Source organism: Erythrolamprus reginae, unplaced genomic scaffold (assembly GCF_031021105.1).
Source record: "Erythrolamprus reginae isolate rEryReg1 unplaced genomic scaffold, rEryReg1.hap1 H_6, whole genome shotgun sequence".
Taxonomy (NCBI): Eukaryota; Metazoa; Chordata; class Lepidosauria; order Squamata; family Dipsadidae; genus Erythrolamprus; species Erythrolamprus reginae.
The window spans coordinates 20905-1174337 of NW_027248517.1; the positions used below are offsets into that span (position 1 = coordinate 20905).

Here is a 1153433-nt window from a genome sequence, read left to right on the forward strand (position 1 = left end):
TCCTTCCTTCCTTCCTTCCTTGTTCCCTCCATTTCTCCTTCCTTCCTGCCTTCCTCCCTCCATTTCTCCTTCCTTCCTTCTTTCCTTCCTTCCTTTCTTCTTCCCTCCATTTCTCCTTCCTTCCTTCTTTCCTTTTTTCCTTTCTTCCTTGTTACCTCCATTTCTCCTTCCTTCCTTCCTCTCCACTTTTATTTCCCTCCCCCTCTTTCCCTTTTCTTTCTTTCTCTCTTTCTTTTCCCTCTTTTCCCTCTCTCTCATTCTCTTCCTCCAGGACTACTCTCATTTCTGTGCAGCTACTGAAATGTATCTTACATGCGTTGCACTTGGAAAGCAATCAACTCAGCACAAGAATCTCCCCACAATCAAAACAGGTTGGCAGCAGTGGCCATTCATTCAGTTCCCCTGAACTCGACATAAGGGTCCCCCCACAATCAGAACAGGTTGTCCCCAAGCTCAGCCAACCTTTATATCTGCTTGTGTGTTTGACTCCACTTGCCGTTATGATGACCTCATCTCCCTTGGCCTCTCCTACCTCTTCCTCTACAAGGACCCTCACCAAGCTCAGCTGCTTTCTACCCAGATACTGGCGAGGCTGAAAGCCATGCTTCCAAACCCGAGCCATCCCCTGCCACCTGTAAGATGTGTGGCGCTCATTTCAAAGACAAGGCCTCCTCTTCCAAAAAGCAAGAGGCCCACTCCTCCTCTGAGTGGAAGAGAGGCCAGAGGAAGCTGCACCTGGAATTCGACAAGGCCAACAAAGATCTCTTGCTGAGAAGGATCCTGCCAGCTTCTCTCCCAGGAAGGGACCAATAACCGGCGGGACTCCACCTTGGCTTGCCTGTCCCTCCGAGGTGGAGCAGGGAGCTTGCGCACAAGTCAGGCACAATCCCCACCTCCTCCCTCAGTGCTGCCTCAGGGCAAAATTCTGCACCCCATCATGCGCCTCTGGGTGGGGGAGAGTGAGCACTCCACCACGAGCTTTAAAGAGAAAGGCAGAGAGAGGGCGGGGTGAGAGCTCCAGTTTGGGCAGCGCCATCAATGGAGCAAGAGGAACGACCATCGCTTTTTCCCCACAGGGCACACACACACACATTCCTGCGGTGCTGCCCAAACTAGAGCTCTTGCCTCACCCTCTCTCTGCCTTTCTCTTTAAAGCTCATGGCGGAGTGCTCAGCCTCACCCCCAGAGGCGCATGGTGAGCTGGTAGCAGAATGGGGAGCTCGCGCACGCGTGACATTCGAAGGAGAAAAACCTTCACTGGTGGAAGACTTCCCTACACTTTCCTTGCTGCCCCCCCCAACTCAAGTGCGCGGCTCCGCTGTGCAGCCTTGAAAAAGGCTGTGCGGTGGTTTGTGTTTGGGTGCGTGGCCGCACAGCTCCGCACCTCAGAGGGAATACTGATCACTGGTCTAGAACAATAATAAAGCAGTCTTTAAAAAATAAGTCTAGTAATTTGAACATTCTATAAATATTTATAGTTATTGACTTACCTCCTTGCATCCAGATTCGGCAACTGACTAGCACAAGAAAATAAAATTCTGCCTCTGCTCCCAATTTGCCTCCTTGCAGCTAAAGCTGCACTTTAGTTTCACTTTCATTTTAGCCATGGCTTGCCTTTCAGCCTCAGTCAGCTGAGAGTCGGGAAGCTGATAATGAGTTGCTTGGCTTAACAGCCTCTGTTCTATTTGTTGCAAGGAGGTAAATTACTAGGAATCAGAGGCCAAAGGGTGGGGGTGGATGGGGCTACATTTGGTATATAAGACGTACCTTCTTTTGGGGGGGGGGTGTAAAAAGGTACATCTTATACTCCAAAAATATAGTGTGCATTATTTTATAAAAACTTTATTTATTTTAGATTCTATTCCTCTCATCTATGACAACTATGGGCAATTTATAACTTATAGACAATATTACAGATTAATTGCTAGCAATTAACTTTTTTAAAAATAATATTTTTTTATTAAACACATGACAAAACCAACAGTAAACATTCAAAAGACAAAAGATATAACAACCTGGGGCATTTATAGCCCTCTATCTACCAAAAGTTATTATCAGATATAATCATAATATAACCATTTACTAAATATTTATGTCACTCTCTAGCTAAAAAAAAATCATATTTCAAATACTTCTATTTTTAATTATACAATATAAATTATGAAGTCTTTACATAGTTCCTTCAGAATACACCATTATACCTTTCTGTAATTTATTGCTTCTCTCTTTCAACCAATCATAGAATTTATTCCAGACTGATTACTATAGTCTCCTCTTTTTCTTTTAGTTATCTAGTTAACATATCCATTTCAGTGCACTCTATTATCTATTATACTTATGTCTTCCTCTTTGGTCATCTCCATATTTTTCCAAAACTGTCTGTATATAATTCTTGTTATATTTTATTATTTTATTGAATGCCCAAAGTTTTTTACCCAACTAATCATAGGTTCTTTCACTATCTCCTCTTCTGTTTTATATCTAATTAAAATTTGTAAATTTTGCCAGTTATTTTTTCCTCTGTACCTAGAAGTATCCTGTCAAAGTTGTTATGTTTGATCTGAAAGCCATACACTTTGTTATCCCTTTGAAATTTAATTTGGATCTGCGAATAGGTCAACCAATCCAATTCTATTTGGTTTTTGGCCAGTTCTTCCCTGCTTCTCAATTTTTGTTGTTGGTTTATGTTATTGGCACGTGGATTCTTCCTTTGTTCTGATCTGCATAGGTCAGAGTAGAACAGATTGGAACATCACCCACTCAATCCACTGTATAGGCTTCTTGATGTCATGGATCAACTACGAGTCAATAGCCACGCCCTATGCCAGGATGTCCAAAACCTAATGAATCAATTAGCAGTTTTACAAAATCAGATTCAGCAACCCGTTCCTCCCCCAGTTCTCCCCTCTCCCAGACCCAGATGTAATTTGGCCTTACCAGATAAATTTACCAGAGAACATATAAATTTCCAGCTTTCATAGACCAATGTAGAATGTATATTGGCAGACATTCCTCAAGATACCATGAAAATTGCTTTTATCCTGAGTTTGTTATCTGACTGTGCTTCCATTTTAGTCAGGCAAGACCCACTCTTGAAAAATTATGCTGCTTTTTATAATCAGATGCAGCAAGAATTTGCTTACTCCCTATGCATTCAAAAAGCCACTAGACATTTAAGACAATTAAGACAAGATCCAAGATGCATGGCTAATTAAATCAATGATTTCTGTCAACTAAGTCAACAATTAAATTGGAATGAGGACACCCTAATGGAAATCTTTCAGGTTGGGCTGTCTGTTAAGCTACTGAATGAAATGACTCACAGTGCCATTCCTCCTACCCTGAATGAACTGTATCATAATTGTTTAGATATTGAAATAAGAATGCAGCCTAGGGATGATCGCCTTGCTAGGCAGTTTGGTCCAGTTTCTGATGGCCATATGCCAGTCCCTGCCCCTCATCATGGGGCCCCCGATGACATCTGTTAAACCACCTATCCCTGCTCCCAAACATTTCTTTCAGATACCACATGCATACCCTGGGGTTTGTGCAGCGGCCGTCCAGAGAAGAACCTATGGATCTAAGGGCAGTCCCAGAACTTTGTTTCATTTACAGTGTGTGGACCACATAGGCCAAGTCTGTGCAGCACAGGTACCAGGGCCAACAAACTTCACATTGCTGGCCGACCTCTCAGACTTTGCAGATGTTTTTAGCAAGAAAGAGGTGTGCCATTTGCCCTCGCGTTGACCATATGATTGTACCATTGAACTGCTGCCAAACACCAACCTCCTGGGGGGATGCATTTGCTCAATGTCACAAGTTGATCGTGTTACAGGACTTTTTGTACAAAAAACCTGGCCAGGGGTTTCATCCAACCCTCATCATCGCCTTTGTCAGCCCCAGTCTTGTTTGTGAAAGGAAAACCAGATATTTACACCTATGCTGCGACAATCGGAAACTGAATGCCATTACTGTGCGCAACCGGTATCCTTTGCCTTTTATTCCTGAACTCATGGAAAGTCTTCGATCGGCAACCATCTTCACCAAGATCAAATGCGGGGTGCCTACAATCTGGTATGCATCTGAGAGGGGGATGAGTGGAAGAACATACTAGGACCTAGTATGGCCATTTCAAGGCCAGTTAGCTTGGCATCAGTTATAGTTAAAATGATGGAGACTCTACTCAAAAAGAGGATAAATCAGCACCTAAAAAACAATAACTTATTGAACCCAAATCAGCATGGCTTTACTGAAGGCAAATCATGTCACACTAATCTCATTGATTTCTTTGACTATGTCACAAAGGTGTTGGATGAAGGTGGTGCCGTGGATATTGCCTATCTGGACTTCAGCAAAGCCTTTGATAGGGTTCCACATAAAGAGCTGATAGATAAATTAGTGAAGATTGGACTTAATCCCTGGATAGTTCAGTGGATTTGCAGCTGGCTGAAGCATAGACATCAGAGAGTTATTGTTAATGGCGAGTATTCTGAGCAGAGACAGGTTACAAGCGGTGTGCCACAAGGGTCTGTTCTGGGTCCTATTCTTTTTAATATGTTTGTGAGTGACATAGGGGAAGGTTTGGTAGGGAAGGTTTGCCTATTTGCCGATGACTCTAAAGTGTACAATAGGGTTGATATTCCTGGAGGCGTCTGCAATATGGTAAATGATTTAGCTTTACTAGATAAATGGTCAAAGCAATTGAAACTGCAGTTTAATGTTTCCAAATGTAAAATAATGCACTTGGGGAAAAGGAATTCTCAATCTGAGTATTGTATTGGCAGTTCTGTGTTAGCAAAAACTTCTGAAGAGAAGGATTTAGGGGTAGTGATTTCTGACAGTCTCAAAATGGGTGAGCAGTGTGGTTGGGCGGTAGGAAAAGCAAGTAGGATGCCTGGCTGCATAGCTAGAGGTATAACAAGCAGGAAGAGGGAGATTGTGATCCCGCTATATAGAGCACTGGTGAGACCACATTTGGAATACTGTGTTCAGTTCTGGAGACCTCACCTACAAAAAGATATTGACAAAATTGAACAGGTCCAAAGACGGGCTACAAGAATGGTGGAAGGTCTTAAGCATAAAACATATCAGGAAAGACTTAATGAATTCAATCTGTATAGTCTGGAGGACAGAAGGAAAAGGAGGGACATGATCGAAACATTTAAATATGTCAAAAGGTTAAATAAGGTTCAGGAGGGACGTGTTTTTAATTGGAAAGTGAACACAAGAACAAGGGGACACAATCTGAAGTTAGTTGGGGGAAAGATCAAAAGCAACATAAGAAAATATTATTTTACTGAAAGAGTAGTAGATCCCTGGAACAAACTTCCAGCAGACGTGGTTGGTAAATCCACAGTAACTGAATTTAAACATGCTTGGGATAAACATATATCCATCCTAAGATAAAAATACAGGAAATAGTATAAGGGCAGACTAGATGGATCATGAGGTCTTTTTCTGCTGTCAGTCTTCTATGTTTCTATGTTTCTAAGTATACGGTCATGCCCTTTGGACTAACAATGCTCTGGCTGTTTTCCAACACTTCATGAACGACATTTTCCAGGATTTATTATACCAATCTGTTGTGATTTACCTCGATGACATCCTGATCTACTCCCTGGCACATGTGAGTCACCTCCAGCATCTCCGGCAAGTCCTGCAACATCTGAGATAACATCACTTATATGACAAGTTAGAGAAATGTCAGTTTTACTAGACCACCATTGAATTTCTGGGACATCTTATTTCTCCAGAAGGCATCACTATGGATCCTGGCAACGTAGAGGCCTTGCAAACATAGCAACCCCCATGTCTGGTGAAAGATGTGCAGAGATTCCTGGGGTTCGCAAACTATTACTGGGCATTCATCCCGTAGTTTGCCAACCTGATCTCACCCCTCACTTGGCTTCTACAAGAGAAAGTGGCATTCCAGTGAGGTGATGCTGAGCAGTGGGCTTTCATGAAGGAATCCATCCTCAAACATCCAGACTCTCATCATCCCTTTGTGGTGGAGGCTGACGCATCAGACATTGCTGTAGGAGCCATTCGTTTTCAGACATGCCAGGATGGCAGGCCCTTGTTCCTGTAGACACAGTAGATTTACGAAGACAGATTTGGGAAGCACAGCAACAGGATGACTTTGTGAAGCAACAGAAGCAAGAGATTGGCTCCGACTTGCCTTGGACAGTTTCCGAGGGCCTGCTATGCTTCCGAGACCAGTTGCATGTTTCCGCTGGGCCTCTCTGGGACATAATCATGAAACAGTGCCATGACAACCCTGCAGCTGGACATTTTGGTCTCTTCAAGACTCTACACCTAGTATCTTGGACTTTTTGGTGGCCTAGACTCTGGCATGATGTCCATTCCTACGTGAACTCTTGTGTTCATAACCGCCAAGCCAAGACAGCTATGGGAGCACCTCCTGGACTGTTAAAACCTCTGCCAATGCCAGAGAGACCTTGGAGAGCTATTTCCAGGGACTTCCTGACAAATCTACCTGTTTCTGCAAGTTTCATGACTGTACTCGTGATGGTGGACATGCTGACCAAGATGGCACATTTCATTCCCTGTTGAGGAGTGCCGATGGCTCAGGTCACAGCTTGTCTGTTTATTCAGCATATCATTCAGCTACACGGTCTGCCGGACAAAGTGGTGTTCAACAGAGGAGTCCAGTTCACTGCTAAGTTCTGGAAATAACTTAAATCCAATTATGCCTAGCATCCACACAGCACCCAGAGACTGATGGAAGCACAGAGAAAGTGATTGGCATCCTAGAGCAATACCTGCATTGTTTTGTCAACAACCAGCAGAAAGATTGGTCAATGTATCTCCCCGTGGCTGAGTTTCCTTTTAACAACTTCCAGCACACTTCCACTCAAACCGTTCTTTGCCAACTATCTTTGCCAACTATTGTGGATCTAACTTTCGATGAGGCAACTCCGAGGCAATGTACTTCGTGGACAGCCACACCTGATCTCCAATGGCCAATGGGGGGACGTCTCACCGGGTCCGATCAGCAAATAGCTTGTAATCCTCCTTGGCCTTGAGCAGATAATGTTTCACCATCTCATGCACTGCATGAAGTTCCGAGAGGAAGTCCTCCGCCGCCGGGACTGGGGAATCTAACAAGGTTAGTGAAAAAACCCGAGGATGGAACCATAACTGGCATAGAAGGGCATGATTCTTATGGATGTGTGATGGGAGTTATTGAAAGCAAACTCGGCCACCGGGAGACAGTATGACAAGTTGGACTGCCGGTCCGACACAAAACACCGCAAATATTGCTCGAGAATGCCAATGACTTTCTTGGTGCCACCATCAGTCTGAGGGTGCTGTGTCGATACGAGACAAACCTGCACCTGTAAAGCGGACATGAGTTCTCTCTAGAACCGTGCCATGAATTGAGTCCCCTGGTCCGACACCACCTGATCTGGAAGCCCAGGGAGCTGGAAAATGTTCTTTAGGAATAGTTGGGCAGTGACCTGACTGTGGGCACTCGGCGGCATGGAATGAAATGTGCCATTTTAGTCAGCATGTCCACCACCACCATCACTGTGATGAATCCTGAAGACACTGGCAAGTGAGTTACAAAGTCCATGGACACAGCTCCCTATGGCCTCTTGGGCATTGGCAATGGTTGTAACAATCCTGGTGGGGCTCCTGTAGCGTACCTGACCACATGACAACGTTCACAAGTGTTGACATAGGATTGTACATCATCATGGAGCCATGGCCACCAGAACGTTCGTGATACTAAGTCCAAAGTCTTGAACAATCCAAAATGACCAGCGGCGGGATTGTCATGACATTGGGACATGATTAAATCGCGAAGCAGCCCTGCTGGCACGTACAACTGCCCCCATTACCAGAGCAGTCCATCCACAAATGTCCAGGGAGAATTGGGCACCATCTCCCACACCCGCTGTGCCACAAAATGCCCCCCTGCTGAATCTCTCGAATACGCCTCTGCAAATCGATGGGGTCATGGTTGGCAGCCAAAGCTTCCACGGGCAGGATAGTTTGTAATGGGGCCGGGTGTTTGGGATGCATGAACTCAGGTTTTCAAGATAAAGTGTCTGCTTGAGGGTTTTTAAAACTTGGCATGTACTGGATCTGAAAGTTGAACCGCACAAAGAAGAACAATCAACGTATCTGTTGTTGGTTCAACTTTCGGGCTGTTTACAGGAACTCCAGATTCCGATGGTCCGTCCCGACCTCCACCTGATGCCGAGCTCCCTCAAGATGATGCCTCCACGACTCAAATGCAGACTTGACAGCCAACAATTATTTCTCCCAGATCATATAATTGCGTTCTGAGGGTGTGACCTTGTGGGAGTGGTAGGCGCACGGGAACAGTGTTCCTCCCTCGGGATGGGCCTGAAGAAGCACAACGCCCATGGCGACATTGGAAGCATCGTCTCCACGGCAAATGGCCGATGCGGGTCTAGATGCTGTAGCAGGGGTTCCTTCATAAACGCGTCCTTGAGAGCCATAAAGGCCTCCTGCTCAACCTCACTCCATTGAAATGGCATGTGTTTGTGCAACAGGCGGGTGAGGGGCGCGGGCAGGGTGGCAAAACCTGGGATGAACGTGCGATAATAATTCGCAAACCCCAACAATCTCTGCACGTCCTTCACCCTCCGTGGGGGTTGCCAGGTTTTGAGAGCCACCACCTTGCCCTGGTCCATGGCTATGTCCCCTGGAGAAATGATGTGCCCTAGAAATTCAATGGTGGTCTGAAACCTGACATTTCTCCAACTTGGCATACAAACTCTTCTCTCGCAAATGGTGCAGAACCCTGCGCAAATGCCCCAAATGACTGAACTGTGCTGGGGAGTACACTAGAATGTCATCAAGGTAAATGACCACAAAATGATCCAGCATATCCCTGAACACATCGTTCATCAGGTGCTGGAAAGGCATAACAGTGTATTCAAAATGCCCGTACCGGGTGCCGACGCCGTTTTCCACTCATCCCCCGGTCGTATCCTCACTGTGTAGATTGATCTTGGAAAACACTTTGGCAGCCCGCAGGCATTCCATCAATTCGGGAATCAATGGCAATGGGTACTGGTTGTGCACCATGATAGCATTCGGTAGCCGGTAATCACAGCACAAACGTAAATCCCCAGTCTTTTTCTTAACAAACAGAACAGGGGTGGACAGAGGTGAGGTCGAGTGCCTGATGAACCCTTTAGCAAGATTCTTGTCAATGAAGTCCTTGAGGGCCACTAGTTCAGGTTCAGACATGGAATATAACCAACCGGCAGGAAACTTGGCATCAGGAAATAGTTCAATGGCACAATCATACAGTCGATGGGGTGGCAGCCAATCTGCCTCCTTCTCATTGAAAACATCAGCGAATTCTGTGAGGCAGTCAGGTAAAACAGCCATGGGGATCCCAGGCCCTTGAGTAGTGCAAACATGACGATGATGGTCCACACACTGAGAAGGTGACTATGTTCTGGGACCACACCACATGAGGATTGTGCACACATAACCAAGACAATCCCAAAACTACAGGAAAATGGAGGCCTCGGGTAACGTAGAACTGGAGAGCCTCCTCGTGGGTCCCAATGACCATATGCACTGGCAAGGTCTGGAACTGGATGGGCCCGGACAACAAAACTCGCCCATCGATAGTTTCCACAATTAACAGAGGTTCCACAGGACACAATGGCAAAGAATGTCTCTACGCCAAAACCTCATCCAAGAAGTTCGTGATGGCCCCCGAATCCACGAGGACCAAAGCCGCGAGATGCCAAGTACAATGATCTACCTGGATTGTAGTGCAATCATTAAGTATTGGTACAATCCGGAGTCATCAGCCAAAGAGTTCTGAGAGGGTTGAATACCGGCCCGACCTAGAGTTGCCACCAAGCCAGGGCCCACTCGTTTCCCGACTGAGCCTCTGGCTGGGAAACCAGGGGAATGGAAACTGACACCGAGGAATCAGGGACATGGGGTGCAAACTCTGGCTCTGTCCTGGAGGAGTCGGGATGGCGGCAGTCAGCACGGGAGTGATCGGGACAGCGGCAGCAGCTGTGCTCCACTGTTTGCGAGGACAGGCATTCACAAAATGACCTCCCCCCCGTAATAATAGCACAGACCTGTCACACGTCAATGAGCCCTCTCCTCAGGGGTCACATGGGATCGAACGAAGCTCACATCCATTGGTTCCCCCGGAGATGCACAATCTGCCATACGAGGAGGCAGGGCTGGCATGAAACAATGAGGCGCAGGAACCGGATACTGGACTGGCACAGATGGCATCCCCCGACGCGGAGCAGGCACAGGTGTGGTGCCAGAAACTTGGGGGGAGGACCACCCAGCCCAACGCACATCTCGGCCAGCAGCCAGGCTTCAATGGTCAGACAGTGCTGCTCCAGCCCATCCAGGGTGCACGGCAGGGCCTTGTGAACCAGCTCGTCCACCATAGCCTCGGACAAGCCGTCCTGGAACACCTCCATCAATGTGGCCTCATTACATTGCACCTGCACCATGAGGCCGCAGAAGTCACTCATATATTCCACCAATGGCCGCAAGCCTTGTTTCAATTGCTTCAACACCCTCATGGCCGTCTGCTCCCGCACAGGATCCGCAATCTGCCATCGCAACTGGTTGCAAAAAGCGGTGTAGTCCTGCAGCAGCGGATCATCTCAGTTCAACAATGGAGACACCCATGCTGCAGTGGCGCCGCCCAACAAACTGTAGAGGAACGCCACCTTCTCTGCATCCCTGGGAAAATGTATCATTTGTGCATTGATAAACAGCTGCACCTGTGTGAGGAAGGCAGAAAACATGCTACATTTGCCCCAAAACTTTTCAGGCATGGCCACAAAACACTTCCTCCGTGGTGGGGGCTGTGGAGCAGGAACCACCAGCTGCACCAGGGGAGGGGCTGGCTGCTGTGATAACACGTCCACCTGGTTCTGCAGAAGAACCACCGTCTGTGTCAGGGCTTGGATTTCCAAACGAAGGGCCTCAAACTCAGCCTGCATCTCAGCCATACTAGCAGCCATTGCAAAACAATTGCAGGAAAAAACAAAAGCAAACAGGAACAGGCCACAAAACCTGAACGATGTTTGTCTGAAAGGTGGGAGTTTATTATGCCGGGCTTCACACTACAAGCCCCCAATTAAGTCCAAAGGAGAAATTCAAACACACACATTTGTAAAGTAAACAAAGTTGGTTTATGAAAAGGAAAATACTGTCCAAAACCAAAGTGTTCTCCCGCACACAACAAGCCTTGAATGCTATGAAAAATAAAACAAAAGCAAAGCAGATAACACGCAGCTGTGAAAACGTCACAGCCATCACTCTACAAGAGTCCTCACGCTTAAACTTAACTGTGAATTAATCCAAGAGTCCTGTAAAATCCTGAAACAGTTCAAAGAGTCCTTGTACAATCCAGACATAAAACACAGTTCTCTCTCTCTCTCTCTCTCTCTCCAAACGGATAAACTTCTACACCAAGAGGCAACAATGCTGGCAATTTATCAGCAGCCCCATTAGCCTAATTGCCCCAGCCACAGGTGTTCTCCCTTATTTCCTGTAATACTTGCGCAGTTGTTCCTTCCTTGACATCAACCTATGTCTGCGAACATCTATGAATGCCTCCTCTTCTGAATCTACCGATGATAATGATGATGATTCACTAATGGGGTAATTAGAGACTGGGCTGCTTGTAATTACCTCGTCTGTTGGTCCTACTTCACTAGAATCTTCCCCTGACACAGATGCTTCGCTGTCGGGAGCCGTTGGCAGTAAAACTGGCCTCTGATAATGTGAGGATTCTCTCACATCAACCCCCACAGTCCTTGGAGCAGGAGCTGGCCCAGAGCCAACATCAACACAGACCTATCAGCCTGACCTCAATACCAGGGAAGATTTTGGAAAAGATAATCAAGCAATAATTCAACCAACACCTAGAAACAAACAAAGTAATACCAAAAGCCAACATGGGTTTGCCAAAAACAGACCATGCCAGATTAATCTTATAGCATTCCTTGACAAAGTGACAAAATTAGTGGACCAGGGGAATGCTGTCAATGTGGTTTACTTGGACTTCAGTAAGACTTTTGACAAGGTAGTCTGTAACCTACTACTAAATAAAGTAGAAAAATGTGGGATGGACAACAACACCACCCAATGGCTTCAAAACTTGCTAATCATCTGCACTCAACGCATAGTGCTAAATGGAACTACAGTACAGTGTTCCCTTGATTTTCGCGGGTTCGAACTTCGCGGAAAGTCTATACCACGGTTTTTCAAAAATATTAATTAAAAAATACTTTGCGGGTTTTTTCCCTATACTGTACTACGGTTTTCCCACCCGATGACGTCATATGTCATCGCCAAACTTTCGTCTGCCTTTAAGAAATATTTCTTTAAAATAAACTTTAATAAATAAACATGGTGAGTAATCATCTGAATGGTTGCTAAAGGAATGGAAAATTGTAATTTAGGGGTTTAAAGTGTTAAGGGAAGGCTTGTGATACTGTTCATAGCCAAAAATAGTGTATTTACTTCCGCATCTCTACTTCGCGGAAATTCGACTTTCGCAGGTGGTCTCGGAACGCATCCCCCGCGAAAAGCGAGGGAACACTGTACATCTACATGGAAGGATGGATGCAGTGGAGTACCCCAAGTCTCCATCTTCTTACTCTGGCCCAGTATTCTTCAACATTTTCATCAATGACTTGGATGAGGGGATAGATAGGGAACTTATAAAATTTGCAGATAACACCAAACTGGCAGGAATAGCCAACACCCCAGAAGACAGGTCCAAAATACAGAAAGATCTTGACAAACTTGAACAATGGGTGCTATCTAACAAAATGAAATTCAATAGTGAAAAAAGTAATGTTCTACACTTAGGCAAGAAAAACAAAACACACAGGTACAGTATATGTGGCACATTGCTCAACAGTAGCAACTGTGAGAGGGATCTTGGAGTTCTAGTGGACAACCATTTAAATATGAGCCACCAGTGTGCAGCAGCTCCCAAGAAAGATAACACAGTTCTAGGCTGCATTAACAGAGGGTTAGAATTAAGATCATGTGAAGTGTTAATACCACTTTATAATGGCCCTAATGCCATTTCATCCTGTGGGAACCTCTTATACCTCAGGTGAAGAATACCCTCAAGAATAATTTCTCTGGCCCAACAACCATCTGGGCCTGACAGGTTCTTCATCTAGGTCTAGATCCTCCAGTCATTCTGACTTATCTTGAGTGTGGTGCAGTCTAGGAAGGAACCAGATTGTAATCCTGTATATTGGAAACTTTCTCCTCTCATTCACTCTTGTTGCTGGACATTTAGATGCTCATTTCCCACAGTAGACTTCAGTCGCTGGGTTGACTGTTAAAGCAGAATTTGCCTAATGTCAGGATTGCATCTGTACAATCCCAAGGCAAGAAAACTCCTTCTCCATAGATTTAGAGAAAAAGTACTTTTTCTAGGACTGAATGTAGTCAGGCAAGATCTGAAGGAAAATACACAATGCACCTTCATTCAAAGTCCAGGAAAGAAAAACTCCAACTCCATGTTGATAGAGATGAGTACTTTTACTAGACAAAAACTGATAGTGACAAGAGGAAAGCAAGTTCTGAGACAAACAGTGTGTAAATTCATATACAAAAAAAATCCCCAAATCTTCCTTCATAGCCCACCTGGGCAATTCATCCAGTGCCCATGTCCCAAGATATCAGGTGGGTGGATCGGTTGTTTGGGCTTCTAAATCTGGTCCGTTGAAACCATTGACCTTGAAGCAGGCTATAAGCATGTCCATATAGCCTGGCAGTATATGATGAGAACTGTCCTCCCTGACCTCCTAATCAAACACAAGTAGAGACATCTCTAGCATACTTCCCCATCCACCACCCAAATACCTAACCTCCCCTCCCCCCATTTCTATGGCAGCTGAAGCAAACAGGCAATGTGGAGGCTGATGCACAGGAAGAAATGAACTGAAACAAACCCAGAGCCCCCCACCCCACCCGGTAGCCAGGCAACCAGAGTGCAATTCTTGGCCAGGCAAATGTTTGGGAAAATGTTTGCATTCTGAAGCCAGGACTGTTGGCCTTGAAAATAACCCATTTGCTTGATTTTTTGCTAACACTTTTATATTCTGGAAAATGTAAAATACATAACTAACAAACTTTAAGGCATTTGTAATTGTAAAAATTACATTGTGGGAATTTTTAATAGAAGAGTTACTGGGGAGTAGATATTAAATAGAGTATATATAGAAATAGAGATTAAGTAGAGTATATATAGAACATCCCTAAAATAATAACATTTTTAACCCAAAACACTATTTTAAAGTAATTTTTCATGGACTTTCATAAAAGACAACACCTTATAATATGTCTTACTGGCTACTTTGTTTATTTGTGTCATATTGGAGTCTCATATTGTACCAAATAAATATTAATCAGCTGGTTTGAATTACAATTACTCCTAAACAGGAATCAAGACCTGGACAAATCAAGTATTTTGCAGGTTGCAGCCAATAAAAGGTGCAATAAAGGCTGTTTTCTCTACTTTATATGCATACATCTTTAGACCCTTATTAGAATAGCTGGGACCACTTAGCTATTAAACGGCATAATTTGTTGGAAGGTTAAGCATTTTGTTTAGCTCCAAAATAAATTAGAATTTAAAATAGCAAAATTAAATTATCATTAATGTTGAAAACAAGTATTTATAGATACATTTAAAGATTAATGTGCTGCTTCTTTCTTCAGTAGAATTTGGTACTTCCAAATAGAAAATGATTGCAGTATACATTACTGTGACAGCCAACAATATCCTTAGATTGAGAATGTAAGAATACACAGACATGCAAATTTATTGAAAGTACAGCAAAAAGGTTACAATTTTTAATGTACACGAAACACATTGAACATTATTTATTTAGATCATCCAAATAATTCAGACAATATTTTTTTTATTTGCATTCAACTATTTATTATTACTTTTTTAAAATTATAGAATAGTAAATAATTTATAAGTTTATCTTTATATAGAGCCACCCAGCATTTATGCCTAAAATAGTGTTTAAAGCAAAAAATTAGAAGAGAGAAATATACCTCCTGTTGTAGCTCTTCCCATCGAACGTTGAATTTTTCAAGTTTCTTGTTGATAAATTCATCCAAAACTCCACCATCTATTAAAGTCTGTGCCAGTTCACAAATCCGATTGCGATTATCTTCTGGATGTTGCCTTAGTATTTCCAGAGACTAAAAAATATTCATAAAAGGTATTATTGAGAAATTTCATTTATATTAAAAAAACACAAATATTTCATTTCTGTTTTTCAAGCTTCTGAGGTAGACCAAATTAAGAAATCAAAATTGCAGGAATATCAGACCTATTTTATTGAGACAGATTACCATAACAGACTCCTGCATGCCTGATTATGCTTTACTTCCTATGCCCCAGTGACTAAGGGAAGAACCTGCTTGAATTTCTTCTGAATTTTACCAGAACTTAAAATGTTGCACTTCCCATTACTTACATAATAGTTCTTATTTATTTATGAAAAAATCACTATAACTCTCTATATCATTAAAGATGAAGATTATCATAAGAAAGGTAACCAATTGATGATTTTTAAAATAAAAACATTACCTTTGGGCAAAGGGTCTTGAGGATAGCCTCATTAGATCTTTACGTTTGGTTGGGTATATAATGGAAAAAGGTGCTCTTATCAGCTAAACTGGTCCTAAGCTGTTGGGATTTTATATTTGAAAACCTGAGCTATGAATTGGATTGATAGCCAGTGGAGATGGCAAAGTATAGACATAATGTTTTATTTCTTTATTTTGTCAAGTAAGTACAGTGGTACCTCTACTTAAGAACTTAATTCGTTCCATGACCAGGTTCTTAAGTAGAAAAGTTTGTAAGTAGAAGCAATTTTTCCTATAGGAATCAATGTAAAAGCAAATAATGCATGCAAACCCATTAGGAAATAATTAAAAGCTCGGAATACAGGTGGGAGGAGGAGGAGGAAGAAGAGGAGGAGGATAGTCGCTGCTGAAGGAAGAAGGTGAGGTGAGGGGAATTTTAAAAAATCCAAAACTTTAAGGCTTAAAAAAAAAGAGGGACTATGAGGTGGCGAGAAGGCGTGAGGTTGCCTCCCATACATTGCGCCAGAGAGAGAAACCCAGGCGGATGAGAGGGGGGAACTTCCCACTTCTTTGAACAAAAGGCGGCGGCTGCTGCTGCTACCTGCTTCCTCTTCCTTCCCATGCTGAAGGGCTCCCCTCTTCTCTTGCTTGTTTGCTTTGTAGCCGGTGCCTTTCCATCACTGTGGTGACTCCTCGGTTTGGCTAAAGCTGAGTTGATTCAGCCAGGGTGAAGCGTCCCCTTTTGCCTTTCCATAGCCAGACGCTCCAGAAGGCAACCTCGCGCCTGGTGTGTGGGAGGCAGCACGAGGGAGTCAGCACAGCGAAGTAGTTTATTCTCCAATTGCCCAGAGAAAGGAAAATGCTCCAGGGCGAAGGGAGCCTTTCTTTTCTCTGGGTGCTGGCACAGGTTTATTCTCTCTCCAAGTGCCCAGAGAAAGGAAAATGCTTTGTTCGCTCTGGACTGCCAAAGCCTCCTTAAGCGTTACCGAAAGGCTCCTCTGGCAGCCCAGAAAAGCCTGAGATGGTCGAGATTAAAGGGGGAATGGCAGGAAACTGGCCGGGCCTTCGTGCTGCTCTCAAATTTCCTGGGAAATTTTTCCAGGCTCTGGTTCTTAAGTAGAAAATGGTTCTTAAGAAGAGGCAAAAAAATCTTGAACACCCAGTTCTTATCTAGAAAAGTTCTTAAGCAGAGGCATTCTTAAGAAGTACCACTGTATATGATTACAGACAAAGTATAAACATGATTGTGAACATATAATATAATTATGATTATGTAGCTGTGTGCTCTCTCTACTTCTCTCTGTATACTAACGACTGCCTCTCTAACAATCCATGTGTTAAACTACTGAAGTTCACAGATGACACAATAGTGATCAGTCTCATTTGAGACAATGATGAATACGGATGGGAGGTTGAACAATTAACCTCGTGTTGTGGAACAATCTGGAACTGAACACACTCAAACCATAGAAATGGTGGTAAATGTTAGGAAAAACCTTCCCATAGTTCCACCTCTCACAATACTAGACAACACAGTATCAACAGTAGACTTCGGGACTTCCGGTTTGACATCATGCCAGAGCAGAGTAGCTTTCGGAGTCTCCAAGGTTAAATCTGTGTTTTTCTGCAAATTTGGTAGCCTAATGGTAATTGCTAGCTTGGAGGGAGGATGATTCAAAGGGGTGAATTTGGAGCATCTGTGGCAGACAAGCAAAACTCCTGGGCAGTGTTCCCTCTAATTTTTTGGGGGGGTGGGCGGAAAAGTATAGTGTCTGAGCGGCACTCCCTTCGGGACTGGGCGGCACAGAAATAATAAATAAATAAATAAATAAATAAATAAATAAATAAACAAACAAACAAACAAACAAACAAACAAACAAACAAACAAACAAACAAACAAATAAAAAACCCACCCTGTTTTGCCTCAGAGAATTTCAAAATAAAATACTGTACTGTGTGTCTATAACAGTGAGCTCATAAAAGGGCAACTCTATCAATATCAAAATGCCACTTAAATAGTTGAGCCAGTTTCAAACTAGATTTTGATTTTCTTTCTCTCTTCCTTAATCCCATTCTTTTTCTTTCTCTTTTCCTTCCTCTCTTTTTCTATCTGTTTCTCTCTCTTCCTCTCTCTCTCCTTCCCTCTCACTCTTTCCCTCTCGGCTTCTGGGCAGGTTTGGAAAACTCTGAGTTGATGATGATTTTTAAGTGAGCAATTGCTCACTGCTCAGCTTAGAGGGAACTATGCTCCCGGGGAGCGAGAATAATTCCCAGAGCCGATCACAAAGAAACTGGCCTCCAGGACTGGTCCGGAGGTATGACAGCCTGACTCAGAATAAGGAAGCAAGAGAAGAACAGCCAAGAAGAATAGTGGAGACTGTGTGAGAGAGAAACTATCGAGAGGATTTTTCAACAACTGGTGGAAAGATAAAAGATGGTGTGCCCTTGTTGCTGATTGCTGACCTGTGGAGTTAAGACAGAAAGTAGTGACTGTGAGTGGGAGCAAAAAGATGACAGAGAGCTTGCTGAACTAAGAAGTGTTAAGGATGTTTTTGTCTCAATTTGATTTAAAGTGATTGGTGAAAAGAATTTAAACTGCGTTTGGAGATTTACAGCAAAATGACAAAAAAGACTTTCTGAAAGTGTGGAAGGTAGGAGAAAGTTGGAGACAAAAGAGTGACTGGATGAGAACGCACTGAGACAGACTGAGATGGTGACACAGCAAAATATGGAGGACATTTTAAATTAGCAAAGAAAAAGATAGGATTATTAATAGCATGACCTAAACATTGGAACAATACCCACAAAAAATTGTTGACTCTAGATTATACTTACTGATACATTTTTATACCTAGGGTGGCATACAAGTCTAATAAATAATAATAATAATAAACCAGAGTATAGAACATAATACATAGACTAGAAAATATTTATCTTTGGTATCCGATAACTATTAATTGATCTTTTGTGAATTTGACAGCATTTATGTGGAGGTAGATCATAATTTATACTGAATGAATTAATAGGGTGGTAAAATCAATTGAAGAAATTGATTTCAGATTTTAAGAAATAGATAAGACAGGTGATTAGAAGAAGACGGTATAAATAATAATCTGTGGGAACTAAAGAAAGATTTGGTGTTAAAACAAAAAGAACACGAATAGGTTGTATATGGTTCAGGGGGACAGTATTTGGAGTGTATTAAAAATGTCCACCAGTACTACATATACGCTAAACAAAACAGGGAAAGAGATAGCACTACCCTCAACCGCATCAAACCAACATAATAATGAAAGTGCGAGAGGAGAGAGAGCGGGTGGAACTTCTAGCACACAAATATCCTCGATAATAATAATAATAACAATAAACCAGAGTATAGAACATAATACATAGACTCTTGCATTATTCGATGATCAAAATACAAGAATTGATTGACAGAAATTATGAGGTAATGACAGAGAACATGGGAGATGTGAAAGAGGACATTGGAAAGGTGGATGATATGGTGGGAAGGCTCAAGGAGAGAATGGAGTCAATTCAAGGAGTATTGATAAATAATGTGAGCAAAGAATAAAAAAATTGAGGAATACAATGAGAGGTTTGAACTTAGAATCCAAGAAGCAGAGAACAAAACAGATCTATTAAATATGAACTTGAAGAGGCCATTTTAAATTTTGATCTTGCAAAATCAGCCTTCTTTCCCAGGTTTCAAAATGTAATCAAAAGCAAAGATTAGAATTTACCTGAGGTCATGACAGAAATAATTGTCAGTCTCACAAATAGAACAATACAGGAAACAATAACTGAGATGGACAAAATTTACAGATTGCACATGACCTATGCATAAAGGAATAGATCACCAAAGGAAGTACACATTTGATTCACCAAAAAAACAGTCAGAGATTAAATCTATAACCTATATTGAGGGAAAATGCATTTACCCACAAGGAAAAGGAGATATTTACATATATCTGTTTCATTTGTTTCTTCCTTCTGGTATAATGTTTGATAGAATTCCGTAGCTATCTTCTTTTTTCCTTCTAGTGTAAAATGTATCACTCCCCTGCTATCTTCTAATTGGTGGATATATTTGTTTTCTTTTTCTTTTTTTAATTTATATGCCAGCCATTTACCCATTTTATTAGCTTGCTCGAAGTAATTTTGTTTTGTTCTTTTAATGAGTGCCTATGAGTGCTTTAGTGTATTTATGGAGTAAATGGGCTGCATACAAATCCAATTAATAAAATAAATAAAATAAAATAAAGTATATATTATTTTATCTTCACTTGATGACAGTTACAACAAGTATGTTTCATCATTACGTGTATTAAACAGAGATGAATTGACTTTGACCAGAGTGACTGGCCGCTTGCTAGAGAAATCAAGGAGACACCAGGACCGTTTGGTGTTGCAAGAGAAGTCAAAGCCTCAAGATAAGCCTCAAGAAAGAAAGGACATTAATTACAAAAGTGTTTTTTTCTGTTGGAAAATGTTATCTTTGTGGGAGGCCAGGACATGTAGCAAAGTTTTGTTGAAGGAAAGAGAAACCAGTAACTGGTGATACGTTAATTGCTCACAATAATGTTAAACAAATTAGGAATGTGAATCGCAGTTTGTGGGTTATTATTATTATTATTATTATTATTATTATTATTATTATTAATTAGATTTGTATGCTGCCCCTCTCCGAAGCCTTGGAGCGGCTCACAACAGGAATACAAAATACAAATCCAATGATTAAAAAAGCAAAACAGTTAAAAACCCTTAATTTAAAAACACTCATACAACCCAAACAAACCATACATAAAACGGAGCAGCCGAGAGGAATCAATTTTCCCATGCCTGGTGGCAAAGGTGGGTTTTTAGGAGTTTGTGAAAGGCAAGGAGGGTGGGGGCAGTCCTAATCTCTGGGGGGGAGTTGATTCAAGAGGGTCAGGGCCACCACAGAGAAGACTCTTCCCCTGGGTCCCACCAAATAAATAAATAAATAAACTCTGTGGGACGTAATCGGTCACTGGGATTCGTGTGGCAGAAGGCAATCCCGAAGGTATTCTGGTCCGATGCCATGAAGGGCTTTATAGATCATAACCAACACTTTGAATTGTGACCGGAAACTGATCGGCGACCAATGCAGACTGCGGAGTACTGATGTGACATGGGCATATCTGGGAAATCCCATGATTGCTCTCTCAGCTGCTGCCAAGCTGCCAGTCAGAAGGTAAGATAAATAAAACTCAGAGTACTTGTTTTAAAGTTCAAAAGTGAATTTATCAAAATCAGAACTAGATGCATTGAAAGAGAAGCAAAGTCTGAGAAAATGGCGCGACACAAGCATATATCAAAAACCCTTTACCACCCCCTCTTGGAATTATACCCAAGCCACATTGACCATATTCATCAGGTGGGACATGTTAGCTCTCACGTCACTCTTCAGGAATTTTCCTTCTAACGGTCTCCTCCTGGTACCTAGGAAAACGAAACGTAGCTCTCTTCCTGTGCTATTCCCAACCCCCCCTCCTTATCTAACCCACCCCATAACTCCATGACAACCAAGCGAAAGATTGCAGCAGCACAGCGAAGGTTGACATTCGGACCCCCTGGAACAGGGACTTCAGTCCTAGAAAGCAATAAAGAACAAACAACACCAATATATACATTTATACATCAGGGCTAATCAGGGTACTTCACTCTAAACCGAACAATTTCCCTCTGAGCATTCATGTGCTTCTTGCCAACCCATTCTGCATGAGATGTAGGGAAATGTTTCCATGCCACTAAATATTGAATCTTCCCCCTATGCTTTCTTGAATCCAGCACTTCTTTAACCTCAAAGTGTTGCTCTCCCTCAATGAGTAAAGGAGCAGGGGGATCTGCTTGTGGCAGGTGTAATTCACTAGTCCGTTCCAGTTTAAACTTACGTGGAATACCGGGTGAATGTTCCTCAAGGTTTTTGGCAATTCTAATTTCATTGCCACTGAATTCACCTTTTGCACAATTGGGAAAGGACCCACATACTTAGCCCCTAATTTCCTTGATTTTTGTGTGGTCCTCAGGAACTTCATGGAGAGGTATACCCTATCCCCCACTTTATAATCCACTGCAGCTCTTCTTTTCTTGTCAAACCATAGATTTGTGGGCTTGTGGAAGGACTCTGGTATAGATCATAGGCTGTCTGTGCCATATAGGCCACAGCACAATGCCTTTATATAAAGAAGAGGGCAACTTTGCAAGCAATGATTAGGACTATGATTAGGGATTCAGGCTTGTCAAATCAGATGTGTGCTGAGGCATTGATGCATACCAATATTGTGTTGAACAACATGGTACATTTGGCAACTGGAGAAATACTGTTTACAAAATAGTATAGTAGAAAACCTGACTTAAATTATCTTCATGTATTCGGAGCACCAGCATGGGTGCACATCCCATCTCAAATTAGGAAGAAAGAACATTGTAGGGCACAATTATTGTATTTTATTGGGTATAGCATTAATCATAGATCCTATAAATTTTGGGATACGAACAGTGGTATGTCTTACCTCAGTGGAAGTGCAAACTTTTTAGAGAATACTGAATGGAATAGAGTTGAACATCATGAAGTGAACATCATGAAGTAAAGATGTCATTATTCCAATGTTTATCAATAATGATAACAAGGTTAGATATCAAAGACAGCGTAGCAGTGTTAGAGGTGTGGAGGAGGAATCATCGGATGATGAGTCATCAGGTAATGAAATACAGTAAATGATTAGATTGATCCAGTAGTGGAGATAAAATCTGAAGTGATTATCCATTGTATATTTAACATTCTCTTTATGTCCTCTTGCACTTTTTGCCAAAATTCCTGTACTATAGGGCATTCTCAAATCATATGCATAAACACTCCTTTATCTTAACAGCCATGCCAACAATTACCCCTAACCTTCTGCTGAAAGTGTGCAAATTGAACGGGAGCATAATGCCACTTATGTAATATTTTCCTTCTCATTTCCCTAATTCTTGTATTTTTAGTTTTCCTTATATTTTCTACTATATTTTCCATATCTTATACCTCTACTTGTGTCTCATTTTGCCACCATTTAGTCAATCCTTGAATCGTATCCCGGTCTGATTGCATTAACAGCTTATATATATCAGTTGTTTGTGCCTTTATATCCACACTTTTTTCTCTTATTATTTTCTCTAACCCTGTCTCCTCCCTCAATATTGCTTCTTTATTCTCCCTTTCATTAAGATATTTACATATTGCATTTATTTGTAGCCATCTTTCCTTACCTAACCACCATTCTATATGATTTCTACTTGGCCTGCCATCCTTCTCATATAACTGTTCTATCTTGGTTATCCCTCTTCCCTTCAACTCTGTTATAACCCTATTCAAATTTGTTTCATTATCTCTATTTATTACATAAAGCGATGACAGTTTAGATTTATATAATCCTATTTTCCCCTGCCATTTTTTCCAAATTTCCATAGTCCCTTTCATGGGACCTATTAATTTACCTAAGTCGCTCCTATTCCACTTTATAAAAATTAATTCTCTATTCTTCATCCCATTTATCTGTTTTTCCAATTTCACCCCATTTGTTTTCACCTAGTTGCAACTCCATTAACCTTTCCATTTGAAAAGTTTTCCATTCTTGGAGAGAAAAACATAATAAAGACAAACAATACACACACTACTCGAACCCGCATCAAAGTTGGTCTTGCATAGATATGGTATGGGCATCAGCACAGATAAATAATGAGATAGAAAAAATAGAAATAGAACCTAATAGTTGGGCAGACCACAGCCCTATAATATTAACCCTAAGAGAGGAAAATAGTAGGAAACAAATAAAATGGATCATGGACAGAAAAATATTAATCCAGCATTGGATTAAAGAGTGGATTATGCTAGAAAACAAATGAATATTAACCGTAGAAGGCCATGATTTACTACTGGGTTGGCATGCCTATCTCTGGTATGGAAGAGATAAAATACATAAATATTTCAAAAAACATATACTAAGAAACTCACTAATGCAAATATGGAAAGAAATAAAAAAAACAATAGTATATAAAGATACCGGAGTGGGTCATGCCAATTGAATTAAAATACCATCCAAGTTTAATTAGGCCTCAAAATAAAATCAGATTCAAAGAACTATTAGACCAACAAACAAATTTAAAATCAAAAGAAGAATTAGAGCAAAGCGGCAGAATATTAGACTGGTGGACATATTTACAAATAAAAGATGCATACCAAAAAGACAAGAGGGAATATGATTTTCAGGTAGGGAGGGGAGACCTGGACAAGATACTCTTAGGGAGCGACGAAAAATTAATTGGCAAAATATATAAATATTTGATAAGTTATGAAACAGAAGTGGAAATTATAAAATAAATTATGATAATTTGGGGAAGGAATTTCGGATACACAATAGATATAGAAAAGTGGGAAACGCTCTGAATTCATAATTGGCAGATGACAAAGTCTATGACGTTCAAGGAAAACCAGTATAAAATGTTCTATAGGTGGCATTTATCTCCAGAAATAATTTCTAAAATGTTCCTGAAAGTCTCACCACTGTGTTGGAAATGTAAAAAAGAAAAAGGAACATTTTACCATCAATGGTGGACTTGCCCAGAGACTAAGAAGTATTGGAACAATATAGCAGATTGGTTAAAAGAAATAACATCGCAAGAATTTGAAAAAAAACCAGAACTATATTTATTGGGCACCTTCAATTCAAAAATTAAAAAAGACATTAGGTTTTTGGTCATCCATATATTGACAGCTGCTAGGATAGCTTATGCCCAGCAATGGAAAGCAGATAAAATACCAGAAGAAGGCATAATTATTAGAAAGCTATTAGAATGTGCAGAGATGGACAGAATGTCCAAAAAATTAGATGGAAAAGAAGATACAGAATACTATAGGATATGGGGAAATCTTTACAATTGGCTAGAGAAAAGGACAATGATAAAATAAATAAACTACAAATTAGAAATTTATATGAAAAGCAAAGCAATACGTTAAACAAAAGAATATTAACTTAGGAGGAAAAATTTCTCTGATCAAAATGTCTGAAAGAGTGGGGAAATTACAGTGGAACCCCGACTTACGAGTTTAATTGGTTCCGGAAGGAGGCTCGCACGTCGAACAGCTCGTATGTCGAAACATTGTTTCCCATAGGAAACAATGTAAAAGCGATTAATGCGTGCAAGCCCGAGGGCTGAGGGGAAAAGACGTCGGCTGAAGCGGGGAAGTTCGCCAGGAGGCAGCAGAAAAGCCGCGCGTGTCTTTTAAAACATCGGAGCCGGCATGGGGAGGCTCTCAATCAACCCCCGAGTCCGGGTTCGGGGCTCGGAGGCTGATTAAAAGCCTCCCCGTGCCGGCTCCGATGTTTTAAAACACACGCGCGGCTTTTCCGCTGCCTCCTAAAGCGGGGGCGTGTGTTTTAAAACATCGGAGCCGGCATGGGGAGGCTCTCAATCAACCCCCGAGTCCGGGTTCGGGGCTCGGAGGCTGATTAAAAGCCTCCCCGTGCCGGCTCCGATGTTTTAAAACACACGCGCGGCTTTTCCGCTGCCTCCTAAAGCGGGGGCGTGTGTTTTAAAACATCGGAGCCGGCATGGGGAGGCTCTCAATCAACCCCCGAGTCCGGGTTCGGGGCTCGGAGGCTGATTAAAAGCCTCCCCGTGCCGGCTCCGATGTTTTAAAACACACGCGCGGCTTTTCCGCTGCCTCCTAAAGCGGGGGCGTGTGTTTTAAAACATCGGAGCCGGCATGGGGAGGCTCTCAATCAACCCCCGAGTCCGGGTTTGGGGCTCGGAGGCTGATTAAAAGCCTCCCCGTGCCGGCTCTGATGTTTTAAAACACACGCCCCCGCTTTAGGAGGCAGCGGAAAAGCCGCGCGTGTGTTTTAAAACATCAGAGCCGGCACGGGGAGGCTTTTAATCAGCCTCCGAGCCCCAAACCCGGACTCGGGGGTTGATTGAGAGCCTCCCCATGCCGGCTCCGATGTTTTAAAACACACGCCCCCGCTGTAGGAGGCAGCGGAAACGCCGCGCGTGTGTTTTAAAACATCAGAGCCGGCACGGGGAGGCTTTTAATCAGCCTCCGAGCCCCAAACCCGGACTCGGGGGTTGATTGAGAGCCTCCCCATGCCGGCTCCGATGTTTTAAAACACACGCCCCCGCTGTAGGAGGCAGCGAAAACGCCGCGCGTGTGTTTTAAAACATCAGAGCCGGCACGGGGAGGCTTTTAATCAGCCTCCGAGCCCCAAACCCGGACTCGGGGGTTGATTGAGAGCCTCCCCATGCCGGCTCCGATGTTTTAAAACACACGCCCCCGCTGTAGGAGGCAGCGGAAACGCCGCGCGTGTGTTTTAAAACATCAGAGCCGGCACGGGGAGGCTTTTAATCAGCCTCCGAGCCCCAAACCCGGACTCGGGGGTTGATTGAGAGCCTCCCCATGCCGGCTCCGATGTTTTAAAACACACGCCCCCGCTGTAGGAGGCAGCGGAAACGCCGCGCGTGTGTTTTAAAACATCAGAGCCGGCACGGGGAGGCTTTTAATCAGCCTCCGAGCCCCAAACCCGGACTCGGGGGTTGATTGAGAGCCTCCCCATGCCGGCTCCGATGTTTTAAAACACACGCCCCCCGCTGTAGGAGGCAGCGAAAACGCCGCGCGTGTGTTTTAAAACATCAGAGCCGGCACGGGGAGGCTTTTAATCAGCCTCCGAGCCCCAAACCCGGACTCGGGGGTTGATTGAGAGCCTCCCCATGCCGGCTCCGATGTTTTAAAACACACGCCCCCCGCTTTAGGAGGCAGCGGAAAAGCCGCGCGTGTGTTTTAAAACATCGGAGCCGGCATGGGGAGGCTTTTAATCAGCCTCCGAGCCCCGAACCCGGACTCGGGGGTTGATTGAGAGCCTCCCCATGCCGGCTCCGATGTTTTAAAAGACACGCGCGGCTTTTCTGCTGCCTCCTGGCGAACTTCCCCGCTTTAGGAGGCAGCGGAAAAGCCGCTTATTTTTTCTTGCTTATTTTTTCCCGCCACTCGCAGCGAAAGTGCCCCGGTTTTTTTGCCGCCCCCCCCCCCGCCCGCCTCTCGCAGCAAGTTCTTGTCCGGGCGTTTTTTTTGCCCCCCCCCCCCCGCCCGCCTCGCAGCAAGTGCTTGTCCGGGCGTTTTTTTTGCCGCCCCCCCCCCGCCTCTCGCAGCAAGTGCTTGTCCGGGTGTTTTTTTTGCCCCCCCCCGCCCGCCTCGCAGCAAGTGCTTGTCCGGGCGGTTTTTTTGCCGCCCCCCCCCCCCGCCCGCTTCTGCACCCCCAGCAGAAGCCAAGGACTCACCAAGAGCTGGATATTGTACTGAGAAGAGCCGGCCTGGCTTGCTTTGCTTCGGAGAAATAAAGCGTCACGCCCCCCTGACGCTTTTGGCGGCAAAAGAGCCCAGCATCGCTTCGGAAGCCGCCGAAAGCGTCAGAGGGGCGTGACGCTTTATTCGGCTCTGCATCAGCTCGGAAGCAAAGCAAGCCAGGCCGGCTCTTCTCGGCTCGTATCCCGAATGGAAGCTCGTGAGTCGAACAAAAATTTCTCTACTCTCCCAGCTCGTATCTCGAGTAGCTCGTAAGTAGAGCTGCTCGTATGTCGGGGTTCCACTGTACAGTCATACCTCGTCTTACGAACCTAATTGGTTCCAGGGGGAGGTTCGTAAGACGAAAGGTTCGTAAGACGAAACATTGTTTCCCATAGGAAACAATGTAAAGTCAATTAATCCGTGCAACCAAAAAAAAATCCCGCAAAAAAAAACGCTGCCGCCCGGCTGTCACCTTTTAAAACAGCCTGGGGGCTTCTCAGCGACCTCCCGAACGCCGAAGCCAAACCCGAACTTCCGGGTTCGGCGTTCAGGAGGCCGCCAAGAAGCCCCCAGGCTATTTTAAAAGGTGACAGCCGGGCGGCGGGGCTTCCCAGTAGTCTCCGGACGCCGAACACGGAAGTTCGGGTTTGGCGTTCGGCTTCGGGAAGCTGCTGGGAAGCCGCCCGGCTGTTTTAAAAGGTCACAGCCGGGCTGGGGGGGCTTCCCAGCAACCTCCCGAACCCCAAACTTTTGCCGAACTTCCGGGTTCGGGGTTCGGGAGGTTGCTTGGAAGCCCCCAGGCTATTTTAAAAGGTCACAGCCGGGCTGGGGGGGCTTCCCAGCAACCTCCCGAACCCCGAACTTTTGCCGAACTTCCGGGTTCGGGGTTCGGAAGGTTGCTGGGAAGCCCCCCAGCCCAGCTGTCACCTTTTAAAACAGCCGCGCGGCTTCCCAGCAGTCTCCGAACGCCGAACGCGGAAGTTCGGGTTTGGCGTTCGGCTTCGGGAAGCTGCTGAGAAGCCGCCCGGCTGTTTTGAAAGGTCGCAGCCAGGCTGGGGGGCTTCCCAGCAACCTCCCGAACCCCGAACTTTTGCCGAACTTCCAGGTTCGGGGTTCGGGAGGTTGCTGGGAAGCCCCCCAGCCCGGCTGTCACCTTTTAAAACAGCCGCGCGGCTTCCCAGCAGTCTCCGAACGCCGAACGCGGAAGTTCAGGTTTGGCGTTCGGCTTCGGGAAGCTGCTGGGAAGCCGCCCGGCTGTTTTAAAAGGTCGCAGATGGGCTGAGGGGCTTCCCAGCAACCTCCCGAACCCCGAACTTTTGCCGAACTTCCGGGTTCGGAGTTCGGGAGGTTGCTGGGAAGCCCCCCAGCCCGGCTGTCACCTTTTAAAACAGCCGCACGGCTTCCCAGCAGTGTCCGAACGCCGAACACGGAAGTTCGGGTTTGGCGTTCGGCTTCGGGAAGCTGCTGGGAAGCCGCCCGGCTGTTTTAAAAGGTCGCAGCCGGGCTGGGGGCTTCCCAGCAACCTCCTGAATCCCGAACTTTGGCCGAACATCCGGGTTCGGGGTTCGGGAGGTTGCTGGGAACCCTCCCAGCCCGGCTGTCACCTTTTAAAACAGCCGCGTGGCTTCCCAGCAGTCTCCGAACGCCGAAGTTCGGGTTTGGCGTTCGGCTTCGGGAAGCTGCTGGGAAGCCGCGCGGCTGTTGTAAAAGGTCGCAGCTGGGCTGGGGGGCTTCCCAGCAACCTCCCGAACCCCGAACTTTTGCCGAACTTCCGTGTTCGGGGTTCGGGAGGTTGCTGGGAAGCCCCCCAGCCCGGCTGTCACCTTTTAAAACAGCCGCGCGGCTTCCCAGCAGTCTCCGAATGCCAAATGTGGAAGTTCAGGTTTGGCGTTCGGCTTCGGGAAGCTGCTGCGAAAACGCGCGGCTGTTTTAAAAGGTGACAGCTGGGCTGGGGGGCTTCCCAGCAACCTCCCGAACCCCGAACCCGGAAGTTCGGCAAAAGTTCGGGGTTCGGGAGGTTGCTGGGAAGCCCCCCAGCCCGGCTGCGACCTTTTAAAACAGCCGGGCGACTTCCCAGCAGCTTCCCAAAGCCGAACGCCAAACCCGAACTTCCGCGTTCGGCAAAAGTTCGGGGTTCAGGAGGCTGCTGGGAAGTCCCCCAACCACTGATGAATAAGAATCGCCGTGCCTCTACTATTTTGCATTCCTCTAGATTCATACACCCATTTCCAATTTCTATCATTAATCAATTTATCCCTTCCTTCCCGTCCTTTATGTGTTTCTTTCAAAATCATATTATCCACCTTATGTTGCTTAGCCATCTTTAATATCCTAAAACGTTTCAAATCTGATCCCAAACCATTCACATTTAAAACCATTATCTTACACTCAATCATAATATACCAAAATAACCTTTTCCCCCTCTTGTTTTGCCCTTGGTTTAATTTTTTCCCCTTTCCTTACCCCTGTCACCCCCCCAACATGCCTCCCCCGTCTCCCCCCACCAAGGGGGGGGGGAGAGGACAAGAAAAACCCTTGTCCAATTATGAGGCACATTCTATTGATTGCGTTCCCACGCTACTGAGCTCCTCTTTCAACCACTTTTAATTGTAATAAAAGAGAAATATTCCCCTCCCACCATCCTTTCTCCTTTAGATAATTCCTTCTTTAACTTCTTTAACCCTTTCCCCCCCTTAAACTTCCCCTATCAAATAACAGGTACACAAGAATCCAAAAACATCTCCAAGGGAAAAAAAATTCAAAAAGACAAGGAGAGCCAACAAGGTCACTTTTTAGATTTCTTCTCACGCTGAGCTCGTGTTTTTCTCTGCTCTCTTCTAATGGCTTCCACCTGTGCAGTTAACTCCTTCAGCTGCTCTTCCCTTTGTCTTTCCTCCTCGTCTGGGGTACTCCGACCATCAAATAAATCTTCTCCTTCTTCTGCTTTTGTGTCACCCATAGTTCCTTGTGCTCCAGCTTCTTCAAACCTGATCTCCAGGTGATCCAATAATGTCTTTCCCTCCTCCAATGTACGTATCCTGTACATTTTATTTTCTTGGAACACCAAAATAACAGCTGGAAACCCCCAAGTAAACCTTTTTCCACTTTGATATAAACGGCTTGAAATTGGGGGTAAGGCAGCTCTCGCTCTCAAGGTTTCCCAAGAGGGATCCCTCAGAACTCTTATCTCATTTCCATCTTGTTTAAGGCAGGCAGAACTTTTCAAAGACTTGTAAACAATCTCCGCTTTTTTTTCACTGACCAAAGCCATAACAATGTCTCTTTGCCTCTCCCTATTTCTGTGTGGAGCAGCCCAATGGACACGTAATATATCATCACAGCCAACTTGAACACCAGCTTGCTTATTTATTCAAGCAGATACTGCTTCAATTAAGTTTGAACCCGAAGCAAAATCTGATCTGAACCCATACAGATGTAAATTTCTTCTCCGTTGACGGTCCTCCAGATTAACGATTCTATAATTCATTTGTTTAATTAATTCATCATGATCCTTCGCTTGTTTTTCCACTTTCTGTATCTTTCCAGCAGAAAACTCCGCCTCCTTTTTAATCAATTTAACTTCCAAAGCCAGATTTCCAATTGTTGACTCCACTGTAATAAATATCTGAACAAATCCTGAACAAATGTCCAACAATTTATCCAGCTTTTTTTCGATGTTCACTAAGCTTGATTCTGCCCCTCCCTCCGCCATTTTAAGATTTATTGTACTAACTTATCACTCCCTCATTATAGCGAGGGAAAGGTAGATGTTGGAAACTGAAAAAAGTCTGTATGGCTTAAAGCAGTCTGGATATGAATGGAATACATGTATAGTGATTGAATTGGGTAATATTGAATTCAAAGCGAGTGTTGCTGACCCATGGATGTTTATTTATTTTATTTATTTATTTTGTCCAATACATAATACACATTGAAGAGAATAGTTATGTAATAATATAAATAAAGAAAAGAATAGGAGAAAAGATATAAAAGTATAGGTGAACATATTTGAAAGGAAGAAAAGATAAATGAGATAAGGAGAGACAATTGGACAGGGGACGGAGGCACACTGGTGCACTTATGCACGCCCCTTACGAGACATAGAGATGTTTCTATTGAAATATTGCTATTTTTTATGGATGATATAGCTATTATTGCTAAATCGGTAGAGTCAGTGACAAGAATTGTTGAAGAATTGGAAAAGAAATTTAGGATTAGAAAATTGGGTGAAATAAGTTATTTAGGTGCAGATATTAAGAGAAATGACAAAGGGTATATGCTTTCACAGACTAAGAAAATCAACAGTTTATTGAAGAAGTTCAGTATGGAAAATTGTAATGTTTCAAGAACTCCTATGGAGATTGATTTTGTGCATAATAATGAGAAATACAAAGCTGTTGATAAAGAATTGTATCAATCACTCATAGGAAGCTTATCATATCTAGGTAACTGGTCACGACCTGATATACTCTATAGTGTCAACCAGTTGGCAAGATATATTGTAGAACAACTGAGTATCAATGGAAAGTGGCAAAAAGAATATTAAGATATTTTAAAAATACTATCCATTATGGTCTGTATTTGGAACCAGATAAAAAGTTAGAATTAACAGCATATGCAGATGCCAGTTTCGCTACAGACAACATGACTAGAAAATCCACATCAGGAATAGCTATATTGTTAGGTGGATCACTGATAAGCTGAAAGCCACTGAGACAACAGCACATAAGTTTATCAACAATGGAAGCTGAATTTTTGAGTCTATTATTATTATTATTATTATTATTATTATTATTATTATTATTAATTAGATTTGTATGCCGCCCCTCTCCGCAGACTCGGGGCAGCTCACAGCAACAATAGAACAATGTACAACAAATCTAATAATTTAAAAAAACCATTATTGCTGTTGTGCACAGACCTGGTATTTTATAAACAGTTATTAAAGGACTTAAATATTGAGTGCAAAAATCCAATCACTTTATGGGGATAATCAGTCTGCAATTAGCATAGCAAATAATAGGGCCGTTAAAACCAGATCCAAACATACTGATCTGAGATACTTAAATGTATGGCAATGTGTGAAAGCCAGGTTGATTAGATTGGAATATTGTGCCAGCACAGAAAATATAGCTGACCATTTTACTAAGGCACAAAGTGTCAGAAAACACTCAGAATGTTGTGAGAGATACAATATGAGGAGATAAATTGAACTGCATTGACAAAACCCAAGGGGGAGATTGTTAGTATACTGTATGTGTTCTGCCGGTGTGTGCCACACACCCTTAATTACCAGTTAATTAATCCAAGCAGACACACACACAGAATATAATGCAAATAAATGTTCTTTATCAACAGAAGAGAAGAAAAAACTCCCTTTTAAACTTCAAAGGGATTTCTTGTACAAACAAGGCACACTTGGAATACAATCCAAGAACGACGTCCCGTAATAAATCCAATAGTTAACCCAGTAACTGGGAATTGGCTCACAGCTACTGTTGTCCAAACGCTGATAAACACTCACAATGAATTTTAGTCCAGAGTCCGGGAATCTTAACAAAGTCTTGAATACAGCAAGGCACAGTCTTGATGAACTACGATCAGATAATCTTCCACAACGGCTAAGCCAGCACGCTGCTTTTTTCTCAGCAGCTCTAATTACTGGAGCCCCACCCAACCACAGGTGGCCTCTCTTATCTCCTGTAATATGTCTTAAGTTGTTCTCTCCTATGCATAGCTCTATGCATGCGTGGGTCTGTCATAAGTTCCTCATCAGAATCCAATGAAGATAAGGAAGATTGATCTCCTCCTGGGCTGTCAGCCAATCCCCCCTCTTCCATCTCACCCACACTTCCTTTGTCACCGGATAATTCACTAGCTGACTCTGTCAGGAGCAAAACAGGCCTGTGACTTGTGGATGTTTCCCCCACATCCACTTCCACATTACTTGGGGCAAGAGCTGGGCTAACCACAACAGTATGTAAATATGTTGGGTGTTGCAATACATAGGCTAACAATGTAAGTTTAAGACTGTACCTTTAAGAGACAAGTGCTGGTTGGCCATAAGAGGCAGCCAACATTGTTCCTCTTGGGGGAGTTTGTCCTAGAGAGATTTATATTTGCTGTGTATATACTGGCTGTGTGCGATAATCTGGTTTGTAAACCATTATTATTATTATTATTATTATTATTATTATTATTATTATTATTATTATTTGTCAATACAACACAGCAAACGAGATCACTGCTGGATTTCGTATTTCATCAGCAGTCGGGCTCTTCCCAAGCACCTAGGACTGCATGATGTAGCGGCGAATTATGTTTGCTGATCCTAGTAAAGCGGCCTTTTGCAATTGACAGATGAAGATTTTGTCAATTCCAATGGTTTTCAAATGTCCGCTGAGATCCTTTGGCACTGCGTCCAGCGTGCCAAGTACCACTGGGACCACTTTCACTGGCTTATGCCAGAGTCGTTGCAGCTCGATTTTTAGATCTTTGTATTTCACTAATTTCTCTAGCTGCTTCTCCTCAATTCTGCTGTCCCCTGGGATTGCGATGTCGATGATCCATACTTTCTTTTTCTCCACAATCAGGATGTGTGGTGTGTTATGCTTCAGAATTTGGTCAGTCTGAAGTTGGAAGTCCCACAGTAGTTTTGCTTGCTCATTTTCGATCACTTTTTCGGGCTTATGATCCCACCAGTTCTTTGCCACTGGTAAATGGTAGTTCTGGCACAAGTTCCAGTGGATGATCTGTGCCACAGCATCATATCTATGCTTGTAGTCAGTCTGTGCAATCTTTTTGCAGCAGCTGAGTTATCGATTGTTTCATCTGTTTCTTTACAGAGTCTGCACTTTGGATCGTCTGTTGATTTTTCAATTCTGGCTTTAACAGCATTTGTTCTAATGGCCTGTACTTGTACCTGGCTGCCAGTATTATTTATTTATTTTATTTATTTATTACTTAGATTTGTATGCCGCCCCTCTCCGAAGACTCGGGGCGGCTCACAACATGTAGTAACAAATCATAAGCAATCAGACAATTTAAAATATTTAAATATTTAAAAAACCCCATATGCTAACAGACACACACACAGACATACCATGCATAAATTAAACGTGCCCAGGGGGAGATGTTTCAGTTCCCCCATGCCTGACGGCAAAGGTGGGTTTTAAGGAGTTTATGGAAGGCAGGAAGAGTAGGGGCAGTCCTAATCTCCGGGGGGAGTTGGTTCCAGAGGGCCGGTGCCGCCACAGAGAAGGCTCTTCCCCTGGGGCCCGCCAACCGACATTGTTTAGTTGATGGGACCCGGAGAAGGCCCACTCTGTGGGACCTAATCGGTCGCTGGGATTCGTGCGGCAGGAGGCGGTCTCGGAGATATTCTGGTCCGATGCCATGAAGGGCTTTAAAGGTCATAACCAACACTTTGAATTGTGACCGGAAATTGATCGGCAGCCAATGCAGACTGCGGAGTGATGGTGAAACATGGGCATACCTAGGTAGGCCCATGACTGCTCTCGCAGCTGCATTTTGCACGATCTGAAGTTTCCGAACACTTTTCAAAGGTAGCCCCATGTAGAGAGCGTTGCAGTAGTCGAACCTCGAGGTGATGAGGGCATGAGTGACTGTGAGCAAAGAGTCCCGGTCCAGATAGGGCCGCAACTGGTGCACCAGGCGAACCTGGGCAAACGCCCCCCTCGCCACAGCTGAAAGATGTTGTTCTAATGTGAGCTGTGGATTGAGGAGGACGCCCAAGTTGCGGACCCTCTCTGAGGGGGTCAATGATTCCCCCCCCAGGGTAATGGACGGACAGATGGAGTTGTCCTTGGGAGGCAAAACCCACAGCCACTCCGTCTTATCCGGGTTGAGTCTTTCTGTCTCCTTTTTGAGTGCTCTACTTGTAAGCTATGACCAGGTCTTTTCTTTATCCACTTTGCCTTCAATCTTCTCCAAGAACTGGCCATGCAATGCTTTGTTCCGCCAACTGTCCATATGACATTGAGTTACAGTTTTTCTGCACTGGTCCTGTGTATAACTGCAACCCAACGCTCCATGGTAGGTGGAGCCAACATCCAAGTACAGGACATGCCAAAGCCGACAGTCTCAAGGGCGAGTCTACTCCTGGTTGGTTGGAACCCTCTGCTGATCTGCCCTCTGAAGCACTCAGCGCCAGAATACGGCCTCGTCTGAAGCGTACTCATCAATTCTGCAATGCCTGATAAAGGACAAAGGCAATGACCAAGTGGCTGCCCTGTGGGTGGGTAAGACAAGAAGTCAAGTAACAAGTCAAATTTTATTGTGTCCCTGATCAAGGCATCTGAGGAGGTTTTTTCCCCATGTGGCAGTGAACAAGGCCAGCCTGCCTACAATACGAGCTTTAGGGCATCTCCAAAGAGGAACATTCCCTTGTAGGAGGCCACGGTCAGGCACTATTTATGCTGGGCATCAGCATGCCAACTGCAAAGCCACTGCAATTTCTGGGCCACCAAGGAAGAGCCTAATGCTCGTGGAGCAAACTATGATATCTGCAGTATGGCATCTGCAGAGAATTGAGCTGCAGCCAGGAGTTTGTTAAGGTCTTGGTGACGACAAAGATCAGCAGCTGGGAGCTCATCCTGAATGTGGCAGAGACATTATAGGGAGGTACGGGAAATGAAGGACACTGCTCTGGCAGATCTGATGGCCCATGCTGCCGCTTGGTATGCCTTCTTGAAAACCTACTCAGTGTTCATCTGGCTTAAGCAGCTCTGTGGGGTCACCTGGCTCTGTGGGGGCTGAAGAGTAGAGCACAAACACAGGAGCATCAACCTCAGGCACAAGTAGGTTGTGGTCCAGCTCCTGGGCGATGTTGAAAAAATGTTTGTTGGAGGCTGATGGGGCAGGCCCATTGCAGGAGCATGTTAAGGATTAGCTCAATCCTAGGTGATATTCCATTATGTTTCCATATAATGAAAGAAGGATGTAAGCATGTTAAACAGTAATGAATGCTGAGTCATAGGATGTAAACTGCAACCTGATCAGGCCAGAGAATTATAAAATGTAAAGCAACTTTACAATGATTGTTAGCTATTGGCTATTTATGTTGGCTGTTGGTGGTGGTAATGTTGTTAGTTGGCTGGATCAGTTTTGAGTGTGAGTTACAGTAATTATTGAGTTAGAGCTGTAGTGATGATATGGAGACACCTGGATTGGTTTAGTATCTACATGTAAGTAAGCTTTACTGCATATAGTTAAAGCAAAGAGAAGACTAAGACAGAAGATATTTTGATTGCACTGAAGAGTAAAAACTGTTTACTACTGTTTTCTACAAAAGTGTCTTCATTATTTCTCTGCACTGGTTCCTAGAATTGCCACACTATAAATTATGATATCTTGTCAAGTCCTGCTGCATAGCTCTGTATATCCGGACAGGGCAGCCCACTGGCAGATAACTGCCTTGACAAACAGAGGCAGAGGAGGAAATAATTCCCCATATGAAATGGCCGCCTGAAAGAGCGGATCTATGGTGGGTGTGTCAGTGTTGCTGGGGGCTGGGGGGGGCACGGATTGTCTGTGGCCCTAGCATTAAACAGAAAGGAGCAAAAGAGGCTGGGGTCAAATTAGAGTGAAGTTGCAGGTGGTTGTGGGGCAAGCCCTTCATCATCAGAGAGGTCAAGTACCAGGCCCAGTTAAAATAACTCCTTGTTCCTTAAAAGTCTGTGCTGACCAATTGGCCCCCATCTTCACCCAAATCTTCACCAAATCACTAGAGATGTGCCATGTTTCCTTCTGTTTCAAACACTCTACTATGGGGATGGTTTTGCCTCCGCCAGTTGGATGAAGCTCTTTCTTCTGCAGCAGCTGATAGGCCGCTGCATTATCTCCCTCGCCAAAAGGCCCCCAGCTATTCGCCCAGCTCTTTCGTCACAAAAATCCACATTCAGCCACAGCCTTTTGGCCACATGGGACACTTCGCCACCATCCAGTCACAACAGTCCTAACAAAATGCTACTTTGGGAAGGAAAGAATGGGACAGTCCACTCTTTCATACACACACACACACAAGTTCTAGTCTGACCCCCTTCTCATGCAGGAGACTGTTACAGAATCATAGAGATGGAAGGGATCTCAGAGGCCACATAGTCTGACCCCCAGCTCAAGCAGGAGATTGAAACAGAATGATAGAGATGGAAGGGATCTCGGAGGCCAACCAGTCTGACCTACAGCTCAAGCAGGAGACTGATACAGAATGATAGAAATGGAAGGGATCTCAGAAGCCAACTAGTCTGATGCACAGCTCAAGCAGGAGATTGAAACAGAATGATAGAGATGAAAGGGACCTAAGAGACCATCTAATCCTACCTTTTCACAAGCAGAATTTCTGGGCTGCTAAATTGGCTGCTGGAACTCCCTGCCTCACAACATGGTAATCCTTAAAAAGCTAATTTGGGAAGCCAATCAGATTGGTCCTCACAAAAGAGGGGTGGGAGAGAGAGCTAGGTAGCATCCTCTTAGCAAAGGACAGAAGTGAAGTTACTGGTTACTGTCTGGGGCCCCTTTATGACCTGGTCGTCATGTAATCTGTGGAATTTTTACGATGCGTGGAACACTTATGAGAAAAGAAAGAGGCAAAAACTCTGAGGCCTCAGAAGTGGGGGTAGTGGGCCACCCCCGCCCTACACCCATACACATTTAACAAGAGTTGGAAGGTACCTTGGAGGTCATCCAGTCCCACCCCGCCGTTCCAGCCATACACATTTGACAAATTCTGAGCTGCTAATATGGCCGGGGGAACTCACTGCTACATGGTCCTTTCTCAAACTTCCTTTGCTTTTCTCTCTCTCTCTCCAGGGTCCCTTCCAACTCTTGTTAATTTGTACTGGTGGAGGGTGGGAGGGTGGGAACAGATGACTTCCGAGGTCCTTTCCAACACTTGTTAATTTGTATGGGAATCTGTAGAGGTCACTGACTTAAGCAGGAGTTTGGACTACATGACCTCTGTGGTCCCTTCCATCTCTCAGACTGTGTAGAAATCTGCTTGAGAAGGGGGTTGGACTAGATGATCTCTATGATTACAGATGATCTCCTTAAGGTCCCATCCAATTCTGTAAGGGTCTCCTGCCTGAGAAGGGGGTTGGACTAGATGCCCTCTAATTTGTTTTGTCATAACCGCTTGTTCCTTTTGCATCAGCCTCCACGCATCGTAAAAATTCTACAGATCACCATGACAACCAGATCATAAAGGGGCCCCAGACAGTAACCAGTAACTTCACTTCTGTCCTTTGCTAAGAGGATGCTACCTAGCTCTTTCTCCCACCCCTCTTTTGTGAGGACTGCTCTGATTGGCTTCCCAAATTAGCTTTTTTAAGGATTAGCTTGTTGTGAGGTAGGGAATTCCACCAGCCAATTTAGCAGCCCAGATATTTGACTGGGAGGCCAATTCTCCTGCTTGTGAAGAGGGTTAGACTAGATGGCCTCTGAGGTCCCCTCCATCTCTATCATTCTGTTTCAATATCCTGCTTGAGCAGGGGGGTCAGCCTATGTGGCCTCTGAGGTCCCCTCCATCTCTATCATTCGGTTTCAATCTCCTGCTTGAGCAGGGGGTTCAGACTATGTGGCCTCTGAGGTCCTCTCCATCTCTATCATTCTGTTTCAATCTCCTGCTTGAGCAGGGGGGTCAGACTATGTGGCCTCTGAGGTCCCCTCCATCTCTATCATTCTGTTTCAATCTCCTGCTTGAGCAGGGGGGTCAGACTATGTGGCCTCTGAGGTCCTCTCCATCTCTATCATTCTGTTTCAATCTCCTGCTTGAGCAGGGGGGTCAGACTATGTGGCCTCTGAGGTCCCCTCCATCTCTATCATTCTGTTTCAATCTCCTGCTTGAGCAGGGGAGTCAGACTGTGTGGCCTCTGAGGTCCCCTCCATCTCTATTGTTCTGTTTCAATCTCCTGCTTGAGCAGGGGAGTCAGACTATGTGGCCTCTGAGATCCATTCCATCTCTATGATTCTGTAACAGTCTCCTGAATGAGAAGGGAGTCAGACTAGAACTGGTGTGTGTGTGTGTATGAAAGAGCTCCCAAAGCCCCCTCCCCCCATTTTTGGGGACCCTCAAGATTAACTAGTGTGTGTGTGTGTATGAAAGAGCGAACTGTCCCATTCTTTCCTTCCCAAAGTAGCATTTTGTTAGGACTGTTATGATTGGATGGTGACGAAATGTCCCATGTGGCCAAAAGGCTGTGGCTGAATGTGGATTTTTGTGATGAAAGGGCTGGGGCGAATAGCTAGGAGCCTTTTGGCGAGGGAGATAATGCAGCGGCCTATCAGCTGCTGTGGAAGAAAGAGCTTCATCCAACTGGCAGAGGCAAAATATTCTAAACCCCTCTACTACCATCCCAGTGCCGAAGAAGCCCTCCATCAAGGAATTGAATTACTACAGACCAGTTGCTCTAACATCTGTAGTTATGAAAACTTTTGAAGGGCTAGTGATGTCCTAGTTGTAAGCCATCATGGATCCACTATTAGACCCCCCCTGCAATTTGCATACCAAGCAAATAAACTGGCAGGTGATGCTGTTAATATGGCTGTGCACCACGTCCTACAACAGTGATGGTGAACCTTTTTTCCTTGGGTGCCAAAAGAGTGTGCATGTGTGCTATTGCACATGCGTGAATGCCCACACCCATAATTCAATGCCTGGGTAAGGCAAAAACCACTTCCCCCATCTCCCCAGAGGCCCTCTGGAGGCCGGAAACATCCTGTTTCCCAACTTCTGGTGGGCCGAGTGGGCCCACGTTTCACCCTCCCCAGGGCTTCAAAAGCTTCCCTGGAACTGGGGGAGGGTAAAAATGCCCTCCCCCATCCTACCAGAGCCACTGAGTGAGCCAAAAATCAGCTGGCCCATACACAGATGCACGTTGGAGCTGAGCTAGGGCAATGGCTTGCGTTCCAGCAGATATGGCTCCATATGCCACTTGTGATACCTGTGCTGTAGGTTCGCCATCACTACCCTATAACATCTTGAATCTCCAAAGACCTATGTAGGGTCCTCTTTGTAGTCTTTAGTTCAGTATTCAACACTATCATACCAGACATTCTTTTAACTAAACTAAATCAGCTAGTGGTACCTGAACACACTTGTAAGTAGATCACAAGCTTCCTAACAGACAGGAAGCAGCAGATGAAGCTAGGCAAAATCACATCAGATATCTGTACAATTAGCATAAGAGCCCCCCAATTCTGTGTACTCTCACCACTTCTCTTCTCTCTGTATACCAATGACTGCATCTCAAACGATCCATCTGTTAAATTACTGAAGTTTGTAAACCATACAACAGTGATTGGTCTCATTCGAGGTAATGATGAAACCACATACAGACGGGAGGTTGAACAACTAGCCTCGTGTTGCGACTGGAACAATCTGGAACTGAACACACTTAAAACCGTAGAAATGAAGGTAGACTTTAGGAGAAACCCTCCCATCCTTCCACCTCTCACAATACTAGACAACACAGTATCAACAGTAGAGATCTTTGAATTTCTAGGTTCTACCATATCTCAAAACCTAAAATGGTCATCTAAGATCATAAATGTCACCAAAAAAGCACAACAAAGAATGTATTTTCTGTGCCAACTTAGAAAGCTCAAACTCACAACCCCCAACATTTTATTTTATTTATTTATTTATTAATCAGATTTGTATGCCGCCCCTCTCCGCAGACTCGGGGCGGCTCACAGCAATCGCCATACAATGTAAACAAATCCAATATTTAAATTAATTTTAAAACACCACAAGTTAAAACCAATCATACACACTAGCATACCATACATAAATTTTATAAGCCTAGGGGGGAAGGAACATGTCAATTCCCCCATGCCTGACGACAGAGGTGGGTTTTAAGGAGCTTACGAAAGTCTAGGAGGGTGGGGGCAACTCTGATATCTGGGGGGAGTTGATTCCAAAGGGTCGGGGCCGCCACAGAGAAGGCTCTTCCCCTGGGTCCCGCCAAACGACATTGTTTAGTTGACGGGACCCGGAGAAGGACAACTCTGTGGGACCTAACTGGTCGCTGGGATTCGTGCGGCAGAAGGCGGTCCCGGAGATATTCTGGTCCGGTGCCATGAAGGGCTTTATAGGTCATAACCAACACTTTGAATTGTGACCGGAAACTGATCGGCAACCAATGCAGACTGCGGAGTGTTGGTGTGACATGGGCATATTTAGGAAAGCCCATGATTGCTCTCGCAGCTGCATTCTGCACGATCTGAAGTTTCCGAACACTTTTCAAAGGTAGCCCCATGTAGAGAGCATTACAGTAGTCGAGCCTCGAGGTGATGAGGGCATGAGTGACTGTGAGCAGTGACTCCCGGTCCAAATATGGCCGCAACTGGTGCACGAGGCGAACCTGGGCAAACGCCCCCCTCGCCACAGCTGAAAGATGTTTCTCTAATGTGAGCTGTGGATCGAGGAGGACGCCCAAGTTGCGAACCCTCTCTGAGGGGGTTAGTGACTCCCCCCCCAGGGTGATGAACGGACAGATGGAATTGTCCTTGGGAGGCAAAACCCACAGCCACTCCGTCTTATCCGGGTTGAGTTTGAGTCTGTTGACACCCATCCAGACCCCAACAGCCTCCAGGCACCGGCACATCACTTCCACTGCTTCGCCGACTGGACACGGGGCGGAGATGTAAAGCTGGGTATCATCTGCATACTGATGATACCTCACCCCATGCCCTTGGATGATCTCACCCAGCGGTTTCATGTAGATATTAAATAGTAGGGGGGAGAGGACCGACCCCTGAGGCACCCCACAAGGGAGTAACCTAGAGGTCGACCTCTGACCCCCCACTAACACCGACTGCGACCGACCAGAGAGGTAGGAAGAGAACCACTGAAGGACAGTGCCTCCCACTCCCAACCCCTCCAGCCGGTGCAGAAGGATACCATGGTCGATGGTATCGAAAGCCGCTGAGAGGTCAAGAAGCACCAGGACAGAGGATAAACCCCTGTCCCGGGCCCGCCAGAGATCATCCATCAGCGCGACCAAAGCAGTTTCCATGCTGTAGCCGGGCCTGAATCCTGACTGCTGAGGACCTAGATAATCGGCTTCTTCCAAGGACCGCTGGAGTTGGAGCGCCACCACCTTCTCAACAACCTTCCCCATAAAGGGAAGGTTGGAGACTGGTCGATAGTTGTTGAGAATGGCTGGGTCCAGGGAAGGCTTCTTGAGGAGGGGGCGCACAAGTGCCTCCTTGTAGGGATCCGGGAAGGACCCCCTCCCCAAAGAAGCATTGACAATCTCCTGGACCCAGCTCCGTGTCACCTCCCTGCTGGCCGAAACCAGCCAGGAGGGACACGGATCCAGTAAACAGGTGGCGGAACTCACAGCTCCAATGGCCTTGTCCGCTTCATCAGGTGTCACCAGATCAAACTCTTCCCAGACAGGTGGACAAGTACGTGCCCCAGTCACCTCAACTGACTCGTTGTCAGTCGACTCTGTATTCCAATTGGAGTCGAGGTCCGCTCGGATCCGAGCTATTTTATCAGCGAAAAACGTGTTAAAATCCTCGGCACTACTCTGCAAGGGCTCCCCAACTCCCCCTGATTAAGAAGGGAGCGGGTCACCCTAAACAGAGCGGCCGGGCGGGATTCCGCTGATGCAATCAAGGCGGAATGATACGCGCATTTTGCCACCTTGAGCGCCACTTTGTAAGTCTTAACATGTGCTCTTACAAGTGTTCGATCGGATTCGGACTTACTCTTCCTCCATCGCTTTTCTATACGTCTCTTCTGGCGTTTCAACTCCCGGAGCTCCTCGTTGAACCATGGAGCTCTACGGGGTCTAGTGCCGCGGAGAGGTCGCAACGGCGCAATTCGGTCAAGAGCCTCCGCTGCAGCCTTGTTCCAAGCCTCAGCCAGAGACTCTGCCGAACTGTGTACGAGTGTATCTGGAATAACCCCAAGCGCCTTCTGAAAGTTCTCTGGATCCATCAGGCGTCTGGGGCGGAACAGCTTAATCGGTTCCGCCTCCCTGCGGGGAAGGATTGGAGCCAGGAAGTCAAGCCGCAGTAGAAAATGGTCTGACCATGACACAGGCAACACTTCTAAGCCCCTTAGTCTCAGACCATTACTCAGTTGCTCAGAGAGGAATACCATGTCGGGTGCATGCCCCCCTCATGAGTCGGACCCTGTACTACTTGGGTCAGGTCCATGGCTGTCATGGTGGCCATGAACTCCTGTGCCAGTCCAGAGGTTTCACCGAGTGACGGCAGGTTAAAGTCCCCCAAGACAATAAGTCTGGGGAACCCCACCGCCAACCCGGCTACCTCCTCGAGTAGCACAGGCAGGGCTTGTGACACGCAGCTGGGAGGCAGGTACGTGAGAAACAAGCCCATCTGGACCCCTAAGTCCAACTTCACCAGGAGGGACTCGCAGCCCGCAATCTCTGGAGCAACGAGTCTACGCAAGCCAAGGCTCTCCCTGGCTATAATAGCCACTCCTCCCCCCCTTCCCTGGGGTCGAGGCTGATGCCATATCTGAAACCCGGCTGGGCAAATTTCAGAGAGAGGGACTCCTCCCTCTGGGCCCAGCCAGGTTTCAGTGACACATGCCAGGTCGGCCTCCTCATCCAGGATCAGATCCCGGATGAGGAGAGCTTTATTTACCACCGACCTGGCATTGAGTAGCAGCAGCTTGAGCCCAGGGCCAGAATTACACTCATCACCAGCACCCAGGATTGGGTTCACAGAGCCGGAACAAGGGATCGTTATTACGCAACGATCTCTCATTCCCCTGGAACGGCTAGCTCTGTGGCCCCCGCCATATCTGCCTCTCCCCAGCAGGACCGGAATATTCCGACCCTCTACCACCTCAGACATCGGTGCCCCCTCCCCTCCTGCCTCTCCTGTGTCAGGTAGGCTAATCAAGTCATTCATACCATTTCCATTTATTTCATCCATGCCAAAGTTCCACCCAGCCCACCCATAACAATCATTCATTTCATACATATCATCATACCCACCCCAATAATTCATTAGTTTTAAAACCCCTTCTAAGAAATTAGCTAAAATATTAATTATTAAAAATTCAATATAGATTCAATTAAAAAGAAAAACAGTATAAAAAACCAATTACACTAAATAGGATATTAATTAACACTAGGTTATTGTCAAGATCTTAATAGAATAACATATAATTATTAAAAAATCGTTAAAGTTATAAAGTGCTAAAGTTGTAGAGTGCAAAAAATATAGGAAATAATTAAACATGATATTCCATCAGGTCAGCAACACAGCACCAGTTCTAAAGAGTGAGTTCTGGAGAGAAAAGTTCAATGACCAAGGAGAAGTCCAAGTATATTGTTTTTCAGGATCTTGGGATCTTTGGTGCCAGCCACTGCCACTGGCTGGCACTCTCAGTTCTTTCTGTGGATCCACAATCACCTTTTTTCCTCCTCTGCTCCCAGTCTCCAGTCCCTCTACAGTCTTACATGGTTTTAGTACAGACTCCATGTGGGCTCAGTAAAATAAGTTTCAACCTCTGGCTCCGACTCGGTCTCCTCCTTCCTTGTAAGTCCACCTATTCCGATGGCCCCTCCGATACCGGGCGCCCCCACCATCTGGCGCCACGGCTTCTCAGGACCATCCAGTTCAATGGGGAGGATCCGGCTGGCTTGCTCAGTTCCGATGATATTACAACCACTTAAGGTAGCAGCAGCAGCAAGCAGATGACTCAGCAAAAGGAAAAGACTATCCCCTTAGACTATCCACAGTTGACCTCTCCAGATTCCTTAGAGGTCAGTAAGGGGCGAGCATGTGCACTAGTGTGCCTTCCGTCCCCTGTCCAATTATATCTCCTATATTTTATATATCTTTTCTCCCATTCATATATCCTTTCCTCTACTCTTCATTGACGTATTCTATTCTCATATCTTTTCTTCTATCCTTTCCCTGATATTTACTACTACATGTTTTTATTCTCTTTAACTCTCAATTTGTATTGGACTAACTAACTAACTAACTAACTAACTAACTAACTAAATACATAAATACATAAATACATAAATACATAAATACATAAATAAATAAATAAATAAGGAGCTGCTGATACAGTTCTACAGAGGAATGATAGAGTCTGTCATCTACACCTCTACAACTGTCTGGTTTGATTCAGCAACCCAACAAGACCGACACAGACTTCAAATGATAATCAGAATGCAGAAAAAACAATTGCTGCCAACTTGCCACACATTGAGAATGTGTTTACTGCACGAGTCAAAAAGAGGGCTGTGAAAATATTTACCGACCCCTTGCATCCTGGACCTAAACTGTTTCAACTTCTACCTTCAAAACATTGTTACAGAGCACTGTACACCAAGACAACTAGACACAAGAACAGTTTTTTCCCGAACGCCATCACTCTGCTAAACAAATAATTCCCTCAATACTGTCAAACTATTTATTAAGTCCGCACTACTATTACTTGTTGTGGTTGGCTCTCACTCAGTTCCTACCCCAGGGAATGTGGAGGTGGAGGCAGGGGAAATGTCAACATGTCCTAGGGCTGTTTTGTTGTCGGCAGAGTCAGGGAGTGCAGTTTCCTCAGACGAAGAAGAAAGTGGGGGTGACTTGGAACAGGGGAGCTTGGCACACAGCCCAGGAAGCCAATCACCATTATCTTCAGTCGATTCGGATGATGAAGTGTTAGACTCATGCAGGTGCAGACATATGCATCGAAGAGACCAATTGAGGAAATATTACAGGAGATAAGAGAGGCCACCTGTGTTTGGGTGGGGCTCCAGTAATTAGAGCTGCTGCTATAAATAGCAGCGTGCTAGTTTGGCCGTTGTGGAAGATTATCTGATCGCAGTTCCTCAGGATCATGCCTCGCTGTGTCTGAAATTTGTTTGTGGATTTTTCACGACTTTGACACCAAAGCAGAGCAAAGTGTGTGTGTGTTTCACTTCGTGGGAAGAAGGAGGGCTGTGATGTTTCTTCACAGCTACTAGCTAAGTACTGAAGGACTGATTAAGGGACTTGTACAGCCGACAAGGTTGTTTTGGGGAAGAGTGCTCTTTGCAATACAAAAAGGATGCTTTGTTTCTTTTTAATTTTGTGATAAAGGACATTGTTTTGAAATTTCAAATGTGTCTGTGTCTGAAATTTGTACCCATGAATTTTCGGGAGGCTTCTACCAGAGAGCCCGGCAGAACAGTATAATCTTCCACCACCCCAGACACACACCGTTCTAGAGTGAAGTGTTTTGGATTGTTTGCTTCTCTTCTTTCTGGCATTTATCTGCTCATGGCTGCGGATATGGCAGAAATCCAAGCTGTCCTCCATGCTTTGAGGTTGGAAATCAAGGGGTTAACGCAGATAGTGCTGCAATTACAGAACCACGTGGAAATTTTATCTCAGCAGCCTGTCATTCCACCGGTGCAGCCAGCAGCTCCTGCCCCACAGCCCCTGCCAAGGAGGAAATGCTTTGTGGCTCTGCCTAAAAAATTCTGGGGTGACAGACGGCTGTTTGTAGCTTTCCTCAGTCAAGTACAGTTGTTTATTAATGCACAACTGCCCCATTTCCCAAGAGATTTAGAGAAGGTGGCGTTCCTCTGCAGTTTGTTGTCCAGCCCTGGTGCTTCCTGGGTGTCTCCATTTCTGGATAGAGATGATCCGATACTGCAGGATCATACCAACTTTTGTGCCCAGTTGCGATGGCAGTTTTCGTATCCGGTGCGGGAGCAGATGGCCATGAGGGCGTTGAAACAGCTGAAACAAGGTTCGCGCCCATTGGTGAAATATTTAAGTGACTTTTGTAACCTCAGTGGATAGGTGCAGTGGAATGAGGCCGCCTTGATGGACGGGTTTCAGGATGGCGTGTCAGAGGCTATGCTTGATGAGCTGGTGCACGAAGCTTCTTGCCTGCCCTGCCTTCTTGTCTAGCGGATCATGCCCCTGCCAGGGAGCCCATGGAGGTGAACTTTGTGCGACCCCGTTTGTCCCTGGAGGAGAGAGCGCAGCGACGTGCGACAGGCCGGTGCTTCTATTGCAGGGGTGCAGGTCATTTCGTGAATGCCTGTGCCTGCAAACGAAGGAGCACGGTTGCTGCCGCAGTTTTGGATCTTCCTGGTCCTCCTGTTGCCACGCTGACTCTTGCAGGACAGCCCCCAGAGTCATCAACTCCTGTTCCCACCATAGGTCAGGATTCCTCGATGGCTGTCCCGATGCCCCTGGTTTCCCTGCCAGATGTGCAGTCGGGAAATGAGGGCAGCTTGGCTTGGTGGCAATGCTAGGTCGGGCTGGCATTTCATCGGTTAAGGATTCATTGGATAACGACCCCGGAACGTACCGTCACCTCACGATTAATGTCAAGCTCCTGATGGATCGGCGTACTCAATTGATTTCTGCTCTTGCCCTCATGGATTTGGGGGCCACCACAAATTTCCTGGATGAGGAGTTTGCACAAAGACATTTGTTGCCCTTTTGTCCTGTGAACCCTTCGTTGACTGTAGAAACCATTGATGGGCGGGTGTTGTTGTCTGGGCCCATCCGATTTCAGACCTTGCCGGTGCGGATCAGCATCGGGACTCATTTACAATTTTATATCATGCAGGGCCTCCATTTCCCTCTGGTCTTGGGGTTGTCATGGTTAAGGGCGCATGATCCTCAGGTGGTGAGGTCGCAGAATGTTGTCACGTTTCCTAGTTTACAATGTGTAGACCAGTGTTTTTCAACCAGTGTGCCGCGGCACACTAGTGTGCCGTGAGACATGGTCAGGTGTGCCGCAAAGCTCAGAGAGAGAGAGAAAGCAAGAGAGAGAAAGAGAGAGAAAGAGAACAAGAGAGAGAGAGAAAGCAAGAGAGAGAGAAAGAGAACAAGAGAAAGAAAGCAAGAGAGAGAGAGAAAGAAAGAGAAAGAAAGCGAGAGAGAGAGAGAAAGAGAGGGAGGGAAGGAGAGAGAGAGAAAGACATAGAGGGAGGTAGGGAGGGAGAGAAAGAGAGCAAAAAAAGAGAGGAAGGAAGGAAGAGAAAGAAAGAAAGAGGGATGGAGAGAGAAAGAAGGAAGGGAGAGAAAGAGGGAGGGAGAGAGAAATAGAGCGAAAGGGAGGAAGAGAGAAAAATTTTTGTCCAAACTTTTTTTTAGCCCCCACCCTCCCCCTGCTCAATGTGCCCCAGGGTTTCGTAAATGTAAAAAATGTGCCGCGGCTGAAAAAAGGTTGAAAATCACTGGTGTAGACCACCATCATCATGTTTGTGCCTTGCAAGGGCCCGTTATCCCCGCAGCAGTGTTACCAGAGGGCCTCGCTGAGTTTGCGGATGTCTTTAATGAAAAAGAGGCGGACCGCATGCCGCCGCATTGCCCTTATGATTGTGCCATTGAACTGTTACCCGATGCCAAGTTGCCGGCTGGTCGTTTGTACTCTATGTCGGAACCTGAATTAGTGGCCCTCAAGGACTTCATAGATAAAAATCTGTCCAAAGGGTTCATCAGGCCATCGACCTCCACGTTGTCAGCGCCCGTCTTGTTTGTTAAAAAAAAGACTGGGGACTTACATCTGTGTTGTGATTAGCAGCGCCTGAATGCCATCACGGTGCGCAATCCCTATCCCTTGCCCCTGATTCCGGAATTAATGGAACATTTACGAGCTGCCACTGTTTTTTCCAAGATAGACCTACGCAGCGCTTACAATTTGGTTTGTATACGACCAGGGGATGAGTGGAAAACAGCGTTTGGAACCCGATACTGGCATTTTGAGTATACAGTGATTCCTTTTGGACTCACCAATGCCCCGGCTGTTTTCCAGCATTTGATGAACGATATATTCTGGGACATGTTAGACCATTTTGTGGTCATATATCTGGATGACCTTTTAGTGTACTCCCCCTCCAAGTCTAGTCATTTGGGACATTTGCGCCGGGTTCTGCTCTGGTTGAGAGAGCACCGTTTATATGCTAAGCTGTAGAAATGTCAGATTTTGCAGACCACCAAAGAATTTTTAGGTCATGTCATTTCTCCAGAGGGCATAGCCATGGACCCGGGCAAGGTGTCAGCACTAAAAACCTGGCAACCTCCAAGGAGAGTCAAGGATGTGCAGAGGTTGTTGGGGTTTGCAAACTACTATTGCACATTCATACCAGGGTTTGCCCAGTTGACCACGCCTCTCGCCCGGTTGTTGCAAAAACGGGTCTCGTTTCAGTGGGGTGAGGAGGAGCAGCAGGCTTTTATAGCTCTTAAGGACGCTTTCATGAAAGAGCCCTATTTGCAGCATCCAGATCCATGTTGGCCGTTTGTCATTGGTGTTGCCGTCGGTGCTGTACCTCTACAGGCCCGTCCCAAAGGTGGCACCTTGTTTCCGTGTGCCTACCACTCCAGAAAACTCATGCCCTCGGAAAGAAACTACACAATCTGGGAAAAGGAACTTTTGGCAGTCAAGTCGGCGTTCGAGACGTGGAGACATCATCTCGAGGGCACCCGGCATCAGGTTGAGGTCAGGACCGACCATAAAAATTTGGAGTATCTGCAAATGGCCCGAAAGTTGAACCAACGACAGATACATTGGTCGTTCTTTTTCGCAAGGTTCAACTTTCAGATCCAGTATACACCCAGCTTCCAGAATCCAAGACCAGATGCTTTGTCTAGGAAACCGGAGTTTCTGCATCCGAAAGAGCCGGCCCCGTTACAGACAATCTTGCCAGCGGAAGCGCTGGCTGCTTCCTGTTCTGCCAGGCTCTTTGGTAGGAGCCGCCCGAAAATTCAAGGGTACAAATTTCAGACACACACACATTTGAAAATTCAAAAAAATGTTCTTTATCACAAAATTCAAAATAAACTAAGCACTCTTTTTGTATTGCAAAGAGCACTCATCCCAAAATAACCGGGTAGTCTGTACAATTTCCCTTAAGTAGTCATTAAATACTTAGCTAGCAGCTGTGAAGAAACTTCACACCCCTTCTTCCAACGAAGTGAAACACACACATATGTTGCTCTGCTTTGGTTTCAAAGGCGTGAAAAATCAACAAAGTCCAGAAAACAGCAACACATGATTCCTGAAGAACTGCGATCAGATATTCTTCCACAATGGCTAAACCCACATGCTGCTATTTATAGCAGCAGCCCTAATTACTGGAGCCCCACACAAACAGAGGTGGCCTCTCTTATCTCCTGTAATATATCCTTACTTGGTCTCTTCTACGCATAATTCTGCGCTTGCGTGGGTCCAAGATGTCTTCATCTGAATCAATGGAAGATAATGGAGATTGACTGCCTGGGTTGTGTGCCAAGCCCCGTCTTCCAAGACACTCCCACCTTCTTCGTCCGAGGAAACTAAACTCTGAACTGACTCTGTCGGCAATAACACAAGCCTATGACATGTTAAAGTTTCCCCTGTATCCCCCTCCACATTCTCTGGGGCAGGAGCTGGGCCAGAGCCAACCACAACACTACCCAGGACCCCGTCGACTTGGGAAGGCGTATCCGGGAGATGCAGTGGAGGGACGGGTTTGTGGCACAGTGGGTGAGGGAGATGGTGCCCAATTCTCCCTGGACATTTGCTGATGGACTGCTCCAGTACCGGGGCCATTTGTATGTCCAAGCAGGGCTGCTTCGCGGATTGATTCTGTCCCAATGCCATGACAATCCTGTGGCGGGTCATTTTGGCTTGTTTAAAACCTTGGACTTAGTGATTCGAACATTTTGGTGGCCGCGAATCCAAGATGACGTTCACTCGTATGTTGCCACATGTGAACTGTGTCATGCGGTAAAGTCAGCCACAGGGCCCCACCAGGATTATTACAGCCATTGCCAACGCCCACGAGGCAGTGGTGAGCTGTGTCCATGGATTTTGTCACACACTTGCCCCCCTCATCGTGGTTCACCACAGTCATGGTGGTGATGGACGTTGACAAAAATGGTCCATTTCATCCCCTGTCACCGGATACCCACATCCCATGACACCGCTAAATTGTTTTTGCAACGTGTCTTCCGGATCCATGGACTTCCAGATCGACTTGTGTCAGACCGAGGAAATCAGTTCACGGCATGGTTCTGGAAAGAGCTTATGTCTGCTTTACAGGTCCAAGTGTGTCTTGCTTCGACCCAGCACCCTCAGACTGATGGGGGAACAGAAAAAACGATTGGAATTTTGGAACAATACCTGCGGTGCTTTGTGTCAGACCGGCAGGCTGATTGGTCACGTTTATCTTCGGTCGATTCGGATGAGGAAGTGTTAGACCCATGCATGCACAGAATTATGCATCGAAGAGACCAATTGAAGAAATATTACAGGAGATAGATAAGAGAGGCCACCTGTGTTTGGGTGGGGCTCCAGTAATTAGAGCTGCTGATATAAATAGCAGCGTGCTAGTTTGGCCGTTGTGGAAGATTATCTGATCGCAGTTCTTCAGGATCGTGCCTCGCTGTATCTGAACTTTGTTTGTGGATTTTTCACGCCTTTGACACCAAAGCAGAGTAAAGTGTGTGTGTTTCACTTCATGGGAAGAAGGAGGGCTGTGACATTTCTTCAAAGCTACTAGATAAGTACTTAAGGACTGATTAAGGGACTTGTACAGCCGACAAGGTTGTTTTGGGGAAGAGTGCTTTGTTTCTTTTGAATTTTGTGATAAAGGACATTGTTTTGAATTTTCAAACGTGTGTGTGTCTGAAATTTTTACCCATGAATTTTCGGTTGGCTTCTACCAGAGAGCCCAGCAGAACATTACTAATAGATTTTCCTCATCATTCCTGTTCTGCTGGGCTCTATGGTATGAGTCTCCTGAAAATTCAAGGGTACAGATTTCAGACACACACACACTTGAAAGTTAAAAAAAAAAGTACTTTATCACCAAAATTCAAAAGAAACAAAGCACCCTTTTTGTATTGCAAAGAGCACTTGTCCCAAAACAACCTGGTAGTCTGTACAATCCCCTTAATCAGTCCTTAAGTACTTAGCTAGCAGCTGTGAAGGAATGTCACAGCCCTCCTTCTTCCACAAAGTGATACCCCCACACTTTGCTCTGCTTTGGTTTCAAAGTCGTGAAAAATCCACAAACAAATTTCAGACAGAGCGAGGCATGATCCTGAAGAACTGCGATCAGATAATCTTCCACAATGGCCAAACTAGCACGCTGCTATTTATAGCAACAGCTCTAATTACTGGAGCCTCACCCAAACACAGGTGGCCTCTCTTATTTCCTGTAATATTTCTTCAATTGGTCTCTTCGATGCATAACTTTGCACTTGTGTGGGTCTAACACTTCCTCATCCGAATCGACCGAAGATAATGGAGATTGGCTTCCTGGGCTGTGTGCCAAGCCCCCCTCTTCCAAGTCACTCCCACCTTCTTCTTCGTCTGAGGAAACTGCACTACCTGACTCTGTCGACAATAAAACAGTCCTATGACATGTTGATGTTCCCCCTGCATCCACCTCCACATTCCTTGGGGCAGGAGCTGGGCCAGAGCCAACCACAACAATTCCTATCATCCATTTCCTCCCATTTATGACTGTATGGCTGTAACTTGTTGCTTGTATCCTTACGATTTTTATTGTTGATTGTTTCCTCATTGCTTTTTTGACCCCTACGACAATCATTAACCATTGACAAATGTATTTTATGTACACTGAGAGCTTATGCACCAAAGACAAATTCCTTGTGTGTCCAATCACACTTGGGCAATAAAGAATTCTATTCTATTCTATTCTATTCCATTCCATTCCAATCCAATCCAATCCAATCCATCCCATCCCACCCCACCCCACCCCACCCTATTATTGTTAATAAGAATTATTACTATTACTATGTTAGGATTTCTGGTGTTGAAACTGGATTTGGCATTTTTGTCTACCTATCAATTCTTTCAAAGGAACTGGAACAGAGACAGATGTGGATATATGAAGGTGTTACGGGATTGCAGGATGTAAGCTGTTTCAAGTAAAACTCTCTTTTGTAACTGATTAATAGTGAATTTGTTAATCCTAATGTTGTTCAAGTGGTACTCCAGTAGTTTTGTGATTGCACCTAAAGTGCATATTACTATCAGTAATATCTTTGCTTTCTTTTGCCACAGTCATTCTATTTCTATCGCAGGTCTTTGTATTATCTTCTCCAAAACTTTCTCTTTTCTTTCATTATAATTATTATTTTGTTTTTGTTGTGCATTCATTTTGATATTTTGTCCCTCACCCAATGCTGTGAGATAGGCAGATATATAAATAAATATATGAAAAATAAATAAAAATATGCATGGATAATTTACATACATTTAATTCTTCTGATATATCTTCTGTTCCTTCTTGGACACTTTTTGTTGCCTTGATTTTTGATTCCAGCTCATTCAACCATTTGTTTTCAATATCCAAATACAACAGAAGCTCATGCCAACATGCCCATACTTCCTAGTTTATAATAAATAAATAAATAAACAATTAAGAACAGTTTTTTTAAAATGACCTAACAAATATTTTAGTTTTCCAAACAATGAAAAGTCATGAATGTAACATTTGCACTAGTTTACCTGGACAAATAATGTTACAAAATCTCTTCTATGATAAAAAAAGAAATAAACATTGAAGGCCAATTAACAAATTCTCATAATTATATACTTGCTAGAGTTTTTAAAAGAGATAATACATTTCTTTTACATTGAACCCATTATTTTCTATAGAGGTTGTTGCAGGTTTGCTTATGTTCTGCCGGCGTGTCCCAACCATTCGTAATTACAGGGTAATTAGTCCAGAAAGACACACACCACACGATAGAAAGAAAACCAAAAGTCTATCAACCGAAAAGCAGAAAAAACTCCCTTTTTAAATGTCAAAGGGATTTTCTGGTACACACAATACACAGGTTAAATGCAATCCAATTTCTCATCCAGTAACTGAGAAACTTGAGTCCAATTCGACCAACTAGTAACTAACAATACCAGACTTCATAAACTGTCTGGATCTCATCTTCTGCAAAAGCAAAAGTGCAATATATGACTTACAAATAACATAATCATTTTCCAACAGCGACCACAGCATGATAAACTTCAGTCTCAATCTAAGCCACACTATGATCCACCAAAATAATACAACACCAAAATTCAATTTCAAAAAAGCGAACTATGAACTCATTGAAGCCCATCTCTCAATATTAAACTGGAACACTCTATTCTCTGAATGCTACACTGCTGATGACCTCTACAACACATTCCTACTTGAAATGAAAATTATCATCAGACTTCAAGTACCTCTAACATGTACCATAAACAAAAAAAAATAACCTCACCACCTCAATAAGAAAATTACAAAGAAGAAAAAAATCTCTCTGGAGGAAAAACAAAAAAGGACACGTTTCCAACTTCAAAAGCCGATACAAAAGCATTTGCAGTCAAATAAAAGCAGAATGCCTGAACTACTACAGCAAACAAGAGGAAAACCTCCTACACACCAAATCTAATAGAGCTTTCTACAACTTTGTCAACAATAAACTCAAAGACTCTAGACCCATCCCACCTCTCAAAGGACCCAACAACAAAGAAAACCACGATGATTCATCCAAAGCCAACCTCCTCAACTCTTTCTTTGGCTCTGTCTTTGTTAACAGCAATGGCTCATCCCCCAATTTCATCAATCGCACCTCAAACTCCCTCAATGACCTAACCCAGGTAGACTTCACTGAAGACTGAGCTGAAAAAGCATTATGTGACCTTAAACCTTCTCTATCAGTCAGACCAGATGGTCTTTTTGCTTACTTCCTAAAAAAGCTCTCTTCTGCCATAGCTGAACCACTAAGCATAATTTTCAAAAAATCCTTCAGAACCAGCACACTTCCTAAGCTATGGTCGAAAGCAATGGTCATCCCCATGTTCAAAAAAGGAGACCCCTCTCTTGTCGATAACTACAGACCAATTTCACAATGCTGCGTCCCATGCAAAGTTATGGAATCAATTATAAACAAATCAATTACTCTCCATCTAGAAACTAATAATTTGCTCTCTAACAAACAATTTGGTTTCAGAAAAAAACTATCCTGCAACCTGCAACTCCTCCACTGCAAAAATATATGGACAACTCATCTAGATCAAGGGAAATCTATAGATGCAATTTATATCGACTTCTGCAAAGCCTTTGTGGTCCATGACAAACTACTCCTAAAACTCAAATCCTATGGCATCTCAGGATCCCTCCATAGCTAGATTACAGCATTCCTGTCAAACAGATAACAAGTGGTCAAATTAGGAAGCACCATATCCACCCTGCCCCAGTTAAAAGCGGTGTTCTCCAAGGTAGTGTACTGGGACCAACGCTCTTCATTCCCTACATCAATGACCTTTGCGATTACATCACAAGCAACTATGTCCTTTTCGCCGACGATGTAAAACTCTTCAATACCACCGATAACACAACTACTCTCCAAAAAGACCTGAACTCTGTTTCTGAGTGGTCTAACACATGGCAACTCCAAATCTCAACTAGCAAATGCTCTGTCCTACACATTGGGAAGAAGAATCTGAACTTCAAATACGAACTGAATAATCAAATTATCACAGATAATCCCCACTCGGTTAAAGAACTCGGTATACTAATAACAAAAGATTTACTGCAATAACATAGCCAAGAAGGCTTCAAGAGTTGTAAACCTAATCCTACGCAGCTTCTGCTCTGGCAATCTCACACTGCTTACCAGAGCTTATAAAACTTTTGCCAGACCCATCCTCGAATACAGCTCATCTGTTTGGAACCCATATCGCATCTCAGATATTAACACCTTAAAAATGTCCAAAGATACTTCACCAGAAGAGCCCTTCATTCCTCCACTCAAAATAGAATACCCTACGAAACTAGACTTTCAATCCTGGGTCTAGAAAGCCCAGAACTAAGACACCTTAAACAAGATCTAAGTATTACCCACAAGATCATATGCTGCAACATCCTGCCTGTCGGCGACTACTTCAGCTTCAACCACAACAACACAAAAGCACACAACAGATTTAAACTTAATCTTAAGTGTTCCAAACTTGACTGTGAGAAATATGACTTCAGTAACCGAGTTGTCGAAGCGTGGAACTCATTACCGGACTCCATAGTGTCATCCCCAAACCCCCAACACTTTACCCTTAGATTACCTATGGTTGACCTATCCAGATTCCTAAGAGGTCAGTAAGGGGCGAGTACAAGTGCACTAGAGTGCTTTCCGTCCCCTGTCCTATTGCTATCCTATATCTCCTATACTTATTTATTTATTTATTGTTAGAGTTGAAAGGCACCATGAAGGCCATCAAGTCCAACCCCCGCCCAAGCAGGAACCCTATAGAACACCAGTCAAGTGGCAGTTCAATCTTCTCTTAAAAATGTCCAGAGTGTTGGAGTTCACAACGTCTGCTGGTAGGTTGTTCCATTGGTTGATCGCTCTGACCGTCAGGAAGTTCCTCCTTATCTCCATGTTGAATCTCTCCTTGGTCAGCTTCCAACCGTTGTTCCTCATCCGTCCCTCTGGAGCCCTGGAGAATAAAGTGATCCCCTCCTCTCTGTGACATCCCCTCGTATACTTGTAGACTGCTATCATGTCCGCTCTGGCCCTCCTTTTCTCTAGGCTATCCATGCCCAGTTCCTTCAGTCTCTCTTCGTAAGTCTTGGTTTGCAGTCCCTTAATCATCTTGGTTGCTCTTTTTTGCACCTTCTCCAGAGTTTCAATGTCTCTTTTGAAGTGTGGTGACCAGAACTGAATACAGTACTCCAGGTGTGGTCGGACCAGGGCGTAGTAGAGTGGTATTAAGACTTCCCTGGTCTTGGAGTGTATTCCCCTGTTTATGCAGTTTAGGATTGTGTTGGCTTTTTTAGCTGCTGCTGCACATTGTTGGCCCATGTTTATTTGATTATCCACCAAGACTCAGAGGTCTCTTTCACAGTCACTACTGCTAAAAGGGTTTTCTCCCAGGTTGTATGTGTGTCCAGTGTGTTCTGCCTAAGTGAAGGACTTTGCTCTTGTCAATGTTAAACATCATTTTGTTGGTATGGGCCCACTGTGTTAGTCTGTCTAGGTCTTTCTGTAATTTTAGCCTGTCTTCTAGGGTATTGGCTACCCCCGCCAGCTTGGTGTCGTCTGCAAATTTGATCAGTTGCCCTTCTATTCCCTCGTCCAAGTCATTGATGAAAATGTTGAAGAGCACAGGGCCCAGGACAGAACCCTATGGTACCCCACTGCCTACGTTCTTCCATGTGGAGTTGGAACCGTTGAGGACTGACAGAAATAGAGATAAATTACAGCCCGCGTGGACCATAATAAATCATTTCTGAGAGTCGATGTATTAAAAGAAAGAATCTGCTTTAAAATAAGGTTTATTTTTATTACAAAAGTAAAACAATAATGAATGCCTTAGGAGGCATATAAGATGCGTCTTACATCGTGGCAGTTAACAAAGAATGTAACAATACAAATATGGAGGATCTGGAGGGGACGGAAGTGATGCATGAATGATGTGGCAGGATTTTACATCATAATAGGAGGAGCTAATAAAACACACACACTGTTAACTATTTAATTACTGAATAACTCTGAAAGTCTCTGAATATCTCTGGGGCTGTTAATACTCAGCGTGACACCCCTTCTTTGGCAGTCACCAGGGACATTGGTTCACATAAGGCACATTTTCTTGGATAGGTATTCGTGTTGGTCAGCTGGCAATGGTTTATTCAGCAAGTCAGCAATTTGTTCAGTTGTGGGCACATAGTGTAATTTCACGAATCCTTGTTTTATGTATTCTCTTGCATTCTTATGTTGATGTGCCGTGAACATACTCAGTTTCAGATATAAACGTGACTGAAACATTGTCCTCCATAATACCAATTGGTTTCATGGGATCGCCTCAAATACTATCAACGAGAGCAGAAACACAGGTTAATGCATTACAACAATCAGAAACACAAGCATATTCAGCTTCAGTGGAAGAACAAGAAATAAAATTCTGCTTTCTAACTTTCCAAAAAATTGGACAACCATTCAAAAACATTATATAACCAGAAGTACTTTTACACGTTTCTTTATCACCTGCCCAGTCAGCATCTGCATAACAAATCAATTCAGGATACTTGTCGTGTTTCAGCTCTAGGAACAACTTCATGTCCTTTGTATACTTCATGTATCTCAGCAGCCTCTTTATGCATGTCTGATGGAACGTAGTTGCTTTGCCAACATACCTTGACAAAAGATTCACACTCAGTGAAATGTTGGGTCTTGTCCAACTGCTAATGTATAACAGTGACCCAATTACTGACCGATAAAGTGTTTGGTCTTCAAATTGAGGATAATCTTGTTGTGACAATCTGTAAAAATCAGTTTGCATAGGAGAACGATATGGATGTGCGTTAGACATGTTACAATTGTGCAAAAGTTGGTCAACTTTGCTCTCTTGTGAAAGGCAAAACCCCTTCTCAGTTTTTTCAATCTTAACTCCTAAATAATCATGAATATGCCCTAAACTTTTCAAAGTAAAATGTCTTTCTAAACCATTTGCAAAAATTTCACTCATACATTTGTTAGGACCAATATAAACAATGTCATCAACATAAACAAGTATAATTTCATAAACATTACCTTGCCTTTTTGTAAACACGCATTCATCAGAGTAGGACTTAATAAAGCCCATTGAATTTAGCTTCTCAATGGGACAGCGGTGCCACATGAGGGCAGACTGTTTTAGACCATAAAGGCTTTTCTGCAGGTACCAGACATCCCCTTCTCGATCCTGGAACCCGGGTGCGCTCTTCACGTAGATTTCTTCTAAATTCAAGGCAATAGCTGTGATTAGGGCAATTTTGACACTTTCATTTTTAACTGTAGGTGAAAATGTGTCTGTGTAGTCTTCAGGATACACCTGTGAGTACCCCTGTGCTACTAGTCTTGCTTTGTATATTTTCTCATCATTTGGTTTTTGTTTAATTTTGTAGACCCATCGTGTGCCAATAATCTTCTTGTTCGTTGGAGGCTCAACATATTGAAACACTTTAAGTTTCTTTAAACTGTCCAGTTCATTTTCCATAGCCTCATACCATTTTTCTTGTTCAGACTCAGGCAAATGTTTTATTTGAGAAAAATTCTTAGGAGGAAGTGTACCATTGTTACATAGAAAAGGAAAAGGTTTGTGTAATACTTGCTGTTCGTATCTCTTTGGAGGAATTCCTTTCGTGGTTCTCTGTGAACGTCTTGGAAATGTGGTCCATCCTTCATCTTGGTCATCTCCGTCTCCAATTGCATCGCTAGGGACATCATCTGCGACTGTTGAAGACTGTGTATCATCCCTTGTAGAAACATCATCTGGAACAGCTGCCTGTGGATCAGGTTGTGCTGTACCTTGAACATCATCTTTAGGAAAATAAACTGAAGTATCATTACTGTGTATTCTGGACCAATTTGTATCTTCCTCAAATTTAGCTGAGTTAGAAACAACAGCTCTGTGATTAGTGTCAGCAAATTTGTAGTACTTAGAACTTTCATCAAAACCTATAAATCTCAGTCTTTTTGACACTGGACCTCCTTTCTTTCTTTGAACCAGTGGAACGTTAACCATGGCATATGAGCCAAAAATGTGGAGGTTTTGAATATTAGGCTTCTTTGCATGAAGAAGGTAGTAAGGAGTCTGTTGTATAACACTGCTCCAAGTGCGGTTAACAATATAATTGGCATACCTGAGTGCTTCACCCCAATATAGATTGTCCATGTCAGCATCTTCTAAAAGGCAACGGAACATAGTCTGTAGGACCCCCTGCCAACGTTCAACTATACCATCATGAGAGGGCGTGTAAGGTGCTCACGCTTGATGATGGATTCCATTTCTCCTCATCCATCCTTGGAATTGCTGCAACATGAATTCTCCACCACGATCGCTTTGTATTCTTCTGATGCGGACACCATATTGAGTGAGTACTTCTGCAGCAAAGTCTTTAAAGATCTGAAAGGTCTCAGATTTTTGTTTCATTAGGTACACATACCCAAATCTAGAATAACTATCAACAATAGTCAAGAAATACTTACAGTTACTTTTAGTAGGCCGAAATGGACCGACAATGTCGGTATGAACCAAATCAAAAATGCATGTAGACAAACATGTGGCATGCTGAGCAATTGGTGCAGCCTTGAACTTTGAGGAGTTACAAACCATACAGTCTAAATGAACTTTGTAATTACTATCAACCTTAAAACCATTTACAAATTCAGGCATCTTGGATAAGACTGGGTAAGATGCGTGGCCCAAATGACAGTGCCATCTATGAACACACCTGAAATGAAAAGATTTGTTTCTTAATACAGGTTTAACATTTGAAACATCATTGGGAACCTCTTGAACCTCATTGACTTTAGGAGCCTTTGTATCTATAGTGGCAACAGGTTTTCTCTCTGGATCTGTGCTTTCGCTCTTTGGAACATCAACCTTTGTAGGAGGATTTGGCTTTAAGTAGTAAACACCTCTAATTGGAAAACCAGTAACAATGATTTTTTTCATTCTTAATGATGTAAGCTTCCTTTAGTTTAAGGGTCACTTCAGAACCTAAGTCTTCATTCAGGTGATATGTGCTAAGTAAGTTGCTTGTAGCGCTTGGAATGTATAAAACACATGGGATGAATTGATCCAATTCTTTTATGTAGACTGTTCCTTCTCCTTCAACTTTGCATAAGTGATCTGATACAGCATGCAATTCTTTGGTGTCAGTCTTATGAAATTCTGTGAAAAGTTCTTTCTGGTAGGTGATGTGAAAAGCTGCTCCGCTGTCTAATGTCCATAAATGTCGAATGTTGTACTGTGGACTCTTTTGTGGAACATTGTTCAGGATGAAAGAATTGACATAAGGACATGGCTCACCTTTGGAACCTCGTTGAGATGATCTGTAGTTGCTGGAGCCTCTGTTTCTGGAACCTCTTGAATTTGTTCCTCTGGGCGGAGTAGGATATTGAGAACGTTGAGAATCACCAGATTGAGAGCGTTGAGGATCATTGGATTGAGAGCATTGAAAATCATCTCTTTTAGGCTGATTGTGCCGTGAATATCTTGAAGTGTAGCCCCTTTGTTGATAGCCTCTACTCATTGTAGGTTTGTATCCGGATAATGTAGCTTTGAGTCTACCTTGCATAAGCCCTTCTTCTTCTGTTAACAGTTTGCATACTCTAGAAGTCGTACATTGGGCTAACGGTATGTTATTATATTTTATAATAGCATCTTTCCATTCATGATTGAGGGAATTGACGATCGCTGTATTTATTTGCATTTGATCTATTTGATAGCCTCACTCTATTAGATCCTTTTGCATTGCTAGCATCTTAGATAAATGTGGAGCAATTTTCTCTCCAGGCTTTAATTTTGTAGTGAAAAGTTCAGAGAATAACAAACATGTTGCTTCTTTTGAAACTGGTCTATAAAGTTAATCTAAAGATGTGATTAACTCATTTGCAGTAATATCATGTGGGAATCGGTATCCAGAGACATAAGAATCAACAGTGTCGCACGTTTATTAGACTCCCTTTCTTCCTTAGTCCACTGCCTATTTGGAGGATCAAAAGCCATATGATCCACTTTCTCAGCAATTAAAATCAGTCTTATTTCGTGCAACCAGGTTTTATAATTTTGTCCATTATTCTTTAATCTTGACTCACCTTTTAATGTTGCTAAGGTGACAGGTTGCCTTGGAATTGCAGCTGGTATGGCTGCTTGTTGCAGTACCTGGGGTGCTTGGACTGGTGGTGGTGCCTGGACTAGTAGCGGTGCTTGGACTGGTGGCTATGCTTGGAGAATTGGAGCTTGTGGTCGTTGGTCCTGTTGCATCTGCGCACCTTGGCTTGCTTGAGGTGCTTGTGGTTTAATTGAAGGTTGATTATAAACAATGCCTCGTTTATGTCTCCATTCATCTGTAAAAGCCTGTGGGATTTTTGTTAACACAGCCTTTGACTTAAATTTAAAATCATGTACTCCACTAGATGTCGCTGCAGGATAACCTTTGAGAGTTTCTTGTGGAATGTCTTTGTTCTCAGATATTCCCTGGTAAATTTCCATTCCCTGCCTTGCAGACATGACATTATAAGTTTTGTTTTCCTGCTCTTTTTGCTGAATAGAAAAATTACTCAGCTCTCTCTCTAGAAGATTCATTTGAATTTCTCTCAGTCTACTTAATTGTTTCCTGGATTTAAGAACATCATCTAAGCAAACATCATTTAACATTTTCTGTTTTTCTGTTAAGGAAGTCCCCAGATCATCATAATGAGCACAATATGCTTGGGTGTCTTGAATTGTTTTCTCCAACTGGGCTATCATCCCATTTATTCTATCTAGATCATTAATTGAATCCAAAGTCCCGGCTGAGCTTCTGAGAGACTGTTTCTCATCGCAATGCTTTACTTTCTGTTTAGCTTTTAAAGAGAGGCCATATTTAGTAAAATCACTGCTTTCGGAGATTGCCTGACTGGCTGACTCAGAAGGTATTACTGTAGCTTCTTCTAAATTACTTTGGTCATAAATCTGGTGGCACGGAGCTTCTAAAGGTTTTATTACTTGTGCATCATAAATCACTTGCTTGCTTTGAACATAAGGAAAGGATCAGCACTTACGTTTTTTTGCTGTTTGTCACGGCTCAGCTCTTGTCTGGTAAGGAAAAATTCTTCTTTGGCTTGGTTCTTTGTCTCATGAGAGCTTTGCTCCTGCATGGCAGTATTTCTTTTCTCTTTGGAATTATTGATAAGGGCCACCAGGTCATCGATGTGATCACTAGACATCTGATCGATGAAGGACTGAGAGAATAACTTCTTATTCTTACATTTTGCAGGCATTACAAGATGCAATAGCTTTTATATTTATAGTTAGGAACCATCCTCTGCTACCATGACAGAAATAGAGATAAATTACAGCCCGCGTGGACCATAATAAATCATTTCTGAGAGTCGATGGATTAAAAGAAAGAATCTGCTTTAAAATAAGGTTTCTTTTTATTACAAAAGTAAAAAAATAATGAATGCCTTAGGAGGCATATAAGATGCGTCTTACATCATGGCAATTAACAAAGAATGTAACAATACAAATATGGAGGATCTGGAGGGGACGGAAGTGATGCATGAATGATGTAGCAGGATTTTGCATCATAATAGGAGGAGCTAATAAAACACACACACTGTTAACTATTTAATTACTGAATAACTCTGAAAGTCTCTGAATGTCTCTGGGGCTGTCAATACTCAGCGTGACAAGGACAATTCATTGGGTGCGGTTGGTCAGCCAACTATTAATCCATCTGCAAGTGTTGTAGTCTACTCCGCTTTTTAAAAATTTGTTGATTAGGAGATAGTGGTCGACTTTATCAAAAGCTTTCCTGAAGTTTAAGTAAATGAGGTCCACCATGTTGCGCTGGTCTACTGATTTGGTTATGGTGTTGAAAAAGGATATGAGATTGGTTTGGCATGATTTGTTTCTGACAAACCCGTGTTGGCTGTGAGATATTATCTTGTTTGTTTCCAGGTAGTGGCAAAGCTGTTTTTTTTATTATTTTCTCCAGTATTTTTCCAGGTATTGAAGTCAGGCTGATAGGTCTGTAGTTGCTTGGATCCGTCTTTTTACCTTTTTTGTGGATGGGAACTACGTCTGCTCATTTCCAGTCGTCTGGTAGGTCTCCAGTGTCCTAGGATTTTTGGTAGATGAGGAGAAGAGGTTCCGCTATGGTGTCTGCCAGTTCTTTTAGGACTTTGGGGTGGAGTCCATCAGGTCCCGGTGATTTGAACTCGTTGAGCTCCCGCAGGTAGCTTTGTCTACGTTGAGTTCGGTTCCCGGGCTGTTAGTTGCAGTTAGGTTGTAGGTTGGTTGGTTGGTGGTTCCTTTATGTGTGAAGACTGATGTAAAGTAGACATTGAGCATACCTTTCTTCTATTCCTATATCTCTTCTTCTATTCTTGCATTGATATGTTGTATTACTATATCTTCATTTCTATTCTTTGATAGATATATTTTACTATGAATATCTCCTCTATAACCTTCATCATGTATTTCACTATGTGTGTATATAGTATACCCACTAAAACTTTTATTGTGTATTGGACAAAATAAATAAATAAATAAAATAAAATAAAATTCCAAAGTCCAGAAAGTCCACACACAGCCTTGAACAGGGAAACAGCAAAAACCACAATCTTGACGAAACTATGAATTAGATAAACTTCCACAAGGCTAAATCTGTAGCACTAATTACAGCAGCCCCACCCAACCACAGGTGGCCTCACTTATAATCCTTTAGTTGTTCTCTCCTATGCATCACTCTACGCATGCATGGATCTGTCATAAGTTCTTGTTCAGAATCCAGGGATGATAAGGATGATTGATCTCCTCCTAGGCTGTCTGCCAAACTCTCCCCTTCCCTGCTACTCATGCTTCCTTTGTCAGGGGAGCCTTCGTCGGGAGATTCTAGCGGGAGTAAAACAGGCCTGTGGCATGTGGATGTTTCCCCCACATCCACATCCACATTCCTTGGGGCAGGAGCTGGGCCAGAGCCAACCACAACAGCTTATAGGCAGTCATTGCTTAATTACTCTAATTGGAACCAGAATGCTAAGTGAAGTGGTAGTGATGGGCTTTTTCTTTTTTCCCCTTCAGGGCTCTGGGTATTTTTCCCTAGCATAGTAAATTAGGTTGAATGTGTATAATTTTAGAAGAGCTATGCGTGTATGTGTATGTGTGTACATTCATGTACAGTTTATATACTAGATCAGTGTTTCCCAACCTTTTTGGAGCCGCGGCACATTTTTCATATTTTCAAAATCCTGGGGAACATGGGGGGGGGGGGCGCTAAAAAAAGTTTGGACAAAAAATATCTCTTCCTCCCTTTCGCTCTATTTCTCTCTCCCTCCCTCTTTCTCTCTATTCCTTCCTTTCTCTCTCCATCCCTCTTTCTTTCTCTCTTCCTTCCTTCCTCTCTTTCTGTCTCCTCCTTCCTCTCTCATCTCTCTTTCCTTCCTCTCCCTCCCTTTCTCTCTTTCCTTTCTCTCCCTTTCTGTCTATCCTTTCTATCTCTCACCCCTTCTCCCTCTTTCATTCCCTTTCTCTCCCTCCCTTTCTCTCTCATTCCTTTCTCTCCCTCTTTCCTTCCTATCTCTTTCTTTTTCTCCCTCCTTCATATCTTCTTTCTCTCCCCCCTTCCTCCCTCTTTCCTTTCTCCCCCTCCCTTTCTCTTCCTTTTTCTCTATCCTTTCTACTTCTTACTCTTTCTTTCTCTCCCTCCTTCATTCAATTTTCTCTCCCTCCTTTTCTCTCTCTTTCCTTTCTCTCCCTTTCTCTTCCTTTTTCTCTATCCTTTCTACTTCTTACTCTTTCTTTCTCTCCCTCCTTCATTCAATTTTCTCTCCCCCCTTCCTCCCTCTTTCCTTTCTCCCCCTCCCTTTCTCTTCCTTTTTCTCTATCCTTTCTACTTCTTACTCTTTCCTTCTCTCCCTCCTTCATTCAATTTTCTCTCCCTCCCTTTCTCTCTCTTTCCTTTCTCTCCCTCCCTTGTTCTCCCCTGGGGCTGCCTGTGCCTGCCCTGCACCACCCAACAGGGACGGACAGCCCCTGGTCGTCGGTTCGTCGCCCCCCACCCCCACACGGAGGGAGATCAGGCTGGCAAGGGTGGTAGATCTGCGTCACCAGCCACTGGAGGGAGATCGGGCTGGCGGGGGCGGTGAATCCACCTCCCCAGCCGCGCGGAGGGAAATCCGGCAGGCGGGCGGGTGGCCGCGGCTCCCTGCGTGCCCCTGGAAAAGCCTACAGGGAACGGTGCCCGGGGCCGCTGCAGCCGCCCCCCGCCCCCCGCTCCCACTGCCATCTCCCCGCGACTGCCTGCGTCGCTGCAGCGCCCCCCCGCTCCCACCGCCAGTGCCCTCCCGCCGGGCCCCAAAGGACACTTGCCGCCGACGACACGGCCAGGTGTGCCGACAACGACAGGGAAGCTCCAGATGGGCGGGGCGCTGCCGTGCCGGTGCCTCCGACCTCCCGGTTCCTGCTCGATGCCGCGGTTTCTGGCGCTCTCCTGCTGGGCCCCAAAGAAGGAAGGCGGGAAAAAGGCGCGAAGAATGAAGCTCTCCTTCTTCCTGCCTTCCTTCTTTGGGGTCCAGCAGGAGAGCGCCAGAAACCGCGGCATTGGGCAGGAGCCGAGAGGTCGGAGGCACCGCAGCGCCCCGCCCAGCTGGAGCTTCCCTAGCTTCACGGCACACCTGTTGGTGTCTCACGGCACACTAGTGTGCTGCGGTACACCGGTTGGGAAACGCTGTACTAGATAATGTATATTTTGGTGTGCCTGTGTGTAATATGTAGGTACACACATAGAATTAAATAGTATATTTTGGATGTTCAGAAATAGTAAATAGATAGGGAAATTATATCTCTTTGAGCTGAGGAGAAGTCAGGCACCCTAACCCTAACCCAACCCTTGATGTGGGTAACGTCAAGTTGGCATCCTTTAAGCTAGTCACATGACCTTTAAGACACCCCTTGGTCACATGTTTGTCAAGTCCTTCCCACCTGGTCACGTGGCTGGAAAGCCACACCCAAAAAAGCCACGCCCACAGAGTGGTAGTAAAAATTTTTGCAGCCCTTCACTGTGAAGTAGTCATTAAGTAGAAATCATATTATTACAATTGTACTTTTTGGGAGACAAGAGACATCACTTGGTTTCACACCTTCAGTTTTTGTTTGCCTCCTACCCAATCTTCTTCCCATTGGAATCTTCAAGTGGATGATTATTGTTTCGTACACAATGAAAAAAGTGCAATTGCCATAAATCTGATGCTATGAGCCATGAGCACAATATGCAAACAACTTTCTCTTGAATGCTTCCTCTCCAAACTCTTCCTTCCGCAGGGCAGGAGGAGAAAAACAAGCAAATTCTATTGTCAATCTCTCCTTTTGCATGACCCTTTGCTACTGCTGGCTTTTTGCTAAGCAGTATCAATACTTTTGTTGGAAAGAAATACCCAATGATAAATGTATTGGTGGTTAAAATAGATTTACAGGTATTCCTCAAGTTATGACCATTAATTTAGCAACATTTTGAAGTTACGATGACACTGAAAAAAGTGACAAACAACCAGTCTACACACTTACAACAGTCATAGCAAATCTATGACCATAATTTGGGCACTTGGTTACTATTGGGCATCTATGACAAAAGCAGGGGGTATATATGAATTGGACCTAATCACTCATCATATTACTTCATATATACACATATACCTCTTTGGAGTTTAATTTTTTTTAAAAAAAAGTTAGATCAAACTCTGAAAATTTTATTAGTTCCATATTAATTTTCTCAAACTAATGAGTAGGATATTTTCAGAGAAAGAAAAAGCATAGAAACATTTTTATTTTAGTTTTAGAAAGAACCAACCTCCAGTGTTTTGCATTTTCCATTTAGCCTGCTGCACAGTTGTTGATAATTCTTAGTTAAAATGTCAAGTTCTTTTTTCAAAGCCCTCTGAGCTGCAGGAGTCCTTGCTATAAAATTGTTCACAGAATCAGTAAGAAGTTTTACTTTCACATCTTTCTGTTGGGCCTCTTCTTTTGCTCTCTGAAACACAGAAATTATACCAAAAAAGTATTATACAAATAAAAAGGTAACAGCCAATCTGATTTTAATTCCACATGGTTCTGTTCTATTGCATTCTGCAATTTCACCAATTTCAACACTGTGAACACCACAGATGTTCACCGACATCTCCCCTGTTGAACGCTACTGTAGGGTTAGATTATGTTTTTTCCCTGCTTTCAATGAAGTTGTGATAATAGTAGTCATTTCCTTTACTATTCTATTTTGTTCTCCCAAGATTTTATAAACTCTAGATCACCATGCAATACTGTACTTTTAAATTATTCTCTCTGTACTTATAAAGTTAAGTATGATTGTGTGTAGCTATCACTAGTAAGTATAGTTTTATTATAGTTTAAATCATAAAGATCTTGTAAATAATACTAAATATATATTTTCCTATTTATTATTCACTATTTCCTATTCCTCTTCAATATTATGATGTTACCTATCAACACTCCAATTATTATATCTACAGTTGTTAATTTATAATTTATAAATCCTCTACTATCAATATAATAAATACAGGTAAAGCTCAAAAAACTAGAATATCATTTTATTATTATTATTATTATTATTATCATCATCATCATCATCATCATCATTATTACTATTATTACTATTATGTCAATATAACACAGCAAACAAGATCACTATGCTGGATTTCGTATTTCATCACCAGTCAGGCGCTTCCCAAGCACCTAAGACTGAGTGATGTAGCGGCGAATTATGTTTGCCGATCCCTGTAAAGCAGCCTTTTGCAATTGACAAATGGAGATTTTGTCAATTCTGATGGTTTTCAAATGCCCGCTGAGATCCTTTGGCACTGCGTCCAGCGTGCCAAGTACCACTGGGACCACTTTCACTGGCTTATGCCAGAGTCATTGCAACTCGATTTTTAGATCTTCAGAGAGGTATTCCTCTTGGGGCAATTGAGTAATGGTCTGAGACAAAGGGGCTTAGAAACATTGCCTTTGTCATGGTCAGACCATTTTCTACTGCGGCTTGATTTCCTGGCTCCAATCCTCCCCTGCAGGGAGGCGGAACCAATTAGGTTGTTCCGCCCTAGACGTCTGATGGATCCAGAGGGTTTTCAGAGGGTGCTTGGGTTTCTACCAGATTCACTTGTCCACAGCTCGACAGAGTCTCTGGATGAGGCCTGGAACAAGGCTGCAGCTCTTGACCGAATTGCGCCACTGCAACCTCTCTGTGGCACTAGACCCTGTAGAGCTCCATGGTTCAATGAGGAGCTCCGGGAGTTGAAACGTCAGAAGAGACGTCTAGAGAAGTGATGGAGGAAGAGTAAGTCCAAATCCAATCGAACACTTGTAAGAGCTTTTATTAAGACCTACAAAGTGGCGCTCAAGGCGGCAATATGCGCGTACCATGCCACCTTGATTGCATCAGCGGAATCCCGCCCGGCCGCTCTGTTTAGGGTGACCTGCTCCCTTCTAAATCAGAGGGGAGTTGGGAAGTCCATGCAGGGCAGTGCCCAGGAATTTAACTCATTTTTCACTGATAAAGTCGCTCGGATCCGGGCGGATCTCGACTCCAATTGTATAGCAGTATCGACTGACAATGAGTCAGTTGAGGGGCTAAACGTCTTTGTCCATCCATCTGGAGGGAATTTGACTTGGTGACACCTGATGAAGTGGACAAGGCTATTGGAGCTGTGAGTTACTCCACCTGTTTACTGGATCTGTGTCCCTCTTGGTTGGTTTTGGCCGGCCAAGAGGTGACACAGAACTGGGTCCAGGAGATTGTCAATGCCTCCTTGGGGAGGGGGTCCTTTCTGGCTCCTTATAAGGAGGCACTTGTGCACCCCCTCCTCAAGAAGCCTTCCCTGGACCTAGCCGTGCTTAATAACTATCATCCAGTCTCCAACCTTCCCTTTATGCGGAAGGTTGTTGAGAAGGTGGTGGTGCTCCAACTCCAGAGGTCCTTGGAAGAAGCCGATTATCTAGGCCCTCAGCAGTCTGGTTTCAGGTCCGGCTACAGCACGGAAATTGCTTTGGTCGCATTGATGGATGATCTCTGGCAGGCCTGGGACAGGGGCTTGTCCTCTGTCCTGGTGCTTCCTGACCTCTCAGCGGCTTTCGATACCATCGACCATGGTATCCTTCTGTGCCAGCTGGAGGGGTTGGGAGTGGGAGGCACTGTTCTTCAGTGGTTCTCCTCCTACCTCTCTGGTTGGTCACAGTCGGTGTTAGTGGGGGGGTCAGAGGTCAACCTATAGGTTTCTCCCTTTTGGGGTGCCTCAGGGGTCGGTCCTCTCCCCCCTGCTATTTAATATCTACATCAAACTGCTGGGTGAGATCATCCAAGGGCATGGGGTGAGGTATCATCAATATGCGGATGATACCCAGTTGTACATCTCCACCCCATGTCCAGTCAACGAAGCAGTGGAAGTGATGTGCCGGTGCTTGGGGGCTGTTGGGGTCTGGATGGTGTCAACAAGCTCAAACTCAATCCAGACAAGACGGAGTGGCTGTGGGTTTTGCCTCCCAAGGAAAATTCCATCTGTCCATCCATTACCCTGGGGGGGGGGAATTATTGACCCCCTCAGGGAGGGTTTGCAACTTGGGCGTCCTCCTCGATCCACAGCTAACATTGGAACACCATCTTTCGGCTGTGGCGAGTAGACCGTTTGCCCAGGTTCGCCTGGTGCACCAGTTGCGGCCTTATTTGGACAGGGAGTCATTGCTCACAGTCGCTCATGCCCTTATCACCTCGAGGTTTGACTACTGCAACGCTCTCTACATGGGGCTACCTTTGAAAAATGTTCGGAAACTTCAGATCGTGCAGAATGTGGCCACGAGAGCCATCGTGGGGCTTCCCAGATTCACCCACATTTCTACAACACTCCGTGGCCTGCACTGGCTGCCGATCGGTTTCCGGTCACAATTCAAAGTGTTGGTAATGATCTTTAAAGCCCTTCATGGCATTGGACCAGAATACCTCCGGAACCGCCTTCTACCGTACGAATCCCAGCGGCCAATAAGGTCCCACAGAGTTGGCCTTCTCCAGGTCCCGTCGACCAAACAATGTCGTTTGGCGGGCCCCAGGGGAAGAGCCTTCTCTATGGCAGCCCCAGCCCTCTGGAATCAACTCCCCTCGGAGATTAGAACGGCCCCCACCCTCGTCTTTCGCAAGTTACTCAAGACCCACCTATATCGCCAGGTATGGGGGAATTAAGAGATCTCCCCCAGGCTTTCTTATATTTTATGTTTGGTATGTATGTGTTGTATGGTTTTTAAATTGTTGGAGTTTTTTAATGTAATTTTATTATTAGATTTGTTCCATTGTTATACTGTTTTTATTGTTGTTGTGAGCCGCCCCGAGTCTTCGGAGAGGGGCGGCATAAGAATCTAATAAATTGAATTGAATTGAATTGAATTGAATTCAGTTTGCTCTTCAAATTTTTTCTGGTCCTCTGGATGCACTCTTTGCTGATCACAGTTTTTACATTACCATGCTTGATATTATCCAGTTGCAAGATGCCCAAGTATCTGTAGGCTTCTGGCTGGTGGCACTTGATGGTTTGACCATTTGGCATTTCAATGCCCTCACTTTCAATGATTTTTCCCTTTTTCTGTGCCACTGTAGCACATTTATCCAGACCAAACTCCATGCTCATGTCATTGCTGAAGATTCGCCCAGTGTTGGTTAGTGACTGTATCTGAGTTTCTGATTTTCCGTATAACTTCAGGTCATCCATATACAGCAGGTGTGAAATTTTTGATGAATTCCTAGCAGTTTGGTAGCCTAGGTTTGTTTTCTGTAGGATGAGTGACAGCTGGATTATGGCGATGATGAATAGCAATGGGGATAAGGAGTCCCCTGGAAGATGCCCCTTCTGATGTTGACCAGTCCATAGCTTTCATTCCCAACAAAAAGCTCAGTCTTCCAATATTTCATCCCCTTTCCTATGAATTTCCTGATGTTTTCATTGACTCCAATGACTTCCAGGCATTTTATGATCCACCTGTGTGGCAATGAGTCAAAAGCTTTCTTGTAGTCAATCCAGGTCATGTATAGGTTTGTTTTCCTGTTCTTACAGTTCTCCGAAATCATTTTATCAATTAGGAGCTGGTCTTTCATACCTCTCCTTCGTCTTTTATTGCCCTTTCGCTCCACTGTCATGATGACATTTTCTTCTAGGTAGTCCTGAATTCTGTCAGCTATGATACCTGTCAGCAGTTTGAGCATGGTCGGCAAACATGTTGTTGGCCTGTAGTTTCCTGGTATGGCTCCTTTTGCTGTGTCTTTCTGTATTAAATATGTTCTGCCAGTTGTAAGCCATTCACTGAAATTTCCTGTCTGCAGCATTTTGTTGAACAATTCGGCCATTTTTGCATGCAGGCTGGTCAGGTATTTCAGCCAAAAACTATGCACCTGATCAGTGCCAGGGGATGTCCAGTTTTTTACTTTCTTCACTCTTTTTGCAATCATTTCAGGTGTTATTGGAATGCAGAGCCAGCTGACAATGAGTCAGTTGAGGTGACAGGGGCCTGTCTTGGTCCACCTGTTTGGAGCGAGTTTGACCTGGTGACACCTGATAAAGTGACAAGGCTTTGGAGCTGTGAGTTCCGCCACCTGTTTGTTGGACCTGTGTCCCTCCTGGCTGGTTTCGACCAGCAGGGAGGTGACACGGAGCTAGGTCCAGGAAATTACCAATGCTTCTCTGAGGGAGGGGTCCTTCCCGGCTCCCTATAAGGAGGCACTTGTGTACCCCCTCCTCAAGAAGCCTTCCCTGGACCTGGCCATATTTAACAACTATAGTCCTGTCTCCAACCTTCCCTTTATGGGGAAGGTTCTTGAGAAGGTAATCTTGCTCCAGCTCCAACGGTCCTTGCAAGAAGCCGATTGTCTAGGCCAGGGGTCCCCAAACTTTTTACACAGGGGGCCGGTTCACTGTCCCTCAGACTGTTGGAGGGCCGGACTATAAAAAAAACGTATGAACAAATCCCTATGCACACTGCACATACCTTATTTAAAGTAAAAAACAAAATGGGAGCAAATACAATATTTAATATTTATTCTCCCTTTCTCTCTATCCAGGGAGGGCGAAGGGGTGGACGTGGCTGCTGCCTCTCAGCTGCAGAGCCAAACGGGGGTGGAGGCAATGGTGGAGTCCGGCGCTGGGGCCATGCGGGGCCGCTCATCCAGGGGGGCGTGGACCGGCAAGCCGCCCTCCGCTCTCTCTCTTTCTCTCTCATACACCACGCCGGCAACAGAGAGAGATGGTTATTCCCAATAAAAATAATTTGGGTTTCATCTCTAGGATTGTTTCCAGTCATTGTCTAATTTTCTCCCAATAATTCCTAGCTTTGTAACATTCCCACCACATGTGATAATATGTTCCGATGCTCTTTTGGCACTTCCAAAATGTTCCGGATATATTTTGATTAATGATAAGTGCAGTCTTATTGGAGGGAGATACCATCTATAAAACATTTTATAAAGGTTTTCTTTATAGGAGGTAGCCAGTTTTAGTTTTCTATTTCTCTGCCATAAATCTTGCCAATTATCTAAATTAATATTGAATATCTCCCTCTTAGCATCTTGCAGTAGATTATATCTAATTCTTGTTCTTTTCCTCTCACAATATGAATTTAGAAATATCCTTCTGCCATTGTTTAAATGGATTGTCCAGTAGTATGTACAATAGTACCTCTACCTAAGAACGCCTCTACTTAAAAACTTTTCTAGATAAGAACCGGGTGGTCAAGATTTTTTTGCCTCTTCTTAAGAGCCATTTTCTACCTAAGAACCCAAGCCCAGAAAAATTTCCCAGGAAATTTGAGAGCGGCACAAAGGCCTGGACAGTTTCCTGCCATTCCCCCTTGAATCCCGGCCATCTCAGACTTTTCTGGACTGCCAGAGGAACTTTTCGGTGGCACTTAAGGAGGCTTTGGCAGTCCAGAACATGAACAAAGCATTTTCCTTTTGCTAGGCACTGGGAGAAGGAATAAACCACTTCGCTGTGGTGACTCCCTCGCGCTACCTCCCATACATCCAGTGCGAGGTTGCCTCCCGGAGCGCCTGGTTGCGGAAAGGCAAAAAGGGGCACTTCGCCTTAGTCAGATCAACTTGGCTTCAGCCAAACTGAAGAGTCACCACAGTGAAGGAAAGGCGCCGGCTACAAAGTGAGCGAGTGAGAGGAGAGGGGAGCCCTTCAGCATAGGAAAGAAGAGGAAGCAGGTAGCATTAGCAGCTGCCTTTCGGTCAAAAGAGTGGGAGGTTCCCCCCTCTCGCCCAGGTGTATGGGAGGTGTGTGCTCCTCCTCACCACCACAGAGTCCCTCTTTTTTTTAAGCCTTAAAATTTTGGATTTTTTTTATTCACCTTACCTCACCTTCTTCCTTTGGCAGTGACTGTCCTCCTCATCTTCTTCCTCCTCCTCCTCCCACCCAAATTCCGAGCTTTTATTTCTTTCCTAATGGGTTTGCACGCATTATTTGCTTTTACATTGATTCCTATGGGAAAAATTGCTTCTACTTTACAAAATTTTCTACTTAAGAATCTGGTCACGGAAGGAATTAAGTTCTTAAGTAGAGGTACCACTGTACTGGTAATGTCTAAAATTAAAAAAAACATATTTGGTAAAATATTCATCTTGATTACAGAGACTCTACCCAATAATAAGTGCAGTTTATTTCATCTTTGTAAGTCCTGTTTAATATCCCTCCAAAGACAGGCATAATTGTTTTGAAACAGTTTTGTATTTGTATTTGTCAAGATAACCCTTAGATTTTTCATCTTTTTCTTAACCCTAAACTGTGATTTTTTTTGTTCAATATATCACTATCCCGAAAATACATATTCTTGATCAACATTGTTGTTTTTTTGTTTATTTATCTTGAAATCTGCAAAAGCTCCAAACCTATTCAATTTCCTCATCAAGTAACCTATATTGTGTTTGGGTCCTAAAAATATAACCAAGTCATTAGCAAATAACCGCAATACATGCACTTCTTCCTTAATCTTTATTTCCCTTATTATATTATCTTGTCTGATATCTCTATTCAAAACTTCCAACCCTACAATAAACAACAGAGGGGACAAGGGGCATCCTCGTCTTGTACCCTTTTGAATTTTCCATGAGTTAGTACAGTGATGTACAGTGTAGCTTTTTTTCCTCAGGTGCCAAAAAACCATGGGCATGCGATATCGCACATACATGAGTGCCCATACCCATAATTCAATGCCTGGGGAGGGTGAAAATAGTTTCCGCCACTCCCTGAAAGTCCTCTGGAGGCCAGAAACAGCCTGTTTCCCAACCTCTAGTGGGTCCAAATGGCTCATATGTCACACTCGCCAGGCTCCAAAGTCTTCCCTGGAGCCAGGAGAGGATATAACGCCCTTGCCCATCCCCCCGGAGGCTCTCTGAAGGCCAAAAATGCCTTCCCAGAGCCTCTGTGTGAGCAAAAAATCAGCTGGCCAGCACACACATGCATGTTGGAGCTGAGCTAGGGCAACGGCTAGTCAGCAGATATGACTCCATGTGCCACCTACGGCATCCGTGCCATAGGTTCGCCATCACTGGTCTAGCCGGATGGATGAATCCCCAATTCATATTCTTATCAATGAAGCTACACAGTTCATCTACTTCACGATTGGTCATTTTTGGCTTGGGGAGAGTCAACCCTGGCAGAATTTCTAAACTGCAGTCCATGGGCCAGTGGAGTGGCAATTCATCTGATGCCTTCTCACTAAATGCCCCTTTTAGGTCCCAGTATTTCTTTGGTATATTTTCTTCCTCTTCTATGTGTTCAGTCACCACTGCTGCCTTCTCTCCAGATACCTCTGGATTTTGGCATGCCCCCCCCCAGGTTGTAGCGGATGTGTAACATTCCTGTTCTCCAGTTTACATCCAGGGTCCATTTCCTAAGCCAGGATAACCCTAGTAAGAGGGGCCATTCCATCCCTGGGACTACGATAAAACTTAGAATCTCTTAGAGGTCTCCCATTCTCATATCTATGGGCTCAGTTCTATATTGAGCTGGTCTTCCCCCAGCCACTGTCACATTTAACTGGCAGAAGGCAATGCATACTTTAGTGGATCTCAGTTTCAGTCTCATTTTTTCCACCACCTCTGGGCTAATTACACATCTAGTACATCCAAAATCCAAAAGACCCAGCATCTTCCCCTGGGCAACAGACTAAGGAGCTTGTAATTCACCAGGAAGTTTGATTTGCTGTAGCTGTCTCTTGGGAAGTCGAAGGTCCCAGCTCTCCCCTCCTGGGGTGGGGGAACCCCTACAACTTCTGCTCCCTTCAAGGCAATTTTGCAGGCTTTTGCAGTTGGCTTGTCAGATGTTTTTCCACCAGCAGGGGTCATGTTGGGAACAGGCTTGGCGAAACACTTGGCTGTCTGGTGCCTTTACTTTTCATATCTGAAGCAAGTGAACAATTTGGGTTTGGCTCCTGGCTCTCCCTTCATCAACCTGGGACCACCAGTGGTGGTCAAGGTGAGAGGCTTGTCCTGGCTATGACCCACTCTATATTGATTTCTTGCCTGGTCAATCTCCACTTCTGCCATCAACACATACTAATGCCATAAATCTTTTAGGGCTTCCCAGGCACAGCAACGTTGGTTAAATGTTCTCATTGAGGCCATCTTTGTAGCAATCCATCAGGGCTTCAGCCAAATACCTCCACACATAAATCACCAGCTTGCAAAAACTTGGGTGTGCTCAGCCATTGATCTCCCTCATGGATCAAGGCTTTCATCCTGGTTCTAGCCTTGTGTCAGCCAGGGGGTTATCAAAGCACACCCGTAGGGCAGTCATAAAAGCATCATAATCCCTCATCACTGGGTCATCCTCATTATGGAGGCCCACCAGCCAGTGGGTAGCAGTCCCTTCCAGGGCCATGGTAACACATTTCACTGTGGATACTTCATTAAGGAAATCTTCTCCATGCTATTGTATGTGATTCCACACTTGGGTCAGGAAGAATCCCAAAGCTTTGGGATCGCCATTTTATTTTATTCCCAACGGAGGAATCTTTGGAATTTGACATCTCCATGATCCCCCCTGCCCCGGCAGGGACTCCTTGTACTGTCTATGCTGCTGCAGTCCCTGTGGCTTCTCCTGGGTCAGCCTGGGCCTTTGAAACCTTCTCCAGGTCAGCTTCCTCCCCAACCTCATTGGCTTCTTCCCCAGCCAGTGATGAACCCTAACCCTAACCCTTCACAGCTTCTTTCATTCTCTAAAACTTCCTTCAGCAGATGTAAAGCTTGGGTCAGCAGAAGGTCTTCTCTTTCTTCCTCTTCCCAGGTGGCTTTTTCTCTTTGGCACCTTTTTTTCTTCAGCACTCACCAGTGTGCTTCCTACCTCCCAATGATGCCATTCCCCCTCTCTATATTACTATGGCAGCTGGGGCAAGCAGATCAAGAAGAAAAGCAGAGGCTGACATTATTGCCTTCACAGATTTTTCCAATCATTGTCTTTTCCGTTTCTTGTCTTAATTTATATGCTAACCATCTACCTAGTTTATTTGCAAACTCAAAATGTTTTTGTATTGTGTATGTTGTGATTGGCTCTGGCCCAGCTCCTGCCCCAAGGAATGTGGAGGTGGATGCAGAGGAAACATCAACATGTCATAGCCCTATTTTATTGCTGACAGTCAGGTAGTGCAGTTTCCTCGAACGAAGAAGAAGCTGGAGGTGACTTGGAAGAGGGGGGCTTGACACACAGCCCAGGAAGCCAATCACCATTATCTTCGGTCGATTTGGATGAGGAAGTGTTAGACCAAGGCATGCGCAGAATTATACATCAAAGAGACCAATTGAAGAAATATTACAGGAGATAAGAGAGGCCACCTGTGTTTGGGTGGGGCTCCAGTAATTAGAGCTGCTGCTACAAATAGCAGCGTGCTAGTTTGGCCGTTGTGGAAGATTATCTGATCGCAGTTCTTCAGGATCATGGCTCGCTCTGTCTGAAATTTGTTTGTGGATTTTTCACGACTTTGAAACCAAAGCAGAGAAAAGTGTGTGTGTTTCACTTTGTGGAAGAAGGAGGGCTGTGATGATGTTCCTTCACAGCTGCTAGCTAAGTACTTAAGGACTGATTAAGGGGATTGTACAGACTACCAGGTTGTTATGGGACGAGTGCTCTTTGCAAAACAAAAAGGCTGCTTTGTTTCTTTTGAATTTTGGTGATAAAGAACATTGCTTTTGAACTTTCAAGTGTGTGTGTGTCTGAAATTTGTACCCCTGAATTTTCGGGAGACTCATACCATAGAGCACGGCAGAACAGTGTAGTTCAATTTTGTTTGTATTTCTTGTACTGTTAACATAGATAATTGTTGCTATAACAATTTGATATGGTGTAAAATTTTAGGATCCATAGTTGTCTTTTGCAGCTGAATTTCTTTCTAATTTCATCCCATATCCTTTGCATCTTTTCCTGGGATTTTTTCTTCTCTAAGCAATTGTACTGTATAAAATAGCCCCTCATAACCACTTCACTAGCATCCCATACTGCCATTAAGATTGTCCCTTTGTCCAAATTATTCTCAAAGTACTCTTGCAGTTTTTTACAGTCTTTTACAATCATTTCCTATTGTAAAATAGCTTCATTTAATTTCTATCTGCAACTTGAACACTTTCCTCTTAAAACCAAAAGCACAGGATTATGGTCAGAGAAAGATTTAGGCAGAATATCCACTTTCAAAATATTATTTGCGAGATTTTTAGATATCCATATCATATCAATCCTTGAAAAAGATTTATGTCTTTCAGAAAAGAAGGTATATTCTCTGATATCTCTATTTTTGTACCTCCATAAATTATTAATATTAGATAGTTGGAAGAAGGTGTGGTGAAACGCTCCGCAGGGGAACCCCAATACCCACATTGCCTGGGGAACCAGTTCATTCAGAACCTGGTCAGAACTGCCCTGGAGGGATGGTGAAAAGGAGAAGTGCCTGTAGGCAAAGTAGGGTGATTGTGATGGCAACCCCCCCGGGAGCCTCCAAAGTCCTCTTAATCCAAGGCATTGGCAGCAACTTGCAGAAGTTGCCCTAGCCAAGGCGGCCACAAACAGACCACTTGATTGAAGACTGGACATCATCTGTGAAAGAAGATCAAAGATTTGTGCTGGAAAAAAACTGGTGATTCACATTGCTGATGGAAAGACATGGGGAAATTTTTCTTAAATGACGAAGGGGACATAAAAGGACTGAAAATAGATTAAGCACCCATCTAGCAACAAGATCATAGACTAAGCAAGTTTTTAAAATCAGTAATTAAAGCCCAATGATGAGCATTTTTGAACTGTGCAATAATAGGTTTGATGGAGACTTTTTACAATTAAAAATAGGATTAGAAGAAAAATGCTGGCAAAATTCGAACTGACTGTGTTATAGAAAAATACTGATAAAAAGGAATATAGACTTAGGGGGTTAAGGAAGACTGCTATCTGTTAGTTGGAGGAATTATCATCCTTGTGAAATATCTCTATGAATGTTTTTACAGCTGTTGACCTTGAATAGCAAAATTATCCAGGACAGTTTCAAAAAGCTAAATAGTGAATGATTTGTTATTACATCAAGAGACACTGTCTTTACTTGTTTGGACTGAGTTGAACCTGTAATAAACTTTAATTCAAGATTAGAGGACTTGAGATTTCAATCAGAACGCGAACAGCTAAATATTAAATATTGATTTCTTTACTCAAAAGAAGATACCTAAAAAAATAAAAAAGGCTGTGGAACAACATTTGTTAACAGCTGAACCTGATTGTTAAGACTTGGGAATTGCGACTTTGAGAATATTGAAGACAGGGTTGTAAAACACTTTGAGGAGTTTGAGACATTCTTTAAAGACTGGTGTAAAGATTTAGAAACATTTTTGTGGATTTGGAGTTGAAGCTGGAAAAGAAAGAGAAAAAGAATGGGATGATAATAAAAACTTTGAAAATAAGATGATAAGAAATGACTGGAAAAAATGAAGAAGAAGATAATACAAATTGTTGTGAGTGCTCCTCATCCACCTGTGGTAATGATAGATTCTGAGGAGGATGAACCAGGCCCATCCAGTGGTGAGCCAGTGGTGTTTGCCAGCTGATGCAAAGAGTGAGAGTGAAGGAGAAATAGACCTGAATGAACCCAAAGGACCCCCAGAGGTGGCAGATATGCCAATGACAGTAGACTTAGAGGAGGAGGAGGAGGAAGATCTGTAACATTTGCTAGATGTCTGTTTTAGAGAATTAAGAAAGAGACAAGAATACTTGTATGGAAAAAAAAGTAGTCTGTGGTTTGTTAACTCTAGGGAATTGTCACCACTTCCTATAGGTATTTAACAGGTGAGTGTGGGTAATCCGAGGTGGAGTTACAACATTTTGCAATGGAGTTGGATGATGATTTGATATCTCAGCCAGGTTACACTAGCCATCTGTTATTTTCCTGTGAAAAATCCTTGGAGAAAAAGTGCCTTGTCTGCTGAAATACTGGCAAGTTGTAATTAGTAAGTCTGTAAAAACGGAGAATTCTTCTTTCATGAAAGGAATGCGAGCAGCTATGATCTTTGCCAGCAGCCTAGCCATGCATTATCACATGCATTACTTTAGATTGTAACTATGAGACTTTATGTATAAAAAGACTGATTTAAAATATCAATGTGTGGATTCCTACTTTGTTTTCAAGCTGCCTAGGCCGAGATAGAACACAAAGGAGAAAAAAAATAGAAGAAAAACAGATAAATGAAGATGCTGAGATCCATAGTGATAAAAGAAAAGAGGACATTGAAAATGGATGGTCTAATGACTATATTGAAATCTATGGTTATACTGGGGTATACAGTATACAGTATAAAAAGAGAATAGATTGTGAATTGTTGTGGTTATCTCTGGCCCAGCTCCTGCCCCAAGGAAACATCCACATGCCACAGGCCTGTTTTGCTCCTGAATCTGCCAACAAAGTCTCCTCTGACCAAGGAAGCGTGAGTGACAGGGAAGAGGGGAGTTTGGCAGACAGACCAGGAGGAGATCAATCTTCCTTATCATCCTTGGATTCTGAACAAGAACTTATGACAGATCCACGCATGCGTAGAGTGATGCATAAGAGAGAACAACTGAAGGATTATTACAGGAGATAAGTGAGGCCACCTGTGGTTGGGTAGGGCTGCTGTAATTAGTGCTACAAATAAAAAGAGCAGCGTGCTGATTTAGCCTTGTGAAAGTTTATCTGATTCATAGTTTCATCAAGATCATGGTTTTGCTGTTTCCCTGTTCAAGAATGTGTGTGGACTTTCTGGATTTTGGAATTTGGACTCAATTTTCCAGTTACTGGGTGAGAAATTGGATTGCATTTAACCTGTGCCTTGTGTGTACCAAAAAATCCCTTTGACATTTAAAAAGGGAGTTTTTTCTGCTTTTCTGTTGATAAAGACTTTTGGTTTTCCTTCCATCGTGTGGTGTGAGTCTTTCTGGACTAATTACCCTGTAATTACGGGCAGTTGGGACACGCCGGCAGAACAGTGAATGTTGGTATTGGAGGAGACAAATTTAAAAAGAAGGAGGAAATGGGAGGGGGAAGAGACTGGGAAGAGTGGAAGGAAGACCTATACAATTAATTTGTAAAAAGAGGAGAAAAGGAAAGAGAGATAGAAGTGGGGGGTACAAAGGCAAAAGAAAAAAGAAGAAGAAAAGAGAGAAGTTAAGAAAGGGGAATGGAAACTTAAAGAAAATGAATGATTGATGTTAGATATCTGCTTCCATACATATACATTGTCCCCTCATATAGGCCTTACATGCATCCCACACAATTGATTGTTTAATATCACCCATATCATTAATTCTAAAATATTCACATAACTCTGTCTGCAATTTATCTTTATCTTGTTCACTAGCAGTTACAACTGCATTATATCTCCAAATTCTTTGATTGCGTTCCTGACATATTTCCAATTTTGCCAATAGAGGGGCATGATCTGATAACCAAATACTTTTAATATCTACTTTTTAAACTTGTATATTGCCCACCCTGTTCATTAATATATAGTCAATGCAACTAAATGTATGATATCTTGCTGAATAGTAAGTCCCTCTATTTGGTATATCTGCATGGAGATCCACCATATTAAGTCTATTTAGATGTAACATCCTACTATTTCCGATCCCATTTGTTAATTGCATATTGAAATCTCCTGCCAAAAACGTTGTGCCCTCCATAAAGCTATCCAACTTTCTCTTTGTATTTATTATAAATTGTTTTGTTTTCACATTCGGGGCATAAATTGCTGCCAGTGTCAACTTCCTTTGATTAATTTCCCTTTAACAAACAACCACCTTCCTTCTCTATCTTTCTGAACTCCAACCTCTTCCCTCTGATGAATAAGAATCGCTGTACCTCTACTATTTTGCGTTCCTCGAGATTCATTCATTTCCAGTTTCTATCATTAATCAATTTATCCCTTCCTTCCCTTCTTTTATGCGTTTCTGTCAAAATCATAATATCCACCTTATTTTGCTTAGCCATCCTCAATATCCTGTAACATTTCAAATCTGATCCCAAATCATTCACATTTAAAACCATTATAGTTATACAGTGATCCCCCAGTTATTGCGTCCCCGACCATTGCGAACAGGGTAATTTGCGATTTTTGAGCAATTGCTACCATCTCGATCATTGCGAAACGCTTTACAGGCTAATTTGCAATTTTTGAGCAATTGCTACCATCTTGATCGTTGCAAAACGCTTTACAGGCTACATCGTGATTTTTCAAAAAAAAAAAAAGTTAAAAATACAGTACTTGCCCGGTTTTTCCCGCCCAAACTGACCAAACTGACGTGTAGCATTGCTGGTTGGCCGAAATCTCGGCCAATCAGCTTTGCCATTGCAATGGCAATGGTGATACAGCAAAATTTCAGCCAATCACCGTTGTCATTGCTGATGGGCAGAAATCTCGGCCAATCAGTGTTGTTTGCTTTGCAACTTGCAACTTTTGCAGCCGTTTCTGTCTTGGAGTTCTGTCTTGGAGTTTGGAGTTGTGTCTTGCGTCTGTGTCTTGCATCTGTGTCTTGGAGCTCTTTGTGAAGACTTCGTGGAAGATGGCACCTAAACGTTGCACCCGTAGTGGAGCCGGCGATGCTAAAAAGACCCGGAAGATGCTGACAATCAAGGAGAAGATTGAACTTTTGGACATGCTGAAAGCGGGACATTCTAATGTAGAGGTTGGTCGGCATTATGGGATCAACGAATCGACTGTGCGATACATTAGGAAAGAGGAGAAGAAGATAAGGCAAACTTTTCTGATATCATTCAACAAGGGTGCAAAAAGAATAGTGACGCCTAGAAACAAACGCCTTATGAAGATGGAAGCTGCTTTGTCTGTGTGGGTACAAGACTGCCGCAAAAAGAGCATTGCTTTGGATACCAACACCATAAGGACCAAGGCACAGCAATTGTACAACCGTCTTGAAGACACAGAAGGAGGCGATGCAGATGAGGGAAACGCAGGTAAGGGCTGGGGTTTTTTATTCTGTCATTACATATTGTATTTAAGTGTTAAGGGTGGAAGGAGGGATGGATGGAAGGAGGGAGGGAGGGAGAGAAGGATGGAAGGAGGGAGGGATGGATGGAAGGAGGGAGGGATGTTAGGAGGGAGGGAGAAAAGGGAAGGAGGGAGGGAGAGAAGGATGGAAGCAGGGAGGGATGGATGGAAGGAGGGAGGGAGGGAGAGAAGGATGGAAGGAGGGAGTGATGGAAGCAGGGAGGGATGGATGGAAGGAGGGAGGGAGGGAGAGAAGGATGGAAGGAGGGAGTGATGGAAGCAGGGAGGGATGGATGGAAGGAGGGAGGGAGGGAGAGAAGGATGGAAGGAGGGAGTGATGGAAGGAGGGAGGGAGGGATGTTAGGAGGGAGGGAGAGAAGGGAAGGAGGGAGGGAGGGAGAGAAGGATGGAAGGAGGGAGTGATGGAAGGAGGGAGGGAGGGATGTTAGGAGGGAGGGAGAGAAGGGAAGGAGGGAGGGAGGGAGAGAAGGATGGAAGGAGGGAGGGATGGATGGAAGGAGGGAGGGAGAGAAGGATGGAAGGAGGGAGTGATGGAAGGAGGGAGGGATGTTGGGAGGGAGGGATGGAAGGACTGTATGCTTTCATTCAAGTCACTTCTCTCTCCCTTTCCTGTCATTCTCTGTAGATGACTCTGAAGACCCCCAGCCATCAACATCTTCTGCTTCTTCAGCCCCAGCCACATTCATAGCAAGCAAAGGGTGGTTTGACAGATTTCAACGGCGCTATGGCCTGAAGAGTGTGTCATTGCATGGAGAAGCTGCCTCAGCAGATACAGGTGCAGCTGAAAACTTTGTCCGGCGCACCTTTAAAGATCTAATTGCAGAAGGGGACTACCATCCAGAACAGGTGTTCAACATGGATGAAACAGGCCTGTTCTGGAAGAGGATGCCTTCACGGACTTTCTTGATGCAAGATGAAGCCAAAGCCCCTGGCTTTAAGGCCATGAAAGATAGAGTGACTTTGGTCATGTGTGGGAATGCAGCAGGCTTTTTGCTGAAGCCAGGGCTAATTTATAAGTCACAAAATCCAAGAGCCCTCAAGAACAGAAATAAGAATGCATTGCCAGTGTACTGGATGCATAATCCTAAAGCATGGATTACAAAACCCCTCACGCGGGACTGGTTTCATCAGTGCTTCATCCCACAGGTGCAGGTTTATTTGGCTGCCAAAGGACTAGATTTCAAAGTGCTTCTCCTAATGGACAATGCTGGAGGCCATGATGACCTGGCAGATGAACATGATGGGGTGCAAGTCGAATTCTTGCCACCAAACACCACATCGCTTATCCAGCCGATGGATCAAGGTATTATCCGCGCATTTAAGGCACTGTACACGCGCAATTCTCTTGGAAGCATCGTGGAAGCAATGGATGCTGATCAAAACTTCACATTGAAGGCCTACTGGCGTCAGTACACAATTGCATCTTGTCTGAAGAACATTCAGAGTGCCTTAGTGGATATGAAGTCACAGACAATGAATGCCTGCTGGAGGAAATTGTGGCCAGAAGTGGTGCATGATCACAGGGGATTTGCTCCCGAAGAAATTCAAGATGCTGCAGTCCAGAAGTCTGTGAAGCTGGCACAGGCACTGGGTGGAGAAGGCTTCGTTGACATGACACCAGAGGAAGTCAATGGTTTGCTTGATGAACATGGCCTACCGCTGACAGACAAAGATCTGGAGGAGCTGACCAGGTCAGCGAGTGAAGAAGAGGAGGGAGCTGTAGAATCTGAGGAAGAAGAAGATGTTGGCCTAACGCTAGAGCGGCTTGAAGAAATGAACAGAACTGCTGCACATCTGCAACGCATGGCGGAACTTTGGGATCCCAACATGACTCGCTCTATACACTTTAAGGCCTCCCTTGACAACACCATTGCACCATACAGAGCCTTGTTAGCCAAGCAAAAGAAAACGCGCCAACAACTGCCCATAACTATGTTTGTCACGAAAACCAAGAGGTCTGCCACAACATCACCTGCAGCATCCATTGTAGACATGGTGATAGAAGAAGATCCCGATTTATCCTAGTTATGCTAACCCCCCCCAAAAAATGTAAAAATGTAAATAAATATTTTTATTGTTTCTATCAGGATGACTAAGTGTTATTCAATGTGTACAGTACAGGTTACAGGTACAGGTAGAGGTACAGTACTGTACTGTACAGTGCATTAAGGGGATGGGAAATGGTAATTTGTGGGTTGAAAGTGTTGGGACTGAGTGGCATAGAGAAGAATGAATGAATGACTGAGTGAATGAAATTCAAACACAGGTGAGGGCTGGGGTTTTTTATTCTGTCATTGTTTAAGTGCTTTTTACGAAAGGAAGGAGGGATGGAAGGAGGGAGGGATGGAAGGAGGACATGAGAGCCAAAAAACCAGGTTCAAAATGGACTTGGGAATCATAAGTGGCAAGTGTACTCACTGAGAGCTAGCAACTTGACAGCAGAAAAAAACCAGGTTCAAAATGGACTTGGAAATCATAAGTGGCAAGTGTATACTCACTGAGAGCTAGCAACTTGACAGCAGAAAAAAACCAGGTTCAAAATGGACTTGGAAATCATAAGTGGCAAGTGTACTCATTGAGAGCTAGCAACTTGACAGCAGAAAAAAACCAGGTTCAAAATGGACTTGGAAATCATAAGTGGCAAGTGTACTCATTGAGAGCTAGCAACTTGACAGCAGAAAAAAACCAGGTTCAAAATGGACTTGGAAATCATAAGTGGCAAGTGTACTCATTGAGAGCTAGCAACTTGACAGCAGAAAAAAACCAGGTTCAAAATGGACTGGGAAATCATAAGTGGCAAGTGTACTCACTGAGAGCTAGCAACTTGACAGCAGAAAAAAACCAGGTTCAAAATGGACTGGGAAATCATAAGTGGCAAGTGTACTCACTGAGAGCTAGCAACTTGACAGCAGAAAAAAACCAGGTTCAAAATGGACTTGGAAATCATAAGTGGCAAGTGTACTCACTGAGAGCTAGCAACTTGACAGCAGAAAAAAACCAGGTTCAAAATGGACTTGGAAATCATAAGTGGCAAGTGTACTCATTGAGAGCTAGCAACTTGACAGCAGAAAAAAACCAGGTTCAAAATGGACTTGGAAATCATAAGTGGCAAGTGTACTCACTGAGAGCTAGCAACTTGACAGCAGAAAAAAACCAGGTTCAAAATGGACTGGGAAATCATAAGTGGCAAGTGTACTCACTGAGAGCTAGCAACTTGACAGCAGAAAAAAACCAGGTTCAAAATGGACTTGGAAATCATAAGTGGCAAGTGTACTCATTGAGAGCTAGCAACTTGACAGCAGAAAAAAACCAGGTTCAAAATGGACTTGGAAATCATAAGTGGCAAGTGTACTCATTGAGAGCTAGCAACTTGACAGCAGAAAAAAACCAGGTTCAAAATGGACTTGGAAATCATAAGTGGCAAGTGTATTCATTGAGAGCTAGCAACTTGACAGCAGAAAAAAACCAGGTTCAAAATGGACTTGGAAATCATAAGTGGCAAGTGTACTCACTGAGAGCTAGCAACTTGACAGCAGAAAAAAACCAGGTTCAAAATGGACTTGGAAATCATAAGTGGCAAGTGTACTCATTGAGAGCTAGCAACTTGACAGCAGAAAAAAACCAGGTTCAAAATGGACTTGGAAATCATAAGTGGCAAGTGTACTCATTGAGAGCTAGCAACTTGACAGCAGAAAAAAACCAGGTTCAAAATGGACTTGGAAATCATAAGTGGCAAGTGTACTCATTGAGAGCTAGCAACTTGACAGCAGAAAAAAACCAGGTTCAAAATGGACTTGGAAATCATAAGTGGCAAGTGTACTCATTGAAAGCTAGCAACTTGACAGCAGAAAAAAACCAGGTTCAAAATGGACTTGGAAATCATAAGTGGCAAGTGTACTCATTGAGAGCTAGCAACTTGACAGCAGAAAAAAACCAGGTTCAAAATGGACTTGGAAATCATAAGTGGCAAGTGTACTCATTGAGAGCTAGCAACTTGACAGCAGAAAAAAACCAGGTTCAAAATTGGACTGGGGGGGGGGCGGCATGAAAAATAACCATTGCCAGCCTCCGAACTGCCATCGCCCCACCGTCTGCGCATGCGCGGCCTTAAAATAATAATAAAAAAGATCGCGCATGCGCAGATGGTGTTTTTACTTCCGCAGCGCTACTTCGCGAAAACCCGCTCATTGCGGAGGGTCCTGGAACGGAACCCTCGCAATAACCGGGGGATCACTGTATATTGTTTTGCTCTTGGTTTACTTATTTTCCCCTTCCTTACCCCAATCACCCCCCCAAAGTTCTTCCCCCCCGTGCTCCCCCCACCAGGAAGGGGGAGGACAAGAAAAACCCTTGTCCAGTCATGGGGCACTTCTCCTGATTGCATTCCCACACTACTGAGCTCCACTTTCAACCACTTTTAAATATAGAGAGAAAAATTCCCCTCCCTCCCTCTCTTATCCATTTGAATAACACCTTCTTTTACTTTTTAAACTTATTTTACCTTTTTCCCTTCTCCCCCAACAAGAATAAAAATTAACACTAAATTCCAGAAACATCTCTGGGGGCCCCCCCGACAAAATCAGTTTCAACTCTTCACTTCTTTGCTTTCTTCTCATGCTGGGCTCTTGTTTTTCTCTGATCCCTTGTGATGACCTCCACCTGCCCCATTAACTCCTTCAGCTGCTCCTCCCTTTGCCTTTCCTCCTCATCTGGGGTAATGCAACCGCTGAAATAATCTTCTCCTCCTTCTCCTCCTTTTGGCTCTCCAACTGCTCCACTCTCCCCTCCTTCTGCTCCTTGTGCCTCGCTTTCTTCAAACTCAAACCCAGTTGATTCAATAGTGCCTTTCCCTCCTCCAGTGATCGTGCTCTAAACATCTTATTTTCTTGGAACACCAAGATGGCAGCTGGAAAACCCCCGGTGAACGTTTTTCCAGTTTGATACAGATGGTTTTAAATTGGGCATAAGGCAGCTCTTGCTCTCAAAGTTTGCCAAGAGAGATCTCTAAGAACTCTTATCTCGTTTCCATCTTGCTTAAGGCCGGCACAGCTTTTCAAATACTTGTAGATAATATCAGCTTTTTTCTCACTGGCCAAGGCCATAACAATGTCTCTTTGCCTCTCCCGGTTTCTACATGGAACGTCCCAAGGTAAAATGTCATCAAAAACAACCTGCCATCCAACCAAGGATTGCTTCAGTTAATTCCAGCCTGAAGCAAAATCTGGTCTAAAATAACGCAGACGTAAATTTCTTCTCCTTTGGCGGTCTTCTAAATTAGCAATTCTGTAATTCAATTGTTTAGAAATCTCATCCTGACTTTTATTTAATATATCACATTGGAGCTCAAGATGGGAGCGTCTAGAAAAAACTGTGACGCATGCGCAATCCAAGGGGTGAGGTAGAGAAAGGGAAACTAAGATAAGGGAAATAGATTTGATACAAGGGCAGCTGAGATTAACTAAGAGTAGGGATTGGAATAGTTTATTGAAAAGGAAAAAATTGATGGTGTACGGTGAGATCCAATGGAACAAGATGAGAATGATGATGCGATAAAAATATTGAACTGGGGGACAAAATCAATGCAACAAATGGCAAGATATTTGAAGAAGAGGAAAGAAAAATAATGTATATTAGCACTGAGAGACCCTGGTGGAGAGGTTAGATATGGTAAAGAGCAGCTAGAGAAGATAATGAGAAAATATTATGAGGATTTATATAAAGAGGAGCAGGCAAATATAGGAGTCCTCAATGTTGGGAAAATAGTAAGTGAAGAAGATAAACAAATATTGAATGCAGAAATTACACAAGATGAAATTGCTAGAGTAATTAAAGAGTTAAAACAAGCCAAAGCACCGGGCCCAGATGGGTTTACAGGAGAATTTTATAAAACGTATATGAATGAATTGTTGCCACATTTGGGGAAATTGTTTAATAATATATTGTTAACTCATGATATCCCTCAGACATGGAAGCTTTCAGAGATTGTTACCATCCCAAAGATTGATTGAGATTTAAGAGAGCTTGGGTCCTACTGTCCTATCAGCTTGGCAAATCAAGATTATAAAATATTTATGAAGATATTGGCAAACAGACTCAAAAATATTTTACCAAAAATAATTGAAGAGGATCAATATGGATTTGTGAAGGGAAGGAAGATAAGTGAACCAATTAGAAATGTAATAAATGTGACGCACCATGCTACCATTACTAAAAGGAAATTGGGAATTTTGAAATTAGATGTTTATAAAGCTTTTGATAAAGTTAACCATAGCTATTTATATAAACTATGTAAGGAATTAAATATGGGACAAATTTTGTGAAATTATAAAAGAGATTTATAAAGGGAATGAAGCGTATATAAGGGTGAATGGACAAAGAACGTAGAGAATTAAAATACAAAATGGCACCAAGCAGGGATGTCCTTTATCTCCAATGTTATTTGTAATATCAATAGAGAACATTAGCTAATAAGATAAGACAATACTTGGGTAGGATATAAAATAGGGGAATTAGAAATGAAACTAAACCTATTTGCAGACAATGCAATTATATTGACCCTGACCCCGATGGAGATGATCAAAGGTATAAGAAATATTTTACAAGAGTTTAAACAGGAATCGGGATTGTCGGTCAATATGGAAAAATCAGAGATTATGTGTTTAAATACAGTCGAAGAGAGCAGATAGAAATTAGGAAAGAATCAGGGTTGAAGTTAGGATTAAAGAAAATTAAATATCTGGGAATTTGGTTATCGAGAAACCCAGCGAAAATCGAGGAGGTGAATTATAGATTAATATGGAGGAAAATGCTGAAACAGATGAGGAGCTGGAAAGAGAAAAAGCTAAGGAGAATCTCTAAAATAAGAGCCTTCAAAATGATGATAGTACCCAAAATGGTGTACCTGTTTCAGGTATTGTCAGGGGGGGCTATCAGCATCCAAGTTAAGAGAGTGGGATAAAAAACTAAAAAAAACCCTTAATCATTGGGTTGAAGAAGATAAGAGACCAAGAATAAGGAAAAAGTGGTCAATAGGAAATGAAAAAGAGGGCGGATGAGGAATTCCTTGTTTGGAGTTGCATTTCAAATTGGAAGATTAATGGAGCTGCAATTATTCGAAAATAAATGTGTGAAACTGGAAAAACAGAGAAATGGGATGAAGAATAAAGAATTAATTTTTATAAAGTGGAATAGGAGCGACTTAGATAAATTAATAGGTCCACAACACCTTCTACCAGCAATGGTGGACTTGTCTAGAGGCTAAAAATTACTGGAACAAGGTGGCTGACTGGTTGAAAGAAATAACAAAGGAAGAACTGGAAAAAAAACCAGAATTATATTTATTGGGTATTTTTAACAAAAAAAAATTAAAAGAAGTGAGATATTTGGTCATTCATATTTTGACAACTGCAAGGATAGTTTACACTCAACAATGGAAATCTGATAAAATACGGGAAGAAGGTATGATAATTAAAAAGGGTTTTGTGCAGAGCTGGACAGGATGTCGAAAAAATTAGAAGGGAAAGAAGATTCAGAATATTATAAGATATGGGGAAATTTTGATGACTGGCTAGAGGAAAGGACAACGATAAAATAAAAAAATTATAAATTTTCATAAGACAGATTTTTTTTAAAAAAAGAAGAAGGCAAAAGTAACACAAAGCAACACGTTAACAAAAGAATAACAAGTTATGAGGGAAAATTCCACGATTGAACATCCTAAATGAGTGGGGAAATTACTCTTCCCAAATGTTTTGTTTATATGTTTTGTTTTGTTTACTGTTATGTTTATTTGTCTGTCTGTTTGTTTGTTTTTATTTGCTTGTACTTATTTTGGTTGCAATGTCTTTGTATGTATAAAAATACATACAAAGTCTCTGGAGAGGGGCGGCATACAAATCTCATTAATAATAATAATAATAATAATAATAATAATAATAATAATAATAATTTTGTTTTTAAAAGGGACAAGAAGAATCTGATTATTATAAAATTTGGTATAAGTTCTATGAGTGGCTGGATAAAAGAATGCTATTGTAAATATTGTAACGTATATCAGATGGTACAAAATTACATGAACTTATGTAAATAGTAATTAGTGATAGTTTATATTTTTTTCTTCCTTTCATTATTTCTTTTTATTACCTTTTCTTAATATGATCTACAAGACTCGTATTTAAATTTCTTAGACCTCTGAAAAGTATGGAGCAGCTTGGGCTCCTTTTTTGTTCTGTCAAGCTCTCTGGTAGAATCCTCCCAAAAATGCACAGATACAATTTCAGACACACACACGTTTGAAAATTCAAAACAATGTTCTTTATACCGAAAAATGCAAATAAACGAAGCACTCTTTTTGTATAGCAAAGAGCACTTGTCTTCAAACAAATTGGTAATTTGTACAAGTCCCTTATCAGTTCTGTGATACTTAGCTTGCAGCTGTGAGGAAATTCACAGTCCTTCTTCTTTCACAAAGTGAAAAACATTTGCACTGGTTTAGTTGCAAAGCGCGGAAAAATCAGCACACAAAGATCAAAGTCAGCAAAGCAGGCATGAAACACAACGATCAGATAATCCTCCACAATGACCAAACCCACAGGCTGCTATTTATAGCAGCCTCACTAATTACCACAGCCCCACCCATCCACAATTGGCCTCATTTTCTTTGATAATAATCTCTCATTTGTTGTTGCCTATGCATCGCTCTCCGCATGCGTGGCTGCATCATTAACTCTTGTTCTGAATCCAAGGAGGAGCTAGATAATTGATCTCCTTCTGAGCTGTCTGTCACACTCTCCTCCTCCCTGTCACTCATGTCTTCTTGGTTAGAGGAGCCTTCATCAGCAGATTCCACTGGGGGCAAAATAGGCCTGCAGCATGTGGATGTCTCCCACAGTCCTTGGGGCAGGAGCTGTGCCAGAGCTAACCACAACATTTTTTATGTTGTGTGTTTTTGTATATGTCTTTGTCCTGTCTTGGAATTAAAAATCAATTAAAAAAGAAAAAAGAAAAAGAAAAAAAGAAAAAGCACTATGCAACCTTAAACCTTCTCTATCAATTGTGTCTGATGGTCTATGTCAGTGAGGCAAACCTTTAGTCCCTTGGGTGCCAAAAGAGCATACATGCGCGCTATTGCACATGCATGAGTGCCCACACCTATAATTCAATGCCTGGGAAGGGTGAAAACAGCCTTTTCCACCCTCTGGAGTCCCTCTGGAGTCTGGAAACAGCTTGTTTCTCAATTTCTGGTGGGCCCAGTAGGCTCGTGTTTTGCCCTCCCCAGGCCCTCCCCCAACCCCTGGAGGTTCTCTGGAAGTAAAAAATGCCCTCCCAGAGCCTCTGTGCGAACCAAAAGTCAGCTGGCCAGCACACACATGCATGTTGGAGCTGAGCTAAGGCAACAGCTCATGTGCCAGCAGATATGGCTCCATGCACCACCTGTGGCACCTGTGCCATAGGTTTGCCATCACTGATCTAAGCTCTCCACAGCCATAGCTGAACCCTAAGCATTATCTTTGAAAAACCATTAAGGACCAGCTCACTACCAAAACTATGGTCGCAAGCAACAGTCATCCCATTTTCAAAAGAGGAGATCCCAGTCTAGTTGAAAACTACAGACCAATCTCATTATACTGCATCACATGCAAAGTCTTGGTATCAATCATAAGCCAATCAATTACACTCCACTGGAAACTAACAACCTAATCTCTAACAAACAATTTGGTTTCAGAAAAAAATTATCTTGCAACCTGGAACTCCTTCACTGCAAAAACATATGAACTACACATCTCAATCAGGGAAAACCAATAGATGCCATCTACATTGACTTCTGAAAAGCCTTTGACTCAGTGGTTCATGACAAATGACTTCTAAAACTCAAATCCTCTGGCATCTTAGGATCTCTCCATAGTTGGATAACTGTGTTCCTATCAAACAGACAACAAGTTGTCAAAATAGGGAGTATCATATTTAATCCTATTCTGGTTAACAGTGGTGTACCCCAAAGTAGCGCACTTGGACCAACACTATTCATAACCTATATAAATGACCTTTGCAATCACATTACAAGCAACTGCATTCTCTTCACCAATGATTTAAAACTTTTCAACACCACCAATAAAACAGCTACTCTCCAAAAAGACCTTGACTTTGTGTCTGAATGATCAAACATCTGGCAACTCCAAATCTCAACCAAAAAATGCTCTGTCCTACACATTGGCAAAAAGAATCAGAACACCAAATACTAGCTGAATGAACAAGAACTTACACACAGCCCTCACTCTGTAAAAGACCTTGGAATACTCATATCAAATGACCTAAGTGCCAAAGCCCACTGCAACATCGCCAAAAAGGCTTCAAGAGTTGTTAATTTAATCCTATGTAATTTCTGCTCCGGTAATCTCACACCACTTAACCAGAGTATACAAAACCTTCACCAGACCAATCCTTGAATGCAGCTCGTCTGTCTAGAACCCACACCACATTTTGGATATAAACTCTCCAGAAAACTTCCAGAGATACTTTACTAGAAAAGCCCTCCACTCCTCCACTCACAACAGAATACCCTACGCAACTAGATTTACAATCCTAGGTTTAGAAAGCTTAGAACTACAGGGGGTGGACAAAGAAATGGAAACACCTTGAAAAATCATCAAAATATCTTTTAATATGGTATTGGTCCACTTTTGCAGCAAATACAGCCTCAATTCTCCGAGGTATTGATTCATACAAATTGTGAATTGTTTCCAAAGGAATGTTAGCCCATTCTTCAGTTAAAGCACCCTCCAGTTCAGAGATGATGGTGGTGGAAATCGACTTCTTACTTGAATCTCTAAAATCGACCATAAATGCTCAATAATGTTGAGGTCTGGTGATTGTGGTGGCCAGATGAGATGCTGAACTTCATTAGAATGTTCCTCGTGCCATTCTTTAACAATTCTTACTCTATGGATTGGTGCATTATCATCTTGAAAGATGGCATCCCCCTCTGGAAACAGTTCTTGAACCATAGGATGAATTTGGTCAGCCAAAATTCCTAAATAGTGATGGCTGTTAATTTTTCCATGAAGGGAAATCATTGGCCTGGAGGATTTTCAAGAAACAGCACCCCAGATCATCACTGAACCCCCGCCATGTTTGATAGTTGGGAGAAGGCAGTCTGGATGAAATGATTCTTTTGGTTGTCTCCAAATGTAAACACGGCCAGAGGTTGGAAAAATGGTAAACAATGATTCGTCAGAGAAAATCACATTTTGCCACTGCTCGAGGGACCATTTCTGGTGGTTTGTACACCACTCTAAACACTTTGAAACATTTGTCTTTGAGAACAGAGGTTTTCTAATTGCAGCTCTTCTGTGGAATCCAGATTTGTGAAGCTCCCTTTGAACAGTTTTTGTGGAAACTGGGTTCTGTACTTGTCTATTGAGCTCTGCAGTGATTTTAGGAGCTGTGGTCTTGTGATCTGCTCTAACAATTCGCTTTAGAGTCCGACGATCTCTCTCACACAACTTCGACTTTCGACCAGACCTGTGCTTGGCTGAGGATGTTTTCCCTTCTCTTTCAAAAGCAGTCATGACTTTTAAGACTCTACCTCTTGAAACACCAAACATTCAGGCACTTTCTGTTACACTAGCACCTGCCATTCGAGCACCAGCAATTTGGCCTCTTTGAAAGTCTGAGAGGTCTGCCATTTCTAGAAGGTTATAATCAATTTCCTTAAATTTCTGTTTTAAAAAAAGGTAGTTTAAAAAACATATCAAATAACAGAAATTTAAAAAGCATTAAAATATGCCAAGTTTTGATTGATTTGAACATGTTCAAACATTATGATGCCAAAAAGTCAAGTGTTTCCATTTCTTTGTCCACCCCCCCTGTACATCGCCTTAACCATAACCTAAGCATAGCCATAAAATCATCTGCTACAACATTCTTCCTGTCAATGACTACTTCAGCTTCAACCACAAGAACACAAGAGCACACAACAGATACAAACTTAAACTGCTTTAAACTTGACTGCAGGAAATACAACTTTAGTAACCGAGTAGCTAATGCATGGAACTCACTACCAGACTTTGTAGTACAGTATAATCAATTAACTCCCAAAACTTTACCCCTAGACTATCCACTGTTGACCTTTCCTGATTTCTAAGAGGTCAGTAAGGGGCATGCATAAGTGTACCAGAGTGCCTTCCATTCCCTGTCCTAATATATATATTTCATGTATATAAATCATGTATATAAATTATATCATGTATATAAATATTATTATATCTGTATACCACCAATACATATTTGACAAAACAAACAAATAAATAAAAATAAAAATGGCTGATTCTTCCAAAGTGAACTTGCTTGGTTGCCCTGTGTCAGCCAGGGACTCCCCTGATTACTTCTTTTTCTTCAAGAAGCAGTCTGAGAATGCCCAGCTTCTTCTGACTTAGAAAGCACTTATGGTATCATAAAAATAATGTTAATGATGAAATTAATAATTATTTTGTTAGACATGCCATACTAAGAGTTTGGAATAAATATAAAACAATGCTCTGTACAAAGTTGCCTCTTTGGGTGTCACAACAGGAAGCTTTCTTTAGAAAAGAAATGTGGGAAAGCCAAACTGGTTGATATATGGTAAAGTTTTATCTTTTAACTCAGGTAACCCAATATTAAAGCCGAGCGAAGAACTTTAATCAGAAGGCTATGCTTGCCATTGATTTACTCATCAACAACTGAAAGAAAGATTTAAATTGGACAAAAAGTGCTATGGATTTGACTTTGGACCTGTAAAAGTAAAGAAGGGGCTTTTAAAAATGAATTTTATTATGTGGAAAACAATCAACATATTTCTAACATCTATAAAATGTTATTGAAACTGAATTTGGAAAATTAATATGTAAAACATTGTATGATCCAGTGTGAAGATTTTTTGGATATACAGTGGTACCTTGAGATACGAGTTTAATTCGTTCCGGACCTGGGCTCTTAAGTCGAGCAGCTCTTATCTCGAACGACTTTTCCCCATAGGAATTAATGTAAATAATTTTAATTGGTTCCAGCCCTCAAAAAACTCACAAAGTTAGTCTAAATTATGCAGAAAGACATGTTTTTAATGAAGAAATGTACATGTACATATAAATGAATAATGAAGTTTCTTTCACTTAACTTGTAAACTTTCTTAAACTTTTAAATTTACATATGTTCAACTTCTCTGCCACCCAATCCTGTAGGACAGAGGTCCCCAACCCTTTTTGCACCAGGGACCGGCTTTAAGCGATCAAGAGAGGAATGGGTGAATGAATGGATGGAGGGTGGGAAGGAAGGAAAGAGGGAAGGGACAGGAACAGAGGAAGGAAGCAAGGAAACTTATGAAAGGGGAGAGTAAGAGAGGAATGAGTGAAGGGAGGGAGGGAGGGAAGAAGGTGGGAAGGAGAAAGAAAAGAAGAAATAGAGGAAGGGAAGGTAAAAGAGAGAAAGAAAAAGAGCAAGAAAGAAAGAAAGAAAGAAAGAAAGAAAGAAAGAAAGGGGGAAGGGACAGGAACAGAGGAAGGAAGCAAGGAAACTTATGAAAGGGGAGAGTAAGAGAGGAATGAGTGAAGGGAGGGAGGGAGGGAAGAAGGTGGGAAGGAGAAAGAAAAGAAGAAATAGAGGAAGGGAATGTAAAAGAGAGAAAGAAAAAGAGCAAGAAAGAAAGCTGCAAGCCCCCCCCCCCGAGCCCCCCAGGCCAGCTGCAACCTTTTAAAACACGCGCGCCGCTTCGCAGCTGTCTCCTGAAGCCGAACGCGGAAGTTAGCATTTGGCTTCAGGAGACAGCTCCTTGGCGCTTGTATCTCGAATTTGGGCTTGTAAGTAGAACAAAAATATCTCTCCCCTCCCAGCTCTTATCTCGAGTTGCTCTTAAGTAGAGCAGCTCTTATGTCGGGGTTCCACTGTAATGTAATGCTTAAACAATGGGAAAATATGTGGGTGAACAGTTTAAAATTTACATTAAATTATAATCTAAAAGAAAATTTCTATAAATGATGTATCATTGGTATTTAATACTGGAGAAGTCAGGGGTGTAAAACTCATGGCCTGCAGGCCAGATGCCACACCCACCTCTAGTTTAGTGAAGGGGGAAATGTCACAATACAACATGTGATGACAATATGACACCACGGGTTTGATACCTTTGAGATAAGTTATCTAAGATGTATAAAGGTATGCCAAATGAATGTTGGAACTGTAAAAGTAAAGAAGGGATTTTTTTATCATCTATGGTGGACATATGATAAAGCAAAAAAAAAAGGGAATATGATTCATATTTTAATACAGAAAATTTTGAAAAAGGAGTTAAAGATGAAACCATAATTTTTCCTTTTGGATCTAATGGAAAAAGACCTGGAGAAAAAAATTGGAACTTTGTTACTATATAGGGTGACAGCAGCAAGACAATATATACAAAAATGGAAGGTCGCTTCAATTTCTAACATGGACAAATGGTTGCAGAAGTTGATGCTTGAAATGCAAAATTGACTGTTTCGATTAAACAAATCCTGGGAGGAATCTCCTGGGAGGAAACAGGGCCTCTACTGTCCATGTGGTTTCCTCAACCACACACATTATTTGATTCTTCCTACAAACTTTTCTACTTAAGAACCTGGTCACGGAATGAATTAAGTTCATAAGTAGAGGTACCACTGTAGTATATTTTGGATGTTCAGTAAATCGATAGGGAAATTGTATCTCTTTGAGGTGAGGAGAGGAGAGCCAGGCACCCTAACCCTAACCCAAACCCTTGAGGTGAGTGACGTCAAGTTGGCCACCTTTAAGCCAGTCACATGACCTTTAAGCCACCCCGGTCACATGATCATCAAACCACTCCCACCTGGTCACATGGCCACCAAGCCATACCCACAAAATAAGCCACGCCCACAGTGTGGTAGTAAAAAAATGCAGCCTTTTGCTAACTTCAGCCCACGTCACTATAAAAATTCTGAAAATGTAATTTGAACAAAATAAACTAAATGTTTTCATTTATAAGTAGTAATCATAAGTAGTGTTGGGCGAACTGAATGTGCCGAACTTGGTCGGGTTCGGTATACCAAACCCGATCCCGGACTTTTCCAGAAGTCTGTGTTCAGGTTTGGCATTTGATTGAACACCGCAATACTATTGCAGCAGTGGGGGGGGGAGGTGAGGCACTCTGCTGGCAGCTTCAAGCGGGCAGTGGGCAGGAGGGAGAGACAGGGAGGGCTCTGCCCCTGAAGGGCTTTAAAAAGGCGGAGGGAATCCGGACCTTTGGAGCACAAACAGGGAGGGGAGGCGTGGATTTCCCACACATCGGGGGGGGGGGGGTACAAGCAAATGGAGATGGGGAATCCCATTTCCCATTTGCTTGCCCACCCTGGAGCCCGCTTAGGAGCCTCACACCGCAGCTCTCCTGCCGGCTGCAAAGACAGGGAGGCACGATGTCAGGACTTTCTCCCTGCTGAGCTCCTGGGGATTGGAGCCTGACCTCCCTCCCCAGTGTTTCACCTCACGTCGGACAGAGGGGTGGGGAGTCAGGTTCTGCCGGCCAGCTATTCAGGATTCTGGCCCACAGCTTCAAGCAGGCAGTGGATGGGAGGGGGAGGTGGGGAGGGCTCTTAGGCTCAAGCCGCCGACTTGGTTTGAGGGGGGCAGGAGGGGCGATTCTAGACACAGAGCCTGACCTCCCCCCCCAGCGCTTCACCTCCCGCAGGGCCAGAGGTGTTGGGGTTGGGATTGGGGTTTGGGTTTGGGGGCGTGAACCCGAACTCCGACATCAAGTTCAGCCAAACCCGCCAAACCCGAACTTCAACAGATTCGCCCAACACTAATCATAAGGTATTTTAGGACTGATGAATTGCCCTATGTCTACAGTGCAACAAATAGCTATAAATTTCAGTAGAGCATTGAAGAATCTTTTAGATTCCATGAGGATCTATTCTAACAGACGTTTAAAAACTTACAGAATTAGTAGTCAGGTGATACAAACTTGCTCCAAATATTTATGACAAACTACAATTCTGGCTACAATTTGGGAAGAATGGAAGAAAATAACAGTCTGGCAATTAATTCTTATGTGATAAGAAGAAAGAATGGAAGGTAAGAGAATTGTGTTTGAAATAAAATTAAACTCTAAAAATTACTTGGTCAGCTTTTACAAATAAGGTACAAATAATGTATAATTGTAACTTTAAAATAGAATTGGAGACAAATCAAACAATTCAGTTTGATCTACTACCTTTAATTCTTCAACAGCTTTCTCCAGTTCATTTGGTGTTTTGTATTCAAAATCCCTCTGCAGATATTCATCTTCTGCTTGTGTAATCCACTCATGCATTTCTGACAAATCCTTTCGTAGATTTGCAATCTTATCCAAACTATTCTTCAATGCTTCTTTCTTAGCATAGACCTTGCATTAATAATAATAAAAAAGAAGAAGAAGTTATTTTTCCTCTCAAAAATAGATAAAACTCTACTTTGGAACCCAATGAATAACCAGAATATGAGACTCACAGTTAAATTAAATTAAAAATCCTGAAATGTTTAGAACATATTTATATTTCAAATATTGCCTTATGTATACAAAAACCGACAAGTTTCTGGAAGAAAAATGCATTTAAGAGTAACAAGTTACTTTGTTACACAAAAGAAAATATAAACTCTTCTAGGCTATTTTCATGTCTACTTAGTAAAAAAAAAGGAATGGAAAATTCAAGGATCCATGTTCTGCATTAATTTCCTATTTTGTTTGAGAATATAATTTCCATATAGTTAGAAATGATGCCATAAAGATGATCGGTAAATGCAATCACAATGTGGGAAAACTATGAATTGTGTATTTTCATATAGTACAATATATAGTAGACATTATTTCTCCAGTCTGGAATGTCTAATTAAATAATATTAAAATATCCAAAGGTTTACTATCAAATTTTATGCTTTAGCATTGCATATTCCAGATTATGTTTTTTTCCCCATTTACTATTGCTCTTTTGAGAAAATAAAGCTTTTCTAAGATAGATGCTTTTACCATACATAAAAAATTAATATGCTATCATTTGGAGTTCCACGTTATTGAAATTTTGGTTTTGGATATATAACAGAATTGTAATGCCACATAAGTTAGTTTTCTATACTTATAATATTAAAATATTTTGAGCTAAGTGAAAGCCAATGAAGATATAAAAAATAATTATATCTTGCTATATATTTTTATTTAAAATGTTTTGTATATATCAGTATTATCCAACCTCTGGTGTTCTACTCTGGAAGGGATTATTTAATTTATCACATTTATCTATTCAGCAGGCATTTATATGCAGTTGAATTATTAAAGATTTATTATTCAGAATGATACTTTCTTACTCTACTTTTCACATTTTATACCAAGTAGAGAAAATTCTATTAAATAACACTCTGGAATTTAAATAAATTAATGCTACATATTCTAATAGAATACCTGTTGGCAAATATTATCCCATTCAGCATTCAGTGCTTTAAGATCATTCTGTAATTTTAAAGAAAATTCTGACTCTGCTTCCTTCTTCATTTTTTGTCCAATCTCATTAACACTATTTAAATTGGGCTGGATTGTCTGGATGTCATTCACCAAAGCCTGGTAAGGAAAATACAGTAATGTGTAACATATACCCAAGATGTCATAATATGTGACATGATTCAATAAATAAAACATAAAAGTTTATGGCATAATTATATAAACAGAAATGCAGTATATAAATTTAAGGAGGGAAAACTGAAAATGGATATATGGATACATACATGTTCTAAATTGTGCACACAAACTGTCAATTTCAAATATAATTTACTATAATTCTACTATTAGGCCAAAGCCATTTTATTGGGCAGTTTAGGCCTGCCACACTTTATACTATTTTACTATGCATTTTCTCCTGTGGGAAAATGGGAGTATGTAGTCATAACAAATTCTTTCTAGAAAGCCAAGGTCATCCTTTGTCTCTGCACCTCTGCACCTGCACAGAAGGAGATGGGTGGACTCTGCCAGCATGGCAATAGAAGGTTGGACAATGTGATGGATTTGTAGGCATGGGGTCAGGGACCTGAACTTTCAACTGGGTGGTGAAGCCTGGAAGACTTCAGATTCGGGTTTCACCCAGATGTGCCAAAATTGGAATTTTGGGGAATACATTGCATTGGACTCTGATTTAATTTTGGATGCTATTTGATACCCTGACATTAACCAATTCTCCCTTTAAAAAGAACCCATCTACCCCGAATTCTCAGGATGATGTTTGGGTCCTGAGCCCCAGCACTGATCCAGCAATGAAAGGTGTAAAGACTCAAGGTAAATAGATGAAGAGAAACAAGCCATAGAGAAGTTGATAGATGATGGATCACCCATTCATATCGAGACCATCTACTTGCCTTCCCAAGTCATGATGGAAGCTGAAGAGGCCACAAAGAGGGAATGCCAGTTGAATACAAACGAACCTCTTTCAGCTGGTTTGAGCCACTCTAAGTGAAGCTAGAGGGATAACTTTCACCACAAAAATGTTGGGGGAGCCATACTTGGATGTGGGATTATCCTCAGACACCCCCCCCCAAATCCCTAAGGACAACCTGAAGCTTTCTTCAGGTAGCTTCAAATCCCTCAGCCCCTGCAGTTGATTCCAACCTCCCAGGCACCCAGCAGTTGCCATTAGAATACTGGGACCTAGAAGGGGTCTTCAGTGAGGAAGGTTGCAACTGTCTTCCCCCTCACAGACCTACTGACTGTGCAATAGAATTTGTGCAGGGGGCAACACTCCCCAAACCAATGATGTACTCCATGAACCCTAAACAGATGGAGGAGATAAGGAGATACTGTACATTGATGCCAATCTGGAATGGGGATTCATCCAGCCAGCCAAATCACAAGTGGAGCCCCCATGCTCTTCAAAGAGAAGAAAGATGGAGGGGGGATGTCAGGCTGTACATAGACTTCTGGGGAATCAATTCCATGTGCATTCAAAACACATACCCCCTCCCTCTTATGAAAGACTTGTTAATCCCTTAGCCAAAGGCAAGGTATTTACTAAGCTGGATTTGAGAGAAGCATATTACTATGCATCAGGGAGGAAGATAAATGGAAGATCACCTTTAACTTCACTCTGGGGAGCTTCTAATTCAGGGTCATGGCATTTGGACTACAAGGGCCCCCCATGATCTTTATGCAATTCATAAATGAAGTACTCCATCCGCACCTGTACAAGGAAGCACTCATTATTTTGGATGACATTCTCATCTTCAGCGAGACCCTAGAGCAGTAATGGCAAACCTCTTTTGGTTGGCATGCCAAAATGGAGGGGGGGGGGCTAGCACGTGTAACATGTCCATACCCCTTCCCTCCCCCATGCATGTGCACCATCCACCAGCCTACTGGTCCCCATGCATGCGCACAGGCCTTTCTGAAGCCTGGTAGTTGAAAAAAAATGCCCCACGGACAAACCGGATGTTTGGAAAAACACACTTCCAGTTTGTTCATTGTGCTGTTTTAGACCTAAACAGATGCACCAAATTCCACAAAGAAAAAAAGAGCTTCCTCAGAATGCAATCTCTCTGCCCAATCTACTGCTCCCCCACCCCAACAACAGTGCTTCGCTGAGGCTTCGCAACTCCCCATGACTCTTTTGCTCCCCATCATGGAGCAAAAATTTAAAAGTGCACCCCGCCATTCCCTACAGGAACCCAAACTCCCCAAGTTCAGCTGCAAAGCCTTGTCCCCCGCGCCGCCTGCCCCAAGGCTGTAGCCATAGTTTCATCCACCTTCCCCATTGAAGGCTTTTTCCTAGCTCACTACCCACTCAGCCTACAAGCTGGCTAGCCAGCCAGCCAGCATCCCTCCCTCCTTCTTGAGCTCAACGTGGTCTCTGGGATCCAGAACCATAACCTCTCTGGACCCCAGAGAGAGGGGTGGCTGCTTTGGCAGCAAAGATCCTTTTCTGCATTCACATGAAAGACGTAAATGAAGTCTAACACAGAAATCCCCATCGGTATATTGCACTGATCCAAAGGGCTTCTCCAAATCAACTTTCTCCTGAATGAAACATGCAGCCGTGGAAGAGGTTCCCAGGTGTGTGTGTGGGGGGGGGGGGGCATGAAGGAAGCGAAGACCCTCTCCCCCTCTCTCTGATTTTCTCTTTTCCCTTCTCTCCCTTCCTCCCTATTTTTTCCTCCCTCCTTCCCCTTCTCTCTCCCTCTCTTCCCCATTAAGCTCACCTCCGCCCAGCCTACAAGCTAGCCTCCCTCTCAAGCTTGGCACACTCCAAGTAATCAGCGCTGGGCTGCCCAGCCAGGGAGAAAAGCAACCACTCAGTCTACAGAGGGGGAGATGGGGCGGAGAAGAGAGGCAGGGAGTACATGGGGGGGGGCATGAAGGAAGAGAATACCCTCTTCCCCCTTTTTGATTTTCTCTTCCTCCTTCCCCTGCTCTCTCCCTCTCTTCCCCATTAAGCTTGCCTCTGCCCAGCCTCCCTCTCGAGCTCAGCTCGGCACGTTATGAGCAATCAACGTCAGGCTGCCCAGCCACAGAGAAAAGCAAACTTCACACAAGAGAGGCTGGCAAAGGGAAGGGAAGCAGCCAATTCTTCAGTAGGATAACTGTCTCATGGCCTGCCCACCCGCCCACCTGCCTAGACCCGTTCAGGAGAAAGTTGATTTGGGGAAGCCCCTTTGTAGCAATGGGGATTTCTGTGTTAGGCTTTGTTTATGTGTCTTATATGAATGCAGAAAAGAGTCTTTGCTGCCAAAGCAGCAACCCCTCTCTCTGGGCTCCAATGAGGTTATGGTTCTGGATCCCAGAAACTGCATTGAGCTCGAGAAGGAGGGAGGGATGCTGGCAAGCCGGCTGACTGGCTGGCTTGTAGGCTGGGTGGGCAGCGAGCTAGGAAAAAGCTGTAATATTTTTATATGAGGATGCAGAACAGGTTTTTTGCACTCCGGCACTTCAGAGAAGCTTCCCTGACCCCTCTGGAGTGCAAAAACCCCAGCACAACAGCAAACCAGAAGTACATTTTTCCAAACTTCTGATTTGTCCGTTAGGGGATTTTTTTTGCCTCTGGGGCTTCAGGGCAGCTTCCCTGAAGTGTCCGAAAGGTGAAATGGCCTTTCTGAAGGCCGAAAATTAGCTGGCCAATGTGCATGCGTGCTAGAGCTGATACAGGGCAAAGTCTTGTGTGCCCTCCGATATGGCTCCGTGTGCCAGCTGTGGCACGTGTGCCATAGGTTCACCATCACGGCCCTAGAGGAACACATGAAGCTAGTGCGGCAAGTTCTAGAAAAACCTCTGGCCACCAAACCATACACAAAATTGTCTAAGTGCAAATTCCACAAAATCTCACTAGACTACCTTGGATATCACATTTCCAGTGAAAAGATAGAAACAGATCCTGGAAAAGTGAAAGCAGTGCTAGATTGGCAACCCCCATGCACCAGCAAGGAATTACAAAGTTTCTTGTGTTTTGTGAACTTCTATTGGCAATTCATCCAAGCTTTTGCAAAAGTGGCACTGCCACTAACCGAACTGCTAAAGACTGGGCTATCGCCTAACAGCCAAAGACAAAGCAAACTATTGGGTGGATGATGGAAGGTCAAAAAGCGTTCAAAAAGCTGAAGTGGCTCTTTGCCCAGGAGGCTATTCTGCAACACCCTGACCCAGAACAGCAATTTTAATCCTGTCCAATGCCAGTGATGTAGCTGTAGTGGCGATGCTATTACAGAAAAATCAAGAAGGCCAACTCCTGTTGTGTACTTATGTCTCAAAAAAACTCACTACTGCTGAAAGGAGGTGGGCCACTTGGGAGAAAGAAGCCTATACTGTTCATTAAAGCTCTCCTCATCCGGGATTTGATCCTGGATGAGGAGGCTGACCTGGCTTGTGTGACCGAAACCTGGCTGGGCCTGGAGGGAGGAGTTCCTCTCTCTGAAATTTCCCCAGCCAGGTTTCGGATATGGCATCAGCCCCAACCCCAGGGAAGGGGGGGGGAGGAGTGGCTATTATAGTCAGGGAGAGCCTTTGCCTGCGTAGACTCGTTGCTCCAGAGATTGCGGGTTGTGAGTCCCTCCTGGTAAAGTTGGACTTAGGGGTTCAGGTGGGCTTGTTACTCATGTACCTGCCTCCCAGCTGTGTGTCAACAGCCCTGCCTGTGTTGCTCGAGGAGGTTGCCGGGCTGGCGGTGATGTTCCACAGACTGATTGTCTTGGGGGACCTCAACCTACAGTCGCTCGGTGAAACCTCTGGGCTAGCACAGGAGTTCATGGCCACCATGACAGCCATGGACCTGACTCAAGTAGTACAGGGTCCGACTCATGAGGGGGGGGCACCCACCCGACACGGTATTCCTCTCTGGGCAATTGAGCAATGATCTGAGACAAAGGGGCTTAGAAGTGTTGCCTTTGTCATGGTCAGATCATTTTCTACTGCGGCTTAACTTCCTGGCTCCAATCCTTCCCCGCAGGGAGGCGGAACCAATTAGGAGGTTCCGCCCCAGATGACTGATGGGCCCAGAGGGCTTTCAGAGGGTGCTTGGGGTTATTCCAGATACACTCATCCACAGTTTGGCAGAGTCTCTTGCTGAGGCCTGGAACAAGGCTGCAGGAGAGGCTCTTGATCGGATTGCGCCATTGCGACCTCTCCGCAGCACTAGACCCCGTAGAGCTCCATGGTTCAACGAGGAACTCCGGGAGTTGAAACGCCAGAAGAGACGTCTAGTGAAGCGATGGAGGAAGAGTAAGTCTGAATTCAATCAAACACTTGTAAGAGCTCATATTAAGACTTACAAAGTGGCGCTCAAGGCGGCAAGATGCGCATACCATGCTGCCTTGATTGCATCAGCGGAATCTCGCCCGGCCGCTCTGTTTAGGGTAACCCGCTCCCTTCTTAACCAGGGGGGAGTTGGGTAGCCCTTGCAGAGTAGTGCCGAGGACTTTAACACATTTTTCGCTGATAAAATTGCTCGGATTCGGGCGGACCTCAACTCCGATTGGATTGCAGAGTCGACTGACAACGAGTCAGTCGAGGTGACTGGGGCCGATACTTGTCCATCTGTCTGGGAAGAGTTTGATCTGGTGACACCTGATGAAGTGGACAAGGCCATTGGAGCTGTGAGTTCCGCCACCTGCTTACTGGATCCGTGTCCCTCCTGGCTGGTTTCGGCCAGCAGGGAGGTGACACGGAGCTGGATCCAGGAGATTGTCAACGCTTCCTTGGGGAGGGGGTCCTTTCCGGCTCCTTATAAGGAGGCATTTGTGCGATCCCCTTCTCAAGAAGCCTTCTCTGGACCCAGCCGTACTTAATAACTATCGTCCAGTTTCCAACCTTCCCTTTATGGGGAAGGTTGTCGAGAAGGTGGTGGCGCTCCAGCTCCAGAAGTCCTTGGAAGAAGCCGATTATCTAGGTCCTCAACAGTCAGGTTTCAGGCCCGTTTACAGCACGTAAACTGCTTTGGTCGCATTGATGGATGATCTCTGGTGGGCCTGGGACAGAGGTTTATCCTCTGTCCTGGTGCTCCTTGATCTCTCAGCAGCTTTTAATACCATCGACCATGATATCCTTCTGCACTGGCTGGAGAGGTTGGGAGTGGGAGGCACTGTTCTTCAGTGGTTCTCCTCCTACCTCTCTGGTCGGTCACAGTCGGTGTTAGTGGGGGGTCAGAAGTCGACCCCGAGGTCTCTCCCTTGTGGGGTGCCTCAGGGGTTGGTCCTCTCCCCCCTGCTATTTAATATCTACATGAAACCGCTGTGTGAGATCATCCAAGGGCATGGGGTGAGGTATCATCAGTACGCTGATGATACCAGTTTTACATCTCCACCCCATATCCAGTCAACGAAGCAGTGGAAGTGATGTGCCAGTGTCTGGAGGTTGTTGGGGCCTGGATGGGTGTCAACAGACTCAAACTCAACCCGGATAAGACAGAGTGGCTGTGGGTTTTGCCTCCCAAGGACAATTCCATCTCTCTGTCCATAGCCCCAGGGGGGGGGAATTATTGACCCCTCCGAGAGGGTCCGCAACTTGGGCATCCTCCTCAATCCACAGCTCACATTAGAGAAACATCTTGCTGCTGTGGCGAGGGGGGCGTTTGCCCAGGTTCACCTGGTGCACCAGTTGAGGCCCTATTTGGACCGGGAGTCACTGCTCACAGTCACTCATGCCCTCATCACCTTGAGGTTCGACTACTGTAATGCTCTCTACATGGGGCTACCTTTGAAGAGTGTTCGGAAACTTCAGATCGTGCAGAATGCAGCTGCAAGAGCAATCATGGGCTTTCCCAAATGTGCTCATGTTACTCCAACACTCCGCAGTCTGCATTGGTTGCCGATCAATTTCCGGTCACAATTCAAAGTGTTGGTTATTACCTATAAAGCCCTTCATGGCACCAGACCAGGATAACTGCGAGACCACCTTCTGCCGCACGAATCCCAGTGGCCGGTTAGGTCCCACAGAGTTGGTCTTCTCTGGGTCCCGTCAACTAAACAATGTCATCTGGCGGGACTCAGGGGAAGAGCCTTCTCTGTGGTGGCTCTGACCCTCTGGAATCAGCTCCCTCCAGAGATTAGAACTGCCCCCACCCTCCTTTCCTTTGGTAAACTCCTTAAAACCCACCTCTGTCGTCAAGCATGATATTTTAGATTCTAATTATTAGATTTGTCATTATGTATTGTTTTTATCACTGTTGTGAGCCGGCCCGAGTCTGTGCTCACCTGGAGACAATTCCTAGAAGAAGGCAAAGTGCCATTCAAAGTGCAGACTGATCACAAAACCCTCAAAACCTTGAAGTGCCCCAGGAAACTGATACCAAAAAAAGTCCATTGGGCACAATGAGATTTAAATTCGAGCTTAAACACATCCTGGGGAAGAACCTACTGGCAGACACTTTATTCAGAAAGCCACAGAATGACAGGAAGTGTACCCCACCATTTCCTCCCAACTGGAAGAGATGGCAGCACATGTTAACACCCAAGTTATCACCCCTCTCTTGTCAATAACTACAGACCAATTTCACTATGCTGCGTCCCATGCAAGGTCATGGAATCAATTATAAATAAATCAATTACTCTCCATCTAGAAACTAATAATTTGCTCTGTAACAAACAATTTGGTTTCAGAAAAAAACTATCCTGCAACCTGAAGCTCCTCCACTGCAAAAATATATGGATAACTCATCTAGATCAAGGGAAATCTATAGATGCAATTTATATCGACTTCTGCAAAGCCTTTGTGGTCCACAACAAACTACTCCTAAAACTCAAAACCAATGGCATCTCAGGATCCCTCCATAGCTGGATTACAGCATTCCTGTCAAACAGACAACAAGTGATCAAAATAGGTAGCACCATATCCACCCCTGTCCCAGTTAAAAGCAATGTTCCCCAAGGTAGTGTACTGGGACCAACGCTCTTCATTCTCTACATCAATGACCTTTGCGATTACATCACAAGCAACTGTGTCCTCTTTGCTGACAATGTAAAACTCTTCAACACCACCAATAACACAACTACTCTCCAAAAAGACCTGAACTCTGTTTCTGAGTGGTCTAACACATGGCAACTCCAAATCTCAACTATCAAATGCTCTGTCCTACACATCGGCAAAAAGAATCTGAACTCCAAATACGAACTGAATAATCAAATTATCACAGATAATCCCCACTCGGTTAAAAACCTTGGTATACTAATAACAAAAGATTTAAGTGCCAAAGCCCACTTCAACAACATAGACAAGAAAGCTTCAAGAGTTGTAAACCTAATCCTACGTAGTTTCTGCTCTGGCAATCTCACACTACTTACCAGAGCTTACAAAACTTTTGCCAGACCCATCCTCGAATACAGCTCATCTGTTTGGAACCCATATCGCATCTCAGACATTAACACCCTTGAAAATGTCCAAAGATACTTCACCAGAAGAGCCCTTCACTCCTCCACTCGAAATAGAATACCCTACGAGACTAGACTTTCAATCCTGGGCCTAGAAAGCCTAGAACTAAGATGCCTTAAACAAGATCTAAGTATTGCCCACAAGATCATATGCTGCAATGTCCTGCCTGTCGGTGACTACTTCAACCACAACAACACAAGAGCACACAACAGATTTAAACTTAATATTAAGCGCTCCAAACTTGACTGTAAACAGTATGACTTCAGTAACTGAGCTTTCGAAGCGTGGAACTCATTACCGGACTCCATAGTGTCCTCCCCAAACCCCCAACACTTTACCCTTAGATTATCTATGGTTGACCTATCCAGATTCCTAAGAGGTCAGTAAGGGGCAAGTACAAGTGCACTAGAGTGCCTTCCGTCCCCTGTCCTATTGCTCTCCTATATCTCCTATACCTTTCTTCTATTCCTATATCTCTTCTTCTATTCTTTCATTGATATGTTCTATTACTATATCTTCTTTTCTATTCTTTCTTAGATATATTTTACTATGAGTATCTCCTCTATAACCTTCATCATGTATTTTACTATGTGTATGTATATATACCCACTAAAACCCTCATTGTGTATTGGACAAAATAAATAAATAAATAAATAGATTGTTATATGGATTACCAGCTGGACAATTGGTCAGACTTGCTACCCTTTGCTGAAGTAGCATACAACAATGCTGTCCATAGCAGCAGTTGGACTAACTCCTTTTCAGGGTACCAGTTGCATGGAATTTGTCCCCATACCTGAACTACCCCAAGAAATCTCTAATGTCTCTAATCAGTGAAGGGCTACCAAAACTTTTATTACCACACTATGGGCGTGGCTTATCCAGGACACACTGCATTTTCTTTCAACATCTTTCAGTGCAAATTGGTAGCTCTGGGGTGGAGCTCCATTTTCACTACCCCACTGTGTCTACTCCCCCCCCCCCATCCAGGCAGTAGCCCACCCCTATCTCTAACTGAAGCGGCAGGAGCCTAAAAGAAGCAAGCTGACAAGCACCGATTGCTCCAGTCCCCCTTCTGAGTGGGGGACCAAGCTTTCTTGCCTACCAAATATATCCGGCTGAGAATGTCTAGCAAGACACTAGGGTCAAAGTTTTGGATCCTTTCACAATAGTTAAGTCACAGTTCAGCTTGAATTGCCTAGAATATTGGGAAAGATTCACCCTGTTTTCCATTGCAGTTTATTATAACCTGTGATTACGTCAAGCTTAAGGCCACAAACCCAACCACCCTCTCCTCCAGTAGTCATACAAGGGGAGAACTCATTACAAAGTGAAGAAGATTTTAGGCTCCAGAAAATATAGGGCTCATTTACAATATTTAGTACATTGGAAGGGGTATCCTTTGTCTGAAGCTACATGGGTAAAAAGTTGTAATATGAAAGCTGACAGATTAGTAAAACAATTCCTTGATAAATATCTGGATAAGCCAAAGTGTCCGCGGGGGGTGGGGGTGGTTAGTGATGCTGTATTAACCCCGTATGTTAATTTCTCTCTCCTTTAGGACATAATTTTCTTCTGAGAGGAGGCCACCTGTCGGGATGAAGCCATTTTATTGGGAAGTTTAGGCCTGCCACACTTTATACTATTTCACTATGCATTTTCTCCTGTGAGAAAGTGGGAGGGGGGATTTTATGAGATTGTTAGTATGTAGCTGTAGCAAATTCTTTCTAGAAAGCCAAGGTAATCCTTTGTCTCTGCACCTCTGTACCTGCATGGAAAGAGACAGGTGGACTTTGCCAGCATGGCAATAGAAGATTGGATAATGTGATGGATTTTTAATGTGGGGATAAGGACTTGAACTTTCAACTGGGTGGTGAAGTTCGGAAGACTTCAAATTTGGGTTTCATCCAGATGTGCCAACATGGCTCTATTAATAAATTGGAATTTTGAGGAATAATTTGCTTTGGATTCTGATTTAATTTTGGATAGTATTTGTAACCCCGACATCTACTACATAGAAACCCATAATTTAAAGAAAAATACTCAATTTTATTGTTTGTATATGCAGTTTTAACCATATTTCTTGAAAAAGAAACAAAGAAAACATACTGAAATTAAGACCATTTAAAATAATGATAAAATGAAAAAAAAAGTCTACAATAATCCGATAGAAGCTATAGCTGCACAGATATCTCACACACTTTTCCTAAACAGAGATATAAACCCACATATACAAAATGAAATTAATTGTATTTGTACAACTGTTATGACATGATATTTACATGCATGAAATAGAGCATAAGATGGAAACTTACTGTACACTGTTCTAATTGTTTCTCTAGTGCTTCTGAAACTGCAAGTGCTGGCCAGTCTTCATTTAGAAAAATATCCATTTCAGCCATCCATTTTTTAAGGGTTTTTATGTCATTCTGGTTTTGAAAAGAGAGCATTGCACTGCATGAAAGTATTCCATTGTGACTAAATCTGGTGATAATCTCAACAAAATATAAAATTATCTTTAAAAATAATAAAAATTAAAAATATATTAATCACATATACAAGTGTTGTATCAAAAAATAATTTACTTCTAGTTTTTAAAATAAGCCTCAGTGTGTGTGTGTGTGTGTGTGTGTGTATTTTATGCAAATAAAAACACACCGACATATATGTAATACAGTGATACCTTGTCTTACAAACCCCTCATCATACGAACTTTTCGAGACATGAACCCGGGGTTTAAGATTTTTTTTGCCTCTTCTTCCAAACTATTTTCACCTTACAAACCCACCGCCACTGCTGGGATGCCCCGCCTCTGGACTTCCGTTGCCAACTGAAGCGCCTGTTTTCGTGCTGGTGGGATTCCCCTGAGGCTCCCCTCCATGGAAAACCTCGCCTCCAGATTTTGCGATGCTGCAGGGGAATCCTAGCAGGGGAATCCCAGCAGCGCGAAAGTGGGTGCTTTGGCTGGCATGTCCGGAGGTGGGGTTTCCCATGGAGGGAAGCCTCAGGGGAATCCCACCAGCGCAAAAATGCGTGCTTCGACTGGCAAAAGGGGTGAATTTTGGGCTTGCATGCATTAATCGCTTTTCCATTGATTTATATGGGAAACATTGTTTCGTCTTACAAACTTTTCACCTTACGAACCTCGTCCTGAAACCAATTAATTTCGTAAGACAAGGTATCACTGTATATTATAGTTTATCCATAGCATAACAACCTTCAATAGTATTTTAGTAAACTTGATTTTTTGCCATTCTACAATTTAAGCACATAAAAACAAGAAAGCAATCATTTTGCCTCAGATAGAAGTCTCTTGGCAATATTATCTAGTAAAATTTAATCCACAAAAAACCAACTTCAACCAACCTGGAACTGCTTCAACTTTGTTATCTGTTCCTCAAGTTTGTGACAATTTCCCACCAGCTGAGTTGACAACTTCTTCCAACGATTAACGATTACCTCAGTTTCTGACTGGTACTTCTGACAGACCCCTGCAGGAGCTCTCTTATACATCTCTTCCACAGTTGTGCTTAAATAATTGATTTCGTTTTGTTGTTCTTGCAGAGAACTTTGTAAGGCCTGTGATATGTGAAATTATCAATTTTTAACTTCTGTCAAGTCAGGCTTTTGCATTAAATCTTAGGGTTGATATGCAAGACAGTATTTTTCTGTTTACCTTTAGCTCCCTGAGCCTTTTCTCCATTGTTTCTAAATCTGTGACAGTAACTTGTGGGACGGAGAGCTTTGTTTCTGATTGTTGTATCCACAACAGAATTTTGTTCATAATTTCTTTATACTGTGCAGATGGCAAAATATCAAAAGCTGCACAAGAGGTGAGAAAAGTAAAGAAATCCTGTTTTATTTAATTCAACAGTTATATTTTATTGTGAATAAAAACAAATTAATACCTCCTTTTTAATATACGTACAATGAACAATAGCTCTCCAATAATCTCCAAAAAGAGAGGAAAAATAGTTTATCTTTAGCCAATTCCACTCAGCAAAGTAAATTAAGTGTAGTGTATTTCAGGTCCTGTCTGTCTCCTTTTTTTTCTATGTACTTTTCCAAGTATACATTTGAAGTTTATTTAATGTGCTGGTTTTTACTTATAAAGACTGAAGGTTTGTAACCTAAGGGTCATTATCCTACTTCTGATAATGTTAAACCTATTATCAAATGACAGTCTTTCTGACATCTAATTTCAAGAGGAAAGAAATAATCTCCAGCCCAGTTTATGCTAGCTTCAGGAATACATCCAGAAAGGGCCCGCTTTACCTAAGCACTAGATAATTATAAATATCAGAAAAACTTTAGCACTGGACTACACTGGTTTCATGCAAGATATTCCTTATATTTTCTATCTGTTTCATTATATTTTTCCAATTTAAGTTGTTTCTGTTCTGTTTCATTTCCCCCCCTCTATACTTTAACTTTCATGTTAATTCTTGGTTTTATTTGTGAAAATAAAATGTGGTTGAAGTTCTTAACATTTCTTTCTTTCATTCACTGATGAAACTTCAAAGTTTAGTTTCTTAAAAAGGGAGATTTCAGTCCCTTTAAAAATCACTGTGGCCGAGAACCGGGGTGGAGCCACAACGAGCGGGTGGAAGAGAACAGGGCTCTGTTCTCTAAGCCAGTGTTTTTCAACCAGTGTGCCGTGGCACACTAGTGTGCCGCGAGACATGGTCAGGTGTGCCGCGAAGAAGGAAGCTCAGGTTCTGGTCTCACAACTTTTTGCTGAGAGAGAAAGAGTGAGAGAGAGAAAGCAAGTGAGAGAGAGAGAGAAAGAGAGAGAGAAAGAGAGAGAAAGAGAGAAAGAGAGAGAGAGAAAGAGATAGAAAGCAAGAGAGAGAGAAAAGGAGAGGAAGGGAGAGAGAAATGAGCAAAAAGGGGAGGAAAAAAGAGAAATGAGAAAACGATTGAGACAGAGAATGAGAGGAAAGAGAGAGAAACAAAAGAGAGAGAGAGAAGTGACTCTTGATTTAAAGCATATGATAAAAAGCACCCAAAAAATAAGAGAGAAACCCCCCCAGCCCTCACCTGTTTTTGGAAATGGTTCAAGAGTACACACACAAGAGGGGGAGGAGACAGGGATGGAAAAAGAGAGGAGAGTGTCTTAGAGTGTCGTTTTGTGTCATTTTGGTTGGTGGTGTGCCCCAGGATTTTGTAAATGTAAAAAATGTGCCGCGGTTCAAAAAAGGTTGAAAATCACTGCTCTAAGCCCAAATCCCCTGCAATCGGAGACCCATACCAGGGCTCATCAACCACGGAGAGGTAGATGAGAAAGTAAAGCTTCCAGCGAGCGTTTTGGTGAAAGGCAATCACCAAACGCAAAGCAAGGACTTAGCTTGCAACTCCGAAAAGGGGAGCGCAGTCAGTCATGCTGATTGCTTCAGTACTGTGACAGCCCCAGTAACAGCGGAAGAAGCGAGATTTTTGCATTCCTGAATGAATCGGCAAGTAAACAACACGATCGATAGACGTGATTGAAGGTAACTCTGACTGAAAACTCTGAATCTCTTAAGAGGTGCGTGAACTGTGCTCAAAACAGAGGGGGAAACCCCACATTGCTAATAGCCGATAAGCAGTGAGAGAAACAGAGATAAGATGTCACCGTGTCAGGAAGCGTGAGAATTGTGGCTGGAGGGAGAGAGATTACCTATTAAAAACTACTTTACACGAAAGTGATTTGAGTGATTTGAGCCCAGAAATGACTGGGGCTCTCAATTTTCCTGCTGGAGAGATTGATTGGAGACAGTAAAGTGAGAGACGACAATATGGAAAGTGTGTATTGCGAGTGAAACAGAAAAGTGTGTATTGCAAGTGGAGAATAAAGGAATCCCTGGAGGACGAGTGGAGTGGAGCAGAGCGAAGTAGGAATAGTTTTGGCAGACCAGCAGACGGCTGTGGAGACGGCAGAGACACAGAAGGTAGAGATGGCTACGATCGGAGCGAAGTGACGTGGAAGGAGGTGCATATTGTTAAATCTGACAGCTACAATAACTGAAAGTGAGTGGAGCAGGGTGGAGTAAAAGGAAGGAGTAAAGGAGTAAAGGAGTAAAGGAGTAAAAGGAAGACCTTTATCAGGCAAGACAGAATAAACCAGATTAAAAGCAGGGAAGGTGGAGAGAGACTGGACTGTTTTGGCTGGTAAAAGGGATCTTAAACTGTGAAAGTTAAGACTGAGAGAAAGTGGAGAAGAAGAAAGTACTCCCCCTCCCTAAAAGAACGTCAGATCCGGCTGATGCAACAGACTCAGTTTATTTTTATTTTTTTTATTTTTTATTTATTCTTTGTCCAATATACAATACATATGGAAGAGAATAGACATTAAGTAATATATATAACGATAGAAAGTAAAAAGAAGAGAAGTAGATGGGAGGGAGAGAATATATATGATATAAGAGATAAGGAGAGAATATATATGATATATATATAATAGATAGATAGATAGATAGATAGATAGATAGATAGATAGATAGATAGATAGATAGATATAGATAAGGAGAGAATATATATGATAAATGAGATAAGGAAAGACAATTGGACAGGGGACGATAGGCACATCAGTGCACTTATATACGCCCCTTACTGGCCTCTTAGGAACCTGGAGAGGTCAATCGTGGAGAGTCTAAGGGAGAAGTGTTGGAGGTTGGGAGTTGACACTATTGAGTCCGGTAATGAGTTCCACGCTTTGACAACTCGATTGTTAAAGTCATATTTTTTACAGTCAAGTTTGGAGCGGTTAATATTAAGTTTGAATCTGTTGCGTGCTCTTGTGTTGTTGCGGTTGAAGCTGAAGTAGTCATTGACTGGGAGGACGTTGCAGCATATGATCTTGTGGGCAATACTTAAATCGTGTTTTAGACGCCGCATTTCTAAGCTTTCAAGACCCAGGATAGATAGTCTATTTTCGTAGGGTATTCTGTTTCGAGTGGAGGAGTGAAGGGCTCTTCTGGTGAAATATCTTTGGACATTTTCAATGGTGTTGATGTCTGAGATGTGGTGAGGGTTCCAGACAGATGAACTGTATTCGAGAATGGGTCTGGCATAGGTTTTGTAGGCTCTAGTCAGTAGTGTGAGATTGCCAGAGCAGAAGCTACGTAGGATCAGGTTAACAACTCTGGAAGCCTTTTTGGCGATATTGTTGCAGTGGGCTTTAGCACTTAGGTCGTTTGATATTAGTATTCTAAGGTCTTTTACTGAGTGTGGGTTGGCTGCGAGAATTTGTTTATTCAGTTCATATGCGAGGTTTGGATTCTTTTTGCCGATGTGGAGGGTAGAGCATTTGTTGGTTGATATTTGAAGTTGCCAGGTGTTAGACCAATCTGAAACAAAGTCAAGGTCTTTTTGGAGAGTGAGTGTGTTGTCAGTGGTGTTGAAAAGTTTCACATCGTCGGCAAAAAGCACACAGTTGCTTGTGATATTATCACAGAGGTCATTGATGTATAGGATGAAAAGAGTAGGACCTAGTACGCTGCCTTGGGGAATGCCGCTTTTGACAGGGACAGGAGTGGAAATGGCGCTTCCGATTTTGACAACTTGTTGCCTGTTTGACAGGAATGCAGTAATCCAGTTGTGGAGGAGTCCTGAGATGCCATAGGATTTGAGTTTTAGGAGAAGTTTGTCATGAACCACTGAGTCAAAGGCTTTGCAGAAGTCGATATAAATTGCATCGATGGATTTTCCTTGATCAAGGTGGGTAGTCCAGATGTTTTTGCAGTGAAGTAGTTGTAGGTTGCAGGATAGTTTCTTTATGAATCCAAATTGTTTTTTTGATAGTAGGTTATTAGATTCTAAGTAAAGGGTGATTGATCGATTTATGATTGATTCCATGATTTTACAAGGGACGCAGCATAGTGATATTGGTCTGTAGTTGTCAACTAGTGATGGGTCTCCTTTTTTGAAAATGGGGATGACTACTGCTTTTGACCACAGCTTGGGGAGAGTGCTGGTCCTGAAGGATTTTTGGAAGATAATGCTTAGGGGTTCAGCTATGGCAGAAGAAAGTTTTCTTAGGAAGTATGCACAAAGACCATCTGGACCAACAGATAGGGAAGGTTTGAGGTCACGGATTGCTTTTTCAACGTAGTCTATAGTGAAGATGATTTGGGTTAGGTTTTTTAATGAGTTTGGAATGCGATTTGCGAAGGGGGGGATGAGCCATTACTGTTAACAAAAACGGAGCCAAAAAAGGAGTTGAAGAGGTTAGCTTTGGATGGGTCATCGTGGTATTCTTTGTTGTTGGGTCCTACGAGAGGTAGAATAGGTCTGGAGTCGTTAAGTTTGTTGTTGACGAAGTTGTAGAAGGCACGGTTAGATTTGGTACGTAGGAGGTTTTCCTCTTGTTCACTGTGATAGTTGAGACATTCTACTTTTATTTGTTGGCATATACTTCTGTAGCGGCTTTTAAAGTTGGTTACTGGGCCTTTTTTATTTCTACGTCAGAGGGATCTTTTTTTGGTTTGTAGTTTCTTTATCGAGACTGGTACATTATTTTTTCGTTTTCTTCTAGGAGAGGTGAGTGGAACATGCAGATCTATAAGTCTATTAATTTGGTGTAAGAACGTGTTGTAGAGGTCATCAATGGTGATGCAGTTAGAGAACAAGGATTGCCAGTTAATAAATGAGAGATTGGCGTCTATGAGTTCATAGTTGGCTTTCCTGAAATTGTACTTAGGCGCCGCATACTTCATGTGAGTGTTTAGATGATGTAGGTTGAGGTTGAAGTTGATCATGCTGTGGTCGCTGTTGGAAAAAGGTTCTTTTGTGTGCAGTCCATAGATAGCACTTTTGCTGTTGCATAATATGAGATCGAGGCAGTTGTTGAGTCTGGTGTTGTTTGATACTAATTGTTCTAGTCCTAGGCTGGTGACGGCATTATAGATAGCGGTATGTATAGGTTCAGTGGAGCATTCGTTTAGTGACCAGTTGATGTGTGGTAGGTTGAGGTCACCAAGGAAGATAATAGGATGGGGGCAGGAGGTTGCCCAAGTTAGGAGGGAGGTTAGTTTAGTTGCATGGGTAATGTCATAGTTTGGAGCTCTGTAGCACAGAAGGAAACGGAGTGTAGTGTTGAGGGAAATGTCGCAAACTAGGCTTTCAGGGAGGATGAGATCTTGTGTAACTTGAATGTTTTTTAGGTTGAGTGAGCTTTTGTAGAATATGGCTACACCACCCCCTCTGCGGGAGTCGCGGTCAGACCGGAAGACCAGGTAGTTACTTTGTGTGATGATGGAGTCAGGATATGAAGAGTTCAGCCATGTTTCACAAACAAATATTTTCATGGGTACAGGTATGACGGTCTTGGTATACTCGGGTTTCTTCCCGTGTAGGATTTAGAGCTTTCTGGCGACGTTTCGACGAGGTCCCACTCGTCATCTTCAGGCTGGTTCTTCTGTTCTTGTTCTAGGGCAAACACAGCGAGACCTGAGCTGCCTTCCCTCTATAAATATTGGTGGGTGGGTGTGGTTTGATGGCTCAGCAGCTGGAAGCTGTGTTGAAACTTCCTGGTGAGTCAGTGGGGTAACACCTAGGGTCGTTGATGTAACTGAAGTATGCTGATTAGTTAATGTTTGTGGATTGGGGGTGATATATAGAGGGAAGGCAGCTCAGGTCTCGCTGTGTTCGCCCTGGTAAAAGGACCAAAGCACCAGCCTGAAGATGATGAGTGGGACCTCATTGAAATGTTGCCAGAAAGCTCTAAATCCTACAGGGGAAGAAAACCGAATATACCAAGACCATCATATATATATATCACATGTTTTTGCTGAATTTTTAAAATTAAGGGAGACTAGGATAGCGCTATTTTGGCCTTGTTCTGTCCTCATCAGGTAGCCATACCCTTACTGGGATTTGATTCGGGGGCCTCTGCCTTGTAAGGCAGAGAATATATATATATACCGTATTTTCCGGCATATAAGACGACTGGGTGTATAAGACGACCCCCTAACTTTTCCAGTTAAAATATAGAATTTGAGATATACTCGCCGTATAAGACTACCCCCGGCGGGGAGAGCAAAGGTGGCAGCGGGAGTAGCGGAGGCGAGGCGGAGAAGAAAGAAGCGGCGGAAAAGTATAGTGTCTGAGCAGCAGTCCCCTTGGGACTGGGCGGCATAGGAGTATAAATAAATAAATAAATAAATAAATACATAAATAAATAAATAAATAAATAAATAAAATCTCTACTTTTTTATTAAAATAAATTAATAATAAAACAAAACCAAACTCTATTACTATTAAAACTAAAACAACCAGCAAATCCAAAAACATAACTATTAATAAAAACAGGTGAGGGCTGGGGGGTTTTTCTCTGTTATTATTTAAGTGCTTTTACCATATGCTTTAAATCAAGAGTCACTTCTCTCTCTATTTCTCTCTCTTTCCTGTCATTCTCTGCCTCAATCATTTTCTCATTTCTCTTCCCCCCTTTTTTCTATCATTTCTCTCTCCCTCTCTCTTCCTTCCACTCCTTTCTCTCTCTTGCTTTCTTCCTCTCTCTCACTCTCTCTCTCTTCCTCTCTCCTCTCTCACTCTTTCTTTCTTTCCCTCTCTCACTCTCTCTTCCTTCCTGTCTTCTCTCTTTCTCTCTCCCTTTCTTTCCTTCTCTCTTCCTTCCACTTTTTTCTCTTTCTCTTTTCCTTCCTTCCCCTCCCTCTCTCCCTTTATATTTATCTCTTCATTCCTTCCTCTCTTCCTCCCTTTCTCTTTCCCTCTCATTCATTTTTCTCTCCTTTCCCTCCCTCCCTCCCTCCTTCTTTCCTCTCCTCTATCCCTCCCTCTCTTTCCTTTCTCTCCACGTCTCCGGCTTTGCTGACATGCACAAGGCTCAAGCCAGCTGCCCGGAAAAGCCATGAAGGTCCTCCTGCCCCCCACCCCCAGCAGAAAACACAACGGAGGTCTTCCGGTACCAGCTTGAGCCTCGCGTTGCTCCACCCCGCTTCGCCTGTCATCCTGGACCTCCGTTGTGTTTTCGGGGGGAAGCGGCGGGAAAGCCCTGTGCTGGCCAGGAAAGCCGGGTTTGCTTTCCGTGAAAGCAGCGCGCCTTTTAAACACGCTGCTTTCTTGCAACATTTTCCTGGGTGGGTGGGGGAGGAGGCCACTCCCCTCCCCCCCCAGGAAAGAGGTCCAGGAAAGCAGCGTGTTTAAAAGGCATGCTGCTTTCACGGAAAGCAAACCTGGCTTTCCTGGCCAGCACAGGGTTTTCCCACCGCTCCCCCCCCCCCGAAAACACAACGGAGGATTACAGGCAGGACAAAGCAAGGTGGAGCAATGCGAGGCTTAAGCAGGCAGCTTCGGCGCGTTTCTTTCGGCGGAAAAGGAGGCGAGGGAGCGGATCGGGCGGGGGCAGCGCCTTCTACTGTCGGCGCCTACCCGCCCCCCACCCCCCCATGGGCTGGCAGGGGGATGGGGACTGCGCGCCCATGGAAAAGGGTGCGCGGGGCGGTATTTTGGTCTGCGTGGGCGCAGCCTACGGGGAACGGTGCTGTGGAATCAGTATCCGGCGTATAAGACGACCCCCCACTTTGGGAAAGATTTTCAGGGGTTAAAAAGTCGTCTTATACGCCGGAAAATACGGTGTGTGTATATATATATATATATATATATATATATATATATATACAGTGATCCCTCTATTATCGCGAGGGTTCCGTTCCAAGACCCCTTGCGATAATCGATTTTTCACGATGTAGGGTTGCGGAAGTAAAAACACCATCTGCGCATGTGCGCCCTTTTTTTTCTATGGCCGTGCATGCGTAGATGGTGGAGTTTGCGTTCCCCGCCGCCCACGCAAAGGGGAAACCCCAATTCGGCTCCTCGCTGCTGCTGCGCTACCGAGCAGATCAGTTGCTGGGCGGCCGAAGGAACCTTCCCTGGGTCTTCCCCCTCTTGCTGGCGGACGGGCGAGCGGCGGGCATCAGCGAGGAGCCGGGGTTTCCCCTTTGCGTGGGCGGCCGGGAAGACCCAGGTTGGGGGTTCGGGGGGGTGCTGGGAAGCCCCCCAGGCCGGCTGCGACCTTTTAAAACAGCCGCGCCGCTTCCCAGCTGACTCCTGAAGCCAAACGCGGAAGTGGTTTTTTTTTTAATTAATTTTTTTTAAAAATCGCGATATAGCGTTTCGCGAAGATCGAGATCGCGAAACTCGAGGGATCACTGTGTATATATATATATATATATATATATGAAAGTCAAGGCATATTTGGGTTTCTTTCCATGTAGGATTCAGAGATTTCTGTGACGTTTCGATGATGTCCCACTCGTCATCTTCAGGATCGTGCTTTTGTCCTTGTTCTAGGGCGAACACAGTGAACATCCCCGCAATATGAACAAACGTGATGATACCTCCCGCCTACCAGACATCTGGAAACCAGCCCTCATTAACAAACGTATCCCAGCCATACAAACTGAAACCAGACTCAGAACAACACAGGACACTACCACCAATCACCTCCACCAGACCCAAACTCACATCCACCTTGCAGACCAAATACAACCACCACCCAGAAGCCAAACTACAGCAGTGCTCCCAATTGTTGCAGCCCCCTCTGACTTGCACACAAAGCAAACCAACAAACACCATAAACACATGACCAGACCACAAACTCACAGCCAAACAAAAATTGTTACACCCCAGACACACATTACAAAACAGCTAAGTAGTCGGCAAGCTCCAACTACTCAGGATATCACCCCCAATCCACAAACATCAAGTAATCAGCATACATCAATTACATCAACGACCACAGGTGTTACCACACTGACTCACCAGGAAGTCTCAACACAGCTTCCAGCTGCTGAGCCATCAAACCACACCCACCTACCAGTATTTATAGAGGGAAGGCAGCTCAGGTCTCGCTGTGTTCGCCCTAGAACAAGGACCAAAGCACCAGCCTGAAGATGACGAGTGGGACCTCGTCGAAACATTGCCAGAAATCTCTGAATCCTATACGGGAAGAAACCTGAATATGCCAAGACTTTCATACCCATATCCGTGAAAATCTACAAAAACATATGCCGTGTTTCCCCGATAGTAAGACACCCCTGATTGTAAGACATATCGGGGGTTTCAGGGGGGTCGGCTAATATAAGCCATACCCCGAAAGTAAGACATATGTCTTACTTTCGGGGAAACACGGGGGGTATTGCCGCCGGATCCTCTCTAGCGAAGGCAACACCCCTCTGCGCCCACCCCGTGCGGCGAAGGGGGAGGGACGGGATGGAAAGCGAAGCTAAGCGAGTTATCACGGCGGCTTTGCTCTCGCTGGCTCCCTTTTGCGCTTCTGTTACGCTTGCTTTTGCTGCCGCCGGCAGTCTACGAGCGTCCGCTGGCCGCTGCTGCAGTCACTTTCTGCCTCCGCTGGAGCCGGCTGTGGTTTCATCCTCTGCTTGGAGAGGTAGCATCCTCTGCTTGGAGAGGACTTTGGAAGTGACGCCGGCTGCTGTACCAGTTTCTTTCCTTCTCCCCCACCCCCATTTTTGTAAGGAAGCGCTGAAAGACACCGCGGAACTTACCGCTGAGTAAATTTATTATTTTAAAGCAGCCGACATCACTTCCAAAGTCCTTTCCATGGCAACTCCTGTCTTGTTTGCCTTCGGACCCCAAAATACCCCCCGCGCGCCCTTTTCCATGGGCGCGCAGTCCCCATCCCCCTGCCAGCCCGTGGGGGGGCGGGGGCGGGGAAGCACCGGCAGTAGAAGGCGCTGCCCCCGCCCGCCCGATCCGCTCCCTCTCCTCTTCTGCCGAAAGGCAAACGGCGCGCCCCGCCGCTTAGGCTTTTGCTGCTTCTGGAGGGGTAGGCGCTGATGCCGAAAGCCTCAGCGCCGTTTGGCTGCCGGGGGGGGCGGGGAGGAGAAAATCCTCCCCCCCTCCAGGAGCAGCAAAAGCCTAAGCGGCGGGGCGCGCCGTTTGCCTTTCGGCATCGGCGCCTTCCCCTCCACGAGCAGCAAAAGCCTCAACGACGGAGCCGAAAGGCAAACAGCGTGCCCAGTCGCTTAGGCTTTTGCTGCTTCTGGAGGGGTGGGCGCCGATGCCGAAAGCCTCAGCGCCATTTGGCTGCCGGGGGGGCGAGGAGGAGAAAATCCTCCCCCCCTCCAGGAGCAGCAAAAGCCTAAGCGGCGGGGTGCGCTGTTTGCCTTTCGGCTCCGACGCTTAGGCTTTTGCTGCTCCTGGAGGGGGGGGTTGGTGGTGCCGATGCCAAATGCTTTCCCTCCGCGGTGGGGGGTGCAGTCAGCCCCAGGAGACAAAGAGAGAATGAGAGAAAGGAAAGAGACAGAAAGGGAGGGAGAGAAGGAAAGAGTGAGAGATAGAAAGGATAGAGAGAAAGAGGGAATGAGAGAAAGGAAAGAGACAGAAAGGGAGGGAGAGAAGGAAAGAGTGAGAGATAGAAAGGATAGAGAGAAAGAGGGAATGAGAGAAAGGAAAGAGACAGAAAGGGAAGGAGAGAAGGAAAGAGTGAGAGATAGAAAGGATAGAGAGAAAGAGGGAATGAGAGAAAGGAAAGAGAGAGAAAGGGAGGGAGAGAAGGAAAGAGTGAGAGATAGAAAGGATAGAGAGAAACAGGGAATGAGAGAAAGGAAAGAGACAGAAAGGGAGGGAGAGAAGGAAAGAGTGAGAGATAGAAAGGATAGAGAGAAAGAGGGAATGAGAAAAAGGAAAGAGAGAGAGAGAGAGAAAATAAGAGAGAGAACGAGAGAGACATATAAGACATACCCTGAAAGTAAGACGTAGGGGGGCTTTTGGGGGTAAAAAGAAAGTAAGACGCTGTCTTACTATCGGGGAAACACGGTATATACATACATACATACATACATACATACATATATACATGTCACATGTTTTTGCTGCATATATATAATACATAGTACATATAACTATATTATACATACACACACACACACACACACACACATTCTTTTTTCTTTTTGTTGAATCACCCTGGTATACCCAAGTATGGAAGAGAACATCCGGTTTGCCTCTCAGCCCCGCCAGGTTTTTGGTTTTGAGCTATTTGTTGACAATAATTAGGATTAGTACTTACTTGCTTGTAGCTGCTTTTCTCTAGCTTTCAAATCATAGTACACTTGAGCAAAATGATTACTAAAAGCAACAATATCTGCTTCCAAAAACACTGGACACTGCTGATTCTCTTTTAGTGCTTTGCCTTGTACCTTCAGTTTTTCTATCTGAAGTTGAATACTTGAAAAGCGGACCATTTCATCCTGCCAAAAAGTAAATTTTAAAGCAATGTCAGTATTGTAATATTGAAATAAATTGTCTTTATGAACTGCTATTTAAATTGCCATTTCAATCATAATTTTGTATTATTTTTATTTAATAGTCAATTTGTTTTATATAGGTATATTACTTACATTAACTTCTAATACTGATCAGTTGCAAAAAATGAATATATGCTTGTATCATGTATGTATGTATGTATGTATGTATGAATGTATGTATGCATGTATAAATAAATGAATGAATGAATAAATGAATAAAGGTTATAAATAAATAAATAAATAGTTTTTAATGGTTTTTAATTTTGTATGCTGACTAGAGTTGGATGACTAATTAATGTATATGCTGTATAGAAGTAAATAAGTGCAGTTTATTCATTTTCTCTTCACAATGGGTAGCAGAAATATTTGTGGAATAACGAAGAAAAAATACACAGATACAGTGATCCCTCGATTATCGCGAGGGTTCCGTTCCAAGACCCCTCGCGATAATCTATTTTTCGCGATATAGTGGTGCGGAAGTAAAAACACCATCTGCGCATGCACACCCTTTTTTTCCATGGCCGCGCATGCGCAGATGGTGTTTTTACTTCCGCACCTGGGAAGACCCAGGGAAGGTTCCTTCTGCCGCCCAGCAGCTGATCTGCTCGGCAACGCCGCAGCAGCGAGGAGCCGAAGATCGGGGTTTCCCCTTTGCGTGGGCAGCGGGGAAGATCCAGGGAAGGTTCCTTCGGCCGCCCAGCAGCTGATCTGCTCGGCAGCGGCGCAGCAGCGAGGAGCCGAAGATCCGGGTTTCCCCGCCACCCACGCAAAGGGGAAACCCAGATCTTCGGCTCCTCGCTGCTGCGGCGCTGCCGAGCAGATCAGCTGCTGGGCGGCAGAAGGAACCTTCCCTGGGTCTTCCCCGCCGCCCATGCGCTGCTCGAGAGCAAGAGGGGGAGAGATAGAGAAAGAGAGAGAAGGAAAGAAAGAGATGAGAGAGGGAGGAAGAGAGTGTGAGAGAGGAAGAAGCAAGATAGAGAAAGAGAGAGAGAATGAAAGATGAGAAAGGAAGAGAGTGACATCATCGGGTGGGAAAATATTTTTAATTAATATTTTTTGAAAAATTGCGATATAGCGTTTCGCGAAGATCGAGATCGCGAAAATCGAGGGATCACTGTATTTCAAAAATCACTATATTAGATGTATATTAATACAAAATTGGCTAGAAATTAAGAAAAACTTTTATTCTAATATTCCAAGATGGCTTTCACCCTTAGAGGCAATAATGTATCCAAACTTAATTGAGGTAAACAATACTATCACATACCAAAAATTGCTATTAGACCAAGGACAGAGTTAGCAGAAGAAGGGATTATAGATTGGTGGCCTTATCTCCAGTTACAGAACAAACATAAATTTGATCTCGAAAAATGTGGTTTTCAAACCAGAGAGCAGGAAATTGATAATTTTTTTAAAGCCCAGAGGGAAAAGCAATTTCAAAGTTTTATAAATGTCTGCTAAACAAGGAAATGGAAGAAGAGAGAGTTAAAGAGATGATGATAAAATGGGTGCAGAATATAGGCCACATGATAGATTTGGAGAAATGGGAATCCCTTTGGAGCTGTAAATTGAAACTAACTATTTCAGTTGCTTATAAAGAAAATCTTTATAAATTTTTTACCATTGGCATCTTACACCACTTAAATTAGCAAAAATATATCAAGAAATATCTCCAAACTGTTGGAAATGCAAAGATGAAGTAGGAACATGCTATCATATGGGGTGGACTTGTGGGGAGGCCAGATGTTTTTGAAGAAAAATATGTAAATGGGTAAAGGAAATTACCTTAGTTGAGATTAAATTTGAATGGGAAATATTTATATTGGGAATGATTGATAGCACAAATATTTTATTATACACGTTATTACTGCCGCTAAAATATGTTATGCCCAAAACTGGAAAAAGGATTACATACCGACTAATGCACATATTATAAATAAAATAATGGAATTGGCTAAAATGAATAAGATAACTACCGTGTTTCCCCGAAAGTAAGGCAGTGTCTTACTTTCTTTTTATCCCCAAAAGCCCCCATATGTCTTACTTTCGGGGTATGTGTTATATTGTCCTGGGCACCGGGGCCGGCTCGTCTTCGGGCTGCTCCTGATCGGCAACCCGGATCCGTCGCCTTCTTCCAAGCTCTCCAGCGTCGCGTCCAGCGTCGCCGACAAAGAGACGTCCAAAGGCGGACCCTTGAAGCTCAGCGACATCGGCGCCGAGGACAAGTCCAGCTTCAAGCCTTACTCCAAACCCGGCGGAGGAAACGCGGCGGCGGCGGCGGCAGGCTCCGGAGGGAGCTCGGGCGGTGGCGACAAGACGGGATTCCGGGTGCCGAGCGCCACCCGCCCGCCGTTCACGCCAAGGACAGGCAGCCCCAGTTCCAGCGCCTCGGCCTGCTCGCCCGGCCTCTTGCCCGGCGGGGAGAGCAAAGGCGGCGGCGGGAGTAGCGGAGGCGAGGCGGAGGAGAAAGAAGCGGCGGATAGCTGGCGAGGCGCCGGCTAGAGGGCTGGACCCCGCCGCTTTGCCGCTGCTCCCGCCGCCGGCTTTGCTGGGGTCGAGCGCCACGCCCGGCGGCAGAAACTGCGGGGGGTAGCTGGCGTACGCTCCGGCTAACGAGCCCGGGTAGCTCATGCTGGCCGGCGGCGGCAGCGGGGAAAACGGTCTGGCCCGGCTTGTAAGGGGAGACGGGCGCCACCAAGCCGGCAGAGCCCCGCCTTGGAGCCCTCATGGCTTTGGCTCAGCTCGGCGGAGAGGCCGCTGGAAGAAGCCAAGCAGGACGCGCCGTCGGATGTGCCCTTGCCGCTTGGTTCTCCTCCTATGTCTCCGGTTGGTCGCAGTCGGTGTTAATGGGGAGTCAGAGGTCAACCTCTAGATCTCTCCTTGTGGGGTGCCTCAGCGGTCGGTCCTCTCCCTCCTGCTATTTAATATCTACATGAAACTGCTGAGTGAGATCATCCAAGGGCATGGGGTGAGGTATCATCAGTACGCTGATGATACCCAGTTGTACATCTCAACCCCATGCCCAGTCAGTGAAGCAGTGGAAGTGATGTGCCTGGAGGTTGTTAGGGTCTGGATGGTGTCAACAGGCTCAAACTAAACCCTGACAAGACAGAGTGGCTGTGGGTTTTGCCTCCCAAGGACAATTCCATCTGTCCGTCCATCACCCTGGGTGTTGTACATACTCCTGGTCAGTTGGAGGATGATGAAGAAATTAAGGACTCTGATACAGATAGTGTTTATGAATTAATGGTGGGCCCGGGGTTATAGGTAGTAGAACAGGTGGGAGGCCAGCCACAGGATGTGGCTATGAGTCCAGAATCTAGCGAGGAAGAATCAGATGTTCGATGGGTCAATCCTAAATTCAGAAGGGTCCAGAAACATAAAGAACAGGTGTTTGGAAGAAGATATTAAGGGGAGGAATGGGTTAAATACTGTAGTGATGTATTTGGTATGTCAGGGGGTCAGTGGGGAAGAAGGGTGGAGTTTCAATGTTGTAGGGCTAAAATGAAAGGTTTTTTCCATTCGGCTTCCAAGCAAGCAAATGCATTCTGTGCTATTTTACAGTCATTTCTGCTGTTCGTGAATCATGTTGTGAGTAAATAAATCTTGTTAAATGGAAAAGACTGGGAGGAATGTATGAGGAATGCAATTAAGAAAGATAAGGGGGAGGAAGAGGAATGTGGCAGAATGAACTGGAGTGAATACGGAAGGGAAGAGAAATAAAAATGGAGTTTCTTGGTTTATGAAATACTGTATATGATGTTTTACTTGTGAGCCACTCCGAGTCCTCGGAGAGGGGCGGCATACAAATCTAATATATTATTATTATTATTATTATTATTATTATTATTATTATTATTATTATGTCAATACAACTCAGCAAACGAGATCACTATGCTGGATTTCATATTTCATCACCAGTGGGGTGCTTCCCAAGCACCTAGGACTGCGTGATGTAGTGGCGAATTATGTTTGCCGATCCCAGTAAAGCGGCCTTTTGCAATTGACAGATGGAGATTTTGTCAATTCCGATGGTTTTCAAATGTCCACTGAGATCCTTTGGAACTGCGCCCAGCGTGCCAAGTACCACTGGGACTACTTTCACTGGCTTATGCCAGAGTCGTTGCATTTCGATTTTTAGATATTCATATTTCACTAATTTCTCTAGCTGCTTCTCCTCAATTCTGCTGTCTCCTGGGATTGCGATGTCGATGATCCATACTTTCTTTTTCTCCACAATCAGGATGTCTGGTGTGTTATGCTTCAGAATTCGGTCAGTCTGAAGTTGGAAGTCCCACAGTAGTTTTGCTTGTTCATTTTCGACCACTTTTTCGGGCTTATGATCCCACCAGTTCTTTGCCACTGGGAAATGGTATTTCCAGCACAAGTTCCAGTGGATCATCTGTGCCACAGCATCATGTCTATGCTTGTAGTCAGTCGGTGTGATCTTTTTGCAGCAGCTGAGTATGTGATCGATTGTTTCATCTGTTTCTTTACAGAGTCTGCACTTTGGATCGTCTGTTGATTTTTCAATTCTGGCTTTGACAGCATTTGTTCTAATGGCCTGTTCTTGTGCCGCCAGTATTAGTCCTTCTGTCTCCTTTTTGAGTGTTCCACTTGTAAGCCACGGCCAGGTCTTTGCTTTATCCACTTTGCCTTCAATCTTCTCCAAGAACTGTCCATGCAATGCTTTGTTTCGCCAACTGTCCAAACGACATTGAGGTACATTTTTTCTGTACTGGTCCTTAGTTTGCTTCACCTTGAGAAGCTTCCTATTGTTGACCTCCATCAACGCTGACTCTTTGCTCCCCTTCACATAGTCAGCTAATGCATGCTTCTTGTTGTATCCTGTAATGACTACCTTGTATCTCTGTAAATAGTTTGTTCCTTGCTAAAGCGCTGTCTGAGCTGGAAATCAGGAAGTCGCTCCTGATTGGCTCAGACGCGCCCGGCTCTTGCTTTGGCGGGAACCGCAAATGTATAAAAGAAATGGTTTCTCCCAGGCAGAGCAGACGGTACTCGCTGAAAGTCACTTTCCTATGCTGAGCTGAATAAAAGTACCGTTCTAACAAACCCTGCCTCTGGGTTTACTTCACTGGCGACGAGGAACGAAAGAAACTACGCGTGCAACATGAACAATCTCCAAATCGGCCGGGCTCCTGAGTTCTTCGACCAAGAAAAGACTTCCTGGGACGACTACCTAGCCAGCCTCGAGATCTTCCTCGAGGCAGCAGGAATACGGGACGCCGCCGCCGATCGAAGACGGGCCATTTTCCTAAATTACTGCGGTCCAGAAATCCGCGCCCTCGCCCAGACTCTCACCAACCCGCTGCCGGCAAGATCCGTCGCTTGGGACGTCCTACAAGACAAGCTCGCGAGCCATTTCAGGCCAACAAAACCAGCCATGGTTTTCCGGCACCAGTTCTCGAGAATGGCTCAGCGCGAAGCGGAATCAATCAACCAATTTGCAACGCGACTTCGAACGGTGCTTGCGAAATGCAAGTTTGACAACCCGGAAGCTCGCCTCACCGATGCCTTAGTCTTTGGCATGAGAAACGCCGCGGTCAGGAATAAACTCCTCACCGAAGACGAACCAACCCTACAAACAGTGATTAAGCTAGCGCAAACCGCAGAGGTCGCCGACGCCGCTGCTAAAGAGCTGATAGATCACGAAAAGAAAGAAGTCATCGCCAAGATAGACTCCACGTTCTCCCGTGCCGAGGAGCCAGATGACCGCAGCCCACCAGCTCGCAACGAGGACAGCTGTTTCCTGCTGCAAGACCAGCCGAGACAACACAGACTTCCTCACCCCGCCACCCCCTGCGCTGGCTGCCAAGGAAACCATCAACGCCAACGTTGCCCCTTCCGGGACGCCATATGCCGCCGCTGCAACCGACAGGGCCACATCGCCGAAGCCTGCAGAGCATCAGCACCGGAGGAAACCTTCTCCACACCGCGCCACCAACGACCCCAGAATCAAACACCGCAACCGCGAGAAAACCGACCTTTTCGTTTTTTGAGCCGTAAGAACTACTCAGCCGCTAACCGCGACTACTCAAGAGGTAACACTCAATTTTCCGTGAATACCACGGCAACAGAAAATGGGGGCAAGATTGTTATTTCTTTACTTTTAAATAACAAGCCATGTTCTATGGAACTTGACACGGGGTCTAAATACACCATTATGCCGTGGGAAAAGCTTAAATTGTACATGCCTAGCCTGTCTAAATCTGAGCTATTGCAAACCTCGTTGGTGATTAGAGATTTTCAAGGGGGGATAATCTCTGTTCTGGGCAAAGTGAATGTACCTATCGTATTTAAGAATGTTAAATGTACCCTACCCATGATTGTTGTTACAGGGGCTAAACACTCTCTCCTGGGGTTGGCTTGGATGGAACCTTTGGGAATTGAAATTTCTGGTATTTGCAATGTTAACTGTGATAGCATGCCTAACTTTTTACAAGAGTTCCCTGAAGTGTTTAGCCCCACCTTGGGGTCGTATAAAGGGCCCCCTATCTCATTTTCCATCGATCCCAAGGTCCCACCTGTCCGGCTCAAACCTCGAAGGGTACCCCTTCCGCTGCTCCCCAAACTTGACTTGCAGCTGGATAAGCTCATAAGCCAGGGCATTCTAGTTCCTGTGGAGCAGGGACCATGGGAAACACCCATAGTCACCCCTCTAAAACCGGATGGCTCCTTAAGAGTTTGCGCTGACTATAAATCTACGCTAAATAAGGCCCTCCAACACCACCCTTACCCCATTCCAGTGGTACAACAACTCCTGCACTCCCTGGGGGAAGGGAAAAGGTTTGCAAAGATCGACCTCGCCCAGGCTTATCAGCAACTGCCGGTCGATGAAGCGACAGCAAATGTGCAAACGATTGTGACCCACAGGGGTGCCTTTAAATGCACCAGATTACAGTTTGGAGTAAGCATAGCCCCAGGGATATTCCAAAGCATAATGGAAAGATTGTTATCAGGGATTAAAGGGGCCATTCCCTATTTTGATGACATCTTAATTGCAGGGGAAAACCAAGAACAGCTCAACAAAAGGATTAGGGAAGTACTCCAGAGACTTCAAGACAAAGGGTTGAGAATTAAACCTGATAAATGCGTTTGGGGAACCAACAGTGTAGAATTCCTAGGGTACAAAATCGACAAGGAAGGTATCCACCCCACCACTGAGAAACTGAGAGCTATTAGAGAAGCCCCAGAGCCACAAAATAAGACTGAATTGCAAGCCTTTTTAGGCCTTCTTAACTTTTACTCCGTTTTTTTAAAACAGAAGGCAACAGCAGCAGAGCCTCTACACCGTTTGCTACAGAAAGAAACCCCTTGGACATGGGGGAGAACTGAACACGAAGCCTTTGTACAAATAAAACAATTATTGACCTCTAAAAGTGTGGTAGTCCAGTATAGTACTTCGCTACCTATCAGGCTTACGTGCGACGCCTCCCCGTACGGCGTGGGAGGAGTCTTAGCTCACGTTTTGCCTAACAAAACAGAGGCCCCAATTGCTTTCTTCTCCAGAACGATGACCAATACTGAAAGGAACTATAGCCAGCTAGATAAGGAGGCTCTAGCTCTAGTGGCAGGAGTAAAAAAGTTTCACAATTACCTTTTTGGGAGGAGTTTCGAATTGGTTACCAACCACAAGCTCTTATTAGGCCTTCTAGCCCCCAACAAGCCTACTCCCCCATTTATGTCCCCAAGATTAATCAGATGGGCCCTTTTCCTCTCAGGATACCAGTACGAGCTCATCCATAAAGGGGGTAAAACCATCAACCACGCAGATGGCCTCAGTAGGTGCCCCATGGCAGAGTTAGTGGAGGACCCTGCCCCTTCTGCAGATGTCTTAATGATAGAGCTCGAAGACAACCCACTAACTACTGCAAGGGAGGTGGCTGCACATACGCAGCAAGATCCAATCCTAAAACAGGTGGTTAACTGTGTACTAAAAGGATGGCAATATGACTCTGTGAAACCTGAATTGTGTGACTTCAAAACCAAAAGACTTGAATTGTCATATGTAAAAGGTTGTCTATTGTGGGGGGATAGAGTAATCGTTCCTAAAAGCCTAAGGGAAAAGGTACTTGAAATGTTACATATGGGCCATCCTGGGATTGTCAGGATGAAAGGCCTAGCTAGAGGGCATTTATGGTGGCAAGGTTTGGATGCTGATATTGAAAATTGGGTAGCCAAATGTGACCCATGCCAGGAATCACGGCCTAACCCCCCCAAAACAACTCCAGCAGAGTGGGAGCAACCTGCAGGGCCGTGGTCATGGGTCCATATTTCCTAATAGTGGTTGATGCATTTTCCAAATGGGTGGAAATCATAGCAATGAACAACATAACCACAAGTGCCACCATCAAGGTTTTGCGCAGACTGTTCGCTACCCATGGTTACCCCGATATCCTAGTGTCTGACAATGGGCCTCAATTAACGGCCAGGCAGTTTGAGTTATTTTTAGATAACTTAGGGGTCAGACATGCACTCATCTCACCTTACTCGCCCTGGGCTAATGGGTTGGCGGAACGTTATGTTCGCGTGGCTAAGGAAGCATTACGCAGGTCAGGCCCAGGAGATGTACAACAGAATTTGGACCAGTTCTTGTTAACCCAGCACATTACCCCAAACTCTCACATGCACGTGAGTCCTGCTGAGTTACTAATGGGAAGGAAATTAAGGTCCCCACTGGATAGGTTACACCCAAGGTTTTGTACTAATGACCCAATATATGTGAACCCGGAAAGACAAATGTACTTGGGGCAAAATGTATTTGTAAAAATTTTTGATGGAGGTGTAAACTGGATGAAAGGAATTGTTGTTAAACAGACTGCTCCAAAAACATATTTGGTGAAACTGGAGGATGGTCGAATGTGGAAATGGCACATTGATCACATTCGGAAACGCATGGGAAACCCCATAGAGCAAACCGCTGACAAAAACTCTCCCATTCCAGCAGACTGTAACTCGCAACCCGATTTACTAGACATTCAAATGGACTTATCGGGTCAGGGGGAATCCTCCAGCGACGCCGAGCCATTGTCCTCCTCCGAAGCCATCTTCGTGCCAGCCAGGCCGAGTCAACCGGCCGGAGCCCCGACTGGGCCCCAGCCGCGTCGGGGGAGCAACAGCGAGCCAACCTCCACCGCCGATAGCGAGGACGCAACTGAGCTGCGCAGGTCGGAGCGAGCCTCGCGGCGACCCAACAGATTGGACGACTTCGTCACATGGCTTTCGTGATGGTTGCATCCATCTAAGGAGGGAGGGGTGTTGTATCCTGTAATGGCTACCTTGTATCTCTGTAAATAGTTTGTTCCTTGCTAAAGCGCTGTCTGAGCTGGAAATCAGGAAGTCGCTCCTGATTGGCTCAGACGCGCCCGGCTCTTGCTTTGGCGGGAACCGCAAATGTATAAAAGAAGCGGTTTCTCCCAAGCAGAGCAGACGGTACTCGCTGAAAGTCACTTTCCTATGCTGAGCTGAATAAAAGTACCGTTCTAACAAACCCTGCCTCTGGGTTTACTTTACTTCTCTTCTTCTACTGTCTGCTTCACTTGCAAAAGTCCTCTGCTGCCTATTTTCCTTGGTAAATACAGCCTGTCAACGTCACTGTGGGGATGTAGTGCTTGATGGATCATCATTAATTTTCTGCTTTTCCTGTCCAGGTTATCCAGCTCTGCTTGAGTCCAATTCACTATGCCAGCTGTGTATCTAATGAGAGGTATGGCCCACGTATTTATAGCCTTGATAGTGTTGCCACCATTCAGTTTGCTCTTCAAAATTTTTCTGGTCCTCTGGATGTACTCTTTGCTGATCACAGTTTTCACATGGCCATGCTTGATATTATCCAGTTGCAAGATGCCCAAGTATCTGTGGGCTTCTGGCTGGTGGCACTTGATGGTTTGACCATTTGGCATGTCAATGCCCTCACTTTCAGTGATTTCCCCCTTTTTCAGTGTCACTGTGGCACATTTATCTAGGCCAAACTCCATGCTGATGTCATTAAATATGTCCTGCCAGTTTTAAGCCATTCACTAATATTTCCTGTCTGCAGCATTTTTGTTGAACAATTCGGCCATTTTTGCATGCAGGCTGGTCAGGTATTTCAGCCAAAAACCATGCACCTGATCAGTGCCAGGGGATGTCCAGTTCTTTACCCTCTTCACTCTTTCTGTAATCATTTCAGGTGTTATCTCCAGCTGCTGCATATTGTTCCCTGAGAATTCCTTTTCAAACTCCTTTATCCACCCAGCAGTCCTGTTATATTATTATTATTATTATTATAATTCTTGATTTTTTTGGTTCTTTTTTCCACATTTTCTGCTGTTATTATAAATTCTTTAAGTTCAGCCATTTTTATTGTTAACTACCTCACCTATTGAAGCTGCATTTGGTTGCATTATTTGTGTTGTTCCATATTTGTGCCCAGGACTGCATTGTTTTTTCTTTGTCAAATCTTGTCCTGTGCACTGCATTCTCATCACTGATGGATTGGTACAAATACTTTTGTTTTGACTGAGATTGGAGATTCTCCCAATAGTGTGCAATTTGGGCTTTGTATCTGCTAATCTTCTTGGCTATAGCTGTTGTTTATTGCTTTATTGTTTTCAGTACTTAATTATTCTTGTATCTGTCAGTGTGTAAAAAAATATTATCTGGGATAGCCATAGCTACAAGTCAGCCAATGGGAACTGATCTGTTTTGAGCCATGGGAGATTGCTCGGAGCCTGGGTGTAGTTTAGTTTCATTGATCTGTGTATATATAAGCTTTGGTTTGTCCTTGCACTATTGATTCTGTGCTTCTGTGAGTTCTGGTTCTGCATGGGTATTGTGTACATGTATCATGCTTTATATTACTGCATATAAAGATATTTCTTTCACACACAAATCCTGCTGAACTATTTACTTGTATGCTGATTGGGTTGCTGCAAACTCTAACAGGTTATGAGCCAAGAGCACACTGAATTGTAATTAAGGTGAAAGACATTCTGTGTTATAAGTAAAAGAGAACAAAGCTGAGAAGGCTTGCAGAATGGCTATTGAGTTCATGGAGAACTCTCTGCCTCAACTGGAATTCAAAAACTATAGTATTTGGGCTGCAAAAATGGAATGCTTACTGATATATTGTTGTTAATCTACACCAGGAGCCATTAGCAGAAGCAGATCAAAGGCAGCATTGGCCTATATTATCTTGGGATTGGGCAGCATAGAAGTCGAATAGATAGATAGATAGATAGATAGATAGATAGATAGATAGATAGATAGATAGATAGATAGATAGATAGATAGATAGATAGGCAATGGGTCCAGATGGCATCCACCCCAGAGTTCTTAAAGAACTCAGATCTGTCATTGCTACCCCCCTGACTGATTTGTTTAACCAATCCTTGTTAACAGGAGATGTTCCTGAGGATTGGAGAATGGCCAGTGTTGTGCCTATCCACAAGAAGGGCAGTAGAGAAGAAGCTGGTAACTACAGGCCAGTTAGCTTGACATCAGTTGTAGTTAAAATGATGGAGACTCTACTCAAAAAGAGGATAAATCAGCCCCTAAAAAACAATAACTTATTGGACCCAAATCAGCATGGCTTTACTGAAGGCAAATCATGTCAGACTAATCTCATTGATTTCTTTGACTATGTCACAAAGGTGTTGGATGAAGGTGGTGCCGTGGATATTGCCTACCTAGACTTCAGCAAAGCCTTTGATACGGTTCCACATAAAGAGCTGATAGATAAATTAGTGAAGATTGGACTTAATCCCTGGATAGTTCAATGGATTTGCAGCTGGCTGAAGCGTAGACATCAGAGAGTTATTGTTAATGGCGAGTATTCTGAGCAGAGTCAGGTTACAAGCGGTGTGCCACAAGGGTCTGTTCTGGGTCCTATTCTTTTTAATATGTTTGTGAGTGACATAGGGGAAGGTTTGGTAGGGAAGGTTTGCCTATTTGCCGATGACTCTAAAGTGTGCAATAGGGTTGATATTCCTGGAGGTGTCTGTAATATGGTAAATGATTTAGCTTTACTAGATAAATGGTCAAAGCAATGGAAACTGCAGTTTAATGTTTCCAAATGTAAAATAATGCACTTGGGGAAAAGGAATCCTCAATCTGAGTATTGTATTGGCAATTCTGTGTTAGCAAATACTTCAAAAGAAAAGGATTTAGAGGTAGTGATTTCTGACAGTCTCAAAATGGGTGAACAGTGCAGTCAGGCAGTAGGGAAAGCAAGTAGGATGCTTGGCTGCATAGCTAGAGGTATAACAAGCAGGAAGAGGGAGATTATGATCCCGCTGTATAGAATGCTGGTGAGACCACATTTGGAATACTGTGTTCTGTTCTGGAGACCTCACCTACAAAAAGATATTGACAAAATTGAACGGGTCCAAAGACGGGCTACAAGAATGGTGGAAGGTCTTAAGCATAAAACGTATCAGGAAAGACTTAATGAACTCAATCTGTATAGTCTGGAGGACAGAAGGAAAAGGGGGGACATGATTGAAACATTTAAATATATTAAAGGGTTAAATAAGGTCCAGGAGGGAAGTGTTTTTAATAGGAAAGTGAACACAAGAACAAGGGGACACAATCTGAAGTTAGTTGGGGGTAAGATCAAAAGCAACATGAGAAAATATTATTTTACTGAAAGAGTAGTAGATCCTTGGAACAAACTTCCAGCAGACGTGGTAGATAAATCCACAGTAACTGAATTTAAACATGCCTGGGATAAACATATATCCATCCTAAGATAAAATACAGAAAATAGTATAAGGGCAGACTAGATGGACCAGGAGGTCTTTTTCTGCTGTCAGACTTCTATGTTTCTATGATAGATAGATAGATAGATAGATAGATAGATAGATAGATAGATAGATAGATAGATAGATAGATAAAAGTTAAATAAATAATTCTTCCAAAATTAGAAAGAGGATCATAAATCTTAGTCTGGAATGCTTCAGCTGAAGATTCAGAAAAAAGTAATTCGTAAAACCAGAAGTTATGTTCAGAGGGAAAATTACATTAATTAAAACCTGAACATGTAGGTAACTCTGACTGATTTTATACTCCCATTGTAAGGAAAACAATCCTGAAGATCCTGTGGGTTCATCTCTCAAGAGAATTCTCCAGAGAAAAATGTTCTTCTGACAGATTCTTGAGAATCAATAACCTAAAATGCCTCTTTCTTCAGACAGAAAAGGGAAACAATTCACACAGATTTGCTTGGCATCTGCAAATATATTAATAATATTTTCCTAAGAGATTATCTACCTCCACAAACTTTTGGGCAGCAAGGACATAAATATTTAATATTAATGTTTAAAATATCTCTGTGTCAAGGTAACTTTATAAATTTAGATTCTTAAATAGTATTTTATCTTTGTTTTAATTTATTGATGGTTATTGCTTTCTAAGAAAGATTGATATTAATTAAGTGAATAGATGATATGGAATTAAAAGGTATAGATTCTTTTCTCTTGTCATGGTCAGATAATTTCCTGCTGAGCTTAGACTTTAGGATGCTACCCCCCCACCACCACAGGGAGGTGGGGCCAATTAAGTGGTTCCGCCCCAGATGCCCAATGGACTTTGAAAGGTTCCAGAAGGAGCTTGGAGTGATACTAGATTCCCTACTCCACAATCCGACTAAGTCCCTGGTAGCTGCCTGGAATAGGGCGGAATCGTGGGCACTGGAGTGGATTGCACCTTTGTGACCTCTCCATGGCAATGGATCCAGGAAAGCTCCCTGGTTTACAGAGGAGTTCCAAGAGATGAAGCGCCAGAAGAGATATCCAAAGCAATGCTGGAGAATCAGTAACTCCGAGTCTGACTGAACACTTTTAAGAGCCTTTATTAGAACTTATTTAGTGGCAATATGGGAGGCAAAAAGTCCACATTTTTCCACACTTATTGCACTTGCTGATTCGCACCCTATTTAGGGTGACTCATTCCCTCCTTAATGTAGGGCAGGGGTCAGGAACCTTTTTGGCTAAGAGAGCCGTAAACGCCACATATTTTGAAATATAATTCCGCGAGAGCCGTACAATATGTTTAAAGGGCCATTGACAGATCAATCGCTCCAATGTTCACTTAGTACAGCAAGGAATGCTCCTCCCTGCTGTATAAAGCCACAACTGGACTGAAACAATGGTAATTAGCAGTAAAAAAATTAAATAAATAACTTACATTGTGAGCTTGCGATGCATGACATCAGTCCAGCAGTCTGGCTTCTTCTTTTTCCTGCGCATGACTGGAAGCTGGCATTCTTCCCACCTGATGTTGAGAGAATGCCAGCTTTGAGGCATTCGCAGAAGAAAGAAGATGGAACGTTGGACATGTCACACAACGCATTGTAAGTTATGTCAATTATCTATTTTATTATTTTACAAATCTCTATGCACACTGCACATACCTTATTTAAAGTAAAAAACAAAATGGGAACAAATACAATATTTAATATTTATTCTTCCTCTTTCTCTCTCTCCCTTTCTCTCTGTCTTTGTCTTTCTAATTCTCTCTCTCTCTTTCTCTGTCCTCTCTTTCTCTTTCTTTCTCTCTTTCTTTATCTCTCTTCTCTCTTTCACTCACTCTTTGTATCTCTCCCTTTCTCTCTCCCTCTCTCTGTCTCCTGCTTTCTCTCTCTCTCTCCCTTTCTATCTCTCTTCTTCCTTTCTCTCTCCCTCTTTCCCTTTCTCTCCCCCCTCTCTCTTTCTTTCTCTCTCTTCTCTTTCTTTCTCTCTGTCCCTCTCTTTCTTTCTCTCTGTCCCTCTTTCTTTCACTCTGTCCCTCTCTTTCTTTCTCTCTGTCCCTCTCTTTCTTTCTCTCTGTCCCTCTTTCTTTCACTCTGTCCCTCTCTTTCTTTCTCTCTGTCCCTCTTTCTTTCTCTGTCCCTCTTTCTCTCAGTCCCTCTCTTTCTTTCTCTGTCCCTCTTTCTTTCTCTCTGTCCCTCTCTTGCTCCTGAGTGGGCCGGGCCGGAAGACCCCGCGTGGAGCCCTCGCGACGCCTCACCTGGATTTTTATACCGGAGGAAGGGAGGGAGGCATTCCTTCATGCACCCCCCCCTCGCCTTCCCCTCCCTGGCCCGGAGCTCCTCCCCTTTTTAATTGCTCCAGCTATCAAAAGGGCGATTACCATCGGCTCCCCTGTCACCCGGGCGGCATTTCCTCCACGCCCCTAAACGAAGCGGGGGGTGGGGGGGCTGTCAAAAGCACAGACTCCCGGCTGCTTCCGAAGCGAAACTTTTTTTTCTCTTTTGTCTTGCTGGAAATTCCGGCGGCGATTCTCACCTGCTGCAAGTCCCCGGGACGCCTCGGCTGCAGGTTGCAAAGCTCCCCCCCCTACACTCTGGGAGCGGTGACTCACCAGGAGAAGACCCACGCGGCTCCTCTGGGGGCCTTGCGGAAGGCGGCGGCGGAAGCTCCCATGGCTGGCGCTGGGTGTGAGGGAGGATGCTTTCTGCGCGGGCGGAGGCCCACCCTCGCCGGAAGAGCTGCCCATCTAGCAGTCCCGCTGCCCCATTGGCCGGCAGGGGATGATGGGCAAGGGACGCCTCGGGGAAGGAGGGCAGGGTGGGAAGGGAAGGAGGGGGCTGGCGGGGGTTTAGGGAAGGGGAGCCGAGGCCAGCCTTGCAGCTCCTCGGCGGGAGGAGTCGAAAGCCACCAGGAGAAGACTGGGCTCAGCAGCAGAAGCGCCGCCCCCGCCCCCCCCCCATTATTCAGGCTCTCTTCGGGGTTGGGGAGTTTTTGGCGGGCGCCGGGGCCCGGGCCATAGACAGGTAGGAGCCCTGTCTGCAAGCCAGATACGGCCATCAAAAGAGCCATATCTGGCTCGCGAGCCATAGGTTCCCGACCCCTGATGTAGGGGGAACAGAGTCCCTGCAGGTTAGAGCTGAGGCGTATGTGCAGTTTATATTGGATAAAGTTGCTCAGATTCAGACAGACCTGGACTCTGATTGGGCAATTCTGACAGAGATGATAGGGGCAGGTCTTAGTCCCATTATATGGGATGAATTTGAGCCTGTGACTCCTGAGGAAGTAGACAAGGCTGTGGGAGTGATGAGTTCCTCCACTTGTTGTTGGACCCATGCCCCTTCTAGCTGGTTTTGGCCAGCGGGGAGGTGACATGATGGGTCTTTCCAACAACCATTAAAGGAAGCAGTGGTGAGACTCCTCCTCAAGAAGCCCTCCCTGGATCCAGCTTAATTAAAGAACTCTCATCCAGTCTCCAACCTTCCCTTTGTGGGAAAGGTTGTAGAGAAAGTGGTGGCATTTCAACTCCTATGGTCATTGATGAAACGGATTATCTGGACCCTTGTCAATCTGGCTTCAGACCTGGCTATAGCATGGAAACTGCTTTGGTTACACTGATGGATGATCTCTGGCGAAACCGAGATAGAGGTCATTCCTCTATCTTGGTGCAACTTGACCTCTTAGCTTTCAATACCATGGTATCCTTCTAGGACGATTAAGGGAACTGGGGTGGGAGGCACTGTGCTGCGATGGTTTTCTTCCTATCTCTCTGGTCATTCACAGTCAGTGTTGGCAGAAGGACAGAGGTTGAGCCCTAGACCCCTTGTTTGTAGGGTGCCTTAAGGCTCGATCCTCTTGCCCCTCCTATTTAATATCTATGTTAAACCATTGGGTGAGGTCATCTGACGTTTTGGGATGAGGTATCAGCAATATGCTGATGATATCCAGTTGTATATCTCCACTCCACATCAGTTCAATGAAGCAGTGGGCGTGATGTGTAGCTGGAAACTGTGAGTGTCTGGATGAGTGTCAACAAGTTCAGACTTAACCCAGACAAGACCAAGTGGCTGTGGGTACTGCTTCCTAAAGATTATATCAACTGTCCATCCTTGGCTCTGGTGGTGGTGGGGAATTGTCCCTCTCAGAATGAATCCACAATTTGGGTATCCTCCTAGACCCACAGCTAAGATTAGACCAACATTTTACAGCTGTGGCTAGGGGAGGACATTGCACTGGTTCATCTGGTGCACTGATTGTGACCCTACTTGGATCAGGAGGCTCTCCTCACAGTCACTCATGCCTTTATTACCTCATGGTTGGATTATGGCAATGCACTCTACATGGGCCTACAATTGGTCCAGAATGCAGCAGCGTAAGTGGTTACATCAATCCTCCATAAGCTGCATTAGCTCTCTATTTGTCTCTGGGCTCAATTCAAAGTGTTGCTTATTACCTTTAAAGCCCTACATGACTCAGGGCCAGTTTATCTTCGAAACCACCTTCTACCTCATAGTTCCCAACGACCAGTAAGATCCCACAGAGTTGGGTGGCTGCCCCGGCTCTCTGGAACCAACTATCTCCTGGGATCCAGACTGCCCCCAATCTATTGACCTTCTGGAAAGCATTGAAGACCTGCCTTTTTGGCAGGCTTGGGGTCGTTGATCTCACAATTTGTGAGGTCCGGCCTGAATGATATATATGAATGTGAATTTTTTAACTGTTTTAAAATCTTTTATGATGTTTTAAAATATATTTTCTATATCCTGTTGTAAGCAGCCCAAAGTCCTTTGGGAGTTGGGTGGCATAGAAATAAATTGAATTGAATTGAATTGAATCAAATCAAATCAAATCAAATCAAATTCTGTTGATACTAGTTTTGATATGAAAGCCATCATGCTAAAAGTCAAAGTGTATGATCATAAAAAAATGGGACAAAAATTATATCTATGATCAAGGAAACCAAAGTTCTTTTGGTGACACCAACCCTTTAGCCAATGATTTATTTGTGGGATTTTGTGTTTTCTTGCTGGATGTCATCCTTTTGTGGGTAGGATGGATGAAAAAACAACCTGTGCACCTATGTTTTTGCCCAATTGGTCGTGGTCTCTCGTTATTGTATTCAAGTCCTTCCCTGTGTCGTTTGTTCCTGCATGGATCACCAGTAGGGGGTTTTATTACTTTGGTTAGGTTTTGAGTTATGTTAGAGATTTTAGCTCCAGGGAGGCAGCATACCTCTCTGGTTTGATTATCCGCTCTGCAGGTTGTAGGTTCAGTTCCCCTGAGAACTGAGTCACCAATACCCAGCACTCTCCTTTTCCTTTTGATTGGGTTGGTGTGAGGGCTCTTTTTACTCATGTGTAACATGTATAGTCCCTGGCAATGATCAACACACTCTTCAAACATTTGTATCTTGGAACTTTCACATGTGAACAAGCTTGTATACCCTTTTCTCCCTTTTATAAGATTATCAACACAACTGAATATCATAGATGTTTTTAGGAAGAATAGGTACCCGAATAAATGAAATATGTGTGCAACAAAGATTAGATAGAATTTCTAACCTTGCACCTATCTAACTGTGTTTTCACTGCATCAGGATCTGCTGCTGGTAACAGCTGTATTTTCATCCAATTTTCAACAGTAATTACTGTCTGCTCCAATTGCTGCAGCTGAGAGTAGAAAGCAATGATGTTATTTTGGTACTCCAACCATGCCAGTCTTTCACTCAGTAACTGACAGAACTCAATCCACCGGCTATTCAACTGCTCTGCAGCCTGTTTGATGTTGTCAGCATTAAGCCCATCTAAAAAAAAGAAAAGAAAGGAAATTGTTGAGAATATTTATTTTTAGTTTTTTTGTGGAAACAGACAGTGAAGGGCTACCAAAATTTTTACTACCACACTGTGGGCATGGTTTATGCAGGATGCCCTGCATTTTCTTCCAACATCTTTCAGTGCAAATTGAGTGCTCCCCACTGCGTTCCCCCCTGTCCAGGCAGCAGCCCATCCCTGGATACAGAATACATACACACACACACACACACACACACACACACACGGTGTGTGAGAGTGCGCACACAAACATGCACGCATGCACGCGCACACACATAGCATGTATACATGTTAGTACATAAAACAGCTATTTAGGAAAATGAAAAATAAGGCCATAGCATTACTACCTATGGAAAGGTAGTCTAGCCTATTTTAAAGTTTAATGTATCATCTACATTAAAATCTCATTAACACATTTATACTTACAAACTGCTTATCAAATGACTCAGAGACAGAACAAGAAATAGGAAGTAGACTCAAAAATCCCTCATGCATTCAAATACAAACCATTCCAGATCCCGGAATCCCAACAGAGAACAATAAATGGTTTGTAACAGAATGAATGCTCCCATATCAGAAGCCCTCTGATAATATCTATAAGAATTGGTTAGATATTAAGTGTCTGAAGGACAACTTCAAAATCTTTTGGTTTAAAAAGATGTGTTATATTTCATATGAATTTATACGTTCTACACCTGTAAGTATATATCTTAATGAATATTCATAAAAGAATATTCCAAAATATTAGTGTCTTATTAATGATGGGAAGTCAGGCCAATTTTTCATAAGCAAAAGGCATTTGATCCACCAATAGTACAACACTATAATTACATTATTACCATAAGTTTTATCGTATAATGAGCTTTAATTTTTTCATTTTAACAATGAGTCCTTTTGAATTCCAGGTTTGGGAAAGGAGCTGTCTCCACTGTTAGTCATGTAGATAACTGCCGAATCAGTAGTAGGAGTGATGACTAATAAAACTTTAATTCTGAGGCAATATATTATAATTTTGAGGTTAATCAATCATAAATTGTTTTCCACTTTATATTCAGAATAATGCCTTATATTGGCAGTGAATAAATACATTTTATTTCACAGGACTGAGAGATCAGTATCCAAAGTGCCTTATTCATTTTATTGCTACATCCTGTGCATAATAAATAGCAGAAAACTACTTTAATTGTTCACTAGCTTATTTGTGAATCATATTATTACTATACATTCTGTTGTGGCTCTGGCCCACCTCCTGCCCCAAGGAATGTGGAGGTGGATGTGGGGGAAACATCCACATGCCACAGGCCTGTTTTGCTCCCGATAGAATCTCCCGACGAAGGCTCCTCTGACGAAGGAAGCATAAGTAGCAGGGAAGGGAGGAGTTTGGCAGACAGCCCAGGAGGAGATCAATCATCCTTATCATCCCTGGATTCTGAACTAGAACTTATGACAGATCCACGCATGCGTAGAGTGATACATAGGAGAGAACAACTGAAGGATTATTACAGGAGATAAGTGAGGCCACCTGTGGTTGGGTGGGGCTGCTGTAATTAGTGCTACAGATAAAAAGAACAGTGTGCTGGTTTAGCCTTGTGGAAGTTTATCTGATTCATAGTTTGTCAAGATTGTGGTTTTGCTGTTTCTCTGTTCAAGACTGTGTGTGGACTTTCTGGACTTTGGAATTTGGACTCAATTTCCCAGTTATTGGGTGAGAAATTGGATTGCATTTAACCTGTGCCTTGTGTGTACCAAAAAATCCCTTTGACATTTAAAAAGGGAGTTTTCTCTGCTTTTCTGTTGATAAAGACTTTTGGTTTTCCTTCTATTGTGTGGTATGTGTCTTTCTGGACTAAGTACTCTGTAATTACGGGCAGTTGGGACATGCCGGCAGAACAACATTCAGTATAGAACAGTATGATTAAAATTGACTTATGTTGTTTTTACTGAAAACATAGTACATGTAGTACCTCATGTCTATCATGGCAAATTAATTTAGTTTTCATTTAGTGCTTCTCAATATAATCAATTCAAAGAATCTTTATTTGAAGAACAGCAACTTGCTCTAAACCAGATAATTTGGTAACATGCCCTCCACAATATTGCAAATGTGACCACTTTGGAAAAGACTCCCAGAATTTCTAGTGAGCAGACTTGCACATCAGACCAATCTCTCAGAAACTGTCATTGAATTATTCACTGAAAGAAATTTCATCATTTATAATACTTGTATTTGTTTGGATTTGTTGTTTACAGATTATCAGAATTGGAAGGGTTCTTGTAGGTCATCTAGTCCAACCCCCTGTTCAAGCAGGATACCCTATGCTATTTCTGACAAATGACAGTCCATGAAATTCTCAAGTGATGAAATTCCAACATCTTCCAATGGCAAGCTGTTCCATTGGTTGATTGTTCTCACAGTCAGAAAGTTCCTCCTTATTTTTAGATTGAATCTCTCCTTGATCAATTTCCATCCATTATTCCTTGTCTGTCCTTTGGCTGCTTTGGAGAATAGCTTGACCCTGCCTCCTCTCTATGGTAGCCCTTCAAACATTGGAACACTGCATTGAATTAAGTATGTCTAGCCTATCAAAGAGAAGAATTAAGGGGCACATGATAACTATCTTCCAGTACTTGAGAGATTGTTATGGAGAAAAGGGTTTGACTTATTCTCCAAAGCATGATAGGACAGGACAAGAAGTTTTATTTATAATTTTTATTTACAAAATTGGCTGTCCATCTTACTACAGGGTAACTCTGGGTGGCTTACCATTACATCTTAGTTAAAACAAAAATGTTAAAATCAAATTTAAAAATAGTAAAGCATAGCATAGCATTTAGGCTTATATAATTAATGCATTTACAACCCTCTCTAAGCAGTTTACAGAATCAGCATATTCTGGGTCATCATTTTACCCACCTCGGAAGAGCAGAAGGCTGAGTCAACCTTGAGCCGGTGGTGAGATTTGAATTGCTGAACTACAGCTAGCAGTTAGCTGAAATAGCCTGCAGTGCTGCACTCTAACCACTGTACCCCCCCCCCAGTGGATAGTTATGTGAAAAGTTGCACCATCTGTGCCACAGTGATACAACTGGTAACAGAACCAACAAGTCCATGAGAGGAGATTGCAATGGACTTTATAGTGGAGTTGCCAAAAAGTGGTGGAAACTGTGATCTGGACTGTAATAGACTTATTTTCCAGACAGGTGCACTTCATACTCTGCAGCGGATTCATACCCTCAGCCTACTAGTTGGACATGTTCCTGAAACACGTTTACTTCCTGCAATGGAGTACCAAGAATAATTGTCTCAGACAGAAGGGTCCAGTTCACAGCTAAGTTCTGGACAAAGTTTCTACAGTCCATTGGGTCATCCCAGGACTTAGCTCGACCTTTCATCTGAGCACCAATGGTGGGACAGAATGACTGAATGCCATAATAGAGCAATACCTGAGGTGCTATGTGAAATATCAGCGGTCCAATTGGGCAGACCTCCTGTCTTTTGGTGAAGTTGCGTACAATAATGCTGTTCACAGTAGCATAGGACTAACCCCATTCAAGGCAGTGAGCAGCATGGATTTCGTCCCAATGCCTGAGTACCCAAAGTAGCCCCACTCCTCAATCAGCTTGAACGATTGAATGTCGATGTTAAAAGCAAGCTAGAAGAATGTCAAGAAAGTGCTACCCTATAAGAAACCTATAAGAAACAGGCAGACAAACACTATAAGAAAAATTATAAGGCCCTATAGTTTAATTGGTATTAGAAAACCCTGTTCCTGTAAAAGCAGACTTGTTCCTGGAAGGGGAAAGACGTATTCCCCCACAGATTCTTTATACAAATATGTGTATGTGTACCTATTCCCCCACAGATTCTTTATACAAATATGTGTATGTGTACGTGACCTTTAGAAAGAATATGATATCTGGAAATAATGTAGCACCAATAAAGCATGATGGTCAATAATTAAAGAGGTGGGAAAGGTCCAAGAAAAGTTTAGAAAAATATCCAAAAAAGGGAAAGTATGTGCAGTGAAAGTGCTGTATAATCACCCCAAAGATAGAAATGGGGAGGACATTGTTAGGGGTATGAATAAGAAAATAGGAAACTTATAAATCAGATGCACCCTGTATTAGCAAATTACCCCAAGAGATATATGGACTGCTTTCTCTTCAGGTCTCAGTATGCAGGCTGGTCTTTTCTTTTGATTTTGTTTGAAAATTAAGTTTTTTCTGATTCTATTATCCCTGATCCTGGATTTTTTCTTACAAACACTAAGCTCCCCAACAGCCATTCCAATTGGAGAAGATTTATCTGTCCACAAAATACTTGAGGTTAAAACTCCTTAGCAAGAAACTGGGGCTAAAGTTTATAGGACCATTCCCCATAGTAAAGATTGAATTGAAATTGCCCTGACTGCTAGGGAAGATTCACCCAGTATTACATGGTAGCCTCCTAAAACCAATGGTTGGACTGACCCTGAAGTCACTACCCTGTGAGCCTCTGTACCCTGTGGTCATAGGAGGCCATACCCATTAGGAGGTGCCGTAAATCCTCAATTTGAGGTGGCACAGGAGACAACTCCAAACCTCAATTAAGTGGAAGAGTTACCCTTTATCAGAGGCATCTTGGATAAAGAGTCAAAACATTCAGGCTCATTTCCTTATAGTCAAATTCCATGCAGAAAATCCAAACAAGCATGGTGGTGGGGAGGTTTCACGTCCCTAAATTTTATATGTACTCAAATTGTTTTTGCCTTGTGCAGGTTACCTTCTGGAAGTGAGGGGAGCCTAATGTCAATTTGCAAAGCTTTTAAGTTGCCAGTTCTGGTTGCCAGTTCTGGTATAAAAAATATGTTGAGACACTAGAAGGAGTGTAGAGAAGAGCATCTAGTTCTGGTCACCACACTATAAAAAATATGTTGAGACACTAGAAGGAGTGCAGAGAAGAGCAACCAAGGCTAAAGTATATGATGAATGGTTGCAAATGCTCTGTCAGTCTAGCATTCAGTTCTGGTCACCACACTATAAAAAATATGTTGAGACACTAGAAGGAGTGTAGAGAAGAGCAACCAAGGCTAAAATATATGATGAATGGTTTCAAACGCTCTGTCAGTCTGTCAGCCTTGCTATGTTTCATATCTCTACACGCTTTGGCTGTCATAAGTAAGGGGGGGAGGGGTATGGGATATTTGGGAGTGGGAAGTTTCTGGAGGGCCCTGATAAGTTTCGCTTCTCTGGCAAAGGCCAGGATAACTTTCGATTTCCTAGAGAAGAGGTGAGAGGAAAATCCGTTAGAAGATGCATTCCATAAGTATGACGTGGGAGTGAAGATGCATCCACCTGACAAAGATGGACAATGGGGATTGGCTATTTCCCAAGGGGGGAGGCAAGTGGAATTTTTTGATATGAGCAACTGTCCCACCTTTTTCTTCAGTCTTTGCTTTGCTCTTGATGCTTTCAGTACTGATTTGAGTAAAATTCACTTTTGAAGTTCAAAATGGACTCTGAGTTTTATTTTTCTTAAATTCTGATTGAAGCTAACCTGACACAGTGTATGAGAAATTATGAGCTGGGATAGCCATAACAAATCAGTCAATGGGAAATTTTGTTGACTAAGAAACAGGATTTGTTGTGAGCCCAGCTGCAACCACTAAAGAGTGTGGAGAAACATTTGCTTCACACGTAGATTCTATTTATTCAGTTGGAAAAGTGTGGAATGCAGATTCCTGAGTCTTAGAAGGTACTGTTGGTGTTAAATAGTCTTGATTAAATGTGGGACATTGTTTCAAACATTTTTGAATGAAAACCAGAACAGGAATTTCAGGAAGCCCTTAAAGTCTGTTTCATTTCTGAAGAAAGCAAACACCATTTTAGAAAAAGCCATGAAGAGAAATTCCTGAGGTGAGGGCCCAAGGAGCAGATAGAGAAAAACAACAGACAGGATGCCTGCAGACAGGGCCACCATCAGGAATTTTGGGGCCCCATACAGCCTAAGTGTCTGCCCCCCCCGGGCCATTTTAAAACTACTGCCCCCCAAATCCGGTGCCATGCCCACCATGGCCACACACCCTGGGCAAGCCCTCCCCCGGCCCTCTGAGGTCAAACACAGCCCTGATGTGGCCCTCAATGAAATTGAGTTTGACACCCCTGGCCTAGAGGCTAAATCCTATGAACAAGGGCTAAAAGAAAGAGTATGTTTAACTCAATAAATAGAAAACTGAGGGGGAATATAATAGTAGTTTCCCAATCCTTAAAGGGCTGCCACAGAGCAGATGGCATCTATTTATTCTCCATGCCACCTGAAGGTAGTACAAGAAGCAATGGGCGGAACCTCACCAAGAAGAAATGCAATCTGGAAATAAGGAAAAACTTGGGACTGGGCGGCATAGAAATAAATAAATAAATAAATAAATAAATAAATAAACAAAATAAAATAAATAAATAAATAAATAAATCCCTTCTTTTTTATTAAAAGAAATTAATAGAAACATAGAAACATAGAAGACTGATGGCAGAAAAAGACCTCATGGTCCATCTAGTCTGCCCTTATACTATTTCCTGTATTTTATCTTAGGATGGATATATCCCCCAACTAACTTCAGATTGTGTCCCCTTGTCCTTGTGTTCACTTTCCTATTAAAAACACTTCTCTCCTGGACCTTATTTAACCCTTTAACATATTTAAATGTTTCGATCATGTCCCCCCTTTTTCTTCTGTCCTCCAGACTATACAGATTGAGTTCATGAAGTCTTTCCTGATACGTTTTATGCTTAAGACCTTCCACCATTCTTGTAGCCCGTCTTTGGAACCGTTCAATTTTGTCAAAATTAATTTAAAAAACCCAAACTCCATTACTATTAAAACTAAAACAACCAGCAAAACTATTAATAAAAACAGGTGAGGGCTGGGGTTTTTTTCTCTGTTATTATTTAAGTGCTTTTACCACATGCTTTAAATCAAGAATCACTTCTCTCTCTGTTTCTCTCTCTTTTCTGTCATTCTCTGCCTCAATCATTTTCTCATTTCTCTTTTTTTCTCCCCTTTTTTCTATCATTTCTCTCTCTCTTCCTTCCACTCTTCTCTCTCTCTCTTTCTTCCTCTCTTTCACTCTCTTCCTTCCTCTCTCATCTCTTTCTTTCTTTCTTTCTCTTTCTCTCTCTTGCTTTCTTTCTGTTTCTCTCACCCCCTTCCTCTCTCATCTCTTTCTTTCTTTCTTTCTCTATCTTTCTTTCTTCCTCTCTCTCACTCTCTTCCTTCCTCTCTCATTTCTCTCTCTCTCTTTCTATCTCTCTCTCTTTCTCTATCTTGCTTTCTTCCCCCCTCTCTCTTTCTTTCTTTCTCTCTCTCTTTCTCTATCTTGCTTTCTTCCTCTCTCACTCTCTTCCTTCCTCTCTCATCTCTCTCTCTTTCTTTCTTCTTCTCTCTCACTCTTCCTTCCTCTCTGATCTCTCTCTCTTTCTCTATCTCTCCCCCTCTTTCTCTCTCTCTTTTTCTCACTTTCCCTCTCTTGTTTTCTTTCTCTCTCTCTCTTGCTTTCTCTCTCACTCTCTCTCTCTCTCTCGTTCTCTTTCTCTTGCTATCTCTTTCTCTCCCCCTCTTTCTCTCTCTCTCTCTCTCTCTCTCTCTCTCTCTCACTTTCTCTCTATCTTGTTCTGTCGTCGCTCTCACTCTCTCTCATTCTCCAGAGGCTGGGGAAAGTAATTTTCAATTACTTTCAATTGTAATTTTCAATTACAATCAACCTATCTCTCCTTCCTTCCTTTCCCCCCTCCCTCTTTTCCTTTCCTTCCTTCCCTTCCCCTTTCTCCTTCTTTCCCTTCTTCCTTCATTCCAACCAACCTATCTCTTCTTCCTGTTTCCTTCTCCTCCCTCTTCCCCTTCCTTCCCCTCCGTCTTTCCCTTCCTTCCCTCCCTATTTTTCCTTCCTTCCCTTCTGTGTCCTCCTGGCCCTCTCTTCCCCTCCCCTCCCTTTCCCCAACGAGGGCAGCCCGTAGAGTCACACCCATCCCGGGCTGAGTTACAAGAGCCGCAGCCGGGCGGGGAGCGCCCCACTCGCTTCGTTCCCACCGCAGGGCTCTGTCGGGAGCCCGCTGGTCTGGGCTCGGTCGCCGCCAGTGGTGTGACCTTCATGCCCCCCCCAGCGCCCACGGGTCAGACCCCCGCCCAGCCCCTACTTTCCGCTCCCTCTTGCCTGCTCAGGTTGCTGCACCGAGGCGCCCCCGCCCCAGCCCCCTCCTCAGTTAGCCTGCCTTCTCCGTGGTCTTCCGCGGCGGCTTTTCGGGCGGAGGGGGCCTGGCTCCGTGGCAGGTCCGAGCCCCCCCGGCCTCCCCCGCCCGGGGCATTTCCTCTCGGCATCAAGGAGGCGCAGCGGCGGGTGGAGAGAGGGAAGGGGGGGCAGTGGCGTCCCTCCTGGCCTTGGCGGGCCGCCCGACCCTCCCCACCTCCTGCAAATGCGGCGGGCGGCGGGGGGAGAGCGAGGAGCTGGCTCCGGCGGGCGCGGGTCTTGGCTGGCTGGCTGGTGGGGGGAGCGCCGCTGGTGGTGCGGAGGGAGACCCTCCTCCGGGAGGGAGGGGGCCAGGCAGAAGCTAGCCAGCCAGCTGGTGGGATGGCGCTTCCGAGTTCGCAGCCAAACTTTGCACAGGTGGCGGCCGGCCGAAAGGAACGCTAGAGCGGGCCCGCCTCCAGCCGCAGCAGCTGGGCTCAGCAGGAGAAGCCCCGCCCCGCCCCCCCATTATTCAATTTCCCCGGGCCCGGTACGCCCCTCCCAGTAATACCCGTCTATCGGCGGCCCTGCCTGCAGAGATCTGATTTCAGCCCAGCAAAGTTTTTCTAAAAAGCAAGAAACAGAATAGCAATACCAGGGGTGTTTCATACCGTATGTGGTGATAAGACTCATTTAAAGAAAGACTGTTTGTAAGGAAGAAAAACAAGAGATAGACAAGCTGCCACTGCAAAAAAATAAGCTACTGTAATAGCAGAAACAAATGGTTAATAAGCAGTGGAGCAAGTTGAGGAATAAAAATCCCATAGTAGGATAGTTTAAGATTTGTTTTTCTGAGGAACAATAAACCATTAACTGAAACCCATTGTTCAGAGTCAGGTAGAAACTTACCAGACATGGATTCTTGACCTTTAGGAAACAGGAAAGGGGGAATATACCCATATTAGGATAGCAACTGATTTGGCAAATTGCCATAGTTTGTAACCACATTGGTATGCTGACGAAGGATTGGGAGGTAACTATTAGAGTATATTAATCAGCATACTGCTTCTGTCTGGCATGGCCTTCTTGCAGGGATCCGTCACACTTTGCAAACTGTTTTTCTTTTCTTCTGAAAGCCCAGAGAGAACAAAACTCTGTCTCTCTTTTCCAAACATCTTGTGTGACTTTATTTCCAAAAATTCTGCTCACAACTTGGGGTCTCTTTCGGGATTCCATTTTGTTAGGCATCCGTGGGGACCCTTCTTGGGTGCACTTCGTCCCATTTGGACACAAAATGGGTCACCTTGGATTGACTGAGAGCTTTGGTAAGCCCATAAAATTGGCAGTATCGAGACTAGTAGGAACAGGAAGAGGAGAGTGCACTTAAGAAGCCCCTTGAGATGTGAGTAAATTTTGTGCACAGATCCTAGTGAGCATTCAGTGACTGCTTTTGTAGTCACAAAAAGGGTGCATCAGGATTATTGGGCAGGTAGGCTAGTGTGACTGGAGACTCTGAGAATGTGTGATAAGACGCATTTTTGAGGAATCTTTTTTGAAAGATATGCAGGGCGAGGCAAGAGGGACTCTTGATCTGCGTTTCCATCCTCCCGTGAGGGAATTGGCCAGAGATAGAGGGCTGAAAGATGGTGCAGTGTGTATTGATGGTCTCAGCAGTTATAAACCTGGTCAGAGAAAGACACTAGTGGGGAAATTACTGAGCAAATAAGAAAACCCATGGGAGGAAATAATGGATCCATCCCAAGAGATAAGAAAAAGCCTAAATTAAAACAGACCCGAAAAGGGCCATTGGGCAGATTTCTAGCCACATGGGGCTCTCCACCATATAATAGAATAATTTTAAAGAAAGGTTTGGGAAAAGAAACTATGGTAAGAAACTATGTCAGAATCTGTATAGATATGTGAAGGAAAGTTTGAGTGATTTGATGGAAGGAATAAAGAAATTACAAAACATGGAATTTAAGTCTCCTCGGACTCCAAAAGGAACCAACCATGTGGTGAATGAATGTAAGGGTTACCCTTTAAGGGAACTCTCGAATGGGGTCGATGTCCAAGGATAGCTTTTGTACAAGATCCTTTAAAATTGTCAGAAATAAGAAATTTTAAGAAAAAAATTAAAAATTACATAGAGGATCCTTTGGGTGCAGCTGATCAATTTGAAATAATAATAATAATAATAATAATAATAATAATAATAATTATTATTATTATTATTTATTAGATTTGTATGCCGCCCCTCTCCGAAGACTCGGGGCGGCTCACAACAGTAATAAAAACAATATAGTAGTAGAACAAATCTAATATTAAAAAACATCCCGTTAGGACCAGGAGTCTATATATGGGAAGAGATGAGTAATATTATGGCTATCTTCTTTAACTAAGAGGAAAGAAATATGATTCAGGCTGCTGTTATAAGAGAATTTGATATTGCCCATCCTCAAGATCAAGTGGGATTGTGGGGCACAGACATTGTGCCATTAGAGAGACCCGCTGTCAGTGAACCAGCTAGCATCTGAGAAATAAATTCCAATCCACTGCTGTGTAAACACAGAAAGTTCCATTTATTATCAGAACCATGTCTGGATTCTAGCCGTGATAATACCAGCACTGAATTTCACTTCCATAATTTATTTAGGTTAAAGTTTATTTCCACAACCCCACACCCACAAGTGCATCACATGTACCAATCCGGGGAAGGGAATGCTAGCTTCTCCTTGTACAGTCGATCAGAATGTGCTGTAGTGTCAACGTCTCTCTCTCTCTCTCTCACACTCCTCCCATTTCCCTATCACTGTTATTGTGTCAGGAGACCTGACATCCACATTGAATAATAATGACCCAGATCATCAGAACCGGATGCGGCAGATTAGAGATGCTATTATAATTGGTATGAAAAAGGCGGTGTCCCCAGTTCAGAACGCCTCTAAATCCCTTAATCTTCAATAAGAAAAAGATGAACCTCCTTCTGCTTTTCTTCAAAGGCTGAAAGATAGATATCGCAAATATGGGTGTTTAGATCCCAATGTAGCTGTTAATCAGCACAGTCTCAAAATGCAATTTATTATCAAGTCCTGGCCAGATATTGCCAAGAAATTGCAGAAAGGAGACTGGGCATATAAAACTTTAGATGAGTTGTTAAAAGTGGCCCAGAAAATATATGTGAACAGGGATGAAAGAGTTCTAATATGATGGCTACAACTTCGAAAGAAACTGGACAAATGATGATTCAAGCTGTCGAAAAAGCAATAGAAAAGATACCAGAGTCAGTAGGAAAATGAATGAGAGATAGAGGGTGGGGTTGTCCCCTGAGGAAGAGGTGGAAGAATGTGGGGGAGAGGTATTTCATCTTACTTTCCTGGTAGGGAAGGTTTAGGATTGAGACGCAATTGGTTTTATTTCGAGAAGGATGGACATTTCATGAGAGAATGTCCTCAGATTGGAAAGACGGAACAAGTAAATAAAATGATGGAAGAAGATGATATCAGGTTATACTATTTGAACAAACTTGAACAATGGGTGCCATCTAACAAAATGAAATTCAATGGTAAAAAAAGGGGTCATATTGAAATGGGAACTAGGAATCTAGTTGCTCTGATTCTACCCCAAATATCCTATTGGACATTCATTTAAATATGACCCATCAGTGTGTAGCAGCTGCCAAAAAAGAGAGCATCCAATAGAGTCCTAGGCTGCATTAACAGAGGGATAGAATCAAGATCAAACGAAGTGTTAATACCACTTTATAAGGCCTTGGTAAGGCCATACTTGGAATACCACATTCAGTTTTGTTCGCCATGATGCAAAAAGGATATTGAGACTCTAGAAAAAGTGCAGAGAAGAGTGACAAAGATGATTAGGGGACTGGAGGCTAAAACATATGAAGAACAGTTGCAGGAACTGGGCATGGCTAGTTTAATGAAAAGAAGGACTAAGGTGGATATGATAGCAGTGTTCCAATATCTCAGAGGTTGCCACAACGAAGAAGGAGTCAACCTATTCTCCAAAACACCTGAGGGTAGAACAAGAAGCAATGGATGTAAACTAAACAAGGAGAGAAGTAATTTAGAATTAAGGAGAAATTTCCTGACAGTCAGAATGGTTAATCAGTGGAAAAGCTTGCCTCCAGAAGTTGTGAATGCCCCAACACTGGAAGTTTTTAAGCAGATGTTGGATAACCATCTGTCTGAAGTAGTGTAGGGTTTCCTGCCTAAGCCAGAGGATTGGTCTAGAAGACCTCTAAGGTCCCTTCCAAATCTGTTGTTGTTGTTACTACTACTACTACTACTACTACTACTACTACTACTACTACTACTGAAGTCAGGGGTTTTTGATTAATATTTTCCACCGTGAATCCTTGATAAATTTGAAGGTGGGAACTCATGAAGTAGTATTTCTTGAGGATACCAGGGCATCTCTTCAGTTTGTCAATTAAATCATGAATTAAAATTTTCAAAAGAAGGAGAGCCCTGAGTAAGTGGTGTCAAAGGGGAAGCCTTTGAAGTAAAACAATTAGAACCAGTTACAAATAAATACCAGAGAGTAAGAGTTAAATCATTAGCAATGTTGTACATTCCCGAAGCCAGAATCAACATAATAGGAAGAGACCTGTTATCGGTGCTAAGGTTAATCATAAGTTTTAAAACAATCAAAACTATGTTTAAATTAACAGAGGAAGTGGAAAGAAAGATTACCCCAATTGTTTGGGTGCAACCTGGTAATAGAGGAGCATTAGAGTCTTCGGAGAGGGGTGGCATACAAATCTAATAAATAATAATAATAATAATAATAATAATAATTATTATTATTATTATTATTATTATTATTATTATTATTATTATTATTATTATTGATATCTCCTATTAAAATTACTTTGAAAGAAGGGGCTGGGGCAGTGAGATAAAAGCAATATCCTATCTCTAAGGAAGGCCATGAGGGTCTCCAGCCAGTAATAGTTCAAACGGACCAGGAGGTTTCGCCCCAGGCCCTTGATGGACCCAGAAGGCTTTCAAAAGGCACTTGGGGATTTACCAGATTCACTTCTACACAGTTCGGCAGAGTCCATTGCTGCTGCCTGGAATTATGGTGGCAGCGGGGGCTCTAGACCGAATTGCGTCATTGCAATCTCTCTTTTGACCCCCTTAGAGAGACTCCGCAACTTGGGCATCCTCCTCAATCCACCGCTGACCCTGGTGGGCCGTTTGCCCAGGTTTGCCTAGTGCACCAGTTGCGGGCTTATCTAGACAGGGAGTCTCTACTCACAGTCACTCATGCCCTTATCAACTCGAGGTTTGACTACTGCAATACTCTCTACATGGGGCTACCTTTGAAAAGTGTTTGAAAACTACAAATTGTGCAGAATGCAGCTGCACGAGCAGTCATGGGACTACCCAGCCATGTCCATATCTCTCCAAAACTCCATGGTCTGCATTGGCTGCCAATTGGTTTCCAGAAGCAATTCAAAGTATTGGTTATGACCTACAAAGCTCTACATGGCATGGGACCAGATTACCTATTGAACCGCCTCCTGCTGCATGAATCCCAGCAGTTAGGTCTCACAGAGTTGGCCTTCTACAGGTTCCATCAACCAGACAATGTCATTTGGTGGGACCTAGGGGAAGGGCCTTCTCTGTGGGGGCTCTGGCCCTCTGGAATCAGCTCCCACGGAGATTTGTATTGCCCCCACCCTCCTCGCCTTCTGAAAGAGTCTAGACTCACCTATGCCGCCAAGCTTGGGGTTATTAGAATCTGCCCCCTGACCAATGAATGTACAATGAGTTTGTTTGAATGGGTATGTGCGTATTTCAATAGGGTTTTTTTTAGCTTAACTAAAATGTAATGTAACTTTTAAATTCAAATTAACTGTATCTTGATGAAGCTTTTTACATGTTGTAAGCCACCCTGTGTCAGCGTTCCAAACAGCATCTGAGAAATAAACCAAGTCCCAGTCCAATTCTCTCAATCAGAGCTCGATTTATTAACAGAACCATATTTGTTTGTTTGTTTGTTTATTTATTTAATTAGATTTGTATGCCACCCCTCTCCGTAGACTTGGGACGCCTCACAACATACAATAAAACTATTCATAACAAATCTAATAAATTTAAAAAACATTTAAAAAACCCCATTATTAAACCAGACATACACACAGACATACCATACACAAATTGTATAGGCCTGAGGGGGGGGAATGCCTCAATTCCCCCATGCCTGATGGCAGAGGTGAGTTTTAAGGAGTTTACGGAAGGTAAGGAGGGTGGGGGCAGTTCTAATCTCCGGGTGGAGCTGGTTCCAGAGAGTCGGGGCTGCCACAGAGAAGGCTCTTCTCCTGGAACCCGCCAAACGACATTGTTTAGTTGACGGGACCTGGAGAAGGCCAACTCTGTGGGACCTAACCAGTCGCTGGGATTCGTGCGGCAGAAGGCGGTCCCGGAGATATTCTGGTCCGATGCCATGAAGGGCTTTATAGGTCAAAACCAACACTTTGAATTGTGACCAGAAATTGATCAGCAACCAATGCAGATTGCGGAGTGCTGGTGTAACATGGGCATATCTTGGGAAGCCCATGATTGCTCTTGCAGCCGCATTCTGCATGATCTGAAGTTTCCGAACACTTTTCAAAGGTAGCCCCATGTAGAGAGCATTACAGTAGTCGAATCTCGAGGTGATGAGGGCATGAGTGACTGTGAGTAGTGAGTCCCGATACAGATAGGGCCGCAACTGGTGCACCAGGCGAACCTGGGCAAACATCCCCCTTGCCACAGCTGTAAGATGGTTCTCTAATGTGAGCTGTGGATCGAGGAGGATGCCCAAGTTGCGCACCCTCTCTGACGGGGTCAATAATCCCCCCCCCAGGGTTATGGGTGGACAGATGGAATTTGTTGGTATGTCTCGGTATAGCTAGGCTATGAGACCTTTGACATACTCTGAGCAGAGAATTTTAACAGAGTGTGGATGTGTGGTAAAGCCAAAGAAAGAAAAGACAGAGACTTAGTTATGCTTAATAAGTACTATTTACATATATACAAAACAGAAACAATCCATAACAAGCACTAAGCCATACAATATAATAAACACTAAGCAAACACACTCCCCCCTCAAGGCAAAGCAACAGTGAATGAGCGTTAAAGCATCATTGAGGGAAGGAGTACTGGCGCCCTCTTATGGCGAACCAGCCAAAAATATTTAAAGTGATAGTACAAGAGACTACAATAGGTAGTTTACAATGGCAAAACCTAACAACCATGTACCTTGTACTAACAGAATTGTCATTGGGAGGCAGAACCCACAGCCACTCCGTCTTATCCGGGTTGAGTTTGAGTCTGTTGACACCCATCCAGGCCCCAACAGCATCCAGGCACTGGCACATCACTTCCACTGCTTCGTTGACTGGACATGGGGTGGAGATGTAAAGCTGGGTATCATCAGCGTACTGATGATACCTCACCCCATGCCCTGGGATGATCTCACCCAGTGGTTTCATGTAGATATTAAATAGCAGGGGGGAGAGGACCGACCCCTGAGGCACCCCACGAGGGAGAGACCTCAGGGTTGACCTCTGACCCCCCACTAACACCGACTGCGACTGACCGGAAAGGTAGGAGGAGAATCACTGAAGAACAGTGCCTCCCACTCCCAACCCCTCCAATCGGCGCAGAAGGATACCATGGTCGATGATATCGAAAGCCGCTGAGAGGTCAAGAAGCACCAGGACAGAGGATTCATCCCTGTCTCGGGCCTGCCAGAGATCATCCATCAATGCGACCAAAGCAGTTTCCGTGCTGTAGCCGGGTCTGAATCCTGACTGTTGGGGGCCTAGATAATTGGCTTCTTCCAAGGACCGCTGGAGTTGGAGTGCCACCACCTTCTCAACAACTTTCCCCATAAAGGGAAGGTTGGAGACTGGCCGGTAGTTAAGAATGGCTGGGTCCAGGGAAGGCTTCTTGAGGAGGGGGCGCACAAGTGCCTCCTTGTAGGAATCCAGAAAGGACCCCCTCCCCAAAGAAGCATTGACAATCTCCTGGACCCAGTTCTGTGCCACCTCACTGCTGGCGAAGACCAGCCAGGAGGGACACGGATCCAGTAAGCAGGTGGTGGAACTCACAGCTCCAATGGCCTTGTCCACTTCATCAGGTGTCACCAGATCAAACTCTTCCCAAACAGGTGGACAAGTATGGGCCCCAGTCACCTCGACTGACTCGTTGTCAGTCGACTGTTATCTAATTGGAGTCGAGGTCCGCCCAGATCTGAGCGATTTTATCAGCGAAAAACATGTTAAAATCCTCGGCACTACTCTGTAAGGGCTCCCCAACTTCTCCCTGGTTAAGGGAGCGGATCACCCTAAACAGAGTGGCCGGCCGGGATTCCGCTGATGCAATCAAGGCGGCATGATACGCGCATCTTGCCGCCTTGAGGATCACTTTGTAAGTCTTAATAAAAGCTCTTACAAGTGTTCGATCGGATTCAAACTTACTCTTCCTCCATCGATTCTCTAGACGTCTCTTCTGGTGTTCTTCTGCCCAGAATCCCACCTAGGTTAAGGTTCATCTTACATCCCCCACACCCACAAGTTCATCACGAGAGCCAGTCTGTGTGCAGGGGCTTATCAACTTCCTCTTCTCTTCAGTTGAGGCAGAACAAATGGTGGCCTTGGTTTGGAGAAAGGAATCTTTGGTTGTGTCTAGTAACTTTCCCCTCTGACTACTCACTACCCCCACATCCCCCCCTTGTGTTCTGTCAGGCTGAACTCTCTAACTCCACATGAAGCCTTCGGCCTGACACCCTGAGTCCTTGGAGAGGGGCGGCATATAAATCTAAATCTAGATAATAACAACAATAATAATAATAATAATAATAATAATAATAATAATAATAATAATAGCTGATGAAGTGTTAGAGGCTACAATGTAATACTCCTATTTTACTGAGTCTCCTTTTTTGTTTGGCCATGTATTGGAGCAAACACTTGAGAAGTTAATAGAAATACTAAAATGATCGAATGCGTAGATGATTTACTTGTGTCAGGAGAAAAGAAGATTGAGGTGGAAAATAGAACAATTGAATTGTTGAACTTTTTGGCTAGGGAAGGTTTAAGGGTTAGTGAGTAGTGATGGGCGAATCTAACGGTGTTCGAGTTTGGCAAGTTTGGACGAACTTCACACAAAGTTCGGCCGAACCCAAACCTGAACAATCCGTGCCACCAAAGCTCTGCCCCCGGAATCCCATCGTTTTTTATTTTAACAGATTTTTTATTTTTTTTTATTTTTATTTTTACAAAAAAAGACGCCGCAGCTGTGCCGCAAGCAAAAGGAGGTCCTTTCACGTAAAAATATTTATTTTTATTTTTATGTGAAAAGACCTCCCTTTGCTTGCAGCGCCGCTGTGGCTGCGGCATCCTTTTTCGTAAATATATATATACATATATATTACATGAAAAGACCTCCCTTTGAAGGAGCTGGGAAATCCCTCCCACGAAGAGAATCCGGGGGCGGAGCTTTGAAGTCACATATACCGGCAGGTTGCTAAGGACGCCAAGGTGATCACTTCTTGGATTCCATGGAATCCAGGAAGTGATCACCTTGGCGTCCTTATCAACCTGCCGGTATACGTGATGTCAAAGCTCCGCCCCCGGAATCTCTTTGTGGGATTCCACAGCTCCTTTTGTTCCTCCCTCTCTGCCTCCTGACCGGCCGACAGCTCCCCGGTGTTCACCTTCCTCTGCTGCCACCGGCGCCCGGCTCCTCCTCCACTTGTCAGCAGAGGACCGCCGGGTGGTGGCTTTCGTGGTGTTTGGCACGAATGCCAAACCAAAGCACAAATTTTTTACAAAATTCAGGTTTGGGTCCGGCATGCCGAACACCATAAAATTCGGTACGGACCCAAATTGTGCGGGTTCGGTTCGCTCAACACTATTAGTGAGGTAAAAATGCAAAAGTGAAAGAAGGAGATTGTCTTTATTAGAAAGTGGCAGTTTGTCTAATCATTGGTCTGCACAAGCAGCTGAATTATACTCCTTAAAAAAAAGCTTTAGAATTAGGAAAAGAAAAATCAATACATGTTTATATGGATTCAAAATATGCTTTTGGAGTGGAGCATTCCTTTGGGAAAATTTAGAAAGAAAGAGACTATATTACAAGCCAAAGGAGGGATTTAGTGCATTTAGAATTAGTGGAAGGAGTGATGAGTGCCCTCTTGTTATCAAACAAAATTGCAGTAATACATGTATGGACACATCAAAAGGGGGAAGGGAAGGGGAAAATAAGTAAACTGATTGGCAGACCAAGAAGACAGAGAGCAGGGATAGAAGGAGAGGTGGTTAAAATAATGGTCTTGATAACCCAGGTGGAAGAACTAGAGGAAATACCAGTCTTTTCTGAAAAAAAATAAAAAGAGAAATTACGGGCTTGGTGGGCACAAGATGATCCAAAGGGAAAATGGTAGTTACCAGATGGCCACCAGGTTTTGAACCAAGCCTTATTGAGAAGAGTGATGGAAAGATTACATGAAGGAAGTAATTGGGGAACTCGGGCTTTAGTAGATGAAGTGTTAAAAATATATGCTGGGATTAAGGTTTATACTACATCTCAACAGGTAACTCAGAAATGTATTATCTGTCAGAAAACCAATCAAACTAATATTAGGCAACAACAAAGAGGAGGGGGAATTTTGATGTTGCATTCTTTCCAGAATATTGAAGTTGACTTTAAGGTTTAATTAAATATTTGAAATTACTGTCCCAGTCATTTGAATTTCTTAGCATGAGTGGTCTCTTGATCAAGACACCAGTACTAAGTTATAAAGTACATCAATTGGAAGCTGGAGATTGGGTCCTAATTAAGACTTGGAAAACTGAGAAGTTACAACCCTTGTGGAAAGTCCATTTCAGGTATTTCTGACAATAGATACCACCATTCAAACTTCTGAACAAGGCTGGACCCATTATATTCAAATAAAGAAGATTGAAAACTCTAAAGTGTGGACTAGCACCCCTACTGGACCTCAGAAAATAATTATTAAAAGGAAATAAAACCATTCTTTAACTCAGGGGTCCCCAAACTTTTTACACGGGGCAGTTCACTGTCCCTCGGACTGTTGGAGGGCCGGACTATTAAAAAATACTATGAACAAATCCCTATCCATACTGCACATACCTTATTTTAAAGTAAAAAACAAAATGGGAACGTACTATTTAGAGGGGGGAAGAAGTCTGAAATTCATATATGTTTATGTTTGTTTTTAATGTTCTTTTGTTAACATCTGATTGGCTATACAAGGTTTTCTTGGTTGATAGAAAAATGTATAAAGAAAGAAAGAAGCACTCTGACATAATGGTTAATAAGTTAGAAATATAATTGGTGTTGTACTTTTTGAAGGAACATTAAGGAGGGAATTTAATTAAAAGAAAAGTATGTACCTAGATGACAACATTACAAAAAAAAATTGCAACTTTTTTGATTATTGATATTAGTTACTAACAAAATACCGCATTTTATTCATGGAAAATTAGATGGTGCACTGTATTGTTTGAATGTATGTTGAGAGAAAAATTTAAAAAAATTTACACACACCCCCAAAAAAGTCCTTCCTTCCTCTGTTCCTTCATTCATTTTATTCTTCCTTCCATCCTTGTTCCCTCAATTTATTCTTCCTTCCTTTCTTCCTTTTCCCTCAATTTATTCTTCCTCTCTCTCTACTTCCTATCTCTCTACTTTCCTCCCTCCCTTCTTCCTTCCTGTCCTTTTCTCTCTCTCTCTCACTCTTTCTCTCTCTCACTCTTTCTTTCTTCCTCTCTTGATCTCTTTCTTTCTCTCTTGCTTTCTTTTTCTCTCTCTCTTTCTCTCTCTCTTGCTTCCTTTCTTTCTCTTGCTCTCTCTTTCTCCCTCTCTCACTTGCTATCTCTTCCTCCCTCCCTCCCTTTCTCTCTCCCTCTCTTCCCCCCATTCCTTCCCTCCCTCTGTTGTAGTTAGCTCTGGCCCAGCTCCTGTCCCAAGGAATGTGTAGGTGGATGTGGGGGAAACATCCACATGCCACAGGCCTGTTTTGCTCCTGATAGAATCTGCCAATGAAGTCTCCTCTGACGAAGGAAGCGTGAGTGACAGGGAAGAGGGGAGTTTGGCAGACAGACCAGGAGGAGATCAAAGAATCCTTATCATCACTGGATTCTGAACAAGAACTTATGATGGACCCACACATGCGTAGAGTGATGCATAGGAGACAACAACTGAAGGATTATTACAAGAGAAAATGAGGCCACCTGTGGTTGGGTGGGGCTGCTGTAATTAGTGCTACAGATAAAAAGAGCAGCGTGCTGGTTTAGCCTCATGGATGTTTATCTGATTCATAGTTTCGTCAAGATCGTGGTTTGCTGTTTCCCTGTTCAAGACTGTGTGTGGACTTTCTGGACTTTGGAATTTGGACTCAATTTCCCAGTTACAGGGTGAGAAATTGGATTGCATTTAACCTGTGCCTTGTGTGTACCAGAAAACCCCTTTGACATTTAAAAAGGACCGTTGAACTTACCTGAACGGTCTTCTCGATGCACTGCAAGGAGAGTCCAAGATGGGTAATTCTACAGTCTGATTGGTCGGGACTGAGTTTAATTTAAATATTAGGCAGGCACCGCCCCCTTAGCCCTCCAGTCTAAAAGAAACGAAGGAGCAGTAAAGCCAACAAACATTTATTGAAACATTCAAGGTAACTAGAAATATAATAAAAACAAGCACAACCTTCCAACAGTAACCCCGGTCCCGAATTCGGGCGGGTTTGGACTCTCCTTGCAGTGCATCGAGAAGACCGTTCAGGTAAGTTCAACGGTCCTTCTCCAATGCACTTGCAAGGAGAGTCCAAGATGGGATATACCCAAGTTATTAACCAAGGGAGGGAGAAGGTCGGACCGGGGGCTCTGAAAAGGAACACACCCGCTGTAATACCCTCCTCCCAAAAGCTGCTTCTGCGGAAGCAAAGGAGTCAATTCGATAATGTCAAGTGGCCGCCCTACAAATGTCCTCTAGTGAAGCCTGGGTCCTCCAGGCCGCTGTAGTGGCCGTACTGCGTGTAGAATGTCCAGTAAGTCCCTGTGGTACAGGGGATCCCTTAGTCCGGTAAGCCTCCCTGATGCATTCACACAACCAGTGGCTTATTGTCCTAGAGGAGACTTTGGTGCCCAAAGTCCTAGTTGCAAAGGACACGAATAAAGCCTCCGATACCCTGAATTCCTGAGTCCTGCGGATATAAATTTTCAAAGCTCGTCTCACATCGAGCTTATGCCACCGCAGCTCCGAAGGGTGAGTCCCATGGGCACAGAAGTCCGGTAGCACTATCTCCTGTGCCCTGTGAAAGGTAGAGTTGATTTTTGGAAGAAAGGCTGGGTCCAGTCTCAAGACCACTCTATCGGGGTGAAACCTGCAGAGGTCCTCTCTGGTGGAGAAAGCTGCAATCTCAGAGACCCGCCTGGCAGATGTGATCGCCACCAAGAATGCAGTCTTGAGAGTCAATATTCTGAGTGGTACATGGCGAAACGGCTCGAATGGAGGACCAGTTAAGGCGTGTAACACCAAAGACAAATCCCAGGAAGGGAACCGATGTACTGGTGGAGGCCTGATGTTGGCTGCCCCTTTCAGGAAGTCCCTGATCCAAGGATGTCTGGTGAGGGGGCGGTAACTGTCTCCTCCTATTATTGTGGATAAAGCGGCCACATGACGGCGCAACGTGTTTGGTGCGAGTCCTTTTTCCAAGCCTGCCTGAAGAAAGCTTAAGACCATGAGAGGGGAGGCCTTTTGTGGATCCACCTCCCGCTCCTCACAGAACTTGCAAAAGGAAGCCCAGGTCGCTTGGTAAATTCTTCTTGTCAAAGGTCTGCGAGCAGCCTGAATTGTGTCGATGACTGTATCTGGCAAATTTTGGCGTCTTAGATGTTGCCGCTCAATCGCCACACGGTCAGCTGCCACCACTGAGGCTCTGGATGTGATATCGAGCCCTGGGAGAGGGAGATCCGGCGATCCGGGATCCTCCAGTGGGGTGACATTGACAGTTGCATCAAATCCGCAAACCAAATGCGGTGAGGCCAGTAAGGGGCCAGCAACAGTACCTCTGCTCGTTGCTCCAGAATCTTCCGCATTACCCTGGGAATGATGGAGATCGGTGGAAATGCGTACAGAAGTCCTGGTGGCCACTGTAGTTGAAGAGCGTCTACCCCCTCCGCACCCGGGGTCAGGAAGCGGGAGAAGAAACGTGGGAGTTGAGAATTGCTTCGAGTAGCAAACAGGTCCAAGACTGGCCTCCCAAACCTCTGCACAATGTCCAGAAAAACTGCGGGATCCAGCTGCCACTCCCCTGGGTCCAAGGTCTCTCGGCTCAGCCAGTCCGCGCACACATTCTCCACCCCCGAGATGTGCTCCGCCGACAGGGAAGCTAGATTGGTCTCCGCCCACCTGAGCAGGGACTCCGACTCCCTCATCAGTCGTCGAGACCGTGTCCCCCCTTGTCTGTTGATGTGAGACCGGGTGGAGACGTTGTCGGTCCGAACTAGGACATGCTGACCCCTTACCAGGTCTGCGAAACTGAGAAGAGCCAAGGAAACCGCCTTCAACTCCAGAAAATTGATGTTGTCCGATGGTTCCCAAAGGCCCTGGGCCAAATTTGAGGAAAGATGAGCTCCCCACCCAGTCAAGCTGGCGTCTGTTGTCACCGTAAGAAGGTATCGTTCCAGAAATAGGGAACCCCTTGTTAGAGCTGGGGAAACCCACCACTGTAAGGACCTTCGAACCCTCGAGTCGAGATGCACCTGTAGGTGAGAGTGGCTGGTCTTCTTCCTCTGGAATGGCAAGAGGAACCACTGGAGAGGACGTAGGTGATACCTGGCCCATGGAATGATATCGATACATGAAACCAGCGTACCGAGTAGCTTGGACAGGAAGGAGAGCTTGGGGTATTGTTGCGATGCCAAGACACGAACGAGCTCCCTGATGGTGGACTGTCTCTCCTGGGACAGGAAGACAAGGCCCCTCCTGGAATCTATGATGGTTCCCAGGTGAGCAAGCCGACTCGTGGGAGTCAAGTGGCTCCCACTCGAAGTTGACCGAAAAGCCATGATCCTGAAGCGTCTGGATCGTTAGATGTAAGTCCTGATATGCAAGGTCTCTTGTCCTGGACAGAATCACGATGTCGTCCAGGTAGGCCATCAGGCGCACCGATTGATGCCTGAGACCGGCCGTGAGGACATCCAGCAGCTTCGTGAATGATCTTGGGGCCGATGAAAGCCCGAAAGGCATGGCCCTGTACTGAAAATGGGCCCCATCCAGGCTGAAGCGCAGATATTGTCGGTGAGGCGGAAAAATGGGGACATGGAGGTAGGCCTCCTTTAGGTCTATGGATGTCATGTAGTCCCCCTGCCTGATGGCTGCCAGAATGGACCTTAGAGAATGCATTTTGAACCTTCTGTACTTGACATAAAGGTTCAATCTCCGAAGGTTCAGTATGAGACATACCCCTCCTGATGACTTCGGGACCAGGAAGATTGCTGAGTAGAACCCCATACCCTGTTGGTGAGACACCTCTTGGTACAGAAGCCTCTTCTTGGGAATGTCCAAGGGGGCACGACAAGGCAGATAGCGTGGCCGGGCGCTGGGGATGCCCAGGAGGGTGAGGGGGTGATGGCTGCTGCCTCTTAGTTGCAGAGCCGGGCGGCGGCGAAGACACGGCGCCCGGCCATGCACTGTCTCTGCCTCCCGGTAGCCTGGTCGACTTTTACCTGCTGCCGGAGCTGTTTTGTCTTCATGGTGCAAAGCCACAGAGTCCCGGACTCCCAAATCACTTCCTTCTCTGGTCAGCAAAGCCATCTGCCCAGGAAAGTGCCGTGCATTGAAAAAGCGCAATGCTTTCCTGGGCAGCCGGCTTGCTGGCCAGAGAAGCGATCCGGGAGTCTGGGACTGTGTGGTTTTGCGCCATGAAGAGAAAACGGCTCCGGCAGCAGGTAAAAGTCAGCTGGGCTACTGGGAGGTGGAGGCGGCGCGTGGCCAGGCGTCGGGCACCGGGGACACCTGGGAGGGCGAGGAGGTTGATGGCTGCTGCCTGTTATCTGCAGAGCCGGGCGGAGGCGAAGACAACAGCGCCCTCCACTCTCTTTCCGGCTCTCTATTTCTCTCTCTTTTTCTCTCTGTTGCTGGCGTGGTGAAAGAGAGAGAGAGAGAGAAAGGAGGGGAGAATGAGAGAGAAAGAAAGCAAGAGAGAGAGAAAGAGGGGGGAAGGAGGGAGAGGGAAAGACATAGAGGGAGGGAAGGAGGGAGAGAGAAAGAGCAAAAAAGAGGGGAAGGAAGGAAGAGAGAAAGGAAGAGGGATGGAGAGAGAGAAGGAAAGAAAGATGAAGGAAGGGAGAGAGAGAGAAAGGGGGAGAGAGAGATAGAAAGGAGGGAGAGGGGGGTAGTAGGATAGGGAGAGGGAAAAGGAAGGGCTTGGAGAAAGGCAGGGGAGAGAAAGATAGAAAGGAAAGAGGGAGGGAGAGATAGAAAGGAAAGAGGGAGGGAGGAAAGGGAGGGAGAGATAGGAAGGAAAGAGGCAGGGAGAGATACAAAGGAAAGAGGGAGGGAGGAAAGAGGGAGGGAGAGATAGAAAGGAAAGAGGGAGGGAGGGAGAGATAGAAAGGAGGGAGAGGGGGGTAGTAGGATAGGGAGAGGGAAAAGGAAGGGCTTGGAGAAAGGCAGGGGGAGAGAAAGATAGAAAGGAAAGAAGGAGGGAGAGATAGAAAGGAAAGAGGGAGGGAGAGATAGAAAGGAAAGAGGGAGGGAGAGATAGAAAGGAAAGAGGGAGGGAGGAAAGGAAGGGAAAGATAGAAAGGAAAGAGGGAGGGAGGAAAGGGAGGAAGAGATAGAAAGGAAAGAGGGAGAGAGGAAAGAGGGAGGGAGATATAGAAAGGAAAGAGGGAGGGAGAGATAGAAAGGATAGAATTATGGATGCAAGAACTCGCTCATTTGTGATAGCGCATGCCCACACTTACTTACTTACTTACTTACTTTATTTATTTATTTATACTTATATGCCACCCAGTCCCAAAGGGACTGCCGCTCAGACACTATACTTTTTCTCCCACCCCGAGGGAACATTGGCCATGGTGGCCTTCAAGCGCGGCCCTTCTCGGTGCTCCACCACCCATTGCTGCAGACAGAGGTCAGGCGCGTTACCGGGAGGTGGAGGCGGCATGGGGCCAGACGCTGGGTGCCATGGACGCTGGGGAGGGCGAAGGGGTGGACGTGGCTGCTGCCTCTCAGCTGCAGAGCCAGAGGGGGTGGAGGCAACGGTGGAGTCTGGTGCTGGGGCCATGCTGGGCCACTCATCCAGTGGACTGGCAAGCCGCCCTCTGCTCTCTCTCTTTCTCTGTTGCCAGCGTGGTGTATGAGAGAGAAAGAGAGAGAGAGAAAAAGGAGAGGAGAGAGAAAGAAAGCAAGAGAGAGAGAAAGGAAGAGGAGAGATAGAAAGGGAGAGAGAGAAAGAGGGAGAGATAGAGAGAGGGAGAGAGAGAAAGAGATACAAAGAGAGAGAAAGAAAGAGAGGGTCAGAGAGAAAGAAAGAGAGGGAAAGAGAGAAAGAGATACAAAGAGAGAGAAAGAAAGAGAGGGTCAGAGAGAAAGAAAGAGAGGGAAAGAGAGAAAGGGAGAGATAGAAAGGGATAGAAAGGGAGAGAGAGAAAGAGAAAGAAAGGTAGAGAGAAAGAGGGAGAGATACAAAGAGGGGGAGATAGAAAGAGAGTGAGAGAGAGAAGGAGAAGAGAGAGAGAAAGAAAAGAAGGAGAGGGAGAGAAAGAGGGAGAGGGAGAGAGAAAGGAAGAGAGATAGAAAGGGAGAGAGAGAAAGAAAGGGAGAGAGAAAGAGGGAGAGATACAAAGAGAGTGAGTGAAAGAGAGAAGAGAGAGAGAAAGAAAGCAAGAGAGAGAGAGAAGGACAGAGAGAAAGAAAGAGAGAGAGAGAGAGGAAGAATAAATATTAAATATTGTATTTGTTCCCATTTTGTTTTTTACTTTAAATAAGGTATGTGTAGTGTGCATAGGGATTTGTTCATAGGTTTTTTTTAATAGTCCGGCACTCCAACGGTCTGAGGGACAGTGAACTGGCCTCCTGTGTAAAAAGTTTGGGGACCCCTGGTCTGGAGGATAGAAGGAAAAGGGGGAACATGATCGAAACATTTAAATATGTTAAAGGGTTAAATAAGATAAAGGAGGGAAGTGTTTTTAATAGGAAAGTGAACACAAGAACAAGGGGGCACAATCTGAGGTTAGTTGGGGGAAAGATCAGAAGCAATATGAGAAAATATTATTTTACTGAAAGAGTAGTAGATCCTTGGAAAAAACTTCCAGCAGACATGGTTGGTAAATTCACAGTAACTGAATTTAAACATGCCTGGGATAAACATACAGTGGTACCTCAAGATACAAACCCCTCGTCTTACGAACAACTCATGATACGAACCCGGGATTCAGAAAAATTTTGCCTCTTCTTACGAACTTTTTTCGAGTTACGAACCGGCATTCGTAGACTGCTGGGAAGCCGCGTGGCTGTTTTAAAAGGTGACAGCCGGGCAGCGGGGCTTCCCAGAAGCCTCCCGAACGTCGGTTCGTAACTCGAAAAAAGTTCGTAAGAAGAGGCAAAATTTTTCTGAACCCCGGGTTCGGTTCGGGAGGTTGCTGGGAAGCCCCCCAGCCCGTCTGTGACCTTTTAAAACAGCCGCGCGGCTTCCCAGCTGTCTCCGAACGCCGAACGTGGAAGTTTGGGTTTGGCGTTCGGCTTCGGGAGACAGCTGGGAAGCCGCGCGGCTGTTTTAAAAGGTCACAGACGGGCTGGGGGGCTTCCCAGCACCCCCGAACCCCGAACTTTTGCCGAACTTCCGGGTTCGGGGGGGGTGCTGGGAAGCCCCCCAGCCCGGCTGTGACCTTTTAAAACAGCCGCGCGGCTTCCCAGCTGTCTCCGAACGCCGAACGCAGAAGTTCGGGTTTGGCGTTCGGCTTCGGGAGACAGCTGGGAAGCCGCGCGACTGTTTTAAAAGGTGACAGCCGGGCTGGGGGGCTTCCCAGCAACCTCCCGAACCCCGAACTTTTGCCGAACTTCCAGGTTCGGGGTTCGGGAGGTTGCTGGGAAGCCCCCCAGCCCGGCTGTCACCTTTTAAAATAGCAGTGCGGCTTCCCAGCAGTCGCCGAACGCCGTTTTTTTTGCGGGGTTTTTTTTGGGTTGCACAGATTAATTGACTTTACATTGTTTCCTATGGGAAACAATGTTTCGTCTTACGAACCTTTCATCTTATGAACCTCCCCCTGGAACCAATTAGGTTCGTAAGACGAGGTATGACTGTATATCCATCTTAAGATAAAATACAGGAAATAGTATAAGGGCAGACTAGATGGACCAGGAGGTCTTTTTCTGCCATCCATCTTCTATGTTTCTATGTATAGAAAATGAAGGTGGGTGGGGGGTGTATGGAAAAAAATGTATATTGTAACAAAGTAGGGAAAGAGCCAGAATAAAAATGTGATTATATTCTGACTGAGAACAGTTCAAATTGAAGATCAATAGCCAGAAGTGAGGAAGGACACCCATGTTATCCAGGAGGAATGTGGAAGTTCTTTAAAGAACAAAGTTGTTATTGGTTGACTACCTCACCAGATCCCCTGTGTAAAGAAACAGTAAATGCTCTCCACAATGGGATGTGTAGAATAAAGTATGAATATTTGAGTGATCTTACAGCTGTTAAAAGGATTTAAACTAAATGAAGGATTTAAAATAAATGAAGCTGTAACGGTGTTTGATGATAATGCTGTTTGCATAAAAATTGCAACAGGTGACAGAGTAAAGAATAGAAGCAAACATGTGGATATTAAATATTGTAAGGTAAGAGAAGCCATCAAATGCAAATTCATTAGCTTGCTTCACTGCTCTTCAGAAGACAATCTGGCAGAAATCATGACCAAGCCATTGGATAAGAGGTGGGTTCCTCCAGTTTGGACTGGTTCATGCAACTCAGTAGAGACCTGCTTATGATGTTACTATGACATCATGGAAGTGGTTCAGTCGGTGGCTGTCTGTGGGTGCCGCCATCCTTTTAATTTATTTTTATCAATTTTATTTTCTTTTGTTTTCTTCTTTTTTTTAAAAAAAAAATTCTCCATATTAGAATCATACACAACATCACATATACCTTCAATACAAATCAATAAACATATATTGTCTCTTGAATACAATAACCTAAATTACCGTACATGCCAATTTTCCTTTTTATCATTGTCTATCTCAATCTTTCCTCTCCCCACTCCTCTTTTTCTATCTCAGGTGGCTATTCCATATTTACTACCTACTTTCTTGCACCTTTTCTCCCCCTTTCTATTACCACCTCCTCCTTCCTTCTTTCTTCTCGACCTCCCCTTCTACTCTCTCTTCTTTTCTACTTCCTCTTACACCCTCTAAATCCTTCCCTGTGGATAATTCTATTTCTATCACATGATAGACAAAAAGAAAAGCTTCTCTAATTTTTTACCCCTTATAATCATAGTTATTAATTCTTAATTTCATATCCATTCTGTTATCTCTTTACATTAGGTAAATCTTTCTCATGCTACCTCCATTAAAAGCCTAGTTCTGTCTTCTGGAAATTCCACTAATTAATCTAAAATTACTGCTCTCCTAGTTATTAAATCTTTTGCTTCTTAAATCCAAGCCATAATGCTTCCTTCTCTTCCTTATTTTCTTTTCTCATCATTCATTTTTCTTAATCCCTATTTTTCTCATAACTAAATGCCCAATATAAATTCAAAATTTACTTTTATAGGTTACAATAAGATATTAGTTCATATTAAATTATTTATATATTATTTCAAATTATTATCCTGCACAGTACAAAAGGAAATAATTATTATTCAAATTCCATAAATTCCACACATTAATTCCTTTCATCATTTCTTTTGCTTATGATTGTCTTTCTCTCTGGTGGTACAAATTGCATATTTACCAATTTTAGATTTAATCCAATAAACCAAGCTTATACCGATCCATAATATAATTGTGATTTCCCAAAATTACCATCTGTTCACATAAGTATTTGTATTAAATGTTTAAGTATTTAAATAGCTTTTGTTCACTATCAATGATAATTATCATAATCAAATATATTCACAAGTATGCTGGATAATATCGATTAAAATTCTATTTCTGTCCATCAGCTTTCCCCCCTTTTAGTACTCATTATCATAAACAAATATTATATAATAATGGAAGACAAAGAAGAAAATAATTCTCTCTTCTCCCAAAAACAATCATCCACTTTCTTTAAATTTCCATTTTTCTTTTACTTTGTACCCGTGGCTTCGTTCCCCCCCTCTTTTTATGTATTAGTTGTATAGTTTTTCATTCAGGTCTTATTAATCCTTCCCTCTACAGTGGTACCTCTATTTATGAATGTAATTCGTTCTGTGACCAGGTTCATAAGTAGAAAAGTTCATAAGTAGGAGCAATTTTTCCAATAGGAAACAATGTAAAAGCGAATAATGCGTGCAAACCTATTAGGAAAATCAAAAACTTTAAGGCTTTAAAAAAAAAAGCAGCAAGCCGAGAAAGTGGTGAGCAAAAGGGGATTTCCCCCATCTTGCTGCCAAAATGTGTCTGTGGGAGCCCTGGCCACCCTTTCCTGCCAGAACCCCTTGGGGGCCAAAGTCAGGTGTGGGGAAGAGCGGAACTTTCGGCTCCTGGATAGGCAGGAGAGCATGGAGCCTCTGCCTTCTCACCCATGTGCCTTTCCCATCTCCCCACTCACCCTTGGCCAATAGTGCCCACCCAGCCTGCTCCAAAAGCCATGCCAAGGCCGCCTGGGAGCCCCCGCTGCCAGGACGGGTTGGCAGGGTAGGGTCTCGAGCCGCTGCCAGGATGGGTTAGCAGGGTGGGGGCTTGAGCTGCTGCCAGGATGGGTTGGCAGGGTGGAAGGGGCAGCCTCCAGCCACCTCCCCCGTGCAGCCCGGATCCGCCGGCGAGAACTTCACCTTGGCCATTTTTTCCGACGGTGGCCTGCTGTCTTCTTTTCTGGGTGCAGAGATGATGCCCCCCGGCCTCCTCCTCTCTGCCAGGCTCTCCCCGCTTACCTCCCATCCGCCCCACCCACCCCCACCCTCCTCCAAAGAAGGCAAGGGGAGATTTGATAGAACGCCTGGCAGCTTTATTTCAATTCTTCCAACCAGAAGATCCCACGTGTTTCTTTCAGGAGACTGAAATGAAAGGAATCCTCAGTTTCCGGGCTTTAAGATAAACTCCCCTGTCAAACAGGAAGTGGCCGGGTGGAGGAAAAAAAAACCCTTTGGCATTGCAGACTACAAAGGGTTTTTTTGAACAGAGATAGGCAATCAAAAGAATTGGAAATTTTGGGAAGGCAGCGGGTGGAAGGATGGAGTTTATTGCTGCATTTGACTGATCATGAAAAGTCATATTAAACCACCATCCAGAGAATTGGTGCCTCCTTCCCTGTTCAGAAAGGGCTTGAGCAGAGGGGGTCACCAGTGGGGGATTCACCTTCCTCCACAGAAGGGAGGGGGTTCATGGCACCGAAGCCTCAGGATCCACAGCGGAGAAGAGCCCACTGAAGTTTTGGCTGCTCCTAGGAAGGAAGGAAGGAAGGAAGGAAGGAAGGAAGGAAGGAAGGAAGGAAGGAAGGAAGGAAGGAAGGAAGGAGGAGAGGGAGAGAAGGAAGGAAGGGAAAGATGGAAAGATGGAAAGAAGGAAGGGAAAGATGGAAGAAAGGAAGGGAGGGAGGAAGGAAAGAGGGAGGGAGGGAGAGGGAGGGATGCCAGACTGGCCTTGGTGACTCCTGGGGGGCTGTAGAGGGAGCCCTCCCCCGCCCCCCCGGCAGCCTTTGGAATTGGTTTGTGAGCTCTACTGAAAGCTGCCCTGGAAGTCTCCCTGGCTCCTCCCCCACTGGTTCTCCCTCCCTCCCTCTTTTACTTGCCTGTGCTGGCTTTCCTCTCCCACCATCACAGAAATGCTTGGGAAGTGAATTGTAAGACTTAAAATGGGGGGGGGGAAGAGGGGAGTCCTCCCCTTTTTAATTTTTGCTTTATAAAGTTTGAAGAAACGGACCCTTGTGGGACCCTCCGTTCTTTTGCTGCAACGTAACCCACCTGAGGTGTGAGGGTTTTTTGGGGGGGCAATTTGTTTGGAAAGTTTGGGCAAATGGGAGGGTCCTTGTGTGTTCCAGAGCCGATGGCCCTGAAGGAGGAGGAAAGATCTCAGGAAGTTTGGGGGAGGAGAGAAGGGACAGGAACCTTAAGGGGGACGCATATCCTGGCCCTTAATTTGATTTGCAGCCTCCCCCCGGATTTGCTCAGATATTTATTTTGCCTTCCTGCCTTCCTTTCTTCCTGCCTGCCTTCCTTCCTTTCTTCTCTCCCTCTCCCCCTTCCTTCGAGCAGCAGAAATTTCAATGGGCTCTTCCCAAAAAACCCTCTCACACCTCAGGTGGGTGGCGTTGCAGCAAAAGGAAATTCCGGTTCCGGTGGGGGAACAAGAAGGAGGGGTGGAAACTGTAGCTCCACCGGACTATGGTTTAACATCAAAATATAGGAAATTTTTGTTTGAGTCAGCAAATCTGTTCTGGAGGTTCTGGGAGGTGAAGTATCCCTGCTCCTGGACATCCTTGATTCGATGTTGTTCATGGTGGTAAAGAGCTGTTTAGCCACAAACAAGCCTGGAGTCGGATCAGCTGAGATGCGGTAGAATGGCGGCCGCCATTTGCAACTGAGCCACGCTGCCGGGGGTGAGTTGGAGAACAGAAGACCGTGACAGCCAGGGAGAGGGAGCCAACCAAGCCAGCCAAAAAACACCCGGTCTGGATGATCTGCATTTGGGGGAGGTTTTTGGAGGAGGTGTCCTGGAGTTGAGGGTCCCCCTGAAGAATAGTCTCGAGCATGCGATCGAGGGACGGATGATGGGAGGAGAGAGTGTGTACCGGAAAGAGAAGGGCAAGAGAAGAACAACGCCCGAGATTGCTCTGTCCTCATTACACGGACCCGAGACGCCGAGGAGCTGTATGGTGGGAGCACCCGGCGCCAGAAGAAGGAGAAGAAAGAGGAAGGAGGAAACCGAGATGGAGATTGAAGCTCGCCCTACTGAGACCACATGGAGTTTGTACTAAAATCATATAGTACTGCAGAGGGACTGGATACTTGGAAATACTGTAAGAGCAGAGGAGCAAAAGCGATTGTGGACCCAGAGACCTGAGAGCTGGCACCAAAGACCCTGGAGAACAATATGCCAGGACCTCTCCCTGAACACTGAATCTTTTTTTCCAGAACTCACCTTTTAGAACTGGTGCTGGACAACTGATCTTAATTGTTTCCTATATTTTTAGCTCTTTATAATTTTAACAATTTTTAATAATTAATATGTTATTCTATTAAGACCTTAAGAGTAATCTAGAGAAATTTGGTATTCTAGTATTAGAGTAATTTGATGTTTAATATTAATTAATAGGATTTTATATGGAGTTTTTAGTAATTAACCTTTTAGCTAATTTATTGGGGGGGATTTAAATTTGATGGATTGTTGGGGTGGTTGTGATAATATGTATGAAATGAGTGATTGCTATGGGTGGGCTGGGTGGGATTTTGGTATGGATGAAACAAATGAAAATGGTATGAATGATCTAATTAGCTTACCTGACACTGGAGAGGCAGGAGGGGAGGGGGCACCGATCTCTGGGGTGGCGGAGGGTCGGAATATCCCGGTGTTGCTGGGGAGAGGCAGATACGGCGGGGGCCACGGAGCTAGCTGTTTCAGAGGTACGAAGGATCGCTGCTTAAAACGATCCCTTGTTCCGGCTCCGCAAGCTCAACTCTGGGCACTGGTGATTAGTGTAATTCTGGCCCTGGGCTCAGGCTGCTGCTACGCAATGCAAGGTCAGTGGTAAATAAAGCTCTCCTCATCCGGGATCTGATCCTGGATGAGGAGGCCAACCTGGCATGTGTAACTGAAACCTGGCTGGGCCTGGAGGGAGGTGTTCCTCTCTCTGAAATTTGCCCAGCCGGGTTTCAGATATGGCATCAGCCTCAACCCCAGGGAAGGGGGGGGAGGAGTGGCTATTATAGCCAGGGAGAGCCTTTGCCTGCGTAGACTCGTTGCTCCAGAGATTGCGGGTTGCGAGTCCCTCCTGGTGAAGTTGGACTTAGGGATTCAGGTGGGCTTGTTTCTCATGTACCTGCCTCCCAGTTGCGTGTCACAAGCCCTGCCTGTGCTACTTGAGGAGGTAGCTGGGTTGGCAGTGGGGTTCCCCAGAGTTATTGTCTTGGGGGACTTTAACATGCCGTCACTCGGCGAAACCTCTGGACTGGCACAGGAGTTCATGGTCACCATGACAGCCATGGACCTGACCCAAGTAGTACAGGGTCCGACTCACAAGGGGGGGCACACACCCGACATGGTATTCCTCTCTGAGCAACTGAGTAATGGTCTGAGACTAAGGGGTTTAGAAGTGTTGCCTTTGTCATGGTCGGACCATTTTCTATTGCAGCTTGACTTCCTGGCTGCAATCCTTCCCCACAGGGAGGCAGAACCGATTAGGTTGTTCCGCCCCAGACGCCTGATGGATCCAGAGGGCTTTCAGAAGGCGCTTGGGGTTATTCCAGATACACTCACTCATGAGTCAGTCGAGGTGACTGGAGCACGTACTTGTCCATCTGTCTGGGAAGAGTTTGATCTGGTGATAGAAAAAAATCCAAGATACAAAAAGAGCTCTGTTATAAAAATAAAAAATGTATTGATACAAAAAGGAAAAATAGACAAAAAGTATGTCTATTGACCAGATATGTACATATATGGGATCACAGTTTGCCTGGCTAAAACTGCGATACCCTATGAATGGATACAATGATATATTTATAGTATTGAATATTACATCGACCGCCCCTTCTCTTTATTCCATATTTGGGCTTGTTTTTCTAGCCCAACTTCCTATTACTTCATTTTCCTCAGAACTATTTATCTTATTTGTTTTCCCCTTCTATGAAGGTTCTCTGGCTTGAAGCATACGATGTCAGCAGTCTTTCTTCTTAATAAACATGTTTTTCACTGTCTTGTGCAATTTCCTAACTTGTAAAGCTTGCCAAAGTTTGAAAGTTTACTTTGCTATGTAGCATATATGGTAAATAATGTATCTAGGTCTTTCTTCTATTGGTTTTTCTTCCATCTGGTGACACCTTATGAAGTGGACAAGGCCATTGGAGCTGTGAGTTCCGCCACCTGTTTGCTGGATCCGTGTCCCTCCTGGCTGGTCTCGGCCAGCAGGGAGGTGACACGGAGCTGGGTCCAGGAGATTGTCAACACTTCTCTGGGGAGGGGGTCCTTTTCGGATCCCTACAAGGAGGCACTTGTGCGCTCCCTCCTCAAGAAGCCTTCCCTGGACCCAGCCATTCTCAATAACTATCGCCCAGTCTCCAACCTTCCCTTTATGGGGAAGGTTGTTGAGGAGGTGGTGGTGCTCCAGCTCCAGCGGTCCTTGAAAGAAACCAATTATCTAGGCCTTCAGCAGTCAGGATTCCGGTCTCTAGCTACAGCAAGGAAACTGCTTTGGTCGCACTGATGGATGATCTCTGGCGGGCCCGGAACAGGGGTTTATCTTCTATCCTGGTGCTTCGTGACCTTTCAGCGGCTTTCGATACCATCAACCATGGTATCCTTCTGCGCCAGCTGGAGGGGTTGGGATTGGGAGGCACTGTTCTTCAGTGGTTCTCCTCCTACCTCTCCGGTCGGTCGCAGTTGGTGTTAGTGGGGGGCCAGAGGTCGACCTCTAGGTTGCTCCCTTGGGGGTACCTCAGGGGTCAGTCCTCTCCCCCCTACTATTTAATATCTACATGAAACCACTGGGTGAGATCATCCAAGGGCATGGGGTGAGGTATCATCAGTACGCAGATGATACCCAGCTTTACATCTCCTTCGCATGTCCAGTCAGTGAAGCAGTGGAAGTGATGTGCCCCCTGGAGGCTGTTGGGGTCAGTATAGGTGTCAACAGACTCAAACTCAACCCTGATAAGACGGAGTGGCTGTGGGTTTTGCCTCCCAAGGACAATCCCATCTGTCGATCCATTACCCTGGGGGGACAATCACTAACCCCCTCAGAGAGGGTCTGCAACTTGGGCATCCTCCTCGATCCACAGCTCACATTAGAGAAACATCTTTCAGCTGTGGCAAGGGGACGTTTGCCCAGGTTCGGCTGGTGCACCAGTAGCAACCCTATTTGGATCGGGAGTCACTGCTCACAGTCACTCATGCCCTCATCACCTCAAGGCTCAACTACTATAACGCTCTCTACATGGGGCTACCTCTGAAAAGTGTTCTGAAACTTCAGATCGTGCAGAGTGCAGCTGCGAGAGCAATCATGGCCTTCCCTAAGTATACCCATGTTACACCAACTCTCCGCAGTCTGCATTTGTTGCCGATTGGTTTCCGGTCACAATTCAAAGTGTTGGTTATGACCTATAAAGCCCTTCATGGCATCAGACCAGAATATCTCCGGGACCGCCTCCTGCTGCACGAATCCCAGTGACCGGTTATGTTATGTTTTGCATGCTGTTACGAAGAGAGATCCCTGATTGGATCAGACACAGATCCCTGATTGGATCAGACACAGATCCCTGATTGGATCAGACACAGCCAATAGGAGCCTGCAGGCTGACCAATAGGAAGCCTGCATAGACGACCAATCAGGAGCTTCAGCACGAGGACTTGAAACAATGTCACCAATCCCAGCGCTGGCAACAAAGTATATAAGTGTGGGTTTTTGCCAGGGTTTCTCAATCTCTCGCTAGATTCTTTCCAGCCTGCGAGCTGGGCTCTCTGGATGCTCCTGCTGATCAAATAAAGAGCTGTTGTCACTTTCCTTTTGCCTCTGCCTCTGATTTAACAGTGGCGACGAGGGGCTTCGAACCTCCGCGGAAGAACCAGAGATGGCTACACCGATACCCCACGCTCTACCTTTCTTCAACCCTGAAGAGGACACATGGACAGCATACATGTCCAAATTTCGACTCTTCCTTCAAGCAAACAACCTCGACGATGCCACAGACAACAGAAAACGAGCGATCTTCCTCCTCTACTGCGGCCCCATGGTCTACAACCTGGCCACCACGCTTGCAGACCAAGAATCCATAGAGGACATATCCTGGGCAGTGCTACAAGAGAAACTCGCAACCCATTTCCAGCCAACAACTCCTGTCCGCCTCAGCCGCCACCAATTCTCTCTGCTAAAACAGGCTGAAGGCGAATCCATAAATGACTTTGTCACCCGACTGCGTGCCCTGCTAACGAAATGCAAGTACAAAGAGCCACAGGAACACCTGGTGGACAGTTTAATCTTCGGGATGAGCAACCTAGCCTTACAAAAAAAGTACCTCATCGAAGATGAAACGTCTTTACAAGACATCATGAAAGCTGTCAAAGCCGCTGAGATCTCTGATGCATCCGCCGCCGAACTCAAACGCACAGCTGCACCCGTGCACAAGGTGACAGAAATCACCCCATCACACACGGGAGACTCCGCCGAACAACCATACGAAGACTACTGCCTTCAGATCCGCCGCTCCTCACAATACGGCAACCCTCGGCGACCTTTCCCACCATGTTTTGGCTGCAATGGCTCCCATTCCCGATCCCGATGCCCTTTCAAAGATGCCCTCTGCCGCCGATGCCATAGAAAAGGGCACATCGCTGAAGTTTGCCGAGCGCCCGCCCCAGGGGACTTCAACCAACCCTGGCAGCGCCAGCCAGCCACAGGCGGGAATTCCAACGCTCCCTATAACCGCGGGAACTTCAAGCAGTCCACAGGCTTTCACTCAGGAGCCCGCAAAGGTAATTCCCCCTTTTCAATTAACCACAACTCTACACCAGCCCAGGGGAAACTTTTCACCTCCCTTCTAATTAACAATCGCCCCTGTAAGATGGAAATTGATACGGGCTCCCGCTACTCCATAATGCCGTGGCACAAATTCCACCTATATTTGCCACATATACTAAAAGACCAACTAACCCCCTGGACTTTTGGGCTGGCAGATTTTCAAGGGAATACAATTCCAGTATTGGGGTCTATCGATGTGCCTGTATGCTCTGATCATTTCAAAGGACTGTTGCCACTAATTGTCGTAGACGGCCCTAAACACACCCTGTTGGGGCTAGATTGATTCCAGCCGCTAGGCATGAGCATCACAGGCATTCACTCTGTTACTGACCAAAGAATGCCCCCAAAAGACATAATGAAGGACTTTGCTGACGTATTCAAACGAGGGCTGGGCACATATAAGGGCACTCCAATATCATTCAACCTCGACCCATTGATACCCCCAATTCGCCTAAAACCCCGGAGGGTACCTTTGCCATCACTCCCAAAGGTCGACCAGCAACTAGATAAATTAATCGCCCAGGGAGTCCTCATACCAATTGACCACGCCAAATGGGAGACCCCAATCGTCCTCCCCCTAAAACCCGATGGCTCAGTTCGCATATGCACTGACTACAAAGCAACGATTAACAGGGCTTTGCAACACAATGCCTACCCGATTCCAGTAGTTCAGCAGCTATTACATACTCTGGGAAATGGCTCTGTCTTTGCAAAGATCGATTTGGCCCAGGCTTATCAGCAACTACCAGTTTCAGAGGAAACTGCAGAAGTCCAGACAATCGTGACTCACTGGGGGGCATTCAAATGTTCAAGGTTACAGTTTGGGGTAGCTACCGCCCCAGGCATTTTTCAAAGCCTCATGGAACGCTTGCTAAACAAAATCCCAGGGGTGGTGCCCTATTTCGATGACGTGTTAATATCCGCAACATCAGCCCCCCAGCTATGGGAGAGAATTCGACAAGTACTCACTAAATTTCAGGAAGTGGGCCTCCGCATAAAATCGGAAAAGTGTTCTTGGGCAGTCCCCAGCGTCGAATTCCTGGGTTTCTCCATAAACAAAAGGGGGATCCATCCAACAGAAGAAAAGGTCTCAGCAATAAAAAACGCCCCTATCCCAACGAACAAAACGGAACTACAATCATTTCTGGGCTTACTAAACTTCTATTCCATCTTTCTCAAGCAGAAAGCCACAACAGCGGAGCCGCTTCATCACCTACTTAAGCAAGGAACAGCCTGGACATGGGGACCGGCTGAGCAGGACGCTTTCCAAGCCATCAAAGAAATGCTATCATCAGACAGTGTCCTCGTGCAATACAACATGACTATGCCCGTGACCTTAATCTGCGACGCCTCACCGTTCGGCATAGGAGCCGTCCTCAGCAACACGTTCCCAGACGGCACGGATGCCCCCATCGCTTTCTACTCAAAGACCTTGTCCCCGGCAGAAAGGAAGTACTCTCAACTGGACAAGGAAGCGCTAGCTTTAGTCGCAGGCGTCAAAAAATTCCACGGGTATTTATTTGGCCGCCCATTCACCTTGATTACAGACCACAAACCCCTATTAGGAATCTTAGCGGGAAACAAACAGACGCCCGCATTCCTTTCCCCGAGAATGACCCGCTGGACAATCTTCCTAGCAGCCTACAACTACACTCTCATACACCGAGGGGGGAAGGAAATCGGCCATGCAGATGCCCTTAGCAGATGCCCCCAGACAGACCTGGTAATAGACCCAGCCCCAGCCATGGACATATTGCTAATTGAAATGCAGGAGAACCCGATAATAAGCGCAGAGGAAATTGCCCGGGAGACAAATAAAGATTCGGTATTGTCTCAAGTCAAGCAGTGGGTCCTGAGGGGGTGGCCAGAGAAAATCCAGGGAGAGGCATTTCAAACTTTTAAAAACAGACAAACGGAACTGAGCGTGTTAAGGGACTGCATATTGTGGGGAGACCGGGTAATAGTTCCAAAACAGCTACAGAAAAAAGCGTTAAAATTACTGCATCAAGGGCACCCAGGCATGGTATGAATGAAGAGTCTGGCTCGGAGTCATTTATGGTGGCCCGGGCTGGATCAGGACATTGAGACCTGGGTAGCAACATGTAACCCGTGCCAGCAAACTCGCCCAGATCCACCCAAAACCAAGCCAACGGAGTGGGAAACACCAAAAGGGCCCTGGTCTCGCATTCACATAGACTTCGCAGGACCAGTGGCAGGACAATCCTTTCTAATCGTAGTAGACGCCTACTCAAAATGGCTCGAGGTAATTCTAATGACCTCAACTACAACGGCAGCTACAATAAAGGCACTGCGGAAAATTTTCTCCACACATGGGTTACCAGATGTCCTAGTCTCCGACAATGGCCCCCAGCTGACATCTAGATAAATGGAAATCTTCCTAGCCGAGCGAGGGATCCGGCATGCACTAACTGCGCCCCTCTTCGCAGCTTCTAACGGCCGGGCTGAACGAATGGTGAGGTTCACGAAAGAGGCTCTTCACCGAGCACCAACCGGAGACTGGCAACAACAAATAGATGAGTTCCTACTGGCCCAACACATCACCCCTTCGGCCAGCACCAAGAAAAGCCCGGCGGAACTCCTCATGGGAAGAAAGCTCCGCTCCCCTCTAGACAGAATGCACCCAGAATACACAAAGGAAAAAGACAAACCGACAACAGATCCGGAAAGAACCTTCGAATCGGGCGACCCAGTGTATGCCAAAGACTTTGACTCCAACCTCTGCTGGAGGGAGGGCACCATAGATCAAAGAACCGGCCACAAGTCGTACACGGTTCTGCTACAAAATGGGAAAATCTGGCGAAGACACATCGACCAAATCAGGAAGCGACACCCGGGTGAGTCCCCACAAAATAACGATCACATTTTCCCCACAGAAAATCGCATAGAACAACCATCCTACTCACCGCACCATCTTCTGGCATCCAACGATGGCTGTCCGGGAGCCCCGGCGGCCAGCGAAGGTGAGACCGCACCATCATCCACGGGCCAAGGCAACCCTTGCCAGGACGGAGCAGCACAAGAGCCAGCCGCCCAGGAAGACAGCTCACAGCAGACTGAACTGCGCAGGTCCGGCCGGGCGACCAGACCACCAATCAGGTTACAGGACTACGTAGCCTATCTAAATGACTGACAGTTGTAAAAGGACTATGGGGGGAGGGATGTTATGTTTTGCATGCTGTTACGAAGAGAGATCCCTGATTGGATCAGACACAGATCCCTGATTGGATCAGACACAGATCCCTGATTGGATCAGACACAGATCCCTGATTGGATCAGACACAGATCCCTGATTGGATCAGACACAGCCAATAGGAGCCTGCAGGCTGACCAATAGGAAGCCTGCATAGACGACCAATCAGGAGCTTCAGCACGAGGACTTGAAACAATGTCACCAATCCCAGCGCTGGCAACAAAGTATATAAGTGTGGGTTTTTGCCAGGGTTTCTCAATCTCTCGCTAGATTCTTTCCAGCCTGCGAGCTGGGCTCTCTGGATGCTCCTTCTGATCAAATAAAGAGCTGTTGTCACTTTCCTTTTGCCTCTGCCTCTGATTTAACAGGTTAGGTCCCACAGATTTGGCCTTTTCCGGGTCCCGTCGACTAAACAATGTCGTTTGGCGGGACCCAGGGGAACAGCCTTCTCTGTGGCAGCCCCAACCCTCTGGAACCAACTCCCCCCAGAGATCAGAGTTGCCCCCACCCTCCTTGCCTTTCGTAAGCTCCTTAAAACCCACCTCTGTCGTCAGGCATGGGGGAATTGAGATATTCCCTTTCCCCTAGGCCTATAAAATTTATGCATGGTATGTCTGTGTGTATGTTTAGTTTCTTAAATAAGGGTCTTTTAAATTAATTTAAATATTAGATTTGTTACATATTGTTTCATTATTGTTGTTAGCTACTCCGAGTCTACGAAGAGGGGCGGCATACAAATCTAATAAATAAATAAAATAAATAAACAAAAGAGCAGAGGTTCCCACGAGGGTCCATTTCTTCAAACCTCAAATTTTATAAATCAAAAATTAAAAGGGGGGGAGTACTCCACTCTTTCCTCCCCCCAATTTAAGTCTTACAATTCACTTCCCAAGTGAATTGTAAGAGAAGGAGGGCCACTGGGGGAAGAGCTGGGGAGGCTTCTAGGGGAGCTTACAGTGGAGCTCGTGAACCAATTCTGAAGGCTTCTGGGCAGTCGAGGGAGAGGGTGGCCTCTAAAGCCCCCCAGGAGTCACCAAGATCAGTCTGGCATCCCTCCCTCCTTCCCTCCTTCCCTCCTTCCTTCCCTCCCTCCCTCCCTCCCTTCCTTCCTTCCTTGGAGCAGCCGAAACTCTTCCCCCTGTGGATCCTGAGGTTTTAGTGCCACGAATACCCCTCTCTTCCTTGGAGGAAGGCAAATCTCCCACCGGTGTCCCCCTCTGCTCAAGCCCCTTCCGCACAGGGAAGGAGGTACCAATTTGCTGGATTCTGGTTTAATATGACTCTTCATGATCAGTCAAATGCAGCAATAAACTCCATCCTTCCATCCGCTGCCTTCCCTTCTCTTCCCAAAAGTTCCAATTCTTTTGATTGCCTATCTCTGTTCAAAAAACCCCTTTGGAGTCTGCAATGGCAAAGGGGTTTTTTTTCTCTCCACCCAGCCTCTTCCTGTTAGGCAGAGGACTTTATCTCAAAGCCCGGAAGGCGAGGATGCTTTTCTTTTTAGTCTAATGAAAGAATCACCTGGAATCTTCTGGATGGAGTAATTGAAATAAAGCTACCAGGCATTCCGTCAAATCTCCCCTCGCCTCCTTTGAAGGAGGGTGGAGGTGGGGGGATGAAGATAAGCAGGGTGAGCCCAGCAGAGAGGAGGCAGCTGGGGGCCCCTCATCTCTGCACCCAGGAAAGAAGACAGCAGGCCTCCCTTGGAAGAAATGGCCAAAGCGAAGCTCTCGCTGGCAGACCTGAGCTGCATGGGGGAGGTGGCTGGAGGCCGGGCCCCCCACTCCACCAACCCATCCTGGCAGCAGTTCGAGCCCCCACCCCCTCCCAACCTGTCCTGGCAGCAGTGACTCCTGCATGGCCTTGGCACGGCTTTTGGAGTGGGTGGGGAAGGTGCTGTTGGCCGAGGGTGTGTGGGGGAGATGGGCAAGGCAGTCAGGTGGGAAGGGAGCAGCTCGGGGCTTTCCTGCCTGTCCAAGAGCCAAAAGTTCTGCCCTTCCCCACACCTGGCTTTGGCCCCCACAGGCTTCTGGCAGAAGGGAGCAGTGGGCGATGGATGGCAGGGGCTCCCACAAACACATTTTGGCCGCAAGATGGGGGAAATCCCCTCCGAGCAGAGGAATCAGCGGGCGAGTCTACGGAGAGGGGCGGCATAAAAATCTAATAAATAAATAAATAAATAAAAATAAACTGGCAGCGAGATGGGGCGGCTGCGGAGAGCTCCTTGTATGCACCATTCTCTCTCTCCTCTGACACCTTCCTGCTTTGCCATAATAGTAGCAGAAGGGATGGGGGGTTAGAGACCCCGCATGGCAAAACCTGGCTCCAGTTCCCTTGCAATCTTCAGCGCCTGCAAAATTAAAAGTGCTTGTTTTGGCCACTGCTCGCAGCAGCAGCAGCTGAGAGAAGCGAGAGTTCGTAAGTAGAAAATGGTTCGGAAGTAGGGGCAAAAAAATCTTAAACGCCAGGTTCATATCTCGAAAAGTTCATCAGTAGAGGCATTTGTAAGTAGAGGTACCATTGTATTTCCTCTTTCTTTTCGGAAATATTTTGAACCACACTTTAATTTGTGGTGGTAAATTCCTATTATTTTTGCTTATTAAAATTTAGTATATAGAATAAATTTATAAAAGGGAAGTCTAACCCATTTCATGATTCATTAATAAAATTCCTATAATAAAATCCTATGTTTTTATAAAACCACTAGGAGTGTTATATAAATCCACTGCCATGTAATTACCATTCACCATCTGTTCCATGAGGGCCTCACATGATCTATTGGCATCTTGGAGCTTCCTGTACTTGTCAGGTTTTTCTCTTTCTATGATCTGTAACATGATGAAAAAGTTGAACATTTAAAATGAAACACTTTTCAAAGTTTGGCCAACAGAAACCTTGATTAGATAAATATGGTTTTAAAAGCAATTTGTTGTCTTTTATCCTTGCTAAATCTGAAAAATATTGCTATATTTAATATTCAAGATATTTTCAGTCCATACAAACTTAAATTATTCCTCATGTCTACCTTTTTGCCTGGTTAATCAGATTCTGCAAATTAATCAAATATGAAATATTTAATTTCCTTTAAATGTCCCTTTTATTAATCTGTTTTGAAGCAGTAATTATACTTAAACTAAGCAGCAATAATAAGCTATTACTGAAACCACTGCTTCCTCCATATAGTAATAGCTTATAATTTTTATTGCATATTAAATGCAACATGTTGCTGCTTTGCATTTGTTGCACCTAATCCATACTACATCTACCTGCACTTTAACCCATGAGTACTACATGAATGTTTTATGCAGAACTGATGAGAGGGTAAATATTGCATAGCTACAGAATTCCTCCAAAACATGGCTCTCAGAATATGTGAATGAATATCAGTATCTCTCTCCAAATTATTAAAAACTCAGAAAAAAATCAGAAATTGCTCCCTTCTGCTTCCAATTACATGTGCATGGGTTGCCATTTTATGTGCAGAGAGAGCTGAAAGCCACTGAAATTGCACAAAATTGCACAAATTCCCATTTTCAAAAAAGAAAGAAATGCATAGCCCTGGTGTATAGTTTACAATAGATGGATGGATGAGAAATAAATTATACAGAAAATGTATTTTTTAAATGGTTGGACTTTTCTAACATACAAGATTGTTCAAAAGTACATAGAAATTTGCACTTTTCATAATTTCATACTATAATCAATAGTAAACACATTACTGCGTAGAATTTTAAATAAGTAAACTGGATAAATATAGTATAGTATAAAATATTTAGGTAAAATGTACTTTATTGAATAATATGCACACAATTATAGCTTATTATAAAGTGTCTTGAAAATTGTGTACTGAGAAAATACAGGTGTTAGGATATATAAAAGTAGGGGGACCTCCGTGGTGTAGTCTGAGCATTGTGTACTGTGAGAGCAGGTTCCAAACTCATAGCACAGATTTCTGAGGTTGGGAGCCCAATTGGGACATTGCAGATCTCAGAGAGATCTGAAAAACTATGGTGGGCACTCTGGTATGAACCAGAAATCTATGCACTCAGGATAACTTCCCTGAAACTGGGCAGAGAAAAAAACCTGCCTCCTTTGACAGGTTCGGAGCAAAGACAAGCCACACATCAGGAAGTAAAAGAGTGGATTCTATAGAGAAGATCATGAGAAATGTAATCCTTAAAACTACTTGAAGAGCTTGATAGAAATGTAAAAGAGTGAGCGGGAAGATCATAGCTGTGAATGGGATAATAAGCCGCATTTGATTATAGAAGAGTCGAAAATGAATGCAGAGTGACAATGCACAAATATTTTTGAAAATATGATATCGAAATTTACTTGGGTAAGGAAAAAGCCAGGATCAAACAAAAATATTTACAAGATAACAGAAAACAAGGAGGTTTTGGATTACCAGATTTAGAGTTATATTATCAGGCAGCAGCCTTACAATGGATAACTGATTGGATAAACTTAAACAATAACAGAATACTAATACCTAAGGCAGAGGGAGGGAAGGAGGGAGAGAGAAAGAGAGCAAAAAAGAGAGGAAGAAAGAAAGAGGGATGGAGAGAAAGAAGGGAAGGAAGGGAGAGAAAGAGGGAGGGAGAAATAGAGTGAAATGGAGGAAGAGATATTTTTTTTGTCCAAACTTTTCTTTAGCCCCCCCGCCCCCCCTTCAGTGTTCCCCAGAATTTTGAAAACATGAATAATGTGCCGCGGCTCAAAAAAGGTTGGGAAACACTGACCTAAGGGACATGAATTACAGGCAGGGTGGCATGGTTTTCTGTGCTACAAAAAACACAAAACACACTCCTACTTTTATAATCACAAAATTAGAGAATCATTACATAAGATATGGCTTAAAATAAAACAACAACATTATGGAGAAATACCTCCTTAGCTTTCAAGCTTGGGAGCTGTTACATATAACAATGCACTGGACAGATGGAAAATAATCAGATATGAGGAAACATTCGACCCTCAAGGAAAGCTAAAAGAAATAGAAACTTTAAAGCAAATAGGAATTAATCTTGATTGGTGGCCATACTACCAGATTAACTCTAAATTACAGGAAGATAAAGGGAAATATGGAATAACAAAAGAAAGAACAGGACTGGATAAAATTTTACTGGGACCAGGGGGGAAAACAATAACAAAAATGTATAAATATCTACTGAACTATAAAATGGAGGAAGAAATAGTGAAGAAATAGGAAGAAAGGAATAGGAAGAAAAGTAGTATGATAAGTTGGGCAAAATTTTTTGGTCACAATATCAATTTGGATCAATGGGGGGAAAATTGGTCAGATCCTGGGGGGGTGGGGTTTGTCTGTGATTCCTCCCAGGCCACCGATTCATACCCTCTCCTCTTCACCTCTTCTACAGAGAGGCTCTGGCTCGATTTCTTTTGATTTCAAGCACCTTGCACCTGAAGGTTTTGGGGTTTCCCTCAGAGTGGGAAATACCCATGGTGCTGCAACACTTGGTCATGCCCCCCCTCTTAAATTGTGGCAAGTTCTTAAAGAGATGGGAGTACCACATCATCTTATTTTTCTCTTGATAAACCTATATGCAGGTCTAGAAGCAACAGTTAGAACCAGACATGGAACCACTGATTGGTTCAAAATTGGGAAAGGAGTTTGGCAAGGCTGTATACTGTCTCCCTATCTATTTAACTTATATGCAGAGCACATTATGAGAAAGGCAGGGCTAGATGAATCACACGTTGGAATTAAAATTGCTGGGGAAATATCAACCACGTTAGATATGTAGATGATACCACTCTAATTGCAGAAAGCAAACAGAATAGAATTCTTCATTGGACAAGTGTGGATACACAATGAATTTGTCTTTGGTGCATATAATCTCAGAGTACATAAAAGAAAATATACATTTGTCAAGAATCATGAGGTACAAGACTTAATAATTATCATAGGGTTCAAATAAGTAATCAGGAAATAATCAATATTACCGTAATATAAATTGTAAGGATACAAGCAACAAGTTACAGTTATACAGTCATAGGTGGGAGGAGATGGGTGAAAAGGAATTTAAAGAGTCTCTTGATGTATGTGAAAGAGGAGAGTGCAAAAATTGGCTTGAAACTCAACATTAATAAAACTAAGATCATGGCAACTGGCCCTCTCAATTCCTGGAAAATAGATGGAGAAGAAATGGAGGTAGTGACATATTTTATTTTTCTGGCCTCCAAGATCATCGCAGATGGGAACTACAGCCAAGAAATTAAAAGATGCTTGCTCTTGGGGAGGAAAGCTATGGCAAATCTAGACAGCATACTAAAAAGCAGAGACATCACCCTGCCAATAAAAGTGTATATAGTCAAGGCTATGGTTTACCCAGTTGTAAGGTATGGCTGTGAAAATTGGATCATAAGAAAGGCTGACCATCAAAAAATTGAGGCCTTTGAACTATGGTGCTGGAAAAGACTCCTGTGAATCCCTTGGAATGCAAGGCAATTAAACAGGTCAGTCCTAGAGGAGATCAACCCTCCTCTTTAGAAGGCCAGATTTTGAAGATGAAACTCAAATATTTTGACCAAAGGACTCACTAAAGAAAAAGGTAATGCTGGGAAAGACTGAGGGCAAAAGAAGAAGGGGACACTAGAGAATGAGGTTGCTGTATGGAGTCAATGAAGTAGTCGGTGTTGGCTTAAATGAACTCTGGAGGATGATAGAGGACCGGAAGACCTGGAGGAATGTTGTCCATGGGGTCGCGATGAGTAAGACATGACTTCACAACTAACGATAACAACCACCTATTCAAATATACATGCATACATACACATTGTTTATATATTGTTATAAACTTCTAATTTACAGTATATTTTACTAATTATTCTCCAAGAATCTGAATTAGAAAATAGTTGTAGGCACATAAACAAAAATTGTATAGCACTGAAATCATAGATTAATGCAACATGACCAGATAGTACAAGAAATCACCACTTGAACTTTTTAGGACTGTTCAAAACAAAAGATAACTGCATTATCAAAGACAATTACATAGCATTGTCAGCGAATAATCTTCAAGTTCCAAGTTAGAAGTGAAATCCCAGAAAAACAAAAAAAGGTTTTCTGAGAATCTTCCAAGAAATATTATTAATATGTAGGATTATTTCTGAAATAAGCTAAGGTTGATTTCTCCATTCATAACTAAACATAGTTTTCAAAACAAAACCCCTACAATTTTGCAGTGTATGCCAAAGGAAAAAAATGGGACAATTAAAAAGGAATTCAGACAGCTGAGCATTTAAAAAAATGAATATTAATATAACTCAATCATATCTCAGCATTTTATATTTTATAAAGATCTTCTGCCAGCAAACATTCTTTTATTCAAATGTCACACTGACAAATTATAATATTTTTTCAAAGCAAGGCACCTAACTATATAACATTATTGACTTTTGGGGAGCCAGGCTTTATAGTTTATAGCAGTCACTGAATACACCTAATTGCATTATTTATATTTTAGGACAGGATGATAGCAAACTAAAGCATAAGAGCATTTATGCATACTTTATCAATATATTTCAAACTTCAAATTAATCTACAGCCATTTATCAAATGGAAATACATAGTAAAATTTGAAGCTGATAACATACTAGTTCTACAAACATTATATAAATTAAGTAAATATATTCCCCCCCCTTACATTAACTTTTTCTCTGAGATCAGATAGGTTTCCTTCTTTTCTATATATTGCAAACTCAGGACTCTGTAGTACAGCTTCTGAACGAGTCATCCAACTGTGAAGTTCTGTCGAATCAACATCAAATCTACAGTAAGAAGGAAAAAAAAGCTGTATTTTGTTATTCTTGTTTTATAAAAAGTAATGAAGAACAAGATGTTAAAATAATAAGAAAAGATTTAAAACTATTTCATTCAAAATCTAAATTACATATAAAGCAAATTCAACTCTAAATAATCCTGTTTTCCATATACATTTAAAATGTTATTTGAGTTGACATAAGAAATCAAAGGTAATATATATGAAACAGAAGAGGGATATGATAAAAGCAAATGTATTTATAGAGACAGAAATATATGTATAAATAATTTGAACATTTAGATACAAGTTAACTTTTTTCTTTTTTATTTCATATTTTTAATTTTTTTGTAGATTATTCTTCATCTGTGTCTTATATAATGTACTTTTAAAAAATAGTGTGATGGCCATGAATAATATGTTTGTTAATGTAATAATAATAATAATAATAATAATAATAATAATAATAATAATAATAGTTGTGATTCAGCCTGAGGCTCCTCAGGGACCGGCTGGATCTCTGCCAGATCCATGCCCAAAGAAGGAGGACAGTGAACAGGAGGGGGAGGATCAGGCAGACGGGGGAGAGGAACGTCAGGAAGAGGAGGAGGGAGAGCAGCCTGAGACCCCCGGGGGGGGCACTCCCCAGCTAGTAGCCTGGATTCATTGGATGAAGACGCACAGGCTATAATAGACATGAGGCAGCACCGTGCAGCTCAAAGAAGGGACCAATTAGAAAGGTATTTACATCCCTGAATTGGCAACAGCTGGGTTTGGGTGTGGTTCTCCTCAGCAGGGTTGAAAAGGCAGGCCCGCCCTTACAGTCTTGTGGAGAGTTATCAACTGGGAGTCCTGTGACCTTGCTTCGATTCTTGGCGTCTCTGATCTTGGCTTGTGGCCTAGAAGTCTGGAAGACTTGGGGGAGACGTGGGTTTTATTATCTCCAGTGTTGTTTTTGCCAGCAAGAATCCTGTTTTATTGCCTGGCCTTTGTGAAACCTTGTGAAGCTTCAGAGTGTTCCTGTCTGTAAGAACAGTTTTTGTTACCTGTGTTTGCTTGGAATTATATAAACTGCCTTTGCTTTTTACCAGTGTATCTGGATACTCTTTTTGGTTGGTGTTGGCTTCTGGGGGGACCCAGACAGAACAATAATAATGTATGGCCTTATAAAGATGTCATGGTATTTGTTTATTAAAATGAAATAATTTTATTTGGAAGTATATCTGCCTAATAATAACAGTTGATAGATTTTAGTATGTCAGTCCTTGTGGGCTTGATCTCAGCCTAACTTATATAGATTTCTGGATAATTTGTCCAATTATGATTATGTAAATTAACATTCCTTTTTTTCAGGTGGAGTATTTTACCCACTTAAAGGAGGAGGTGATAATGCTCTTGCTATTTTTTGTCCAAGCTTTTTTTAAAAAAATTAGCTGTTTCTATTTCATATTTATCTAAGCTGATAAAGAAAGTAATAGCTTTGAGCTACAGGATACGTAGATAATGAGTTTTGGTGTAGATGTGGAATTGGAATGAATACAAATTTTATTACCCTGGTATTTGATCTATTGAGGAGGCAAGAAAGAGGTAATGAGACATCTCTGTGTCTTTTGGTAGTGTTGCAAATGTATCTGCCTGGGCATTTGTACAATTTTTTCCCCCTGTTCCTATTTCTCTTAATCCTGTCAAAAGATGTATCTAAGAAACTTCTCATTCTCAGAGTTGTTCCTAATGTTAGGGACACAATTTAGGATTAAAGCCTGTGCTCATTGGGGATGGACAGTGGTACCTCTACTTACGAACTTAATTAGTTTTGTGACCAGGTTCTTAAGTAGAAAGTTTTGTAAGTAGAAGCAATTTTCCCATAGGAATCAATGTAAAAGCGAATAATGCGTGCAAACCCATTAAGAAAATCCAAAACTTTAAGGATTAAAAAAAAAGCAGTGAGCGGAGGAAGTGGCAGCAAGCGGGGATTTTGGTAGCGAGATGGGGTGGCTGCCGAGAACGGAGGAAGAGGCGGCAAGAGGGGATTTTGGCAGCGAGATGGGGCGGCTGCTGATAATGCAGGAAACGGTGGCAAGAGGGGATTTTGGCAGGAAGATGGGGTGGCTGCAGAGAGCGGAGGAAGCGGTGGTAAGAGGGGATTTGTAGGCATTTGTAGGTAGAGGTACCACTGTACTTCTTAAGGATCAGATGCTGTCAAGAGGTCCCTGGGATCCCCCATTAACTATGAATAGCCAGAAATTATCAGTACATGGAGAGTAGGGTAGGTTTTTTGAGTGATAGATGATAAACCTATAGTGGAATACACAATTATTAATGTTATTAATACAAGGGTTCATGAATTGAGATAGACAGACAGCTCGGAGTCTGGGCATGGCTTAGGTTCACTGATCTCTCTCTCTCTCTCCCCCCCCCCTCTCTCTGTGTATGAGTGGTTCTGTATTATATTGCTTCTGTGAATATTACTTCTGTGCTTCTGAATTCCACTGTATGATATTGTATATAAAGAAGTTTCTTATGTATAATTGAATCCTGCTGAAGTTCACTTACTTGTGTGTTGGTCGGATGTGTTTGATAGTTATACAGTAAATGTATTATTGAAACAGATAATTCACTGGGGAACAGCAATTTTGTTGTCTTAAATCTGTGACTTGTTTTCAATTAACTTTTGGCCTCTGTATCCAAAAACAACCACAGTTTTTGTCTATCACATCATGTCAACTTTTAAAGCTACAGGATACCCTCAAAAGTCATACAAATTGTGCATATAAAGGAAAGTGAAGTAAAAACTTACCAAATATATTGTTTACAAAGAATAATTTTATTCATACAAAGGCTATAATAGTTGCTGCAAGTTAAATTGTGTTCATTCCAATACCGTATTTTTCGGTGCATAAGACACATCTTTTTACCTCAAATTGTTTCCCAGTGTAATTTGCAGAATCTTAAAAATAGTGTAGTAAGAGCAGGATGGTCTAAATGTAGAAGTATGAAGAACTTGTAGTGTTGCCAATATCCTAGACCATCTATACATTATAATAAGATTGACTTCAAAGCCAATTCCAGGTGTTTATAGTAATATTTATTCTTAAGCAACTTAGTATCAAGATTTTAGGACTGCCTGTTTCCACATAGTAAATCCTATATTCTTAGTACATTAATAAAGCAGCTATTCTAGGACCTGCTGCACATAAATATTATCAAGCTATTTAATTGTATTTCTGAAACTCATTCTGAACTGTTTAATTGTAATTCATTCTTTAAATTTATTGTTACATTTACAGAGGGTGGACAAAGAAATGGAAATACTTGACTTTTTGGCATCATAATTTTTGAACATGTTCAAATCAATCAAAACTTGGCATATTTTAATGGTTTTTTAAAATTCTGTTATTTAATATGTTTTTTTAAACTACCTTTTTTAAAACAGAAATCTAAGGAAATTGTTTATAACTTTCTAGAAATGGCAGACCTCTCAGACTTTCAAAGAGGCCAATTTGTTGGTGCTCGAATGACAGGTGCTAGTGTAACAGAAAGTGCCCGAATGTTTGGCGTTTCAAGAGGTAATGTCTCAAAAGTAATGACTGCTTTTGAAAGAGAAGGGAAAACGTCCTCAGCCAAGCACAGGTCTGGTTGAAAGTCGAAGTTGTCTGAGAAAGACTGTTAGACTCTGAAGCAAATTGTTAGAGTGGATTGCAAGACCACAGCTCCTAAAATCACTGCAGAGCTCAATAGACACATACAGAACCCAGTTTCCACAAAAACTGTTTGAAGGGAGCTTCACAAATCTGGATACCACGGAATAGCTGCAATTAGAAAACCTCTGCTCTCAAAGACAAATGTTTCAAACCATTTAGAATGGTGTAGAAACCACCAGAAATGGTCCCTCGAGCAGTGACAAAATGTGATTTTCTGACGAATCATCGTTTACCCTTTTTCCGACATTCGGCCATGTTTATGTTTGGAGACAGCCAAAAGAATCATTTCATCCAGACTGCCTTCTCCAACCGTCAAACATGGTGGGGGTTCAGTGATGATCTGGGGTGCTATTTCTTGAAAATCTGCCGGGCCAATGATTTCCCTTCATGGAAGAATTAACAGTCATCACTATTTAGGACTTTTGGCCGACCAAATTCATCCTATGGTTCAAGAACTGTTTCCAGAGGGGGATGCCATCTTTCAAGATGATAATGCACCAATCCATAGAGCAAGAAATGTTAAAAGAATGGCACGAGGAACATTCTAATGAAGTTCAGCATCTCATCTGGCCACCACAATCACCAGACCTCAACATTATTGAGCATTTATGGTCAATTTTAGAGATTCAAGTAAGAAGTCGATTTCCACCACCATCGTCTCTAAAAGACCTGGAGGTTGCTTTAACTGAAGAATGGGCTAAAATTCCTTTGGAAACAATTCACAATTTGTATGAATCAATACCTTGGATGCTGTATTTGCCACAAAAGGTGGACCAACACCATGTTAAGAGATATTTTGATGATTTTTCAAGGTGTTTCCATTTCTCTGTCCACCCCCGTATTTGCTGCCCATCTCACTGCAAGGCAGATAGCTTAGAGAGAACAATGTTTTTTTTTCAAATTAATAAATGATTGATTCACTAATTTGAGTGAAGAATTGTGCATAACAATTTTTATCTGTAGTACTACAGTGTTTGAGAATGTTTGAGAAAAATAATTCTTTGGGGGTTTTTTTAAGTCAAAGAAAGTTCCTGCAGAGTATTCTCTATTAAAAGAAAAAGACCAGGAGAAATAGACAGTATAGGACGTGGATTTATAGTTAACAACCTGATGAATACATATAAATATTAGCCCAGTTAATTTATTCAGGGACAAAATGGTGTATCATTAGCAAGAAAGCTTAGAATTGATTTGCTGGAGATATATATATATATATATATATATATATATATATATATATATATATATATATATATATATGATGTATATATATATATATGATATATATGATATATATATATATATATATATATATATATATATATATATATGATGATGGTAAATGTGATTTTACCGAAACGTCGCATAGACATGCAAAACATTACACAGGGCAAAACCCGAACTCAGAACAATCTACATACATATACCCGTGAAAATTTACGAAAACAAATACATGTATATATGTATATATGTATATATGTATATATGTATATATGTGTGAATGATGAGGCAGCAGCCATCTCGATCACCGGAACATAGAAACTTTAATAAAATCACTTAGCTTTCGTTAGCGTGCTGCTAACTTCGTCAGAGTTTTAAAATGCCGTGGGAGACAAACATCTTTATAAAGCATTACTCAGTCTGCTCATTGCCCGCGTCACGGGGCCACACCCTTCCCTCCCCCCTGCGGTAAGCCTAATTGTGGGCTTAATCATGCTGGCTGAAGGGAGATCTACCTCTTTTGCTCGTGTTTGTTGCCTTTTTCCCTCCCCAAGGGAGGGGGTGGAATTGTGAGGCTTAATACTGCTGGCTGTAGGGAGACCTGCCGCTTTTACTCGTGTCTGTTGCCTTTTTCCCTCCCCAAGGGAGGGGGTGGAGTTGTGAGGCAATGCTTCGGAGGTGTTTGGTATTCCTTTCTTCCCCCCATTGTCGTTGTTACTTTTTATAATGGTACATGTCTGCTCTTGCAATTTTTTTACCCATGTCCTCGTCCTAGGTCTACACTGTTCTAATCCCCCCTTGTCCTCTATGTTAGACTTAAATTGTGCCCCTCCACCTCTACCTCCGTATTGCTCCAGTATGTTCCCTTGTTTCTCGTGGGGGGTTATCCCACCCTCATTTGGCTGGTTTCTATGTCTGGCCTGGGGAATTCTGCTGGGGGCTGTGTCCAATCTTAATGACCCATCTCCTTTAAGTCGTTGTTGGTGCCTTAAAGCCTGGTATGCCGATGGCATATCGATGTGTCTATTTAAAGAATTTTCATTCGAGAACCAGGCTTCTTTTAGGAGGCGACCTCCCTTGGTTTCATCCCGTGCCAGAATCTCAGTTCCCTGAACGGCTTAAAGGGGTGGTAGTGGAGCAAGATGAGGTAATGATATCATTCGACGTTATTTCACTATTTACATCTATCCCCCAGGATCTAGCAATTCAAACCATTAACAATTTGTTGGTAACAACTGAACCAAGACACTGTAAGGCCCCCAGCACGGATGACCTCATCCAACTATTGAAATTCTGCCTAAAAACATACTTCACATTCAACGGACAGATATACGAACAAGTAAAGGGCACGCCGATGGGATCCCCAATTTCGGGCGTGATTGCAGAAGCAGTTCTCCAGCAATTGGAAAGAGAAGCCATGGAAATATACAAACCTAAGTTCTGGACACGCTATGTCGATGACACGTTTACCATCATCAAACAACGGGATAAAATCAAGTTCATGGGAATTCTTAATTCCATATATCCGGATATTCAGTTTACGGCGGAGGAGGAGGCCAATGGCAAACTGGCCTTTCTAGATGTACAGATTAACCGGAACCCAGATGGAAGCATCGACACGGAGGTGTACCGCAAGACCACCAGCACGGATCGCATGTTACACAACGAAAGCAACCACCCCAACGCACATAAAGTCAGCTGCATACGGACATTATTCAACAGGATAAATACCCATTGTAGTACACGGGCAGCCAAACAAAAAGAACGAGCGTATCTTTACCAAACTTGTATACGTCATGGTTACTCGAGGGATTTTATCCAACGGTGCGTTACACCTAGACTCCGGCAGCCTACTGAAAGCACAAACGAAACATCAGCGTGGAGGGTACTCCCGTACATACAAGGGGTATCCGAAACAGCTGCACGCATACTGGCACCCCACGGGGTCAAAGTAGCGCATAGGCCAGATCAAACTTTGAGAAAATCAGTAATGCGCCCGAAGGAAACCCTAGTGAAGGAGGAGTCTTCCTCGGTAATTTACCGTATAAACTGCAGTAATTGTACACACCACTATGTGGGTGAAACAGCTAAAAGGTTGAGAACCCGTGTACACGAACACAAACTAGCGGTCCGGCGTCAGGAACAGCGCTCCCAGATTTGGATACACATGGAGGAGCAAGGTCACGGCTTCGATTTCCAGGGAACTGAGATTCTGGCACGGGATGAAACCAAGGGAGGTCGCCTCCTAAAAGAAGCCTGGTTCTCGAATGAAAATTCTTTAAATAGACACATCGATATGCCATCGGCATACCAGGCTTTAAGGCACCAACAACGACTTAAAGGAGATGGGTCATTAAGATTGGACACAGCCCCCAGCAGAATTCCCCAGGCCAGACATAGAAACCAGCCAAATGAGGGTGGGATAACCCCCCACGAGAAACAAGGGAACATACTGGAGCAATACGGAGGTAGAGGTGGAGGGGCACAATTTAAGTCTAACATAGAGGACAAGGGGGGATTAGAACAGTGTAGACCTAGGACGAGGACATGGGTAAAAAAATTGCAAGAGCAGACATGTACCATTATAAAAAGTAACAACGACAATGGGGGGAAGAAAGGAATACCAAACACCTCCGAAGCATTGCCTCACAACTCCATCCCCTCCCTTGGGGAGGGAAAAAGGCAACAGACACGAGTAAAAGCGGCAGGTCTCCCTACAGCCAGCAGGATTAAGCCTCACAATTCCACCCCCTCCCTTGGGGAGGGAAAAAGGCAACAAACACGAGCAAAAGAGGTAGATCTCCCTTCAGCCAGCATGATTAAGCCCACAATTAGGCTTACCGCAGGGGGGAGGGAAGGGTGTGGCCCCGTGACGCGGGCAATGAGCAGACTGAGTAATGCTTTATAAAGATGTTTGTCTCCCACGGCATTTTAAAACTCTGACGAAGTTAGCAGCACGCTAACGAAAGCTAAGTGATTTTATTAAAGTTTCTATGTTCCGGTGATCGAGATGGCTGCTGCCTCATCATTCACGTATGTACCTGGAACTCGCATTTTTAGGACTATTCTTGATGTATATATGTATATATGTATATATATATGTATATATGTATATATATATATTTTGTACCATGCAATGATACAATGATTTTATTGCTTATCCTAGATTGTTTCATCATTCAAATACTAATGTACCAAGATATCCAATATCAGCAATGTTCACATTGTTTTTTGACCTAGATGTTAATGGGAGATGCATAAAATAATGGATTGCAGCAGAACAACTCCTATGTTCCTGCAATAATATACACATCAGATGAAATTGTCACAACTTACACTCTTCCATCTGTTGGTCTGTTTCAAACTTAAATGAATACAACTTGGTTGTCACCTGCTATTTATTGTTCTGTTTTGAGCAAATGATAATGAATTCTTGTTATGAGTTTATACAGCAAATTCACCATAGTCAATAAAATATATAATTTTTGTGAATATTTAATAGTATATTTAATTTTGGCTGTTACATTAGCATTTATTTTAAGGAAGGAACAATTTAAATAAAGTTCACTAATTATGATGACACTAGATGGAACACCAGTCCTATTTAAATGCACGCTCTTGGACTCTTATAGAAAGACAGGAAAAAATTCTTGTGAGGGCTATATATAATGTCATTCTAATAAGTATGCTTTGAAAAATGCTTACGTTATTGTATATGTATTCAGATTATTTTATTTATGGTATGAAATGATTAAAAGTATTTTATGCATGCGTATGTGTGTGTACCAGGAATGTAGTGGCTCAGTGGCTAAGATACTGAGCTTGTTGATCGAAAGTGGCAGTTCAGCGGTTCAAATCCCTAGTGCCGCATAACGGGGTGAGCTCTCATTACTTGTTCTGCCGGCGTGTCTCAACCAACCATAATTACAGGGTAATTAGTCCAGGAAGACACACACCACACAATAAAAGAAAAACCCAAATATTTTCATAAACAGAAACAGCTCCCTTTTTAAATGTCAAAGGGATTTTCTGGTAACCATAAGGCACAGGTTAAATGCAGTCCAATTGCTCACCCAATAACTGGGAAATTGAGTCCAATTCTAAAGTCCAGAGAGTCCACACACACAATCCTGAACAGCAAAAACCACGATCTTGATGAAACAATGAATCAGATAAACTGCCATGAAGCTAAAACACCAGGCTGCACTTTTATCTGTAGCACTAATTACCGCAGCCCCACCCAACCACAGTTGGCCTCATTTTCTCTTGTAATAATCCTTCAGTTGTTGTCTCCTATGCATCACTCTACGCATACGTGGATGTGTCATTAATTCTTGTTCAGAATCCAGGGATGATACAGATGACTGATCTCCTTGGCTGTCTGCCAAACTCCCCACATCCACCTCCACTTTCCTTGGGGCAGGAGCTGGGCCAGAGCTAACCACAACATTACTTATCTCAACTTCTGCCAACCTAGCAGTTCAAAAGCATGTAAAAAATGCGAGAAGAAAAATAGGGACCACCTTTGGTAGAAAGGTAATAACATGCTGTGTACCTTTGGCATTTAGTCATGTTGGCCACATGACCACAGAGGCATCTTTGGACAGTGCTGGCTCTTCAGCTTTGAAATGGAGATGAGTACCATGCCCTAGAGTCAGGAACGACTAGCACAAATGTGCAAAGGGAACTTTTATGTGTGTGTCTGTATGGGTATGTTTGTGTGTGTGTGTTGCATGTATATGTATGTATATTATGTATTATGTTATGTTACGTTATGCAGAAAACTATCAGAAAAACATGAGTCTTGATGCGGGGATAATCCTCTGCTCCAGGAAGTTTAACCAAATGAAAACTGTTTCCAAAGTTCCCTTAGCTGTCTGATAGGGCATTCTTGGAAACAGCTTCTAAGAAAGTTACCAGGAATCCATGCTAACAGAAATAGGGGTATAGTTTTACTGTGGTTTATTACTGATCCTTCCATTTCTTAGATTGCTATTGATTTTTAGAATCAAATCAAACTTTAATATACTAATTATATACTACTCCATTCTGAAATTCAAGGTTGCAAATGTGAGGACTTTTCTGGACTGCCATTTGTTGCCAATATCTAATCTGCTACAGCTAAATTGCTTCCTGACTCCCTAATATTATTTGTTTGTTTGTTTGATTGTTTGATTGATTGATTGATTGATTGATTGATTGATTTTTATGCCACCCTTCTCCTTAGACTCAGGGCAGCTTACAACATGTTAACAATAGCACTTCTTAACAGAGCCAGCATATTCCCCCTACAATCCGGGTCCTCATTTTACCCACCTCAGAAGGATGGAAGGCTGAGTCAACCTTGAGCCGGTGATGAGATTTGAACCGCTGACCTACAGATCTACAATCAGCTTCAGTGGCCTGCAGTACAGCATTCTACATGCTGTGCCAACTGGCTCTATATATGATTGTAACTTTAGAGCAGTACATACAATACAGTGAACCCTCGAGTTTCGCGTCCTCAAGCATCGCGAAAGGGCTATTTCGCGAGTTTTAAACCCGGAAGTAAACTCCACCATCTGCGCATGTGTGCGTAGATGGTGGAGTTCCCCAGCTGGGAAGCTGGGCGGCTTCCCTGGGTCTTTCCCCTCTTGCCCCGTAAGACCCCAGCGGCGGCGCGAGCAACGGCGTGGGCGGGCGGGCGGCACGCGCGGGGACACCCCAGCTCCGCTGCCCAGCTGGGGAGCGGAGCTGGGGTTTCCCCAAGCGCGCGCGCGTTGCTGGGGCCGCTCCCCAGCTGGGGAGCGGAGCCGGGGTTTCTCCAAGCGCGCGCGCGTTGCTGGGGCTGGGGAGCGGAGCCGGGGTTTCTCCAAGCGCGCGCGCGTTGCTGGGGCCGCTCCCCAGCTGGGGAGCGGATCTGGGGTTTCCCCAAGCGCGCGCACGTTGCTGGGGCCGCTTCCCAGCTGGGGAGCGGAGCCGGGGTTTCTCCAAGCGCGCGCGCGTTGCTGGGGCCGCTCCCCAGCTGGGGAGCGGATCTGGGGTTTCCCCAAGCGCGCGAGCGTTGCTGGGGCCGCTTCCCAGCTGGGGAGCGGAGCCGGGGTTTCTCCAAGCGCGCGCGCGTTGCTGGGGCCGCTCCCCAGCTGGGAAGCAGCCCCAGCAACGCGCGCGCGCTTGGGGAAACCCCAGATCCGCTCCCCAGCTGGGGAGCAGCCCCAGCAACGCGCGCGCGCTTGGGGAAACCCCGGCTCTGCTCCCCAGCTGGGAAGCGGCCCCAGCAACGCGCGCGCGCTTGGGGAAACCCCAGATCCGCTCCCCAGCTGGGAAGCGGCCCCAGCAACTCGCGCGCGCTTGGGGAAACCCCAGATCCGCTCCCCAGCTGGGGAGCGGCCCCAGCAACGCGCGCGCGCTCCCCAGCAACGCGCTGCGGGCGGCGGTGGAAGTAAAAACACCATCTGCACATGCGCAGATGGTGTTTTTACTTCCGCACCGCTACTTCGCGAAAAATCGATCATCGCTTGGGGTCCTGGAACGGAACCCTCGCGATGATCGAGGGTTCACTGTATATTCAGTGTAAGGGACTTCACTGAGCATATATTTACAATTTTTGAGATTCTTTTCTTATGCGTGGCAAAAGTCCTCAGAGTCCTCGGAGAGGGGTGGCATATAAATCCAATTAATAAAAAGTGTGGTTTGTTCATTGTTCCATTGCTCAACCTCTTTACAACCTACTAGACACAAAGAAAATGATGTGGTTTGAAGCAGAGGAAGAATCTTAGAAACACTTATCACTGGCAATTTTGAACAAATATTGGATAGACATTTTTTTGTTTTGTCCTCTGTGTTACTGAGCCCTTCATTTGGGGGTCTAGAGGGTGAATGCTGCCAGTCCTGTGGGTGCCAGGACAACAAGCGCCGAGAGACCAGCCGGGAAGATCAGCTGGGGCGTGGAAAATGGCGCCGTTCCTAGACGCTGAGGGGAGAAGGAGGAAGACGCGAGCCAAGCCTTCTAGCACGGCACCATGGAATAGGAGTGATGGGTGCCGAAGCGGAGGAAGGAGTGGAGACCGGAGCGGTGGCTGGACAGACTTGCCATTCAAACGGAGCTGTGCGGGGCGGAGGACGCCGGGGATGCCGAGGAAGCAGGTCGGTGGGAGCGGCTTGCTGCCGGCATCGGAGGGCGACTGAGGAGAGGAGGAGAACTGTGGAGCCAGAGATACCAGCCGATAAAGACAACCAATGCTGCTGGGCGAGGGACAACAGCCCAACCCCCTGGATGGTGATGGTGGGTGAGAGCCACCGGTGCCGAAGGTGGGGGGGGGGGAAACGAAGAAAATGGGCGGCCGGGGGAGGAAGGAGATCGAAGCTGGCTGGAGGCCACTGAGGACGTTGAATTGGTGAGAGAATGGAGTGAACAGAACGACCAATGTTGGGGGGGCAAAATGAACAAAGTGCTGAACTGCCTATTATTATCGAGGCCAATTGACTGGGGATATCAGCTAACATCAGAACTTGCCTGTCATCTTTCCCACCCCCCACTTCTATCTGCTCAGTATTTTTTTGAAGATGACTATTGAAGAACTGTGCCCCTAGTGGACGATTTTATACATAGCAGAATTCAAAGAGTTAAAAGAAAGACCTACAGAGGACATTATCTATGTATTGATCTGGAGTGGCAAATTGTTTGATGACCCTTCCCATAGAACTGATTTTAGACTAACTGACTATTACATCATTGTCTCAGATTAACTTTAACAGCTAACCAGTTAACCATTTTAATTTTAATTTTATACTTTTATATTTTTATATCTTATATTTTTAATTAATTTATTGGGGGGTAATTTTAGGGATGGATGTTTGGGATTGGATGGAAGGAATGTATGAATTGAATGAGAATGATATGCATGAATTTTTTGGTCCACCTGAAGCTGGAGAGACAGGAGGGGAGGGAGCACCTATCTCTGGGGTGGCAGAGGGTCAGAACATCCCGGTCCTGCTGGGGAGAGGCAGATATGGCGGGAGCCACGGAACTAGCCGTTCCAGGGGAAGGAGGAATCGCTGCTTAACAGCGATCCCTTGTTCCGGTTCCGTGAGCTCAACCCAGGGTACTGGTGATGAGTGTAATTCTGGCCCTGGACTCAGGTTGCTGCTACTCAATGCCAGGTCGGTGGTAAATAAAGCTCTCCTCATCCGGGATTTGATCCTGGATGAGGAGGCCGACCTGGCATGTGTGACTGAGACTTGGCTGGGCCCAGAGGGAGGAGTTCCTCTCTCTGAAATTTGCCCAGCTGGGTTTCGGATATGGCATCAACCGCGACCCCAGGGAAGGGGGGGAGGAGTGGCTATTATAGCCAGGGAGAGCCTGCGCCTACGTAGACTCGTTGCTCCAGAGATTGCGGGCTGTGAGTCCCTCCTTGTGAAGTTGGACTTAGGGGTACCTGCCTCCCAGCTGCGTGTCAACAGCCCTGCCTGTGCTGCTTGAGGAGGTAGCTGGGCTGGCGGTGGGATTCCCCAGACTTATAGTCTTGGGGGATCTTAACCTGCCGTCGCTCGGCGAAACCTCTGGGTTAGCACAGGAGTTCATGGCCACCATGACAGCCATGGACTTGACTCAAGTAGTACAGGGTCCGACTCATGAGGGAGGACACGCAACCGACATGGTATTCCTCTCTGAGCAATTGAGTAATGGTCTGAGACTAAGGGGCTTAGATGTGTTGCCTTTGTCATGGTCAGATCATTTTCTATTATGGCTGGACTTCCTGGCTCCAATCCTTCCCTGCAGGGAGGCGGAACCGATTAAGATGTTCCGGCCCAGGCGCCTGATGGATCCAGAAGGTTTTCAGCAGGCGCTTGGGGTTATTCCAGATGCACTCATCCACAGTTCGGCGGAGTCTCTTGCTGAGGCCTGGAACAAGACTGCAGTGGAGGCTCTCGACCGGATTGCGCCGTTGCGACCTCTCCGCGGCACTAGACCCCGTAGAGCTCCATGGTACAACGAGGAGGCCCGGGAGTTGAAACGCCAGAAGAGACGTCTAGAGAAGCGATGGAGGAAGAGTAAGTCCGAATCCGATCAAACACTTGTAAGAGCTTTTATTAAGACTTAAAAAGTGGGCGCTCAAGGCGGCAAGATGCGCGTATCATGCCGCCTTGATTGCATCCGCGGAATCCCGCCCGGCCGCTCTGTTAAGGGTGACCCACTCCCTTCTTAACTGGGGGGGGGGGAGTTGGGGAGCCCTTGCAGAGTAGTGCCGAGGAATTTAACATGTTTTTCGCTGATAAAATTGCTCGGATCCGAGCGGACCTCGACTCCCAGCAACTGGTTAGGTCCCACAGAGTTGGCCTTCTCCGGGTCCCGTCGACTAAACAATGTTGTTTGGCGGGACCCAGGAGAAGAGCCTTCTCTGTGGCGGCCCCGACCCTCTGGAATCAGCTCCCCCTCGGAGATTAGAACTGCCCCCACCCTCCTTGCCTTTCGTAAAGTTCTTAAGACCCATCTCTGCCGTCAGGCATGGGGGAACTGACACATCTCCCCCGGGCCTATACAGTTTATACATGGAATGTTTGTGTGTGTGTTTGCTTTTAATAATGGGGTTTTTAGTGTTTTTTAAATTATTAGATTTGTTCTTACATTGTTCTTGTTATTGTTGTGAGCCGCCCCGAGTCTGCGGAGAGGGGCGGCATACAAATGTAACTAACAAACAAACAAACAAACAAACAAACAAACAAATAAATATATGTTTTCCTGCTCTGGATTACAAAACCTAAAAGAGCTCTTTCAACTCTGTCAATCTATGTAATATTCCAAAAACACTTTAGATACTTTCCAAATTACATTTGAACTATGGGTAGTCCTTGAGTTAGGATTGTAATGGAGCCTACACATGAAGTTTGTAATGTAAAATGAATGAACCTTCACCCTGCTTTCCCCAATGTATTCATTAATCAAATGTGCAGATCATTAAGTGCGCATGGGTAAAGTGACCAGATTTTAACATTGTTAAAGAGGGACACCAAAGGTGGGAGGTGGGGGGTGGGGAGGTTCTTGATTAAACATTTGGTCTATATGTAGACAAAAAAATATCATCCTTTTTCTCTCTCTCTTCCTCCCTCCCTTTCTCTCTCTCTCTCCCTCCCTCTTTCTTTCTCTCTTCCTTCCTTCCCCTCTCTTTCTCTCTCTCTCTCTTCATTCCTCCTTGTCTCTTTCTTTCTTTTCCCCTCCTTCCCTCCCTCTTTCTCTCTCTCTCTATTACTCCCTCCCTTTCTCTCTCTCTCCCTCTTTCTTTCTTTCTCTCTTCCTTCCTCTTTTTCTCTCTCTCTCTCTTTCTCTTCCTCCCTCCCTTTCTCTCTCTCTCTCTCTTTCTCTTCCTCCCTCCCTTTCTCTCTCCCTCTTTCCTTCTTTCTCTCTTCCTTCCTCTCTTTTTCTCTCTCTCTTTCTCTCTCTTCCTCCCTCCCTCCCTCCCTTTCTTTCTATTTCTCTCTTTCTCTCTCCCCCACTCTTTCTTTTTCTTTCTTTCTTTCTTTCTCTCCCTCTCTCTTTCTTCTCTTTATCCCTCCCTCTCTATTTCTCTTTCTTTCTCCCTCCCCCTCCTTCCCTACATCTTGCATTATTTCCCTCCCTTCCTTCCTCTCCTTTTTCTCTATCTCCTTTTCTCTTTCCTTCCTCCCTTTCTCTCTTCCTCCCTTTCTCTCTATTTCTCTCTCTCTCCCTCCTTCTTTTTCTTCCATCCTCTTTCTCTCTCTCTTTCTCTCTTCTTTTCTACCCTGTCTCTTTCTGTTCCTTTCTCTCTCCCTCCCACCTTCCCTCCCTCTTGCTCTATTTTTCTCTCACATACTCTCTCTCTCCCTCCCTCCTATTCTCTCTATTTCTCTCTCTTCCTTTCTTCTCTCCCCCTCTCTCCATCAATGGCATGCACCTGCACTGTCTCTCTCACCTTCTTCCGAGGCGACACCAACACAGAGTACACTCAGTCGCTCCGTTGGTGGTGCCGGGATGAAGGCCCTTTGAGGAGGAAAAATGCCAGGCCAAGATGTGCCCATCTTTATTCACCAGGCCAGCTACTGCTTGGAAGGAGTGGACGGGTTTTCCCACCCAGCACAAAGGCCGCTCTGTCTGCCTGCCCCCAAGCACAGCAGATGGGCTGCCGGAGGAGGGAGGGCAAATGCCTCGGACACACTTCCCTTTCCTTTTTGCTGTCATTGCCAGCGAGTCCTCCTGCCTGGGCGGCTCAGCCACCCTGAGGGAGTCGGCCAACAGCTGTGGCCCCGGGAAGGTGTCGAGCTCGGGGTGAGGAGCAAGCACGAGTGAAAGAGGAAGAGGAGGGGAAGTGAGCAAATTAAAAAAATGAAGAAAAAAATAAGAGAGGGGGAGAAAGGTGGGAAGGGGCACCTGAGGGGTTAATTTTTTAAAAAGTATATTTTTATTGATTTTTAACAAGTTTAATATACACACAGCATAAAACAGTGCATAGTGAAAAGTGCCCACCACCCTGACACACACACATACCCCACCACCAAATCGGGGGTGTTTCTTATATAACCAACTTTGATCCAAGAGCAATATATCTATTTACAAATTATAGAGTGATTCCAATTTATTTCTTGTAGCTTGGTCTCAGATTCTACTCGTCATATATTGTCTTACCTTGTCCCACCGTCCCATCAGTTGTCTCAATTCAGTTTCATTATCCAAATTTATCCTTTTATCCATAATTTCAAATTGAATATGGTCCACTATGTACCTATACCAATTTAGCATTGTCCATTTTGTCGCATCCTTCCAACCCAAAACTATTACCGCCTGAGATCTTTTTATTGCTGCTTGTTTTATTTCTCTAAATTCTTCCATCACGTTGCTTTTAACTATTACTGCCATTTCCTTAGTGATTCTCCATTGTATATTTAACATTCCATTAATGTCCTCTTGCACTTTTTGTCAAAATTCCTGCACTATTGGGCATTCCCAAAACATATGCATAAATACTCCTTTATCTTGACACCCGTGCCAACAAATACCCCTGACATTCTGCTGAAAGTGTGTGAGTTGAATGGGAGTATAATACCACTTATGTAATATTTTCCTTCTCATTTCCCTAATTCTTGTATTCTTAATTTTCCTTATATTTTCTACTGTATTTTCCATCTCTTGTACCTCTACTTGTATCTCATTTTGCCACCTTATAGTCAGTCCTTGAATCGTGTCCCCGTCTGACTGCACTAGCAACTTATATATATTGGTTGCTTGCGCCTTTATACCCTCACTTTTTTCTCTTATTATTTTCTCTAACCTTGTCTCCTCCCTCAATACTACTACTTTATTCTCCCTTTCATTGAGATATTTACATATTGCATTTATTTGTAGCCATCTTCCCTTACCTAACCACCATTCTATATGGTTTCTACTTGGCCTCCCATCCTTCTCATATAACTGTTCTATCTTAGTTATCCCTCTTTCCTTCAACTCTCCTATAACCCTATTTAAATTCGTTTCATTATCTCTATTTATTACATAAAGCGATGACAGTTTAGATTTATATATTCTTACTTTCCCCTGCCATTTTTTCCAAATTTCCATAGTCCATTTCATGGGACCTATTAATTTACCTAAGTCACTCCTATTCCACTTTGTAAAAATTAATTCTCTATTCTTCATCCCGTTTATCTGTTTTTCCGATTTCACCCATTTGTTTTCACATAATTGCAACTCCATTAACCTTTCCTTGTGAAAAGCTTCCCTATACAGCTCCAAACAAGGAACTCCACATCCCCCCTCTTTTTCGTTCACAATTAACCACTTTTTCCTTATTCTTGGTCTCTTATCTTCTTCAATCCAATAATTAAGTTTTTTGTCCCACTCTTTAAACTTAAATGCTGATAGCCCCCCTGACAGCACTTGAAATAGGTACATCATTTTTGGAACTATCATCATTTTTAAAGCTCTTATTTCAGAGATTCTCCTTAGCTTTTTCTCTTTCCAGCTCCTCATCTGTTTCAACATTTTCCTCCATATTAATCTATAATTCACCTTGGCTTGTTTTAACCCTTTAATTACTCTAGCATTTCATCTTGTGTAATTTCTGCATTCAATATTTGTTTATCTTCTTCACTTACTATTTTCCCAACATTGAGGATTCCTATCTTAACCCGCTGCTCTTTATACAAATCTTCATAATATTTCCTCATTATCTTCTCTAGCTGTTCTTTAACATATCTAACCTCTCCACTAGAGCCTCTCAGTGGTAATATACATGATTTTTCTTTCCTCTTCTTCAAATATCTGGCCATTTGCTGCATTGATTTCGTCCCCCAATCCAATGTTTTTGTTGCATCGTCATTCTCATCTTGTTCCATTGGATCTCCTCATACACCATCAATTGTTTCTTTTTCAATTTCAATAAACTATTCCAATCTCTACTTTTAGTTAATCTTAACTGTTTTTGTTTCCCTTATCTTCATTTCCCTTTCTCTACCCCACCTCTTCCTAATATCTGCTTCCATACTTGTCCCCTCATAAAGGCCTTACATGCATCCCACACAATTGATTGTTTAATACCACCCACATCATTAATTCTAAAATATTCACATAACTACGTTTGCAATTTATCTTTATCTTGTTCACTAGCAGTTACTGTCGCGCTGGAAATTGCCAGCCCCCAACGACATTGAGAAACATCCAGTAGTTAGAGAGTTAATTCTGTCTAGTAAGATAGCTCCTCCTGTGTGATGTAACCTGTTTGCTCACATCCTGTCTCTTCTTGAAGAAGAAGGGCGGTCCTTAATTAGGAGACATCTTTCCTCCGTACATCCTTAGCCAGAGGATGTGCTTTTTATGTCTCTTCAGACTTTTATTGTTTTTATACTTTTCTAATAAAAACTACTTGTACATTTGAACATGCTTAGTCTGTACTTCAATATTCATCACCTCTGGAAGCTCCCGGCTCACTCCTCACGGGCTGAGCGCCTTGTCTAAGGTAAGGGGGTCTCTCCATCCCGACATGGTAGCAGCTACGGTTGTTATTGAAGTAATAGACCCCGCTTACACCCCGTAAGCTTCCTAGGAATCTTCCTCAATGCCAGCGAAAAAGAAACGTAATCCTCTCACGCAATCCTACGTGGATTACCTCACGAGTGACCAGTTGGCCCAACTCAAGGAGACAATTCGTGTAACCAATTGTAAAAGGAATCCTACAATGTCTTTGCACGGTGAGAAGGAAGCTCTTCCAGCTGACGCCTGCATTCAACAAACTGTAAGTTTATCTTACTTGATTGATGATGTAGAAACCAGGGAACAGGATTGTAAATCTACCCAGGGTGAGCCCTCCGGCAGTCTTTCCATTAATCCTAGCGAAGATGAGGAAGAAGAAACGTTAACTCTCTTCCCCTCACAATCATCTGGCACGCAAGTTAAGGCACAAGCCAAGACAAGGCACCTAGATGATTTCAGCTCTCTCGCTTCTGCTAACATAAAGGGAACTTCCCTAAACTTGCAGACAATTGAGCAGCTCATTGAGAAGGATGAGAAGGAGATTCACGCTTTGGAATCAGTCTGTCTCCACTTTGATAACCTTCCTACAATGAAAAATATAGAGCAGCAAGAAATCTATTTCAGTTATTTAAAAAAGGCTGATAATGCCAGGACTGAATTACAATCTCTGAAGAAACTTCAGCTTAAACTTCTTACAGAAAAGATGGAGGTTATGTCCCTGAGAGGTAATTCGCATGCTCATTCTCCAAAGGGAAAGACAGAAGGAATCCATTCCTCCCACTCACCCCAAGATACGCATGTGCACATCGTAAATCCTCCCGTGGTCACACACTTCTTCCCGCCAGGCTCTAACATAGAACACATTCCTTTCCAAGAAGGGAGGGCTACCAAGCCCGAAGATAAAAAAATGGTCCCTTTGCAATTTGAAACTGTTGATTACAGAGGAGGGGGGAGGCTTTCCCCCACTGCTACAAGTTACGCAACAGCGGCCACTAGTGGATGGAACGTCCGAAAGGAAAAACCATTGCCAGAAGCCAGACAGGGACTTTCCCAGGCAGATATGGCTGCTGAAATGCAAAGAAAAGTTCCATTTGTTTCAGGTACTTCTGTTTCATCGCAGAGACCTCCAGTTTTTATTCCGCAGATGCCTGCACAACTTCCCCAGGTGGTACAGCCACAAGGTTTGTCAGGAGGGGTTGGGGCTCAACCCCAGCAACTCCAAGCGGTCCAGCTGACTGCATCAACAAGGCAGACCATCACCTCTTCTGTTCTGAAAGGTGAGTTTGTGCTGTTACCTAATGGACACAATTATCGGAAGTGGCTTCACAGAATAAATTTACACCTACTGGCTCATGACATAGATGGGATCGCTCATAATCCCCCAGTAAGGCGCTGGACTGCAGAAGAAAGGGAAGCTGACATAAAAGCCAAGCTACTCATTCTTATGAGCATGGACTCACAGTTGTCACAGAGATATGACACACATGACATTACTTCTGCTCAGATATTGCAGTCAATAGATGGCATGTTTAGGCCAATATCAGATGAAGGCAATTACATACTGATAGCCAAGTTTAACAACACTAAACTTCCAACAGGGGGCGAACTTGCACCTCACCTTTCTAAAATCCTTACAATGCACAAAGATTTAGAAGAAAGAGGATATCGCTATGATGATAATCAAGTAAATGCGGCTATTATAACTTCCCTTGGTCCTGAATGGAAGGAAGTTATTTACAAGTTCAGTATACTCCCACTGGCCCAGAAATCTACTCAGAGACTCTGTAACATGCTAACTGAAGAAGCAGAGTTGCTGAACACTGGCCTTAGACCTATGTCAGCAGCATTTAAATCTAACTTGGCCAAGGGCGGTCAGCAGAAAACAAGTACTCCAAAGTACTCACGCCAGAAACCTTTTAAGAAGGATGACACTCGCAAATCTCCTGATGTGCAAAGTGTGAAGTCTGGCGAGACTGATCATCCACCTTATCCAACCCAGCCTAAAGGCGCACACAAGAAAGGATCCAGAGGAAAGAGTTCTGGAGCTGCAAAGTCAACTCCCAAAGACTCAAAAGATGACAAACCTACTTATGTTGGTACCATCCACCTCAGCATTGTTCCTGACAAGAGTCCACTCTACGACATTCGTGAGTTATGGACCCTAGACAGTGGAGCAGCGGCACACATCGCGTACCGGAAGGAATCCTTCAGTGAGCTACACCTGACAGATGTCAAGGAAGTGTTTGGAGTTGGTGATCTACGTTCCAAGGTGGAAGGAAAAGGAAAAGTCTTCGTCAAAGAACTGGACTCCCTTATCTCAAATGTTTTCTACGTTCCAACTGCCAAGAACAACATCCTTAGTGGATATTGCCTGAGAGAAGAATTGAAGGTTGTAATAAACTATGAACTTGTTGACACCAACATTATCAAGGATGGCAAACTTCTTGCTACTGCCATCCCCATCAAAGGTGTCTTTTATTTGCAACCCAAACCTGCCAGCAAAGGTAGTGTAAGTATAAGCGTTCCAAAGGGCGTATGCACAGGTCCAGAGAGAAACCCTGGTGCCACCGCTAGTTCAAAGGTTCCTAAAACCAATGAAACCCCTGAGGTTCCTAATGCTGTTAAAAATGTTAAACATATGTTAACAAATAAATCTTTTCATTCCAGGTGCATTCACAGATGGCATCGTCGCTTGGGGCATGCTTCTTACCCCGTCTTAGCAAAGATGTCTGAATATGTTGATGGTTTCACAATTGATGGGGCTTGCAAGGTTTACCTAGATTGTAAAATTTGTAATTCCGCGAAGTCCCGGCACTCCCCAGTTCCAAAAATTGCTGTCCGGCTGTGTACACGCATCTTTGAATTGGTCCATACCGACGTTGTCGGTCCATTTCGGCCTACTGTTGGTAAACGTAAGTATTTCTTAACTGTAGTTGACAGTTACTCACGATTTGGCTATGTTTTTCTTTTAAAACAAAAATCAGAGGCGTTTGAGGCTTTTAAAGGCTTTGCTGCAGAGATACTTACCCAACACGACGTCTGGATCAAGCGGATTCAAAGTGATCGTGGAGGCGAATTTATGTCGCAACAGTTCCAAGGATGGATGGCCAGGAATGGAATCCGCCAGCAGACCTCATCACCCGGGACGCCACAGCAGAATGGTGTGTGCGAACGCAGGAACGGGATTCTGCAGACAATGTTTCGTTGTCTCATTGAGGATGCAAACGTGGACTTTTCATACTGGGGCGAAGCATTAAGGTATGCTAATTACATTGTTAACAGAACATGGAGTAGCGTCATTCAAGACACTCCTTATTACTTGCTCCATGGCAAGAAACCTGACATTCAAAACATTTACATTTTTGGTTGTTATGCCACTGTTAAAATTCCAGTTGAACAGAGAAGAAAAGGAGGTCCTGTGTCAGAAAGAATGAGATTCATCGGCTTTGATGAAGTCTCCATGTACCACAAATTTGCTGACTCTCATCACAGAGTTTACATTTCTAATTCAGCCAAATTTGAGGAAGACACAAATTGGTCCAGTATACATAGTAATGATACTTCAGTTTATTTTCCTAAGGAAAGTGTCCAGAGTCCTGATGCCCATGGATCTGTGCCAGATATTCCTGATGTTCCAGATGATGAACAGCCTTCGACAGTTGCCGAGGAAACCTCTGGTGATGAACTTGAAGGCGGAGATGATGATGAAGGATGGACCAGCGTTCCCAGACGTTCCAAGAGAACTACCAAAGGAACTCCTCCAAAGAGATTTGCACAGCAAGTATCTGACTCTCCTTATCTTTTCATGTGTAACAATCTTACACTTCCACCTGATCATTTTCATCAGATCAAACTTTTGCCTGACTCTGAACAAGAAAAATGGCATGAGGCTATGGAACACGAACTGGACTGTTTAAAGAAACTTAATGTGTTCCAGAAGGTGGAGCCTCCTAACAAGAAGAAAGTCATTGGCACACGCTGGGTGTATAAAGTCAAACAAAAGCCTAATGAGGAAAAGCTGTATAAAGCTAGACTCGTAGCTCAAGGATTTTCTCAAGTTTATCCGGAAGACTACACAGACACATACTCACCCACAGTCAGAAATGAAAGTGTCAAGATTGCCCTAATCACTGCTGTTGCTTTGGGTTTAGAGGTTTTTCAGTTCGATGTAGAGACTGCCTATTTGAACGCTGATCTGAATGAAGAGATCTACGTCAAGGGTGCTCCTGGATTCCAGAACCGAGAAGGAGAGGTTTGGTCTCTGAGCAAGTCTTTATACGGCCTCAAGCAGAGCGCCCTCTGCTGGTACAAATTATTATCCCAAAAGCTAAATTCAATGGGCTTTATTAAGTCCGAATCTGATGGATGCGTGTTCACAAAAGGGCAAGGTAAGACTTATGAAATTGTTCTTGTTTATGTTGATGATATTGTTTATGTAGGTCTCAATGAAAGCACTAGTCAAACTTTTGCTAAGGGCCTTGAGAAACATTTCACCTTGAAAAGCCTAGGGCATATCAATGATTATCTAGGTGTTTAGTTTGAGAAAACTGAGAAGGGGTTCTCTCTTTCACAAGAAAGTAAGGTTGACCAGCTTTTGCAAAATTGTAACATGTCTGATGCGCATACTTGTCGTTCTCCTATGCAAACTGACTTTTACAGGTTAACCCGAGAAGAGTATCCTGATTTTGAGAACAAAACATTGTACCGGTCAGTGATTGGATCGCTATTGTACATCAGCAGCTGGACGAGACCTGACATTTCACTGAGTGTGAATCTACTGTCCAGATACGTTGGAAAGGCTACCACGTTTCATTGGTCTTGCATAAAGAAGCTGCTCAAATACATGAAGCTCACGAAAGGCAAGAAGCTGTACCTTGAGCCAGATCATGTTGGGTACCCTGAAGTGATTTGTTATGCTGATGCTGACTGGGCAAGTGACACAGAAACACGAAAAAGTACTTCTGGTTATATCATGTTTTTAAATGGTTGTCCTTTCTTTTGGAAAGTTAGGCAGCAGAAGTTTATTTCTTGCTCTTCAACTGAATCTGAATATGCATGTGTTTCTGATTGCTGTAATGCATTAATGTCTCTTTTTCCTCTCATTGATAGTATTTGGAAAGGTCCTATGACACCAATTGTTATTATGGAGGATAATATTTCAGTTGCATTCATTGCTGAAGCTGAATTTGTTGGAGCTCGTTCACGGCACATTCACATCCGGTATCAAAATATCCGAGAGAAGGTGAAAGATGGTTTCGTGAAATTTCAGTATGTGGATACTACTGAGCAGATCGCTGACTTGCTGAATAAGCCATTGCCAGCTGATCAACATGAATACCTCACCAACAAATTGTGCCTTAAGTGAATTGATGTCTTGATGTCCTGATGTCCCTCTTGTCTCTGATGACTGACAAAGAAGGGGTGTCACGCTGGAAATTGCCAGCCCCCAACGACATTGAGAAACATCCAGTAGTTAGAGAGTTAATTCTGTCTAGTAAGATAGCTCCTCCTGTGTGATGTAACCTGTTTGCTCACATCCTGTCTCTTCTTGAAGAAGAAGGGCGGTCCTTAATTAGGAGACATCTTTCCTCCGTACATCCTTAGCCAGAGGATGTGCTTTTTATGTCTCTTCAGACTTTTATTGTTTTTATACTTTTCTAATAAAAACTAATTGTTCATTTGAACATGCTTAGTCTGTACTTCAATATTCATCACCTCTGGAAGCTCCCGGCTCACTCCTCACGGGCTGAGCGCCTTGTCTAAGGTAAGGGGGTCTCTCCATCCCGACAGTTACAACTGCATTATATCTCCAAATTCTTTGATTGTGTTCCTGACCTATTTCCAATTCTGCCAATAGTGGGGCATGATCTGATAACCAAATACTTTTAATATCTACTTTTTTAACTTGTATATTGCCCCCCCATTCATTAATATATAATCAATGCAGCTAAAAGTATGATATCTTGCTGAATAATATGTACTTCTATTTGGAATATCTGCATGAAGATCCACCATATTAAGTCTGTTTAAATGTAATGTCCTACTGTTTCCAATCCCATTTGTTAATTGCATATTAAAATCTCCTGCCAAAAAAGTTGAGCCCTCCATAAAGTTATTTAACTTCCTCTTAGTATTTATTATAAATTGTTTTGTTTTTGTATTTGGGGCATAAATTGCTGCTAATGTCAACTTCTTTTGATTAATTTTCCCTTTAACAAGTAACCACCTTCCTTCTTTATCTTTCTGAACTTCAACCTCTTCGAAAGGAACCCTCTGATGAATAAGAATCACCGTACCTCTAGTATTTTGCATTTTGAGATTCATATACCCATTTCCAATTTCTATCATTAATCAATTTATCCCCTCCTCCCCGTCTTTTATGTGTTTCTGTCAAAATCATAATATTCACCTTATGTTGCTTAGCCATCCTTAATATCCTAAAACATTTCAAATCTGATCCCAAACCATTCACATTTAAAACCATTATATTACACTCAATCATAATATACCAAAATAACCATTTCACCCTCTTGTTTTGCGCTTGGTTTAATTTTCCCCCCTTCCTTACCCCTGTCACCTCCCCCCCAACGTGCCTCCCCCGTGCTCCCCCCACCAAAAGGGGGGAGGACAAGAAAAACCCTTGTCCAATTATGAGGCACTTTCTCTTGATTGTGTTCCCACACTACTGAGCTCCACTTTCAACCACTTTTAAATGTAATAAAAGAGAAATATTCCCCTCCCACCCTCCCTTCTCATTTAGATAATTCCTTCTTTAACTTCTTTAACTTTTTCCCCTTAAACTTCCTTTACCATTTTCCCTTCTCCTTCTCCCCCCCACAGAATAACAGATACACTACATTCCAAAGACATCTCCAAAAAAAGGGGGGGGGGCAAGGTCACTTTTTCACTTTCTTCTCACCCTGAGTTCTTGTTTTCCTCTGCTCCCTTCTAATGGCCTCCACCTGTCCGGTTAACTCCTTCAGCTGCTCCTCTCTTTGTCTTTCCTCCTCATTTGGAGTACTATGACCACTGAAAAGATCTTCTCCTTCTTCTGCTTCTTTTGTCTCACCCATAGTTCTTTGTGCTCCAGATTCTTCAGACTCGATCCCCAGTTGATCCATTAATGCCTTTCCCTCCTCCAATGTACATGCTCTGTACATCTTATTTTCTTGGAACACCAAAATAGCAGCTGGAAACCCCCAAGTAAACCTTTTTCCACTTTGATATAAATGGCTTGAAATTGGGCATAAGGCAGCTCTCGCTCTCAAATTTTCCCAAGAGAGATCTTTCAGAACTCTTATCTCATTCCCATCTTGTTTAAGGCTGGCACAACTTTTCAAAGACTTATAAATGATCTCCGCTTTTTTTTTACTGGCCAAAGCCATAACAATGTCTCTTTGCCTCTCCCTGTTACTGCGTGGGGCAGCCCAATGGACGCATATTATATCATCAGAACCAACTTGGACACCAGCTTGCTTATTAATCCAACCAGTTACTGCTTCGTTTAAATTTGAGCCTGAACCCACGCAGACGTAAATTTCTTCTCCTTTGATCGTCCTCCAGATTAGCAATTCTATAATTAATTTGTTTAATTATTTCTTCCTGATCCTTTGCTTGATTTTCAACTTTCTGAATTTTTCCAGTAGTTATGTCAGCCTCTTTTTAAACCAATTTTACATCTAAAGCCAGATTTCCCAGTACTGTAATAAATGTCTGCTCAAATCCTGAAACAATTTCTAACAATCTATCCAACTTTTTTTAAATTTTCCCCAGGCTTGACTCGCCACCTTCCACCATTTTAAAATTTATTGTACTCACTTCCTTATAGCAAAATAATCTCCGTCTTTGCTTAAAATTTCCCTTTACATAATAAATCACCATGGAGCTCGAGGCAGGGTGCCTAGAAAAAAAACTGACACATGCGCAATCGGTCGCCTGAGGGGTTAATTGACAGCTGCGGGAGGCTGAGTGGGTGGAAGAGCAAAAAGTTGCGAGGCCAGGGGAAGGTGGCTACAGGTGACAGGGTGGGACTTGCTGGTGAGCGGAGCTGAACTAAAATGTCAATCTTCACTATGTTTCTGCATTTCTACGCTTGGTTGCCAATAATAACTGGGAGGGGTCAATTGTAACAGTGAGGGGGGGAAGAGAGCAGGAGGCCCTATGAAGAGAGATAAGTTTCGTTTTCCTTGAAACCAGGTGACCTGAAGGAGACTGTTAGAAGTACATTCCATAAATGTGACATGGGATGAAGATACATCCACCTGTCATGGACACTAGGGATTGGCCATTTTCCCAAGGGGGGTTAAAAGGAGGGTTTGATATACGCATGTATCATGCCTTTTTCTCCAGTCTTTGCTTTGACTAAGATGCTTCCAGTTCTGACTTTGATAAATTCACTTTTGAACCTTAAAAAAGGACTCTGAGTTTTATTTATTCTAAGTTCTGACTGTGGCAGCTAACATTAAGCAAAGACTGCCTTTTACAGTCACTCCTGGAGAATTATTTCTACCAGGGACTGGCAACTATGTCCCGACATGAAAGCAGAGAAGAACAATCTGAGGAGAATACCAGTCTAAGGAAACCTCCCCCCCCCCACATACTGCAAAGAGAGGAAGATTCGGGGCCAAGCGGAGACGACCAGCTTCAAGCCGAGCCGCCACAGAGAGCCCCCAGATGGTCCATGGGGGTTGGAGTAAGTCGCATATCTGAGGATGAGCTCTCTTTTCTGATGCAAATGTGACCCACTGTAAGAAACAAAAGAAGGAAGGGGGGGGTCAGCCAGGAGGGCTGTCTGTTAACTGACCTCCTAACAGGAATCAAGGAAGCCCTATTAGGGCTATATGGAGAAGAGAGGTCAGAGAGACCTAAAAGTCCTCATGAGTGAGGAGGAGGGGGAGGACTGGGCTCTCAGCTGGGCCCTCAGGGCAGGGAATGCAGCAGAGAGCAGCAGCCCCAAACCCCCTGCGGTGCAAGGCCAAAATCCCCCCACCAGGGCGAACACAGCAGAGGGGGGGAGGCCCAGAGACAAAGAGCACCTAATGCCCCTCCCATTGCTCAGCATTACGATGGGGCACCGGGAGGCCTAAGATACTTCTTGGTCCAAGAAAATCAGTACATGGAGGATTATGAGGATGAGTTCCCAAATGATCCAGCCCCTGTGAGAGTGGTCACCCGAACACTCGATGGAAAAGCAGCGAATTGGATGGTTTCCCTCCATGAACAGAGGGAACCCGCCCTCAGAAATTTTAATGAGTTTATGACGGCTCTCAGAGCACGTTTCAAGGATCTTTAGCAGAGAGAAAAGCCAGAAGCAAGCTGAAAACCCTAAAACAGGGAGGGAGATCAATAGTGGAATACAGCCAGGAGTTTTGTGAGCTGATGGCCTATGGGGATCCTCATGGAATATTACATGGATGGCTTAAATGATGAGGTTTACCAGCATTGCAGAGGTAGAGCAACCCCTAGAAACCTCAGTAGATGGTGGCTTCTGGTTTGAGCTCGACCACATCGGGGGTGCGAAGGCTTAGCTCCGTCTTTGCATCCCCCTTCTCCACGATCGTAGGGCGTGATTTGCGCTGTGTTGACACCCAGAGGGGTCAACCCAGGACAGGGGGTCTCCCGGATCCCCCAGGATGGATCGCCGCAGCCCCGGAGGGTAGGGAAAGCCCCGCAGCTATGTCCGTGGAGAACTGCGCCCAGGCGGCTGCCCGAGCGTGGCCATAGCGGCTGCCACAAGAAGGAAGTTAAAAATAGAACCAAGAAGTCTACGGAGAACCAGATCGGCAGAAAAAGAAGACTGATAGCACTTCAAAATAATCCTTTGGTATTTCAACGATTATAACTCGAAAGAGAAGATCCCAGATTGAAAGGCGAACAGAAACAAAGCAAAATAATTGTAAGTGATATCCATACGTTAAGAAGAAAATCGGCCGGAACTACTTGTCTTTGTTAAATTTCACAGTGTAACAATCTCGTATTTTTTTTCATCTTTTTTTTCTTTTGTACTAAAACTACATTGTGTTTCTTGCTAGTTATATTTTTATAATTATTTTATTTTTAAAATTGTAATAAACGATTGGATTGGTAATTAGACAAATTGGATGAACGTTGAGATTGGATTACCTAAATGAACTGAACACATAAACAAATGAACTGAATTAAATGGATTGATTTACAAATCATCTTATTTGAATGAACTTTTAATGAACTTTTAATTACTTGGAATAAATTTTGGATTTTTCATTTTATCTTTTATTTTCACTCGGAATTCGTGTTTAAGAAAATGTATAAGGGACTATTTTTATAATTAGATATCAGAGGAGCAAGGATTTCTTTTTTCTTTTTCTTTTAAGACAATAAGAAGAAATAGACTTACTTTTACTTCAATTTGGATATTATAGACATTAGATTTGATATTGGCTTTGGAGTTTTCTTTTTTGGATATTCATATTAAGGCATAACAGTTTCAAGTTTCGTTTTTTATATTTGGATTATTTGGACTTACTTGGATTTTTGGATTTTTCATATTTTGATTTTTTCTTTTTTCTTTTTCTTTTTTCATTCCCCTCCTTTTTAAAATTTTTTGGATTAAATAATCTTTAATATTTTTTATTATTTTTTATTATTTTTTCTCTTCTTTTTTCATTATTATTCTTGTCTTCCTTTTTTTCTTTCTTTCTTTTCTTTTTTATTAATTAATTAAATTAGGATGTGCTAGAAGTTTTATTTTCTCCCCTTTTCCACCTGCCCCCCCCTGCATAACCCTTGGATTTTAAAAGATTGGTCTTCCCCCTATTTTTCTTTCATTATCTTTGTTTCTTTTTAATTAATTATATTTACCTTCGCTCTTGTCCCCTCCTTTTAAAGTATTAATAAAATTGAATTCACATTTTATATACAGTAATACCTCGTCTTATGAACTTAATTGGTTCTGGGAGGAGGTTCGTAAGGTGAAACGTTCGTAAGATGAAACAATGTTTCCCATAGGAATCAATGGAAAAGGCAATAATGCATGCAAGCCCATTAGAAAAATCCAAAACATCAAGGCTTTTTTAAAAAAAGCGGGGTTGGGGGGGCAGACTAAGCTAAGGTGAACGGAGTGGGGGGAGGGACAGTGAGAGGTGGCAAGAGGTGGCAGTCCCAACAAAGCAAGGCAAAAAGAGCCTCTCTTGAGCTCCATGGGTCTTTCCCTCCCGTTTTTGCCCACCCTGTCCTGCTCATTTTCCCCACACCTTTCTCCTCTTGAGCTCAGGGCCACTGATAGGGCAGTATTACCGGTACTGGCATCAGGGGCCTGGCCAAATTGAAAGATGGTGGGGGGGCGATTGAAGAAGACGGGTAACATCTGCTGTGTGGTGGTGAGTTGGAGTGCTAAGGAAGCTAATTGGATTCAGTTGCAAAATTGTTACAATCGGGACCAGGCAAGAGCACAGATCAGCAAAAATGCCTAATTTTCTCTATTCTGCCTGAAGAGCTTCATAGCTGTTAAAAATGAAGTTTGGATCAGAGCTAATTTGGTATACATTTTGATTATGGTGTTAGGGTTTTTTTTTAAAATTGTTCCCTTCTAAGTGTGAGGAAAAGATGTGTTGCTTTGGAGTTGACATGTTTTTTGGAGCCGTCTCGCCATTTTAGATTCAAGAAGCAAACACCATCCTGGATTCGAGAAGCAAGCATTGTGGGAAGTGGGAAGATTTGAATATGCAAAGGAGAAGCTGTGTAGAGCTCTAAGGACTTTTCAAAAAACAAACAACTACATCATATTTTGAGACTTGTGCAGAGAAGATCTGAAACAGGAGTTTGTTATTTTACATTTTACATTCTACATTATGTTAAATGCATACACAGTAATATCTCACCATATGTTTAATAGATATGATAACATCCTAGGAAAAGAAGAAGAAAGAAGAAAAGAGAAAGAAAAGGTGTTGTTCTTAGAATCGCAGACATGCTATTTGTTAAGAGACATTATACATTACACATTTAAAAGCCTAAATATATTAAGTTATAGAACTTAACAGTAGATACATCTAGGTGGAGAGGTTAATGAGAAGAAGAGGGAAGGGTTTTTTGCTCTTCCCTCCTCTTTCTAATCTTTTTTCTTGCACTGTGCTTTTTCTTTTTCTTGTTTTTTCTTTTCATCCTGTTGTGTCTTTACATTCATAGTTACCTTATCTACTTAGTGTAATTTTCTATTTTCTGTTTATATCTCTTTGTGTTCTTATTTTTTTATAGATTTAATTCAATTTTTTTAACTTTCTTCTTTTTAATTTTTTATATAAAGAAATTCGTAATTAGGTTTGTAATTGGATTAATTGGGCAATATTTGGTGATCCTATTTGTTTTGTTTTTTTCCCCTTTGATTATGCTACCGCAAGATGTTTTCAATTGTTTTAGGGGTATTTTTTAATAGGCGCTAATTATCTGTAAAGGGTTGACTTTTTTTACACCTATGGTGGAGTTTACGTATAGTTTTAAACATTATTGCATATAATTTATCTTCTGGTTACCTGTTATTTATTGGTATTATTGTGAAAACAAATATTTTTCTAGTGTGGTGCAAGAGTATTTGTCTTTATCCTTTGTGCCATCTTATTGCTGCTTTTAATATTGTTGATGGCAAAAATAATAATATTTTGTTAATTTGGTGTATTTGCACTGTTCTGGTTATTTATTTATATGTATGTAATATGTTGATGTGACTTGAATATATTTTCTGCATTATTAACACATTGGTCAAAAACTGAGAGGCCACCGAAGAGACATGTGGAATCAGCGCGGCTTTACTAAAGCTGAATATATGACAGAACTCGTGGCCCTAGCAGCTGCACTTTATAATATTATATTTGTTATATGTTGTGTATATGTTTACAGTTCACTGTGCTTTCCTTTATGATGTCATATTTGCAGTATAGTAATAAACATACTTGACCAAAAGATTTAACAAAATGACTCATATTATTAATCTGTCAAACAAGTGTACCTTGTTGTAGTGGCAGGGTTTAAAATTTTTTTGTGAAAGGTAAATTTAACACATAATTGGTATGTTGCAAAATAAAGTAGTTTTAAAATGGCGGGGGGCAGACACTTAGGCTGTATGGGGCCCCAAAAATCCCTCCCGTTTTTGCCCACCCCGTTCTGCTCATTTTCCCCATACCTTTCTCCTCTTGAGCTCCATGGGTCCCTCCCATTTTTGCCCACCATGTCCTGCTCATTTTCCCCACACCTTTCTCCTCTTGAGCTCCATGGGTCCCTCCCGTTTTTGCCCACACTGTCCTGCTCATTTTTCCCACACCTTTCTCCTCTTGAGCTCCATGAGTCCCTCCCGTTTTTGCCCACCCCGTTCTGCTCATTTTCCCCATACCTTTCTCCTCTTGAGCTCCATGGGTCCCTCCCATTTTTGCCCACCATGTCCTGCTCATTTTCCCCACACCTTTCTCCTCTTGAGCTCCATGGGTCCCTCCCGTTTTTGCCCACACTGTCCTGCTCATTTTCCCACCTTTCTCCTCTCTTGAGCTCCATGGGTCCCTCCCGTTTTTGCCCACCCCGTCCTGCTCATTTTCCCCACAGCTTTCTCTTATTGAGCTCCATGAGTCCCTCCCATTTTTGCCCACCCTGTCCTGCTCATTTTCCCCACACCTTTCTCCTCTTGAGCTCCATGAGTCCCTCCCATTTTTGCCCACCCTGTCCTGCTCATTTTCCCACCTTTCTACTCTCTTGAGCTCCATGGGTGCCTCCCGTTTTTGCCCACCCTATCCTGCTCATTTTCCCCACACCTTTCTCCTCTTGAGCTCCATGAGTCCCTCTTGTTTTTGCCCACCCTGTTCTGCTCATTTTCCCCACACCTTTCTCCTCTCTTGAGCTATATGGGTCCCTCCCATTTTTGCCCACCCTGTCCTGCTCATTTTCCCACCTTTCTCCTCTCTTGAGCTCCATGGGTCCCTCCCGTTTTTGCCCACCCTGTCCTGCTCATTTTCCCCACACCTTTCTCCTCTTGAGCTCCATGAGTCCCTCCCATTTTTGCCCACCCTGTCCTGCTCATTTTCCCCACACCTTTGTCCTCTTGAGCTCCATGAGTCCCTCCTGTTTTTGCCCACCCTATCCTGCTCATTTTTCCCACACCTTTCTCCTCTTGAGCTCCATGAGTCCCTCCCATTTTTGCCCACCCTGTCCTGCTCATTTTCCCACCTTTCTCCTCTTGAGCTCCATGGATCCCTCCCGTTTTTGCCCACACCATTCTGCTCATTTTCCCCACACCTTTCTCCTCTTGAGCTCCATGAGTCCCTCCCATTTTTGCCCACCCTGTCCTGCTCATTTTCCCCACACCTTTCTCCTCTTGAGCTCCATGAGTCCCTCTTGTTTTTGCCCACCCTGTTCTGCTCATTTTCCCCACACCTTTCTCCTCTCTTGAGCTATATGGGTCCCTCCCATTTTTGCCCACCCTGTCCTGCTCATTTTCCCACCTTTCTCCTCTCTTGAGCTCCATGGGTCCCTCCCGTTTTTGCCCACCCTGTCCTGCTCATTTTCCCCACACCTTTCTCCTCTTGAGCTCCATGAGTCCCTCCCATTTTTGCCCACCCTGTCCTGCTCATTTTCCCCACACCTTTGTCCTCTTGAGCTCCATGAGTCCCTCCCATTTTTGCCCACCCTGTCCTGCTCATTTTCCCACCTTTCTCCTCTTGAGCTCCATGGATCCCTCCCGTTTTTGCCCACACCATTCTGCTCATTTTCCCCACACCTTTCTCCTCTTGAGCTCCATGAGTCTCTCCCATTTTTGCCCACCCTGTCCTGCTCATCTACCCACACCTTTCTCCTCTCTTGAGCTCCATGAGTCTTTCCTTCCCATTTTTGCCCACCCCATTCTGCTCATTTCTCCCACACCTTTCTCCTCTCTTGAGCTCCATGAGTCTTTTCCCCATGCAGTTTGGAAGGGGGGAGTTTGTCGCTGGGATTCAAAGCAGTGCTGGCAAAAATGAAGGGAATCGAGGAGCCTCAGGCAAATCCCGGCAGCTGCTCAGGTTCGTAAGGTGAAAATAGTTTGGAATAAGAGTAAAAAAAATCTTAAACACTGGGTTCGTATAATGAAAAATTCATATGAAGAGGGGTTCATAAGACGAGGTATCACTTTCCCTTCTTAATTTTATTTCCTATTGTCAGTATTACAGATTTAATTTTTTTTTCTTAATTATGAATAATAAGAGATTGTTTTTATGTAATTGCAAAACAAGGTAGAAATCTTGAGATATGAAAGGTTCTTACAGGGCACAAAGTGTGACTTCGGTGACAACAACAACAACCCAAAAACAAACAGCTACTTCAACTCCAACTCCTACACTTAAAGTTTCTCCAACATCATCTCCATTACAACAAAGGACAATAACTACAATGTTGGCTAAGGAGAAAGAAAAAGAGAAAGAAAAGTTACCTGCAGACTCAAATTTCCAGTCCATCCAAGAAGCACTAGCAGGTATCCAAGATTTGATGCAGAAGACACAAACTCAGACAAAAAGTCAACTTGAAACCAACAAAGAAGAAATGAAGAAGTACTTGGAAGAAATGAGACAAGAGATGAAAGAGATGAAAAAGGAGATTAAAAAAGAAATCGGTGAACTCAAAACTGAAATAACAGAAGTAAAAGGAAGCGTGACTGAAATGGACGGGAACATGAAAGTCATACAACAAAATCTACAAGAGAGTGAAAAAAGAATAAAAGTAACAGAAGAAAAAATTCAAGCTATGGGACAGAAAGTGGAAGAATATGAAGATCACAACTACGAAGCCCACAGAGGCTTTGACATAGCAATAACTAACCTCGAACTCCAATCCGCATCACATGGCCTGAGATTTCAAAACATTGAAGAAGAAAGAGACAAAGATTTATCTGCAAAAATGGCAGAAGTAACAGGAGGAATCATGCAAGAAGACCCAGCAGAACTGATAAGAGAAATAGACAAAGTTTACAGAGTCCAAACTGGATATGTAAGACGCCATAATCTTCCAAGAGAAGTACACATTAAGTTTGCAAGAAGAATAATTAAAGATGAGATATTGAAACTGACAAGAAATCAGACTTTCCAACGTAATGGAAAGAAATCACGATCTTGAAACAAGTTCTGAAAAGGGTGAGAGAAAGCAGAAGAGAATATTACTTTCTTACAAGTATCTTAATCAAAAAGAATATTGTTTTTAGATGTTTGGTACCAGAAGGCCTCACCCTAACTTGGCAAGCAATGGAAGTGAAAATAGAAAGTGTGGAACAAGCAAGATCCTTTTTAGCATGCAGCGGATTGGACAGGATTGATCAACTCCAGATAGAACCAAAGAGTAGTGATGACATGATGGGGGCCACAGGTGGAGGAGGGGAAGAAATACAGGAAGTGAAGAAAAAACAACCACAGGTTTCACAAGAACTAGTTTTAGAAACGAGACTACGAGAACCAAAAGAAACTAAAAAATACTACAAATAAAGATGACACATGACTTGAAAATCTTTTCGGTTAACGTAAACGGATTAAACAATCCAAAGAAAAGAAATCAAATATTAACTAAACTTAAGAAACAAAAAGCGCAGATAAATATCTTACAAGAAGTTCATATTAAAAAATCAAAATGAAGTCTTCTCAACAACTCAAAATTGGGGAAATTATAAGAAAATCAAAAGAAAAGGGGAGTGGCAATGTGATGAATTAATTGAATCTAAACAAATATATAATGATAGTGATGGAAGGATTTTGATGGTACAACTAGACTTAGAAACAAAACCTCTTGTAATTGTCTCAATTTATGCATCAAACGACAACCAAAAACAATTTTACAAAGATTTACATGGAAAAATAAATGAACTATCAATTGAAAATATGATAATAATAGGAGATTTTAATGCAATCCCAGATGATCAAATGGACTATACTGGAAAAAGAAAAGAAAGGAAAAGAAAGGTAATTTTACCTGTAACATTTTGGAAAATGAGTACAGAACTATCATTAGAAGATTTATGGCGAGAATACCATTTAAAAGATAAACAATATACTTTTTATACTAACCCACACTAGACTTGGTCCAGGATCGATATGGCCTGGGCACCAGCTCATATAATGGAACAAATCCATTAATAGAGACAAATACCTGGGCAGACCATAACCCTTTATCTATACATTGGAAAAATAAAAGGAAAATAAATAATTGGTAAATGAATAGAAATGTAACAAAAGATCCAGAGTATAAAAAATGGATAGAGAAAGAATTAGAGATTTTTTAAAAAATAAACAAAAATAGTGATACTACCCCTCAAAACCTATGGGACACAACATAGGCATATATATGTGGGTTAACAATCTCTTTCATAGCAAAAAAAAACAAAGAAAAGAAAATACGTTATGAAAAATTAGTAGAAGAACTTAAAAAATTAGAACTGTTAATGTAAAAAGAGGATAATGACAACAAAGCTAAAAATCAGAGAGAGTTAATAAAGCATAAATTGAGATTGATAGAACAAGAACCAATAGTAGAAAAGATAAAGAGAGCAAAACAAGAATATTTCGAACAAGCGAACAAACGAGGAAGATGGTTGTCATATAAACTAAGAAAAGAGAGGGAAAATAAAATTATAAAAGATTTGATAGACTCTAAAGGTAAAATAAAACATAGAACAGAAGAAAAAAAGGGAAATAGTATTAGAATTTTATAGACAATTATACAAGAGAGAAGAAACAAATGAGGATTTAATTTTTGAATATTTGAGAAACATAGATTTACCAGTATTAACTGAAACACAACAACAAAGATTAAACAAACCTATCACAGAAATGGAATTAAAGCAATCTATAAAGAACCAGAAAAACAATAAAGCGACGGGCCCAGATGCGATACCAGCAGAATTTTATAAGTTAGATATAGAAATACTTTTTTCAAATATGTTTGAGATATACAACCAAATAATGGCAGAAGGTAAATTACCCATAACATGGTCAGAAACTTTAATAACTTTAATACATAAAGCAGACACGGAAAAAGAAAAAATTGAGAATTACAGACCAATTTCATTGTTAAATGTAGATTATAATATTTTTATATCAATTTTCGCCAATAGGTTTAAAAGTATTATAAATGATATGATACATAGTGACCAAAATGGATTTTTACCAGGAAGACAAATTAAAAATAGACTTCCGGGGTGGAGCCGGGCTGAAGCGACGTGCAAGTCAGTAGCTCCTGGTTTGTACTCGAGATTTCCCGTTAAAAGACCACTTATTGGTGTTAACTCTTCTTGGTGAGAAGAGTTATAGTTAGGGGAAACACCCGGCTATCGGGGGGTCACAACCCCCCCCTCAGCGGGTGGGAAAACCCCATATTTTGACTGGGAAAAAAGCCGGGGTTTGTCCTCAGCCCGAAGGCCTGGCTTACTATATCGTCATCAAGGAAGTTAAAAAAATAGAGCGGCGGCAGCAGCGGTTTGGGGGGGGGAAATAATAATAATAATAATAATAATAATAATAATAATAATAATAATAATAATACTTACCCAGAAAGATCTAGAGGTGGAAAACAACAGTTTTGTACAATTTATACAGTCTCCTGTAACTAATGAGCGGCGATTGAAGAGAGCGGAGCATTTCTTTGTTTTGAGGGAAAAGTAAGTTGCTGATGGTGGGCGGAAGTGGTTGCAGCTGGCTAGAGAGTACAGTGGTACCTCAAGATACGAACCCCTCGTCTTACGAACAACTCATGATACGAACCCGGGGTTCAGAAAAAATTTGCCTCTTAGTACGAACTTTTTTCGTGTTACGAACGCCAAACCCGAACTTCCGGTTTCAGCGTTCGGAGGCTGCTGGAAAGCCGCCCGGCTGTTTTAAAAGGTGACAGCCGGCGGCGGGGCTTCTTTCCGGGTTCGGGAGGCCACTTTGGGGTTTTGTCTGGGAGAGAGGGCAGGAGGTCCGGCGCTGGGGGAGGGAGTCAGGAAGGTCCTCCTGCTCTCCCCCCCCAGCGAAAAACACAAAGACGGTCTGACAGGCAGGGCAGAGCAGCCTGGAGCAAAGGGAGTCTGAAACCGCCGGCGGCTTCAGCTTCCCATTGCTCCGCGGGCGGCGGCTGACCGCCTTTGTATTTTTGGCTGGGGGGGGAGCAGGAGGCGCAGGATCGGCGGGCATGGGGCGAGGCAGCAGGTCTGCATCCTGGGTGGGCGGCGGGCGAGGAGGCGCGGCCGAGCGGGCCAGCGAGGGTGCATCCAACTTGAGGGGCTGGCGGGAGGAAAGCAAATGTCTCTCTTCGTTGCGCTGCCGCCAGCATGGCCTGGTTGGCAGCGGAAGATGTAACCGAGCCCACGGGGCCGGGCTCCGTGGCGGAGACCGCCGGCCGCTCAATCGGGCCGGCAGGGAACAGAATGGAGCCTTCCACGGCGGGGCTGGTAAGAGGGGGAGCCGAGGGGGGAGCCGAGCCGAGCCCCATGACATTCGCTTTCCTCCCGCCCACAGCTGACTGATCGTGGACTCCTTCGCAACCTCGGAGAGCTTCCTGGGCATGAAAGCTCGCGAATCCAACACGGACGAAAACCAGGAAGCTCTCCGAGGTCGGGAAGGAGCCCACGATCAGTCGGCTGCGGGCGGGAGGAAAGCGAATGCCACGGGGCTGGGCTCGGCTCCCCCCCTTACCAGCCCAGCAGGCAGCCGCCGCAGAAGTCTCCATTCTGTTCCCTGCCAGCCCGATTGAGGGGCCGGTGGGAGGAAAGCAAATGTCTCTCTTTGTTGCGCTGCCGCCAGCATGGCCTGGTTGGCAGCGGAAGATGTAACCGAGCCCACGGGGCCGGGCTCCGTGGCAGAGACCACCGGCTGCTCAATCGGGCCGGCAGGGAACAGAATGGAGCCTTCCGCGGCGGGGCTGGTAAGGGGGGGAGCCGAGCCCAGCCCCGTGACATTCGCTTTCCTCCCGCCCGCAGCCGACTGATCGTAGGCTCCTTCGCAACCTCAGAGAGCTTCCTGGGCATGAAAGCTCACGAATCCAACACGGACGAAAACCAGGAAGCTCTCCGAGGTCGGGAAGGAGCCCACGATCAGTCGGCTGCGGGTGGGAGGAAGGCGAATCCCCTGTGGGCTCCGTTACATCTTCCGCTGCCAGCCAGGCCATGCTGGCGGCAGCGGAACAATCGCCTTCCTCCCACCCGCAGCCGACTGACCGTGGGCTCCTTCCCGAGCTCCCTTCCTGAGCCTCCCGTTCTCTCTCCCCCCCCCTCGCCCCTTCGCCTCCCTGTGTTCCTAGGAGAAGTGCTGGGGATTGAGGCAAGACAGACCTGCTCCTCACCAGCACTTCTCCTAGGAACACGGGGGCGAAGGGGCGAGGGGGCGGAGAGAGAACGGGAAGCTCAGCATTCCGTCAGCCGCAGCGCTGGCTGTCAACTTTTCTTTTTAGCACTGGGCAGGAGCTGACTTGCCTCCCCAGTGCTAAAAAGAAAAGTTGACAGCCAGCGCTGCGACTGACGGAATGCTGAGCCTCCCGTTCTCTCTCCCCCCCCTCGCCCCTTCGCCTCCCTGTGTTCCTAGAAGAAGTGCTGGGGATTGAGGCAAGACAGACCTGCTCCTCACCAGCACTTCTGCTAGGAACACGGGGGCAAAGGGGCGAGGGGGCGGAGAGAGAACGGGAAGCTCAGCATTCCGTCAGCCGCAGCGCTGGCTGTCAACTTTTCTTTTTAGCACTGGGCAGGAGCTGATTTGCCTCCCCAGTGCTAAAAAGAAAAGTTGACAGCCAGCGCTGCGACTGACGGAATGCTGAGCCTTGCGTTCTCTCTCCCCCCCTCACCCCTTCGCCTCCCTGTGTTCCTAGAAGAAGTGCTGGGGATTGAGGCAAGACAGACCTGCTCCTCACCAGCACTTCTCCTAGGAACACGGGGGCGAAGGGGCGAGGGGGCGGAGAGAGAACGGGAAGCTCAGCATTCCGTCAGCCACAGCGCTGGCTGTCAACTTTTCTTTTTAGCACTGGGCAGGAGCTGACTTGCCTCCCCAGTGCTAAAAAGAAAAGTTGACAGCCAGCGCTGCAACTGACGGAATGCTGAGCCTCGCGTTCTCTCTCTCCCCCCTCGCCCCTTCGCCTCCCTGTGTTCCTAGAAGAAGTGCTGGGGATTGAGGCAAGACAGACCTGCTCCTCACCAGCACTTCTCCTAGGAACACGGGGGCGAAGGGGCGAGGGGGCGGAGAGAGAACGGGAAGCTCAGCATTCCGTCAGCCGCAGCGCTGGCTGTCAACTTTTCTTTTTAGCACTGGGCAGGAGCTGACTTGCCTCCCCAGTGCTAAAAAGAAAAGTTGACAGCCAGCGCTGCGACTGACGGAATGCTGAGCCTCCCGTTCTCCCCCCCCCACCTTGCCCCTTCCGGTTTCGGCGTTCGGGAGACCACTGGGTTCCCAGCTGTCTCCGAACGCCAAACACCAAAGCCGGCTTCAGGAGACAGCTGCGAAGCGGCGCGGGTGTTTTAAAATGTCTCAGCCGGCCTGGGGGGCTTGCCAGCACCCCCCAGGCCGGCTGTCACCTTTTAAAACAGCCAGAAAGCCGTTTTTTTTGCGGGGGGTTTTTTGGTTGCACGGATTAATTGACTTTACATTGTTTCCTATGGGAAACAATGTTTCGTCTTACGAACCTTTCGTCTTACGAACCTTTCGTCTTACGAACCTCCCCCCGGCACCAATTAAGTTCGTATCTTAAGGTACCACTGTATAAGGAAGATAGCTTGACGGAGTTTGAAGGAGGTCTTGGAGCTGTATGGTCGGCGTGGTTGGTGAAAGAAAGAGGAGAAGGAACAGAGGCAAGAGCAGCCATAGAAACCAGCAGACCGCGAATGTGTACAAGGGTTGCAACGTGTGGAGAGCGGAAGAGAGCGGAGACCGAGGAACGGTTAACGTGATGGGAGGCCTGGATCGATTGGAACGCAGCGAAGTTGAGTTGTGAAGAATCCTCTACAGCCGTACACCAACCCGAAGGAGACAAGTAGGATCGGCGACAGGAGATTTGAGAGCTGAGAGTTGAGACAACCGCCGTTTGTTTTTTGCGTATTTTGTCCCTCCTCCCCTCCATCGACCCCAGATATCCAGCCACTATCAAGACGGAGAGGAAAGAAACCCGGCTGGGAGACGACAGAGAGGAGCGAAGGAGGGGGAAGGAGTGTTAAAAAAGCTTGTTGCTTCGGAATGGTCTGTGGGGGTTGTACAACTGAAAGTGATTGAAGGAAAGAGAAGGACAGAGAAGGAGAGAAGGACAGAGAAGGAGAGAAGACGTCCTTTTCTTTTGTGTGCCTAGTGGGAGATCTGGAAAACCATTGCCGACATTTAAGATACCTCGAGGACTTCCGGTGGCACCGCTGTCGCTGCTGGCAGCCTCTTCTGGGACTGCCAACCCTCGAGATAGTGTAGTCGCTAGAACAGCGAAAATCGGCTGTCTAGCGGCTTGAAAACTTCGCCCCCTGTGAGAAGAGGGTGAAGAGAGTAGCTGGGCAAGGGTAGAGCCTCTTTCAACCCCCCAGGAAATTTTCTGGGGAGGTAAGAGGGAAGCTTCCTGCTGTGCCCGGCGAAAACTCCGCTCCCGAGGTGTTTCTGCTGAATCAAAGCAGACCGAAGCGACACGACCACCCCTGCAAGATTGTAACAACTAATGCTTTTGGAAGAATCTATCGCTGCAGGCAGAGTGAATTGCGAGGAAAAAGGAAAGAAAATAGCAAGTATCGTCTTTTTCTTAACTCTATTAAAATTCTCTTCTGTGCTCAGCGGAAGAGAAGCGGCTCTGAAAATGGCGCTGTGCTAGGCAGAAATGAAAGTGAAAAGTGAAAGTTTGAGCGAGAGTGATCGTTAGTGATTGTAAATTTGAGCCGGCTCAAACACTTTTCCTGCTTACTTTAAATGGACTTCCCTTGTAAACTCAACAATTAGTCTTCTGGAAAGGGGGGAAAAGAGAAGGAAAGAAAGAGTGGGGACAAAGTATTTAAGATAGAATATTAAGAAGAAAGGATATACAAATTGATTTGGAAAATGGCTTCTAAACAACAGCCCAAAGCACCATTCCTAGATCCACCAGCCACAACTATACAGGAGCTGCACCAGGCATTACAAATGGGATTTAAAAAACAATCAGAAGAGTTAGATGAAAAAATTCAGAAAATGGAAGAGAAATGGGAGGAAAAAGTTGATGGTGTGACGGAAACAATTCAACATCAACATGAGGCGATGAGGGAGGATATTGTTTTAGCATTTCAAGGGATACTTTTACAAATACAAGAAATTGAACAAGTTAATTCACAGCTGGAAAGTAAAATGGAGGAGGTACAAGAGAAGATAGAAAAATCAGATGCTGAATGTGTGATGATGCAATATAGATCTATGGAAGGGGCTATCAGAATAAGAGGTCTGAGGGAAAATGAAGGAGAAGATTTAAGACAAATTTTTGCAGACGCCCTGGAGAAATTTCTAGATGATAAAGATGTTGATTGGGCTTGGAATATCAATAAAATTTACCGTGTGAATTCATGGATTGCTAGACAAAGGAAATTACCAAGAGATGTTGTCATATATTTTGTTACAAGAGGTACTAGAAACAGAGTTATACAACACTCATTTCAAAATAAACTTCAAGTTCTAGGGCAAGAAGTTGCTGTACTAAAAGAAATCCCTCCCAAGATGTTAAAAGCAAGGAAGGACTATTCTTTTCTGGTCACTGAGCTAAAAATGCGACAAGTACAATATAGATGGGATGTCCCATATGGATTAATAGTCACATACAAGGGAGAAAGATATCATCTTAATACAGTGGCGAAAGCAAGAGATTTTTATGGAAAAATTTTAAAGGCTCGTCAGGAACAAGCAATAGCACCAACGAGGGAGCAGGCACAAGAAGGAGCGATGGCTATACAAGAAGGTTCAATACAACCATCAGAAGAGAGGATAGTTCTGGGTAAAACCCAGAAACAACTAAAACTACAAGACCAGAGGCAAACACGTGCAGCAGCAAGGCGTAGAGAGCAAGAGACCAAGCTACCCTTGATGACATATGCTCAAGTGGTGGATGGGTCGAAAGCAGTGGGAGGAGCCAGATCTAAAACGACTCCAGTGGACCTGGAGGCGGTGCTCCAGAGGCTTTCGGGTGCCAAAGATGGCAATTAAATTTCTGACATGGAATGTTAATGGTTTAAATTCACCGCAAAAAAGAAGAAAAGTATTTCATCATCTGAAACAATTTAAAAATGATATAATATGCTTGCAAGAGACTCATATAAGACTTGAAGACCAAAAGTTTTTACAGAACGCAAAACTAGGGACACCATATATTGCATCGGCTCCGGAAAAAAAGAATGGAATTGTTGTATATGTAAGACCTGATCTTAAAGCTAAAGTGATTGAAGCTGATAATCTGGGCAGATATATAATAATTGACTTAACAATAGAGACAAAGAATTTTATGGTAGTAGGAATATATGCACCTAACCAACAGCAAGGGAAATTTTATGAGTTATTACACAAAAAATTAATAAACTTGGATCGTAAATCATATATAGTGATGGGAGATTGGAATGGAGTAATTGATGTTAAAATAGACAAGAAGGGCCCTTCTAAGAATATTCAAAATAAGGCTAAGCTCCCTAAATCGTTTTTTGATATGATGGACGATATAGAATTAAGAGATCTATGGAGAGAAAGGAATGATAAAGAACTAGATTTTACTTTTTTTTCAGATAGGCATCACTCATTCTCAAGAATTGACTTTATACTAATAACAAATGATTTTTGTTCTAGGGTTAAGAAGATAAAGATTTGTCCAAGAACGCTGTCAGACCATAGTCCAGTATGGATGGAGTTGGAAACGGGAGAGAAATTTAGGAGAACGTGGCGATTAAATGAAAATTTATTTAGATATGATGGGAATGTTTCGGAATGTAAAAAGCTGATGAAGGAATTTTTTATCTTAAATATGCACAAGGAAACAACGATAGATATGGTCTGGGATGCAAGTAAAGCCTTCATGAGGTGGGTATTAATTAACCAGAATAATGTTTATAGACGGAAACAGAAACAAAAAAAAGAGGAATTGGAAAAAGAAATTAAAAAGAAAGAACAAGAATTGATACATAACCCAGAGGATAAGAAAATTAGAGAAACAATTACATTATTAAGATCACAATTTAATATGTTGGTTTCAGACCAAGTAGCTACTAATTTGCAATACGCAAAACATAATAATTTTTGTAATGCAAATAAACCTGGGAGGTGGTTGGCATATATGTTAAGGAAAAAGCAAAAAATGCGAACAATAGATAAGGTATTATATAAAGGCAAAGAGGTATTTCAACAGGATTTGATTAAAAAGGCTTTTATAGATTTTTATAAAGATCTGTACACAAAAGATAAAATACAAGGTACTGACATAGATAGATATTTAGATAAGGAGTGTACTCTTAAAATCTCCGAAGCACAAAAAGAGAAATTGAATTCATATATAACTAAAGAAGAGATTTTACTGGCAATTAAACAGTTAAAAATAGGTAAAGCTCCAGGCACGGATGGTTTGACAGCAGTGTATTATAAGAGCCTTCAGGATGAGATAGTAGAACCACTTAAAGAATTATTTAATAAAATACAAGAAGGAAATAAGATCCCTCCATCATGGAAAACAACCTTTATTTCACTAATTCCAAAAGAAGATCAAGATCACACTCAGCCTAAGAATTATAGACCTATATCACTGCTTAATATAGATTATAAAATTTTTACAAAAATTTTAGCTAACAGACTGATGCCAATCATGCAACAGATAATACATAAAGATCAAACAGGTTTTATACAAGGTAGACAGATGAGAGAGAATGTTAGACAAATTGTGAATATATTGGAGTATCTTAGGAGAGATACTCAGACTCCGGCGGTGCTAATGTTTTTAGACGCTGAGAAAGCGTTCGATAGATTGAATTGGCAATTTTTGGAAAAGATACTTCAAAAGATGCAAATGGGAGAATATTTTACTCAGTCTATTAAAGCAATATATAAAGAACAAACTGCACGGATAATAATTAATGGGAATTTAACAGAATCTTTTCAAATTGGTAAAGGTACAAGGCAGGGTTGCCCATTATCACCATTATTGTTTATATTAACTTTGGAAATGTTGTTAAATAAAATAAGTAAAGTAGAGGAAATAAGGGGGATTAAAGTTAAACATCATGATTATAGAGTGCGTGCATTTGCAGATGATGTGGCGGTAACATTAACTCAGCCTCTACAATCTACTAAGGTATTAATGGAAATTATCAAGGAGTATGGAAAGGTATCTGGTTTTAAAATTAATGTGGGGAAAACCAAGATGATAGCAATAAATATGACAGGGAATCAAAAAGAAGGTTTGGTAAAGGCAACTGGGTGTGAGATTGTGAAAAAAGTAAAATATCTGGGGGTTTATATTTCAGCAGAGAATGGAAAATTATATAAGTATAATTATGAAACTTTATGGTCCAAGATACAGATAGAGATGGATAAATGGAAAAAATTGCAATTATCATTGTTGGGGAGGATAGCGGTAATCAAAATGAATGTTTTACCTAAATTTTTGTTTGTGTTTCAAATGATCCCAATACTTAAAAATGAGTCAAAATTGTTGGAATGGCAGAGAGGAATTAATAAATATGTATGGCAAGGGAAAAAGCCAAGAATAAAAATGAAAATAATGCAGGATATGAGAGAAAGAGGTGGCCTAAAATTGCCTAATTTGAAATTATACTATGATGCAACAGTTCTGGTAGCTATAAGTGACTGGGTAAACTTAACTAATGAAATGATACTGAATATAGAAGGGTATGAATTGTTATATGGCTGGCATGCATATTTGGTTTATAATCAAAAGGAGGATAGGACTTTCAAGAGCCATGTATTAAGGAATGCTCTGTTGCGTGTCTGGAGAAAATATCAAGGGATAATGGATTATAAAGTACCTATATGGGTGGTGCCCAGACACGCAATAGAGAATACTAGTATAGAACAAAGGCAAGATGTTGTAACATATAAGGAATTATTGAAATTAACTGATGGAGTATTACAATTAAAATCTTTGAATGATTTAAAAGAAGAAGGATTAGTGCAAACATGGTTTCAATATGCTCAGTTGAAGGATAGATGGCAAAAGGATCAAAGACTGGGTATGGAACAACAGGAAGGACAATTAATAAAACAAATTAAGGACCAAGGTCCAATGCACATAAAAAGAATATATAATATACTTATAGAAAAAGACTCTGAAATAGAATTAATTAAGGATTGTATGATAAAATGGTCACAGAATTTTGAGGAAACGATTTCATTAGATGCATGGGAAGTAATTTGGGTAAGAAATGTTAAATTCACACAAGCTCAAAATTTGAGAGAAAACTTTTATAAAATGTTTTATAGATGGCACTTGGATCCTAAGAAGTTGGCTAGTATGTATCCCGATATACAGCCTAAATGCTGGCGGTGTGATTGTATGGACGCTACTTATTTTCATGTGTGGTGGACATGTGTAAAAGTAAAAGCATTTTGGATAAAAATATGGTGGATTATGCAAAATATTCTTAAGAAAAAATTGAAGTTTATACCACAGTTGTTTTTATTAGGTATTACCACAGACTGTACAAGTATAGAGACTAAACTGATACTGAATCTAATAACAGCAGCGAGACTCTTGATTGCCCAATATTGGAAGAAGGAAGAGTTACCCACAATTCAAGAATGGACAATAAAGGTCATGAATCTAGCAGAGATGGCGAAGATATCGGCCTACATGAAGGATCACTCGAATGAAAAATACATATTGGACTGGAAAAAATGGATTGATTATATTCAAATGAAATATCATTCTAAAAAATTTCAAATAGCATATGAATAGTTTAGGATTTTTATTAGTATAAAGAGCCCAAATGGATTTGGGTGTGAAGGTAGTAGAGATAAGGAGGATAATAGATAATATAGAATTTAAGTACGTATGATTTTGATTTTAAGGGAATTGATAATTTGATTTCACTCTGGGAAGTTCGAGGAGGGGGGGTTGGGGGGGTTGGGCGAGGGGGAGGGAAAGAAATTAGTGTAATTGTTATGGTTTGTAAAATGAGAAATAATGTTTGCAAAGTTTCTTATTAGTTTAGGTTTAGGTTTAGGTTTATTGGATTTATATGCCGCCCCTCTCCGCAAACTCGGGGCGGCTCACAACAATAATAAAAAACAGTACAGTACACAATACCAAATCCAATGCCCACCCATCCAGATTCCAATTGAAATTAATAATCTCATAAAAAACAGTATATATAAAAAACAGGCACACAGTCAATCAATCAACAAAACAACATGGGCAAGGGGGAGGTGTTTTAGTTCCCCCATGCCTGACGGCAAAGGTGGGTCTTAAGGAGTTTACGAAAGGCAGGGAGGGTGGGGGCAATCCTAATCTCAGGGGGGAGCTGGTTCCAGAGGGTCGGGGCCCCCACAGAGAAGGCTCTTCCCCTGGGTCCCGCCAGACGACATTGTTTAGTCGACGGGACCCGGAGAAGGCCAACTCTGTGGGACCTAACCGGTCGCTGGGATTCGTGCGGCAGGAGGCGGTCCCGAAGATATTCTGGTCCGGTGCCATGAAGGGCTTTATAGGTCATAACCAACACTTTGGATTGTGACCGGAAACTGATCGGCAGCCAATGCAGACTGCGGAGTGTTGGAGTGATATGGGCATACTTGGAGAAGCCCATAATTGCTCTCGCAGCTGCATTCTGCACGATCTGAAGTTTCCGAACACTTTTCAAAGGTAGCCCCATGTAGAGAGCGTTACAGTAGTCGAGCCTCGAGGTGATGAGGGCATGAGTGACTGTGAGCAATGACTCCCGGTCCAAATAGGGCCGCAACTGGCGCACCAGGCGAACCTGGGCAAACGCCCCCCTCGCCACAGCTGAAAGGTGTTTTTCTAATGTGAGCTGTGGATCGAGGAGGACGCCCAAGTTGCGGACCCTCTCTGAGGGGGTCAACAATTCCCCCCCCAGGGTAATGGACGGACAGATAGAATTGTCCTTGGGAGGCAAGACCCACAGCCACTCCGTCTTGTCTGGGTTGAGTTTGAGTTTGTTGACACCCATCCAGGCCCCAACAGCCTCCAGGCACCGGCACATCACTTCCACTGCTTCGTTGACTGGACATGGGGTGGAGATGTACAACTGGGTATCATCGGCATATTGATGATACCTCACCCCATGCCCTTGGATGATCTCACCCAGCGGTTTCATGTAGATATTAAATAGCAGGGGGGAGAGGACCGACCCCTGAGGCACCCCACAAGGGAGAAACCTCGGGGTCGACCTCTGACCCCCCACTAACACCGACTGCGACCGACCGGAGAGGTAGGAGGAGAACCACTGAAGAACAGTGCCTCCCACTCCCAACCCCTCCAGCCGGCGCAGAAGGATACCATGGTCGATGGTATCGAAAGCCGCTGAGAGGTCAAGGAGCACCAGGACAGAGGACAAGCCCCTGTCCCGGGCCCGCCAGAGATCATCCATCAACGCGACCAAAGCAGTTTCCGTGCTGTAGCCGGGCCTGAATCCAGACTGCTGAGGACCTAGATAATCGGCTTCATCCAAGGACCGCTGGAGTTGAAGTGCCACCACCTTCTCGACAACCTTCCCCATGAAGGGAAGGTTGGAGACTGGACGGTAGTTATTAAGCACGGCTGGGTCCAGGGAAGGCTTCTTGAGGAGGGGGCGCACAACCGCCTCCTTATAAAGTGGCGGAAAGGACCCCCTCCCCAAGGAGGCGTTGACAATCTCCTGGACCCAGCTCCGTGTCACCCCTCGACTGGCCGAAACCAGCCAAGAGGGACACGGATCCAGTAAACAGGTGGCGGAACTCACAGCTCCAATGGCCTTGTCCACTTCATCAGGTGTCACCAAGTCAAACTCCTCCCAGACAGATGGACAAAGACGTTTAGCCCCAGTCACCTCGACTGACTCATTGTCAGTCGACTCTGTTTCACAATTGGAGTCGAGGTCTGCTCGGATCCGGGCGATTTTATCAGCGAAAAACGTGTTAAAATCCTCGGCACTACTCTGCAAGGGCTCCCCAACTCCCCTCTGATTAAGAAGGGAGCGGGTTACCCTAAACAGAGCGGCCGGGCGGGATTCCGCTGATGCAATCAAGGCGGCATGATACGCGCATCTTGCCGCCTTGAGCGCCACTTTGTAAGTCTTAATATGAGCTCTTACAAGTGTTCGATCGGATTCGGACTTACTCTTCCTCCATCGCTTCTCCAGACGTCTCTTCTGGCGCTTCAACACCCGGAGCTCCTCGTTGAACCATGGAGCTCTACGGGGTCTAGTGCCGCGGAGAGGTCGCAACGGCGCAATCCGGTCAAGAGCCTCCCCTGCAGCCTTGTTCCAGGCCTCAGCAAGAGACTCTGCCGAACTGTGGACAAGTGTATCTGGAATAACCCCAAGCGCCATCTGGAAGCCTTCTGGATCCATCAGGCGTCTGGGGCGGAACCTCCTAATTGGTTCCGCCTCCCTGCGGGGAAGGATTGGAGCCAGGAAGTTAAGCCGCAGTAGGAAATGATCTGACCACGACAAAGGCAGCACTTCTAAGCCCCTTAATCTCAGATCATTACTCAGTTGCTCAGAGAGGAATATCATATCGGGTGCGTGCCCACCCTCGTGAGTCGGACCCTGAACTACTTGAGTCAGGTCCATGGCTGTCATGGTGGCCATGAACTCCTGTGCCAGTCCAGAGGAACCGCCGAGCGACAGCAGATTGAAGTCCCCCAGGACGATAAGTCCGGGGAACTCCACCGCCAGCCCGGCCACCTCCTCGAGCAGCACAGGCAGGGCTGTTGACACGCAGCTGGGAGGCAGGTACGTGAGTAACAAGCCCACCTGAACCCCTAAGTCCAACTTCACCAGGAGGGACTCGCAACCCGCAACCTCTGGAGCAATGAGCCTACGCAGGCCAAGACTCTCCCTGGCTATAATAGCCACTCCTCCCCCCCTTCCCTGGGGTCGAGGTTGGTGCCATACCCGAAACCCAGCTGGGCAAATTTCAGAGAGAGGAACTCCTCCCTCCGGGCCCAGCCAGGTTTCGGTCACACAAGCCAGGTCGGCCTCCTCATCCAGGATCAGATCCCGGATGAGGAGAGCTTTATTTATCACCGACCTGGCATTGAGTAGCAACAACTTGAGCCCAGGGCCAGAATTACACTCATCACCAGTGCTTTGAGTTAAGCTCATGGAGCCTGAAGAAGGGATCGCTACTAAGCAGCGATTCCTCCTTCCCCTGGAACGGCTAGCTCCATGGCTTCCGCCATACCTGCCTCTCCCCAGCAAGACTGGGATATTTTGACCCTCTGCCACCCCAGAGATAAGTGTCCCCTCCCCTCCTGCCCCTCCAGCGTCAGGTGTGCCAAAAATTCCATTCATGTCATATTCATTCATTCCATACATATTATAATCCCTCCCACCCACTCCATTCCATCTATCACTCCCCTCCCCATTCATTTTCATTCACAGTATTCCATTCATTCCAATAATTACTAAAATAGTCCCATTCATTCATGCCATCACTACCAATCCTCCCATCCACTTAAAAATCCCCACAATAATTTAATTCAGTTCAGTTGGTATAATTGTGATAAAAACTAATAAAACTTTTTTTCCAAAAAAAAAAAAAAAGATACCTCGAGTGTTGGTGAAAATTATTGACTGAACTGCTGTCGCTTATTTGAAGTCTGCGAATTTTGACCCGACTGAAACGTGTTGTATTTACTCACTCAATTATCTATAATTTCTCACGTTAATTGCTTATTTCTTAGTGTACTCTATTATTACTCCATTACTATTATTATTTTCGCTTCTTTCTCTTCCCTTTCTTTTCTTTTTTCTTTTCTTCTTCTTCTTTTTTTACTTGTTCTCCCTATTATATTAATCTCCTTTTTCCTCTCTCTTCTTTCTCACCTCCCTCTTCTAATTAAGATCAAGAATTCCAGTTCTTTCCCCATTTGTCTCTGCTTTAAGAATTAAAAGTGATTAATTGATTATTTGCTTAGGGGTTACACCAAGAACTTTAAATTAATTAACAATTGACAATTTATATTAATTAATATTATTAAGGATTAACTATTAATTATTAAGTATAGTGCTTATAACAGTGATTATAGAATGTTGTAAGGATTTTTAAGACCAGCTTAGAAGTTATTTAAGTCAGATTTATACTATTTATACTATTTATACTATTTATTATCATCTACTAATTGTTAGCTAAGAATTAATTAATTAACTTACACAACTCTGACTATTATTAATATTAGAGTATATTTTAAGAACGATTAATTATTTATCTCAATTGTCTATTTAAATTCTACTCTTATCTATATCTTATTTATATTTCCATTGAACACTGTTATATACTACTTATTTAATTGATTAACTGGTAATTGGTAACAAGTGAATAGTCAAGTGACAGATATAGACATAGAAAGTAGAAATCAGAAATTTTATATTTGACTCTTCTTTTACTAATTATCAGAGAATTCATCTACGTTAGAACGAATTTAACTACTCCAACTTGTCAAACGAGACTAACCTTGAAGTGTGATTCAAATAACATCTCCTCCTTTACTAATCATTGAATACGTGGAAAGGACATTACTTTGGACAATTTGTTAACTACTTTTGTCTGGATAGGGAGTATGACAACTAACTTCTCTAAATACCAAAAAAAATCTACACCAGGAACTCCGACGATGCAAACTACAAAATCAAATATAGAAATGGCAACTACTGACAAAACTTCTCTGCAATCGATCCAGGCCTCGTTAAACCTGATACAAGAATTCATGGTCCGCAGCCAAGAGGCAGCCACAGTTACCCAAGAAACCATAAGACAAAACCATAAGGAAACAAAACAAAAATTTGAAAAGATGTCTGGAAAGATTGAAGGTGTGGAAAACCAACTGGAAGGTATACAAGAAATTATAATTAACCATGAGCAGAGGATACAAAATATTGAAACAGACACAAAAAGAATCGATGAGAGAAGAAATTGAAGCAGAAAGAAGATTAATTGCGGCCAATAATGAGCTCGAAAACTCAATCGCAATCCTGGAGATGGAGAAAGCAGCTTATTTTCTCCGCTTTCAAAACATTCCAGAAAATACAGACGAAGATTTATTTAATAAATTACCCCCAGCTGATCACTGACCAATACACAAATCGAATAAGACGAGGTCAAAGATCATATCGATGAAATTTACAGAATACAAACAAACTACGCCAAGAACACAGATTACCCAGAGAGGTCCACGTAAAATTTACTAAAAAATCCATTAGGGACGAAATATATAAATCAACAAGAAGTGGGAAGATTATGTACCATGAAAAGGAAATTATAATTCTCAAACAGATCCCGAAAAGAATAAGGAGAAAAGGAGAGAATTTCACTTCTTTACAGCAAAGCTACTGAGAAGGGGAATACCATTCCGATGGCTAATTCCGGACGGTCTTTTGGTAACATGAATGGGAAAAAAATCAAAATAGATTCGTTTGAGAAAGCAGATTATTTTATTCAAAAAAATCTAGAACAAGACACAGAGATTCGTCAAACTATTGAAGATTTATCACAGGAGGAGAGACGGACGGAGGATAGAGGAGAGGAAGAACAGGGCAAGGAAGAACAACAGAAAGAACAAAGGGTTACAACAAGAGTGGCGGCCAAACGTCAGTAAAGGAAGAGAAAGTAACCGGAGAGGACAGGGAGGAGAATGACGCGAAAAACCACTTGAGTTGATCTCTGTAAACATCAATGGATTGAATTCTCCGATAAAAAGAAAACAGACAATGATAAAACTATTAAAACAAAATTCAGATATATTATGCCTTCAAGAAGTACACATTAGAAAGCAGGATTGTAAACTTTTAGAAAATAAAAAAACTAGGTAAACTATTTACAGCTTTATCAGACTCAAAAAAGAGAGGGATTGCTTTTATACATTAGGGACACATACCAACCGGAAAAAATCTACTCGGATGAAGATGGAAGAATACTAATTGTAAAAATTAAAATAGGATATAGAGAAATAGTGATAGTGGCGATTTACGCCACAAACACAAAACAGAAACAATTCTATCAAAAATTAGCTGAACAGCTAGCACAGATACAAAAAGGGGACATCTGTATCATTGGAGATTATAATGCAGTGAGTGACATCAAAAAAGATTTTAAATCTACGAAGAAAAAACTGAAAGATAGGAAAACACTAATCAGAATTCCAGGAAATAGCAAGGGAATATAGACTGATAGATATTTGGAGAGAAAGACACCCATCTGCCCGGGAATATACCTTTTATTCACCACCCCAAAAGTCGTGGTCCCGAATAGATATGATTTGGACAGACCAAAATTTTGGGAAGTTAATCCATGAAATTGAAATAGGCCCAAATATTTGGGCAGACCATCAACCAATATTGATGAAAATTAAAATACCGACCCCAGGACAACACCGGTGGTCCATAAATCAACTGTTATTTCAAGATCAGGATTATATTAAACATATCAAACAAGAACTCAATCTATTCTTAAGAGATAATTGGAACACTGACACCACCATTCAGAATATTTGGGACACAACAAAAGCATTTATGAGAGGCATAACTATAGCTTACCTAGCAAAAAAAAAGAAATATAAAGATAGGAAACTAAACGAACTTAAGAGTAACTAAAACACTCAGAAATAGAAGCTCAAAAAGACCTCCAAAATGAAAAAATAAGAGAAGAGATAGACACAATAAAACACAACATTAATCTAATAATACAAGATGAAATTGTCATAAAATTAAGGAAGACCAATCAATACCAATTTGAAAACGCGAATAAAATAGGCAGATGGCTTGCTTACAAACTGAAAAAGCAGGAAGAAGAGCGATACATACAAACCTTAGAAGATAAAAATGGGGAACTACAACATATACTGGGGGGAAAAAAGAACATAGCAGTTGAATATTATGCCCATCTATATCAAAAGGAAGAAACAAATCAAACAACAAATCAAACCCAACTAAATAAATATTTAGAGGAAGCGAAAATACAGAAGATACCAGAATTAGATGAAATCATACTAAATAAAGAAATAACCAAATCAGAAATGGAATACGCAATAGCTAAACAAAAGAATAGTAAAACCCCAGGTACAGATGGGATACCGACCGAATTCTATAAAGAACTAAAGGAGTCCTTACTAGAAATCCTAGTAATAATATTTAATGAAGTATTAGAAAAAGGTTTGTTACCGACATCTTGGACACAAGCCTTAATAAGTCTAATCCCGAAAGATCCCGGGGAAAAAAAGCACATACAAAACTATCGGCCAATATCCCTCCTCAATGTTGATTATAAAATCTTCATGACAATAATAGCTGAAAGACTTAAACCAATTCTAAACAAAACAATAAAGGAAGATCAAAATGGTTTCCTCCCAGGTAGATACATAAGAAACAACACAAGAATAATTCTCAATACTTTAGAATACTATGAGACACACTCAGAAAAACAATTAGCACTAATATTTTTGGACGCCCAAAAGGCCTTCGATAACCTAAGATGGGAGTTTATTCTTGAATTAATTAAAAAAATGCAATTCGGCCCAAAAATGATAAAAATGATTCAAACTATATATAATACTCAATCGGCTCAAATTATATTTAATGGGGAATTAACAAGGTCTTTTCAAATTTCAAAAGGAGTCCGACAAGGGGTGTCCTTTATCTCCGCTTCTATACATCTTAGCAGTAGAAACACTTTTAAACCAAATAAGAACCAATGCGAGAATTACAGGTCTCACGACAAAAAAACAGGAATTTAAAGTCCAGGCTTATGCAGATGACCTAGCATTTGTCTTGGAGGACCCAATAGAAGCAGGGGAACACCTTCTGAGAGAAGTACAACGATATGGAGAGGTAGCTGGTCTAAAAATCAATAAACAAAAAACTAAAACCATAACCAAAAATTTGGACATTAAACAAGAACAGGAATTAGAAAAAATATTAGGAATCCAAACCGTCAAAAAAGTAAAATATCTGGGCATAATACTAACTAATAGATGTGGTACAATACAAAAGGATAATTATGATCCCCTTATTAAAAAAACAGAACAACAGTTAATCAGGTGGAATAAAATTCACATCTCATTATCAGGGAGGATAGCCACAATCAAATTGTCTATATTACCTAAATTTTTATATTTATTCCAGACGATCCCAATAAAATTAAACAATTTTTTTTTCACCAAAATAAACACAACTATTTCAAAATTTATCTGGGCGGGGAAAAAACCAAGGGTGAGATTTAAAGCCTTACAAGACAGGCTAACACAAGGCGGATTTGGACTACCAAACTTTCAAGCTTACTAAGAAGCATCAGTCCTTTTATGGGTAAAAGAATGGATAACCCTCCAAGACCAGAGACTCCTGGCCTTGGAAGGACATAATATTCTCCAAGGATGGCATAGCTTCCTATGGAGCGAAAAAGAGAAAACTCCAGTATACTTTAGAAGCCACATGATCAGGGACTCTTTAATAAACGTTTGGTTAAGAATTAAAAAAGAACACTACTGCAAAATCCCAAGATGGTACTCCAGCCTTGAAGCACTTAGACACCCTAACCTATTTCAAACACAAAAAGTACTGAATTATAATCACACACTAGATGAGAAAGGGGGTATAAAATCTAGACAACAACTACGAAACCAAAATATCGATATTGACTGGTGGTCCTACGCCCAAATTTTGACGAAATGGAATAAAGACAAAAAGAAAGAAGGAATCCAAGAAAAAGATAGTATAATTGATAAAATATTATTAGGGTATGGGAAAAAATTTATAACCAAAATGTATAATTATATAATGGGGTACACTATGGAAACTGAATTAGTAAAAGAAAATATGATCACCTGGGCCAAAAACATAGGTCATAGCATTTATATTGAACAATGGGAACAAATGTGGAGAACCCTGAAAATTACTAAATCAGTTCCGTATAAAGAAAATCTACAAAAAATGTTTTATAGATGGCACTTATCACCAACGAGACTGGCCAAGATCTACCCCAACATAAAACCAAACTGTTGGAGATGCAATAGCAAAGCCGGAACCTTCTTTCATCTATGGTGGACATGCCCTCCCATAAAAAAACTATGGAAAAAAATTCAAATATGGATACAACAAATCACAGCAATCTCATTAAAACTTACACCAGAAATATTCCTCCTGAGCATAATGGATTCGAAAAATAAAAAAGAAGACACATACCTAATACAACATATAATTACAGCTACAAGAATCACAATAGCACAAAATTGGAAAAGAGACAATACACCAAATGAAAGAGAAATTATTAAAAAAAAATTATGATTGTGCAGAAATGGATAGGCTCACCCAAAAACTTAAAAATAAAGAAGATTCGAGATTCTATAAGAATTGGGAAAAATTTTACGACTGGGTAAAAAATAAAAAACAAATGGAAAAAGGAAAGAAAAACAAGGAAATAATATAAAATGTAGATTAAAATATATTAATGGATAGCGTAGAAATGGCTATACAAAACGTAAAACTCTGAATGGTTATAACGGATTATTATGAATATTTTGATCAATCCAATACGATCTCCTCTCAAGTGTAATTTAGAAATGTATTGATAAAAATAAAATAACAAAAAAACCGTGGCAACCATATGCCGCCCAATTAACAATCTAAACTTTTTTAGAACTATCACAGTTCAGTGGGGGGAAGGGGATGGGAGGAAGACCCAGAAGACTTAAAGGATAACGAACTATAAAGATATCGTATTTCAGCCATAATAGGTTATGATTCTGATATGTATATTGATTAGACAAAGTGTAACTGAATAGAATAATCATATTATGCCCGCGGGTATATGTTATCATAATGTTATCAATTAAGATGCATCTTCCTCCCTTTGTATATAACTCTTTGTAAATTAATAGAAATTATTTTTAAAAAAATAAAAAAATAAAAAATAAAAATAATTTAAGAATAATAGTAAATACATTAGAATACTATGAACAGCACCCAGAAAAACAAATGTCACTTATATTTTTAGATGCGAAAAAAGCATTTGATAACATAGATTGGAATTTTATGAAAATACAATTAAATAAGATGGAGGTTGGAACAAAGTTTTTTAACATAATAGATGCCATATATACTGAACAAACAGCTAGAATTATAATAAATAGTGAGCAGACAGAAAAGGTAGCAATACAACGAGGGAATAAGACAAGGCTGTCCAATATCACCATTATTATTTATTTTAACATTAGAAGCACTGTTGATAAAAATAAGAGCTGATAGGGAAATAAAAGTATTGAAGATTTAAAAAGAGACCTATAAAGTACAAGCATTTGCTGATGATGTGGTCTTTATTTTAGAAGACCCTACAGTATCTATCTCAAGGTTAATAAATCTAATTGAAGAATATGGGAATGTTGCAGGATTGAAAATAAAGAAAGAAAAGACACAGATACTAACAAAAAATATGTTTATTTAGATTTGTTTATGTTTATTTAGATTTGTATGCTGCCCCTCTCTGCAGACTCGGGGCGGCTCACAACAAAGTGAAAAAACAATTTACAACAAATCTAAATTTCTACAGATACAGAGAATACAGAGAAAACATTTAGAAGATTTATCAAACATGAAAATTACAAAAAAGGTGAAATACTTAGGTTTATGGATGACTTCCAAAGCCATATCCTTAAAAAATGATAACTATTTAAAATTATTAGGTCAGATTAAAAAAGATTTAGAAGTCTGGAGCAATCTGCAATTATCACTAGTGGGAAGAATTTCTACAATTAAAATGAATATTCTCCCCAAAATTTTGTTTCTTTTTCAAGTTATCCCAATAAATCCCGGATCAAATTTTTTTGCAGAACTAAATAAGATAATTAAAAAATTTATATGGCCAGGTAAGAAACCAAGAATAAAACAAAACTCATTAGAAGATCGCAAAGAAAGAGGAGGCCTTGGCCTCCCAAATTGGAAATTATATTATTATGCCACCGCCCTAACATGGATAAAAGAGTGGTTGACCTTAGAAAATCAAAGGTTACTTAATTTGACTTAATGTTAGGTTGGCATGCTTTTATATGGTATGAAAAGTTAAAAACACACTCATATTTTAAAAATAACATTAGGAAAGCATTGATTGATGTATGGATTGAAATAAAGAAAAACCATTTTTTAGTAATGCCAGAATGGATTTCACCTATTGAAGCCATTACCCACCCGAATTTCACAAAAGAAGGTAAGATTTGGAAATATAGAGATTTATTGGATAATCAATTAAAATTAAGAACAAAACAAGAGTTACAAGAATTAGGTATTGACTTAGATTGGTGGCAATATACACAGATTAGTTCCAGATATCAAATGGATATAAAAACTTATATTTTTAGAAAAGAAAATAATGTATTAAGTAAATTATTACTTCAAAATCAAGTGAAGTTAATTGTAAATGTATATAAATATTTAATAAATCATAGAACGATAGGTTGGATTTTGAAAGACAACATGATCAGTTGGTGCAAAAATTTTGGCAAAGAGATAAATTTAGAAACATGGGAAAAGATATGGGTGTATAATTGGAAAATAACAAAATCAATTTCCTTTAAAGAAAATCAAATTAAGATGTTTTATAGATGGAACCTTCCACCATATAGAATTTCCAAAATGTTTCCGACTGCTTCATCTGTCTGTTGGAAATGTAAAAAAGAAACTGGTACATATTACCATGCATGGTGGACATGTTCTGAAGCTAAGAAATATTGGAATAAAGTAGAGAAATGGATAAACGAAATAACAAAGGAGAAGATTAAAAAAATCTCCTGAATTCTTCCTATTGGGTATTTCAAATACGAAGTATTAAAAAAATAATAATAATTTAATAATATATATATTGGTCGCGGCAAGAATTACATTTGCACAGAAATGGAAAGAAAAGGAAATACCAAAGGATGTAGAGGTATTTAAAAAAATTATGGAATGTGCAGAATTAGACATGATGACAAAACGTTCGAATAATCAAGTTGAAACAGAATTTTATAAAATATGGGATAAAGTATATGAATGGTGGAATTTTAAAAATAGCATTTAAAATCAAATAAGTAAGAACTTATAATTGTTTGAACTTATCGTTTTGAAGGTTTATAGAGTGTAATAGCTTAAAAACAAGATAAACATAGAGTCTTTGTTATATTATCTTTATAGTATGATAAAGTTAGAAGTGATATTTTCTATATTTTATTTTTTTAATAAGTATTTGACATTTTATAGATAAGAAACTTAATTAACATAAAGAATATAGAGTTAAACTTAACAAGAATATAATGTGCACGTGTGATATTTCTGTATTGATCTGATTACGGTTAGGTTTCTCTTTTTGTATTAGTTAGACTTCTATGACAAGCGGAGCAATGGTAGCTCCTTAAATGTTTAATGTTGTCTGTTCTTGTCTGTCTTTTGAAAAAAAATTTAAAAAAATTTTTTTTAAAGGAAACCTCAGTAGATGGTTCCAGTTGGCAGCAGAGGTGGAGATTGACACCCTGAGAGGCCAGTGTGAGAGAAGTTCCCCCTCGTGGGAGGGGGGGGGACGGGGAAAAGTGCCAGATCAAGCTCCGAGAAAACCAGGCCTACAGCTTGCTTCTGTTGCGAGAAGGAGGGGCATCGTGCAGCAGAGTGTCTAGCCAAACCTGTGCCGAGAGTGACCCCTACTGGTGGAAAGAAGCAGGAGCAACACACCAAGAAAACCCCAGATGCTGGGTGAATAGGGAAGGATGCCGTAGAGGTTGCTCCCCTGAAAGGGGAGGAGCTGGGACCTCTGGCACGTCCGATCGTCATGGACAGCGAGCCTGAAGAAGCTGTGTCAGTAAATTCCCCCCCCCCCCGGATACATATACATTCCCATCACACTACGGGACCCAACAGGGGGGGACAAGGGGAACAATATTAGCCCTTTTGGATTCGGGCTGTAGCAGGAATCTTTTGTCTCCAGAGGTGGCGGAGAATTTGGGCCTTAAGTTACGAGGCCTGAGAACCCCATCTCATTTACCCAACTGGATGGGTCGATGGCAGGGGGGAAGCCGGCCACACATGAGATTGAAACTTTAATCATGACAATCGGGTCCCATCAAGAGACTACACAATTTATTTTGGAGCCCCTACCGAACAGTGCAGTCATTTTGGGATTACCGAGGTTGCAGAAGTGGAACCCCAAAATTAATTGGTGTACCGGAGCCATGACTGTTACTTACCAGCGGAAGAATTAACTGGGGTTTGTTCTAGCAGAATTGGGCCAGAGAAACTCTCCCGGCATGGAGAAAATCGAAGGGGAGGAAAAAATCCCTAGTGAGTACTGGGACCTCAAGGGAGTTTTCAGTGAACAGGAGGCAGATACACTGCCACCCCATCGGGCCACCAACTGTAGCATTGAGATGCTACCTGGGGTTAAGCTGCCAAAACTAAAGATGTATTCTTTAACCCCTGGCGAACTGGGGGAATACCGCAGGTTCATTGACAAGAACTTAGCAAGGGGCTTTATTCAGCCAGCTAGGCCGCAGATGGCAGCCCCCATCCTGTTCCAGGAGAAGAAGGATGGGTCTCTGTGACTCGTAGTGTATTATCGAAATTTAAATACAATTTGAATGCATAATGTGTACCCCCTACCACATCACATCAGATACATGTACAATTAGCACAGGTGCCCCCCAAGGCTGTGTACTCTCACCACTTCTCTTCTCTCTATACACTAATGACTGCATCTCAAATGATCCATCTGTTAAACTACTAAAGTTTGCAGATGATACAACAGTGATCGGACTCATTCGAGACAATGATGAATCCGCATACAGACGGAAAGTTGAACAACTCTCCTTGTGGTGTGACCAGAACAATCTAGAACTGAACACACTCAAAACCGTAGAAATGGTAGTAGACTTTCAGAGAAACCCTTCCACCCTTCCACCTCTTACAATACTAGACAACACAGTATCAACAGTAGAGACCTTCAAATTTCTAGGTTCTATCATATCTCAAGACCTTAAATGGTCACCTAACATCAAAAACATCATCAAAAAAGCACAACAAAGAATGTTCTTTCTGCGCCAGCTCAGGAAGCTCAAACTGCCCAAGGAGCTGCTGATACAGTTCTACAGAGGAATCATTGAGTCTGTCATCTGCATCTCTATAACCGTCTGGTTTGATGCTGCAACCCAACAAGACCGACACAGACTTCAGAGGATAATCAGAACTGCAGAAAAAACAATTGCTGCCAACCTGCCTTCCATTGAGGACCTGTATACTGCACGAGTCAAAAAGAGGGCGGGGAAAATATTTACTGACCCCTCACATCCTGTACACAAATTGTTTCAACTCCTACCCTCAAAACGTCGCTACAGACAACTGCACACCAAGACAACTAGACACAAGAACAGTTTTTTTCAGAACGCCAACACTCTACTAAACAAATAATTTCCTGAACACTGTCAGACTTTCTACTAAATCTGCACTTCTATTCTACTAGTTTTTCTCATCATTCCTATCACCCATTTCCTCCCATGTTGAATGTATGACTGTAACTTGTTCCTTATATCCTAAGATTTTTATTAATATTGCTTCTTCATTGCTTATTTGACCCCTATGACAATTAAGTGTTGTACCACATGATTATTGACAAATGTATATTTTATTTTATGTACGCTGAGAGCATATGCACCAAGACAAATTCCTTGTGTGTCCAATCACACTTGGCCAATAAAAATCTATCTATCTATCTTATGAAGGATACGCTGACCTATTTGCCTAAGGGGAAGTTTTTCACGAAGTTGGATTTGCATGAGGCTTACTATAGAGTTCACATCAAGGAAAGAGATGAATGGAAAACAGCTTTCAATACTCCCTTAGGGTGTTTCCAATTTAGAATGCTCCCATTTGGTCTACAGGGGGCACCAGGAGTTTTCATGCAATTAATTAATGAGGTGTTGCACGAACATTTATATAAGGGAGTCTTGATCTACCTTGATGACATATTAATATTTTCAGAAACACTAGAGGAACATGTGACCCTTGTGAGGGAGGTTCTAAAGAAACTTAAGGCCACAGAGTTATATGTGAAATTGTCAAAATTTCACCAGAGTAAAATTGACTATTTGGGCTACCGCATCTCACACCAGGGGTTGGAGATGGATCCTGAGAAAGTGAGGGCAGTCCTGGAGTGGGAGGCCCCATGCACTAGAAAACAATTGCAGAGTTTTCTAGGCTTTGCCAACTTTTATGAACAGTTTATTCCAGCGTTCTCCCAAATAGCACTGCTAATCATGAATCCGTTGAAAACTAAGGGAGAAGGTAAGCTTAAACCGAATGGCCCATTACAGTGGACCATGGAATGTTAAGCGGCTTTTGAAAAGTTAAAGAGACTGTTTGCGGGTGAGCCCATCTTCAAACACCCTGATTTAGAACGTCCCTTGGTAGTTCAAGTAGATGCAAGCGATGTGGTCATGGGAGCGGTGCTGCTGCAGGAGGACGAAGAGCAGGGCCTTCGCCCCTGTGCATACACCTCTAGGAAACTCACTGAGACTGAACATAGGTGGGCAGTATGGGAGAAAGAAGCATTTGCAGTGTGCTGGGCCCTACTCTTCTGGAGGCACTTCCTAGAGGGAGCTAAACAACCTTTTGAGGTGTGGACTGATCACAAAATTTTAGAGGCTTTAAAAACCTCCAGGAAACTGTCCCCCAAGCAAGCTAGATGGGCGCAGCATTTTAGTTGGTTCAGCTTCGCGTTGCGCTATATACCTGGAGGAAGTAATTTTGTGGCAGACACCCTCTCTAGGTTGTGGTAGATTGGAGACAGTGGTAGATTGGAGATAGTCCAACCAATGATCGCGGCACAACAAAGGGCGTGCCCGGCAATCACCAGGAAGCAGAGTTCAAAGGCCGATCTTCCAGACAACTTGGTAGAGGAATTCCAAAATGCTCTAGAACCTAAACATCCTTCTTTAAAGGAATAGATAACCCAGTGGAAAGCAAATGGGCCAGTAGCTCATAAAGCACTTGATGAGGCTCATAATGCCCATAAGGTGCAGGCCGACAAGAAAAGGAGTGGTGCGGTGAATTACAAAGTGGGGGATAGAGTTTACCTCTCTACAAAGTTCTTAAGGTCCACCCAAAAGTCAAAGAAGTTGGGGGCAGGTGGTGAATTTGGTAGCTATGAAGTTGGACCTACCAAAAATATTAAGGAAGATTCACCCAGTGTTTCATGTTAGCTTACTTAAACCGGAACGCACATCCAACTTGCGTCCTGCTCAAGCAGAGCCCCCTCCACCCTTGCTCATTGAAGGAGAGCGACATTTTGAGGTTAAAGAAGTTCTTGATTCTAGGAAGCATAGAGGCAAACTTTAGTACTTAGTGGCATGGAAACACTTCCACGCATCTCATGCTGAGTGGGTCGATGAGAAACACATGAATGCCCAGAGGGAGATTGATCAGTTTAGAGTGAAATACCCTGAGAAATCCTAATGTATGATTGTATATATTGTTTGTTGTCTTTTTGTGTCTTTTAGGACTAAAGTCCTGTTCCAGTGGGTCTGAATGTCAACCTTCACTATGTTTGTGCATTTCTACGCTTGGTTGCAAATAGTAATGGGGAGGGGTCAATAGTAATGGTGAAGGGGGGAAGAGAGCAGGAGGCCCTATGAAGAGGCATAAGTTTCATTTTCCTTGAAACCAGGTGACCTGAAGGAGACCTTTAGAAGTACATTCCATAAATGTGATGTGGGATGAAGATACATCCACCTGACGGTCCTGGACACTAGGGATTGGCCATTTTCCCAAGGGGGGTTAAAAAGGGGGTTTGATATACGCATGTATTGCGCCTTTTTCTCCAGTGTTTGCTTTGACTAAGATGCTTCCAGTTCTGACTTTGATCCTTTGAACCTTAAAAAAGGACTCTGAGTTTTATTTATTCTAAGTTCTGACTGTGGCAGCTGACATAGGGACAGAAGGGACTCTACTCTATCCTTCCTATGTATATATGTATATATCCTGGTATGGATATTTCCAATTCATTGGAGTCCTTAAAGCATGTCTCAGTTATGGCAACCAGATCCAAATTATCTCTAGATGTTATGGCCATTAACTCACAGAGCTTGTTGCTCAAGCTTCAAGCATTCGTGCACATTACATGAAGAACATTATTATCATTATTTGTTTGTCCCTTTATCATCAACAACTACATCTATTTCATTTACAGCTGTCTTTTCATAAACTTCAACAAATTGATTTATCCTCGTTGGTCAGGGACATAAATCATCCACATCAGTTACATCTCTGTCCCCTTTACCTAGTTTAAATTCCACTTTACCTAGTTTAATATTTGTTTGTTCCTTCCTTCCTTCCTTCCTTCCTTCCTTCCTTCCTTCCTTCCTTCATTCATTCATTCGTTTGACTTCTATGCTGCCTAATCCTGAAGGACTCAGAGAGCCTTACAACAATATAAAACTACAATTTACAATAAAAAGAAGTCAAATACTGTATAAATTAAAACATTAATTAAAATAACCCCAGTTAAAACCCATGTCTCAACAATCCAGTCAACACATACATAACATTCAGTATTATTTGGCCATGAAAGACAAAAAGTTCATGGCCCCCAGGCCTGCTGGTAAAGCCAGGTCTTTGTAGCCTTTCGGAAGGCCAGTATAGTGGTAGCAGTATGGACTTGGGGGGGGGGGGGGAGTTAGTTAGTTGACAGGCGCCGGAGAAGGCCAACCCTGTGCAGGAGGCCATACGGCAGGAGATGGTCCCACAAATAGTCTGGCCCTAAGCCATGTAGGGCTTTATAGGTAATAACACCTTTAATTGTGACTGGAGACTAATCAGTAGCTAGTGCAGCTCATGGAGCATATGTGTTATATGGGTATACTGAGTCATACACATGACAGCTCACATGGCTGCATTCTGGACTATCTGCAGTCTCTAAACACTCTTCAAGGGTAGCCCAAGTAGAGTGCATTGCAATATTCACGATGGGAGGTGAAGATGGCCTGAATGACTGTGCATAAAGTCTCCTGGTCCAAAAAGGGCTGCAACTGCTAGGGTCCCCCTGGCCACTGCCTAGAGATGGTGATAAAGGCTCAGCTGTGCATCCAGGAGGACACCCAAGTTGCGGACCTTGTCTGAGGGGATCAAAGTCCCCCCCCCCCAGAACAACGTATGGACAGATAGAATAGTCCTTAGGAGGAAATGGCCATAGCCACTCAGTCTTGTCTGGGTTGAGCTTGACCTTGTTGGCTTCCATTCAGACCTTACAGCTTCCAGGCACTGGCACATCACATCCACTGCTTCACTGAATTGGCATGGGATGGAGATGTATAGCTAGGTCTCATCAGCGTACTGATGACACCTCACCCCATGCTGTCAAATGATCTCATCCAGCAACTTCACATAAATGTTAAATAGTAGGTGGGAGAGGACAAACCCCTGTGGCACCCCACAAAGTAGGGGCCAAGGGATGGACCCCTGCCCCCCACTAACACCGACTGTGAACGACCAGAGAGATAGGAGGAGAACCACTGTAAAATGGTGTAATCATCCCCCCTTGCTTATTAATGCCATTCACACCAGCACTCGCTCCCCACCCACCCTCTTATCTAGTTAAAATGATTAAAACCCTTTCCCTCCCCTCCCCACAATTCACTCCCCAATAATCCCTCCCATGCACAAACAGCTATAAAAATACAAAACAGTATAGCAAAATATCCCTATCCACTTCTATCCTTCTGCTGTGGGGGTCTTCCTTTTTTCCTTCCGAGGAAGGGGAACAATGATCTTCAAGGTCCCAATTCTAATCATCCAATTCCAGTGGGGACATTGCCCTTGCAGTATGAAGCTGATGTTACAGAATTCACATGTTTCATAAGGTCTTTATTATTATTTTCCCTCACAGGATTCAAATCAGCCGTAGTAATAAAAGTCAGAAATTTGATTAAAAGGAGCATTGGCATAAGACCTAATTTCCCAGTGTCTCAATTTTTGAAGAAAAAATAATGGTATTAGATAGATGATATCCCTCTGTTGTAGTCTCTTAGTCACTCTCGGTACCTCTGTCCATGGCTCTCACCCAATTCCTGGTAGGTTTGGTCACCATCCACCAACCGCTCTCATCTGTCGGCTCCAGCTAGGGTCCCATCAGCTGGAATCTGTGTCATCTATCATCTGCTGTTCTTTTCTGTCATCATTCTCACCATTGTTTATCTCCTCAGGTGCCCTTTGTTCCATTCTTTGCTCTCTTCACTCTTCTCGCTGAAACCTCCATTGCCTCCAGCTGCCACTCTCACTAGCCACAGTGTGGGCACACTCAGGCTCTGCATTTTTGGTCTTACACCTCGCTTCTTGCCTCCGTTCTCATTCATCTCACTCATCCACTCGCCTACAATCATATTTATTTATTGATTGATTGATTGATTGTTAGAGTTGAAAGGGACCATGAAGGCCATCGAGTTCAACCCCCTGCCCTAGCAGGAACCCTATAGTATACGTGTTAATGTTTATTTCCTGATTTCATGCTTTAAAATTATTATTTTTATTTATTTACTTATTTATTTGTTTGTTTGTTTATTAGACTTTTATGCTGCCCTTCTCAAAGCAACTCAGGGTGGCATACAACATAATGAAAACAATATGTTTATTATTTATTATTACTTGTTTACAACATACTGTAAAATCATACGTAAAAATTATTATCACTGGATTATATGTTAGTAATAACATATATTTTGTTAGAAGGATATATTTTTTCTGAAATAACCCACCACAGCAAAATATTAAAGCTTGGAAATAAAAAGTAATGAGCACCTTCCCCTCTGAATTCTTCCCCCCCCCCACACACAAAATTTCCAGATTAGTCTAGCTTACAAGATTTCATGATGGTTTCTCATGTCAGCAGATCCAACTTTACTTAATTTTCTGAACTGAGGTTGACTTAATGCTTGTGCAGCAATTAATTTTTTGGGGGGGAAGGAGTTATATTTCAGGCTTGTTAGTATTCAGACATTTTCAAAGTGCTCACTGGGGCTCTCTCTAAACTCAGTCTTCACTACAGGATTGTTGGAACAAAATGAAATGCAGTTACAACTCTGAACAAAGGGATAAATATATAATATATAAATAATGTATTTTGTGCTTTTTGAAAATGTACTCTGTCTCTGCAATCATTTTTGTTTCTGTTTTGTTAAGGGGGAATTCTGTGGCAATTTATTGACTGCAATTTTTGATGCCTACAATAGTTACCTAAATAATAAAAAGTAAAAGTATAAATATAGTAGTAAATAACAACCTGGTGCAAAATTTATATTTGCTTCAAAATCTTTCAGATAAAGTTCTATATGTAGAAAACAAACTTTAATTTATTAATTACAAAAGCTGCCCATCTCCACTATAAAATTCTCCAAAGAATAAAACAAACCTACCTAATAATAATAATAATTTAAAAAATAAACATAAGGTATTAAGTATTGATGGTTTCAAATTTTTTTGACAAAAGTGTCTTCATTTATTCAGTTCTTACCTTTTCCTAATTTCTGAATCTACAACAATTTGCCTTTTCTTGGGAGGTGGCACTTGTGGGAGCTCCTCTTTACCATGTTTAACCAGGATCTGCTCTCTGGTGGTCACCATAGTCACAGTTTCCATTACTGTAGTCTGTGTTAGTGATGTTTGAGTGGCAGCAACAGCTTGTGAAATCTGTGAGAAGATTTGAAGCCGAAATCAAAATTAGCTGAAAGGCTTTAATTAAGATGTTTAGAGCGATAATAGAACATAAAGAGAAATTTTTATTTTTTATTCATGACCTTCAGAACGAAAAACCACTGTATTGTACTGCAACCAAATTGTTTTATCTGACTCATGCTAGGTGAATAAGTCAAGAAAAAGGTCAGTATTAAAATGAGAAGCAAACTCAAGCAGAATGTATTTGTAGCACATTTTATACCAAGTAAAGCAAAAGCGGAGGGTGTGTGTGTGTTGAATTATATAAGGCAAATTATACAATATACACATTTGGATACTCCTGCCCTCTTTTTAATATAGCTACTTCATCAGGGAAAAGGCAAATGTTTTTTTAAAAATCTAAGATTTTTTTAAAAAAATCTATTAAATCTTCACAAGCATTTCATTTATTTTCTGTTTGCATGTCTATTACTGAAGTTATTTGTTGTGGTTCGCTCATATCCTGCACAAATAATCATGGGCTCCGAGGATGCAGAGACTGTGGAGGGGCGAGGCAAGTGTGCTGTATTTCTGGTACCTCAGAGTGATAGTGAAAGTGATGAGGGGTCAGGGTTGGAACAACAGCCAGGGCCTTCTGCTCTGCCTGATATGAGTGAGTTAGTACTTCCTGTCAGGAATAAATCAGTAGAAAACAGGAGGGATTTGGACTTCCTGACTTCAAACTATACTACCAAGCAGTAATAATAACCTGGCTGAGAGACTCAAAATAAAAGACTCCTTCTGCTAGAGGGACATTACTTATCTGTGGGTTGGCATGCACTTCTCTGGGACAGAAAAGATAAAACCCATACATATTTTAAAAGACAAAAAGTTAAAAATGCAATTTATGAAATATGGTCAAAAATTAAAAAAACATCATTATCCTCAAGACCCAGGATGGTTTTCCAGTATGGAAGCTATCATGCATCCTAATACAGTGGATCTCAAAAAAATGGTTACATACTACGAAATATTAGATGAAAGAGGGAAACTCAAAACAATTACACTATTAGATAAGGAAGGAATAATGTTCGATTGGTGGCCATACATGCAAATAAAGACAAGATTCGAGGAAGATAAAAGAAAAATTGAAATACAAAAAGGAAAATCAGAATTTGACCAGATAATAAGACAAAAAAATAATATCCACAATATATAACTTTTTGTTAAAATATAAAGTGGAAGATCACATTGTAAAAGGGAACATGATTAGTTGGAATAAAAATTTGGAATACAATATAAACATGGATAAATAGTATGGCACAAAAATTATAAACTGACCAAATCAGCAGCATACAAGGAAAATTTGTATAAAATGTATTTTAGGTGGCACCTCCCTCCCGCATGATTGGTACAAATGTATCCCAAACTCAAACCAAATTGCTGGAGATGTAAAGAAAAAGCAGGAACTTATTTTCATATATGGTAGACATGCCCGCATATTAAGAAATTCTGGTGACCGCTTGAGGGACTTCCGGTGGCCACTTGAGGGACTTCAATTGGCTGCTTGAGGGATTTCCAGTGGCCGCTTGAGGTACTTCAGCTCTCCCTCCTGAGGTTGCTTTTTCCTCTGTTTCCTGAAATCCTTCGAGACACAGTTCGTCTGGAGGGTGACATGGGCAAAGAGGGGACAACCAGGCATTGGTGGGTTAAAGGCATTTGCCTGCCGATGAGAAGGGTACTCTCCCTATTGGGAATCAAAGGAACTTGCTGCTGCTGATCGGCATGGCGGGCCTGAAGCCTTGACAGACACAAAAAGAGGAAGCAAATCAGATTGACAGATCAACCCGTTCGCTGTAAAATGAAGCTTTGTATTTTTGGGATTCTTACAATGACAGAATATTTTTATATAATCTAATAATCTAATAATTTAACAACTGAAAGAATCAATGACTCATTGTGAAAAGAAAACTGGATTAGGTGATAAGCAAAAGGGGCACATGTATTACCAAGGCGGTTATAGCGAGTAGAGCGAGAAGGACAGCACACTCCGGATCGTACAGAGAGGAGTTGTGTAGAAACCTAATCTGGGCAATCATTTCACTTTATTCCCTTAAAATCCAGAAGTATTTTTGTCGGCACTGGCTTGACTGATTGGATTGATTGGATTGATTGGATTAATTGGGATTGAATCACTACTTGCTTCTGGCTTTTCCTACTTCACTGGCCTGCCAGCCGGCTACTAATCGTCAAATGAAACAAGGAGTGGTGCATGGTGAAGCAAGAGGAAAGACTGACTAGGAACATTTTTTTAAAAAATAGGACTTTATGACCGGTGGAGCTACTGTGGTTCCTGGAACTGAGCTGGCTTGAGGAGGAACACTAAGGGATTGAGCAAAGATGCTGAGCCCCCCTCTACAGACTGAGGGAATTGCCAAGCCTACTCGCAGATCAAAGGAAACCACAACGAAAAACAATGGGACTGAGGGAGTGGAGTGCAGAAAGACTTTGTTTGGTTTCTCATGGTTGGTGTGAGGGGCTGAGAATTGAAGTGTGTGGAGGTGGAACTGGTGAGGGTTTAGAAATATTGACAGCGTTCCTAGCTTCCGGCATTTTCTTCCTCTATTTCTCTATTAAGTGATCCAAAAATAGTCTGGAAGTGACGTATGTGCCAAGGAATCATAGAGACTAAGGACCATAGAGACTACAGACCATAGAGTTTATTGGCCGAAATGGTAAACCAGAGAAAGATTAAAACAACAGATACCAGGAAGAATTTTTTGAACCCTCCCACTCTCTACCGGACAGACAAGCAAAACTAAGTGGACTGAACCTTAAAGGAACAGCAAAAGAATTAGGAACATTTATTTAAATTATATTATAAATCATATAAGGTATATGAATTTTGGATACATTATATTTCCCTTTTTCTCCTCCTCTCCACTCCTGCCCTTTTTTCTCTCCTTTTCTTCTCCTTTTTTTTCTTTTATTCCTATTATAAAATATTTTTATAAAATATTAAAAGAAATTTAATACTCTATATAGTTCATTCTATTTATATTTAGTATATACTAATTAGTATTTAGTACTTAATTTAGTACTTAAAGTTGCATTCAAAACTATATTTAATTATATATTTAATATTCATCATAACGATTACTGATTATTATTGTATTTACAGAAAGTGATATTTTTATCTGTTTCCTTTTTTCTTTTTCTTCCTCTTTTCTCTCTTTTTACCTCTTCTTTAATAAGATTGTAATTCTATAACAAATTATTTATTAACAGAAAAACTATATATTTATATATTTAAATTTAACCCCTTTTATGATTAAGACAGTATCTATTACCTGATAGTTAATATGTCCATATAAGTATACAATTTAATTCTCCTAGCTAATATAACAGAAACTTTTATATGGTCATCTGGAATAGAATATTCAAAATACTTGAAAAGCAAGACCAGATATTAAAAGAGATGGCAAGCTACCAATCGAAGGGCGGTAAGAAGCAAACTGTAACAACCTATATAAATATCTCCTCTTCTGCAGCCCAGAGTCAAATTGATGAGATGCTGGCGGTAGAAAAAGAAAAAAGTGGTGCGACCCTTATGCAGAATATGAATAATACTCTGAATATGATGCAGGAGATGATGGTGAAATTACAAGATTTAATAACTAACAATCATACAGAATTGAAAGCAGACATTGCAAGGCTGGAAAATAGATTAGAAACGACTCAGATAGTCACACAAACAAAATGAACAACATATAATAAAAGTAGAGAAAAGAACTGAGCAGAATGAAAAAAAATAGATTTATGTAGATCAAAAATTCAACAACACCAACAAGGATCTCAAGAAGTCTTTAATCCATCTTGAGATGGAGAGGTCCACCGACTTCTTAAGGTTTCAAAATACAGTGATACCTCGTCTTACAAACCCCTCGTCAAACAAACCTGGAGATACAAACCTGGAGTTTAAGATTTTTTTGCCTCTTCTTTCAAACTATTTTCACAATATTTTACAAACCCAAGCCACCGTCACTGGGATGCCCCGCCTCCGGACTTCTGTTGCCAACGAAGCGCCCGTTTTTGCGCTGCTGGGATTCCCCTGAGACTCCCTTCCATGGGAAACACCACCTCTGGACTTCTGTGTTTTTGCGATGCTGCAGGGGAATCGCATCAGCACAAAAACAGGCGCTTCGCTGGCAACGGAAGTCCAGAGGTGGGGTTTCCCAGTGAGGGGAGCCTCAGCGAAATTGCAGCATCACAAAAACACGGAAGTCTGGAGGTGGGGTTTTGAGGACTTCTGTGTTTTTGTGATGCTGCAATTTCACTGAGGCTCCCCTCGCTGGGAAACCCCATCTCCGGACTTCCGTTGCCAGCGAAGAACCCATTTTTGCGCTGCTGGGATTCACCTGCTGGGATTCCCCTGCAGCATCACAAAAACACGGAAGTCTGAATGTGGGGTTTCCCAGGGAGGGGAGCCTCAGGGGAATCCCAGCAGCACAGAAACGGGTGCTTCGGCTGGCAAAAGGGGTGAGTTTCGGGCTTGCACACATTAATCACTTTTCCATTGATTACTATGGGAAACATTGTTTCGTCTTACAAACCTTTCACCTTACAAACCTTGTCCCGGAGCCAATTAAGTTTGTAACATGAGGTATCACTTTATAGTAGAATCTGAAGGAGAAAATATAGGACAAATCATGTTAACAATTGTTGCAGGTATTTTACAACGAAACTGTGAAGAGGTCATTAACGAGATTGATGAGGTATACAGAATCCAGACTAATTATGCCCGAAAGCACCACCTCCCTAGGGAGGTACATCTAAGATTCTCCAGAAAAAATATAAGAGATAAAGTTTATGCAGCATCTAGAGAAGGCAAACTAACTTATAAAGGTACAGAACTTAATATCCTAAAGCAAATTCCTAGGAGAGTCCGGGAACAAAGAAAGGATTACAAAGCACTGGCCAAACTATTAAATAAAAAAGGAATTACTTTCAGATGGATCATACCCGAGGAAATGATAATTACCTTAGAAGGTAGAAGGATTAAAGTAGAGACAACAGAACAAGCAGAAGAAGTATATGAGCAAGTGGCTGGGTTAGAGCTGGAGTCAGAAAGTGGAGACAGAATAGAGTCAAGTAAAGATGAGGACTTTGAATTAAGGCAAGGAAACGAGGAGAGGGAAGAAAAGAGGAGGGAATCGGAGGAGACGGACAAGGAAAGAGAAGAGGGAATAAGAACTAGATCTCATATTTTAAGTAAAGATTGTCTAATTAGATGTCTATTAAAGTATTTTGGTGTTTTATCTCCTATGTCCCATAAATAACCATGCCAACCTTTCTCTAAATCATGGCCTTCCAATTGTAAAATTTGTTTGTTATCAAGATTGATCCATTCCTTTATCCACATCAATGAAGCTGCTTTATAGTACATTTTCCAGTCTGGCATTCCAAATCCCCCTCTGCTTTTTATATCTTGTAAATCTACTATCTTTATTCTTGATTTTTTACCTTGCCATATAAATTTAGATATTATTTTATTTAATTCAGTAAAAAATTTGGAGTTCAGTTTTATTGGGATGGTTTGAAATAGGTATAGAAATTTTGGAAGTATGCTCACTTTAATAGATGCTATTCTTCCCATCAATGACAGTTGTAGATTGCCCCATTTTCCTAATTCTGCTTTAGTTTGATTTACTAATTTTATGTAATTATCTTCTTTTATTGTTGAGCATCTATTTGTTAAATTTATTCCTAGATATTTAATTTTTTTCGTGTTAGTGAATCCTAGTTTAGTTTCTAATTCCTTAGTTTGCTTATTCGTCATATTTTTGGTCATAAATTTTGTTTTTTGTTTGTTGGTTTTTAGGCCTGCTATCTCTCCATATTCTTCTGTTTTCCTGTTCTGTTCAGGTCTCTCAGACCCGAAATCAAAGTTTGAGACCCTGTAAAAAAATTTCCCGGCATATCTGAAACTTGAAATTTCATGGCTTTGCATCATTTCAGGGGTTCTCTCTATGAGTATTTTTTTGGGGGGGGGGCTTCTTTCTTGCTGAAGAAAAGGTCCCTAAAGTTCTGTTCCTGGGTCACCCTGACCCGGAATGAAAATTCTTCATTTGAAGTGCTTATGTTTGGTCAATTTGAAAACTTTTTTCACTTGGAAAGTAGTCTGAACATTTCTGAATGTAATGATATGAAAATTGAACTGAAAAAATTGATGCTTATATTTTTATTTTGATTAAAAAAAACCACCCCCATTTTTTCAGCATTTCACGTCTGTTTTTTAGGCTACAAATCTCTAAGGAATTTCCCCCCAAAAGTTTTGATATACTAAGTTGAACATTCCTGATCATAAGAAAAATAGAAATGAACTGAAAAAAATGATACTTATTTGTTTATTTTGGTCACAAAAGGGCCACCCACCTCGCCTTGCTGTGTGCCATTATTTTCACTTTTTATATATATTTGGCTAGAAATATTTGGAATATCCTTTTGAAAAACAAGCACATGATAGCCAGACAACTAATTTTATGAAAGAAATCCATTTTACTAAAAGCAAGTATGTAATTTTGAAATTAACAGCACAATTTTTATATAAATTTAAATAATTGAAAACAGTGGGGGGGACTTTTATGTGCAAAATAAACAAATAAGCATCAATTTTTTCAATTCAATTTTCATATCATTTATGTTCAGAAATGTACAAGCTACCAATCCCATACCAACTTTAGTAAAATAGAATGCATTTTGAAAGCAAAACTATCTATAAATTGAAAAAAAGCTCACAAAAATGGGGGTTGCACATTTTATCAGCAAAATAAACCAATAATCATTATTTTTTTTCATTTCAATTTTCATTTCATTGTGTGCAGAAATGTTCAAACTTGTTTCCAAGTGAAAAAAGCTTTCAAAAAGACCAAATATAAGTACCTAAAATGAACAATTTGCGGTCTGGGTAAAATAGACTCAGGAACAGAAGATTAGGGTGTGTTTTTGAGCAGAACAGCAGGGTTAAATATTGCCCTGACTCTAATGGTTCTTCTAAGAAGAAAACTAAGTCATCCGCAAAGGCCTGTAATTTGTATTCCTCTTTTTTATTTTTGTCCCTTTGATGTTATTATCTTTACGGATCTCATTTAACAGAATTTCAAAAGTAGGGGAGATAGCGGGCATCCTTGTCTAACTCCTTTATTTATTTGGAATGTTTTAGTTGTTCCTTTGTTGACAATTATTTTGGCTTTCTGAGTGGTGTATATATTGTCTATTAGTTGTTCAAATTTGGAGCCAAATTTCATTTGTTGTATTAGTTTTTTCATATATTGCCAATTCACGTTGTCGAAAGCTTTCTGTGCATCCAGAAAGATCAATGCAGTTTCTTTATCAGAGTGTGCTTCGTAGTATTCAATTCTTGTATTATTCCTAATTTGTCTCATTGGTAGAAAACCATTCTGACCAATGTGTATAGTTTTGTTTAGTATTTTCTAGCTCCAAACTAATATATTATGTAAAGGGAATTCTCTCCCTTAAAAATATTATAAATCCTTCTTGAAGAAGAACAGGAGGAACAGTGGTCTATGGACATCAAAGAGAATTTAAAGATTTATGGTTTTAAGCAAAGACAGAGATTATTTCGCTATAACGAGGGAGTGATAAGTGAGTACAATAAATCTTAAAATGGCGGAGGGAGGGAAAGAAGTTTCCAGCTTAGCGAACATTTAAAAAACCTGGATAAATTGCTGGACATCTGTTCTGGATTTGAGCAGAGATTTATTAAAGTGGAATCAACAATTGGAGATCTGGCTTCAGAAGTTAAATTGATTAAAAAGGAGGAGGAATTTTTGGCTGGAAAGATACAGAAAGTTCAAAAACAAGCGAAGGATCATGATGAATTAGTTAAACAAATGAATTATAGAATTGCTAATTTGGAGGACTGTCAGAGGAGAATAAATTTGCGTCTGTGTGGGTTCAGAATGGACTTTGCCTCTGGTTCAAACTTAATGGAAGCAGTATCTGCTTGGATAAATAAGCAAGCTGGCGTTCAAATCGGCTTGGAAGATATATTACGAGTGCATTGGGCTGTACCACAAAGAAATAAGGAAAGGCAAAGAGACATTGTTATGGCTTTTGTCAGTGAAAAAAAAGCGGAGATAGTTTGCAAGTCTTTGAAGATTTCTGCTTGCCTTAAACAAGATGGAAATGAGATAAGAATTCTGAGGGATCTCTCTTGGGAAACTTTGAGAGCGAGAGCTGCCTTATGCCCAATTTCAAGCCATTTAAATCAAAGTAGAAATAAGTTTACTTGGGGGTTTCCAGCTGCTATTTTGGTGTTCCAAGAAAATAAAATGTACAGGGCACTTACATTGGAAGAGGGAAAGGCTTTATTGGATCAACTGGGGATTAAGTTTGAAGAAGCTGGAGCACAAGAAGGAGAGGATTTTTTTGATGGTCGTAGTACCCCACACAGTGAGGAAAGACAAAGGGAAGAGCAGCTGAAGGAGTTAACCTGGCAGGTGGAGGCCATTAGAAGAAAGCAGAGAAAAACACACACTCAGTGTGAGAAGAAAACTAGAAAGTGATATTGTTTGGCTCTCCTTGTCTTTTTGTATTTTTTTTCTTGGAGATGTTTTTGGATTCTTGTATATTTGTTATTCGGGGGGAAGGGGTTAAAGAAGTTAAAGTTAAAGTAGGAATTATCTAAAGGAGATAGGAGGGTGGGAGGGGAATATTTCTCTTTTATTACAATTAAAAGTGGTTGAAAGAGGAGCTAGTTGTGTGAGAACGCAATTAAGAGAATGTGCCTCATGAATGGACAAGGGTTTTTCTTGTCCTCCCCCCCTTGGTGGGGGGAGCACGGGGGGAGGCACATTGGGGGGTAACAGGGGTAAGGAAAGGGGAAAAAATTAAACTAAGGGCAAAACAAGAAGGGAAAAGGATTATTTTGGTATATTACGATGGAGTGTAAGATAATGGTTTTAAATGTAAACGGTTTGGGAACAGATTTGAAACATGTCAGGATATTAAGGATGGCTAAGCAATATAAAGTGGATATTATGATTTTGACAGAAACACATAAAAGACGGGGAGGAAGGGATAAATTGATTAATGATAGAAATTGGAAATGGGTGTTTGAATCTAGAGGAATGCAAAATACTAGAGGTACAACAATTCTTATTCATCAGAGGGTTAATTTTGAAGAGGTTGGAATTCAGAAAGACAGAGAGGGAAGGTGGATATTTGTTAAAGGGAAAATAAATCAAAAGAAGCTGACATTAGCAGCAGTTTATGCCCTAAATATGAAAACAAAACAATTTATAATAAATACTAAGAGGAAGTTAGACAACTTTATGGAGGGCTCAACCTTTTTGGCAGGAGATTTTTATATGCAATTAACAAATGGGATTGGAAACAGTAGGATGTTACATTTAAACAGACTTAATATGGCGGATCTTCATGCAGATATTTCAAACAGAAGTACATATTATTCAGCAAGATAGCATACATTTAGCTGCATAAATTATAAATTAATGAATGGGGGGGCAATGTACACGTTAAAAAAGTAGATATTAAAAGTATTTGGTTATCAGATCATGCCCCACTATTGGCAGAATTGGAAATAGGTCAGGAACACAATCAAAGAATTTGGAGATATAATGCAGTTGTAACTGCTAGTGAACAAGATAAAGATAAATTGCAGAGTTATGTGAATATTTTAGAATTAATGATGTGGGTGGTATTAAACAATCAATTGTGTGGGATGCATGTAAGGCCTTTATGAGGGGACAATGTATATGTAAGGAAGCAGATATTAGGAAGAGGTGGGGTAGAGAAAGGGAAATGAAGATAAGGGAAATAGATTTGATACAAGAGCAGTTTAAGATTAACTAAAAGTAGAGATTGGAATAGTTTATTGAAATTGAAAAAGAAACAATTGATGGTGTATGAGGAGATCCAATGGAACAAGATGAGAATGACAATGCAACAAAAAACATTGAGCTGGGGGACAAAATCAATGCAGCAAATGGCCAGATATTTGAAGAAGAGGAAAGAGAAATCATGTATTTTAGCATTGAGAAACTCTAGTGGAGTGGTTAGATATGGTAATAAGCAGTTAGAGAAGATAATGGGGAAATATATATGAAGATTTGTATAAAGAGGACCAAGTGAAGATAGGAGTCCTCAAGGTTGGAAAAAAAGTAAGTGAAGAAGATAAACGAATTTTGAATGCAGAAATTACACACGATGAAATTGCTAGAGTAATTAAAGGGTTAAAACAAGCCAAAGCACCGGGCCCGGATGGGTTTACAGGGGAATTTTATAAAACTTATGTGAATGTATTGTTGCCGCATTTGGGGAAACTGTTCAATAATATATTGTTAAATCATGATATCCCACAGACATGGAAGCTTTCAGAAATTGTTACTATTCCGAAGATGGGTCGAGATTTAAGAGAGCCTGGGTCCTATCGTCCGATCAGTTTGGCAAATCAAGATTATAAAATATTTATGAAAATATTGGCAAATAGATTAGAAAATATTTTACCAAAAATAATTGAAGAGGATCAATACGGATTCGTGAAGGGAAGGAAGATAAGCGAACTGATTAGAAATGTAATAAATGTGATGTACCATGCTACCGTTACTAAAAGGAAATTGGAAATTTTGAAATTAGATGTGTATAAAGCCCTTGATAAAGTTAACCATAGCTATTTATATAAATTATGTAAGGAACTAAATATGGGGGGGGGGAAATTTTGTGAAATTATAAAAGAGATTTATAAAGGGAATGAAGCGTATATAAGAGTGAATGGACAAAGAACGCAGAGTATTAAAATATTAAACGGCACCAAGCAGGGATGTCCCCACACACCACTTCAGAGAAATGGCAGTCCAATCTTGAAAGTCCCAAGTGTTAGAGTGGTCACAACCTCCGTGGACAAGCTGTTCCACGGGTTGATCTCTCTCACCATCAGAAAGTTCCTCCTTATTTCCAGGTTAAATCTGTCTTTGGTCAGCTTCCAACCATTATTCATTGTCTGGCCCTTTGGAAAACAGCCTGACCCCCTCGTCTCTGTGGCATCCCTCAGGTATTGGAACTCTGCTATTATGTTTCCCCTGGTTTTTCTCTTTGCTAGATTAGCCATGCTCCTGCAACCTCTCTTTGTATGTTTTAGTTTCCAGTCCGCTTATCATCCTGGTTGCTCTCTTCTGCACTTTCTCTAGAGTTTCAATCTCTTTTGTGTAGTATGGTGACCAAAACTGAATGCAGTACTCTAAGTGTGGTCTAACTAAGTCTTTACAGCAGTGATGGTGAACCTATGGCGCGGGTGCCACAGGTGGCACACGGAGCCATATCTGCTGGCACATGAGGGGTTGCCCTAGCTCAGTTCCAATGTGCACCTGCGTGCCGGCCAGCTGATTTTTAGCTTGCACAGAGGCTCTGGGAGGGCGTTTTTGGCTTCCAGAGAGCCTCCAGGGGGATGGGGGAGGGCATTTTTACCTTCCCTCGGTGCCACGGAACCGTTTGGAGCCTGAGGAGGGTGAAACACAAGCCTACTGGGCCCACCAGAAGTTGGGAAACAGGCCATTTCTGGCCTCCAGAGGCCCTCCAGTGGGGCAGGGCAGCAGAAGCAGTTTTCACCCTCCCCAGGCATTGAATTATGGGTGTGGGCACTCATGCATGTGCGATAGCATGCACAAACGCTTTTCCAGCAGCTGAAGAAAAAAAGATTTGCCATCACTGCTTTATACAGTGGCATTAGTACCTCCCAAGTCCTAGATTGTATCCTTCTGTTAATGCAATTTAGGATTGCATTGAAAGTTGTTTTGAATAAATAGTGTTAAAAATGAAAATAAAGCATTTATTCATGTAAGAACAAGAATCATGGCTAAGAAATGATGTGGCACTTCCCTGAATGAGGTGGCATTAACTATCATTAACAGTTATGACAAACCTGCTTAGAACTGCCCTCCAGTTTCTGTGCCAAACTATCCCACCGGTGACTAATGTTTTGTAGCCATCCTTCCAGCTTTTGTGATAGTCCTTTACTTTTTATTGCTGAGAGAAGATCCTGGCTGGCGGAATTCATTTTATCCATTGATTGTCTCTTGATTTCCAATTCTCCTTTCAAGATCTGTAAAAGTAACATGGCAAAGAAAACACATTAACTTATTTGAAGTAATGGTACAGGTTAACTTGGTATTCTTTTCCAAACAACAAATTTCTATATGCTTTTCATAGTTTAGTTCAGGGCTGTCAAACTCAGAAGCATCATGTACTGGCCATGCCCAGGCCTGGTTTAGCAAAGGGGGAGAGACTCCCAATATGTCACATAATGACACCGTGATGATGCGAGTTTATTTATTTTATTTTTTTATTTATTATTAGAGTTGAAAGGGACCTTACAGGTCATCAAGGTCAACCCCCTGCTTGAGCAGGAAATCCTACAGCACTCCAGCCAAATGGCAGTCCAATCTCCTCTTCAAAATGTCTAAAGTTGGGGAGTTCACAACCTCCGCTGGCAGGTCATTCCACTGGTTGATCGCTCTCACCATCAGGAAATTCTTCTGGGGGGGCGGAGCCAACTGTGGAACTGAACGGTCAGTGGGGAGCAGAGCTCCGTTAAACACCACCGTTTTACAGGTTTTCAACGGTCCTACGGGACCACAGACTCTGCGAAAAAGGGTCTGTCGGAAAGGGGGTGCCGTTAGTTTGATTTTGAGGCGGCAGCCGGATCAACGGAGCGGATTATTCCCTGTACAGATTGAATGCCTGTAAGCTAGGAGCGACATGGCGGCCTAGAACGTTCCCAGCTGGAGGAAACTAAATCGATACTAGTGAGGCGACCGAGACGACGGAGCTGACTATAAACATATCGGTATTTTCGTCTATAAGTGAGTCCTTCCATGGGGTAACGTCACTTAAACTAAAACTAAAACTATAAACAGCTAAGACCTGAGAAGAAAGAGGGAGGAGTCGCCATCTTCCTCCCTCCGGCTGGCGGCGATCTTTCGTTTGAGTCAAAATAAATATTCAAAAGGAAGTAACATTGTGTAAAGCTTCTATCTCTTACCAAGAAGATCTGACGTCCCCCGTGGAATCTTAAACTATAAAAAAGTGCTCTTTTTTTCTTTCCTGTTTCTTGAAGCTTCCATAGAAGACCCGAGTAAATAACGTGCATTCTTTCTTTCTTTCTTTTTTGCCTTCGTTGCTGCGTCATACTTGGCTGGGCTCAGGAAGACACCCTGAAACTTTCTGAATTTCTCCCGTTCTGCCTAACTTACGGGGGAAGCAGAAGCCTGGAGGTGGCGGCTTGAGAGTTTTTGGGGATTCGGGGGGATTACTGGCTGCTGTCGAAGGGAGAGCGGAGGAGACCCCGACGGGATTTGACTGGCCGGCTTTTGCGAAGAGAGGCGCGTCGCCGGAGGAGCGGCCTGTGGAGCGGAGGAAATACAGCTCGGAGACTCCTCGCTTTGACCGAAGGGCAGACGACCCTGATTTAACTAAGATCGGGTTTCTACATTGCTGGAGGCTACAAAATGGAGAGGGAACGGTCTGCATGATTCCACTATAACTTTGACAGGCTTTGCGAAGACTCTGCGAAATTGCAGGAGCTCGACTGGGTGTTTCTGCTTTCGGCGAAAGGAAGAAACACGGAGCGGCTCTGGACGATTCTAAATGTTAAGAGACTCACTACTCTACTTGTCCTCCATTATTACCCTGCCATGTTAAGGAAACCCAATCTAACTTTCCAGATCTTGACACGAATAAAACGAGAAGGGGTCTGACCCACTAAATTATATACACGGAGTCATTGGCCGTAAAACTTCCCTTATTATTGTTTACTACCGTTAGAATATATATATATTTATGCTATCTGATATTTATATACTATCTATAACCTATTAATTAATTTAAAGTATTACTAGATTACCCTATTATAATAAGACATTAACTGATTAATTGATATATATTCAATACTTATATATAAGTACTAATTTAGCAGTAGATTAATATTTTACTCTCTATTAACTATTAAATACTTTGATTAATTTTCTCATTACTTTCAACCTCTAGAAATATTAGCCATTAGAATTATTATAGAATTTTAGAAATGAATTTTACTAATCTTGCTTAACCTTTACCTATAACTCTGTTTTTACAAACTATCTAAGTGTTCATTGAATTATTACTATTTACAACATATACATATACAACATGCTTTAAAGGTACTAAATTTGTAAGGAATTCTGAATGAATTAAGTATCCTTCTTTCTGACGGGTCACCATTTTTAGAAAACTTATGATATTTTTCTATCTACATATATACATTATTATTGTAAAACTTGATTAACTCTTTCTGTTGGGAAGAACTATTTATAAAACCGATAACCATTGATTAGAATTGTAGCCGAGATACTGTATATCCCCTTAATAACTTTTGACATTAGTTTATATATATCTGTCTATAGTATAACCTACTGGAATTATATATCTAACTAATCTCCCAGATATAAGTCCTACTTCCACTCTGCCTTCTTAAATTACTCTTCTTACTTCTATATAATAGTAACACAGAAGATCTTTATTACTAACTATCAGAACTGCTATTTCTTAACCTGAGTATTTAATTTATTACTTAAACATACTACCCCCACCTAATTCTGGAAGGGACCATTAGAGATCTATATAAGTGGGCTAATTGGTGGAATATTGTCAAAATGGCAAGCCTTTCTAACTTGTCTAAACTAGGATCGGGGAAGAGGTCAATTAATCAATCCACCTCAGCCATACCTAGCCCCTCCACCCAGAGATCACTGGAGGATATGCTCCCCCAGAGAAAGGTCCAATTCTTATAAAGATTTACAATCTATGTTGCTGCAAATGCAGGAATTAATGCTCAAGAATCATGAAGACATTAAAAAAGAAATAGGGGAAGTGAGAAATGACACATCCGAGTTAAAAGAGAGGATGCAAAATATGGATAAAAGGCATGAGGCTTTCCAGCAACAGATGCTAAAACAAGAACAAAAAATTCAGGATCTGGAAGATAGGATAGATCAGGATCATAGACAAATGGAGGACCTGACTGAAAAATTAGTTCAAGCTAATAAGGAACTAGAAAATAACATAATCCAACTTGAGAGCGAAAAGGCCAATCACTTCCTTAGATTCCAAAACCTTAGGGAGGAGAAAAGTGAGGATTTACCAGACATTATGGCAGACATTTTGTCAAAAGCGTTGGGCGTTGAAAAAGATGCAATGTTAAATGAAATTGACGAAATTTACAGAATTAATACTAACTACGCCAGACGCCACAACCTCCCCAAGGAAGTCCATATTAAATTAGTCAAAAAATCAGTCAGGGACGAAATACTCCATAGAGCTCGAGAAGATCCTATAGAATACAAAGGGAGGCAGCTGGTTATCCTTAAGCAAGTTCCGAAACATGTAAGAGACCTACGTAAGCCATATACCTTTCTATCTGCCAAATTGACTAGGCATAACATTAATTTTAGATGGCTAGTCCCAGAGGGAATGCTAGTGACCTGGCAAGATAAAAAAATAAAAATAGACTCGATTGATAGAGCCGAAGAATTCTTTGAAAAAAACTTTACTAACGACCCGACGGCTGATACAAAAAATTATAAAGAAACAAGGAACCCTCTGCCAATTACTGATCAAACATCGGACCAAACTCAAAATAGTACAGAAGGAATATTGGCTATTGATAATATAACCACAGGGAATAATGGCTACGCAGGCATACCAAAAGAGACCAGAAGTACTAGGGCAACTAGACCCAAATACAGATAACTTGAACTTGGTACAAAAAACAGCTAAAGGGGGAATACTCAATTAATATAAATGGCTTGAACGCACCAAAAAAAAGGAATCAAATTTTAAATAAACTTATTAAATTGAACTTAGATATTATCGCAATGTAAGAAGTACATATTAAAAATAAATTTGAGCATCTTCTAAAAAGAAATAAGCTAGGGAACTTATTCTCGTCATTAGCATCCGAAAAAAAGAGAGGTGTCATTTGCTATATTAACCCTGCTATACAGTGATCCCCCGATTATCGCGAGGGTTCCGTTCCAAGACCCCTCGCAATAATCGATTTCTCGCGATGTAGCGGCACGGAAGTAAAAACACCATCTGCGCATGCGCGCCCCTTTTTCCATGGCCGCACATGCGCAGATGGTGGAGTTTGCGTGTGGGCGGCGGGGAAGACCCCTTCGGCCGCCCAACAGCTGATCTGCTCCGCAGCGCGGCAGCAGCGAGGAGCCGAAGATGGGGTTTCCCCGTTGCCCAGGCAAAGGGGAAAACCCAAGATCGCTTGCCGCTTGCCCGTTCGCCCGCCCGCCCGACTGCTCGCTTGCAGCGCGGCAGCAGCAAGGAGCCGAAGATGGGGTTTCCCCGTTGCCCAGGCAAAGGGGAAACCCCAAGATCGCTTGCCGCTTGCCCGTTCGCCCGCCCGCCCGGCTGCTCGCTTGCAGCGCGGCAGCAGCGAGGAGCCGAAGATGGGGTTTCCCCGTTGCCCAGGCAAAGGGGAAACCCCAAGATCGCTTGCCTGTTCGCCCGCCCGCCCGGCTGCTCGCTTGCAGCGCGGCAGCAGCGAGGAGCCGAAGATGGGGTTTCCCCGTTGCCCAGGCAAAGGGGAAACCCCAAGATCGCTTGCCGCTTGCCCATTCGCCCGCCCGCCCGGCTGCTCGCTTGCAGCGCGGCAGCAGCGAGGAGCCGAAGATGGGGTTTCCCCGTTGCCCAGGCAAAGGGGAAACCCCAAGATCGCTTGCCTGTTCGCCCGCCCGCCCGGCTGCTCGCTTGCAGCGCGGCAGCAGCGAGGAGCCGAAGATGGGGTTTCCCCGTTGCCCAGGCAAAGGGGAAACCCCAAGATCGCTTGCCCCTTGCCCATTCGCCCGCCCGCCCGGCTGCTCGCTTGCAGCGCGGCAGCAGCGAGGAGCCGAAGATCGGGTTTCCCCGTTGCCCAGGCAACGGGGAAACCCCATCTTCGGCTCCTCACTGCTGCTGCGCTGCCGAGCAGATCAGCTGGTGGGCGGCCGAAGGAACCTTCCCTGGGTGCCGCCCGCCACTCGAGAGCAAGAGGGGGAGAGATAGAGAAAGAGAGAGAAGGAAAGAAAGAGATGAGAGAGGGAGGAAGAGAGTGTGAGAGAGGAAGAAGCAAGATAGAGAAAGAGAGAGAGAAAGAAAGATGAGAAAGGAAGGGAGTGACGTCATCGGGTGGAAAAATCGCGATATAGCGATTCGCAATGATCGGGATCGCGAAACTCGGGGGATCACTGTACAAGCTAAACTGAAATATAAAGACAAAGAGGGTAGAGTCTGATAATAGAATTACAAAAAGAATCCGAAATAATAACCTTAATTAATATATACGCCCCGAATGAAGGCCAAGAAAAATTTTAAAAAAAATTAACTACTATTAATGAACATGCTACGGATAATATTTGTTTATTAGGGGATTTTAATGGAATAATTGATAAGGAACTGAACTACAATAATGATGGCAGGAATAAACAAAAGAAAAGAATCTTACCCAAAGCCTTTTTTGATTTAGTTAAAGAATTAAAACTTAAAGATAGTTGGAGATAGAAATCCTAATCATAAAAAAATCACTTTCTATTCAGACAGACATCAATCCTGGTCAAGACTAGATATGGTCTGGACCTCAATAGAACTCAATACAAAAATTCAATCGGTGGAGATAGAACCTAATTTGATCTCAGACCATAATGCACTTAAAGTAATATGGAAAGGAACTAAACAATGTTCCAGATGGACGCTTCAAAAATCTATTCTTAATCAGGAAAATTTCAAACAGAAACTGCAAAATGAAATGAATTTCTTTTTTCAAGAAAATACCAAAGAACAAACAAGTGTTCAAAATGTATGGGACACAGCCAAAGCTGTAACTAGGGGAATTGCTATTTCATACATGGCTAAAGAATTTAAACTAAAAAAGCGGAAATTGGATAAATTAGAAGAAGAATACAAACTGCTAGAAGAAAACTTTCAAAAATGTCCCCAAAAGAAAGAAATAAAACAAAAAATGTCCCAGATAAAACATGAATTAAACTTAATAGATCAACAAAATCTAGCACAACAAATTAAAAGTAGCAATCAATATAATTTTGAAAATGCTAATAAACCTAGCAAATGGTTAGCTAATAAACTCAAAAAACAAAGAGAAAAGAAACTCATAAACTGTCTCAAATCGAAAAACGGGGAACTATGCCATGACTTGGAAAAAACCCCCCAGATAGCTAGGGATTTCTATAGCAATCTTTATGATAACCACGAAAACACACTTAACAATTTACAAGACCAAAAAATACAAGAAATTTTTGAGCAGGCCAATCTCCCCAAAATTCCAAAAGAAACGAAGACATACTAAATAAGGCAATCACCACTACAGAATTAAAAGAAGCAATCAAACGCCAGAAAAATAACAAAGCGCCTGGCCCCGACGGCCTTCCACCTGAATTCTATAAAGATCTTCCCACGGAAATGGAAAAGGCTCTGTTAGAAACGTTAAACGAGGCCCTAGACAAAGGCAAAATTCCAACATCCTGGACAGAAGCTAACCTAGCACTAATAGTTAAAAAAGATACGGACCCTACAGATATAGCCAATTACCAACCTATCTCTCTTTTAAACGCAGATTATAAAATTTTCAGTTCTATCTTAGCTAGCAGAATTAAAAATTTTCTAAACCAATTCATACATTCAGATCAAAATGGCTTCCTTCCAGGGAAACAGATAAAGAATAACATTAGAATAATATTGGATACCCTGGAATACTATGAAACCCACAGCGAAAAACAAGTGGCATTTATATTCCTTGATGCCCAGAAGGCTTTCGATAACGTGTCCTGGAAATTTATTCTTAAACAACTTGAATATATGGAATTCGTCCCTAAATTCATAAACGCAATAAAAGCTATATATACTTATCAATCAGCTTATATTATCCTCAATGGAGACATTTCAACAAAAAAAATTTTTACATAAAGGAACTAGACAAGGTTGCCCATTGTCGCCACTACTTTTCATCTTAACATTAGAAGTTCTAACAAGAATCATTAGAAAAAAGGAAGACATAAAAGGCCTAAAGTGCAAAAATGAAATCTATAAACTTCAGGCATTTGTGGACGATCTTGTATTTATTTTAGAGGACCCACTAGAATCAGGACCTAAATTACTTGCCATTCTAGAAGAATATGGCACGGTAGCAGGACTCAAAATAAACAAAACCAAAACTCAAATTTTAACCAAAAACATGAGAGAACCACAGAAAGTTATTTTAAAGGCCAAACTAGACATCCAGATAGTAAAAAAAATTAAATACCTTGGCATTAATTTGACGAATAAAGTGCCTAGCCTAAAAGAAAATAACTATAATAAACTAATAGACAAAATACAATCCGATCTGACAAAATGGAAGAAACTACAACTCTCTTTGCTAGGTAGAATTGCGGCCATAAAACTTAACATCCTGCCCAAAATACTATTCCTATTCCAAACAATTCCAATTCAATTGAAACAAGAATTTTTTATAAAATTGAACAAAATTACCAGTAATTTCATTTGGCAGAACAAACGTCCAAGAATTCGCTTAAAATATCTACAGGATAGGAAAGAAGAAGGAGGCCTGGCACTTCCAATCTGGAAAGACTATTATATTGCCGCATCCCTATCATGGATGAGAGAATGGATGAGCCTATCTAATACCAGACTACTCAATCTAGAAGGTCACGATCTCCATCTAGGATGGCACTATTATTTATGGGATGAAAAGCCCAAGACCCACAAATATTTTACTAACCATCTGATTAGGAAATCGTTAATATGTACTTGGAAAAAAATTAAGATAAAACTTTACAAAGGAATCCCACTATGGTACGCTCCATTAGAAGCATATGTACATCCCAATTTTCATTAAAAAAATAATATAATAAGGTACAAAGACATAATAAATCCCAATGGTGAAATCAGATCTAGGACAGAATTAGAAAATCTCGGTCAAAAAACGGAATGGTGGGAATACTTACAGATACAAACTAAATTTAATAAGGATAAAAGTAAATCTGGAATAGTTAAAAATGCTCCACTAGACAAACTATGCACAGGACCCCAGGAACAATTAATCAAGAAATTTTACTCCTACTTAAATTTCAACGAATTGGATAATATCAATACAAAAATTAACGTAAAACAGTGGAATCTGGACCTTAAAAAAGAGATCAAAGAAGATGAATGGCAATTACTCTGGAGCAGAAATTTCAAACTAACCATAGCCACGTCTTACAAAGAGAACCTAGTTAAAATGTTCTACAGGTGGCACATTACTCCGATAAAACTAACAAAATTAAACAATAAACTTTCACCATACTGTTGGAAGTGTCACCAAGAGATAGGCACCTATTTCCACCTATGGTGGCAATGCATAAAAGCACAGAAGTACTGGAACATAATTGGACTCTGGATTGATGAAATATTAAATTTGAAAATTGAAAAAACCCCTGAATGTTTCCTTCTAGGCATTCTTAGACAAAATCTGACTGAAACCCAAATACATTTAATTGTCCACTTAGTTACAGCAGCCAGACTAACCTTTGCACAGTGGTGGAAAAACGAGGATATACCTCCGAAAGACGCAATAATTAAAAAAATTAAATACTGTGCAGAGATGAAAAAATTAACTATACTAGTTAGGAATGAAACAACATCCTCATTTAACAATTGTTGGGATCCTTTCTACAGTTGGCTAGAGAAAAAAAGAGAACACCACGTTACATAATTGAAATGATGGTTATAAACTCAACCAGATACAAATCCGATATATAGCTTTCTCATATTTTTGGCTATAGTGATAAGAGACTTTAGATATATATTGACAGAATACTTATTATTAAATCTTATAATCTCTATGTTTAGATTAACTCAACGCTTGCACTTAAATATCCAGATGACTAACCCGATACTAGGGAATGAGCTAGTAAAATAGGAACTGGTTCCCGTTTTCAATACAACTCCCTCGGATATTCGCCAACCCCTTTACTTTCCTTACCTTTTCTATTTTCTCTATCTCCTTTGTTCTTTCTACCCTTTCCCCTCTTTTTTCTATTCCCTCCTTTTTCACTCTATGCATAAATTTCTATGTTCATAAATTGTTATAACATACTAAGACTTAAATGTCTTCTGTTTTGAATTTTATGTTTTGTATATTTGTTAATAAAAATTTAATTTAAAAAAAAAAGGAAATTCTTCCTTATCTCCAGGTTGAATCTTTCCTTGGTCAGCTTCCAACTGTTGTTCCTTGTCCGGCCCTCTGGTGCCCGGGAAAATAGTGTGTCCCCCTCCTCTCCGTGGCAACCTCTTAAGTACCTGTATACAGCTATCATGTCCCCCCAGCCCTTCTTTTTACTATCCATGCCCAGTTCCAGCAACTTTTCCTTGTATGGCCTGGTCTCTAGTCCCCTTATCATTTTAGTTGCTCTTTTCTGCACCCTTTCCAGAGTCTCTATATCTCTTTTGAAGTGTGGTGACCAGAACTGGATGCAATACTCCAGATGCGGTCTGACCAGGGCCTTATAGAATGGTATAATTACCTCTCTGGCCTTGGAGTGTATCCCCCTGTTCATGCAGCTTAGGATTCTGTTGGCTTTTTTAGCCGCTGTTGCACATTGCTGGCCCATGTTTAGCTGGTTATCCACCCTCCAAGATCCCTTTCACAGTCACTAATGGTGAGTGTGGTTTCGTCTAATTTGTATGCATGTTTTGGGGGGGGGGGTTTGCCTAGGTGCAGGGTTTTACTTTTCTGTACATTGAACTTCATTTTGTTCATTTCGGCCCACTGTACAAGTCTGTCTACATCTTTCTGTATCCTGTGCCTATCCTCTGGGGTGTTGGCCACTCCTGCCAGCTTGGTGTCATCTACGAATTTAATTAATTACCCCTCTATTCCCTCATCTAGGTCGTTGATAAATATGTTAAAGAGTACTGGGCCTAGGACTGATCCCTGTGGTACCTCGCTGCCTACCTCTTTCCATGTGGACTTAGTCCCATTGAGGGCTACTCGCTGGGTGAGATTGGTCAGCCAGTTTTCAATCCATCTTGTTGTGTTATTGTCAATCCCACTCTTCTTTACTTTGGAGAGTAGAAGGTTGTGGCCCACCTTGTCGAATGCTTTGCTAAAGTCTAAGTATATTATGTCCACTGCGTTTCTCTGGTCAATTGATTTGGTCACAGTGTCGAAGAATGAAATGAGTTGGTTTGGAATGATTTGTTTCTGACGAATCCGTGTTGGCTGGTGGTTATTACGTTGTTCGATTCAAGGTGGTGGCAGATCTGTTTCTTGATTATTTTTTCTAATATTTTCCCGGGAATAGACGTTAGGCTGCTAGGTCTGTAGTTTCCTGGGTCTGTTTTTTTGCCTTTTTTGTAAATAGGGACCATGTCGACTCGTTTCCAATCATCTGGTAGGTCTCTTGTGGTCCAGGATTTTTAAAAGATGTGGTACAGAGGTTCAGTGATGACATTAGCAAGCTCCTTTAGGATTTTGGGGTGCAGTCCATCTGGTCCTGGTGATTTGTACTCATTCAGTTCTAATAGGTGGTCCCTTACTGTATTTCTATTAAAGTAGTGTTTTGTTCCAATTTTGATTTCTGCAGCAGTGATACAAACTCGTTGTTTTGTTGTTTCTTTGTGCGTGAAAACTGATGCAAAAAAGGTTTTGAGCAATTCTGCTTTCTCTTTATTGTCCGTTACTTCTGTGCCGTCTCCTCTTTCTAGTTGACCACCTGATTCCTTGATTTTTTGGGGGGGTGTTTATGTGTTGGAAGAAGCTTTTTTTATTGTCTTGGACCTTTGTTGCTAGGCTTAGTTCATACTGGGCTTTTGCTGCACTGATTTTTTCTTTGCAGATTCTGGCTGTTTGTTGGTAATCTGCCTTGGTTATGTGCCCTTCTTTCCATTTTTTGTATCTGTCTTTTTTTTCATTCAGTTTGTTTGTTAGCTCCTTGTGTTTGACACCGCTGATTTAATTGTTCCTTATAAAACTATCTTTTGCATCTTTTTTCTAGCAGAATAAGTAAAAATCTTTTCAGAGTTAAAGAAAATTATGTTTTAATTATACTGTTATTTTCATGAATGAATATTATCACTAATATTAAGAATTAGATCACGCAAGCACATTATTAATCTACATACAAACTGTAATACTGCTACTCTTATATGACCTTTAGACTAATTCGTTCCCAAAATATATTTAATATAATAAATCATTTAATAATAAATGAAAATAATAATTTAAAATATTAAATGAAACACCCAGAAATAAATATGCTGATTATATTAATATAATCGGCTTTCTTTTTAACTCATTTATATTTATATTTTTAATTTATTTTAAATTTTTAACTCTATTTTACATTTAAACATTTTAACATTTTAACAAAATATTTTATACTTTTAACTTATTTTTAACCTTTTCAACTTTTAAAAATCTATACCGGGTGGAGTGTTTTTGCAGCAGTTCCTCCTACATTTTTTATTTTATTTTAACAATCTTTTAAACAATTTTTCCACCCAGTATGTAAGTTTTGACGTGCATGCGGGAGTTGTGGGGGCACGCACGCCACCCACTCTTGTACCCATGCTAAGGGCACTAAGAACGGTAAGGACACCTCCGCTCAGATGAAGTGACAGCCTTCATCTCAGGGAAAACTGGATATACTGGAGGCATTGTCAACAGGACTACCGCCCGCTTAAGAGTGCGGCCGTGCTTTTACAAGGCTTTAGGGAGGGGTTTTGAATACCCTACCTAGGGCCCAGGAGGGCCTTTACCTCCAACAACCTTAAATCGGTTGTTGGACGTGAAGATATAGTAAAGCAGAAGATCGATAAGAAGGTTTTAGAGGACAGGGTGCTGGGCCCATTTGCAGCCCCACCCTTTCCCACCCTCCAGGTCTCCCCCTTGGGAGTGGTCCCCAAGAAGGCCAGTAGTGAATTTCATCTGATTCACCACTTGTCCTTCCCCAAGGGCGACTCGGTGAACAATTTCATCCCCGAGGAATTCTGCTCGGTCCGTTATGCATCTTTCGATGCTGCTGAAGCTATGGTAAGAGCATGTGGCACAGGAGCCCTAATGGGCAAATGCGACATTAAGTCTGCAGTTAGACTGTTGCCCTTTCACCCGGATGACTTTGAGCTCCTGGGTTTCCAATTCGAGGAAAGTTTTCATGTCGACTGGATGCTACTTATGGGCTGCTCTGTGTCCTGTGCTCTCTTCCAGAGTTTCAGCACTTTCCTCGAATGGGCCCTCAGGAGGTGAACCGGGTCAAAATCAGTTATTCACTACTTCGATGACTTCCTGATGGCGGGTCCTGCACATTCAGGCCAGTGTTCTGCCCTGATGTTGGCCTTTGGAGCCCTTTTGTGATCATTTGGGGGTTCCCTTAGCCCCTGAGAGGACCAAATGCTGCCACCAGGATTGCTTTTCTGGTTATTGAACTGGATACCATGGAGCAATCCTGTCAATTGCCCATGGACAAATTAGATAAATGTAAGGACAGGATTCGGGTGGGTCCTGGACCACCCCAAGGTTACACTCCGACAATTTCAAGAGTTGGCAGTTTTGTTGAATTTTGCCTTTAGGGTGGTTTCGCCTGGCCGGGCTTTCCTGCACCATTTATACACTGGGTACCCTGGGCCCCCTTCACCTTGGACCGTGAAGATGAATCACTAGTGGGGGAAGGCAGTGGGGGTGGGGAAGAGTCAGACAGGGGAATGGGTGCAGCCAGCCCACCAGCTAGTTCCCCATCTAGCGAGTCCTCGGACTCAGAAGGGGAAGATATCATGGATGACCCTATCTTGAATCCCCACATGCGCAGGATCCTGGGCCGAAGGAAACAGTTGCGCAGGCGCCAAAACAGATAATGGAGTGCACTGCTCAGGGGAAGAAGAAAGAAAGAAATAAAGAAAGAAAGGAAGAAAGAAAGAAAGAAAGAAAGAAAGAAAGAAAGAAAGAAAGAAAGAAAGAAGATTGAGCAGCATGGGGCTACTTTCTGTTTCGGAACTTCTGTGAACTCTGACAGACTTAAGATGGAAAGGGCTGTGAGGATTGGTGTGTGCAACTCTGGCTTTAGTGCTCCATAAATTACTCCTCTGCTTTGGCAAACGTCTCAACGACAAATGAACTGTTTGTGTGAGTAACTGTCACCTCTGGGAACTAATGAAACAGTAATTGGTTTTGTGTGTTTTTCAAGCCTCTGAATTACAGGTCCCAGTTAATTGTTTTTGAATTTAATTTAATTTTTATTCAACTTTATAAAGTGCGGAGAGGGGCAGCATACAAATCCAATAAATAAATAAATATATAAATAAGTAAGTAAGTAAGTAAATAAGTAAATAAGTAAATAAATAAATAAATAAATAAATAAATAAATAAATAAATCCAGGTATGGTCTCTGTGTTCTTACTCTGCATCCGGCGCAATTGCCTGCTGACCGACTTACCAGCTGGCCGGGATTTGGCACCAGAGTGGGGTGAATGTGTCCGCCGGCATAGCCGCCATCTTGGGGCCGGAATCTTGTGAGAATTCACAAGATCCTGGGCCAGGCCTTGCGCATCACGCACAGGCCTATGACGCAGCTGGGGAGGGCCGGGAGAGCCCTATAAATAGGGCTGCACCACAGAAGGGCCTCCTTTTTGCCCCAGCTGCCTAAGAGTGAACACCTGCCCACCCTCCCTATCTTTCAGGGTGTTTTATGGGTCACCCTATGGGGCCGAATAGGAATTTTTGGTGATCATGGTATCTTAACTTGTGACTGTTGTTTCACCTATTCCACACTGCGGAGCAGGATGGATCGGTTAGGGGGTGCTGCCCATGTAGTTTTTGATTTGTTTAATTGGCTTCCGTTTGGTCACTGAGGTAGGCAGGTTAGGGGCAGAAATTGGATGGTGGTAGCAACTGGGTGTTCTCCTTTGGGCATCTTTGAAGATGATGGGCAGACTCTCACCAGGAGCTCATGGTGTCTGACCAGCCTGAGCTATTGGAGAGAGGGTGCCCTTTGGACTCACCCTTTTCAATAACCAGACAGGAATTGGATGGTGAGCCTCCCTACATGCGTACCCTGGCTAGGATCCAGGTGAGGGTGTAGTCCCTTTCACCTGGATCAGCAAGGAGCTACGCCCATAGTTGCCAAGGAATGTTTTCTTGAATCATTTCCACCCCAAAGTTTTAATGGCCTCTGCAGGTCCCGGTTAATTGTTGTTGAATTTAATTAAATTTTTATTCAACTTAATAAAGTGACCCATTTTAAATCCAGGTATGGTCTCCGTGTTCTTACTCCGCATCCGGTGCAATTGTCCTGCCCTAAACTGATCAAGCTTTTAGATTTTCATAAATGATGACATTGATTTGCATTAAATCAAACTAATTAGAAAAGGCCTGGGGTACAGGTTTGTATATGTGCCTTTGTGTTGGTTCATAGTAATTCAGAATAAGAGAAACTCTTGAAAATAGATTGTTAATCAACAACAATTTCATTTTATAATCATTCTAATGAGTTAGGCAGTATCAAAAGGCAAGACATTTTATATCAATGTTTTTCCCTCAATGCCTCATACTTTTTCATCTATAGAAACAAAAGGAATATAATACTATCTCATGGAATTTGTGAAAACCCTTTCAGAAACAGAAGCAAAGTTCTGTTTCAGAAACAGAAGCAAAGTTTGTTGAGAATGAGTTATGGCCTATGACTGACTATAAAATAATGTATATATGCTGCTTTTGCTGTATTCGACATTATAGGTGAATACCTGAATAGCAATAGCAATAGCACTTAGACTTATATACTGCTTCACAGTGCTTCATAGCCCTCTCTAATTAGTTAACAGAGTCAGCATATTGCCTCTATCAATCTGGGTCCCTATTTTACCGTTCTCAGAAGGATGGAAGGCTGAGTCAACATTGAGCTGGTGTGACTCAACTGCCAAGCTGCTGGTAGTTGGCCATCAGCAGAATAAGCATGCAATACTGCATTCTAAACACTGTACAACCATAGCTCTTCTGAATAGATTGTTCATCAAATTCTACCTAGAATTTTTGAGAGTCATTAGTCACATAAATCATCATCATCATCATGTCTTTGCTACTTTTATTTCTCATTCCTTCACTCCATTTCACAAACATACTGTTTATGTAATTAGTAAGAAGAATAACTACCTTATAGCTAAGTATAAGCCAAGCCAAGCAAACTATTGGACATAGTTATCTCCTTCAGGTTTCTGCAGTATAATAAGCATTCCTATGCCTCATTTTTGTGGTAGGTTTAATGCTGTTTCTTTTACAATTTTTGTGATAAAACATTGCTACCAGGAAATTATTTGTGCTACAAATGTGTTAGCACACATAACCTTAACATATAAACTTCAGGAAATATATTTTTAAGTTCAAGTAGACCATCTGGCCTCTCTTTCTTTGCTAAAAACTCATTTGAATAGCCCATAGACAAGGTTTATAAACTGCTGGCTGATATTTTGCTTTATGGGGCTTGTGCTGCTGTAAAACTTTGAGGATTTATATAGATTAATGCACATTTTATGTTATCAAAATTTTCTTATGTCTCCGAGTCTTCGGAGAGGGGCGGCATACAAATCTAAGTAATAAATAAATAAATAAATAAATAAATAAATAAATAAAATTAATGAAAGCAACGTAAGCTTAAGGTTATGCTGACAGATGGTCACCCTTTTTGGTCTCCAATTGTGACATATTTTAATGAACATTAAATTTGTACTCAGTGTGTGAGTCAGTAGGGACCCTTAGTAGCAATTTTAAAGCAGCTGTCTCATACCTGTCAATTAATCTGAACAATCAGATGGCAAAAATTTCTGCTTTATCACAAGAAAAAGCCTCAGACATGTTGAGGTCCAATTATTCTAAAGAGTGTCATATTAAAATCATATTAATTTCAAAGTTTTTATTTATATTCATCACTGCAATGGTTGTTTTTATTTATCTCCATCACTTATACAATAGTGACTACTTCCCAGTACATCTGTATGATAGATTTTTTTTCCAGCTGCTTTAATGCCACTATAAAGGCATACAGACATTCAGTGTGACATTCATGTGACATTCAAACATTAAAATAAAAAAGAATTCTTAGTTTTTGGTTTTTAAGGCTTGAGCTAATTTTATTTCAGAGTATAGCCACTGTTATTTTCAGGGAATTGGCAACATTCAATCTAGGGAAATAATCCAAATCTAAATTTGCTTTTTAAAAACACAAAATTATATCTATTCATGGCTTTGGTTGTTATTTCTCTGCAAGTATAAATCAGATCTGTAACTAATCAGAAATGGTGAAAGGAACAGACGTTTTAGTCTCTTAACTCTAGACAAAATTTCATAGAAAGTAATCAATATTAATAACCTGATAAGAGAATCTATTGCAATTTTAGCACTATTTCAGTAATAGGGCATGTAATATATTAATTTTAGCATAAATTTATATAAGGCCAGGAACCTTATTCTATTTTTTTTTTCATTATTTGGCTTCCAATTGCTGTTTGTCATTGTCAGATATCAGAATGGCTCATGAATCAATACTATTTGTTCAATAAAGTCAAACAGAAAATTTGATAATATCAGTATCAAATGAAGTCCTTCAAGATTCTCTGACATAAGTATCTGTTTAATTTACCTCACATTCAGAACTGAGAAAGAAAGAGACACAGAGAGAGAGTTTGTTACAGAGGTCAGTGTGGAAAATGTTAAAATAATAGTGGTAAGTTATTATTGTAGTTATTTTGTGTTGTGGTTGGCTCTAGGCCAGTTCCTGTAGCTGAGGGTTTTGATGTGGATCTGTGGGAGTCCTCTGTTATAGAAGACCTGTCTATTTGCCAACTGCCTCGGACAGTGAAGATTAATCACTCGCAGGAGAAGGCAGTGGGGGAGGGGGGGGAAAGAGTCAGACAGGGGAATTGGTGCAGCCAGCCCACCAGCTAGTTCCCCAGCTAGAGAGGCCTTGGACTCAGAAGGGGAAGATATCATGGATGACCCTATCTTGAATCCCTGCGTGCGCAGGATCCTGGGACGAAGGGAAGAGTTATACAGGTGCCAAACAGATAATGGAATGCTCAGGGGTTAATTACACTGCTGAGACTCCGATAAATAAGAGAGGTTTTGGAGTGCTGGGCATGGACGTTTATCGTTAGTGTGTTTAGAAGAAGAAAGAAGATTGAGCAGCATGGGGCTGCTTTCTGTTTTGGAACTTCTGTGAACTCTAACACACTTAGGCCAGAAAGGGCTGTGAGGATTGGCATGTGCAACTCTGGCTTTAGTGCTCCATAAATTACTCCTCTGCTTTGGCACACGCCTTGACGACAAATGAACTGTTGGTATGAGTAACTGTCACCTCTGGGGACTAATGAAACAGTAATTAGTTTTGTGTGTTTTTCAAGCCTCTGAATATAAAAGAGACTGTTTGAATTCCCTTGCCGTGTGTTTGAAATCATTCTGAACTCGTGGGTGGCTAATTGCCAATATCCAGGCAGAACATTTTGATATCAGATTTCAAAGGTAAATATCAGCAAAAAATAATATAACTCTTTCCCTAAATTATACCAATATTTAAAAATTGAAGCACAGAAATCACAATTATTGGTTTACCATATTTTTTTGGAGTATAAGACACACTGGAGCATAAGATGCACCTAGATTTTAGAGGTGGAAAACAAGGAAAAAAGTATTCTGAACCAAATGGTGTAGTAATATATTATTGAATAAAATACCAGTGTAGCAGAATACCTTTTACAAACATGTATACTTTTTAGAAACATGTACACTTTTTAAAAACTTCAAACTTAACAGCTTTAAGACTTGTGGACTTCAACTTCCAGAATTCCACCTCCATTCATGCTAGATGGGGTAATTAGAAGGCAAAAATAGACCAATTTTTGTGAAAAACAGGCCACACTTCACCCATTATTTTCCCACAAAAATTGGGTTGGCAAAGGGTCTGGGGAGCCTGCAGACAGCTCTTGGGTGCTGGGGGGATGGCAAAAATGCCACCATTTGAGGCATTTTTGCCATTACCCAGCATCCAAGAGATCACTGCAGGTGGGGGGAGGGCAGGGCTTCAGGACAGCAAAAATGGCTGCATTTGGTGTATAAGACACACCATCATTTCCACCCTCTTTAGGGGGGAGGTGCATCTTGTACTCTGAAAAATACGGTCATTTAAAAATGGCTGGAGATGATAAAGTAATATGTGCTATCTGTCCTAAAGATGCATAGAGTATAGGCAAATTATAGAACTACAAAATCCTTAACATCACTTCATGTCTACTATGAATTTGATAAAACATACAAGTACTAATTACAGAGATTATTTCATAAATGGAATGTAAATCACAGCTACTTATATGATGATGACAATGATGATAAAAAGAATCAAAATTTATCTCCTATTTAGCAATGTCTTGTAGACCACAATGATGCAGAAATAAGAGATGTCTTTTGACATTTTTGTTCTAATATCTAACACAAGTAATGTGATATCATAGCACATATTTCATTACTTTTCACTGTGTGAATACCCACATTTATTTCAGAAAATAACATTTATAAACTGATAGCATTCAAAACAAAAATGGTCTAACTATTACATTATTCTGTGTGAACTTGCTTATCAATAATCCTAAAAACAGAGATTTGATGTTATCCATTGTTGGTTGAATGTTGTCAGAGCTTAAACATTTGCCTGCTGGAACCTCGGTTTGCTGGGTTCAATTCAAAACACCAGTTTAAGCCCATAAACTCATAGTTGAGTTCATGCAAAATATTTTGCCGCCAGAATTTCAATTAAAGCTACTTGATTTGGCCATGATTAGGTCCTCTGCTGAAATATGTGATACAAATGTTGAAAACGCGAAGGAAAAATGAGAACAATACAAAAAAACTTACAACCAATTTTTGTAGATTTTCCAACATTTCCTTTTGGTCTTTGAAATTAATAGTATGCAGAGTGGTCACAAATGCTTCCTTCTCAGTAAACCATGTATCCAAAAGACCCTAAAGGTTTTAAAAAAAGTTTTAGAAAGACTGCATATTAAACATTATAAAAAAAGAGTAAATGTATATACTTAACCTGTTCTTCAATAAATTGCATCCATTTTCGAAGAACATCTTGCAGAATAAACCAACGTTCCTCTGTCCATCTACAGATTGTTGCCCAACGGTTTCCTAAATGCTAAAATGACATTAACATGCAGATTATTTTACACTTCATTTATGCAAGACTTGATATTTTTATGTAGCCTTTAATACAGTTACAAACTTTCCATTAATATTTTATGGCTACATTATTGTCATTGGCTGTACAATCAGCCAGATATTTTGGCTGGATGTGCCATTTTTATCTACCTATCGAATCCTTTCCGAAGACCTAGGATGGGCAGATGTTTGTTTGTTTGTTTATTTATTTAACTTTTATGCCACCCCTCTCTGAGGACTCATGGTGGCTAACAATAAATAAATCCTAAATCCAATTAATTTGAATTAATAATCTAAGAAACACCCCCCCCCAAAAAAAACCCGACATGCATTCCTATTCAATCAACTTACTCACAACATTTGTCAGCCCAGGGGGTAGAGTCTAGTGGCCCCAAGCCAGGTGGCATTAATGAGTCTTGAGACTCTTATGGAAGGTGAGGAGGGTGGGGGCGGTGTGAATCTCTGGGGGGGGAGCTAATTCAATAAGGCCAGGGCACCCACAGAGAAGGCTCTTCCTCTAGATCCCACCAAACAACATTGTCTAGTTGATGGGACCTGGGGAGTATTCTGGCCCAATGCCATGTAGGGTTTATAGGTCATTACCAACACTTTGAATTGCATCCAGAAACCAACTGGCAGCAAATGTAGTCCACGGAGTGCTGGAGAGATATGAGTATGTCTGGGCAGGCACACGACTGCTCATGTGGCTGCATTCTGCACAATTTGCAGTTTCTGAACGCTCTTCAAAGGTAGCCCCATGTTGAGAGCATTGCAGTAGTCGAACCTCAAGGTGATAAGGACATGAATGACTGTGAGTAGAGACTCCCTGTCCAAATCGAGCAACAACTGGTGCACCAGGCAAACCTGGGCAAACACCCCCATCGCAAGAGCCAAAAGATGGTGTTCTAAGATCAGCTGTGGATTGAGAAGGATGCCCAAATTGTGGGCCCTCTCTGAGACCAAGGAGATCTTGATTTATTGAGCAACCTTCAGGGCATGAAACACCAGAAGAGACATCTAGAGGAGCACTGGAGAAAAAGTAAACCTGAATCTGACCGAACACTGCTAAGGGCTTATGTTAAGTCTTACCAAGTGACGCTCTGGGCAACAAGATGTGCATATTATGTCACCCTGATTGCATCCACAGAATCTCGCCCAGCCGCCCTGTTTAGGGTGACACGTTCCCTACTAAATTGGGGGGGGGGGGTGACGAACCCTTGCAGGGTAGTGCTGAGGATTTTAATAAGTTTTTTGTCGATAAAATCGCTCAGATCCAGACAGACCTTGACTCCAATTGGAATACAGTGTCAGCTGACAATGAGTCAGTTGAGATGACAGGGGCTCGTCTTAGTCCTGTTGTGTGGGAGGAGTTTGACCTGGTAACATCTGATGAAGTGGACAAGGCCATGGGAGTTGTGAGCTCCACCACCTGTTTGTTGGACTTATGTCCTTCCTGGCTGGTTTCGGCCAGCAGGGAGGTGACACGGAGCTGGGCCCAGGAGATTGTCAATGCTTCCTTGAGGGAGCAGTCCTTTCCAGCTCCCTACAAGGAGGCACTTGTGCAGCCCCTCCTCAAGAAGCCTTCCCTGGACCCAGCTGTATTTAATAACTATCGTCCAGTCTCCAACCTTCCCTTTCTGGGGAAAGTTGTTGAGAAGGTGGTGTCGCTCCAGCTCCAACGGTCCTTGGATGAAGTTGATTATCTAGGCCCTCAACAGTCAGGATTCAGGCTTGGCTACAGCACAGAAACTGCTTTGGTCGCACTGATGGATGATCTCTGGCGGCCCCGGGACAGGGGTTTATCCTCTATCCTGGTGCTCCTTGACTTCTCAGCGGCTTTTGATACCATCGACCATGGTATCCTTCTTTCCCGGCTACAGGGGTTGGGAGTGGAGCCACAATTTTATGGTGGTTCTCCTCCTACCTCTCTGGTCAATCACAGTTGGTGTTAGCAGGGGGTCAGAGGTCAACTGCAAGGTCCCTCTCTTGTGCAGTTCCTCAGGGGTCAGTCCACTTCCCCCTGCTATTTAATATCTACATGAAACCTCTGAGGGAGGGCATCCGACACAGGATGAGTTACCATCAGTATGCTGATGATACTCAGATATCAACCTCTCCATACTGTGACAATTCAGTGAAGCAGTAGATGTAATGTGCCGGTGTCTGGAAGTTCTTAGGGTCTGGATGGGTGCTAACAGACTCAAACTCAACACCAACAAGACGGAGTAGCTGTGCGTTCTGCCTCCCAAGGACACTTCCATTTATCCATCCATTCCCCAAGGGGTGGGGAGGAACTTCCGACCCCCTCAGAGAGGGTCTGCAACTTGGGCGTCCTCCTCAATTCACAGTTGACTTTGTGGTGAGGGGGGCGTTTGTCCAGGTTCACCTGGTGCACCAATTGCACCCCTGTCTGGACAGGGAGTCTCTACTCACAGTCACTCCTGTCCTTATCACCCCGAGGTTCACTACTGCAATGCTCTCTACATGTGACTACCTTTGAAGAGTGTTTGGAAACTACTAATTGTGCAGAATGCAGCCGTGCAAGCAGTCATGGGACATCTCTCCAACATTCCGTGGTCTGCACTGGCTGCCAATTGGTTTCCGGACTCAATTCAAAGTGTTAGTTATGACCTATAAAGCCCTACATAGCATGGGACCAGATTACTTATTGGACCACCTCCTGACGCATGAATCTCAGTGACCAGTTAGGTCCCACAGAGTTGGCCTTCTACAGGTCCCGTCAACTAGACAATGTCACTTGGAGGGACCTAGGGGAAGAGCCTACTCTGTGGGGCCCCGGCCCTCTGTAATCAGCTCCCCCCAGAGATTCATATTGTCCCCACCCTCCTAATTTCCTCACTTTTCGTATGACTCACCTATGCCACCGAGCATGGGGTAATTAGATTCTGCCCCCTGGCCGATGAATGTCTGTTGATTGAATGGATATGTGTGTATTTTAATTGGTTCTTTAGTTTTTAGATGTAACTTTTAATTTTAATTTTAATTAATTGAATCTTGATGTATATCGTATATGTTGTAAGCCACCCCGAGTCCTCTGAAAGGGGTGGCATATAAATCCACTAAAACTAAACTAAACTAATTTCTTGTTAAAAGAACTTCTACCATACAAAAGCAAAATAAAAAAGAGTATCTGAAATATGGAAATGCATGACTTCATCATCATTGGCATCCTTCAGTCTCGAAGGACTATGGTATCATGCTCTGGAAAGAGTTCCTAAAATGCTGTATGCAAAGCTGGAGTAACCTCTCCAGAGCACGACGCCTGGATAGGTTAGTATGGAGGTTACCCAAGCAGCAGATCCCCCTTCTCCACAACTCTGAAATTATCAAATGGAATGACAAAGCCAATACGACTGGTTCCAGCTATGTCACAGGACTTATCAGAACATGGCTGTACACAGTCATGAACTGCTTCTAGGGCTCTGGCTCCAGATTTTGCCTCAAGGTTTACTCCTGAAGCTTTTTCTAATTATGGATATGGCCACAAGGCAGTGGAGATTTGCAGTCAGTTTCTCTTCGCCTAGAACAGTGGTTCTCAACCTTTCTGCCACAACCCCTTAATATAGTTCCACATGTTGTGGCGACCTCCAACCATAAGTCTAGTGCCAATTCTCCCACCAGAGCTTTAAGCTGATTAGCAGGAAAGTCACAGGAACATCCCCACTGTAAACATCTGATTGGTCGGATTGTAAAAATGTGTTCCAAAGAACCAGAATAGAAGTTTTGATTCCTAATACCATGGGGAATTTGTCTTTTCCCATGGTCTTAGGTGACCCTGGTGGAACGGTCATTCAACCCCCAAAAGGGTCTTGACCCCCAGGCTGAGAACAACTGTCACAGAAGATGATTTGCCACTATCTACCATTGGGACATAGAGCCCTCTTCCGTCTTCAAAATCGTTAATCATCTTCTCCTGTAACCCTGGAGTGGGGCCCATGTAATGCATGACTTAGGACGGTGGTTCAAAATGTGGGGCCCATGCCCCACAGAGGGGTAATTTAATTTTTAATGGGGGGCAATTTGAAAATGAGCTATTAGAAACATAGAAACATAGAAACATAGAAGACTGACGGCAGAAAAAGACCCCATGGTCCATCTAGTCTGCCCTTTTACTATTTCCTGTATTTTATCTTACAATGGATATATGTTTATCCCAGGCATGTTTAAATTCGGTTACTGTGGATTTACCAACCACGTCTGCTGGAAGTTTGTTCCAAGGATCTACTACTCTTTCAGTAAAATAATACTTTCTCATGTTGCCTTTGATCTTTCCCCCAACTAACTTCAGATTGTGTCCCCTTGTTCTTGTGTTCACTTTCCTGTTAAAAACACTTCCCTCCTGAACCCTATTTAACCCTTTAACATATTTAAATGTTTCGATCATGTCCCCCCTTTTCCTTCTGTCTTCCAGACTATACAGATTGAGTTCATTAAGTCTTTCCTGATACGTTTTATACTTCAGACCTTCCACCATTCTTGTAGCCCGTCTTTGGACCCGTTCAATTTTGTCAATATCTTTTTGTAGGTGAGGTCTCCAGAACTGAACACAGTACTCCAAATGTGGTCTCACCAGCGCTCTATATAAGGGGATCACAATCTCCCTCTTCTTGCTTGTTATACCTCTAGCTATGCAGCCAAGCATCCTACTTGCCTTTCCTACTGCCCGACCACACTGCTCACCCATTTTGAGACTGTCAGAAATCACTACCCCTAAATCCTTCTCTTCTGAAGTTTTTGCTAACACAGAACTGCCAATGCAATACTCAGATTTAGGATTCCTTTTCCCCAAGTGCATTATTTTACATTTGGAAACATTAAACTGCAGTTTCCATTGCTTTGACCATTTATCTAGTAACGCTAAATCATTTACCATATTACAGACCCCTCCAGGAATATCAACCCTATTGCACACTTTAGAGTCATCGGCAAATAGGCAAACCTTCCCTACCAAACCTTCCCCTATGTCACTCACAAACATATTAAAAAGAATAGGACCCAGAACAGACCCTTGTGGCACACCGCTTGTAACCTGTCTCTGCTCAGAATACTCGCCATTAACAATAACTCTCTGATGTCTATGCTTCAGCCAGCTTGAAATCCACTGAACTATCCAGGGATTAAGTCCAATCTTCACTAATTTATCTATCAGCTCTTTATGTGGAACCGTATCAAAGGCTTTGCTGAAGTCCAGATAGGCAATATCCACGGCACCACCTTGATCCAACACCTTTGTGACATAGTCAAAGAACTCAATGAGATTAGTCTGACACGATTTGCCTTCAGTAAAGCCATGCTGATTTGGGTCCAATAAGTTATTGTTTTTTAGATGCTGATTTATCCTCTTTTTGAGTAGAGTCTCCATCATTTTAACTACAACTGATGTCAAGCTAACTGGCCTGTAGTTTCCAGCTTCTTCTCTACTGCCCTTCTTGTGGATAGGCACAACACTGGCCATTCTCCAATCCTCAGGAACATCTCCTGTTAACAGGGATTGGTTAAACAAATCAGTCAGGGGGGTAGCAATGACAGATCTGAGTTCTTTAAGAACTCTGGGATGGATGCCATCTGGACCCATTGCCTTATTTATCTTTAATCTTTCAAGTTCTTCTAAGACATCGGCTTCTAAGATCACTGGAGCTGAATCCGTACAGCTGGAAGCAATGCTATATCCCTCTATAGTATTATTTTGTAAGGTGTCCTTTGAGAAAACTGAACAGAAGTAGCTATTGAAATGGTCAGCGATCTCCTTATTCCCATTAATGCATGTATTATTCCCGGTACTAAGCTTTGTGATGCTGCAGTTTTTCTTCTTCCTATCACTAATATATCTGAAGAAGGTTTTATCCCCCTTCTTTACAGATTTTGCTATTTCTTCCTCTTTTGAGGCTTTAGCAGCATATATTATCTGTTTCGCCTCCTTCTGTCTCATTTTATACACCTCTCTATCAGCTATACTTCCAGACTCTTTATACCTCCTATAGGCAGCCTTTTTTTCATTGACTATAGCCCTTACATCATTGCTAAACCATAGCGGTTTCTTCTTCCTTTTACCTTTAGTTACTTGCTTTACATAAAGTCTTGTGGCTTTTAAGATGGCCTTTTTTAATACAGTCCACTGGGTGCTCGCTCCTGCCATTTTATCCCTCCCCTTTAATTCATTATTTAAATATTCCCCCATTGCATTAAAATTTGTTTTTCTGAAATCCAATACTTTGGTTGCAGTATTTATTGAGTCCTCGGAGAGGGGCAGCATACAAATCTAATAAATTATTAAATTATTATTATTTTATATATTTGTGATGAAATAGCTGTGTTTCATTTACCTATTATTGTTTTTGTTAAAGTGCATTTCCTAGGCCTGGTCTGAAAAGGATATCCCAGCTGGAGGGAAGAGGGAACAATTGTGCACCAATCAGATGTGTTCTCACTAAGGATGATGAGACTTTCTTTCTTTCTCTCCCTCTATCTTTCCTGTGGGCTTTGCTGCTGGGTGGTTGCAGGGGGAGATGCTCTATGGGGAGACAGAGTGGATGGCTGCTGGGGAAGCCCAGCAGTGTAGATACAGAATCAGGACTCAATATTAAGTAATTAATTGTTTTTAGTCTCTGTTTTCTCAGGCCATGTTTTATAAGTCTTTTCTATTCAGAGCAATATGGGGCTGGGCCATGTATGCATAGGCCTTGCCAGACCTGTGTGATTCACCTCCATCTTCTGAACTAAGAATGTTTTTTAAAATTTCCCTCTTTCTGTGCCGTCTTCTTTTAATTGTTATTTCCTTTAATAATTTGCATCATTTTATAAATTTTTGTCACATTTATTTCTTTTAGTCACAAACCTTATGCATAAAATGGGTAGTGCAAGCAAGAAAAAAGTTCTTATTCTGTCCCTTATGCCAGCAATTCTTGACTAATGAATCAATGAAACGAGGTTGTCTTGAGGGTCATTTGAAGGTGAAACAGTGTGTATGTAAATTCAGATTTAAATTATTTCAAGGAGAAGTTTGAAAAAAAAATCAAGAATAAAGCCTCTGTTCACTGCACAAACTGTTACTGTCAGTCGTACTCTTGAGGCTAGTTATAAAATTCTTTACTCATTGCTAAATCTGGAAAAGATGATACTATAGAAGAGGATTTAATTAAACCATCAATATCAGCATTTCTTAAAACCATTCTGCAAAAAGATGACAAAGATGTGAAAGACATGCCACTCATTAAAAATACTGTTAGCAGAAAAAATGATGAAATGAGTGAGGATATTGAAACATTATTTGTTGAAAAACTGAAATCAAGAAAATTCCCAGTACAATTGGATGAATCAATTCTGGGAGATAATATTGCCTACGCAAGATATATCGATAAACATGAATTTGCTGAAGAAATTCCATACTGTAAATCATTACAGACCACCACAACTGCTACTGATACATATAATAAACTAAAAAAGATATTTAGATGTCAATAATGTATCAATGGAATACATAACATCTTGTGCTGCACATGGTGCTCTTGTTATGATGGGCAATAAAAATGGCTGCTTAAAATTGTTGAAAGATGATAATCCAGAAATGCTTCTTGTGCACTGTGTTATTCATGGACAGTGTCAAAAATATTTATCCTGTTCTTAATGAGGTACCCAGTTATAAAATGTATAAATGCTATCAAAGCTAATGGCAAATGTGAGCATCTCTTCAAGCAATTTTTTGAAGATAAATATGCAGACCATGTAAGACTTCAAACTGAGGTAAGGTGGCTCTCAAGGGGAAATTGCTTGAAAGGATTCATGGAACTATTTGATGTTCTTAGTGACTTTTTAAGTAATGAGTCTGAAATGAAACAACTACTAATCACTGATGGTAAAGCATTTGGGAGTTATTTAGCAAATATCTTTAAAAAACTGAATATGTTGAATAAACAATTTCAAGGAATAAATAAAATTCTTGTTAATGCAAAGGCGAATATATTTGGCTTCATTACACTTATAGTTATGTAAAAAACATATTTCTGATTAAAAAATTGACATGTTTTATTGACTAAAAATGTGAGGTGACTGATGCTGCTGTACTTGTCATTGCAGATCATGTGAAAATATTGGCCTCTGATTTGAAAGAAAGATTTTCTGATTTAAAACAAATTGGTTTTCCAACATGGGTAGTGCAGCCAGTGCTGGTGGATCTAGCTGATGTTTCAATGCAGCATCAAGAATTCTCAGAAATGCAAAATGATGAATCACTTGAAAAAGTATTCAATATAAAAGGAGCGATAGCATGGCTTTGTGATGAGACAGAAACTAAATACCCAAATTCAACCTTCTTTACAAGAAAACTGTTGTTACTGTTCCAATCTTCATATTTAGCTGAATGTGGTTTTAGTGCTGTAAATGATTTGCTACTGGAGAAAATAAATTGACTGGATATCACTGAATGAGGAGACTTGAGAATGAAGCTGACTAAATTGGAGCCTAATATAAAATATCTGCACAAGGATGATAATAATAATAATAATACTAACTGAAGTAGACTAAAGCTGCAATCCTATAACATTTTCCCGGTAGTAGCCTCATTGAAGACAATGGTACTTATTTCTGAGTTAATATGCATAGGATTGTGTTGTAAATATGATTCTGAGATGAGCTCAAATTGTATTTTAAATTTTTTTAGGTTCCTTTATTTTAATATGTATGATCAAAGTATTACAGAAAAAGCTTTCATTAAAAATATTTTATATTTATGCATTTCAGTTCACTATTATGTTTTGAAACTTTATTTGCTGTTTTTTTATATCTCTTCATACTATTATTTTTAAGTTCCTCAGTAGTTCTACTGTATTTTGTTCTTTTATTTTTCTTTTTAATGGATGTCATGTTCTTTGGAACCTTATTTAAGCCAAGTTAATGGCCTTTTAGGTTTCCTCCGCATGAGAAGGAGTTCACTTTTTGAATAGTAAGAATTATGTGGCAAGGGGTATGTGTGTCAGGTTTTAGAGATGCTTAGGTGAGGAATGGCCAAAAAAAGGTTGGGGAAACACTGACATAGAAGTAAGTACAGTACTGTGAAAAACCAGGTCTTCACAGTTTAATAAGATGCAAATACTGAAAGTACTACAATAATCAAGAGACTATACCAATATACAGTATAAATTACCATTGTGAGTAGCAAATGTTAATTATAGGTTAAAAAGCACTGTTTCCTATAACAGCTTCAAAATTAGCTATCAGAACAAAAGCAGTGCTTCACTAATTATATTCATTATTCTTACAATGTGGCCTTACATTAATGATAGCAGATACTCATATTCATAGACAAATCTGACATTATAATAAATCATAACCAATTATTGTATCTCTATAATTCCAGGTTCACTGAAATTATCATAGCATTACTGTACATTCATGTAATTTTTTTCTATTGTGCATATTTTTAAATTTGATAATGTCAATTACATTTTTTGGAGGCAAATGAAAAATAAAAGTGTACAGGAATATTTAAAAGGTAATATTTACCAATTCAGATTTAGTAAGTAAAATACCTGTTCCTCTTGGTCATAAATTATTAATTCATTTGAGTATCTCTGAATTGTGTGGAAATAAAGGTGGCACATGCCTGACACTTTTCTCCTAAATACTAGCTAGGATAATTGTTCTTTATGGAACATAAACCAACATTAGCGTGATCAATTTAGTTTTAAACAATATTAATGTTACGTTCTGAAGAAGCTGGGAACTTTTCACTCTGACAGGGAAGGAAGGTAGGAAAATTCTGCTTGGTTCACTGCTGCATTGGCTCCCTATTTAAACCCCCTGCCTTTTATATACTACTGCTGGAAGTTACTCCCTGTAACTAATGAAGACCTGAAGTCACTCCACCAGTCTCCTGTCTCTTCAGTATCGGAATTGAACAATTAACATTTTTACTTTTCATTTTCTGTAAAATTTATATTTTCAGTTTAACTTAGATGTAGGAGGAATATACTTGGAATCTTATAGGAATCTTAATTTAGTAATTACCTGAAGTTTTTGTTCTAATGCAATTGTAGCCCTATCTCCACTTGCTTCATCTACTACAACTACCACATGAGTGAGTGAATTAACCTTGACCTGTTCCTGTTCTAAGTCTTCTTGAAGAATCTATAATAAAAAAAGAAAAAAACTGTTAACAAATAAACATAAGGACAGCTTCTCAATAACCAAGTTATTTAGAGCTATAAGAAAATACATTAATTATTAGCTACTATAACAAAGACCTCACTGAAAACTTTGCACCAAAACACAGATAAATTTCTATCTAAACTTAAAAAGTCACAAATGGAATATTTTAAAAAAAACCTATTGAGTCATGAATCCATTCCTTATTGTTTTTAATTTTTAAGAATTATCTTTAATTTCCCCCAATTTTTAAAAGATGAAAACATAATGATAATGATGATGATGATGATGATGATGATGATGATAATAATAATAATAATAATAATAATAATAATAACAATAACCCCACTGATGGGTACACCTTGTCGTGGTAGTGGGGCTTGTGTGCTTCAATGAAGCTGAGAGCTGTGCCGGTGGTAGTGTAAACTACTGGTAGGTCTAACCTTGCTGGAGTGGTCAAAGCAGAGGAGCCAGACTAAACGTACCTAACCCATTAAAACTAATGGAGTGACAAAACAAAAATAAGTCCATACTGGCTCGGTCATTGCCCAGGATAAAAACGACCATGGTGGCTGCTGTGGAACCTGGGCAGCCATCGACAAATGAGCTACAGGAACAAAACAAACAAAGCTTACAAATCAAAAAGCGGCAGAAATTCTCAATGTCAGAGAATCGCACAATCATGAAGTGTTATTACAACTCGGAGCCTGAGAAACGGGGATATCAAAGACAGATGTACCAATTATGGAAACAAGAACATGCAGATTCAAAAATAACAGAACTTCGACTGGCCGATCAGCGATGACTCATAATCAGGAACAAAATGTTCAGTGAAGTTGAATTAAAATACAGAAAATTTGTAAAATAGAAACACCAAAATCTGATCTGGCACCAGTAGAAACTCCAATAAGATCTGGAGTCACTGCACAACTGGAACCTGATGAAATCTTGGAAAGACAGCAAGGAGCTGCAGATGAGACACTTGGCACTATAACTCAAAGGCAGCAAGAACTGAAGGACCAAATACTTGCTCATGCACGGTCCAAGGCAGAGCAAAAGAAACTGCCACATAAGCAAGAAACGACTTGTCTCAATGATGGAAGATATTAACTCTGCACTTGCAACTGTCAATGTAACTTCAATTGAACAATTGAATCAGCTTGCCTACAGTACAGCTGTGATAGTAACTGAAGAACTAGGGTTACTGCAACAGAAACCAATCGGAAAACCAACTGGAAAACCAAAATGAAAAACATGACTAGAACTGAAAATCAAAAGCTTGAGATCAGATGCAAGTAACTTGAAGAACATTAAGGAACAGAAACTGAACAATCAGAAGATCAAAGACTATTTGACAAAAAAGTACTGGCTTAGTACAAGAAAGATCAGTGAAGCTCTGGAAATTGTAAAGCAGCAGATAACAGCAACAGCCAGGAAAATTGAGCGATATGAAGCTAGGATCACCCAGTACAGGCAGAATCAAACATTTCAATCAAACCAGAGGCAGTTCTACCAGAACCTGCATCAGCAAACAGATAAGAAAATTGAAAAGCCAGAGGTGAAAATAACAACAAAGTTTTGGAAAGATCTCTGGGAGGTCAAAAAGGACTATAACAAAACTGCTGGGTAGATAAAGGAGTTTGAGAAAAATTTCACAAAGAGCAATATGCAGCAGCTGGAAATAACACCAGAAATTATTGCAAAAAGAGTGAAGAAAGGAAAGAACTGGACATCCCCTGGCACTGATCAGGTGCATGGTTTTTGGTGAAATACCTAACCATCCTGCATGCCAAAATGGCCGAATTGTTCAACAAAATGCTGCAGACAGGAAATATCAGTGAATGGCTTACAACTGGCAGAATATATTTAATACAGAAAGACACAGCGAAAGAAGCCATTCCAGGAAACTACAGGCCAATAACATGTTTGCCGACCATGCACAAATGTCTGACAGGTATTATAGCTGACAGAATTCAGGACTACCTAGAAGAAATTGACATCATGCCAGTGGAGCAAAAGGGCAATAAAAGACGAAGCAGAGGTATGAAAGACCAGCTCCTAATTAATAAAATGATTTCGGAGAACTGTAAGAACAGGAAAACAAACCTATACATGACCTGGATTGACTACAAGAAAGCCTTTGACTCATTGCCACACAGCTGGATCATAAAATGCCTGGAAGTCATTGGAGTCAATGAAAACATCAGGAAATTCATAGAAAAGGCGATGAAATATTGGAAGACTGAGCTTTTTGTTTGGAATGAAAGCTATGGACTGATCAACATCAGAAGGGGCATCTTCCAGGGGGACTCTTTGTCCCCATTGCTAGTCATCATTTGCAAGTGAAGCAGAAAGTGGAAGAAGAGAAGCATGCATTAGCTGACTATGTGAAGGAGAGCAAAGAGTCAGTGTTGATGGAGGTCAACAATAGGAAGCTTCTCAAGGTGAAGCAAACTAAGGACTAGTACAGAAAAACTGTAACTCAATGTCATATGGACAGTTGGCGGAACAAAGCATTGCAGGGCCAGTTCTTGGAGAAGATTGAAGGCAAAGTGGATAAAGAAAAGACCTGGTCATGGCTTACAAGTGGAACACTCAAAAAGAAGACAGAAGGACTAATACTGGCAGCACAAAAACAGGCCATTAGAACAAATGCTGTCAAAGCCGGAATTGAAAAATCAACAGACAATCCAAAGTGCAGACTCTGTAAAGAAACAGATGAAATAATTGATCACATACTCAGCTGCTGCAAAAAGATCGCGCAGACTGACTACAAATATAGACACGATGCTGTGGCACAGATGATCCACTGGAACTTGTGCCGGAACTACCATTTACCAGTGGCAAAGAACTGGTGGGATCATAAGCCTGAAAAAGTGGTCGAAAATGAGCAAGCAAAACTACTGTGGGACTTCCAACTTCAGACTGACTGAATTTTGAAGCATAACACACCACACATCCTGATTGTGGAGAAAAAGAAAGCATGGATCATCGACATCACAATCCCAGGGGAGAGCAGAATTGAGGAGAAGCAGCTAGAGAAATTAGTGAAATATGAAGATCTAAAAATTGAGCTGCAACGACTCTGGCATAAGCCAGTGAAAGTGGTCCCAGTGGTACTTGGCACGCTGGGCGCAATGCTAAAGGATCTCAGCGGACATTTGAAAACCATCAGAATTGACAAAATCTCCATCTGTCAATTGCAAAAGGCCGCTTTACTGGGATCGGCAAACATAATTCGCCGCTATATCACGCAGTCCTAGGTGCTTGGGAAGCGCCTGATTGGTGATGAAATAAGAAATCCAGCATAGTGATCTCATTTGCTGTGTTGTATTGACATAATAATAATAATAATAATAATAATTATTATTATTATTATTATTATTTAATGATTATAGGGGACAAATAAGCAATAAGGAAACAATAAATATAAATAAAAACCTCAAGGATACAAGCAACAAGTTACAGTCATACAATCATTAGTAGGAGGAAATGGGTGATAAGAATTATGAGAAAAAAGTAGTAGTAATAGTAGTGCAGACTTGGTAAACAGTCTGACAGTATTGAGGGAATTATTTGTTTAGCAGAGTGATGGCGTTCGGGGAAAAACACTGTTCTTGTGTCTAGTTGTCTTGGTGTGCAGTGCTCTGTAGTGACCTTTTGAGGGTAGGAGTTGAAACAGTTTATGTCCAGGATATGAGGGGTCAATAAATATTTTCGCAGCCCTCTTTTTGACTTGTGCAGTATACAGGTCCTCAATGGAAGGCAGCAATTGTTTTTTCTGCAGTTCTGATTATCCTCTGAAGTCTGTGTCGATCTTGTTAGGTTGCAGAACCAAACCAGAAAGTTATAGAGGTGCAGATGACAGACTCAATGATCCCTCTGTAGAACTGTATCAGCAGCTCCTTGGGCAGTTTGAGCTTCCTGAGTTGGTGCAGAAAGAACATTCTTCATTATGCTTTTTTGATGACATTATTGATGTTAGGTGACCATTTTAGGTCTTGGGATATGATAGAACCTAGAAATTTGAAGGTCTCTGCTGTTGATACTGAGTTGTCTAGTATTGTGAGAGGTGGTAGGTAGTGATGGGAAAACCCAACGAAGTTTGGGTATGGCGGATTCGGGCGAACTTTGCAAAACATTTGGGTGACGTCACCAAACCCAAACCGAACTCCGAACTTTTTAAAAATAGAGCCGTGGAAGGCAGCCCTGTGGTTGCCCACAAATTAAATTTGCAAGAGGGTGAACAGGGGGACACAGAATAGCAGGAGTAGGCAACAGCAGCCACCCGCCAGCATTTACCCAGCAATCCGATATGCGGCAGGCATCACCTTTTTCACAGTAATCCCGTGTGATGGAAGGCCATGCACTCTGTGGCACTATCGGTCTCTGGCCGCTGTGAGCAGTAGTAATAGCTTGAGGCTTCCGATTACACAGAAAAAGGAAAGGCAGAAAAAGAAGGTGTCCCTGTGGTTGACCCCAAATTATATTTGGAGAGAGCACTAATGGCTTTATCTTGCACAGAAAAGGAAAGGCAGAGAAAGAAGGTGGTCCTGTGGTTGACCCAAAATTACATTTGCAAGAAGGTGAACAGGGGGATGCAGAGTAGCAGGAGGACGCAACAGCAGCCAACAGCTTTTGTACAGAAATCCTGTGTGCAGCAGGCATCAGCTTTTTCACCGAAATCCCGTATGATGGAAGGCCATGCACTCTGTGGCACTATTGGTCTCTGGCCACTGGGACCGGTAGCAACAGCTTTAGGCTTTAGATTACACAGGAAAAGGAAAGGCAGAGAAAGAAGGTGTCCCTGTGGTAGACCCCAAATTACATTTAGAGAGAGCACTAGTGGCTTTGTCTTGCACAGAAAAGGAAAGGCAGAGAAAGAAGGTGGCCCTGCGGTTGCCCACAAATTAAATTGAGAGACACCGCGAGTGGCTTTGTCTTACATAGAAAAAGAAAAGGCAGAGAAATAAGCTGGTCCTGTGGTTGACCAAAAATTACATTTGCAAGAGGGTGAACAGGGGGTCACAGAGTAGCAGGGAGATGCAACAGCACCCAACCACCATATTTTGCACAGCAATCCTGTATGATTGGAGGGCATGCGCTATGTGGCGCGATGGGTCACTGGCCACTGTGGGCAGTAGTAACAGCAGACTGAACACTGAGGGTTTTCGGTCCACGTGTGATCTAGCAACTCATCATCACCCCTGGTATCTTCTTCCACCGACTCCTCCCCGCTAGCCTTACTCTCAGACTCTACATTGCAGTAAGCTGCAGGATCGGTGATCTGGGTCTCATCATCCTTCCCGGATGATGCCCTGGACATCTCCTCTTTCTCTTGTTCTGTTGCCATGGCTGGATGGCTTTGCACAATGGACAAGAGTGGCACACTGGCAAATTGCAACTGGTGGAGAGAGAACACAAACCGTGTTTGTCAAACCCAAACCAGACCATTACATCCCATTACTATAAGTCTGCATATGTCAGATTTACAAACGGTGACAGTTCTGGGAGGGGACATAGTTTACACTTTATTAGAGTTGCATGCCGCCCCTCTCTGAAGACTCCGAAGGCTTTAGATTACACAGGAAAAGGAAAGGCAGAGAAAGAAGGTGTCCCTGTGGTTGACCCCAAATTACATTTAAAGAGAGCACTAGTGGCTTTGTCTTGCGTAGAAAAGGAAAGGCAGAGAAAGAATGTGTCCCTGTGGTTGACCCCAAATTACATTTAGAGAGAGCACTAGTGGCTTTGTCTTGCGTAGAAAAGGAAAGGCAGAAAAAGAAGGTGGTCCTGTGGTTGACCCAAAATTACATTTGCAAGAGGTGAACAGGGGGACGCAGAGTAGCAGAAGGACGCAACAGCAGCCACCCACCAAATTTTGCACAGCAATCCTATATGATTGGAGGGCATGCACTATGTGTGCACTGGGTCACTGGCCACTCTGGGCAGTAGTAACAGCAGATGAACACTGAGGGTTTTCGGTCCACGTGTGATCTTTTAAACATATGCAGCGTGGAATTCCACCTGGTTGGCAAATCGCAGATGAGGTGGTGGGTGGGAGGGCCAAAGTTCCTCTGCAGGGAAGATAGGTGAGCAGCAGCAGGGTAAGAACATCGAAAGTGAGCGCACACTGCACACTTTACCCAGCAGCGCCGACAGGCCCGGATAATTGGCCAGGAACCTCTGTACCACCAGGTTGACCACATGCGCCATGCAAGGGATGTGCATCAACCCCGCTCGGCCCAAGGCTGCTACAAGGTTCCGCCCGTTGTCGCACATCACCTTCCCCAGCTTCAGGTTCAGCAGCAACAACCACTCATCTGTCTGCCCCTGGATTCCGGTCCATAGCTCCTGGGCAGTGTGCGGTCTCTCGCCCAAGCAGTTTGTTGCCGTTTACCCATGGCCATTCTGAAATAGGAGGTTACCGGGCTGCGCTTACTGGATGTGGAGGAAGAAGACGGGGAAGCAGAGTAGGAGCAGGAGGCAACAGCAGGCACCAACTGATGTCCAGTAATCCTGGGTGGTGGAAGGATATGCACTGAACTGCTTCCCGCCTCATTCCCGGCCATCACTACATTCACCCAGTGGGCAGTGTGAGAGAGGTACCGGCTCTGGCCATGTTTGCTGGTCAATGTGTCAGTGGTGAGGTGGATGTGGGAACTGACAGCATTTTGCAGTGCACACTGAATTTTCTCCACTACATGTTGGTGCAGGGCAGGGATGGCCTTGCATGAAAAGTAATAGCGGCTGGGAACGGAGTATTGTGGGACAGCCAATTTAATAAATTTCCTGAAACTTGGTGTCTCAACCAGGCGGTAGGGTAGCATTTCAAATGCCAGCAGCTGTGAAATGCTGGCATTTAGGGCCAGGGTTCGTGGGTGGGATGGGCCAAACCTCCGCTTTCTCTCAAAAGTTTGAGGGATGGACAGCTGATGAATGCTTCCCTGGGACGGTGTAGACATGCTTGGCGATGGTGCTGGTGGTGCTGCTGCTGCCGGTGCTGCTGGTGGTGGTGGTGCCAGTGCTGCCGTTGGTGGTGGCGTTGGTGGCGATCCATCATTGTCCCTTTGGGGACAGACAGGTGACCTTGTTTTGGGGGTGCGTTGGCAGTAGCCGAGGCAGTCACAGCAGAAGAGAAAGACCCAGGCATTTGAATACTTTTTTTAAAAAAAATATTTTTATTAAATTGCATAGACAGACATGACATACATAATATGTAACACTTAATGAAGCTACAGTCGCTCCGCTCAGAGTAGAAGTCATCTTTGTATTAAAAAAGAAAAGTAAAAAGAAAAGATCTTATCGTTGTTTAACACCGTCTATAAAATACTTGAAAATATCAATTATAAGGTAATAGGTAAAAGCACATCTAAAGTATTTAAGAACATATATACAAAATTTTAAATTATGACTTTAATTAAACTAAAATAAGAAAAATAAGAAAAAAAGGAGAAGAAGAAAAAAGGAATTTACATTTATATTGTAAATAATCACCATCTAATACAATATAACAACTAGGTACAAGTATATTTAAGGTAGTATAACAATAAAGTTATCTCTTTTTCTTTGTATCCCACCAGATGTATACCTTTTGCCAAACATCATAGAATTCTGATTCTTCTTGGTTATTTAACCTTCTCGTCATCATGTCGAGCTCAGCACATTCTAAAACTTTCTTAAGTATGTCTGTTTCTTTTGGAGTATCAATTTCTTTCCATTTTTGAGCAAAAGCTATCCTAGCTGCTACTAATATATGGATTACTAAATAATATATATCTTTTTTATATTTCTTATTTGAAATACCTAATAAAAAGAGTTCTGGTGTTTTCTTGATTTCTTGCTGCATTATTTCTTTTAACCATTTTTCTATTAGGTTCCAATATTCTTTTGCTTTTAGGCATGTCCACCAAGAATGATAATAAGTACCTATTTCTACTTTGCATTTCCAACAGTTGGGTGACTTAGTTTGGAACATTTTTGAGATTCTATTTGGCGGCAGATGCCATCTATAAAACATTTTAATTTGATTTTCTTTAAAGGAGGTTGACTTTGTTATTTTCCAATTATATGTCCATACCTTTTCCCAAGTATTTAAGTCTATCTCTTTGTTTAGGTTTCTACACCAACTAATCATATTGTCCTTTAATGTCCATTCTGGTTTTTTTACAATTAATTAAAAATTTATATGTTTTTCCAATCAATTTTCTTTTATTTATTGTTAATAGTTTACCTAAGATGTTATTGTTCTTTCTAAGTATATATGTTATTTTATCTTTATGGAACTTAGTCTTTACCTGCGCATATTGCCACCAGTCTATAACAATACCTGTCTCCAACAAGTCCTGATTTGTTTTTAAATTCCACTGATTATCTACTAGGTCCTTATATTTCCAGATCTTACCCTCTTGTATTAAATTTGAGTGGCTTATGGCCTCTATAGGAGATATCCATTCTGGCAGAACTAAAAAAAATAATCTTTCTTTATATCAATCCAAACATCTATAAGTACCTTCCTGATTATAAGTCTCTTAAAATAGGAATGTGTTCTATACTTTTCATACCATACGAAAGCATGCCATCCCAACATTAAATCATGGCCTTCTAGATTTAATAATCTTCTGTTTTGTAAAGTAAGCCATTCTTTAATCCAAGTTAAGGAGGCGACTTGATAGTATAACTTCCAATTCGGAAAGGCGAGGCCCCCTCTTTCTTTTATATCTTCTATTGCACACTGTTTTATTCTAGGTTTTTTATTTTGCCATATAATTTTTTTTTGTTAATTCTTTAAAAAATTCTTTTCCAGGATTTATCAGAATTACTTGAAATAAAAACAGAACTTTGGGTAAAATATTCATCTTAATTGTAGAAATTCTACCTAAGAATGATAGTTGCAAGTTCTTCCAAGTTGCTAAGTCATTTTTAATTTGCTTTAGGAGCTTATTGTAGTTGTCTTCTTTTAATGACATGGATTTTGCTGATATCTTTTCTTACCTTTATCAGTAATGTTTCTAGTGTTAAAATAAATAATAATGGAGAAATAGGACAGCCTTGTCTAACTCCTCTTTGTATCTCAAACTTTTCTGCTTGGTCATTATTGATAATAATTTTGGCTATTTGGGTAGAGTAAATAGCATCGATTATGTTAAAAAATTTGGTTCCAAAGTTCATTTTGTTAAGTTGTATTTTCATAAAAGATCAGTCTACATTGTCAAATGCTTTTTTTGCATCTAAAAATATTAAAGCCGTTTGCTTTTCTGGATGTTGTTCATAATATTCTAATGTGTTTATAATTGTCCTCAAATTATTTTTAATCTGTCTATCTGGCAAAAAGCCATTTTGGTGATGGTGAAGGGGACCCTTGTGGAATAGCAGTTGGAGTTGTAGTCTGTTTCTTTGAGGTTTTTATAATGGTGGATATAGTGAACATCTTAGATGTTTTTCTGCGTCTTCTAAGACCTGTAAAGTTTAACTGTTTCCAAAATGGCATCAATTTAACAAACTTACAATGTCTAAAGACAAAAAAAAAGACTAAAAAGAAAGGGAAAGGGCAAAGGGAGAGAGGGAAAGTTCAGAAATACTCATATGGTTTATATATGTAAAAAGGAAAAATTTCCAAAGCTATACAATTTAAATCTTCAATGTAAAAATATAAAGATATTATATCAGCTCATTAAGTCAGTTAATGTAATTATATATTAATGAGATATTCAAAAATGTCAGTTGATTGAACAATGTAAAATACAAGTTGTTGAAGGGGTTCAATACTTAAGCATTTACTTAATTCACTTAAAATTCATTTTCAAAGAAGGGAGGAAAAAGATTGTTAAATTCATTCAGTTATTTATAAGTCTGTTTTGGCTACAAATCTATTTATACTATAAAAGTAAAAAAAACTTGAAAAGAAAGATCATAGAGAAAAAAAATATTTTAAAGGACCTTTGCAATTTCTATATAGCTTTAAACAAATCCAAACAATCCTGGGAGTAAAAAGAAGACTTAAGTTCAGGTTAAATATAGAAAGAGACCGGGTGGTGGTGGTGGTGGTGGTGGTAGGGGACTACCAAACAAAGGGGAGGAAGAAATAAGATTTAGCAATTCATTTCTATTAAGTACAATTTAAAAAAATTAAAAAATAGAAATAAAAATAGAAGAATACTTAAAATACTTAAGTCCATTTTTCAATAATACCCAAGATGCTCTTGAGTTCTTCTTCTTCTCATGATTAGGATAGAGCAATTCGATCTTGTTGTTATTTAAAATAAGTCAAAGTCCAAATTAAGAATGAGTCAATGTCCAAATTCTAATTAGTATTTCAAATTCAATATCAAGTGTAACTAAAAATTCTTTATTGTCCAATTAAAAAGAAAAATGAAGTAAATCAAAGTCCAAATTAAAGGTATATCAGTATCCAAAATCCATATAATATTTCAAATCCAATATCAAGATAGTTAGAGAGTCCTTATTGTCCAATTAAAAGAATTTAATCCAATTAATTAAAGTCAAAATATTCTACATTATAGTCTCAATATAAAAGCCAAATAAAATCCAAGAAAGTTCTAAGCAGAGTTCAATTTTATCAGAAAAAAGGAAGAAAAAAAAGTGTAGACTGCAATCCAAACTAAAAATGGCTTATAATATTTTAAAATGCTTTAATCCAGATATTTTTGTATATCCAAAAAACAATGGAAAGAAAAGAAAAAAATGATTCAGCAAATCCAGAATCAAGGCTTTATTCTTCATAAAATATTAATCCTCCATCTTGAATGTTATTTCCCTGCTACTGCTGCTGCGAACGAGGACACCAAGCAAACTCAACGCAAGAGGTGAAAAACCCAATCGTTTTAAATTTAATTGCTAGAATGAAGTTCAATTAATCAGAATTCTTATCCCCTCGGTTTCGATATATTGAGTAAACCTTCCAGGAATAAAGTTATAAACAAATTTAAGGTAAGTTCGAGCTGAAGCTCTATTTTATCGTCTCTATGGTTGTGTGAGCTATAACAGTTCTTGCTTATTTAAATCCACTCACACCAGCAAATTTCTTGCTTTCTTCTTCGCCTTAATTAAATTCAGTATATATCAGTTTTATTTGTAGGGATAAAAGTCACCTTCTTTCTTCTCTGTTGGTTCAGACACTCAGTTAGACTTCTCAAGTTTTTTCTTTGTTCTTCCTCTCGTGTGGAGATGTCATTATGGCCGGGCGCTGGCTATTACCAGCCCCCGGATCTTTGCTCCTGGTGCTGTGGGGCAATCCTACACCCCGGGGGCATCGGCGAGTACCCCCTTGATGTCCAGAGGCCCCCTGTTCTAGATCGGACCCTTCGGGTCTGATCGGATTGCTACGGTGTGACCGCCAGGGCAAAAACAAAGATCTGTTGACAGAGCCCCATCTCCAGCCTCCCAATGCGGCTCGGCTGCCACCGGAAGTCTCTGTTTGAATACTTTTAAAGTATTGTCCCCACCGAAGGTTATGTTTTGAAGATCTCTCCCTTGCTTCAGGGACTGGTGGCAGAGATTGCAAACGACCTTTTTCTTGTCTTCTGTTAACTGCTTGAAAAAATGCCACGCTGGTGAGATTCTTTGTGACACATGAGGTGTGCTCCGCCCCTGGACACGGTGGGCAGTAGTACCAGCAGACTCAGCGCTGAGAGTTTCTCCCTCTGCTTCTGCAGATGGCCTGGGGCTGTGGGACTACCACAGCCTCTTCCTCCTCTGAACTCTGTCGGCCTTCGGTCCACGTGGGATCTAGCATCTCGTCATCTTCTTCCACCGACTCCTCCCCGCTAGTCTCCTTCTCTGACTCTACATTGCAGTAATCTGGGTCTCATCATCATTGATCGTGGTCTTCCCCGATGATGCCTTGGACACCTCCCCTTTCTCTGGCAGAAGCTCCTGGCTATCTGGAAGTCCAAGGTCTGCAACTGCAGATTGGGCAGGTGGACGCCGCATGGCATCCCAGTTGCAAATTTCAGAGAACTGCATTAAAGACTCCGCTGCTTCTGGGTAAGACGGCCTTGCTGCTTTGGAGGGGGGTGATGATTCAGGCAGTGAACACGCAGATGTGGTGCAGTGTGTAGAAGGCAATAACAAGGAAAAGGCAGCGCTGCATGCCATGTCATCTCCAACTTCTTCTTCCATCAAACCCAAGGGCCTGCTTGCACCAGAGGAAGGGGTAGGAGACACAGATGCTACACGCCCTCTACCTGCCCCTGCAGCACCAGCTCCATCACCACCAGTAGCAGCAGCAGCAGCAGCACGGCCATGTCCCTTTTTCACAGCTTTCTTCATGTTTGAAGGCCTACGGTGACACTGGTCCAAGGAACAGATGAAGGTGCGACGTTCAGGTGGAACTAGAATTAGAGAAAAAATGCCTTGTAAAACTTAAATGCCCATGCAGCTGGAGAGCCTTTGTATTAGACAAAAAAAACATCAAAATCACAGATACATGAAGTCGCCCCATGTTTGATCCAAAATTAAATTTCAGAGAGCACTAGAGGCTTCAGATTAGGTAGAAGAAAGAGATTCAGAGATAGGAATTGGCCCTTTTTTTACCCAAAAATAAATTGACAGAGCTCTAGTGGCTTTTTTATATATAGAAAAAAAAAGAAATGCACAGAAAGAAATTGAAAGAAAGTGGCCCAGAGGTGGACACAAAAGTACGAGTGCCAGAGTTCAGTAGTGAGACAAAAGTGTCCGTCCAGCCCTTTTTATGTATTTATTTATTTTTTCATTTTTTATGCCACGATTCTTAGAGTCAGGGCGGCTTTCAACATGTTAGCCATTGCACTTTTAATTACTAGAATGGCTTGATTTATCACTTATACATGAACTTTTTCAACCCAACCAATCTGCACGTTGGACAAGTCTTTCGCTGAGAAATCTACCAATGTCCCAGAGCTCAAAACAAGGTGGAAATGCACAGAAAGAAATTGAAAGAAAGTGGCCCAGAGGTGGACACAAAAGTACGAGTGCCAGAGGTCAGTAGTGAGACAAAATGTCCATCCAGCCCTTTTTATGTATTTATTTATTTTTTCGTTTTTTATGCCACGATTCACATTAGAGTTGTCACGCTGAATATTGACAGCCCCAGAGACATTAAGAGACATTCAGTAATTAAATAGTTAACTGTGTGTGTGTTTTATTAGATCCTCCTACTATGATGTAAAATCCTGCCACGTCATTATACCTCACATCTTTATCCCTGTCTCCATATTTGCTAGTTCTTTCCTGTCTTAGCAGCCATAATGTGAAGATGTATTTTTCATTTGTCCCTTGTGACATATTTAATTTTGTACTTTTATAATAAAAAGAAATCTTGCTTTAAGAACAAATGTCTGCGCTCTCAATCCATCACCTCCAGGGCGGCTTTCAACATATTAGCCATTGCACTTTTTAATTACTAGAATGGCTTGATTTATCACTTATACATGAACTTTTTCAACCCAAACAATCTGCACGTTGGACAAGTCCCCTTCCCTCTGGATACTGGAAATAGCTTTGGCCCCGGAAGCAGGCGTTGCTTTCCAAGACAAGAAGTTCCCCAGACCGCACAGGAGACCTTTTCTTCAGACAGGAACAGCAGGCTTGTTCAGACTCAGCAACCTTTTTTTTTTGCCTTACTGAGTGGCAGTCTTCCACCCACAAAATAAAAATGAATGAAAGGAAAAAAATGTTTTAAAAAATTGTAAGTGGAGGTATAGGATAGAGAAAATAAGTGAAAAATACCCACAAAGTAATATTGTTGTTCCCAAAAATGCATTTGTAGACAAAATGAATGAAAAGAAAAAAAGTTTTAAAAATGTAAAAGTGGAAGGAACAGGAGTCCTCCTCCTTCTGGATATAGGACATGGCTTTGGCCCCGGAAGCGGTGTTGCTTTCCGGGACAAGAAGTTCCCCAGACTGCACTTGAGACCTTTTCTTCAGACAGGTACAGGAGCCCCCCTCCCTCTGGATACAGGACATGGCTTTGGCCTCGGAAGCGGTGTTGCTTTCCGGGACAAGAAGTTCCCCAGACTGCATTTGAGACCTTTTCTTCAGACAGGTACAGGAGCCCCCCTCCCTCTGGATACAGGACATGGCTTTGGCCCCGGAAGCAGGCGTTGCTTTCCAGGACAAGAAGTTCCCCAGACCGCACAGGAGACCTTTTCTTCAGACAGGAACAGCAGGCTTGTTCAGACTCAGCAACCTTTTTTTTTTTTTTGGCTTACTGAGTGGCAGTCTTCCGCCCACAAAATAAAAATGAATGAAAGGAAAAAAATGTTTTAAAAAATTGTAAGTGGAGGTATAGGATAGAGAAAATAAGTGAAAAATACCCACAAAGTAATATTGTTGTTCCCAAAAATGCATTTGTAGACAAAATGAATGAAAGGAAAAAAAGTTTTAAAAATGTAAAAGTGGAAGTGTAGCAGAGAGCAACTGGCTCCCTGCCTCCCCCTGTTTTTTTCTTCTTCAGCCCTGCCCTGCCCTGGCTGGATGCCTTGCTCACCAAAGTTTTGTTGTCTCTTCAACTTGTATGAAGTCTTTGAGGTCTCTCTTTCTTTGCAGCAGAAACAAAGTGAAAGCTAATCTATCTCTCCCTCTCAATATAAGTAACACAGGCTTTCCCTCCCTAGCTTGTATCTCTTACAATGGGGCTGGACAGCAAGGTGCTGCCTATTATAGAGGCAGGTCAGGTGTCCTTGGGGACCAATCCAAGCCATGCATACTGCTGGCCAATGAGTGGTCAGCAGGGCACATGGCCAATCCCAGCCTTTCATTTACTTTGATGTCTGGAGACTGCATGTCCATTGGTCCTCTGCTTCGCCACGTTGCCCGAACCGAACCTGAACTTCGGCACGGATTTTCAAAAAAATTCCAAACACCCGAATTGTGCGAGTTCGGTTTGCCTATCACTAGTGGTAGGATGGGAGGGTTTCTCCTAAAGTCTACCACCATTTCTACAGCTTTGAGTGCATTCAGTTCTAGATTGTTCCGGTCGCACCACAAGGTTAGTTGCTCAACCCCCCCCCCCCATCTGTATGTGGTTTCATTGTTGTCTTGAATTAGACCAATCATTGTTGTATTGTCTGCAAACTTCAGTAGTTTAATAGATGGATCATTTGAGATGCAGTCATTGGTATATAGAGAGAAGAGAAGTGGTGAGAGTACACAGCCTTTGGGGCCCCTGTGCTTATTGTGATTTTGATGTGATTTTGCCTAGTTTTACCTGCTGCTTCCTGTCTGTTAAGAAGCCTGTGATCCACTTACAAGTGTGTTTAGGGATCGCTAGTTGATTTAGTTTAGTTAAAAGAATGTCCAGTATGATGATGTTGAATGCTGAACTAAAGTCTACAAAGAGGATCCTAGTGTAGGTTTTTGGAGATTTAAAATGCTGTAGGATGTAGTGCAGAGCCATATTAATAGAATCATCTGTCGATCTATTTGCTCGCTATGCAAATTGCAGGAGTTCTAACAGTGGATCCATGATGATTTTCAAGTGGGACATCACTAGACTTTCAAAGGTTTTCATAACTACAGATGTTAGAGCAACTGGTCTGTAATCATTCAAATGCTCAACTATCATCCCAGTGCCGAAGAAGCCCTCCATCAAGGAACTGAATGACTACAGACCAGTTGCTCAAACATCTGTAGGTGGTTCCGCCCCAGATGCCTGATGGACCCAGAGGGTTTTCAGATGAAAAGGCATTGTGTGGCAGTAACAGTTCACATGAACGATGATGATCATTCAAACCAATCTCACCTGGTCACATTGCTGGCAAGCTATTCCTACCCAGTCACATGACCATCAAGCCACACCCACAAAATAAGCCACACCCACAGTGTGGCAGTAAAAAATTTGGCTGTCCATTACTGGATGGAGGTTGTGGAGATAGGTGGCTGTAGTTTCTTTTCAAACCTGCAGTAGAACACATTCAGGTCCTCAGCCAGTTGCTGATTTCCTTCAGCTTGGGAAGGTGGTTTGCTGTAACAGGTGATGTTTTTGAAAGTTTTCCACGTGTTTGCTGGTTCATTAGTAGAGAACCGATTCTTTAACTTTTCAGAGTATTTTTTTCCCGCTGCTCTGATCTCCCTTGTTAATACATTTCTGGCCTGATTGTGCAGCATTCTATCACCTTTTCTGTAGGATTCCTCTTTGGAATGATGTAACTGTTTAAGTTTAGTTGAGATCCAAGGTTTATTGTTCTTGTATATTCTTGTATATAAATAATATTAGATTTGCCAGAAAAAAAGCCTCACCCAAGACAGGGTAAGTTCTAAGAAAACAAGTATAGGATCGTAGTTTTTAAAATTTACAATATTAAATATCATTTAGCTATGAGACATAATTTTATTTGCATTCGTTTTTGGAATAACTTATGTAGTATCCTTATTTATTATTCATTTTCTATGCAGGATTTAGACTTCAAAAGCTTCTTTGCATGTGTTTTACATTCATAGTTACATTAAAAGTCAAATTATTGCAAGCATAAATGACTCAATAAAATATATATTTCTAGAGGATTTTAAAAATTGTACTATGCTCTATACATTTTAAGAAGCGGTATTTCAAAAGTATAGCACTGGAAAAGTGTCTGTCTGTCTGTCAATTTAATCTAATCTAATCTGATCTAATCTATACTTTTCTAGAAGATTTTTTACACTCATGGCTAATCTGCATCTATTAGAACAGATCCAAATTTGTGGGGGTGGGGTTAGTTTTAGTTTTTTGAATATAGGGAATGTAGACCAACTTCTCCACTCTGATCATACAAAGGGAGTGAGGATGCATCATATTAAAAAAATTTTTTGCTAAAACCAGCAATTAATCCTCATTAATTACATAACATAAATACCTGCCTTGGTAAAATTGCAATCTATCTTAGAAATATTGTGGAAAAGTAAAAAGAAGGAAGGCAAAGGTCTAACCAGAAAAGCTGTATATAAAATATAGCCAGACCTGGTAACTCCCTAAATAGGAAACTACAAGAAAATCAAAAGGTGTCACTAGAATATAGCTATCCTAAGTATATATACATTCTGTGAAAAGATGATGGCTAAGTATTTTCGCAGGATTGCTAAGAAATTGGCATGTATTTATTAGGATTTAAATCTTTAGTTTAATTGCATGAATATTAAACAAAGCCAAAGTAATTTTGTTGGGGAGCTTTTGCATGCTTGGACATGTTTAACTCAAAGTTTTAAGTCAAAGTACATAAAATACTAGAATAAAAATAATAAAACAAAAGTACAGTATATCTCATTCATGGAAGGTCAGTTATACCTGATGCTAAAATCAGTAAAGAAAAAAATAGAAATACCGATATCATTATATACAACATTAGTATCTATTAAAGCATATCTGAGATTTTATTAGCTGCCCTGAGTTCTGTGGGATTGGGTGGCATATAAATCAAATCAAATCTAATTAATTAATTAATTAGTTAGTTAATCAGTTAATGGTGTGTGTGTGTCTAAGAAAACGTCTTAGACTACAACATAAATGCACAACACAAGCACATTTTACCCAGTTATTTTGTTCATTATGTGCTGTTGTGTGGCTTTTATAATTAAATTCATTTTTCAAAAATACTTCATATTTTGTATATAAAGCAGGTATTCAGCTTGAATACTTTACTGTGCTTGGGACTGCAATACAAAGTCACAGCACTGCTAATGAGATTAGAAATCCCAGTTATATAACTAATACAGAGTGACCAGATTTTAAAATTGGTAAAGAGGGACACCATTGAGTGGGGCGGGGGGGGGGGGGTTGTTAACAAAAAAAATGCTCTTTTTCTCTCTCTCTCTTTTCCTCCCTCCCTTTCTCTCTATTTCTCTTTCTTTCTCCTTCTCTATTACTTTTTCTTTCTCTCTCTCCCTCTCCTTCCCTTCCCCTTGCTTTCTTTCTCTCCCTTCCTTCCTCTTCTTTTCTCTCTCTCTTTCTCTCTCTTCCTCCCTCCCTCCCTTTCTCTCTATTTCTCTCTATTCCTTTTTTCTCTCTCTCCCTCTCTCCGTCAGTGGCACGCACCTGCGCTGCTCTCTCACCTGCTTCTGAGGTGATGCCGACACAGAGGCAGGGGCAGAGCGTGCTCAGTCGCATCATTGGCAGCACCGGGGGGAAGGCCCTTTAGGGATAAAAAACACTGTGCCGAGACGGCCCATCTTCATTCGCCGGGCCAGTTGCTGCTCAGATGGAGCAGACAGGTTTTCCCACCCAATGCAAACACCGCTCCATCCGCCATCCCCCAAGCACAGCAGACAGGCTGTCAGAGGAGGAGGGGGCTTCCTTTTCCTTTTCCTCCCCTTTGCTGTTACTGCCAGCAAGCCCTCCTGCATGGGCAGCATGGAAGGTATCGAGCCAGGGGTGAGGAGCGAGCACAAGTGAAAGAGAAAAAAGGAGGGGAAGCGAGGAAATAAAAAGAAAGAAAGAAAGAAAAACAAAAGAGAGGGTGAGAAAGGCAAGAAGGGGCACCTGAGGGGTTAATTGACGGCTGCGGGAGGCTGAGAGGGCGAACCGCAAAAAAGTTGCGAGGGTGGGGGAAGGCAGCCACAGGTGACAGGATAGGGCTTGCTGGCGAGTGGAGCTGAGCTAGAGGCAGAAAGGGTTGAGTGAGTCCAACGCTCTGGCCATGCCGCCTGTGGAGAAGCAAACTTCGCTCTGTGCTTGCAAGCCACGAAGAAGGAACCTTCCACGCTGCCAAAAATCGGCTGATGTGGAGATCCAGTAATCTCCAGCTGGCGGCTTGTTTTAAAAAATCAGGACTTTTTAAAAGTGCCACAGGATGCGGGACAAATTGTTAAAAAGTGTGACTGTCCCGCTGAAAGAGAGATGTCTGGTCACCTTAAACTAATAGTGTTGATTAGCTAGTAAAGTCCTTTTAAAAGAAAGCATAACATAGCAAAAGAAGGAAACTAGGGAATAATAAACTCTGAAACATTATTATATTTTGCAATAAATGGCATATTTCATTCCTTCTTATCATTCCAGAATACCTTTTACTATGTGAATAATGAAAGTAAAATAAATAAATACAATTATAATATCCTTAATACAAAATTCTTAATACGAAATCTATTTCTATGCAATGTTCCAATATGGTGGTATTTTTTATATTGAATTAGAATTGCAAAAAAGGTGTTTAATTTTATATAAATATTATTTTTACATAATACTGTGCTGACATTTACATTAAGAAATGCTAAAAAATAATGTAGCTACAACATACCTTATGTTCTTCCACCTGCTTCTTTAGGTTTTCTAGATCAGGCCCCAAAGGTTCTGATTCCATCTTTGTTGTTCTTTTTTCTGTTTTAGATAGCCAGTCAGATAACTCATTGAGCTGCTGGTTTTGTAAATCCATTAGTACTTGGTGTAAACTAGAAAGAAATATTTTTTAAAAAATGGATAAAATAAACCAAGGAATGCAATATATCTGCTACATCTTGAATTTTCATTTGAATAACTTAAACCTGTTGATTAAAAATTCTATTACAAATCATTGTTTTAACACTCAGTCTGTAGCTGCATTTCTATTATCAATGCAAATGAAACTAAAATGAACAAATCATATTAAATTCAGAAGAAACTATCAATAGACAAACTTTTATAGAGTTTGAAATAAGTCCCATTCGGCAAAGAGCAAAATAAGTCCCAATCGGCAAAGAGCAAAAAGGAAACTGACAATCATTTTGAAGTCAGCTGAGTTCTCTCTCTCTCTCTCTCTCTCTCTCTCTCTCTCTCTCTCTCTCTCTCTCTGTGTGTAATTTGATGAAATGACAAAATAAGCATGAACTCTTTTTTGTATAAGTTTTATTAAAAGTTTTAAAAAGAAGGTAAAATTAAAAATTAAAATTAATACAAAGTAAAGAAAGAAAAGAAAAAAGAAGATAAACAGATGAAAGGAAAAAGTTCAAAAAGAAAATAGGAAGTAGCTTCAAATTTCTTTGTCAGCAAATACAAGTACTAAATTACTTCTTACTCTATTGCTACAAAAAGTTATCTTTCTTTGGACAGACTTCACAGAGCTGCCACAGTATTAAGATGGGCGAACTATGGGAACAGGAGAGTAGTGAAGAGAGTCTAGTCATAATAACATTATTTCACATGGGATCAAGGATGGGTTGTTGGCACCTGGAGGGGAAGGGCAGAAGCTGAGACAGAAGATTGATGTGAATGTCACTGGACAGAGTAAAATGTGAGTTTTAGTGTGGATGGAAAAAAATTCAGGATTTCAGATTTGGATTTTTCCCATATGTGCCAATATGACATCTCTAATAAAATCTTACTTTGATAGCTTTGTCTCGGAGTTCTGAATTACACCGAGGAGTTAGTTGGAATGCTGACATTAACCTGAATCTGACATTTAAAAGAAGAAAATTCCAACAACTTCCTGCAAAGTGGTGCCATTGCCTAGGGTCTTGAACCCCAGCCGCACCCTGATCTCTCTGGGAGTCCAAAGACTCAGGAAAGATGGAACAAAGAACAATTACCCGAGGGAGCCACCAGGTCCATTTCAGAGGATGTTGATGGGGCCACCTGCTATCCTTCGATGGCACTCTGGGAGCTGCAGTCACCAAAGCTGAAGCAGCAGAGGCCGAGCTCTAGACAGGCACCCAGCCCAAGAAGCCAGCATAGTGACAGTCCCAATAAATTGGCCTGGTCCTGATGGGTGAGGAAACTGGATCAGTAGTCCCACTAGGATTGGAAGCTGCAGTGATGACCCAAGTGCCTCCAGAAATGTTAGGCCAGCCTGAGCACACTACAGCCTTCAAATGGAGGGCAATGAAGCCCCTGTAGCTCAGCAAGTCCAGAGAATGGGGACTTCAACCATCTTCATGAAGCCAGTCACTTGCTGAGCTACCCGAGAGATTTGGCCAGGTGAATGTGGAGGCCAATCCCAAATTCTGTCTCCCTCAATCCAGCCCGGTTGGAGCCTAACCCAGCCTATGTTCCATTTCCCAGAATAAGGGAGCATGGCAATTCAAAGTGGGACCTCAGCTTCATTCCACTTAGCATTGAGCAGACCAAGATTTAGTACTTCACAATGCTTTACAGCCCTCTCTGAGCTGTTTACAGAGATTAAGCATATTTTTGCGAACACTCTAGGTCCTCATTTTACCAACCTTGGAAGGATGGAAGGCTGAGTCAACCTTGAGCCTAATGATGTTCGATCTGCCAAACTGCTGGCAGCCAGTGATCAGCAGAAGTAGCTTACAGTACTGCACTCTAACTACTGTACCACCAAGGCTCTTTAGCCTTCCCCCTCAAATCTGATCCATCAGTGTGGCAGCCCAGCAGAGTGCAGTGGCTGGTAAACACCCTCGCTTCCTGGAACACTCAAGACCAGGCATCTAGGAAGGAATGTGTTTACTGATGCCAACCCATCCTCTTTTGCCACCCCCTGGACTTCCACCAGTCAAACAAATCTCTCCAGTATGGGCTTTCTATCCAGGCCAGGGGTGGATTCAATGCCAGCTCTGGTCCCACCACCAGTTCCACCAACTGCAACAGCACTGCCTACAGCTGCACTACCACGGTTCATAGCAACCTTGATCCCACCCAAGGGAAGAGAGCTTACTTTCTAAACTGCATCTGGGCCTACATCGACTGCTATGGCACTCAATACTGGTCAGACCAGGAGATGATCTCAGCCAGTGTGGACAATATGCAAAAGGGGGAAGCGGCAGTTTGGATTGCCCAACTCCATGACGAAGAAGCACCTGAAGTAGAGGATGCAAATAGGGCCCTGTTTGAAGACACAGCCAACTGAAAGGAAGCTGGAGTGGAAATCAAGGAGTTGAAACAGCACAGTGCCCCCCCCCCCGGGAGTTTGTGTGGGAGTTAATAAGGTAGCCAGCAAATTATGAAACTGGCCTGAACAACTCCATTTCAAAGAGGCCTTAGGCAAGGGCCTTCAGGACAGCACCAAACTGGATCCAAGATTAATATTAGATGGCAGTGATTTAGAGATTCACTCCCATGAAATATCCATGCTGAAAAAGGCCTTCAAATGACCATTGGGACATTGAGTTGCCACTAGGCCGGCAGTGGAGTCAAGACTGGTAGCCATGCCCATTATAAAGTGCTTCAGATGGGTCCAACAGGTCACCAAGTCTCGGATCTAATTCCTCAGGTGCGAATGCCAGCAGTGGCAAAATTTAAGAGAACTCAAGGGAAAGGGAAATTTGTTTGGCAAGCTCTGTTGTGACAGGATGGGGGGAATTTTGGGTGTGGAGGCCATCGAGTTCTCCTCTGCTCCCTCCCTCTCTGTCTCTTGCTGTTTTCCTAAGCCTCTCAGGCTCACAAATGGGGGCTCACAAATGGAGATCTTAATCTGGTCTAGCCAGGCTAATTCAAATTTGTTAGACACACCAGCAGGGTTTCCAGGCAACAGGAACAAAGGCCCCCCTGGTGAAGGTGAAAAGATCAGGGGAAAATTGCCTTGGTAGAACTTAACTTTGATGTTAAACGGCCATTGTTCACAGTAACACTCATTCATCATTCCCTCTTCCACAGCCAGCTGAACTGGAATATCTGAATTAGACAGGAGTTTCTACAATCCATTGGATCCTCTCAAGGACTGAGCTCGGATTTTCATCTAAGCATGAATAGAATGAGCGAATGCCATGATGGAGCTATACCTAAGATGCTATGTGGACTATCAACAAGACAACTGGGTGGACTTACTATTTATTTATTTGTTTGTTTGTTTGTTTGTTTGTTTATTTATTCATTCATTCATTCATCCAATACACAAATACATAGGAAGAAAAATAGACATGTGATAATATAAAAGAGGGTGAAAGTGAACTTAGAGGAGAGGATATATGAAAGGAAGAGAATATATAAGATAGGTGAAAGAAAGGAAAGACAATTGGACAGGGGACGAAAGGCACACCAGTGCACTTATGTACGCCCCTTACTGGCCTCTTAGGAACCTGGAGAAGTCAATCGTTGAGAGTCTAAGGGAGAAGTGTTGGGGGTTAGGGGTTGACACAATTGAGTCCGGTAATGAGTTCCACGCTTCGATAACTCGATTGTTGAAATCATATTTTTTACAGTCAAGTTTGGAGCGGTTCGTATTAAGTTTGAATCTGTTGCATGCTCTTGTGTTATTGCGGTTGAAGCTGAAGTAGTCATTGGCCGGTAGGACATTGCAGCATATGATCTTGTGGGCAATACTCAAATCGTGTTTCATGTAAATAGGGTACAATAACACGGTCCACACCAGCACAGGATTAACCCCTTTTCAAATCACTAGTGGAATGGACTTTGTGCTTATGCCTGAGTTACCCAGAGAGCCTCCATTCTCAATGACCCTAACCAAATTGATGGATTCATTAAAATAGGGGTGGGAAAATATAGGTTTCCCCCAGATGTGCCAATATGACCTCTACTAAAAACTTACTGTGATGAATTTTGTCTCAGAGTTCTGAATTACAGAGAGGAGTTAGTTGGAACCAACGGGTAAAAACGGCTGCTGTCTTGGGCTTCCTGAAAGTGCATGGGGAGGGGCCTGCTAGTGTCTATTTAAAGAATGCTGAAGACGCTGAGAGCAAAAGGCACCCAGGGGAGCAGCGGGTGAGAGCCGCTGTGACTTGGGCGGTGCCAGAGGAGGCTTGCAGGGGAGCGCGTCGGATGGGGCTGCCGGCGTCTCTTTAAAACACCAGAGACGCCGAGAAGAACAGCCCCGATCCACCAGATGGACCCGAGACGCAGGTCCGCTATTTGGTGGGAGAGCTCAGTGTCAGAGGATCTGCCAAGTGAAGGACCTGGACAGAGAGGCTGGACCAGCTGTGGCTGTCAAGGAGAAGGTCCGCGAGAGGAGAGAAGATCAGGGAGGATGTTGAGGTGACGCCGAGGCCGGGTTGAGAGTATTTGGAGGCCCTGCAGTGCCGTTTGGCAGACGGAGAGCCAGAGATGATGCCTGGAAATCAGCGACACCACCGGAAGCATATTGAGGGGCAACAGCGAGAGCCTGGGAAAAAAGTTGAATTGCAACCCTGGTTGGAGCACTGATATATTTGTATTAAAAACACACTATTATTTTGACATATGATACCAGGCATCCTCAAACTACAGCCCATGAGATGGATACGTCCCACTGAAGGCTTTAATCTGCCCCACATGGGACCATGAGGGTCCGCCACCCACATTACCCTGCCTACCTGCCATCCCCCACCACTCAGCCGAATGCAGGACTTATGTTTAAAAGCCGCATGGGCTAGAAATGGAAGGTAAGGCCTACATTTCTGTTCTGGTCTCCAACTAAGGCCACTGATAATTGGAATAAAGGACTGCTAAATGCATATATTTGTAACATCATCTTTATTTTTCTTTCCTTTGTTGCACACTGAATCATCTCGGCATGCAGCGCTAATCTCTTATCTTAAACTTCGGTATGCAAGGCAACATCAAAATCATTAAAACATTCCACAAGTCATTCTAAGATTTATGGCTAGTCAGAGTTAGACCAGAGTAATAAAAACTGCAATTAAAAGCACACAAGGCATAGCTTACATTCGGAGCTGCTTGAAAAAACCTCCATATTTCTTAACGGCAGATTGACAACTCAACTCTTCTCTTCTGCTGACACCCAGATGTGACGAATTAATTACTTAATTAATTAACCCATTCCTCTCCTTAATATTTCTTCCCTGACTCTTCGCCTCTGCAAGCATCTGAAATAAAGATTTACTCATCTAGCATTTGCTTCTCCTTCACTTGAGTCTGAACCCATAGAAACATCCTGTGGTTGGTCTCCTACTTCTTCTGTCTCTAAATCAGGCCCTACCACTAATTCATAACCACTTTCTGAATCAGAATCTGAAAAATCCCCAAACTGAACAGGAGTATACACAACAATTTTTAGCCAACAGAATGCTTCTGGGGGGAGCCAGAGGCAAAAAAGGGGCAGTCGGAGGCCTTGGGAAGTGTCCACACACTCCATTTTTGGCCAGCAGAGTACTTCTGAAGGGTGGGGGAGGCAAAAAACAGGCTGTGCCTTTTACCAGCCAAGGAAAGAATACAAAGATTTGCCAGGGACTTCAGTTTATTTATTTATTCGACTTCTATGCTGCCCAATCCCGAAGGACTCAATTGCTCCACTGGTGTGGGAGGGGGGACCAAATGTCCCAATAGGAGAGGCTGTGCCTGCCACATAATTAAGCATAGCTTCCAAGAGTCATGCTTAGTGCCAGGTACCTGCATGCTTTCCATTCATCCTGGCTAAAGCAGAATAGAAGCAAATAGGAGTGAGGGGGCCCAAGAGCATGCCGTGCCCCAGCACGGCATTATCCCATGCTGGCCAGATTAGCCCAGAAGCAGCAGATCCCCTGATCATGGCCTGGATGCAGGGTCTGAGGTGGGGGAAGGGGAAGCAGGTGGCCACTAGTGGAGAGTGCCATCCTGGCACTAAGCGCAACTCTTGGAACCAATGTTTAATTACACAGCAGGCATAGTCTTCGTCTTCCCCCTGGCAGAGCGACAGTGGCAACTCTTTAAGCTCTTTTCTTGGCTGGCAAAGAACACAGTCCTTCCCTCACAAGGAGAGCTTGGCAGCCCATGGAGAAGCAAGGGTGGTGGGAAGCAAGCGAGCAAGGGAATGGGTGCTGCAACAGCCGTCCTGCCACTTTCTCCCTCCCCCACGGCCACCAATGCTTGCCTGCCTATCCTTCTGCTGCTTGGCATTCAGCAGCTCCTGGGGAGTGGCTAGTGAGGCTGCCTGCCTCTGAAGGAGGACGGCTATCTCTGCCCCGGAGAGGGAAGCAGGAAGGCTGGCAATAGCAGCTTGTGTCTCAGTGGCCACTGATTCCTCCCTTGTGACTTCTTTACCAAATCTGTTCTGATTGGTGCCTGCCTGATATGATCCTGCCTGCCAGATATGAGGAGCCCTTGCTCGAGCCTGTTGCACACATTCAGCATGTGCTGAGGAATTTGTGGTACAGCCAGCAAAATTCCAAAAACGGATTGAGACCACCCTGATGCAAATAGAATGGAATGGGAATGGGAATAGGGATGGGATGCAATAGCATGGAGTGGGAATGGGAATGGGAATAGAATCAAATGGAATGAGAATGGAAATGGAAAGGAATTAAATGAAGTATCCCAGGGCACTGCCAGGATTGAAGGGGATCCTGCAGAAGATGCCCCAGGAGAGGGAGAGAGATATGGAAAGAGATTTGGATAGATAGATAGATAGATAGATAGATAGATAGATAGATAGATAGATAGATAGATAGATAGATAGATAGATAGATAGACAGATAGATAGATAGACTTGTTTATTTTAAGCTCCTCAGGGTTGAGAAGAATGGCTGCAAAACTGAATATCCAGAAGTGGACCATTAAACATCTTAAAACACAATCCAGTAAAAAGGAAAGCCAACCATAGGTGCAAGATGCAAACAAAAACAACCAAAACACCCCCAGGAGAGAAAAAAATGAAATTTTAATTTGTGTTTATTATTCAATGGACTGCTAAATCGGCAAAATGGACTGGTAAATTGGCCACGCCTACCCAGTCACATGACCACTTAGCCACACCCACCCAGATGGTCTGGCCCCCCAACAGTTTGAGGGACTGTTTAAAAAGTTTGAGGACCCCTGTACTATACTATAACAATAATTTCACCCAGTACAAAATTGTAAATCCAAATATATATTCACTTACTTGTTCTGTCTTTCCATACTTGTGACTCTGAGGTTTTCCCAGCGTGAATTTAGAAGATTCATTTGTTCTTGTACTTCATTTTCTTCATCTTCTGAAAGCTTTCCAAATGTTCCCAAAAGTTGGCTGCCTACTTGCAAAATATCACCAACACGTCCTTGGTGAGCAGTTAATTCCATCATAAAACCCTTGGAAAATCATAACAATGATTACCAACAAAAAACAAAATACTCATATGGATATTTTACAGATTACATTAAATTTCCAATTTTTATCCAATAAACCAATTTTTAGAAATTAACAATGCGATTCAAATATTTTGTAAAAAGGAAACCAATGAAATAAATATTTCATTTAAATGTTACAATTTTAGTATCATACTGTAACCATAGAAAAACAATTAGCATATGGTGATGGTTTATTTTACTTATTTATTTATTTATTTGATTTGTATGTCATCCATTTCCGAGGACTCAGGGTGGCTAACAGCATATAATATAACAATGGGTCTAGGACTTTTAGCCTCCTTCACTTCACCGAGCCTGTTCCATCCCCAACTTTGTGCCCCCCAGCCATTGGTTGCTGCCATTTCCTCCTGGCCCTTTCGCTGAATAGATCTCAAAAGCACTTTCGCCCTGGCCTTATGGACGCAGGGGACACTTGGCTACCAGCCAATCACAGGATTCATTACTTTTCATTGCCTTTTTAGGAGGAGTGGGAATTTTATATTTTAATTTGTGCGTGCATGTGTTTATTATTTCCTTATCAAGAGACATTATTTTAGAAGCTCTTTTTTCTCAGCTTTGAATTTTTGACAGTCTTAAATTACCTTTATTGTATTTTTTTCCCCTGGCAGCGGCAGGCAGGTTCTGTGAGGAGGTGGCAAGGAGAAGGAGGAGGAGGAAAGGAAGGAAGGAAGGAAGAAGAGGGCCAGCCACGGGGCTGGGTGCAGTGTCTGTCTGTCAGGAGTCTATCTGTCTGGCATGCCAACTCTGATCATTCTGTTGGTTTTTGGGGTGGTGTATAGGCAAGTTATGGGAGGGATGGTATGGGAGCCTTGGGAGGATCCTCAGGATTGTCCCCTTTTCGGGTATGTGATCGCTTCCATCCCGAGATTTGGGCTCCCCTTATGGGGGAAAGTTTTCAAAGGGACAGCTGCTTCACAATAACTACATGGCAGGGGTGGACTACTGCCCGGACCGGGGGGGGGGGAGGAAATGGAGCTCTACCCCAGAACACCCAATTTGCACTGAAAGATGTTGAAAGAAAATGCAAGGCCTCCTGCATAAGCCACGCCCACAATGTGGTAGTAAAAAGTTTGGTAGTCCTTCACTTCTATCTTACCATTTAGATGCCAGACAGGTGTTTCAGCTGGGCTGAAACTGGAGGAGAAACAGCAGGGTGGGGAAACTCAAGAGGAGGAGGAGAAGGAGGGGAGGGAAAGAGAGGGAGCAAGAGGGAGATGGGGTGGGCGAGTTGGGAATGGCGATTGAAAGAAACCAAACAAAAACTATGCACGCACGCTCCCCACTCACACACACACTCCACGCACTCGCACACCAACACATTCACTCTCTCACACACATGCAACCCCTCTTCCTCCCTTCCTCCCCCAAAATCGGCATCTTCTCTCTGTGCTTGGCTTCACTCTCTTCTTTTGCTGTTAGCTGCAAAAGAGGGAGAAGGTTATTCGCTTTTTAATGTGCCCGGTGTTGAGTACTCTGTATATTTCTGTGTAAACTGTTACCGGGGAAACTATGTAAATAGGTTGTGCCTGATTGTTTAAGGCGCTGACAGCTCATTTTGAGCGGGAAAAAAATTGTATAAATAGAGCCGGTTTTTCCCTTGCCAGCTGAGACGCGTTCCAGCTGACAGTCACTTCCTAAAGAGCTGATAATAAAGAGAACCGTCTCGTTTACTTGCTGTCTCGAGTCACTTCACCTGGCGACGACGGAAGAACGAGCCTTCGCTTGCCGCTATGGATTCCTTGCCTGTCGGGAGAGCTCCGGAATTCTTCAACCCGGAGAAAACTACATGGGACGCCTATCTCGCGAAGTTCGACGTCTTCCTCGAGGCTGCGGGCATGAGAGACGCCGACAGCGATCGGAAGAGAGCGATCTTTTTGAATTACTGCGGCTCGGAGATGTTCGATCTCGCCCAGACATTAACCGACCCGACTCCGGCAAATTCAATCTCCTGGGACTCCCTGAAGACGAAGCTCTCTGACCACTTCAAACCTACGAAGCCGGCGATCGTCTATAGACACCAGTTTTCAAGAATGGGACAGCTTGAGGCAGAGACGATCAACCAATACGCTACGCGCCTGAGAACCGTGCTGTCAAAATGCCGGTTTGAAAACCCGGAAGCACGCCTAATTGACGCCCTCATCTTTGGGATGAGAAATTCAACTGTCAGGAACAAGCTCCTGACCGAAGAGGAGCCTTCACTCCAAAATGTAATCAAGCTAGCCCAGACCGCGGAAGTTGCTGAGGCGGCTGCGAAAGAACTAAAACACAACGATAAGCAGGAAGTCGTGGCTCACATCACTTCGCCTACTCGCAGAGCCAACTCTCCAACCGAAGTCAGCCCACCTACAACCCCCGAAGACGACTGCTTCCTGATCCGGCAAGACCACCTCCAACCCATGAGGCAGCCTCGTCAATTTCTTCCGTGCTCTGGTTGCCGCAGCAACCATCCCCGCCACCAATGCCCCTTCCGGGATGCCGATTGCCGCCGTTGCGGCCGCCGTGGGCACATTGCCGAAGCATGCAGAGCCCCCGCACCGGAGGACACATTCTCCACTCAAAGGGCAACCAGATTCAACAATCAACCGCGAGGAAACAGAGGATTCCGATCTTTCGGCCGCAACAAGCACTCCAACTATAACCGCGACTACATAAGAGGTAACCGGGACATTTCAATTAATAATACGGTAACAACCAACAAAACAAAAATTAACATTTCTTTACTTCTCAATTCTAAACCATGCCAGATGGAACTGGACACTGGTTCTAGATATAGCATTATGCCTTGGACAAAGGTCAAACTTTATTTGCCTCATATTGGGAAAAATGATTTAATGCATTCTAATTTAAGTATTAAGGATTTTCAAGGGGTGTTAATTCCTGTTCTAGGTATGCTAAATGTACCAATTGTATACAAATGTTTTAAAGGTGAACTTCCACTGCTAGTGGTGTCAGGACCAACACACTCCCTTTTAGGCTTACAGTGAATGGCTCCCCTGGGTATAGGAATTTCAGGCATCCACAAAATAACACATTCTGATATTCCTGATTTTGTCAAAGAATTTCCAGACGTCTTTAGTCCAACTCTGGGTACATATACAGGGCCATCTATATCTTTCTCTCTTGACCCTAAAGTGCCTCCAATCCGCCTCAAAGCACGGAAAGTTCCCTTATCATTGCTGCCTAATTAGATATCGAATTAGACAAACTCATCCATCAAGGCATTTTAGTTCCAGTAGATCAAGCTCCATGGGAAACCCCAATTGTCACTCCCCTCAAACAAGATGGCTCTTTGCGAGTCTGCGCAGACTACAAATCAACCCTAAATAGAGCCTTACAACATCATCCATACCCCATACCGGTAGTGCAACATTTACTCCACTCCCTAGGGGAAGGGAAGGTATTCGCAAAGATTGACCTTGCCCAGGCATACCAGCAGCTCCCCGTAGACGAACCTACATCATTATCCCAAACTATTGTCACCCATAGGGGGGCTTTCCGATGCACCCGATTGCAATTTGGAGTCAGTGTAGCCCCGGGAATTTTTCAGAGTTTGATGGAGCGGTTGCTAACAGGAATAGGGGGAACCATACCTTACTTTGATGACATTCTAATTTCAGGAAGGGATCAGACCCAGTTAAACTCACGAATAAGACAAGTTCTAACCAGACTGCAGAACAAGGGCCTCAGAGTTAAACCTGGCAAATGCGTATGGGGAACCAGAAGTGTTAATTTTTTGGGTTACAGTGAACCCTCGAGTTTCGCGTCCTCAAGGATCGCGAAAGGGCTATTTCGCTAGTTTTCAACCCGGAGGTAAACTCCACCATCTGCGCATGCGTGCCCTTCCACGCATGCGTAGATGGTGGAGTTTCCCCGCCGGGCAGAGGCTTCCCTGGGTCTTCCCCCTCTTGCCCCGGTAAGACCCCAGCGGCGGTGGGCTGGAGCGCGAGCTTGGGGCAGCCTAGCTCCGCTTCCCAGCTGAGAAGCGGAGCCGGCAACAGCGTGGGCGGGCGGGCGGCGCGCGCGAGCTTGGGGCAGCCTAGCTCCGCTTCCCAGCTGGGAAGCAGAGCCGGCAACGCGCGCGCGCTTGGGGAAACCCCAGATCCACTCCCCAGCTGGGGAGCAGCCCCAGCAACGCGCGCGCGCTTGGGGCAGCCTAGCTTCGCTTCCCAGCTGGGAAGCGGAGCCGGCAACGCGCGCGCGCTTGGGGAAACCCCAGATCCGCTCCCCAGCTGGGGAGCAGCCCCAGCAACGCGCGCGAGCTTGGGGCAGCCTAGCTTCGCTTCCCAGCTGGGAAGCGGAGCCGGCAACGCGCGCGCGCTTGGGGAAACCCCAGATCCGCTCCTCAGCTGGGGAGCAGCCCCAGCAACGCGCGCGAGCTTGGGGCAGCCTAGCTTCGCTTCCCAGCTGGGAAGCAGAGCCGGCAACGCGCGCGCGCTTGGGGAAACCCCAGATCCGCTCCCCAGCTGGGGAGCAGCCCCAGCAACGCGCGCGAGCTTGGGGCAGCCTAGCTTCGCTTCCCAGCTGGGAAGCGGAGCCGGCAACGCGCGCGCGCTTGGGGAAACCCCAGATCCGCTCCCCAGCTGGGAAGCGGCCCCAGCAACTCGCGCGCGCTTGGGGAAACCCCAGATCTGCTCCCCAGCTGGGGAGCGGCCCCAGCAACGCGCGCACGCTCCCCAGCAACGCGCTGCGGCGGTGGAAGTAAAAACACCATCTGCACATGCGCAGATGGTGTTTTTACTTCCGCACCGCTACTTCGCGAAAAATCGATCATCGCTTGGGGTCCTGGAACGGAACCCTCGCGATGATCGAGGGTTCACTGTACACAATTGATGGCGAAGGGATCCATCCCACCAGTGATAAGGTCAAGGCAATACAAGAGGCCCCAGAGCCCAAGAGTAAGTCAGAATTGCAGGCCTTTCTAGGGTTACTTAATTTCTACTCTGTTTTTTTGAGGCAGAAGGCCACAGCAGCAGAACCTCTACACCGGCTGCTTCAGAAGGAAGTTCCTTGGCAATGGGGGAAAATTGAAAGTGAAGCCTTTTCCCGAATAAAGAATCTGTTAACGTCCAAAAGCGTAGTGGTACAGTACAGTACGTTACTCCCCCTACGTCTTACGTGCGATGCTTCTCCCTATGGGGTGGGTAGTGTACTGGCTCATGTGCTGCCTAACAGTACGGAGGCCCCTATCGCATTCTTCTCCAGAACGCTGTCCAGCACAGAAAGAAACTACAGTCAGCTGGACAAGGAGGCTTTAGCATTAGTATCAGGGGTGAAAAAATTCCACAACTACATTTTTGGTTGGAAATTTCAATTAGTAACCGATCACAAACCATTGTTAGGCCTTCTAGCCCCAGACAGACCAACTCCACCATTCATGTCCCCTCGCTTGCTAAGATGGGGTATTTTTTTGTCAGGATACCAATATGAACTAATACATAAAGGAGGGACAACCATTAACCATGCGGATGGCCTTAGCAGATGCCCCATTCCTGATTTAGTAGAAGACCCTGCCCCTTCTGCTGATGTCTTACTGATAGATTTAGCTGATAACCCCCTGACAACTGCCAAAGAAGTGGCAGAGCATACAACTAAAGACCCCACTCTCATGAAGGTTATTAATTGTGTTCTTAAGGGATGGAACAATGAAATTCTGGGAACAGACCTGTCTGAGTTCAAAAGTAAGAGATTAGAACTATCCTATGTTAAAGGATGTCTATTGTGGGGTGACTGGGTCGTAATTCCAGAAAGTTTAAAGTCTAAAGTTCTGAATATGCTGCATATGGGTCATCCAGGCATCGTAAGGATGAAGGGGCTAGCAAGGGGGCATTTCTGGTGGCCAGGACTTGAGGCCGACATTGAGAGGTGGGTGTCCAAGTGTGACCCTTGTCAGGAGTCAAGGCCAAGACCTCCAAAAACAACGCCCATGGATTGGGAGCAACCCCAGGGGCCTTGGTCAAGATTGCACATAGATTTCGCTGGCCCCATTGATTCAAAATACTTCTTAATTGTAGTAGATGCATATTCTAAGTGGGTCGAGATAATATTAATGCATAACATCACCACATGCGCAACTATAAAAGCTTTACGCCATCTTTTTGCCACGCATGGCTGTCCAGATGTGTTAGTTTCTGATAATGGGCCCCAACTGACAGCCAGACAGTTTGAACTCTTCCTAGACCAGTTAGGGATAAGGCACGCCCTCATATCTCCTTTTTCGCCATGGGCGAACAGATTGGCAGAGAGATATGTTCGGGTTGCCAAAGAGGCATTAAAAAGGGCTGGCCCTGGGGAGGTGCAAGAGCATCTAGATGAATTCCTATTGGCACAACATATAACTCCAAATGCAAAAACCCACAGGAGCCCTGCAGAAATTCTTATGGGCAGGAAACTCAGGTCAACCTTGGATAGATTACACCCTATGTTTTGTACAAAGAATTACATGACTGAAAATGCTGAGAGACATATGTTTATGGGGCAATGTGTATTTGCAAGGGGTTTTGATGGAGGCCTTAAGTGGCTTAAGGGCACAGTGTTACAACAAAAAGCACCAAAAACATATTTAATATTGTTAAGCGATGGCCGAGTATGGACTAGGCACATCGATCATCTAAGGAGGTGCCCAGAAACTGAGCCTAGTGTTAAAACACCGATTGTGCACACAGACAACCCGATGGTGAACGACGCAATTCCAACATTAATGGATTTAAATTTGGACTCACCGCTTCGAAGCTGCTCGGCCAGAACAACGAAGCCATCTTCGTCAGCAGAGGTCGGTGATGTGCCAGCCAGCTCGACTCTGGGGGCCGGAGCTCAGCCTGGGCCTTTGGAAGCCAGAGGAGGTACCGACGAACCGACCTCCTCTTCTGCCGATGACGAAGGACTAACTGAATTGCGCAGGTCCACAAGGAACATCCAAAGACCGCACCGATTGGCTGAATATATCACATGGCTCTCTGAGTAATCTGTATGGGTTTTTTTTCTAGAAAGGGAGGGGTGTTGAGTACTCTGTATATTTCTGTGTAAACTGTTACCGGGGAAACTATGTAAATAGGTTGCGCCTGATTGGTTAAGGCGCTGACAGCTCGTTTTGAGCGGGAAAAAAATTGTATAAATAGAGCCGGTTTTTCCCTTGCCAGCTGAGATGCGTTCCAGCTGACAGTCACTTCCTAAAGAGCTGATAATAAAGAGAACCGTCTCGTTTACTTGCTGTCTCGAGTCACTTCACCCACTACCTTCCTTTTTGTGCTCTCCATCCTCCTTCCCCTTTCCCAACTCGGCCACTTTCCCCATCCTGCGATTCCTACTGCAGAAGATAAGGGAGGATTGGGGGAGGGAGGGCGTGAACTCTCTCTCTCTCCAGACTTTAGAAGCCCCCAGCTGGAGAGAGCAAGAAAATAAGATGGCAGGAGGAAGAGGCGACTGGGCTGGACTTGAGTGGGGAGGGAGGTGAGAAGCGGCCCAGAAAGGAGGAGGAAGGGGAGAAAGAGAGAAAGAAAAGAAGAAGAAGCAATGGTGTTTAATAATAAATAGCTAGGGCAATGTGTATGTGTATCTTGAGCTCTCTATTGCACCAGGCTTTGGCGTGCATATGAAAGTAGGAATCACGGGGTGGGGAAAGTGGCCAGGTTGGGAAAGAGGGAGGGGAGGATGGAGAGCACAAAAAGGAAGGATGTGGACACATTAAAAAGTGACTAAACTGTCACGCTGTGTATTGACAGCCCCAGAGACATTCAGAGACATTCAGTAATTAAATATTTAACTCCATGTATGTTAATTTAGCTCCGCCCATTATGATGTAAATCCTGTCTAGTTACTTCCTCTCCTCCTGATGAAGAAGGAGGAAAATCTCTATCTTGCTTTAACTCTCTAGCCATGTAGACGTGCATAAAAGCCTGTGATCAGGCAAAACTCATTTATTGTTTTTCTATTAATAAAAGTAACTTTGTTTTGAAGCTTTTCTGTTATTTTATACATCGACCTCCGGATTAGATCTATTGCAGTTCACGTGGGCTGTGAGTGATCACTTATAATCTTGACATAAACTTCTCCCTCTTTTGCAGCTGACAGCAAAAGAGGAGAGCGAAGTCTTCTCTCCTCCGCTCGGCTTCACTCTCCACTTTTGCTGGAGAGGAAAGGGTTGGAGGGCGGGAGGCAGTGGAGGAGGGAGGATCAGGGAAGGAAGGAAAGAAGGAAGGAAGGAAAAGGGAAGGAAAAAAAGAAGGAAAAGGAAGGAAAGAAGGAAAAGGAAGGAAAAGAAAAGAAGGGAAAAAAGTAAAGAAGTAAGTAAATAAGTAAGCATGGAAAGGAAGGAAGAAAGGAAGGCAGGTGACAAATTAGTAGCGCTGGGGAGGAAGGGAGGGAGGCCACTGGTGATTGCTTTCTCGGGGGAGAAAGAGGCTTCCAGAATGGAGAGGTGAGGTTTCTCTGGAGAGAGCAATCGTCCGTGGTCTCCCTCCCTCCCTCCCCAGTGCCGTTCATTCGTCGCTCGCCTTCCTTTTCTTTCTTTCCTTCCTTCCATCCTTCCGCCCTTCTTTCCTTCCTTCCTTCCATCCTTCTTCCCACACCTGCTCCTGTTCCAGCTTAACTCTTAACAAACCGTGCCAATGCATCCCTGGTTGGGGAATTGTCAAGAGCCATTTTGCAACCTTTTCCAGAGAGCATCCGAGACAGAAGCAGGCGGCTCCAGGTGATCCTTTTGTCTTTTGTGGCTGCCAGGCTGAAATTGATCACAGAGGAGAGCCAAACTTCCTCCTTCCAGTGTCACTATGCCGGATTTTTTTTATTTGGAGGGGCCCTTTCTGTAGGCATAACACACACACACATACACACATACACCGCCTCAGGTCTCAGAGCACAAGTGAGCAACAGAGAGGGGAAATTGAAGAAATCCAGATTGGGGACCGCCATAGGACCACACCCAGCCCTGTGGCTGCCCCTCTTCATTATCCCTTTCCTCCTCCTCTTCCTCCTCGCTGCCTCCTCCTCATGGAACCTGTCTGCTGCTGTCAGGACTGGGAGGTGGACGGCTGAGGGATGGGCAGAGAGGCAAAAGCTCACCCAACCCACCTCCACGGGCTTGCTCACCTTACCTCCTCCTCTCTCCCAGGTTCAAAATGCAATAAAGCTAATTTAAGACTGTCAAAACTTCAAAACTGAGAAAAAAGAGCTTCTAAAATAATGTCTCTTGATAAGGAAATAATAAACACACGCACGCACAAATTAAAATATAAAACTCCCACTCCTTCTCCTAAAATGGTTGCTTCCAGACAGGGAAGTGAATGAAAAGTAATGAATCCTGTGATTGGCTGGTGGCTAAGTGTCCCCTGAATCCAAAAGGCCAGGGCGAAAGTGCTTTTGAGACCCATTCAGTGAAAGGGCCAGGGAGAAATGGCAGCCACCAATGGCTGGGGAGCGGAAGGCTGCAGATGGAACAGGCTCAGCCAAGTGGAGGAGGCTAAAAGTCCCATTCCTTATAACAATACAGTACAACGGCAAATGTAATTAAATTTAAAATTACAATATAAAAATCCAATCTTTATAAACAATCATACTAGTTCAAACATACAACATATATCTCATTTCGTTGGCCAGGGGGCTGAGACTTAATTGCCCCACGGCTGGCGACATAGGTGAGTCCTCAGACTCTCTTGTGTTAATTATCAAAATAGACATTGTTCATTCATACCTCATGAGTGTGGAACTGTTCTTTAACTTCCTCTATATCAGTGGAGATCTCTCCTTGCCCGTGCAATGAATCTTCAGCTGACAGAAGCCATGAGAGAACTTCTTCTAATTCAGTTTGGTAGCTTTCTAGGTCTGTTTCTGAACTTATGGATGAAGTTGCAAATAACTTCTGTTCTTGACTTTCAAAATGCTGTTAAATAAATAATGTAGTTAAAGAAAAATTCACTAGTATACGATCTTCTGGATTAATAAATGAAATGTAGTCATTTTAATTTAATAATTAATAAATCATATGGCATCAGTTTCACTAAAAATTAGATTGATATACAGATTTTTATTAATTTGTACAAAGGCATTGGAATTGGCATTGGGTACAAAGCCATCTCATAAATATTAACAGAAAAGAGTAATCAGACATTCTTTGTGAACAGCTTTAGTTATGTTTGGTTAAAACATTAATTGTGGAAAGCTCAGTATGTATATTCGGTCACACTCTAACCGAATGCAAAGCTACATTAATGCATATAAACATTGTAAATACAGTGATACCTCGTCTTACGAACCCCTCGTAATACGAACTTATCGAAATACGAACCTGGGGTTTAAGATTTTTTTACCTCTTCTTCCAAACTATTTTCAGCTTACGAACCTGCCGCCGCCGCTGGGATGCTCCGCCTCCAGACTTCCGTTGTCACCCGAAGCATCCGTTTTCACACTGGTGGGATACCCCTGCTGGGATTCCCCTACAGCATCGCAAAATCCAGAAATGGGGTTTCCCATGGAGGGGAGCCTCAGTGAAATCCCACCAGTGCAAAAACGGGCGCTTTGGCTGGCAAAAGGGGTGATTCCTATGAGAAACATTGTTTCGTCTTACAAACTTTTCAGCTTACGAACCTCGTCCTGGAACCAATTAAGTTCATAAGACAAGGTATCACTGTAATTATAAAAGTACAGTTGTAAGTTAAAATAATTGTTCAATTTTTTACATTTCAGTATAACCTATAACATTATCTTTGCCATGTATTAAATTAGAGATTAAATAAACTAGGAATTTTAAACAATGGTATTTCTACATTATTATTGTTATGCCATAATCATGCTTGTCTTTTAAAGGCAATAGCAGTATTTTTCTCATCGTACTGAATATATCTGTCTCTGCTTCAATGTATCCCTAATGAATGGCAGACATAAAACTAACAATTCATGGCAGGGACACTTCTTTGCTTTATATTAGGAATGTGGACCTTCATCACCATTTTTGTTTTTCTTTTATTTACATCACATTTTTTTACAGAAGGCAAAACATACTATATTGAATATTTGTATGAAAGAGAGAAATTTAGTAAGGAAGGTTGAATTTATTTTATGCATATTTTATTTTTAAATAATTTGGGGAATTCTACATTCAGAATGGGACTTTTTGCCTCCTCCATTTCTCCGAGCCTGTTTCTTCCCCAGCCTTCCATCCCCCAGCCATTCAGTGCTGGCTTTTCTCCCAGGCCCTTTCACTGAACGGATCTCAAAAGCACTTTCGCCCTGGCCTTTTGGATTCAGGGGACACTTAGCCACCAGCCAATCACAGGATTCATTCCTTTTCATTCACTTCCATGCTGCTTGTGTGTTTCTGGAAGCAGCCTTTTTTAGGAGAAGGAGCGAGGGGGGACACGCGCCTGACATGATATTTCTCTCAGAGCAGTTGAGCAATGATCTGAGACTAAGGGGCTTAGAAGCTGTGCCTTTGTCATGGTCAGACCATTTTCTGCTACGGCTTGACATAAAGGCTCCAATCGTTCCCCGCAGGGAGGCGGAACCGACTAGGTGGTTCTGTCCCAGATGCCTGATGGATCCAGAAGGTTTTCAGAGAGCGACTGGGGTTTTACCAGATTCACTCATACACAGCTCAGCGGAGTCTCTTGCTTTGGCCTGGAACAGGGCTGCGACGGAAGCTCTTGCCCGAATTGTGCTGTTGCAACCTCTTTGTGGTGCTAGACCCCGGAGACCTCCTTGGTTTACCGAGGAACTCCGGGTATTAAAACGGCAGAAGTGGTGAAGGAAGAGTAAATCTGAATCTGATTGAACACTTGAAAGAGCTCATATTAAGACTTACAAAGTGGCGCTCAAGGTGGCAAGACACGCCTATCATGCCGCCTTGATTGCATCAGCAGAATCCCACCCGACCACTCTGTTTAGGGTGACCTGCCAAGGATTTTAACTCATTTTTCGCTGATAAAGTCGCTCAGATCCGGACAGACCGCGACTCCAATTGGATAGCAGTGTCGACTGCTTGTCCACCTGTCTGGGGGGAGTTTGACCTGGTGATACCTGATGAAGTAGACAAGGACATTGGAGCTGTGAGTTCCACCACCTGTTTACTGGATCCGCGTCCCTCTTGGTTGGTTTCAGCCAGCAGAGAAGTGACACGGAGCTGAGTCCAGGAGATTGACAACACTTCTTTGAGGGGGGGAGTCCTTTCTGGCTCCCTACAAGGAGGCACTCATGCACCCCCTCCTCAAGAAGCCTTACCTGGACCCAGCCGTACTTAATAACTATCATCCAGTCTCCAACCTTCCCTTTATGGGGAAGGTTGTCCAAAAGGTGGTGTCGCTCCAGCTCCAGCGGTCCTTGGAAGAAGCCAATTATCTAGGCCCTCGACAATCAGGATTCTGGCCCAGCTACAGCATGGCAACCGCTTTGGTTATGCTGCTGGATAATCTCTGGCGGGCCTGGGACAGGGGTTTATCCTCTGTCCTGGTGCTTCTTGATCTCTCAGCAGATTTCAATACCATCGACTATGGTATCCTTCTGCGCCGGCTGGAGGGATTGGGAGTGGGAGGCACTGTCTGGCAGTGGTTCGCCTCCTACTTCTCTGGTGAGTCGCAGTCGGTATTAGTGGGGGGTCAGAGGTCAACCTCTAGGTCTCTCCCTTGTGGGGTGCCTCAGGGGTCGGTCCTCCTCTCCCTGCTATTTAATATCTACATGAAACCGCTGGGTGAGATCATCCAAGGGCATGGGGTGAGGTATCATCAGTATGCTGATGATACCCAGTTGTACATCTCCACATCATGTTCAGTCAGTGACGGTGGAAGTGATGTGTCAGTGTCTGGAGGCTGTTGGGGTCTGGATGGGTGTCAACAGGCTCAAACTCAACCCTGACAAGACAGAGTGGCTGTGGGTTTTGCCTCCCCACGACAATTCTATCTGTCCGTCCATTACCCTGGCGGGGGAATTATTGACCTCCTTGGAGAGGGTCCACAACTTGGGTGTCCTCCTTGATCTACAGCTAACCTTAGAACATCATCTTTTGGCTGTGGCAAGGAGGGTGTTTGCCCAGGTTCGCCTGGTGCACCAGTTGCGGCCCTATTTGTACAGGGAGTCACTGCTCACAGTCACTCATGCCCTCATCACCTCGTTGTTCGAATACTGCAATACTCTTCACATGGGGCTACCTTTGAAGAGTGCTCGGAAACTCCAGATCATACAGAATGCGGCCGCGAGAGCAATCATGGGCTTCCCTAGGTATGACCATATTTCATCAACACTCCGTGGCCTGCACTGGCTGCCGATCAGTTTCTGGTCACAATTCAAAGTGTTGGTAATGACCTAAAAAGCCCTACATGGCACAATACCTACCAGGCCGTCTTCTGCCACATGAATCCCAGCGGCCAATTAGGTCCCACAGAGTTGGCCTTCTCCAAGTCCTGTCGACTAAACAATGTTGGTTGGCAGGGCCCAGGGGAAAAGCCTTCTCTGTGGCGGCCCGGACCCTCTGGAATCAACTCCCTCCAGAGATTCAAACAGCCCCCATCCTCCTCGCCTTCCATAAAATGCTGAAGACTCACCTCTGTTGCCAGGCGCGGGGATGATTACCTCCCCACTTCGTTGTGCTTTCTGACCTCTGTTGTATGATTAACTGGGTTGAATGTGTATGATTGTGTAGTTGGTGATTTTATCACACTATTTATGTTAAATTAATGTTTTTTTAATTGACTTTTAAATTTTTTATTAGATTTGTAATGTATTGTATTATTGGTATGTTGTGAGCCACCCCGAGTCTCCGGAGAGGGGCGGCATACAAATCTTATAAATAAATAAATAATAAATATTTTAATTTGATTAAAAGTAAGGCAGAAATCAAAATAACAAATGAGTGCAGTTTCCCTATTTTATATAAAAAAATATGTACTTAATAGAATCTTTTCTGGTTCAGTGATTCTAAAACAAAATTACATCCTCTTCTTAAGAATCCCACCCCATTCTTCATTCCTTGTGCTTTATAAGCACAAGGAACGGGATGGGGAAGACTCCAATGTTCCCTTTAATTTTTTTTGGGTCCGTGCGGATATGTATAGTGTCTGAGCAGCACATTTTCATGCCTGAGCACGTGAATTTTTTTCATAGAAGTCACCCAAGACGGTGTTATTTATTTTGCAAAACCTCCTTCCCTGTTCCAGGGAAGAGGCATATACTTTTTTCTGTAGAATCACCCTGGTATACCCAAATATGGGAGGGAGCACAGCTTCCTTTTTGCCTATCGGCCCTCCAGGTGTCCTTTAAAAAAGTAAAGTGTAAAGAAATTTCCATTGTGCTTTTTTCTTTTCTCAACCAGTATCCTTCTGGTATCCCAAATTAATATGACTTTTTTTCAATTTCCACACCCTCCTCCAATAAGAATTAAGGTGGCACTGGACCTCTGCTTGGAACTCTGCTCTGACAGGCCCAAATTCGTCCAGGAAGTTTCAATTCCCCCCTTACTTTCTCCTCCTTGCTTGGTCCATGGTGAGCAGCAGCAGACATGCTGAGGGAATTGTCTGCAGACTTTGTGAGCCTCCTCCCCCTCTCCCCCCTCCCTTTCTCCTCCCACTGCCACTGCCTGCAAGCTGGAGGAGTCAAGCAAGGCTCTGCAAAGCTCAGGTGCCGGGGAAAATGAAGTGAGTCGTCTGCACGGCACTTGAAAGTACTGCATTAAAGTTTGGTTTGTGTGTGCGGCCACGTGGCTGAGGAAGAAACAGGCTCGGAGAAGTGGGGGAGGCAAAAAATCCTAGACTCTTCTACATTTACCTCATGGAAGGAAAAACCTATGAACATGATGGTGAACCTATGACATGCCTGCCGGAAGTGGCATGCAGAGTCATTTCTTTGGGCATATGTAGCCATCTCCCCATGCTCTTCTGGGTTGTCAGTCGACTCTGCTCATTGTCAGTCGACTCTGCTATCCAATCGGAGTTGAGGTCTGCCCAGATCCGAAAAACTTTATCAGCAAAAAATGTGTTAAAATCCTCGGCACTACTCTGCAAGGGCTCCTCAACTCCCCCCTGGATGAGAAGGGAGCAGGTTACCCTAAACAGAGCAGCCAGGTGAGATTCCGCTGATGCAATCAAGGCAGCATGATACGCGCATCTTGCCGCCTTGAGCGCCACTTTGTAAGTCTTAATATGAGCTCTTACAAGTGTTCGATCGGATTCGGACTTACTCTTCCTCCATCGCTTCTCTAGACGTCCCTTCTGGTATTTCAACTCTTGGAGCTCCTCGTTGAACCATGGAGCTCTACGGGGTCTAGTGCCGCAGAGAGGTCGCAACGGCGCAATTCGGTCAAGAGCCTCCGTTGCAGCCTTGTTCCAGGCCTCAGCAAGAGACTCTGGCGAACTGTGAACGAGTGTATCTAGAATAACCCCAAGCGCCCTCTGAAAACCCTCTGGGTCCATCAGGCGTCTGGGGCGGAACCTCCTAGTCAGTTTCACCTCCCTGCAGGCAAGGATTGGATCCAGGAAGTCAAGCCGCAATAGAAAATGGTCTGACCATCACAAAGGCAACGCTTCTAAGCCCCTTAGTCTCAGACCATTACTCAATTGCTCAGAGAGGAATACCATGTTGGGTGCGTGCCCCCCCTCATGAGTCGAACCTTGTACTTCTTGAGTCAGGTCCATGGCTGTCATGGTGGCCATGAACTCCTGCACTAGCCCAGAGGTTTCCCCGAGTGACGGTAGGTTAAAGTCCGCCAAGACAATAAGTCTGGGGAACCCTACCGCCAGCCCGGCTACCTCCTCGAGCAGCACAGGCAGGGCTGTTGACACGCAGCTGGGAGGCAGGTATGTGAGTAACAAGCTCATCTGAACCCCTAAGTCCAACTTAACCAGGAGGCACTCACAACCCGCAATCTCTGTAGCAACGAGTCTACGTAGGCAAAGGCTCTCCCTGGCTATAATAGCCACTCTCCCCCCGCTTCCCTGGGGTCGGGGCTGATGCCATACCCGAAACCCGGCTGGGCAAATTTCAGAGAGAGGAACTCTTCCCTCTGGGCCCAGCCAGGTTTCGGTCACACATGCCAGGTCGGCCTCCTCATCCAGGATCAAATCCCGGATGAGGAGAGCTTTATTTACCACCAACCTGGAATTGAGTAGCAGCAGCCTGAGCCCCGGGCCAGAGTTACACTAGTCACCAGTGCCTTGAGTTGAGCTCATGGAGCCAGAAGAAAGAATCGCTACTAAGCAGCAATCCCTCCTTCCCCTGGAACGGCTAACTCCATGGCTCCCACCATATCTGCCTCTCCCCAGCAAGACCAGAATATTCTGACCCTCTGTCACCCCAGAGATAGGTGCCCCCTCCCCTCCTGCCTCTCCAGCGTCAGGTGTGCCAAGAATTTCATTCATACCGTATCCATTCACCTCATACATACTATAATCCTATCCACCCACCCCATCCCATCCACCACCACCCTCCCATACACCTCCATTCACTCCACTCTATTCATTCCAGTAGTTATAAACATCCATCACTAAAAAACCGCAATAATTAATTTAAAAATATAGTTTAATTAAAACACTAGCAAAATAGTCCCATTCACTCATGGCATATATAATTTAACCCCCCCTAAAATTAGCTAAAACAATAAACATAAAACATAAAAAACATAGACAGAAATAGCATAGAAGTAATTAATTTGCTAATAGTTCTTAAAAAAGCAAAAAGCAAAAAGCAGCAGCAAGAGGGCGCCAAACTCCAGGCTGGTTAAGTTCTTGAAATTGTAGAAGTTCTAGAAAAGTCCAATATCAGTATCTGAGTCTCAGAGTATAGGTACAAGATGGTCTTTCCAGTGCTGGCCACAGCCATTGACCAGTACTGTAAAAGTTCTGTTTCTTTACCTCGGTTGTAATTGTCCCAAGTTCTTCTTTCTCTAAGGGGGCTCCAATTCTCGCCAAACACCTGGGTCAACCTCCAGCAGCCCTCAATCCCGCTAGGCAACATCTCCATCACCCTTCGTAGCTCCACACAGCCTGCACAGCTGCAAACCGCCCCTAGCTAACCCCCACACAACATGATCCCAGTAACTCTTCGTCCTCCCCTTTTGCGGTAGCGAAAATGATGGTCCTTCCAACACCCGGCGCCCCCACCTTTGGCGTCCCGGCATCCTAGGTCCGTGCAATCCAATAAGCCAAATTAACGAAGCTGTCTGGCATGGTGAAGAAACTTTAAGCGGTGTGCTTGTGAGTTTGGAGCGCTAAGGAAGTTAATTGGATCTGTTCGAGAATCGGTTATTGTCATGACTAGAGAAGCCAGAAATAGATCACAGTGGCTGCTCATGAATAGGGGCATACAGAGAACAAGGATTAGCAAAAGTGCATAATTAACGTTCTTCTTTTGAAGAGCTTTAAAGGCTGTTAAAGATGGAGTTTGGATCAGGTCAGATTTGGTGTTTATTTGGATTACGGTTTATTTTTGCTTTCCCTTCGAAATTGTCCCTTTTGCCTTTGAGGAAATGACGTGTCATCTTGGGACTGTCGTGTGGCTTTGGGAGCCGATTTGCCATCTTAGAATTGTGATTTTGTAAACGCAATGAGAAGATTTCAATAAGATTTGAATAAGATTTGAATAAGATATGAATAACAATGGGAAGATTTGAATAACATCATCACGGAGCGGAATGGGAAAGATCTGCAGAGCAATTAAGCAAGAATCTTTTCTAACTTTTCTAGCTTTTTTAACAGAATAAGTTAACATATACTTTTGAGATACGCATGGAGAAGATCTGGAGCAGGACATGGACATTTTACATTAAATTTAATTTTTACAGTATCATCTTAAGCAAAGAAGAAGAAGAAAATACAGTATTTTTAGAAGAAAGGAATATGTTAGAATCATGGTTATATCTGTTAGAATAATGGGCATATTACTCAATAAGAGGCATTATATTCTTAAATGTTTAAATATCTTAAAATTATTTAATTTATTGAATTATTGAATCTATTTGATAATAATATGGATTTGATAGTATTAACATCAGGAGGGGAAAGAGTGTTCTGAAAGGATTCTATGTTTTTTATATCTTTTTCTTTTAATTAGGATAAGATGGTGACTATATGAAATTCATTATGCACAGCCTAAAAAGGGGGGGGGGTATAGTTTTAGAGGGAATGTATTTTGTTTTGGAGAATATCTGGTTGGAAGAAAGGGGAATTATTTAATAAGTAAAAAGCTTTTTATGTTTTATATGATACTGGTTATAATGAGGCTTTGACAGATTCTTTGTATTTTTTTTCTTTTTATAAATTTTTTATTAGACCTTTTTCTTAAAAAAATTAAGATTTGGGAAAATTTAAACTTAAATCTAGAACTTAGGATATAAAAGAAACACATGTTTATATGGAAATATATTATTTGAATGGAGAAGAGGAGTGAAGTATGCTAAGCGATGGCAAGAATATAAGAAAATTATCTTAAACTTTAGGAACAGCTAATTGATTCTATAAGATTTTTATAAGATATAACGTGTGTTGTAGTTGGCTCTAGCCCAGCTCCTGCCCCAGGGAATGGGGAGGTGGATGCAGGGGAAAATTCAACATGTCACAGGCCTGTGTTATTGCCGACAGAATCAGTTCAGAGTTTAGTTTCCTCGGATGAAGAAGAAGGTGGGAGTGACTCGGCAGAGGAGGGCTTGGCACACAGCCCAGGCAGTCAATCTCCCTTATCTTCCTTTGATTCAGATGATGATGTTTTGGACCCACGCAAGCGCAGAATTATGCGTAGAAGAGACCAAGTAAGAACATATTACAGGAAATAAGGGAGGCCACCTGTGTTTGGGTGGGGCTCCAGTAATTAGGGCTGTTGCTATAAATAGCAGCATGTGGGTTTGGCCGTTGTGGAAGAATATCTGATCGGAGTTCGTCAGGAATCTTGTGTTGCTGGACTTTGTTGGTTTTTCACGCCTTTGAAACCAAAGCAGAGCACCGTGTGTGTGTGTGTCTAACTTCGTTGGAAGAAGAAGGGGTGTGAAGTTTCTTCACAGCTGGTAGCTAAGTACTTAATGACTGCTTAAGGGAAATTGTACAAACTACCCGGTTGTTTTGGGAAGAGTGCTCTTTGCAATACAAAAATAGTGCTTCATTTATTTTGACTTTTGTGATAAAGAACGTTGTTTTGAATTTTCAAACGTGTGTGTGTCTGAAATTTGTACCCTTGAATTTTTGGGAGGCTCCTATCAGAGAGCCCGGCAGAACAACGTGTATGAAATAAGTATTAAAAATGAATTAATAATGGAATGAATTTATCGAGATAAGAAATGAACTGATTCTTGGAATACGCTATTTTCTAAGGAATCTTTTTTTCTTTATATACAAAGCAATTTTAAAAGTTTGCAAAAATTGAAAATGTTTCATGGAGAAAAATTTAATATTTGGGAAAATTTAAAATTTAAATCTAGAACTTAGGATTTATCAGAATCACATGTGTATATGGAAATATATGGATTTGATGGCAAGAAAATAAGAAACAAGTATTGAAAATGGAATTAATAATGAAATAATGGAATGAATTTACTTAGATAAGAAATGAACTGATTTTTGGTTTAAGCTCTCTTTATTATTATTTATTTATTTATTAATCAGATTTGTATGCCGCCCCTCTCCGCAGACTCGGGGCGGCTCACAGCAATAATAATACAATGTAAACAAATCTAATATTTAAGTTAATTTAAAAGCCCAATTAAGAAACCAATCATACATACTAACATACCATGCATAAATTTTATAAGCCTAGCGGAGGGAAAGTCTCAATTCCCCCATGTCTGACGACAGAGGTGGGTTTTAAAGAGCTTGCAAAAGGCAAGGAGGGTAGGGGCAACTCTGATATCTGGGGGGAGTTGGTTCCAAAGGGTCAGGGCCGCCACAGAGAAGGCTCTTCCCTTGGTTCCCGCCAAATGACATCGTTTAGTTCAGTGATTTTCAACCTTTTTTTGAGCTGTGACACATTTTTTACATATACAAAATCATGGGGCACATTGACAGGGGTGTGTGGGGGGGGGCTAAAAAAAGTTTGGACAAAAAAAATATCTCTCCCTCTTCCTCCCTTTTGCTCTATTTCACTCCCTCTTTCTCTCTCTTCCTTCCTTCCCCTCTCTATCCATCCCTCTTTCTTTCTCTCTTCCTTCCTTCCTCTCTTTTTTGCTTTCTTTCTATATCTCCCTCCTTCCCTGCCTCTCTCTCTCTCTCTTGCTTTCTCTCTCTCTCTGTTTCTCTCTTTCTTTCTTTCTTTCTTTCTTTCTCTCTCTTTCTCTCTTGCTTTCTCTCTCTCTCTTGCTTTCTCTCTCTCTCTTTCTCTCTTGCTTTCTTTCTCTCTCTCTTGCTTTCTTTCTCTCTTTCTTTTTCTCTCTCTCTCTTTCTCTCTCTCTTGCTTTCTTTCTCCCTCTCTCTTGCTTTCTTTCTCTCTCTCTCTCTTGCTGAGCTTCGCGGCACACCTGACCATGTCTCACGGCACACTAATGTGCCACGGCACACTGGTTGAAAAACACTGGTTTAGTTGATGGGACTCAGAGAAGGCCAACTCTGTGGGACCTAACTGGCCGCTGGGATTCGTGCGGCAGGAGGTGGTCCCGGAGATATTCTGGTCTGGTGCCATGAAGGGCTTCATAGGTCATAACCAACACTTTGAATTGTGACCGGAAACTGATCGGCAACCAATGCAGACTGCGGAGTGTTGGTGTGACATGGGCGTATTTAGGAAAGGCCATGATAGCTCTCGCAGCTGCATTCTGCATGATCTGAAGTTTCCAAACACTTTTCAAAGGTAGCCCCATGTAGAGAGCATTACAGTAGTCGAGCCTCGAGGTGATGAGGGCATGAGTGACTGTGAGCAGTGACTCCCAGTCCAAATAAAGCCGCAACTGGTGCACCAGGCGAACCTGGGCAAATGCCCCCCTCGCCACAGCTGAAAGTTGTTTCTCTAATGTGAGCTGTGGGTCGAGGAGGATGCCCAAGTTGCGGACCCTCTCTGAGGGGGTTAGTGATTCCCCCACCAGGATAATGAATGGGCAGATGGAATTGTCCTTGGGAGGCAAAACCCACAGCCACTCCGTCTTATCAGGGTTGAGTTTGAGTCTGTTGACACCCATCCAAACCCCAACAGCCTCCAGGCACTGGCATATCACTTCCACTGCTTTGCTGACTGGACAAGGGGTGGAGATGTAGAGCTGGGTATCATCTGCATATTGATGATACCTCACCCCATGCCCTTGGATATCTCACCCAGCGGTTTCATGTAGATATTAAATAGTAGGGGGGAGAGGACCGATCCCTGAGGCATCCCACAAGGGAGCAACCTAGAGGTCGACCTCTGACCCCCCACTAACACCGACTGCGACTGACTGGAGAGGTAGAAGGAGAACCACTGGAGAACAGTGCCTCCCACTCCCAACCCCTCCAGCCGGCACAGAAGGATACCAGGGTCGATGGTATCGAAAGCCGCTGAGAGGTCAAGAAGCACCAGGACAGAGGATAAACCCCTGTCCTGGGCCCACCAGAGATCATCCATCAGCGCGACCAAAGCAGTTTCCGTGCTGTATCTGGGCCTGAATCCTGATTGCTGAGGGCCTATATAATCGGCTTCTTCCAAGGACCGCTGGAGCTGGAGCGCCACCACCTTCTCAACAACCTTCCCCATAAAGGGAAGGTTGAAGACTGGTCGATAGTTGTTGAGAATGGCTGGGTCCAGGGAAGGCTTCTTGAGGAGGGGGCGCACAAGTGCCTCCTTGTAGGGATCTGGGAAGGACCCCCTCCCCAAAGAAGCGTTGACAATCTCCTGGACCCAGCTCTGTGTCACCTCCCTGCTGGCCGAAACCAGCCAGGAGGGACACGGATCCAGTAAACAGGTGGCGGAACTCACAGCTCCAATGGCCTTGTCCACTTCATCAGGTGTCACCAGATCAAAATCTTCCCAGACAGGTGGACAAGTACGTGCCTCAGTCACCTCGACTGACTCGTTGTCAGTCGACTCTGTATTCCAATTGGAGTCGAGGTCCGAGCGATTTTATCAGCGAAAAACGTGTTAAAATCCTTGGCACTACTCTTCAAGGGCTCCCCAACTCCCCCCTCATTACGAAGGGAGCGGGTCACCCTAAACAGAGTGGCCGTGCGGGATTCCGCTGATTCAATCAAGGCGGTATGATACGTGCATCTTGCCACCTTGAGCGCCACTTTGTAAGTCTTAACGTGAGCTCTTACAAGTGTTCGATCAGATTCGGACTTACTCTTCCTCCATCGCTTCTCTAGAGGTCTCTTCTGGCGTTTCAACTCCTGGAGCTCCTCGTTGAACCATGGAGCTCTATGGGGTCTAGTGCCACGGAGAGGTCGCAACAGCGCAATTCGGTCAAGAGCCTCCGCTGCAGCCTTGTTCCAGGCTTCAGCCAGAGACTCTGCTGAACTGTGTACGAGTGTATCTGGAATAACCCCAAGCGCCTTCTGAAAGCCCTCTGGATCCATCAGGCATCTGGGGCGGAACAGCTTAATCGGTTCTGCCTCCCTGCGGGGAAGAATTGGAGCCAGGAAGTCAAGCCGCAGTAGAAAATGGTCCGACCATGACAAAGGCAACACTTCTAAGCCCCTTAGTCTCAGACCATTACTCAGTTGCCCAGAGAGGAATACCATGTCGGGTGCGTGCCCCCCCTCGTGAGTCGGACCCTTCGTCTAATGAAAATATGTTATTTACTTTATTGACTTAAAACTATCAAAAATATGGACTCAAGAAGGGAAGCTTTTCCTATTACCTATTGGGATCAATTTAAATAGAATAGGGCATGAGAATTCCACTGGGCTTGCAGCGATAAAGTTAGAGTAGGGTATAAAAAAATTAGCTGGACATACAGCGCTATATTTATGATTAGATCCTGGTTGGATATTGGAGAGCTTCCTTCCTTCCCTTAAAAATTTTTTTTATGAAAAATGATGGAGAAATTACCTTAGATATTTAAATTTTAGACAATCTGGATCAAATTTGGAAGAGCATTTTACTAATTTTTGAAAGGTTATAACTTGGGTCAGGATTAGGGAAGGGGAATTTTCTTTTTTATTCACTGGGACCAACAACTTAGATTAGGGCGTGATGATTCCGCTGGGTTTGCAGCAATAAAACTATATTGGGCACGATGATTCAGCTGGGCATTCAGCTTTATATTAAAAAGTTGACCCCAGTGGGCTATTAAGGAAATTTCTTTCTTTTCTTTTCTTTGTTCGGCTTGGAGGATTCTGTTCGGTATGTTCTTTTTTATAATGCAATTTTAAAACTCTGCAAATTTTGGAAAATGCTATAAGGAGATAAGTGGAAAAGTCAATGAGAAGAAGAGGAAAGTTCTTCTTTGCTCATTCCTCCTCTTCTTTCTTTTTTTTGTTATGTGATTTTCTTCTTCTGTTTTTTCTAGTTTTCTTTTTTTATTCTGCTGCGTCTTCACATCTATATTTATCTTATCTATTTGGTGTAATTTTCTATTCCCTGTCTTATGTTTTTTAATTTCTTAATTTCTTTAGAGACTTAATTTCATTTTATTTTTTATAGGTTTAATTTTATTTTGATTCTATCCTTTTCATTTTTAATTTTTTATATAAAGCAATTAGTAATTAGGTTGGTAATTGGATTAATTAGGCAATATTTGGTAATATTATTGGGTTTATTTTTTCCCCTTTGACTACACTACTGTAGGAATTTTTTCAATTTTTTTTAAAGGGTATTTTATTAATAGGCGTTAACTATTTGTAAAGGGTATTGATTATATATGAAAATTGATATGGAAGCGATTAGGAGAGACTTGAAACATTTCAGCCTATTCAATGTGAGATACTAGAATTTGGAACAGCTTAAATGGGGTCTTAGCTAATAGTATATTTCTATAGCATTAAAAAATTGGGCAGCTATTTTTATTCAAATGTCAAAAGTGAAGGTGGTAGAATTGTATTCTATAATTTCCTGAAATTGATTTATTGTAAAACAATTTGATGTTGTTGTTATAATTTTTATTGTATTGGAGAGAATTTTTAAAAAAAACTTTGCCGAAAAAGAAATGCTGCCCCATGCACTTGAGCTGGTTGGTCGCTCTTGCCCTTTTTCCTTCAGCTGCTGCTGCTGCTCTTCTGGGGCAGTGGGGAGGCAGAAAGTGATACTGCTGGGCAGGGAATAGTGGCTACCAGTGGGGAGCAGCCAAAGCAAGGCCATACATTTGGAGCTTCTTCAGCCAGCGCATGGCACTGCTGAGGTGGGTGGCAGAGAGCACTACTGCAGGTCAGCAAAAGAAGGTTCCTAGCAAGGAGAAGCCCAGGCAAGGTTGTGCATTCAGAGCTTCTCCAGGCAGTGCTCTGGACTGCCAAGATAAAAGCAATTTTGCTTTTAAATGGAATAAAATATACTGCTAGTAATGGTCTATAATGTAACAATTTTCAAAAAAAAAATTGTTCCCAGTTGTTAAGTGTGTTTTCCTGATTGTTTGTACCTTAAATGAATAGAAAAAAGTTATTATTCCCTGTAAACTTTGCTTTTGTGGTCAGCACAATGATAATTTGAAATTAATCTATTTTCAATGATATTCGCAATATTTCAAGATAGTTAAGAAACTTCTGGAATTGTGAAAACTATCAAGAAGTTTCTAGAACTGTCCAAATTATCTAGAACTTTTTGGGACTGTACAGAATTGTAGGTAGCTGTATAACTACAGTTATATAGGGCCACCATAGCCCTTCCTGAGAGACGGAGGGACAGGATCTAATTGATTGGGATTGCATAGTAAGTGGGCAATGGCCATCACAGACAAAGGGGAACTGACCTAGACAGACAGGTGTGAATTCAATATCTATTCAGATTCTGATAACGACAATATTCACACTTTACCCACACTCATTAGAGGAGCTTAGGAATGTAAATGTATATATTGTGTGTTACCCTGGTACTGGGTGATCAATCTTGCTCTGCTGTATTTTAATACTGCATGGAATAAAGACTATTTTTATCACGTTTGGAGAGACATCCTTTTTCCCTACAGTACACAGCAACTTAGTCAATTTAGATGGCATCAAGAGGTTGCATACATCCAGCAGACACATTTTGCTACATATGTGGCCAGTTTATAAGGACAAGAGCGAAAAAGTACTCTGTGGAAGTATCTGCTAAGATGTGTGAGGCCTACAAAGCATACTTCGGCATGCCTGTTGGTGACCAAGACAAACCATGGACTCCTCATTTCACATGTGAGCACTGCAAGAAAACTCTCGAAGGTAAGTGGATAAATGCTACTCTCTTAAATAGCAGATTAACTGTGCTAATATTGTAAATATCACTAGTTATTAGTATGAAATAGGCCTAAATCAAATTCTCAATCCAAATTTTATTTTGTTTGCTGATAGGTTGGTACAGGGGAGAGAAGAGGGCCATGCATTTTGCTATCCCAAGAATTTGGCGTGAACCAACTGATCACTCAACAAATTGCTACTTCTGCATGGTGGACCCTTTCAAACATTGCACTGGCAAAAATGCACTGCCAGTAACATATCCTGACATTCCTTCATCTATTGCCCCAGTACCATACTGCCTTGAACTTCCTGTACAACACCTCCAGACAGAGCTACACCACCTTCAAAAGAAAGCAGCAGGTCAGACACTGAGGAAGACATTGAAGATCACAATTTCTTTTCATATGCAGATGAGGAGCGGAAGCCATGCTACCCTAACCAAAAAGACCTCAACGATCTGATCAGAGACCTTGGTCTCACCAAGTCCAATGCTGAGCTTCTGACATCAAGGCTCAAACAATGGAACTTATGAGATGAAAGCGTCCAAGTCACAGATCAGGGGAAATAAAAACATGATGGGCGACTATATTTGGGGATTGATTCATGAAACTGATTTGCAGTATAGTCGTAAATCTCAGAAAACCGCACACTTCTGAACAGTTTTTGGTAATCTGTGTAAATTTGCAATGCATATAGTGTTCGTAGTCTGACTGTATAAACAGTCATCTGTTTCTATAGTAAAAATGCATAATTTTCATTGCCGTGGTCACAAAAGCGAAGTTTATGATGAATGTAAGCAATTTTTAATTTGTTTTAGACATAAGCAATTGGAATATAACATTTAAAAGCTGGGAACAAAATTTGTGTTACATCAGTGAAGGGCTGCCAAAACTTTTACTACCACACTCTCGGCGTGGCTTATGCAGGATGCCCTGCATTTTCTTTCAACATACCGTATATACTCGAGTATAAGCCGACCCGAGTATAAGCCGAGGCACCAATTTTTGCCACAAAAACTGGGAAAATGTATTGACCCGAGTATAAGCCGAGGTTAGAAAATGCAGTGGCTACTGGTAACTTATAAAAATGGAAAACAATAAAATTACATTAATTGAGACATGTTTTAGAATATTTATTTTAAAGAAAACCAGTAAACTAGCTCTGTAAATTTAAAAGAGGGTAAACAAATTAACAATATTAACAATAAATTAAAAAGTAAAAAAAGTAGCTCGATCAGCAACAAAGCTAAAACCTAAGAGTTAAAATCCTTCAAAACTGGATTCCTTCTCATCATTAATTGGATTTACATTATTGTTCTGTTTTTATATATGCTGTGAGCCACCCTGAGTCCTTGGAGAGGGATGGCATACAAATCCAATTAAATAAACAAACAAATAAATAAGTGTATCCAAAGAAGAGCTTCAGCATTAGCTGCTGTGAGGTTATCAGCATAGAAAACCAAATAGATAGATAGATAGATAGATAGATAGATAGAAAGAAAGAAAGAAAAATAGATAGATAGAAAAATAGATAGATAGAAAGATAGAAAAATAGATAGATAGATAGATAGATAGAAATAGATACAGATAGATAGATAGATAGATAGATAGATAGATAGATAGACAGACAGACAGACAGACAGACAGACAGACAGACAGACAGACAGATATAGATAGAAAGATAGATAGACAGACAGACAGACAGATAGAAAAATAGATAGATAGATAGATAGATAGATAGATAGAAAAATAGATAGATAGAAAAATAGATAGATAGAAAAAGAATTCCTGTCTAGCTCTGCCTCAGATCCTATCCAAGCAAGGACAGCAACTACCACAAAATACCATTTTTAAACAGTTTAAATCCTTTCAAAGGAGGGGGAGGAGAATCTGATAGCAGGGGGCCTTTAGTTACTGTAAACCTGTTGACAAATACACACAGGGAGTAAAAAAAAAAGCCTCTGGGTTTCAGCAACAGGTAGCTGGCTTTTTTCATGGTGGGGGGGGAGAGGGGGCATACACACACACACACACACACACACGACCTCACCGGCTTCCCATTGCTTTTTCCCCCTCTCGGTTGGAGCAAATGGCTGCTTCCTTTGCTTGAGCCAGGGAGAGGAACTACGGTGTGCGAGAGGGGACAAAAGCTGGTGCCTCCGCGCTCTGGCTCAAGCAGTGGCGCCCTCGTGTGGTGACTTTGTCAATGACCCGAGTATAAGCCGAGGTTGTGTTTTTCAGCCCATTTTTTGGGCTGAAAAACTCGGCTTATACTCGAGTATATACGGTATTTCAGTGCAAATTGGGTACTCTCAGCTGATTTTCATCTGGCCCCACCCACACTAAACCTCCCCTCCAGGAAGTCTTTACAGGGCCCATTTGGGATGCTAGATAAGTACAGGGCTTGCATGGAGGCTCTGGGAGAGCATTTTTGGCCTCCAGAGGGCCTTGGGTGCAGGGGAGGCCAATTTTGCCCTCCCCAGGCTTCAAAAAAGTCTCTGCAGCCTGGAGAGAGCAAAAAAAATGGGCCTACCAGATCTAATGTAAGTCAGGAAATGGGCCATTTCTGGCCTCCGGAGGGCCTCTGGGGTAGGGAGGCCATTTTCACCCTTCCTAGGCTCCAGGAAAGTCTCTAGAGCCTGGGGAGGGTGAAAAATGGGTCTACCAGAAGTCTCAAAATGGACTGTTTTCAGCCTCTGGAGGCTTCAAGAAGGCCTACTAGGCTCAAAAGGAGATGTGGAGGGCATGTATGCATGTGCAGGGGAATGTGGAGGTTGTGCACATGGGTGCAGGGAGCTGGGGGATCCAATGCCCATGCACAGGATGGTGCGGCATTGTATTATGGGTGTGGGCACACACACATACTCTTTTGGCATGGGCTCTTTTGGCAAGGAAAAAAAGGTTCGCCTTCACTGATATATACAGAATATAGAATAAAACAACTGATTCTTTTCCTCACATACTTTCCTCTCCTAGCAAAGAATGATCATAGATTCATTAATATACAGAATAGTATTTACAAGTGTAACAAGGGTACAATATTTAAAGATGCATTTTCATTATTCTTAAATTAAACACATACTTTCCTAATTAGCTCTCATTCGCAAAACCAATTTTCTTACTTTCATTATTTTATCCTGTAGAATAAAGTATTACTCTTTTAATTTTAAAGTTATTTCTATAACACAGAGTACTTTGATACCCCTTAAAATTATCCAGAGAAATTTGTTATTGTATACTAATAGTTTGGATGAAAGGCTATACATATTGAATAATAATTACAGTCTCAGAGATGAAAATGACATTATTTGGTTAGGAGGGATTCAAGGAACTTGTTTTCTGTATTAATTTAGGGGAATGAATATTAAATAATTAGAATTTTAAGAAGAAGCAAGGTAGATTTAAACTACCAGCAGTGCACAATTCATTTTTAAAAAAGTATAGCTAGTTCTAGCACACTCCTCCTTTGTCAAATACTGTGGTAAAATATCCTTCTGGGAGCACATGCACACAAACCTATTATCAATTTCTTTACATCGCACACATTTTCTGCTATTCTTTCAGGCCCCCCCCCCCCCCATATCTCCTCACTTACAGATAAGCCTATATTTACAACCATTTGTTCAGCAAACATTCCAAACATTCCAAGTGATTTACCACCAATCCCTGAAATTATGGCCACTGTAGTGCTCGCTCAATCCTGTGATCAAAATAATTATTTAGTTATTTACTGTGCTGGTACGCCACCAATTCCTAGAAACTTTGGGAAGCTAACTACATGAACATAAAACAATATCCAAGAACTCAAATACATGATAAAAATTAGGAAATATTAGAATCAAACATAGAAATGCCATGCACCTACAAATCCACCTTCAATTATAACACAGTTTCCGCCTATCAGAGATAGACACATTCACCATTTTCTTGAACTCAAAAAAGGAAAAATGTGTGCAAACCTTTACAAAGAGAGAGTTTAAAAGAATGGGATGGCTTTTGAAAATGTACACTTCTAGTCTTCCAGCTGACACTGAGGCGAGATCAGATGCAAGAAGCGAATCTCCATGCTCCTGTGCTGAGTTCTCCTCATTAAGGGGGGATAAAAAGGGAGCTAAGGCTACCCTGTAGGGGTGATGAAGAAAAAGGATTCCCTGCAGGTCATAGAAAATTTTGCACTAAACTGGATTCTGTTCTGCCGGCTCTCTGCACCAGCCTCTAATTAAATGCAAAGGTAGCAAAAACAGCGTGAAAAGTCAAGAATACTTTCTTTATCCACAGAAAAATAGAACCAAACCCCCTTTTTGTAGTCACGATCCGCACGATCCGCCATGCGAGGAGTCAGGGCAGGCATGATGCGACGGGGTACAGGAACCGGGGTCTGCACTGGCATAGTACCCCCCCCACTGTGAAGCAGGCACAGGCGTGACGCCAGAAACGCGGGGGGAGGACCGCCCAGCCCAACGCACCTCTCGAGTCAGCAGCCAAGCTTCAATGGCCAAGCAGTGCTGCTCCAGCTCATCCAGGGTGCCCGGCAAGGCCTCATGCACCAGCTCATCTAACATTGTCTCTGACAAGCCGTCCTGGAATGCCTCCATCAAAGCAGCCACATTCCACTGCACCTGCCCAATGAGACTGCAAAAGTCACTTCCGCTAATGGGCGCGAGCCTTGTTTTAACTGCTTCAACAACCTTGTGGCCATCTGCTCCCGCACTGGACCCGAAAACTGCCGTCGCAACTGGGAACAAAAAGCGGTATAATCCTGCAGTATCGGATCATCTCTGCCCAGCAATGGAGACACCCAGGAGGCAGTGGGGCTGGCCAATAAGCTGCAGAGGAACACCACCTTCTCTGCATCCCTTGGAAAATGTAGCATTTGCGCATTGATAAACAGCTGCACCTGGCTGAGGAAAGCTGCAAACATGCGTCGGTCGCCCCAAAACTTTTCAGGTATGGCCACAAAACATTTCCTCTATGGTGGGGGCTTTGGAGCAGGAGCCGCTGGTTGCACCTGGGGAAGGGCGGGCTGCTGGGACAATACATCCACCTGGTTCTGCAACTGAAGCACTGTCTGTGTCAAAGCTTGTATTTCCAGCCTCAATGCATCAAACACAGCCTGCATCTCAGCCACACTAGACACACACACACGTGAAAAGTCAAGAATACTTTCTTTATCCACAGAAAAATAGAAGCAAAACCCCCTTTTTGTAGTCAAAGGGCTCACTTTCAAAGCAGACTGAATGCAGTGAAAAAGAAAGAAAGAAACTCCAAGCAATTAACAAGTAGCTGTGAAGTTGTCACAGCTACTCTCCTTCAGACATTGTCCAACTCACATGTTTAACAATGATTTACGTTCAGAGTCCTGATATCAAAGCACAGAGTCCTTGGAGAATCCAGAGAGTCAAGCCACAACTAGACAACTAGACACAAGAACATTTTTTCCGAACGCCATCACTCTACTAAACAAATAATTCCCTCAACACTGTCAGACTTTCTACTAAATCTGCACTTCTATTCTACTAGTTTTTCTCATCATTCCTATCACCCATTTCCTCTCATGTTGACTGTATGACTGTAACTTGTTGCTTATATCCTAAGATTTTTATTAATATTGCTTCTTCATTGCTTATTTGACCCCTATGACAATCATTAAGTGTTGTACCACATGATTCTTGACAAATGTATATTTTATTTTATGTACGCTGAGAGCATATGCACCAAGACAAATTCCTTGTGTGTCCAATCACACTTGGCCAATAAAAATTCTATTCTATTCTATTCTATTCTATCCTATTCTATCACAAACAGATAATCTTCCACACTGAGAGGCCAGCACGCTGCCCATTTAACAGCAGCCCTAATTAGTTGAACCACACCCAACCACAGGTGAACTCTCTTATCTCTTGTAATATCTACGTAGCTGCTCTCTTCTATTCATGGCCCTTTGCATGCGTGCGTCTATAACTGCTTCTTCATCAGAGTTCAGCAAAGATAAGGAGGAGGATGAATTGCTTCCTAATCGGCTGTCTGCAATGAGCCTCTCTGAGGGTCCCATTTCACAGTCACTCCCTGCTTCCGACGATACTTTGCTGTCCGAAGCAGTCGGCAGTAAAACAGGCCTTTGACACTGGGAGGATGTACCCACATCCACCCCCACAGTCCTTGGGGCAGGAGCTGGCCCAGAGCCAACCACAACAGATGCCATGAGGTGTCTTTGTTCTGTGGTTCTTCTTCCCATACTTCTTCATTGCCAGTGTTAGATTTGTGCCAACTTGGAGTCACAGTAATAGTTCAGCACCTTCATTTAGTAAGTAGCTGTAGCGAGTGCAGAATGGCAGTCAACTCCAAGCAAGCAGCTTTTAAAGGGTTTGCTTGGAGGCAGCTGGCTATGGACATGCATTCAAAATTCCCCCTGCTTGCTGCTCAGCCAATCAGTGAGTGCATGCATATACTGATGTACCTCAGTACGTAACACAAACATCATGCAAAAGACATCTCAGTTCACTGATGCATAGTCATGGGAATTCTTTCAGAGGAGACCCTTTCTACTTTTTCAGAGAGTAAAAGGAAAGGTGAGGAGAAGTACTTGCAGTACATAACATTATGTTAATGTAACCTTACAATATTATGTTAATATAATCTAACAGTAACGGTAAAGCTAGTATTAATTGTTATGCTACTTTGTAGACTTCTTGAATGGCTAACAATATTGAAAGGGTTTTTTTGGGGATGACTTATTGTCAGCCTCGCTATGTTTCATCTTTCCACTATGCTTTGGCTGTCATAAGTAACAGGGGGAGGTGGTAGGGTTAAGGGGGATTTGGGAGGGGAAGGTTCTGGAGGGGCCCTGATGACTTTTTTTGTTTGGTGAAGGCCAGAATGAGTTTCGATTCTCCTTGAGAAGAGGTGAGAAGAAAGTCTGTTAGAAGCTGCATTCCATATGGATGGACAATGGGGATTGGTTATTTCCCAAAGGGGGGCAAGTGGGATTCTTTGATATGGGCAAATCTGACGCCTTTTTCTTCAGACTTTGCTTGGCTTCTGATGCATTCATTTCTGATTTTAGTAAAATTCACTTTTGAAGTTCAAAAAGGACTCTGAGTTTTATTTTTCTTAAATACTGAGTGGACCCATCCCGACCCTTATGTAACAAGGTACTGATGATATGGAACATAATGGTAATGGATGGTGTGCCTCAGCAATTTTATACAGATTTTAAAAAAATGGATGAAATAGAGAACCTTGAGGGATGCCACAGAAAAGAGATCTCTAGGCAGACTCACATCTCCCTTCCCCACTGAATGAAACTGTCCATTCAGGAACAATTATTGGGTGCCTATCAAATTATGCTTGTAAGATATTCAAGAGAAAAGATGGATGCTATATATGAATTTTTAAAATATTTGTTTTAAAATGCAATTTAAAAAGAAATAGAATAATGTAAATTTAAAATGGGAAAAAACTAACCTTCGTAATGGGTAGAAGAAATAGTATTTAGTATAGCTACAGGGGTTAATAATTTATTTTATTTATTTATTTATTCGATTTGTATGCCACCCCTCTCCGTGGACTCGGGGCGGCTAACAACAGTGACAAAAACAATACGTAGCAATCCAATAATAAAACAACTAAAAAACCCTTATTATAAAAACCAGACATACATACTGACATACCATGCATAAACTGTAGAGGCCCAGGGGGAAAGAATATCTCAGTCCCCCCATGCCTGACGGCAGAGGTGGGTTTTAAGGAGCTTACGAAATGGCTGTGGGTAGGACAATAGAGGAAAAGCAGATCTGCTGTGATTTCCATCACTAATTAAAGATATATAACAATAAAAGATAAAGACCACAGAAGGTAAATAATAATAGATGAATGCAGAAATATATAAGTTATCATGCAGTTATTGAATAATTTGCTTTACTCATATTGTGGTGGGTTTTTTTCCTGTTCACTTGTGTCCAATTCTGAAAGATTGCCTGAACAGTTTTCCTGGCAAAATTTTCCACAAGTGGTTTGCTTTCTTTTTGCGGAGGAGAGAGAAAATGACTAGCGCAAGGTCACCCAACTAACTTTGTGCCGAAGGTCGGACTAGAATCTATATTCTCCCAGCTTCAGCTTGATGCTTTTCATTACACCAAACTTACTGTCAAATTAAATTCACCAAGTCCTAAATACAGCTATCATATTATTTCTGTTTTCAATCTGTGTCTAAAGTTATCCTTGGTAAGAATATTCAAAATTGTCTTAAGTAATTATCCCTTTTTAAAAATATGCAATATTTTTAGAGAGATAAAAGATCTGTTAATACAGAACAAATGACCTGATGTCTACAGTTCAAGAAGTACAACCTCATATAATGTATGACATGTATTTCATTTCTACACTGATTCAATATGGCAAAGAGAAATGTTTAAGAAACTCAAGAAAAACATTTTCTCATTGTTTATAGTAATATTTCTACTATTAAATATCTAATATAACTATCTAATGTAAAAAATAAGGTATAACTAGAAAAGGCAAGCCTTATAGCAAACAGAGTTGGCTCAAATAATAACAAAAACTCCTAAGAAAAATATCACTGAAAATTAAAATGGATACAAGCATAAAGGGTGCATTTATTTCCTATAGCAAGCACAGGCATATTAGAAGAGTGTTATTCACAACAACAAAAAATAATATTGACAGACCTGTGGAGGGAACATCCTCCCTTTTTGGTCAGAGGACATAACATAAACAGTTTGTGTGTACGCATAGCTTTTGAAACGAGGATTAGGTGAAGGGGTGCGCACATGCCCCTGTGCTACACTGACATTGATCTAAGAAAAAAATAGGAAGAAAAGCAGACATACATGGATGAATGTGGGTAACAAAATTGATGAAATGTAGTAGCAGCTATCTTACTTCAAGAAATGCTCAAGAATTAAACAGTAAATAGATACTTTCCTTATAGGTTTAATTAGAAATAGAAAAAAAATATTTAAAGTAGCTATAATTATCCCCACTATGAAACCTATCATCAATATCTATAATTAAATGCACTTAAAGCAAAAGGATATGAACCCAGAAAGGTTCTGAGTAAATATGTTCAATACTCATCAAAGGTGTAAAATGGTCAGGAGGGTCATTATTCAACATAATTGTAAAAATGATTAGACTCACTAGGATTGAAATATATTTGTAATGGCATGCCTATCCAAAGAATGAAAATATTTAGGAATTACTATAGAAATCTATAGGGACACAGTGGCTCAATGGCTAGGATGCTGAGCTTCTCAATCAGAAGGTTGGCAGTTCAGAGGTTCGAATCCCTAGCACCATGTAACAAAGTGAGCTCCCATGACTTGTCCCAGCTTCTGCCAACCTAGCAGTTCAAAAGCACATAAAAAATACAAGTAGAAAAATAGGGACCATTTTGGTGGGATGATAACAACGCTTCATGTGCCGCGTGACCACAGAGACATCTTCGGACAGCACTGGCTTTTTAGCTTAGAAACGGAGATGAGCACCACTTGTAGAGCCAGAAACGACTAGCACGCATGTGCAGGGGAACTTTTACCTTATAGAAATCTAAACCTGAGATAACATAACTATTTTCAAAAACAAGAAAGTGTCTATGAATATGTTTATATCCAAATAATCACAATTACAAAAAGATATTATCACAGTCAGAATGGAAGAAATTCATGTGCTTACCATTTGAACTGCAGACACAAGAATGAGTATTCATACAAAATAAGAGAGCTCTTTCTTTCAAAATGACATTTCCTTTTATAAATCTTTGTGGGGGTTAGGGAATGACCTTGCAGCAATCCTGACAGGATAGTGGAACTTTTTCAGCCTTTTCTAAGGTTTGATTTTTAAAAGGACCTAATGATTGCGTCACTAAAACAGAAGAACCTCTGGAATAGAATAGAATTCTTTATTGGCCAAGTGTGATTGGACACACAAGGAATTTGTCTTGGTGCATATGTTCTCAGTGTACATAAAAGAAAAAGATACATTTGTCAAGAATCATGTGGAACAACACTTAATGATTGTCATAGGGGTCAAATAAGCAATGAAGAAAAAATGGAAGTATGCAAACTACATTTTTAAACTAAGTGAGATGGCTGATCATGATGATTGTGAGCAACAAACCATCACTAACCAAATTAAATACAAGAAATACAAGATTAGCTAATTTTGTTGTGAGTTTTGTCTCCTATAAATACTAGCTTTTCATAATATGTAATGTAAGTTACTTAAAAGTTTTCACTTTCTAAACCAGAGCTGAGCTGTTTGGAACTGGGCTGTGGAAATGGCAGGTGGTGAACATATGTATGCACGCATCCCCACTTGTGTGAATGAGCGCTGCATTCCATTTGAGCAAGTGTAGAATAACCTCCTCTTCCCCCACATTGGTTCATAAAACTGAAAAGGGGAACTCTCTTCTAAATGACTGAGATCACAACTGACTGCTCTTGGAAAAGACTTTATTTTCACAAAAGGCCTAGAGAGTCTCTTCTGATATCTTCTTTTGAGTATGAAAAGGCTATCAAATAGCAATGAAGTATTTGTTGGTAAGAAGGTTTGCTTGAAGAGTTAAGAAAAGAGGGTGACCGGTAAAGAGAGGGAGGAAATACAGGATGTTAGAAAGAAATAACCCCAAATTCAACAAGAACTGGTGTTAGGTAGTAGATTGAGATAACCCAAAGAAACCAAAAAATACTATAAATAGAGATGTCACAAGATTTAAAAATCTTCTCAGTAAATGTTAATGGATTGAATAACCCCAGGAAAAGAAATCAAATATTGACTAAGCTCAAGAAACAAAGAGCACAAATAAATATCCTACAAGAAGTTCATATTAAAAAGTCAAATAAACAATATACTTTTTATTCCAACCCCCACAAAATTTGGACTAGGATTGATATGGCATGGGCACCAGCATACACAATGGAAAGGATTAAGGATATTGAAATAGAAACCAATAATTGGGCAGATCATAGCCCATTAGTAATATATTGGAAAGGTATGCAAAAACTTAATAATTGGTACATGAAGAGGGATGTCTTGCGTGACCCTGAATATAAAGAGTGGATTGGGAAAGAATTGGAACTCTTTTTTAAATTAAATAAAAATAATGATTCAACCCCACAAAATCTCTGGGATACAACAAAGGCATATATTCGGGGCTTAACAATTTCTTATACAGCTAGGAAAAATAAAGAGAAAAAGATACAATACCAAAAATTAGAGGATGAATTAAAAAAATTAGAATTAGAAATGCAACAAAATAAACAAGATGATAAAGTTAAAAACCAGAAGGATATATTAAAGCATAAAATAAAGTTAATAGAACAAGAACAAATCACGTAAAAAATAAAAAGAGCGAAACAAGAATATTTTGAATATGCAAACAAACCAGGAAGATGGTTGGCATATAAATTAAGAAAGGAAAGAGAATCTAAAATTATTAAAAAATTGATAGATGGGGATGGAGTAATAAGACATAAAATAGATGAAAAAAAGGAAATAGTATTAGATTTTTATAGGAAATTGTACGGGAAAGAAGAAATAAAAGAAGAGGCGATTGCAGACTATTTAAGTACTATAGATCTACTGATATTAACTGAAGACCAGCAACAAAAACTTAATAATCCTTTCACAGCGTTAGAATTACAACAATCTATCAAAAACCAGAAAAATAATAAAGCTACTAGCCCTGATGCAATACCTGCAGAATTTTACAATTTGGACAATGAAATACTTTTCTCCAACATGTTGGAGATATTTAATAACATAATAGCAGATGGTATTATGAATATGGTCAGAAACTTTAATAACATTAATACACAAATAGGGAACAGAAAAGGAAAAAATTGGGAATTATAGACCAATTTCATTATTAAATGTAGATTATAAAATTTTCATAACAATATATGCATGTAGACTTAAAAACATTATAAATGAAATGATACATGAAGACCAGAATGGATTCCTACCAGGTAGACAAATTAAAAATAATTTGAGGACAATTATAAATACTTTAGAATATTATGAACAACATCCTGAAAAACAAATGGCACTTATATTCCTTGATGCAAAAAAGGCATTTGACAACGTAGATTCGACCTTTATGAAAATACAATTAAATAAGATGAATGTAGGAACTAAATTTTTTAATATTATAGATGCGATTTACTCTAACCAATCAGCAAAAATTATAATAAACAATGAACAAACTGAAAGATTAGAAATACAAAGGGGAGTTAGACAAGGTTGTCCTATATTACCATTATTATTTATCCTAACATTAGAAACATTATTAATAAAAATAAGAACAGAAAAGGATATAAAAGGCTTGAAGATCAAAAAAGAAAGCTACAAAGTCCAAGCTTTTGCAGATGATGTGGTCTTCATAGTAGAAGATTCATTATCATCAATATTAAAATTAGTAGAATTAATAGAAGAATATGGAAAAGTAGCTGACACAAATGCTTGTTAAAAACATGATGGACTTACAGAAAAAACAACTAGAAAAATTAACAAATATGAAAATAACAAAAAAAGGAAAATATTTAGGCATTTGGATTTCTGCAAAAGTTATGTCTTTGAAAAATGATAATTATATAAAGCTATTAAGTCAAATTAAAAAAGATTTGGAAATATGGAATAATTTACAGTTATCTCTAGTAGGAAGAATCTCTACAATTAAAATGAATATTCTTCCTAAGGTATTATTTTTATTTCAGGTAATTCCAATAAATCCAGGAGGGAATTTCTTTAAAGAATTAACTAAGATTACTAAAAAATGTATATGGCAAGGTAAGAAACCAAGAATAAAACAAAGCTCACTAGAAGATCGGAAGGAGAGAGGAGGACTTACCTTACCAAATTGGAAGTTATATTACCAAGCCGCGGCACTATCATAGATAAAAGAATGGATAACCTTGGAAAATAGAAGATTATTAAATTTATAAGGCCATGATTTAATGTTAGGCTGGCATGCCATTGTATGGTATGAAAAGTCCAAAACTCATTCATATTTTAATAGGAATATAATTAGAAAGGCATTAATAGACGTTTGGAAAGAGATTTTAAAAAAATCATTTCTTAGTAATGCCAGATTGGATTTCACCGATTGAAGCAATTTCTCATCCAAATTTGTTAAAAGAAGGTAAAATATGGAAATATAGAGATTTACTTGATAATCAACTAAAATTGAAAACAAAACAAGAATTACAAGAATCAGGGGTACAAATAGATTGGTGGCAGTATGCCCAGATTAACTCTAGATATCAAAGACACCAGAATATTTATATTCAAGAGGGATAATAATGTAATTGGGAAATTACTAACCCAAAATCAAGGAAAACTGATCGGGAAGTTATATAAATACTTAATAAATTACAAGACGATAGGTTGGATATTGAAAGATAATATGATCAGTTGGTGCAAAAATTTTGGAAAAGAAATAAACTTAGAAACATGGAAAAAGGTTTGGCTATATAACTGGAAGATAACTAGATCAATTTCTTTCAAAGAGAATCAAATCAAAATGTTTTATAGATGGCATCTTCCACCAAACAGGATTTCAAAGATGTTTCCCAGTGCCTCTCCTATGTGTTGGAAATGTAAAAAGGAAATTGGCACATACTTCCATGCTCGGTGGACATGCCTAAAATCTAAGATGTATTGGAACAAGGTAGAAAAATGGTTGAAAGAAATTACAAATAAAGAAATTAGGAAGACTCCAGAATTTTTTTTACTAGATATTACTGATATTAAATATAAAAAAGAAGTATATTATTTAATAATTCATATATTAGCAGCTGCAAGAATAGCATTCACACAAAAATGGAAAGAAAAGGAAACTCCAAAAGACGAAGAGATTTTTAGGAAGATTATGGGATGTGCAGAATTGGATATGATGACGAGAAGGTTAAATAACCAAGTGGAATCTGAATTTTATAAAACTTGGGAAAAAGTGTATAAATGGTGGAATTTTTAAAAAAAGAAACAAAGATTATTGAAGATAATAAAATAAAGTATGGAACAGTAAATGTATAATGTTGAATATAACATATTTGATGAATAACTTTATTTTTATTAATTGAGTTTAATTATTCTAACCATAATTACCGTATATACTCGTGTATAAGTCGATATTTTCAGCACAAAAAATGTGCTGAAAAATCCAACCTCAACATACTAGAGTCACTGACTTTCACTGACCTGAAAACTGTCCCAAAGCTCCACAGTTCCAATGTGAAAGGCAGGGAGGAAAGAAACCTCATGGCTGGCAACACAAGGTTTTTTTTCTTTCTACTCTTGCTACCCTTCAGCTGCCTAATTGGCAGCAGGCTGAACCAATCACAGCTCCTTCTCTACACAGAAAGGAGGCACTGAGAGAGCTAATTGGCAGCAGGCTGTACCAATCACAGCTCCTCCACTACAGGAAGCAGTGGGAGAAGGGGCAGGAGGGTTGAAGGAAGGAAGAAACCATGGCTTTCTCTTCTGATCAAGCCAGCAACAATATTTTACAAGTAAATAAAATGTACAAGTAAAATGTAAGTTACCCATTTAAATTTGATTAACAGGATAGGTTATTTTGTAAGAAAATGTTGCTTAAAGTGGGGATAACTCTGTGTAATTAAACTTTTTCTTCCAACTATACTTATCATACCCAAGAGGATTGTTAATGGTGACTTGTTTAAAACAATACAAAGGTTAGAATAATATAATAGTATGAATTTTGTCATTAATCATTTGTTCTACATAATTAATATGAATAGATTTACCTTTTTTAAACAGTATGGTTACTCCTTATGCAAGATAAATATGTAGAAGAAAGATTTTACAATTAATGATTGAGTAACCCCCAATTGTTATTTAATGATCTATTGAGATAGTGATAATGATTTTAACTTATGAAATACGTTTTAAATGGAAAATCTAAATATTTATCATATGGAAGTTTGATTTAAGCAATTGTTTTGAAATAATATATGAAATCCCAATTATTAAGAAAATTATAATCATATTGTAATGAAGATTAAGATAACAGGTTTTAAGATTAAGATAACATTCCTAAAGATATTTTAAGAGGTTTTTGGAATTTTAAAAAAGGAAGATTTTGGAAGGGGAGGAAGAAAGATGCAAGAAATAAAAAAACATTTTGGAAGGAAAAAAGTTACATAGTATAATAATAACAACAGGGTTGGAAGGGACCTTGGAGGTCTTCTAGTCTAACCCCTTGCCTAGGTAGGAAACCCTACACTACTTCAGACAAATGGGTATCCAACATCTTCTTAAAAACTTCCAGTGTTGGAGCATTCACAACTTTTGGTGGCAGGCTGTTCCACAGATTCATTGTTCCAACTGTCAGGAATTTTCTCCTTAGTTCTAAGTTGCTTCTCTCCTTGTTTAGCTTCCACCCATTGCTTCTTGTTCTGCTCTTGTTCACCCATTGCTTTGGAGAATATGTTGACTCTTTCTTCTTTGTGGCAAACTCTGAGATATTGGAAGGATGCTATCATGTCTCCCCTGGTCCTTTTTTTCATTAAATTAGATATACCCAGTTCCTGCAACCATTCTTCATATGTTTTTTTTTTATTCTTCTACAAAAACAATTTTAAGAAGCTACAATAGAAGAATATTCCATTTTTATAAGTTACCAGTAGCCACTGTATTTTCCACCCTGGACTTATATTTGAGTCAATAAGTTTTCCCAGTTTTTGTGGCAAAAGTAGGTGCCTCGGCTTATAATCGGATCGACTTATACTTGTGTATATACGGTGTTGTGGTTCAGCCTGAGCAAGATCAAAGACCAGCTGCGTCTCTGCTGGCTCTATGCCCGGAGGAGGCTGAGAGCGAAGAGGAGAGTTCTTGGCAGCCAGACAGGGGAGATAACAATCTGGAAAGTGATAAGTTAACTTAAATAGAATTAGTTTTTCCATTTTTGTATTAAGAAGACTTCTATAATAAGAGGAGCAATGGTAGCTCCAATATATGTTAAACGTTGTTTGTTTTGTTTGTCTTATATTTTAAAAAATCAATAAAAAATATATTTTTTAAAAGAAATATTTTTGTCAGAAAAACTTTATATATAAATTGTTAATGTTTAACCATTTAACATTTTAACCAGTTTACATTTAAAAGCCATTGTTCTTGCCTATTTCAACTATGTGCCTGTTTCAAAACTGCTTGTTTCAAAACTGCTTAAGTAAAGTTGTTAAGTCGTTAGCAAATGTATGCCTGAGATTTAAAAAGCAAAATTCCAGACATCGCCATGACAACCAGGTTGTAAAAAGACCGACAGAGCAGAAAGTCATAAACCCAGCCAAGGTATTGTGTGTTTTAAAAGCCAAGATTTTTAGCAGCCAGCAAACACAACTGCAATTTGCTTCTGTCCTTCACTAAATGCAAAGCTATGCCTCAAATTGATGCTAGTTTGAACCTCAAATAACTTAATAACTGGGATTCCCAAATCCCCAAAGCCAGCAAGCCCATTCTCAGCCGAACCCAGAAATAAGGAAATAACCTTAATTAACCTGGGATTCAACTGGTAACTGAAAGACTTTCCTGAAGCACTAAACAACTCTGGAAGTTGTTTATTATTTGCATAAGTTGTCCACACCACCTCCCACCCCCCTCTGATTGCATCAAAGGGGAAGCCTAAGTATTCAAGTATCCTTAACCATAAGCATTCCACTGCCACTCCCACCAACCACTGAGTCATAAAGAAATAAAGCTACAAATCCCAGAGACTAACCACGCCAAGCAAAAAGAAACCTCAAACCCTTCGAGCAAGTAAACCTGATAACAACCCATGCTTTAAATGCAATGACTTTATCAATGATCATGAGCAGGGGTCCCCAAACGTTTTACACAGGGGGCCAGTTCACTGTCCCTCAGACTGTTGGAGGGCCGGAGTATTAAAAAAACCTTTGAACAAATCCCTATGCACACTGCACATTCCTTATTTAAAGAAAAAAACAAAATGGGAACAAATACAATATTTAAAATGAAGAAGAAATAAAGTAATAAAGTAATTAAAACTTTATTAACAAGTAAATTTAAACTTAAATCAACAAACTCCCTTCATTTCTCATTCCTTCCTTCCCTCCTTCCTCTCCACTTCTCTCTTCCCTCTCTGTTTTTTTCTTCTCTCTCATGTTTCATTTTCCTCTGCCTTGTTCTTTCCCTCCATCATTTTCTCATTTTTCTCTTCCTCTTTTTTCTCTCTCTCTCTTTCCATCTCTCCCTCTTCCTTTCTCTCTCCCTCTCTATCTCTCCCTCAGCCCCCTCTCTCTTTCTTTCTCTCTGTCCCTCTCTTTCCCTGTCCTCTTTCTCTCACTCACTCTCTATCTCTCCCTCTTTCTCTCTCTCCCTCTTTCTCTCTCTCCCTCTTTCTCCCTCTCCCTCTCTCCCTATCTCTCCCTTTCTCTCTCTCTCTCCCTTTCTATCTGTCCCCCTTATTTTCTCTCTCCCCTTCTATCTCTTATCTTTTTCTCTCTCTTGCTTTCTTTCTCTCTCTTTCACCCTCTTTCTATCTCTCCCTCTCTTTCTCTCCCTCTTTCTTTCTTTCTCTCTCTCTTTCTCTCCCTCTCTTTCTTTCTCTCTGTCCCTCTTTCTCTTGCTTTCTTTCTCTCTCTCACTCTCTTTCTATCTCTCCCTTTTCCTTTCTCTCTCCCCCTCTCTCTCTTGCTTTCTCTCTGTCCCCCTCTCTCTTGCTTTCCTTCTCTCTTTCTTTCTCTCTGTTCCTCTTTCTCTCTCTTGCTTTCTTTCTCCCTCTCTCTCTCTTTCTCTCTCTCCCTCTTCCTTTCTCTCTCCCTCTCTCTCTCTTTCTTTGTCCCCCCTCTTTCTCTTGCTTTCTTTCTCTTCCTTTCTCTCTCTCTCTTTCTCTCTGTTCCTCTCTATCTTCAGCAACGGCTTTCTCTCTCTCTCTCTCCAATTACAGGTAGTCCCTGGGTTACGTGGTCCCCGACTTACGACATTTCGTCATTACGATTACCCGGGGACAGCAGCGGAGCTCGGAGGCTGCAGCAATGCAGCGCGGAGAAGGACTGACTGTTGGTCCCTGCTGCCGCCACCACCACCGCCGCCACCGCCTCCGTTCAACCGGGTATTGGTCCTTTGAAGCTGCCACTGCCCACTGCGAAGATCCCTTCACCCGAATGGAGGTGGTGGTGGCGGAGACTTTAAGGGACCAACACCTGGTCCTTCTCGGTGCTGCATTGCTGCAGCCTCCAAGGCTGCCCACCGCGGAGATCCCTTCGCCCAAACGGAGATGGCGGTGGCGGCGGCCTTGGAGGCTGCAGCAACGCAGCACCGAGAAGGACCGGCTATTGGCCCCTTGAAGTCGCTGCTGCTGCCTCCATTTGGGTGAATTCGGGGGGGTTCCTGAATCTCCCATCCACTCACCATGGAGGAGGAGGTGGGGAGGAAAAGGTGAGCTGAGCTTCCTTCCAATTCCTTCAAGGCGGCAGGTGAGCTTTTCAGCTTTGCCTCCAAGGAAGTGGAAAGAAGCTCAGCTCGGGGGCGGGCCTGGAGCAGCAGCCGCCACTGCCGCTGCCTACTCCGCCCCGCACTTCGGCCGCACTGGAGCCAAGTAAGCCGAGGCTAGGCCCATCGCCCCTGGCTGCAAGCGTGGGGCTTGGGCATCAGGTGAGCATTGGGAACGCATCGGGAACACCTTGCCATCGCCTGGCCGGGGAAGAGCTCCCCTCCCCATGATCTGTGACGGCATGGCCATCAACCAGTTAGTGTGCGGGGGGGTCCTGATGGCTTGCTTACGGCCCCAGAGGTACTGGCCCTGTAGCGCCTTCAGCACCTCCAGCCACTCTTGCAGGGTTTCCAGGCTGAGGGCAGAGGCCAGCGCCCTCCCCGTGGGGCAGCAAAGAAGCAAAAAAGCAGCACTCTCCCACTCTCTCTCTCCCTTTCTTTTTTGCTTTATCTCTCTCTCTCTCTCACTCACTCCCTTTCTAGCTCTCCCTCTTTCTCTCTCTCTCTCTCCATCTCTGCAGCAGATCCCCCCAACGCCAAAAGTGCGCAAACGTGCGCAAACCTCACCGGTGCAAAATCCCTGAAGAAAAAGAAAAGCAAAAAAGCAACACTGGAGGGACCAAGACGATCTGCAGCTGAGCGCCTGGAGGAGGAGGAGGAGGAAAGCCAGGGGGCGGGGAAGAAAGTGGGCCTGCAATTGGCCCCTTTCTTTCTCGCCTTTAGGGAGAGGAACTGTTGCTGCTCTGCCATAGGGCAGCAACAGTTTCTCTCCCTAAAGGCGGCAAAGAAAGGGGCCAGTTGCAGGCCCACTTTCCTCCCCGCCCCCTGGTTTTCCTCCTCCTCCTTGCCACCACCAGATGCTCAGCAGCAGAGTGGACAGGAGATTCGGGAGCTTATTATATAGACCGGTAAACTCTCGTACGCTGCCATGGGTTGGATAAATGGCCTCAGCAGGCCACATCTGGCCCGCGGGACATAGTTTGGGGACCGCTGATCATGAGGGTTTTATAAAATGCCAAACTTGCAACAAATCTGCACATCACAACTGCCTCAATGTTACAAAGCCACCATTTCTAAAAGAAAACTCTTCATTTCTTTATATGTGTTCACCCTGCACCCCTAAACCAAATATCCTCAGCAGCTTGTCTGACGAGATTAACACCTTAAAAGAAACCACTAAAACCCAACAAGCATTCATAGAAAGCATTGAACCACGACTTGCATCCATAAGGGAAAAAATCCAAACACCAATTAATTCTAATCCACCCAACCAAATACAGTAATACCTCATGATACGAACTTAATTGGTGAAAGGAGGAGGTTCGTAAGGTGAAAAGTTCGTAACATGAAACAAAATTTCCCATAGGAATCAATGGAAAAGCGATTAATCCGTGCAAGCCCAAAATTCACCCCTTTTGCCTCATTTCCGCCGGCATTCGGATTTTGTTCGGGTGTGGGTGGAGGGGGGGAGACGGGGGGAGACAGCGCAGGCTGCCCGGAGGGAGCCTCGTGGGTGGATTAACGGAAAAGTCAACAGTTACTGTCCGGCTTGCAATGACTGGAAGGGAAGGGAGGGAAACGCATGAGCGGTTTGTACGTGCGTCTTCTCTGATTTCCTCCCTCCCTCCTTCCCCCTCTCCCTCCTGGCCTCCCTCCTCCTCCTCCTCCTGTATTCCGCCTCCCTCCCAGCCTCCGAGCCACATTCTCCACGCCGCCGGCCGGCTGTCATCTTCTAAAGAAGCAAGAAGAGGAGGAGGAGCTGGGCGCCTTCCTCCGCCACCACCGGCGCCCAGCTCCTCCTCCTCTTCTTGCTTCTTTAGAAGATGACAGCCGGCCGCGCGGAGACTGGGGATGGTGTGCGTGTGTGAAAAGGGTCAGCGGGAGAACTGGGGGGAGCCGTGGCCACTGCCCCGTGGAAGGGACCCGGCTGGGAAGCTCCCGAAGGTGTGGGCTGGGGTCTTTCCGGGAGAGCAAGCAGCCCAAAGCCGAAAGAAACGCGTGGAGGCTTGTAAACAAAAGGCAGAACTTTCGGCTTCTGGGTGGATGGGAGGAGCTACAGCCCAGCGGCGTTTTACATTGATTCCTCCGGCCGCTTAGCTCCTCCCATCCACCCAAAAGCTGAAAGTTCTGCTTTTATTTACCAGCGTTTCTTTCAGCTTTGGGAGAAACTAAGCAGCAGGGAGATTTTGCCAGCCCAGCCACTTAGCTCCTCCCATCCACCCAAAAGCTGCAAGTTCTGCTCTTATTTACCAGCGTTTCTTTCAGCTTTGGGAGAAACTAAGCAACAGGGAGATTTTGCCAGCCCAGCCACTTAGCTCCTCCCATCCACCCAGAAGCTGCAAGTTCTGCTTTTATTTACCAGCGTTTCTTTCAGCTTTGGGAGAAATTAAGCAGCACGGAGATTTTGCCAGCCCAGCCACTTAACTCTTCCCATCCACCCAGAAGCTGAAAGTTCTGCTTTTATTTACCAGCGTTTCTTTCAGCTTTGGGAGAAACTAAGCAGCAGGGAGATTTTGCCAGCCCAGCCACTTAGCTCCTCCCATCCACCCAGAAGCTGCAAGTTCTGCTTTTATTTACCAGCGTTTCTTTCAGCTTTGGGAGAAATTAAGCAGCACGGAGATTTTGCTAGCCCAGCCACTTAACTCCTCCCATCCACCCAGAAGCTGAAAGTTCTGCTTTTATTTACCAGCGTTTCTTTCAGCTTTGGGAGAAATTAAGCAGCACAGAGATTTTGCCAGCCCAGCCACTTAACTCCTCCCATCCACCCAGAAGCTGAAAGTTCTGCTTTTATTTACCAGCGTTTCTTTCAGCTTTGGGAGAAATTAAGCAGCACGGAGATTTTGCTAGCCCAGCCACTTAACTCCTCCCATCCACCCAGAAGCTGAAAGTTCTGCCTTAGGTGCCTCTTCCACACACCCTCGCCGCCCCCAGCCTCTGCGCCGCCGCCCGACTTTCAACTTGTAAAGAAATGAGAAGACAAGGAGGAGCTGGGTGCCGATGGCGGCGGAGGAAGGCGAATGCTGCCCGAAGGCTGGGAGGGAGGCGGAATACAGGAGGAGGAATAGGAGGGAGGCAGGGAGGAAATTCCGGAAATGACAGTCACAAGGCAGGGAAATCCCTGCTGCAGTAAGAGAGCACAAGGTAGAGCGCATGCGCAGTAGGAGAGCCCACGCCCCCGGCTCGGGTTCGTAAGGTGAAAATGGTTCTTAAGACAAGGCAAACAAATCATGAACCCCGGGTTCGTATCACGAAATGTTCGTAAGACGAGGGGTTCGTATCATGAGGTACCACTGTACCATTTACCACTTCATCACCACCTCTTTACACTCCACCAGGATCACTTCAACATACTACCAAGACCTACTAAATCTACCACTAATATCCCCACCCTAGTCAAAGATGCCATGGAGCACGAACAAAAATGCCAGAATGCATTTTAATCTTGAAGAAAACCATGAATCTGATATAACAAAACTAAGAAACATTATCCGCCACCAGCATTCACATTCACAAACAATTGCCCCAGAAGACATTTTAGATGTTACCAGAAATGGACCAGAGCACAGGTATAATGATGGCTCAATAGCCCCCTGTGTCTGCAGAGTGGTATGCAAAAATGAATAAACAAAACAGCAATTCACCAAGGCCATTAACCTCATTGCCAGAAATAACATTACTTACAACAAACTCAGATCCAGACCAGATCTTTCTCTCCTCCAACATATCCGCTCTTGCGAACTACGGGCGGAACTCAGGAGACATCTTGAACTTGGTGAAACAAACCTATACATAGATTACTGCACTGAAAGCATCAAATCCAGAACCCATAATCCTCCCTACATCTTCCAGACTAACATCTCACAACATCAAACTGAAATCTGCCAGACCACCATCCCACAACAACAAATGGCCATCTCTACCACCTCAAACAAAGAATAGGAAAGTGTGCCCCTTACTTCCTCTAACCACCCGAAAACCAATCCCCAACACAAGACCAATCTCAAATGTAAACTATTAAATGCTAGAAGTGTAGTCAACAAAATGTCTGAATTCCTCCTTCTACTAGACACCTCCAGCTTTGATATAATTTTTATCTGTGACAGATGGCAAAATGCTTCCTACCCAGACTCCATTATCATATCAAAAAACTACCATGTTTTCTGCTCAGACCGTGAATCCTACCAAGGAGGCGGAGTAGCTATATTCTACAAAAAAATCACTGAATCTAAAAAACATCAAAGTTGCACAGGATCTATCGCTCCCTGAAACTATTGTCTGTGATTTATCGCTAAATACCACAGTTCACTTCATACTCTGCTACAGAGCTCCAGACTATGACATCGCACATGCAAACAAATTAACCACACTACTAACGTACCCACTGCCCATACCCCATTATCTTCCTCGGAGACCTCAACCTACCACACATTAACTGGGCCTTAAATAAATGTAGCACAGAACCCATCCATTCTACTATATAAAACACCATCACCTGTCTGGGACTCGACCAACTAATAACTAACAATACTAGACTAGATAACTGTCTGGATCTCATCTTCTGCAACAGCAAAAGTGCAATATATGGTTTACAAATAAAAGAACCATTTTCCAACAGCAACCACAGCATGATAAACTTCAATCTTAACCTAAGCCACACCAAGACCCACCCAAATAGTGCAACACCCAAATTCAATTTCAAAAAGCGAACTATGAAGTCATTGAAGACCATCTCTCAACATTAAATTGGCAAACTCTATTCTCTGACTGCAACACTACTGATGACCGCTACAACACATTCTTGCTCGAAATAAAAATAATTATCAGACTTCACATACCACTAAAATCTACCACAAACAAGAAAAATGACCTTCCCATCTCAATAAGAAAATTACAAACAAGAAAAAATATCTCTGGTAGAAAAACAAAAAGGGACACGTAGCCAACTTCAAAAGCCGATATAAAAGGATATGCAATCAAATAAAAGCAGAATGTCTCTATCACAGCAAACAAGAGGAAAACCTACGCACCAAATCTAATCGAGCTTTCTACAACTTTGTCAACAACAAACTCAAGGATATAGACCTATCCCACCTCTCAAAGGACCCAACAACAAAGAATACCATGATGATTCATCCAAAGCTAACCTCCTCAATTCATTCTTTGTCTCTATCTTTGTTAACAGTAACAGCTCTTTCTCCAATTTCATCAATCGCACCTCAAACTCTCTCAACAACCTAACCCAAATAGACTTTACTGAAGACCATGTTGAAAAAGCATTATGTGACCTTAAACCTTCTCTATCAGTCAGACCAGACAGTCTATGTGCATACTTCCTAAAAAAGCTCTCTTCTGCCATAGCTGAACCACTAAGCATAATTTTCAAAAAATCCTTCAGAACCAGCACACTTCCCAAGCTATGGTCGAAAGCATGTCATGGTCATCCCCATCTTCAAAAAGGAGGCCCCTGTCTTGTCGATAACTACAGATCAATATCACTATGCTGCAAAGTCATGGAATCAATTACAGTGAAACCTCGTGTTACGAACCCCTCATCATACGAACTTTTTGAGATACGAACCCAGGGTTTCAGATTTCTTTGCCTCGTCTTAAAAACCCTTTCCATCTTACGAACCTGAGCCCGGGTCCGTGGGCTCTCTTACTGCGCCTGTGCTCTCTGACTGCTGAAGGGATTCACCTGCCTTATGACTGTCACCATCAGGATTTCCCATTTGATTACAACCCCTGGTGGGATTGGGGGGGGAGAGCTGCGCCTGAACCTGGAGCTCGCTTAGGAGTCGCCTTGCTCGGAGGAGAAGACGCAGCGGCCACTGCCGCTGCAGCCACCGCGAAGCAGCTGCGAGAGCACTTTCTCTGGATTGTTGCTGGCAGAAGTGCCTGGGGTTTTTCCTTTGCTTTCCAGCGGCTAGGCAAGATCCCCCCTCATCCTCCTCCTCCTCCGGGGACAGACGTGCGCTCCCCTTTGTCTCCACGGCCAAAGAAGTGGCGGCCAGTTGAAGTAGCAGCTGCTTCTCCACCCTCCCTTTGATCCTCGGCAGCCCTGTCCATGAGAAACTGCTCCGAGTCCTACTCCCCCCTCTTGCCCATCAGAAAGAGAAGGAGAAAGAGAGGAAAGGAAAGAGAGAGGGGGGAGTGTGTGTGTGTGTGTGTGAGAGAGAGAGAGAGAGAGAGAGAGAGAGAGAGAGAGAGGAATGACACCAGAAGCTGCCTGTTGGCTGTGCTGGGCTTGCCCCCTGGATGCGCCCGGCGGCTTTGCCTGAGGACGAGAGAGCAGCTGAGGGACTGGCGAACATGGATTTCTTTCTTTATTTCTCCACCCTTCAACCTTCTCCTCAGAGGCTTCCTCTCATATGTGCCGCATGTTTCCCTGGAGGGGCTTGTGTGTGACTGGGGGGGGGGTGTTTCCCTGTCTTTATCAGAGCTGTTGCCCCCCCCTCCGACTGAGCGTGTTTTCATGTGTTGGGCTGGCAATGGGCTGGCCCTCACGAAACACAGGTGGGGGCTTCCTATCTATCTATCTATCTATCTATCTATCTATCCACCCATCACCTACCTACCTACCTACCTACCTATCTATCCATCCATCCATCCATCCATTATCTATATTTCTATCTTTCTATCTTTCTTTCTATCTATCTATCCATTATCTATCTATCCATCCATCCATCTATCCATTATCTATCTATCTATCTATCTATCCATCTATCTTTCCATCTATCCATCACCTACCTATCTATCCACCCACCCACCCATCCACCCACCCATCCATCCATCCATCCAGAGGCTTACCTTAGAACGGAATAGAAACAGTTTGATCCTCGGCAACTGGGCGAGTCTAAGCGGCTTCTACATGGTCCTCCTCACCCCTCTTGCCCATCAGAAAGACAACGAGAAGGAGAAAGAGAGGAAGGAAAAGAGAGGTGTGTGTGTGTGTGTGTGTGTGTGTGTGTGTGAGAGAGAGAGAGAGAGAGAGGCTGACTGCCTCTCCTTTGCAATGATACCCGAAGCTGCCTAGCTGCTTCGTCCCTATCCCAGGTGAAAGTCCCCCCCCCCCAATTTTCTTAACGTATCCAGGACTGGCAACTGTTTCAGTTTTCTTGTTAGGCAAGCCTCTAGATAGATGGATGGATGGATGGATGGATAAATGGATAGATGGATGGATGGATGGATGGATAGATAGAAAGAGAAAGATAGATAGATAGATAGATAGATAGATAGATAGATAGATAATGGATAGATGGAAGGATGGATGGATGGATGGATAGATAGGAAGATACATTGATAGATAATGGATGGATGGATGGAGAGATAGATAGATAGAGAGATAGAGAGATAGAGAGATAGAGAGATAATGGATGGATAGATAGATAATGGATAGATGGATAGATAGAGAGAGAGAGATAATGGATAGATGGATGGATGGAGAGATAGAGAGATAGATAGATAGATAATGGATGGATAGATAGATAGATAGATAGATAGATAGATAGATAGATAATGGATAGGTGGATGGATGGATAGATAGATAGATAGATAGATAGATAGAAAGATAGATAGATAGATAGATAATGGATAGATGGATGGATGGATTGATGGATAGATAGATAGATAGATAGATAGATAATGGATAGATGGATGGATTGATAGATAGAGAGAGAGAGAGAGAGAGATAATGGATGGATGGATGGATGGATGGATAGATAGATAGATAGATAATGGATGGATAGATAGATAGATAGATAGATATAATGGATATATGGATAGATAGATAGATAGATAGATAGAGAGAGAGAGAGAGAGAGAGAGAGAGAGAGAGAGAGAGAGAGAGAGAGAAAGAAAGCCCCCACCCGGGTTTCATGAGGGCCAGCCCATTGCCGGCCCAGCACACCACAAAAACACGCTCATTCGGAGCGGGGGGAACAGCTCCGGGAAAGACAGGGAAGCCCCCCCACACACACACAAACCCCTCCAGGGAAACAGGAGGCTGCAAAGCTGTGTGAGGCACATATGGGAGGGAGCCTCTGAGGAGAAGGTTGAAGGGTGGAGAAATAAAGAAAGAAACCCGTGTTCGCCAGTCCCTCAGCTGCTCTCTCGTCCTCAGGCAAAGCCGACGGGCGCATCCAGGGGGGCGAGCCCAGCACAGCCAACAGTGTCATTGCAAAGGAGAGGCAGTCAGCCTCTCTCTCTCTCACACACACACCCACACCCACACTCCCCCCTCTCTCTTTCCCTTCCTCTCTTTCTCCTTCTCTTTCTCTTTCTCTTTCCGATGGGCAGGAGGGGCGAAGAGGACTCAGAGCGGTTTCTCCTGGACGGGGCTGCTCAGGATTAGAGGGAGGAGAAGCAGCGGCCGGATTAGGACTCCAGATCATTACTTCAATTGGGCGCCACTTCTTTGTCCGAGGAGAAAAAGGGGAGCATGTGGCTGTCCCCACGGGCTCCAGAGGAGGAGAAGGAAGGGGGCATCTTGTCAAGGGAGCCTTGTCTGAAGCTGATTCTCCTTTGCTGTCACCGAAAACCTCTCCCCCCTCCTCCACGCATAATAAGGATCCCTTGCCTTTTATTCTTTCAGTCACCCTTATTCCTCACGTTCCAGGATCCCCTGCCATTTATTCTTTCAGCCACCCATATTCTTTACGTTCCAGGATCCCCTGCCATTTATTCTTTCAGCCACCTTCATTCCTCACGTTTCCAGGAATCCCCCCCGGTCATTTCTTCCTCAAATCGCCCCCTTTCGCTGCCCCTCCCCACCCTCTGTTTGCCTCGCTTCTAAAATTTTGGATTTTCCTATTGGCTTGCACACATTATTCGCTTTTCCATTGATTCCTATGGGATACATTGTTTCATCTTACGAACTTTTCACCTTATGAACCTCGTCCTGGAACCAATTAAGTTCATAAGATGAGATATTACTGTATAAACCAATCAATTACTTTCCACCTAGAAACTACCCCGACATTAACTGGAAAAGAAACTCAGCACCAAGTGAAAAGATTTCTCACCAGCCTCGCTGACAACTTTCTAACCCAAAAAGTGGAAACAGGAACCAGAGGGACTGCAATACTAGACCTAATACTAACAAACAGGGGAGAAATGATAGAAGGAATCGAAACAGAAGGGATGCTGGGTGAGAGTGACCATGTCATCCTAAAATTCAACATTATGCAATCATTAACTGCTGTACCTTACACCACTATAGTCCCAGACTTCAGAAAAGCTGACTTTAACAAGCTCAGAGCGAACCTGGGAAAAAAAACCCTGGAAGGAACTTCCACAGAGGATGCCTGGGAGGCCCTAAAAAACACTATCATAGATGCTCAAAACAATACAATTCCCATGAAAAAGAAAAACAGAAAAACTAAAACGAAACCAGCATTGCTAAACAAAGACCTCGCAGACAACCTAAAAGGAAAAAAAGCCAAATACAAAAAATGGAAAGGACACATAACCAAGGTGGAATATCAGCAAACAGTCAAAACCTGCAAACAAAAAATAAGATCAGGAAAGGCCCAACTCAAACAATATCTTGCAACGAAAGTCAATGACAACAAAATAAGTTTCTTCTAGCACATAAACAACAAGAACATAATCAAGGAAACAGTCACTACACTAAAAAAATGAAGAAAGTAATGAAGTAACGGACAACAGAGATAAAGCACAGCTGCTCAACACCTACTTTGCATCAGTCTTCACACAAAAAGGAACCTGCAACCAAACAACCTGCAACTCAACTGCAACAAACAGCCCCAGAACCGAACTCAACATAGATAAAAACACAATAAGGGACTACTTGTGGGAGCTCAAATCACCAGGACCAGATGGACTTCACTCCAGAGTATTAAAAGAACTGGCAGACATCATAGCGGAACCACTTCTCCTCATCTACCAAAAATCCTGGACCACTGGAGACCTACCAGAAGACTGGAAATGAGCTGACGTCGTCCCCATCCACAAAAAAGGTAAAAAGATTGACCCAGGCAACTACAGACCTATCAGTCTGTCCTCCATACCTGGAAAAATACTGGAGAAAATAATAAAAAAAACAACTTTGCCACTACCTAGAAACAAACAAGTTAATATCCAACAGCCAACACGAGTTTGTCAGAAACAAATCATGCCAAACCAATCTCATATCATTTTTCAACACCATAACCAAATCAGTAGACCAACGTAACGTAGTAGACCTCGTATACTTGGACTTCAGCAAAGCTTTTGATAAAGTTGATCACAATCTCCTAATCCACAAATTAGAAAAAAGCGGGGTTTATTACAACACATGCAGATGGATAAACAGTTGGCTGACCAACTGCACCCAGCAAGTTGTCCTCAACAGCTCCAAATCCACATGGAAGAAGGTAGGCAGTAGGGTACCACAGGGTTCTGTCCCGGGCCCTGTGCTCTTCAACATTTTCATCAATGACCTTGACGAGGGAATAGAAGGTGAATTCGCAGACAACACCAAGCTGGCAGGGGTTGCCAACACCCTAGAGAACAGGCTCAAAATACAGAAAGACCTAAACAGATGAATACTGTGGGCCCGTACTAACAAAATGATGTTCAACGTCGACAAGAGCAAAGTCCTTCACCTAGGCAAAAAAAACCCCTAGACACGCATACACCTAGGAGAAACCCCACTCAGCAGTAGTGACTGTGAAAGGGATCTCGGAGTCTTAGTGGATAATCAACGGAACATGAGCCAGTAATGTGCAGCAGCGGCCAAAAAAGCCAACACAATCCTAAGCTGCATCAACAGGGGAATACACGTCAAGACCAAGGAAGTATTAATACCACTTTACTACGCCCTGGTCAGACCACACACAAAAAAGAGACATTGAAACTCTGGAGAAGGTGCAGAAAAGAGCAGCCAAATGATTAGGGGACTTGAAACCAAGACTTACGAAGAGACTGTAGAAACTGGGTGTGGATAGCCTTGAGAAAAGGAGGGCCAGAGGGGACATGATAACAGTATACAGGTACATGAGGGGTTGCCACAGAGAGGAGGGGGTCACTCTATTCTCCAGAGCACCAGAGGGCTGGATGAGGAACAATGGCTGGAAGCTGACCAAGGAGAGATTCAACCTGGAAATAAGGAAGAACTTCCTGACGGTCAGAGCAATCAACCAGTCGAACAGCCTGCCTGCAGAGGTTGTGAACTCCCCAACTTTGGACACTTTCAAGAGGAGATTGGACTGCCATTTGGCTGGGGTCCTGTAGGATTTCCTGCTAAGGCAGGGGGTTGGACTTGAGGACCTGCATGGTCCCTTTCAACTCTAACAATCAATCAATCAATCAATCAATAAAAATAATAATCTGTTCTCTAACAAACAATTTGGATTCAGAGAAAAATTATCCTGCAACCTGCAGCTCCTCCACTGCAAAAACATATGGACAACTCATCTAGATCAAGGAAAATGTATAGATGCAATTTATATTGACTTCTGCAAAGCCTTTGATTCAGCGGTCCGCGGCAAACTACTTCTAAAACTCAAATCCTAAACTTAATATACAGTACCTCATATAATTATATGAAACACAAAAATAACAAAAATCTAATTTGTACATCAGCACTTTAAACATGCATAGCAGTTAAATATAATCCATGCAAATAAGATCTGAAATCAAGAAAGGCAACCTTTTCCAGCTTGAAAAAGAAAAACTATAATTAAAAAAAAAAGATTTATGGGTAGGTCTAGATCTAGAATATTTCAGCTTGCAAGAAAAAGTAATAAAGACTTGGACAAAAATAATAAGAATTTCACCAGCAGTTCCAATACTTTAACATTTCTAGCCAAATTAATTTTCATTAATAATCCTTGTAAATTGTAAAATAACAGATTTTGATAACAGCTACAGAGAAGTTCAGTAATTTCATGCTTTCACAATTTGAGTTTCTTTACCTTTTAAGTAAAGAGTTCTTGGAGAGGGGTGGCATAGAAATCCAATTAAAAAATAAATAAATAAATAAACAAACAAACAAACAAACACAAGTACACAAATAACTGCAGAAATTTACTGTTCAAATAACAGGGGCAAAGGGGAAAACGTACGACTCACCTGTTGAGAAAACTGTTGTGGATGTAATTGGATTCGTTGTTCTCTAATGTGTTTTACTTCCTGTGGCAATGTTTCAACTTCACGGATGGCCTCTAGAGTAACCTTCTGGGGCAGAACTTGGAAAAGTGATGTCACATACATCAAGATAGATTTTTTGTCAGGATAAGTTGTTGCAACATCTGTACATGCACATTAAACATACAAAATTTTACAGTGTTTATAAGACTACATAGAAAGAGGCTCCCCAATAATTTATTTTTCATTTAAGCTGTTAGTAAACTAAAAACATAATAGGAGGATCATGCCAAGGGCCAGTTAAAAATTTAATTAATGGATGCTACATCCAAAATGAAACCAAAAAAATAAATACAACGCTCATTTAAGCATTTTTGAGTTTTCTTGACTTTTATTTTAATGCCCTTTTTGTTGCTTTTAACTCTGGTTGTTTTTTTACTGTTATTATTCTGTTTCAATTGTGAGATGCCCAGTCATAAATATGAAATGGGTGGCTTGTAAATTTACTAGATAAATAAAAGAGCAACAGTAAAGAAAAGAAGAAAAAACTCTATTCCATCATAATTCCTACATATTTTCTTATTCAAAATTCTTATTCTTTCAGCATTTAAATACAAAAAGACCTTATTCATAATAATAATCTTATGGGTAGCCAAACAAGATAGTTTATTTGAAATATTGCACATTGTATATAAATAACTGAAGAGCAGGTTATATATTATAACACAGAATTGCTCAATCTATTACAGAGGTACACAAAATTCCTTGCCTAAATATGGTCTACATCCTGTTTCCTTTCTCCTAAAGATGAATGGTTTTGACCTGACTTTAGATACCACACTTAGCTTCTTTCTATGTTATAGAGCTCCAGATTATGATATCACACACACGAACAAACTAGCCTCACTACTAACATGGGCAAGCTCCCACCCTCATCCTCTTATATTTCTTGGAGACTTAAACCTTCCACATATAAACTATTGTACATACTCCTGGTCAGTTGGAGGATGATGAAGAGCTTGAGGACTCTGATACAGATAGTGTTTATGAATTAGCGGTAGGCCCTGGGTTACAGGTATTAGAACAGGTGGGAGGCCAGCCACAGGATGTGGCTATGAGTCCAGAATCTAGCGAGGAAGAATCAGATGTTCGATGGGTCAATCCTCAATTCAGAAGGGTCCAAAAACGCAAGGAACAGGTGTTAGGAAAAAGATATTAAGGGGAGGAATAGGTTAAATACTGGAGTGATGTATTTGGTACAATAGGGGGTCAGTGGGGAAGAAGGGTGGAGTTTCAATGTTGTAATTTTAAAATGAAACATGTTTCAGTCTAGCTCCAGAGCGAGCAAGTTTATTCTGTGTTATTTTGCAGTCATTCCTGCTGTTTTTGAATCATACTGTAAGTACATAAATCTTGGGAGATGGAGGAGGCTGGAAGGAATGTATGTGGAATGCAATTAAGAGAGATAACAGGAGAAAAGGAATGTGTCAGTCTGTATTGCATATTGAATATGGAAGTGAAGAGAATAAAAATGGAGTTTATTTGTTTATGAAATACTGCATTCAGTAAGAGTTATTTTTAATAACTATACTTCGACCAGAAACCAGAACATAAACTGGATCCTAAATGAATGTTCCACTGAACCCATACATTCAACCCTTTACTATGCCGTTACTAGCCTAGGACTAGATCAACTAGTTACTAACAACACTAGACTTAACAATTGTCTTGTCCTCATCTTCTGCAAAAGTCTACACTCAATTTACGGACTACAAATAAAAGAACCCTTTTCTAACAGTGACCAATGCATGATTGACTTTTACCTAAACATACACCCTCACAAAAACCATTTTAACGAAAGGACAACCAACTATAACTTCAAAACAGCCAATTACGATCTCATCGAACCTACCTCTCACCTCTCGACTGGCACACAATTTTCTCTGATTGCATCACTACTGAAGACCACTACAATATGTTTTTACTTGAAATCCAAAGAGTCATCAAATTATATGTACCACTAATATTCACCAAAACTAAGAAAAACAAATTACCCATAAAAATAAGAAAGCGTAAAAATAAAATAAAGCAGGCCATGTTTCAAACTTTAAAAGCCGCTATAAACATCTGTGTCACCAAATAAAGACTGAATGTACCAATTATCACATCATCCAAGAAGAAAACCTTCTACGGACAAAGTCTACTCATGCCTTCTACAACTTTGTTAGCAATAAACTCAAAAACTCTAGACCCATCCCACCCCTTAAAGGACCAAACAACATAGACCATAATGATGAATCAGTCAAAGCCAAACTCTTTAACACCTTCTTCAGCTCAGTCTTTGTTAACAACAATGGCTCATGCCCAACATTTCCTAATTGCACCACAAATAATCTCAATGATCTTACACAAATTGATTTTACAGAAGATAATGTTAGAAAGGCATTACACAACCTAAAACCATCTTTATCTATTGGACCAGATGGACTATGTGCATACTTCTTAAAAAAGCTCTCCTCCACCTTGGCTGAACCTCTGAGCATAATTTTTAATAAATCTTTCAGTACTAGCTCCCTATGCACACTATGGTCACTTGTCACAGTCATCCCTATCTTCAAAAAAGGAGATCCAAGCAACGTTGAAAATTGCAGACCTATCTCCTTCTGTTGTGTCACCTGCAAAGTTATGGAATCAATCCTAAACCAATTCATTACACTCCACCTTGAAGCTAATAACCTACTTTCCAATGAAGAATTTGGTTTCAGAAAAAAATTATCCTGTATTCTACAACTCCTACAATGTAAAAACATTTGGACCACTCAACTTGACCAAGGTAATCCAATTGATGCGATCTATATCAACTTTTGCAAAGCCTTTGACTCAGTTGCCCATGACAAACTTCTTCTGAAACTCAAATCCTACAGCATCTCTGGACTACTACACAATTGGTTAACAGCATTCATATCTAACAGACAACAAGTGGTCAAAATAGGAAGTGCCATTTCTCTTCCTGCTCATGTTAACAATGGTGTCCCTCAAGGTAGTTTTAGGACCCACACTATTCATACTATACATAAACGATCTTTGCGATTGCATCACTAGCAATTGCATTCTCTTTGCAGATCATGTCAAACTATTTAATACTACCGACAATGCTGCTACCCTCCAAAAAGATCTTGACCATGTAGCAGAATGGTCTAAAACCTGGCAACTTCAAATCTCCACCACTAAATGCTCTGCCTTACACGTTGGTAAAAAGAATCAAAATACTAATTATAAACTTGGAGGAATTGAACTTATTGATAACCCTCAATCTGTCAAAGATCTTGGAGTACTCATATCCAATGACCTAGAGCCCACTGCAACAACATTGCCAAAAAGGCTTTAAGAGTTGTTAACCTAATCCTTCGCAGCTTCTTCTCTGGTAATTTTGAACTGCTAACAAGAGCTTACAAAACATTTGTCAGACCAATCCTAGAATACAGCTCACCTGTATGGAACCCACATTGCATATCTGATATCAACACAATTGAGATAGTCCAGAAATATTTCACAAGAAGAGTCCTTCATTCCTCTTCTCACAACAAAATACCTTACTCCGCCAGACTTGAAATTCTTGGTTTAGACAACTTACAATTCCGTCGTCTCCGTTCCAACTTAATTATAGTTCATAAAATCATATACCAAAATGTCTTACCTGTTAACGACTACTTCACCTTCAACCACAACAACACATGAGCACGAAATCGATTTAAACTAAATGTCAACTGCTCCAAACTTGACTGCAAAAAATATGACTTCAGCAACAGAGTAATCAACGCCTGGAATGCACTACCTGATTCTGTGGTTTCTTCTCCTAACCCCAAAACCTTTAACCTTAGACTATCTACAATTGACCTCTCCCCCTTTCTAAGAGGTCTGTAAGCGGCGTGCATAAGCGCACCACTGTGCCTACCATCCCTGTCCTATTGTCTTCTTTTGTTACTTTTTTATCATTACTTATCTAATGTTTAATTTGTACAAATTATCACCCTATAATTGTTTGACAAAATAAATAAATTAAAAAATCATATGTCCTAAACAGATATGAATTGGGTAACTGTCCCTTCCGAAGTCCTTCAGAAGCAAAGCATAAATGAACTGATGTCTCTAAAAACTGTCTAACAGTCTACCAATCTTTGTTACTTCCTCTGTCACAGCTGTAGAAGAGGACTTAATATTAGCAATAATTTACAAAATTGATATACCATCCAAGTCTCAATGACCCTGGATGGCTCACAACAACAACAACAAAAATACACATAAAAGATTAAGATAAAAGATGACAATTCAGTGATATAAGGGGGCTTATTCTATCACCAATGACCTGGGTGAAGAGCCAGATGTTTTTGGCTCTTCTGAACAACAGCCATTCAAATCTTGCAGGGTACCTAGTTCTAGTTGGCAGATGATGCTAAAGAGAAAGTGAAAAAGGCCAAAATGAGCCACCAGGTGCCTCTGCCTCTGCCTCCTACAGCACTCTGCCTCCTGTCCATGGGGTCAGCCTGGATATATCAAAGAACTGGCCCACAGTGCCTCTGCCAGATAAAATGGGGTGCATAGGGGCATGTATGGGCCCCCGGCACCTGTTTTCGGCCTCTACTTCTTCCTGCAGACTCTGCTGACCAAAATGGAGCATGCAGGAGTCTCACACAGCCCTTCCACAGCCCATTTTCAGACTCCACAGACTCCTGCAGTACTTCGATAGCCAAAAATGCCCATGGACCCCCTATGCCCTGTTTTGGCTGGCAGAGGCACCGAGGGCCAGTCCTGTACTAAATAATTAAAGTTTTGTAAAATAAAAAGGAAAGAGACATGATTTTATTTTCAAAATGACAGATCAAAAATGGGGGAAAGAGTTGCAATCTCTTATAGTGTTTAACAGTAATCAATAATACAGATAACTGCATTATCTATCTACATAGATGATTACATATTTTATTTTGTTCCTGCTGGGGATATTACTTTCAGAAATCTAGTTAAATGTAATTTTTTTTTGTCAAATTACAGTATTTATATTATTTTTAAAAAATCAAATTAAAAGAAGCCAACATTTGTATCTACTGATTTAGGTACATTAGTATGTGTTTAAAACCTGTTTTCAACAGATTTATTCTCCTCCCCATTAAAAACAACAACAAAGCAAAGCAAAAACAATACCCAGATAATTAATAATCTTTATTGAACTTAAAATACTATTTATCAAAGTAAAGCATTTCAGATTTGATTTCTCTTTTAATAACCAATCATAATTAGATATACAGGAGAAATACGTAAATGCCATTATAATGAATATAAATATTCAAGTCCAAAAGGTGCTTTTTAAGAGGCAATTGGACTTTCTGTTTTTTCTTTGAAGATGTTTCACTTCTCATCCAAGAAACTGACTGGATGGTGAGGAATGGAATACATTTATACTCCCTTTCCTCCTAATAAATTTTATTTATTTTTAGCCTTTCTACATCTCATGTTGTAAGAATTTGCTTTCTAGGTTTCATACATAGTGTACATACAATAATCTTAAATATTCCTTCCTTCCTTCCTTCCTTCCTTCCTTTCTTCCTTCCTTCCTTCCTTCCTTCCTTCCTTTGACTTATAGGCACCCTTCTCCTTGAAGACTCAGGGCAGCCTACAATAATAAAAATAGATACAATGATTAGTTAATTGTATACATCTCCACCCTGTGTCCACTCAGTGAAGCAGTGGAAGTGATGTGCTGGTGTCTGGAGGCTGTTAGGGTCTGGATGGGTGCTAACAGGCTCAAGCTCAACCCCGACAAGACGGAGTGGCTGTGGATTCTGCCTCCCAAGGACACCTCCATACGTCCATCCATTACCCTAGGGGGGAGCTTTTGACCCCCTCAGAGAGGGTCTGCAACTTGGGCGTCCATCCATTACCCTGGGGGGGAAGCTTTTGACCCCCTCAGAGAGGGTCCACAACTTGGAACATCATCTGCTGGTTGTGGCAAAGGGGGCGTTTGCCCAGGTTCACCTGGTTCATCAGTTGCGGCCCTATCTGACAGGGAGTCTCTACTCGTGCTTGGGAGAGACCCAGAGAAGGCAAGCTAAATCACAAACTAAAATGCTTCTACACTAATGCACATAGCATGGGAAACAAAAAAGAAGAATTGGATTTAGAGAGTGGACATAAGGATTATAGTGGACATAAGGATTATAGTACTGAGCGGGGTTTTTGGATAGGCACGTTGTGTTGAGATTTAGAGAAGCCTATTGAAAACTCTGGAGAGGCGCAGACGGAGGAGATGGCTGGGAGATAGCGTGTCACCACAGATTACTCCGCGGCGGAGATTTGGAATCCGACCTTCAAAAGAGCAAGAAACATGCAAAATACACAAAACACTTCACTCTTTAAAAAAAAAAGAGGACTCTTTCTTCATTTCTCCTCTCCATCACAAACTACATTAGAGAACTAAAAACTTACGGAGAAAAGAACAAAAAATTCATGGAGGGGAAAAATAGTAGACAGAATAGGAAGTGACGTTTCATCCTTGGACATTTAACTTGTAGAGGAAGAATTCACAAACTGGAACTCTGAAAAACAATCCTTATCGGAAATATCGAAGAAGAAGTAATACTTCTTTCCCCTCTCCTGCTTCCTTTTTTCCCTTTCTTTTCCTTCTCTTTTTTGTAAAAATATATAGAATAAGAATAGAATTTATAGAATAGACTTTATAGAATAAGTTTATAATACTATTATAAAAATACTTGTATATACTAAGACTAGAAAATAGGCTGGAAACAGCTCAAATGACAACACAAAAAAAAGGAACAAAAAATGGCACTGGTAGAAAAAAACCCTGAACAAAATGAAAAACAATTAGAACATGTTGACCAAAAATGAAAAGACTCCCATAAGGAGTTGGAAAACTCGCTGATCCAACTGGAATTAGAGAGATCCTCATATTTTCTGAGGTTTCAAAATGTAATTGAAACAGAAAATGAAAATCTAGGGGAAATTATGACAACCATAGTGGCGGGGATCTTACAACTCAATCAAGAAGAAGTAGTTAATGAGATGGATGAAATTTTTAGAATTAATACAAACTACGCACGTAGACACCAATTGCCGAGGGAAATCCATCTAAGATTCTCCAGAAAAAACAAAAGAGACAGAGTATATGCAGCCTCCAGAAAAAGAAAATTGACATACAAAGGCAGAGAACTAAATATCTCAAAACAAATTCCTAGAAGGGTAAGGGAGCGAAGAAGAGAATACAAGACTCTAGTCTCACTCTTGAACAAAAAAGAAATTACATTTAGGTGGATAACCCCGGAAGGAATGATGATAAATCTAGAAGGTAGAAGAATTAAAGTCGACAATCTCAAAAAGGCGCAAGAAATATATGAGCAAATAGCCGGTCTAGATTTAGAATCAGAAAGCGGAGACAGTTTAGAATCTAGTAAAGAAGATGAAATAGACACAGATAGACGAACAGAAAGAAGACAGGAAGAAATAAGATTAGAGGAGAGAGAAAGGGAGAAAGAGAAAAAAAAAGAAGGAACCAAGACTAGATCACAAACAGCAGCGGCAGCGAATAAATAAACAGCCAATAGCAACAAAACAAACAAACAGAACAGAACTATAAAGAAAAACATTTTTTCTCTCTTTTTTAAAAAAATTAAATGTTATCAGATAATAAATTAATCTCAATAAACATTAATGGCCTTAACAATAGTCACAAAAGAAGAAAGGTCTTTTCCAAACTTCTGAGCCAAAAAGCACAAATAATGTTTGCAAGAAGTGCACATTAAATCGGCACATAAAAAATATCTGGAATATTCCAAGCTGGGAAAACTTTATACATCATTAGATGAAAACTTTAAAAAAAGAGGGGTGGCCACCTTTGTGAAAAAAGAATTAAAGCCAAAAGAAATAAAAACAGATTCAAAAGGAAGATATATAATGACCGAAATTGAAATCAAAGGTGAGAAAGTACTAGTAGTTAATATTTATGCCTCAAACCAAAAATTGAAACAATTTTACAAAAAAATACACGAAATTCTACTTCAAATTAACCCTGGAAACATCTGTATAATAGGAGTCTACAATGGGATTGTGGACCCAAATATAGATCATAAGGCAGTAAATAAGAGTAAAATAAAAAGGGCCACTCTACCTATTACATTTAATAAATGACAGAGGAACTAGATCTTACAGATATCTGGAGACTAACACACCCAAAAGAAAAACAATTCACTTTTTTCTCAGCACCACACAACTCCTTTTCTAGAATAGACATGGCATGGTTAAACAAAGGAATGTATAAAAAAAATAAAATCGGTTGAGAAAGAGCCAAACACATGGGCTGACCATAACCCATTAAAGATCATATGGCAGGGAGAAAAGAAAGAATACAGAAGATGGTCGCTAAACACAAATCTACTTCAAGATGGAAATTACATAGAGATGATTAATAAAGAAATAAAACTATTCCTAGTGGAAAATAAAAAACAACCTACTTCAACACAGATACTCTGGAATACTCTAAAATCATATACCAGAGAATTAACAATAGCATATACAGCCAAAAAACAAAAAGAGAAGGAGGAATATAACCACTATATAAATAAAATTACTAACTTAGAAAAGAACCTCCAACAAGACCCAACAAACAATGAGATTTTAAAACTTTGGAGGGAAGCCAAATACAAAATAAAGTCTATTGATCAGCAAGAATTAATTAGAAATATAAAACAAACAAAACAAAACTACTTTGAAACAGCCAATAAACCAGGCAGATGGCTCTCCCAAAAGATCAAAAAGCAAAAAGTGATAAACTGATTTACCAACTAGAAGACCAAAATGGAACAGTCTAACATACCGAACAACAGAAAAAAGAAATAATACAGGATTACTACAAAAATTTATATAAGGAAGAAGTAATAGAAACCCCGAAAATAACAAAATACATACTAGAGAACAATACACTACAAATAGATGATCTCAATAAACAAATGTTAAATGACAAAATAACCATACAAGAAATTCAATTAGCTCTGAAAAAACAAAAAAATAACAAATCCCCAAGCCCGGATGGCTTCCCAGGAGAATTTTATAAAAGGAACAAGGAAACATTTGAACCCATCCTATTGGAAATATACAATGAAATATTAGAACAGGCAAAAGTCCCAGATTCATGGAGAGAGTAATACATAACAATAATATTGAAAGAAGGATTAGATAAACAAAAAATACAGAATTATAGACCAATATCACTATTGAACGCAGACTATAAGATCTTCACGTCGATACTAGCAGAAAGAACAAAAAAAATTTAAAATAAAATTATTAACACGGATCAAAACGGTTTCTTACCATCTAGACAAATTTCAAATTATACAAGGACGGTACTGGACATCTTGGAGTATTGTGAAGCGCATCCAGGAGAGCAAGTAGCCCTTGCCTTCCTGGATGCGCAGAAAGCATTTGATAATGTCAGTTTGCAATACCTATCAGAATTAATTAGAGAATTAAAACTAGGCAATAAATTTGAAAATATCATTTGGACTATATATGCTCTCCAGTCGGCTAGGGCAATAATAAATAGTGATATGACAAATATAATTCCTATAGAAAAAGGAGTACGTCAGGGTTGCCCAATGTCTCCTCTTCTATTTATATTAACACAAGAATTATTATTAATTAATTAATTAATACGAAACAATAAAGAAATAAAAGGAATTAAAATAAAAGATGAAGAATATAAACTGCAGGCATATGCTGATGACATAGTCTTTTTCCTGGAAGAGCCTATAAATTCAGGCCTTGAGCTAATTAAAGAAATAGAAAGATTTGGTGAATTTTCAGGATTAAAAATTAATAAGCAAAAGACAATGCTCATGACAAAAAATATGACTTTAGGGCTGATCAAGAAACTGGAGGATGCTACAAATCTCAAAACCACAAAAAAGACTAAATATTTGGGACTAACAATACCCAACAAAACTATATCCCTTAAGAAGGACAACTACGAGAAACTAGCACATGAAACAAAAACATTTTTGGAAAAGTGGAAGGATTTACAATTATCAATGCTAGGCAGAATTGCGATAATAAAGATGAATATTCCCCCAAAATTTCTTTATCTTTTACAAACTGCCCCTATCAATATAGAACAAAATTTTTAGGGAGATAAATAAAAATTTCTCAAGATTCATTTGGCAAAATAAAAAACCCAGAATCAAATTCTCATATCACCAAGACAATAAAAGTAGAGGAGGCCTTGGACTCCCAGATTTAAAATTATATTATAATGCTGCTAGTTTAGTATGGATAAAAGAATGGATCAATCTTTCCAACAAAATAATATTGGTACTGGAAGGCCATGACCTACAGACACGCTGGCATGCCCATCTCTGGAAAGATGAAAGGAAAATACAAACGACCTTTAATAAACACCAGATCATAAAATCCCTAATAAAAACCTGGTACGAAATCAAAAAGAAACATTACACCAAAATTCCCAGATGGTTATCCACCATGGAAGCTATTATTTATCCAAATTTGATAGACCCAACCATGACCCTAAACTATGCAGATATTTTACACCCAAACAGGGATTTAACCCTGCTGTTCTGTTCGGGTCGTATGTGACCCGAAGCCAAGTTTGAGTCCCTGTAAAACATTTTCCCTGCATATCTGAAACTTGAAATTTCATGAGTTTTCATCATTTCAGGGGTTCTCTCTATGAGAATTTTTTTGGGAGGGTGGGGGGCTTAGTTTTTGCTGGGCAAAAAAACTTCCTAATGTTATGTTCGGGTCACATACGACCCGGACCGAAAACTCTTCATTTGAAGTGCTTATGTTTGGTCAATTTGAAAACTTTTTTCACTTGGAAAGTAGTCTGAACATTTCTGCACACAATGATATGAAAATTGAAATGAAAAAATTAATCCTTATTGGTTTATTTTGCACATAAATGTGCCTCCCCCCCGTTTTTGTGAATTGTTTTCAATTTATGGATAGTTTTGCTTGCAAAATCCATTCTATTTTACTGGAGTTGGTGTGGGATTGGTAGCTTGAACATTTCTGAATATAAGAAAAATATAAAGGAACTGAAAAAAATGATTCTTACTGTTTTTTTAACATCAGAAATAAGCCCCCCCCCCTCGGCTGCTTGCAATCATTTTCACTTTTTATTTTTTTATGCTCCAAATCCGAAATATTCTTTAAAATCTTAGGCATTCATTTACTCAATTTAACAATGCTGATCATCAAAAAATATTTTTGGGGTGGTGGCTAATTGTTTTCTGGGCAAAAAAAAAATCATAACTTCGAATCTGTTTCTGTTCGTATATGACCGGACCAAAAATATTTTTTTAGGTACTTGAATTTGATCTTTTTGAAAACTTTTTCAACTGGAAAACTAGTTTGAACATTTATGAACATAATGATATGAAAATTGAACTGGAAAAATTGAGACTTATATTTTTATTTTGATCAAAAAGCCCCTCCCCCCATCCTTTCTGAATTTCGTGTCAATTTCTATTTTTTAAGGCTACAAATCCCTAAGGAATTTTCCCCCAAAAGGTTTGATATACTAAATTGAACATTTCTGAATATAAGAAAAATATAAATGAACTGAAAAAAATGGTTCTTATTGGTTTATTTTTGCCACAAAAGGGACACCCCCCCCCGGACTTGCTGTGTGCCATTATTGTCACTGTTTATACATATTTGTCTAGAAATATTTGGAATATCCTTTTGAAAATCAACCACATTGTAGCCAGATAACTAATTTTATGAAAGAAATCCATTTTACTAAAAAAAAGTATGTAAGTTTGAAATTAACAGCATAATTTTTATATAAATTGAAATAACTTTATATGCAAAATAAACCAATATGCATCAATTTTTCCACTTCAATTTTCATATCATTATGTTCAGAAATGTTCAAGCTACAAATCCCACACCAACATTAGTAAAATAGAATGGATTTTGCAAGCAAAACTATCCATAAATTGAAAAAACTTTCACAAAAACGGGGGGGGGAGGCACATTTATGTGCAAAATAAACCAATAAGGATTAATTTTTTCAGTTCAATTTTCATTCCATTGTGTGCAGAAATGTTCAAACATGTTTCCAGGTGAAAAAAGCTTTCAAAAAGACCAAATGTAAGTACCTAAAATGATCAATTTGCAGTCCGGGTCAAATAGACCCGGGAACATAATATTAGGCAGTTTTTTCGAATAGAACACAAGGGTTAAAAACTAGACAAGAATTAGAATTACAAAATTACAAGATTGAATAGTGGACCTATGCACAAATAAAATCCAGATACAACAAAGATAGACAAGCACCTGACATTGAAACTTCCACCAAAATCCTAGATAAAATTTTGATAGGACACGAGAACAGACAGATCACTAAAATTTACCAACTACTCCTTGAACAAGAAAGAATAAAAGACATAGTCAAAAACCCCATGACAGCCTGGGTGAAAAATGTCCAACATGATATACAGTGATCCCTCGATTATCGCGAGGGTTACGTTCCAAGACCTCTCGCGATAATCGATTTTCCGTGGTATAGTGGTGCGGAAGTAAAAACACCATCTGCGCATGCGCGCCCTTTTTTTCAATGGCCACGCATGCGCAGATGGTGGAGCCGGTGGCTGGGGAGGTGGATTCGCCGCCCCCACCAGCCCGATCTCCCTCCGGTGGGTGGGGAGGTGGATTCGCCGCCCCCACCAGCCCTTCCTGCTCGTTTGTATTGCAGCAAAGGAGGCGAAGCAAGGCTCCAAGCTCGCCTGCTGCCGCCGCCGCTACACCTCTGCCGCCTCAGCCACCCCCTGTGCTCTGCAGGGACCTCGCATGCCACGATCTCCCTCTCTCGCCCTCCCCGCGCTTCTCCTCGGCGGCGGCCAAGCGGCAGGCTTAATGGGAGACCAAAGGCGAAAAAAGAAAAGAAAAAAAAATCCCCAAAAGAGGCAGGCACAAAGCGGGGGCACAAGGGGAGCTGCCCGGCAGAGGTTGCTTTTTTTCTTCTCGTGGGCAAGTGGAGGGGGGGAGAGAGAAGGAAAGAAAGAGATGAGAGAGGGAGGAAGAGAGTGTGAGAGAGGAAGAAAGAGATAGAGAAATGATAGAAAAAAGGGGAGAAAAAAAGAGAAATGAGAAAATGATTGAAGCAGAGAATGACAGGAAAGAAAGAGAAAGAGACAGAGAAGTGACTCTTGGTGATGACGTATGACGTCATCGGGTGGGAAAAACCGTGGTATAGCAAAAAAACCGTGGAGTATTTCTTAATTAATATTTTCTGAAAAACCATGGTGTAACATTTCGCGAAGATCGAGATCGCGAAAATCGAGGGATCACTGTACACCTAGCGGACTGGGAGAGAACATGGAACACAATATCCAAAATCACATTGTCAGCAGCATACAAGGAAAATTTCTATAAACTTTTTTACAGATGGTATCTGCCCCCATTGGGGCTAGCAAAGATTTACCCGACTTTACAAGACACCTGCTGGAAATGTAAAAAACAAAAAGGTTCCTTTTTTCACATGTGGTGGTCTTGTCCCAAAATTCAAAAAATATGGAAAACAATTCACAGATGGCTCATAGAAATCACTGAGGAGATAGAATACACTCCAGAAGGTATGCTTCTAGGAATCTGGAAAAGACACTATTGTAAGCAAACACTTTTTCTTATGACTCACATAAATACTGCAACTAGAATGTTGCTAGCGCAAATGTGGAAAAATGAACAGACCCCATCGGAGAGTTTAATTATTGACAAAATATATAGATATGTAGAGATGGATGAAATTACAAACTCAATTAAGGGAATTAAAAGTAAAGAATTAAAATGAACATGGTACAAATGGCACAAATGGATTTTAAAGAAAAACTAAAAATGTAACAATGTACAGTATCAGTATATATAGAAAGAATAGCAAATACCTTGTAATATTAATAGAAACAAAGTACAAGCATTTTCTGTCTTTTCTTCTATGCTAAAAATGTATTCTACTTATGGTATTTATATCGAAATGTGTACAATTTTATAGAAGAGATAGGGAAATGAATGATATATACAAAAGGTAATTGAAATGAAATGGAATAAGATCTGTAAAACCGAAACGAAACGTGATAATTTTTTAAAAAAACAATAAAGAAACTTTTTTTAAAAAAGAGAAAAGAATTGGATATCCTAACACAAGAAAATAAATAGGATGTTATAGGTATCACTGAAACTTGGTGGGATGAGACACATGATTTGAATACAAAGCTTAGAGGTTACAACTTACTTATAAGAAACAGACTTAGCAAAAGGGGAGGTGGTGTAGCATTGCACGTTAGTGAAGCATATACCTCCTCAGAGATTCAGGTTTCAGAAAAAGCTCTGTAGAAACTGTCTGGGTAAGAATACAAGGTGAGAAAAACAGAAAGGACACCATCATTCAAACTCAACCCTGACAAGACGGAGTGGCTGTGGGTTTTGCCTCCCAAGGACAATTCCATCTGTCTGTCCACTACCCTGGGGAGGGAGTATTGACCCCCTCAGAGGGGTTTAGGACATTTTGCCTCCGCCAGTTGGACGAAGCTCTTTCTTCCGCAGCAGCTAATCGGCCACTGCCTTCTCTCCTTCGCCCAAAGGCCCCTAGCTCTTCGCCCCAGCCCTTTCGCCACAAAAATCCAAATTCAGCCACAGCCTTTTGGCCACATGGGACACTTCACCACCATCCAATCAGAACTGTTGTTACAAAATGCTACTTTTGGAAGGAAAGAATGGGACAGTTTGCTCTTTCATACACAAACACACACGCTGAATGATAGAGATGGAAGGGACTTCGGTCGCCATCTAGTCTGACCTGACCCACCTTCTCATTCAGGAGACTTACAGAATGATAGAGAGGGAAGGGAACTCAGTGGCCATCTAGTCTGACCCCCCTTCTCATTCAGGAGACTTACAGAATGATAGAGAGGGAAGGGACCTCGGTGGCCATCTAGTCTGACTCCCCTTCTCATTCAGGAGACTTACAGAATGATAGAGAGGGAAGGGACCTCGGTGGCCATCTAGTCTGACCCCCCTTCTCATTCAGGAGATTTACAGAATGATAGAATTTACTGTTGGGTTGAAAGCAATTCTTTGTTAAGTAGTTGGTTTGTTTATTCTTTTTGTTAGAGTATTATTAGCTCCTACCAGCTCCTAGCACCATCTGGGTGTTTGCAAAGTCAGAGCTTCCTTTCTTCAGGGCTTTGAGATGCAGATTGAGATGGGCTGGGGGGAGGGGAGTAGGGGGGGAAGGAAGAACCTTTCCTCTTTAAAATTTCTTGAAACTTCTTGAAAAACTTCTTGAGGTTAATTAAGTTTCTGAGCTTATGGTTTGAGTTTAAGCTTTGAATGAAACTGAATAAAGGTGGGCCATCTGGGGAAAAGAAGCTTACGCAGTGCGATGGGCACTTTTAACCTGGAGGCATTTCTTAGAAGGAAGTAAAATCCCTTTTAAGTCTGGACTGATCACAAAAATTTAAAACCTCTACGGACCCCAAGGAAATTATCCCCAAAACAAGTACGGTGGCCTCAGTACTTCAAATGATTTGATTTTACTCTCAAATTTCTCCCTGATGACTGAGGGGGACTTTTTGTCAGATGCACTATCTAGAAAGCTGCTGATATTGCGAGGTCAGAGGTAATCAAACCCATAGTATGAAACAATCAACTGGCTACAGTAATCAGCATGTCCGAAGGAAAGCAAGAAACATTGACCAGGACATCACCCATGTTTTCAAACAAGCATTATCAACCATGATTTTTGAACCACAAATCCAGCTGCCAGATGAAAAAGGGCTTAGCTTGGGTGGGAGAGAAGCTTATGTGCCTGCTAGTCAAAGACTACACTTAATAGAAAGGTGCCATGACTCCAAATTAGCTGGACACTTTAGGTTTGTGAAAACTTTATACCCAATAAGAAGACAAGTTTGGTAGCTGTCACTAAAAAAGGACATAGAAAGCTATGTAGTGAGTTGCCCCATTTGTGCTGCAGTGAAAAGACATCAAGGGAAAACCACAGAACTCTTACAGAAAGTAGTCAAGTTGTCAGCACTCTGGAAAGAAATTGCTATGAATTTTGCGAGTACAAGTGCACTTGAGTGCCTTCCGTCCCCTGTCCTATTACTCTTCTATATCTCCTATACCTTTCTTCTATTCCTATATCTCTTCTTCTATTCTTTCATTGATATGCTCTATTACTATATCTTCTTTTCTATTCTTTCTTAGATATATTTTACTAAATAAAATTTAGGTTGTAAATTGTTGTGAGTGCTTCTTGCCCACCTCAGGTCATGTCTGATTCTGAAGAGGATGAGCCAGGGCGCTCTGGGTACCCTGGGTCAGGGGGTTTGCCAGAGGAAGCAGAGAGTGAGAGTGAGGCAGAAAGTGATTGGGGAAAGCCTGAGGGGGTTGATGTGACATTGGGAGATTGGTCTCTGTCAGACAGTGGGGAAGACATGTTAGTAGAAAACAATTGGATAAATCCTCGCTATACAAAAATGGTCAGAAGGCGAGAGAAGATCCAGAGTAAAAGATATTAATTCACAGCCTTATCTCTTTGAGGTGTGATGTCACTTCCAGGCAATATAAAAGAATGTGGTTGTGGGAAATGGGGCATGGAACCCAATGTACCCTCTAATTTTTTTTCGGTGTGGGCGGAAAAGTATAGTGTCTGAGCGACAGTCCCTTTGGGACTGGGCGGCACAGAATAAATAAATAAATAAATAAATAAATAAGAAAAAAAATCCCTTCTTTTTTATTAAAAGAAATTAATAATTTAAAAAAACCAAAATCCATTACTATTAAAACTAAATCAACCAGCAAAACCAAAAACATAACTATTAATAAAAACAGGTGAGGGCTGGGTTTTTTTTCTCTGTTATTATTTAAGTGCTTTTACCATATGCTTTAAATCAAGAGTCACTTCTCTCTCTGTTTCTCTCTCTTTCCTGTCATTCTCTGCCTCAATCATTTTCTCATTTCTATTTTCTCCCCTTTTTTCTATCATTTCTCTCTCTCTCTTCCTTCCACTCTTCTCTCTCTCTCTTGCTTTCTCTGTCTCTCTCTCTCTTGCTTTCTTCCTCTCTCTCACTCTCTTCCTTCCTCTCTCATCTCTCTCTCTCTTTCTCTCTCTCTCCCCCTCTTGCTCTCTCTCTTTTTCTCACTTTCTCTCTTGTTTTCTTTCTCTCTCTCTTGCTTTCTCTCTCTCTCACTCTTTCTCTCTCGTTTTCTTTCTAACACTCTTTCTCTCTCTTGTTCTCTTTCTCACACTCTTTCTCTTGTTCTCTCTCTCTTGCCATCTCTTTCTCTCCCCCTTTCTTTCTCTCTCTCTCTCTCACTTTATATCTTGTCTGTTACTCTCACTCACTCTCGTTCTCTCTCCGTTCTTCTCAGCGGAGGCTGGCGAAGGTGATATTCAATGTCGGGGGGGCGCAGGCAGTTGCGCATGCTCCTTATCTCCATACCAGCCCACTCGGAACATTCAAAATAAGAAAAGCCTTCGCCAGCGAAGGTTTTTCTTATTTTGAATGTTCCGAGTGGGCTGGTATGGAGATAGGGAGCGCGCGCAACTGCGCGCGCGCCCCCGACATTGAATATCACCTTCGCCGGCCTCCGCTGAGAGAACGCCTGCCCCACCTCTCCTGCAACCCCCTTGCTGGGAGCTCGGGACGAAAGTGCTCTCGGCAAAGGTGAGATGGGCAGGGTGTGCATTCCGGGTGTGGGAGGAGTCGCGCCCAAAGGCAGGAGGTGGCGGAGGAGCAGAGGGGGCAGATCGGGCGGGCGGGGGGCAGTGCTGAAAGGCCGAGGGGGATGGAGGCACCGTGGGGAGGCAGGGGCGGCCGCAGCTCCCTTCCCTTCTGCTGCCGGCGCCTCCCCGCCCCCCCGCGGGCTGGCAGGGGGATGGGGAGCGCGCGGCCGTGAAAAAGGGTGCATGGGGGGTATTTTGGGGGGGGGGCGCGCGCGCAGCTTTCAGGAAACAGTGATGGAACCTCAACGTTATTCTATGGAAGAGACAAGAAACTGGCAATGTGCTTGAAAAGAAGTTTTAAAATAATTATTTCTGCCTCAAAAAGACAAACTGTGCTGGATGTTTTGCTAGGAAAAGTTTTCAGTGAACTAATGCATACGTCTTGACTAAATGAATGGGTTTTATCTAAGGAATGTAGATAAAGACTGAGTTTGGTGCGCTTCCCGGACCCAGATCGAAGCTGGCTCTAAATGAGATAGAATTGGCTCCTATGCTACTTTTAACCCTGCGTTTGCATTTATGTATTTTGCTTGAGTTTGAATAAAGAAGTGATTTTTGGAGAGATTGGAATTTATCACAACCCCGCGAAACAGAACAGTAACTGATCTGTTTTCAAAATAAGTACATTTTATACCTTGCCAAAAGATCCCAATTGCTAAAGGTTTGGTTAAATTATTCCTAATACAGTGATCCCCCGGTTATTGCGTTCCCGACCATTGCGAACAGGCTAATTTGCGATTTTTCAACCCGGAAGTCAAAACACCATCTGCGCATGCGCGCCCTTTTTTTCTATGGCCACGCATGCGTAGATGGCGCCGGGCAGATCAGCTGCTGGGTGGCTTCCCTGGGTCTTCCCCCTCTTGCTGGCGGGAGGGCGAGAAGCCCCCCCCCAGCACCTGCTCGCCCGCCGTTCGCCGCTCGCCCGCCCTTCGCCCGGCCACCCGCCGTTCGCTCGCTGCTCGCCCGGCCACCCGGGTTCGTTTGGCTTGAGGGCTCAGTTGGGAAGGCGCGCGGGTGTTTTAAAACATCGCCGCCGACATGGGGGGCTCGCTAGCACCCCCCCAAACCCTGGTTGGGGGTTCGGGGGGGTGCTAGCGAGCCCCCCATGTCGGCGGCGACGTTTTAAAACACCCGCGCGCCTTCCCAACTGAGCCCTCAAGCCAAGCGCAGAAGTTCGCCTTTGGCGCTTGGCTTGAGGGCTCAGTTGGGAAGGCGCGCGGGTGTTTTAAAACGTCGCCGCCGACATGGGGGGCTCGCTAGCAGCCCCCCAAACCCGGGTTGGGGGTTCGGGGGGGTGCTAGCGAGCCCCCCATGTTGGTGGCGACGTTTTAAAACACCCGCGCGTCTTCCCAACTGAGCCCTCAAGCCAAGCGCAGAAGTTCGCCTTTGGCGCTTGGCTTGAGGGCTCAGTTGGGAAGGCGCGCGGGTGTTTTAAAACGTCGCCGCCGACATGGGGGGCTCGCTAGCACCCCCCCAAACCCGGGTTGGGGGTTCGGGGGGGTGCTAGCGAGCCCCCCATGTCGGCGGTGACGTTTTAAAACACCCGCGCGCCTTCCCAACTGAGCCCTCAAGCCAAGCGCAGAAGTTCGCCTTTGGCGCTTGGCTTGAGGGCTCAGTTGGGAAGGCGCGCGGGTGTTTTAAAACATCGCTGCCGACATGGGGGGCTCGCTAGCACCCCCCAAACCCGGGTTGGGGGTTCGGGGGGGTGCTAGCGAGCCCCCCATGTCGGCAGCGACGTTTTAAAACACCCGCGCGCCTTCCCAACTGAGCCCTCAAGCCAAGCGCAGAAGTTCGCCTTTGGCGCTTGGCTTGAGGGCTCAGTTGGGAAGGCGCGCGGGTGTTTTAAAACGTCGCCGCCGACATGGGGGGCTCGCTAGCAGCCCCCCAAACCCGGGTTGGGGATTCGGGGGGGTGCTAGCGAGCCCCCCATGTCGGCGGCGACGTTTTAAAACACCCGCGCGCCTTCCCAACTGAGCCCTCAAGCCAAGTGCAGAAGTTCGCCTTTGGCGCTTGGCTTGAGGGCTCAGTTGGGAAGGCGCGCGGGTGTTTTAAAACGTCGCCGCCGACATGGGGGGCTCGCTAGCACGCCCCCAAACCTGGGTTGGGGGTTCGGGGGGGTGCTAGCGAGCCCCCCATGTCGGCGGCGACGTTTTAAAACACCCGCGCGGCTTTCCAATGAGTCCCGAAGACAAACACGGAAGTTTGACGTTTGTCTTCGGGACTCATTGGAAAGCCGTGCGGCTGTTTTAAAACGTCGCCGCCAGCATGGGCGGCTTCCTAGCAGCCTCCCAAACCCGGGTTGGGGGTCCGGGGGGTGCTGGCAAGCCCCCCATGCCGGCGACGACGTTTTAAAACACCCACGCCGCCCCCAATCTTCGGCTCCTCGCTAGCACTGCGGAAGTTAAAAACACCATCTGCACATGCGCGGATGGTGTTTTTACTTCCGCAGCGCTACTTCGCGAAAACCCGCTCGTTGCGGGGGGTCCTGGAACGGGACCCTCGCAATGATCGGGGGATCACTGTACACATTTATCATCTTCATGGAGCTCCCAAAGAATCATCTCTGACAGGGGAATTCAATTCACCTCCAACTTTTGGAAGGAATTTTTGGGCTTACTTGGTACCACTCAAGGATTAAGATCCTCCCACCATGTGGCTACCAATGGAAATTGTAAGAGGACAAACTCAGTTTTGGAACAATATTTAAGATGTTTTATTAATCTTCAACAGAATAACTGAACTTCTACCTTTTGCTGAGGTCACATTCTATAATCCTGTACACTCAAGTACTGGTTTTACCCCTTTTTAGAGTAGCTACAGGTCACAATTTCAGCCCCTGCCCTAATTGCCCATAAAGGAAATTACTATTCCTTCGCTTAAGGAGTGGATAGCTACTTTACAAAACACATGGTCAGTAGTCAGACTAGCTTTAAAGGAAGTTAGAAAGGCTTTTAAAATTCAAGCTTACCAGAAATGAATGGAACCCAAATCTTTCCACGTTGAGGAAAATTCCTGAAATCATTACAGCCATGCAAAAAATCAGGTTCAAATTTCATTGGACCTTTCCTTATCATTAGGGTCATCAATCCAGTAGCAGTTGAATTACTCCTTCCAAAAATGCTTAGACAAGTCCACCCAGTGTTTCACATTAGTTTACTCAAGCGAGAGGTAACCTCGCCACTCAGACCACCTGTATCTGCAAAACCTGTTCCAATCATGATAGAAGGAGAACAACTCTTTGAAATCAAGAAAATTCTTGACTCCACAGAGAAAAACCCCAATACAGTACTTAGTTGCTTGGAAACATTTGCCCTCATTCCAAAATGATGGGATGCTAAACAATGTTGTGGCTAAACAACATGTCAGGGTTCCCAACATACTGAGTTCACTCACAATGTCCTAATAAACTTTGTTAATACAATATAATGGATTTTGTTTATATCTTTTTACAGGTGGACCCTTTTTTCCCAAGGGGACAACATGTCAGAATCCCAAAAGAATGACTCTGACATTCAGTCGAGAGAAGATGCGTCTTGGGTTTGATTTATTGCCTATATCAACAGATGTTTTTACAACCTATATCTTGGTGCCAAGCATCTTGAGATCTCTTCCTCTTGGGAGATGGTTTAGGGGGGAGTGTTGTGGTTGGCTTCAGGCCAGCTCCTATGGCTGCTGATTTTGACTCAGAAGAATGGGAGCCATCTGATCACAGAAGACCCGTCTGGCTGGAGGAGGAATCAGACAGTGAACCAGAAGGAGACAGGAATGATGACGGGGGACATCGATGACATCTTGATATAATGAAGACCTCAACAACATCTTGATATACTCCCCCTCGTGGTCCAGCCACCTGAAGCATTTACGCCGTATCTTGCAGGGCTTGCACGAATAACACCTCTATGACAAGCTGGAGAAGTGCCAGTTCTTCCAAACGACCATTGAGTTCCTGGGGCACATCATTTCTCCAGAGGGTGTTGCCATGGATCTGGGCAAGGTGGCAGCTCTAAAAACCTGGCAACTTCCACGCGGGTGAAGGACATGCAGAGACGATTGGGCTTTGCTAATTATTATCACACATTTATCCCAGTCTTTGTCACCCTGACCACACCCCTCACCCAGCTCCTGCAGAAAAAAGTGCCGTTCCAGTGGGGTGAGGCCGAGCAGCAGGCATTCATGGCCTTCAAGGAAGCCTTCATGCGGGAACCACTCTTACAGCACCCAGACTCGCACCGGCTGTTGGTGATGGAAACTGACATCTCGGATGTCGCCGTCGGTGATGTGCTCCTCCATGCCCATCCAGACAGCGGTCCGTTGTTCCTGTGCACCTACTTCTCCCGTAAACTCACGCCCTTCAAGAGAAACTACACCATCTAGGAGAAGGAGTTGTTGGCTGTCAAGTCTGCCATCAAGACGTGGAGGCACCATCTCGAAGGAGCCCAGCATCAGGTGGGAGCCTGGACGGATCACTGGAACCTGGAGTTCCTGCAAACGTCCCGAAAGTTGAACCAATGGCAAATCTGATGGTTATTTTTCTTTGCACGGTTCAATGTTTGGATCCAGTACACGCCGAACTACCAGAACCCTCAAGCGAATGGCCTGTCTCGGAAGCAGGATTTCCTCCACCCCAAGGAACCGATTCCTTGGCAGACCATTCTGCCCATGGAGTCCATGGCTGTTACACATGACCCCGTAGACATGCGTCAGCAGATTCACGAGGTACAGCAACGGGATGGTTTTGTGGCCCAGTAGACGCAAGAAATCAGCCCCAACTCTCCCTGGACATTCTTGAATAGTCTGCCCCGGTACCGTGGGCAGCTGTATGTTCTGGCGGGCCCATACCGTGGCCTGATCATGTCCCAATGCCATGACAGTCACTTTGGACTGTTCAAGACCTTTGAGCTGGTTTTGCAGACGTTTTGATGGTCTTGGCTTTGCGAAGATGTGCAATCGTATGTAAATACCTGTGTGCGTTGCCGCCTAGCCAAGTCTGCCATGGGAGATCTGCTGAGTTTGCTTCAACTTTTGCCGATGCCCGAGAGGCCCTGGGGGGCTGTTTCAATGGACTTTATGACCCACATGCCCTTGTCCTTGGGATTCACCACAGTGATGCTGGTGATGGACATGTTGACAAAAATGGCGCACTTCATCCCCTCCTGATGAGTGCCCATGGTTCAAGTCACCACCCAGCTGTTTATTCAGCATGTTTTCCAGCTCCATGGCCTTCTGGACAGGGTGGTGTCTGACAGGGGGACCCAATTCACGGCACGGTTCTGGAAGGAACTCAGGTTGGCCTTGGAGGTGCAGATTTGCCTGGCATTCACGCAGCACCCCCAGACTGATAGTGGCACAGAGACGGTCATCGGCATTATCGAGCAGTATCTGTGGTGCTTTGTGTCAGACCGGCAGTCCGAGTGGTCGCGATATCTCCCAGTGGCCAAGTTCGCTTTCAGCAACTCACAGAACATGTTGATGCAGACCACCCCATTTCATGCCAACTACGGATACACCCCATTTTTTCCTGCTGACACTCCTGGATTCCTCAATCCAGGCTGCAGAGGAGTTCCTGTCAGAGCTCCAGTCGGTGCATGAGATGGCCAAGAGGTATCTCAACAAAGCCAAGGAGGACTACAAAAGGTATGCCGACTGCTCCCATTGTGACATTGGCTGTTGGAGACCGGGCGTGGCTCTCCACTCGTCTGAGCTGCCACACCAGAAGATGGATCTGTGCTTCATGGGTTTCTTCCCAATCAAGCACATCATTAACCCTGTGGCCTACCATTTGACCTTGCCTGCCTCCCTGAGGAGCCACCCGGTGTTTCATCATTCCCTTTTGGTTCCCTTTAGTCCCGACTGCCGGCTTCGCCCTGTTCTTCCAGCCCTGCCTGCACCTTGTGTTCGGGACCATTTGCCCAATGCCCCAATTCATAATGGGTGGGTGATTGTTTTCAGTACTTGGTTCAATGGACCGAAGGGGCTCCTGATAATTGTACTTGGGTGGATGCCCCCTTGGTGGATGCTCCTGCTTTCATCCGTGCTTTCCATCTCCGGTTCCTGAACAAGCCCCGTCTTCTGCGCAGGATCTGGGGGGGGGGGCTTCCGGGGGGGAAGGTGCTGTGGTTGGCTTCAGGCCAGCTCCTATGGCTGCTGATTTTGACTCAGAAGAGTGGGATCCATCTGATCACAGAAGGAATCAGACAGTGAACCAGAAGGAGACAGGAATGAGGATGGGGTTGGAGAGACAGAGAGGGAAATGGAGACTCAGATCTCCAGACAGGGTTTCCTCTGAATCAGAGGGGAAGGACATAATGAACAATCCTATTCTCAATGTTCAGGTTAGGAGAATGATGGAACGCCAAGAGCAGCTGCACCAAAGGAGAAACAGATTCTAGGTCACAGGTGTTAAGAATGTCACAGCCTTGAAAAGGGGGAGTTTTGCAGATGACAATGTGGGAGTTTATCTGTTCAGTTCTTGAGTGACTTTGATGAATTGTGGTTTCGTGGATATCTTTGGACATTTTGACATTTGAGCCATGAGTTTTGGCTGACATAAACTCTGACCTGCTGGACTCTTAAACTAACATTGCTCTGAAACTCCTTCTGAATATAAAGAACACCTCTTTGCTTTATTTTTACAAGCCTCTCTCTCTCTCTCTCTCTCTCTCTCTCTCTCTCTCTCTCTCTCTCTCTCTCTCTCTCTCTCTCTCTCTCTGTGTGTGTTTGATTAATTATTTCGTTTCTGGGTGGCCTGGGGCCAGGCAGAACAGGGAGGAGCAATATAGAATATCTCATGGGAACAGAAGGTGCTCAGGGAAACATATGTTTATTTAGTTCCCAAAGAAACCCTTTTCACACTTGTGCATTCTGGCTATTGCTTTAACTCTACCTGCTTTGCCTAAGGATGTTGGTTTGAATGGAATGCTTTCACATCTGCTTAATAAAGGATCCATTTGACTATCTGGCTCAGGCGTCCTTGCTTTCTTAAGTTAGACAGGGAGGCAATCCTTATAGATACAGAGCTTCAGGCAGGCAAGCTGCAGAGCAGAGATTGGACAGGGCAGGATAAGCAAGTGGTGACTCGGGTACTAGTTGAGGGGCTTGATCAGCCAGCCGTCAATACCAGTTTGGTGAATCACCGGCACCTGTTGCTACCGGTATGCATGAAGTGCTCCAAACCAGTAGAATTTCACCCCTAATATTTACTCAAGTGATGCCAGTGCAATTTTATATCTGTATTTGGATTTAAATTTGATTGAAATCACTGGAAATTTAGTCTATATACATGTACAAAGTGTGGTTGCAATAATTAGTAATATTAGTTTTCAAATAGATTATTTGGGAAGTCTAATAATTTTAGTCCAATACATTTTCAGATTATCAGGGTGTGAAAAGCTGCCATAGATTACAACATATCTTGCAAATCAATAAGAGCCATAATACATAATAAGCCTGGTCAACATTCATTCATCAAAGAGGAGGAGTTTAATATACGAACTGCCTTCTTTTGTAGAAATACTATTGATAAAAAAGCACTGATATATTAAATTCATGAAATGTATACAATGTTGGTGATTATTAAGTAACATAAAATGTTATTTTAGATACATTGAAGCAAAAAAAGAAACTGAACTTCTAAGAGTAAATTTATTAAAGTGAAATTAATTATGAGGACTAGAGAAGAATTTCAAGCTAATGATTGTTACTCTTTCCTGTCAAATATATTAAAAAGGACAAATGCCAGTGCTATAGGGACAGTGAAAATGTGAATATTTGGATAAAAGTCAAGAAAAGTTCAAATGTATGTGTAATTCTTCTATTTTTTAGAATAATATCACTATATTAGACAAAGACATTTAATATAAAAATGTACATGGACCTCAACATTTTGCTTAGGCCTAGTTTATAAACAGTTTTAATTAGGTTTGAACCTGCTCAATATGATTTCATACCAAATTGAAAGTATGATTAAAGAATCTGAAGCTTAGTGTACTCAGTTATAACTCAAAAATTCCAGAATGGGTGTTTGGCTTTTTTACTTTTTAAATTTTGATGAAATTTTCTTGTTTGTATATCAATTTACAGTCTCCAGAGTCTTTGGAGAGGGGCGGCATACAAATCTAATTAATAATAATAACAATAACAATAACAATAACAATAATAATAATAATAATAATAATAATAATAATAATAATAATAATAAAATGAAAGTTTGAGGTAAATAGATGTAATTGCTGATTTTGTATCTTTAATTTTAGAAATAAAATATTAAGGAGAATACATAAAATATACTTGGTTTGAAACACCATTGGTTCCCACAATAGCCAGCAATGTGCAGAAAACATTTTCCCCCTACTCTATCAGAAAATAAGGATTCAGTTTTGAATTCCAGCAAAACTGGACCTGCTATATTTTTAAATAAACACCATATAGGAAAACATTAACTCTGGAGAAAACAATATACAGTACTTATAAAATTCTGTGTCTGAATGAGACATAGACAAAGTGAAATGTGTATAAAAATAAAGATTTATGAAACATGATCTGCAGAACTTAAACACATAATTTTGAAAGTATTAAGGGATTTTAGAAAGACTTCCTAATTGTAAAAACCTATGAAAAATAGGACTTATTTTAGTTGGATGCATAACGATAAATAAAAGATAATATGTTGGCTATATTTTTAAAATGTGAACTGTAAGACTATAATGTTAGTCCACATCCTTTGAATCCTTTAATATTTGTTATCCTGAAGAGAATAACGAAGAATAAACTAAATTCTGAAGGCTCACCGCCCTAAATGAAATCTGTACAATAAAACATGGAAAATGAAGGAGTAAAATATATCTGAAATCTATTTAAAAATATAAATCTATTTTTGAATCATTTATGTGAAAAAATAATCTATATATACATTGCTCAAAAAAATAAAGGGAACACTTTAAACAACACAATATAACTCCAAGTAAATCAAATTTCTGTGAAACCAAACTGTCCACTTAGGAAGCAACACTGATTGACAATCAATTTCACATGCTGTTGTGCACATTCAACTTTGTACAGAATAAAGTATTCAATGAGAATATTTCATTCATTCGGATCTAGGATGTGTTATTTGATTGTTCCCTTTATTTTTTTGAGCAGCATACATACTATCTACACAAACCTTCAGGATCAAGGAGTTTCTCAATTCCCAGGTGTTGTTTAGCTATATTGAATGCATGATCTAATCGCTGCACAGCGGACTGTTGATAAACCACATCATCCCAATTGAAGAGATCTGGCCTGGTGAAAAGAAGAAAGCACAATGTTACTTTTAAAATTACACACACACACATATCTCTGTATGTCTGTGTGTGCATATACATACACAGAGACAGACACAGACAAACACACATATACATACATAGTTTGAATCCCAAATGTTAAGACAACTACAGATAGCCAGAGTGACATCTTCTACAGACAATATTTTGTAAAAAAAATTATCTAATAAAAGTAAAATATCAAACAAAAGCACAAATGATATCCATTAAATATTTGAGGTTTAAACAATTTAAAGGTAGGAAGAAATCCCATTTTAGAGAAATAATGTGGAATTTTAGACTGTTAATTGTATTAATCTGTGACTATATTTTCACTAAGAACAATCCATTTGAATTTTCAAGGCTATGAAGTCAAGTATAAAACCAACTTTAAATCTTTCCCATGGTTTCAGAATAATTAAAATAGGAAATAATTCCCTCCCCAAATGTTACAAGGCAGACATACTATAGCAGCATAAATACTGTCAACTTCAAAACCAACCTGGCGGGGGCCATTTTCTTGTTCCTCAGTTGCCTCACAGTGGAGAGAAGGAGGGGAGGAGGATAGAATGCTTTGCTGGACACAATACAGAGTTTTCTCATGGACAGCAAAATAATTTCTACAGGTGATGGATAAGGTTGGGGAGGAGTGCCTGGACAACCTGCCAATTAACCTAGTTGGGCAATTAGGTTAATTGGCAGGTTGTAGAAAAGTACCTTCTGTAAAAATACTAGAAAATTTTAACAGTTTTAAATATGTATAATTTATTTATTTATTGGATTTGTGTCCTGTATTCTGCCCCTCTCCGTGGACTTGGGGCGGCTCACAACGTATCAACAATAAAACAGTGTACAAAATACAATTGGATCCAATTAATATAAATAGTTAGTTTAAGACATTATAAAAAGCTAAATATCAAAAGTCATTCATTCAAATACAAACCAAGAATACTAAGCATTCAGTGGCCAGAGGCTGGGGTCAAAAGGACCCTGAAGGACTTCTAGCGAAAAGCCTCTGCAAAGCTCAGCTAAGAAATCAAGAACAAAAACCTTCAGATCCTTGCAATCACGCACAGGCTCAAACTTCAGCTATCCTGGACAGAGGGTAAGTGGGGACTATAGAAGAGATTGTGCAGGATGGGAGAGAATGTTCGAGTTAATTAAGCTAGCCGAAACTACTGTGGGGAGGGAGAGGATTTTTTGTGCGGCAAAAGGAAGCCGCTAGCCGGGAAATGAAGCAAGGAGTCACTACCTTTGATCTCCTCCCCGACGCCCAGCTGATGCCTCCCAGCAGCCACCGACAACCGGGAAATAGCCTCCACCAACCTGGAATTTTCCCCGGTACTCCCCAAAGCCAAAGACAGTCAACCTTTTTGACTGTCCTATTAAATCTTTATACAGTGGTACCTCAAGATACGAACCCCTCATCTTACGAACAACTCGTGATACGAACCCGGGGTTCAGAAAAATTTTCCCTCTTCTTACGAACTTTTTTCAAGTTACGAACCGGTGTTCGGGAGGCTGCTGGTAAGCCTCCCGGCTGTTTTAAAAGGTGACAGCCGGGCGGCGGGGCTTCCCAGCAGCCTCCCGAACGCCGGTTCGTAACTCAAAAAAAGTTCGTAAGAAGAGGCAAAATTTTTCTGAATCCCGGATTCAGTTCGGGAGGCTGCTGGGAAGCCACCCAGCCCGGCTGCGACCTTTTAAAACAGCCGCGCGGCTTCCCAGCAGTCTCCGAACGCCGAAGTTCGGGTTTGGCGTTCGGCTTCGGGAAGCTGCTGGGAAGCCGCTCGGCTGTTTTAAAAGATCGCAGCCGGGCTGGGGGGCTTCCCAGCAACCTCCCGAACCCCGAACTTTTGCCGAACTTTCGGGTTCGGCGTTCGGGAGGTTGCTGGGAAGCCCCCCAGCCCGGCTGTCACCTTTTAAAACAGCCGCGCGGCTTCCCAGCAGTCTCCGAACACCGAACGTGGAAGTTCGGGTTTGGTGTTCGGCTTCTGGAAGCTGCTGGGAAGCCGCCCGGCTGTTTTAAAAGGTCACAGCCAGGCTGGGGGGCTTCCCAGCAACCTCCCGAACCCGGAAGTTCGGCAAAAGTTCGGGGTTTGGGAGGTTGCTGGGAAGCCCCCCAGCCCGGCTGTGACCTTTTAAAACAGCCGGGCGGCTTCCCAGCAGCTTCCCGAAGCTGAACGCCAAACCCGAACTTCCACGTTCGGCGTTCGGAGACTGCTGGGAAGCCCTGCCGCCCGGCTGTCACCTTTTAAAACAGCCTGGGGGCTTTTCGGCGGCCTCCCGAATGCTGAACCTGGAAGTTCGGGTTTGGCTTCGGCGTTCGGGAGGTCGCTGAGAAGCCCCCAGGCTGTTTTAAAAGGTGACAGCCGGGCGGCAGTGTTTTTTTTGCGGGGTTTTTTTTTGGTTGCACGGATTAATTGACTTTACATTGTTTCCTATGGGAAACAATGTTTCGTCTTACGAACCTTTCGTCTTACGAACCTCCCCCTGGAACCAATTAGGTTCGTAAGATGAGGTATGATTGTATCTTGAAATTTTATTCCACTGTACTCTGCTGGGGTGTATCTGAGCTTCCAAAGGTGTGCAGTCCAATAAGGTACTCTAGAATAATGTTTATTTTTAATTTTTTCCCAAGCTTCAATTAAAGAATTTCTAATGCTATGTCTTTGAAAGTACCTATGTATAGTCCGTTTTCCATACCATACAAATGAGTGCCATCCTATCTGTAAATCGTCCCCTTCTAAAGTCAAAAGCCTTTTGTTTCTGAGCGTTCCATTCTTTAATCCATGTCATTGCCACCACTTGATAATACAAATGCCAGTTTCGAAGTTCAAATCCTCCTCTTATTCATATATCTTGTAAGCATTTTAAACTAATAATTGGTCTTTTTCCTTGCCAAATAAATTTAGTTGTTATATTATTCATATTGTTAAAAAAGGTTTTATTAATTTTAATTGGCATGTTTGAAAATAAGAAAAGCAATCTTGGTAAGATATTCATCTTAATTAGTGCAATCCTACCCATCAATGACAACTGCAAGCTTTTACACTTTTGCAAATCAGTTTCAATTTGTTTCTTCGGTTTAATATAGTTTTCTTCCATTAATGTTGAACATCTTGCTGTTAACTGAATTCCCAAGTATTTTATCCTCTTTCACTACCTGTATGTTTAAAAGTGTCTTCAAATCAGTTTTTGGGTTTTCTGTCATATTTTTTACAATCATATTTCTCTTCTCTTTATTGATTTTAAGTCCTGCTACTTCTTCATACTTCTAAATTTGACTTAGGAGTTTGGGGCCTGAAGTAAGTGGTTCTTCCAGAATGAAAACTAAACCATCCGCAAATGCTTGCAGTTTGTATTGTTCATCTCGAATTTTGAGGCCCAAAATCTCTTTGTCTGCTCTTATAGCCCTAGTCAGTACTTCTAACATCAAAATAAATAACAGTGGTGATAATGGGCAACTTTTTCTTGTACCTTTGGTGATTTTTACTTTATCAGTCATCTCTTCATTCACAGTTATTCTCGCCGACTGTTTATTATAAATTGCTTCTATGATGTTCTGTCTGGGTTCCCCCAGACGTCAACACCAACTAAAAAGAGTACCCAGACACGCTGGTAGAAAGCAAAGTCATTTTATATCTTTGAAAACAAACACAGATAACAAAAACTGTTCTTACAAACTGGAATGCTATGAAACTTCACAGAAGAGTCACGACGGCCAGACAATACAACAGGCTTCTTGCTGGCACACACACCACTGTAGATAATAAAACCCACGCCTCCCCCAAGTTTTCAGCCTTCGAGGCCACAAGCCAGAATCAGAGACACCAAGAATCGAAGCAAGGTCACAGGACTCCCAAAAGATAACTCTCCACAATACAGGAAGGGCGGGCCTGCCTTTTCAACCTTTCTGAGGAGAACCACACCCAAACCCAGCTGTTGCCTATTAGGGATGGAAATACCTGGCTAATTGTCCCCTTCGTTGTGCTGCCCTTCTCTGCCTCATATCTATGATGGCTTGTGCGTTCTCATCTAATGATTCCAGGCTACTCGCTGAGGAGAGCTCCCCCCCGGGGGTCTCAGGCTGTTCTCCCTCCTCCTCGTCCTGACATTCCTCTTCCCCGTCTGCCTGGTCCTCCTCGTCCTCCTGTTCCTCGTCCTCCCCCTCTGAGCATGGAGCCGGCAGAGTTCCAGCCGTTCCCTGAGGAGCTTCAGACTGAATCACAACATATGACATGTAAGAACCTCGCTCCAAAATTCATATATTGTAATTACCTATTTAGAAATTGCCAATTTAAATTGTCAAAAGCCTTTTGTGCATCCAGAAACATCAGTGCCATCTGTTTTTCAGTGTGCTGTTCATAATATTCTAAAGTATTTAAAATTATATGCATTGTTCTGTCGGGCTCTCTGGTAGACTCCTCTCAAAAATTCACAGATACAAATTTCAGACAAACACACGTTTGAAAATTCGAAACAATGTTCTTTATAATGAAAATTCACTTAAACTAAGCCCTCTTTTGGTATAGCAAAGAGCACTCGTCTCCAAAAAAACTGGTAATTTGTACAAGTCCCTTATCAGTTCTGAGATACTTAGCTTGCAGCTGTGAGGCAATTCACAGTCCTTCTTCTTTCACAAAGTGAAACACACTTTGTTCTGGTTTAGTTTCAAAGCGGGGAAAAATCAGCACACAAAATGTCAAAGTCAGTAAAGCAGTCACAAAACACCACAATCAGATAATCCTCCACAATGGCCAAACCCACAGGCTGCTATTTATAGCAGCCTCACTAATTACCACAGCCCCACCCAACCACAGGTGGCCTCATTTTCTTTGATAATAATCTCTCAGTTGTTGCCTATGCATCGCTTTCCGCAGGCGTGGCTGTATCATTAACTCTTGTTCTGAATCCAAGGAGGAGCTAGATAATTGATTTCCTTCTGAGCTGTCTGCCACACTCTCCTCCTCCCTGTCACTCATGTCTTCTTGGTCAGATGAGCCTTCATCATCAGATTCCACCGGGGGCAAAACAGGCCTGCAGCATGTGGATGTCTCCCCCACATCCACAGTCCTTGGGGCAAGAGCTGGGCCAGAGCTAACCACAACAACGCATATTGTCCTTAATTTGTCTTTTAGGTAAAAATCCATTCTGATCTGAATGTATAAATTCATTTAAGTATCTTTTAAGTCTAGTTGCAGTAATTGATGCAAGAATCTTATAATCAACATTTAACAAGATATTGGCCCATAGTTCTTTACTTTTTGTGTATCAGTCCCTTCTTTTGGTAACAGAGATATGTAAGTTTCTGTCCAAGTATCCAGAATTTTAGCTTGTATAAATATTTCATTTATCAAATCCAAAAGGATAGGTCCAAATACCTCTTCAAATACCTTATAAACCTCCGCTGGTAGTCCATCAGGTCCAGGGTTTTACCATTCTTTTGTTTCTTAATAGCTTCCGACAATTCTATCATTGTTATCTTAGCATCCAATGTCTCCCTAATAGTTTCTGAAATCTTAGGTAAATTTGCCTTTTCTAAGTATTGACAACTTTTTTCATCCTCGATAACATCTTATTTATGTAATTTTTGGTACAATTCCCATATTATTTTCTTTTTTATCTTGTTTATATTGTAATTCTCCTTCTTTATCCTGTAAGTATTTTATCCATTTTTCCTTCTATCTTTCCTTACTTTATATACTTTATCTTTCCTTTCCTTTTGCCTGTTCAAAAAAAATTTTCCTCGTTTTTTAAAATGTTTTTAGCTATTTCCTCATTTTCCATCAAATTTAATTTGTGCTTGGTCAAGTCAAATGTTTCCTGAATTTCTATATTTTGTGGATCTAATTGTAAAGACTGTTCCAGTTCTCTATGTCTCTTTTTGAGATCATTTTTATATCCAAAAATTTGTCTATTTCGGTTGCTTGTATAAGTCAAAACTAGACCTCTAAAATAGGCTTTACTGTTCCTTCTAACCTGCACAGTGTGCTGTGTCGCACGCAAATTCCAAAGATGGCGCAGCCTTTTCCAAGCCTGTGCCCAGGAACCAGCGCCATTCCTCCCCGCCTGAGAGCTGATCCGCCCCTCCCAAGCTGTTGGCTGAGAGAAACCCCTGGCTTCTCCGGCTCTGGCTCTTCAACTACAGATAGGAAGTTGAACAACTATCCTTGTGGTGTGACCAGAACAATCTAGAACTGAACACACCATAGAAATGGTGGTAGACTTTAGGAGAAACCCTTCCACCCTTCCACCTCTCACAATACTAGACAACACAGTATCAACAGTAGAGACAGTAGAGACCTTCAAATTTCTAGATTCTATCATATCTCAAGACCTAAAATGGTCACCTAACATCATTAAAAAAGCACAACAAAGAATGTTCTTTCTGCGCCAGCTCAGGAAACTCAAACTGCCCAAGGAGCTGCTGATACAGTTCTACAGAGGAATCATTGAATCTGTCATCTGCACCTCTATAACTGCCTGGTTTGGTGCTGCAACTCAACAGGACCGACACAGACTTCAGAGGATTAGAACTGCAGAAAAAACAATTGCTGCCAAGCTGCCTTCCATTGAGGACCTGTCAAAAAGAGGGTGGGGAAAATATTTACTGACCCCTCGCATCCTGGACACAAACTGTTTCAACTCCTACCCTCAAAACGTCACTACAGAGCACTGCACACCAAGACAACTAGACACAAGAACAGTTTTTTTCCCGAATGCCATCACTCTACTGAACAAATAATTCACTCAACACTGTCAAACTTTTTACTTAATCTGCACTTCTATTCTACTAGTTTTTCTCATCATTCCTATCATCCTTTTCCTCCCTCTTAGGACTGTATGACTGTAACTTGTTGCTTGTATCCTAAGATTTTTATTAATATTGATTGTTTCTTCATTGCTTATTTGACCCCTATGACAATCATTAAGTGTTGTACCACATGCTTTTTGACAAATGTATCTTTTTCTTTTATGTACGTTGAGAGCATATGCACCAAGACAAATTCCTTTTGTGTCCAATCACACTTGGCCAATAAAATTCTATTCTATTCTATTCTATTTTCTGTGTGGGGCTGCCGTCACATGCGCCCACCTCCCCTGCGACCTGAGAAGGCAGAAGGCAGAAGATTGGTGCCCGACTTCCACGCCCAAACATGGCCTCCTTCCCCACCGAGCCTCCCGGCCGCAGAGGAGGCACAGAAACTTTTGCAAACTTCGGAGCCCAGCGCGGATCCTCCCACGGTGGTGGCGAAAGAGCCAAGGAGCAAAAGTTTATGCGACTCCTCTGTGGTCGGCAAGATCATCTCCCCTTAGCTCGGCCATGGCCGCTTCGCTCAGAAGATCAGCAGGTAAAAAGAGCCGGTGTGTGGGGTGAGGAAGGTAGCCTCATCCTAAGCTGCGTGGGGGGAGCTGTATAAGGGGCCTAGCTGGGAGATGCATTCCTGTCCCTGTTAAGTGGAGACGATCTTGCCGGTGTGGGGGGGGATTCCGGAGACTTGGATAGGGGGAGGAGAAGAGAAGGGAAGGGCTGGGAATTGCCCCTATTTTGTGGATCGCTTTGGGACCCGTTGGCATCGTTTTGCATGCAAAAGGCCAGGCAGGGCCCCCCGCATCTCTCTCTCTCTCTGTGGGTGTCTTCTGGGGTGCGTGGCGTTGGGACTGGACAGGGTTTTTTGGTCTGGAGCCCGATCCGATAGGTTGGATGTGATTTATGCAGCAGCAAAGGGGGAAGGCCGTCGTGTGGGGCTTGATTTCTGAAGCACCCTCCCTTCGTGGGACTGATTGCAGTGCACTTGCTTGCGTGTATCTGTACTTGTGTATGCGCTTTCTAGAGTTCACAACCAAAATTTAAAACATAATAAAAGTATTAAAACAAGGGAAGGGACTATTAGATGGTCCTCTCTAGGATTTGTATCTGTTTCACTGCCTATGAGTTTGGACGTTCCTTTTTGGACACAGGGTGAGCTGTGTTTTTTTGCATTGATGTTTGTTTGTCTGTTTAATAGGTCCTTGGCCTTGAAGTGAGGGACGCTGCCTGTATTGAGTTAGAAAGAGGAATTGGAAACAGATATAAATTGTTAAAAAACATAATGGGGGGAGGGGGTGTAATTAGCAGAGCAGTTCCACTCTAATTGTCTTTTTTAATTTTTTGCTGCTTTGTTTGATGCTGCACTTGTCATGCTCTCTGCTCTAGTTGTATTTAGATTAGATTAGATTAGATTGATTGGATTTATATGCCGCCCCTCTACGCAAACTCGGGGCGGCTCACAACAATAATAAAAAAACAGCACAGTACATAATACCAAATCCAATGCCCACCAATCTAATTACAATTTAAAATTAGTAATCTCATAAAAACAGTATATATAAAAAACAGGCACACAGTCAATCAATCAACAAAACAACATGGGCAAGGGGGAGGTGTTTTAGTTCCCTCATGCCTGATGGCAGAGGTGGGTCTTAAGGAGTTTTCGAAAGGCAGGGAGGGTGGGGGCAATCCTAATCTCAGGGGGGAGCTGGTTCCAGAGGGTCGGGGCCCCCACAGAGAAGGCTCTTCCCCTGGGTCCCGCCAGACGACATTGTTTAGTCGATGGGACCCGGAGAAGGCCAACTCTGTGGGACCTAACCGGTCGCTGGGATTTGTGCGGCAGGAGGCGGTCCCGAAGATATTCTGGTCCGGTGCCATGAAGGGCTTTATAGGTCATAACCAACACTTTGAATTGTGACCGGAAACTGATCGGCCACCAATGTAGACTGCGGAGTGTTGGAGTGATATGGGCATACTTGGAGAAGCCCATAATTGCTCTCGCAGCTGCATTCTGCACGATCTGAAGTTTCCAAACACTTTTCAAAGGTAGCCCCATGTAGAGAGCGTTACAGTAGTCGAGTCTCGAGGTGATGAGGGCATGAGTGACTGTGAGCAATGACTCCCGGTCCAAATAGGGCCGCAACTGGCGCACCAGGTGAACCTGGGCAAACGCCCCCCTCGCCACAGCTGAAAGGTGTTTTTCTAATGTGAGCTGTGGATCGAGGAGGACGCCCAAGTTGCGGACCCTCTCTGAGGGGGTCAATAATTCCCCCCCCAGGGTAATGGACGGACAGATAGAATTGTCCTTGGGAGGCAAAACCCACAGCCACTCCGTCTTGTCTGGGTTGAGTTCGAGTTTGTTGACAACCATCCAGGCCCCAACAGCCTCCAGGCACCGGCACATCACTTCCACTGCTTCGTTGACTGGACATGGGGTGGAGATGTAGAACTGGGTATCATCGGCATCTTGATGATACCTCACCCCATGCCCTTGGATGATCTCGCCCAGCGGTTTCATGTAGATATTAAATAGCAGGGGGGAGAGGACCGACCCCTGAGGCACCCCACAAGGGAGAAACCTCGGGGTCGACCTCTGACCCCCCACTAACACCGACTGCGACCGACCGGAGAGGTAGGAGGAGAACCACTGAAGAACAGTGCCTCCCACTCCCAACCCCTCCAGCCGGCACAGAAGGATACCATGGTCGATGGTATCGAAAGCCGCTGAGAGGTCAAGGAGCACCAGGACAGAGGACAGGCCCCTGTCCCGGGCCCGCCAGAGATCATCCATCAACGCGACCAAAGCAGTTTCCGTGCTGTAGCCGGGCCTGAATCCAGACTGCTGAGGACCTAGATAATTGGCTTCATCCAAGGACCGCTGGAGTTGAAGTGCCACCACCTTTTCAACAACCTTCCCCATGAAGGGAAGGTTGGAGACTGGACGGTAGTTATTAAGCACGGCTGGGTCCAGGGAAGGCTTCTTGAGGAGGGGGCGCACAACCGCCTCCTTATAAAGGGGCGGAAAGGACCCCCTCCCCAAGGAGGCGTTGACAATCTCCTGGACCCAGCTCTGTGTCACCCCTCGACTGGCCGAAACCAGCCAAGAGGGACATGGATCCAGTAAACAGGTGGCAGAACTCACAGCTCCAATGGCCTTGTCCACTTCATCAGGTGTCACCAAGTCAAACTCCTCCCAGACAGATGGACAAAGACATTTAGCCCCAGTCACCTCAACTGACTCATTGTCAGGCGACTCTGTTTCACATTTGGAGTCGAGGTCCTCTCGGATCCGGGCGATTTTATCAGCGAAAAACGTGTTAAAATCCTCGGCACTACTCTGCAAGGGCTCCCCAACTCCCCTCTGATTAAGAAGGGAGCGGGTTACCCTAAACAGAGCGGCCGGGCGGGATTCCGCTGATGCAATCAAGGCGGCATGATACGCGCATCTTGCCACCTTGAGCGCCACTTTGTAAGTCTTAATATGAGCTCTTACAAGTGTTCGATCGGATTCGGACTTACTCTTCCTCCATCGCTTCTCCAGACGTCTCTTCTGGCGCTTCAACACCCGGAGCTCCTCGTTGAACCATGGAGCTCTACGGGGTCTAGTGCCGCGGAGAGGTCGCAATGGCGCAATCCGGTCAAGAGCCTCCCCTGCAGCCTTGTTCCAGGCCTCAGCAAGAGACTCTGCCGAACTGTGGACAAGTGTATCTGGAATAACCCCAAGCGCCATCTGGAAGCCTTCTGGATCCTTTAGGTGTCTGGGGCGGAACCTCCTAATTGGTTCCGCCTCCCTGCGGGGAAGGATTGGAGCCAGGAAGTTAAGCCGCAGAAGTTTATTTTTTTTTTTTTTTATTCATTCATTCATGCATTCATTCATTTGAACAAGTATAGGATTGTAGTTTGTATAAGCATAACATAAGTAGTAAATAATGATAAAAGAAAACAGTAGGACAGGGATGGTAAGCACAATGGTGCACTTACGCACAGCAAAAAAAATTCCTATTTACTTACTTACTTACTTACTTACTTACTTACTTACTTACTTATTCATGCTTCTATGCCACCCAGTCCCAAAGGGACTGCCGCTCAGACACTATACTTTTCCGCCCATACCAAAAAAATAAAAATAAAAATTGAGGGAACATTGGCCATGTCCCAAAGAATTTGTATGGTAGTGTCTCCTGTTTTATTCTCTTGAAAGAAAAACGCCATCTCTTTCTTTATAAATAATTGAAAGTCTTTTTCTGGTAAAATTTCTCTCTTTAAAATCCATCTTGGTCTTTTTCTTTTACCTTTCCATTGTATAGTAATAGGATTATGATCCACCCACACCTTCGTTTCAATATCCACTTTTTCTATCTGTTTTGTTAATTCTAACGTAGTCCATATCATATCAATTCTTGATCAAGATCTGTGTCTAGCCGAAAAAAAAGGTGTATTGTTCTCTCTTATGTCTATCTCTCCAGAGATCAATCAGGTTCCATTCATCTACCATATTGAAAAAGGTTTTAGGAAGTATCCTTTTTGTTTTATTTTGTTCGCTAGTCTTATAGTCCAATCCGATATTTGATATTGCATTAAAATCTCCTAGTATACAAATATTTTCATACTTTAATTCATTAATCTTTTTATGTAGTCTTTTATGTAGAATATTTCTTGATTATCATTTGGTGCCTAAATCTCAACCAATAATATATTTTGATTGTTCATCTTTATTTCAACCATTAAAATTCTTCCTTCCTGATCAGAATATATGTCTTTGGATTCTATATTCTTTTTAACATATATTGCCACTCCTCTTTTACTCTGATCAATTAATGAAACATACAATTCTCCTAAAGAGTTATTTTCCAAAAGCTTTTTATTTGATTTTTAATATGTACTTCTTGTAAGAAAATTATGTCCATATTTAATTTTTAAAGTTTAATAAATATTTTATTTCTCTTATTTGGTGCGTTAAGTCCATTAACATTCAATGAGATCCATTTAGTCTGTTGATCCATATTTGTAAATTTTTTATTTTTTCATATCTTAAGGCTTTTGCCTTTCTGTTGCTGATCTTGTCATAACTCTTACTCTCTTTTCCTTAGCCACTATTTGTTTTTCAAATATGTATGTATGTATGTATGTATGTATGTATGTATGTATGTATGTATGTATGTATGTATACTTTGGATACAATATATTTTGTGGATTACAAATAAAAGTTGACTTGGATTACAACTATTTGGTTGGACTACAAGTGTTGGAATGGATTACAATTGTTTGATTGGATACAGCTTGTTTTTGGTTTGGATTATTAAAACGGCATCTAAGAAACCACCACCCCACCCTGCAATTACACCACCAGCATATCCAAGTCTTGCAGAAAAGTTGAAAATAGCAGAAATAAAAAATATGTTTCAAAACTTGAGAGAAGAGATGAAACTTGTGAAGCAGATGTGAATCAAGTGGTTAAATCAGTCAAAGAGAGTATACGTCAAATGAATGAAAATATGAACCGGGGTGTGTGTGGCTTCGTCTGTGCGAGTTGGCAACTTTTTCTCAAGCTCAGGGGGAGGCCAGCCATTCCTTGGCAATTTGGGGGTGTTTTCCTGCACCAATGAGATGGGAAAATCTGGAGATCCACATGGTGCGTGCAAAACCCTGATGGAACCAGTCCCTTTTGACCAGTTTTCACTAGAAGTACGTCTCACCCTTAAGCATGGCAAAGTGTGGCAGCAAAGAAATAAATTGCAAAGTGAAGCCACCTGGGTGAGTTTTTTTGGGGGGGGGACTAAAATCTACTTGAAAGAGGGTAATCTGAGAAACGTCAATGGGCTATAGTCAATGAAAAAAAGACTTCCTATAGGAGGTAAAAAGAGTCTGGAAGTATAGCTGATATAGAGGGGTATAAAATGAGAAAGAAGGAGGCGAAACAGATAATATATGCTGCTAAAGCCTCAAAAGAGGAAGAAATTGTCAAATCTGTAAAGAAGGGGATAAAACCTTCTTCAGATATATTAGTGATAGGAAGAAAAAAAACTGCAGCATCACGAAGCTTAGTACCGGCAATAATACATACATTGATGGGAATAAGGAGGTCTCTGACCATTTCAATAGCTACTTCTGTTCAATTTTCTCAAAAGACACCTTACAGTATAATACTATAGATGGATATAGCATTGGTTCCAGCTGTACAGATTCAGCTCCAGTGATCTTAGAAGCCGATGTCTTAGAAGAACTTGAACGATTAAAGATAAATAAGGCAATGGGTCCAGATGGCATCCTCCCCAGAGTTCTTAAAGAACTCAGATTTGTCATTGCTACCCCCCTGACTTATTTGTTTAACCAATCCCTGTTAACAGGAGATGTTCCTGAGGATTGGAGAATGGTCAGTGTTGTGCCTATCCACAAGAAGGGCAGTAGAGAAGAAGCTGGTAACTACAGGCCAGTTAGCTTGACATCATTTGTAGTTAAAATGATGGAGACTGTACTCAAAAAGAGGATAAATTAGCACCTAAAAAGCAGTAACTTATTGGACCCAAATCAGCATGGCTTTACTGAAGGCAAATCATGTCAGACTAATCTCATTGATTTCTTTGACTATGTCTCAAAGGTATTGGATGAAGGTGGTGCCGTGGATATTGCCTGTCTGGACTTCAGCAAAGCCTTTGATATGGTTCCACATAAAGAGCTGATAGATAAATTAGTGATTAATTAATTAAATTAATCCCTAGATAGTTCAGTGGATTTGCAGCTGGCTGAAGCGTAGACATCAGAGAGTTGTTGTTAATGGCGAGTATTCTGAGCAGAGACAGGTTACAAGCGGTGTGCCACAAGGGTCTGTTCTGGGTCCTATTGTTTTTAGTATGTTTGTGAGTGACATAGGGGAAGATTTGGTAGGGAAGGTTTGCCTATTTGCCTATGACTGTAAAGTGTACAATAGGGTTGATGTTCCTGGAGGCGTCTGTGATATGGTAAATCATTTAGTTTTACTAGATAAATGGTCAAAGCAATGGAAACTGCAGTTTAATGTTTCCAAATGTAAAATAATGCACTGCGGAAAAAGGAATCCTCAATCTGAGTATTGTATTGGCAGTTCTGTGTTAGCAAAAACATCAGAAGAGGGATGGGGAGTGCGCACCCATGGAAAAGGGTGTGCGGGGGGTATTTTGGGGCGCGCGCACACGCACAGCTTACATGGAACAGTGACCACAAGTAAAAATAAATGGAACAAAAACAGCTCAATGATCACTAGCAGAGGGAGGATTATTGGAACTGTCTGAAGAACATTTATTGGGCATAGCAGCATGGGGGATGGAACCAATACTATCACCAGCACTTGAAAATATTGTAATTGCAGAAGAATTTGAAAAACAAATAGTGGCTAAGGAAAAGAGAGTAAGAGTTATGACAAGATCAGCAACAGAAAGGCAAAAGCCTTAAGATAGGAAAAAATAAAAAATTTACAAATATGGATCAACAGACTAAATGGATCTCATTGAATGTTAATGGACTTAACGCACCAAATAAGAGAAATAAAATATTTATTTCTATTTTTCTTATGATCAGGAATGTTTAATTTAGTATATCAAAAGTTTTGGAGATTTGTAGCCTAAAAAAAATATAAACTGACATGAAATGCTCAAAAAATGGGGGGGGGGGCCTTTTTGATCAAATAAAAATGTAAGCATCATTTTTTTCAGTTCAATTTTCATATCATTATGTTCAGAAATGTTCAAACTAGTTTCCCATTGAAAAATGTTTTCAAAAAGACCAAATGTAAGTACGTAAAAAAAAGTTTTGGTTCAGGTCGTATACGACCAGAAACAGACTCAACGTCAGTATTTTTTTGCCCAGAAAAAAGTAAGCCCCCCCACTCAAAAAATATTTTTATGATGATCAGCAATGTTAAATTGAGTAAATCGGTATAAAATTTTTATTTTTCTCCACCATGACATAAAACAATATATGGTTATAAACACAACAACAATGCTTAAAATCAATCATATATAAACTTTTCTTTTCTCATCACTCGCTCCATGGGGGGTCTTATCTCTCTTCCCGTATACAATTTTCTGTGAATTTTATACATTATTAGCGATTCTTTTAAAAAAAATATTTTTCTTAATTTTTCTTATGACAAACAATACAATATTTAACATTTAAAGGAGCTACCATTGCTCTGCTAAGCATAGAAGTCTTACTAATACAGGGAAAAAAAGTCTAACTGTGATTTAGATCCATACAGAAAAACAATTCATGATACATTACTATATTATAACATCTACTTCAATGTTTCCATTTTAACGTTGTAGTTTGCGTAATTGGAGTGAGTTCTAATATACTAATAACTTTTCCATAAAATTTCTTAATGTACTTTTAAAATATAACATCCAGTTCTATATTTTCATTTTAATAATAAAATTAAAATAATTAAAATCAGTTAATTAAAGACCAAAAAACCTTATACTTAAAATTTCTTAATATACTACTATACTATATGATTATACAATTTAAAATCTACTTCTTTATTTCTATTTTAACAATATAACAAAATAATTAGAGTCAGTTGATCAATCAGAAAATCTTATCCTTTAAATTTCTTAATATACTACTATTCTTAAAATTTCAATATATCATTTGTTTAATTTAATAAATTCAAACGTTTTAGAATTTAGTTATATGTTATTAATACCCTTTTTTAACATTCCACCAATTATACACTTTCTCCCAGGTTTTATAGAACTCTGTTTCCATTTGATTATTTAACCGTCTCGTCATCATATCTAATTCTGCACATTCCATAATTTTTTAAAATACGTCTTCATCTTTTGGTATTTCCTTTTCTTTCCATTTTTGCGCAAACGTAATTCTTGCCGCTACTAAAATATGAATTATTAAATAATATACCGTATATGCTCGAGTATAAGTCGAGTTTTTCAGCCCAGAAAATGGGCTGAAAAACCCAACCTCGGGTTATACTCGGGTCACAGAAAAGTCACCACAAGAGGGCGCTCGCGGGAACCTGGCAGGCATTGCTGGCTTGAGCGGGTGAGGGAGCTATGGCAGGTGCCGCCTCTTCCCGGCTGAGGTAGCTTGCGCGCGCGAGGGGAAAAAAGCCTGTGAGGTAGGGGGGGCAGTGGCAAGAAGACAAAAGCAGGAATCCACCCCCTCCAACCTCATGGGCTTCCCATGGCCTTTCCCCCCCTCGCGCGCCGTTGAAGTGGTTGGCTGTCTCTTTTGCTTGCGCGCGAGAGGGGAAAAAAGCCGCTGGATGGGGGGGCGGTGGCGAGAAAAAACCAGCAGGAGCAGCGGGGTAAGTACCAATGTTTCCTCTAAGGTGTGCATGCACGCAAAAATACCCCCCCCCGCCCGCAGCCTATTCCAAGGCTGCCCAGCCAAGCCAGACATCAGAGCTGGGGCCGGGGAGTGACAAGGTTTTTCTTCATTGGAAAAACTGCGTGCTCCCCATTCCACTTTGGCCCCGCCTGTTCAGGAAAAGTTGCCGGCACCCATCAGGCACTGGGACGGAAGGGGGGAGGCGGCGGTGGCAGCTCTGCGGGGCTTTGAGCTGACATCTATCCCCCCTCTTGCCCCCTCTTTCTCTTTCCCCTCTCTTCCTACCTGTGTAACGGTGGCCGGCTCCGTCTTGATGCGCGCTGCCCCCGTCTTGAACTGGGATTGGGTGGCGGAGGGGACCCGGCGGTGGCGGGAGACAAAGCGAAGCTTGTGCTTCGGGCACACTGGGGCAGAGTGGGCCGAGGCCAGGCCCATCGCCCCCGGGTGCAGGGGGCAGCCCCAGCGCGGCAGCGGGGGAGGAGGAGGCGAAGCCGTCTGCCCGGGTGACGCGTTTTAAAAGCACACCCAGGGAAGTGGCGCGCTTTTAAAACGCATCATTTTAAAACGCGCCACTTCCTTGGGCGCACTTTTAAAATGCGTCACCCGGGCAGCCGGCTTCGCCTCCTCCTCCCCCGCTGCCGTGCTGGGGCTACCCCCTGCAGCTGGGGGCGATGGGCCCGGCCTCGGCCCACTCTGCCCCAGTGTGCCCGAAGCACAAGCTTCGCTTCCTCTCCTGCCGCCGCGCTGGGGTCTGCCCGCCGCAGCCGGGTCCTGTCCGCCACCCAATGCAAGTAAAAGACTTCCCTGACCGCATTTTTCAAACAGTCACTTACCGGGCAGCCGTCTTCGCCTCCCCCGCTGCCGCGCTGGGGCTGCCCCCTGCACCTGGGGGCGATGGGCCCAACCTCGGCCCACTCTGCCCCAGTGTGCCCAAAGCACAAGCTTCGCTTTGTCTCCTGCCGCCACCGGGTCCCCTCCGCCACCCAATCCCAGTACAAGACGGTGGCAGCCTGCATCAAGACAGAGCCGGCCACCGTTACACAGGTAGGAAGAGGGTGGAGAGAGAAAGCGGGGAGAGAGAGAAAGGGGGCAAGAGTGGGGAGAGAGAAAGAGGGGGCAAGAGAGGGGAGAAAGAGGGGGGAAAAGAGAGAGAGAGAAGAGAGGAAGGAAGAGAGAGAGAGAAATGAGAGCAAAAAGGGAAGAAAAAAAGAGAAATGAGAAAGTGATTGAGGCAGAGAATTAGAGGAAAGAGAGAGAAACAAAAGAGAGAGAGAGAGAAATGACTCTTGATTTAAAGCGTATGGTAAAAAGCACCCAAACAATAACAGAGGGGAAAAAACCCAGCCCTCACCTGTTTTTGGAAATGGTTCAAGAGATCTATCTATCTGTCTGTCTGTCTGTCTGTCTGTCTGTCTGTCTGTCTGTCTGTCTGTCTGTCTATCCACCCATCCATCCATCCATCCATCCATCCTATCTATCTATCTATGCCGCCAAGTCCCAAAGGGAATGCCGCTCAGACACTATACTTTTCTGCCCACACTGAAAAAAAATCAGAGGGAACATTGGTAAGTACTTGCATTTTTTTTTTGCCTATACCTGCCTTGGGGGGACATATACCTGTTTACCCTCTTTTAAACTTATAGAGCTAGTTTACTGGTTTTCTTTGAAATAAATATTCTAAAACATTTAATCTACTGATGCCTCAATTGATGTAATTTTATTGTTTTCCATTTTAATAAGTTACCAGTAGCTGCTGCATTTTCCATCCTCGACTTATACACGGGTCAATAAATTTACCCCGTTTTTTTGTGGCAAAAGTAGGTGCCTCGACTTATAGTCGGAGCGACTTATACTCGAGTATATACGGGTATTTCCTTTTTATATTTGGTATCACAAATGCCTAGTAGGAAGAATTCTGGGGTCTTTTTAATCTTCTTATTCGTTATTTCTTTTAACCATTTTTCTACTTCATTCCAGTAAATCTTAGCTTTGCGGCAGGTCCACCATACATGAAAATATGTACCGATTTCTTTTTTACATTTCCAACAAATAAGAAAGATATTAGTGAACATCTTTGAAATCCTGTATGGTGGAAGATGCCATCTATAAAACATCTTAATTTGATTTTCTTTAAAAGAAATTGATTTTGTTATTTTCCAGTTATATATCCATACCTTTTCACATGTTTCCAAATTTATTTCTTTTCCAAAATTTTTGCACCAACTAATCCTGTTACCTTTCAATATCCAGCCTATCATTTTATAATTTATTAAGTATTTATATAACTTCCCAATTAATTTCCCTTGGTTTTGAATCAATAATTTCCCAAGTATATTATTATCTTTTAAAAAAATAAAAGTTCTAATATCTTTTTGATATCTAGAATTAATCTGTACATACTGCCACCAATCTATATCAACACCTATCTCATGCAATTCTTGTTTAGTTCTTAATTTTAATTGATCATCTTGTTTCATTCCAAACGTCTATTAATGCTTTCCTAATAATATTACTTTTAAAATATGAATGAGTTTTAAACTTTTCGTACCATATAAAGGCATGCCAGCCTAGCATTAAATCATGGCCCTCTAAATTAAGTAATCTTTGATTTTCAAGAGTTAACCATTCTTTTATCCATGTTAAGGCGGTGGCTTGATAATATAACTTCCAATTAGGGAGGTCAAGGTCTCCTCTTTCTTTACGATCTTCTAATGAACTTTGTTTTATTCTTGGTTTCTTACCCTGCCATATAATTTTTTTTGTAATTCTATTTAATTCTTTGAAAAAAATTGATCCAGGATTGATTGGGATAACTTGGAAAAGAAATAGTACTTTAAGGAGGATATTCATTTTAATTGTGGAGATTCTTCCAACAAGGGAAAACTGCAAATTATTCCATATTTCCAAATCCTTTTTAATCTGTCCTAACAATTTTATGTAATCATCATTTTTTAAAGATGTAGCTTTGGAGGTAATCCATATACCCAGGTATTTCACCTTTTTTGTTACTTTCATATTTGTTAAATTTTTGAGATATTTTGTCTGTAGTTCTGTCATATTTTTTTGTGAGTATCTTTGTCTTTTCCTTATTAATTTTCAGACCTGCAACTTTCCCATATTCTTCTATTAGATCTATTAACTTTAGAATTGATGTTAAGGAATCCTCTATTATAAAAACGACATCATCCACGAAGGCTTGAACTTTATATATTTCTTTTTTAATCTTCAACCCTTTTATTTCCTTTTTCTGTTCTTATTTTTATTAGTAACACCTCTAATGTTAAAATAAATAATAATGGTGATATTGGACATCCTTGTCTCACTCCTCTTTGTATTTCTAATTTTCCCGTTTGCTCATTATTATAATTCTGGCTGATTGATTAGAATATATAGCATCAATTATATTTAAAAAATTGGTTCCTACATTCATCTTATTTAATTGTATTTTCATAAAGGTCCAATCTACATTATCAAATGCTTTTTTGGCATCTAAGAATATAAGTGACATTTGTTTTTCAGGATGTTGTTCATAATATTCTAAAGTATTTATTATTGTTCTTAGGTTATTTTACATTTGTCTACCTGGTAAAAATCCATTCTGGTCTTTATGTATTATTCCATTTATAATATTTTTAAACCTAGTAGCAAAAATTGATATAAAAATTTTATAATCTACATTTAATAATGATATCAGACTATAATGTTCAATTTTTTCCTTCTCAGTTCCCATTTTATGCATTAATGTTATTAATGGTTCTGTCCATGTTTTTGGTAATTTACCGTCTGCTATTATTTGATTAAATATTTCTAACATATTTGAGAAGAGTATTTCAATGTCTAACTTATAAAATTCTGTTGGTATCGCATCTGGACCAGTGGCTTTATTATTTTTCTGATTTTTAATAGATTGCCGTAATTCTATTTCTGTAATAGATTTGTTTAATTTTTGTTGTTGAGCTTCCGGTAAATCTATAGCACTTAAAATAATCAAAAATTAAATCTTCTTTTATTTCTTCTTTTCCATATAATTTCCTATAAAATTCTAATGCTATTACCTTTTTTTCATCTATTCTAGTCTTATTACATCTTTGCTATCTATTAATTTTTTTGATAATTTTGTTTTCTCTTTCTTTCCTGAGTTCATATGCCAACCATCTTCCTGGTTTATTTGCATGTTCAAAATATTCTTGTTTTGCTCCTTTTATTTGTTCCACCATTGATTCTTGTTCTATCAACCTTATTTTGTGTTTTAATACATCTCTCTGATTTTTAACTATATCATCATGTTCATCTTTTTGCATTTCTAATTCTAGTTTTTTCAATTCATCCTCTAACTCTTGATATTGCAACTTCTTCTCTTTATTCTTTTTTGCCATATATGAAATTGTTACCCACTTATATATGCCTTTGTTGTGTCCCAAAGATTTTGTGGGGTAGTGTCATTATTTTTATTTATTTTTAAAAAGGCCTCCAATTCTTTCTCTATCCATTCTTTATCTTCAGGGTCACAAAATATGTTTCTATTCATTGACCAGTTATTTACTTTTCTCTTACCTTTCCAATATATAACTAATGGATTATGGTCTGCCCAGCTATTAGTTTCAATCTCAATATCTCTGATCTTTTCCATTGTATGTGCTGGTGCCCAGGCCGTATCAATCCTAGACCAAGTTTTATGAGGGTTAGAGTAAAAAGTATATTGTTTGTTTTTTGGGTGGCATTCACGCCATATATCTTTTAATAATAATTCTGTGCTCATTCTCCAAAATGTTGTAGGTAAAATTACCTTTTTTTTCTTTTCTTTTCTTTTTCCTGTGTAATCCATTTGACTATCTGAAATCGCATTAAAATCGCCTATTATTATCATATTTTCTATTGATAGCTCAATTATTTTGTCATGCAATTCTTTATGAAATTGTTTTTGGTTGTCATTTGGTGCATATATTGAAATAATTACAAGAGGTTTCATTTCTAGGTCTAATTGTACCATTAAAATTCTGCCTTCACTATCACTGCATATTTGCTTTGATTCAATTGTTTCGTCGATGTACATTGTTACACCTCTTTTCTTTTGGTTTGCTAGACTAGTATAAAGTTTCCCCAATTTTGAATTATTAAGTAGGTTCCTCTTTGATTTTTTAATATGGACTTCCTGTAAAATATTTATTTGTGCTTTTTGTTTTCTGAGTTTAGCCAATATTTGATTTCTTTTCCTGGGGTTATTCAGACCATTAACGTTGACTGAAAAACTTTTCAAATCATGTGACATTTTTATTTGTAGTATTTTTTTATTTCTTTCGGTTCGTGTAATCTACTGTCTAACACCAATTCTTGTTGAGTTTGTGGTTGTTTCTTTTTAACATCTTGCATTTCTCCCCCTTCCTTACTGGTGGCTCCCCGTGCTTCTTCTTTATCCTTAAGTTCTATCTGTAGTTGGTCAATTTTATTCAGTCCACTTTGAGCAAAAAAAGCTCTTGCTTCGTCCACACTCTCTATCTTAACTTTCATTGCTTGCCAAGTCAGGGTAAGCCCTTCTGGTACTAGCCATCGGAAAACTATATTCTTTTTGATTAAAACACTTGTAAGGAAGTAGTATTCTCTTCTGCTTTCTCATACCCTCTTTGGAACTTGTTTCAGAATTGTAATATCTTTCCCTTTGTGTTTCCAAGTCTGGTTTCTCGCCTGTTTTAAGATGTCATCTTTGATTACTCTTCTTGTGAACTTAATGTGGACTTCCCTTGGTAAGTTGTGTCACCTTACGTAGCCCATTTGGACTCTATAAATTTCGTCTATCTCTCTTGTGGGTCCGCTTGTAGAATTTCTCCTATTATCTCTGCCATCTTTGTGGATAAATCTTCATCCTTTTCTTCCTCAATGTTTTGAAATCTCAGACCATGTGATGCGGATTGAAGTTCAAGGTTGGTTATTGCTTCATCAAAGCCACTGCAGGCCGCATAATTATGTTCTTCATATTCTTCCATCTTTTGTCCTATATCATGGACTTTTTCTTCTGTTGCTTTTATTCTTTTTTCATTTTCTTGTAGGTTCTATTGTATTACTTTCATATTTCCATCCATCTCATTCATGCTCCCTTTGACTTAACCAATTTCAGTTTTAAGTTCACCGATCTCCTTCTTAATCTAAGTTTTCAGGGTACCCATTTCATTTTTCATCTCTTGTTTCATTTCTTCAAAATATTTTTTCACTTCTTCTTTATTTGTATCCAGTTGAATTTTTTTTTGTGTTTGCGTTTTCTGCATAAAGTCTTGAATACCAGCTAGAGTGTCTTGAATAGTCTAAAGGTTTGATTCTGCCGGTGGCTTTTCTTTTTCTTTTTCCTTAGCTAACATTGTTGTTATTGTTCTTTGTTGTAAAGGAGATGATGTTGGAGATACCTTTGGGGTGGGAGTTGGAGTGGATGTTTGTTTTTGAGTTGTTGTTGTTGTAACAGAAGTCACACTTTGAGCCCTATAGGAACCTTTCATATCTCAGAAGTTTACAATATATTATGCGATATCTTAATATAACTTCTTTTGCTTTATAATTAAAGTAATAATTATGGATAATTTAGAAAAAAAGATTTAACAATTAAACAATAGAAAAATCCTTTAAAAATCAATTTTAATAAAAAATATGGAAAATATAAAATAAAAAAGAGAGGGAAAAAATAAACAAAAAATGAGCTATATATTTTAGGGGGTAGAAAGAATTGAGATTAATGAAAATAAGAAAAAATAATGAAAGAAGAATAGAAAAGAGGAAAGAATAGAAAGAGAAATATAATTAAGTAATAAGAAGAAAACTGACAATAAATTCTTTTTAAAAAAAATACACTCTAAATCAATTATCAAACAATGTACTTAAAAATATTTATAAAAACAAAAAATACACTGAACTATAAAGTAGACAGTATGATATATTGTAAGATTGGGGGGATACACCAAGTGAAGAAAGGGGAGAATAAAGCTCTAACACATTTTGAATATCAAATTTAACTAAAAGAAATAAAAAAAAACCCAAATAAAAATGAAGAAGGAAAATAAATTTAAGGGTTTAAAATTATGTAATTATATATAGAAAGAAAGATTAGGTAAAACAAATACTGATACAAAAGTAAAAAGGCGTGTCAATAACTTTAAAAATATTTATAATATATGAAAAGGGGTAAAAATGTAAAAATGTTTTCTAAATGAAAAAAAATCGAAAAAAGAAAAGAGCAGATTTTATTTTTTTCAAAGTGTTCTGTCTTAGTTCTCAATTAAGCAAAAAAGTAAAAAATGGGTCCAAAAACAAGTCCAAAGTCCACAATCCACAAAGAAATGTAAAAAAAAGTATATAAGAGTAGTTGTATTACTAATATAAAAATCAGAGAATATAGAATTGAAAAAAAATTAAGGTGAAAAAGGCTGTAATCCATCTTGTTTAATTTGATCCTTATGCTCTTGCCATCAGTAAAATAGTCCTTCAATGGATACCTCCAAATTAATGCAAATCTTGTTCTTTATTTTCTTGATTATAAATATCTAATGCAATCCAATTTCCAAAAGAGTGAAAAAACAAAAATTCAAAAATTTAATCCAACAAGATAAAATTCAATAAAAGGAAATTTAAACCATTTGCCACAATTTCTTCTGAATTAATCCAATTAAAAGTCCAGAGTCAATATATAATAATTAAAATATAAAAACGTCACTTTTTTCTTTCCAAAACAAGCAGTCTAACAAAGGAAAGTAGGTCCGGCCGTATCTTGTTTTCGCGAAAGGATTTCACTCAGAGTAATAAACTATTTTTACTTCACTTTTTAAGTTCAGGATCTTCACTTTTCAAATATTAGTTACCAAAATTTTACCTTGTATGTGCTTTTATTTTCTTCTTTCTGTAGATCTGCTTTTTGTAGACTTCTATTCTGTTTTCTTGGCTTCCTCCGTAGACTGATCGCTATGGCTGCGTCCCCGTGGCTGCTGGGGCGTGGTTCTCCATACTACAGCTGCGGGGCTTTCCCTACTCTTCGGGGCAGTGGCGATCTGCCCTTAGGGACCCAGGAGACCTCCTGTTCTATGTCAAGCCCTCCGGGCTCAAACAAAGTGCAAAACATGCACTGTAGCAGGGAAAAGGGAGAAATGAAGACAGAGCAATGTCTTCGTCCACCCAGCGCAATCGAGCGTCAACCCGGAAGTCAGCAATTCTTACAATTCTAAATTAATTTTTTTCCTCACCGTCTTACTACTAAAGGTTACAACAATGTAAAGAATAATAAATCTCTTTTATCTAAACTTAATCTTATATCATATAGTTGATTAAAAATTCTCTATATATGTATCTTTAGTAAAAGAAACTATTCATAACATCGTAAAATAAAGTTCTATATGTTTAAATCTAAATAATAAATAAATTTTGTGTTATATCATTATATAGTGCTACCACCATTCTTCTTTGCCATCTGGCTTGCAAAGCTTGAATCAAATTCACTTGTTTCTATTTTTCCAAAATTAACCAATTACTAATATATAAATAACGTATCTCTTAATTTTCTATCCAATCAATTACTAATATATAAATAACGTATCTCTTAATTTTCTACCCCAAATTTTATAATAATCAGAGTCTTGTTTATCTTTAAGTTTCAAAGTCAATCTACTCATCTCTGCACAATCCATAATTTTTCTCAAAACTTCCCTTTTCGTTAGTATCCTATTTAATTTCCAACATTGTGCATATACAATCCTAGCTGCAGTAATTATATGTAAAATTAAATATGTCTCTTCTTTATCAAAATTATCTGGTAAAATACCCAGAAGGTATATCTCGGGTCTAAAATCAATAGTCTTTCTTAAAATCTTCTGAATCCAATGTTGCATTCGTGTCCAAAATTTTCGTGCTTCCGGACAAGTCCACCACATGTGATAGAATGAGCCAGGTAACTCGCTGCATTTCCAACAGTTCATTGACAAATTTTGAAACATTTTCGCTAGCTTTTGTGGTGATATATGCCATCTATAAAACATTTTATACATATTTTCCTTGAATGCAGTTGACATTGTCATTTTATAATTTCTCTCCCATAATTGCTGCCAACAATCTCTGTCTATTGTATATCCTATATTTCTCATCCATTTTATCATTGTGTCCTTAACGTGCTCGAATTCTAATTCAATCGTTAAAAAGTATTTGTAAATTTTTTGATCAAGTTAACATCCTGACACAATAAGATTTGATCTAATTCTGTTTTTTGTAACTTAATACCATCTGTTTTAATATCTTTCTCAATTGTGATTGTAACTGTAAATACATAAACCAATCCAGTTTCATGCCTTGTTTTTCTAATTCTTGAAGAGGTTTTAACTTCAATGATTGTGTCAATATATCGTTATATCTTAAAATATTAGACCAGCTTAGTCTATTGGGGTGCATAAATACTTCTATTATCGATATCCAAAATGGTACTTTTGAGTAGTGTTTCGCTTTCATCTTTTCCCAAATTGCCATCAACGAACTTCTTATAATATGTCTCTGAAAGTAACTATGTATGTTCTTCTTCTCATACCACATAAATGTGTGCCAACCTATTTGCAAATCATGTCCTTCTAACACCAATAGTCTTTTATTACTAAGTAAAATCCAGTCCTTTACCCATGTCATTGCCGCCGCTTGGTAATAGAGCTCCCAATGTGGTAGCCCAAGTCCTCCTCTTTCTCTTGCATCATGTAAATTTTTAAAATTGATTCTTGATCTTTTCCCTTGTCATTCAAATTTTGTTGTCATTTTATTTAGCTCATTGAAAAAAGTCTTTTTTATCTGTAACTGATGTTCCAATTTTCTATGTTTTACTTCAAGCTCTTTCTTATATAAAATTTTTGCTCTATTCCTCTTAGTCATGTACATAGTAACAAGACCTCTAAAATAAGTTTTGGATGTATCCCAAAGTATTTGCAAGGAAGTATGTTCTCTTTTGTTTTCTTGGAAGAAGAAGGCCATTTCTCTTTTAAAAAATAGTTCAAACTCTTTCTCTTGTAATATTTCTCACCTTATTGTCCACCTAGGTTTTTTACTTTAGCCCTTCCATTTCATCACAATAGGATTATGATCTGCCCAAACATTAGGTTCAATATCAACTTTTTGCACAGAATTAAGCAGATCAAATGTAGTCCATACCATATCAATTCTTGTCCATGAAGTATGTCTCGCAGAGTAAAAAGTGTATTGTTTTTCTTTCAGGTGTCTATCTCTCCAGACATCCACCATATTCCATTCATCTACCATCTCAAAAAAAGATTTCGGCAAAGTCCTCTTTTTAAGTTTGTTGCTCTTATTCATTTTGTAGTCCAGATCTGGTTGTACTATTGCATTGAAGTCTCCCAATACACAAATATTCTCATAGTTTAATTCATTAATTTTCTTGTGTAACTTTAAGTAAAAGGCTTCTTTAAGTAAAAGGCTTCTTGATTATCATTTGGGGCATATATTGCCCCAGCCATAGTTCCCTCTAAGCTGAGCAGTGAGCAATCACTCACTTAAAAATCATCATCAACTCAGAGTTTTCCAAACCTGCCCAGAAGCCGAGAGGGAAAGAGTGAGAGGGAAGGAGAGAGAGGGGAAGAGAGGAAGAGAGAGAAACAGATAGAAAAAAGAGAGGAAGGAAAAGAGAAAGAAAAAGAATGGGAGTAAGGAAGAGAGAAAGAAAATCAAAATCTAGTTTGAAACTAGCTCAACTATTTAAGTGGCATTTTGATATTGATAGAGTTGCCCTATTATGAGCTCACTGTTATAGACACACAGTACAGTATTTTATTTTGAAATTCTCTGAGGCAAAACAGGGTGGGTTTTTAATTTGTTTGTTTGTTTATTTATTTAATATTTCTGTGCCACCCAGTCCTGAAGGGACTGCCGCTCAGGCACTATACTTTTCCGCCCACCCCAAAAAAAATTAGAGGGAACACTGGCCCCAGCAGTATTTTTTAATTATTAAGTTTTAAATACCATCAGTATTCTGCCTTCTTCATCCGAGTAAATATGATTGGAGTCAATTTTCTTCTGTATATACAAAGCAACTCCTCTTTTAGCCTGATCTATTAATGAAGTATAGAGTTCTCCAAATGACTTATTTTCTAAAAATTTCTTATGTTGATTTTTAATATGAACTTCCTGAAGACAAATTATATCCAAATTTAGTTTAAGTTTGTTAAAAATTCTATTTCTCTTATTTGATTAATTAAGTCCATTAATATTTATTGAAATCCATTTAAGTTCTTCATTCATTTTAAATTGGTTTTTGTTTTCCTATATTAAGGCTCTTGCCTCTCCTTTGCTGCTCTCATCATCACCCTTTCCCTTTGTTCCTTACTATCAATCAGAAAAAGTTGTTCTATACTTGTTGTCGCTTCTTGGTCTAGAGGTAAGATACCTGTTCCTCCCGCTGCCACATCTAGTAAGCATTCTTCACTTAAGACTTTTAGTCCCTCTTCTATGGGAGCTGATTCTTTGCCCTCACAACTACTTGCATCTCCTTCGCTCCTTTCTCTGTCTGTTCAAACTTCTGATGGAAAAACAATTCAGCTTTATTAACTGAATCCAGTCTATATCTTTGACTTTGCCATACCAGGAATATGCCCTCTGGGATCAGCCATCTAAAATTGATTCCTCTTTGGTGAAGCTTTCTTGTTAAAAATTGGTATTCTCTTCGTAGATCTCTTATCTTCCTTGGGACCTGCTTTAAGATTATAATTTCCTTCTCTCTGTACTTGATAGTTGCAGTTCTCAGCTTTGAAGTATTTGTGTTCTACGCCACTTTTTAGTAAATCTAGCGTGAACGTCTCTTGGTAAATTATGTCTGGCCACATACCTAGTGGTCACTCTGAAAGCTTCATCAATATCCATCATTAATTTTTCTTTGTCTTCTTCCATTGTTTCTGCCAAGATATCACCTAAAATCTCTTGAAGATTCTCACCTTTATCTTCTGGAATGTTCTGAAAATGCAGATAAAATTCTGTGCAATCTGCCTCAAGAGTTAGTGAAATTCTTTCTTTTTTTCTCTTCTGTCATCAATTTATCTATCTTTGTATCATGGGTCTGCACCTTTTCTTCGACCTTTTGTATTCGTTGCTCATTTTTAGCAATAATTTCCTTCATTCCTTTCATTTCAACATTAACAGAATTAAAAATTTTAATCACTTGGTTCAGATTTTCTTTAACTAAATTGAATTCTTGATTAGCACTTTCTCTATTCAATTTTACTTCTTCTCTTAAAGCTTGAATTGCGCTCTTAATTTCAGCAAATTCCAATTTCTCTGTGTAGAATGGGATGGTTTCTTTGCTGCCATTTTATAATCCAATTAGGCTGGAGTATTCCAATCAGATAATAATCCAAAGGGTGGGTATACAAACCCGGTGTTAAAAACACCCGATAAAATCAAAAATAATCCCAAAAATCAAATATAATCCAATGCATAGGTGGAAAAATCCATTATCAAAAAAACACAAGGTAATAATCCAAAGGATGCATATACAAACCCGGTGTACAAGAACACCCAATAAAATCAAAAAATTAATTTTCAATTCAATTTAATTTATTAGATTTGTATGCCACCCCTCTCTGAAGACTCAGGGCAGCTCACAACAATAATAAAAACAATATAACAGTAAACAAATCTAATATTAAAAGAAAAGATATATAAAACCACAACAATTAAAACCATACAACACATACATACCAAACATACAACACATACATACCAAACATACCAAATATACAACACATACATACCAAACATACCAAATATAAAAGCCTGGGGGAGGTGTTTCAGTTCCCTCATGCCTGGCGATATAGGTGGGTCTTGAGTAATTTGCAAAAGACAAGGAGGGTGGGGGCTGTTCTAATCTCCGGGGGGAGTTGATTCCAGAGGGCCAGGGCCGCCAAAGAGAAGGCTCTTCCCCTAGGGCCCGACAAAGACATTATTTAGTCGCCGGGACCCGGAGAAGGCCAACTCTGTGGGACCTTATTGGTCGCTGGGATTCGTGCGGTAGCAGGCGGTTCCAGAGGTACTCTGGTCCATTGCCATGTAAGGCTTTAAAGGTCGTAACCAACACTTTGAATTGTGACCGTTAACTGATCGGCAGCCAGTGCAGGCCACGGAGTGTTGTAGAAACGTGGGCGAATCTAGGAAGCCCCACAATGGCTCTTGCTGCCGCATTCTGCATGATCTGAAGTTTCTGAACACTTTTCAAAGGTAACCCCATGTAGAGAGCGTTGCAGTAATCGAACCTCAAGGTGATGAGTGACCGTGAGCAATGACTCCCTGTCCAAATAGGGCTGCAACTGGTGCACCAGGCAAACCTGGGCAAACGCCTTCCTCGCCACAGCCGAAAGATGATGTTCCAATGTCAGCTGTGGATTGAGGAGGACACCCAAGTTGCGAACCCTCTCTGAGGGGGTCTATAATTCCCCCACCCCAGGGTGATGGACGGACAGATGGAATTGTACTTGGGAGGCAAAACCCACAGCCACTCCGTCTTGTCTGGGGGCCTGGTGCCATCTTGCTGTTGACTGTTTTAAGAACTGCTGAATACTTTTAAGAACTGCTAATATTCCCTATATTTGTAAATTTGTTTTTAATGTTTTTTATTGTTCCACTATTTTTAGCTAAATTATTAGGGGTCTTTATTGATGAGTACTTGCAATATTTTGAATGAACGGGATTGTATGTTTTATGAATTATATTCATAATAATTAATATTTATAGTTTCCATCGTATTTAGTTTATATTTTATATACATTACCCGTTTTTACTGTTTTACATAACATAACATAACATAACATAACATAACATAACATAACATAACATAACATGATGTAATAGAGTTCGGGTCAGAAAGTCCAGCAACACAACTCAAAGAGGAAGGGGCAGGCGTGGTATTAATAAAAACTCACTCTTTATTCAAAATCAAGCATACATGAATTAAATCAGCACAGAAGAAAATACTCTCTCTATTTGAGCCAGCTTTGATCTTTGTCCAAGAAGAGTGCCAGAACTCATTCTTTATCTACATTCCTGAGATATAGTCCCAAAGTCAATTTACTAAACATAAATCTGCTCACCGAAATCATTGCTAGCACAGCATCCAACAAGGACAATATTTTTGCAACAAAAATCATGGTTTTAAAACTTCATTCCAGCACCCCTTCAGTTTCATGTCTCTTCCAAAGAATGGTGTTAAGTCTCCACGCCCCATTTTCCACAATCCCATTCCTTTTAATGCCTGGAAGTGACATCACACCTCAAAGAGCTAAGGCTATAAGCTAATACCTTTTATTCTGGAGCTCCTCTCACCTTCGAAGCATTACAGTGGTACCTCGAGATACGAGTTTAATTCGTTCCGGACCTGGGCTCTTAAGTCGAGCAGCTCTTATCTCGAACGACTTTTCCCCATAGGAATTAATGTAAATAATTTTAATTGGTTCCAGCCCTCAAAAAACTCACAAAGTTAGTCTAAATTATGCAGAAAGACATGTTTTTAATGAAGAAATGTACATGTACATATAAATGAATAATGAAGTTTCTTTCACTTAACTTGTAAACTTTCTTAAACTTTTAAATTTACATATGTTCAACTTCTCTGCCACCCAATCCTGTAGGACAGAGGTCCCCAACCCTTTTTGCACCAGGGACCGGCTTTAAGCGATCAAGAGAGGAATGGGTGAATGAATGGACGGAGGGTGGGAAGGAAGGAAGGAAAGAGGGAAGGGACAGGAACAGAGGAAGGAAGCAAGGAAACTTATGAAAGGGGAGAGTAAGAGAGGAATGAGTGAAGGGAGGGAGGGAGGGAAGAAGGTGGGAAGGAGAAAGAAAAGAAGAAATAGAGGAAGGGAAGGTAAAAGAGAGAAAGAAAAAGAGCAAGAAAGAAAGCTGCAAGCACCCCCCCGAGCCCCCCAGGCCGGCTGCAACCTTTTAAAACACGCGCGCCGCTTCGCAGCTGTCTCCTGAAGCCGAACGCGGAAGTTAGCGTTTGGCTTCAGGAGACAGCTCCTTGGCGCTTGTATCTCGAATTTGGGCTTGTAAGTAGAACAAAAATATCTCTCCCCTCCCAGCTCTTATCTCGAGTTGCTCTTAAGTAGAGCAGCTCTTATGTCGGGGTTCCACTGTATTCTATAGTGAGGATTTATCCAATTGTTTCCCCACTAACATGTCTTCCTCACTGTCTGATTGGAACCACTCACCCAATTGGATTGGAATCACTCACCCCCTCAGACTCATTCAAGTCACTTTCTGCCTCACTCTCACTATCTGCTTCAACTGGAAAAACCCCTGATCCAGGGAATCCAGAGGGGCCTGGTTCATCCTCCTCAGAATTTGACATGCCTTGAGTTGGACAAGGAGCACGCACAACACTTATGATCTACTTTCCTGCCACTTCTCATCGCAACTGCAGTCAAACAGTCCATAGACCAGGGGCATGGCAGGCCTTGACAATGTGGATTGTATTGTTTCCAATCCCTGGGTGTATTCCTTGGCAACTCTGGCAGTCCTAGCGTCTCCAACATCCTCTGACATCCAGCCATCTGCCCGGTCATCCTCCACATCCAGCAACCCTCTTCAATGTTCCAAAGCTCTCAGTGATAGATAGGCTGTCAATTTGCACCACTCAGTTCTATTACTGCCAGCCTTACTATTCAATTCTGACATCTGGAGCAGCCATTGCCATCCTGCCCCGCCCTCCAACACAGTCTCCACCTTTCAGCTCCTCAAATGACTCCAAATTTGCTCCATCACACCCATTTGCTGGCAGGTTTTTACTCCACTGACCCAAATAGAATCGTAATACACTTTAAACTGGTTTTAAAACTGGTGGCAGCTCTCACCTGCCCAGTCACTCCAGTCCACTATGTTCCTCTTGCTACCTGGTTCTGCCTCCACCAACTGCTCTCACCGGCTAGGCAAAAACAGCACCATTCAATAGTGGGATCTCCAGCCTCTCTCACCAGCTAGGGGACAATTGCCAGCCATTCTCACCAGTGGGTGTGGGTGTGCCAGACGCTCTCACCAGCTGGGTTTGCAAACTTTTATAGGAAATTCATTCCAGCTTTTGTTGAAGTCACTCTCCCTTAACAGAACTGCTGAAAACTAGACCTCCTCCTACAAATCTGCAGCTGAATGAACTGCTTGCCTGGTTAACAGACTGCCAAAGAGTTTTTAAGAAGCTAAAGCAACTCTTTGCCGAGGAGCCAATCCTCCAACACCCAAGCTCAGAGAAACAGATCATCATCCAAGCAGACTCCAGTGACGTAGCTATAACTGCCATGCTCTTACAAAAAGACTGACAAGGACAACTCCACCTGTGTGCATATGCTGTAAACTCTCCACCTCTGTCTCTCTGCAATTTACTTACCCTGCAGTTAAACTGTCTTTCTATCATAGCTACCCAGTTTCTGAATCTCTGGAATGTCTCACTTTTACATTTCAATGAGGTGGTGCAGTAGGTAGAGTGCTGTATTGAAGGCCACTAAAGCTGACTATAGATCTGTAGGTCAGCAGTTCAAATCTCATCATCGGCTGAGGGTTGACTCACCTTTCCATCCTTCCGAGGTGGGTAAAATGAGGACCCGGATTGTGGGGGCAATATGCTGGCTCTGTTAAAAAGTGCTATTGCTAACATGTTGTAAGCCTCCCTTAGTCTAAGAAGAAGGGCGGCATAAAAATCGAATAAATAAATAAGTATACCTCATGTAGTCATCCACCGACACAAATACATATTTCGCACTCCCTTGGCTTTGTCTGAATGGTCCTGATAGATCTCCATGTACCAATTCAAATGGTTTTTGAATTATTCTATTACTATATTTTGGTATTGGATATTGTTTGACTTTAACTCTACTGCAAAAGGCACATTCTAAATATGTACTGCAGTTCTTCACATCTAATTCACATATCTCAGACGTTCTTTTCAACGCCGCCAAACTTGCATGTCCCAAAAACCTGTGAATACAGTTATTATGCATAGGTTCATTCTTTAAATGTCACATTTCTCACATTACCTTTGTCATGCATGTGGGAAATGTGACATTTAAAGAATGAACCTTAAAATTCCTTTTGCACAAAAAATACCATTCTTTATAACTTCATAGTTCTTTTCATAAAAGCTATGTAACACTCAGCCATTAACCTCCCTACACTTATTAAATAAAATTTCAACTTTGGCACACAAATTACATTGTTTACATGTGTATCCAAACAGGAAATATATGCTGACCCAACTAATTGTACTTTTGAAGTTGTTCCATCTGCTAGAGTTACATGTTTTAGCTCAGATGTTTTTAAATTATCATTCAGCAAATCTTTAGAATTAACAATGTGTTCTGAACAAGCCAAATCAAGAATCCAAGTCTGCCTTCACTTATACCATATAGGCTGCATCTCTGTTTACTTTAATTCCACTGGCACCTCCCCTTCTTGGCTTTAATCTGCAGTTTGTTTCTGTTTCGACAATTCTTTGCAATGTGTTCTCTGTTTCCACAATTGTGGAAGCAAATAACAGCAAAAGTTCTTAAATTCCTTTCATCTTTACTTGCACTTTCCAACTGACTTTCCTTATCACACTGTCTCTGTTTTGCACAGTCCATCAATTTTGACATTACAAAGTTTAAATTTAAAGATGTTTCTGGTACACTTTGCAAATTTAAGACATATGGTTCCCAACTTTTATCTAATGAAGACAATAATATACTGTATATGTCTTATGCTCGCCCAGAAATGTCAGTCCACAGCATTCAAATACTTTATTTACATGTTCATTAACATGCCCGTTTGGCTGCAGTCTTAAATTGTACAATTGCCAAGTCAGTATCACTTTTGCTCCAGCTGTTTCTCTTTGAAACAGTTCCTTTAATCTCTGCCAAGTTTCAAAAGCATTATCTGTCGGTTGTCATTAACAGCTAAGATTAACGTGGCCTTGGCTTTATCAATTAATACTCTCTGTGCTGTGTCACTGTGTGCCAGTGGTGTTACTACAATATCCTATAACCTGGGCAGGGCGGAACTGCAACCTGGAGTGAAAACAGCGGTTTTTCCGGAGTCCAGGATAGCTAGCTATTCCCTGGCAGTTTTGGGACCCATTTTAGAGGATCAATCTTGACATGGAGAGTCAAGGGGGAGAGGGGAGAGTCTGGCGCACCACAGGGTTAATGCAAAGCCCTGCTAGAAGCAGTTCCTCTGACCAGCAGCCTTGGGAAAGTAATTTGTTTCCCAAAGCTCCGGGTAGCAAAGCAGCAACAGGAAGAAAAACAGTGAAAGTGATGTCATCTGGGAAATAATCTTTTTTTGGGGGGTATTTAAATTTGAAATTTGGACTCTGAAAGAAATGGGAGTTCCCAATATTATTTTCTGAGAAGAACTGGTTGGAAGAGAGGCACAGAGGCAGAGGAAAAGGCTGCTTCCGTTTTGCTAAGGGTGGCAGTAAAAGCGTTCTGGGGCAGCCTCCTTCCAATTTTTTTTTAATTAAAAAATAATGCCAAGAAGATAAATAAGCAAAGAGTGAACATCTGTAATGTTATTATTTATGAACTTATGCTTATTTTCACTTGAATAGAGACTCTGGATTTAACTGTTGATTTGTTTTTATATTTTTACTTTTAAAAAAATAATTTTTATTGAAGTTTAAAATTTAAAAGAAAAAATAGACATACATAAAGACAAAACACGAAAAAGAAAATATAAAAGAAACCAAACAGATACATACATAAATACATTTAGAAGAACAATATTACATCAAACACCCTCCTTATATTCTTTTGCTTTCTTGTTTTGGCAAATACAATCGGTAAAGAAAATTGTTTCAGTAATTAATTTGTCTACCACCTTATCTTAATCATTAATACAAGAATTAATGTAATTAAAATAGTCAAATAATTTCTGGGGGGGAAATTGCAATCTTTTTTTCCTTCTAATTCAAATTGTTTTTTCCCTGATTCAGCTTCTAATTGTTGAATATACTTTTTTGCTTTTTATTTTTTCAACTGATATGACAGCCATTTGCCAGGTTTATTGGCCTGTTCAAAATAATTTTGTCTTATTGTTTTAATCTTTTGGGCAATTTCCTCCTGCACTATTAAATTTATTTTATGTTTTAATAGTTCTTTCTCTTCTTTTATTTTTAAATTATCTGGATCTTTTTTCATTTTACTTTCTAATTGTCCAATTTCATTGTGAATTTGTTTCATTTGAGTAGTTCTAATTTTATTTTATTTTGCTTAGACATACAATAGTTAGTCCAATAATAAATGCTTTGGTTGTATCCCACAAGTTTTGAATCGTAGTATCTTTGTTCCAATTTACGTTTTTTTAAAAAGGCAATTCTTTTTTAATATATATTTTTTATATTCTTTTTCTGTGATCACATTAGAATTCATTGTCCATCTGTTCTGTTTTTGTTTAATCACTAATCACTAATTTAATCTTTAATCACTAATAATATGGGATTATGATCTGCCCAGAAATTGGGTTCTATTTCAATTGAGAATATATCTTTTTCTAATTCTATGTCTGTCTAGACCAGTGTTTCCCAACCTTTTTTGAGCCGCGGCACATTATTCATATTTTCAAAATCCTGGGGAACACTGAACCGGGGGACGGGGCTGCGCGCGGGGGGGGGGGGCTAAAGAAAAGTTTGGACAAAAAAAATCTCTTCCTCCATTTCACTCTATTTCTCCCTCCCTCTTTCCTCCCTCCCTCTTTCCATTGTATCTCTCCCTCCCTCTTTCCTTTCTATCTCTCCCTCCCTCTTTCCTCCCTCCCTCTTTCCTCCCTCCCTCTTTCCTTTCTATCTCTCCCTCCCTCTTTCCTCCCTCCCTCTTTCCTTTCTATATCTCCCTCCCTCTTTCCTTTCTATCCTTCTCTCCGTCCCTCAGCGGCGGCAAAGAAGAAGGAAGGCAGGCTGCAGAGGGCACCGAGGACAAGAGCGCTCGCTCGCTCCCTCGCCCTCTGACTTCCCTCCCTTGCTGAAGGGACGAGCGCGGGCACAAGCGCGCGCGTGGGCCCGTTGCAAGAAGTTTTTGTTTGTTTGTTTTTTCCTTCCCCCGGCTCACGGGAGAGAGAGAGAGAGAGAAAGAAAGAGCGCACTGCAGGATGCGGCAAAGGACTCCTTGCCAACCAAAAATGGGGTGGGGGTGGTGAAGGCAAAGCCTGGGAGGCGGGGAAGGGAAGAGCGGGAGACCCCCAGACAGAACGGCTGAGGGGAAGGAAAGATGGAAGGAGGGAGGGATTGAGAAGCGAAGCCAGGGAGGGCTGAGAGAAAAGGGGAGTGGCACGCGCGAGAGAGGGGGGGGGCGGGCATTCCCGAAACGGACGGAGAAAGCCCTCTCTCGCAGCAAAAGCGCTCCCAGCCAGGGGGCTGCGAGAGAGGGCATTCTCCGTCCGTTTCGGGAAAGCCCGCCCCGGCACTGGCAGCGCCCTGCCCAGCTGGAGCTTCCCTAGGAGCTCCGCGGCACACCTGGCTGTGTCTCGCAGCACACTAGTGTGCCGCGGCACACCGGTTGGGAAACGCTGGTCTAGACCATATCTCGTCTGGACCAAGACTTATGGGGACTAGAAAAAAAAGTATATTTTTCTTCTACCTGGTGTCTCTCCCTCCATATATCTTTCAGTTTAAATTCCTTTATCATATCAGAAAATTCTGGGGGTAATTCTTTTCTTTTTTGGTTTTTCCCTTTTCCTTTATAGTCTATTTAAATATCTTACCACATTGAAGTCACCAACAATACAAATGTTCTCTTTTCCCAATTTTATTATTTGTTCATGAAGTTTTTTATATAATTTTTTTGTTCAGTATTGTTCTGCCGGGCTTCTTGGCATGAGCCCTCAATTAAATTTAAAGGTAGTAATTCAGACACACACACAGTTGTAAAGTCAACAACACTGTTTTTATTGAAAGTAAAATAGGAGCCAAACACACTTTTAGTCAGTCAAAAGGCTCACCTTCAAAGCAACAGCCTTGAATGCTATGAAGAACAATAAACAAACACAAAGCAGATAACAAGCAGCTGTGAAGACGTCACAGCCACTCTCCTTCAAGAGTTCTTAAGTCACAAACTTGACTATGATTTAGTTCAAAAGTCCTGGAAACAGTTCAAAGAGAGTCCTTGTAGAATCCTGAACTTCCACACCCAGAGGCCAGAAAGCTGACAATATAACAGCAGCCCCCAATTAGCATTTTGTTTCTGTAGTTTATTATAAATTTGCCCTCTCTTTTTTGGTGAGTTTAATCCGTTAATGTTTACTGAGAATAATTTAATTGATTGTTACATTTTATTGTAGCTTATATCACTCTTTTAGTACTCCTCAATTCCCATAGCGTTCCTGTTCTCTCTTCTTTCCCCTTCTTTGATCTGTCAACACTTTCTTCTTCTAATTCTTTTTCTTCTTGGCTTAGTGACTCTGCTTCTGTACTACTTTCTCCTTTATTCAGATGTTCCACAATAAACTTATCCACTTGTTCTGTTGTCTCAATTGTAATTTCCTTTCCTTTCCATATGATCAGTACTCCCTCTGGTATTAACCATCTAAATTGTATATCTCATCTTATTAGTTTTGCTGTAAAATAATGTAAGTCTCTCCTCTTCTCTTGTATTCTTTTCGGTACTTGCTTCAATACTATTATATTTTTTCCCTTGTATGATAACAGTTCTCTTGTGTTTCTATATATTTCGTCTCTCGATGTTTTTTTAATCTGACATGAATTTCTCTGGGTAATTGATGACACCTCATATAATTAGTTTGGACTTGATATACTTCATCAATATATCTACTCAAATCATCCTCATCTATCTTTAATTCTTCTGAGAAAATTTCTAGAACTGTCCCAAATATGTTTTCCCCTTTTTCTTCTGGAAAATTTTGTAATCTTAAATAAAAAGAAGCTTTTTCAAACTCCAATTAAGCAATAGCAGCTTCTAATTCCTTATTGGCTCATTTTAAGTTTCTCTTCCTTTTCATTTACTCTTATTTTAGTATCTTCTGTTATCTCTTCTATTTTTAAAATCTTAGTTTCATGTATATTTACTGTCTCTTGTATTCCTTCTAATTTAGCATTTAATTTCATAAAATTTTCTTGTTCTTCAAATTTTTCTTTTGTCTCTTGAAGGTTTTGTGAGATTGCCTCCTCCGTCCTAATCATTGATTCTGGCTGTCTAAACATAAATTCCTGTATTTTATCTAAGGAATTTTGCAAAGTTTGTAATGAAGGGGTTTCTACTTTGTTTTCTGCCTTGATAAGGTCTGATGGAGAGAAGGACTTGTACCTTTTAAAAATTGTTTTAATTACTGTTGAGGGAGCTGCCATATTCTTCTTTCTTCTCTCCAATATTCCTTTAATATTTCTTTAATATATAATTCTATTTCTTTATTATATCCTTTCCTCAACTAGAACTGCTAGAAGAGAGAAGGGATCCAATGTTTTGTCTGGCTAAGTTATAACTAAATAATACTATCTCTACCAAATAATAAATCAATTCCAAATCCTTGTCAAGTTAGTCATATCTCCTTAATAAAATCTTAATATTTTACTCAGCTAACAATTAATTATTCAATTAATTCTATATCCCCATAGTTAAATCACTTTGTCAGCTGCTATAGTCAGTATTTAAGAAAAATAAAACTCCTTTATAAGGTTCAAAATTTATCATAAATCAGAACTGAAAGCAGTCAAGGTTAAAGCAAAGACTGGAGAAAAAGGTGTGATACATGCATATATCAAACCCCTTTTTGACCCCCCCCTTTTGGAGAATGGCCAATCCTTATTGTCCATGACCATCAGGTGGACGCATCTTCACCCCACGTCACATTTCTGGAATGTAACTTCTAACGGTCTCCTCCAGGTTACCAGGTTTCAAAAAAAGCGAAACTTATCTCACTGTGCAGGACCTCCTGCTCTCTTCCCTCCCTCAATCCCCAAGATCCCTCCCCATTACTATTGGCAACCAAGCGTAGAAATATGCAGAAACATAGCGAAGGTTGACATACTTATAAGCATTCAAACCTTTATATATTCCAAATTCACTTATTAAGTTTAGTTATTAAATTACTAAATAGGCAATACAAATGATTATACCAATCTATAACTTATTCAATATTAGAAAGAAGTTGACTCCCATATTCCCAAATACAATTAATTCAAATTAATAATTAATTAATTCAGATCAAATATTCAAATAACTAGAATAAAATCAGCTTTACATAATTAGAAAATACAATGTCAATTCAGTATATATTCACTAACCATAAAGTTTATTAATATAATTCAAAGTGAAAGCAAGGTAAGTATAAGGTATAAAGTCAATTTTTAAATGTCTTTTCTCATATATGAATCAGTTTTTAAATGTCTCACAGGCACACGGAAGACCTGAGATTCAGCTTACGGTTTGTAATATCTTAACCGGAACAAATCAGTTTCAAAGTTTAACACAATCTCAATTTTTTAATAGATTTTAAACAGCAATTATCCTTGCATAGTCATTCAGTCTCAGTCTTTTCTAGGAATACAATAAGATTTTCTTACCCTTTCAAATTCAATTTGTATTTTATATTTTCCTCAGAAGTAACAAAAGCGAAGAAAGAGGAAGTAAGATGTCATCGTTGCTTATTATTATGTCCGGTTCAAGCACACTTTAACAATTTAACTTTAACAATCTGCAGACTCTCGATTGCCTTTCGCCTCCTTTTTAATCAAGGATCATTAGATCCTACCTCCACCGCTCAACTTGACGCCAACTGATCGGCTTACTGATTTGCGATCTTTCTTTTCTTCCCTTCTCCTCCATTTGGTGGGGGATGTCAGCCTGTCACACGCTCTCTCTCACAACAATGTCAAACAACAGTATCACTCCATCACTCTCAATCACTGCTTTCCAATCTTAGGAGCTCCTCTATCTTCCTATTTCGATTATACAGCTCAGAAAGATTCCAAGAAGACTCCGGAAAAAGAATTTAAGTAGATTTGCCATTCTCTGCCTCCTCTCTTCCTGGTGTTTTAAATGGGCCGCCATGTCTTTGAACCAGCAGATCACTAGTTTCTTCTCTGCTCGGCCCAAGGAATTAATAGCCTATATCTGCACGGGTTTGCATTCCACACGCAGAGTACAGCATCTTCCCCTTCTGATGCTCCCCTTTCTAAGGTTTGCAATTGCAATCTTGAGCATCCAGAGCAGAGAAATTTGTGCTGAAAAGCAGCGGTTGACTTTTCAGCCCCGCATCAGCATAGCGCCACCCCAGAAGTGTTAAAATCTATCTCTTGAAAGAACATTTTGTCACTAGATAGAAACTTTTTTATCTTTTAACCCTGCTGTTCTGTTCGAGTCTGTGCAACACAAATTCAAAGTTTGAGACCCTGTAAAAAAATTTCCCTGCATTTCTGAAACTTGAAATTTCATGACTTTTCATCATTTCAGGGGTTCTCTCTATGATAATATTTTTTTGGGGGGGGTTAGTTTTTCCTGGGCAAAAAAAAGTCACACTTGTACTGTTTATGAGACTGTGTGACTCGCACCGAAAATTCTTTATTTTAAGTGCTTATATTTGGTCAATTTTAAAATTTCTTTCCCTTGGAAACTAGGTTGAACATTTCTGCACAAAAATGAAATGAAAATTGAAATAAAAAATAATGCTTATTGGTTAATTTTGTTCATAAAAGCCCACCCGCCCCCTTTTTTGTGATTTTTTTTTTTCAATTTATAGATAGTTTAGCCTGCAAAATGTGTACAATTTTAATAAATTTGGTGTGGGATTACTAGTTTGAACATTCCTGACCATAAGAAAAATATAAATGAACTGAAAAAAATGATGCTTATTGGGTTTTTAAAATCAAAAATAAGCCCCTCACAGCTTCTTGCAACCATTTTAATTTTAAATTTTTTTTAGGCTCCAAATCCAAAATATTTTTAATATCTTAGGAATTGATTTACTCAATTTAAGGGAGCTAAGCCGAAGCGACACAACGGACTCCTGAAAGCTCTGGGGTAGCCTATTGAACCACGGCTGATTGGGGTCCCACAATGTGGACTATCCTGGCTTGGAGAGTCAGGTGAGAGAGGGGAACATCTGGGGAACCGCAGGATATCGCAAAATCCTGCAGGAAGCCAGTCCCCTGACCAACAGCCTGCTGGAAGTAACCTGTTACCTGAAGTTTCGGAAATGGAAGCTGAGGGGATTATGACCATCCATAAAGCCATCTGGTGAGAGAATTGTTTGGGGTTTTTAAAATCTGGACTTTGGAGAGAAGAGATATATTGGAGGTTTCTTAAAATCTGATTTGGAACTGGGTTTTTGTCGGAGCGACGTGAAAACACCGGAACTTTGATTTCCGGCTCAGCGGCGGGGAAAGCTTTTTGCATTGGCGTCTCTCCTGAATGCTGCATTTAAAGTGCCAGAACAATATGTTAACAGTGTTTTGTAAAGTGCTACAACGCTAAAGAAACTGATATTTTAAAGAGAAAATTATTACTGCATGTTTGGGCTGGATTTTCAGCATCTTTTACTGTTTTTCTTTCATATTTTCATGTTTTAAGATATTTAAAATACTTTGGTTAGATTTTTTTGCCTTAAAAGATTTTTTTGCCTTAAAAGGCTTATATTGCCATATATAAAAGGCTTATACTGCCATCTAGTGGCAAGAAGTTAAAAGAAAATGTACAGGCTGCAGCGTGGGAAAGTGGCCTTGATACCTCGCTATACTTAATAACAGCCAGGTGCAGCTTGATGACTCAGTGTGTTATTCCTACAAAGTGATAAACAGGTTTTTTTTTCTTCTCTTTTGAAAAGTACAATAACTCTGCTTCTTGGTTTGAGGCTTCTGTATGACAATTCAGCTAAAAGACCCTTAAGGGTTATACTTATAATCCTATAATCAATAAACATAGTGGATATATATATTACACACTACAATTTTTACACCCAGCTACTTTTTCAATTGAAACCATGATTTTATTTTAACCATAATTCAAGTTTATTTTTAAAAAAATTAATTAATTTTTATATTAAAATTAGCCTGGTGCTATTTGGAAGCTATCAGGAGAAAGTACAGAGCTACAGAGACTGTGGTGTGTGGAGAGCTGGAGATGTCGCCCGGTAAGAAATATAGACACTGGAAATACTGGAGGGCGAATGGGGTGACCGACGAAAGCCTAGGGCATGAAGAGTCCGAAATAACAGCAGTTGAGGTATTGAGATAGGAACTGGGGATGCTGGCCGGTGGCAGCGGCCGACATCAAAGAGACCACTGTACCTAGAGACTCCGATACCTATGTTGGACTTTTCTAGAATACAGCCAGCTTAGGGCTTTACAATTTTTTCGCCTTGGTCTTTTGTCTGCGTTTTAAGCTGCTTAATTCCAGCAGTCACATCTGCTATAGCTAATTGCATTTCTTTAAATTGTTCACCCATCAATCCAAATAACATTAAAATTTTATCCATTTTCTCCCCCAGCTCAGCAGTGCCCACCATCTTTTCTTTGTTCTTTATTCACGGTTTTAGACTGAAGATTCCAAGCGTCTCCACCTCTTCCAGGCTGTTCTCTCCACATTTTTATATTCTCCTTTAGTTTATCTTCCTCTCAATCCACTTTTCTTTTAGTTTGAGAGGGTTTGTCAGGGGTTTTAATTACTTTTTCAACTCACATTTAGAGAGCATCCTGTGGAAGCGTCTAATCCCCTTGGCGGTGCATGCGCAATGTGCGCGTACGCTCTTACTGACAGAGAGCATGCACAGTTTAGAAACTTCATTGTAGCACCCTAGGGTTTTTTTTCCAAATTGCTTTAGGAAAGGTGGTGGCAATTTTAATCATAAAATCCCTTTTAATTTTCGATTAATCATGCAGTTGCCATGTGCCCTTTCTCTCCCCCCGCCTCCTTTGCTCTGAAAACTTGCTTTGTATACACACCACATACACACCATGAAAAGAGACAAAATGAGGCAGAGATAGTCATCCATATGGAAAATTGCTTATCTGCTAATGAAATTATAATAGCTTTCCTACCTGTGACTGTGTATGAGTGCATTTGCAGCCAAACCATCAGACCAGCTGTTGGTGAAATTAAAAACATTGACCTGTGGATAGTTCTGAGTTGATTGACGAACCCAGCTTAATAAGATCTTCTCACTGTTTGTTTGTTGCAGTCCAGCCATGATGCTTTTCATAACATTTTTTACCTAGTTTACAACACAGAATTTCAACATTAGCTATATTTGTTTATGAAGTCAATCCATTTCCCTTCTGTAAACCAAGCCTTTTCAATTTCATTTTAGCTTTTTTTGGGGGGGGGGGAAGTTCAGCCCAATTATTCATAAGTCTAATACTCTCTACTGAGAATCTGGCAAACTGAAATAATTTCTACACATTTAGTGCAATAAATTAATAACTTGCAGAAATAAAACAGGTTTTAATTTCAATACATTTGATGAATAGAATATCAATCAAATTATAGATATGGGCATAATAAGAGGTAAACTTGGAGTAATTTTATCTTCAACAATGACAAACATGTGCCTTTCAAAAATAAGTTCCAGATATTGAGCTTTGAATGCTCTAGAAAGTGTTGCTGGAGATAAACTATGGATCAATATTGCCTCCCTCGCTCAAGGTTTTTCAATTGATCATGAGGAAATTGCTTTTTTATTTGTAGAACATAAAGTTTTGGTTTCATATATCAAGGAACATAATGCAATAACATGAAACTGATCCTACATATATCCTTATATCTAGAGGCTATTCATATGATGGAGACAGAGAGGGAGAGAAAGGAAACATCAAGATTTGTTTCTAGAGAAGCAGCCATATTGCGGCTCTCAAACTAACTATCTATCACATTAGTTAGAAAATAAAATACTGGGACATCATGTAAATGTAGTCTTAAGAAGTGAAATAATTTTGTTTTTATTTTCATTGTGTTTTTGCTTGTTTTAGCAGTGATATTATTATTATTTAGAAATAATAATAATAATAATAATAATAATAATAATAATAATAATAATAATAATACATTTTTCCTCTGATTGATATGTTGGGAGCCAGAATCCTAATGCAAGTAGCAACAGAAGAGTGAATTAGACAGAATCATGATAATACTTTTTCATTAAATTATTTCTTCCCATACATTTGATTACTTGACATTTGTTTCATAATTTATGAGGTATCTAAAAATGGCAATTTGATAATAACCTCTAGGGAAAGGTCTAAGACAGTGATGGTGAACCTATGGCATGGGTGCCACAGGTGCCATGCAGAGCCAAATCTGCTGGAATGCGAGGCGCTGCCCTGGCTCAGCTCCAACATGCATATGTGTGCCAGCCACCTGATTTTTGGCTAATACAGAGGCTCTGGGAGGGTGGTTTTCATTTCCAGAGAGCCTCCAAGGGGGTGGGAGAGGGTGTTTTTACCCTCCCCTTGCTCCAGGGAAGCCTGGGGAGGGTGAAACACAAGCCTACTGGGCCCACCAGAAGTTGGGAAACAGGCCATTTTCAGCCTGCAGAGGGCCTCCAGGGGATGGAGGAAGCTGTTTTCCCCCTCCCCAGGCATTGAATTATAGGTGTGGGCACTCGCGCATGTGCGATAATGCACGCCCACTCTCTTTCGGCACCCAAGGGAAAAAAGGTTCACTATCATTGGTCTAGGATGTTTAGGCACCACCCTTACACAACCCTATCCCAGTAGAGAATGTCTGAACTTTGCTCCCTGGTGAACTGCATTTTTACACCTTACATTGCAGTAATTCTCAATTGGAATTAATAAAAGAAAAAAATTTTCTATATTTGAATATTCCTTAGTATAGCAAAATAAGAGTCCAAATTCCTTGTTTCATCAACATTCTGCTGCAAGTCTATATTCAATAGTTACTTTACTGTCACTTGATTATTAACCGTATATACCATATATCCTACAGCTCTTCCAAAAAATTATATTCCAGTCGAAAATCCAACCAATCCAAGAGTCAGTTTATTATTTCTTATGCACAATATCTATACTGTAATGTGCTATACCTTCCTTTGCAGCCAGCTCCAGTGAGTGTTGATTTGGAGTGAGAGTTCCTGGTCTCAACCTCTACTTTGCATGGTGCCACAAGACTCAGTATTTTTACACTTACGTTTAAGAACTCCATGAAACTGCTGGGAAAAGTCATATTAGCTTTAGGGCCATTAGTTTCTGAATCTAAATCTAGAAAATATCAAAATTGCACAGGATCTATCACTCCCTGAAACTATTGTCCGTGAACTATCCCTAGTTACCACAATTTGCTTCTTACTCTGCTACAGAGCTCCTGACTATGACATCACACATACAAACAAATTATCTGCACTACTAATGTGGGCTACACACTGCCCACACCCCATCATCTTCCTCGGAGATTTATTTATTTCATTTTATTTATGTATTTATTGTTAGAGTTGAAAGGGACCATGCAGGTCATCAAGTCCAACCCCCTGCCTGAGCAGGAACCCTATAGCACCCCAGCCAAATGGGAGTCCAATCTCCTCTTTAAAATGTCCAGGGTATTGGAGTTCACAACGTCCACTGGAAGGTTGTTCCACTGGTTGATCGCTCTGACCGTCAGGAAGTTCTTTCTTATTTCAAGGTTGAATCTCTCCTTCGTCAGCTTCCAGCCATTGTTCTTCATCCGGCTCTCTGGTGCCCTGGAGAATAAAGTGAACCCCTCCTCTCTGTGGCAACCCCTTGTATACCTGTAGGCTGCTATCATGTCCGCTCTGGCCCTCCTTTTCTCTAGGCTATCCATACCCAATTCCAGCAGTCTCTCTTCATAAGTCTTGGTTTCTAGTCCCCTAATCATTTTGGTTTCTCTTTTCTGCACCTTTTCCAGAGTTTCAATGTCTCTTTTGAAGTGTGGTGACCAGAACTGAATACAGTACTCCAGGTGTGGTCTGACCAGGATGTAGTAGAGTGGTATTAAGACTTCCCTGGTCTTGGGAGTGTATTCCCCTGTTGATGCAGCTTAGGATTGTATTGGCTTTTTTGGCCACTGCTGCACATTGTTGGCTCATGTTTAGTTGATTATCCACCAAGACTCCGAGATCTCTTTTGCAGTCGCTACTGCTAAGTGGGGTTTCTCCCAGGCTGTATATGTGTCCAGGTTTTTTTTTTTTACCTAAGTGAAGGACTTTGCTCTTGTAGATGCTGAACATCATTTTGTTAGTATGGGCCCACTCTGTTAGTCTGTCCAGGTCTTTCTGTATTTTGAGCCTGTCTTCTAGGGTATTGGCTACGCCCGCCAGTTTGGTGTCATCTGCGAATTTGATTAGTTGCCCTTCTATTTCCTTGTCCAGGTCATTGATGAAAATGTTGAAGAGCACAGGGCCCAGGACAGAACCCTGTAGTACCCCACTGCCTACCTTCTTCCATGTGGATTTGGAACCGTTGAGGACAACTCGTTGAGTGCCGTTGGTCAGCCAACTGTTAATCCATTTGCATGTGTTGTAATCTACCCCACTTTTTTCTAATTTGTTGATTAGGAGATTGTGGTCAACTTTATCGAAAGCTTTGCTGAAGTCTAAGTATATGAGGTCCACTATGTTGCGCTGGTCTACTGATTTGGTTATGGTGTTGAAAAATGATATGAGATTGGTTTGGCATGATTTGTTTCTGACAAACCTGTGTTGGCTGTTGGATATTATATTGTTTGTTTCCAGGTAGTGGCAAAGCTGGGTTTTTTTCTCCCTCCAGTATTTTTCCAGGTATACACGTCAGACTAATAGGTCTGTAGTTGCCTGGATCCGTCTATTTACCTTTTTTGTGGATGGGAACTACATCAGCTCGTTTCCAGTCTTCTGGTAGGTCTCCAGTGGCCCAAGATTTTTGGTAGATGAGGAGAAGAGGTTCCGTTATGGTGTCTGCAAGTTCTTTAAGGACTCTGGGGTGGAGTCCATCTGGTCCTGGTGATTTGTACTCATTGAGCTCCCACAAGTAGTCCATAATAGTAGCTTTATCTGCGTTGAGTTCGGTTCTGGGGCTGTTTATTGCAGTTAAGTTGTAGGTTGGTTGGTGATTTCTTTTTGTGTGAAGACTGATGTAAAGTAAGCATTGAGCAGCTGTGCTTTATCTCTGTTGTCTGTGATTTCATTACCGTCTTTATTTTTTAGTATAGTGACTGTTTCCTTGATTTTCTTCTTGTTGTTTATGTGATGGAAGAAACTTTTTTTGTTGTCATTAACTTTCATTGCAAGGCATTGTTCATGTTGAGCTTTTGCTGTTCTTATTTTTTGTTTGCAGGTTCTGGCTGTTTGCTGATATTCCGCCTTGGTTATGAGTCCTTCTTTCCATTTTTTGTATTTGGCTTTTTTTCCTTTTACGTTGTCTGCGAGGTCCTTGTTTAGCCATGCTGGTTTCATTTTAGTTTTTCTGCTTTTCTTTTTCGTGGGGATTGAATTGTTTTGGGCCTCAATGATGGTGTTTTTTAGGGCCTCACAGGCTTCCTGTGTGGATTTACTCTTTAGAAGTTCCTTCCAGGGTTTTTTTTTCAGGTTTGCTCTGAGCTTGTTAAAGTCCGCTTTTCTGAAGTCTGGGACTGTAGTGGAGTTGGGTATAGCAGTTACTGATTGCACAATGTTGAATTTTAGGATGTTATGGTCACTCTCACCTAGCGTCCCTTCTTCTTCTATTCCCTCTCTCATTTGTTCCCTGTTTGTTAGAATGAGGTCTAGTATTGCAGTCCCTCTGGTTCCTGTTTCCACTTTTTGAGTTAGAAAGTTGTCAGCAAAGCTGGTGAGAAATCTGTCAGACTTTCCACTTGGCGCTAAGTTTGTTTTCCAGTTAATGTCGGGGTCGTTAAAGTCCCCCATTATTGTCCTGCTGTGCTTGTTGCATATTAAGTGGACCTTAAATGACTGTGGCACAGAACCTGTACATTCTACTATATTTAACACCATCACCAGTCTGGGACTTGACCAACAGTACTAGATTAGAAACTGTCTGGATCTCATCTTCTGCAAAAGCGAAAGTGCAATATATGGCTTACAAATAAAAGAACCATTTTCCAACAGTGACTACAGCATGATAAACTTCAATCTAAACCTAAGCCACATTAAGATCCACCCAAAAAATGTGACACCGAAATTCAATTTCAAAAAAGCAAGCTATGAACTCATTGAAGCTCATCTCTCAACATTAAACTGGCAAATTTTATTCTCTAACTGCACCACTACTGATGACATCTACAACACATTCATGCTCGAGATGAAAATAATTATCAGACTTTAGTACCACAAACATCTACTTCAATCAAAAAAAAGAAAAAACCCTTCCCATCTTAATAAGAAAACTACAAACAAGAAAAAAAATCTCTCTGGAGAAAAAACAAAAAAGGACAAGTAACAAACTTCAAAAGTTGTTATAAAAGCATATGCAACCAAATAAAAGCAGAATGTCTCAACTTCCATAGCAGACAAGAGTAAAACCTCCTATGCACCAAATCTAATTGAGCCTTCTACGACTTTGTCAACAACAAACTCAAGGACCCTAGACCCATCCCACCTCTCAAAGTACCCAACAACAAAGAATACCATGATCCAAAGCTAACCTCCCCAAATCATTCTTTGGATCTGTCTTTGTTAACAGTAACGGTTCATCCCCCAATTTCATCAATTGCACCTCAAACTCTCTCAATGACCTAACCCAAGTAGACTTTACTGAAGACCAAGTTGAAAAAGCATTATGTGACCTCAAACCTTCTCTATCAGTCGGATCTGACGGTCTTTGTGCATACTTCCTAAAAAAGCTCTCCTCTGTTATAGCTGAACCACTATGCATAATTTTTGAAAAATCCTTCAGAACCAGCACACTTCCCAAACTATGGTCTACAGCACTGGTCATTCCCATCTTCAAAAAAGGAGACCCCTCTCTTGTCGATAACTATAGACCTGTTAGAATTCTAGAAAGACCGTTACCTTAAGCAAGGTGCTCAGCCCGCTGGAACTGAGCCAGGACCTTCCGGAGGTGATGGTTATTAAAATACAGACAGAGCATGTTCGAATGAACTAAACTTTTATTAGAAAAGTAGAAAATAAAGTTTGTCTGAAGAGACATAAAATGGCACATCTACATGGTTAATGAAGATGAAGCGTAATGGAGATTCTCTAAAACTAGAGACCGCCTTCTTCTCCAAGAAGGAGCATGTGAGCAAACAGGTTACATCACAAAGGAGGAGCTACATTAATAAACAGAGTTAACTATCTAACTACTGGATGTTTCTTAATGTCTTTGGAGGCTGTCAAATTCACAGCGTGACAAGACCAATATCACTATGCTGCGTCCCATGCAAAGTCATGGAATCAATCATAAATCATTCAATTACTCTCCATCTTGAAACTAATAATCTGCTCTCCAACAAACAATTTGGATTCAGGAAAAAAACTATCCTGCAATCTGTAGCTCCTCCACTGCGAAAACATATAGACAACTCATCTTGATCAAGGAAAATCTATAGATGCAATTTATATCGACTTCTGCAAAGCCATTGATTCAGTGGTCCACGACAAAGTACTCCTAAAACTCAAATCCTATGGCATCTCAGGATCCCTCCACAACTGGATCACTGCATTCCTGTCAAATAGACAACAAGTGGTTAAAATTGAAAGCACCATATCCACCCCTATCCCTGTTAAAAGCGGTGTCCCTCAAGCTAGCGTACTGGGACTTATGCTCTTTATTCTCTACATCAATGACCTTTGTGGTCACATCACAAGCAATTGTGTTCTCTTCGCAGATGATGTAAAACTCTTCAACACCACCGACAACACAACTATTCTCTAAAAAGACCTAGACTCTGTTTCTGATTGGTCTAACACATGGCAACACCAAATCTCAACCAGCAAATGCTCTGTCCTACACATCAGCAAAAATAATTTGAACTCCAAATATAAACTGAATAAACAAATTATCACAGATAACCCCCACTTGGTTAAAGACCTCAGAGTACTAATAACAAAAGACCTAAGTGCCAAAGCCCACTACAACTACATCGCCAAGAAGACTTTAAGAGTTGTTAACCTTATCCTATGCAGCTTCTGCTCTGGCAATCTTACATTATTTACCAGAGCTTACAAAACTTTCGCTAGACCCATCCTAGAATACAGCTCATCTGTTTGGAACCCATACCGCATCTTGGACATTAACCCCTCAAAAATGTCCAGAGATACCTCACTAGAAGAGCCCTTCATTCCTCCACTTGTAACTATGAAACTAGACTTTCAATCCTGGGTTTAGAAAGCTTAGAACTACGACGTCTGAAACATGATCTAAGTATTGCCCACAAGATAATATGCTACAACGTCCTGCCTATTGATGACCAGGGCCGCCGATAGGGTGGTACTACTGGGAGTGGCGTCACGGGCCCGGGAAAATTGGAAAATGGGGGGGGGCGCCCGCCAAAAACTCCCCAACCCAGATTGCGATGGGGAAAAGCGCGCCAAGGAAAGCAAAAGGACCAGAGACACCTCGCCAAACTTCGCCTCTGCGGAGCTTCTCTGACCGCGGCCCGCACCTTCTTCCCACCCCCGCGAGGAAAGAAGGCAGGGAGGCCGGCAGACAGGCAGGGAGCCCCGATCGCAGCCGCGGAAGAAAGCGCGGGGGTGACTTGCCCTCCGAAAGCCGAGCCGCGCTGCTGGGGAAGCCGGGAGAGGACTGAGCCTGGCCGGCTTCTCTGCCGGCCTTGTGTGTCCCACAAGGATTGCGAGGGCAAGAGAGCAGCGCCTTTCGGCCTCCGGAGGTGCTGGGCCGGGGATTCGGGGCGGGGGCCGTGAACACCGCCCGCCGCCCGGAGCCAATCACCTTCCTGCTGCTGGCGCTGGGAGCAGGTATTTTGCGCAGCCTCTCCTTCCTTCCCTCCTTCCATTTCTTTCATTCCTCCTCTCTATTTTTATTTCTCATTCATTCTCTTTCTTTCTTTTCTCTTTCTTTCTTTCTTTCCTTCCTTCTTTCTTTCCTTCTTTCTTTCTTTCCTTTTTTCTTTCTTTCCTTCCTTCTTTCTTTCTTTCTTTTGTTTCTTTTTCTTTCTTTCTCTTTCTCTCTTGCTCTTTCATTCTTTTTTTCTTTCTCTTGCTTTCTTTCTTTCATTTGCTTTCTCTCCTTCCTTCCCTCCTTCCATTTCTTTCATTTCTCCTCTTTCTCTCTTTCTCTCTTGCTCTTTCATTCTTTTTTTCTTTCTCTTGCTTTCTTTCTTTCGCTTGCTTTCTCTCCTTCCTTCCCTCCTTCCATTTCTTTCATTTCTCCTCTTTCTCTCTTGCTCTTTCATTCTTTTTTTCTTTCTCTTGCTTTCTTTCTTTCTCTTGCTTTCTCTCCTTCCATTTCTTTCATTTCTCCTCTTTCTCTCTTGCTCTCTTGCTCTTTCATTCTTTTTTCTTTCTCTTGCTTTCTTTCTTTCTCTTTCTTTCTCTCCTTCCTTTCCTCCTTCCATTTCTTTCATTCCCCCTCTCTATTTTTATTTCTCATTCATTCTCTTTCTTTCTTTCTTTCCTTCTTTCTTTTGTTTCTTTTTCTTTCTCTCTTGCTCTCTTGCTCTTTCATTCTTTTTTTCTTTCTCTTGCTTTCTTTCTTTCTCTTGTTTTCTCTCCTTCCTTCCCTCCTTCCATTTCTTTCATTCCCCCCTCTCTTTTTATTTCTCTTTCATTCTCTTTCTTGCTTTCTTTCTTGCTCTTTTTCTTTCTCTCTTTTACCTTCCCTTCCTCTATTTCTTCTTTTCTTTCTCCTTCCTACCTTCTTCCCTCCCTCCCTTCCTTCAGTCCTTCCTCTCTTACTCTCCCCTTTCATATGTTTCCTTGCTTCCTTCCTCTGTTCCTGTCCCTTCCCCCTTTCTTTCCTTCCTTCCCTCCCTCCATTTCTTGCTTTCCTTCTCCTTCCTCCCTTCTTTCACTCCTTCCTCTCTTACTCTCCCCTTTCACCTTTCCTTGCTTCCTTTGCACCCTTCCTCTGTTCCTGTCCCTTCCCTCTTTCCTTCCTTCCTTCCTACCCTCCGTCCATTCATTCACCCATTCCTCTCTTGCTCGCCCCTTTTACCCTTCCTTCCTTCCTTCCTTCCTTCCTTCCTAGCTCGCCCTCGCCTTTCTTCCCTTCCTTCCAGATGGGAGTGCCCCCTCAAGACACCTGCCTGACTGCTGGTACCCTGCTTTTTCTCCCCCCTCGTCCTTTCCAGCTCCTCGCCGGTGGCTGCCGGGTGTGGGATCCCCCTTCCCTCTCCCCTCGCTAGAAAGCACTTGGTTTTTTGTCAACAAGAAGGGAGAAGTGCCAAGGAGCCGTAAATAAGCCTCGCTCCGCCTGACCGATGCCAGGAGGATCTTTCTTTCCCTTGTCACTCCCGCTTCTTTCTTTCTCCTGGATGAGTCCACACAATCGGCTTAACCCAGTTCCTGAAATAGCCTATGGCAGTGCTTCCCAACCTTGACAACTTGAAGATATCTGGACTTCAACTCCCAGAATTCCCCAGCCAGCATTCGCTGACTGGGGAATTCTGGGAGTTAAAGTCCAAATATCTTCAAGTTGCCAAGGTTGGGAAACACTGACCTATGGGACCGCCTCGCTTGGCGTGAAGCGGGAAATGATCCCCGGGGGATGGAGTGGCTTGGCGACTTAAAATAGTTTTAAAATGGCGGGGGGGGGCAGACACTTAGGCTGTATGGGGCCCCCAAATTCCTGATGGTGGCCCTGTCGATGACTACTTCAGCTTCAACCAAAACAACACAAGAGCTCACAACAGATTCAAGCTAAATATTAACCACTTCAAACTTGACTGTAAAAAATATGACTTTAGCAATCGAGTGGTTAAAGCATGGAACTCATTACCGTTCTCTGTGGTGTCATCACCTAACCCCCAACATTTTACCCTTAGACTATCCACAATTGACCCCCCAAGATTCCTAAGAGGTCAGTAGGGCCATGCATAAGCGCACTAGCGAGCTTTCCGTCTCCTGTCCTACTGTCTCACCTACATCTCCTATATCTTCTCTTCTATCCCTCTAATTTTTCTTCTATTCCCTCATTGATATATCCTATTCTTATATTTTCTCTTCTATTCTTTCCTTGATATATTTTACTTTGAGTGTATCCTCTATAACTTTCATTGTGGACAAACAAATAAATAAATAAAAATAAATAAGCATTCCCCATCTTTAGTTCTGAAGGAGGTGGCACTGCTCCAGACAGACCCAGTTCTTAATTTGATGATCCTTTTGATCCCATAATTGCTCTCACAAAAGAGAAAGTAGTATTATGGCTAGGAAGGCTTTTGAGCAATTTCGGGTGGTGCACCGGAAAACCATTTCTGGGTATGAAGGCTCTACATTAATCACTCATGCCTTGCATACCTGAATAGATTACTGTAATGTGCTTTACAAAGATTTGCCCTTGAATTGTATCCAGAAGCTTCAACTAATACAAAATGAGGCAGTGCAGACAGCTACATGAATCAGGCACATTACACCTCTACTCTGTGAGGTACATTTCTAATTAGTTTTCTTCTGGATTCAATGTAAGGTGCTAGTAATGAACTATAAACCCCTATAAAGCATTGGGTTGGGGCAGGGGTTAGCAAACTTAAATGGTCAGAGCCATTCTGGCCTGTTTCCAAGAGAAAACAAAACACCCAGAGCCACAAAACCTGAGTGGGTGTGGCCAACTCGATATAACCTAGTCAAATATCCCCAAAACCACACCTACCCAAGTTTTGTGGCTCTGTGTTTTCTATAGGAAATAGGCAATGGAGCAATGAGCACAACCTGTGTTGGAGGCTTCCCTCCCCCTCTCCAGTCCCCCTGATTGGCTGTAGTGGGGCTAGGAGGGTGCACACAAGAGGATAAAGAGGAGGAGGTTGCGATCTTTGCTCTGCCGCTTTCCAAAAGAAAAAAAACAGCTGGCAAAAAGCCTGAAAGAAAGCAGACAGTGTTTCGCAGAGTGAGAAGAGGCAGAGAGCAAGAGAGAATGACACACACAGAGAGAGACAGACACAATCTCTCTCTCTCTCCCTCTGTATCCTTCTCTCCCAATCTCCCCCTCTGTGTATCACTGTGTGTGTCTCTTCTGTCTCTCTTACCCCCTCTGTGTATCACTCTGTGTGTTTTCTCTCTCTCTCTCTCTCCCCTCCCCCATCTCTCTCTGCTACAGCTGGGCCAAGCCAGCAAGCTCTTTATGAGTGCTTCATCACCCCTTTTCTTTCTTCTTTTCAGGAAATCTGGGCTGGCAGAGGAGCAATTGCCAGCAGTGGCTTCCCTTCGGCTGATCTTTCTCCCTCTCCTTCTCCTCTTGCAACCTAGAACCTTGCAATGATTTTGCACCTAGAGAGGAGGCAGGAAAGGGGACTGGGAATCCAGCTTCCCTCTGGCTCCTCTTCCTGCTCGCCTAAGGTCTATTAAGCCAGAGCTGAGGAGATCCCCTTGCAGGGAAAGACACTCAACAGGAAGCAGCTTCTCTCATGCACCAATGCACCAGCTATTGCCTTGCGGTGTTATTCCCCCACCCCCAGCAGCTCTTCCAGCGCAGAGGGTGCAAACTCTAGCCTTAAGTGGCAAGAAGTTAAGGATGCCTTACATGCAGCAAAGGCAGGTACAGGGGCACTTTGCTCCTGCACTCTCCAGTGACCCTTCTCCTCTCTTTTTGCGACATCCTGGCCAGCTTTAGCTAAGACAGGAATATGCGCAACACGGGGATACCCTTCCTAAGCAAGCAAGCAACCCCTTGTGCACACCTTTCCTACATTTTGGCACTCACTTGAGGAGGGTCTCCCCATGTGTACGCATGTTCCCAGCTCAACCACAGCTGGGCAGGGGGTCATGAGGGGACAAGGGAGGTGGAGGATCACCCAAAGGGAAATGTCTGCCTCCTCTGGCAATCGTTCCTCAGCCTGGATTTCTAAAAATATCCCAAAAAGTACTAAAAGCAGCAAGGGGTGGAACCAACCAGTAATTGGATAGGGAGCCACAGCAGAGGGCCCAAACAGCTGCCTGTGGCTTGTGAGCTGTGCTTTACTGATCCCAGGATTGGGGTACTTAATGAACTTTTCCCCATTTACATCTACACATCCTATCACTTCTGGCAGAAAGGATATCCACAATGTCACCTAAGAGAATGAACAATAACAGCCTTTTCTGCCAGAGCATCTTTTATTTGGAACATCATTATTTTGAGGTTAGCCTAGCTCCAGAAGACCCTGAATACATACTGTAATTTTGACATCTGGCCTGGGGATCTATTGATATAGAGACACCAAAGTGGTTATATTATTAGAAAAATGAATGGTGCTCTCCCATATATTATTGTTAATTGTTTTAATGTTTTAATAAGTGCTTGCTGTTGTTTTGAGGGGGGGGGGCTCTTTTATTTTTTAGCTTTGTAAATCACCCAGCATCATGGAAATGAAATAGGCAGTTACATAAATTTAACAATATATAAATTCTAAATAAAGAGCTACATTAATGTCCTTTGTTTATTATTCATACACCCCACAGCTCTTCTAGAAACAATAATTTGATACCTGCCAGTGAAGAATTATACTCCAGACCAATCCAAGGGTCAATTTATGATTTCCATCCACAATATCTATACTACCAATATTTACCAGATCTACCTGTTAGAGCAAGACAAAACAGAATAAAAGACAGAAATTAAGAAATGTAAATGTTTTTCTTTGCAAAGTAAAAGTAATAAATCAGAAGTAAATGGGTTTATATTTCCAAGCAAATGGCAAAATATATTATTGCTGAATTAATATAATCAGACTTCTAAAAGTCATCATATTTGAAAACATGTATACATTCTGGGGTAAAGTCTGTGTTTGCATATTTATCTACCATTTAGCTTGTAGAGAGGAATAATTAAATTTATTTATTTATTTATTGGATTTGTATGCTGCCCCTCTCCGTGGATAAATATTCGACCATTTATTGACAGAATGCAAACATTTGAAGTCACTAGCGGAAAATGAAATTGGCAAGAATGTAATATGCAGTGGTAACTCTACTTACAAACCTAATTTGTTCCATGACAAGGTTTTTAAGTAGAAAAGTAAGAAGAAGCAATTTTTCCCATAGGAATCAGTGTAAAAGCAAATAATGTGTGCGATTGGGGGAAACCACAGTGTGGGTGGGGGCCCTGTTTCCTCCCAGGAGATTCCTAGAGAGGCTCCATGGAGGCCTCTCCTTGCCTTTTCTGGTTACAGTTTCGGAGGCTCAGGTTTGTAAGTGGAAAATGGTTCTTGAGAAGCAAAAAAAATCTTGAACACCCGGTTCTTATCTAGAAAAGTTCGTAACTAGAGGCATTTGTAGGTAGAGGTACCACTATACTACAAAATAAACATACTTTTAAATTATTAATATGCTTTTTAATAAAATGTTTTGGCAGCACTGTGAAAGAGATCTTGCAAAAGCAGCTATATTTATAACTCTTTTCATATTATGCACTTAAAAAAAAATCCAGTAATAATTCTGAAAATGTAGGAAAGAAATGGAATAATAAAGGCAGAAATAACACATATGAATTCCATTAATTTATGCTTAATATAAAATATTTATATATTATTTCCCTTGTAAAGATTTTTTAGATATTATTTTGCATAAATTCTCAATCCAGAAAAATTGACCATATTTTTATTTGAATATTTCATCTATGATTCCCCCATATTTATCTGTCCTAAGATTCTACCAGTTGATATATTTCTACAAGTGTCAACTTATAAAATGTGGAGATTCTCCTTTACTTGAGTCTTCCATTTAATTTTCATACTACAGTATTAACTTTCAAAATTCAAACCTGCTGCATACAATTTCTCCCTTAACAGGACTATATTTTCATATTTCTTTACTTTATCACATATACTTTAATGTGACCAGACGTCCCGCTTTTTAACAATTTTTCCCCGTGTCCCGCCGCATTTTTAAAAAGTCCCGCTTTTTTAAAAAAATGCACCACAAACTTCCGGCCACCCCAGTCCTTCGCAGCCTGGCAGCCGCAGCATCTACTTCCCCCTTCAGATGCTCTTGCTGCAAGACTCCTCAGGGGGAGTTTAGCACTGATCAAAAGGTAATGTTTCTGCCGTTCCGCCCCCACAGCTCACGCTCCTTTGGGAAATGCCTCCCGAGATATAGCTTGGGGGGGAGGAGAGCCACTGCTTCAGGAAGGTTTGGAATTGCTTTTAGTGAAAAAGGACGTGAATTTCTCTGGACTGCAAGGTACTAGAATATAATGTAATAAAGTTGCGATGCATCTTTTCTTTCCTCCTTCCAACCGAATACTCTGCTCCCTTCGATCGCGTTATGCCACGAGCGGAAAAAAATAAGTTTATTGTTCTGCCTGCTTCTCCCTCCCCCCTCCCTCCTTCCCTTCCCCCTTTTCTCCTGGGTGCAAGAATGAGAGTTTAGTAGTAGTACGGGCTGGAAAAGTAAAAGAAATATAGGGGTGTGCTGGCAGTTGTCAAAATAACCCCTCGACCCTACATTATCACCCTCTGGAAAACAAGCCGGCACGCTTGGCAGCCTGTGCTCAGGAAAGTAATCCAATGCCTGCAAGCCAATATTGCCTGGGATATTGTGGAATGGCAGCTCTGACTTTACAGATGGAATCCGGCTGCGGGTGCAGGGAAAAACAAAACAAAACAAAAAACTGGGCAGAAATGCAAGGATTCCATAGATCCATTTTTAAAAAAATATGTGATTCCCCAAAGGTACGCAGAGGTATTGCTTTTGCAAAATTGGCGTCCTGAAACATAACTTCAACAGCTAAACTGCTGAATATAACCCTGCAAATTTCCCCAACGTTGTAATTTTTGGATATGTCTGGAACTCTCATAATATTTAGACATCATCCCTTGCAACAGAAGTGACAAATTTAGGGAGCAAGGCATGGTGAATAAAAGTGCAGCCTCAAGCCCCGTACCTATAACTTTGAAAAAGATGTACAGTACGGTATTTTATGGATATGTTTACTCATCTAAGGAACTGTCAACAACAATACCAAATTTTTAAAGTTATTTTGACCCCCCCTTTCTCATACTTTCCCTATAATCTGCTTTACCCCCATTTCTTTGAGAGTGATACTGGTATGACCTTTTTCGCTTCTTTGGTACATTACAACATGTATTGATTTGGTGAACATGGGGATGAATGAATGCATGTGGCTGAGGAAAATAGGGTAACTCAAACCCCAGAACTGCTGACATGGTGTTATTTGTACCATTTTCACCTAAAAGCGCTATCTGGCCCATGTGGTTCCCAGGAATTCCCATCCTAGTTTGGAAGGTGGTAAAATCACAGGGGCTATAATTTGGGGACAGGTTGCACCTTCCTCTTTGAAAGTGGTAATGTTCAGTTCCAAACATCTGGTGGTTTCACAGAAAGCCTTTTAAGATATGAAGGAATATTTTTTAGACAAACTAACTTTTTATGGAAGGGGCTTTTCAAGAAACAGCTAATTTTCACAGATGCATACAATGGATTTAGAAAGTAGCCCCTGATGACAATTGATTATTTCTTAGATTTCTATTTATCCATAGCCAGCTGCCATTTCTTTCCCACAAGACTCCTGTTCACGCACACACACACACACGCACACACACACACACACACACAATCTCTCTTTTGTGTGTGTGCTTATGAGAAGATAATGATGTCATATTAAGAAATTAATATTACATTTCACTGTGTACTGTTTTTATGTATTGTGCATTTGTTTTTATTATTATTATTATTATTATTATTATTATTATTATTATTATTATTATAAAAATCAATACAATTATATTTTTTTTAAAGAAACCCACCCAACCCACACCCCGGTCAATGGTGTCCCACTTTACCAATGTTAAAATCTGGTCACTTTAATATACTTAGATGATGTTTTTGCCGAATACTTCATTTCTGAGTCTATTACTAATTATTCTAACCAAATTATTTGATCTCTGTGTATTGCTTAACCTATAATTAACACTTCCATTGATGTTTCTGCCTCATCAATCATAAGCTCTCATTTCTTCATTAGAGACAAATTATTTAGCCATCTAGGAAGTCATTTACTACATGTATCATGCAAACATTTTCCTGAGGCTTTCTATTAATACATTATTCCTCCCAATGAAGGGCTACCAAAATTTTTACTACCACACTGTGGGTGTGGCTTATACAGGAGGCCTTGCATTTTCCTTCAACATCTTTCAGTGCAAATTGGGTGCTCTGGGGTGGAGCTCCATTTTCGCTACCCCACTGCATCCCCCCCCCCCCGCCAGTCCGGGCAGTAGCCCACCTCTGATTCCTCCCCACAGTTCTAGAACACAAAAATCCCAAAGCTGATATATCCACATTATATTCATTTTATGCATCAGCAATTATATAGCATCCTAAGAAAATATTTGTTAACAGAGTGAAATATTTATGGGATGCTGATGTGAAGAGGAAAATTGGTCACAAGGATAAACAATATTATCATATTTAACTGTTATCTCAGTTTTCTTTTTCAATTTTTACAATATTGTGGATTTTCAGAATCCACTTTTTATAAGAAAAAAGTTCAATCTGGAACCCTAATTATCTTTATGATCTCCTGTTTGTAAATAACAGGTTCCGCACTAAACAAAGAAGTATTCAAAGCACAATGTTCAGATAGTTACAAATAAGAAATTGGCCCACTAAGCTCTTCAAAGCTGCAGCTGCTTTCTGATATAATTTCACAATGCCTAATGTATTTCAGTACATCATTAAATATGAATGATTAAAAAGTAACTGTTTTATGGAATGTATAGGGAAAAGATAAGTATATATTTTTTATACATATAAATTGAATAAATATTTTTTTAAACCATTTCCTGAATGTATTGCAGTTTGAGGCTACATGCTTTGATCTCTCATATTTCATGTGATTATGCTAAATCTTATCCATAATGAAATGTATTTCAGAAACAACCTTGTGGGTTTTTTAAAAATATATATAATTTATTTATAAATACAGGAAAAAAAGGGGAGGGAAGGGAAGTATGAAGAGAAGAAAAAAAGGGGGGGTAAGGGAAAGGGATACAATATCAAGGAATTTGGAAAAATAGTAACATTATACATCATGGTACGTAAATTTCTTAGTGTCATTATAATATTTCTCAAGCTATGTAAATGAACAGTATCCTTATTATTACCAATTATATCTTAAATTGTAGTAGTAAATCTTACGTCCTGTTTCCAATGAAATATCAATTTCTAATACATGTATATACGTATACGTATTGGGTAATAATAGATAAATAAAGATGATTTATAAAAAAAGAAAGTAAGAGCAAAGGAGTAAGAAGATTTTAAAGTTTTTACAAATATAAAGATTTAGGGTTGAGAAAGAAAAAAAAAGAGAGAAAAAGAAAATGTGAAAACAGAAATCTGCGTATGGCACAGACGTTTTTAGGTGATATGACATTGTGTAAGGAGATAATAGGAGGTGTATATGTATAATGTAGTAAGTATATTTTTGTATGTAAAGAAAGAAAATATAAGAGTTGATATAGGTATTAGTAAGTACATTTGTGTTAATATAATATATAGTGTATAATCTATTAATTTAAAGACGGATAAAAAGAGATATGATATAGAATCTTTTTCGAATTTGATTACAATTTAGTTGATTTTGGAATTGTTTTGTAAATTAATTTGAGTCAATTTTGAACGTTCAGAAATAAGATAAGGTTATTACTTTCGTAATATAAGAGTTTAATATTTTTTTGCTGAAACCCATTTGTACCAATTATCCCATATTTTATAATATTCTGAATCTTTTTTATTTTGAGTTTCCATTGCTATTTTGGACATTTCCGCACACTCTATAATTTTGGTGATGACTACCAGTAGTGGTGGTGTTTTTTCCTGTTTCCAAAAAAGGGCAAATGAAATTCTTGCTGCAGTCAAGATTTGTAAGATGAGATATTTTTGTGTTTGTGTAAGGTTTTGCCTAAATATACCGAGGAGGTATAATTCGGGTTTAAATGGTAGGGTGATTGACATGACTTGGTCTATTAAGTTTTTAATGGTTATCCAGTATTTTTTCGCATGTATGCAGGTCCACCATGCATGGTAGTATGTTCCAGGTTTTATTTTGCATTTCCAGCAATTAGGGGGGAAATTAGGAAACATTTTAGATAATCTTGCTGGGGGCAAATGCCATCAATAGAACATTTTTAGTTGGTTTTCTTTATAGGACATTGCTATGGTCATTGCCCAGGTTCGCCTGGTGCACCAGTTGCGGCCCTATCTGGACCGGGACTCATTGCTCACAGTCATTCATGCCCTCATCACCTCGAGGTTCGACTACTGTAATGCTCTCTACATGGGGCTACCTTTGAAAAGTGTTCGGAAACTTCAGATCGTGCAAAATGCAGCTGCGAGAGCAGTCATGGGCCTACCTAGGTATGCCCATGTTTCACCATCACTCCGCAGTCTGCATTGGCTGCCGATCAATTTCCGGTCACAATTCAAAGTGTTGGTTATGACCTTTAAAGCCCTTCATGGCATCGGACCAGAATATCTCCGAGACCGCCTCCTGCCGCACGAATCCCAGCGACCGATTAGGTCCCACAGAGTGGGCCTTCTCTGGGTCCCATCAACTAAACAATGTCGGTTGGCGGGCCCCAGGGGAAGAGCCTTCTCTGTGGCGGCACCGGCCCTCTGGAACCAACTCCCCCCGGAGATTAGAACTGCCCCTACTCTTCCTGCCTTCCGTAAACTCCTTAAAACCCACCTTTGCCGTCAGGCATGGGGGAACTGAACATCTCCCCCTGGGCACGTTTAATTTATGCATGGTATGTCTGTGTGTGTGTCTGTTAGCATATGGGGTTTTTAAATATTTAAATATTTTAAATTTGTCTGATTGCTTATGATTTGTTTCTACATGTTGTGAGCCACCCCGAGTCTTCGGAGAGGGGCGGCATACAAATCTAAGTAATAAATAAATAAATAAATAAATAATATGGTCATCTTATAATTTATTGTCCAAGTTTTCTCCCATTCAGTTAAACTGATTGTGTAACCAAAATTTTGAGCCCAGGCTATCATACATCCTTTAACTTGCTCTTCGCAATTTTCCTGTATCAATAAATAATTATATAATTTAGAAATCATTTTTGGTAGAGGGCCGAAAAAAATTGTGTCTATTATGTTATTGTTTTGGAATCCAAATTGTTTTTTTATGTTCTTTGTATTTTGATTTAATTTGTAAGTATGATAGCCAATCCATATTTATCCCTTTGTCTTGTAATTGTTGTTTTGATATGAGAAGATCGCTTTTGTCTAGTAGTTGGTGGTATCTCAATATTTTGGTATGGGAGAAAAGATTAGGAAAGGTAAGTAATTCATTTGGGGATAGCCATTTAGGTATTGATGTGTAATAATTCTTCTTAACCGCATACCAAATTGTTATTAGAGTTTTTCAGAGATAATGATTTTTAAAATATCTGGGTATTATATGGTAATCCATTGTTAAAAATGCATGCCACCCAGCAAGAAGACCGTAGCCCTCTAAAGTTAGAAGTCTTGTATTTTTAAGAATGACCCAATCTCTTATCATTGATAAAATTATAGCCTGGTAGTATGTATGAAAATCAGGAAGTCCAAGGCCATCTTTAATTCTATGGTCCTGAAGGTTTTTCAATTTTATTCTGGCCTTTTTTTTGCCCAGATAAATTTCCTTATTTCTTTGTGCAATGAATTGAAAAATGATTTGTTTAAATTTGTTGGGGCTACTTGAAATAGGTATAGAAATCTTGGGAGAATATTGGATTTAATGGCAAATATTTTCCCCATAAGGGATAGTTTCAATTTAGACCATCTGGAGAGATCTTTTTGTATCTCTTTGAGCAATTGATCGTAATTGTCTTTTTTTATAGTACTATAGTTTGAGGTCATCCATATGCCTAAGTATTTAATTTTTTTAATGACTTTTATGTTAATTAAATTTTCCAAAAAGAGTACCTGTTTTGTTGTCATGTTTTTAGTTAGAATTTGAGTTTTGGTCTTATTAATTTTTAGGCCAGATATTTCTCCGAATTTATCTATTTCGCTAAACAAAATGGGTGCGGTTTGTATTGGGTCTTGTGCTATGAATACAATATCATCCGCAAAGGCCTGCAGTTTATATTGTTCCTTTTTGACGGTAATGCCCTGAATTAGAATATTATTTCTTATACTTTTCAAAAATGTTTCTATCGCTAGAATAAAGATGAGTGGAGCTAATGGGCATCCCTGACATACACCTTTTGTTATGGGTATTTTATCTGTAATATCATTGTTGAAAAGAATTCTGGCGGATTGGTTTGTATAAATAGCTTTGATTAAATTGTAAAATTTAGAGCCAAAGTTCATATATTCAATTTGTTTTATGAAATACTGCTACTGAAGACTATCAAATGCCTTTTTAAAGTCCATAAATATTCATGCAACTGATTTGTCATAATGTTTATCATAGTATTCGATAGTGTTCAGTATCATTGTAGTGTTTGTTGCTATATTTCTTAATGGGAGAAATCCATTTTGATCGGAATGGATAATGTTGTTTAATATTTTCTTTAATCGGTCTGCAATTATTGATGTAAATATTTTGTAATCTGTGTTAAGTAGTGCTATGGGTCTATAATTTTCTAAAAGGTGTTTATTTTGGGTATCTTTGGGAATAAGCGTTATGTATGCTTCGGACCATGAAGTAGGAAGTTTTGCGTTGATAAGTGCATCGTTGTAGATATCTAAGAGTATAGGTGTAATTATTTCTAAATGTTGTTTGTAAAATTCAGATGGAATTCCGTCAGGACCTGGAGTTTTGTTATTTTTTTGCTTTGTTATTGCAATTGCAATTTCTGTGGTGGTGATTAACTTATTTAAGGAAGATCTTTGATCAATGGTTAATGTTTTTTGTTCATTTTGTTGTAAGTATTTCGATAGTAGATCACCATCCAGATTTGAAGTTTTATAGAGTTGTTGATAAAAGTCCTGAATTATTTGTTTTTTGTCAGAATTAGTTGTTTTTAGATGTCCAGAAGGGTCTCCTAGGCCAAGGCATCTATATTCCTGTCAAGCTTTTGGTGTGCCAGTTTAAGAGATAACCAACGGCCTGGTTTATTAGCGAATTCAAAGTGGTTTTGTTTCGCAGTTTTTATTTTTTGTGCAATGTGTTCTGTTATTAAATTTATTCCATGTTTAATTGTTTTTATTTCAAGTAAAGTTGTATTATTTTTGGGATCATTGTGTAATGTTTTTTCGGCAAGTTGTAAAGATGTATTTAATTTTTGTAATTGAGCATATTTTTCTTTTGTTTTGTTTGCAGAATAAGAGATATAAATGCCACGAATATACACTTTAGTAGGATCCCATGCTATATGATTAGGTATCTCACCATTAAAATTAATTTTAAAAAATGAAGGAAGATCGTTTTGTATTTTATCTTGAAATTCTTGTTGATTAATAATCGTTTGATACATAGACCATCTATGAAAGGTTTTATGATTGGTATCTTTGAATGTTAACAATAAGGGATTATGATCTGCCTAAGTTGCATTTAATATTTGTATATCTGTAATTTCGTTTATAATTTCAAGATTAGACCAAGCCATGTCAATGCGTGAATAGGTTTTGTGAGGGGGAGAAAAGAAGGTATATTGTATGGTTTCTGGGTGATAGTATCTCCATATATCTTTTAGAGCACATTCATATATTATTTGATTAAACATTGAGGGTAGAGTATTGCGGGAGTGGTGTTTGGTATTGCCTTTATGGTCTTTAATCTTGTCTACTATTGCATTGAAGTCTCCAATTATTAAGAAATTGGTCAGATTCAATTCTAATATTTTTTTAATGTAAATTGTTAAAATAAGATTGTTTAGTAGATGGGGCATATATTGTTATTATAGTTATTTTTTTATTTTCTCATTTTACTTGAACTATCAATAACTGGCCGTTGTCATCAGCATATAATAATTTAGGGAAATAAATTTTTTTGACGTATAGAGCTATACCTCTTTTTTTCCAGCAGCAGAGGTACAAAAAAGTTCGAATTTAGGAAAGGTTAATAAGGTAGTCTGATCTTTTTTGATATGGGTTTCTTGTAAAGATATTATATCATAATTATATTCAGACAATTTGTGAAATACTTTCAATCTCTTTTTATGCGAGTTCAAACCATTTATATTGGTGGAAAATAATGTAATTTTATTTTGTTTACTGTTGGGGTATGGATTCCTTGGATTTCTCTCTTCGTGCTTCGATCCTTGCCCGGGTAATTGGTCCTTGTCTAGAGTATTTGCCATCTACGTTTTTGACTTCTCTGTCTTTATCTGGGAGATTATCATCGGAGCTCATTTCTTCAGTTGAAAGTATTTCTCTGGTATCGGTTTCTTTCGGTATGGTCTGATCAGTTGTTTTCAGAATATGAGTATAAAATTCTTTAGCATCTTCGGGCGAGGTGATTTTGTATTTCTTATCCATAAGGAAAATCATCATTCCTTCGGGTATAAGCCATCTGAATTGTATACTATTTTTGTTTAATTTACTTGCTAGTGTTTGGTACGACTTCCGTTTTTCTCTCACCCGTCTCGGAATTTGGCGCAAAACCACGAAGTTTCTACCTTGGTGCATTGCTGGGTTCTCTTTAGACATGTTATAAACTTCATCCCTAGTTGTTCTTTTAAGAAACCGAACATGTACTTCTCTAGGGAGCCTGTTTCTTCTAGCGTACGAAGTAGAAATTCAGTACACTTCATCAATTTGGTTAATCATTTCTTCGGTGGTTTTGCCAGTGATACTTGCTAATATTTCTGCCATTGTGCTGGGGAGATCGTGTTGTTCTGATTCAGTTATGTTCTGAAAATGGAGAAAAAAAGCTGATTTTTCTAATTCGAGATTTATGATTTAGATTTATCTAAAGATTTGTTGATGTATTCCGCTCTGGCTTCAGAGAATTGGAGTCTGGTATCCATTCTGTCAGTGATCTCTTCCACATTTGTTATTCTTTGGGAGTTTTGGACTATGGTTCCTTGAACGCCTTCCATCCGGTCATCTAATTTCCCCATACGTTCATCGAGGTGACCCGCATGATCTTGAATTTTCTTGATATCTTCATTATTCCCATTGTTCCTCTTAAGGATTCAAAATTTCTATCTATTGAATCTTGCATTTTAATCATCATTTCAAAGAGGGAGTTTAGTGTTATCGTTGGGGTCACTTGGGAAGTTGTGCAGGAGTTGCTTTGTCTAATGGGATGGAATCTGCAGGGCGTTGCTGAGCTGGTGTCGCTGATTGATTAGCATTTTTCTTCCATGATTTTATTAGCGTTGACTGATTTGGAGTAGACATCTTTGTAGTATTTGTAGGTAAAAACCGGTATAATAGTGTAATTATGTGAAATGTTTGAATTATGTGAGATTAGTCAGAGATAAGAAAATGTAGGTATAGAAAAATAAAGAAATAGTTGAGTAGAATTAGAGTCAATTGAAAGATACAATAGTAAGAATTAAGTATGTAGTAAGTAAAATATGTCAAGTAAAAGGGTATATGTAGTAATAATGTAAAAAGTATTAATATAAGAACATCAAAAATATTTAGAACTTAAGTCATTATATTGCTAATTCATTAAATATCAGTTCAAAATAGTCAAAATTATTAATCTCTATTGCAATAATTTAATATAAACAAAATGTGGAAATAGTTATAGTTAAAGCGAGGTCAATTAATCAATGAATCAATTGTTACAACAGTTTACTAAATATTTCAAACTGTACAATTATTTAAGTATTTTCCTTATCTCTATTTAAACTTAGTTAGTCCTCTCTACTCCCCTTTTGCTTCATTTCCCTGCTCTCTACGTTGGAACTTTGGAACACTTATGATTATAACTCTAAACTGCAATCTGCTACGTTTTCCTTGGACCCAGGATTTATTGCATTAACATTCTACAAACTTTATAAACTACTATCTACACTTCGCACAAGGATTATATTACAGTGCTTTGAACAATATAATATTGATTTTCCTCATCTATAAAACTTTGCTCAACTTTATACATATTTACCAGGAAAACTAGTGGAAATCAACAAGACTGAATTAATTTCCAAATACAACAGACCATCAGATCTTCTGGATACATGATTGTATGACATTCTATACGATATATTGATTTATTGATCGATTGAAATATTGCTTTATTGCCCACTGACACATGAATTTATTGAACTAAACTTTTGACTTGTATTTTTTACTTGTATTTACTGCCAATATATTCTTAATTTGAAATACAATTGATTAAAAACTATAGCCTTGTGTTTTTTAAAACTCTGTGTGCAATATGGATTCATGCAAAATATTACTTACATTATTTTTCTGCAAGATTTGTAGTGCTTTATTGACATTGTTCAAGGCATGAACTCTAGTGAAGCCCTTTTCTTTCCCCTATAAATACAAATAACTATTTTCAATTATTTAAAAAAAATCATTAATATGTTTATGACAGAAAGCTTACACCATATTTGTAACAACCAAAAAGAGCTTAAAGAACATAAATCCTTATTTTAGTAATATATTATTAATAATATACATTTATTAGTGAGTATATTGAATACCATTGTGATGGAGGAGTAATACCTAATTAAAAAAAACTTGGTCCAGCTGGCCTGGCTGGTAGCACCTTGTAAGGGCCCCTTTCCAGGGTTACAGGAGAAAATGGTCAATGGTTTTGAAGGCAGAAGAGGGCTCTACGTTCCAACGGTAGATAAAAAGACAAAACCATCTTCTAGGATAAGGAAGACTGCAAACCTCCACTGCATTGTTGCTATATCCATAATTGGAAAAGACTTCAAGAGTAAACCTTGAAGCAAAATCTGGAGCCGGAGTCCTGGAAGCAGTTCGTTACTATATGCTCCCTCCCATATTTGGGCATATCAGGGTGATTAGACAGAAAAAAGGACAGAAAAGCATATAGCCCCTGGTACAAACTGAGACAGGAGGAGAATCTGTGGCCCTAGAGGTTAAAGCTACTGCCTTATAGGCAGACTGTCCAGGTTAAAATCCCAGTAAGGGTATGGCTAGCTGATGAGAGCAAAATTTGCTCAAAATAGATCTATACTAGTCTCCCTTCATTTTTATTACAGAAAAAAAAGTTACACACACACACATATATATACACATACATGTATGTATCTATATGTCTCTGTGTGTTTGTGTGTGTGTAACATATTTTGCTGTTAATAAAAATGATGATGAAAATTATCAGCAAAAATATGTTACACATATAGAATATAGTTGGCCAGCTATAAAATTAACTGCCTGCATGGCCCCTGAAGGGGTGAAGAGGCAAAAAGGAAGCAGTATGCTCCCTCACATATTTGGATAAACCAGAGTGATTTGCCAGAAAAAAATAAAATAACATATATATATAGGTTAAAGCTACTGCTTCACAAGGCAGAGTCCCCAGGCTCAAATCCCAGTAAGGGTATGGCTAGCTGATGAGAGCAAAATAAGCTTGAAATACATATATACTAGTCTCTCTTTTTGTCATCAACAAAAATATGTTACACATAGAATATAGTTTGTCAACTATAAAAAATAATAACTGCCTTGGATATGGCCCCTGGAGGGGCCGAGAGGCAAAAAGGAAGCAGTATGCTCTCTCCCATATTTGGGTATACCAGGGTAATTTGACAGAAAAAAAATATATAACTCTTCCCTGGTACAAACTGAAAGGAGGAGGGCTTGTAGTCTAAAGATTAAAGCTACTGTCTTACAAGGCAGACTCCCCAGGTTTAAATCCCAGTAATGGTATGGCTAGCTGATGAGAGCAAAACAAGCTTGAAATAGATCTATACTAGTCTATTATGTCTATAATGTAATGGTTAATAATGATAAAAATAACTGTCTTATCTTATTTTTTAATATGAATATGTTTAGCTATAGCAATAGAGTTCATTAGAGGTAATTAAAAATAGTTTGAACACCGAAATGAGGATATTTTATCAATTTCATCATCTAATTTGATATTAAACACACACACACACACACACAAAATAAGAAAATGTCCCTTCAAGTTTCTATTATGGGAGGACAATATGGAAAAACGTTTGGGACATTTGCTAGAAAAAAAAGAGAATGTCATAAAGAAATTTAAAACAGCAGTAACATACACAAATTGCAATATATTTTTTATATTTTTATAAAATATAAAATATTTACAGGTATAAGATCCATAAATACTAATTTTACAATAAATTTTATTGCTAGATAGATATAAACATACATGTTTTTGGCCTGTAAGACCTTCCAGGAGTTCCAAAAGCTTTCGACCATCTTGCAAATCTTTGAAGAGATCTTCAATTGGATGAATACCAAACTGAAATGAGAGGACATTTATTAGATGTTTATTATGTATGCTAAGTAATTGTAATGCTTCCGTTCGTCGGGCTGGCTGGTTTTGCAGGGTGGGTGCAGCAAAGGGAGGCGCTGGCTGGGCCCTTGCTTGCATAGCCAGGCTCTTGGGAGGGAGGGAATCGGCCCTACGCCCTGGAGCTGCCCGCCCCCCACTGAGCCTGGCGCCCCTTTCCCCAGGGGAAAAGCGTGAGGGGGGTGTCCACGAGGAGGAGGACCACCACAGCCATCATCCTCAGCCGGCACGGGGCGTGCATAAGTGCAGCAGCGTGCCCCCCACGGGCCGTGGGATGGCCTTGATCGGCGTGAGGGCTCCACCAGCCCCCATCCCAATCCTGCAGCTCAAGGGAAAGCAAAAGGGAGATCAAAGCGAGAGAAAAACAGAAAGGATGGTGAGAGAAATAATAAAAAATAAGAATTAATAGCAAAAAGGGAGGAGAAACAAATGAGAGAGAGAAGGGGGAGGGAGAAGTACACAGAAATGAGAGAGACCTGGAGGGAAAGAAAAAAAGGGAAAAGAGAGAGAGAGAGAAGTGGTGAGAAAGAAATAAAAGAGAAAAAGAGGGAGGGAAAGAGAGAAGTGGAGAGGAAGGAAGGAGGAAGGGAAGGAGAAATGGAGAGAACAAGGAAGGAAGGAGGAAGAATGAAATGAATGGAGGGACAAAAGAAAAAAAGACTTTTGGGAGGATGTAATTTTTTATTTTTCTCAACATACATTCAAACAATAGAGTTTACCATCTAATTTTCCATGAATAAAATAAAGTATTTTGTTAGTCACTAATATCAATCATCAAAAAAGTTGCAAAAGTTTTTTTTCTAATTTTGTCATCCAGTTACATACATTTTCGCTTAATTAAATTCCTTCCTTAATGTTCCTTCAAATTAAATTCCCTCCTTAATGTTCCTTCAAAAAGTACACCAATTTTATTTCTATCTTATTAACCATTATGCCAAAGTGCTTCCTTCTTTCTTTATATATTTTTCTGTAAACCAAGAAAACATTGTATAGCCAATCAGATGTTAACAAAAGAAAATTAAAAACAAAACATATACGAATTTCAGACTTCTTCCCCCCTCTAAATAATACATTTACCTAATCCCAAATTTAAAAATTATTTCAGCCCATCTAACATTTAGCCAATTAATACATATTTACATTTCTTACTTAATTATTAATCTTAAATTTCAGTCAATTTGAGAAAAGAAAAAAGGGGGTAAAATCTAAATATTTTCTATTTTCAATCAATTAAAAATCAATAATATTAATCTCCCCAACAATTCTAAATCCAATTCCATTTATGCATTGATCCAAATCAGTATCACCTACTACATATCTTATTACAATCAATACTTCTAACTTTATTAAAACAGACCAGCAATTCCTAAATTCATATATCTAAATGGAAAAAATTATTAAAGTTTAAAAAAGAGCAAACAACAATACTCCAATTTCTTTAATCTAAGCAGAACTTTGAACCGAACCGTTTTCTTTATTTTTTTGTATCCCCTTTTAATCCCCCTTTCCATTTTATTCTTTCTATTCTTCCTTGTTAAAAAAATAAAGGGGTTATTGGATCAAACTTTGGACACTTGACAACATAGTTATGATGGTGGCAATGTCCCAGGGTTATGTGAACATCTTTTGGGATCTTCTGACAAGCAGCTGCAGGGATTCACTTAATGATTGTGGCAAGAAAAGTGGTAAAGTGAGGCAGAACTCACTTAATAACCGTCTTACTCAGGCGATAGAAACGTTGGCCTCCATTGGGATCAGAACAGAAGTTGAGGATTATCTGTCTCACCAGTGCACTCTTTTAGAAGCAGATCAGGACTCCATTTTGAAGCTCCACAGAAAACATCTAGGGTGAAGGCAGTTAGTCCTTGACTTACAATGGTTCATTTACTGACCGTTCAAAGTTGCAACGGTCCTGAAAAAAGTGACTTATGCCCCTTTTTCACACTTAGGACAGTCACAGCAGCCTGATGATCGCGTGATCAAAACTTTGCTGCCGTTTCATATTTATGACCCTTGCTGTGTGTCCTGAGGTCACGTGACCCCCTTTTGTTTCTAACTGATCCACGCCCAGGCATGAAAATTTGCCGCTCAATTATTATACTTTTCCGCCCACACCGAAAAAAATTTAGAGGGAACACTGACTGGAAGTGGTTTTTTGAATACCTTTTGCATTGGTATACTAATTTGAGCATTCCTGATCATAAACAAATGAGAAATGAAATGAAAAAAAGTAATGTTTAATTGTTTATTTTGCTCAGAAAAGGCCCCCCCCAGCTGTTTGCAATTATGTTCACTTTACATATGGATTAGGCTTTTCTCCTTGGAGGGAGGAGTCGACAGTCAGGATGGGTTGTACTCGCTCGTTAGAGGCTTGTCCAAGTCATAGAAGTATAAAAAGGCTGGAACCGCCCACAGACCCAGTTTTTCTGACTCGCTTCTAGCAGAGACACCTCGTGGCAGCACAACCTATTTTGTCTGTGACTCCTTATAAATAATCTCATTAGGTTAGTAATTCCAATTAATTCAGTTTAAAATTGGTCCTGAGGAAGCAGTAGGGTGCGGTGACCTCTTGGTACAGCTCTATCTGCTGGGTGGCAGGGCCCCAGGCCTTCCACACACCCCTGGCTCATTTTTTTGTCTCCTTCTGCCGTTAGGGCTGCCTTGGAGCCACTCGCAGGCAAGCCATAAGCCTGGTGAGGGATTCTGACTGGTTACAGTCTGGTCCCCTTTGCCAACGTTTCCTCCCTAGTCAGAACGTGCGAGACCTCAGAGTGACCACTTTCCCCTGGGGCTGGCTACAGTCTTAGTGGTGATTTCATTTTATCTTGATTCCCTACCAGAGAGCTGGTTTCTGACTCCGTGTCAGATTTTCCAGGAAGCTTGGGAGAGGGTAAAAAAGGCCGATAGCTTGTGACGCAGGAGAAATTGTCTGTTTACTTAATTCCCAGGCCTCAGCTACGAGGCGTTAATTGCTTCTCCTAGTAACTCAGGGAAGTTTTTTCAAGCCCCTGTTGATCCCTTTTTCGGGGGTTTTGTTTGTTTTTTTGGATAAGTGAGCCCTCTTAGAGAGGTTTTTCCTTTCTCTCCCCCCTCCCCCCCTTAATTATCGGCCGGCTCGAATTCAAACAGTCCCAAGCAACTCCAGCTCTTTTGGCGCCATCTGCTGGCTTAATTCTATAATGGTCTCAGTGCCTTCCCATATTCTGGAAAAGTTACTCAGACCAGGCTGTAAAGAAGGAGCAAATAGGGGCTAGGTTATTTTCTATATATTTAGATCTTCCTTGCAAGGGACATTTTCAACAATTTTTATTTATTCACCTTTGTTTTATTTGTCCCCTCACAGACCCCTGCAAGGGGACTTTGTCTTACTAACTTTTCCTCTACCTTTTATTCCCTTCTCCCTTTTTCTAGCTGTCTTGCCATGTCAGACCTAGCTAAAGCAGGAGGGAAAAGAACCAAAAAATCTGTCAGGCCTCTACAGGTGATTCTGATCTCATTTCCCCTATTCCAGAGAACAGGGACCCTACTCCTCAACCTTCGAAAGCAGAGAGGCGTAGGGATCTTACTCTACAACGCCTCCATGAGAAAGCAGCTAGGGCTCTTTCCCCTACTCCCAGAATTCCTAATCGGGCTCCAGCTACTATTACTCCTTCTGGGTCCGCTGGAACTTTGGCTGCCAGCGTTTGGGGCCCAGCTGGTTTGCCAAATCAAAATTTAAATCCAGACACTTCTAGACCCCCTGTTCCTCTTTCTCCTATGATTCTCATTGTACCTCCAGTTCAACCTGGCCCTTCCTCAGAGGTTCCTCAACAGATACCTCAGGCGACGCCTCCTCCAGAAGCCCACCCTTCCTCTTCAACAACCTTTGATACATCAGCCATCCAGAGGTGGATTGATTCAGCAGTTCAACGCAGCATTGAATTTAAGCTTAGCTCTTTACCCACTACCATTCCTTCTAGACCAGTACCTGCGCCATCAGTGGCCCCTCTTTCCCTTGCTGCCTCTATCCTCAGACCTAACCAAGATTCTTGGTCTGATTCCTCGACTGAGGACTCGGATTCTTACGACAAGGATCCTCCAGAGGGGGGTCATGCCGGTCTGTCTGAGGACGAAGAAGCTTCTCCAGCATTACCTATATCAGCAGCCTTATTCCCAGCAGAGTTATTTTCTACCATTTTGTTGAAGGCTCGTTCAACTGCGGGGCTCACAGCTCTGCCCACTCAAGCCCAACCTTCCGCTTCCCAAGTGGAGACCCTGTGGAATCCTTACACGGAGGAGCAAGACATAATACCGGCCCCGCCACTCTTTGTAGAGACTATTACTAAACAATGCCTAAATCCGGCGGCAGGTCCAGCTCCTTCTAATCTAGAGAAGAGATTTTTTAATGTAGCTCCGGAGCTCGCCTCTTTCCTAGAGCCCCCCGCTATAGACTTCTCAGTTCTTGCCCTGCATTCTTCAGAGAACCTGCCGGGAAAGGAGGAGGATCTTCTAAAGGGAGAAGACCGTAAAATTGATCAGCTCCTGCAGAAGAGTCATCAATCCGGAGCTACAACCTCTTCCTTTTTCGCCAGGTCCATGCTCATCTATATCAGACAGTTGCAGGAACAGATTCCGGCTTCTGACATTTCAGCCCAACAAAGCCTGAACAAGATGTTTGCCACCTGTCAACTACTTGCGGACACTACTCTTTATACATCACGGTTTGCAGCCAAAACCATGGCCTCCTCAATAGCGGCCAGGAGGATGACCTGGCTGAAGAAGTGGCAAGTGGATATTAAACACAAGTGGCGTTTTGCTACAGCAGAATACAAGGGTAAGAACCTTTTCAGTGATGCCCTGGAGCCCTTCCTCATCGATTCTAAGGACAAAAAGAAGATCCTACCCTCAAGCCAGAAGAAATCTTCTCAACGTCCATCTCCTTACTATCGTCGACCTTTTCGTCAGACTGATCAATCCTTCTCCTACTACAGAAGCTCAGCTCAACAGAGCTACAAACCTCACAATTTCCAGGACAAGAACTCTAGAGGCAGAGGAACCAAACGGCCCTTTCGCGGATCTGCAGGAAGCCGTCAGGGCCGAAGAGGTAGGTGGTGATATCCCCCACCCCGATCCCCTTTCAGTTCCCATCGGTGGTCGCCTTGCTAAGTTTGCCTCCCATTGGTCTGCTATTTCCTCAGATTCCTGGGTTCTCAATACAGTGGCAAGGGGTTTACATTTGGAGTTTCTTTCCCCTCCCCCCTCTTTCTTCATTGCCTGTTCTATTCCCAAAGATCCCTCTAAGAGGGCTCTAATGGACCAGGCCATACAGCACCTGTTAGACATTTGGGCCATTCAGCCCGTCCCCCCTGAATTTCAGGGCCAAGGTTTTTATTCTATTCTCTTCCTTGTCCCCAAATCCTCGGGGGGCTGGAGACCTATTCTGGATTTGAAACGCCTTAACCTGTATATAAAATATCACAAGTTTAAGATGCACTCTCTTAAAACTATCTTAGCCTGCATCAGAAGGGGAGACTTCATGGCATCTCTGGACCTAACTGAAGCCTACTTACATATCCTCATAGCTAAGGAACACCGTAGGTTCCTTCGTTTCTCCTATGCCGGAAGGCATTTTCAGTACCGGGCCCTTCCTTTTGGTCTATCCTCAGCCCCCTGGGTTTTCACCAAGATTTTATCAGTTTTAGCTGCCCATCTTAGATCTATACCCATTCGTCTTCAATTCTATTTGGATGATGTCCTGGTATTAGCGAAGTCCTTTAGTCTAGCTTAGGACCACTTGAAGACCACTGTCGAGGTCCTTTCAGCTCACGGTTTTTCTATTAATATTCATAAAAGCCATCTCACCCCTGCTACCTCCATCCTTCATTTGGGTACAGTTATCAACTCCTCAGTGGGTCTAGTAAGTCTCTCCCCTGAACGGATAAGTAGCATTAGGGGGTTGGCGTCCCTAATCCAGGGCGACCCTTTCCCCACCCTCTCCTCCCTTTCTTCCTTGTTAGGGAAGATGGTTTCCCGTTTTTCCATTGTTCCCTGGGCTAGACTTCACTCTCGAGATCTCCAGTGGTTTTTACTTCCCTTCCAAAAGCTTGGACAGGCCCACTTGGCAAGACGAACCCATCTTCCTCCACAGGTCCAAAGATCCCTGACGTGGTGGAAGTCCGGAGCCATCGAGGACGGTACCCTGTTCCGATCCTCCCCCACCGTAACCATCACCACGGACGCCAGTCTGTCGGGATGGGGAGCTCATTGCGGCCAGCAGCAGGCTCAGGGCCTTTGGGACGCAAGCCAGTCTTCCTGCCCCATCAACTGGCTGGAGTTACACACAGTTTTCCTGGCCCTCAAGAGCTTCAGCCACCTGATTGCCGGACAGGACATCCTCATCAGGACCGACAATATGGCCACCAAGGCACATATCAACCGTCAAGGGGGCACCAGGTCCAGGACTCTGATGCTAGAGGCCAAGAAGATCGGCCTCTGGGCAGAGAGACACTTGTCCTCTCTCCGATCGGAACACATATCGGGGACAGACAACATACAGGCGGATGCCCTCAGCCGGGCAACAGTAAAGCAAACGGAGTGGAAATTAGATGCGAGAGTTTTTCAGCAAATCTCAATGAGGTTCGGCAAACCATTAATAGATCTGTTTGCTTCCCCTCTCAACACTCAACTTCCCCGCTTCTTCTCCCGTTTCCCGTCCCAGGGGGCGGAGAACTACGATGCCCTCCACTGTCCCTGGCCCAGGGGACTACTGTACGCCTTTCCTCCATTACCTATCCTTCCCCAAGTCATCCACAAGATATTGGAGGAGCAAGCGGAGGTAATATTGATAGCTCCCTTATGGCCCAGGCAACCCTGGTTTGCGGACTTAAAAATGTTGTCGGTGGTGGAGCCATGGCAAATACCAGTGAATCCTCAACTGCTCTCCCAGGGGTCCCTCCTACACCCGGACCCAGGCAGGTGCCGCTTGACCGCCTGGCTTTTGAGCGGAGCGTCCTGAGGAGTCAGGATTTTGACAACGATGTCATTGATTATATTCATAAGGCTCGCAAACCTTCCACGGAGCGTATTTACTCCTCAACCTGGAAAACCTTTTGCTCCTGGTGTGAGTCCCAAGGATTGTCTCCAATTCGCATTCCCCTCTCAAAGGTCCTTAAATTTCTAAAACACGGCCTAGATAAGGGTCTCTCTCCGAATACCATTAAGCGGCAAACTGCAGCTCTTTCCTCCATCATCGCTTGTGACACCTGGATATCCCTTGCTCATGTTCCTTTGGTGTCCAGATTCCTCAGGGGCGTTTCCAACTCGCACCCCCCTATGGTCCACCGTTTCCCCACTTGGGACCTCCCAAAGGTGTTGTATTCATTAACAGAGCCTCCTTATGAGCCTCTACAAGAGGCTTCTCTACGATATCTCTCCTTCAAGGTATCTTTCCTAATTGCCATCACAACGGCCAGACGGATATCCGAGTTAGCAGCATTATCTGTCAGAGAGGACCTATGCCTTTTTCACCAAGACAAAGTAGTCCTCCGCCTTGACCCGTCCTTTCTCCCCAAAATCAATTCGATTTTCCACCGGAGTCAGGACATTATTCTACCAACCTTCTGCTCCCAACCTTCTCACCCTTCGGAACGCAGATGGCACACGCTTGACGTGAGGAGAGCTCTTCATGTTTACTTGAAAAGAACACGGCCCATCAGGCAATCTGAGGCCCTGTTTATTTTTTTCTCCCCTCAAAAGATCGGCCTCAAAGCTTCTTCGTCCACCATTGGTCGATGGATCCGTGGGGCCATTGTCAAAGCCTATGACATGGAGGGCGTCCAGAGGCCTCTAGGTATAACCGCACACTCCACTAGGAGTGCGGCTTCCTCGGCGTCCTGGGCCACTCAATGCCCCCTGGAGGACTTATGCAAGGCGGCTACCTGGACCTCTCTCACTCCTTTTATCCGCCACTATAAGATCGATAAATTTGCCTCAGCACAGGCGGCCTTTGGGCGGAGGGTCCTACAACAAGTAGTGGAAGTTGCCCATCCCTCGGGACAATAACTTTGACATGTCCCATCCTGACTGTCGACTCCTCCCTCCAAGGAGAATGAGCGTTGACTCACCTGATACGCTCTTTCTCTTGGTAGAGGAGTCGACAGTCAGTTCCCTCCCCTTATCTACCTTTTTCTTCTTTCCTTGTTTTTCCCCTCTTCAATGTAGAGCTGAAGAAGTTTCCTGTATATAGTTCAGGGGTTTTTTCTTGAATTAGTTGAATCTAGGAGTCTGAGTTGTGCTGCCACTCCGAGTCAATGTTTTCAGTTACGTCATCAAAACTGGGTCTGTGGGCGGTTCCAGCCTTTTTATACTTCTATGACTCGGACACGCCTCTAACGAGCGAGTACAACCCATCCTGACTGTCGACTCCTCTACCAAGAGAAAGAGCGTATCAGGTGAGTCAACGCTCATTCTGAGCAGACAGAAAGCTGGAAAAGCATCAGGCCCAGAAAAGATAATTCCTTCTTGCTTAAAAGTCTGTGCTGACCAATTGGCCCCCATCTTTACCCAAATCTTCAACAAATCACCAGAGTTGTGCTATGTTCCTGCTTCAAACACTCTACTATCATCCCAGTGCTGAAGACGCCCCCCCATCAAGGAACTGAATGACTACAGACCAGTTGCTCTAACATCTGTAGTTATGAAAACCTTTGAAAGGCTAGTGATGTTCCACTTGAAAACCATCACGGATCCACTGTTAGACCCCCTGCAATTTGCATACCAATCAAATAGATCGACAGATGATTCTGTTAATATGGCTCTACACTACATCCTTCAACATCTTGAATCTCTAATAACCTACGCTAAGGTCCTCGAGACAATGTTGAATCTGCATGCAGACGGGAGGTTGAACAACTAGCCTTGTGGTGTGAACAGAACAATCTAGAACTGAACACACTCAAAACTGTAGAAATGGAAATCCTTCCACCTCTCACAATAGTAGACAACAAGTATCAACAGTAGATACCTTCAAATTTCTAGGTTCTATCATATCTCAAGACCTAACATGGTCACCTAACATCAAAAACATCATCAAAAAGCACAACAAAGAATATTTTTTCTGTGCTCAAACTGCCCAAGGAGCTGCTGATACAGTTCTACAGAGGAATCATTGAGTCTGTCATCTGCACCTCTATAACTGTCTGGTTTGGTTCTGCAACTCAACAAGACCGACGCAGACTTCAGAGGACAATCAGAACTGCAGAAAAACAATTGCTGCCAACCTGCCTTCCATTGAGGACCTGTATACTGTCAGGGGGGCGGAGCCAGCTCTGGGGCCGAGTGGTTGGTGTGGAGTGGAGCTCTGAGGTGCTCCACCATTTTGAGGCACTCGATCGGTTTCCCTGAGATCACACACCTCACGGGAAGGTGTCTGAAGAGGGGGGGGGGTGTCCTGCTAGCCGATTTTTGGGCAGCTGCCTGATCGGTGGAACAGGAATTCCCTGACAAAGATTGAGCGACTAGAAGTTAGGAGCATAATGGTGGCCTGAGGCACTCCCAGCTGGAGAACACTTAAGCGGAAACTAGTGGGGCGACTGTGCTGGCAAGAGCTGACTGAACACTCACCAGGATTGTGATCTGATTCTCTTTGCTTTGAGTATCTGGCAGTGAGGTTCCTGGGGATTGATCCCGTTTTGTGTGTTTATTTGGACAAAGTAAAGACAAAGAGGAGGAGAGAGGAAGCCATCACCTTTTCCCCTCAAATAGTGGTGAGATTTTAAGCAATCCTTTTAGCGATCCATTATTATAGCAGAACGTTCAGGTTCTCCCCAAAAGGAAAAAAAAACTAAATTAACCAAGACATTGTGTCCTTTTCCAGTCTTTATCTGAAGTAGGAGAACGATAAGGGAGGAAGGAGAAATGCTGTCGCCATCTTTTTCCCCTCTCAAGCGGCGGACTTCTTTAAAAAAACAACAACGGGAAAGAAGATTGGTCGGAACGGAAGACTCCTTCCTAAGAGTTAAAACTTCCTCGAAAACAATTTAAAACAATATACAGAAAATTAAAAATATCAATTAGCAATCTGCACTGTTTATTTATTTCTGCTTCCTGATGTTCTGTGACTTGACTGGTTGCTCCACATGAGCACTGACTGCGACAGCTGAAAGTTAGACACAGACACAGACGGAAGCTTTTGTGAGGTGGGACTCAGAGCTTTCTGGTACTTTCTGGTCCTTGCATCCAAGAGCAGAGAGCTACTATTTACTAATCTGATTGATATTAATTGATATATTAATATTAACTTTATCTATAGTAATATATAGTAATATATAATTTAATATAATATAGTCTACTGATATATGTGTGTGTGTGTGTGTGTGTAGATTGTTCTGAGTTCGGGTTTTGCCCCGTGTAATATTTTGAGTGTCTATGCGACGTTTCGGTGAAATCACATTCACCATAATCAGGCTGAAGTTTTCCATATTTACAACAGCACGAAGCTTGAAACTTCAGCCTGATGATGGTGAATGTGATTTCACCGAAACGTTGCATAGACACTCAAAATATTACACGGAGCAAAACCCGAACTCAGAACAATCTACATACATATACCCGTGAAAATCTACGAAAACAAATATATATGTATCTATATATATCTATATATATATCTATCCTAGTCTCCCTTAATTTTCAAATTCAGCAAAAAAACCCATGTGACATATATATGTATGTATGTATGTATGTATGTATGTATGTATGTATGTATGTAGATTGTTCTGAGTTCGGGTTTTGCCCCGTGTAATGTTTTGAGTGTCTATGCGACGTTTCGGTGAAATCACATTCACCATCATCAGGCTGAAGTTTTAAGCTTCGTGCTGCTGTAAATATGGAATATACAGTGGTACCTCGAGATACGAGTTTAATTCGTTCCGGACCTGGGCTCTTAAGTCGAGCAGCTCTTATCTCGAACGACTTCGACGAAAGAAAGAAAGAAAGGGGGAAGGGACAGGAACAGAGGAAGGAAGCAAGGAAACTTATGAAAGGGGAGAGTAAGAGGAATGAGTGGAGGGAGGGAGGGAAGAAGGTGGGAAGGAGAAAGAAAAGAAGAAATAGAGGAAGGGAAGGTAAAAGAGAGAAAGAAAAAGAGCAAGAAAGAAAGAAAGAAAGGGGGAAGGGACAGGAACAGAGGAAGGAAGCAAGGAAACTTATGAAAGGGGAGAGTAAGAGAGGAATGAGTGAAGGGAGGGAGGGAGGGAAGAAGGTGGGAAGGAGAAAGAAAAGAAGAAATAGAGGAAGGGAAGGTAAAAGAGAGAAAGAAAAAGAGCAAGAAAGAAAGAAAGGGGGAAGGGACAGGAACAGAGGAAGGAAGCAAGGAAACTTATGAAAGAGGACAGTAAGAGAGGAATGAGTGAAGGGAGGGAGGGAGGGAAGAAGGTGGGAAGGAGAAAGAAAAGAAGAAATAGAGGAAGGGAAGGTAAAAGAGAGAAAGAAAAAGAGCAAGAAAAAGAAAGGGGGAAGGGACAGGAACAGAGGAAGGAAGCAAGGAAACTTATGAAAGGGGAGAGTAAGAGATGAATGAGTGAAGGGAGGGAGGGAGGGAAGAAGGTGGGAAGGAGAAAGAAAAGAAGAAATAGAGGAAGGGAAGGTAAAAGAGAGAAAGAAAAAGAGCAAGAAAGAAAGAAAGGGGGAAGGGACAGGAACAGAGGAAGGAAGCAAGGAAACTTATGAAAGGGGAGAGTAAGAGAGGAATGAGTGAAGGGAGGGAGGGAGGGAAGAAGGTGGGAAGGAGAAAGAAAAGAAGAAATAGAGGAAGGGAAGGTAAAAGAGAGAAAGAAAAAGAGCAAGAAAGAAAGAAAGAAAGGGGGAAGGGACAGGAACAGAGGAAGGAAGCAAGGAAACTTATGAAAGGGGAGAGTAAGAGAGGAAGGACTGAAGGAAGGGAGGGAGGGAAGAAGGTAGGAAGGAGAAAGAAAAGAAGAAATAGAGGAAGGGAAGGTAGAAGAGAGAAAGAAAAAGAGCAAGAAAGAAAGAAAGAAAGAGAATGAAAGAGAAATAAAAAGCCTCCCCTTAAAACCTTAAGACGAGACAGTCTTGGGGGGGGGCGAAACGCCTCTGCAGTCCTGGAATAAGTCACTCGCTTCATACCGGTCCCTCCGTCCCACCCCATCCCGAACTCCGGCGGGTGTAAGAAGCCGGGAGGTAATCGCCCCGTTAGCCAGATGCGTTTGGAGAGGGCAGAGGGCTTCATCTATCAATCTATCAAATTAAACCCAATCAGAGGTGCCTATTCGAGAATCCTAACTACGCTCTCCCTCCCTCCTCATAGATTCAAAGCCTTCCCAGACCTTTTTCCATCACGTGCGGCCGGCCACCCTCGCGCAAGCTAACCCAGTTCTGAAAATGCGCTGTAGCCTCGGATTGCAAAACACGCACACGATCGGGGGAGGGGGGGATCCAGATCTCTCCCTCTCTTTCTCCTTCACGATTGATCCCTGGAACTTATGAAAGGGGAGAGTAAGAGAGGAATGAGTGAAGGGAGGGAGGGAGGGTAGAAGGTGGGAAGGAGAAAGAAAAGAAGAAATAGAGGAAGGGAAGGTAAAAGAGAGAAAGAAAAAGAGCAAGAAAGAAAGCAAGAAAGAGAATGAAAGAGAAATAAAAAGCCTCCCCTTAAAACCTTAGGACGAGACAGTCTTGGGGGGGGGGCGAAATGCCTCTGCAGTCCTGGAATAGGTCACTCGCTTCATACCGGTCCCTCCATCCCACCTCATCCCGAACCCTGGCGGGTGTAAGAAGCCGGGAGGTAATCGCCCCGTTAGCCAGATGCGTTTGGAGAGGGCAGAGGGCTTCATCTATCAATCTATCAAATTAAACCCAATCAGAGGTGCCTATTCGAGAATCCTAACTAAGCTCTCCCTCCCTCCTCATAGATTTAAAGCCTTCCCAGACCTTTTTCCATCACGTGCGGCCGGCCACCCTCGCGCAAGCTAACCCAGTTCTGAAAATGCGCCGTAGCCTCGGATTGCAAAACACGCACACGACCGGGGGAGGGGGGATCCAGATCTCTCCCTCTCTTTCTCCTTCACGATCGATCCCTGGAACTTATGAAAGGGGAGAGTAAGAGAGGAATGAGTGAAGGGAGGGAGGGAGGGTAGAAGGTGGGAAGGAGAAAGAAAAGAAGAAATAGAGGAAGGGAAGGTAAAAGAGAGAAAGAAAAAGAGCAAGAAAGAAAGCAAGAAAGAAAGGCAACTTCAAAGAAAGGCTCACTGAGCATCTCTCACTCTCTCTCTCTTTCTATCCCTCTCTTTCTCTCTCTCCCCCCTCTCTCTTTCTCTTTCTCTCCCCCTCCTGGACTCCTGGATCGCTCGCTTCTCCGACCAGCAAGCCGGCTGCCCGGAAAAGCATCGCATTGTCAGAGGGGCGCGTCAGCGGCTTCCGAAGCACAGGAAAGGGCTTAAGCCGCCGCCTTTTCCCTTCCCCGTGGGAGCAAACATGCTTTGCACCTTCCTAACTCCCTCCCCCCCAGCCAAACCCCCAAAGCATGTTTGCTGCCATACGATTTAGCCAGGACAGGAGCGTTCGGAGCCCGAGAGGGGGAAAGAGAAGAATGGAGAGAGAGCCGCGCGCCGGAGCCAGACGCCGCTGCCGCCTCAACAGGAGCCACGGGAGGGGAGTCGCGCGTGTGTGTCGGTGTGATTGCGATTCCCCTCCCGTGGCTGCTGTTGAGGCGGCAGCGGCGTCCGGCTCTGGCGCGCGGCTCTCTCTCCATTCTTCTCTTTCCCCCTCTCGGGCTCCGAATGCGGCGGGCGGCGGGAAGAGGAAACGAGGCAGTCCCGGATCGCTTGCTTCCCAGGCAGCCGGCTTTCTGGACGGGGAAGCAAGCGATCCGGGACTGCCTCGTTTCCTCTTCCCGCCGCCCGCCGCATTCAGAGCCCGAGAGGGGGAAAGAGAAGAATGGAGAGAGAGCCGCGCGCCAGAGCCAGACGCCGCTGCCGCCTCAACAGCAGCCACGGGAGGGGAGTCGCGCACGTGTGTTGGTGTGATTGCGATTCCCCTCCCGTGGCTGCTGTTGAAGCAGCAGCGGCGTCCGGCTCCGGCGCGCAGCTCTCTCTCCATTCTTCTCTTTCCCCCTCTCGGGCTCCGAATGCGGCGGGCGGCGGGAAGAGGAAACGAGGCAGTCCCGGATCGCTTGCTTCCCAGGCAGCCGGCTTTCTGGACAGGGAAGCAAGCGATCCGGGACTGCCTCGTTTCCTCTTCCCGCCGCCCGCCGCATTCGGAGCCCGAGAGGGGGAAAGAGAAGAATGGAGAGAGAGCCGCGCGCTGGAGCCGGACGCCGCTGCCGCCTCAACAGCAGCCACGGGAGGGGAGTCGCGCGCGTGTGTCAGTGTGATTGCGATTCCCCTCCCGTGGCTGCTGTTGAGGCGGCAGCGGCGTCCGGCTCCAGCGCGCAGCTCTCTCTCCATTCTTCTCTTTCCCCCTCTCGGGCTCCGAATGCGGCGGGCGGCGGGAAGAGGAAACGAGGCAGTCCCGGATCGCTTGCTTCCCAGGCAGCCGGCTTTCTGGACGGGGAAGCAAGCGATCCAGGACTGCCTCGTTTCCTCTTCCCGCCGCCCGCCGCATTCGGAGCCCGAGAGGGGGAAAGAGAAGAATGGAGAGAGAGCCGCGCGCCGGAGCCGGACGCCGCTGCTGCTTCAACAGCAGCCACGGGAGGGGAGTCGCTGGAGCTGCCCCCGGACTTTCCACCAAGCCCAATGCCGCCAGCCCACATGCCCGCCTCTCCCCGCGGCGGCGGCGGTGGTAGTGCTGCCCAGCGCTCCGGCGTTGTCCGGGCTTCTCCCGCCACGCGCAGCCCAACAGCTCGCTCCGGCTGGCGGCGGCGGAGGAAGGCGAATGCGGCTTGGAAGCTGGGAGGGGGGCGGAACGTCTTTGGCCACTTAGCTCTTCCTCCGAAAGGAAAGCGTGGAGGCTGCCTCTCTCCTCCCATATTCCGCCCCCCTCCCAGCTTCCAAGCTGCATTTGCCTTCCTCCGCCACCGCCAGCATCCAGCTCTTCCTCCGCTTCTTGCTTCTCTACAAAATGACAGCTGGGCGGAGCCTGGCGGCGGCGGAAGTAACACTCGTACCCCGAATGTGGGCTTGTAAGTAGAACAAAAATATCTCTCCCCTCCTAGCTCGCATCTCGAAATGCTCGTATATAGAGCAGCTCGTATGTCGAGGTTCTACTGTATATATAAATATATATAAAATACACAAGTAACTCTATTTAGTTAAACCTATCTTACTTAATTCTATTTAGTCTTACATAGCCTGACTTGGTTATATATATGTTATTGAATCTATTGGTCTAATCTATATATTTAATTTAGTCTATATAGCTCTTCTAATACTACTATCGCTAGAATACTATTTATACTTGATTCTTGATTCTATTGATGAATTTTAAATAATTGACCGTTTACAATTGATGAATTTCAAATAACTAAACGTTTATACTTGCCTATTTCACAATTTTATATATGACCTATCTGTAACTTTCTAACTTTATTATATTTACTATATAGAATTGTTTTGTAATGTGCTGGTATTGACTTAGGTTTTTTTTAAAAAAAATATCCTCTGAGTCTATCTGTAATAGAAAAAAACTCTTTAGAAGTATATATAGAACATCTGTTGTAAACGCTTATAAACTTGTTTATGATCGAAACTAGTACAACCTTGCAAAGAGTGGGAGGTAACAAAAATGGTTTGGCTAAGTGGGACTCCTGGTGGGAAACTATAAAAATGACAAGCCTTTCTAATTTATCAAGACTTGGATCCGGGAGGAGACCAATTAACCAATCCACCTCTGCTATTCCTAGTCCATCCTCTCAGAGATCTCTTGAGGACATGATACCTAGGGAAAGGTCTAGCTCTTTTAAGGACCTACACACAATGCTACTCCAAATGCAAGACATGATGTCTAAAAACCATGATGATATCAAAAGAGAAATAGGGGAGGTCAGGAATGATACAGTGAGCTGAAAGAAAATCCAAAATATGGATAAGAAACACAAAATCTTTCAGCAACAAATCCTAAAACATGAGCAAATAATTCAAGAGCTAGAGGATAGGTTAGATCAAGACCATAGACACATGGATGATATGAGCGAAAGATTAATTCAGGCAAACAAAGAGTTGGAACTTACAGTGATTCAGTTAGAAACTGAAAAATCTAATCATTATCTCCGTTTTCAGAATTTGAAAGAGGATAAGAGTGAAGATCTCCCTGATACCATGGCCGACATTCTCTCTAAAGCTTTGGGAACTGAAAAAGAAGTCATGCTTAATGAATTAGATAAGGTTTATAGGATTAATACCAATTACGCCATACGCGATAACCTCCCCGAAGAAGTCCATGTCAAACTTGTTAAAAAGTCGGTAAGGGACAAAATTTTACATAGAGCAAGGGAAAATGCTATTGAACAGAAAGGAAGACAACTTGTGATCCTTAAACAGGTTCCAAAAAAGTTAGAGATCTGTGTAAGCCGTATTCATTCTTAACCTCCAAATTAACTAGACATAATATCAATTTTAGATGGTTAGTTCCAGAAGGGATTCTGGTGACGTAGCAAGATAAAAATAAAAATAAACTAGACACCTTAGATAAAGCGGAAGAGTTTTATGAACAAAATTTTAACAAGAAACAGTCATCAGAAAATAAAAACCTAATTGAATCAAGAGACGAACATAGACCAATAGAAAGAATAGAAGGCAAAGAGTGGAAATGTCAGCAGGAGATAGTGGATAAGATAAGGAAATCAGATGAAAATATCGGCCACACAGAAGAACCTAAAGAAATACGGAGTACAAGAGCAACAAGACCCAAATATAAAATAGCGCAAGGAGAAACCAACCTGGGGATTGAAATATACTCTGCAAATATAAACTGATTAAATGCACCCAAAAAGAGAATCAAATTTCTTAACAAATTAACTAAAAATAATATAATAGCTCTACAGGAAGTCCACATCAAAGAGAAATTTGAACATCATCTCAAAAAAAATAAATTGGGAAATCTATTTACATTACTAGCCCAAGGAAAAAAAAGAGGAGTGATCTTCTGTATAAATATAAATATTAAGGCAGCATTAAAATACAAAGATACAGAAGGGAGGATATTAATCGTGGAAATTCAAAAAAAACCAGGAAGCTATAACTCTGGTTAATGTATACGCGCCTAATGAAGGCCAAGATAAATTTTATAAAAAATTGCAAAATAAAATTAGGGAATTTGCAAAAGAAAATATATGTCTGATGGGAGATTTTAACGGAATAATTAATAGAGAATATGACTATAAAAACGGTGAATTACAAAAACAAAAGAAAAAACCTTACCAATTTCCTTTTTAGAAATAATTAAAGAATTTAAATTCAAAGATACCTGGAGAGAAAGAAACCCTCAAGTTAAAAAAATTACATATTATTCTAATAGACATAAATCATGGTTGAGGCTTGACATGTTTTGGACTACAATTGAAATAAATACCCAAATAGAAACTATCGAGATAGAAACTAATCTAGCTTTGGACCACAATGCACTAAAACTAACCTGGAAAGGTAAAAAGCAAATTAGCAGATGGACATGCAAAAAGTCAATTTTAAAACAAGAAGCTTTCAAACAAAAATTGGAAAAAGAACTAAAACTATTTTTCCAGGAAAATATTAAAGAACATGCCAATTTGCAAAACCTATGGGATACGGCCAAAGCAGTAATAAATTTGAAGACAAATACAAGAAATTAGAGGAAGAACTCCAAAAACAACCTCAGAATTCCGAGCTAAAACAACAGATGCTCTTAACTAAACATAAACTAAATTTGATCGAAAACGAAAAATTAGCGCAACAGATAAAAAATAGTAAACAATACTACTTCAAAAACGCTAATAAACATAGCAAGTAGCTTGCAAATAAACTTTAAAAACAAAAGGAAAAAAATGATTAACTGTCTTAAAACGGATGGTGGAGAGGTATGCCATGAGCTAGAGAAAAAAAAATAGATTGCTAGCGATTTTTATAGCAAATTGTATGAAAACCAAGATTCAAATAATGAGATACAGGAATTAATTATACAAGTTATATGTACCCGAGCAAACCTCCCCAAAATTCCAACTGATATGAAAGAGCTATTAAACAAAAAGATTACAATGACTGAACTGAAAGAAACAATTAAAAGACAAAAAACAATAAAGCTCCAGGACCAGACAGCCTTCCGATTGAATTATATGTAAAGATCTTCCAAAAGAAGCAGAATAAACACTTCTAGAGCTCTATAATGACATCCTAGAAGGAGGAAAAATTCCATCTTTTGCTTTAGAAGTTTTAACCAGAATGATTAGGAACAACGAAGAAATAATAGGGCTAAGATGCAAAAAAGAGACTTACAAACTCCAGGCCTTTGCCAACGATTTGGTTTTTATATTAGAAGAACCGATCAAATCAGGACCGAAATTATTAGAAGTATTAGAAGAATTTTGCAAAGTGGCAGGTTTAAAAATCAACAAATTTAAAACTAAAATGATAGTAAAAATATGAATAATATGCAAAAAACAAATATTGCCACAAAATTAAATATTCAAATTACCAAAAAGATTAAATGCTTAGGGATTGATATAGCGGCGAGGGCTTCAAGCCTGAAAGAGGATAATTATGACAAACTGATAAATAAAATTTAAAAAGATATAGAGAAATGGGACAAATTACAACTTTCTCTTCTTGGAAGGATAGCTACAATCAAAATGAACACTCTACCAAAAATAAATTTTCTCTTCCAAACAATTCCCATTTATCTAACCCAAGATTTCTTCAAAAAAATAAATAACATAACAAATTTATCTGGCAAAATAAACATCTTAGGATCTGTTTAAAATATATGCAAGACAAAAAAGAGGATGGAGGATTGGCATTACCAAATTGGAAAGAATATCATGCCTCAACTCTTGTCTGGGTTCAGGATTGGATACAACTATCTAATAAAAGACTACTCAGCTTAGAAGGTCACGGCCTCTAATCCGGCTGGTATTTTTATTTATGGGAAAATAAATCCCAAATTCATAAATATTTTACCAATTATTTAATTGTATTTTCATAAAATTGCAATCTACGTTATCAAATGTTTTTTTCGCATCTAGAAATATAAGTGACATTTATTTTTCTGGATGCTGTTCATAATATTCTAATGTATTTACTATTTTTCTTAAATTATTTTTAATTTGTCTTCCTGGTAAAAATCCATTTTGATCACTATGTATCATATCATTTATAATACTTTTGAACCTATTAGCAAAAATTGATATGAAAATTTTATAATCTACATTTAACAATGAAATTGGTCTATAATTCTCATTTTTTTCTTTTTCTGTGCCCGCTTTATGTATTAAAGTTATTAAAGTTTCTGACCATGTTATAGGTAATTTACCTTCTGCTATTATTTGGTTATATATCTCCAAAATGTTCGAAAAAAGTATTTCTATATATAGCTTATAAAATTCTGCTGGTATCGCATCTGGGCCCGTCGCTTCGTTGTTTTTCTGATTCTTTATGGATTGTCTTAATTCTATTTCTGTAATAGGTTTATTTAATCTTTGCTGTTGTATTTCAGTTAACACTGGTAAATCTATATCTTTCAAATATTCAAAAATTAAATCCTCGTTTATTTCTTCTCTCTTATATAATTGTCTATAAAATTCTAATACACTGTACTATTCCCTTTTTTTCCTCCGCTCTGTGTTTTATTTGCCTTTAGAGTCCATCAAATTTTTAATAATCTTATTTTCCCTCTCTTTTCTAAGTTTATATGACAACCATCTTCCTGGTTTGTTCGCATATTCAAAATATTCTTGTTTTGCTCTCTTTATCTTTTCTACTATTGGTTCTTGTTCTATCAATCTCAATTTATGTTTTATTAATTCTCTCTGATTTTTAGCCTTATCGTCATTATCCTCTTTTTGATTAACAATTCTAATTTTTTCAGTTCTTCTAATTTTTGATAATATATTTTCTTTTCTTTATTTATTTTTTTGCTATAAAAGAAATTGTTAACCCACATATATATGCCTTTGTTGTATCCCACAGGTTTTGGGGGGTAGTATCACTGTTTTTGTTTATTTTGAAAAATATCTCTAATTCTTTCTCTATCCATTTTTTATACTCTGGATCTTTTGGTATATTTCTATTCATTGACCAATTATTTATTTTCCTTTTGCCTTTCCAATGTATAAGTAAGGGATTATGGTCCGCCCAGATGTTTGTCTCTATTTCTATTTCGCGTATTTGTTCCATTATATGTACCGGGGCCCCAAGCCATGTCAATCCTGACTCAAGTCTTGTGTGGGTTAGAATAAAAAGTGTATTGTTTATCTTTAAATGGTATTCTCGCCATATGTCTTTTAATAATAATTCTGTATCCATTTTCCAAAATGTCACAGGTTAAAATGACCTTTTTTTCTTTTCTTTTCTTTTCCCAGTATAGTCCCATTTGGTCATCTGAGATTGCATTAAAATCTATTGATTATCATATTTTCAATTGATAATTCGTTTATTTTTTCATGTAAATCTTTATAAAATTGTTTTTGGTTGTCATTTGGTGCATAAATTGATACAATTACAAGAGGTTTTGTTTCTAAGTCTAGTTGTACCATTAAAATCCTTCCATCACTATCATTATATATTTGTTTAGATTCAATTAATTCATCTTTATACATTGCCACTCCCCTTTTCTTTTGATTTGCCAAGCTACTATATAATTTTCCTAATTTTGAATTGTTAAGAAGACTTCTTTTTGATTTTTTAATATGAACTGCAGTTAAAATGACATAGAGAACGTTGCAGTGATATTTATTCACTGTGTCATCTTTTTTTTTTACTTTTGCTTTCAGGTTCTGCTATTTTTGTCTAGACTGTATGGTCTTTTAATTTTATGGTTTAATTTACTGCTGTTTAAATCCTATAGATTTTAATTTTCCACATCTCAGGTGTTGCAGAACTGCAGTGGAAAGTAAATAAATAAAATTGATGAGCCATTGGGTTTTTCTTTCAGACTCTCCATTCCCTCATGCTTTTTGATATATAAAGCTTTCCTTCCTTCCTCCCTCTCTCCTCTCCCTCCCTCCCTGTTCTGGCTGACGGGCCGGTTGAGCAGCAAGGACGGACAAAAAACACACAGAGTACTGGAGGTTTCCAAAACACAAAATATATTGCTTTACAAATTGGCTGAGAGCCACAATGACAGCAGAAGAATGTCTGTTTATGACCAAAAAGTCGGGATTATCTGCCAAGCTGATAACGAATGTCCTCAACCCCACCCACCCCAAGGTTTGTAAATAATGCCTCCAAACTGGGCTGCAGCAAAGGTACTCACTCTATTGTTAGAGTGAGTAGGACTATTGCTAGTCTTTCAACACACAAGTGTCCAAAAACGGGTATTTTCCAAGGATGCAAGATGTTGGTTTAGAGACGGAATTCTGGATCTGTTTTATTGTCTCTGTTAAACCACAAATGATAACTCCGCAAAGAGCTCTCCCACAAAGCCTCCCCTTTTAAAGCCTACTGCATGATTCCCTAATTACTCCCAGCTGTGATTAAGATCTTCTGCATCTGTGCAGCTGTCTCCTATTGTCCCATAATCTTGGGCACCTGGACATTGAGAATGGGGTCATTAATCATCCCCTCCTCATGCAACCCAGACGAGGCTCCAACTGGGGGTTCCGCAGGCACTGCAGGGGCCTCCACCTCTACCTCTCCAGCACTTTGAGCTTTCATCTCTCCTTTCCCTCACTGTCTGAACCCCCCAAGAGCCACACAGGTGCCCCAACGGGACCCGGCTTATCCAGTTCAAAATCTGGCCGTGAGCCAACCATAACACTCCCCTCCTTTCCCATTTCCTTCCTTCTGTCTTTCCCCATTTCCTTCTTTTCCAATTTCCTTCCTTCTGTTTTCTCCTCCCTTCATTCCTTCCCTTCCTATTTTATTTCACTCCTAGAGCTGCCCAACTCAACCAAGTGATTCAAAGAATTTAAGGAATAAGATTGCATTTCCTGTTAAAAAGTGAACATTTATTTTGCATTTTGGTTAGTGCCAGCTGACTGCAAAATAAAATAGGCATCTAAATCAAAATCCCTACATGCAGTTTAGGAAAACTCTCTTCGCACAACTGGCATTTCAGTTATTTCTCTCTCTCTCCCAGCTTGGGAGATCTGTGCTGCTCTTTATTAGAATTGTTTTTTTTCTTGTTTTGCTCCCCCAAAATTAATTATATTCTGGTGCATCTTATACTATGAAAAATATGGTAGTTAAATAGCATCATCTACAATAGTCTCTTTTATTCTACAGGCATTTTTTTTTATACACAGTACAAGAGACAAAAAGTACTTATTTTTCCACCTAAATGGCCTTCAAGTCAAAATGTGGGTTATTCAAAAGTGTCAACCTTCGCTTATGCTGCTGCATTTCGTTTGCTTGGTTGTCAATAGTTACGGGGTGGGTTAGAGATAAGGGGTGTGGTAGGGAAGAGCACAGGAGAGTTAGGTTTCATTTTCCTAGGTACCAGGAGGAGACCGTTAGAGGAAAATTCCAGAAGAGTGACGTGAGGGCCAAGATCTATCCACCTGATGGTCATGGACAGTAGGGATTGGGCATTGCCTCAAGGGGGTGGAAAAGGGGTTTTGATATATGCTTGTATCGCACCATTTTCTCAGACTTTGCTTCTCTTTCAATGCTTCTAGTTCTGATTTTGATAAATTCACTTTTGAACTTTTACAAAAAGGACTCTGAGTTTTATTTATCTAAATTCTGACTGGCAGATTTTTAAAAAAAAGCATATATCTTGTCATTTATTTAATTAGTTCATTTGTACATGTTTAAAAAATGAACCAAAACTTTCTGTTGTGTATGTGCTTGTCTAACTGCCATGTGTCTAACTGCCAAGAACATTATAGTTTTGGGGAAAGTTTTTCAAAACATTTAAAAATTTAAGCAGATAAAATATTTTTGGCAAATATTTTGGAACAGCTGTGCCTTGACTGTTTTTAGAAGTAATAATTGACTGTTTTTGAGTTCATTTCAAAAGCATTCAAAATTTGTAGCCCGTTCAATTTGCACATTTTCAGCAGAATGTCAGGGGGAATTGTTGGCATGGTTGTCAAGATAAAGGAGTGTTTATGTATATGTTTTGGGAATGCCCGATAGTGCAGGAATTTTGGCAAAAAGTGAAAGAGGATATCAATAGAATATTAAATATACAATGGACAATCACTAAGGAAATGGCAGTACTAGTAAAAAGTAATGCGATGGGAGAATTTAGAGAAATAAAAAAAGCAGCAATAGAAAGCGCTCAGGCAGTAATAGTTTTGGGTTGGAAGGATGCGACAAAATGGACAATGCAAAATTGGTATAGGTACATGGTGGACCATATTCAATTTGAAATTATGGAAAAAAGGATAAATTTGGATAATGAAACTGAGTTGGGACAGCTGATGGGACAGTGGGACAAGGTAAGACGATATATGACGAGCAGAATCCGAGACCAAGCTACAAGAAATAAACTGGAATCACTCTATAATATGTAAACATATATTGCTCTTGGGTTAAGTGGATTATACAAGAAATACCCCCAATTTGGTGGTGGGGAATGTGTGTATGTCGGGGTGGTGGGCACAACTCACAATTCACTACGCACTGTTTTATGTTGTGTGATTTTAAATTGTTAAAAATCAATAAAAAAATATATTAAGAAAAAAAAATTTGTAGCCTTCAAACTCCTCTGACATAATTTATGCAGCTTCTTAACATGACTGAAATTGGTTGTAATTATCACAATCAATTTTCACAACATTTAAGGCAGCATGATTAAACTCTGGTCGGAAGAGCCAAAAATAATCACACTTTGAACTTTATCCTTCAACAATGATAATGCTTTATGGTGCTCCAAGTTATAAGTGTTCCATTCATCACACTTGTCAGACAATCTCATTCTTAAAGACCTTGAAGTTAGATTCCAGTTTTGTAGAGTGAAGTAACTATAAAAAAGCATTATGACACTACAGCATATCATTGACTTCCTAAATAAAATGTGATTTTTCTAAAACACACAAAGACTATTGCAAAGCATAAGGAAACAAAGAGTTTTCTTGAGAGAAAGGGATATACAAACTATACATTTACTCAAAGGTGCCTAGAGTATTTATTGATGCTTACCCTCAATTAGCAAGTGTTTAAAATAAATTCTGTTTATAAATTTACAACATAACTGATCTGTCCTGAACCTTAGTACATGATGTAGAATATTTGATTTTAAATTTGAAACATGAAACTGATTTTTCTGCATGCTCCTTTTATCATGAAAATAACTTAAATGTTTATCAACATGTATCAAACAAATCAAATCTCCCCTTTCAAATCATATAATCAGGAGCTATTACTGAAATATTTGATGAAGAAAATTATGCTTTTCTAATATTTATGAATCCATGGTTTCAATTCATAATTATATTAACAGAATATAACAGAAAAGCAACATTTAAAGACATTAATGCAAACTGAAAGTCAACTCTGTAACCATGAGACTTGCATGATCACCAAGATCCAATTCAGTTCCTCATCGCACTGCCGTCACGTGACATTTCATAATGTTTTCCCCATTCCCAAAGCTGGAGTGGGCGTGGACTGTGGGGTGCCAGTTTCATACCCCTGCTCTAGTTACAATTTATTGATTGATTTATTTATTAGAATCAAAAGGGACCTTACAGGTCATCCAGTCCAACCCCTTGCTTAAGCAGGAAATCCTACAGCACCTCAGCCAAATGACAGGTCAATCTCCTCTTGAAAATGTCCAAAGTTGGGAAGTTCACAACCTCTGCTGGAAGGCTGTTCCACTTTTTGATTTTTGTGACTGTTAGGAAGTTCTTCCTTATTTTTGGTTGAATCATTCCTTGGTCAGCTTCCAACCATTGTTCCTCATCTGGCCCTCTGGTGCCCTGGAAAACAGTGTGATTCCCTCCTCTCTGTGGCAAGTATCTGTAGACTGCTGTCATGTCCCCCCGGCCCTTCTTTTCTCTAGGCTATCCATGCGCAGTTTCAGCAATCTCTCTTCATAAGTCTTGGTTTTTAGTCCCCTAATCATTGTTGACCAGCGCAGGGCTTGACGTCAGCAGGCCCCTGCTGCCCCGACAGCAACCTCCAGACAGACGTGCTCGCCTTGTGCCGCGAGGGGGGAGGCGGCCGCTTGCAAACTTCTTGCCTCCAACGCCTCCTCTCCCACTGCCCCGCTGCCTGAGCCCGTGTAGAAGGTTGCTTTTGCAAAAGATAGCCAAAAGAGAGAGAGAGAGGAAGGAAGGAAGGAAGAGGGAGAAAGAAAGAAGGGGGGAGAAAGAGGGAGAGAGAAAGGGAGGGAAGGAAGGAAGGGAGAGAAAGAAAGAGAAAAGAGAGAGAGAAAGGAAAAGGAAGGAAGGAAGAGAGAGGGAGAGAAAGGAAATCAAAATCTAGTTTGAAACTAGCTCAACTATTTAAGTGGCATTTTGATATTGATAGAGTTGCCCCATTCCGAGATCACTGTTATGGACACACAGTATTTTATTTTGAAATTCCCTGAGGCAAAATATGGTGGGGGTTTTAAAAACCAAAATTTCTTTACTGCAGATTAAGATCAGCAAAACAATATCAATCATCCAATTTCTTAATATACTTTAATTTTCATGTCTCTCAGCTGCGTAAAAACCTTTGGTAGCTTATAATTAAAAGGAAAAATAACCAATATTAAAAGAAAAACGCAGGCTGCATGGTTTCTTCCCTTTGGCAAGAGTGGTAGAAATGTGAGGAGGGATGATTGATTATTAAATATGGATTGACTATGGAATGATGGTAAAATATATATTTAGATGTTGTATAATATTAGGATGTATTAATTCCTAAAATTGGATTAGAATTTTAGAACTATATAGAATTATATAGTTAAAATTAATGGAAAATACATAAGATAAATAAGGGGTTTATGATATGTACTGTATGATTTTATGACTTTGCATTATGAATTAACCCTTACTTCAGACGCTTGCAGAGGAGAAGAGAACAAGTGTTAGGGAAGAAATATTAGAAGGGAGGAACTGGTTAATTAATTTCCTCATATCCGGGTGAGAGCGAAAGAGAAAGCTGAGTCGTCAATCTTGCGGTTTCAAGATAGGGGCTTCCCTAACCAGCTCCGAGCAAGCTATACATTGTGTGAATTTATTGCCTGCTTTTAGGACTCTGGATTAACACTGATTAGCCCATAAATTTTAGAATGACTTGTGGAATGTTTTTATATGACTTTCAAGTTACTTTACTTTAATACTAAAACTAGAGATGAGAAAAGAAGGCGCTGCATGCAAAGATGATTGAAGGGAAGAAGAGGAAAGAAGAATAAAGTTGTTGTGTTTTACAAATACAGTGATACCTCGTCTTATGAACCCTTATCATACAAACCTTTTGAGATACGAACCCAGGGTTTAAGATTTCTTTGCCTCGTCTTAACAACCTTTTCCGTCTTGTGAACCTGAGCCCGGGTTCGTGGGATCTCTTAGTGCGCGTACGCTCTTACTGACAGAGGGATTGCCTTGCCTTGTGACTGCCCCAATGGGATTTTCCATTTGTTTCCACGCCAGCCAGGATTCCCCGCCTCCCGACTGCCAACCAAAGCGCCTGGTCCAGATGCCCCCCTTCCTCACCCATCTGCACGGTGGAAGGCAAAGCGCTGGGTTGGGGGGTGTCAGTCCGGCCCTCCTGCCTCCCCCCCAGCCAAAAATTTAAAGCCTCACTGCCGCCGCCGCCGCTCCCACCGCTGCAGGAGGCTTAAGCCTCCCGATCCTCCCCGCCCCTCGCCCGTGGGTGGCAGAACTGCCTGCCAAGCACTCTTGCCCGGCGGGAGGCAAAGCGCTGGGGTGGGGATTGTCAGTCTGGCCCTCCTGCCTCCCCCTCAGCCAAAAACGTAAAGCCTCGCAGCAGCCGCCACCACTACAGGAGGCTTAAGCCTCCTGGTCCTCCTCGCCTGTGGCCGGCAGAACTGCCTGCTGATCGCCCTTGCCCGGCAGGAGGCGAAGCACTGGGGTGGGGGGTGTCAGTCCGGCCTTCCTGCCTCTCCCCCCCCAGCCAAAAACTTAAAGCCTCACCACCGCTGTTCATGAGGCAGTTCTGCCGGCCACGGGCGAGGAGTGGGGAGGACCGGGAGGCTTATGCTTTTCACATATTACACTTTTGTCACTTTTGTTACTTAGTTTGAATTCAATTTTTACAAAATTATTCAAGAGAAGAAACTAACTAACAAAGCTAACATATACTAAAGCTCTACAGGCAGTCCTCAACTTATGACCCCAATTGGGCCCAAATGTATGTTGCTAAGTCAGAAATTTGTTACGTGAGTTTCGCCTCATTTTACAACCTTTTGTACCATTTGTTAAATGAATCTCTGCAGTTCTTACATTAGTAGCAAGGTTGTTAAATGAATATGGTTTCCCCATTGACTTTGCCTGTCAAAAGTTTGCAAAAGGGGATCACATGATCTCAAGACACTGCAAACATCATAATTTTGAGTCAATTGTCAAGCATCTGAATGTAAATGGTAGGGTGGCACGCCTTTCTATGGGACAGGAAAGATAGAACCCATAAATACTTTAGACAACACATTATTAGAAATTTGATCCTTGAAGTATGGACCAAGATTAAAAGATCACCACAATTCACAAACCCCACAATGGTTCTCCAGTATGGAGGCCATAATGCATCCCAATACAAAAGATTTAAATAACATGGTTAATTATTATAAATTACTAGATGGAAGAGGTGAACTGAAACCAAGGAAACAATTAGAAAAAAATGTAATAAGAATAGACTGGTGGCCATGCAATATAATAAAATCGAGATATCAAGAGGATAAAAAAACAAATGGGATATAAAAAGGAGAAATAGAACTTGACAAAATAATATTAGGTCCAGACCAGAAAATGATTTTGAAATTCTATAAGTACCTATTAAACTATAAAATGGAAGATTATATAGTCAAAAACAATATTCATAGTTGGGGTAGGAATTTTGGATATAGTGTAAGCCTAGACAAATGGGATACGATATGGTCCAGAAACTACAAATTAATGAAATCAACAGCATATAGGGAAAATTTGTACAAAATGTATTACAGATGGCACCTCCCTCCAGCAAGACTGGCACAAATGTACAAAGGGATAAATCCACAATGTTGGAGGTGCAAAGAACATATGAGGACCTATTACCACATCTGGTGGACCTGCCCAAAAATAAAGAAATTTTGGATTAAAATACAAGATTGGTTAACAGATATACTCCAAATCAAAATAAACAGAAGACCGGAAGCGTTCCTGCTAGTAATAATAAATCAAAAATTAGACAAAAATAAATATTATCTGCTGATACACATACTGACTGCAACTAGAATGGCAATAGCCCAATGCTGGAAAAAACCTAACCCTCCTGAAGACTCATTAATACTAAAGAAAATTCTTGACTGTGCAGAACTAGATGCCTTAACATTAAAATTAAAAAACAAAGAAGACTCCAATTATTATAAAACATGGAACATATTTTATGATTGGCTTAAGAGGAAAAATAGAAATTCAAATTGAATTACGATAATAACGATGCTTTAAGATATGTATTTATTGACATAAAGATGAAATATGCAATTACAACGATTTTTTGTGAAAACAAATCTTTATGTAACTAAATTAATTAATAAAAAAGGGTACAGAAGGCGGTTTAAAAATAATAATAATAGAGAAGACATTGATAACCAAAAAGAACAACAGTGAATGCCAATGATTTCTATTCACCAGAAAATAATGTGATGTGCAAAAGGACTGTAACTCTCCTTCTCTCAAGAGGAAATTGATGATATTTCTATGTTATTTGTAATTTTGTAATTGTCCAGGTGTTTTTTGTTGGTTTAGAAGTGTATGTATGTTTTTCTATTTTCTTTTTTGTGTATTGCAAATATTGCAAATATGTCAATGTATATATTTTCTTGATTATGCTTTTTAAAAAACAAATTAATAAAAATTACTTAAAAATAAAATACAATATATATTGTAATTTATATATAAATTATACAATATAATTTATTCTTAAGTTACATTTTATGAAGGTCACCCAGAAGGTAATGCACCACCTTTCCCCCCCTCAGCCTACAGTAATGGTATGAATGCAAAACTTTATATGCACATTATTTGAATTGTCAGGAGTGTGTGTGTAAATTTTGTGTTTCTTCAGACAGATAGCGTAGCTGCAGCAGTGTTTCAAAATGGTGATGTAAGTTACAAGCAGCATGTTGTCGTTGAATTTCTCACTGCAGAGAAGGGAACTGTTGGGAACATTCACAAACGTTTGTGTACAGTTTATTGAGAATCTGCAGAAGTACAGTTAGTCACTGGGCACAGAGGGTGAGGCCATTACAGTGCAGAAATGGCTTCATGACCAGAACAAGGAGTGGTACCAACAGAGCATACATGTCCTTGTGTCTCACTGAGGAAGGCCATAGAACAGGACTGAGATTACATGGAAAAATAGGAAGCGTAGAAGAAACATGATTCTTTCTTGAGTGTAATTTTCATTGTTTTTAATAAATAATTGTTGAAGAAAAAAAAATGTGGTGGATTATTTTCTGGGTGACCCTCGTATTTTTAATGTAAAATGAATATTTTTCTTACCTTAGAAAACTTTGCATTTATCCATTTTGTGAATGTTTTCTTTTGAACATCTTCCCTTTCATCTATAAAAGAAAGCACAGTTATTCATTCAAAATGGTTACTAAATAATTCATTTCTATACTATTTGGCGGTTGTTCAATGTTATTACTAGCACAAGCTTCACAGATGCAAACTATTTCTAGGAATTTTTTAAAGCTTTTTAAAAAAACTATTAAAAAAAATTCTAATTAAACCAAACGGGGTACAATCTCAAAATGCTTAATATATCAAAATCAGATTGGATTAGTTCTTACTTGTCCTAGTAAATCCATCCACATTTACATTAATTCAACTATTGGAAGGAGATAATAGAAATACTTTGATGCCTACTGTCTCTCTCTTTCACACACAAACACCCTGTCAGGCCAAAAGCCATTATGTGAAATTAGAGGCTTTGGGCCTGCCACAGTTTGCAGAGGTAGGGAAACGGGAGGGGTGAGAGAGAGAGATTGATATACCACCGCACATTCCTTACACAGAGTCCAAGATCAACTGTACAAATGAAGAAGCCAGTGAATCCCTGCACCGGATTGCTCCACGTGATTGCACTTGTGGGTGTGGGGGATGTGAGATGAACCTTAACCTTGATGGAAAACTGAAGATAATTTAGTGTTGGAATGACAGAGCATCAAATCCAACATGACGAAACCAAACGTTGTGTGAGAGCACAGGAGTGGAATGTGATTTATTTCTCAGATGCTATTTGGTTTGGTGACAGCATATTCCAACACTCTCCTTTGTTCGAAAACTTGAACTCCCATCCATCTGCTCCAGGGATGGTTAGAGAGTAACTCAAGGCAATGGAAGAGAGAGGGTTAACCCTGAACCTGGAGGTGGAAGGGCTTGGAATTTTCTACCCCCTCTCCTGGAGGATCCACCCAGAATTCAACAGTATGAAGGTAGGGAGGGAAGTTTCCAGCATGGGAGATGGGAGCCTAGAACAGAGATGAAGATGCCAGAGGCAATTTATATCCCGGAGGAGGGATGGGTGAGATGCCAATGGATTCCTGAATCTCCCCATGGGCCTTTCTATGTGGCAAAATTGAACAAGAATGTAGCCTTTCCTTTAACCCAAGCGTCTCACCCTCTGAGTGAATTGGGACATAGACAAAACCCTCTGTTACATCAAAGAAATTTCCCTGTGGAGGGATTTCAACCCTCGCTTGCCCCCCTTCTCCCTGATCCTGCAATTGCAGCTGGCCTGCTGCTTTTCCAAGCTGAGATTGGAGGGAGAGGTGACCATTTGCTCCAAATTAATCGGCAGTGGAATTATAGCCTCTCTAAAGGGATGAAGGAGTGGGAGGAACCCAGACTGCTTTCTAAATTGCATAACGAGGGCCCCCCTGAGCTGAATGATGTGGCAAGACAGACAGAGACAGAGATACAGATTGATCAATTGAGACAATTAGGGCGACCTGTGAAAAAAAGTGTGGAGGAATTCAGAAAAGGTGCCTGCAACCTGAGAGAATGGCCAGAAAACCTTTTGGCCCTTGACCCAGAATTGAGAGAGGCTTGTGAATTGTATGGGGGAGGCAGCTGGGCCATTCAAGACTGGTATGCCATGGTGGTCACTTTGGGTGATGTAATTCCTGCTGAGAAGAACCTCCCCCCCCGCCATGCACCAAATGATTCTTTAAGATGCGGCCTTTTCCCTTGCCAGCTGGGCCCCTCTTACTCAGGGGGCATGAGGGCAATAGATTGCTATCGATGTGACCAGACTGGCCATAAGGGGACTGACTGCTTGACACCCCTCTCTCCGCTGAAACCTGAGCCAAGCCCAGTAGCGGAAAGAGGATTTGAAGAAGCCCCTCTGCAGTGTCACTAGCCCCGGTTGGAATGAGGAGCATGGTGGAGAAGATGACCCAATGGTGAGTGAGCCCATCCATTCATTCCTCATTAAAGTAAGGATTAAAGTAATGGCCATGGGGGGGGGGGAGAAATATGGGCTCTGATAAATACCGGGTACTCGTGATGCCTTATCAGCAAAAAATAGTGGAGAAGTTAAAAATCCAGACCAGGCCTTTAGCGAAACCCATCTGGTTCCGGCAGGTGGATGGCTCTCTAGTGGGTGAAGCTATGCTCCTGACTGAGTTAGTGGAGCTGCGGATAGGCCGAGATAAATTCCTGAGATAAATAGTTGCCCCCAAGATGTCAGAAGCAGTCATATTGGATCTGGCCTGTTTGGACAAATGGACCCTCACCATTCGTTGGGAGGGTGGATATCGCAAGCTTATCCTCCCCCTCGGCTCTAACCCTCTTCCAGAGACTGACAGGAGAAAAAACCCTCCCCGGGAGGAGCCAGATGGGTCCTTAGCAGCGGCTGCAATGAAGGAAGTAACACTTCCAGATCTCCAAAAGGTGCCCCTGGAATACAGAGATTTGGAAAATGTTTTCAGTGAGGAAGATTGCAATGAACTGCCCCCTTAAAGACCCACAGACTGTGTGATAGAATTCGAACCAGGGGCAACTCTCCCAAAATCTAGAATATACGCAATGTCACCAAAAGAATTGGGAGAGCTGAGAAAATACAGACACCAACCTGAGAAAGGGATTCATCCAGCCTGCCAATTCCAGGAGAGCAGCCCCCGTTCTCTTTAAGGAGAAGGACGTAGGGGTTCGTCTGATGGCCGATTACTGAAATTTAAATGTGTGCGTGCAGAACACTTATCCCCTTCCTGTCATGAAGGACTTATTTAATGATCTAGCCAAGGAGAAATATTTTACCATACTGGATTTAAGGAAGGCTTATTACCGTATAAGAATAAAGGAAGGGGATGAGTGGAAAACTGCTTTCAACTGCCCATTAGGGAGTTTCCAATTCTGAGTGATGCCATTTGGTCTGAAGGGAGCCCCTGCCGTATTCATGCAGTACATAAATGAAGTTCTACATACACACTTCTACAATGTGATTCTTCCTGACCACATCAAATTGGTGAGGCAAGTCTTGAAGAAACTTTTGGCTGCTAAGCTCTATGTAAAACTTTCCAAATGCAAATTTCACCAGACGTCAGTAGACTATTTGGGATACCGCATATCAAACGAAGGCATAGAGATGGATCCAGCCAAGGTGAAGGCTGTGCTTGATTGGCAAGCTCCCCGCAAATGCAAACAATTACAGAATTTCTTGGGATTTGCAAATTTCTACTGGCAGTTCATTCCACCTTTTGCTGAAGTTGCCTTGCCCTTAACTGAGCTACTAAAGACCGGGTCAGCCACTACTACTACTACTACTACTACTAATAATAATAATAATAATTTATTAGATTTATGGGCCGCCCCTCTCCGAGGACTCAGAGCGGCTCACAAGTAAAACATCATATACAAATCCAATATTAAAACAGTTTTTAAAACCCCCTATTAAAAACAGTCATGTAATCCAAACACACAATACATAAAGTCAAGGCAGCTAAGGATATATCAATTCCTCCATGCCTGGTGACATAGATGAATTTTCAAAAGTTTGCGAAAGGCAAAGCGGGTGGGGGAAGTCCTAATCTCTGGGGGGAGCTGATTCCAGAGGGCCAGGGCTGCCACAGAAAAGGGTCCCGTCAGATAGCATTGTTTCGTCGATGAGACCCGGAGAAGGCCAACTCTCTGGGACCTAATTGGTCGCTGGGATTCGTGCAGGAGAAGGCGGTCCCAGAAATATTCTGGTCCGATGCCATGTAGGGTTTTATATGTCATAACCAACACTTTGAATTGTGACCAGAAACTGATCGGCAGCCAATGCAGGCTGCAGAGTGATGCTGAAACATGGGCAAATCTGGGAATGCCCATGATAGCTCTCGCAGCCGCATTCTGCATGATCTGAAGTTTCCGAACACTCTTCAAAGGTAGCATTACAGTAGTCGAACCTCAAGGTTCGAGGTTACTAAGCCTAGACTGTCTCAGCCAATCAGGTGAGTGACAGAATGCCAAAAGGCGTTTGAAAGGCTCAAAAGACATTTTGCAAAGGAGTCAATTCTGCAACATCCTGACTCCGAGCGGAAGTTTGTGATCCAGTCAGACGCCAGTTATATGGCAATAGCTGCGGTGTTATTACAAGACAATGGAAAGGGACAGTTGCTGCCTTGTGCATGCCTTTCCAAGAAACTAACCCTCACCACGAGGAGGTGGGCTATTTGGGAGAAGGAAGCATTTGCTGTACATGTAGCACTGGGGACATGGAGGCAATTTCTAGAAGGCGGAGCAATTCCTTTCAAATTGTGGACTGACCATAAAAACCTTGAAGCATTAAAGACCCCTCAGAGGCTTTCTCCTAAGCAAGTATGATGGGCCCAATACTTCAGACATTTCAATTGTACACTGAAACATATCCCAACTGGGAAGAATCTCATTGCTGATGCTCTGTCATGAAAACCACAGTATAATAGCAAGAGACAGGAAGAGGTACAACCGATCATACCATGTCCTTCCCCACATCCTGAAAGTAAGGAGAAAGCTGCACCTGTCCTCACATGAGACCAGACCAGGAGATCGTTTCCACCAGGAAAGGGGGAATGGGAGAACAATTTGAAGTCAGCTTTGCTAACTCTGAGAGAAGGGTTGGCTTGGAAGGGAACCAAACTGTATGTGCCTGCCAGCCTGCGATTAGAGATTCTCCAATGGAGTCATGACTCCAGACTAGGGGGCCACTTAGGGTTCCTGAAAACATTGCACCTGTCTCGGAGGCCCAGAATTAGAGGGGAAGTCGAAGATAATGTGAAAGGTTGTGCCACCTGTGCCACCAGGAAGCATAGGCCCAGAAACAGGGCTGGGGCCACCACAGAGAAGGCTTTTCCCCTGGGCCCCACCAGACGACATTGCTTAGTCGACAGGATCCGGGGAAGACCACTCTGTGGGACCTAATCAGCCGCTGGGATTCATGCGGCAGAAGACGGTCCTGGGGGGTATTCTGGTCTGATGCCATGTAGGGCTTTATAGGTGATAACCAACACTTTGAATTGTGACCGGAAACTGATTGGCAGCTAATGCAGGTCACGGAGTGTTGATGAGACATGGACATATCTGGGAAGGCCCATGGTTGCTCTTGCAGCCGTATTCTGCACAATCTGAAGTTTCCGAACACTTTTCAAAAGTAGCCCCATGTAGAGAGCGTTGCAGTAGTTGATCCTCAAGGTGATGAGGGCATGAGTGACTGTGAGCAGAGACTCCCTGTCCAAATAGGGCCTCAGTTGGTACACCAGGCAAACCTGGGCAAATGTCCTTCTCGCCACAGCCTAAAGATGGTGCTCTAATGTTAGCTGTGGATTGAGGAGGATGCCCAAGTTGTGGACCCTCTCCGAGGGGGTCAATAATCCCCCCCCATGGTAATGGACAGACAGATGGGATTGTACTTGGGAGGCAAAACCCACAGCCACTCCATCTTCTCAGGGTTGAGCTTCAGCATGTTGACACCCAGCCAGGCCCTATTAGGCCTAGGGAAGAAATAGCAATGGATTTCATAGTGGAACTTCCCGACAGCAAGGGCAACATGGTTATTTGGACTGTCATGGATTTTTTCTCCAAACAAGCCCATTTCATCACTTGTTTGGGGCTACCCACAGCCAGACATCTGGCTAAATTATTCCTAAAACACATTTACAGGTTGCATGGAGCCCCCATAGAACCATATCAGATCGAGGGGTCCAGTTCACTGCCAGATTCTGGTGAGAACTTGTCCACACCATTGGTTCCACCCACGGACTTAGTTCTGCGTTCCACCCTTCCACAAATGGAACATAAGAGAGAGCTAACGCCCTAGTGGAACAATACCTCAGATGTTATGTGAGTTACCAGCAGAACATTTGGGCTGAATTGCTGCTTGTCCTCGGAGAGGGGCAGCATACAAATCCAAACAAAAAAACAAGCAAATAAATAAATAAGTAGCATACAACAATTCTGTACACAGCAGCATGGGACTAACTCCTTTCCAGGTTACCAGTGGTCAAGATTTTGTTCCCATGCCAGAACTACCTACACAACCTCCCTCATCAATCACGTTGGCGGAGTGGATGGAGAAGCTGAAGAGAGGATGGGAGGACACCAAGAAGGTGCTGGCAGAGGCAGCGCAAGCCTACAAGAAACAAGCAGATAAACATTGATCTCCCCAACCCCCTTTTAGAGTGGGAGATAAGATTTTCCTATCTACCAAATACATTTGGTTAAGGATGCCTAGCAAAAAGCTAGGTCCTAAATTCCTGGGCCCTTTCCCAATTGTGAAAGTAATCAACCCGGTCAGAGTGCAGCTTGCATTGCCTAGAATCCTAGGGAGGATCCACCCTGTATTTCACTGTAGCCTGCATAAGCCAGTGATCGGGTCCAACATTAAGCCACACGCACAGCCGCCCCCTTCCCCTGTAGTGATAAAGGGGGAACCCTACTATGAAGTGAAATTTTTTTTGGATTCCCACATTTTCTGGGGTAATTTACAGTACCTGATTCATTGGAAGGGGTACCCTCTGTCAAAGGCTACCTGGGTAAAGAGTCAGGATGTCAAGGCTGATAGAATAATCAAGCGGTTCCATGAAAATTACTCGAATAAACCAAAGGGGCCCCAGGGGAGGGAGGTAGAATGGTTTGGAAGCGGATTGCGCATGTGCCGAATTGAATTCTAGGGACTTCACCTCTAGCTCCGAACTAATATATTATGTAAAGGGAATTCTCTCCCTTAAAAATATTATAAATCCTTCTTGAAGAAGTACAGGATGAACAGGAATCTATGGATAAATTGTTGGACATCTGTTCTGGATTTGAGCAGAGATTTATTAAAGTCCACAATTGGAAATCTGACTTCGGAAGTTAAATGGATTAAAAAGGAGGAGGAAGTTTTGGCTGGAAAATACAGAGAGTTGAAAAACAAGCGAAGGATCATGATGAATTAATTAAACAAATGAATTATAGAATTGCTAATCTGGAGGACCGTCAGAGGAGAAGAAATTTGCGTCTGCGTGGGTTCGGATTGGACTTTGCCTCTGGTTCAAACTTAATGGAAGCAGTATCTGCTTGGATAAATGAGCAAGCTGGTGTTCAAGTCAGCTCGGAATATATAATACGTGTGCATTGGGCTGCTCCACAAAGAAACAAGGAAAGGCAAAGAGACATTGTTATGGCTTTGGTCAGTGAAAAAAAAGCGGAGATTGTTTACAAATCTTTGAAGAGTCCTGCTTGCCTTAAACAAGATGGAAATGAGATAAGAATTCTGAGGGATCTCTCTTGGGAAACTGAGAGCGAGAGCTGCCTTACGCCCAATTTCAAGCTGTTTATATCAAAGTGGAAAAAAGTTTACTTGGGGGTTTCCAGCTGCTGTTTTGGTGTTCCAAGAAAATAAAATGTACAGGGCACGTACATTGGAGGAGGGAAAGGCTTTATTTGATCAACTGGGGATCAAGTTTGAAGAAGCTGGAGCACAAGGAACTATGAGGGACACGAAAGAAGCAGAGGAAGGAGAGGATTTTTTTGACGGTCATAGTACCCCAGACCAGCGTTTCCCAACCAGTGTGCTGCGGCACACTAGTGTGCCGCGAGACATGGGCAGGTGTGCCATGAAGCTCCTAGGGAAGCTCCAGCTGGGTGGAAGAGCTTCATTCTTCGCGCCTCCTTTTCCCCGCCTTCCTTCTTTGGAGAGCGCCGGAAACAGCGGCATCGGGCAGTAGTCGGGGGACAGTTGCGAGTGGGAGCTCCAGGTCGGAGGCACCGGCACTGGCAGTGCCCCGCCCAGCTGGAGCTTCCCTGGCGTCGGCGGCAAGTGTCCTTTGGGGCCCGGCGGGAGGGCACCGACAGCGAGAGCAGGAGGGTGCCATCAGCAGCGGCACCAGGTAGTAGCTGGGGGATGGCGGTGGCAAGAGCTCCAGGGCGGAGGCACCGGCAGTGGCACGCCCAGCTGGAGCTTCCCTAGCGGGGGTGGCAACCAATGTCCTTTGGGGCCTGGCGGGAGGGCAATGGCAGTGGGAGCGTGAGGGTGCCGGCTGCAGCGGCCCCAGGCAATCACGGGGAGATGGCGGTGGCAAGAGGGAGCTCCAGGGTGGAGGCACCAATGGTGGCGGTTGGACATGCTGCTGGACGCCGTACATGCTGGCGCTGCGGGGCTGGCACTGGCTCGCTGGCTGGGCCGGAGGTGCCAGCCCCATGCCCATGCCCAGCGCAGTGCCAGCATATACAGCGTCCAGCAGCATGTCCAGCTGCTGCCGTCAGGGCTCTCGCTCACAGTCAGCAACTCTGCCGTCACCCCTGGCTACTGCCCAATGCCGCTGTTGTTGTGTAACGAGTGAAAGAGAGAGAGAAAGAAAGCGAGATAGCGAGAGAGAAAGAGAGAGATAGCAAGAGAGAAAGAGAGAGAGAAAGAAAGATAGCAAGAGAGAGAGAGAAAAAGAGAGAGATAGCAAGAGAGAGAGAGAAAAAGAGATAGCAAGAGAGGCAGAGAGAGATAGAAAGAGAGAGATAGCAAGAGAGACACACACACACAGAGAAAGAGAGATAGCAAGAGAGACAGAGATAGAGAGAAAAAGAAAGAGGCGGGGAGATAGAGAGAAAAAGAGATAGCAAGAGAGACAGAAAGAGAGAAAGAAAGAGAGCTAGCAAGAGAAACACAGAGAGGGAGAGAGCAAGAGAGAGAGAAAAAAAGCAAGAGAGAGAGAGCAAGAGAGGGGGAAGGAGGGAGAGAGAAAGACATAGAGGGAGGGAAGGAGGGAGAGAGAAAGAGAGCAAAAAAGAGGAAGGAAGGAAGAAATAGGGATGGAGAGAAAGAAAGGGAAGGAAGGAAGAGGGAGGGAAAAATAGAGTGAAAGGGAGGAAGAGATATATTTTTTTTGGTCCAAACTTTTTTTTACCCCCCCCCCTCAATGTTCCCCAGGATTTTGAAAATATGAATAATGTGCCGCGGCTCAAAAAAGGTTGGGAAACACTGCCCCAGATGATGAGGAAAGACAAAGGGAAGAGCAGCTGAAGGAGTTAACCGGGCAGGTGGAGGCCATTAGAAGAGAGCAGAGAAAAACACGAGCTCAGCGTGAGAAGAAAGCCAGAAAGTGTCCTTATTTGGCTCTCCTTGTCTTTTTGTATTTTTTTTCTTGGAGATGTTTTTGGATTTTTGTAAATCTGTTATTCGGTGGGGGAAGTGTAAGGGGGGGAAAAGGGGGTTAAAGAAGTTAAAGTTAAAGAAGGAATTATCTAAAGGAGAAAGGAGGGTGGGAGGGGAATATTTCTCTTTTATTACAATTAAAAGTGGTTGAAAGGAGCTAGTTGTGTGGGAACGCAATCAATAGAATGTGCCTCATTAATGGACAAGGGTTTTTCTTGTCCTCCCCCCCTTTGGTGGGGGGAGCACGGGGTGAGGCACGTTGGGGGGGGGTAACAGGGGTAAGGAAAGGGGGGGAAATTAAACCAAGGGCAAAACAAGAGGGGAAAAGGGTTGTTTTGGTATATTATGATTGAGTGTAAGATAATGGTTTTAAATGTGAATGGTTTGGGATCGGATTTGAAACGTTTTAGGATATTAAGGATGGCTAAGCAATATAAGGCAGATATTATGATTTTGACAGAAACACATAAAAGACGGGGAGGAAGGGATAAATTGATTAATGATAGAAATTGGAAATGGGTGTTTGAATCTAGAGGAATGCAAAATAGTAGAGGTACAGCTATTCTTATTCATCAGAGGGTTAATTTTGAAGAGGTTGGAATTCAGAAAGACAGAGAACGAAGGTGGATATTTGTTAAAGGGAAAATAAATCAAAAGAAGCTGACATTAGCATCAATTTATGGCCCAAATATGAAAACAAAACAATTTATAATAAATACTAAGAGGAAGTTAGACAACTTTATGGAGGGCTCAACTTTTTTGGCAGGAGATTTTAATATGCAATTAACAAATGGGATTGGAAACAGTAGGACGTTACATTTAAACAGACTTAATATGGTGGATCTTCATGCAGATATTTCAAACAGAAGTACATATTATTCAGCAAGATATCATACATTTAGCTGCATAGATTATATATTAATGAATAGGGGGGGCAATATACAAGTTTAAAAAGTAGATATTAAAAGTATTTGGTTATCAGATCATGCCCCACTATTAGCAGAATTGGAAATAGGTCAGGAATGCAATCAAAGAATTTGGAGGTTTAATGCAGTTGTAACTGCTAGTGAACAAGATAAAGAGAAATTGAAGAGTTATGCGAATATTTTAGAATTAATGATGTGGGTGATATTAAACAATCAATTGTGTGGGATGCATGTAAGGCTTTTATGAGGGGACAATGTATATGTATGGAAGCAGATATTAGGAAGAGGTGGGGTAGAGAAAGGGAAAGGAAGACTAGGGAAATAGATTTGATACAAGAGCAGTTACGATTAACTAAAAGTAGAGATTGGAATAGTTTATTGAAATTGAAAAGGAAACGATGGTGTATGATGAGATCAAATGGAACAAGATGAGAATGATGATGCGACAAAAAATACAGAGCTGGGGGACAAAATCAATGTAGCAAATGGCCAGATATCTGAAGAAGAGGAAAGAAAAATCATGTATTTTAGCATTGAGAGACTCTAGTGAAGTAGTTAGATATCGTAATCAGCAGCTGGAGAAGATAATGGGGAAATATGAAGATTTGTATAAAGAGGACCAAGTGAAGATAGGAGTCCTCAAGGTTGGGAAAATAGTAAGTAAAGAAGATAAACAAATTTTGAATGCAGAAATTAAACAAGATGAAATTGCTAGAGTAATTAAAGGGTTAAAACAAGCCAAAGCACCGGGCCCAGATGGGTTTACAGGGGAATTTTATAAAACTTATGTGAATGTATTGCTCCCGCATTTGGGGAAACTGTTCAATAATATATTGTTAAATCGTAATATCCCGCAGACATGGAAGCTTTCAGAAATTGTTACTATTCCGAAGATGGGTCGAGATTTAAGAGAGCCTGGGTCCTACCATCCGATCAGTTTGGCAAATCAAGATTATAAAATATTTATGAAAATATTGGCAAATAGATTAGAAAATATTTTACCAAAAATAATTGAAGAGGATCAATATGGATTTGTGAAGGGAAGGAAAATAATCGAACCGATTAGAAATGTAATAAATGTGATGCACCATGCTACCGTTACTAAAAGGAAATTGGGAATTTTGAAATTAGATGTGTATAAAGCCTTTGATAAAGTTAACCATAGCTATTTATATAAATTATGTAAGGAACTAAATATGGGGGGGAAATTTTGTGAAATTATAAAAGAGATTTATAAAGGAAATGAAGCGTATATAAGAGTGAATGGACAAAGAACGCAGAGCATTAAAATATTAAATGGCACCAAGCAGGGATGTCCTTTATCTCCAAAATTATTTGTAATAGCAATAGAGATCTTAGCTAATAAGGTAAGACAAGATAACACCTGGGCAGGATATAGAATAGGGGAATTAGAAATGAAAATAAATTTATTTGCAGACGATGCAATTATATTGACCCAGACCCTGATGGAGATGATTAAAGGTATAACAAATATTTTACAAGAGTTTAAACAGGAATCGGGACTATCGGTTAATATGGAAAAATCAGAGATTATGTGTTTAAATACAGGTCCGAGAGAGCAGATAGAAATTAGGAAGAAGAACAAACTAAAAACGTTTTGGAGGTTTTCTTTTCTTTTTTCTCAATTTTATAAATGAATTGCTAAATTCTTTCTCTTCCCCCCCTTTGTCTGGTGGCTCCCTGCACTTCTGTATCTCCGTTTCATACAGTTTGATATCAAGTGTCTCTTTTTATGTTTCAGGATTGTTCAGATATATAGAAATTGTTCTAAATACATTTTCAGCTTGTTTTTCCCTTACTGCTTTTTTCTCCCCTTCTTTTAGGTTTTTTTTCTTTAAACCTTAAAAAAAACTTTTAGAACATAAATAGATTTGGTACCAAAGTAGATTTATAAATAATTGTATTTTTTCTTTTTTTTTCTTTTCCCTTTTACTTACCCTTGTTATTTTAACGGATTTTAAATGAATGTTTAATAATAATAATTATATTAATTGACTTAGTGATCTAGTGATTTGGTATTATATTTGATATTATAGTTCTTTATTTTTTAAATGGAAATTAAATTTGCATAGTGTTGGAAATACTTCTTTATATATATAAGCTATCTAAATACTGTTGATATATCTCTTTTCAATTTTTGTTTTTTCCTGTCTTTATTAACTATTGGCTGTATCTTTTTCGATTTTGTTTCTTTAATATTATCTTTATAATAATAATATTAGAAACTGTAATATTATTAAATTGATGCCATTTTGGAAACGATTAAAATTTATAGGTTTTAGAAGATCTAGAAAAGCATCCAAGACGTCCACTACATCTACTATTATAAAAACTTCAAAGAAACAAACTACAACTACAACTGCTACACCACAAAGCTCCCCCTCACCATCCCCATCTCCCTTACCACAAAGAACAATAACAAGTATGTTGAGCAAGGAGAAAGAAAAGAAAAAGAAAAAACTCCGGTACAACCATCTTTGCAGACCATTCAAGATACATTGGCCTTTCTCCAAATTTCTATGAACGCCAACAGAGATGATGCATGTGAAGAAGCCCAAAAACATTATGAAGGCATAAAAGCAGAAATGAGTAATTTGAAGGCCGAGATGGAAAATGTGAAGGGAAGTGTACAAGCAATGGATGGGAAAATGGAAGTGATGCAGCAAACTTTAAAGGAAAATTTACAATAGATGAAAAAGGTTGAAGACAAAATGGACAAAGCCGAAAAGAGAATGGATGAACTTGAGGATCACAGTACAGTGATAAATAGAGGATTTGACGAAGCTATTACCAACTTAGAACTGCAACGAGCCTCACATGGGCTGAGGCTCCAAAATGTGCATGAAGAAAAAGATAAAAACTTAGAAAGAAAAGATGAAAATGGCAGAAATAGTAGGCGAGATTCTGCAGATGGACCCACAGGATGTAATTAAGGATTGATGAAATTTACAGCTATGCGAGAAAACATAATCTACCAAGAGAGGTACACATTAAATTTATTGGAAAAACCATAAGAGATGACATTTTGAACTGGTCAAAAGATGAAAGTTACAAAGACAAAGATGTTATAATACTAAAACAAGTGCCAAGAAGGGTACGTGAAAGCAGGAGAGAATTTTACTTCTTAACAAGAATTCTAATCAAAGAAAAAATAATTTTCAGATGGCTCATTCCAGAAGGAGTATCTTTCTATTGGCAAAGATCCAGAATAAAACTAGAAACTGTTGATGGAGCAAGAACCTTTTATGAGCAATCCGGCCTGTATAGACATGACGTATCATATAAAGAAATTGGAGCGGGAGGGGAAGAGCGGGGAGCGGCGTCCAAGGGGGAAGAAGAGACACAAGATCCTAAGAAAAAAACAATCACAATCATAACAAGAATTGGTATTAAGTACCAGACTTCGAGAACCTAGAGAAACAGAAAAATATTACAAATAGAAATGTACTCAGATGTAAAAATCTTTTCTGTAAATGTAAATGGATTAAATCACCCAAGGAAAAGAAAACAGATATTTTCTAAACTTAAAAAATTAAGAGCGCAAATTATGATTTTACAAGAATTTCATATTAAAAATACGAGTAGAAATTTATTATGCAACCCTAAATTAGGTAGTTTGTTTACTAGTTTAGCTGAAAAACAAAGGAGAGGGATGGCTGTATATATTGATGAAATGATTGAGGTTAAGAAACTTTATAGTGACAATGATGGTAGAATTTTAATTTTGTAAATAACTTTAGAAACAGGACCTTTCGTCATTATATTGATTTATGCCCCAAACGAAAATCAAAAAATATTTTATAAAGAATTACACAAGAAAATATTAGAGTTATCTATTGATAACATGATTATAATTAGAGATTTTAATGCGATAGCCCATAGCCAAATGGACTATTCAGGTAATAAGAAAGATAAGAAAAAGAAAACAATTTTACCTACAACCTTTTGGAAACTCATTTCAGAATTAATATTACAAGATTTATGGTGAGAGCGCCACCCTACAGATAAACAATATACTTTTTTTTTCAAATCCATACAAAATTTGGACTAGAATAGACATGGCATGGATTTCAACCCAGATTTCTGAGCATGTCTCAAACATTGAAATTGAAACAAATAATTGGGCAGATCACAATCCATTGACAATTACTTGGAAGGGAAATAAAAAACCAAGGTATTGGAAAATGAATACAAACATTTTGCGAGATCCTCAATACAAAGACTGGATAGAAAAAGAATTGGATTTTAAAAAAAATTTAAATAAGAATACAGATACATCACAAAATTTATGGGATACAGTTAAAGCATATATACGTGGTTTAACAATATCCTATACAGCAAAAAAGAATAAAGAAAAAAATACCGACTTCAAAAATTGGAGGATGAATTAAAAGATTTAGAAGAATTGTCACAAAATAGCCAAGGTGAAGATGAGAATAAAAAGAAAAGAGTGTTAGTTAAACATAAAATAAATTTAATAGAACAAGAACAGTTAGCAGAAAATATTAAACAGGCTAAACAGGAATATTTTGAACATGCTAACAAACCAGGACGTTGGTTAGCATTTCAATTAAGAAACCAAAAAGAGGCAAGAATAATAAAAAAATTAGAAGACAGTGAAGGTATACTTAAATATAGAATCGAGGAAAAGAAAGACATAGTGTTAGAATTTTACAAAAATTTATACCAAAAAGAAGATAAAAATGAAGACAAAGTTTTCAATTTTTTAAGCTCAATAGATTTACCTATTTTAACAGAAGATCAACAACAGAAATTAAATGCCCCATTTACTATGATCGAATTACAGCAAGCACTTAAAAGTAAAAAACAACAACAAGGCCACTGGTCCTGATGCTATTTCTGCAGAATTTTATAAATTAAATAGTAACATATTCATAACAAACATGTTAGAGATATTTAATAATATAATACTAGATGGTAAAATTCCCAAAACATGGTCAGAAGCACTAATAACTTTAGTACATAAACCTGACACTGAAAAAGATAAAATTCCAAATAATAGACCAATTTCATTATTAAACATGGACTATAAAATTTTTGTTTCAGTATATGCTTACAGATTAAAAAATATTATGACTGGAATAATACATGAGGCTCAAAATGGATTTCTTCCAAACAGGCAGATTAAAAATAATATGAGAACAATTATAGATACATTAGAATATTATGAACAATATCCAGGAAAACAAATGGCATTAATATTTTTAGACGCACAAAAAGCATTTGATAACGTGGATTGGTCCTTTATGAAACTACAACGTAACAAAATTAATTTTGGAACTAATTTTTTTAACATAATTGATGCTATATACTCTACTCAAACAGCTAAAATTATTCTTGATAATAATCAAACAGAAAAATTTGAGATACAAAAAGGCGTTAGACAAGGCTGTCCTATTTCTCCACTATTATTTATCTTAACACTAGAAGCTTTATTGATAAAGGTAAGGAAAGACAAAAATATAAAACGTTTACAAATTAAGAAAGAAATATATAAATTACAGGCCTTTGCAGACGACATTGTTTTTATACCTGAAGACTCAATAAATTCCATTTTAAAGTTAATAGACTTATTAGAAGAATACGGAACAATGGCCGGCTTAAAAATTAATAAAAGCAAGACACAAATATTAAATAAAAATATGACAGATTTTCAGACAAAACAACTAGAAATAAAATCAAACATGGAAATAACTAAAAAAGTAAAGTATTTAGGCATTTGGGTATCAGCAAAGTCTATGACATTAAAAGAAGATAATTATACCAAACTTTTAAAGAAAATTAAAAATGACTTAACGATCTAGAATAACTTGCAACTGTCACTGTTAGGCAGGATTTCCACAATTAAAATGAATATTCTGCCTAAAGTATTATTTTTATTTCAAACAATCCCGATAAACCCAGGAAAAGACTTCTTTATAGAATTAAATAGAATAACAAAAAAATGTATATGGCAAAACAAAAAACCTAGAATAAAACAATGTGCATTAGAGGATATAAAAGAAAGAGGAGGCCTCGCCTGCCCAAACTGGAAGTTATATTATCAAGCTGCAACTCTGACTTGGATTAAAGAATGGCTCACTTTACAAAATAGAAGATTATTGAATTTAGAAGGATATGATTTAATGCTAGAATGGCATGCTTTTATATGGTATGAAAAGTATAAAACACATTCTTACTTTAAGAGACATATTATTAGAAAGGCACTTATAGATGTTTGGAACGATGTAAAAAAAAATCATTTTTTAGTCATGCCTGAATGGATATCTTCGATTGAAGCTATAATTCCCCCAAACTTAGTACAAGAAAATTTGGAAATATAAAGACTTAGTAGACAATCAGTGGAATTTAAAAACAAAACAAGATTTGTTGGAAGCAGGCATGGTTATAGACTGGTGGCAATATACACAAATTAAGTCAAGGTTTCATAAAGATAAAACAATATATATACTTAGAAAGGACAATAATATACTAGGTAAATTATTAACAGATCAAAGAAAACTGATAGGAAAAACATAAATTTTTAATCAATTGTAAAAATATAGAATGGATATATTTAAAATCATGTAAATGGGTGAAACAGTGTTATTATCGTTAAACATAAATGGTCTCTCATCACAGAAAAAACATTATAGAATCATGAAGCTGGCTAGGGACAGTAAAGCTGATATTTTATTTTTATCAGAAACTCATAAAGGAAGGGGAAAATCAGATAAATTAGTTACAAATGATGAGTGGCAAAGGGCTTACGAGTCGAGAGGGACGGCACAATCCAGAGGAGTCGCCATCTTGATTAATCAAAGATTATTATTTCAATTAATTAATATTAAAAGAGACAAAGACGGTAGAATGCTATTTATCAAGGGAAAAATAAATAATAAGTTAGTAACTTTAGCAGTAATTTATGCTCCCAATGTAAATGCAAAACAATTCATAATGAATGTAAAGCGTAAATTAGATAATTTTGCAGAAGGCACAGAGATTTTAGCAGGCGATTTCAACATGGAATTAACAGCAGGGAGGGGAGAAAAGAAAAAGTTACATTTAAATAAAATTAATATGATGGACCTACATGAAAATATAGTAAACAGGGATACATTTTACTCAGCAAGACATAATAAATTCAGTTGCATTGATTATATATTAATTAATAAAACAGCTGAGGTACAACTTAAGAAAGTAGAAGTTAAAAGCATTTGGTTATCAGACCATGCCCCACTGTTAGCAGTGATTGAGATAGACGTTGGTAGGCAACAAAGGATTTGGAGATATAATCCTGTGGTTTCAGCTAGTGAGAAAAATAGACTTAAATTACAAAAGGAACTGAGTGAATTTTTTAGTATTAACGCAACAGGCGAAGTTAAGCAAACAATAGTTTGGGATACACATAAGGCTGTCATGAGGGGTAAGTGTATTAGCACTGAAGCTTTTATTAGGAAATCCTGGGAAGTTGAAAGAGGAAGCCTATTAAAAGAAATAGATTTAATTCAAGAAACTTTAAAAATTACAAGAAATAGAGCTTGGAACACATTACTATTATCTAAGAAAAAGAAATTACAATCACTTGATGAAGAAAGATGGAATAAAATGAAGATGATTGTAAAACAGAGAATCAGAGGATGGGGGAACAAATCAATGAAACAAATGGCACATTATTTGAAAAAACGAAAAGAGAAATCCCATATCTCTGCTTTAAAGGATAAGAAAGGTGTAATAAAACGTAGTAATGCAGAAATGGAAAAAATAATGAGTGACTTTTATTGGAATTTATATAAAAAAGAATATATTACATTGCAAACCATAGAGGTTAATGAGAAATTAACGGAAGAAGATAGACAAATGTTAAATGCAAAAATAACAAATGATGAGATATCTAGAGTTATTAAAGGGTTGAAACCTGCTAAAGCTCCAGGTCCAGATGGTTTTACTGCTGAATATTACAAAACTTATATGAATGAATTATTACCGTATTTAGAAAAAATGTTTAACAATGTAATTGAGACTTTTGAAACTCCACAGACGTGGAAAATTTCAGAAATTATAACTATCCCAAAGCCGGATCGTGATCTAACAGACCCAAGTTCTTATCGCCCTATCAGCTTACTTAATCAGGATTATAAAATATTTATGAAAATATTGGCAAACAGGGTAGAGAATATCTTACCAAAGGTAATTGGAGAAGACCAATATGGATTTGTTAAAGGAAGGAAGATTTATGAACCAATTAGAAACGTGGTTAATGTTATACACCATGCTACCAATACCAAAAGAAAACTAAGTATTTTAAAATTAGACGTGTACAAAGCCTTTGATAAAGTCAACCATGATTACCTGTTTCAATTATGCAAAGATTTAAATATGGGAGATTCATTTTGTAGAACTATAGAAACAATTTATAAGGATAATTTAGCCCATATTAGAGTAAATGGTAACAGAACAGAGACAATTAAAATTCAGAATGGAACTAAGCAGGGTTGCCCATTATCCCCAATGTTATTCGCATTGGCAATTGAGGTTTTAGCAAATAAAATTAGAAATGATAAGGAATGGAGAGGTTATCAAATAGGAAAATTTGAATTGAAATTAAATTTATTTGCAGATGATGCTATAGTGATGTCTGAGACCCCAATCGAAATGATGAAAAGAATAATGATATTGCTCCAGGAATTTAAAGACCAATCGGGACTTATGGTTAATATAGAGAAATCGGAGATAATTTGTTTAAACACAGGCCCAAAAGAGCAAATTGAGATACAAAAAGTATCAGGTTTGAAACTAGGATGTAAAAAAATGAAATATTTAGGAATCTGGTTGTTTAAGAATCCGATAAAAATTGCGACAGCCAACTATAATTTAATATGGAAAAAAATTCAGAAGCAGATAAAAAATTGGAGGGGGGAAAGGTTGGGAATAATTGCCAAGATCAGAGCCCTTAAAATGATAATATTACCAAAAATGATGTATTTGTTTCAGGTTTTACCAGGTACCCTCCCTGGGGCAAAACTGAGAGAATGGGATAGTAAATTAAACTTTTGGATTGAAGGAAACAAAAGGCCTAGAATAAGAAAAAAATGGCAGTTTGCCCAAGAGAAAGAGGGGTGGGCGGGGGAGCCCATGCTTGGTACTATATAGAGAAGCATTTCAAATAGAAAGATTAATGGAATTACAGTGAACCCTCGATCATCGCGAGGGTTCCGTTCCAGGACCCCAAGCGATGATCGATTTTTCGCGAAGTAGCGGTGCGGAAGTAAAAACACCATCTGCACATGCGCAGATGGTGTTTTTACTTCCACCGCCCTTCGCCCGCCCACCCCGTTGCTCGCGCCTGGGGTTTCCCCGCGCGCGCGCCGCCCGCCCACGCCATTGCTGGGGCCGCTTCCCAGCTGGGAAGCGAAGCTGGGGTCCCCGCGCGCGCCCGCCCACGGTACGAGCGGCATTTCACCTTCCCTCCCAGGCAAAAAGATGCCGGCATTCTGGGTTGATGGGGTCGGACTTCCCAGGCGGAAGGCGTGCCCCTCTCCCCGCATCTTTTTGCCTGGGAGGGAAAGTGAAATGCCGCTCGTAGCAGCTGCTAGAGCCGCCGGCATTTCACTTTCCCTCCCAGGCAAAAAGATGCCGGGGAGAGGGGCACGCCTTCCGCCTGGGAAGTCCGGCCCCATCATCCCAGAATGCCGGCATCTTTTTGCCTGGGAGGCAAAGTGAAATGCCGGCGGCTCTAGCAGCTGCTACGAGCGGCATTTCACTTTCCCTCCCAGGCAAAAAGATGCCGGGGAGAGGGGCACGCCTTCCGCCTGGGAAGTCCGGCCCCATCAGCCCATAATGCCGGCATCTTTTTGCCTGGGAGGGAAAGTGAAATGCTGCTTGTAGCAGCTGCTAGAGCCGCCGGCATTTCACTTTCACTTCCACCCCCTAGCCAAACGGCTTTTTTCGTGGAACATTGCTTTGGTTGTTCCTGCCTCTCCTGCAGCGGAGAGAAGCGGCAAATGGCCAGCCCTTCCCCCAACCGCTTCCCCGCATGCTTTGGATGCACCTGCCTTTCTTACAGCGAAGACAGGCGGCACCTTCCCGAAGCGCTGGGGGAAGGGCTGGGCCATTTGCCGCTTCTCTCTGCTGCAGGAGAGGCAGGAACAACCAAAGCAATGTTCCAAAGCGGTCTCCGGGAAGCGCTCGGTTAACCGGCTGGGGGAAGGCAGGGCAGTTGCCGCTTCTTTAGAGCTGAAGGAAAGGCAGGCGACTGCCTTTCCCTTGGTCGATTCCCGGAGACCGCTTTGGAACATCGCTTTGGGAGAGGGGGTAACTGCTCCCGGTTAAGAAGCAAGAATCCACCCCCTAGCCAAATGGCTTTTTTCCTATTTAGCACGGCGTTTGAGCGCTAAACACGAAAAAAGCCGTTTGGCTAGGGGGTGGATTCTTGCTTCTTAACTGGGAGCAGTTGCCCCCTCTTCCAAAGCGGTCTCCGGGAAGCGACCGAGGGAAAGGCAGTTGTCTGCTTTTCCTTCAGCTGGAAAGAGGAGGCAAATGCCCTGCCTTCCCCCAGCCGGTTAATCGAGCGCTTCAAGTTAACCGGCTGGGGGAGTAGCCCCCGCCCGGCTCTCTTCAGCCCCCCGGGGTCAAGCGGGCGGGGGGCGGGCGGGACCTTGCCTGTCTCCGCCGCCCGCATCGTCCCTCCGACGGGCCGGCCTCCCCCGCCCGCCTCTGCTGCAGCCACCGCCGCCTCCCCGACTGGCACAAAAGAGCCCCGCCCGCCCCGCCCCAAAGTTTACCTTGCGGCGGGATTCAAAGTGCTGGGGTGGGGGGTGTCACTTCGCCGCTCGTGTCCTGGCTAAACCGGGCGGCAGGAGACAGGCTTTGAGTTTTTAGCTGCGGGGAGAGAAGTAGGACTTTCCTAACTCCCTCCCCCCGCAGCCAAAACTCAAAGCCTGTCTCTTTTTTTTCTTGCGGCGAGCCCAAGCCGTTCCCCTCTCGACCGCAGCCAAGCGCACGAAAAAAAAGAGAGAAGGCTTCTACCAGAAGCCGGGGACGGCGGGCAGGGGCATGAAGGATCTCTTGCGGGGGAAAAGCCGCTAGCCAGCTTTCGGAGCTCCTCCGCCATCACCCGCTTCTGGTAGAAGCCTTCTCTCTTTTTTTTCGTGCGCTTGGCGAGGAAAGGCAGGCGGGGAGGAGGCGACGGGGCCAAAGGGGGCCGAGGGAAGCTCGGCTGCGGTCGAGAGAGAAACGGCTTGGGCTCGCCGCAAGAAAAAAAAGAGACAGGCTTTTAGTTTTGGCTGCGGGGGGAGGGAATCCCGCTGCAAGGTAAGCTGCGGGGCGGGGCGGGCGGGGCCCTTTTGTGCCAGTCGGGGAGGCGGTGGCGGCTGCAGCAGAGGCGGGCGGGGGAGGCCGGCCCGCCGGAGGGGCGATGCGGGCGGCGGAGACAGGCGAGGTCCCGGCCGCCCCCCGCCCACTTGGCCCCAGACCGGTGCAGCAGGAAAGGGACGGAGAAGGCTCACTGGCAGCCCTTGCCCATCGCCGCGCCTTCGCTTCCCCCCCTCCCCCGCTGGATCCGGCAGCGTGCTGAGGGGAATTGCCGCGGACTGGAGGCAGTGAGGCAGACCGGCTCCGAGGCGAGCGGCCGGAGCTGCGCCCTCCTTCGCCCGCCAGGTGAGGCGAAGGCGAGGGGCGCGCGGCTGCAGCGAGGAGCCGAAGATCCGGGCGGGGAAGACCCAGGGAAGGTTCCTTCGTCCGCCTAGCAGCTGATCTGCTCGGCAGCGCAGCACCAGCGAGGAGCCGAAGATCTTCGGCTCCTCGCTGCTGCTGCGCTGCCGAGCAGATCAGCTGCTAGGCGGCCGCTCGAGAGCAAGAGGGGGAGAGATAGAGAAAGAGAGAGAAGGAAAGAAAGAGATGAGAGAGGGAGGAAGAGAGTGTGAGAGAGGAAGAAGCAACATAGAGAAAGAGGGGGAAGACCCAGGGAAGCCTCTGCCCGGCGGGGAAACTCCACCATCTACGCATGCGTGGAAGGGCACGCATGCGCAGATGGTGGAGTTTACTTCCGGGTTGAAAACTAGCGAAATAGCCCTTTCGCGATCCTTGAGGACGCGAAACTCGAGGGTTCACTGTACAGTTATGGGGGGGAAAGAAGTGGGTAAAGTTAGAAAAGGAAATTAACAATATAAATAATAAAGAGCTATTATTTAAAAATTGGAGTAGAATAGAAATCAGTAATTTAATCGACCCTCTGAAAGCATGTTTAGAAATATGGTCTAAATGGCAGAGAAAATGTGGAACTAGGAATTTCAAGCTATCAACGTTACATGTATTGAACATAGGTGATGATGTTAATTTAAGCAGAATTATTAAAGTATTAAATAGCAAAGGGGTAATGAGAATTGAACAATTATATGACAAGGATGGAAGAGTTAGCAGAACTCGATTGGAATGGTGGCTTGGTCAACAGAAATGGCTGCAGATTAATGCAATAAGCAAATATCTAAATAAAAGTGAGAATAAAGAAGCTTTCTTACGAGAAGAAAATTGTTTAGAAAAAATAATAAAAGAAAAGATTAATGAGATAAAAGCCCAAGCCGGTAATATATATAGAATGTTATTGCAGGCGGAAGAGGAAGTAATAAAAAGTTTGACAAGATGCTGGAAAAATGATTTACAAATAGATGAAAGTGAAATGAAAGAAATAGTAGAAAATATATATAAGATTAAAAATACAAGAGTTAAAGAGATGAGAAGGAAAATTTTACATAAATGGTACTATACACCGGCTCAACTTGCACACTTCCAGGGGAAAGAGAAGAATAATTGTTGGCATGGCTGCCAAAAAAAGGGAATCTTTATGCATATGTTCTGGGAGTGTGCAGAAATTCAGACATTCTGGAATGAAGTACAGAACGAAATTAACAAAATGTTAAATATTAACTGGATAATTGCAAAAGAAATAGCGATTTTAATTAAACGAAGAAAATTAGGAGAATTCAAGGAAATAAAATCTGCAGCACTACTGCTCAAGCAGTAGTGGTATTGGTATTGGGTTGGAAAGACTCCACAAAATGGACAATACAGAATTGGTACTGGTACATGGTGGACCACATACATTTTGAAATTATGGAAATAAGATTAAACAACTTTGATGAAAACAAACTGGAGAAGCTGATGGTACGATGGAATAAGGTGAAGGATTATATGTTGAGTAGAATCCGTGATGTAAATGTGAAAAATAAACTGCAATCACTCTTTTAGTAATATCTAATGCAAGATAGAGCCAAGGAAATACAGATAAACAAAATCAAAAACTTTTGAATCCCCTTGTATGGGTGGTGGTGGTGAAGGGGGGTGTCTTGTTTTGTAAGGTGATGGGCACATGCACTGTGCACTGTTATATGTTCGTTCTATTTAATTATTTTATAAAATCAATAAAAATTTATTTTTTTAAAAAAAAGAATGGATATTAAAGGATAATATGATTAGTTGGTGTAGAAATTTAAATAAAGAGATAGATTTAAATACCTGGGAAAAGGTATGGACGTATAACTGGAAAATAACAAAGTCAACTGCTTTTAAAGAAAATCAGATTAAGATGTTTTATAGATGGCACTTACCACCAAGCAGAATTTCAAAAACGTTTCAAACCAATTCGCCCAACAGCTCGAAATGTAAAACAGAAATAGGTACGTACTACCAGAGATGGTGGACGTGCCCAAAAGCAAAAGTATATTGGAATTTAATAGAAAAATGGTTGAGAGAAATAACTCACCAAGAAATTAAGAAAACACCAGAATTTTTCTTACTAGGCATATCAAATAATAAATACAAAAAAGACATACATTATTTAATGGTTCACATATTAGTAGCAGCCAGAATAGTTTTTGCGCCAAAATGGAAAGATATTGAGATTCCAAAAGAAACAGATATTCTCAAGAAAATCTTAGACTGCGCCAAGCTAGATATGATGATGAAACAGTTAAACAACCAAGAAGAATCGGAATTTTATGGTATCTGGCAGAAAGTATATACTTGGTGGGAAACAAGGAAAAAGGGATAAGTGTGTTATTATATTATTTTGAATATTTGAATTTAGTAGTAAAATTGTATTAGATGGTAATTATTTACTAACATAAACATAAACTTTTTTTCTTCTCTTAAAATTTCTTTTCTTATATATATTTTTACAAACTTTGATATAGTTTTAGATTTATTATATTAAAACTGATATTTTTATTTTATATACATATATGTATTCTATAGACAAATTTTTTCTTTTATTATTATGATGCTGACTTCTACTTTGAGCAGAGTGACTGTAGCTCCACTAAATGTTGTATGTTATGTTTGTCATGTTTGGTTTTTTTGAAAAATTAATAAAATGTATTTAAAAAAAAGAAATTAGGAAAGAATCAGGGTTGAAATTAGGACTAAAAAAATTAAATATTTGGGAATTTGGTTATTGAAAAACCCAGCGAAAATTGAGGAAGTGAATGATAGATTAATATGGAGGAAAATGTTGAAACAGATGAGGAGCTGGAAAGAGAAAAGGCTAAGGGGACTCTTTAAAATAAGAGCTTTAAAAATGATGATAGCTCCCAAAAATGGTGTACCTATTTCAGGTGCTGTGTGTGTGTGGGGGGGGGGGGCTATCAAACACCCTACAAAAGAACCTAACAAACTAAAAGCACAACTTCCATCATTCTACTGTCCCACGCCCACCTTGCAACCAACCACACACATGAAAAACAAACTAACCATACACCCCAAAGAAGTACCAACCACACACATAGAAGACAGACCCACCACACAGAAGACTGAGGAAGGAACTGACTCCATGGTGATTTGCAGATTGTGTTCCATGTACACACTTTTGCCCTCAAACCGAAACTTTACATGCAACAAATGTAAATGAATCCAACTACTTGAGGAAAAAATAGAAAACCTAGAGAAAAACCTAAAAACTCTGAAACTCAAACATCAAAACGAGAAAGACCAACAAACTCCTAGCAGAACCAACACCTCAGAGGAGCAAAACAGTATCAACCCCTCTAGAGGATGAAAACAAACCAAATACAAATCCGCTACCAATTCCAAACCACTCCCTCCCAACCCCACTGCCTGCAAGCAACAAATACCTAGGACTCCTAACAGAAGAGAATGCACAGATAATTGACAAAGAATCACCAGAAAAAAAGCACAATAATACAGCACCAACTGACACCACCACAACAAAGAAAAAGACCCCCACACCAACCCAATCAAAAGGAAAAGGAGACTGCTGGTGATCGGCGACTCAATTCTCAGGGGAACTGAACCTACCAACAGCAGATCAGACAGTCAAACCAGAGTCCACGGTCTACTGCCCCCTACTGGTGATCCATGCGGGAACAAATGACACAGGGAAAGACATGAATCAAATAATGAAAGACTATGACCACTTGAGCAGCACAGTCAAAAAGATAGGTGCACAGGTTGTTTTTTCTTCCATTCTACCTACAAGAGGACAACATCCGGCCAGAGAACACAAAACCCCACAAATAAACTACTGGCTAAGGAGATGGTGTTGCCAAAAGAACTTTGGTTTCCTCGACCATGGCCTACAATATCTCCAAGAAGGGCTTCTAGCAAGAGACGGGCTATACCTCACTAGAGCTGGGAAAGATCACCTAGGAAATCGACGAGCCCATCTTATCAGGAGGGATTTAAACTAGATCCAAGAGGGGCGGGTGACCAAACTAAGAGACTGAACAATGAACAAAATAGGGAAAGGGAACAAGTCAAGCCTACAAATCAATCAGAGGATAAAAAATGTCCACCCAGAATCAGACACAAACAACTAAAATGCCTGTACACAAACGCACAAAGCCTGGGGAACAAACAGGATGAACTGGAATTACTAATGCACGAGGGTGAATATGATTGGAATAACAGAAACCTGGTGGGAACACACAGATAAAGGGTTACAACCTCTTCAAGAAAAATAGGTCAAACAAGAAAGGAGGTGGAATTGCACTATACATAAAAGACCACTACACTGTCACAGAGCTATATCCAACCAAAGAAGATAACCCTCTAGAAAGCATGTGGATTAACATAAAAAAAGTGTAACACTACAATAGGAGTATACTACAGGCCACCAAACCAAACTGATACAATGGACAACCTCTTTACAAGCCAGCTAACAGAAATATGCAATAAGAAGAACATAACAATCAATGTTCTCTGTAATTTTTTTTTTGGTGTGGGCGGAAAAGTACAGTGTCTGAGCGGCAGTCCCTTTGGGACTGGGCGGCATAGAAATATGTATGTATGTATGTATGTATGTATGTATGTATAAATAAATAAATAAATAAATACGGAAAAATTCCCTTCTTTTTATTAAAAGAAATTAATAATAAAACAAAACCATGTTTCGTCTTACGAACTTTTCGCCTTACAAACCTCCCCCGGGAACCAATTAGGTTCATAAGACGAGGTATTACTGTATTAACTTTCATCAATCTTCTACATTTCCAAGTATATTTTAAATTCATAATTTTTCTCTCTTTCTCCCTCTCTCTTTCTTTCTATCTCGCTCTGTCTGTTGCTCTCTCTCTCTCTCTCAGTGAGGGGGCTGCGAGAGGGTTTTCTCTGAGCACTTCAGGAATGCCTGCCCCGCCTCTCCTGCAGCTGCCCTCGCTGACAGCCCGGGAGGAAAGCACTCCCAGTGAAGGGGCTGCGAGAGGGGCGGGATGGGCATTCCCGAAGCCCCAGAGAAAACCGTCTTGCAGCCCCCTGGCTGGGAGCGCGGATGAGGAGGAGAAGCAGCTGCCACTGCCGCTACTGCTGCGGGAGGATCCATGCCCCAAGGTGGGAGGCGGAGGTGGAGAAAGCCGGAGAGAGGGGCGGATCGGGCGGACGGAGGACAGAGGTGTCTGGGGGGGCAGGGGCGGCAGCGGCTCCATTTCCTTCTCCCACCACCTATGTCTACTGCTGGAGACGGCCGGCGGTGGTAGACATAGGCGGTGGGAGAAGGAAATGGAGCCACGGCCACACCCGCCAGCCACAGTTGTGCCCCCCCCAGCAGGCTGGCATTCAAAATAAAAAACCTTTGTTGCTTCCCTCCCCCAACATCAACGCTCGGCTCGGCCTTGGAAAAGGGTGCATGGGGGGTAGTTTTTGGGTGCGCAGCCGTGCGGCTTAGAGGGAACATTGATAACAATAATCAGGGACTTTAACTACCCCAACATCAACTGGAAAACCAACTCAGTACCAAGCAGAAAGTCTAATAGATTTCTCACAAGTCTTGCAGATAACTTTCTAGTCCAAAAAGTGGAAACAGAAACCAGAGGGACTGCAATACTAGACCTAATACTAACAAACAGGGAAGAAATGATAGAGGGAATTGAAGTAGTAGGGACATTGGATTAGAGTGACCACGTCATCCTAAAATTCAATATAATACAATCACTAACTCCTGAACTCAACACCACTATAGTCTCAGACTTCAGAAAAGTGGACTTCAACAAGCTCAGAGACAACCTGGAAAATTTGTTCCAATGGAACACAGGAAGCCTCAAAAACACAATCAAAGATGCTAAACTATCCCTATGAAAAAGAAAAACAGGAAAACTAAAAAGAAACCAGCATGGCTAAACAAAGACTTCACAGACAACCTAAAAGAAAAAAAAAGCCAAATACAAAAAATGGAAAAAAGGACACATAACCAAGGCGGAATTTCAACAAACAGAAAGAATCTGCAAACAAAAATTAAGAAGAGCAAAGGTCCAACATGAACAATACCTAGCAATGAAAGTCAATGACAACAACAAAAAAGCTTCCTCCAGCACATAAACAAGAAGAAAATCAAGGAAACGGTCACTACACTAAAAAATGAAGATGGTAAAGAAATCACACACAACAGAGATAAAGCACAGCTGCTCAACACCTATTTTGCATCAGTCTTCACACAAAAAGGAACCACCAACCAACCAACCTGCAACTCAACTGCAATAAACAGCCCCGGAACTGAACTCAACATAAATAAAAACACAATAAGGGACCCCTTGTGGGAGCTCAATGAGTACAAATCACCAGGACCAGATGGACTACACCCTAGAGTCCTAAAAGAACTGGCAGAAACCATCACGGAACCACTTCTCCTCATCTACCAAAAACCCAGGACCATAGGAGATCTACCGGAAGACTGGAAATGAGCTGATGTAGTTCCCATCCACAAAAAAGATAAAAAGACTGACCCAGGTAACTACAGGCCAATCAGTCTGACTTCTGTACCTGGAAAAATACTGGAGAAAATAATCAAAAAACAACTTTGCCACTACCTAGAAACAAACAAGATAATATCCAACAGCCAACATTAGTTTGTCAGAAACAAATCATGTCAAACCAATCTCATATCATTTTTCAACACCATAACCAAATCAGTAGACCAATGCAATGTAGTTGACCTCATATGCTTGGACTTCAGCAAAGCTTTTGATAAAGTAGATCACTAATCTCCTAATCCACAAATTAGAAAAAAAACACAACCAACCGCACCCAATGAGTTGTCCTCAATGGCTCCAAATCTACATAGAAGAAGGTAGGCAGTGGAGTACCACAGGGTTCTGTCCTGGGCACTGTGCTCTTCAACATTTTCATCAATGACCTAGATGAGGGAATAGAAGGGGAACTAATCAAATTTGCAGACAACACCAAGCTGGCGGGGATAGCCAACACCCTAGAGGATAGGCTCAAAATACAGAAAGACCTAGATAGATTAATGCTGTGGGCCCAAACTAACAAAATGATGTTCAACGTCAAGAAAAGAAAAGTCCTTCATCTAGGTTAAAAAAAACCTAGACACGCATACAATCTGGGAGGAACCCTACTTAGCAGTAGTGACTGTGAAAGGGATCTCGGAGTCTTGGTGGATAATCAACTAAATATGAGCCAATAATGTGCAGTAGAAGCTAGAAAGGCCAACACAATCCTAAGCTGTATCAGCAGGGGGATACACTCCAAGACTAGAGAGGTATTAATACCACTCTATAACGGCTTGGTCAGACCACATCTGGAGTACTGCATTCAGTTCTGGTCAGGGCCGCCGATAGACCGGTACTACTGGGAGTGCCGTACCGGGCCCGGGCAAATTGGGGCCCGCAGTCAGCGGCTCCTTGCACATGCCCAGTCTGTACCCTCCCTCTTTTGCCGGCTGCCTGCCTTTACCCCACTCACCGGCTTCCATCGCTCTCACTGAAATCCCTGCTGCCGCCAGTGGCAACTTCGCCTAGCAGAACCTCTCTCCGAAGTTGACACATTTGGGGCAGGGCCCCCTAATTGGCTGGCGCTTCCGTCGCTCTGACTTGTCAAGCTCCGCCTTTCTCCGCCTTGATAGACAACCCCGCCCCCTCTTCTCGGCTTTCTCCCGCCCCACCCACTCCCACCCCCTCCACCGCCGCCGCTTGGAGTACATGTGGACGTGGGCGCTATTGCGGCTGGGCGCCTTTTTTGGGGCCATGTGCGCTACGTCCAGACGTTCGACCCACGGCCGGCTGGGAAGGGAGAACTTCTGGCAACAGGTGGGTTGAGGTAATGCCGTCAATCAGAGCTTCCCTTCGGTAAAAGAAAAATAACCCGGATGAATGGACGTGAGGGAAACTCGAGGCGCCTTCCCAAAGCAAAAGAAGGGAGGCTTGTTGTCGTGTGGGGCTGGTCTTCAGAACCCGGTTGTAACTTATACAACGATAGAATCCCTGTATTATCAGAGGGTCTCCAGCCTTGGCGACTTTAAGACTTGCGGACTTCAACTCCCAGAGTTCCCCAGGCAGCTTCGCTGGCTGAGGAACTCTAGGAGTTGAAGTCCGCAAGTCTTAAAGTCGCCAAGATTGGAGACCTCCTGCTCTATCTACAGTGTAATCTGCCCAACGAGGTCTTTTAACCGGCCCGCCGCAGCTCACGAGATTTGAGGGACCGCTTATCCAGGTGGGTGTGGACCGGCAAGCCGCCCTCCGCTCTCTCTCTTTCTCTCTCTGTTGCTGGCGTGGTGTATGAGAGAGAAAGAGAGAGCGGAGGGCGGCTTGCCGGTCCACGCCCGCCTGGATAAGCGGTCCCGCATGGCCCCAGCGCCGGACTCCGCCGTTGATCTCCGCCCCCGTTCGGCTCTGCAGCTGAGAAGCAGCAGCCACGTCCACCCCTTCGCCCTCCCCCCGCGTCCCCGGCACCCAGCGTCTGGCCCCACACCGCCTCCACCACCCGGTAACGCGCCCGATCTCTACCTCTCTCTCTCTCTGCTGCTGGTGTGGTGCATGAGAGAGAAAGAGAGAGAGAGAAAAAATAATGGAGAGAGAAAGAGAGAGAAAGAAAGAGAGAGAAAGGAAGAGGAGAGATAGAAAGGGGGCGAGAGAAAGAGGGAGAGATAGAGAAGGAGAGAGAGATACAAAGAGAGTGAGTGAGAGAAGGAGATATAAGAGAGAGAAAGAAAGTGAGGGGCAGAGAGAAAGAAAGAGGGACAGAGAGAAAGAAAGAGAGGGACAGAGAGAAAGAAAGAGAGGGACAGAGAGAAAGAAAGAGGGACAGAGAGAAAGAGAGGGACAGAGAGAAAGAAAGAGGGGACAGAGAGAAAGAAAGAGGGACAGAGAGAAAGAAAGGGACAGAGAGAAAGAAAGAGAGGGACAGAGAGAAAGAAAGAGAGGGACAGAGAGAAAGAAAGAGAGGGACAGAGAGAAAGAAAGAGAGGGACAGAGAGAAAGAAAGAGGGACAGAGAGAAAGAAAGAGAGGGACAGAGAGAAAGAAAGAGAGGGCAGAGAGAAAGAAAGAGGGACAGAGAGAAAGAAAGAAAGAAAGAAAGAGAAGAACAGAGAGAAAGAAAGAGGGACAGAGAAAGGGAGAGAGAGAAAGAGAAAGAAAGGTAGAGAGAAAGAGGGAGAGATAGAAAGAGAGTGAGTGAGAGAAAGAGAAGAGAGAGAGAAAGAAAGAGAGAGGGGGGAGAGAAAGGGAAAGATAGAGAGGGAGAGAGAAAGGAAGAAGAGAGATAGAAAGGGAGAGAGAGAGAGAAAGGAGGAGACAGAGAGGGAGAGAGAAAGAGGGAGAGATAGAAAGAGAGTGAGTGACAGAAAGAGAGAAGAGAGAGAAAGAGAGAAAGAGAAAGAGAGGACAGAGAGAAAGAGAGAGAGAATTAGAAAGACAGAAGGACAGAGAGAAAGGGAGAGAGAGAGAAAGAGGAAGAATAAATATTAAATATTGTATTTGTTCCCATTTTGTTTTTTACTTTAAATAAGGTATGTGCAGTGTGCATAGGGATTTGTTCACACGTTTTTTTAATAGTCCGGCCCTCCAACAGTCTGAGGGCCAGTGAACTGGCCCCCTGTGTAAAAAGTTTGGGGACCCCTGATCTACACTGTTCAAAAAAATAAAGGAAACACTTAAACAACACAATATAACTCCAAGTAAATCAAACTTCTGTGAAATCATACTGTCCACTTAGGAAGCAACGCTGATTGACAACTTGGAGTTTATATTGTGTTGTTTAAGTGTTCCCTTCACTTTTTTTTGAGCAGTGTACTTTGAAATTAACTTGGATACCACGGGCTCGTTCAGACCTGCGTTCACCGATGGACGTAAAAACTAGATCGAAAAGGATATTGAGATGTGAAGCAATATGAAATTGTATTTGGTTTTTTTTTAACAGCTCCTATTTTAATACCACTGATAACTACACAACCCCCTGGATAATTAGAATAGAATAATAGTGGGAAGGCACCTTGGAGGTCTTCTAGTCCAACCCCCTGCTTAGACAGGAATCCTACACAACTTCAGACAGATGATTTTTTTTTTAAAAAGTAGTTATTATGTAAACATTAAAAAAATAAGATAGTACATAATCTATCGTTTTACAATATACTTATTTGTTTGTTTAAATTTTGTATTTGCATTTTATAAGACAAGCAGCAAAACAACACAACATAACAAACACCACCCCCGTCCCTTTTGAACTGCTATCCTCACAGTTCCTTCTTTATATAGTTATACGGCCTGTAACATCAGCGGTTATTATATGATTATTCTATAGTTCTAGTAAAACTAAGGTCAAGTTGTTGCTATCATAATCTTATGAATAAAGTTAATTCTGGGAACATCGGGTTTTATTTACAGCTATTTTCAGATGATTATCTAACATCTTCTTAAAAACTTTTAAAAAGTAGTTTTAAAATGGCGGGGGGGGGGGCAGACACTTAGGCTGTATGGGGCCCCAAAATTCCTGATGGCGGCCCTGGTTCTGGTCACCACACTTCAAAGGTGACATAGAAACTCTGGAGAAGGTGCAGAAAAGAGCAACCAAAATGATTAGGGGACTAGAAACCAAGACTTATGAAGAGAAATTGCTGGAGCTGGGCATGGATAGCCTAGAGAAAAGAAGGGCCAGGGGGACATGATAGCAGTCTACAGGTACTTGAGGGATTGTCACAGAGAGGAGGGCCAGATGAGGAACAACGGTTGGAAGCTGACCAAGGAGAGATTCAACCAGAAATAAGGAAGAACCTCCTGACAGTCAGAGCGATCAACCAGTGGAACGGCTTGCCAGCAGAGGTTGTGAACTCCCCAACTTTGGACATTTTCAAGAGTAGATTGGAGTGTCATATGGCTAGGATGCTGTAGGATTTCCTGCTTAAGCAGGGGGTTGGACTTGATGATCTGCAAGGTCCCTTTCAACGCTAATAAATAAATAAATATTGTGTACTGTTTTCTTCGATGTAGTGTGAGCTGCCCCAAGTCCTCAAGAGGGGTGGCATAAAATCCAACAAATAAATAAATAAATAAATGACATCCTCCCCCTCAAAAGGGCCGCCTAGATCTGAAGGGATCCTTTCTGCTCCTTCATTACATTGCCTCCGCCTTTGGCCGGCAAACCCAAATGATCTCTGGTGAAAGTTGCTTATACCAGAGGACCGATATGTTTGGCATCTAAAGTATTATGACTATCTGAAATCTCCCCGCTTGGAGATCGAAGAAAGAAACTTTCTATGGACCTTTCATTCCATCAACAATGGTTCCAAACACTTGCCAAACAGATGATTGTTGGTGAATGAAGCAGTCACCAACTGCTACTTATGGTGCATGTCTGCCTGCCAAGCTTTGAGCCACAGCATCTGGTGTGCTGCCACCGATGTGCCGATAGACTTAGAAGCAAACCATGCTGTGTAAAATGTCACATCTGCAGTCAACTGAGCTGTCACGATTATCTTGTTGATATTCAAGCGAATATCAGTGGTAGGCGTAATCTCTTGCAGATGAGAGCCAAATCAAATATGTGCGAGAGAAAAAGGACACCGTGGTCAAGGAGTGAATTGCCGATGCCACTGCTTGTTGAGTGTGTGGTAGTGACTGCTTGGATCTGCGATCCTCTGGTCACAATGCCTCTGCTGGATAACCCGGCATTGTAGAATAAGTGGCATCAATGTGTAGAGCGGCATCAATAGATGGGACCTGAAAAGTTTTAGAGAGGTCAAGAGCCACATTATATAGTTTTCTCTCTGAGGCCAATGGATTGGGCCCCTTGGTAGGAGGTGACCACTGTCAGGTAATGATATTGACAAATAGTTTTGGAGATGAAACCACATCCTCCTCTGAGGTATGCTCCAAAAACAGGGGATAAGTAAGATATTGAGCTCACTTCTGTTCTGATTCAGGCAACACTGGAGTTAAGCCTTTCACTATTTTTGCCTTGTGTGGTAGTGACAGGAACAAATGAATTGGAAAAGACCCGGTAAAGGAAACTGTTCCAATGGCCTGCTGTCATCCTCAGATAACTCCAGATCTGGATCCACTTCTCCCTCTGGAGCTTGGGACCGATCGTCCCCGGAGGAACAGTCAGAGCCCTGGTCATAATCAGTAATATGATAGACTTGTAGAATTGATTCTAAATAGTGTAGTGGCTATCTCTGTCACAATGGCTTTTGGATACCCACAGCAATGCTTTGGCATATTGCTTCCGCTAAAATGGCCCCAATGTGACAAATGACTAACTCTCTGCCATGCTCTTGTGGAGCATGGCACCTTAATTGGCCTCTTTGATCTGGCCGGTCAGACGTGCCATGGTGAGGCATGGCAAAATCCTTTGGGGGCATGGCTCAGCCTGTCCCCTTTTACTGTGCCTTTGTGGGACGTGGCAAACTGCCAATTGCAGGAGCACAAAAACTTCACTGAGTCCCTTTGCAGCTAATCAAATCTTCCAGTGGTGGCTATCTAGGAGGGCTGTCATGCCCTCCCTCTAAACAGCTGTTATTGTGCATGTTTGAAAAGGGAGGACCTAGCACACCCTGCAATCTTCCTGGGGCAACTAATTAAGGAGGGGTTGTCACCCCTCCCTCCAGGCTGTCTGTGTTTCTGCGTTGAAGGGAGTATTCACACACCCTCAGCAGCCAGCTGGTGAAAGGGCAGTTCCAATCTTCAAGTAATGTCTTTTAAACAGAAACTGAGTACTCAAGAGAAATTAATGTCCATTTAAAATACAAGCCCTCTCCTTGAGAGAACGAATTGTCACTGAAAATGGCCACTGGCACTTTAAAATGGTTGCTGCAACTGCAGATCCTCAAACTGGCTCTATCAATCTCCTCTGACATCCCAGATGTCTGTCAAACAGGCTGAAGCCCTCTGGCCCTTCCCATAGACTAATTAGATAATCCAATGACAACAATAGCAAGCTTCAATTATGAGCTGAAATTAGAAACTGTGAGCCCAACAGGTAGTGATGACAGGTTGCCTGAGGCAGTCAGAGTCTGCTCTCAAGTCTCGAATGTAACTTTCCAGTTCACAGTTCATAGAACACAGACAGCAATGCACAAATATCAGTTGTCAGATCAAACCTCATAGCTAAGCAAGCCTAATTCAACTCAGGGCTATCAAGGTGGAATAACAACCAACAGTTGGCTAAAGGGCACAGTGGAAAAGATTAGCACAATCGTTCTTGTTGAGGGATGGAGTGTAAAAGCTGTCAAGCATAGCAACAAGGGCAGGACCTGAACAGCTTTGACAGACTCAATCCAATCAGAGAGCAGACGGATTTAACCCATTTCTGGATGCTATGTCCACCATGAGGGAGAATGCCACAATCTAGAATTAATTTGGGTAAGTAGTATTCCATAAATTCTATTTCAGTTTTTGAACTTACTGCAGTAAGAGTCAATAATTATTGAGAAAAAATCTCAACTTGCTGCAGTGTAGTTTTAATACATTGTTGAATAGGAAGGTTATAAAATGTATTAGGTAGATTTACTGGAAATGGAAAAATTTTGTAAACTGTTGGATTCCTAGTTGAAACAGCATAATGCAATTCCCATAATAAAAGACTCCACAGAGACAATAAATAAGGTTTAAAGCGCAATTTAATTTTAATTTTTGGATATTATGTTTGTTTTTATAGCACAAATAAGAAGATAACTGTTGAGCAAATAGCTTTTACATAGAATAAATCTTAAAATGAATTACCATGCTTCTAAAGTTCAAGACATGTTTTATACAGTTGAGTTTCCCAAAGAATATTATTGTAAAAAATATATAGCTTATCTCCTATATTATGGAATTTTCTTCTAAACCAGAATAAAGACATAACCACAAAGAATGCCTCCAGAAATCCCAAAACACTGGAGTTTTTAAGAAGAGACTGGACAATCATTGGTATAGGGTTTCCTGCTTGAGCAAGGAATTGGACTAGAAGAACTCCAAGATCTTTTCCTTGGAGGAAGGGAGAAATGCAGTAGCAGAATCAGTGGAGGAGAGAAACACAGCAGCAGCAAAATCAGTAGATGGTAGCAGCAGAGACGGACAGCACAGCAGCAGAATTGCATTGAGTTAGAGAGCTCTGATTTGTAAAGCTGAGGGGTGGGCTGAGATGAGCAGACCAGACAGCATAGTCGAGCTGTCTGGAAAGTTGAACAACAGGCCAAGGGAAATGACCAGATGAGGCTGAAAAGACCCAAGCACTGAAAGACAGAATGGAGCTGGCAGAGAAAATGACAAGAGGCCAGAGCAAATGAACAACAGAAGTGAAGGCAATAAATTAAGCCAGAGGTACCAATCGGCAGGCAGGAAAGACCCAGTTAAGAATTAAAAATAAATACAAGACAGAAAATAAAAGATAAATCAATAGGCAAATTATAAGAGCAAGAATGGAACATTAGGAATCAAGAAAGAACATGGTTAATAAGATCAATCAAATAAAGCGAATCTTAAATAATAAGATAGGGAGGAACTGGAGCTAAAATTTTAAAAAATATAGGAAAGAAAAAATAAATAAAACTAACATAACAGAAAGCAAGTTAAATAAATAACAATGTAGAAAAACGAGCACAAAAACCCACAAAATTATTTTAAAAAATCTATGTCCTACTAAAGCTCATGAAGATATTTAACTAAGTCAAAAAAAGAGAAAGAAACATTTTTTACCCTTAAAGGAACAAGGGGAAAAAATGAACTCATGAAATAGATAACTGATACTATTGCAGTATGCAACGTATGTTTCATGTATGTGCTTATGCCCAAAGAACACACAAATGACATATGTATTAAATGTAAACTATGTGAATTACTAGAGGAAAAAGTAAAGGATCTAGATGCAATTCAAGTAAAACTTCAACCTACACAAGAAAGCTATACTCAAATTGAACAAATAATGAACAAATAACTCAGAGAATTTGATCCTGCTGATAAACCCTTGGAGGAGGGATGTCACATATAGGAAGGAAACCCAATAATCAAAGAAAGAAGCAGCATACATCTAACAAACCCTACAGCCCAATCTAACCCAACAAGAGGCAGCCCCATTAAAACTGAGCAATCGATTTTCCCCTGGAGATGAAAATACACAGACCCAAACCTCCCCCTCCAAGAAAACATGCAGACACATTATCAAAGTATCCCTAAAAAAGTCATATTAACAAACACAGATAAAGAGAAAAACACCCCAGACAGCACACATACACACACAAAAAGGAAGGCAAGTTTTGTTGTTAGGAAGGCAAGTTTTGGTGATAACCCTTGTCTTATATAAATAAGTATATACTATATTGTTGACAATGGATGAGGCAAGAGAATCCTATGTATATTATATGTTTTCAATCCAAGACACACTTTTTATCAGGAACCTAAATAAGTAAAGCTTAATCACTATTATGCTTGACCTAAAAATTACTTTAACTAGTGGAAGACAGAAATGAAATCCAGCTTTTACAGTAACCAGTACAATGTTCTGTAAATAAACTCAGAAACGAGGAACTTTAGAATTAAAATAAGTCATATTAATATTGGAAACATCGATATTTATTACAAAAATGTAACTTGTGTATTCTTCAATTATTTCAGACTTCTGAAAAAAATTCAGAATATTGTAACATACATGCACAATCCAAGATTTTAAAAGTGGAGCATTTTAAAATAAAAATTAGGCTAAACATTTCCATTTTTCCTCAAGAGAAGGGATATACTATTGAACTAATTAATAAATACTTTGCTACCTATGTAGAATACATACCAAGAAATTATCCCATTTGAAAATAATTGAATTGTCCTATGTATATTACACAATAATATATAACGTTTGTCATGCCTGCTATTGTAAAAGGACTGGATTATATGAAGAAGAAACTTTATCAGCTAATTCTTAGAGAGCTTTTCCTTATTTTTTTTAAAAAAATCTATGTCCTACTAAAGCTCATGAAGATATTTAACTTAGTCATCCAGTTTTCTAATTACTGTTAACAAACTACTTACAGCTAAGACCTTACATATATGTTTGAAAACAAGTATAGAACTTTAAGCTAAGTAAATGTGAATATACTTATATTATGAAATGAATATTTATTTCATTTTAAGGCAGTCTCACTGTTAGTAACTATTTCTATAGTATACAGAAATCTTATCCAAATCTTTCCCTACTACAAACTATTATTTCAGCTAATCACACAAAAGTTACATTTATGAAAATTACACAGGCTAAATTCATGAGAACTCAATGAATATTCTAAATTGTCATAATCATACTTTTCTTAAATGCTAATATCAAAATTATGCACTGAAACTAAGAAAGAGTACTTTTATTGTCAATTGCTTGCAATATCCTTGCTGTCCTTTAAAAGTTGTTAGTCTTACCTTTTAAGATCAAAACCTAGCAAGCATGCAAACATATCTGAAGAGGATTCAAACTGACCAAATTAAGCAATAATTCTGTTTAAATGGTAGTGATTTTTCAGTGCATTATATTTATTTTCAATATTTTGTGTCTTTTTTTAACTTACCAAAGGTATCAGCATACATTTCTTGCTACTTCCATAAAAAAGGTTTTCTTTTAGCTTTTCAGCTGGTTCTTTCTAACGTAGTAAAAACAATGTCTCCACATATATGCTCAGTACATTTTCCAATACAGAGAAAATAGCACAATCCTGTAGCTGCCTAAATTCACTGTTGCTATTGTATCCAGTGATACTACATTGTTCTTAAAATTTTTATATCAGTCCAGACGTTCCAAGGAAATGCTTGTTTCATGCATGGTGTCAATCTACATGGTTATGTTCTAATTCAATCTACCAGGTTGCTCTAATTCCATTAACTACTTCATTAATCCTATTGAGCGTTTCAAAACATTATTCAAATACTGCAAATGGAACTCTGAAAAACAAACTTCACTGAGCACTTTCTTCCCACTTTCATTTATAAATAAGCATATTGCCAGTTAAATGTTGGTAAGCATTATATATGTGTGTGTTTGATTTTAGCTTCCATTACAAAATGAAATTGAATATAATGGAATATGTATGATCAGTGCAGAAAACTGTCATTTTATCCATAGTGTTAACTCCACATAACAAAAGGAGATTTAAACAAGGCAAACTTAAGAGATGAGCTACCAAAATACTTTCAATATGTAAATTGTCCCACCAGAAGCAATAATATCTTAGACCATTGCTGTACAACTGTAAAAAATGCTTATAGGGCCTTACCAAGAGTAACTATGGGCCACTCTGATCATTGCATGATTCATCTTGTACCTGCTTACAAACAAAGATTTAAAGCCACATAACCAACAATTAAATCAGTGAGGACTTGGACTGAAGAAGCAAAGTTAAAGCTACAGGCTTGCTTTGACTGCACAGACTGGAATATTTTTAAAGACACCTATGCAGATCTAGATGAACTCACAGATACTGTAACATCATATATCAGCTTCTGTGAAGACCTATGCGTACCAACCAGGAACTTGCAAATATACAGTAACAATAAACCTTGGTTCACAGCCAAACTCAAGCAGTTACATCATTCCAAAGAGGAAGCCTACAGAAAAGGTGATAGAATGCTGTACAATCAGGCCAGAAATATATTAACAAGAGAGATCAGAGCTGCAAAAAAGAACTACTCTGAAAAACTAAAGAATCAATTCTCAACAAATGAACCAGCAAATATGTGGAAAACTCTCAAAAACATCACTGGTTACAGCAAACCACCTTCCCAAGCTGAAGGAGATCAGCAATTAGCAGATGACTTGAATGTATTCTACTGCAGGTTTGAAAAGAAACCACAACCAATTATCTGCACAAGCTCCATCCCAGACACACCAACAACAGCTAAATCTTCTACAACTGAACCCATCCCATTGGGTTTACAACCCCTAGTGATCACAGAAAAGGAAGTGAAAGATCTATTTCACAGACAGAAGCCTGGAAAAGCACCAGACCCAGACAAGATAACTCCTGCTTGCTTATGATGAATCCACATACAGACGGGAAGTTGAACAGCTATCCTTGTGGTGTGACCAGAACAATCTAGAACTGAACACACTCAAAACCGTAGAAATGGCGGTAGACTTTAAGAGAAACACTTCTACCCTTCCACCTCTCACAATACTAGACAACACAGTATCAACAGTAGAGACCTTCAAATTCCTAGGTTCTATCATATCTCAAACCTAAAATGGTCACCTAACATCAAAAACATCATTAAAAAAGCACAAAAAAGAATGTTATTTCTGTGCAAGCTCAGGAAGCTCAAACTGCCCAAGGAGCTGCTGATACAGTTCTACAGAGGAATCATTGAGTCTGTCATCTGCACCTCTATAACTGTCTGGTTTGGTGCTGCAACCCAACAGGACTGACACAGACTTCAGAGGATAATCAGAACTGCAGAAAAAAACAATTGCTGCCAACCTGCCTTCCATTGAGGATCTGTATACTGCACGAGTCAAAAAGAGGGCGGGAAAAATATTTACTGACCCCTCAAATCCTGGACATAAACTGTTTCAACTCCTACCTTCAAAACTTCGCTACAGAGCACTGCACACCAAGACAACTAGACACAAGAACAGTTTTCCCACGAACGCCATTACTCTACTAAACAAATAATTCCCTCAACACTGTCAGACTTTTTACTAAATCTGCACTTCTATTCTACTAGTTTTTCTCATCATTCCTATCCTTTTCCTCCCACTTAGGACTGTATAACTGCAACTTGTTGCTTGTATCTTAAGATTTTTATTAATATTGATTGTTTCTCCTTTGCTTCTTTGACCCCTATGACAATCATTAAGTACCACATGATTCTTGACAAATGTATCTTTTTCTTTTATGTACGCTGAGAGCATCTGCACCAAGACAAATTCCTTGTGTGTCCAATCACACTTGGCCAATAAAATTCTATTCTATTCTATTCAAAAGAAATCAGAGTCACTGTAGCTCATATAAGGCTTTATTGAACCTAAGCTGTAGTGAATGCAGAATGCATTCTGCATAAGACTGTATAATCTGTACCACTTCAATAATAATAATAATAATAATAATAATAATAATAATAATAATAATAATAATATTTAATAATAATAATAATTTCTTCTTATAATTATTATAATTATTATTATATATTTTAGAATTATTATTATTATTATTACTACTACTATGCCGCCCCTCTTCGGAGACTCGGGGCAGCTCACAATAATAATAAAACAATACAGGTACAAATCTAATAATTAAAACTATAACTAAAACCCATTATCTTAAAAAAATCGATGCTACACAATCATAACCACACATAAATTTTAATGGTCAGAAAGGGGAGGCATGTACTAGTTGCCCCATGCCTGGTGACATAGATAGGTCTTAAGGCTCTTGCAGAAGACGAGGAGGGTGGGGGCAATTTGAATCTGGGGGGAGCTGATTCCAGAGGGCCGGGGCCGCCACAGAGAAGGCCTTCCCCTAGGCCCCACCAGACGACATTGTCTGGTTGACGGGATCTGGAGAACGCCAACTCTGTGGGACCTGATTGGCCACTGGGATTTATGCGGCAGAAGGCAGTCCCGTATGTATCTGCTCTGATGCCATGTAGGGCTTTAAAGGGAATCACCAACACTTTGAATTGTGTCCAAAAACCAATCAGCAACCAATGCAGGCCATGGAGTGTTGATAAAACATGGGTATATCTGACTGCTCACGCAGCCGCATTCTGCACAATCTGAAGTTTCCGAACACTCTTCAGAGGTAGCCCCATGTAGAGAGCATTGCAGTAGTTGAACCTCGAGGTGATAAGGGCATGAATGACTGTGAGCAGAGACTCCCTGTCCAAATAGGGTTGCAACTGGTGCACCAGGCGAACCTGGGCAAACACCCTCCTTGCCACAGCCGAACAGTGATGTTCTAAAGTCAGCTGTGGATTGAAGAGGATGCCCAAGTTGCGGACCCTCTATGATGGGGTCAATAATTCCGCCCCCCAGGTAAGGGATGGACAAATGTGATTGTCCTTGGGAGGCAAAACCCTATGTCTTTGGATGATCTCACCTAACGATTTCATGTAGATATTAAATAACGGGGAGAGGACTGACCCCTGAGGAAGTCCTAAGGAGAAACCTAGAGGTCGACCTCTGACCCCTCACCAACACCGACTGTCACCGACCAGAGGGGTAGGAGGAGAACCACTGTAAAACAGTGCCTCCCACTCCCAATCCCTCCAGCCGGCGCAGAAGGATACCATGGTCGATGGTATCAAAAGCAGCTGAGAGGTCCAGAAGCACAAGGATAGAGGATAAACCCCTATCCCGGGCTTGCCAGAGATAATCCATCAGCGCGACCAAAGCAGTTTCCATGCTGTAGCCGGGCGTGAATCCTGACTGCTGAGGGCCTAGATAATCTGCTTCTTCCAAGGATCACTTGAGCTGGAGCGACACCACCTTCTCAACAACATTCCCCATGAAGGGAAGGTTGGAGACTGGACGGCAGTTATTTAGTATGGCTGTGTCCAGGGAAGGCTTCTTGAGGAGGGGGCGCACGAGTGCCTCCTTGTAGGGAGCCAGAAAGGACCCCTTCAGAGAAGCATTGACAATCTGCTGGACCCAGCTCCGTGTCACCTCCCTGCTGGCCAAAACCAGCCAGGAGAGACACAGGTCCAGCAAACAAGTAGCGGAACTTACAGCTTCAATGGCCTTGTCCACTCCATCAGGTGTCATCAAGTCAAACTCCTCCCAGATAGATGGACAACAACAGACACCTGTCACCTCAACTGACGTTATCAGCCGACACTGCATTCCAATCGGAGTCAAGGTCCGTCTGAGTCTGAGTGATTTTATCAGCTAAAAATGCCTTAAAATCCTCAGCACTACCATGCAAGGGCTCCCCAACCACTCCCCCTCAATTTAGAAGGGAGCGGGTCTCCCTAAACAGGGCGTCCGGGCAGGATTCCACTGATGCAATCAAGGCAACATGATACACGCATCTTGCCACCTTGAGCACCACTTTGTAAGTCTTAACATGAGCTCTTACAAGTGTTAGATCAGACTCAGATTTACTTTTCCTCCACCGCTTCTCTAGATGTTTTTTCTGGTGTTTCAATGCCCAGTGTTCCTTGGTAAACCAAGGAGCTCTCCGGGGTCAAGTGCCACAGAAAGGTCGCAACGGCGCAATCTGGTCAAGAGCCTCCATCGCAGCCATGTTCTAGGCCACAGTGAGGGACTCTGCTGAACTGTGTACGAATGAATCTGGTAAAACCCAAACACCCTCTGAAAGCCCTCTGGGTCCATCAGGCATCTGGGGCGGAACTACCTAGTCGGTTCTGCCTCCCTGCAGGGGAGGATTGGAGCCTTGAAGTCAAGCTGTCGCCAAAAATGGTCTGACAATGACAAGGGCAAAACATCTACGCCCCTTAAAACCTTTTTCTGGAGGTGGCCAGCTTTCACAGCCATTCAAATCTGCCATTCGTGGCTGACCAATCAGCGAGTGGCATGCTTATTTATTTATGTGTGTGTTTGTTTGTTTGTTTATTTGACTTCTATGCTGCCCAATCCCAAAGGACTCAGGGCGGAGTATTTAAGCAGCGTACTTATGTACACAATATATAGCTAGAGGAATAAGGGAGGGATAAGAATTATAAGAATCAGACATTTCAAAAACATCTTCAAGAAACTAGGGAGAGTTTCTTCCGAACCTCAACTGTGGGAGCAATAATTAGAAAATGGAAGACATACAAAACCCCTGATAATCTCCCTCGATCTGAGGCTTCACATAAGATCTCACCCTGTAGGGTCAAAATGATCGCAAGAATGGTAAGCAAAAATCCCAGAACCACACAGGGGAACCTAGTGAATGACCTGCAGAGAGCTGGGACCAACATAAAAAAGGCTATCATCAGTAACACACTACACTGCCAGGACTCAGATCCTGTAGTGCCAGACGGGTCCCCCTGCTTAAGCCAGTACATGTCCGGGCCCGTCTGAAGTTTGCTAGAGAGCATTTGGATGATCCAGAAGAGTATTGGGAGAATGTCCTATGGTCAGATGAAACCAAAGTAGAACTGTTTGGTAGAAACACAACTTGTCATGTTTGGAGGAGAAAGAATGCTGAGATGCACCCAAAGAACACCATAACTATTGTGAAGCATGGGGATGGCAACATCATGCTTTAGGGCTATTTCTCTGCAAAGGGACCAGGACAACTGATCCATGTACATGAAAGAATAAATGGGGCCATGTATCGCGAGATTTTGAGTGCAAACTTCCTTTCATAAGCAAGGGCACTGAAGATGAAACGTGGCTGGGTCTTACAGCATGACAATGATCCCAAGCACACCGCCACAAAGGAGTGGCTTCGTTAGAAGGTCCTGGAGTGGCCTAGCCAGTCTCCAGATCTCAAACCTATAGAAAACCTTTGGAGGGAATTGAAAGTCCATGTTGCCCAGAAACAGCCCCAAAACATCACTGCTCTTGAGGAGATCTGCATGGAGGAATGGGCCAACATACCAGCAACAGTGTGTGACAACCTTGTGAGGAGTTACAAAAAGCATTTGACCTCTGTCATTGCCAACAAAGAATATATAACAAAGTATTGAGATTAACTTTTGTTATTGACCAAATACTTATTTTCCACCATAATTTGCAAATAAATGTGTTAAAAATCAGACAATGTGATTTTCTGGATGTGTTTTCTCATGTTGTCTCTCATAATTGATGTATACCTATGATATCAATTTCAAGCCTCTCTCACCTTTTTAAGTGGGAGAACTTGCACAATTGGTGTCTGACTAAATACTTTCCCCCCCCCCCCACTGTATCTCATTGTCCTGTCTCCCAAGATCATGCCCAAATATCATTACAATTGTAAGCTGCCTTTTATCTGACTGTTCTCATGGTCGTCAGTCCCACATACCATTAAATATATTTTAGAGGCCGGGCGAAATGAACACCTGGCCAACATTTGCAGAAGGCGGGTAGCAACTCGGCACTGCCTAACAGCTGGGGCATTCTCATGTGATAGTGCAAGAGCACCCCAGAGAATTTTGCTGGCTGCTTGGGCATTCTGGGAAGCATGGCCGAGGCTAGCACACTTTATCAGGGCCTGCTCGCCACCCAGGCTCCCCTTCCAAGCTGAGTTTGCTGCCCTGCAGACAGAAGAGCAAGAAAGTCTCACTGGCAAAGTAGGGAAGTCTATTCCAGAATGGAGAGCCTGTTTTCCTGGATGGTGTTCTGATCTCCGGCTAAGGCCACTGTTAATTGGAATAAAGGATTGGTAAATGCATAGATTTGTAAAACAAAACATCATCTTTATTTTTCTTTCCTCTGTTCCACACTGAATCATCTCGGCATGCAGTGCTCTCTTATATTAAACTTCGGTAGGCAAGACAACATCAAAATCATCAAAGCATTCCACAAGTCATTCTAAGATTTATTACTAGTCAGAGTTAGCCCAGGGTAATAAAAACTGAAATTAAAAGCACACAAGGCAAAGCTTACTTTCGGAGCTGCTTGAAGAAACCTCCATATTTCTTAATAGCAAATTGACAACTAAACCCTTCTCTTCCGCTGACACCCAGACGTGACAAATTATTACTTAACCCTGGTACCCTCCTCGCATTTACTATACATTTGTTACCCTCCGGGTCCTTTTAGACCTGGAGTATAAAAGGTTGGTTCTAGCTACTGAAATGGTCTTTTTGAATACTTTTTTCATTAGTGCACTAATTTGAACATTTCTGAACACACTGAAATGAAAATTGAAGGGGAAAAAATAATGCTTATTTGTTTATTTTGCTCATTAAACCTGCCCCCCATTTTTGTGAAATTTTATTTATTTTTTATTTTCTTTATTGTTAGAGTTGGAAGGGACCAAGCGGGTCATCAAGTCCAACCCCCTGCCTAAGTAGGAACCCTATAGCATCCCAGCCAAATGGCAGTCCAATTTCCTCTTTAAAATATCCAGAGTATTGGAGTTTACAATGTCCGCTGGTAGGTTGTTCCACTGGTTGATCATTCTGATCGTCAGGAAGTTCTTCCTTATTTCCAGGTTGAATCTCTCCTTGGTCAGCTTCCAGCCATTGTTCCTCGTCCAGCCCTCCGGTGCCCTGGAGAATAAAGTGATCCCCTCCTCTCTGTGGCAACCCCTCGTATACCTGTAGACTGCTATTATGTCCGCTCTGGCCCTCCTTTTCTCTAGGCTATCCATGCCCAGTTCCCACAGTCTCTCTTTGTAAGTCTTGGTTTCTAGACCCCTGATCATTTTGGTTGCTCTTTTCTGCACCTTCTCCAGAGTTTCAATGTCTTTTTTGAAGTGTGGTGACCATTTTGTTCATTTTAATCTAGATTAAGTTGCAAAATCCATTTGACCATCTTTGGTATTGGGAAACTAATTTGAACATTTCTGAACATAATAAAATGAAAATTTAAATGAAAAAAATGATGCTTATTTGTTTATTTTGCTCATCAAACCCACCCACCCCATTTTTGTGAAATTTTGTTCATTTTCATCTAGATTAGGCTGCAAAATATGACTTTTTTGACCATCTTTGGTATTGGAAAACTAATTTGAACATTTTTAAACACAATGATATGAAAATTGAAGTGAAAAAACTAATGCTTATTTGTTTATTTTGATCATAAAAGCTCGCCCCCCCATTTTTGTGCAATTTTGTTCATTTTTATCTCAATTGACCTGCTAAATCAGATTTTTTTTACCATCTTTGGCATTGGCCTACTAATTTGAACATTCTGAACATAATTAAATGAAAATTGAAATGAGAAAAAATGATGTATAAAAAGGTTGGTTCTAGCTACTGGAATGGTTTTTTGAATACTTTTTTCACTAGTACACTAATTTGAACATCCCTGATCACAAACAAATGAAAAATGAAATTTAAAAAAAGGATTTTGCAGGCTAATCTATCTATAAATTGAAATAATTGCACACAGCCGGGGGGCAGGCTTTTCTCAGCAAAATAAACAAATAAGCATTAATTTTTTCATTTCATTATGTTCAGAAATGTTCAAATTAGTATGCCAATGCCAAAGATGGTCAAAAATTCTGATTTGGCAGGCAATTTTCAATTTATCTATAAATTGAAAAACGTGCGCACAGATCTGAGCAAAATAAACAAATAAGCATAATTTTTTTTATTTCATTTTTCATATCATTGTGTTCAGAAATGTCCACATTAGTATTTCAATGCCAAAGATGGTCAAAAAAATAAGATTTTGCAGCCTAATCTAGATGAAAATGAACAAAATTTCACAAAAATGGGGGGTGGGCTTTTCTGAGCAAAATAAACAGAAATGTGTTCAGATGTGTTCACTTTTTTTCGCTCTTTTTTACTACTTTAAGATTACAGGGTGGTGTGTCTACTTTCCCTTTTCTTCATATATTTTTTTTGTTGCAATTTTGATATATAAATTTTTCTCTTTTAAAACTAAAGTTTGATTTGGAAATTATGGAGTAAATGAAGTAAAATATATTAATTAATTGAGCACTGTAGAACCAATGAACCGAACTAATCCAATTTACGTTTTTTCAATGGAATTTTACTGAAGTTATAAATATTTGAAATGAATTTTGGACTATTCATCTTATTTCTCTATTTTTAAAATTTTTGATATTATTTTTATACCATTATTAATCTCTTTCTTGGACTTGCTGGGACTATTTTTTGTGTGATTTTAGAGGCGTAAGGATATTTTTTTGTGTTTTTACTCTTCTACTCCTCCTTGTTCTCTCTTTTTAAAAAAATATATAATATAGAAACCTGAACTATTTTATTAGTATTTGAATACAGGAATTACTTTGGACATTGATTTTGGATCTATCTTTCTTTTTTCTCCTTTTTTTTGGATAATTTTATTAGAGCATAAGTTAGGCCCACTGTTTTTGGACTCAGTAGAAATTTCTGGATTTCTTTTCCTTTAAGAGCTTTTGATATATCTTTCTTTTTTTAACAAAAAGTTTGTTCATTTCAATTACTTTTGGATTAATTTTTATTTTTTCATTTTATTTTATTTTTCCATTCCTACACATACAAGTATATTTTTTGAATATTAGAAATAATTCCAATATATTTTTTGGTAATTTTTTAATATATAAAAGATTTTTTTCTCTGCTCTCTTTTCTGTCCTCTTAAAAGAAATTTTCTTTAGTTATTGTTTTTTCTTTATATTTGCCCTTCTTTGAAGAAACTACTCTGTATCTTTCTTTCTTTTTACTTTTCTTCCTTTTTCTTTCCCTCTTCCCTTATTACTAAATAGTTATGTGCTAGAATATTGGTTTCTTCCTTTCCCCTACCTGATCCCCATTTAAGGAATTTAGGAACTCACCAAAATATTTTTTCTTTCTCTACCTTTACCCCATTACTCTCTTTCCTTTCTACTTTCCTTTTAATTAAACTCAACAATTAATCACAGTATTAATTGAATTAAATCAATATATTCAATCTCTTTCTTCACCTTTTGCTGCCCCATTTTTGTATAAAGATACATAAGATCCTGATTAAAATATTTTTCTTTTTTAACATTAAATAAATAATAGTAAATTTTGGATTATGAAAGGTTCCCACAGGGCACAGAGTGTGACTTCAGTGACTACAATAACAACGCGAAAACAACCAACTACTCCTGCCCCAACCTCTACACCCAGGACCTCCCCAACTTCATCACCGCTACAACAAAGGACTATACCCACAATGCTAGCCAAAGAGAAAGAAAAAGACAAGCCTACGATGGACCTTGGTCTTCAGACTTTCCAAGAAGCACTAGCAGACATCAAGGCATTACAAACCCAGGCAAAAACCCAAAGTAACACAGACAAAGAAGAAATGAAAACCTACCTACAAGAACTGAGGCAAGAGATGAAGGAGATGAAAGATGAAATTAAAAAAGAAATTGCAGAACTTCGAACTGAATTAACTGAAGTAAAAGGGAATGTTGTCGAAATGGACGGAAATATAAAAGGTATTCAACAAAAATTACAAGACAGCGAAAAGAGAATACAAGTGACAGAAGGGAAAATCCAAGATGTGGGACAGAGAGTAGAAGAATACGAAGATTGTAACTACGCCGCCCGCAGAGACTTTGACATAGCAATAACCAATCTAGAACTTCACTCTGCACAACATGGCCTGAGGTTTCAAAACATCGAAGAAGAAAAAGACGAAGATCTTCCTGCAAAAATGGCAGAAGTTATGGGAGCTATTTTACAGTTAGACCCAACAGACCTGGTAAAAGAGATTGACGAAGTCTACCGAGTACAGACTGGATACGTTAGGCGCCACAATTTACCCAGAGAAGTCCACATCAAGTTCACAAGAAGAATTGTCAAAGATACGATACTGAGATACACAAAAAACCAGTCTTACCAACGTAATGGAAAAGAAATTGCGATTCTGAAACAAGTTCCGAGGAGAGTCCGAGAGGCTAGAAGACAATACTATTTTCTTACAAGTATTCTAATCAGAAAGAGCATAGCTTTCAGATGGCTGATACCAGAAGGTTTGACCCTAACATGGCAATCAATGAGAGTGAAAATAGAAAGCGTAGAACAAGCACGATCCTTCCTAGCACGTAGTGGACTGGACAGTACTGCGCAAATTCAGATTCAACCAAAGCCTGGCGACGAAGTGATGGGGGCCACAGGTGGTGGAGGGGAAGAAGCATTGGTGGTAAGGCAGAAACAACTACAGATCTCACAAGATCTAATTTTAGATACCCGACTTCGAGAACCAAAAGAACCCAAAAGGTGCTATAAATAAAGATGATACATGATCTGAAAATATTTTCAGTTAATGTAAATGGATTAAATAACCCAAGGAAGAGAAACCAAGTATTAACTAAACTTATGAAACAAAAAGCCCAGATAAGCATCCTACAAGAAGTTCATATCAAAAAATCAAAAAGAAGTCTCCTTAAGAATTCAAAATTGGGAAAATTATACACAAGTTTGGCAAATCAAAAGAAAAGAGGTGTAGCAATGTATATTGATGATTTAATTGAATCCAAAGAAATATATAATGATGGTGATGGAAGGATTTTAATAGTACAATTAGATTTAGAAATAAAACCTTTAACAATTGTCTCAATTTATGCACCAAATGATAATCAAAAACAATTCTATAAAGACCTACATGAAAAAATCAATGAGTTATCAATTGAAAATATGATAATAATAGGAGACTTTAATGCAATATCAGATGACCAAATGGATTATAATGGGAAAAGAAAAGAAAAGAAAAAAAAGGTAATATTACCGGCATCATTTTGGAAAATGAGAACAGAATTGGCATTAAAAGACGTATGGCGAGAACAGCATTTAAAAGATAAACAGTATACTTTTTATTCCAATCCACATAAGACATGGTCTAGAATTGATATGGCATGGGCTCCTACTCATATAATGGAACAAATAAGTGAAATAGAAATAGAAACAAATACTTGGGCTGATCATAACCCTCTATCCATATATTGGAAAGGTAAAAGGATAATAAAGAATTGGTCAATGAATAGAACTATAATAAAAGATCCTGAATATAAGAAATGGATAGAGAAGGAGTTAAAGATTTTCTTAAAAATAAATAAAAATGCAGATACTACCCCTCAAAATTTATGGGACACAACCAAAGCATATATACGTGGATTAACAATAGCATTCATAGCAAAAAAGAATAAAGAAAAGAAAGAATACCAAGAAACATTAGTAGAAGAATTAAGAAAATTAGAAATTTTAATGCAAAAAGAGGATAAGGACGACAAATTAAAAAACCAGAGAGAATTAATAGGACATAAATTGAGATTAATAGAACAAGAATCAATTGCAGAAAAGATAAAAAGAGCAAAACAAGATTATTTTGAATATGCAAATAAACCTGGAAGATGGCTGGCATACAAACTTAGAAAAGAGAGAGAAAATAAAATTATAAAAAATCTGATGGATTCAAAAGGTACTATAAAACATAGAATAGAAGACAAAAAGGAAATAGCTTCGGAATTCTATAAACAATTATATAAGAAAGAAGAGATAAGCGAGGATTTAATTTTTAAATATTTGGAACAAATAAAACTTCCAGTTCTAACGGAAGCCCAACAGCAAAGATTAAATAGACCCGTTACAGATATAGAATTAAAACAATCTATAAAGAATCAAAAAAATAATAAAGCGACCGGTCCAGACGCAATACCAGCTGAATTTTACAAACTAGATTTAGAAATATTCTTTTCCAACATGCTTGAGATATATAATCAAATATTGACAACAGGTAAATTACCAAAAACCTGGTCAGAAACTTTAATAACCTTAATACATAAGGCTGATACCAAGAAAGAAAAAATTGAAAATTATAGACCTATCTCATTGTTGAACGTAGACTATAAAATTTTTATATCAATATTTGCCAATAGACTTAAAAGTATTATAAACAACATGATACATAGTGACCAAAATGGATTTTTACCAGGAAGACAAATTAAAAATAATTTAAGAATAATTGTTAATACTTTGGAATACAGTGGAACCCCGACATAAGAGCTGCTCTACTTAAGAGCAACTCGAGATAAGAGCTGGGAGGGGAGAGATATTTTTGTTCTACTTACAAGCCCAAATTCGAGATACAAGCGCCAAGGAGCTGTCTCCTGAAGCCAAATGCTAACTTCCGCGTTCGGCTTCAGGAGACAGCTGCGAAGCGGCGCGCGTGTTTTAAAAGGTTGCAGCCGGCCTGGGGGGCTCGGGGGGGTGCTTGCAGCTTTCTTTCTTGCTCTTTTTCTTTCTCTCTTTTACCTTCCCTTCCTCTATTTCTTCTTTTCTTTCTCCTTCCCACCTTCTTCCCTCCCTCCCTCCCTTCACTCATTCCTCTCTTACTCTCCCCTTTCATAAGTTTCCTTGCTTCCTTCCTCTGTTCCTGTCCCTTCCCTCTTTCCTTCCTTCCTTCCCACCCTCCGTCCATTCATTCACCCATTCCTCTCTTGATCGCTTAAAGCCGGTCCCTGGTGCAAAAAGGGTTGGGGACCTCTGTCCTACAGGATTGGGTGGCAGAGAAGTTGAACATATGTAAATTTAAAAGTTTAAGAAAGTTTACAAGTTAAGTGAAAGAAACTTCATTATTCATTTATATGTACATGTACATTTCTTCATTAAAAACATGTCTTTCTGCATAATTTAGACTAACTTTGTGAGTTTTTTGAGGGCTGGAACCAATTAAAATTATTTACATTAATTCCTATGGGGAAAAGTCGTTCGAGATAAGAGCTGCTCGACTTAAGAGCCCAGGTACGGAACGAATTAAACTCGTATCTCGAGGTACCACTGTACTATGAACAGCACCCTGAAAAGCAAATGGCACTTGTATTTCTAGATGCTCAAAAAGCATTTGACAACGTGGACTGGAATTTTATGAAAATACAATTAAATAAGATGGAAGTAGGAACAAAGTTTTTTAACATAATAGACGCTATATATATTCTGAACAAACTGCTAAAATTATAATAAATAGTGAACAAACAGAAAAAGTAGTTATACAAAGAGGAGTAAGACGAAGGCTTCCGGTTTGGTGGAGATCGCGGCGGGACGTGTCTGGCAGGGCTCTGCCAGGCGATCCCTTCTACCCCCTCCGAAGGTCGCATCTGCGATCGGATCGGGCCCGGATGGCCCGATCCATGAACAGGGGGCTCTCCTCTGCCCGAGGACCCATCGCCAGGACTCCGGAGGCAGCGGTTCGCCCCGCAGCTTCGGAGACGGGAGAACCGCTCCTCTTTGCCTAAGAGGACCGGCCAGCGCTTTCTCCCCTCACTCAGCGGGAAGAACAAAAATCTAAGAAGTGAAAGTACAAAATATCTACATTGAAAAAGAATATAGCAGAGAAAGGACCTAAGGTAAAAATTTCCATTGTGTTTCGTGTTTAAAACCAGAAGATCGTGAAAGTTCTAAGTAAAAGTCTTTTTTTCTTCAGGGCGAAAGTGAAAGTTTTTCCCTGTTTAAACTCATCCGCAAATAACAGCCGGACCTAATTTTTTTTTACTTTTACTTTTCCATCTTGAACGTGAACTTTGGAACCTATAAAATAATTTTTTGACTTTATGGTTTAATAAAATAGCTTAAATTTGACATGACTATTTAGAAAATTTTAACTGCTAAAGGAAATTCCTAGTGATGATCAGAATTTGCTGTTGATAGACTCTTAAAATCATAATGTTCTGGGCTTAATTTTTGAAGCGGAGGAACACAGTCTTGCTGCCTTTTTTTCTTTCCTGTTGCTCTTTTTCACAACATGAAATAACTTAATAACTATGAACTAAATGGAATCTAGAAGAGATTGAAATCACTTCTTTTTTGGATTACTTATTGCTGGATTAACCTATTTGGATTACTTGCTGAGCCTTTTGGATTATTTGCTGACACCTTTTGGATTATTTGCTGAGAATTCTTTTGTTTAACATCTGCCCTGCTGCACGGAAATTAATTTGACTCCATCTTGGGATCTGTTTCTTTGTTCCTGTCTTGAATTTGGAAAATAAACTGACTTCATTTTGAATACAAGCAAGCCTTGGATTTGTCTTACTCCCTGAATCTTGAATTGAAATCAAATATAACTTCACCCTTTGAGACTTGAATCTCCATCTCTACTTCCTAGCAAAATTACAGGATTTATAAGAAGAACTTAAGTATACAATATTGTTATTGTGTCTTTGAATAATTATTTGTTTTCTTCCTGATTTTCCTTTGACTTTCTTTCCTACTCTTGGGTATTTTTATTATTAGAAGAAGTTTAGTTTGAACTATATGCATTGTTAATAACCCTTGGGTTCCTGCTCTATTTTAAATAGTTGAATTAAAATATTACCCTCCTTCTTTTCCCTTTTGAACAACTCTTTTTACTTTATTTTCTTTTCCCCTTCTCCTTTTCCTTCCCTCCTCCCAAAGTTTCCCCTCCAATCCTTTTCCTTTTGTTTTCTACATATAGTTGATATTCCTTCCCTTCCTTTATCTCTTGCCTCTCTTTTACTTGAAAAGGTTAATACCTGTTCTTTTTTCCTGTGGCATTAAATAATAATATTTTTTTTCTTCTTTTTTGAATTTTGTTATTAATTGAATTGCTATTGAATTGGTATAGTTATATTATAAGGGAATTTCTCTTTTTAACAAAATACACTGAACAGATTTGGAATTTATAGTAATTTTTTTCTTTTTTCACTATATATAAATTGAAACTAATTTTAAAATTTGAAATAGTGGATTCTAATTTGATAATGTCCCATACCTCAACCCTTGTTAAAACAGCAAAAAAACAAACTACACCAACTACCCTCTCTCCACAAGTGTCACCGCATTCTTCTCCCTCGCATCAGGTGTTAACCATGTCTACCAAAGATAAAGACAAAGACAAAACAATGCAGTCCAACCTTGCAACTATACATGAGACTTTGAATACTTTGAAGGACTTCATGGTTAAATCACAAGAAGACGCCACTCAACAAAGAGAGGCCATAAAGGAGGAGGCAACACAACAAAGAGAAGCCATAAAGGAGGAGGCAACACAACAAAAAGAAGCCATAAAAGCTGACTTGGCAGAATTTAAAGTGGAGATGGCCCAAATGAAAGCTGATATGGGCGAGATGAAAGACCAGATAAAGCAGATCCAACAAACACTCCAAGAAAGTGATGACCGAGTTAAAAAAGTTAAGAGCAATCTGATAAAAATGAGAAAAGAATGGATTATCTTGAAGGGAGAGCTGATGAGAGATACAGAAGATATGATGAATCTATCATCCAGCTGGAGATGCAACGAGCTTCGTACGGACTTCGATTTCAGAATATAAAAGAGGAAAAAGATGAAGACTTAAAAATGACTATGGCGGAAATTATTGGAGCTATACTTCAAGAGGACCCTATAGCCTTACAGAAAGAAATCGATGAAGTATACAGAATCTCGAATAGCTATATCCGTAGACACAACCTCCCAAGAGAGATACATATTAAGTTTACAAGAAAGGCATTGCGAGATGAGATACTTCACTATTCAAGAAACTCCCCGCCCCAACGACATGGAGTAGAAATAAAGATACTAAAACAAGTTCCAAGAAGCGTCAGAGAAAACAGAAGAGATTATCACTTTCTAACTAAAATTTTGATCAAAGAAAATATCACTTACCGTTGGCTTATTCCACAAGGACTTTCTCTGACATGGCGTTCTACAAGGTACAAATTGGAAAACGTAGAACAAGCCATGTACTTTCTCGAAAAGAGTGGTATTGGCCACTCCGATTACGCAAGTAACCAACAAGTGGTCCAACTACAACCAGCTCAACAGCAACCAGGGGAAAAATTACCAACTCAGCAAGAAGAAGATCTGGGGGCTACTGCTCAAGTAATAGAGCAGGACCAAGGTCCTAGAAGAGTTCAACCTCAGCGAGAAACCAAAAAACCCATTAAATGACAACAAATAAAGACTTAAAAATCTTTTCTGTAAATGTCAATGGACTTAACGAACCAAGAAAAAGGAAGCAAATTTTTTCTAAAATTAGAAATCAAAATGTTCAGATTGCAATACTACAAGAAGTTCATATTAAAAAAGATAACCAAAAATTACTGTTGAATCCCAAAATTGGAAAAATGTACGCTGCATTAGCAGACCAAAAAAAAAGAGGTGTAGTGATGTATGTTAAGAATTCTATAAATTCCAAACAAATATATAAGGATAAAGAGGGTAGGATATTGATTGTACAAGTTGATATTGAACCTAGACCTCTAGTGGTTGTTTCTATTTATGCTCCCAATGAAGATCAAATGACATTTTATAAAAATTTACACCAAATAATAATAATAGACTTAGCTATTGACAATGTATTGATAATAGGTGACTTTAATGCTATCGTGAATAGACAATTAGATCATTCAGGAGGGGGAGGTAATAAAAAAAGGGGAAAAGGTAAAAAAACAAGAAGGAATTTGCTACCTAGCACTTTTCAAAAAATGAAAGCGGAATTATTACTAAGCGACATTTGGAGGGAAAGACACCCCCACAAAAGGCAATTTACCTTCTACTCCAACCCTCACAAAATTTGGATGAGAATTGACATGTTATGGGCACCAAAAACGGTGGCAGAACAAATAAGAGAGGTCGAGATAGACGTTAATACATGGGCTGATCACAACCCAATAGTGGTCTATATGACGATGAATAACAAACAGAACAACTGGCGGATGAATAGGTATATATTAAATGATAAGAAATATAAGGATTGGATTGAAAAGGAATTAAAAATATTTTTTGAAATTAATAAAACATCAGACACTACTCCACAGAATTTATGGGACACAGTCAAAGCGTATATAAGAGGCTTAACAATATCTTATACAGCAAAACATAATAAGGAAAAGAAATTAGAGTACTTACAATTAACAAATGAACTAAAACAATTAGAATCCTTATCGCAGCAACACATTAAGAACAGAGATCTAAAGACAGAAATAAATGTAATTAAACATAAAATTAGAGTTATAGAACAAAACCAATTAACTGAAAAGATCAAAAGAGCAAAGCAACAATATTTTGAACACGCAAATAAACCCGGCAGATGGCTAGCGTATAAACTTAGAAAACAGAGTCAATCAAAATTAATCCAAAAATTAGAAGATAAAGACGGTATAATAAAATACGATACAGAAGGTAAGGCAGACATTGTGTACAATTTTTATAAAGAGTTATATGCTAAAGATCATGTTATTGAAGATGAAGTTTTTAACTATCTAAAGGCTTCAAATTTACCACAAATAACAGAAGACCAACAGGCCACTATGGATGGACCAATAACAATGGAGGAACTCCTAACAACAATTAAAAAACAGAAAAGTAATAAGGCCACAGGCCCAGATGCCATACCTGCAGAATGGTACAAGATAGACAATGAAACAATAAGAAACCATATGTTAGAAACTTTTAATTTATGTAGACTTGAGGGGAAAATCCCTAAATCTTGGTCAGAATCACTGACAGCCTTAATACATAAACAGGGTACAGAACCAGAAAAAATTAAAAACTATAGGCCTATATCATTATTAAATGTAGACTATAAGATTTTTATTGCCATTTATGCAGAGAGACTTAAAAGAGTTATAAATGGAATAATACACCAAGACCAAAATGGGTTTCTTCCAGGGAGACAAATTAAAAATAATATTAGAACTGTAATAAATATACTAGAGTACTATGAACAACACCCAGACAAGACGGCATCTTTAATGTTTCTAGATGCTCAAAACGCCTTCGACAACGTTAATTGGATATTTATAAAAATGCAATTAAGTAAAATGAGATTTGGTCCAAAATTTGTTAACCTAATAGATACCATATATTCAAAACAAACAACGAATATAATACTGAATAACAGTCAATTACCAACACTTGACATAAACAAGGGAGTTCGCCAAGGATGTCCTATATCACCATTGTTATTTATTATGACTCTTGAAACTTTATTAATTAAAATAAGAGCGGACCCTAAAATAAAAGGTCTAACCGTAGGAGATGAAACCTATAAACTCCAGGCCTTTGCAGATGATCTAATGTTTATAATTGAAGAACCGACTACAGTGATCCCTCGAGTTTCGCGATCTCGATCTTCGCGAAAACGCTATATCGCGATTTTTCAGCAATTGTTACCATCTCGATCTTCGCGAACACTATATCGCGATTTTCCCCACCCGATCAGGTCACTCTCTTCCTTCCTTTCTCATCTTTCTTTCTCTTTCTCTATGTTGCTTCTTCCTATCTCACACTCTCTTCCTCCCTCTCTCATCTCTTTCTTTCCTTCTCTCTCTTTCTCTCCCCCTCTTGCTCTCGAGCGGCCGCCTAGCAGCTGATCTGCTCGGCAACGCAGCAGCAGCGAGGAGCCGAAGATCTTCGGCTCCTCGCTGGTGCTGCGCTGCCGAGCAGATCAGCTGCTAGGCGGCCGAAGGAACGTTCCCTGGGTCTTCCCCGCCGCCTCGGATCCTCGCTGATGCCCGCCCGCCGTTTGCCGCTCGCCCCGTTCGGCGGCCGCACGTCCCGTTCGCCCGCCGCTCGCCTCATTCGCCCGCCGCTCCCCTCGTTCGCCCCCCACTCCCCTCGTTCGCCCGCCGCTCCCCTCGTTCGCCCCCCACTCCCCTCGTTCGCCCGCCGCTCGCCTCGTTCGCCCGCCGCTATCGAACTTGCTATCGAGCCTGCTAATGAAATCCAACCCGCAGCAGCCCTTTCCCTCTCCAGGCTGCGGGAGGGGTCCGGAGAACAATGCCTGGCGCCGCGCTCCCGGCTGGGCTTTTTTCCCCCATTTCCCCTCGGGTGGAATTTCAGACCCTCCGCCGGTTGGATTTCATTAGCAGGCTCGATAGCAAGTTCTTCCTCCCTTTAGAAAGCCCCGCAGCCTCCTCCGACCGGCGAGGCCGCCAGCGAGGACCCGCAAAGCCGCCGCCGCCGCAGCGAGGCCAAGCCGCCCGCTCCCACGGCACGGGCTCCCAACAAAGCGCCGCTCAGCCCGCCCTCGGCGATGCCTCCGCGGATCTGCAAGCCCAGCCGAGCGACGCCTCTGGTCTGGGCGAAGGCAGTGGGCAGGCCCCGCCGCAGCAGTCCCTGCGGGCACCGCGCGCCAAGGGCCGGCCAGGCCGCCGGCCAACAAAGGGGCTCCCTCGCCTCCCTCGGGCAGGTTTACAAAGGCAGCGCGGCAACTTGGAGCACGGCACGCCCCGCAGCCCTCGCCTCGCCCGCCCCCGCCTGGCCGGCGCTCCGGCTACCCCCGGCTGAGGAAGAACCGAGTAGCCCCCGCCCTCCCCCGCCCGGCTCCCTTCAGCCCCCCGGGGCCAAGCGGGCGGGGGGCGGGCGGGACTTCGCCTGTCTCCGCCGCCCGCATCGCCCCTCCGGCGGGCCGGCCTCCCCCGCCCGCCTCTGCTGCAGCCGCCGCCGCCTCCCCGACTGGCACAAAAGGGCCCCGCCCGCCCCGCCCCGAAGCTTACCTTGCGAGTTTTTGGCTGCGGGGGGAGAAGTAGGACTTTCCTAACTCCCTCCCCCCGGTCGCCGTTTGCTGCTCGCCCGTTCACCTGCCCGCCATCAGGACCGCCGCGCACTAACTTGATGACGGCCAAGCCGTCCCAGATCGTGGGGAGGGGAGCTCTTCTCCAGCCAGGGGACGGCGAGGCCCTCCCAATGCCCCGCGCTTGGAGCCGGAGTGAGGCCACTTCCGCCTCCAGATGAAGGAATCTCCTCAAACTCAAAGCCTGTATCCTGCCGCCCGGTTTACCCAGGACACGAGCGGCGAAGTGACTTGGAGGAATGGAAAGTCCAAACCGCCCGGTTTCAGTGGGGTTTCCCCGTTGCCCAGGGATTCCTTCGCCCGAACGGAGGTGGCTGTGGCTCACTTCGCCGCTCTTGTCCTGGGTAAACCGGGCGGCAGGATACAGGCTTTGAGTTTGAGGAGATTCCTTCATCCGGAGGCGGAAGTGGCCTCACTCCGGCTCCAAGCATGGGGCATTGGGAGGGCCTCGCCTATCATGCCACGGCTCTGACATGGATAAAAGAATGGCTTACACTAGAAAATCAAAGATTGCTTAACCTAGAAGGCCACGACTTGATGGTCGGGTGGCATGCATTTGTATGATATGATAAGTTAAGAACCCACTCATATTTTAAAAATAATGTTATTAGAAAGGCATTGATAGAAGTGTGGAATGAAATAAAGAAAAATCATTTTTTAGTAATGCCAGAATGGGTTTCACCCCTCGAAGCCATAGTACACCCAAATCTTAAAGGAAAAGGTAAGATTTGGAAATATAGTGATCTGTTAAATAATCAATTAAAATTAAGAACAAAACAAGAGTTATACGAGTTAGGTATAGATTTAGATTGGTGGCATTATATGCAGATTAGTTTTAGATATCAAATAGACGTAAAGACTTACATTTTTAAAAAAGAAAATAATGTACTGGGCAAATTATTATTCCAAAATCAAACAAAGACAATTGGAAATGTTTATAAATATTTACTAAATCATAGAACGATAGGTTGGATATTGAAAGATAATATGATCAGTTGGTGCAAAAATTTTGGCAAAGAGATTGATTTAGATACTTGGGAAAAGATATGGATGTATAATTGGAAAATAACAAAATCAATCTCTTTCAAAGAAAATCAAATTAAGATGTTTTATAGATGGCACCTTCCACCATATAGAATCTCTAAAATGTTTCCTTTGGTATCGCCCATTTGTTGGAAATGCAAAAAAGAAGTTGGTACATATTACCATGCATGGTGGACCTGTCCGGAGACAAAAATATTTTGGAATAAAGTAGAGAATTGGATAAATGAAATAACAAAGGAGAAGATTAAAAAATCTCCTGAATTTTTTCTATTGGGTATTTCAAATATAAAGTATAAAACAGAAATTTACTATTTAATAATACATATATTGACCGCGGCACGAATAACATTCGCGCAGAAATGGAAAGAAAAGACGATACCGAAAGACTCTGAGGTGTTTAAAAAAATTATAGAGTGTGCAGAACTAGATATGATGACTAAAAGGTTGAACAATCAAACTGAAACAGAATTTTATAAAATTTGGGATAAAGTATATGATTGGTGGAATGTTAAAAATAGTATTAAAAATTAAACATATAAGAATAAATGATTACTTAAAAATTATAAGATAGAATTATATAGTTTATACAGTTCATATTATAACTAACTCAGAAGTGTTTATATTATTTTCTTTTTGTATTACTAATAATTTGTTTATTGCTTTTTGATATATATATACATGTAAGTATATCATTATTATTTTTTGTTCAAAAAATATATATATATAAAGAAACTCAATCAATAATCTTAATTTTAAAAATCTATAATTAAATTTAATGATAATGTAATCTTCAAGTGTGGTTTTTCTGCTTAGATCTTGTAACAGTTAGAGCTTTTTATATTTTGTATTAGTTAGACTTCTATGATAAGCGGAGCAATAGTAGCTCCTTAAATGTTCAATGTTGTATGTCTTTGTTCGTTTAAAAAAAAAAAAAAAAGAGAGAGACCAATAATGTTGCCAAGGGATTGCAAATGTTAAAATTGCAATTTTTGACAGTTAAAATTCTAGAGTTTCTCACAAACAGCTATCTCTTGGGAACAATGAACAGGTCCTGTTTTTGTAATCCTTCGGGCTGGGAAAAATAAGTTTTTCTTTCACTTAAGAACTCATGTGGAATGCCAAAAAGAAGGTTTAGCAGATGGCCAGTTATATTTAAGCAATCTTCATTTGCATAGTAAGGGGCCTAATGGCAAGCCTTACCCATGTATTTATTTATTTATTTATTTTTATTAATTTATTTATTTTGTCAAACAATTATAGGGTGATTTGTACAAATAAAACATTAGATAAGTAATGATAAAAAGTAACAAAAGAAGACAATAGGACAGGGATGGTAGGTACAGTGGTGCGCTTATGCATGCCCCTTACAGACCTCTTAGAAAGGGGGAGAGATCAACTGTAGATAGTCTAAGGTTAAAGGTTTTGGGGTTAGGAGTAGAAACCACAGAATCAGGTAGTGCATTCCAGGCATTGATTACTCTGTTGCTGAAGTCGTATTTTTTGCAGTCAAGTTTGGAGTGGTTGACATTTAGTTTAAATCGATTTCGTGTTCGTGTGTTGTTGCGGTTGAAGGTGAAGTAGTCGTTAACAGGTAGAACATTTTGGTATATGATTTTATGAACTATAATTAAGTCGGAACGGAGACGACGGAGTTGTATGTTGTTTAAACCAAGAATTTCAAGTCTGGTGGAGTAAGATATTTTGTTGTGAGAAGAGGAATGAAGGACTCTTCTTGTGAAATACATCTGGACTCTCTCAATTGTGTTGATGTCAGATATGCAATGTGGGTTCCATACAGGCGAGCTGTATTCTAGGATTGGTCTGACAAATGTTTTGTAAGTTCTTGTTAGCAGTTCAAGAAGAAGCTGCGAAGGATTAGGTTAACAACTCTTAAAGCCTTTTTGGCAATGTTATTGCAGTGGGCTCTAGGACTTAGGTCATTGGATATGAGTACTCCAAGGTCTTTGACAGATTGAGAGTTATCAATAAGTTCAATTCCTCCAAGTTTATATTTAATATTCTGATTCTTTTTACCAATGTGTAATACAGAGCATTTAGTGGTGAAGATTTGAAGTTGCCAGGTTTTAGACCATTCTGCTACGTGGTCAAGGTCTTTTTGAAGGGTAGCAGCATTGTCGGTAGTATTAAATAGTTTGACATCATCTGCAAAGAGAACGCAATTGCTAGTGATGCAATCGCAAAGATTGGTTATGTATAGCATGAATAGTGTGGGTCCTAAAACACTACCTTGAGGGACACCACTGTTAACAGGAACAGGAAGAGAAGTGGCACTTCCTATTTTGACCACTTGTTGTCTGTTAGATAGGAATGCTGTTAACCAATTGTGTAGTAGTCCAGAGATGCCGTAGGATTTGAGTTTCAGAAAAGTTTGTTGTGGACAACTGAGTCAAAGGCTTTGCAAAAGTCGATATAGATCGCATCAATTGGATTACCTTGGTCAAGTTGAGTGGTCCAAATGTTTTTACAGTGTAAGAATTGTAGATTACAGGATAATTTTTTTCTGAAACCAAATTGTTTATTGTAAAGTAGGTTTTTAGCTTCAAGGTGGAGTGTAATGGATTGGTTTATGATTGATTCCATAACTTTGCAGGTGACACAACACAAAGAGATAGGTCTGTAATTTTCAACGTTGCTTGGATCTGCTTTTTTGAAGATAGGGATGACTGTGGCAAATGACCATAGTGTGGGTAGGGAGCTAGTATTGAAAGATTTATTAAAAATTATGCTCAGAGGTTCAGCCAAGATGGAGGAGAGCTTTTTAAAGAAATATGCACATAGTCCATCTGGTCCCTAAGCCCCTGCATCCTTCTTCAATGGTTGCTCATTGAAGGTATATTGTGGATCCTTTGCTGAGATGCTGGCCCAGTTTTAATAAACAGACAGTGCCAGTTTTTTAAATAATCTGACAGTAAACTCAATCATTCATCCTTCTGTGAGTTCAAATTTGTCTCTTTTAACTTCTTATCTAAATCACTGTTTCTACCTGTTACCATAATCAAACATTGTATCCAGGAGTGGGCTACCATACCCGGCCCTACCGGAATGAGCTGGGAGTGTGCCCCCACTTCCCCCCCCTGTGTGCGCGCGTGTGCAAGTGCAATTTCCAGGTTTTTTCGCTTCTGCACATGAACAAAAAAAATAAGTGCACCCTTGCTGTTGCTCACCACCGTTTGTCCCCCCACCATCTGCTTGCTGCACTCGCCTCTTGCTCTTGGGGTGAACAGTGACAGCACGGGCGGTGGGGGGAGCTGGCGTGAGAGGCGAACAAGGGAAGTACATGTACGGTTCACCAAAAAATCTATAAGAGATGAAATATATAAAACAACAAGAAACAGGAAAGTAATGTACCAAGAGAAAGAAATAATTGTTCTCAAACAGATACCCAAAGGGATAAGAGAAAAAAGAAGAGACTATCACTATTTAACAGCTAAGCTCATGAGAAGAGAAATACCATTTCGATGGTTAATCCCGGAAGGACTTTTAATAACTTGGAAAGGGAGGAAAATCTAAATTGACTCATTTGAAAAAGCTGATTATTTTATCAGACAATACCTAGAAAAAGAAGGAGACAGCAATTCAGGTATAGAAAATCAGACCCGGGAAGAAGAAATAGAGGAGAAAAGGGCAGAAAGAGAACAGGAAAGGGGCGAGATACAAAAGGAGGAAAGAATCGTAACAAGAGCAGCGGCAAAGTGACAGTAGAAGAAAGGGGAGAGGAGAAGAGGAGGAGAGGGTAGGGGGAGGCAGAAGGAGGAGAAAGAGGGAAAGAAAGAAAAGAAAAGGAAGGGGAAAAAAGAAGATAAAAATATGGCGAAAACACTTAATCTATTTTCGGTAAACATTAATGGATTGAACTCACCTATAAAAAGAAAACAGGCAATGACCAAATTATTAAAACAAAATATAGATATATTATGCCTACAAGAAGTACATATAAGGAATCAAGACTGTAAATTGTTAGAAAATAAAAAATTAGGTAAATTATTCACAGCACTAACAGATTCAAAAACTTCAACCTGAAAAAATCGATGCAGATAAGGAGGGAAGAATATTAAGTGTGAAAATTAGAATAGGAACCAAAGAAATTGTTTTAATAGTAATATATGCTACAAATTCAAATCAAAAAGAATTTTATAAAAAATTAGAAGAACATGTAAGACAGATAGGAGGGAAAAATATATGTATTATTGGAGATTTTAATGTGGTACATAATATTCAAAAAGATTATAAAACAATTTAAAAAAACTAAAGAGAGGAAAACCTTACCAACTGAATTTCTTGAGATGGTGAGAGAACACAGACTTTCAGATATATGGAGGGAGAGACATCCCCAGGATTTAGAATACACTTTTTACTCACCACCTCAGAAGTCTTGGTCAAGGATAGATATGATTTGGGCAGACAAAGAAATAGGGAAAATTATCGAAGAAATTGAAATAGGACCAAACTTATGAGTGGACCACCTTCCAATATTAATAAAAATAAAAGAACCAAAGAAAGAACACTATAGATGGTCCATAAATCAAATATTGATAAAAGAACAAAATTATATTAACTATATTAATCAACAACTTAAACTATTTTTTCAGGACAATTGGAATAATGACACTACAATTCAGAACATCTGAGACACCACGAAAGCATATATAAGAGGGCTAACAATAGCATATTCAGCTAAAGCAAAGCAATCTTAAGATTAAAAATTGAATGACTATAAAAATAAAATAAACACCTAGAAATAGAAATACAAAAAGACCTACAAAATGAGAAATTAAGAGAAGAAAGGGATAAATTAAAACATAATATCAATTTGTTAATACAAGACAAAATTGCTGGTAAAATTAAGATAGCCAAACAACATGAATGTGAAAACGCAAATAAAACAGGCAGATGGTTGGCATACAAATTAAAAGAAGAAGAAGAAGAAGAATGATATATATAAAGATTAGAAGATGGAAATGGAAATAAAAAAGAATATTGCGGTTAAATATTACACAGAATTATACCAAAGAGAAGACATAAAAGAAGAAGAATAAAATACGTACTTAGGAAATGTAAAATTAGAAGAGATATCAGAATTAGACAGAACAATATTAAATAAGAAAATAACGTTAACAGAATTGGAAAATGCAATACTGAAACAAAAAAACAAAAAAACACCAAACCCTGATGGTATACCAGGTGAATTCTACAAAGAACTAAAAGAAACACTAGAGGAAATATTATTAATTATATTTAATGAAGTCTTAGAACAGGGAATAACACCGAAAACTTGGACAGAGGCGCTAGTAAGCTTAATACCCCCAAATAAAAAAAATATGGAAAAAGGTTAAAACGTGGATCTTTGAAATTACTACAATTAAATTGATATTAAAACCAGAAACCTTTCTTCAAGGCATAATAAATCAGAAACTTAAAAAAGACTACAGTGATCTCTCGATTATCGCAAGGGTTCCGTTCCAAGACCCCTCGCGATAATCGATTTTTCGCGATGTAGGGTTGCGGAAGTAAAAACACCATCTGCGCATGCGCACCCTTTTTTCATGGCCGCGCATGCGCAGATGGTGGAGTTTGCATGGGCGGCGGGGAAGACCCAGGGAAGGTTCCTTCGGCCACCCAGCAGCTGATCTGTTCGGCAGCGCAGCAGCAGCGAGCAGACAAAGATCGGGGTTTCCCCTTTGTGTGGGTGGCGGGGAAACCCCGATCTTCGTCTGCTCGCTGCTGCTGCGGCCGCCCAGCAGCTGATCTGCTCGGCAGCGCAGCAGCAGCGAGCAGACGAAGATCGGGGTTTCCCCGCCGCCCACGCAAAGGGGAAACCCCGATTCGGCTCCTCGCTGCGCTGCCGAACAGATCAGCTGCTGGGCGGCCGAAGGAACCTTCCCTGGGTCTTCCTCGCTGATGCCCCCGCCCGCCCGCCGCCCGCCGCCCGCCAGCAAGAGGGGGAGAGATAGAGAAAGAGAGAGAAGGAAAGAAAGAGATGAGAGAGGGAGGAAGACAGTGTGAGAGAGGAAGAAGCAAGATAGAGAAAGAGAGAGAGAAAGAAAGATGAGAAAGGAAGGAAGAGAGTGACGTCATCGGGTGGGAAAAATCGCGATATAGCGTTTCGCGAAGAACAAGATCGTGAAAATCGAGGGATCACTGTACTACTATTTAATACAACATATGATTACAGCAATCAGAATCACAATAGCTCAAAATTGGAAAAAAGAAGAAACACCATCAGAAAGAAAATGATAAAAAAATATATGACTGTGCAGAAATGGACAGATTAACCCAAAAACTTAAAGATAAAGAAGAATCAAAATATTATGAAATTTGGAAGAAATTTTATGACTGGGTACAAGATAAGAAGAAATAATAGTAGTAAATAATTTAGATGTTCTCAACATCAATCCAAAATATAAAACTAAGATCAAATCAATCTGACTTTAGATTAACTGAATGATAGAACAAATACTTGATAACCGCTGATGCCATAAGCTGTATAATGATATCACAAAAGAAGAACTGTGTGGCTAATAGTTCAACTGGGAGGGAGGGGGAACTACGGCCAGTTCTGTAAAGTTTGTTTGTTTGTTTGTTTGTTTGTTTGTTTATTTTTAGAGTTGAAAGGGACCATGAAGGCCATCAAGTTCAACCCGCTCCCAAGCAGGAACCCTATAGCACATCAGTCAAGTGGCAGTTCAATCTTCTCTTAAAAATGTTCAGAGTATTGGAGTTCACACCGTCCCCTGGTAGGTTGTTCCATTGGTTGATCGCTCTGACCATCAGGAGGTTCCTCCTTATCTCCATGTTGAATCTCTCCTTGTTCAGCTTCCAGCCATTGTTCCTCGTCTGGCCCTCTGGTGCCCTGGAGAATAAAGTGATCCTCACCTCTCTGTGACATCCCCTCGTATACTTGTAGACTGCTATCATGTCCACTCTAGCCATCCTTTTCTCTAGGCTATCCATGCCCAGTTCCCTCAGTCTCTCTTTGTAAGTCTTGGTTTCCAGTCCCTTAATCATCTTGGTTGCTTTTTTTTTTGCACCTTCTCCAGAGTTTCAATGTCTCAATGTCTCTGGCATCCACCCCAGAGTTCTTAAAGAACTCAGATCTGTCATTGCTACCCCCCTGACTGATTTGTTTAACCAATCCCTGTTAACAGGAGATGTTCCTGAGGATTGGAGAATGGCCAGTGTTGTGTCTATCCACAAGAAGGGCAGTAGAGAAGAAGCTGGTAACTACAGGCCAGATAGCTTGACATCAGTTATAGTTAAAATGATGGAGACTCTACTCAAAAAGAGGATAAATCAGCACCTAAAAAACAATAACTTATTGGACCCAAATCAGCATGGCTTTACTGAAGGCAAATCATGTCAGACTAATCTCATTGATTTCTTTGACTCTGTCAGAAAGGTGTTGGATCAAGGTGGTGCCGTGGATATTGCCTATCTGGACTTCAGCAAAGCCTTTGATACGGTTCCACTTAAAGAGCTGATATATAAATTAGTGAACATTGGACTTAATCCCTGGATAGTTCAGTGGATTTCAAGCTGGCTGAAGCATAGACATCAGAGAGTTATTGTTAATGGTGAGTATTCTGAGCAGAGACAGGTTACAAGCGGTGTGCCACAAGGGTCTGTTCTGGGTCCTATTCTTTTTAATATGTTTGTGAGTGACATAGGGGAAGGTTTGGTAGGGAAGGTTTGCCTATTTGCCAATGACTCTAAAGTGTGCAATAGGGTTGATATTCCTGGAGGGGTCTGTAATATGGTAAATGATTTAGCTTTACTAGATAAATGGTCAAAGCAATGGAAACTGCAGTTTAATGTTTCCAAATGTAAAATAATGCACTTGGGGAAAAGGAATCCTCAATGTGAGTATTGCATTGGCAGTTCTGTGTTAGCAAAAACTTCTGAAGAGAAGGATTTAGGGGTAGTGATTTCTGACAGTCTCAAAATGGGTGAGCAGTGTGGTCGGGCAGTAGGAAAAGCAAGTAGGATGCTTGGTTGCATAGCTAGAGGTATAACAAGCAGGAAGAGGGAGATTGTGATCCCCTTATATAGAGCGCTGGTGAGACCACATTTGGAATACTGTGTTCAGTTCTGGAGACCTCACCTACAAAAGATATTGACAAAATTGAACGGGTCCAAAGACGGGCTACAAGAATGGTGGAAGGTCTTAAGCATAAAACGTATCAGGAAAGACTTCATAAACTCAATCTGTATAGTCTGGAGGACAGAAGGAAAAGGGGGGACATGATAGAAACATAGAAACATAGAAGACTGACGGCAGAAAAAGACCCCATGGTCCATCTAGTCTGCCCTTTTACTATTTCCTGTATTTTATCTTACAATGGATATATGTTTATCCCAGGCATGTTTAAATTCGGTTACTGTGGATTTACCAACCACGTCTGCTGGAAGTTTGTTCCAAGGATCTACTACTCTTTCAGTAAAATAATACTTTCTCATGTTGCCTTTGATCTTTCCCCCAACTAACTTCAGATTGTGTCCCCTTGTTCTTGTGTTCACTTTCCTGTTAAAAACACTTCCCTCCTGAACCCTATTTAACCCTTTAACATATTTAAATGTTTCGATCATGTCCCCCCTTTTCCTTCTGTCTTCCAGACTATACAGATTGAGTTCATTAAGTCTTTCCTGATACGTTTTATACTTCAGACCTTCCACCATTCTTGTAGCCCGTCTTTGGACCCGTTCAATTTTGTCAATATCTTTTTGTAGGTGAGGTCTCCAGAACTGAACACAGTACTCCAAATGTGGTCTCACCAGCGCTCTATATAAGGGGATCACAATCTCCCTCTTCCTGCTTGTTATACCTCTAGCTATGCAGCCAAGCATCCTACTTGCCTTTCCTACTGCCCAACCACACTGCTCACCCATTTTGAGACTGTCAGAAATCACTACCCCTATCAAAGCATTGAAATATGTTCAATGGTTAAATAAGGTTCAGGAGGGAAGTTTTTTTAATAGGAAAGTGAACACAAGAACAAGGGGACACAATCTGAAGTTAGTTGGGGGAAAGATCAATAGCAACGTGAGAAAATATTATTTCAGTGAAAGAGTAGTAGATCCTTCGAACAAACTTCCAGCAGACGTGGTTGGTAAATCCACAGTAACTGAATTTAAACATGCCTGGGATAAACATATATATGCATTGTAAGATAAAATACAGGAAATAGTATAAGGGCAGACTAGATGGACCAGGAGGTCTTTTTCTGCCGTCAGTCTTCTATGTTTCTTTTGAAGTGTGGTGACCAGAACTGAATACAGTACTCCAGGTGTGGTTGGACCAGGGCGTAGTACAGTGGTATTAAGACTTCCCTGGTCTTGGAGTGTATTCCCCTGTTGATGCAGCTTAGGATTGTGTTGGCGTTTTTAGCTGCTGCTGCACATTGTTGGCTCATGTTTAGTTGATTATCCACCAAGACTCCGAGGTCTCTTTCGCAGTCGCTACTGCTAAGAGGGGTTTCTCCCAGGTTGTTTGTGTGTCCAGGGTTTTTTCTGCCTAGGTGAAGGACTTTGCTCTTGTCAATGTTAAACATCATTTTTGTTGTTGTTGTTGTTTTAATATATATTTTTTATTGATTTTTTAAAATTTTTACAGAAAGAAAAAAACATAAGTTCAAAAATATAAATGTGTGTACCATCACCAAACAAAATAATATATCCCTCCACCGGGGAAGATTCAATTCTATATCTTTCATTTACCTCTACTCCGGGTTACATCGCTCATTCTTTACAGAGTGATTGAATTTTATTTTTTACATTTGCATCGTTTGCTAATATTAATATATGATTTTTAACCTTTTCCCACCGCCTCATTGTTGCTGCTAATTTTTCTTCATTATAATTATGTAATCTAATTTCCATAATTTCATAGTGAATGTGATCCACCATGTACATGCACCAATTTTTTATCGTCCATTTATTAGCATCTTTCCACCCAAGCAATATAGTTGCTTGGGCACTTTCTATTGCTGCAATTTTAATTTCTTCATATTCTTTTACCTCACTATTTTTTATCAATAATGCTGCTTCCTTGGTTAGTTTCCAGTCACTATTCGTAATTTTATTCACTTCCATTTGTATTTGCTTCCAAAATTTTTGGACTTTACTGCATTCCCAAAACATATGCATAAATACTCCTATTTCGTCAGTCCTTTTATTACTTGCTCCTCTGCTTGTAATAATTCCCTATATATATATTAACTGCTTGTGCTTTTACATTCTTACTCTTTTCCCTTAATACCTTCTCTAAATTTGTTACTTTTTTGAGAAATATTTCTTTATTTTCCCTTTTACTTAGATACGTACTTATTGTGTTAACTTGTAACCAATTTTGTTATCCAAGGCATCTCTCTATTTCATTTCTATTAATCCTTCCATCCTTTTCATATAACTGTTCGATTCTCTGTATATCTTTTCCCCTTAATTTCCATATTATCTTTGTGAGGTTACTTTCTTTATATTTATCACATGCAGCATCGCTAATTTAGAATTTGTCATTTTTAATTTACCTTGCCATTTCATCCAATTTTTTATAATTGCTTTAGTTGGGTCTATTAATCTATTTATTTCTATCTTGCTCCATTTTCTAAATAATAATTCTTGATTCTTAATATCATTAATTTTTTTCTCTAATTCTACCCATGGTTTCTCTTCTAATAATTGTAATTCCATTAATCTATCTATTTGATATGCATCCCTGTAATACTCCAAACTTGGATTTCCCCAACCTCCCTCACCTTCCGTGGCTATCAACCATTTAAAAAAAAATCTTGATCTTTTATTACCTTCTATCCAAGCATTTAATTTAGTATCCTATTCTTTTAATTTCCTTATTGGGAAGGTTTCATGCATTACCTGTAACATATATAACATTTTTGGGGTAATCATCATTTTTAATGCTCTTACTCTAGCCAATCTTCTCAAATGTTTATTTCCCCAATTCTTAATTTGTTTCTGAATTTTTTTCCATATTAAATTATAATTAAATTCCACCATTTTTTCCGGGTTCTTTAATAACCATACTCCTAAATATTTCATTTTCTTATTCACCAGTTTTAAACCTGATACCTTCCGTATTTCAATTTGTTCTTTTGGCCCGGTATTTAAACAAATGATTTCTGATTTTTCCATATTTTCTCTTAACCCTGATTGGTCTTTGAACTCCTGAAGTATTATAATCATTCTCTTAATCATATCTACTGGTGTTTCTGTAATTATTATAGCATCATCTGCAAATAGATTTAATTTTAATTCCATATTCCCTATTTGATATCCCTTCCATTGTTTGTCTTTTCTAATTTTATTAGCTAATGTTTCAGTTGCCATTGCGAAAAGCATCGGGGATAGGGGGCATCCTTGCTTGGTTCCATTATTTATTTCTATCTTCTCCGTTCTATTTCCATTCACTCTAACATAGGCTATATTTTCCTTATATATTTCTTTTATTACTTGACAAAATCTTTTCCCCATATTTAGACTATTACATAATTGGAATAAATAGTCATGATTTATTTTATCAAAAGCTTTATAAACATATAACTTTTATAGTCCCATTTTCCTTTTAGTTCCAGTAGCATGGTGCACCACATTCACTATATTTCTAATAGGTTCATATATTCTTCTTCCTTTTATAAATCCATACTGATCCTTTCCAATTATTCTTGGTAGTATATTTTCCAATCTGTTTGCTAAAATTTTCATAAAAATTTTATAATCTTGATTTAGCAGACTAATTGGGCGGTAGGAGCCTGGTTCTTTTAAATCTCGATCTAGTTTAGGAATTGTTACAATTTCAGAGTTCTTCCATGTTTGTGGAACATCTAATGTTGTGAGGACATTATTATACAATCTCTCCAAATGCGGTAGCAAAATTTCTATATACATTTTATAATATTCTCCTGTAAATCCATCAGGGCCTGGTGCTTTACCAGGTTTTAACCCTTTTACCACTTTAATTATTTCATCCCTTGTTATGTTAGCATTTAACATTTGTCTTCTTCATTCAGCCTTTCTTTAACCTCTATATCTTGTAGCATAACATGTTCTTTTTCATACAATTTTTGCATAGAATTCTCTCATTACACTTTCTGACTCTCTATTACTATATTCCATTACTCCATTTTTGTCTCTTAGACCGTTTATTATTAATTTTTCTTTTCTTTTTTTAAGGTAATTCGCCATTTGTTTTGCTGATTTCCCCCCCATATTTCTATTGTCTGTTTTATCATCATCCTCATATTATTCCATTGTTGTTCCTCTATATCCTTTAATTGTCTTTGTTTAAGTTTTAACAAATCATTCCATTCTTTATTTCTTGTTATTCTTAAATTTTCTCTTATTAATTCTATTTCCCTTATTCTTTTTTCCCTTTCCATTCCCCAACTTTTTTAAATATAGGACTCCATACTGATTAAATTACCCCTAATAACTGCTTTCTTCCTGTCCCAAATAACTGATTGCCTCATTTCACCATTTTCATTTATATTATAAAATTCCTGAATATCTCTCTGAATTTTTTCCTTATTTTTTTCACTTACTGAAACAATTGTGTTATATCTCCAAATTCTTTGTCTACTAATGGAGTCTATTTTATGACTGCTATTATGGGTGCATGGTCAGATATCCAATTACTTTTAATTTCTGCTTTTTTGATTTGAATATTTCCTGTTTTATTCATAAATATATAGTCAATACAACTAAATTTATTATGTCTTACAGAATAATATGTTCCTCTATTTAAATTATCAGCATGTAAGTCTGTCATATTTAACCTATTTAAATTTAATTGTTTCTTTTCTTTGTTATTAGCCATTATTTCTACATTGAAATCCCCAGCAAATATCACTGTCCCCTCTGCAAATAAATCCAATTTACGTTTTGTATTCATAATAAATTGTTTAGCATTGACATTTGGAGCATTTATTACCGCTAATGTTATTGTCATTTGATTTATTTTTCCTTTTACAAATAATAATCTTCCTTCTTTGTCCCCTTTTGTTTGTATCACCTGAAATGGGTTCCTTTGATTTATTAATATAGCTAGCCCCCTACTGTTTGTTTTTCCTCTAGATTCAAAAATACACTTAGTCATTACTAGTAATCAGTTTATCCTTTCTTTTCCATCCCTTATGGGTTTCAGTAAGGAATAAAAAATCCACATGATTTTCTTTCGCTAATTTCAATAATCTGTGCCTTTTCAGAGGCGATGCAAGACCGTTTATATTTAATACCATAATTGTTCAATCACTCATAATATTTCCATTTAACATTTTTCCCTCCTGCAACCCAGAGTTCTGTTAAAACCTTCATTTTTATAAAAGAATCATCCCACCCAGGTGCCTCCCCCCAGATTTCTCTCGCAATGAGAGAAAAGCAGAAAAAAACTCCGCTGTTTTGATCAGGCACCATTGGGGGCACGGTTCCACCGAAACTGTTGCTCCCCCCAACACCCTTTCTTTAAAAAAGGAAATAAAACCCCACATTCCACTCCCTAAGTCTCCCTTAATTTAATTAAAATTAAAACAGATATTAAATTGAATCAGGACCAAACCTTAACCCTTTTCTTAATATATAAAACAATCAGAACAAAAACATTTTACAAACATTTCATTTCTTTTTTTGCCTCGTAACTCGCCTCCATTTTGGAAGAATCTGGTGCTTCTTTCTCTTTCTCCAGAAGAGCTTGCCTTTTCAGTTCGAACTCCTTAATGGGGAATGTGGGTTCCAAAAGTTCAAAAAGATTTTTAACCCCCTCTCCTCCTGTTGCACCCCCCTCTTCAATCGCCTCTGTTGCTTTTTCTGCCTGTTGCTTTAAATCTGGATTCAAACCATGTTTTACCAGCATTTCCTTCCCTTCCTCCAACGACTTTGCTTGGTACATTTTCCCCTCTTGAAAAACCATTATAATTGCCGGATATTGCCAGCTGAAACGAATGTTTCCCTTAAACAAAGCTTCTGTTATCAGACGCATCTGGCTCCTGGCTTGCAAAGTTTGCACTGACAAATCTTTCAAAACCCGGATCAAGGCTCCTTTAAAAGTAAGGTTAGTAATTTTCCTTAGCTCTTTGTAGACTGTTTCAGCTGTTTTTTCTGAGAGGAATTTAATTATGATGTCTCGTTGATTCCCGTCTCTTTGCGCTCCGAAAACCCAATGTGCACGTTCTATTTGATGATCCTGAATTTCAATCTTATACTCCTTAAAACATTGCTGAATATTTTGGATCATATTTCTGCCATCGGCAAAATCTGCTTTAAATCCTCTCAGACATAAATTTGCTCTTCTTAGTCTATCTTCCAGCATATTTATACATTGGCGGTCCTGTTCCCTTCCTTCTTCTATCTTTAAAACCCTAATACCCTGGGCTTGCTGTTCTATTTTCACTTTTTGCAGCCCGGTCGCAGTCTTAGCCACCACATCTTGCATTTCTTTTAGCTGCTGACCGACCATAACAAATGTTTTCACCAAAGCCTCCATTCTCTCTGTGAGTTCTGCCCCAACTGCCTCCGCCATTTCCTTCCTCCTCTTAACTTATTGTTTACTCACAGTTCCGAATGGAAAGCAGGCTATTTTCGCATTGTTCCTGCTCTCCTCCGATAAGCCCAAGGTATTTCCAGGTTCCAAAGTTATAGCTTTTTTACTTAGTCCAGTTTATTTGAGACTCCCAGAGGTTCAATGGGGTTTAAAATCCAATGTTTATTTTTTCATTTGAGGAGCGTTCAGCCGAGCGTCTACTCTCCTCGACGCATGCGCAAACCCCCCATCATTTTGTTGGTATGGGCCCACTGTCTTAGTCTGTCTAGGTCTTTCTGTAATTTTAGCCTGTCTTCTAGGGCAGTGTTTCCCAACCTTTTTTGAGCCGCGGCACATTATTCACATTTACAAAATCCTGGGGAACATTGAGTGGGGGGTGGTGGTAAAAAAAGTTTGGACAAAAATATCTCTCTTCCTCCCTTTCGCTCTATCTCTCTCTCTCCCTTCCTTCCTCTTTCTTTCCCCCTCTCTCCATCTCTCTTTGTTTCTCCCTTCCTTCCTCTCTTTTTTGCCCTCCTTCTCTCTCCCTCCTTCCCTCCCTCTATGTCTTATCCCTCACCCTCCTTCCCCCTCTTTCTCTCTCTCTTGCTTTCTCTCTCTCTTGCTGTCTTTCTTTCTCTTTCCCCCCTCTCTCTCCCTCTTTCTCTCTCTCTCTCTTTTGCTTTCTCTCTTTCTCTTCCCCCTCTCTCCCTCTCTCTTTCTCTCTCTCCCTCTCTTGCTATATCTTTCTCTCTCTTTCTCTCTCTCCCTCTCTTGCTATCTTTCTCACTTTCTCTCCCCCCTCTCTCCCTCTCTCTTTCTTTCCCTCCCTCTCTTGCTATCTCTTTCTCTCCCTCTCTCTTTCTCTCTCTTGCTATCTCTTTCTTTCTCTCCCCCTTCTCTCCCTTTCTCTTTCTCTCCCTCCCTCTCTTGCTATCTCTTTCTCTCCCCCCTCTCTCCCTCTCTCTTTCTCTCTCCCCCTGTCTTGCTATCTTATTCTTTCTTTCTCTCCCCCTCTCCCTCTCTTTCTCTCCCTCTCTTGCTATCTCTTTCTCTCTCCTCCCTCTCTCCCTCTCTTGCTATCTCTTTCTCTCTCTTTCTCTCCCCCCTCTCTCCCTCTCTCTTTCTCTCCACCCCTCTCCCTCTCTCTCTCTCTCCCTCTCCTTCTCTCCCCCCTCTCTCTTTCTCTCTCTCCCTCTCTTGCTATCTTTTTCTCTCCCCCCTCTCTCCCTCTCTCTTTCTCTCAGCAGAGGCATCGGGCAGTAGCCGTGGGGCGATGGCAGCATGATCAGCTGTGAGGCGGAGCTCCGGAACGGAGGCACCGATGGCGGGGGCTAGACATGTTGCTAGATGCCGTACATGCTGGCGTTGCGCTGGGCATGGACGTGGGGCTGCAGCCTCCGTCCCGGCCCAGCCAGCAAGCAAGTGCCAGCCACGCAATTCCAGCATGTCCAGCCGCCGCCGTCGGTGCCTCTGTTCCGGAGCTCCGCCTCACAGCTGATCACCCTGCCGTCGCCCCACGGCTACTGCCTAATGCCGCTGCTGAGAGAAAGAGAGAGGGAGAGAGGGGGGAGAGAAAGAGATAGCAAGAGAGGGAGAGAGAGAGGGACCACCCTGCCGCCGCCCCATGGCTACAGCAACATGTCCAGCCGCTGCTGGTCAGTGCCTCTGTTCCGGAGCTCAGCCTCACAGCTGACCACCCTGGCGCCGCCCCACGGCTACTGCCCGCTGCCGCTGCCATCACCCTCCCGCTGCGCGCCGCCCTCCCGCTGCCGCTGCCCTCCCACCAGGCCCCAAAGCTCACCTGCTGCCGTCGCCAGGGAAGCTCCAGCCGGGCGGGGCGCTGCAGCTGCCGGAAAACTTGGAAGGCGCAAAGAAGGAAGCTCAGCTTCTGGTCTCACAACTTTTTGCTCTTCGCAAAAAGTTGCGAGACCAGAAGCTGAGCTTCTTTCTTCGCGGCACACCTGACCATGTCTCGCGGCACACCGATTGGGAAACACTGTTCTAGGGTATTGGCTACCCCCGCCAGCTTGGTGTTGTCTGCAAATTTGATCAGTTGCCCTTCTATTCCTATCTTAGAATGTAAGTACAATACCTTCACAAACAATAATTATACTGTGAAACGATATAACATGTACAATACTATATCTCTGCTCATTTTAATCCTTGTATAATATTTTTTTTAAAAAAAACATTTTTAAATAATTGCCTGGATATGGAAAGGGCTGATGATCACAGATTTTTCTATGAGCACATTGAGATAAGCACAAATATAAATGGGGAGAGATGTGGTCAAAAGCACTGGAATTTCCAGAATAAAAGAAGAGTTAAAAATAAAATTGATAGATTGGGATTTGTAAGGAAGCAAAGGAGACAGAATAAAAAGTGAAAGAGAAGGAAATGGGGATTTAAAATGACTAGAAAGAAGTTTAAATTTGGATTTACCGTATACAAGAGATTTGGGATTATGAGAAGGGTTGTGATTATGAAAATGGTTGATTAGATTTAGATAAATTTCTAATTATTAGCTTCTATTAGATGTCTTATGTAGGATTTTATGTGTGGATTTTATGGAAATTTTAGGTTTATTGATTATAAAAATAGATTTAACTGAATTTAATAAAATGTATTAAGTATGCTCAGAATTTTGGGAATATTTGATTTGTTGAATACATTAAAATAGGTTCAAACAATTTTAATGAATATATTAAGGAAATATTAGGCTGGTTGATTATATTAAAATAAGCTTAATTAGTTTTATTGAAATGTACAAATTGAATATGATAAGTAAAATTCGCATATAAGAACAGAGATGGTTTTGAAGAATTTAAAAAAATGGAAATAATGAACAATAGATGATTTGTGGTGTACTGAAAAAAATGTATGAAATTGGTTATATTTTTTTCTCCACCCCCCTTTCTTAGTATTTTCAATGTTTGTGATTTGATATAGGGGTTTTTAGATTTAAGTAAAATGTGTAAAGAGAAATAGGAGGCACTGTGGCCTATCAGTTAATTAGAATGTTAGAAATATTATTTGTCAGTATATATTTATAATAATAATAATGATAATAATAATAATGATGATGATAATAATAACGATAATAATAATAATAATAATAATAATAATAATAATAATAATAATAATTTATTAGATTTGTATGCCGCCCTTCTCCAAACATATTTGAGGGAACATTAATGAAGAGAGGTAATACATGATGGTTGTGATTGCTGGACGACAAGATTAGATAATTTTTTTTTTGTAATAAGGGACAAAAGATCTATAGAGAAATTAATAATTTTGCATTATGATTTTTTTTTTGGGATTATACAAAAGTTACTAACAAAATACTGCATTTTATTGTACTGGAAATAGAAGATATTTGACATTGTACTAAAACATATGAAGGAAAAAAATTAAACTATAAAAAAAAAGAAGTGAGAACTACCAGAAAGGCATCTTTAATATGTCTTGTTTGTTTTATGAGTTAATACTAGGGTACAATGTAAACATAATGTTGAAAATTGCAACTGTAAGTTCCCAGGCTGACTTAAAGTAAACTGATTAAGGTAGAGTCTCTTTGAAACATTTCAAAGAAACATGGATGATTGGAGTGGGTGGTGTAATTTTTATGATATGAATGAGTGGGCTGGGTGGGATGGTATGTATAGGAATAATGCCGCCCCGAGTCTTCGGAGAGGGGCGGCATACAAATCTAAGTAATAAATAAATAAATAAATAAATGAAGATAGTATGAATGTAGAATTCAGCCTACCTGGCGGTAGAGAGACAGGAGGGATAGGGATATCTATCTCCAGGATGACAGAGGGCCAGAATATTCCAGTCGTGCTGGGAAGAGGTAGATATGGCGGGAGTCATGGGACGAGCCCCTCTGGAGGAAAAAGAGATCGCTGCCTAAAAGCGATCTCTTGTTCCGGCCCCGTGAGCTCAACCCGGGGTCTTGGTGACGAGTGCAATCCGGGCCCTGGGCTAAAGCTGCTGCTGCTCAATGCCAGATCGGTCGTAAACAAAGCTCTCCTCATCCGTGATCTGAACCTGGATGAGGAGGCCGATCTGGCATGTGTAACTGAAACCTGGCTGGGCCCAGAGGGAGGAGTTCCTCTCTTGGATATATGCCCAGCTGGGTTTCAGATATGGCATCAGCCTCGACCCCAGGGAAGGGGGGGAGGAGTGGCTATTGCAGCCAAGGAGAACCTTCGCCTATGTAGACTTGTTGCCCCTGAGATAGAGGGTTGTGAGTCACTCCTTGTGAAGTTGAACTTAGGGGTTTGGGTGGGCTTGTTACTCACGTACCTGCCTCCCAGCTGCGTGTCAACAGCCCTGCCTGTGTTGCTCGAGGAGGTGGGCGGGTTGGCGGTAGAGTTCCACGGTCTCATTGTCCTGGGGTATTTCAATCTGCCGTCACTCGGCAGTTCCTCTGGATTAGCACAGGAGTTCATGGCCACTATGACAGCCGTGGACCTGACTCAAGTAGTTCAGGGTCCGACTCATGAGGGTGAACACACACCTGACATGGTATTCCTCTCGGAGCAATTGAGTAATGGTCTGAGACTAAGGAGCTTAGAAGCATTGCCTTTGTCATGGTCAGATCATTTTCTACTGCAGCTTGATTTCCTGGCTCCAATCCTCCCCGCAGAGAGGCGGAACCGATTAGGAGGTTCCGCCCCAGACGCCTGATGGACCCTGAGGGCTTTCAGAGGGCGCTTGGGGTTTTAACAGATTCACTCGTCCACAGCTTGGCAGAGTCTGTTGCCGAGGCCTGGAACAAGGCTGCAGCGAAGGCTCTTGACCGAATTGCGCCATTGCAACCTCTCTGTGGCACTAGACCCCGTAGAGCTCCATGGTTCAACGAGGAGCTCCAGGAGTTGAAATGCCAGAAGACACCTCTAGAGAAGCGATGGAGGAAGAGTAAGTCCGAATCCGATCGAAAACTTGTAAGAGCTTTTATTAAGACCTACAAAGTGGCACTCAAGGTGGCAAGATACGCTTACCATGCCGCTTTGATTGCATCAGCAGAATCCTGCCCAGCCACTCTGTTTAGGGTGACCCGTTCCCTTCTAAATCAGGAGGGAGTTGGGGAGCCCTTGCAGGGCAGTGCCGAAGAATTTGACTTGTTTTTCGCTGATAAAATCGCTCGGATCCGGACGGACCTTGACTCCAATTGTATAGCAGTCGAGGTGACTGGGACTAAACGTCTTTGTCCATTTTCTGGGAGGAGTTTGACTTGGTGACACCTGATGAAGTGGATAAGGCCATTGGAGCTTTGAGTTCCGGCCACCTGTCTACTGAATCCTCTTGGGTGGTTTCGGCCAGCCAAGAGGTGACACAGAGCTGGGTCCAGTAGATTGTCAATGCCTCCTTGGGGAGGGGGTCCTTTCCGGCTCCTTATAAGGAGGCACTTGTGCATCCCCTCCTCAAGAAACCTTCCCTGGATCCAGCCGAGTTTAATAACTACCATCCAGTCTCCAACCTTCCCTTTATGGGGAAGGTTGTTGAGAAGGTGGTGGCGCTACAACTTCAGCGGCCCTTGGAAGAAGCCAATTATCTATGTCCTCAACAGTCTAGATTCAGGCCTGGATACAGCACGGAAACTGCTTTAGTCACGTTGATGGATGATCTCTGGCGGGCCCGGGACAGGGGTTGTCCTCTGTCCTGGTGCTTCTTGACCTCTCAGCGGCTTTTGATACCATTGACCATGGTATCCTTCTGCGCCGGCTGGAGGGGCTGGGAGTGGGAGGCACTGTTCTCCAGTGGTCGGTCACAGTCGGTGTTAGTGGGGGGTCAGAGGTCGACCTCTAGTTCTCTCCCTTGTGGGGTGCCTCAAGGGTCGGTCCTCTCCCCCCTGCTATTCAATATCTACATGAAACAGCTAGGTGAGATCATCCAAGGGCACGGGGTGAGGTATCATCAATATGCCGATGATACCCAGTTATACATCTCCCCCCCATGTCCAGTCAACGAAGCAGTGGAAGTGATGTGCCGGTGCCTGGAGGCTGTTGGGTTCTGGATGGGTGTCAACAAGCTCAAACTTAACCCAGACAAGACGGAGTGGCTGTAGGTCTTGCCTCCCAAGGACAATTCCATCTGTCCGTCCATCACCCTGGGGGGGGGAACTACTGACCCCCTCAGAGAGTGTTCGCAACTTGGGCGTCCTCCTCGATCCACAGCTGACTTTGGAACATCATCCTTCGGCTGCGGCGAGGAGGGCGTTTGCCCAGGTTCGCCTGGTGCACCAGTTGCGGCCCTATTTGTACAGGGAGTCATTGCTCACAGTCGCTCATGCCCTCATCACCTTGAGGTTCGATTACTGCAATGCTCTCTACATGGGGCTACCTTTGAAAAGTATTCGGAAACTTCAGATCGGGCAGAGCGCGGCCGCGAGAGCCATCGTGGGGCTTCCCAGATTCGCCCACGTTTCTACAACACTCTGCGGCCTGCATTGGCTGCTGATCAATTTTTGGTCACAATTCAAAGTTTTGGTTATGACCTTTAAAGCCTTACATGGCATTGTACCAGAGTACCTCTGGAATCGCCTGCTACCGTACGAATCCCAGCGACCGATAAAGTCCCACAGAGTTGGCCTTCTCTGGGTCCCGTCGACTAAACAATGTCGTTTGGTGGGCCCCAAGGGAAGAGCCTTCTCTGTGGCGGCCCCAGGCCTCTGAAATCAACTCCCCCCCGGAGATTAGAACTGCCCCCACCCTCGTCTTTCGTAAACTACTCAAGACCCACCTATACCATCAGGCATGGGAGAGTTGAGACACCTTTCCCCTAGGCTTTTTTATATTTTATGTTTGGTATGTATGTGTTGTTTGGTTTTTAAATATGATAGGGTTTTATATCTTCTTTTTTAATATTAGATTTGTTTCGCTATAATATTGTTTTTTATTATTGTTGTGAGCTGCCCCGAGTCTTCGGAGAGGGGCGGCATATAAGTCTAATAATAATAATAATAATAATAATAATAATAATAATAATAATAATAATAATAATAATAATAATAATATTATTTCTCATAGTAATCAACAGCACTCACATACAGTGGTACCTCTACTTAAAAACCTTTATAGATAAGAACCAGGTGTTCAAGATTTTTTTGCCTCTTCTTAGGAACCATTTTCTACTTAAGATTTACTTAATTTCCCAAGAAATTTGAGAGTAGAATGAAGGCCCGGACAGCTTCCTGCCATTCCCCCTCTTTAATCCCAGCCATTTGGGGCTTTTCTGGGCTGCCAGAGGAGCCTTTTGGTGGTACTTAAGGAGTCTTTGGCAGTCCAGAGTGAACAAAGCATTTTCCTTTCTCTGGGCACTTGGAGAGGGAATAAACCTCTGCCAATGTCCAGAGAAAAGAAATGCTCCCTTCGCTCTGGGCAGCCCAGAGCGAACGGAACATTTTCCCTTCTCTGGGCACTTGGAGAGGGAATAATCCACTTCACAGTGGTGACTCCCTCATGCTGCCTCCCATACACCTGGCACGAGGTTGCCTCCTGGAGTGTCCGCGTGTGGCAAGGCAAAAGGGGGTGCTTCGCCCTGGCTGGATCAACCCAGCTTCAGCCAAACCAAGGAGTCACCACAGTGAAGAAAAGGCGCTGGCTACAAAATGAGCAAGTGAGAGGAGAGGGGAGCCCTTCAGCATGGGAAGGAAGAGGAAGCAGGTAGCAGCAGCAGCCACTTTTCGGTCAAAGGAGTAGGAGGTTCCCTCTTCTTGCCCGCCTGGGTTTCTCTCTCTGATACAGTGTATGGGAGGCAGCTTCATGCTGGGTGTATGGGAGGTGCGTGCTCCTCCTCGCTGCCTCAGAGTCCCTCTTTTTTTTTTCAAGCCTTAAAGTTTTCAATTTTTTTTATTCCTTCGGCAGTGACTGTCCTCCTGCTCCCACCCAAATTTTGAGCTTTTATTTCTTTCCTAATGGGTTTGCACGCATAATTGTTTTTTACATTGATTCCTATGGGGAAAGTTGCTTCTACTTACAAATCTTTCTACTTTAGAACCTGGTCATGGAATAAATTAAGTTCTTAAGTAGAGGTACCATTGTACTAACCACCATTATAATTAGCTGCTTCTTTTCTTATTCACTGAAGCTCTGAACTAGTTCCCACAGTCTCTTACAATTTACAGTTTTTTTCTATAAATTGTTTTCAAATATCATCACAGTTATGACAAATCACGGCTTTAACTATCTTGCCTTGCATGTATTAAGTCTCTCTCATATATTATGTTTCATCTTTTAAGCTGCATTACTGAAATAAATGAACTTTTGCACAATATGCTATTTTTTTTATTTTCACCTTGATTTTTCTTGACTAATATCTATTCAGAATGTTGCATGGTTTCCTCCCAAACTTGTAACTGGCTCTTCTGTTACATATTTCATTAGAGAAAAAAAATGCAACTAAAATTCTGTGAGATCCTACTTTCATATACAATGTCAACAACCTAAATAGGCCCATCTCATATTTTATTATATACAATGTAATCTTTCTTTCATAATTAAACCTACACATCATGTCCTCAACTTCACAGAATCAGACCAGCCTCCTTAGAATTTACTACATATTAATTTTAGCTTCAGAAATAGAGTATACACACTTTTTTTTTCTTTCTTTCAGGGCATTTGTGTAAAATATAGAGAATGACCTTGACAGAGTGAAAGAAAAGATCTGTTTCCAAGGCAACAAACAGATAAGGATGGCTTATGACAAGGGAAGTTTATGAAAACATGCCAGACAGGCAGCGCCTTAATTCTCAAGAAGAGAAAGATAATACTTGCAAGGTTTAGCCAATCTATAAAATCTATAAAGTCTGAAAAATCTAAAATATTTTGGCTTACTTGTTATTGGTTTCTTGATACAGTCTACCTTACAAGCCTGACAGTTTGTCCTTACTATTTATACATCCCATATCATGGTACTTACTGCTTATACATTTTCTATTTCAAATCAAATCTTCCATGGTATTATCAGCGGCCCTTGGATCCTGAATACCTATAATAGCTTTGGTCAATCAAGGTGTCACATAATTCTTTATTAATAAATGAACACCAACCTTAGTCACATGCCACATGCCACATTGTTTCCTAACATACAATGGCAAGTATGCCTAAAATTTCCCCATCCCCCAAAGTCCTGCTTGGCCACCTCATCATACAGGGTGCAAGTGAGTTCCTGGGGAAGATGAAGTAAAAATAACAAAAGTATATACTAATATAATTACTTTAATATAATTACAATATTAATTGTAAATATCTTCATTCCACTCTTCCCAATGTCTTTCTGCATCTGCTTTTCTTCTATTTTTTTCTCCTTTGTATTATCTTTTTGTACTTCATTTTTTCCACTGTCAGTTTTTATCATCTTATTTTCAAAGTTTTTATTGTCATCTAGTTCTTTCTCTCTTTCTTTTCCAGCTTCAACTCCAAGTCCCTAAAAATGTCTCTAAATCTTTACACCCATCTTTAGAGAATGTTGCAATATTGGTCTGTTTAAGGTTTGTCGTTGTTCTTCTGTTAATGACTTCATATTTACTGATTTTATAAAATCTCTTATTTTACCCTCTTCTACCTCTTCATGCACATATAGTTTTTTTAAAGAATTCCCATGTTATTTTTTTCTTCTGTTCTTTACTATATTGTATGTTAACCTCTTTATCTTCTAGTTTATCTATAATTTTCCTTTCTCGCTGTTTTCTCAATTTATGTGCCAACCACCAACCAGGTTTATTTGCTTGCTCAAAGAAATTTTGCTTAGCTAATTTTATTTGTTCCGCAATTTCTTCTTGCTCAATTAAAGTAATTTTATGTTTAATATAATGTCTCTTTTCTTTAAAGTTTTTATTTTTTTGGTCAGTTTGCAAATCAGTTTCTATTTGCTTTAATTCTTGTTTCAATTGTTCCTGCTGAGCTCTTTTTTCTTTGTCCCTTTTTGCTATTTATGAGATAGTTAAACCTGGAATATATGCTTTGGTTGTGTCCCAAAGTATTTGTGGCGTTATCTCTTCTGTTTTATCTATTTTAAAGAATATATCTAATTCTCTTTCTAGCTTATATTGTTTCTCTTTTAAAATTTTACTATCCATAATCCATTTTATTTGTTTATTCTTTTCTTTTTCAATATTAATGTTATAGGATTGTGATCAGCCCAGTTGTTTGGTTCAATCTCAATTTCTTCTACGTTGTTTACAGATGCTGTGGCCCAGGCCCTATCTATTTTTGACCAGGTATAATGTGAGTTAGAATAGTATGTACTGGTATATTGTTGCGCTGTTTTGTGTTTCTCCCTCCAAACGTCTTTTAAGCCTAATTCCTCACACATTTCCCAAAAAGACTTAGTCAACTTATTTTTATTTTTCATACTTTTTTACCTTTAGAATTTAATGTCTTATTTGCATTGAAGTCACCTAGTATTATTAAATTTTCCAATTCTAATTCTACGATTTTTTCATGGAGTTTTTTTGTAAAAAAAATTTTTTTTCATTTGGAGCATAAATTGTTATCAGATTTAGATATTTCTGTTCAATTTCCACTCCCCCCCTCACATTATTAATATTCTACCATGATTTTTGCATATTTCTTTTGAATTGACTGATTTTTTGATGTATATTGCAACACCCCTTTTTTTTTTGCTCTGCCAGTGAAGTGTATAAACTTCCTAATTTTATATTTTCTTTTTCTTTTTTGAAAAAAAAGTTTATTGAATTTTTAAAAAAGAAAGAAGGGGGAAAGGCAAAAATATACAGAAAAAGAACACAAAACATATAACGGAACAACATAAGGAACTATACATAGTAAAGTAGGGTAGTAAACTATGCATAATAAAGTAGCATCTCTATTCAAAGTTGAGTTTATACAAATATAACAGCATAACTTCAAATTGGATACATATATGAATTCAAAAAGGGTTGGGTTAATTAATTGTAGTAAGGCATGAAAAAGGTACTGAGAGATGTATAAGAAGGTGAAGTTTGGATAGAGGGGAGAGGGGAAGACCTGCAAGATAGCAGGCAGTTTTGAATTAACAACTTTTGAGTTGTGTCGTATGGTAGGTGTATATGATGAAAAGGAAAGAGTAAGTTTATAAGTGTTTGCAGGAAGAGATAGTTGATTAGTAATGATGGATCAATATCAATAGGATTGAGTTCAGACAGTCTATGAAACCAATGTCTATTTTGTAAGTAGCTATATTATTATTATTATTATAATTTATTAAATTTGTATGCCGCCCCTCTCTGCAGACTCAGGGCAGCTCACAGCAACAATAGAAAACAATATACAATACAAATCTAATATTACAAAGTTAAAAACCCATAATTTAAAAAACATGCACACAACATACCATACATAAACTATATAGGCCTGGGGAAGATGTCTCAGTTCCCCCATGCCTGACAGCAGAGGTGGGTTTTAAGAAGTTTCGGAAAGGCAAGGAGGGTGGGGGCAATCCTAATCTCTGGGGGGAGCTGGTTCCAGAGGATCGGGGCCACTACAGAGAAGGCTCTTCCCCTGGGTCCCGCCAGATGACATTGTTTAGTCCAGTGTTTCCCAACATTTTTTGAGCCGCAGCACATTATTCATATTTTCAAAATCCTGGGAAACATTGAGCGTGGGGGGGGGGGGAAAGTTTGGACAAAAAAATATCTCTCTTCCTCCCTTTCGCTCTATTTCTCTCTCCCTCCCTCTTTCTCTCCCTTCCTTCCCTTCTTTCTCTCTCCATCCCTCTTTCTTTCTCTCTTCCTTCCTCTCTTTTTTTGCTCTCTTTCTCCCTCCCTTCTTCCCTCCCTCTGTCTTTTTCTCTTCCTCCTTCCCCCCTCTCTTGCTCTCTCTCTCTTGCTTTCTTTCTTTCTCTCTCTCTTTCTCTCTCTCTCTTTCTCTGTCTCTCTTGCTATCTCTCTCTTTCTTTCTTTCTTTCTTTCTTTCTCTCTCTGCCTCTCTTGCTATCTTTCTTTCTCTTTCTCTCTGCGTCTCTTGCTATTTCTCTCTTTCTTTCTTTCTTTCTTTCTCTGTCTCTCTTGCTATCTCTCTCTCTCTTACTCTGTCTCTCTTTCTCTCTGTCTATCTCTCTTTCTCTCTCTCTTTCTCTGTCTCTCTTGCTATCTCTTTCTCTCTCTGTGTCTCTTGCTATCTCTCGTTCTCTCTCTCTTTGCCTCTCGCTATCTCTCTCTCTCTTTCTTTCTTTCTTTCTTTCTCTCTCTCTCTTGCTATCTCTTTCTCTCTCTCTCTTTCTCTCCCTTTTGCTTTCTCTCTCTTTTTCTCTCCCCCTCTCCCTCTCTTTCTCTCTCTCCCTCTCTTGCTATCTTTCTCTCCCTCTCTCTCTCTTTTTGCTTTCTCTTTCTCTCTCCCCCTCTCTCTTTCTCTCTCTCCCTCTCTTGCTATCTCTCTTTCTCTCTTTTGCTTTCTCTCTCTCCCTCTCTTGCTATCCCTCTCTCTTTTTTTGCTTTCTCTCTCCCTCTCTCTTTCTCTCTCCCTCTCTTGATATCTCTTTCTCTCTCTTGCTATCTCTCTTTTTGCTTTCTCTTTCTCTCCCCCCTTCCTCTCCCTCTCTCTTTCTCTCTCTCTCCCTCTCTTGCTATCTCTTTCTCTCTCTTGCTATCTTTCTCTTTTTCCCTCTCCCTCTCTTGCTATCTCTTTCTCTCTCTAGCTATCTCTCTCTTTCTCTCTCTCTTTCTCGTACACCATGCCGCAGCAGCAGCATTGGGCAATAGCCGTGGGGCGGCAGCAGGGTGGTCAGCTGCGAAACGGAGCTCCGGAACGGAGGCACCGATGGCGGCGGCTGGACGTGTTGCTAGATGCCGTACATGCTGGTGTTGCGCTGGGCATGGGCGTGGGGCTGGAACCTCCCTCCTGGCTCAGCCAGCAGGCAAGTGCCAGCCATGCAATGCCAGCATGTACGGCGTACAGCAACATGTCCAGCCGCCACCGTCGGTGCCTCTGTTCCGGAGCTCCACCTCACAGCTGATCACCCTGCTGCCGCTCCACGGCTACTGACCGGTGCCGCTGCTGCCGCCGCCCTCCCACCAGGCCCCAAAGGTCACCTGCTGCCACCGCCAGGGAAGCTCCAGACGGGTGGGGCACTGCAGCTGCCGGAAAACTTGGAAGGTGCAAAGAAGGAAGCTCAGCTTCTGGTCTCACAACTTTTTTCTCTTCGCACTCTCAGCAAAAAGTTGTGGGACCAGAAGCTTAGCTTCCATCTTCGTGGCACACCTGACCACACTGGTTGGGAAACACTGGTTTAGTCGACGGGACCCGAAGAAGGCCAACTCTGTGGGACCTGACTGGTCGCTGGGATTTGTGCGGCAGAAGGTGGTCCCAGAGATATTTTGGTCCGATGCCATGAAGGGCTTTATAGGTCATAACCAACACTTTGAATTGTGACCGGAAAATGATCGGCAACCAATGCAGACTGCGGAGTGTTGGTTTAACATGGGCATATCTGAGGAAGCCCATGATTGCTCTCGCAGCTGCATTGTGCATGATCTGGAGTTTCTGAACACTTTTCAAAGGTAGCCCCATGTAGAGAGCATTACAGTATTCGAATCTCGAGGTGATGAGGGCATGAGTGACTATGAGCAGGGAGTCCTGGTCCAGATAGGGCTGCAGCTGGTGCACCAGGCGAACCTGGGCAAACGTCCCCCTCACCACAGGGTTATCTAATGTGAGCTGTGGATCGAGGAGGACGCCCAAGTTGCGGACCTTCTCTGAGGGGGGTCAATAATTCCCCCCCAGTGTAATGCACACACAGATGGAATTGTCTTTGGGAGGCAAAACCCACAGCCACTCCATTTAATCAGGGTTGAGTTTGAGTCTGTTGACACCTATCCAGACCCTAACAGCCTCCAGGCACCGGCACATCACTTCCACTGCTTCATTGACTGGACATGGGGTGGAGATGTACAACTGGGTATCATCAGCATACTGATGATACCTCAACCCATGCCCCTGGATGATCTCACCCAGCGGTTTCATATAGATATTGAATAGCAGCGAGGAGAGGACCAACCCCTGAGGCACCACACAATGGAGAAGCCTAGAGGTCGACCTCTGACCCCCCACTAACACTGACTGCGACCGACTGGAGAGGTAGGAGGAGAACCACTGAAGAACGGTGCCTCCCACTCCCAACCTTTCCAGCCGATGCAGAAGGATACCATGGTCGATAGTATTGAAAGCCGCTGAGAGGTCAAGAAGCACCAGGACAGAGGATAAACCCCTGTCCCGGGCCCACCAGAGATCATCCATCAATGCGACCAAAGCAGTTTCCATGCTGTAGCCGGGCCTGAATCCTGATTGTTGAGGGCCTAGATAATCGGCTTCTTCCAAGGACTGCTGGAGCTGGAGTGCCACCACCTTCTCAACAACCTTCCACATAAAGGGAAGGTTGGAGACTGGACGATAGTTATTAAGTACGGCTGGGTCCAGGGAAGGCTTGTTGAGGAGAGGGCGCACAAGTGCCTCCTTGTAGGAATCCGGAAAGGACCCCCCTCCCCAAAGAAGCATTGACAATCTCCTGGACCCAGCTCCGTGTCACCTCCCTTCTGGCCTAAACCAGCCAGGAGGGACACGGATCCAGTAAACAGGTGGTGGAACTCACAGCTCCAATGGCCTTGTCCACTTCATCAGGTATCACCAGGTCAAACTCTTCCCAGACAGCTGGACAAGTACAGGCCCCAGTCACCTCAACTGACTCGTTGTCAGTTGACTCTGTTTTACAATTGGAGTTGGGGTCCGCTTGGATCCGAGTGATTTTATCAGCGAAAAATGTGTTAAAATCCTCAGCACTACTCTGCAAGGGCTCCCCAACTCCCCCCTGGTTAAGAAGGGAGCGGCTCACCCTAAACAGCGGTTGGGCAAGATTCCGCAGATGCAATCAAGGCGGCATTATACGTGCATCTTGCCACCTTGAGCGCCACTTTGTAAGTCTTAATATGAGCTCTTACTAGTGTTCGATCAGATTCGGACTTACTCTTCCTCCATCGCCTCTCTAAACGTCTCTTCTGGTGTTTCAACTCCTGGAGCTCCTCGTTGAACCATGGAGCTCTACGGGGTCTAGAGCCGCGGAGAGGTCGCAATGGCGCAATCCGGTCAAGAGCCTCCGCCGCAGCCTTCTTCCAGGCTTCAGCAAGAGACTCTAATGAACTGTGGACAAGTGCATCTGGAATAACCCCAAGCGCCCTCTGAAAGCCCTCTGGGTCCATCAGGCATCTGGGGTGGAACCACCTAGTCGGTTCTGCCTCCCTGCGGGGAAGGATTGGAGCCAGGAAATCAAGCAGCTGTAGAAAATGATCTGACCATGACAAAGGCAACACTTAAGTCCCTTAGTCTCAGACCATTACTCAATTGCTCAGAGAGGAATACCATGTCGGATGCGTGCCCCCACTCCTGAGTCGGACCCTGTACTACTTGAGTCAGGTCCATTACAGTCATGGTGGCCATGAACTCCTGCGCTAGCCCAGAGGTTTGCCGAGCGACGGTAGGTTAAAGTCCCCCAAGACAATAACTCTGGGGAACCCCACCGCCAGTCCGGCTACCTCCTCGAGTAGCACAGGCAGGGCTGTTGACACGTAACTGGGAGGCAGGTACGTGAGTAACAAGCCCACCTGAACCCTTAAGTCCAACTTCACCAGGAGGCACTCACAACCTGCAATCTCTGGAGCAATGTGTCTCCGCAGGCAAAGATTCTCCCTGGCTATAATAGCCACTCCTACCCCCCTTCCCTGGGGTCGAGCTTGGTGCCATACCTGAAACCCAGCTGGACAAATTTCAGAGAGAGGAATTCCCTTTGGGCCCAGCCAGGTTTCAGTCACACATGCCAGGTCGGCCTCCTCATCCAGGATCAAATCCCAGATTAGGAGAGCTTTATTTACCACCGACCTGGCATTGAGTAGCAACAGCTTGAGCCCAGGGCCAGTTACACTTGTCACCAGCACCCTGGGTTGAGCTCATGGAGCCAGAAGAAGGGATTGTTATTAAGCAACGATCCCTCCTTCCCCTGGAATGGCTAGTTCCATGGCTCCCACCATATCTGCTTCTTCCCAGCAGGATCGGAATGTTCCGACTCTCTGTCACCCCCGAGATAGTTGACCCCTCCCCTCCTGCCTCTCCAGCATCAGGTGTGCCAAATATTCCATTCATACCATATGCATTCACCCCATCCACAGCATAATCCCACCCACCCCACTCACCCCAGCCTTCCCATCCACTCCCATTCAATTCACTCCATTCATTCCAATAGTCATAAACATCTATCACTAAACCCCCCCAGTAGTTAATTAAAACTATAATTAATTAAAACACGAATAAAATAATCCCCTTAATTAACCCCCCTAAAATTAGCTAAAAACAGTAAACATAAAACATAAAAACATAAACAAATATAGTATAGGAAATCATTAAATTGGCTGATAGTTTTTGGTTAGTTCTAACAAGGTCCAATGCCAATGTACAATTAATCAGCACTTCTTAAAAACAATCAACAGCAAGATGATGCCAAGCTCCAGGCCAGCTGAGTTCTAAAAGTTCTAGCAGGGTCCGGCATAGGAGTCCAAGTAACTAAATGTCTGAATCTCTGGGCAAGAATAACCACTGTAATACTGGCCGCTGCCACTGGCCAGCACCCCCAGTCTATGTCCATAGGGTTTGGCTATTTTTACCTCGGACTTCTCTATCTTCGTGTCCCTCCTGGCTCCTATCAGTCGCTCTGGTCACCCCTAGGCAAGTAAAACCAAAGATATACATATAAATTGGGTGAAACCACACTTAATAGCGATTTTGGGAGGGATCTTAGAGTCTTGGTAGACAACCAACTACTGTATTTTTCGGTGTATAAGACACACCGGTGTATAAGACACATTTAGATTTTAGAGGAGGAAAACAAGGTAAAAGGTATTCAGAACCAAATGGTATACTATTAAATAGTAATAGTAACCTCTCCAGCCACGAGTGTATGGGTTTGTAGCTCCCGGTGTTTTCTGTGAGAAATAACTTCCTTCTTTCTTTCTTTCCTTCCTTCCCTCCCTCTCTCCTTCCTTCCTTCCTCTCCATTTCTCTTTCCCTTTTTTCTTTTTTTAAAGAAAATATAATCTTTATTGAAGATAAATAGGGGAGGGGATGCATAAAGCAAAGGGACTATGTGAATATTGGTACAAAAGTACGATATTTTTCAGTATATAAGATGCCAATGTATAAGACACACCTAGATTTTAGAGGAGGAAAACAAGGAAAAAAGCATTCTGAACCAAATGGTGTAGTATTATATTGTTTAATAAAATGCCAGTGTAGCAGAATACTTTTTAAAACCATGTATACTTTTTAAAACCATATACACTTTTTACAAACTTCAAACTTGACAGCTTCAAGACTTGTGGACTTCAATTCCCAGAATTCCTGCACCAGTCATGCTAGCTCAGAAATGGGAGTTGAAATCCACAAGCCTTAAACCTGGCAGGTTTGAAGACCCTTGCACTCCTAACCTCTAACGTGGGGGTCTTCCAACTTGCAGCTTTGAGACTTGTGGACTTCAACTCCCAGAATTCCTCCATCAGTCATGCCAGACTCTGCTCTCCTGGTTCTCTCCCCCCCTACCCACCCACTCCACGGTTCAGATTCACACTCCCTTCTGCTCTAGCTGGACTTAGAGCTGGCATCGCTCTGCAACTGCATGACAGCTCCAGGCTCTGAAGATATAACAGCCGCGAGTGGGAAGCCAAGCCCAGCTGAGGAAAATCTAATGAAGATTATGCACCTGGGATTGGCTGTATTAATGAAGATTATGCACCTGGGATTGGCTGGGGACAGGCAGCTTTCTACCAGGTTCTTTTCTTTTAAAGAGAGAGAGAGAAAGGGGGCGGGCAAATAACCAGCTTCTCTAGAGAAAGAAATGTTTATCTCCCATCAATTGCAGTGTAATTCTGTCTTTCTTTCTGTCTTTCCATTGCAATTGATGGGAGATACACATTTCTTTCTCTAGGGAAGCTTGTTATTTGCCCACCCCCTTTTCTCTCTATCTCTTTAAAAGAAAAGAATCAAGTGGAAAGCTAGCCATTCCCATCTGAACTCACACCTCAGCCGATATTGTCCTCAGAGCTTCCTTACATTGCAAGTAGAGCAATGGAAAAAATCCTGCAAAGATTTAGAGCTTGGAAAACATTCTTCTTTGCAGAGAGTAACAGTGAAACAGCTGAAAGAAACCTACTCAGAGCAAGTTAGAGTAATGAAACAAACCCTGCAAAGACTTAGGGCTTGAAAACATTCTTCACAGAGAGTAACAATGAAAGAGCTTGGGTACATTAATAGCACCTGGTTAGGGTTGGAAAGAAATACTGTATCTGGAGTAAGTAAATGAAAAAAACCCTACAAAGACAGGTTTTGGGATACATTCTTGGCAGAAATTAACAATGAAAGAGCTTGCAAGTGGTAAGAGCTGGAAACATCATTAGCACCTGGTTAGGGCTAGAAAGAAACTTACTCAGAGTAAGTTAGAGTAATGAAACAAACCCTGCAAAGACATTCTTCACAGAGAGAAACAATGAAAGATGCTGCAAGGTAAGAACTGGGAAGATCGTTAGCAGCTAGTTAGGGCTGCTGGGGAGGGGGGGGGAACTATATTCAGTGTATAAAACCCACCCTAATTATCAGCCTATTGGGGGGAGGAAAAAGATGTGTCTAATACACCAAAAATATGGTATATGAATTTAGAGTATACAGTTATAAATCAAAATACATGCTTTCATATATAGAAGAAAATAAGGCGAGAGAGAGAAAGAAAAAAGAAAAGGGAAAAGGAAAGAGAAGAGGAAAAATAAAAAAGAAGAAAGAAGAGATAAATTCATACCTATAAATTTATCAGATGTCATAAATAATGTCAACTTATCTGTTGACCCAATTACTCTACAGCTTTTAAAATTTTTACTATCATTATAGATGAAAGTTTTAGGTTTCTAAACTTGCGTTAGAGTTTAAGTTTTGTCATTTTGAATTTGTTCATCCTTTTATCAATGATTCATAATGTTATTTTATAAGTTTGTGGGATATTTGTTTGGGTGAAGGGTAAAAGAATCTTGGTGGAGTTGTATGTTGTCTTTTAACCAGCCAGATGTACCATTTATTCCACGCTTTGTAGAACTTTAATTCCTCTTTCTCCTGTAGTTCAAGGGGCATTTTAATCAGCTCAGCACATTCATGAGTTTTGTTAATGAAATTTAGGATAGATGGGGTGTGATCCAATTTCCAAGATTGGGCAAATGTTATTCTTGCAGTAGTTAAAATGTTTATCAATAGGTATCTACCATCTTTGTTTAATGGTTGTCTAATTATTCCTAGGAGGAATAATTCCGGTTTTAAGGGAATTGGTTTTTGTATAATTTGATCAAGGTATTTTTTCATCTTTAGACAAAAGGTTCTAGCTTTCTCTTTACTTTCTTTCTCTCTGCTTCTCTTTCTCTTTTCCCTCTCTCTCATTCTCTCATTTCTGTGTACATCTTCCTCTCTCCCCCAATTTTCTCTCATGTTTCTCTCTCACCCATTTGCTCTAATTTCTCTCACTTTCATTTCTGTTTTTCTCCCTCTTTCCTCTCCCTCTCCATTTTTCTTTCTTTCCCCTTCTCTCTCATTTGTTTCCCTCTTCCCCCTCTCTCATTCTCTCTCTCAATCTCTCATTTCTCGCTTCCATATCTCTCATTTGCCTCTATTTCCTGTACCTCATTCTTTCCCTCCATCATTTTCCCATTTCTCTCTCTTTCTCCCTTATTCTCTCTCATTCCTTCCCCCTCTCATTTCCCCCTCTCTTTTTCCATCCCTGTCTCCACCCCCCTTGTGTGTGTGTGTGTGTGTGTGTGTGTATGTGTGTGTATACACTCTTGAACCATTTCCAAAAACAGGTGAGGGCTGGGGGGTTTTCTCTCTTCTTCTTTGGGTGCTTTTTACCATATACAGTAATTTAAATCAAGAGTCACTTCTCTCTCTCTCTTTTGTTTCTCTCACTTTCCTCTCATTCTCTGCCTCCATCATTTTCTCATTTCTCTTTTTCTCCCCCTTTTTCTCTCATTTCTCTCTCACTTTTGCACTTTCATTTCTGTTTTTCTCTTCCCTCCCCCTCTCTTTTTTCTTCTCTCCCCTTCTCTCTCTCATTCCTCTCCCTCGTTCTTTCCCTCCATCATTTTCTCATTTTTCTCTTTCTCCTTTTCTTTTTCACATTCCCTCCCCATCTCATTTACCTCCTCTCTCTTTACCTCTCGCCTCTCTGCCTCCATCTCTGGGGAACAGACAGCAGTCTGCCCCACTTCTGAGCTTATCCTCATACAGAACTGCACAGCTTCCTGGTTTTACAGCCAGCTCTGATTCTCTCTGGCCTTTTCCTGCCTCTACCAGTAAATATAAATTACATTCATACATTGTATGAAATCAAACCTATTTTTCTAAAAATTATTAACCCTATTTTTACTTGTAGCATTATTTTTTAAGCCAGGTGACAAAGTTATAAGCACAGAAAAGAACATAATATGCAGGCAATGATAGATTTCAGCTATGGGAAAGGTGAGAAAAAATGTGTGGCAACTAATTAACTATTTTGATACAAATTATGAGCAAACCCCCATCAATCAAAGTAGTGAAGCAGCATATACTATTATGCTTCAAAGTATCTGATTAGTTCTTTGAATTCTGAATAGAATATTAAAATAATAATGAAAAATCAATTTTATACACATTATTTTCTTTGCCTAAGAATCTTTTGTATTTGTGATCAGAGACAACAGCAATCTATTTCTATTGCTCTCTGTATGTCAACATGATGGATTTGATCACAAATAAGATCTAGGTACTACTTCTTGCTTTCCAGACACTTTTTTTTACTTATTTAAAATAAAATATTCAAGAATGCATGGTTTTTAAAAACTTTTCTGGTCATCTCCAACAAAATATGGGTAATTAGAACTCAGTTCCATAATAATGTATTTCAAATTGTACTTACATTCTTTGTCTTCCTCATACCACAGCATGTAAGCATCAGAAGTCCAAAGCAGATGCTCAATGAAGACTTTCTTAGAATGTTATATCCAATGAATCAGTGCCATTTAAAACAACAAAACAGTGCTGGTTGTTGTAGAATGAAACCAGTCTCAGAATTATAAACAAAAATCTACTCATCTCCTTAGAATTCATTTATTGAATTCGACACGGAGGCAGCTTCCTCTCAGATCCAGCATAAGGAAAAATATGATTCTAACTTTGGCTAAGCTGACACTGTAATAGATGCCAGAGCTCTGTTGAGGCCCCAACATATTTCAAATTCCAGGATCTGTGCGGAATCACTGACACATGTTTCCTCCAAACAAGTGGGATTCCCATAATAGGGTAGTTGATATGTTCTACATATAAGGATCTATTTTCAGAATGCCTTGCTTAATGGATTTAAGTGATGCATAGCAGCTCTCTAGATAGTATTCAAAGCAACTCTGAAGTATATTCAGCAATCCTGTTCATGTTCTGCAGGACAGATTGTATTTGACCGGAAGATGAGAAGTTTATTGACTGAGAGAGAAAAAACTCTGCTAATAATTGTAGGTTTCAAATTATCAGTGCCTTCTTTGCATTCATTTCAAATTTCATAGATGTGGCCATATATTTTACTGTTTCCTTTGTATATTCATAGTTAGCATTCATACTTAGCAAACATAAGTGTCAGAGCTGGAAGAAATTTCAGATCTTACATTATAATTTATAAATTATTTCTTGTACAAAAAGATCCTCTGAAAAATGAGAAGCAACTTGAAGAAGAAAATAAAAATGCAAACTAACTAAAATGTGCATAATTACAAATACCCATATACACAGGTTGAATTCATGCATGTTGAACATTTAGTAAGTGCCTCATATTGCTACTTATATTTCTGTATATACTTTCTCTTTAGAAAGTAGTTGGCACTTGTGACATGCACTAGAACAGAGGTGTCAAACTCATGTCATCATGACAGCATCATGAGACATATCAGGACTCCCCCCCTTTTGCTAAAGCAGCTGTGGGAGTGGCCAGCACATGATGCATCTGACCTGCGGATCAGGAATTTGACAGACCTGCACTAGAATATTAAATTGCCACGCCAAAACAACTCAAAATATTTAACAGTATTATAAGCAGAATTTGTGTTGAATAAATTTCAGACTTAGGAAATTCCTTTCTTTAACATTGTATCACATAAAAATAGGTATTGTTTTTATAAAACTAAAAGAAATATAGTTTGGAAAATAATATCCTTATTTGCACAAGAATAGAGAAAGTCCACTTTACTGGTAAACCTCGGAGCTCTACTATCTCTGCAGTTCAGTTCAATATCAATATTCAATATAAACTACTTAGGCAATTCATTTCTCAGAATTAGAAAAAGTATAAGGTAAAGAATACTCATAATAATCATAGCTACATCTCTGACCAAATGTTGCTGTCAACATGCAGTTCCAATCTCTGGAGGGTCTGTGAGTCTTGGTAGGGAAGAATACAATCTGCAAGACTGAATGATTGTGACTTCAGAACCACTGTGATCCTGGAGCTGGAGATCTTGCATCACTAGTTGCAGGATGGGTTGCAATTCCTTCCTGAAAGCTAATGTGTAACTATGGGATCCATGTGGCCTCAGAATTCCTTCTCAACAAGCAAATAGTAACTTTAGATAGCACAAAACTACCCATTTTTGGATCAGGAGATTCTATTTGTAATCATATACAGTATATCCAATGAAGGGCTACCAAATTTTTACTATCACACTGTGGGCGTGGCTTACGCAGGATGCTCTGCATTTTCTTTCAACATCTTTCAGGGCAAATTGGGTTCTCTGGGGTGGAGCTCCATTTTCACTACCCCACTGTGTTCCCCACCATCTGCGCAGTAGCCCACCCCTGTATATATCTAGTCAACTACTGTTATATTACTGTAATATGTTGCATGTTGCATTGCCCTTAAAGAGTTTTCATAAGATGCAGTTGGTTCAGAATGCAGCACTGTGATGCTGTCCATAAAACTGACAGTTGATGTCAACACAATGGATAACTTTCAGCTTAGGAAAGGTCAGTGTATCATAAGAAATAAGACTAGTTCTAAGAATAGTTATTTCAAATAGTTTAATATATTACATTATATAACTCAGTTTGTGGGATTACCAATTTGTTTTGCAAGGGTTTTCATAAGGATTAGGAAGATATTTTCTCAATAAACGTGAGTTATTTGTTGACAGATTGAACTGCCGTTCTGGAGCACTTACCTCTTTTAAACATCTTATACAGTTGATGAAAAACTAAGAGGATAAATAAGATTTTAAGTAATCTCACAGAGGTACATAGTTCATTGAATAAAATCCTGAAGTGAGTAAAAAAAAATAGACAGGAGATAAGAAAAGGAAATATAACTAAATTTAGTTTATATCAACACTGTTCACATACCTGTCCATAATATTTTGTAAACAGTTCTTGCTTTCATCAAGTCGATATTGATTCATGTCAAGGTGTGTGCAGAGCAACCCTTGAATTATCAAGAACACGCACATAGAAATGGGATATTGAAATAGATATGAGTAATTATCCAGTCACTCACAGAGATACTTTAAAGTGCATATAATGTTTACTTTAATAGCACAGTCCAGGTCATGCACATTCAAATCAGTCAATCTCTAGAAGTACAATAATCTTCTTACCGGGTTTGTCTTTGTTATACATTCAACAAAGACATTACAGCTTACAAACACATCAGAATATCAGAGAGAATAACAGATTGGCTATAATGATGCAAGTGGCCATAAGAGGGAGCTAGAGATCATGGGTTATTCTGTTGTTTCATTCGGATTGACTCTAATTTGATAGTGATCTCTGTGAAACAGAGATAATAAGCCATGATCTCTATCTCCCTCTTATAGCCAATTGCATCATTGCAGCCAATCAGAACATAGCATTCATTTTTAAAGCTATATTACATCAATCCATACAACCATACATTGTTGGTTTGTTTATATATTATGAACCCAACTGTTTGGACAGAGTACTAACAATTCATACTATGCATTTTATTTTTTTAAACATCTCACATCTCCTGTTTCTGAAGATTTCATCCACTTCATCAACTTTCACGGGCTGCTTCTTCCTTCTTCCTTTATTTAATTGTTGTAATTCAATGCTCCTTCATTCCATTATTGTGACCATTTCAACCTATTCCTCTTGTATTGTTAAATTTCTAATCCAGTTCCTCTTGGTATGTCTCGGTGTAGCTAGACTACGAGACCTTCGACATACGCTGAGCAGAGATTAAAGAAGAGTGTGGATGTGTGATACAGCCAGTAACGACACAGACTTAGTTTGCTGAATAAGTATTATTTACATATATACATAAAGCAGAAATAATCAACAAACCGCACATAGCAAGCACGAAGCAAAATACATTCCCCCCTCAAGGTAAAGGCAAAAGGTGAATGAGCAATCCAGGATCATCGTCAGGAGAGAGTACTGGCGCCCTCTTATGGCTAACCAGCCAAAGTCCTTAAAGTGATATTACAACTGCACTATCTTAACTACAAATATCTTAACTACAATAGCTAGTTTAACAGACATGGCAATCCCAAATCCCTCTCCGTAGACTCGGGGCGGCTCACGGCAATATTAAAAACAATGTACAACAACAAATCTAATATTTAAAAATATCTAAAAACCCATAATTTAAAAAGACATACACACAACATACCATACATAAACTATATAGGCCTGGGGGAAATGTCTCAGTTCCCCCATGCCTGAGAGCAGAGGTGGGTTTTAAGGAGTTTACGAAAGGCAAGGAGGGTGGGGGCGATCCTAATCTCTGGGGGGAGCTGGTTCCAGAGGGTCGGGGCCACCACAGAGAAGGCTCTTCCGCTGGGTCCCGGCAGATGACATTATTTAGTCGACGGGACCCAGAGAAGGCGAACTCTGTGGGACCAAACTGGTCGCTGGGATTCGTGCGGCAGAAGGTGGTCCTGGAGATATTCTGGTCCGATGCCATGAAGGGCTTTATAGGTCATGACCAACACTTTGAATTGTGACCGGAAACTGATCGGCAACCAATGCAGACTGCGGAGTGTTGGTGAAACATGGTCATATCTAGGGAAGCCCATGATTGCTCTGGCAGGTGCATTCTGCACGATCTGAAGTTTCCGAACACTCTTCAAGGGTAGCCCCATGTGGAGAGCGTTACAGTAGTCGAACTTCAAGGTGATGAGGGCATGAGTGACTGTGCGCAGTGACTCCCGGTCCAGATAGGGCCACAACTGGTGCACCAGGTGAACTGGGCAAACGCCCCACTCGCTACAGCTGAAAGATGGTTCTCTAATGTGAGCTGTGAATCGATGAGGACGCCCAAGTTGTGGACCCTCTCTGAGGGGATCAGTAATTTCCCCCCCTCAGAGTAATGGACGGACAGATAGAATTGTCTTTGGGAGGCAAAACCCACAGCCACTCCATCTAATCAGGGTTGAGTTTGAGTCTATTGACACCCATCCAGACCCTAACAGCCTCCAGGCACAGACACATCACTTCCACTGCTTCGTTGACTGGACATGGGCTGGAGATGTACAACTGGGTATCATCAGCGTACTGATGATACCTCACCCCATGCCCCTGGATGATCTCACCCAGCGGTTTCATGTAGATATTAAATAGCAGGAGGGAGAGGACCTGCCCCTGAGGCACCCAACAAGGGAGAAGCCTAGATGTCAACCTCTGACCCCCCACTAACACAGACTGCGACTGACCAGAGGTAGAAGAACCATTGAAGAACAGTGCCTCCCACTCCCAACCCCTCCAGCCGGCACAGAAGGATACCATGGTCGATGGTATCGAAAGCCGCTGAGAGGTCGCCAGAGATCATCCATCAGTGCGACCAAAGCAGTTTCCATGCTGTAGCTGGGCCTGAATCCTGACCATCACATTACGTTTTTCCATTCACAGAACTGGGTGGGGGATGGCCTGCATCTGAGCCATTAGTTTGATATCCCTGTGTTAGACACTTTGACAACTTTTAAAACCCAAATGATGATTTTCCAAGCAGTTGTTATAGAGTTCTATTAAGCAAGATTTATTCAGAAATGGCATGTTTTGTTTGTTTGTTTGTTTTTTTGTTTGTTCATTCATTCATTCATTCCAATGCACAATAATACCCAGTGAAGGTTATAGAGGTTATACTTGAGTAAAATATATTAGAGAAATAATAGAAGTGAAAATTTAAGAATAGAATATATCAATTAGAGAATAGAAGGATATTATGAGGGTAGTATAAGAAGAATAGGATTGAAGAATAATAGATAGGATATAGGAGATATAGGAGAGATAATAGGATAGGGGATGGGAGGCACTCTAGCGCACTTATGCACACCCCTTACTGACCTCTTAGGAATCTGGAGAGGTCAACTGTGCATAGTCTATGGGTAAAATGTTCGGGGTTAGGGGAAGATATATCTCCAGCTATTTTAAAATGGAGATTTTCTTATTCTCTAAAGCAGTGTTTCCCAACCGGTGTGCCACGGTGTGCCGTGAAGAAAAAGCTCAGCTTCTGGTCTCGCAACTTTTTGCAAAGATCAAAAAGTTGTGAGACCGGAACCTGAGCTTCATTATTTGTGCCTTCCAAGTTTTCCAGCAGCTGCAGCGCCCCGCCCGGCTGGAGCTTTCCTGGCGACGGCAGCAGGTGAGCTTTGGGGCCTGGTGGGAGGGCAGCGGCAGCGGGAGGGCGGCACGCATCAGGAGAGTGATGGCGGAAGCAGCGGGCAGTAGCCGTGTGGCGGTGCCAGGGTGATAATCTGTGAGGCGGAGCTCTGGAACAGAGGCTCCGACCGGTGGCGGCTGGACATGTTGCTGTAGCCGTGCAGCGGCAGCAGCAGCGGGCAGTAGCCGTGGGGAGGCGCCAGGGTGGTCAGCTGTGAGGCGGAGCTCTGGAACAGAGGCACCGATGGCGGCGGCTGGACATGCTGGAATTGCGTGGCTGGAACTTGCCTGCTGGCTGGACTGGGACGGAGGCTCCAGCCCCACGTCCATGCCCAGCGCAACGCCAGCCTGTATGGTGTCTAGCAACATGTCTAGCCGCCGCCGTCGGTGCCTTGGTTCCGGAACTCTGCCTCACAGCTGATCCCCTTGCTGCCGCTGCTGAGAGAAAAAGAGAGGGAGAGAGGGGGGAGAGAAAGAGATAGCAAGAGAGGGAGAGAGAGGGGGGGCTTAGCAAGAGAGGGAGAGAGAGAAAGAGAGAGGGGGGATAGCAACAGAGGGAGAGAGAGAAAGAGAGGGAGAGGGGGGAGAGAAAGAGAGAAAGAGATAGCAAGAGAGGGAGAGAGGGGGGAGAGATAGAGATAGCAAGAGAGGGAGAGAGAGAAAGAGAGAGGGAGAAGGGGGAGAGAAAGAGAGAGAAAGAGATAGCAAGAGAGGGAGAGAAAGAGAGAGGGAGAGAGGGGAGGCAGAAAGAGAGAGAAAGAGATAGTAAGAGAAGGAGAGAGAGAGGGGGGAGAGAAAGAGAGGAAGCAAAAAAGAGAGAGAAAGAGATAGCAAGAGAGAGAGAGAAAGCAAGAGAGAGAGAGAGAAAGAGGGGGAAGGAGGGTGAGGGAAAGACAATGAGGGAGGGAAGGAGGGCAAAAAAGAGAGGAAGGAAGGGAGAAACAAAGAGAGATGGAGAGAGAGGGGGAAAGAAAGAGGAAGGAAGGGAGAGAGAGAAAGAGGGAGAGAGAGAAATAGAGCGAAAGGGAGGAAGAGAGATATTTTTTTGTCCAAACTTCCTCCCCCCCCCCGCTCAATGTTCCCCAGGATTTTGTAAATGTGAATAATGTGCTGCGGCTCAAAAAAGGTTGGGAAACACTGCTCTAAAGCATGGCGATTAAATTCGCGGCATCACATGATGTTTTGTGACATTTTTTCCCTTCGCAGAACTGGGGTAAGCATGGCCTGCATGTGACACATACAGGCTGCAGGCTGCCAGTTTGATACCCCTGCTATAAAGAAACCAGTCTTTTTGCTGATAATGAAGAAGTTGCAGCTGGTTGTTGCTTGTATCTCCATTAGTCTGGGAACTAGATGTTATTTTATTCATCATAATAGACCAGTGTTTTTCAACCAGGGTTCCGCGGAACCCAAGGCTTCTGCAAGGGCCAGCCAGGGGTCCCGCAACTTAATAAGAAGGCAAAGCAAGACAGGTCCCCCCTTCAATCCCACCTGCTTCTGCCGCGGGGCAGCCTCTTCCTCCGTCTCCTGTCTGGCAGATCAATCATGCTCAGCAGCAGCAGTTGCCAAGTGGCAGGAAGAGTGGCAGTGGTGGCTGACAGCTGCAGCAGTGCCCCTCTAGCCCCTCGCTTCAGCAGCGGGGCCAAATCGCAGGCTGCAGCAGCAGGAGGAGGGAGGAGGGAGCGATTACCTCTCCAGCACCTCCGACGTGGAGCTTCCCAGTCCAAAGCCGAGGCGGCCAGGTGGCTCAAGGTTCTCTCCCACTCCTACTCATGCCTCCTTCCTGTGCCTGCATACACGCAGCTGCGCTCAGCCAATCAGACAACTCATTATCTTCCTTTTCCAGGCACTGAGAAGGCAAGAGGAGCGGAGCGGAAGGCATCTGCTCTGGCTTTGCCTTCACTCCAACCCTCCCACCGGCCCCACAGCCACCAAAAAAATGGGGAGGGAAAGCGGGTGGAATGGATCGAGCAGCCTCTGCTTATAGCCCCGCTCAGGCCCGGCACTCCCAGCAAGTGTACATGGTGCAGCCTCTCTCTCTCTCGCCCTCTCTCTGCTACTGCGCAGCCATGGACCCCCACACAGTAGCTGCACTTGCTGATTCTACCTCCATCCTCTAGGACTGCATTACTATTACTATTAGTCTTCTCATCATTCCTATCACCAATCTCCCACTTATGACTATGTCTGTGACTTGTTGCTTGTATCCTTATGATTTATATTGATTGTTTCTTGATTGCTTATTTGACCCCTATGACAATCATTAAGTGTTGTACCTCATGATTCTTGACAAATGTATCTTTTTTATGTACACTGAGAGCATATGCACCAAACACAAATTCCTTGTGTGTTCAATCACACTTGTCCAATAAAAGAATTCTATTTCAGTTTCAGGATGTACAGCTTAATGCAGTGTTTTTCAACCAGGGTTCTGCCAGAAATCTGATGATACCACAGGGTTTCCCTGAAGAAAAAAGGTTGAAAAACACTGCAATAGACCATACAGTATCTATTGCCTTTCTATTAAATATGAACAGCTTACATTTTTTTTGTTCTTTGAACATTCCAACGAAAGATACAAATTCATTTATTTTTTTTCTAATTTTTCACTATGTATGATAATTTGCAAAGATTTCCTTCACTTACCCATTCAAACACAACAATAGTGATCTTGGATACATAAACATTCAAATCTATGTTCTATCTAAATATTTGTCAATAAATATATTTGCACATTTAAACTCTTAACCAACACATTCCACTTAAGCAATCTTTATAAATATATCCATGAATATTTTCTCAATATTCACTAAGGATTTCATTTATTCTCATATGTGCTTACTCATACAGATCGACCAGAAGAATGTTGTGGATTGATCACAGACTACCCTGTTTAATTTGTGGGATTAGATTTATTGGATTTATATGCCGCCCCTCTCTGCAGACTTGGGGCGGTAGCCATGGAAGAGACCGTGTAGATTATCTAATCCAACCCCCCTTTACACCATTTTTGATGGACCTTACTCCAGTGTTTTTCAACCTTTTTTCTTCAGGGGAACCCTTTGCTGTCGTCAGGTTTCTGGGGGAACCTGTATCATGTACCGGTACTGTTTATGTCCCTTCAAGGTGAGCCTGAACATTAAGGAGGGAATTTAATTTAAAAAATGTATGTATGTATGTAACTGGATGACAAAATTAGAAAAAAAACTTTTGCAACATTTTTGATGTTTGATATTAGTTACTAACAAAACATTGCATTTTATTCATGGAAAATTAGATGGTACATCATTAGATGATGTTTGAATGTATGTTGAGAGAAAAATTTAAAAAAATTTACCCCCCCCAAAAAAGTCCTTCCTTCCTCCGTCCCTCCATTCATTTCATTCTTCCTCCTTCCTTCCTTCTTTCATTCTTCCTTCCTTCCTTCCTTGTTCCCTCCATTTCTCCTTCCTTCCTTCTTTCCTTTCTTCCTTCCTTGTTCCCTCCATTTCTCCTTCCTTCTTTCATTCTTCCTTGTTCCCTCCATTTCTCCTTCCTTCCTCTCCATTTCTCTCTTTTCCTCCCTCTCTTTCCCTTTTCTTTCTTTCTCTCCAATTCTCTCTCTCCCCTTTTTTCCCTCTCTCTCATTCTCACCCTCCAGGTCTCTCTCATTTCTGTGTACCTCTCCCTCTCCCCCTTCTCTCTCTCATTTGTTTCTCCCCCCTTTTTGCTCTCATTTCTCTGACTTTCATTTCTGTTTTTCTCCTCTTCCTCTCCCTTTTTCTTTCTCTCCCTTGTCTCTCTCATTTGTTTCCCTCTTCTCCCTCTCTCATTCTCTCTCGCCCCTGCCAAAAAGAAACAGCAAAGGGAGGATTGGCAGGGGCAGGCGTGGTCCAGAGAGCCGGAGCAGCCGGGCGGTCCGGGGCTTTGACCCATGGGGGTTTCTCCCCCCCCCCCGACAGCTTGGTTGCTGGTTGCAGCTGTTGGGCAGAGAGAAACGGTGTTCTGGGAGGAGGTGGAGGCCAAAGCGGAGGGGGCAACGAGGGCTGTCCTGCTCCTGGTCGTTTTTGGGATTTTTTTTCTCATTAAGTCATGGAACTGCTGGCCCTTGCGGAACCTTTGGGTTCCATGGAACCCTGGTTGAAAAACACTGCCTTACATAATTTTTGACAGATGGCAGTGCAGTAATGTGAGCCTCCGCTTTGCCACTTTGCTTTCTTGCCTCAGTTGGCATAGTAACCGGGGAGAGGAGGTTAGGTATTTGGGAGGGGTGAAACTTACTGGTGGTTGCCCTTTTTGTAATTAAATAGAATGCTAGGGAGGAATGTTCTCATCACTGTCTGTCCGGTACAGCCAGACATTATGGACATGTTTACAGACTGCTCAAGATCAACAGCTTCAATAGACCAGATGTGGAAGACCAAATGGTTGGCGCACCCACCTGATGTCTCAGAACATGGAGATTGGGTGAATTGCTCAGGGGGGTTATTTGGGAGGCTTTGGGGATTCTTTGTGTATGCATTTTAAGTGCCTTTTGCCTTAGAACCTGCTTTCCTTTTATTGCTATCACTTCTTGTCTAGTAAAAGTACTCATCTCTATCAAATGGAGTTACGGTCTTTCTTTTCTGGATTTTGAATGAAAGCACACCTGACAATAAGCAAATTCTGTTTTATTAGTCAACCCAGAGAAAACGTCTACTGAGGGGACTAAGCAAATAAGTCCAGCCAAGGCTGCAACCAAGAGGAACAGGCAGCAGGATTCACCCCTTCCCCCAAATCCAGACAGAGCTGGGAGAAGTTGGCATGAGGGTGTGAGCCTTTGGACGAAGCAAAGCCTGTGAGAGCTAAATGGTCACTAGGAGTGGGAAGGCTAGATGCCCTAGAGCAGTGTTTCCCAACCAGTGTGCCGTGGCACACGGTCAGGTGTGCCACGAGCCCAGCCTGGCTGGAGCTTCCTTGGCGGTGATGGCAAGTGAGCTTTTGGGGCTCAGTGGGAGGGCGCCAGCCACTGTTGCTTCTAAGCTGCGTGGTCGTGCGCCCGCACAGCTATTAGGAAACACACACACCCCGCAGCAATGTTTGAAGTGGTGCAAAGCCATGCAGTCCTGAATCACTCCCTTCTCCAGCCAGCAAAGTCGGCTGCCCAGGAAAGCGCCGTGTTTGAAAAGCGTGTGTTTAAAAAGCACGCCGGTTTCCCAGGCAGCCAGCTTGCTGGCCGGAGAAGTGAGCGATCCAGGACTGCGAGGCTTTGCGCCATGATGACAACAGTGGCGCCATATTGGCTTTGAAGCGCCGCCCTTCATTGTGCCCCACCACCCGTTCCTGTAGGTAGAAGTCGGGCGGGGTACCGGGAGATGAAGGCGGCGCATGGCCGGGCGCTGAGCGCCATGGACACCTGGGAGGGCGAAGGGGTGACTGTGGCCACTGCCTCTTAGGCAGAGGCAAAGGCGACAGCGGAGTCTGTGCTGGGGCCATGCGAGGCCGCTGATCCAGGGGGCCGTGGACCGGCAAGCCACCCTCCACTCTCTCTCCGCTCTCGCTCTCTCTCTTTCTCTCTCTGTTGCCAGTGTGGTGCATGAGAGAGAAAGAGAGAGAGAAAAAGGAGCAGAGAGAGAAAACAAGAGAGAAATCAAGAGAGAGAGAGAGCAAGGGAGAGAGAGAAAGAGTATGTGTGAGAGAGAGAGAAAGAAAGAGAAAGAAAGCAAGAGAGAGAGAGAAAGAAAGCAAGAGAGAAAGAGAAAGACAGAAGGAAAGCAAGAGAGAGAGAGAAAGCAAGGGAGAGAGAAAGAGAGAGAAAGAGCGTGTATGAGAGAGAAAGCAAGAGAGAGAAAGAAAGCAAGAAATAGAGTAAGAGAGAGAGGAAGAGAGGAAGAAAGAGAAAGAAAGCAAGAGAGAGAGAGAGAATAAAATAGAGATAGCAAGAGAGAGAGAGAAAGAGAAAGCAAGAAAGAGAAAGAGGAAGGGAAGGAGGGAGAGAGAAAGAGCAAAAAAGAGAGGAAGGAAGGAAGAAAGAAAGAGGGATGGAGAGAGAGAGGGAAAGAAAGAGGGAGGGAGGGACAAATAGGGCAAAAAGGAGAAAGAGAGGGGTTTTTTGTCCAAACTTTTTAGCCCCCTGCCCCCCTACCCTGCCCCCGCTCAATGATCCCCAGGATTTTGTAAATGTGAATAATGTGCCGCGGCTCAAAAAAGGTTGGGAAACACTGCCCTAGAGCAGCGTTTCCCAACCGGTGTGCCGCGGCACACTAGTGTGCCGCGAGACACAGCCAGGTGTGCCGCCAAGCTCCTAGGGAAAAAGGAGAGCTTAAGGAGAGCCCTGCCCAGCTGGAGATTCCCTGGCAGCACCAGGTAGAAGCCGGCAATGCAGCACCCTTTTCCAGTGCCGCGCAAGGAGCTGGGCGTTGGAGTTTGGGGTGGGGAGCGATGAAAGTGCGGAGGCCGGCGCCGTGGCTGCCCCCACCCCCCAGTGCCTCCGTTCCCCTCACGCCCCTGGCTTCTCGCCGCTGACGCCCGCCCGCCCTCCCGCTCAATCTGCCCCTTTCTCCAGCTCCTCTGGCGAGCGCTCTGAGAAAACCTTCTCACAGCGGAGGTCGGAGAAGGTTCTTTGGAACGTCGGGGGTGCGTGTGCGCGCGTGCCCTATCCCCCAGCCAGCCTACCCAGAAAAGCTTTGCCGGCCTCCGCAGAGAAGGAAGAGAGAGAACAAGAGAGAGAAAGAAAGGAAGAGAGAGAAAGAGATAGCAAGAGAGACAGAAAGAGAGAGAGAGAAAGAGAAAGAAAGAAAGAGACAGCAAGAGGGGGGAAGGAGGGAGAGAGAAAGAGAGCCAAAGAGAGAGGAAGGAAGGAAGAGAGAAAGAAAGATAGCAAGAGAGACAGAATGAGAGAGAGAGAGAAAGAGAAAGAAAGAAAGAGACAGCAAGAGGGGGGAAGGAGGGAGAGAGAAAGAGCAAAAGAGAGAGGAAGGAAGAGAGAAAGAAAGGGATGGAGAGAGAGAGAAAGAGGGAGGGAGAGAAAGAGGGAGGGAGAGAGAGAAATAGAGCAAAAGGGAGAAAGAGAGATTTTTTTTGTCCAAATTTTTTTGTGCCCCCCCCCCCCAATGTTCCCCAGGATTTTGAAAATGTGAATAATGTGCCGCGGCTCAAAAAAGGTTGGGAAACACTGCCCTAGAGGACATCCCATCTGGAGTGACTGCAATCAGGAACTGAAAAGGGAGAGCAGCCTGGGAAGAGGAGGACAAGGAAGACCTCCTGCTGACCCAAGTTTTACATCTACTGAAGGAAGCTTTAGAGAATTGAAAGAGATGTGAAGAAAGGTATGCATTGCTGGCTGGGAGAGAAGCTGAAGTGTTTTGGGAAGAGGCTGACCCAGCAAGGCTCTTGGAAACACAGGCAGACCCAGCAAGGCAACCAGGTCTGCTGCAGCAGTGGCAGGTGAAGAGGCCCCTGCTGGGAGGGGAGGGATCCCAGAGGAATTCCAAAGATTCCTCCATTGGGAGTAAAATACAATGGGATCCCAAAGCTTTGGGATTTTTCCAGATCCAAGTGTGGAATCACATGAAAGAGTATGAGAAGGATTTCCCAAAGAGACACCAAAGGTGTGGTGCATTATCATAACTTTGGAAGGTACCGCAGCTGAGTAGATGGTGGGCCTTAATAATGAGAGTGATGAGAAATTATGATGCTTTTATGGCTGCACTCTGGGTGCACTTTGATGATCCCCTGGCTGAACACAAGGATAGAACCAGGATGAAAACCCTGACCTAGAGGAGGAGATCAATGGCTGAATACAGCCAAGAATTTTACAAGCTAGTAATCTATATGTGTGGGTATTCAGCTGAAGCTCTGATGGATTGCTCCAAAGATGGCCTAAATGAGGATATTTACCAAGGCTCCCTAAAGATTTACAGCATTGGTATGTGACAGTAGCAGACGTGAAGGTTGATCTGGCCAGAAACTGGTATACAGTGATCTCTCGGTTAGCGCGGGGGTTACGTTCCAAGACCTCCCGCGCTAACCGATTTCCGCGTTATACTGGATGCGGAAGTAAAAACCACCATCTGCGCATGTGCGCCATTTTTTTCATGGCCGCACATGCGCAGATGGTGGAGTTTGCGTGTGGGCGGCGGGGAAGACCAAGGGAAGATTCCTTCAGCCGCCCAACAGCTGATCTGCTCCGCAGCGCGGAAGCAGCGAGGAGCCGAAGATGGGGTAAAGGCAAAGGGGAAACCCCATCTTCGGCTCCTCGCTGCTGCCGCGCTGCGGAGCGGATCAGGTGTTGGGCGGCTGAAGGAACCTTCCCTTGGTCTTCCCGCCAGATCACTTGCCGCTTGCCGCTTGCCAGTCCACGCCCCCCTGGATGAGCGGCCCCGCATGGCCCCAACGCCGGACTCCGTTGCCGAACGCCGAAACCGGAAGGGGCGAGGTGGGGGAGAACGGGAGGCTCAGCATTCCGTCAGTCGCAGCGCTGGCTGTCAACTTTTCTTTTTAGCACTGGGGAGGCAAGTCAGCTCCTGCCCAGTTTTAAAAAGAAAAGTTGACAGCCAGCGCTGCGGCTGACGGAATGCTGAGCTTCCCGTTCTCTCTCCGCCCCCTCGCCCCTTCGCCCCCCTTTGTTCCTAGGAGAAGTGCTGGTGAGGAGCAGAAGGTCTGTCTTGCCTCAATCCCCAGCACTTCTCCTAGGAACACAGGGAGGCGAAGGGGCGAGGGGGGGGGGAGAGAAAATGGGAGGCTCAGCATTCCGTCAGTCGCAGCGCTGGCTGTCAACTTTTCTTTTTAGCACTGGGGAGGCAAGTCAGCTCCTGCCCAGTTTTAAAAAGAAAAGTTGACAGCCAGCGATTGTTCCGCTGCCGCCAGCATGGCCTGGCTGGCAGCGGAAGATGTAACGGAGCCCACGGGGGATTCGCCTTCCTCCCACCCGCAGCCGAGACTGATCGTGGGCTCCTTCGCAACCTCGGAGAGCTTCCAGGGCATGAAAGCTCATGAAAACCAGGAAGCTCTCCGAGGTTGCGAAGGAGCCCACGATCAGTCGGCTGCCGGCGGGAGGAAAGCGAATGCCACGGGGCTGGGCTCGGCTCCCCCCTCGGCTCCCCCCCTTACCAGCCCCGCCGCGGAAGGCTCCATTCTGTTCCCTGCCGGCCCGATTGAGCGGCCGGCGGTCTCCATTCAGGGAACAGACGTCCACCCCCTCCTCGGAGTCCCCGGCACCCAACGTCCCCACGCCGCCTCCACCTCCCGGTAATGCGCCCGACCTCTGCCTCTCTCTTTCTCTCTCATATACCACGCCGGCAACAGGGAGAGAAAGAGAGAGAGAACTAGCGTGGACTTATTTTTTATTTTTTAATATTTTATTTTTTAATTAATATTTTTTGAAAAACCGCGTTGCAGCGTTTCGCGCTAATCGAGAACGCGCAAATCGAGGGATCACTGTACAGGGGGTCTCAGCTGGAGACAACATTCCACCTCGGCTGTGGCAGAGGGCCCCAAAATGGTGAAGCCCAGATCATCAACCTGCTTTAGATGTGGAAAGGAGGGGCACCGGACAGCTGAATGTTTCACTAAGCTTGTTCCAAAGATGACCCCTGCTGGTGGGAAAAAAACCTGCCAAGCTAGCAGCAAAAGCCCACTAAATTGCATTGAAGGGCGTGGAAGTTGTAGAGGTCACACTCCCAGGCGGGGAAAAGCTGGGACCTCCAACCTCCTCAGGAGACAACTACAGCAAGTCTGAAGATGCCCCCCTGGACTAGTATCCCTCTTGCAGAGTGGCCGAATGTCAGCCTCTGTTTGCCATTTTGTCTGCTTGCCTCAGCTGTCATAGTAACACTGGGAGGTTAGGTATTTGGGAGGAGAGGAAGCGTGCTGGTGGTTGTTTGGTAGGGAAGGTACACCCCTTCATCCAAGAATCACACCTATCTCTTACATAATTCTAATAGTTTCTCCATGGAACTGAGAACATTTCATGTTATGGCTTGACTTTATGGCTCCAGTCCTCCACCACAGGGAGACAGAACCGATTAGGTGGTTCTGCCCCTAATACACAATATGGCAGAGTACCTGGTAAGGGCCTGGAACAAGGCCTCAATGGAGGCTCTAGACTGGATTACCGCTTTGCGACCTATCTGTGGCAGTAGACCCAGGAAGGACCCTTGGTTCATCAAGAAACTTTGGGGGATGAAATGCCAGAAGAGACATCTGGAGCAATGCTGGAGGACAGTAAATCTAGATCTTATTCTCACCATTGGGTTGTCCCCAAATTCCCAGAAAGTACTTAGCTGATGCCTTTAGCAAACAGGAGTGCAACAGCCTACCCCCATCCACACTGACCCACCAACTGAGCTATAGAATTTGTACAGAAGGTTAAGCTGCCTAAGCGAAAAATGTAATCCATGACCCCTAGGGAAATGGATGAGCTGACACCAACCTGGCAAGCTGACATAGACACCAACCTGGCAAGGGAGTTTATCCAAACCAGCTAAGTCTAGAGTGGTGACACCAGTGCTTTTCAAAGGGCAAAAAGATGGGTCAATGAGGCTCTGTGTTGATTTTACAGGAATAAACACAGTATGCATAGAATGCATTAAAAATACCTACCCTCTGTCCTGGGGATGAGACTTTTTGCCTCTGCCAGTTGGATGAAGCTCTTTCCTCCGCAGCAGCTGATCGGCCGCTGCCTTCTCTCCCTCGCCCAAAGGTCCCTAGCTCTTGGCCCCAGCCCTTTCGCCACAAAAATCCAAATTCAGCCACAGCCTTTTGGCCACATGGGACACTTCGCCACCATCCAATCAGAACAGTTGTTACAAAATGCTACTTTTGGAAGGAAAGAATGCGACAGTTTGCTCTTTCATACACAAACACACACATTGAATGATAGAGATGGAAGAGACCTCGGTGGCCATCTAGTCTGACCCCCCCTTCTCATTCAGGAGACTTACAGAATGATAGAGAGGGAAGGGACCTCAGTGGCCATCTAGTCTGACCCCCCTTCTGTTGACACCCATCCAGACCCCAACAGCCTCCAGGCACCAGCACATCACTTCTACTGCTTCGTTGACTGGACATGGGCTGGAGATGTACAGCTGGGTATCACCAGTGTACTGATGATACCTCACCCCATGCCCCTGGATGATCTCGCCCAGCAGTTTCATGTAGATATTGAATAGCAGGGGGGAGAGGACTGACCCCTGAGGCACCCCACAAGGGAGAGACCTAGAGGTCGACCTCTGACCCCCCACTAACAGCGACTGTGACCGACCAGAGAGGTAGGAGGAGAAGCACTGAAGGACAGTGCCTCCCACTCCCAACCCCTCCAGCCGGCGCAGAAGGATACCATGGTTGATGGTATCGAAAGCTGCTGAGAGGTCAAGAAGCACCAGGACAAAGGATAAACCCCTGTCCCGGGCCCACCAGGGATCATCCATCAACGCAACCAAAGCAGTTTCTGTGCTGTAGCTGGGCCTGAAACCCAACTGTTGAGGGCCTAGATAATTGGCTTCTTTCGTGGACTGCTGGAGCTGGAGTGCCACCACCTTCTCAACAACCTTCCCCATAAAGGGAAGGTTGGAGACTGGACGATAGTTGTTGAGAATGGCTGGGTCCAGGGAAGGCTTCTTGAGGAGGGGGCGCACAAGTGCCTCCTTGTAAGGAGCCAGGAAGGACCCCCCTCCCCAAAGAAGCATTGACAATCTCCTGGACCCAGCTCCGTGTCACCACCCTCCTGGCCGAAACCAGCCAGGAGGGGCACGGATCCAGCAAACAGGTGGCGGAACTCACACCTCCAATGGCCTTTCCACTTCATTAGGTGTCACCAGATCAAACTCTTCCCAGACAGATGGACAAGGATGGGCCCCAGTCACCTCGACTGACTCGTTGTCAGTCGACTCTGTTATCCAATCGGAGTCGAGGTCCGCCCGGATGCGAGCAACTTTATCAGCGAAAAATGTGTTAAAATCCTCGGCACTGGTTAAGAAGTGAGTGGGTCATCCTAAACAGAGCCGCCAGGTGAGATTCCGCTGATGCAATCAAGGCGACATAATATGCGCATCTTGCCGCCTTGAGCGCCACTTTGTAAGTCTTAATGTGAGCTCAGTCGGATTCAGACTTACTCTTCCTCCATCGCTTCTCTAGACGTCTCTTCTGGCGTTTCAACTCCTGGAGCTTCTCGGTAAACCAAGGAGCTCTCCGGGGTCTAGTGCCACAGAGAGGTCGCAACAGCGCATTCCGTCAAGTGCCTCCGTTGCAGCCTTATTCCAGGCCACGGCAAGAGACTCTGCTGAACTGTCCATCAGGCGTCTGGGGTGGAACCACCTAGTCGGTTCCGCCTCCCTGCGGGGAAGGATTGGAGCCAGGAAGTCAAGCCGCAGTAGAAAGTGATCTGACCATGACAAAGGCAACACTTCTAAGCCTCTTAGTCTCAGACCATTATTCAATTGCCCAGAGAGGAATACCATGTCGGGTGCGTGTCCCCCCTCGTGTGTCGGACCCTGTACTACTTGAGTCAGGTCCATGGCTGTCATGGTGGCCATGAACCCCTGTGCTAGCCCAGAGGTTTCACCGAGCGACGGTAGGTTAAAGTCCCCCAAGACAATCTGGGGAACCCTACCGCCAGCCCAGCTACCTCCTCGAGCAGCACAGGCAGGGCTTTTGACACACAGCTGGGAGGCAGGTACTTGAGCAACAAGCCCACCTGAACCCCACATGTTACTGGGTGTGGATCAAGAAAGGATATGAGTTAGGCAGTTTCCAGTTTAAGGTGATGCTGTTTGGCCTGCAGGGAGCACCCAGTCTTTATGCAGCTAATTAACAAGATGTTACATGAGCACCTTTACCAGGGTATCCTAGTCTATTTGAATGCATTCTTATATTCAGTGATATCCTAGAAGAACACATTAAACTGGTGCATCAAGTCCTAAAGAAACTCCTAGCAAGTCAACTATATGCTAAACTGTCAAATTGTGAGTTCCAGGATTAGATATGGCACTCTCTATTTTGACAACTTGTTGTCTGTTTGATAGGAACACAGTTATCCAACTATGGAGGGATCCTAAGATGCTGTAAGATTTAAGTTTTAGAAGTACAATGATACATCATCTTACAAACGCCTCATCATACAAACCTTTCGAGATACAAACCCGGGATTTAAGATTTTTTTGCCTCTTCTTACAAACTATTTTCACCTTACAAACCCACCGCCGCTGCTTGGATGCCAAATGAGGGAAAACCAGAAGGAATTAGGAGAGTTAGAAACTAAATTGCTAAATGATCCAGAGAATGTGGAAATAAAGGAAGGAAGGGAATTGATTAAGCACAAAATTAATCTCTTGGTACAAGAGGAGATAGCCCAGAAGATTAAATCTGTAAAACAGAACTACTTTGAGCAGGCGAATAAGCCAGGAAGATGGCTAGCACACAAATTGAAAAAGGAAAGAGAAAATAAATATATACAACAATTAGAGGGTGAAATAGGAGAGAAACAATTTGACTTAGAGGAAAAAAAATAGCTAAAAATTATTTTCAAGGACTATATAAAAGGGATGAGATAGGAGAAGAATTACAATCATATTTAAGTGAGTCTAAATTACCACAAATATCTGAAGTTAACTTAAATAGGATGGATGAAGGCATATCAATGATAGAACTTGAAAGGGCGATTAAGAAACAAAATAATAATAAAACTCCAAGGACAGATGGAATTCCAGTGGAATTTTATAAACAATCACAAGAACCCTTAAAAAAATCTAATGCTGGTAATGTTAAATGAGGTTCTCAACAAAGGGAGAATTCCACAATCATAGAAAGAGGGACTAATCACCTTAATTCCTAAAGAGCCAACTCAAAGACATTTAATTAGACAATATAGACCAATAGCATTACTAAATTCAGACTACAAAATTTTTGCAACAATATTAGTAGAAAGGTTTAAAACGATTGTTAATGAAGTAATCCGCCCGGACCAAAATGGCTTTTTACCAAACAGGAATATTAGAAATAATTTAAAAATTATATAAATATATTAGACTATTACAAAGTAAACCCCGGCAAGAATTTGGCTTTGATATCCCTAGATTCAGAAAAAGCATTTGATAATTTAAATTGGATTTTTTTTGTAAATCAATTAATAAGGATGATATTTAAAGAAAAATTTATAAGGGTCATTCAAACAATTTATTCCCAACAAACAGCTAAAGTTATTATTAATGGTGATCTAGCTGATAGTATAAATATTGAAAAAGGTGTCTGACAAGGATGTCCCCTCTCCCCATTAATTTTCATATTGGCAATGGAAATATTATTAATACAGGTCCGATCTAATAATGATATTAAAGGGCTGAGAATAAAAGGACAAGAATATAAACTTCAGGCATTTGCTGATGATTTAGTATACAATTTAGCAGATCTCATTGAATCTGGAGAAAAACTGCTTGAAGAGATTGTTAGATTTGGGAAAGTAGCAGGACTAAAAATTAATAAACAGAAGACTAATATACAGTGATACCTTGTCTTACAAACCCCTTGTCATACAAACTTTTCAAGATACAAACCCGGGGTTTAAGATTTTTTTGCCTCTTCTTCCAAACTATTTTCCCCTTACAAACCCAAGCCGCCACCATTGGGATGCCCCACCTCCGGACTTCTGTTGCCAGCGAAGCACCCGTTTTTGCGGTGCTGGGGTTCCCCTGAGGCTCCCCTCTGTTCTGCCAGGCTCTCTGATAGGAGCCTCCCGAATATTCAAGGGTACAAATTTCAGACACACACATGTTTGAAAATTCAAAACAATGTTCTTTATCACAAAAGTCAAAATAAACTAAGCACTCTTTTTGTATTGCAAAGAGCACTCTTCCCAAAACAACCGGGGAGTCTGTACAATTTCCTTTAAGCAGTCATTAAGTACTTAGCCAGCAGCTGTGGAGAAACTTCACACCCCTTCTTCTTCCAACGAAGTGAGACACACACGTTGCTCTGCTTTGGTTTCAAAGGCGTGAAAAAGCAACAAAGTCCAGCACACAAGATTCCTGACGAAATTGCAACAGATATTCTTCCACAATGGGCAAACCCACGTGCTGCTATTTATAGCAGCAGCCCTAATTACTGGAGCCCCACCTAAACACAGGTGGCCTCCCTTATTTCGTGTAATATGTTCTTACTTGGTATCTTCTACGCATTTGTTTGCGGAGAGGGGCGGCATATAAATCCAATAAATCTAATCTAATCTAATCATAATTCTGTGCTTGCGTGGGTCCAAAATGTCATCATCTGAATCAATAGAAGATAAGGAAGATTGACTGCCTTGGCTGTGTGCCAAGCCCTCCTCTGCCGAGTCACTCCCACCTTCTTCTTCGTCCGGGGAAACTAAACTCTGAACTGATTCTGTCGGCAATAACACAGGCCTGTGACATGTTGAATTTTCCTGTGCATCCACCTCCCCATTACCTGGGGCAGGAGCTGGGCCAGAGCCAACCACAACACCCTCCATGGGAAACCCCACCTCCAGACTTCCGTGTTTTTGTGATGCTGCAGGGGAATCTCAGCAGGGGAATCCCAGCAGCGCGAAACGGGCACTTCGCTGGCAATGGAAGTCCAGAGGTGGGGTTTCCCATGGAGGGGAGCCTCAGGGGAATCCCAGCAGCACAAAAATGGGCACTTCGGCTGGCAAAAGGGGTGAATTTTGGGCTTGCACGCATTAATCGCTTTTCCATTGATTCCTATGGGATTCCTATGTTGATTCCTATGATTCCTATGTTTCATCTTACAAACTTTTCACCTTAAGAACCTCGTCCCAGAACCAATTAAATTTGTAAGACAAGGTATCACTGTAGTTTGTCATGAACCACTGAGTCAAAGGCTTTACAATTGCATCTATTGATTTGCCCTGATCAAAATGTGTAGTCCATATGTTTTTGCAGTGAAGGAGTTACAGGCTGGAATATATTTTTTTCTGAAACCAAATTGTTTGTTAGAGATTAGGTTGAGACTAGGTGGAGGGTAATTGATTGGTTTATGATTGATCCCATGACTTTGCATTTAACAAAGGATAGTGAGATTGGTCTATAGTTTTCAATTAGACTGGGATCTCCTTTTGTGAAGATGGGGATGACCATTGCTTGCAACCATAGCTTTGGTAGTGAGCTGGTCCTGAATGATTTTTCAAAGATTATGCTTAGTGGTTCATCTATGGCTGTGGAGAGCATTTTTAGGAAGTATGCCCATAGACCATCAGGCCCAATTGATAGAGAAGGTTTAAGGTCACATACACTGTTCCCCCTAAGGTGTGTGGGTGCATGCTAGTACACCCAGCAATGGCCTGCCGTGCAGGGTTTTTCTACCCTGCACAACAGCCAAGGGCTATTCCACCCAACCAACAGCTGCTCTGTCTCCTGGAGTAGTTGGTGTGGGTGCCACAGCTTCTGGAGCTGCAGCTCCCACATGGCCCAGGAAGGAAGAGGCTCAGGGAGCTCCCACCCACTAGGAGTACTCGAGGTTGCATTGCTGAGATTCCCGGCCGCTGGCAGGCTGTGAGGTATCTTTGGCAAGATGAAGAGGAAGAGGGAGAAGGCAGGAAAAGGGACCCCGCCTCTTCGCTTTGAACTGATGGAAGGTGAGAGACCATCTCCGGGACTCATCGGAACTCAGGCTCTGAGCCGAGAGGCACCACAACCGCTTGAAAAAAAGTCATCCCCGCCCTGAGGAAAAAAACGACCTCGCTTCAGCTTATAAAGCATCCCGTGTGCCCCCGCCCCGAAAAGCTGCTTTAATTTCAGCCGAGATCCCGACCATAATGAATGTATAGAGCGGCTTCCCTTCCCGAATCCCCTCTGTCTTGTTTTCTCATTTAATTTCCTCAGATTTGCATGTTTTGGTTCCCCAGCCAGATTCTGTCTTGGGAGTTTTAGATTAAAAGATTTGCCTCAGAGAGAACGTCTATGCCGATGGGGAAGTTGTGACTCGACATTAGCCGAAGGTGACAAGAGTCCTCCCCACATCAAATCCTCTGAGGAAGAAGTGTTTAGGTTAAACCCCTCTTAACCTCTTAAAAAATAAGATGCAAGATGCAAAAGGGTGCAGTTTTGCTGGGCATGGCCAGGAGGGCGTGAGACGTTTGGATGAGCAGTTGTGCAAGGTGCCTTGGGCAGAGGGTTGGACTAGAAGACCTCTAAGGTCTCTTCCAGGTCTGTGACTATGGTTCTACGAGTGTGGGAGCAGCTGCTAGATCCATGGGAGGACCATCCAAGAAGAGGAGGGATGCATTTACGCATTTATTCATGCCTTAAATTGACATTGTTTTGATATTTATGCATACAAATAATTTTTATTTTTATTCTTATATTTAATATTGATTTATAGCTGATATGTTTCTTGATTTGTTTATTTCGTGATTATTTCTTCATTTATTTATGTATTTATACCAATACATTTTATTTTATAAAATTATCAGTATAATTTATGCCTATGTGAGGTATTTATTGAATTTATATGTTTTATTATTTATTTATGCAGACTATTTATCTATTTGCATTTTTGTAAAAGGAATTCATATTTTGTTAAGGGTTATGTTACATAACTGCTCAAAAAAATAAAGAGACTAACTCCAAGTAAATCAAACATCTGTAAAATCAAACTGTCCACCTAGGAAGCAACACTGATTGAGAATCAATTTCACAAATATTCAATGAGCATATTTCATTCATTCAGATCTAGGATGTGTTATTTGAGTGTTCCCTTTATTTTTTTTGAGCAGTGTATAAATACATTTTTTAACCAAACTTAACTCCATATAGGCAGCCTGTTGGAAAGGGAGAAACATTTTTGTTTTGCTTCAGAATAAGCTTTCTACAAACCTGCTGTGTGAATTTATTTGTCTCGTTAGATGGCCTGGGAAATAAATTGCATTTTTTAAAAAATAAATAAATAAATTTATATTTAGTTCCTCTTTATGTTGTGCTATGCATGACAAATCACTACACTCCCTACTACAGGACTGGGGTGTAGTCCACATAAGAAACCAGGATATATCCTGAGCTATCCTGGGGATATCCCCCTGGCTTGATATCCAAGGAAAGCAAGTTCGTTGTTGCTTCTTGGCAGCTCAACAACCTTTCACAAGAAATTTGTGCATCTGACATTTGGAAAAAAACTCTTGGAAAGACTAGTATTGAGTTAAGAACAGTCATGTCTATTACATTGGTGTGTGGTGGTTTTTTTAGTATATTCTAAAAGGGGTTGGACAGTTTTAAATATTATTTCTGGAATTATTTCTGTATTATTATTATTTTTATTAATTAATTATTAATTCGATTTCTAGGCCACCCTTCTCCCGAGACTCATTTATTGCACAATGTTATGAGCATGTGGCTGTATATAAATAAATAGTATTAATTTAGGGAAAGTCACGTTTAAATCTCTTCTCATCTTATGAGGTTCACTCTATTACTAAACCAAAGACTACCGATTCCCTCAACACTGGCAAACTATTTACTAAGTCTGCATGACTGTTACTACTAGTTTTTTCCTCATCATTCCTATCGCCCATTTCCTCCCACTAATGACTGTATGACTGCAACTTGTTGCTTGTCTCCTTAAGACTTTTATTAATATTGATAGTTTCCTCGTTGCTTATTTGACCCCTATGACAATCATTCTGTTATACCTCATGATTCTTGACAAATCTATATTTTCTTTCATGTACACTGAAAGCATAGGCACCAAGACAAATTCCTTGTTTGTCCAATCACATTTGGCCAATAAAGAATCCAATCCAATCCAATAAATGTACTGTACAGATGTCATATTTTCAGTTTGTAAAAAAATTCAGCAACTTATTTCTGTACAAATGTTTAAAAGTATGGCCTTTTCTAATTGGATATTTTATTTTTTAAGTCTTTGGAGGCACTTTTAATTGCTGCTAAATGATGTTGCTTTTGAAAAAAAAAACCCGAAACAACCTCCTTAAGGTGCAAGTCAGCTGTAAGTCCTAGAGAGACTGAAAGTAGATAATTCATTAACAATCAAGGCATGTCAAACTGATCTGTGTTGGAACTATACAATATAGTTCAAGTCAGTTTCCTGAACTGGAGCATATGGATACTAGATGTAGACATTGTTTACGGTTATTCTCAGTTTCTGGAAGTACTGTCTACAAGGTGGGAAGATGTTCCTCTAAAGTGATATCTTTTTTGGCTTGTACAGATATTTTAAAATGTGAAACATTTTATAACTGTCTTGTATAATAATGACAACAGAGTTGGAGGGGACCTTGGAGGTCTTCTATTCCAACTCCATGCTTAGGCAGGAAACCCTACACTACTTCAGACAAATGGGTATCCAATACAGTGGTACCTCAAGATACGAACCCCTCGTCTTACGAACAACCCGAGATACAAACCCGGGGTTCAGAAAATTTTTGCCTCTTCTTACGAACTTTTTTCGTCTTACGAACGCCAAACCCGAACTTCCGGGTTCGGCGTTCGGGAGGCTGCTGGGAAGCCCCGCAGCCCAGCTGTCACCTTTTAAAACAGCCGGGGGGCTTCCCAGCAGCCTCCCGGAAGCCGAAGCCGGAAGTTCGGGTTTGGCATTCGGCTTCGGGAAGCTGCTGGGAAGCCCCCCGGCTGTTTTAAAGGTGACAGCCGGGCGGCGGGGCTTCTCGGTGGCGGCGGCAGGTTCGTAAGATGGAAAACGTTCGGGAGGCCGCTTTGGGTTTTTGGCTGGGAGGGAGGGCAGGAGGTCCGGCGCTGGGGGAGGGAGTCAGGAAGGTCCTCCTGCTCCCCCCTCCCAGTGAAAAACACAAAGACGGTCTGCCGCCGGAGACCCCTTTGTATTTTTGGCTGGGGGGGGGAAGCAGGAGGCGCAGGATCGGGCCGGTGGCGGGCACGGGAAAAGGCAGCAGGTCTGGGACACCCCCCACCCCAGCACTTTGAATCCCGCCGCTTCTGCTGGATACGGGTGATGGGCGGGGCGAGCTGTCACAGCGCCTGGCTTCCGCGCCGCTCGTCCCACCCACCGCCTGTATCCAGCAGAAGCTGCTGGATTCAAAGTGCTGGGGTGGGGGGGCTGTCGGGACACCCCCCACCCCAGCACTTTGAATCCCGCCGCTTCTGCTGGATACGGGCGATGGGCGGGGCGAGCTGTCACAGCCCCTGGCTTCCGCGCCGCTCGTCCCACCCACCGCCTGTATCCAGCAGAAGCTGCTGGATTCAAAGTGCTGGGGTGGGGGGGCTGTCGGGACACCCCCCCACCCCAGCACTTTGAATCCCGCCGCTTCTGCTGGATACGCGCCGCTCGTCCCACCCACCGCCCGTATCCAGCAGAAGCTGCTGGATTCAAAGTGCTGGGGTGGGGGGGCTGTCGGGACACCCCCCACCCCAGCACTTTGAATCCCGCCGCTTCTGCTGGATATGCGCCGCTCGTCCCACCCACCGCCCGTATCCAGCAGAAGCTGCTGGATTCAAAGTGCTGGGGTGGGGGGGCTGTCGGGACACCCCCCCACCCCAGCACTTTGAATCCCGCCGCTTCTGCTGGATACGCGCTGCTCGTCCCACCCACCGCCCGTATCCAGCAGAAGCTGCTGGATTCAAAGTGCTGGGGTGGGGGGGCTGTCGGGACAAGCCGCGCACAAAGGCCAAGGCGAGGCTGAGCAGGAGGAGAAGCCCACCAGCGAGGCAGTGGGCTGGGAGCCGCAGGCGAAAGGAGCTCGGGCATCGGAGCGCGGCGCCAGGCATTGTTCTCCGGACCCCGCCCGCTCAGCCCCGCGGCGGCCCTTTCCCTCTCCAGGCTGCGGGCGGGGTCCGGAGAACAATGCCCGAGCTCCTTTCGCCTGCGGCTCCCAGCCCACCGCCTCGCTGGTTGGCTTCGCCTCCTGCTCAGCCTCGCCTCGGCCTTTGTGCGCGGCTCCTCCGCCGGAGCTCTGCCGCATGCGCCCCTTCACAGCCCCCTCGCTCCTTGTCCCGACAGCCCCCCCACCCCAGCACTTTGAATCCAGCAGCCGGGCTGAGCGGGCGGGGTCCGGAGAACAATGCGTTTGAAGGCTGCTGGAAAGCCGCGCGGCTGTTTTAAAAGGTGACAGCCGGGCTGGGGGGCTTTCCAGCAGCCTCCAAACGCCAAACGCGGAAGTTTGGGTTTGGCGTTTGGCTTCGGGAGATGGCTGGGAAGCCGCGCGGCCGTTTTAAAAGGTCACAGCCGGGCTTGGGGGGTTGCTCGGAAGCCCCCCAGCCCGGCTGTGACCTTTTATTTATTTTATTTTTTTTAAATATTTTTTATTATTTTCAAAGTAAAACGAACAAAGACATACAACATTGAACATTTAAGGAGCTACTATTGCTCCGCTTATCATAGAAGTCTAACTAATACAAAATATAAAAAACTCTAACTGTTACAAGATTTAAGCAGAAAAGCCACACTTGAAGATTACATTATCATTAAATTTAATTATAGATTTTTAAAATTAAGATTGTTGATTGAGTTTCTTTATATATATATATTTTTTGAACAAAAAATAATAATAATATACTTATATGTATATATATATCAAAGAACAATAAACAAATTATTAGTAATACAAAAAGAAGATAATATAAACACTTCTGAGTTAGTTATAATATAAACTATATAAACTATATAATTCTATCTTATGATTTTTAAATAGTCATTTATTCTTATATGTTTAATTTTTAATACTATTTTTAACATTCCACCAATAATATACTTTATCCCAAATTTTATAAAATTCTGTTTCAGTTTGATTATTCAACCTTTTAGTCATCATGTCTAGTTCTGCACACTCTATAATTTTTTTAAACACCTCAGTGTCTTTCGGTATCGTCTTTTCTTTCCATTTCTGCGCGAATGTTATTCGTGCCGCCGTCAATATATGTATTATTAAATAGTAAATTTCTTTTTTATACTTTATATTTGAAATACCCAATAAAAAAAATTCAGGAGATTTTTTAATCTTCTCCTTTGTTATTTCATTTATCCAATTCTCTACTTTATTCCAAAATATTTTTGTCTCCGGACAGGTCCACCATGCATGGTAATATGTGCCAGCTTCTTTTTTGCATTTCCAACACATGGGCGATACCGAAGGAAACATTTTAGAGATTCTATATGGTGGAAGGTGCCATCTATAAAACATCTTAATTTGATTTTCTTTGAAAGAGATTGATTTTGTTATTTTCCAATTATACATCCATATCTTTTCCCAAGTATCTAAATCAATCTCTTTGCCAAAATTTTTGCACCAACTGATCATATTATCTTTCAATATCCAACCTATCGTTCTATGATTTAGTAAATATTTATAAACATTTCCAATTGTCTTTGTTTGATTTTGGAATAATAATTTGCCCAGTACATTATTTTCTTTTTTAAAAATGTAAGTCTTTACGTCTATTTGATATCTAGAACTAATCTGCATATAATGCCACCAATCTAAATCTATACCTAACTCGTATAACTCTTGTTTTGTTCTTAATTTTAATTGATTATTTAACAGATCACTATATTTCCAAATCTTACCTTTTCCTTTAAGATTTGGGTGCACTATGGCTTCAAGGGGTGAAACCCATTCTGGCATTACTAAAAAATGATTTTTCTTTATTTCATTCCACACTTCTATCAATGCCTTTCTAATAACATTATTTTTAAAATATGAGTGGGTTCCTAACTTATCATACCATACAAATGCATGCCACCCGACCATCAAGTCGTGGCCTTCTAGGTTAAGCAATCTTTGATTTTCTAGTGTAAGCCATTCTTTTATCCATGACGGCTGTGACCTTTTAAAAGAGCCGCGTGTCTTCCCAGCCATCTCCCGAAGCCAAACGCCAAACCCAAACTTCGCTCCTGTCCTGGCTAAATCGTGTGGCAGTAAACAGGCTTTGGGGTTTTGGCTGGGGGGAGAAGTAGGACCTTCCTAACTCCCTCCCCCCCAGCCAAAACCCCAAAGCATGTTTGCTGCCACACGATTTAGCAGCGAAGTGATGTGAAGGGATGGAAAGCTGAAACCGCCCGGTTTCAGCTCCCCATTCCTCCACGTCACTTCGCTCCTGTCCTGGCTAAATCGTGTGGCAGCAAACAGGCTTTGCGGTTTTGGCTGGGGGGGAGGGAGTTAGGAAGGTCCTACTTCGCTACCCCAGCCAAAACCCCAAAGCATGTTTGCTGCCACACGATTTAGCGGCGAAGTGACGTGAAGGGATGGAAAGCTGAAACCGCCCGGTTTCAGCTCCCCATTCCTCCACGTCACTTCGCCCTGAATGCTTCTTGGCCGCCTGGCAGAGCGCTCGCGGGCGGCGGCGGTGGGGGGGGAAGCATCGCGGGGAAGCCGGGCAAGAGCGATCTTCTGCTGGCCTTGGGCGAGCGGCGGGGAGTCGCCAATGGCCGGCAGAAGATCGCTCTTGCTGACCTGATGCCTCGCGGTGAAGCCGGGCAAGAGCGATCTTCTGCTGGCCATGGGCGACTCCCTGCCGCTCGCCCATGGCCGGCAGAAGATCGCTCTTGCCCGGCTTCCACGCGAGGCATCAGGTCAGCATTCTGGACGGGCGGGCGGCGGGCGAGGAGGGGGGAAGCCTCGCGAGGAAGCCGGGTAAGAGCGATCTTCTGCCGGCCATGGGCGACTCCCCGCCGCTCGCCCATGGCCGGCAGAAGATCGCTCTTGCCCGACTTCCCCGCGAGGCAGCAGGTCAGCATCCTGGGCGGGCGAGCGGCAGGGAAGCCGGCAGCTGTGGCAGCTGCTGCCCCCCCCCGGCTGTTTTAAAAGGTGACAGCCGGGCGGCAGCGTTTTTTTGCGGGGTTTTTTTTGTTGTTGCACGGATTAATAGACTTTACATTGTTTCCTATGGGAAACAATGTTTCGTCTTACGAACCTTTCGTCTTACGAACCTCCTCCTTGCACCAATTAAGTTCGTATCATGAGGTATTACTGTATCTTTAAAACTTCCACTGTTGGGGCATTCACAACTTCTGATGGCAGGTTGTTCCACAGATTCATTCATTGTTCTGTCAGGAATTTTTTCCTTTGTTCTAAGTTGCTTCTCTCCTTGTTTAGTTTCAACACATTGCTTCTTGTCCTATCTTCAGTAATGGGCAGCCAAATTTTTACAGCCACACTGTGGGTGTGGCTTGATGGTCATGTGACTGGGTAGGAGTGGCTTGCCGACCATGTGACCAGTGAGAGTGGCTTGAACGATCATCATCGTTCAAGTGAACTGTTAAATCCTTGACTTACAACCTCACCAGTGTCGCTCTCTGGGGACAATTTGCTTCGTGTTTTCCATGCTCTCCTTCCTGGGTCACTCCCTGCCTCAAGCTGGGTAGCTAAGCGAACGGGTGCTGTTGAGAATAGATGGGGGAGGAAATGGGCCCCCTGCAACTCTTGCTGGTGCTGGTCTCCCTGCCGCTTTCCGAGGAGGAGGATGGGAGGGGGAGGGGGAGGGATGATCAGCTGGAGCTGGGCATATAGCTTCATTTATGTTGTGAGCCACCCTGAGTCCTCAGAGAGGGGCAGCATACAAATCCAGTAAATAAATAAATAAATTTCCACTGGTGGAACTGCGTTCCACCCCATCCTACCTGATGCCCACCCCTGCCTATCTTCAGGTGCTTTGGAGAATAGGTTGACTCCTTCTTCTTTGTGGCAACCCCTGAGATATTGGAACACTGCTATCATGTCTCCCCTGGTCATTCTTTTCATTAAAATAGCCATGCCCAGTTCCTTCAATCGTTCTTCATATGTTTTAGCCTCTAGTCCCCTAACCATCATTGTCGCTTTTCTCTGCACTTTTTCTAGAATCTCAACATCCTTTTTGCATCATGGCATTCAAAACTGAATGCAGTATTCCAAGTGTGGCCTTACACTTGTAATACTGAATAGTAACATAGTGAGATGCCACAGATTTCACTTCCAGGCTCAAAACAGTAGGATACTCCCCCCCACTATCAACTATGGCTGGAAAATGATGGAAACTGTCTTAAGAAATTTGCTTTTGTAATAAATGTTGGGCTTAGTTAGATTTACTGATATTGCTTTTGGGCAGTAAAGATAGTTTCCTGAACAAAATTGTAGATACCGTAAGCTGTCTCAGACAGTTCTCTTAAAACAGAGCTCTTATAAAATTGAACATTAAGTAATATGATAATTTACATTTCCAAACTTTGAACTGGAGGAATCAGCAAATGTATGATACTTCAGTGACTAGATCGATATTTAGCAAGATATTTAGTATATTCCACTGCTATTCGGCATTTATAGCCAAAGAAACATGCAAACAATTGTAGCCTTCTGTTAAAATGAAGCCTTCTGTGAACATAATATACTAGTTGGGAACAAATATATCTCCGGTAGTTGAAACGCCACAAGAGACATCTAGAGAAGTGGTGGAGGAAAAGTAAATCCAAGTCCGATCGAACACTTGTAAGAGCTCACATTAAGACTTACAAAGTGGCGCTCAAAGCAGCAAGATGCGCATATCATGTCGGCTTGATTGCATCAGCGGAATCTAACAATTCGGTTCGATGATGTCACTGTGACATCACTAGCAGGTCACTACTGGCATGAGTAGCCCACCCTTGCCTTCAACCTGTTAACATTAAAATTCTTCGCACAATACTTAATTCAAGCTGTAGAAAGATCAAATATTACATTTAACTTAAAATCATTATTGTTATGTAATATATTTACATCCTTGTGACAACCTAAATAATTTCAATAATTATTGATAAAATATGGTTCACAAATAGCAGTTTACTTTCTAATCTGCACAATAAGATTCTCATAAATTTTTAAACATTTTTTAGGCAATGTGGACTATAACTAACATGAATTACCCTTGAAACTGAACACTTAACTCTGTGGGTTAATGAGATTTGGGGAACTTTGTTAGGCCATTCTGGATTATCAATACTATCTAATAGAACATTCTACGAGGAGAAAGAAGAAAAATTAAATAAGATTTACAAATTTTGATAATTTAGAGGGAGCAAATTGGAAAATTTTGAGAACTATAAAATTGTGAGTAAATTCTGGGACTGAGCAAATTTGACTAATATTGGGGGGGGTGTTTTTGGACAATAGGGACATTGGGATTTTAGTCAATTATTGAGTCAATTTTAGCTCATTAAATTAATGCAAAATGTTTCAACAGGAAAAAAACAAATACTGTACATTTCAAAAGGAAATACTACTGATACTTCAATGTACTCAAGAAACTATGACAAGAAGTCATAGGGAGATGATGATACTGATGCATGATACAGATGTGAGATTAGAAAATTTTCAGCAAATGACAATGAAAGATGAACAAAAAATCCAGAAAAGGAAGGAGAAATCAGAAGGAGCTGAGGAAAGAATAGAGGAGATAAATCAATAAATATCAAGCAGATAAAGATATAGAAAGGACAGTAAAAATGCCTAAAATGCAACAGGTAGATTACTCTTTAAGAGGTCAAAATATGGAAGTGGATAAAAGAGAACAATCTTCTAGAAGTGATGAAAGAGTTACTGACCGGTGGTGTTCTAGCGATTCAGAAGTAAGAGATGGATGTTGTGGCACGTGAAATACTTAGACTAAATATGAGGGACATAAGGATATACAATATCTCAAGGGAGGAGTATGGGAAATTTATCAAAAAGTTCATAAGAGTTGAAATATTAAAAAGGGCAAAAGATAATGGATAGATATATAATTCTTAATATGGCAATTGCTTCATTAAGGGTTAGAAAATAGAGGTAGAAAGTAGAAATTGGGAAAATAGTATTATATATACTGATACATAATAGAATACATTATAATTACCATGTATATGTTAGAAGTTGAAAGATTACTATAATGTATACCTAAACAGTACTATTATTGTTATTAGTATTGTGTATAAAGTACATTGACCCAGACAACATACTGTTCACTAAACATGGATGTTAAAGCATATATTATATACATACTGTACATACACATGTACACGTACACGTACACACACACACACAAGATTCTAATAAACAAGGAACTTTTGTTGGTAAATCTTCCAAATTTGTGATAATCATTTTAAGTAAACAAGAATGTATCAGTTATAAGACAATGATTGAGAATGAAGAAATCATGCAAAAACCTGGAATTCTGTTCTTTAACATAACCTCAAACTTTTAAAAGAAAGTCACTTGAAACGTCAGGGGTTTTTTTCTAATTACAGATCAAGCCAACAAATAAATAAAATATTATATAGTGAAGCACAAAGGTAAGAACTATAAACAGAATATCCAAAAACCATGATCTCATTTCCTGTCATTAGCTAAAGGCCATTTTCAAAATTATGTATAAAGCAAACTGATGAATTGAAAATAAGAACTGTAACCAAGCAAAAAATGACATGAAGTTGTCAAAACATAAATACAGTTCAGTAGCTAAAACAGACTTGTTGAAAGATCATGCAGAAGATCTCAGTGCATTTCCTTTTTGTAATAATTTGCAAATGACTACATCTTAAAACTATAAAAAAAGGAAGAGGCAAAATAAAAACAGAAACTGTGACAATATTTGTTATTTCAGAATGTTCAATAAATAACGTTCTTTCTCAAGTTTAAAAAATAATTACTGTATTTTAGCTTAAGCAGTTTAAATCCTATGGAAGATTTGGTTATCTGGACTTCCCTCGAATTAGAAGCACTTTGATTCTACAGCCTCACCTTTCTATAACAATCCCTTTCAGGCAAGTGGCTCCCTGAGGTAAGATATAAGCACAAAAACATAACAGAAGCATAAATGCAATTCACAAATCTATTTTTCAGAGGCAGCAGTATCATCAGAGTTTCAAAGCTGAAAAACAAATTCTCAGCCATCATCAACAGAGATGGTTCATTTAAATGTATGCTTTGTCATAGTCAATTTCTAGTGACATAAATATCAGTGCAAAACATCTGATCATCTTACCTTCCATGCCAGCTGCTATTCTCATCACTACATCATGCCAATAATTTGGTTGCAGTAACAAATCTAGATAGTGCAAAACAGCATCTTTCCTTTGCATCTGTCATCTTCCTGAATGCTTCCTATTGCTGTTGGCTGCTGGGAGTAGAAAATCTATTTGAATTCCAATAGGCTCTCCTTTTGCATGATTCACGTTAGGTTAAGTGGGCATGCCTAACATGATTTTCTCCAACATTTATTATGTAGCTATTATGATGGTGTGGTAACCACTCTGGCTTTCTCTAATACGTCAGTCTGGCAAACATATACCTTAGTGCAAACACACAATGAAACACAGCAGCATCTTGCATTTAATGAGCCCTCTCTCTTAGAGAGCAGTGTCTCTGCAAATCCTGGCATGTGAATTCTCTCTGACGTTAAGACTCTTAATGTTATTTACATTAACATTATTAAAGCCCTCAGCTTTTTAAAAATATGATTGTTTCAGTAAAGATAGGGACATTTCATTTCTGAAGCATTTCAGTTTTCATCCTCCTTACATTGCCTTTTATTTTCTTACTTGATGGTTAAAACACTTATCAGCTTCCCTAAAGTACACCAATTTTTTTGGTAAAACCTTTACTTGGAAAAGACTTCCAAAAATCCAGTATTATGAGCATATTGTTGATGAATTCAGTTATGTTTCATTAGCAATATGAAATTCAAATAAAATTTAAATTACGTCCATCATTCTATTAGAGATAAGTCTAATAAAGATTACATATGTACAAGTGACTGTTACTTATGCCTCTTATTTACTTTCATAATTCTTAATAAATATTTCATGCATTTACTGTGACATTTGTTTCCAATTATTCATTATAAGTTACACTTTACAATGATCACAGCAACATGGGCACTTTTCTAAAGCCAATTAATCAGCCAATTGATATTTTCATCAGAGTAATAATCAAATAAGAATGGCATTGAAATTGCTATGTCCATGAGACTTTAATAGTCAAGCAGAGAAAAAGTCACATCGGATACCAAGACTATATTATTTTTTCAGTGTTGTATGGCTTGTATTTTAAAGAATATAACATTGAAAAATGAAACATAAATTGGATAAAATGTAACAGATCACCTTTTAAAATAAGAAACATGATTTCATTTGATTATATTAATATATTAAGCCACAATGGCCAGTGATGGGCTGCTGCCGGGGGGGGGGGATGCAGTGGGGGTAGTAAATTGATGCACTATTTATTGAATACTTAATTTTTTTATTGTCCTTCCTTCTCTAATAACTTAGTATGATCCTTTTTTTTTAAATAAAATTTTTATTGATTTTATAAAGTAGTTACATAAAACAAACATACAACGGTGCACGGTGCATGTGCCCATCACCTCACAACAAAACACCCCCCATCACCCCCACCACCCATACAGGAGGATTCAAAGAATTTAATTTGTTTATCTATTGTTCCTTGGCTCTATCTTGCATCGAATATTGCTAAAAGAGTGATTGCATTTTATTTTTCATATTTACATCACAGATTCTACTCAACATATAATCTTTTACCTTATTCCATCACACCATCAGCTTCTCCAATTTATTCTCATCAAAATTGTTTAATCTTGTTTCCATAATTTCGAAATGTATGTGGTCCACCATGTACCAGTACCAATTTTGTAGTGTCCATTTTGTAGAGTCTTTCCAACCTAATACCATCACCGCTTGGGCACTTTCCAATGCTGCGGCTTTAATTTCCTTGAATTCTCCTAGTTCCCTGTATTTAATTAAAATTGCTGTTTCTTTTGTAATTGTCCAGTTAATGTTTAGCATTTTATTAATTTCTTTCTGTACTTCATTCCAAAATTTCTGAATTTTTGCGCACTCCCAGAGCATATGCATAAAGATTCCCTTTTCTTGGCACCCATGCCAACATTTACCCTTCTCTTTCCCCTGGAAGTGTGCAATTTGTACTGGTGTATAGTACCATTTATGTAAAATTTTTCTTCTCATCTCTCTAACTCTCGTGTTTTTAATCTTATATATATTTTCTATTATTTCTTTCATTTCCCTGTCATCTATTTGTAAGTCGTTTTGCCAACATCTTGTCAAACTTTTTGTTACTTCCTCTTCCATCTGCAATAGCATTCTGTATATATTACCGGCTTGTGCTTTACTCTCATTTATCTTTTCTCTTATTATTTTTTCTAAGCAATTTTCTTCTCGTAGGAAGGCTTCTTTATTCTCACTTTTATTTAAATATGTGCTTATTGCATTAATATGCAACCATTTCTGTTTACCAATCCACCATTCCAATCGAGTTCTACTAACTCTTCCATCTTTCTCATATAATTGTTCAATTCTCGTTATCCCTTTACTATTTAATACTTTGATAATTCTACTTAAGTTAACGTCATCCCCTCTATTCAATACATATAGCGTTGATAGCCTGGAGATCCTAATTCCACTTTTCCTCTGCCATTTAGACCATATTTCTAAACATGCTTTAAGAGGGTCACTTAAATTGCTAATTTCTGTTCTACTCCAATTTTTAAATAACTATTATTTATATTGTTGATTAACTTTGTCAAAGGCTTTGTAGACATCTAATTTTAGAATACTTAGTTTTCTTTTGGTATTGGTAGCATGGTGTAAAACATTGACCACGTTCCTTATTGGTTCATAAATCTTCCTTCCTTTAACAAATCCATATTGGTCTTCTCCAATTACTTTTGGTAAAATATTCTCCACCCTGTTTGCCAATATTTTCATAAATATTTTATAATCCTGATTTAATAAGCTGATAGGGCGATAGGAACTTGGATCGGTTAAATCACGATCTGGTTTTGGGATAGTTATAATTTCTGACATTTTCCACGTCTGTGGAGTTTCAAAAGTCTCAATTACATTATTAAACAATTTTTCCATATGCGGTAATAATTCATTCATATACATCTTATAATATTCAGTAGTAAAACCGTCTGGACCTGGGGCTTTAGCAGGTTTCAACCCTTTAATAACTCTAGATATCTCATCATTTGTAATTTTTGCATTTAGCATTTGTCTATCTTCTTCCGTTAATATCTCTTTGACCTCTATAGTTTGCAAAGTAATATGTTCCTTTTTGTATAAGTTCCCATAAAAATCACTTATTATTTTTTCCATTTCTGCATTACTACGTTTCATTACACCTTCCTTGTCCTTTAAAGCAGAGATATGGGATTTCTCTTTTCTTTTTTTCAAATAATGTACCATTTGCTTCATTGATTTATTTCCCCATCCCCTAATTCTATGTTTTATAATCATCTTCATTTTATTCCATCTTTCTTCATCAAGTAATTCTAATTTCTTTTTCTTAAGTAATAATAGTGAATTCCAATCTCTATTTCTTGTAATTTTTAAGGTTTCTTGGATTAAATCTATTTCTCTTAATAAATTTTTCCTTTCAGCTTCCCAGGATTTCCTAATAAAAGCTTCAGTACTGATACAATTACCCCTCATAACAGCCTTATGTGTATCCCAGACTATTGTTTGCTTAATCTCACCTGTTGCGTTAATACAAAAGAATCCATTCAGTTCCTTTTGTAATTTAATTCTATTTACCTCATTAGCTGAAACCAGAGGGTTATATCTCCAAATTCTTTGTTTCCTGCCAGCCTCTAACTCAATTGTTGCTAACAAAGGCGCGTGGTCTGATAACCAAATACTTTTCACTTCCACTTTCTTAAGCTTTGCCTCAGCTGTCTTATTAATTAACATGTAATCAATACAACTAAATTTATTATGTCTTGCAGAATAGAAGGTGTCCCTGTTTACTATGTTTTCATGTAAATCCGTCATGTTGATTTTATTTAAATGTAACTTTTTCTTTTTCCCCCTCCCTGCTGTTAATTCCAAGTTGAAATCGCCTGCTAAAATCACTATACCTTCCGCAAAATTATCTAGTTTCCGTTTTACATTCATTATAAATTGTTTTGCATTTACATTAGGGGCATAAATTACCGCTAAGGTTACTAACTTATTTTTTATTTTCCCCTTGATAAATAACATTCCACCATCTTTGTCCTTTTTAATATTAATTAATTGAAAGTACACTCTTCGGTTAAACAAGATGGTGACTCCTTTTGATTTGGTCGTCCCTCTCGACTCATAAACTTGTTGCCACTCACTATTTGTAACTAATTTATCTGTTTTATCCCTTCCTTTATGAGTTTCTGATAAGAATAAAACATCAGCTTTACTATCCCTAGCCAGCTTCATGATTCTGTAACGTTTTTTCTGTGATGAGAGACCATTTACATTCAACGACAATAACCCTATATCATCCATTTACATAATTTTAAATACATTTCCCCCTCCTGCAAAACAGAGCCCACCGGAAAAATGCTTTTTAATTACCATGAATCCCCACCCTAGTGCCTCTTCCCTAACACCCCCCCCCAGGGGGAGGCAACAAAAAAACCTTTCGTTATCGAGAGGCACCCCTGGATTGCGTTCCACCAGAAAGCTCCCCCCTCTCTCCCCATTTAATAGCATATCAAAAGATTCCCCCCTCCTTCCCTCTTCTCCCCTTGTTAGTTAGCGAAAAAACCAAGAAAATACAAAAAAATGCACACAAGAGAAATTAATTAGTTGAAAACCATGATACCATATTAGCAATTTAGCTCAGTTCAATTCATTATTTCTTTTTTTTACGTGTAACCCTCGGCTCGTCTCTCTTTTCTTTTTCTTTCTCTTTCTCCTGAAGAAAATCCAGTTCCTCCTGGAGGGCTGCTATTTTCTCTGCCTTGCTTTGTTCTGCTGCACGAATCGGTTGGAGCATAAACAACTCATCCTCTCCTGCTTCTGGCTGGCTTTTCGATATCGGTGCATGGGACGCTCCCTCCGGATTTAACCCCAGCTGGTAAAGCAAATTTCTTCCCTCCTCCAAAGATCTCGCCTGGAAAACCTTGGAGTCTTTAAAAACAAATATTGTAGCTGGATAACGCCATGAAAACCTGATTCCATTTTCGTAAAGTTGGGAGGTCACTTCTCTCATCTGATTTCTCATCTTGAGAGTTTCAGCAGACAGATCTTTTAAAACGCGAATTGGAGTAACCTTATAACGTAAGTTTGGAATCTGCTTCAACTCTCTGAATATTTCTGCCGCTCTCCTTTCTGAGGCAAACCTTACAATAATATCTTTTTGATCACCTCGGTTCCGGGATCCGAAAGCCCAGTGCGCTCTTTCAAATTCTTCTAGGTCACATTTAACATTGTTTTCACTGAGCCACTGGTGAATTGCTTGAATAAGATGTTTACTCTCCGCGAAGTCTTTAGGAAATCCCCTCAGGCGAAGATTAGGCCTCCGTTGTCTGTCCTCCAAGTTAATTATGCGGAGTTCCTGGCGAGACTTCCCCGCCTCCAGTTTCCCAATTCTTTGATCTTGTATTTTAGTCTCTTCTTTCAAGTCAGCTACCCCAGCTGCAACAGCCGATATTTCCTTTTTCATATCTTGGAGCAGCTGTCCCATGCTGGCAAATGCCGTTAGCAACGAATCCATCTTCCCTTCCAGCTCCGAAGTAGACGCCATCTTTCCTTTGTTCTCACTTTTCTCCCTACGCACGTTTAAAACTGTTGCTTGCTTCTTCTTTTAACTCCTTTTATAAAGTTTTCAACAGCTCCGTTCAATTCGCTTCCTCTCAATCCACTTTTCACCGAGCTAGAGAGGGTTGTCGGGGGTTAACTTTCACTTTTCCTCCTTCACATGAGGGAGCTTTCTTTCGGTGCGTCTATCTGGAGCGACGCATGCGCATATCCCCCCAACTTAGTATGATCCTTAATTACTTTTAAAATACGAAATAGAGCCAAGGTGACGCAGTGGGTAGAGTGCAGTACTGCAGGCCACTAAAGCTAAGTGCTAGATCTGCAGGTCAGTGATTCAAATCTCATCACTCAGCTTTCCGTTCTTCTGAGGTGGGTAAAATTAGGATCCAGATTGTGGGGGCAATATGCTGGCTCTGTTTAATAAAGGGCTATTGCTAACATGCTGTTAGTCACCCTGAGTCTAAGGAGAAGGGCGGCATAAAAAAAAATCAGATGATAGATAGATAGATAGATAGATAGATAGATAGATAGATAGATAGAAAGAATGTTTTTACCCATTAACGCTTTAGTCATTTTAACTTTGATAGCAATTAAAGAAAATTGAGCTACTTTCCTAATCTGTTATCATGCTGAATTTTGTGGGTTCAGTATAAAACCTTAAAATATTATTGTGTTCTTCAACAAATAATGCTGTCTATCATTTGTCCTTTTTGTGACTATTCAAATAATGTGACTTAATCAACTGAAAAGCATCTCTCACCCAGTCACATGACCTTTAAGCTACCCCCTAGTCACATGATTGTCAAGCCACTCCTACCTGGTCACATGACCATCAAGCCACACCCTTATAATAAGCCATGTCCACAGTGTGGTAGTAAAAAATTTTGCAGCCTGCTACTGACAACGGCTAAGGACTCACAGCTCTGAGTGCTCCTACCACCACTAGGACCACTTTGGTCTTTACTTTGCAATCAGCTACTACAATAAACCATGCCTGGATCATTCTACTGTAGATATTGTATTATTGAGAAAGATGCTCTCTTTTTTTGTAAATGAGCACATATGTTGGTCCGTGTTTGTTCAGCAAATTTAAATTAGTAAATTATCATTTCCCCCCAAACTTTCTGAATATAAAAAATCCAGTATAGATCAGGAACAAGAAAACAAAGATGTTTGTTTTAATCACAATAACTACTTTTACTAAAGATCTCTAGTCACTATGATTCAAGGTTTATTATATCCAATAGAAATAATTCTGGCCTCGGACTTCCGGTTTGGACGGGGGCTGCTGTGGAGACTTCGGGACAGGGCTCTGTCTCCGAGGCCCCCTTGACTCCTCCAAAGGTCGCCCCCAGCGATCGGATCAGGCCCGGATGGACCGGTCCTAGAAAAGGGGGTTCTCCTGTACCTGAGGGGCAGTCGCCGAGGCTCCGAAGGGAAAGGATCACCCCGCGGCTTTGGAGAGCGGAGAACCAAGCCTCTACTCCAGAGGCATCGGCCATTGCAGCCCGACCTCACCAGTGGGAAGCAAAGGAGACAAGAAGAAGAAGAAAAGAACTTTGATATATGTTTACCATTACAGAAAAAGGAGACATCAGGAAAGCAGAATCCAAGGTATCAATTTTCTTATGTAATACATTTTTTCGGAAAGTAAGAGCAAGACAAACTTTAAAACAAAGGTAAAAGGAAAGTTTGTAAGGAAAGAAAAATCATATCCTTACGCCGATGAGACTTTGTGGCCGGGACTAATTATTTTTTACTCTCGTTTCTTTAAATACTAAAGTGGAATTTAAGATCCAAAGACTAAAATATTACAACCTCATCCTGAAGAGATATACAGGGGTGAGAGTTCTATAAAACTGTAAAATATTTAAATTGGCTGTGAGAAGAAAACGAAGCTGGAAATCTGGGTTTCTTTTTTCTGTGCTCGCAGCGGAAGGATTATGCTCTACGCCCTTATTTCTGGAAAAAAGAATGAAATTTTTGTTTAAAATAGTGAAAGGAATAAAGAAGAAAGAAGAATCTTGTACTGATTGAATCCTGTTGCTTTTCTGGCTCTCTTTCGGATCGTTCGGAGTATCTGTGATATTACCAGCAAAAAGGAAAGGTTTTTTTTCTCTGTCATTTCTGTCGATCAGAGGGTTATACTTCTAAAATGGATTATAACTCGGAATTGGATTACAATTAACTATTTTATCATGGATTAAACTATTGGATTATAACTATTATAATTTCAACCATTATATTTCGACTTTGATGGATTAATTGACATTTTAAAACTTTTGCTACAAAAGACTAATTTGGACTGTTGTTGTTGGTTTGGAAATATCTTTTTGAATATAATTAGATTATTTTGGAGTTGCTTTTGGAATACCAACTTTCGGGATTAATTTGCAGCATTAATGGACCCTAGAAGAGAATTTTATACTTAATCTGCAATCAACAAGAGACTATCACCATCTTGGAATTTATAAGTATAATATTGATATATTGATTCTTTTTCCTTGTTCCCTTTAATATATTTGTTGGAGGGCTTTCCTTTTGCATTATTATTATTGTTGTATAAAATTAAATGAATATAATGAATTACTAACTTTTAATTTCCTACCTTCCCTTGGAGTGGTGTTTCCACCGTTTTTAAACTGCAGTTAAAATTTGTCTTTTTTCCCTTATAAATTTACATAAAACATTTTAAAGAAATTTAATCAAAGTTTTTATAGTTTGAATAATTTTTTCTAAGTTTTATTTGTCATTTAAGTTACATTGGTTTTTTGTTTAGATAATATATATATTTACTATTATAAAGATAACCTATTGAGTATTAAGTATTAATTTTTTAATTTTTTAAAGTACTTATAATTCTATTTTGTCTTTTTCTTGCAAGTGTGGAATATAGAAATAAGTTTTCTTTGTGGGAATATTGATTGATAATTATAAAATAAGTTGTCTTTATTATTTTTCAGCTAAAATTGATAGATTTTAAAACTAGAAGCTAAGAATTTATATTGGATGAAATTCTAAAATTAAGAGGACACAATAATTAATTCATAAGTGGGATAATATTTATTAAGAAACTTTTATTGGTTTGGAGTTTATTGGGTTTTTGTAAATTTATAAAATAAGATTTGGGAAATTTTTAGAAAATAACATACATATTTTATTCTTATATATAATTAAAACTACTATAAATAGATATCAACCACCATTATAAATAGAATGTCGAGTACATCCACATATACAAAGACAATTAAAAAATAAACTTTAACTTCATCAACATCTCCACAAGTTTCACCACTGCCATCACCTGTACATCAAAGTGCAATTGCAAGTATGTCAGTCAAAGAAAAAGAGAGAGAAAAGACACAAGCACAACCATCGCTTCAGATGATACAAGAAACATTAAATGCAATGAAGGATTTCATGTTAAAGTCTCAAAATAATGCCAATCAACAGAGTGAAGAGTTAAAGGCGGAAATAGAAGAATTAAAACTAGATACTGCAGAGATGAAAGCAGATACAGGTGAAATGAAAGTGAAGATGAAAGAAGTTGATGAGAAAATTGCTGAAATACAACAGACCTTGAAAGAAAATGAACAAAGAATCAAGACAGCTGAGGGGAAAATCGACAAAGTAGAACAAAGAATGGATGACTTTGAAGACAGATCAGATTTTTTCAACAAAAGATACGACGAATCTATTACACACTTAGAAATACAATGGGCTTCCTATGGCTTGAGATTTCAGAATATAACAAGAAAAGGAAGAAGACCTACAAACAAAAATGGCAGAAATAATTGGAGGCATATTACAGGTGGACCCTTTAGAACTGATAAAAGAAATAGATGAAGTTTTCAGAGTGCAAACTAGCTATGTTCGAATAAATAATTTACCGAGAGAAGGCCACATCAAATTCGTGAGGAAGACCATAAGAGATGATATTTTGAAATGGACAAGAAATGAAAAATTACAAGATAAAGGAAAAGAAATTGCGACATTGAAGCAAGTCCCAAGAAGAGTAAGAGAAAGCAGGAGGGATTACTACTTCTTAACCAAAATCTTAATCAAATAAAATATAACCTTCCATTGGCTCATACCAGAAGGACTCTCTCTTTACTGGCAATCACAAAGAGTAAAAATAGAAAACCTTGAAGATGCCAGACAATTTTATGAAACAAGTGGAATATGTAAATTTGAACAACCAATGAAGGAAATATCTGCAAGAAAAGAGGAAGAGACTAGCGGCACCACCCAGGGGAAGGAGAAAGAACAAGAAGCAAGAAGGAAACAACCACAGCGCAAATCCAAAGATCCCAAGAAATACTATAAATGACAGTATCAGAAGATTTGAAAATCTTCTCAGTAAATGTAAATGGACTAAATGAACCGAAGAAAAGGAACCAAATATTTACTAAACTTAGAAAACAAAAAGCACAAATTGTGATTTTACAAGAAGTACATTTTAAAAAGACAAATAGAAAACTATTATTAAATTCCAAAATTGGGAATATTTATACTAGTTTGGTGAATTAAAAAAAAGAGGTATTGCAATATACATTGAAAATTCAATAAACTCCAAACAATTATATGCAGATCAGGAGGGAAGAATACTAATTGTACAGGTAAACACAGACACGAAACTATTATGCTCTGAATGAAAACCAACTGAAATTTTATAAACAATTACATCAAAAGATAAATGAATTAAACATTGAAAATATGATTATAATTGGCGACTTTAATGCAATTTCTAATAGATCATTAGACCATTCCGGGATGAAAAAAGATAAGAAAAAGAAAAACATTTTGCCAACTACCTTTCAGAAAATGAGATCAGAGTTATTATTAAATGATATCTGGAGGGAAAGACATCCTTTAACTAGGCAATACACCTTTTATTCCAATCCCCATAAAATTTGGACAAGAATAGACATGGCCTGGGCTTCTAAAATAACTGCAGAACAAATTAAAGAAATTGAGATTGACACAAATTCATGGGCCAACCACAGCCCTATAGTGATATACTGGAAAAGTAATAAGAGACAGGTGAATTGGCAGATGAATAGGAACGTTATAAGAGATAAGCAATATAAAGAATGGATAGAAAAAGAATTAGAATTTTTTTAAAAAATTAATAAAAACTCAGAGACCTCTTTCCAAAACTTATGGGATACAGCTAAAGCATATATTAGAGGATTAATGATTTCTTACACAGCAAAGAAAAATAAAGAACAGAAGATACAATATGAACAATTGATCAGTGAATTAAAACAACTAGAACTAGTATCACAACATAATTTATTATTTATTATTTATTTATTTATTATTTAGATTTGTATGCCGCCCCTCTCCGAAGACTCGGGGCGGCTCACAACAACTCTAATTCTAAAGAGTATGAGATTAAAAGAAAAATTGAATTAATTAAGCATAAAATTAAGCTTATTGAACAAAAGCAAATAGCAGAAAAAATTAAACAGGCCAAACAGCAATATTTTGAACATGCTAATAAACCAGGAAGATGGCTTGCATATAAACTAAGAAAGTATAGACAATCAAAAATAATTAAAGAATTAGTAGACAATGAAGGTATGAAAAAATATAGAATTGATGAAAAAGCAAGAATAGTACAAGACTTTTATAAAGAATTATATAAGAGGAAATTAAAGAAGATGAGATTTTTAAGTACTTAAATTCATTAGATTTACCACAATTAACGGCAGAACAACAAGCAAGACTAGATAGCCTAATCACAATACAATAATTGCAGACAACCATTAAAAAACAAAAGAATAACAAAGCAATTGGGCCGGACACTATACCGGCAGATTGTTACAAAATATAAAGTGAAGTAATAATAAAAAATATGTTGGAAATTTTTAATGAAAGCTTAATGGATGGTAAAATCCCAAAATCATGGTCAGAATCGTTAATAACATTAATTCATAAGTCTGGGACAGATAAAGATAAAATACAAAATTATAGACCTACATCATTATTAAATGTTGACTATAAAATATTTACCTCAATTTACGGAGAAAGACTTAAAAAGATTTTAGAAGAGATAATACACCAAGATCAAAATGGTTTTTTACCGGGCAGGCAAATAAAAAATAATCTTAGAATGATTATTAATTTGTTGGAATATTATGAACAATATCCAGGGAAACAAATGTCACTGTTTTTAGATGCCAAAAAAGCATTTGACAATGTAGATTGGACATTTGTTAAAATGCAATTAAATAAAATGAGATTCGGTACAAAATTTGTGAATTTAATAGATGCTATATATTCTAAACAAACAACTAAAATTATATTAAATAATGAACAATTGGAAAATTTTGAAATTTTTAAAGGAGTGAGACAAGGATGTCCGATATCACCTTTATTGTTTATCTTATCCCTCAAAGCATTATTAATTAAGATTAGGGCAAATCGCAAAATACAAGGATTAACTATTGGGAAAGAATCATGCAAGCATACGCTGATGATATGACTTTTATAATAGAAAATCCACTAACAACATTACCAAGTTTGATTGATACAATATGGTAAGGTAGCAGGATTGAAAATCAATAAAAATAAGACACAACTTATAGTTAAAAACATGACAGACATGCAGACATGCAGGAAAGAAGATTAGAAACCATCACAGATATGAAGATAGTAAAGAAAGTAAAATATCTGGGTATTTGAATTACATCCAAAATCATATCGTTTAAAAAATCATAATTATATAAAAGTAATTGAAGAAATCAAAAAAGATTTAGAAATTTGGAATAGTTTAAAATTATCTTTCATGGGAAGAATAGCAACCATCAAAATGAATGTATTACCTAAGATATTGTTCCTATTTCAAGTATTACCTATAAATCCAGGGGGGAAATTCTTTAAAGATTTAACAACAATTGTTAAAAAATGTATATGGCAGGATAAGAAGGCAAGAATAAAGTTAAACATACTAGAAGATACTAGATGCATACTAGAAGGAAAGAGGTGGGTTTCCCTTGCCCAACTGGAAATTATATTATAAGGCAGCTGCATTAACTTGGATTAAGGAATGGGTAACATTAGAAAATAGAAGAATATTAAATCTGGAACGGCACGACTTGATGCTTGGATGGCATGCCTTCCTCTGGTATGATAAAGATAGGACAAATTATATAGCTATCTATTAAAACAGGATACTATAGAAGAGCAAGTCAAAAAACCCATGATTGCATGGACACAAAACTTCGGATATATAATAAAACTCACAGAGTGGGGAAAAAATATTTACAATTAACTACAAAATGACACTTGTCGTATCCTACAAGGAAAATTTATATAAAATAATATATAGATGGCACCTTCCACCAGATAGGCTTTCTAAAATGTACCCAAACGTATCATCCCTATATTGGAAATGCAAGAAGAATCAGAGAACATACTATCATTTATGGTGGACTTGCACATACACTCAAAAATTTTGGACAGAAATTAAAAGAATAATGGACCAAGTCATATCGACAAAGGTCATAATCAAACCAGAACTGTTCCTTTTAGGTATTTTTGGACAGAAACTAAACAAAGAAGACAGATACCTTATTATCCAAATACTAACGGCCACCAGACTAACATATGCACAACAATGGAAAAAAGAAGATACCCCGACAAATTTAACCATTATTAGTAAAACCATGGAATGCGCTGAATTATCAAAAATAACAATGGAAGTACAAAACAAAAACGATTCAGTTTTACAAAGCCTGGGAGAAATGGTACAGATGGTTATCTAATTTTAAAAACAAAAAAACAAAAACCAATCAAAATTTCTCAACTTAAATCAAAAGAAAGATATACACAACAGAAATTCTGACTAAAACTGGCACAATCTCTGTCTGAGTTCAATCCACCCGATAATTACTAACAATATACCAATATCCTACCTCACAAATATCTTTTACCCACAAACTTAATAAACATAACCAAACTAAGTTGTCACAATATATATTCCTGCTAGCTTGCAGGTACTACCCCCCTTTTTTCTTTCCTTTCTTACCTCATCTACAATCTCTACTACAATATCTATCTATCAATGCATATAGCAAAACAATACGTTATTCTCAAATTACTATATTTTATAGATATAAGATTATCTAAATACGAATATTGAATACAAAATAACTATCTATAGATAAATGTTTGAAATGAATATACAACAATATATATATGCTACTGTATAAAAAGATTGCTTGCCCCATGCCCCTCCTATCTCATAGAAACATAGAAGTCTGGCGGCAGAAAAAGACCTCATGGTCCATCTAGTCTGCCCTTATACTATTTTCTGTATTTTATCTTAGGATGGATATATGTTTATCCCAGGCATGTTTAAATTCAGTTAGTGTGGATTTATCTACCACATCTGCTGGAAATTTGTTCCAAGGATCTACTACTCTTTCAGTAAAATAATATTTTCTCATGTTGCTTTTGATCTTTCCCCCAACTAACTTCAGATTGTGTCCCCTTGTTCTTGTGTTCACTTTCCTGTTAAAAACACTTCCCTCCTGGACCTTATTTAACCCTTTAATATATTTAAATGTTTCGATCATGTCCCCCCTTTTCCTTCTGTCCTCCAGACTATACAGATTGAGTTCATTAAGTCTTTCCTGATACGTTTTATGCTTAAGACCTTCCACCATTCTTGTAGCCCGTCTTTGGACCCGTTCAATTTTGTCAATATCTTTTTGTAGGTGAGGTCTCCAGAACTGAACACAGTATTCCAAATGTGGTCTCACCAGCATTCTATATAGTGGGATCATAATCTCCCTCTTCCTGCTTGTTATACCTCTAGCTATGCAGCCAAGCATCCTACTTGCTTTCCCTACCGCCTGACTGCACTGTTCACCCATTTTGAGACTGTCAGAAATCACTACCCCTAAATCCTTTTCTTTTGAAGTATTTGCCAACACTGAACTGCCAATACAATACTCAGATTGAGGATTCCTTTTCCCCAAGTGCATTATTTTACATTTGGAAACATTAAACTGCAGTTTCCATTGCTTAGACCATTTATCTAGTAAGGTAAATCATTTACCATATTACAGACGCCTCCAGGAATATCAACCCTATTGCACACTTTAGAGTCATCGGCAAATAGGCAAACCTTCCCTACCAAACCTTCCCCTATGTCACTCACAAATATATTAAAAAGAATAGGACCCAGAACAGATCCTTGTGGCACACCGCTTGTGACCTGACTCTGCTCAGAATACTCGCCATTAACAATAACTCTCTGATGTCTACGCTTCAGCCAGCTGCAAATCCACTGAACTATCCAGGGATTAAGTCCAATCTTCACTAATTTATCTATCAGCTCTTTATGTGGAACCGTATCAAAGGATTTGCTGAAGTCCAGGTAGGCAATATCCATTTGTTTTTGTACTCCCATTCCCCTTCCCCATTCTTAATAAATTAATAAAGGTTTTTGTTTTTGTTTTTTAAAGATAGGACACATTCTTATTTTAAAAGGCATACAATAAGAAAGTATTTATTAGAAGTCTGGAAAGATATTAAGAAAGAAACAGTGCCAGATTGGATATCTCCATTAGAGGTGATCTGCCACCCTAATTTGATGCAGGATAGAAAGACACCAAAGTATAAAGAATTATTAGATGAACAAATGAAACTTAAAAACAAGACATAACTTGCAAGAAGAAGGGTTTAAACTAGATTGGTGGCAATATATACAGATACAGTCAAAATTTCAAAGAGACAGTAAAACATATATATTTAATAAGAGTAAATTATTTTTAGGTATTTTATTAACTACAAATCAAAAGAAATTAATAGGGAAAGCATATAAATATATGATTGAATATAAAAATATAGATTTGACTCTAAAAGATAATATGATAAATTGGTGTGAAAATATTGGCAAAGAATTTGACGTAGAGACATGGGAGAAAGTATGGATTACAAATTGGAAAATGACGAAATCAGTATCTTTAAAAGAGACCAGTCAGGTCCCACAGAGTCGGCCTTCTCCAGGTCCTGTGAACTAGACAACGTCACTTGGTGGGACCTAGGGCAAGACCATTCTCTGTGGGGGCTCCGGACCTCTGGAACCAGCTCCCCCCAGAGATTCGTACTGCCCCCACTCCTCGTCTTCCGCAAGAGCTTGAAGACCCACTTGTGCCAACAGCCCTGAAACCATTAGATATTTCCCTCTGGTTGATGAATGGAATGCATGTTATACTATTTGAATGAGAGTGATTGATTTTTAAGAAAGTGGGATTTTAGATTTGTTAGTCAATTTTATAATTGAATTTAGGATATTTTATTGTTTTTTTATATGTTTTAAGCCACCCCGAATCCTTGGAGAGGGATGTAATGTAATGTAATGTAATGTAATGTAATGTAATGTAATGTAATGTAATGTAATTTAATTTAATTTAATTTAATTTAATTTAATTTAATTTAATTTAATTTAATTTAATTTAATTTAATTTAATTTAATTTAATTTAATTTAATTTAATTTAATTTAATTTAATTTAATTTAATTTAATTTAATTTAATTTAATTTAATTTAATTTAATTTAATTTAATCCAACAATGTATGGTTAAAGGAATTTGCACACTACTGCTTTAAGAGCTGTTGATGCACTCATCTATAAGAGGGAGTCAGCAGTGTCTCTCTTTCTCAGAGCCTAGAGCAGTGATGGCGAACCATTTTTGGTTCACATGCCAAAATGGGGGGCGGGGCAGTGGAGACTAGCATGCATGACGTGCACACCCCTCCCCTCCCCCAGGCATGTGCATCACCTGCCACCCTGTTGGCCCCTGAGCATGCGCACAGGCCTTTCTGAGGTTCCAAGATGAGGGGGCAGGAATGAAGTGAAGACCCTCTCTCTTTCTGATTTTCTCTTTCCTTCTCTCTCTCTTCCTCCCTCCCTCCCATCTCTCTCTTTCTCTTCACTGTTAAGCTCGCCATCCACCCAGCCTACAAGCAGCCTCCCTCTGAGCTCGGCGCGGTCCGAGCAATCAGCGCTGGGCTGCCCAGCCACAAAGAGTAGTAAACGTCACACAAGGGAGGCTGGCAAAGGGAAGGGAAGCAGCCAAGTCTTCAGTAGGATGCCTGTCTCGTAGCCCGCCCAGCCTCCGCTAGCCTCCACCCAGTCCCTGCTCTGTTCTGCTCCCCCTCACCCGAGCTGTCAAGCCCCCCTCCCCCCAAATGTGTGTCTTACCTGACACTTGTAGCTGGTTGTTGCACTCCTGGTGCTGTGTCCAGATCAGCCCCTTCTAAAAAAAAGTACCTTTGAACTCATAAGATTTTTTTTTAAAGAAGGGGCTGCTCTGGAGACAGTACCAGGAGTGCAACTACCAGTTACAAGTGTCAGGCAAGACCCACATTTTTGGAGGTGACAGTTCGGGTAGGGGGAGGAGCAGAGCAGAGCAGAGCAGGGACTGGGTGGAGGCTGGCGGGGGCTGGGCGGGCCACGAACGTAACAGGGAAGAGAGGGAGAGAGAAGGGGACAGAGGAAGAGAAAGGGAGAAAGAGAGGGTGAGAGAAAGAGAAAGGAGGGTCTTCTCTTCCATACACTTCCTGCCTCTCTTCTCCCCACACCCACACCCCTTTGCAGACTGAGTGATCATGTTTCTCTCTGGCTGGGCAGCCCAGCACTGATTACTCGGAGTGTGCCAAGCTCAAAAGGGAGGCTGGCTTGTAGGCTGGGCAGACAGCAAGCTTTATGGGGAAGAGAGGGAAAAAGAAGGTGGGGGAGGAGGAGAAAGGGAGAAAGAGAGGGTGAGAGAAAGGGAAAGGGGGGTCTTCTCTTCCTTCGTGTCCCCCCCACTTCAGAACCTCTTCCATGTACTCCCTGCTTCTCTTCTCCCTGAATCCCCCCCCCTGCAGACTGAGAGATCACGTTTCTCCCTGGGTGGGCATCCCGGCACTGATTGTTTGGAGTGTGCCAAGCTCAAAAGGAAGGCTGGCTTGTAGGCTGGGCAGATGGTGAGCTTAATGAAGAGAAGAGGAGAGAGGGAGGAAGAGAGGGGGGCGGAAGAGAAAATCAGAAAGAGAGAGGGGGAAATGGTCTTTGCTTCCTTCGTGCCCCCCCACCTCAGAACCTCTTTTCTGCTGCCTGTTTCATTCAGGAGAAAGTTGATTGGGAGAAGCCCCTTTGATCCGTGCAATGTACTGATGGGGATTTCCGTGTTAGGCTTTGCTTTCATGCCTCGTGTGAATGCAGAAAAGGGTCATGGGTGCCAAAGCAGTCCCCCCCTCTCTGGGTACAGGACTATTGTTCTGGTACAAATCAACTTTCCCCAGTCAGATAACTCAGCACAACGAGGTATCCCAGATCATTTTATTACAGGAATTCTCAAAATAACTCACAGTTATGATGCGATTCTTCTGCAGTATAATCTTTCCCATTGTGCAGGTAAAAAGAGGTTGAATTGACCCCAGCTCTGGGTGTAGCATCTACATGCTGGCTGGCTTAGTGAGTGAAGACAAAAGACCTGCTGGAATGTTCTCTCCAATTACCCCTCATCCCGAGTCAGAGCCAATAGGAATACACAAATGTGGTCACATGTAAAACTACATTACCCAGAGTGCAATTTCACTACATTTCCACTAATGCAATATCTTAAAGAGACATGCCTAAATACAGTCCAACTATCTCTGTCTCTGGGGACAGCACAACTATTATGGACCTGGATCCCATAGAGCGCATTGTAACATTTTTATATGAATATGCAAAACAAGTTTTTTTGCACTCCGGGGCTTCAGGGAAGCTTCCCTGACCCCTCTGAAGTGCAAAGAAACAGCACAACGGCAAACTGGAAGTGCATTTTCCCAAAGTTCTGGTTTGTCTCAGGGGATATTTTGCCTCCTGGGCTTCAGGGCAGCTTCCCTGAAGTGATCAGAGGGTGAAACGGCCTTTTCAAAGGCCGAAAATTAGCTGGCCAGCAGGCATGTGTGCTGGAGCTGATACAGGGCAAAGTTTCACGTGCCCTCCGATATGACTCCGTTTGCCAGGTGCCATAGGTTCACCATCACGGCCCTAGAGCTTTGAGACTCTCTTCCTAGTGAGATTCTCTCTGATATCCAGGGGTGGGCTGCTGCCCAGAACACAGTGGGGTAGCAAAAGTTGAGTTCCACCACAGAGCACCCAATTTGCACTGAAAGTTGAAAGAAAATGCAGGGAATCCTGCATAAGCCACACCCACAGTGTAGTAGTAAAAGTTTGGTAGCCCTTCACTGCTGATATCTCTTTGATTCTATGCTGGCTTGTCTATATGACTATTTCATTGTAAGGACTACTATGTATAGTAAGAACTGTGTTCTAATGTTGGTCTGTATATGTATTGAGTAAGGCTTGTGCTGTATATGTATTGGGAATATTGATTGCTCTATTTCTGAATGACTAGGACTGTTAATGACTATGTTATTTGCTTAAATAAATAATATTTATACATTTAATGTATAGTATTTAGTCTGGTTATTTGAAGTACTGCTCATATCTCTGGGATATTAGCTGGATATCTTCTACCTCCATGTGTTCCTCTGTGCATCCTGCATAACTCCTTAACACCTAACAGTCCATGGCCTTCTAATAGTTAATATACTTTTATTCTTAAAATTACCCCTATTTGATCCAAGTTACCAGAGCTGCCTGATAGTAAAATTCCCAATCTGGGAAACCAAAGCCCCCTTTCAATCTAGAATCCTGTAGGAGTTTTCATTTTATTCAAGCCTTTTTCCACTGCCAAATAAAAAGTTATTTTATTTAATTCTTCAAAAAAACTTTTTACTTCATTTTAATAGTGGTACGGTAATTCTTCTCACCAAGGATAATTATAATTTTGCCCAATTCTTCAAATCTTTTCTAATCTATAGTAGTAATTTTATGTAATTATCTTCTTTTATGGAAGAACATTTTTCTGTCATCCAAATTCTCAAGTATTTTGCTTTTTTAACTATTTGAAATTCTAAAAGCCTCTCCAGTTCCTTGTTTTGACCTTGTGTAAGTTTTTTAGTTATTATTTTAATTTTAGTTTTATTTATTTTGAAATATGCCATCTTTCCAAATTCCTGTATTTCCAGGAAACACCCCCCCTTTCCCCCCCCTGTCCCCAGCGGATCTTATAAATGCCATATTATTGGCAAATGTCTGTATTTTACACTTCTAATTTTTAATCCTTTTATATCCTGATTTCCCCTAATCTATTTTAACAGAATGAGAATAGCAGTGATGATAGTGTACTTTCTTGCCTAACCCCTTTATTTATGTTGACTTTCTCTGTTGGTTCTCCATTTACTATTATTTTGGCTGATTGGTTTGAGTATATTGCCTTAATCATTTTAGTAAATTTTTCTCCAAATTTAATAGTACCTAATTGTATAGTTAAAAAATTGTTGCAATTTAAATTGTCGAAAGCTTTTTGTGCATCAACCAATATTAATGCAAGTTGTTTTTTCTGGGTGGGCTTTATAATATTCTAATATACCGTATATACTAAAGTATAAGCCGACCTGATTATAAGCCGAGGAACCTACTTTTGTCACAAAAACTGGGAAAACTTATTGACTCGAATATAAGCCCAGGGTGTAAAATACAGTGGCTACTGATAACTTATAAAAATAGAATATTCTTCTATTGTAGCTTCTTAAAATTGATTTTGTAGAAGAATTAAAAAAACATATGAACAACGGTTGCAGGAACTGGGTATATCTAGTTTAATGAAAAAAAGGACCAGGGGAGACATGATAGCATTCCTGCCACAAAGAAGAAAAAGTCAACCTATTCTCCAAAGCATCTGAGGGCAGAACAAGAAGCAATGGGTGGAAACTAAACAAGGAGAGAAGCAACTTAGAAATAAGGAGAAAATTCCTGACAGTTAGAACAATGAATCTGTGGAACAGGCTGCCACCAGAAGTTGTGAATGCTCCAACACTGGAAGTTTTTAAGAAGATGTTGGATACTCATTTGTGTCACGCTGTATATTGACAGCCCCTCAGAGACATTTAGTAATGAAACAGTTAACTAATGTGTGCCTTATTAGATCCTCCTCTTATGATGCAATATCCTGCCAATCTCACTCAACTTCCTCCTGCTTTCTTTCTTTTCCTTCTCCTCCATGAACCTCCATCATGTAAGATGTATATGTTATGCTGTCCCTCGAGAGAATCTTTTATTTGTTTATTTCTGTTTTTAAAATAAATATCTTGTTTTGAACAAATGACTAAGGCTTTTATCCATCAACCTCCGCGGGGTTAAGGTCCTAACAGACTTTAATTTTCACAAACCGCGACATGGTAGCAGAGGATGGTTGTCTTATTTAAGCCTAAAAATAATAATGTCTAAAGGCTTGATATACCTGGAAAAAAGAAAAAAAATTATCTCTCAGATTCATTAGTTTTTACGATGTCTGACAAAGAAATAAATTCTGCACTTTCAAAGCTAACAAAAGCACAGGAGATACGTAATGCTGAAATGCAGACAGAATCTGCTATTTAGAGAACAATCCCAATGGAAGCAGCCTTGCCTTCTACAGAGGGAGAAAACCAAGCCGGACAGCAAGAAATTGTGAGTAAAACTCCCCCTCTTTTAAGCTTTAATGTAGAAGAGTTGATTAATGTGCCAGAGGCTATTAAAGTGTCAGGAAGAATTCCTCTTGAGCCAATTCATGCTTCGAGCCAGTTAGAAGACACTTCCCTGTTTTCTTCAGAGCCCCATAGTGAGGCAATTTCTAAGTGCGACATAGAAAAAGATGGCCACGCCATTTTAGGCGTGAAACCAAAAGTCAGACATTCCAGTAAACAGGAATCTTTAAAAGTCTCTAAGATGCTTTTAAGAAGTAATCAATCCTCTCCATCACCAAGCAGTATGAATTCTGATGATGATATACAAACTGTAAATACTCTTGTTACTAATGTAGAAGAAAGTTTAAAAGACAGTCAACATTTCCTCACTAATTTTTATAAAACAAAGGGATCAAATGCCTGTAATGCAAGTGAAAAAGATTTAATATATTTTTGCTGTGCTGATATTACTGAGAAGATGAAGAGTCTTAACAGAGCTAGGAATTTACAAATATGTTATTATGAAAAAGAATTTAAAACAGAAAAGATTATACTTTCTTGTCACGAATCGGGACAAATGCCCAGAAGTAATGTTGCAGCGCCATCTAGTGGTCAAGTTAAGCAAATGCAGTCTGCTGATCTTAAATCTGCAAAAATGCTCAAAAGTAATGTTGCACCACCATCTAGTGACCAATTTAAGCAATTGCCACCGCCAGTTTCTTTCTCTTTTTTTGAAATATTTTTATTGAATTTTTATAAAAGGACAAAGACACACAAACATTGAACACTCAAGGAGATGCCATTGCTCCGCTTATCTTAGAAGTCTAACTACTATAAAAAATAAAAACCTAACTATAGTCAGATCAATAGAAAAATAATATACATTTATATTAGATATTTATTAAATTTGACTATGTTAATTAATTACTTTGTCTGTAAAATACTTATTCAAAAACATATAATATAGCAAATAGCATGTCGAAATTTATTCTACTGTAAACTTTTTTAAAACTATTAAATTCTAACTTATAAAATTTCAAAACTATAAGTTCAAAAAGTTATAAATTCTTGTTAGTTTAACTTGTGATATTATTTTTAAAATCCTATTATTCATACAATTTATTCCATATTTTATAATATTCTGTTTCTACTTGATTATGCAAACGTTTTGTCATCATATCTAATTCTGCACATTCCATAACTTTTTTATAAACTTCTGTGTCCTTTGGTATTTCCTTATCTTTCCTTTTCTGCGCAAATGTAATTCTTGCCGCAAACAATATATGTATTATTAAATAATAAATTTCTTTTTTATACTTAATATTTGAAATACCCAATAAGAAAAATTCAGGAGATTTTTTAATCTTCTCCTTTGTTATTTCATTTATCCATTTCTCTACTTTATTCCAGTATTCTTTTGCCTCTAGACATGTCCACCATACGTGGTAATATGTGCCAATTTCTTTTTTACATTTCCAACATATACGTGAAACTGTTGGAAACATTTTGGAAATTCTATGTGGTGGAAGGTGCCATCTATAGAACATCTTAATTTGATTTTCTTAAAAGAAATTGATTTTATTATTTTCCAATTATATACCCAAATCTTTCCCCATGTTTCTAAGTCTATTTCTTTGCCAAAATTTTTGCACCCACTGATCATGTTGTCTTTTAATATCCACCCTATTTTTCTATGATTTATTAAATATTTATATACATTTCCAATTATCTTTACTTGATTTTGAAGTGATAATTTACTTAATACATTGTTTTCTTTTCTGAAGATATAAGTTTTTACATCCATTTGATATCTGGAGCTAATCTGTGTGTATTGCCACCAATCTAACACAATACCTAATTCCTGCAACTCTTGTTTTGTTCTGAGTTTTAATTGATTGTCCAGTAAATCCCTATATTTCCAAATCTTACCTTCCTTTGCTAAGTTCGGATGCGTGATGGCTTCTATAGGTGAGATCCATTCTGGCATTACTAAGAAGTGATTTTTCTTTATTTCAATCCATACATCAATCAGTGCTTTTCTAATTATATTATTTTTAAAATATGAATGTGTTTTAATCTTATCATACCATATAAAGGCATGCCAGCCTAACATTAAATCATGGCCTTCCAAATTAAGTAACCTTTGATTGTCCAAGGTTAACCAGTCTTTTATCCATGTTAGAGCAGTGGCATAATAATATAATTTCCAATTTGGGAGGCCAAGTCCTCCTCTTTCTTTGCGATCTTCTAACGCATTTTGCTTTATTCTTGGTTTCTTGCCTTGCCATATAATTTTTTTTATTATCTTATTTAATTCTATTAAAAATTTCAATCCGGGGTTTACTGGAATAACTTGGAAAAGAAACAAAATTTTGGGGAGGATATTCATCTTGATTGTAGATATTCTTCCCACCAATGTTAATTGCAAATTGTTCCAAACTTCTAAGTCTTTTTTAATCTGTCCTAATAATTTCAAATAATTATCGTTTTTTATAGATATGGCTTTAGAGGTCATCCAAATCCCTAAATATTTCACCTTTTTTGTAGTTTTCATATTTGATAGATCTTCTAAATGTTTTTTTTGTATCTCTGTCATATTTTTTGTAAGAATCTGTGTCTTATCTTTATTTATTTTTAATCCTGCGACTTTCCTGTATTCAATTAAATTTATTAACCTTGAAATAGATTTTATAGGATCTTCTAAAATTAGAACAACATCATCTGCGAATGCTTGTACTTTATAAATCTCCTTTCTTATCTTCAGTCCTTTTATCTCCCTGTCAGCTCTTATTTTTATCAACAGTGCTTCCAGGATTAAAATAAATAAGAGTGGTGATATTGGGCACCCTTGTCTTACTCCTCGTTGTATTGCCACTTTTTCAGTCAACTCACTATTTATTATAATTTTAGCTGTTTGTTCAGAGTATATTGAATCTATTATATTAAAAAAACTTAGTTCCAACCTCCATCTTGTTTAATTGTATTTTCATAAAATTCCAGTCCACATTATCAAATGCTTTTTTCGCATCTAAAAATATAAGCGTCATTTGTTTTTCTGGATGTTATTCATAGTATTCTAATGTGTTTATTATTGTTCTTAAATTATTTTTAATTTGTTTTCCTGGTAAAAAACCATTTTGATCACTATGTATCATATCATTTATAATGTTTTTAAACCTGTTGGCAAAGATTGATATAAAAATTTTATAATCTACGTTTAACAATGAGATTGGTCTATAGTTCTCAATTTTTTCTTTTTCTGTACCTACTTTATGTATTAAGGTTATTAACGTTTCTGTTCATGTTTTAGGTAACATACCTTCTGCCATTATTTGATTGTATATCTCAAACATATTTAAGAAGAGTATTTCTATATCTAATTTATAAAATTCTACTGGTATCGCGTCTGGACCTGTCGCTTTATTATTTTTCTGGTTCTTTATAGATTACTTTAGTTCCATTACTGTAATAGGTTTATTTAATCTTTGTTGTTGTGCTTCGGTTAATACCAGTAAGTCGATATTTTTCAAATATTCAAAAATTAAATCCTCATTTATTTCTTCTCTCGTGTATAATTTTCTGTAAAATTCTAATACTATTTCCTTCTTTTCTTTTATTCAATGTTTCATTTTACCTTTTGAGTCTAACAAATTTTTTATGATTTTATTTTCCCTCTCTTTTCTTAATTTATACGACAGCCATCTTCCTGGTTTATTCGCATGTTCAAAATATTCTTGCTTTGCTCTCTTTTTCTTTTCTATTATTGGTTCTTGTTCCATCAATCTCAATTTATGCTTTATTAATTCTCTCTGATTTTTAACTTTGTCACCATTGTCGCCTTTTTGCATTAATGTTTCTACTTTTTTGAGATCTTCTACTAATTTTTCATAACATATTTTCTTTTCTTTATTTTTTATTTGTTGCTATATAAGAGATTGTTAGCCCACGTATATATGCCTTTGTTGTGTCCCATAAGTTTTGGGGAGTGGTGTCACTATTTTTATTTATTTTTTAAAAAATCTCTAGTTCTTCCTCAATCCATTTTTTATACTCTGGATCTTTTATTATATTTCTATTCATTGATCAATTATTTATTTTCTTTTTACCTTTCCAATATATCACTAAAGGACTGTGGTCTGCCCAGGTATTTGTTTCTATTTCTATTTTGCTAATTTGTTCCATTATGTGTGATGATGCCCAAGCCATGTCAATTCTGGACCAGGTCTTATGTGGGTTAGAATAAAAAGTGTATTGTCTATCTTTTAAATGGTATTCTCTCCATATATCCTTCAATACTAGTTCTGTGCTCATTTTCCAAAATGTCACAGGTAAAATTACCTTTTTTTTCTTTTCTTTCCTTTTTCCAGTATAATCCATTTGGTCATCTGAAATTGCATTAAAATTTGCTATTATTATCTTATTTTCAATTGCCAATTCCCTTATTTTTTCGTGTAAATCTTTATAGAATTGCTTTTGGTTATCATTTGGTGCATAAATTGAGACAATTACAAAAGGTTTTGTTTCAAGATCTAATTGTACCATCAAAATCCTACCATCAGTGTCATTGTATATTTCTTTAGATTCAATTGATTCATCTATTTATTTATTTATTATTTAGATTTGTATGCCGCCCCTCTCCGCGGACTCGGGGCAGCTCACAACAAGGCATAACAAATCGTAACAAATCCAAATAAATTTAAATATTTAAAAAAGTTTAAAAAGAACCCCAATATACTAACAAGCACACACACAAACATACCATACATAAATTGTACATGCCCGGGGGAGATGTTTCAGTTCCCCCATGCCTGACGGCAAAGGTGGGTTTTAAGAAGTTTACGGAAGGCAGGGAGAGTAGGGGCAGTTCTAATCTCCGGGGGGAGTTGGTTCCAGAGAGTCGGGGCTGCCACAGAGAAGGCTCTCCCCCTGGGGCCCGCCAACCGACATTGTTTAGTTCACGGGACCCGAAGAAGGCCCACTCTGTGGGACCTAATCGGTCGCTGGGATTCGTGCAGCAGGAGGCGGTCTCGGAGGTATTCTGGTCCAATGCCATGAAGGGCTTTAAAAGTCATAACCAACACTTTGAATTGTGACCGGAAATTGATCGGCAGCCAGTGCAGACTGCGGAGTGATGGCGAAACATGGGCATACCTAGGTAAGCCCATGACTGCTCTCGTAGCTGCATTCTGCACGATCTGAAGTTTCCGAACACTTTTCAAAGGTAGCCCCATGTAGAGAGCGTTACAGTAGTCGAACCTTGAGGTGATGAGGGCATGAGTGACTGTGAGCAATGAGTCCCAGTCCAGATAGGGCCGCAACTGGTGCACCAGGCGAACCTGGGCAAACGCCCCCCTCGCCACAGCTGAAAGATGGTTCTCTAATGTGAGCTGTGGATCGAGGAGGACGCCCAAGTATATACATTGCTATACAGTAGTACCTCTAGATACGAGCTGCTCCACATGTGAGTATTTCAAGATACGAGCCACGAGGGGAGATAAATTTCTGTTCCAGTCCCGAGCTCAAATTCAGGATACGAGCCGAGCATCCACTAGGTGGCACAAGAATCCTTGCTTTTGGTTATCTCGGAGGGGAAAAACAAAGTCTAAAGCTTTTTGTTCAAGATACGAGTTGCTCGACATACAAGCTCCCTTCTGGAACAAATTATGCTCGTATCTAGGGGTACTACTGTACCCTTTTTCTTTTGATTTGCCAAACTAGTATATAATTTTCCCAATTTTGAGTTGTTCAGAAGACTCCGTTTTGTTTTTTTAATATGAACTTCTTGTAAAATATTTATCTGTGCTTTTTGTTTTTTAAGTTTGGCAAATATTAGGTTTCTTTTCTTGGATTATTCAACCCATTTACATTGACTGAAAAAATTTCCAAGTCATGTGTCATCTCTATTTGTAGTATTTTTTTGCTTCCTTTGGTTCTCGAAGTCTAGTTTCTAAAATTAATTCTTGTGATACTGTTGGTTGTTTCTTCTTTGCTTCTGGTATTTCTTCCCCGCCTCCGCCCGTGGCCCCCATCATGTCGTCGGTGCTCTTTGGCTCTATCTGAGGCTGATCAATCCTATCCAATCCGGTACATGCTAAGAAAGATCTTGCGAGTTCCACACTGTCAATTATCACTTTTGTTGATTGCCAAGTTAGAGTAAGGCCCTCTGGTACCAGCCATTTAAACACGATATTTTTCTTGATTAAAATACTTGTAAGAAAGTAGTATTCTCTTCTGCTTTCTCTCACCCTTTTCGGAACTTGTTTCAGAATTGTGATACCTTTTCCATTAAGTTGAAATTTCTGGTTTCTTGTCAGTCTCATGATCTCGTCTTTAATTACTCTTCTTGAAAACTTAATATGTACTTCTCTTGGTAGGTTATGACGTCTTGTGTATCCAGTTTGGACGCGGTAAACTTTATCTATTTCCCTTTTCAATTCTGCGGGGTCCTCTTGCATAATTCCTCCTATCACTTCTGCCATTTTTGAAGGTAAATCTTCATCTCTTTCTTCTTCGATGTTTTGGAATCTCAGGCCATGTGATGCGGATTGGAGTTCAAGGTTAGTTATTGCGATATCAAAGCCTCTACAAGTGTTGTAGTTATGGTCTTCATATTCATCCACTTTCTGCCCCATAGCTTGGATCTTTTCCTCTGTAACTTTAATTCTTTTTTCATTCTCTTGCAAGTTTTGTTGCATGACTTTTATATTCCCATCCATTACTGCCATGTTTCCTTTTACTTCTGTTAGTTCTTTTTTAATCTCATCTTTCATCTCTTTCATCTCTTGTCTCATCTCTTGTTTCATCTCTTCCAGGTACTTCTTCATTTCTTCTTTATTAGTCTCAAGTTTAATTTGTGTCTGAGCTTGTGTCTTCTGCATAAGATCTTGAATACCAGCTAGTGCATCCTGTATGGACTGGAAGTTTGTATCTGCTGGCAACTTCTCTTTATCTTTTTCTTTCTCCTTGGCTAGCTTTGTAGTTATAGTCCTTTGTTGCAAAGGAGATGATGTTGGAGAAACTTTAGGTGTAGGAATTGAAGTTGGAGTTGCTTGTTTTCGGGTAGTTGTTGTTGTCACCGAAGTCACACTTTGCGCCCTGTAAGAACCTTTCATATTCCAAAATTTCTACTTTGTTTAACTATTACTTAGATCAATCTCTTATTTACGCTCAATTACAGAGGAAAAAAAAAAATTCAAATCTGCAATACTAATAATGAAATATAATATTTCAAGGGGAGAAAGGAATATCAATATGGGAAAAAGAAATAATAAAAAAGGAAAAGAGAAAAAAAAAGGGAGAAAAGGCAAAAGAGTAGTTTTAATCCTTTAAAAACCAGAGCTCATGGGGGAGGGGACCAGGTGGAGAAGGGAAAGAAACAAAGCTTCTAACACATAATTAATTAGTAATCACCAAAGGAAAAAAGGGGGGGAAACTGTAATTCTATTGAAGGAGAAGGGTAGGGAAAAGAGAAGAAAACTTTTAAGTTATTTAAAAGAGAAAAGGGAAAAATTGTTTTAAAAATGTTTATGCTGTTATTAAAAAAGAAAAAGGTAAATAAATGTGAAATTAATGATAAAGTCCAACAATAACTGTAAAAATTGAGGGGGGAAATTGAAAAAGAAAAAACAAGAATATCAAATTTTAACAAGAAAAAGGAGTCCAATATGTCCAAATATGCCAAATATGAATTGTGAGTTGTATTTTAATGTAACTGTCCAGAAAAAGGAAAAAACTCCAAAACCAATTCCAACGTATTATCTATGATATGCCAGTTAAAACAAAAATAATAAGAAAAAATCCACGTCTATTTTATTATATAAAAGAAAAAGTACAGGAAAAAAAGATATAATAATGGAAAATATCCTTACGCCTCCAATATCTAGTTGAAGAAAAAATAGTCCCTTAGATTCCAAAAGCAGGAAAAGAAAATAGTAAAAGTATAACAAAAAGCCCAAAATTTATTCCAAATGGCTAATATTGCAGTAAAATTCCAATAAAATGATTTAATTTAAGTTCAGTTTGATTTATTCAGTTCATTTTTTTGTATGTTCAATTTGCTTAGGTATTCCTACTTCATCTAATTTTGATAGATTAACAGTTCAGTCTTACAATCTTTTTACTACTATTGAGAAAAAATTATGAAAATACGAATAATAAAAAATAAAAAGAGAAAAAAACCACACTATGATCTTAAAATTCAAAAGGAAAAATATACTATTAATGTTAATAAAGACAAGTAGTTCCGGCCGTTTTTCTTCTGAGAGTATGGATATCACTTACAGTTTTTTCACTTTGTTTATGTTCACCTTTCCGATCTGAGATCTTCTCTTTTCAAGCTTGCTCATTAAAATACCAAAGGGTTATCTCGTAGTGCTGTCAATCTTCTTTATCTGTTGATCTGCTTCTTTGTAGACTTCTTTGTTCTGCCTTTTTAACTTCCTTCTTTGGAGACCGCTATGGCTGCTCCCAGGCAGCTGCCTGAGAGCAGCTCTCCATAGATGCAGCTGCGGGGCTTTCCCTAGCCCCAGGACTGTGGCGATCTGTCCTGGGGGATCCAGGAGACCCCCTGTCCTGGACCGACCTCTCCGAGTGTCGGCACAGTGCAAATCGCACCCTGCAACCGTGGAAAGGAAGGATGCAGAGACAGAACTATGCCTCTGCACCCCCGACGCGGTCAAGCTCCAGCCGGAAGTTGCCACCGCCAGTTTCTAAGTACGATGCTTATTATGAGGAATATCTTACTGAATGTCAAGAAGATTGTATTTCAGATGTTTCAATGGGGCAAAGGGCCTCTGCAGAACATTTCTACACTACAGACAAATCAAGGTTTTTAATTCAACGAACACCTTTGGAGCAAATACCGCAAAGAAGCCAAAATACACAGATGCAGCAGGAGGACCAAACGCGGGTTCCAGCTCCTGATATACAACAGCCAGTAGCAGTACAAGCTGCAGTCCAAAGGCAAGTTCCTGTTTCATCACCATTGAAAGGTGAGTCAAAATTAAAGAATACTGGACAAAATTGGCTTGGTTACATGAAATTAAAATAAGACTACGCAGTGAAGGCATTCTTCAAATGGCTTTCAATCCACCAAATAAACCGTGGAGTGAAGAGCAAAGGGCCTCAGACACAAGAGCAAGCACATTAATATTAATGTCAATGGAAACAGATTTATCAGTTAGATTTTCAGATGATATCAGTGCTAATGACTTGATCACATCTTTAGATGATCTTTATAGACCAATTTCAGCTGAAGGAACATGCTTATTATTTTCTGAATTTTTCACTACTAAATTAAAGCCTGGAGAAAAGATTGCTGCACATTTGTCTAAAAATTTAGCAATGCAAAAAGAATTGATTGAAAGAGGTTAAAATATTGATGATATCCAAATGAACAGTGTTATTATTAGCTCTTTAAATGATGATTGGAAAGATGCCATTTCAAAGTATAACAATATACCTTTAGCTCAACGCACCATATCGAGGGTGTGCAAACTTTTAACAGAAGAAGTTATTTATTTATTTATTTATTTATTTATTTATTTATTGGATTTGTATGCTGCCCCTCTCCGCAGCACCTATTGCTAAATTTGCCACACGCTTGTCTACATGCATTTTTGATTTGGTTCATACAGACATTGTCGGTCCATTTCAGCCTACTAAAGGTAATTGTAAGTATTTTTTAACTATTGTTGATAATTATTCTAGGTATGGTTTTGTGTACCTAATGAAACAAAAATCAGAAACCTTTCAGATCTTTAAAGACTTTGCAGCACACGTCTACAATCAACATGTTGTCCGCATCAGAAGAATACAAAGTGATCATGGTGGAGAATTCATGTCCCAGCAGTTCCAAGGTTGGATGAGACGAAATGGAATCCATCACCAAACTTCTGCTCCCTACACGCCAGCTCATAACTGAGTTGTTGAAAGATGACACGGTGTTTTACAGACTATGTTTCGTTGTCTTTTAGAAGATGCTAATCTCAACAATTTCTATTGGCGTGAAGCACTAAGGTATGCCAATGACATTGTTAATCGTATTTGGAGCACTGTTATAAATCAAACTCCTTTTTACATGATGCACAGATACAAGCCTGATATCCGAAACCTCCACATTTTTGGCTCATATGCCATGGTCAACATTCCAGTGGTCCAGAGAAAGAAAGGAGGTCCAGTAGCAGAAAGACTGAGATTTATAGGTTTTGATCAAAGTTCTAAGTACTATAAGTTTGCTAATTCTAATCATAAAGTTGTTGTTTCTAATTCAGCTAAATTTGAAGAAGATACAGATTGGTCCAGAATCCATAGTAATGACACTTCAGTTTACATTCCCAGAGATGATATCAAAGGTACAGCACAACCTGATTCTCAGGCAGTTGTTTCAGATGTTGTTTCTCCAAAAGATAATGTACAGTCTTCACGAGTCACGGATGATGTTCCTAGCGATGAAGTTGAAGACGGAGATGACCAAGATGAAGATTGGACTACAGTTCTAAGACGTTCCAAGAGAACCACAAAAGGAGTTCCTCCAAAGAGATTCCCAACAGCAAGTATCACAAAAATATTTTCCTTTTCTTTGCAACAATGTTACAATTCCTCCTGAAAACATTTCTCAAATAAGACATTTACCTGAGTCTGAGCAAGAAAAATGGTATGAGGCAATGGAAATTGAACTGGACTGTTTAAAGAAACTTAAGGTGTTTACACATGTTGAGCCTCCAACGAACAAGAAGATTATTGGTACACGATGGGTCTACAGAATTAAACAAAAACCAAATGGTGAGAAAATATACAAAGCAAGATTAGTAGCACAAGATTACTCCCAAGTTTATCCTGAAGATTACACAGATACGTTTTCACCTACAGTTAAAAAATGAAAGTGTTAAAATTGCTTTAACCACAGCTATTGCTTTGAATTTAGAAGTATTCCAATTTGATGTTGAGACTGCTTATCTGAACGCTGATTTAAATGAAGAGATCTACGTCAAAGGTGCACCGGGTTTCCAGGATCGAGAAGGAGATGTCTGGTTCCTGCAGAAAAGTCTTTATTGTTTGAAAAAATCTGCTCTATTTGGGCATAGATGTCTCATTGACAAACTAAATTCAATGGGCTTTATTAAGTCTGATTCTGATGAATGCATGTTTACAAAAAGGCAAGGTAATATTTATGAAATTATACTTGTGTACGTTGATGATATAGTGTACATTGGTCCAAACAAACACAAGTGAAGTTTTTGCAAAAGGTTTAGAGAGACACTTTACATTGAAAAGCTTAGGACACATTCATGATTACCTAGGTGTTCGGATTGATAAAACTCAGAAGGGGTTTAGCCTCTCACAAGAAAACAAAATTGATCAACTTTTTCAAAATTGCAACATGATTGACGTACACCCATGTCGCTCTACAATGCAAACAGATTTTTTACAATTTGACACAACAGACTAGTCCTGATTTTGAAGATCAAACACTTTATCATTCAGTCATTGGGTCACTGTTATACATTAGCAGTTGGACAAGACCCGACATTTCACTTAGTGTTAATCTTTTGTCACGGTATGTTGGCAAAGCAACTACATTTCATTGGACATGTATAAAGACATTGCTGAAATACATGAAGCACACAAAAGACATGAAATTGTTCTTAGAACCAGAACACAAGTTTCCTGAGTTAGTTTGCTACGCAGACTCTTATTGGGCAAGTGACAAAGAAACACGAAAAAGTACTTCAGGTTATATAATGTTTTTAAATGGTTGTCCAATTTATTGGAAGGTTAGAAAGCAGAACTTTATTTCTTGTTCTTCTACTGAGTCAGAATATGCCTGCGTTTCTGACTGTTGCAATGCTTTAACCTGTGTTTCTGCTCTTGTTGATAGTATTTGGAGTGATCCTATGAAACCAATTGTCATAATGGAGTACAATCTCTCCGTTACCTTTATATCTGAAACTGAATATGTGGGAGCATGTTCATGGCACATTGACATAAGATATAAGAATGCCGGAGAATATGTGAAACAAGGATTCATGAAACTACATTATGTGCCTACAACTGAACAAATTGCTGATGTGCTGAACAAACTACTGCCAGCTGACCAACACGAATACCTCTGCAAAAGAATGTGCCTTATGTGAACAATGTCACTGATGACGGTCAAAGAAGGGGTGTCATGCTATATATTGACAGCCCCTCAGAGACATTTAGTAATGAAACAGTTAACTAATGTGTGCCTTATTAGATCCTCCTATTATGATGCAATATCCTGCCAATCTCACTCAACTTCCTCCTTCTTTCCTTCTTTTTTCTTCTCCTCCATGAACCTCCATCATTAAGACTATATGTTATGCTGTCCGTCGAGACAATCTTTTATTTGTTTATTTCTGTTTTTTAAAATAAATATCTTGTTTTGAACAAATGAATAAGGTTTTTATCTGTTCTGTCTGGGTCACTCCGGAAGCCAATACCAACCCAAAAAGAGAAGCCAGACACACCGGTAAAAGGCAAAGGAAGTTTATAAAATTCAAGAAAAACACAGGTAACAGAAAATGTCCTTACAAACAGGGAAATGCTGTATCTTCAAATGTATCCACGAAAGCAAAAGTCCATGCAGCAATACAGGATTCTTGCTGCCAAGCCGAGGCTGTAGATAGCAGACCTACACCTCCCACGGGTCTTCCAAACTGCTGGCCCACAAGCCAGGAACATGTCAATGACGGCTTGTGCTTCATCACTTAATGACTCTAAGCTACTGGCTGGGGAGAGCCCCCCCCCCGGGGCTCTCATGCTGTTCTCCTTCATCCCATTCCTGACTTTCCTCTCCCCCGTCCGACTGTTCAGCCCCCTACTCTTCGCTGTCATCCTCCTCCGGGCATGGAGCCAGCAGAGACACAGCCGGTCCCTGAGCAGCCTCAGGCTGAACCACAACATTATCAATCGAACTCCATGGAGTTAAGGTCCTAACAGACTTTAATTTTCACAAACTGCGACAATTTGTCTGAAGTAGTGTAGAGTTTCCTGCCTAGGCAAGAGGTTGGACTAGAAGACCTCCAAGGTCCCTTCCAACTCTGTTGTTATTATTATTATGTAACTTTTTTCCTTCCAAAGTGTTTTTTATTTCTTGCACCTTTCTTCCTCCCCTTCCAAAATCTTTCTTTTTTTAAATTCCAAAAACTCTTCTTTTTATTTAGGAATGTTATCTTAATCTTAAAACCTATTATCTTAATCTTCATTACAATATTATTATAATTTTCTTAATAATTGGGATTTCATATATTCTTTCAAAACAATTGCTTAAATCAAACTTCCATATGATAAATATTCAGATTTTCCATTTAGAACATATTTCATAAGTTAAAATCATTACTATCTCAATAGATCATTAAATAACAATTGGGGGTTACTCAATCATTAATTGTAAAATCTTTCTTCTACATGATATTTATCTTGCATAAGGAGAAACCATACTCTAAAAAAAAGGTAAATCTATTCATATTAATTATGTAGAATAAATGATTAATGACAAAATTCATACTATTATATTATATTACAATATATTATTATATTATCCTAACCTTTGTATTGTTTTAAATATGATAAGTTTAAATATGATAAGGGTATGATAAGTATAGTTGGAAGAAAAAGTTTAATTACACAGAGTTTTCCCCACTTGAAGCAAAATTTTCTTACAAAATAACCTATTCTTTTACTAGAAATTAATCAAATTTAAATGGGTAACTTACATTTTACTTGTACATTTTATTTACCAGTACTTGTAAAATATTGTTGCTGGCTTGATCAGAAGAGAAAGCCATAGTTCCTTTGTTCTGAAAATCTCTTCAACCCTCCCACCCCTTCCCCCAGTGCTTCCTGAAGAGAAGGAGCTGTGATTGGTTCAGCCTGCTGCCAATCAGGCAGCTGAGGAGTGTTGCTGGCTGAACTGTAACAAGAACAGAAAGAAAAAAACCTCATGTTGCCAGAGCCAGGAGGTTTCCTTCCTCCTTGCCTTTCACATCGGAACTGTGGAGCTTTGGAAAATGCTGCACGGCAGTTTTCAGGTCAATGAAAGTCAGTGACTCTATTATAAATTGAGGTTGGATTTTTCAGCACATTTTTTGTGCTGAAAATCTCGATTTATACTCAAGTATATACGGTATTCATTATAATTCTTGTGTTATCTCTTATCTGTCTTTTAGGTAGATATCCATTTTGATCCAAAGAAATAATTTTGTTTAATATTTTTTAAGTCATTCCGCTATAATCATAGCAAATATTTTATAGTCAGCATTTAGCAGCAAGATTGGCCTATGGTTTTGAATTACGTATTTAATTACTTGTGTCTTATTTTGTAATTAGTATTATGAATGCCTCCATCCAAGAATTTGGCACTTTAGCTCCTTCATTATATATCTCTAATATGATTTCTTCTACTGGTAATTTTCTTGCAGTTTTTATATATTTCTTCAGGAATACCATCAGTCTGGTGTTTTGTGGTTGTTTTTGTTTCTTAATTGCCCCTTCATCTCTGTTAATGTTATTTTTTCATTTAACAGTTCTTTATCTTTCTCTGATATATTAGATAGGCTTCTATCTTCTAAATAATTTCTAATATCCTCTTCTTGGATATTTTTTTTAAAGAAAATATAATCTTTATTGAAGATAAATAGGGGAGGGGATACATAAAATAAAAGGACTATGCAAATATTGCTACAAATGTATATGAGTTTTGAGTATACAGTTATAAGTCAAAATACACACTTATATATATATATAAAAGGAAAGAAAGCTAAAGAGAAAACGGGAGAAGGAAAGAAAAGGGAAGAGAGAAGAAAAAGAGGTAAAGGAAGGGAAGAAATAAAAAAGAAAAGAAGAAAAAAAGAGGTAAATTCATATCTATAAATTTATCAGATGTTGCAGATAGTGTCAACTTATCTTTTGACCCGATTACGCTACAGCTTTTAAGATCTTTACTATCAGTATAAATGAAAATTTTGAGTTTCTGATCTTGAATTAGAGTTTAAATATTTGTCATTTTGAATTTGTTCATCCTTTTATCAATGATTCGTAATGTTATTTTTATGGGTTTGTGGGATAGTTGTTTGAATGAAGGTTACAAGGGTCATGATGGTGTTGTATGTTATCTTTTCTCCAGCCAAATGTGCCATTTATTCAATGTTTTGTAGAACTCTGATTCCTCTTTGTCCTGTAGTTCAAGGGTCATTTTCGTCAGCTCAGCACAGTTGTGAGTTTTATTAATGAAGTTTAAGGTAGATGGGGTGTGATCCAATTTCCAAGTTTGGGTGAATGTTATTCTTGCAGTAGTTAAGATGTTTACCAGTAAGTATCTGTCACCTTTATTTAATCGCTGTCTATTATTCCTAGGAGGAATAATTCCAGTTTTAAGGGGATTTGTTTCTGTATAATTTGATCAAGGTATTTTTTTAATCTTTAGCCAAAAGGTTCTAGCTTTGGGGCACGTGCACCAGAGGTGGTAGTAGGTCCCTATTTTTCGCTTGCATTTCCAGCAGAAAGGAGTTGTGGTTGGAAATATTTTAGATAGCCGGGCTGGAGGAAGGTGCCAGCAGTAGAATGTCTTGTAGATGTTCTCTCTAAAGTTAGTGGCTATAGTTAATTTGTAATTCTGGGTGCAGATTTTATCCCATTCTGATAGATTTATCATATAACCAAAGTTTTGGGCTATCATAGAATGATGGTTGGGTAAGGGAAGATGGCTACAAACAAATGCTATATGTAAATATCTGAATGAAAGGGAGAATAAAGAAGCACTATTTAGGGAGGAGATAGAGTTAGAGAAAATAATAAGAGAAAAAAGTGAAACACCCCCGATTGGTGGTGGGGTACGAATGTTTGTCTGGTGGTGGGCACAATCACTGAGCACTTGTTATATGTTGTGTGTGTGTTTTTCTTATATTATAAAAATCAATAAAAATATTTTAAAAACTACCAAATTTTTGGGCCCAAACAACTGTATTTCCTTTGACTTGTTATTCAAAAAGGTCATATTGTACAAGACATTTATAAAGGCTTGAGATCAGTGTTCCCTCTGATTTTTTTTCGGTGTGGGCGGAAAAGTACAGTGTCTGAGCGGCAGTCACTTCGGAACTGGGCAGCACAGAAGTCTAAATGAATGAATGAATGAATGAATGAATGAATGAATGAATGAATGAATGAATGAATAAATAAATAAATTTTCATGCCTCAGTGCCTGATTTTTTTTCACAGATGTCACCCAAGACAACTTATTGTGTAATTATTTGGGGCTCGGTTCTGGGGCAGAATAAGGTCCCTTCCCACTATGTTATTCTGTTATTTTATATTTCAATTAATATCATTATCCTCTTATAAATCCAGATAGGCTGTCATGCCTACTCCTCCTTATACATTCTTCTTAAAAGAAACAAAAAACCCTTATACAATTTTTCCTAATTAGGAAAAAACCCTTTCTTTTGTATTAAAAGAAATTAATAATAAAACAAAACCAAAATCTATTACTATTAAAACTAAAACAACCAGCAAAACCAAAAACACAACTATTAATAAATCCATGCTTTAAAATCTTCATTTCTTAAATATTAATAGTATTAGTAATACTATGAAAATCTATCTGAACACCAATGCATAAATTAATATATTTCCATATTTACTTTTCTATAATTTCATTCAATATTTCCAAGCTCAATTAATTTTCAGAACTTAACATTTACTATCAATCTTTTACATTTCCAAGTATATTTTAAATTCATAATGCAAAGTCATAAAATCATACATAGATATCATAAACCCCTTATTTATTCTATGTATCGTCCATTAATTTTACCTATGTAATTCTATGTAGTTCTAAAATTCTAATCCAATTTTATGAATTAATATTTCATAATATTAAACAACACCTAAATATATCTTTTACCATCATTCCATAGTCAATCCATATTTAATAATCAATCATCCCTCCTCAAATTTCTACCACTGTCTCATTTCTGGGTGCCTCTCCTGTCTCTCCCTCTTTTCTCTCTCATTTGTTTCTCATTTCTCCCTCTCCCTTTTTGCTCTCATTTCTCTCTCTTCCTTCCTCTCCTTTTCTCTCTCTCTCTCTCTATTTTGGTTTCTTTCTCTCTCTCGTTCTCTCTTGCTTGCTTTCTCTCTCTCTCTCTTGCTTTCTTTCTCTCTTTCTTGCTTTCTCTCTCTCTCTCTCACTCTCTTGCTTTCTTTCTCTTTCTCACTCTCTCTCTCTTGCTTTCTTTCTCTCTCTGACTCTTGCTTTCTCTCTCTCTTGCTTTCTTTCTCTCTCTCTCTTGCTTTCTCTCTCTCTCTTGGTTTCTTTCTCTTTCTCTCTCACTTGCTTTCTCTCTCTCTCTCTCGCTTTCTTTCTCTCTCTCTTGCTTGCTTTCTCTCTCTCTCTTGCTTGCTTTCTCTCTCACTGTCTTACTCTCTTGCTTTCTCTCTCTCTCTCTCTTTCTTTCTCTCTCTTTCTTTCTCTCTCTTTCTTTCTCTCTCTCACTCACTCTCTCTCTCTTGCTTTCTCTCTCTCTTGCTTTCTCTCTCTCTCTTGCTTTCTTTCTCTCTCTCTCTTGCTTTCCTTCTCTCTCTTTCTCTAACCCCCCTCTTGCTACCTATTCAATGGTGGTAGCAACGCAAAGCTGCTGCTGAGGAGGAGGCAGCAGTTCTGCGTGGCTTTGAAATGACATCAAGGCCTGAGCCCAGGGAAGCGGTGTGTTTTTCAAACGTGCCACTTTCCCGGGCAACTGGCTTTGCCTCCTGGCAAAGTGGCGTTTCGCGCTTCCTCTCCCCCCTCTTGATACCTGTTCAATGGTGGCAGGAACAGCTGTCTCTTATTCATCTTCGGTGGCAGGAGACAGCCCCCAGCATGGCAGCAGGGGAGGAGGCGAAGCCAGTTGCCCGGGGAAGTGGCACGTTTGAAAAACACACCGCTTCCCTGGGCTCAGGCCTTGATGTCATTTCAAAGCCATGCAGAACTGCTGCCTCCTCCTCAGCAGCAGCTTTGCGGGGCTTTGAAATGATGTCAAGGCCTGCGCCCTGGGAAGTGGCGTGTTTTTTAAACACGCCGATTCCCCAGGCAGCCGACTTTGCCTCCTGCCCTGCCGCCGCACTGGGGGCTGCCCCCTGCCACCTGGTCCCCTCCGTTGCCAAATTCAATGTTGCTGCCAGGGGCGATAGGCCTGGAACTCGTCCCCCAGCTTCGCCTTGTCCCCTGCCGCCACACTGGGGGCTGCCTCCGGCCACCAAAGATGAATAAGAGACAGCTGTTCCTGCCACCATTGAACAGGTATCAAGAGGGGGGAGAGGAAGCGCGAAACGCCACTTTGCCAGTCCCAGCAAACACCTGGTGGTGGCAGTGGTGGGAGGAGGCAGGGGCCCCTCCACCACCCTCCTCTCTGCGCAGCGTTTGAAAAGTGTGCGCCAGGCTTCTATTTTTAATACGCTACAGTGCATGGCGCGCGTTACAGGGGACACTGCTTGAGATTATTGGTTTATCTGGACCGAGAATAATTTGGTCTAAGATATTCAGTTTTTGGAAGCCTAGTTTTGTCCTGTCTTTGTTATATATAGATTTGATTTGGAAGTATTGTAAGCAATCCAGATTAATGCCTTAAAGATATAGGGCCTCTTCAGAGCTTAGTTGGTCTTTTTCATCCAGTAAGTCATCATAGGTTATCACTTTGCCTGGGAGCAAGACATTTGGCTAAGTTTCTCTCTCTATAGGAACAAACCACCTAGGCATAATGGGATATTTTAACTTTATTTTAATTTTTAATTTTAAATAAAATATTCCTAATATAATAATATCTGAATACTGAGTGGGTTTTTTTGTCCTTGTCTGCCATCAGGAATGCATGCCATCCTTGGTTTAAATCAAAGCCTTCTAATAGTGTTCTTTTGTCTCTTAAAAGGATCCATTCTCTTATCCACGTTAGTGATGGCAGCTCTATAGTAAATTTTCCAGGTTGGGAGGCCTATACCACCCCGGGTTCTGTGGCCCTGCATTAACTTAAGTTTGATTCTTGCTTTTCTTTTAAGCCAAATGAATTTGTGTATTATTCTATTGAGGTTTGTAAAAAATGAATTGTCTGGAAGAGAAAAAGGAATTTTGGCAAGATGTTCATTTTAATTGTGGATATTTTCCCGATAAACGATAGTTGTAATTTGGACCATGAATCTAGGTCCTTGATTGTTTTTTGAACTAGGGAGTCATAATTGTCCTTTTTCAATGAACTAAGTCTTTGTAATATTATAATTCCTAGATATTTCACTTTCTGAGTTACATTGATACCAAGCAGGTCTTCTAATTTTCAGTTTTGAATGGTGGTCATGTTTTTGGTTATTATCTTAGTTTTCCCTTTATTAATTTTAAGGCCTGTGACTTCACCAAATTTCTCAATTTCTTTTATTAAAGTATGGGTTGTAGCTAGGGATTCTTCAATAAGAATGCCATATCATCCGCAAAGGCAAGAAGTTTATATTCCCTCAGTGAAGGGCTACAAAATTCTTTACTACCACACTGTGGGCATGGCTTATTTTGTGGGTGTGGCTTACTGGCCATGTGACCAGGTGAGAGTGGCTTGACGATCATGAGACCAGGAGTGGCTTAAAGGTCATGTGACTGGCTTAAAGGTGGCCAACTTGACGTCACTCATGTCAAGGGTTTGGGTTAGGGTTCCTGGCCTGTCCTTCCCTCAGAGAGATCCAATTTCCTTCTCTATTTACTATTACTGAACATCCAAAATATATTATTTAATTCTATGTATGTATGTATGTATGTATGTATGTATGTATGTATGTATGTATTTATTTATTGGATTTGTATGCTGCCCCTCTCCGAGGTCTTGGGGCGGCTCACAACATATCTATTTATTTTATTTATTTATTTATTGGATTTGTATGCCACCCCTCTCCAGAGACTCGGGACGGCTAACAGCAATAATAAAACAGCGTACAATAATAATCCAATAATAAAAACGATTAAAAACCCATTAATATAAAAACCAAACATACATACAGACATACCATGCATAAAATTGTAAAGGCCTAGGGGGAAAGAGTATCTCAATTCCCCCATGCCTGGCGGCAGAGGTGGGTTTTAAGTAGCTTACGAAAGGCAAGGAGGGTGGGGGCAATTCTAATCACTGGGGGGAGTTGGTTCCAGAGGGCCGGGCCCGCCACAGAGAAGGCTCTTCCCCTGGGTCTCGCCAAGCGGCATTGTCTAGTTGACAGGACCCAGAGAAGATCCACTCTGTGGGACCTAACTGGTCGCTGGGTTTCGTGCAGCAGAAGGCGGTCCCTGAGATAATCTGGTCCGGTGCCATGAAGGGCTTTATAGGTCATAACCAACACTTTGAATTGTGACCGGAAACTGATTGGCAACCAATGCAGAGTGCGGAGTGTTGGTGTAACATGGGCATATTTGGGAAAGCCCATGATTGCTCTTGCAGCTGCATTCAGCACGATCTGAAGTTTCCAAACACTTTTCAAAGGTAGCCCCATGTAGAGAGCATTACAGTAGTCGAGCCTCGAGGTGATGAGGGTATGAGTGACTGTGAGCAGTGACTCCTGGTCCAAATAGGGTCGCAACTGGTGCACCAGGCGAACCTAGGCGAACGCCCCCCTCGCCAAAGCTGAAAGATGTTTCTCTAATGTGAGTTGTGGATCGAGGAGGATGCCCAAGTTGCGGACCCTCTCTGAGGGGGTCAATGATTCTCCCCCCAGGGTAATGGATGGACAGATAGAATTGTCCTTGGGAGGCAAGACCCACAGCCACTCCGTCTTGTCTGGGTTGAGTTTGAGTGTGTTGACACCCATCCAGGCCCTAACAGCCTCCAGGTACCGGCACGTCACTTCCACTGCTTCATTGACTGTACATGGGGTGGAGATGAATAACTGGGTATCATCGGCATATTGATAATACCTCACCCCATGCCCTTGGATGATCTCACCCAGCGGTTTCATGTAGATATTAAATAGCAGGGGGGAGAGGACTGACCCCTGAGGCACCCCACAAGGGAGAAACCTAGAGGTTGACCTTTGACCCCCCCACTAACACAGACAGTGACCGACTGGAGAGGTAGGAGGGAAACCACTGAAGAACAGTGCCTCCCACTCCCAACCCCTCCAGCCGGTGCAGAAGGATACCATGGTCGATGGTATCGAAAGCCGCTGAGAGATCAAGAAGCACCAGGACAGAGGACAAGCCTCTGTCCTGGGCCCGCCAGAGATCATCCATCAGCGCGACCAAAGCAGTTTCCATGCTGTAACCGGGCCTGAATCCAGACTGCTGAGGACCTAGATAATTGGCTTCTTCCAAGGACCGCTGGAGTTGAAGCGCCACCACCTTCTCAACAACCTTCCCCATAAAGGGAAGGTTGGAGACTGGACGGTAGTTATTGAGCACGGCTGGGTCCAGGGAAGACTTCTTGAGGAGGGAGTGCACAAGTGCCTCCTTATAAAGGGCCGGAAAGGACCCCCTCCCCAAGGAGGCATTGACAATCTCCTGGACCCAGCTCCATGTCACCTCTCAACTGGCCGAAACCAACCAAGAGGGACACGGATCCAGTAGACAAGTGGCGGAACTCACAGCTCCAATGGCCTTGTCCACTTCATCAGGTGTCACCAAGTCAAACTCCTCCCAGACAGATGGACAAAGGCATTTAGCCCCAGTCATCTCGACTGACTCATTGTCAGTCGACTCTGTTTTACAATTGGAGTCGAGGTCCGCTCGGATCCGAGCGATTTTATCAGCGAAAAACGTGTTAAAATCCTTGGCACTACTCTGCAAGGGCTCCCCAACTCCCCCCTGATTAAGAAGGGGGCGGGTTACCCTAAACAGAGTGGCCGGGCGGGATTCTGCTGATGCAATCAAGGCGGCATGATACGCGTAACTTGCCGTCTTGAGCGCCACTTTGTAAGTCTTAATATGAGCTCTTACAAGTGTTTGATTGGATTCAGACTTACTCTTCCTCCATCGCTTCTCTAGACGTCTCTTCTGGCGTTTCAACTCCCGGAGCTCCTCGTTGAACCATGGAGCTCTACGGGGTCTAGTGCCGCGGAGAGGTCGCAGCGACACAATTCGGTCAAGGGCCTCCGCTGCAGCCTTGTTCCAGGCCTCAGCCAGAAACTCTGCCGAACTGTGGACGAGTGTCTTCTGGATCCATCAGCCGCCTGGGGCAGAACAACCTAATCGGTTCCGCCTCCCTGCAGGTAAGGATTGGAGCTAGGAAGTCAAGCCGCAGTAGAAAATGGTCTGACCATGACAAAGACAACACTTCTAAGCCCCTTAGTCTCAGACCATTACTCAGTTGCTCAGAGAGGAATACAATGTCAGGTGCATGCCCCCCCTCGTGAGTCGGACCCTGTACTACTTGGGTCAGGTCCATGGCTGCCATGGTGGCCATGAACTCCTGTGCCAATCCAGAGGATTCGCCGAGCGATGGCAGGTTGAGGTCCCCCAAGATAATAAGTCTAGGGAACCCCAGCGCCAGCCCAGCTACCTCCTCAGGTAGCACAGGCAGGGCTTGTGCCATGCAGCTGGGAGGCAGGTACGTGAGAAGCAAGCCCACCTGAACCCCTAGGTCCAACTTCACCAGGAGGGACTTGCAACCCGCAATCTCTGGAGCAATGTGTCAGTGCAGGCAAAGGCTCTCCCTGGCTATAATAGCCACTCCTTCCCCCCTTCCCTGGGGTCGAGGTTGATGCCATATCTGAAACCTGGCTGGGCAAATTTCAGAGAGAGGTACTCCTCCTTCCGGGCCCAGCCAGGTTTCAGTTACACATGCCAGGTCGGCCTCCTCATCCAGGATTAAATCCCGGATGAGGAGAGCTTTATTTATCACCGACCTGGCATTGGGTAGCAGCAACCTGAGCCCAGGGCCAGAATTACACTCGTCACCAGTATTCTGGGTTCAGCTCACGGAGCCGGAACAAGGGATCGTTATTAAGCAACAATCCCTCCTTCCCCTGGAATGGCTAGCTCCGTGGCTCCCACCATATCTGCCTCTCCCCAGCAACACCGAAATATCCTGATCCTCTGTCACCCCAGATATAGATGTCCCTGCCCCTCCTGCCTCTCCAGCACCAGGTAGGCCAAATATATTATTTACATCGTTCCCATTCATCTCACTCATATTGTGACCCCACCCATCCCATCCATACCAATCATTCACTCCATACATACTACACCCATCCCAATTATCCATCACTAACCCCCCCAATAATTTAGTTAAGATATAAATCAATTTATAGTTAAAAATACTAAAGGTTAAAATACTAAAAAGATAATCGATACAAATAAAAAATATAGAATATATAAAATATAGGTAATAGTGTAGTAATTCAGTTGATTAAAATAAATCCAGTTAGCAGCATATAAAAGTGTATATATATAGAATATAGGAAATTGGTCAGCAGCAAAGTCATATAAGTTCTCAGTTACTAAGTTCTGGATTAATAGTATGTTCTATGTTCCAAAAAAAGGCAAAAGAGAGGGGTGGGGTGGGGAATGTCCCAGTCCTGGCTAAGGGGTCTCTTCTTGATGTTACCCTTTTTTTTTGCTCCTTTGGTGCCGGCCGCTGCCCCTGGCCGACACTTCCAGGTCTCTTTGTCTGCCGCGATTCTGCCTCCAGCTCCTTGGCTCCCCCAGGACCTCCGGCTCTCGCTGGTCGCTGGTCGATATTTTCCGTTGGTGTCACTGAATTTCGAGTGACATTTCTGCATCTGCCTTTGCCAAACAACACTACAGGACCTCCAAACGCTCACAACACAGCCTCGGCGTCGCCCCAACATCTCCCCAGCTCCTCTCCTCTCGTGGGCATCAAAGAAAACATAACAATACATCTGGATCCAATTAATGTAATTAAAAAAACCTAAAAGTTCTAGTATAATTGAAAACATTCATTACTCTGTGAATGGTAATTAATATGCCATAGGTGTACATACATATTACACACAGGCACACAAAAATATACATTATGATATAAACTGTATATGTATGTACACACACACAAGCACGCACAGCTCTTCCAAAATGATACACATTCAACCTCATTTACTGTGATAGGAAAAACATACCCAGAGCCCAGAAGGGAAAAAAAGAAAAAAATTCAAAATTTTGCCTGACCGTACCCATAGGAGCCCATCACTGTACAGTGTTCCCTCGATTTTTGCGGGTTCAAACTTCGCAAATGGCCTATACCACGGTTTTTCAAAAAATATTAATTTTAAAAATACTCTGCGTTTTTTTTTAACACCACGGGTTTTCCTCTCCCAGGGTTAAGCATGGAAGCCAAGCCGCAGCTTTTCTTTTCTTGGAGAAGCCTGGAAGCTTCAGAAGGAGAGGCAACAGGTTGGGGGGGGGGGGGAGAGAGAGAGGAACCCCGAGCTGCCCTCCTCCTGTGCCCATATTTTATTATTATTATATCAACCTATAATATTTCTCTGTACCTTAAATCACTCTATTGTCCTGTATCCTATTATTAGTAGGAATAATACTCCTATTATTATGAGGAATGAACTTTAACCTGGGTGGGGTACTGGCAGAAAATTAGTATTAGTATGGCAACAGTGTAACCAACATGGCTCTGTTAATAAATCAAACCTTGGATGAGAGACTTGGACTGGAATCTGATTTATTTCTCAGATGCTATTTGGAGTACTGACTCTCTGTCTCTCCCTCCCCCCTCTCTCTGTGATTTTATCACATTATTCCACCAGTAACAAGTGATGCAATGTCCAGCCTCTGTTTGTTTGTACCACTGTTTTTTTAAAAATATAATCATTTTTTCCCTGTTTATAACAATAACAAGGGACAAATCTCAAATTCCAACTGTAAAACCACTGTTTCAGAGTTCTTCTTTTCTATTTATATTATCTATTCAGGTTTTACTTCTTTCTCCTTACATTAAATGTATATACAGTTTTTCCCTCTCCAAGAAGTTGTCTCCCTTCTCAACTGCCCAGTAACCATGATTTCTCCGAGCATATTCCTTCCTTCCAGAACGCCGGGTGTTCTTTCTTTCCCTCCAACTATATCAATAGAAAGAGGATCACTCTAATTTGCCCTCCAGATCTTTCCTTAAGTCACTCCATTTTTCTCCTTTTTGAAGACTTCCTTCATCACTAATCTATCACCAAAAGAATCCATGATCTCTTAGAGATTTTCCTTTCCGTCTCTTATGCCTCTCTCTCTCTCTCTCTCTCTCCCTCCCTCCCTCCCTCTCTCTCTCAGTGGAATCTTGCCCGGCCACTCTGCTCAGGGTAACTCGCTCCCTTCTCAATAAGGGGGGACTTAGGCAGCCCTTGCAAAAAAGTGCCGAGGATTTTAACTCATTTTTCGCTGATAACATCGACTTTGGACTTAGACTAGGGTTGAATAATAATAATAATAATAATAATAATAATAATAATAATAATAATTATTATTATTATTATTACTATTATTATCATCATCATCATCATCATCATTATCATTATTAATTAGATTTGTATGCCGCCCCTCTCCGTAGACTTATATATATATAAACATACATACAGTCATATCATACACAAAGAGTCGACTGGCAATGAGTCAGTCGAGGTGACTAGCGCTCATCATTGTCCATCAGTGTGGAAGGAGTTTGACCTGGTGACACCTGATGAAGTGGACAAGGCCATTGGAGCTGTGAGTTCCACCACCAGTTTACTGGATCTGTGTCCCTCTTGGCTGGTCTCGGCCAGCAGAGAGGTGACACGGAGCTGGGTCCAGGAGATTGTCAATGCTTCTTTGAGGAGGGGGTCCTTTCCGGCACCCTACAAGGAGGCACTTGTGCGCCCCCTCCTCAAGAAGACTTCCCTGGACCCAGCCATTATTAACAACTATCATCCAGTCTCCAACCTTCCCTTTATGGGGAAGGTTGTGAAGAATGTGCTGTCACTCCAGCTCCAACGGTCCTTGGAAGAAACTGATTATCTAGGCCCTCAACAGTCAGGATTCAGGCCCGGCTACTGCATGGAAACTGCTTTGGTCGCGCTGATGGATGATCTCTGGCAGGCCCTAGACAGGGGTTTATCCTCTGTCCTGGTGCTTCTTGACCTCTCAGCGGCTTTCAATACCATTAACCATGGTATCCTTCTGTGCCGGCTGGAGGGGTTGGGAGTGGTAGGCACTATTCTGTAAGTGGTTCTCCTCCTACCTCTCCGGTGAGTCGCAGTCGGTGTTAGTGGAGGGTCAGAGGTCGACCTCTAGATTTCTCCCTTGTAGGTTGCCACAGGGGTCGATACTCTCCCCTCTACTTTTTAACATCTACAGGAGACCACTGAGTGAGATCATCCAAGGATATGGGGTGAGGTATCATCAATATGCTGATGATACCCAGTTATACATCTCCACCCCATGTCCACTCAGTGAAGCAGTGGAAGTGATGTGCTGGTGCCTGGAGGCTGTTGAGGTCTGGATGGGTGTCAACAGGTTCAAACTAGACCCTGACAAGACAGAGTGGCTGTGGGTTTTGCCTCCCAAGGACAATCCCATCTCTCCATCCATTTCCCTGGGGGAGAAATCTTTGACCTCCTCGGAGAGGGTTCGCAACTTGGGCATCTTCCTTGATCCACAGCTAATATTAGAACACCATCTTTTGGCTGTGGCAAGGAGGGCGTTTGCCCAGGTTTGCCTGGTGCATCAGTTGCGTCCCTATTTGGACAGAGAGTCTCTGCTCACAGTCTCTCATGCCCTCATCTCCCTGAGGTTCGACTACTGCAATGCTCTCTACATGGGGCTACCTTTAAAGAGTGTTTGGAAACTCCAGATAGTGCAGAATGCGGCCGCGAGAGCTATCGTGGTGCTCCCTAGATTCGCCCACATCTCGTCAACACTCCGTGGCCTGCATTTGTTGCCGATTAGTTTCCGGTCACAATTTAAAGTGTTGGTAATGACCTATAAAGCCCTATATGGCATCGGACCAGAATACCTTCGGAATCATCTTCTGCCGCACGAATCCCAGCAACCGATTAGGTCCCACAGAGTTAGCCTTCTCCATGTCCTGTCAACTATATATCCGGTAAGCCCCAGGGGAAGAGCCTTCTCTGTGGCAGCCCCGGCCCTCTGGAATCAACTCCTCCCAGAGATCAGTGTGGTTAAGGCAGTGGTGTAAAGCTGAAGGTTTTGGCTATGTAAGTCATTATGTCAGTAGGTGGTCTAATAGGGAGTTTTTTAAGAGGGATGGTTTGCATCCATCATACAGAGGTACCCAGGTGCTCGGTGAGGAATTCAGAACTTTTTTGGACAGGCATTTAAACTAGGTAAAGGGGACAGAGATGTAACTGATGTGGATGATTTCTGTCCCCGACCAATGAGGATAAATCAGTTTCTGGAAGCTTATGAAAAGGGAGCTGTAAATGAAATAGATGTAGTTGTTGATGATAAGGGGCAAACTAATAATGAAAATAATGTTCTTCAGGTAATGTGCACGAATGCTCGAAGCTTGAGCAACAAGCTCTGTGAGTTAATGGCCATAATATCTAGAGATAATTTGGATCTGGTTGCCATAACTGAGACATGGTTTAAGGATTCTAATGAATGGGAAATATCTATACCAGGATATACACTGTATAGGAAGGATAGAATAGAGAGAAGGGGAGGTGGAGTAGCCATTTATGTTAAAGAAAGTCTAAAAACAACACTAATTCAAAATACATGTAAAGATCTGGAGACTCTCTGGATTTGCATGCAAAATAAAGAAGGTTCTGTCATTAGAACTGGGGTGATCTAAAGGCCCCCAGGGCAATCTGAGGAATATGACAACAAGATGGTGGATGAAATTACCCAAATGGCAGTGAAGGGAGATATTGTGATTATGGGTGATTTCAACATGCCTGATGTTGACTGGAATATCCCCAGTGACCTTACATGCAAAAGTAAGAATATAGTAGAGGCCTTTACAGGAGCAGCTCTGCCACAGCGGGTTAAGACACCAACTAGAGGGGAGAATATTCTAGATTTAGTTTTTATGAATGGTTATTGGGCTTCAGAGGTCAAGGTGGGAGAAAATTTAGGTTGCAGTGACCATCTATGTTTGTGGTTTGATGTAAAAACTGATTGTGAGCAATCCTATACTGCAACCAAAGTATTGGATTTCAGAAAAACAATTTTTAATGCAATGGGGGAATATTTAAATAAGGAATTAAAGGGGAGGGATAAAATGGCAGGAGCGAGCACCCAGTGGACTGTATTAAAAAAGGCCATCTTAAAAGCCACTGAACTATATGTAAGACAAATAACTAAAGATAAAAGGAAGAAGAAACCGCTATGGTTTAGCAATGACGTAAGGGCTATAGTCAATGAAAAAAAGGCTGCCTATAGGAGGTATAAAGAGTCTGGAAGTATAGCTGATAGAGAGGTGTATAAAATGAGACAGAAGGAGGCGAAACAGATAATATATGCTGCTAAAGCCTCAAAAGAGGAAGAAATTGCCAAATCTGTAAAGAAGGGGGATAAAACCCTCTTCAGATATATTAGTGATAGGAAGAAGAAAAACTGCAGCATCACGAAGCTTAGTACCGGGAATAATACATGCATTGATGGGAATAAGGAAATCGCTGACCATTTCAACAGCTACTTCTGTTCAGTTTTCTCAAAAGATACCTTACAAAATAATACTATAGAGGGCTATAGCATTGCTTCCAGCTGTACGGATTCAGCTCCAGTGATCTTAGAAGCCGATGTCTTAGAAGAACTTGAACGATTAAAGATAAATAAGGCAATGGGTCCAGATGGCATCCACCCCAGAGTTCTTAAAGAACTCAGATCTGTCATTGCTACCCCCGACTGATTTGTTTAACCAATCCCTGTTAACAGGAGATGTTCCTGAGGATTGGAGAATGGCCAGTGTTGTGCCTATCCACAAGAAGGGCAGTAGAGAAGATGCTGGTAACTAAAGGCCAGTTAGCTTGACATCAGTTGTAGTTAAAATGATGGAGACTCTACTCAAAAAGAGGATAAATCAGCACCTAAAAAACATTATCTTATTGGACCCAAATCAGCACGGCTTTACTGAAGGCAAATCATGTCAGACTAATCTCATTGATTTCTTTGACTATGTCACAAAGGTGTTGGATCAAGGTGGTGCCGTGGATATTGCCTACCTGGACTTCAGCAAAGCCTTTGATACGGTTCCACATAAAGAGCTGATAGATAAATTAGTGAAGATTGGACTTAATCCCTGGATAATTCAATGGCAATTCTGTGTTAGCAAAAACTTCAGAAGAAAAGGATTTAGGGGTAGTGATTTCTGACAGTCTCAAATTGGGTGAACAGTGCAGTCAGGCGGTAGAGAAAGCAAGTAGGATGCTTGGCTGCATAGCTAGAGGTATAACAAGCAGGAAGAGGGAGATTATGATCCCGCTATATAGAGTGCTGGTGAGACCACATTTGGAATACTGTGCTCAGTTCTGGAGATCTCACCTACAAAAAGATATTGACAAAATTGAACGGGTCCAAAGACGGGCTACAAGAATGGTGGAAGGTCTTAAGCATAAAACGTATCAGGAAAGACTTCATGAACTCAATCTATATAGTCTGGAGGACAGAAGAAAAAGGGGGGACATGATCGAAACATTTAAATATGTTAAAGGGTTAAATAAGGTCCGGGGGGAAGTGTTTTTAATAGGAAAGTGAACACAAGAACAAGGGGACACAATCTGAAGTTAGTTGGGGGAAAGATCAAAAGCAACGTGAGAAAATATTATTTTACTGAAAGAGTAGTAGATCCTTGGAACAAACTTGAAGCAGATGTGGTAGATAAATCCACAGTAACTGAATTTAAACATGCCTGGGATAAACATATATCCATCCTAAGATAAAATACAGAAAATAGTATAAGGGCAGACTAGATGGACCATGAGGTCTTTTTCTGCCGTCAGACTTCTATGTTTCTATGTTTCTATCAGAACCACCCCCACCCTCCTTGCCGTTCGTAAATTACTGAAGACCCACCTATGTCATCAGGCATGAGGAAATTGAGCCCCTGGATTTATATTATTTATGTATGGTATGTGTTGTATGGTTTTAATAATAGGTTTTTAGATGTTTTTTAAATGTATTAGATTTGTTTACATTGTTGTTATTGTTGTGAGCCACTCCGAGTAGTCTGCCGAGAGGGGCGGCATACAAATCCAATAAATAAGTAAGTAAGTAAGTAAGTAAGTAAGTAAGTAAGTAAGTAAGTAAGTAAGTAAGTAAGTAAGTAAGTAAATAAATAAATAAATAAATAAATAAATAAATACAGTTTCTCCCATGTAATATATATTTCTTTCCTTTGTTCATTTCATAATTCCAAGGTGAATTTGCTCATTTTTGTGCATTCCAGTAGTTCATTAATTATGGCTTGAAAAGATAAAAAAAATTATAAGCTTAAAAACTACAAAACTGTAATGAGATATCTCATAAAAAGATTGTAATGAAGATTACGATATCAAGAGAAAAGGAAACATTTATATGGATATAGAAAACTACAAATTATATACTGATGTCAAAGAAGCAAATATTAGTGATAAGAAATTAACAACGTTGGATATTGTATTATTTTTGTTGTTGTTTGTTTAGGTTTTCTTTTTCTTTCTTTTTATCTATTATTTTCTTTCTTTTCTCTTTTGTTACATGTATTTATCTTATTGTTTATTGTTTTTATGTATGTAAAACTTTTCAAAATTCCAAATTTTAAAAAAAATTAAAAAGAAGTATGAACTGCTTTACCTAGATCAGTGATGGTGAACCACAGGTGGCACGCGGAGCCATATCTGCCGGCACGTGAGCTGTTGCCCTAATTAATCTGCAGTACACATGTGCATGCTGACCAGCTGATTTTCAGCTTGCACAGAGGCTCTGGAAAGGTGTTTTCAGCCTCTGGAGGGCCTCCATGGGGGTGAGGAATCCATTTCCCCCCTCCCCAGGCCTTTGGAGCCTTGGGAAGTCGAAAAATGGTTCTAGCAGGCCCACCCAAAGTTGAGAAATGTGGGAGTGGGGGGTGCATGCACAGGGGATGGGGCAGCACGGGAATCACAGGTGCATGTGCAGGGGGCATTGAATTATGGGTGTGGGCACTCGCACAGGCACAATAGGGTGCACACATGTGCTTTTGGCACCTGAGGGGAAAAAAGGTTCACCATAATTGACCTACATTATTGTGGTTACATTTGAAAATAAAATTTATAAACACATGAAGGGTGATAATGAAAAGAAAGGCATGAGTTAAAAAATATTGTATTGTTTTGATTTAGGGTATGTATACTTTATTAAATGTGGTATGTATATATAGCATAAAGTTTTATTGCTTATATGATGGATGTAAAGCATATGTGACAATAAATGAAATGCCTACTGAATGATTATAGTCTGTGAACAAAATAAAACAAGGATTTGTGATGTTCCATTGGTTGTTTAGTATGCATTCATATAGTATAAATATCTAAAGATAGATGATGAAAAACATGAACTGAATAAAATTTAAGTAATTATAGAAAATTAGTATGTTAGGACAATTAAATCATATACAGTGATCCCTCGATCATCGCGAGGGTTCCGTTCCAGGACCCCTCGCGATGATCGATTTTTCGCGAAGTAGCGGTGCGGAAGTAAAAACACCATCTGCGCATGCGCAGATGGTGTTTTTACTTCCACCGCCACCCGCCCTTCGCCCGCCATTGCCAGCTCCGCTTCCCAGCTGAGAAGCGGAGCGGGGGGGTGTCCCGAAGCGCGCACACGCTTGCGGACACCCTAGCTCCGTTTCTCAGCTGGGAAGCAGAGCTGGGGTATCCCCGCGCTCGCGCGCGCCGTCTGCCATTGCCAGCTCCGCTTCCCAGCTGAGAAGCAGAGATGGGGGTGTCCCGAAAGCACGCGCTTGCGGACACCCTAGCTCCGCTTCTCAGCTGGGAAGCAGAGCTGGGGTATCCCCGCGCTCGCGCGCGCCGTCCGCCATTGCCAGCTCCGCTTCCCAGCTGAGAAGCGGAGCAGCTGCTACGAGGGGCATTTCACCTTCCCTCCCAGGCAAAAAGATGCCGGCATTCTGGGATGATGGGGCCGGATCTTTTTGCCTGGGAGGGAAAGTGAAACACCGCTCGTAGCAGCTGCTACGCGGGGCATTTCACCTTCCCTCCCAGGCAAAAAGATGCCGGGGAGAGGGGCACGCCTTCCGCCTGGGAAGTCCGGCCCCATCATCCCAGAATGCTGGAATCTTTTTGCCTGGGAGGGAAAGTGAAACGCCGCTCATAGCAGCTGCTACGCGGGGCATTTCACCTTCCCTCCCAGGCAAAAAGATGCCGGGGAGAGGGGCACGCCTTCCGCCTGGGAAGTCCGGCCCCATCATCCCAGAATGCCGGTATCTTTTTGCCTGGGAGGGAAAGTGAAACGCCGCTCGTAGCAGCTGCTACGAGTGGCATTTCACCTTCCCTCCCAGGCAAAAAGATGCCGGCATTCTGGGATGATGGGGCCGGATCTTTTTGCCTGGGAGGGAAAGTGAAACGCCGCTCGTAGCAGCTGCTACGAGTGGCATTTCACCTTCCCTCCTAGGCAAAAAGATGCCGGCATTCTGGGATGATGGGGCCGGATCTTTTTGCCTGGGAGGGAAAGTGAAACGCCGCTCATAGCAGCTGCTACGCGGGGCATTTCACCTTCCCTCCCAGGCAAAAAGATGCTGGGGAGAGGGGCACGCCTTCCGCCTGGGAAGTCCGGCCCCATCATCCCAGAATGCCGGCACCTTTTTGCCTGGGAGGGAAAGTGAAACGCCGCTCATAGCAGCTGCTACGAGTGGCATTTCACCTTCCCTCCCAGGCAAAAAGATGCCGGCATTCTGGGATGATGGGGCCGGATCTTTTTGCCTGGGAGGGAAAGTGAAACGCCGCTCGTAGCAGCTGCTACGCGGGGCATTTCACCTTCCCTCTCAGGCAAAAAGATGCCGGGGAGAGGGGCACGCCTTCCGCCTGGGAAGTCCGGCCCCATCATCCCAGAATGCCGGCACCTTTTTGCCTGGGAGGGAAAGTGAAACGCCCGTATCCAGCAGAAGCGGCGGGATTCAAAGTGCTGCGGTGGGGGGGGGGGCTGTCAGAACAAGGAGCGAGGGGGCTGCGAAGGGGCGCACGCGGCAGAGCTCTGGCGGAGGAGAGGTGGCGGGGAGAAGCTCTCTCTCCCTCCCCCCCCGGAAAAAAGAAAGCAGCCTCAGCCAAAGACGCCCAGCAAGAAAGAGACCTCCGCGCCGACTTTTCTCGGCTGCTGCCTACGCCCGGCTCTCTTGGCAGGCAGAAGCAACAAGTCCGGCTCGGAGGCCTCTTTCTCGCTGGGCGTCTTTGGCGGGCGGTGGGTGGGACCAGCGGCGCGGAAGCCAGGGCTGTGGCAGCTCGCCCCCCCATCGCACGTATCCAGCAGAAGCGGCGGGATTCAAAGTGCTGCGGTGGGGGGTGTCCCGACAGCGGTGGGGTGAACGGGGCGAGCGAACGAGGCGGGGAAACGAGGCGGGGGAACGGGGCGAGCGAACGAGGCGGGGGAACGAGGCGGGGGAATGAGGCGAGCGAACGAGGCGGGGAAACGAGGCGGGTGAACGGGGCGAGTGAACGAGGCGGGTGAACGAGGCGGGGGAACGGGGCGAGTGAACGAGGCGAAGCGAACGAGGCGGGGAAACGAGGCGGGTGAACGAGGTGGGGGAACGGGGCGAGCGAACGAGGCGGGGGAACGAAGCGGGGCGAACGAGGCGGGGGAACGGGGCGGGGGAACGGGGCAGGGAAATGAGGCGGGTGAACGGGGCGAGCGAACCAGGCGAGGGAACGGGGCGAGCGAACGAGGCGAGCGAACGAGGCGGGGAAACGAGGCGGGTGAACGGGGCGAGTGAACGAGGCGGGGGAACGAGGCGGGGGAACGGGGTGAGCGAACGAGGCGGGGGAACGAAGCGGGGGAACGAGGCGGAGTGAACGCGGCGGGGGAACGAGGCGGGTGAACGAGGCGGGGAAATGAGGCGGGGGAACGGGGCGAGCGAACCAGGCGAGCGAACGAGGCGGGGGAACGAGGCGGGGGAACGAAGCGGGCGAACGAGGCGGGGGAACGAGGCGGGGGAATGAGGCGAGCGAACGAGGCGGGGAAACGAGGCGGGTGAACGGGGCGAGTGAACGAGGCGGGGGAACGGGGCGAGCAAACGGGGCGAGCGAACGAGGCGGGTGAACGATGCGAGCGAATGAGGCGGGGGAACGAGGCCGGCGAACGAGGCGGGTGAACGGGGCGGGTGAACGGGGCGGGCGAACGAGGCGGGGTGAACGAGGCGAGCGAACGATGCGGGGGAACGAGGGGAGCGGCGGGCGAACGAGGGGAGCGTCGGGCGAACGAGGCGAGCGGCGGGCGTACGAGGCGAGCGGCGGGCGAACGAGGGGAGCGGCGGGCGAACGAGGCGAGCGGCGGGGCGAACGGGGCAAGCGGCAAACGGCGGGCGGGCATCAGCGGGATCCGAGGCGGCGGGGAAGACCCAGGGAAGGTTCCTTCAGCCGCCTAGCAGCTGATCTGCTCGGCAGCGCAGCACCAGCAAGGAGCCGAAGATCTTCGGCTCCTCGCTGCTGCTGCGCTGCCGAGCAGATCAGCTGCTAGGCGGCCACTCGAGAGCAAGAGGGGAGAGAAAGAGAGAGAAGGAAAGAGAGATGAGAGAGGGAGGAAGAGAGTGTGAGAGAGGAAGAAGCAACATAGAGAAAGAGAGAGAGAAAGAAAGATGAGAAAGGAAGGAAGAGAGTGACCTCATCGGGTGGGAAAAATCGCGATATAGCGTTCGCGAAGATCGAGATGGTCACAATTGCTGAAAAATCGCGATATAGCGTTTCGCGAAGATCGAGATCGCGAAACTCGAGGGACCACTGTACTGATTGAATTGAGAATTCAATTACATCCTCATGAGAATGCATGAGGATGTAACTGAAAGAACATATAAAACAATGAAAGAATGGAGAAGGGGAACATCAAGAAAATATATTTATATGGGTATCCGCAAGAAGAGAGACTTTAAGGAAGAAAAAACAATGTACGAACTGACATACAAATAAGGAGAAATTTGTAGGGTTAAAATATTATTTATAGGGATAGAAAAATATGAACATTTAGTATGTTTGTACAAACAAGATTTAATAAGATTTTTTCAATTCCTTTCATTTAGTATATCTTATATTTTTTTCTGCAGTTTGTAATGTAGTGTTCCCTCGATTTTCACGGGTTCGAACTTCGCGAAGTCTATACCATGCTTTTTCAAAAAATTTAATTTAAAAATACTTTGTGGTTTCCCCCCCTATACCATGGGTTTTCCCACCCAATGATGTCATATGTTATCGCCAAACTTTCATCCGCCTTTAATAAATATTTTTTAATAAACTGTAATAAATAAACATGGTGAGTAATAATCTAAAGGGTTGCTAAGGGAATGGGAAATTGTAATTTAGGGGTTTAAAGTGTTAAGGGAAGGCTTGTGATACTGTTCATACCAAAAACAGTGTATTTTCCACATCTCTACTTTGTGGAAATTCGACTTTTGCGGGCAGTCTTGGAACATCCCTCATGAAAATTGAGGGAACACTATACTGCATGTATTGATGTTTTCAAATATAGCAACAAAATCTTGCAAATTTCTTTGCAAGAAGAAATTGATCAAATTCCTGCAGATCCATTTTTGAAGATAAGCAATTCAGAATATGAATTGCATGTTTTAAAAAATCAGTTAAAATCAGTTAAAAACAAACTACAGGTAGTCCTCAAGTTATGAATGTAATGGAGCTTGTACACTCCATTCGTAACCTGAAGATTCATGGGAGTGAATCCCGTACCTTGAACAGACTCATTCTCTTCTTTCGCTAATCAAATGCAAGGCTTGTTAAATGCACATGAAGTATTTCAGGGTGGGGAAGGCCATGAGGGGGCTAGTGATGGTACAGGCCACCTGCCTAAGACCACCCAAGGACTCCCTGTCCCATTGAAATACCACATGTTCCCCACAATTGCTTTCCTCCCACCCAACCTACCGTGATGGGTCACTTACTTGTGAAGATCTAGCAGTTTTCTCTCCAACCTCTGAACTGTATGGACCACTCTGCAGTTTCATTCAGCCTCCAAATGATAATAATGATAATTATTGTTGTTGTTGTTGTTGTTATTATTATTATTATTATTATTATTATTGTTGTTGTTGTTGTTGTTGCAGGCCAAAACGAAGCTTCTAGAGACCCAAAAGGATCTACAGAGGATGCAGGTAGCTAAGAGGCTGAATATAACTCAAATTGTAAAATAACATTGCTATTTTTAAATCACCCAGTAAACCTAACAAATATGAGTGGTATTTAAATATAAGTCTCTTATGTCCTAGTCAGACCTTGTAAGTCACTACCTGGTGAATTGTATTTGATAGCTAGTCATTCCATTGGTTCACATGCATGAGAGAAGTGCCCCAATATCAATGTGGATGCTGCTGTACATGCAATGGTTTCACATATACATTCTCTGAACTGGAAAGAATCAAGATCTAAGAATACATTGCGGTCTTTTAGTATCATGCTTTGCATTAATATTACACTGACTCAGAGCACAAAATATTCCTGACTCTTACTGCTTGGCAGCCTTCCATTTAAATACAGAGTAGACCCTTGTCTATTTATGAAAAATTATGTACTGGCAAATGAAGATAACATGTGACTGGACATAGAGAATTGAAATTCTCATTACTTTCTGTTGGCATTTCTGCACCGGACAATGTGAAAAAAATATATTATTAGGAAATAACCTATTGGCCTTGTCCAATGTTGAAAAAGTTATTGAACAGAAAGACTGGTAAACTCAATTTCTCAACATACAATTAAGTAAACTTTAAAATTAAAAGATTATAACTAATTAGACTAGATAAGGGTTTAAAACCTGACACGAACCTGAACTTTTGCCAAACTTTTCAGGTTCAGCATTCGGGAGAACGCCAAGAAGTGCCCGGCTGTTTCGGAAGGTGACAGCTGGGCGGCGGCGCCCAGCAGAGCACCTGTTTTTATGATCCTGGGATTCCCCTCCTGGGATTTCCCTACAGCATCGCAAAAACACGGAAGTCAGGAGGTGGGATTTCCCATGGAGGGGAGTTTCAGGGGAGTCTCAGGGGAATCCCAGGATCGCAAAAACGGGCGCTTCGCTTGCAACGGAAGTCCAGAGACGGGGCATCCCAGCAGCGCCGGCGGGTTCGTAAGGCGAAAAAAGTTCGTAAGAAGAGGCAAAAACATTCCGAACCCTGGGTTCGTATCTCGAAAATTTTGTATGACGAGGGGTTCGAATCACGAGGTACCACTGTACTTGTATTTGTTCTCATGTTCCTCTTCTTCAAATTATTTTTGGTTGTCTTTTTATGTATATATACTTCTTTTGCTTCTTTCTCAATAAAGGTATTTTTAAAAAAAGAAAGAAATTGCAAAGGAGGAAATTGAATTCACCCACAAAGACATGTTGCTAGGAATTTGGAGGAAAAAATATCCTAAGCAAACCTGATATCTAATGACCCATATAATAACTGCAGAATATCCTATGCCCAATTATGGAAAATGAAAAGACTCCATCAAAAAATAATATCATAGATAAAATCTATTAATGTGTAGAAATGGACAAAATGACTATCGAAATTAAGGGAACAAGTGATAAAGAATTTGACAAGATATGGAATAATGGTATAAATGGATTGAAGACAGAAACATGGTGAAATGATACAATGTGTTAGTGTACACAAAAACAATATTTGATATAGATAATGCTTAAAGGAATACAAAAACAGATGGATAAATAGAGAAAACTATTTACCTCCTACCTTCTTTCCATACCTGCTATGCCTATTGCTATCTCCATATATCTATAAATGTGTATACTTATTACCTATCTATCTTACTAACTACACCTATTTCACTCTTGTGATTAGAATACATTGTACATAGATTTGTAAATAAGAAATACAATGAAATGCGCTATAGTCTGTAAAACACTATTGTGATGTACTATATATTTATTTTTAACTTGAAAAAATTAATAAATAAACTTTAAAAAAAGAAACCAACTGAGGAGGGTTTTTTGCTAACAGCTGCTCTTAAGCTATAACCCTTAAAAGATGTCTCAGAGAAGGGCTATTCTTGAAAATGTAACCAGTCAAAATTGTAATGCCTGGCTTGAGGAGGAAAATGCAGATATTTCTTTGAATAAAGACAGACCTAGTAGTGGTGATGAAAGCGCTTAAATGGGATTTAGCAGAAGGAAAAGCAAAGAACTCTGTTAGTTTATGTGAAGGATCAAAAGATGGCTAAAGATATGCTTGCTGCTTTACAAAAGGATTTGGAGAATGAAATAGAGGCAGCAAAGTTACTCTGTGTAGAGAATTATTTTCTGTTAAACTACAAGAATATGCAGATGCGGAACAACATATAGAAAGATTATTAAATTTAATTGATAAACTAGCAATGGCTGGTACTGTATTGGAAGAAGAGATAAAAATTGGGTTGCTGTTAAGCTCATTGTCTGAGTCATATTCTGCCTTAGTGTCTGTCCTTAATGGAAGGGAAATTAGTTTTGAAGAAATCCTGCATCCTACAGGAGATCCCACTTTAAGAATAAAAGGAATGTTCCTCTTTGTTTTATTTGTAATGAGCTAGGCCATTTACAGAGGGAGTGCCCATATAATAAGGATGAAGGTAAACAACCTTATACTGTTACACAGACAAAGGGATTTCCCTTCCAGGTAGCAATTTAACTATTGTATGATTTATGCTGCATGAACTGATGAAAATAGTAAACCATGGTTAACTGATAGTGGTGCTTCTGCATATATGACATCAGATGTTACTTTGTTTGATGAACTAGATAGAAATGCTGTAGGTAATGTACACTTGCAAATGGAGAGCAAGCTAACATTCAAGGAAAAGGAAATATTATTTTAAAATGCCATTTGAGTAATACTGAAGTTGAAACTGTTGCAGAAAATATATTATACATTTTGAAGGTGAATTTACTCAGTGTACCCATTCTTTCAGAGAAAGGGTTTGTTGTGCATTTTGAAAATAATAAATGTATTATTACAAGAGAAAGGGAGCTATATTCTACAGGTTTTATTTTTATTTTATTTATTTAGTTATTTTGACCAAAACGCAATGAGGTTACAGGGCATATACACATAGTACATCAATCAATGGAAGAATAAAGGAGAAGATGTAGGAATAATATAAAAGATAGGAAGAGTAGTAGAAGAAGAGATCGAGATATAGTGATAGAAGAAAAAGATAGTTATAGAAGAGACCTTAAATGCTCAATAATGTTGAGGTCTGCTGATTGTGGTGGCCAGATGAGATGCTGAACTAGAAGTTTTCTCATCATTCCTATCATCCTTTTCCTCCCACTTAGGACTGTATGACTGTAACTTGTTGCTTGTAGATAGAATAGAATAGAATAGAATTCTTTATTGGCGAAGTGTGATTGGACAGACAAGGAATTTGTCTTTGGTGCATATGCTCTCAGTGTAAATTTAAAAAATATACATTTGTCAAGTATTATGAGGTTAATGATTGTCATAGGGTAAAAATAAACAATCAGGAAACAATCAATATTAATAGAAATTATAAGGATACAAGCAACAAGTTACAGTCATGCAGTCATAAGTGGGAGGAGTTGGGTGATAAGAACAATGAGAAAAACTACTAGTAATAATAGACATCTCACGATAGTTTTTGATTAAATCACCATACAATTTATTTTACATTTGTATTATATATTTCAAGGGCACCTCCAAAATTAGGCTGAAATCCGAGATACCAAATATTTAAACAGAAAACCAGAATATGTGGTTGTCATGTGGAGTGGAGAGATGAACCCAAAGTTAGGTGAGGTATTAAAAGAGCACTAACAAATCATTTCAGCTACGCTGCCATGGTTCTTGCAAGTTGTTAGAATGTTTCCTAAAAAGGTTTTCTGCACAATCTTATATCAAGATGATTCTGCATGTCAACAAACTCTAATTGCACAGAATTTCCAATTTATATTTTTACATAAGAGTCCTCATGTGTTCTATGTACAGTATGTGCAGACTTATTGTTCCATGATAGGCCAGTAAATGTTCCATGATAGGCCAGTGATAGGCAATAAATGTAAGTAACTCATTTAAAGGAAACATGATTGAAGTCATATAAAAGTTGTGATTACTGCCCCAGATGGCATTTGCCACCCAACAGACTTTCTAAAATGTACCCGAATTCCCAACTGAATTGTTGGAAATGTAAAAAAGAGATAGGCTGGAACCTAATCGATATTACTGGAACCTAATCGAGAAATGGCTAAAAGAAATAATACAAGAGAAAGTGGGAAAGACTCCAGAATTCTTCCTACTAGGTATACCTTCTCAAAAATATAAAAAAGAAATTCAATACTTGTTAATAAATATTTTAATGGCAACCAGGTCAGCCTATGCACAAAAATGGAAGGATGCCGAAATCCCAAAGGAAGAAGAAATAATTAATAAGATTACTGATTGCGCCGAAATGGATATGATGACAGGGTGGTTAAAAGGACAAGAAGAATCAGAATATAATAAAATTTGGTATAGGTTTTATGATTGGTTGAACAAAAGAATACTTATGTAATAGTAAATTTTATATTAGATGGTATAAAATTATGTAATTTCTGTAAATAGTTGTAATACACTTACTTATAGTTTATATTTTTTCTCTCTTTACCTTTTTTTCCTTTTTTAAATACGATATGTAAGACTCTTCGAAACTTCTGAGAAGAATGGAGCAGTTTGGCTCCTTGTTTTGTTATGTGTTTTGTTTGTGTCTTTGTTTTGTCTTGAAATTAAAAATCAATTAAAAAAAGAAAGTTGTGATTACTGCAAACAATGCATCATGTTTAAATTAAGCCTGTAACTGGCAACAGACAGACTCCTCTTTGACTCCTATATTCCATTTTGCTTTATTTTGTATTTTCACTTAGAAATGAAAGAAACCTTAACTATATGTCTTATAAGGTGGGTACGGAAGACATTAATCTTTTTGTTTGGCTGGTTAACTACATAACTTTTCAGAAATAGTTAACTATCTAATTATTTTGTAAAAATTATGAATTCTGAACAGTTAATACCAGAATTGCCTGAACTGTTTCTTTTCCAATGCTAAAAACAAAGAGGAAGCCCAGGCAACTGAAACTTTATCCAATGGTGAACCATTATAGCTGCTTCCATATCTGGCTATAATGGCCTATGCTCCAACTTAGGAAATTCTTAAAACTCCTGTTATTAGAGCCTAGAACCTATTATTATGAATAATAACAACAGCTACTACTACTACTATTACTACTACTATTACTACTACTACTACTACTACTACTACTATTTCCCCTGACTTTTTTCCTGCATTATTAATCTAAAGCAAACAAGTCAGTTTTCTCAGAGAGATAAAAGTAATAAAATAAAATGCTAAATAAATGTTTCTTTTTTTCTATCAATTGTCTTCCACCCATCACCATCCCACCCATTCCATTATTTTCTTTAAACCTACATTAATTCTTAGCTACATATCCACTGGCTTCTAAGGAACAAGTGATTTAGACAACAATGCAGGAACAAATGAGATGAAATGGAATTGCCTTTTGACCAGAGGAGGATGGAAATCAAACCGCACAGATTTCCCCCCAAAATGCCACATTCCCAGCTTTAGTTGGACATACAGTTTAACTTAGTAGCAGAGGGCCCAGCAAGCCACAGAAAACTTTCCCAACAGCAACTTCGGAACTAACTTTTTGTGTGTTATCAATAACCTCTTTCACACAATGGAAAAGATCCTGGTGGGTTTTGTTTTTAAAGCACAAATCCAAGCCACGTGTAACATCCCCAAATCATTTGTCCTACCAGATCTGCTCTTGATAATATCAGTGAATTCGTCAACTGCAGTCACTTCCTCGAGTTGTCCTCCCACCTCAGCCATGGCCGAGCCGACGCGTCTAACCAGACACCCAAAGCTCTCGCTTGGCTCTGCTTCGGCAGGCTGGAGCTTCCCTCCGGCCGGGAAACCGAGACCCACCAAAGTTTGAATAGGTTTCTGTTCTCTTCGAAGAAGAGGGAACGGGAGGAGAGGGAGAACGGAGAGACTTAGCCTGGCAACAGGGAGCCAAAGAAAGGAGGGCGGCGACGGTAAAGCCCTCTGTCTAAACTGGCTGCAGATCACATAGGCGGGAGAACTGTCAAACTGAGCGCCGAGACGCCAGAACAGGTGCTGAGTGGCGAGAGTCTGCCTTAAAAATAGAGCCCGAGATCGAGAGAGAGAGACTGCCATGGAAGGTGAAAACGGAGAAGGTATGAAGTCTCAGTAAATCAGCAGACTCCAGCGAGTCCCCTTCCGCTCGGCACTAGATCAATGCAAAGAGGAGCAATTAGCAAATTGCACAGCGAGGGAAAGAGAAACGTGAATTATTAAATAATGAATGAATGAATGAATGAATGAATGAATGAATGAATGAAGCAATCCTTTCCTATATGGATGCTCCTCCTGAAGCTTCACTCATTTTTCTTTCTTATTCGCCTCAGTCAGCGCTGGAATCCCGGAATTGGAATGTCAAAGGAGGAGGAGTCTAAGCCTCTTGGGAAGTACAGTACAGTATTTCGGGGAGGTACTAGCCCTTAGCGAACACACTGAACTGTTCATATGCAAAACTTACTTGCTCAGTCAGCATTTTTCCCAATTCGAAAGGTATGATAAAGCTTCTGAAACACTTTTGTCTGCTTTACTTTTCATTTTTAGAATGCTTCAGTTGGAGAGGAAGACCTCTGCTTTTATATAAATATACACAGTAGAATTATAAGACTGGATGGAAACATTTAGACCATCAAGTTCAATCCTTATGCAAGAATCCCTCAAGTCCAACACATTCAAGGAACTTCTCTTTCTCTCTTTCTTCTATGTCTCTCCACCCCCTTCAATCAGATGTTATTTTTCACTTCCCCCACTAAATCTTTCACAATGATTAAATTCATGTCCTAGAGAACTAATGCTTTTCTGTCTTCTTCTGCCCTCTAAAAATCAAAGTGATCAGGAATTTCTTGGAAAAGCCTATTAAATAGAATTTGTTTTCTTCAATATGTGCAGATAATTATAGTCTTATTGGTTACTGCTTTGTGCCTGTTAGAAAATTGAAAATTGCTTTTGTAAAGCACCATCCACAACTGCACTGGGCAGGCCATGAAAGGCACTAAAAAGGGCTTTGTTCATTCACCTATTTCAAATCAACTCTACAGAATTGCTAAGCTTTCCCGTTTCCCCAACACATCCACCTGGCTTCTTCCCCCCCCCCCCCCCTGCCCATCTTGGCTTTCCCGCTCAGTTCCCTTAATCTGGCCTTGGAAAGAAAGCGGGACAGGGTTGGCTAAGGAGTGGACGGGAGAGGAAGGGGAGTCCCGCAAAAGAGATCCTTTGGAAGCCAGTTGTGGGGGATCTTACAGCCTTGCCGGCCCAGCGTTGCGGATCCAGGCGGTGGCTTGTCTCTCTCATGTTTTTCTTTTAAAATAAAGAGAGCCAGACAGAGGAAAATCCCAGCAAGGTGCTAAAAACTCGATCCAGGCCAAAACGGGAGGGAGGGGGGAGGACGAGGCAGCTGCACAGCCGGTTTTTTAGGGGTGGGAGAAAAGGAGCACAGAAGAGATCGTGGCCACGAAGGAGAAAATGGGCTGAGAAATCCTGTCTCTTTCCCCCTCCCCCCCGCAGAGGACCGGGTGAAAAACAAAACAAAGCCCGTTGCATTTGAAAGACCCCCATAAACCCTGCCATTCCCCGCATCATCCGAACCCCATAGACAAGGGACATGCATTCTTGCCCACCCCGCAGCATCTAGCGCTCCCCAGTCCCGCATTTTGGGATGAGCACGCAGAACAGGGGGTGAAAAATGGGTCCCATTGATTTCTGTGGGAATCCTTTTCCCTTCCCAAAATTTCACCACGAAACTATCCTGTGATCTTGGAGCAGTCTCCCATCCACTCCAACTCGGTCCCGCTTTCTTTCTGTCTCTTGTCTATGGATTCGGGGGATGCGAGGAATGGCAGGGTTTGGACATTCAAGGGCTCATTATGGGGGTTTTTCTAATGCATGCTCCTTTCCTCCCACCTCTAAAAAACTGGCTGTGCGGCTGCCTCCTCCTCCTCCCTCCCTCCCGTTTTGGCCTGGATCGAGTTCTTAGTCCCTTGCTGGGTTTTTCCAATTTTTTCACTTTACAGTGGTACCTCAAGATACGAACCCCTCGTCTTACGAACAACCCGTGATACGAACCCGGGGTTCAGAAAATTTTGGCCTCTTCTTACGAACGTTTTTCGTCTTACGAACGCCAAACCCGAACTTCCGGGTTCGGCATTCCGGAGGCTGCTGGGAAGCCCCGCAGCCCGGCTGTCACCTTTTAAAACAGCCGGGGGGCTTCCCAGCAGCCTCCCGAAGCTGAACCCGGAAGTTCGGGTTTGGCGTTCGGGAGGCTGCTGGGAAGCCACCCGGCTGTTTTAAAAGGTGACAGCCGGGCTGCGGGGCTTCTCGGCGGCGGCGGCAGCAGGTTGGTAAGACGGAAAACGTTCAGGAGGCCGCTTTGGGTTTTTGGCTGGGAGGGAAGGCAGGAGGTCCGGCGCTGGGGAAGGGAGTCAGGAAGGTCCTCCTGCTCCCCCCTCAGTGAAAAACACAAAGACGGTCTGCTGCCGCATGACAGGCAGGGCGGAGCAGCATGGAGCAGACCGCCTTTGTATTTTTGGCTTGGGGGGGGGGGAAGCAGGAGGCGCAGGATCGGGCGGGCGGCGGGCGAGGCGTGACCGAACGGGCCCGGCTCAGGCTAGGACGGGGCGGGCAGCGGCTGGGCGCGGCGGCGAGGGTGCGTCCGACTGCTTGGCTTCCCTCGCCGCCGCAGGCAACGTGCGTTGCGAACTTTCGGGCCGGCCAGGCTCAGTGGATCAAGCCGTGCCTCCTGGGCTTTCCGTCACTGAGCCGGCGAGGCTCAGTGATGGGAGGCGCGGCTTGATCCACTCAGCGGCCCGGAAAATTGCAGCTCGTGTTGCCTGCGGCGGCGAGTGAGGCCAAACCGAGAGCAGCATCACCGCGGCTCCGGGCTCGGTTTTCCCCGCAGCCGCAGGCAACACGGGCTGTGATTTTCCGGGCCGGCGAGGCTGTGACAGGAGGCGCGGCTTGATCAGGGAGGCGCGGCTTGATCCGCTGAGCGGCCCGGAAAATCGCAGCCCGTGTTGCCTGCGGCGGGGAGGGAGGCCAAGCCGAGAGCAGCATCACCGTGGCTCCTGGCTTGGTTTCCCTTGCAGCCGCAGGCAACACGGGCTGTGATTTTCCGGGCCGGCGAGGCTGTGACAGGAGGCGCGGCTTGATCCGCTGAGTGGCCCGGAAAATTGCAGCCCGTGTTGCCTGCGGCGGGGAGGGAGGCCAAGCCAAGAGCAGCATCACCGCGGCTCCTGGCTTGGTTTCCCTCGCAGCCGCAGGCAACACGGGCTGCGATTTTCCGGGCCGGCAAGGCTGTGACGGGAGGCGCGGCTTGATCCGCTGAGCGGCCCGGAAAATCGCAGCCCGTGTTGCCTGTGGCGGGGAGGGAGGCCAAGCCGAGAGCAGCATCACTGCGGCTCCTGGCTCGATTTCCCTCGCAGCCGCAGGCAACACGGGCTGCGATTTTCCGGGCCGGCGAGGCTGTGACAGGAGGCGCGGCTTGATCCGCTGAGCGGCCCGGAAAATCACAGCCCGTGTTGCCTGCGGCGGGGAGGGAGGCCAAGCCGAGAGCAGCATCACCGCGGCTCCTGGCTCGGTTTCCCTCGCAGCCGCAGGCAACACGGGCTCCGATTTTCCGGGCCGGCGAGGCTGTGACGGGAGGCGCGGCTTGATCCGCTGAGCGGCCCGGAAAATCGCAGCCCATGTTGCCTGCGGCGGGGAGGCCAAGCCGAGAGCAGCATCACTGCGGCTCCTGGCTCGGTTTCCCTCGCAGCCGCAGGCAACAGGGGCTGCGATTTTCCGGGCCGGCGAGGCTGTGACAGGAGGCGCGGCTTGATCCGGAAGGCGCGGCTTGATCTGCTGAGCAGCCCGGAAAATCGCAGCCCATGTTGCCTGCGGCGGGGAGGGAGGCCAAGCCGAGAGCAGCATCACCGCAGCTCCTGGCTCGGTTTCCCTCGATGCCGCAGGCAACACGGGCTGCGATTTTCCGGGGCGGCGAGGCTCAGTGATGGGAGGCGCGGCTTGATCCACTCAGTGGATCAAGCCGCGCCTCCCGGGCCTTCCGTCACTGAGCCTGGCCGGCCTGGAAAATCGCAGCCCGTTTTGCCTGCGGCGGCGAGGGAGGCCAAGCCGAGAGCAGCATCACCGCGGCTCCTGGCTCGGTTTCCCTCGACGCCGCAGGCAACACGGGTTGCGATTTTCCGGGCCGGCGAGGCTCAGTGACGGAAGGCCCGGGAGGTGCGGCTTGATCCAGGAGGCGCGGCTTGATCTGCTAAGCCTAGCCACCTTCCCCAAGGAGCCTCCCAACCGCAGAGGAGGCAGGGAGAACTTTGCACCACTTCGGAGCCCAGCGCAGCGCATCGTTGGGAAAACCTTCAAGGAGATAGTGGCAGCAGGAAAGAAACGGGCTCCGAAGCGGCGCAAAGTTATCCTGCCTCTCCACCTCCTACCCCTGCGGCCGCCTTCCCAAAGGAGCCTTCTGGCTGCCCAGGGGGCGGGGTTAGCTTTGTGCCGGGGGAGCGGGGGCTGCCACCCGAGCGCTCTTGCCCAGCGGGAGGCGAAGCACTGGGGTGGGGGGGGGGCTGTCGGGACACCTCCTACCCCAGCACTTTGAATCCCGCCAGCCAAGAGGACTCGGGCAGAAGCTTCTGCCAGACACAGGCGATGAGGGGGAAGCTTCTGCCCGAGTGCTCTTGGCTGGCGGGATTCAAAGTGCTGGGATGGGGGTGTCACGACAGTCCCCATCCCAGCACTTTGAATCCAGCAGCTTCTGATGAAGACGGGCGGTGGGCGGGGCGAGCTGCCACAGCCCCTGGCTTCCGCGCCGCCCGTCTTCATCAGAAGCTGCTGGATTCAAAGTGCTGGGATGGGGACTGTCGGGACACCCCCATCCCAGCACTTTGAATCCTGCCGCTTCTGCTGGATACGGGCGGTGGGCGGGGTGAGCTGCCACAGCCCCTGGCTTCCGCGCCGCCCGTCTTCATCAGAAGCTGCTGGATTCAAAGTGCTGGGATGGGGACTGTCGGGAAACCCCCATCCCAGCACTTTGAATCCTGCCGCTTCTGCTGGATATGGGCGGTGGGCGGGGCGAGCTGCCACAGCCCCTGGCTTCCGTGCCGCCCGTCTTCATCAGAAGCTGCTGGATTCAAAGTGCTGGGATGGGGACTGTCGGGACACCCCCATCCCAGCACTTTGAATCCTGCCGCTTCTGCTGGATACGGGCGGTGGGCGGGGCGAGCTGCCACAGCCCCTGGCTTCCGCGCCGCCCGTCTTCATCAGAAGCTGCTGGATTCAAAGTGCTGGGATGGGGACTGTCGGGACACCCCCATCCCAGCACTTTGAATCCTGCCGCTTCTGCTGGATACGGGCGGTGGGCGGGGCGAGCTGCCACAGCCCCTGGCTTCCGCGCCGCCCGTCTTCATCAGAAGCGGCGGGATTCAAAGTGCTGGGGTGGGGGCCTGTCGGGACAAGCCGCGCACAAAGGCCGAGGCAAGGCTGAGCAGGCTGCGAGCGCTCTGCCAGGCGGCCAAGAAGCATTCAGGGCGAAGTGACTTCGCCCTGAATGCTTCTTGGCCGCCTGGCAGAGCGCTCGCAGCCAGCGGGCGGCGGCGGGGGGGGGGGGAAACCTCGCGGGGAAGCCGGGCAAGAGCGATCTTCTGCCGGCCATGGGCGAGCGGCGGGGAGTCGCCAATGGCCGGCAGAAGATCGCTCTTGCTGACCTGATGCCTCGCGGTGAAGCCGGGCAAGAGCGATCTTCTGCCGGCCATGGGCGACTCCCCGCCGCTCGCCCATGGCGGGCAGAAGATCGCTCTTGCCCGGCTTCCCCGCGAGGCAGCAGGTCAGCATCCTGGGCGGGCGAGCGGTGGGGAAGCCGGCGGCTGTGGCAGCTGCTGCCCCCCCACCTCCCCGGCTGTTTTAAAAGGTGACAGCCGGGCGGCAGCGGTTTTTTTGGGTTTTTTTTTTGTTGTTGCACGGATTAATAGACTTTACATTGTTTCCTATGGGAAACAATGTTTCGTCTTACGAACCTTTCGTCTTATGAACCTCCTCCTTGCACCAATTAAGTTCGTATCATGAGGTATTACTGTATATATAAATTATGCTTGTGAATTCCAAATTACATAGGTTTTTGTAGTAAAATGGATTTATTTCATAAAATTAGTTGTCTGGCCATCATATACTTGCTTTGCAAAAGGATATTCCAAATATTTTCAGCCAAAGCTATATAAAAAGTGAAAATAATGACACACAGCAAGGCACAGGTGGTGGCCCTTTTCTGAGCAAAATAAACAAATAAGCATCATTTTTTCAGTTCATTTCTATTTTTCTTATGATCAGGAATTATAATTTAATTTAATTCCTGATCAGGATATAATTTATTATATTAATACCAAAGGCGAAAATCCTTTTGGGATTTGGAGCCTAAAAAATATATAAACTGAAAAAAAATTCTCAAAATCATGGGGGTGGGGATTTTCTGAGCAAAATAAACAAATAAGCATCACTTTTTTCATTTCAATTTTCATATCATTATGTTCAGAAATGTTCAAACTAGTTTCCCAGTAAAAATGTTTTCAAAAAGGTTGAAACTGACAGGCTAAAAAAAATGTAAAGTGGCAATGATTGCACACAGCTGAAATGTGGTTGGGGCTTTCTGAGTGAAATAAAAATATAAGCACCAATTAGAAAACTTAAGAAATATATTTCTGATGATCAGCAATGTTCAATTTAGTAAACCAATGCCTAGGGTATTAAAAATATTTTGGATTTGGAGCCTAAAAAAAATGTAAAGTGAAACCGATTGCACACAGCCATGGGGGGGGGGAGGCCCTATTTCTCAGCAAAATAAACAAATAAGCATCAATTTTTTCAGTTCAATTTTCATATCATTATGTTCAGAAATGTTCAATCTAGTAATCCAATACAAAAAGTTTTAATAATATTTTGAATTTGGATCCTGAAATATATATAAATTGAAAAAATTGCACACAGAGGGGGGGACACATTTATGAGCAAAATAAAAGGATAAACATCCATTTTTTTCAGTTCAATTTTCATATCATTATGTTCAGAAATGTTCAAAATAGAATTCAATGCAAAATGTTTTCAAAAAAGTCGCAACTGGCAGGCTAAAAAAATGTTAAGTGAAAATGATTGCACGAAGCTGGGGGGGGGAAGGCCTTATTTCTGAGCAAAAAAAACCCAATAGGCATCATTTTTTTCAGTTCATTTATATTTTTCTTATGATCAGGGATGTTCAAACTAGTAATCCCACACCAAATTTAGTAAAATTGTATGCAGTTTGCAGGCTAAACTATCTATAAATTGAAAACAAATTCACAAAAACGGGGGGGGGGGCTTTTATGAGCAAAATAAAAAAAATATAAGCATTAACTTTTTCATTTCAATTTTCATTTCATTGTGTGCAGAAATGTTCACATTAATTTACCAGTGAAAAAGGTTTTCAAAACGACCAAATTTAAGTACCTAAAATAAAGCATTTTTGATACGGGTCATAGTGACCCGGGAACAGAACAAGTGTGAGTTTTTTTGCCCAGCAAACACTAAGCCCCCCACTCCCCCCAAAAAAATTCTCATAGAAAGAACCCCTAAACTGATGCAAAGTCATAACATTTCAAGTTTCAAATATGCAGGGAAAATTTTTTACAGGGTCTCAAACTTCGTTTCGGGTCAAATAGACCTGAACAGAACTTTAATATAGTTTATAAGATACAACTTGTATAGAGCTGGTAGTTTATCATTAGAGACTTCTCACTATTAGTGACTTTGAAGCTAGAAATAATGCAATGTGCCATACATGCAGGGGTGGGTTCTTCCTGGTTCAGACCAGTTTGCCCAAACTGTTAGCAACCCTCTGGTGATATCACAATGATTTCAATAAACGGGGTCAGTTGGTGCCAGTCTGTGGGCGCTGCCATCTTTAAAAAAAAAAAAAAAAATTTCTTCTGAGCATGCACAGAAGCTGAGTTTCTAGCACTGCATGTGCACTGCTTCCCTACTCTCTGCTCACTAGCTCGCCCTGCCTGCCTAGCTACCTGTTGCTTGCCCAGCCTCTGAGACCACACAGTCCTGACTGGGTATAAAAATGGCAGTAGGTAATTACCAAGAGTGGTGCTGGGCTTCGCTGCCTGCTCAAGCAGGTTGGTCCTTGAGTTAGCTTAGTGACATGACCATTTTTCAAGTCCACAAGTCTTAAAGTTGCCAACCTTTGGCCAATGGTTTGTGAGATTTTGGTAAACAGAGTTGGAAGGGACCTTGTAGATCATCTAGTCCAATCCCCTACACCACTTATGACAATTTTGTGTATTTCTGTGCGATAACTGGTTTTTGAAGTAATTGCTTCTTGCAGCAATCACCTTTTGCATTGGACGTGAAATGAACACTCAGACACCAAGCTGGGTAAAATAGGTCACTTTATTAAATATTAACAGAAATACCTGCAGGGGTAGCTAAGTGAGGCGGAGTTACCTGAACACAACATGATTGGGCAACTAATGGGTGTAACTCCATGCTTTGTCAGGGTGAGGCATGCCCTGCCTGCACCCAGCCCGGTAAGCCATGCCCAGCGTGTGGGAGGACTCACCCCACATCACCCGGAACCGGAAAAGACATAGGTGAGCCCCAAGGGCACCCCCTTCACACCGCTCCAACCGGTTAGGCAGCATGAGTTGTGCAACAGGGGAGCCAATCATCTTACAAAAGATGCCCAAAGGACAACACACAGTTTCTACTGATACGCTTTCAGCCCTGTTTCTGCCATATAATGACCAAATATATATACATCCAATGGTTGATTCAAAACCTATTTACAGACAGATGCACCCCGTAACCACAAATCCATTTCACTCATCCAGGATGGAGTAGGCAAAAAAACAATCCATAAGAAATGCTCTAGGATTGCAAAAAATTCCTACTTAGCCCCCCACCAGGCAACCTTTAAAAACACCCTGGATTGAGCGGAGGGTGGGTGAGTGTCAAAGCAGGGCATTGGGCTCAGAGGACAAGGGAAGCAAGGGTGGCAAGCAGGCCCTGATATAGAGTGCTAGCCCCACCCACGCTTCCCGGAATGCCCGAGCGGCTGATGAAATTCTCTGGGGTGCTCTCACACTGCCACGTGAGATTGCCCCAGATGGTAGGCAAGTTGTCAAGTTGCTTCCCACCTTCTGCAAATGTTGGCCAGGCGTTAGTTCACCCGGCCTCTCAATTATATGTTCATATGTTTGTGGCTTTTAAGTGCAGGTTCGTCCTTGAGTTAGTTTAGTGACTGTTCAAAGTTAAAATGCCAGTGAAAAATAGTGACTTATGACCATTTTTCACACTTAATGACTGCTCCAGCATCCCCAGGATCATGTAATCAAAATTCAGACACTTGGCAACTTATTCATATTTGTGACCATTGCAGTGTCTCAGGTCATGTGATCCCTTTAGCAATTTTCTGACAAGTAAATCCAGATTCACTTAACAACTGTGTCACTTAAAAACTGCAGGGATGCACCTTAGCATCTCCTGGTAGTTCAAAGCAGGGGTCCCCAAACTTGGCAACTTTAAGACTTGTGGACTTCAACTCCCATACTGGAGAATTTTGGGAGTTAACGTCTAAAAGTTTTAAAGTTGCCAAATTTGGCCTATGGTTTGTGAGATTTTGGTTCAATACTCAAAAAGCACTGATGGGACTTCAAGCTCTGCAATCGGAGCAAGCTCTGCTGAGTCAGCCACAGTTGCCTACCACCCGCCTGCCTCCTTCAGCCTCCTGATGCACAACAAGGATGCCTCACTGCCCGACCACCTCCAATCCTATCCCTCAGGGCTACCTGCCCCCAATGAGGCTCCGCCCATCAGCAGCAGCATCAATACCTTGTATCTGCCCAGACCTCCTCCGTGTTGAATATGGGTTTTACAGATGATCCTGGTCCATCTCAATAATCCCATGTGGAGAAAATTAATTTAAAAGAAGAAATAGTGGTGAAAGTAGTGGAACCAGAAGAAAGTTCAGAAGATATGGCAGTTTTTCCTCCCAGCCAGGGCCAGCTTCCTTTTAAGGGGATACCCAAAGGGGGCCCCTGAGGAAGCTGTCCGCTGTCCCTCAACAGATGGTGGGCTTGAAGATGAACCCCCTGCAGACACAGCACTGTAAGCCCATGTCCGTTGCATGGGCAACAATTACCACCTACCTGAAGATTCCCTTTGGAAGCTGCAATCTCGCACCATTCATCATAATACTTGACCTTTTCATACCTCCTGATTGTTTTATTATTTACTATTCTTTCGTTCTCCCTCCCCTTTTCCAATTTGTTGTGATTCTGTATTTTTTGTATCTTATGAGCGCTCGCATCATTGAGAACGTCTACCTGGATGTCACACCACAATTACGTCAAATTTTACGCCGGACTGCATGTTTAAGGAAAGCCCTTTTGTCTGCTTTCTGTGTGGTAATCTTCCTCCTCTTAATTAGTATAGCTGTTAACTCTATGTACTTATACCACTTGTTTAAGTCCCAGCAAAAGGCTTCTCAGGAGGATATAAGCTTAGCTGATTATGAAGACATCTGCCAGGAGAGGACTCCCCCTAATTCTGTTTCTTCATCAGTATGTTTCTGCTGTTTTGGCCCTCCACCCTCCCACATCTTCTACACTTATCCCTTGTTCTCATTGCATTAGGTGCTTCCCTACTGGGAGACATTTGTTCGTACTTTGCTTAAGCCAGTGTTTCCCAACCTTTTTTGAGCCGCGGCACATTATTCATATTTTCAAAATCCTGGGGAACACTGAACGGGGGGCCGGGGGGGGGGGGCGCAGGGGGGCTAAAGAAAAGTTTGGACAAAAAAATATCTCTTCCTCTATTTCACTCTATTTCTCCCTCCCTCTTTCCTCCCTCTTTCCATTGTATCTCTCCCTCCCTCTTTCCTCCCTCTTTCCTTTCTATCTCTCCCTCCCTCTTTCCTTTCTATCTCTCCCTCCCTCTTTCCTCCCTCCCTCCCTGTTTCCTTTCTATCTCTTTTCTTTCTATCTCTCCCTTCCTCCCTCTTTCCTTTCTATCTCTCCCTCCCTCTTTCCATTGTATCTCTCCCTCCCTCTTTCCTCCCTCCCTCTTTCCTTTCTATCTCTCCCTCCCTCTTTCCTTTCTATCTCTCCCTCTTTCCTCCCTCCCTCTTTCCTTTCTATCTCTTTTCTTTCTATCTCTCCCTTCCTCCCTCTTTCCTTTCTATCTCTCCCTCCCTCTTTCCATTGTATCTCTCCCTCCCTCTTTCCTCCCTCCCTCTTTCCTTTCTATCTCTCCCTCCCTCTTTCCTTTCTTTCTCTCCCTCTTTCCTCCCTCCCTCTTTCCTTTCTATCTCTTTTCTTTCTATCTCTCCTTTCCTCCCTCTTTCCTTTCTATCTCTCCCTCCCTCTTTCCTTTCTATCTCTCCCTCCCTCTTTCCTTTCTATCTATTTTCTTTCTCCCTCCCTCTTTCCTTTCTATCTCTCCCTCCCTCTTTCCTTTCTATCTTTCTCTCTGTCCCTCAGCGGCGGCAAAGAAGAAGGAAGGCAGGCTGCAGAGGGCACCGAGGACAAGAGCGCTCGCTCGCTCCCTCACCCTCTGACTTCCCTCCCTCGCTGCTGAAGTGACGAGCGCGGGCACGAGCGTGCGCACGGGCCCGCTGCAAGAAGTTTTTGTTTGCTTTTTTTCCCCTTCCCCCGCCTCACGGGAGAGAGAGAGAGAGAAAGAGCAGCGCCCTGTCGGTTCCGAGCACAGCCAGGGAAAGTGGCCTCGAGCCGAGTGCGAACTGCAGGATGCGGCAAAGGACTCCTTGCCAACCAAAAAAGGGGTGGGGGTGGCGAAGGCAAAGCCTGGGAGGCGGGGAAGGGAAGAGCGAGAGACCCCCAGACAGAACGGCTGAGGGGAAGGAAAGACGGAAGGAGGGAGGGATTGAGAAGCGAAGCGTTCAAGATAGAGCCAAGGATCAATAGATAGACAAATAACTTAAAAGTCTTTGAATCCTCCTATAGGGGTGGTGGGGGTGACGGTGTGTGTGTGTGTTGTTTGGTGATGGGCACATGCACTGTGCACTGTTATATGTTTGTTTTTTGTAAACCTATAAAATCAATAAAATTTATTTAAAAAAAAAAAAAGAGAAGCGAAGCCAGGGAGGGCTGAGAGCAAAGGGGAGTGGCACGCGCACGAGAGGGGAGGGGAGGGGCAGGGATTCCCGAAACGGACGGAGAAAGCCCTCTCTCACAGCGAAAGCGCTCCCAGCCAGGGGGCTGTGAGAGAGGGCTTTCTCCGTCCATTTCGGGAAAGTCCGCCCCGGCACCGGCAGCGCCCCGCGGCACACCTGGCCGTGTCTCGCGGCACACTAGTGTGCCACGGCACACCGGTTGGGAAACGCTGGCTTAAGCCACCTAACTGTGTTACAGTCAATCTCCCTCCTTGTTGGCATGAAGGAAGAAAATTCTGGCAATGCAAGACCAGCTCTACTATTAGTACAATTTTTGCAAATTGTACAAAAGTCCCTACAAGCTTCCCCCAGACAAAGATATTATTTACCTTACCCCACTATCGGTCCTTGTCCGCCATGCAGCGGTGGGCTACTAGCTGGAATGCTAAATTGTGTTCCCCGCTGTGCTCTTAAGTGCTTGAGGGGGCCAGCGCAATTTTGCTTCTGCATCTCTAGAGGTAGCAAAATCATACATGAAGCCACAGGTGCACCCATGTTTTGGCAATATGTTTTTGCTTCCGCGCATGCCAAAACATGGGCACACCTGTGGCTCCATGCACAATTTTGCTACCTCCACAGGTGCAGAAGCAAAATCACACTGGTCCTGCAAGCACTTACGAACCACGGTGGTGAGCGCAATTTAGGGTTCTGGCTAATCATGTATTCTTTTTGACGGAACTTTGAACCCCACCCTGACTCACTTATCTTCTTGTACTAATTTAGACTACCATTCTTGTACTTCTATTATAGGCCCTTTTTATCATTGTAATGGTACCCAGAGTTTTGAATGTTTCCTTACAGAAGTTACCAATTCAGACCCTGAGGAGGTTGTTGATTCAGAGCCTACAGAGACTTCTAACCCAGACCCTACTGAGATTGTTGACTACGAACCTGGACATGATACTGATTTGGAATCCCAAGGAGCTGCTGACATTACTACCTCAATGCCTACACTTCCTTTGGCTCCCTGTACTCAAGATCCCTCTTTTAATTCCAGAAAGAAGTGTGCTCTTAAAGCACTCCCTTTGGGTACCCAGTGTCATTCATGTATTCATATTACTCAATCTGGCAGTAAAATCACTCATACTCTTGTCTATCGTGTCTCAACCCCTCCCACATGTAATCAATTTGGCCTTCCCATATGTATTGTCAATGGTACTATTTACCAGCGATGTTATAGATCTATGGGTATTGAATGCTATGATTCTAAACAAGCCTCTAAGGTTACTGAGCACCATGTAATTCTCTACCATGTCATGAAAGTATGAAATTTCCCGCAAAACATTACCTAGTTTTGGCATACCGCTACACTTTCATTTTGATGTTTGCTAGTATATTAACCGAAACACTTAACCTATGGATACTTGTGGTAGCCTTTCATGGGAACGATCTTACTCCCTTGCATACAAATATGTATGTCATCACAATACCGACGACTGTCACCCTGAAGGTCACAATTTTTGCCCCTATTAGTCATGTGTCACCTTTGCTACTTGGTCTAAAGGACCTACAGGCTATATGATTTTTTCTTTGACAAAAGGGAGGGTGGATGCTAATTGTCAGAGTGGTAACTGTAATCCTGTTACCTTGTCTTTTATTCCTCATAGGGTTATAAAAGCTCCTTTTCATTTGGGACTCCAGATTGAAGGAGAGGGGGTTGACCCTATCTTAGTTCTTTCTATAAAAGTCACAACTGCTACTTGTGTCATTGGAAGGAAAAAGTTTATTTTGGTCACACTACCAGGAACTGGATATGTTCAACATTCAGAAGATACCTTCTGCAGTCACTAACACATTATTATTATTATTATTATTATTATTATTATTTAATAATAATAATAATAATAATAATAATAATAATAATAATAATAATGTATTAGATTTGTATGCAACCCCTCTCTGCAGACTCGGTGCGGCTTTTGTTCAACTTGCTCAAAATGTGGCTCACACTTTACAGGTTACTAACTGCTTTGTGTGCGGAGGCACACTATGGTAGAGAAATGGCCTTGGGAAACATTGGAATTAAAGTATACTTAGTTCTGGAAATGGAACAGATGGGCAATCTGACTGCTGTAAAAGGAAAGGAGGGAAATTGGGCCTTAAATTGAAATCTGGTAGGATTTCCGGTTGGTAATCTGCATTGTTTGTCCACCTGGAACAATGGTGAATGGTGGTCTGGGAAGGGTGTGCAACCTACCCCAGAAGCCCATGCTTTGAGGAAAGTTACCCTCCTTAAGAAATACATCTTGAATCCTCAAGATACGACGCTTTTATAATTATCCCCTGATGGAATGTATTGGATTTGCAAAAAGTATGCTTATGCCCAATTGCCACTTATTTGGTGTGGCTCCTACATATTAGAAGTCACACAACCTGGATTCTTTTTGCTCCCTCTTAAACAGCGCCAGGTGTTGGGAGTACCTGCTTATGACGAAGTGAAGTTTATAACTGTGTTGCCACACAGTATGTATGTATAGCACAAGGACAAAAGCACTAGCCTGAAGATGACGACTGGGATCTCGTTGAAATGTTACCAGAACTCTCTGAAACTTACATGGGAAGAAACCCGAATATGCCAAGACTTTCATACCTGTACCTGTACCTTTGAAAATCTACAAAAACATATATATATATCTATCCTAGTGTCCCTTAATTTTCAAATTCAGCAAAAAACATGTGACACATACAGATGGAATTGTCGGCTATCAATAAAATTAACTGTCTTGGAAATGGCCCTGGGTTGGGCCAAGAGGCAAATAAGGAGCTGTGATGTTACTTCAATACACCAGGGTGATTCGACACAAAAATATGTAACCCTTCCCTGGTGCAGAGCTGAAGGGATTGGATACTGTAGCCCAGAGGATAATTCTCTGCCTTACAAGGCAACGGTTGCAGGTTCAAGTCCCAGTGGGTATGGATAGCTGATGAGGCCAAAATAAGGCCGAAATAGATCTATCCTAGTCTCCCTTAATTTTCAAATTCAGCAAAAAAACATGTGACATATATATATTTGTTTTCATAGATTTTCACCCGTACAGGTATGACGGTCTTGGTATATTCGGGTTTCTTCCCGTGTAGGATTTAGAAATTTCTGGTGACGTTTCGATGAGGTCCCACTCGTCATCTTCAGGCTGGTGCTTCTGTCCTTGTTCTAGGACGAACACAGTGAGACCTGAGCTGCCTTCCTTCTATAAATACTGGTGGCTGGGTGTGGTTTGATGGCTTAGCAATTGCCTGCTGTCTAGAAAGTTCCTGGTGAGTCAATGGGGTAACACCTGGGGTCCTTGATTTAACAGGTATGCTGATTAGTTAATGATTGTGGATTAGGGGTGATATCCTGAGTAGTTGGAGCTTGCAGGCTACTTGGTTGTTTTGCAATGTGTGTTCTGAGTCTGGTTTCAGTTTCTATGACTGGGATACATTTGTTAATGAAGGCTGGTTTCTAGATGTCTTGTAGGCAGGAGGTAGGATTCCAAGATCTCTTTCATAGTTACTGTCATTGAGCAAGGTACCACATATACTTTTCTTGCCTAAATGTAGCTTACTTTTTTCTTCATTGAATTTTATTTTGTTAGATAGCACCCAATGTACAAGTCTGTCAAGATCCTCCTTTACTTGAGCTTATCTTCTGGAGAGTTGGCATTCCTGCCAGCTTGGTGTTGCCTGCAAATTTGATGAGTTCTCAATCTATCCCCACCTCCAAATCATTGATGAACATAGTTCTTCATTTTTCCAACTCTGTCTTCAATTTGCCATTTCTTCCTTAGAAGTCCCCATTTGCAGGGCTTTTTTTCCATTATGAAAATACATAATTCAACCAAGGTTTAAAAAGTTCAAGTTTAAACCTGAAAAAGCATAATTATGCAGGGGAAACTTCAACATGTCATAGGCCTGTGTTATTGCCGATAGAGTCAGTTCAGAGTTTAGTTTCCTCGGATGAAGAAGAAGGTGGGAATGACTTGAAAGAGGGGGGCTTGGCACACAGCCCAGGCAGTCAATCTCCATGATCTTCCATTGATTCGGATGAAGACGTCTTGGACCCACGCAAGCGCAGAATTATGCATAGAAGAGAGCAAGTAAGGACATACTACAGGAGATAAGAGAGGTCATCTGTGTTTGGGTGGGGCTCCAGTAATTAGGGCTGCTGCTATAAATAGCAGCGTGTGGGTTTGGCCATTATGGAAGAACATCTGATCACAGTTCTTCAGGAATTGTGCCTTGACTTTGTTTGTTGATTTTTCACGTCTTTGAAACCAATGCAAAATACCCCCCCCACGCACCCTTTTCCTCGAGCACGCGCTCCCCATCCCCCTGCCAGCCCGCGGGGGGCGGGCGGGGAGGCGCAGGCAGTAGAAGGGAGCCGCGGCCGCCCCTACCTCTCCATGGTGCCTCCATCCCCCTCGCGCTCCTGGCCTCTCGGCCCTGCCCCCCGCCCTCCCGATCCGCCTCTTTCTCCTCCGCTGCAAGAGAGGCGGGGCAGGTGTTCTCCGGAGGCTGGCGAAAGTGATTTACAATGTTGGGCTCACGGGCCGGCGCACGCTCTCCCCATCCCCCTGCCAGCCCGCCCAGAACATTCAAAGTGTGTGGGTGTTTCACTTCGTGGACGAAGAAGGGGTGTGAAGTTTCTTCACAGCTGCTACCTTAGTACTTAAAGACTGATTAAGGGAAATTGTACAGACTACCCGGTTGTTTTGGGACGAGTGCTTTTTGCAATACAAAAAGAGTGCTCAGTTTATTTTGAATTTTGTGATAAAGAACATTGTTTTGAATTTTCAAACGTGTGTGTGTCTGAAATTTGTATTCTTGAATTTTCGGGAGGCTCCTACCAGAGAGCCCAGCAGAACACAAATCTCCAAGGGATTTCCCCCCCAAAGGTTTGATATACTAAATTGAACATTCCTGATCATACGAAAAATATAAATGAAGTGAAAAATTATGCTTATCGGTTTATTTTGATCAAAAAGGCCTCCCCCCATTTTTGAGCATTTTGTGTCAGTTTATATTTTGGGGGGGCTACAAATCTCCAAAAAATTGTCCCCCAAAAGGTTTGATATACTAAATTGAACATTCCTGATCATAAAAAAAATATAAATGAACTGAAAAAATTGATGCTTATTGGTTTCTTTTTGAATATAAGACCATAGGGTCTTATACTCGAGTATAAGCCTATTTGAGTATAAGCATGGGGGCCCTTTTATGAGCAAAATAAACCAATAAGCATCATTTTAGTTCAATTTTCATATCATTATGTTCAGAAATGTTCAAGCTACCAATCCCACATCAATTTTAATAAAAGAGAACACAGTTTGCAGGCAAAACTACCTATAAATTGAAAAAGATTTCACAAAATGGGGGGGAGACCTTTATGTGCAAAATAAACCAATAAGCAATAATTTTTTCAGTTCAATTTTCATTTCATTGTGTGCAGAAATGTTCAAACTAGTTTCCAAGTGAAAAAAGCTTTCAAAAAGACTAAATATAAGTACCCAAAATAAGCAATTTTCAGTCCGGGTCAAATAGACCTGGGAAGAGTACAAGTGTATAGCGTTTTTGAAGAGAACAGCAGGGTTAAAAAAAGGAAAGAGGAGGAGGCACCACATAGTTGGTGCTTGAGATTCCCCAACACCAATTTTACCTCTTTTTTTTTTTGGGTGTGAGCGGAAAAGTATAGCGTCTTAGCGGCAGTCCCCTTGGGACTGGGCGGCATAGAAGTATAAACAAACAAACAAACAAACAAACAAATAAATAAATAAGAAAAAAATCCCTTCTTTCTTATTAAAATAAATTAAGAATAAAACAAAACCAAAATCTATTACTAAAACAACCAGCAAAACCAAAAAAGATAACTATTAATAAATCCATGCTTTAAAATCTTCATTTCTTAAATATTTATCATAGTATTATAGTAATCTAGTAATACTATGAAAATCTACCTGAACACCAATGCATCATTTAATATATTTCCATAAATTATACTTTTCTATAATTTCATTCAATATTTCCAAGCTCAATTAATTTTCAGGCACTTGGCATTTACTATTATTAACATACACCAATCTTCTACATTTCCAAGTATATTTTAGATTCATAATGCAAACTCATAAAATCATACAGTACATATCATAAACCCCTTATTTATCATATGTATCTTCCATTAATTTTACCTATGTAATTCTATATAGTTCTAAAATTCTAATCCAATTTTTAAAATTAATACATTCTAATATTAAACAACACTCAAATATATCTTTTACCAATATTCCATAGTCAATCCATATTTAATAATCAATCATCCCTCCTCAAATTTCTACCACTGTTCTCATTTCTCCCCCTTTTCTGTTTCATTTGTTTCTCATTTCTCCCTCTTCCTCCATTTTCTCCCATTCCTTCCCTCTCTCACTTCCCCCCTCTTTTTCCATCCCTGCCTTCTCTCCCCCCTGCCTGTGTGCGTGTGTTTGTATGTGAACTCTTGAACCATTTCCAAAAACAGGTGAGGGCTGGGTTTTTTTTCTCTTTTATTATTTAAGTGCTTTTACCATATGTTTTAAATCAAGAGTCACTTCTTTCTCTGTTTCTCTCTCTTTCCTGTCATTCTCTGATTCAATCATTTTCTCATTTCTCTTTTTTCTCCCCTTTTTTCTATCATTTCTCTATCTCTTTCTTCCACTCTTCTCTCATGCTTTCTTCCTCTCTCTCACTCCCTTCCTCTCTCCTCTCTTCCATCCTATCTCTCTTGCTTTCTCTTTCTCTCTCTCTCTCCCCCCTTGCTCTCTCTCTTTCTTTTTCTCACTTTCTCTCTCCCTCTCGTTTCTATCTTGCTCTGTCTGTTGCTTTTTCTCTCTCTCTCTCTTGTTCTCTTTCTCTCTCTTGTTTTCTTTCTTTCTCTCTCTCACTCTTTATCTCATTTTCTTTCTCTCTCTCTCTCTTGCTTTTTCTCTCACACACATACTTTCTCTTGTTCTCTCTCTTTCTCTTTCTTTCTCCCCCTCTCTCTTTCTCACTTTCTCTCTATCTCGCTCTGTCTGTTGCTCTTTCTCTCTCTCTTGTTCTCTCTTTCTCTCTCTTCCTTTCTTCTCTGCAGAGGCCAGCAAAGGTTTTTCTTATTTTGAATGTGCCGGGCTGGCTGGCAGGGGGATGGGAAGCATGCGCGTGCACACGGCCGGCGTTTCAAATCACCTTCGCCGGCCTCAGCTGTGAGAAGAACGCCTGCCCCGCCTCTCCTGTAGCCCCTTCGCTGACAGCCAGGACGAAAGCGCTCTCAGCGAAGGGAGGGGTGGGGTGGGTGTTCTCAAAGTGCTTGGAGCAGCTAGCAGCCGGATGAGGAGGACAAGAAGCCGCAGCCGCCACCACCGCTGCAGCCACCAATGCGGGAGGAGCCGCACCCCAAAGCGGGTAGTGGAGGAGGAGAAAGAGAGGCGGATCGGGTGGGTGAGTGGGGGGCAGTGGCAAGAAGCCAGGGGCATGAGGGGGCCAGAGGCGCTGGGGGGGCGGGGGCCTTGGAAAAGAGTGCGCGAAGGGGTGTTTTTGGGTGCATGGCCGCGTGGCCGCGCACCTTAGAGGGTACAGTGCCCCACACATCTTTTCTTGGCTGCCACAGTGGGAAGATCCCTGGACTTTTGCTCTCTGGCTTTTCTGCCCACAAATTTCATTGGACGTGTAGTGCACTATTCTAAGCTGCACGGCTGCACACACAACAATATACTTCCACACAACACTTTCCAATTGCTGCACAGTTGAAAGTGTTTCCCTCTCTCCTTTTGTTCCTCTGGCAAGCCACAACATGCAATTTCTAGGGTCTCCTTTAAAAGCAGTAACCATTTTGGCAGCCCCATTCCTTTTTGATGAGGCAAACTTAGTGCTCCAAGTTTTCGTCGGAAAGATGGTGATGTGAGGAGTGTGCATGTGTGCATGCATGTATGGGTGTTTTTGACCTGTGGGTGAACACCCATGGCATTAAAAGAGAAGGACAGTGATTCAATTCAGCCTTGCCATTCTCTTCCCCTTTCCACGCCACCCTCGCCTTTTTTCCACTGTTCTGCAATTCACTTTTTAACCCAGATACAAGCCTGCTTAGTTGCTTGGCACGGCAATTAAACATAGTCTTTTACCTCAAGGTGCAGTGTGTGAGAGTGGGTATCAGAATGCATGAATTTTGGGGCATAAGGTCAGAGTTATGAAGAGTAAAACTAAAAAGTTGCCAGGGCCAGAACAATGACTAAATTTGATATAACTGATACTGTTCTGTTTGCAAAGACTATACACTTGTTCTGTTCCCAGATCTATTTGACCCGGATTAAAAAAAGGTTGTTTTTACGTACTGGAAGTGTGTTTTGTATACCTTTTGCATTGGCATACTAATTTGAACATTCCTGGTCATAAACAAATGAAAAATGAAATGAAAAAAATTAATATTATTTGTTTATTTTGCTCAGAAAGCCCCCACCCCGGCTGTGTGCAATTTTTTCAATTTATATATAGATTAGGCTGCAAATTCCAAATTTTTTAAACCTTTGGCATTGGCATACTAATTTGAACATTCCTTTTCTGAGCAAAATAATTAGCTCTATTAAAATGGGTGACACATTCCCTCTATTTCTCACTTTCCGTGGCCTGGTTCACTAAGTCAAAAGGAGGATGAAAATATTTTGGGACCAGTATATTTTACAGACCTAGACTTTTTTCACTTATAAAGTATAGTTTGTGAAAAGGTATAATGTGTGAACCCAGTCAGTTGTGGTTTATTTGGGAAACACTGATCTATACTATTAAACTATGGTTTGGCACAGGAATAGGCAATATTTAGAAACATATTTAGAAACATATCCTTCAAAAACATGTAATTAGGATACATTTAGTCCTTGACTTACAGCCATCATTTAGTGACAGTTTGAAGTTACAACAGCACTAAAAATATGACCCCCACCTTCAAGCCACTCCACTCAGCCACATGACCTCCAAACCACCCCCATCTGGTCACATGACCAGCAAGCCACCCCCCATTCAGTCACATGGCTGGCAAGCCATTCCTACCCAGTCATATGGTTGACAAGCCACTCCCACCCAGTCACATGACCATCAAGCCATACCCACAAAATAAGTCATGCCCACAGTGTGGTAGTAAAAAATTTGGGAACCCTACCCTGCATGTTTTGATGATATGCTCATTTCCCCCTCCACACCCTCAGAATTATTTGCAAGGGTTAGAGTCATCCTTAATTTAGATAAGTAGGCCTGTTTGTGTGGCCTGATAAATGCCATTTTGGGGTCCCCTCAAGTGGAATTCCTTGGGCTTCTCATTGATGCACACAGCATTCACCCCACCCCTTCCAAAATTGAGGCTATTCAATTGGTCCCTACTTTCTCCTCCATTTCAGCCCCATATCCATTGTTGCATGTTTGAGCTGAAATGCTCTGAATAAACAGCTAATTTTATTCAAGCCGTCTCCTGCCTCTTCCTTCGAGCCAGTTGATTTCTGGCTTCCAGCAATATTTGTCCTGACCTCATGTTCTGCAACAGTTTACATTCAATTTGTGGACAACAAATAAAAGAGCCTTTTCCAACAGTGACCAGAGCTTGATTGACTTTTGTCTCAACATACATCCTTACAAAAATGACCGAAATAATAGGATAACCAACTACAATTTTTAAAAAGCCAACTATGATATCATAGATGCTAACCTCTCATCTTGATTGGCTAACATTATTCTCTGGCTGCAATACTGCTGAAGATTATTACAATATCTTTTTGCTCAAAATGCAAAGAGTCATTAATTAACATGTACCACTAGAAATCACCAAAACCAAGAAAAACAAATTACTCATAAAAATAAGGAAGCTAAAGTTAAAAAAAAATCCCTTTGGTGGGAAAACAAAATTGACTATGCTGGTAACTTTAAAAATAGCTACAAAAATCAATGCCACCAATTAAACACTGAATGCACCAATTATCACATCAATCAAGAAGAAAATCTACTGTCACATGTGCCTTCTATACATTTGTAAACAACGAACTCAAAGGCTTGAGATCCATCCCACCCCTCAAAGACCCAAATGGTAAAGAATATAATGATGAAGCCATTAAAGCCAACCCCTTTAACACATTCTTTGACTCCGTGTTTGTAAACAGCAATGGCTCATGCCCAATATTTCCTAGTCGTACCACAGATAACTGCAACAATCTAACACAAATCAATTTTACAGAAGATAATGTTGGAAAAGCATTATGCAACCTAAAACCATCTCTATCCATTGGACCTAATGGTCTATGTGCATATTTCTTTAAAAAGCTCTCCACAACCATAGCTGAACCTCTAAGCATAATTTTTAAAAAATCCTTCAGGATTTTACCCAACTTATAGTGATTAGTCATACTTATCCCTATATTCAAAAAAGGAGATCCAAGTAATGTTGAAAATTACAGACCAATCTCTTTATGTTACATCACCTGCAAAGTCATGGAATCAATCATAAACCAATGAATTACTCTCCACCTAGAAACTAACAGACTACTCTCTAACAAACAAATTGGTTTCTGAAAAAAGATTATCCTGTAATCTGCAACTCCTACACTGCAAAAACATGCAATTTTTGTAAAGCCTTTGACTCAGTAGTACATGCCAAAGTACTTCAGAAACTAAAATCTTATGACATCTCTGGTCCCCTTCATTATTGGATAACTGCATTCCTGTCAAACAGACAACAAATCATTAAAATAGAGTAGAGGTATCCCTCAAGGCAGCATTCTAGCACCAACACTATTCATACTTTACATAAACAACCTTTATATTATAAGCAATAGTGTTCTCTTTTCTGACAATGTTAACTATTCAACACCACCAACATTACTGCCACCCTTCAAAAAAGACCTTGACCATGTACCACAGTCTGACAACAGGCAACTTCAAGTATCGACCAACAAATGCTCTGTCTTACACATTGGTAAAAAGAATCAGAACACAAAACACAAGCTTGGAGTACATGACCTTGTAGATGAACCTCACTCTGTCAAGGACACAGGAGTAATCATATCTAATGACCTAAGTGTACTGTAACAACATTGCCAAAAGGGATTAAGAGTGGTTAATCTAATCTTGCATATCTTCTTCTCTGGCAATATTATTGCTAACCAGAGTATACAAAAGAATTCACACCAATTCTCGAAAACAGCTCACCTATCTGGAATCCATACTGCACAATTGAGAGAGTCCAGAAATATTTCACAAGAAAAGTCCTCCACTCTTCTACTCACAATAGAATACCTTATTCCACCAGACTTGAAATTTGGGGCTCAGATGGCTTAGACCTAAGTCACTTTCGATCTGATCTAAACATAGTTCATAAAATCATCTGCCACAATGTCATACCTGTCAATGAATGCTTCAGCTTCAACCACAACAATGCATGAGCACACAATAGATTCAAACTCAATGTAAACCACGCGAAACTTGACTGCAGAAAATATGACTTCAGCAACAGAGTGATCAATGCCTGGAATGCACTACCTGACTGTGGTTTTTTCCCCAAACCCCAAAAATGTTAACCTTAGACTGTCTACAGTCTACCTCACCCCATTCCTAAGAGGTCTGTAAGGGGCGTGCATAAATTCACCATTGTGCCTACTGTTCCAGTCTTATTGTCCTATTGTCCAAATGTACCTGTACCTACTGTTCCTTGTAAGCTGCGCATGTGTGTGCGCGCGCGCTCCAAAATACCCCCCCGCGCACCCTTTTCCTCGGGTACACGCTCCCCATCCCCCTGCCAGCCCGGGGGGGGCGGGCGGGGAGGCGCATGCAGTAGAAGGGAGCCGAGGCCACCCCTACCTCTTCATGGTGCCTCCAGCCCCCTCACGCTCCTGGTCTCTCGTCCCTGCCCCCAACCCACCTGATCCGCCTCTCTTTCTCCTCCGCTGCAAGAGAGGCGGGGCAGGCATTCTCTGGAGGCTGGCGAAAGTGATTTACAATGTTGGGCGTGCAGGCCGGCGTGCGCTCTCCCCATCCCCCTGCCAGCCCGCCTGGAACATTCAAAGTAAGAGCGAAGGGTTTTCTTATTTTGAATGTTCCGGGCAGGCTGGCAGGGAGATGGGGAGAGCGCGCGCCGGCCCGTGCGCCCGACATTGTAAATCACTTTCGCCAGCCTCTGGAGAATGAGAGTGAGAGCGACAGAGTAAGATAGAGAGAAAGTGAGAAAGAGAGAGAGAGAGAAAGAGGGGGGAGAGAAAGAGATAGCAAGAGAGAGAGAATGAGAGAAAGAGTGATAGAAAGAAAACAAGAGAGGGAAAGTGAGAAAAAGAGAGAGAGCAAGAGGGGAGAGATAGAGAGAGAGAATGAAAGAAAGAAAGAAAGAGATGAGAGAGGAAGGAAGATAGTGAGAGAGAGGAAGAAAGCAAGAGAGAGAAAGAGAGAGAGAGAAAGAAAGAAAGAGATGAGAGAGGAAGGAAGAGAGTGAGAGAGAGAAAGAAAGCAAGATAGAGAAAGAGAGAGAGAAAGAAAGAAAGAAAGAAAGAAAGATGAGAGAGGCAGGAAGAGAGTGAGAGAGAGGAAGAAAGAGAGAGAGAGAAGAGTGGAAGGAAGAGAGAGAGAGAAATGATAGAAAAATGGGGAGAAAAAAGAGAAATGAGAAAAGGACCGTTGCACTTACCTGAACGGTCTTCTCGCTGCACTGCAAGGAGAGTCCAACATGGGTTAATCTTCAGCCTAGCTGGAAGGGACTGAGTTAAAAATTAGCATAATTTACTGGTCCAACCCCCATGCTGCCCTTCCCGGGTCAGTCTTACAATAAAACGAAGTCATAGTGATAGTAAACCAAAGAACTTTATTAATCAACTAACTTGAAAGTAACTCAAACTATGACAACCCTGAGACCCTGGGCCCAAACAGCCGGGTGGGTTTGGACTCTCCTTGCAGTGCAGCGAGAAGACCGTTCAGGTAAGTGCAACGGTCCTTCTCCACTTGCACTGCTTCGGAGAGTCCAACATGGGTATACCCAAGCTTAACTTATTAGGGGGGGAAAGGCTGGACCAGGGGCGCAGTATCGGTGCAAACTCTCTGCAGTACTCTGCATCCAAAGGCTGCTTCAGCAGAAGCGAAAGTGTCCAATCTGTAATGTTTAACGAATGTATTAGGTGTGGCTCAAGTTGCCGCACGGCAAATATCGTCAATCGGGGCCTGTGTCGTCCATGCCGCTGAAGTGGCCGCACTCCTTGTTGAGTGTGCTGTGATGCCTCTTGGTATCGGTGTAGACCTCGATTTGTATGCCGTGATGATGCAGGAACGAATCCAGCAACTAATTGTCTTGGGCGAGACTTTACTCCCCATAGATGCTGGAAAATATGAGACAAATAGGGCTTCCGTTTTTCTAAAGGTATTAGTCTGTCTAATATAAAGTTTGATGGCCCATCGAACATCCAACTTGTGCCATCTTAGTTCCAGTGGATGAGACCCCTGGGCACAAAAGTCCGGCAGCACAATGTCCTGAGATCTGTGAAAAACCGTGTTCACCTTAGGTAGGAAGGCAGGATCTGGTCGGAGGACCACTCTGTTGGTGTGGAAGATGCATAAGTCCGGTCGTACTGATAAGGCTGAGAGCTCGGAGACCCTCCTTGCCGATGTGATTGCAGTGAGGAAGGCCGTCTTTAGTGATAACAGACGCAGCGGTATCTCCCTCAAGGGTTCAAAGGGAGGCTCCGTGAGGGCCTGTAACACTAGTGGCAGATCCCATGTGGGGAAACGGTGTATAGTAGGAGGTCTGATGTTCGCTGCTCCTCTAATGAAATCCCGAATCCATGGGTGCTGGGAGATTGGAGTAGCAAAGTCCATCTTAAGTATTGTGGCAATAGCCACCGTTTGTCTGCAAAGTGTATTTGGAGCCAATCCTTTATCCAGACCGGCTTGTAAGAACTCCAGAATCTGGATCACTGATGGTGACTGAGGATCCTGATTACGACCTCTGCAGAAGGAGCAGTAAGCCTTCCAGGTAGCTTGGTAAATTCGTGTCGTGGAAGGACGGCGTGCTGCCTGTATGGTGGATATCACTTTATCCGGAACCCGTTCCTTCCTTAACCTCTCCCCCTCAAGTGCCACACGGCAAGACTCCACCACTGGGGGTCTGGGTGGCAAATTGACCCCTGCATCAGTACCACCTTGTGATGTGGAATGCGCCAAGGGGGAGAAATTGAAAGGTCCATGAGGTCCGCAAACCAAGGGCGTCTGGGCCAGTGAGGAGCTACCAGGAGAATTTCTGCTTGTTCTTGTAATAGCTTGTGTATTACCCTCGGTATTAGGCAGACGGGGGGGAATGCATACAGCAGACCCCTCGGCCACGGGCAGGCTAGAGCATTGATCTGTTCCGCTCCTGGTGATGGGAACCTTGAGAAGAAACTCGGTAAGTGGCTGTTGTGGCAGGTGGCGAATAAGTCCACTTCCGGAGTCCCAAATCTGCGCACAATGTCCCGAAAAAGATCTGAGCTCAGGCTCCACTCTGTCAGGTCGATAGTGGTCCGACTGAGCCAATCCGCCTTTATGTTGGAGGTGCCGGATATGTGCTCTGCTCGTAGAGATGCGAGATGTTGCTCTGCCCACCTGAACAGGGACTGAGATTCTCTCATCAGGCGACCTGATTTCGTGCCGCCTTGATGGTTGATGTGTGCCCTGGTCGCCACATTGTCTGTAAGTATCAGTACATTTTGGCCCCTCACCAGGCCCGTGAAGTGTCGGAGAGCCAGGTGGACCGCTCTGAGTTCCAAGTAATTGATGTTGGGACATGCGAGGTCCTCTGGACTCCATAATCCTTGGGCCATCCCTACCTCGGAGTGAGCTCCCCAACCTGAGAGACTCGCGTCCGTAGTTATCGTCACCTCTTGTTGTAGTAGGAACGGCGACCCCTGATGTAGCGCTGACGACTTCCACCATGGGAGCGATCGGCGCACCTCTGGTGAAATTGTCACCAATCTGGAAGAGTGGCTGGTTCAGTTCTGTTGAAAAGGAATGAGAAACCACTGCAGTGGTCTGGCATGTAGCCTGGCCCAGGGAACAATGTCTATGCAGGATATGAGAACTCCCAACAGTTGGGACAGAAACGCCAGTGTTACTGTACGGCTGCGTTGCAATTCTGTGATCAACGCCTTGACCTTGACCTGGCGGTCTGACGATAGGAAGACCTTGCCCTCCATGGTATCTATGTTGGTACCTAGGTGAGGTAAGTACCTGGTCGGTATGAGATGACTCTTTTGGTAATTGATTGAGAACCCCGCCTCTGCCAAGGTCTCTATAGTCTCTGACAGGTCGCGTCTTGCCCGACTGGAGCTGCTGGACAGTATGATGATATCGTCCAGATACGCCATCAGGCGTAGAGGACGTGTCCGTAGCTCTGCGGTGAGGATGTCCAATAACTTTGTAAAAGTCCTGGGAGCTGACGATAGGCCAAAGGGCATGGCCTTGTACTGAAAATGGTGGTTTTCGAAACAAAACCGGAGGTATTTCCTGGAATCTGGATGCACTGGGACATGGAGGTATGCCTCTTTGAGGTCTATTGACGTCAGCCAGTCCTGTTGACGTATTGCAGCTAGTATAGTCCTTAGAGAGTGCATCTTGAACCTGCGGTATTTTATGTATAGGTTCAACTGTTTCAGGTTGAGGATGAGGTGGCAACCCCCTGAGGCCTTGGGTACTATAAACACTATGGAATAGTACCCCTGCTTCTCCTGGTGTGGTGGAACCTTCTCGATGGCCCTGACTTGAAATAGATGATGAATTTCTTGGTAAAGGAGGTTGCGCTTGTGATTGTTGGAAAGTACCGGACACTCCAGAAATCTGTTTGGAGGATTCAGGGTAAACTCCAGGGTGAGTCCCTGAGTTATAGTATTTATGGCCCAAGTGTCGGTGGACATAGATGCCCAGGAGGCGGTGAAGTGCTGCAGCCGCCCTCCTATGGGAACTGTCGTGGTAAATTCATTTGTTCCTTCTAAAGCCTCCCCTGTTGGAACCTCTATAGGCCTTCCTTGTTTGTTGGAACTGCCTGTTCCTATCTCCAAAGTTACCCCTGTCCCCTCTGTAGGACAGTTGGGAGTAGGACCCCTGGGTATATGATCTTCCAGCCTGGGGTGCAGAGGAGGAAGATTCGGCCCGAAAGGACTGGCGCCTAAAATATGGAGCAGTGCGTCTTTCCTGCCTTCTGTAAGTTCTAGGCATGACTTTCTTCTTGTCCTTGTCCTCCACAAGGACCTTGTCAAGAGATTCCCCAAACAATCTTGACCCATCAAATGGGGCCGAGGCTAGACGCCCTTTGAACTTGGCGTCAGCTTGCCAAGTCCGGAGCCAGAGTAGGCGTCGGGATGATTGGTTTGCTGCTAGGGCTCGTGAGGAGAAACGAGATGCAGACAGAGTGGCATCCGCCGAAAATTCCGCAGCAGCTAGCAACTTGTTAAGGTCCTGCCTTAAGCGACCCTCTTCAGGTCCCAGCTTCGAGAGCATTTCCTGGAGCCAAAGGACCGAAGCTCTGTTAAAAAATGAGGCTGCCGAAGCTGCTTTGAGGGCCCATGCCGACATCTGGTGAGCTTTTTTATTTATTCCCTCTGCCCTCCGGTCTTCCGGTTTTAGGCCATCTGCCACATCGGAAGGGACTAATGCATTAGATACTAGGGCTGCAATTGGAGCATCCACCGATGGAAATTCAAGTAACTTTTCCAATTCTGGCTCAAATTCGTAAAACTTACGCTCAGAGGCTGTTGGGCCTAGAGCAGCTGCTGGATATTGCCAAGGCCTCTGTACATTGTCCAAAAAAAGTTTAGGGGCTGGTATAAGGTCAGTATCCCTTTGGAGCTCCGTGAGCACCCTCGAGGCCGGAGGAGGGGCTGATGTTGGATCTGTGGGCTTTTCAGGGGTGCCCAAAGCCACAGTCATCTTTGCCTTATTGAGCAGTACGCGAAAGATAGCGGGCCTAAAGAGGCCTGTATACACTGGCAGTTCCGGGGGTGCCCCTTCATCCTCAGACAGGCCATCATCTGGCTCTGATCCCTGTCCTCTAAACGCAGGGTCTTCAAGGAATGAATCATGCGCAGGTGACGAGGGGGCTGGGGCTGCCCAAATATTCCTTTGCAGGGAAGGAGGAGGAAGAGGGTGTGGAGAGGCAGGGGGTGCACTTGCCGTGTATTGTTGTACCCCAGCTGCTATGCCATGCGAATATGCTGAAGCGATCATATCTTGCAAGGCTGGTGGTAGGCGTTGCCAGGTATCTGGAGATGATCTGAGCCCCGCAGCTGTTGGGGTAAATGTGGCAGTAGGCAATGGTTGAGGTGCCATGTGCCATGCAGGAGAAACAGAGGGTGGCCTGGCAACCTCAGGTCTCATGGGTTCTGCCACCTGGGATGGGCCCCCGAACCTATCTGGAGACCAGTCCTTGTCTGTGGCCAAACCACTTCCTTCTGGGAGTCTTGGGGGGGTCCCAGTTATCATGCCCCCACTCTGACCTGGCACTGATGAGACAGCGGCATTGCATTGCTTCTGAGCCTCTAGTTGCTCCTCCAATGCCTTAATTCGACGCTCGGCCTCTCTTAATCCAGATGATGATTGAGAGGTTTTTGACTTTGCCTTTGAGGAGTGAGTCTTCTCCTTGGCTTTTGCAGCTGAAGGCTCTGCTGTCCCCTGCTGTGGAAGATCAGCCATTGGGGAATTAATTCCAAGCCTCCGCAACGTAAGAGTAGAGAAAATAACTTTTTCTTTTGTTATAACAAGTATTACCGAGCGAAAAATGGCCACCGCTGTTCTTTTCCTGTGTAACAGGAAATCCGGTCTCTTCCTGCCTCTCTAGGCATTAAGCCGGAAGTCGGCTGCTCCAAAATGGCGGCCCCCTGTGTGCCGCGCCATCTTCTAATGGCCGTTCCCTTACGTAGCCGTCTCAGGCGGCAAAAGGGAATCGTCGGATTAGTTCCGATCCCGGGCGGCGTTTTTGGGCGGGAAATTCAAATTCCTGCTCGCCCTGGCCCAACTTGCTAGAAAAACGCCTTGCCCTGAGGTATGGCCGCGCAGGCCGGGGACCTCTGCCGATAGCGGTCTGTGGCGGGAGATTTGAATCTCCTCCTGCTGTGTCCAAAAAAACCGCTCCAAAGGACGGTATGGCCGCGCAGGCCAGGGACCTCCATCACCGGTAACACCCAGTCTTGGGAGCTGTACCCACGCAGGGAAGAGGCTCCGACCTGGGGAAGACGATTTAGGGGCAATACTCCACAGAGCAGGGGCCCAATCACATCGAGGTGAGCTGCTCCATGATTCTGGAATAGAAACAGAAAGGAGAAAAATCATTAAGCACATTTAGCATATTTATTAATCAAACAGTTAATTCAGATAAATATACAATTAAAATCAATTAAAAAACAATTAAAAAACAATTAAAAGTACCCCTAGACTCTAAGAGTCCTAGGAGGGAAAAACTCATGTGTCCCTACACTATGACTGAGTTTTTTAGACTGACCCGGGAAGGGCAGCATGGGGGTTGGACCAGTAAATTATGCTAATTTTTAACTCAGTCCCTTCCAGCTAGGCTGAAGATTAACCCATGTTGGACTCTCCGAAGCAGTGCAAGTGGAGAATGATTGAGGCAGAAAATGACAGGAAAGAGAGAGAAATAGAGAGAGAAGTTACTCTTGATTTAAAGCATATGGTAAAAGCACTTAAATAATAACAGAGAAAAAAACCCAGCCCTCACCTGTTTTTATTAATAGTTTTGCTGGTTGTTTTAGTTTTAATAGTAATGGATTTTGGTTTTTTTAAGTTATTAATTTCTTTTAATAAAAAAGAAAAGATTTATTTATTTATTTATACTTCTATCCCACCCAGTCCCAAAGGGACTGTCACTCAGACACTATACTTTTCCGCCCACACCGAAAAAAAATTAGAGGGAACATTGCCTGTACCTACTTTGTTTTTGTTTATGTTTATACCAATACCTGCTATCTGATTCGTGTTTTGACAAATAAAATAAATTAAACAGACAAACAAACAAAATATTTTGGTTTCTTTAACCTTCATCACTGGTAGTTTGACACATTTTGGTTTTCAATATTAAGCTAGTTACATTTTGTCACATATGGAAAACATTGAGCCACTCACCCTTTACTTCATAACATTCTCTACAATGGTTACAATGGTTCAAAATGGAATTCCAATGAAATATTCCGTTTGTTTCCAAGCTATGATACCTACCAGCCCAATTAGCATTCATTTTAGGGTGGGGGATAAATGAATGCAGATAATACCAATGATTTGTTTTGCATGGAGTTGTTTCTGCTTCTGAATATGCAGACTGTTAGTTCCTTCCACCTGGATATGCACCAACACTTTTTCAAGCTTCAATGACATGGGATGGATGAGTAGAGGTTGCCCAGAAAGTGTAAAGCATAAAGAAGTTCTAGACTGGGACAAAAATCATAGCTCAGATCTTTAAAAAAGCACACATCTGTTTGTTAATAATTATACATTTAAACATATTTATATTTTGCAGGACACTCCATTTTTTTCTTTCTGTCATTTGAAATAATTGTCTATTAGTTTTCAAATTAAGAAATTCTGCATTACAGAACAATAACATAGAGTAGCATTTCCATTGTTTTAAGTATTACATTTTTAAAGGAGAGCCAGACTAGGGTACACTCTAATTTATATATAAGAAAAATAATTGTTTTAAAATTTGTATTAAAATATACACTGTATAAAAATATTTTCAGAATTGAAAAATATCCAAATAAGACATTTCTTAACAAAAATAAATGTTATACTGGATAAATCAATTTCAATTTCTCATCCCTAACTTTGGTTTATGTGTCTATGTGTGTGTCTGCAAAGAGGGATTTGTCACATTAGCACTTTTTTATAATAGAATGTCTAAATTGTGTTATAATTCTTTTTTCTAGTTTTACTTCAAGTGAGTTTAATAGCAATATTATTACACACACCTTAATGGAATATATTTATCAGTATAGCTTTCAGCCATGGTCATATACATGTATGTTACAAAATATATAATTAAATACTGATAATATCTTGTTAAATTAGCCACTGCTCTCAGAAATTATACATATATTTATATTAATATTACCTTAATTTTAAAGGATGTTTCAATTTAAAATGTTTGTATTTATCTGCAAATTAATTTTATTTATGGCAAACAAATACTTGGCAGCAGTAGAAATTGTGGCAAACTCTTATTGATCATCTTAAGAGCTAAGCTAGATTAGATGTTTAATTTCTTACAGATACTGCAATCTTCCTACTGTAATGTCACACTTTTCTAAATTACAAGTTTATTGTTGAAAACATGTAGTTAACATTTACTAAGATTTGTTTGCAAAAACTAATTTCAGAATCCATAATTTTAAATTGGCGAGTAATTGAAATTTACCACAGCGGCAGGTAGGGTGAGAACCGAAGGGTAGGCCGCAATTCCTCATTCTGCCCCCCCGGACTCATCCTGTGTAGCAGGTGTCAGATGAAGTCACGGCCCTGGTCTCAGGCTGATGCTTCTCAAAGCCAGGTCAGTTGTCAGCAAAGACCCTTGATCAGAGATTTACTCTTGGATGGAGGGGCTGACCTGGCTTGTGTGACTGAAAACTGGCTGGGTCCCGAGGGATGTTTTCCTCTCTCAGAAATGTGTCTAGATGGGTTTTCCGTCTTGCACCATCCACAACCCCAGGGAAGGGGTGGTGGAGTAGCTAGTCCAAGGGACTCCAAGCTCTCACAGGGTCTCTGAACATAAGAATATAAGAAGAGCCATGCTGAATCAGGCCAAAGCCCATTGAGTCCAGCATTCTGTGTCACACAGTGGCCACCAATTGTACATGAGGTTCTTGAGCAGAAAGAGAAGGCAAAACCCTCCCTTTCCATTGACCACCAACAAATAGTACCCAAGGGAATCCTGCCCCTGAGATTGTTGAGTGTGAGCCCCTCCTCTTGAGATTGGACTTAGGGGTTCAGGTGGACTGGTTAACATACCTGCCTCCTAGCTATCTTGCCACAGCCTGCCTGCGTTGCTCGAGGTAGTGGCTGGGCTGACAGTGGAGTTCCCCAGGCTTATGGTCCTGGGGGACTTCAACCTGCCATCGCTCGGTGATTCTTCAGATGCAGCACAGGAGTTTATGGCTTCCATGGCAACCATGATCTGACCTAAGTAATTCAGGGTCTAACTCATAGAGGGAGACATACACTCGACCTAGTATTTCTCTCGGGGCAGTGGAAAAGTGATCTGGCCCTAAGGGGTATAGTCAAAACACCCTTGTCATGGTCAGATCACTCCTTGTTGAGGCTGGACTTTGATAGACCAATCCCCCACTCCAGGGAGGCAGAGCCAATTAGGTGGTTCCGTCCTAGGCACCTAATGGACCTGGATGGGTTTCAGAGAGAGCTTGGGGAAATTCCCGACTCGTCTGTCTGCAGCTTGGCTGAGTTCCTAGTGGCAGAATAGAATAAGGATGCACTGGGAGCCCTGGACTGGATTGCACCTATGTGGCCTTTCCGAAGTGGTAGACCTTGGAGTTCTCCTTGGTTTACTGAGGAACTCTAGGGGATGAAGTGCCAAAAGAGAAGTCTAGAGCAAGCATGAAGGGACAGTAACTCTGAGTCTGACTGAACATGGATTACATTAGGAGTTACCTTGTGGCGATAGAGATGGCAAAGTTGGTATATGTTGCCACCCTTACTGCGTCTGCATATTCTCGCCCAGCCAGCCTGTTTAGGGTGACCCATTCCTTTCTGCACAGGGAAGCAACAGTGGAAACCTTGCAGGTTTTGCTGAGGAATTTGTTCAGTTTCTTGCAGATAAAGTCGCTCAGATTCAGAATGATCTGGACTCCAATTTGGCAATCCAGACCGAGGTGACAGGGTCAGGTCTTAGTCCTGTTATTTGGGAAGAGTTTGACCTGGTAACTCCTGATGAAGTGGACAAGGCCATGGGAGCTGTCAGTTCCTCCACCTGTATACTGGACCTGTGCCCCTCCTTGCTGGTTTTAGCCAGCTGGGAGGTGACACGCAGCTTGATCCAGGTTTCATTAATGCTTCCTTGAGTGAGGGGTCCTTTCTGCAGCCGCTGAAATAGGTGATTGTGCGATCCCTCCTCAAGAAACTGTCACTGGATCCAGCCAAATTGAAGAACTTCAGACCAGTCTCCAACCTGCCCTTTCTGGACAAGGTTGTTGAATAGGTGGTGGCAGTCCATTTCTGGCAGTCCTTGGATGAAGCTGATTACCTAGACCAGTGATGGCAAACCTTTCTTTCCTTGGTTGCCAAAAGAGCATGTGTGTGTGCTATCAGACATGCATGAGTGCCTACACCCATAATTCAATGCCTGGGGAGGGCGAAAACAGCTTTCTGCACTCCCCACAGGCCTTCCCAGTAGGCTCACGTTTTGCCCTCACCAGGTTCCAAAGGCTTCCCTGGAGCCAGGGGAGAGCAAGAACAACCTCCCCCATCCCACTGGAGGATCTCTGGAAGCCAAAAACACCTTCCCAGAGCCTCTGTGTGAGCCAAAAATCAGCTGGCCAGCACACACATGCATGTTGGAGCTGAGCTAGGGCAACAGATTGAGTGCCAGCAAATATGGCTCTGTGTGATCCCTGTGGCCCCCGCCATCACTGACCTAGACCCTTTTCAGTCTGGTTTCAAAACAAGTCACAGCACAGAAAACGTTTTGGTCACACTGATGGATGGTATCTGGCAGGCCCGGGATAGTGGTTACTGCTCTAACCTGGTACTTCTTGACCTCTCAGTGGCCTTCTGCGATGGCTGGAGGTGTTGAGAGTGGAAGTCACCTTTTTATGGTGGTTCTCCTCCTTACTGTCTGGTCACTCGCAATCAATGTTAGTGAGGGGGGGGACAGAGATCCACCCCTCAGTCCCTGCTCAGTGATATGCCACAGGGGTCGGTTCTCTCCCCCCTATTAGTTAACATTTACATGAAGTCACTGGGTAAGATCAGCCGATGGCATGAGGTGAGGTATCATTAGTACACTGATGATACCCAGTTATACATCTCCACCCAATACCAGTTCAGTGAAGTGGTTGATGTGATATGCCGGTGCCTGGAAGCTGTTAGGATCTGGATGGGAGCCAACAAGCTCAAACTCAACCCATACAAGATGTGTGGCTTTGGGCATTCCCTCCAAAGGATTGTTCCACTTGTCACCCATTGTTCTGGGGGGGAAGGGAGTCTCTGAACCCCTCAGATAGAGTCCATAACTTGGGTGTCCTCCTGGGTCCACAGTTGAATCTTGAACATCATCTCTCACCTGTGGCCAGGTTTGCCTGGTGTACCAGTTGTGGCCCTATTTGGACCAGGAGGACTTGTGTACAGTCACTCAGGCCCTCATCACCTCCCATCTTGATTATTGCAATGTGCTCTACATGGGGCTACCCTTGAAGAGTGTTTGGAGACTGCAGATAGTCCAGAATGCAGCCGCACGAGCTGTTATGGGTATACTTCATATAACATCAACATTCTGCATGCTTCACTGACTACCAATTAGTCTCTGATCACAATTCCTATACATAGACCTATAAAGGCCTACATGCCTTAGGGCCTATTTACGGGACCATCTCCTGCAGCATACCTTCCAGAGACCCATTAAATCGCACAAAATTGGCCTCCTCCAGGTCCCATCGACTAAACAATGTAGGTTGGTGGGACTGCGGGGGAGGGCCATTTCTGTTGCTGCCCCGGCTCTATGGAACCAAATCACCCCCCCCCCCGATGTTTGCACTGCTCCTACTCTACTGCCCTTTCACAAAGCTGCTAAGACCTGGCTTTGCTGACAGGCCTGGGGGCCATAAATCTTAACATCTGACACGCCCAAATTATGCTTGATTGGTATATATGTTAGAATGGATTCAAGGTTTTTATATGGGATTATTTTACTTGGGTTATAACTGGGGTTTTATAATTATTGTTATATTTGACTTCTTTTTTATTATTGTATTACTGTATTGTTTTTATTGTTGTAAGTCCTACGGGATAGGGTGGCATAGAAGTTGAATAAATAAAATAAAATAATAATAAAGTTTGGATAAAATAGGAAACTGCAATTAATCTTAAGGAAAAAAATCTCCATATATATCCTCTTATAATCATGCCAGAGGAAAACATAAGAACTTGGTGCCATGCATACCTGAAATTCATTTTGCCTCATTTGCCACATAATACATGATTTATTGTGATGACTATGATGAAGACATCTCATCCCTAATTGTAGACAAGCAATATTAATTTTAATTAATTATTTTAAATCTATTGCAGAAAATTCTCATAAATTGATAGTCATTTAACAGCTTCTTGCCTGCACTCTATCATTAGCTTAGGGCAGTGATGGCGAACCTATGGCATGGGTGCCACAGTTGGCACACGGAGCCACATCTGCTAGCACACAAGCCGTTGCCCTAGCTTAGCTCCAATGTGCATGTGTTTGCTGGCCAGATGATTTTTGGCTCACATAAAGGCTCTGGGAGGGCATTTTTGGCATTTTTACCTACAGGGGGATGGGGGAGCGGTCTTTTACCCTTCCCAGGCTCAAGGGAAGCCTTTGGAGCCTGGGGAGGGCGAAACATGAGTCTACTCAGCCCACCAGAAGTTGGGAAAGCAACCTGTTCCTGACCTCGAGAGGGCCTCCAGGGGGGCGGGGGAAGCTGTTTTCGCCCTTCCCAGGCATTGGGTTATGGGTATGGGCATTTGCACATGCATAATAGTGCACACTCACACTCTTTTGGCACCTAAAGAAAAAAGGGTTCACCATCACTGGCTTAGAGTATCAGGTTCTATCTCCATAGTTCTATAATTACAGAGATATCAATAACAATTTTATCTAAAACATTTTCAAACACTGCTCATGAAAACTTTACTGTGGTGGTTAAAAATGAAATGGCATCAAAATAAAATTAGCTTGTGCATATTTTACTCACTCCCACTATTTTTGAGAATTCTTAGTATATATTTGTTATTCTTCACATTATTTCTAGAACTTGATTACAGCTAGACTGAATGTCCAAACACATAAAATGAAGAATATGTTCCAAGTTTTGACATTGACATAGTACAGCAGGATGAAAAATGTACCAACTCATCTTGTTTGCGAATTGCTGAATGCATGTAATAATCAGTTGTCTTCTTTTCTCTCAGCATTCGTTCAGTCATTTATTTTGCATAAGAGTCCCAGGACCAATACAAGACAGAAGCCTAAAGTGGTAAATTTCAGCATATTTCAGCATATATCTTCATGTATGATATAAAGAGACAATTGTACATTTTTGTGCTAATAAACTATAACAAATACAACTGCTTTTTGTCATATCCATTGTCTTCCTTACTATAGGTGCCATTGTTTCATTTCACTACGGATGTAGCAGATGTAATGTATCAGTTCTTTTAAAAAGAGAGGCTATAAAGCTATTTGCAGTAGTTATAGCCAAAAAGAATTGGCTAATAAATCAATGGAATAGACACCTTACACTCTACAAAAGTACTAAAAACACTTATAAAAGACAGGACAATCCTTGTTTTATTCCTTTCCTTAACAAAAGAAGAACTTTTAATAGTAGTCTTCATAGTTCTTAGGGTTCAGACAATAAAGTATGGCACCCCCAAATGAAAATATAGTTGCACCCCAAGCCAGGCCATAGCCCCAGTTGAACTCATGGTATATTCTTAAGTTGACAGTTTCAATGAACTTGATTGGGTAAAGGACAAGACTGCATACCTGAAGAACCACTGGAAAAAAAGAGGAGGGGGAGAGGGAGTCAGTATAATGTGTCTCAATTATCTAGTACAAATTTATTTAATTTGATTTAATTCAATTTATAGGCCACCCTTCTCCTTGCAGAGTCAAGGCGGCTCATAAGAGTAACAATAAATACATTACATAATAATACAATATAAAACATTTCAAAATGTATAAAACCCACTATTAAAACAATCAGTCATACCTCTTACATACAAATGGTAGGAGTGAAGCTCACAATCCCCAGGCCTGCCGGCATAGATGTGGCAAGGAGAGTGGGGGCAAATCTCCGGGAGGAGTTGGTTCCAGAAGGTTAGGGCCACAACAGAGAAGGTTTTTCCCTGAGGAACCACCAGCTGACATTGTTTGGCCAATGGGGCTCGGAGGAGGCCAACTCCTAACTGGTTGCTGGGATGTATGAGGCAGAAGACGGTCCCATAAATAATCTGGTCCAATGACATGTAGGGCTTTGTAGGTGATAATCAACACCTTGAATTATGTTCAGAGACCAATTCAACACAAAATCTTCAGGACATATTTTAAAATTAAAATATGCCCCTCCCTGGACTGGATTAGAAACCATGTATTTCAATGTTCTGAATTAGAAATTTTATTTTTACAAAGGCAGCAAAGTTGTTTTATGAACAGCAATGAAATATATTACCATATGTCATTCTTAATTGAAAATCACTTATAAAACTTCATATATTTGTAATGTCTAAAATAACTTCATTAACTTCATTAATTTGTAATGAAATTAGTTATAATAATAATAATAATAATAATAATAATAATAATAATAATTTATTAGACGTATGCCACCCCCTCTCTGAAAAATTGGACAGGATTGCAGACAAAGAACAATGCATTTTAGGGAATGTTGAATATAAAAAATTCTGATACATAGAACTATATAAAAATCCATATGGCATTAGAAGTTATGCCTGCTTGACATAAAAATGCACAACTCTGATTGTTGAAGAGTGCTGAGGACTAGGGCAATACATAATTTGAAAATCCTACATATTGATATTAAAAAATCCTAATGAATCGTAGCATCTGCAGATTTATTCTTGTATATGCTATTTGTTCTGTTTTCACTAACAAATTAAAGATGGTAACTTATTTTCTCAGTTTATACTAATAATACTACTACTACTAATAATAATAAGGCAGACTCATGATTAATCTAAAATTCTTATTTGCTAAAATACTTTTATTTCTACATTTTCACTGATTATTCCAAAGAGGAATGTTGATTCATCCACCCTGTCTTGTAAGCATCTTTAGGACTTGCATTTAGGACAAACATTTAGGGCATGTTTGTACATAAAAAGTAAGAGGGAAATTTCTATTACTTGTCTGATATTAAATTGTTTACAAAAATTCTAGCACTGGCTGTTGCTACGATATATTTCCATCTCAGTAAACCTAAGAACTTGATAGAGTACCACAATTGCAATATAGCAATGAAAAACTCTTCAAACTGGATCTCATGATGTATGAACCCAAAGCCTTACACTTCTAACAACCCATATGTCACGCAAACCAAGACCCAGCATCTGAGAAAATAAATGAACTTCCACGTCTTCTTTCTTTAGCGTAGAGTCATTTTATTTAACAAAGCCAATTTGGATTCAGCATGTTTCATTCCAACTTAAGGTCCCTTAAGATTACATCCAGGTCAAAAGCTCATCTCCTATCCCCACACCCACAAGAGCAATCATCAGGACAAATCCAATGCAGGGATTTCTAATTCCTTCCTGTGTTCAGTACTTTGGATTCTGCGTGAAGGAATGTGTGCTACGTGGCATAATCTCTCACTCTCCTGTGTGTGGGGGTTTATTTTCTTTCTACCATACTGTGTCAGGCCAGCCTTTGAATTCACATATTAACCTGGGGCCTGACACCATAGCTGTTGAATTCTTATGAAATAAAGTATTATTTATCGTTTCATCTGCCACTTAAACTGACATATTTCAGGAAATGTAACTTATTACTTTATAAACATTTGCTTCTCCTTTATAAGCAAAACTTTTCAGAGTGTCTGAGAATGGACTTCTGTGAAGGCAGACCTGTGGCACATGTTATGGGTGGCACGCAGAGCCATATTGGAGGGCGCACAAGACTTTGGCATGTTTTAGCTTCAGTGTGCATGTGCGCCCTGGCCAGCTGATCTTCGGTCTTGGAAAGGCTGTTTCCTCCTCCAGACGCTTCAGGGAAGTTTCCCTGAAGCCCTGGAGGCAAAATGTTCCCCCAAAAGAGGGCAGAATGCTGCCATCTAGTGGATGTGGTGAGCGGATAAAACTGCATTTTAAATGCCAAGTTTCCAAATTCTCTTATCAATGACCTTGACAGCTAGAATTTCCCATAACAAGACCATCTGGTGGGAAAGTTAAGATTCTGCGGTTGCTGTTTATCTTTTTTTGTCTTGTTTGGGACTTCTTTTAATTTTGGACCAAGACAGTGTAAAAGACTTTTTTTTTGTAAAGACCTTTGTTTATTCTTCCTTTTTCTGTGTTATTTGTATGTTATAAAAAAGAGAGAATAGAAAGGAAATAAATCACTAATACTCTTTTTCCCCCTCCCCTGTTTGATTTTTACTTTGGCTGTATATATATCCCACCTTTTCTTTTTTTCCACTGTTTTTTTCTTGTTTTCCCTTCTCCCTCTTTTTGAGGGAGAGTGGTTTTTTGTGAGTATGTGTGTGAGTGCATGTGCTTTTTGACTTTTTTGGGGGGGACTCTCCTCCCTTTGGATCTTTTTTTGGGGGGGATTTTGGGAGCCTTGTGGTTGTTGTTTTTTGTTATGTTTTTTGGGGTCTTTCCTGATTTTTTTCTTGTATTACTGAGAATGTTTTCTTTTTTCTTCTATTGGATTACTTTTGTGAGCGTTTTTTGGAGCATTGGGTTTGCCTATCTATTGGATTACAAATACCCATATTTTAACCTATCAGATTATAAATACTTTTGTTTATACCCATTGGATTAAAAATATTTCTATTTATTCTCATTGGATTACAAATATTCTTATTTTTACCTATTGGTGTACAAATATTTTTCTTTCTTATTCATTGGATTACAAATATTCTTATCTTTCCTTATTGGATTACAAATATTACTATTTATACCCATTGGATTATAAATATTTCTATTTTTACCTATCGGATTACAAATATTTTTGTTTTTATACATTGGATTACAATATTTATATTTATCCCGTTGGATTACAAATTTTCCTATCTTTACCTATTTTTACCTATTGAATTACAAATATTCTTGTTTTTTATTCATTGGATTTTAGTTATTGGATTTTCCTATTGGATTATAAATATTCCTATTTTTATTTATTGGATTACAAATATTTTTGTTTTTACCGATTGGATTACAAATATCCATTAGATTAGAATTTTTCCTATTTTTACCTATTGGGTTACAAATATTTTTCTACTCATTGGATTAGAAACATTTCTATTTTTACCCATTGGATTACAAATATTCATATCTTTACGTATTGGATTACAAATATTATAAATATTAGATCACAATTTATTTCTTTACTTTTGGATTGAATTGCTTCTGCTCTGCTTGATTGATTTAATTGCATGATGGCAGCAAAGAGAACATCTTCACATTCTGCAAGTATACCACCATTATCCTCATTAGGTATTGGAGAAAAGCTGGATATAGCAGAAATAAAAAATTTGTTTCAAACCTTAAATGAAGGTTTTAAATCTCTTAAAGAAGAATTTTGTTCCACAAAGGAAAGCTTGAGTCAAGTGAATGAGAATGTAAATCAGATGAAAGCAGAAATGAAAGAAATGATGGGAAAAAATGATCAGCGTTTACAAAAGATAGAAGAAAAAGTAGAAAGGCATGATTCAAAACGGGAGGAGTTGGCTACAGTTGATAAAATGCAGGAAAAGGCAATGATTATTATTTTATCTACGTTTTCAAAATATTCCTGAAGAAAGAGGAGATGATTTGCGAGAAATAGTTGCTGAAGTATTATCAGAACCTTTAGAGAAAGAAAAAGAAAAAATACTTAATGATATTGATGAGGCTTACAGGGTAAATACTCGATTTGCTATGAAGAATAACTTACCGAGAGAAGTTCATGTAAAAAGGCATGTAGAATTCAAGTGTTACAAAAAATGAGAAATACAACATTTAAATACCGAGAAAAAAAAATTATTGTTTTGAAGCAAGTGCCAAGGAAGGTGAGAGATCTAAGAAGAGAATATCAATTTTTGACAAGAAAACTTAATGAAAGAGGAATAAACTTCTGATGGTTGGTCCCGGAAGGTATTTTTGTGTTTTGGCAAGGGCAAAGATACAGATTGGATACAGTTAATAAGGCTGAGATATTCTTCAGACAAAATTTTGTACAGACAGGACGAGGTGAGAGAGAACCACAAGTAAAAATAAAGGGAACAGAAACAACCCAACCATCACTAGCACACGGAGGATTAGTGGAATTGTCTGAAAAGCATTTATTGGACATAGCAGCAGGGGGGATGGAACCAATACTATCACTACCACTTGAAAATATTGCAATTGCAGAAGAATTTGAAAAACAACTAGCGGCTAAGAAAAAGAGAGAAAGAGTTATGATGAGATCAGCAACAGAAAGGCAAAAGCCTTAAGATAGGAAAAATAAAAAATTAACAAGTATGGATCAACAGTTTAAATGGATTTCATTGAATATTAATGGACTTAATGCACCAAATAAGAGAAATAAAATATTTACTAAACTTAAAAAATTAAACATGGATATAATTTGCTGACAAGAAGTACATATTAAAAATCAATCTAAAAAGTTTTTGGAAAATAAATCTCTAGGAGAATTGTATGTTTCTTTAATTGATCAGAATAAAAGAGGAGTGGCAATGTATGTTAAGAAGAATATAGAATCTAAAGACATATATTCTGATCAAGAAGGAAGAATTCTCATGGTTGAAATAAAGATGAACAATCAAAATATATTATTGGTTGCAATTTACGCACCAAATGATAACCAAGAAATATTCTACACAAGATTACATAAAAAGATTAATGAATTAAAGTATGAAAATATTTGTATATTGTTGTGGTTAGCTCTGGCCCAGCTCCTGCCCCAAGGACTGTGGATGTGGGGGAGACATCCACATGCTGCAGGCCTGTTTTGCCCCCGGTGGAATCTGCTGATGAAGGCTCCTCTGATCAAGAAAACATCAGTGACAGGGAGGAGGAGAGTGTGGCAGACAGCTCAGAAGGAGATCAATTATCTAGCTCCTCCTTGGATTCAGAACAAGAGTTAATGATATAGCCATGCATGCGGAGAGCAATGCATAGGCAACAACAACTGAGAAACTATTATCAAAGAAAATGAGGCCACCTGTGGTTGGGTGGGCTGTGGTAATTAGTGAGGCTGCTGTGGGTTTGGCCATTGTGGAGGATTATCTGATCGTTGTGTTTCGTGCCTACTTTGCTGACTTTGACCTTTTGTGTGCTGATTTTCCCCCGCTTTGAAACTAAATCAGAGCAAAGTGTGTTTCACTTTGTGAAAGAAGAAGGACTGTGAATTTTCAGGAGGAGTCTACTAGACAGCCCGACAGAACATATATTAGACTTTAATGCAATATCAAATATTGGATTGGATTATAAGACTAACAAACAAAATAAAACAAAAAGAAGAATACTTCCTAAAACCTTTTTTAATATGGTAGAGCAGTGATTTTCAACCTTTTTTGAGCCGCGGCACATTTTTTACATTTATAAAATCCTGGGGCACACCACCAACCAAAATGACACAAATAAATAAATAAATAAATAAATAAATACATACATACATACATACATACATACATACATAAATAACCCCCTCATATATACAATCCCATGTAACATCCCCTTATAAATACCTGTACAGTCAATCATCAATCATCCCTCCTGAAATTTATACTACTGTCTCATTTCTGGGTACTTCTCCTGTCTTTCCCCCTTTTCTCTCTCATGTTTCTAATTTCTCTCTCTTCCTCCCTTTTTCCCTCATTCCTTCTCTCCCTCCCTTTCTCTCTCTTTCCTTTCTCTCATTCCCTTTCTCTCTATCCTTTCTATCTCTCACTTGTTCTTTCTCTCCCTCCCTTTCTGTCTCTTTCCTTTCTCTCATTCCCTCTTTGTCTCCTGGGGCTGACTGCGGCTGCCCTCCACCCCCCACCGTGGAGGGAAAGCATTTGGCATCGGCACCGCCAACCCCCCCTCCAGGAGCAAAAGCCTCAGCGACGGAGCCGAAAGGGAAACGGCGCGATCCGTCACTTAGGCTTTTGCTGCTCCTGGAGGGGGGGGAGGATTTTCTCCTCCCCACCCCCTCGGCAGCCAAACGTCGCTGAGGCTTTGGGCATCGGCGCCTTCCCTTCCACGAGCAGCAAAAGCCTCAGCGACGGAGCCGAAAGGCAAACGGCGTGCCCCGTCGCTGAGGGTCTTCCTGCTCGTAGAGGGGTGGCGCTGATGCTCCCTCTCGCCGCCTCCATCTCCCCACGACCGCCTGGGGCCGCTGCAGCCGGCACACTCCCGCTCCCACCGCCAGTGCCCTCCCGCCGGGCCCAAAGGACACTTGCCGCCGACGCCAGGAAACTCCAGCTGGGCGGGGCGCTGCCGGTGCCTCCGAGCTCCCACTCGCTCTCCTTTTTCCCACCTTCCTTCTTTGGGGCCCAGCAGGAGAGCGCCAGAAACCGCGGCAACGGGCAGGAACCGGGGGACAGCTGCGAGTGGGAGCTCGGAGGCACCGGCAGCGCCCCGCCCAGCTGGAGCTTGGCGGCACACCTGACTGTGTCTCGCGGCACACTAGTGTGCCGCGGCACACCGGTTGGGAAACGCTGTGGTAAAGGAATGGAACCTGACTGATCTCTGGAGAGATAGACATAAGAGAGAACAACAATACACCTTTTTTTCGGCTAGACACAGATCTTAGTCTAGAATTGATATGATATGGACTACGTTAGAATTAACAAAACAGAAAAGTGGATATTGAAACGAATGTGTGGGCGGATCATAATCCTATCACTATGCAATGGAAAGTTAAAAGAAAAAGACCAAGATGGATTTTAAAGAGAGAAATTTTACCAGAAAAAGACTTTCAATTATTTATAAAGAAAGAGATGGTGTTTTTCTTTCAAGAGAATAAAACAGGAAACACTACCTTACAAATTCTTTGGGACATGGCTAAAGCCTATTTTAGAGGTTTAGTTTCAACTTATACAAGCAACCGAAATAGACAAATTTTTAGATATAAAAATGATATCGAAAGGAGACATGGAGAACTGGAACAGTCTTTACAATTAGATTCACAAGACATAGAAATTCAGGAAACTTTGGACTTGACGAAGCACAAATTAAATTTGATGGAAAATGAGGAAATAGCTAAAAACATTAAAAAAACAAGACAAAGATTTTTTTGAACAGGCGAAAAACAGGGAGATGGTTGGCTTATAAAGTATTCTAGTATTGTTTCTGATTTGTCGTGCGGGTAGAAATCCATTTTGATCGGAATGAATAGTTTTGTTTAAGATTTTTTTTTATCCTTTCTGTAATAATTGTAAAAATTTTGTAATCCACATTTAATAGTGAAATTGGTCTATAATTTTTAATTTGATTTGGGTCTGTATCGTTTTTATGAATTAATGTGATGTAGGTTTCTTCCCAGGATATTGGGCAGATTGCTGTTTCTAGGATTTCATTATAAACTTCCAACATCAAATCTCCTATAATATCAATTGTGGTCTTATAAAATTCACCGGGAAAACCATCTGGTCCAGGTGTTTTATTATTTTTCTGCTTCGACACTGCAAATAATAGTTCCTCTTTAGTTATTATATTATTCAACATATCACTTTCATCTTTTTCTATGGTATTTACATTCTTGTCTTGCAAGTATTTTGTTACTTCTTCTATCTTAATTTCATCCTTTGCATATAAATCTCTAAAATAATTTAATATAATTTCTTTCTTCTTTTCCGTTTGGTGGTATATTTTTTTATTCTGATCCTCAAGTTGCTGTATCATTTTTTTCTCCTTGTGTTTTTTTATTTTATAGCACGGTTTGTTTGCGTTTTCAAAATAATCTTGTTTTATTAATCTAATATTTTTGGCAATTTCTTCTTCCTTCATTAAATTTAGCCTGTGTCTCGTCATATTTTTTTCTGCTATAATTTTTGAATTTTGTGGGCACTTTTGTAATTCTTTTTCTATTTGTTTTAATTTATCTAATAAATACTTTCGCTGCAGTCCTTTTTCTTTGTTACTTTTTGCTAGATAGGAGATTGTCACCCCTCTTTGGAAGGCTTTTGCCATATCCCATAGGTTCTGAATACTTGTATCCTGATTTTTGTTTTCCCTGATAAACATTTCCATTTCTTTTTTAATCTGATTTATGTAGTCCTACCTAATATTCTTATTAGGTATTTTACCAGAAAATTTTAATAAAGAAACATATTTGATTATACATATTTTAACAGCAGCTAGAATAGCATATGCACAAAATTGGAAGCTGAATAAAATTCCAGACAAAAGAGAAATATTACGTAAGATTTTAGACTGTGCTGAAATGAATAGGCTTACTTTAAAACTTAAAGATAAAGAGGAGTGTGATTACTATAGGATTTGGGGACAGTTTTATGAATGGTTGGAAATTAAAAATAATTGAGAAGTATTTTCTTTTACATACTTTTGAAGAAATACATGATGATTTAATTTTAATCTATTAAAGACCCAGATGACAAAATAAGGACTGGTGGCAGCATTGGATAAGGAGTCAACACAGAGATGAAAGGATTAAATTAGATATTGAATTGATGTTCAGATGTTTATGTTTTATTATAAATAGAAAAAGGGAATATAAGGGACTGGATTTTATAATATTGTTATTTGTAGATGAAATATATCTCATGTGTGGTTAGTTTTAATTAACAGCAAAGAAGAGGATAAAAAGTATATATTAAAAGTATTATTAGTGCTTTTTTCTCTCTCCGAATGTTTAACATATCTAAGAAATATTATTAATTATTATTTTAAGCATTGATTCTGTGTTTTTAATTGCTTATGTTGTTTTATTGCATTGTAAAAGAAAAATAAAGAAAAATTTTGTACTCAAAAAAAAAAAGTTCCTCCAATGAACAAACCAGAAAAATGCACTTCTGGTTTGCCATTGTGCTGTTTTTTGCACTCTGGAGGATTCAGGGAAGCTTTCAACTACCAGGCTTCAGAAAGGCCTATGCGCATGTGCTGTCACGCTGTGTATTGACAGCCCCAGAGACATTCAGTAATTAAATAGTTAACTCCATATATGTTAATTTAGCTCCGCCCATTATCATGTAAATCCTGTCTAGTCACTTTCTCTCCGTTTGGGGAAGAAGGAGGAAAATCTCCACCTTGTTTTAACTTTCTAGCCATGTAGATGTGCGTGAAAGCCTGTGATCAGGCAAAATTCATTTATTTGTTTTTCTATTAATAAAAGTAACTTCGTTTTGAAGCTTTTCTCTTATTTCATCCATCGACCTCCGGATTACATCTGTTGCAGCTCACGAGGGTTGTGATTGATGATTTATAATCTTGACATGTGCTGGGGGTAGTGCGGACGGAGTGTGCATGTGTGCGTGGAGGAAAGGGCTGTGGGCACATGCACACATGCCAGCACAACTACACACACACCTTTTGGCATGCAAACCAAAAAAGGGTCGTCATAACTGGTCTAGGTTTTATGCCCCAGACTAGAAACTAGGATATTGTGAGTTCTACTCAAACTTAAGCCTGAAAACCAGCTTGGTAATTTTAAACTCTCAGCCAAATCCACCTCAGATTATTGTTGTGGAGAAAATAGGAGAAAGAAGAAGTATTAGCTATTTTTGCTGTTTTGAGTTATATATAAAAATAATAAAGATAGAATAAAAGAAAAAAATCCTCACAAGCATTTAAAATTTAAAAATTATTGCATAGAAATCCTCTGAGAATGTGAGTTTCATTTTAAAGTAATAGACAATCTAAATTTTGCTTAGCCAATATTAAGTAATATCAAAATTAGATTACCACAATTAATTATATTTAATCCACAAAGAACACATCATATATAAATCATATGTTATTAGAAAATAGCACATAGACTTCTGCCTGTGCTTCCACTGGCATCAGAGGTAATAATCACAAGCTCTGTGGCCCCGCCCTGAGTTTTCCCCATCATAGGGCTACAAAAGAAGTCATAGCCACCCTTAGGGGTGGTGAAGGAAAGGGAGGCATCCTGCAGGTTGAGGACAACTGCATCTCTTCTCCCTGACTTGGAAAATCTCCCTCATCCAAAGACGAAAAGCAGTGGCAGTCAACATGGCTGCCATGAAATTGAGGACAGCTGAAGCAACTAAGGAAGTACAGGATTGAATAGAATTAACAATGATTGTTTCTGTGTAAGATGACTTTTCTTCTACTTAAAAATTAACCCCAAGAAAAATAAAAAATCTGTTGTAAAAGAGTCCAAATGATCAACTAAACATGAGCCAGCAATGTGCAGCAGCGGCCAAAAAAGCCAACACTATCCTAAGCTGCATCAACAGGGGGATACACTCCAAGACCAGGGAAGTACTAATACCACTCTACTACGCCCTGGTCAGACCACATCTGGAGTACTACATCCAGTTCTGGTCACCACACTTCAAAAGAGACATTGAAACTCTGGAGAAGGTGCAAAAAAGAGCAACCAAAATGATTAGGGGACTTGAAACCAAGACTTACGAAGAGAGATTGTGGGAACTGGGCATGGATAGCCTAGAGAAAAGGAGGGCCAGAGGGGACATGATAGTTGTATACAGGTATATAAGGGGTTGTCACAGAGAGGAGGGGGCCACTCTATTCTCCAGAGCACCAGACTTAATGTTGGACTTAATGACCTGCATGGTCCCTTTCAACTCTATCAATCAATCAATCAATCAATCAATCAATCAATCAATCAATCGTTTTAGCTGTGAAAATAAGCACTTCTGAGATCTATGATGAAAAGTAAGTTGAGAGTGCCATCTATTGATGAAAGGAAAAGTGATTCCTACATTCCTACAGAGAAGGAAAGGAATATCTGTTATCCAGTGGAGAGCTATGACATTTAACTGTTTATTATCTTACATTTACCAGAGGTAGAAATAAGAGAGAGATTTTATAAAAGAAACTCTTTGAAATTAGAATAAGAGGCCAAAATCATAGAGCAGATTTAAAGAATTTATAAAATAGCTTGGATTGTTAGAATATGGAATAAATGTTGTAATTGGCTCATTTAAATAAATGACTTTGCTTTCAAATCAATGAGTTTTGACTGAAATTAACATCTGCTGGAAAAAACACAGCATGGAAACCTGAGAAGAATGTGCCAACTACTAATGACTGGAAACTTATAATTTTGAACTCTTCTTGAAATAGATTGGGGCTTTTACTATTTTGCAGCATCATGAAATCACCAGAACTATAAAGCCTACAAACTATAAGTTTGGCTTCTATGTGCTTGCTAAGAAAGGATTTTTCAAAATCACCATCATATCATTAGTATTTCTTGTATTCTTTTTTAAAAATATTCAGAATAAATGACATAACAAAACATGCAACATTTAATACAAAAAGGAACTACAATTGCTCCACTCAGCATAGAAGTCTTCTTAATACAGAAAAAAAACCTAATTATAGTTTAGATCAATATAGAAAAGTAAACATATCAATAAAATATCTCTATATAATATATGCTATCATAGAGATTTTAACTTTTCAATACTTTCCACCAATTATATAATTGTGGTTTAGGCCAATTCGGAAAAATAAACTTATCTATCAAATATCTCTATATGGTATATTCAATCTAGTAAATTTAACTATTTAACACTTTATTTTGATATCTTTAAAAATCTTTTTTTGTGTTCCACCAGTTGTAAACCTTCTGCCAAGTTTTATAAAATTCTGTTTCAACTTGGTTATTCAACTGCCTCGTCATCATATCTAATTCTGAACATTCCATAATCTTCCTAAAGACCTCTTCGTCTTTTGGAATTTCCTTTTCTTTCTATTTTTGTGCAAAAGCAATCCTTGCAGCTACTAAAATATGAATTATTAAATAATACAGCGGTACCTCGTCTTACGAATGCCTCTTCTAATGAACTTTTCAAGATACGAACCCGGTGTTTTTTTGCCTCTTCTTCCGAACTATTTTCACCTTATGAACTCAAGCCGCTGCTGCTGGGATGAAGGGGTTTCTTTTTTTTTCTTTTTTGAAGAAAGAAAAGGGAGGGGCGGCTTGGAGGGGGAAAGAGTTTGCATTAACAAAAGTAGGAGAACAGCGTGCTTGCAGAGGCACTGAAAGGGTGTCTTTTGAAGAAAGAAAAGGGAGGGGCAGCTTGGAGGGGGAAAGAGTTTGCATTAACAAAAGTAGGAGAACATCGTGCTTGCAGAGGCACTGAAAGGGTGTCTTTTGAAGAAAGAAAAGGGAGGGGCAGCTTGGAGGGGGAAAGAGTTTGCATTAACAAAAGTAGGAGAACAGCGTGCTTGCAGAGGCACTGAAAGGGTGTCTTTTGAAGAAAGAAAAGGGAGGGGTGGCTTGGAGGGGAAAAGAGTTTGCATTAACAAAAGTAGGAGAACAGCGTGCTTGCAGAGGCACTGAAAGGGTGTCTTTTGAAGAAAGAAAAGGGAGGGGCGCCCCCCTTGCCTTTCTTCCTTCCCACTCACCCTTTAGCCTAGCCTTGCTTCTTCCAACCGCCCCCTTTAGCTGCTCCTCCCTGCCCTCTGTTCGCCTCCCTTCTAAAGTTTGGAATTTTCCTGAAGGATTTGCATGCATTATTTGCTTTTACATTGATTCCTATGGGAAACATTGTTTCGTCTTACGAACTTTTCATCTTATGAACCTTGTCCTGGAACCAATTAAGTTCGTAAGACAAGGTATCACTGTATGTTTCTTTTTTTATACCTGATATCTGTGATACCTAATAAGAATAATTCTGGGGTCTTCCTAATTTCTTTGTTTGTAATTTCTCTTAACCATTTTTCCACCTTATTCCAATAGATTTTTATTTTTGGACATGTCCACCATGTATGAAAGTATGTACCAATTTATTTTTTACATTTCCAACAAAATTGGGTGAAGTACTTGGAAACATCTTTGAGATTCTATTCAAGTGCCATCTATAAAACATCTTAATTTGATTTTCTTTAAAAGAGACTGATTTAGTTATTTTCCAATTTTATATCCAAACCTTTCCCCATGTATCTAAATCTATTTCTTTTCCTAAGTTTTTACACCAACTAATCATATTGTCTTTTAATATCCAATCTATTGTCTTGTAATTTATTAAATATTTATACACCTTCCCAATCAATTTTCCTTGATTTTGAATTAATAATTAATAATTTCCCTAATATATTATTATCTTTCTTAAATATAAATATTCTTACATCTTGGAATCTGGATTTAATCTGAGTGTATTGCCACCAATCCATTTCTACGCCTACTTCCTGTTTTCAATTTTAGTTAATTATCAAGTATATCTCTATATTTCCATATTTTACCTTCTTTTAATAAATTTGGGGGACATATAGCTTCTATTGGCGAAATCCATTCTGGCATTGCCAGGAAGTGAATTTTTTTATCTCATTCCAGACATCTAATAATGCCATTCTGATTGTGCGTCTTTTAAAATATGAGTGATTTTTTGAACTTTTCATACCAAACAAAGGCATGCCAACCTAACATTAAATCAAATTTAATAATCTTCTATTTTCCAAAGTTAACCATTCTTTTATCCAAGATAAACTGCCACTTGATAGTATAACTTCCAATTTGGGAGGGCGAGTCCGCTCCTCTCCTTCCGGTCTTCTAGTGAACTTTGTTTTATTCTTGGTTTTTTACCTTGCCATATAAATTTTTTAGTAATCTTGGTTAATTCTTTAAAGAAATTCCCTCCCGCATTTATTGGAATTACCTGAAATAAAAACAATACTTTGGGAGAATATTCATTTTAATTGTAGAAATTCTTCCTAGTAAAGATAACTGTAGATATATTCCATATTTCCAGATCTTTTTTAATTTGACCTAAAAATTTTACATAATTATAATTTTTTAAGGATATAGCTTTGGCTGAGATCCAGATACCCAAATATTTTACTTTTTTTGTTATCTTCATATTTGTTAAGTTTTCTAATTGTTTTATCTGTGAATCCATCATATTTTTTGTTAATAATTGCGTCTTTTCCTTATTAATTTTCAAACCTGCCACTTTCCCATATTCTTCTATTAAATCTATTAATTTTAATATTGATGCCATGGGATCTTCTATTATAAAGACCACATCATCAGCAAATGCCTGGAATTTGCATGATTCTTTTTTTATCTGTAATCCTTTAATGTCATTTTTTGTTCTTACCTTTATTAATAATGTTTCCAGTGTTAAAATAAATAACAATGGCGATATGGGGCAACCTTGTCTAACTCCTCTTTGTATTTCTAATTTTTCTGTTTGTTCATTATTTAATATAATTTTAGCTGATTGTTTTGAATAGATAGTGTCTATTATGTTAAAAAATTTGGTCCCCACATTCATCTTATTTAATTGCATTTTCATAAAAATCCAATCTACGTTGTCAAATGCTTTTTTGGCATCTAGAAATACTAGTGCCATTTGTTTTTCTGGGTATTGTTTGTAATATTCCAATGTGTTTATAATTGTCCTCAAATTATTTTTAATTTGTCTGCCTGGCAAAAATCCTTTCTGGTCTTCATAATTTCATTCATAATGTTTTTAAGTCTAAACGCATATATTGATACAAAAATTTTATAATCCATGTTTAATAACGAAATCAGTCTGTAATTTTCAATTTTTTCCTTTTCTGTTCCCAGTTTCTGACCAGGATCTAGGCAATGTACCATCTGCAATTATCTTGTTAAATATCTCTAACATATTCGAAGAGAGTATGTTACTGTATAATTTGTAAAATTCTGCAGGTATTGCATCTGGGCCTGTGGCTTTGTTATTTTTCTGATTTTTAAAGGATTGCTGTAATTCAGGCATTGTAAAGGGTTTATTGAGCTTTTGTTGCTGTTCTTTTGTTAATGTAAGTAAGTCTATAGAACTTAAACAATCAAATATATTCTCTTCTTTTATTTCTTCTTTTTTATATATATTTTTATAAAATTCTAACACTATTTCCTTCTTTTCATCTGTTCTGTCTTATTGTACCTTTACCATCTACTAATTTTTTAATAGTTTTAGATTCTCTGTCTTTTCTTAATTTATAAGCCAACCATCTTCCCAGTTTATTTGCATGCTCAAAATATTCTTGTTTTGCTCTTTTTATTTTTTCAGCTATTTGTTCTTGTTCTATCAAATTTATTTTATCTTTTAATAGGTCCATCTGACTTTTAACTTTATTATCATATTCGTTATGTTGCAGTTCTAATTCTAATTTTTTTAACTCCTCCTCTAATTTTTGATATTGTTTCTTTTTCTCTTCTTTTTTTTCCATAAAAGAAATTGTCAGACCCCGAATATATGCCTTTGTTTTATCCCATAGATTTTGTGGGGTTGTTTCATTATTTTTATTTGTGTCGAAGAAGAATTCTAATTCTTTTTTGATCCATTCTTTATATAGGGGATCTCTCAGGATGTTTCTATTCTCATGCCAATTGTTGAATTTTTTTCTTACCTTTCCAATATATGACTAGTGGGTTGTGGTCTACCCAGCTATTTGTTTCTATTTCAGTATCTGTAATCCAAACCATGTCTATCCTAGTCCAAATTTTGTGGGGGTTTGAGTAAAAAGTATATTGCTTATTTTGTGGATGACATTCATGCCAGGCATCTTTTAAAGGTAATTCAGTACTCATTTTCCAGAAAGTTGTTGGTAAAAATGTCTTTTTCCCCTTTTCTTTCTTTTTACCTGAATAGTCCATTTGACTGTTAGAAATTGCATTGAAGTTGCCTACTAATTGTTGTGATTCCGTCTGAGGCCCCTCAGGGAACGGCTGATCCTCTGCCGGCTTCCTGCTCAGAGGGGGAGGAGGAGGAACAGGAGGTTCAGGCAGACGGGGAGGAGGAATCTCAGGCTGAGGGAGAGGGAGGACAGCCAGAGTCCCCCGAGAGGGAGCTCTCCCCAGCAAGCAGCCTGGATTCCTTAGATGAAAATGCACAAGCAATAATCGATCTCCGGCAGAGAAGAGCAACACAACGAAGGGGACAATTAGCCAGGTACTTTCAGCACTAAAGAGGCAACAGCTGGGTTTGGGTGTGGTGCTCTCTGGAAAGGCTGAAAAGGCAGACCCATCCTTCCTGGCTTGTGGAGTATTATCTTTGGGAGTCCTGGGACCTGGCTGTGATCTTTGGCGTCTTGGAATTCTGGTTTGTGACTTTGAATACTGAAACCTTGGGGGGGGGGGAAAGGTGTGGGTCTTATTCTCTACAGTGGTGGGTGTGCCAGCAAGAAGTCTGCTGTATTGTCTGGCCATCAGGACTCTGCTGTGAAGTCTCATAGCCTGCCTGTTGGGAAGAACAGGTTTTTCTCTGTGTTTATTTTTCAAACTATAAAGTGCTTTTGCTTTTACCAGCAATTGTACAATTAAGATTCTACCTTCTTGATCACTATATAGTTGTTTTGAATTTATTGCATCATCAATATACACCTATTTTTTTTGATCAGCTAAACTTGTTTAGATACTTCCTAATTTTGGGTTACTTAGTAATTTTCCATTTGATTTTTTAAATATGTACTTCTTGCAGGTTGCTTATTTGTGCTCTTTGTTTTTTGAGTTTAGTAAATATTTGGTTTCTTTTTCTAGGGTTATTCAATCCATTTACGTTAACTGATTTTTTTTTTTAGATCTGATAACATCTCTATAGTATTTCTTGGTTTCTTTGGGCTCTTGTAGTCTACTGCTTAATACCAATTCTTGTTGTATTTGTGGCTGTTTCCTTCTGACATCTTGTATTTCCTCCCTCTCTTTACAGGCAGCCCCCTGTTCCTCTTCTTTATCTTTGGGTTTTTTGTGTGGTTGTTCGGTTCTATTCAAACCACTTTGTGGAAAAAATGCTCTAGCTTCTTCTACATTCTCTATCTTAATCCTAGCTCTTTGCCAATATAAGGGGAGTCCTTCTGGAACCAACCATCGAAAGATTGTTTTCTTTTATTAATATTCTAGTAAGAAAATAATATTACCTCCTACTTTCTCTTACTCTTTTTGGAACTTGTTTTAGGATTATGATGTCTTTTCCTTTATATTTGAAATTTTGGTTTCTTGTCCATTTTAAGATGTCCTCTCTGATTGTTTTCCTAGAAAATTTAATATGGACCTCTCTTGACAGATTGCGTTTCCTGGCATAGCTGGTCTGCGCTCTGTAAACTTCATCTATTTCTTTTAGTAGTTCTTGTGGGTCCATCTGCAAAATCTCTCCTATTATCTCTGCCATCTTTACACTTAAATCTTCATCCTTTTCTTCACTCATGTTTTGAAATCTCAATCTGTGTGAGGCAGATTGTAATTCCAGATGTGTTATTGCTTCGTCAAAGCCTCTGTTGATTATGTAACTATGTTCTTCAAATTCTTCCATTTTCTGTCCTGCGTTCTCCACTTTGTCTTCCATTGTTTTGATTCTTTGTTCATTATCATTCAGATTTTGTTGTATAACTTCTAGTTTTCCATCCATTACTTTCATATCTCCCATACTTTGAGATCTCCAATCTCAACTTTCATTTCTTCAAGGTATTTTTTCACTTCTTCTCTATTTGTATCCATAGAAATTTGAGTTTTCTGCATGAAATCTTGGATGACAGCCAAGGAATCTTGAATAGTCTGAAAATTTGGTTATGTCGGAGCTTTCTCCTTTTCTTTTTCTTTTTCCTTGGCCAACATAGTTGTTATTTACCTTTGTTGTAATGGAGATGGTACTGGAGATCCTTGTGGAGTGGAAGATGGAGTCGATGCCTGGTTTTTGTTGTTTTTATGATGGTAGTCATGCTTGACATCCTAGAGGAACTTCTCATACCTCTGAAATTAATATGTCTAAGCTGGCATCCAATTAATAATACAATATCATAACTTATTACCTATTATTCTTAATATTGCAACTATATTATTGTAACAACTATAATGAAACTAAATACAATAACACAATGAAGAGATAAAGAGAAAATATAAGTTAAATACAACGATAAAATATCAAAGGAGAATACTAAACAATCCAATAAAGGGTTATATAAAAAAGAAGAAAGAAAGCTTAATTAAAAGGCTGTATATATATTTTTCAAAACACACTCTTAATTAATTATTGTCACTTATTCTGATTAAAACCTCTTCAATAAAACAGATATTTATCAATGCTCTTATATCCAATCAATTAGTATATATGTATATGAAAAAAAAGAAAAAAAAGAAAGAGAAATAATAATAATAATGTATAATTAGTTAATTAATTATTCATTTTAATTCAAACTGTTAATCTATTTAATCTGTAAAATCAGCAGGAGAACAAAAGCTAAAAGAAAAAGAGAAGAAAGAAGAAAAAAACCACATCTACATGTAGAGAACAACCTGTCTATAAAAAGTTTGGGGGTATACCAAATCGAGAGGGGGAAAATTAAAAGTTTAGCACATCATTCTATACCTTAGCTATCTATAATAAAAAAAGAAGCCATAGAATATAAAATATAATGAGAAAAAGAAAATCAATAAATATACTTAAGTTGTATTTTCAATGTAAGTAATTCCAAAAAAGAGAAAAAAAGATTTTTTAATTAAGTCCTTCTTGAATTCTTCTTCCTTGTTACCTTTATCTTTTAGTCTGTAATGTTTATTCAGTCCTCAACCTCGCAATTGTTTTTAATCCATAAAAAGAGTCCAAGAGACTTGATGTCAATCCACAAATAAAGAAAAATAAAAAATAAAAATGTATCTTCTATTTATAATCCACATTGGAATTTCTGTCCATTTATGTGTAGGTCCATTAGATTAGGCAATGTAATTTAATCCATACACTGCAATCTCTTATAAAGTAGTCCCTCTTATAAATTCATCCAAACTTCAAAAATCCATTTTATAAAGTTAATTTATTTCATCAGGGTTAAATCAAAAATTTTCAATGTCCAGTGTCTAATCTTCTAATATTTTAATCCAATTTGTATATATTTTTCTTTTGAGAAAAAAACAATCTTTAAAAACCCAAAGCCATTGAGTACACAATATTTTCTGTTAATTCATTTTCCCCTTTTATTTAAGTTTCATCCCCTATTTATATACAAGGCAAATATCTTTGTTCTTTTCCAGGGTGAAGTATACATGGAATATATCTTATCTGTTAAAGTTCGTTTATAAGAAAGAAGTGAATAGCTAAAAAAATAGATCCGGTTGTAGCTTTCCTTTTGCCCAAGGATTTAATTCTTAAGAAAAAACTTTTCTTTGTTCACCTTATTTATTTTCGAGTTCTTTCACTTTTCAAAAATTGTAAAGTCCAAATTTTACCTTATTCTGTACTTTTCTTTTCTGTTGATCTTTATTTCAGTTGACCTCTGTTTAAATGTTTTTGCTTCCTCCTTCGTTTACAAGCTGCTATGCTGCGTCTCAGTCGGAACTGAGGTGCGGTTCTTCATTGCTGGAGCTGCGGGGTATTCCTTCCCCTCCGGGGCAGTGGCATTCTGCCCCTTGGGATCCAGGAGACCCCCTGTTCTAGATCGAGCCCTCCGAGCTTGACCAAATCGCAATCTGCAACCTACAGCATGAAAAAAGGAGAGACGGTGACGTAGCACTATCCCCGACCTCCCGCCATGGCTCGATTGCTACCCAGAAGTCCAGTAGTTCTTATATTCTTATTAACATGCTCTGATGCTAAGGAATTAGATGTTCTACTCTCTCTTCCACCTGAAAAGAACTCTGTTTCAATTGCCACTTGGGTGTGGCCAGTGTGTAATGGCTGGGAGTTTGAACAGGATCAATGGGGCCAGCCTGACGAAGAGAAGAAGATAAGATAAGAGAGGCATCTGTGGGGCAAGCCTGTAGGAGAGAAGGAGAGAGGAAAGGATCAATGGGGTCAGCTTGAGGGAGGGAAGGGGATAACCTAGGAGAGGCCTCTTGAGGGAGGCAAGGGGGATAGTAGAAGACAGACCTTTGTGGGGCTATCCTGAGGGAAAGAAGAGGACCATTGGGGCCAGCCACAATGAGAGAAGGGAGATGGGAGTGGAAAGGCCTCTGTGGGGCAAACCTGAGAAAGAGAAGGGTGGTAGGAAAGAAGAGGCTTTGGTGGGACAAGCCTGAGGGAGAGAAGGGGAGAGGAGAGGATCAATGAGGCCAGCCAGAGGGAGAGAAGAGGGATAGTGTGGAGAGACCAATCATAACTACTTATTGTTGTGTTTGGGCCTGGGCCAGCCGTTGCTCCCACAGATGGGAGAGACACGGCACAAAGTGAATGCGAAAGCCTGGCTGACAGCCAGGAATATGTGGCAGACAGCCAGGAAGATGTGGGAGACAGCCAGGAGGACGAGGCCACTGGGACACAGGATTCAGCAGACAGCCCAGGGGATTTGGTATGGAGTCCCTCAGACAATCTTTCGTCCCTGGGTTCTTCTGCAGATCAATATATTGATCTGCGTAGCCAAAGAGCTATGCAAAGAAGGGATCGCTTTAAGGAGTATTACAAGTCATTATAGGAGCACCTGGGCTGGGTGTGGTTCTTATACTGAGGGCTGGGTGTGGTTCCAATTGGTTACAAAAATATTAGAAAATGAAGTCCGGGCTTGGATTTTTTTAGCGGAAGGATTAAGACTGTTTACTATCTAGTCACAAAACTTGAATAAATATATAAAAAAATATTTTCCTCCTATTTGGGATTTTTTGTATTTGGATTATCTGATTGACCCTATTTGGATTACTTCGTTGGATTATTTCGTTTGGATTAACGGCGGTTTTGTCGGATTCGTAGCGGAGAGGCTTCACAATTTCCTTTAAGCTGCGAGAGACGGATCGACTTCATTTTAACATTGGATAATTAAATTGCAATCGTTTGGAAAACTGAGATTTTATAAATTTTGAGAAGATTAAACTTTACTGTTTCTACATATAAAAAAAAGTAATTGGAACTTATTGCTAAATAATAAAATTGGAAATATGTATGCTGCATTAGCAGATCAAAGGAAAAGAGGAGTAGCAATGTATGTTGAGAGTTCTATAAATTCCAAACAATTATTTAGTGACAACGAAGGTAGAATTTTGATTGTCCAGGTTAATATTGAACCTAGACCTCTTGCTATTGTTTCTATATATGCCCCAAACGATGATCAAATTGCATTTTATAAAAAACTACACCAAAAAATTATAGAGTTAAATTTGGAAAATATGTTAATTATTGGAGATTTTAATGCCATAACAAACAGGCAATTAGACCACTCGGGGGAGAAGAAAAATAGTAAAAAGAAAAAAAAGAATTTACTACCCTCCACTTTTCAAAAAATGAAAGCAGAACTGTTATTGAATGATATCTGGAGGGAAAGACATCCTCAAAGAAGGCAATATACTTTCTACTCAAACCCCCACAAAATTTGGACTAGAATAGATATGGTGTGGGCTCCAAAAACAACAGCAGAGTATATACACGAGGTGGAAATAGATGTTAATACTTGGGCGGACCATAATCCAGTTATAGTCTACATGAGAAATAGTAAAAAAGCATTACAACTGGCAAATGAATAGAAATATTTTGAAAGAGAAAGAATATAAAGAATGGATTGAAAAGGAATTAAAAATATTTTTCAAAATTAATAAAAATACAGATACTACTCCCCAAAATTTATGGGACGCAACTAAAGCATACATAAGAGGATTAACAATATCCTACACAGCAAAATATAATAAAGAAAAGAAAAGAAAATATGAACAACTAACGAATGGATTAAAACAATTAGAATTTATATCACAACAAAATATGAAAAATAAGGATTTGGGAAAAAAAATTTAATCAAACATAAAATTAGACTGGAAGAACAAAATCAGACACTGGAAAAAATAAAAAGAGCTAAGCAACAATATTTTGAACATGCCAACAAACCAGGTAGATGGTTAGTATATAAACTGAGAAAACAGAGACAATCTAAATTGTTGTGGTTCAGTCTGGGACCCCTCCGGGAATGGCTGACCTTCTGTCGGTTTCCAGCTCAGAGGGAGAGGCTGAGGAACAGGAGGTGCAGACTGACGAGGAAGAGGAATCCCAGGCTGAAGAAGAAGGACAGCCAGAGTCCCACCAGGGGGAGCTCTCCCCAGCAAGCAGCCTGGATTCCTTAGGGGAAAATGCTCAAGACATCATAGATATGCGACAAAGGAGAGCTAATCAGAGACGGACTCAATTGGCTAAGTATTTCCAGCATTAGAGGTCACAGCTGGGTTTGGGTGTGGTGCTCTTGGGAAAGGATAAAAGGCGGACCCACCCTTCCTGGCTTGTGGAGTTTTATCTTGGAGATTCGTGAGACCTGTCTGTGAACTTTGGTGGCTTACAATCCTGGTTTGTGCCTTGGACTATTGAAACCTTGGGGGGGGTGCCAGCAAGAAGCTTGGGGTATTGACTGGACATCAGGACCCTGCTGTAACGTATTATAGCCTGTCTGTTGTGAAGACAGGTTTTCCTTTGTGCTTATTTTTTCCAGCTATAAAATACTTTTGGCTTTTACCAGAGTGTCTGGCTGTTTTTTCAGTTGGTGTTGAGGTCTGGGAAAACCCAGACAGAACACTAAATTAATTAAATATTTAGAAGACAAAGACGGAACAATAAAATATGACACAGAGGGAAAAGCAAACATAGTACAAATTTTTTTTAAAGAATTATACAAAGATGATAATATCGAGGAAGATGAAGTATTTAAATACTTAGACAGTTCAGAGTTACCACAATTAACAGAAGAACAACAGGAGAGGATGGAGAGTCCCATAACAATGGAAGAACTCCTTATAACTATTAAGAAACAAAAAAACAACAAAGCCACAGGGCCAGATGCTATCCCAGCAGAGTGGTATAAAATAGAAAATGAAACATTAAGAAATAATATGCTGCAAATCTTTAATGAATGCAGGTTAGATGGTAAAATTCCCAAATCATGGTCTGAATCTTTGATAACTTTAATTCACAAATCAGATACAGCAAAGGAAAAAATTAAAAATTATAAACCAATATCATTATTAAATGTAGATTATAAAATATTTATTGCAATATATGCAGACAGGTTGAAAACGGTAATAAATAGTAAAATCCACTCAGACCAAAATGGTTTCCTGCCAGGTAGACAAATTAAGAATAATCTTAGAACAATTATTAATGTATTAGAATATTATGAGCAACATTCAGATAAAACATTATCATTAATGTTCTTAGATGCTCAAAAAGCTTTTGATAACGTTAATTGGACATTTATAAAGATGCAACTAAATAGAATGAGATTCGGCTCTAAATTTGTTAATTTAATAGACGCTATTTATTCAGAACAAACAACAAAAATTATATTAAATAACGAGCAATTGGAAGTGTTTAAAATAAATAAAGGAGTTCGGCAAGGATGTCCTATTTCACCCCTCCTGTTCATTATGACTTTAGAAACACTATTAATAAAAATAAGAGCAGATTCAAAGATAAAAGGGTTAACAGTTGGAAAAGAGATATATAAAGTCCAGGCTTTTGCAGATGATCTGACCTTTATAATGGAAGATCCGATAGTCACAGCACCAAGATTAATCCAGACAATAGAACAATATGGTAAGGTAGCAGGTTTGAAAATAAATAAAAATAAAACAAAATTTATAACCAAAAACATGAATAAATCACAAGAAAGTAATTTAGAATGTATTACTGGAATACAAATAGTTAAAAAAGTAAAGTATCTGGGAATATGGCTAACAGCCAAAACAATAACATTAAAGAATGATAATTATATAAAATTAATTAATGAAATTAAAAAGGATTTAGAAATATGGAATAACTTAAAAATATCCTTTCTGGGAAGAATTGCTACAATTAAGATGAATATCTTACCTAAGGTATTATTTTTATTTCAAGTGATCCCAATAAATCCAGGGGCAAATTTTTTCAAAAATTTAACAAATGTGGTTAGAAAATTTTTATGGCAAGGAAAAAAGGCAAGAATTAAGATAAATATGTTAGAAGATATAAAAGAGAGCGGGGGGTTGCCCTCTCAAACTGGAAATTATATTACCAAGCAGCCGCCTTAACATGGATTAAAAATTGGATAACCCTAGAGGACACGACAACATTAAAATTAGAAGGACATGATCTTATGCTTGGCTGGCATGCCTTCGTTTGGTACAAAAATCGAATGACAAAAATCATTCTTATTTTAAAAGACATACATTAAGAAAATACTTATTTGATGTATGGAAAGATATAAAGAAAAACCACTTCTTAACAATTCCGGATTGGGTTGCCCTATTAGACGCAATAATACATCCAAATTCCATCAAGGATACAAGAAAAATAAGATATAAAGATTTGTTAGATGATCAAATGAAATTAAAAACTAGAATTAAATTACAAGACGAAGGGATACAAATCGATTGGTGGCACTATGCACAAATTAGATCTAGATACCAGAAAGACAATATACTTTATATATTCAATAAAAATAAAAATTTGTTAAGTGATTTAATTACTAAAAATCAAAACAGGGTAATTGGGAAAATATACAAATATCTGATTGCTCACAAGAATATTGATTTAACATTAAAAGATAGTATGATACTGTGGTGCAGAAATATAGGCAAAGAAATAGATTTAGACACATGGGAGAAAGTTTGGATGTGCAATTGGAAGATGACAAAATCAGTTTCTTTGAAAGAGAATCAAATTAAAATGTTCTATAGATGGCATCTCCCACCAAGTAGAATAGCAAAAATGTTCCCTAAGACATCACCTTTGTGTTGGAAATGTAAGAAAGAAATAGGATCCTACTACCATCAATGGTGGACATGTAATAAAGCTAAAATGTATTGGAAAATGATAGAGAAAATGACAAAAGAGATTACAAAGCAAAAAATAGAAATTACCCCAGAGTTCTGTTTACTAGGAATTACTAACCAAAATTACAAAAAAGAAATCTTGTACTTAATCATACATATTTTTACAGTGGCAAGGATTATTTACGCGCAAAATTGGAAAGGGGAAAATATCCCCAAAGAAGAGGGAGTTATTACAAAAATATTAGACTGCGCGGAGATGGATATGATGACAAGACGCTTGAATGATCAAGAAGAAACGAAATTTTATGAAACATGGAACAATGTTTATGAATGGATAGATAAGAAAAAAAAACTAATAATAGAAGATTAATAATTGGTTTAAATCTTTCTTTTCTTTTTATTGAGATTAATATTAGATTTAGTTTATATACATAGAATTGACAAGATTGTTTGACTTTATAGTAGTTATAACTATTTTTATTTTTTACAATATCACTTTTTCCTTACTAGATATTTTTGTATTAGTAGTATTGAATTACGCATTTAATCACGTATTCCTTTTTCTGTATCTGCATTTATACTTTTGAGAAAAGCGGGGATGATACATCCCCACATTCTATGTTAAATGTTTGTAAATCTGTGTGTTATTTTAAGAAAATTAATTAAAAAAAAAATATTGGAGAGAAGGCACTTCCCCTGGGTCCAGCCAAATGCCATTGTTTAGTTGATGGGACTCGGAGAAGGCCAACTCTGTGGGACCTAACTGGTTGCTGGGATTCATACGGCAGAAGGCGGTCCCGTAAATATTCTGGTCCTATGCCATGAAGGGCTTTATAGGTCATAACCAACATTTTGAATTGTGCCCGGAAACTGATCGGCAACCAATGCAGACTGCAGAGTGTTGGTGTGACATGGGCATACCTAGGGAAGACCATGATTGCTCTTGCAGCTGCATTCTGCATGATCCGAAGTTTCCAAACACTCTTCAAAGGTAGCCCCATGTAGAGAGCGTTACAGTAGTCGAGCCTCGAGGTGATGAGGGCATGAGTGACTGTGAGTGACTTCTGGTCCAAATAGGGCCGCAACTGGTGCACCAGGCAAACGTGGGCAAACGCCCCCCTCGCCACAACTGAAAGATGTTTTTCTAATGTGAGCTGTGGATCGAGGAGGACACCCAAGTTGCGGACACTCTCTGAGGGGGTCAATGATTCCCCCCTCAGGGTGATGGACGGACAGATGGAATTGTCCCTGGAAGGCAAAACCCACAGCCACTGTTCAATCTAAGCTGCGCGCGCACACACACGCACTCCAAAACACCCCGCTGTGCACCCTTTTCCAAGGGCATGCAAGGAGCTGCGGCCCCCTGCCCCCCCAGCATCTCCTGCCCCCTCGCACCCCTGGCTTCTCGCTGCTGCCCCCCACCCGCCCACCCGATCCGCCTCTCTTTCTCCTCCTCCTCTTTCCACCTTGGGGTGGGGCTCCTCCCGCAGTGGCGGTGGCGGCTGCAGCTTCTCGTCCTCCTCATCCGGCCTCTAGCTGCTCCGAGTGCTTTGGTAACGCCCACCCTGCCCTTCTTGCAGTCCCTTCGCCAAGAGCGCTTTCGTCCCGGGCTGTCAGCGAGGGGGCTGCAGGAGAGGCGGGGCAGCCGTTCTTCTCACAGCAGAGGCCGGCAAAGGTGATTTTTAATGTCAGGCGCGCAGGTGTGCGCGCTCCCCATCCTCCTGCCAGCCCACCCGGAATATTGAAAACAAGAAAAACCTTCGCCAGCGAAGGTTTTTCTTATTTTGAATGTTCAAGGTGGGCTGGCAAGGGGAATGGGGAGCACATGCACCCGACATTGAAAATCACCTTTGCCGGCCTCCGCTGTGAGAAGAACGAAGAGAGAATGAGAGAGAGTGAGAGCAACAGACAGAGCAAGATAGAGAGAAAGAGGGGGGAGAGAGTGAGAGAAAGAAAACAAGAGAGAAAGTGAGAAAAAGAGAGAGAGAGCAAAAGGGGGAGAGAGAGAGAAAGCAAGCAAGAGAGAGAGAAAGAGAGAGAGAAGAGAGGAAGGAAGAGAGAGTGAGATAGAGCAAGAAACAGAGAGAGAGAGATGAGAGAGGAAGGAAGAGAATGAGAGAGAGTGAGAGAGAGGAAGAAAGCAAGAGAGAGAGACAGAGAAAGCAAGAGGGAGAGAGAAGAGTGGAAGGAAGAGAGAGAGAGAGAAATGATAGAAAAAAGGGGAGAAAAAAAGAGAAATAAGAAAATGATTGAGGCAGCGAATGACAGGAAAGAGAGAGAAACAGAGAGAGAGAGAAGTGACTCTTGATTTAAAGCATATGGTAAAAGCACTTAAAAAATAACAGAGGGAAAACCCCCCAGCCCTCACCTGTTTTTATTAATAGTTATGTTTTTGGTTTTGCTGGTTGTTTTAGTTTTAATAGTAATGGATTTTGTTTTTTTTTATTGTTAATTTCTTTGAATAAAAAAGAAGGGATATTTATTTATTTATTTATTTACTTACTTACTTGCTTACTTACTTACTTATTTATACTTCTATGCCGCCCAGTCCCAAGGGGACTGCGGCTCAGACACTATACTTTTCCGCCCACACCGAAAAAAAATTAGACGGAACATTGCCCACAGCCACTCCGTCTTATCAGGGTTGGGTTTGAGTTTGTTGACACCCATCCAGACCCCAACAGTCTCCAGGCACTGGCACATCACATCCACTGCTTCGTTGACTAGACATGGGGTAGAGATTTACAACTGGGTATCATCCGCATACTGATGATACCTCACCCCATGCCCTTGGATGATCTTGCCCAATGGTTTCATGTAGATATTAAATAGAAGGGGGGAGAGGACCGATCCCTAAGGCACCCCCCAAGGGAGAGACCTAGAGGTCGACCTCTGACCTCCACTAACACTGACTGTGACCGACTGGAGAGGTAGGAGGAGAACCACTGAAGAACAGTGCCTACCACTTCCAACCCCTCCAGCCGGCGCAAAAGGATACCATGGTCGATGGTATCGAAAGCCACGTGCTGTAGCCGGGCCTTAATCCTGACTGCTGAGGGCTTAGATAATCGGCTTCTTCCAAGGACCACTGGAGCTGGAGCCACCACCTTCTCAACAATCTTCCCCATAAAGGGAAGGTTGGAGACTGGCCGATAGTTGTTAAGAATGGCTGGGTCCAGGGAAGGCTTCTTGTGGAGGGGGCACACAAGTGCCTCCTTGTAGGGATCAGGAAAGGACCCCCTCCCCAAAGAAGTGTTGACAATCTCCTGGACCCAGCTCCGTGTCACCTCCCTGCTGGCCGAGACCAGCCAGGAGGGACACGGATCCAGTAAACAGGTGGCATCAAGGTGGCATGATACGCGCATCTTGCCGCCTTGAGTGCCACTTTGTAAGTCTTAATATGAGCTCTCTCTCCACCTCAGGGTTCGAAGGCTTTGCAGAAGTCTATGTAAATTGCATCTATTGATTTGCCCTGGTCAAGATATGTAGTCCATATATTTTTGCAGTGAAGGAGTTGCAGGTTACAAGATAATATTTTTATGAAGCTAAATTGTTTGTTAGAGAGTTAGAAATTCCATGACTTTGCATGTGATGCAGTATAGAGACATTGGTCTGTAATTTTCAACTAGACTGGGATCTCCTTTTTTGAAGATGGGGATGACCGTGGCTAGCAACCAAGCTTTGGTAGTGAACTGGTTCTGAATGATTCTTTAAAGATTATACTTAGTGGTTCAGTTATGGCTGAAGTATGCACATAGACCGTCAGGCCCAATTGATAGAGAATGTTTTAGGTCATGTAGTGCTATTTCAACACTGACTTCTGTGAAGTCTATTTGTGTTAAGTCATTGTGAATGTATGAGGTGTGATTATGGAATTTTGGGGATGAGCCATTGCTGTTTACAAAGACTGAGCCAAACAATGTGTTGAAGAGATTAGCTTTGATAGCAATCCTTGTTGTTGGGTTCTTCCAATGGTGGGATGGGTCTTTAGTCCTTGAGTTTGTTATTTACAATGCTGTAGAAAGCATGATTGGATTTGATGCAAAGGAGTGTCAACACCCCAAATAGCATCTGAGAAATAAATCAGATTCCAGTCCATTTCTCTCACATAAGGTTCAATTTATTATCAGAGCTATGTTGCTCACGCTACTGTCACTCCGATACTAAGTTCTTTCCAGTACCCCACCCAGGTTAAGGTTCTTTCCACATCCCTACACCCACAACTTCATCACAAGAACCATTCTGAGTGCAGGGATTCCACCGACTTCCTCTTTTCTTCAGTTGATGCAGAACAAAAGATGACCTTGGGCTCTAAGAAAGAAATTTGTTGTGGCTAGTAACTTTCCCTCTCATTCAACTACCCTTCCCAATTCCCTTAATACTGTGCTACTGTGGCAGGCAAAGTCTCTAACTCCAAATAATGGCTTCAGCCTGACAGGGGGCCCCCTTTTGCAAAGAACCACCTCCTGAAACAATAGAATAAAACATATAGGGGTTAGTACTGCTTTTAAACCCTTCTCCAACAAAAAGCTAAGTCTTCCAATATTTCATCGCCTTTTCTATGAATTTCCTGATATTTTCATTGACTCCAATGACTTCCAGGCATTTTATGATCCAGCTGTGTGGCAATGAGTCAAAGGCTTTCTTGTAGTCAATCCAGGTCATGTATAGGTTTGTTTTCCTGTTCTTACAGTTCTCTGAAATCATTTTATCAATTAGGAGCTGGTCTTTCGTACCTCTGCTTCATCTTTTATTGCCCTTTTGCTCCACTGGTATGATGTCATTTTCTTGTAGGTAGTCCTGAATTCTGTCAGCTATGATACCTGTCAGCAGTTTGAGCATAGTCGGCAAACATGTTATTGGCCTGTAGTTTCCTGGTATGGCTCCTTTCGCTGCGTCTTTCTGTATTTAATATGTTCTGTCAGTTGTAAGCCATTCACTAATATTTCCTGTCTGCAGCGTTTTGTTGAACAATTCAGCCATTTTTGCATGCAGGCTAGTCAGGTATTTCAGCCAGAAACCATGCACCTGATCAGTGCCAGGGGATGTCCAGTTCTTTACCCTCTTCACTCTTTCTGCAATCATTTCAGGTGTTATCTCCAGATGCTGCATATTGCTCCCTGAGAATTCCTTCTCAAACTCCTTTATCCACCCAGCAGTTCTGTTATAGTCCTTTTCGACCTCCCAGAGATCTTTCCAGAACTTTGTTGTTATTTTCACCTCTGGTTTTTCAATTTTCTTATCTGTTTGCTGATGCAGGTTCTGGTAGAACTGCCTCTGGTTGGATTGAAATGTTTGATTCTGCCTGTACTGGGTGATCCTAGCTTCATATCGCTCAATTTTCCTGGCTGTCACTGTTATCTGCTGCTTTACAATTTCCAGAGCTTCCTCGATCTTTCTTGTACTAAGCCAGTACTTTTTTGTCAAATAGTCTTTGATCTTCTGATGGTTCAGTTTCTGTTCCTTAATGTTTTTCAAGTTACTTGTATCTGATTTTGATTTTCAGTTCTAGTCGGATTTTCCATTTTGGTTTTCCAGTTGGTTTTCTGATTGGTTTCTGTTGCAGTAACCCTAGTTCTTCAGTTACTATCGCAGCTGTACTGTAGGCAAGCTGATTCAATTCTTCAATTGAAGTTACATTGACAGTTGCAAGTGCAGAGTTAATATCTTCCATCAGTGAGACAAGTCATTTCTTGCTTATGTTTTTTAAGGCTGGCAGTCTCTTTCGTTCTGCGTTGGACCCTGCATGAGCAAGTATTTGGTCCTTAAGTTCTTGCTGCCTTTGAGTCATAGTGTCAAGTATCTGATCTGCAGCTTCTTGCTGTCTTTCCAAGTTTTCATCAGGTTCCAGTTGTGCAGTGACTCCAGATCTTATTGGAGCTTCTACTGGTGACAGATCAGATTTTGGTGTTTCTATTTTGAAAATTTTCTGTATTTCTTCTAATTCGACTTCACTGAACATTTGGTTCCTGATTATGAGTCGTCGCTGATCGGCCAGTGGAAGTTCCGTTATTTTTGAGTCTGCATATTCTTGTTTCCATAATTGGTACTGTTCTGTCTGGGTTTTCCCAGACCTCAACACCAACTGAAAAAACAGCCAGACACTCTGGTAAAAGCCAAAAGTATTTTATAGCTGGAAAAAATAAGCACAAAGGAAAACCTGTCTTCACAACAGACAGGCTATAATACGTTACAGCAGGGTCCTGATGTCCAGTCAATACCACAAGCTTCTTGCTGGCACACCCCCCCCAAGGTTTCAATAGTCCAAGGCACAAACCAGGATTGTAAGCCACCAAAGTTCACAGACAGGTCTCACGAATCTCCAAGATAAAACTCCACAAGCCAGGAAGGGTGGGTCCGCCTTTTAACCATTCCCAAGAGCACCACACCCAAACCCAGCTGTGACCTCTAATGCTGGAAATACTTAGCCAATTGAGTCCGTCTCTGATTAGCTCTCCTTTGTCGCATATCTATGATGTCTTGAGCATTTTCCCCTAAGGAATCCAGGCTGCTTGCTGGGGAGAGCTCCCCCTGGTGGGACTCTGGCTGTCCTTCTTCTTCAGCCTGGGATTCCTCTTCCTCGTCAGTCTGCACCTCCTGTTCCTCAGCCTCTCCCTCTGAGCTGGAAACCGACAGAAGGTCAGCCATTCCCGGAGGGGTCCCAGACTGAACCACAACAGGTACATCCGTCTTTGATATCCACGTTTTTCAGGCTCCGAGTTGTAATAACACTTCATGATTGTGCGATTCTCTGACATTGAGAATTTCTGCCACTTTTTGATTTGTAAGCTTTTTTTGTTTTGTTCCTGTAGCTCATTTGTTGATGGCTGCCAAGGTTCCACGGCAGCCACTGCAGTCCTTTTTATCCTGGGCAATGACCAAGCCAATATGGACTTCTTTTTGTTTTGTCTCTCCATTAGTTTAAATGGGTGAGGTACGTTTAGTCTGGCTCCTCTGCTTTGACCACTCTGGCAAGGTTAGACCTACCAGTAGTTTACACTACCACCGGCACAGCTCTCAGCTTCATTGAAGCACACAAGCCCCACTACCATGACAAGGTATACCGATCAGTGGGGATTATTATTATTATTATTATTGTTGTTGTTGTTGTTATTGTTATTATTATTATGTCAATACAACACAGCAAATGAGATCACTATGCTGGATTTCGTATTTCATCACCAGTCGGGCGCTTCCCATGCACCTAGGACTGCGTGATGTAGCGGCGAATTATGCTTGCTGATCCCAGTAAAGCGGCTTTTTGCAATTGACAGATGGAGATTTTGACAATTCTGATGGTTTTCAAATGTCCGCTGAGATTCTTTGGCACTGCGCCCAGCATGCCAAGTACCACTGGGACCACTTTTACTGGCTTATGCCAGAGTCGTTCCAGCTCGATTTTTAGATCTTCGTATTTCACTAATTTCTCTAGCTGCTTCTCCTCAATTCTGTTGTCCCCTGGAATTGCGATGTCGATAATCCATACTTTCTTTTTCTCCACAATCAGGATGTCTGGTGTCTTATGCTTCAGAATTTGGTCAGTCTGAAGTTGGAAGTCCCACAGTAGTTTCGCTTGCTCATTTTTGACCACTTTTTCAGGCTTATGATCCCACCACTTCTTTGCCACTGGTAAATGGTAGTTCCGGCACACGTTCCAGTGGATCATCTGTGCCACAGCATCATGTCTATGCCTGTAGTCAGTCTGTGCGATCTTTTTGCAGCAGCTGAGTATGTGATCGATTGTTTCATCTGTTTCTTTACAGAATCTGCACTTTGGATCGTCTGTTGATTTTTCAATTCTGGCTTTGACAGCATTTGTTCTAATGGCCTGTTTTTGTTCTGCCAGTATTAGTCCTTCTGTCCTCTTTTTGAGTGTTCCACTTGTAAGCCATGACCAGGTCTTTTCTTTATCCACTTTGCCTTCAATCTTCTCCAAGAACTGGCCCTGCAATGCTTTGTTCCGCCAACTGTCCATATGACATTGAGTTACAGTTTTTCTGTACTAGTCCTTAGTTTGCTTCACCTCGAGAAGCTTCCTATTGTTGACCTCCATCAACACTGACTCTTTGCTCTCCTTCACATAGTCAGCTAATGCATGCTTCTCTTCTTCCACTGTCTGCTTCACTTGCAAAAGTCCTCTGCTGCCTATTTTCCTTGGTAAATACAGCCTGTCAACGTCACTGCGGGGGTGTAATGCATGATGGATCATCATTAATTTTCTGGTTTTCCTGCCCAAGTTGTCCAGCTCTGCTTGAGTCCAGTTCACTATGCCAGCTGTGTATCTAATGATAAGTATGGCCCAAGCATTTATAGCCTTGATAGTGTTGCCACCATTCAGTTTGCTCTTCAAAAATTTTCTGGTCTTCTGGATGTACTCTTTACTGATCACAGTTTTCACATGACCATGCTTGATATTATCCAGTTGCAAGATGCCCAAGAATCTTTAGGCTTCTGGCTGGTGGCACTTGATGGTTTGACCATTTGGCATTTCAATGCCCTCACTTTCAGTGATTTTCCTCTTTTTCAGTGTCACTGTGGCACATTTATCCAGGCCAAACTCCATGCTGATGTCATTGCTGAAGATTTGCACAGTGTTGGTTAGTGATTGTATCTCAGTTTCTAATTTTCCGTACAACTTCAGGTCATCCATATATAGCAGGTGTGAAATTTTTGGTGAATTCCTAGCAGTTTGGTAGCCTAGGTTTGTTTTCTGTAGGATGAGTGACAGCGGGATTATAGCTATGATAATGATTATTATTGTTGTTGTCATCATCATCATCATCATCATCATCATCATCATCAATCTCTTATAGATTTTCTAATGGATTTGATGTGCACCTCTCTTGATAATCAGTGTTTTCTTATGTAATTCGTTGAGACTCTTTATACTTCATCTATATTATGTCTAACTTCCTCTTTTTCCAATTCTAGGATTTCAGCAATAAATTCTGTCATTAAATCCAAAATATTTTCTCCTTTTTCTTCGGTCACATTCTGGAATCTTAAATAGTGAGATGATTTTTCGAGCTCTCATTGAACTATGGCACCCTGTTCACCTCTTTTGGTCTTTCTTCCATTAGTCCTTGTCTCTTCTCAACCTTCTCTGTTTTTCCTTCTATTTCTTTAATTTTATGTCCATGTTCATTTACTGTTTCTTGAGTATTGTCTATTTTCCTTTCTAATCTTTTGATCTCTCCTTTTAATTCCTCAAAATTTCCTTTCATTTCTTCATGGTGTTTTCCTATAATTTCTTGGATTTTACCATGAACTGTGTTATTTTGTCTAAGGTGGCCTGCATTGACTGTAAGGAGGGAGTTATTTGTTCTTTTTCAATTGTTGTTACCTCTGTGCTTTGTTTCTGTCAAGCTGGTAGTGGAGAGGCTGTCCCTGGTACAATTTTTTGAATTGTCTTTGTAACTGTGTTTGAAGACATTTGTGGTTTAATGAAAAAATTACTCCAGGCTCTTCTGCACTCCTTCATATACACCTCCTTTCCTTTTTTAACTTATTTGGTTATCACATCCACTTTAAATTTACCATCAAATTTCACAGATCAATTCAATTACTTTGCCAATAACTATTGTATATTATTAGATATCAAATATCAAATCCCTAAAAAAACCTATATCAATATATGTAATATCTCTTCAATCAATTAATTTGTCCTATATAATCAATCACTTATCAAATATCAATTAATATAAAAATGGAAAATATGATTTTATAAAGATTAATAATTTTACTCTGATTAAAATTTCTATATATACCGTGTTTCCCCGATAGTAAGACCCCCCCGATTGTAAGACATATGGGGGGTTTCAGGGGGGTCGGCTAATATAAGCCATACCCCGAAAGTAAGACATATGTCTTGCTTTCGGGGAAACACGGTACTAAAAGCGAGGGAGGCGTTGGAGCAGTTCGCGGCGCTGGCGAGGGAGCTTCGCGCCCAGGAGAGTCTCCCAAACCCGGCACGGATAAGAAGGACTCCTCGGCCGTTCACGCCAAGGACAGGCAGCCCCAGTTCCAGCGCCTCAGCCTGCTCGCCCGGCCTCTTGCCCGGTGGGGAGAGAAAAGGCGGCGGCGGGAGTAGCGGAGGCGAGGCGGAGAAGAAAGAAGCGGCGGATAGCTGGCGAGGCGCCGGCTAGAGGGCTGGACCCCGCCGCTCCCGCCGCCGGCTTTGCGCGTAGAAACACGTTCCCAAGCAGGAGCAGCGGTGGCGGCAAGGAGAGGAGCCCTGCCTCGGATATGAAAGGCGGACCTGGGCGAGCGAAGCCGAGTGACAGCAGCAGCACCTCAGGGGCGAGTCCAACGAAGGGACTCCAGCTTTCCCTGTATTCCTGGAGCTGCCGCGCCTGCCTCTTTCCCTTTTTTTGCTGGTTGTGCACGCCACTTGTGCGCGCCATGTGTGGTGTGGCGCGGTGTCTGTTTGCAGCAATGGCTGCGGCGGCAGCAGCAGCGAGCAACAAGGTGTCGGGAAGGCTCCAGGGGAATGCGGCAGTAGCCTCCCCAGCTGGGAAGAGCGAAGATTCTCTCTCTCTCTCTCCCCCGTCACCCACCCTCATGTTCCCCTCGGACCTCCTGGCGTTTACGCGCCATCTTGGGATCCTGCGCCAAGAAGCCTGAGGGTGCTCTGGCCCAGCCTGGCTGTGTGCTTGAGTGAGGGGCTGTGAAGGTGCTCTCGTTCGCCACACCACACACGGCGTGCACAAGTGGCGCGCACAACCGGCAAAAAAAGGGAAAGAGGCAGGCGCGGCAGCTCCAGGAATACAGGGAAAGCTGGAGTCCCTTCGTTGGACTCGCCCCTGAGGTGCTGCTGCTGTCACTCGGCTTCGCTCGCCCTTGTCCGCCTTTCGTATCCGAGGCAGGGCTCCTCTCCTTGCCACCACCGCTGCTGCTGCTGGTGCTGCCGCTGCCACCGCTGCTCCTGCTTGGGAACGTGTTTCTATGCGCTACCGCCGAGGACACGAGACGCGGGAGGTGCAGGGTTTGGCCATGTCCAATAGCCCATTGGAAGGGGGGAGGGGGGATGGAGGGGGGGTGATTGGAGGGAGAGAAGACGGCGTGGAGGTGGGGGGGGTGGAGACCGAAAGGAAAGGTTCGGCAGGGGAGGGGGGGCGACCGCGTCCCTTCCTTTTCCTCGAAGCGTTTGTGTGCTGAAATGCCCTCCCTCTGACTCGCCGAAGCCCGAAGACGAGCCGGCCCCGGTGCCCGGGACAATATAAGACATACCCCCAAAGTAAGACACAGTGGGGCTTTTGGGGGTAAAAAGAAAGTAAGACACTGCCTTACTATCGGGGAAACACGGTAATTTCTAGATAGATTTTAAGTCATATAGAATTCAAATATGTTGAATAAAGAAAAGAAAGAAAAAAATAATAAGCGCACAAGAAAAATATCAGCAATCAAATCCAATCACTTGCCAGTGTATTTCCATGCCGATATCACTATCAATACTTAGTATTCAAAATAAAGGTCCAGAAAAAAGAAGAAGTCAGAATACGAATCCAGCAAGGTCCAGCAAATGGTTCAAATATCAATATCCTAGAAGAGAGTCAATGTCCACTGATCACAAAGTTTACCTCAGAGCCACTCTATTTCCCATCGTTCAAATCCTTCTCTTGACAGATAGATCCTCTCTTGTGCCTGATGTTCTCCTCTGTTCTCGTTCCCCTTTCTCTGCCCTCTCTCTCTCAAGTTCACACATTCAGATCTCTGCTTTGAAAGAAGACTCTAGTTTAAATCTCCGATTTCTCCAGTTCCATTCTCCAATCACTCCAATCCCTTTCTCCTTCTTGGGTCTCTTCCAAGATGTCGTCTTGCAGGTCTGGGTAGTCATGCTCGCTCCCATCTTTTCCTCACTTTCTGCTGTCTCCTGCGTCTGACAGCTGATTGTATGAACGGAATAGGACTGCCTTAAGCTCCAGGTTAGCTCTAAATTTAAATTATGTTAATGGCAATATTCCTAGGAGACAAATAGTCTATATCAGTGTTTCCCAACCTTTTTTGAGCCGTGGCACATTATTCATGTTTTCAAAATTCTGGGGAACACTGAAGGGGGGGGGGCGGGGGGCTAAAGAAAAGTTTGGACAAAAAAAAATCTCTTCCTCCATTTCACTCTATTTCTCCCTCCCTCTTTCTCTCCCTTCCTTCCCTTCTTTCTCTCCATCCCTCTTTCTTTCTTTCTTCCTCTCTTTTTTGCTCTCTTTCTCTCTCCCTCCTTCCCTCTCTCTATGTCTTTCCCTCTCCCCCCTTCCCCCCTTTCTTTCTCTCTCTCTCTTGCTTTCTTTCCCTCTCTTTCTCTTGCTTTCTTTCTCTCATTCTCTCTCCCCTCCTTTTTCTCTCTCTCTCTCTTTCTCTCTCGTTCACCACGCCAGCAACAGAGAGAAAAAGAAAGAGCGAGAGAGAGCCGGAGAGAGAGTGGAGTGCGCAGCAGCCATCAGCCTCCTCGCCCTCCCAGACGTCCCCAGCGCCCGGCCTCACGCCGCCTCCCGTTAGCCCGGCCGAAAGCCACAGTCCCGGACTCCCGGATCGCTTGCTTCTCCGGCCAGCGCGGCGCTTTCCTGGGCAGATGGTTTTGCTGACCGGAGAAGCGAGCGATCCGGGAGTCCGGGACTGTGTGGCTTTGCGCCATGAAGAGAAAACGGCAGCAGGGAAAAGTCGGCCGCTTTCTCTTCATGGCGCAAAGCCACACAGTCCCGGACTCCCGGATCGCTCGCTTCTCCGGTCAGCAAAGCCATCTGCCCAGGAAAGCGCCGCGCTGGCCGGAGAAGCGAGCGATCTGGGAGTCCGGGACTGTGTGGCTTTGCGCCATGAAGAGAAAACGGCCGACTTTTCCCTGCTGCCGTTTTCTCTTCATGGCGCAAAGCCACACAGTCCCGGACTCCCGGATCGCTCGCTTCTCCGGCCAGCATGGCGCTTTCCTGGGCAGATGGCTTTGCTGACCGGAGAAGCGAGCGATCCGGGAGTCTGGGACTGTGTGGCTTTGCGGCATGAAGAGAAAACGGCAGCAGGGAAAAGTCGGCCATTTTCTCTTCATGGCGCAAAGCCACACAGTCCCGGACTCCCGGATTGCTCGCCCCAAGGCAGGAGGCGGCGGCGGAGGAGAGTGGGCGGATCGGGCGGGCAATGGGGCAGGGCGGAGAAGCCAGGGGCGCGTTTGGCCGGAGGCACCGTGGGGAGGCAGGGGCAGGGAGGTGCGGCAGTAGGTGCCTCCGGCCAAACGCGCCCCTGGCTTCTCCGCCCTGCCCCATTGCCCGCCCTATCCGCCCACTCTCCTCCGCCGCCTCTCGCCACAGCACACCTGATGATGTCTCGCGGCACACTAGTGTGCCGCGGCACACCGGTTGGGAAACGCTGGTCTATATCCTATATTTCTTCCAAAGTTCAAGATCTGGTTTGTTTTGCACTTAGAGCTTAAAGTCTTTGTTAAACTTTATGCTCTTTGCTCTTAATGCTGCCTGGTTAATCTCTGAGCCTCCCTAGGTTCCAATCAAATCAGTCTTTTCAAGGGAGTGTTTAGAGATTGACTCTCCATATCTTAAATATATCGAAATCACACAGATAAAGTCCAACAGAGAAGTTTACCGATCAATCTCAGTGCTTCCTCTTTTTGAAGTTAAACCACTATGTCTTAGGATCTGCACATCATGTTGATCTCTTCTAAGCTTGAATTTCAGGTGTTCCACCTGCTGCAATGGGGAAAAGCACCTCTCCTCATTTGCAGCAGCTTATCCCCTTTATAGTAACGATCTCCTCCAGAATAATCGTTTGCCTAAACTGGCAATCCAAGTCTCAGAAAGTTGGGCAAAGACCACAATTGCTTTCTCTGCTCTGCTCCGACATAGCGCCACCCCGGAAGTCTCCAAAAAAGGCCAACACAGTTCTAGGCTGCATTAGCAGAGGGATAGAATCAAGATCACATGAAGTGTTAATACCATTTTATAATGCCATGGTAAAGCCACAGTTTTGGTCACCACAATGCAAACAAGGATATTAAGACTCTAGAAAAAGTGCAGAGAAGAGCAACAAAGATTATTTAGGGGATTGGAGGCTAAAACATATGAAGAACAATTGCAGGAACTGGGCATAGCTAGTTTAATGAAAAGAAGAACCAGGGGAGACATGATATCAGTGTTCCAGTATCTCAGAGGTTGCCACAAAGAAGAAGGAGTCAACCTATTTTCCAAGCATCTGAGGATAGAACAAGAAGCAATGGGTGGAAACTAAACAAGGAGAGAAATAACTTAGAACTAAGGAGAAATTTCCTGACAGAATGATTGATCAATGGAATAGCTTGCCTCCAGAAGTTGTGAATGCCCTAACATTGGAAGTTTTTAAGCAGATGTTGGATAACCATATGTCTGAAGAAGTATAGGGTTTCCTGCCTAAGCAGGGGGTTGGACTAGAAGACCTCCAAAGTCCCTTCCAACTCTGTTGTTGCTATTATTATTATTATTATTAGCAGAAATGAATGGCTGTTAGGCTGCTTCTCTGCTCCACCAGCAATCACGTGTCACATTTAAGGAGATTAATATATTATAATGAGATTCAAAATGACCAATGGCAAGTTAATGTATGCAAAATTGCCACCGGCACAATAATGTGTTCAAAATGGCTACCTGTTGATAATTTATCCAAAATGGCCATCGTAACTGAAAAACAGCCGATTCTTGTCAGATTAAGGCCCTGTAGCTGCTACAATCTCAGCAACTTCAGGAAACTGCAGATGTAAACAATGGCAAAAATCATTCAAGCTCAGTAAAACTATTTTGATTCAATCCAGCTATTAGGCCATGGAGGACCCAGCTGGAGGGAGAGGTAGATGGCCACTTGAGCGCTTGACTCCTGTGGCTTGATGAGGCAAAGACTGGAACCAGATGTGTAAAGAGCTTCTCTCCCCTCCAGCTTTTGATGGAATGATAAAAACAGTGATCCCCAAACTCTCTCCCCTCGAACAGTGATTCCCAAAGTCAATAATGCTTTCACAGCCAGAATCAATTGATAGTTAAAATTTTGACAGCTGTCATCGGCTGTCCCCTCAGGGCAGGGCCCCGGCCCACCGCCCACCTCAACTGACACATGTTATCAGAGGAGGCAGATGTTATTGATGATTCTTATTTTCCCTGGTACTCACTGATGAATTTGAAGAAAAAAGATTTTTCATCTCAGAAGTGGCTAGCCTTTAAGGATGGGAGAGATGCACGTATCCTATGGCTAGGGACTGAGCCAAAAGAGGGGATGTGATCCTTAGGGAGCCCTATTTATATGATTTCAGGTTCAGTCCTTATAGGCTATGGTTGGCGTCATTCCATCCTAGGAGAGTAGCTACACCCACTGTGGAGAAGCTGTGAGTCCTGCTCAATCAGTCTGCCTGAACATTCACCACCCCTGCAATGTGATCTGCTTTGGGAGACCACAGGTTGGCATTTGTCCAACTGCACAGGGCCTCTGATTCCTCCATGAGCAGAAAGGACTAGGTGCCCGCCTGCTGATTTATGTGGACCTTTGTGGACACATTGTCTGTTAGGAGGAGGACATGGCAATCCCTGATGTCCTGTTGGAAGGCTATCAGGGCCAACTGGGCTGCCATGAGTTCCAGCCAGTTGTTATTGTGCTGGCGCTCCTGTGAAGGGGTGACACTCATCCCAAAGTGGGCCCCCAATCATAGCAGACTGATCTCTGACAAAATCATCGACCTGTCCTGGTCTTTGAAGAAGCAACCCTGGAGAGGGCACTTGACCCCCACCAATGCAGGGAATGAAGAAACCTGGCTGGCATCCAAACCCTCAACTGAGAGGTGTCCTGCCCCCCCTTCTGGTAGGGGAGGAGGAACCCTTGTAGGTAATAAGTGTGAAAGTCCAGAGCCAATGTCCAAGTGGGAGATCATCTTCCCCAGGAGTTGGGACAGAAGGGCCAGGGGAGCATACCTGTCCCTCCGTATGCAGGTTACAGGGGGCCAAATCCAGCCAAATGGGAAGATGGCATATTAAAAATGGTGCCCAGCATAACAAAATCTCAGGAACTGCCTGTGTCCTGACCAGAGAGAAACATCAAGGTAAGTTTCTATAAGGTCCATGGAGGCTAGGAAATCTCACTCCCTGATTCCCTGAAGGATGGAGGAGAGGAATGAACCTGCGATAAACCAGGTACTTGTTGAGCCCACTGAGATTTATGATTGCCCTCCACCCTCCTGAGGATCTTTGGATGACAAACAGGTGGGAGTAAAATCCTAGCCCCCATTGATTCTAATGCATTAGCTGGATTGCCTGGATGTATTAGCTGGATTGCCTGATGCATTAGCTGGATTGCCTGGATGTCCAACAGATGCCAACAGGAACTGTAGGCAGGAGTAGAAAAAACTCTTTAAAACCAATCCAGTATGCAGAGCCTCCATCCCAGAATGTTAGAGGAAAGATTAGTTGCACACACACCCCTACACTGGACCCATGTGACAATGAAGCTGATACCAAAATGGCAGCCCCCTCATTCAAAATGGCCACCACCATGTGGCAATGAAATCCAAGTTGTGATGCCCACAAGCTGGTTGAGACTCCTGGCTCCCATCCACCTCCATGAAGAGCCAAATGGCCCCTTACCTGCCTGTTGTCCTGGGAATTGGAAGTTGTGTGGACTTATTGCACCTGCTCTCACCTTAGTAGCCTCCTTCCAAAGCTGGTGAACTTGTTGCACTTGGCCCAGCTTCAACACCATCTGTTTCAAGCCAGAAAAAGTAGGGGGAGGAAAAGCTACCCCCTCTGAGCACTTGAGTATCACACCACAACCAACGTTGATCAGCAAGGCACCGATTGCTGGCCGATACTTTAGAAGGGCCCTGGCCACTCATCAGCTGGTGAAGGAGCCAGGGAAGGGTGCTACGATGAACCTGAATCCTTCCTTGCAAATAGCTCTCCCCTCTTGCTCTGTTCATTGAGGGGAGAGGGAAAAATAGAATTCTCTACCAGGGAAAAAACAAAAATTACAAACCAACTACAGTAGTTTAAACTCAGGAGCTAAAGATTTTATGTCCAAGAGCTGAGACTGCATTGAAAAACTGGAGAACATGACCAGGGAGGCATGTCTTCAGTTGGTCAATATAGTCATACAGCTAGAGGACTACAGATGACCCATCCTGAAGTCCCCTATCAATCAGAGCATGAATAGGTAAAGAATCAAATGGTTTGATGAGGACACATTTTATTCCTATCTTTGAAAGATGTGGCAGAAAGAACTTGGTGAAATAGAAACCACTAATTATGATTATCAATATCTTGAAAGATTGTAGAAAAAACATGTACATCTTGACATTGGGAAAGTGATAAAAAGGCCCATGGAATTCCGATTAGCCAGCTAGTTAAATATTTTATTTTTACTTCTTTTTTTATTTATTATTAGAGTTGAAAAGGACCTTACAGGTCATCAAGTCCAATCCCCTACTTAAGCAGGAAATCCTATAGCACCCTAGACAAATGACAGTCCAATCTCCTCTAGAAAATGTCCAAAGTTGGGGAGTTCACAACCTCCACTGGCAGGCTATTCCACTGGTTGATCGCTCTGACCATCAGGAAGTTCTTCCTTATCTCCAGGTTGAATCTCTCCTTGGTCAGCTTCCAACCATTGTTCCTCATCCGGCCCTCTGGTGCCCTGGAAAATAGTGTGACCCCCTCCTCTCCGTGGCAACTCCTTAAGTACCTGTATACAGCGATCATGTCCCCCTTAGCCCTTCTTTTTACTAGACTATCCATGCCCAGTTCCAGCAACCTTTCCTCGTATGGCCTGGTCTAGTCCCCTTATCATTTTAGTTGCTCTTTTCTGCACCCTTTCCAGAGTCTCTATATCTCTTTTGAAGTGTGGTGACCAGAACTGGATGCAATACTCCAGGTGCGGTCTGACCAGGGCCTTATAGAGTGGTATTATTACCTCTCTGGTCTTGGAGTGTATCCCCCTGTTCATGCAGTTTAGGATTGTGTTGGCTTTTTAAGCCGCTGCTGCACATTGCTGGCCCATGTTTATCTGGTTATCCACCAAGACTCCAAGATCCCTTTCACAGTCACTTATGGTGAGTGTGATTTCGCCCAGTTTGTATGTATGTTTTGAGGGTTTTTTTGCCTAGTTGCAGGATTTTACTTTTCTCTACATTGAACTTCATTTTGTTCATTTCAGCCCACTGTACAAGTCTGTCTAGATTTTTCTGTATCCTGAGCCTATACTCTGGGGTGTTGGCCATTACCGCCAGCTTGGACTAGATGGCAGGTTCATTAAACAAAAACATGTACAGTGATACCTTGTCTTACAAACTTAATTGGTTCCGAGATGAGGTTCTTAAGGTGAAAAGTTTGTAAGATGAAACAATGTTTCCCATAGGAATCAATGGAAAAGCGATTAATGCGTGCAAGCCCAAAATTCACCAGTTTTGCCAGCCAAAGTGCCCGTTTTTGTGCTGCTGGGATTCCCCTGAGGCTCCCCTCCATGGGAAACCCCACCTCTGGACTTCAGTGTTTTTGCAATGCTGCAGGGGAATCCCAGCAGGGGAATCCCAGCATCGCAAAAACAAGCGCTTTGCTGGCAACGGAAGTCCAGAGGTGGGGTTTCCCAGCGAAGGGAGCATCAGTGAAATTGCAGCATCACAAAAACACCGAAGTCCTCAAAACCCCATCTTTGGACCTCTGTATTTTTGCGATGCTGCGATTTTACCAAGGCTCCCCTTGCTGGGAAACCCCACCTCCGGACTTCCATTGCCAGCGAAGCGCTCATTTTTGCCCTGCTGGGATTCCCTGCAGCATCACAAAAACAGGGAAGTCTGGAGGTGGGGTTTCCAATGGAGGGGAGCCTCAGGGGAATCCCAGCAGCGCAAAAACTGGTGCTTCGCTGGCAACAGAAGTCCGGAAGCGAGGCATCCCAGCGGCGGTGGTGGGTTTGTAAGGTGAAAATAGTTTGTAAGAAGAGGCAAAAAAATCTTAAACCCCGGGTTTGTATCTCGAAAAGTTTGTATGATGAGGCGTTTGTAAGACGAGGTATCACTGTACTTATTTATTTATTTTACTTATTTGTTGGATTTATAAGTCGCCCAACTCTTGCTGGACTCTGTGTGGACTCTGGAAATACTTGAACAGTATTCCTCAATGTCTCATCAAATGATTGGGTGGATATATGTCTATTGAATGAGGTGCTGCAGAATTATCCTTATGATTTGAATTAAATAAATATTTATATATTTATATATTTATATAAATAAATATTTAAATATTGTCACATTTGATATCATGCAAGTAAAACAAAATCCAAAAAGAAAGGTTTGAAAAGATAATGAAATGCAGACAAATACAAAGTCTTTAACTTATGAAAAGAAATAAAAATGAAAATGTGACAATGATACTAGAAAAAAAAGCTTAATACAATAATATAGCATGGCTGCTAGAAAAAAAAATGTAAATTGGGTGTAGTGGTGGAACATCTTCCTATTCCACCTATTCCCTTTCTCCTCCTACTCCTCCTCCCCCTACAGGTGGTGGGGGAAATGGGGGAGGAGGAGGAGGAGAAAGGGAATAGATGGAATAGGAAGATGTTCCACCACTACACCCAAAATTCCTTTTTTTTTTCTAGCAGCCATGCTATATTATTGTAATAAGCTTTTTTTTTGGTATCAGGTGAAAGGGCAAAGAGGGGAGATGGAGGAGGAGGAGAAACGGAGTAGGTGAAACAGGAAGATGTCAAAAGTTCTTATCATCATCACAATGCATGAGACAAAAAAGTATGGTACTGTTGTGAGCACTCCTTGTCCACCTCTGGTCATGTCAGATTTTGAGGAGGATGAGCCAGGCCCCTTTGATACCCTGGGCCAGTGGGGTTGCCAGCTGATGCAGAGAGTGATAGTGAGGGGGGAAATGACCTGAGTGAACCCAAGGAACTACCAGAGGGGTCTGATATAACAATAGGAGAGTGGTCTCAGTTGGAGGATGAGGAAGACATTAGAGTGGATAGCCCATTATTATTATTATTATTATTATTATTATTATTATTATTATTATTATTATTATTATTATTATTATTATTATTTATTAGATTTGTATGCTGCCCCTCTCTGAAGCCTCAGGGCAGCTATTAGAAGCTAGATGTAGGATATTTCTGAGAAGGCAAGAGGACTTGCATAGTAAAAGGAAATAAGCTTATAGCTTTACCTCTTTGGGGTGTGATGTCACTTCCAGTCAGTATAAAAGCTAAGGATTTGGGGTAATTGAGTGTGGGGTTTCAACGCCGTTCATAAAACAGGTGTTCGAATGGGATGGGTGCCTGAAAAAGGCTTCAAAAACATGATTCCTGCCTTACTAAAAGACATTCTTTGCTGGATGATGTTTGTCCTAGATTCCAGTGAGCTGATTTATTCTCTTGAATGATAAATGGTTGCTATTATCACTAAAGAATGCAACTAGGTCGAGTTGGTGCTTTTCCCAGACTAGCTGCTCCGAGTCTTCAGAGAGGGGTGGCATACAAGTCTAATAAATTATTAATAATAATTATTATTATTATTTGTTCATAAATTAGAAATAAATACTAGGAAACACTACCTGGTGGAAACAGCATTTGAACAATTAATTTATTTATCAAGGAAATGTGAACTTCTTTTTCTGGGTGAGCACAGTCAAAGGCTGAATAACCATCTTAAGGATGCTTTAATTTTGATCCCTGCACTGAATAAGGAATTGATGATTTAAATGGTCTTTTTAAATTATTTAATTCTATATCTATAATTCATTTCATTTTCTTCACAGCAGTAGTCAGTCAGTTATTTTTTCTAAAACATCACAAAATGTATGATGAAGGAGGGAGGGGGAGAGAGAAAGAGAGACAGAAGAATGAGAGACAGACAGAATGAGAGAGACAGAGAATGAGAGGGGGAGGGAAAGACAATGAGAGTGGGGGAAAATGAAAGAGAAAGAGAGAATGAGAATGACAGAGAATGAGAGAAGGGGAGGGAAAGAACGAGAGAGAGGGAAAGAGAGAGGGGGAAAGGAGAGAGGCAGAGATTTATAAAATCTGTAACACAACAATCCATATTTTCTATTCATTTTTACACTAGAATACTTTCTCCCAAATTCCATGATGCTCTTTGCAAAGGATAAAATACAGCTCCTATGATTTTTAATACTATGGCTGGATATTATACTTATTACATGATGAATGAGTGACTTTGTGATGAAAGAGAGGGGGAAGAGAGGGAGACAGGGAGAGACGGGGTGGATGAGAGAGGGAGGGAGTGGGAGTGGGAAGGAGGGGGAGAGGGGGAGGGAGGAAGAAAGAGGGTGAAAGAAAGGGAAAAAGAGTTTTGAGAAAGAGGGAGAGAGAAAGAGCGATGAGGGAAAGAGGGAGGGAGAAAAATGAGGGAGGGAGAAGGGGAGGAAGAAAGAAATGGGGGAGGAAGAGGGGGCAAAGAGAAAGAGATGGGAGAGAGGAAGAAAGAAAGAGAGGGAGAGAAGAGGAAAAAGACATACCTGTTTCCCATAGAAAATAACTGAGAACCACAAAACCTGAGTAGGTATGGCTGGGGGGGTCATGTGACTCAGTGGGAGTGAGTGGTATCAAGTTGGCCACACCCACCCTGGTTCTGTGGCTCCGAGTGTTTTGCTTTCTTTGGGAAAGTGGTCCAAATGGCTCTTTGAGTGTTTAAGGTTGCAGACCCCTGATTGATACTAACACTGTAAATGTAGACATTTGAATAAATATTTTGAAAAAAACCCACCATTCTTGTTTATTAGCAAAATCCAATTATCTCAAGGCACTGAAGCATTTTTAATTGTTAACAAATTTCTCTTTTCAATAGCAGTTTCATCTATTTATGTAGGAATTCTAAACCAACAGAAAATAGCAATCTAACTTTTGTTCTGATATGTTCTTGGCATCACTGAATCAATTTCTCTTTCACACTCTTTTCAGTCTTAACAAATCTGTGATACAAAATGGTTTATTTTGTTTTCCAGCTTCTGCAGCATTGTTTACTACAAGTTTTAAAGTTGTTGAATGTTTAAAATTATTTGTATTATCATTCAAACTTGATCGTGTCACGTGATGTATCACAGTGTATTGTGACTTTTTTGCCTTTGTGGAACCGGGACAGGCATAGCCCTTGCACGACACACCTGGTTCCTGGGTCACCAGTTTGATCTCCCCCGCCTCCGCTCTAGTATAATCCTTTTTGTCCTCCTTATTCTGTCAGATAACTGAAGCTTTTTTCAAACAGATGATACGCAATGGCTTGAATGAAAGCAGCTGAAGAACTACAATTGTCTCTCCTTTATCTCATATATCTTTTCTTACTTTCATATATCTTCTCCTCTATTTTTATATCTTATCTTCTATCCTTTTCTTTATATAAATTACTACATGTCTATTCTCTTAAATATATGTTGTGTACTGGACAAATAAATAAATAAATAATAAAACTATAAATGTTTAAGTAAAATAACTAAAATAAAACATGTTTTCAATAAACAATGGTGAGTGGAACAAAGATCAAAACAATCCTTGCAAATAGAAACATAGAAACATAGAAGACTGACGGCAGAAAAAGACCTCATGGTCCATCTAGTCTGCCCTTATACTATTTCCTGTATTTTATCGTAGGATGGATATATGTTTATCCCAGGCATGTTTAATTTTAGTTACTGTGGATTTACCAACCATGTCTGCTGGAAGTTTGTTCCAAGGATCTACTACTCTTTCAGTAAAATAATATTTTCTCATGTTGCTTTTGATCTTTCCCCCAACTAACTTCAGATTGTGTCCCCTTGTTCTTGTGTTCACTTTCCTATTAAAAACACTTCCCTCCTGAACCTTATTTAACCCTTTAACATATTTAAATGTTTCGATCATGTCCCCCCTTTTCCTTCTGTCCTCCAGACTATACAGATTGAGTTCATTAAGTCTTTCCTGATACGTTTTATGCTTAAGACCTTCCACCATTCTTGTAGCCTGTTTTTGGACCCGTTCAATTTTGTAAATATCTTTTTGTAAGTGAGGTCTCCAGAACAGAACACAGTACTCCAAATGTGGTCTCACCAGCACTCTATATAGTGGGATCACAATCTCCCTCTTCTATGTAGCCAAGCATTCTACTTGCTTTTCCTACCGCCCGACCACTCAGCTCACCCATTTTGAGACTGTCAGATATCCTGGATATCTACCCCTAAATCCTTCTGTTTTGAAGTTTTTGCTAACACAGAACTGCCAATACAATACTCAGATTGAGGATTCCTTTTCCCCAAGTGCATTATTTTACATTTGGAAACATTAAACTGCAGTTTCCATTGCTTTGACCATTTATCTAGTAAAGCTAAATCATTTACCATATTACAGACGCCTCCAGGAATATCAACCCTATTGCACACTTTAGAGTCATCGGCAAATAGGCAAACCTTCCCTACCAAACCTTCCCCTATGTCACTCACAAACATATTAAAAAGAATAGGACCCAGAACAGACCCTTGTGGCACACCACTTGTAACCTGTCCCTGCTCAGAATACTCGCCATTAACAACAACTCTCTGATGTCTACGCTTCAGCCAGCTGCAAATCCACTGAACTATCCAGGGATTAAGTCTAATCTTCATTAATTTATCTATCAGCTCTTTATGTGGAACCGTATCAAAGGCTTTGCTGAAGTCCAGATAGGCAATATCCACGGCACCACCTTCATCCAACACCTTTGTGACATAGTCAAAGAAATCAATGAGATTAGTGTGACTTGATTTGCCTTCAGTAAAGCCATGCTGATTTGGGTCCAATAAGTTATTGTTTGAATAGATTTAAAAATTAGAAGGTACAGCTTTAATATAACAATACCTTAATGTATTCCTTTCCCTCTAAAAACAATCTAACTAAAATAATGGAAACTGAAGATGGCAGTAGGATTTTTTTCGTTATAATTATATTCATCCTTTTAAATTGATTTTTAAAAATCCACCTAGCAGATTAGATAGTTCTGTCATTCTCTCTATTTTGATTTATCAGACAAGCTTACTATTTCCGTGCCAGCAAAAATATGATTGACAGAAAGGAAGTCGCAGCTGAAAAATTTAGCAAGAAGGAAGGGAAAACTATTATTAGCTAACTTAATTGATATCCAAATCCAAATCAATGGTGATTTTGTTATACACTAAAGAACATCCTTGAAATTCCATATGAGCCTTAAAAATAATTTCTTCATATATCATATTTTTCAGAATATAAAATGCATCAGAATATAAGATGCACCTTAATTTTGAGGGAGGAAAACAAGAAAAGAAGAATTCTGCCTCTGCTTACGAGCATCAGGATTAGCGAGGTCCTCACTTCCACTGGGATTTTGATAACAAGCAGCACAGATCTTTTTATCTGTTCTATCAATAAAAATGACTTTTGCTTTCTAAGATTACAGAAATGTGAATAAGAAATTATAGGTAATTATATATGATTGTATAAACTTTTCTGTTTTTGTATTATTAATAAAGCATATTAGATAGTAGCAGATATTCCTGGATTTTTCAGAATCCACTTTTATTGCATAAGGTAAATCTCAGATTTCTGCTATGGAAATATAAGGTATAAAGTAACTAAATTTTCCAAGAAAAGTCTCCTCAGGTAATACTAGGAAAATTTAGAAGACTAAGGAGATTTCTTTAAAGCACATATTCTTCAAACCTTTAATCAGACTTTCTGTTTTATTATGCATTTTTCTACAGAAATTAGGATAGATCATCCCAGCTGCCAAAACACGGAACCCGATTCCCAACAGAGCAAAGAGTGCAGGAGGGAGGGAGGGAAGGAGGGAGTGGCGGGAGGAGGAAACAGCAGCCGGGGTTTGGAAGTGGGAGGCAGAAGTCAGGGGTAATTCGGGTCCTTGGGAGAACTGCAAGATGGCTCACTTCCCTTGTAACTGTGGAAGGTCCAGATTTCAAAGATTGCAGGAGTTCTTGAAGATGTTTTAAAGATAAGATATTTTAAAACAATAAGATCATTTTAAACAAGAGGCAAAAAATGCTGCGGCCTGAGAAAAAAAACGCTCATCTGAATACCTAACTAAGCAAACATCTGAACACCTAACTAAGTCTTCAGAGAGTGGCGGCATACAAATCTAATAAATTATAATTATAATTATTATTATAATTATTATAATTATTATAATTATTATTATTATTATTATTATTATTATTATTATTATTATTATTATTATTATCTCTTGCTTTGGTTTTGACCCAAGTCACCGCAGAAAGAGAGCAAAGGATTTAATAAGAAGTTTTCAGTGGCAGATCCCCCTTCATTTTGGGGGAGAGAGAAATCTGCCACCTGGTATCTCTTTCCTCCATATCTTCACTTTTCAGGCGACTTGGGATCAAAACCAAGGCTGGAGATCCCAATCGCTTGCTCAGTTAGGCATTTAGATGAGTGATCTGTCCCAAGCGGCAGTGTTTTTTGCCTCTTGTTTAAAATGATCTTATTGGAAAGCTCCTTGTCTTTGAGAACTCCTGAGTCTTTCAAATCCAGACCTGCCACAGTTAGAAATCCAGACCTGCTACAGTTACAAGGGAAATGAGCCCCCTTGCAGTTCTCCCAAGACCTGAGTTGCCCCCGACTTCTGCATTCCACTTCCAACCCCCAGCCACACTGCCTCCTCCCACCTCTACCTCCCTTCTGCACTCCTTGCTCTGTTAGGAATCAGATTCCATATTTTGGCAGCTGGGATGATTCCAGCACAGCATCTTTTTCACTCCTCCCAAACATTCACCCCCTTTGCTCTTTGTTAGGAATGCTCTCAAGGCAGTTCTTTGGATTCCATGTGGAAGTGAGGATCCCCACCACCTGGAACCATCCAAAAATGCAATGCACGGAGCCTGTGGGCAGGGCATATTCAAAGTATAAGATCCATATTCGAAGTATAAGACGCACCCAGATTTTCACCACTTTTTTGGGCAGGAAGGTGTGTCTTATTCTCTGAAAAATATGGCAATCCCTTTCCTTTGAAAAATAAGGAATTTATATACTATGATGGTCATTGAAATAAATAACAAAAGGCTGAAACAATGAAAGTAAGGCTTTCTGTGGAGCATAAATATATAAATAGTGTTGGGCGAACCGAACTTGCACAGTTTGGGTTCGTACTGAACTTTGCTGTGTTCAGCATGCCGAACCCGCACTTGTTTGAAAGTCTGTGCAAAAGTTCGGCGTTCGGCATGAACTCTGCAACACACCAATCAAAAGTGTTCTTCTTAGCTGAAGCCATGCAGTCTCCGGACATAAAATGCAAGAAAAGGCTGTGATTGGCCATGGGTCCTGCTGGCCAGTGATTGGCCCGTCAGATGCATGGCTTAGATTGGTCCAGAGGGACACCTGACCTGCCTCTATAAAAGGCAGCACCATGAGGTTCATCACCATTGGAAGAGATTAGTAGCTAGTTAGGGACAGTTCTGTTGCTGCTGCTGAGAGGGAGAGATAGGTTGGGGAGATTTCGAAGAGCAATTTGGCTGCATCTGCTTGCTGCTTCACTGAAATTGATATTTCTAAACTGTGACATTGTCTTCATCCAAATTAAAGAAAGAAGAAAAGTTGTGTGGGCGGGGTGGGTGGGTCATACCAGCCTAGCAATCCAGCCAGGGCAGAAGAAGATAAAGACAGGGGGCAGGGGGGCAGTTCCTCTCTCCTCATGTTCCAGTTGTACAGTGTTTTAATTTGATTTTGTGGTCAAAGCCAGCCAGGACCCAAGGAAAAAAAATTTCCTGAGCAAGACTGCAGTTCCTGTCTTCAACAGTTCCAGTGTTTTCCAGTGCCTGCCTTGGTTCTGGGTGCCCAGCCTGACACCCAGGATCCAAGGAAAAAAAGTTTCCTGATCCTGAACAAGACTGCAGTTCCTGTCTACACTTCCACTGAAAGGTGAACCTAACTTGCATAGTTCAGGTACGTGCAGAAGTATGTGATTTTCGGTCAACCACAGGGCCATTTTCTTTCTGTGCATTTCCTTTCTCTCTCTCTCTCTCTCTTTATTTATTTATTTAATTGGACTTGTATGCTGCCCTTCTCCGAGCGCTTGGGGCAGCTCACAGCAATCTAAATTAAAGCCACATAGAGCTCTGTGGCATATGTGTTTTGTGGTCAACCACGGGGCAGCTATAATGGGAGTTGAAGTCCTTTCATCTAAAAGTTGTTGTGGTTGAGAAATGTGAGACTACATTAATGAATCTCATTCTTAAACCTAATGTGATTCCAAAGAAGTAGTACCTTGTCTTGAGCTCTGGGATATTAGTAGATTGCTCAACAATAGATTTGTCCTATGTGCAGATTGGGTTGGAAAAGTTACTGTAGAAGGGATACATTAGGGCTTTCCAGTAATTTAAAGGAGCCGGTCAGTCTTGCATTGCTGCTACTGAGCCTGACCTCCGGGTCAACGATAGACTTGTCCTACAGGCAGATTGGGTTGAAAAGGTTAGTATAGTAGGGATAAATTAGGGCTTTCCAGTAATTTAAGGGGGCCGGTCAGTCTTGCACTGCTGCTACTGACCTCTGGCACTTGTACTTTTGGGTCCACCACAGGGCCACTTTCTTTCTCTGCATTTCCTTTTTCTATGTAATCTAAAGCCACTAGTGCTCTCTCTAAATTTAATTTGGGGTCAACCACAGAAACACCTACTTTCTCTGCATTTCCTTTTTCTATCTAAAAACAAGCCACTAGTGCTCTCTGTCAATTTAATTTGGGGCCGTCCACCTGCCCCATCCCCAGTTGCAGACCTTTGGCTTCTGGATAGCCCAGAGCTTCTGCTGGAGAAAGAGGAGTGTCCAGGGCATCATCGAGGAAGGATGATGAGACCCAGATCCCCGCTCCTGCAGCTTACTGCAATGTTGAGGCTGAGAGGAAGGCTAGCAGGGAGGAGTGGGTGGAAGAAGATGCCAGGGGTGATGACGAGGTGCTAGATCCCACGTGGACCGAAGGCCGGCAGAGTTCAGAGGAGGAAGAGGCTGTGGTGGTCCCACAGCCCCAGTCAGCCAGCAGAAGAGGGACAAGGCTGCAGACCCTCAGCATTCAGTCTGCTGGTACCACTGGCCACAGTGGCCAGGGACCGAGCGCACCACATAGCACATGTCCTCCCATCACACAGGATTGCTGTAAAATAGCAGGTGCCTACTGCACACAGTATTGCTGTAAAATAGCAGGTGCCTGCTGTTGCCTCCTCCTGCTACTCTGCTTATCCCTCTTCACCCTATTGCAAATATAATTTTGGGTCAACCGCAGGGCCACTTTCTTTCTCTGCATTTCCTTTCTCTATGCAATCTAAAGCCACTAGTGCGCTCTCTAAATTTAATTTGGGGTCAGCCACAGGGCCACTTTCTTTCTCTGCATTTCCTTTTTCTATCTAAAAAGAGCTCTCTGACAATTTACTTTTAATAAAGTGTGGCTTTATTTCCAGAAGAGTTCAGAGTTCGGGTTCAGGTTCGGGTTCGACGAACTCACCCGAACTTCATGGCAAAGTTCGGCTGAACTTGCCAAACCCAAACTTTGTTGGGTTCGCCCATCACTATATATAAACACATTTGAGTTTAATCCTATTTATTTTTATATGAATGATTTCCAAAACTAATGCTAAAAACACTATCACTATCTTGCACAATAAAGTCCCTTAAGCTTCTACAAAGATCTGAAATGGTATCTGTTATAAAAACTTACAATGTGTTTTTAAAATGTCAAGCAAGCAATGCCAGAGGAGATAAGACACTATAATGTGTGCTTTATTTCTTGTAATGACATCTAGGCTGAAAAAATAGGTGCAGAAGTACTCCATTTAGTTGCCACTGGGATTTTGGCCTGCTGATAAAGAATGCTCTTCAAACTTTAAATGATAGAAAGAGTTGGCCTGGAAAGAAATCTTGGGGTTTCTTGGCCAAACAAAAGCTGAACCATCTGAAATGAAGGAATTATTTTTGGATTATCAGAGATGTTTTATCTTTGCCCTTTAGAAAGTAACAACTGTTAACTTACCTGCCGCAAACAGCATGACAGCAATAGGCCGGTAGAACCTTCTCCGTGATCCCACACAAATAGAAATTAGTCCAACCAAAAAAGCTATAAGAATTATGGTGGCACCACCCAACAGCATAGAAAGAGTAGTAATCTGCCAATCTATAAAGAAAAAGTAACAAGATAGGAATTTAATTTAGACAATAACTCAAATAAAGTGCTCTTCACTGGAATAGAAATAAATAATAAAAAATATGAAATAAATAAACTTATTTATTATGTGACAGCAGAACTCTAAATATATTCTTTACAGAACTTATAAACTTTTCATTTAAGACTGACATTTATCTGCTTGACCTATATTCCATAGGAAACAAAATATAACCACATTTTATGTGACGGTCTTGGTATATTCGGGTTTCTTCCCGTGTAGGATTTGGAAATTTCTGGCGACGTTTCGATGAGGTCTCACTCGTCATCTTCAGGCTGGTGTTTCTGTCCTTGTTCTAAGGCGAACACTGCGAGATCTGAGCTGCCTTCCTTCTATAAATACTGGTGGCTGGGTGTGGTTTGATGGCTCAGCAATTGCCTGCTGTGTAGAAACTTCCTGGTGAATCACCCCTGTCACCCGTCATCGCAAACTTATACATGGAATATTTTGAAACCAATGCCTTGGACAAATCTGAATACAAACCCAAACTCTGGCTTAGATATGTAGATGACACCTTCATAATTTGGCCACATGGGAAAGAAAAACTTCGCCAGAAATTTCCAAATCCTACACGGGAAGAAACCTGAATATACCAAGACCGTCATACCTGTACCCGTGAAAATCTACGAAAACAAATATACAGTGATCCCCCAGGTATCGCGATCCCGATCATTGCAAACGGACTAAATCGCGATTTTTCAACCCGGAAGTAAAAACACCATCTGCACATGCACGCCCTTTTTTTTATGGCCACGCATGCGTAGATGGCGCCGGGCAGATCAGCTGCTGGGCGGCTTCCCTGGGTCTTCCCCCTCTTGCTGGCGGGAGGGCAAGAAGCCCCCCCAGCACCCGCCCGCCCGCCGTTCGCCCGCCCTTCGCCCGGCCACCCGCCGTTTGCTCGCTGCTCGCCCGGCCACCCGGGTTTGGGGGGGTGCTGGCAAGCCCCCCATGCCGGCGGCGACGTTTTAAAACAGCCGCGCGGCTTCCCAACTGAGTCCCGAAGACAAACGCGGAAGTTCGCCTTTGACGTTTGTCTTCGGGACTCAGTTGGGAAGCCGCGCGGCTGTTTTAAAACGTCACCACCGGCATGGGGGGCTTGCCAGCACCCCACCGGACCCCCAACCCGGGTTTGGGGGGCTGCTAGGAAGCCCCCCATGCCGGCGGCGACGTTTTAAAACAGCCGCGCGGCTCCCCAACTGAGTCCCGAAGACAAACGCGGAAGTTCGCTTCAGGACTCAGCTGGGAAGCCGCGCGGCTGTTTTAAAACGTTGCCGCTGGCATGGGGGGCTTGCCAGCACCCCCCGGACCCCCAACCCAGGTTTGGGGGGCTGCTAGGAAGCCCCCCATGCCGGCGGCGACGTTTTAAAACAGCCGCGCGGCTTCCCAACTGAGTCCCGAAGACAAACGCGGAAGTTCGCCTTTGACGTTTGTCTTCGGGACTCAGTTGGGAAGCCGGGAGGCTGTTTTAAAATGTCGCCGCCGGCATGGGGGGCTTCCTAGCAGCCCCCCAAACCCGGGTTGGGGGTCCGGGGGGTGCTGGCAAGCCCCCCATGCCAGCGGCGACGTTTTAAAACAGCCGCGCGGCTTCCCAACTGAGTCCCGAAGACAAACGCGGAAGTTCGCCTTTGACGTTTGTCTTCGGGACTCAGTTGGGAAGCCGCGCGGCTGTTTTAAAACGTCGCCGCCGGCATGGGGGGCTTGCCAGCACCCCCCGGACCCCCAATCCGGGTTTGGGGGGCTGCTAGGAAGCCCCCCATGCCGGCGGCGATGTTTTAAAACAGCTGTGCGGCTTCCCAACTGAGTCCCGAAGCCAAACGTCAAAGGCGAACTTCCGGAAGTTCGCTTCAGGACTCAGCTGGGAAGCGGCGCGAGCGAACAGCGTGGGCGGGCGAAGGGCGGGGCGCGCGGGCAGGCAGGCGGCAGACAAGCGGCGGGCGCGGCAGCAGCGAGGAGTTTGCGTGGGCAGCGGGGAAACCCCAATCTTCGGCTCCTCGCTGCCGCGGCGGAAGTAAAAACACCATCTGCGCATGCGCAGATGGTGTTTTTACTTCCGCAGCGCTACTTCGCGAAAAACCGATCATTGCGAGGGGTCCTGGAACGGAACCCTCGCGATAATCGGGGGAACACTATTGGATTTCAGAAAAACAAATTTTAATGCAATGGGGGAATATTTAAATAATGAATTAAAAGCGAGGGATAAAATGGCAGGAGCGAGCACCCAGTGGACTGTATTAAAAAAGCCACTGGACTGTATGTAAGGCAAATAGCTAAAGGTAAAAAGAAGAAGAAACCACTATGATTTAGCAATGATATAAGGGCTATAGTCAATGAAAAAAAGGCTGCCTATAGGAGGTATAAAGTATAGCTGATAGAGAGGTGTATAAAATGAGACAGAAGGAGTTGAAACAGATAATATATGCTGCTAAAGCCTCATCTGCCAAATCTGTAAAGAAGGGGGATAAAACCCACTTCAGATATATTAGTGATAGGAAGAGGAAAAACTGCAGCATCACGAAGCTTAGTACCGGGAATAATACATGCATTGATGGGAATAAGGAGATCGCTGACCATTTCAATAGCTACTTCTGTTCAGTTTTCTCAAAAGACACCTTACAAAATAATACTATAGAGGGATATAGCATTTCTTCCAGCTGTACGGATTCAGCTCCAGTGATCTTAGAAGCCGATGTCTTAGAAGAACTTGAATGATTAAAGATAAATAAGGCAATGGGTCCATATGGCATCCACCCCAGAGTTCTTAAAGAACTCAGCTCTGTCATTGCTACCCCCCTGATTTGTTTAACCAATCCCTGTTAACAGGAGATGTTCCTGAGGATTGGAGAATGGCCAGTGTTGTGCCTATTCACAAGAAGGGCAGTAGAGAAGAAGCTGGTAACTACAGGCCAGTTAGCTTAACATCAGTTATAGTTAAAATGATGGAGACTCTACTCAAAAAGAGGATAAATCAGCATCTAAAAACCAAAAACTTATTGGACCCAAATCAGCATGGCTTTACTGAAGGCAAATCATGTCAGACTAATCTCATTGATTTCTTTGACTATGTCACAAACGTGTTGGATCAATGTGGTACCGTGGATATTGCTTATCTGGACTTCAGCAAAGCCTTTGATACGGTTCCACATAAAGAGCTGATAGATAAATTAGTGAAGATTGGACTTAATCCCTGGATAGTTCAGTGGATTTCAAGCTGGCTGAAGCGTAGACATCAGAGAGTTATTGTTAATGGTGAGTATTCTGAGCAGAGACAGGTTACAAGCAGTGTGCCAGAAGAGTCTGTTCTGGGTCCTATCCTTTTTAATATGTTTGTGAGTGACATAGGGGAAGGTTTGGTAGGGAAGGTTTGCCTATTTGCCGATGACTCTAAAGTGTGCCATAGGGTTGATATTCCTGGAGGCGTCTGTAATATGGTAAATGATTTAGCTTTACTAGATAAATGGTCAAAGCAATGGAAACTGCAGTTTAATGTTTCCAAATGTAAAATAATGCACTTGGGGAAAAGGAATCCTCAATCTGAGTATTGCATTGGCAGTTCTGTGTTAGCAAAAATTTCAGAAGAGAAGGATTTAGGGGTAGTGATTTCTGACAGTCTCAAAATGGGTGAGCAGTGTGGCCGGGCAGTAGGAAAAGCAAGTAGGATGCTTGGCTGCATAGCTAGAGGTATAACAAGCAGGAAGAGGAAGATTGTGATCCCCTTATATAGAGCGCTGGTGAGACCACATTTGGAATACTGTGTTCAGTTCTGGAGACCTCACCTACAAAAAGATATTGACAAAATTGAACGGGTCCAAAGACGGGCTACAAGAATGGTGGAAGGTCTTAAGCATAAAACGTATCAGGAAAGACTTAATGAACTCAATCTGTTTAGTCTGGAGGACAGAAGGAAAAGGGGGGACATGATTGAAACGTTTAAATATGTTAAAGGGTTAAATAAGGTTCAGGAGGGAAGTGTTTTTAATAGGAAAGTGAACACAAGAACAAGGGGACACAATCTGAAGTTAGTTGGGGGAAAGATCAAAAGCAATGTGAGAAAATATTATTTCACTGAAAGAGTAGTAGATCCTTGGAACAAACTTCCAGCAGACGTGGATGGTAAATCCACAGTAACTGAATTTATACATGCCTGGGATAAACATATATCCATTGTAAGATAAAATACAGGAAATAGTATAAGGGCAGACTAGATGGACCATGAGGTCTTTTTCTGCCGTCTGTCTTCTATGTTTCTGTTTCTGTTTTTTCCATTGTACTTTCAATTTTTTTTTAAATTCTTTATTCCTAGTTGGCAATTACTTCCTGTATGTTTTCCATTTTTGCATGTAATTTTTCCATATTTCCCTTCATCATCTTGAAGTTTCCGTTTGTTCGTTCCTGATTTTGTACAATCATCATTTCCTGGTTTCTTATAATAAATTATTGGATCATTTCCAAAGATGCATGAATAGATTGCAGTGATGGAAGTTGTTCTTGTTTTTCTGAGGGTGTCATATCTATATTTGATTTCTGTCCCACAGGAGAAGGAGTCACAGGTGTTGTTTTTTTCACTGTTTTTGTTATCACTGTAGACATGTTGACCATTTAAAAAAAATAGCTCCACATTTTCATCAATTATTATAATCACCAAGGTATAGTTTAACACTCTTCTTAATTAATATCTATTAATATCAATCAAAATACTTAGTCTCTATCTAAGGTCAACTTAGTACACTGCTCAAAAAAATAAAGGGAACACTCAAATAATACATCCTAGATCTGAATGAAGAAATATTCTCATTGAATACTTTGTTCTGTACGAAGTTGAATGTGCTGACAACAAAATGAAATTGATTGTCAACCAGTGTTGCTTCCTAAGTGGATAGTTCTGTTTGATTTCACAGAAGTTTGATTTACTTGGAGTTATACTGTATTGTTTAAGTGTTTCCTTTATTTTTTTCAGCAATTTAATTCAAATTCAACTTAATATCTATTCAAGATCCATACATTAAACTTCAATTAATCTAATTATTCCACCAATTATTCCGAAATAGACCGAGTATGATGATCCACATGGATTTGGACAGCAATCGTGAGATGACGGTACGTTCTGGGATCAGTAGCCGAAGAATCCTGGGCACATGTAATGCCAGCCCAACCTAGCATTGCCACCAAGCCGGGCTGCCCTCGTTTCCTGACTGCACAACCAGCGGAGAAACCAGGGGCATGGGAACCACCATCGGGGAATCGGGGACTATGGTGGAAACACTGGTTGCAGACTTTGGAAGCTGTCCTGCAAGAGTCAGGGTGGCAGCAGTCGGGCCGGGAGGTATCAAGATAGCGGCAGCAGCCATGCTCCACCATTTGCAAGGACAGGCATTTGCAAAACGACCTGCCCCCCCCCCCAATAGTAGCACAGGCCTGACACACGTCAATGCGCTCTCTCCTCTGGGGTCATGCGGGATCGAACGCAGCTCACATACATGGGCTGCCCTGCAGGGGCACGATCCGCCATGCGAGGAGGCAGGGCTGGCATGAAGCGATGGGGTACAGGAACCGGGGTCTGCACTGGCATAGCGGACACCCCCCGCCATGGAGCAGGCACAGGCATGATGCTAGAAACACGGGGGGAGGACTGCCCAGCCTGACGCACCTCTCGTGCCAGCAGTCAAGCCTCAATGGCCAAGCAGTGCTGCTCCAGCTCATCTAGTGTGCCCGGCAAGGCCTCATGCACCAGCTCATCTAACATTGTCTCTGACAAGCCATCCTGGAATGCCTCCATCAAGGCGGCTTCATTCCACTGCACCTGTCCAATGAGACTGCGAAAGTCACTTAGATATTCTGCTAATGGGTGCGAGCCTTGTTTCAACTGCTCCAAGGCCCTCGTGACTGTCTGCTCCCGCACTGGATCTGAAAACTGACGTCACAACTGGGCAGAAAAAGTGGTATAATCCTGCAGTATCGGATCATCTCTGTCCAGCAATGGCTCTTCGCATGTATGCATCTATAACTGCTTCCTCATCAGAGTCCAGCGAAGATAAGGAGGATGAGGAACGGCTTCCTCCTGGGCTGCCTGCCAAGCTCCCCTCTGAGGGTCCCATTTCACAGTCACTCCCTGCTTCCGACGATACTTCGCTGCCCAAAGCAGTCGGCAGTAAAACAGGTCTCTGACAGGAGGATTCACCCACATCCACCCCCACAGTCCTTGGGGCAGGAGCTGGCCCAGAGCCAACCACAACAAATATACTGCTCAAAAAAATAAAGAGTGCACTTAAACAACAGAATATAACTCCAGGTAAATCAAACTTATGTGAAATCAAATGTCTGCTTAGAAAGCAATACTAACTGACAATCAATTTCATTTTGTTGTCAGCACATTCAATTTTGTACACAACAAAGAATTCAATGAGAATATTTCATTCGTTCAGTTCTAGGATGTGTTATTTGAGTGTTCCCTTTATTTTTTTGAGCAGTGTATAAAAATATTGCTCCCCTCTCTTGCCAAGGGGTATCCCCTCCCTTCCAGCAAGTGGAAAAACAATGTTCTTAAAAGTCCAATAATTAGGACTAATTAGGCAAATAACTAAAGGTAAAAGGAAGAAGAATCTGCTATGGTTTAGCAATGATGTAAGGGCTATATTCAGTGAAAAAAGTCTGCCTATAGGAGGTATAAAGAATCTGGAAGTATAGCTGACAGAAGGTGGCAAAACAGATAATATATGCTGCTAAAGCCTCAAAAGGGGAAGAAATTGCTAAATTTGTAAAGAAGGGGGATAAAACCTTCAGATATATTAGTGATAGGAAGAAGAAAAACTGGAGCATCACAAAGCTTTGTACTGGGGATAATACATACAGTACATTGATGGGAATAAGGAAGTCACTGACTATTTGAATAGCTATTTCTGTTCAATTTTCTCAGACGACAGCTTACAATATAATATTATGGATGGATTGCTTCCAGCTGTAGGGATTCAGCTCCAGTGATCTCAGAGGCCGATGTCATAGAAGAACTTGAACAGTTACAGATAACTAAGGCAATGGGTCCAGATGGCATCCACCCAGAGTTCTTAAAGAACTCAGATCTGTGATTGCTATCCCCTTGACTGATTTATTTAACCAATCCCTTTTAACAGATGTTCTTGATGATTGGAGAATGGCCAATGTTGTGCCTATCCACAAGAAGGGTAGTAGAGAAAAAGCTGGTAACTACAAGCCAGTTAGCTTGACATCAGTTGTAGTTAAAATGATGGAGACTCTACTCAAAAAGAGGATAAATCATCCCCAAAAACCAATAACTTATTGGTAGTGTCGGACGAACCCAACAAAGTTTGGGTTCAGCGAACTTACCCAAACTTGGCGGTGGAGTTCGGGTAAGTTTACCGAACCCGAACACTTCTGGAAATAAAGCCACGTGCCAGGAAGAAGTCTCTGTTTCATCAAAGATCCACCCTTGGAATCCCATTGTGGGATTCACCACCTCCTTTTTTTGCAGCGCTGCTGCGGTGTCCTTTTCTGTAAAAATAAAAACGATTATTTTTACAGAAAAGGATGCCGCACCAGTGCTGCAAGCAAAAGGAGGTGGGGAATCCCATGATGCAATTCCAGGGGTGGAGCTTTGATGTTACGGATACTTCTTCCTGGTCAGCCAAAATAAAGCCACACGTCAGGAAGAAGTCTCCCTGTCGTCAAAGCTCTGCCCCTGGAATCCCATCGTGGGATTTCCCACCTCCTTTTTCGCCTCCCTCCCAGTCTGCCGGCCAGCCGACAGCTCCCCGGTGTTCACCTTCCTCTGCCGCTACCAGCACCTGGCTCCTCCTTCTCTTCTCAGCAGATGACAGCTGTGCGGCGGCGCTTCGTGGCGTTCAGCACGAACGCCAAACTTGAATATGAAATTTTTTAAAAGTTCGGGTTCAGCATGCCAAATACTGCAAAGTTCGGTACAAACCTGAACTGTGCAAGTTCGGTTTGCCCAACACTACTTATTGGACCCAAACCAGCATCTTTGCTGAGTGAAGCCCACAGCCAGCTCAATAAACTTGAAGGAATTGTCCTCCTGACGGAAAAGGGGAATCTTTGAAAATATCTTCATATTCTTTCCCAGAAACCAAGTAAACAAAAGTATGAAACTGCCTTCCCAATTGCAATTGGGACAGGCAGAAGTTACCAGGTTCAAGTTGATTGAACTGGCTGTGGGTTTCACTCAGCGAAGCTTTTGCCTGTCAGGTTTCTGTTTGAGATGGAAAGGAAGTGAAGATTCTGTCCCCCACCCTGAGTCCTAGCCGGTTTCATCGCAATGCTTACCATATTTGCAAAGAAAGTAAGAGGGACAGAAGAGCTTGAAGGAATTGTCCTGCAGCCGCAAAAGAGGAATTTTTGAAAATATCTTTTGTTCCCCTCCCCCCATCCTGCTCCCCTCTCCCCCGTGCAGGCTTGGCTTTGTTGATAATGTTGGAAGGGAAAGTGCAAATGGGTAAGCAAGTCCCTCAATGCTGGGAAATGATGCTGTTTCAGCCGGTCTCAAATCTTCAATCAATCTGGTAAACATTGCGATGAAGACGGCTAGGACTGGGAGTGGGGGAACACAGAGACTTTGCTTCCTTTCCACCCCAAACAGAAACCTGACAGGCAAAAGCTTCACTGAGTGAAACCCACAGCCAGCTCAATCAGCTTGAACTTGGTAGCTTCTGTCTGTCCGGATTGCAATCAGGAAGGCAGCTTCACACTTTCGTTTGCTTGGCTTCAGGGAAATAATACGAAGATATTTTCAAAAATTCCCCTTTTGCGGCTGGAGGACAATTCCTTCAAGTCCTTCTGTCACTCTTTCTTTCTTTGCAAATATGGTAAGCATTGCAATGAAGCCGGCTAGGACTGGGAGGGGGGGGCAGAGGAGACAGGGATGGAAAAAAGAGGGGCAAAATGTGAGAGGGGGAGGGAATGAGAGAGAGAAAGGGAGAAAGAGAAGGAAATGAGAAAATGATGGAGGGAAAGAATGAGATAGATTAAATAGTCAAATGAGAGAGAAGGGAGAGAGAAATGAGACAAAACATTGAGAGAGAGAGAGAATGAGAGAGGGAGAAAAGGGAAACAAATGGGAGAGAGAGAAGGGGAGAGAAAGAAAAACAGGGAGAGAGAGAGAGAAAAGAGAAAAAACAAATGAAAGTGAGAAATGAGAGGAAAAAGGGGATGAGAGAGAAACAAATGAGAGAGAGAAGGGGGGGAGAGGGAGAGTTACACAGAAATAAGAGATCTGAAGGGAGAAAATGGGAGAGAGGGAAAAGAGAGAAAAGAGAGAGAGAAGTGGAGAGAAAGAAAAGGGAAAAAGAGGGAGGGAAGGAAAGAAGTGAAGAGGAAAGAAGGAAGGAAGGAAAGAAAGAAAGAAGGAAGAAAGACATTTCCCACAGAAAACACTGGGAACCACAAAATTCACCCACTTGTGGCCAGCATTCCCCGTAAGCTGCGCGCGTGCACACGTGCGTGCCCCAGAATACCCCCCGCGCACCCTTTTCCACGGGCGCGTGCTCCCCATTCCCCTCCCAGCCCACGGGGGGCTGCAGGGGCATGGAGGCGCCAGCAGTAGAAGGGAAGGGAGCCGCGGCCGCCCCTGCCTCCCCACGCTGCCTCCGGCCCCCTCGCACTCCTGGCTTCTCGACGCTGCCCCCACCCGCCTGATCCGCCCCCTCTCCTCCTCCGCCGCCTCCTGCCTTGGGGCGTGACTTCTCCTGTGGCGGTGGCTGCGGCAGCGGCTTCTTCTTCTCCACTTCTGCGCTGCCAGCCAGGGGGTTGCGAGAGAGGACTTTCTCTGTGCACTTCGGGAATGCCCGCCCCACCCCTCTCACAGCCCCTTCGCTGGGAGCGCTTTCGTTCCAGACCTTTCGGCAAGGGGGCTGCAGTAGAGGCAGGGCAGGCGTTCCTGAAGCGCTCGGAGAAAGCGCTCTCGCAGCCCCCTCACTGACAAAGAGAGAAAGTAAGATAGAAAGAGAGAGAGAGAGAAAGGGAGGAGAGAGATAGCAAGAGAGAGAAGAGAAAAAAGCAAGAGATAGAAAGAGTGAGAGAGAAAGAAAACAATAGAGAGAGGGAAAGAAAACAAGAGAGAAAGAGTGAGAGAGAGAGCAAGAGGGGGAGAGAGATAGAAAGAGAGGGAGAGAGAAAGTGAGAAAAAGAGAGAGAGAGCAAGAGGGGGAGAGAGAAAGAGAGAGAAAGAGAGAGAAGAACTGTTGCACTTACCTGAACGGTCTTCTCGCTGCACTGCAAGGAGAGTCCAACATGGGTTAATCTTCAGCCTAGCTGGAAGGGACTGAGTTAAAAATTAGCATAATTTACTGGTCCAACCCCCATGCTGCCCTTCCCGGGTCAGTCTTACAATAAAACGAAGTCATAGTGATAGTAAACCAAAGAACTTTATTAATCAACTAACTTGGAAGTAACTCAAACTATGACAACCCTGAGACCCTGGGCCCAAACAGCCGGGTGGGTTTGGACTCTCCTTGCAGTGCAGCGAGAAGACCGTTCAGGTAAGTGCAACGGTTCTTCTCCACTTGCACTGCTTCGGAGAGTCCAACATGGGATATACCCAAGCTTAACTTATTACGGGGGGAAAAGGCTGGACCAGGGGCGCAGTATCGGTGCAAACTCTCTGCAGTACTCTGCGTCCAAAGGCTGCTTCAGCAGAAGCGAAAGTGTCCAATCTGTAATGTTTAACGAATGTATTAGGCGTGGCCCAAGTTGCCGCACGGCAAATATCGTCGATCGGGGCCTGTGTCGTCCATGCCGCTGAAGTGGCCGCACTCCTTGTTGAGTGTGCTGTGATGCCTCTTGGTATCGGTGTAGACCTTGATTTGTAGGCAGTGATGATGCAGGAACGAATCCAGCAACTAATTGTCTTGGGCAAAACTTTACTCCCCATAGATGCTGGAAAATATGAGACAAATAGGGCTTCCGTTTTTCTAAAGGTGTTAGTCCGTCTAATATAAAGTTTGATGGCCCGTCGAACATCCAACTTGTGCCATCTTAGTTCCAGTGGATGAGACCCCTGGGCACAAAAGTCCGGCAGCACAATGTCTTGAGATCTGTGAAAAACCGTGTTCACCTTAGGTAGGAAGGCGGGATCTGGTCGGAGGACCACTCTGTTGGTGTGGAAGATGCATAAGTCCGGTCGTACTGATAAGGCTGAGAGCTCGGAAACCCTCCTTGCTGATGTGATAGCAGTGAGGAAAGCCGTCTTTAGTGATAACAGATGCAGCGGTATCTCCCTCAAAGGTTCAAAGGGAGGCTCCGTGAGGGCCTGTAACACTAGTGGCAGATCCCATGTGGGGAAACGGTGTATAGTAGGAGGTCTGATGTTCGCTGCTCCTCTAATAAAATCCCGAATCCATGGGTGCTGGGAGATTGGAGTAGCAAAGTCCATCTTAAGTATAGTGGCAATAGCTGCCGTTTGTCTGCGAAGTGTATTTGGAGCCAATCCTTTATCCAGACCGGCTTGTAAGAACTCCAGAATCTGGATCACTGATGGTGACTGAGGATCCTGATTACGACCTCTGCAGAAGGAGCAGTAAGCCTTCCAGGTAGCTTGGTAAATTCGTGTCGTGGAAGGACGGCGTGCTGCCTGTATGGTGGATATCACTTTATCCGGAACCCGTTCCTTCCTTAACCTCTCCCCCTCAAGTGCCACCACTGGGGGTCTGGGTGGCAAATTGACCCCTGCATCAGTACCACCTTGTGATGTGGAATGCGCCAAGGGGGAGAAATTGAAAGGTCCATGAGGTCCGCAAACCAAGGGCGTCTGGGCCAGTGAGGAGCCACCAGGAGAATTTCTGCTTGTTCTTGTAATAGTTTGTGTATTACCCTCGGTATTAGGCAGACGGGGGGGAATGCATACAGCAGACCCTCCGGCCATGGGCAGGCTAGAGCATTGATATGTTCCGCTCCTGGTGATGGGAACCTTGAGAAGAACCTCGGTAAGTGGCTGTTGTGGCAGGTGGCGAATAAGTCCACTTCCGGAGTCCCAAATCTGCGCACAATGTCCCGAAAAAGATCTGAGCTCAGGCTCCACTCTGTCGGGTCGATAATGGTCCGACTGAGCCAATCCGCCTGTATGTTGGAGGTGCCGGATATGTGCTCTGCTCGTAGAGATGCGAGATGTTGCTCTGCCCACCTGAACAGGGACTGAGATTCTCTCATCAGGCGACCTGATTTCGTGCCGCCTTGATGGTTGATGTGTGCCCTGGTCGCCACATTGTCTGTAAGTATCAGTACATTTTGGCCCCTCACCAGGCCCATGAAGTGTCGGAGAGCCAGGTGGACCGCTCTGAGTTCCAAGTAATTGATGTTGGGACATGCGAGGTCCTCTGGACTCCATAATCCTTGGGCCATCCCTACCTTGGAGTGAGCTCCCCAACCTGAGGGACTCGCGTCCGTAGTTATTGTCACCTCTTGTTGTAACAGGAACGGCGACCCCTGATGTAGCGCTGACGACTTCCACCATGGGAGCGATCGGCGCACCTCTGGTGAAATTGTCACCAATCTGGAAGAGTGTCTGGTCCGGTTCTGTTGAAAGGGAATGAGAAACCACTGCAGTGGTCTGGCGTGGAGCCTGGCCCAGGGAACAATGTCTATGCAGGATATGAGAACTCCCAACAGTTGGGACAGAAAAGCCAGTGTCACTGTACGGCTGCATTGCAATTCTGTGATCAATGCCTTGACCTTGACCTGGCGGTCTGACGACAGGAAGACTTTGCCCTCCATGGTGTCTATGTTGGTACCTAGGTGAGGTAAGTACCTGGTCGGTATGAGATGACTCTTTTGGTAATTGATTGAGAACCCCGCCTCTGCCAAGGTCTCTATAGTCTCTGACAGGTCGCGTCGTGCCCGACTGGAGCTGCTGGACAGTATGATGATATCGTCCAGATACGCCATCAGGCGTAGAGGACGTGTCCTTAGCTCTGCGGTGAGGATGTCCAACAACTTTGTAAAAGTCCTGGGAGCTGACGATAGGCCAAAGGGCATGGCCTTGTACTGAAAATGGTGGTTTTCGAAACAAAACTGGAGGTATTTCCTGGAATCTGGATGCACTGGGACATGGAGGTATGCCTCTTTGAGGTCTATTGACGTCAGCCAGTCCTGTTGACGTATTGCAGCTAGTATAGTCCTTAGAGAGTGCATCTTGAACCTGCGGTATTTTATGTATAGGTTCAACTGTTTCAGGTTGAGGATGAGGCGGCAACCCCCTGAGGCCTTGGGTACTATAAACACTATGGAATAGTACCCCTGCTTCTCTTGGTGTGGTGGAACCTTCTCGATGGCCCTGATTTGAAATAGATGATGAATTTCTTGGTAAAGGAGGTTGCGCTTGTGATTGTTGGAAAGTACCGGGCACTCCAGAAATCTGTTTGGGGGATTCAGGGTAAACTCCAGGGTGAGTCCCTGAGTTATAGTATTTATGGCCCAAGTGTCGGTGGACATAGATGCCCAGGAGGCGGTGAAGTGCTGCAGCCGCCCTCCTATGGGAACTGTCGTGGTAAAGTCATTTGTTCCTTCTAAAGCCTCCTCTGTTGGAACCTCTATAGGCCTTCCTTGTTTGTTGGAACTGCCTGTTCCTATCTCCAAAGTTTCCCCTGTCCCCTCTGTAGGACAGTTGGGAGTAGGACCCCTGGGTATATGATCTTCCAGCCTGGGGTGCGGAGGAGGAAGATTCGGCCCGAAAGGGCTGGCGCCTAAAATATGGAGCAGTGCGTCTTTCCTGCCTTCTGTAAGTTCTAGGCATGACTTTCTTCTTGTCCTTGTCCTCCACAAGGACCTTGTCAAGAGATTCTCCAAACAATCTTGACCCATCAAAAGGGGCCGAGGCTAGACGCCCTTTGGACTTGGCGTCAGCTTGCCAAGTCCGGAGCCAGAGTAAGCGTCGGGATGATTGGTTTGCTGCTAGGGCTCGTGAGGAGAAACGAGATGCAGACAGAGTGGCGTCCGCCGAAAATTCCGCAGCAGCTAGCAACTTGTTAAGGTCCTGCCTTAAGCGACCCTCTTCAGGTCCCAGCTTCGAGAGCATTTCCTGGAGCCAAAGGACCGAAGCTCTGTTAAAAAATGAGGCTGCCGAAGCTGCTTTGAGGGCCCATGCCGACATCTGGTGAGCTTTTTTATTTATTCCCTCTGCCCTCCGGTCCTCCGGTTTTAGGCCATCTGCCACATCGGAAGGGACTAATGCATTAGATACTAGGGCTGCAATTGGAGCATCCACCGATGGAAATTCCAGTAACTTTTCCAATTCTGGCTCAAATGCGTAAAACTTACGCTCAGAGGCTGTTGGGCCTAGAGCAGCTGCTGGATATTGCCAAGGCCTCTGTACATTGTCCAGAAAAAGTTTAGGGGCTGGTATAAGGTCAGCATCCCTTTGGAGCTCCGTGAGCACCCTCGAGGCCGGAGGAGGAGCTGATGTTGGATCTGTGGGCTTTTCAGGGGTGCCCAGAGCCACAGTCATCTTTGCCTTATTGAGCAGTACGCGAAAGATAGCGGGCCTAAAGAGGCCTGTATACGCTGGTGGTTCCGGGGGTGCCCCTTCATCCTCAGACAGGCCATCATCTGGCTCTGATCCCTGTCCTCTGAACGCAGGGTCCTCAAGGAATGAATCATGCGCAGGTGACGAGGGGGCTGGGGCTGCCCAAATATTCCTTTGCAGGGAAGGAGGAGGAAGTGGGTGTGGAGAGGCAGGGGGTGCACTTGCCGTGTATTGTTGTACTCCAGCTGCTATGCCATGCGAATATGCTGAAGCGATCATATCCTGCAAGGCTGGTGGTAGGCGTTGCCAGGTATCTGGAGATGATCTGAGCCCAGCAGCTGTTGGGGTAAATGTGGCTGTAGGCAATGGTTGAGGTGCCATGTGCCATGCGGGCGAAACAGAGGGTGGCCTGGTAACCTCAGGCCTCATAGGTTCTGCCACCTGGGATGGGCCCCCGAACCTATCTGGAGACCAGTCCTTGTCTGTGGCCAAACCACTTCCTTCTGGGAGTCTTGGGGGGGTCCCAGTTATCATGCTCCCGCTCTGACCTGGCACTGATGACACAGCGGCATTGCATTGCTTCTGAGCCTCTAGTTGCTCCTCCAATGCCTTAATTCGACGCTCGGCCTCTCTTAATCCGGATGATGATTGAGAGGCTTTTGATTTTGCCTTTGAGGAGTGAGTCTTCTCCTTGGCTTTTGCAGCTGAGGGCTCTGCTGTCCCCTGCTGTGGAAGATCAACCATTGGGGAATAAATTCCAAGCCTCCGCAACGTAAGGGTAGAGAAAAGAACTTTTTATTTTGTTATAACAAGTATTACCGAGCGAAAAATGGCCACCGCTGTCCTTTTCCTGTGTAACAGGAAATCCGGTCTCTTCCTGCCTCTCTAGGCATTAAGCCGGAAGTCGGCTGCTCCAAAATGGCGGCCCCCTGTGTGCCGCGCCATCTTTTAATGGCCGCTCCCTTACGGAGCCGTCTCAGGCGGCAAAAGGGAATCGTCGGATTAGCTCCGATCCCGGGCGGCGTTTTTGGGCGGGAAATTCAAATTCCTGCTCGCCCTGGCCCAACTTGCTAGAAAAACGCCTTGCCCTGAGGTATGGCCGCGCAGGCCGGGGACCTCTGTCGATGGCGGTCTGTGGCGGGAGATTTGAATCTCCTCCTGCCGTGTCCAAAAAAACCGCTCCAAAGGACGGTATGGCCGCGCAGGCCAGGGACCTCCATTACTGGTAACACCCAGTCTTGGGAGCTGTACCCACGCAGGGAAGAGGCTCCGACCTGGGGAAGACGATTTAAGGGCAATACTCCACAGAGTAGGGCCCAATCACCTCGAGGTGAGCTGCTCCATGATTCTGAAATAGAAACAGAAAGGAGAAAAATCATTAAGCACATTTAGCATATTTATTAATCAAACAGTTAAATTCAGATAAATATACAATTAAAATCAATTAAAAAACAATTAAAACTACTCCTAGACTCTAAGAGTCCTAGGAGGAAAAACTCATGTGTCCCTACACTATGACTGAGTTTTTTAGACTGATCCGGGAAGGGCAGCATGGGGGTTGGACCAGTAAATTATGCTAATTTTTAACTCAGTCCCTTCCAGCTAGGCTGAAGATTAACCCATGTTGGACTCTTCGAAGCAGTGCAAGTGGAGAAATGACTCTTGATTTAAAGCATATGGTAAAAAGCACCCAAATAATAACAGAGAAAAAAAACCCAGCCGTTTGTGTGTGTGTGTGTGAACTATTGAACCATTTCCAATAGCTCACCTGTTATTGGAAATGGTTCAAGAGTTCACACACACACACACACACACACACACACACACACACACACAAGGGGGGAGGAGACAGGGGTGGAAAAAGAGAAGATAGTAATAATAGTAATAGATTTTGGTTTTGTTTTATTATTAATTTCTTTTAATAAAAAAAGGAATTTTTATTTATTTATTTATTTATTTATTTATACATACTTCTATGCCGCCCAGTCCAAAGGGACTGCCGCTCAGACACTATACTTTTCCGTCCACACCGAAAAAAAATTAGAGGGAACATTGCTTGTGGCTGGAGATGTTCATATGACTGGGTGGGAGAGATGGTGGCCATGCCCATCCAGGTTCTGGGGCTCCCGGTGTTTTCTTTACTGTGGGAAAGGACGGGTCTTTGAGTGTTTTAAGGTTGCAGACCTCCAAGGTCCCTTCCAGCTCTTACTACTGGTGGAGTGCTACATCTGCTTCTAGTTGTGCTTTTCCTAAGCAGAACCCAAGGCTACCTTTAAGTCACGTGGACAATGAAAATGATAAGCTCATCACCTAGCCTTGTGATGGTGAACCTATGGCACCCAGTTTTCACAATAACTGGAGTGTTTGTGCTTTATCCGAGCTCTCAGAAGCACTCCGAGATATCCCAAACCCTCTGTGTGCCCCATTTTTTGAAAAAATGGGTCTGCTTTTCACCCGTTTTTGCAAAAAGCTGGGTGTGCAGAGGGTTTGAGACGCTTATAAAGTGCTCTGGGTGGGCAGGGGGGACAAATGTCTTTTTTCTTACTTACCTCTTCACAATCTTGGTGTGTCTTGTAGTCTGAAAAATGTGGTAATTTGCCCTATTGGCACTCGGAGATAAATACGTGGGTGTTGGGTTGCGGTTTGGGCACTCGGTCGCAAAGAGGTTCGCCATCACTGAATTATGGTATTGTGGGTCTAACTTAATAACTGGGAGAGGAGGGTGAGGAACAACCCACTGGTGGGTTCACCTGACAGGAAGTCACAGCAGAGGGAAGAATGAGCTGCAGGTTGAAGACACTTGTTGCTTTGGCCTGCCTGTGCCACCCCTCTCTTGCACCTCATTCTGGTTGGTGGGGGCTGCACTGCAAAGTTGAAATTTTCAGGTAGTTCTTTCTATGGCAAAGATTTCCAACCCCACCATGAGCTGCCTGGCAGGTTCCATATTTCAGAACTCTAGTCACAGGACTGGCCATTAATCATCCCAGAGCAACTCCTCCACCTAAGTGTGCTGCAGACCACCCAAAATTTCTTGTTGATCACCAGTGGTCCACGGACCACCTGTTGGTGATCTGTGCTCTAGACTTTATGATGTGATTATCCACAATCATATGGCAATGTATCTTAAAACAGTTATATAATGGAGATTCAGAACTTGATTTGCAATGGTTTAGTCAAAGAACAGCCTATTTAAAAGGTTGTTTTAAATTAAGTCCAAATCATTATATTCCTATTGCCAAAAGATAAATAAAGGTTCATGCCAATATATAGGTATAAGGCTGTAATCAAATTGTTCATCTTTTATTTTTTCACAGTTTCAACATTTATTAGAACAGCATGCATTATGGATTTTTCTTAAAGCATGAATTGTTCTACTCTATTTTTCATATGGATATTTTCTACAATAAACAGCCATTATTTTTCATTCCAATGCATTAAAGCAAAATACAGTGTTTTTAGGGGTTACATTTTATATAACACAATCCTTAATGAGACTGGGGAAATAAACTTTTTTTTAAAAAAAAATCTGCCTAATAGTTATCTTTGCTAACCAAGCTTCAGATGTATGAAGTGTTTCTCTTGAATATAGATATATAGATATGGGCCGTGCATAAGTGTACCACATTGCCTTCCATCCGCGTCCTAATGTTTCTCTTTTACTAGTATCATGTATATAAATATTATGATATCTTTGTATACCACCAATACGTATTTGACAAAACAAACAAACAAACAAATAAATAAAATATAGATGCAGAATAGTCAATAACTGATTGAATAGAACCTGAAAATTTATCTGTATATACATATACCATTTGATGTAAACATAACTTTATCTGAGGATGTAAACTTAAAAATGGTCTAAATATTAGGCAAGTGGCAATATTTGAAATTTTTAAAAATATTTACTGTAATCTTTGTGCAATAAAATAATGTTTTTGTATATATCATGTTTATAGAACAATTTAACAAGAGAAGTAAAGCAAATTACATGCCTATGTTTGCTGAAAATATCTGAAAGAAATAATCAACCAAAGAAGGCTTCAGAGTAAGGAAACAAGGTTTACTTGGGTGTTGCAATCTCTCTACTGCCCCAAACGGTTGGCCAAGAGCGGTGTAACCCCTTTCAGGATGCACACCATACAGAAATGAAATGCAGGTTTATTTATCTTATCCAGAGACCTCCCATTCCCACCTGCTAGCCTGGTGGGTGGGTTACAAAACTAATCACATTTCCTGATACATGTCCTACTCTTTCCTACCTATCCATCCCTTATCTTACCCTCTAGCTGCTTAATCACAAGTTTCAAAAGAGGTACAGGTTTCCCGTTACAAGGGTTGCTTAAAATAACTGACAAAGGTATGGTTTACCAATTCATGCTGACTTGATTTATATACAAAACTTTAAATTTTAGAAATTTCTTCTTTATGCCCCCCATTTTCTTCTTTGGGATTTCCAAACACCATTCTTTTAAGTCTTGTCATTCTGCTTTCGCCTTTCTGGAATTCCAGTTCAAATTCTTTTAGAGCCTCTTTTTCAACATTGCTCAGCAGTAACATTGTTTGCTTAGTTTTTAATTTTGGGCACACTTGCGATGACACTTTTCCACTGTGAACTGAAAAGCACTTCAAACGAGAGGAAGAAGACAAGGTAACATTAGTAAACCTAACAGGACTACACCAATCATGAAGGCTGCCTGTTTCCAGTTTCTAAATATATCCCCCAAAATTCTTCCTCATCCAATAATCCAGTCTACTTTTGTATCGGTACATGTATGATTCTCTTCAAATCTATGATTAAATCAGCTACCACCTTCCCCACAGTATTTATTTCTAAACAACAGTTGGTGAAATTAAATTTTTCATATATACCCCCTTCAGTGGCTAACAGATAATGCAATGCAAGCCTATTCCGATAAAATGCTGTCCGCAGTTTATCTTGCTCAGTTGCTATGTAACGTTGCATCTATTCTATTCCCTGCTATTTTCATTACCGCTTGTAACCTTATAATCCTGTTGAGCATATAAATTGGAGTATCCCCAACTTCCAGTATCCCCAACTTCCATCCTCTGCCCATTAACCAACTTGTAACCTTCTGATTCCAGTACCAAGCCCAGTGTTGTCACTCCTTTTTACTTTGGTTCATCTCCAATTCATCATAAACTGGTACACCTAAATTCTGTTTGTTTCTCAGCAGTATTAAAAAGAAAGATGGTTTAATCCAGGCTAACACACAAGTTCCAGTCCCATTAGTAGGCAAATATTCATATTCCGTATTCCCACAAATCCAATACATTCAATTTGATGTGGTCTAATTACTACTGTTTGTTAAAACTCCTGTGAAATTATGAGGAATCAAAGTATAATTTGCATTACTATGCTATACTCAATTCTCCAAGACACATTTAATCCCCCACATATGGTCCACCTGTCTTATTTTGCTTATAACAGGTCTTAGCCACCGAATTAATTGTTAAAACCCACCTTCTTTCAGGATATTTCCCTTTTTCTTTTTCTTCTTCTTATTCAATTTTCACCATTTTACATCGTCATATGTCTTGTTTCCACACACTATTCTCCGCCCCTCAGGCAATTTAGGCAGTATTTTATCCATTTCTAATTTTTATTAACCATCTTCTACTACTTTTACACATCTCTTGGGGAATTAGTGCAACCGATTCCCTACATTCTTGTCTCATTCCTCCTTCACTTATACATTCATTTAACTTCCATTTATACCATGCTTTCTTCAATGTCAAGGATGGTTAACATTCTTGTCCTTCCAGACTCTCCATTCTTCCTTCACCACTTGATTACAATTCTCCACAAGTTTCCATCCAACCTCAAATCTAGGTTTCACTTGCTTTAATACACATATATATCCCATTCATACCACTGTTTCTTATTTGCTCCTTCAACAATTGTACATATACAAATAATTAATATCAAACCATTTCTTTCAATTTCCTCTCCCAAGGTTCTCTGTGTTTCCCAAACTTAAAGGTAGCTTTCTAACTGGCTTAAACCAAAACTTTTCTCAAGGATACATCCATCAAGTCAGATCTAACTCTGGTCTGTAATTTAATTACTTCATCTCAGTAAGCTCAATTAATAGTCTTGCTCATTAATTCCCCTTCTAAATTTCATTCATATTCCCCAATCTATGTTTAATCTCTTCTTAGTATAATTTCACTATATTAAATTCCAAATAACTTTATAATTCATCATTTAATTCCCATACATCCCACTCCTCATTTTACAAAAAATAATTGTTCTAATTAATAATTTATAATTTTATAATAATCTCAATCTTCTTCCTCTTCAGAAATTTTACTGCCATCCATATTTTCTCATTTGCAAATTTATTCCAAATTACAAAGACTCTTTCTGGTAATAATATCTATTTTATTTATTCATTCATTCATTCATTCATTCATTCATTCATTCATTCATTCAGTCAGTCAGTCAGTCAGTCAGTCAGTCAGTCCAATACACAATAATACACAATGAAGTTTCAAGTTTCAAGTTTTATTGGATTTATATGCCGCCCCTCTCCGAAAACTCGGGGCGGCTAACAACAATCATGAATAATATACAATAATAATCCAATACTAAAAGCGAATTAAAACCCCTTAATATATAAAACCAAACATACATACAAACATACCATGCAAACAATTGTAACGGCCTAGTGGGAGAAGAAGTCTTAATTCCCCAATGCCTGGCGGCAGAGGTGGGTTTTAAGTAGCTTACGAAAGGCAAGGAGGGTGGGGAAAATTCTAATCTCTGGGGGGAGTTGGTTCCAGAGGGCCGGGGCTGCCACAGAGAAGGCTCTTCCCCTGGGTCCCGCCAAGTGGCATTGTTTAGTTGACGGGACCCGGAGAAGACCCATTCTGTGGGACCTAACTGGCCGCTGGGATTCGTGCGGCAGAAGGCGGTAGCTGAGGTAATCTGGTCCGGTGCCGTGTAGGTCATAACCAACACTTTGAATTGTGACTGGAAACTGATCGGCAACCAATGCAGACTGCGGAGTGTTGGTGTGACATGGGCATATTTAGAGAAGCCCATGATTCCTCTCGCAGCTGCATTGTGCACGATCTGAAGTTTCCGAACATTACAGTAGTCGAGCCTTGGGGTGATGAGGGCATGAGTGACTGTGAGCAGTGACTCCCGGTCCAAATAGGGTCGCAACTGGTGCACCAGGCGAACCTGGGCGAATGCCCCCCTCGCCACAGCTGAAAGATGTTTCTCTAATGTGAGCTGTGGATCGAGGAGGATGCCCAAGTTGCGAACCCTCTCTGAGGGGGTCAATGATTCTCCCCTCAGGGTAATGGACGTACAGATGGAATTGTCCTTGGGAGGCAGGACCCACAGCCACTCCGTCTTGTCTGGGTTGAGTTTGAGCTTGTTGACACCCATTCAGGCTCCAACAGCCTCTAGGCACCAGCACATCACTTCCACTGCTTCGCTGACTAGACATGGGGTGGAGATGTATAATTGGGTATAATCGGCGTATTGATGATACCTCACCCCATGCCCTTGGATGATCTCACCCAGCGGTTTCATGTAGATGTTAAATAGCAGGGGGTAGAGGACCAACCCCTGAGGCACCCCACAAGGGAGAAACCTAGAGGTCGACCTCTGACCCCCCACTAACACCGACTGTGACCGATCGGAGAGGTAGGAGGAGAACCACTGAAGAACAGTGCCTCCCACTCCCAACCCCTCCAGCCGGCGCAGAAGGATACCATGGTCGATGGTATCGAAAGCCACTGAGAGGTCAAGAAGCACCAGGACAGAGGACAAGCCCCTGTCCCGGGCCTGCCAGATATCATCCATCAACGCGACCAAAGCAGTTTCCGTGCTGCAGCCGGGCCTGAATCCAGACTGCTAAGGACCTAGATAATCGGCTTCTTCCAAGGACCGCTGGAGTTGGAGTGCCACCACCTTCTCAACAACCTTCCCCATAAAGGGAAGGTTGGAGACTGGACGGTAGTTATTGAGCACGACTGGGTCCAGGGAAGGTTTCTTGAGGAGGGGGCGCACAAGTGCCTCCTTATAAAGGGCCAGAAAGGACCCCCTCCCCAAGGAGGCGTTGACAATCTTCTGGGCCCAGCTCCGTGTCACCTCTCGACTGGCCGAGACCAACCAAGAGGGACATGGATCCAGTAAACAGGTGGCAGAACTCACAGCTCCAATGGCCTTGTCCACTTCATCAGGTGTCACCAAGTCAAACTCCTCCCAGACAAATGGACAAAGACGTTTAGCCCCAGTCACCTCGACTGACTCGTTGTTAATCGACTCTCTTTTACAATTGGAGTCGAGGTCCACTCAGATCCGAGCGATTTTATCAGCGAAAAACGTGTTAAAATCCTCGGCACTCTGTAAGGGCTCCCCAACTCCCCCCCTGATTAAGAAGGGAGCGGGTTACCCTAAAGAGAGCAGCCGGGCGGGATTCCGCTGATGCAATCAAGGTTATAGAGGATAAAGCTACAGCATGGAAACTGCTTTGGTCATGCTCATGGATGATCTCTGGCAGGCTCGGGACAGGGGTTTATCCTCTGTCCTGGTGCTTCTTGAGCTCTCAGCGGCTTTCGATACCATTGACCATGGTATCCTTCTGCGCCGGCTGGAGGGGTTGGGAATGGGAGGCACTGTGTTATGGTGGTTATCCTCCTACCTCTCTGGTAGGTCGCAGTCGGTGTTAGTGGGGGGTCAGAGGTCGACCTCTAGGTCTCTCCCATCTGGGGTGCCTCAGGGGTTGGTCCTCTCCCCCCTGCTATTCAATATCTATATGAAACCGCTGGGTGAGATCATCCAAGGGCATGGGGTGAGGTATCATCAGTATGCTAATGATACCCAGCTGTACATCTCCACCCCATGTCCAGTTAGTGATGTGTCTGGATTCCTGCTGTCCATCCATTACCCTGGGGGGGGGTAATCACTGACCCTCTCAGAGAGGGTTTGTAACTTGGGCATCCTCCTCAATCCACAGCTAAAGTTGGAACAACATTTCTCAGCTGTGGCGAGGAGGGCATTTGCACAGCTTTGCCTGGTGCACCAGTTGTGACCCTATTTGTTCAGGGAATCATTGCTCACAGCCGCTCATGCCCTCATCAGGTCAAGATTCGACTACTGCAATGCTCTTTACATGGGACTACCTTTGAAAAGTGTTTGGAAACTTCAGATCGTGCAGAATGCAGCCGCAAGAGCTATCGTGGGACTTCCCAGATTTGCCCACATCTCGTCAACACTCTGCGGCCTGCATTGGCTGCCAATCAGTTTCCGGTCACAATTCAAAGTATTGGTAATGACCTATAAAGCCCTACATGGCATCGGACCAGAATTCCTTCGGAACCGCCTTCTGCCGCATGAATCCCAGTGACCAATAAGGTCCCACAGAGTTGGCCTTCTCCAGGTTCTGTCGACTAAACAATGTCGTCTGGTAGGCCCCAGGGAAGAGCCTTCTCTGTGGCAGCCCTGGCCCTTTGGAATCAGCTCCCCCTGGAGATTAGAATGGCCCCCACCCTCCTTGCCTTTCGCAAATTACTTAAGACCCACCTTTGTCACCAGGCATGGGGTAACTGAGCTACCCTGAGCACATATAGTTTTATGAATGGTATGATTGTATTGAATGGTTCTTAATGATGGGTTTTTTAAATGTTTTGTTTCTTTTTAAATATTGGATTTGTATATTGCTGTGATTGTTGTGAGCTGCTCCGAGTCTCCGGAGAGGGGCGGCATACAAATCTAATAAATTAAATTAAATTAAATTAAATCTTAGAACAAATTACTTCCCAGAAAATTCACCTCAAACTGGAGTCATTCCTTTTAGGAATTGTTGGACAAAACATTAAAAAAGAAGACCAATACATTATTCTCCACATTCTAATGGCCACAAGAATCTTATATGCTCAGTTCTGGAAACAAGAAAAACCCCAAACTACTGTAAATTTTCTAATAAAAATTATGGAATGCGCAGAAATGTCAAAATTAACAATAGAAATTCAAAATAGGGATGAAACGGATTTCTACAAAGCCTGGGAGAAATGGTATCAATGGTTAACACAAAAAATACCTAAATATCATTAAAAAAAGAAAACTAGAAAACAACTTCACCCAATCAGCAGCGCTGGAGGACCTGGTGGACGGAGGACTGACCATTGCGATAGGAGAGGAGACTGAAAGGAGACCAAGGGAGGAGGACTGGTGGACCGAGGTTTGGTGGTGTGAGAGTCATGCGGAGGCTGTATTCTATGACTAGAGGCCAGGAAATTCAGAGATGCACCCCAACACCAGCGGAAGCATTGACAGATATCCAGAGCGAAGAGGGGCTGTGAAGATGAGGGAGGCAAAGAGAAAGACCTGGCCAATAATAGCAGCTGCTATTAAGAGCCTGGGAGGACAGGGTTTTATATACCCAGGACTCAGACTTTTGTCTTATGTTCTACGTTACACTTACATTATATATCGCCTGAACTCACCTTTTAGATCTGATGATACCTGTATGAACTTGGCTGAACTGACTATTGACTATTGATCACTGAGTTCCTCTCTCAGAAATATGCCCAGTTGGGTTTCAGATATGGCATCAGCTTTGACCCCAGGGAAGTGGGGGGGGAGTGGCTATTGTAGCCAAGGAGAACCTTCGCCTGCATCGACTCGTTGCCCCTGAGATTGCGGATTGTGAGTCACTCCTTGTGAAGTTGTATTTAGGGATTCAGATGGACTTGTTACTCACGTACCTGCCTCCCAGCTGTGTGTCAACAGCCCTGCCTGTGCTGCTCGAGGAGGTGGCTGCGTTGGCTGTGGAGTTCCCCGGACTCATTGAACTGGGGGACTTCAATCTGCCATCGCTCTGCGGTTCCTCTCGATTAGCACAGGAATTCATGGCCACCATGACAGCCATGGACCTGACAAGTAATTCAGGGTCCGACTCACAAGGGTGGACACACACCTGATATGATATTCCTCTTGGAGCAATTGAATAATGGTCTGAGACTAATGGACTTAGAAGCATTGCTTTTGTCATGGTCAGACCATTTTCTACTGCGGCTTGACTTCCTGGCTCCAATCCTCCCCCGCAGGGAGGCGGAACCGATTAGGAGGTTCCGCCCCAGATGCCTGATGGACCCTGAAGGCTTTCAGAAGGCACTTGGGGTTTTACCAAATTCACTCATCCACAGCTTGGCAGAGTCTCTGGCTGAGGCCTGGAACAAGGCTGCAGTGGAGGCTCTCGACCAAATTGTGCCATTACGACCTCTCTGTGGCACTAGACCCCGTAGAGCTCCATGGTTCAATGAGGAGCTCCAGGAGTTGAAACGCCAGAAGAGACGTCTAGAGAAGCGATGAAGGAAGAGTAAGTCTGAATCCAACTGAACACTTGTAAGAGCTTTTATTAAGACCTACAAAGTGGTGCTCAAGGCGGCAAGATGCGCGTACCATGCCACCTTGATGGCATCAGCAGAAACCCACCCAGCCGCTCTGTTTAGGGTGACCCGCTCCCTTCTAAATCAGGGGGGAGTTGGGGAGCCCTTTCAGGGTAGTGCCGAGGAATTTAACTCGTTTTTCGCTGATAAAGTCGCCCGGATCCGGGCCGATCTCGACTCCAATTGCATAGCAGTATCGGCTGACAATGAGTCAGTCGAGGTGACTGGGGCCCGTACTTGTCCATCTGTCTGGGAAGAGTTTAATCTGGTGACACATGATGAAGTGGACAATGCCATTGGAGCTGTGAGTTCCGCCACCTGTTTACTGGATCCGTGTCCCTCTTGGTTGGTTTCGGCCAGCCGAGAGGTGGCACGGAGCTGGGCCCAGGAGATTGTCAACGCCTCCTTGGGGAGGGGGTCCTTTCTGGCCCTTTATAAGGAGGCACTTGTGCGCCCCTCCTCAAGAAGCCTTCCTTGGACCCAGCCATGTTTAATAACTACCGTCCAGTCTCCAACCTTCCCTTTATGGGGAAGGTTCTTGAGAGGGTGATGGCGCTCCAACTCCAGCGGTCCTTGGAAGAAGCCGATTATCTAGGTCCTCAGCAGTCTGGATTCAGGCCCGGCTAGAGCATGGAAACTGCTTTGGTTGTGTTGATGGATGATCTCTGGCTGGCCCGGGACAGGGGCGTGTCCTCTGTCCTGGTGCTTCTTGACCTCTCAGCGGCTTTCGATACCATCGACCATGGTATCCTTCTGCACCGGCTGGAGGGGTTGGGAGTGGGAGGTACCGTTCTCCAGTGGTTCTCCTCCTACCTCTCTGGTCAGTCGCAGTTGGTGTTAGTGGGGGGTCAGAGGTCGACCACTAGGTCTCTCCCTTGTGGGGTGCCTCAGGGGTCAGTCCTCTCCCCCCTGCTATTTAATATCTATATGAAACCGCTGGGCGAGATCATCCAAGGGCATGGGGTGAGGTATCATCAATACGCCGATGATACCCAGTTATACATCTCCACCCCATGTCCAGTCAATGAAGCGGTGGAAATGATGTGCCGGTGCCTGGAGGCTGTTGGGGCCTGGATGGGTGTCAACAAACTCAAACTCAGCCCAGACAAGACGGAGTGGCTGTGGGTCCTGCCTCCCAAGGACAATTCCATCTGTCCCTCCATTACCCTGGGGGGGAATTACTGACCCCCTCAGAGAGCGTTCGCAACTTAGGCATCCTCCTCGATCTACAGCTAACATTGGAACACCATGTTTCAGCTGTGGCGAGGGGGGCGTTTGTCCAGGTTTGCCTGGTGCATCAGTTGTGGCCCTATTTGGACAGGGAATCATTGCTCACAGTTGCTCATGCCCTTATCACCTCGAGGTTCGATTACTGCAACGCTCTCTACATGGGGCTACCTTTGAAAAGTCTTTGGAAACTTCAGATCGTGCAGAATGTGGCCGCGAGAGCTATCGTGGGGCTTCCTAGATTCGCCCACGTTTCTACAACACTCTGTGGCCTGCACTGGCTTCCGATCGGTTTTCGGTCACAATTCAAAGTGTTGGTAAGGACCTTTAAAGCCCTTCATGGCATTGGACCAGAATACCTCCGGAACCGCCTTCTACTGCACAAATCCCAGCGGCCGATACGGTCCCACAGATTTGGCCTTCTCCAGGTTCCATCGACCAAACAATGTCGTTTGGTGGGCCCCAGGGGAAGAGCCTTCTCTGTGGCGGCCCCAGCCCTCTGGAACCAACTCCACCCGGATATTAGAACAGCCCCCATCCTCCTTGTCTTTCGCAAGTTACTCAAGACCCACCTATATCGCCAGGCATGGGGGAACTAAGACATCTCCCCCAGGCTCTCCTATATTCTATGTTTGGTATGTATGTGTTGTATGGTTTTTTTAACAGTTGGTTTTTTTATATAATTCTTATTATTAGATTTGTTCCATTATCTATACTGTTATTTATTGTTGTTGTGAGCCGCCCCGAGTCTTCAGAGAGGGGCGGCATACAAATCTAATAAATAATAATAAGAAGAAGAAGAAGAAAAAGAAGAAGAAGAAGATGTGCAGTGAAAACAATCCATAGATTGAATAGCAAAAGCCATTGATCGAGACATTTATTTATTTATCAGTGTTGAAAGGGGCCTTGCAGGTCATCAAGTCCAACCCCCTGCTTAAGCAGGAAATCCTACAACACCACAGCCAAATGACAGTCCAATCTCCTCTTGAAAATGTCCAAAATTGGGGAGTTCACAACCTCTGCTGGCAGGCCATTCCACTCGTTGATCACTCTGACCGTCAGGAAGTTCTTCCTTATTTCTAGGTTGAATCTCTCCTTGCTCAGCTTCCAACTGCTGTTCCTCGTCTGGCCCTCTGGTGCCTTGGAAAACAGTGTGACCCCCTCTTCTCTGTGGCAACCCCTCAAGTACCTGTAGACTGCTATCATGTCCCCCCTGGCCCTTCTTTTCTCTAGGATATCCATGCCCTGTTCCAGCAATCTCTCTTCATAAGTCATGGTATTTAGTCCCCTAATCATTTTGGTTGCTCTTTTCTGCACCTTCTCCAGAGTTTCTATGCAACCAAAATGATTAGGGGACTAGAAACCATGACTTATGAAGAGAGATTGCTGGAACATGGCATGGATAGCCTAGAGAAAAGAAGGGCCAGGGGGGACATGATACTGTTCTTATTTTTTGTTTACAGATTCTTGGTTATGTGTCCTTCTTTCCATTTTTTGTATTTGGCTTTTTTTCCCCTTTTAGGTTGTCTGTGAGGTCTATGTTTAGCCATGCTGGTTTCCTTTTAGTTTTCCTGTTTTTCTTTTTCATAGGAATTGTATTGTGTTGGGCATCTATTATTGTGTTTTTGAGGGCTTCCTGTGTGGATTTACCCTTTAGAACTTCATAAGAACATAAGAAGAGCCATGCTGAATCAGGCCAAAGCCCATCGAGTCCAGCATTCTGTGTCACACAGTGGCCCACCAATTGTCCTTGGGGATCTTGAGCAGAAAGAGAAGGCAAGACCCTCCCTTTCCCCTGACCCCCAACAAATGGTACTCAAGGGAATCCTGCCTGGCTCAACCAACATAGAGGTGGCACATGGACATCTGTTTCAATAACCACCGATACACTTGGCATCCATGAATCTGTCTAATCCTGCCTTGAAGCTAACAAGGTTGACAGCTGTCACAACCTCTTCTGCAAGTGAATTCCATAAACCAATGACCCTCTGGGTGAAGAAATATTTCCCTTGATTTGTCCTCACTTTCTTACCTATGAGCTTTAGGGAGTGCCCCCTTGTCCTAATATTGTGCGATAGAGAAAATATTTTTTCTCTATCCACCTTTTCTATCCCATGCATGATTTTATACACTTTGATCAAGTCACCCCTTAAATGCCGTCTTTCAAGGCTGAAGAGACCAAGGCGTTACAACCTGGTATCATAAGGGAGGTGCTCCATTTCCCTTATTATTCTTGTTGCCCTTTTTAGCACCTTTCCAGTTCCATTATATCCTTCTTGAGGTGTGGTGACCAGAACTGTACACAGTACTCCAAGTGCGGTCTCACCACTGATTTGTACAGAGGCAATACAACACTTACCGACTTATTTTCTATTCCCTTCCTAATCATGCCAAGCATGGAATTTGCTTTTTTTTTTTTACTGCTGCTGCACACTGGGTTGACATCTTCATTGAGCTGTCCACCAAAACCCCAAGATCCCTTTCTTGGGTTGTCTCAGAAAGTTTGGTTCCCATCAGTCTGAGGTTCTTTGCACCGATGTGCATAACTTTGCACTTGTTTAAGTTAAAATGCATTTGACACTTTGTTGCCCACTCACTCAATTTTGAGAGATCCTTCTGGAGCTCCCGACAATCAGTTTCACTTTTCACTAACTGGAACAAGTTAGTGTTGTTAGCAAACTTTGCTACCTCACTATTTACTTCTACATCCAGATCATTAATAAATAAATTAAAAAGGTCCCAAAATTGAACCTTGGGGTACACCACTTCTCACTTCTTTCCATCCAGAGAAATGTCCATTTATTGCTACCCTTTGCTTTCTACAATTTAGCCAGTTTCCAATCCAGGACAAGACCTGTCCTCTAATTCCGTGGCTGAAGAGATTTTTTAGGAGTCTTTGGTGAAGGACTTTGTCAAAAGCCTTTTGAAAGTCAAGATATACAATATCAACTGGGTCCCCTTTATCTATGTGTTTATTTACACCTTCAAAGAATTCTAACAAGTTAGTAAGACATGATTTGCCTTTGCAGAACCATGTTAATTTATTTCAGCAATGCCTATTTTTCTATGTGCCCAGTAAATTCATCTTTAATAATGGTTTCCATCACTTTACCTAGAACTGAGGTTAAACTGACTGGTCTATAGTTTCCTGGATCACCTCTGGATCATTTCTTGAAGTTTGGGGTTATATTTGCCTCCCTCCAATCCTCAGGTACAGTGCCTGATCTTAGAGAAAGATTATATATTTTAGCTAGAAGTTCAGCAATTTCACACTTGAGTTCCTTGAGAACTCTAGGGTGGATAACATCTGGACCTGGTGATTTGTTAACAGTTTAGAGAGGCATGCAAGAACATCTTCCTTGTTTATCTCTATCTGGTTTAATTCTTCTAATTCCCTCTCTGGGAAAACTAATTCAGTGGCAGGCAAATGCTCTCTATCCTCCTCTGTGAAAACGGAGGCAAAGAAGTCATTTAGTCTCTCAGCAATCTCTGTCTTCTCTGATTATGCACTTCTGACCATTGTCATCAAGTGGCCCAACTGTTTTTCTGATTGGGTTCCTGCTTCTGATGTACTTCCTTCCAGGGGATATTTTCCAGGTTGTCTCTGATGAAGTCTGCTTTTCTGAAATCTGGGACTGTAGTGGTATTAGGTTCAGCAGTTAGTGACTGTATTACATTGAATTTTAGGATGATGTGGTCACTCTCACCCAGCGTCCCTTCTACTTCAATTCCCTCTATCATTTCTTCCCTGTTTGTTAGTATTAGGTCTAGTATTGCAGTCCCTCTGGTTCCTGGTTCCACTTTTTGGGCTAGAAAGTTATCTGCAAGACTGGTGAGAAATCTATTAGACTTTCCACTTGGTGCTGAGTTGGTTTTCCAGTTGATGTCGGGATAGTTAAAATCCCCCATTATTGTTGGGTTGTGCTTATTGCATATTTCTGTTAGTTGTCTTGTAAAGAGGTTGTCCATTGTATCAGTTTGGTTTGGTGGCCTGTAGTATACTCCTATTGTAGTGTTGCACTTCTTTTCTTTTATGTTAAAAGAGGGTTATCTTCTTTGGTTGGATATAGCTCTGTGACAGTGTAGTGGTCTTTTATATATAGTGCAACTCCACCTCCTTTCTTGTTTGACCTATTTTTCTTGAAGAGATTGTAACCCTTTATTTGCGTGTTCCAGTTGGGTGTTTCATCCCACCAGGTTTCTGTTATTCCAATTAGATCATATTCACCCTCGTGCATTAGTAATTCCAGTTCATCCTGTTTGTATCCCCAGGCTTTGTGTGTTTGTATACAGGCATTTTAGTTGTTTGTGTCTGATTCTGGGTGGACCTTTTTTTATCCTCTGATTGATTTGTAGGCTTGACTTGTTCCCCTTCCTTATTTTGTTTGTTGTTCAGCCTCTTAATTTTGTCACCTGCCCCTCTCGAATCTAGTTTAAAGCCCTCCTGATAAGATGGGCTAGTCGATTTCCTAGGAGGTTCTTCCCAGCTCTAGTGAAGTGTAGCCCATCTCTTGCTAGAAGCCCTTCTTAGAGATATTGTAGGCCATGGTCGAAGAAACCAAAGTTCTTTTGGCGACACCATCTCCTTAGCCAATACAGTGGTACCTCATGATACGAACCCCTCGTCATACGAACTTTTCGAGATACGAACCCAGGGTTTGGAATTTTTTTGCCTCTTCTTACAAACTTTTTTCACCTTACAAACCTGCCGCCGTTGCGGGGCATCCAGACTTTCATTGCAAGCCAAGCCCCAGTTTCCCCTCCATGGGAAACCCCACCTCCTGACTTCCGCAAAAACGCGTTGCTGTAGGGAAATCCCAGGAGGGGAATTCCAGGATTGAAAAAATGGGCAGAGTAGGGGGGACAAAAACAGGAAGAAAAGACTCATGGAGCTCAAGGGAGGAGAAAGGTGTGGGGGAGATGAGCAAAGTGGGGTGGGAAAAACCAGGAAGAAAAGACTCATGGCGTTCAAGAGAGGAGAAAGGTGTGGGGGAGATGAGGAGAGTGGGGTGGGAAAAAACGGGAAGAGAAGACTCATGGAGCTCAAGGGAGGAGAAAGGTGCAGGACAGGGTGGGAAAAAACGGGAGGGACCCATGGAGATCAAGAAAGTTGCAGGACAGGGTGGGGGAAAATGGGAGGGACTCATGGAGATCAAGAGAGGAGAAAGGTGCAGGACAGGGTGGGAAAAAATGGGAGGGACCCATGGAGATCAAGAGAGGAGAAAGGTGCAGGACAGGGTGGGAAAAACGGGAGGGACCCATGGAGATCAAGAGAGGAGAAAGGTGCAGGACAGGGTGTGCAAAAACGGGAGGGACCCATGGAGATCAAGAGAGGAGAAAGGTGCAGGACAGGGTGGGCAAAAACGGGAGGGACCCATGGAGATCAAGAGAGGAGAAAGGTGTGGGGAAAATGAGCAGGATAGGGTGGGAAAAAACAGGAGGGACTCATGGAGATCAAGAGAGGAGAAAGGTGCAGGACAGGGTGGGAAAAAACGGGAGGGACTCATGGAGATCAAGAGAGGCTCTTTTCGCCTTGCTTCGTTGGGACTGCCAGCTCTTGCCACCTCTCGCTGTCCCTCCCCCCACTCCGTTCACCTCAGCTTCGTCTGCCAGCAGCTTTTTTTTTTTTTTTTACAGCCTTAATGTTTTGGATTTTCCTAATCGGCTTGCACGCATTATTGGCTTTTCCATTGATTCCTATGGGAAACATTGTTTCATCTTACGAACTTTTCACCTTACGAACCTCGTCCTGGAACCAATTAAGTTCATAAGATGAGGTATTACTGTAGTTTATTTGTGGGATTTTGTGTTCTCTGGCCGGAAGTCATAGAAACATAGAAACATAGAAGATTGATGGCAGAAAAAGACCTCATGGTTCATCTAGTCTGCCCTTATACTACTTCCTGTATTTTTATCTTAGGATGGATATATGTTTATCCCAGGCATGTTTAAATTCAGTTACTGTGGATTTACCAACCACATCTGTTGGAAGTTTGTTCCAAGGATTTACTACTCTTTCAGTAAAATAATATTTTCTCATGTTGCTTTTGATCTTTCCCCCAACTAACTTCAGATTGTGTCCCCTTGTTCTTGTGTTCACTTTCCTATTAAAAACACTTCCCTCCTGAACCTTATTTAACCCTTTAACATATCTAAATGTTTTGATCATGTCCCCCCTTTTCCTTCTGTCCTCCAGACTATACAGATTGAGTTCATGAAGTCTTTCCTGATACGTTTTATGCTTAAGACCTTCCACCATTCTTGTAGCCCGTCTTTGGACCCGTTCAATTTTGTTAATATCTTTTTGTAGGTGAGGTCTCAAGAACTGAACACAGTATTCCAAATGTGGTCTCACCAGTGCTCTATATAACAGGATCACAATCACCCTCTTCCTGCTTATTATACCTCTAGCTATGCAGCCAAGCATCCTACTTGCTTTTCCTACCACCTGACCACACTGCTCACCCATTTTGAGACTGTCAGAAATCACTACTCCTAAATCCTTCTCTTCTGAAGTTTTTGCTAACACAGAACTGCCAATACAATACTCAGATTGAGGATTCCTTTCCCCCAAGGAAATTATTTTACATTTGGAAACATTGAACTGCAGTTTCCATTGCCTTGACCATTTATCTAGTAAAGCTAAATCATTTACCATATTACAGACGCCTCCAGGAATATCAACCCTTTTGCACACTTTAGAGTCATCGGCAAATAGGCAAACCTTCCCTACCAAACCTTCCCCTATGTCACTCACAAACATATTAAAAAGAATAGGACCCAGAACAGACCCTTGTGGCACACCACTTGTAACCTGTCTCTGCTCAGAATACTCACCATTAACAACAACTCTCTGATGTCTACACTTCAGCCAGCTGCAAATCCACTGAACTCTCCAGGGATTACATCCAATCCTCACTAATTTATCTATCATTTATCTATTATGTGGAACCATATCAAAGGCTTTGCTGAAGTCCAGATAGGCAATATCCACGGCACCACCTTCATCCAACACCTTTGGTCATCCTCTTGTGGATAGAATGGAAGAAAAAACAACCTGTGCACCTATCTTTTTGACGGTGTTGCCCAAGTGGTCATAGCCTTTGCTTATTTGATTCATGTCTTTCCCTGTGTCATTTGTTTCTGCATGGATCACCATTAGATGGTAGTAGTCAGTGGGCTTTAATGTTTTGGTAAGGTTTTGCATTATCTCAGAGATTTTGGCTCCAGGGAGGCAGCACACATTTCTGGTTTGATTGTCTAGTCTGCAGATGGTAGGTTCAGTTCCCCTGAGAATTGAGTCACCAATCACCAGCACTCTCCTTTTCCTTTTGATTGGGTTGGTGTGTGGTGGTCTTTTTCTTTGTTGCAGTGGTGTCGGTTGGCACTGTTTTATTGTGCTTTCTTTCTGGTGATTCTTTGTCAATTATCTGTGCATTCTTTTCTGTTAGGAATCCTAGGTATATGTTGCTTGTAGGCAGTGGGGTGGGATGTGGGTTGGAGTTGGTAGCGGTTTTGTATTTGGTTTGTATTTCCTTCTTTGGGTAACGTGTCCAGCCATTTTCATCTTCTGGGGGGTTGATTCTGTTTTGCTCCACTGAGGTGTTGGTTTTGCTAGGAGATTGTTGGTCTTTTTCGTTTCGATGTTTGAGTTTCAGAGTTTTTAGGTTTTTCTCTTGGTTTCCTATTTTCTTCAAGTAGTTGGATTAATTTTCATTTGTTGCATGTAAAGTTTAGGTTTAAGAGCAAAAGTGTGTACATGGAACACAATCTCCAACCACCATGGAGTCAGTTCCTTCCTCAGTCTTCTGTGTGGTGGGTTTGTCTTCTATGTGTGTAGTTGGTACTTCTTCTGGGTGTATGGTTAGTTTGTCTTCTATGTGTGTGTTTGGTTGCAAGGTGGGTGTGGGATAGTAGAATGAGGGAAGTTGTGCTTTTGGTTTATTAGGTTCTTTTGTAGGATGTTTGTAGGTATTTTGCAAGATGAGTGTGTGAGTGTGGTGGGAGAGCTGTATCCTGGTTGGGTGGGGTTGAGTGTTTAGTTATATGATTCTCCTCCTCTTCTTATTCAAACTCACAGTCCTCTGGCAGTTGCTCTTTCCCCAGCCACTGTAAATTCAAACTGACTGGAGGATGGCAATTTTCCTCCTTTCTCCTCCCCTTCTTATTCTAACTAAATGCTAAAGGTGTTTATCAAAGTCCATAACTCAAATCCCAAAAATTCTGGATTACCTAGATAAAACATAATTAACATCCAAAAATTATAGCCACATGCCAAATTCACTTAATAATATTACTACAAATAACTAAAACTGAAGGGAAATTTACAGCTACCTAACAACTGAAATTAAATGTTATTGATGATCAAAATGTCATCTATACAGTTGACAAAAGATTTCTTTCTCTCTCTTTAATCTTGTCCTTAACTTTCTCACTTTATTTCTTTTATATTTAATATTTTCTTTATTCTTTTTTCTGTCCAATTTATATTATTGTCATACTGTGTATTATATGTTTTTCTCTTCTTTTAATGTAAATATTCAATAAAGATTATGCTTAAAAAAATTAAGTGAAAAGATATCCTGTTCCTAAGTTTAGCAACAGAGCAACACAAAAACCATTTGAGTTAGTACATGGAGATCTATCAAGACCATTTAAACAAAGCCAAGGCAGTGTGAAATATGTATTCATGTTAGTAGATGACTACACATATTGTATCTTGTTGAAGTGTAAAAGTGAGGCATTCCAGAAGTTCAAAGAATGGATAACTATGATTGAATGGCAGTTTATTGTAAAGCAAGGAAGTTAAAACTGACAGAGGTGGTGAATTTACCTCGTATAACTTCAAAGGTTGGTTGAAAAGCAAGGGCATTGTTCAGAGGTTAATAAATCCTCATTCTCCTGCTGAAAATGGAGTGGCAGAGAAAAGGATAGGATATTAAATACAATCCATGATGCAATGTTTGCAAATGCAAACATAGATTTCAGTTTTTGGGGAGAAGCAATTATGACAGCTACATATTTGTTAAATAGGACTTGGAGTTCTAGTGTTAAACAAACTCCATATTATATCTTTAAGAAAGCTCCTCGGTTAGATCATTTAAAGATTTCCGGTAGTTATGCATATGTGTTAATTCCTGAGGCAAGGAGGCTAAAAGGTCAACAGAAATGGAAATGTCTGAGATTCATAGAATATGATGAAAATTCTAAAGGGTATAGGTTTTCATGTTAAGGTAATAATATCCAGGAGTGTGAATTTTGAATGACATGTTGGCTGGGAAAGGATACATAATAATACCAAAGTGTTATTTGATCAGAAGATCACAGAAGTGTGAAAACTGAAAGTTCTATATCTTTGCAGGATAGCATAAAGGTTGAAAGTATTATAGAGACTGAAAATGGTGTAGAAGCTGAACAGGTGCCAGAAGGTGAGACAGTATTGCCATGAAGATCTGAAAGGAGTACTAAGGGTATACCACTGGAAAGCTATGGATTTATTCGGGGTGTTTATGCATGCAATATCCTATGTAAACCTCAAAGTTATGCAGAGATGCTGCTGGCTAGACCTGCTGAAGAGGTTAGACAGTGGAAACGTGCGATGGATGTCGAGTTTCAGATATTGAGGAAACAGAAAATATTAGATGTTGTGAGTTTAACTGCAAGACACAAGACAGTGGAATCACCATGGGCATATAGGTTTAATGTGATGCAGGATGGCAGTGTTGAGTTTATGTGCAAGTTTGATAACAATGGGTTGTACACAGAGCATGGCTAGTGCTTGTGTATGTAATAAAAATTAAAGGAGTTGGGTAAAACATTTAATGTTAAAATGTAATTAAATTTTTAGTTAATCGGGTTTAATGTACGGGTTTCATTATATTATATGAAAATGTATTTGGTAAAATAGAAGTCACGGAAGCAGACATCAATCAGCTTGTCGAAGGAGGAGGCTGAATATGCAGCATTGTCTGAAGTTTGCTGTAAAGTGATATGGATTGATCAACTGCTAAAGGACTTTGGAGAAAGAATTATGATGCCCATACCAGTGTTTGAAGATTCACAAACATGTGTTCATCTGGAATGTATGAATACTAGTGTCAACCTTCGCTATGATTCTGCATTTCTACTATGCATGGTTGCCAAACACCTAGATTTGGAGCATTCTTTTGTAGTCCAAGTTGACGCAAGCAACATGGCCATGGAAGCGGTCCTGTTGCAGGGAGATGAAGAACAGGGCCTTCGCCCTTGTGTGTATACTTCTAGGAAACTCACTGAGACTGAACTGAGGTGGGCGATGTGGGAAAAAGAAGCATTTGCAGTGTGGTGGGGCCCTACTGTCCTGGAGACATTTCCTAGAAGGAGCTAAACAGCAGTTTGAGGTGTGGACTGATCACAAAAATTTAGAGGCGTTAAAGAAACCCCAAAAATTGTCCCCCAAGCTAGCTAGATGGGCGCAGCATTTCAGCCGGTTCAACTTCTCGTTGCGCTATATATCTGTGGGAAATAATTTTATGGCAGACACCCTTTCTAGGTTGCCTCAATATAACAGTGGTAGACTGGAGATAGTTCAACCGGTGATCCCAGCACAACAATGGGTGTGCCCGGATGACTTGTCAGTAGAACTACAAAAGGCTTTAGAAACCGATGACTGGTTTTTGACTCATCAGGCAGACTGCACTCAACGGTCTGGATTAGCATGGATAGGAGCCAGAGTGTATGTTCCAGCCTCGATGAGAACTGTCATATTAGAGAGGGGCCATGATTCAAAGGTAGCAGGACACTTTGCATTTCTGAAAACCTTACACCTGTTGAGGAGACAATTCTGGTGGCCCTCCATGAAAAAGGACATTGAAATTTATGTGGCTAGCTGCTCTGTTTGTGCGTCAGCGAATCGGCCCCCAGGTCGACCACAAGGACTGTTGCAAAGTGTGGTGAGACCTGGGGCACCCTGGAAGGACATTTCTATGGATTTTATTGTGGGTCTGCCTGAGGGTGGGGGGAATATGGTTATTTGGGTTGTTACTGATCTTTTTTCCAAGCAGGTTCATTTTGTAGCTTGCCCAAAAATCCCCACTTCCAGGGCCTTAGCAAGGCTTTTCATACAGCACGTGTATTGTCTTCATGGAGTTCCTGAAAGAGTCATTTCGGACCAAGGAGTGCAATTCACTTCAGATTTTTGAAAAGAGTTTTTGAGCTTGTTAGGTACCAAGCAGGGGTTAAGCTCTGCCCACCACCCGCAAATGAACGGAGGGTGTGAACGGGTCAACTCCGTGTTGGAGCAGTACCTCCAGTGTTATTTAAATTACCAACAGGACAATTGGAGAGAACTTTGCCGTTCGCAGAGGTTGTGTATAACAATTTGCTACATAGTAGCACAGGATTTACTCCGTTTAAATTGGTAAGTGGACAGGAATTTGTACCACAGGATGAACCTAAGCATCCTACCTTAAAGGAATAGGTAACCCAGTTGAAGGCAAATTGGCCAGTGGCTTGTAAAGTCCTTGATGTGGCTCATAATGCCCACAAGGTGCAGGGTGACAAAGAAGGAGCTGTGCAGTGGATTACAAAGTGGGGTTTTCCTCTCCACAAAGTTATTAAGGACTACTCAAAAGTTGAAGAAATTGGGGGCCAAATATGTGGGACCTTTTCCAATTATGCAAGTGGTGAATTTAGTAGCTATGAAGTTGGAGCTACCAAAAATGTTATGGAAGATTCGCCCAGTGTTTCATGTTAGCTTACTCAAACTGGAATGCACATCCGATTTGTGTCCTGCTCAAGCAGGCCCCACCCCCACGTTTGCTCATAGAAGGAGAGCAACATTTTGAGGTCAAGGAAATTCTTGATTCTAGAAGACACAGAGGCAAACATTTCCCTGCATCTAATGCAGAGTGGGTTGATGAGAAACACATGAGACCCCAGAGGGAAATTGATTGTTTTAGAGAGAAGTACCCTGACAAACCGTAATATATAACTGTGTGTGGTGTTTGGTGTCTTTTCTTTTTTCTTTTAGGACTAAAGTCCCTGTTCCAGGGGGTCCGAATGTCAACCTTCACTATGATTTTGCATTTCTACTATGCTTGGTTGCCATGAGAAACCAGGAGGGGTTTTAGTCATTGTGGGGGGAAGAGTGCAGGAGGCCCTGTGAAGTGGGATAAATTTCGTTTTCCTAGAAACTAGGTGACCAGGAGGAGACCGTTAGAAGTTGCATTCCATAAATGTGACGTGGGTCTGAAGATGCATCCACCTGATGGTTATGGACACTAGGGATTGGCCAATCTCCATGGGGGGGTGGGGTCAAAAGGGGTTTTGATATACGCATATATCGCACCTTTTCCCTCAGTCTTTGCTTTTACTTTGATTGCTTTCAGTTCTGATTTTTGATAAATTCACTTTTGGAACCAAAAATGGACTCTGAGTTTTATTTTTCTTAAATTCTGACTGTAGCAGTTAACAGCGAGGAAAAAATATATTGCTGTAAAGTTCCAAAATATACAAGAGATCATTAGAAATGGAATGTTAAAATTGCAATACATAGAGTCAGAGTGTAACATAGCTGATGGATTAACAAAACTGATGCAAAACATTGTAAAATGGTGAAACATATGTTTGTTCAATGAAATGTCAGAAGGGGTGTTAGGAATTGTAATCCTAGGTGATATTTCATTATAGGACCATATAAAGTTGAATAGAATGTAATGCATGCTCATGCTGAGTCATTGGGTATGAACTGCAATGTGATTGGGACAGAGCATTATATTATGCAGATCACTTTCAACATTTCCTTGTTGGTTGGTTGTTGTTGGTCTTGTTGGTGTGGTTGAATAAAATTCTTAAAATTCTTCACAGGCTTGCCTGCCTGTTTCAATTGAAAAAATTCAGGTTCTATCTGTCTTGCTACACATTTGGCTCAGGAGCCTCTCATTATGCAATTTGGAAGCAGTTTGCCATTTGCAATCAGAGGAGCAGGAGAAGGGGGGCTGAGCAGGTTTTGAAATTCCCCCACAAAGGAATTGCTTTGATATGGCATCAGCTTGCATCTATCTCGCACTTCACTTAGGGAGTCATGGACTGGGGTGGAAGGAGAGGCTACATTATTCATTGTTTCCGTGTAGAGAGGTAACTTCAGGAGGCCATGGGGAAGGGAATCTTCAGAAACCCATGGGCATCTCAGCCACCCCCACTCAGGAAGATAGGTTGTTTCTGGCTTGTTCATCTCAGCCCCACGTCTATTCCTCCCCTCTTTACCTTCATAATGTTGAACTCTGTCTGGCTCCTACTGGAGAGGGGGATGTAGGAAATTCCAAACCCTTCCACCTCCAGATTCTTGGTTAGCTCCCTCTGTTCCATTCTTCGGATTGGGGAGAGTTGGAATTGTTGTCAGCAAACCAAATAGCATCTGAGAAATAAATCACTTCCACGCCTGTGCTTCTCGCAGGGTATGATTTATTAACAGCTATGTCTGGATTCGACTTGAATCATTCCAACTCTGAGTTCCTTAGATTACATCTGGGTCAAAACTCCATATCACATCCCCACACCCATGAGTGCAGTCATGAGGACCAATCCTATGCAGGATCTCTCTCTCTCTCACCCCACCCCCTGTTCCTCTATTACTACCAAACTGTGTCAGGCCAACCTTCAGCTTCACATAATGACTTTGAGCCTGACATTAAAACTGTGGGACAGTACTAACAAAATGATGTTCAACGTCAACAAGAGCAAAGTCCTTCACCTACCTTAAAAAAAAATCCTAGACAGCCTAAGAGAAACCCCACTATGGCAGTAGTGACTGTTAAAGGGATCTTGGAGTCTTGGTGAATAATCAACTAAACATGAGCCAGCAATGTACAGCAGCAGCCAAAAAAGCCAACACAATCCTAAGTTGTATCAACAGGAGAATACACTCCAAGACCAGGGAAATATTAATACCACTTTACTACACCTTGGTCAGACCACATCTGGACTAGTGCATCCAGTTCTGGTCACCATACTTCAAAAGAAACATTGAAACTCTGGAGAAGGTGCAGAAAAGAGCAACCAAAATGATTAGGGGACTTGAAACCAAGACTTACGAAGAGAGATTGCGGGCACTGGGCATAGATAGCCTAGAGAAAAGGAGGGCCAGAAGAGACATGATAGCTGTATACAGGTATATAAGGGGTTGTCACAGAGAGGAGGTGGTCACTCTATTCTACAGGGCACCAGAGGGCCGGATGAGGAACAACGGCTGGAAGCTGACCAAGGAGAGATTCAACCTGGAAATAAGGAGAAACTTCCTGACAGTCAGAGTGATCAACCAATGGAACAGCCTGCCTCTGGAGGTTGTGAACTCCCCAACTCTGGACACTTTCAAGAGGAGATTGTACTGCCATTTGGCTAGGGTGCTGTAGGATTTCCTGCTCAGGCAAGGGGTTGGAATTGATGACCTGCATGGTCCCTTTCAACTTTAACAATAAATAAATAAAATAAATAGTCTGTTAAAAATAAAATTTAAAATAGAATCAAAGTCACTCAGAGGAAGGATAAGAGGATGAGAGAGGAAATAGGTTTTGAGAAGTTAGAGGTGGGGTGGTTAGAGGAAGGAAGGCAGGAGGGAGAGAGGGGATGGAAGGTAGATGGGAAAGATGAGAGAGTGGGATGGGGGTGAGAAAGAGACACATGAATACAGACTAAGCTCATATTAACAAGACAGGGGTGTTGATATTAATATAAAAGAGATCATTAAGAAATATGTAACTTTGTGTGTCCTTGAGATATAAATAAGTAAGGTACATGCATTGATATTTGTATGGATTTAAATAAAAAAAACTTAAATAGAAACTTACAGAAACTTATACCAACAGATATAATCCATGTTTAATTTAATTTAATTTATTGTATTTCTGTGCCGCCCAACTCTCGAAGGACTCTGGGCAGCTTAAAACAGGATATGTTGTATTATAATAACTCATGAAAGTTGAATCTGAAATATTTCACATTCCACTGTAGAATGTGAAATAAAGAAATAATTGGCTGCAATGATTAATCAAAAATAATTACAATTTTTTAAATACAGTGGTACCTTAAGATACGAACCCCTCGTCTTACGAACAACTCGTGATACGAACCCGGGGTTCAGAAAAATTTTGCCTCTTCTTACGAACTTTTTTCGAGTTACGAACCTGCGTTCGGAGACTGCTGGGAAGCCCCGCGGCTGTTTTAAAAGGTAACAGCCGGGCGGCGGGGCTTCCCAGAAGCCTCCCGAACGCCGAGGCAAAATTTTGCTGAACCCCAGGTTCGGTTCGGGAGGTTGCTGGGAAGCCCCCCAGGCAGACTGCGACCTTTTAAAACACCCACGCCGCTTCGCAGCTGTCTCCCGGAGCCGAACAGCAAAGCCTGAAGCTGAACAGCAAAGCCGAACTTCCGCATTCGGCTCCAGGAGACACATGGGAAGCGGCGCGGGTGTTTTAAAAGGTCGCAGCTGGCCTGGGGGGCTTGCCAGCAACCCCCGCACCCCGAACCCGGGTGCGGGGGGGTGCTGGCAAGCCCCCCAGGCCGGCTGCGACCTTTTAAAACACCCACGCTCTTCCCTCACCCCCGCCCCCGCAAGGCATCGCAGCGACAAGCGGGTTTTTCCGACGCAGGTCTTATGCGCCCGAGCCGGGTTTCCCCCCACACACCTGTTCCAGCGGGCTATTTTCCGCCGGTAGTAACGCAGCGCCTCCTGCCCGTTGAGCAGCTTCTCGGCCGGTCTCTCGGGGGTGCTGTAGAGCGGGTGCGCGAATAGCCTCCTCAGCTTGGAGTGGGGGGGCCTGGCTGCTCAGGTTGGCGGGCGGCCGAGTCTGGAGCTTTGGACCGGCGGCGACGGCGGCTTCTTCGGCGGGGCAGGAGCAGCGGGGCTCAGCCGTCTCCGTGGCCGGACCGAGGCGCCGCCTCATTTGGGGCCAGAGGTGGAAGTAGAAATCGGCGCTGAGCAGCGCCCCGAGAAGCAGCAGAATGAGCAGCCGGTCGCGCCGGGTCCCCAGCATGGTCAGCGCCGGCGGCTGGGCGAGAAGCAGGCCGGGCGCGAAGGCAGCGGCGCACGGGCGATGCCGGGCCGTGGGTGGGAAAGGAAGGCGAGCCACGCGCCTGTTTGGCCGCGAGAGCCCGGGCGAGTCTCGGCAGGGCCTCTGCCCCGCTGCCGCCGCAGGAGCAGGTGGGGGAAGCCGAGGCAAGGGAAGCAGCAGGCAGCGCCCCGCTTGTGGCCGAGAGGCGACCGGCTGCATCTTTGCCCGGTGGCCTCTCCCGAGTAGGCAGACCGTGCCGCCTCTGGAAGGATGGACGCGTTGGGCGTTTGTTTGCATCACGTGATTGACCGGGTGAAATAAAAGATCTAAAAATCCCTTGTCTCCCCAACCCGGATTTTTAGATCTTTTATTTCACCCGGTCAATCACGAGATGCAAACAAACGCCCAACGTGTCCGAAAGCCAGAGACTTTGGCTAGAGGTCTCTCCGACGAGCTCCGGTTCTCGTCGGAGAGACCGCTTGCCAAAGTCTCTGGCTTTCGGACACGTTGGGCGTTTGTTTGCATCTCGTGATTGACCGGGTGAAATAAAAGATCTAAAAATCCCTTGTCTCCCCAACCCGGATTGAATATGGGTTGGGGAGACAAGGGATTTTTAGATCTTTTATTTCACCCGGTCAATCACGAGATGCAAACAAACGCCCAACGTGTCCGAAAGCCAGAGACTTTGGCTAGAGGTCTCTCCGACGAGCTCCGGTTCTTTCGTCTTACGAACCTCCTCCTTGCACCAATTAAGTTCGTATCATGAGGTATTACTGTACCACATTTAACGCATTAATTAATATATGCTTGTACAGTACAGCTTCTAAAAAATAAGAAATGTATTTCTAGAAATCTAAATGTTGCAAAAACACATAGTAAATGAAGATGATAAACAAATATTGAATGCAGAAATTGCACAACATGAAATTGCTAGAGTAATTTAAGGGTTAAAACAAACCAAAACACTGTGCCCGCATGGGTTCACAGGGGAATTTTATAAAACCTATATGAATGAATTGTTGCCACATTTGGAGAAATTGTTTAATAATATATTGCTGACTCATGATATTCCGCAGACATTGAAGATTTCAGAGATTGTTACCATCCCGAAGATTGACCGAGATCTAAGAGAGCCAGGGTCCTATTGTCCTATTAGTTTGGTAAATCAAGATTATAAAGTATTTAGGACTTCCAGGGCAGGGCCACAGCGAGCAGGCAGGAGAGAGCAACGCTCTGCTCTCTCGAACCTGGATTCTGACGCTCGGTGGCTGAAATTTCAGCTGAATTTCGGCACAACCACGTTGGAGAGGTGGGTGAAGAATCGGGGGTTCCTTCAAGCACGGAGGTGAAAAGCAACCACCCCGTGTGTAGAAGAGAGAGCTCTGCAAACCCCGAGGCAGGAGAGCCGCCAACCAACGTGGCGACGGTAGAGCCGTGACTGCCCACTGTAACAGAGGAAGCAAGAAAGAGAGAAACCTACAATTCTGCTTACAAAGAAGAAAAAAACCCCATTATGGTAATCAAAATATATATATATTTAAAGTGGACGAATATATAATAATACACTAAGAGAGACAGTAACGTTGAGACCCGCTAAAGTTAAACAGCGGCTACTTAGCGGTGGGGGAGAAAAGGAGAAGGAAAAGAAAAGTAATCTAAGAAAGTTTGTGAGTCGTGCAGAGACTAAATCAAAATATCGGGGAGTGAAGTGTCAAGGAGATTATTGGAGCCTAACGTGGTTGGTTGTAAGCTTCATTGCCTGAAATACGCTGGGGAGAGTAAGCGAAGAGAGCCGGAACGACGAGGATTTGACAGATTTGGTGGTGTGGAGATTGTGAAAAGTATGGAGGTTACGGAGGCTACGGAGCGGCTGGAAAGTGGAGGAGGTGTTTAGGAGCTGAAAAGAGTTGTGGACAAGGACTACGTTGCAGAGTGTGGTGGCAGAGCAGCTGTGGAGTTTGCGGAAAGTGAAGGGGGAGGGAGGCTTAACTTGTTGATTGGCAACCTGGGCGAACTCTGCAGAAGGAAGTAGAAGGAGGCAACGCAATCTGGAAGAAAAACAACAGGAGAGAGAGAACTTAAAGAGAGAAGACAGCCTCAATCAACGGTCAAAATAAAGCCAGCTTTACATTAGCAATACAAGACAACAGTCAATAATAAACAGGAAAGAGAACACTACTTCTTATCCCCCTCTTTCCTTTGTTTTCTTACTTTGCTGATATCTATAGTGGGGGAGAGAGAAATGGACTGAATCAGGAATTGTACTAAACTTGGACCTTAAACCTTGACACCGAAGATTTAGGTAAAACAGGAAAATCTAATCAATTTAAATTAATATAATGAACTGATATACTGATTTTTGATGAACTGATGAATTGATTCTTAATGAACTGAATGATATTAATGGAATATTAATTGTTACCAATCATTACCTTTACCTTTGTTTCAACATATCTATTACATTTAGAATAATATAAGTGCTAATATTGAAATATTTAAGAAAATATCTTTCTATAAGTAGATATAAGCTATAAATTAACCGTATGAATTATTTCTAAAATTAAATTTGGGGGTTAGAAGTTAGATATAGTACAATATATTTAGAGCTTAGTTATAGTATAGCATATACTGGATTTATAGAATATATTGGATTTATAGTATTTATTGCACTTAATAATTAATTGACACCAACTGAGATTATTTATCTTATTGAAAGGAACTTTACAGTAACTTGTATGGTAGAGTGGGGTGAAGTAATAAGGGTGATTAAAATGTCAACATTTCAGAAATATGCTAAAAAAACATCCTCCAATCCAACATTAACAACAGGTTCCCCCTCAACCCAAAAATCAATAGTCAGTATGTTAGCAACAGATAAGACTAGTAATACCTCACAAACAACACAGGAAACATTATTGGCAATCCAAGAAACAATGCTAAAACGCCAGGAAAAACTAGATAGAAACCATGAGACAATGAGGGAGAATATACAAAAAATGGAAAATAAAATTGAAATAATTCATCAAATATTAGAAAAAAATGAAAGAATAGAACAAATTGAAAAGAAAGTAGAACAAAGTGATAAAAAAGTAGTAATAATAGATGAAAAACTCTTACAGATAAATAAAGAGTTAGAAGAATCGATAATTAATTTTGAGATGGACAGAGCAGAGTTTTATATTAGATTTGAAAATGTAGAAGAGGAAAAAAATGAAAATTTGATAGAGACAATGACAGAAATGATTGCCAATATATTACAAAAAGATAAGCAGGAAACCGCAAGTGGAATAGATGAGATTTACAGGGTGCACACCAACTATGCCTGAAAACACAAGCTTCCTAGGGAAGTACATGTGAGATGTGTTAAAAAAGAAACTAGAAATGAAATATTAAAAATCACAAAAGATGAAACAATAATTTATAAAGGGAAAGAAATCAGAGTTCTTAAGCAAGTACCTAAAAAAGTAAGGGACAACCGAAGAGGATATCGTCCATTAGCAGAACTATTAAATAAAAGAAAAATCCCCTTCAGATGGTTAATCCCAAAGGGAATGCTCATCACATGGAAAGGAAGGAAAATAAAAATAGACAATGAACTTATGGCTCAGGAATTTTACGAAGAATTTATATCAGAAGAGAGGACAGAGATAGAAAGTGAAAAGCAGGCAGAAGAACCCCTGATAGATCTAGATAGCGGGAAAGAAGGAACTTCTAAAGGTAAAGAACAGGAGGAAGAAAGAATGTTAGCTAGAGCACAGAAAGAAAACAGGACAAACAGAAGGCAAATAAGAAACTAAAAGGTTATGGGAACAGAGGTTAAGTTAATCTCAATCAATGTAAATGGCTTGAATTCATATATTAAAAGAAAACGTATATTTAACAAATTACAAGAACAAAATTTGAATATTGTCTGTCTACAAGAAGTACATATTCCACAAAAAAATGAAAAACAATTAGAGAATGAGAAATTAGGAAGCGTATTTACAGCTCTATTGCACAATAAGAAAAGAGGAATTGCAATATGTTAAAAAAGAATTAGATCCAAGAAAAATATATGCAGATAAAAAATGAAGAATTTTAATAATAACAGTGACAATTGTTAATATAGATGTAACCCTAGTTGCCATATATGCACCGAATAAAAATCTCAATTTTTTTTTCCATATGTTGCATCAGAAATTAATTGAACTGGAGGCGGAAGATATTTGTATGGTTGGCGACTTTAATGGCATAATTGATCCTACTAAGGATTATAAAAGTGCTAACAAAAATCGATATAAGAAAAGTGCTCCCGAAAACATTCCACCAAATGTGCAAAGAATTAAATTTGAGAGATTGTTTATTTTGATAAAAAATCAAAATAAAAAAGAATACACATTCTACTCTAATGCACATCAAGGCTGGTCCAGATTAGATATGGCTTGGGTCAACAATAAAATAGGAAACCTGATAAAACAAATTCAAATTGACAAGAATGATTGGGCTGACCACAACCCAATAAAAATTATATGGAATGGGGAAGGTAAGAAAAATAGGAGATGGATGTTAAATCTACAATTATTAAAAGAGCAAGAATATATAGATTGGATTGAAAAAGAAATGAAATTATTTCTAAAAGAAAATAACAATTCAGACACTTCCCTACAGAATTTATGGGATACAGCCAAAGCTTACCAAAGAGGACTAACAATAGCTTATACATCTAGAAAAAATAAGGAAAAAAGACAGAACCAAAAAGAGTGGATATCTAAATTAAGAAAATTAGAAAAAGAATCCCAAAATGATCCGGGAAATCAAAATATCAGGCAACAAATTATGTTAACAAAACACAAATTAGAATTATTAGATCAAGAAGAGATAATAAGGAAATTAAGAGCAGTAAAACAAAATCAATTTGAGCATGCAAACAAACCTGGCAGATTATAAATTGAGGAAAGAAAGGGAAAAAAACCTGATCCAACAATTAACAGATAAAAATGAAATAACACATTACCAATTAGAAAAAAAGAAAGAGATAGCACTAGAATATTATAAAGAACTATATAATAAAGATAACATTAAAGAAGAAGATATAGTAACTTATTTGGAGACATGTAAAATTAAATATATAAGTAAAGAAGATAAAGAAATGCTGAATAAAGAAATAACCAAAGAAGAACTAGAAAAAATAATTATGAAACAGAATAATAATAAAACACCAGGTCCAGATGGGCTCCCAATTGAATTTTATAAATATATAAATATATATTCCATATAACGGGAGAATTATTATTAGAAATTTATAATAATATGTTAAAAAATGGTGAATGCCCGCCATCATGGCAAGAAGCCAATATAACATTTATACACAAAGAAGAAACAGATGCAAACTATATTAAAAATTACAGACCGATATCTCTACTAAACGTAGACTATAAAATATATATGTCAATTATAGCAGACAGAATGAAAAAAATATTAAATAAAATAATACACTCAGATCAGAATGGCTTTCTGCCTAATAGACAAATTAGAAACAATATAAGAATTACTTTAAATATGTTAGAATATAATGAAAGTCATAGCGACAAGGAATTTGCAATGCTGTTCCTGGACGCTGAGAAAGCCTTTGATAACCTTAATTGGAATTTTTTTAAAAAATTGATAAACTTTATGGACTTTGGGACAAACTTTGAAAATATGATAAATAAAATTTATTCCAAACAAAAGGCAAGGATACTAATAAATGGAGATCTGACAAATTCATTCGATATTATGAAAGGAGTGAGACAAGGTTGTCCACTATCCCCCTTAATATATATAATGTCTACTGAAATTTTACTGAATCAAATTAGGGAAAATATACAAATACAAGGCACTAAAATTAAACAACAAACATATAAAACACAGGCATTTGCCGATGATTTGGTATTTTTTTTAGAAAATCCAGCCTGCTCAATGACATATTTATTAAAAGAATTAGAAGCTTATGGAAATGTAGCCGGATTAAAAATAAATAGAAATAAAACTAAAGGACTTCCGGGGGCGGGGCGAGGCCGTTGTGACGTGCGGATTTGGGGCTCCAGGTCTGTACTCGAATCTTCCGTTCGTTAGCTGTGATAATGGAGACAGTTCCTCACGGTCGAGGGTGCTGAAGAGAGGGGAAGTCTCAAGCGAGGGGGGAGTGCGCAAACCCCGCTGGCAGAGACGGATCCCCGTGATCGGACGGGAAAAAAAGTTGGGGTTTACCTTCAGCCCGAAGGCCCAGCATGCCGAATGGTCATCAGGGAGTCAAAGCTACAATCGGTGAGATCAGCGAAAATCGGCAGAGCACAACAGCAATCCATTTGTTCTCCCAAACCAGAGGGTGTTGAGGTTAAAATATTTACTTTTCTGAGCGTTGTGAGTCTCCTGGAGTGCGGTAAAGCAGCGATCATTGTGATCGGAGCATAATCAGAAGAGAGCAAAAGGAAGTTGAAGTGAGTAAGCGGAAGTGAATGGCGGGCACTGTATTGTGAGAGGTGAAATGAACGGAGAGGAAGTAAAGTGAGGAAAGATATCTCCCACTTGTTCTCGGTGTGTTTGCTGGCGTGTGGTGCAGCAGAGCAGAGTAGCAGCGTTTCCATCAAGTCGAGAGAGAGAGAGGAGCAGCAGAGACAAACATCGAGAAGAAGGAGACGGTGAAGGTGAAGGAGAGACAGAGTTCGAGGCGGCGGAGCAGTGGGCGGTGACTGAAGAGTGCGACGTGACAAAAAGAAAAGAAAAGAGAAAGCAGAGGAAGCAGAAGAATTTTTGCCGATTTATTTTGCCTCTTTTTGAGGTTGGGAAAGCAATCGGGGGGTTTTGAAGCAGTGGAAAGACATCACAGAGAGACAACAAAAGCCGAAGAGACAGGGAGGCCAACAGCAACGGACGACGAGAGACGAGGGAGCCTAAGATAAAGGAAGGATAGACACTTCAGCTCCGCTGGGAAAGTTGAAATTTTCACTTATTTATCTCATTCAGATTGTTTTTATTTTTCAATTTGAACTAAGCTTGTTTACTGATTAATTAATCTATCTTAAATCCTCTTAATCCTCTTAATCACAAACCCTCATTATTAATAGATTTGATAATTAGTATTTGATAAATTGATAATTAGTATATTTGATAATTGATAAATCCATCTAATTAACTGTAATATTTATGATAGTATTTATTAGTATTTATTAGTAGGTATTAGATTAGATTACATTTATTAGATTAGAAAATTATATTTATTGTTATTGATCTTTTTTAGCTATATTTAAGATAATGAGAAACTGATGATTTGATTTACTAACCTATACAATTTATACAAGCGTCTGAACTATTTAACTGATTTACTTATTGGATAATCTTGATCATTTGATGAATTGAAAAAGACAAGACTGATTCTGAATAGCGGTTTAACTGAGACTAGACTGTGAATCATTGAATGAACTGAATCAACAGTGATAATATAAAACTACATACTAAGTAAATCCTATCAGTAATTTGGTATTTTAGTAATTAGCAATTTTTATTAAACTCTTCAATACATTGTGACAGACATATATTGTGATGAAATAAAAAGGGGAAATAGGGAGAATGGTCTGAGAGCAGACTGAGGAACGGTGCAAACTTATAAACTCATATAGCCGACATGATTTAATTATATCCACACTTAAACAAATTCAGAAAGATTGTATAAGAAATATATTTGTTATAAAAGGGAAACTCCATCCGAAGAAGCGAACTTTACATCATTAAACATCTAATAACAAAGAGAACTATGGAAAATCCTTTCAAGTAGGTCAACAACCTTCACCAAAACATCTAAAAAAACAACTACCGCAGGAAGTCCAAACATCTCTAATCCGAAGCAGACCACGGAGATGACCTCTACAGAGAAACAGAGCCAACTACCGACCCTACAATCAATTCAGGCTTCACTTGACCTCATCCAAGAATTTATGGCGAGAAGCCAAGAAGCAACAACTATAACTCAGGAAACAATGGTAAAGAATCAAGAAGAAACCAATAAGAACTTTGACAAAATGGCAGGGAAGATAGAGGGTCTAGAGGCAAGAATGGAAGCTGTTCAAGATGCGGTCAACAATCATGAACTCAGAATCAGAAGTATGGAAGCCACCATAACTAAAACTGATAACAACATTGTTCTTGCCGAAGGATGACTGAAGGCGGAAAACAAGGAGCTGGAAGGGGCCATCATGGTATTAGAGATGGAAAAATCGTCTTACTACCTCCGCTTCCAAAACCTACCTGAACAGGCGGATGAAGACTTACCTAACAAAATGGTAAAGATACTAACTGATAACCTGCAACTAGACGAGGATGAAGTGAGGAATCACATAGATGAGGTCTTTAGAATTCAAACCAACTACGCTAAGAAAAACAGTCCCAATATTCGTTTTACAAAAAAAACAGCAAGAGATGCAATTTACAGAAACACCAGAAATGAACAAATACTGTATAACGATAAAGAGATAACTATATTAAAATAGGTACCTAAAAGAATCAGAGAGAGGCGTAAAGAATTCCACTTTTTGACAGCTGAATTGATGAGGAAAGAATTACCTTTCAGACGGCTAATTCCAGAGGGACTATTGATAACCTGGAAAGGCAAAAAAATTAAGATAGACTCATTTGAAAAAGCTGACAACTTCATCTATCAACACTTGGAAGGAGAAATCACATCCGGTTCCGAAAGAGGCCCTCAGACCAGACTGGAGGAAAGAGAACACAGACAACAAAGCTTAGAAAGAGAGAAAGATCTTAGCCCAAGAAAAGAAAATAGAGTGACAACAAGAGCGACAGCGAAGAAACAATAAGAAGATAACACCACAACACCAATAAAAAAGAAGAAAAGGAACATCAATGAATAAATAAGTAAAGAGTTAAATAAACAGTTTTAAAAGGGGGAAAGAGATAAATAAAATAAGACAAGAAAATCAACATATTTATTCATTAAATAAATTAAAGGGGAAAAAAACATGAAACTCCTCAAAATATTTTCAGTCAATATAAATGGGTTAAATTCAACTATCAAAAGAAAACAAACGATGATCAAACTTCAGAAAGAAGAAGCAGATATAATTTGTCTGCAAGAAACGCACATTAGATCACAAGACCAGAACCTACTTCAAAATAAAAAACTAGGAAAATTGTTCACGGCACTAGCAGACACAAAAAAAGAGGAATAGCAATTTATGTAAGAGAGAGATTACAACCGGAATTAATTTACGCAGATCCAGACGGAAGAATTCTTAATCTGAAAATTAAAATTGGACAAAAACCCGCAGTCTTGATGGTGATATATGCCCCAAACATAAACCAATCAGAATTCTATCAAAAAAAATAAATGACCAAATAACACAATTAGAAGGAAATAATATTTGTATGATAGGAGATTTCAATGCAATTCATAACACACAAAAGGATTATAAAACTGTAAAGAGAAAAACTCAGGACAGGAAAATCTTACCGAACAAATTCTTTGAAATGGTAAGAGAGTTTAATCTATTAGACTTATGGAGAGAAAGACACCCGGGAAAAACGGAATATACCTTTTTTTCAACCCCACAACAATCGTGGTCGAGGACAGATATGGCTTGGGGAGATCTGGATATGGACAAGTGTATAGAACAAGTGGAGATCGGACCCAATATATGGGCAGATCACCACCCAATTATAATTAAAATAAAAGAACCAAAAAAAGATTTTCTAAAACGGTCCCTAAATCAGCTACTACTTAAAGAAAAAGACTACACTGATCATGTAAAAAAGGAATTACAGTGATCCCTCGAGTTTCGCGATATCAATCTTCGCGAAACGCTATATCGCGATTTTTCAGCAAATGATACCATCTCGATCTTCGCAAAACGCTATATCGTGAATTTTTTAAAAAAAATAAATTAAAAATACCTGCGCGGTTTTTCCCGCCCGATGACGTCACGCGTCATCACCAAACTGACGTCTACCATTGCTGGTTGGCCGAAATCTCGGCCAATCAGCTTTGCCATTGTAATAAGTTTGCCCGGCAATGGTGATACAGCAAAATTTCAGCCAATCAGCGTTGTCATTGCAAACATTTCGCCCGACAATGCTGATGGGCAGAAATCTCGGCCAATCAGTGTTGTTTGCTCAGCGTGCTTTGCTTTGAAACTTTTGGAACTTTTTGAGCTGTTGGTCGTAGCTGTTGGTCGTAGCTGTTGGTCGGATTTGTTTCTTGCATCTGTTACTTGGATCTGTTTCTTGGATCTGTTACTTGGATCTGTTACTTGGATCTGTTTCTTCGATCTCTTTCTTGGATCTGTTTCTTCGATCTCTTTCTTGGAGCTGTTTGTGAAGACTTCTTGGAAGATGGCACCTAAACGTTGCATGTGGAGTGGAGGCGGCGACGCTAAAAAGAGCAGGAAGATGCTGACAATCAAGGAGAAAATTGAACTTTTGGACATGCTGAAAGCGGGACGTTCTAATGTAGATGTTGGTCGGCATTATGGGATCAACGAATCGACTGTGCGATACATCCGGAAAGACGAAAAGAAGATAAGGCAAACTTCTCAGATAACATTCAACAAGGCTGCAAAAAGAATGGTGACGCCTAGAAACAAACGCCTTATGAACATGGAAGCTGCTTTGTCTGTGTGGGTACAAGACTGCCGCAAAAAGAGCATTGCTTTGGATACGAACACTATACGAACCAAGGCGCAGCAATTGTACAACCGTCTTGAAGACACAGAAGGAGGCGATGCAGATGAGGGAAACGCAGGTGAGGGTTGGGGTTTTTTATTCTGTATTTAAGTGTTTTTTAAGGAGGGAGGGAGGGAGGGATGGAAGGAAGGAGGGATGGAAGGAGTGATGGAAGGAGGGAGGGATGGAAGGAAGGAAGGAGGGATGGAAGGAGTGATGGAAGGAGGGAGGGATGGAAGGAAGGAGGGAGGGAAGGAGGGAGGGAGGGAAGGAGGGATGGAAGGAAGGAAGGAGGGAGGGATGGAAGGAGGGAGGAATGGAAGGAAGGAGGGAGGGAGGGATGGAAGGAGGGAGGAATGGAAGGAGGGAGGGATGGAAGGAGGGATGGAAGGAGGGAGGGATGGAAGGAGGGAGGGATGGAAGGAAGGAGGGATGGAAGGAAGGAAGGAGGGATGGAAGGAAGGAAGGAGGGAGGGAGGGATGGAAGGAGGGAGGGATGGAAGGAAGGAAGGAGGGATGGAAGGAAGGAGGGAGGGATGGAAGGAGGGAGGGATGGAAGGAGGGAGGGATGGAAGGAGGGAGGGAGAGGAGGGAGGGATGGAAGGAAGGAGGGAGGGATGGAAGGAGGGAGGGATGGAAGGACTGTATGCTTTCATTCAAGTCACTTCTCTCTCCCTTTCCTGTCATTCTCTGTAGATGAAGGTGCTGGTGACTCTGAAGACCCCCAGCCATCAACATCTTCTGCTTCTTCAGCCCCAGCCACATTCACAGCAAGCAAAGGGTGGTTTGAGAAATTTCAACGGCGCTATGGCCTGAAGAGTGTGTCATTGCATGGAGAAGCTGCCTCAGCAGATACAGGTGCAGCCGAAAACTTTGTCCAGCGCACGTTTAAAGATCTAATTGCAGAAGGGGGCTACCTTCCAGAACAGGTGTTCAACATGGATGAAACAGGCCTGTTCTGGAAGAGGATGCCTTCACGGACTTTCTTGATGCAAGATGAAGCCAAAGCCCCTGGCTTTAAGGCCATGAAAGATCGAGTGACTTTGATCATGTGTGGGAATGCAGCAGGCTTTTTGATGAAGCCAGGGCTAATTTATAAGTCACGAAATCCAAGAGCCCTCAAGAACAGAAATAAGAATGCATTGCCAGTGTACTGGATGCATAATCCTAAAGCATGGATTACAAAACCCCTCACGCGGGACTGGTTTCATCAGTGCTTCATCCCACAGGTGAAGGATTATTTGGCTGCCAAAGGACTCAATTTCAAAGTGCTTCTCCTAATGGACAATGCTGGAGGCCATGATGACCTGGCACATGAACATGATGGGGTGCAAGTCGAATTCTTGCCACCAAACACCACATCGCTTATCCAGCCGATGGATCAAGGTGTTATCCGCGCATTTAAGGCACTGTACACGCGCAATTCTCTTGGAAGCATCGTGGAAGCAATGGATGCTGATGAAAACTTCACATTGAAGGCCTACTGGCGTCAGTACACAATTGCATCTTGTCTGAAGAACATTCAGAATGCCTTAATGGATATGAAGTCACAGACAATGAATGCCTGCTGGAGGAAATTGTGGCCAGAAGTGGTGCATGATTACAGGGGATTTGCTCCCGAAGAAATTCAAGATGCTGCAGTCCAGAACTCTGTGAAGCTGGCACAGGCACTGGGTGGAGAAGACTTCGTTAACATGACACCAGAGGAAGTCAATGGTTTGCTTGATGAGCATGGCCTACCGCTGACAGACAGAGATCTGGAGGAGCTGACCAGGTCAGCGAGTGAAGAAGAGGAGGAGGAAGCGGAAGCTGAACAAGCTGAGGAAGAAGAAGATGTTGGCCTAACGCTTGAGCGGCTTGCAGAACTGAACAGAACTGCTGCACATCTCCAACGCATGGTGGAACTTTGGGATCCCAACATGACTCGCTCTATACACTTTAAGGCCTCCCTTGACAACACCATTGCACCATACAGAGCCATGTTAGCCAAGAAAAAGAAAATGTGCCAACAACTGCCCATAACTATGTTTGTCACAAAAACCACAAGGTCTGTCACACCATCACCTGCAGCGTCCATTGTAGACATGGTGATAGAAGAAGATCCCGATTTATCCTAGTTATGCTAACCCCCCCCCCCAAAAATGTAAAAATGTAAATATTGTTATTGTTTCTATCAGGATGACTAAGTGTGTTATTCAATGTGTACAGTACAGGTACAGGTAGAGGTACAGTACAGTACATTAAGGGGATGGGAAATGGTAATTTGTGGGTTGAAAGTGTTGGGACTGAGTGGCATACAGAAGAATGAATGAATGACTGAGTGAATGAAATTCAAACACAGGTGAGGGCTGGGTTTTTTTATTCTGTCATTGTTTAAGTACTTTTTACGAAAGGAAGGAAGGAGGGGTGGAAGGAGGGAGGGAGAGAAGGAGGGAGGGAGAGAAGGGAGGGAAGGAGGGAGGGATGGAAGGAGGACATGAGGGCAAACCATCCAGCGTCTAATTGGACTTGAAAATCAGAAGTGGGGGAAGTGTTCTCACTAAGAACTAGCAACTTGAGAGGGCAAAACATCCAGGTTCAAATTGGACTTGAAAATCAGAAGTGGGGGAAGTGTTCTCACTCAGAACTAGCAACTTGAGAGGTTAAAACATCCAGGTTCAAATTGGACTTGAAAATCAGAAGTGGGGGAAGTGTTCTCACTAAGAACTAGCAACTTGGGAGGGCAAAACATCCAGGTTCAAATTGGACTTGAAAATCAGAAGTGGGGGAAGTGTTCTCACTCAGAACTAGCAACTTGAGAGGGCAAAACATCCAGGTTCAAATTGGACTTGAAAATCAGAAGTGGGGGAAGTGTTCTCACTAAGAACTAGCAACTTGAGAGGGCAAAACATCCAGGTTCAAATTGGACTTGAAAATCAGAAGTGGGGGAAGTGTTCTCACTCAGAACTAGCAACTTGAGAGGGCAAAACATCCAGGTTCAAATTGGACTTGGAAATCAGAAGTGACAGAAGTGTTCTCACTAAGAACTAGCAACTTGAGAGGGCAAAACATCCAGGTTCAAATTGGACTTGAAAATCAGAAGTGGGGGAAGTGTTCTCACTCAGAACTAGCAACTTGAGAGGGCGAAAAATCCACGTTCTAAGGAGGGAGGGATGGGAGGGGTGAATCGGGCGGGCGGGGGGGTAGCGGCGAGGAGCCCGGAGGCGCTGGGGGGGGGCGGCATGAAAAAAAACCATTGCCAGCCTCTGAACTGCCGTCGCCCCACCATCTGCGCATGCGCGGCCATGGAAAACAGGACGCGCATGCGCATATGGTGTTTTTACTTCCACACCGCTACATCGCGAGAAATCGATTATCGCAAGGGGTCTTGGAACGGAACCTTCGCGATAATCGAGGGATCACTGTAATTTTTTTCCTTAAAGATAATTGGAATGAAGAGACCTCTACACAAAACCTATGGGATACCTTAAAAGCATACATAAGGGGGATTACTATTTCATATTCTGCCAAAGTAAAGAAAATTAAAAACCAAAGAATTAAAGATTATCAAATAAAAATTAAACAATTAGAAATAGATCTGCAACAAGACATTTCAAATGAGAAATTAAAAGAGGAAAAAGATAAACTAAAACATCAAATTAATCTAATAACTCAGGATGACCTAACATGGAAATTAAAAAGGGCTAAGCAAGATCATTTTGAAAACCCAAACAAATCTGGCAGATGGTTAGCCTACAAACTTAAAAAAGAAGAAAAAGAACAATATATCCAATCTCTAGAGGACAGTAAAGGAGATAGACACACCATGATAGAAGAAAAAAAACAAATTGCCACTAATTATTATAAAGAACTATATAAAAAAGAAATTAAATCATTAGAGGAACAAAAGGCATACATAACAAAATCTGAGTTGGGAGAACTGATGGACGGTGAAAGAAAAAGGTTAAATAAAGAAATTACGATGGTAGAACTGGAGGAAACAATAAAGAACTTGAAAAATAATAAATCCCCAGGCCCCGATGGTATTCCCTGTCAATTCTATAAAGAATTCTCTACTGATTTAGGCGATCTCCTACTAGTACTATACAATGAAGTGTTAGAAAAAGGTCTAATACCCAATTCCTGGACTGAGGCAATCATGAGTCTAATATCAAAAAACGAATCTGAGAAACATAAAATTCAAAATTACAGACCTATATCTCTGCTGAATGTGGACTACAAAATATTCATGAGTATCATGGCAAGCAGATTAAAAGTAATTCTAAATAACAGGATACATCCTGATCAAAATGGTTTCCTACCTGGCAGATACATCAGAAATAATACAAGGATAATATTGGACGTCTCAGAATTTTATGAAAATCACTCGGATAAGCAATTGGCTCTTATTTTTTTAGACGCCCAAAAAGCATTTGACAATCTAAATTGGGGATTCATGACGGAATTAACAAAACAAATGAAATTTGGCTCCCAATTTATTACAATGATTGAGACAATTTATCATAAACAATATACAAGAATTTCAATCAACAGGGACATAACTGATAAATTCCAAATTGAAAAAGGGGTTCGCCAAGGCTGCCCACTATCCCCTTTATTGTACATCCTTGCCACAGAGACTATGCTAAGGCAGATTAGATCCAATGCAAAAATAAGAGGGCTGAAAACCAAAGGCCAAGAGTTTAAACTGCAGGCATATGCAGATGATTTAGTCTTCATATTAGAAAACCCATTGGAATCAGGGAAACACATAATGGAGGAAGTGGAGGATTTCGGCAAAGTAGCAGGTCTAAAAATAAATACTCAAAAAACCAAAATTATAATGAAAAATATGAACAAAGAACAAGAAAAGACCCTGGAAGAAATTTTGAAAATTAAAATTGCCAAAACAGTGAAATACTAAGGGATTTCACTAACAAAAAAATGTAGTACTATTAAGGAAAACAATTACGAAACATTATTGAAAACAACTGAGAAACAATTAAATGACTGGAACAAATTGCAAATTCCGTTATTGGGTAGAATAGCGACGATTAAAATGTCAATTTTGCCGAAATTCTTATACCTTTTCCAAACAATCCTGATAAAATTAGATAACCACTTTTTCAATAAATTAAATAAAGCCATCTCCAAATTTATATGGAACAACAAAAGGCCCAGAATAAGATTGAAATGGTTACAGAATAAAATTAAACAAGGTTTGGGTCTACCTGATTTTAAAATTTATTACTACGCAACCAATCTCCTCTGGATCAAAGACTGGATAGAGATCAAAGCCGAAAGATTATTAGTACTAGAAGGCCACGATATGCTATCTGGCTGGCACAACATTTTATGGAACCAATACCAAAAAATCCCATCATATTTCAAAAACCACATGATTAGAGATGCAACTACATGGCTAAAAATAAAAAAATAGATCATTATACAAAAATACCCAGATGGTATTCCAGCCTGGAAGCTCTTACGCACCCGAACATTACAGAATTTAAAAAGATGATAACTTATAACCAATTATTAAATATAGAAGGTAATATTAAAACAAGAGAAGAGCTAGCAGAACAAAATATAAACATTGATTGGTGGCCATATATGTTAGTACATTCAAAGTGGCAAAAAGATATTAAAAATGAAGGAATACTGGCAAAGGACACAATGTTTGATAAATTAATTTTAGGAGGGGAAAAAAACTTTATAACAAAAATATATAACTACTTAATAAACTATAAAATGGAAACGGAAATAGTAAAAGGATCAATGACCAGCTGGGCAAGGAATTTTGGATACAATATTTATATCGAACAATGGGAGACAATTTGGAAAAAGAACTATAAAATAACTAAATCAGTAGCATATAAGGAAAACACTATAAAAATGTTCTACAGGTGGCATATGTCACCATCAAGACTAGCTCAAATCTTCCCTAAAACTAAGCCAAACTGCTGGAGATGCGCAAACACGAACGGAACATTTTTCCATATGTGGTGGACATGTCAAAAAATAAAAACATTATGGATCAAAATTAGGAACTGGATTTATGAAATCACGAAAATCAACCTTCTACTTAAACCAGAGATTTTCTTATTAGGGATAATAGATGTAAAACTCAAAAAAAAAAGAATACCACCTAATACAACATATTGTAACAGCATGTAGAATCACTATAGCCCAAAACTGGAAAAAAGAAGAAGTACCAACAGATAGAGATCTGATTAAAAAAATGCTAGACTGTGCTAAATTTGACTCTTTAACGCAAAAAATGAAAAATAATATGAAAATACAAGACACAGATATATGGGACAATTTCTACAACTGGATTAACGACAGGGGGAGAGAGAAGAAAAAACCGGATTGAATTAAAAAAAAAATTTAACAATCAAATAAAACACAACCAAATAAACAAATTTGGATATACATAAACTTCACAAATAGGGAAAAAGTAATATTTTATTTACTCGCTGATTCCTTTTCAACCGAATTAACATTATTATCTCAATAAATAAATAAATAAATAAATAAATAAAAAATAAAAGAGATTAAAATTAATTATAATTATAATAATAACAATACCAAATACAACACTTAGAATAGAAATACAGTGATCCCTCTATTATCGCGAGGGTTCCGTTCCAAGACCCCTCGCGATAATCGATTTTTCGGGATGTAGTGGTGCAGAAGTAAAAACACCATCTGCGCATGCGCGCCCCTTTTTCCATGGCCGCGCATGCGCAGATGGTGTTTTTACTTCCGCACCTGGGAAGTAACCTTTTACTTCCGCACCTGAGGAGCCGCCTGCCTGCCCGCTTGTCCGCCGCTTGTCCGCTTGTCCAGCCGCCGCTTTTCCGCCGCTTGTCCGCCACTTTTCCGCTTGTCCGGCCGCCGCTTTTCCGCCGCTTTTCCGCCGCTTTTCCGCTTGTCTGGCCGCCGCTTTTCCGCCGCTTTTCTGCTTGTCCGGCCGCCGCTTTTCTGCCGCTTGTCCGCCGCTTTTCCGCTTGTCCGGCCGCCGCTTGTCCGCTTGTCCGGCCGCCGCAGTTGATCTGCTCGGCAGCGCAGTAGCAGCGAGGAGCCGAAGATGGGGTTTCCCCATTGCCCACGCAAAGGGGAAACCCCATCTTCGGCTCCTCGCTGCTACTGCGCTGCCGAGCAGATCAGCTGGTGGGCGGCCGAAGGAACCTTCCCTGGGTGCCGCCCGCCGCTCGAGAGCAAGAGGGGGAGAGATAGAGAAAGAGAGAGAAGGAAAGAAAGAGATGAGAGAGGGAGGAAGAGAGTGTGAGAGAGGAAGAAGCAAGATAGAGAAAGAGAGAGAGAGAAAGAAAGATGAGAAAGGGAGTGATGTCATCGGGTGGAAAAATCGCGATATAGCGTTTCGCAAAGATCAAGATCGCGAAACTCGAGGGATCACTGTACTGAGATACGTAACTGCACAAATCTACAGATATAGGATTTCGCTGATAAATACCACCGGGAAAATAAAATAAAGCATAGCTGCAGGCTGGCAGCTGGGATAGGGAGGGGGGATTGTGGGTGTATGTCGATGTGACTGAGAAACGATGACTGTATAGACACTCTATGAACATTCTGATCTGTCAATGTATTGTCTTTTATATTTGTAAATATCTAATAAACATTAATTTTTTAAAAAAAGAAATAAATAAAACTAAAATATTATCTAAGAACTGTAAACAAGATCAAATTAAGATATTAACAGAAGAAACAGGATTTCAAATGGGGAAAAAAAATATTTAGGAATCTGATTCACTGCAAGATATTCTTCATTAAAAGAACTAAATTATATGAAACTATTAAACAAAACAAAAGAGGATTTAGAAAAATGGATAAATCTAAACTTATCTTTAATGGGAAGGATTAACACCATAAAAACCAATATACTCCCAAGGTGGCTTTACCTCTTCCAAACAGCTCCAATACAATTAGACAAATCATTTTTTACAAAAATAAATAGAATAATTTCAAAATTTATTTGGCGTAATAAAAAACCAAGAATCAATATGAAAGCTTTACAAGATTTGAGAATAAGAGGAGGATTTGGCCTGCCTAACTTAGAATTATACCATCAAGATGCCAAATTACTATGGATTAAAGAATGGGTTAATCTAGAAAATTCTAGAATATTAACAATAGAAGGCCACGATATCAATGAAGGCTGGCATGCACATTTATGGGAAAAAGAAAATATAAAGCGCTCACATTTCAAACAACACCAAATACAGAACACCTTGCTGGAATATTGGCGGAAAGTTAGGAAAAAACATTATAGTGAAATACCTAGATGGCTATCCACATTAGAAACCCAAATCTATCCAAATATAATTAACCAAAAACAAATAATAACATATGAAGACCTATTAAATGCTAAGGGAGGTATAAAACCAGGGAAAGACTTAAAAATGAAGGGATAGAAATAGATTGGTTACCATACTATCAAATATAAAGTAGATATAAAAAAGATCTAGTAGAATTCAGAATTTGTAAAAAACTAAATGAAATAGATAAAATCTTAACAGGCCCAGATAAAAAATTCATTACTAAAATGTATAACTATCTACTAAATTATGAAAATATTGAAGAAATAGTTAAACATAATATGATAGCGTGGATGACTAATTTTGGCTATACGATCCAACTGGAAGACTGGGAAAAATTATGGAAAGTAAATTATAAGATGACACTATCAATACCCTACAAAGAAAATCTATATGTTTTTCCGATGGCACTACGCTCCAGCACGTTTAGCTAAAATAAATGGGAATGTAAGTAACAAATGCTGGAAGTGCAAAAAAGACGTAGGAACATATTATCATATTTGGTGGCTTTGTACGGAAGCAAGAAAATTTTGGACCCAAATTCAGACCTGGCTGGAAGAAATATTGGATTACAAATTAGAGATGAAACCAGAAATGTACTTACTAGGAATAATTAGAGGCCAACACAGTAAAAAAACTATTATTTAATAAATCATATACTTACATCAGCAAGATTGGCATTCGCACAAGTATGGAAGCAAGAAAAGACTCCAAATGAAGAGATGGTGATTAAAAAAAATGTTAGACTGCGCCAAACTAAGTAAATTAATGTATGAAATACAAAATCAACAAAATAAGGACTATTACAGAGTGTGGGATAAATTGTACAATTGGATTGAAAAAAAAAGGGGGGGGAACTAGCAGTAAAGGAATATAATGTATAGTAAAAAGAATTGTAAAAGATTAATTTTCATGCATATAGGGAATGGTAAAAGTTTAACGTTGTTTGTATGTTGGTATGTCAAATAAACTTTACAAAATTTAAAAAAAGATTATAAAGTTTTTATGAAGATATTGGCAAACAGACTTGAAAATATTTTAACAAAAATAATTGAAGAGGATCAATATGGGTTTGTGAAGGGTAGGAAGATAAGAGAACCAATTAGAAATGTAATAAATGTGATACACCATGCTACTGTTACTAAAAGGAAATTGGGAATTTTGAAATTAGATGTCTATAAAGCTTTTGATAAAGTCAACCACAGTTAAATTATGTAAGGAATTAAACATGGGGGGCAAATTTTGCGGAACCATAAAAGAGATTTATAAAGGGAATGAAGCATATATAAGAGTGAATGGACAAAGAATGCAGAGAATCAAAATTCAAAATGGCACCAAGCAGGGATGCCCGTTATCTCCAGTGTTATTTGTAATAGCAATAGAGACTTTAGCCAATAAGATAAGACAAGATAACACTTGGGTAGGATATAAAATAGGGGATTTACAGATGAAATTAAATCTATTTGCAGATGATGCAATTATACTAACCCAGACCCCGATGGAGATGATTAAAGGTATAAGAAATATTTTGCAAGAGTTTAAACAGGAATCGGGATTATCAGTCAATATGACAATCATTAAGTGTTGTACCACATGATTCTTGACAAATGTATATTTTATTTTATGTACGTTGAGAGCATATGCACCAAGACAAATTCCTTGTATGTCCAATCACACTTGGCCAATAAAAATTCTATTCTATTCTATTCTATATGGAAAAATCAGAGATTATGTGTCTTAAAACCTGATTATACACGTCCAAGAGAGCAGATAGAAATTAGAAAGGAATCAGGGTTGAAATTAGGACTAAAGAAAATTAAATACTTGGGAATTTGGTTATAGAGAAATCCAGTGAAAATTGAGGAGGTTAATTATAGACAAATATGGAGGAAAATGTTAAAACAGATGAGGAGCTGGAAAGAAAAAAAGTTAAGGAGAATGGCCAAAATAAGACCATTAAAAATGATCATAGTTCCCAAGATGATGTGCCTGTTTCAGGTATTGCCAGGGGGTTTATTAGCATCAAAGTTCAGGGAGTGGGACAAAAAATTATTGGGTTGAAGAAGATAAAAGACAGAGAGCAAGGAAAAGTGGTTAATAGCTAATGAAAAAGAGGCTGGATGAGTAGTGTTGGGTGAACCGCACTTGCAGTTTGGGTTCGCCATGGATTTTGCGGTGTTCGGCATGCCGAACCCGAACCTGTTTGAGAGTCCATGCAAAAGTTTGGCGTTCGGCATGAACTCCGCAATGCACCAATCAATAGCATTCTTCTTAGCTGAAGCCATGCAGTCTCCTGACATAAAACACAAAAAAAGGCTGTGATTAGCCACGTGTCCTGCTGACCAGTGATTGGCCAGCCAGATGCATGGCTTAGATTGGTCCAGAGGGGCACCTGACCTGCCTATATAAAAGGCAGGACCATGCAGTCCATCTCTATTGAAAGAAATAGTAGCAAGTTAGAGACAGTCCTGTTGCTGCTGCTGAGAGGGAGAGATAGGTTGGGGAGATTTCCAAGAGCAATTTGGCTGCATCTGATTGCTGCTTCAATGAAATTGATATTTCTAAACTGTGACATTGTCTTCATCCAAGGTAAAGAAAGAAGAAAAGTTGTGTGGGCAGGGGGGCATCCCAGCCTAGCAATCCAGCCAGGGCAGAAGAAGATAAAGACAGGGGGCAGGGGGGGGGCAGTTCCTCTCCTGTTCCAGTTCTAAAGTGTTTTAATTTGATTTTGTGGGCAAAGCCAGCCAGAACTCAAGAATTTTTTTTTCCTGAGCAAGACTGCAGTTCCTGTCTTCAACATTTTCAGTGTTTTCCAGTGCCTGCATTCTCCTGGGTGCCCAGTCTGACACCCAGGAACAAAGAAATTTAAGGTTCCTTATCCTGACCAAGACTGCAGTTCCTGTCTACCTCAGTTCCAGTGTTTTCCAGTGCCTGCATTCTCCTGGGTGCCCAGTCTGACACCCAGGAATAAAGAAATTTAAGGTTCCTGATCCTGACCAAGACTGTAGTTCCTGTCTACACTTCCACTGAAAGGGGAACCTAACTTCCATAGTTCGAGTACGTGCAGAAGTATATGATTCTCAGTCAACCACTGGGCCACTTTCTTTCTGTGCAATTTATTTGTTTGTTTGCCGCCCCTCTCCGAGTACTCGGGGCAGCTCACAACAATCTAAATTAAAGCCAAATAGATCTCTCTGGCATATGTCTTTTGGGTCCACCACAGGGCCAATTTCTTTCTCTGCATTTCCTTTTTCTGACTAATCTAAAGCCTCTAGTGCTCTCGCTCAATTTAATTTGGTGTCAACCGCAGTGCCACTTTCTCTGCATTTCCTTTTTCTATCTAATCTAAAGACTCTAGTGCTCTCTCTCAATTTAATTTGGGGTCAAACATGGGGCAGCTATTTTGAGAGTTGAAGTCCTTTCAAGTAATTAAAAGGGACCAGTCAGTCTTGCATTGCTGCTACTGAGTCTGACCTCTGGGTCAATGATAGGCTTGTCCTACATTCAGATTGGTTTGGAAATGTTACTGTAGAAGGGATACACCAGGGCTTTCCATTAATTTTAAGGAGGCCAGTCAGTCTTGCACTGCTGATAGTGACTTCTGGCACTTGTACTTTTGGGTCCACCACAGGGCTACTTTCTTTCAATTTCTTTCTCTGCATTTTTTCTTTCTATATAAAAAAGCAACTAGAGCTCTCTGTCAATTTATTTTTGGGTAAAACAAGGGCCAATTCCTATCTCTGCATCTTCTTCTTCTATCTAACCTGAATCCTCTAGTGCTCTCTATAAATTTATTTTTAGATCAAACACGGGTACGCTATTCTGGGAGTTGAAGTCCATTCATCAAGCAGTAGCACCTTGTTTTGAGTTCTGGGATATTGGTAGATTTCTCAGCGATAGACTTGTCCAATGTGCAGATTGAGTGGAAAAAGGTCACTTAGAAGTGATCAATCGAGCCATTCCAGTAATTAAAAAGTGCTATGGCTAACATGTTGTAAGCCGCCCTGACTCTAAGGAGAAGTGCGGCATAAAAATCAAATAAGTAAGTAAGTAAGTAAGTAAGTAAATAAATAAATAAATAAATAAATAAAAAAAAGGGGTGGACAGTCAGTTTTGTCTTGCTGCTGACCTCTGGCAATTGTACTTTTGGATCCACAACAGGGCCACTTTCTTTCAATTTCTTTCTCTGCATTTCCTTTTTCTATCTAAAAAAAAGCCACTAGAGCTCCCTGTAAATTTATTTTTGGGTGAAACAAGGGCCAATTCCTTTCTCTACATTTCCTTTTTCTATCCAATCTGAAGCCTCTAGTGCTCTCTGTAATTTTGCGTCAAACACGGGGCCACTTCCAGTATCTGTGATCTTAATATTTTTCTGCCTAATACAAGGGCTCTACTGCTGTCTGGGCATTTAATTTTGACAGGGCATTTATTTTTCAAATTCTAGGTCCTCCAGAACACCACACCTTCTTCTGTTCCTTGGGCCAGTGTCACTGCAGGGCTTCAACCATGAATAAAGCCGCGAAAAAATGACATGGACGTGCTGCCACTGGTGGTGATGGAGCTGGTGCTGCAGGGGCAGGGAGAGGGTGTGTAACATCTGCGTTTCATACCCCTTCCTCTGGTGCAAGCCTGGGTTTGATGCAAGAAGTTGGAGATAATATGGCATGCAGTGCTATCTTTTCCTTGGTGTTGCCTTCTACACACTCCACCTCATCTGTGTCTTCAGTGCCCTTGTCATCACCCCCCTCCAAAGCAGCAAGGCCATCTCACCCAGAAGCAGCGGAGTATTTAATGCTGTTTGATGACACTTGTAACTGGAATGCCAAGGGCCGTCCACCTGCCCTATCCACAGTTACAGAACCTGAGCTTCTGTATAGCCAAGAGCTTCTGCCAGAGAACGAGGAGGTGTCCAGGGCATCAGGGAAGACCACGATGGATGCTGATGAGACCCAGATCCCCGCTCCTGCAGCTTACTTCAATGTTGAGGCTGAGAGGGAGGATAGCGGGGAGGAGTCGGTGGAAGAAAATGCCAGGGGGGATGACGAGGTGCTAGATTCCATGTGGACTGAAGGCCGGCAGAGTTCAGAGGAGGAAGAGGCTGTGGTGGTCCCACAGTCCCAGGCAGCCAGCAGAAGAGGGAGAAAGGTGCAAACCATCAGCGCTCAGTCTGCTGGTACTACTGCCCACCATCACCAGGGACCAATCATGCCACATGTGCCACAAAGAATGTCACCAGCGTGGCATTTTTTCAAGCAGGTTACAGATGACAAGACAAAGGTAATTTGCACCCTCTGCCGCCAGTCCATCAAGTGAGGGAGAGGTGTTAATAATCTCAGCACCACCTGCATGACCAGGCACCTGAATACAAAACATGAGTTTTGGTGGCAACAATACGTTAAAAGTATTCAAACACCTGGGTCCTCTTCTGCTATGGCTGCCTTGGCCCCTGCCACCGACTCCCCAAAAACAAGGCCACCTGTCTCTCCCCAAAGGGACAATGTAGAATCACCACCAATACCACCACCACCAGCAGCACCGGCACCACCAGCAGCACCAGCAGCGGCACCAACACCATCACCATCAGCAAGCCTGTCTAAACCATCCCAGGGAAACTTTCAGCTGTCCATCCCTCAAACTTTGGAGAGAAAGTGGAGGTTCGGTCCATCTCACCCACGAGCCCAGGCTCTGAATGCCGGCATTTCAAAGATGCTGGCATTTCAAATGCTCCTCTACCGCCTGGTGGAGACAGCAATTTTCAAGAATGTTATGAAACTGGCTATTCCACAATACTCCATTCCCAGCCGCTACTACTTTTCATGCCAGGCCATCCCTGCCCTGCACCAACATGTAGTGGAGAAAGTTTGGTGTGCACTGCACAATGCTGTCAGTTCCCGTGTCCACATCACCACACGTAGACTAGTAAACATGGCCAGGGCCGGTACATCTCTCTCACTGCCCACTGGGTGAATGTAATGGTGGCTGGAAATGAGGCGGGAAGCAATTTAGCGCATATCCTTCCACCACCCAGGATTGCTGGACATCAGTCGGTGCCTCCTCCTCCTCTGCTTCCCCGTCTTCACCCTCCACATCCAGTAAGCGTAACCCAGCAACCTCTGACTTCAGAACGGCCCTGGGGAAATGGCAGCAGGTGGTGCTGAAACTCATCTGCTTGGGCGAGAGACCACACATCAGGCAGGAGCTATGGACCGGCATCCAAGGGCAGACAGATGAGTGGTTGCTGCCGCTGAACCTGAAGCCTGGGAAGGTGGTGTGCGACAACGGGCGGAACCTTGTGGCAGCCTTGGGCTGAGCGGGCTTGATGTACATCCCTTGCCTGGCACATGTGCTCAAAGTGGTGGTGCAGAAGTTCCTGGCCAATTATCCAGACATGTCGCCCCTGCTGAATAAAGTGCGTGCAGTTTGCACGCACTTTTGCCGTTCTCACCCTGCTGCTGCTCGCCTATCTTCCCTGCAGAGGAACTTTGGCCTTCCCACCCACCGCCTCATCTGCGATTTGCCAACCAGGTAGAATTCCATGCTGCATATGCTTGAAAGGGTGTGTGAGCAGCAGAAGACAATAGTGGATTTCCAGCTTCAAAACATCCAGGCGAGTAGAAGTGCAGACCACAGCATTTTATCACCAATGAATGACATATGTGCCATGCTGCAGTGCTTCTAGTATGCCACTGATATGGTCAGTGCTGATAATGCCATCATCAGTTCTACCATCCCCACCTTTTGCCTACTGGATAAAACCCTTCAGGCCATGCCGGAGGATGTGGCACAGGAGGAAGCAGAGGAGCAGGAGAAAGAGGAGGAGGAAGGCCAATTTTCTTCAGGGGGGCACAGCCGTGGCTCGTAGGGTGGGTTGCTGGGCCGACAGCAGCCAGGTCTCCACTATCCAGCCAGCTTAGAGTTTTGGGGGAGGAGGGGGAGGAGGAGCAGGACTTGCAGCAGGGCAGCCCCCAGTGCAGCTCATGGACATCACTGGAGTGTGGCTGAGGGAGGAGCAGGAGGAAGAGGAGGAGAGACCTGTTGCTGAAAACATCACCTTGACTCAGGGCAGCCTGGTTCACATGAGCCACAATGACCCCAGGGTAGCCCGCCAGTTACTGGGTGGCCACCCTGCTGGATCCCCGTTATAAGGACAACATCACCCCCTTGATCTCAGCATTTGAGCGGGAGCACAGAATGCAAGAGTACAAGCGTGCGCTCATGGACGCACTAGTGGCAGAGTTCCCACAGCAATTGGAATGCTCAGTGGTGGCACGTGGAGTAGGAGGACGCAGTTGCCAATGCAGCAGTGGCACTGACAGCACCTCATGGGGGAGGAGGAGCATGGACAAAATGTGGGAAAACCTATTTCATCATCCCACACATCCACCACCATCGGATGTCATGGCCCATATCAGAAGGCAGAAGGTGACACGCATGGTGGATGACTACCTGTCCACGCGCCTGATGGTTATTAGCAATGCCTCCACCACCTTCAATTTTTGGGTAGGTAAATTGAATATGTGGCCAGAGCTTGCCCTCTATGCCGTGGAAGTGCTGGCCTGCCCTGCGGCAAGTGTCCTGTCCAAGCGTGTCTTCAGTACCGCAGGAGGGGTCATCACTGACAGAAGGATCTGCCTATCCACAGACAACGTGGACATACTGACTTTCCTTAAAATGAACCAGGCGTTGATCCCACAGGACTTGGCTGTGCCACCACCACCTGAATGAGTGGTTAGAGCGTTTGCTACCACCACCACCACCACCACTTCCTCCCCATGGCAGCTGTAAAATTCATCTTATCTATGTAGATAATCAGGTATATTTTTATGGTAAAAGTTTGGGAGTGTTCGAATAAAGTTTGTGTTCAATAAATTTATTTTTTGCACAGATGTTTTCTGAGAGTCTAAATGCATGTTCCTTCCAAGGTGTGTCACCTTTTGAAAATCTGAGATATCCAGGTGTATTTTCATTGGAAAATTTGAGTGTGTCCTGAGTTCGAATCTAGTCAATGGCTGTTGCACCTAGCCAGGAAAAAAAATATCTTTGGGAAAAATGGTTCCAGGGAGCCTAAATTCATGTTCCCTCCCAGAACTGTCCCCTGTTGAAAATCTGAGATATCTAGGCGTATATTCATGGGAGAATTTTTTTTTACGTAAAGGGACGCTGCAGTGGTGCTGCAAGCAAAAGGAGGTGGGGAATCCCACGATGGGATTCCGGAGGTGGGGCTTTGATATCATGGAGACTCCTTCCTGGTGCGTGGCTTTATTTCCAGAAGTGTTCAGATTCGGGTTTGGTAAACACAGTTCTGGTTCTCTCTCCACCAGTTGTAGTTTGCCAGTGTGCCAGTCTTGTCCTGTGTGCAAAGCCAGCCAGCCAGGGCACCAGAATAAGCAGACTTTGGTCGGTGGGGTGCCAGTTCCTCTCTCCTCCAGTTCCAGTTCTAAACTGTGCCAATTTGATTCTGTGCGCAAAGCCACAAAGAGCCCTCGTCATCACCCACCTCCAAAGCAGCAAGGCCGTCTCAGCCAGAAGCAGTGGAGTCTTTAATGCTCTTCGTTGACACTTGTAACTGGGATGCCGTGGGCCATCCACCTGCCCCCATCCCCAGTTGCAGACCTTGGGCTTCCAGATAGCCTGGAGCTTCTGCTGGAGAAAGAGGTGGTGTCCAGGGCATCATCAGGGAAGGATGATGAGACCCAGATCCCTGCTTCTGCAGCTTACTGCAATATTGAGGCTGAGAGGAAGGATAGCAGGGAGGAGTGGGTGGAAGAAGATTCTGATGGTGATGATGAGGTGATAGATCCCATGGGGACCGAAGGCCAGCAGGTGTCTACTGCATACAGGATTGCTGGAAAAAAGCTGGTGGCTGCTGTTGCCTCCTCGTGCTACTCTGCGTCCCCCTTTTCACCCTCTTGCAAATTTAATTTTGGGTCAACCACAGGGCCACTTTCTTTCTCTGCATTTCCTTTTTCTGTCTAATCTAAAGCCTAAAGATGGCACTTTCAGATCACAGAGGAGAGAGAAAGGTACTGCTTGTTACATTTTGTATTTTTTGAATTCAAGGAGGTGGGCAGATATTACTGGCTGTAAGGGACAATTTTATTGGCAGTTTGAGTTCAAGCTGTAAGGCAGTGTTTCCCAATCTTTTTTGAGCCGCGGCACATTATTCATGTTTTCAAAATTCTGGGGAACACTGAAGGGGGCGGCGGGGGGGCTAAAGAAAAGTTTGGACAAAAAAATATCTCTTCCTCCATTTCACTCTATTTCTCCCTCCCTCTTTCTCTCTCTTCCTTCCTTCCCTTCTTTCTCTCCATCCCTCTTTCTTTCTTTCTTCCTCTCTTTTTTGCTCTCTTTCTCTCTCCCTCCTTCCCTCCCTCTATGTCTTTCCCTCTCCCTCCTTCCCCCTTTCTTTCTCTCTCTCTCTTGCTTTCTTTCCCTCTCTTTCTCTTGCTTTCTTTCTCTCATTCTCTCTCCCCTCCTTTTTCTCTCTCTCTCTTTCTCTCTCGTTCACCACGCCAGCAACAGAGAGAAAAAGAAAGAGCAAGAGAGAGCCGGAGAGAGAGTGGAGTGCGCAGCAGCCATCAGCCTCCTCGCCCTCCCAGACGTCCCCAGCGCCCGGCCTCGCGCCGCCTCCCGTTAGCCCGGCCGAAAGCCACACAGTCCCGGACTCCCGGATTGCTCGCTTCTCCGGCCAGCGCGGCGCTTTCCTGGGCAGATGGCTTTGCTGACCGGAGAAACGAGCGATCCGGGAGTCCGGGACTGTGTGGCTTTGCGCCATGAAGAGAAAACGGCAGCAGGGAAAAGTCGGCCGTTTTCTCTTCATGGCACAAAGCCACACAGTCCCAGACTCCCGGATTCCTCGCCCCAAGGCAGGAGGCGGTGGCGGAGAAGAGTGGGCGGATCGGGCGGGCAATGGGGCAGGATGGAGAAGCCAGGGGCGCGTTTGGCCGGAGGCACCGTGGGGAGCAGGGGCAGGGTGGTGCGGCAGTAGGAGTAAAGGGAGCCGCGGCTGCCCCTGCCTCCCCACGGTGCCTCCGGCCAAACGCGCCCCTGGCTTCTCCGCCCTGCCCCATTGCCTGCCCGATCCGCCCACTCTCCTCCGCCGCCTCTCGCCGCCGCACACCTGACGGTGTCTCGTGGCACACCAGTGTGCCGTGGCACACCGGTTGGGAAACGCTGCTGTAAGGGATAATTTTATTGGCAGTTTGTGTTCAAGCACAGACCACTCACAGATTAGGCTGGGGCAGGACTAGACTGGGAAGGATAAAAACGAGTGGAAAGCCATTTTAAATTGCACATTCAGATCACAGAGGAGAGAGAAAGGTACTGCTTGTTACATTTGTATTTTTTGAATTCAAGGAGGTGGGGCAGATATTACTGGCTGAAAGGGACAATTTTATTGGCAGTTTGAGTTCAAGCTGTAAGGGACAATTTTATTGGCAGTTTGTGTTCAAGCACAGACCACTCATAGATTAGACTGGGGCAGGACTAGACTGGGAAGGATAAAAATGAGTGGAAAGCCATTTTAAATTGCACTTTGAATGGTTTAAGGATTCTAATGAATGGGAAATATCTATACCAGGATATACACTGTATAGGAAGGATAGAATAGAGATAAGGAGAGGTGGAGCAATCTGAGAAATATGGCAACAAGATGGTGGATGAAATTACCCAAATGGCAGTGAAGGGAGATATTGTGGTTATGGGTGATTTCAACATGCCTGATATTGACTGGAATATCCCCAGTGCCCTTACATGGAAAAGTAAGAATATTGTAGAGGCCTTTACAGGAGCAGCTCTGGCACAGCTGGTTAAGACACCAACTAGAGGGGAGAATATTCTAGATTTAGTTTTTATGAATGGGAATTGGGTTTCAGAGGTCAAGGTGGCAGAAAATTTAAGTTGCAGTGACCATTTATGTTTGTGGTTTGATGTAAAAACTGATTGTGAGCAATCCTATACTGCAACCAAAGTATTGGATTTCAGAAAAACAAATTTTAATCCATTCTATTTCATTCCATTCCATTCTATCCAGCCCTCCAATCAATCCTGCAAAAGCAGCATTGCCCTCCACTCCCTTCGCTTTTTGCTCAGCGGCCAGCCTGGCGCTCTTCTTTTTCCTCCACATTGCACCCCAGTTAAACTAGTGCTGGTCTTCCTCCTCTACCTCTGGCACACACCAGGTCTGGCTAAGACGGAGGCAGGTCTCCAAGGAGGAAGTAGCCTCTCATTCCATCTATGCTTCTCTTGGTTGTCCCTCCCCCCCAGCTCCACAACCGCCCAATACGACACACCTGAGACTCACGCAGGGATGAAAGAATCGCAAGTAGGAGCAGAGCAGGGAAGCAGGCTGTGGGCACCGTGCCCTGCCGCAAGCTGCCACTGTCCGAAGCCGCCACTGCTGCCGCCGCTGCTGCCAATGCCACTGCCATTTTCCTGCTTCCATCACCTTTTCCTCCCATTGTTCCACCCCCGCCTATGGTTGGAGAGGGGCGGGAAAGCTGAGGGGGACTGCTGCGCACCTATTGAGCTGCGCCCCTGTCAATCACGCACACCTCCTAAATCCCATGTCCCCCTTTTCCCAAGGCTCAGCCTTTTGCTTCCCCTTTCTGAAAAGCAGTTGGACATGCCAACTGCCACTCCTGCTTGAGGGGAGTTCTTAAGAAAGCATGGCCTCACCCTCGTTGGGGGGCTGACACATGACTTTGGTGGGTTTTGTAGCATTCTCTAATTTCCCCACAGTGCACCTGACCATGTCTCACGGCACACTAATGTGCCATGGCACACTGGTTGAAAAACATTGGACTGGGGCAAGAGAGAGAGGGAAAGAGAGAAGAAAAGGGGAAAAACCCTTTCATACAAAGTTGGCTCCCCAGTAACTGTACAAGATATATAGGAAGACAGAAAGACACCTCAGGCCAAATATTTCAGGCTCTAGTGATAGGTATAAACTAAACAAAATGACTTCCAATACAGCTTTCAAGTAAAGTTCTTTAGAACAATGCAAAGAATTTCCATTTATGCCAGAACAAAATGTAAGATACATATTTGGACCAATAGAAAATTTATATTTTATTGTATAATGATATTGTTTGAAATAAAATGAGACCTAAGGATAATCCATGAGTTAGACATACTGAACATGGGTTATAATTTAACTTCTAAATATTTCCAAAAATTATGAAAACCAAAACTACAGTTTTGTGGACTAAGCTAACTATGTACTTGGTTGAAGGGGAGAAAAAAAAATCAATCTTCCCCTTTGGATCAACAGATATTTTACACCGGGACAGGTCTCCTATTTCTTCCTCACACCCATGGATACCCTGGAGAAAATACTATAAGAAAAATACCAATCAACCAACAAAGAGACAGAGATAGAGACAGACAGATAGACAGACACATAGGGGGGGGGGAGAGAGAGAGACAGAGAGAGGGAGATAGAAAGAGGGAGGGAGACAAATGAGACATAGAAGAAGTCATACATGGACAGAAAATCCCCCATCAAATGTGACTATGTTGGCTACATAAGGAAGCTGAATGCCAAAAGTTGGTTTAGCATCTGTTAAACAGGTGCTAAGCACACACACTGACCTGAATTGAAACAACAGCCAAATATTGTTTCAATCACCTGCACACTTGATCAGACAGGATTCAAACTCATCCATAAATATGCAAATGAGGTATCTCAAGTGATCACCTGATATAAAGGATTTGCAAACTTTATTCTCCCCCTCCAAATTTCTCCAACATTCTTATTTTTGGGACAAAGAGAGTATGCTATATTATTAGATTATATGATATATGAAATCTTTTTTTAAAAGAAATGTGGTCCCTTCCGTCTTTCACTTATGGGAGAACTGCTGAAAAAATGAGAAAAAGGCAGAAAGCCTACATTCAGAAGGAAGCATTAGAGGATTAGAATAGAAAATTAGTTTGTTGGTTAGGGAGTTGGTTAGGACAGTGTTTCCCAACCTTTTTTGAGCCGCAGCAAATTTTTCATATTTTCAAAATCCTGGGGAACATTGAGCCGGGGGCGGGGGGCGGGGGGGGGGGGCTAAAAAAAGATTTGGACAAAAAAAATATCTCTTCCTTCCTTTTGCTCTATTTCTCTCTCCCTCCCTCTTTCTCTCTCTCCCTTCCTTTCTCCATCCCTCTTTCTTTCTCCCTTCCTTCCTCTCTTTCTCTCTCCCTCCTTCCCTCCCTCTATGTCTTTCTCTCTCCCTCCTTCCCCCCTCTCTTGCTCTCTCTTTCTCTCTCTCTGTCTCTCTTGCTAGCTCTCTCTTTCTTTCTCTCTCTTGCTATCTCTCTCTCTTTCTTTCTCTCTCTCTCTCGCTTGTTATCTTTCTTTCTCTCTCTCTTTCTATCTTTCTCTCTCTCTTGCTATCTTTCTCTCTCTCTCTCTCTCTCTTGCTATCTTTCTCTCTCTCTCTCTTGCTATCTCTCTTTCTTTCTCTCTCGTTACACCACGCCGGCAACAGCGGCATCGGGCAGTAGCCAGGAATGGCGGCAGAGCAGTTGACTGCGAGCAGGAGCCCTGACGGCGGCGGCTGGACGTGCTGCTGGACGTGCTGCTTGTCCTTTGGGGCTCAGTGGGAGGGCAATGGCAGCAGGAACGGGAGGCTGCCGGCTGCAGCGGCCCCAGTCGCCGGGGGATGGCGGCGGCGAGAGGGAGCTCCAAGGTGGAGGCACCGACGGTGGCGGTTGGACATGCTGCTGGATGCCGTACATGCTGGTGCTGTGGGGTTGGCACCTCCGACCCAGCCAGCGAGCCAGTGCCAGCCCCGCAGCGCCAGCATGTACGGCGTCCAGCAGCACATCCACCACCGTCAGTGCCTCCACCTTGGAGCTCCCTCTCGCCGCCGCCATCCCCCGGCGACTGCCTCCCGTTCCCGCTGCCATTGCCCTCCCCCCGGGCCCCAAAGGACATATGTTGCCACCCCCACCAGGAAAGCTCCAGCTGGGCAGGGTGCTGCCAGTGGCTCCGCCCTGGAGCTCTTGCTCGCCGCCGCCATCCCCCGGCGACTGCCCGGGGCCACTGCAGCTGGCAGCCTCCCGTTCCCGCTGCCAGTGCCCTCCCGCCGTGTCCTAAAGGACATATGTTGCCACCCCCGCCAGGGAAGCTCCAGCTGGGTGCGAAGAATAAAGCTCAGCTTCTGGTCTCGAAAGCTGAGCTTCGCGACACACCTGACCATGTCTCGCAGCACACACTGGTTCAAAAACACTGGGTTAGGAAGTAAGGTAAGATTGTTTGATAACACTTAAACAAAAATAAAGTAATTGCATCACTGAATAAAGGGTAGATTCTATGTAGAATTTGGGATGAGAGAAGAATTCCTGCAATCCCAAGACTTAACCATAATAACAACAAAGCAGGTGTGGGCTACTGCCCAGAGGGGTGGAGGACCTCAGTGGGATAGCAAAAATGGAGCTCCACCCCAGAACACCCAATTTGCACTGAAAGATGTTGAAACAAAATGCATAAGCCACGCCCACAGTGTGATAGTAAAAAATTTGGTAGCCCATCACTGCAAGAAAGGTGTGTTGGTGTCGAAGTCAGACCTAATTCTGAAGTGGCAGCCCAATGAAGAATGTTTTGCGAAACAGGACAGGGAATGCAACGCCGGTAATTTGCCCGGCTGGCAACCGAGCGCTGGAGCCGAATGGTGGGGCAAAGATGAAGCTCGCAGAGGATCGTAACAGTCAGCGGAGCTATAGAAGTCCATCCAAGCAGCGGAAGGCTTGGGCGTACGCTAAAAGATGGGAGAAAGAGCTCCTCGATTGCGAGAAGAGCGCGCTAGGGGATTCCTAGGGGATTCCAAGCGCAGCGGAAAGGCTTGGCGGCAAAAGCGAAGAAGGGAGGGAAAAAAGAAAAGGAAGAGAACGGGGTGGGGTAATGGGGCTCTGAGCAGCAGCAGCAGCAGGGAAGGTGACCGTGGCCTGGCGTCGGAGGGAGAGCGCTGCTGCATTGGGTGGGGGCCGAAAGAAAGCCAGGGCTTGGGTGCGGGAGGGGATGAATGGGGGAACCCCCCCAAAGCAGTCTGGACTCAACGGGGCCTCTCTCACCGCTGTTCAAGGTAGTTTTGCAGCGCCAGGTCTCCGGGTTGCCGAATTTGTTGCAGGACTCCCAGAGGGACAAATAAGACTGGTGATCCGCCGTCACCCAGGCTGGGCTCAGGACGGCTCCCAGATCCAGACACAATGCCAGGAAGATGCACACCAGCCCCACCAGCTTCAGTGGGGTCAACACCGAGACGCGCACCTCCTCCACGCCGCTGCCGGTGGAAGCCATGGGCGGGCGATTCGGGAATCTGGTGCCCCGATGGAGCCCGAGGAAAGGAGGCGGCTTCGGCTCCACCGGCCCCGGCCGACCAAGTGCGGCGACTGTGGCAGCAGAAAAGGAGGCGGCCGCTATCTCCAATCGCCCTTTCGCAGATCGCGCCGCCCAGCTCGACCCTCCACATCCCTCCTCCCCTCTTTCTTCCCCCGCGGGGGAAGGGGCGGGATGAGTGGAACGAGGACGGCCTCGAGCTGTGGACGTCATTCTCGGGGTTTCTTCCAGGGGGAAAAGGGAGAGAAGCTTCCAGCGACTCCGAGCAGAATTTTCTTCGAATGGCGGAAATACGTTTTTCTTCCCAAAAGTTCCCGCCTCGGGCCCTTCGCAAGGACGTCTGACCAATCGAGTAACCGAGTAGTTGATGCATGGAACTCACTACCAGACACTGTAGTATCATCACCTAACCCCCAAAACCAGAAATGGGCTGATAAATGTAACGGCGAAGTGTGCTCGTCCCCATGGCTCTGGGTGCTAGCGGAGTCCAGCGCAATTCTGCTACTGCACCTGGGCAGGTAGCGAAATTGCGTAGGGACACGCACCTCCACTGTAAATCCCAGTATAATCATTATGAATCTCAATATAACCATCAACCTGTTCTTCATTTTCAGTGTGTTTTTTCCCTTTTGTCACTGCAGTAGCCTGTATAATCATCCATTTGTCCTTTCTTTTCAGATCTCCTCTCCTCTTTACTCTCTTCTTTTTCTCCATCCTCCTTGTTTTCATTTCTTGCTGATATTATTTCTAAATGTTCGTTGTATTCCAACTGTTTTTCTATTTCCTTTCCACCTCCAGTTTCCCTAAAACACTTTTTTCAGGTCTTCACAAAGGTGTTTAAAAAGTCCAACCAGCTCCTCATAGTCACATGCTTACATCTTGTCAAAATCACACTTCACAAACTTACTAACATTAACCGGCTTCCACACCTTTTTATAATATCTTTTGAATAACAGATGAAATTATCAATTAATGAGGTGATTCTTTTTAATAAATATATCTTTGTTTAGATCATTTGGAACCCTGACAAAAATGAGTAGTTTAAGAACTATTTTCTTCAATCTTATATTTCAATTTCATCATTTCACAAAATTTGTGGGCTTTTATAGTTCTTTATTTATAGTCTTTTAATATAATATAATCCGGTTTCCAGGTTTCACAAATACAGTCTAAACCAGTCCAAAACAATCCAAATAGCACTGTTTTTGAGTTTCTTTTCAACTCTAAGATATCTCTTTCTGTTCAAGGTTAGTCTCAGCTGTCAACATGAATAGATTCCCACAGTCTAATGCAATTAGTCTTCCAACCAGTAGAATCAGCTTCCAATCAGCTTCTCTGTGAACTTTGCAAAAAGTCACCTGACACCGACCGCCTCCCTACTGTACCTTGAGGCCATCATCGACACTATGACATGCAAGTTGTTCTTATCTCCCAAACACGGAGTCAATTTAATCTCCCTCATTGTAACAGTTCATCCTCTACATTGAATGCCTATGCTTTCCCGAATAAGAATAAGAACAACCCCCCTTGTCGTGGTAGTGGGGCTTGTGTGCTTCAATGAAGCTGAGAGCTGTGCCAGCGGTAGTGTAAACTACTGGTAGGTCTAACCTTGCCGGATTGGTCAAAGCAGAGGAGCCAGACTAAATGTACCTAACCCATTTAAACTAATGGAGAGACAAAACAAAAATAAGTCCATACTGGCTCGGTCATCCAGGATAAAAAGGACCGCGGTGGCTGCTGTAGAACCTGGCTATTGACAAATGAGCTACAGGAACAAAACAAACAAAGCTTACAAATCAAAAAGCGGCACAAATTCTCTTTTTTAAAAAAAAAATATTTTTATTATACAAAGATTAAAAAGCATGGGGTGAGGTATCATCAATACGCCGATGATACCCAGCTATACATCTCCACCCCATGTCCAGTCAACGAAGCAGTGGAAGTGATGTGCCGGTGCCTGGAGGCTGTTGGGGCCTGGATGGGTGTCAAGAAACTCAAACTCAACCCAGACAAGACGGAGTGGCTGTGGGTCTTGCCTCCCAAAGACAATTCCATCTGTCTGTCCATTACCCTGGAGGGGGAACTACTGATCCCCTCAGAGAGGGTTCGCAACTTGGGTGTCCTCCTCGATCCACAGCTGACATTGGAACATCATCTTTTGACTCTGGCAAGGAGGACGTTTGCCCAGGTTCGCCTGGTGCATCAGTTACAGCCCTATTTGGACAGGGAGTCACTGCTCACAGTCACTCACGCCCTCATCACCTCGAGGTTCGATTACTGCAATGCTCTCTACATGGGGCTACCTTTGAAAAGTGTTTGGAAACTTCAGATCGTGCAGAATGCAGCCGTGAGAGCCATCATGGGGCTTCCAAGATTTGCCCATGTTTCCTCAACACTCTGTGGCTTGCATTGGTTGCCGATCAATTTCCGGTCACAATTCAAAGTGTTGGTCATGATCTTTAAAGCCCTACATGGCTTTCGACCAGACTACCTCTGGAACCGCCTGCTACCGCACGAATCCCAGTGACCAATAAGGTCCCATCGACTAAACAATGTTGTTTGGTGGGGCCCAGGGGAAGAGCCTTCTCTGTGGCGGCCCTGGCCCTCTGGAACCAACTCCCCCCGGAGATTAGAATTGCCTCCACCCTCCCTGTCTTTTGTAAACTACTCAAGACTCATTTATACCACCAGGCATGGGGGAGTTGAGATATTCCTTCCCCCTAGGCCATTACAAGTTATGCATGGTATGTCTGTGTGTATGTTTGGTTTTATAATAAGGGTTTTTAGTTGTTTTATTATTGGATTGTCACATGCTGTTTTTATCATTGTTGTTAGCCGCCCCGAGTCTACGGAGAGGGGTGGCATACAAATCCAATAAATTATTATTATTATTATTATTATTATTATTATTATTATTATTATTATATCATTTTACAGTATAATTATTATTTGTTGAGATATTGTTCTTACATTCTGAAATATAATCTACAGAGCTGCTAGTAGTTCCCCTCCCTCCCAATTGAACTGTTAGCCACACAGGGTTTTTTTTAAATTTCATTATACAGCCTATGGCATCGGTGGTTACCAAATATTTCTTCTATAATAAAGTTGATCTAAAGTCAGATTAATTTGATCTTAATTTTATATTTGGATTGATTCTGAGAACATCCGATTTATTTACTACTATTATCTCTTCTTATATCGACTCAATCGTAGAATTTCTTCTAGATTTTGTAATATTTTGATTCTTCTTTATCCTTAAGTTTTTGGGTTAATCTATCCATTTCTGCACAGTCATAAATTTTTCATTTCTCTTTCTGGCACAAATTCTCAATGTCAGAGAATCGCACAATCATGAAGTGTTATTACAACTCAGAGCCTGAAAAACGTGGATATCAAAGACGGATATACCAATTATGGAAACAAGAATATGCAGACTCAAAAATAACGGAACTTCGACTGGCCGATCAGTGATAACACATAATCAGGAACCAAATGTTCAGTGAAGTCGAATGAGAAGAAATACAGAAAATTTGCAAAATAGAAACCCCAAAATCTGATCTGGCACCAGTAGAAGCTCTAATAAGATCTGGAGTCACTGCACAACTGGAACCTGATGAAAACTTGGAAAGACAGCAAGAAGCTGAAGATGAGACACTTGGCACTATGACTCAAAGGCAGCAAGAACTGAAGGACCAAATACTTGCTCATGCAGGGTTCAATGCAGAGCGAAAGAGACTGCCAGCCTTAAAAAACATAAGCAAGAAATGACTTGTCCCACTGATGGAAGATATTAACTCTGAACTTGCAACTGTCAATGTAACTTCAATTGAAGAATTGAATCAGCTTGCCTACAGTACAGCTGTGATAGTAACTGAAGAACTAGGATTACTGCAACAGAAACCAATCGGAAAACCAACTGGAAAACCAAAATGGAAAATCCAACTAGAACTGAGAATCAAAAGCTTGAGATCAGATGCAAGTAACTTGAAGAACATTGAGGAGCAGAAACTGAACAATCAGAAGATCAAAGACTATTTGACAAAAAAGTACTGGCTTAGTACAAGAAAGATTGAGGAAGCTCTGGAAATTGTAAAGCAGCAGATAACAGTGACAGCCAGGAAAATTGAGCGATATGAAGCTAGTATCACCCGGTACAGGCAGAATCAAACATTTCAATCCAAACAGAGGCAGTTCCACCAGAACCTGCATCAGCAAACAGATAAGAAAATTGAAAAGCCAGACTCGAAAATAACAACAAAGTTCTGGAAAGATCTATGGGAGGTCAAAAAGGACTATAACATAACTGCTGGGGGGATAAAGGAGTTTGAGAAAAAATTCTCAAAGAGCAATTGCGGCAGCTGGAAATAACACCTGAAATGATTGCAAAAAGAGTGAAGAAAGTAAAGAACTGCACATCCCCTGGAACTTATCAGGTGCATGGTTTTTGGCTGAAATACCTGACCAGCCTGCATGCAAAAATGGCCGAATTGTTCTACAATATGCTGCAGACAGGAAATATCAGTGAATGGCTTACAACTGGCAGAACATATTTAATACAGAAAGATGCAGCAAAAGGAGCCATACCAGGAAACTACAGACCAATAACATGTTTGCCGAACATGCTCAAACTGCTGACAGATATCATAGCTGACAGAATTCAGGACTACCTAGAAGAAAATGACATCATGCCAGTGGAGCAAAAGGGCATTAAAGACGAAGCAGAGGTATGAAAGACCAGCTCCTAATTGATAAAATGATTTTGGAGAACTGTAACAACAAGAAAACAAACCTATACATGACCTGGATTGACTACAAGAAAGCCTTTGACTCATTGCCACACAGCTGGATCATAAAATGCCTGGAAGTCATTGGAGTCAATGAAACATCAGAAAATTCATAGAAAAGGCGATGAAATATTGGAAGACTGAGCTTTTTGTTGGGAATGAAAGCTATGGACTGATCAACATCAGAAGGGGCATCTTCCAGGGGGACTCGTCCCCATTGCTATATGTCATCGCTATAATCCCACTGTCACTGATCCTACAGAAAACAAACCAAGGCTACCAAACTGCTAGGAATTCACCAAAAATTTCACACCTGCAATATATGGATGACCTGAAGTTGTACGGAAAATCAGAAACTGAGATACAGTCACTAACCAACGCTGTGCGGATCTTCAGCAATGACATCAGCATGGAGTTTGGCCTGGATAAATGTGCCACAGTAGCACTGAAAAAGGGGAAAATCACTGAAAGTGAGGGCATTGAAATGCCAAATGGTCAAACCATCAAGTGCCACCAGCCAGAAGCCTACAGATACTTGGGCATCTTGCAACTGGATAATATCAAGCATGGTCATGTGAAAACTGTGATCAGCAAAGAGTACATTCAGAGGACCAGAAAAATTTTGAAGAGCAAAACTGAATGGTGGCAACACTATCAAGGCTATAAGTACTTGGGCCATACCTGTCATTAGATACACAGCTGGTATAGTGAACTGGACTCAAGCATAGCTGGACAACCTGGACAGGAAAACCAGACAATTGATGACAATCCATCATGCACTACACCCCCGCAGTGACATTGACAGGCTGTATTTATCAAGGAAAATAGGTGGCAGAGGACTTTCCAGAGAGGTCTTTCCTCTCAAAGTGCAAGACATAGAAATCAGTACTCAGAAGGGGAAAAACCATTAGCTTGAACCCCTCAAGCTAACTTCATCTCCATCTCCCTCTCACCCTGAGACTACTTGAGAATAGCTCCTTCTATGTTACAGAAAAATTATTCAACTACCTGGAAATAATTGGAAACAGAATCAGAGTGTATTATGGCCTCCCCAAAACTGGTGAGAGAGCAGAGCAGAGCCAGCTCCTCACCTTCCTTTTCTTTCTTTCTTTTTAAAAATAATTTTATTGAATATAAATATTTTAAAAACATTTTCTATCAGCATTTCTGGGAGAGCAGAGAAGAGAAGAGAAGAGAAAGTTCCACGAGGAAACAAGGCAAGACAAAGGCAAGACATCAAACCGTAAGTGATTGATCCCTACTGCCCATTGAACACCACAAAGCCTCAATCTGCCGAGCGCACCCCAGGACCTCCAGCACCCTAGCACCATCAAACTTCTTGCCATTAGCCTGAACCCCCTGCAGAACCCAGCTTACCCTGCCACCAGCCGAGCTATCAACCAAGGCTTGGAGCCATCTGAAGCTTGTAAGCCAAGAGAGTGACCAAGAGAGTAACCCTTAGTTTGAACAAGTGCCAGGAGTCCTGTTAACAACAAAAGGACCTGTAAACGCTCCATTCAAAGGGAGACTGAAAAATCTTCTAAATCACCTCCGCAAACACCATTTGGGCTAATAAGGCAAGCTTAAACTACCAGGTGCTGGCTGTGAAAGAAGAGGGGGGTTTACTGTACATTTGAAAGCCATTGTTCTTGCCTGTTTCAACTATTTGCCTCTCTCTTAAAGTTACAAACGGCTTAAGTGAAGTTGTTAAGTATACCTCTACAACCCTAATTGCCTCTCCCTCAACACACTATAAAGTCATAAAGAGGCCCACTGAGCAGGAAGCCAGAAACTCAGGCAGGGTAACCAAAAGACTTTCCTGAAGCACTAACCACCACCCCACACACACATCCTGGTAGACAGACGCTGGCACAGAACAGCTCAAATCAAAGCAGAAATGCCAATCAAAAAGAATATACAACAAGAAGAACAAAAAGAACAACATGCAACAATTGATAATCACAGCTACCCTGTTTCCCCGATAGTAAGACACCCCCGATTGTAAGACGTATCGGGGGTTCAGGGGGATCGGCTAATATAAGCCGTACCCCGAAAGTAAGACATATGTCTTACTTTCGGGGAAACACGGGGGTATTGCCGGGGGGGGAGCCCGATGACGTCGCTTCCAAGCTCCCCGCACGCCCCTCACCTTCGCCTCGTCGCGGCGCCACCGCCTCTTCCCCGGCTTGGCAAAGCGAAGGACGGCGCTGGTCCGAAGCGAGCCGAGTGGGCGGCGGCTTGCAGCGAAGGTGCTCGTCCCAGCAACCGAGTCCTGCCAAGGCTCGGCTGCAAGTGGCCAGCAAGGCCGACCAGCTCCGAGGCGAGCGGCCGGAGCTGCGCCCTCCTTCGCCCGCCTCCTTTCCGGCAGGCAGGTGGGGCTGCCCAACTGCGCAGAGCGGCTCCTCCCCTCCAGACACATGCTTCCCCGACACGCGTCTGTGGCTCCACACGTGCACGCCGCTTGGAGCCCTGAGGTTGAACTTGGAAAAGGGCTCACGAGGCTCCTGTCCCGCGGCTGCCCTTCTGAACTCTGGGGAGATGCCTTCCGGAATGCGACCCTTTCAATTTTTTTCCAATGTAAGACATACCCCGAAAGTAAGACGTAGTGGGGCTTTTGGGGGTAAAAAGAAAGTAAGACACTGTCTTACTTTCGGGGAAACACGGTATCAATGCTTTAAATGCAATGACATTATCAATGATCATGATGGTTTCATAAAATGCCAGACTTGCAATCAGTCTGCTCACAAAAGCTGCCTCAATATTTCTATTGCCACCTTTCTAAAAGCAAACTCTTCATTTCTTTATATGTGCTCCTCCTGCACCCCCAAGCTAAATATACTTAGCAGTTTGTCTGATGAGATTAACACATTAAAAGAAGCCACCAAAACCCAACAAACATTCATAGAAAGTATTGAACCAAGACTTCTCAAAACACAACAAGAATTCACAGAAAGTATTGAATCAAGACTCTCATCCATGGAGAAAAATATCCAAACACTGAATCCACCCGACAAAATACCACTCACCACTCCACCACCCCAACCTCAACCTCAACCACTTCCAATACTTCAAAAACCCACTAATTCTACCACTGATATCTCTACCCTAGTCAAGGATGCCATGGAACATGAACAAAAATGCCAGAATGCTATCCTCTTTGGTCTTTATGAAAGTCATGAATTAGATATAACAAGAATAAGAAATATCATCCACCAACATCACTCACATGCACAAACAATCGCCCAAGAAGACATTTTGGAAGTTACCAGAATTGGACCTGAGCACAAGTATAACGATGGCTCAATAGCTCCCCGCTTCTGCAAAGTAGTGTGCAAAACTGAACAAATAAAACAGCAATTCATCAAGACCATTAACCAAATTGCCAGAAATAACAAGTCCTTCAACAAACTCAGATCCAGACCAGATCTTTCTCTCCTCCAACGTATTTGCTCTCGCGAACTACTGGCAGAACTCAAGAGATGCTATGAACTTGGTGAAACAAACCTTTACATAGATTACCGCACAGAAAGCATCAAACCCAAAACCCATAATTCTCCCCACATCTTCCGGTCTAACTTTCAACCTACCATCTCACAACATCAAACTGACACCTGCCAGACCACCATCCCACAACAACAAATTCACAACGCTACCACCTCAAACCAAGAATAGGAAAGCGTGCCCCTTACTTCCTCTAACCACCCCAAAACCAATCCCCAACACAAGACCATTCTCAAATGTAAACTATTAAATGCTAGAAGTTTAGTCAACAAGATATCTGAATTCGTCCTTCTACTTGACACCTTCAACTTTGATATAATTTTTTTATATGCGAAACATGGCTAAATGCTTCCTACCCAGACTCCATTATCACATCAAAAAACTACCATGTTTTCCGCTCAGACCATGAATCTCGCAGAGGAGGCAGAGTAGCTATATTCTACAAAAAATCGCTGAACCTAAAAATCCTCAAAGTTGCACAAGATTTATTGGTACCTGAAACTATTGTCTGTGATTTATCCCTAAATACCACAATTCGCTTCTTTCTCTGCTACAGAGCCCCGGACTACGACATTGAACATGCTAACAAATTATCCACATTACTAATGTGGGCAACCAACTGCCCATACCCCATTATCTTCCTCGGAAACTTCAACCTACCACACATCAACTGGTCCTTAAATGAATGCAGCACGGAACCCATCCATTCTACTATATATAATACCATCACCTATCTGGGACTCGACCAACTAGTAACTAACAATACCAGACTTGATAACTGTCTGGATCTCATCTTCTGCAACAGCAAAAGTACAATATATGGCTTACAAATAACAGAACCATTTTGCAACAGCGACCACAGCATGATAAACTTCAGTCTCAACTTAAGCCACATTATGAACCACCAAAATAATACAACACCAAAATTCAATTTCAAAAAAGCGAACTACGAACTCATTGAAGCCCACCTCTCAACATTAAACTGGAAAACTCTATTCTCTGAATGCTACACTACTGACGACCTCTACAACACATTCCTACTCGAAATGAAAATTATCATCAGACTTTATGTACCTCTAACATGTACCATTAACAAAAAAAATAACCTCCCCATCTCAATAATAAAATTACAAACAAGAAAAAAATCTCTCTGGAGGAAAAACAAAAAAGGACAAGTTTCCAACTTCAAAAGCCGATATAAAAGCATTTGCTATCAAATAAAAACAGAATGCCTTAACTACTGCAGCAAACAAGAGGAAAACCTCCTACGCACCAAATCTAATAGAGCTTTCTACAACTTTGTCAACAATAAACTCAAAGACTCTAGACCTATCCCACCTCTCAAAGGACCCAACAACAAAGAATACCATGATGATTCATCCAAAGCCAACCTCCTCAACTCTTTCTTTGGTTCTGTCTTTGTTAACAGCAATGGGTCATCCCCCAATTTCATCAATCGCACCTCAAACTCCCTCAACGACTTAACCCAAGTAGACTTCACTGAAGATTGAGTTAAAAAAGCATTACGTGACCTTAAACCTTCTCTATCAGTCGGACTAGATAGTCTATGTGCTTACTTCCTAAAAAAGCTCTCTTCTGCCATAGCTGAACCACTATGCATAATTTTTGAAAAATCCTTCAGAACCAGCACACTTCCTAAGCTATGGTCGAAAGCAATGGTCATCCCCATCTTCAAAAAAGGAGACCCCTCTCTTGTAGATAACTACAGACCAATTTCACTATGCTGCGTCCCATGCAAAGTCATGGAATCAATTATAAACAAATCAATTACTCTCCATCTAGAAACTAATAATTTGCTCTCTAACAAACAATTTGGTTTCAGAAAAAAACTATCCTGCAACCTGCAGCTCCTCCACTGCAAAAATATATGGACAACTCATTTAGATCAAGGGAAATCTACAGATGCAATTTATATTGACTTCTGCAAAGCCTTTGATTCAGTGGTCCACGACAAACTACTCCTAAAACTCAAATCCTATGGCATCTCAGGATCCCTCCATAGCTGGATTACAGCATTCCTGTCAAACAGACAACAAGTGGTCAAAATAGGAAGCACCATATCCACCCCCGTCCCACTTAAAAGCGGTGTTCCCCAAGGTAGCGTACTGGGACCAACGCTCTTCATTCTCTACATCAATGACCTTTGCGATTACACCACAAGCAACTGTGTCCTCTTCGCCAATGATGTAAAACTCTTCAACACCACTGATAACACAACTACTCTCCAAAAAGACCTTGACGCTGTTTCTGAGTGGTCTAACACATGGCAACTCCAAATCTCAACTAGCAAATGCTCTGTCCTACACATTGGGAAGAAGAATCTGAACTCCAAATACGAACTGAATAATCAAATTATCACAGATAATCCCCACTCGGTTAAAGACCTTGGTATACTAATAACAAAAGATTTAAGTGCCAAAGCCCACTGCAACAATATAGCCAAGAAGGCTTCAAGAGTTGTAAACCTAATCCTACGTAGCTTCTGCTCTGGCAATCTCACACTACTTACCAGAGCTTACAAAACTTTTGCCAGGCCCATCCTCGAATACAGCTCATCTGTTTGGAACCCATATCACATCTCAGACATTAACACCCTTGAAAATGTCCAAAGATACTTCACCAGAAGAGCCCTTCACTCCTTCACTCAAAATAGAATACCCTATGAGACTAGACTTTCAATCCTGGGCCTTGAAAGTTTAGAACTAAGATGCCTTAAACAAGATCTAAGTATTGCCCACAAGATCATATGCTGCAACGTCCTGCCTGTCGGTGACTACTTCAGCTTCAACCACAACAACACAAGAGCACACAACAAATTTAAACTTAATATTAACCGCTCCAAACTTGACTGTAAAAATATGACTTCAGTAACTGAGTTGTCGAAGCGTGGAACTCATTACCGGACTCCATAGTGTCATCCCAAACCCCCCAACACTTTACCCTTAGATTATCTACGGTTGACCTATCCAGATTCCTAAGAAGTCAGTAAGGGGCAAGTACAAGTGCACTAGAGTGCCTTCCATTCCCTGTCCTATTGCTCTCCTATATCTCCTATATCTTTCTTCTATTCCTATATCTCTTCTTCTATTCTTTCATTGATATGTTCTATTACTATATCTTCTTTTCTATTATTTCTTAGATATATTTTACTATGAGTATCTCCTCTATAACCTTCATCATGTATTTTACTATGTGTATATAGATATATACCCACTAAAACTCTCATTGTGTATTGGACAAAATAAAAAAATAAAAAAAATAAAGTGAAGCAGACAGTGGAAGAAGAGAAGCATGCATTAGCTGACTATGTGAAGGATAGCAAAGAGTCAGCGTTGATGGAGGTCAACAATAGGAAACTTCTCAAGGTGAAGCAAACTAAGGACCAGTAAAGAAAAACTGTAACTCAATGTCATATGGACAGTTGGCGGAACAAAGCATTGCATGGCCAGTTCTTGGAGAAGATTGAAGGCAAAGTGGATAAAGAAAAGACCTGGTCATGGCTTACAAGTGGAACACTCAAAAAGGAGACAGAAGGACTAATACTGGTGGCACAAGAATAGGCCATTAGAATAAATGCTATCAAAGCCAGAATTTAAAAATCAACAGACAATACAAAGTGCAGACTCTGTAAAGAAACAGATGAAACAATTGATCACATACTCAGCTGCTGTAAAAAGATCGCACAGACTGACTACAAGCATAGACATGATGCTGTGGCACAGATGATCCACTGGAACTTGTGCCGGAACTACCATTTACCAGTGGCAAAGAACTGGAGGGATCATAAGCCCGAAAAAGTGGTCAAAAATGAGCAAGCAAAACTACTGTGGGACCTCCGACTTCAGACTGACCGAATTCTGAAGCATAACACACCAGACATCCTGATTGTGGAGAAAAAGAAAGTATGGATCATTGACATCGCAATCCCAGGGGACAGCAGAATTGAGGAGAAGCAGCTAGAGAAATTAGTGAAATACGAAGATCTAAAAATCGAGCTGCAACGACTCTGGCATAAGCCAGTGAAAGTGATCCCAGTGGTACTTGGCACACTGGGCGCAGTGCGAAAGGATCTCAGCGGACATTTGAAAACCATCGGAATTGACAAAATCTCCATCTGTCAATTGCAATAGGCCACTTTACTGGGATCGGCAAACATAATTCGCTGCTACATCACGCAATCCTAGGTGCTTGGGAAGTGCCCAACTGGTGATGAAATACGAAATCCAGCATAGTTATCTTGTCTGCTATGTTGTATTGAAATAATAATAATAATAATAATAATAATAATAATAATAATAATAATAATAATAATAATAATAGATTGAGTTTTAAATATTATAACCCAGATGGAGAAGATGAGTAATGGTGGTAGCACTATGTATTGATATAACATATAAAAAATATTATTCGAATAAACTAGCTTAAACATATCCAAATTAAATTTTTAGTTGTAATACATAAATTTATTTTATATATAATCTATTTTATTATTATATAATATGATATACTTAGTTATTGGAATCATTAGTTTATTAGACATATAGGAAGATTTATCTTATACATAATCTACTCTACTTATATGTATTATAAGATGTTGTGGTTGTGACTTATTATTATTATTATTATTATTATTATTATTATTATTATTATTATTATTATTATTTAGATTTGCATGCTACCCGTCTCCAAGGACTTGGGGCAGCTCACAACAATAATAAAATACAATAAACAGTGGTACAAATCTAATATTAGTAAAACTGAAGTTAAAATCCCTTAATATTAAAAAACAATCAGTACTACACAATCATACCATTCTTATATGGTAGTACGTGCTGTGTGGTGGTTTATATTTCCAACATTCACTGTATAAATTATTGCAGATTTTTGCAAGTCTTACTGGGGCATAATGCCACCAATAGAACATCTTATAAAGATTTTCTTTATATGGTATAGATATTTCAGTTTGAAATTTAATGTCCATAGTTGTTCCCATCTTCTAGTAGTATGTTGTAACCAAAGTTGGTCATCCACGCTATCATGTTTGCTTTCACAGATTCTTCTACATTCTCAAAATTTAATAAATAATTATACATTCTAGTAATAATTTTTTTCCCTGGATCTATTAAAATTTTATCTTCCATATTCATAGTCTATTAAATCCCTCTTATAGCTATTTCATATTTGATAATAAAATAACCAATCCAATCCTTTTCCTTCCTTTTCCAATTTCTCTTTACTTTCCCCCCCAATTTTATTTAATGATTTTCACATAATAATAAAAAGGTGGCTAACAAGGTGGCTATGACCCCATAGGGCAATGATGGTGAACCTTTTTTCCCTCAGGTGCCAAAAGTGTGTACACACACACTATCATACCTGTGCAAGTGTCCACACCCATAATTGAATTCCTGGGGAGGTTGAAAATTGCCTTCCCTGACCTTGGAAGCCCTCTGTAGGAAAGAAACATCCCATTTCCCAACGTTTGGTGGACCTGTTAGGCCCATTTTTCACCCTACTCAGGCTCCAGAGGCTTCCCTGGAGCTTGGGTAGGACAAAAATGACCTCTCCCCTCCAGAGCCCCCCAGAAGCCAAAAATGCCCTCCCAGAGCCTTTGTGCGAGTCAAAAATCAGCTGGCCGGGGGGCACATGTGTGCTGGAGCAGAGCTAGGGCAATGGCTCATGTGCCAGCAGATATGGCTCCTCATGCCACCTCTGGCACTGATGCCATAGGTTCACCTTCACTGCTGTAGGGTCTCCCAACAGCAGTTACCGACTGAATGTTATGGTACTAAACAAATAATTTCCTCAACACTGTCAGACTTTCTACTAAATCTGCACTTCTATTCTACTAGTTTTTCTCATCATTCCTATCACCCATTTCCTCCCATGTTGACTGTATGACTGTAACTTGTTCCTTATATCCTAAGATTTTTATTAATATTGCTTCTTCATTGCTTATTTGACCCCTATGACAATCATTAAGTGTTGTACCACATGATTCTTGACAAATGTATACAGTGTTCCCTCGATTTTCGCGGGGGTTACGTTCTAAGACCTCCCGAGAAAATCGATTTTCCGCGATGTAGCGGCGCGGAAGTAAAAACACCATTTTTGGCTATGGACAGCCAAAAACTACCCCTCTCACCAGCTTTCTTCAGACACGGGTCCTCCTGCAGCAGCGCTGGCGGCCATCGTTCCCCGTAGGCACCCGCCTGCCGTTTGCCGCTCGCCCGTTCGCCCGCCCGCCGTTCGCCTGTCATTAGCCCGGCCACCCGCCGTTCGCCCGGCCGCTCGCTTGCCCGTTCGCCCACCCACCCACTCGCCCGCCGTTCTCCCGCCGTTCGCCCGGCCACCCGCCGTTCGCCCACCGTTCGCCCGGCCACCCGCCGTTCGCCCGGCCGCTCGCTCACCGCTCGCCCGTTTGCCCTCCATTCGCCCGCCCGCCGCTCGCCCGGCCGCTCGCTCGCCCACTCACCCGCCCGCCCGCCTGCTCACCCGCCCGCCTGCCTGCCGCTCGCCCAGCCGCTCGCTCGCCTGTTTGCCCGCCCACCGCTCGCCGCCCCGCTCGCCACCCGCTCTACCTCTCTTTCTCCTCTGCTGCAAGAGAGGCGGGACAGGCATTCTCCGGAGGCTGGTGGGTGCACGGGTTGGCGCGTGAGAGAGAAAGAGGGGGGAGAGCAAGAGATAGCAAGAGAGAGAAAAAGAGTGAGAGAAAGAAAACAAGAGAGGGAAAGTGAGAAAAAGAGAGAGAGCAAGAGGGGGAGAGATAGAGAAAGAGAGAGAAGGAAAGAAAGAAAGAGATGAGAGAGGGAGGAAGAGAGTGTGAGAGAGGAAGAAAGCAAGATAGAGAAAGAGAGAGAGAAAGAAAGATGAGAAAGGAAGGAAGAGAGTGAGAGAGAGGAAGAAAGAGAGAGAGAGAAGAGTGGAAGGAAGAGAGAGAAATGATAGAAAAAAGGGGAGAAAAAAAGAGAAATGAGAAAATGATTGAAGCAGAGAATGACAGGAAAGAAAGAGAAAGAGACAGAGAAGTGATTCTTGGTGATGACGTATGACGTCATCGGGTGGGAAAAACCGTGGTATAGAAAAAAAACTGTGGAGTATTTTTTAATTAATATTTTTTGAAAAACCGTTGTATAGCGTTTTGCGAAGTTTGAAGCCGCGAAAATTGAGGGATCACTGTATTTTATTTTATGTACGCTGAGAGCATATGCACCAAGACAAATTCCTTGTGTGTCCAATCACACTTGGCCAATAAAAATCTATCTATCTATCTATCTATCTATCTATCTATCTATCTATCTATCTATCTATCTATCTATCTATCTATCTATCTAATTCAGCGCCCGCTATTTTCCAGCCGTTCTCACTGCAATGGCAACCGAAAGCCACTCATCAGCTAAATAGCTTGAAATAGATCTATACTAGATCTTATACTCCCTTAATTTCTTTGTTGGTAAATATAAATTTAACAGAAAAATAGTTTGTCGCGAAAGTGACTGCCTGCAGAGGCTCCTGGATTGGGGCTGAAAGGAGAAAGTGGAAGCAGTATGCTCTGTCCCATATTTGGGTAGACCAGGTTGCCTTGATTTTAAAAAATAACCCACACTATTAATTGTCACATAATGCTTTATATCCCCACTTCCTTTCTAGTAATGAGTGTTCAGATGAAAAGAGAGACTAGTATTTCTGCTATAGCAGTAAATTTATGAGTGCCTTCAGCTACACACTGCAGCTATGGCAGCAGTTCGGTGTGTCTAAGTTATTCATTCCTGAACCTTGTAGATATTGCCATAACTGAAGACATTTTAGGCAATCTTCAGCCACAGAGATTTTACAGCACTAGTTATATTCAAACGGCATCTAGAGAAGAGGCACCTGTACAGAGAGAATGAAAAATACAGGAAGAATCAGGTTAGTAGCCATAAATAGCAAATAAGGGTATGTTCAGATTTATGAAACCACAGCAGATAATTAAAACACTATCCATTTTGCCAAGCTGTGACACCATTGGAAGAGCAGGGAGTAGGTTCACAGCAACCTTTGAGAAATTACGGAAGAATTGTATCGAGTAAAAGAAAGAAAAGAATAATATTTAAGCAGTTCTTTTTAAAGAAAATACTAAGAATATTTATTCCATAGAAAAAAAATACTCTTCTTCTAAAGCAGTGTTTCCCAACCGGTGTGCCGCGGCACACTGGTGTGCTGCGAGACATGGTCAGGTGTGCTGCAGAGAAAGAAGCTCAGCTCTGGTCCCGCAACCTTTTGTGAAGAGCCTTCCAAGTTTTCTGGCAGCTGCAGCGCCCCGCCCGGCTGGAGCTTCCCTGACGACAGCAGCAGGTGAGCTTTGGAGCCTGGTGGGAGGGCGGAGGCAGCAGGAGGGCGGCGCGCAGTGGGAGGGTGATGGCGGCAGCAGCGGGCAGTAGCCGTGGGGCAGCGCCAGGGTGGTCAGCTGTGAGGTGGAGCTCTGGAACGGAGGCACCGACCGGCGGCGGCTGGACATGTTGCTGTAGCCGTGGGGCTGCAGCAGGGTGGTCAGCTGTGAGGCTGAGCTCCGGAACAGAGGCACCGACGGCAGCTGGACATGCTGGAATTGTGTGGCTGGCACTTGCCTGCTGGCTGGGCCAGCGCATCGCCAGCATGTACGGTGTCTAGCAACACGTCTAGCCGCCGCCGTCGGTGCCTCCGTTCCGGAGCTCCGCCTCACAGCTGATCATCCTGCCGCTGCCCCACGGCTATTGCCCAATGCTGCTGCTGAGAGAAAGAGAGAGTGAGAGAGTGGGGAGAGAAAGAGATAGCAAGAGAGGGAGAGAGAGAGAGAGGAAGAGAGGGGGGAGAGAAAGAGATAGCAAGAGAGGGAGAGAGAGAAAGAGAGAGGAAGAGAGGGGGGAGAGAAAGAGATAGCAAGAGAGGGAGAGAGAGAAAGAGAAAGGGAGAGGGGGGAGAGAAAGAGAGAGAAAGAGGTAGCAAGAGAGGGAGAGAGAGAAAGAGAGGGAAAGATATAGCAAGAGGGAGAGAGAGGGAGAGAGGGGGGAGAAAGAGAGAGAAAGGGATAGCAAGAGAGGGAGAGAGAGAAAGAGAGAGGGAGAGAGGAGGGATAGCAAGAGGGGGAGAGAGAAAGAGAGGGAGAGGGGGGAGAGAAAGAGATAGCAAGAGAGGGGGAGAGAGGGGGAGAGAGAAAGAGAGAGGGAGAGGGGGGAGAGAAAGAGATAGCAAGAGAGGGAGAGAGAGAAAGAGAGAGGGAGAGAGGGGGGAGAGAAAGAGAAAGAGAGGGAGAAAGAGAAAGAGGGAGGGAGAGAGGGGGGAGAGAAAGAGATAGCAAGAGAGGGAGAGAGAGAAAGAGAGAGGGAGAGAGGGGAGAGAGAAAGAGAAAGCAAAAAAGAGAGAGGGTGAGGGAAAGACATAGAGGGAGGGAAGGAGGGAGAGAGAAGGAGGGCAAAAAAGAGGAAGGAAGGGAGAAACAAAGAGAGAGGGAGAGAGAGGGGGAAAGAAAGAGGAAGGAAGGGAGAGAGAGAGAAAAAGAGGGAGAGAAAGAAATAGAGCGAAACTTTTTTTAGCCCCTCCCCCCCCCGCTCAATGTTTCCCAGGATTTTGTAAATGTGAATAATGTGCCGTGGCTCAAAAAAGGTTGGGAAACACTGTTCTAAAGTATCAACAAGTAAAGAAAAAAGAACTAAAAGAACAGAAAACTTAAATGACTTGTTTGGAAATACAAATGCAGTTTTGTAAGAGCTGGCAAATGAAATGTTTGTGTTCTTCTTCTTGCATGTTTCTGTACTCTCATGCAGCATTTCCATGCATTCTTTTTGGTGGAACTATAATTGAAAAATGTGCATGGAATACAAAGTATTCAGACTTGAAAGAGCTTCATAAATCTCAAAGGCAGGCATCTCATGCAGTTTTTACAGTCTTGATAAAAGCTTTATTACAACAAATTGTATCACTTCTTAATATATCAGTATCAGATTCCTACTGGCATGGATGAGAATTATTATTATTTATTAGATTTGTATGCCGCCCCTCTCCGTAGACTCGGGTTGGCTCACAACAGTGATAAAAAAACAATACATGGTAACAAATCTAATAATTAAAATCTAAAATAACAGTTTTACATTACAAAGTCTAAAAAGAAAAAAAACCCCAATAGATAAAATACATACACACAGTCATATCATGCACAAAATTACATAGGCAAGGGGGGGAATGTCTCAGTTCTCCCAAACCTGACGACAGAGGTGGGTTTTAAAGAGTTTACGAAAGGCAAGGAGGGTGGGGGCAGTCATAATCTCTGGGGGGAGTTGATTCCAGAGGGTTGGAGCCACCACAGAGAAGGCTCTTCCCCTGGGTCCGCCAGACGACATTGTTTAGTCGATGGGACCTGCAGAAGACCAACTCTGTGGGACCTAACCGGCTGCTGGGATTCATGCGGCAGAAGGCGGTCTCGCAGATATCCTGATCCGGTGCCATGAAGGGCTTTATAGGTCATAACCAACACTTTGAATTGTGACCGGAAACTGATCGGCAACCAATGCAGACTGCGGAGTGTTGGTGTAACATGGGCATACTTAGGAAAGCCCATGATTGCTCTTGCAGCTGCATTCTGCACGATCTGAAGTTTCTGAACACTTTTCAAAGGTAACCCCATGTAGAAAGCTTTACAATAGTCGAACCTCGAGGTGATGAGGGCATGAGTGACTGTGAGCAGTGACTCCCGGTCCAGATAGGGCCGCAACTGGTGCACCAGGCAAACCTGGGCAAACGCCCCCCTCGCCACAGCTGAAATATGTTTCTCTAATGTGAGCTGTGGATCGAGGAGGATGGCCAAGTTGCAGACCCTCTCTGAGGGGGTCAATAATTCCCCCCCTGGGTAATGGATGGACAGATGGAGTTGTCCCTTGGGAGGCAAAACCCACAGCCACTCCGTCTTATCAGGGTTAAGTTTGAGTCTGTTGACACCCATCCAGGCCCCAACAGCCTCCAGACACCAGCATATCACTTCCACTGCTTCATTGACTGGACATGGGGTGGAGATGTATAGCTGGGTATCATCCGTGTACTGATGATACCTCACCCCATGCCCTTGGATCATCTCACCAAGCGGTTTCATGTAGATATTAAATAGCAGGGGGGAGAGGACCGACCCCTGAGGCACCCCACAAGAGAGAGACCTCGGGGTCGACTTCTGACCCCCTACTAACACCGACTGCGACCAATCAGAGAGATAGGAGGAGAACCACTGAAGAACAGTGCCTCCCACTCCCAACCCCTCCAGCTGGCACAGAAGGATACCATGGTCGATGGTATTGAAAGCCGCTGAGAGGTCAATGGGCACCAGGACAGAGGATAAACCACTGTCCTGGGCCCGCCAGAGATCATCCATCAACACGACCAAAGCACTTTCCGTGCTGTAACCAGGCCTGAAACCTGACTGTTGAAGATCTAGATCAGTGTTTCCCAACATTTTTTGAGCCGCGGCACATTATTCATGTTTTCAAAATTCTGGGGAACACTGAATGGGGGGGGCGGAGGGGGCTAAAGAAAAGTTTGGACAAAAAAAAAATCTCTTCCTCCATTTCACTCTATTTCTCCCTCCCTCTTTCTCTCTCTTCCTTCCTTCCCTTCTTTCTCTCCATCCCTTTCTGCCTCTCTTTTTTGCTCTCTTTCTCTCTCCCTCTTTCCCTCCCTCTATGTCTTTCCCTCTCCCTCCTTCCCCCTTTCTTTCTCTCTCTCTCTTGCTTTCTTTCCCTCTCTTTCTCTTGCTTTCTTTCTCTCTCATTCTCTCTCCCCTCCTTTTTCTCTCTCTCTCTTTCTCTCTCGTTCACCACGCCAGCAACAGAGAGAAAAAGAAAGAGCGAGAGAGAGCCGGAGAGAGAGTGGAGTGCGCAGCAGCCATCAGCCTCCTCGCCCTCCCAGACGTCCCCAGCGCCCGGCCTCGCACCGCCTCCCATTAGCCCGGCCGACTTTTCCCTGCTGCTGCTTTCTCTTCATGGCGCAAAGCCACACAGTCCCGGACTCCCGGATCGCTCGCTTCTCCGGCCAGCGCGGCGCTTTCCTGGGCAGATGGCTTTGCTGACCGGAGAAGCGAGCGATCCGGGAGTCCGGGACTGTGTGGCTTTGCGCCATGAAGAGAAAACGGCAGCAGGGAAAAGTCGGCCGTTTTCTCTTCATGGCGCAAAGCCACACAGTCCCGGACTCCTGGATTGCTCGCCCCAAGGTAGGAGGCGGCGGCAGAGGAGAGGGGGCAGATCGCGCCCCAAGGCTTGAGGCGGGCGGCGGAGGAGAGAGTGGGCGGATCGGGCGAGCAATGGGGCAGGGGCGGAGAAGCCAGGGGGCGCGTTTGGCCGGAGGCACCGTGGGGAGGCAGGGGCAGCCCCAGCTCCCTTTACTCCTACTGCCGCACCTCCCTGCCCCTGCCTCCTTTTTCCCGCCTTTCTTCTTTGGGGCCCAGCAGGAGAACACCGGATATGGCGGTCTGGCACCGGCAGCGCCCCGCCCAGCTGGAGCTTCCTAGGGGCGCCGCGGCACACCGGTTGGGAAACGCTGACCTAGATAATCGGCTTCTTCCAAGGACCGCTGGAGCTGGAGCACCACCACCTTCTCAACAACCTTCTCCATAAAGGAAATATTGGAGACTGGGCGATAGTTATTAAGTACGGCTGGGTCCAGGGAAGGCTTCTTGAGGAGGGGGGCGCACAAGTGACTCCTTGTAGGGAGCCGGAAAGAAGCGGTGACAATCTCCTGGACCCAGCTCCATGTCACCTCCCTGCTGGCCAAAACCAGCCAGGAGGGACACGGATCCAGTAAACAGGTGGCCGAACTCACAGCACCAATGGCCTTGTCCACTTCATCAGGTGTCACCAGATCAAACTCTTCCCAGACAGGTGGACAGGTACAGGCCCCAGTCACCTCTATTGACTCATTGTCAGTCGACTCTGCTATATAATCGGAGTTGAGGTCCGCCAAGATCCGAGCGATTTTATCAGCGAAATATGTATTAAAATCCTTGGCACTACTCTGCAAGGGCTCCCCAACTCCTCCCTGGTTAAGAAAGGAACGGGTCACCCTAAACAGAGCGGCCGGGCGAGATTCCGCTGATGCAATCAAGGTGGCATGATACGCGCATCTTGCTGCCTTGAGCGCCCACTTTGTAAGTCTTAATATGAGCTCTTACAAGTGTTCAATCGGATTCTGACTTACTCTTCCTCCATCGCTTCTCTAGACGTCTCTTCTGGCGTTTCAGCTGCCGGAGCTCCTCGTTGAACCATGGGGTTCTACGGGATCTAGTGCTGCAGAGAGGTCGCAACGGCGCAATCCGGTCAAGAGCCTCCACTGCAGCCTTGTTCCAGGCCTCAGCAAGAGACTCTGCCGAACTGTGGACGAGTGTATCTGGAATAACCCCAAGCACCCTCTGAAAGCCCTCTGGATCCATCAGGCGTCTGGGGAGGAACCTCCTAATCAGTTCCGCCTCCCTGTGGGGAAGGATTGGAGCCAGGAAGTTAAACCACAGTAGAAAATGATCTGACCATGACAAAGGCAATGCTTCTAAGCCCCTTAGTCTCAGATCATTACTCAATTGCTCAGAGAGGAATACCATGTCAAGTGCTTGCCCCCCCCTCATGAATCGGACCCAGTACTACTTGAGTCCGGTCCATGGCTGTCATGGTGGCCATGAACTCCTGTGCTAGTCCAGAGGTTTCACTGAGCGACGGCAGGTTAACGTCCCCCAAGACAAAGTCCCCCTTCTAGGGAACCCCACCACCAGCCTGGCTACCTCCTCAAGCAGCACGGGTAGGGCTGTTGACACGCAGCTGGGAGACAGGTACGTGAGTAACAAGGCCACCTGAATCCCTAAGTCCAACTTCACCAGGAGGGACTCGCAACCCGCAGTCTCTGGAGCAACGAGTCTACGCAGGCAAAGGCTCTCCCTGGCTATAATAGCCACTCCTCCCCCCTTCCCTGGGGTCGGGGCTGATGCCATATCCGAAACCCGGCTGGGCAAATTTCAGAGAGAGGAACTCCTCCCTCTGGGCCCAGCCAGGTCTCGGTCACACAAGCCAGGTCGGCTTCCTCATCCATGATCAATCCCGGATGAGGAGAGCTTTATTTACCACCGAATTGGCATTGAGTAGCATTGAATTACACTCATCAATAGTGCCTTGAGGTGAGCCTTGAGTTGAGCTCATGGAGCCGGAAGAAGGGATCACTACTAAGCAGTGATCCCTCCTTCCCTTGGAACGGCTAGCTCCATGCCCCCCCCATATCTGCCTCTCCCCAGCAAGACTGGGATATTTTGACCCTCTGCCACCCCTCCTGCCTCTCCAGTGTCAGGTGTGCCAAGAATTTCATTCAAAACGTATTCTTTCACTTGATACATATTATAATCCCACCCACCCACCCCATTCCATCTACCAACCCCCTCCCATCCACTCCCATTCACACCATTCCATTCATTCCAGTAGTTATAGACATCCATTGTTAGGTGACCCTAATAATTCATTTAAAATGCAAATTATTATTTGTTTGTTTGTTTGTTTGTTTGTTTATTTATTTATTAGATTTGTATGCCGCCCCTCTCCGTAGACTCGGGGCGGCATACAAATTAATTAAAACATTAATAAAATAGTCCATTCACTCATAACATATATAAGTTAATCCCTTAAATTAGTTAAGAAAGAATTAATATACATCCATCCCAATTATCTATCAATTAAAATCCCCAGATAATTTAGCTAAAAACAATAAACATAAAAATTTGGCTATAAAATATATAAAATATACAAAAAATATATAGAATATATAAAATATATAAAATAGGGAATCAGTTTTTAATTAATAGTTCTTGGTCATAAATCAGCTAGAAAGTCATTAAAAAACAGCAGCAACAGCAAGATGGCGCCAGAGTACAGTCTGGCAAGTTCTAGAAAGTCCAATGCTGATATCCAGTCCATGATAGGTAGTGCCCTCAGTGCTGGCCCCTATCATTGGTCAGCATTCTGAGGTCCTGTCTATTTACCTTGCTTGAACAATGACGGTTCTCATCAGTTGCTCTGGTCGCCCTCCAGAAGTTATCGCTCTTGGGCAACATCTCCAGAGCCTCCCATCTTTCGCACCCCCGAACAATCTCCAACCTGTCTCTGGACAATCTCCGCTTAGTTCTAGTGCAGTCCCTCTCATTCTCTCTCTCCTCCTCTGCCAAAACTCTCCGCCCCATGGTATCAGAAAGTCCGAGTTTCCACTTCATCAGTAGCCCCTCCGATGCCAGGTGCCCCCTCAACACCCTGGCGTCTCAGGACTCCAATTCCAGCAGTTCCAGAGGGTTAGAGCTAGTCCAGTTATCTCAGAGACTTATTTCCATGGCTGCAGCAGGCATGCAGGTAATGGCAAGCGGTAGGCGGGTCTGGTGGTTCCCGTGGCTCTGGTGACTCAAAAAATGCTAGCGGCTCTCACTGAGCCACGAAGAATCACCTAGGAAACAGGTTGATTGGTTTTCTCAGGCAGGGCTAGCCCAGCAGGCAGACACACAGGCAGGCACACAGATGGTAAAATAACAAGCGGCAAGTGGCAAGCAGCTCCAGCAGTTTCCTCGGCTTCGGCATTCAAGGAATGCCAACGGTCGCCATTTCTTGAGCCCCAGTTGATCGGCTGGTTGGCTCTTAGTTCTCACAGAGCCACAGAGGGTTACCAGAAAGGCAGATTGACATGATCATTAAATGCAGAGACTTCTTCTCTCCCTGGGGCTGTAAAAAGAAGCTGCTAATCTTAACTGCAAGTCCCCTATTTTAAGATGTTTCTGCCGTAGTCCGGCGGAGCAGCATTTCACCAGTAGTAAAAATGGAGCTGTGTGCACAGCTTTCGGTCTCTGGTGTGTGCGCGCATGTCCTAGTGAGGATTTGCTTCTGTGCATATGCAGGAAGCAAAATCTCATGAGGGGACTATAACAAGTGAGGCCTCGGTTAAGTCAGAATGCTTTAATCAGAACACATGCCAGGCTGGCAGGTACAGGCTTAAAGAGCAAAAACATTACAGAGGCTTTTATACACAAAGCTGCCTGAGGCAGCAACCAATTAACCTTGGAGAAACTTCCCGCTTACTATGTATCCAGGGGACGCGCGCCAATCAGCACCCTGGAGAGCCCCGGCTCGCAAGACTCCTAGCGGCCGGCTGTTACTAAACAGACAGACACAACAGGGACACACGTGTGAGATATTTTGGCAAAATACGGTAATATAGCCATATAATATAATAACAATATAATTCAAGTTAGCTTTAACCATAAATTAATCTAGTCTTCAAGAAACAATTATCTTTATTTATAAATTTTAACTCTTTTTCTCAATTTAATAATCATAGTTATCATACTCTACTTTGTTTATTCCGACCAATACTATTCATTCATCTTGTATCATTCTTATTTCTTTACCCCTATTTCCACTGTAGTTCCCAATTTCATAACCATATAATTTCAAATAGTCACTCAAAAATTATTCTTTTATAATTTCATCATTGTCCAGGGGAAGAAGGGGACAGGGTCAATGGCCATGGCAGCAAGAGCCTTTCCGCTCTCATGGGAAGGCTCCAAATCCCCACCGTCTGGGGGTTCTGATCCTTCTGGATCAGACCGGGAGGGGACACAGGGAGTCTGGGGGCCGCTACTGGCAGTCTGGTTAGGGGTTGGCATACCCCACCAGACGAATCGGCCCAGTCTCGCACTTCGCGGTGGTGCGAAACCAGCCAGACAGCCATGCTTGAGTCAACACAGCTATGGATACAACATAACGCTGAGATGGAAAGATGAGCGGTAACATATGGAAAGAGATGGAGGAGTACTTACACAGAGAAGAAAGGATTAATTTGATGCTGGTTAGTGAGAGCTGCTGAAAGGGATTTTTGGATGTTTATTTTTTGACTTGTTTTTCAATGGAGTTAAAACTGCTGGAAATGGAACCAGAAGCAGCTATTTGGCAATGGGGCGAATAGAGAAAGCTTAAGAATGTAGCAAATAGCCCAGGACTCGATTGCTGAAATATTTAATTATTTATACATTCATTTTTTGCCAGATTGGGGTTTAATTTTTTTTTCTTTGTGGAGGCTGTGTTTCTTTCTCTTATATTCACTGAATGAAGAGAAATATTACACATTGGAGGATTCAAAAATTGATCATCTAGTGCCATCTAGTGGTTGAAGGAAATATTGCAGTTGGTGTAAATATGTTTTTTTGTTAAATATTGTTTTTGTTGGAAAGCATATTTTATCTGTTTGGCCTTCACATCTGTTTTTCTATGAAGAAAGGAGGTTACCAGCTATGGTGTGGAAGGAAGGAACATCTGAGACGAGATAAAGGAATTGATTGAACTGACTGAAAACATAATGGATAACACTATTTGAAAAGAGGTTTAAGACACTACATGGAATACAGATATGAAATATATAGATGTCAACAATACTGCAAAACAGAGGAAGAAGGCCAAGTTCTACCATAAAGTTATAAATTTTACAAACAAAAGACTATGCAATTGGAATTATTAATGATTTAATTTTATTGGAATGTATTATTAAAAAGGAAATAAGAGATAAAGAATGCTAAAATGGAATGATTGATTAAGAAAGAGAAAATTGAATGGTTATGTTGTGATTCCGTCTGAGGCTCCTCAGGGAACGGCTGAACCTCTGCCGGCTCCATGCTCAGAGGGGGAGGATGAGGAACAGGAAGAGGAGGAGGAGGCCCAGGCAGACGGGGAGGAGGAATATCAGGCCGAGGGAGAGGGAGAACAGCCTGAGTCCCCCGGGTGGAGCTCTCCCCAGCAAGCAGCCTGGAGTCCTTAGATGAAAATGCACAAGCCATCATCGATCTCAGGCAGAGAAGAGCAGCACAATGAAGGGGACAATTAGCCAGGTATTTCCAGCCCTAAATAGGCAACAGCTGGGTTTGGGTGTGGTTCTCCCCAGAAAGGCTGAAAAGGCAGACCCACCCTTCCTGTATTGTGGAGTATTATCTTTGGGAGTCCTGGGACCTGGCTGTGATCTTTGGCGTCTCTGATTCTGGCTTGTGGCCTTGAAGGCTGAAACCTTGGGGGGAAAGGCGTGGGTCTTATTCTCTACAGTGGTGTGTGTGCCAGCAAGAAGTCTGCTGTATTGTCTGGCCGTCAGGACTCTGCTGTGAAGCCTCATAGCCTGCCTGTTGGGAAGAACAGGTTTTTCTCTGTGTTTATTTTTCAAACTATAAAGTGCCTTTGCTTTTACCAGCGTGTCTGGCTGTTTTTTCCAGTTGGTGTTGAAGTCTGGGGGCACCCAGACAGAACAGGTTATGATTATTATGGATGTGAAAATTGAAAATTAAATTTGTTATGAGTATTATGGATGAAAAAATTGAAAACGGATATGATTATTATAGATGAGTAATATTTTTAATATTTTTATTGACCATTTGAATTATAAGTTTATAATGTGATTTATAGTGATAAATAAAATAGGTGGAAAGGGAAAAGGATATATGTAAATTATGATTATTAAAGAAGGATTAATATGGGATAAATAATTATTGTTGATTATGTTGGGCATGATAGTGAAAGATAGATGGAGTAAGGAAAAGTTCTTTTTTCTTCTTTTGGGTATGATAGTTAAATTAAATAGATTAGGGAAGATTATCACACTGAGTTCAATAGAGGAATATATGTAGAATAGGGAAAATATATAGATTAGGGAAACATATAGATTAGGGGAGATTATCACACTGTAATTGGCAGTGAAAACAATTAGAATAGGGAAGATTATTACACAGGGTGTGACAGTGATGTGTAGATTAGGGATTGGCAGTGGAGTTTATAGATTAGGGAAGATTATTACACTAAGAACAACAGTGGAAAATATGTAGATTAGGGAAGATTATTATTATATTGGGGTTCTCAAGGAAAGATATTTTTGTGAAAAATAAATCGAAAAATATGTTATATAATGATTATGATTTGTTAAATTAGAAATGATATATTGGTAAAATGGAAGGAATGAAAGGAATGATAAAATACTTAAACACACAGAGTAGAAAATCTATTTTAATTTTTTAAAATAATAACCCTACCTCCTATATGTATTGATAATGTTATAATCAGACTAAGGTATGATGTGGATGGTGTTTTCTTTTTTCCCCTTCCTGTGATATAAAAAGAAGTAAATTTGGAGCCTTGTTTTTGTTAAGGGCAGCTATGATAAAATGATGGTTTAAAAAACAGGAATGAGTTAAATAAGAATACAAGAAATTGATTTAAGAACAATGGCATAGTTTTAGTAAATAAAAGCAAACAGCCAAGATAAATTTAGATAGCTAATAGCATTTTGAGTTCAAATGAAAGCAAAAAATAATTTCTGAAATCCGGATGATAAAATCTGAAAAGGAGGTAACACAAGATGACTGATGTGTACCAGAATAAAATGGATAAATGATTAGGACATTTTGATTAAGACTTTGGCTATTGATATTATATTGAATTGTATTTTAATTTGAGGTATGTGAATTTGAATCTCTGTAAGGTGTAGAAAAACAATAAATAATGTATACATCCCCCCCAAATCATTGGCCAGATCTTCTTCATCCAGCTCTTTTTCTTATTTCAATTATTATTTGTTTATCTTGTTTTTATTTCTGTCTCATAGTCATATTTCCAGTACAATTATTGTCCTTTCCATATTCTCAGTCCATACCTTCATATTGCAAAATCTGTCCATTCTGTCCTTTATGTAGTACCAAGCTAAGATGTAATCAAATCGCTTCACCCAGACAGTATATTAATTTTTCCCATCATCAGTTTCTTCTGTCACCAGTAATAACTGAAATAAACCTTTCTTCTCACAAGTAAACAAAAAGTTCATTCCATCCACACCACCACAATAGATAAGATGTTCCAAGACCAAGGCCGGGAGATGTTTAAAAAATAAATAAAAAATCCCCCTGTAATAACTCCTCCAACCACCAGGTGGGGCTCTGTTGTTAATTCCATAGAGTTCCTTATTATTTCCTTGTTCCAATAGTTAAATATCTTAATAAATAAATCTTTTTTCCCCGGATACTACAATTGTCCAATTTGAATATCCTTACATACCAATTTTGGGCTCTTCGCAACTCCCAAAGCTTTTCGCTGTCATCTCACCACTTAACAGCTGCTTCCTTCCATTTCTGGCTAATTTTGTTCCCGATTTCCAAATAAATAAAAAAAGCTCTCAAATCTCTCTTTGGCCACTTCACTTCTTCACCTCTCCAGCACAGTTCTTAGGTCTCTTCCCAGATGTTTTCTCACTGCTTCAATTCCTTTGTTGCAGTGACGGCGGCTTCTGTCAGTTCAGGCATAGCAGCCTGGCCGATTTCACACTGCCGCCAGTAGAAGTCAGGTCGGTTCATGTGTGTGGGGGGTGTATGCCGACCCCAAACCAGACCCCCAACAGTGACCCCTTCTTCATCCAGGGAGCAGCTGGCCTGGTTCCATAAGAATCAGGACCCCCAAGCAGTGGGGATTCGAGGCTCTCCATAGGTGAAGGGGAGTTCCATGCTGCCACAGCCACTGGCCCTGCCCTTTTCCACCCATTGTTTCTTGTTCTACCTTCAGGTGCTCTGGAGAATAGATTGACTCCTTCTTCTTTGTGGCAATCTCTGAAATATTGGAACACGGCTATCACGTCTCTCCTGGTTCTTCTTTTCATTAAACTAACCATACCCAGCTCCTGCAATTGTTCTTCATATGTTTTAGCCTCCAGTCCCCTATAGAACCTTACTTTTTTCACCATTAAATTTCATTTTGTTAGATGGCACCCATTGTTCAAGTTTGTCAAGATCCTTCTGTATTTTGCACCTATCTTCTGGAGTGTTGGTTATTCCTGCCAGTTTGATGTCATTTGCAAATTTGATAAGTTTCCCATCTATCCCCTCGTCCAAGTCGTTGATGAAAATGTTGAAGTGTACTGGGCCTAAAACAGAGCATTGTGGTACTCCACTGCATACATCTCTCCATGTAGATATAGTTTCATTGAGCACTACATGTTGAGTGCATACATCTCTCCATGTAGATATAGTTTCATTGAGCACTATATGTTGAGTGCAGTTGGTTAGCCAGTTTTGAATCCATCTGGTGGTATTGCTGTCCATCCCACATGTTCCTACTTCATATAGAACAGAACAGAAGAGAACAGATTTCTTTATTGGCCAAGTGTGATTGGACACAGAAGGAATTTGTCTTTGGTGCATATGTCTCAGTGCACATAAAAGAAAATATACATTTGTCAAGAATAATGAGGTAAATTACTTAATAATTGTCATAGAGGTCAAATAAGCAGTGAAGAAACAATCAATATAAATAAAAAATATAAGGAAACAAGCAACAAGTTATAGTCATACTGACATAAGTGGGAAGAAATGGATGATAGGAATGATGAGAAAAGACTAGTAGTAATATTAGTGCAGGCTTAGTAAATAGTTTGACAATGTTCAGGGAATTATTTGTTTAGTAGAGTGATGGCGTTTGGGAAAACTGTTCTTGTGTTTAGTTGTCTTGGTGTGCAGTGCTCTGTAGCGACATTTTGAGGGTACGAGTTGAAATAATTTATGTCCAGGATGCGAGGGGTCAGCAAATATTTTCACAGCCCTCTTTTTGACTTAGGTCATCAATGGAAGGCAGGTTGGCAGCAATTGTTTTTTCTGCAGTTCTGGTTATCCTCTGGAGTCTGTGTCAGTCTTGTTGGGTTGCAGAACCAAACCAGGCAGTTATAGAGGTACAGATGACAGACTCAATGATTTCTCTGTAGAATTGTATCAGCAGCTCCTTGGGCAGTTTGAGCTTCCTGAGTTTGTTTGTTTGTCTGTCTGTCTGTCTGTCTGTCTGTCTGTCTGTCTGTCTGTCTGTCTGTCTGTCTGTCTGTCTGTCTGTCTGTCTGTCTATCTATCTATCTATCTATCTATCTATCTATCTATCTATCTATCTATCTATCTATCTATCTATCTATCTATTTATTGTTAGAGTTGAAAGGGACCATGTAGGTCATCAAGTCCAACCCACTGCCTGAGCAGGAAATCCTATAGCACCCCAGCCAAATGGCAGTCCAATCTCCTCTTGAAAGTATCCAGATTTGGACAGTTCACAACCTCCGCAGGCAGGCTGTTCCACTGATTTATCGCTCTGACCATCAGGAAGTTCTTCCTTATTTCCAGGTTGAATCTCTCCTTGGTCAGCTTCCAACTGTTGTTCCCCTCTGGCCCTCTGGTGCCCTGGAATATAGTGTGACCCCCTCCTCTCTATGGCAACCCCTCAAGTACCTGTTGACTGCTATCATGTCTCCTCTGGCCCTCCTTTTCTCTAGGCTATCCATGCCCAGTTCCTGCAATCTCTCTTCATAAGTCTTGGTTTCAAGTCCCCTAATCATTTTGGTTGCTCTTTTTTGCACCTTCTCCAGAGTTTCAATGTCTCTTTTGAAGTGTGGTGACCAGAACTGGATGCAGTATTCCAGACATGGTTTGACCAGGACGTAGTAGAGTGGTATTAATACTTCCCTGGTCTTTGAGCGTATTCCCCTATTGATGCAGCTTAGGATAGTGTTGGCTTTTTTGGCCGCTGCTGTACATTGCTGGCTCATGTTTAGTTGATTATCTACCAAGACTCTGAGATCTCTTTCACAATCACTACTGCTAAGTGGGGTTTCTCCCAGGCTGTATGTGTGTCTAGGTTTTTTTTTACCTAGGTGAAGGACTTTGCTTTTGTTGATGTTGAATATCATTTTGTTAGCATAGGCCCACAGTGTTAGTCTGTCTAGGTCTTTCTGTATTTTGAGCCTGTCCTAGGGTGTTGGCTACTCCGCCAACTTGATGTTGTCTGCAAATTTTATTAGTTCCCCTTCTATTCCCTCATCAAGGTCATTGATGAAAATGTTGAAGAGCACAGGGCCCAGGATAGAACCCTGTGGTACCCCGCTGCCTACCTTCTTCCATGTGGATTTGGAGCCGTTGAGGACAATTTTTTTTTGTTGTTGTTGACTGCGAGGTCTTTGTTTAGCCATGCTGGTTTCATTTTAGTTTTCCTGTTTTTCTTTTTCATGAGGATTGTATTGTTTTGGGCATCTATGATAGTGTTTTTTAGGGCCTCCCAGGCTTCCTGTGTGGTTTTACCTTTTAAAAGTTCCTTCCAGGTTTTTTTTCCCAGGTTCTCTGTGAGCTTGTTAAAGTCCACTTTTTTGAAGTCTGGGACTATAGTGGTGCTGGGTGAAGCAGTTAGTGATTGCATAATGTTTAATTTTAGAATGACATGGTCATTCTTGCCCAGCCTTAAAAAACATAAGCAAGAAACGACTTCTCCCATTGATGGAAGATATTAACTCTGCACTTGCAACTGTCAACGTAACTCCAATTGAAGAATTGAATCAGCTTGCCTACAGTACAGCTGCGATAGTAACTGAAGAACTAGGGTTACTGCAACAGAAACCAATTGGAAAACCAACTGTGGAAAACCAAAATGGAAAATCGGTAGAGGAGGGCTTGGCACACAGCCAAGGCAATCAATCTTCCTTATCTTCTATTGCTTCAGATGATGACATTTTGGACCCATGCAAGCACAGAATTATGTGTAGAAGAGACCAAGTAAGAACATATTACAGGAAATAAGGGAGGCCACCTGTTTTGGAGTGGGGCTACAGTAATTAGGACTGCTGCTATGGAAGAATGTCTGTTGCAGTTTCGTCAGGAATCTTGTGTGCTGGACTTTGTTGCTTTTTCACGCCTTTGAAACTAAAACAGAGCAACGTGTGTGTGTGTGTGTCTCACTTCATTGGAAGAAGAAGGGGTGTGAAGTTTTTCCACAGCTGCTGGCTAAGTACTTAATGACTGCTTAAGGGAAATTGTACCAACTACCCGGTTGTTTTGGGAAGAGTGCTCTTTGCTATACAAAAAGTGTGCTTAGTTTATTTTGACTTTTGTGATAAAGAACATTGTTTTGAATTTTCAAACATGTGTGTGTCTGAAATTTGTACCCTTGAATTTTTGGGAGGCTCCTATCAGAGAGCCCGGCAGAACACTTGGGCTATACCTGTCATGAGATACCCAGCTGGCACAGTGAACTGGACTCAAGCAGAGCTGGACAACTTGGACAGGAAAACCAAAAAATTAATGACGATCCATCATGCACTACACCCCTGCAGTGACATTGACAGGCTGTATTTACCAAGGAAAATAGGCAGTAGGGGACTTTTGCAAGTGAAGCAGTGGAAGAAGTGAAGCATGCATTAGCTGACTATGTGAAGGAGAGCAAAGAGTCAGCATTGATGGAGGTCAACAATAGGAAGCTTCTAAAGGTGAAGCAAACTAAGGACCAGTACAGAAAAACTGTAACTCAATGTAGTATGGACAGTTGGTGGAACAAAGCATTGCATGGCAAATTCTTGGAGAAGATTGAAGGCTGCAATGACTCTGGCATAAGCCAGTGAAAGTTAACCCTAGTGGTACTTGGCACGCTGGGCGCAGTGCCAAAGGATCTCAGCGGACATTTGAAAACCATTGGAATTGACAAAATCTCCATCTGTCAGTTGCAAAAGGCTGCTTTACTGGGATTGGTAAACATAATTCGCCACTACATCACGCAGTCCTAGGTGCTTGTGAAGTGCCCGACTGGTGATGAAATACGAAATACAGCATAGTGATCTCGTTTGCTGAGTTGTATTGACATTATTATTATTATTATTATTATTATTATTATTATTATTATTACTATTATTATTATGTCAATTATTTATTAGATTTGTATGCCGCCACTCTCCCAGGACTCGGGGCGGCTCACAACATAACAGCAATACAATATAAATACAAATCTAATGTTAAACAATTTAAAAAACTAATTTAAAAATACATTGTTATAAAAACCTATCTGCTACACAATCATACAAACTCAGTCCGACTGGACATAGACACAATAAAGGTCAGCGAAAAAAGGAGGGGGCGGAGATTAATTCCCCCACACCTGGCGGCAAAGGTGAGTCTTTAACATTTTGCGGAAGGCGAGGATGGGAGGGGCAGTTCCAATCTCTGGGGGCAGTTGATTCCAGAGGACCAGGGCCGCCACAGAGAAGGCTCTTCTCCTGGGTCCTGCAGACAGCATTGTTTTATCAACAGGACTCGGAGAAGATCAATTCTGAGGGACCTAATCGGCCACTGGGATTCGTGCAGCAGAAGGCGGTCCCAGAGATATTCTGGTCCGATGCCATGAAGGGCTTTATAGGTCATAACCAACACTTTGAATTGTGACCGGAAACTGATCGGCAACCAATGCAGACTGCGGAGTGTTGGTGTGACATGGGCATATCTGGAAACGCCCATGATAGCTCTCGCGGCTGCATTCTGCATGATCTGAAGTTTCTGAACAGTTTTCAGAGGTAGCCCCATGTAGAGAGCATTGCAGTAGTCGAACCTCGAAGTGATGAGGGCATGAGCGATTGTGAGCAGAGACTCCCTGTCCAAATAGGGCCGCAACTGGTGCACCAGGCGAACCTGGGCAAATGCCCTCCTTGCCACAGCTGAAAGATGGTGCTCCAATGTTAGCTGTGGATCAAGGAGGATGCCCAAATTGTGGATCCTCTCTGAGGGGGTCAATAATTATCCCCCCCAGGGTAATGGACGGATGGATGGAATTGTCCTTGGGAGGCAAAACCCACAGCCACTCCGTCTAGTCTGGCTTGAGTTTGAGCCTATTAGGCACATAAGGCACATGAAACAGGGCATTGAAGAGTTTCGTGATCTGACTTGCCACATAGATTGGCCAGAGGAAATACTTCAGAATTGGTTCAAAGATGGCTTAAACAATGACCTGTACAATGCCTGCATTGTACTGCAATGTCTTATACTTAGCTAACATTGAATTTTGTTTCTACCCTAAACATTGATGATAACATAATTATGGCAGCATGAATATCCTACGCACAATTCTGGAAAAACAAAGAGATCCCGCCAGAAAATAACATCATAGAAAAAATTTATAGATGTGCAGAAATGTATAGGATGACTGTGGAGATAAAGGGAACTAGCAACTCACAGTACTATGAGATCTGGAAAAATTGGTACGATTGGATAGGTAACAACAGTAAAGACAGGAATAAAATGCGAAAGGATGTCTCAAAAGAAATATAGAAACATAAAACATAATATTAGTATCTATAAAGAGGTGATATAAGAAATGTAAAAAAATTATTTATTTATTTATTTATTAGATTTGTATGCCGCCCCTCTCCGCAGTCTCGGGGCGGCTAACAACAACAATAAAACAACATGAAACAAATCTAATATTAAAAATGACTAAAAAACCCTTATTAAAACCAAACATACCGTATTTTTCGCTCCATAAGACGCAGTTTTTTTCCTGCCAAAGTAGGATGAAAAATCAGCCTCGTCTTATGGAGCGAAGATGCAGGCAGGGAGGGGGGGGGGGAAGGCTGCGAAGTCGGAAGCGCCATCCCGCCGGCTGGCTGGCTAGCTGCTGCCTGGCCCCCTCCCTCCCGGAGGAGGGTCTCCCTCCTCACCACCAGCGGCGCTCCCCCTGCCAGCCAGCCAGCCAAGCCCTGCCCGCCGGAACCGGCTCCTCGCTCTCCACCCGCCGCCCGCCGCGTTTGCAGGAGGTGGGGAGAGTAAGGCGGCCCGCCAAGGCCAGGAGGGACGCCGCTGCCCCCCCTTCCCTCTCTCCGCCCGCCGCTGCGCCGAGAGGAAATGCCGACAAAGGCTTTTCTCAGCGGAGGCCGGCGAAGGCGATATTCAATGCCCTGCCCGCCTCACCTTTGCCGAGAGCTCTCAGCAAGGGGGTTGTAGGAGAGGCGGGGCCGGCGGCAAAGGTGATATTCAATGTCGGGGGCACACGGGCGGTTGCACGCGCTCCCTATCTCCCTGCTAGCCCACTCGGAATATTCAAAATAAGAAAAGCCTTTGCCGGTTAAGGTTTTTCTTATTTTGAATATTCCGAGTGGGCTAGCAGGGAGATAGGGAGCGCGTGCAACCGCCCGTGCGCCCCCGACATTGAATATCACCTTTGCCGCCGGCCCCGCCTCTCCTACAACCCCCTTGCTGAGAGCTCTCGGCAAAGGTGAGGCGGGCAGGGCGTGCGCGCGTCACCGCTGAGAAGAACGGAGAGAGAACGAGAGTGAGTGAGAGCAACAGACAGCAAGATAGTGAGAAAGAGAGAGTGAGAGAAAGGGGGGGAAAGAGAGAAAGAGAGGGGGAGAGAGAGAAAGAGAGGGAGAAAGAGAGTGGGAGAGGAGGGAGAGCTAGCAAGAGAGGGAGAGAGAGAGAGAGGGAAAGGGGGGAGAGAAAGAGAGAGGGAGAGGGGGGGAGATAGCAAGAGAGGGAGAGAGAGAAAGAGAGAGGGAAAGGGGGGAGAGAAAGAGAGAGGGAGAGGGGGGAGAGATAGCAAGAGGGGGAGAGAGAGAAAGAGAGAGGGAAAGGGGGGAGAGAAAGAGAGAGGGAGAGGGGGGAGAGATAGCAAGAGAGGGAGAGAGAGAAAGAGAGAGGGAAAGGGGGAGAGAAAGAGAGGGAGGGAGAGAGAGGAGATAAAGGAAGAGGAGAGAGAGAAAGGAAGAGAAAGAAAGAAAGAGGGATAGAAAGAGAGAGAGAGAGAGATGCTCAGTGAGCCTTTCTTTGAAGTTGCCTTTCTTTCTTTCTTTCTTTCTTTTTCTCTCTTGCTCTCTTGCTCTTTCATTCTTTTTTCTTTCTTTCTCTTTCTTTCTTTCTTTCTCTTGCTTTATCTCCTTCCTTCCCTCCTTCCATTTCTTTCATTCCCCCTCTCTATTTTTATTTCTCTTTCATTTTCTTTCTCTCTTTCTTTCTTTCTTTCTTGCTCTTTTTCTTTCTCTCTTTTACCTTCCCTTCCTCTATTTCTTCTTTTCTTTCTCCTTCCTACCTTCTTCCCTCCCTCCCTCCCTTCAGTCCTTCCTCTCTTACTCTCCCCTTTCATAAGTTTCCTTGCTTCCTTCCTCTGTTCCTGTTCCTTCCCCCTTTCTTTCTTTCTTTCTTTCTTTCTTTCTTTCTTTCTTTCCTTCCTTCCTTTCCTCCCTCCATTTCTTGCTTTCCTTTTCCTTCCTCCCTTCTTTCCTCCCTCACTCCCTTCTTTCACTCCTTCCTCTCTTCCTCTCCCCTTTTTGGCTCAAAATATTTTTTTTCTATTTTCCTCCTCTAAAATCTAGGTGCGTCTTATCAGCAGGTGCGTCTTATAGAGCGAAAAATACGGTACATACAAACATACCATGCATAAATTGTATAGGCCTGAGAGGGGGAAGGAATATCTCAGTTCCCTCATGCGTGACGACAAAGGTGGGTTTTAAGGAGTTTACAAAAGGCAAGGAGGGTGGGGGCAATTCTAATCTCTGGGGGGAGCTGATTCCAGAGCATCAGGGCCACCACAGAGAAGGCTCTTCCCCTGGGTCCACCAACCAACATTGTTTGGTCGACGGGACCCGGAGAAGGCCAACTCTGTGGGACCTAATTGGTCGCTGGGATTCGTGCAGCAGAAGGCGGTCCTGGAGATATTCTGGTCCGATGCCATGAAGGGCTTTATAGGTCATAACCAACACTTTGAATTGTGACCAGAAACTAATCGGCAACCAAATATAAGATATCGGCTTTAAATCTGTATAAAATAATTGAAATGTCATTTTTTTTCTTTTTAAAAATTTGGAAAAATTAATCAGCATTATTTTAAACTAAAAATTGATGAAGTCCTATATCAATGATGACTAATTTTTTTCTGGTTGTATGCTGAAAACACAAGTACATGCAGCAGCATGAATGCACACATGCCAGCACCCATATGCAATGCCTGCATGATATCCTCCATGTGCCCCACTCCTGTGCATGCATGTGTGATCCCCGCACTTACCCCACACACTTGCATGCATGCATGATTCCCATGCTCCTCCTCACCTGCCATGTATGCACACATGACCCCCACATTCCCCCTGCCCCCCTGTGACCTTCCCACCCCATTTTGGGTCTATCAGTCCCTGCAGCCTCCTGGGACCAAAAATGGGCTGTGTGGGAGGGCTGCATCCTTCCCACATGCATGTGTTCATGATTCCCCCTCAGCCCCCATACATGTACACTCATCTCCCTATGCACCCTACCCTCTGTGCATGCGCAGCAGGTACCAGAAAATCAGCTGGCTTGTAGGTGGTGCATGTGTGATGGAGATGAGCTGGGCCACAGCTTGCATGCCCACAGAAAGAGCTCTGTGTGCCACTTGTGGCATGCATGCCATGGGTTCACCATCACAGCATTGTGAAAACTGCAAGAGTATCTTCTTCATCATGGCCACTAGATTCCAAGAATATAGAATGATTTACACATATTTTTCCAAATTAATGAAATAAAATTCTTCATGAATTGCTGATTAACATAATTGTAGTATATCTGTGTATATATAAATATTTTTCAACAATTTTCATAAGATAAAAAATATTTTGTATAATAGTTTATTTTATTCTTAAAATAAGAGGTGCCCCTCAATTGGGGAGGACACACTGGTGGGATAAGATTTTCATATTTTCCCGTACAAAATTGCGCTGTCGCACAGTTGCTGATCTCATGTATGTATTTCTGCAAATTACTTTTGCTGAAGAAGTGGGCGGGATAGTCTTTGGGAGTAGACCATTAATTTCATACATCCATTGGATTGCTGCAGTCTGAAAACATAGGAAAAAAGATTCAATAAATGTTTATTATTTGTTACTGTGAAGCATATACAGCCATCTGGCACAATGCCTGTAATTATGCCTTTCATTGTTTTCCAAGTGGGGGTGCTACACAGTTGAAACTGCACCATAGTGGAAAGAAAGCATTACCACGCATAATAAGAAGGGACTTTTTTTAATGTACTAAGATCAGCATGTTCAAATATACACATGGTCTAGCACCACAGGTAATCTATGCACTTTTTAATATGCCACAATTTGGAATTCTCTTTCAAGAAGATTATTGCACAGTAGGAAGTACAGAAAACTAACAAATAAGGTAGTGGGCCTGCCAGCAAAGATATGTTTTTAAAATGTTTTGAAATGCTGGCAGGGTGGGGGCAGTGTGAATCTCTGGGGGGAGTTGTTTCCAAACAACTGGAGCCACCACAAAGAAGGCCCTTCTCCTTGGCCCTGCTAGGTGACATTACTTGGCTGACAGTACCTGGAAAAGGCTGACTCTGTGGGATCTGACCAGCCACTGGGATACATAAGGCAGGAGACGGTCCTGTAAGTTTATGTATTCATTTTTAAAATTAAGTTTATACTGTACATCAAATTTAGAAATCACTTATCTCATTACAGGGTGACTTATCCTTTCATATTTATTTACATTTTATTGTAGCTGCTGAAAAAGCCATCCAACAGATTAGGAAAAGGAGTACACTGCTAAATTTTGATTATTTATTTGGAATAAATAGTCATTCAATGAACTCATGGCCTTTTCTCCCTGCTAAAAAGCAGTAGATATTTTTCTCTGACCATCCATGTAAGCATGTAAATGCTGGACTTCCGGTGGCTGCCTGTGGTGTAGCAGAAGTGAGGAGGGGATCTCTCCCTCCCAAAGCTGCTTTTTCTTTAGATTCACGTGACCTTTTGAGGCACAGCTCATTTGGAAAATGAAGTGGATAAGGAGAAAAAATCCAGGCATCGATTGGTAAAGGCATTTCCCAATCGAGGCGAAGGACACCCTCTCTATCGGGAATCAAAAGCATGGCAGGCCTGAAATCACAGTGGCCCACAACAGAGGGAAGCGAATGAGATATATAGATCAACTCCGTAAGCCAGTAAGTCCTACACTGAATACTGTGGATGGCTATAAGGACAGACTTTTATAGAAACTATTTTAGATCTTTGATTTAAGAAATCAACAATCCCATTAGGAAATCTAGAAGAAAGGGACTCACAAATTTGAGAAGGTGGCGATGGCGAGTATGAGAAGAAAGGACAGTTAAGTGCCAAGATTGCCAAGATTGCCAAGGCTGGGAACACTGTGCAGACTCCTAAAATGGGGCTGATAATCTTTCCTAGGGTTATTTAGTCTTTTTCAATTGGTCCACTGGAACATTATTTATTTAATATTAGAGCGGATTTCCTAACATTGGGACTAATTTGCTTCTGACTTTTGACTCCATCAAGGTTTGGAAAACTGACAGTCAGCTGATAGGCAGTGAGGATGGAAAGCGGCAAGGGACAAGAGGTGGATCTAAGATCCTAGGGTGCCGACATTTGAATTGATTAGTGAATTATTGAAACACAGAATTGGGTCCCTGTGGACTCTGAGTGGATATTGTAAGAGTTGGGACTGGTCCTTACTGTGGAAGCCAGAGTGAAATTCAGGAGAGAAATTCAAGAAGAGGAGATTGGTTGAATGGAAAGCATCTGGGCGTTTTGAACCAGCTCCGACTGATCTGCAGCGAGAGATTTCGACTTCAGAATTTAAGATTAGACTTTGAGATTCTGAGCAGGACTGCAATGAATTAAACTTGAAATAATAACTCGTTGAACCAGAACCTCCTCTTTCTTTCTTTTTTATGTTGCCACAGCCCGTTTGTAAGTAACTTTGGAGGGGGAACAAGCTGGAGACTGAACCAGAAATGATGTATCATTCTACTGACTGTCTGAGAACATAGAGCTACTAAAGAAAAGAACTTAAAACTTAAAAACCAGAGGAAGTTTCTAAAGTTACAGTAGAACATACCTATATAATCAGTTACAATCTTATATAATTAAGTGCTATTAGAAATCTATTAATTATATTTATATAGATATATTGAATACATAGAACACATAGAATATTATAGTAATATTTACCATAGATAATAGTTTAATTTTATACTCCTTATTAATTATAACACATTTGGTTTCTCTTTGAAATTACGTTTATAGCATTGGAATATTGATTGTTTAAGAGTCTTAGGATATTAATGCATTTATTAGATTGACAATTCACATAGTATTAAGATATTTATTGTATTGACATTTCCATTCTTCTTCTCTTCCTTTTTTTCTTTTTTCCTTTTTTTCATCCCATCTCTCTCTTTTTTTGTGGCAAAGAATTTTTTAATTTTTTTCCCTCTCCAATCACAGTACAATAAAAATTATAACAACAACATTAAATTGTTTTACAATAAATCAATTTCAGGAAGTTGTATAATACAATGCTACCACCTTCACTTTTGACATCTGAATAAAAATAGCTGTCCAATTTTTTAATGCTATAGAAATATACTATTAGCTAAGACCCCATTTAAGCTGTTCCGAATTCTAGTATCTCACATTGAATAGGCTGAAACATTTCAAATCTCTCCTAATTGCTTCCATATTGATTTCCATATATAATCAATACCCTTTACAAATAGTTAACGTATGTTCTGTCTGGGTCCCCCCAGGCGCCAACACCAACCAAAAAGAGTAGCCAGACACACTGGTAAAAAGCAAAGGCAGTTTATATACTGGACAGCAAACACAGGTAACAAAAACTGTTCTTACAGACAGGAACACTATGAAGTTTCACAGAGGTTTCACGAAGGCCAGGCAATAAAACAGGATTCTTGCTGGCAAAAACAACGCTGGAAATAATAAAACCCACGCCTCCCCCAAGTCTTTCAGACTTCTAGGCCACAAGCCAAGATCAGAGACGCCAAGAATCGAAGCAAGGTCACAGGACTCCCAGTTGATAACTCTCCACAAGACTGTAAGGGCGGGCCTGCCTTTTCAACCCTGCTGAGGAGAACCACACCCAAACCCAGCTGTTGCCAATTGAGGGATGGAAATACCTTTCTAATTGGCCCCTTCTTTGAGCTGCACGTCTCTGCCTCATGTCTATTATAGCCTGTGCGTCTTCATCCAATGAATCCAGGCTACTGGCTGGGGAGAGCCCCCCCCGGGGGTCTCAGGCTGCTCTCCCTCCTCCTCTTCCTGACGTTCCTCTCCCCCGTCTGCCTGGTCCTCCCCCTCCTGGTCACTGTCCTCCTCCTCTGGGCATGGATCCGGCAGAGCTCCAGCCGGTCCCTGAGGAGCCTCAGGCTGAATCACAACAACGCATATTAATAAAATACCCTTAAAAAACATTTTTTAAAAAATTCTTACAGTAGCGTAGTCAAAGGGGAAAAAATAAACCCAATAATATCACCAAATATTACCTAATTAATCCAATTACCAAATCCATACTCCATCTTTAACAGCCTTTAAAGCTCTTCAAAAGAAGAATGTCGATTAGGCACTTTTGCTAATCCATGCCCCTATTCACGAGCAGCCGCTGTGATCTATTTCCGTCTTCTCTAGTCATGATCGTAAACAAATTCTTGAACAGATCCAATTAGCTTCCTTAGCACTCCAAACTCACCAGCACATTGCTTAAAGTTTCTTCACCATGCCAATGCTTGTTTTTAATTCCCTTTCCAGATGTTACAGGTCTTCTTCAATCGCCTGCATTGCATTGTCTCCCGTGGCTGGTGCCGGCACAGACATGGCTGCCTGGCCAGCTTCGCACCACCGCTGTTGCAAGACCAGGTTGGTTCACCTGGTGGGGGTTTACCGACCCCCTACCAGGCCCCCGATAGCGTCCACTATGTCATCTCCCCTCCAGGGAGGATCGGGTCTGGTTCATCAGAACTGAGACCCCTGGATGGTGGGGATTTGAAGCTACCCTCTAGAGACCGAGGACAGCTCCATGTTGCCAAGGCCATTGACCCCACCCCTCCAACCCTCCCATCTCTTTTTATAACAGTAATATAAATTAATCTAAATTTCATTTCTTAAATATCTTTGATGGTCTTAAACATTGTTTATGGTTATCTGGAACAAGATCTATAAAATTCTAGAAAAGCAAGAGCAAATTTTAAAAGAGATGGCAGACAATCAACCTAGAGGTGGCAAAAAACCAATGTCCACTTGTGTCAACAAATATAGCCTCTCCAGCCTCACAGAGGCAAATCAATGAAATGCTAAATCTAGAAAAACAAAAGGGAAATTTATCATTGATGCAAAATATTAATAATACCTTAACTATAATGCAGGAAACGATGTTGAAACTGCAAGAACTCATCACAAATAATCATTTGGAATTAAAGGCAGAAAATAGAAAATAGGCTGGAAACAGCTCAAATCGCAACAGAAAGGAATGAACTAAAAATAGCATCTGTAGAGAAAAAAACAGAACAAAATGAAAAGAAAATTGAATAAGTTGATCAAAAAGTAAAAGACTCCCACAATGATTTGGAAATCTCTCTGATCCATTTGGAAATGGAGAGATCCTCATATTTTTTTGTGATTCCAAAATATAATTGAAATGAAAAATGATAACCTAGGGGAGATCTTTATAACAGTTTAACTGGGAAGAAGCAATAACTGAAATTGATGAGACTTACAGAATCCAAACTAACTATGCCCAAAGACACCAATTGCCGAGGGAAGTCCACTTGAGATTTTCCAGAAAGGGAGGGAAAATTAACATATAAAGGAAGAGAACTAAATATTTTAAAACAAATCCCTAGAAGAGTACAGGAACGAAGAAGAGACTATAAAAATCTAGCAACACTTCTAAATGAAACATATATCACATTCAGGTGGACTATCCTGGAAGGAATGATGATAAATTTATAAGGTAGAAAGGTGTAAGTGGATATTCCTGAAAAGACACAAGAAATTTATGGACAAATAGCAGGATTAGAGCTGGAACTAGAATGCGGAGAAAGATTAGAATCAAGTAAATAAGATGAAATAGAATCTGATACACGAAGGGAAGAAAGGGAAGAAGAAATAAGGGTAGTGGAAGGAGAGAAGGGTAAAGGGAAAGAGGAAAGAACTAAGACCAGGTCATAAACAGCAGCAGCAGTAAATAAATAAATAAAAAAGCCTAGAGAAGAAAACCTTAAATTTGATGTTTCCAGAAATGAAACTGATCTCAATAAACATCAATTGTCTTAATAATGGCTACAAACGGAAAAAATATTTTCTCAAAACTATTAAACTAAAAAGCTCAAATAATCTGTTTACAAGAAGTACATATTAAACAATCACACAAAAATATTTGGAATATTCTAAATTGGGGAAGTTATATGCATCACTAGATGGAAAAAAAGAAGTGTGGCCACCTATGTGTAAAAAGAGCTAAAACCTAAAGAATTAAGAAATTGAATTTAAAAGAGAAAGTTATATTAGTTAATATCTATGCCCCAAACCAAAAGCAAAAACAATTCTATAAAAAGAATAGATATGGCATGGCTTCTCCAGAATAAATATGGCATGGCTAAACAAAGGATTGTATAAAAAAATTAAATTGGTTGATATAGAACCCAATATGTGGGCTGACCACAATCCATTTAAGATTTCTTGGCAGGGAGAAATGAAAGAATACAGGAGGTAGACTCTGAATACAGTTTTGCTCCAAGATGAAAAATATAAAAAGATGATTTAAAAAGGGATAGAACTATTCTTAGTAGAAAATAGGAAACAACCTACATCAATCCAAATACTCTAGGACACATTAAAGGCATATATAAGAGGCCTAACAATAGCTTTAAAAGAAAAAAGGAGCAGAGGGAGGAATATAATCATTATTTAAACGAGATCAAAATCCTAGAAAGAAACCTACAACAAGAGCCAACAAATAATAAGACACTAAATTTGTTGTGGGAAGCCAGACATAGAGAAAATATTATCGACCAACAAGAACACATCAGAAATATCAAGCAAACTAAACAAATATATTTTGAAACAGCTAATAAGCTAGGTAGATGGGTCTCTCAAAAGATCAAAAAAAGTAAAAGCAACAGAGTACTTTACCAACTAGTAGATAAAAATGGATTGGTTCAACATACGCAACAATGCAAAAAAGAAATAACATTTAAATACTATAAAAACCTATACAAACAAGATCCAGCAGAAACTTTAAAAACAACCAAATACCTAATTGAAAACAATACATTACAAATTGATGACTCAGATAGACGAATGCTAAATGACAAAATTACTATCCAGGACCTCTGAAAAGACAAAAAAATAATAAATTACCAGGCCCCGATGGATTCCCAGGCGAATTCTATAAAAAGAACAAATAAAACTTTTGAACCCATTCTAATAGAAGTATATAATAAAATTCTGGACCAGGCTAAAATACCTGATACATGGAGGGAATCATACATCACTGTAATTCCAAAAGAAGGGCTTGAGAAAAAAAAATACAAAATTATAGATCCATATCGCTGTTAAATGCAGACTCTAATATCTTCACGTCGATATTGACAGAAAGAACAAAAAAATTTCTAAATAAAATAATCAACTCAAATCAAAGTGGTTTTTTATCACACAGACAAATAAAACAATGTACCAGAACGGTATTAGACATTTTGGAATATTGGGGGCACATCCAGGGAGGAAAGTTGCTCTTGCCTTCCTGGATGCACAGAAGGCATTCGACAATGTCAGTTGGCAATATCTATTGGAACTAATTATTGACCTAAAACTGGGCAACAATTTTGAAAATATAATCTATAACATATATACTCATCAATCTGACAACACTATTCCCCATTGAAAAGGGGATCCACCAAGGCTGCTCGATGTCGCCTCTTCTGTTTATTTTATCACTAGAAATATTATTAAATAAAATCCAGAATAGTAAAAAAATAAAAGATGAAGAATATAAACTACAGGCCTATGCCGACGATGTTGTTTTCTTCCTAGAAGATCTGATAAGCACAGGTCCAGAACTAATTAGAGAAATTGAGATATTTAGTGAATTTTTGGGACTAAAAATTAATAAACAAAAAACAAAACTCATGACAAAAAATATGACATCAAAACAGATCAAGGAACTAGAAAAAATTACAAATTTCCAAATTACTAATAAGATTAAATACTTAGGATTAACAATTACTAATAAGTAGTGTTGGGCGAACCAAACTTGCATAGATCGGGTCCGTGCCAAACTTTGTGTTGTTCAGCATGCCGAACCTGAACCCGAACTTTTTAAAAAGTCCATGTTCAGGTTTGGCAATCGAGTGAACTCCACGATGCCCCAATCAACAGCCTTGTTGTAAGCTGAAGCCATGCTGTCTCCAGGCAGGAAACGCAAGGACCGGCTGTGATTGGCCATACATCCTGCTGACCAGTGATTGGCCAGCCAAACACATGGCTGTGATTGGTCCGGAGGGACAACTGACCCTGCCTATATAAAAGGCAGGACCATGCGGACCATTGCCATTAAAAGAGCTATTTGTTAGTTAGGCACAGTGCTGTTGCTGCTGCTCACAGGGAGAGATAGGTTGGGGAGATTTCTAAGGTCACCTAGGCTGCATCTGGTGGCTGCTGCCACTGAAAGGGAGATTTCTCAACTGTGCCATTGTCTTCAAAATGTCAGATCACCTAGGCATCCAAGACAAAGAAAGTACAAGACTTGTGTACAAGGGGCACTTCTCAAGTGTGCCATTTTGTTCCTGTGGGCACAGCCACCTACCCATCCATCCAAGGCAAAGAAAGTAAAAGACTAGTGTGAGCAGGGGGAAGTTCTTCTGTTCCCAAGGGTCAGCTCTCAAGTGTGCCATTTTGTTCCTGCGGGCACATACAGCTGCCTATCCATCCAAGGCAAAGAAAGCTCAAGACTTGTGTGGGCAGGGGGCAGTTCTTCTGTTCCCAAGGGGCAGTTCTCAAGTGTGCCATTTTGTTCCTGCAGGCACAGCCATCTACCCATCCATCCAGGGCAAAGAAAGTAAAAGACTAGTATGTGCTGTGGTTAGCTCTGGACTGAGGAGGTAGATGCGGGGGAAACATCAACATGTCATAGGCCTGTTTTGCTGCTGACAGAGTCAGACAGTGAATTGTCCTCTGCAGAAGGAAGTGACAGTGAGATGGAGGAGGGGGGCTTGGAAGACAGCCCAGGAAGAAGTCAATCACCCTTATCTTCCTTAGATTCAGATAAGGAAATGATGATAGATCCACGCATGCATAGAGCTATGCATAGGAGTGAACAGCTTTAAAAGTATTATAGGGGATAATTGAGTCCACCTGTGGTTGGGTGGGGTTCAAGTAATTAGGGCTGCTGTTAAATTGGCAGCGTGCTGGCCTTGCAGTGTGGAGATTATCTGATCGTACTGGTTTGGGACGTGACTTGCTGTTTCAGAACTGTTTGTTGATTTTTCAAGATTTTGAAACCAAGGCAGAGCAAAGCGCGTGTGTTTCAACTCGTGGAAGAAGGAGGGCTGTGACATTTCTTCACAGCTGCTAGCTAAGTACTTAAGGACTGTTTAAGGGGTTTTTACAGCTTACAAGGTTATTTTGGGAAGAGTGCTCTTTGCAATACAAAAAGGGTGCTTTGTTTCTTTTGAATTTTGTGGTAAAAAACATTGTTTTTGAATTTTCAAGTGTGTTTGTGTGTCTGAAGTTTTTACCCTTGAATGTTTGGGAGGCTCATACCTTAGAGCCCGGCTGACAGTGTGGGCAGGGGGCAGCTCTTCTGTTCCCAAGGGGCAGTTCTCAAGTGTGCCATTTTGTTCCTGCGGGCACAGCCACCTACCCATCCATCCAAGGCAAATAAAGTAAAAGACTAGTGTAGGCAGGGGGCAGTTCCTCTGTTCCCAAGGGGCAGTTCTCCAGTGTGCCATTTTGTTCCTGTGGGCACATACAGCTGCCCATCTATCCAAGGCAAAGGAAGTACAAGACTTCTATAGGTGGCACCTCCCACCGAATAGGATAGCAAAAATGTTCCCTAAGATTTCTCCACTATGTTGGAAATGTAAAAAAGAAATAGGTTCCTATTATCATCAATGGTGGATGTGTAGTAAAGTTAAGCTTTATTGGAAAATGATAGAAAGAATAATAAAAGAAATAGTAACACAAGAGATAGAAAACCCCCCGGAATTCTACTTACTGGGTATAACTAATCAGAAATATAAGAAAGAAATTCTACATTTAGTCATTCATATTTTGACAGCGGCCAGGATAGTATATGCGCAAAATTGGAAAGGGGAAAATATTCCCAAAGAAGAGGAGGTTATTAAGAAAATTTTGGACTGCACTGAAATGGGTATGATGACAAGACAGTAAAAAGACCAAGAGGAAACAGAATTTTATGAGATTTGGAACAAAGTGTATATATGGATAAACAAGAAGAAGAAGTAAAAATAAAAAGAATAAGAGAATAGTAGAAGTATGATTATGTTTTAAACTTTGTGTTGGATGTAGTTTATATATGAAGATTTACTATATAAGGTTAAACAAATTTCTTCTTTTCATTTAAAGTAATAAGTAGATTTAAAGTATTAATAACGTATTTTTTTTCTGTATTGAAATTTATCTTCTAGAATAAGCGGGGAAATTGCAACCCCACCTTTATGTTAAATGTATGTTTGTCAGTTTTGTCTATTTTATGAAAATTAATAAAAATTTATATGAATGAATTATTACCACATTTGGAGAAATTGTTCAATAATGTTTTCCAAACCTTTGATATTCCACAATCATGGAAGACCTCGGAGATTATAACTATCCCAAAGCCGGATCGTGATCTAATGGATCCAGGATTACAAAATATTTATGAAAATATTGGCAAACAGGATAGAGAATATCTTACCAAAGATAATTGGAGAAGATCAATATGGATTTGTTAAAGGAAGAAAGATTTATGAACCAATTAGAAATGTTGTTAATGTGATACACCATGCTACCACTACCAAAAAGAAATTAAGTATTTTAAAGTTAGATGTGTACAAAGCTTTTGATAAAGTTAACCATGATTATTTGTTTCAGTTGTGTAAGGATTTAAATATGGGAGATAATTTTTGTCAAATTATAAGAGCAATTTATAAGGATAATATGGCTTATATAAGGGTAAACGGAAATAGAACAGAGAAGGTTAAAATTCAAAATGGAACTAAGCAGGGCTGTCCACTATCCCCAATGCTTTTAGATCTGAGAACTGAGGTCTCATTGCTGACCTGATGGACAATTTATACCATCAAACAAAATTAATCTATATTAACTTATAATTTTTATCTTAGATTTTATATACTTATATTTTAATGTTTTAGTGTTTTAAATTGTTATTAACTGCTATTTTACACTGTTACTAATTTAATTGACTTTTAACATAATTGGGGTTCTAAGTAATGGATGACTGGGATAAATATACTTGGGAGTATGAGTGGAATGACTGGTATGATTGGGTGGGTGGGGGTGGGTGGGGTTATGGTATGGATGAGTTGAGTGATAGTAGTGTGAATGATAGGTCTGGCCCACCTGACGCTCGGGAGACAGGAGAGGAAGGGGCACCGATCTCTGGGGTGGCAGGGGGTCGGAATATCCCTGTGTTGCTGGGGAGAGGCAGATATGGCGGGGGCCACAGAGTTAGCCGTTCCAGGGGAACGAGGGATCGTTGCTTAATAACGGTCCCTTGTTCTGGCTCTGTGAGCCCAATGTTGGGTACTGGTGGTGAGTGTAACTCTGGCCCTGGGCTCAGGTTGCTGCTGCTTAATGCCAGGTTGGTGGTAAATAAAGCTCTCCTCATCTGGGATTTGATCCTGGATGAGGAGGCCGACCTGGCATGTATTACTGAAGCATGGCTGGGCCCAGAGGGAGGTGTTCCTCTCTCTGAAATTTGCCCAGCCGGGTTTCAGATATGGCATCAACCTCGACCCCAGGGAAGGGGGGGAGGAGTGGCTATTATAGCCAGGGAGAGCCTTTACCTGCGTAGACTCATTGCTCCGGAAATTGCGGGTTGCGAGTCTCTCTTGATGAAGTTGGACTTAGGGGTTCAGGTGGGCTTATTTCTCACATAACTGCCTCCCAGCTGCGTGTCAAAAGCCCTGCCTGTGCTACTCGAGGAGGTCCTGGGGGACTTCAACCTGCCGTCATTCGGTGAAACCTCTGGGTTGGCACAGGAGTTCATGGCCACCATGACAGCCATAGACCTGACTCAAGTAGTACAGGGTCCGACTCACGAGGGAGGGCACGCACCTGACATGGTATTCCTTTCTGAGCAACTGAGTAATGGTCTGAGACTAAGGGGCTTAGAAGCATTGCCTTTGTCATGGTCAGACCATTTTCTACTACGGCTTGACTTCCTGGCTCCAATCCTTCCCCGCAGGGAGGCGGAACCAATGAAGATGTTCCGCCCCAGACGCCTGATGGACCCAGAGGGCTTTCAGACGGCACTTGGGGTTATTCCAGAGGCACTCGTCCACAGTTCGGCGGAGTCTCTCGGGGAGGCCTGGAACAGGGCTGCGGCGGAGGCTCTTGACCGGATTGCGCCTTTGCGACCTCTCTGTTAGACCCCGTAGAGCCCCATGGTTCAACGAGGAGCTCTGGGAGTTGAAACGCCAAAAGAGACGTCTAGAGAAGCGATGGAGGAAGAGTAGGTCTGAATCTGATCGAACACTTGTAAGAGCTTTTATTAAGACTTACAAAGTGGCGCTCAAGGCGGCAAGATTCGCGTACCATGTCGCCTTGATTGCATCAGCGGAATCCCGCCCTGCCACTCTGTTTAGGGTGACCCGCTCCCTTCTTAACCAGGGGGGAGTTGGGGAGCCCTTGCAGAGTAGTGCCGAGGATTTTAACATGTTTTTCGCTGATAAAGTCGCTCAGATCCGGGCCGACCTCGACTCCAATTGGAAAACAGAGTCGACTGACAACGAGTCAGTCGAGGTGACTGGGGCACGTACTTGTCCACCTGTCTGGGAAGAGTTTGATCTGGTGACACCTGATGAAGTGGACAAGGCCATTGGAGCTGTGAGTTCCGCCACCTGTTTACTGGATCCGTGTCCCTCCTGGTTGGTTTCGGCCAGCAGGGAGGTGACATGGAGCTGGGCCCAGGAGATTACCAACGCTTCCTTGGGGAGGGGAGTTTTTCCAACACTCTATAAAGAAGCGCTTGTGCGCCCCCTCCTCAAGAAGCCCTCCCTGGACCCAGCCGTACTTAATAACTATCGTCCAGTCTCCAACCTTCCCTTTATGGGGAAGGTTGTTGAGAAGGTGGTGGCACTCCAGCTCCAGCGGTCCTTGGAAGAAGCTGATTATCTAGGTCCCCAGCAGTCGGGTTTCAGGCCCAGTTACAGCACGGAAACCGCTTTGGTCGTGTTGATGGATGATCTCTGGCAGGCCCGGGACAGGGGTTTATCCTCTGTCCTGGTGCTCCTTGACCTCTCAGCGGCTTTCGATACCATTGACCATGGTATCCTTCTGCACCGGCTGGAGGGGTTGGGGGTGGGAGGCACTGTGCTCCAGTGGTTCTCCTCCTACCTCTCTGGACGGTCGCAGTCGGTGTTAGTGGGGGGTCAGAGGTCGGCTCCTAGGTCTCTCCCTTGTGGGGTGCCTCAGCAGTCGGTCCTCTCCCCCCTGCTATTTAACATCTACATGAAACTGCTGGGTGAGATCATCCAAGGACATGGGGTGAGGTATCATCAATATGCTGATGATACCCAGCTTTACATCTCCACCCCATGCCCAGTCAACGAAGCGGTGGAAGTGATGTGCCGGTGCCTGGAGGCTGTTGGGGCCTGGATGGGTGTCAACAGACTCAAACTCAACCCGGATAAGATGGAGTGGCTGTGGGTTTTGCCTTCCAAGGACAATCCCACCTGTCCGTCCATTACCCTGGGGGGGGGAATTATTGACCCCCTCAGAGAGGGTCCGCAACTTGGGCGTCCTCCTCGATCCACAGCTCACATTAGAAAACCATCTCTCAGCTGTGGCAAAGGGGGCGTTTGCCAGGTTCACCTGGTGCACCAGTTGCGGCCCTATCTGGACCGGGACTCATTGCTCACAGTCACTCATGCCCTCATCACCTCGAGGTTCGACTACTGTAATGCTCTCTACATGGGGCTACCTTTGAAAAATGTTCGGAAACTTCAGATCGTGCAGAATGCAGCTGCGAGAGCAGTCATGGGCTTACCTAGGTATGCCCATGTTTCACCATCACTCTGCAGTCTGCATTGGCTGCCGATCAGTTTCCGGTCACAATTCAAAGTGTTGGTTATGACCTTTAAAGCCCTTCATGGCATTGGACCAGAATATCTCCGAGACCACCTCCTGCCGCACGAATCCCAGTGACCGATTAGGTCCCACAGAGTGGGCCTTCTCCGGGTCCCGTCAACTAAACAATGTTGGTTGGCGGGCCCCAGGGGAAGAGCCTTCTCTGTGGCGGCACCGGCCCTCTGGAACCAACTCCCCCAGGAGATTAGAACTGCCCCTACTCTTCCTGCCTTCCGTAAACTCCTTAAAACCCACCTTTGCCGTCAGGCATGGGGGAACTGAAACATCTCCCCTTGGGCATGTCTAATTTATACATGGTATGCTTGTGTGTCTGTTAGTATATGGTTTTTTTTTTAATTTTCAAATATTTTAAATTTAGTTGGATTATTTATGATTTGTTTCACTTGTTGTGAGCCGCCCCGAGTCTTCGGAGAGGGGCGGCATACAAATCCAAATAATAAAATTAATAAATAATAAAATTCACAATTGAGGTCTTAGCAAACAAAATTAGAAACGATAAGGAGTGGAGAGGTTACCAAATAGGAAAACTTGAATTAAAATTAAATCTTTTTGCAGATGATGCTATAGTATTGACTGAAACCCCAATTGAAATGATGAAAAGAATAATGGTTTTACTTCAAGAATTTAAAGATCAATCGGGTGTTTCAGTTAATACAGAGAAATCTGAGATAATTGGTTTAAATACAGGTCCTAAAGAGCAAATTGAGATACGAAAAGTTTCAGGATTGAAATTAGGATGTAAAAAAATGAAATATTTAGGAGTTTGGTTATTAAAAAATCCTAATAAAATTGTGATGGTTAATTATAACTCAATATGGAAGAGAATTCAAAAGCAGATAAAAAACTGGAAGAAAAAAGGTTGAGAAGAATGGCAAAGATTAGAGCTCTTAAAATGATGATTATTCAAAAAATGATGTATTTATTTCAGGTCTTACCAGGTACCTTTCCAGGGGCAAAATTGAGGGAATGGGATAGTAAACTAAATTTTTGGATTGAAGGAAATAAAAGACCTAGAATAAGGAAAAGATGGCTGTTTGCTAATGAGAAAGAGGGGGGGTGGGGGAGCCCGAGCTTAGAGTTATATAGGGAAGCATTCCAAATAGAAAGATTAATGGAACTACAGTTACTGGGGGGGGGGGGAGTGGGTGAAATTGGAAAAGGAAATCAATAATATAAATAATAAGGAGTTATTATTTTAAAAATGGAGTAAAATAGAAATCAATAATTTAACCAATCCTCTGAAAGCAGTTTTAGAAATATGGTTAAAATGGCAGGGGAAATTGGGAATTAGAAACTCAAAATTATCAACGTTACATGTATTGAATACAAATAATGACGTTAACTTAAGCAGAATTATAAAAGAATTAAATTGTAAAGGGATAATGAGAATAGAACAATTATATGAGAAGGATGGAAGAGTTAACAGAACTCGGTGGGAATGGTGGTTGGGTCAACAGAAATGGCTGCAGATTAATACAATATGTAAATATTTAAATAAAAGTGAGAATAAAGAAGCCTTTTTGAGAGAAGAAAATTGCTTAGGAAAAATATTAAAAGAAAAGATTAATGATACAAAGGCACAAGCAAGTAATATATATAGAATGTTATCGCAAGCGGAAGAGGGAGTAATAGAAGGCTTGACAAGATGTTGGCAAAATGATTTACAAATTGATGAAAGAGAAATGAAAGAAATAGTAGAAAATATATATAAAACCAAGAATACAAGAGTTAGAGAGATGAGAAGGAAAATTTTACATAAATGGTACTATACACCAGCACAACTTTCACACTTCCAGAGGAAAGGGAAAGGTAATTATTGGCATGGTTGCCAAAAGAAAGGAATCTTTATGCATGTGTTCTGGGAGTGTGTTGAAGTTCAGAAATTTTGGAAGGAAGTGCAGAATGAAATAAATAAAATGTTAAATATTAAGTGGATAATTACAAAAGAAATAGCGATATTAGTTAAACAAAGAGAATTAAGAGACTTCAAAGAAATAAAAACAGCAGCATTAGAAAGCACTCAAGCGGTAGTGGTATTGGGTAGGAAAGAATCTAAAAAATGGACATTACAGAATTGGTACTGGTACATGGTGGATCACATTCATTTTGAAATAATGGAAATAAGATTAAACAATTTTGACGAAAATAAATTGGAGAAACTGATGGTATGATGGAATAAGGTGAAAGATTTTATGCTGAGTAGAATTTGTTACGAAAATGTGAAAAACAAACTCCAATCACTCTTTCAATAATAAACAAATGCAAAGTAGAGCTAAGGAAATAAAGGAATATAAATTGGTAAATATTTGAACCCCCTGCAATTGGTGGTGGTGGTGGTGGGATTGTCAGTCGGGTGATAGGCACATGCACTGTGCACCATTTTATGTTTGTTTCATGTTAACTTCAATGTGAAAAACCAATAAAAATATATTTTTTTAAAAAACATCCTACTATTTCTCATCCCATTTGTTAATTGCATATTAAAATATCCTGCCAAAAACATTGTGCCCCCCCCATAAAGTTATCTAGCTTCCTTTTTGTATTTATTATAAATTGTTTTGTTTTTGCATTCGGGGCATAAATTGTTGCCAATGTCAACTTCTTTTGATTAATTTTCCCTTTAACAAACAACCACCTCCCTTCTCTATCTTTCTGAACTCCAACCTTTTCAAATAAAACCCTCTGATGAATAAGAATCGCTGTACCTCTACTATTTTGCGTTCCTCGAGATTCATATACCCATTTCCAATTTCTATCATTAATCAATTTATCCCTTCCTCCCTGTCTTTTATGTGTTTCTATCAAAATCATAATATCCACCTTATTTTGCTTAGCCGTTCTCAATATCCTGTAATGTTTTAAATCAGATCCCAAACCATTTACATTTAAAACCATTATATTACACTCATTCATAATATACAATAATATCCCTTGCCCCCTCTTGTTTCACTCTTGGTTTGCTTGTTTTCTCCTTCCTTACTCCAGTCCCCCTCAAAGTGCCTCCCCCTATGCTCCCCCCACCAGAAGGGGAGAAGAAAAGAAAAAACCTTGTTGAATCATGAGGCACTACTCCGGATTGCGTTCCCACCCTACTGAGCTACACTTTCAACCACTTTTAAATATAATTAAAGAGAAAAATTCCTCTCCCACCCTCCCTTACCCATTTAAACAATTCCTTCTTTTACTTTTTTTAAACTTCCTTTACCTTTTTCCCTTCTCCCCCCAACAAAAATAAGAGTTAACATTGCATTCCAGAAACCTTTCTTCCCCTGCAAAGCTCTTGTTTTTTCTCTACTCCCTTGTGATGGCCTCCACCTGCCCGATTAACTCCTTCAGCTCTTTATCCCTTTGCCTTTCCTCCTCATCTGGGGTACTGTGACCGCTGAAATAATCTTCTCCTCCTTCTCCTTCTTCTGCTCTTTTTGGCTCTCCAGCTGCTACAGTCCCTCCACCTTCTGCTCCTCGTGGCTCACTCTCTTGAAACTGAATACCCAGTTGATTCAATAAACTTTTTTCCACTTTGATATAGGCGGCTTGAAATTGGGCGTAAGGCAGCTCTTGTTCTCAAGGTTTTCCAAGAGAGATCTCTCAGAACTCTTATCTCGTTCCCATCTTGTTTAAGGCTAGCACAGCTTTTCAAATATTTGTAAATGATCTCCGCTTTTTTCTTGCTGGCCAAAGCCATAACAATGTCTCTTTGCCTCTCCTGGTTTCTACATGGGACAGCCCAATGGACACGTAAAATATCATCAAAAAGAACCTGAGCACCCTGCGCTTGCATCCAACCTAGATTTGCTTCATTTACTCTTGAACCTGAAGCAAAATCTGGTCTAAATCCATGCAGACATAAATTCCTTCTCCTTTGGCGATCTTCCAAATTAGCAATTCTGTAATTCATTTGTTTAAAAGTGCCATCCTGAATTTTAGCTTGTTTTTCCAAACTTTGATTTTTTCAGCTGCCACATCTCCTTCTTTCTTAACTGTTTTAATGTCTAAAGAGCAATTTCCCAAAGCTGATTCCACTTTCTGAAACCTTTGTTCAAAGCCTGAAACAATTTGTAATAGCTGATCCAGCTTCATCTCAATCTTGCCGAGGCTAGGTTCAGACCCTTCAGCCATTTTATTAAGATTGATTGTACTCACTCGTAATAGCGAAAGAAGTTCAGTCTTCCTTAGAAAATTCAGATCTTAGATTCTCTTTGAACTCCTGAGAATGCTTTACGCCTCTGCTTTCCTTCAAGAAGGATTTATGGTGTTTTAAAGAGGAATTTCCCCTTTATTTAATATATCATTAGAGCTCAAAAATGAGAGCATCTAGAACCTAAATTGATTAGGGATAAATGTATAAAATTTATGGGGAATAATTACAAATGCTGAAATGTATAATGATTTCTAATGCAAGATGGCACATCTTAATATATAAAATTACTATAGAGGCATGCAGCTATAAGATAAGAAACAAACATTGAGGGAAAACTGACTAATAAAGGGGAGAGAGCAATAGGCCTTATAATAAAAAAGAACAAGAAACCATAAGTTATGGGAAAGTAGAGGACAAATATTAAATTGGGAGCTAAAAATGGAGGTTAATTACATAGAAAATCTGGATGACAATATTACTTTTTTTTTTAGGGGAGGAAGAAGAATTTGGTATTATATACCTAAAACAAAAAGCTTTATTAGGAGTTATAAGCAACAAATTTAAAAAATAGTGATTGGTACTGTCTTTAAAGTAGATTTTTCAGCAACAGTCTGCTATGTAAGTAACCCAGGAATGGTACTAGAGGGGTGAAGAGGAAGTAGAAAGGAAGGGAGAGGAGTGAGAAGTGGAGAGAGATGAAGAAGAAAGAGGGAGAGAGAGATTTATGAGGAGTGAAGGGAAAGGAGGTAGGAGGAGAAAAGAAGGAAGGAGGAAGGGGGTACAAGAAAGGGTAATTAAAGGGACAGGCTGCTGTTGTTCAACAATTTAAAAAAATTAAATAGGGGTCTATGAATAAATGGCAAAAATGTACAATTATGAAGTTTGTATGATGTATGTAAAACTGGAAGGTATTTAGATGTTGAATCTATATTTGTGAAGATGGAGAAAAATAAAAAACTTTAGGGGGAAAAAGAAAAAACCCTCACAGAATTTTAAAAAATAACAACAGCCATGCATGGAAGCTCTGATTTCAAATATTCCCTTATAAACATATTGTACCTACAGTAATCACCAAAGTAAATTAATTTCCATATTGAAATGTCCATTACATTTCAAATTGTCTGGACAAGATATTTACATTTACATTAATCTGCACTGAAATTTGCAATGGGCAATATTATTACAACTAGTCCTTGATTTATATCCACAAAAATTGACATTAAATGGTGCTGTCATAAATGAGGTATCATATGACCATGATTTGCAACAGTCTTCCTTTCTGATTTCCTTGTTGGAAGCCAGCTGGGAAAGATGTACATAGTAATCACATGACAAAATTACTGTAAATGTGCAACAGTTGACAAACATGGAAGTCATGATCACATGACTGCAGGGATGTTGCAACAGTTGTAACAGTTGGGTATACTGTATTTTTCGGAGTATATGATGCACTGGAATATAAGACACACCTTAGTTTTGGAGGAGGAAAATGGGGGGGGGGGAAATCTGCCTATCAAGTATTCATCTGGCTAGCATCCTTAGCCTGGTCAGCTTCAGCATATTATTTTATTCCCTGCTTAGAGTTTAAAAAACCTCATTCGGAGACAGTAACAATGAAAAAGCCTGCATGTTGGTAAGAGCTGGGAACACCATTAGCACCTCATTAGGGTTGAAAAAAAAACTTATTTGGAGCAAGTAGAACGATAAAAAAAGTCCTGCCAAGACTGAGGGTTGGAAAAACATTCTTCAAAGAGAGTAACAATGAAAGAGCTTACAAGCTGGTAAAATCTGGGAACATTGTTAGCACCTTGTTGGGGCTGGAAAGAAACTTATCTGGAGCAAGTAGAGCAACGAAAAAAAGCCTGCAAAGTCTTAGGGCTGGAAAACATTCTTCAGAGAGAGTAACAATGAAAAAACCTACAAGATAAGAGCTGGAAAGATCGTTAACACCTAGTTAGGGCTGGAAAAAAAGCTTCAGAAACCCCCAAACCCCTACATTCAAAGTATAAGACGCATCCAAATTTTCAGCCTCTTTTAGGGAGGAAAAAGGTGCGCCTTACACTCCGAAAAATACGGTAAGTCATATTTTCCAGTACAATTGTAGCTTCAAGTAGTTGCTAAATAAATGGTTATAGATTGACAACTATCTACAGTGAACCCTCGAGTTTCGCGTCCTCAAGTATCGCGAAAGGGCTATTTCGCGAGTTTTCAACCCGGAAGTAAACTCCACCATCTGCGCATGCGTGCCCTTCCACGCATGCGTAGATGGTGGAGTTTCCCCGCCGGGCAGAGGCTTCCCTGGGTCTTCCCCCTCTTTCTCTATGTTGCTTCTTCCTCTCTCACACTCTCTTCCTCCCTCTCTCATCTCTTTCTTTCCTTCTCTCTCTTTCTCTATCTCTCCCCCTCTTGCTCTCGAGCGGCCGCCTAGCAGCTGATCTGCTCGGCAGCGCAGCAGCAGCGAGGAGCCAAAGATCTTCGGCTCCTCGCTGGTGCTGCGCTGCCGAGCAGATCAGCTGCTAGGCGGACGAAGGAACCTTCCCTGGGTCTTCCCCGCCCGGATCTTCGGCTCCTCGCTGCAGCCGCGCGCCCCTCGCCTTCGCCTCACCTGGCGGGCGAAGGAGGGCGCAGCTCCGGCCGCTCGCCTCGGAGCCGGTCTGCCACACTGCCTCCAGTCCGCGGCAATTCCCCTCAGCACGCTGCCGGATCCAGCGGGGGAGGGGGGGAAGCGAAGGCGCGGCGATGGGCAAGGGCTGCCAGTGAGCCTTCTCCGTCCCTTTCCTGCTGCACCGGTCTGGGGCCAAGTGGGCGGGGGCGGCCGGGACCTCGCCTGTCTCCGCCGCCCGCATCGCCCCTCTGGCGGGCCGGCCTCCCCCGCCCGCCTCTGCTGCAGCCGCCACCGCCTCCCCGACTGGCACAAAAGGGCCCCGCCCGCCCCGCCCCGAAGCTTACCTTGCGGCGGGATTCCCTCCCCCCGCAGCCAAAACTCAAAGCCTGTCTCTTTTTTTTCTTGCGGCGAGCCCAAGCCGTTTCTCTCTCGACCGCAGCCGAGCTTCCCTCGGCCCCCTTTGGCCCCGTCGCCTCCTCCACGCCTGCCTTTCCTCGCCAAGCGCACGAAAAAAAAGAGAGAAGGCTTCTACCAGAAGCGGGTGATGGCGGAGGAGCTCCGAAAGCTGGCTAGCGGCTTTCCCCCCGCAAGAGATCCTTCATGCCCCTGCCCACCGTCCCCGGCTTCTGGTAGAAGCCTTCTCTCTTTTTTTTCGTGCGCTTGGCGAGGAAAGGCAGGCGGGGAGGAGGCGACGGGGCCAAAGGGGGCCGAGGGAAGCTCGGCTGCGGTCGAGAGGGGAACGGCTTGGGCTCGCCGCAAGAAAAAAAAGAGACAGGCTTTGAGTTTTGGCTGCGGGGGGAGGGAGTTAGGAAAGTCCTACTTCTCTCCCCGCAGCTAAAAACTCAAAGCCTGTCTCCTGCCGCCCGGTTTAGCCAGGACACGAGCGGCGAAGTGACACCCCCCACCCCAGCACTTTGAATCCCGCCACAAGGTAAACTTTGGGGCGGGGCGGGCGGGGCCCTTTTGTGCCAGTCGGGGAGGCGGCGGTGGCTGCAGCAGAGGCGGGCGGGGGAGGCCGGCCCGTCGGAGGGGCGATGCGGGCGGCGGAGACAGGCGAGGTCCTGGCCGCCCCCCGCCCGCTTGACCCCGGGGGGCTGAAGGGAGCCGGGCGGGGGCTAATCCCCCAGCCGGTTAACTTGAAGCGCTCGATTAACCGGCTGGGGGAAGGCAGGGCATTTGCCTCCTCTTTCCAGCTGAAGGAAAAGCAGACAACTGCCTTTCCCTCGGTCGCTTCCCGGAGACCGCTTTGGAACGTCGCTTTGGGAGAGGGGGCAACTGCTCCCAGTTAAGAAGCAAGAATCCACCCCCTAGCCAAACGGCTTTTTTCGTGTTTAGCGCTCGAACGCCGTGCTAAACAGGAAAAAAGCCATTTGGCTAGGGGGTGGATTCTTGCTTCTTAACCGGGAGCAGTTGCCCCCTCTCCCAAAGCGATGTTCCAAAGCGGTCTCCGGGAATCGACCAAGGGAAAGGCAGTCGCCTGCCTTTCCTTCAGCTCTAAAGAAGCGGCAACTGCCCTGCCTTCCCCCAGCCGGTTAACCGAGCGCTTCAAGTTAACCGGCTGGGGGGAGGCAGGGCAGTTGCCGCTTCTTTAGAGCTGAAGGAAAAGCAGGCGACTGCCTTTCCCTTGGTCGCTTCCCGGAGACCGCTTTGGAACATTGCTTTGGTTGTTCCTGCCTCTCCTGCAGCAGAGAGAAGCGGCAAATGGCCCAGCCCTTCCCCCAACCGCTTCCCCGCATGCTTTGGATGCACCTGCCTTTCTTACAGCGAAGACAGGCGGCACCTTCCCGAAGCGCTCGGTGAAGCCGCTGGGGGAAGGGCTGGGCCATTTGCCGCTTCTCTCTGCTGCAGGAGAGGCAGGAACAACCAAAGCAATGTTCCAAAGCGGTCTCCGGGAAGCGACCAAGGGAAAGGCAGTCGCCTGCTTTTCCTTCAGCTCTAAAGAAGCGGCAACTGCCCTGCCTCCCCCCAGCCGGTTAACTTGAAGCGCTCGGTTAACCGGCTGGGGGAAGGCAGGGCAGTTGCCGCTTCTTTAGAGCTGAAGGAAAGGCAGGCGACTGCCTTTCCCTTGGTCGATTCCCGGAGACCGCTTTGGAACATCGCTTTGGGAGAGGGGGCAACTGCTCCCGGTTAAGAAGCAAGAATCCACCCCCTAGCCAAATGGCTTTTTTCCTGTTTAGCACAGCGTTCGAGCGCTAAACACGAAAAAAGCCGTTTGGCTAGGGGGTGGAAGTGAAAGTGAAATGCCGGCGGCTCTAGCAGCTGCTACAAGCAGCATTTCACTTTCCCTCCCAGGCAAAAAGATGCCGGCATTATGGGCTGATGGGGCCGGACTTCCCAGGCGGAAGGCATGCCCCTCTCCCCGGCATCTTTTTGCCTGGGAGGGAAAGTGAAATGCCGCTCGTAGCAGCTGCTAGAGCCGCCGGCATTTCACTTTCTCTCCCAGGCAAAAAGATGCCGGCATTATGGGCTGATGGGGCCGGACTTCCCAGGCGGAAGGCGTGCCCCTCTCCCTGGCATCTTTTTGCCTGGGAGGGAAAGTGAAATGCCGCTCGTAGCAGCTGCTAGAGCCGCCGGCATTTCACTTTGCCTCCCAGGCAAAAAGATGCCGGCATTCTGGGATGATGGGGCCGGACTTCCCAGGCGGAAGGCATGCCCCTCTCCCCGGCATCTTTTTGCCTGGAAGGGAAAGTGAAATGCTGCTCATAGCAGCTGCTACGAGCGGCATTTCACTTTCTCTCCCAGGCAAAAAGATGCCGGCATTATGGGCTGATGGGGCCGGACTTCCCAGGCGGAAGGCGTGCCCCTCTCCCCGGCATCTTTTTGCCTGGGAGGGAAAGTGAAATGCCGCTCGTAGCAGCTGCTAGAGCCACCGGCATTTCACTTTCCCTCCCAGGCAAAAAGATGCCGGCATTCTGGGATGATGGGGCCGGACTTCCCAGGCGGAAGGCGTGCCCCCTCTCCCCGGCATCTTTTTGCCTGGGAGGGAAAGTGAAATGCCGGCGGCTCTAGCAGCTGCTACGAGCGGCATTTCACTTTCCCTCCCAGGCAAAAAGATGCGGGGAGAGGGGCACGCCTTCCGCCTGGGAAGTCCGACCCCATCAACCCAGAATGCCGGCATCTTTTTGCCTGGGAGGGAAGGTGAAATGCCGCTCGTAGCGTGGGCGGGCGCGCACACGGGGACCCCAGCTTCGCTTCCCAGCTGGGAAGCGGCCCCAGCAATGGCGTGGGCGGGCGGCGCGCGCGCGGGGAAACCCCAGGTGCGAGCAACGGGGTGGGCGGGCGAAGGGCGGTGGAAGTAAAAACACCATCTGCGCATGTGCAGATGGTGTTTTTACTTCCGCACCGCTACTTCGCGAAAAATCGATCATCGCGTGGGGTCCTGGAACGGAACCCTCGCGATGATCGAGGGATCACTGTATACACAAATTAATGAATTTGACCCAAATGTTACTTGTATATTAAAGTCTTCATGCAAATTACATAAGTCTCTAACAATGAATTTAACTAACATGTAGGAGTAACCTACATTACTCCTACTGAGTGGCTCAGTAAACCAAGGTTTTCTAGTAATGCAATAAAAAAATATATGTTTACATTTCATAAACTGATTTATTTTATGAATTTACAATTTTGCAAATACAGTATGAAAAATGAATATAATTACAATAATTCCCTAATTTATTAGGAAATAAAACTTTTCTACAAAAAGCTTTTATATAACAAAGCATAAAATTTAGCTATAGAAATATTGCCTTCATAGTCATCAGGGAGGAAACATATTCTTAAATCTACAAATGTGGTATCAAGAATCTCATTCTTATGGCTCACCTGTATTACCAGAGTTGCTTTGTGTTTTTTGCTGTACATACTGGGCTTGAATCCAACAGTAATGCAGGTTCCTGCTGTATCAAGTGGAAGAAGCTCCCCTGCTTGAGGAGATACAGTGAATTCAGTATCACTGCCTGGTAGAAAGAATGCTGTGTAAGGCTCTGGGTTTCTAGCAAAGAAAAATAAATTGGCCAACAGTTAGCATATACAACAATAATTCGAAATAATGTGTGTTCTACCATAGGATATCAGAGATATAAGATAAATTTGAGCTTAATATATACATATATATGGAGATCTATAATGGGAGAGAGAAACAGGGGAAGGGAATAGTATAAGTTTTTTCTTTTTCTAACGAGAAATGTCTGTCAGAAAAGAATTTCTAATATGGGTGATTGAAGGTTAGTGGTAATTTTATTATTTGGACTATACTGCAATTAATAGTGAGTAAAATAGGGTTTGATTATTATATTGGGATTTACAGAAAAAAAGAAATAAAAAGAAATAAAATTCAATATAATACAATCACTAACTGCTGAACCCAACACCACTACAGTCCCAGACTTCAGAAAAGCTGACTTCAATAAGCTCAGAGACAACTTGGGAAATATCCCCTGGAAGAAAGTTCTAAAGGGTAAATCCACACAGGAAGCCTGGGAGGCCCTCAAAAATACAATCATAGATGCCCAACACAATACAATCCATATGAAAAAGAAAAACAGGAAAACTAAAAAGAAACCAGTATGACTAAACAAAGACCTCACAGACAACCTAAAAGAAAAAAAAAGCCAAATACAAAAAATGGAAAGAAGGACACATAACCAAGGCGGAATTTCAACAAACAGTAACAATCTGCAAACAAAAAATAAGAACAGCAAAGGCCCAAAATGAATAATACCTAGCAATAAAAGTCAATGACAACAAAAAAAAGAGCTTCTTCCAGCACATAAACAATAAGAAAATCAAGGAAACAGTCACTATACTAAAAAATGAAGATGGTAAAGAAATCACAGACAACAGAGATAAAGCACAACCGCTCAACACCTATTTTGCATCAGTTTTCACACAAAAAAGAACTACCAACCTGCAACTCAACTGCAATAAACAGCCCTGGAACTGAACTCAACATAAATAAAAACACAATAAGGGACCACTTGTGGAAGCTCAACGAGTACAAATCGCCAGGACCAGATGGACTACACCCCAGAGTCCTAAAAGAACTGGCAGACACCATCACAGAACCACTTCTCCTCATCTACCAAAAATCCTGGACCATAGGAGATCTATTGGAAGACTTGGAATGAGCTAATGTAGTCCCCATCCACAAAAAAGGTAAAAAGACTGACCCAGGTAACTACAGTCCAATCAGTCTACTGGAGGAAATAATCAAAAACAGTTTTGCCACTACCTAGAAACAAACAAAATAATATTTATTTATTTATTATTTGGACTTGTATGCCGCCCCTCTCCGAAGACTCGGGGCGGCTCACAACAAGTGAAAGAGTCACAAAATCCAATTAATTAAAATATTTAAAGATTTAAGAAAAACCCCATGTAATAACAGACACACACACAAGCATACCATGTATAAATTAAACGTGCCCAGGGGAGATGTTTAATTTCCCCATGCCTGATGGCAAAGGTGGGTCTTAAGGAGTTTACGGAAGGCAGGAAGAGTAGGGGCAGTTCTAATCTCCGGGGGGAATTGGTTCCAGAGAGCCGGTGCCACCACAGAGAAGGCTCTTCCCCTGGGGCCCGCCAACCGACATTGTTTAGTTGACGGGACCTGGAGAAGGCCCACTCTGTGGGACCTAATCGGTCGCTGGGGTTCGTGCGGCAGGAGGCGGTCTCGGAGATATTCTGGTCCGATGCCATGAAGGGCTTTAAAGGTCATAACCAACACTTTGAATTGTGACCGGAAATTGATCGGCAGCCAATGCAGACTGCGGAGTGATGGTGAAACATGGGCATACCTAGGAAAGCCCATGACTGCTCTCGCAGCTGCATTCTGCACGATCTGGAGTTTCCGAACACTTTTCAAAGGTAGCCCCATGTAGAGAGCATTACAGTAGTCGAACCTCGAGGTGATGAGGGCATGAGTGACTGTGAGCAGTGAGTCCCGGTCCAGATAGAGCCGCAACTGGTGCACCAGGCGAACCTGGGCAAACGCCCCCCTCGCCACAGCTGAGAGATGGTTTTCTAATGTGAGCTGTGGATCGAGGAGGACGCCCACGTTGCGGACCCTCTCTGAGGGGGTCAATAATTCCCCCCCCCCAGGGTAATGGACGGACAGATGGAATTGTCCTTGGGAGGCAGAACCCACAGCCACTCTGTCTTATCCGGGTTGAGTTTGAGTCTGTTGACACCCATCCAGGCCCCAACAGCCTCCAGGCACCGGCACATCACTTCCACCGCTTTGTTGACTGGGCATGGGGTGGAGATGTAAAGCTGGGTATCATTGGCATATTGATGATACCTCACCCCATGTCCTTGGATGATCTCCCCCAGCGGTTTCATGTAGATGTTAAATAGCAAGGGGGAGAGGACCGACCCCTGAGGCACCCCACAAGGGAGAGACCTCGGAGTCGACCTCTGACCCCCCCACCAACACCGACTGCGACCGGCCAGAGAGGTAGAAGGAGAACCACTGGAGAACAGTGCCTCCCACCCCCAACCCCTCCAACCGGTGCAGAAGGATACCATGGTCGATGGTATCGAAAGCCGCTGAGAGATCGAGGAGCACCAGGACAGAGGATAAACCCCTGTCCCGGGCCCGCCAGAGATCATCCATCAACGCGACCAAAGCAGTTTCCGTGCTGTAACCGGGCCTGAAACCCGACTGTTGGGGACCTAGATAATCGGCTTCTTCCAAGGACCGCTGGAGCTGGAGTGCCACCACCTTGTAAAGGGAAGGTTGGAGACTGGACGATAGTTGTTAAGTATGGCTGGGTCCAGGGAAGGCTTCTTGAGGAGGGGGCGCACGAGCGCTTCTTTATAGAGTGTTGGAAAAACTCCCCTCCCCAAGGAAGCGTTGGTAATCTCCTGAGCCCAGCTCCGTGTCACCTCCCTTCTGGCCGAGACCAACCAGGAGGGACACGGATCCAGTAGACAGGTGGCGGAACTCACAGCTCCAATGGCCTTGTCCACTTCATCAGGTGTCACCAGATCAAACTCTTCCCAGACAGGTGGACAAGTACGTGCCCCAGTCACCTCGACTGACTCGTTGTCAGTCGACTCTGTTTTACAATTGGAGTCGAGGTCAGCCCGGATCTGAGCGACTTTATCAGCGAAAAACGTGTTAAACTCCTCGGCACTACTCTGCAAGGGCTCCCCGACTCCCCCCTGATTAAGAAGGGAGCGGGTCACCCTAAACAGAGCAGCCGGGCGGGATTCCGCTGATGCAATCAAGGCGGCATGGTACGCGCATCTTGCCGCCTTGAGCGCCACTTTGTAAGTCTTAATAAAAGCTCTTACAAGTGTTCGATCAGATTCAGACCTGCTCTTCCTCCATCGCTTCTCTAGACGTCTCTTTTGGCGTTTCAACTCCCGGAGCTCCTTGTTGAACCATGGAGCTCTACGGGGTCTAGCGCCACGGAGAGGTCGCAAAGGCGCAATCCGGTCTAGAGCCCCTGCAGCAGCTGTATTCCAGGCCTCCGCAAGAGACTCCACCGAACTGTGGATGAGTGCCTCTGGAATAACCCCAAGCGCCGTCTGAAAGCCCTCTGGGTCCATCAGGCGTCTGGGGTGGAACATCTTCATTGGTTTCGCCTCCATGCGGGGAAGGATTGGAGCCAGGAAGTCAAGCTGTAGTAGAAAATGGTCTGACCATGACAAAGGCAATGCTTCTAAGCCCCTTAGTCTCAGACCATTTCTCAATTGCTCGGAAAGGAATACCATGTCAGGTGCGTGCCCTCCCTCACGAGTCGGACCCTGTATTACTTGAGTCAGGTCCATGGCTGTCATGGTGGCCATGAACTCCTGTGCCAGCCCAGAGGTTTCGCTGAGTGACGGCAGATTGAAGTCCCCCAGGACAATGAGTCCGGGGAACTCCACCGCCAACCCGGCTACCTCCTCGAGTAGCACAGGCAGGGCTTTTGACACGCAGCTGGGAGGCAGGTACATGAGAAATAAGCCCACCTGAACCCCTAAGTCCAACTTCATCAAGAGAGACTTGCAACCCGCAATTTCCAGAGCAATGAGTCTATGCAGGCAAAGGCTCTCCCTGGCTGTAACAGCCACTCCTCCCCCCCCTTCCCTGGGGTCGAGGTTGGTGCCATATCTGAAACCCGGCTGGGCAAATTTCAGAGAGAGGAACACCTCCCTCTGGGCCCAGCCATGCTTCAGTAATACATGCCAGGTCGGCCTCCTCATCCAGGATCAGATCCCGGATGAGGAGAGCTTTATTTACCACCGACCTGGCATTAAGCAGCAGCAACCTGAGTCCAGGGCCAGAGTTACACTCATCACCAGTACCCAAGATTGGGCTCACAGAGCCGGAACAAGCGACTGTTAATAAGCAACGGTCCCTCGTTCCCCTGGAACGGCTAGCTCTGTGGCCCTCGCCATATCTGCCTCTCCCCAGCAACACAGGGATATTCCGACCCTCTGCCACTCCAGAGATCAGTGCCCCTTCCTCTCCTGTCTCCCGAGCGTCAGGTGGGCCAAATCTATCATTCACACCACTATCAGTCAACTCATCCATAACATAACCCCCTCCCCCAGCCCAGTTATACCAATCATTCCATTCATACCCACAGGCATATTTATCCCAGTCATCCATTACTTAGCCCCCCCCAATATATTAAAAAACAATTAAATCAGTAACAGTATAAAATAGCGATAATAAAAATTAAAGCACTAAAACATTAAAATTATCCTTATAAATAAGTTAGTAAGATAAAAAGTTAAAAAGTTAATAAAATAGTATAAAAATATAAAATACGAAATCAGATCTTAATTAATAACAATCATCAGCCAATCAACCAATCCAGGTCCGAATCCTCTATAGATCTTCCATATAGTCAGAGTCTTAAAGTTTGCTGTTTTTACTATAGTCTATGGTCTTGCCACTAGGGGCGCAGTTCTTCTATGGTCTTAGTAGTAGTTGAGGAGATGGGGAAAAAAAAGTAAAAAATGGTGTGTGTGTGGGGGTGACAGTTAACATGGGTTTGTCAGAAACAAATCATTCCAAACCAATCCCATATCATTTTTGAACACCATAACCATATCAGTAGACCAACGCAACATAGTTGACCTCATATACTTATTATTTATTTATTTATTATTTGGATTTGTATGCCGCCCCTCTCCGAAGACTCGGGACGGCTCACAGCAAGTAGTACAAATCATAAATAATCCAATCAGTTAAAATATTTAAAGCTTTAAAAACCCCATAGACTAACAGACACACACACACAAGCATACCATGTATAAATTAAACATGCCTAGGGGGAGATGATTCAATTCCCCCATGCCTGACGGCAAAGGTGGGTTTTGAGGAGCTTACAGAAGGCAGGAAGAGTAGGGGCAGTTCTAATCTCCAGGGGGAGTTGGTTCCAGAGAGGTCGGGGCTGCCACAGAGAAGGCTCTTCTCCTGGGACCCGCCAAACGACATTGTTTAGTTGACGGGACACGGAGAAGGCCCACTCTGTGGGACCTAATCGGTCGCTGGGATTCGTGCGGCAGGAGGCGGTCTCGGAGATATTCTGGCCCAATGCCATGAAGGCTTTAAAGGTCATAACCAACACTTTGAATTGTGACCGGAAATTGATCGGCAGCCAATGCAGACTGCGGAGTGATGGTGAAACATGGGCATACCTAGGTAAGCCCATGACTGCTCTCGCAGCTGCGTTCTGCACGATCTGAAGTTTCTGAACACTTTTCAAAGGTAGCCCCATGTAGAGAGCATTACAGTAGTCGAACCTCGAGGTGATGAGGGCATGAGTGACTGTGAGCAATGAGTCCTGGTCCAGATAGGGACGCAACTGGTGCACTAGGCGAACCTGGGCAAATGCCCCCCTCGCCACAGCTGAGAGATGGTTTTCTAATGTGAGCTGTGGATCGAGGAGGATGCCCAAGTTGCGAACCCTCTCTGAGGGGGTCAATAATCCCCCCCCCAGGGTAATGGACGGACAGATGGGATTGTCCTTGGGAGGCAAAACCCACAGCCACTCCGTCTTATCAGGGTTGAGTTTGAGTCTGTTGACACCCATCCAGGCCCCAACAGCCCTCCAGGCACTGGCACATCACTTCCACCGCTTCGTTGACTGGGCATGGGGTGGAGATGTAAAGCTGGGTATCATCAGCATATTGATGATACCTCACCCCATGTCCTTGGATGATCTCACCCAGCGGTTTCATGTAGATGTTAAATAGCAGGGGGGGAGAGGACCGACCCCTGAGGCACCCCACAAGGGAGAGACCTCGGAGCTGACCTCTGACCCCCCCACTAACACCGACTGCGACTGGCCAGAGAGGTAGGAGGAGAACCACTGGAGAACAGTGCCTCCCACTCCCAACCCCCCCCCCCCAGCCGGTGCAGAAGGATACCATGGTCGATGATACCTCGACCGCTGAGAGGTCGAGGAGCACCAGGACAGAGGATAAACCCCTGTCCCGGGCCCCGCCAGAGATCATCCATCAAACGCGACCAAAGCGGTTTCCGTGCTGTAACGCGGCCTGAAACTCAACTGCTGGGGACCTAGATAATCGGCTTCTTCCAAGGACCGCTGGAGCTGGAGTGCCACCAGCTTCTCAACAACCTTCCCCATAAAGGGAAGGTTGGAGACTGGACGATAGTTATTAAGTACGGCTGGGTCCAGGGAAGGCTTCTTGAGGAGGGGGCACACGAGCGCTTCTTTATAGAGTGTTGGAAAAACTCCCCCTCCCCAAGGAAGCGTTGGTAACCTCCTGGGCCCAGCTCCGTGTCACCTCCCTGCTGGCCGAAACCAACCCAGGAGGGACACGGATCCAGTAAACAGGTGGCGGAACTCACAGCTCCAATGGCCTTGTCCACTTCATCAGGTGTCACCAGATCAAACTCTTCCCAGACAGGTGGACAAGTACATACCCCAGTCACCTCGACTGACTCGTTGTCAGCCAACTCTGTTTTACAATTGGAGTCGAGGTCCGCCCGGATCTGAGCGACTTTATCAACGAAAAAATGTGTTAAAGTCCTCGGCACTACTCTGCAAGGGCTCCCCAACTCCCCCCCTGTTTAAGAAGGGAGCGGGTCACCCTAAACAGAGCGGCCGGGCGGGATTCCGCTGATGCAATCAAGGCGGCATGGTATGCGCATCTTCCCGCCTTGAGGGCCCACTTTGTAGGTCTTAATAAAAGCTCTTACAAGTGTTCGATCAGATTCAGACCTACTCTTCCTCCATCGCTTCTCTAGACGTCTCTTTTGGCGTTTCAACTCCCGGAGCTCCTCGTTGAACCACGGGGCTCTGCGGGGTCTAGCGCCACGGAGAGGTCGCAAAGGCGCAATCCAGTCAAGAGCCTCCGCAGCAGCCCTGTTCCAGGCCTCCGCAAGAGACTCCGCTGAACTGTGGATGAGTGCCTCTGGAATAACCCCAAGCGCCGTCTGAAAGCCCTCTGGGGGGGGGGGGGGGGGGGGGTGGGGTCCATCAGGCATCTGGGCGGAAACATCTTCATTGGTTCCGCCTCCCTGCGGGGAAGGATTGGAGCCAGGAAGTCAAGCTGTAGTAGAAAATGGTCTGACCATGACAAAGGCAATGCTTCAGCAAAGCTTTTGATAAATAGATCACAATCTCTTAATCCACAAATTAGAAAAAAAATGGGGTAGACTACAACACATGCAGATGGATAAAAAGTTGGCTGACCAACCCCACCCAACGAGTTATCCTCAACGGCTCCAAATCCACATGGAAGAAGGTAGGCAGTGGGGTACCACAGGGGTTCTGTCCTGGGCCCTGTGCTCTTCAACATTTTCATCAATGACCTAGATGAGGGAATCAAGGGGGAACTAATCAAATTTGCAGGCGACACCAAGCTGGTGGGGATAGCCAACACCCTAGAGGATTAGGCTGAAAATACAGAAAGACCTAGACAGATTAATGCTGTGGGCCCAAACTAGACAAAATGATGTTCAACGTCAAGAAGAGTAAAGTCCTTCACCTAGGTAAAAAAAACCCTAGACATGCATACAGTCTGGGAGGAACCCTACTTAGCAGTAGTGAATGTGAAAGGGGTCTCGGAGTCTTGGTGGATAATCAACTAAATATGAGCCATCAATGTGCATGAGTGGCTAAAACGGCCAACACAATCCTAAGCTGTATCAACAGGGAGATACACTCCAAGAGCAGAGAGGTATTAATATAACGCCCTGGTCAGACCACATCTGGAGTACTGCATTCAGTTCTGGTCACCACCAGTGTTCCCTCTAATTTTTTGGGGGGGGTGGGCGGAAAAGTATAGTGTCTGAGCGGCAGTCCCTTCAGGACTGGGCGGCACAGAAATATTAAATAAATAAATAAACAAACAAACAAACAAACAAATAAAAAACCCACCCTGTTTTGCCTCAGAGAATTTCAAAATAAAATACTGTACTGTGTGTCTATAACAGTGAGCTCATAATAGGGCAACTCTATCAATATCAAAATGCCACTTAAATAGTTGAGCTAGTTTCAAACTAGATTTTGATTTTCTTTCTCTCTTCCTTACTCCCATTCTTTTTCTTTCTGTTTCTCTCTCTTCCTCTCTTCCTCTCTCTCTCCTTCCCTCTCACTCTTTCCCTCTCGGCTTCTGGGCAGGTTTGAAAAACTCTGAGTTGATGATGATTTTTAAGTGAGCGATTGCTCACTGCTCAGCTTAGGGGGAACTATGGTCACCACACTTCAAAAGAGACATAGAAATTCTGGAGAAGGTGCAGAAAAGAGCAACCAAAACCAAGACTTATGAAGAGAGATTGCTGGAACTGGGCATGGATAGCCTAGAGAAAAAAAGGGCCGGGGGGGACATGATAGCACTCTATAGGTTTTTGAGGGGTTGCCACAGAGAGTAGGGGCTCACACTGTTTTCCATGGCACCAGAGGGCCAGATGGGGGACAATGGTTGGAAGCTGACCAAGAAGATATTCAACCTAGAAATAAGGAAGAATTTCCTGATGGTCAGAGTGATCAACCAGTGAACGGCCTGCCAGCAGAGGTTGTGAACTCCCCAACTTTGGACATTTTCAAGAGGAGATTGGACTGTCATTTGGCTGGGGTACTGTAAGATTAACTGCTTAAGTAGGGGATTTGTCTTGATGACCAGCAAGGTCCTTTTCAACTCAACTCAAATAAAATAGTATTATATTGGGGTTTTCAGTAAAAAAACAAACAGAAATAGAGTATAAATATGACACTGGGATGTACAGTGAAAAACTAAAGAGAAAATGATATGATTATTACACTGGGACTTACAATGGAAAATAAATAGAGTAGGGCATGAGTATTACACTGGATTTACAGTGAAAAAACTATAGAATAGTGTATGAATATGACACTGGAATTGATAGTGAAACAAATAGGTCATGATTATGACACTGGGAGTTACAGTGAAAAATAAATAGAATACGCTATGATTCACAGGGATAAATAGAAATAGGGTATGATTAATATATTGAGATTTATGGTGGAAAAATCAAAAGAATAGGGTAATAGAAAAAGGGTGAGGATACTTCCGGGTGATATAGTATTATATGACTGTTGGATTTTATATGACTTTTTAAAATCTTGACCAATGGAAACTTTCATTTGTGATGCTGACTGATATTTGAATATTATACATTAATGATATGATCTCTAAGTTAAGTATACTGCAAAGTAGTATTTTTGACTGATTGAATAAATCTTAAAACGATATAGTTGTAACATGAAATTTTTTTTCTTCTTCCTCTGTATTGTTATAAGGCATGAAATAATAATAATAATAATAACAACAACAACAACAACAACAACTATTATTATTATTATTATTATTACTATTATTTAGATTTGTATGCTGCCCCTCTCTGCAGCCTTGGGGCGGCTCACAACAATAATAATAACGATGTGCAATGTAACAAATCTAATATTTAAAAGAAAGTATCTAAAAACCATCATTTAAAAACCATACATCACAAGTAGTGTTGGGCAAATTCCCCACCTCCCTTTGCTTCCTTTTATTTTTACAGAAAAGGATGACACAGCAGCGCTGCAAGCAAAAGGAGGTGGGAAATCCCACTATGGGATTCCCCACTTTCCTCCTGGGCGGCAGTGTTTTGTTGAACCCAAACCTGAACTTTACCCAAACTTTTTTTAAAGTTCGGGTTAGGGTTAAGCATGCCAAACACTGCAAAGTGTGCTAAGGGGTCCTAATGTATTTTTGACAACACTCTCATCTATCTAAGCAGAATGAATGAACATGTGAAACTAAAGTCCTAGACTTAAAAAAAGTCCTAGAGAAGCTCCTGAAAGCTAAGTTGCATGTCAAGCAATGTTCCCTCTAACCTGTGCTATGCGCTATAGCGCAGGAGATTTGAGATCTCAGCGCAGGAGATTCCAGTTGTAGCGCAGAGGTCTCAAATATCTTTTGGAGGAGATTTGGAAACTATGAAGAAGGAAGCTAAGCTTCCGGTCTCGCAATTTTTTGCTGAGGGCATGAAGAGCAAAAAGTTGCGAGACTGAAAGCTGAGCTTCCTTCTTTCCAGCTTCCAAGTTTTTCTGGCCACCAGTGATAGAATTGGAGGCAGGCGGGTGGAGTGGCATTTGCACTGGCCTGGTGAAGACTCCATCCCAGCCTGGCATTCGCCCCTTTCGACTCCTGGCCTTCCCCCCCCACAACACCGCCCTTGCCTCCCTCCTGCCCGTGGCTTAACCCTCCTCATCTGGGCACCTGGCAGTGGTCGGCCCTCAATGCATGGCGGTCTTTGTCTGGCCGCCACTGCTGCTTCCTCGACATGCGGGTCCTCCTTACACGCGGCTCCTGCCTGGGGGTCTCTCGTCCCTCAGTTCTCCTCCTTCCCCTCCCCTCCTTCCTTTGGCCATGACGATCCTGCCCAAGAAGAAGGTCTGCCTGGCTGCCGGAGACAGAGATAGGGACCAGCCCAGCTCATGAGGAGGAGGCCTCGGCGGCTTTGGAGGGCCTGGCGGTGTCGGGTGGCCCCTGATGCCTGAGGCTGCCCCGGCTCTGATATCCACCTGCATGGCAATGGAGGAGGCGTCAGCCCGGGGATCCATATTCTGAGTGTGGTGGGGCAGCCCTGAGCTTTGCTTCCTCCCCTGCCACCATGCTGGGGGCTGCCCCCCACTGCCATGTCCCCTCAGCCACCCAATCTTGGTGTTGGATCTGGGGGACGATGGGCCTGGCCTTGGCCTACTTGACCGCGGTGTGGCCGAAGCACGGGGCGGAGTAGGTGGCTGCTGCTCCAGGCCTATCCACAGCAAATGGCAGCAGCAGGGGGAGGTGGCAGGCTTGGGCTCGGCAGAGCAGTAGGGCCTGGGGGAGGAGGAGGGGGAGGCAAAACTCCCGAGCAAGATGAGATCAGCTACAACAGTGAAAACTAGTACGAGACGGCGGCAGCCCGCATCGAAAGCATGGACCCGGCCACCGTTGAACAGGTAGCAAGAGAGGGAGAGAGAAAGAGAGAGAGAAAAAGAGAGAAAGAAAGCAAGAGAGAGAGAGAGAGAGAAATGAGAGAAAAAAGGGGAGAAAAAAAGAGAAATGAGAAAATGATTGAGACAGAGAATGAGAAGAAAGAGAAATAAAAGATAGAGAGAAATGACTCTTGATTTAAAACATATAGTAAAAAGCACCCAAATAATAACAGGGGAAAAAACCAGCCCTCACCTGTTTTTGGAAATGGTTCAAGAGTTCACACACACACACACAAGGGGGGGGGGAGGAGACAGGGATGGAAAAAAAGGGGAGAAGTGAGAGGGGGAAAGAATGAGAGAAAAAGGGAGGAAGAGGGATAAATGAGAAACAAATGAGAGAGAAAAAGGGGAGAGACAGGATAGGTATCCAGAAATGAGAGAGTGGTAGAAATTTGAGGAGGAATGATTAAATATGGATTAACTATGGAATGATGGTAAAAGATATATTTAGGTGTTGTTTAATATTAGGATATTAATATTAGGATGTATTAATTCGTAAAATTGGATTAATTTTTTTAGAATTATATAGAAATACATAGGCAAAATTAATTAATTAATTTATTTATTAGATTTGTATGCCGCCCCTCTCCGTAGACTCGGGGCGGCTCACAACATACAATAGAACAATTCACAACAAATCTAATAAATTTTAAAAAAACATTTTAAAAAAACCATTATTAAACCAGACATACACACAGATATACCATACATAAACTGTATAGGCCTGGGGGAGGGGGGATGCCTCAATTTCCCCCATGCCTGACGGCAAAGATGAGTTTTAAGGAGTTAACGGAAGGCAAGGAGGGTGGGGCAGTTCTAATCTCCAGGGGGAGCTGGTTCCAGAGAGTCGGGGCCGCCACAGAGAAGGCTCTTCCCCTGGGACCCGCCAGATGACATTGTTTAGTTGACGGAACCCGGAGAAGGCCAACTCTGTGGGACCTAATCAGTCACTGGGATTCGTGCGGCAGGAGGTGGCCCCGGAGATATTCTGGTCCGATGCCATGCAGGGCTTTATAGGTCATAACCAACACTTTGAATTGTGATCAGAAATTGATTGGCAACCAATGCAGACTGCGGAGTGTTGGTTAATGGAAGATACATATGATAAATAAGGGATTTATGATATGTACTGTATGATTTTATGACTTTGCATTATGAATTTTATGCCTGAAAATTAATTGAGCTTGGAAATATTGAATGAAATTATAGAAAAGTAAATATGGAAATATATTAATTAATGCATTGGTGTTCAGATAGATTTTCATAGTATTATTGTTTTCATAGTATTATTATATTACTATAATACTATGATAAATATTTAAGAAATGAAGATTTTAAAGCATGGATTTATTAATAGTTGTGTTTTTGGTTTTGCTGGTTGTTTTAGTTTTAATAGATTAATAGATTTTGGTTTTGATTTATTATTAATTTCTTTTAATAAAAAAGAAGGTAATTTTTTTCCCTATTAATTAGGAAAAAGTTGTATAAGGGTTTTTTGTTTCTTTTAAGAAGAATGTATAAGAAGGAGGAGTAGGCATGATGGCCTATCTGGATTTATAAGAGGATAATGATATTAATTGAAATATAAAATAACAGAATAACATAGTGGGAAGGGACCTTGTTCTGCCCCAGCACTGAGCCCCAAATAAATTGTCTTGGGTGATATCTGTGAAAAAAAGTCAGATGCTCAGGCATTTATTTATTCATTCATTCATTCATTCATTCATTCATTCATTCATTCAATCATTCATTCATTCATTCATTCATTCATTCATTCATTCATTCATTCATTCATTCATTCATTCAGGCTTCTATGCCACCCAGTCCCAAAGGGACTGCCACTCAGACACTATACTTTTCTGCCCACATCGGGGGGAAAATTAGAGGGAACATTGATGTCAAGCTGTCTAAATGTGAGTGTGCATGTTCACAATCATAAGGCAATGCCCTTCCCCACACATGCACACACGCCACCTACAATGCCCCCCCCCCCCACACACAGGTGTGCAGGGCTCACTGAATCTTCCGTACTTCCAGACTTCTGGTAGGCCTATTTCGCACCCTCCCAAGGCTTCAGGAAAGCCTTTTGAGCCTGTGGATGGTGAAACATAGACCCAATGGGACCACTAGAAGTTTGGAAATGAACTTCCAGTTGGGCCATTGGGCCATATTTCACCCTCTCCAGACTCTGGAGGCTTTCCTAAAGCCTGGAGAGAGTGAAAAATGGCCCAACAGCCCAACCTGAAGTTCATTTCCAAACTTCTGGTAGGACTATGGGGTCTGTTTTTTGCTATCCACAGCTCTGGGGGCTTTCATGAATCCTGGGGGAGGTGAAAATGATCTCCCTCACCCTCTGGAAGGCCAAAAATCACCTAGCCAGCATACACATGCATGCTGGTGCTGACATAAGGCAACGCCTTGTGTAGCCTCAGATATGGTTCCACAAACCTCCTGTGGCACGCATGCCATAGGTTTACCATCACTGATATAGAGTGTCATGTGAAAGACACTCCGACTTGGCACCAAAACCATCTCTGTGTCAAGTAAACCAACTAGCATCTGATAAATAAATCACAATCCACTTTTGTGTATTCACAGAAAGTTTGATTTATTAACAAAGCCATATCTGGATTTGTTGCCGTCATACCAACACTGGAATTCTCTTCCGTAATTATCTAGGTTAAAGTTCATTATTACAACCCCACACCCACAAGTGCATCACATATACCAATCCAGGGAAGGGAGTGCTGGCTTCTCACTTGTTCAGTCGACCTAGGACTCTGCAGAAGGAATGTGCTGTGGCACCAATATATCGCGCTCTCTCTCTCTCTCACTCCTCCCATATCCCTATCACTGTTACTGTGTTAGGTTGCCTGACAGGCAGCCCCCCTTCCACAAACCCCCATCTCCTGGAATGATAGAGTAAAGCATCAGGGCAGAACCACTTCCAAAACATCCTACTTCCACTGACTGACTAACCTATCATCCTTGACATCCCAACTCTTTACCCAGGTAGCCTCCGGCAGAGGATACCCCTTCCAATGAATTAGGTACTGTAAATTCCCCCTAAAAATGCGGGAATCCAAAAAAAAATTCACTTTGTAGTAGGATTCCCCCTGAGTCACTACAGGGGAAGGGGACGGCTGTGCGTGTGGCCTAATGTTGGAACTGATCACCGGCTTAAGCAGGCTGCAGTGAAATACAGGGTGGATCCTCCCTAGGATTCTAGGCCAGTGTTTCCCAACCGGTGTGCCGCGGCACACTGGTGTGCCTCGAGACATGGTCAGATGTGCCGCGAAGAAATAAGCTCAGCTTCTGGTCTCGTAACTTTTTGCGAAGAGAAAAAAGTTGTGAGACCGGAAGCTGAGCTTGCTTCTTTGCGCCTTCCAAGTTTTCCAGCAGCTGCGGCGCCCCGCCTGGCTGGAGCTTCCCTGTCAGCAGGTGAGCTTTGGGGCTTGGTGGGAGGGCAGCGGCAGCGGGAGGGTGATGGCAGCGGCAGCGGCAGCGGGCAGAAGCCATGCCGTGGGGCGGTGGCAGGGTGGTCCCTCTCTCTCTCCCCCTCTCTTGCTTTCTCTTTCTCTCCCCCCCTCTCCCTCTCTCTTTCTCCCAGTAGCCGTGGGGCGACGTCAGGGTGATCAGCTGTGAGGCGGAGCTACGGAACAGAGGAACAGAGGCACCGACGGCGGCGGCTGGAAATGCTGGAATTGCGTGGCTGGCACTTGCCTGCTGGCTGGACCAGGATGGAGGCTCAAGCCCCATGTCCATGCCCAGCGCAACACCAGAAATGTACGGCGTCTAGCCACCGCCGTCTGTGCCTCCGTTCTGGAGCTCCGCTTCACAGCGGATCACCCTACCGTCGCCCCACGGCTACTGGGAGAAAGAGAGAGGGAGAGAGGGGGGAGAGAAAGAGAAAGCAAGAGAGGGAGAGAGAGAAAGAGAGAGGAAGAGAAGGGGGGAGAGAAAGAGAGAGAAAGATATAGCAAGAGAGGGAGAGAGAGAAAGAGAGGGAGAGAGGGGGAGAGAAAGAGAGAGAAAGAGATAGCAAGAGAGGTAGAGAGAGGAAGAGAGGGGGGATAGAAAGAGAGAGAAATAGATAGCAAGAGAGGGAGAGAGAGAAGGAGAGAGGGAGAGAGGGGGGAGAGAAAGAGATAGCAAGAGAGGGAGAGAGAGGGAGGGAGAGAGGGGGGAGAGAGAAAGAGATAGCAAGAGAGGGAGAGGGAGAGAGGGAGAGAGGGGGGCGAGAAAGAAGGAGAGAGAGGGGGTAGAGAAAGAGAGAAAGCAAAAGAGAGAGAGAGAAAGAGAGATAGCAAGAGAGAGAAAGAGAGAGGGGAAGAGAGAAAGAGAGAAAGACAGCAAGAGAGAGAAAGCAAGAGAGAGAGAGAAAGAGGGGGAAGGAGGGTGAGGGAAAGACAGAGAGAGGGAAGGAGGGCAAAAAAGAGAGGAAGGAAGAGAGAAACAAAGAGAGATGGAGAGAGAGGGGAAAGAAAGAGGAGGGAAGGGAGAGAGAGAGAGAAAGAGGGAGAGAGAAAATAGAGCGAAAGGGAGGAAGAGATATTTTTTGTCCAAACTTTTTTTTACACACACACACCCGCCCCCGCTCAATGTTCCCCAGGATTTTGTAAATGTGAATAATGTGCCGCGGCTCAAAAAAGGTTGGGAAACACTGTTCTAGGCAACGCAAGGTGCACCGTGACCTGGTTGATTACTTTCACAATTGGGAAAGGGCACAGGAATTTTGGATCTAGCTTTTTGCTAGGCAGCCTCAACTGAATGTATTTGGTAGATAGGAAAACCTTATCTCCCACTCTAAAAGGGGGTTGGGGAGATCGGTGTTTATCTGCTTGCTTCTTATAGGCTTGAGTTGCCACCACCAGCACCTTCTTGGTGTCCTCTCATCCTCTCTTTAGTTTCTCCATCCACTCCACCAACGTGATGAATGAGGGAGGTTCCGGCATGGGAACAAAATCTTGACCACTGGTAACCTGGAAAGGAGTTAGTCCCATGCTGATGTGTACAGAATTGTTGTAAGCTACTTCTGTGAAAGGCAACAATTCAGCCCAGTCATTCTGCTGGTAACTCACATAACATCTAAAGCAGTGGTTCTCAACCTTTCTAAGGCTGCGACCCCTTAATACAGTTCCTCATGTTGTTATGACCCCCAACCATAAGTCTAGTGCCAATTCTCCCAACAGAGCTTTGAGCTGATTGGCAGGAAAGTCAGAGAGCCTGATTGGTAGGATTGTAAAAATATGTTCCAAGATGCCAGAATAGAAGCCGCTGAAGGATCTTTAATGTTTTGAGGGTTTTGTGGTCAGTCCATACTTCGAAAGGAATAGCTCCGCCTTCTAGAAATTGCCTCCATGTCCCCAACATTTCATGTATGGCATATGCTTCCTTCTCCCAAATGGCCCACCTCCTCTCGGTGGGGATTAACTTCTTGGAAAGGTATCCACAAGGCAGTGACTGTCCTTTCCCATTGTCTTGTAATAACACTGCAGCTATTGACTGGATTACAAACTTCTGTTCAGGGTCAGGATGTTGCAGGATTGGCACTTTCAAAAGCCTTTTGGCATTCCATCGTCCACCTGATTGGCTGAGAAGTTCTCACTTGTTCAGTTGACCTAGGACTCTACACAAGGAATGTGCCGTGGTACCAATCTCTCTCTCACACACACACAAACACTCATCCCATATCCCTATCACTGTTACTGTGTCAGGTGGCCAGACAGGCAGCCCCCTTCCACAAACCCCCATCTCCTGCAATGATAGAGTAAAGCATCAGGGCAGTACTGCTTCCAAAATATCCTAGTAGGGACTGACCTGGTCTATAGTAGTTTGGTTAGGGGGAAGGAAACCTCAGCAAAACCTGGAATGAACTACCGGTAGAAATTTGCAAAGCCTAAGAAACTCTAATTGTTTGCGTGTGCAGGGAGCCTGCCAATCTAACACAGCCTTCACTTTGGTGGGGTCCATTTCTATGCCTTCGCTAGATATGCAGTATCCCAAGTAGTCTACTGATGTCTGGTGAAATTCGCATTCGGAAAGTTTTACTTAGAGCTTAGTAGCCAAAGGTTTCTTCAAAACTGCCTCACCAACTTGACGTGGTCAGGGAGATTCTGGCTGTAGATAAGAATGTCATCTAAGTACACGAGAATCCCATTGTAGAGGTGGTCATGTAGAACTTCATTTATGTATTGCATGAATACAGCAGGGGCTCCTTTTAGGCCAAATGTCATCACCCAAAATTGGAAACTCCCTAATGGGCAGTTGAAAACCGTTTTCCACTCATCCCCTTCCTTTATTCAGTTGCAGTAATACACCTCCCTTAAGTCTAGCTTGGTAAAATACTTCCCCTTGGCTAGATGATTAAGCAAGTCCTTTATGAGGGGGAGGGGATATGTGTTCTGCACGCACAGTTCAGATTTTGGCAATCGACCACAAAATGAACCCCTCCGTCCTTCTTCTCCTTGAAGAGAACTGGGGCTGCTTTCCTGGATTTTGCAAGCTGGATGAATCCCCTTTTTAAGTTGGTGTCGATGTAATTTCTCAGCTCTCCCAATTCTTTCGGTGAGATTCTAGGTTTTGGGAGAGTGGACCCTGGTTCAAATTCTATAGCACAGTCAGTGGGTCTGTGAGGGGGCAGTTCATTGCAATCTTCCTCACTGAACACTTTTCCCAAGTCTCTGTATTCCAAGGGCACCCTCTGGAGATCTGGAAGCATTCCTTCTTTCATCACAGCCGCTGCCAAACACCCATCTGGCTCCTCCCAGGGAGGGGTTTTTCCCCTATAAGTCTCTGGAACAGGGTTGGAACCCAAAGGGGGGGGGAAAGCTTGCGATATTCACCCTCCCAGCAGATGGTGGGGGTCCATTTGTCCAGCCAGGCCAAACCCAATATGACTGCTTCCAACATCTTGGGGGCGACTATGAATCTCAAAAGTTCATGGTGTCGGCCTATCCGCAGCTCCACTAACTCAGTTAGGAGCATAGCGGGAGAGCCTACTAGAGAGCCGTCCACTGGTTGGAACCGGATGGGCTTCACCAAAAGCCTGGTCTGGATTTTTAACTTCTCCACTACGGCTTTGCTGATAAGATACCCCGAACACCCTGTGTCTATCAGAGCCCGTAATTCTTCCTCCTCCCCCGTGGTCATCACCTTAATCCTTGCTTTAACAAGTAATGGATGGATGGGCTCAGACACCATTGGGTCATCTTCTCCACCAAGCTCATCTCAATTGGGGCTGGTCTCCAAAGAAATGGGGTCTGTTGTTTGAAAGGCCCAACGACCCTGCAGAGGGTTTTTTTTAGATCCTCTTTCTGCTACTTGGCATGGCTTGGGTTTAGGGGGAGGGAGGGGCATCAAGCAGTCAGTTCCCTTATGCCCATTCTGGTCACATCGATAGCAATTTGTTCCCCTCGTGGCCCCTAAGCAAGGGGAAAAGCAACATCTCAAAAATTATCTGGTGGATAAGGGGGGTGGGGAGGTTCCTTCTCAGCAGGAATTACTTCACCCAAAGTGACCACCTTGGTGTACCAAACTTGAATGGTCCAGTTATCTCCCCCCTTTCTCACAAGCCTCTCTCAATTCTGGATAAAGGGCACTTTTGAAAATATGGAACAATTGGGTTTCTGGCCATTCTCTCAAGTTGCATGCAATTTTCTGGAAAGCCCCTACAAAAACTTTCACAGGTTTGCCTGATTGCTTTAAATGGAAAATCTGGATCTCTTCCTCTGTCTGTCTTTCTATCCTTTTCCACTGGGTGCCCCCCTCATATTGCAATTCAGAAAGCAGTTCAGGCCGGCCCCAATTCTGCATTCCAATCTCAGCTTTGCAAAGCGGCTTGCTCATTGTAATCTGAGAAGTAGCTGAAGAGGGGGGGGGAGAGTGGGATTTGAGATTCCTTCACAGGGAAATTCCTTTGGTGCAGCAGAAAGTTTTCTCTTTGTCTCAGTAGAGAGTGAGACATTGGAGCATGGAAAACTACATTATTTGCTGGGCAGTCGAGACTACATAGGGAGGGGGACTTTCAGGAATCCACTGGCACCTCCCCCATCCAAATTCCAGATAATAAATTGCATTTAGCTTCCTCATCTCAGCCCCAACCTCTTTTCTCCAATACCTCTGAATTGCTGGGTTCCAGCTGGATCCTCCAGGAGAGGGTGGGTAGAAAATTCCAAGCCCTTCTCCATTCAGGCTCTTGGTTAATTCTTTCATTTCCATTCTTTTGAAGAGGTAGAGTGTTGGTATCTGACTTGTTCAGTTGACCTAGGACTCTGCACAAGGAATGTGCCGTGGTACCAATCTCTCTCTCTCTCTCTCTCTCTCTCTCTCTCTCTCTCACACACACACACACACACTTCTCCCATATCCCTATTGCTGTGACTGGGTCAGGTGGCCTGACACTCTGAATATGAGGGGGCACTGATGGAAATGTTCCAGGATAAAACAGATGGCATTGGTTTTTCTTGACGCACAAAAGGCTTTCGACAATGTAAATTGGAAATTTATGATAACACAATTAGAAATGATGAATTTTGGACAACACTTTACAAATTTAATAAAAACAATATATCTGGAACAGAACGCCAAAATTATAATTAATGGAGAGCAACAGAAAAATTTAAAATTGAGAAAGGAGTGAGACAGGGATGCCCTATCTCTCCCCTTCTGTTTATATTAACGATGGAAACACTACTAATCAAAATAAGAAAAAATGAAGACATAAAAGGCCTAAAACTAAGAAAAAAAATGTATAAAGTTCAGGCCTTTGCAGATGATTTGGTATTTATAATTGAAGAACCATTGATAACCACACCAAAATTAATTAAACAAATTGAAGATTTTGGTGAAGTAGCAGGACTCAAAATAAACAAACAAAAAATGAAAATTATTACCAAAAATTGCACAAAAAAACAAATAAAACATTTGGAACAAATTACCAATATGCAAGTAGTCAAAAAGTGAAATATTTAGGAATATGGCTTACAGCTAAAACGACAACATTAAAAGAAGACAATTATACAAGTTTAATAAACCAAATTAAAGTAGATTTTAAAAATTGGCAAAATTTACAACTTTCATTAATAGGTAGAATTAAAATGAGTGTCCTGCCCAAGCTCCTTTTCCTTTTCCAGACAATTCCAATAAATCCAGGTAAAAATTTCTTTAAAGAATTAGACAAAGTAATATTAATATATATATGGTTAGGTAAAAAATCAAGAATCAAATTAAAGGCATTGCAAGATGTGAAGGAAAGAGGAGGTTTGGGTCTACCAAATTTTAAACTATATTATTACACAACATCATTGGTATGGATCAAAGAGTGGATCACATTAGAAAATAAACGTATATTGACAATAGAAAGGCACGATTTATTATTAGGCTGGCATGCCTATCTCTGGTATGGAAGAGACAAAACTCATACATATTTCAAAAAGCATATATTACGAAATTCTCTTATCCAAATATGAAAAATAATTTAAAAAAAGCAACAATATACTAAGGTACCAGAGTGGGTTTCACCAATAGAACTAACATATCATCCAAATTTAATCAGGCCCCACAATACAATTAGATATAAAGAATTATTGGATCAACAAATGAATATAAAAACAGAATATAATGGTAAGAAATTAGATTGGTGGACATACCTACAATTAAAAGATGCATATCAGAAAGACAAAAAGGAATATGGTTTTCTGATAGGGAGGGGTGAATTGGACAGGACACTATTAAAAAATGATGAAAAATGAATTGGTAAAATATATAAATTTTTGATTCGTTATGAGACAGAAGTGGAAATTGTAAAAGAGAATATGATAAGCTGGGCAATGAATTTTGGCTACACAATTGAATTAGAAAAATGGGAAAAATTATGGATTAACAATTGGCGGATGACAAAATCGACTGCATTCAAGGAAAACCAATTAAAAATGTTTTACAGGTGGCACCTATCGCCAGAAAGACTATCAAAAATGTTCCCAAAAACCTCTCCAATATGCTGGAAGTGTAAAAAAGAAAGAGGCACATTCTACCACCAATGGTGGACATGCACACAGGCAAAAAAATTCTGGAATAAAATAACAAATTGGTTAAAAGAAATAGAAAATGAAGAAATTGGAAAAAAAACCAGAATTATATTTATTGGGTATTTTTAATAAAAAAATAGAAAAAGAGGTAAGATACCTAGTTATACATATACCAACAGCTGCCAGAATAGTATATGCCCAACAGTGGAAAATAGACAAACTCCCGGAAGAAAATATAATAATTAAAAAGATACTAGACTGTGCGGAGATGGACAGGCTATCCAAAAGATTAGAGGGAAAAGAAGAATCAGATTACTATAAAACATGGGCAAAATTTTATGATTGGCTAAAGAAAAGAGCAATAAAGAAATAAATAAAAATCTATGCAAAGCAACACGTTGAATAAAAGAATTGAAAAATTAATACTATGTAATGAAGTAAAATTCTCTGATCAAACATCCAAAAAGTGGGGAAACTTTCATTTCCCAAATGTTGTATGTGTATGTCTTTATGTATGTTTTTTTCTTTTTTCTTGTATGTCATATATGTAAAAAAACCACAAATAAATAAATAGATAAATAAAAAGGAAATGTTCCAGGATGAGCTGTCACCAAAATTTTCAACCAAGATGATGCGCAACCCAACTGGTGGCAGAGGAGGAGAGAGAGAAGGAGAGGGACTGCACTAGAACTAAGCGGAGATTGTCCAGAGACAGGTTGGAGATTGTTTGGGGGTGTGAAAGATGGGTGGCTCTGGAGATGTTGCCCAAGAGCGATAACTTCTGGAGGGCGACCAGAGCAACTGATGAGAACCGTCATTGTCCAAGCAAGGTAAAGAGACAGGATCTCAGAATGCTGACCAATGATAGGGGCCAGCACTAAGGGGACTACCTATCATTATTTCCAGAGACCTGGGTATCAGCATTGGACTTTCTAGAACTTGCCAGACTGTACTCTGGCGCCACCTTGCTGTTGATGCAGTTTTTTTAATGACTTTCTAGCTGACTTATGACCAAGAACTATTAATTAATAACCGATTCTCTATTTTAATTGATAGATAATTGGGATGGATGTATATTAATTCTTTTTTAACTAATTTAAGGGGTTAACTTATATATGTTATGAGTGAATGGACTATTTTATTAATGTTTTAATTAATTTGCATTTTAAATGAATTATTAGTGTCACCTAACGATGGATGTCTATAACTACTGGAATGAATGGAATGGTGTGAATGAGAATGGATGGGAGGGGGATGGTAGATGGAATGGGGTGGGATTATAATATGTATGAAGTGAAAGAATACAATATGAATGAAATTCTTGGCATATCTGATGCTGGAGAGGCAGGAGGGGAGGGGGCACTTATTTCTGGGGTGGGAGAGGGTCAAAATATCCCGATCTTGCTGGGGAGAGGCAGATATGGCGGGGGCCATAGAGCTAGCTGTTCAAGGGGAAGGAGGGATCGCTGTTTAGTAGAGATCCCTTCTTCTGGCTCCATGAGCTCAACTCAAGGCACTGGTGATGAGTGTAATTCTGGCCCTGGGCTCAGGCTGCTGCTACTCCATGCCAGGTCGGTGGTAAATAAAGCTCTCCTCATCCGGGATTTGATCCTGGATGAGGAGGCCGACCTGGCTTGTGTGACCAAAACCTGGCTGGTCCCGTAGAGAGGAGTTCCTCTCTCTGAAATTTGCCCAGCCAGGTTTCAGATATGGCATCAGCCCCGACCCCAGGGAAGGTGGGGAGGAGTGGCTATTATAGCCAGGGAGAACCTTTGCCTGTGTAGACTCTTTGCTCCAGAGATTGCGAGTTGCAAGTCCCTCCTGGTGAAGTTGGACTTGGGGGTTCAGGTGGGCTTGTTACTCACGTACCTGCCTCCTAGCTGCGTGTCAACAGCCCTGCCTGTGCTGCTCGAGGAGGTAGCTGGGCTGGTGGTGGGGTTCCCCAGACTTATTGTCTTGGGGGACCTTAACCTGCCATCATTCAGTGAAACCTCTGGAATAGCACAGGAGTTCATGGCCACCATGACAGCCATGGACCTGACTCAAGTAGTACAAGGTCCGACTCATGAGGGGGGGGCATGCACCCGACATGGTATTCCTCTCTGAGCAATTGAGTAATGATCTGAGACTAAGGGGCTTAAAAGTGTTGCCTTTGTCATGGTCAGATCATTTTCTATTGTGGCTTAACTTCCTGGCTCCAATCCTTCCCCACAGGGAGGCGGAATCAATTAGGAGGTTCTGCCCCAGACACCTGATGGATCCAGAGGGCTTTCAGAGGGCACTTGGGGTTATTCCAGATACACTCCTCCACAGTTCAGCAGAGTCTCTTGCTGAGGCCTGGAACAAGGCTGCAGCGGAGGCTCTTGACCGGATTGCGCCGTTGCGACCTCTCTGCGGCACTAGACCCCAAAGAGCCCCATGGTTCAATGAGGAGCTCTGGGAGTTGAAACGCCAGAAGAGACGTCTAGAGAAGCGATGGAGGAAGAGTAAATCAGATTCCGATCTAACACTCGTAAGAGCTCATATTAAGACTTACATAGTGGCGCTTAAGGCGGCAAGATGCGCGTATCATTTATTTATTTATTTATTTATTTGTTTGTTTGTTTGTTTGTTTGTTTGTTTGTTTGTTTGTTTGTTTATTTATTTATTTATTTATTTATTTATTTATTTATTTAGACTTGTATGCCGCCCCTCTCCGCAGACTCGGGGCGGCTCACAACAAAGTGAAAAACAATTTATAACAAATCTAAATTTCTACTAAAAACATTTTAAAAACCCCATTTTCTAAACACACATACATACACACATACCATTCATAAATTGTATATGCCCGGGGGAGATGTCTCAGTTCCCCCATGCCTGACGACACAGGTGGGTCTTAAGGAGCTTACGAAAGGCAAGGAGAGTAGGGGCAGTTCTAATCTCCGGGGGGAGTTGGTTCCAGAGGGTCGGGGCCGCCACAGAGAAGGCTCTTCCCCTGGGGCCTGCCAACCGACATTGTTTAGTTGACGGGACCCGGAGAAGGCCCACTCTGTGGGACCTAATCGGTCGCTGGGATTTGTGCGGCAGCAGGCGGTCTCGGAGATATTCTGGTCCAGTGCCATGAAGGGCTTTAAAGGTCATAACCAACACTTTGAATTGTGACCGGAAGTTGATCGGCAACCAATGCAGACTGCGGAGTGTTGGTGAAACATGGGCATACCTAGGTAGGCCCATGACTGCTCTCGCAGCTGCATTCTGCACGATCTGAAGTTTCCGAACACTTTTCAAAGGTAGCCCCATGTAGAGAGCATTACAGTAGTTGAACCTCGAGGTGATGAGGGCATGAGTGACTGTGAGCAGTGAGTCCCGGTCCAGATAGGGTCGCAACTGGTGCACCAGGCGAACCTGGGCAAATGCCCCCCTCGCCACAGCTGAAAGATGGTTCTCTAATGTGAGCTGTGGATCGAGGAGGACGCCCAAGTTGCGGACCCTCTCCGAGGGGGTCAATAATTCCCCCCCCAGGGTAATGGAAGGACAGATGGAATTGTCCTTGGGAGGCAAAACCCACAGCCACTCTGTCTTATCCGGGTTGAGTTTGAGTCTGTTGGCACCCATCCAGGCCCCAACAGCCTCCAGACACCGGCACATCACTTCCACTGCTTCATTGACTGGACATGGGGTGGAGATGTAAAGCTGGGTATCATCAGCGTACTGATGATACCTCACCCCATGCCCTTGGATGATCTCACCCAGCGGTTTCATGTAGATATTGAATAGCAGGGGGGAGAGGACCGACCCCTGAGGCACCCCACAACGGAGAGACCTCGGAGTCGACCTCTGACCCCCCACTAACACCGACTGCGACCGACCGGAGAGTTGGAGGAGAACCACTGAAGAACAGTGCCTCCCACCCCCAACCCCTCCAGCCGGTGCAGAAGGATACCATGGTCGATGGTATCGAAAGCCGCTGAGAGGTCAAGAAGCACCAGGACAGAGGATAAACCCCTGTCCCGGGCCCGCCAGAGATCATCCATCAACGCGACCAAAGCAGTTTCCGTGCTGTAACCGGGCCTGAAACCCGACTGCTGGGAACCTAGATAATCGGCTTCTTCCAAGGATCGCTGGAGCTGGAGTGCCACCACCTTCTCGACAACCTTCCCCATAAAGGGAAGGTTGGAGACTGGCCGGTAGTTATTAAGTACGGCTGCGTCCAGGGAAGGCTTCTTGAGGAGGGGGTGCACGAGCGCCTCTTTATAGGATGATGGAAAGGATCCCCTCCCCAAGGAAGCGTTGATAATCTCCTGGACCCAGCTCCATGTCACCTCTCTGCTGGCCGAAATCAGCTAGGAGGGACACGAATCCAGTAGACAGGTGGCGGAACTCACAGCTCCAATGGCCTTGTCCACTTCATCAGGTGTCACCAGATCAAACTCTTCCCAGACAGGTGGACAAGTACGGGCCCCAGTCACCTCAACTGACTCGTTGTCAGCCGACTCTGTTTTCCAATTGGAGTCGAGGTCCGCCCGGATCTCAGCGATTTTATCAGCGAAAAACGTGTTAAACTCCTCGGCACTACTCTGCAAGGGCTCCCCAACCCCCCCCCTGATTAAGAAGGGAGCGGGTCACCCTAAACAGAGCGGCCGGGCGGGATTCCGCTGATGCAATCAAGGCGGCATGGTATGCGTATCTTGCCACCTTGAGCGCCACTTTGTAAGTCTTAATAAACGCTCTTACAAGTGTTCGATCAGATTCAGACTTACTCTTCCTCCATCGCTTCTCTAGACGTCTCTTCTGGAGTTTCAACTCCTGGAGCTCCTCGTTGAACCATGGAGCTCTATGGGGTCTAGCGCCATGGAGAGGTCGCAAAGGCGCAATCCGATCAAGAGCCTCTGCTGCAGCCTTGTTCCAGGCTTCCGCAAGAGACTCCGCCGAACTGTGGATGAGTGCATCTGGAATAACCCCAAGCACCGTCTGAAAGCCCTCTGGGTCCATCAGGCGTCTGGGGCGGAACATCTTGATTGGTTCCGCCTCCCTGCGGGGAAGGATTGGAACCAGGAAGTCAAGCCGTAGTAGAAAATGGTCTGACCATGACAAAGGCAACACTTCTAAGCCCCTTAGTCTCAGACCATTGCTCAATTGCTCAGAGAGGAATACCATGTCGGGTGCGTGTCCTCCCTCATGACTCGGACCCTGTATTACTTGAGTCAGGTCCATGGTTGCCATGGTGGCCATGAACTCCTGAGCCAGTCCAGAGGCTTCGCCGAGTGACGGCAGATTGAAGTCCCCCAAGACAATAAGTCTGGGGAACTCCACCGCCAACCCGGCTACCTCCTCGAGTAGAACAGGCAGGGCTTTTGACACCCAGCTGGGAGGCAGGTACGTGAGAAACAAGCCCACCTGAACCCCTAAGTCCAACTTCATCAAGAGAGACTCACAACCCGCAATCTCTGGAGCAATGAGTCCACGTAGGCAAAGGCACTCCCTGGCTATAAAAGCCACTCCTCCCCCCCTTCCCTGGGGTCGAGGTTGATGCCATATCTGAAACCCAACTGGGCAAATTTCAGAGAGAGGAACTCCTCCCTCTGGGCCCAGCCAGGTTTCAGTAACACATGCCAGGTCGGCCTCCTCATCCAGGATTAAATCCCGGATGAGGAGAGCTTTATTTACCACCGATCTGGCATTAAGCAGCAGCAACCTGAGCCCATCATGCCGCCTTGATTGCATCAGTGGAATCTCACCCACTCTGTTTAGGGTGACCTGCTCCCTTCTTAACCAGGCGGGAGTTGGGGAGCCTTTGCAGAGTAGTGCCGAGGATTTTAATACATTTTTGGCTGATAAAATCACTCGGATCTGGGCAGACCTCAACTCCGATTGGATAGCAGAGTCGACTGACAATGAGTCAGTTGAGGTGACTGGGGCCTGTACTTGTCCACCTGTCTGGGAAGAGTTTGATCTGGTGACACCTGATGAAGTAGACAAGGCCATTGGAGGTGTGAGTTCTGCCTCCTGTTTACTGGATCCGTGTCCCTCCTGGCTGGTTTCGGCCAGCAGGGAGGTGACACGGAGCTGGGTCCAGGATATTGTCAATGCTTCCTTGGGGAGGGGGTCCTTTCTGGCTCCTTATAAGGAGGCACTTGTGCGCCCCCTCATCAAGAGGCCTTCCCTGGACCCAGCTGTACTTAATAACTATCGTCCAGTCTCCAACCTTCCCTTTATGGAGAAGTTTGTTGAGAAGGTGGTGGCGCTCCAGGTCCAGCGGTCCTTGGAAGAAGCTGATTATCTAGGTCCTCAACAGTCGGGTTTCAGGCCCGGTTACAGCACGGAAACTGCTTTGGTAGTGTTGATGGATGATCTCTGGCAGGCCTGGGACAGGGGTTTATCCTCTGTCCTGGTGCTCCTTGACCTCTCAGCGGCTTTCGATACCATCGGCCATTGTATCCTTCTGCGCCGGCTGGAGGGGTTGGGAGTGGGAGGGACTGTTCTTCAGTGGTTCTCCTCCTACCTCTCTGGTTGGTCGCAGTCGGTTTTAGTGGGGTCTCTCCCTTGTGGGGTGCCTCAGGAGTCGGTCCTCTCTCCCCTGCTATTTAATATCTACATGAAACCGCTTGGTGAGATCATCTAAGGGCATGGGGTGAGGTACCATTAGTACGTGGATGATACCCGGCTTTACATCTCCACCCCATGTCCAGTTACCTGAGCCGGGGTGGCACAGCAGTTGAGTGCTGTACTGCAGGCCACTGAAGCTGACTGTAGATCTGAAGGTCAGCGGTTCAAATCTCATCACCGGCTCAAGGTTGACTCAGCCTTCCAACCTTCTTTTGGGAGCAATAGCCTAGCTCTGTTAAAAAGTGCTATTGGTAACATGTTGTAAGGCGCCCTGAGTCTAAGGAGAAGGGCGGCATAAAAATCGAATAAATAAATGAATAAATAGTCAATGAAGCAGTGGAAGTAATGTGCCGGTGTCTGGAGGCTGTTGGGTCCTTGATGGGTGTCAACAGACTCAAACTCAACCCTGATAAGACGGAGTGGCTGTGGGATTTGCCTCCCAACGACAACTCCATCTATCCATCCATTACCCTGGGGGGGGGAATTATTGACCCCCTCAGAGAGAGTCAGCAACTTGGGCGTCCTCCTCAATCCACAGCTCACATTAGAGAAACATCTTTCAGCTGTGGCAAGGGGGGGGCGTTTGCCCAGGTTCACCTGGTGTACCAGTTGCGGCCCTATCTGGACCGGGGACCACTGCTCACAGTCACTCATGCCCTCATCACCTTGAGGTTCGACTATTGTAATGCTCTCTACATGAGGCAACTTTGAAAAGTGTTCGGAAACTTCAGATCGTCCAGAATGCAGCTGCGAGAGCAATCATGGGCTTTCGTAAGTATGCCCATGTTACACCAACACTTCGCAGTCTGCATTGGTTGCCCATCAGTTTTCGGTCACAATTCAAAGTGTTGGTTATGACCTATAAAGCCCTTCATGGCACCGGACCAGGATATCTGCGAGACCGCCTTCTGCTGCACGAATCCCAGCGGACGGTTAGGTCCCACAGAGTTGGTCTACTCCGGGTCCCGTCGACTAAACAATGACGTCTGGCGGGACCCAGGGGAAGAGCCTTCTCTGTGGCAGCTCCGACCCTCTGGAATCAACTCCCCCCAGAGATTAGGACTGCCCCCACCCTCCTTGCCTTTTGTAAACTCCTTAAAACCCACCTCTGTCATCAGGCTTGGGGGAACTGAGACATCCCCCCCTTTCCTATGTAATTTTGTGCATGATATGACTGTGTGTATGTATTTTATCTATTGGTTTTTTTTTCTTTTTAGACTTTTTAATGTAAAACTGTTATTTTAGATTTTAATTATTAGATTTGTTACCATGTATTGTTTTTATCACTTTTTAGACTTTTTAATGTAAAACTGTTATTTTAGATTTTAATTATTAGATTTGTTACCACGTATTGTTTTTATCACTGTTGTGAGCTGCCCAGAGTCTACGGAGAGGGGCGGCATACAAATCTAATTAATAATAATAATAATAATAATAATAATAATAATAATAATAATAACAACAACAACAACAACTCCTGCTACACTACCCAACCTCTACCAGCTTATGGAAGACGACAGTCCAGTACCGACTCCATGCCAAAGATCCTAAAACAATGGCCTCAGCCCTGCACCAAGACGTGCTTCCCAGATTCCAGCAGACGCCAGAAATCACCCAACTTTCATAGCCAGAGATGAGCCGATGGACCTAGGCACTGCCAGACCTCACCTGAGTGAAGCCGAGAAAGCCAGACGCCAAGTGAAAGGCCTATTGTGGAGAAGCTGGACATCTCCTTCCTACTTGTCCTCAGAGGAGATGTGGTACTACAGTTTCTGCTCCATTTCCAACCCACAACCCAGTGCAACAGGTCCAGGCAGCCTACCAGGTAACTACCAGAGCCTGGCCTAAAAGAGACATTAGGCCAGGCAGGCACCAAACTGAGTTCCAGCTCTACAGTAGATGACCTGAGATCTACGAGATATCTGACCTTAGCCACTGAGGTAATATTAAAAAAACCCACCCCAAGCCCTCCCTGCTAGTGCTGTAGTGGACTCTGGAGCCACTGCCAACTTCATGGATGAGACTTTTGCTTGATTACACGCCATATTCTTGTGCCCAGTCACACCTCCTATCATAGTTGAGACCATTGACGGCCGCGTTTTATTGTCCAGACCCATTAACTTCACCAATCAATTTAATCATTGAACACCATCAAGAGCCCCCCCAATTTTATATCACCAAAGGCCTGCATTTCCCTATAGTCCTTGGCTTAGCTTGGCTAAGAACCAACAACCCCCACATTGGGTGGTACCAGAATCGCATTTCTTTTCCTAGTCTTCAATGTGTAGACCATATACACCAACCCTACCCAGTCCAACTTCCCGCCCAGATTACCAGCACCCTCCCACCAGACATCTTGGATTTTGCTGATGTTTTCAACAAGAAAGAATGTGAACCTGACCCAGAGATAAGGAGATGTTTGAAGTTGATAGTCTGTTCATTTAGAAAGAATTATGACTCTGCAGTTTTGTCTGTGTGCTTGACTAAGTCCAATGTGGAAGAAAGTAAATAAACAAGTGTTATTTTGAAAATTATAAACCTGTAAAGATCATATTCTTGGAGTAGCCAGCCAGACCAGAACAGCTGGGAACAAGTGGAGGGAAGGTGAAGGGAGGGACCTGTCTACCCACCACAGCCTCCTCCTACCCGCTTCAATCCTCATTGAGTTGACAAGGATTGAAGCGGGTCGGAGGAGGCTGTGGTGGATAAATGGGTTCCTTCCTTTGCCTTCCCCCCTGCCATGGGGCAATTGTTTCCATTGGCTCTGAAATGGGGAGACTGCACTGAGGAGAAGGGGTGGCAAAGGCGGGCTTCACGCTGTAAACTGGGGAGTCCCTCCAGCTTTGCAGGGAATGGTCCACCCTCGCTGCTTTGCTCATCTCCTCTTCCCCCCCCCCCATGGCTTGCTGGCCCCAGTCTGCGGTGACCCCTCTTGCTCTCCAGGCAGCCAGACATGGCGTCGGACCACCAGAAGTAGGAATGCCATCAGTGCTGCTTCCACCCATGCCTTACGCTTGCACCTCAGGCTGGGAGGTGGCCACCTAACGCTGGAGGGGAGCCGGGCAGAAGAGAGGGAAGGGAAGTTCATTAGATGCCAAGAAGGAGGAAAGTGGAAAAAAGCGAGGAGTGCAGATGCAGCAGCAGCAGGGGGGAAAAGGAGAACCGATCCAAGACGGGTAATCCCGGAAGTGACTGTCGCTGGTCAGCTGGAGCTGCGCACGTAGCTTCATTTCTGCCGGTGGAATGGCATTCCACCCCATGGTGCCTGCTGCACACCCCTGCCTACAGACCCATAAACAATTGCAAAATTTCCTCTCCTTTGCTAAAATTGCCTTACCAATTAGAGAACAGCTAAAGATGGGGGGAGGAAAACATTGGTCCAGCCAGCCACTAAACTGGATAATGGGATGTCAAACAGCCTTGGAGAAGCTAAAGAAACTGTTTGCAACTGAACCAGTCCTAAAGTATCCCAATCCGAGGAACCATTTATGATCCAAATGGATGTCAGCAATGTAGCAATGAGGGCAATTCTGCTTCAAAAGAACAAAAAGTTGAAACTGCAACCATGTGCCTACTTGTCCTGAAAACTGAATAAGATAGCCAGTGTTGGGTAGTGTGGGAGAAATAAGCCTTTGTGGTGCAATGGGCACTACTAACATGGAGACAGTTCTTAGAGGGCAGTAAAATTCCTTTTGAAGTATGTACTGACCAAAAGAATTTACAGACGTTAAGAACCCCCCCCCCAAACTTTTCCCCAAGCAAGTGCGTTGGCCTCAATACTACAATCAGTTTTCATTCATATTGAGGTACATCCAGGGGGTGTGGGAACTTCCTAGCCAATGCGCTGTCCCGCATACTCCAATATAATAGCACTTGAGAAGAAGTGGTTAACTCAATTATTCCTACAAGTCAGCTGGCCATGCAAGTGACCATGGCAGCAAATGAGGAAGCAAACCCTCAACCCCAGCAAGGCTTTAATTCAAAGGATAAAAAGAGAGCTGCAAACAGATTCGTGATTCGTGGCCCATTGGGGAGATATGACACTAAGAGCCTTAGCCTGAAAAGGGGACAAAATGTACATCCCAAAAAAGTTACGGGCACAAATCTTGCAACGCAGCCACAGCAATAAATATGGGTCACTTTGCATTCTTAAAAACCTTACACTTGACTAAACAGCAACTCTGGTGCCCAGGCATTAAAAAGGACATAGAGGGCTATGTGAAAAGTTGAACTATCTGTACTTCTATGAAACAGAGACCGAATTGCTACAACAAATGGCTGAACCAACCTGACCATGGGAGGAAATAGTCACGGACCTTATAGTAGAGCTCCCAGAGTGGTGGGGGGACTATTGTAATCTGGACTATAACTGACCTATTCTCCAAGCAAGCTCACTTTTTTAGCCTGCCCAAGTCTCCTGTCAGCCCAAAGACTAACCAAGATGTTTCTGCAGCAGATCTATCAATTGCATGGAATGCTGAAGCACATCAACTCAGACAGAAGGGTGCAATTTATGGCTGTGTTCTGTTTGGAATTCATAAAGCTAATAGGTTCTCCTAAGGGCTCAGTTCTGTGTTTCATCCAAGCACAAACGGGGCTGTAGAATGAAATAACACAATGGAGGAGAGTAACTACATTGCAATGACAACTATCAGGAATCAAACTGGGCAGAATTCCTGGCATTTGCTGAGGTTGCCTACAACAATGTAGTGTATAGGGCACTCCATTTAAAATAACTATGAGGTGGAGATTGTGCCCATGCCAGAGTATCCAAGAAATTCTCCCACATCAATGTCTCTAATGGAGTGGGTAAATTCTCTCCAAAACTTGTGGGGAAATGTAACAAAGACCCTACCTAAAGCAACAGAGAGTCAGAAAAAGCAAGCTGATAAAAAACAAACTCCCCAAGGAGAGTTCCTCTGTCCATGAAGATGTATCTGTCTAGGAAATATTTAAAACTGAGGCTGCCCAGCAGAAAACTTATCCATCATGAAAGTGATTAACCCAGTCATGGTGGAATTAAAATTGTTCAAGATACTGGAAAAGTGGACCCAATATTTCATTGAAGTTGGTTAAAGCCAGTCCAGGGCTCTAACTAAAGGCCTTTTGGAAAAGAGTCCCCAGGCCCAATCATAGTGGGGGGTAAAAATCATTATGAGGTAAAATGAATCTTAGACTCTAGGCTCGACAAAGGGAAACTGCAATATTTGTTGCAATGGAAAGGTTACCCACTTTCTGAGGCAAAATGGACTGAGGCCCAAAATATTAAGGCAAATTGTTTAATAGGCAGATTCCATGCAAAATACCCTCGGAAGCCAGGGAGGAATTCCTCTAGGAGGAATTCAAAGTACATGATATTAGTAATATAACTACTGTTTTCCAAGTATCTCCTATGTTTTAGGGGAGTCCACCCATCAAGCTTCCAAAGGCACTTTTTGCTGTTGCAACTATTATTACTTCTCAGCTTGCCAATGAACTATTGGGGGGGGGGGATAGAACTTAGGTTTCAGACATCAGGATGCCAACCATGAGAGCCAATGATGTTTTGGCAGGTATTTACTGGAGCCAAAAGACTTTCTCACAATACCAAGAGACTCCTTTGGACAATGTGACCTGGTTTAAAAGGAATGAGGGAGAACCTGAACTTTGACTATTTGGTTTTGTGTGGGAAAAGGTTAGATCTGATTTTCCTCTCATCTGTGCCAAAATGAAGTACTCAATAATAATACTGCATTAAGAGATTGGATCTTCTTGACTGTGCTTGCTTTGATTCATCAGTTGGAACATTGACACTTACTGCTCATAACACAATAATAACACAAATACAATTTTGTCCTATTTTATCTGGAACAGTAGAACAAGCATTTTTGGTTGGTCCACTCCCTATTGGGCTCTTGGCATTTTCCTTCCCCTCTGAAATGAAAGAATTATAGTAATTTCAGAATCTCAATCCCATTCTTGTATAATAATTGGAGAGGAGGGTTTGCTCATTGCACAATCACGAGGTTTTCCAGGTGGTTGTTTTGAAGATAACACTCTATGTTCTGGCTTGACCTCCTTAAGGAAAGTAAAACACAAATCTAATAGTAAGTTAAAAATTAAAAACTACTATGGATTGGATTTTGGAGAGATTCAATAACTTCACAGTTACAGCAATTGTTAATCTGCTTTTGAATTTTATTCCGATACGTATTGTTTTCACGTATATGCTGACTTACTTGTATATGAACAGCTGAAGGAAATGTTCAGTGAAGCATTGAATTGTGGCTTCTGCTACTTATATCATGATGCAATTGTCACTGGAGTCTACATATAACCCTAATAAAGAAATAGATGAGACATTTTGTCTTGAATATTCGTACCTTGTCTGGCTTGTAAGCTTAAAGCTGACTACAGATTCCTTATTTAAACCAATGGCTTCAATATCAATAATATCATCTACTTCTGGATCTGTTGCAACAAACAATATTGGAAATTTCCAAATGCCTCCTGTGCTATGCTGTATCATCAAAGTTGCTGGATTCCTAAAAAAATTAAGCATACATATAATTATCATTAAAAGTTTCATGAAACACAAGTCAAGTCAACAATGAAGGTAAAATGGAAGCTTATATTCTTTAACACGTAATGCATTACACAGCTTTTTCTAAATTGGCTTGCAGATATTATGCTTAGGCAAGATAGTATATTCTTTCTTACTTTGGAACAGCTGACAACTACATATTGTATTATTTTTAATGTGCTTCTTTATTTAATGAAAAACCCAAACTAATTGGTGCAATCTAATTCACCTTAAACTACAGTACATTTAGATAGTAGTCTGGTGAAGAGAAAACTATAATATGACAACAGTATAATATCCAATAACTGATATGTACTTTAAAAATAATATAACATTGTACCATAAATTCTACATTCCATCAGAGGTGAGATATCACTCTTAAGTAGTGTTGGGCGAACCCAACGAAGTTCGGGTTTGGCGAACTCACCCGAACTTTGCTGTAAAGTTCAGGTGAGTTTGCCGAACCCGAACTTTATCCGAACCCGAACTTTACCCGAACCCGAAATTTACCTGAACTTTACCTGGACCTGAATCCGAATAGCAGCAGCACCACTGCGGCATCCTTTTCTGTAAAAATAAACAAGGAGGTGGGGAATTCCCCACCTCCTTTTGCTTCCTTTTATTTTTACATAAAAGGATGCTGCAGCGATGCTGCAAGCAAAAGGAGATGGGAAATCCCATGATGGGATTCTGGGGGTGGGGCTTTGACATCACGGAAACTCCTCTCCATGTCATCAAAGCCCCGTCCCCGGAATCCCATCGTGGGATTTCCCACCTCCTTTTGCTTGCAGCACCACAAGCAAAAGGAGGTGGAAAATCCCATGATGGGATTCCCCACTCTCCTCCTGGGCAGCGGCATTTCGCGGTATTCGGCCGAACGCCAAACCCAAACCCAAACTTTACCTGAACTTTAAAAAAAGTTCGGGTTCGGCATGAACCCGAGGTTTACAGGTTCAGTTCACCCCACAATACTCTTAAGGAAACTATAGTTAGAAAAGATAACTTTTCCATCCTACTCCCCTTCTGCACAACTAGAGACAGAATTGCCACAAGTGTTTTTCAGATATAGTTTAGCTTGATGACAATTGGAGATACAGTGCAAGGGAGAATGAGAAATAAAACTTTCCAAAGTCATTTTTTTCAAATTTAGCTGAAGTTGGGTTTGAATTCACCTACTGTATTTTTTGGTGTATAAGACGCACCTTTTTACTCCAAAAGAGCGCTTTTAAAATTGGGTGCGTCTTATGCACCAAATGCGGGAGGCCAGCGACTCAGCCCCAGGGATGGGCAGGGTGCCGGCTGTTTGCAGCACAGGGTGCCAGCATGCATTGGCCAAGGAGCCCTCCCGGCAGGCCGAAAAGCGGCTCGGGCGGGCAGCTCTGTCCTGCACCAGCAGCAAACTGCGGCAGCTACTGAGGCAACTTTTCCCCTTGGCTGGCAGGAGCGATGGCAGCATTGCTTCAGAGGCTGGACAAGCTTGTCTCCCAGGACCTGCCACTGGCCATGTGATTACTGGAGGATTGGCTGCAGCTTCGCCCCTGCTGGCTGTACAGCCAACACTAGAAAGCCGCTCAGGCAGGCGATTGCCCATGCTCCCTTAGCCACTAGTAACCCTGTGGCTGGTGGCAGGTCCTGGGAGACGGGCTCATCCAAGCTCCAAAGCACCACCGCTGTCGCTCCAACCATGGAAAGGCAGCCAAGGGGGAAAGTTGCCTCAGAAAAGTCACCTTTGCTGCTGAATGCGGGGTGGAGCTGCTCGCCCAGGCCACTTTTTGGCCTGCCGGGAGGGCTCCTTGGCTCACCATCCTCTGGGGGGGGGGGAAGAAAGGGACATGCGCTCTTCCCACTGCTGCCTTTTCCTTGAGCACGCGCCCATGCTGCCACATGCCAGGGGCACCAATGCTTGTTCCCACACAAGAGCAGCCTTGGTCTCACAGCTTTCTCCATCTCCAGCCCACCTTTCTGCACCTGCTGTTTTCACAAAAACTTTCCATGGAAAGGCAGCCAAGGGGAAAAGTCTGACAGGTCCTGGGGGACCGCCATTTCCCTTAGCAACCCTAGGAACCAATTTCCCCACTCAGCCCCCATGGGGAGGAGAAGCCGATCAGATCCTCCAAAGGAGAAAGTGCAGAGCAGAGGCTCAGACAGTTTATACGCCGGGGGATGCAATGCGCAGTGCGGGAACTTTTTATCTCTGAGGGAAAGCGATAATTGAAAAAGAGGGAGTCTCATAAATGTCAGCGGAGGTGGGCTGTGGAGAGCATTGGATATTGTCAATAATAACCTGAAGCTGAGCGAGCTTTGGTGGGGTATGATTGTTTAGGTGGCCCTTAAAGCAATGGAAGTTTTTACACTTTGGTTTCATTTTTGGCACCTTACGACTGACCTCTCAGAGAGAGAGAAACAAAGGGAGAGGGGCAAAATGGAATAAGAAAGTCTTGAAAATGAGGTTTTGTTTTTACACTTTACGTGGGGACACACACAGGGAGAAAGAGTTGGAAGGGACTCTGTACTGTGGGTCATCTGGTCCAGGGGTCTCCAACATTGGCCACTTTATGACTCGTGGGCTTCAACTCCCAGAGTTCCTCAGCCAGCAGGTGGCTGAGGAAGTCTGGGAGTTGTAGTCCACAAGTCTTAAAAGTTGCCAAAGTTGGAGATCCCTGCTCCAGAAACACTCCTTTTAAGGAATATTTCAGGTTTATCATCATCACCATATATTTCCATGCACTTCAATTGTGAAAATTTGAGTAGTCAAGAGAGGGGTCTTTGAAAACCTCATGGTATAGTAGTAATATTAGTAATATCAAGGCAACCTCAGCAGGGAACTGTAATTGTAAATGATTCTATCACTAGCCATTTCTGTGACTAAAGGAACAACTAACAAAAGTAATTGTCCTCGTTTGTTTGTTTGTTTTGTTTGTTTGTTTGTTTGAGTTAGGGATTAGGAGTACAAGGTTCTTCAAACCTGGCAAGTTTAAGGCTTGTGGACTTCAATTCCCATTTCTGAGCTAGCATGACTGGTGGATGAATTCTGAGAGTTGAAGTCCACAAGTCTTGAAGCTGTCAGGTTTGAAGTTTGTAAAAAGTATACATGGTTTTAAAAAGTGTACATGGTTTTAAAAAATATACATGGTTGTAAAAGGTATTCTGCAACACTGGAATTTTATTAAACAATATAATACTACACCATTTGGTTCAGAATACTTTTTTCCTTGTTTTCCTCCTCTAAAATCTAGGTGCATCTTATACACTGGTGTGTCTTATACACCAAAAAATACAGTATTCAAATTTAAATGCAACCTGAAATATAAATAGTAACTCCTTCCGATCATTGATCAATATATTTCTGGAATATTTAAATTCTTTTGAGATTAATGTTCACTGAAAACCCATGTTATCCAGTGGAAATTCCAAGACTTGAAATGGCTAGAATTTGTCATTTAAAAAGCTAGAGAGACAGTAATCTGTTTCTAAACATGATAATACCAAAATGACATGTGTTCTGATCTAATGATATATGCTGTGATAATTTGTATTAGGATCGTGCATCATGTAAAGAGCAGAGTTTGTATCAAAACACTGCAACACATGTTGCTTGGGATACCTACAGCTACCTTATACAGGGGATAGTTCAGTACATGAACAACTTTTTTGGTTTTTAACATAAACATGTGAATTCTATGAGGTTTTTACAGAGTTTATTAAATCTGTATTTTGCATGTGCCAGACTCCAAATTGTTGAATTAATGGATTAAAAATAAACTCTTTACTTTTATCCAAGATAGGAAACAAAGGAAAACTCATGTTTCAATTCTAGTAAGTAAATGGTAGATACTATCATAAATATACCTTGTTGGTTTGTAGGGTGTAAATATTATGTTAAAGATCAGGGTCACAATTCCAGTTTTCAGATCTTGCTCTTCCTTTACTAAGTTTATAGCTATTGCAGATTTCAGCTGAGAATTCATTCTTTCAGATTCAAATTGAATTTCATACATAAAGTAATCTGTTGTGGATAATTCTGCAAAATCAAGATAATTGTCCATATAATATAAATGCATTTGGCTTTTTAAACAGTTTGAAATGTTGCAAAAATTTTAATGAACAAAGTAATTAATTAAGAAATATGAGTCAATTCCCCAAAGAAATCTTGCATTGGAAACCAATGTAGAGGTTGGTTACAATAACTTATTTGTTCTCGTTGTAGAAAATTATTTTGTAGAAAAATGTCAAAACTCAAAAGCCCGATACATAAAAATATTTTATTTATCAAAAAAGAGGAAAATACATTTTTCAATTATAATTTATTATTCCTGAATTGGAAAAATATCATATCTTCAGACAGAGATAATTTTCAGACAGAGATAACACATGGAGGTCAATGAATTTTACAAAAACATCTCTTGCAGGATATTATAGCCTAGTTGAATGCCTGTTTATAAATAGTATTCTTTATAACTGTCAAATTAAGTTAGAGACAGTCTGTAGGCTGATTGATGCTTCAACCTAGGGATTAGAAGAAGTGAAGACACCCCCAATATATACATGCAAAAGAGATAACCATGCAAAAGAGACAATCAACAGAAAACAGCCCAACCAAACAGTCTTAAGACCACCACCCCAACACTGAAAGGGAAATCTACTAGAATATTAATCTGACAGCAGGGCGGGCAGAGCTAACCAAAATGCACAATGAACACTGAATTTCTGCCCCCTCTGGGCCATCACAGAGACTGGATTAAAAAAAAATAGCATCCATTTAAAGATTATGAAATTGAAAAGATTTCCAAACTAAGTGACCAAAGGGGTGACCATAGTAAGAGACTGAATAATTAACAAAATAAGGAAGGGGAACAAGTCAAGCCTACAAATCTATTGGAGGATAAAAAATGTCCACCCAAAATCAGACATAAACAACTAAAATGCCTATATACAAATGCACAAAACCTAGGGAACCAACAGGACAAACTGGAAATACTAATGCATGAGGATGAATATGATCTAATTGGAATAACAGAAACCTGGTGGGATGAAACACATGACTGGAACACACAGATAAAGGGATACAAACTTTTCAAGAAAAATAGGTCACACAGGAAACGAGGTGGAGTTGCACTATAGATAAAAGACCACTACACTGTCACAGAGCAACATCCAATCAAAGAAGATAACTCCCTAGAAAGAATATGGGTTAACATAAAAGAAAAAAAGTGCAATGTTACAATAGGAGTATACTGTACTACAGTCCACCAAACCAAACTGAAACAATGGACAATCTCTTTACAAACCAACTAACAGAAATATGCAAAAAGCATAACACAACAATAATGGGGGACTTTAACTACCCCAACATCAATTGGAAAACCAACTCAGCACCAAGTGGAAAGTCTAAGTACCGACTCCATGCCAAAGATCCTAAAACAATGGCCTCAGCCCTGCACCAAGACGTGCTTCCCAGATTCCAGCAGACCCCAGAAATCACCCAACTTTCATAGCCAGAGATGAGCCGATGGACCTAGGCACTGCCAGACCTCACCTGAGTGAAGCCGAGAAAGCCAGACGCCAAGTGAAAGGCCTATTGTGGAGAAGCTGGACATCTCCTTCCTACTTGTCCTCAGAGGAGATGTGGTACTACAGTTTCTGCTCCATTTCCAACCCACAACCCAGTGCAACAGATCCAGGCAGCCTACCAGGTAACTACCAGAGCCTGGCCTAAAAGAGACATTAGGCCAGGCAGGCACCAAACTGAGTTCCAGCTCTACAGTAGATGACCCGAGATCTACGAGATATCTGACCTTAGCCACTGAGGTAATATTAAAAAAACCCACCCCAAGCCCTCCCTGCTAGTGCTGTAGTGGACTCTGGAGCCACTGCCAACTTCATGGATGAGACTTTTGCTTGTGAACTATGGAGGAGGGCACAGTTGTACTTAGCATTTTGTTTTTTTGTAGATGAATCAAATTTACAAATGTAGAGATTTTGTTGAAGAAGAAATGGAACGGGAAGGATTGAAGGCCACAAAGAGAGAGGAGCCACCACACATCCTGCAGTTTAAAAAAAGACTGCAGGCTTGGTCCTGATTGGATAGGACATGGAGCATAACCCACATACTACTTCCCCTTCTCCCAAGTATGGAGGAAAGCCAACACAATCTTAAGCTGCATCATCATGGGGGATACACCCCAAGACTAGGGAGGTATTGATACCACCCTATAATGTGCTAGTCAGACCTCACCTGGAATATTGCATTCAGTTCTGGTCACCACACTTCACACATCCTTATGAGGTGGGTAAAATGACGACACGGATTGTGGGGGCAATATGCTGGCTCTGTTAAAAAGTGCTATTGCTAACATATTGTAAGCCTCCCTGAGTCTAAGGAGAAGGACTGCATGAAAAATTGAATGAATGAATGAATGAATGAATGAATGAATAAATAAATAAAAGAGACATAGAAACTCTGGAAAAGGTACAGAAAAGAGCAATCAAAATGATAACAGGACTAGAAACCAAGACATATGAAGTGAGGTTGCAGGAACTGGGCATGGATAGTCTAGTGAAAAGAAGGGCCAGGGGGGACATGATAGCAGTATACAGGTATTTAAGGAGTTACCACAGAGAGGAGGGTGTCACACTATTTTCCAGGGCACCAGTGGGCCAGACGAGGAACAACGGATGGAAGCTGACCAAAGAGAGATTCAACCTGGAAATAAGGAAGAACTTCCTGATGATCACAGCAATCAACCAGTGGGATGGCTTGCCAGCGGAGGTTGTGAATGCCCCAACTCTTGACATATTCAAGAGGAGATTGGACTGACATCTGGCTGGGGAGGTGTAGAGTTTCCTGCTTGAGCAGGGGGTTGGACTTGATGACCTGCAAGGACCCTTTCAACTCAAACAAACAAACAAACAAACAAACAAACAAATTATAAAATGTGAGTTATTTCCCTTGTTTTTCTCCTGAAGATTGGACTGCATTTGACTTGGAATTGGACTCTTTTCACAGGAGCTTTGAGCTTCCGGTGGTGACGTGGGGCACAGCAGCTGGAAGAGCGATCTCCGCTCCCCAAGGCTGCTTTATTTTTCCATTTCTTGGAGACCCTTCGAGGCATGGAGACTGTAGGTTGAAGTGGGGAAAGAGGAGCAACCTGAGCCACAGCGGGGGTGAAGGCATTCGCCCATTGGAGCACAGGGTATCCTTTCTATCCAGGACGGAACATCTGCCAGACTTGTCATGGTGGCCTTAAGCCGTACAGTTCCGCATAAGAAGGAAGCTTTTATAATTCAGATGAATCGCATCGAGGAATGCCTTTAAAAACACTTCAGTCAATTGCAGCAGCAAGAAAAGACTCCACACTTTGAATAAAAGCGGCAATTGTAAGGAGGAGGTGAAAAGATGCGACGAGGCATTGAAAGTCCAAGGTCGAAAGGGAAAGGAAGGCAAGTGAAAGTTGTTTTAAAGAGCCTGAGATCCCGGACGGAGAAACTACTTTGTAAATGATTTAAACACTTTAAAATGCTGTAGAAGGAATCGAAGATACAGTTTTTTGTTCAGGTTTGCCTAAATTTATAAACTAAAGACTAACAACGTTGTATTTTGAAGAAATAATTCTTATAAGAAAAGAGGAAGTGACTTGACAGAAAGAGAACAGAGGACATCTTAACAACGGAATAAATGCTGAACAATCATAATTAATAGCTTCCCAGACATGAGGAACTCGATCCTGGTCCTTATCTCATAAATTTAAAATAAGATATTAAATTCTATTAATTTATTCTATTAAGAAACAGTGAAAAAAGATATCTGATACCTGTTAGATCTAAAAAAAAATCTTTGCAAAAACTTTCAACTTATATGCTGAAGCAACTCCTATGGTATAACAAACAATCTGTTCATACAAACAAGTAGAAGATATATTTGATACTTATTTAGGTATTTAGATACTGGTTGTTATTATTTATTGTAACTTTAACCTTAAATGTGATTCTATGTTATAAGATAATGTTATAAGCTATTTCAATTTAATAATAATATATACTGAGATATAGTACAAATAGAGTATTGAGTTTATAAAGATATATGTATTTTTTCTTTTGAATATCCTTCTATCCTTTCTTTCCTCTCTTCTATCTAGTAGAAACCCCATATATACTTCATATATATTTTGCTCTGTTGTTTATAGATTATTAGAGATTGAATAATATCTAACAATAGTTAACAAATACAATAGATTTAATAGTATTAATAGATTGTTATATATATTACTTATGGGATATTGAATATTATATTTAGTTGATATTGATATAAGAAGAAACTATATTAGAAATAATTTTAGAAATTGTTTAGTCATATTAATAGCTATAAGCTGAAAAAATAATAGAATATTGTGTAGAGGATTTGGTGAATGGTGGTTTGGGGTAGAATATATGATATATTAGATAAGCAAAATAAAATATTGAAAGAAATGTCAACCACCAATACAACCACAATGACTACAAAAGGAGGTAAAAAACAGCAAATAACAGGGGCCACTGGAGGTGCATCTCCAGCAAGTCAAAAATCTATTGAGGAGCTATTTAAATCAGAGAAAGCAGGGAAAACAGAGAATACAACATTATTACAAACTATGAATTTTACACTAAATACGGTACAAGAAACAATGGTTAAACTAGAGGAAATGATGATGCAGAACCATACCAATCTAAAATCAGATATTTTGAAGTTAAATACCAGTATGGAATTGATGAGAGGAGATATTAAGAAACATGAGGATCAAATTAAAACGGTAGAATTCAAGACAGAATGCAATGAAAAAAAAATTAGAAAAATAGAACAAAGAACAATTAAAGCTCAAAAAGATCTTGAATATCAATTAATAAATTTAGAAATGGATAAGGCATCATATTTTTTGAGGTTCCAGAACATCATGGAAACAAGAGATGAAGATATAGAGGATAAAATAGCGGAATTGATAGGAGAAATACTCCAAAAAGATAAAAATGAGGTTATAAACAAAATAGATGAAGCTTTCAGGATACAGACAAACTATGCCCGACGCCACCATCTGCCCAGGGAAATACATGTTAGATTTGCAAGGAAAAAGATAAGGGATAGTATTCTTATGGCTACAAGAGGGAGGACTTGGCCATACAAAGAAAGGGAGATCAACATATTAAAACAAATACCTATTAGAGTTAGGGAGCAAAGAAATGACTACAAATTTTTAGCATTGACTCTAAACAGAAAACACTTAAACTTTAGATGGATCATCCCTGAAGGAATGATAATAACCTGGGAGGGAAAGAGGATCAAGGTAGATACATTAGAAAGAGCACAGGAAATAAATGAACAACTGCAAGGTATAGAGGAAACAATTGAGACAGAAAGTGAGGATAGATCAGAAGGAATAAGCCAAGAAGATAGATAGGAAGAGGGAGGAGAGGAAGGAAAGGAAAAACCCAAAGAAGGTAGAGACCAAATCCAAAAAGAGGAGGGAGTAAAAACTAGAAAGCAGACGGCAGCAAAAACTAACAAGTAAAAACAAAAGGAAGGAAAACAACTAAGAGAAACAACAAACTAAACAAATGAATAAAGAAATTACATTGATTTCGATAAATATTAAAGGATTAAATTTCCCAAAGAAAAGAAGGAAAATATATACAAAATTAATTAAAGAAAAGGCAGACATTATGTGTCTTCAAGAGACACATATAAAAGAAACAGAAAAAAAAATACTTAGAGAATACAAAACTGGGAGTATTATATACATCACTAGGAAATAAAATAAGAAAGGAGTAGTAACATATATTAAAAAAGAAATAACAGCGAAAGAAATTTATTCAGATTCGAAAGGAAGACTCTTAATTACAGAAATAAAATTAAATGAAAGGAAAATAAATTTAATAAATATATATGCCCCAAACAAAAAACAAAAGTAATTTTATAAGAAACTACATGAAAAGATATTAACACTAGAAAATAAAAACATTAGCATAATAGGAGACTATAATGTAATTATAGATAAAGATAAAGATTATAAGAAAAGTAAAAATAAAAATACAAATAGGACTACACTGCCCAACACATTTAAAGATATGATAGAAGAATTAAACATGACACACCTATGGAGGCTGACACATCCAAAAAAACCCCAATATACATTTGTATTCAGCGCCACACGGATCCTATTCAAGGATAAATATGATATGGGCAAATAGTGAAATGCTACGAGACATTGAAACGGTCGAAATAGATATAAATGTTTGGGCAGACCACAACCCACTAGTTGTGATTTAGAAAGGGACTAAAAATCATAATAAAAGATGGAAATTAAATACAAATATATTATTAGAAGAAGAATATAGTGAAAGAATTATAAAAGAGATTGAACTTTTTATAGATGAAAACCAAAAACAACCAACAACCATCCAGAACTTGTGGGATACTCTCAAGGTCTACATAAGAGGTATCACTATAGGATATAACATAGAAAGAAATAAAAAGAGGAGAAAGGAATATAATGTGATAATAGAAAACATTAAAAAATTAGAAAAGCAACATCAAGAATTACCGGAGGAAAAAGAAATATATGAATCTTTATTGGGATATAAACATGAACTAAACCTAATAGACCAACAAGAATATAGTCCGAATATTAAGCTAGCCAGGCAAACATTCTTTGAAAATGCAAACAAACCAGGTAGATGGCTGGCACACAAAATTAAGAAAGAAAAGGAAAATAGGATGATACATCAATTAATGGATGTAGAAGGGAGATTACAACATAATGAACAAAAATTGGAAGAAATTATTCTACAATATTATGAGAAATTATACTCACAAGAGGAAATAGACATAACTAAAATAGATAAGTACTTGCAACAGAATAACGTGATGAAAATAAACGAAAAAGATAGGGAAATGTTAAATAGAGAGATTACCCCAATAGAGATACAAGATGCAATTAAAAGACAGAAAGGTAACAAATTGCCAGGTCCAGATGGCTATCCGGGAGAGTATTATAAACACTTTGGAAAGACTATAGAACAACTACAGTTAAAAGTTTACAACGAAGCACTATTGGAAGCTAAAATACCTGAAACATGGAGAGAGACATACATCACCATGATACTGAAAGAAGGTGCCAATAAAAATCAAGTCAGTGATTACAGACCAATTGCTCTTCTAAACACCAATTACAAAATTTTCACTTCAATATTATCTGAAAGATTAAAGAAAATACTAAATAAAACTATACATATTGATCAGAATGGTTTTCTACCATTGAGACAAATCAGGAATAATACAAGAATTGTATTAGATATACAGTGGAACCCCGACATAAGAGCTGCTCTACTTAAGAGCAACTCGAGATAAGAGCTGGGAGGGGAGATATATTTTTGTTCTACTTACAAGCCCAAATTCGAGATACAAGCGCCAAGGAGCTGTCTCCTGAAGCCAAACGCTAACTTCCGCGTTCGGCTTCAGGAGACAGCTGCGAAGCGGCGCGCGTGTTTTAAAAGGTTGCAGCCAGCCTAGGGGGCTCGGGGGGGTGCTTGCAGCTTTCTTTCTTGCTCTTTTTCTTTCTCTCTTTTACCTTCCCTTCCTCTATTTCTTCTTTTCTTTCTCCTTCCCACCTTCTTCCCTCCCTCCCTCCCTTCACTCATTCCTCTCTTACTCTCCCCTTTCATAAGTTTCCTTGCTTCCTTCCTCTGTTCCTGTCCCTTCCCTATTTCCTTCCTTCCTTCCCACCCTCCGTCCATTCATTCACCCATTCCTCTCTTGATCGCTTAAAGCCGGTCCCTGGTGCAAAAAGGGTTGGGGACCTCTGTCCTACAGGATTGGGTGGCAGAGAAGTTGAACATATGTAAATTTAAAAGTTTAAGAAAGTTTACAAGTTAAGTGAAAGAAACTTCATTATTCATTTATTTGTACATGTAGATTTCTTCATTAAAAACATGTCTTTCTGCATAATTTAGACTAACTTTGTGAGTTTTTTGAGGGCTGGAACCAATTAAAATTATTTACATTAATTCCTATGGGGAAAAGTCATTCGAGATAAGAGCTGCTCGACTTAAGAGCCCAGGTCCGGAACGAATTAAACTCGTATCTCGAGGTACCACTGTAATTGAATATTATGAAGCACATCCTGATACACAAATTGCAATGATCTTTCTGGATTGCACAGAAAGCCTTCGACAATGTAAATTGGCAATATATGAAAAAGTTAATAAAGCAAATGGAATTTGGTTCTAAATTTGAATTGCTATTAGACAACATATATACTACTCAGAAGGCCAACGTAATAATCAATAATGGAATAACAAAAGCGTTCCAAATAAATAAAGGAGTTAGACAAGGATGTCCGCTATCTCCTCTACTTTTTATACTGGTACTCGAAACTCTGTTAAATGAGATCCGTAAAGACAATAATATTAAAGGAACAAAGATAAAAAAAGAGGAATACAAATTGCAGGCCTTTGCGGATGATTTAGTTTTCTTTTTAGAAGAACCATTAGAGTCAGGGCAACATCTAATTGGAAAAATAGAAGAATATGGAGAAATAGCAGGCCTAAAAATTAACAAACAAAAAACAAAATTCATGACCAAAAATATGACAAATAAGCAAACCATGGAATTAGAAACCGAATTGGGATTCACTAGCACGAAAAAAATTAAATATTTAGTAATAAATTTAACTAATAGATGTTCAACAGTAAAAGAAGATAATTAAACAAAACTAGTAAACCAAACCAAGGTAGAATTAGAAAAATGGAGTAAGCTACAATTATCACTGATGGGAAGAATAGCATCAATTAAAATGAGTATACTTCCCAATGATAGCGTGGGAAAAAAATCTGCAACACGCCATCCATATTGCCGACTGGGAAAGAACATGGACCACAATATCCAAAATAACCCTTTCGGCAGCATATAAGGAAAACTATTACAAATGATTCTACAGATGGTACCTCCCACCGGCGAGATTAGCAAAGATCCACCCAACATTATCAGACTCGTGTTGGAAGTGTAAAAAGGAAAGAGGTACGTTTTTCCATATGTGGTGGTCCTGCCCCTTGATACAAAAAATTTGGACAATAACTCATACTTGGCTCACAGAGATTACGAAAGAGGAAATAGAACTCACACCGGAAGCTATGCTTTTAGGAGTTTGGAGAAAACATTATTCAAAACAAACAATGCTCCTCACAACGCATATAAACACCGCCACGAGAATTGCGATAGCACAACTCTGGAAAAGTGATCAGATACCAACGGAAGATTTAATTATAGATAAGATATATGCATGTGTAGAGATGGACGAATTCACGAACTCAATTAAGGGAAATAAATTAATAGAATCAAAAAGAACATGGCAAAAATGGCACGAATGGGTTCAAAAGAGAACATAAAAGCAACATAATATGAAACAACAGTACAATTGAAACGACCTACAGTTACCGTGTATAATTAATGAACGTAATAGATTTTAGAATTTAAAAATATAAAATACAATGTATATAATGAAAGGAAACCGGGCAAAACTTACTGTCAGAATGTTAACTGAGAATATGTATAATCTGTAATTCAAAATAATATGTGATGGGAATGACATAAGAAAAATTAATAAAGAGATTTAAAAAAAATAAAAATAAAATGAGTATACTTCAGAAATTTCTATACCTATTTCAAACCATACCAATAAAATTGAACTCTAAATTTTTTAAGGAATTAAATAAAATAATATTGAAATTCATATGGCAAGGTAAAAAATCAAGGGTAAAGATAGTAGATTTACAAGATATTAAAAATAGAGGGGGATTCGGAATGCCAGATTGGAAAATGTATTATAAAGCAGCTTCATTGATGTGGATAAAAGAATGGATCAATCTTGATATTAAACGAATTTTACAATTGGAAGGCCATGATTTGGATAAAGGTTGGCATGCCTACTTATGGGACATAGGAGATAAAATACCAAAATATTTTAATAGGCATCTAATCAGACAGTCTTTACTCAAAACATGGAAAGAGATAAGACATAAACATTACAGTATATAAAAATACCAAATTGGCTATCCACAATGGAAGCTCTAATACACCCAAATACAATAGAACTGACAAAAAATATATATAAAGAAATATTAGATACAAACTGTAAACTCAAAAGTAGGGAAGAATTAATAATACAAAATATAAATATAGATTGGTGGACATACCTACAAATCCAACCTAGATATAAAAAGGATATGGAACAATCATGTATAGAAAGAATTACCCAACCACTAGATAAACTATTGACAAGCCCGGAAGAAAAAGCAATATCTAAAATATATAAATATCTGATGGAATCTGATGGAATCTGATGGACCAGAGGAGATAGTTAAAGGTACAATGATTGCCTGGGTGAAAAATGTTGGCCACAATATATATACAATACTGTATATATATAGAGGAATGGGAACAGATTTGGAAGAGAAATATTAAATTAACAAAATCCACAATATACAAAGAAAACCAATATAAAATGCTATACCGTTGGCATCTTCCACCCAAAAGACTAGCTAAAATGCACAAAAATTACAGCCCAACGTGTTGGAAATGTAAAAATACCCAAGGCACCTTCTTTCACCTATGGTGGTTATGTCCAGAGACAAGAAAATACTGGAAAAAAATAAATAATTGGTTGTGTCAAATAACAAATACAAAAATAGAATATATGCCAGAATTTTTTCTATTGGGTATTATGAGAGGTACCTATTCTAAAAATGTAAAATATTTAAGCTTGCATATTACAACAGCTGCAAGGATTGTATTTGCACAGAACTGGAAAAATCCGCATATACCTGAAGACAATGAGATCATCAAGAAAATATACGACTGCAGAGATGGATAGATTGACAATGGAACTTAATAATCGAAAAGAATCGGACTATTATGAAACCTGGACAAAATGGTACCAATGGACAAAAAAAAAGAAACTCAAAAGAAGCATTGAAATAAAATATCAAGAAATCTAAAAGTAATTAGAAGACAATGTCAATAGGAATGTATATACGATGTAGATTCATCTGTAAATATGATTATGTACTTTTTTAAAAAATGGAAAAATTTAATAAATATATATATATATATATATTTAAAAATGTGAGTTATTTTCCTTGTTTTTCTCCTGAAGATTGGACTGTATTTGACTTGGAATTGGACTCTTTTCACAGGAGCTTTGAGCTTGGATATTTGGTTAAGAGACGTGTGAGACCTTTTAAGGCAGATAGGAGAGGAAGGACACTATGATTGAAGACAGAAAGAATTTGGAAAGAGTTTAAAGTACAGCTGATAAGATAATAGCTGATTTGTGAGTGTACAGTGTGAAGGCCTGTTACTCCCTTCTTTCAGTTGAAGTGTAAAGGTAAGGAGAAGGTGGAAGAACTAAATGTTTTAAGACAGAGCCTTGATAAGGTGTGTGTAATAAAGTTAATTGTTGCCATTGGATCTACTTAGTTTTATTAAGTTGCATTTAAAATGGCAAGTTGATAAGGACAAGACAAAAGAGGAAGTGACGTTTATGGACTATGTAAAATTCTTACAAGGTCAAGAGCTCTTTTTGGATGGTTGGATGGCAAAACACAGCAAAAGGGTGGGAAAAGTTTGGCAAAGACACAAAGTAGGCCTTAGACCTTCATAGTTAAATCTGAGTTGAGTAGAAAAAGTCTTAGAAATGGAAGCAAGGGAAAAAATGCCTGAGAAATCACTGAGTCAATCAGATAAATTTGATGTTTGTTTGTTTGTTTGTTTGTTTGTTTGCATTTTTATGCCACTTACTCTGAAACGGACTCTGAGCAGCTAACAATGATTATAAATACAATACAAGTAAAAAAAACCAGTAAAAACATCATTAAAATCATGTATATAATAAAAAACCATATATACTAACAATCAATCTTCATTCCAGACCTGCCGGAAAAGCCAGGTTTTAACAGCTTTCCAGACAACCATTAAGGAGGAGATAATGTGAATCTCTGAGGGCAGTTGATTCCATAGCGTCAGAGCCGCCGCAGAGAAGGCTCTTCCACGAGGTCCTGCCAACCAACATTGTTTGGCAGATAGGACCTGGAGAAGGCCAACTCTTTGGGCCCTAGCTGGCCACAGCAAGATATGAGGAAGGAGGCAGTCCCATAAATTTAAGATTTATTGATTTATTGATTTATTGATTTATTGATTTATTGATTTATTGATTTATTGATTTATTGATTTATTGATTTATTGATTTATTGATTTATTGATTTATTGATTTATTGATTTATTGATTTATTGATTTATTGATTTATTGATTTATTGATTTATTGATTTATTGATTTATTGATTTATTGAATAAGTTGAAAGGGACCATGAAGGTCATCGAGTTCAACCCCCTGCCAAAGCAGGAACCCTATAGTACACCAGTCAAGTGGCAGTTCAATCTTCTCTTAAAAATGTCCAGAGTGTTGGAGTTCACAACGTCCACTGGTAGGTTGTTCCATTGGTTGATCACTCTGACCATCAGGAAGTTCCTCCTTATCTCCATGTTGAATCTCTCCTTGGTCAGCTTCCAGCCATTGTTCCTCATCCGGCCCTCTGCTGCCCTGAAGAATAAAGTGATCCCCTCCTCTCTGTGACATCCCCTCGTATACTTGTAGACTGCTATCATGTCCGCTCTGGCCCTCGTTTTCTCTAGGCTATCCATGCCCAGTTCCCTCAGTCTCTCTTCGTAAGTCTTGGTTTCAATCCCTTAATCATCTTGGTTGCTCTTTTTTGCACCTTCTCCAGTTTCAATGTCTTTTTTGACGAGAACTGAATACCATGCTCCAGGTGTGGTCGGACCAGTGCGTAGTAGAGTGGTATTAAGACTTCCCTGCTCTTGGAGTGTATTCCCCTGTTGATGCAGCTTAGGATTGTGTTGGCTTTTTTAGCTGCTGCTGCACATTGTTGGCTCATGTTTAGTTGATTGTCCACCAAGACTCCGAGGTCTCTTTTGCAGTCGCTACTGCTAAGAGGGGTTTCTCCCAGGCTGTATGTGTGTCCAGGGTTTTTTCTGCCTAGGTGAAGGACTTTGCTCTTGTCAATGTTAAATATCATTTTGTTGGTGTGGGCCCACTGTGTTAGTCTGTCTAGGTCTTTCTGTAATTTGAGCCTGTCTTCTAGGGTATTGGCTACATCCGCCAGCTTGGTGTCATCTGCGAATTTGATCAGTTGCCCTTCTATTCCCTCATCCAAGTCGTTGATGAAAATGTTGAAGAGCACAGGGCCCAGGACTGAACCCTGTGGTACCGCACTGCCTATGTTCTTCCATGTGGATTTGGAACCGCTGAGGACAACTCGTTGGGTGCGGTTGGTCAGCCAGCTATTGATCCATCTGCATGTGTTGTTGTCTACTCCGCTTTTTTTCTAATTTGTTGATTAGGAGATAGTGGTCAACTTTATCGAAAGCTTTGCTGAAGTGTAAGTATATGAGGTCCACCGTGTTGCGCTGTTCTACTGATTTGGTTATGGTGTTGAAAAAGGATATGAGATTGGTTTTACATGATTTGTTTCTGACAAACCCGTGTTGGCTGTTGGATATTATCTTGTTTGTTTCCAGGTAGTGGCAAAGCTGTTTTTTTATTATTTTCTCCAGTATTTTTCCAGGTATTGAAGTCAGACTAATAGGTCTGTAGTTGTTTGGATCTGTCTTTCTCCCTTTTTTGTGGATGGGAACTACGTCCGCTCATTTCCAGTCTTCTGGTAGGTCTCCAGTGGCCCAAGATTTTTTGTAGATGAAGAGAAGAGGTTCCGTTATGGTATCTGCCAGTTCTTTTAGGACTCTGGGGTGGAGTCCGTCAGGTCCCGGTGATTTGAACTCATTAAGCTCCCTCAATTAGTCCCTAATGGTAGCTTTGTCTGTGTTGAGTTCAGTTCTGGGGCTGTTATTTGCAGTTAGGTTGTAGGTTGGTTGGTTGGTGGTTGCTTTATGTGTGAAGACTGATGTAAAGTAGGTATTGAGCAGCTGTGCTTTGTCTCTGTTGTCGGTGATTTCGTTACCATCTTTGTTTTTTAGTAGGGTGACTGTTTCCTTGATTTTTTTCTTGTTGTTTATGTGGCGGAAGAAGCTTTTTTTGTTGTCATTAATTTTCGTTGCGAGGTGCTGTTCGTGTTGAGCTTTTGCTGTTCTTATGTTTTGCTTGCAGGTTCTGGCTGTTTGCTGATATTCCATCTTGGTTATGAGTCCTTCTTTCCATTTGTTGTATTTGGCTTTTTTTTCTTTTACGTTGTCTGCAAGGTCCTTGTTTAGCCATGCTGATTTCATTTTAGTTTTTCTGCTTTTCTTTTTTGTGGGGATCGAATTGTTTTGGGCCTCAATGATAGTGTTTTTTAGGGCTTCCCAGGCATCCTGTGTGGATTTACTCTTTAGAAGTTCCTTCCAGGGTTTGTTCTTCAGGTTTGCTCTGAGCTTGTTAAAGTCCGCTTTTCTGAAGTCTGGGACTGTAGTTGAGTTGGGTGTTATAGTTAGTGATTGCGCAATGTTGAATTTTAGGATGGTATGGTCACTCTCACCTAGCCTCCCTTCTCCTTCTATTCCCTCAATCATTTCTTCCCTGTTTGTTAAAATTAGGTCTAGTATTGCAGTCCCTCTGGTTGCTGTTTCCACTTTTTGAGTTAGAAAGTTATCGGCAAGGCTGGTGAGAAATCTGTCAGACTTTCCACTTAGTGCTGAGTTTGTTTTCCAGTTAATGTCGGGGTAGTTAAAGTCCCCCATTATTATTGTGCTGTGCTTATTGCACATTGCTGATAGTTGGGTTGTAAAGAGGTTATCCATTGTATCTGTTTGGTTTGGGGGCCTGTAGTAAACTCCAATTGTAATGTTGTCCTTTTTTTCTTTTATGTTAACCCATATGGTTTCAAGGGGGTTATCTTCTTTGGATTGATATAGCTCAGTGGTGGTGTAGTGGTCTTTTATGTATAGTGCAACTCCACCTCCTTTCTTGTTTGACCTGTTTTTCTTGAAGAGATTGTAGCACTTTATCTGTGTGTTCCATTCATGTGATTTGTCCCACCATGTTTCGGTAATACCAATTAGATCATATTGGCCCTCATGCATTAGTACTTCTAGCTCGTCTTGTTCGTTCCCCAGGCTTTGTGCATTAGTGCAGTGGTCCCCAACCTTTTTTCCACCAGGGACCAGTTTCAGCAAGACAATTTTTCTATGGCCCGGTGGGGGCGGAAAGGGGGTTTAGCTTATCGTTCCATTGTCTCTCTCCCCCCCCTTTTTAATTTTGCGGGGGAGTTGAGGTGACAGAGGGAGGAAGGGTAGGAGGGGGCGGTTTCCTGTCTCTTTCCCCTCCTGTTCACTCGGGACCGCCGTTTGCCTTTCAGCAGTTCCAGAGGACATCCCCCCCCCGTTCCGGCTGGGATTGCAGCAAGGAATCCCAGAGCAGGGGGAGGTGCCTCCCCGGCACAGTCACCTTCCTTTGCGATCGCTGCCTGCTTGGAGCGCCCACCACTGCCAGGTCTGGTAATTTTCTTGCAGCAAGGAATCCTTCCAAAAGAAAATTACCGGAGCTGGTGGTGGGGGTTTCATGGTCACACACACACCCCTGGCTTCGCTCCCACCCAGGACCCCGGGAATAGGGTGGGGGATCCTAGCAAAAAAAGAGCTGCACAATGCCAAAGCCTTTTCGTTTGAGCTGCAGGCAGAGCGAGGGCTTTGCAAGGGCTTCGCAAGGAGGAAATAGACCACTTTCGACGAGAGAAGAAAGACAGGAAAGGAAGAAAGCAAGCAAGCAAAGGTTTTCTCAGCCCGAGGCAAATGGCGGTCCCAAGTGAACGTGAGGGGAAAGAGACAGGAAACAGCTTGGCACTCGCCGGCTCCACAGCAGCTGCTGACTCCGCGGACCGGTGCAACATGCCTTGCGGCCCGGTACTGGTCCGCGGACCGGCGGTTGGGGACCCCTGCATTAGTGTACAGGCATTTTAGGTGTTTGTGTCTGATTATGGGTGGGCATTTTTTATCCTCTGAAATGTTAGTACGCTTAATTTGCACTCCTTTCTTATTTGGTTTGTTGTTCAGTCTCTTACTTTGGTCACCCGCCCTTCTCAGATCTAGTTTAAAGCCCTCCTGATAAGTTGGGCTAGTCAGTTTCCAAGGAGGTTCTTTCCAGCTCTGGTAAGGTGTAGTCCGTCTGTTGCTAGGAGCCCTTCTTGAAGGTATTGTAGACCGTGGTCGAGGAAACCAAAGTTGTTTTGGCGACACCATCTCTTTAGCCAGTGGTTTATTTGTGGGATTTTGCATTCTCTGACAGGATGTTGTCCTCTTGTGGGTAGAATAGAGGAGAAGATGACCTGTGCCCCTATCTTTTTGACTGTATTGCCCAAGTGGTTGTAGTCTTTCGTGATTTGGTTCATGTCTTTCCTTGTGTCATTTGTTCCTGCATGTATCACTAGTAGGGGGTAGTAGTCAGTGAGTTTTAGGATTTTAGTGACGTTTAGCGCTATGTCTGAGATTCTGACTCCAGGGAGGCAGCTCACCCCTCTGGATTGATTGTACGGTCTGCAGATGGCAGGTTCAGTTCCCCTGAGAATTGAGTCACCAATTACGACCACTCTCCTTTTCTTTTTGGTTGGGTAGGGGAGGGGGTTGCTAGCCTTCGTGATGACTGTGTTTGATGGTGTTGTATTGTTGTGCTTGGTTCTTGGTGGCTCCTTGTCAGGTGTTTGTTGATCTTATTGTGCCAGGAGTACTGCATATTTGTTACTTGTAGGCACTGGGGTTGGAGGGAGGTGGGTTGGAGTTGGTGGGAGTTTGGGGATGGTTTGTTTTTTTCTTCTTTGGGTGATGTGTGTCCAGTCATTTTCAACCTCGGGGGGGGGGGGGGGTTGGTTCTGATGTGCTCTTCTGTGGTGTTGGATGTGTTGGAAGTATATTGGTTTTTCTTGTTTTGATGTTGGTGCTGCAGGGTTTTGAGGTTTCTCTCTAGGTTTTCTATTTTTTCCTCAAGTAATTGGATTACTTTACATTTATTGCAAGTGAGGTTTTGTAAGTTTGAGGGTAGGAGTGTATACATGGAGCACAGTGTGCAACTCACTAGGAAGTCAGCTCTTTCATCTTCTTTATGTGTGGTGGGTTTGTCTTCCATGTGGGTAGTAGGAGTGTCTTCTCTCTGAGTGCGTGATTCGTTCTTCATGGTAGGAGGCTGGTAGTGGAGTAGTTGATGAGTGCTGCTGATGAGTGCTGTTTTTGCATTTAGTTGTGTTTTGGTTGGTCTTATTTTTGCTGATTTATTAGTTGATTATGCTTTGATTAAGCGTAAGGCTCTGGGGAAGCTCCTGCTTCAGCTGGGTGCCGGGTGTGATGCAGGGGCTCGAGAAGGGCTCCAGGCTGAGTTAGAGTCCTCCGCTGTTGTCGGGGCTCTGGGGAGGCTCCCGCGTCAGTAGAGTGCCGGGTGTGATGCTGGTGGCTCAAGGAGGGCTCCAAAAATCTTGCCCCAAATCTCTCCAAAAATTGCTCTCCCCAAAGCTTCCTATCTAGCCCCAAATCTCTTCAAAAGCCGCTGCCCCAAAAGCTTCCTATCTTGCCCCAAATCTCTCCAAAAATCTCTGCCCCAAAAGCTTCCTATCTAGCTCCAAATCTCTCCAAAATTGCTGCCCCAAAAGCTTCCTCTCTAGCCCCAATTCTCTCCAAAAATCGCTGCCTCAAAAGCTTCCTCTCTAGCCCCAAATCTCTCCAAAAATTGCTGCCCCAAAAGCTTCCTATCTAGCCCCAAATCTCTCCAAAAATCGCTGCCCCAAAAGCTTCCTATCTAGCCCCAAATCTCTCCAAAAATCACTGCCCCAAAAGCTTCCTATCTAGCTCCAAATCTCTCCAAAAATCGCTGCCCCAAAAGCTTCCTATCTAGCCCCAAATCTCTCCAAAAATCGCTCCCCCAAAAGCTTGCTATCTAGCCCACAATCTTTCCAAAATTGCTCCCAAAAAGCTTCCTATCCAGCCCCAAATCTCTTCAAAAATCGCTGCCCCAGAAGCTTCCTATCTAGCCCCAAATCTGATGAAGTGGACAAGGCCATTGGAGCTGTGAGTTCCGCCACCTGTTTACTGGATCCGTGTCCCTCCTGGCTGGTTTCGGCCAGCAGGGAGGTGACACGGAGCTGGGCCCAGGAGATTGTCAATGCTTCCTTGGGAAGGGGGTCCTTTCTGGCTCCTTATAAGGAGGCACCTGTGCGCCCCCTCCTCAAGAAGCCTTCCCTGGACCCAGCTGTGCTTAATAACTACTGTCCAGTCTCCAACCTTCCCTTTATGGGGAAGGTTGTTGAGAAGGTGGTGGCGCTCCAACTCCAGCGGTCCTTGGAAGAAGTCGATTATCTAGGCCCTCAGCAGTCTGGATTCAGGCCCGGCTACAGCATGGAAACTGCTTTGGTCGTGTTGATGGATGATCTCTGGCAGGTCTGGGACAGGTGCTTTTCCTCTCTCCTGGTGCTTCTTGACCTCTCAGTGGCTTTCGATACCATTGGCCATTGTATCCTTCTGCGCTGGCTGGAGGGGTTGGGAGTGGGAGGCACTGTTCTTCAGTGGTTCTCCTCCTACCTCTCTGGTCGGTCGCAGTCGGTGTTAGTGGGGTCTCTCCCTTGTGGGGTGCCTCAGGGGTTGGTCCTCTCCCCCCTACTATTTAATATCTACATGAAACCGCTGGGTGAGATCATCCAAGGGAATGGGCTGAGGTATCATCAGTATGCCGATGATACCCAGTTATACATCTCCACCCCATTTCCAGTCAATGAAGCAGGGGAAGTGATGTGCCAGTGCCTGAAGGCTGTTGGGGTCTGGATGGGTATCAAACTCAACCCAGACAAGACACAGTGGCTGTGGGTTTTGCCTCCCAAGGACAATTCCATCTGTCTGTCCATTACCCTGGGGGGGGATTATTGACCCCCTCAGAGAGGGTTCACAACTTGGGCATCCTCCTCGATCCACAGCTAACATTGGAACACCATCTTTCGGCTGTGGTGAGGAGGGCGTTTACCCAGGTTCGCCTGATGCACCAGTTGCGGCCCAACTTGGACAGGGAGTCACTACTCACAGTCGCTCATGCCCTCATCACCTCGAGGTTCGATTACTGCAACGCTCTCTACATGGGACTACCTTTGAAAAGTGTTCAGAAACTTCGGATCTTGCAGAATGCGGCCGCGAGAGCTATCGTGGGGCTTCCCAGATTCGCCCATGTTTCTACAACACTCCATGGCCTGCACTGGCTGTCAAATCAGTTTCTGGTCACAATTCAAAGTGTTGGTAATGACCTTTAAAGCCCTACATGGCATTGGATCAGAATACCTGCAGAACCGCCTTCTACCGCACGAATCCCAGTGGCCGATAAGGTCCCACAGAGTTAGCCTGCTCCGGGTCCCTTCGACCAAACAATGTCGTTTGGCGGGCCTCAGGGGAAGAGCCTTCTCTGTGGTGGCCCCGGCCCTCTGGAATCAACTCCCACCCTCCTTGTCTTTCGTAAATTACTCAAGACCCACCTATATCGCCAGGCATGGGGGAACTGAGACACCTCCCCCAGGTTTTTATATTTTATGTTTCGTACGTTTTATGTTTGGTATGGTTTTAATTGCTGTGGTTTTATATATCTTTTTCTTTTAATATTAGATTTGTTCACTGTTATATTGTTTTTTATTATTGTTGTGAGCCGCCCCGAATCTTCAGAGAGGGGCGGTATACAAATCTAATAAATTATTATTATTATTGTTGTTGTTGTTGTTGTTGTTGTTGTTATTATTATTATTATTATTATTATTATTATTATTATTATTATTATTATTATATACAGACAAGACTGTTGGAATTAATATCAGATTTCACTATTGACAGTTAAAACAGAGTTAATCCAAGTAACAAGAACCAAGAAGCTCAGATTAATAATATTAGAAAGGAATTAATGGAATGAATCAACTTTAATGGGAATCTCCAAATTTTGTAGCAACTTCATAAACATTCAAAACGTTCTTAAATATATACTGTATAGTTTTAAGATAACTATAGCATTAGCTGTACTGTAAGTTTTTAAAAACTTTCTTTACCATCAGTAACTTGAACTTCATCATGAATTGGAGATGACTTGCTCTGAGAAAGAGTTAGCATTGCAGTATCTTGGAGTATTCGTGAAGCAGTTGTCCTGGGAACCATACCATTTAATAGCACTTCTATCTTTTCCTCCAATCTACTGCAGGCACGACAGCATACAACAGCTAGGAAAAATGTGTGAGATATTTCTTTTAGTTTTCATAACTTTATCTGAGAGCATATTATACATGAAGAACCACTGTAATATTTAGAAGACACTTGTTACAATAGCAGTCAGCATCTTAATTTGAAGGATGTTTCGCATACTTGAGCATCATAGTATTATAACAATATTTATAATAATATGGATACATCTCTGAAATATATACCAAAAGAACTTTTTATTCATTTATGTAAAAAATAGTAATCTTGTGAAGCATACTAAATTTCATTGTGCTGCACAAGGTGCTGCAAGAGCAGTGGACAGACTGTGGAAATGCAAATGTACTGTGATAAAGGCAGAATGCTGTTTGACAGAGAGACAGGGAGCTGCAGCAGAGGAATGAAAGAACCAGCTACAGCTCTGGAGTCACGTGTTGCTGACACCCAGGGGTGGGCTACCAATTTTAGCCCTACCAGAACACACTGGGAGTGCATGGCGCAGGATTTGGCTTCTGCGCATTTGCAGAAGCCAAATCTCATGTGAAGACGTGTGCGTGTGCAATTTCTGGGGGTGCAATTTCCGCATGCGTGGAAGCAAAAAAACCCTAGAAATTGGAGACAAGAGCTGTCGGTCGCTCCTGACTGGCAAAATAAGGTAAGAGCTGCCCTGCCGCGCCGCCTCTGGCCCGCCACTCCCCATCCACCTGCCGTGCTGCCAGCTGCCACCACGCCCCCATGCCACCTGCACTGGCACAAGCAATGAGAGCTACCGGCTCCCAGCTGCCCACTGCGCTGCCAGCCGTCCGTTGCACTGCCAGGAAATATTAGGTTGGTTCATTATATTAAAATAAGCTTAATTAGTTTTATTGAAATGTACAAATAAAGCAAATTGAATATGATAAGTAAAATTTGAATTTAAGAATAGAGATATTTTAAAAGAAGTATATTAATAAAGCAAGTTGAATTTGATAAGTAAAATTTGAATTTAAGAATAGAGATATTTTAAAAGAAGTATATTAATAAAGCAAGTTGAATTTGATAAGTAAAATTGGCATATAAGAACAGAGATGGTTTTGAAAGATTCATAAAAATAGAATTAATGAACAATAGATGATTAATGGTGTATTGAAAAAAATGTATGAAATTACTTATATTTTTTCTTTTCTTTTTCCTTTTTTTCCTTTTTTAGTATTTTCAATGTTTGTGATTTGATAAAGGGTTTTTTAGATTTAAGTAAAATGTGTAAAGAGAAATAGGAGGCCCCATGGTCTATCACTTAATTAGAATGTTAGAAATATTGTCAGTATAGATTTGAGGGAACATTAATGAAGAGAGGTAATAAATGATGATTGTGATTGCTGGACGACAAGATTAAATAAATATTTTTATTTCAATAAGGGACAACAGATTTATAGAGAAAATAATAATTTTGTATTATGATTTTTTGAGGGGATTATACAACAAAATACTGCATGTTATTGTGCTGGAAAGAGAAGATATTTGACACTGTACTAAAGCGTATGAAGGAAAAAATAAAAAAATTATACTAAAAAAACCAGTAGGAGTAAGAGGATCGACCCCTTGGGAATCCCTGTACATCTGCCAACACCGACTGCGACCGACCAGAGAGGTAGGAGGTGAAAATTTTATTTTATTTATTTATTTATTGGATTTGTATGCCGCCCCTCTCCGGAGACAAAATGGGTGAGATCATCCAAGGACATGGGGTGAGGTATCATCAATATGCGGATGATACCCAGCTTTACATCTCCACCCCATGCCCAGTCAACGAAGCGGTGGAAGTGATGTGCCGGTGCCTGGAGGCTGTTGGGGCCTGGATGGGTGTCAACAGACTCAAGCTCAACCCGGATAAGACGGAGTGGCTGTGGGTTCTGCCTCCCAAGGACAATCCCATCTGTCCGTCCATCACCCTGGGGGGGGAATTATTGACCCCCTCAGAGAGGGTCCGCAACTTGGGCGTCCTCCTCGATCCACAGCTCACATTAGAACAACATCTTTCAGCTGTGGCGAGGGGGGCGTTTGCCCAGGTTCGCCTGGTGCACCAGTTGCGGCCCTATCTGGACCGGGACTCATTGCTCACAGTCACTCATGCCCTCATCACCTCGAGGTTCGACTACTGTAATGCTCTCTACATGGGGCTACCTTTGAAAAGTGTTCGGAAACTTCAGATCGTGCAAAATGCAGCTGCGAGAGCAGTCATGGGCCTACCTAGGTATGCCCATGTTTCACCATCACTCCGCAGTCTGCATTGGTTGCCGATCAATTTCCGGTCACAATTCAAAGTGTTGGTTATGACCTTTAAAGCCCTTCATGGCATCGGACCAGAATATCTCCGAGACCGCCTCCTGCCGCACGAATCCCAGCGACCGATTAGGTCCCACAGAGTGGGCCTTCTCCGGGTCCCGTCAACTAAACAATGTCGGTTGGCGGGCCCCAGGGGAAGAGCCTTCTCTGTGGCGGCCCCGGCCCTCTGGAACCAACTCCCCCCGGAGATTAGAACTGCCCCTACTCTTCCTGCCTTCCGTAAACTCCTTAAAACCCACCTTTGCCGTCAGGCATGGGGGAACTGAAACATTTCCCCCTGGGCACGTTTAATTTATGCATGGTATGTCTGTGTGTGTGACTGTTAGCATATGGGGTTTTTTAAATATTTAAATATTTTAAATTTGTCTGATTGCTTATGATTTGTTTTTACATGTTGTGAGCCGCCCCGAGTCTTCGGAGAGGGGCGGCATACAAATCTAAGTAATAAATAAATAAAATAAATGGTACCTTGCACTCCCAACCCCTCCAGTCGGTGCTGAAGAATACCATGGTCAATGGTATTGAAAGCCGCTGAGAGGTCAAGAAGCACCAAGATAGAGGAATAACCCCTATCCCGGGCCCACCAGAGATCATGCATCAGCATGACCAAAGCAGTTTCAGTATTGTAGCCAGGCCTGAAGCCAGACTGCCCAGGGCTCAGATAATCGGCTTCATCCAAGGACTGTTGGGGCTGGAGTGACACCACCTTCTCAACAACCTTCCCTATAAAGGGAAGGTTGGAGACAGGACAATATTTATTTACAACAGCTGGGTCCAGGGAAGGTTTCTTGAGGAGGGGAAGCACAATTGCCTCCTTGCAGGGAGCCAGAAAGGACTTCTTCCTGAAAGAAGCATTGAAAATCACCTGGAACCAGCCCCATGTCACCTCCTTGCTGGTCGAAACCAGCCAGGAGGGACAGGGGTCCAATAAATGGGTGATGATGCTCACAACTCCCATGGCCTGGTTCACTTCATCAGGCGTCATGAGGTCAAACTCCTCCCACAAAACATGACTAAGATGATCCTCTGTCACCTCGACTGACTCATTGTCAGCCAACATTGTCTTCCAGTCAGAGTCATGGTCTGTCCAGATCTGAGCACTACCTTGCAAGGGTTCATCAATTGCCCCCTGGTTAAGGAGGGAGCAAGTCACCCTAAACAGGGCAGCTGGGCAGGATTCCACAGATACAATCAGGGTGGTATGCAGTTCCCGCTAAGCTGTGCGCATGCACGCTAGCGCAGGGGGAAATAGACCCCGCACACCAATCAAAATCCCCATGCAGAGGTAAGCCAATCAAAGTGCTTCTCTCCTCAGCGTGGGGATTTTGTATGTGCCCCTTTTTTTTCATAATATTTAACCATGGCCGGCAGCCAAAGTGTCTTTAGTTTGGGAGCTCCCAGATCCGGTTAAGGTAAGTACAGCTCTGCTGGAGTGCTGGGGGGCAGGAGGGGCTCGAGCCTTGTTCTTCCTGCGGTGCCCGCCCGCCCCTGCCCTGGCCCTTACCTCCACACCTCTGCTGCTCCAAGACCAAATGTTCGACCCTCGTTCTTGCTGCGTTGCCTGCATGCCCTCCTGCCCCTGCCCTAGCCCATGCCACGCCTCTGCTCGCCTCCAAGAATCCTTTTCTGGCTGGGGAGGGGGGCAGGTGGGCTCGACCCTCGTTCTTCTTGTGGCGCCCATGCACCCTCCCACCCCTGCCCTGGCCCTTCCCGCCATGCCTCTCTGTTGCAAGTATCGTGGCTGGGGGAGGGGCAGACTGGTTCTATCCAGAGAAAAAGGAAGGGAAAGAGAAAGAAAGAGGATGAGGAAGGGAGGGAGGGAGAAAAAGGGAGAGGGAGAGAGAGGCAGGGAAGAAGAAAGAGGAAAAGGAAGGGAGAGAAAGAAGGAGAGAGAAAAAGGAGGAAGGGAGGGAGGGAGGGAAAAAGAGGGAGAGAGAGGGAGGGAAGAAGAAAGATGAAAAAAGGAAGAGAAAGTGAGAGACAGGGAAGAAGAAAGAGGAAAAGGAAGGGAGAGAAAGAAGGAGAGAGAAAAAGAAGAGAGGAAGGGGAGAGACAGGAGAAGGTACCCAGAAATGAGAACGGTAGTAGAAATTTGATGAGGGATGATTAATTATTAAATATGGATTGACTATGGAATATTGGTAAAAGATATATTTAGGTATTGTTTAATATCAGGCTGTATTAATTTTAAAAATTGGATTAGAATTTTAGAACTATATAGAATTACATAGGTAAAATTAATGGAAGATACATATGATAAATAAGGGGGTTATGATATGTACTGTATGATTTTATGAGTTTGCAATATGAATTTAAAATATACTTGGAAATGTAGAAGATTGATGAAAGTTAATAATAGTAAATGCTAATTGCCTGAAAAGTATTTGAGCTTGGAAATATTGAATGAAATTATAGAAAAGTATAATTTATGGAAATATATTAATAGATGCATTGGTGTTCAGATAGATTTTCATAGTATTACTAGATTACTATAATACTATGATAAATATTTAAGAAATTAAGATTTTAAAGCATTGATTTATTAATAGTTGTGTTTTTGATTTTGCTGGTTGTTTTAGTTTTAATAGTAATAGATTTTGGTTTTGTTTTATTATTAATTTCTTTTAATAAAAAAGAAGGGGATATTTATTTATTTATTTATTTATTTATTCTTCTTTGTTGCCCAGTCCCGAAGGGACTGCTGCTCAGACACTATACTTTTCTGCCCACACTAAAAAAAAAATAGAGGGAACATTGGTGGTATGATACACACACCTTGCTGCCCTGAGCACCACTTAATAGGTCTTATCATAACAACCTACCCATGTTTGGTCAGATTCAGATTTACTTTTCCTCCAATGCTTCCCTAGAAGTCTCCTCTGGTTTTTCATCACCAGGAGTTTCTCGGTAAACAAGGGGATCTCTTGGGTCTACTGCCATGGACAGGCCACAAAGGCACAATCCGGTCTGAAGCTCCTGTTATGACCATATTCCCGGCCACTACCAGGGACTCCACCAACTTGTGGATAAACTAATGTATTAAAACTCCAAGTGCCTTCTGAAAGCCTCCAGGTCCATCAGGTGTCTGGCGTGGAGCCACCTAATTGATTCTGCCTCTCTGCAGGGAAGGATTAGAGCCTTAAATTCAAGCCATAGCAAAAAATGATCCGATCATGACAATGGCAAGACATTTAGGCCCCTTAAATTCAGATCATTTCTCAATTGTTCCGAGAGGAATACCATATTGAGAGTGTGACCCCCCTCATAAGTCAGACCCTGAATTACTTGAATAATGTCCATGGTTGTCATAGAAGTGAAACTGACAAACCGGTTGCCTTAATATTCATTGCTCTACAAAAGACTTTTGACAGTCTTCATTGGCAATATTTCACGATTCAAATAGCTTATATGAAATTCGGAGATAATTTTGTTAACTGAGTTAGAGCAATTTATTCACATCAATCAGCCAAAACACTTATTAATAACGATATTACTGAAAAAATATGTATAGCAAAAGGTGTACACCAAGGCTGCCCTTTAGCTCCTTTAATTTTTATCCTTGCAATAGAAACCCTATTAAATAACATAAGAAATAACAAGGAAATACCAGGAGTAAAAATAAAAAAGAGCATTACAAGGTACAAGCCTTCGCAGATGATATGATTTTTATAATACAAGACCCGTTAGAATCAGCACCAATTCTACTTAATGGAATTTACAACTTTGGAGGCTTAAAAATAAACAAGGAAAAAACCAAAATAATAACCAAAAATATGACACATAAACAGATTATCCAATTAGAAGAAACCCTTAACTTAAAAGATTATTTCATTGGATTTGTATGCTGCCCCTCTCCGGGGACTCTGTAAAAAAAAACAACGGTTAAAAAAATTAAATATCTGGGTCTATGGATTTCATCGAATTGTTGCACCATAAAAAAAGATAACTCTGATATGCTAGCTACTGACATACAAAAGGATCTAACCAGATGGTCAAATCTACAACTCTCCCTAATGGGAAAGATAGCTGCAATAAAATCTAACATTCTCCCATGAGTCTTGTATTTATTTCAAATCGGCCAATTAACCTAAACAAAACCTTTTTTAATAAAAAAAATCTGCAAATTCATTTGGGCGAAAAAGAAAGCAAGGATTAAATTTTAAAACCTGCAGGACCACAAAAGAGGAGGCTTCGGCCTCCCAAACTTTGAACTATATTACCAAGCTTCAATTCTTACCTTGATATAAGATTGGGTAACATTAAAAAATACAAGAGTACTAACATTTGAAGGGTTTTATCTCCAATCTGGATGGCACTCCTTTCTCATGTCTGATAATCATAAACTACCAAAATATTTTAAATATCATTACATAAGAAAAGCACTAATAACTGTCTGGCAACAGATAAAGAAAAACCATTATCATTCCATTCCAAAATGGTTATCGCCGACTGAAATGATAATATACCCAAATGTTTTATTGCCTGAAAAAATCTTAATCTATCAACAATTACAATATCTGAATGAAAGGGAGAATAAAGAAACACTATTTAGGGAGGAGATAAGAGTTAGAGAAAATAATAAGAGAAAAAAGTGAGGGTACCAAGGCACAAGCAAGTAATAAATATAAGATGTTAGTGCAATCAGATGGGTATATGACCCAAGGATTAACTAAATGGCAGCAGAGTGAATTACAAGTAGATGTGCAAGAGATGAAAATTGGGGAATATAAGGAAAATCAAGAATACAAAGATTAGGGAAATGAGAAGGAAAATATCACATAAATGGTATCACACACCTGTTCAACTTGCATATTTCCAGCAGAATGTTAAAAATACTTGTTGGCATGGTTGTCAAGATAAAAGAGTGTTTATGCATATAGTTTGGGAATGCCCGGTAGTGCAGAACTTTTGGAAAAAAAGTGCAAGAGAATATTAATAGGATGTTAAATGGGAGTATTAGTTAAAAGCAATGAGATGGGAGAATTTAGAGAAATAAAACAAGCAGCGATAAAAAGCGCTCAGGCGGTAATAGACTTGGGTTGGAAGGATGCGACAAAATGGACAATACAAAATTGGTACCGGTACATGGTGGATATTCAATTTCAGATTATGGACAAGTGGATGAATTCAGCTAATGAAGCTGATTTGCGAGAACTGATGGGACGTTGGGACATGGTAAGAGGATATATTGTTAGTAGAATTCGAGACCAAGCGAGAAAGAATAAATTGGAATCACTTTTTAATATGTAAATAGATATATTGCTCTTGAGTTAAAATGATATATATAAAATATGCCCCCATTTTGGTGGAGGGGTGCGAATGTTGTCTGGTGGTGGGCACAAATCACTGAGCACTTGTTGCATGTTGTGTGTGTGTTTTATATTTTAAAATCAATTTAAAAATATTTTTTAAAAACCCTACCAACAATTACTATACGAAAACAACAACCTAATTACAAAGCAAAAGCTCTTTGAAAAAGAGATAAATCTTGATTAGCTACTTTACCTACAAATCAAGTCGAAATACAAAGAACATAAAAACAAATTTGGTTTTCAAAAAAATAATTTATTAGACACAATTATCTTTGGCCCAGATGGAAAGACAGTTTCCAAAATTTATAACTTTTTGTTAAGGCAGGATACCATAGAAGAAGTGAAGGGATCAATGGTCGCATGAGCTCAAAATTTCAATTACCCAATAAGTTTGATTGAGTAAGAAAAAATTTGGTCAACAAAGTATAAGATGGTTCTAGCGACCTCCGACAAGAAAAATCAATATAGAATGTTTTAAAGGTGGCATTTATCTCCTGCTAGACTTTCTAAAATGTTTCCCAATATGTCCCCCCTCTTTTGGAAATGTAAGAACCAACCTGTAACCTATTATCACGCATGGTGGACCTGTGAATCTGCAAAAAAATGTTGGCAAAAAATTAAAAAACTTCTTGGTCAAGTTACATCACAGATTAGAACACCCAAACTAGAACTTTTCCTCTTAGGAATCTTTAGACAAAAGTTTTCAAAAGAATGGGGGGCGGAGCCAACTGTGGAACTGAACGGTTGGTGTGGAGCCGAGCTCCGTCAAACACCACCATTTTATAGGTACTCAAAGGTCCCTTGGGGACCACAGACCCTGCGGAAAAGGGTCTGTCAGAAAGGGGGTGCCGTTAGTTCGATTCCAAGGCGGCAGCCGGATCAACGGAATGGAATATCTCCTACAAGATTGTGTGCCTGTAAGCTAGGAGCAACATGGCGGCCTAGATCATTCCCAGCTGGAGGAAACTAAATTGATACTAGCGAGGTGACCGAGACGGCGGAGCTGACTAACAACATATCGGAACTGGATACATCATGAAATTACTGTTTACAAGTGAGTCTTTCCACGGGGCAACGTCACTAAAACTAAAACTATAACTAATTATAAACACTTAAGACCCGAGAAGGAGGAGGGAGGACTTGCCATCTTCCTCCCCCCGGCTGGCGGCGACCCAACGCTCGAGTCAATAAATATCACAAAAAAACCCAACCCCCATCACGCAAGACTTTTACCTCGTATTAAGAAGACCTGACGTCCCACGAGGAATCTTAAAATATAAAGAAATGCTCTTTTTTCACCTGAAGCTTCAATAGAGGACCCGATTGAATAGCGCGATTCCTTCACTTTCCTTTTTGCTTTTACTGCTGCGTCACACTCGGCTGGCCCTGGGAGAACAACTTGATACTTTTGGGCTTCTTCCGTCCTGTTTTGTCTGCGGGGGAAGCGGAGGCCTGCAGGTGGCGATTCGGAGGGTTTTGAAGATTTGAGGCGATTACTGACTGCTATTGAAGAGGGAGTGGAGGAGACACCTGACGAGACCGGAATAGCCGGTTTTTGCGGTTTTTGAAAGGAGAGGCACGTCGGAGGAGGAGCTCCCCTGTCTAAGCGGCGGAAATACAACTAGGAGGCTTCTCTTTTGAAATCGAAAGTCGGAGAACTCTGATCTGACTGGGATCTAACTACGACGCCGTTAGAAGCAACGGGAAGAAGAGGGAACGTCTAACAAAATCCCAGCTTATCCTTGACTGATTTTGCGAAGTTACGTGAGTTTGACTAAGCCTAAATTTCTCCCGGTGAAAAGAAGAAACACGGAATGGCTCTAAACGAGCCTAAATCTCAAGCTACTCACTACTCTATTTGTCCTCCACCATTAACTTGCCTCTGTTTGGAAAATTAATTTGACTTTGCAGATTCTGACACGAAGAAACCGAGAAAGGGTTTGACCCATTGAACCATCTATATAAACCTCTTGGCTGTAAAGTTTCATTCATCTCTGTTTTGCTACTGTCAGAATACTTGCTTATTACTGTCAACATATTTACGTAACTACATCAATTGATATTTATACACTATTTATAACTATTTACAACTTATTAATTAATTTAAAGTATTACTAGATTACCCTATTATAATAAGATATTAATTGATATATATTCAACACCTATTTATAAATATAAGCTTATCAGTAGATTATAAATTGATCAGTAGACTATTAGGATATTTTACTATAATTCTGTTACAATACGATATTTTCCCTATTAACTATTAGATACTACAACTAATTTCTTTATTACTATTAATTGCCAGAAATATTAGCTATTAAAAATATTATAGAATTTTAGAAATGAAATCTACTAACCTTGCTTAGCCTTTACCTATAATTCTGTCCTTACTATCTACCTAATTGTTTAATTTATTAGCTTTACTTATAACATTATACAACATGTTTTAAAGATATTAAGAATTTATGGAATTTTGAATGAATTATGCATTTTTACTTCTGACGGTTCACCATTTTTAGAAAACTTATGAAATATCCTCACTTATATAGATATATTATTATTGTAAAATTTGAGTAACTTTCTCTGTTGGGAGGAACTACCGATAAAACCTATAACCACTGAACGTAATCGAAGCTGAAATACCATATACCCCTTTAATAGCCTCTGATATTTGTATATATATATATATTTAATAGTATAATCTATTGGAGTTATATATCTATCTAATCTGCCAGATATAAGTTTTACTCTTTCCCTTTCTTGCTAAACTCTTCCTCTTACTTCTATATGACAGTAGCCTAGAGGATCTTTGCTATTAATCATCAGAACTGCTATCTCTCTACTTGAATATTTAATATATTACTTAAGCATACTATTTCCATTTAACTCTGGAAGGGACTATTAGAGATCTATACAAGTGGGCTAGTTGGTGGAATATTGTCAAAATGACAAGCCTTTCTAACTTGTCTAAACTAGGATCGGGGAAGAGGTCAATTAACCAATCCACCTCAGCTATACCTAGCCCCTTTACCCAGAGATCATTGGAGGATATGCTCCCCAGAGAAAGGTCCAATTCTTATAAAGATTTACAATCTATGTTGCTGCAAATGCAGGAATTAATGCTTAAGAATCATGAAGATATCAAGAAAGAAATAGGGGAAGTGAGAAACGATACTTCTGAGTTAAAAGAAAGAATGCAAAATATGGATAAAAGGCACGAGGCTTTCCAGCAACAGATGCTAAAACAAGAACAAAAAATTCAGGATTTGGAAGATAGGATAGACCAGGACCATAGACAAATGGAAGACCTGACTGAAAAACTAGTCCAAGCCAATAAGGAACTAGAAAATACCGTAATCCAACTTGAGAGCGAAAAGGCCAACCACTTCCTTAGATTTCAAAACCTTAGGGAGGAGAAAAGTGAGGACTTACCAGACATCATGGCAGACATTCTGTCAAAGGCGTTGGGCGTAGAAAAAGACACAATGCTAAACGAAATCGACGAAATATATAGAATTAACACCAACTACGCCAGACGCCACAACCTCCCCAAGGAAGTCCATATTAAATTAGTTAAAAAATCAGTCAGGGACAAAATACCCCATAGAGCCTGTGAAGACCCCATAGAATATAAAGGGAGACAGCTGGTTATCTTAAAACAAGTTCCGAAACATGTAAGAGACCTACGTAAGCCATATACCTTTCTATCTGCCAAACTGACTAGACATAACATTAATTTCAGATGGCTAGTCCCAGAGGGAATGCTAGTGACTTGGCAAGATAAAAAAATAAAAATAGACTCAATTGATAAAACCGAAGAATTCTTTGAAAAAAATTTCACTAGTGACCAGACAGCTGATACAAAAAATTATAAGGAAACAAAGAACCCTCTGCCAACAACTGATCAATTAACGGACCAGATTCCAAACAGACCAGAAGGAATACTGGCTATTGATAATATAACCACGGGAAATAATGGCTATGCAGGCATACCAAAAGAGACTAGAAGTACTAGGGCAACTAGACCCAAATACAGATAACTCGAATTTGGTTCAAAAAACGACTAACTGGGGAATTGAATTATATCAAATCAATATAAATGGTTTGAATGCACCAAAAAAAGGAAATCAAATTCTAAATAAAATTGCTAAACTAAACCTGGATATTATTGCAATGCAAGAAGTACACATTTACAAAAACATCCCCAAAAGAAAGAAATAAAACAAAAAATGTCCCAGATAAAACACGAATTAAACTTAGTAGATCAACAAAATTTAGCACAACAAATTAAAGCAGCAATCAATATAATTTCGAAAATGCTAGTAAACCTAGGAAATGGTTAGCTAATAAACTCAAAAAACAAAGAGAAAAGAAACTCATAAACTGTCTCAAAACGAAAAACAGGGAACTATGCCACGACTTGGAAAAAACCCCCCAGATAGCTAGGGATTTCTACAGCAATCTTTATGATAACCATGAAAATACACTTAATAAGTTACAAGACCAAAAAATACAAGAAATTTTTGATCAGGCCAATCTCCACAAAATTCCAAAAGAAACGAAAGACATATTAAATAAGGCAATCACTACTTCAGAATTAAAAGAAGCAATCAAAAGCCAGAAAAATAATAAAGCCCCTGGCCCCGACGGCCTTCCACCTGAATTCTATAAAGATCTTCCCACTGAAATGGAAAAGGCTCTGTTAGAAACGCTAAATAAGGCTCTAGACAAAGGCAAAATTCCAACATCCTGGACAGAAGCTAACTTAGCACTAATAGCAAAAAAGGATACGGACCCTACAGATATAGCCAATTATCGACCTATCTTTCTTTTAAATGCAGATTATAAAATTTTCAGTTCTATCTTAGCCAGTAGAATTAAAAACTTTCTAAACCAATTCATACATTCGGATCAAAATGGCTTCCTTCCAGGGAGACAGATAAAGAACAACATTAGAATAATATTGGATACCCTGGAATACTATGAAACCCACAGCGAAAAACAAGTGGCATTAATATTCCTTGATGCCCAGAAGGCTTTCGATAATGTGTCCTGGAAATTTATACTTAAACAATTTGAATATATGGAATTCGGCCCTAAATTCATAAACGCAATAAAAGCTATATATATTTATCAATCAGCTTATATTATCCTCAATGGAGATATTTCAACAAAAATCTTTTTACATAAAGGAACTAGACAAGGTTGCCCATTGTCTCCACTACTCTTCATCTTAACATTAGAAGTCCTAACAAGAATCATTAGAAAAAAGGAAGATATAAAAGGCCTAAAGTGCAAAAATGAAATTTATAAACTATAAGCATTTGCGGACGATCTTGTATTTATTTTAGAGGACCCACTAGAATCAGGACCTAAATTACTTGCCATCCTAGAAGAATACGGCACGGTAGCAGGACTTAAAATAAACAAAACCAAAACCCAAATTTTAACCAAAAACATGAGAGAACCACAGAAAGCCATTTTAAAGGCCAAACTAGACATCCAGATAGTAAAAAAAATCAAATACCTTGGCATTAATTTGACGAATAAAGTGTCCAGTCTAAAAGAAAATAATTATAATAAACTAATAGACAAAATACAATCTGATCTGACAAAATGGAAGAAACTACAACTCTCTTTACTAGGTAGAATAGCGGCCATAAAACTTAACATCTTGCCCAAAATACTATTCCTATTCCAAACAATTCCAATCCAATTGAAACAAGAATTTTTTATAAAATTGAATAAAATTACCAGTAATTTCATTTGGCAGAACAAACGTCCAAGAATTCGCTTAAAATATCTACAGGACAGGAAAGAAGAAGGAGGCTTGGCACTTCCAATCTGGAAAGATTATTATATTGCCGCATCCCTATCATGGATGAGAGAATGGATGAGCCTATCTAATACCAGACTACTTAATCTAGAAGGTCACGACCTCCATTTAGGATGGCACTATTATTTATGGGATGAAAAGCCCAAGACCCACAAATATTTTACCAACCATCTGATTAGGAAATCGTTAATATGTACCTGGAAAAAAATTAAGATAAAACTTTACAAAGGAATCCCACTATGGTACGCTCCATTAGAAGCATATGTGCATCCCAATTTTCATAAAAAAAATAATATAATAAGGTACAAGGACATAATAAATCCCAATGGTGAAATCAGATCTAGGACAGAATTAGAAAATCTCGGTCAAAAAACGGAATGGTGGGAATACCTACAGATACAAACTAAATTTAATAAGGATAAAAGTAAACCTGGAATAGTTAAAAATGCTCCACTAGACAAATTATGCACAGGACCCCAGGAACAATTAATCAAGAAATTTTATTCCTACTTAAATTTCAACGAATTGGATAATATTAATACAAAAATTAACGTAAAACAGTGGAATCTGGACCTCAAAAAAGAGATCAAAGAAGATGAATGGCAATTACTCTGGAGCAGAAATTTCAAACTAACCATAGCCATGCTACAGGTGGCACATTACTCCGATAAAACTAACAAAACTAAACAATAAACTTTCACCATACTGTTGGAAGTGTCACCAAGAAATAGGCACTTATTTCCACCTATGGTGGCAATGCATAAAAGCACAGAAGTACTGGAATATAATTGGACTCTGGATCGATGAAATACTAAATTTGAAAATTGAAAAAAACCCTGAATGTTTCCTTTTAGGCATTCTTAGACAAAATCTGCCTAAAACCCAAATACATTTAATTGTCCATTTAGTTACAGCAGCCAGACTAACCTTCGCACAGTGGTGGAAAAATGAGGATATACAGTGATCCCCCGCTCGTTGCGAGGGTTCCGTTCCAGGACCCCCCGCAACGAGCGGGTTTTCGTGAAGTAGCTCTGCGGAAGTAAAAACACCATCTGCGCATGTGCAGATGGTGTTTTTAACTTCCGCAGCGCTAGCGAGGAGCCGAAGATTGGGGGCGGCGCGGCTGTTTTAAAACGACGGCGGCGGACAAGCCGTTCGCTGGCGCTCGCTCTCGCCGCTTTCGAGCTGAGTCCTGAAGCGAATTCGCTTCAGGACTCAGCTCGAAAGCGGCGAGAGCGAGCGCCAGCGAACGGCTTGTCCGCGCTCGCTCTCGCCGCTTTCGAGCTGAGTCCTGAAGCGAATTCGCTTCAGGACTCAGCTCGAAAGTGGCGAGAGCGAGCGCCAGTGAACGGCTTGTCCGCCGCCGCCGTTTTAAAACAGCCGCGCCGCCCCCAATCTTCGGCTCCTCGCTAGCGGGCAGGCAGGCGGTGGACAAGCCGTTCGCTGGCGCTCGCTCTCGCTGCTTTCCAGCTGAGTCCTGAAGCGAATTCGCTTCAGGACTCAGCTGGAAAGCGGCGAGAATGAACGGCGTGGGCGGGCGAAGGGCGGGCGGCAGCGAGGAGTTTGCGTGGGCGGTGGGGAAACTCCTTGCTGATGCCCGCTGCTCGCCCTCCCGCCAGCAAGAGGGGGAAGACCCAGGGAAGCCGCCCAGCAGCTGATCTGCCGGGCGCCATCTACGCATGCGTGCCCATAGAAAAAAGGGCACGCATGCGCAGATGGTGTTTTGACTTCCGGGTTGAAAAATCGCAAATTACCCTGTTCGCAATGGTCGGGGACGCAATAACCGGGGGATCACTGTACCTCCGAAAGACGCAATAATTAAAAAAATTAAATACTGTGCAGAGATGACAAAATTAACTATACTAGTTAGGAATGAAACAACGTCCTCTTTTAATAATTGTTGGGATCCTTTTTACAGTTGGTTAGAAAAAAAAAAGAGAATACCATGTTACATAATTGAAATGATGGTTGCAAACTCGACCAGATACAAATCCGATATATAGCTTTCTCATATTTTTGGCTATAGTGATAAGAGACTTTAGATATATATTGACAGAATACTTACTACTAAATTTTATAATCTCTATATTTAGATTAATTCAACGCTTGCACTTAAATACCCAGACGACTCACCTGATACTAGGGAATGAGCTAATAAATTAGGAACTGGTTCCCGTTTTCAATACAGCTCCCCCAGATATTCGCCAACTCCTTTACTTTCTCTATTTTCTCTGTTTCCTTTGTCCTCTCTACCCTTTCCCCTCTTTTTTCTATTCCCTTCTTTCTCATTCTTTCTTTCCCTTTCTATAAATTTCTATGTTCATAAATTGTTATACCATGCTAAGACTTAATTGTTTTCTGTTTTGATCAACTTTTATGTTTTGTATATTTGTAAATAAAAATAAAAAATTTAAATTAAAAAAAAAGTTTTCAAAAGAAGATCGATATCTTATCATGCAAATCCTTACAGCAGCCAGAACTGCCTATTTGCAGTACTGGAAACAAGAAACTACTCCAACCACATTAAATATTTTGAGAAAAATAATGGAATATGCAAAGATGTCTAAAATAACAATGGAGATACAAAATAAGCATGAACCAGACTTTTACAAGGCCTGGGAGAAGTGGTATCACTGGATATCCAAAAAAAATATATCTAAAAATGCTTTTTAAAGAAGAAAAATCCCACAACATCTCTCCTGTTCAACACGACAACACATGAACGCAGTTTAATAATTTACTATTAAACGGTATCGATCAGGACAAACTGAACATAGATATCAAATTCTGCAATCTAAATTTTTATTTTCTTCTGAATAGTCAAAACATCTATAGCATTTGAGACATTGATACATATACTTATGAATTCTTACTAACTTAAGATATTTGCTTATTTACACCTACTACTCTTTCGCACCATAAACTCGTACAACTCTAAATTGTCTGCTATGTTACAGACACCCCTCCCTCTTTTCTTACTTTCTTTCCTATCCTTTTCCCTATTCCCCTCTCTATCCCTTTGTGTCTTTTATTTTATTTTCTTACTCCATATTATTTATACTCTTTATTCTACTTTGATTATAAATATACATATTACGTTCTACTAATTTTACACTATACTATGTATTTTGTTATTTTTCTGTTACGTTTGTTTCTCCTTTTTTATGTTAATATTTAATAAACATTTTTTTTTTAAAAGTTCAAGGATGTAAAAGAAGAAATTGTTTACATGAGATCATGGTGGTAAATCAAAGCGTCCTTTACTCTCAGATGTTAGTTGGAATAAATTGATGGTAGTTAGATACGGTGTTTCCTGGTCTCATCTGCAGCCTCACTTCTACTCTTCTCATGGATGTTCCGATGGGGTGTTGGGCCTTCGAGTGAATGCATCTTCTGCTTGCCTTTCCTGTCTTTGTTGCTATCCTGGCCAGCTGCTCTCACCCACTAGCAAGGCAGCAGAACTCTCCTATATTGGCTCCACAGTTCCTTTGCTGGTGCTGCCTCTGCCAACCGCTCACACGCACTGGCCCCGACAGCACCACTCACCTCCATCTCCTCCACAACCGTTGGTTTGGTGATGCAGCTTCTCTCCAGCAGCTCCACAGCTCTGCAGCTCTCATCACCACCAGCTCTTGTCCTATTGTCACAGCCACTGCCATCACCAGCCGCTCTCACCCGCTGGCATTTAACAATCAAATTATTGGCAGGGCAACCTGGCAGTTCGGTTCACTTCACACCATCAGTCTCTGTTCCCATGCTGATGTTGTGAGCACTTCTTGTCCACCTCTAGTAATATCAGATTCTGAGGAGGCTGAATCAGGCCTCTCTGGATATCCGGGGACAGGGGGAGTTGCCAGATGATGCAGAGTGAGAGTGAGGGAGAAAGTGACCTGAATGAACCCGAGGAACCACCAGAGGGGGCTGATATAACAATGGGGAAGTGGTCTCAGTTGAAGGGTGAAGAAGACATTAGAATGGATGATCCATTATTAGATGCCAATATCGGAAAATGCTGAGAAGTCAACAGGACTTTAATAGTAAAATGAAATAAGCTTACAGCTTTACCTCTTTGGGATTTGATGTCACTTCCAGTCAAGGAAAGGATTTGAGGTAATTGGGTGTGGGGTTTCAACACCATTCATGGAAGAGGTGTTAGAGTGTGTGGGTGCTTGAAAAAGGCTCAAATACATTATTCCTGCTTTACTAAAGGACATTCTCAGCCAAATGATGTTTGCCTTAGATTCCGGTGAACTGTTTTTATTCTCTTGTATGTTAATTTCTCCCTCCTTTTGCAGAAAGAATGTCATTAGGCCGAAGCTGGCGTTCTTCCCAGAACCTTATCAAATATTTTTCTCAGAGACAAAATACTCCCTGATCTTTTTCTGCAGACTGTTTTTGTTTTATGCTGAATTCTCCTAATAAAGAGTGTGATTTTAACATGAATTAGTGGAGTTTGAGTTGCTGGGTTCGCTCCGAGAGACTGTGCACAGAACAGCGGCCGCCATCTTTTGTCTCCTTTGTATCCTTGGCTCTTCAGTTGTCACAAACATAGCCATATAGATTTGCCCCTTGAGATCCTGCAATCCATCAGACAACAACTCAGACCCCCCAAGAAAACCGGAACTCTCTGGTGCAGTTTGAATTTCAGGCAAAAAAAGCCTTGTCATGGTCGTAACAGTTGTTATTCACCTTTGTTCACTCCTTGCTCCTCTCAGCTGCCATTGGAACCCTTTGAGGAATGGATAGGGGGAGAAAGCCATATGGATTGCATCATTCAGGAAGAGAGCCTGAGAATGTCTGCTTGTCACTTTTCACACCTGCGGATTGGTTAAATTCACATTGGACAGTTGACGGGAGATTCCAATTTCTTTTATTCCTATTGTATTACCCTAAGGATCCCAAACATTACTTTGCTTTTGCCCGGCTTTCTCTTTTTCAATAAAAGCTTCATTTTGAAATGCAAGGCTTCAAGAGTCTTCACTTCCTTGATTAAGATAGAGGCTGGGTCTTATCCTCTCATTTCCTGAAGAGCTAGTTCTTTAAGATTTGTCTTATATTCAGATACAGGAGCCGATGCCGGTGTCTGGAGGCTGTTGGGGCCTGGATGGGTGTCAACAGACTCAAACTCAACCCGGATAAGACGGAGTGGCTGTGGGTTTTGCCTCCCAAGGACAATCCCATCTGTCCTTCCATTACCCTGGGGGGGGGGAATCATTGACCCCCTCAGAGAGGGTCCGCAACTTGGGCGTCCTCCTCAATCCACAGCTCACATTAGAGAACCATCTTACAGCTGTGGCGAGGGGGGCGTTTGCCCAGGTTCGCCTGGTGCACCAGTTGCGGCCCGATCTGGACCGGGACTCACTGCTCACAGTCACTCATGCCCTCATCACCTCGAGGTTCGACTACTGTAATGCTCTCTACATGGGGCTACCTTTGAAAAGTGTTTGGAAACTCCAGATCGTGCAGAATGCAGCTGCGAGAGCAGTCATGGGCTTACCTAGGTATGCCCATGTTTCACCAACACTCCGCAGTCTGCATTGGTTGCCGATCAATTTCCGGTCACAATTCAAAGTGTTGGTTATGACCTTTAAAGCCCTTCATGGCACTGGACCAGAATATCTCCAAGACCGCCTGCTGCCGCACGAATCCCAGCGACCGATTAGGTCCCACAGAGTGGGCCTTCTCTGGGTCCTGTCAACTAAACAATGTCGGTTGGCGGGCCTCAGGGGAAGAGCCTTCTCTGTGGCGGCCCCGACCTTCTGGAACCAACTCCCCCCGGAGATTAGAACTGCCCCTACTCTCCTTGCCTTTCGTAAGCTCCTTAAGACCCACCTTTGTCATCAGGCATGGGGGAACTGAGACATCTCCCCCGGGCATATACAATTTATGAATGGTATGTCTGTATGTATGTTTGTTTAGAAAATGGGGTTTTTAAAATATTTTTAAACTGAAATTTAGATTTGTTGTAAACTGTTTTCACTTGTTGTGAGCCGCCCCGAGTCTACGGAGAGGGGCGGCATACAAATCTAAATAATAAATAAATAAATAAATGTTTCCACTTAATTCCCTTAGTTAAGTGAGCCTATATTTCATCATATACTGTAGATCCTCTTTAAGGATGAATAACTACACCCTGATCTAACAACTGAAAGTTAAAGATATACTGCATATTCAACTTGTAAATCAATGCCGGCTGGCAGATCTCTGGGGAAGAGCCTTCTCTGTTGCAGCCTTAGTCCTCTGGAACCAACTTCCCCCAGAGATTCACACTGCCCCCACTCTCCTTGCCTTCTGAAAGGTGTTAAAAACACATTTATGCAAGCAGGTGAGTGTTAGTTCTGCTCTGGTCAGCAGTATGAATGAGGGATGATTCATTATTTTATACTGGGTTTATTTTATTTTTTCAATGTTTTAATTGTATTTATACTATTTTTATTATTGCCTATATTTTATTCTGTAAGCTGCCCTGAATCCGTGAGGAGAAGGGCAGCCTATAAATCAAATCAAATCAAATCAATCAATCAATCAAACAAACAATCAATAAATGTCACCTCTTCTTATTGGCTATTATCCATTTGGCAGAGATATCAAAGATAGCTTTTAGCCTTGCTATGAAGTTAGCATGCATATCTAAATGGTTCTGTTGCAAAAAAAAGGATCATATTGCAGATCTTCTGATAAAATAAAACTTTAATGTGAGATTATTTCCGTTGCTTCTGCCCTTGCCTAATCTAATTAATATAGACTGCCAGAATTTTGGATTCTTCCCTTTTGCCTTACAAATTTCTGTATTTGTACAGAATTCTATATTCAATGCAAAAATGCAAAAAAAGCTTTAGCTGCATAATTAGCTTAAAGTAAGTCACAAAATTGTCATACAAATTGATTTTTTATAAAATGAACTTTTCCTCCTCCAATTTACATCTTAAAGTTAAAATGGGATGTAATACAAATAGTTTTAATAAGCTATTAATTACTGCTATACAGCATATCAAACAATACCTTCAGTTTTCTTGGTTCAGCTTTTTCATATTAAGATAGAATTGATTTGATTGATTTAATGAAATGGCAGCGATGATCCAAGATAGTGTTGTCACAATTCAAAGTATTGGTAATGACCTATAAAGCCCTACATGGCATCGGACCAAAATACTTCCGGGACCGTCTTCTGCCGCACCAATCCCAGCGGCCAGTAAGGTCCCACAGAGTTGGCCTTCTCTGGGTCCCGTCGACTAAACAATGTCATCTGGCGGGCCCCAGGGGAAGAGCCTTCTCTGTGGTAGCCCCGGCCCTCTGGAATCAACTCCCCCCAGAGATTAGAACTGCCCCCACCCTCCTTGTCTTTCGTAAATTGCTTAAGACCCACCTATATCGCCAGGCATGGGGAAATTGAGATATCTCCCCTAGGCTTATATAGTTTTATGAATAGCATGGTTTTTAAATGTTGGGTTTTTAATGTGTTTTCTTTTAAACATTAGATTTGTCACATTGTACATTGTTTTATTATTGTTGTGAGCCGCCCCGAGTTTGCGGAGAGGGGCGGCATACAAATCTAATAAATTATTATTATTATTGTTTATGCTTCAAGTCTTACATTACATTAAAGTTAGTAAATTAAAATCTCCAATGATTGTTATGCATGGGAGATTCTTAATGTGGCTTGGCAAATTATAAATTCTCAAATGCTCATATTATGCCTAAATTATTCTTCAAATGATATTTAAATTCAAAATAGAGAACAAATAAATAGCAAGTATCTACTTGCTAGCTTCCATCAGTCTCTATCCTTGCATAGAAACATAGAAACATAGAAGACTGACGGCAGAAAAAGACCCCATGGTCCATCTAGTCTGCCCTTTTACTATTTCCTGTATTTTATCTTACAATGGATATATGTTTATCCCAGGCATGTTTAAATTCGGTTACTGTGGATTTACCAACCACGTCTGCTGGAAGTTTGTTCCAAGGATCTACTACTCTTTCAGTAAAATAATACTTTCTCATGTTGCCTTTGATCTTTCCCCCAACTAACTTCAGATTGTGTCCCCTTGTTCTTGTGTTCACTTTCCTGTTAAAAACACTTCCCTCCTGAACCCTATTTAACCCTTTAACATATTTAAATGTTTCGATCATGTCCCCCCTTTTCCTTCTGTCTTCCAGACTATACAGATTGAGTTCATTAAGTCTTTCCTGATACGTTTTATACTTCAGACCTTCCACCATTCTTGTAGCCCGTCTTTGGACCCGTTCAATTTTGTCAATATCTTTTTGTAGGTGAGGTCTCCAGAACTGAACACAGTACTCCAAATGTGGTCTCACCAGCGCTCTATATAAGGGGATCATACTATTATTTCACCTACTGTAAATAGGAGAGGTGTTCTTTTCTGTAACCTGCTAATTTTTCTTTTTTCTTTTTGAATTAGTAAATGCCAAACAGAGGGGAAAGTGTGTTCCGCTATTTTCCTTTCTGCATAAACTACTTTAGAACAAACTGCTGAAAAAGTAATACATGTGGTAATAGTTGGAGAGAGTTCTCTCTGTATGGAATTACTTTGGCAATCCTGAGCTAGCTACCCGTTTTCCAGACAATAGCAATTGTTCAAGCCCTATTTCATATCAAATAGGATATGCATGCTGCACACTAATACAGTTGTACCTCGTCTTATGAACTTAATTCGTTCTGTGACCAGGTTCGTAAATAGAAAAGTTTGTAAGATGAAACAATGTTTCCCATAGAAATCAATGTAAAAGCGAATAATGCGTGAAAACCAATTAGGAAAATCCAAAACTTTCAAGTCTTAAAAAAAGAAAGCAGAGAGGCGACTGGAGGAAGCAGTGGGCAAGAGGTTACTTTGGAAGCGAGATCGGGTGGAGAATGTAGCAGCAGGCAAGGGACATTTTGAAGAGAGTGCAGGTACAGAACGTAGCAGCAGGCAATGGGCATATTGAAGAGAGTTTGGGGACAAAACATAGCAGGAAGCCAGAGGCATATTGAAGAGAATTTGGGCACAAAACATAGCAGGAAGCCAGGGGCTTATTGAAGAGAGTTTGGGCACAGAATGTAGCAGCAAGCTACATCTTCAATATGTCCCTGGCTTGCTGCTACGTTCTGTGCCCAAACTCTCTTCAATATGCCTCTGGCTTGCTGCTATGTTCTGTGGCGGAACTCTCTTCAATATGCCCCTGGCTTCCTGCTACGTTCTGTGCCCAAACTCTTTTTAATATGCCTCTGGCTTCCTGCTACATTCTGTGCCCGAAGTCTCTTCAATATGCCTCTGGCTTGCTGCTACGTTCTGTGCCTGAACTCTCTTCCAAAATGCCCTGCACCTTTCGCTGCCTGTTCTCTCTCTTCGCCAATGCCTTGCCGCTTTGCCATGATGGTAGCAGAAGGGATGGTGGGGTGGAGATCCTGCACGGCAAAGCCTGGCTCCAGTTCCCTTGTGATAATCAGAGCCTACATACTTAAAAGTGCTTGTTTCGGTCGCTGCTCGCAGCAGCAGCAGCCGGTAGAGAAGCAAGGAAGAAGAGAAGAGGCAAAAAAATTCTGAATGCCCGGTTCGTATCTCAAAAAGTTCGTATGAAGAGGTGTTCATAAAACAAGGTACAACTGTACATATTTCTTTATTATACACAAGAATATTAAGTTTGACAAAGTGGCAATCTGGTCGACAAGACGTGCATACAATGTTGGCCCAATTGCATCTGTGGAATCCCACCCAGCCACCCTGTTTAAGGTGACTCACTCCTTCCTTAATCAGGGGGGAGTTTAGGAACCATTGCAGGGTAGTGCTGAGGCATTTAACCATTTTTTCACAGACTCCAATTGGAATGCAGAGTCGGCTGACAACAAATCAGTCGAGGTGACAGGAGACTGTCTTAGCTCACCTGTTTGGAGCAAGTTTGACCTGGCAACACCTGATGACGTGGACAAGTCCATTGGAGCTGTGAGTTCCGCCACCTGCCTATTGGATCCATGTCCCTCCTGGCTGGTTTCAGCAAGCAGGGAGGTGACACAGAGCAGGGTCCAGAAGATTACCAATGCTTCTCTGAGGGAGGGGTCCTTCCCAGCTCCCTACAAGAAGGCACTTGTGCACCCCCTCCTCAAGAAGCCTTCCCTGGACCCAGCTGTATTTAATAACTATCATCCTGTCTCCAACCGTCCCTTTATGGGGAAGGTTGTTGAGAAGGTGGTGTCACTCTCACTCCAGCTCCAGTGATCCTTGTAAGAAGCCAATTATCTAGGCCCTTGGCACTTAGGATTCAGACCTGGCTACAGCACGGAAATTGCTTTGGTCGCGCTGATGGATGATCTCTGGCGGGCCTGGGACAGGGGTTTATCCTCTGTCCTGGTGCTTCTTGACCTTTCAGCAGCTTTTGATACCATCGACCATGGTATCCTTCTGCACCAACTGGAGGGATTTGGAGTGGGAGTCACCATTTTACAGTGGTTCTCCTCCTACCTCTCTGATTGGTCATGGTCGGTGTTAGCGGGGGGTCAGAGATTGACTCCTAGGTCCCTACCTTGTGCAGTCCCTCAGGGGTCGATCCTCTCCCCTTGCTGTTTAATATCTACATGAAACTACTGGGTGAGATCATCCAGGGGCACAAGGTGAGTTACTACCAGATTGCTGACAATACTCAGCTGTACATTTCCACCCCATGTCCATTCAGTGAAGCAATGGAAGTAATGTGCCGGTGTCTGGAGGCTTTCAGGGTCTGGATGGGTGTCAGCAAGCTCAAGCTCAATCCAGACAAGACAGAGTGACTGTGGGTACTGCCTCCCAAGGACATGTCTATCTGTCCATCCATTACCCTGGGGGGAATTATTGACCCTCTCAGAGAGGGTCCGCTACTTGGCGCTCCTCCTTGATCCAAAGCTGACTTTAGAACACCATCTTTCAGATGTGGCGAGGGGGGCGTTTGCCCAGGTTCGCCTGGTGCACCAGTTGTGGCCCTATTTGGACAGTGATTTGCTCACAATCACTCATGCCCTTATCACCTCAAGATTTGACTACTGCAATGCTACCTTTGAAGAGTGTTTGGAAACTTCAAGTCGTCCAAAATACAGCTGCATGAGCAGTTTTGGGCCTTCCAAAATATGCCCACATCTCTCCATCACTCCATGGACTGCATTGGCTGCTGATTGGTTTCCGGACATAATTCAAAGTGTTGGTTATGACCTATAAAGCCCTACATGGCATAGGACCAGATTATCTCTGAGACCGCACGAATCCCAAAGTCCGGTTAGGTCCCACAGAGTTGGTCTCCTCAGGGTCCCATCAGCCAGACAATGCCAGCTGGCAGGGCCTAAGGGAAGGGCTTTCTCTGTGGTAGCCCCAGCCCTCTTGAATCAACTCCCCCCAGACATTCTCACTGCCCCCACCCTCCTTGCCATCCATAAGAATTTGAAAACACATTTATGTCGCCAGGCTTGGGGTCATTAGATCCCAGCCTCTGCCCAATGAATGTATTCAGTGTGATTGTATGTGACTCTTTGCTTTTAAATGTTTAGTTTTTTAAGATAATTTTAAAATTAATTATTTTATTAATTGACCTAGAAATGTTTTATTTATCGTAACTTTTTACCAAAATGTTGTAAGCCACCCTGAGTCCACGGAGAAGGGCGGCATATAAGTCCAATAAATAAATAAATAAAATAAAGAAGAAGGAACTGATTGATTATAACATCAATTGTAATTTACTTCATCATTTGAATGTTTGCTCTAAGTTCTGTGTATCTACAATTCCATTTATCTTAGCTTGGATCATAGCTGGAGAATGTTCTTTTCATATCACTCTACCCAATTTTTATTGTTCATTGATACCTGGAGCTGATTCATTGGGTGGAGCTTCAGGAATTCCATAAATTGGGTATATCCAACGGAGTCCTTTAAGTTCTTCATCCTTTATTACTACAGTTTGGCTGAGAAATACAAGCAACTTAAATATTAATATTATCATTTTAAAAAAATCCTAGTATAATCATTACTTTGTGGCATTATCTATTCATTTAAAACTTATTTGAAATCTCTTGTCTCAATAATATATCTGATACAAAATGTAATTTAAAAATCTACTTATCACAAAATTATGCCATTTATTTATTTATTTATTTATTACTTAGATTTGTATGCCGCCCCTCTCCGAAGACTCGGGGCGGCTCACAACATGTAAAAAACAAATCATAAGCAATCAGACAATTTAAAATATTTAAATATTTAAAAAACCCCATATGCTAACAGTCACACACACAGACATACCATGCATAAATTAAACGTGCCCAGGGGAGATGTTTCAGTTCCCCCATGCCTGACGGCAAAGGTGGGTTTTAAGGAGTTTACGGAAGGCAGGAAGAGTAGGGGCAGTTCTAATCTCCGGGGGGAGTTGGTTCCAGAGAGTCGGTGCCGCCACAGAGAAGGCTCTTCCCCTGGGCCCCGCCAACCGACATTGTTTAGTTGACGGGACCCGGAGAAGGCCCACTCTGTGGGACCTAATCGGTCGCTGGGATTCGTGCGGCAGGAGACGGTCTCGGAGATATTCTGGTCCGATGCCATGAAGGGCTTTAAAGGTCATAACCAACACTTTGAATTGTGACCGGAAATTGATCGGCAACCAATGCAGACTGCGGAGTGATGGTGAAACATGGGCATACCTGGGTAGGCCCATGACTGCTCTCGCAGCTGCATTTTGCACGATCTGAAGTTTCCGAACACTTTTCAAAGGTAGCCCCATGTAGAGAGCATTACAGTAGTCGAACCTCGAGGTGATGAGGGCATGAGTGACTGTGAGCAATGAGTCCCGGTCCAGATAGGGCCGCAACTGGTGCACCAGGCGAACCTGGGCAAACGCCCCCCTCGCCACAGCTGAGAGATGTTGTTCTAATGTGAGCTGTGGATCGAGGAGGACGCCCAAGTTGCGGACCCTCTCTGAGGGGGTCAATAATTCCCCCCCCAGGGTGATGGACGGACAGATGGGATTGTCCTTGGGAGGCAGAACCCACAGCCACTCCGTCTTATCCGGGTTGAGCTTGAGTCTGTTGACACCCATCCAGGCCCCAACAGCCTCCAGGCACCGGCACATCACTTCCACCGCTTCGTTGACTGGGCATGGGGTGGAGATGTAAAGCTGGGTATCATCCGCATATTGATGATACCTCACCCCATGTCCTTGGATGATCTCGCCCAGCGGTTTCATGTAGATGTTGAATAGCAGGGGGGAGAGGACCGACCCCTGAGGCACCCCACAAGGGAGAAACCTAGGAGTCGACCTCTGGCCCCCCACTAACACCGACTGCGACCGGCCAGAGAGGTAGGAGGAGAACCACTGAAGGACAGTGCCTCCCACTCCCAACCCCTCCAGCCGGTGCAGAAGGATACCATGGTCGATGGTATCGAAAGCCGCTGAGAGGTCAAGGAGCACCAGGACAGAGGATAAACCCCTGTCCCGGGCCCGCCAGAGATCATCCATCAACGCGACCAAAGCGGTTTCCGTGCTGTAACCGGCCCTGAAACCCGACTGCCGGGGACCTAGATAATCGGCTTCTTCCAAGGACCGCTGGAGCTGGAGTGCCACCACCTTCTCGACAACCTTCCCCATAAAGGGAAGGTTGGAGACTGGACGATAGTTGTTAAGTACGGCTGGGTCCAGGGAGGGCTTCTTGAGGAGGGGGCGCACAAGCGCTTCTTTATAGAGTGATGGAAAAACTCCCCTCCCCAAGGAAGCGTTGGTAATCTCCTGGGCCCAGCTCCGCGTCACCTCCCTGCTGGCCGAAACCAACCAGGAGGGACACGGATCCAGTAAACAGGTGGCGGAACTCACAGCTCCGATGGCCTTGTCCACTTCATCAGGTGTCACCAGATCAAACTCTTCCCAGACAGGTGGACAAGTACGTGCCCCAGTCACCTCGACTGACTCATTGTCAGTCGACTCTGTTATACAATTGGAGTCGAGATCGGCCCGGATCCGAGCGACTTTATCAGCGAAAAACGTGTTAAAATCCTCGGCACTACTCTGCAAGGGCTCCCCAACTCCCCCCTGGTTGAGAAGGGAGCGGGTCACCCTAAACAGAGCGGCCGGGCGGGATTCCGCTGATGCAATCAAGGCGGCATGGTACGCGCATCTTGCCGCCTTGAGCGCCACTTTGTAAGTCTTAATAAAAGCTCTTACAAGTGTTCGATCGGATTCAGACTTACTCTTCCTCCATCGCTTCTCTAGACGTCTCTTTTGGCGTTTCAACTCCCGGAGCTCCTCGTTGAACCATGGGGCTCTACGGGGTCTAACGCCTCGGAGAGGTCGCAAAGGCGCAATCCGGTCAAGAGCCCCCGCTGCAGCCGTGTTCCAGGCCTCCGCGAGAGACTCCGCCGAACTGTGGACGAGTGCACTAGGGCTGATCCCATTTCATAATATATGCCATCTACCAAACAATTAAAGTGGCTTTAATACAAAAGAACTGATTTAACATCAAAATAGAAAAAAAATAACAATACATGCACTGATGACATAAATAATTATAGCCTCTTTTACAGCTACTGACTGATATTACATTATTTATAGTGTTGGGCGAACCCATCGAATTTCGGGTTTGGCGGGTTTGGCCGAACTTGACAGCAGAGTTTGGGTAAGTTTGCCAAACCCAAACCCGAACCTGAACCCCAACACTTCTGGCCCCACCCTCCCATCTTCCGCCAAAGCAGCCCACAGCCGCCTGTTTCCTTTTATTTCTTACGGAAAAGGCTCGGACGCTGCAGACATGCCTTTTCAGTAAGAAATAAAAGGAGACATAAAAGGAGAAATAAAAGCCCCCCCCCCCCCGAATCCCAGTGTGGGCAGCAAGCAAATGGGATTCCCCACCTCCTTTTGCTTGTTGCGCCATTCCTGAGGTGGGGAAATTTTGGGCTCAGAGGTGGCACGGCTCTCCCCCCCTGTTGTGCCCATTGCCCAGGGCAGCCTTAGCTCACCCCGAGGCTCTTTGGAAAGAGGAGAGGGGCGGCAGCAGGCAGAGGGGAATCCCCCCCACTCTCCCAGCCTCTGCATGGTGGCGGAGGAAGGCGAACGACGAGGAGCTGTCGGCCACTCGGGAGGCTGGGAGGGAGGCAGGAGGAGGAGGGCTTTAAAAGGGCAGAGAAAATCCAAACCATTGGAACACAAAGAGGGAGGGGAGGCGTGGATTTCCCACAGATGGGGGGGGTGTTTCCAGCTGGTGGCTTTCAAAGGTGTGTGTGTGTGTGAGAGAGAGTGTTGTGTAAATATGTGTGTGAAAGTGTGTGTGAGAGAGAGAGAGAGAGAGAGAAAGTTGTGTGTGAGAGAGGGTGCATGTGTGCTTGTGTGTAGGTGTAGTGTGTGTGTGTGTGTGAGAGAGACCACACAGGTAAGGAAGGCTGGCAGGCAACGGGCATCGCCCCCCTCTTTTTTCACCTGCTGTGTGCCTTCCTCCATTGCTCCTCACCGGGGAAAGGGGTAGGAGAAAGGCGGGCACACCCCTTTGAAATCCACCAGCTGGAAACACACACATCTGTCTGTGGGAAATCCATGCCTCCCCTCCAATGGTCCAGATTTCCTCCACCCTTTTAAAGCCCTCCTCCTCCTTCTCCCATCTCCCGCCTCCCTCCCAGCCTCCCAACCGGCCGACAGCACCCCAGCGTTCGCCTTCCTCCACCACCACCGGCGCCCAGATCCTCTTCCTCTTCTCAGAAGATGACAGCCAGGTAGCGGCGCGGAAGCTGGGAGAGGAGGGGAATTCCCCTCTGCCTGCCACCCCCCCTTCCCTTTCCAAAGAGCGCCGGGGTGGACTTCAACTCCCAGAGTTCATCAGCCAGCTTTGCTGAGTCAGAGCCCTCCCCGTCCCGCCCACTGCGGTGTTCAAGCGAATGCCGAACCTGAACACGGACTTTTTAAAAAGTCCGGGTTTGGGTTTGGTATGCCGAACACCGCAAAGTTCTGCACGAACCCGAACTATTCAAGTTCGGTTTGCCCAACACTAATTATTTATAACAGAGATATTGACTCCCTCAATTAACCATTAGATCAGGCATGTTTTAATTTGTTTAAATCAGGAAAGATGGCAATTTGGCTCTTCTTATACAACCATCATTTCATTGAATTTAGTGGTTGTAAAGTATCAATACCTTCTTGGATAGCTGACAAATCTTATGAAATACTATAACCAAAGATGACTTTGTCCTACCTATACAGTCTAATAATTTTGGGCAGTACAGAATTACAGTACAGAAGTTTTATAGTATAAAATTCTTAAGATGTCCTACACTTGTTCAAATTTAATGTGTAATATTTTATATTATGTAATTATATAAATTATTTAATATATCAACTAAATTCACATAATGATTTCAAATTTAAATCAAATTTAGATAATTGTCAAGGGATTAAAGTGAGCCTCCTCCTCTTGGGGAAGGAGATGATTGAGGTCCACTTGAAGGGGTGTGCTAAGGAATTTGATGGAAGACAAAAATTGCTCGACTTTGTTCCCAGTTAGATGCCGGCATGGTTGCTGGTCTGGTGGAAGCCCCAGAGGCAGGTTCTTGCTGTGTTATCTGGGAACAGTTTGACACTGTTGCTTCCAAGGATGTGGACAGGATCTTAGGGAGTATGTGCGTAAGCACCTGTGTCTTAGACCCATGTCCCTCCTGATATGTGAAAGCTTCCCAGGAGGTGACAGGTGGGTGGACTCTGATGGTGATGCTTCCTACAGGAGGAGGCAATGCCCCAGCACTTCAATGAGGCTGTGGTCTTCCCACATCTTAAGAAGCCATCTTTGGACTCCACCCAATTGGATAATTTATGACCTGTCTCCAATCTTTCCTTTTGGGGGAAGGATGTTGAGAAGGTGATCATGAGGCAGCTCCAGAGTTTTCTGGATGAAATGGATTGTCTTAACTCTACCAGTCAGGATTCAGACCTGGATTTGGGAAACTATTGGTCACACTTTGGACGATCTCTGGCAGGAGCAGGATGGGGGTAGTGCATCCATCCTTGCTCTACTTGACCTCTTTGCAGTTTTCAATGCTATCAACCATGATATTCTCCTGAGGCAGCTTCAGGGAATAAGAGGCTTTGTGCTATCCTGGTTCACTTCCTTCCTCTGCAAGCCACTCTCAGTCAGTGTTGATGGGAAGGGAGAGATCTGGCTATCACCCACTGCTTACAGGGTTCCACAGGGCTCAGGGCTCTATCTGCTCTTGTTCAACATTTATATGAAGCCACTGGGTGAGAACATCTGTTACCATGGACCAATTATGAAATCTAAAATGTTTCCCTATCAGTTCTATGGGAATGGCTTATTTTGTGGGTGTGACTTGGATATCAGTTGGATGTTGCTTCAGGTGGGCATGTCCAGATGCCCACACCCCTCCCTGGACCCCACCAGCATGCATTGGAGCCTGTGGAAACACTGTGTAGTGCAGGAGCGGTGAGGAGTTCACAGAAGGCAGCAGTTTGTCCTCATGTGCGGAGAGCAGGTGAAGGTCCCTTGCCCCCAGCACCCCTCCTTCATGCAACCTGCTGCTGTCAAGTGGTCTGGATCATACCACCTGCTTCACTCATGGGGTGGATGTGCTGGAACTTCTGTGCTTCTTTGCAGCACAGCAAAGAAGTGATGTTGAGCAGGACTGGGGCAGCACAGCCTATTATATCTTTTTTTGCCACTATTTCATAGGTTTACCTGGCAAGGAGTTCAGGGGTGCAGCACTTCAGGCAGGCAATCTGCAGAGCAGAGACTGGGCTGGGCAGGGTGATTGAGCGATGATCGAGGGACTGGTTTGGGGACATGGCAAGCCAAGTCACTACTGGCTTGGCAAACCACCAGCACCTGCTGCTACTGGTACACAAGAATTGGTCCGAACTGGGAGCATTTCATCCCTGCCATGGACTGAGGTATCACTAATATGCCGATGATACTCAGATGTATGTCTTGGCCCATAGTGAGTTAAGTGATGCCATGTACTCCCTCTTGCAATGTCTGCAGGCTGTTAGGGGCTGGATGGGGAACAACAGGTTGAAATTAAACCCTTGGGTTTCATTGGCTCAGGGAGAATTGCCATCTTTGGCCTTGGATGGGGTGGCACCAACCCAAGAGACCCTGCACATAATCTGGAGGTTCTTCTAGATGCACAATGGCTGCTCAAATAACAGATGGAGGTCGTAGCCAGGAAGGCCTTTGTGCAACTGCAGGTTGTGCGCCAGTCATGCACTCCCTACTCACAGTTACTCATGACCTTGTAACTTCCCATCTTAACTATTGCAACATAGGGTTGTCCTTGAAGAACATCCGTAAAATCCAGTTGGTGCAAAATGCAGCAGCCCACCTTACACATATAAGATCTCTACTGCAGGAGCTGCATTGGTTGCAGATTTTCTTCCAGGTGCAATTCAAGATGCTGGTTGTTACCTTAAAAGCCATTCATGGCTTGGGAGCAGGTGATCTGAGGGACTGTCTCTTGCCAGTTACATCTATCAGACCCATCAGAACGGGGAGGCAGGGAATGTTGTGGGTCCCATCCCTCAGGGAGATACATCTGGAGGGACCCAGAAAATGAGCCTTCTCCATGGTGGCTCCCTTTCTCTGGGACATCATTCCCGCAGAGATTAGAATGGCCCTCACTCTAATACTCTTCTGTAAGGAGCTGAAGACCTGGTTCTTCCTGTGAGCCTGGGGAATCCAGAGTGGGATGGAACCCATTAAATGGCACATGAGTTCTGCTGTTGCTGGGGCGAGGGGGGTGGGTGGGTGAGAGTAATTTGGTTAAATTGTACTATATTAATTTATTAGATTATTTTTGTTAGTTTTTATTGTTTTAATTTGGTCTTTTATTCTGTAAGCCAACTTGAATTGCCATGGGCAAATAGGTAGCAATATAAATTAAACCAATCAATCAATCAACATGTTATGGATAATGATTACAATACTGACCTGTTTACTGATTCCCTTAATTCAAATGTGTCATCATAAGTCCAGTTTTCTTCATGGACCTTCTTAACTTCAATAACAAGAAAGGTTTCATAGAGTTTCATAGAAAGAGGGGCAAATAATATAGGAATATCAAGCTTGCTTTTTTGAGGTAAAATTATTCCTAAAAAATAGAAAATTAAATAGTATAAATAATTGCTTTGTTATTTACTCTTAATTATATAGTTTTAAAAATGTGCAGCACAAAAAGAAAGTCAATTGTTTATAAAGAACCTCTTTTTTATTTAAAAAAATCCACTATCATTTATAAGTAACATTAAAACTGTTATTTCCCAGAAGCAGGTAACCAGCTTACCACAAATGTTTGATATCTAAATAGTGGCACTATGAGAATAGCGGTTACTTAATTTACACATTGCTTCTTTAATGTCACTCTTATCTAATACAACCTTGAGATTATTTCTCTCTTTTAGGTTAACTTATACAAAATATCTTGCTATCTCTGTTTCTAATGGACAATCTTTAGCCTTTCAAAGGATTTACCATCATGGCATGATGAAATGATCCCTGGTTCTAGAACCCTGAGACCAATTCAGGCAGAAAAATAACATACCCCAAGGATCACTCTTAAAGCTGGATGGAGACAGGGAACCTAAGAATGATCCACAATAGTGATAAGGCAAGGAAGAACATTTGTGAAAGCCATATTTCTCTAGGAGAAATAATGCTACAAACTTATTAAAAGGTACTGGTAAATCATTTGAGTATTGTTATCAAAAGGATAAGGCTAAAACATTTGTTCAAGTTTGGATGCTAGATGATGAGATCTACACATCAGAAAACACTCCTCTAATTATGTGGGCATGCACACTGAATTTTCATAATTAAATCTGTTATGGGTTATGAGTTCACTAGAGCAAAAGCATAAAATGCTGGTCCTTGATTCAATCAGTATGGACAAAGTTGTTTTAAAGGAACTACCATATAGAAAAATATACCTTGACACAGAGGGAAAGGACAATTAAATTTTGTGTGTTAGGAATAAGTAAATTTTGATGAACTAAAATGGGCAGGTTGAAATCCTTTTATATAAAACCCATGCTAGAGGAACAAAAAGAAGAACACGAGTTCCATTTTTTAAAAAGTGTGCTAAATATATGTTTGACTAAAATTTAATAAACGACATGGGCATATATTTTAGAATCAATATTTAGATATGTACCATATTTTTTGCACTAGAAGTGCAAATAAGATAGTAAGATGCACCTAGCATTTGGGGAGGAAAACAAGATAAAAAATCTGCCTCTGCCTTCCAGCATCCATTGGTATTCATCTGGCTAGTGTTCTTGCAGCAAATAGAAAACAGAAAACAGCCTGGTTAGCTTCAGCATGTTATTGTAGCCTGATTTAGCATGAGCAGCTGATTGGATCTGCCTGCTGGAATACCACCGATCAACTGTTCCAGGCTGTGGGGATTGCTGCCACCCATCGCTGCCATCACCACTTATCACCACCTCCTATCTGTGCATCCCATTTTCAGCCTCTGTGTATCCTGTTTTTGGCCCATTCCATGGCAGCCTCCACCTATCACTGCCAATTTCCGCCATCTGTTGGCAGAAAAAAGTACTTCTTATAGTGTGAAAAACAATAATTACAATGTGTAGCAATTGTTTCCTTAACAATTTGCAAGAAATGCTAAACACAACATCAAAACAGAAAGTAAAACTACTAGAATGTGATCAGAATGTAAAAATAAGGAAATTGGAGGAGTCTGGAATTACAAATTGATTTGGATTGGATAAACACAACCATACATGAAATATATATCTAGCCAATTGGAAGATCATATAGACCTAAAGGAAATGGACTAAAAGCCCAATTTTTGAGGGTGTTATTATAAATTAATTAGTGGAAATTAAAGAGATTTGACAACCAAAAGGCTGAAGAGAACTTTTAATGGTGTTAAATGGATTTAAAATATAAAGGAATAAATTGTGTGTCTAATGGGAAAGAAAAGTGTTTTAAAATGGAGAGAGTCACTATTAAGCCAATAGAAAAATCATAGAAAAAACAAAAGGAATTGGATTGAAAGCCCAATCTTGAGGATAAGATTTGGCAACGTTAAAGTGACTGAAAATGATTGAATTAAAAGATTTTGAAGATAATATTTAAAGACTAAGTGAATTTCAGCGAATAGAGAATATACAGTATTCTGTAAAGAAATATATGTTGTCTATTGTGCTATTGGCAATAGACAACACCATCTACTTGTTGGAAGACTTATTTATGTTGACAGCTGAACTGACCTTGAACAGAAAGAATTATCTGGAAGTTTAAAAAAGGCTTAAAAACAGTGTACTTGCTGGTTTGAACTGGATTAGACTTTATTTGTGGAACCTGGTGAACTGTATTAGACTATTTTAAAAGACTAAATATTTTATGAAATGATGTAACTGGAAAAATAAGAACTTGAAGAAAATAATCTTTAAAGCACCAAGTGGATTTAAATAGAGGCATATCTGTTAAAAAGTGTCACCTAATTAATTGATAATAATATCTGCTATCTAAAACATATTATAAAAAGCTGTAGAAGCAGGCTAATGCTAGCAGCTAGCAGCAGATTTTAATCTTTCAAAAATGAACTGATTTTGACAAGATGGAGATGTGTGTCTATGAGAAGCTCGTTGGACTTTTTAAAGATCTTTGTGAAGACCTAAAAAGGTTCTTTATAGAAATTGGAGCTGGAAAGAAAATAGAAAAACAGTTGATTACAATGAACATCTAGAAATAGTATCAACAATAGAAATAAAAATGGAAGGGGGTGGAGCCAACTGTGGAGTCGGGTGGACGGTGTGGAGCCGAGCTCCGTCCAACACCACCACTCTATAGGCATCGATCGGTCCTTTGAGGGCCGCAGATCCTGTGAGAAAGGATCTGAAGACAGGGGGTTACCATCAGTCTGGTTTGTTTATTTATTTATTTATTGTTAGAGTTGGAAGGGACCTTGAGGGTCATCAAGTCCAACTCCCTGCCTAATAAGGAACCCTATAGCATCCCAGCCAAATGGCAGTCCAATTTCCTCTTAAAAATGTCCTAAGTATTGGAGTTCCCAATGTCCACTCGTAGGTTGATCGTTCTGACCGTCAGGAAGTTCTTCCTTATTTCCAGGTTGAATATCTCCTTGGTCAGCTTCTAGCCGTTGTTCCTCGTCCGGCCCTCCGGTGCCCTGGAGAATAAAGTGATCCCCTCCTCTCTGTGGCAACCCCTCGTATACCTGTAAACTGCTATCATGTCCCTCCTTTTCTCTAGGCTATCCATGCCCAGTTCCCGCAGTCTCTCTTCGTAAGAATTGGTTTCTAGTCCCCTGATCATTTTGGTTGCTCTTTTCTGCACCTTCTCCATAGTTCAATGTCTTTTTTGAAGTGTGGTGACCAGAACTGAACACAACACTCCAGGTATGGTCTGATCAGGCTGTAGTAGAGTGGTATTAAGACTTCCCTGGTCTTGGAGTGTATTAACCCTGTTGATGCAGCTTAGGATTGTATTGGCTTTTTTGGCTGCTGCTGCACATTGTTGACTCATGTTTAGTTGATTATCCACCAAGACTCCGAGATCTTTTTTGCAGTCGCTACTGCTAAGAGGGGTTTCTCTGAGGCTGTATGTGTGTCCAGGTTTTTTTTTACCTAGGTGAAGGACTTTGCTCTTGTCGATGTTGAACATCAATTTTTTGGTGTGGGCCCACTGTGTTAGTCTGTCTAGGTCTTTCTGAAATTTGAGCCTATCTTCAAGGGTATTGGCTACCCCCGTCAGCTTGGTGTCATCTGCGAATTTGATTAGTTGCCCTTCTATTCCCTTATCCAGGTCATTGATGAAAATGTTGAAGAGCACAGGACCCAGGACAGACCCCTGTAGTACCCCGCTGCCTACTTTCTTCCATGTGGATTTGGAACCGTTGAGGACAACTCGTTGGATGCGGTCGGTCAGCCAACTGTTAATCCATCTGCATGTGTTGTACTCTACCTCGCTTTTTTCTAATTTGTTGATTAGGAGATTGTGGTCAACTTTATCGAAAGCTTTGCTGAAGTCTAAGTATATGAGGTCCACTATGTTGCGCTGGTCTACTGTTTTGGTTATGGTGTTGAAAAAGGATATGAGATTGGTTTGGCATGATTTGTTTCTGACAAACCCGTGTTGGCTGTTGGATATTATCCTATTTGTTTCCAGGTAGCGGCAGAGCTGGTTTTTTTTATGATTTTCTCCAGTATTTTTCCAGGCATTGAAGTCAGACTAATAGGTCTATAGTTGTCTGGATCCGTCCTTTTAACTTTTTTGTGGATGGGAACTACATCAGTTCGTTTCCAGTCATCTGGTAGGTCTCCAGTGGCCCAAGATTTTTGGTAAATGAGGAGAAGAGGTTCCACTATGGTGTCTGCCAGTTCTTTTAGGACTCTGGGGTGAAGTCCGTCAGGTCCCGGTGATTTGTACTCATTGAGCTCCCACAAGTAGTCCCTAATAGTAGCTTTATCTGCTTCCGGGGCTGTTTATTGCAGTTAAGTTGTAGCTTGGTTGGTTGCTTCCTTTATGTGTGAAGACTGATGTAAAGTAGGTATTGAGCAGCTGTGCTTTATTTCTGTTGTCTGTGATTTCATTACCATCTTTATTTTTTAGTATAGTGACTGTTTCCTTGATTTTCTTCTTATTGTTTATGTGATGGAAGAAACTTTTTTTGTTGTCATTAACTTTCATTGAGAGGTATTGTTTGTGTTGAGCTTTTGCTGTTCTTATTTTTTGTTTGCAGGTTCTGGCTGTTTGCTGATATTCCACCTTGGTTATGAGTCCTTCTTCCCATTTATTGTATTTGACTTTTTTTTCTTTTACGTTGTCGATGAGGTCCTTGTTTAGCCATGCTGGTTTCATTTTAGTTTTTCTGCTTTTCTTTTTCATGGGGATTGAATTGTTTTGGGCCTCAATGATAGTGTTTTTTAGGGCTTCCCAGGCTTCCTGTGTGGATATACTCTTTAGAAGTTCCTTCCAGGGTTTATTTTTCAGGTTTGCTCTGAGCTTGTTAAAGTCCGCTTTTCTGAAGTCTGGGACTGTAATGGAGTTGGGTGTTGTAGTTAGTGATTGCACAATGTTGAATTTGAGGATGATGTGGTCACACTCACCTAGCGTCCCTTCTCCTTCTATTCCCTATATCATTTCTTCCCTGTTTGTTAGAATTAGGTCTAGTATTGCAGTCCCTCTGGTTGCTGTTTACACTTTTTGAGTTAGAAAGTTGTCGGCGAGGCTGGTGAGAAATCTGTCAGACTTTCCACTTTGTGCTGAGTTTATTTTCCAGTTAATATCAGGGTAGTTAAAGTCCCCCATTATTGTTGTGCTGTTCTTGTTGCATATTGCTGATAGTTGGGTTGTAAAGAGGTTATCCATTGTATCTGTTTGGTTTGGTGGCCTGTAGTATACTCCAATTGTAACATTGCCCTTTTTTCTTTTATGTTAACCCATATGATTTCTAGGGGGTTATCTTCTTTGGATTGATATAGCTCAGTGGTGGTGTAGTGGTCTTTTATGTATAGTGCAACTCCACCTCCTTTCTTGTTTGACCTGTTTTTCTTGAAGAGATTGTAATCCTTTATCCATGTGTTCCAGTTGTGCGATTCATCCCACCACGTTTCTCTAATACCAATTAGATCATATTGGCCCTCATGTAGTAGCAATTCTAGTTTGTCTTGTTTGCTCCCCAGGCTTTGTGCATTAGTGTACAGGCATTTTAGGTGTTTGTGTCTGATTCTGGATGGACATTTTTTATCCTCTGGTTTATTTGTGGGCTTAACTTGTACCCCTTTCTTGTTTTGTTCATTATTCAGTCTCTTACTTTGGTCACCCACCCCTCTCAGTTCTAGTTTAAAGCCCTCCTGATAAGTTGGGCTAGTCGATTTCCAAGGAGGTTCTTTCCAGCTCTGGTAAGGTGTGGCCCGTCTCCTGCTAGGAGCCCTTCTTGAAGGTATTGTAGACCGTGGTCAAGGAATCCAAAGTTATTTTGGCGACACCATCTCTTTAGCCAGAGGTTTATTTGTGGGATTTTGCATTCTCTGACAGGATGTTGTCCTCTTGTGGGTAGAATAGAGGAGAAGACGACCTGTGCCCCTATCTTTTTGACTGTATTGCCCAAGTGGTCGTAGTCTTCCGTAATTTGATTCATGTCTTTCCTTGTGTCATTTGTTCCTGCATGGATCACCAGTAGGGGGTAGTAGTCAGTGGGTTTTAGGATTTTAGTGACGTTTAGCGCTATGTCAGAGATTTTGGCTCCAGGGAGGCAGCTCACCTCTCTGGATTGATTGTACGGTCTGCAGATGGCAGGTTCAGTTCCCCTGAGAATTGAGTCACCAATTACCTCTACTCTCCTTTTCTTGTTGGTTGGGTTGGGGAGAGGGGGGCTAGCCTTTGTGATGACTGTGTTGGATGGTGTTGTATTGTTGTGCTTGGTTCTTGGTGGCTCCTTGTTAGGTGTTTGTTGATCTTCTTGTGCCAGGAGTACTGCATATTTCTTACTTGTAGGCACTGGGGTTGGAGGGAGGTGGGTTGGAGTTGGTGGGAGTTTGGGGATGGTTTGTTTTTTTCTTCTTTGGGTGATGTGTGTCCAGTCATTTTCAACCTCGGGGGGGGGGGTTGGTTCTGATGTGCTCTTCTCTGGTGTTGGATGTGTTGGGAGTACATTGGTCTTTCTTGTTTTGATGTTGGTGCTGCAGGGTTTTGAGGTTTCTCTCTAGGTTTTCTATTTTTTCCTCAAGTAATTGGATTACTTTACATTTATTGCAAGTGAGGTTTTGGAAGTTTGAGGGTAGGAGTGTATACATGGAGCACAGTGTGCAACTCACTAGGAAGTCAGCTCTTTCATCTTCTTTGTGTGTGGTGGGTTTGTCTTCCATGTAGGTAGTAGGAGTGTCTTCTTTCTGAGTGTGTGATTCGTTCTTCATGGTAGGATGCTGGTAGTGGAGTAGTTGATGAGTGCTGCTGATCAGTACTGTTTTTGCATTTAGTTGTGTTTTGGTTGGTCTTGTTTTTGCTGATTTATTAGTTGATTATGATTTGATCAAGCGTAAGGCTCTGGGGAAGCTCCTGCGTCAACTGGGTGCCGGGTGTGATCCCGGGACTCAAGGAGGACTCCGTGCATCTTCTGCTGTTGTCGGGGGTTCCGTGGAAGCTCCTGTGTCAGCTGGGCACTGGGTTTGATGCCGGGGGCTTGAGGAGGGCTCCGGGCTGAGTTACAGTCATCCGCTGTCATCCGGGGTTCTGGGGAGGCTCCCGTGTCAGTAGAGTGCTGGGTGTGATGCCGGGGGCTCAAGGAGGGCTCCAAAAATCTTGCCCCAAATATCTCCAAAAATCACTGCCCCAAAAGCTTCCTATCTAGCCCCAAATATCTCCAAAAATTGCTCCCCCCAAGCTTCCTATCTAGCCCCAAATCACTCCAAAATCACTGCCCCAAAAGCTTCCTATCTAGCCCCACATCTCTCCAAAAATCGCTGCCGCAAAAGCTTCCTATCTAGCCCCAAATCTCTCCAAAAATTGCTCCCCCAAAAGCTTCCTATCTAGCCTCAAATCTCTCCAAAAATCACTGCCCCAAAAGCTTCCTATCTAGCCCCAAATCTCTCCAAAAATCGCTGCCCCAAAAGCTTCCTATCTAGCCCCACATCTCTCCAAAAATTGCTGCCCCAAAAGCTTCCTATCTAGCCCCACATCTCTCCAAAAATCACTTCCCCAAAAGCTTCCTATCTAGCCCCACATCTCTCCAAAAATCGCTGCCCCAAAAGCTTCCTATCTAGCCCCACATCTCTCCAAAAATCGCTGCCCCAAAAGCTTCCTATCTAGCCCCAAATCTCTCCAAAAATCGCTGCCCCAGAAGCTTCCTATCTAGCCCCAAATCTCTCCAAAAATCGCTGCCCCAAAAGCTTCCTATCTAGCCCCAAATCTCTCCAAAAATTGCTGCCCCAAAAGCTTCCTATCTAGCCCCAAATCTCTCCAAAAAATGGAGCGGCAGCTCGACCGACGGAGCGGTTTTTTCCCTGGAGAGATCGTGTGCCTTAAGAATAGGAGCGCCATGGTGGCCTAGAGAAGTGTTTCCCAACCTTTTTTGAGCTGCTGCACATTATTCACATTTACAAAATCCTGGGGAACATTGAGCGGGTGAGGGTGGGGGGTGGCAAATAAAGTTTGGACAAAAAAATCTCTCTCTTCCTCCCTTTCGCTCAATTTCTCTCTCTCTCCCTCTTTCTCTCTCTTCCTTCCTTCCTCTCTCTTTTGCTCTCTTTCTCTCTTCCTCCTTCCCTCCCTTTGTCTTTCCCTCATCCTCCTTCCCCCTCTTTCTCTCTTTTGCTATCTTTCTCTCTCCCCCTCTCTCTCCCCCTCTCTCTCTTTCTTGTTATTTCTCTCTTTCTCTCTCCCATTTTTGCTTTCTCTCTTCCTCTCTCTTTCTCTCTCTCCCTCTCTTGCTATCTCTTTCTCTCTCTTGCTATCTCTCTCTCTCTTTTTTGCTTTCTCTCTCCCTCTCTCTTCCTCTCTTTCTCTCTCTCTTGCTTTCTCTCTCCCCCTCTCTCTCTTGCTATCTCTTTCTCTCTCTTTTTTGCTTTCTCTCTCCTCCCTCTCTCTTTCTCTCCCTCTCTTGCTATCTCTTTCTCTCTTGCTATCTCTCTCTTTCTCTCTCTCTTTTTTGCTTTCTCTCTATTTCTCTCCCCTCCTCTCTCCCTCTCTCTTTCTCTCCCTCTCTTGCTATCTCTTTCTCTCTTGCTATCTCTCTCTTTCTTTCTTTCTCTCTCTCTTTCTCATACACTACGCCACAGCAGCAGCATTGGGCAGTAGCTGTGGGGCGGCGGCAGAGTGGTCAGCTGTGAGGCGGAGCTCCGTAACGGAGGCACCGACGGTGGCGGCTGGATGTGTTGCTAGATGCTGTACATGCTGGCGTTGCGCTGGGCATGGGCATGGGGCTAGAGCCTCCATCCCGGCCCTGCCAGCAGGCAAGTGCCAGCCATGCAATGCCAGCATGTGCAGCGTAAAGCAACATGTCCAGCCGCCGCCGTTGGTGCCTCTGTTCCGGATCTCCGCCTCACAGCTGACCACCCTGCCGCCGCCCAACAGCTACTGCCCAGTGCCGCTGCTGCCGCCACCGCTGCCCTCCCACCAGGCCCCAAAGCTCACCTGCTGCTGCCAGGGAAGCTCCAGCCGGGCGGGGCGCTGCAGTTGCTGGAAAACTTGGAAGGCGCGAAGAAGGAATCTCAGCTTCCAGTCTCACAACATTTTGCTCTTCGCACTCTCAGCAAAAAGTTGTGAGACCAGAAGCTGAGCTTCCTCCTTTGCGGCACACCTGATCATGTCACGCGGCACACTAGCGTGCCGTGGCAAACTGGTTGGGAAACACTGGCCTAGAGTACTCCTGGCTGGAGAAGACTGAGCAATAACCTAGCGAGGGTGATCGTGGTGACAGATCTGACTTAATAATAATAATAATAATTTATTAGATTTGTATGCCGCCCCTCTCCGAAGACTCGGGGCAGCTCACAACAATAATGAAAACAATGTTATAGTGAAACAAATCTAATATTAAAAAAGAAAGCATATAAAACCCTATCATTTTTAAAAACCAAACAACACATACATACCAAACATAAAATATAAAAGCCTGGGGGAAAGTGTCTTAACTCCCCCATGCCTGGCGATAAAGGTGGGTCTTGAGTAGTTTGCGAAAGACAAGGAGGGTGGGGGCAGTTCTAATCTCTGGAGGGAGTTGATTCCAGAGGGCTGGGGCCACCACAGAGAAGGCTCTTCCCCTGCAGCCCGCCAAACGACATTGTTTAGTCGATGGGACCCAGAGAAGCCCAACTCTGTGGGACCTTATCGGTCGCTGGGATTCGTGCAGTAGCAGGCGGTTCCAATACACACCAGGAGAAAGCGAACCAGTGAGTTAATCTTTAGGAAATTGCGCTATTCCAAATCTCAGAATTGCTGCAAGGATCTTATGAGGGAGGAGGGAGAAATCGGCATCTTTCCCCTCTGCTAGCGGCGAGGTTTCACTGAAACGACGATTGGAAGGGGGGGGGGGAAAGCGTCTTTTAATTTTCATCTAAGAAGAACGTCGCTTTTCTAAGGGAGAAATAAGAGGATTTAAAACAACCCCTTTCTTTTTCCCCTTTCAACTTGTGATGGAGGGATTACAGCATTAAAGTAAATCCCAGATTCTTTTTTTTTTCTTATTTCTTTCTTTTCTTATAGCAAACACAGTGTGGTTATTTGACTGCTGCTGCTAGAAACCGTTAAATAGAGGTACTAGGGAAAGACTACCATATTCCCCTCTGAAACGTGCCAAGTGGATTATATTTTTTCTGAGAAGTTCCTAGATTTTGTTACTGGGGACTGTGGATTATTACTGCAATTTGTGGATTGCTATTGCACTTTGCAGATCGGTGGACTGTGGGTGATCTATGGACATTGCTAGATCTACAGAGGACATATGGAGGATAAGAGCCTGATGAGACTTTAAAATAAGCTAGAATATTCAAGACTCTACTGGAACTTTCTGGAACTTTGCTTTATTTTCTCTCCACTTCAGTCCTTACATCTCTTCTCATTACTTACAATACTGAATATTGATATATTACGCATTGGAATGAATAACCAACTCTCCAGCTACAGAAAAATAAATGAATTGTGAGAACTGACTTAAAAAATTCAATAAATATATGTATATATATATGTATATACATTGGACAAACTAATCGAAGAATAAACTCACGCATTGCAGAACATAAAAATGCGGTCAAAAAAGAAGAAAAAACTTCCTCCCTTGTCCAGCACATTAAAAAAAACAGGACATGAAATTGAATTTGAAAAAATTAAATTACTTCCCAAAACAGAACACACATATAAAAGAATAATCATGGAAGCCATAGAGATAGAAAAACACCCCCTCAGCATGAATAAACGTGATGACACGTCCCGCCTACCAGAAATTTGGAAACCAGCCTTAAACAAAAAACCATATAATAATCATCACCATGTCAATCCTTCAACTAAATGTGATTCCACCAACCAATAAAATCATTAAAACATAGCCACCCAATCTACTTGCTACATTCAAACCAAATCTCTACCCCCACCACTATTTATAAGGAACAAATGGCAGTTGCAAACAAACTATATCTACAGCAGCATGAAGCTTACAACTTCAGCCTGATGATGGTGAATGTGATTTCACCGAAACGTCGCATAGACATGCAAAATATTACATGGGGCAAAACCCGAACTCAGATCAATCTACATACATATACCAGTGAAAATCTACAAAAACATATATATATTTCGAATATTTCGAAAATAATGCATTAGAGCAATCCAAACACAAACCTAAACTTTGGCTGAGATATGTTGATGATACTTTTGTAATTTGGCCACATGGAAGGGAAAAACTAGACAATTTCCTCACACATCTCAATAACCTACACCCCAAAATACAATTTACTATGGAAACAGAAATCAATGATCAACTTCCCTTTCTAGATGTACTGGTCTATAAAAAACCCAATGGCACCCTAGGACACACTATCTATCAAAAGAAAACCCATACCAACCGTTATCTAAATGCACACTCACACCACCACCCCGCACAAATCACCTCAGTGGCCAAAACTCTCATCACCAGAACCAAACACCTAGCTGACCATGAGCACTTAAAAACTGAATTGAACAAACTCAAAGATGTATTAATTTCTAATGGATTCGAAAGGAAAACAATCACAAACCTAATCAAAAAAGAGACACCCCCCAAAAATCAAGATCAAGAACAGGACAATGGTACCACCTTCCTCCCTTACATCAAGGGCACCACAGACAAAATTAGTAAAATTCTGCACAAACGTAACATCAAAACTTCATTTTCCACTAACCAAAAAATATCTAATATCCTAAGGAGCCCAAAAGATAAAATCCAATTGGAATACCAAGGAATCTATGAAATTCCTTGCAAAACATGTGCAGCCACATACATTGGACAACCAATCGAAGAGTAAGTGCACGCATTGCAGAAGACAAGAATGCAATTAAAAAAGAAGAAAAGACTTCCTCCCTTGTCCAGCACATTAAAAAAACAGGGCACGAAATTGACTGTGAAAAAACTAAATTACTTTCCAAAACAGAAAATGTATATAGAAGAATTACTTTAGAAGCTATAGAGATTGAGAAACACCCCCTTTGCATGAATAAAAGAGATGATACGTCTCGCCTACCAGAGATTTGGAAACCAGCCTTAAACAAAAAAACACTTCATAATAATCACCATGTCAATCCTTCTAATAATTATGATTCCACCAACCAATCAGATCACTAAAACATAATCACCCAATCTATTTGCTACATTCAAACCAAATCTCCACCCCCACACTATATACTAGGAAGAAATGACAGTTGCAAACATTCCATTTTTACAACAGCACGAAGCTTGAAACTTCAGCCTGATGATGGTGAATGTGATTTCACCGAAACGTCGCATAGACATGCAAAATATTACACAGGGCAAAACCCGAACTCAGAACAATCTACATACATATACCCGTGAAAATCTACGAAAACAAATATCTTACCTCTACGGGGAGGACACTTTCCTACTGACTAGGACCTATGAAAAACTTGAAGTCAGAAAAGCCTCCATCTTATGTGATCTCACATTCCTACGCAACTGCAGAGACAAAAGAATAATTCCCAAATACTTCCAACTAAAATTCCACCCAAAAACCCCAGCCATTGAGAGGATCCCAAAAAGAACTGAATTAGCCCTAATTAGAAATGAACTCCACAAAAAAAGATTGATACTTGATTAAATTAACAAAAGTCTACTCTCTCTTCACCTTAAACTCAGCAACCAAATACACCCTATACTCTGGGATAAATTCAAACAAATATCAATCTGGAGAGCTGAAACAGAAACCCAATACAAGACAGACACACATAATAAAAAAACTCCACAAACTAGAAATACAGCAGAAACCCAGCCCTCCACAACAACTTATGACAAAAACAGTACATAACATATCAGACAGGATACTCACCACTACAGAAACCAATATTCTTTCAAAAGGATTCAATTTTGCAATAACCCCCAAACGCATTCCAACTGAAAACATCATATGTGGAATTGAAACTACTCTAAATAAAATCAACCCAGATGAAGCCAACAAAATCAGACTTAAAGTCACTAATATTCTCTGCTCTAGTAAACCTCCTAGAAGCAACATACAAAAGGAGGAACGAGATGCACTTATCAATTTGAAGAAAGACAATGATATAATCATCCTTCCAGCCGATAAAGGAAACTCCACAATAGTGATGAACACATCAGACTACAAAGAAAAAATGTCCACCCTACTATAAAACCCGGCCTACAAACTCCTAAGCACAGATCCTACCACCTACCTAGAAAAAACCACCAAATCCAAAATTAAGGCCTCTCCCATCAGTGAAGAAATCCAGCGAAAAATCATCCCCAGAGAAAAATCTTCCATATGTCCAAAACTCTATGGCCTTCCAAAAATACACAAGGAAGGAATACCTCTCAGGCCAATAGTCAGTTCTATAGGCTCCCCTCTACAAAACCTTGCCAAATTTTTAGCCAAATATCTCCAACCATATACAGAAACTATCACCTCATATGTACAAAATTCATTCCACTTTATACAAATAATTAAAAAACAAAACCTACAACCTGATGACCTACTTGTGAGTTTTGACGTCGTATCCCTTTTCACACAAATACCTATTAAAGAAGCCTTTAACAGCTATCCAGGACAAACACAAGCCCCCCAAATATATCCTAGACCTTACCAACCACTGCCTGACTAATACATACTTCATCTATAATGAACAAAGATATAAACAGATAGAGGGAACCCCCATGGGATCACCCCTCTCACCTGTTATCGCCAACCTCTACATGGAATATTTCGAAAATAATGCATTAGAGCAATCCAAACACAAACCTAAACTTTGGCTGAGATATGTTGATGATACTTTTGTAATTTGGCCACATGGAAGGGAAAAACTAGACAATTTCCTCACACATCTCAATAACCTACACCCCAAATTACAATTTACTATGGAAACAGAAATCAATGATCAACTTCCCTTTCTAGATGTACTAGTCTATAAAAAACCCAATGGCACCCTAGGACACACTATCTATCAAAAGAAAACCCATACCAACCATTATCTAAATGCACACTCACACCACCACCCCGCACAAATCACCTCAGTGGCCAAAACTCTCATCACCAGAACCAAACACCTAGCTGACCATGAGCACTTAAAAACTGAATTGAACAAACTCAAAGATGTATTAATTTCTAATGGATTCGAAAGGAAAACAATCACAAACCTAATCAAAAAAGAGACACCCCCCAAAAATCAAGATCAAGAACAGGACAATGGTACCACCCTCCTCCCTTACATCAAGGGCACCACAGACAAAATTAGTAAAATTCTGCACAAACATAACATCAAAACTTCATTTTCCACTAACCAAAAAATATCTAATATCCTAAGGAGCCCAAAAGATAAAATCCAATTGGAAAACCAAGGAATCTATGAAATTCCTTGCAAAACATGTGCAGCGACATACATTGGACAACCAATCGAAGAGTAAGTGCACGCATTGCAGAAGACAAGAATGCAATTAAAAAAGAAGAAAAGACTTCCTCCCTTGTCCAGCACATTAAAAAAACAGGGCACGAAATTGACTGTGAAAAAACTAAATTACTTTCCAAAACAGAAAATGTATATAGAAGAATTACTTTAGAAGCTATAGAGATTGAGAAACACCCCCTTTGCATGAATAAAAGAGATGATACGTCTCGCCTACCAGAGATTTGGAAACCAGCCTTAAACAAAAAAACACTTCATAATAATCACCATGTCAATCCTTCTAATAATTATGATTCCACCAACCAATCAGATCACTAAAACATAATCACCCAATCTATTTGCTACATTCAAACCAAATCTCCACCCCCACACTATATACTAGGAAGAAATGACAGTTGCAAACATTCCATTTTTACAACAGCACGAAGCTTGAAACTTCAGCCTGATGATGGTGAATGTGATTTCACCGAAACGTCGCATAGACATGCAAAATATTACACAGGGCAAAACCCGAACTCAGAACAATCTACATACATATACCCGTGAAAATCTACGAAAACAAATATCTTACCTCTACGGGGAGGACACTTTCCTACTGACTAGGACCTATGAAAAACTTGAAGTCAGAAAAGCCTCCATCTTATGTGATCTCACATTCCTACGCAACTGCAGAGACAAAAGAATAATTCCCAAATACTTCCAACTAAAATTCCACCCAAAAACCCCAGCCATTGAGAGGATCCTAAAAAGAACTGAATTAGCCCTAATTAGAAATGAACTCCACAAAAAAAGATTCATACTTGATTAAATCAACAAAAGTCTACTCTCTCTTCACCTTAAACTCAGCAACCAAATACACCCTATACTCTGGGATAAATTCAAACAAATATCAATCTGGAGAGCTGAAACAGAAACCCAATACAAGACAGACACACATAATAAAAAAACTCCACAAACTAGAAATACAGCAGAAACCCAGCCCTCCACAACAACTTATGACAAAAACAGTACATAACATATCAGACAGGATACTCACCACTACAGAAACCAATATTCTTTCAAAAGGATTCAATTTTGCAATAACCCCCAAACGCATTCCAACTGAAAACATCATATGTGGAATTGAAACTACTCTAAATAAAATCAACCCAGATGAAGCCAACAAAATCAGACTTAAAGTCACTAATATTCTCTGCTCTAGTAAACCTCCTAGAAGCAACATACAAAAGGAGGAACGAGATGCACTTATCAATTTGAAGAAAGACAATGATATAATCATCCTTCCAGCCGATAAAGGAAACTCCACAATAGTGATGAACACATCAGACTACAAAGAAAAAATGTCCACCCTACTATAAAACCCGGCCTACAAACTCCTAAGCACAGATCCTACCACCTACCTAGAAAAAACCACCAAATCCAAAATTAAGGCCTCTCCCATCAGTGAAGAAATCCAGCGAAAAATCATCCCCAGAGAAAAATCTTCCATATGTCCAAAACTCTATGGCCTTCCAAAAATACACAAGGAAGGAATACCTCTCAGGCCAATAGTCAGTTCTATAGGCTCCCCTCTACAAAACCTTGCCAAATTTTTAGCCAAATATCTCCAACCATATACAGAAACTATCACCTCATATGTACAAAATTCATTCCACTTTATACAAATAATTAAAAAACAAAACCTACAACCCGATGACCTACTTGTGAGTTTTGACGTCGTATCCCTTTTCACACAAATACCTATTACCGCTATATATATTTGTTTTCGTAGATTTTCACAGGTATATGTATGTAGATTGTTCTGAGTTTGGGTTTTGCCCCGTGTAATATTTTGAGTGTCTATGCGACGTTTCGGTGAAATCACATTCACCATCATCAGGCTGAAGTTTTAAGCTTCGTGTTGCTGTAAATATGAAATGTTTGTAACTGCCATTTCTTCCTTATATATAGTGTTGGGGGTGGAGATTTGGTTTGAATGTAGCAAATAGATTGGGTGACTATGTTTTAGTGATTTGATTGGTTGGTGGAATCACACTTACTTGGAAGATTGATATGGTGATTATTCTGATATGTTTTTTTGTTTAAGGCTGGTTTCCAAATCTCTGGTAGGCGGGACGTATCATCCCTTTTATTTATGCATAGCGGGCGTTTCTCAATCTCTATAGCTTCTCTAGTAATTCTTCTGTATACATTTTCTGTTTTGGAAAGTAATTTAGTTTTTTCAAAGTCAATTTCGTGCCCTGTTTTTTTAATGTGCTGGATAAGGGAGGAAGTCTTTTCTTCTTTTTTAACTGCATTCTCATGTTCTGCAATGCGTTGGCTCACTCTTCGATTGGTTTGTCCAATGTATGTGGCTGCACATGTTTTGCAAGGGATTTCATAGATTCCTTGGTGTTCTAGTCGGAGTTTATCTTTTGGGTTCCTTAGGATGTTTAATATTTTTTGGTTAGTGACAAATGAAGTTTTAATATTATGTTTGTGCAGGATTTTACTAATTTTGTCTTTGGTGCCTTTGATGTAAGGGAGAAGGGTGGTACCATTGTCCTGTTCTTGATCTTGATTTTTGGGGGGGTGTCTCTTTTTTATTTAGGTTTGTGATTGTTTTCTTTTCGAATCCATTAGAAATTAAGTTTTTAGCTGGAATTTTAAAATTAAGGGAGACTAGGATGGTCCCATTTCGGCCTTGTTCTGGCCTCATCAGCTAGCCACACCCTTCCTTACATACATACATACATACATACATACATACATACATATATATAGGCAAATAAGGAGCTGTGATGTTCCTTCAATATACCAGGGTGATTCAACACAAAAATATGTAACCCTTCCCATGGTGCAGAGCTGAAGGGATTGGATACTGTAGCCTAGAGGATAATTCTCTGCCTTACAAAGCAAAGATTGCAGGTTCAAGTCCCAGTGGGTATGGCTAGCTGATGAGGCCAAAAATAGGCCGAAATAGATCTAGTCTCCCTTAATTTTCAAATTCAGCAAAAAAACATGTGACACATACAGATAGAATTGTCAGCTATCAATAAAATTAACTGCCTTGGAAATGGCCCTGGGTTGGGCTGAGAGGCAAATAAGGATCTGTGATGTTCCTTCAAATACACCAGGGTGATTTGACACAAAAATATGTAACCCTTCCCCTGGTGCAGAGCTGAAGTGATTGGATATTGTAGCCTAGAGGATAATTCTCTGCTTTACAAGGCAAAGATTGCAGGTTCAAGTCCCAGTGGGTATGGCTAGCTGATGAGGCCAAAATAAGGCCGAAATGATCAGAATGACAAGCCTGTCTAATCTATCTAGGCTTGGATCGGGAAGGAGGGCGATCAACCAATCCATTTCTGCCATTCCTAGCCCCTCCACACAGAGATCCTTAGAGGATATGTTGCCCAGAGAAAGATCCAATTCTTTTAAAGATCTACAACAAATGTTACAAATGTAAGACATGATGACTAAAAATCATGACGACATTAAAAAGGAAATTGGAGAAGTAAGGAATGACACAACTGAACTAAAAGAGAGAATGCAAAACATGGATAATAAGCATGAAGTTTTTCAGCAACAAATTCTTAAACATGAACAAAAAATTCAGGAATTAGAAGACAGACTAGAACAAGATCATAAACGCATGGAGGAAATAAATGATAAACTAGTCCAGGCAAATAGGGATTTAGAAAATACAGTAATTCAGCTAGAAACGGAGAAAGCAAACCACTATCTCTGATTTCAAAATCTAAAGGAGGAAAAGAGGGAGGACCTTCCAGATATAATGGCGGACATTTTATCCAAAGCCCTGGGAACTGAGAAGGAATAAATGCTCAATAAGCTAGATGAGGTATACAGAATAAATACTAGCTACGCCAGACGCTACAATCTCCCAAAAGAAGTTCCTATTAAATTAATTAAAAAATCGGACTTCCGGGTGGAGCCCGATCGTGCCGGAGGTGCGGAAGCCGAGCTCTTGCTCCGCAGCCTGCCTTTCCAACCTGCAGGATGCTCCACCGTGTTGTGCCGACACCCAGAGGGGTCGGCCGAGGACAGGGGGTTTCCTGGACCCCCTGGGAGGGGTCGCCGCAGCCCCGGGGGTTAGGGATAGCCCCGCAACTGTAGGAATGAAGAGCTGCGACCAGGCGGCTGCCTGGGCGCAGCCACAGTGATCTCCGACAGCGGAAGTTTAGAAATAGATAAAGAAGTCTACAGCGAAGCAGATCGGCAGATAAAGGAGATTGACAGCACCACACGGAAAATCTTTTGGTATCTGAGCAAGTCTGAGAAAAGAAGCTTTAAACTGAAGGCGAAATATAAACAAGGAAAAAAACTGTACGTGATATCCATACGCGGAAAGAAGAACAGCCAGAACTACTTGTCTTTGTCAAACTTAACACTATGATTTCTTTTTTAAATTTTAAGAGTATAGTGCGGTGTTTCTATTTTTTCCTTTTTGTTATTCATTTTTTATGATTATATTTTTTATATTTTTTCCTAAAGACTGCTTCGATATTTACTTGATTGGATGATCTAGAAATATTTTTAATGAGTTGAATATATGACTATATGAACTGAATTGGGATTATTCCACTTGATGAAATTTTACTGAACTAAATCACTGAGAATAAATTTTGGACTGCCTATTTTATTTCTCTATTTTTATAATTATAATTTTCCCTTTTTTATCTTTTTTTCTCTGGAGCTTTGTGGGACTATTTTTTGCTAACACGATATTAGAGGTGTAAGGATACATTTTTTCTTTTCTTTTTTCTCTTTTACATATTAAGAAGATATAGACTTTATTTTTAAAATCACTTTTACTGGGATATAATATTGGACATTGCTTCTGGAATATTTTTTGGATATTTTTATTAAAAAACAACTCATATTTGGATTATTTGGACTTATTAAACTTTTCTTGGATTTTTCTTTTGCATCTTTGATATCTTTTTTTTTCTTTTTATTAATTTGTGGTGTGACTATTACTATATATTTATTCCCTTTATTCTATTTTATTTTTATTTTTCTATCCTTATGCATTTTTAGAATACTATAAATAATTTTTTTACATATTTTTTTTAAATAGATTTTTCTCATTTTTTTTATAAATAATTTTTTAAATAGGTTCTCTTCCTTTTTTCTCTCTTTTCTCTTTCTCCTCCTTTTTCTTTTATTTCTTTTCTCTTTATTATTAGCTAATTATGAGGTAGAAGTTTTGTTTCTTCCCCTTCACACCTGATCCCCCTTCCTCAGGATTCTAGGATTTTAGAAGATTGAATTATTTTTCTTCCCTTTTTCTTTCTACTTTCCTTCTGTTTAATTAACTCAAATAACCAATTATTGCATTATTATTGTACTAATTGAATTGATACTCTGTGTTTTTCTGTTTATTAGTATTTTGGATGTAAACTTTTACCCCTTTAATAACCACTAAACAAAGTAGAAATTTTGGAATATGAAAGGTTCTCATAGGGCACAAAGCGTGACTTCGGTGACTACAATAACAACGCGAAAACAAACAACTACTCCTGCTTCGACTTCAACTACTACACCAAAAGTTTCTCCAACTTCATCACCATTACAACAAAGGACTATAACTACAATGTTAGCTAAAGAGAAAGAAAAAGAAAAACCACTGATGGATCCTAATTTCCAGATTATTCAAGAAGCCCTAGCTGGTATACAAGAGTCACAAACCCAGACCAAAACTCAACTTGCTGCGAACAAAGAAGAAATGAAAACGTATCTACAAGAAATGAAGCAAGAACTGAGACAAGGAATGAAGGAGATGAAAGATGAGATAAAAAAAGAAGTTGCTGAGCTTAAAACAGAATTAACTGAAGTGAAAGGAAAGGTCGCCGAGATGGACGGGGATATAAAAACCATGCAACAAAACTTACAAGAAAGTGAAAAAAGAATACAGATGACTGAAGGGAAAATTCAAATCATGGGACAAAGAGTGGAAGAATACGAAGATCGTAACTACGCAGCCCGCAGAGATTTTGATATAGCAATAACCAACTTAGAAATCCAATCCGCGTCATATGGTCTGAGATTCCAAAACATTGAAGAAGAGAGGGATGAAGATCTACCCGCAAAAGTGGCAGAAGTGATGGGCGCCATCATGCAAGCGGACCCAGCAGAATTGGTAAGAGAAATTGACGAAGTCTACCGAGTCCAGACTGGCTATGTGAGACGTCATAATTTACCTAGAGAGGTTCATATTAAGTTTTCAAGAAGAGTAATCAAAGATGAGATACTGAGATTGACAAAAAATGAGACTTTTCAACGTAATGGAAAAGATATTACGATTCTGAAACAAGTACCGAGGAGAGTTCGAGAAGGTAGAAGACAATACTACTTCCTCACAAGCATTTTGATCAGAAAGAACATTGTTTTCAGATGGTTGGTACCAGAAGGTTTGACTCTGGCTTGGCAATCGACGAGAGTAAGAATAGAAAGTGTGGAACAAGCAAGATCTTTCTTAACACGTAGCGGATTGGAAAAAATCGGACAAAATCGGACAAATTCGGATAGAACCAAAGAGTAGCGATGCTACGATGGGGGCCACTGGAGGTGGAGGGGAAGAACTACTGGCAGTGGAGCAAAAACAAACTCAGGCTTCACAGGAACTAATTTTGGAAACCCGGCTTCGAGAACCAAAAGAAGTTAAAAAGTACTACAAATAAAGATGACACAAGAACTGAAAATATTTTCACTCAACGTAAATGGATTAAACAAACCGAGGAAAAGAAATCAAGTATTAACTAAACTTACGAAACAAAAAGCTCAGATAAATATTTTACAAGAAGTTCATATTAAAAAATCAAAACGAAGTCTTCTTAAAAACTCAAAATTGGGGAAATTATATACCAGTTTGGCAAATCAAAAGAAAAGAGATGTAGCAATGTATATTGACGAATTAATTGAATCTAAAGAAATATATAATGACAGTGATGGAAGGATGTTGATAGTGCAATTAGACTTAGAAATAAAACCTTTGGTAATTGTCTCAATTTATGCACCAAATGATAACCAAAAACAATTTTATAAAGATTTGCACGAAAAAATTAACGAATTATCAATTGAAAATATGATAATAATAGGGGATTTCAATGCAATTTCGGATGACCAAGTGGACTATACTGGGAAAAGAAAAGAAAAGAAAAAAAAGGTAATTTTGCCTGGGACGTTCTGGAAAATGTGTACGGAATTATCTTTAAAAGATGTATGGCGAGAACAACACTTAAAAGATAAACAATATACTTTTTATTCTAATCCTCATAAGACTTGGTCTAGAATTGATATGGCTTGGGCCCCTTCTCATATAGTGGAACAAATTAGTAAAATAGAAATAGAGACAAATACCTGGGCAGACCATAACCCCTTATCCATATATTGGAAAGGTAAAAGGAAAATAAATAATTGGTCAATGAATAGAATTATAATAAAAGATCAAGAGTATAAAACATGGATAGAAAAAGAATTAGAGTTTTTCTTTGAAATAAACAAAAATACTGATACTACTCCTCAAAACCTATGGGACACAACTAAGGCTTACATACGTGGGTTAACAATATCATTTGCAGCAAAAAAAACAAAGAGAGGAAAAAATGTTATGAAAAATTATTAGAAGAACTTAAAAGTTTAGAAATTTTAATGCAAAAAGAGGACAAGGATGACAAGCTAAAAAATCAGAGAGAATTAATAAGACATAAATTGAGATTAATAGAACAAGAACCAATTGCAGAAAAGATAAAAAGAGCAAAACAAGAATATTTTGAACATGCGAATAAACCTGGAAGATGGTTGGCTTACAAACTAAGAAAGGAGAAAGAAAATAGAATTATAAAAAAGTTGACAGATTCAAAAGGTACAATAAAACATATAACAGAAGATAAAAAAGAAATAGTATTTGAATTTTATAAACAACTATATAAGAAAGAAGAAATAAGTGAGGATTTAATCTTTAAATACTTGGGAAAAATAGACTTACCAGTATTGACTGAAGCACAACAGCAAAGATTGAATAAACCTATTACAGATATGGAATTAAAACAATTCATAAAAAATCAAAAAAATAATAAAGCAACTGGCACAGACGCAATACCAGCGGAATTTTATAAATTGGAGATAGAAATACTTTTTTCAAATATGCTTGAGACATATAACCAAATATTGGTAGAAGGTAAATTGCCAAAAACATGGTCAGAAACTTGGTCAGGAAAAAATTGAAAACTATAGACCTATTTCACTATTAAACGTAGATTATAAAATTTTCATATCAATATTTGCTAATAGACTAAAAAGTATTATAAACAATATGATACACAGTGATCAAAATGGTTTTTTACCAGGAAGACAAATTAAAAATAACTTAAGAATAATAGTAAATATATTAGAATATTATGAGCAACATCCAGAAAAGCAAATGGCGCTTATATTTTTGGATGCGAAAAAGGCATTTGATAATGTAGATTGGAACTTTATGAAAATACAGCTAAATAAGATGGAGGTACAAAGTTTTTTAACATAATAGATGCTATATACTCTGAACAAAGCACTAAAATTATAATAAATGGTGAACAGACCGAAAAAGTAGATATACAACGAGGAGTAAGACAAGGTTGTCCAATATCGCCATTATTATTTATTTTAACATTAGAGGTATTGTTGATAAAAATAAGAGCAGATAAGGAAATAAAAGGACTGAAGATAAAAAAAGAAATTTATAAAACACAAGCATTTGCAGATGACGTGGCCTTTATTCTGGAGGATCCAACAGAATCTATTTTAAACTTAATAAATTTAATTGAAGAATATGGGAAAGTTTCCAGATTGAAAATAAAGAAAGAAAAGATGCAGATATTAACAAAAAATATGACTGAAACACAAAGAAGGTATTTAGGAGATTTATCAAATATGAAAATTACAAAAAAAGTAAAATATTTAGGAATATGGATGACCCCTAAAGCTGTATCTTTGAAAAATGGACCAAAAATGGACTAGATGGACCAAGAGGTCTTTTTCTGCCGTCAGTCTTCTATGTTTCTATAATTGGAAAATAACAAAATCAATTTCCTTTAAAGAAAACCAAATTAAGATGTTCTACAGATGGCACCTTCCACCATATAGAATTTCTAAAATGTTTCCGTCTGTATCGCCTATTTGTTGGAAATGTAAAAAAGAAATTGGTACATATTATCATGCGTGGTGGACATGTTCTGAGACAAAAATATTTTGGAACAAAGTAGAGAACTGGATAAATGAAATAACAAAGGAGAAGATCAAAAAATCTCCCGAACTCTTTTTATTGGGTATTTCAAATACAAAGTATAAAAAAGAAACTTATTATTTAATAATACATATATTGGCTGCGGCCCGAATTGTATTTGCACAGAAATGGAAAGAAAAAACAATACCAAAAGATACTGAAGTATTTAAAAAAATTATAGAATGTGCAGAACTAGATATGATGACTAAACGTTTAAATAATCAAACTGAAACAGAATATTATAAGATATGGGACAAAGTATATGATTGGTGGAATTTTAAAAATGGTATTAATAATTAATTATAATATAGAATGAAATGGTAAATAGTATTACTAATAATTTTTTTTCTTTTTCTCTTTTTCTTCTCTTTTTGTATAAGTATAGAATATTTTAAAATATAAAGAAATTTAATTAATAAGTTTAATATTAAAAATATAGAGTTGAATTAAACAAGAATGTAACTTACATGTGTGGTATTTCTGCTTAGATCTGATTACAGTTAGGATTTTTTATATTTCTGTATTAGATAGACTTCTACCACAAGAGGAGCAATGGTAGCTCCTTAAATGTTTAGTGTTGTATGTCTTTGTTTGTCTTTTTTAAAAAATTCAATTAAAATATTTTTTTTAAAAAATTAATTAAAAAATCAGACAGAGATGAAATTCTTCATAGGGCCCGAGAAGACCCTATAGAATACAAGGGGAGAAAATTAGTGATCTTGAAGCAAGTCCTGAAACGTGTTAGAGATCTACGCAAACCATACGCCTTTCTCTCTGCCAAACTAACCAGACACAATATTAACTTTAGATGGCTAGTCCCAGAAGGAATTCTGGTGACATGGCAAGACAAGAAAATAAAAATTGACTCAATTGATAAAGCAGAAGACTTCTGCGAAAAAAACTTTAACGATGACTGATCACTAGATAAGAGAAACCAAATTGAAGTAAGAGATCCCCCTACCACAACAGAACGATTAGAAGGTCAGGAATGGAACAAACAAAATGAGATAACTGATAAGGGAAAAAAAGTTGATAGGAAAGATGGCTATTCAGAAGGTCCAAAAGAAAACTAGAACTACAAGAGCAACTAGACCCAAATATAGATAACAAAAATATTGTCCATTAAGAAAGACAAACTCTACTCCGCTAACATAAATGGCTTAAACTCACCAAATAAAAGAAACAAAGTTTTTAATAAATTATCTAAGAATAATTTAGACATAATTGCTCTACAAGAGGTCCGCATAAAAAATAAATTTGTAACACTTACTTAAAAGAGATAAATTGGGAAATTTTTTCTCATAATTAGCACAAGAAAAAAAGAGAGGAGTGGTCTTTTTCATAAACCCAAATATTCAAGCCAGTTTAAAATATAAAGATTCGGAAGGCAGGATTCTGATAGTGGAAATTCAGAAAGACCAAGAAATCATAACCTTAATTAATATATATGCCCCAAATGAAGGCCAAGATAAATTCTACAAAAAATTGCAGACTATACTTAGAGACTATGCTAAAGAGAACATATGCATGATGGGAGATTTTAATGGAATAATCAACAAAGAACTTACTTGACTATAAAAACGGATGTAATAAAAAACAAAACAAAAGAATGTAAACTTAAAGATTGTTGGAGAGAAAGGAACCCACAAACAAAAAAAATCACCCACTACTCTAATAGTCATCAATCGTGGGCAAGATTAGATATGTTCTGGACAACGACTGAACTTAACACACAAATGGAAACAATAGAGATAGAGCCCAACTTAATGTCTGACCATAACGCATTAAGGGTAATCTGGAAAGGCCAAAAACAATGTTATAGTTGGACATTTCAAAAATCGATCTTAAAACAAGAAGATTTCAAACAAAAACTTGAAAAAGAAATATTTTTTTTTATTTCAAGAAAATGTAAAGGAACACACTAGCCTACAAAAAAAAGGCAAAATACCATTGTCCTGAAGTGATGCAAATTTGGCCCTAATAGCTAAAAAAGATACTGACACTACAATAAATTGCAAATTATAGGCCTATTTCTCTACTAAACGTAGACTACAAATTTTTTAGCTCCATTCTAGCAAATAGGATCAAAAGATATTTAAACTATTTTATACATCCGGATCAAAATGGTTTCCTTCCAAGTAGGCAACTAAGAAATAACATTAGGTTGATAATAGATATTCTTGAATATTACGAAGTCCATAGTGAAAAGCAAGTGGCTCTAATCTTTTTAGATGCTCAGAAGGCCTTCGATAATGTTTCGTGGAATTTTATGCTTAAACAACTGTAATATATGGAATTCAGTAAAAAATTTATAAATGCAATCAAAGCTATATATACTCAACAATCTGCATATATTATGGAGTCGCAACAACTAGAGTTAACATGCAGAAAGGTACAAGACAAGGTTGTCCCCTCTCTCCTCTGCTTTTCATTCTAACGCTAGAAGTTCTTACAAGAATCATCAGAAAAATGATGAGATAAAAGGATTAAATTGTAAAAAAGAGTCATATAAATTACAGTCATTTGCTGATGATCTTGAATTTATTGTAGAAGATCCGCTTTATTTCGGACCAAAACTGCTTAAAATTTTAGATGAATACGGCAATGTGGCAGGACTAAAAATTAATAAACTAAAAGCCCAAATAATAGTTAAAAATATGAAGAACTCTCAAAAAACCAATCTGTCTGCAAAATTAGATATTTAAATAACAAAAAAAGTTAAATACCTAGGTGTTCTGCCAGCGTGTCCCAACCGCCCGTAATTACAGGGTACTTAGTCCAAACAGACACACACCACACGATATAAGGAAAATAAAAGATCTTTATCAACAGAAAAGCAGAAACAACTCCCTTTTTAAATGTCAAAGGGATTTTCTGGTACACACAAGTCACAGGTTAAATGTAATCCAATTTCTCACCCAGTAACTGGGAAATTGAGTCCAATTCCAAAGTCCAGAAATTCCACACACAGTCCTGAACAGGGAAACAGCAAACCACAATCTTGATGAAACTATGAATCAGATAAACTTCCACGAGGCTAAACCAGCACGCTGCTCTTTTTATCTGTAGCACTAATTACAGCAGCAGCACCCAACCACAGGTGGCCTCACTTATCTCCTGTAATAATCCTTCAGTTGTTCTCTCCTATGCATCACTCTACGCATGCATGGGTCCATCATAAGTTCTTGTTCAGAATCCAGGGATGATAAGGATGATTGATCTCCTCCTGGGCTGTCTGCCAAACTCCCCTCTTCCCTGTCACTCATGCTTCCTTTGTCAGAGGAGACTTCGTTGGCAGATTCTATCGGGAGCAAAACAGGCTTGTGGCATGTGGATGTTCCCCCCACATCCACCTCCACATTCCTTGGGGCAGGAGCTGGGCCAGAGCTAACCACAACACCTAGGTATCAACTTGATCGCAAAGGCCTCAAGCTTAAAAGAAGATAATTATGATAAATTAAGTGATAAAGTTAAAAAAGATACAGAGAAATGGGGGAAACTTCAGCTGTCATTTTTAGGGAGAATTGCCGTGATTAAAATGAGTGTCTTACCAAAAATCTTATTCCTCTTTCAAACAATCCCGATTCATCTAAATCAAGACTTCTTTACAAAACTGAATAAAATAACAAGTAATTTCATTTGGCAAAACAAATGTCCAAGAATTCGATTCAAATATATGTAGGATAGAAAGAGGAGGGCGGTCTTGCCTTGCCAATTTGGAAAGAGTATTATAATGCTGCATCCCTAGTGTGGTTACAGGAATAGATACTCTTGACTAATACCAGACTGCTAAACCTAGAGGGACATGATCTCCACCCAGGCTGGCATTTCTATTTATGGGAAGACAGATCGAAAATCCACAAATACTTTACCAACCATTCTATCAGAAGACCTCTATTAAATACCTGGCTAAAAATCAGGAAACAAACTTACAAAGGAATGCCAACATGGCATGTACCTTTAGAAGCCTATGTACACCCCAATCTGCATAAAAGGAATAGCATAATAAGATACAAGTATATAATGAACCCCAACGGAGAAATTAAATCAAGATTAGAATTGGAATCTACAGGCCAAAAGACAGAATGGTGGGAATATCTACAAATTCAATCTAAATTCTCTAATCATAAAAATACATTAGGCATCAAAAAAGATAACTTGCTAGATAAAATACTTACTGGACCACAGGAAAAACTAATTAAAAAATTCTATTGCTGCTTAACAACTAATGAATTAGATACAACCAAAATAAAAACTAATATAAAAACTGGAATCTTGATCTTAAACACGAAATTAAACTTGAAGAATGGCAACTTATGTGGAGCAGGAACTTTAAAATGACGCTAGCTATTCCATATAAAGAGAATATAATGAAAATGTTCTATAGATGGCACATCACCCCTATAAAACTAGTGAACGTAAGCAAAAAATTGTCTCCCACCTGTTGGAAATGTCAAAAAGAACAAGGCACATATTTTCACCTTTGGTGGTAATGTGAAAAATCGCAGGTTTATTGGGAAAAAAATGGAATTTGGCTAGATGAAATCCTTAATCTTAAATTAGAATGCTTCCTTTTAGGTATTTTAAGACAGAATCTGAAAAAAAAAATCATACTTACCTAGTCATTCATATTACTACAGCAGCCAGATTAGCATTTGTGCAATGTGGAAAAATGAAGATATACCTCAAGATGGGTTAATAATAGAAAAAATTAGAAACTGTGCAGAAATGACCAAATTAACTCTGGAACTCAGAAATAATGAAGAATCTGCATTTTATAAATGCTGGAAATCTTTTTAACGCTAGTTGGGGAAAAAAATAACAATCCAACCAATAACTGCTTAAAACTCACTACATACCAAATTGTATATATACAAAGATAACAGTCTGGTGTTTAAATTACTTCAGTAAAGGATTGAAATATGATATAGATAAAAATTAAGCTTAGCTTTGTAAAATTTCTTTGCTATGTTATACTCAATTATACCTCTTATTTACTTATAATGTAATTTTTAGTTATAATGTAATGGGCTATAGAGAATATTTATAGCACAAACTTTCGATACAGATCTACTGTTCACCCGCCCGATTTTTACTATTCGTTTGTTATTATTGTACACTGTTCATTGTATAATTCATTGATGTTTGTCCTCTTTTTTCATATTTCCTTTTTCTTTTTTTCGTCTAAATAATTGTAATGTTATTTGTATTGTTGTTGAGTTTATTGTATATATTCTTGTAAATAGGATTTATAAAAAAAGAGATAAAAAGAACCGTTGAAACTTACCTGAACGGTCTTCTCGATGCACTGCAAGGAGAGTCCAATGTGGGTAATTCTCCAGTCTCATTGGAGGGACTGAGTTTTAATTTAAACATTATGCAGGTACCGCCCCCTAGCCTACCAGTCATAAAGAAACGAAGGAGCAGTAAACTATAATTTTTTTATTAATAACTGGAAGGCACACGCCGGGCCAAATTACTTAACAATGCCAGACAAAGAGAGAGGCCCTTGGTCCACCAAATGGGTGGGTTTTGGACTCTCCTTGCAGTGCATCGAGAAGACCGTTCAGGTAAGTTTCAACGGTTCTTCTCCAATGCACTTGCAAGGAGAGTCCAACGTGGGATATACCCAAGACATAAGAACAGGGAGGGAAACAGGACCAAGGGCGGTCAAGTAGAGCACACCCTCTGTAACACCCTCCTCCCAAAGGCTGCCTCCGCAGAAGCAAATGTATCAATCCGGTAATGCTTGATGAAGGTAGATGGAGCTGCCCACGTGGCGGCTCTACAAATCTCTTCAATCGAAGCTTGAGTAGACCATGCTGCCGAACCAGCCGCACTTCGTGTTGAATGTCCAGTAATTCCCTGAGGGACAGCCTGTCCTGACGCTTTATAGGCTTCAGTGATGCAGACCCTTATCCAACGACTGATAGTTCGTGAAGACACTCTAGTACCTTGTCCTTGTGATGAAAAGGAAATAAACAAAGCTTCCGATGCCCTGGAAGCCTGTGTTCTACGAATATAAATTTTAACCGCACGTCTCACATCCAATTTATGCCATCTGAGCTCAGATGGATGCGTGCCATGTGTACAGAAATCAGGTAATATTATCTCTTGAGTTCTATGAAAGCCAGAGTTCACCTTGGGGATGAAAGACGGGCCCAGTCGAAGAATTACTCTGTCCGGGTGGAATAGACAAAGGTCAGGTCTTACTGACAGGGCCGACAGCTCCGACACCCTCCTGGCAGAGGTAATGGCGACTAGAAAGGCCGTTTTGATGGATAAAAACTGCATCGACACCGTCCTCAACGGTTCAAAGGGTGGAGCTGTCAAGGCCTTAAGGACAAGTGATAGATCCCAAGAGGGGAACCTATGGACTGGGGCCGGTCTAATATTTGACGCTCCTTTTAAGAAATCTCGAATCCAAGGGTGTCTGGACAAGGGTTGGTATTGGTCGTGGTTCAATATTGTAGACAGCGCCGCCACATGTCATCGTAACGTGTTCGGAGCCAGTCCCTTGTCTAATCCTGCCTGGAGGAAGGTTAAAACAGTACCAGGCGAGGCTGCTACAGGATCGAGCTGCCGGTCCTCACAGAAAGTGCAGAAGGCGGACCACGTGGATTGGTAAATCCTCCTTGTGGATGGTCTGCGCGCCGCTTGCATGGTAGTGATGACTGTGTCAGGGAGACGTAATTGCCTTAGACGGTCCCCCTCAAGTGCCACACGGTCAGGTTCCACCATTGAGGCTCCGGATGCGTGATGCACCCCTGACTGAGGGCTACCAGATCGTCTGGGATTCTCCAAGGAGGGGAGGCGGACAGCTCCTTCAAGTCCGAGAACCAAGCCCGCCGAGGCCAAAAAGGTGCTACCAGCAGTACTTCGGCTCGTTCCTGAATGATTTTGTGCAGTACCCTCTGAAGTATGCGAGTAGGAGGGAATGCATACAGGAGCCCTTCTGGCCAGGGGAGACGCAGTGCATCCACCCCTTCTGAACCCGGAGATGGGAACCTGGAAAAGAAGTGGGGTAGCTGCGCGTTGTGGCATGTTGCAAACAGGTCCAAGATCAGTGTGTTGAATTGAGAGGTTAGTTTCCGGAACACTCCTGGATCCAGCTTCCACTCCCCCGGGTCCAAAGTTCTGCGGCTCAGCCAGTCCGCTGTTACATTCTCTTGGCCTGAGATGTGCTCGGCTGAGAGAGAGGCCAGGTGGGTCTCTGCCCACCTGAACAGAGTGTTGGCCTCTTGCATCAGGCGCCTGGATCTCGTCCCGCCCTGGTGGTTGATGTAAGAGCGAGCGGAAACGTTGTCCGTTAGGACCAGGACATGGCTGCCCTGCACCAGGTGGGAAAAACTCAGCAAGGCGAGGGACACTGCCCTCAATTCCAAAAAATTGATGTTGATGTTTTCCAGCTCCCGAGGAGTCCAGAGGCCCTGGGCTACATTGGATGAAAGGTGAGCACCCCACCCGAACAGGCTGGCGTCCGTCGTGAGAGTGATAAAGTCCTGTCCCTGAAAGGGTGACCCCCTCTGAATGGCGGTTGAGGTCCACCATCGCATGGATCTCCTGACCGCTGCAGGGAGAATCACCTGCGTCCTGGTATGGCTGGTCTTTCTCCTTTGATAGGGCAGGAGAAACCATTGGAGCTCTCGAATGTGTAACCTGGCCCAGGGGACCACATCTATGCAAGAGACCAACGTGCCCAGGATTTTGGAGAGAAAGGCCAGGGAAGGTCTTGATTGAGAAGACAGGGTCTGTAGTAGAGTACGGATATTGGCCTGTCTGTCCTCCGATAGGAAAACCTGGCACAAGTTTGTATCGATGATGGTGCCCAGGTGAGCTAATCTGGTTGATGGAAGTAACTGGCTCTTTTCCAGGTTTATGGTAAACCCGAAAGTTCTTAGGGTCGACAGAGTTAGTTGGAGATCCCGCTGTGCCCGGTCCTGGGACTTTGACAGAATCAGGACATCGTCGAGGTATGCCATAAGTCACACTGACTTGTGTCTCAAGGTGGCCATGAGGACGTCCAAAAGTTTGGTGAACGTCCTCGGCGCTGACGACAGACCAAAGGGCATCACTCGATATTGGTAATGAGATCCGTTGACGAAAAACCGAAGGAATTGTCTGTGCTCCTGTAATACCGGCACATGGAGATAGGCCTCCTTGAGATCGATGGAGGAGAGGAGGTCTCCCGGTCGTATGGATTGTAGAATAGACCTGAGGGAGTGCATTTTGAATTTTTGATAACACACATACAGATTCAACCGTTTGAGATTTAAAATCAAACAGACCCCGCCCAAAGATTTGGGGACTAGGAAAACGATTGAATAGAATCCTTTTCCCCTCAGGTGGAAAGGGACCTCCTCTATCGCTTCTATCTCCAGGAGATGCTCTATCTCTCGGTGTAAGAGTGCCCTCTTCTGGGGGTCTATCACCTGAGAACAAGCAATGAATCAGTGTGGGGGTACACGGAGAAAATTTATCCGCAACCCCTGTGTTGCTGTGGCCACGGCCCAGGAATCGAGGGATGAAGCCCTCCAAGCGTTGGCAAAATGGAGGAGCTTGCCCCCCAGAGGATAGGGGCCTGAAGAGTCATTTTCCACGTTTGGAACCCTTAAAGTTGGAACCTCTGCATGGACGGCGTCCCTGCTGGTAGGGCCTTCCCCGGTCCGCGAAGTACTGTCTGTCCTGCCGAAAACCTCCCTGGTGAAAGGAGCCCTGAGAGAAATTCCTCGAACCCTGAGAGACGGTTGAGGAGGGCTCTGCACGAAAGTTCTGCCTTCGATAGAAAGGGGTGAACCGTCTTTCTGCTCTCCTGTTAGATCTTGGGAGCACCTTCTTCTTATCTTTGTCCTTAATAAGGACCTTCTCAAGGGAATCGCTGAACAACTGTTCCCCTTGGAACTTGGCTGAGGCTAGGCGCCATTTTGATTTTACGTCCGCCTGCCAGCTTCATAGCCAAATTAATCTCCGGGAGGACAAAGAGGATGCCAGCGCACGGGATGCAAATTTTGCCGCATCCATTGTAGCATCTGCGGAGAACTCCGTTGCCGCCAGCAGTTTATTTAAATCCTGGCGGAACCTGCCATCCTCCTGACTTGCACGTGCTTGCATGTCCTGTATCCACAGGATAGTTGCCCTATTAAAAAATGAGGCAGCCGAGGCGGCTCGCAAGGCCCAGGCTGCCATCTGGTGAGTCTTCATGACTACCGTCTCGGCTCTTTTGTCCTCCGCCTTCAGACCCTCAGAAACCTCAGAAGGGACCAAGGCGTTGGACACCAAACTTGCCACAGGAGTGTCTATGGTTGGAGGTGTTAAAAGCAATTCCATCTCCTGATCGAAGGTGTAGTATTTTCGATCAATCAGAGAGGGGCCTTGTGCTGCTGCTGGCGCTTCCCAAGGCCTTTTAATATTGTCAAGGAAAATATCAGATGAGGGGATGGTTTCCGGTTCTTTCTTTGGCACTGAAAGTAGGACCCCTTTAGAGGCCTGTGCAGTGTTTTCTGCAGGTAACTTCCCCTCTCCTGCTCCCTCAAAGACCAGCTTAGCCTTATTTAACATGATACGAAAGAGAGAGGGCTTGAAAAGGCCTACAAGGCTTGGTGGTTCGGGTGGTTGCTCATCCCCCGACAAACCCTCGCCTTCTTCGCTGTCTTCCTCTCTGGGATAGAGATCCTCCTCCATGGATCCTTGGAAGGAGGCTGGAGCAGGAGGTGCCCACACATTTCTATGCTTTGGTGGAATGGGAATCCCAGGGGCCTGTTGTTGTGCCCCTACTGTAATCCCTTGGGCATAAACACTGCTTATTAGATTCTGGAGATCCTGAGGCATGCTCTGCCATGTATCAAACGAGCTCCTCAGACCCACAGCAGAAGGTGTAAAGGTGGCTGTGGGCTGGTTGTACTGAGCACCCGTGCTGCTGGCCATGGGCAAGGTATATTGGGGTCCTGTTGACAATAGGGGGCGTTCAGGCGACCAATCACGTTCCGTTGCCGAGCCTACAACCCCAGCAATGCCTGGCAAGGGGGAGGCCGGGGGGGGGCGTGAGTCCCCGAAGATAATTAGGTTGGGCCTGTGGCGCTGGTGGCTGTTTCTGGGCCATCTCTAGCTGCCTCTCCAGTGCACGAATCCTCTTTTCAGCCTCCTTAAGGGAGGCGGCCTGAGAGGATTTAGCCTTGGCCTTTTCGGAGGAAGGCTTGTCCTTGGGGGTAGTGGGCCGGATGGAAGTGGCCCCCTCCTCCCCCAGATGGGTCGAATTATCAGTCATATTTGAAGCACTCACGGTTGTACAAAGACGATAAGGCCGATCGCAAACGCAGCTAACAAAGCAATGAGGTTGTGTCCTCAATGCGGCTGCGTGTTACTGGGTAAACGGGGGGGGGGTTTGTCTCAGAGCGTTCCTCGCTCCTCTCACCCCCAGCGATTTGACTGCTATCGGCCAAACAAAATGGCCACCGCGCCGTTGCCCTGGCAACCGGCGGGAAACTCAACAGCCGCTCCCGCCGTTTTTACCCGAAGGCTGGCTCCGATGCCGTTTTGGCGTTTATGCAGGGATCCGATGCTAACTTTCCCCTCCTTGGGGCTTGCCCTGCTGTTAAGCCGCAGCCTTCCCTTCGGTCGCCTGATCTTCGGCTATGGTGTTATTCGCCGGGCGGGGCAGGCCCTTTCCGGCGGCAACCGTCTCCCATCCCCAGGCGCGACCTCGGAGGTCGGGAGCCTGGTCACCCTATCATATTAACGCCCCCCCCCACGGCTGCGCTCCGCTTCCCGTGAGCGCCAATACCATGGAACAAGGGGGGGGCAGGGCGCAACAGTCAGACGGACAGAACCCCCGGAGGGCCTGATCCGTCGCTGTAAAGGAGAAGCCAATCCAATACAAGGAAAAACCTGCAAACAAGGAAAAAGAATAAAGAAAAGCATTAGTAATCAGAAAAAAACAATCACACAGGTATTTAATCATATATTACTACTAATACTTATGAGGAGAAACTCAAAAAATGTCCCATTACTGCGACTGAGTTTTGATGACTGGTAGGCTAGGGGGCGGTACCTGCATAATGTTTAAATTAAAACTCAGTCCCTCCAATGAGACTGGAGAATTACCCACGTTGGACTCTCCTTGCAAGTGCATTGGAGAATGAAAAGGTTCAAGAACAAGGAGAGATTAAAGAAGAGAAGAGATTTGTAAAGAAAGAACAAATGGATGATTATATAGGGAATTGCAGTGACAAAAAAATAATTTTCTCTGGGTTTTCTTCTAGTTATATCTGTAGCATATAGTGTGAGGAATGATAATAAATAAACAAGAAAAGGTTTACTGATTCTGCCATCAGAATTCTTGCCCATTAGCAGTTTTTTATGTTTCTCCAAAGAGAAGGGAGATACAAGGCTCATGCAGATTTTTGCCATTAATTTGGAGAAGGAAATATGCACAAAGAACTGCTAGAGTAGGGGTGTCAAACTCATGTCATCATGGCAGCATCAGGTGATATATTGGGACTTTTCCCCACTAAACCAGGCATTGCCATGGCCAGCGTGTGACATATCCAGTTCGTGGGAAGTTTGACAGCCCTGTGCTGGAGTAGATTGAAATAGTTTATATCAAATATTTGGCCCTCTTTTGCTGTAAAGGATCATCTCAGTTTGATACTTTTACTCCCTTCAAGCCATTTGGAAGAACATTCCAGACATTTATACAGCAGCAATGAAATATCCAATGTACTAGTCTGCTGTGAAATGAAGAGCCATATCAAAAAGCTATCTCTGTTGATGATTTAATTCCTTCTAACCTAATTAAAAAGTATCATCAATGGTGGTAACTATTTCAGCCATGCCGTTTTAATGAAATTAATAAATGCTGATAAATGGGGCCACATTTTTAAGGTAATCATAGTCCTTATTTTCAATAAAGTTTTGAAGCTTTGCCACTCTAGAGCTTGTTCAATATAACTTTTCTAAAATACTACTTTGTTACCCTTCTAATGCTTTTATATGACGACAAGTATATCTAATAAAAACAGAAGGTTAAAGTTTAGTTATACAGTGGTACCTCGGTTCTCAAATGCCTCGGTTTTCATACATTTCGGATTTCAAACAAAATTTTCTGCAAAAATTTGCTTTGGTATCCAAACAAAAATTCGGATACTGAACAGATAATTTTGTTTACTATCCGAAATGTAAGATCTGAGGGGACGAGGTGAGAGGGAATGGGAGTCGGAATCCCGACACACCCCTCCTGGCCGCCCTCTTAACAGCCTCCCAGTCTCTACCTTGTAACTGCTCCAAGCTGCAGGAAGGGTAGGGCTGGCTGCAATACCGGCAGCTTTGGGGGGCTCCTTTCCTCAGCGGTTCAGTTCGGTACCTCCAGGCAGCTGCACCAACTTTTTCCTTCCCGGCGGCGGCAGCTCCGGTGGCTTCCCTACGAGGAGGAGCAGCGTCAGGAACGTCATGTGATGAAGGTAAGCCGCCGGAGCCGTCGCTGCCGGGAAGGAAAAAGTTGGTGCAGCTGCCTGGAGGTACCGAACTGAACCGTTGAGGAAAGGAGCCCCCCAAAACTGCCGGTATTGCAGCCAGTCCTACCCTTCCTGCAGCTTGGAGCAATTACAAGGTAGAGACTGGGAGGCTGTTAAGAAGGCAACCAGGAGGGGCGTGTCGGGATTCCGACTCCCATTCCCTCTCACCCCGTCCCCTCAGATCCTTATCCCATAGGAAATAGAGGAAATACTGTAGATTTAATTGGTTCCCAGCAAGTCAATGGGCTGGGAACCAATTAAATCCATTTCCATTATTTCCTATGGGATAAATTAATTCGGTTCTCAACCAAATCGGTTCTCAACCACACTTCTGGAACGGATTGTGGTCGAGAACCGAGGTACCACTGTATATCCGTGATGGGGAACCTATTGCACATGTGCCAGAGGGGGATGGGACATTTTGCCTCCACCAGTTGGGCAAAGCTCTTTCTTCCACAGCCCTTGATCTCTGATGATTGGCCGCTGCCTTTTCTCCCTCACCAAAAGACCCCTAGCTGTTCATCCCAGCCCTTCCATCACCAAAAACCACATTCAGACTCAGTCTTTTGGCTACATGGGACACTTCGCCACCAGCCAATCAGTATTGTACAGGTGGCGGGCGGAAGGGTGGGAATAGATGACTTCCGATGTTCCTTCCAATACTTGTTAATTTGTATGAGAAACTGTAGAGGTCACTGATTTGAGAAGGGGGTTGGACTAGATGACCTCTGTGGTCCCCTCCATCTCTGTGATTCTATAGAAACCTCCTGCTTGAGAAGGGGGTTGGACTAGATGACTTTGAGGTCCTCTCCATGTCTATGGTTCGAGATGACCTCCTTAAGGTCCCATCCAATTCTGTAGCGGTCTCCTGCTTGAGAAGGGGGTTGGACTAGATGGCCTCTCAGGTCCCATCCAACTCTAATTCTCTATCAGTCTCCTGCTTGAGAAGAGGGTTGGACTAGATGGCCTCTGAGGTCCCTTCCATCTCTATGATTCTGTATTAGTTTCTTGCTTGAGGAGGGATTCTGAGTAGAACTGGTGTGTGTGTGTGTGTGTGTGTGTGTGAAAGTGCTCCCAAAGCCGCCTCCCCACCCCACTTCTGGGGACCCTCAAGACAAATGAAGGAGGGGGTGAAAAGAGGTATGGGATCATCTAGATGCCCAGAGCATGTCTGGACCTCTCTCTCTGTGGGAATGGGGCAGGATAATTAGAACTCCTCCTCTTTCTCCCCCAAAGCCCCCTCTCCACCCCACTTTTGGAGACCCTAAAGGCAAACTGGTGTGTGTGTGCGGTGTGTGTGTGTGTGTAAGATTCTCATCTAGATGCCCCAGGGGGTCTCTGGACTTCTATTGGAATCGGACCTCCTCTGTTCCCAAATTAGCTTTTTAAGGATTTAGCATCACTCAAGAGGAGGCTAACTGTCCCATTCTTTCCTTCCCAAAGTAGCATTTTGTCAGGACCATACTGATTGGCTGGTGGTGAAGTATCCCACAGCCAAAAGGCTGAGGCTGAATGTGGTTTTTTGTGACAGAAGAGCTGGGCCGAACAGCTAGGGGTCTTTTGGTGAGAGAGAAAAGGCAGCGGCCAATTGTCAAAGATCAAAGGCTGCAGAAGAAAGAGCTTTGCCCAACTGGCGAAGATCTTGTCCTAGACCCATACCAGAGGTGGCACGCAGTGTTCTCTCTGTGGGCTTGTGAGTCCTTACTCCAGTTCAGCTCCACTGCACATGTGCATGCACCTCCCATCAATCAGCTGATCTTCAGATCTCTGCCATGCATTTGTGGGGTTGGGGTTGGGGTGGGGGCAATTGTGCATATAGGGGGCTGCGTCAGGGGAGGTGCATGCATGGGGGGCATGCACATATTGCAATTTGGGGGTTTACATGCTTGCGTTTTGTGCAGTCAGTCTGGAAAAGGTTAGCCATCACTGCCTTATACCATTTCAGATAAATATTTGTGTAAATGTTGGAGCATTCACAACTTCCGAAGGAAAGCTATCCCACTGGTTAATCGTTCTCACTATGGTTTTTAATTCAAGTGAAAGTGATCCCTCATATTAAAACTGTCCTAACATCAAACAATTTTTTCTACTGTAAAATGATTATGCCTGCATACAACTGCATGTGTCCCAGCAACCAGTTAGGTAACACAGAATCGGCCTTCTCCAGGTCCCATCGACTAGGCAATGTCGTTTGGTGGGACCTAGGGGAAGACCCTTTTCTATGGAGGCCACGGCCCTCTGGAATCAGCTCCCCACAGATATTTGCACTGCCCCCACCATCCTCGCCTTCTGTAAAAGCTTAAAGACCTATTTATGCCACCAGGCTTGGGGCCATTATTTGTTTGTTTGTTTGATTGATTTTTTTAATGCTGCCCTTCTCCTTAGACTCAGGGCAGCTTACAACATGTTAGCAATAGCACTTTTTAACAGAGCCAGCATATTGCCCCCACAATCAGGGTCCTCATTTTACCCACCTCAGAAGGATGGAAGGCTGAGTCAACCTTGAGCCAGTGATGAGATTTGAACCACTGACCTACAGATCTACAGTGAGCTTTAATGCCCTGCATTACTGCACTCTACCTGCTGTGCCACCTCGACTCAGACCTTAGACCTTAGCCCCCTGGCTGACGAGTGTATTATGTTTTTCTCTGTGAATGGTAATGTCAACCTTGCTATGGTTCTACATTCCTACTACGCTTCGGCTGCCATGAGTAACGGGGTGGGTGGGTTCTGGATAATTTGGGGGGGGGGGAGTGCAGGCCGGTGTAGGAGGCCCTGTTAAGTTTTGTTTTCCTAATACAGAGTGGGATAGCTTTTGTTTTCCTGGAAAGCAGATGACCAGAAGAAGACTGTTAGAAGTTGCATTCCATCAGCGCGCCGTGGTTTTGAAGATGCGTCCACCTGGTGGTTATGGGCACAGGATTGGCTATTCTCCAAAGGGGGGGGGTCAAATGGGGATTTTGATATATGCTTGTATTGCGCCTTTTTACTCAGTCTTTGCTTCATTTCCATTGCTTTCAGTTCTGATTTTCGATAAATTCACTTTTGAAGTTAAAATGGACTCTGAGTTTTATTTTTCTTAAATTCTGATTGAAGCAGCTGACAATAAGCAAAGACTGCTCTGAAACAGTCATTCCCGGAGAATTGCTTTCTACCGGGGACTGAGCAGAAATGTCTCGTTGGGGGTGGAGAGGAACAGTCAGAAGAATATACCAGATTGACGAGCCCTCCCCCCCATACTCCAAAAAGAGGAAGACTTGGCCCAAAGCGGGGATGACCAGCTTCAAGCCTAGCAGCCATGGAGAGCCCCCAGATGGTCCATTGGTATCGGAGTAAGTCACATATCTGATGAACCTCTTTTTTCTGATGCAAATGTGACTCACCTTAAGAAACAAAAGAAAGAACGTGGAGAGGTCAGCCAGGAGGGACTCCTGTTAGCCGAGTTGGTTACAGACATCAGAGAGGCCCTACAATTGGTGGAAAGGAAGAACCATCGAGCTGTAGCAGACCCACAAAGTGAAGAGGAGTGGGAGGATGAGGCCTCAGCAGGGCCTTCAAGGCAGAGAGCGTAACCGAGAGCAGCAGCCCAAACCTCCCCTCCGGTGCAGGTCCAACCCCCCCAGTGCAAACACAATGGGGGGAGGGGAAGCTCACAGCTGTAGAGCCCCAGACACACACCCCCTAGCGCAAAGATACAATGGCTAGCCAGGGGGGCTAGGGCATTTTTGGCCCAAGTTAACCAGTACATGGAAGATTATGAAGGGGAATTCCCAAACAATCTGGCCCGGGTGAGGGTGGTGACCCAAGCTCTCGAGGGAAAAGTGGATGACTGGGTGGTGTTGCTTCACGAGCAGAGGGACCTCTCCCTGAGGAATTTTGATCAATTTATGATGGCCCTCAGAGGATCCTCTGGTGGAGAGGAAAGCCAGAACCAAAACAAAAACCCTGAAGCAGGGCGAGAGATCAGTCAGTGACTACACTCAAGAGTTACATGAACTGATGTCCTATGTGAGCACATACCCGATGGGGGTTCTCATGGAATACTACATGGATGGCTTAAATGATGAGATTTACCAACACTGCAAAGTGAGGGCAAGTCCTAGAAATCTCAGCAGATGTTTCCAGTTGGCGGCAGAAGTGGAGATCGACCTTCTGAGAGGCCAGCATGAGAAAAATTCCCCTTCGGGGGGGAACAAGGCCTGAGGAAAAGTGGCAGATCGGGGCTGGAGGAATCTAGGACCACAGCTTGTTTCCAATGTGGGAAGGAGGGGCATCATGCAGCAGAGTGTCTTGCAAAATCTATGCAGAGGTTGACCCCTACTGGTGGCAAGAAAATAGAGCAGTGCACCAAGAAAATCCCAGATGCTGGGTGACTGGGAAAGAAGACTGTAGAGGTCGCCCCCCCAATAGGGGAGGAGCCGGGACCTCCAGCCCACCTGCTCATTGAGGACAGCAATCCTGAGGAAGCTGTTTCAGTAAGTCCCCCCCTGGATGTGTATACATTCCCATCATAGTACAGGACCCAATGGGGAGAGAGACAAGGGGAACCATGTCAGCCCTTTTGGATTCGGACTGTACCAGGAATCTTATGTCCCCAGAGGTAGCGGAGAATTTCAGCCTTAAGTTACGGCCCCTGAGAGATCCCATCTCTTTTGCTCAACTGGATGGGTCAATGGTGGGGGGAAAACCAGCCACGCATGAGACTGAGACCTTAATCATGACAATGGGGTCCCATCAGGAGACTATACAATTTATTGTGGGTCCCCTGATGGACAATGCAATTATTTTGGGACTACCATTGTTGCAGAAATGGAACCCTGAGGTCAATTGGTGCACTGGAGCCATGACTGTCACTTACAAAGGGAAAAACGAACTGGAGTTTGTTTTAGCAGAATTGGGCTGGAGAGACTCTCCTGATGTGGAAAAAATCAAAGGGGAGGAGAGAATCCCTAGGAAATATTGGGACCTCAAGGAAGTTTCCAGTGAGAAGGAGGCAGATAAATTACCACCGCATCAGGCCACAGACTGTAGCATTGAAGTACTGCCTGGGGTTAAACTGCCGAAACCAAGGATGTACTCTTTGACCCCTGGAGAATTGGGAGAGCTGTGCAAGTTCATTGACAAAACTTAACAAGGGGTTTCATTCAACCGGCTAGGCCACAAATGGCAGTCCCATTTGTAATGGTAGTAGATTACCGGAACCTGAACATGATTTGTATGCATAATGTGTACCCCCTACTACTTATGAAGGACATGTTGGGTTACTTGGTGTTGTGGTTAGCTCTGGCCCAGCTCCTGCCCCAAGGACTGTGGATGTGGGGGAGATATCCACATGCTGCAGGCCTGTTTTGCCCCTGGTGGAATCTGATGATGAAGGCTCCTCTGACCAAGAAGACATGAGTGACAGGGAGGAGGAGAGTGTGGCAGACAGCTCAGAAGATCAATTATCTAGCTCCTCCTTGGATTCAGAACAAGAGTTAATGATACAGCCACGCATGCGGAGAGCGATGCATAGGCAGCAACAACTGAGAGAGTATTATCAAAGAAAATGAGGCCACCTGTGGTTGGGTGGGGCTGTGGTAATTAGGGAGGCTGCTATAAAGAGCAGCCTGTGGGTTTTTTCCATTGTGGAGGATTATCTGATCGTTGTGTTTCGTGACTGCTTTACTGACTTGGACCTTTTGTGTGCTGATTATTCCCCGCTTTGAAACTAAACCAGGGCAAAGTGTGTTTCACTTTGTGAAAAAAGAAGGACTGTGAATTGCCTCACAGCTGCAAGCTAAGTATCACAGAACTGATAAGGGACTTGTACAAATTACCAGTTTGTTTGGAGACAAGTGCTCTTTGCTATCCCAAAAGAGGGCTTGGTTTAAGTGAATTTTCATTATAAAGAACATTGTTTTGAATTTTCAAACGTGTGTGTGTCTGAAATTGTATCTGTGCATTTTTGGGAGGATTCTACCAGAGAGCTCGACAGAACACTTGGCAAAGGGAAAAAATTTCACAATGCTGGATTTACGTGAAGCTTACTATAGAGTTCACATCAAGGAAGGAGATGAATGGAAAACAGTTTTCAACACTCCCCTGGGATGTTTCCAGTTCCGAGTGCTCCCTTTCGGCCTACAGAGGGCACCAGGGGTTTTCATGCAACTAAACAATGAGTTGTTGCATGAACATTTATATAAAGGAGTTTTGATCTACTTAGACGATATATTAAAATTTTCAGAGACGTTAGAACAACTTGTGGCCCCAGTCAGGGAAGTTTTAAAGAAACTCAAAGCCACAGAGTTATATGCAAAGCTGTCTAAGTGCAAATTTCACCAGAGCAAAATTGACTACTTGGGCTATTGCATTTCACACCAAGGGGTGGAGATGGATCCTGAGAAGGTGAGGGCAGTTCTGGATTGGGAGGTCCCACATACCAGGAAACAATTGCAGAGTTTCTTAGGTTTTGCCAATTTTTACTGACAGTTTATTCTGACATTCTCCCAAATAGCCTTGCCTATCACAAATCTGTTGAAAACTAAAGGAGAAGACAAGCCTAAACAGAGCAGCCCACTGCAGTGGACTATGGAATGTCAAGCGGCTTTTGAAAAACTAAAGAGACTGTTTGCGGGTGAGCCCATCCTCAAACACCCAAATTTGGAGTGTCCTTTTGTGGTCCAAGTCGACGCAAGCGACGTGGCTGTGGGAGCAGTCCTATTGCAAGGAGATGAGGAACAGGGCCTTCGCCCCTATGCGTACACCTCTAGGAAACTAACTGAGACTGAACGTAGGTGGGCTGTATGGGAAAAAGAAGCATTTGCAGTGTATTGAGCCCTACTGTCCCCGGAGACACTTCTTAGAGAGAGCTAAAATCTGTTTGAGGTGTGGACTGATCACAAAACTTTAGAAGCTTTGAAAAAAACCCGGAAATTGTCCCCCAGGCAAGATAGGTGGGCGCAGCATTTTGGTTAGTTCAACTTCTCACTGCGCTACATACCGGGGGGGGGGGGACAACTTTATGACAGACACACTTTCCAGGTTGCCTCAATATAATAGTGGTAGGCCAGAGATAGTTCAACCGGTTATTCCAACATAACAATAGGCGTGCCCAGCAATAACCAGAGAGCAGAGTTCAGAGCCAATCTTCCAGATGATTTGGCAATGGAATTACAAAAGGCTTTAGGAACACATTACTGGTTTTTGGCTCATCAGGCAGACTGCACTCAACAGTCTGGATTGGCTTGGATAGGATCCAGAGTGTATGTCCCAGCCTCTATGAGAACTTATTTATTTATTTATTTATTTGTTTGTTTGTTTGTTTATTTATTTATTAGATTTATATGCCGCCCCTCTCCGTAGATTTGGGGTGGCTCACAACACAATAAAACAGTTCATGACAAATCTAATTATTTACAATTTAAAACATTTTAAAAACCCCATTATTAAAAAGACATACATACAAACATACCATACATAAATTATATAGGCCTGGGTGAAATATCTCAGTTTCCCCATGCCTGACGATAAAGGTGGGTTTTGAGAAGTTTACAAAAGGCAAAGAGGGTAGGGGCAGTTCTAATCTCTGGGGGGAGCTGGGGGGAGAGTCAGGGCCGCCACAGAGAAGGATCTTCCCCTGGGGCCCGCCAACCGACATTATTTAGTTGACGGGACCCGAAAAAGGCCCACTCTGTGGGACCTAATCGGTCGCTGGGATTCATGCAGCAGAAGGCAGTCTCAGAGATATTCTGGTCCGATGCCATGAAGGGCTTTATAGGTCATAACCAACACTTTGACTTGTGACCAGAAATTGATCAGCAACCAATGCAGACTGCGAAGTGTTGGTGTAACATGGGCATACCCGGGGAAGCCCAAGACTGCTCTCGCAGCTGCATTATGCACGATCTGAAGTTTCCGAACACTTTTCAAAGGTAGCCCCATGTAGAGAGCGTTACAGTAGTCAAACCTCGAGGTGATGAGGGCATGAGTGACTGTGAGCAGTGAGTCCTGGTCCAAATAGGGCCGCAACTGGTGCACCAGGCGAACCTGGGCAAATGCCCCCCTCGCCACAGCTGAAAGATGGTTCTCTAATGTGAGCTGTGGATCGAGGAGGACGCCCAAGTTGCGGACCCTCTCTGAGGGGGTCAATAATTCCCCCCCCAGGGTGATGGGCAGACAGATGGAATTGTCCTTGGGAGGCAAAACCCACAGCCACTCCGTCTTTTTAAAAAAAAAAAATCTTTATTGAGTTTTCACATATAGTTCAAATCACATATTATTCTGTTTTACAGATTATAAACCATCTCTATTAAAATTCTTATAATAGATTTTTACCTGTTACATTCCATTATATACATTATTTTTCATACTTTTATAGTCTAATATTTGTTATATTCAATAACTTGTAAATAAAACCTTTTACAAGGTAGCTGTAGATTGTTTCCATTGTACTGTTGCTTCTTATTATATTGTTTCTATATTCTCTTTTTGAACCCATTCATGCCATTTTTGCCATGTTCGTTTTGATTCCGTGATTTTGTTTCCCTTGATTGAGTTAGTGAGTTCGCCCATCTCCACGCATGTATATATCTTATCTATAATTAATTCTTCCATTGGGGTCTGGTCATTTTTCCAGAGTTGTGCTATTGCAATTCTCGTTGCGGTGTTTATGTGTGTTGTAAGAAGCATTGTTTATTTTGAGTAGTGTTTTCTCCAAACTCCTAATAGCATAGCTTCCGGAGTGAATTCTATTTCCTCTTTCGTAATCTCTGAAAGCCAGGTATGAGTTATTTTCCAGATTTTTTGTATCATAGGACATGACCACCACATATGGAAAAAAGTGCCTCTTTCGTTTTTACACTTCTAACATGTGTCTAATAATGTTGGGTATATCTTTGCTAACCTAGCTGGGGGAATATACCATCTGTAAAAAAGTTTATAATAATTTTCCTTATATGCTGCCGAAAGAGTTATTTTGGATATTGTAGTCCATGTTTTCCCCCAGTCTGCTATGTGTATCTCATTTTGCAAGTTTCTTTCCCATGCTGTCATAGGTGTTTTAGTTGTCTCTTTTATTCTTTCCTGTTCCAGAAGTATTTGATATATTCTAGTTATTTTTTTATTTTCATTCCCTATTAAAATCTTATCTAGTGAATTCATAGATTTTTGAATACCGGGTGTTTGATTGTCTTTCTTGAATCTAGATTCTATTTGAGCATATGTCCGTCTTATCAGGGTTGAGTTTGAGTCTGCTGACACCCATCCAGGCCCCAACAGCCTCCAGACACCGGTACATCACTTCCACTGCTTTGTTGATTGGACATGGGGTGGAGATGTAAAGCTGGGTATCATCAGCATACTGATGATACCTCACCTCATGCCCTTGGATGATCTCATCCAGTGGTTTCATGTAGATTTTGAATAGCAGGGGGGAGAGGACCGACCCCTGAGGCACCCCACAAGGGAGAGACCTCGGGGTCAACCTCTGGCCCCCCACTAACACCGACTGCGACCGACCAGAGAGGTAGGAGGAGAACCACTGAAGAACAGTGCCTCGCACTCCCAACCCCTACAGCCGGCGCAGTAGGATACCATGGTCAATGGTATCGAAAGCCGCTGAGAGGTCAAGAAGCACCAGGACAGAGGATAAACCCCTGTCCTGGGCCCGCCAGAGATCATCCATCAACGCGACCAAAGCAGTTTCCATGCTGTAACCGGGCCTGAAACCCGACTGCTGGGGACCTAGATAATCGGCTTCTTTTAAGGACCGCTGGAGCTGGAGCGTCACCACCTTCTCAACAACCTTCCCCATAAAGGGAAGGTTGGAGACTGGACGATAGTTATTAAGGTCCAGGGAAGGCTTCTTGAGGAGGGGGCGCACAAGCGCCTCTTTATAGGGTGTTAGAAAGGACCCCCTCCCCAAGGAAAAGTTGACAATCTCCTGGACCCAGCTCCGTGTCACCTCCCTGCTGGCCGAAACCAGCCAGGAGCGAAATGGATCCAGTAAACAGGTGGCGGAACTCACAGCTCCAATGGCCTTGTCCACTTCATCAGATGTCACCAGATCAAACTCTTCCCACACAGGTGGACAAGTACGGGCCCCAGTCACCTTGACTGACTCGTTGTCAGTCAACTCTGTTTTACAATTAGAGTCGAGGTCCGCCCGGATCTGAGTTATTTTATCAGCGAAAAACGTGTTAAAATCCTCAGCACTACTCTGTAAGGGCTCCCCAACTCCCCCCTGGTTAAGAAGGGAGCGGGTCACCCTAAACAGAGCGGCCGGGTGGGATTCCACTGATGCAATCAAGGCGGCATGATACACATATCTTGCCACCTTGAGCGCCACTTTGTAAGTCTTAATAAAAGCTCTTACAAGTGTTCGATCGGATTCAGACTTACATGCCAGGTCGGCCTCCTCATCCAGGATCAAATCCCAGATAAGGAGAGCTTTATTTACCACCGACCTGGCATTGAGCAGCAGCAACCTGAGCCCAGGGCCAGAATTACACTCATCACCAGTGCCCAAGATTGAGCTCACGGAGCCAGAACAAGGAATCATTATTAAGCAACGATCCCTCGTTCCCCTAGAACGGCTAACTCCGTGGGCCCCACCATATCTGCCTCTCCCCAGCAACACCGGAATATTACCACCCTCTGTCACACCAGAGATTGGTGACCTCTCCCCTCCTGCCTCTCCAGCGTTAGGTGGGCCAAACATTTCATTTGTACTATATCCATTCATCACATCCATGGCATAATCCCATCCACCCGCCTCATCCCATTCACCCCCATTCAATCGACCCCATCCACCCGCCCCATCCCATCCACCCCCATTCAATCAACCCCATTCATAATAATCATAGGCATCCATCACTAAACCCCCCCAATAAATAATTAAAAGTAAGTTAATTAACATACCAGTACAAAATCCCATTTCATTCCACCACCACCACCAGTATATATAATTTAGCCCCCTTAAAAATTAACTTAAAAAACATAAGACATAAGAATATAAAACAAAAATAACATAGGAGTGGTTGATTAGCTTGTAATTCTTAAAGAGCAGCAGCAAGAGTGTGTCAAACTCTAGGCTAATTAAGTTCTTATTAAGAGAGTCCAGTGCTAATGATAAAATAGTCTCTTCAGTGCTGTCCCCTGCCACTGACACGTAATATTGGAGAGGGGCCTTGACTCAAAAGTGGCAGAACACTTTGCGTTTCTGAAAACTTACACTTACTGAGGAGACAATTTTGGCAGCCCTCCATGAAAAAGGACATTGAGACATATGTTGCTAGTAGCCCCATTTGTGTGGCAGCAAAACGACGCCCTGGTCGACCACAAGGACTGTTACAAAGTGTGGCGAGATCCGGGGTACCCTGGAAGGAGATTTCTATGGACTTTATTGTGGATTTGCCCGAAAGTGGGAGGAATACGGTTATTTGGGTTGTTACTGATCTTTTTTGCAAACAGGTTCATTTTGTAGCTTGCCCAAAAATCCCCACTTCCAGGGCCTTAGCGAGGCTTTTCATACAGCACGTGTACCGTCTTCATGGAATTCCCGACCGAGTAATTTCAGACTGAGGGGTTCAATTCACTTGTATTTTTGGAAGGAGTTTTTGAGCCTGTTAGGTACCAAGCAGGGGTTAAGCTCTGCCCACTACCCGCAAACTAATGGAGCATGTGAACGGGCAAACTCCATGTTGGAGCAATACTTCCAGTGTTATTTAAATTACCAACAGGACAACTGGAGCGAATTTCTGCCATGCGCAGAGGCGGTGTATAACAATTTGCTATATAGTAGCACGGGTTTTACTGTTTAAATTGGTTAGTGGACAGGATTTTGTGCCTATCCTACAGTTACCACAGGATGAACCTAAGCATCCTACCTTAAAGGAATGGGTAACCCAGTTAAAGGCAAATTGGCCAGTGGCTCATAAAGCTCTGGATGAGGCTCATAATACCTGTAAGGCACAGGCCAACAAAAAGAGGAATCAGGCAGTAGATTACAAAGTGGGGGACAGGGTTTCCCTATCCACAAAGTTCTTAAAAACCACTCAAATGTCAAAGAAATTGGGTGCCAAATATGTAGGGCCTTTTCCAATTGTGCAAGTGGTGAACTCAGTAGCTATGAAATTGGAGCTACCCAAATTGTTGTGGAAAATTCACCCAGTGTTTCACGTCAGTGCAGGAGGGTGCAGGAGGCCCTGTTAAGTTTTGTTTTCCTAATACAGAATGGGATAGCTTTTGTTTTCCTGGAAAGCAGGCCGTTAGACGTTGCATCCCATCAGTGTGACATGGTTTTGAAGATGCCTCCACCTGATGGTTATGGACCCTAGGGATTGGCTATTCTCCAAAGGAGGGTCAAATGGGGATTTTGATATACGTTTGTATCATGCCTTTTTCCTCAGTCTTTGCTTCACTTCCATTCCTTTCAGTTCTGGTTTGTGATAAATTCACTTTTGAAGTTAAAATGGACTCTGAGTTTTATTTTTCTTAAATTCTGATTGAAGAGGCTGACAGGTAATGAATGTCTTTAAATTTTATTAATGTTTGTAAAAGTTTTTTAGTTATATTAATTGGATTTTTTAGATATGTATATGATATATTGTTTTTGATATGTTGTGAGCCGCCCCTCAGAGAGTGGTGGCACACAAGCCCAACAAATAAATAAATAAATAAATAAATAAATAAATAGACAGACAGATAGATAGATAGATAAATAAATAAATAAATAAGCAAGTAAACAAACAAACAAACAAACAAACGAATGAATAAATATGAACTACATAGCCATATAGTTTCACAGTTACATAAAATTGTCCTTAAGAAATTTTAAACAAAAAAGTGCTACCTTGTTTTTCCTTGAGTGGAAGCCAGAAAATACTGTCTTTACTGGAATGATGGCATGGAGTTGCATGATGATAATCTGTGATGTGATCTGGATCTAATAAATAGGGGGGAAACTCTTACATTTCAATGTATAAAAATGATTTTTAAATATAATATAAAAATACAACAATAGGAAGGAATAGTGATTTTTCCCCTGCTGGAGAGCTGCACATACTGTGCAAATGTAGGGGAAACTGTCTTTAGACAGGATTGATTGAAGTCCCCAGCCACAACAAGAGCACCTTCTGGATGATTTTGCTGCTGCCTGGAGATTGATTGATTGATAGATTGATTTATCTATTTATTTATTTATATTCAATTCAATTTGTATGCTGCCCAACTCCCTATGAACTCTAGGCAGCTCACAACCAATAAAACATACAGTGTAATATAAAAAATTCTAAAACAACAATTTTAAAACATTTTAAACCCAACAGCAAAGAAAAAACATGCATGCCCTTTATGGCTGAATATCGATGCTGCACCATCCAACAATGGCCCCAGGCCTGCCGGAAAAGCCAGGTCTTTACAGCTTTCTGGAAGTCCAGTAGGGTGGGGGCAGTCTGGATCTCAGGATGTCTGGTTCCAGAGAGTCGGAGCCACCAGAGAGAAGGCTCTCACCCGCAGCACTGCCAACTGACACTATTAAGCTGATGCAGGGGTAAACAAAGTTGGCTCTTCTATGACATGTGGACCTCAACTCCCAGAATTCCTGAGTTAGCATGATTGTCTCAGGAATTCTGGGAGTTGAAATCCACAAGTCATAAAAGAGCCAACTGTGCCTACCCCTTTGCCTATCCTGGACCCAGAGAAGACCAACCCTGTGGGCTCTTATCGGTCGCTGGAAGCTATGTGGCGGTCTCGAACATAGTCTGGCCCTAAGCCATGTAGGGCTTTAAAGGTAATAACCAATACCTTGAATTGCGCCTGGAGACTAATCAGGAGCCAGCACAGCTTGCAGAGCTGATGTAATGTAACTGCTTGCACAGTTGCATTCTGGACCAGCTGTAGTGCCTGAACACTCTTCGGGGTTGCAATTGGTGCACTAGGCAAACCTGTGCCTAGCTACAGCTGCCAGATGTTGGTCCAATTTTAGCTGAGAGTCTAGGAGGACACCCAAATTGCGAACTCATTCAGAGGGTGGTAATTCTTCCCCTCCCAGAACCAAAGATGGAAAGTCAATATAATCCTTCGGTGGCAATACCTATAGCCACTTGGTCTTGTCAGGGTTAAGTTTGAGCCTCTTAAGTCCCATACAGACCTTCACAGCCTCCAGGTACTGGCATATCATATCCACCGCTTCACTGAACTGGCACATGGTGGAAATATATAACTGGCTGTCATCAGCATATTGCTGATGCCTCACCCCATGTCATTGGATGATCTCACCCAGTGATTTCATGTAGATGTTAAATTGGAGAGTAGAGAGGACCAAACCTAAGGTACCCCACAAAGGAGGGGCCTGGGGTTCAACCTCTGTCCTCCTATCAACACTGACTGCAACTGATCAAAGAGATAGGAGGAGAACCACCATATCACAGTGCCAACTACTTCCAACTCCCTTAGTCATTGCAGAAGGATACCATGGTCAAAAGCTACTGAGAGGTCAAGAAGTACTAAGATAGAGGTCAAGAAGTACTAGTACTAAGAAGTACTAAGATAGAGGAATGACCTCCATCTCAGGCTTGCAAGAGATTTTTTTTTTATTTTTTATTTTATTATTTGGATTTGTATGCCACCCCTCTCCGAAGACTCAGGGCAGCTCACAGCAGAGATCATCCATCTGAGTGACCAAAGCAGTATCTGTGCTGTAGCCAGGTCTGAAGCCCAATTGAAAAGAATCTAGATAATCTGTTTCATCCAATGACTGTAGGAGCTGGAGTACCACCACTTTCTCTACAACCTTACCCATAAAGGGTAGGTTGGAGACTGGACAAAAGTTCTTTAATTCAGCTGGATCCAGGGAAGGCTTCTGGAGGAGGGGCCTCACAACCGCTATATGAGATGATGTCATATTGCCTAGAAAGCACCATGTTGGCGTTGGCATCAGATGGAATATAAACTGCTGTAATAATTATCAGTGTGATTTCTCTAGGCAGATAAAATGCCCTATATATGTTAGGACTAACACTTGATATACTACCAGTGAAGATCTTAGAAAACAAATTCAGATACTCTAATTTACAAAGTTCAGAATAATACAGGCAATGTTTTCCCTGTGATAGGCAGAAGCTAACCTTTGAAGAAGCATGATAGAAAGAGTATTGATGCTCAAACTTTGATTCTTGACAAAGGAAAGGCTAACCTCTAAAGGTGGGAGGAGTGGGGGAGCCCATCTCTGGGGTGGCAGAGGGCCGGAATATACCAGTTCTTCTGGAAAGAGGCAGATATGGTGGGAGCCATGGGGTAGGCTGCTCTTGGGGAGCAAGAGCTCACTGCCTAAAAGCAATACCTTGCTCCGGCCCCATGAGCTCAACCCGGGATACGGGTGATAGGAGAAATCTGGATGCTGAGCTCAGGCTGTTGCTGCTCAATTCCAGATCAGTTGTAAACAAAGCTCCCCTCATCCGGGACTTAATCCTGGAGGAGGAGGCTGACCTGGTGTGTGTGACTGAGACCTGGCTGGGCCCAGACAGAGGAATCCCTCTCTTTGAAATGTGCCTAGCTGGGTTTCAGGTGTGGCAGCAGCCACAACCCCATGAAATGCGGGGAGGAATGGCTATTATACCTAGAAAGACCTTTAGCCTATGCAGGCTCCCTGATCCTGAGATAACGGGATGTGAGTCGTTCCTTGTGAAGTTGGACCCAGGGGTTCAGGTGGGTTTGTTACTCACATACCTGCCTCTCAATTGTGCATCAACAGCCCTGCCTGCAATGCTCAATGAGATAGCCGGGTTGGCAATGGAGTTCCCCAGACTTATAGTCTTGTGGGACCTTAATATACCATCACTGGGCAAATCCTCTGGGTTGGTGTGGGAATTCATGGCTTCTGTGACAACCATAGATGTGATTCAAGTAATTCAGAGTCTGACTCATGAGGGGGGGCACACTGCCGATATGATATTCCTCTCAGAGCAGTTGAGAGGAGCTTAGATATCTTGCCCTTGTCATGGTTGGATAATTTTCTTCTATGGCTTGAGTTTAAGGCTCCAATCCTCTCCCGCAGGGAAGCGGAACCAATTAGGTGGTTCTGCCCCAGACACCTGATGGACCCAGAGGATTTTTAGAAGGCCCTTGGGGTTCTACCAGATTCGCTTATCCACAATTTGGCGGAGTCCCTGGTAATGGCCTGGAATACGGCTGTGACAGAGGCTCTAGACTGGATTGCATCTTTGCGACTCTCCATGGCAGTAGACCCTGGGGATTCCCTTGGTTTATCGAGGAACTCCGGGGGATGAAATGCCGGAAAAGACATCTAGAGAAGCATTGGAGGAAAAGTAAACCTGAATCTGACCGAATATGGGTAAGTTCTTGTGTTAAGACCTATTAGGTGGTGCTCAAGGCATCAAGATGCACATATCATACTGCCCTGATTACATCTGCAGAATCCTGCCCAGCTGCCCTGTTTAGGGTGACTCACTCCCTCCTCAACCAGGAGGGAGTTGACGAACCCTTGTGGGGCAGTGCTGAGCAATTTAATGAGTTTTTTGTAGATAAAATCGCTCAGATCCGGACAAACCTTGACTCCGATTAGAAGACAGTATCGGCTGACATTGAGTCAGTTGAGGTGACAGAGGTTCATCTTAGTCCTGTTGTGTGGGAGAAATTTGACCTCATGATGCCTGATGAAGTGGACAAGGTCATAGGAGATCTGAGCTTTGCCACCTGTTTACTGGACCTGTAGGGATATGACACAGGGCTGGGTACAGGTCATTGCCAATGCTTCTTTGTTGGAGGGGTCCTTTCTGGCTCTTCTGCCCCCTCCTCAAGAAGCCTTCCCTGGACCCAGCTGTTTTAAATAACTATCGTCCTTTCTCCAACCTTTCCTTTATACAGAAGGTTGTTAAGAAGGTGGTGTTGCTCCAGCTGCAAAGGTCCTTGGATGGGCAGTCTGGTTTCAGGCCCAGCTATAGCACTGAAACTGCTTTGGTCATGCTGACAGATGATCTCTGGTGAGCTCAGGATAAGGGTTGTTCCTCTATTCTGGTTCTTCTTGACCTCTCAGAGGCTTTCAATACCATCGACCATGGTATCTTTCTGTACTGACTGGAGGGGTTGGGAGTGTGAGGTACTGTTTTACTGTGGTTCACCTCCTACCTCTCCGGTTGGTCACAATCGGTGTTGGCAGGTGGCCAAGGATTGACTCCTAGGTCCCCCCAGGGGTTGGTCCTCTTGTCCCTATTGTTTAATAGCTACATGAAACCACTGTGTGAGATCTTCTGGTGACAAGGGGTGAGTTATCATCAGTATGCTGATGAAGCTCGGCTATACATCTCCACCCTGTGTCAACTCAATGAAGCAGTGGAACTAATGTGCCGGTGTCTGGAGGCTGTGAGAGTTTGGATGGGTGTCAATAAGCTCAGACTTAATTCTGACAAGATGGACTGGCTGTGGGTTTTGCTTCCCAAGGACAATCCCACCTGTCCATCCATTACCCTGGGGGGAGCTTCTGACCCCTCAGAGAGGGTCCACAACTTGGCCATCCTCCTCAATCCACAGCTGAACCTAGAATACCATCTTTCAGATGTGGTGAGGGGGACGTTCACCCAAATCCACCTAGTGCACCAGTTGTGGCCCTATTTGGACCGGGAGTCTTTTCTCACAGTCACTCATGTCCTTATCACCTTGAGGTTTGACTACTGTAATGCTCTCTATATGGGGTGTTCTTTGAAGAATTTCAGAAACTACAGATAATGCAGAATGCAGCCGTGTGAGCAGTCATGGGCCTTTCCAGATATGTCCATGTATCTCCAGCACTCCACGGACTGCACTGGTTGCAGATTGGTTTCTGGACACAATTCAAAGTGTTGATTGTGACCCATAAAGCTCTACATAGCATGAGTCCCAGGAACCAGTGAGGTCCCACAGAATTGTCCTTCTTCAGGTCCCATCAACTAGACAGTGTCACTTGGCAGGCCTAGGGAAAGAGCCTTCTCTGTGGGCACTCCAGTCCTCTGGAATTAGCTCCCCCCAGAGATCCATATTGCCCCCATCCTCCTCACCTCCCACAAGAGTCTCAAGACTCATTTGTGCCGCCAGGCTTGGGGCCATTAGACCCTATGCCCCTGGCCAAATGAATGTAGTGTATGTTTGTTGTGTGAATGGCAATGATTGATTTCAATATTGTGGGGGTTTTAAATTAACTCTTTTAAATTAATTGGATTATGATGTTGGAGTGTTTTTACATGTTGTAAGATGCCCCAAGTCCTCAGAAAGGGGTGGCATATAAATCCAAATAATTAATTAATTAATGATAGAAAGAAAGAAAGAACGAACGAACGAACTTTGGCAAATAGCTTAGTCAAGAATAATCATAGTCATACAAAATTACATCAGTCAGTACTCACCATACATATGCAATATTATAAGCCTCTCTCAATATATTAAACAATACTATAAGCCTTATTAACAAAATACATGAAAGCATCATTTGAACACACAGTTCTACAGCATAGTCACACAGACAAACCAGAAATAGCAGAGAGTAATCAGAGAGAGAGAGAGAGAGAGACTTCTGGCTCCCTCTTATGGCTAACTGCAACACTAACCCTTAAAGACATAGTGTTATACTTCATTTAAACATACAATGATAATTTGTTTATATATTGCCCAAACCAACCAGTTATGTACATAGTACTAAGATATGACAACAGAAAAAGTTTCTTCCAACACATCAACAACAAGAAAAGGATCAAGGAAATGGTTGGCCCACTAAAAAGAGTAGAGGGCATAGAAGTAACAGACAACAGAAACAAAGCAGATCTATTTAACACATTCTTTGCATTAGTCTTCACACAAAAAGAAGCTACAGTCAAATCATAACTCAACATAAGCAAAAATACATTAAGAGACCCCCTGTCAGAACTTAATCACCAGGATTTGTATCACCAGGACTACTCCCCAGAATGTCTACAAGCACATGTCATTTTGAAACCACTGCACCACATCTTCCAAAAATGCTGGAACACAGGACAACTACCCAAGGACTGAAAATGAACTGACATGGTCCCCAAAAAACCAGACCTAGGTAACTACAAACCAATCAGCTTAACATCAATACTTGGGAAAATACCAGAAAAAATAATCAAGAAACAGATCTGCCACCACTTAGAAACAAACAAGCCAGATGGTAGAATGTGGGTGACTCATCAGTTAGGACTGATGTTTTGACTGAAGGCTCCATCTCCCTCCAGCTATGTCAAGCTGAATTCATACTAGGATGTCCAAGTATACCAGCAATCTCAAACTCCAATTAAATTCATGCTTGATACGTTGCCCACCCACCCCCTCAACAGAAGGAACAATCCTAGAAAGGTAAAATAATATGGGATTTTTAAAAAATTAGAGTTGGAAGGGACCTTGTCTAGTCCTCCACCACCACCCTGCTCGAGCAGGAGACCCTATACCACCCCAGACAAATGGCAGTCTAACCTTCCCTTGAAAGTCTCAAGTGTTGGGGCATTCACAACCTCCACAAGCAAACTGTTCCACTGATTTGCTCTCACTGTCAGAAAGTTCCTACTTACTTACTTACTTACTTACTTACTTACTTACTTACTTACTTACTTACTTACTTACTTACTTAATTAATTAATTAATCAATCTATATGCAGTCAACAAGGGTTTGTTAAGAATAAATTATGCCAAACCAACCTCATTTCAGTTTTCAATACTGTGACCAAATCAATAGACTGGCGAAATGCAGTGGACTTGGTATACCTGGAGTTCAGCAAAGCATTTGACAAAGTGGACCACAACCTACTAATCTGCAAACTAAAAAAAAGAGGTATAGCTAACTACACAATCAAATGGATTAACAATTGGCTGACCAATCATATCCAATAAGTAGTGCTAAACAGGTCAAAATCCACATGGAAAGAAGTCAGCAGCAAGGTATCACACAGTTCAGTCCTAGGCCCAGTACTCTTTAATATATTCATTAATGACCTAGATGAGGGAATAGAAGGGGAAATAATCAGATTTTCAGATGACACCAAGCTGTTCTCCAGAGGACAGGTTCAAGATATAGAGGGATCTTGACAGACTTGTACTGTGGGTTCATAAAAATAAAATGAAGTTCAATGCAGAAAAGTAAAATCTTACACATAGTCAAGAAATACCAAAGACACACAAATTGGGTGAAATCACACTCAAAAACAGTGGTACCTCTGGTTAAAAAAAAGGAATTATCTAAAAATTATTCATCAAGAAAAATATCCAACAAAAACAACTTGAAAAAATAGCAATTTACATCACAAATCATAACATCAAATTGAAACAACAAACTGTAAATATCGATCGACACGAACTCCAACTTTACAAAGAAAATAAACCCCTAAATGAACTATATATATTGGCACTAAAAACTACATTCAAAACATATCGATAAAGCCTTAGGGTAAAACACACCAACTACGAGCTCAAACTACAGGCCGCAAATCATGAAAGACCCAGCTCTAACGCTGGTTTTCGCTTCTCTATCCCCCCCTTCTTTTCCCTATCCCCCTTCCTTCTATATCTACTTCCCTCCCTTCACAACCCCCTTCTCCCACTCCCCAATTACTACATAAGTAGAGTGTAAAAAATGTACAATATGCATATCTCTTTTGTCTTTCTGTATTTGGTTTTTATTGTATATATTTAATTAATTTATTTTTTTAAAAAAACAACAGTGACTGCGAGAAAGACACATTTTTCGCTGATAAAGTCGCTCGGATCCAGACGGACCTCGACTCCGATTGGATAACTGAGTCGACTAACAACGAGTCAGTCGAGGTGACTGGGGCTCGTACTTGTCCATCTGTCTGGGAAGAGTTTGATCTGGTGACACCTGATGAAGTAGAGAAGGCCATTGGAGCTGTGTGTTCCGCCATCTGTTTACTGGATCCGTGTCCCTCCTGGCTGGTTGCGGCCAGCAGGGAGGTGACACGGAACTGGATCCCGGAGATTGTCAACGCTTCTTTGGGGAGGGGGTCCTTTCTGGCTCCTTATAAGGAGGCACTTGTGCGTCCCCTCCTCAAGAAGCCTTCCCTGGACCCACCCATTCTCAACAACTATCATCCAGTCTCCAACCTTCCCTTTATGGGGGAGATTGTTGAGAAGGTGGTGGCGCTCCAGCGGTCCTTGGAAGAAGCTGATTATCTAGGTCCTCAACAGTCGGGTTTCAGGCCCGGTTACAGCATGGAAACTGCTTTGGTCGCATTGATGGGTGATCTCTGGCAGGCCCAGGAAAGGGTTTTATCTTCTGTTCTGGTGCTTCTTGACCTCTCAGCGGCTTTTGATACCATCAACCATGGTATCCTTCTGCATCGACTGGAGGGGTTGGGAGTGGGAGGCACTGTTTTTCAGTGGTTTGCAGTCACAGTCGGTGTTAGTAGGGAGTCAGAGGTCAACCTCGAGGCTTCTCCCTTGTGGGGTACCTCAGGGGTCTGTCCTTTCCCCCCTACTATTTAATATCTACATGAAACCGCTGGGCGAGATCATCCAGGGGCATGGGGTGAGGTATCATCAGTACGCTGATGATACCCAGTTGTACATCTCCACCCCATGTGCAGTCAATGAATCAGTGGAAGTGATGTGCCAGTGCCTGGAGGCTGTTAGGGTCTGGATGGGTGTCAACAGACTCAAACTCAACCCTGATAAGATGGAGTGGCTGTGGATTTTGCCTCCCAAGGACAATTCCATCTGTCCATCCATCACCCTGGGGGGGGAATTATTGACCCCCTCAGAGAGGGTCCGCAACTTGGGCATCCTCCTCGATCCACAGCTTACATTAGAGCACCATCTTTCAGATGTGGCGAGGGGGGCGTTTGCCCAGGTTCACCTGGTGCACCAGTTGTGGCCCTATCTGGACTGCTCACAGTCGCTCATGCCCTCATCACTTCGAGGTTCGACTACTGTAATGCTCTCTACATGGGGCTACCTTTGAAAAGTGTTCGGAAACTTCAGATCCTGCAAAATGCAGCTGTGAGAGCAATCATGGACTTCCCCAGGTATGCCCATGTCACACCAACACTCCGCAGTCTGCATTGGTTGCCGATCAGTTTCCAGTCACAATTCAAAGTGTTGGTTATGACCTATAAAGCCCTTCATGGCATTGGACCAGAATATCTCCAAGACCGCCTTCTGCCACATGAATCCCAGCGACTGGTTAGTTCCCACAGAGTTGGCCTTCTCCGGGTCCCGTAGACCAGCGTTTCCCAACCGGTGTGCCGCGGCACACTAGTATGCCGCAAGACACAGTCAGGTGTGCCGCCAAGCTCCTAGGGAAGCTCCAGCTGGGCGGGGCGCTGCCGGTGCCTCCGAGCTCCCACTCGCAGCTGTCCCCCAGTTCCTGCCCGTTGCTGCGGTTTCTGGCGCTCTCCTGCTGGGCCCCAAAGAAAGAAGGCAGGAAAAAGGAGGCGCGAAGAATCAAGCTCTCCTTTTTCCTGCCTTCCTTCTTTGGGGCCCAGCAGGAGAGCGCCAGAAACCGCGGCATCAGGCAGGAGCCGGGGGACAGCTGCGAGTGAAAGCTCGGAGGCACCGGCAGGGCCCCGCCCAGCTGGAGTTTCCTGGCGTCGGCGGCAAGTGTCCTTTGGGCCCGGCGGGAGGGCACTGGCGGTGGCAGCCACAGGCGGTCGCGGGGAGATGGGGGCGGCGAGAGGGAGCATCAGCGCCACCCCTCTACGAGCAGCAAGAGCCTCAGCGACGGGGCACGCCGTTTGCCTTTCGGCTCCATCGCTGAGGCTTTTGCTGCTCGTGGAGGGGAAGGCACCGATGCCCAAAGCCTCAGCGACGTTTGGCTGCCGGGGGTGGGTGGGGAGGAGAAAATCCTCCCACCCCCTCCAGGAGCAGCAAAAGCCTAAGTGACGGATCGTGCCATTTGCCTTTCGGCTCCGTCGCTAAGGCTTTTGCTGCTCGTGGAGGGGGGGTTGGCGGTGCCGATGCCAAATGCTTTCCCTCCGCGGTGGGGGGCGGAGGGCAGGCGCAGTCAGCCCCAGGAGACAAAGAGGGAATGAGAGAAAGGAAAGAGAGAGAAAGGGAGGGAGAGAAAGAACAAGTGAGAGATAGAAAGGATAGAGAGAAAGGGAATGAGAGAAAGGAAAGAGAGAGAAAGGGAGGGAGAGAAGGAATGAGGGAAAAAGGGAGGAAGAGAGAGAAATGAGAAACATGAGAGAGAAAAGGGGGAAAGACAGGAGAAGTACCCAGAAATGAGACAGTGGTATAAATTTCAGGAGGGATGATTGGTGATTGACTGTACAGGTATTTATAAGGGGATGTTACATGGGATTGTATATATGAGGGGGTTATGTATGTATGTATGTATGTATGTATGTATGTATGTATGTATGTATTTATTTATTTATTTATTTATTTATTTATTTATTTATTTATTTATTTATTTATTTATTTATTTATTTATTTATTTATTTATTTATTTATTTATTTATTTATTTATTTATTTATTAGATTTGTGTCATTTTGGTTGGTGGTGTGCCCCAGAATTTTGTAAATGTAAAAAATGTGCCGCGGCTCAAAAAAGGTTGAAAATCACTGCCGTAGAATAAACGATATCGTTTGGCTGGACCCAGGGGAAGAGCCTTTTCTGTGCTGGGCCCGACCCTTTGGAACCAACCCCGGAGATTAGGATTGCCCCCACCCTCCTTGCCTTTCGCAAACGTATTAAAACTCACCTCTGCCGTCAGGCATGGGGGAATTGAGACATTTCCCCAGGGCTTATATAGTTTTATGTATGGTATGCTTGCGTTGAATGGTTTTAAATTAATGGGTTTTTAGATACTTTTAAAATATTAGATTTGTTTATTATATACTGTTTTATTATTGTTGTGAGCCGCCCCGAGTCTATGGAGAGGGGCGGCATACAAATCTAATAAATAATAATAATAATAATAATAATAATAATAATAATAATAATAATAATAATAATAATAATCTTGGAGTCTTGGTAGACAATAAACTAAATATGAGCCAGAAATATGCAACAGTGGCCATAAAGGCCAATACAATCCTAAATTGCATTAAGAGAAGGAAACATTCTAGGACTAGGGAGGTACTAATACCACTCTACAAAGTCCTAATTAAACCACACCTAGAGTATTGCATTCAGTTTTGGTCACCACACTATAAAAAATACATTAAAACTCTAGATAAAGTGCAGAAGAGAGCAACCAGAATGATAAGGGGACTGAAAACTTAAGCATACAAAGAGAGTTTCCAGGAATTGGGATAGCAAACAGTCTAGCAAAAGAAGGATGAGGGGAGACATGGTAGCAGTCTTCCAAACTTGAGGGGCTACCACAGACAGGAGGGTATCAGGTTGTTTCCCAAAATACCAGAAGGCCAGACAAGGAACAATGGATGGAAGCTGACCAAAGAGAGATTCAACCTAGCCACTCAGAGTCCGTTTGGAGTGAGCGGCATATAGATTAATTAATTAATTAATTAATTAAGTAAGTAAGTAAGTAATTAGTTAATTAATTAATTAAGTAAGTAAGTAAGTAAGTAAGTAGGAACTTAAATTAAATTATTATTAATTTAATTCATTTTAATATTGCTAGGGGGTTTTGTAATTAATGGATGATTGGGGTAGATATGGGACGAATGATTGGTATGTATGTAATGGTTGGGGCGGGTGGGATTATGGTATGAATGTGATCAATGGAAACAGTATGAATGATAGACTTGGCCCACCTGACGCCGGAGAGGCAGGAGGGGAGGGGGCACTAATCTCTGGGGTGACAGAGGGTCAGAATATTCCGGTGTTGCTGGGGAGAGGCAGATATGGCGGGGGCCACAGAGTTAGCCGTTCCAGGGGTACGAGGGACCGTTGCTTAATAACGGTCCCTTGTTCTGGCTCTATGAGCTCAATCTTGGGTACTGGTGATGAGTGTAATTCTGGCCCTGGGCTCAGGTTGCTGCTGCTTAATGCCAGGTCGGTGGTAAATAAAGCTCTCCTCATCTGGGACTTAATCCTGGATGAGGAGGCCGACCTGGCATGTGTTACTGAAACCTGGCTGGGCCCAGAGGGAGGAGTTCCTCTCTCTGAAATTTGCCCAGCTGGGTTTCAGATATGGCATCAACCTCGACCCCAGGGAAGGGGGGGAGGAGTGGCTATTATAGCCAGGGAGTGCCTTTGCCTACGTGGACTCATTGCTCCAAAGATTGCGGGTTGTGAGTCTCTCTTGATGAAGTTGGACTTAGGGGTTCAGGTGGGCTTGTTTCTCACGTACCTGCCTCCCAGCTGCCTGTCAAAAGCCCTGTCTGTGCTGCTCGAGGAGGTAGCCGGGTTGGCGGTGGAGTTCCCCAGACTTATTGTCTTGGGGGACTTCAATCTGCCGTCACTCGGCGAAGCCTCTGGACTGGCACAGGAGTTCATGGCCACCATGGCAACCATGGACCTGACTCAAGTAATACAGGGTCCGACTCATGAGGGAGGACACGCACCCGACATGGTATTCCTCTCTGAGCAATTGAGTAATGGTCTGAGACTAAGGGGCTTAGAAGTGTTGCCTTTGTCATGGTCAGACCATTTCCTACTACGGCTTGACTTCCTGGCTCCAATCCTTCCCCACAGGGAGGCGGAACCAATCAAGATGTTCCGCCCCAGACGCCTGATGGACCCAGAGGGCTTTCAGACGGCGCTTGGGGTTATTCCAGATGCACTCATCCACAGTTCGGCGGAGTCTCTTGCGGAAGCCTGGAACAAGGCTGCAGCGGAGGCTCTTGATCGGATTGCGCCTTTGCGACCTCTCCATGGCGCTAGACCCCGTAGAGCTCAATGGTTCAACGAGGAGCTCCGGGAGTTGAAACGCCAGAAGAGACGTCTAGAGAAGCGATGGAGGAAGAGTAAGTCTGAATCTGATCGAACACTTGTAAGAGCGTTTATTAAGACTTACAAAGTGGCGCTCAAGGCGGCAAGATGCGCGTACCATGCCGCCTTGATTGCATCAGCGGAATCCCGCCCGGCCACTCTGTTTAGGGTGACCCGCTCCCTTCTTAATCAGGGGGGAGTTGGGAAGCCCTTGCAGAGTAGTGCCGAGGATTTTAACACGTTTTTCGCTGATAAAATCGCTCAGATCCGGGCCGACCTCGACTCCAATTGGAAAACAGAGTCGGCTGACAACGAGTCAGTTGAGCTGACTGGGGCCCGTACTTGTCCACCTGTCTGGGAAGAGTTTGATCTGGTGACACCTGATGAAGTGGACAAGGCCATTGGAGCTGTGAGTTCCGCCACCTGTTTACTGGATACGTGTCCCTCCTGGCTGGTTTCGGCCAGCAGAGAGGTGACACGGAGCTGGGTCCAGGAGATTATCAACGCTTCCTTGGGGAGGGGATCTTTTCCATCATCCTATAAAGAGGCGCTCGTGCGCCCCCTCCTCAAGAAGCCTTCCCTGGACCCAGCCGTACTTAATAACTACCGGCCAGTCTCCAACCTTCCCTTTATGGGGAACGTTGTCGAGAAGGTGGTGGCACTCCAGCTCCAGCGATCCTTGGAAGAAGCCGATTATCTAGGTTCCCAGCAGTTTCAGGCCCTGTTACAGCACGGAAACTGCTTTGGTCGCGTTGATGGATGATCTCTGGCGGGCCCGGGACAGGGGTTTATCCTCTGTCCTGGTGCTTCTTGACCTCTCAGCGGCTTTCGATACCATCGACCATGGTATCCTTCTGCACCGGCTGGAGGGGTTGGGGGTGGGAGGCACTGTTCTTCAGTGGTTCTCCTCCTACCTTTCCGGTCGGTCACAGTCGGTGTTAGTGGGGGGTCAGAGGTCGACTCCGAGGTCTCTCCCTTGTGGGGTGCCTCAGGGGTCAGTCCTCTCCCCCCTGCTATTCAATATCTACATGAAACCGCTGGGTGAGATCATCCAAGGGCATGGGGTGAGGTATCATCAGTACGCTGATGATACCCAGATTTACATCTCCACCCCATGTCCAGTCAACGAAGCAGTGGAAGTGATGTGCCGGTGTCTGGAGGCTGTTGGGGCCTGGATGGGTGCCAACAGACTCAAACTCAACCCGGATAAGACGGAGTGGCTGTGGGTTTTGCCTCCCAAGGACAATTCCATCTGTCCATCCATCACCCTGGGGGGGAATTATTGACCCCCTCAGAGAGGGTCCGCAACTTGGGCGTCCTTCTCGATCCACAGCTCACATTAGAGAACCATCTTTCAGCTGTGGCGAGGGGGGCATTTGCCCAGGTTCGCCTGGTGCACCAGTTGCGACCCTATCTGGACCAGGACTCACTGCTCACAGTCACTCATGCCCTCATCACCTCGAGGTTCGACTACTGTAATGCTCTCTACATGGGGCTACCTTTGAAAAGTGTTCGGAAACTTCAGATCGTGCAGAATGCAGCTGCGAGAGCAGTCATGGGCCTACCTAGGTATGCCCATGTTTCACCAACACTCCGCAGTCTGCATTGGTTGCCGATCAACTTCCGGTCACAATTCAAAGTGTTGGTTATGACCTTTAAAGCCCTTCATGGCACTGGACCAGAATATCTCCGAGACCGCCTGCTGCGGCACGAATCCCAGCGACCAATTAGGTCCCACAGAGTGGGCCTTCTCCGGGTCCCGTCAACTAAACAATGTCAGTTGGCGGGCCCCAGGGGAAGAGCCTTCTCTGTGGCGGCCCCGACCCTCTGGCACCAACTCCCCCCGGAGATTAGAACTGCCCCTACTCTCCTTGCCTTTCGTAAGCTCCTTAAGACCCACCTGTGTCGTCAGGCATGGGGGAACTGAGACATCTCCCCCGGGCATATACAATTTATGAATGGTATGTGTGTATGTATGTGTGTTTAGAAAATGGGGTTTTAAAAATGTTTTTAGTAGAAATTTAGATTTGTTATAAATTGTTTTTCACTTTGTTGTGAGCCGCCCCGAGTCTGCGGAGAGGGGCGGCATACAAATCTAAATAAATAAATAAATAAATAAATAAATAAACTTTCTGACAGTGAGAGCAAATCAGTGGAACAGCTTGCTTGTGGAGGTTGTGAATGCCCCAACACTTGAGACTTTCAAGGGAAGGTTGGACTGCCATTTGTCTGGGGTCGTATAGGGTGTCCTGCTCGAGCAGGCTGGTGGTGGAGGACTAGACAAGGTCCCTTCCAACTCTAATTTTTTAAAAATCCCATATTATTTTACCTTTCTAGGATTGTTCCTTCTGTTGAGGGGGTGGGTGGGCAACGTATCAAGCATGAATTTAATTGGAGTTTGAGATTGCTGGTATACTTGGACATCCTAGTATGAATTCAGCTTGACATAGCTGGAGGGAGATGGAGCCTTCAGTCAAAACATCATTCCTAACTGATGAGTCACCCACATTCTACCATCTGGCTGACCGAAGGAGGAATGTTGCTGAGCAACCAGTTCCCATTTTGTTTGGACAATGTGACTAATGATTGGAAACTTGAGAAATTGGAAAGTTATATTGAGGGGAAAAGCCCAGGCACATTAGTACTGGCTTTTCACAGTTAGTGCCAATATGGTGTGTCCTAATAAGTTTGTAATTAAATTTGTATAAATAATTATAAGAAATTATAATGTCTCGGGGTTCAATTTATGATGGATGCATCAGTTGGAACCTGACAACTATTTCTGAAGAATAGCATGATTTGAATGATAACTGTCACAATCGTCAACCAATAAAAAGTTACATCTTCAACACAGCAAAATTGAAAACAAATGGATGAATATAATAGAAACATTTCTTAAGCAAATATACTGATATGACTATGCAGGCATTGACTAACACTTCCTTGAGCGAGAGGTCCTTTCCACAACCGCTAAAAGAAGTGATTGTACAACCCCTCCTCAAGAAACCATCCCTGGATCCAGCTGAGTTGAAAAATTTTAGAGCAGTCTTTAACCTACCCTTCTTGGGTAAGGTTGTAGTGAAGGTGGTTGCACTCCAACTCTGGCAGTCCTTGGATGATCTTGACCCTTTTCAGTCTGGTTTACCAGTCATAGCACAGACACCACCTTGGTCTCACTGATGAATGATCTCTGGCGAGCCTGGGATAGGGGTCATTCCTCTATCCTGGCACTTCTTGACCTCTCAGCGGCCTTTGATATCATTGACCATGGTATCCTTCTGCGAAGGCTTGAGGGATTAGGAGTTGGAAGCAACATTTTACAATGGTTCTCCTCCTATCTGTCTGGTCATTCACAGTCGGTGTTAGTGGGGAGCCAGAGGTCCACCCCTTGGCCCCCACATTGTGGGGTGCCACAGGGGTCTGTCCTCTCCCCCCTAGTATTCAATGTTTACATGAAGCCGCTGGGTGAAATCATCCATTGGCATGTGGAGAGATATCATCAGTACACTGATGATACCCAGCTATACATCTCCACCCCATGCTAACTCAGTGAAGGGGTGGAAGGTCTGGATGGGAGCCAACAGGCTCAAACTCAACCCAGACAACACCGAGTTGTTGTGGGCATTTTCTCCTAAGGACCATTCTAACTGTCCATCCATCGTTCTGGGGGAGGGACTTTGATCCCCTCAGATAAGGTCCACAACTTGGATGTGATCCTGGATCCACAGTTGAGCCTTGATCACCATGTCTCGGCTGTGGCCAGGGGAACCTTTGCCCAGGTTTGCCTGGTATAACAGTTGCGGCCCTTTCTGGATCAGGAGGCTTTATGCACAGTTACTCAGGTCCCCATCACTTCCTGTCTTGACTATTGCAACATGCTCTTCATGAGGCTACCCTTCAATAGTGTTCAGAGACTGCAAATAATCCAGAATGCTGCCGTGCGAATTGTCATGGGTGCATAACACCTATGCTCTGCGAGCTGTGCTGGTTACCGATTGGTCTCTGGTTACAATTCAAGATGTTGGTTATTATCTATGAAGCCCTACATGGCTTAGGGCCAGACTATTTATGGGACCATCTCCTGCCATATACCTCCCAGCAGGAGTGGGCAACAGCCACCATGGCATGGAACATCATTCCACCGGCAAAAATGGAGCTGCACGTGCAGCTGCATCAGTGCTGGCCATGCATGTGGAGCAGCCAAATGTTGCCGCCCCAGTCAGCAGCAACAGAACCCCTCGAGCTCTGGCCACACTGCCTGCTGTGCTCTCACACACTACAGGCATCTCTCAGAGCAGTGATGACAGCTGCCCCAAGTGAGTCATGGTCTTCAGGAGCACAGCACTGGAGGCCTGGCCTGGTGCTGCTGTCTGCCAAGCCTGGACCCGGACGAATATACTGCTGCTCAGAGAGCGAGGGGAACAGACAGAGCACTCATCCGCCAAGTGAGATCCTCCCTCCTCCTCACCCACTTCTGCACAGTTAAGACATTGTGGTCTGGAATGAAATGAGGGAGGGGACGGGCGGAAGTGATCTTACTTGTGCAGAGATGTCAGAGGGAGGATGTCGCTTGGCAGAGGTACACTATGTCCAGGGCTGTTTTCTATCATCACCCTGCTGGGCCACTCCACAAAATGGGGCTCGAGTGTTCACAACCAGTGAGGAGGAGCAGAGCAGAAGGCGTGTATCCTGGCCGAGTAGCGGATGGCCAGGCGTAGCGTATTGATCTTGGTCAGCTGGCGCCACCGAGGCAGGCAGGTAGCAGTGCAGCATGTACAGGGCCTGGGCCAGGCACCGCATGCGGAGCTTCTCATGCTAGCTAGTGCTCTGCTGCTGCCCGTCATTGCAGGAGTCCAGGAAGGAGTCATTTGGATTTGGCAGCATAGAATTCAAATGAATGAATGAATGAATGAATGAATGAATGAATGAATGAATGAATGAATGAATGAATGAATGAATGAATGAATGAATGATAAGTGAGCCTAGCAACATAATTAGAAACCACATCTTACTGCTCTAAGAATAGACAGTAACCAGATATTCCATTACTGGTTGGATCACCATTGAGTCCATCAGTTTCCTGGAATGGGCCAACTGAATATGTGATAATTGATGATGATGCAAGAAAGCAGTCAGAGAATGATCTGTCTCAGGATACACATGAATTTTCAGATTAACTTCAGGAGTCATACTTATTCCATGTAGAATGTAAAGGTAGCATAATTAAATCCCTCAGGTTGGAGATGGAATTATGTAGCCATTGTGTTACCAAATAGTCACTGAACTAATTGATGGTATTTGTCAGAAGATCCTATACATGTTAACCAGTGAAGGGCTACCAAATTTTTTACTACCACACTGTGGCCGTGGCTTATGCAGGGTGCCCTGTATTTTCTTTCAAAATCTTTCTGTGCAAATTGGGTGCTCTGGGATGGAGCTCCATTTTTGCTACCCCCCAGTGCATTCCGCCCTATCCAGGCAGCAGCCTACCCCTGAGGTTAACCTATATTATAGTTTAAATGTGAATTATAGCTGTTCTCAAAATCAGGTTTTCATTATAAAATGTAAATAAATATGAAAATAATTTGTTCTTAATAAATATACTGAATATTTTCACAGTTTAAATAATAATAATAATAATAATAATAATAATAATAATAATAATTATTATTATTATTATTATTATTATAATTTATTAGATTTGTATAATAACTGTTGTGTTTGGGCCTGGGCCAGCCGTTGCTCCCACAGATGGGAGAGACGTGGCACAAAGTGAATGCGAAAGCATGGCTGACAGCCAGGAAGATGTGGCAGCCAGCCAGGAAGACGTGGCAGACAGCCAGGAGAACGAGGCCACTGGGACGCAGGATTCAGCAGACAGCCCAGGGGATTTGGTATGCAGTCCCTCAGACAGTCTTTCGTCCCTGGGTTCTTCTGCAGATCAATATATTGATCTGCATAGCCGAAGAGCTATGCAAAGAAGGGATCGCTTTAAGGAGTATTACAAGTCATTATAGGAGCACCTGGGCTGGGTGTGGTTCTTATACCGAGGGCTGGATGTGGTTCCCTTAATGAGAGCTAAAGGGATAAAAGGGAACAAAGGTCAAGGCAAACTGTGGCTGTTTATCTGTGTTATTTTGTGGTTCCTGCTCTGAAGTTTCTGTTCCGTGCCGTTGGAGTTTTCAACCCAGCTTTTTCAGACAAATGGGAAGTGAAAACTCTGGGACTTGCTGTTTCCTCCAAAGATTCAAAAGGAGTCCTGAAATGTCTTTGCTCATTCCAGGTTGTCTTTGCTTGTTTTTTCCTGTGTTTTTGTATGCGGCTGAAGTAAGCCTTGCACTCTCATTGTTTTCGGACACTAAGAACTGTTTCTGAGTAACCCTTTTTTGTTTATCTAATACAAGTTTGCTGATTAGCAGAGCACGTGTGTGTTTGATTTCTTTTCCTTGGACTGTTACGCATTGCCTGAGCCCAGTCAGGCAGAACAGAATAAACAGCCACCTATCAAACACACTGCATTCCAGTTTGGGGTGGTTTGTTTTGGCTTGTTCCTTCATCTTCTCTGCTGCTATTTTTTTGTGCTCTTTCTGCCTTTTGGAAGTACCATGGCTGAAGTGATGGCAGAAATGCAGACTGTTTTTGAAGCTTTGCGTTTGTAGATACACACTCTGACTCAAAAGGTGGGGTCATTGCAGAACCAGGTGAATGTGTTGACCCAGCAGGGCCCCCCCCCCAGGTGCACCCTGTGGTTCCTCCTCCAGTGCCTCTCCTGAGGAGGAAATGTTTTGTGGCCATGCCCAAAAAGTTTTGGGGCGATCGAAGACTGTTCCCGGCTTTCCTCAGCCAGGTGCAAATGTTCATCAATGCCCAGAGGGTTCATTTTCCTGGCGATGAGGACAAAGTGGCGTTTCTGTGCAGCCTCTTGGCTGGTCCCACTGCTTCGTGGGTGTCTCCTTTGTTGGACTGAGATGACCCTCTCCTGCAGCGGTATGACGTGTTGTGCGCACACCTGAGATGGCAGTTTTCAGATCCGGTGAGGGAACAGACGGCCATGAGAGCGCTCAAGCAGCTGAAACAAGGCTCGCACCCCCTGGTGGAGTACCTCAGTGACTTTCATACGCTAAGCCGACAGGTGTTGTGGAATGAGGCTGCTTTGCTGGAGGCGTTCCAGGATGGCCTTTCTAAGACTATGCTCAATGAATTGGTGCACGAGGCCTTGCCAGATACCTTGGATGAGTTGGAACAGCACTGCTTGGCTATTGAGGCCAGGTTGTTGGTGCGGGAGGTTCTCTCCCCTTGTTTCTGGCGCCATGCCGATGCCTGCTCCACGGCGGGGGGGGCTCAACTGTGCCTTTCTCGACTCCGGTTCCTGTGCCTCGTCGCTTCCTGCCAGCCCTGCTTCCTCGCATGACAGAGCGTGTTTCCGCTGGAGAGCCCATGGAGGTCAATTTCGTGAGACCCCGTCAGACTCTGGAGGAGAGGGCTCGCCGTCGTCCCGCTGGACTGTTTCTACTATAGGGGCTTGGGGCATTTTGCCAATGTTTGTCCGAACATCTGGCGGAGAACGGTTGCTGCTGCTGTCCCGGTTCCTCCCAGCTCTCTTGCAGTCTCCCCGGGTGCCGTTGACCGGCGTCCGGAGACAGCTACCTGTGTTCCTGTCCCCGTTGTGGATATGTCGATGGTGGATACCACACCCTTGGTTTTGCAGCTGACAGTGCCTCTGATAAATGAGGGCAGCCTGGCTTGGTGGCAACATTAGGTCAGGCTGGGATGCAACAGTCACAAGATTCTATGGCTCATGACTCCAGACTGTTTCGTCACCTTACGATTTTGGCTCACCTGATTCTTGATCAACGCCCTGGAATTATTCCTGCTATTGCCCTGGTGGACTCAGGGGCAATCATGAATTTCATGGATGAGATGTTCGCACATCGACATTCCCTGCCCCTCTGTCCTGTGGACCCTCCATTGACTGTGGAAACTATTGATGGGAGGGTTTTGTTGTCTGGCCCCATTCGTTTCTGGACTCTGCCGGTGCGGATGTGCATCGGAACACACGAAGAGACCCTCCAGTTGTATGTTATGAGAGATCTCCATTTCCCCCTTGTTTTGGGGTTGTCCTGGCTATGGGCTCATGATCCCCATGTGGTGTGGTCCCAGAACCTTGTCACCTTTCCTGGTTTGCCATGCGTGGAGCATCATCGACATGTGTGTGTGGCTCAGGGACCTGTAGTTCCCACGGCCCTGCTACCCAAGTGCCTTGCTGAGTTTACGGACGTTTTCAACAAAAAAGAGGCAGATCGGATACCGCCGCATAGACCCTATGACTGTGCCATAGATTTGTTTCCAGACACCAAGCTCCCGGCTGGATGGTTGTACTCGATGTCCAAACCAGAGCTCATGGCCCTCAAAGAGTTCATTGAGAAAAACCTTGCCAAGGGCTTCATCCAGCCGTCGACCTCGCCCTTGTCAGCCCCTGTCCTTTTTGTCAAAAAGAAAATGGGAGATCTTCGTCTTTGTTGTGATTACCGGCGCCTGAATGCCATCACAGTGCGCAACTGGTATCCCTTGCCGCTGATCCCAGAACTGATGGACAGGTTGCGAACGGGCACCGTGTTTTCCAAAATAGACTTGCGCAGTGCCTATAATCTGGTGTGGATATGGCCGGGAGATGAATGGAAAATGGCGTTTGGCACCCGTTATGGACATTTCGAGTATACGGTGATGCCCTTTGGCCTAACGAATGCGCCAGCCATTTTCCAACATCTCATGAATGATGTTTTCCGGGACATGTTGGATCAGTTTGTTGTGATCTAGTTGGACGATATCCTTGTATATTCCCCGACCCAGGCCAGTCACTTGAACCACTTGTGCCGGGTTCTGCATCGCTTGAGAGAGCAGAGCCTCTATGCCAAACTGGAGAAGTGCCAGTTCTTCCAGACAATGATAGAGTTCCTGGGACATATCCTCTCTCCAGGTGGCATCTCCATGGACCCGGGCAAAGTGACCGCCCTCAAGACCTGGCAACCCCCACGAAAAGTAAAGGATGTACAGCGATTGTTGGGGTTTGCCAACTATTACCGTACCTTTATACCCGGTTTTGCCATGTTGACTGCGCCCCTCACTCACTTACTGCAAAAGCACGTCCCGTTTTGTTGGGGTGAGGAGGAGCAGCAGGCTTTTGACTTGCTCAAGGACGCATTCATGCAGGAGCCCTTGTTACAACATCCTGATGCCGCTCGACCGTTTGTCGTCGAGACGGATGCTTCGGATGGGGTGGTTGGCGCCGTGCTGTTGCAAGCCCGCCCACCAAAGGACACTTTGTTTCCGTGCGTGTATTTTCCCCGAAAACTCACGTCTTCTGAGCACAACTATACCATATGGGAGAAGGAGCTGTTAGCGGTCAAGGCAGCTTTTGAAACGTGGTGGCATCACCTTGAGGGTGCCCGACATCAAGTCGAAGTCCGGACAGATCACCGCAATTTGGAATATTTACATACAGCCCGTAAATTAAACCAGCAGCAGATAACGCTGGTCTTTCTTTTTTGCTCGGTTTCATTTCCGGATTCGAAACACCCCCAGTGCTCAGAACCCCCAGGCGGACGCGTTGTCCCGGAAACCCGAATTCACATACCCGAAGGACCCGGCCCCGGTACAGACGATTCTGCCGTCGGCTGCCTTCGCTGCGACCCAAGTCCCCATGGATTTGCACCAACGTCTGCGTGAAGTGCAACGGGGGATGGGTATGTGGCGCAGCGGGTGCGGGATGTAGCGCTGGGGTCCCCCTGGACTGTTGAGGATGGCCTCCTGCGGTATAGGGGGCAGTGCTATGTTCCAGCCGGTCCGCTCCATGGGGTCATGAATCAGTGCCATGACAATCTGGCAGTGGGTCACTTTGGTCTGTTTAAAATGTTGGATTTGGTATCCCGGACCTTTTAGTGGTCGTGCCTCCAGGATGATGTGCAGTCATATGTTGGCACCTGTGCTCAGTGTCGGATGGCCAAAGCCGCTACTGGGGCCCTGCCAGGCCTACTACAGCCCATACCAATGCCCATGAGGCCGTGGGGCATGGTCTCTATGGATTTTGTCACCCATTTGCCTTCCTCCTCTCGGTTCACCACGATGATGGTGGTGGTGGACATGATAACCAAAATGGTGCATTTTATACCCTGTCGCCAGGTACTCACAGCGCAGCTCACAGCCCAATTATTTGTAAACACATTTTCCGGCTCCATGGGCTCCCCGATCGGGTTGTGTCAGATCGGGGACTGCAATTCACAGCTCGGTTCTGGAAGGAGCTGATGGGGGCATTGCAAGTGCAAGTGTGTCTTGCCTCAACCCAACACCCACAGACAGATGGAGGCACAGAGAAAACCATAGGCATTTTAGAACAATACCTCCGTTGTTTTGTTTCTGATCGACAGTTCGATTGGTCTCGGTTCCTCCCAGTGGCGGAGTTTGCCTTCAATAATTCCTGGCATTCGTCTATCTGAATTATGCCTTTTTACGCGAATTATGGTGGGGCATGAGGCCCGGTTGTTTCCTTTGACCCTCCTGGATTCCCCAGTGCCTGCAGCGGAGGATTTCCTTAGTGAGCTGCATGCCGTGCACGAAATGGTGAAGCGCTATTTGATTAAGGCCAAGGATGATTACAAGAGAGTGGCTGACCGGTCCCGGAGAGACGTACCCCCCTGGCTGTGGGGGATCGCGTATGGCTCTCCACCAAGCACATCGCCTCGGAACTGCCGTGCCAGAAATTGGACCCTCGTTTCTTGGGCCCATTTCCGATCGAGTGTGTGATCAATCCGGTGGCCTACCATCTCACCTTGCCGGCGAATTTGCGGGTCCACCCTGTCTTTCATCGATCCCTCCTGGTTCCTGTTCGTCTTGACTGCCCGCTTCGTCCCCCTGTTCCTGTGTTGCCTGCGCTCTGTGTCCGTGTTTATCTCCCTGATGCCCCGGTTCATGCCATTCGGGATTCTCGATGGGTGCAGGACTGTTTACAGTACCTGGTGCAATGGGTGGACGGCGACCCGGACAATTGTTCATGGGCGAAGGCTGCTTTGGTGGATGCTCCTGTGCTTGTCCAGTACTTCCACGCTCAATTCCCCCAGAAGCCAGGGCCGTTGTTGGGGAGCCCGGGGGGGCTTTCCGGGGGGGGGGTGTTGTGTTTGGACCTGGGCCAGCCATTGCTCCCACAGATGGGAGAGACGCGGCACAAAGTGAATGTGAAAGCATGGCTGACAGCCAGGAAGATGTGGCAGACAGCCAGGAAGATGTGGCAGACAGCCAGGAAGATGTGGCAGACAGCCAGGAGGACGAGGCCATTGGGACGCAGGATTCAGCAGACAGCCCAGGGGATTTGGTATGCAGTCCCTCAGACAATCTTTTGTCCCCGGGTTCTTCTGCAGATCAATATATTGATCTGCGTAGCCGAAGAGCTATGCAAAAAAGGGATCACTTTAAGGAGTATTACAAGTCATTATAGGAGCACCTGGGCTGGGTGTGGTTCCCTTAATGAGGGCTAAAGGGATAAAAGGGAACAAAGGTCAAGGCAAACTGTGGCTGTTTATCTGTGTTATTTTGTGGTTCCTGCTCTGAAGTTTCTGTTCCGTGCCGTTGGAGTTTTCAACCCAGCTTTTTCAGACAAGTGGGAGGTGAAAACTCTGGGACTTGCTGTTTGCTCCAAGGATTCAAAAGGACTCCTGAAATGTCTTTGCTCATTCCAGGTTGTCTTTGTTTGTTTTTTCCTGTGTTTTTGTATGCGGCTGAAGTAAGCCTTGCACTCTCATTGTTTTCGGACACTAAGAACTGTTTTTGAGTAACCCTTTTTTGTTTATCTAATACAAGTTTGCTGATTAGCAGAGCATGTGTGTGTTTGATTTCTTTTCCTTGGACTGTTACGCATTGCCTGAGCCCTGTCAGGCAGAACAATAACAATGTGACAAAGTAAACAAATCTAATATTAAAAAAGCATCTAAAAACCCATCATTTAAAAACCATGCAACACAAGCATACCATACATAAAACTATATAGCCCTGGGGGTGATGTCTCAATTCCCCCATGCCTGGCGATACAGGTGGGTCTTAAGTAATTTGCGAAAGACAAGGAGGGTGGGGGCAGTTCTAATCTCTGGGGGGAGTTGATTCCAGAGGGCCGGGACCGTCAGAGAGAAGGCTCTTCCCGTGGGGTCCGCCGGACGACATTGTTTAGTCGATTGGACCCAGAGAAGGCCAACTGGGATTCATGTGGCAGAAGACAGTTCCGGAGGTATTCTGGTCTGATGCCATGTAGGGCTTTAAAGGTCATTATTTATTTAATTTATTTATTTATTTGTTAAACAAGTATAGCATTATAGTACATATTAACAAAACATAACATAACATAAGTAGAACGTAGTAATAGAAAGGATAAGACAATAGGCCAGGGACATTAGGCACAAAAGTGCACTTATGCACGCCCCTTACAGACCTCTTAGAAAAGGGGAGAGGTCGTGTCGGGTGTGCGAAGACACTGCTCCATCTTCATTACACCATTACCTTGTCGTAGGGCATGATTTGCGCTCCGTTGGAGCCTGGAGGGCTCAGCACAGAACAGGGTTTCTCCTGGATCCCTGGGGGCAGATCTCCACTGCCCCGAGGGGTAGGGAAAGCCCCACAGCTGGGATATGGTGAACCGCGCTCCAGCGGCTGCTGGGACGTGGCCATAGTGGCCAATTCACGAAGGGAAGTAAAAAAAAAAGATCTCAAAGAAGTCGGCAAAAAGACAGATCAGCAGAGGAAAAGAAGATAACAAGCACTCACAAGGTAATCCTTTGCCATTCAATATTTACAGTTAAAAGAAATCTGGAAGTAAAAAGGCGACTTTAAAATAAAGTTTTTCCAACCTAAAGTGAAATCCATCCACAAAGGAGAAGGACGGATGGATCTACTTGTCTTTGTTAACTTACTTGCTTTTGAAGGAAAAAAAAGGGGGGACAGTTTTATATTTTACAAATTGGATATTACATAATATTTTTGAATTTTTAAGGTTATTCTTATTTCAAAAAGGAATTCTTTCTTTTTTAATATTTGGACTGATAAACAAATAAGAGGCATTTTTATTTGGATTATATTGAAATGAATTGAAATAAATGAACTATATTAGAACGAATTGAAATAAATGAATATTTTAAATTTTTGAACCACTTTTTTATTTTTGTTTGAATTTGGAACAAGTTTATAATCAACGAAGAAATTAAGAGGGAGATGATTTTTGGAGGTATCCACTAGAGCAGTGTTTCCCAACCTTTTTTGAGCCGTGGCACATTTTTCATATTTTCAAAATCCTGGGGAACATTGAGCAGGGAGGGGGGGCTAAAAAGAAGTTTGGACGAAAAAAGTCTCTCTTCCTCCCTTTCGCTCTATTTCCCTCTCCCTCTTTCTCTTCCTTCCTTTCTTTCTCTCTCTCTCCATCCCTCTTTCTTTCTCCTTTCCTTCCTCTCTTTCTCTCCCTCCTTCCCTCCCTCTATGTCTTTCTCTCTCCCTCCTTTCCCCCTCTCTTCCTCTCTCTCTGTTGCTTTCTTTCTCTCTCTCTCTGTCTATCTTGCTATCTCTCTCTTTCTCTCTCTTTCTCTCTCGCTATCTCTTTCTCTCTCTCTCTTGCTATCTCTTTCTTTCTCTCTCTCTCTCTGTCTCTCTTGCTATCTCTTTCTTGCTCTCTCTGTCTCTTTCTCTCTCTCTCTCTCTTTCTCTCTTGCTATTTCTTTCTCTCTCTGTCTCTTGTGCTATCTCTCTCTCTCTTTCTCTCCTGCTATCTCTCTCTCTCTCTTTCTCTTTCTCTCTCTTTCTCTATCTCTGTCTCTCTTACTATCTCTCTCTTTCTCTCTCTTTCTCTCTTGCTATCTCTTTCTTTCTTTCTTTCTTTCTTTCTCTCTTGCTATCTCTCTCTTTCTCTCTCCCTCTCTCTTGCTATCTCTTTCTCTCTCTCTTTCTCTTGCTATCTCTTTCTCTATCTCTGTCTCTCTTACTATCTCTCTCTTTCTCTCTCTCCTTCTCTCTTGCTATCTCTTTCTCTCTGTGTGTCTCTCTTGCTATCTTTCACTTTCTCTGTCTCTCTTGCTATCTCTCTTTCTTTCTCTCTCTTTCTCTCTCATTACACCACGCCGGCAACAGCGGCATCGGGCAATAGCCAGGGGTGGCGGCAGAGCGGTTGATTGCGAGCGGGAGCCCTGACGGCGGCAGCTGGACATGCTGCTGGATGCTGTATATGCTGGCGCTGCACTGGGCATGGGCGTGGGGCTGGCACCTCCGGCCCAGCCAGTGAGTCAGTGCCAGCCCCGCAGCGCCAGCATGTACGGTGTCCAGCAGCACGTCCAACTGCCACCATTGGTGCCTCCACCTTGGAGCTCCCTCTCGCCACTGCCATCCCCCGGCGACTGCCCAGGGCCACTGCATCCGGCAGCCTCCCGTTCCCACTGCCAGTGCCCTCCGGCCGGGCCCCAAAGGACAATTGTTGCCGCCCCCCGCCAGGAAAGCTCCAGCTGGGTGGGGTGTTGCCGGTGCCTTCGCCTTGGAGCTCTTGCTCGCCACCACCATCCCCCCAGCAACTGCCCAGAGCCGCTGCAGCCGGCAGCTTCCCGTTCCCACTGCCATTGCCCTCCCGCCGGGCCTGAAAGGACACTTGTTGCTGCCTCCGCTGGGAAGCTCCAGCTGGGCAGGGCGCTGCCGGTGCCTCTGCCCTGGAGCTCTTGCTTGCCGCTGCCATTCCCCGGCAACTGCCCAGGGCCACTGCAGCCGGTAGCCTCCCATTCCTGCTGCCAGTGCCCTCCTGACGGGCCCCAAGGGACATTTGTTGCCACCCCTGCCAGGGAAGCTCCAGCTGGGTGCAAAGAATAAAGCTCAGCTTCTGGTCTTGGAAGCTGAGCTTCGTGGCACACCTGACCATGTCTCATGGCACACCAGTGTGCCGCGGCATACTGGTTGAAAAATACTGCACTAGAGGACTATTTTTTGTGTGTGTGTGTGTGTTTTTCTAGGCATTAGAAGCGTAAGGATTACAGAAAAGTAAAGAAGAAGGACTAGATTCATTTACATCTGAACGTTATTTTGGACTCTATAAGTATTTCACTTGATTTTTGCCTTGGATTTCTTATTGTTGGATTTTCATATTGCTATATAATTGTTTTAAATAATTTTTCAGGCTTATTTTTTACATATTTTCACATTTTTAAATATTTTTGATAGTTTTATTTTTTCCTTTTTTGAAATAACAAAATTTTAAATATTACATTCCCTTCTACTTTTTATAATTTTTTTTCTTTTCCCTTTTTCTTTTTAATATATAGTTTTGGAATTTTTTAAAATATATATTTTGGATTAAATAACTCTAATATTTTTCTTTTAATCTCTTTTCTTCCTTTCTCTTTTTTTTAACTAAACTAAATTGGGTATACAAGATGTGCTAGAAATTTTGTTTTCCCCCCTTTTTTTACCAAGCCCCCCACCTCAACAACACAGTATATTACCCACCCTTTCTTCTTTTTTTCTTTTCCTTTCTTTTTATACTATTAAAATTCCTTTAATTAATCTTTATTGCTATTTTAAAAATTTCTTTCGTACCTTGGTATTAAATTCAAACTGAACTTAGCTTTTGTTTTATTATTATAATATATTCTTCACACTTTCCACTCTTCATCTTATTTTATACATTCTGTATATGTATTATAACTGTTTATCTTTTTTCAATTGCTAAAAACAATTATTGCAACTGTAATCATAAGAGATTGCTTTAAGAAATTGCATAATAAGGCATAAACTTTTGAGATATGAAAGGTTATTACAGGGCACAAAGTGTGACTTCGGTGACAACAACAACAACTAGAAAGCAAACATCTACCCCAACTCCAACCCCAACTCCCACACCTAAAGTATCTCCAACATCATCTCCACTACAACAAAGGACAATTACAACAATGCTAGCTAAGGAAAAAGAAAAAGAGAAAGAAAAGCCACCTGCAGAACTAAACCTTCAGTCTATCCAAGATACATTAGCAGGTATCCAAGACTTCATGCAGAAGACACAAACTCAGACAAAAATCCAACTGAAAACTAACAAAGAGGAAGTGAAAAAATATTTTGAAGAAATGAAGCAAGAGATGAAAAACGAGATGGGCCTGCTGAAAACAGAGATCACAAAAGAGATTGGTGAATTTAAAACTGAAATTGCCGAAGTCAAAGGGAGTATGAGTGAAATGGACGGAAATATGAAAGCAATACAACAAAACCTCCAAGAGAACGAAAAAAGAATAAAGGCAACAGAAGAAAAAATCCAAGATATGGGACAGAAGGTAGAAGAATACGAAGAACACAATTACGCAGCCTACATAGGCTTCGACGAAGCAATAACCAACCTTGAACTCCAATCTGCATCACATGGTTTGAGATTCCAAAATATTGAAGAAGAAAGAGATGAAGATATATCAGCAAAAATGGCAGAAGTAATAGGGGAAATCTTACAAGCTGACCCAAGATAATTGATAAGAGAAATAGATGAAGTTTACAGAGTTTCAACTGGATATGTAAGACGGCACAACTTACCAAGAGAAGTACATATTAAGTTTGCAAGAAGAATAATCAAGGATGATATCTTAAGACAGGCAAGAAACCAGACATGGAAATACAAAGGGAAAGGTATGACGATTTTGAAACAAATTCCCAAAAGGGTAAGAGAGAGCCGAAGAGAATATTACTTCCTCACAACTGTTTTAATCAAAAAGAATATTGTCTTTCGATGGTTGGTACCAGAAGGTCTCACCTTAACTTGGCAAGCAATGAAAGTGAAGATAGAGAGTGTGGACCAAGCAAGATCCTTTCTTGCACAAAGCAGATTGGACAAGATTGAGCAACTACAGATAGAGTTTAAGAGTAAAGAAGAAGTAAGGGGGGCCACTGGCGGAGAAAGGGGAGAAACAGAAGAAGTTAAAAAGAAACAATCACAAGTCCAACAAGAATTGGCACTAGATACAAGACTGCGTGAACCGAAAGAAACTAAAAAATACTATAAATAAAGATGACACACGACTTGAAAATTTTTTCAGTTAATGTTAATGGACTGAATAATCCAAAGAAAAGAAATCAAATATTGACCAAACTTAAAAAAACAAAAAGCACAAATAAATATTTTACAAGAAGTTCATATTAAGAAATCAAAGAGAAGCCTTCTTAACAACTCAAAAGTGGGGAAACTATATACTAGTTTGGCAAATCAAAAAAAAAGAGGAGTAGCAATGTATATTAATGAAATAATTGAATCTAAACAAATATACAATGACAGTGAAGGTAGAATTTTAATGGTACAAGTGGATTTAGAAACAAAACCTCTCGTAATTGTTTCAATTTATGCACCAAATGACAATCAAAAACAATTCTATAAAGATTTGCATGACAAAATAAATGATCAATACAAAATATGATAATACAGTGGAACCCCGACATAAGAGCTGCTCTACTTAAGAGCAACTCGAGATAAGAGCTGGGAGGGGAGAGATATTTTTGTTCTACTTACAAGCCCAAATTCGAGATACAAGCGCCAAGGAGCTGTCTCCTGAAGCCAAACGCTAACTTCCGCATTCGGCTTCAGGAGACAGCTGCGAAGCGGCGCGCGTGTTTTAAAAGGTTGCAGCCGGCCTGGGGGGCTCGGGGGGGGGCTTGCAGCTTTCTTTCTTGCTCTTTTTCTTTCTCTCTTTTACCTTCCCTTCCTCTATTTCTTCTTTTCTTTCTCCTTCCCACCTTCTTCCCTCCCTCCCTTCACTCATTCCTCTCTTACTCTCCCCTTTCATAAGTTTCCTTGCTTCCTTCCTCTGTTCCTGTCCCTTTCCTTCCTTCCTTCCCACCCTCCGTCCATTCATTCACCCATTCCTCTCTTGATCGCTTAAAGCCGGTCCCTGGTGCAAAAAGGGTTGGGGACCTCTGTCCTACAGGATTGGGTGGCAGAGAAGTTGAACATATGTAAATTTAAAAGTTTAAGAAAGTTTACAAGTTAAGTGAAAGAAACTTCATTATTCATTTATATGTACATGTACATTTCTTCATTAAAAACATGTCTTTCTGCATAATTTAGACTAACTTTATGAGTTTTTTGAGGGCTGGAACCAATTAAAATTATTTACATTAATTCCTATGGGGAAAAGTCGTTCGAGATAAGAGCTGCTCGACTTAAGAGCCCAGGTCCGGAACGAATTAAACTCGTATCTCGAGGTACCACTGTAATAGGAGATTTTAATGCAATTTCAGATACTCAAATGGATTACACAGGGCAAAAAAAAGAGAAGAAAAAAAGGTAATTTTACCTGAGACATTTTGGAAAATGCGCACAGAACTGTTATTAAAAGATATATGGCGAGAGTAGCACTTAAAAAATAAACCACATACTTTTTATTCTAACCCGCATAGAACTTGGTCCAAGATTGATATGGCATGCGCTCCGGCACATATAATGGAAAAAATTAGAGATATTGAGATTGAGACTAATACCTGGGCCGACCATAATCCCTTAGTTATATATTGGAAAAGTAAAAGAAAAATAAATAATTGGTCAATGAACAGAAATATAGTAAAGGAACCTGAGTATAAAAAATGGATAGAGAAAGAATTAGAGTTTTTTTTCAAAATAAATAAAAACAATGATACCACCTCACAAAATCTCTGGGACACAACAAAGGCATGTATATGCGGGCTAACAATTTCCTACATGGCACAAAAAAAAAAAACCCCAAAGAGAAGAAAATACATTACCAAGAATTAGAGCAAGAATTGAAAAAATTAGAATTACAAATGCAAAAAGATGAGCATGATGATAAAGTCAAAAACCAGAGAGAAGTAATAAAACATAAACTAAGGTTGATAGAACAAGAACCAATGGTAGAAAAAATAAAGAGAGCAAAACAAGAATATTTCGGGCATGCAAATAAACCAGGAAGATAGTTGGCATATAAACTCAGGAAAGAGAGGGAAAATAAAATTATTAAAAAATTAATAGATACTAAAGGCGTAATAAGACATAAAACAGAGGGAAAAAAGGAAATAGCGTTAGAATTTTATAGAAAACTATATGAGAGGGAAGAAATAAAGGAACATTCAATTTTTGAGTACTTAAGGACTATAGATTTACCAGTTTTAACTGAAGATCAACAACAAAGACTAAACAAACCTATTACAGAAATAGAACTAAGACAATCTATTAAAAATCAGAAAAATAAAGCGACGGGCCCAGATGCGATACCGGCAGAATTTTATGTTAGATATCGAAATACTTTTCTCAAATATATTTAACCAATTAAAAGCAGAAGGTACGACTACCCAAAACATGGTCAGAAACTTTAATAACCTTAATACATAAAGTGGGAACGGAAAAGGAAAAAATTGAAAATTATAGACCAATTTCATTGTTAAATGTCGATTATAAAATTTTTATATCAATTTTTGCTAATAGGTTTAAAAACATTATAAATGGCATGATACATGAAGATCAAAATGGATTTTTACCAGGAAGACAAATAAAAAATAATTTAAGAACAATAGTAAATACGTTAGAATATTATGAGCAACATCCAGACAAACAAATGTCATTGATATTTTTAGATGCTAAGAAAGCGTTTGATAACGTAGACTGGAATTTTATGAAAATACAATTGAATAAGATGGAGGTAGAAACCAATTTTTTTAATATAATAGATGCTATATATTCTGAACAATCAGCTAAAATCATAATAAATGCCACAAGGGTCTGTTCTGGGTCCTATTCTTTTTAATATGTTTGTGAGTGGCATAGGGGAAGGTTTGGTAGGGAAGGCTTGCCTATTTGCCGATGATTCTAAAGTGTGCAATAGGGTTGATATTCCTGGAGGGGTCTGCAATATGGTAAATGATTTAGCTTTACTAGATAAATGGTCAAAGCAATGGAAACTGCAGTTTAATGTTTCCAAATGTAAAATATAAAATAATGTACTTGGGGGAAAAGGAATCCTCAATCTGAGTATTGCATTGGCAGTTCTGTGTTAGCAAAAACTTCAGAAGGAAAGGATTTAGGGGTAGTGATTTCTGACAGTCTCAAAATGGGTGAGCGCGGTAGGAAAAGCAAGTAGGATGCTTGGCTGCATAGCTAGAGGTATAACAAGCAGGAAGAGGGAGATTGTGATCCCCTTATATAGAGCACTGGTGAGACCACATTTGGAGTACTGTGTTCAGTTCTGGAGACCTCACCTACAAAAAGATATTGACAAAATTGAACGGGTCCAAAGACGGGCTACAAGAATGGTGGAAGATCTTAAGCATAAAACGTATCAGGAAAGACTTAATGAACTCAATCTGTATAGTCTGGAGGACAGAAGGAAAAGGGGGGACATGATCGAAACATTTAAATATGTTAAAGGGTTAAATAAGGTTCAGGAGGGAAGTGTTTTTAATAGGAAAGTGAACACAAGAACAAGGGGACACAATCTGAAGTTAGTTGGGGGAAAGATCAAAAGCAACATGAGAAAATATTATTTTACTGAAAGAGTAGTAGATCCTTGGAACAAACTTCCAGCAGACGTGGTTGGTAAATCCACAGTAACTGAATTTAAACATGCCTGGGATAAACATATATCTTATCCATAAGATAAAATACAGGAAATAGTATAAGGGCAAACTAGATGGACCATGAGGTCTTTTTCTGCCGTCAGTCTTCTATGTTTCTATGTTTCTATATGGTATGGAAAGTTGAAAACCCATTCATATTTTAAAAGTAATATTATTAGAAAAGCACTTATTGACGTTTGGAATGAAATAAAGAAAAATCATTTTCTAGTAATGCCAGAGTTGGTCTCACCAATTGAGGCCATCTCGCATCCGAATTTTTTAAAAGATGGGAAGATATGGAAATATAGGGATTTATTAGATAATCAATTAAAACTGAGAACGAAACAAGAACTACAAGAGTTAGGTATTGATTTGGATTGGTGGCAGTATGCACAGATTAGTTCTAGATATCCAAAGGATATCAAAACATATATTTTTCGAAAAGAAAACAATATATTAGGTAAATTGTTAATTCAAAATCAAGGAAAATTAATTGGAAATGTATATAAATATTTAATAAATTATAGAACGATAGGTTGGATATTGAAAGACAGTTGGTGCAAAAATTTTGGAAAAGAGATAAATATGGAAACATGGGAAAAGGTATGGGTATACAATTGGAAAATAACAAAATCAATTTCTTTTAAAGAAAATCAAATCAAGATGTTTTATAGATGGCATCTCCCACCATATAGAATCTCCAAAATGTTTCCTAACGTCTCTCCTAGCTGTTGGAAATGTAAAAAAGAAATTGGCACATATTTTCATATATGGTGGACTTGCCCTGAAACCAAGAATTATTGGAATAAAGTAGAGAAATGGTTAGAAGAAATAATGAATGAGAAGATTAGAAAGACTCCAGAATTCTTCCTACTAGGTATTTCAAATATGAACTATAAAAAAGAAATATATTACTTAATAATTCACTTTTAGTTGCGGCAAGGATCATATATGCGCAGAAATGGAAAGAAAAGGAAATACCAAAGGATGAAGAAGTATTTAAAAAAAATATGGAATGTGCAGAATTAGACATGATGACAAGATGCTTGAACAATCAAGCAGAAACAGAATTTTATAAAATATGGGATAAAGTGTACAAATGGTGGAACTTTAAAAAATAGTTTTAAAAATTATATAAGAATTTATAATTATTTGAATTTATGAAATTGAATATATATACAGTAGAGTAATAAGAAATCAAAAGGATACGGTTTTTTCTTTTTTTAAACTAAATAAGTGATTTTAATTATTAAAAAATATTGGTATAACAGATATAAAGTAATAGATTAAAAATAGTATGATGAATAGAATTTTTAAAATATATTAATAATATTAAATGTTGTTTTTATTATTTGTTTAATTAATTGATTTTAATTAGTTTAATTACATCATCAAAATGATACTTTATAGATAGGAGAATTTATTTCCGTTAAGCAAATTATAACATTATAATATTAAAAGATTGTATTTCTGTATTGATCTGATTATAGTTAGATTTTTTTTGGTACTAGTTAGACTTCTAAGATAAGCGGAGTAATGGCAGCTCCTTTAAATGTTAAATGTTGTATGTTTTGTGTGTTTAAAGAAAATTAATAAAAATATTTATTAAAAAAAAGAAAAGGGGAGAGGTCAATTGTTGAAAATGTAAGGTTGAAGATTTTGGGGTTGGGGGAGGCAACAACAAAGTCAGGTAATGAGTTCCAGGCAGTGACCACTCTATTGCTGAAATCGTATTTTCTGCAGTCAAGTTTGGAGCAATTTACATTCAGTTTGTATCTATTACGTGCGCTTGTGTTGTTGTTGTTAAAGGTGAAGTAGTCACTGACAGGGAGTACATTATGATGTATGATTTTATGAACAACAGTTAAATCAGTTTGGAGATGACATAGTTGTAAATTTTCTAGATTTAGTATTTGAAGTCTGGATAGTGTTGTGATTCAGCCTGAGGCTCCTCAGGGACCGGCTGCGTCTCTGCTGGAGCCATGCCCAGAGGAGGAGGACAGTGAACAGGAGGGGGAGGACCAGGCAGACGGGGGAGAGGAAAGTCAGGAAGAGGAGGAGGGAGAGCAGCCTAAGAGCCCCGGGGGGGGGGCTCTCCCCAGCTAGTAGCCTGGACTCATTGGATGAAGCAGCACAGGCTATAATTGACATGAGACAGGGACGTGCCGCTGAGAGACGGGATCAATTAGAAAGGTATTTGCATCACTGAATTGGCAACAGCTGGGTTTGGGTGTGGTTCTCCTCAGCAGGGTTTAAAAGGCAGGCCCGCCCTTGCAGCCTTGTGGAGGGTTATCAACTGGAAGTTATGTGACTCTGCTTCGCTTCTCGGCATCTCTGATCTTGGCTTGTCGCCTAGAAGTCTGGAAGACTTGGGGGAGGCGTGGGTTTTGTTATCTCCAGCGTTATTTTTGACAGCAAGAATCCTGTTTTCTTTCATGGCTTTCGTGAAACCTCTGTGAAGTTCCAGCATGTTCCTGTCTGTAAGAACAGTTTCTGTTAACTGTGTTTGCTTTGAATTATATACACTGCCGTTGCTTTTTACCAGTGTGTCTGGATTCTCTTTTTGGTTGGTGTTGACTTCTGGAGGGACCCAGACAGAACAGTATAACTCTCCACCAACCACCAGACACCTGGTTCACAGTTTGGGGGTGGTTTGTTTGCTTTTTCTTCCTGCTCTCTGCTGCTGGTTCCTTGTTTGGCATTTTTGCTTTTTGGGTTCCTGTTTTTGCCTTCCACCATGGCAGTTTCTGCAGCTGACATGCAGGCTGTGTTTGATGAGTTGCACAGGGACATTGCGTAGTTGACCCAGACGGTCCTGGTGTTACAATGCCAGGTGGAGGATTTGTCCCACCAGCCAGCCCCACCCCAGGCGCCCCCTGTGGTACCTCCTCCAGTGCCTTTGCCGAGGAGGAAATGTTTCGTGGCGATGCCGGAAAAGTTCTGGGAGGACCGGCGGCTGTTTTCTGCGTTCCTGAGCCAAGTGCAGCTGCTTATAAACGCCCAGATGGTGCACTTTCTTGGAGATGACCACAAGGTGGCGTTTCTTTGTAGCTTGTTGGCTGGCCCTGCAGCGTCGTGGGTGGCACCTTACCTGGCTCGAGATGACCCTCTACTCCAGACCTTTGCTGCTTTCTGTGACCAGCTGCGTCACCAATTCGCGGACCCGGTGCAAGAGCAGACGGCCAAGCGGGCGCTGAAGCAACTGCGCCAGGGTTCGCGCCCCTTGGCGGACTACATGGTGGACTTTCGGTCCCTGGCTGGGTAGGTCCAATGGAATGAGGCTGCCTTGCTCGAGGCCTTTCAGGGTGGGTTATCGGACACTATGTTGGATGAGCTGGTGCATGAGGTGCTGCCCGGCACTCTGGACGCTTTGGAGCGGCATTGCCTGGCAATAGAGGCCAGGCTGTTGGCCAGGGAAGTCCGTCAAGCGGGACGGTCCAACCCCTGTGCTTCAGGCATCCCGCCGACACCTGTTCCATGGCAGGGGTTGTCGACCGTCGGAACCCTGACTCCGGCCCCTGCGCCTCGACGTTTTCAACCAGCGCTGCCTCCATGCCTGATGGATCGTGTTTCTGTCGGGGAGCCGATGGACGTGAGTTTCGCCCGACCCTGCCAGACCCCGGAGGAACGGGAGCATCGGCGGGCGTCCGGGGTGTGTTTCTATTGTGGGGCCCCGGGACATTTTGCTGTGGTTTGTCCCCACAAGAGACGAAGCACGGTGGCTGCCGCCGTTCCCGTATCCCCCAGCTCTCCCGTGCTTCCAGTTGCTTCCCCCGTACAGTTCCAGGAGACAACTCCTTGTGTCCCTGTCCCTGTCATGGACTCTTCGATAGCGGGTCCTTCGTTCGGACGTCCTCGGTCGCCGGAGCGGTCAGGAAATGAGGGGGGCCCGGCTTGGTGGCAACACTAGGTCAGGCGGGGATCCCACTTTCTCCTGACTCTGCGGCTACAGACCCCAGACCGTTTCGACACTTGACGCTCTCTGTGACCCTGCATATTGCCCAATGGACTCGGACTTATCCAGCGTTGGCCCTCATGGATTCGGGGGCGATGACGAATTTCCTGGACGAAGCCTTTGCCCAACGCCATTCCTTGCCCCTTTGCCCTGTCATCCCTCCGTTAACTGTTGAGACCATTGATGGGCGGGTGTTGTTGGCTGGTCCCATCGGTTTCCAGACCCTGCGGGTGCGGATGTGCATCGGAACTCATGAGGAGGCCCTACAGTTCTATGTCACCAAGGGGCTTCATTTTCCCATCGTGCTGGGGTTGTCGTGGCTGCGCGCGCATGACCCGCATGTGGTGTGGTCACAGAACCTTGTAACTTTCTCCAGTTTGCAGTGTGCGGACCACCACCGACATGTGTTGGATCCAAAGGTGTTGGATCAAGGTGGTGCCGTGGATATTGCCTATCTGGACTTCAGCAAAGCCTTTGATACGGTTCCACATAAAGAGCTGATAGATAAATTAGTGAAGATTGGACTCAATCCCTGGATAGTTCAGTGGATTTCAAGCTGGCTGAAGCATAGACATCAGAGAGTTATTGTTAATGGCGAGTATTCTGAGCAGAGTCAGGTTACAAGCGGTGTGCCACAAGGGTCTGTTCTGGGTCCTATTCTTTTTAATATGTTTGTGAGTGACATAGGGGAAGGTTTGGTAGGGAAGGTTTGCCTATTTGCCGATGACTCTAAAGTGTGCAATAGGGTTGATATTCCTGGAGGGGTCTGTAATATGGTAAATGATTTAGCGTTACTAGATAAATGGTCAAAGCAATGGAAACTGCAGTTTAATGTTTCCAAATGTAAAATAATGCACTTGGGGAAAAGGAATCCTAAATCTGAGTATTGCATTGGCAGTTCTGTGTTAGCAAAAACTTCAGAAGAGAAGGATTTAGGGGTAGTGATTTCTGACAGTCTCAAAATGGGTGAACAGTGTGGTCGGGCGGTAGGAAAGGCAAGTAGGATGCTTGGCTGCATAGCTAGGGGTATAACAAGCAGGAAGAGGGAGATTGTGATCCCCTTATATAGAGCGCTGGTGAGACCACATTTGGAGTACTGTGTTCAGTTCTGGAGACCTCACCTACAAAAAGATATTGACAAAATTGAACGGGTCCAAAGACGGGCTACAAGAATGGTGGAAGGTCTTAAGTATAAAACGTATCAGGAAAGACTGAATGAACTCAATCTGTATAGTCTGGAAGACAGAAGGAAAAGGGGGGACATGATCGAAACATTTAAATATGTTAAAGGGTTAAATAGGGTTCAGGAGGGAAGTGTTTTTAACAGGAAAGTGAACACAAGAACAAGGGGACACAATCTGAAGTTAGTTGGGGGAAAGATCAAAGGCAACATGAGAAAATATTATTTTACTGAAAGAGTAGTAGATCCTTGGAACAAACTTCCAGCAGACGTGGTTGGGAAATCCACAGTAACTGAATTTAAACATGCCTGGGATAAACATATATCCATCCTAAGATAAAATACAGGAAATAGTAAAAGGGCAGACTAGATGGACCAAGAGGTCTTTTTCTGCTGTCAGTTTTCTATGTTTCTATGTTTCTATGTTTCTATGTGTGCGCAGCCCACGGCCCAGTTGTTCCCGGGATCCAGTTACCTCGTTGCCTCGCGGAGTTCGCCGATGTTTTCCACGAGAAGGAGGCAGATCGGCTACCACCACATAGATCATGCGACTGTGCCAGAGACCTGATCCCTGATGCCAAGCTCCCGGCTGGTCGATTGTACTCCATGTCAGAGCCGGAGCTTGTGGCTCTCAAGGAGTTTGTTGAGAAGAATTTGGCCAAGGGATTTATCTGGCCGTCCAAGTCTCCTTTGTCTGCCCCTGTTTTGTTCGTGAAGAAGAAAATGGGTGATCTCTGCCTCTGCTGTGACTATCGGCGCCTTAACGCCATCACGGTGTGTAATAGGTACCCCTTGCCCTTGATCCCTGAACTCATGGACCGGTTGTGGACGGCAATGGTGTTCACCAAAATTGATTTGCGCAGTGCGTACAATTTGGTCCGGATGCAGGCCGGGGATGAGTGGAAGACAGCGTTCGGCACTCGTTACGGCCACTTCGAATACACCGTTATGCCCTTTGGCCTCACCAACGCCCTGGCCGTATTTCAGCCTCTGATGAACGATGTGTTTCGGGACATGTTGGACCATTTTGTTGTGATTTACCTTGATGACATTTTGGTATATTCCCCGACCCATGCCATGCACTTGGGCCATTTGCGCCGGGTCCTGCTCCAGTTACAGGAGCAGCATTTGTATGCCAAGCTGGAGAAGTGCCAATTCTTCCAGACCACCGTCGAATTCCTCGGGCACATTTTATCTCCAGGTGGCATTTCCATGGACCCGGGCAAAGTGGCCGCGCTGCAGTCTTGGCAACCCCCACGTCGGGTTAAAGATGTACAACGTCTCTTGGGGTTTGCAAACTACTATTGTACTTTTATTCCGGGGTATGCCACGTTAACCAGGCCCTTGACTCGGTTGTTACAAAAACTAGTCCCATTTGGGTGGGGGGAGGCGGAACAGCGGGCTTTTGATGCCCTGAAAGCAGCGTACCTGCGGTGTGTAGTGGCGGATCGCCAGTCTGATTGGTCCAGGTTCCTCCCTGTAGAGGAGTTTGCTTTTAACAACTCCCGCCACTCCTCGACCCGACTCACGCCCTTTTTTGCAAATTATGGCTTCCATCCTCACTTCTTTCCCTTGACCCTCCTAAATTCCCCGGTGCCTGCTGCAGAGGACTTCCTCTCGGAGCTGCAGGTGGTCCACGAGATGGTGAAAAGGTACCTTAATAAGGCCAAGGAGGACTATAAGAGAGTGGCTGACCGCTCCAGACGGGATGTGCCCCCCTTGGTGGTGGGGGATCAGGTGTGGCTGTCCACAAAATACATAGCCTCCGAATTACCCAGACACAGGTTAGATCCCCGGTTCCTGGGCCCTTTTCCCGTTGAAAGGGTTATCAACCCGGTGGCCTACCGGCTCACCTTGCCGGCCAACATGCGGGTCCACCCTGTGTTTCACCGTTTGCTGTTAGTCCCTGTCCCTCCCGATTGTCCGCTCCATCCCAACGTTCCCGTGTTTCCTGCCCCGTGTGTTTGTGACCACCTCCCTGATGCTATGGTGCATGCCATTCTGGATTCCCATTGGGTGGACGCTGACTTCCAATACAAGCTGCAATGGGTGGAGGGGGACCCTGATGATTGCTCCTGGGGTGGAAGCTGCCTTGCTGGACGCTCCCGACCTTAGAAACATAGAAGTCTGACGGCAGAAAAAGACCTCATGGTCCATCTAGTCTGACCTTCTTCGGGATTTTCACACCCGGTTTCCCCAGAAACTGGGTCCTCTCCACTGGCAGGTGGGGAGGGGCCTTCCGAGGGGGGATGGTGTTGTGATTCAGCCTGAGGCTCCTCAGGGACCGGCTGCGTCTCTGCTGGAGCCATGCCCAGAGGAGGAGGACAGTGAACAGGAGAGGGAGGACCAGGCAGACGGGGGAGAGGAAAGTCAGGAAGAGGAGGGAGAGCAGCCTGAGAGCCCCGGGGGGGGGGGGGGCTCTTCCCAGCTAGTAGCCTGGACTCATTGGATGAAGAAGCACAGGCTATAATTGACATGAGACAGCGACGTGCAGCTCAGAGACGGGACGAATTAGAAAGGTATTTGCATCACTGAATTGGCAACAGCTGGGTTTGGGTGTGGTTCTCCTCAGCAGGGTTTAAAAAGCAGGCCCGCCCTTGCAGCCTTGTGGAGCGTTATCAACTGGAAGTTCTGTGACCCTGCTTCGCTTCTCGGCGTGTCTGATCTTGGCTTGTGGCCTAGAAGTCTGGAAGACTTAGGGGAGGCGTGGGTTTGTTATCTCCAGCGTTGTTTTTGACAGCAAGAATCCTGTTTTATTTCATGGCCTTTGTGAAACCTCTGTGAAGTTCCAGCGTGTTCCTGTCTGTAAGAACAGTTTCTGTTACCTGTGTTTGCTTTGAATTATATAAACTGCCTTTGCTTTTTACCAGTGTGTCTGGCTTCTCTTTTTGGTTGGTGTTGGCTTCTGGAGGGACCCAGACAGAACATACATATGATAAATAAGGGGCTTATGGTATGTATGATTTTATGAGTTTGCATTATGAATTTAAAATATACTTGGAAATGTAGAAGATTGATGAAAGTTAATAATAGTAAATGCTAAGTGCCTGAAAATTAATTGAGCTTTGAAATATTAAATGAAATTATAGAAAAGAATAATTTATGGAAATATATTAATTGATGCATTGGTGTTCAGGTAGATTTTCATAGTATTACTAGTTTGCTATAATACTATGAAAAATATTTAAGAAATGAAGATTTTAAAGCATTTATTAATAGTTGTGTTTTTGGTTTTGCTGGTTGTTTTAGTTTTAGTTTTTGGTTTTGTTTTATTATTAATTTCTTTTAATAAAAAAGAAGGGTTTTTTTCTTATTTATTCATCCATCCATCCATCCATCCATCCATCCATCCATCCATCCATCCATCCATCCATCCATTTACTTACTTACTTACTTACTTACTTACTTACTTACTTACTTACTTACTTACTTACTTACTTACTTACTTATAGTTCTATGCCACCCAGTCCCGAAGGGACTGCCGCTCAGACACTATACTTTTCCGCCCACACCGGAAAAAAATTAGAGGGAACATTGGTCTGCAGTTTCATCCTGTAAATGCTCTTAATATCAATAGTCCCACAAATGAAACAACTATTATCTGTATAATAAAGTATACCAACTAAATGCAACGTCAAATATTTCTGCATAATTTGCTATAAAATTTAAACAGCACACTCAGAGATAACTGATCCAAAATATGAAATAGTTACCAACTAGAACAGTGGTGATAAATCTCTTTTTGCTCAGGTACCAAAAGAGACGATAGGTATGTAAAATAGTGCATGCACATACCCACATCCATAATGCCATGCCCTCCAACCATGCATGCGCACACAACACACACATCAATGCTGACGCCTGCAACACCGAAGCATCTGGACTTCCGATAGGCCCAGTGAAGGGCTACCAAAAATTTTACTAACACACAGTGGACGTGGCTTATGCAGGATACACTACATTTTCTTTCAACATCTTTCATTGCAAATGGGGTGCTCTCAGGTGGAGCTCCATTTTTGCTACCCCACTGCATTCCCCCCCATCCGGGCAGCAGCCCACCCCTGGGTAGGCATAGAATCAAAAGCATGTGAAATATTAGTACCACTTTATAAAGCCTTAGTAAAACTAAGTAACACTTATTTGTTTGTTTGTTTATTTATTTATTTATTCGATTTTTATGCCGCCCTTCTCCTTAGACTCAGGGCGGCTTACAACATGTTAGCAATAGCACTTTTTTAACAGAACAAGGCTATTGCCCCCACAATCCGGGTCCTCATTTTACCCACCTCGGAAGGATGGAAGGCTGAGTCAACCTTGAGCCGCTGATGAGATTTGAACCACTGACCTACAGATCTACAGTCAGCTTCAGTGGCCTGCAGTACAGCACTCTACCTGCTGCGCCACCCCGGCTTAGTAAAAAACTTCAAAGGGGAAGTTGTTGTAAGTGAGGTGCATAAAGTCACCAAACCATCAAGTGCAGTTAATAGAAATAAAAAGAGGACACATTTTTTGGTGGGTGACTCGACTGTTAGAGGTGTTGATTTGGGACAGAGTAAGGATGTGGTGAAGGTGATGAGGTGTCTCCCAGGGGCCACTGCCAGCAGGGACAGGAGGCGGATAACAAACATTGTTGATGTGGTGATGCATCTTGGCATAAATGATTTGTCCCAGATAAATGTTAATGTAGTAAAAAGAGATTTTCAATGTCTAAGTGTGGAGCTGGATAAAATAACTGATTCAGTGACTTTCTCAGAGGTGTTACCAGTTTGTGGCCAGGAGGATAAAACAACTTGTATCAGAGAATTTAATGTGTGGTTAAGGCAGTGGTGTAAAGCTGAAGGTTTTGGCTATGTAAGTCATGATGTCAGTAGGTGGTCTAATAGGGAGTTGTTTAAGAAGGATGATTTGCATCCATCATACAGAGGTACCCAGGTGCTCAGAGAGGAATTCAGAACTTTTTTGGACAGGCATTTGAACTAGGTAAAGGGGACAGAGATGTAACTGATGTGGATGATTTCTGTCCCCGACCAATGAGGATAAATCAGTTTCTGGAAGCTTATGAAAAGGGAGCTGCAAATAAAATAGATGTAGTTGTTGATGATAAGGGGCAAACTAATAATGAAAATAATGTTTTCGGGTAATGTGCACAAATGCTCGAAGCTTGAGCAACAAGCGCTGTGAGTTAATGGGCATAATATCTAGAGATAATTTGGATCTGGTTGCCATAACTATGACATGGTTTAAGGATTCTAATGAATGGGAAATATCCATACCAGGATATACACTGTATAGGAAGGATAGAATAGAGAGAAGGGGAGTTGGAGTAGCCATTTATGTTAAAGAAAGTTAAAAAACCACCATGTAATTCAAAATACATGGAAAGTCCTGCACTGGCTGCCGATCAGTCTCCAGTCACAATTCAAAGTGTTGGTAATGACCTTTAAAGCCCTACATGGCACTGGGCCAGAATACATCCGGAACCGCCTTCTCCCAATGAATCCCAGCGGCCGATAAGGTCCCACAGAGTTGGCTTTCTCTGGGTCCCGTCAACCAAACAATGTCATCTGGCGGGCCCCAGGGGAAGAGCATTCTCTGTGGCGGCCCTGGCCCTTTGGAATCAACTGCCCCCAGAGATTAGAACGGCCCCCACCCTCCTTGTCTTTCGCCAATTACTCAAGACCCACCTTTGTTGCCAGGCATGGGGGGAGTTAGGATATTCCTTCCCCTAGGCCATTACAAGTTATGTATGGTATGTTTGTGTGTATGTTTGGTTTTTATAATAAGGGTTTTTAGTTGTTTTATTAAATTGGATTGTTACATGTTGTTTTTTATCATTGTTGTTAGCTGCCCCGAGTCTGCGGAGAGGGGCGGCATACAAATCCAATTAAAAAAAATAATAATAATAATAATAATAATAATAATAATAATAATAATAATAACAATAATCTGGAGACTCTCTGGATTTGCATACAAAATTAAGAAGGTTCTATCATTAGAATTGGGGTGATCTATAGGCCTCCAGGGCAATCTGAGGAATATGACAACAAGATGGTGGATGAAATTACCCAAACGGCAGTAAAGGGAGATATTGTGGTTATGGGTGATTTCAACATGCCTGATGTTGACTGGAATATCCCCAGTGCCCTTACATGCAAAAGTAAGAATATAGTAGAGGCCTTTACAGGAGCAGCTCTGGCACAGCTGGTTAAGACACCAACTAGAGGGTAGAATATTCTAGATTTAGTTTTTACGAATGGGAATTGGGTTTCATAGGTCAAGGTGGGAGAAAATTTAGGTTGCAGTGACCATCTATGTTTGTGGTTTGATGTAAAAACTGATTGTGAGCAATCCTATACTGCAACCAAAGTATTGGATTTCAGAAAAACAAATTTTAATGCAATGGGGGAATATTTAAATAATGAATTAAAAGGGAGGGATAAAATGGCAGGAGCGAGCACCCTGTGGACTGTATTAAAAAAGGCCATCTTAAAAGCCACTGGACTGTATGTAAGACAAATAACTAAAGGTAAAAGGAAGAAGAAACTGCTATGGTTTAGCAATGCAGTAAGGGCTAAAGTCAATGAAAAAAAGGCTGCCTATAGGAGGTATAAAGATTCGGAAGTATAGCTGATAGAGAGGTGTATAAAGTGAGACAGAAGGGGGTGAAACAGATAATATATGCTGCTAAAGCCTGAAAAGAGGAAGAAATTGCCAAATCTGTAAAGAAGGGGGATAAAACCTTCTTCAGATATATTAGTGATAGGAAGAAGAAAAACTGCGGCATCATGAAGCTTAGTATCGGGAATAATACATGCATTAATGGGAATAAGGAGATCGCTGACCATTTCAATAGCTACTTCTGTTCAGTTTTCTCAAAAGACACCTTACAAAATAATACTATAGAGGGATATAGCACTGCTTCCAGTTGTACGGATTCAGCTCCAGTGATCTTAGAAGTCGATGTCTTAGAAGAACTTGAATGATTAAAGATAAATAAGGCAATGGGTCCAGATGGCATCCACCCCAGAGTTCTTAAAGAACTCAGATCTGTCATTGCTACCCCCCTGACTTATTTGTTTAACCAATCCCTGTTAACAAGAGATGTTCCTGAGGATTGGAGAATGGCCAGTGTTGTGCCTATCCACAAGAAGGGCAGTAGAGAAGAAGCTGGTAACTACAGGCCAGTTAGCTTGACATCAGTTGTAGTTAAAATGATGGAGACTCTACTCAAAAAGAGGATAAATCAGCACCTAAAAAACAATAACTTATTGGACCCAAATCAGCATGCTTCAAACGCTCGACTATCATCCCAGTGCCGAAGAAGCCCTCCATCAAGGAACTGAATGACTACAGACCAGTTGCTCTAACATCTGTAGTTATGAAAACCTTTGAAAGGCTAGTGATGTTTCACTTGAAAACCATCACGGATCCACTGTTAGACCCCCCTGCAATTTACATACTGAGCAAATAGATCAACAGATGATGCTCTTAATATGGCTCTACACTACATCCTTCAACATCTTGAATCTCCAATGACCTACGCTAGGGTCCTCTTTGTGGACTTCAGTTCAGCATTCAATACCATCGTACCGGACATTCTCTTAACCAAACTAAATCAGCTAGCGGTACCTGAACACACTTGTAAGTGGATCACAAGCTTCCTAACAGACAGGAAGCAGCAGGTGAAGATAGGAAAAATCACATCAGATACATGTACAATTAGCACAGGTGCCCCCCAAGGCTGTGTACTCTCACCACTTCTCTTCTCTCTATACACTAATGACTGCATCTCAAACGATCCATGTGTTAAACTACTGAAGTTTGCAGATGATACAACAGTAATCGGACTCATTCGAGACAATGATGAATCCGCATACAGACGGGAAGTTGAACAACTCTCCTTGTGGTGTGACCAGAACAATCTAGAACTGAACACACTCAAAACCGTAGAAATGGTGGTAGACTTTCAGAGAAACCCTTCCACCCTTCCACCTCTCACAATACTAGACAACACAGTATCAACAGTAGAGACCTTCAAATTTCTAGGTTCTATCATATCTCAAGACCTAAAATGGTCACCTAACATCAAAAACATCATCAAAAAAGCACAACAAAGAATGTTCTTTCTGCGCCAGCTCAGGAAGCTCAAACTACCCAAGGAGCTGCTGATACAGTTCTACAGAGGAATCATTGAGTCTGTCATCTGCACCTCTATAACCGTCTGGTTTGGTGCTGCAACCCAACAAGACCGACACAGACTTCAGAGGATAATCAGAACTGCAGAAAAAACAATTGCTGCCAACCTGCCTTCCATTGAGGACCTGTATACTGCACGAGTCAAAAAGAGGGCGGGGAAAATATTTACTGACCCCTCACATCCTGGACACAAATTGTTTCAACTCCTACCCTCAAAACGTTGCTACAGAGCACTGCACAGCAAGACAACTAGACACAAGAACAGTTTTTTTCCGAACGCCATCACTCTACTAAACAAATAATTTCCTCAACACTGTCAGACTTTCTACTAAATCTGCACTTCTATTCTACTTTTTTTTCTCATCATTCCTATCACCCATTTCCTCCCATGTTGACTGTATGACTGTAACTTGTTCCTTATATCCTAAGATTTTAATTAATATTGCTTCTTCATTGCTTATTTGACCCCTATGACAATCATTAAGTGTCGTACCACATGATTCTTGACAAATGTATATTTTATTTTATGTACTCTGAGAGCATATGCACCAAGACAAATTCCTTGTGTGTCCAATCACACTTGGCCAATAAAAATCTATCTATCTATCTATCTATCTATCTATCTATCTATCTATCTATCTATCTATCTATCTATCTATCTTTACTGAAGGCAAATCATGTCAAACTAATCTCATTGATTTATTTGACTATGTCACAAAGGTGTTGGATCAAGGTGGTGCCGTGGATATTGCCTATCTGGACTTCAGCAAAGCCTTTGATATGGTTCCACATAAAGAGCTGATAGATAAATTAGTGAAGATTGGACTTAATCCCTGAATAGTTCAATGGATTTTCAGCTGGCTGAAGCATAGACATCAGAGAGTTATTGTTAATGGCGAGTATTCTGAGCAGAGACAGGTTACAAGCGGTGTGCCACAAGGGTCTGTTCTGGGTCCTATTCTTTTTAATATGTTTGTGAGTGACATAGGGGAAGGTTTGGTAGAGAAGGTTTGCCTATTTGCCGATGACTCTAAAGTGTGCAATAGGATTGATATTCCTGGAGGCGTCTGTAATATGGTAAATGATTTAGCTTTACTAGATAAATGGTCAAAGCAATGGAAACTGCAGTTTAATGTTTCCAAATGTAAAATAATGCACGGGGAAAAGAAATATTCAATCTGAGTATTGTATTGGCAGTTCTGTGTTAGCAAAAACTTCAGAAGAAAAGGATTTAGGGGTAGTGATTTCTGACAGTCTCAAAATGGGTGAACAGTGCAGTCAGGCGGTAGGGAAAGCAAGTAGGATGCTTGGCTGCATAGCTAGAGGTATAACAAGCAGGAAGAGGGAGATTATGATTCCGCTATATAGAGTGCTGGTGAGACCACATTTGGAATACTGTGTTCAGTTCTGGAGACCTCACCTACAAAAAGATATTGACAAAATTGAACAGGTCCAAAGACAGGCTACAAGAATGGTGGAAGGTCTTAAGTATAAAACGTATTAGGAAAGACTTAATGAACTCAATCTGTATAGTCTGAAGGACAGAATTAAAAGGAGGGACATGATCGAAACATTTAAATATGTTAAAGGGTTAAATAAGGTCCAGGAGGGAAGTGTTTTTAACAGGAAAGTGAACACAAGAACAAGGGGACACAATCTGAAGTTACTGGGGAAAAGATCAAAAGCAACATGAGAAAATATTATTTTACTGAAAGAGTAGTAGATCCAGCAGACGTGGTAGATAAATCCACAATAACTGAATTTAAACATGCCTGGGATAAACATATATCCATCCTGTTGTGGTTAGCTCTGGCCCAGCTCCTGCCCCAAGGACTGTGGATGTGGGGGAGACATCCACATGCTGCAGGCCTGTTTTGCCCCTGGTGGAACCTGCTGATGAAGGCTCCTCTGACCAAGAGGACATGAGTGACAGGGAGGAGGAGAGTGTGGCAGACAGCTCAGAAGGAGATCAATTATCTAGCTCCTCCTTGGATTCAGAACAAGAGTTAATGATACAGCCACACATGCGGAGAGCGATGCATAGGCAACAACAACTGAGAGATTATTAGCAAAGAAAATGAGGCCACCTGTGGTTGGGTGGGGCTGTGGTAATTAGTGAGGCTGCTATAAATAGCAGCCTGTGGGTTTGGCCATTGTGGAGGATTATCTGATCGTTGTGTTTCGTGACTGCTTTACTGACTTGGACCTGATTTTTCCCCGCTTTGAAACTAAACCAGAGCAAAGTATGTTTCACTTTGTGAAAGAAGAAGGACTGTGAATTGCCTCACAGCTGCAAGCTAAGTATCACAGAACTGATAAGGGACTTGTACAAATTACCAGTTTGTTTGGAGACAAGTGCTCTTTGCTATACCAAAAGAGGGCTTAGTTTAAGTGAATTTTCATTATAAAGAACATTGTTTTGAATTTTCAAACGTGTGTGTCTGAAATTTGTACCTGTGAATTTTTGGGAGGAGTCTGCCAGAGAGCCCGACAGAACACATCCTAAGATAAAATACAGAAAATAGTATAAGGGCAGACTAGATGGACCATGAGGTCTTTTTCTGCCGTCAGACTTCTATGTTTCTATGTTAACCTAGTAAAACTACACCTGGAAAAATGGAAAACTGTAGCAGTCTGCAATACCTGCAGCCAATCAGACATACCGGTAGTTCAATTAAAGCTATATATATATATTTGACACACATAGTTCGTTCATATATTGCCAGCCCAACTATTATGGACTCCTAACATTTTCCACTTTGGATAGGTCAATATATAATAACTTAAGTGTTGCACCTCATAATTCTTGACAAATGTATCTTTTTCTTTTATGTACACTGAGAGCATATGCACCAAAGACAAATTCCTTGTGTGTCCAATCACAGTTGGTCAATAAGGAATTCTATTCTAATTCTATTCTTACATCTTTAAACCATAGTTTTCACAACACTCTATGTTTAATGGCACCTTACGCTTTAGTGAAATGATCTGCAATATTCTGTTCAATGCAGTATTCTAACTGAACCAGTTTATAATCTTTTCCCAATAGGATTTTGCTTTTTCACATTTCCACCAAAGGTGAAAATAAGAGCCAATTTCTCCTTTGCATTTCCAGCATTTGGGTATAGGTTTTTTAAATCAATTCTAGCTAATTGAATGGGGTTATATGCCATTTATAATACATTTGAACCAGTTTTCTTTGAATGCTGTAGCTAGTGTCAGTTTTAGATTTCTCTCCCATGATTGTTGCCATTTATCAAATTCTATATTGTAACCAAAATTTTGTTCCCATTTTTTCATGTTGACCTTTATTTTACCATTTTCCTTATCTTCAGTTAGTAGATAGATGTTTTCATATTCCCACCATCCCTAATTATGTGTTTATATGTAATGATTTTACCTAGTTTCCTGAAATTTGGGTGAATGAAGGCTTCTGATGGTGAGAATCAATTTGGAATACCTCTATATTTCTGTCTTTTAATTTTTTGCCAGTCTTTTAACAGAGATTTTCTAATAAAATGATTTGTAAAATATCTATGAGTTTTAGCTTTCTCTTCCCATAAAAATGAATGCCATCCAGAGTGCAAATCGTGGGCTTCTAAATTTAGTAACCTGGTGTTGTCTAGTTGAATTCAATCTTTAATCCAAGTTAGAACAGATACATTATAATATTCTTTCCAATCCAGTAAGCTAAGACCACCTTCTTCTTTTATCATTTGTAGGTATTTAAGCCAAATTCTAGGTTTTTTATGCTTCCAAATGAATTTACTAACTAATCTATTCAAATTTGTAAAATAATCTTGCTTAAGATTTATAGCAATATTTTGGAATAAAAAAAGAATTTTAGGTAGTACATTCATTTTAATTGTAGCAATCCTTCCCATAGAGCAAGGGTGGGCAATTAATTTTGCCATGGGGCCGCATTAGAAATTGGGATGGTTTTAGAGGCCCGCACTAATATAATTAACTCAGTTCTACCCTGACCTAAACACCCAGACCCACTGTACAGCACCTAATTGTTTGCTTTACGGCAACAAGGTGCACCACAGTCACTGCGCTGGAGTGTTTGCATGGTTTCTGTGCTCAACCGCTCTCGGTAGGAGGTCAGGTCCACTCCAGTATGAGGATGAAAGAGCTCACTACGTCTGCCAGGACTCCTCCAGTTCCTGCTTTCCTCATGATTCATCAGGAATGCAGGAAACGGAGGAGTCCCGGCAGATGCAGTGAGTTCTTTCATCCTCGCGCTGGAGCGGACCCTGACCTCCGCAGACTGGTCACAGATAGCAGGTGGGCCAGTCACAGACAGCGGTTGGGCTGGATGTGGCCTGTGGGCCGCCCCTTGCCCAGGTCTGCCATAGAGGATAGTTGAAGTTTCCCCCAATTGTCCAAATCTATTTTTATTTTTTTGGTCAATTTATCATAATTATTGGATTTAAGTGTTGAGCATTTTGCTGTTAAGGTAATCCCTAGATATTTTATCTTTTTTGTTATTTGTATATTTAGCTTTGTTGTCAATTCATCTTTTTGGTCGTTTCTCATATTTTTAACTATCATTTTTGTTTTTTGTTTATTTATTCTTAACCCTGCTAAGTTTCCAAATTTTTCAAGTGTATCTATTAATATTGGACCTGATTCTATTGGATCTTTGAGGATGAAAAAGAGATTATCAGTGGAGGCCTGTAATTTATATATATCTTTTTTTTATTTTTAGACCTTTTATTTGTTCATTACTTCTAACTATTCTAGTAAGTACTTTTAGAGTCAAAATAAATAGAAGGGGTGAATGTGGATAGCCTTGTGTCGTACCTTTTTGTATTTGGATCTCAGGTGTTATGTCGCCTTTTACGATAATATTGGCAAATTGTTCTGTGTATATGGCCTTTATTGCTCTTGAAAATTTTTCACCAAAATTAACATTATTGAATGCTTTTGGGGCATCGACAAACACTATTTGTTTCTCATTGTGATGTTCATAGTACTCCAGAGTGTCTAACAGAGTTCTCAAATTATTTCTTAATTGTCTTTTTGGTAGGAATCCGTTCTGGTCAGGGTAAATAAATTTATTTAAGTAGCCTTTTAGTCTGTTTTCCATAATTGAACTGAATATTTTGTAATCAATGTTTAGAAGTGAAATGGGCCTGTAATTAGCTATTAGGATTGGGTCCGTGTCTTTTTTAGATATTAGAGTTATATCTGCATCTTTCCATGAGGCAGGGGATTTTCCTTCTTCTAGAACTGCATTGAATACTTCTAATAAGGTCTCTTCTATGTCTTTCAACATTTCTTTATAAAATTCAGTTGAAAGGCCGCCAGGTCCCTGAGCTTTGTTGTTGGTGGGGGTTTTTTGACTGCTTCTCTAAACTGTTATAGAAATCTGTTTATTTAAAATTTCTTTAACTTCTTCTGGTACTTTTGGGAGTTTAGCCAATTCAAATATATTTTCTATGTGATCACCTTCAATAAATTCATTTTTTAAATATAAATTATTATAAAAATTCTCAATAATCTGTTTTTTCCGGTCAATATTATAACAAATTGTTCCCTCCTCAGTTTTAAGGCAACTAATGATTTTTCTTTCTCTAGATTGTTTGAGTTTTGTGGCTAACCATTTACTTGGTTTATTGGCATTTTGTTTATTATTCTTAATTTGTTGGGCCAAATTTTCCTTTTCTAGTAGATTTAAATTATGTTTTATCAGAATCATTTGTTGTTTAATATCTCCCTTATGTGAGTGACACTAGAGCTCATCTTCCAATTCTTTATAATTCCTTTCTAATCTCTCTCTCCCCCCCCCCTTTTTTTAAAAAAAATTCACTGACCATGTAGGAAATTGTCAATGCTCTTATCACTTTGGACATGTCCCATAGATTTTGTAAATTAGTTTGTTCTTAGGTGTTTTCCTGAAAGAAGAATTTTAGTTCTTCTTTCATTTTTATTTTAAATTCATTACGTTTCATAATTGCTCTTTCAAATGTCCATCTATTTTTTTTTCTTTTCCCTTACAGGTTAACCTTATTACATTGTGGTCTGAATCCAAATTAGTTTCTATTCCAATGTTTTCTAGCTGCATGTTTATTTTGATTGTTGTTCAGGCCATGTCCAGTCTGGACCAGTGCTAATCCAATTTTCCAGTCATATAAGAAAATGAGGGCAGTCATACCTGTTAAAATGATATCTACCAGAACTTCTTCAAATGTAGGATTCTTGAAGTTTACAATGATAGAAGAATGGTGACCAAGACAAGAGCTGACACTAGCTGGTTCCATTGGTTGAGGTATCAGACCAATACCCGACAAGTAAAACACCCATTCCTCAAGCTGTAAATGGATAGAAAGATTTATATTTTAAGGATTAAGTGTTTTAGCACACTCTAAAATATAATATATAAATCTTATATCAAATAAACATGTATAAACACATTTAACTCCATGCCAGTGAAATAGTTTTGGTACTTCTATGCATATTACAATACAAACTCAGAGTGCAAGCAAAATACTGTTTTACCACAGGAGAGTCTTCTGTTGCTTTCTGCTGAGGTCATTGTTGATTATGATTACTATAATTAATTATGATTGGGTTATTCCTGTCATTATGACAATGGACTAGTTTCTTCATCACTATAGCTACTAGCACATAGAACAATGGCTCCTCAAGGAGATCTAATTTTTGAATTTTTATACAACAAAAAAATGACAAATCTCTTATTAATCAGATTTTTGTCGTGAATAACTATTAATAGAGAACAACTTTTATAGACACAAGTACTTAAGAAAGCCAAAATACGTATAGCTCAAGAAACATTACAAAGTAAGTATTTAAATTTTTTTACAGATCCTTAACTAACAGTGAAGCAGCAATGGTTATATCCCAAACACAGGGTTCTGCCAGCGTGTGCCACACACCCTTAATTACAGGTTAATTAATCCAAGCAGACACACAGAGAGAGAATATAACACAAATAAATGTTCTTTATCAACAGAAGAGAAGAAAAATCTCCCTTTTAAACTTCAAAGGGATTTCTTGTACAAACAAGGCACACTTGGAATACAATCCAAGAACGATGTCTCGTAATAAATCCAATTACTAACCCAGTAACTGGGAATTGGCTCACAGCTACTGTTGTCCAAATGCAGATAAACACTCACAATGAATTTTAGTCCAGAGTCCGGAAATCCTAACAAAGTCTTGAATACAGCAAGGCACGGTCTTGACAAAGTACGATCAGATAATCTTCCACAACGGCTAAGCCAGCACGCTGCTCTTTTTTCAGCAGCTCTAATTGCTGGAGCCCCACCCAACCACAGGTGGCCTCTCTTATCTCCTGTAATATGTCTTAAGTTGTTCTCTCCTATGCATAGCTCTACACATGCATGGATCTGCCATACGGTTCTCATTGGAATCCAATGAAGATAAGGAAGATTGATCTCCTCCTGGGCTGTCAGCCAAGCCCCCCTCTTCCATCTCACTTACACTTCCTTCATCATCAGATAAGTCACTAGCTGACTCTGTCGGGAGCAAAACAGGCCTGGGACATGTGGATGTTTTCCCCACATCCACCTCCACATTCCTTGGGGACAGGAGCTGGGCCAGAGCTAACCACAACACCATCCCCCCCGGAAGGCCCCTCCCCGGACTCCAGCTCAAGGGATGGGGCTTCTGTGGAAATTGTCCATGAAATGCCCGAACAAGGGTGGGAGCATCAACCAGGGCAGCCTCCACCCATGAGCAATTGTCAGGCTCGCCCTCCACACATTGCACAAGGTATTGAAAGCAATCGTTCACCCAACAAGAGTCCTGGATGGCATGAATCATGACCTTGGGCAGGTGATCCTGAACACAGGGTGCAGGCAAAAGGGGGACGCTTGGACAAAGCGGGCAATCGGGAGGAACAGGTACCAAAAGGGAACGATGGAACACGGGGTGAACGCGCAGGTTGGCAGGCAAGGTCAAACGATAGGCCACTGGATTGATAACCTTCTCAATCAGGAAAGGGCCCAGGAAGCGGGGGTCCAATTTACGTCGAGGTAATTCCGAAGCAATTTTTTTTGTGGATAACCACACCTGATCCCCAACGGCCAAGGGGGGGACATCTTGCTGGGACCGGTCTGCCACACGCTTGTAGTCCTCTTTGGCCTTAATCAAGTAACGCTTCACCATTTCATGAACTGCGTAAAACTCCGATAAGAAGTGCTGCAGGGATCGGGGAGTCTAGCAGGGTCAACAGGAAGAAACAGGGATGGAATCCATTGTTTGCATAAAACGGCATGAGCCTTATGGAGGTATGCCAGGATTTGTTAAACGCAAACTCCGCTACCGAGAGGAAATGTGACCAATCAGATTGCCAGTCTGACACAAAGCACTGCAGGTATTGCTCCAAAATGCCAATGGTTTTTCTTGTCCCTCCATCGGTCTGAGGGTGCTGGGTCGAAGCAAGACAAACTTGGACCTGTAAAACAGACATGAGTTCCTTCCAGAACCATGCCGTGAACTGAGGGCTTTGGTCCGACACAACCCGATCATGGAGCTGGAATACATGCTGCAAAAACAATTGAGCTGTTACCTTGCTGTGGGTACCTGGCAATGGGATGAAATGGACCAATTTTGTCAACATGTCCATCACCACCATGACTGTGGTGAACCTTGATGAGAGGGGCAAGTGTGAGACAAAGTCCATGGACACAGCTCCCCACAGCCTCGTGGGCATTGGCAATGGCTGTAATATTCCTGGTGGGGCCCCTGTGGCTGACTTGGCAGCATAACACCGTTCACATGTGGCAACATACAAGTATGAATGTCATCTTGGATTTGCAGCCACCAAAATGTTCAGGTCACTAAGTCCAAGGTTTTAAAAAGCCAAAATGACCTGCCGCAGGATTGTCATGGCATTGGGACAGAATCAATCCGCGAAGCGACCCTGCTGGGACATACAACTGCCCCCGGTACCGGAGCAGTCCCTCAGCAAATATCCAGGGAGAATTGGGCACCATCTCCCTCACCCGCTGTGCCACAAACCCATCCCCCCTCTACATCTCCCAGATACGCCTCCGCAAGTTGACGGGATCATGGGTAGCAGCCAATGCTTCCACCGTCAAGATGGTTTGTAATCGAGCCGGCTCTTTTGGATGCAAAAACTCTGGTTTCCTAGACAAAGCATCCGCTCTGGGATTCTGGAAACTGGGGGTGTACCTTATCTGAAAGTTGAACCTTGCGAAAAAGAACGACCAACGTATCTGTCATTGGTTTAACTTTCAGGCCATTTGCAGATACTCCAAATTTTTATGGTCGGTCCTGACCTCTACCTGATGCCGGGCACCCTCAAGATGATGTCTCCACGTCTTGAACACCGACTTGACCGCCAATATTTCCCAGATTGTGTAGTTTCTCTCCGAGGATGTGAGTTTTCTGGAGTGGTAGGCACACAAAAATAAGGTGCCACCTTTGGGACGGGCCTGTAGCAATACAGCACCGACGGCCACATCAGAGGCGTTGGCCTCCACAACAAACGGCCAACACGGATCCGGATGCTGCAACAAGGGCTCTTTCATGAAAGCTTCCTTGAGAGCAACAAAAGCCCGCTGCTCTCCTCACCCCAGTGAAACGAGACCTGTTTCTGCAACAAACGGGTGAGAGGTGCGGTCAGATGGGCAAACCCTGGTATGAATGTATGATAATAGTTCACAAACCCCAACAACCTCTGCACATCCTTGACTCTCCTTGGGGGTTGCCAGATCTTGAGTGCCGACACCTTGCCTGGATCCATGGCTATGCCCCCTGGAGAAATGGCATGTCCTAAAAATTCTATGGTGGTCTTCAGAAACTGACACTTCTCCAGCTTAGCATATAAAAGCTGCTCTCGCAAAATGAGCAGCACTCGGTGCAAATGTCCCAAATCACTAGACTTGGATGGGGAGTACACCAAAATGTCATCCAGATATATGACCACAAAATGGTATAACATGTCGCTGAATACATCCTTCATCAAATTCTGGAAAACAGCTGGGGCATTTGTGAGTCCAAAGGGCATCACTGTATACTCAAAATGCCCGTATCGGGTGCCAAATGCTATTTTCCACTCATTCCCTGGCCTTATATGTACCAAATTACAGGCGCTGCATAGGTCTATTTTTGAAAAAACAGTGGCAGCTCGTAAACTTTCCATTAATTCCGGAATCAGGGGCAAAGGATAGCGGTTGTGCACCGTAATAGCATTCAGGCACCGGTAATCACAACACAGACGTAACTCTCCAGTCTTTTTCTGGACAAACAAGGCAGACACTGATAAAGGTGAGGTCGATGGCCTGATGAACCCTTTGGCCAGATTTTTCCCTATGGAGTCCTTGAGGGCCTCTAATTCGGGTTCCGACATTGAATATAATCAACCAGCCGGGAGCTTGGCATCGAGTAACAGTTCTATGGCACAATCATATGGCCGATTCGGCAGCATCCGATCCACCACTTTTTTATTAAACACATCCACAAAGTCAGTGAGGCACTGCAGTAACACTGCCGTGGGGATTATGGGCCCTTGAGATGGACAAGCATGATGATGATGATCCACACACTGGAAACTGGAAAACATGACGATTTTCTGCGACCACACCACATGCAGATCATGTGCCTGTAACCATGATAACCCCAAAACAATAGGGAAATGGAGGCCTGCATGACGTAAAATTGTAACGCCTCCTTCAAGGCGGCCTCATTCCACTGCACCTGTCCAATGAGGCTACGAAAGTCACTTAAATACTCCGCTAATGGGCACGAGCCTTGTTTCACCTGCTTCAACAACCTCGTGGCTGTCTGTTCCCACACTGGATCCGAAACCTGCCTTCGCAACTGGCCGCAAAAGGCGGTATAATCCTGCAGTATTGGATCATCTCTGTCCAGAAAGGGAGACACCAAAGAAGCAGAGGGGCCAGCCAACAAACTGCAGAGGAAGGCCACCTTCTCTGCATCCCGTGGAAAATGGGGCAGTTGTGTATTAATAAACAACTGCACCTGGCTGAGGAAAGGTGAGAACATGCGTCTGTCACCCCAAAACTTTTCAGGCATGGCCACAAAGCATTTCCTCCTTGGTAGGGGCTGTGGAGCAGGAGCTGCTGGTTGTACCTGTGGAATGGCAGGCTGCTGAGATAATACGTCCACCTGGTTCTGCAACTGAAGCACTGTCTGGGTTAATGCTTGAATTTCCATTCACAAGGCATCAAACACTGCCTGCATTTCTGCCATACCAAAGGCCATGATAAGATAAATGCCAGACAAAAGAGAAGTAAACAGTTCCAAAAACACCCCAACTGGGAATGGTGTGTGTCTGAGGGGGTGGAAGATTATTCTGTTCTGCCGGTGTGTGCCACACACCCTTAATTACAGGTTAATTAATCCAAGCAGACACACACACAGAATATAATGCAAATAAATGTTCTTTATCAACAGCCACCCACGCCAAAAATCCTCAAGAGTTCTTTAACTATGAAGTGTCCAAAGTTCAGTAGAAGTCCTTGAATAATATGAGCTGTAGCAATGTTCTTTCAGGAGTCTCCTTCTCAAACGAATAAACGCCCACAGCTCACAATTCCTAATGCTTGTAATTTTTTACAAAATACATTAACATAATTACCCCTTGAACAGGTGTGTTCACTTATCTTCTGAAATGCCTGCGCAACTGCTCCATTCTTGCCATAAGCCTGCGCACACGGGCATCCACAAGTGGCTCTTCCTCTGATTCTGATGACTCACTAATTGGAGCACTGACAGATGGACTGGCTGCATCCATCTCCTCGTCTGATTCCTCTCCCCCACTGTCTGTCCCTGTCTGTGAGTCAACTTCACTGTCTAATTCTGCTGGAAATAAAATAGGTCTCTGATAACCCAAGGATTCCCCTAAATCAACATTCAAATTCCCTGCTGCAGGAGCTGGCCTAGAGCCAACCACAACAATAATGATATTAATTGAAATATAAAATAACAGAATAACATAGTGGGAAGGGACCTTATTCTGCCCTAGCACTGAGCCCCAAATAATTAAGCAATAAGATATCTTGGGTGACATATGTGCTCAGGCATGAAAATGTGCCACTCAATCACTATACTTTTCCACCCACACCCAAAAAAAATTAGAGGGAACATTGGCTCAGTGTGTATGTGGTCATGGTGGGTGTTTGACACAGACTTAAGATGTATTTTTTCCCTTTCTCTTCTTTATTTCCAGTTCTTTACATTTTCCTATCTCTTCTACCAGATATTATTGGCAAACATTCATTACTTATTCTTCATACTCCACTAAAAATTTTATTTCCAAATTTGTCCCACTGTTTAATAGTAAATTGCTTTTCCAGGCAGAAAATCTATTTATGCTATTGTATTTTTATTATTCAACTAATAATAAAAATACAATAAAATAAGTAACATAATAATGAAAGATCTAATAGTGAAGGTAATTTACAAGTTAGTAAATAGAAATGGCTATCAATTATATATTGTCCATTGTAGATTAAATAGCTCTACAGTATGTAAAAGCTGGCCTTAAACTGTAGTATTCATAGGATATTGCTTGTTTTTTTAAATCCAGATCAGGCACTTAACTTGAGGGCCACATAATTGTAATCCAATCCAATCCAGTCCTCCTGCCCCACTCTGCTGGCAGAAAACGAGTGCAGCCTGGCCAAAAGAATGCTGCTGGAGGTCGAGGAGACTGAAAGCAGTATCTCTGCATAGCCTGTTTTCAGCCAGCAGAATCCTGCAGGAGGCTGGGGAGGTTGAAAACAGGCTGCACAGGGGCCTCTTGAGGCCTCTGCACAGCCTGTTTTCAGCCAGAGACTGCTGCAGCAGGCTGGGAAGGCTGAGAATGGCAGCAGGGGGGCTACACACAGGCCCTCATGATTGATTTTGGCCAGCAGAGGCACTGAGGGCTGGTGCTTTGATATTTCCGCCCTGGCCCCAAGGGCCAAATTTAAGCACCCCGCAAGCCTTGAGTTTGCCACCCCTATTTAAGAAGATTGAAGAGCTCTTGGAATATAGGAGCTCATCCTCACTTTTTAATATTAATAGTAAATATGAAGACATCTGCAAAAAGAACACAATATTTGACAGTTGCATCAACTATACCAATGTTTCCCAACCTTTTTTGAGCCGTGGCACATTATTCATTTTTCAAAATTCTGGGGAACACTGAACGGGGGGGGCGGGGCGGGGGGGAGGGCTAAAGAAAAGTTTGGACAAAAAAAATATCTCTTCCTCCATTTCACTCTATTTCTCCCTCCCTCTTTCTCTTTCTTCCTTCCTTCCCTTCTTTCTCTCTCTCCATCCCTCTTTCTTTCTTTCTTTCTTCCTCTCTTTTTTGATCTCTTTCTCTCTCCCTCCTTCCCTCCCTCTATGTCTTTCCCTCTCCCTCCTTCCCCCCTCTCTTTCTCTCTCTCTCTTGCTTTCTTTCCCTCTCTTTCTCTTGCTTTCTTTCTCTCTCATTCTCTCTCCCCTCCTTTCTCTCTCTCTCTCTCTTTCTCTCTTGTTCACCACGCTGGCAACAGAGAGAAAAAGAAAGAGAGAGAGAGAGCCGGAGCCCCTCGCCCTCCCAGACGTCCCCAGCGCCTGGCCACGCGCTGCCTCCCGTTAGCCTGGCCGACTTTTCCCTGCTGTCGTTTTCTCTTCATGGCGCAAAGCCACACAGTCCCGGACTCCCGGATCGCTCGCTTCTTCGGCCAGCAAGCCGGCTGCCCGGAAAAGCATCGTGCTTTTTCAATATGCGGCGCTTTCCTGGGCAGATGGCTTTGCTGACCGGAGAAGCGAGCGATCCGGGAGTCTGGGACTGTGTGGCTTTGCGCCATGAAGAGAAAATGGCTCCAGCAGCAGGGAAAAGTCGGCCGTTTTCTCTTCATGGCACAAAGCCACACAGTCCCGGACTCCCGGATTGCTCGCCCCAAGGCAGGAGGCGGCGGCGGAGGAGAGAGGGCGGATAGCGCCCCAAGGCAGAAGGCGGCGGCGGAGAAGCCAGGGGCGCATTTGGCCGGAGGCACCGTGGGGAGACAGGGGCGGCCGCGGCTCCCTTTACGCCTACTGCCACACCTCCCTGCCCCTGCCTCCTTTTTCCCGCCTTCCTTCTTTGGGGCCCAGCAGGAGAACACCGGATATGGCGGTTCGGCACCGGCAGTGCCCCGCCCAGCTGGAGCTTCTCTAGGAGCTTCACGGCACACCTGACCGTGTCTTGCGGCACATTAGTGTGCCATGGCACACCAGTTGGGAAACGCTGAACTATACAAATAACCATTTTAAATGCATCCCAGAAAAGTAATTTTAAAAAGTTGAAGTCACTAAATAAAAGAAACAAAGTTTGCTATAACATAATGGAAATTATGTTCAATCAAAAGAAGAAAGCTAACAAATCCAATCTTATTTATTTATTTATTTATTTATTTATTTATTTATTTATTTATTTATTTTTATTCGATTTGTATGCCGCACTTCTCCTTAGACTCAGGGCAGCATATTGCCCCCACAATCTGGGTCCTCATTTTACCCACCTCGGAAGGATGGAAGGCTGAGTCAACCTTGAGCCGGTGATGAGATTTGAACCACTGACCTACAGATCTATAGTCAGCTTCAGTGGCCTGCAGTACAGCACTCTACCTGCTGTGCCACCCCGGCTCTATATATCTTATAATAATTCTGATATTTATTTATTTATATTATATTATTATTATTATTATTATTATTATTATTATTATTATTATTATTATTATTCGAGTTGAAAGGGACCTTGCAGGTCATCAAATCCAACCCCTGGCTCAAGCAGGAAACCCTACACTGTCCTAGTCAGATGGCAGTCCAATTTCCTTTTGAATGTGTCGATTGATGGGACATTCACAACCTCTGCTGGCAAGCCTTTCCACTGGTTGATCGCTCTCACTGTCAGAAAGTTCTTCCTTATTTCTAGGTTGAATCTCTTCTTGGTCAGTTTCCATCGGTTGCTCCTGGTTTGGCCCTCTGATGCCCTGGAAAATAATGTGACCCTCTCCTCTTTGAGGCAACCCCTCAAATATCTGTATACTGCTATCATGTCCCCTCTGGCCCTCCTTTTTGCTAGACTATTCATACCCAGTTCCAGCCACCTCTCTTCATATGTCTGTGTTTCCAGTCTTCTTATCTTTCTGGTTGCTCTTTTCTGTACTTTCTCTAGAGTTTCAATGTCCTTTTTTTAGTGGGGTAGCCAGAATTGAATGCAGTACTCTAGATGTGGTCTGATTAGAACATTATAGAGTGATATTAGTACCTCCTTAGTCTTGGAGTGTATCCCCCTGTTGATGCAGTTTAAGATTGTGTTGGCCACTTTGTAAGTCTTAATAAAAGCTCTTACAAGTGTTCAATCGGATTCAGACTTACTCTTCCTCCATCGCTTCTCCAGATGTCTCTTCTGGCGTTTCAACTCCCGGAGCTCCTCATTGAACCATGGAGCTCTACGGCAGAGGTCCCCAACCTTTTTAGCACCAGGGACCGGCTTTAAGTTAGACGAGTTTTCCACGGCCCGGTGGGGGGGGGGCTTTGGTCATATGGGGGTGGGGTTATGGAGGGGTGGAGCTTAGTGACGCAGCCCTCCACACTTCTCCACAGGGCGGGGAGAATCAGGAGGCTCCTTTGGCGGCTGGGGGCTGCCTGGCTTTGTGATTTTGGCTGGGGGGGGAGTTAGGAAGGTCCTACTTCTCCCCCCCCAGCCAAAAATTCAAAGCCTATCTGCTAGATACGGGCGATGAGTGGGACAGAGTGGCGTGGAAGCCTCTTGCAGCAGCTGCCACAGCCACCGGCTTCGGCGCCGCTCGTCCCGCTCATTGCCCGTGTCTGGCAGAAGCTGCTGCCCGAGTGCTCTTGGCCGGCGGGATTTAAAGTGCTGGGGTGGGGGGTGTCCCAGCGGGAGGCGAAGCACTGGGGTGGGGGGGCTGTCAGGACACCCCCCACCCCAGCACTTTGAATCCCGCCGGCCAAGAGCACTCGGGCAGCAGCTTCTGCTGGATACGGGCGATGGGCGGGACGAGCGGCGCCGAAGCCGGTGGCTGTGGCAGCTGCTGCAAGAGGCTTCCGCGCCGCTCTGTCCCACTCATCGCCCGTATCCAGCAGATAGGCTTTGAATTTTTGGCTGGGGGGGGGAGTAGGACCTTCCTAACTCCCCCCCCAGCCAAAATCACAAAGCCAGGCAGCCCCCAGCCGCCAAAGGAGCCTCCTGATTCTCCCCGCCCTGTGGAGAAGTGTGGAGGGCTGCGTCACCGCCCGACGCCCCACCCCGTCCTGCATAATGTTCTCTGCCGGGAGGGCAGCGGCGCCGCGGACCGGCTGAAAACCCCCAACGGCCCGGTCCTGGTCCGCGGACCGGCGGTTGAGGACCTCTGCTCTACGGGGTCTAGTGCAGCGGAGAGGTCGCAACAGTGCAATCCGGTCAACAGCCTCTGCTGCAGCCTTGTTCCAGGCCTCAGCAAGAGACTCTGCCGAACTGTGGACGAGTGTATCTGGAATAACCCCAAGTGCCCTCTGAAGATCCTCTGGATCCATCAGGCGACTTGGGCGGAACTTCCTAATTGGTTCCGCCTCCCTGCGGGAAAGGATTGGAGCCAGGAAGTTAAGCTACAGTAGAAAATGATCTGACCATGACAAAGGCAACACTTCTAAGCCCCTTAGTCTCAGATCATTACTCAGTTGCTCAGAGAGGAATACCATGTCGGGTGCGTGTCCCCCCTCATGAGTCGGACCCTGTACTACTTGTGTCAGGTCCATGGCTGTCATGGTGGCCATGAATTCCTGTGCTAATCCAGAGGTTTCACCAAGCAATGGTAGGTTAAAGTCCCCGAAGAAAATAAATCTGGGGAACCCCACCGCCAGCCCAGCTACCTCCTCGAGCAGCACAGGCAGGGCTGTTGAGACGCAGCTGGGAGGCAGGTACATGAGTAACAAGCCCACCTGAACCCCTAAGACCAACTTCACCAGGAGGGACTCGCAACCCACAATCTCTGGAGCAATGAGTCTACGCAGGCAAAGGCTCTACCTGGCTATAATAGCCACTCCTCCCCCCCCTTCCCTGGGGTCGAGGCTGATGTCATACCCGAAACCCGGCTGGGCAAATTTCAGAGAGAGGAACTCCTCCCTCCAGGCCCAGCCAGGTTTCGATCAAACAAGCCAGGTTGGCCTCCTCATCCAGGATCAATTCCCAGATGAGGAGAGCTTTATTTACCACCGGCCTGGCATTGTGTAGCAGCAGCCTGAGCCCAGGGCCAGAATTACACTCATCACCAGTATCTTGGGTTGAGCTCATAGAGCCAGAAGAAAGAATTGCTAAATAAGCAGCGATCCCTCCTTCCCCTGGAATGGCTAGCTCCATGGCCCCCGCCATATCTGCCTCTCCCCAGCAAGACCGGAATATTTTGACCCTCTGCCACCCCAGAGATAGGTGCCCCCTCCCTCCTGCCTCTCCAGCGTCCAGTGTGCCAAGAACTTCATTTAAATTGTATCCATTCATTTCATACATACTATGATCCCACCCACCCACCGCCCCCCTCCCATCCACCCCCATTCACTTCATTCCCATAATTATAAAAATCCATTGCTAAAAAACCCTAATAATTAATTTAAAAATTAATTAATTAAAACAGTAATAATATAGTCCCATTCACTCACAGCATCAATAATTTAACCCCTAAAATTAATTAAAAACCAGTAAACATAAAACATATAACACATGGACAAAAATAGCATAGAAGTAATTAATTTGCTAATAGTTCTTAAAAGGGGGAAAAGCAAAAGCAAAGAGCAAAAAGCAGCAGCAAGAGGGTGCCAAACTCCAAGTTGGTTAGGCTGGTTAGTTCTCGAAGTCGTAAAAGTTTTGGAAACGTCAAATATCACTATCTGAATCTCAGAGTATAAATACAGTTTGGTCTTTCTAGTGCTGGTCAAGATCGGTGACCAGTACTGTAAAAATTCTGTCTCTTTACCTCGATTGTAAATGTCCCAAGTTCTTTCTCTATGGGGGCTCCAATTTTCACCAAATGCCCTGGTCAATCTCTAGTAGTCCTCAGTCCCACTAGGTAACATCTCTATCTCCATCGCCCCTTTGTAGCTCCACATACCCTACACAGCTGGAAATCGCTTCTTAGTAACCTCCACACGACACAATCTCGATGACACTCCGTTTCCTCTTTTTTGCAATAGCGAAAAGACATCCCTCCAACACCCAGCGCTCCCACCTTCGGCGTCCCGGCGTCTTAGGCCTGTACAATCCAATGAGCCAGAAAGCTGTCTGGCTAGGTCTGGTTAGATCCGTTGATCCACTGATGACATAAATAGGAGGTCGTGATTTCTTTCTATGATTTCTTTCTGATTTCTTTCTCAATCTCAGTCTTGGGTGAGTGTAAGAAGCGGAAGGCAATCGGCGGCTCAGTTGTTTTTCTTACAGCCGCCATTCCCGAATCCCAGCTGATCAGCCCATCAGCCCTCGGTGCCCTCAATGCCTCTATCACTTATCCTGCAGCACAGCTCACATTTCTCCCGCAGATGGTAGATAGTAGGTATTAAGTATTAAGGAAGATGACTCTCGTGGAAGATGACTCTCGTGCGACTAAGGAAGATGACTCTCATGGCAAACAGGCAGATGGCTCAGCTGATCGGCTAGCCAGCTTCCGGGTGTCTTCTGCAGAGGCAAGCAAACGAGTCCTCTGAGGCAGTGACTTTTCCACTCTCCGATGGTACAAAAAACAGGCTGTTGCATAAGCAAGATAACTTCTATACAAGATGTTAGTCCCGTAGTCTAGTGGAGCAGCGGTCTCCTCCCTCATTCCCGCTGTCCACCGGAACCGGAAACTAATGTAAGCTGTGGATCAAGGAGGACGCCCAAGTTGCGGACACTCTCTGAGGGGGTCAGTGATTCCCCCCTCAGCGTAATGGACAGACAGATGGAATTGTCCTTGAGAGGCAAAACCCACAGCCACTCTGTCTTATCAGGATTGAGTTTGAGTCTGTTGGCACCCATCCAGGCCCCAACAGCCTCCAGACACCGGCACATCACTTCCACTGCTTAATTGACTGTACATGGGGTGGAGATGTACAGCTGGGTATCATCAGCGTAATGATGATACCTCATCCCATGCTCTTGGATGATCTCGCCCAGAGGTTTCATGTAGATATTGAATAGCAGGGGGGAGAGTACTGACCCCTGAGGCACCCCATAAGGGAGAAGCCTAGACGTCGACCTCTGACCCCCCCCACTAACACCGACTGCGACCGACCGGAGAGATAGGAGGAGAATCACTGAAGAACAATGCCTCCCACTCCCAACCCCTCTAGAGGACAAGCCCCTGTCCTGGGCCCACCAGAGATCATCCATCAATGCGATCAAAGCATTTTCCATGCTGTAGCCGGGCCTGAACCCTGACTGCTGAAGACCTAGATAATCGGCTTCTTCCAAGGACTGTTGGAGCTGGAGTGCCACCACCTTCTCAACAACCTTCCCCATAAAGGAGACTGGATGATAGTTGTTAAGAATGGCTGGGTCCAGGATAGGCTTCATGAGCAGGGGGTGCACAAGTGCCTCCTTGTAGGGAGCCGGAATGTACCCTCTCCCGAAAAAAGCGTTGACAATCTCCTGGACCCAGCTCCGTGTCACCTCCCTGATGGCCGCAACCAGCCAGGAGGGACACGGATACAGTAAACAGGTGGCAGAACTCACAGCTCCAATGGCTTTGTCCACTTCATCAGGTGTCACCAGATCAAACTCTTCCCAGACAGATGGACAAGTACAGGCCCCAGTCACCTCGACTGACTCGTTGTCAGTCGACTCTGTTATCCAATCGGAGTCAAGATCCGCCCGGATCCGAGCAACTTTATCAGCGAAAAATGTGTTAAAATCCTCGGCACTACTCTGCAAGGGCTCCCCAACTCCCCCCTGGCTGAGAATGGAGTGGGTCACCCTAAACAGAGCGGCTGGACGAGATTCTGCTGATGCAATCAAGGCGGTATGATACACGCATCTTGCCGCCTTGAGTGCTACTTTGTAAGTCTTAATATGAGCTCTTACAAGTGTTCGATTGGATTTGGACTTACTCTTCCTCCATCGCTTCTCTAGACGTCTCTTATGGCGTTTCAACTCCTGGAGCTCCTCGTTGAACCATGGAGCTCTACAGGGTCTAGTACTTACTTACTTACTTAATTACTTATTTAGTAAGTAAGCATTACTAACTTTCTTACTTGTGCATAAGTGCACCAATGTGCCTTCCGTCCCCTATTTTAATGTTTCTCTCTTACTAGTATCATGTATATAAACATTGTTATATCTTTGTATACTACAAATCCGTACTTGACTAAAAAGACAAACAAACAAATAATAAATAAATAAATAAAAAGTATAGATGTCAGATTGTTCTGTAGTTACTTGGGTCTGTTTTTTCCCCTTTTTTGTAGATGGAGACTATGTCGGCTCATTTCCAATCTTTTGATAGTTCTCCTGTGTTCCATGCTTTTTGGAAGATAAGGAATAGTGGTTCTGTGATGATATCTACCAGTTCTTTTAGGACTCTGGGGTGTAGTCCATTTGGTCCTGATGATTTGTACTCATTGAGTTCTCTCAGGTGGTCTCTTACTATGATCATAGTTATGTTGAGTTCTGTTTCAAAACAGTTTTTTGTGCCTGTGATGCTGGTTTGTTGGTTGGTGGTTTCTTTTGGTGTGAAGACTGATGTGAAATATGTATTGAGTAACTCTGCTTTGTCTCTGTTGTCTATGATTTCTTTGCAGTCTTCTCTTTTTACTGTACCGACTGTTTCTTTGATTTTTTTTCTTATTATTTATGTATTGGAAGAAACTTTTTTTGTTGTCATTGACTTTTGTTACAAGGTTTTATTCATGTTGGGCCTTTGCTGTCTTTATTTATTTATTATTTTTATCTATCTATCTATCTATCTATCTATCTATCTATCTTTCTATCTATCTATCTATCTATCTATCTATCTATCTATCTATCTATCTATCTATCTATTTATGGCAGTGTACAACAATCTGCTTGCAGATTCTTGTTGTTTGGTGGAATGCTGCCTTGGTTATGTGTCCCTCTTTCCATTTTTTGTATTTGACTTTTTTTTTCATTTAGAGTGTCTGTGAGGTCTTTGTTTAGCCATGCTGGTTTCTTGTTAGATTTTCTGTTTCTTTTTCATGGGGATTGTGTTGTTTTGGGCTGTTATGATGTGTTTTTCAGGGCCTCCCAAGCTTCCTGTGTGGATTTACCCTTTAGGACTTAGGGGAGGGGGCAGTTGTATGCATGGTTGAATGTTGGACCCGATCACCAGTTTTAGCAGGCTGTAGTGGAATATGGGGTGGATCCTTCCTAGCATTCTAGATAATGCAAGCTGCACTATGACCAGGTTGATTACTTTCACATTGGGAAAAGACCTACAAACTTTGGGCCTAGCTTTTTGCTAGACAAGTTTAACCGAATGTACATGGTTGACAGGAAAATCTTATTCCCCACACTAAAAGGGGGTTTATTTTATTTATTTATTTATTTATTTATTTATTTATTTATTTATTTATTTATTTATTTATTTATTTATCAGATTTGTATGCCACCCCTCTCTGTAGACTCGGGGCGGCTAACAACAATAATAAGACAATATAAACAAATCTAATATTTAAGTTAATTTAAAAACCTCAATTTAAGAAACCAATCATACATACAGACATACCATGCATAAATTTTATAAGCCTAGGGGGAAGGGAAAGTCTCAATTCCCTCATGCCTGATGACAGAGGTGGGTTTTAAGGAGCTTATGAAAGGCAAGGAGGGTGGGGGCAACTCTGATATCTGGGGGGAGTTGGTTCCAAAGGGTCGGGGCCACCACAGAGAAGGCTCTTCCCCTGGGTCCGCCAAATGACATTGTTTAGTTGACAGGACCCGGAGAAGATCCACTATGTGAGACCTAACTGGTCGCTGAGATTCGTGCGGCAGAAGGCAGTCCCGGAGATATTCTGGTCCGATGCCATGAAGGGCTTTGTAGGTCATAACCAACACTTTGAATTGTGAGCGGAAACTGATCGGCAACCAATGCAGACTGCGGAGTGTTGGTGTAACATGGGCATATTTAGGAAAGCCCATGAGGAACTTCCAGCTGGAGCACGATCGCGATGGGGGTGCAGAGACATAGCTCTGTCTCCGCAGCCGACCTCTTCAGGGTTGTAGGGCGTAATTTGCGTGCTGCTGACACCGGGAGGGGTCGGCACAGGACAGGGGGTCTCCCGAATCCCCTGGGGCGGATCGCCACGGTCCCGGGGGCCAGGGAAAGCCCCACAGCTACATCCATGAAGAGCTCCATCCAGGCGGCTGCCTAGGTGCAGCCATAGCAATCTCCAATAGAAGGAAGTAAAAAGAAAAAGAAAATAGAGGTCTACGAAGAAGCAGATCAATAGAGAAAGAAGATTTACAGCACAACGAGACAATCTTTTGGTATACCAATGAGTAAGTTTGAAAAGAGAAGATCGAAAAGGCGAACATAAACAAAGTGAAAAAACTGTAAGTGATAGCCATACGCTCAGAAGAGAAATGGCCGGAACTACTTGTCTTTGTTAATATTAATAGTATATTTTTTCTTTTTGAATTTTAAGAACATAGTATGGTTTTTTTTCTTTTTTCTTTTTCCTTTTTATTATTCGTATTTTTATAATTTTTTCCCAATAGTAATATAAAGACTGAAAGACTGAACTGTTTATTTTGTCAAATTAGATGAAGTAGGAATATCTAAATGAATTGAATAAACGAAAAAATGAACTGAATAATTGAAATTGAAGTTAAACTAAATCATTTTATTGGCATATCACTGCAATATCAACTATTTGATATAAATTTTGGGCTCTTTGTTATATTTTTACTATTTTTTTTTCTTTTCCCTTTCTTGGAATCTAAGGGACTATTTTTCTTTAACCAGACATCGGAGGCGTAAGGATTTTTTTCTTTTCTTTTATTTTATCTTCTAGTATTTTTTCCCTTATAGAATAAAAAGACGTGGATTTTATTATTATTTTTGTTTTAACTGACATATTATAGATAATACGTTGGATATTGGTTTTGGAGTTTTTTCCTTGTTTTGGACAGTCACATTAAAGTACAATTCATAATTCATTTTGGCATATTTGGATATATTAGGTTCTTTTTTGGATTCCTTTCTCTTTTTGTAATTTGAAATTTGATATTTTTGCTTTTCTTTTTTTAATCCATTTTTCTCAATTTTTATAGTCATTGCTGGACTTTATTGTTATTCTTTTATTGTTATTATTATTTCCTCACTTTTTTACTTTTTACTTTTTTAAAACAGTAGAAATAATTTTTAAACAATTTTTTATTTTTCTCTTTTAAACAATTTTTTTTTAAAAGCTTTATTTTCTTTTCCTTACCTTTCTTCACTAGAATTATAGTTTTCCTTTTTTGGGGTTATTGTTAATTAATTATGTGTTAAAAGCCCTGTCTCTTTACCTTCTCCACCTGGTCCCCCCCCCCACGAGCACTGGTTTTTAAAGGATTAAAACTACTTTTTCGCCCTTTCTCCCTTTTTCTTCTCTTTCTTCCTTTTATTTTATTTCTTTTTCTTTAATTGATATCCCTTTCTTTTCTTTAAATATTATTCCTCATTATTAATATTACAGATTTAAATTTTTTCTTCTGTAAGAGATTGATCTAAGTAATAGTTAAACAAAGCAGAAATTTTGGAATATGAAAGGTTCTTACAGGGCACAAATTGTGACATCGGTGACAACAACAACTACCCGAAAACAAGCAACTACTGCAACTTCAACTTCAACTCCTACACCTAAAGTCTCTCCAACATCATCTCCTTTACAACAAAGGACCATAACTACAATGCTGGCCAAGGAGAAAGAAAAAGAGAAAGAAAAGATGCCTGCGGATCCAAACTTCCAGTCCATTCAGGATGCACTAGCTGGCATTCAAGATCTTATGCAGAAGACACAAACTCAGACACAAATTCAACTTGAGACTAATAAAGAAGAAATGAAGAAGTACCTGGAAGAGATGAGACAAGAGATGAAAGAGATGAAAGATGAGATTAAAAAAGAATTAACAGAAGTAAAAGGAAATATGGCAGTAATGGATGGGAATATAAAAGTCATACAACAAAACTTGCAAGAGAGTGAAAAAAGAATTAAAGTTACAGAGGAAAAAATCCAAGCTATGGGGCAGAAAGTGGAAGAATCTGAAGACCATAATTACAACGCTCGTAGAGGCTTTGATACTGCAATAACTAACCTTGAACTCCAATCCGCATCACATGGCCTGAGATTTCAAAACATTGAAGAAGAAAGAGATGAAGATTTACCTACAAAAATGGCAGAAGTGATAGGAGGAATTATGCAAGAGGATCCTACAGAATTTAAAAGGGAAATAGATGAAGTTTACCAAGTCCAAACTGGATACACAAGACGCCATAGCCTACCAAGAGAAGTACATATTAAGTTCTCAAGAAGAGTAATCAAAGATGAGATCATGAGGCTGACAACAAACCAGAAATTCCAACTTAATGGAAAAGGAATCACAATTTTGAAACAAGTCCCGAAGAGGGTGAGAGAAAGCAGAAGAGAATACTACTTCCTTACAAGTATTTTAATCAAGAAAAATATCGTGTTTAGATGGCTGGTACCAGAGGGCCTCACCCTAACTTGGCAATCAACAAAAGTGATAATTGATAGTGTCGAACTTGCAAGATCTTTCTTAGCATGTACCAGATTGGACAGGATTGATCAGCCTCAGATAGAGCCAAAGAGCAGCGAGGACATGATGGGAGCCATGGGCAGAGGCGGGGAAGAAATACCAGATGCAAAGAAGAAACAACCATCAACATCACAAGAATTAATTTTAGAAACTAGACTTCGAGAACCAAAGGAAGCAAAAAAATACTACAAATAGAGATGACACATGACTTGACTTTTTTCAGTCAATTTAAATGGGTTGAATAATAAAAAAAAAGAAACCTAATATTTACCAAATTTAAAAAACAAAAAGCACAGATAAACATTTTACAAGAAGTTCATATCAAAAAAACAAAACGGAGTCTTTTGAACAACTCAAAATTGGGAAAATTATATACTAGTTTGGCAAATCAAAAGAAAAAGGGCATAGCAATGTATGTAGATGAATCAATTGAATCTAAAGAAATATACAATGACACTGACGGTAGGATTTTGATGGTACAATTAGATCTTGAAACAAAACCTTTTGTAATTGTCTCAATTTATGCACCAAATGATAACCAAAAGCAATTCTACAAAGATTTACATGAAAAAATAAGGGAATTGGCAATTGAAGATATGATAATAATAGGAGATTTTAATGCAATTTCAGATGACCAAATGGATTATATTGGAAAAAGGAAAGAAAAGGGGGGAAAAGGTAATTTTACCTGTGACATTTTGGAAAATGAGTACAGAACTAGTATTGAAGGATATATGGAGAGAATACCATTTAAAAGATAGACAATACACTTTTTATTCTAACCCACATAAGACCTGGTCCAGAATTGACATGGCTTGGGCCTCAGCCCATATAATGGAACAAATTAGTAAAATAGAAATAGAAACAAATACCTGGGCAGATCACAGTCCTTTAGTGATATATTGGAAAGGTAAAAAGAAAATAAATAACTGGTCAATGAATAGAAACATAATAAAAGATCCAGAGTATTAAAAATGGTTTGAGAAACAACTAGAGATTTTTTAAAAAATAAATAAAAATAGTGACACTACCTCCCAAAACCTATGGGACACAACAAAGGCATATATACGTGGGCTAACAATTTCTTATATAGCAAAAAAAATAAAGAAAAGAAAATATGTTATGAAAAATTAGTAGAAGATCTCAAAAAAGTAGAAACATTCATGCAAAAAGGTGATAATAGCGACAAAGCCAAAAATCAGAGAGAATTAATAAAGCATAAATTGAGATTGATGGAACAAGAACCAATAATAGAAAAGATAAAGAGAGCAAAGCAAGAATATTTTGAACATGCGAATAAACCAGGAAGATGGTTGTTGTATAAATTAAGAAAAGAGAGAGAAAACAAAATCATAAAAAACTGTTAGATCCAAAAGGTAAAATGAAGCATAGAATAGAAGAAAAGAAGGAAATAGCATTAGAATTTTACAGAAAATTATACATGAGGGAAGAAATAAATGAGGATTTAATTTTTGAATATTTGAAATATATACTTACCGCTATTAACCAAAGCACAACAACAAAGATTAAACAAACCTATTACAGAAATGGAACTAAAACAATCTATAAAGAACCAGAAAAATAATAAAGCGACAGGTCCAGATGCGATACCAGTAGAATTTTATAAATTAGATATAGAAATACTCTTCTTAAATATGTTTGAGATATACAATCAAATAATGGCAAAAGGCATGTTACCTAAAACATGGACAGAAACGTTAATAACCTTAATACATAAAGTGGGTACAGAAAAAGAAAAAATTGAGAACTATAGACCAATTTCATTGTTAAACGTAGATGATAAAATTTTTATATCAATCTTTGCTAACAGGTTTCAAAACATTATAAATGATATGATACATAGTGATGAAAATGGTTTTTTTTACCAGGAAGACAAATTAAAAATAATTTAAGAACAATAATAAACACATTAGAATACTATGAACAACATCCAGAAAAACAAATGACGCTTATATTTTTAGAAGCGAAAAAAGCATTTGATAATGTGGACTGGAATTTTATGAAAATACAATTAAACAAGATGGAGGTTGGAACTAAGTTTTTTTAATATAATAGATGCAATATACTCTGAACAAACAGCTAAAATTATAATAAATAGTGAGTTGACTGAAAAAGTGGCAATACAACGAGGAGTAAGACAAGGGTATCCAATATCACCACTTTTATTTATTTTAACCTTGGAAGCACTGTTGATAAAAATAAGAGCTGACAGGGAGATAAAAGGGTTGAAGATAAGAAAAGAGATTTATAAAGTACAAGCATTCACAGATGATGTGGTTCTAATCTTAGAAGATCCCATAAAATCTATTTCAAGGCTAATAAATTTAATTGAAGAATACAGGAAAGTTGCAGGATTAAAAATAAATAAAGATAACACAGATTCTTACAAAAAACATGACAGAGATACAAAAAAAACATTTAGAAGATCTATCAAATATGAAAATTTAAAAAAGGTGAAATATTTAGGGATCTAGATGACCTCTAAAGCCACATCTATAAAAAATGATAATTATCTGAAATTATTAGGACAGATTAAAAAAGACTTAGAAGTTTGGAATAATTTGCAATTAACATTGCTGGGAAGAATATCTACAATTAAGATGAATATCCTCCCTAAAATTTTGTTTCTTTTTCAAGTTATTCCAATAAATTCAGGATTGAATTTTTTTATAGAATTAAATAAGACAATAAAAAAATTTATATGGCAAGGTAAGAAACCAAGAATAAAGCAAAATGCGTTAGAAGATCGCAAAGAAAGAGGAGGACTTGGCCTCCCAAATTGGAAATTATATTATTATGCCATCACCCTAACATGGATAAAAGAGTGGTTAACCTTGGATATTCAAAGGTTACTTAATTTAGAAGGCCATGATTTAATGCTAGGCTGGCATGCCTTTATATGGTATGATAAGATTAAAACACATTCATATTTTAAAAATAATATAACTAGAAAAGCATTGATTGATGTATGGATTGAAATAAAGAAAAATCACTTCTTAGTAATGCCAGAATAGATCTCACCTATAGAAGCCATTACACATCAGAACTTAGCAAAGGAAAGTAAGATTTGGAAATATAGGGATTTACTGGACAATCAATTAAAACTTAGAACAAAACAAGAGATGCAAGAATTAGGTATTGTGTTAGATTGGTGGCAATATATACAGATTAGCTCTAGATATCAAATAGATGTAAAAACTTATATCTTCAGAATAGAAAATAATGTATTAAGTAAATTATTACTTCAAAATCAAGCAAAAATAATTGGAAATGTATATAAATATTTAATAAATCATAGAACAATAGGGTGGAGATTGAAAGATAACATGATCAGTTGGTGCAAAAATTTTGGCAAAGAGATAGACTTAGAAACGTGGGAAAAGATTTGGGTATATAATTGGAAAATAACAAAATCAATTTCCTTTAAAGAAAATCAAATTAAGATGTTCTATAGATGGCACCTTCCACCATATAGAATTTCCAAAATGTTTCCAACAGTTTCACCTATATGTTGGAAATGTAAAAAAGAAATTGGCACATATTACCATGTATGGTGGACATGTTTAGAGGCAAAAGAATACTGGAATAAAGTAGAGAAATGGATAAATGAAATAACAAAGGAGAAGATTAAAAAATCTCCTGAATTTTGAACATGATGGACGAGGGAGGTTCTGTAGGTAGTTTCGGCATGGGAACAAAATCTTGTCCACTGGTGACCTGGAAAAAAGTTAGTCCCGTGCTGCTGTGTATGAAGTTGTTGTATGCTAATTCTGCAACAGGCAACAGTTCAGCTCAAGTATCCTGCCGGTAACCCACAAAAAAATGGAGGTATTGTTCCAATAGGCCGTTGGCTCCCTCAGCTGCTCCATTGTTGGAAAGGTGGAAAGGTGAGCTATGTTCTTTTTATTTTTTTTATTTATTGTTATTGAAAGGGACCATGGAGGCCATCAAGTTCAACCCCCTGCCCAAGCAGGAACCCTATAGTACACCAGTCAAGTGGCAGTTCAATCTTCTCTTAAAAATGTCCAGTGTTGGAGTTCACAATGTCCACTGGTAGGTTGTTCCATTGGTTGATCGCTCTGACCGTCCCGAAGTTCCTCCTTATCTTCATGTTGAATCTCTCCTTGGTCAGCTTCTAGCCGTTGTTCCTCGTCCGGCCCCCTGGTGCCCTGAAGAATAAAGTGATCTCCTCCTCTCTGTGACATCCCCTCGTATACTTGTAGACTGCTATCATGTCCGTTCTGGCCCTCCTTTTCTCTAGGCTATCCATGCCCAGTTCTCTCAGTCTCTCTTTGTAAGTCTTGGTTTCCAATCCCTTAATCATCTTGGTTGCTCTTTTTTGCACCTTCTCCAGAGTTTCAATGTCACTTTTGAAGTGGTGACCAGAACTGAATACAGTACTCCAGGTGTGGTCGGACCAGGGCGTAGTAGAGTGGTATTAAGACTTCCCTGGTCTTGGAATGTATTCCCCTGTTGATGCAGCTTAGGATTGTGTTGGCTTTTTTAGCTGCTGCTGCATATTGTTGGCTCATGTTTAGTTGATTGTCCACCACAGTCGCTACTGCTAAGAGGGTTTTCTCCCAGGTTGTATGTGTGTCCAGGGTTTTTTCTGCCTAGGTGAAGGACTTTGCTCTTGTCGATGGTAAACATCATTTTGTTGCTGTGGGCCCACTGTGTTAGTCTGTCTAGGTCTTTCTGTAATTTGAGCCTATCTTCTAGGGTATTGGCTACCCCTGCCAGCTTGGTGTCTGCTGCGAATTTGATCAGTTGCTCTTCTATTCCCTCGTCCAAGTTGTTGATTAAAATGTTGAAGAGCATAGGGCCCAGGATTGAACCCTGTGGTACCCCACTGCCTACGTTCTCCCATGTGGATTTGGAACCGCTGAGGACAACTCGTTCGGTGCGGCTGGTCAGCCAGCTATTGATCCATCTGCATGTGTTGTAGTCTACTCCGCTTTTTTCTAATTTGTTGATTAGGAGATAGTGGTCGACTTTGTCGAAAGCTTTGCTGAAGTCTAAGTATATGAGGTCCAACGTGTTGCGTCTACTGATTTGGTTATGGTGTTGAAAAAGGATATGAGATTGGTTTGACATGATTTGTTTCTGACAAACCTGTGTTGGCTGTTGGATATTATCTTGTTTGTTTCCAGGTAGTGGCAAAGCTGTATTTTTATTATTTTCTCCAGTATTTTCCAGGTATTGAAGTCAGGCTAATAGGTCTGTAGTTACTTGGATCCATCTTTTTCCCTTTTTTGTGGATGGGAACTACGTCCGCTTGTTTCCAGTCTTCTGGTAGGTCTCCAGTGGCCCAGATTTTTTGGTAGCTGAGGAGAAGAGGTTCCGCTGTGGTGTATGCCAGTTCTTTTAGGACTCTGCGGTGGAGTCTGTCAGGCCCTGGTGATTTGTACTCGTTAAGCTCCCTCAAGTAATCCCTAATGGTAGCTTTGTCTGTGTTGAGTTCAGTTCTGGGGCTGTTATTTACAGTTAGGTTGTAGGTTGGTTGGTTGGTGGTTCCTTTATGTGTGAAGACTGATGTAAAGTAGGTATTGAGCAGCTGTGCTTTGTCTCTGTTGTTGGTGATTTCGTTACCATCTTTGTTTTTTAGTATGGTGACTGTTTCCTTGATTTTTTTTCTTGTTGTTTATGTGGTGGAAGAAGCTTTTTTTGTTGTCATTAATTTTTGTTGCGAGGTGCTGTTCGTGTTGAGCTTTTGCTGTTCTTATGTTTTGCTTGCAGGTTCTGGCTATTTGCTGATATTCCATCTTGGTTATGAGTCCTTCTTTCCATTTGTTGTATTTGGCTTTTTTTTCTTTTACGTTGTCTGCGAGGTCCTTGTTTACCCATGCTGGTTTCATTTTAGTTTTTCTGCTTTTCTTTTTCGTGGGGATTGAATTGTTTTGGGCCTCAATGATAGTGTTTTTTAGGGCTTCCCAGGCATCCTGTGTGGATTTACTCTTTAGAAGTTCCTTCCAGGGTTTACTCTTCAGGTTCGCTCTGAGCTTGTTAAAGTCCGCTTTTCTGAACTCTGGGACTGTAGTTGAGTTGGGTGTTGTAGTTAGTGATTGCGCAAGGTTGAATTTTAGGATGGTATGGTCACTCTCACCTAGCGTCCATTCTCCTTCTATTCCCTCAATCATTTCTTCCCTGTTTGTTAAAATTAGGTCTACTATTGCAGTCCCTCTGGTTGCTGTTTCCACTTTTTGAGTTAGAAAGTTATCGGCGATGCTGGTGAGAAATCTGTCAGACTTTCCACTTGGTGCTGAGTTTGTTTTTCAGTTAATGTTGGGGTAGTTAAAGTCTCCCATTATTATTGTGCTATGCTTGTTGCATATTGCTGATAGTTGGGTTCTAAAGAGGTTGTCCATTGTATTTGTTTGGTTTGGGGGCCGGTAGTAAACTCTAATTGTAATGTTGTCCTTTTTTTCTTTTATGTTAACCCATATGGTTTTAAGGGGGTTATCTTCTTTGGATTGATATAGCTCAGTGGCGGTGTAGTGGTCTTTTATGTATAGTGCAACTCCACCTCCTTTCTTGTTTAACCTGTTATTCTTGAAGAGATTGTAGCCCTTTATCTGTGTGTTCCAGTCATGTGATTCGTCCCACCATGTTTCTGTAATACCAATTAGATCGTATTGGCCTTCATGCATTAGTACTTCTAGCTCGTCTTGTTTGTTCTCCAGGCTTTGTGCATTAATGTAGAGGCATTTTAGGTGTTTGTGTCTGATTCTGGGTGGGCATTTTTTATCCTCTGAAATGTTAGTGGGCTTAATTTGCACCCCTTTCTTATTTGGTTCATTGTTCAGTCTCTTACTTGGGTTGAACCAATGGCACAAATGAATTCTCTCCAGAATCTGGCCATAAATTAGACCCCCCGATCGGATTTGATTCTACAGGGGACTCCATGCAATCTGTAAATGTGTTTTAGGAATAACTTAACCAGATGTCTGGCAGTGGGTAGTCCCAAACAAGCAATTAAATGAGCTTGTTTAGAGAATAAATCAATGACAGTCCAAATAACGGTGTTACCCTTGCTCTCGGGGAGTTCTACTATGAAATCCATCACTATTTCTTCCCAGGGTCTACTAGGGTTGGTGACTTGCTGCAACAACCCAGGAGGTTTACCGGCTCTATGTTTCCTGGTGGCACAGGTGGCACAACTCCTTACATAATTTTCAACTTCTGCTCTCATCCTAGGCCACCAGAACTGCCTCTGCGCCAGGTGCAATGTTTTCAGGAACCCGAAATGGCCCCCTAGTCTGGAGTCATGACTTCGTTGGAGAATCTGTATTATTATTATTATTATTATTATTATTATTATTATTATTATTATTATTATTATTATTAATTAGATTTGTATGCCGCTCTTCTCCGAAGACTCAGGGCGGCTCACAACAGCAATAAGTTGCAAAGCCCAGTGTAATTATCTATGTGTCACAGTCACAGCAGTGCAATAATCTTCCCTATTCTAATTGCTTTCACTGCTAATTGCAATGTGATAATCTTCCCCAATCTATATATTTCACTAACCTATGTATTTTCTCTATTCTAAATAACTTCCACTATCAAACTCTGTGTAATCTTCCTTAATCTATTTGATTCAGCTTTTCCTTACTCCATCCATTTTTATTGTCCCATATTAATCCTCCTTTAATAATCCTTTTCCCTTTCCTCCTATTGTTTATCAGTGTAATTCACATAATGAATTTATAATTCAAGTAATCAATAAATGATCAATTTATAATTCAAATAATCAATAAAACTATCAAAAGTGGCACAATCATCCAAAATAATCATAACAATAATCACAACCATTTTCAATTTTCTCATCCATAATAATCATAATCATAACCTTTTTCAATTTTCTTATTCATCACCATTCCAATTTCCTCTCCTTATTCCATCATTCCATTTTAACTTATTTATCTCTAATTTTCTTTTCAGCAATAAACTCCAATAAAATTAAATCATTAATAATTCCAATTCATTTAGTTTCATAGTCAATTCCTTTTATAATTTATAGCTTTATGGGAAAAAGCTCAGTCACTTCCTCTTCTTTGAAGTGCTGCTATCTTCTGCTGTTTCT

General features: G+C 42.3%; 4 protein-coding genes across 7 annotated transcripts in view; 1 reads left to right on the top strand and 3 right to left on the bottom strand.

Annotated features, from left to right (window-relative positions):
- Positions 1-21225: 21225 nt before the first annotated feature.
- LOC139155793 (dystrophin-like) lies at positions 21226-604694 on the bottom strand. Its single transcript, XM_070731073.1, has 29 exons — positions 604454-604694; positions 600138-600194; positions 509057-509118; positions 479203-479295; positions 477285-477362; positions 465449-465541; positions 452962-453134; positions 409678-409796; positions 382697-382875; positions 336602-336790; positions 326672-326856; positions 319226-319376; positions 299883-300002; positions 289735-289836; positions 289551-289658; positions 270504-270683; positions 258402-258577; positions 190771-190894; positions 185841-185928; positions 142508-142749; positions 123960-124140; positions 112599-112744; positions 112289-112501; positions 111238-111351; positions 100493-100648; positions 99272-99442; positions 67318-67497; positions 53212-53346; positions 21226-21253 (listed from the first exon to the last, which is right to left on the bottom strand). Exons 1-29 carry the CDS (start codon positions 604479-604481, stop codon positions 21248-21250), a joined length of 3849 nt encoding a protein of 1282 aa, XP_070587174.1. The 5' UTR covers positions 604482-604694; the 3' UTR covers positions 21226-21247.
- A 134084-nt stretch (positions 604695-738778) lies between these two features.
- Positions 738779-871085, bottom strand: LOC139155790 (transmembrane protein 47). Its single transcript, XM_070731066.1, has 3 exons — positions 870795-871085; positions 793365-793505; positions 738779-739380 (listed from the first exon to the last, which is right to left on the bottom strand). Exons 1-3 carry the CDS (start codon positions 871018-871020, stop codon positions 739202-739204), a joined length of 546 nt encoding a protein of 181 aa, XP_070587167.1. The 5' UTR covers positions 871021-871085; the 3' UTR covers positions 738779-739201.
- On the top strand, positions 847350-861328 carry LOC139155792 (tigger transposable element-derived protein 1-like). The gene is made up of 4 exons (XM_070731072.1): positions 847350-847486; positions 848104-849123; positions 860458-861008; positions 861224-861328. Exons 2-4 carry the CDS (start codon positions 848346-848348, stop codon positions 861326-861328), a joined length of 1434 nt encoding a protein of 477 aa, XP_070587173.1. The 5' UTR covers positions 847350-847486; positions 848104-848345.
- Positions 871086-908817: 37732 nt separating the features above from the next.
- Positions 908818-1153433, bottom strand: part of LOC139155791 (cilia- and flagella-associated protein 47-like) — a 513090-nt gene continuing 268474 nt past the window's right edge. For 3 of the 4 annotated variants that reach the window (XM_070731069.1, XM_070731068.1, XM_070731067.1), the window contains 9 exons: positions 1126757-1126913; positions 1073660-1073752; positions 1024378-1024537; positions 1017278-1017375; positions 991832-991999; positions 971596-971767; positions 967547-967708; positions 932933-933101; positions 908818-909041 (listed from right to left, as the gene is read on the bottom strand). In XM_070731069.1, coding sequence (XP_070587170.1) covers positions 908862-909041; positions 932933-933101; positions 967547-967708; positions 971596-971767; positions 991832-991999; positions 1017278-1017375; positions 1024378-1024537; positions 1073660-1073752; positions 1126757-1126913 — 1359 coding nt within the window. In that variant the 3' untranslated portion in view covers positions 908818-908861. Of the gene's footprint in view, positions 909042-926599; positions 926680-932932; positions 933102-967546; positions 967709-971595; positions 971768-991831; positions 992000-1017277; positions 1017376-1024377; positions 1024538-1073659; positions 1073753-1126756; positions 1126914-1153433 lie in introns of those variants that run through there. The other variant, XM_070731071.1, reaches the window with a different exon arrangement.

Excerpts from the sequence above, each read along its gene's own strand:
- LOC139155793 (XM_070731073.1), bottom strand. The coding sequence starts at position 604,481 with ATGCTGTGGTATGAGGAAGACAAAGAAT. Across the intron at positions 190,895-258,401 it reads GATTCAGAAATTAGGAAAAG|ATTTGATGTTGATTCGACAG; the intron begins GTAAGAACTGAA and ends TTCTTACTGTAG. Across the intron at positions 142,750-185,840 it reads CATGGAACAGATGGTGAATG|ATGGGCTTAATGCTGACAAC; the intron begins GTAATTACATGG and ends TCTTTTTTTTAG.
- LOC139155792 (XM_070731072.1), top strand. The coding sequence starts at position 848,346 with ATGGATGAAACAGGCCTGTTCTGGAAGAGGATGCCTTCACGGACTTTC. Across the intron at positions 849,124-860,457 it reads GACACCAGAGGAAGTCAATG|TGCCCTTGTCATCACCCCCC; the intron begins GTTTGCTTGATG and ends CTGTGTCTTCAG. Across the intron at positions 861,009-861,223 it reads TTACAGATGACAAGACAAAG|GGACAATGTAGAATCACCAC; the intron begins GTAATTTGCACC and ends CTCTCCCCAAAG.
- LOC139155790 (XM_070731066.1), bottom strand. The coding sequence starts at position 871,020 with ATGGCTTCCACCGGCAGCGGCGTGGAGGAGGTGCGCGTCTCGGTGTTG. Across the intron at positions 793,506-870,794 it reads CAAAACTACCTTGAACAGCG|ATTGGCAGATTACTACTCTT; the intron begins GTGAGAGAGGCC and ends TTTTCTTTATAG. Across the intron at positions 739,381-793,364 it reads TGTCATGCTGTTTGCGGCAG|TGGTTCTTCAGGTATGCAGT; the intron begins GTAAGTTAACAG and ends CTTTTTTTCCAG.